Source organism: Hypanus sabinus, chromosome 3 (assembly GCF_030144855.1).
Source record: "Hypanus sabinus isolate sHypSab1 chromosome 3, sHypSab1.hap1, whole genome shotgun sequence".
Taxonomy (NCBI): domain Eukaryota; kingdom Metazoa; phylum Chordata; class Chondrichthyes; order Myliobatiformes; family Dasyatidae; genus Hypanus; species Hypanus sabinus.
The window spans coordinates 157873859-158898078 of record NC_082708.1 but is presented as its reverse complement, the minus strand read 5'-3'; the positions used below and the strand labels follow the sequence as shown (position 1 = coordinate 158898078).

General features: G+C 41.4%; 3 protein-coding genes, 1 long non-coding RNA gene and 1 pseudogene across 7 annotated transcripts; 2 read left to right on the top strand and 3 right to left on the bottom strand.

The window, feature by feature from the left end:
• The first annotated feature begins 35602 nt into the window (after positions 1-35602).
• tspan5a (tetraspanin 5a) lies at positions 35603-137359 on the top strand. Of its 2 annotated transcripts, none has more exons than XM_059965438.1 (8): positions 35603-35831; positions 115847-115897; positions 123917-124063; positions 124541-124711; positions 126891-127016; positions 128862-128909; positions 130805-130921; positions 134518-137359. In XM_059965438.1, exons 1-8 carry the CDS (start codon positions 35751-35753, stop codon positions 134581-134583), a joined length of 807 nt encoding a protein of 268 aa, XP_059821421.1. In that variant the 5' UTR covers positions 35603-35750; the 3' UTR covers positions 134584-137359. The 2 variants fall into 2 exon arrangements, with proteins under 2 accessions (XP_059821421.1, XP_059821420.1); XM_059965437.1 differs by lacking the exon at positions 35603-35831 and adding an exon at positions 70159-70260.
• Positions 137360-164011: 26652 nt separating this feature from the next.
• Positions 164012-249650, bottom strand: rap1gds1 (RAP1, GTP-GDP dissociation stimulator 1). 2 transcript variants are annotated; one of them, XM_059965435.1, is made up of 15 exons: positions 248872-249648; positions 245308-245412; positions 218595-218717; positions 212872-212997; positions 208402-208548; positions 198026-198154; positions 197472-197597; positions 186408-186551; positions 184752-184883; positions 175937-176071; positions 175062-175187; positions 173218-173357; positions 171740-171866; positions 167838-167966; positions 164012-164689 (listed from the first exon to the last, which is right to left on the bottom strand). In XM_059965435.1, the coding sequence occupies exons 1-15, from the start codon at positions 248873-248875 to the stop codon at positions 164562-164564; spliced, it is 1821 nt and encodes a 606-aa protein (XP_059821418.1). In that variant the 5' UTR covers positions 248876-249648; the 3' UTR covers positions 164012-164561. The 2 variants fall into 2 exon arrangements, with proteins under 2 accessions (XP_059821418.1, XP_059821419.1); XM_059965436.1 differs by lacking the exon at positions 208402-208548 and having other exon boundaries at positions 248872-249650.
• Positions 249651-260696: 11046 nt separating this feature from the next.
• Positions 260697-285254, bottom strand: LOC132391801 (uncharacterized). Its single transcript, XR_009511354.1, has 3 exons — positions 284992-285254; positions 261752-261884; positions 260697-260901 (listed from the first exon to the last, which is right to left on the bottom strand). It is a non-coding gene; the product is annotated as an uncharacterized LOC132391801 (long non-coding RNA).
• stpg2 (sperm-tail PG-rich repeat containing 2) lies at positions 285253-876748 on the top strand. 2 transcript variants are annotated; one of them, XM_059965434.1, is made up of 14 exons: positions 285253-285677; positions 302782-302888; positions 310494-310643; positions 312972-313121; positions 487497-487612; positions 495076-495184; positions 527146-527253; positions 542111-542270; positions 560493-560650; positions 577074-577160; positions 666344-666497; positions 740131-740246; positions 862501-862651; positions 871401-876748. In XM_059965434.1, exons 1-13 carry the CDS (start codon positions 285557-285559, stop codon positions 862621-862623), a joined length of 1659 nt encoding a protein of 552 aa, XP_059821417.1. In that variant the 5' UTR covers positions 285253-285556; the 3' UTR covers positions 862624-862651; positions 871401-876748. The 2 variants fall into 2 exon arrangements, with proteins under 2 accessions (XP_059821417.1, XP_059821416.1); XM_059965433.1 differs by having other exon boundaries at positions 862501-862654.
• A 120884-nt stretch (positions 876749-997632) lies between these two features.
• On the bottom strand, positions 997633-999852 carry LOC132390942 (ATP-binding cassette sub-family B member 10, mitochondrial-like; annotated as a pseudogene).
• Between the last annotated feature and the right edge of the window lie 24368 nt (positions 999853-1024220).

The following is a 1024220-nucleotide window of genomic DNA, read 5'->3' as shown; positions in this document are numbered from 1 at the left end:
GGCTGTGGCCCGTAAGAAACTCGTGCTTTGTTATTTCTGTGGCCAAAAGAAACATCCTCGACAACGCTGTCCAGCGCGAGAAGCGACCTGCTCCAGCTGCGGAAAGCGGGGCCACTTCGCCAAGGTCTGTAAGTCTCAACCTCGAGCGGAGTGCAGCGCTGCGGGTGAAACGTGGGGGCCGCCATCTTGCATGCCGGGATGTGGGCGGCCATCTTTGTCGACGTCAGCACGCCCCGCCCCCGATCCTCGGATGCTGACCGGGTACCCCGGATGTGAGCGGCCATCTTTGTCGGCGTCAGCATGCCCCGCCCCCGACCCTCCGATGCTGACCGGGTACCCCGACGATCCAACTCTGGCCACTGTGACTCTCGACCAAAGCGCCCCACACCAGCTTGCAAGGTCCATGATGGACATCCAGGTGGAGGGGCATTGGACTGGATGCCTGTTTGACACGGGCAGCACTGGGAGTTTTATTCACCCGGACACAGTGCAACGCTGCAGACTCGCAACGCGGCCGGTCAGTCGGAGGTTCCATTTGGCCTCTGGGTCGCAGTCCGCAGACATCCGGGCGGGTTGTGTAGCGACTTTGGTGGTGCAAGGCACAGTATATCGGGACTTTGAACTGCTGGTCATGCCTAATCTGTGTGCACCTGTGCTATTGGGGCTGGACTTCCAGAGCCATCTCGAAAGTGTGACTATGGTATACGACGGGCCCCTCCCACCACTCACTGTCAAGAATCCTCAGTTTTGTGGGACTTCTTCACATACCCCGCTACTGACCACACACACACACGGACACACACATCCCATCCAGAACCAGGCCAACAGCTGCGCTACCGACACTTGCAGCCTCTCCACTCTCAAGATCCCTCCCCCACCGCTGTTCGCCAACCTGACCCCCGACTGTAAACCTGTGGCAACCAAAAGCAGGAGGTACAGCGCGGGGGACCGGGCCTTCATTCGGTCGGAGGTGCAGCGGCTGCTCAGGGAGGGGATCATTGAGCCGAGCACAAGCCCTTGGAGGGCCCAGGTGGTTGTTGTTCGGACTGGGCAGAAAAATAGGATGGTGGTGGACTATAGTCAAACCATCAATAGGTTTACGCAGCTTGACGCATACCCCCTACCCCGCATCGCGGATATGGTCAACCAGATTGCTCAGTATAAGGTGTACTCGACAATAGATCTGAAATCCGCTTATCACCAGCTCCCCATCTGCCCAGAGGACCGCCCCTACACCGCCTTCGAGGCGGGCGGCCGGCTCTATCACTTCCTGCGCGTCCCTTTCGGTGTCACGAATGGTGTCTCTGTCTTCCAGAGGGAAATGGACCGGATGGTGGACCAGTACCAACTGCAGGCCACATTTCCCTATCTGGATAACATCACCATCTGTGGTCATGACAGGCCAGATCACGACGCCAACCTCCAACGGTTTCTCCAAGTGGCCGCAGCTCTGAACCTTACTTATAACAGGGACAAGTGTGTTTTTGGTACCACCCGCCTTGCTATACTTGGGTATGTCGTGGAAAACGGGGTTATTGGGCCTGATCCCGAACGTATGCGCCCCCTGTTAGAGCTCCCTCTTCCCACCACTCTCAAGGCCCTCAGACGGTGCCTGGGGTTTTTTTCCTATTACGCCCAATGGGTCCCCCATTACGCAGACAAGGCTCGCCCCCTGGTCAAGTCTACCTCGTTTCCCCTCTCTGCTGAGGCCTGCGCGGCCTTCAACTGCATTAAAGCGGACATTGCCAAAGCTACGATGCATGCAGTGGACGAGACCGCTCCCTTCCAAGTGGAGTGTGATGCCTCCGATTTCGCTCTGGCTGCTACCCTTAATCAGGAAGGCAGATCAGTAGCATTCTTTTCTCGCACCCTCCAAGGCTCTGAAATTCGGCACTCCGCGGTGGAGAAAGAAGCCCAGGCCATAGTGGAGGCTGTTAGGCACTGGAGGCACTATCTTGCTGGCAAAAGATTCACTGTGCTGACCGACCAGCGCTCGGTTGCGTTCCTGTTCAGCAACCAACAGCGGGGCAAGATCAAAAATGATAAGATTTTGCGGTGGAGGATAGAACTCTCCACCTACACCTATGATATCCTGTACCGGCCTGGCAGACTCAATGAGCCCCCTGATGCCCTATCCCGGGGAACATGTGCTAGCACACAGCTCGACCAGCTGTACGCCCTTCATGCACAACTTTGCCATCCGGGGGTCACCCGATTTTACCATTTTGTGAAAGCTCGGAACCTGCCGTACTCCCTGGAGGACATCAGGACGATGACCAGGGACTGCCAAATTTGTGCCGAGTGCAAACCGCACTTCTACTGTCCTGACACGGCACAACTTGTCAAGGCCACCCGCCCTTTTGAACGCCTGAGTGTTGACTTTAAGGGCCCCCTTCCCTCCACTGACCGCAATGTCTATTTTCTCAGTGTTATTGACGAGTTCTCACGGTTCCCCTTTGCCATCCCCTGCCCCGACACCACTGCCACGTCCGTCATAAAAGCCCTGCGCCAGCTCTTCACTCTGTTCGGGTATCCCTGCTATATCCACAGTGATAGAGGGTCCTCCTTTATGAGTGAGGAGCTGCGCCAGTACTTGCTAGCTAGGGGCATTGCTACCAGTCGGACCACGAGTTATAATCCCCGGGGTAATGGCCAGGTAGAGCGGGAGAATGCCACAGTGTGGAAGGCCACACTTTTAGCCCTTAAGTCCAAAGGGTTGCCGGTCTCTCGATGGCAGGAGGTCCTCCCTGAGGCACTGCACTCTATCTGCTCTCTGTTATGTACGTCCACCAATGCCACCCCTCACGAACGCCTATTCTCTTTTCCCAGGAAGTCTGTCACTGGGACCACCCTACCAGTTTGGCTGACGTCCCCGGGGCCAGTGCTGCTCCGGAAACATGTGAGGAGCAATAAATACTCCCCGCTGGTGGAGAGGGTTCACCTTCTCCATGCGAACCCCCAGTATGCTTACGTGGTCTTACCTGTTGGGCGGGAGGACACGGTCTCCATCCGCGACCTGGCACCCGCAGGTGCAGCAGACCACTACCCTGAAGGCTCTCTGGTAACTGTGAACCCTGCACCAGAGGTGACACCGTACTCACCAGGCCCTACACAGACTCCTCACGACACTTGTATACCGGGCGTTTCGTACGCATTTATACCAGGCGCCTCGCACATGCATGAGGGATCACCGGCGCCTAGTGGGCAAGAACACGCGCAACCCCCGTCCCCTGTGCAATCGCCAATGTTGCCAAATGCGGTCACAGCCGGTGCTACGTAGATCGCAGCGACAGATTCGACCGCCTGATCGGCTTGACTTGTAAGAACCTTCGCTACATGAGGACTTTTTCAAACGAAGGGGGGGTGAATGTGGTGAACTATGTGCCTGTCGGGACACGCCCCTGCTGACTGCTCCTGTGGCTCCTCCCACAGGCCCCTGTATAAAGGAGACCTGCGGCCTGAAGATCGGCCTCAGTCTCCAGGACCTTGTATGATAGACACTCACTCCTGGTTCCTTCTTCCAGTCAATAAAAGCCGATATCTCGCCTACGTCTCAGTGTGAGTTATTGATGGTGCATCAAGCACCCAAAGCCACTCCTTAACCCCACATTCTGAGGGACTTGCCCTTTGTTCCAGACTCCTGCAGAGAAATCAAATTCTTGATATCTTGTCTGTTTTAAGTATTGAGTTTTTCCAAACTTATGCTAATTTTACTGTATCTCTCTGTGTAATACTCTGCTTTCTCTACAGAAATCTATAAAAACCTTCTGATTATATCACCCTTGGTCATTTCCTTGGAGAAAAGAGCACCAGCCTGTACACATTTTTTAAAAATTTGTGATATTTACTCCTAGCAACTTAAAAGATCTCAACCCTCTGGATTTCAGCACTTAATGTAAACAGGAGTGTGTGCATAGCCTCCCTGAAGTCAATGCCCAGGTCTTTTTCTGAGATTAAGGGAAAGATTGTTATGTCACCATGCTGCTGTCTCTCAATCTCCTACCTGGATGACTCATTGTTATTTAAGATTCAGTCCATTGTTACTACCCTCATGGTCGTCAGGATATAAATGTAAACAAGTGTTTTCCCAGTAAGTAGCTGGATCAAGCATTACTATAGAAAACACCAACAGAAAGCAGTGCACGCTGTAAACAGCAAGTTATAGTATACTGAAACACTGGAAAGATGGATCTTGAATGTTGACTAATGCTTCCAGTTGCTTCATGAGATCTTGTCTATGGAAATAAATAGTAGATGAATGGTCTTCATTAGGAAAGGTTGTGATAGAGTGGATCTGGTGATAATTCCATTAATAATTGGATCAGAAGAAGGGGCTGTGAGTATGATATACTGATACCCAGTGGAACTATTGATGGTGTTCTTGCTTCTACAGTTCCAGTGTTTATGGGTATTTAGCCCCTGTTCACTGAAAAGATACATCTGCTTTATGCAGTCTTGCAGGAACCTAGTAATAACCTTGACCTTATCCAGTGCTGTGCTGGGAACCTTCAAGTGTTCTTGGGACAATGTTCTGAGGGCTGCTGGGTGGGGTGAATGGTGTGGCTGCTTAGCACTGGCATGGGATTCGTGAACTGTACCATGGTGAGTTTGGTCCATTACTGAGGAATGGCAGCACCCACACTATGTTGACAGGCTTCCTGGGTACTAGAGAGTTTGTCATCATTTTACAGGGATGTGATGGAAATCGCTGTGCTGCATCCTTGTAACATGCATATACATGTGAGTGCACACGCACATGCAACCTCATGGTACCAAGCATCAGTACCTATCTCCAGATCATTATCCCTTTTAACGTTGATTCCTTTGTGCTTTCCCTTCTGGGGATGCCAAGCACAAGGTGCAGTACAGTTGCTATAAGAAATTCACAATCCATCTGGAGAGGGATGAGAGTGTGAAACAGTGAGAGTATAAATGTTAGAAGTCAGCTAGGTATATAGATGAGGGAGAATCCAATGAGATATTTAAAATGAGTGGTTTGAATTTTATTTGGCCTGTTTCTGCGATCTAAATGGATTAAGAATAAGCATCTATTATTGTCGTTTGCTTTCAATTGTGTGAGTGGTGAAAGTGTGCACAGCCCAGACAGAATCTCTAAAATCAGACACAGGTCTGGCATATTTTTATCCAGCTACTCTTGTGAGGAAAGGTTGAGTGAGTTTGGGCTTTTCTCTTTGGGACAAAGGAGGATTAGAGGTGTACAAGATAAGAGATAGCCAGCAACTTTCCCAGCCCAGAAATGGCTAATACAGGGGGACGTAATTTTAAGGTGTTTGGTGGAAAGTATAGGGGGATGTCAGAGCTAGGTTTTTTAATATAGGTAATGGTGGCACATGGATTGTGGTGCTAGGGGTGATGGTAGAGGCAAATACCTTGGGTTCATTTAAGAAACTCTTAGGTGCATGGATGAAAGAAAAATGGAGGTGTACATGGGAGGGAAGGGTTAGATTGATTTTAGAGTCGGTTAAAGGGTTGCCAAAACATTGTGGTCCAAAGGGCATGTGTTGTGCTGCTTTGCATTTCAAGCAAGGTGGCTACTTGCACCTCTATAAAAAATGATGACATTGGCTGTAATGTGGGTTGTTCTTAGCTAAAATGATATAATGCAGGGTAGGAGGAATAAATGGGGTTAACATCAGGTTTTCTCACTATTTGGTTGGTTTGCTGGTTAGCAAACTTACAGAACTTGCTGAAAGTCAAGTTGGTAAAGATCAGCATTGCACATAATTTTTGTCAAATTTCTCATGACAAGATTAAATGCCCTCATCCTTGTCCAAGATCTATGTTAAAGGTAGCATTACAGTAGAACTTGGCTCTTCCTTAGCTTTGAACTTGTGCAGAAAGTTGTATGTGTACCATAAAAGCAAACTACTAGTTCAAACTAAAACTACTTGGTAAATTAGATGTACTTTTATGTATGGGGTCCTTTCTTATAGCACAGCAAAGAACAGAGTTTTCGAAACTGAGTAGTATCAACTAATCATTCGTGATGTGCTCACAAAGAGCCAAGAGGTAATTAGGCTATATCAGATTTGGACCTCGACTTGATAAAAGTCTCTAAGATTATGTAAATTTTGGGATTAATAAAGAATGTATTCAGGTGCACAAGTCCAACATTCAGTATCAAATAGCCATTAAAGACATTTCTATATCTAGAGGGTAGTTGGAGTGTGGAACTTACTGGTGAGAGTACTAAAAGGATATGTTGAAAGGATTAATAAAAGATTGAGATGTGATGCAAAGGGTTCAGTTCAGCGTATACTTTTTAAATATTTTTACTTTGTTACCAGGTTAAGCAGGTTTGACGTCCTCAAATACTCTAAAACTAATCCAATAATCTAATACTATAGATATACTATTGACAGTTTCTTGACTAGTTGCATCATAGTTTGAATGTGCAGGAGTGTATAGAGCTGCAGAGAGTTGTGGACCCTCCCCTACAACATGGGCACCTCCATTTCCACCAATGGTAGCATCTACTGGAGGTGTTGCCTCAAGACAACATCCATCAACTGGGCCATGACATCTTTTCAGTTACCATCTCACAGGAGGTACAGAAGAAACCTGAAGTCCCACATCACCAGGTTCAAGAATGGCTTCTTCCTTTTAATCATTTGGTTCTTGAATCAACCAGCAAACCCCAATCACTGAGCTTTGTTTTGTTCTTAAGTGTGTTCTTATAAAAATTGTGTACGATTTATGTTTAATTTTGTTTTCTTTGTTAATGCTGCTTGTGTGATGCTTTGTTTCTGTGAAGCTTTTGCAAGTAAGTTTTTTCATTGCACCTGTTCATACATGTAATTATGCATATGACTATGACTTTGACATTCAGAGCAGAGATGAGAAATGTGTCAACCAGAGCAAAGTGAATTTTAAGAATTTTTTATCCAGTAAAAGGATTGAACACTCAGTCATTCAATTTGTTCAAGAAGTAAATTGAGAGACATTTAAATATTAAGAAAACTGAGTTTCAGATTGGTGAAGATTGATTGATCAGCTGATCGGGCACGATGGGCTAAATGGCATCTACGTACATTCTTGCATTGCAACCACAAATATTGGAACCAGATCAGTTGGTCAGAGTGACCTGTTTACACACTGTGAATTCTATGAACGCTTGTACCCGACAGGTGCACTGACTCATTGTAATACTTTTGGACCTTGAGTCTGAACATATGCAGGTATGTATGCCTTATAAATTTAAATAAGACATTCACTTGAGCTCCTGGAGCACAGGAGAATGAGGAGAGATAGAAACATAGAAAATCTAAGCACATTACAGGCCCTTTGGCACACAATGTTGTGCTAACCATGTAACCAACTCGTGGCTGTCTAGAATTTCTGTATTGCATAACCCTCTATTTTTCGAAGATCCATATACCTATCTTAAGAGTCTCTGAAAAGATGATTATATCTGCATCTACCATCTTTGCAGGCAGTACATTCCACACACCCACCACTCTGGAAAAACTTACCTCTGACCTTTGTACTTATTTCCAAGCACCTTAAAACTATGCTCTCTCGTGTTAGCTGTTTCAGCCCTGGGAAAAAGCCTTTGGCTATCCACACGATTGATGCCTCTTATCATCTTATACACATCTATCAGGTCACCTGTCATCCTCCGTTGCTCCAAGTTCACTCAAACTATTCTCAATAAGGCAAGCTCTCCAATCCAGGCAACATCCCTGTAAATCTCTGCACCCTCTCTATCCACATCCTTCCTGAAATTGGTGACCAGAACTAAACACAGTGCTCCAAGTGGGGTCTAATCAAGGTCTTGTATAGCTGTAACATTGCCTCACAGCTCTTGAACTCAATCCCATGGTTGATGAAGGTCAATGTACCATACGCCTTCTTAACAACACTGTCAACCTGTGCAGTAGGTTTGAGTGTGTTATGGACATGAACCCAAGATCTTGCTGATCCTCCATACTGTCGAGTCTTTTACCATTAAAATTATATTCTGTCTTCAAATTTGAACTACCAAAATGAACCACTTCACACTTATCTCGGTTGAACTCCATCTGCCACTTCTGAGCCCAGATCTGCATCCTATCGATGCTCTGCTGTAACCTCTGACATCCCTCCAGATTATTCACAACACCCCAACTTTTGTATCATCAGCAAATTTGAAAACCCACCCTTCTACTTCTACCATTTATAAAGATCACAAAGAGGGGGGGGGGGGGGGACTCCAGAAAAGATCCTGCAGAATATGAACCATCCACAACTACCCTTTGTCTTCTGTGGTTAACAAAATTCTGGATCCATTTATAGGTCTCCTTGGATCCATGCCTCATTACTTTATGAATGAGTCTTGCATGGGGAAACTTGCACTACATCCACTGGTCTAACTTAATCAATGTGTTTTGTTGCATCCTCAAAGAATTCAATCAGGTTCGTAAAGCATGACCTGCCCTTAACAAAGCCATGCTGACTACCCCTAATCAGATTATGTCTCTCCAAATGCTCATAAATCCTACCTCTCGGGGTCTTCTCCAACAACTTGCCCACTCCTGAAGTAAGGCTCACTGGTCTATAATTTCCTGGGCTATCTCCCTTTCTTGAACAAGAGAATGATGTTTGCAACCTTCCAATCCTCTGGTATTTCTCCTGTCCCTATTGATGATGCAAAGATCATTGCCAGAGGCTCAGCAATCTGTTCCCTCACTTCCCACAGTAACCTGGGCTACCAGTCCCAGTGAATTATCTAACTTAATGCTTTTCAAAAGCACCAACATACCCTGTTTCTTAATGTCCTTACACTCAAGTGTTTCAGGTTGCTTTAAGTCATCCCCACAATTGCCACTGATGAGTACTGAAACAAAATATTTTTTAAGTACCTTTGCTACCTCCTCCAACTCGTTTCCACTCATTCCTGGTTGGTCCTATTCTCATACAGCTTATCCTCTTGCTCTTCATACTTGTAGAATGCCTTGGGGGTTTTCCTTACTCCTGCTGACCAAGGCCTTTTCATGGCCCCTTCAAACTCCTAGTTTCATTCTTGAACTTCTTTCTGGCACCCTTGTAATTTTTTAGAGCTCTAACTACCTAGTTTCTTGAACCTTTTGTAAGCTTTTCTTGTTAACTAGATTTTGTACATACTTTATATACTATGGTTCTTTTACCCTACCACCCTTCCCCTGCCTCAATGGAACATACCTATGGAGAACACTATGCAAATATTCCCTGAACATTTGCAGCATTTCTGCCATGCCTTCCAATGAGAAAATCTGCTCCCAATTTATTTTCCTAAGTTCCTGACTAATAGCATCATATTTTCCCTTACCCCAATTAAATGTTTTCCCAAATTTTCTGCTCCTTTCTCCAGCGCTATGGTAAAGGAGATGGAGTTGTGATCACGACCTCAAAAATGCTCTTCCACTGAGAGATCTGACATCTGACCAGGTCCATTTCCTGATTGTACCAAATCAAGTACACTCTAATTGGCTTATCTACTTATTGTGTCAGGAAACCTTCCTGAACATACCTAACAAACTCCACTCCATTTAAACTGCTTGATCTTAGGAGATGCCAGTCAATATTAGGAAAGTTAAAATCACCCATCAGAACAACACTAGATCTACAAGATGTACTTATAGAAGTATAGAAAATAATGAGAGGTAAAGTTCTAACCCCTTGGGTGAGATGAGAACTAGAAGTCCTGTGTTTAGGGTGAAAGTGGATGGCCCAAAACATTGACTGTTATTCTCCTCCATAGATGCTGTCTGACATGCAGGGTTGATTCAGCACTCTGCATTTTTTCCCCCTCTTTGCTATGCTGTACATGCCTGGGATGATGCTGCAAACAAGTTTTTCACTGTACTAATGCACATGACAATAAATTTGACTTCAACCTTTCATGTATGAGGCTCAGTGTTCAATCTTGTGTGATATCACAGCAGTGAAGCCTTCTGCGGCCTATGTATAACAACATTAAAGGTGCTCTATAATTGCAAGATGTTGCAGTTGGTGGAAGCATAAGCAAATGATCAACTTGAAACTAGTTCTCCTGCTGCAGAAAATGCATTTCAACCCATATTTCCAATGTAGCAGAGTACATAGGGATGTTAGAAACATTTGGCTTAAAGCAATTGGCTAAAGTGGTTCCTCATCCTGTTCTACTCATCGTTAATATTTTGGGTGGCCCTTTACTTTGTCTTCTTTTCCTTCCAAGTCCAAACATCCTTATTAACCTCAGTCTGAAATAAATCAACAAGCATCTGGTGCTCACTGGGAGAGAAGATGTGAATTCCAAGGATTCATAACTTTGAAGAAATCTTGCTTCATCTGAGACTTAAATGAGAACCCTATCCACACCATCTACCAACACTAGACTCTCCAGCCTGAGGCAACTGCCTCAAGAAATAGCTATAATCTTCCTCAAATGTATGTTACAAAAAGATTTCTTCTCATTCATCTATACAACAGTGAATAAAGGACTATTTTACTATTCCTTCATCCTTTAAATGTAACAAATGAGATCTGTTGTCTTTGATCATGTGCTACATAAATTGTCACTGAAGATTCTCCCAACCTTGGACATTCAGTATAAAATAACTGCAAATTACCAAATGGAGAAACCTTGACCCTATGGCCATAATCATCATTGAACCTCTCATTTTCTGCTGTCATTCTTGTAAACAATGTTTCCAGTTTTTCTAATGCTTTTACATTCCCTTCTGATTATATAACCTGATATTTTTCTTCAGAAACATTGATGGCAGCCCTGAAATTCTTAAAGTTTATCCATTATTGGATGCTTTCCTCCCACCAGATGGTGCTGTGCTTCTCCTGATGCTAGACTCGCCAGAAGAACTGTACATCCTGATACACATTTTTGGACAACTGGAGTATTTAAGTCAACAGATATAAAGTGAAGAAGGGACTATTCTCTATTACATAGCCTAAACTTTCCTGCTATGTAACAGATCCAGCACAAGCAAGTAACATAGATTTTGAGAGGGGTGAACAAGGTAGATTTTAAGAGGCCATTTCGCTGGCTGTGATAGGTCTGGAATAAACCCTCAGGCAACAGACTTTTAAAACTAGAGGATAGAGGATTAAAGCGAGAGGGTAAGGGGACCTGATGGGTAATCTTTTCACACAGAGAATGGTGAGTATATGGAATGAGCTGCCAGAGGAAGTGTTGAGATGAGTATAATTGCAACACTCAAAAGGCATATGGATAGGAAATGTTTAGAGGATATAATAGCCAAATTCAAGCAGATAGTAACACACACAAAATGACGAAGGGTCTCAGCCCGAAACATCGACACTACTTCTCCCTATTGATGCTGTCTGGCCTGCTGCATTCCACCAGCATTTTGTGTGTGTTGCTTGAATTTCCAGCACCTGCAGATTTCCTCGTGTTTGCTTTTCAAGCAGATAGTAATAGCTTAGATATATCTTATGGACATGTTAGACTAACTTATCTACAATGTATACCTAAGCTATTCTGTATAAATCTATGACAGCATGACTAATTGGGATTGGCCATATGAGGACTACAGAAGGAGAAATATCTTCACTCAGGATCTTTGGAACTCCCTATGTTTGAGATGTGTCATTCATTCATAGAATGTATCTGACATTGATAGATAATTGAATATTAATGGAATTGGAGAACAAGTTGGAAATCAAGAGAATGATCTGTGATTTGACTGAATGACAGCAATGGAACACTATAAGTCAAGTGTATTGTCATTTAACTGTATATAGGTATACTGTCAAACGAGGCAACATTTTTCCAAACCAGCGTGTAAAGCACCGCAATACATATAACACACAACAACTTATGAAAGTAAGGTAAAATCTACAGATTGGTAAAATGCATAAAGAAACAAAGTCAAGTGCATACATTAAGTATTGTAAGGCACAGAACAGATTAACCAGTGGCACTGAATATCATGCAGCAGGGAGTTCAGAAGCCTAATGGTCTGAGGGAAGAAACTTTCCTCACCCTGATCGTTATTGTTTTTATGCAAGAGTCTCCTGCTTAATGGTAGAAAGTCAAAGAGGATGCTGGATGGATGGGTGGGATCCTTAATAATACTGAGGGCCCTAAGTACACAGTGCTTCTGATAAATGTCCTTGATGGATGGTAGGGAGATCCATATGAACCTCTCAGTCATTCTCCTTTGTAGGGACTTCTGGTCCGATGGACAACTGCTCATATACCAGATGGAGATGCAACTTTCAGGATACTTTCAATGGTGCTCCTATAAAATTCAGTTAAGATGGGATGGAGTTTGTCAAATGTGTTCAGGAAGGTTTCCTTAATCATTGCATAGAAGTCCCACTGAGAGAGTGTGCGAAACTTGATCTGCTATTAGGGAATGGGACAGGGCAGTTAAAAGTTTGTGTCAAGGAAAGCTTTGCATTTAGTGACCATAATGCCATTGGTTTTAAAGTAAATATGTAAAAATATAGGTCTGGTCCACAGATTGAGATTCTAATTTGGAGAAAAACCAATTTTGATGGTATTGTAAATTATCTGGTAAGTGAGAATTGAGACAATCTGTTTTCTGACAAAGGTGTACTTTGTAAGTGGGAACCTTCAAAGGTGAAATTTTGAGAGTACAAAGCTTGTATGTGCCAGTCAGAATAAAAGGTAAAGATAATAGATTTAGGGAACGTTGGTTTTCAAGAGATAATGATGCCCTGGTTAAGAGAAAAAAGAGATGCATAGTAGATATAGGCAAGTAGAAATTGCCAGGGGCTGAGCAGAGATATTTAAATCATCCTCAGATACAGCAGAGGTATCAGAGGATAGCCAATGTTGCTTTGCCGTTTAAGAAAGGCTCTAAACATCAACCAGGAAATTATAGGCTGGTGAGTCTGACATCATTTGTGGAAAATTATTAGAAGGTATTCTAAGGGACCAAATATATAATTTTTTTTTTGGATAGATGTGAACTGATTAAGGATAGTCAGCATAGCTTTGTACTTGGTAGGTCATGTCTAACCAATCTTATAGAGTATTTTGAGGAAGTTACCAGGAGAGTGGATGAAAGCAGGGTAGTGGGTGTTGTCTACATGGACTTTAGCAAGGCATTTGACAAGGTCCCACATGGTAGGTTGGTTAAAAAGGTTCCAGAAGATTCAGTCGCTTGGCATTCAAGATGAGGTGGTAGATTGGATTAGACACTGGCTTTGTGGGAGAAGCCAGAGAGTGGTAGTAGATGGTTGCCTTTCTGACTGGAGGCCTGTGACTAGTGGTGTGCCGCAGCAATCAGTGCTGGATCTCTTGCTGTTTGTCATTTATATCAACAATCTGAATGATAATGTAGTTAAGTGGATCAGCAAATTTGCCAATGACACCAAGATTAGGGGTGTAGTGGACGGAAAGGAAGGCTATCATGACTTGCAGTGGGATCTGGACCAGCTGGGAAAATGGACTGAAAAATGGCAAATGGAATTTAATGCTGGCAAATGGAATTTAATGCAGACAAGTGCGAGGTATTGCACTTCGGTTGAACCAACCAGAGTAGGTCTTACACTGTGAGTGGTAGAACAATGGGATCTGGGGATACAGGTCCATCATTCATTGAAAGTGGCGTCACAGGCAGTTGGGTCATAAAGAAAGCTTTTGGCACCTTGGCCTTCATAAATCAATGTATTGAGTACAGGAGATGGGACGTTAGTTAGTTGTATAATACGTTGATGAGGCCTAATTTGGAGTATTAAGTGCAGTTTAGATCACCTAACTACAGGCAAGTTGTAAGTAAGATTGAAAGCATACAGACAAAATTTACAAGAATGTTGCCAGGTTTGGAGGACCTGATTTTGAGGAAAGATTGAATAGGTTAGGACTTTATTCCTTAGAACGTAGAAGACTGAGAGGAGATTTGATAGGTCTACAAAATTTTGAAGGGTATAAAGGGTAAATGCAAGCAGGCTTTTCCCATGGAGGTTGGGTGGGATTACAACCAAAGGTCATGGGTTAAGGGTGAAAGGTGAAAAGTTCAAGGGGAACATGAGGAGAAACTTCTTCACTCAGAGGGTCGTGAGAGTGTCGAATGAGCTGCCAGCCCAAGTGGTGCATGCGAGCTGGATTTCAAAGTTTAAGCGAAGTTCAGATGTCCGACTACCTTGGATTTGTCTCTGATTGTTATTTCTGCATCGATGTTTTTCTTTATGTCTGCATAATTTATATGTAGCTTGTGTTTTGTGTGCTTTTGTCCTTATGTGCCCTGTGATACTACTGCAAACGAGTTTTTGACTAAACCTTCACCTTGTTCTTGAGTACATGACAATAAACTCAACTTGTTTGCATATGGATTTAAATGTGACTGTTTAGAGATATACTGTAAATAAATAGACATTTAAGGTAATCTGCAAAAATAAGTCAAGCAGATATCTGGGGAGCTTGTCACCCCTTTTACTTACAACCAGGTTTGCATGAAAATATTAACAAATGACTTGAAGGCCCCACACAAACAGCAGAGGGAGCTAAACTGACTATAATCAGTGCATTCCTTCAGAATTGAAATTACTGAAATGGTTCTTCGTGATCTCAGATTATAATTTGATCAATGAAATGTCTGAGAAATTACTGACTATACTGTCCTCTCAGTAAAGGATCAATGTGCTATATTAGCTGTAATTGGATGCTATTGTGGGCCCAAACACAATGAGGTGATTTCATGTGCATTTCTTTTCCTTCATTGCAGAAGCTGCTGATTCAATCTCGGGTATAATCAGTGAACCACAATGTGATCTATTTTCGTGTACAAGGATTATGAGTTCTCTGTGTGCCCAACTCTCCATAGTTGCCCTGGAGTTTCCAGGATACTAGTTATAAATTCATAGTCACACAGCCCAACTTGACTATCCCAACTGTGTTAACCAGTGAGCTAATCCCATCTGCCCATGTTTGGCCCATGGTCCTCTAAATCTCTTCTGTCCATGTACTTATAGAGATGTCTTTTAAATGTCGCTACTGTGACTGCATCAACTATTATTTCTGGCAGCTCATTCCAAACATAGACCACCAATTGCTTGAAGAAGCTGTTCCTGATATCCCTTTTGAATCTCTTGCCTCTGATCTTAAACTTATGCCCTCTTTTTTGTTAGTACCCACTCTGTGGGAAAATAACTATCTGCTTTCATCCTGCCTATCAGCTTCATGATCTTATATATTTTTATCAAGTCACCCCTCAATCTCTTATGTAATGGGAAATAAAATTCCAGTCTATGCAACCTCTCCTGTGATCCAGAACATCAAGACCAGGCATCCTTCTGGAGATCCCTTCTGATACAGTTACATAAGAATATTCAAATATGGGGAAATCAGACTGCTTTGATTCCCAGTCCTGAACATTCAGTCAGGTAATAAATTCACTATGAAGACAGTTGAATGTGCCAAGTGGAATGAAAGGTTGGATGTTTCAAGATAAAATGATATTAGTAGAGGCTGCCAGAATATGGCCAACCAGAAGTTGGAAACCCTATTACATCCTTGGAAACTTTGATGGATCCATAAACACTTTTGCATGATGTGACAGGACCTGTAAATGCATGTTGTCTTCACATATCTCTCTGCTGGTCGAGTTGTTTTTTTTCCCAACAGTAATGGCTTCAAACTGAATGGCTTTTGAAAAAATCGCAGTCAAGGGACACTCATCTGATAGAGGTTTATAACATTACACAAGACACAGATAAAGTGTAGAGACCTTTTTCTGTCTCTGTGCTGCCTACATTCTATGTTCAAGGTCATCAACTACATGCTATAAGTTTTGTGACCACGTACCTATTCCCCAAAGGGAGTGATGTGTGCATGTGAGAGAGGAAAATATGTTCCACTTAGGGAGTGTTTGTGTATGTGTGTGTGTGTGCCTGACTGTGTGTGAGATAGAGCAAGATCTACAGAATATGTTAATATGTTCGTGTGTGCATTCTTGTGGCATGTGTATAATCCTGATCAATGAGTTCTTGGGAGTGTAGACCTGGCAGATGTACCATGGTACCATACCTTTTAAGAGTGAGATATATTAAAATGGGTCGTAGCTCCATCAAACATTCTCAAACAACATTCAATCCCCCAAATCCAATAACTCTACCATTAATTAAATGGTATTAAAAGAAAATATGATAAACAATTTTGTTCAAAACTCCCTCTGATTCTTCTCCTGTGTTTGTCTGCAGATTAAGCCTGTGACTCCAGGGTAGGTCTGGAGGTTGCTTTCTCTCAGTCCAGCTCAATGGCAAAATGCCAGTACACCATCAAATTCTGTTTTGAAACCAAGGATCTGATGTTACTTGGTGTTTACTTCTTTCCACTTTTCCATAATTTTTTTTCATGGAAACTGCACCTGAAGGGATTTTTTTTTAAAGTGGATGAGGTCCATCTGCTTCCCAATCAATGAGGTTTATTTGATCATTATCAAACTGATATGTATGGGATCTTTCTGTGCACACCTGCTTGCTTTGTTTCCTACATTTACACAACGAAACTTCAGGAGTATTTAATTGGCTGTGAAATGATTTGGGACATGCTTGAACTGTGGAAGGCGTCATACAAATGCAAATATTTGGATGCTTGGCTTTACTGAGGAAGTCTCACTCATGGTGTTCTGAAACTTTGCATTGATGAGCCATCCTCTGCCTAAGGTGTTATTCAATTTCTTTCTGCCGTGTGTTATGTAATTTTCCCAAGTGACTGTGGTCAGGTGAGTGAACCATCAGTTCCATAACCCAATAACATACCAAACAACAGGTAGTGGTTGCAGAATTTCATCTTCCTGGACAGGAGTCAGATCTGGAAAATGACAACTGATGGTAGTTCTCTCACTAGGAAGTAAGGTTTTAATTGATAATGCACTGGAGTTAATTTCGATTTCATTTACTGAATAAGAAGTTCATAAACGTTAACTGCCACCACACAGGGTGAACTGAATTATTGGCAAAATGTCCTCTTTTCATTACTACTATCAGGAAGGTGGTACACGATTCTGATGACCCATACTCAAGGATTTAGAAACAGCTTCTTCCCCTTCACCATCAGATTCCATGAACAGCTTGTTATTCCTTCAATGTTCATGCCATTGGCAGTCTATGACCCTAATTCTCCAATTTCAGGTAACCTTCCCTCCCCGTATCTTTTCTCTTTCCTCCTGATTTACCCAGTTTCTCCTACATCTACTCCAGCCCCCATCACCGCGTTTCTTACCTCTCCTCCACCTACTTCTTCTGCCCATCACCCAGCTACTTCTCCCACTGGTTCCCCTCCCCTACTGATCCCATCTGCCCTCCCCACCTCTCTTATCTGGTTTCATGTTCCACCTTCCTTTCCAATTGGGTTTCATTATTTACACCCTTTTGTTACCCCCATTTATCGCTTCCTAGCCTCTGTCAGTATCTCCACTCCCCCCATCTCCATCTGCCTTTCACCCCTCCTTACCTGGATCTGATTCTCTCTGAGCTGTGCCTTGCCCTACAGTCATGAGCATAGAGTGAGTAGTGGGCTAAGCACGCATCTTTGAGTTGCACCGTTCGATTGTGAGTGAGGAAATGTTATTACCTCCCAGTCAATTTCACTCATTCTGCATCCTGTTAACCCCAAATCTGTTGGGTTCCCTTCAACAAATAAAAATGCAGAGATCTGAACGAAGTTCAGCACACCACAGAAACAAGACTTCCCTCCATGGTCCACACTTCTCACTGCCTCAGTAAAGCAGCAAATGCAATCAAAGACCCCACTCGTCCCAAACATTCTCTCTTCTGCCCCTTCTTATTGTGTAGCAGATACAAAAGCCTGAAAGCACATACCACCAGGCTCAAGGACAGCTTCTGTCCCAATGATTTCTGAATGGTCCCATAGTACGATAAGAGTCTTGACTTCATAATCTACCTTGTCATTCTCTTGCACTTTATTGTCTGCCAGCACTGCACTTAATAAAGTGGCATTTTATTCTGCGCTGTGTTACTGCTTTCCCTTATAGTACCTCAATGCTCTGGTTTAATGAAATGATTTGTATGGAAGACATGCAGTGTTTTCACTGAATCTCAGCACATATGGCAACAATAAACAAATTTACCAATTTTCCATGTCCCATCAAACTATGTCCCTCTCATTGTTCCACAAAGAACAATCAGATAAATGGAAGACTGTTTTTAAGTATTAACATCAGCAATAAATATTGGCCAGCACACCAGGAGAAGGGCGTTGGTGTGTATGTGGATTATATTTTTATTTGGCTATGGGATTCAAGGGAGTAAATAGGATGTAATATTTCATCTGAAGGGACTCCAAGTACTGGAGCCTCCCATCTGTGATAAGAAGTATAGTGAAAGAAAATAAATGGAAGAAAAATAATAACCTGAAATTTAACAATTCCCCAGTGATATGTTTCAAATGTTGTACTTGAAACTCCTTTTAAACAAATGAAAGCATATTAAAAAAAAAGAACAAAGTGGTTTAATTAGTGAAAAGTGTATTATTAGGGAGGGAATAATGTGTTCATTGTAAGAAGTTATGTAACTCACCAACTGGGATGGCAGCCAGAAAAGGAATCAGCAGTATTTAAAGATTAATCTATGGGATAATAGTGACAGCAACATCAGAGAAGCAATATAAGCATATTAAAACTTCATTAAATTTCTCATTAACTTTTGTTCTTTAGTTATTGAAAATAATGAATATGAGATAAAGCTTTGATTTTCTACCAAGGATCAGGTACTGAAAGTTGGCTTTTTGTTGGCCAAGAGAAGCTAATGTCATGGGTTAGTGCAGCAATGACAAGAGTGTGGTTGCTGAGATTCACGTTCTGGGAAAAGACCAATGAGGGTTGGCCAGGCTCTCTACATTGTAGGGACAGAGAAGAGAAAGGCAAATGTAGTATTTAGTAAGTGTTTCAAAGCTTTCTGGGAACTTTCTTGGTATCAAAGAATGTTATTTCTGATGAAGTGATGTTACTCAGGTGACGACAATGAATATAGAAGAATATAGAATATAGTTGACCAATCTCAGATGAATCCACCTAACAATGATCAGCCACTGTAATGGAAGATCATGAGTCCTCAGAGCCTAACGCTCCATGCAGACACTAAAGTCTTTCTCCAGCTGTTGAAGGATTGCTTCTGCTACCAAATATCTGACTGAGCTGTAAGATACTCTAGACATCAACTACTGCAGGTTGTACTGCAAGTGCAGTGCCTCAAGCAGATGTGTTTGAGATAGATAAATACAATGAAAATGTATGAAGGGGTACAACCCCAAGTCACAAAACTATTGGGTCTCAAAAAGGATGTAACAAATAAAGCCAAGGAAGCCATGAGTACAAGAAATTCTGCAGATACTGGAAATCCAAAGCAATACACACAAAATTCTGGAGGAACTCAATGGAACTGTATAAACAGTCAACACTTCGGGCAGAGATACTTCATCAGGAATGGAAAAGAAGGGGGAGATGCCAGAATAAGAAGATTTGGGTGAGGAGAAGGAGGACAGGCTAGAAGGTGATAGGTGAAGCCAGTTGGGTGGAGGAGGGGGATGAAGTAAGAAGCTGGGAGGTGATAAGCATAAAAGGCAAAGGGCTGGAGAAGAAGGAATCTGATAGAAGAGGAGAGTGGACCATAAGAGAAAGAGGGACACCAGGAGGACATGGTAGGCAAGTGAAGAGAAGAGGCAGGAGGCCAGAGTGGAAATTAAGAAAAGGGAAGCATGAGGGAAATAATTACCTGGAAGTTGGAGAAGTCAATGTTCATGCCATCAGGTTAGAAGCTACATAGATAGAATATGAGGTGTTGCTCCTTCAGACAGAAAGTGGCCTTATTGTGACAGAAATGAATGTGCCATGGGCCAACAAGTCGGAATGAGAATGGGGATAGGAATTAAAATGATTAGCCATCAGAAAATTCCGCTTTTTGCAGATGGAGCAGAGGTGCTTGACAAACCAATTCTCTAATCTACGTCAGAACTCAGCAAAGTAGAGAAGGGGTGCACCAGACACAGTAGGTGACCGCAACAGATTTGCAAGTGAAGTGTTGCCTCACCTAGAAGGACTGTTTGGAGCAGTAAAGGAGGTGAATGGACAAGTGTAGCACTTCTGCTACTTGCAGGGATAGGTGCCAGGAGGGAGATTATTGGGATGGGATGAATGGACAAGGGAAATATGGAAATAACGATCCCAGTGGAAAGAGGAAAGTGGTGGCGGTGGAGGGAGGGGAGTTATAAATGTGTTTAGTGGTAGGATCCTGTTGAAGATGGCAGGAAGTTGTGGTGAATGATGGATGCAGAGCCTCATGGGATAGTAGGTGAGGACAAAGGGAACTCTGTCCTTGTTAAGGCAGTAGAAAGATGGAGTGAGCGTGGACGTTCACGAAATGGAGAGGATGCGGGTGAGGGCAGCATCAATGATGGAAGAAGGGAAACCCCATTCTTTGAAGAAGGAGGAATGTTGGGAACAGATACAGTGGAGGTGAAAGAACTGAGAAAGGGGAATGGCAGTTTACAGGAGACAGGATAGGAAGAGCTGTAGTCAAGTTAGCCGTGGGAATTGGTAAATTTATAAAAGATAACCATGAGAACGTCATTTTGTGACTTGTGTTTGTAAATCCCCAGTATTTAATCAACCATAGTTCAATGAACTATGCTGGAACCCGAGTGCAAAATGGAAGCAGTACCCAGTGAACGTATTTGCACAGCATGTATTTGCAGTTGCACAAAGCAAATAAGGTGCACACTGGTATTAGCAGTGCAAATATAACGTTCAGGTATTGTTGGGTAAATCCAGGTCTGATCCTAAGTAGAAAGTTTCAGTTGCCTATGTAGCAAGAAAATCAAATATAATGGTAGCAGGAGAACTTTCAGTTATAAGGACAAACTAAGGAAGTTGAAGGCACTCAGCCCGAAACATCAACTGTTTACTCTTCTAAAGATGCTGTCTGGCCTGTTGTTCCTCCACCACTTTGTGTGTATTATTTTGGTTTCCAGCACCTGCAGATTTCTTCGTCGTCGAAAACTGATAATTTTCTTGGCAGAGGAAGATTTGATGCAATTCATTTCAGGCTTCCAAAAAGCTACATGCCCAAAAATAATTGTGGTGAACTACATATACCTGTCTGGACACACCCCCCCCCCACCTGACTGCTCCTGTGGCTCCTCCCACAGACCCCTGTATAAAGGCGATTGGAGACTCTGCTCCTCCCTCAGTCTCCAGGATGTTGTGTGATGGTCTCTTGCTGCTGATCGTGCTCTCTTCCAGCTAATAAAAGCTTATCCCTTGCCTCACATCTCCAAGAGTTATTGATGGTGCATCAATAAGCAAATTATCAGTTATAGGAAATAAACTGTGTGGAAGGTTTCTTTACTTATGGTGTATTAGGATTAGGGTTGGGGATTAGAGTTGGGGTTAGGATTGAGTTCAGGGTTAGTCCTCTTAATACTGTCTTTTATTCATTTTCCAGTCCAGAAAGTAAAGCTGTAAAGTCCAGGTTGACATTTCCAGTGCTTCGGGATTCTGTACTGTTGGAGCTACAAACTCTTGGATGAGATATTAAATTCCATAAAATAATTTTGAAGAGCGGCCAAGTTTTTCACTGCATATTTTATGTATTGCACTGTACTGCTGCCACAAAACAACAAATTTGACAACAACGATGTCATTGCTAGTAACCCTGACTCTAGTGACCTGACAAATACTTATCCTTCAATCAATTTCAGGAAAAATGGCTATCACATTGCTTACACAGAACTGGATGACACATTCCCTATCTTTGCCTGCCCTTCAAAAGTACTTCACCAGCTGTAAAACATGCACACAATGCTGGAGGAGCTCAGCAAGTCCTGTGGGATGTACCAAGGCTGTGAAAGTTGCCACACCAGCAAAATTATTCTGAGCGAACAACTACACAATGCCATTTGAGGGTAAAGGAATGAAGTGGCAGTGGAGTTGATCTATAAAGTTTAGGTAGTTTAAAGCTAAGAAATCATTGCAGTCCTATTAACTGATTTAAGTACTTGCATCTGTTAGGGCTCTGGGAGTTTCACTACTGATGCATAGTATATGTTCAGTTAGCTCTGAGAATTGATGCTGAGTAGTTCTCCTGTCCTAGGGGATTAAATATTTCTAAGGATGATGCATGACTCTTTCCCAGGGTGGAAATGACTAATACAAGGAGGCATAATTTAAGTTTTTTCAAATTCAAATTCAAGTTTATTGTCATCTGACTGTACCTATACACAATCCAATGAAACATTTCTCCAGACTACAATGCACCCTCAAAACATATACTACATACAATGCATAAATCAAAATATTAACATAAATAACTTCATTAGATATAATTCAAAATACATGTAGTACACAGCATACGTAAACAGTGAACAGTACAATAAACAGCAAACAGCTCACTGTCTCAGTGTCGAGACCTCGATGGTGGCTGGACGTTCATTAATCTCACAGTCCGAGGGAAGAAGTTGTTACCCAGTTGGGAGTCCTAGTCCTGATACTTCTGTACCTCCTTCCTGACAACAGTGGGTCAAAGAGATTGTGGGATGGGTGATATGGATCTTCAACAATGTTTTGGGCCCTTTGTTTGCAACATTCTCGGTAAATGTCACAAAATAGTGGGGAGGGAGACCCTGGTGATCTTCTTGGCGGTTTTAACTATCTTCTTTGGGGGTCTTGTGGTCAATGGTCTTGCAGCCTCTGTACCACTTAATGATGCAGTTAGACAGGATGCTGTCAATGTTTCTCCTGTAGTAAGTTGTTAGAATGGGGGCGGGGAGCCTTCCTCAGAAAGTGTAGATGCCGCTGTGCCTTCTTGACTAGTGAGGGAGTATTGTGGGTCTAAGTTAGATCATCCATTATCTACTCACTAATAAACTTTGTGCCTTCATTTTCTCCACGGCAGAGCCATTGATGTACAATGAAGAGTGGTCGAACTGTGCTTTCCTGAAGTCCATAATCATCTCTTTCATCTTGTCCATGTTGTGGCTCAAGCTGTTGATCTCGCACAACTTGTCAGACCTCAATACTTCCTCTCTGTATGCTGACTCATCATTGTTGCTGACGAGGCCAACCTCTGTAGTATCATCTGCAAACCTGTTGATTAAGATGATTGGAGGAAACTCTGGGGGAGGGGTAATGTCAGATGTATGTTCTTCAGTGATAGGTGTATGAAATGCACTGCCAGGGGCAGATACATTACAGGCATTTTAAAAGCACTTTAGGCACATTGATGACAGAAAGTTGGGGGGGGGGGGCCAAGTAGGAGGGAAGGATTAGATTGATTTTAGAGTAGGGTGGTATGGTAATGTAGTGATTAGCACAATGCTTTACAGTACAGGTAACTTGGGTTCAATTCCCGCTGCAGCCTGTAAGGAATTAGTACGTTCTCCCAGTGACTGCATGTGTTTCTTCTGGGTGCTCCAGTTTCCTCCCACAGTCCAAAGTCATACTGGTTGGGTAGGTTAACAGGTTGTTTAAATTGTCTCATGATTAGGCTCAGATTAAATTGGGGCATTGCTGGGCTTGAAAGGCTGGAGGGGCCTGTTCTGCATTGTATCTTAATAATAAACACATTAAAAAATTAAAAGATTGGACAGAATCATGGGCTAAAGGGCTCTGCTATAATGTTCTGTGTTCTGTGTTCTATGGCATTGTAGATATTACAGGACCATACTGATTTAGTTGTAATTTCCCAGTAAATATTTTAGGGAGATCAAATTCCTTAACAGGCTCCTGCCTCCCCAACATGGGTGGTACCTACAGGAGGCGCTACTTCATCAAAGATTCCCACCATGCCATTTTATCACATCTTCCATCGAGCAGAAGGGAAGGTTCAGAAGCCTGAAGTCCTGCACTACCTGAGTCAAGCACAGCTACATCCCTTCAACTATTGGGTTCTTGAACCAACCAACAAAACCCAAATCACTACAGTTTAGCAACACTATAACCACTTTAATTACTTTGCACTAACATGGACTTTATTTTTATTCTACTTGTGATTATTCTTTCAAAAATTGTATATAATTTGTGTTTTTTTGTTCTTACTGTGAATGTTGCTTATATGATGCTATGTGCCTGTGAAGCCAGTACAAGTAGGTTTTTCATTGCACCTGTACAGATCCTCAACACTAACTTTGAATTACTGAAGAAAAAGGCTTCCAGCTTTAGTTGAGACTTGGGTAATAATGGAGGCTATCGCAATTGTGTCTGGCAAGTCCAATCAAATTAGAAAGAATTTCATTATCCCAGAGGATTCATAGCAAAACATATTTACATGTTTCACTCTCCTCAGATTACAGAACTGTTTACAACACACCCAGGCTCTGATTAAGGGTTTCCTTTAGTGAGCTAGCTGGAAGTAGTCCAGGATGAATGTAGCTCCATCATTACAGAATCAGCAGGGAGTGTTTGCCTCAGCTCTAAATTCACAAGAAAACATAAATGAAAATGGTGTTTTTTTCCTCCTCCCTGTTCAACTGTTGGAGCTGCTAACTCTTAGATGAGATGTTGACCTTCCCATTGTGAGATGGTGCTCCAGATTCCAGCATCTGTGTCTCCTCCTTATACCAGCCATTTCACCTCTCTATTCTCAGTCCTGAAATACTAACAATTCTTTTTGTCCCACAGATGCCACCTGACCCCCTTAAGTTATTCCAGCAGATTGTCTGTTGCTCCATGAACTAATTACATTAAAGAATATCACACAAATAGAAAGTATCACCAGTCTACAAGTTAATCTGTGCCATTTGATTTTGAGAGTGGCTATGTGATTTTGAAATTCTTTTCTTTTTTCCAATGCCTCCATTTGCTCTATTTGTGGCCTCTGCTGGCCCTTAAAACTCTTCGAAGCTTCTGATTGTGGACTCTGTTTGATTCTGGTGCTTTGCCATTGTTCCCATTGTTGGCTATACTTTCAGCTGTCCCAACCTAAATTCCTATATTTCCTTTAATTAACTTTTCTGCCTTCTAGCTTGCTTTCTTCTCTCTTAAAATACTACCTCAACTCTACCAAACTGCTTGTCATGTACTTTTTTTTAGTTTTCTATATATTTTTATATAGCTCATGGCAAATGTTACTTTCTCAGTATTTTGGTAATGAGAGTTTTGGTATAATCCACCTTGTATTCTGCTTTGGTAGTCTCCGTTCTGTCAGACTGAACATCCGTTTCTCTAACTTCTGGTAACCATTTCCTTCTGTTCCTGTCTCTCTTTATCCCATCACTCCATCTCTCTCCCCAACCCCGCCCTCTCATTCTGTCCATCACCCCCATATCCCTCCCTCTGTTTCACCTACTTACCTCCTTTCCTTTATTCCATTGTCCTCCCCTCTCTAATTCCATTTACTTCAACCCTTTGTCACTTTCACCAATCACCTCCCAGCTTCTTACTTCTGTCCCACCTCCTCCTCCTCCCCTTGCCTATCGTCCTCCTCACCTGGATTCACCTATCACCCGCCACCCCTTTCCCCCATCTTTTTAGATTGGCTATCTCCCCTCTTTTATTCTACTTTTGATGAAGGGTCTCAACCTAGAACATAGATTGTCCATTTCTCTCCATGCATACTGCCTGATTTGCTCAATTCCTTCAGCATCTTATATGTTTCCATATGTCCAACATCTACAGCTTCACTTGTGTCTACAGTATATTACTGATTTAAAGTTGCTATGGAAAAAAAAGATTTATATAACATTTTTTAGCAAAGCATACCAAAGAACTATACAGTACTGTAGCAGTAACATCCAAGGTTCAGCACCTTTAGAGATATTTGTATGTGGGCGGAAATCTTCCTGACAGAGGTAGATGCCGGAAAGGAATGAAGAGAAGGAGAGAGACGGAGATTTATGCAGTGATATGTAGAACCTGGTGCCTAGTCGTGGAGCAAATAAACCTGATGCTCTGGCAAAGACCAAAATTCCAGGAATACAGCAATTGTGGAAGGTAAATTGACTTCTTATTGTCATATGTACCAAGGTACAATGAAAAACTTTGTTTTGCAAGCTATTAAGTCAGATCATGTTATAGTGTATTGAGGTAGTTAGTGCAAGTAAAAACCAACAATAACAGAATATAGAATAAAGTGTTACCATTACAGAGAAAGTATAGTTTAGGCAGACATAAGGTGCAAGGCACAATGAGGTAAGCTATGAGGTCAAGAGTCCATCTTATGGTACTAGGTGCTGTTCAATAATCTTACATTGAACTCTTACATGAACTCTCCTTGAGACTGTGGGTGTGAGTTTTTAGGGTTTTTGTGTCATCTGCCCTGTCAGAGGGAGCAGGAGAGAATGTGCGACCGGCTCTTTTGTTTTTGCTGACGTTGAGGGAAAGGCTGTCATGACATCGTGTCCTGAGGCTTTCTATCTCCTCCCCATACTTGGACTCATCATTATTTGAGATATGGCACACTACAATGGTGTTGTTTGCAAACTTGTAGATGGAAAAGGACAGAATATGAGTGTGAGTGTACAGGGGGCAGATTAGGTGTCTGCGGATGTAGTCTTGTGGGGGCACTGGTGTGGAGGTGTTGCTGCTTTTCCTTACAGACTGTGCTTTGTTGATCATGAAGTCAAGGACAGAATTGCAAAGTGTTGTGTGCCAGGTCTATAAGTTGGAGGTGATTTTACTTGGAATTGTAGAACCGAAGGCGGAGCTGTAGTCAATAAAAATTATCTGACATAGGTGTTTTAACTGTTCAAGTTCAAGTGTAATTGTTATTCAACCATTCATGAATACCCATGGATAGAGCCAAAAGAAGCAGTGTTACTCCAGGGGCAAGGTGCAAACCGCAGTGCTAATAGTCATACTCAGTAGAAGGAACATACAGCATAATATAGGATAGCAATAAAATATAATCATGCAGAGAAAATAACAGTCCAAGTCCTTGAGTCTATGAATGAGGCAGCAGTCTGCAGTCAAACACAATACAGCTTTTCTTCTGCCAAGCCAACACTGGTGGGCAGCACCGACTTCGATGCCTCTTCCCTAGATGGCCATAAACAGGCAACACCAAGGTCCAGATGCACCAGAGATGAGTGTAGTGCCAGAGAGATGGCATCTGGCATAGACTGTTTCGGGAGTAGGTGAATTGCAGTGGGCTGGGGTTGTCTGAGAGACTAGAGTTAATGTGTGCCATGACCAGCCTCTTGAAGCACTCCCTGATGGTAGGTATCAGAGCCACCGGGCAGAAGTCATTTGGGCACGTTACTTGATTTTTCTTAGGTACTGGAATGATAGCAAGCTTCTTAAAGCAGGTTGGAACCTCAGAATGAAGCAGGAAGAGGTTAACAACGTCTGCAAATACACCCAGCAGCTGATCTGCATAACATCAAAGGACACAGCTAGGGATATCATCTGTGGCAGATGCTTTCAGCAGGTTCACTTTCTGGAAGACTGATCTTACATCCACAGCAATAACTGTAATCTGCAATCCCTTGGGTCTCCATTTCACGATCTCTGTCTCTGCCTCAGCTCAGCTACTGCTGAAACTCTTATTCACACCTTTATTACTTCTATACTTGGCCACTCTCATAGATTGCTGCTAATGCTCCATCTTGGCATCCACCACGATTTGTCTTCCACACAGAGCACCATTCACCATTGATTCTTTGCTCAGTCTGCAGATCCTTTCATGATTTCTCCACAAACACATCCACAAATTTGGCACGCCCGTTTGACCTTCACCTGTTTTATAGATGTAAAATATCCTGTCCAGATGCATCATGGCTTGGTGCGGGAACTGCTCTGTCCGAAACCACAATAAACAGCCATTGTGTCCAGCATGCTGGACATAGCTTAGCTCACCTTGGAAGTCAGCCTCCCCTCCGTGAACTCTGTCTATACTTCTTGTTGCCTCAGTAAATCAGCCAGCATAATCAAAGACCTCCCCACCAACCAAAGATTCTCTCCTCTCTCCCCCCATTGGACAGAAGATACAAAAGCCAGAAAGCATCTAACACTATGCTCAAAGACAGCTCCTACTTTGCTATTTTATGAATATTGAATGGTCCCCTGGTACAATAAGACAGAGTCTAGACCTCACAATCTATTTGTTATGATGTTTTACCTTGTTCTTTACCTGCACTGCACTTCCTCAGTAACACCTTTTTCTGCTCTCTTCTATTTTTCTTGGACTACCTCAGTTCAACTGATCTGTATGAACAGTATGCAAAACAAGTTTTCCACTACATGCGACAATAATAAATCAATTTATCAATATGTGAACTTATCAATTTACCTGCAACTGGAATCTGGAGCAAAAGACGAACCCTTGGATGGACCTATTGGGTCAGACAACATCGGTGGGTGGAACTGGACTTAGGGGTTGTCTACGTCAATTAGACTGTGTGAAATATGAAGGTGAACCACATGGTCACCAAAATTCTGAATGTTCTGGTTTATTTTAAGATGGTGGTCAAGGAGCCAGTGTCCAGAGAAGAAAATCTGAGTTGTGATCTGAAGAGAGTAGCTTCATTTTCTGAGGACATTTTTGCTTCAACCAGTGTGGACATCGAACAAGCAGCATGACAAAGCTGAGATGAGATGTTGTCTTAGCACGGGCCTGGAGGGGTATTTGGGTCTCTTTATCCTCCTGGGAACTGTGAAACTGGAATGCAATGAACTGTTCAAATTGGAAATTGTATTTCAGGTTCTAGTGCTGAGCTCATACCACTCTACAACATGGTTGAAACCATAACTGCCTGCAAGATACTGCCCCAACACCACTGAATCCAACAGCAAAAACAGTTGCACTAAGTGTAGCTGCTATATCCCTGCGCTTGACTGCCAGAGCCCCTCCCAAACACGTGACCTCTGCCACTGAAAAGGGCTAGGAGCTTGACAATACCACAACCTACAGGTATCCCCTTCGAGGCATACACCATCCTGACTTGGGGTATATCACCAGGATTCAATTCTCATTCTCTCTCCACTGATGCTGCCTGAACTGCCAAGTACTCCCGACATTTTCTCCTTTTATTTCAGATTTCCAGCATCTGCCTTTTTTTTCCATTTTCAAACCACTGAGACTCCTTTAAGATTTAACCACAAACAAGCTACTTGTCAAGAGAGGGAAATCTTTTTGTGGGCATGTGCTTGAATTGGCAATAAATTCTGTTGCCTGCCATGGTAGCTTTGAGCAGAGATGATCATTTATTAATAAATCAGTGTCAATAATTATGTACATTTTTAAGGAAAAAGGTTGAGTCCTGCTGCTTATTTATCTGTATTCATTGTTTAAATATTAATGAGAGTATAACAGAGTTAGATTGGAATAAATTAAGCATATTAGAAAACCTGTTCAAAATTATGAATATTAATCTTTTAAAAAGACAATTGACTGCCAGAGCCCCTCCCAAAAGAAAATAAATATTCATGGAGGTGCTAAACTACATATGGTATTTATTATTATTATTATTATCACTGAATATTCAGTATTCACTCGCAAATAAGAGACCAAATGAAAGCATAGTGAAGCCAATGCCAACTAGACCAATTGCATACTGTCTAAATACTGATGTTTTCACTAAATACTGATGGTCTGTGAGGATTTCAAAGCAGATCATCTAGTGTCCCATGTTTTCACTGCTCTGAGGTTGTAAAAAATCATTTGCCACTTCATTTGTCAGTAAAGATAATAATTAAGCACCTTTTTATTATGGATGAGGTTTAAAAAATTAAGGGGTGGCACTGCACCGTGTGACAACGAAAATGTGGCATGTGCATGTGGCATCTTGGGCACGCGTGCCATAGTTTCGCCACCCCTGTATTCCATAACACTAAATAGGCAAAATATAAATGAATCATTTAAATTTAACCCTTTGTAGAACAGACAATGAAAAATCTATCCAACCCCATTATTGTTTGTGATCAGCTGGTAGAGCACAAGCGACCCTGGTTCAGTGCTGACCTCAGAAATTGTCCATGTGGAGTTAGAACATTCTCCCTATGACCATGTGAGTCTGTACTGGATGCTCAGCTTTCCTCCTAAATTCCAAGAAGGCATGAGTTTTTGGATTAATTGGACACTGTAAATTTCTTTTGGTGTGTGGGTGAGTTTTAGAATTTGGTGGGGGGGGGGGAATTGATGAAAATGTGAGAATACAAGAAATGGTATTTATATATTATGAGGTGTTGGCCAGACCATATTTGAAATATTCTGAGTAATTTTGGGCCCTGTACTTACTTTACTTTAACTTTACTTTATTGTCACCAAACAATTGATACTAGAGCGTACAATCATCACAGCAATATTTGATTCTGCGCTTCACGCTCCCTGAAGTACAAATTGTACCTAAGGAAAGTTGAGCCCACCCTAAAAAGGGTCCAGATATGATCACAAGAATAATTCCAGGAATGAACATATGTGGAGTGTTTGATGCCTCTGGGCCTGTACTTGAGTCTAATTGAAACGTATTGATACTGAAAGGTATGGGTAGATAAGATGTGCAAAGGATGTTTCCATTAGTAGGAGAGTCCAGGATCCAAGGGAACAGCCTCACAATAAAGGGAAGGCCCTTTAAAAGTGAGATGAGGAGGAATTTATTTAGCCAAAGGGATAGCAGTGGAGGCTATGTCTAGCAGCCAGAGAGTGATATGTTTTGAGTGGTAAAGGGGTTAAGGGTTATGGGGAGAAGGCAGGAGAATGGGGTTGAGATACAATACATTCAGATTCTTTAACTGAGGGGGAATAAATGATATTTAACAAATATTAAAATGTGATAATATTAAAATTATTTCACCTACCTTGGTATCAAAATTACTAAAAATTTTAAAGACCTATATAAATATAATTTTCCCCTCTAATTGAATATACTCAACAAGCGCTTTCTAAATGGTCGCCTATATCGATGTCATTGATAGGTCGAATTAATGCTATAAAAATGGTTATTTTACTGAAATTTTTATATATATTTCAAGCAGTTCCCTCTTTTGTTCCAAAAACATTTTTTGATAAAATAGATTCTATGATTTTGTCTTATATTTGGAATAACAACAGCTCTAGAGTGAATAAACTTTTATAGCAAAAATCAAAAAAAGATGGAGGACTGGCCCTACCAAATTTTATTATTGGGAAATCAATATTTGTTATATTACTTTTTGCATTTATAATACAGATAACGTGGATCGCCCTCCATGGTTACATTTGGAGGAAGATTCAGTAACGGGGTTTTCTTTAGCTTCTTTATTAGGAGTTCCCCTTCCTTTTTCGTTCTCCAGAATAGGTAGACAAGCTCTCATCCCTATTGTTAAACATGCTTTAAAAATCTGGTTTCAGTTTCATAGATTTTTTGAATTAAGTAATTTTTTACTTTCTAGTAATACTTTTTCTGATTTTTTTTTAAACCATCAATTCTGGATAAGGCTTTTTTAATATGGAAAACTAAGGGAATAAAAACTTCTTTAGATTTGTTCTTACAGGATTGTTTAATGTCTTTTTCCCAGTTGATGAATAAATATGATATCTCTAACACACATTTCTTTTAGATATTTACAGGTTAGGAATTTTTTACGTGATTTTTTACCGAATTATCCCTTGGCCTGTTCCTCAAATAGCTTAATAGCTATTATTGATAAACAGTTAATGAATGCTCGCATGTCGCCTAATGATAAGGTTCAACGCACTTGGGAAACAGAACTTAAACATTCACTTTCGGACGATCAATGGAGTAAAATTTATTATCTAGTTAATAATTCATTTATCTGTGCACACCATTCCTTAATTCAGTTCAAGATAGTACATAGGGCCCATATGTCTAAAGATAAATTGGCACTATATATTGGCTAATATAAATTAGCTAATATAAGCCCTATTTGTGACAGATGTAACGCAGAGGTGACTACTCTAACTCATATGCTTTGGTCCTGTGTAAGCTTAACTAATTTTTGGAGAGATGTATTTAGAACACTACCTAAAATTATAGATCTGGATGTTCAACCCAATTCACTTACGGCAATTTTTGGGATGATCCCAGAGGAAGGAGGTAGAGTATCTGCTTCGGCTCAACATGTGATAGCCTTTTCAACTTTACTGGCTAGGAGAGCTATCTTGTTACACTGGAAAGAATCTAATCCGCCTACTGTTTTCCGTTGGCTCTCCTCCATTATCTCATGTTTAAGCTTGGAGAAAATTAGAAGCCGGACCTTTGATACATCTTTTAATTTTGACCAAGTTTAGCGACCCTTTATTCAATATTTTCATACGATTTAATTTATTTTAATTTATTTATTTTTCTTTATTCTCTTTGGGAAAATCCTTATCCATGAAGGTTCGGAGGTGACTGGGAGGATGTTCTTTCTTTTTCCTTTTTAAAATTTTTTTTTTCCTCAAATGGACTGCCCAATCTTTCTTTTCTTTTGCTTTTTTTTTGTTCTTATTTAGTTTAGCAGATTTTTTCCCTTATATAAAAAAAAATTTCCAATTTTTTTTACGATCTGTTAAGAGGAGTTATGGCATTTTTTTATTATACTGTATATGTAACAGCATAACATTATACCTATTTGATTTTGACAATATACACTTTTCTTTATTGCTGTTTATATGTCCTTTGCATTATCTGTTTCCTGAACTTCTCCTCTGATTTGTATATTGTTTTACTGTAAATCAATAGAAAGGTTGAAAAATGAAATTGGGTTGTAGACCACCCAGGAGGAATTCAAGGTGCTGTTCCTCTAGTTTGCATTTAGCTTCACCCCCAGTAGTGGAGGAGTTGAAGGACAGGGAGGTCAGTGTTGGAAGGGGAACTAGAATGGCTTGCAGCAGAGAGATCCATGGGGAAATGGCAGTCAGAGTGCAGGTGATTGGTAAAGTGAATCCTGTGTTGATAATGAAGATTCGCTCTCACCATTTGTTCAGCACTTTTGAAACTTTGATCATTAATATTCCCTGATTTAAGGTGAGATAGTCATGAGCTTAAATACAACTAAAATTAAGGCCCCTATCTCAGCAAAACTTCACATCCTGCAAACATTAATAAATGACTTAGGAATTAACCAAGCTGTTCACCAGGCTTCTGCAAAAGAATATTTAGAAACTGGGGCATGCCACAAGGGAACTTCACTCTTTAAGAAAACTTCCTTTTGGAGTATCATTACTTTTAAGAGTATTAATGAAAATCTAAAAATAAAACTGTAAAGATGAAAATCTGAAATTAAAATAGAAAACACAAAAGGAGGCAACATTTATGTCGTGTACCCAGGAGAGCCTTTGACATAGTGTGTAGTTAACCAACAAAGGAAATAGCATTATTGGACCATATCTTGAGGGATGTAGCCAGTCAAGTCACTGGGAAGCATTTCAGTGATGGTGACTATAACTCAATATATTTCAAAGTGATTATTTAAAAGATGGGGATGAAAATGAACAGAGGTCTTAAACTGGGTAAACGCTAATTTTATTAAAATAAGACAGGACATGGCAAAGGTCAATTGGAAGCACTTTCTTGCAGGTAAGTCTACATCTGCTCAGTGAGAAGCATTCAATGGAGAGATAGCAAGAGTTCAGGGCCAACAGGTCCTGGTAAAGGTGAATCCAAGGAGAAAAAAATACAGGAAGTCCTCATGATCGAAGGACATCAAGGGTTGGATAAAGAGAATAAAATAAGCATGTGGCAGGTATAGAAAACTAAATACCATTGAAGAGTATAAAAAGTAAGGAGACCTTAAAAATTAGAAGGATCACAAAATATCATTAGCAGACAAGTTGCCATCCTTGGACAACTCATTCAGCTGATTAATATCCCCATGTAATATTTGATAACTTTCTTCATTGTCCACTATACAACCTATTGAAATGTCATTTGCAGATTTACTAATCATGTTTTGTACTGTACATACATGTTCTGGATATCTATTGCCTATTTATTTGTTTAGTTATTCTTTCTTTTTGTATTAGCACATTTTGTTGTCTTTTGCACATTAGTTCTTTGTCTATCCTGATGGCTGTGGTCTATCATTGATGTTAGTTTTTCTTGTATTTACTGTGAATGTCTGTAAGAAAACGAATCTCAGGTTTGTACATGGTGATATATATGTACTTTGATGAAAAATTTACTTTGAACATTGAGCTACAGGCCCAGAGCTCCTCATACATTAACCTTTATTCTCAGAGTCCTCTCCAGTAACTTAACTACTAAAGGTGTTAGACCTACTGACCTATAGTTCTCAGATTTTTCTTTGAGCCCTTTGGGAATAAAGGAAATAAAGGAATGCCATTTGCTATCATCCAGTCTCCTGATAGCTCACCTGTGGCTAATGATGAATCAAATCTTAGCCAAGATCCTGCAATTTCTTCTCTAGCCTCCCATAATGTTCTTGGATTTCAGTCAGGCCCTGGAGATTTGTCTACTTTCATATGTTTTAAGACATCCAGCACCTTCTCAACTGTAATGCAGACTATCTCCAAGAACTCCCAATTGACTTTTCCTAGTTCTGAAGTCTTTACGTCTTCATCCACAGCAAAAAAACAAGAGAAATATTCATGAAGGACCTCGCCCAGCTCGACACAAAGGTCATCTTAGGTCATCCCTTTCCCTTAATGTACTTATCAAGTCTCTTGACTTCCCGCAATCTTTTCTTCCAAAGTTACCTCATGTCCCTTTTTGCCCTCGATTTATTTCTTTAAAACATTGGTCCCATAGTGCTCAACCACTGGCACCTCTGTCACCATTACCCAAGGGTAGGTCGGAGGGGGGGGGGGGGTTCTCTATTTATTGCCAGGGAAACTTGAACGAACAAGTTCTGCTCCATCTAAGCCCTTAACAGTATGGCAGCCTATGTTTTGAAATGTAAAATCCCTCATGTCTTGACCCAAAACCAGCAACTAACCCTTTCTCCGACGGATGCTGCTCAATCCGCCGAGTTTCTTCACCGAATTGTGTGTCGCTCCAGATCCCAGAATTTGCGGTCTCCGGACTCCTCGTTCCTATCCCCTCAATATCCTAACTTCTCTGCTCGTGACCGCAGAATAAAACTGCAGAGAGTCGTGGAGAAACGCAGAAAATGCTGGAGGAACTCAGCGGGTCAGGCGGCATCCACGGCGGGGAACAGTCAGTCAACATTTCGGGCCGACACACTTCAACAAGACCCGAAACTGTTCATTCCTCTCCTGCCATGGATTCTGCTTGATCTGCTGAGTTCCTCCAGCATCTTGTGCGTGTTCCTCTGGATTTCCAACACCTGCAGAATCACTTGTGTTTAGAGAGCTGTCGGCACATCACGGAAAGCAGGCTCCGCTGCGTGGATTCTGCCGACTCTTGGGTAAAGCACATTCTGTCTTCTCCCCCTCCCGTCGGGCAGGAGATACAGACGCCTGAAAGCTCACACCTCCAGGCTCAGGAATAGCTTCTACGCCGCTTTTGAACGCCTCCTTGCAAGATGGACTCTGAATATCACAATCTACCTCGTTATGACTTTATTCTGCATTCTGTACTATCTCAGTGCACTGTTGCGATGAAATCAGAACAAAGTTTTTCACTGCCGCTCGCTACAAGTGACAATAAATAAACGAATTTGCCAATTTATCCCTTCGCCTTTCTCATTCCACCACTCCGTTACTGCTCGCTCCATTCCCCCTCTATCAATCTATCTCCATCCAGTGTTCGCTTCCAGCTCCCTCCCCCGGAAGTCCCGCCTTTGCTTATCCCGGAGATCCCGGGCTTTCCTGAGTCCTGCTCGCTGGCTCCCGGGGTGGTGGGCGCCGGCGATCGCTGACGAATCCTGCGCTGCGTCGCTCCTCTCCGCTACATTGTGTCAAGTTGCCGCCTTCATGAGCAACCCAAGATGTCAGGGAAACATTATAAAGGGCCTGAAGTCAGCTGCTGCATCAAGTACTTCATCTTCGGCTTCAACATTATATTCTGGGTGAGTGGTAGATCGCAACAGTGCTTGTCTCTTGCAACAACAGAGGGAAGTCTTTATGGTGTTGGGACGCTGGAGAGATGAACGGGTAGAGGCTAGGAAACACTGGGACTGACAGCAAAATTTACAGCAATTGTTCAGAGACGGAGAGAGGACAAGAGAGTCTTTGTGTATGTGTGTGTGTGAGGAGAGAGAGGAACTCCGGGGCCTGGGAGGGAACAGAGACGGTTAGTCGCGTTGGCAGTTTTGCATGTAAAGAAAGTTAAGTTCTTTTTAAATTACCATAATTTATCAGCTGGCCCTCTACTGAATGTTAAAAGTGATTTTTAAAATCAATTACCACCACCGAGAACGCATAGGGTGTTAGCCGACGCCACATTTTAGAAAGTCTGATCACCTGGCTGTACTTTCTACTCCCAGCTGATAGGCAGAGCACCAGTGGTGAGGACCAGAAAGGTATGGTCAGTGGAGGTGGAGGAGCTCTGACAGGTGAGCTTTAAGTCGGTGGACTGGACAATATTCAGAGATTCATCTTCCAAATGAATATGTCACAGGTTTCACCGACTTCTTGTGTGGATGAGTGTGTGCCTTGCAGAACCCATAGACATACCCAAATCAAAAGCCCTGGGTGAACCGGGAGATTGGTAGTCTGCTGGGAGCTAGAATAGTGGTCTTCAAAACCAGTGATCTAGAACTGTACAAGAAGTCCAGGTATGACTTACCAAAGGCTATCTCGAGTGGAAAAACAATTCTGATTGAGGTGAGACAGAATCGGATGCACGTCGGCTCTGGCAGGGCTTGCAGGCCATTACCTCCCACAAAGAGAAACCTAACATCAGGAATGCCAGTGATGCTTCACTCCCCGCGGAGATCAGTGCCTTTTATGCACACTTTGAAAGGGAGAATAAAACGACATCTCTGCAAATCCGAGCAGCATCTTGCAACCCTGCAAACTCTGTCTTGGGAGTCGATGTCGGAGCATCTTTCAAGAGAGTGAACCCTTGCAGGGTGTCACGTCCTGATGAAGTGTCTCTGAAAACCTTTGCCAACCAACTGGTTGCAGTGTTCAAGGGCATCTTCAAATTTTCAGTGCTGCAGTTGGAGGTTTCTACCTGCTTCAAAAGGGCAATAAAATGAGCAGGGTGAGCTGCCTCAACAACTGTCACCCATTGGCACTTGCCTGTACTCTGATGATGTGCTTTGAGAGGTTGGCCATGACTAGAATCAACTCCTGCTTAAGCAAGGACCTGGATTTGCTGCAATTTGCCTATCGTCGCAGTAGGTCTACTGCGGGTGCAATCTCACTGGCACTTCACTTGGATCAACTGGACAATAGTGATACCTACATCAGGCTGCTGTTTGTTGACTACAGCTCAGCATACAACACAATCATACCCTCTAATCAACAAGCTCCAAAACTTGGTCCTCTGTTCCTCCCTCTTACTACTGGATCCTTGACTTCCTCAGCAGGAGACCACAGTCTGTGTCGATCAGAAATAACAGCACTTCCTCGCTGACAACCAACACAGACTGGCACAACTCAAAAGATGCATGCTTAGCCCACTGCTCCTCTCTCTGTACACCAATGACTGTGTGGCTTAGCCCACTGCTCCTCTCTCTGTACACCAATGACTGTGTGGCTTAGCCCACTGTTCCTCTCTCTGTACACCAATGACTGTGTGGCTTAGCCCACTGTTCCTCTCTCTGTACACCAATGATTGTGTGGCTTAGCCCACTGCTCCTCTCTCTGTACACCAATGACTGTGTGGCTTAGCCCACTGTTCCTCTCTCTGTACACCAATGACTGTGTGGCTTAGCCCACTGTTCCTCTCTCTGTACACCAATGACTGTGTGGCTTAGCCCACGGCTCCTTTCTCTGTACACCAATGACTGTGTGGCTTAGCCCACTGTTCCTCTCTCTGTACACCAATGACTGTGTGGCTTAGCCCACGGCTCCTTTCTCTGTACACCAATGACTGTGTGGCTTAGCCCACTGCTCCTCTCTCTGTACACCAATGACTGTGTGGCTTAGCCCACTGCTCCTCTCTCTGTACACCAATGACTGTGTGGCTTAGCCCACTGTTCCTCTCTCTGTACACCAATTACTGTGTGGCTTAGCCCACTGTTCCTCTCTCTGTACACCAATGATTGTGTGGCTTAGCCCACTGCTCCTCTCTCTGTACACCAATGACTGTGTGGCTTAGCCCACTGTTCCTCTCTCTGTACACCAATGACTGTGTGGCTTAGCCCACGGCTCCTTTCTCTGTACACCAATGACTGTGTGGCTTAGCCCACTGCTCCTCTCTCTGTACACCAATGACTGTGTGGCTTAGCCCACTGTTCCTCTCTCTCTACACCAATGACTGTGTGGCTTAGCCCACTGCTCCTCTCTCTGTACACAAATGACTGTGTGGCTTAGCCCACTGCTCCTCTCTCTCTACACCAATGACTGTGTGGCTTAGCCCACTGCTCCTCTCTCTGTACACCAATGACTGTGTGGCTTAGCCCACTGCTCCTCTCTCTGTACACCAATGACTGTGTGGCTTAGCCCACTGCTCCTCTCTCTGTACACCAATGACTGTGTGGCTTAGCCCACTGCTCCTCTCTCTCTACACCAATGACTGTGTGACTTGCCACAGCTCAGATGACATCTATAAAAGGTACATTTAATGTCAGAGAAATGTATACAATAAACATCCTGAAATTCTTTTTCTTCGCAAACATCCACGAAAACTGAGGAGTGCCCCAAAGAATAATGACAGCTAAATGTTAGAACCCCAGAGCATCCCCAGCTCCCCCACCCATGCACAAGCAGCAGCAAAACTATGACCCTCCCACCAGTGAAAAAAGCAACAGCACCCCAGACCGAGCACTCAAGCGTGCAGCAAAGCATCAGTAAAGACACAGACTTGCAGTACCCCAAAGATACTTGTTCACCCAGTATTCGACATACCACAGGCACTCTCTCTCTCTCTCTCTCTCTCTCTCTCTCCCTCTCTCCCCCCCTCTCCCCCTCTCCCCCTCTCCCCCTCTCTCCCTCTCTCTCTCCCTCTCTCCCTCTCTCCCTCTCTCCCTCTCTCCCTCTCTCCCTCTCTCCCTCTCTCCCTCTCTCCCTCTCTCTCTCCCTCCTCTCCCTCCTCTCCCTCCTCTCCCTCTCTCCCTCTCTCCCTCTCTCCCTCTCTCCCTCTCTCCCTCTCTCCCTCTCTCCCTCTCTCCCTCTCTCCCTCTCTCCCTCTCTCCCTCTCTCCCTCTCTCCCTCTCTCCCTCTCTCCCTCTCTCCCTCTCTCCCTCTCTCCCTCTCTCCCTCTCTCCCTCTCTCTCTCCCTCTCTCTCTCCCTCCTCTCCCTCTCTCCCTCTCTCCCTCTCTCCCTCTCTCCCTCTCTCCCTCTCTCCCTCTCTCCCTCTCTCCCTCTCTCCCTCTCTCCCTCTCTCTCTCCCTCTCTCCCTCTCTCCCTCTCTCCCTCTCTCCCTCTCTCCCTCTCTCCCTCTCTCTCTCCCTCCTCTCCCTCCTCTCCCTCCTCTCCCTCCTCTCCCTCCTCTCCCTCTCTCCCTCTCTCCCTCTCCCTCCTCCTCTCCCCATTGCACAGCAAGAGGGGAGACATAACAAAACAACTTGCTGATTTATGGTGTTAAAAGCCTACTGCATTGCTTCTTTGGAGCCCTGTGCTCAAAGAATTCGGGTCTCTGGGCATGCTCACTGCTTTTGATCTTCCATCTCCCACGACACACCAGTTTTGCGGTGGTGCCAACCTGGAGTCTGCCTGCTTCCAGAGCCACAAATTCCCGGAACCCTGAAGGTGTGCTTGTCTTCTAGGCCGCATTATCAAATAATAGCCAGTCTCCCTGAGAATGTCCCCTTTCAGCAATAGGTTTGCTGGAACTTCAGATGGAGTGAGACAGATCAGCTGGTTGAGTGGTGTCACAACAACAACCTTGCACTCAATGTCAGCATGATTGTTGACTTCAGGAAGGGGAAGTTGAGGAAACAAACACCAGTCCTGATCGAGGAATCAGAAGTGGAAAATGTGAGCTGATTCAAGTTCCTGGGTGTCAACATTCCTGAGGATTTTTCCTGAGCTCAACGTATTGAGCAATTACATGAAGGCATGACAGCAACTATATAGTTTGAGGAGAATTGGTATGTTGCATAGAACATTTGCAATTTTCTGCAGAAGTACCATGGAGAGCTTTGTAACTTGTTGCATCACAGTTTGGTATAGAGGGGCACTGCACAGGATTGGAAAAAGCTGCTGAAAATTATAAACACAGCCAGCTCCATCATGGGCACCAGTCTCCCCAACATCCAGAACAGCTTCAAAAGGCAATGCCTCAAAAAGGCGGCATCCATCATTAAGGACCCCCGTCACCCAGGACATGCCCTCTTCTTATTGCTACCTTCAAAGAGGAGGTACAGAAGCTTGAAGGCACACACTCATCATTTTAGAAACAGCTGCTTCCCCTCTGCTATCAAATTTCTGAATGGACAGTGAGTCCTTGAACACACCCTCAGTATCTCTTCTTCCCTTCTATTTTTGCAATACTATTTAACTTTGTGTGTGTGTGTGTATAAGTACATATACTTATTGCAATTTATATTTTTATTATTTGTATTGCAATGTACTGCTGCAAAATGACAACATTTCACAACAATGCTATGCCGGTGATATTAAACTTGAATTCTGATACTTTTGCGGACTCTGAAATAAAACTAATCTGTAGTTTACCCATATTGTCTTGTACTTTTATATTAATTATGTGTGGTCAAACTCTGTATCTTAACAGGAATTAATTCAGTGATAATCTAAAAGATAAATAATTTGTTGATATTATTTAGAATGATATCATTTATAATTATTCAATTATTTAGAAGATGGAGATTAGACAGCAGTGTCTCCTGTTTGATGTGTCATTCTGAATGTGGGTGGCGGAGTGTGATTAACTAACGCAGAACTAAGTGGGTCTGATAGCACTCTTCTGAGAGCTGTTAATAAGTGACTGGGTTGAATGACCTATATCACCTGATAAGCTTGTCTGATCCCTTTAAACCTGTCTTTATAAATATGTCTGTGTGTCCACTTTTCCTGTGATGCTACTTTCTACAAACCAGGTCGGGAGCTATAAAGAATCTAGTGTGTGTGGTTGTGTGTGTGTAGCTCTGAAGGCCAAAAACGTGAATGTTTCCTGGAATGAACGTGTTGATTCTATTATGGTTATTATTCTATTATGGATTTATTGAATATGGGCATAAGAAAATGAATCTCAAGGTTGTTTTTGGTAACATACTTAAACTTTGATATGGAGTAAGAGTCATTTTCCTTTTGACGCCTCAGTTACAAGTTTCTGCAAGAATAAGTGGGATATTCCTGGAACGCTTGATCTGATTTTCAGTATAGGGCGTGGCTGTAAGTGTTAGAGTAGAGATGAGAATTGGCCTATCAGTTTACAGTGCCTGAAAAAGTATTCAACCCCCACAACTAGTTTCACACTTTACTGTCCCATTCTCTAAATTTAATATATATCAAAGTCAGATTTTTGAGCTAATCTATAGAACATGGTTTATCATGTCAAATAAAAAGTAAATTCCAAAACCTGTCAACAATCTACTAAAAACTAGAAACCAAAATTATGAGGATGAAAACGTATTCATCCCTGTTGTAATTACTGTACTGCACTAATTTTCCTCAGGTTCAATACTGTATATTACCTCACTAATTCACTCAATTTATTGATGTAGAAAATTGGAGGATCACCTACTTTTGATGTCTTCATAAGAATAAACACCCCCCTCTTTGTAAGATCCAAAAGAACGGTAGGTTTTCAACAGGCCAAACTAAAATGAAGATAGAAGAGCATTCAAGTCAAGTCAAGGAAATGGTAATAGGGAAGCAAAAATCTGGGGAAGGGCACATGAACATCTCAGAGGTACTGAACGTACCTCAGAGCTCAGTGCAATCCATCGTGAAACAGGTGAAAAAGTATTAAGCCACAGCCACAATACTTAGGTCAGGCCGTCCCTTTAAACATAGTCACTGGAGAAGAATAGTACCTGTAATAGAGGCTACTGTGATGCCAACAATCATTCTGAGTGAGCAGCAGAAGTCAGTGGCTGCAACTGGAGATGAAGTTCATGGCACCACACTCTCTTAGGCCTTGCACAAAAAGGATATTAATGGAAGAGTGGCAAGGAAGAAGCCCTGGCTTTAAAAAAAACATACCCTTGCCCGTACACACTTGGAAAAGGTACTGTGAATATATGGAAATAAGTCTGCGTGGTCAGATGAGACTAAAGTGGAACTTTTTGACCTCAACACTAAGAGGAACATCTGGCGTAAATCTAATACTGCGCATCAGCCAGTTAACAGCATCCCTACCGTAAATTATGGTGGAGATAGCATCATGCTATGGGGACTCTTTTCAGCAGCAAGGATGGGAAATCTGATCAGGATTGATGGGAAGATGAATACAGAGAGATCCTAGATTTAAAAAGCTGCTAATCTCTGCCAGGAAAATTAAACTAGGAGGTTAGTTGTCTTTCAGCTGGATAATGACCCAAAACACACTGCCAGAGCAACCATTGAGTGGCTTCAAATGAAGAAAACTGATGTCCTTGAGTGGCCCAGTCAGAGTCCTGACCTTAACCTGATCGATCATCTCTGGCAAGACTTCAGGAGTGCCCCACCACTCCCCGAATAAGCTGGCACAACTTGAGCAATTTTGCGAAGAGAAATGGGCAAATCTTGCTCCATCACATTTTGCAAAGACTTATCCAAAAAGACAACTTGCTGTAATAGCTGCGAGAGGTGGTTCAACTTAGTGCTGGGCAAAGGAGAATGAATACTTTTGAGCTGCTGACATTCCAGGTTTTGAATCTTTAGTTTTTCATACATTACAATTTTCCCTGTTTTTTGGGTTCTACTGTGAAAAGTGGAGTATGTGATTCACAAATAAAATTCTCAGTTAAATTGATCAAAGTCCCTGGTTGTAATACTCATGTGAACAAAAGTTTGGGGGCTGAATACTTTTTCAAGGCATGCAAAGAACTCTGTTATAAATTATTGGTTGTTTGGATGCAAGATTATGGCTTATTGCAGCTCTTTGAGAAATGCAAATAAGGATTAGGGCTGGAATTAGAATTCAGTCAGATGGGAGAATGAGTTGAATTGAAACAATTGATGCCATGCACTAAACCGTTCCCCAATGTGTTTGAAGGCATTTGTTATGTACTGCAGGTGTAAGTGAACAAAATAAATGTAGAAATACTGGAAACACTCAGGTCAGGTGTTTCTGCAGAGACTGAAGAAAAGTTGATGTTTCAGGTCATAGACTCAGTGGCTGCTCCATTTTCCACAGGTGCTGCCTGACCTGTGCTTTGCTCTTATTCCAGACCCTTCTAATCTCTAAATTGTTTTTAATCACTTACTGCAAGTGAAGAAATACGACTGTATCTTAAAAAGGACAAGTATCTTCAGGGTAGAACTGTTAAAAGAAGAATTGATCAGCTGGTTCTTTGGAAGATCGAGGGTATACCAGTGGTGATTTATTAAGATACTGAAAGATGTTTGATTGGTTAGGCATGAGGAAAATTCTTCCACATCTCAGGGCACTTGATCCTTCCTAGACTGTCCTGTTCTTTGGAGACAGAAGAGACTGCAGATGCTGAAATCTGGAGGAAGAAACAAGTTGGTGGAGGAACTCAGTGGGCAATCAGGATCTGTGAAAGGAAACGGACAGTCAGCATTTCAGATGGAGGCCTTCATCTAGACCAAAATGTCAACAGTTTATTTCCCTCTATGGATGATGCTGGACTTGCTGAGTTCCTTTGCATCTTGTCCATTGCACTGGTCTATGCTCTATATTCTATATGCCGATATCAGCAATCACAAACAAGTCTTTTATGGGGAAGCAGGAGAGTGTTGTGAATGTGAGGTTCACTCCCACTCGGAGGAGTTGAGGAAATGCTGTTAAGGATAATATGGATGAACAGATGAGGGGAAAAAGGAATGAAGGGATCAAATATTTGGAAGAGAAGTAGGGTTGGAGTATGCTTGAACTAAAAATATCAGCACAGACCACTTGGATTAACTACTTGTACTGTGTAAACAAATTCCTATGTTCATCAAGGATTCCTAGAATCCAGAATACTATCCATTGAAGTTTGTTATGTGTCACTGGATTTAAGGTTTGAACTCTGGGCTAATGATTCATCTCCCCTCCCTCCAGCATAAATAAGCTCGGAGTTCAGGATATTGATCATTCCAGTTAATATTCATTTATAATTTACAAAAATATTGCCAGGCATTGGAGTGTTATTTTATTGCAGATATATATTATTGTGTTCTGACAGAATACTTGAAGCAGTATTCATTTTGTGAAATGGTTTTGGAATGTCACAGTGATTTCTTAACATTATAAAGGTGGTTGGATTAGGCACCCTGTGACTCCACTTCACCAAATAATGACGCAAAAATGTTGCAAAGAAGGTTGTTGGCATTTATTGCAGTAATTCAAAATGGTGTCAGTCTGATTGCTGATGTCTGCGTTGTCAAGAGGGTGTCCATTATTATGGTGAAATGCGATCCATTCCCAGCACCAGCGTGTAACACTTAACCTGTGAGAATATGTCCCAGGTGTGATTGTCACCACTGTTGAAACAGTTGCCATCAGGGGCTGCCTGGTGCTTGAGGCTGTGGGAGGGAACTAGTTCCATTTTATGAATGGGCCCATTGTTAAGTTTACTTGGGAAGAGGAGCAGCTGAGATTGTTTTACTCAAGACTAGAGAAGTTTGTGGAGTCGCTAATATGTTGCAGGTGATAGGGCTGTGATAGTGAAAAGAATTTGTTCAGATGCAACATGAGGGCACGTGTTTAAGATGTTTCCTGAAGCTACTGGAACATTCCCTGGGTTCCCTTTCCCTTTAACGATGATGCTGTATGTCTTTTGCCACCTCACAAGGAATGTGCCATGGAATGCTTTCCTTGCCTGCATGATTGCAGCTCTAGCAGCACATGGAGTTCAATGCCATCCTGGACAATGTTTGATCGCGGCTCCATTCATCCTTTGAAGTCAGGCCCTTCTCTTCGGGATCACTGTGACTGCAGCGTGAACCACCTGAAAATGCATCACAGCATTGGCCTGCAGCACCTCCCATTATTGCTAACTGGTTTACTTCTGTCTCACGTACCTAGAGTGAAGAGCTTCATTGGCATACCATCCTGTCAGATTATTCAATACTTAAACACGTCAAGTTAGTTGAAAAGGGGAAAGGACAATGACAATGCAGAATATAGTGTTACAGTTACCGTGAAAGTGCAGTTCAGGTGAACAAATAAAGTGCATGGGCCCTGATGAGATAGGCTGGGAGATCAAGAGTTAATCATACAAGGGGCCCGTTCAGGTGTCTGATAACAGCAGGGTAAAGGCTGCCCTGGAGTCTGGTGGTGTGTGTTCGCCAGCATTTGTATCTGCTCGATGGGAGAGGGGAGAAGAGAGAATCACTTCCACCGCCCAGTAAGAATGGCTCGCATTTATATAGCATCTTATATTGATTTGTGTCAATAAATGCATTACAGCCGATAATCAGAGAAAAAAGGTTACCATCTTCGTGCACAGTTACATCCCACACGTAGACGTGAGGTAATGGACCAGATAATCTTCCTTCAGTTAACTAAATGTTAAACTTTAGCCATAACCCAGAAATAACTTCCCAACATTTCTTTAAATTCATGGGTGGGCATTGATAAGGTGGATGGCCACAGATTTTTCCCCAGGGTAGGGAGTTTATAACCAGAGGACATGGGTTTAAGGTGAGAAATGAAAGGTTTAAAGAGGATCTGATGGGCAATGTTTTCACACAAAGGATGGTGCGTATATGGAATGAGCTGCCAGAGGAAGTAGTAGAGGCGGGTATAATTACAACATTTAAAAGGCATTTGGAGAGGTACGTGGATGGGAAGGGCTTTGAGGGATACAAGCCAAATGCAGACATATGGGAGCAATTCAGTTAGGCATCTTGGTTGGTATGGGCTAGTTAAACATAAGAGCCTGTTTACCATGCTGTACGTCTCTGACCTTGTTTTTACATCTTATCCTCAAGAACAATGATGACAACCAGCACTTGCAGGTTCTCCAACAATCCCCACAACACCCTGACTTGGGAATTATCCCTATTCCTTCATCACTGCGTCTAAATCCTGGAGTTTCCTCCCGGACAACAGTATAGGAGCATTTTCAACTGAAGGACTGCATTGATTCACAAAGGTAGCTCTCCACCATCTTCTCAATTGGGACTGAATAATAAACTTAGATCCCTGAAACTGAATAAAAGAAGCATTGCAGAATAGCACGGGCTGTGGAAATGTTGAAGAAGCCATTAGCCAAACCATGACTGGAGTAGTTCTCTGATAATAAAAGACAAGTAGTGATGTTTATCAGAGGAGACACTTCATTGTAAACTACTGATCCTTCAGCAGTTCAGTGTGTGGCCAGCACTGGAATGGGAGGAGCAGTCTGACAGACTCAAGTACTTAAGATGCCACTGAGGTTGTGGCTCAGGCTTGGATCTAGAGGACTGCGTACGGGTGTGCGTGAGTAAGTGAGAGGGAGGAACGGGGCTTGCTTCACTTTTTTTTTTGCTTGGTACATTCTGTATTGTTGTGCCAAGCATTGTGGGCATGCTGTGTTGCAATTGGAAGGTATAATGACACTTGCAGGCTGCCCTCTCCACATCCTTGTTGGCTGTTAACATAAATGACACATTTTGCTGCATGTTTTGATGTACATGTGATCAAGAAATGGATCTGACTATGAGGGAGTCAGGGAGAGAGGATGAGGATTGTAGCTTTATGAACTTCTGGTAAGGCCCCATCTGATGCGTGGGATTAAATTTTGGTTAGCCCATTCTAGGAAGGATGTGGAGGCTTTCGAGAGGGTGCAGAAGAGGTTTACCAGTCTGTGATATAAGGAGAGGTCAGATAAACCAGGGTTGTTTATCTGACCTCTGGAGAGGTGGAGGGTTAGGAGGGACCTCCTAGAAGTTTATAAAAATTTTGAGAGGCGGAGATGGAGTAGACAGCCAATATCTTCTTCCCAGGGTAGAAATATCAAATATTAGAGGGCATGCATTTAAGGTGAAAGAGGAAAAGTTCAAAGGAGGTGTTTACGTTGTTTGTATTTTACACAGAGAGTGGTGGGTGTCTGAAAAGCACTTCCAGGGGCAGTGCTGGAGGCAGACATAATAGAGGCATTTAAAAGGCTCCTAAATAGGTCCATAAATATTAGAGAGAATGGCGATTCAGGGACCATGTACAGGCAGAAAGTATTAGTGTAATTAGGCATCATGAGTTTAATTAGTTTGCACAACATGTGGGCCAAAGGGCCTTCCTGTGTTGTCATAGAGCATACAGGTCAGTATACAGCCCATGATGTTTCCTGTCCTTTTACCTTACTCCAAGATCTATTTGATGTTTTCCTCCCAATTGGCTCTCCATTTTCTTTCATCCATGTGCCTATCTCGGAGTCTGTTAAATGTCCTTAATAGATTTTCCTCTACCACCACACTTCGTAGCAAGTTCCACATACCCACCTCTCTTTGTTTATTAAAATAAACAATAAATCCACCAGCATTTTGTGTGTGTTGTCTACACATCGTGTTATATGATTTTTAATTTGTCCTCCTTGGGAACAGCCTTTCTCCTCTGATCTCTCATTAACAAGGCATTTTCGCCCACGGAACTGCTGTTCACTGGATTTTTTTTTTGTGTGTGTTTTTCTTACCATTTTCTGTAAACTCTCAAGACTGTTGTGCATGAAAATCCCAGGAGATAGCAGTTGCTGAGATGCTCTGGCACCAACAATCATTTCACGGTCAAAGTCATGTGCTGATGTTTGACCATGTCTGCACATGTTTTTATGCACTGAGTTGCTGCCACATGGTTGGCTGATTATGTACTTGCATTGATGAACTGGTGTCCCGAATAAGGTGGCTACTGAATGTGTATTGGAAGTCAAAGAGGGAGTTTCAGAACTTGGAGCCCAAGCAGGAGTTAGCAATGCTCTGGCTGCTCTGATCTCTTTGCACTAAAGCGGACCTGTTTTTGTTCAAATTGCGTTTTTCCTCTTGTAAAAAATTGTGCATCATTTATATTTAATGAATGTTTTTTTTTCTTATGAATATTGCTTAGATGATGCTATGTGCCTGTTGCAAATAAGCTCTCATTGCACCGGTGCATATTTCAGTAAACTCCACTTTGACTTTAATCATGAGGGCCACTTCTCAAAATTCAGGACAAATTTGAGAAGAAGTTTCTGTACCCGGAGAACGGTGAATGTTTGGGATTCTCCCCACAGGCAGGCTGTGGAGGATCAGATGCTGAGCGTATTCGAGATGGAAGTCAAAGAGTTTTTGGACATTAGAGAAATCAAAATACATTGGGTTTGTACAGTAAAGGATTGGCCTTGAGGTTTAGGTTCCTGGGGTGCATATACCTCAGGGAGGGGCTGGATCTGATGAGGATAAAGAAGTAGTGGGAAAACGAGGATAGGAATTTTAAGCTTCCTGTTATCCCATATTTGACTAAATGTGGGAGGCATTGGGGTTTCAGACAGCTCGCTTGTTACTGACTCAGCCCAGCACTGCCTTGTATGCAGCATAAGGATTCAGGGTCTGGTAGTAGTTTGCAAGTGCATTGTGCTCTTGCATTAATGAGGATATTAGCAAAGCAAGCATGTACTCATTAACATTGGATTCAAGTCTGTGCCACTCTGTGGTGCCCTGCTGACTGGAACAACAACCTCTGCAGCAGTGGGAATTCAAATTCTGATTTAACTGTGAGGCTGGACAACAGGATGCCAGTTGCACAATCTGCATCAGCAGCCCTGACCCTGTATGAGGTTGCAATCACTACTGCAGCTTGAGGACACGCACAAATAACACTGGTGCAGATGTTAAATAAGAGCAGAAGAGGAGGTAGGCCATTTGGCTCCTTCAGCCTCTCAGTAGGTGCACAATCGTTTGCTTTAGCCTCTCTCTCAATGTTACAAAAACAAAGGAGCTGGTTGTGGACTACAGGAGGAATGGAGACGGGCTAACCCTTATTGACATCAGTGTATCTGGGGTTGAGAGGGTGAACAGCTTTAAGTTCCTCGGCATCCACATCACCGAGGACCTCATGTGGTTTGTACACATCGGCTGTGTGGTGAAAAAGGCACAACAGCTCCCTCTTTCACCTCAGACGGTTGAGGAAGTTTTGTATGGGCCCCCAACAGCTCACAGAGATTCTTAAAATCTATTCAACCTTTCTCCATAACTCAGGACCTTGATTCCCAGCAACGTCCTTGTGAATTTTCTCTGTACCCTTTCAATCTTACTGATATCTTTCCTATAGGTAGGTAAGCACACAATACTCCAAATTTGGTCTCACCAGTACCCTGTTCAACTTCAACATAACATCCCAACTCCTGTACTTAGTACTTTGATTTAAAAAGGCCATTGTGCCAAAAGCTCTCTTTGTGACCCTATCTTCCTGTGACGCCACTTTCAAATAATTATGGACCTGTATTCCCAGATCCCTCTGTTCTACCACTCTCCTCAGTGCTCGACAGTTCACTTAATGTCCTACCCTAGTTTGTCCTCCCAAAGTGCAACACCTCACACTTGTCTGCACTAAATTTCATTTGTCATATTTCAGCCTATTTTTCCAGATGGCCCAGCTCCTACTGCAAGCTCTGATAGCCTTCCTCGCTGTCCAGTACACCCCCAGCCTTGATGTCATGCATGAATATGCTGATCTAGTTTACGACATTATCATCCATATCATTGATGTAAATGACAAACAACAATGAAACCAGCACCGCTTCCTTTGGCACGATACTTATCACAGGCCTGCAGACAGAGAGGCAACTATCTACTACCACTCCCTGGCTTCTTCCACGAAACCAATATCGAATCCAATTTACTGTCTCATCTTGAATGGCAAGTGACTGAACCTTCTTGACTAACTCTTCAGTGAAACTTTGGCGGAATCTACTATTGGAAAAATTCCCTTTGTTCCATCTGCTCTGCTAGTTTTTCAACTTGTTTTTCTATTCAGTTCCAAGAAACCTGAAATGTTAGCAGACTCTCTTTTCACAGCCTGACCTGATAAATGTTTATCTGTTTTTTTAAAATTTCATATTTCTAGCATTTACTTTTGTTTTTAATTCTTCCTTCACTGTTGAAAAGACAAAGCTTATTATTTCTCAGGCTTAGAATGACTGGGGATCCAATTGAACTTTGAGGCTGACATGGGAGGATGTTTTCCCAGGCTGAAATCTCGCGAACCAGGAGTTACTATTGCAGAACAAAGGGCAAATCAGTTAGGACTGAGATGAGAAGGCATTTCTTCAATCAGTGGAGGCCTGTCTGTCTTAAGACCATGAGACCATAAAATATAGGAGCAGAAGTAGGCCATTCAGCCAATCAAGTCTGCTCCACCATTCAGTCATGGGCTGATCCAATTCTTCCAATCATCCCCACTTCTCTGGCTTCTCCCCATACTCTTCAATGCCCTGGCTAAACAGGAATCTATTTATCTCTGCCTTAAGTGCACCTAGTGACTTGGCCTCCACAGCCGCTTGTGACAACAAATTCCACAGATTTACTACCCTCTGACTAAAGTAATTTCTCCGCATCTCTGTTCTGAATTGATGTCCTTCAATCCTGAAGTCGTGCCCTCTTGTCCTAGACTCCCCTACCATGGGAAATAACTTTGTCGTATCTAATGCAAACACGAGGAAATCTGCAACTAATCTGTTCAGGCCTTTTAACATTCTGAATGTTTCTATGAGATACCCTGTCATTCTCCTGGAAGCTAGGGAATACAGCCCAAGAGCTGCCAAATGTTCCTCGTACGGTAAATCTTCTCATTCCTGGAATTATTCTCATGAATCTGTTCTGAACCCTTTCCAACGTCACTATATCCTTTCTAAAATAAGGAGCCCAAAACTGCACACAATACTCCCAAGTGTGGTCTCATGAGTGCCTTATAGAGCCTCGACATCACATCCCTGCTCTTATATTCTATACTTCTAGAAATGAAAGCCAACATTGCATTCGCCTTCTTCACCACCAACTCAACCTGGAGGTTTACCTTTAGGGTATCCTGCACAAGGACTCCCAAGTCCCTTTGCATCTCAGCATTTTGAATTCTCCCCCCATCTAAATAATAGTCTGCTTGTTTATTTCTTCCACCAAAGTGCATGACCATACACTTTCCTACGTTGTATTTCATTTGCCACTTCACCCCTGTGGAACTCCACTGGTAACTGGCAGCCAATCAGAATAGGAACCCTTTATTCCTACTCTCTGTTTTCTGCCGATCAGCCAATGCTGCACCCATATTAGTAGCTTCTCTGTAATTCCATGGGCTCTTATCTTGCTAAGCAGCCTCATGTGCAGCACCTTGTCAAAGGCCTTCTGAAAATCCAAGTACACCACATCTTCTACATCTCCTTTGTCTACCCTGCTTGTAATTTTCTCAAAAAACTGCAATAAGTTTGTCAGGCAGGATTTTCCTTTCATAAAACCGTGCTGGCTTTGGCCTATCTTGTCATGTGCCTCCCAGTACTGCATCATCTCATCCCTAACAATCGATTCCAACAACTTCCCAACCACTGATGTCAGGCTAACAGGTCTATAGTTTCCTTTCTGCTGCCTCCCACTCTTCTTAAGTAGTGGAGTAACATTTGCAATTTTCCAGTCATCTGGCACAATGCCAGAATCTATCAATTCTTGAAAGATCAATATAATGCCAGAGTCTGTTGATTCTTGAAAGATCTCCTTTTTTCTAAACTGTCATTGAGTCAGTCAAGGGCATCACATGGGCCTACTAACCTATTAGAACTTCTGTATGCTGTGACCTCTGTCAGGACCTGTCCTGTTCCCCTGGAAACCCTGTTTTCCTGTACTCTTTGATTTGTTCAATCGGAATAATCCATCTTTGTGATCCATCGCCTGATGCTGCCATCAGGTAGAATGTACAAGTGCCTCAGGACTTGCGCCACCAGTTTTTTCTTGATACTTTCTTCACTGTTGAATAGACTGAGCCTATAATTTCTCAGGCTTAGAATGACCGAGGATACTTTTGAACTTCGAGGCTGATGTGGGAGGATGTTTTCCCAGGACGGTTAAACCATCAGACTCTTGAATGGAAGTGGGTAGCCACATTCATTTAAGAACTGTTTTAAGGACCCTGTTATATTGTTATTTCATGCATGTTATTTATCGCATTTTATTTATTCTTCATTTGCACATTGTTTATAGCTAGCAGTTCCTGATTTTTACTGTTTACCGTTACTGTTCTATAGGTTTGCTAAGTATGACTGTAGAAAAGTTTCTCAGGGTGTCCCTGAGGTTTGGCAGGAGGTAGTATTCAGGCAGCACAGGACCCGGGGCAGCACGGTAGTGTATTGTTTTTTTCAATGCTCTGTAGCACCAACAGTTGGAAGATTGGGGATCAGTTCCTGCTGCTGCCTCTAAGGAGCTTGTACAGTATGTTCTTCCTGTGACCACGTGGATTTCCTCCGGGTGCTTCAGTTTGCTCCCATTCCAGAAGACTTGCAGGCCAGCGTTGGTAAATTGTGGGCGTGCTACTTTGGCTCTGGAAACGTGCAACACTTGCAGGCTGCCCCCAGCATTTCCTCGGACTTTGTTAGTTGTTGGTGCTAGCAGTACATTTCACTGTGCGTTTCGATGTACATGTGACAAATAAGGCTAATCTTTAATTTTCACAAGAGTAGTTGGTTATCTATGATGCATTGCATACACTGTCATGTACTAATGCAGGGGTGGGGGGGCGGAGGGGATCATGTCAGGAGCTCACTGGAAAGTAAATGGTTGCTAGGGAAACTCGGCATATTGAATGTGGCCACGTTGAGAATTTGATTCCTAACAGAGTTATTTTCACTTCATTGAATAGGTGATGGTAAATATTTCTAATTAATAAAGGCCTTGATGCCTCCAGATCTCATCATCTTTGTTGCTATGACAATGAATTGCTAGGTCAGGTAAATATTTTTTTTCTGGAGGATTTCCTCTTTTCTATCCCACAACTGGTAATCTTTGCTTGTGGTGCTGTGGACTGAATGGAGATTGGCTTGTAGTCAGATTCAGGAAGTATGTGGATAGTTCATTCATCCTCGAGCCAGTGTCCTCGAGCACAGCAAAGGCCCTTTGGCCCACTGTGTCTGTGCTGAACACAATGCACAATTAAATTGAATCTCTCTGCCTGCAGATGCCTCTCGTAATCTTAAAAACATCTTCCAGGTCTCCCCTTGCTCCCTGACACTGCAGAGAAAATCCAAGTTTGCCCAACCTCTTTTTTGACTATACTCTAATCCAGGCCACATCGTGGTCAATTACTTTTGCACCCTTTCCAAAACGTCCACATCCTTCCTGTAATGGGGTAACCAGAATTTCACACAATACTCGAAGTGTGGCCTAACCAAAGTTTTATACAGCTGTAATATGACTTCCCAACATTTACACTCCACTCACTGATTATTGAAGGCAAGCATATTGTACCCTGTTTCTCCAACCTACGTACTAGAGTGGCCACTTGGAACCCCAGATCCCTCCGTATTTCAGAGTTGTTAAAGATCCTGACATTAACTGTATGCTTTGCCCTTACCTTGGACCTGCTGTAAACTAAGGTGGGAAAGGCACCTTGGAACAGCACCATCTATACGTTCCCTTCCAATGTGTGCTTTATCCTGACTCAGAAATGTATTGCCATTCCTTTATCATCACTGGGTCTAAATCCTGGAACATCTTCCCCGTAGCATTGCGGGAGCACCTTCACCAGGAGGACTGCAGTGGTTTAGGGAGGTGGCAACCCCAGCTTCTCAAATGCGACAGTGGTAAACCTTGTCAGTGGTCCCCGATACCCTGCGATTGAATGAAACAAAAATCTGACCAGGGAGTGGAGCTTAACTGAACTAAGCTGTGCTGAACCCGAAGCTCAGTTAAACTGACTCTCTCTGCCTGCATGTGATCCATATCCCTCCATGTTCACATGCCTTAAATGCCACTGTCCAATCTGCTTCTACTATTAACCCCAGCAGCCCTTTCCAGGCACCCACTGCTCTCTGTGCATATAAAAGCGATATTGCCTGCACAACTTTCCTCCTTTCACCTTAAATACATGTCCTCTCGTATTTGACCCCTCTACTCTGGGGAAAGGACTCTGACTGGCTACTTTATCGATGCCTCTCATAATCTTAACCACATCTCTCAGATCACCCCTCACCCTCTGAAGTTACAGAGTAAACAATGTTCAACCTCTTTTTAAGACTCGTACTCTAATTTGATCTGATGCCCGCCCATATTCTCTCCAGTGAAACATAGAAACCAGAAGTAGGATGACGAGTAGACCGTTTGGCACTTTGAGGCTCCTCTGCCTTTCATTGTGATTGTAGATGGTTGTTTGTCTTGGTCCCATTTTTCATCTCCACGCTATACCTTCGATGCCTCCTTGTGTTTGATCTGTTGCCAACCTCTTGACTCTGGCCATTACTTAACTGTTAGCCTGCTGTACCTAAACATGTGCAAGTGCATCACGAGATGCTGGAGGAATTCACCGTATTAGGTAGCAGTGATAGAAGGAACTGGACAGTTGACGTTCCTCCACAGATACTGCCTGACTGGCTGATTTTCTCCAGCGTCTTGTTTGTTGCTGACGGTTCCAGTATCTGCAGTCTCTTGTGGCTCCATGTACAAATGCAGGATGTTTTTATTGTTGGGTCAAGCTTTTCCATTCCTTCTCCTGGTGCTCGTGCACACCGTCTGTTCCTCCTCTCTGATCTATGTGGGGACCTTCACTTTGTCAACCACATGCTCGTACCTCCACATTGTGTTGCACAGTGAGCCTTTAGCCTCACCTGGAAGCTGAATGAGAACGTGATGAGCCATTGTCGGGGAAAATCTACAGCCAAAGTCTCTTGTTCGGGCTTGATCAGGGCGAAGAGGTGGGAGATAGGATGTGAGTGTCTGGACAAAGGGAGAGGCATAAAAATGTTTTTGAGCAAGCTGCAGCAGGATTGCCAAATGCTGTAACTGAATACTTTTGGGAGTTTAGGATGATGTGTAACTCACTCAGATAATCTGACATAGTTCCCTGTTTGAAAGAATAGCCTTTGGGTGTGATGCAGATTTGTTTTGTCTCTTCAGAATGAAGAAGAGCATTGGACTGTATTAAAAGATGGATTAACTTTCTGTCTTGGAGAACCGTAATAGTGGTTTAGGACAATTAATGTACTATATTGCACCGTGATAAATGTAGTGTGGTGCACGCACATAATGGTGAGTCATCATGATTCAAAGAGAGCCCTTTTCATTTCAACCACTTGACCAGCTTTATCTGAAGTGCCTTGGAGAGCCTTGCAGAGATTCTGTGCCAGCAAAACTTCCTGGTTTTGCACCTTCTGTGGAGTGAGATGTCGCTAAAAAATGTCATTTATTGTCACAATGTACTATATTTGTATGCGCAGGTGGCATTTAGCAGCAGCACCATGGCACGTAACATCATAAAAGCAAAATTCACAAGAAAATCAGTCCAATTTAGAAGCACTGTAACCAGTTTGAGCACTTTGCACTAAAATGGAACTTTCTTTTTGTTTTTATTGTGCTCTTTATTTCAAAAATGGTGTTTAATTTTTGTTCACTAGTTAGCAAACTCAACTTTGACAAAGCCTAAATTAAGCTTAAATTTGTCATACAGCTGTACACAATTAAACAAAAAATTAAGTAATTATGTTTTTTTCCCTCAAGCAAGAACAACAAAATGAAATTCCATTGTAATGCAAAGTGGTTAAGCGATCAAGGTGTTGCCATACTGAGTTAGTGATTAGAAAACTTCTAGTTCAAATCTGATTATGACTCTAAGTGTGTAATCCGTATTGACATTCCTGGCAATGATGCACTTGAATAAATAACTGGCTTCACTTTCTTGAGAAAGGAAAGTCAGTATAAGAGTTTATTATTGTCATTTGTCATTATTATTGTCATTTGTCATTTGTGAAAAGGTTTTGTTTGACATCATTTCATTTCAATAGTACATTGAGGTGCTAGAGAAGGAAAATAATAACAATGCAGAATGTAGTGTTTACATTTACAGTAAGTGAAGTGCAGGTGCAATAAGGTGCAAGGACAATGCTGAGGTAGATGGAGAAATACCACTTCATCTTTATTGTGTTCCGTACTCTTATAAAATTGGGATAGAAACATGCTGACATTTATTTTGAGACTTGCTTTGTGAATATTTTTTCCTCTGCTCCCTTCTATCCTTTCCTTCAAGAATCAGTGTGCTCAAGTATAAAATGAATATCCAACCTCATAGAGTCATAGGTACAGCATGGAAGCAGGCCATTTGGCCCACCAAGACCATGCTTACCATAGACCAACCCATTTGCATTAAATCCTACTCTAATGTTACTTTCTATCAGCTTCCCTCCTTAAACCAGGGAGCCTAGTACCATGGAGCACTAACTGGTTGGTACTTGCAGAGTGAATATTGATTTTTTTTATTTGCCTCTTTCTTTATAAAGTTTTGGAATAAAGTCAGGCATGAAAATTTGGGCATTCCTTGATACAAGGGTGATGAAGAAGGCATACTGCCTGCTTGCCTTCATGAGTTAAGGAGCTGAATATAAAAGTTGGGAAGTTACATTACAGTTGTATAAAACTTGGTTAGGCCACATTTGGGAGTATTGTGGACAGTTCTGGTCACCAGATTACAGGAAGGATATGCAGGCTTTGGAAAGGATGCAGAGTTAGTTCACTAGGATGCACTCTGGATCGGAGGGTATGATTTATGAGCAGAAGTTGGTCGTGCTTAGGTTGTTCTGTCTGGATGATTGGAGGCTGAGGGGAGAGGCATAGATTATAGACAATAGACAGTAGGTGCAGGAGTAGGCCATTCAGCCCTTCTAGCCAGCACTGCCATTCACTGTGATCATGGCTGATCATACACAACCAGTACCCCGTTCTTGTCATCTCCCCATATCCCTTGACCCCGCTATCTATAAGAGCTCTATCTAACTCTCTCTTGAATGCATCCAGAGACTTGGCCTCCACTGCCTTCTGGGGCAGAGCATTCCACATATCCACCACTCTCTGGGTGAAAAAGTTTTTCTGCATCTCTGTTCTAAATGGCCTACCCCTTATTCTTAAACTGTGGCCTCTAGTTCTAGACTCACCCATCAGTGGGAACATGCTTCCTGCCTCCAGTGTGTCCAATCCCTTAATAATCTTATTTGTTTCAATCAGATCCCCTCTCATTCTTCTAAATTCCAGTGTATACAAGCCCAGTCGCTCCAATCTTTTAACATATGACAGTCCCGCCATTCCGGGAATTAACCTTGTGAACCTACGCTGCACTCCCTCAATAGCAAGAATGTCCTTCCTCAAATTTGGAGACCAAAACTGCACACAATACTCTAGGTGGGGTCTCAACAGGGCCCTGTACAGCTGCAGAAGGACCTCTTTACTCCTATACTCAATTCCTCTTGTTATAAAAGCCAGCATGCCATTAGCTTTCTTCACTGCCTGCTGTACCTGCATGCTTGCTTTCATTAACTGATGTACAAGAACACCTAGGTCTTGTTGTACTTCCCCTTTTCCTAACTTGATTCCATTTAGATAGTAATCTGCCTTCCTGTTCTTGCCAGCAAAGTGGATAACCTCACATTTATCCACATTAAACTGCATCTGCCATACATTTGCCCACTCACCCAACCAAGTCACCCTGCATTCTCATAACATCCTCCTGATATTTCACACTGCCACCCAGCTTTGTGTCATCAGCAAATTTGCTAATGTTACTTTTAATCCCTTCATCTAAATCATTAATGTATATTGTAAACAGCTGTGGTCCCAGCACCGAACCTTGCGGTACCCCACTGGTCACAGCCTGCCATTCCGAAAGGGACCCGTTAATTGTTAACTCTTTGTTTCCTGTCAGCCATCCAATTTTCAATCCATGTCAGTACTCTGTCCCCAATACCATGTGCCCTAATTTTGCGCACTAATCTCCTATGTGGGACTTTATCAAAAGCTTTCTGGAAGTCCAGGTACACTACATCCACTGGCTCTCCCTTGTCCATTTTCATAGTTACATCCTCAAAAAAACTCCGGAAGATTAGTCAAGCATGATTTTCCCTTCATAAATCCATGCTGACTCGGACTGATCCTTCTACTGTTATCCAAATGTGTCGTAATTTTCTCTTTTATAATTGACTCCAGCATCTTTCCCACCACTGACGTCAGGCTAACCGGTCTATAATTCCCTGTTTTCTCTCTCAACTCCTTTCTTGAAAAGTGGGACAACATTAGCCAACCTCCAATCAGCAGGAACTGTTCCTGAATCTATAGAACATTGGAAAATGATTACCAATGCGTCCTCGATTTCTAGAGCCACCTCTTTAACTACCCTGGGATGCAGACCATCAGGTCCCGGGGACTTACCAGCCTTCAGACTCAACAGTCTATCCAACACCGTTTCTTGCCTAATACAAATTTTCTTCAGTTCATCCTTTACCCTAGTTCCTTTGGCCACTATTACATCTGGGAGATTGTTTGTGTCTTCCCTAGTGAAGACAGATCCAAAGTACCTATTCAACTCATCTGCCATTTCCTTGTTCCCCATAATAAATTCAGCCGTTTCTGTCTTCAATGGCCCAATTTTGGTCTTAACTATTTTTTTGCTATTCACATACCTAAAGAAGCTTTTACTATCCTGCTTTATATTCTTGGCTAGATGGAAGAGATCACCAGTGCATGGGTGAAAATGTCAAATCATAGAGGGCATAGTTTTAATGGAGAGGCAGAAAGTTTAAAGATTTATTAGGGAAAATTTCTTTTATACAGACAGTGGCAGGTGCCTGGAACAGCCTGGGGCAGTTGTGAAAACAGATTCAATGATTGAACCATGAACAGGCAGGGAATGGAGAGACAGAGACAATGTGCAAACAGATGGGATTAATTGTATGGCATCATGGTTGGCACAAACATCATCAGGGGCTGAAGAGCCTGTATCTGTGTTGTATTGTTCCAGGTTCTATGCAGAGAGACGTGTTTTCCCACTAACTGTGTGTAGAAATGCAGAGCTGAATTCCTGAGTATTTTCTTGGGAACTGTATTTCCCAGAATTAGACTCCTAGCCTTAAGTCATATGATCCTTGCAAATCCAAGTGAGGTTCATATGTTTCTGATTTGACCAGCCAGCTGGGGCTGTAGATTCTTTTCCTGCCAAGAATTGAAAATGGAGCAAGTGGAAAGTTAATTTGCAGAGGTTGACAAATCATGCATAATCATAATCTCAATTTTCTCAGCATTGAACCGTGAAATGGGATGTTTAAAACATGTGCTAATGAAATATTCAACCCAGGCACAAAGATTACTGAAGATTCAAAGATGAAATGAGCTAGTTCCATAAGATGCTGACTGACAGGCTGAGTATTTTCAGAGTTTAGTGCAAAGGAGATGTGACATTTGAGAGGATGGTGCAGAGCGAGGATTATACTGTGAAAGGCATGGCCTGCTGGAAGAAATGGTAAACTGTGGTGCAACTTTTCAGACCGATGTGAATGATCCTATTGCAAATAAAAGAGAGGCACTTCGGCTAAAAGTGATGCTTCAATCTACTCCTTGTTTGTCATGTTGTAATCTCAAAGTTGGTCGTGGCAGTTTGTTGTATGTCATGATCCCTGTGTTGCTTTGAAGTTCAAAGTCGAGTTTATTGTCAAAAGCGCAAGCACATGTATGCATGTAATGAAAAACTTATTTGCAGAACCGTCAAGGGTACATAGCATCAGATAAACAGCTCTCACAAGGTAAACATAAATTCAGCAAACATTATACATAATTTTTACAAGAAAATAAAACCAGAATGAAGAAAAATAAAGTTAATTTTAGTGCAAAATGATCTAAGTGGCCATTGCGTTGCTAAATTGGAGTGATTTGAATTGGGCCACTTGGTTCAAGAACCAAATGGTTGAAAGGAAGTAGCTGCTCTTGAATGTGGTAGTTTGGGACTTTAGTCTTCTGTACCTTGTACCTCCTGTCTGATGATAGTTATGTGAAGATGATGGCTGGGCAGGGGATAATTGATTATGGATGTTTCTTCGAGGCATTGCCTCCTGTTGCTGGGGAGAGATATGTGTGTGCTGTTTACACAACTGTGCAGCTTCTCACATCCTACATGTCCAAATTACCAAACTAGTCCATGATACAACCAGCTGGGATACCTTCAACAGGGCATGACCTGTAGATCTGGGGCATCTCCTTGAATCTGGAAATTGTGAAAGGTTATCTTTATATTCCTTAGTGTTATCGTATCAGATGACCTGCCCAGCATACAGATGCAATCACAAGTGAGATTAAGGAAGCTCAGCTGGTCACCGAATACCCTAACACACTTCTAGAGATGTACTGTTGAAAGTATCGTGAGTGGTTGCGCTATGGTCTGGCGTGGCTATTCGAAAGCACAGGAACATAAGAAGGTGCAGAGAGAAATGGACTCGAGCCTCACCTCACCGGCACATTGCTCTCTACCGTCAGTAGCATCTCGATGGGGTATCCGTGAATTCTAGCTGAATCTGAAATTTGCCTCTCCTTTGATTTGTTTCTGTGCTTCCCTACAGCATGTCAGGGCCTGCCATTAGTGGAGGTAATGTGCAGCCATAAACTTGTTCCCTTCACTGTGTGTGATTGGGCTGGGTCTAGACTGTTAGTGTCTCAGGGAACCAAATGAGTGTGCATAGTGAATGATCCTGCTGGACTACCCTCGATGGTTGGAGTAGAGCAGTTCTGGGCAAGTTTGTACCTGAACTGGATCATCAGGTTACACAGACCTTGTCATAATCAGACATGTTAACTAGGCTGCTGACAGATCTGAGGAGGAACGTTGTACAATTGAGTACCACTGGAACATCGGCATGGAGCGGAGTGCTGTGGATATTGTGTTCAGCAGCCCCATACTGATCCGGTGCCACCAATGGGGTTGATTCTTTGGTGTATTGGATCTGGGCTACAGCTTCCAGGTGGTATCACAGAGGGGCTGTTTTGTGTTCAGAAAGCAGAGTGACTGTCCCCTGTGGCAAATGGATGGAGACTGCTCAGGAGGCAGTGTGCCCCAGCGTGGAGCTACCACTGCTTCACAGTGCCAGAGACGTGGTTCTATCTTGACCTTGGGTTCTGTCTGCATAGAGTGGGCACGTTCTCTCTGGTGCTCCGGTTTACTCCGACCTCTTGAAGACCTGTAAGTTCTTAGGTTAATTGGCAGTTGTGAATTGCCCCTAGTGTGTAGGAGAGTGGTGGAATCCGTGGGGAACTGCTGGAATGGAGGGAGATTAAAATTAAATAAATCTGGGGTTGGTCCAAATGGTTGGTTGATAGTAAGCAAGGCCTAAATGGGTCGAAGGGTCTGCTGTATATGAATCTCCGTTCAGTACCACAGGAACGTCAGTATGGAGTGGAGTGCTGTGGACGTTGTGTCCAGCAGCTGTATACCAATCCGTGCCCAACAGCCATGCTTAATGGCAACTTCTGAAGCATTTCCTGTAATCCCCTGATTGCAGCTTGAACTTCCTTCTTTTGGGATCTTTATGAGGCTGGTTAATTTTATTTAGTTGCACTTTCTGAAATTTTGCACCCTTTCAGAATGAGTTTTGAAGTGGTCGTTTGGATTCAGAGCTTAGAAGCACAGAGCGAGGTCTTGGGCTGTGGGGTCACCTATTTAGGTGTGAGTTGAGAATTTTCTTCAGTCAGAACTATTGCCATTCTCTATCTGTGATAGCTGGAGCAGCTTAGCTGGATCCACTTGAAGCTGGGAATGATGCTTCTGGACAGTAAAGGAATTGGGACATGAGATTGTGTGAGAAATAGATAAACAGCTGATGGTGAAGAAGGCTTAAGGAGCTAAATATCCTTCCTTGCTGTTGGCTCCTGCATTTTATCTGTCATTATCCTTAACTGAGTAATTCCTGTGGATATTATGGTTATGATATTAGGTACATGCATCCAATCTGTTACTCTTGAGGCATAGTCATTGTTGAGATCTGGAAGCTAAGGGGTAAGTTGTCACCATAAGACATAGCAGAATTAGGCCATTTAGCCCACCAAGCCTGCTTCGCCATTCCATTATGGCTGGTCCCGGATCCCACTCAACCCCATATAGCTGCCTTCTCGCCATATCCTTTGATGCCCTGACCAACCAGGAAACGATGAACTTCCACCTTAAATATATGCACAGACTTGGCCTCCACCGCAGTCTGTGGCAGAACATTCCACAGATTTACCACTCTGGCTAAAAAAAAATCCTTCTTGCCTCTGTTCTAAAAAAATTGCCTCTCAATTTTGAGGTTGTGCCCTCCAGTTCTGAATACCCCCACCATAGGAAGCAATCTCTCCACATCCAGATGATCCAGTCCTTTTAACGTTCAGTAGGTTTCAATGAGATCCCCGCACATTCTTCTAAATTCCAGTGAGGACAGGCCCCAAACTGCCAAATGTTCCACAAATGTTAACCCCTTCATTCCCAGGATCATCCTCATGAACCTCCTCTGGACTCTCTCCAAAGACAACACATCCTTTCTGAGCTGTGGGGCCCAAAACTGTTGACAACACTCCCAAGTGCAGCCTGACTAGTTTCTTATAAAGGCTCAGCGTTATCTCCTCGCTTTTATATTCTATTCTCCTTGAAATAAATGCCAACTTTGCATTTGCCGTCTTTACCACAGACTCAACCTGTAAATTATTTCTCTGGGAGTCTTGCACGAGGACTCCTAAGTCCCTCAGCACCTCTGATGTAATAGAGCAAGAGACTAAAATATTTGAAGTCGCAATAACCAGGTGATTTCCATCTTCCCCCAGGATATCCCAGAGTACATCCTTGTTATTTTTGTGGATTAGAGATCTGGGCTCTTTGACATACACCTGTTAGTTTGAGTCTGAGGCCTCTGTCAGTCAGAGTCGACCATGGGTATTGCATTGTAGCTGTCTAGCAAGCCTGGCAGTATGATATGGAGAGTGAGCTGTTGCCCACATAGCAAGCTCCCCCTCTCCACGCATCTAATGAACCCAAGGAATGGCAGAGATTGATACACTTTGGTACCAGAAGTGTCACAGTTGTTGCCAGTCAGTGTTGAACTCAATGTAGGACTGCCTTAGGGATTCCAGCTCTGGATTTGTCCCCTGGAGCCTTCCCCATGAGTGGGTTTAACCACAAGGCAGTGGAGGTTTGAGATCAGAATTTTCCTTCTCTCAGCTGAGTTGCCAACCACTACTGACAAGCCCCATCTGCCCGAAGCAGCTGGTTTTAAGACATCAGTAACCTGCCTTCGCCCCATCTCCTGTCAGTAGAAACGGTTCCGCTGGGCTTAGCAACTAAGCCACACATGAAGGCCAGGAGCTGGACTTGGTTGTCAGAGGCTATTTGAGATGCACGCCAATATGAGCATTTAATAGGTAGTGGGAGCTTGTCCCCATTGTCACTCCTGGCTATAACAACCTGATAGGACTGACTGTCGAATGGGCCATTTGAAAAGTGGCAGGTTGAGAGCGCGGCGTTCACAATGGAGTGTTGAGCAGTGTTTAGTGCTTGAGTCACTGGAGGTGAACATGAACCCACATCCTTCTCAGGGGCCCCTACCCACTGATCCACATCTCTGTCAACTAGGATAGAAGGTATCATAGATACCATAGTGGCCTTTAAGAGGCTGTTAGACAGACACGTGAATATGCAGGGAGGAAGGATATGAATTGCGTACAGGCAGGAGAGATTTAGTTTAATTTAGTGCCGACAATGTGGACCGAAGGGCTTATACCTATGCTGTACAGTTCTATGTTGTATCTAGTGCCAGTATTGTGTCAGATGTAGAGTGCCAATGCAATATTTCATGATGCCTAAGCCCATCTGTAACTTTGACCCATCTGGTCATTATAACAATTAGTTATGGTGCTAAATGACCTGATGCTATAAAGCATGATTTGCAGAGCATACGGCTGTTGAGGAAGTGTGACTGAATTCCCCAGTGCCACTCTATAATTCTGTATAATACAGTTGAATGAAAACTGAATACATTTTATTCCAAATAATTTTAAAATCCCCAAACGTAAGCCTCAGTACAGCATTGTGGTCTGTGACGTGGAGCAAGAAGGGAGAGGGGGTAGATTTATATTTAAATTTTACCACTTTGCTTCGAACTATTGTGTGTTTTGTTTACATGCTTCTGTTGTCTAACTGCCCATTATTTCTTTAGGGCACACACTCTCCAGAGGTCTTTTGGTAACGGTATATGTTCTAGCCTGAGGCTGATGAATATTTGTACCACTGGTGTTGAAAGTAGTGGGGTGGGTGGTTGTTGTGAATGGTTCAGGATAACTCTGTGTCTCTCAGTGATCTTCCTTTCTCTTTAACCATAGCTTCCCTTTTACTGTCACCGATCGAGATCCCAACCATGCTTCATCCACTTTCCACACCTTTATTTATTTTTATTAGCATCAATAGTTATATGTACATTGAAACAGAGTGAAATGTGTTGTTTGTGCCAATGACCACCACAGACTAAGGTAGTGCTCGGGACAGCCCACAGGCGTCTCTGTGTTTCCAGTGCAAGCATAGCATGCCCACTACTTATCAACCCTAACTGGTACATCATTGGACTGTGGGAGATAAATGAAGAACCTGGAGGAAGCCCCTGTGGCAGTGGGGAAAATGTACAACTTACCTTTTCCTCTGCCTGAAAATGATGGTGCTTCCTTGGACCAGGTGGGCCTTGCTCTCATCAGCTTCTGAATTCAGTGGGTGACCCCTTTTGCAACTTCTGCCACCTTCAAGGGATTTCACCACCAAACTTGTCTTCCTGATCCCTCTTGGCCAGCCCTCCAAAGGCTCCTTGCCCTTCAACGACTTAATCTGCTCCTCAAAGTGCTCTCCTCTTTGAGCACTCCCTGTGCAACCATAGGAGATGCAACACTGCCTTTTCATCACTCCCCTACCCACCTCCTGGATAATTCAATAGTCATTCCTTACGAAACGATGATTCATCTGCATTTCCAATCTGATGTGATAAATCTGGTTTTCACATCCTGGCATCCTTTCCATTGCGACATCTGTGCTTGGGTTTGAAACATGTTTGAAATGACTGAGGCAAGGTTGGGTTGTGCTATCACTTTGTACTTTTAGTTTCACCTCTCTAGTGCTATGTCAGAATCTCACAACCCCTTTGAACTTTCCATTAATCTATGTCCCTCTATGTGTGATTTTCACCCTGGCATCCATTGGGTCAGACAAGTCGAGCCAAGTTTATTGTCATCTGCACAAGTCCATGTATGCGTCGGTGCAATGAAAGCCTTGTCTACAACAGCACTACAGGCACGTAGCAGCTTTCACAAGAAACACGTAAGTTAATCACAAATTATAAATGATTTTTTTTTACAAGGAACAACACAATTTGAACCAAACAAAGCCCATTATAGTGAAAAGTGATCAATAAGAACATAGAGCAGGAGTAGGCCATTTGGCTCATTGAGCCTGCTCTACTGTACAATAAGATCATGGCTGATCTGGCGATGGACTCATCTCCACCTACCTGCCTTTTCCCCATAACTTAATTCTGCTACTATGCAAAATTTATTCAACCTTCTCTTCAAAATATTCACTGCTTCATTGGGCAGAGAATTCCACAGATTCACCACTCACTGGGAAAAGCAGTTCCTCCTCATCTCCATTCCAAATCTTCTCCCCAGTATCTTGAGGCTATGTCCCGTAGTTCTAGTCTCATCAACCAGTAGAAACAACTTTCCTGCCTCTTATCTATCCCTTTCATAATTTTAAATGTTTCTACAAGATCTCCTCTCATTTTATTTTGTCATCTTATTTCTAACTCATCTGATGTTCAAAGTGTTCATTGTGTTGGTAAACTCGAGTGATTAAGATTGTGCCGGTCAGTCCAAGAACTGAATGGTTGATGGGACAAAGCTGTTCTTGAACCTGTTGGATTTCAGGAATCTCTGCTTTCTACCCGATGGTAGCTGTGAGAAGGTGGTGTGGCCTGGGTGGTTGGGATCTTTGATGGATGACCACCATGTTAGTGATGAAGACACTGAGTTTACTTCCAGCCCATTGATGAGTTAGGGGAAGGCAAAGTTAACGAGGTACTTCCCAGCCCTGACAATACGGGTGGCACTGTGGCTGTGGCGCAGTGAACAGAGATGCTACATCACAGTGCTGGAGACCCACGTTCAATCCTGACCTTGGGTGCTGTGTGTGAGGAACTTTCGTGTTCTCCCTGTGACTCCTGGGTTTCCCCAGGCAACTCCGGTTTCCTTCCACATCCCAAAGATGTGTGGATTGGAAGGTTAGCTGACTACAGTAAATTGTGCTTTGTGTGCAGGTGAATGCTGGAATTTGTGGGAAGAATAAATCAGATGAGATAGAAATGAGATGATAAATAAAGTAAGATTAAAGTGGAGTTGTAAAGGGATGTTCACTGTTAACTTGGTGCGCTGAAGGGCTTGTATCTCTGTTATTTCTCTGTCTCTCGTGTTCTGTCTCACTGCTTTAATCTTGTGCCATCATGGCTGAGTTATCTTGTGAATAATGTGTGATTTCCATCATTGAAAGTGTTAAGTAAGGAATTGTGTATAGGACTTGCCAATGCATAGCTTGTTTAAATCAGCTCTCTTTAGATAACAACCTGGCTGGAGTCTTAATCATTCTTGCTTTGTGATTTATTTGGTCAATCAGTGTCTTTGTAAACGTAGCTGAGCAAGTTGAAGCTATTCTGCTGTGTCTTGGGAGTGGGGATAAATCTGCACGAAGTGAGTCACTCTTATGAAAACAGTGCTGCTCCATGTTACACGTATATAATCATACACCCCTTTGATCGAACTGGCCCCTGCTAACCAAGACAGGGACAAAACTGCAGGTGCTGGTATCTGGAGCAACACACAAACACTCAGCAGGTCAGACAGCATCTAAGGAGGGAAATGGGCTGTCGATATTTTGTGTTGAGACTCTTCATCTGACCTGAAACGTTGCCTGTCCACCTCCCTTCATGGATGCTGCTTGACCCACTAAGTTCTTCTAGAGTTTGGTGTGCCATGCCAATCAAGATGTCCATTTAATTTAGTCCCACCCCCATAGTTTCTGTGATGGTTACAGTTGGGAGCGGCTGTCCCATGTTCTAATTCTGATTCATCCAACCAGCTCTACAGCACTCAGGATTGAATTCAAATGAGTCTGTTCACCATCTTTCAGAAGATTGTTTCATGTTGGCCTTTGGCTCTGGTAGTTATGTCAGAGAACACTACTATGTGCTTTGTGCTTCTATAGCTGTGCTGCTATGTGATCAACCACTCTAACAAGGAAAAACCTCCCATAACAGCTGTGTTGATGGTGATCAGAGAGCTTTAGACGTTGTAAATGTTGAGTAGAATACAACAGCATGTGTAGGGTGCTGTGGATTAGGTGGTAACAGAGTCGATATTTACATCCATCCTTTGGGCATGTGTATCACATGAAGCGAACTGATTAGAACATAGAAGTGGGGTTAGCCATTTGGTCCCTTTTCATGCTTGGCTTTTCTTTTATTTTTAAATGTAGCTGCAATTTTCTATCTTATCCCTGTATTTATTTCCTTGTTCTTCAAAAATCTATTAAACTTGAATATACTCAGCTAATCTAATTCAGATTCAGTTTTTTTGTCATTTATAAACCACAAATACAATGCAGTTAAAAAATGAGACAATGTTCTCCAGAATGATATCACGAAAAAGCACAAAGTAGACCACACAAGAAAAACCACGTATTGTTTGGTAATCCCCAGTCCAGAGTCTGGAGAGGCTGCTGCGTATCGATATCACGCTCCCGTCTTAGCACGTTCCCCGGAAAGGAACTACAAACCCAACCAGCAAACCTAAAGCTACAAGACCTACACAAAACCACATAGTTATAGTTAACATATAGTTTCAACAGTGCAGACAATACCATAATTGACAAAAGTCTAACTGACAAAGACCACATAATTATAACACATACAAACGTTTGTAGTTTCAACAGTGCAGAGCAATACCGTAATCTGATGAAGAGCAGTCCACAGCACGGTTTAAAAGAAAGTCTCTTAAAGTCCCGACAGCCCATCATCTCACGCAGATGGTAGAAGGAAGAAAAACCTCCAGCGCCGCAGCTTGCCGATACAGTACTCTGGGAGCCCCAACCACAGGCAACTCCGAGTCCGTCTGAAAACTTCAAGCCTCCGACCAGCCCTCCGACAACGAGCACCATCTCTGCCGAGCGCTTCGACCCTGGCACTGGCAAAGCCGAGGATTCGAGGCCTTCCTCCCGGAGACTTTTCCGATCACACAGTAGCAGCGGCAGCGAAACAGGCATTTCAAAAGTTTCACCAGATGTTCCTCCGTGCTTCACACGTTCATCTCCATCAAATCAGGATTGTACAAGGCATCCTATGTGACAGATTACAGATATTCATTCCAAAGCCTCGTCCACATTCCTGTCTATCCCTAGTAACCTTTAACCCTGTTGCTTTTCAAGAATCTGTCTATTTTTGTGTAGGAAATATTCAAAGCCTCCACCATCTTTGATGAAGAGAATTAATACCCAATCCTGGTCTTGTGACCTGACCTCTTCTACGCTCGCTCTGTTGCAATCCTATCTTTCCTTGTGAAGGGAGAACAGGCCTATTCATTCTTGATCCTGAGGGACTGTTGGACACAAAAGTGACCGTCCCTGAGAGCACTTCAGATGGTCAGTGAGGCACTTTGAGGTGGCCTGAGAGATGGATATCAGTGTGTTGGTGCTAGTTTCTGCCTACCTGGTGTGATGGAACCAATACTCAACTCTCACGGTCAAAGATTCTGCAATTCATGTTCTCAATATTATTTATTACTTATTTATTCAGTATTATTATTGTTTGATTTTTTTGTATTTGCTCAGTTTGTCTTTTGCCTTTGGTTGTTTGTCCGTCTTTGTGTATAGTTTTCAGCAATGCTGTTGTGTTTCTTTGTATTTACTGTGAATGCCCGCAGGAAAATGAATCCCAGGGTGGTTTATGATGAAATATATGCCCTTCGATAATAAATTTACATTTAACTTTGAATACTGGCAAGCTAGCCGACACCCTTAGGAAGCAAAAACTCCCGGCCTTGAGAAGGTCTTCACGCACAGTCAGGTCCGAATAACTGCTCAAAAGAACACACACGTTATCTGGTTTCCATTAATTGTATGAGGGGGAAAATGATTAGCGGTTTGTGGTAGGAGGAGGCTTGTTGGGTCAAATGATCTGTTTCTGAGCAATACACAAAATGCTGGAGGAGCTCAACAACTTGGGCAGCATCTATGGAGGGAAAAATAGTCGCTATTTTTCGCCAAGGCCCCTCAGGAGTGGATAGGAAGTTTGCAAATTCCAGAACAGAAAAGGTGGGGGAAGGAGTGTAAGTTGGCAGATGATTGGTGAGACCAGGTGAAGGGGAAGGCGGGTGAATGGGGGATAAAGTATGAAGCTGGGAGGTGATCGTTGAAAGAGGTAGAGGACTGAAGAAGGAATGATAATATGAGAGGATGGGAACCAGGTGGGAAAGGAGGAAGTGAGGAACCAGATGGGCAGATAAGAAGAGAAGGGGTGAGGGGGTAACCAGAATAAGGAACGGAAAAGGGAGAAGGACAGAGGATTTCTTACAATTCCACACAGAGTAACAGTTTCTCATTCATCTCATGGATGTTAAATGGAATGAGGGGGCTGATGAAAGGTTTTGAGTCTCTAGCTTTGTGTTAACCAGATAATATAGAGGATGATTTTTGGGATTGTTACCAATGAGGGAAGCTTGAAGGAGCAAGAATCCTTCCTCATTTATTGTCGTTCTGGCTTTGGTCCAGACAGGAATTCATATTTTCTAAGTTCAAAGCTGTCCCTTGAGGATATACAAGTTGGATACTCTTTGAGCTTGTTGTAAACTCGAGCTGACAAAATGCTAATCAGGGATGTGAGAGTCAGTACTTTACTGAGAGCCTGAAGACCACTTTAGGCATCTCAGTGTCTACATTGCTATGTTGTGTGTGATTCAATGTCTACAGTGCCGTATTGTGTGTGAGATTAATCAAGTGTGCCTTTCATGTGCAGGGCAGGACAGAATGGAAGCCTGCAGATCTGTGTTTGCAGCCTTCACCGGTGAGATTTGCAGAGAGTTTCAAATGAATTTCTGAAGAAAGGAAGACTGTCCATCTAACAGAGGGTGCCTTGAGAAGCTGTAGACAATGTAGGAATAAAGTTTTCTAAAACAGTTTTCCATGACAGATGCTTTCGGGAAAATTCTGTGCACTGCCTTGTCCGCAAACATTTACTGCTGCGCCATTTACTAACCAATTCTGCAACTCATTAAAGGTAATTAGTTTGTAATAGCAACAGGAACTACGTGGTTGGTTGTTTTGAGGCGATGTGTATCAGTGAAGTTCAACAGTGAGGAGGAGTACTTGGCCATTTGGTACAAATGTAGTTAATTCCTAGGAACTATTTGTAACCCAATCAGTTTGTAAGTCCTCTTCGGATTGCTGTGGTGGGAAAGCAGTGGCCACCCACTTCTTTGCATGCGGTGGACTTGATAAAAGAATGTGGAGAAGGATGTAAGAGTCCAGTTCTTTGTTCATCCACAGCAGCTGTAGAACACTCTGATCAATGGGCTGCTCCCAGGGACACACTGAGATAAATAACAAATGTTGGAAGATCATCATCTTAGTGAAGGACATCCTTTGGTCTGTTCAGCACAGTGAAATGTCCATCGGGGAATGCTGACTATTGACATGTTCCAGACTGCAGAAGCACGAGCTGTGGGACGTACTGAAACAGGGTCCAGCCATTGCAGAGGCTTTTTGGGGAAAGATCGCAGTCTAGGCCCCTTCTACTACTGCATGTGAAGGAGCTGAGTCAGAAAGTGAAGCCTCTTAAGCATTGAAGTTGTCCATCACCCTGGGTGGCCATACAAGCGGCAATTGTGCTTTGGTTTAAACAAAATGAGTTAACACCAATCAATGAATTGACTGTGAATGGAGAAGTTTTACATAATTTCTTATTTTGTATGTATTTTTATTAAGATTAAAGTTTACTTTTGAATGAAATAGTTTATAAATCAGGAATGCAGCCACCTATTAATATATTTATCAGAATCAGGTTTATTATCACTGACATACGAGGAATGATTGATAAATTCGTGGCCTAAGGTGGAAGGAGTCAATTTTAGAAAGCCTAGCATATTTATTTTTCAACATAGTCCCCTCCTACATTTACACACTTAGTCCAGCAGTTGTGGAGCATACGGATCTTGGACCTCCAGAAAGTGTCCTTCTACCTTAGGCTACAAACTTATCAATCACCCTGATGAGTTATTAACTGATGAGTTGTTAACTTCAAACTTTCAGCATAATCACTCAAAGACTTCAACTGCATGTGCATGTAATGAGAGCTGTATAACTCATCTCCTTCTACCTTAGGCCACAAGCTTATCAATTATCCCTGCTGTGGACACTTTCTGGAGATCCAAGATCTGTATGCTCCACGACCGCTGGACTAAATGTGTAAATGTAGGAGAGGACTATATTGAAAAATATATGTGCTAGGTTTTCTAAAATTGACTCCTCCTTCCTTAAGCCACAAACTTATCAATCATCCTCGTATATCATAGAAATTGTTTGCAGCAGCAGTATTGTGCAAACAAAATGTACTATAAACTACAATAAGAAATATATAAGTAAATAACTATCGACAAATGAGAGCAAACGGACCGTTCAGAAATCTGATGGCAGAAGGGAAGAACCTGTTCCTAAAACGTTGAGTGTGCGCCTTCAGGCTTCTGTACCTGTGCCCTACAGCAGTAAGAGAAGAGGGCTGCTCATAGATTTAACTAAAACCATAGGCCAGTCAAAGGCAAAGTGTACTGAATCCAGGGCATTTAACTCAACCATTCAGCTATTGCCATGAACCCAGTTCTCACAGAGGAAACCCTGCAGCAGCTGGCAAATCCAACCCACGAGTCTCCCAAATACTCATTCGCTTGAATTGGTTATATGTAAATTGTAACTGTGGAGGACCAATACAACAGTTTGTCTGTCTAAACAGGTTCCACATACAGAGAGACTTCACTTTTCCAAGAAAGCATTTAATCATTACTAAGTTAAGCAAGGAAGGAAATTAGTTGACAATTTGAATATCAGGCTGACAGGAAAGTTGCCAGTTGTGATGAATTATTAAGGCTGAGTGGTGCCACAGCAACAAACTCAGCACATACTCAATGCTGGAGGAAATCAGCTGGCCATCTATGGGGAAAAAGTACAGTCGATGTGTGGGGCTGAGACTCTTTGGCAGGACTGGAGAAAAAAAGATGAGAAGATTTAAAAGATGAGGGAGGGGAGAGAAACACATGGTGATAGGAGAAACTGGGAGGGGGAGGGACAAAGTAAAGAGCTGGGAAATTGGTGAAAGAGATACAGATCTGGAGAAGGGGGAAATCTGATAGAGGACAGAAGAGCATGGAAGAAAGAAAAGGGGGAGGAGCACCAGTGGGAGGTGATGGGCAGGCAAGGAGATAAGGTGAGAGAGGGAGAAGGGGATGGGGAATGGTGAAGGGAGGTGGAGGCATTATTGCAAGCAAATTGGACACATTTTAACACCATGGAACATGAGCTATTATGGTAGGTGAGGAAAATCATGGCTGTTGAGAGGGGATTTGAGGAGCACCTTAAAGAGGGGAGGGATGGAGAGGGATCTAAAGTTTGTCACCTACCTTGACATCCAAATTGTTGGTGGGCCCATTGCCCATTTATTATTAAGATTGATATTATAGCAGAGAATGAATAAAGCAGAGCTCACCCAACCCACAAATCCCTGCTCCGTTGGTCTTCTATGTTACATTACTGCTATCAGGGCATTCACAAACTACGAGAGAGACAGATGTCTTAAAATTAAATATTTGCCTTGCTTCATGTTGGGGATTCCAGGGATTGATCGCTCATCAAGTACTCCCAGATGGATGGAAAGATGACAAGTTTGGCAGCTAGCATTGGAGATAACTGTTCATAATTAAAAATTCTCAACCCATCCAATTTTGTCTTACCCAAGCAAGAAGTGGATGAGACATAACTGCGTTGGCCTTTGGCAAGCTGACTGCATATGAGTTGGTTTATGAGTCTCAACATATGGCCTGCTTTTCTTTAAAGACTGTCTTGTTTCAGTGGAAGGGTGACTGAGCATTTCTGTATAAGGGGGACTTGCTGAGGAAGTTTCCATTCAACCATTTGCCTTTAGGTCTGTTTCCAACTCTGAAAACTGGGTATGGTGATTAAGCAGGGTGATATTAGCAGATACTGTAAAATACTAGCATGAAAATAACAAAGCATAAACTATCTGTTGTATTTCATAAGTATTACTTTGAAAGCCTTTAATGTGATATTTTTCCTGCTTTTTTTCCAGCAATGCTGAACTTTTAGACGTGATGTTTAGTCAAACTCATTTTGAAAGCCCAGGAATGCGCTATCGATTGTGCTTTCTGCTTCAGTTGAATTTGGACAAGACATGTGCAGTCAGTTTCAATCCTTAACTTTGCAAGTTCCTTCCCAAAAGTATTGGGACTGCTGTATAAATTGTGAGAGGTCCCCTTGGACCAGTTGAACACTAGCTAGATTAGTCAGAAGAGACACAAGAAACTGCAGTTGTTGCAATCTAAAGCAAATTTATGTGCTGGAGGAACTCAGCAGGAAGTACAGCATCTGTGGGGGGAGGAGGTAAGGAGTTGTTGATGTTTTGGGTCCTGATGCAGGGTTTTTCATCAGGAATGTTGACAATTTCTTCTCCCACCACTTGCTGTTGAGTTTCTCCTGCAGATTGTTTGTTGCCGTTGACCTGGTGATAATGTTGCTACCTTTTAGCTTTACAGATAATGATGAGTAGTTTCCTCCTCCACAGTCCCTTGCATGTTTTGTCCCACCAGCACATTCAGCAGAGGAGATTAGGCACAGTGGTGTACAAGTGAAGGAAGCCCTCTCTTAATTACTAAATCTTGCCCATCCTCAGAAGTTCTGTTGGGGCTCCACCAAGTGTCGTAAAATCAAACAAAAGTTTTTACAGAACCCTGAAGCAAGAACTCAAAATGTTGAATGTCAGAAGATGAAATTCTGGAGTTTATTGTCATATGCACACATACATACATGCACAGGTGCAATGATAAACTTACTAAGTATCATTTACAAGAAAAATTTAAAAATTGTATATAATTTATACATAATTTACACAAATAGAATAGAAACAAAGTCCATTTCAGTGCATAACGATTGAAATGGTCTTGGTGTTGCTAAGCTCTAGTGATTAGCATTGTGCTGGTTAGTTCAAGTACTGGATGATTGAAGGGAAGCAGCTGTTCTTGAACGTGATGCTGTGAAATTTCAGGCTTTTGTACCTCCCTTCTGATGGCAGCTGTGAGTCGATGGTATGGCCTGGTTGGTGGGGATCTTTTGATGATGGATGTTGCGTTCTTGTGCAGAGTCCACTACTCTCTGCAGCTTCTTATGTTCCTGCATATTCGAATTGTCGTACCAGAATACAATGCCCAACAAGTGGGGCAGCGTCAGCAGAAAGAGAAAAGGAGTTGCTTTTGAAGATCCTTTGTCAGAACTGGGAAAGATGAGAACAGGTTGGTTTTAAGATGCAGATGCAGGATGGAGAGGACAAGATACTTCATAAGTTGGGGCCAGGGTTGCTGTGGTGAAATGATGCCAAAGAAGCCATCTCATTGACAAGTTGAAAGAGCAGGTAATGTGACAGCAAAATAAGTGTGAATGCTATTAAATGCAGAGCTCTCGGAATGGCCCACTCGTCCGGCCTTACCAGTGAAGAGAGAATAGTTGACCCAATGTTGCATGTGGGTGGCCTACAGCAGATCTAGTCAGCTCCCTTACAGTCAGAAAAAACAAGTTATCAGAAATTGTTGCATTCAGTATCGAGTATGAAAGACTGCAACGTGCCTAGAAGGAAGATGAGGTATTGTTCCTTGAACTTGCATTGGACCACGTAGAACAGTGTTGAGTCCCTGCTTGCTGCTTCTTAATCTATATACACTTAATTCCTTAAAATGTTCATCTTTGGGTAATCCAAACTTTGGGCTGTACATATTAATGTATCCTTGTGTAGTTTGGTATCGTAATTTGTTAAAATAAACACTTCTACAAAGTGCCATTGAATACTTTACTAAGTTAAAGGCTCTATGTAGCTGTAAGCTGTGGTATAATTCTTTAGGATTATCCAAGAGATAAATGTGAAACTGCTCATGTTCCCTGTAATTAGATTGCAAAACTTAGTGGTGTTTGTGTATGCATAAGTTAGAAATCGTGAAGTTGCTTTTGTGACCATCTTGTTACATGGAGTAAGTCTTTTGTAAAATGTCATAATTCACCAAATTATCCAATCCTAAAAAATTATATCAGTTATTAATAATTCCTTCAGATCAATCTTTAATTGTTTTCTTTCTTGTTGGAAAAAAAAATATAAAGTTTATTTATATGCCATCCTCAGTGGGATCCCACCAGCAAGCACATCTTTCCCTCATCCCACTTTCTGCTTTCCCACAGGGATCACTCCCTATGGGACTCCCTTGTCCATTCATATTCACTGATCTCCCTCCTGGCACTTACCCTTGCAAGTGGTACAAGTGCTGCATCTGCCCCTACACCGCCTCCTTCACAACCATTCAGAGTCCCAAACAGTCCTTCCAGGTGAGGTGACACTTCACCTGTGAGTCTGTTAGGGTCATCTATTGTACCCAATGCTCCCGGTGCGGTATCTTGTACATCGGTGAGACCCGACGTGGATAGGGAGACCACTTTGCTGAATACCTATGCTCTGTCCCAGGATATCCCAGTAGCCACCCATTTTATACCTACTTCCCATTCCCATTCCGACACGTCAGTCCAGACTCCTCCACTGTCGTGAAGAGGCCACACTCGGGTCGCAGGAGCAGCACCTCACATTCTGCTAGGTAACCTCCACCCTGGTGGCATGAACATCGGTTTCTCAAACTTCCAGTAATGCCCCCCTCACTTCACCATTCCCATTTCCCTCTCTCTCCTTATCTCCTTATCTGCCTATCACTCCCCACTGGTGCTTCTTCCCCTTTTCTTTCTTCCATGGCCTTCTGTCCTCTCCTACTAGGTACTCCCTTCTCCAGCCCTGTATCTCTTTCACTAATCAACTTCCCAGCTCTTTATTTCATCCCTTCCCTCCCTTCCCGGTTTCACCTATCACCTTGAATTGACTTTATTACTTACATCCTTCATTTACATGAGGTGGAAAAATCTTTGTTACACCTCCATCTCAATGTGCAATTTACAGTAACTTATAATAAATAGTATGTACCACAAGATACTCAATATAACATAGAAATGCAGTTGTGTCAGCATGAGTTCAAAAGTCCGATGGTCTGGTGGAAGACGGAGCTGTTGGTCCTGGCTTTTATGCTGTGGTACCGTTTCCCGGCTGTTAGCAGCTGGAACGGTTTGTGGTTGGGTGACTCGGGTCCCCCGTGATCCTTTGCGCCATTTTTACACACACCTGTGACTGAAGTATCCTGAATAGTGGGAAGCTCGCATTGACAGATGCGCTGGGCTGTCCGCACCACTCTCTGCACTCTCTTCCTACCTTCCCCCCACTTTCTTACTCTGACTCCTCATCTTTTTTTCCCAGTCCAAGTCCTGATGAAGAAGAGTCTGGGCCCATAACATCAACAGTTTACTCTTTTTTCATGGATGCTGCCTGACCTGCTGAGGTGTGTGTGTGTGTGCGTGCGTGCGTGTCTGTCTGTCTGTCTCTCGGTTGCTTGGATTTCCAGCATCTGCAGATTTTCTCTTTGTGTGTGATTTATGTTTAATTTGTTTTCTCGTGAATGCCAATGATCTGATGCTAAGTGCCCACGATGGTGCTGCAGATGAGATTTTCATTACATCTGTTCCTACATGTATTTGTACATATGACAGTAAATTTGACTTTGACTACAAATCTATGTGGAGCTTTTCATCTTTCATCCAGCTGATTTATTATACAGCTTCTCTCATTGTATGCATTTATTTCAGGGCTTATTTTAAGACTGTATATTGTGTAAAATTGCATCCTCCAATTCTTTAATACACGTTGCTGACCTGTTAGTTTGGTGACTTCAAAGCTACAGGGTGCCAGTGGTCCCTTTGAACTGAAGGCTACAATGTAAGGCATGGGGAATGGGGAAGTTCTCACCACAGAGATGACTACACCAATGTGGGGAGTTTTCTGCAAGGTTAGTGGCGACTGCCATCACTTCAACACTGATCAGAGCCTCTGCACTGTTGAGTTTAATGCAAGTCTAATAGCAAGAGGCCCTGGTTCAGTCCTCACGACAGAGTCTTCAGTTCTCCCTTTGACTGTGCGAGTTTCCTCTGAGTGGCCCGATACACTTCCACATCTCAAAGACATATAGGTTTGTAGGTTAATTGGCCTGGGCTGTGTATTTTATTACGAGATAGCCTTCCAGCCTAACAAGACTTTGCTGCCGATTATACTCACATGATCACTTACTCTGCTAACCTGTATGTGTTTAGAACATGGAAGGAAACAGGAGAACTTGGAAGAAACGTGTGGTCACAGGGAGAATGTACAGACTGCTTGCAGACAGGGTGAGATTGAATATGAGCTGCTGACACTTTAGTAGCTAATGTGCTGCTCCTCAACAAGTGGTATAATTGGTTGAAATTGGGTGAGAATAAAAGTGAGATTCATCTAGTAGTGTGAATGGTTGTTTGATACTTGGCACAGACTTGATGGGCTGAAGGGCCTGTTTCAATTTCATACATACACTGATGGGAGACTGCATTGTGAATAAAATCACATTGCAACTTAGCACACCAAATTCAAAGTTAAGTTTTTTTTTGAAAATTTGTTATAAAATTGTGTAACGTTCTTAGAAAGCTTTGCAGATTAAATGAATACACCAAACAAGCAGGAATTATTGCTATGTATATCCAATGAATTTTGGAATCACTAGGATATTATGATGTAGAAGGAAGTCATCTGGCCTATGGAGTTTGTACTACCTTTCCCAAAGAGTGATCAAATCCATCTCCCTCTCCTTTTTCCTCATTTATCCTTTGTCCTCCTTATCTAAAATAAAGGCCACCATTGAGCCTGTATCCCACATCATACTAGGCTTGCCTCCTATCCCTTAGTTGGTAACCTTTTATCTTGGAGCAAGGAGGTTGTAACCCCTTTTATACCTTGTTTGGGATTGAAAGGGAACTGGATCAGCTATGATCAAATGGTGGAGCAGAGTCAATGGGCCAAAGGACTTAAATCTGTTCCATTATCTCATGGTTTCACTCTGGTTTCTTTGGCCATAATCTTAACATGTATGCGGTCTCCTTATTTACTCTATCTGAATCCTCATGAGTTTTGACTGTTTACTCAAATCCGCTCTTAAAGAGAACAATCTCAGATGCCATCTTAAACTGCTGTGAATTCCTTCATGTTCTTCAGACCAAATCAGATTTGCAACCTCCTTAGGGACTGAATTTTTGTTTTGTTTAGTTTTGGCATAATTTCTTGACTCTTAACGATATTTGTAAAGTTGAAGTTAAGTTTATTGTGGATTGAGCCTATGGGAATACTTAGGAAAAAAAATTAAAACAGAGATCGGCTTAAAGCAGCAGAGTAGAAGAATTTCCTTGCCTTTCTTTCCCTGTATTTGCAGCAGTTTTTGCAGGAACATTATTTTTCTGCTGTATGCACATGACTCATCCTTTTATATGATCTTGGGTGTGTCAGCTCGTTCAGTCTTTTAGCCTCTGAGTCACAGTTATGCTGGTTCAGGTCTCAGTCCAGGTCTTTGAGCACAAGTGTTTGGGTTGACATTCCAGAGTGTACCATGGAGAACTGCACTGTTGGACGAGGTGTAAAAATATCACCTGTTTTTTTTTGCTTCAGATCAATATGAGATGCACAGATAATTGGATTTGCCTGAGTGATCTGATCTCACTGAACGGAAGTCAAAGTTAAATTTATTGTCATATATACACGTACATGTATGCATAGATACAATGATAAGGCTGGGGTGGCTCTGTTCCTGAAAATGAAATTAAATCATTAGAAAAAAATGACAAAGGTTTGGAAGGTGTAGAACCATTGTGGGTAGAGTTAAGAGACACCAAGGCTAATAAGACCCTGATGGGAGTTACGTACAGACCTCTGAACAGTAGCAAAGATGTATCTACAAATTACAATGGGAGTTAGAAAATGCATGTTGAAAGGGCAACATTACGATCGTCATGGGGGATTTCAATATGCAGGTAGCTTGGGCAAATCAGGTTGATGCTGGATCCAAAGAGGGGGAATTTGTAGAGTGCCTACGTGTTGGCTTTTTAGAGCAGCTTGCGATCGAGCCCAACAGGTGATCAGCTATTCTGGATTGGGTGTTGTGCAATGAACCAGAGTTGATTAGAGATCTTAAGGTAAAGGAACCCTTAGGGGTGCAGTGATCATATTATGATAGAATTCACCCTGCAATTTGAGGAGAAGCTAAAGTCAGTTGTATCTGTATTTACTGTAGAGTAAAGGGAATTACAGAGGCATGAGAGAGGAGCTGGCCAAAATTGATAAGAAGGGAACTCAACTAGGGATGATGGCAGAGCGGCAATGGCTGGAATTTCTGGAAGTAATTTGGAAGGCACAGGATAGATACATCCCAGAGAAGAAGCAGTATTCTAAACACAAGAGAAGTCAAAGCCAACATAAAAGTCAAAGAGATAGTATATAATAGAGCAAATATTAGTGGGAATTTAGAGGACTGGGAAGTTTTTAAAGACCAACACAAGGCAACTAAAAAGTCATAATAATGACTGAATGTATTATTAAAGACGACACCAGACGTTTTTTTTTCAGATATGTAAAGAGTAAAAGAGAGGCGAGCATGTGAATATCGGGCTGCTGGAAGATGATGCTGCAGAGATAGTAATGGGGGACAAGGAGCTAGCAGATGATCTGAATAAGTACTTTGCATCAGTCTTCACTGTGGAAGACACGAAGAGTATTCTGGAAGTTTGAGAGTGTCAGTAGGCAGATGTGAGTGAAGCTGCCATTATTAGAGAAAAGATGATTGGGAAACTGAAAGCTCTGAAGGTAGCTAAGACACCTGGACAAGTGGGGCACACCCCAGGTTCTGAAAAAGGAAGCTGAAGAGACTGTGGAAGCATTAGTAATGATCTTTCAAGAATCAGTGGATTCTGACATGGTTCTGGAGGACTGGAAAATTGCAAATACCACTCCATTTTTCAAGAAGGAAGAGAGGCAGTAAAAAGGAAATTATAGGCCAGTTAGTCTGGCCTCACTGGTTAGGAAGATGTTGGAATCAATAGTTAAGGATCTAGTTTCAGAGTACTTAAAGTTACATGATAAAATAGGCCATGGTTTCCTCAAGGAAATGTCTTGCCTGACAAATCTGTTGGAATTTTTTGAGGAAATAACAACCAAGATAGACAAAGGAGAATCGGATGTGGTGTACATGGATTTTCAGAAGGCCTCTGACAAGGTATCATACATGAAGCTGCTTGACATGTTCAGAGCCCATGGTATTACAGGAAAGATAATAGCATGGATAGAGCATTGGCTGATTGATAGGAGGCAAAGAGTGGGAAGAAAGGGAATCATTTTTGGTTGTCTACTGGTGACTAGTGGTGTTCTACACTGGTCAGTTTTGGGACAATTTTTATGTTATATGTAAGTGATTTGGATGCTGGAATTGGTGGCTTTGTGGCCAGGTTTGTGGACAATATGAAGGTTGGTGGAGGGGCAGGAGTGTTGAAAAAGCAGGCAGACTACTGAAGGATTTAGAGACAGATTCGGAGAATGGACAAAGAAGTGACAGATGGAATAAAGTTTTAGAAAGTGTATGGTCATGCCGTTTGGTAGAAGAAATATCAGCATAGATTATTTTTTAAATGGAAAGAAAATTCTAAAATCTGTGGTGCAAAGGGATTTGGGAGTCCTCGTGCAGGATTCTCTAAACATTAATTTGCAGGTTGAGTCTGTGGCGAGGAAGGCAAATGCTATGTTAGCATTCATTTTAAGGGGACCAGAATATAAAAGCAAGGATGTAATGTTGGGGCTTTATAAAGCACTGGTGAGGCCTCAGTTGGAGTATTGTGAGCTGTTTTGGGCCCCTTATCTAAGAAAGGATATACTGACATTGGAGAGGGTTCAAAGGAGGTTCATGAAAGTGATTCAGGATTGAGAGGCTTATCATATGAGGAGCATTTGATGGCTCTGGGGCTGTGCTCACTGGAAATCAGAAGAATGAGGGGTGGATGTCATTGAAACCTATTGAATTTAAAATGCCTGAATAGAGTGGGTGTGGAGAGGATGTTTCCTATGGTGGGAAAGTCTAAGACCAGAGGACACAACCTCAGAATAGAGGGGTGTCCTTTTAGAACCAAGATGAGGGGGAATTTCTTTATCCAGAGAGTGGTGAATCTGTGGAATTTGTTGCCACAGATGGCTGTGGAGGCCAAGTCATTGGGTGTACTTAAGGCAGAAGTTGATAAATTCTTGATTAGCCAGGGCATGATGGGAAATGGGGAGGAGGCCCGAAATTGGGGTTGAGGTGTTGGGTGTAGAAACGATACTGCAGATGCTGGAATCCAGAGCAACAAACAATCTGTTGGAGGAGTTTGGCGAGTCAGACAGTATCTGTTGTATCTGTGGAGGAAAAGGAATTGTCAACATCTTTGTAATGATTTGATGCCATTCTCTACCAGCAGACTCACACAACCCCCTCTGCCTACCTTCCTATCCCTCCGATATAATGTGTAACCTTGTGGCTCCCTACAACCATCCTTCAGCCACGATTCAGTGATGGCCACAAATAACAATGTCATACCCAACAATCTTTAAAAGTGCAACATGATCATCTACCTTATTTCTTACACTCTGTGCATTGAGATATAACATTCTGAGTATTATATTTGCCACCTTTTTGATTCTGTATCTCTAATGCACTGATACTCACCCTGCTGGCTGCAATTTTGTCCTATCATCCGCCTCCCGCTTGACAGTCTGACTACATGCTATCTTTGCTTTTTTACCGTATGTCCTATCCTGAGTCCCTTCACTCCAGTTCTCAATCCCCTGTCAAATTAGTTTAAACCCTCTCCAACAGCTCCAACAAACCTGCCCGCAAAAATATTGGTCCCTCTTGGGTTCAGATGCAATCTGTCCCTTTTATACAGTTCATTCCTCCCCCAGAAGATAGCCCAATGATCCAAGAACCTGAAGTCCTGACCCTTGCACCAGCTTCTCAGCCACGCATTTATCTGCCAAATCATCCTTTTTCTACCCTTACTGGCACGTGGCACAGGTAGCAATCCAGAAACTACTACCCTGGAGGTCCTGCTTCTCGACATTCTGCCTAGCTCTCTAAATTCTCTCTTCAGGAGCTCATCTCTTTTCCTTCCTTTGTCACTGGTACCAATATATGCTCTCCCTCCCCCTCCAAAGGGCTGCAGACGTGATTGGAGATATCCCTGACCCTGGCACCTGGGAGGCAGCTTGCCATCCGGGTGTCATGTTCACGTCCACAGAATTTCCTGCCTGTTCCTCTGACTATTGACTCCCCTATCACTACCACTCCCCACTTCTTCCCCTTTCCTTTCTGCACTACAAGCCTATGCTTAGTGTCAGTAACCTCGTCTCCATGGCATTCTCCTGGGCGGTCATCCCCCACAACAGTATCCAAAACAGTATACTTACTATTGAGGGGAATGGCCACAGGGGTGCTCTGCGCTAACTGTCTATTCGTATTTCCATTTCTTCTCCTGACTGTCACCCAGCTAGCCAACTCCTGCAACTTGAAGGTATCTACTTCCCTGTAACTCCAATTGATGATCTCCTCCCTCTGCTGTACAAGATGAAGGTCATCCAGCTGCTGCTCCAGATGCCTAACACGGTCTTCAAGGAGCTGCAGCTGGGTGCACCACGCAGATGTAGGGTTTCCCAGGTCTCCAACATCTGGTATGAAAAACACATAACAGCCATTTACACACAAAATGCAGGTGGAACACAGCAGGCCAGGCAGCATCTATAAGGAGAAGCACTGTCGACGTTTCGGGCCAAGACCCTTTGTCAGGACTAACTGAAAGGAAAGATTAAGAGATTTTAAAGTAGGAGGGGGAGGAGGAAATGTGAAATGATAGGAGAAGACAGGAGGGGGTGGGGTGAAGCTGAGAGCCGGAAAGGTGATTGGCAAAAGGGATACAGAGCTGGGGAAGGGAAAGGATCATGGGATGCGAGGCCTAGGGAGAAAGAAAGGGAGAGGTGGCACCAGAGGGAGATGGAGAACAGGCAAGGTGATGGGCAGAGAGAGAGAAAAAAAAGAGGAGGGGGAAAAAAACTAAATTTATCAGGGATGGGTTAAGAAGGGAGGAGGGGCATTAACAGAAGTTAGAGAAGTCAATGTTCATGCCATCAGGTTGGAGGCTACCCAGCCAGATCTCCCAGTGGCCACACATTTTAATTCCACGTCTCATTCCCATTCTGATATGTCTATCCATGGCCTCCTCTACTGTCAAGATGAAGCCACACTCAGGTTGGAGGAACAACACCTTATATTCCGGCTGGGTAGCCTCCAACCTGATGGCATGAACATTGACTTCTCTAACTTCCGTTAATGCCCCTCCTCCCCTTTTTACCCCATCCCCATCCCTGATATATTTAGCTTTTTTCCCCCTCCTCTTTTTTTTCTCCCTCTCTGCCCATCACCCTGCCTGTTCTCCATCTCCCTCTGGTGCTCCCCTCCCCCTTTCTTTCTCCCTAGGCCTCCCGTCCCATGATCCTTTCTATTCCCCAGCTCTGTATCCCTTTTGCCAATCACCTTTTTGACTCTCAGCTTCACCCCACCCCCTCCTGTCTTCTCCTATCATTTCGCATTTCCCCCTCTCCCTCCTACTTTAAAATCTCTTACTATCTTTCCTTTCAGTTAGTCTTGACGAAGCATTTCGGCCCGAAACATCGACAGTGCTTCTCCCTATAGATGCTGCCTGGCCTGCTGTGTTCCACCAGCATTTTGTGTGTGTTGCTTGAATTTCCAGCATCTGCAGATTTCTTCGTGTTAACAGCCATTTAAACAGGATTAAGGTGCTTGGAAGTAGGTACACAGGAGATGTCAGGGGTAAGTTTTTTACGCAGAGAATGGTGAGTGCGTGGAATGGGCTGCCGGCGACAGTGGTGGAGGCGGATATGATAGGGTCTTTTAAGAGTCTCCTGGACAGGTACATGGAGCTTAGAAAAATAGAGGGCTCTGGGTAACCCTAGATAATTTCTCAGGTAAGTACATGTTCGGCACAGCTTTGTGGGCTAAAGGGCCTGTATTGTGCTGTAGGTTTTCTATGTTTCTGTGTCTATGTTTACATTAAGTATCCCTGACACAGTAAGAAAAAAGGGAAACTTAACAGAAGTTAACAAAAGGGAAACTTAACAGAAACCTGGACAACTTATCCAGAGCCTATTCCTCTTCTGAGCCAAAGCCAGACACTTCCACTCTCACCACTGACTCACTCCCAACAATGGCCGCTCCGCTTGAGCCTTCTGTACTTCTACTTACTCTTCTCTGCGCCGTCCCCGCCGACGTGTGAGAAACCTCACCGCGTGCCGCTCCTGCCACTGGTTTGGCAGCTGGAATGACACTGAGCGTCTGCAAAGCTGTCCTTTTAAATGAGCGCCGCTGACCTGCGGGAAACCTCCTCGCTGTTCTTGCCCCCGGAATGACTCCCAATGCCCACTAAGCTCTCCTTTTCAAAGAGCACAGTTGATCTGCAAGAAGCCTCCTCAGTGCACGCTGTTCCCACTGCTGACTGGGTGGCTGGAATGACAATCGTGTGTCTTGCAAAACAGTGGTAATCAAGATTATGCTCTCTAATGATGTCTCCTAAGAAGCAACTGTATAAGGAGAAGAGTAGGGGACCAAGACAGCTTCCCTGAGCAATGCCAAAAGGCATGTCGTATTGTTTAGAAAAATGGTCTCCAAGACAGACAAAAAATTTTCTCTCTAGGATATGTGAGTGAAAATAATTAAGTGTACCTACCAGAGGGGCTAATCTAGTTCTTAAGGCGATCTATGAGAATGTTGTGATTAATTGAATTGAAGGCAGCTTGTAGGTCGAAGGTAATTAAAATTCTATGTATCCCAGATACCATCCAAATAACATCTGAAGTAAAGATAGCTTTAAGGCATTTTGGTATGTCTAAAATAATGCAAAACTTTGTTTTTTTTGACTCATTAAGACTTATGCAAATACAATTGGAGTGTATTTTCACAGCACTCACAATTCAACATTTCTTTTAAGTAGAAGGAAGCACGGGGGGGGGGGGGGGGGGCGGCGCAGTGAGAGGTTTGCCTTTGATGTGGTGGAGAGGTTTTGTGCCAGTTAGTTTGACCAAGGTTTTTCTTCAGGACTTTCCAGAAGGTGTTTGCTTGTTTACACTTGGTAGTGCAGTGAGAACCGAGTGGCATTTAGGGAGTGCCTTGTACATTCAGAATCAGAGTTGCTACATCAATCCATTTCTGAAGAACAACAAGTGAGAATCTGAAGATATTTGAAGCTATAGAAGTTTTTGGTAGGATAACATTGTAGTGGAGACAATATCCTTTAATACATCACTAATAAGTCCAGTTGAAAATTTGCCATTCTACAGAAGGAATTTTGCCTATTGATTCAGAATATCATGGAGTCATAGAACACTACAGCACAGAAACAGATCATTTGGCCCATCTAGTCTGTGCCAGCCTGGTCTTCTGCCTTGTCCCATCTATCTACACCCAGACCATAGCCTTCTATACCTTTATCATCCGCATGCGTATTCAAACTTCTCTTAAATGCCACAATTGACCTTTCATCTACCACTTCCTCTGGCAGCTCGTTCCACACTCACACCACCTCTGAGAGAAGTAGTTCCCCCTTGGAGTCCCCTTAAATAATATTCACCCTAAACCTATGACCTGTAGTTCTAGTCTCACCCAACCTGAAGGAAAAACGCCTGAAAGCATTCATCCTGTCTGTACCCTTCATAATTGTGTGTATCTCTATGAGATCTCCCCTCATTCTCCAGTAGATAAAGTTCTAACCTATTCAACCTTTCCCTATTACTCAGGTCCCCAATTCCCAGCAATGTCTGTGTAAATTTTCTCCTCCCATTCCTTTCTCTGGGTCTAGCTCAAATTTAAACCCCAGATGGGACCTAGATCATGGGAGTATTTAATGAGGAGGACTATAAATTTTTAATAGATCTCAGAAGTGAGGGCTGTGGGGATCTGGCACAGAAGAGGAGATGATTCAATCATGATCATATTAAATGCTGGGACAGATTTGAGGGTCTAAGTGTCCCACTCCTCCCCCTATTTTCTTCTTGCCTTGTGTATTTTCCCAAGGACTGGTGAAGATTTGAAACCCTCCCATACATAGAATGGTTGAAGTGAATTACGCAGATGTATTTCAGGGGTGGGAGAAGTCCTGGCAGAGGGAATGGGAAGATATAGTGACAATGACATGCAATCACCTGCCTGCTTTGCCATTGAATAAGATTATTGTAATTTCACCTCTCCATTTCCCCTCTGCCCCAGCATGTTGAGTTCAGTTTATTATCATGTGCACAAGAAAATGTATGCACAGGTGCAATGAAAAATTTTCTTGCAGCAGCGTCGCAGGCCCAGAGCATCAGATGAGCAGCACTCACAATAAATGATAAATGAACTATACACACGCTTACAAGAAAAAATATAATTAGAACAAAATCAAAGCAAAGCCCATCTTTAATACAAAATGATCATAGTGTTGCTGAACACCTGCGGTTAGGATTGTGATGGCTGGTTCAGGAGCATAATGGTTGAAAGGGAGAAACTGTTTTTGAACCTGGTGGTGTGGGATTTCAGCTTCCTCCCCTCCTCCTTGATGGTAGCTGCGAGAAGCTGGCGTTCCCTGGATGGTGGGGGTCTTTGATGGGTGTTGCCTTCTTGAGGCACTGCCTCCTGTAGATACCCCCAATGGTGGGGAGGGACGTGCCCAAGATGTATTGTGATGTGGCCAATGCCCTCTGCAACTTCTTGCACTCCTCTTCATTTGAATTGCCATAATATGGGAGGGGATCATTTGAAGCAGGAACACCGCCTATTTGTTGAACACTATGTAGTAATCATTCTGTATCAGTACGCTCTCCCCAGCCCTTTAGCTACTGAATTATGTCTCCTTTCTCTGTTGTGAAGTCCCAGCAGTAGCCTGGATTGGACAAGTACATCCTATCTCCCGAGCCATACAGTGAGCTATACAGTGTTGAAAGCTATAGCTTTACAGCTATACAGTGTTGAAAGATTGGAGCAACTGGGCTTGTATACACTGGAATTTAGAAGGATGAGAGGGGATCTGATTGAAACACATAAGATTATTAAGGGATTGGACATGCTGGAGGCAGGAAGCATGCTCCCACTGATGGGTGAGTCCAGAACTAGAGGCCACAGTTTAAGAATAAGGGGTAGGCCATTTAGAACAGAGATGCGGAAAAACTTTTTCACCCAGAGAGTGGTGGATATGTGGAATGCTCTGCCCCAGAAGGCATTGGAGGCCAAGTCTCTGGATGCATTCAAGAGAGAGTTAGATAGAGCTCTTATAGATAGCGGGGTCAAGGGATATAAGGAGAGGGCAGGAACGGGGTACTGATTGTGTATGATCAGCCATGATCACAGTGAATGGCAGTGCTGGCTAGAAGGGCCGAATGGCCTACTCCTACATCTATTATCTATCGTCTTTGCTTTGACTCCATCTGTTTGTTCTGTGACCAATTAATGTCATAGAGAGATGCAGCATGAAAACAGACCATTGGCCCACCAAGTAAGTGCTGACAATTATCCCCCCCCCCCCAATTACACTAATCATACATTCATTGTATATATTTTTAATATTTTACTGACATCACCATCAATCATTAAAGACTCTCACTATCTGGGGCATGCCTTCTTTGTGTTCCTAACATTAGGGAGAAGGTACAGGAGCCTGAAGGGCTATGGTCAGTGCTTCAACACAACAGGTTCTGCAGATGCTGGAAATTTTGAGCAACACATACAAAAATGCAGGAGGAACTCAGCAAGCCGGGCTGGAGCAATGGAGTGGAATAATTAGCCGATGGTTTAGGCTAATACTTTTCATCAGGACTTGGAAGGGAAGGGGGAAGAAGCCAGATTAAGAAGGTGGGGAAGGGGTAGGAGTACAAGCTGGTGATGGTGAGACCAGCTGTGAGGGAAGCTTGGGTGAGGAGAATGAAGTAAGAAGCTGGGTGGAAGAGGCAAGGGGCTGAAAGTGACAGAGTCTAATGAGAGAGAACAGTGGGCCATGGAAGAAAGGGAAGGAGGCAAGGAACTCGAAGGAGGTTATCGGCGGTTAGGAGAACAGAAGGTGTGAGGGGGAACTGGTGTTTTAGTACAGCTTCTTGCCCTCCCCATCACGATTCTGAGCAGCACATGAACACTCCCTCTTTATTCCTCCTTTGCACTATTTACATTTGTGTCTGGCAGTAATTTTTATGGCTTGCATGGCTCCGCTGTGGCAAAGCAGCGAATGTCGCAACATAATAAACCTGATGCTGAGCCACTGAGGCCGCACATTTTTGGGATGTGGGAGGGCACCAAAGTATCTGGGGAAAACCCACAAGGTGAAAAGTGCAAAGTGAACTCATCAGAACTCGAGATAAGGATTGAACCTTGGTCTCTAGCTCTGTGATACAGCAACCCTGTCAGCTATGGTAGTTGTGGCTCCTGTAAATCCTGGCCCAGTAAAGGTTTGCAGCCTCAGTGCTGTCATTTTTCAATAGAAGTCCAGCATATTTCTAGTATGGGAGTTCTGGATTATCACACTGAACGGTCTGTTTCCAGTTTGTTGGTTGTGCAGCCTTGTTGACCAGAGAAAATCCTTTAATCATCTTGAGCAACTTAATTAAATGATCACCCAGTCATCTTCGCTCAATGAAGCACAAGTTTAGTTCTTTGCAATGTGAACTGTACAGTCCTAAATTTAATATATTGGCTCGATGGGCAGCACCCTCGCCTCTTGAGTCACGCTGTAGGTCCGTCTGCCACTCCAGGCCCGAGTTTCAGTGCAAGATAGAGGGAGTGATATTTGTTTGAATAGACTTTAACTTCATCTCCTCTTGCGGCTCCAGTTCTGATAAAGCATTGGTTGGACTGTGTCTGGAGTATTGTGAGCAGTGTTGGACCCCTTATTTATGAAAAAGAAAGGATGTGCTGGCATTGGAGAGAGTCCAAAAGAAATTCACAAGAATTATCCTGGCAGTGAAAGGGTTAACATACAAGGAGCATTTGATGGCTCTGGGGCTGTTCTCGAAGAATGCGGGTGGGGGGTGAATCTCTTTGAAACCTAGTGAATATTGAAAGGCCTCGATAGAGTGGATATTGTTAAGATATTTGCTATAGCGGGGAGGCTAGGACCTGAGGGTACAGCCTCAATACAAGGATGTCCCTGTAGACAGAAATGAGGAGAGATTTGTTTAGCCAGAGGGTGAGGAATCTCTGGAATTCAGTGCCACTATGGAAGCCAAGTCATTGGGTAAGTTTAAAGTGGAGGTTGGTAGATTGTTGGTAAGTAAGGTTACAAGGAGAAGGCAGGCAAATGGGGTTTAGAGGGACAATAAATCAGCCATGTTGGAAAGGTTGGAACAGAATTGATAGGTTGAATGGCGTAATTCTTCTCCTGTGTCTTATGGTCTTATGGATCCCATCTAACACGACATCTGTAGAATCTCTTGTGTTTAGATTTGGTTGTGGTGGTTAAGAGGTTTTTAGACGCATGAATGTGCAAGGAATGGAGGGATAAACATAGATCATATACAGGCAGAGGAGATTTAGCTTCACTCGACATCATATTTAGCACAGACGTGGTGGGCCAAAGGGCTTGTTCCTATTTTGTGCTGTTCTACATTAACAGAAGTAGGAGTGAGCCACTTAGCCCATTGTCTTTGCTGCCATTCAAATGGCTGATTAATAGTGGTGTAGACTAGGCAGGTAAAGGGTCCTTTACCTTTCTGTGACTCTACGTGGAAGCAGATACGACAGTGGTATATCAGAGGCTTTTAGATAGATATGTGAATATGTTGGGAATGGAGGGGTATGGACAATGGACAGGCAGAAGAGATTCAGTTTAATTTGGCAAGAGACAAGCAGAAGAGATTTAATTTGCATCTTCCGTGATCAACATTTAAGTAATTTTCCACACCATAGAAAGATGCTGTTGGCTATGAAGCATCTGTGTGAGGATGCCCTGCTTTCACTCTTGCTTGTTCTGATGAGGCTGACGTGGGAAGTACAGAGTCTCTGCGATGAAGCAGGAGGTGAATGATGGCGTGGGCAGATATTTGCATTTGCAGTTGGTTTATTATTGTCAAATGTACTGACATACATTGAAAGGCTCTTGTCAGGTGTAGCAACATACACTGAAAATCTTTTGTTTGCTTGCCACCCAGACAGATCTTTTCAAACATAAGGATATCGAGGTGGTACCAAGGGAAAGGCAATTACCAGGTGGACACTTTCCACCACTTACGCAGGTCCTTTGTGCACTCTCAGTGAGAGGACTTCTTCCTCCATACCATTGTGCATGCTCCTTCTCCACCTCGGCAGAGACAGATGTCATGAAAACAGACCCTTCAGTCCATCTAATTTGCACTGACTATTTACAATAATCTTCAATTAATCCCCTTTACAATTAACATTATATTCACTTTGCTTATCCCCTCCCCTCTCTAATTCCAGAATTCACAGTGGCTAGTTAACCTACCAGCCCACGTGTCTTTGGGAAGTGGGAGGGAACTGAGCACTTGAAGAGAGTCAGAACCCCCAGTCACAAACTCCACACAGACAGTACCAGAAGTTAGGTCTGAAGCAGGCTCACTGGGGCTGTGTGCCTGCAGCTCTACAGGATTGTTGGTCAGAGAGATTCCCAGGAGTTGGTAGGGATTTTCCACTTCTTCATGGAGACTTTTTCAAGATGAAGTGAATTGTGAGCTCAAGTGTTCATCTCTCTCTTATAAGAGATCTGTTTAAGAGCGCTGTACCAGTGAGAGTGGTGCACGTGTTGTACCTTCTGCCCGATGGGAAGGGGGAGAGGTGAGTGTGACCGGGATGGGAGGGCTCCTTGATTATGTTGGCTACTCTCCTGAGACAGCAGGAAATCTAGCTCGAGTCGGTGGAGGGGAGGCTGGTTTTCTGAACTGTGGTCGATGCGGACCTGTGCAACGAGGAGCCTGTTTCTCTGCTGTATCTGTGACTCTATAGATTGGCAGTCCATGCAGAATGCAGAGCTATTGTACAGAATACCAAGCAACATGTTCTGCAGCAAGGGATGTGACACAGCCATGGCTGCAGTAAACCTCCTTTGCTTTGCAGCAGTTTGACAAGATCGGAACTACCAGACCAAGTGTGTCCAGTTGATGGAGAGGTGTTTGGAGGCAGGATCAGTACAAAGAGTGTTATCATAAATAAACTGCTGTTGCCCATGGCTGACCTGTGCTGTTGTTCATGAGTATGATCTCAGAGCAGGCGGTTCTTCATGTCGACACAGTGATGATGCCCGTATCAAGCTCCATTAAGCTTTAATATATCTTACCTCTTAGCGCTAACCATTGGAAAGCTGGGGTCACTAATTGCAAGGCTTAAAATAAAGGCAGGAGGGATCTCTGTGAATTAAGAGCAGAAAAGAAGGGCCAAGAGGGGAGTCAGAATAGGGGTTGGAAAAAGAGAGGATGGGGAAGGGGGGTGAATTACCACTGAAGGTTAGAGAAATCGATGTTGATGCCATCAGGTTGGAGGGTACCGATTTGACAGTAAGATGTTTAAATGTAAATAAGCATTGAAGGAAAATCTGTACTGTGCTCCAGGGCCTGAAGTAGATATTTATATTTTGGACGAAGGGGTAAAAACACCAGAGGGAGCGGCTAAGCTAAAAATGGTCAAAGGCGGGCAGGGTATACAATTTTTTTAAAAATGTATTGTGAAATTAGTAGACAGTTACTTAGAAACACCTCAATGGTGTCCTCCTGGAGCTACTAAAAGGCTTAATTTTCTAAGCTTTTAACTAGAAATTTCACTGTTGCATTGGAATGTTCCGTTGTTACAGGATCCACCTAGAGACTGTAGAAGAGCTTGTTTCACTTTGGCCGTGACAGTGGTGAGCTCCTAAATCTACCATAGAAAGGGCAGTGGAGGGAGCCGGAACCACACCACATTTAAAAGGCACCTGGGTGAGCATCTGAAGGACTAGAGGCAGCTGAGATGTTTGTTTTATCTTGGTCTGGTTTTGACCTTGGAGTGCATTGTGGACCAGAGTGTTGTGAGTTTCTTCAGCCTCCACTGTGCCGCAGCATGGCCTAGTGATCTGAGTTCGCTTCTGACAAATGGAGTTGAATGAACTGAAGCTTGCTCCATAATTGTGGCTCAGCACTCTGCCCTTTTAGACCTCATAAGATATTTGGTAAGAGATTAGTAGCAGGAAAGATACTGGAATTGTAGATTACTTTGAGATTTAGGTCAGCAATTTCTCAAGTAAGGAACAGAAGTAAAAACAGTAAAGACGAGGCTGCAGATGTTGGAATTGAATTGACTTTATTTCTTACATCCTTCACATGCACGAGTAAAGTACTTTGCATTTCAGCTCCATCTAAATGTGCAATGTGCAATTTATAGTAATTTGTAATAAATAGTATGTACAGCAGGACAGTCAACATAACATAGAAATACAATTGTATCACCGTGAATTAATCAGTTTGATGGCCTCGTGGAAGAAGTTGTCCCAGAGCCTATTGGGCTTGGCTTTAATACTGCAGTACCGTTTCCCGGATAGTAGCAGCTAGAACAGGTTGTAGTTGGGGTGACTCAGGTCCCAATGATCCTTCGGGCCCTTTTTACACACCTGTCTTTGTAAGTGTCCTGAATAGTGAGAAGTTCACATCTACGGATGCGCTGGGCTGTCCGCACCACTCTCTGCAGAGTCCTGCGATTGAGAGAGGTACATTTCCCATACCAGGCAATTCCCATATGCAGCCAGTCAGGATGCCCTATAGAAAGTCCTTAGGATTTGGGGACTCATACCAAACTTCTTCAACCACCTGAGGTGAAAAAGGCAATGTTGTGCTTTATTCACCACACAGCTAGTATGTACAGACCAAGTGACATCCTTGGTGATGTGTATAGCAAGAAATTTAAAGCTGTTCACCCTGTCAACCCCAGATCCATTGATGTCAATAGGGGTTAGCCAGTCTCCATTCCTCCTAGAGTCCACAACCAGCTCCTTTGTTTTTGCGACATTGAGGGAGAGTTTGTTTTCTTGACATCACTGTGTCAGGGTGATGACTTCCTCTCTGTAGGCTACCTTGTTATTATTTGAGATTAAGCCAGTCAGTGTAGTATTGTCAGCAAATTTAATTAGCAGATTGAAGCTGTAGGTGGTGACACGGTCATGGGTATACAGAGAGTAAAGGAGGGTGCTTAGGATACAGCCCTGAGGGGCACTTGAGTTGAGGGGCAGAGGTGAGGGAGCCCACTCTTACCACCTGCCAGTGATCTGACAGGAAGACCAGGATACAGCTGCACAAGGCAGGGTGAAGGCCAAGGTCTTGAGCTCCTTGTCAAGCCTAGAGGAAATTATGGTGTTGAATGCTGAACTGTAGTCTTAAGAACAGCATTCTAACATAAGCATTGCTCTTTTCCAGATGTGTAAGGACGGTGTGGAGGGCTGTGGCTATTGCATCACCTGTCGATCGGTTGTTTCGGTAGGCGAATTGTAGGGAGTCAGTGTGGGTGGTAGCATGCTGCAGAGGTAGTCCTTGATAAGCCTCTCAAACATTTTGGAGCTACAAGTAAAGAGCTGGAGAAACTTACTGGGTCAAATTGCATCTGTGGAAGGAAAGGATTTGTTGACATTTTGGTTTGAAATCCAGCATCAGGATTGCGAATGGAGAGCTGAGACATCCGGCAGAAAGAGAAGAGGTGAGTGGTGAGAAAGGAAGCTGCAGTGATAGGTGGAATGTGTATGGGAGAGAGTGGACATGGTGAATATGGTGTTCAGTGAGAGTGTAGTAGGCACACACGTTCCCCAAAAATGGTTTGGATGAAGGAGCAGAGAGGTTGAAGGCCAAAGTGGAAGTGATCCGAAGGTCGAAGGCACAAGAAGCTCATTATTTTGTGTTCACAGTCTCGGAGTTCCAAACTTCCCACCAAGTACAATGAGAAGTTGTTTTTAATGGCAGGGAGTTTACATTTTTTTAAAAGATTTAATTATATTTAACTTGGCTATTGTGTAAAACTCTAGAGTGATCCAATATCTTTTGTTTTATCTGCTGAGGGAGTTTTCCGCCATCATCCTGGTAGTGGTGTACATTCCACCTCAGGCCAATGTCTGGCAGGTGCTGGAGGAGCTGATCAAGGTAATCAGGCAAAAAAACAACTCACCCTGATGTTTTCCCTGTCATTGTGGGGGACTTCACCAGGCCAGTTTGAAGAAGTCTCTGAACAACTATCACCAATGGAACCAGAGGAGTCAACACACTTGACCACTGTTGCACCACCATCAAGGACACTACCATGCCATCTCATGCCCACGTTCTGGAAGGTCCAGTCACCTGGATGAACTTCCCACCTGCTTCAAAAGGGTGACAATCGTACCAGAGCCCATGAAGAGCAGGGTGAGCTACCTCAATAACTATTGTCCAGAGGCATTCACATCTACTGTAATGAAATGGTTTGAGAAGTTGGTCATAGCTAGAATTAACTCCTGCCTAAGCAAAATTGTGTAGTTTGCATATCGCCACAATAGGCCTACAGCAAATGCAATCTCATTGGCCCTCCACTCAGCTTTGGATCACCTGGACAATAGTAATACCCACGTTAACCTGCTGTTCATCAAGCTCCGAATCCTGGGACTCCATATCTGGATCCTTGACTTCCTCAGCAGGGGACTACAGTATGTTTGGATCAGGAGTAACATCTCCTGATGATATATGTTGGGGAACCTCTTTCTGATTCTGATATCTGTTCCACACCCTCTCTGCAACTTAAACCCAACTCTCTGTCCCACCTCCAAGCAAAACACAATTGGGGAACATTACCTCCTGTTTCTCTTTTCACAGATGCTGCCTGGACAGCTGAGCTCTTCGCAATATTTTCTGTTCTTACTTTGACCCGGTGACCCATTCCTTCCAACTTGTATCTTGCATCGATGCTTTCAGCTGCTACATTTTGAGAGGGAGTCTGCCTCTTCGTCCAGGCTAACCTGATGTTGAGTAGCAATTCGAATAGCGTATATTCTTTCACCATCTCAAGAGGCTGAAGAGGAAATGTTATGAGAGAGAGGTTTATAATACTCAACAGATACCAGGAAATCTTCAAACTTAAGAGCCTGAAGTGCTGGCACTTAAAGCTTTCTTACTTTTCCGATGTAGAGAAATTTGATTGCATTAAGATTGCTGGAATCCTGTTATTCCAATGTAGTTAGAAGATTATGCAATAAAGTGTAGATGGTTTGAAATCGGAAATCATCACTATCAGTCTGCATCCTGGACAGAGCATATGATTTCCTGTGGAATGGCTGTTCATTTTGATTTTCCAGAGATGATTATCACAGAGGAGTCCATCCAGACATAGTTTTACTTCCTGAATCCAGTGGTTTTTTCAGTGTTTGCTCCACAATGTGTGCACTGCTTAATGACCCATCTGCCAGAAGCTCTTTCAGCAGAGAATGAGACTACTCTGTACAGGAAGCCTCTGCTTGACCTGTGAAAGGGTCATCAAATTCACTGGCTCTCCTTCCTTGTTCTCTTACTGAAGCTCTACCAGTTATTTTTTCTTTCTTTGTGGCCTGGTATAATTTATGAACATTGTGTTGCCTGTGATGTTATTGCAAGCACGTTTTTCATTGTACTTCCCTGTACTCGTGCACATGACAATAAACTTGACTATTCTCTTTCAACATTGCATCGGCTGTTACCACTATTTTACCTTGTTGCATAATTTTCTCCAACACCCAATGTCTCCTTTTAATTTCCGGACTGTGGATATCAAATCTTTATTTTATCAAAGCACTCCTTAACTTGGACACTTCTCTTATCATTCTGTTTTGAGTTAGGCAAGCTGGGCCACTTTCTCATATCCCTGCTTTTATTCCAAGTGCCATTTTCCTGTGCGGCCTTGCTGAAGATGATCATGCACTCTCTCAGATAATGGCAACTGAGCCTTCCCTCTTTCTGAGGGAAGGGTCTATAGGGTTGGTTGCAGGTGGGGGAAGTGGCATAGCTAGCAGCACCTGAGATTCAGGTCCGATCCGGACTTTGGGTGCTGTCTGTGTGGAGTTTGAATGTCTATTTATTTAAAAACACAGCGTGGAATAGGCCTTTATGGACCTTTGAGCCACACCAGCAAGCAAAACCTGATTTAACTCTAGCCTAATCATGGGACAATTTACAATGACCAATTAAGCTACGAACCGGCATGTCTTTGGTTTGAGGGAGGACCCTGAGAAAACCCACAGGGAGGGTGTACAGAGTCCTCTCAGACTGTGTCGGAATTGAACTCTGAACTCCGATGGTCTGAGCTGTAATAGCGTTGCACTGTCCGTTACACGACGATGGCGTCTCTGTGACATTGTGAGTTCTCCTCCCTTATTCCCATGATGTGCGGGTTTGTCACTCTGAATTTCCCCTAGTGTGCAGGGGATTGTTGGAGTCAATGGGGGGTTGGGGGTGATAGTTGGGGATGAGGCAGAAAAATAAAAATTGGAATTAATGTCGGATAAGTGTAAATGAGTGGTTGATGGTTAGTGTGGATTTGGTGGGCCGGCTACCCTGTTTCTGTGCTATATCATTCTACAGGAGCAGTATGATTGTGCTGTTTGAGAAACTTTTAGGTAGACGCATGAATATACAGAGAATGGAGGAATATGGATCATACGCAGGCAGAAGAGATGTGACTTAATTTGGCATGGTTTTTGTCACAGAACTTGTGGACCAAAGGGCCTTTTCTTCTTCTCTATGACTTAGCTGCAATATTTAGCAGTATCTTCATTGTCAGGATATGGACCCGCAAATTTATTGCCCATTTATGGTTTCCCTTGAATTGTGAGACTTTCTGGCTCCACCTCAGACACTGAAGTGGGCCACATTCTTTGAGTCTGATGCCATGCATAGATTGGGTGATTTACATCGCTGGATGGATACATCTGGCAATATCACAACCACCCCTGCTATTTCCAGATTAACTGAATTTAAATTTTCCTCTCTGCTGTGGAAGCATTTGAACACTGGTCTCATGATCGTTAACCATGGCAGCTTGTATTTTTAGTCCAGTAATTTAATGCATGAAGAACTGTCCCAGCCCAACAATCTTCAAGCCTATTGAGTGAGATCTCACAGACTCAGTGTGTACTTTTGACGTATTTGTCTAGTTTAAAGAGGAAATATTGGGTTAATTTTTTAAAAACATTAAAGCTATTGCGGACTCCTAGAGTCCTGGTGAAGCTTGGCATGAGAACTCAAGTGAGGATTGGGCGGGAGCCTAGGGTTTGTACAGACTTCCGCAAGTGCTGAACACTTCCGAACACCCTGTACGTATGAAGGAATGTTGGTGAGATGACGGGATGGATTTATGGATGCTGCAGGGCTGGAGGTATCTTCTGGGTGGGACCAGGGCATTCCCTTGTGCTTTCTCGCTGAATCTCACCCCTAACCCCCAAGATGCAATTATTGGGGGCTGTGTGGAGCAGAGCAGAGCTGAGAGCTGTCAGCAGACTTGCTCGGTCATTGAGTCAGAGAGACCGGCTGGCAGCCATCTGCTTCTGTGCTCTGTGCTCCTGTCCCGCGTGCTGTCTCTGTTCATTTCCATCTTCCTGATGGTTCCTGAGACTGGAACCTAGCATAACCTGGAAACTGTCTGTAGGGCGAAGATCCGTCAGAGGAGCCATTACATTCTGTTGATCGGTTCCAACTTCCCAGCTAACCAAAATTCAGCTGTGACTGCCCTTGAAGGACAAAACACAGATGTCTGAAAGAGCAGAATCAGAGTCCTCCAGCACTGATAGAGCAGTCTGTGTGGCAGGGTCATAGGATTCTGTGTTCCGTGCATTAACATCTGGCTCAGAGATTTGTCAGTTCATGCTGTGAAGAACATCCAGTGACAAAAAGCAGTTGTGGGATGAAAGCCAAGATGCGCTGAAGGGTTGAGCGGTAGAAATTCCGATTTACAAAGCACCTATAATGTAACTAAATGAGAACAGGTGTTATTGCCAAAGTCAAAGTCAAGCTCATGGTCATATGCACAAGTATAAGTTTGCAAAGATGTAATGAAAAACTTGCTTGCAGTGTTATCTCTAACATGGAGCGTTAGAGACAAATTCACAAGAAAATCATTAATTAAAATCAATTATACAAGAAAGAACACAATTAGAGCAAAAATGCAAAGTGCGTCCTAGTACACAATGGTCATAATTTTGCTGTACTGAGGTTGTAAGTAAAGTTTTGCTGATTCATTCAAGAATCAAACCATGATGCAAAAAGACTTGGGAGTCCTTGTGCAGGGTTCTCTAAAGGTTAACTTGCAGGTTAAATCAGTGGTCAGGAAAGCAAATGCAATGTTAGCATTCATTTTGAGAGGACTGGATGTAAGTACAGTAATCCTGAGGCTTTGTAAGGCACTGGTGAGGCCTCACTTGGAGTATTGTGAACAGTTTTGGTCCCTTATCTGTGAAGAATGTGCTGACTTTCCAAAGAAGGTTCACGAAAATGATTCCAGGAATGAAAGGCTAACATATGAGGAGTGATCGATGGTTCTGGGCCTGTATTCACTGGAATTTAGAAGAATGAGGGATATCTCATTGAAACCTATCAAATATTGAAAGGCCTAGATAGAATGGATGTGGGGAGGATGTTTCTTAAAGTGAGGGAGTTTTAAGACCAGAAGGCACAACCTCACAGTAGAGGGACATCCATTTAGAATGGAAATGAGGAATTTCTGTAGCCAGAGAGTGGTGAATCTGGGTAATTCATTGCCACAGGCAGCTGTGGAGCCCAGGTAATTGGGTGTATTTAAGGAGGAGGTTGATAGGTTCTTGGTAAGTGAGGGTATGAAAGCTTACGGTGAGGAGAAAGCAGGAGAATGTTGAGAAGGAAATGGATCAGCCATGGTCAAATGATGGAAATGAGTCAATGGGCTGAATGGCCTTATTCTACTAAAGAAAAAAAACACACGATTGAAGTGGAGTACTAGTGGTATGGGACTTCAGGCTGTTCACTGAAGATACGAGGGCACTGAATTTTTTTCTTGCAGGTGCTGGTGTGTACGTGATAGTAATGTGAGGTCATCCATAAAGTCAGGGTCACCAAAAGCAGGAAATACTTTACCTAATGACTCTCTGCATATCTTTTGCTGTTTGCCTCATAGCTCAGTCAATCAACAGGTTAAACCATATCGGCCATATCACATAATCGTTGCCCCTAACTGTGCAGGTGAAGTTAGCATGGAAAGTCTGGATGAGCTGGACAATTTTGGAAGGGATCCGGTATGGTCTGACAATTCACCTGATGTTCTGCTTGTGGAGAGCCTATCAAAAGCCTTTAAAAGTCCACAAAATTTACATGCAGGTGGCTTTGTCACTCTGTGCACTGCTCTATGATGTTACTCAGCATGAAAACCGGTTGGCACAGCCTCTGTTCTTCCTGAAACTATCTTGCTCCTTCCTCAAGCAAACGTTGACAGCATCTGTAATCCATTGGACAATGACTTTGGCGAGAATCTTGCTGGGTACTGACAAAAGTGTGATGCCTTGCCAATTGTTACAATCACTCAGTGCTCCTTTCTTGGGTATTCTAGTAATGACTCCCTACATCTGGTCTTTGGGTCCTTGTCTCTTTTCACAGATTATAGTAAACTCTGGTTGTGGGATGGCTGCTGCAACTTTTGGTTCAGCTTTGAGCAGTTATAAGAGACATTTGCTCTGATCTCAGTACCTCTCTCCCTCTGATTGTTTTCTTTTCTAGCTCCAAACCAAGGTAATCGATCAGCAATGTTAAATCTATTTCTATCTCAATGGTTGCTGCCCAACCTTCAGTGTTTCCAGTGTCCTCCTTCAGGACTGGAAAGGAAGGGGGAAGATGCAAGAATAAAAAGGTGGTGGGAGGGGAAAGGGGATAGGTGGAAGGGCTGTGGGGAAGGAATCTGATAGGAGAGGAGAGAGTAGACCGTAGGAGAAAGGGAAGGAGGAGAGGACCAGGGAGGACAGAATGGGGATTAGAAAGTGTTACTCCTCCACCCTGAGGATGACCTCATCGTGGCACAAGGAGGCCATGGACCCACCTGTTGGAACGGGAATAGACATCAGAATTAAAATATTTGACCACTGGGAAGTTCGGCTTTTGGTGGATGGAGCGGAAGTACTTGACAAAGTCGTCCCCCAGTTTTACAGTGGGCCTCATCAATGTAGAGGAGGTCACATTGGGAGCACTGGGCACAGTAGACAATTTACAGGTTCTGTTTCGAGTCCCAGTGTGACATCTTCCTGCAACTGGGTGGGTCTCCCCTGTGTGCTCCAGCTTCACACGGCATCCCAAAGACATAAAAATTGGTAGGTTAATTGGCTGCTCTAAACTGGACCATAATGTGTGGGTGTGTGGTAGAATGCCGGAGGAGTTGGTAGGAATATGTGGAGACTACAGAAAAACTGAGTGGGAAATGAGTTTCCTCTGCACAATCTTAATGCATCCTTTTTAAGAAGATTTGGTAACCCAAGGGTAGGACAAAGAGAATTTTGAAGTTATTTAAAGGAAGACCGAGGAGGGCATGCTTGTGGAAAGAGTTCAACAAGTTGTGGCCCAGGCAGCTGAGTTAGGAGAAGAACACCAGAAAGGTGGATGATCCCAGGCCCTCAGAGGCTGGGTGATACCACCAAGTCTGTCCCTTAACCTTGAATTCCTTGGCTCCATTGCTAGCATCTGTGCTTTCAGCTACCTGTGCCCCCAGCTCTGGAGATTCTCCCCTGCCCCCCCCCCCGACAAAACTTTTCCAGCTCACTTACATTGTCAAGGTGCCTGATGCTAATTCATTGTCCTAGCTTTTTGTCAGACCTTGTTTGGTTCAATGTATTCGACTGAACCTGTGTGAAGCACTTTGAGATGCTTTCCTACATTAAAGTTCTATAGAAGCAGAAATGACTGTTTTTAGTCTGACATTGTGTTATTTTCCCACGTTGAGAACCTTTCATGGTGATGCCAGGAAGTGGACAGTTGCATGCTTCAGAGAACTTTGTGGTTTGGCACCAATCCTCAGTGGAATTAGCAGGCAAGTCTCATCATATTCCATTGATCTGGTTTGGATCGGGGCTTCAGCATTGAAAGGTGAAAGGTCGTGGCCCAACTAAAACATAGCCTTTTAAAAAAAAATTAATAATTATAGACTCTTTACATTAGTAATGTTTGAAGTGGAGGAAGCAGGGAGAGAGATTGGAGTGCTGCAGCTTCAGAAAGAAAATATTCTGTGTGGGCAGATTAATACTTGTGCGTGTTGTTCCTCTCAGCGCCCACTCTCGCTCCCAACCTCTCTACATTTTCAGAGTACGTGTGGAATTTTATTTTGAGCACAGTTCTAAATTATTTGTGTGGAAGGATGGCATTGTACTAGAATTTCAGCTTATTAGGCAGTGAATTGGCTGGAGATGCAGCCCATTTCCAAGGATACTGCCAGTGCTACTTAAGCCAAAAGGCAAGTCTTGCTGCTAATTCTGGTTCAGCAGCGGCTTGAGGAGAAAATCACAACATTCACAGTCTGAAGATGTACTAGTCAGACCAATGCTGGCCCAACGTCCCATTACATGTAGCTCTTATCTCTTCCAGATCCACCCCACTGTCAGAATGAGGAACTTTCTCCAGAAATTCCTCTTTTCCTGTTGGATTTATTAATGGCAGTCTTGCATTTACAAACCCAAATCCTGCTCATCACACAGAGCTGAAACACTTTCCCTTTCTAGGCTTTTAGTCATGCCTGTCAGATCTTTGCATTGGAGAAAAGGGACCACTGCCTATTCAGACTTTATAGATAGTTTAAGAATTATCGAGAAATAACATGGAAACAGGCCTTTTGGTCCACAAATTCCACACTGACCACTAGCAATTATCCAACATTTTTTCATTCTCCTGAACTCTCCCCAGATTCTAAAAACTTTGGACAATTTACAATGGCCAATCAGTCTACCAACCTGCGCATTTATGTGATGTGAGCGAAAACCAGCGTATTATGAGGAAACCCACATGGTCACATGTTGAACGTGCAAACTCCACACAGACAGCAAAGGAGGTCAGGATTAAACCCGGATATCTAGAGCTGTGAGGAGACAGCTCTACTAACCGTGTCACTGTTCATCTCTAGCTCTCTGTTTTTGTGTCTCCTTTTATGTGTAGTCGTCCAGGTGTACTCTAACAAAGGTAACATCCGAGTTCAGTGCAGCTTCTGCAGTATTGAGCGACAGTTTTAACTGTGCAGGGAGAATAAGCAAAAAAGAAGGACTGAAATAGGCTTAGTGTACCTGCATGGTTTATGGACTCATTGAGCTGAAGGGCCTGTTTATTTGCTGAATCTCTCTGATTATGACCCTTTTTGACCATTCTTTAGATCATTATGACCCATTCTAGATTGGGTATTGAGCAATGAGGAAGGGTTAGTTAGCAATCTTGTCATGCGAGGCCCCTTGGGTAAGGGTGACCATAATATGGTGGAATTCTTCGTTAAGATGGAGAGTGACATAGTTAATTCAGTAACAAAGGTTCTGAACTTAAAGCAGGGTAACTTTAAAGGTATGAGACGTGAATTAGCTAAGATAGACTGGCAAATGATACTTAAAGGGTTGACGGTGGATATGCAATGGCAAGCATTTGAAGATCGCATGGATGAACTACAACAATTGTTCATCCCAGTTTGGCAAAAGAATAAACCAGGGCAGGTAGTGCACCCGTGGCTGACAGAGGAAATTAGGGATAGTATCAAGTTCAAAGAAGAAACCTATAAATTAGCCAAAAAAAAGCGGCACACCTGAGGACTGGGAGAAATTCAGAGACCAGCAGAGGAGGACAAAGGGCTTAATTAGGAAAAGGAGAAAAGATTATGAGAGAAAGCTGGCAGGGAACATAAAAACTAACTGTAAAAGCTTTTATAGATATGTGAAAAGAAAAAGATTGGTCAAGACAAATGTCAGAAACAGGTGAATTGATCATAGGAAACAAGGACATGGCAGACCAATTGAATAACTACTTTGGTTCTGTCTTCATTAAGGAGGACATAAATAATCTTCCGGAAATAGTAGGAGACTGAGGGTCTGGAGGAACTGAGGGAAATACATGTTAGTAGGGAAGTGGTGTTAGGTAAATTGAAGAGATTAAAGGCAGATAAATCCCCAGGTCCAGATGGTCTGCATCCCAGAGTGTTTAAGGAAGTAGTCCAAGAAATAGTGGATGCATTAGTGATAATTTTTCAAAACTCCTTAGGTTCTGGATTAGTTCCTGAGGATTGGAGGGTGGCTAATGTAACCCCACTTTTTAAAAAAGGAGGGAGAAAGAAACCGGGGAATTATAGACCGGTTAGTCTGACATCGGTGGTGGGGAAAGTGCTAGAGTTGGTTATCAAAGATGTGATAACAGCACATTTGGAAAGAGGTGAAATCATCGGACAAAGTCAGCATGGATTTGTGAAAGGAAAATCATGTCTGATGAATCTTATAGAATTTTTTGAAGATGTAACTAGTAGAGTGGATAGGGGAGAGCCAGTGGATGTGGTATATTTAGATTTTCAAAAGGCTTTTGACATGGTCCCACCGAGATGAGGAAGAACTTCTTCACACAGAGAGTGGTGAGTCTGTGGAATTCTCTGCCACAGGATACAGTTGAGGCCAGTTCATTGGCTATATTTAAGAGGAAGTTAGATATGGCCCTTGTGGCTAAAGGGATCAGGGGGTATGGAGAGAAAGCAGGTACAGGGTTCTGAGTTGGATGATCAGCCATGATCATACTGAATGGCAGTGCAGGCTTGAAGGGCCAAATGGCCTACTCCTGCACCTATTTTCTATGTTTATATGTTTCCTCTCATTGTCATTCCTTTCTCTCGCTGTAGCTCCCACACCATTCCTCGTTCCCTGTGGCTGCATTCCCTCACTGGAAATTGTGTTGTGTGTGATCTGTGGGGTATCTTCATCAGTGACTCTTCAAGAATCCATATCTGCTCAGTGGCATGGGGAGCAAATGAAGTCTCAGCTGGTCTTCCTCATTGGAAAGTTTTTTGTGCTAGCAATGAGAGGGAGTGGCCTCAGTCCGTTTGTGTTGCTCTCTGAGGAAGAGTCTGTGAGGTGAACAGTGATACCCTGGTTTCAACTGAGTTGACAACCATCTCATGGTCCAAAAATCTGATGTGGAGAGTTTGAATTTCACTATCCAGATGAAGTCAAGAGATCCATTAGTCTGCCTGTGGTCCAAAGCTCATTGTTGATTCACGTTTGAAAAAAATATTTATCTGGTTCTATTTCTGTTTTGGGGCCAAGGAAATTTTCCCAGGGGCATAGGCATAGGTTTAAGGTGTGACGGGAGAGATATGATGCAGACCTGAGGGACATCTTTGTTGTGTAGGGGATGGTCAGTATAGGGAATGAACTGCTCAAGGAAGAGTTTGAGGCAACAGTGCTAACAATGTTGCAGGGACATGGAAAGGAAAGGCTTGGAAGGATTTGGGCCAAGTGTAGGCAAATGGGGCTAGCTTAGAAGGGTGTCTTGGTCAGTATGGACTGGTTGGGCAAAAGGGCCTCTTCAAGTTCAAGCAGTTTTATGTTGGGTCATTTTTATTTGATTGTCTCCTGTGGCATTCTGGGATACTGTCAGTCGTCCCTGTGGTCTCCTGGATGGGCAGAGTGTAAATGGGCAGGAGGATGCAGCACCCCATCTGTCAGATCAGTCAGCATTGGGAAAACAGACCCTATATGCCAGCTCGCAATACATCTTGGCTTAACTCTTGTGCTTCTAAACAATAATCTTAATCAATAAGTGCAGCCTGAATCAGAATCATTTCTTAGTTATTCCACCTAGTAGTTAGGGGAATACTGCTCCTCTAAAGGTGTCCAGAGGTTTGCACCAGGGCTCTGTGATGAAATTAGAACATGGGGAAGTACTGCAAAGGATCAGGCCTTCAGCCCACAGTGCTTTGCCGAGCTTACTAAGCTAACGAGCAGCGTGGTAGTGTAGTGGTTAGCATAATGGTATTACGTGTCAGTGAACTGGGTTCAATTCTGCCGCTGTCTGTAGAGAGTTTGTACATTGTCCCTGAGACTGCGGGGTGTCCGCCGTGTGTAGTGGTTTCCTGTCTGTAGAGAGTTTCTACATTGTCCCTGAGACTGCGGAGTGTCCGCCGTGTGCAGTGTTTTCCTCTCGCATGCCAAAGACAATAGACAATAGGTGCAGAAGTAGACCATTCGGCCCCTCGAGTCTGCACCGCCATTCTGAGATCATGGCTGATCATTCACTATCAATACCCAGTCCCTGCCTTGTCCCCATATCCCTTGATTCCCCTATCCATCAGATATCTATCCAGCTCCTTCTTGAAAGCATCCAGAGAATTGGCCTCCACCGTCTTCCGAGGCAGTGCATTCCACACCTCCACAACTCTCTGGGAGAAGAAGCTCTTCCTCAACTCTGTTTTAAATAACTGACCTCTTATTCTCAATCCATGCCCTCTGGTACTGGACTCTCCCAACATCTGGAACATATTTCCTGCCTCAATCCTATCAAATCCTTTAATTATCTTAAACGTTTCAATCAGATCCCCTCTCAATCTCCTCAATTCCAGCGTGTACAAGCCCAATCTCTCCAATCTCTCTGCGTAAGACAGCCCTGCCATCCCAGGAATCAACCTAGTGAATCTACGCTGCACTTCCTCAATTGCCAGAATGTCCTTCCTTAAACCTGGAGACCAAAACTGTACACAATATTCCAGGTGTGGTCTCACCAGGGCCCTGTACAAATGCAAAAGAACATCCTTGCTCTTGTATTCAATTCCCCTTGAACAAAGGCCAACATTCCATTTGCCCTCTTCACTGCCTGTTGCACTTGCTCATTCACCTTCATTGACTGGTGAACTAGGACTCCTAGGTCTCTTTGCATTTCTCCCTTAACTAACTCGACACCGTTCAGACAATACTCTGCCCTCTTGTTCCAGCTTCCAAAGTGGATAACTTCACATTTATTCACATTGAATGACATCTGCCAAGTATCTGCCCACTCACTCAGCCTATCCAAGTCTCCCTGTATTCTCCTAACGTCCTCTTCGCATGTCACACTGCCACCCAGTTTAGTATCGTCAGCAAACTTGCTGATATAGTTTTCAATGCCCTCATCTAAATCATTGACATAAATCGTAAAGAGCTGTGGTCCCAATACAGAGCCCTGTGGTACCCCACTAGTCACCTCCAGCCAGTCCGAGAAACACCCATTCACTGCTACCCTTTGCTTTCTATCTGCCAACCAGTTTTCTATCCATGTTGAAACCCTGCCCCCAATGCCTTGAGCTCTGATTTTACTCACCAATCTCCGATGTGGCACCTTATCGAATGCCTTCTGAAAATCTAAGTACACAACATCTACTGGCTTACCCTCGTCTAACATCCTTGTTACACCCTCAAAAAACTCCAACAGATTAGTCGAGCATGATTTGCCCTTGGTAAATCCATGCTGGCTCGGCCTAATCCTATTTCTGCCATCTAGATGTGCCACTATTTCGTCCTTAATAATGGACTCAAGCATCTTCCCCACGACTGATGTTAGGCTAACAGGGCGATAGTTCTCCGTTTTCTCCTTCCCTCCCTTCTTGAAAAGTGGGACAACATTAGCCACTCTCCAATCTTCAGGAACTGATCCTGAATCTAAGGAACATTGGAAAATGATTACCAATGCATCCGCAATTTCCTGAGCCACCTCTTTTAGAACCCTCGGATGCAGACCATCTGGACCCGGGGATTTATTAGCCTTCAGTCCTACCAGTCTACTCATCACAGTTTCTTTCCTAATGTCAATCTGTCTCAATTCCTCTGATATCATGACCCTGGCCCATCCATACATCTGGGAGATTGCTTGTGTCCTCCCTGGTGAAGACCGATCTAAAGTATGCATTAAATTCTGTTGCCATTTCCCTGTTTTCCATAACAATTTCTCTCAATTCATTCTTCAAGGGGCCAACATTGTTCTTAACTATCTTCTTTCTCTTCACATAGCTAAAAAAGCTTTTGCTATCCCCTTTTATATTCCTGGCTAGACTGAGCTCATACCTGATTTTTTCTCTCCGTATTGCTTTTTTAGTTAAGATCTGCTGTTCCTTAAAACTTTCCCAATCATCTGTATTCCCACTCATCTTAGCCCTGTCATACTTCTTTTTCTTTAATGCTATACAATCTCTGACTTCCTTTGTCAACCACTGTGGCCCCTTCCCCCTCTTTGAATCCTTCCTTCTCATTGGAATGAACTGCATTTGCATCTTTTGTATTATGCCCAAGAATATCTGCCACTGCTGATCCACTGTCTTTCCTGCCAGGGCATCCGCCCATTTAACTTTGGCCAGCTCTTCCCTCATGGCTCCGTAGTCTCCTTTATTTAATTGCAACACTGACATCTCTGATCTGCCCCTATCCCTCTCAAATTGTAGATAAAAACTTATCATGTTATGATCACTACTTCCTAATGGCTCCTTTACTTCAAGATCACTTATCAATTCCTGTTCATTACACATCACCAAGTCCAAAATAGCCTCGTTCCTGGTTGGCTCAAGCACAAGCTGTTCCAAAAATACATCCCTTAGGCACTCCACAAACTCCCTATCCTGGGGTCCAGCACCTACCTGATTCTCCCAGTTCACCTGCATGTTGAAATCTCCCATAACGACTACATTACCTTTAGCACACGCCAATGTTAACTCCCTAATCAACTTGTACCCAATATCCACGCTACTGTTTGGGGGCCTGTACACAACACCCATTAGGGTCTTTTTACCCTTACTGTTCCTCAGCTCAATCCACACAGACTCTACTTCCCCTGTTCCCAAGTCACCTCTTGCTAAGGACTGAATCTCATTCCTCACCAACAGGGCCACCCCACCCCCTCTTCCCATATTTCTGTCTCTAGGATAGCACGTATACCCTGGTACACTCAATTCCCAGGCCTGATCCCCTTGCAGCCATGTCTCTGTTATCCCAACAATATCGTAGTTCCCCATTTTCATCTGAGCTTCAAGCTCATCTGTCTTATTTCTGACACTACGCGCATTCAAGTATAGAATTCTTAGCCCATTCCTCCTCTCTTTGCTTAAAACACTGTCTACTGTACCTAACCCAGCTCCTTGAACTTCCATCGGGCAAATTGCACCCTGAATTTTGATGACCTTCTCAAGATCACCCAAACCTTGTACACATTTAACCCCATGCACCTTCTGACCAACCCTCTGGATCTGGATCCCTGCCCCCTGCACATCTAGTTTAAACCCCCCCCGAGCAGCACTGGCAAATACTCCTGCAAGAATGTTAGTACCCCTCCGGTTCAGATGTAGACCATCCCTTTGAAACAGATCCCAATGTCCCTGGAACAAAGACCAATTATCCAAAAACCTGAACCCTTCCTTCCTGCACCATGCTCTCAACCTCGTATTAATGTGCATAATCATTCTATACTTTGCCTCACTCGCACGTGGCACAGGTAGCAATCCCGAGATTGTCACCCTGGAGGTCCTGCCTTTCAGCTTCACTCCTAACTCCCTGAACTCTCTAAGCAGGACCCCCTCACTCACCTTACCTACATCATTGGTCCCTACATGGACCACTACATCTGGGTTCATGCCCTCACTCTCAAGAATAGCCTGCACCCGATCTGAGATGTCCCGGACCCTGGCACCAGGGAGGCAACATACCATCCGAGACTCCCGATCTGCCCCACAAAATCTCCTATCTGCCCCCCTAACTATAGAGTCCCCTAAAACTATCGCTCTCTTCTCTTCCCGCCTCCCCTTTCTAGTTGAGGGTTCAACCTCTGTGCCAGAGGCAGGACCACTACAACTCATTCCTGGTAGGTCATCCCCATCAACAGTATCCAGTACGGTATACTTATTGTTAATGGGAATGGCCGCAGGGGTGCTCTGCTCTCTCTGCCTGCTCCCCCTGCCTGCTCCCCCTGCCTACTTCTTGGTTTTTTGGTGTGACTACCTCCTGATAACTCCTATCTATCTCTGCCTCCACCTCCCGAATGATCCGTAGTTCATCCAGCTCCTGCTCCAACTCCCTAACTCGGTCTGATAGGAGCTGCAGCTGGACGCACCTTTTACAGGTGTGGTCATCAGGGACAACTGTGTTGACCCTGACCTCCCACATACTGCATACGGAGCACACCACTGCTCTGACTGTCTCCCCCAAACCTGAACTGGATTAATAGAATAAGTCTAAAAAGCACCTAGCGACCTTACCTTCTTCCCCTCAGCGAGCAATCACACAGGCTTACCGAAGTCCCCTTACGCTGAAGCCCACTTAGCCAAAGCCCAGGACTCTGCTTCCACGGACTCCGCTGCCCGCTCGACGCTGAACACTCAAGACTTACAGGTTAGTAGTTTAATTGGACGGCGCAGGCTCATTGTGCTGGAAGGGTCTGTTAAGGTTTCAAAGGTTGAAGAATCCACTTTAATGTCAGGGAAATGTATACAGTATACATCCTGAAATGCCTTTTCTTCACAACCATCCATGAAAACAGAGGAGTGCCTCCAAAGAATGAATGACAGTTAAATGTTAGAACCCCAAAGACCCCCAGCTCCCCTCCCTCCCGCATGTAAGCAGCAACAAGCAACAATCCCCCTCCCCCCACTGACAAAAAAAAGCATCGGCACCCGCCACTGAACACTCAAGCGTGAGCAAAGATACAGCAAAGACACAGACTTGCAGTTACCCCAAAGACTACGCATTCACATTCGACATACCACAGGCTCTCCCTCTGCCCAATAAGGGAGAAAGAGATGTCTCCGTTTCACACCGAGAGGGGAGACATTACAAACAAGTCACTGGCTTACGATGTTAAAAGTCTGTTTCATCTATGCCCAAATATCTCAGGTCTCTGGGTACAGAGCCAAAGGCCTTCCAGTTGCCATGACACACTGGTCCGGGACACCGACCTTCGATCCGCCCGTCTCCAGAGCCCTAAGATCCTAGGCCTCCAAAGGTGAGCCGAACTCTTAGGCCTCACCCTTGGCATGTCAGACAACGGCCAGTTGTGACACCCCATGAGTGGGTTCCACTCCCGCAATTAGCCAAAGTCAGCACGTAACTCCAGGTCAGGGTCTTCAAAAGAACCCTGAAAAGAAAAAATAAAGATAATAAAGATGGAAATGGAGCTGTTTCCGAAGATGCAAGCAAAGGAGTCGCCGTTTAGCGCCATCTCGACTAAGCTCTGCCCTCTGTCAGTTACTGTAAATATAATGATACTTAATCTCTTCTGCCTGAACACGGTCTATATCCTTCCATTCTCTGCATATTTATTTACCTGTCTAATAGCCTCTTCTACATCACCATCGTACCTCCCTCCTCTGCCACCTCTGGCAGCACATTCCAGGCATTCACCACTCTGTTTAAAAAGTAACCTGCTCCACGTATCTACTTTGAGCCTTCCCCCTGATGCACCATCAATAACTCACTCTGAGACGTGAAGGCGAGATATCGGCTTTTATTGACTGGAAGAAGGAACAAGCAGTGAGTGACCACCATACTACATCCTGGAGACTGAGGGCCGGGCTCAGGCCTTGATCGCCTTTATACAGGGGTCTGTGGGAGGAGCCACAGGAGCAGTCAGCAGGGGGCGTGTCCAGACAGGTATAAGTAGTTCACCACACCCCCCTCACCTTAAATGTACGCACTCAAGTATTGGGTATTTCAACTCTGGGATAAAGATACTATCTGTGTGTCCACACCAATCATAATCTTATAAGCTTTATCAGGTCTCCACTCAGCCTGCTTCACTTCAGAGAACACAAACCCTTGTTTGTCTAGCCACACCTTTTATTTCATGTCCTCTAATCCGGGCGGTGACGTTGTCACATTAACACTGGAAAGGGAAGAGCCAAGCCCTGCCGATGCTGGACGTCTGAAATAAAACCCTGTGGGAACGCTCGGCAGGTCAGGCAGCTTCTGTGAAAGAGAATCAATGACCTTGTAGTACATCAGAGCTGGATGCATGTCCTGTATCTCTGATATCCTCTGCTGATCTGGTGCTGTCTGGCTTGCCTTCTCAGTGTCTATTTGATGTTGGCTGACAGTGGATTGTAAATAAGACGAAGTGTCTCTAGAATGGAATATAATATGACATGTTTATGCAGTGACTGTAATGTGGCAGTCATCTCAAGGTCCTTCACAGGTTTGTTTTCAAACAGAATTTAACATCAGGCCACATAAGGGGATATCAGGTTAACCGCCTCTCAGCTCCCGGGACCAAGGATTGATCCCGACTTCTACTGTCTGTGTTCGCCCTGCGGCTGGAGGGGTCCCCTGGGTGCTTCGGTTTTCTCTCTCATCCAGTAATAAGCTGGTAGGTTAATTGGCCTTTGTAAATTCCCTGTTATTGTAGTTTGGTGACAGAGAATCGAAGGAGGGGGTGGGGTTGGCTATGCTCGGGAAAGCACGCCAATGTCTTTTGGTTTCTCAGAAGGCTAAGGAAATTTGGCATGAGCCTGATAACTCACCACATTTTATAGAGAGCATCTCATCAGTTGTATCACAGCTTGGCACAGTATATCAAATCATCTGGCAAAGGTTGCAAACAATTGCAGAGTTGTGAGCACAGCCTATTATGCAAACTAGCCTCCCCTGACTGGCTCTGTCTTCACTTCTCACGTCCTTGAGAAAGCAATCAGCATAATAAATACTGAACCCACTTCATTCTCTCTTGTCTCCTTTCCTGTTGGGCAGAAGGTTCAAAAAGGTGTTTCTATGGACTGCCAGGCTCGCGGACAGCTACTATATTTCTATTATCTGACTCTTGACTGGACCTCTCATTTACTAGAGATGTACCCTTGATCCCCCAATCCACCTTGCACTTTGCTGACATCTGCAACACTAAAGTCTGCATTCTGCTTTTCTTTTTACTATCTCAATGTACACACGGAGATGCGCCGACTGGCGCATTCTCGGCTGCAGGAGTACATGCTGAGGGACGCACGCAAACTTGGTGCACCCACCGCAAGGGTCTGGTGAGGAAGGACCACTGTTTAGAGTTCTTCTGCCACGGGAGTTGAGGGGTAGGGTGGCAGGGAGTATACCCCTCAACAAGGGTATGTAAATACGAACCAACAGAGTGCCATGTGGTTGGCTAAAAGTGTGGACATATAAAGACCGTAATGGAAACATTTGTAAAGGATTGAGAGACATTGAATGGTTTATTGTACATAATTTTATTTTTGAATAAAGTATATTTTGTTAAAAAAAACTTGTGTATGCAATGATCTGAACTGGATGGGAATGCAAACAAAAGCTTTTCACTGGACCTTGCTACATGTGGCAATAATAAACCAACACTAATAAGTTGCAGGGATTCACGGAATCAAGGAAAGGGGGATGGGATTGTTCTGCTTGGAGCTGGCATGGACCTTAAAGGACAAATGGCCCTCTAGGTTGTGGGATGTGTAAGACTGAACTGGAAGACAGACAGATCCTCGGTGGAAGAAGTAAGCTATAGGGAAGAGGGGAGGAGAGAACTCTGGAGCACGATGTTCATCTGTAGAAGGGACGACTGTAGGTTGTTGGAGTGTTGGAAACTGGGAATGCTTGGGAAATTGGAACTGGATGAGCACTGAGCTCTTGGTTTTTGTGGGACTGGAGGAGTTCTCAGAAAGAGCAAGGGGCAGAGGAGGTATCCAATCTTCTATGGAACATAAATTCTTAAGGGATTTAACAGAGATGACAGAAAATCTTTCTCCCAGCACCAATGGTTATTACCTCAAATTAAGTGTTTTACCATTTATTACTGAGTCAGGAATAAACTACTTTACACAGAGTCTTTAAAATCTTTAAAATCTTTAAAATCCTACACTCTGAACAGCTGTGGACTTGTCCATTGACTAAATTCAAGTGAGTTGAGTTTATTGCCATATGAACAAGTGCATGTGTACACAGGTACAATAAAATACTTGCAGCAGTATCACTGGTATGTAGCGTTTTATAAGCAACATTCACAAAATAATATGTAAGCCCTGGTTAAGAACGTGTTTTATTGTATTATTATTGTTGTTCTGTTAAGTGTTTTATTTTCTGCAGTTTTCAGTAAAGTGCAGCGTGTTCTGTTAGTTAAGCTTTACAGTTTAGTATTTTGGTTTCTGCTGAGGGAAGGAATCGTTGGCCCAGTTTAGGAATTTTGAGCCAGCTCATTGGGTTTGTTGATAACATGCTGTCCAGTGGGATGCCATGGACCATTTGAGAGAGTTTGGCAGCATCAGATTTCTAGGAGACAGTGGGTTGGCTTTGCGTCTTTTGTTGGCAGGGGTTGGTAGTGGAAGGAGGTGTGAAGAAAAGCACAAGGGAAGATGCTGGCAGAACCCCGCCCAAAGGGGAGACTCTGTTGTAAGACATGCGTTCTGCAGATGAATGGTTCTAAGGAGGAAGTGCCAATACTTATGAGTTAGCCAGTTCATTCATAACAATCTTCAGGGGAAGTTTGAACTGTGGCTGGTGTCCGTCACACAGAATGTGGGTTCAGTGTGTGACTAATTAAAGCAAAGCACCCAACTATCCAGAAATGAGCTACAATGTTTATGTGCACATTTAGACTGGTTTAACTGTAACAGGCCCTTTTTCTTTTTCCACTAACTGTTTGTTAAAGTTGAAATATCTGTAAATATACTTCCTTGTTAATTTTATGCCGGTGTAAGGTCTTGGTGGATGGTAACTTTGCATGGGGCAGAATTTGTATAGCATTCAGCACAATTTCCAATCCCTCAATGGAATATTCCAACTTTCTGGTTGGGTTGAACCCGAATCATACAAACCTTAGACCTATGTTGCTTACTGAAGATGGCCTTCACACTGTTACTCATGCAGTGAGAGCCATGTGGCTGGTCGCCAGAGTCAGCTAACAAGCCTGGTTTATTACGAGCCATGGTGAGAGGGTTAGACATGAATTGTATATAAATTTCTTTGCAAGGAACAATTAGAAAAAATACAAGTCCATTTTTGTGCAAATTGATCAAAGTTGTAAACTGGTGATTAAGGATGTGCTGGTTGGTTCAAGAACTGAATGACTGAAGGAAATTAGCTGTTCTTGAGTAACTGAAACCTTCTGTATCTCCTGCCTGATGATAACTGCGAGAAAATGGCATGGCCCAGATGGTATAAATCTTTGATGGATGTAGATACTTTTGCTGGTGAGGAGGTTTGGGAAGCTTCTTACATTCATGGATATGTGAATTGTTGTATGAGACTAGGATGCAACTAGTCACGATACATCTGTCAACGCATCTGTAGAAGTTTGTTCGAGTGTGCAATTTAAAGCCTAACCTCCTTAATCTCCTAAGAAAGCACTAGCGTGCCTTCCTTGTGATTGCATGTAATGCTGAGCTTGTTAGGTTTTTAGACTTCAAAGGATCTGCAGCTGTGGGTGCAAGTGAACAAGGTAGCTGATGGGCCACAAGGTTATTGATTGGCAGAACAGCTCGACGAGCTGTGTGGACTCCATTCATCGTTCTTATCATCTCTCCGCTGCTTCATTGTTATTATTTACTGTAAGCAGCCATCACAACCACAATGACTCAAAAGGCATCCTCCCTGATGATAAAATTGCCTAATTGTTTTTGAAACATGTGCCCAAATAAATATTAAAGATTAAAGCTTACATTAACCTCTGTAAAATCCCACAAAATCATAAGTGGGAGGAAGTAGCTTCAAAAACAAAGACTTTTAATAGCTTTAAAAAGTCCCATAACTAAAGTGCACACAGGAAGGAGCTCTTTGATAAAATTCACCGGAAATTATTAGTAATCTGAGCAAGTGGGCCAAGATATGGCAGATGGAATTTGACTCAGGAAGAGTAAGGTGATGCATATGAAGTTAAATCAGGGCACATTGTACACAATGATTGACAGGACACCGGTGAGTGTTGGTGAGCAGAATGATGCAAGGGGAAAGTATATAGTTTCCTCAAAGTGGTGACATGGGTAGATTAGACGGTGAAGATGCTTGGCTTCATTGGTTGAGGAATGGAATATGCGAGATGTTACAGCTGCTTGGGACATCGGCAAAACTGCACTTGGAGTATTGTGTACAGTTCTGGTCACCATACTACAGGGAAGATGTGATTAAGCTTGGTAGGATGCAGAAAGTATTCAGAAGGATGTTGCTGGAAGATCTTGAGTTACAAGAAGAGACTGGATGGGCCGGGACTGTTTTGCTTGGAGCAAAAGAGACTGAGCAGCGACCTTATAAAGGTTTATAAAATCATAAGGAGCATAGATAGGGTCAATAGTCACAATCTTTATCCCAGGGTAGAGGAATCTAAAGCCAGAAAGCGTAGGTTTAAGCTGAGAGAGGAAAGATTTAAAATGGATCTGAGAAGCAAATTCTCAGAGGGGTTGGTGGGTAGATGGAATGAGCTGCCAGAGGAAGTGGTGGAGACAGATAAAGTAACAACATTTAAAGGACATTTGGAAAAGTTCATGGATAGAAAAGCTTAAGTAGACGTCTAGGTGGCCTGGACAAGTTGAGCCAAAGGGCCTTATCTCATGCTATGATGATGATGTCTCTGTGGTAATAAAGCCACTATATTTGAATGTCCAACGATTTTCCATCTTGTTTTCCAGTTTTTGGGAGTGGCCTTTCTCGGAGTCGGACTGTGGGCGTGGAATGAGAAGGTAAGGGTCACTGATCACACAAGATGAATACTAGAAGATGCCCTGTTCTGTACCTAAGAGCCATTACTTCAATAATTAATGGTTAAGGGAGAAGGTGGGTGAAAAGAGTTACTTTGTTGGAACTGCAAGGAGAAAGAGTGTTTCTGTTGCTCTGTCCTCAAGGACATTGTGGGGGTTCTTTGGCCACATTGCACTGGGGGATGCCCACTGTTGACCAGAGGCAATTGTCACTTTTTCCCTTCTCCTTCAGCATTGAACTTGGAGACCTCCAAGGTATGACGTTCTTCAACAACACCACATTATATCACCTCCACCCTCCCCAACAACCCCCATCTGCCAATGGACATCCAACACTAACATCTTTGTGTCCAACAATGCATGCCCAATGACTTGTCTTGTCCCCATGCCCAGAGCCCTCCAAGTGCCAGCTCCATCATAAGCCTCCCAAACGACAAGGACATCTTTGTAAACCTATGCCTCAATAAGGCAAAGTACAAAGTCAACTTATTATCAAAGTCACCGTATACAATCCTGAGATTTATTTTCTTGTGGGTATACACAGTAAATCCAAGAACCACAATAGAATAAATGAAAGACTGCAGAGAACAGGATAGACAAACAATCAATGTGGAAGTACAAAAGAGAAAATAATAATAAATAAATAAACAATAAATATCAAGAACATGAGATAAAGAGTCCTTGAAAGTGTTTCCATAGGGGGAATAGTTGACTTATGGGGCAAGTGGTTATCTCCGCTTGTTCAAGGGGTTGAGGGGTAATAACTGTTCCTGAACCTAGTGGTTTGGGTCCTGAGACTCCTGTACCACCTTCCTGATGGCAGCAGCGAGAAGAGAGCATGACCTGTGTGCTATGTGCTGTGTGGTACTAAGTTTTGCACCTTGGCCTTGGAGGAATGCTGTTTCGTTTGGCTGTGTACATGTGTATTGTTGAATGACAATTGGTACATGGAGCTTAGGAAAATAGAGGGCTATGCGGTAGGAAAATTCTAAGCAGTTTCTAGAATAGGTTACATGGTCAACACAACATTGTGGGCTGAAAGGCCTGTAATGTTCTAAACTGGAACTTGAACTTCCACAATGCTTTGGGAATTTATTAGCAGCCCCCAGTATGTAGTGGTGTTATTTAATGAATAGTCAATGCACACTTCACTTTCTCCCTCATAGTTCCCCAACAGGCACAAAACAATGAACACAGAAGTTCGTTGTAGCATTGTCTAGAGAAGTGGGAGGAAGTAGATGGGATAATAACTGAGTCATTAATAATCATTTGGATAATTTCAACAAGTATATGTCATGAACTCTGTCTCCCCCTTGGGGGTCACGCACTCGGTCCGAACCAGAGCTTGTGAACACATTCTTGGATCAACAGCCTTTTGCATTTTACTGAATTAACTTATTTTTTGCAATGATTGAAACATAACCTGAATTTTGTTGATTGGGTTATTATTGCCATGTAATAAGATAGTGGAAAAATTTGCCTTGCATGCAGTCCATACAGATTATTTTGTTACAACAATGAATCGAAGTACAATATTGTGCAGAAGTCTTGGGCACATATATCTCGCTAGGGTGCCTAAGACTTTTGCTCAGTAGTGTAGTACAAGGGAAACCAATAACAGAATGCAGAATAGAGTGTTACAGTTACAGAGGAAGTGTAGTGCAGGTAGATAATAAGTTGGAAGGTCATAACAAGGTAGATTGTAAAGTCAGGAGTCCATCTTATTGTACTCAGGAACCGTTTACTAGTCTTGCAACAGTTGAAGAGAAGCTCTTCTTGAGTCCGATGGTAAATACTTTCACCTTCTGCCTGATGCTGCGGAATGTCCAGGGCTGGCGGGGTCTTTCATCATGCTGCTTGTCTTTCTGATGCACTGATGTATAGACAGAGTCCATGGAGGGAGGCTGAATTCCAGGATGGACTGAGCTGTGGCTACAACGCTGCCATTTCTTGCAGTCATGGACAGAGCAGTTGCCATACCAAGCCGCGATGCATCCAGATAGGACGCCTTTGATGGTGCACTGAAAAGTTAGAGAAGGATAAATGGGATATGCCAAATTTTTTTAGACTCCTGAGGAAGTAGAGGCACTGGTGAGCTTTCTTGGCCGTGTCATCTTTGTGGTTAGACCAAGACAGGCTATTGGTGATGTTCACTTTCAATCCGGTTGACCTCACATTGACCAAAATCCCACTCACACACATGAGCTCTAAGTCAAGCTGACCTCATTAACTTAAGACTGTGGCATTTCATTCGATGTTATAGCCATCTGATCTTGAAGAGGGTCGCACAACCGCACAGTCCCGTGAGAATCTTTGTTGAATGCGCGGTCTGCTCCATCTTCAGAGCTGCATTTTCAGTTATCACCAGTTGGAAATATTATCACCGATCCGCACAGATTGTGGTCTTCCAGTTAGGAAGTCAAGGGTCCAATTTCAGAGAGAAGTACAGAGGCCCAGGTTCTGTAGCTCATCAATCAGGAATGTGGCAATGATGGTGTTAAATGCTGAGCTATAGTCAACAAACAGCATCCTGACGTAAGTGTTTGTATTGTCCAGGTAACCTAAGGCCATGTGAAGAGCCATTGAGATTGCGTCTGCTGCAGACCTATTATGGCAATAGGCAAATTGCAATGGATCCAGGTCCTTGCTGAGGCAGGAGTTCAGTCTAGTCATAACCAACTCTCAAAGCATTTCATCATCGTAGATATGAGCGTTACTGGGCGATAGCCATTAAGGCACCTCACACTACTCTTCTTTGGCACTGGTATGATTGTTGCTTTTTGGAAGCAGGTGGGAACTTTTGACTGTAGCAGTGAGAGTTTGAAAATGTCCTTGAATACTCCTGTCAGTTTGTTGGCACAGGTTTTCAGAGCCTTACCGGGTACTCAATCAGGGCCTGCCACCTTGTGAGGTTTCACTCTCCTTAAAGACAGCCTAACATCAGCCTCCAATGGGGAAAGAAATCTCCTTTCTGGTGTCATTTACATCCTGTCTCAAGTGTGGACCCACAATTAAAGTCAGAGAGCCACGTGGCATGGGAACAGGCCATCAGCCCACTGAATCACAGTAGCAACAATTGACCATGACAAACTTGTCTCCCAATGCCGCGTGTTTGGGAAAGAGGAAACCCATCCAGTTACACGGAAACTATGCAAATCAGCACAGATTAAGACTGATGACAGAATTGATAGCTTTGTGGCCAAGTTTGTGGACGATATGAAGATGGGTCCTCCTGCAGGAAGTGTTGAGGAAGCAGGGAGTCTGCAGAGGACTGGGATAGATTAGGAGAATAAGTTTTGAGGTGGCAGATTAAATATAGTTTTGGAAGAGTATGGTAATGCACTTTGGTAGAAGGAATAAAGGCATAGAATATTTTCTAAAAGGGGAGAAAATTCAGAAAACACGTGTGCAAAGAGACTTGGGAGTCCTCATGCAGGATTCCCTAAAGGTTAAATCGCATGTTGAGTCGATGGTAAGGAAGGCAAATGTAATGTTACCCATTAGTTTTGAAAGGACTAGAATATTAAAGCAAGGATGTAATGCTGAGCCTTTATAAGGCGTCGATTTCGACTGCTCGGGGTTTTCTGATCAGCTTTGGGCCCCTTATCGAAGAACAGATGTGCTGCGTACATAGGAAGTTCACGAGAATGAGTCGAGGAATGAAAGTGTTAACATATGAGGAGTGTTCGATGGCTCTGGGCCTGTACTCACGGAGTTTAGAAGAATGAAGGGGGATCTCATGGAAACCTATAGAGAGGTAGGGTCTAGGGCCAGAGGGCACAGCCTCAGAATAGAGGGACATCCATTTAGAATAGAGATGAGGAGGAATTTCGTTAGCCTGGAGGTGGTGTATCTGTGGAATTCTTTATCACAGACAGCTATGGAGGCCAAGGCTTTGGGTATATTTCAAGTGGAGGTTGATAGATTCTCAATTAGTAAGGCTGCCAGAGGTTATGGGGAGAAGGCAGGGGCTGAGAGGGATAATAAAATCAGCCATGTTGGAATGCGGAGCAGACTCGAAGGGCCAAATAGCTTTAATCTGCTCCTATGTTTTATGAATCTGGCACTGTGAGGCTCCAGCTTTACAGCAGTGCACTCATAACTTCCTCTTTCCTTTCATGGGTATCATTTTCCCTTGCACACTCCGACCCTCCTCCCTACCCCCCACCTCCTTTCGGATTCCTGTGACTGTCAAAGATTGCCAACAAGCTGACACCCAGTAGACAGAGACGAGAAGCGAGTGTGTGTGTGTGTGTGTGTGTTTATGAATGAATGATACCCTTGGCCCAAACAACATTTTATTGTCCACATTGATTTATGACATTCAAGATATGCATTCATAATTCTTTTGTAGTCAGTGACTTTCATATATACTGTATATAGGAAAACATTGCATTTAAACACTGGTTTTGTGGCCTTCACAGTACTGCGGTTTCTCATGTTAAGGGGTAGTGCTGATTGCTGAGGTCTGTTTTGTCTGCCTCCTGGTGAAATAGGTGTGCACTTGATCCTGTTCTAGTTTCTGATAAATTAGATCGAGATAAAACTGAGCTAGTTAAGTTTTGCAAGTTATTTTCATGTGCTCTGGCTGCAGTTACTGACTTTGTGGTTCAGCAAAGAAATCCCCTCCCAGCCAGTGACTGTGATACGAGTAATTTTTTAAAGCTGCACACTTAAAAGGTCTGGATAACACCACGGAAACAAGGCTTGGTCTCCATTGAGCAGACCCTGACTGCAGTAAAACTCCAGTAACTTTCTATCTGGTCATTCGGGTATCCTTATGGTCTAGAATTACCTGTTACTCTGCACTGTGAATACGCAATGTGAGTTAGGCTCAGGGACACCAGGAGTCAGTGATGTGGGGATGTTTGTTGTGAAGTAGTACAGACCCTTCAGCCCAACTCATCCACACTAACCAACCTGCCTACCTAACCTAGTCCATTTTGCTCATGTTTGGCCAATGTCCCTCAAAGCCTATCCTATGCATGTACCAAATGACTTTTTAATGTTATTTTCATATCTGGCTCAACCACTTTCTCGGGGGCAGCTTGTTCCATATACCCATCATCCACTGCGGGAAATCGCTAAGGTCCTATTTAACTCTTTCTCCACTAACCCTAAGCTTTTGCCCCTGTTTGTGACCAGGACTATCCTGACAAGCTGAAATTCACCAGTGAAACTCACCAGGTTTCCTCTAAAATCAATGGGTGATTGTATAGTTGTACTTAAGTGTGACCAGTTAAAAAGTAAAATGGGTATATGGAGTAATGTCCAATCCTGAAATCCTGCATTTTGGCATCACCAAATTCCCAATGATGCTGGATTATTAGAGTTTTACTGATCATCTCTGAACCAATCATGTATATTTAGACCATAAGACCATGAGATTTAGGAATAGAATTAGGCCTTTCGGCCCACTGGGTGTGCTCTGCCATTCCATCATGGCTGATTTATTCTCCCCCTCAACCCCATTCTCCTGCCCTCTCCCTGTAACCTTTGACACCCTTACTAATCAAGAACCTATCAGCCTGCACTTTAAATGTATTCAATGACAGCTGTCTGTGATAATGATTCCAAAGATTTACCACCCTCTGGCTCATCTCTTCTAAAGTGGCATCCTTCTCGCCTGTTTCTTCCCCATCGAGGTGGTACGAAAGGAAAAGTAAATCAGATGTGAGCATAGTGTTACAGTTACAGAGAAAGTGCAGTGTAGAGAGAGAACAAGTTGCAAGACCATAATGAGGTAGATTGTGAGAGCAAGAGTCCTTCTTATCATACTAAGGAACTGTTCAATAGTCTTAGAATGACAAGAAGGATTCTTGAGCTCAGTCTTCCTCCTTGCGGCCTTGCGACTGTAACACTATACTCACAGTCTGATTTCTTTTTCCTTTTATACTACTTTGATGTAGTTAGATACGGACTGATCTTTGGATGGCATGCAAAAGTTGTCACTAACTCAGTACAGGTGATATGGTAAACCTTGCATTCATGCTGTATTTTCTTATGACGTCAAAGAAGGCTATTCTTCCCATGGAGTCCATGCCTGCATTCAGATTTTCCCCAATTCTATTCCTTCTCTAGACCTCTGCAACCTATACCTTCACACGCTCGTTGTGCATCTTTGTTCTGGTGTCTCCTACCTACACAAGGAGTGATATACAGTGGCCATTTGACCTACCGACATGTGGGAGGAAACCAGACACCTGGGGTAGCCCTCGCAGACCAGACACCCGGGTTAGCCCTCGCAGATCAGACACCCGGGGTAGCCCTCGCAGACCAGACACCCGGGGTAGCCCTCGCAGACCAGACACCTGGGGTAGCCCTCGCAGACCAGACACCTGGGGTAGCCCTCGCAGACCAGACACCCGGGGTAGCCCTCGCAGATCAGACACCTGGGGTAGCCCTCGCAGATCAGACACCCGGGGTAGCCCTCGCAGACCAGACACCCGGGGTAACCCTCGCAGACCAGACACCCGGGGTAGCCCTCGCAGATCAGACACCTGGGGTAGCCCTCGCAGATCAGACACCCGGGGTAGCCCTCACAGACCAGACACCCGGGGTAACCCTCGCAGACCAGACACCTGGGGTAGCCCTCGCAAACCAGACACCTGGGGTAGCCCTCGCAAATCAGACACCTGGGTTAGCCCTCGCAGACCAGACACCCGGGGTAGCCCTCGCAAATCAGACACCCGGGGTAGCCCTCGCAGACCAGACACCTGGGGTAGCCCTCGCAGATCAGACACCCGGGGTAGCCCTCGCAGACCAGACACCCGGGGTAGCCCTCGCAGACCAGACACCCGGGGTAACCCTCGCAGACCAGACACCTGGGGTAGCCCTCGCAGACCAGACACCTGGGGTAGCCCTCGCAAATCAGACACCTGGGTTAGCCCTCGCAAATCAGACACCTGGGTTAGCCCTCGCAGACCAGACACCCGGGGTAGCCCTCGCAAATCAGACACCTGGGGTAGCCCTCGCAGATCAGACACCCGGGGTAGCCCTCGCAGACCAGACACCCGGGGTAACCCTCGCAGACCAGACACCTGGGGTAGCCCTCGCAAATCAGACACCTGGGTTAGCCCTCGCAGACCAGACACCCGGGGTAGACCTCGCAGACCAGACAGCTGGGGTACCCTCGCAGACCAGACACCCGGGGTAGCCCTCGCAGACCAGACACCCGGGGTAGCCCTCGCAGACCAGACACCTGGGGTAGCCCTCGCAGACCAGACACCTGGGTTAGCCCTCGCAGACCAGACACCCGGGGTAGCCCTCGCAGACCAGACACCTGGGGTAGCCCTCGCAGACCAGACACCCGGGGTAGCCCTCGCAGACCAGACACCCGGGGTAGCCCTCGCAGACCAGACACCTGGGTTAGCCCTCGCAGACCAGACACCCGGGGTAGCCCTCGCAGACCAGACACCCGGGGTAGCCCTCGCTGACCAGACACCTGGGTTAGCCCTCGCAGACCAGACACCTGGGGTAGCCCTCGCAGACCAGACACCTGGGGTAGCCCTCGCAGACCAGACACCCGGGGTAGCCCTCGCAGACCAGACACCCGGGGTAGCCCTCGCAGACCAGACACCCGGGGTAGCCCTCGCAGACCAGACACCCGGGGTAGCCCTCGCAGACCAGACACCTGGGTTAGCCCTCGCAGATCAGACACCCGGGGTAGCCCTCGCAGACCAGACACCCGGGGTAGCCCTCGCAGACCAGACACCCGGGGTAGCCCTCGCAGACCAGACACCTGGGGTAGCCCTCGCAGTCACAGGGAGAATGTGCAAGCTCCACTCAGTAGAATATTCCTGAGATCAGGATTAAATATGTGACACAGGAGCAGTGAGGCATCAGCACGATCTGCTGTACCAACGTGCCCTTTCTTTTAGTGTGGTGATATTTTATTTTCCAGTAGGTCCAAAAAATAGGAATGTAATGAGACAGATTGTGCTTGTCATTTTTGGACTGTGTTACACTCGATGAGCTGTGTATCTGTTTGTTGGCTTTCAGGGAGTGTTGTCGAATATTTCCTCCATCACAGACTTGGGTGGCTTCGATCCAGTCTGGCTGTTCCTTGTTGTCGGAGGTGTGATGTTCATTCTGGGATTTGCCGGATGTATTGGTGCTCTGCGGGAGAACACCTTTCTTCTCAAGTTTGTAAGTAAATAATAACACTATTAGCATTCTCAGCACAGCAGGAGGCCAGTGTGCCCCCTGAATCCATGCTAGCTAAAGGGGGCATGGCTTAAACCTTTGTGTAAACTTGATACTGTGGCATTAAAGTAAAGAGTCTACTTCCTCCATGCCCCCCATTTCCTTGACCCTGCGTAACCTATTCACTCACATTCCAATGAACTCCTCTTTCATTCTTTTGCCTCTTAACCATTCTGAGGAGTATTTTGTTAATTTATCAAAACGTCTTTGGATGTGGGAGTGAACTGGAGTGACCTTGAGGAAACTGATGCAGTACACGGGGAGAACAAGCAATCTTCACAGGGGTCAGGAATGAACTTGTAAGTGGATCTATGAGGCAGTCACATGAACACGTCCCCAAGAGTGAGGGAGGATTTAAATGAACACACAAGGCACCAGTGTCTAAAGTCTCCTTAACTCTGTTCTCTTGTTTTGAAACAGTTCTCTGTGTTCCTCGGCGTAATTTTTTTCCTGGAGCTCACTGCGGGGGTGCTGGCTTTTGTCTTCAAGGACTGGATCAGAGATCAGCTCAACTTCTTTATTAACAAGAACATCAGAGCCTATCGAGATGACATCGATCTGCAGAACCTCATTGACTTCACACAGGAATATGTAAGTCATCGGGTAGTGGAAAGGTCTTGAATGAGAGCCATTTAGTGTGGCTAGTTATTAGGGGCTATCAGAGGACAGCTTTTCCGTTCACAAAACTTTACCACGTTCACAAAATGTAACCAAGGTTATGGAGCTTAGATTGTGAAGAGATGACAGATACGAAAACCATAGAATACCACTGCCCTGAAGAAGACTTATGGCCTGTCATCTGTGGTAGCTCTTAGTGGAGGAAAGCTGTTAATTTGGTTCCCTTCTCTTCCCCGTAGCCCTCTTCTCTTTCGGGTACCTGTTCAATTCCTTTTGCAGGCATTGAATGATTGTTCTGGCGCCCTTGCAGGCAGTGAGTTCTGGATTAAAAACAAAAAATGCTATAGACACTCAGCAGGTCAGGCAGCATCTATGGAGAGAAAACTGAAATACTGATTCAGAACTGGGGAACTGGCAAAATGAACATACTTGCACGAGGTTGATGGGTTCTTGATTAGTTGTGAGGAGAAGGCAAAAGTATGGGGTTGAGAGGGATGATAAATCAGTCATGATGGAATGGCAGATGAGACTCGATGGGCTGAATGGCCTATTTCTTCTCCAATGTATGTTGAATACATAGTGGTCTCACGAGGGACCTGCTTCAGGCTGTCTAAGCGCGAATGTGAGTGCTTGGTAATCTTAGCTGATCTGTCTGAATGCTTCAGATCAATATCCTTTCATCAGAACTGAAGGAATCAGAATCAGCTTCATAATCACCAGAATGCATCACAAAATTTATTTTAAAGTTAATTTTTGTAAATGAAGGGAGGTGAACGAGGGCAGAAAGGATGGGGGTGGTGCGCAGAAACAAGCAGAAGTGCAGAAGTCGGTGATTGCTGGAACTATGAAATAAGAAAGAAGCCTTTGTTTCCAATCTCCAGTGACTGTGGCATTCCTCATCGTGCACAGTTGCAGCTTTGCTTGTCTCTGCAATTTAAATCTTAATTGTCTGTTTTCAGTGAAAGGTTGTTGATCTGAAATTAGATCTCCCTATCTCCATGGATGCTGCACGACCGATTGAGTGCGTCTGACATTATTTGATTTTATTTTGGATTTCCACCATCTGCAGTTGTTGATCGACGGAAGCAGGCTGCACTGAATGTCTGTTGTGATTTGATAAGCATTGATCACCATGGTGGAATCATAGCATCAGCCTGTCACATCCATATTAATCGAAACCTGGTTTGGTGACAGTTTTTCAAATATAACCAAGTTAGGTTTTAATGAAGGGAGGGTTTCTGCCTCTCTCACTCTTAGAAACATAGAAAACCTACAGCATAATACAGGCCCTTCAGCCCACATTGCTGTGCCAAACTTGTATGTACTTAGAAATTACCCAGAGTTACCCATAGCCCTCTATTTTTCTAAGCTCCATGTACCTATCCATAAGTCTCTTAAAAGACCCTGTTGTGTCCCTCTCCACCACCGTCACCACTTGTGGGCATCTTAGATCTCCCACTACCTCTGGGTGAGACATTTTACTTATCATCCCTCTATTGTTTCTGTCAAATACTTCAATCTGTGCATCCACCTTCTCTCGTGTTTGGCCATTCTGCTAAGGAATTAAACAGTTGTTTTAGCTTTATTTGTCACGGGTGCATTGAAGCATTAGAACATACAGTTACGCACCATTCGCATCAAATCAAATCAGCGAGGATTGTGCTGGGGGCAGCTCATAAGAGTCGCCATGCATCTGGCACCATCGTAGCACGTCCACAACTTACTAACACTAACCCGTACATCTTTGGAGTGTGGGAGGAGACTGAGCACCCAAAGGAAACCCGTGCAGTCACAGGGAGAATGTACTCATTCCTTACAGAATGCGATGGGAATCAGAAACCAATCGCGATTGCACTATTGACTATGCTAAGGTGCTGCCCAGGGGAAAGGTCCTTGCAGTTTTATACACTACAGTCAATCTCTCTACTGCTTCATCGGTTCCAAAGGAAATAACCCTAGCAGCTCCAGTTGTTCTTCATAGGTGTAATTTTCCAGGCCTGGTGGTGTAAACTGTTGCCCATGTTTAGATTTATATTTAAACATTGATTGCAAAGTGAAATGCTACAGGTACAAAAGGGTTTCCTGCAGTGTATCTGGTGTGAAGCTGATGGTTTGCAGCCAAGATAGTTATCTCTTCTCTTTCCATCCCCAGTGGGAATGCTGTGGTGCCCACAGCGCCGATGACTGGAACCTAAACATTTATTTCAACTGCACAGACAGCAACACAAGTCGGGAACGTTGCGGTGTGCCCTTCTCCTGTTGTACCAAGGACCCCACGGTAAGACTCCTGGGTTAAGCAGTAAAGCATTCCTTCCAATCAACAGGGAGGTTCTTGAAGATTTACACAGAAGACTGTTAATGGTTGAGGGTTGAGAGCTTTGAGTTCCTCGGAGTGAATATCACCAATAAGCCTGTTCTAGTCCAACCACGTGGCCAAGAAAGCTCACCAGTGCCTCTATGTCCTCAGTAGGCTGGAGAGACTCAATGGGTCAAGCAGTATCTGTTAGCGGGTGGTTGGGGAAGGAATGTCAATACTTCAGTAACTTCTGCAGCATTTTGAAGATAAACAACAATAATTCCTTTCCCCATGCAAATTAATGACTTCCACCAGCAGATTATTACTCCAGATTCTTCAAACAGATGCTCTGCTTCAGCTTGCGTTGATATAAATGATGGTATGGTTTATTTCACAGGGAGGCAGTCAAGCAAAATGCGGGACGGAGCCCCTTTAAGGGTTCAGCATTGCTTAGTCTTGAAGGTGGGTTCACAGGATGAGAGGATGAAAGGGTAAAAGATAGTGAAGTGTAGGAAGGAAATACCAGCCAGCTGAAGGCACGTCCACCGGTGGTGGAGTGATGGGAATTAGAAGAGTACTGAAGGGCAAGTGATGGTTAGAGAGGCAAAGGCATTGGGACTGGGCTGTGTAAGGCCAAGAGGAGTTTTAACAGCAAGACAGAGGCAGTGAAACTAATGAAAACGAATTGACCAAGAAGATCAGAAATTTGCCAGTTGAAAGGTAGATTCAGCATAGGTCAGTCAGTACAGGAGTGAGATAAGAAAAGTGGAAATCAAAGTAAGTTCTAACCCAAGGATGAAAAGAAATTGCCTCCATTTCATTGGCCCTAATGCCCCCCACCCCCAGGCTTCTTCTACAAGATCCACTGCTGATCCTCGGGCTCGTGTTTGAAATGCAGTTACAGCGAATGCTGCATGTCTTCTGACATCACTGCACTCATACTGACCCAGCATGGAGCAGCACAACCTGGGAACAGGCCCTTCAGCCCACAGTTTCTGTACTGTCTATGCGGCTGATTTAAATCACTGCTCAGCCAGGGCCTGTTGGTTTAAGACGGCAGCGTGGAATTTGAGTTTATTTTAATCAAATATGTGCTTAATTCATTATATGTACAGTAAATACAATCAGTACATGTCTGCCTACATTCATTGTGTTATTAATTGAATACACTCTTACAATGCATCAGCACCACATATGTTTCCTCCTCAAACAATACATCAGTGAAGTGTTTATGAGGCTGTTACACAGAGTCTTGCCCTTCAATGTCTGGTGGAAATTGGACTCAGACTTGTAGTTCTCCCTCACACAGCCTTTGCGTGGGCTGCACTGAGCTTCAGTGTGTTCCTCAGCATGTGGCTCCTTCAGTCCAGAACATAGATTTGCTTGTGGACATCTCACAATGGAAGACCAGTGTGTCTTTGACCCTCCAGCAGCAGTTGTTATATCTCTCAGTGTATGTCCCTGGGATCAGTCTGTAGGTCAGAGTCCACTTGCTGCACCTTCTCGAGATGAAAATTGACAAACGGCCTTCCATCCTTTCGCTGACCTTGGCAAGTACTAGGTAGTGGGCGATTGTCTCATCCGGAGGGCAGTGCCTGGTGGAGTGAGACTCCATCGGGACCGGTGCATCTTCCAGCTGTGTTGGAAATGCATTGTATTAACCGTGTGTGAGACTGGTTTGATGCAGAACCATTTGAATTCATGTTACGATGCAAGCAGATTTGCAGGTTGTTGTCTACACACACACAGGTTGATAGAATCTGCTATTAATAACCCAACAATGTCAACTTTGGCTAATGGTTTTGTGTCATTACCTTCTTTCTTTAGGAGGATGTCATTAACACCCAGTGTGGGTATGATGTGAGATCGAAAGAGGTGAGTGTGAAGAAATGAGACAACAGAGTTTAAAAAAATTCTAGATAAATAGGTTCTTTAAAGTCTTCTGTAGGTTTCTGTGTGTCTTCAGCAGGGTTAAGCAGGGTCTTCGGCACAACTGGTCCATGCCAAGCAAGATTCCCACCTAAATTAGTCCTAGTTGTCCATGTTTGGTCCATATATACCTTTCCCACCTATGTCTGTGTCTAGGTATGTTTTAAATGTTGTTACCGTACATGCTTAAATCACTTCCTCTGGCAGCTCATTCCACATACTGGCCACTCTCTGGCGGAAAAGGTTGCCCTTCCGGTTCCTGTTAAATCACTCCCTTTTCATCTAAAACCTACGCCCTCTAGTTCTTAGTTCCCCATCCCTCGGTGGAGAGATGTATTCACCCCATCTGCATCCTCTAATGATTTTATGCGTCTGTAAGATTGCTGCTCGTTTTCCTGTGCTCCAGTGGGGGGGGGGGGGGAGAGAAATGTTCCAACCTGCCCAACCTCTCTCAATAACTCAGTTCCTTGAGACAAGCAACATCCTCATAAATCACCCCTGCACTTTTTCCAGATTAAAGGTGTCTTTCCCCTATAGCATGGCGATCAAAACTGGACACAGTATTCCAGCTCTGAGCTCATCAATACCTTCAACAGATGCAAAATGACATTCCTAATTTCTGTACTCAAAGCTCTGACCGATGAGGATCTGTGTGCCGAAAGCTGGCTTTCCTGCCTGTCTACCTGCAATGCTGCTGTCAAAGCACTTTTCACAACACAGAACCCTAAGAGTTCACTGTGCAAGTCTTACCATCACTTGACTCCCAAAATGACACTTCCTTTGTTTGTGGCACTGTGGATAGTGCCAGAGGTGGTCTTGGATTACAGTGGTACACTGATCGGATGCAGAGCTGGGCTGAGAAGTGGCAGATGCAGTTCAATCCAGAAACTGTGAAGTGATACATTTTAGAATGTCAAACCTGAAGGCAGAGTACAAGTCCATGGCAGGGTTCTTAACAGTGTGGAGGAACAGAAGGATATTGTGGTCCATGTCCACAGATGCCTCAGAGTTGCCACATAAATTGATAGGGTGGTTAAGAAGCTGTGTGGGACTTCTTTAGTCAGGGATTGAGTCCAAGAGCTGCAGGGCAATGTTGCAGCGCTGTAAAACTCTGGTGAGATCACACACATATTCAGTTCTGGACACCTCATTATAGGAACCATTTGAGAGAGAGTGCAGAGGAGGTTAACGAGGATGCTGCCTGGATTAGAGGAAAGGTCCAGTGAGCTAGGACATGGACGATGAGAGGAGACTTGATAGAGGTGTATGAGATGAGAGGCATAGACAGAGTGGACAGTCAGCACCTTTTTCCCAGGTTGGCAATGGCTAATATGAGAGAGCATCCTGTTAATATGATCGGAGGTAAGTATGGGAGGGGTGGGAAGATTTAAGAGATTCTTGGATAGGCATATGGATGAAACAAAAGAGGGCTATGTGGGCAAGAAGGGTTAGATTAATGTTGCTGTGTGTTGAAAGGTCAGCACAGCATCGTGGGTTGAAGGACTGCTACTGTGTTGTATGCTCCTTGTTCTAAAATGCAATACGTCACATTTAACTGCATGTGTGGGAGATTCAGTTAGAGTGTAGACACTTCAGATGGCTATATCTGGTAATTCCAGAAAACCCTGTTGAGAGGGAGCTCTCTGGTAATTGAACAATGGAGCAGATCGTTGGAAGTGATTGGGACTTATTTACAAACCTGTCTTCAGCAGAAGACATTCATTACAAAACCCAGTCGTTAATCTCTCAGACGTTAGTACACGTGACTGAGGAGAATTTGCACGCAGCAATTTCCATGGAACTTTATAAGTGCTTCATCCGGTGTGCTCTTCTCCTTATAGGTCCTTGAGCAACAGAATTATATCTACACTAAAGGCTGCGTTGGGCAGTTTGAGAAGTGGCTGCAAGAGAACTTGACAGTGGTTGCTGGGATATTTATTGGAATTGCATTATTGCAGGTGAGAGTTATTCCTGTATTTTCCTAGCATTCAATCCTTACCATAGTCTACTCAATCTCTGAAACATTTCCCAATCATACAGGTGGAGCAGCGCCCCACCTGGTTTCCATTGTTCTACCGTTGGGGTCACGGCCTACTCTCTGGGAGTCCAACCCTAAACCCCTGCAAAACCTCTTCGAGATGTTCTTTGTCGTCTTCCTTTTGATCAACTGTTTGGACTTTATTACAGTGTATGAGAAACCCATTGATTCACAGAGCAATTCTACTTCCCTGTAATTCTTCCTACATTCCCAAAAGGACTCTACCACTTACTGGGTGCTATTAACAGCAGCCATTTAACATTCCAATTGCAGTCCTTGGGATGTTGGAGGAAACTGGAGCACCTGGAAGATACCAATGGTCACAGGGAGAAAGTGCAAACTCCACTTTGGCATCACATCGTGTTTGCTAGCCCTCCAACTGTACGATATGGGGGCTGATTTGTGATGGAATCTGTCCTCAGCCTCCTTCAGTGCCGGGTTAAAGTTAAATGCTAATCGGAGGAATATTCTACTTAATCCATGTCGGCTAACCCAAGCTGGAGGCATGACCATTGATTTCTTGCACCCACTACCCTCTGTTCCCTTTTCCTTTTTTTTTCCTTTTCTCTCTGATCCCAGTGGCCTTCATCACCCTATCTCTTCTCCATCTGTCTATCACCTACACATCCTCCCCTCCCACTAGTTCCTTTCCCCAACTTCCTCTCTTTAATCTATGCTCCAAGTTCCCCTATCGTCTTTGTCCCTTCCACCTATCACCTCCCAGTTTCTCTCACCATGCTAGGCTCTTCCCTTCCACCTGCCGATCACGCTGCTCACCTGGATTCACCTTTTCCCTGCCACCCCTTTCCTCAAAAGCCTTTTATTTTGCTGGCTATCTTCCCTCTCTGTTTCCAGTCCAGATGATGGGTCTCAACTGGAAACACTGACTGTTCACTTCCCTGCGCAGGCGCTGCCCGACCCACTGAGTCCCTCCAGTGCTTTGTGTGTGACAGCTGATAATACAATCACAGTTCGTTGCCATTGATCCGCAGCTGTGTGTGACTCTTCTAGAAAAAGATAATTCCAATGTTGCATAATTTACGCTGATAATATTTTTCAAGTTAACTTAACTGGAACGTCTGGAAAGAAAAACAACCTCCCCTGGAATCTGGGTCATGCAAGATAACATGCCTGTTGTATTCTTGTCATGTGGTTAGATAACATCAAATCATTTCCTTGTCACTGATAAATGACCTTAATTTCATAAGGTTTTACAGTTCCTATATGTGGGAAGGACTGGGTTGCACATTATCTATCAATTTAGTATTGTCATTCAGGCTTTGAAACTCACTAGTATGTAACTCAGAAATATACCAGCAAGGGTGAGGAGAAATTTCTTTAGCTAGAAGTTGATAAATCTGTGTAATTCATTGCCACAACAGCAGAGGAGGCCAAGTCATTAAGTATATTTAAAGTGCAGGTTGATTGGCTTATGATAAGAAAAGGTGGTCAAAGGTTATGAGAAGGCGGGAGAATGGGTTTGAGAGAGACATGATTGAATGGTGGAGCAGGTTTGATGGGCCAGTTGAGTTTCGATGTCTGCTGGGCTTGTGCTGTGACCTGATTCTGCTGAGCCAACACGGGAGTTAGTACTGTCTTCAGTGTATACATGTGCCCTGTTTAAAGTCAATTTCATTGTCATACGCACAAGTACACTTATGCAGAGGTGCAATGAAAAACATGCTTAGAGCAGCATCGCAGGCGAAAAGCATTCGCTAGAAAAGCCATTAATTCATTAACCATTAAAACATAGATTGCACGAACTTCGAACAAATAGCATACATTTTAGTGCAAAGGGATCAAAGTCATCATAGAGTTGCTAAACTGTAGTGATAAGGGTTTTGCTGGGTGGTTCAAGAACCAACTGATTGAAGGGAAGTAGATGTTCTTCATCTTGGTGGAGTGGACTTCAAGCTTCTGTACCTCCTACCCAGTGGTAGCTGCAAGAGGATGGCATGGGCCAGATGGTAGTGTTCTGTGATGGACGTTGCCCTCTTGAAGGCAGCACGTCCATTGGGGGAAAGGGGTATGCCCACGAAGCACTGGTCTGAGTTCTCTACTCTCTGCAGCGTTTACGTTGCTGCACATTCAAGTTCAAGTTAATTATCATTTAGCCATACATTTACATGTATACAGCTAAATGAAGCAAAACATTTGAACTGCCACATCAGACCATCATGTCAGAAACTGATACAGATTGTAATTTGTTTATTTTCATTTAATCAGGGAGCAATTTGTACTCCAAGAAGATTGAGGTTTTTCACTTTATTTTGTCACCATTACTTGTTGAATTGTACCTCTGGTCTTGGAGGTAGTTGTGCCCTGGAAGGTTAGTTTTGGAGGGGGTGGAATAACCACAACAGAGGAGAGGTTTTGTCCTATTCCAGTGGGGGTGGTGATGTCTAGGCCAGTTGTTGTTGTTTAAAGTGCTCTCCCCTGCTTTCTTCATTTGAGGTAAAAGATCCAGAGGCAGGCTGCTGAAGGTGAGAGGAAATCTTACCACCTTGCCCAACATTGGTCAAAATCAGAACCATGGCTTACCTCACTATTTCTGCTTCATCTTCCAGTAAGATAATGGCCATTTGAATCTAGACCCCAACACAGCTTCCCCACTCTCTTCGCGTACCCCTTGACTCATTGTGATTGAAGTGTCTGACAGTATCCTCTCGTGTGTCTTGCCGAAGGGTCCTGGCCTGAACCGTTGACTATGCTCTTTTCCACAGATGCTGCCTGGCTTGCTGAGTTCCTCCAGCATTTTGTGTGTGTTTCTCCTCTTGTATGTATTCAGATTGAATTCTCACAGCTCCCTAAGAGGAGAATTCCAGAGACTCACCGTTGTGTGTGAGTGTGAGTGTGTGTGTGTGTGTGTGTGTGTGTGTGTGTGTGTGTGTGTGTGTGTGTGTGTATGCGCACCTATCTGTGCATCTGCCTCTCTGCCTGTGTACATAATCTGACAAGCTGTTGGGCTTGCATGAACCCTATGCTTCACAACGGAACCAAGGCTCCAAGTGATGTGCACTTTGAGTTACGGCTCTGTATGTAGTGCTGCATTGTGCTTCAATCTGTGAACAACCAGTCCCTCAGCAGCTCTCCCATGCCATACGGTTGATTTTTTTTTGTTAAATTGCTGCTGCCACCAAGAAAATGAATCATTTGAACAGTCCCCAGCACAATGCTGAAGTCTGGGCAGAAAAGAGTTGCTGATGAATTTGGGCCCGTTCACTAACTCCTACAAAACCCATGTAGACTGGGGGCAAGGAAGTCTTCTTATTTTCATTGCTGGACAATGAGAAAAGATTTGGGGCTTTCTAGAAAGTGAAAGTCCACATGATTGTGGTCTTTCAAGGGAATTAATTGTATTGATGTAGGGTGCTTTTACTTGGTGACAAAAACTGAAACGGGATCTTAAAACCAAATAGAAAATTCAGGAGAAATGCCTTCAACCAGAGGTCAGTTGGTTTCTCTTTAACATTTATGTTTGCCTGAAACTTTGTCTTTTCTCTCTCCACCCCTCAGATTTTTGGCATCTGCCTGTCTCAGAACCTGGTCAGTGACATCGAAGCAGTTAAGGCCAGCTGGTGACCCTGTGCCCTGTTTTAGACTGTTCTGCGGCAGGAAACACAGAAGCCCGTGGACTGTCAGTAGCGTGCTGAGCCAGCAAGTGTTCCAGAACGAGGGTTGGGGGACCGGGAGGGAGTGACGCACCTGCAGATTCGAGAAATCGGTGTTTCTCTCCCACCCTTACACTGCCTGACCAACCTTCACAAAATGTGACTGTAGTGGAGAAAATGGCGCCTGTACCGTGCTCACGAACTGCCACAAGGAGACTCACAATGAGATAGCGCTCTACCAGCCTGTCTCCCTTTCTGCAGTGTTGTGTGTGGACACTGTTGTTGAATGTTGTTTCAGCTGAGGAGGGTCCAACATTCTCACATGTAGATTTAATCCCTCCCTGCATTGGATCGACCACAGGAAACACCATTCTCCCCTCGTCTTGTGAATATTCCCTCATAATGTAAAAATATGGATTTGATTCGATGATCTGTAATGCAGGAGACCATTGTATCAGGAGTTGTCTGTTGTAATCCCCATGTCTACAACATCTTACTTCAGTGAACCCTCAGTCCTTTATTCAAAACTTCTTGGAATTTGAGCCTAAAGGGCTGTTTTCTGGGAAGAAAACTGAACTAAAGGGCTTTGACAAAGAATTAGATGGCTGAATTTTGCCCATTTCTGCAATTGTGGCAGTGATTTGAACTTGAATCTCGGCTGGGTTGCCTGCAGCCTGATGGTATGGACATTGAATTTTCCGATTTCATTTAACATATTCCTTTCCCCTTCCCAACAGTCCACCCACAGTCTATCTCCTTTCTACCCACTTCATTATGGAGACCCATCAACCACACCCATCCAGATTCCCTGCCCATCACCCACTTATCTATCAAGCTGGGTTTGACATCGAACGTAGAGCAGTTCAACACATTACGTGCCCTTCAGTGCATGATGTTGTGCTGACCTTTTAACTTAGATCACTTCCCTCCCACATACCCCTCCATCCTTCTTTCATCCATGTGCCTACCTATGGGTCTCTTAATTGTCTCTAACACATCTGCCTCCACCGTCACTCCTGGCAGCCTGTTCTGCACACCCATCACTAAAAATGGAAAAAAAAATACTACCTCTGACATCCTCCCTGTAATTCCCTCCAAATCACCCTAAAATTATGCCCTCTCATATTAACCATTTCTGCCCAGGGGAAAAAGGTGCTGGTTTCCACTCTGTCAATGCTTTTTATCATTTTATATGCCTCTGTCACCGCACCTCTCATCCCCTTTCTCTCCAAAGAGAAAAGCTTAAGCCTGCTCAACCTTTTCTCATAAGAATGTGCTCTAATCCAGGCAGCATCCTGGTAAATCTTTTCTGCATCCTCTCTGAAGCTTCACATCCTTCCTACAATACAGTGACCAGAACTGTGAACAGAATGCTCGAGGTGTGTTCCAACCAGAGTTTCATAGAGCTGCAACATTACCTCATGGCTCTTGAACTCAGTCCCCTAACTAATAAAGACCAACTCGCCATACGCCCTTTTAACCACCATATCAACTTGAGTGTCAGCTTTGGAGGGTTCAATGGACGTGTATCCATAGATCCCTCTGTTCCTCCACGCTGCTAAGAATCCTGCCGTTAACCTGTACTAGAATCACAAACATGAGAAAATCTGCAGGTGCTGGAAATACAAAGCAACACACACACAATGCTGGAAGAACCCAGCAGGCTGGGCAGCATCTATGGAAAAGAGAACGTAGTTGGCGTCTCGACCCAAAATGTCGACTATTTATTCTTTTCTTTAGTTTCTCCCCAGCCTGCTGAGCTCCTCCAGCATTGTGTGTGTGTGTGTTGCATTAGCCTCTGTAAGTTCGACTTTCCAAAGTGCATCACTTCACGCTTTTTTTTAAAATTGAACTTCATCTGCCACATCTCAGCCCATCACTACACGATCATAACATCACCAGCCTTCGTATTATTTGATGTACTGATTCATCTTTCCACTTCCTCACCCAGGTCATGCAGAAATCTTTCCAATCTCCTGCCCCCTCCTGGTTTCATTAATACATCAGAGCTCCCTTATCTCATTCACCTAGTACCTACCAGCCTCTGTCTATACAGGCCATCTTCCCTCGACACTTTCAGCCCTGTGCAGGGTCTTGGTCCAAAACATTGGCCATCGGTTTGCCTCCGTATATGATACTCAACCCATCGAGTTCCTCCAGCAGTTTTTCTTTTATTGTTCTTGAAGCACAAAATGAGTTCCAATAGAAACAAAAGATTTATGTTTATAAATACTGCAACAGTAAAACTCAGTACAGGCAGAATTTGTACATTACATTTTGTGTCAAATTGATCTTTAGTTTCTTGGCTGTTTTGTTCCTTCAGGCATTCCCAATATGACAATGGTCTCTCTTGTATATAATCTGAACTAGTAGCAAGGGCTCATTGTAAAAGGAATGAGTTCTCCCCGTGGTAAATATTCAGTATTATTGTGTCTAAGTCAATTTTCTTCTAGCACCTTGTTAATTCTGCTTGCATCCAGCTTCAGTACATTTGATGCCTAATCAGCATGCTTAATCTGCAGCTTGAGCAACGTTGCATGGAAGTTGGTGGGAAGATTATGCTGGGATTGTCCTGCTCCTGTACGGGAGTGTACTTCCCCCGAGTTACAGCTCAGATCATCGTAATCTGTGAACACTAGTGAGATTCACAATGGGAGAAGGTGCTGTTTCATCGAGACATCATATGGTTTGTGGATGTTGGTAATCAACTTTGAAATAAAAGAAAATCCTTTTGGTATATTGACAGATATCAGTGCAAGGTTTTTTTTTAAGATAAACCAGCTACAAAGGATCATTCAGATCTGTCACAGTGAAATAATTGAAATGTAATCAGATGATGGTGGTGTGCTTGGAGTGCTGCAGGAGGCAGAATACAGTGGAAGCTGTCGAGAGGATCTCAGACACGTGAACGTGCAGAGAACGGAGGGACAGGACACTGCAGCAGGAAGGGATTAAATGTCATTGGCTTAATCAATTTGGCATAATTGTAGAAAAGAAAATGGATCATGTTGGTGTCCAACAATCTGTTGACGGCCTCTGCGGAAGGGTATTACAAGGATGGGGAATTCTGGTTATGAAGCGAGTCTGGTTGGGTTGGGATGATTTCCTTTGGAATACAGAGACAGAAGGGACATCTAAAGAGCAGAATGCAAAGGAAGGACCTGTTATTCTATGAAGAGATACAGTGTTGCCTTTATTATAAAACTATAGTTTACAACCTGATTATCCTCAATGTAAACTATATATAAGGTTATATATTACACTCTCTCTCTAAAACCTACCTTTTTGTGAGGCCGAATTTGGAGTATTGTTTATAGTTCTGGTCACCTACCTACATGAAAAACAACAATAAATTTAAAAGAGGGCACAGAAAATTTACAAGGATGTTTTCAGGCCTTGAGTTATAGAGAAAGGTTGCGTAGGCCAGGGCTTTATTCCCCAGAGTGTGGGAGAATGAAGGGAGATTTCGTAGAGATATACAAAATTATGAGGTGGGGAGTATAGAGAGGCTTTTTCCACTGAGGTTGGGTAAGACTAGAACGAGAGGTCATGGTTTAAGTGTGAAAGGTGAAATGTTTAAGGGGAACATGAGGGAGAACTTCACTCAGAGTGGTGAGGGTGTGGAACGAGCTGCCTACAGAACTGCTGGTTGCGGGTTCAATTTCAATAAGAGAAATTTGGATAGGTACATGGATGGGAGGGAAATTGAGGGTTATGCTGTGGCTACAGGGCGATTGGACTAGACAAATTAAGATGGGCTGAAGGGCTTGTTTCTGTGCTGCAGTGTTCTATGACTCTTTGATCAAGCTTTCAGATGCCAGACATTAAATCTCATTGGAATTAAAGTTTACCCTGGTTTAGTGTTCTACAAATGAACTGAAGAGCATCAGTGATAAACTTGTCTTCTGAAATTCTGTTTGACTTTCCTTTGGAACTAAACACAGTTTAATGCTTCCAAAGGGTAAGTTTCTATGGGAATCAGAATCTACATGCACAAGTTAATGTGTGTGTCCAGAGGAGATACTGATCAAAGATGGGGGTGCCATTTTAAAAAAAAACTTGTTTGAATGCTGCAAAGTGTAAGATTTATCCAGGGTATAGCAGTTTGTAAAAGCTTAATTTCATGATATTATAATGAATCTGTACTTATTCTAGTGAAGACACTGGAAACTGTCTGACCTGTACAGGAATGCTGAGTCAGTAATGGATAACTGGGATTCTCACATTAAATTCCAAATCTATAGAAATCCTGAATTTGCTATCAGTATCTTATGGCAATGATTTTCAATAGATTTTTGCCCTAAATGAGGAGCCAGATATGGGACTGAGCATTTATCTTTCCAGTTTAGTGAACGCATTGTCTATGTCTGCACTATCAATGCTGAAGATTAAAATTGTGCGGAAAGAAAACATCTCCAAAATATTTTTTTTGTGAACAAAAGAGTGAAATGGAAATAGTTGTTTCTTGTTTAGGGTTCACCTTACTAGATCTCTCTAGAAGGCTCAGTGATTTGATGAGGTCTTTCGAGTTAGTTAGGGTGTAGCAGGGATAGATAGGAGATGCTCAGAGCTGTGGGGAGTCCAGAACAGACACAGTAAATTGATAAATCTACCTGGGGATTTAATTCATTAAAGTGAAAATAAGCAAAGGTTTATGTTGGGACACTTGGTGTATTAACCCTGTTCTATTATTATTACCCGATCTGTGAGACTAACCTCCTAAGACCAACTTTACTAGGCAACTCTAATAAAATCCCCCAGCCTTTATTTAAAAAACATTAACAACAAACTCGGTATTAAATACTCTTTGGTTCCTAATTTCTAATTTCTATCAGATATTCGGAGCAAGAAGGCTGCGAATGAATGGCTGATTTTTGGAGCTAAGGGTTTTTTAACTACTCAGGTAAAAGAGAGGCGAGACTGCGCAGGCGCGTGACATCAGCCAGTAGAGTGCAGAAGGTTTAAAAACAAAGCCTGCTGTGTCCAGCAGGCAGCGGAGTGAGAGGCAGCAGAGTGATAGGGCTTTGGCTAACGGGGCTAGGCAAGGTAGGTTTGACTGCGTTATTTGCAGAAAGGAGGTAGTATGTGTGTGAGGCCAGTTTTCAGTGTTCGGTATCAGATGTGGGAGGTTCTGGAATCTCCCAGCCTCCCGGACGGCCATATCTGCATCAGGTGTGTTGAGCTGCAGCTCCTGAGGGGTCGAGTTAGGGAAGATGACCTTCGCCTGGTCAGGGAGAGCGAGGAGGTGATAGGAGTTACAGGCAGTTGGTCACACCAGGGCCACGGGAGACAGACAGGTGGGTCACAGTCAGGAGAGGGAAGGGGAAGAGTCAGGTACTAGAGAGTACCCCTGTGGCTGTATCCCTTGACAATAAGTACTCCTGTTTGAGTACTGTTGGGAGGGGGCAGCCTATCTGGGGGGAAGTGGCAGTGGCTGTGCCTCTGGCACAGAGTCTGGCCCTGTGGCTAGGGAAGGGAAGAGGAAGGCAGTAGTGATAGGGGACTCTATAGTTAGGGGGTCAGACAGACAATTCTGTGGACGCAGGAAAGAAACTCGGATGGTAGTTTGCCTCCCAGGTGCCAGGGTCCGGGATGTTTCTGATCGCGTCCAAGATATCCTGCGGTGGGAGGGAGAACAGCCAGAGGTCGTGGTACATGTGGGTACCAATGGCATGGGTAGGAAAAGGGAAGATGTCCTGAAAAGAGACTACAGGGAGTTAGGAAGGAAGTTGAGAAATAGGACCACAAAGGTAGTAATCTCAGGATTACTGCCTGTGCCACGCAACAGTGAGAATAGGAATAGGATGAGGTGGAGGATAAATGCATGGCTGAGGGATTGGAGCGGGGGGCAGGGATTCAGATTTCTGGATCATTGGGACCTCTTTGGGGCAGGTGTGACCTATACAAAAAGGACGGGTTGCACTTGAAACCCAGGGGGCCAATATCCTGGCAGGGAGGTTTGCTAAAGCTATTGGGGAGAGTTTAAGCTAGAATTTCTGGGGGTGGGAACTGAACTGAAGAGACAGATGAAGAGGAGGTTTGCTCACAAATAAAGAGCTTGTAGACAGTGCACGAGGAAGGATAGGCAGGTAATAGAGAAGGGACACGCTCAGACTGAAGGTCTGAGATGTGTCTATTTTAGATAGATAGAGTGGACAGCCAGCGCCTCTTCCCCAGAACACCACTGCTCAATACAAAAGGACATAGCTTTAAGGTAAGGGGTGGAAGGTTCAAGGGGGATATTAGAGGAAGGTTTTTCACTCAAAGAGTGGTTGGTATGTGGAATGCACTGCCTGAGTCAGTGGTGGAGGCAGATACACTAGTGAAATTTAAGAGACTATTAGACAGGTATATGGAGGAATTTAAGGTGGGGGGATATATGGGAAGCAGGGTTTAAGGTTTGCTCAACATTGTGGGCCGAAGGGCCTGTACTATTCTATGTTTAATGCAAGGAGTGTTGTGAACAAAGCGGATGAGCTTAGAGCATGGATCAGTACTAGGAGATATGACGTGGTGGCCATTACAGAGACTTGGATGGCTCAGGGACAGGAATGGTTATTTCAAGTGCCGGGTTTTAGATGTTTCAGAAAGGATAGGGAGGGAGGCAAAAGAGGTGGGGGTATGGCATTGTTGATCAGAGATAGTGTCATGTCTGCAGAAAAGGTGGACGCCATGGAGGGATTGTCTACAGAGTCTCTGAGTGGAGGTTAGGAACACGAAGGGGTTAATAACTTTACTGGGTGTTTTTTATAGGCCGCCCAATAGTAACGGGGATATCGAGGAGCAGATAGGGAAACAGATCCTGGAAAGGTGTAATAATAACAGAGTTGTCGTGGGAGATTTTTATTTCCCAAATATCAATTGGCATCTCCCTAGAGCAAGGGGTTTAGATGGGGTGGAGTTTGTTAGGTGTGTTCAGGAAGGTTTCTTGACACAATAAGTAGATAAGCCTATAAGAGGAGAGGCTGTACTTGATCTGATATTGGGAAATGAACCTGGTCAGGTGTCAGGTTTCTCAGTGGGAGAGCATTTTGGAGATAGTGATCATAATTCTGTCTCCTTTACAATAGCATTGGGGAGAGAGGAACAGACAAGTTAGGAAAGTGTTTAATTGGAGTAAGGGGAATTGTGAGGCTATCAGGCAGGAAATTGGAGGCTCAAGTTGGAAACATTCTCAGGGAAAAGTACGGAAGAAATGTGGCAAATATTCAGGGGATAATTTGTGTGGGGTTCTGTAAAGGTACATTCCAATGAGACAGGTAAGTTATGGTAGGGTATAGGAACTGGTGTAGAAAGGCTGTAGTAAATCTAGTCAAGAAGAAAAGAAAAGCTTATAAAAAGCTCAGAGAGCTAGGTAATGTTAGAGATCTAGATGATTATAAGGCTAATAGAAAAGAACTTAAGAAGGGAATTAGGAGAGCCAGAAGGGGCCATGAGAAGGCCTCAGCGGACAGATTAAGGAAAACTCCAAGGCATTCTACAAGTATGTGAAGAGCAAGAGGATAAGATGTGAAAGAATAGGACCTATCAAGTGTGATAGTGGGAAAGTGTGTATGGAACAGGAGGAAATAGCAGAGGTACTTAATGAATACTTCAGTATTAACTATGGAAAAGGTGATTGTGGTGATGACTTGCAGCAGACTGAAAAGCTTGAGCATGTAAATATTAAGAAAGAGGATGTGCTGGAGCTTTTGGAAAGCAGCAAGTTGGATAAGTCACTGGGACTGGATGAAATGTACCCCATTCTACTGTGGGAAGTGAGGGAGGAGATTGCTGAGCCTCTGGCGATGATCTTTACATCATCAATGGGGACAGGAGAGGTTCCGGAGGATTGGAGGGTTGCAGATGTTGTTCCTTTATTCAAGAAAGGGAGTAGAGATAGCCCAGAAAATTATAGACCAGTTAGTCTTACCTCAGTGGTTGGTAAGTTGATGGAGACGATCCTGAGAGGCAGGATTTATGAACATTTGGAGAGGTATAATATGATCAGGAATAGTCAGCATGGCTTTGTCAAAGGCAGGTCTTGTCTTACGAGCCCGATTGAATTTTTTGAGGATGTGACTAAACACATCGATGAAGGAAGAGCAGTAGATGTAGTGTATATGGATTTCAGCAAGGCTTTTGATAAGGTACCCCATTCAAGGCTTATTGAGAAAGTAAAGAGGCATGGGATCCAAGGGGACATTGTTTTGTGGATCCAGAACTGGCTTGTCCATAGAAGGCAAAGAGTGGTTGTAGACGGGTCATATTCTGCATGGAGGTCAGTGACCAGTGGTGTGCCTCAGGGATCTGTTCTGGGACCCTTACTCTTCATGATTTTTATAAGTGACCTGGATGAGGAAGTGGAGGGATGGGTTAGTAAGTTTACTGATGACACAAAGGTTGGAGGTGTTGTGGATAGTGTGGAGGGCTGTCAGAGGTACAGTGGGACATTGATAGGATGCAAAACTGGGCTGAGAAGTGGCAGATGGAGTTCAACCCAGATAAGTGTGAAGTGGTTCATTTTGGTAGGTCAAATATGATGGCAGAATATAGTATTAATGTTAAGACTCCTGGCAGTGTGGAGGATCAGAGGGAGGATGAGGGGTGACCTGATAGAGGTGTATAAGATGATGAGAGGCATCGATTGTGTGGATAGTCAGAGGCTTTTTCCCAGGGCTGAAATGGTTGCCATCAAGAGGACACAGGTTTTAAGTGCTGGGGAGTAGGTACAGGGGAGATGTCAGGGGTAAGTTTGTTATTCAGAGAGTGGTGAGTGCATGGAATGGGCTGCTGGCAATGGTGATGGAGTCGGATCCAATAGGATCTTTTAAGATGCTTTTAGATAGGTACATGGAGCTTAGTAAAATAGAGGGCCATAAGGTAGGGACATGTTCGGCACAACTTTGTGGGCTGAAGGGCCTGTATTGTGCTATAGGTTTTCTTTGTTTCTATACGGACAAACTTTGCTCCAGTAAAGCTTGGTTCTAAATTTTCAGGCAACATGCTCTGGTGCTGGACACAACAGCCAATATCTCCTCATAATCCATCTTCCTACAAAATCATTCCCAAATGTGGAGTGAACACAAATACACAAGAATTGGCAAAGATTTCATGCATGTGAATGACAGACATTGATGCCATTCCTAAATATTACTTAATCAAATTTGAGTTAGATTTCAGGAATTGCGGAGGCATGGGAGAAGAGTTGACCAACATTGATGAAGCACTCTTTAGGGAGCATGATTCAACATCGACTGATGAGGGATGTCAAAGACAGCATAAAAGCAAAAGAGAAGGCATATAATATTGCAAAAATTATTGGGAAGTTATTGAGGATTGAGAAGCTTTAAAAAAAAACACAGGAGACAACTAAAAAAGCAACCATAAGGAGAAAAAAAGAGGAAATATGAAGGTAAGTTAGCCAATAAAATAAAAGAGGATCCCAAAAGTTTTTTTGCCTAGATATATAAAGAGTAAAAGAGAGGGGAAAATGGATATCAGACCACTGGAAAATGAATCTGGAGAAGTAGTATGGGGGACAAAGACATGGCAGATGAACTTAGTATTTTGCATCTGTATACACTGCGGACAACACTAGCAGTTCCCAGAAACTTGAGAGTGTCAGGGAAGAAGTGAGTGCAAAGGAGAGTTACTAAGGAGAAGGTGCTTGGGAAGTACAAAGGTCTGAAGGTAGATAAGTCACCCGGACCAGATGATGTACACCCCAGGTTTCTGAAAGAGGTGGCTGAAGAGATTGTGGTGGCATTAGTAATGATCTTTTAAGAATCACCAGATTCTGGAATGTTTCCAGGGGACTGGAAAATTGTGAATGTCATTCCACTCTTAAGAAGTGAGGGAAGCAGAGGAAAGGGAATTATAAGCCAATAACCCTGACATCAATGGTTAGGAAGATGCTGGAGTCCATTATTAAGGATGAGATTTTGGGGTACTTGGAGTTACATGATAAAATAGGCGAAGTCAACATGGTTTCATGAAGGGGAAACTTTGCCTGACAAAGTCATTGGAATTCTTTGACTAAATAACAAGTAGGATACACAGAGTCAACTTTTGTTTGTTTGGGCTTTCAGAAGGCAGTTGACAAAGTGCCACACACAAGACTGCTTAACAAGAGCTCAGTATTTCAGGAAGGGTACTAGCATGGATAGAAGATTGGCTGACTGGCTGGAGACAAAATGTGGGATAAAGGTGGCCTTTTCTTGTTGGCTGCTGGTGTCTAGTAGTGTTCCACATGGGTCAATATTGGGACTGCCTCTTTTCATGTTATATGTGAAGACCTTGTGACTAGGTTTATACGAAGATAGGTAGAGGGGCAGGTGGCATTGAGGAAGCAGAGCATCTGCAGACAGACTCGGATAGATTTGGAGAACAGGCAAAGAAGTGGCAGATGGAATGTAGTGCAGGGAAGTGCATGATCATGCACTTTAGTTAAAGGAATAAAGGTGTGGAATATTTTCTCAATGGGGAGAACATTCAAAAGTCAGAGGTGTAAAGGGATTTGTGAGTCCTCGTGCAGCATTCCCTAAGGTTAACTTGCAGGTTGAGTCTGTAGCAAGGAAGGCAAATGCAATGTTGGCACTTATTTCAAGAGAATTATAAAAACAAGAATGTAATTCTAAAGCTTTGGTCAGACTGCACTTGGAGTATTGTGAGCAGTTTGGGCCCCTTATCTAGTAACAGATGTGCTATCATTGAAGAGGGTCCAGAGGAGGTTCACAAGAATAATTCTGGGAATGAACTAGTTAAGGTATGAGGAGCGTTTGATGGCTCTGGGTCTGTTCTTGCTGAAATTTAGAAGAATGAGGAGTTCTCATTGAAGCCTATTGAATATTGAAAGGCCTGGCGTGGATGTGGAGAGGATGTTTCCTCTAGTGGGGGAGTCTAGAAGCAAAGAGCACAGCCTCAAAACAGAGGGACGTCCATTCAGGACAGAGATGAGGAGAAACTTCTTTAGCCAGAGGATGTGAATCTGTGGAATTCATTGTCAGTGACAGCTGTGGAAGCCAAGTCATTAAAGTGGAGGTTAATGGCTTCTTGATTAGATAGGGTATCAAAGATTACAGGGATAAGGCTGGAGAATGGGGTTGAGAGGGATAATAAATCAGCCATGATGCAATGGAAGAGCAGGCTCGATGGGCCAAATGGCATAATTTCTTCTATGTTTTATGGTTGTATTTCATGGATTTAATTTTGAAATTCTTTTGTGAGCTCACAGGTATGTACAATTGGGGATATTTAAAGATCAGACGAATTTTATAGAATAATTTGAAAATTTATACCATCCGGAAAGATTGAGCTACTGGGAAATAAAGATTGATCTTACAAAATACAGTTTTGGAAACCCTGTTATAGAAAAAATGTCATTAAATTGGAAAGTGTACAAAGAAGATTTATAGGAATATAACAGGACTCAAAGGTAGAAGTTTGGTGGGTTGGGATTTCATTCCTTGGAACATAGGAATTTGAAGGGTAACCTTATAAAATCTTCAGGGGCATAGATATTGCCCGTCATCTTTTTTTTGTCTAGGGAAAGAATATATTTCAGGTGAGAGGGGAGAGATACAAAAGTGATCTGAGGGGTAACTTCTACACACAGATAGTGGTGCACATATGGAATGAGTGGCTTTGGCATTTAGAAGGAGAGGGACAATTTAGAGGGATATGGGGCAAATTCTGGCAAATATGACTGCTTTAAATTGGCATCTTGGTTGGCATGATCAAGTTGAGCCAAAGGGCTTGTTTCCTTGCTCTGTGACGCTTTGACTATGAGAGGTTTTTAACATTGAGTTTCTTTTCCCATCTCACCTCTGCGCTTCGCTAACATAGAATGATGAAGGTTAAGAACATTATGCTAACAATTGTTGGAGGGAAGCATTCTAAATAAGCAGAAGCATAGATTAAAGTAATTGAAAATTGAATTAGTTGGTGAGTGGCTGGAGGAGAATATTATTTTCAAATTGCGTTTGGTGGAGGTCTGATGCTTGATGTTTCCAGGGACGATGGAGGAAGAGATTTCACTATATGATGAATGGTTGATATATCTTACCCTGAACACCAAGGGCTGAGAAGTAGGAAGAGAGGATTGCTTATTTTTGCCTGTGTGCTAAATAATTTCCTGTTTACCATGAATTTCTAAGAGTATTTTCTTGTGATTGTATTTAACACAGAGTCCAAGCAATACAAAAATGATCTGAGCTCAATACCTGCCTTACAGTCACTGGTCACTTTATTAGTTACATCTGTACGCCTACTCGTTAATGCAAATATATCAGTATATTGGGTAATAACAATGCATAAAAGCATGCAGACATGATCAAGGTATTCAGTTTTGATCAGACCAAACATCAGAATGGAGAAGAAATATGATCTAAGTGACTTTGTGGAATGACTGTGGGTGCCAGATGGGATGGTTTGCGTATCTCAGAAACTGATGAACTCCTGTGATTTACTTGCACAAGTTTACTGAGAATGATGTGAAAGTAAAAAACATCTGGTGTTTTGTGGCAAAAATGCCTTGTTAATGAAGGAGCTCAGAGACTGTTTCAAACTGACAGGAAGGCGACAGTAACTCAACTAACCACTTAAGAGTAGTGTGTAGAAAAGCCTCCTTGAATGCACAATACATCAAATCTTGAAGTGGATTGGCTACAGTAGCAGAATACCATCAGTGGCCACTTTATTAGGGACAGGACATACACAATAAAGCCGCCACTGAGAGTATATTGTTCTATCGCCACTGAAGTGTGAGAGACTCGCTCTCCCTTCTTGCCTTCTTCTCTTCCTTTTTCACTGCTCCATGTCGGATTAATGAGAAATATTAGCAATAGTAATCAGGATTTGAGATTGCTTCAGCAATGGTGAAAGTATTCTGTAGCCAGTTGTGTCCTGTGTGTCTTCCTTACACAAAGTGTTTGTAAAGTACCAGATGCTGCCCTGATTAGAGGGTATGATCTATAAGGAGGTGCTGGGCAAACCTGGGTTGTTTTTTCTGGAGCACTGGAGGCTGGGGTGAGATCATCAGAAGTTTATAAAATTGTGAGAGGCATAAACAGGATCGATATAGTTGGCCCCTTTTCTCCTAGAAGAGAAATGACAAGTACTACAGGACATGCATTTAAACTATAAAGGAAAATTTAAAGGGGATGTGTGGGGCAGATTTTTAAACAGCGTTGTAGATGCCTGTATGGTCTGCTGTGGAAATGATGGGATAGTGACTTTTAAGAGGGCATATGAATATGGAAGGATATGGACCACATACAGGCAGAAGAGATTTGATTTAATTTGGCATCATGTTTAGTGCAGATATCATGAGCTGAAGGGCCTGTTCCTTTATTGTACTATTCTACAGGATATTCAACGACAAAAACAGCATAATATGGGGAAGCTGCTGAGCTAGATTTTGGCTTAGCTTTAACACTTGACATATTCTAAAGTGAAGTTTTGCCATGAATAAGCATTAATAAAGCTAAAAAGATCAAAGGTCCCAGAAACCACGAAGGAACAAGAATTCTGCCAAAATGTAGTTTCAGACCAAGTTGCTCCTGCTTTTTGCTTTGGCTGCCCTCTAGTGTTCAATTTCACTGGTTTTATAAAGATAACTTTTGAAACAGGAAAATCTCTTTGGGAGAAAGAATAACGCGCTGATCAAAATGTCTGTCATGATATTCCTTTTCCTCTTGGCTCTTCCCCACCCCCCTTTCTAAAAGCACCGACAGTTTAAAAACTTCTTTTTAAAGAAGTTCTTTAAAGTTCTGTCCCTTCTATTGACAGACAGCATGTGACTTTGTCCACAAAGCAGGCCCACCGAGCAAAGATCATAAGGTATGGAGGTTTGAGAAGAGAGCATTTTAAATGCAAATAGAAAAAATGATTAAGTGCTCATCTGCTAGCTTTTGAGATGTTGTGAGTTAATGACATCCTGCTTCTAAAGTTGGTGTGTTAACAACCTTGGCAGATGCAGAATTATGCTAGGTGAATTTGCATCATGTAAGTGCATTGAGGATCAATAATTTTATTTATTTGACTTAATTGGTTAATTAAATAATTGAGTAACAGCATGAATGTATTCTTTGTAACCATGATAATCATATTACAGGAAATGTGCTTACAAATCTGCAGTCTACTGCTTGTTCTAATATCATTGCTTCTGCCTATATGATCTTCATGCTATTGGTCTGCTGAAGTGAAGGATCTTATTGCAAAGCTTGACCAGCTGGTTTTACAATAACCCTAAAGCTTTACAATAAAGCTAGCTGTTGAAACAGCCATGTAGCGAGTTTTGGGAGACCATACGACTGTTTATTACTCTCCATAGATTCTGCCTGACCCACTGAGTTCCTCCAGCATTTTGTATATTTACTTTGGATCTGCAGAATCTCTTGTGTATATGAGGGTGAGGGGTGATGATCCTCCTAGGGTACTGGGGACAGTTTGTTATACACTACCTTGAAGACTGAATCAATAGATTTTTGGACATTAATGAAGTCAAATATTGTGCGGCTGAGTCGACCTGGTGTTGTGCAGATGGGTGAAATATTAGTGTAAATAACTAATATGTCTGATTTGGCGGGGGAGGGTACAGGATGCTGAAAGATACATTTCATATTGTAAACTCTGACCTTATTGATAGAACTCTTGTCTCCAAGTCAAAGGTTGTAGGTTCAAATCCCCTTCTGGGGGCTCTGAACGTACACTGGTATCCCAGTGAAGTATTGAAGGAATGCTGCACTGCGAATGCCCCTTTTTTTTTTGGATGTGACGTTAAAGCAAAGCACTACCTTCTTCCTTAGAAAGAAGAGACTCATGGTAGTAGCTTAAAGGGCCAGAGAGTCATCAGTGTCATCAGAGCAATATTTAACCAACAACCTAATATAACCAGAATCAGTATCTAATCATTACCTCACTGTGGTTTGAGGGATGTGTGCAAATTGGCTGCTGTGTTTCTTCTAATAATGACTTCACTTCAAAACATAATTAACTGGATTAAAACTAGAGGCTGCCTATCTGACCTGGGTTTGTATTCAGACTTTATACTGACTTTGAACTTTTTCCTGTTCGGAATGATCACCACTTGGATCCTCTGTTCTTCATCGGTGCTTGATGCTTCTCCATAAAGAGATGTTATATTTTAGATGTGGACCATTTTGGGATAGGTTGTGTGTGTGAAAAGTTTAAAGTGGTCTGGCATGGGTCAGGTTTTAATTTCACACCTAAGCAGAGCTCAGAGACAGAGGAAGTCTGTGAAAGATGTAGAAAACACCAAAGAGTGAAGTACAGAATGCTAAAATGTTCCTTCAGCCCTTCACCCTCAGTGGTCCTGATAACACTGGATAGCAGAGATTTAGATTGGGATTTATTTATCACATGTACATCGGAAGGTACAGTGAAATACATCGTTTGTGTTAATAACCAACACGCACCTAGTGGCCAAACATTTTAATTCTGATTCCCAATCCCCTTCTGACATGTCCGTCCGCGTCCACGTCTTGTGCCAGGTGGAGGCCACCCTCAGGATAGAGGAGCAACACCTTGTATCCTGTCTGGGTAGTCTCCAACTTGATGGTATGAATATCAATTTCCCCTTCAGGTAAAAAAAATCCCCTCCCCTTCTGTTCCTCTTCTATTCCTCACTGTTGCCTCTTACCTCTTTCACCTTTCCCCAGATCCCCTCCTCCTTTCTTTTCTCCTATGGTCCACTCTCCTCCCTTACCAGATACCTTCCTCTCCAGCCCTTTACGTTTCCTACTCACCTGGTTTCACCTTATCACCATCTAGCTATCCTCCCCCACCCACCCAGCTTTTTTATTCTGACATCTTCCCCCTTCCATTCCAGTCCTGAAGAAGGGTCTCAGCCTGGAGTGTCAACCCGATGACGCTGCTTGAATTGCTGAGTTCCTCCAACATCTCGTGTGTGTTGCTTTGGATTTCCAGCATCTGCAGATTTTCTCTTGTTTACACCTTAGAAGTGCTGGGGCAGTCTGCAAGTGCCACAGATTTTGGTGCCAGGGCTGAAGATATTATAAGGTCTGAGTATGCTGAATATAGAGAAAAGGGATTAGTTTAGTTGGCCATTTGATTAGTAATTAATTTGGTTTGGCGGAACACTGTGGGGCAAACAGCCTGTTTTTGTGTTGTACTGTGCTGTGTTCTGAACAAGATAACCAACCTGAAACATGAACTCTCTTTCCACAGAGACTACCATTACCTAAAGCCGTTATGGTGCAATTTGTTTACCATTATGAAAAGTTAAGTTCAATGGTGTTTACTTTTACTTGACAATCATTTATAAATTTCAGATTTGTAACAGATGCATTTGTGTATTTCTAGCCTTTTTTGATTTTTATTTCAGATTTTTTTTGCTGCAGATCTTCTGCACTAAGGAAAACTAATTGGCTAAGTTGAGGATAGGATTGTTAGGGCAAGTCACCATCACAAGAGTGAGAGTAAGACTACAAAATAACAGGGTAATGGAGTATACCACCATAGGCTTATACAGTAAAAGCTATAAGAATTGTAGCATCTTACAGCATGAAAAGAGGCCCTTTAGCCTATTGTGTCCTGTGACTGTGATACCCAGCAAGCTAGTTCCACCTGCCCAGGTTTGGCCCTTAGTTAGTCCACTGAACCTCTCCTATCCTAATGGCGTTTAAATGTTGCTCATGTCCCTGCCTCAATCACTATTTCTGGTAGCTCATTCCAAGCCAAGGAAGTAATCACAAGAAGAATGGTGTGATGTGATAGACTGTATCAACCCTGCTCAAAGCTCTGGGAGGTCATAAAATATTTACTAGCATTGATTCACGGTAGAGATGTGATCAGCAAGAGCCTTTACCTACTTTCAGGAACAGGCCTTGTGAATGAATTTGGAATATTCGTGGTTACTATTTTGACTGGAACTTCCAAATAAGAATGGATGAGTAATACTTCTGGAATTCATGAATAACTTGTTGATTTTAGGGTATAATACAGACTCTTCCTTGCCCAAACTGCATTTTGGTAAATTGGATCACTTGTCTGTCCTTCTACCTGCATACAGGCAGAGGCTAAAGAGCAAAGCTCCAGTGATTCAGACAACAAAGAGGTGGTCGCAGGAGGCAGAGGAGCAATACAGAAGTGCTTTAAATTAGTGGATAAGGCCAGACTGTGTCTGTCTGTCTGTCTGTTCAAGCACTCATCTTAAAATCTGAATGAATCCACCCTGCTTGTAATTGACTATATTAAAACTATGTACTAGATGAGTGTGTCCCCATTAAATCATCTTGAGAAACCATAGAAAGGGTGCAGAGAAGATTTACAAGGATGTTGCCTGGATTGGGGAGCATGCCTTATGAGAATAGGATGAGTGAACTCGGCCTTTTCTCCTTGGAGCAACGGAGAATGAGAGGTGACCTGATAGAGGTATATAAGATGATGAGAGGCATTGATCGTGTGGATAGTCAGAAGCTTTGTCCCAGGGCCGAAATGGCTAGCACAAGAAGGCATAGTTTTAAGGTGCTTGGAAGTAGGTACAGGGAAGATGTCAGGGTGTTTTTTTTATGCAGAAGAATGGTCAGTGTGTGGAATGAGGTAGCGGTGGTGGAGGTAGATAAAATAGGGTCTTTTAAGAGACTCCTGGATAGGTACATGGAGTTTAGAAAAATAGAGGGCTCTGGGTAACCCTGGGTAATTTCTAAGGTAAGGACATATTTGGCATCCTGTATTGTGCTGTAGGTTTTCTATGTTTCTATGAGTTCCCCAACCAGAAGCCCTGAATGAACCATGAGTTATGAAATCTTCTGAGGCCAGATCAGAAGAGTTCCAATCTGGAGACCAAGAAGCTACACGAAGTGCAGGAAAGCCAACTCAAGGGCAAAGTGGAAATTCCAGATCAAACTTGAATCAGTGAGGGATGTTCAACAGCTGTGGCAGGGCTAGAATGCTATCATGTCTTATAAAGTTAAGTCAAGTGACATGGGAGATGACAGGGCTTCTCTTTCAGATGAGCTCAAAGCCTTCTATGCTTGCTTTGATTGTCAGAACATGGAGGGACCAATGAGAACTCTCACATCCCCTGATAATCCTATGATCTCAGTCTCTGAAGCTGACATGCAGGCTTCAGGAGGATGAATCCACAGAAAGCATCTGGACCGGGCAGGATACCAGGCCATCAGCTAAGGACCGGTGCTGACCAACTGGCTGGTGTGTTCACTGAGATTTGACTTTGGCAGTGTGTGGTACCCACCTGTATCAAACAGGCTACAATTATACCATTGCCCAAAAAGAGCCTGGTAATCTGCTTTAATGACTATCACCCAATTGCACTTGCATCCACAGTGATGAAGTGTTTTGAGAGGTTGGTGATGAAACATATCAGCTCCCGCCTGGGAGGTGACTTGGATCCATTCCGATTTGCCTACCAGAACAACAGGTCCACAGTAGATGCCATCTTATTGGCTGTTCACTCAATCCTGGAACATCTGGACAGCAAAGATGCATACATCAGGATGCTCTTTATTGACCAGCTCAGCATTTAATACCATCATCCCCTCAAAGCTAATCAATAGGCTCCAAGACCTTGACCTCAGTACCTACCTGTGCAATTGGATCCTGGATTTCCCCACTTGTAGACCCCAGTCAGTTCAGATTGGCAACAACATCTCCCCCATAATCTCCATCAACACAGGTGCACCACAAGGCTGTGTGCTTATTCCCCTGCTCTACTCACTCACCTATGACTGTGTGGCTAAGCACAGCTCCAAAGCCATATTCACCTTTGCTGATGACAACACTGCTGTGAATCAAAGGTGGTGATGAATCAGCATATTGAAGGAAGATTGAAAATCTGCCCGAGAGGTGTGATAACACTCAATGTCAGCAAGACCAAGTAACTGATTATAGACTTCAGGAGAATGAAACCAGAGGTTCATGAGCCAGTCCTATTTGGAAGATCAGAAGTGGAGAGGGTTAGCAACTTTAAGTTCCTGGCTGTTACCATTTCAAGGGACCTATCCTGGACCCAACACGTAAGTGCAATTGTGGAAAAAGCACAACAGGACCTTTACTCCCTCGGGCTTTCAGAAATTTGGCATAACATTTAAAAATATGACTAACTTTTATAGGTGTGTTGTGAAGAGTATATTGACTGGCTGCATCACAGCCTGGTATGGAAACACCAATGCCTTTGAATGGAAAATCCCACAAAATGTAGTGGAATTATGTCAGTCCATTACAGGCAAAGCCCTCCCAACCACCAAGCACATCTACATGAAATACTGTCGTAGGAAAGCAGCATCTATCATAAGAGATCCCTGCCATCCAGGCCATGATCTTTTCTCGTTACTGCCTTTTGGTAAAAGATACAAAAGCCTCAGAACTCATACCACCAGGTTCAAGAACAGTTACTACCCCTCAACTATCAGGCTCTTGCCCTATTTGCCCCATCATTGAAATGTTTCCATGACCACTTATCTCATTTTCAAGACTCTTGATTTCATTATCTCAAGTATTCATTATTTATTTATATCTGCATTTGCAGTTTGTTGTCTTCTGCACTCTGGTTGATCTTTCATTGATCCTGTTATAGTTACTATTCTATAGATTTGCTGAGTATGCCCACAAGAAAATCAATCACATGGTTGTATATTTATAAGGTTGTATATGGTACTTTGATAATTAATTTACTTTGAACTTTGGATATCTGCAGAAAGAATGAGGAATAAAACCAATATAAAATAGAAAATTGTTATTAGCATATGTCTCAATTACATACTGCCTCTCTGATTAGTTTCTCTGTTTTTGATAGTTCTGTTTTGCTTGAAAGTTTAGAATGTTTACAGCAGGAAAGGAAAAATAACTATTTTCTATTATGTTTATGTATATAAAAATGCTAGAAGAATATTGCCTATGCAAAGCCTGGACATCAGTAAGTTGCTGAAACAATCACGTAGCAAGCGTATGATGATGATGATGAGTGATTATCCTCTCCAAGAGGCTGTGGATGGTCCATTATGCATGAACTGAATCATTAGATTTTTGGAATTATGAAGGATGGGGAGGGGGATCTCTTTGAAATCTATCAGAAAATGACCATGGTCAAAAGGTTCAATTGTTGTTCAGACCAAACATCAGAATGAGGAAGTAATGTGATCTAAGTGACTTTGACTGTGGAATGATTGTTGGTGCCAGTGGGGTGGTTTAAATATCTCAGAAACTGCTGATCTCCCGGGATTTTCACATGTAACAGTTTCTAAAGTTTAGAGAGAACATGTGAAAAACAACAAAACAAATCCAGTGAGTGGAAGTTATCTATCAGTTGATTTGTTGATTGCAATGATGCTTCACTGCCAGATGAGCTCAATGCCTTTTATGCCCGCTTTGAAAGGGAGAGTATAACTACAGCTGTGAAGATCCCTGCTGCACCCAGTGACCCCGTGATCTCTGTCTTGGAGGCCGATGTCAGGTGTCTTTCAGGAAGGTGAACCCACTCAAGGTGGCAGGCCGAAAAGGATTACCTGGTAAGGCTCTAAAAACCTGTATCAACCATCTGGCAGGAGTATTCAGGGACATTTTCAACCTCTCACTGCTAGTCGGAAGTACCCACCTCTTCAAAAGGGCAACACTTCTACCAGTGCCCAAGAAGAGAACTGTGAGCTGCATTAATGACTATTGCCCACTAGCCTCACATCTATAGTGATGAAATGCTGTGAGAGATTGGTCATGGCCAGAATCAACTGCTGCCTCAGCAAGGAACTGGACCCACCATAATTTGGCTATCACTACAATAGGTCTATGGCAGACACAATCTCAATGGCTCTTATCATGGCCTTAGATCACCTGGACAATACAAACCCCTATGTCAGGCTGCTGTCTATTGACTCTTGCTAAGTGTTTTACAACATCATTCCTACAGTCCTGATTGATAAGCTACAGAACTGGGCCCCTGCACCACCCTCTTGAATTGGATTCTCAACTTCTTAACCAGAAGACCACAATCTGTGCAGATTGGTATTGGTATTAGAATCTCCTCCTTGCTGACTATCAACACTGACACATCTCATGGATGTGTGCTTAGCCCATTGCTCTTCTCTGTTCATACTTATGACTGTGTGACCAGGAATAGCTCAGATGCCATCTATAAATTTGCTGATGCTGCAACCATTGTTGGCAGTATCCCCGATGGAGATGAGAAGTTATATCATCTGGTTGAGTAGAGTTGAAGTAACAACCTTGCACTCAACATCAGAAAGACCAAAGAGCTGATTGTGGACTTCAGGAAGGGTAGAACGAGGGGACATGAACCAATCCTCATAGTGGGATCAGAATGGAGATTGTGAGCAATTTCAAGTTCTTGGCTGTCAAGATCTCTGAGGATCCAACCTCAGAGTTGCAGATATATTGATGCAGCTATAAAGAAGGCAAGACAGTGGCTATGTTTCATTAGGAATTTGAGGAGATTTGGTTTGTCACCTAAAACATTTGAAAACTGTTACAGATGTACTGTGGGGGGCATTCTGACAGGCTGCATGTCATGGGGGGTGGGGGCGGGCTACTGCAAAGGACTGAAAGAAGCTGCAGATGGTCATAAATTTGGTCGACTCCATCTTGGGTACTAGCCTTCAAAGTGCCCAGGACATCTTCAAGCAGTGATGTCTCAGAATGGCAGCGTCCATTACTAAGGACCCCCAGCACCCAGGGCATGCGTTCTTCTCACTGTTACCAGCAGGTAGGAGGTACAGAAGCCTGAAGGCATACACTCAGCGATTCAGGAACAGCTTCTTCCCCACCTGATTCCTAAATGCACATTGAATGCAAGAACACGGCCTCATTTTTAAATTTGTTTTTACACTTTTTAATTTAATTTTTTATGTATGTATGTGTATACATTTATTTTTAATATGTTATCATGCTGCCATTAACAAATTTCACAACATACGCTAATGATATTAAACCTGATTCTGATTGATTGAGATGCAATGTTGAATAGGCCCTTCTGGCCCTTTGATCCACTATGCCCAGCAACCTCCGATTTAACCCTAGCCTAATCACGGGACAATTTGCAATGACAAATACCAGCCAGTATGTTTTTGGACTCTTGAGGAAACTGGAGCACCTGAAGGAAACCCACACAATCACAGGGACAACATACAAACTCCTTACAGACAGCGGACATTGAACCCTGGCGACTGCGTTTGTAAAGTGTTATGCTAATCACTACTGTGAGCAAAAAAGCCTTTGGAGAATTGCCAGACTGGTTCAAGCTGACAGGAAGATGATAGTAACTCAAATATCTATGTATTACAACAGTGGTGTGCATAAGAGCATCTCTGAATGCACAATATGCCAAATCTTGAAGTGGATAGGCTACAGCAGAAGAAGTGGCTACTTTATTAGATCGAGGAGTACCATTCTTTGTGCAAAAATTGTTTTCCCTCAAATTCCGATTAAATCTTTCACCTCCATCCTTAAACCTCCAGTTCTTGACACCCCAACCTGGAAAATAGACAGTACAATTACCCTATTTATGCCCGAATGATTTTATACATCATTATAAGATCATGTTAGTCTCCTACAGTCCAAAGAATAAAAATCTAACTGTCCAACTTCTCCATATAACTCAATCCCTCAAAGTCTTGGTAACAGGACTTCTTTCTTGTAGCAGGGTGTTCAAAACTGAACTCACAAGTGCAGCTTTACCAATGTTCTGTACAACTGCAGAATAACCTCTCAACTTTTTTTAGAAAATGCTCTGGCTTGTGAAGGCCAGCATGCTGAAAGCCTTCTTCACCACACTATCTGCGACCAAGTTCCTTGAAATAAAACTGAACATAGCTGAAAATATATAGATCAGAGAGGATCTGTGAAGAGAATGATTTTGTTTAGGTTGGTGATTTGCATTAGAATTCTAATTTAGAATAATTGGTTTCTTGATCAGATGAGTGGTGCAGTGGGTAACACTGCCTCATATTTTAAAAAATTATTCATAGTTCCAGTGTTTTGAGTTCAATCTGTGGGCGCAAACTGGATGGAGCTCACATATTTGCACTGTGATTGTGTGGGTTTTCCCAAGTGCTCCATATTCCTCCTATGTCCCAAAAACATGCTGGTGGGTTAAGTGGCTGCAGCTACCAACCCATATTAGAGGTAATTTGTAGAAGAAAAGGAGGAGGTTTAATGAGATCTGAGAAGGTAAATGTGATTAGTGTTGATGGGTGCTTGATAGTCAGCATGCATTTGGTGGACTAAAGGACTTGCTTCCTTTGCTCCATGATTAATGTCTAATTGTCACTAAGAAAATATTATGCTGAAGATCAACATAATGAAACATTCTCATTGCATCAATAGCTGCAATTTGTTTCAAACACTAATTATGATTAAAATTTAAGACACAGATTAATATTCACAGCTGGAAAAGCATAGGTATATTAGGAGCAGTCAGCATAGTTTTATATGGGACTAGACCTCAAGCTTTCTCAAACAATCCTGTCTGATGTGACAGAAATGCTTGTGGGTAGAGCAATGGATGGACAGTAAGGCAGTTAACAAGGTCCCTTCTGGTCGGCTGATCTAAAAGATTAAGATGTGTGGGATTTATGGTAACTTGTTAAGTTGAATTCAAAATTGATGGAGTGTAATGGTGGAGGAGTGTTATTCTGAGTGGAGTCTGTGACCAGTGGAGTTCTGTAGGTTTCAGCATCAGGACTTCAATAGTTTATAAAAGTAAATGGGCTGATTAGTAAGTTTGCAAATGACACAAAAATTGGTGGAGTTGTGGTTAGTGAAGAAGTTTGTCAAAGAATAGAGCAAGAGTATAGATCATTTGCAGACAGAGGCAGAGAAATAGAAGATGGAGCTCAACTCAGGCAGTGTGAAGTAAAACATAGAACAATACAACACAGCACAAGCCCTCTATTTTCCTTTCATCCACGTGCCTATCTAAGAATTACTTAAATGACCCTAATGTAACAGCCTCTATCACCACCTTTAGCAGCACGTTCTATGCACCTACTTGTCTCTGTGTTGAAAGAAAAATTCCTGATATTCACCTCTATACTTTCCTCCAACTCCTTAAAGCATGACCCCTTTTTTGCCCTAGGAAGTAAATCTCAGGCTGTCAACTATATCTATGTCTCTTATTATCTTTACCTATATCAAATCACCTCTCTTCCTCTTTCTTTCCAAAGAGTAAAGCCCTGGCTCGCTCAACCTATCCTCATAAGACATACTTTCTAATCCAGTCTTCATCATGGTTAATTTCCTCTGCAGCCTCTCTAAAGCTTCCACTTCATTCCAATAATGAGGAGACCAGCACTGAACACAATATTCCAAGAGTGGTCCAACCTGTTTTTTATGGAGCTACAAGGTGTTGTATTTTGTGAGGTCAAATGTAAGGACAAAGTATACAGTTAATGGGGGGATTCTCTGGAGTATTGATGTGTAGAGGAGTCCAAGATCATAGTTTACTGAAAGTGACAACAGTTAGATAGGTTGCTAATGAAGGCATCAGCCATACTTGTCTTTACCAGTCAACTCATTGAGTATAATAGTCAGGAAGTCACGTTTCAGCTGTAAACTTTGGTTAAGCTGTATCTGGAGTACTCTACAGTTCTGGTTGCTGACTTAAAGGAATGATGTGGAGACTCTGGAGTGGTTAAGGAGGTTCACCAGGATGCTACCTGGATTGAAGAGAATAAGTTATAGAGGGATTGAACAAATGGGTTGTTTTCTCTGGAGTGTTGGGGACTAATGGAAGACTTCATAGAGATTTACTAAATTATGAGAGGCATGGAGAGGGTAAATAGTCAAGAGTCTTTATAACAGTAGAAATGTCAAATAACTGGAGAATGTGTAGCTTTAAGGTGGGGTGGGGGAGTTTAAAAGTGAAAATATGCTAATATTTTGTCATAGAGGTGTCTGAAATGCATTGCTGGAGAGGTGGTGGAAACACAATATAATTACTTCGTGCAGTTGCACAAGTTGATAGGTTGGTTAAGGTGGTGTATGTTGTGTTAGTAAAGACTGAGTTCAAGAGCTGTGAGGTAATGTTGCAGCTCCATAAAACTCTGGTTAGATGACACTTGGCTGCTTCTATGAGAGGCAATTTTATGAAGTTTACAAGATATTAAGATAGAAAGAAAGGACAACTAGCACTTTTTTTCTAATGGTGTAAATGGCTAATATGAGAAGGCATAATTTTAAGGTGATTGGAGGGAAGTATAGTGGGGAGTACTTGGAACTTGCAGCCAGAGTTGGTGGTGTGGGAACATACATTAGGAGCATTTAAGAGATTCTTAGATTGTGCATGAATGCTGGTCTATGTGGGAAGGAAGCATTATATTTGTCAACACAACATTGTGGGCTTAAGGGCCTGTAACATGTTGTATAGTTCAATGTTCTATAATAGCATTTATAAGGTATTTAGACAGGCATGTAAAAATGTAGTGAATGGACCACATGCAGGCAGATTGGTTTAATTTGACATCATGGTTGGCAGACAACATAGGCTGAAGTATCTCTACACCATTGGTGTGACTTGTCTGAAATTCCTGTAAGATCAGCAGTAAAAATTCATTTTAAGCCCCGAGCAAATGTCACAACTGCCCATCATTGCGTGTTTTGTAATTGGAATAAACATCGATGGTGCAGTTTAAAAATATTTTTCACAGAACATCACCTGATACAATTAGCATTGCTTTTATAAAAGTCATTGATGTCGGGAAATAACAATTGGAGATTTATGTGCTGAGAACTACTTGTAATGATTAGGGTATAACTAGGTGGAATTTTCTCCTCAAATAAAAATATGCTTTACATTTTTGGGAAGCTTTTTCATGTTAACAGGTGGCCAAGTATCCTAAGCATCAACTTCCAACAAGCCTTTTATCTTTTATTAAACACTCTTAAAATACTTTCAAAATTGTGTGAAGCACTTTAATAAGTTTAATGAAAAACTTATTTGCTGATTACTTTTGATGGGTTGAAGGTTTAAAAATTTATTTCCCAGCTAATTTTAAACTGCCAGAAAACATTCATCAAAGAGCTCTGTAAAAATAGATGATTAATCACACTACTTTATGATATGCCTCTTATTTTAATGCAGTTGATTTAAAAACGATTGGGAGTATTAATGAAACTCTTTCAATATTACTGCACACATTTGGTTCCACAGATGTTTACTATTCTAATCTCAATGTTTCAATGGATTTTATGTACCAGTTTCTGAAAACATTATTTTCCCCAGAGGGGGGAGTAGAGGCAAGTGAATTGTAAGCAAAAACAGAGCAGGTTTTATTTGGTAGTAAGACACACAAAATGCTAGAGAAATTTGGCAGGACAGGCAGCATCTATGGAAAAGAGTACAGTCCACATTTCCGGCTGCGAACCTTTGCCAGGCCTATCAAAAGGAAGATTTAAACTTCTTCAGGGTAGGCATCCCTGGAAGAGACTTTGCAGTGTAGTAATCAAATCACAAACAAGAAAGAATCTGAAGATGCTGGAAATCCAAGCAACACACACAAAATGCTGGTGGAACTCAGCAGGCCAGGCAGCATCTACGGAAAAAAGTAGAGTCAATGTTTTAGTGAGACCCTTTATTTGGTAGTAGTCTGTATTTAATATAACCTGGGGAGCTGGTTTGCAGAGAGGAAGGTAAATGAGTTCAATAGAAGAAGAGAAAAACTTTCATTGGTACCTTACTTAAAAGCTATCAATTTGGCCTAACCTCACTGGTTATTTAAAAGATGTTCATAAATCATCTTAGAGTATTTCACTATGTTAAAAGCACTGTATAAATCCAAAGCGCTCCATGGGAATGCTAACTAAATTGGCCACTAAATCATAAGACCATAAGATATAGGAGAAGTAGGCCATTTGGCCTATCGAGTCTGCTCCACCATTCAATCATGGGCTGATCCAATTCTTCCAGTCATCCCCACTCCCCTGCCTTTTCCGCATACCCTTTGATGCTCTGGCTAATCAAGAAACAATCTATATCTGCCTTAAATGCACCCAATGACATTGGTCTCCACAGACACACGTGGCAACAAATTCCACAGATTTGCCACCCTCTGACTAAAGTAATTTCTCTGCATCTCTGGGCATCCTTCAATCCTGACGTTGTGCCCTTTTGTCCTAGACTCCCCTACTATTGGAAATAACTTTGCCATATCTAATCTGGTCAGGCCTTTTAACATTCAGAACATTTCAATGAGAAACACCTGGGACATGAAGCTTGACCAGAGGTAAAGGAATTTACAGAACATAGAGCAGTACAATACTGGATGCGTGTCTCAGCCCATGATGTGGTTATGATTTGATCTTAATGCCAATTTATAGATGTCTTCCTGTGTATCATCCATTTCATGTGTTGTTCTAAAAGTCTCAAACTCCACCAAACTGTCCATTTCCACTTCTACCCCTGGTACCTTATTGCAGGTACCTACCACTGTTTAAAAAAACATCACTCCCCGCAACCTTGAAAGCATGTCCTATGGTGCTTGACATTTCTACCCTGGGGGAAAAATTCTATCAATGTGTCTAAATTTTAAATTTCACTATCAGGTATCCCTCAGCCTTCAACACTCTTGGGAGAACAACACAAGTTTCTCTAACCTCTCCTTGCAGCCCCATGCCTTCTAATCCAGGCAGTGTCCTAGTTTACCACTGCACCCACCACTAGTCTCCACATTCTTCCTATAATAGGGTGACAAGCACTGCACATTATACTCCAAGTACAGTCTGACTTAAGTTTTATGTAGCTACAGCATGACTTCCTTCCTACCCTCTCCCTTTTTAAAAATGCAAGTCAAAATGCCATGGGATTTTCCTCAATCCTGCTCATCAAGAACATTTCATGGCTCCTTCTGGCTTTTCTAATTACCTGCTTGAGTACTTTCCCACTCATACTTCAGAAGGACCCAGACTAATTTTGGCTTATGAAAATTCTTACTTTTACTTAATGACTAAATTTAGAACCTCTTGGAATGATGTCACCAGTTACTTCACTTTTACTGGAGCACACCGATCCTAAACTCTGATTAACTGATCTTTAAACAACTCCCTTATGTCAGACATGGACTTGTCTGTTTAGTATCTTCTCTCAAGATCATAAACATAGGGATCTGTGGTCACTATTCCTAAAATATTGACTATTAGGTCTATCACCTGGTCTAGCTCATTTCCTAAAACCAGGTCTGGTATGTTTTCTCCCCCCCAGCAGGACTCTCCACAAGCTGTTTCAATATACCTCATGGATCCATTTAAGACATACCCCCCCCCCCCCACACTATAAAAACTCTTTTTTCCACCTTTCCATAATCTGTCTAAATATCTGTGACTATTGGGGGTAGGGAGCAATATAGTGTAATTCTATCAGTGTAATTGCACCTTCCTTATTTCCGGGCTCCACCCAAATTACCATCATGGATTAGCTCTCCAGTGTGTTCTGAGTACCGCTGTGACATTCTCCCTTACCAGTAGTGGAATCCCTCCACCTCTTTTACCTACCTCAATCACGTCTTAAACAGCAAAACCCAGGAATATTCAGCTGCCAGTTCGGTTTCTCACTACCAGGTCTCTGGGTGTTAGCAGCAACTTTCAGAAGGCAAGGCATATTGGCACTTATTGAAATGTTGCAGAGAGTAGAAAAAGCTGCTTATGTCATTTCTCTACTTGCACTCAGTCTTTTGATGGGCTAAATAATTAGCAGTGTTCCGTCAACATTTCAAACCAATTCTATTGACCCCCATGTATGTAGAGAACTCGGGGGGGGGGGCGGGGGGATCCCAATGTGGGAGTGAAAGAAAAGCCCCTAAGTGGCATATACATTCTACATCACTTTCCTGCTCAGCCATTGTATAACCGGGGAAGGCACTTTCTGTAAAGGGACAAAGAGTCTTCCTGAAGAGATGTTTTAGTCAAAACACATATTTGTCATCTAAACCTGTGAGGGCCATGATTTTGAACATGCATGCAAGTAGGAAAAATGACAGATGATGAACAATGTTCCCTCTAAGGTGTGCATGTGCACACACATCTCTTGCCACTAGTATACAAGGGAATTTAAACTGTACTCAAAATGTTCTCATCCTCTACTTTGATGGTATGTTAAGTATATTTCACGATCGTAATCAATCACATTTTCTTTACCGGTTTCTGATGCGGATGGTGTTGACAATGTGGAATTTCCTGACGATTTGTCCATAGATTTTAGAACTGGCTAATTTATACCGTTCTTATAAAAGAAATTATTCAGTACATACATATTGTTGTCACTGGGCAAAAAATTGCACAGCACAAGATTTTTGCACACACTGGTCATTACAAATTAGATGGAACATTTATTGCAAGATGGAAGGACTTTGTCTGAACACCACATGGATAACCTTAAATGAAATTAACAATCATATCACTCTTAAAGCAATACAGACAGTTGGGAATTCAATATTTAATTTATTAATTCTAGGTACCATGATTTTACACCATTAACAGCCAACATCTGGTTACCTGGGAAGTACTGATGAAGCACACTATCTTTTTCTAATTTTTGTGGCTTTTAGAAGTATTAAGAATGGAGCAAGCTTCAACATCTGAATCGAAAGGATAACCCAGGTTTAATTTCTGCATCCTGCATTGTCCCCACGTCAGTAGCATTATATCACACTCTGTGATAGCTGTGCATTTTCCCCCTATAAACATTGTCACATTGTTACTTTACTACAACATGCAAGTTCTACCACATTGTTTCAGGCAACAAGGGACACCAAGTGAACATGGAATGACAACTGGCTACTTGTTTTTTTCTTTAAAAACCACAGCTTATGGCTGAAAGTACTTGGTCCCAGTTGATTTTTGTCAAGACTGGACCAATCTAATGCATGCACAAGGAGAAGCAAGGGTACTGCAGGAGCAGTTCACAGCAGACAAAGGTGACCCAGTGACAAGACGGTGAAAAACAGGCAAATAAGGGAACAAATCTCAGCTTTCAATAACCAGTCTTTGCTCCGTCACTAATGCCTGTTGGGCTACAAGTTTATTCTCATGACGGCGAAGCTTTGACACAATCTCTTTGAATGACATATCTTGCGTCTCCTTTTTAAGTTGCTCTGAAAGAAAAACAAATATCCTGATTTACAGTCAATAATTATAAACTGGAAAAACTAAGCACTCAAAGGAGTGACAAACAATCTACCGGAGGAACCCAGATAATCAAAAAAACAACCACAGTAAGTTATATATTTACAAATGATGAGGTTAGCAGGTAAATAGATATTCAAAATTATAGCTCTTAGAAACACCATAAGCTGCATTAAGTTGAAGTGGGCAATAATCTTGTCTGTTTATCAAAATACACTTCTTGGAATAAGACCAGGTCTTGATAAACAGTAAATATCAATATCACTGCTATGACACATATGATTAACAGCTGGCAATTAAAAATACAGAAATTTAAAAAATACCATTTAATTTTCTTGGATGGATCAACCCACTGTGTTAAACTTATGCCCAACAACTTTGCAAACCAGTATCCAATGTCATGATTTACAAACAAGTTAAGCAAATCCCAATACTAATTTTGTATTGTGTAAGATTATAAACTCTAAATAATAGAAATTAATATTTAATACTGCAAATATATCTCACCACATGGGAACTGAGTTAAAAGTGTTGAATTCTAACAGATTTAATAAAGATCTTTGAAAATGTTATAGCAACCCTTTAATTTTAACTGAATGTTGTAATTCTGCTGCATTATAGTATCAGACAGAATAACTCTTCCAAAACAATATCAACAATACTCAAATCTTTCCCTCTCCCCAACCTCTTAAGCAATTTTAACTATTTTAATGATTAATGCAATAAATGTGGCTCCAGGCTTAATAAACTTCCAGATATGCAAGTGTTATACATATTTGGCACTTCATTGACATGTGGCCAATCTAAAAGTGGACTGACTGTATGACAAGTGAATTATGGACTGCATATAAAGTTACATAGACTGTCATTAGTTTCTACAGCTATTCGCATCAAGTACAAGAAATGTTATTGACCTATCTGGTACAGGCCCACTATTTATAATGACTGGATAACCAGCCGCTGCCCAGTTCTTTAAGTGGACCCAGGAAAAGGCTGCCAATATCGTGAGCTGCAGACCACACATATAAAAAAAGAAATTGAACCAAAATGATAAGAGACTGAACTGGATTGTTCTGATATAGACTGGAAGATGAGATAAACTAAAGATGGAGAATCCAGTATTGAATCCTGCGGCTGCAGAGTGCCCTGATTAAGTGCTGCTCTTCAAGACTTCGGCTGGCTCTCATTATACAGGAGATAAATACAGGACTGAAGGTGTTGTATATGAATGCACACAACATATGGAAGAAACTAGATGACCTGGTAGCGCAGTTAGAGATTGGCAGGACTGAAGTTGTGGGCATCACTGAGTTGTGGCTGAAAGAAGATCAGAATTTGGAACTTAATATCCAATGATACTTTTTGTATCAAAAGTACAGGCAGGTAGGTAGAGGGGTTGGGATGGCTCTCTTGGTAAAAATTGAAATCAAATCCTTAGAAAGAGATGACATAGGACCTGAAAACGTAGAATCCTTGGGTAGATTTCAGAAACTGAAAGAGTAAAATGATTCTGATGGGAGTTTATATACAGGCCCACAAACAGTAGCCAGGCTGTGAGATACAAATTACAACAGGAGATAGAAAAGGTATATAAAAGGGGCAATGAAACGAGCAATGGTGGATTTCAAATGCAGATAGATGGGGAAAATCAGACTGGTGCTAGGTCCCAAAAGAAGGAATTTGTAGAATGCCTACAAAATGATAGCTTGTGGTTGAGCCCCCTAAGAGAAAGGCAATTCTGGATCAGGTGTAGTGCAATGAACCCGATTTGATAAGGAAACTTAAGGTAAAGGAACCCTTCAGAGAGAGTGATTATGACAGAATTCACCCTGCAATTTGAGAGAGCAGCTAAAATTAGATGAATTAGTATTCCAGTGGAGCAAAGGAAATTACAGAGGCATGAGAGAGGAGCTGGCCAAAGTTGATTGGAAGGGTCACTAGCAGGGATAACATCAGAACAGCAATGGCTGGAGTTTCTGGAAGCAATTTGGAAGGCACATGAAAGACACATCCCAAAGATGAAGTATTCTGAAGGGAGGATGAGGCAACTGTAGCTGACAAGGGAAACCAGTGACAGCATAAAAGCAAAAGAGAGAGCATATCATTTATCAAAAAATTAGTGGGAAGTTAGAGGATTGGGAAGCTTTTAAAAATTAAAAGGAGGAAAAACTAAAATAAGAAATACAACATGTGTCGGCATTGGAGAGGTTCACGAGAATAATTCTGGCAATGAAAAGGCTAACATATGAGGAGCTTTTGATGACTAGTCCTGTACTTGCTGGAACTCAGAAGAATGAGGGGGATCTCAATGAAACCTAACAAATATAGAAAGCCTAGATAAGGCTGGATATAGAGGTTTCCTGTTGTGTGTGATTCTAGGATGAGGGTACAGCCTCAGAATAGAGGAATGTCCACTTAGAACAGAGATGGGAGGAATTTCATTAGCCAGAAGGTAATGGATCTGTGGAATTCACTGTCAAGTCATTGACTATATTTAAAGCAGAGGTTGATAGATTCCTCATTAGTCAGACTGCGGGGTGAAACAGAAGAATAGGTTTGAGAGGGATAATAAATCAACTGTGATAGAATGATGGAGCCGATTTGATGGGCTGAATAGCCTAATTCTGTTCCTATGTATAATGGTGTTGTATCAGAACAGGAGACTACTGATAAGAAAAAAATCAAGAGTGAATGGGAAGGTGACTTAAGAGTGGCAGGCAACAGAAGGCGCAGGACCACTCCTGCAGGTTGAATTCAAAAGCTCCTGTGAAGTGATCATCCAATCTGTGTTTGGTTTCACAATTCTCATTTGAGCCTCTTAAAGGAGAAACACAAAGATTAGAAGGTGAGTTGTTCTGGAACCCATGAAATTTCATTGCTTACACTATTCTTCAACAAGACTTCAATGGGAAATGGAGCAGAAATTGATGGGTGTGCATAATTACATTATTGGTGAGCCTGCTTGAAAGCCCCAAGTTCACATCAAAGAACACAGAGAAGCTCTGTTGCCACCAATCTGATACTGAATTTCGCAGAACTGTAGACACATTGTACTAGTGATGTTATTGTTAGACTATGCATTTCACAGAAATTATTGAGGGTCCATCAGTCACTTACCTGAACCCATTATGGTACAAATCATTATCATTGAGTTGTATTTGATTTCAGGAGCACTGATATCATCAGAAAGCAGTTTGTGTAAAATTTGCACAAGTTTAGCATTCGCCAGATCCTGCTCAGCTATACCTATTAGAGAAATTAATAATACATGTCAAAACTGGGAATTAGAAACAAACTGTTTTTAAGCCATTAGCATCTTCATTACACTCAAATCACTCTGCTGATTATGAAGATGCATAAGCACAATAAATCCTTTACATAGTGTCTTGTACGCAACATTGTAACTCTAATCGTGCAAGTCTCTTAATACTGCAATGGAGAATCACCAGCTTTGTGCTTGGCTTCAATCCAAAACCTTCTGATTCAAAGGAGGCTACAATCTGTGGCTTGCACATCTGACCATGATATGAAGGCAAAAGAAGTGCAAGAATAACAGTCAAGCTTTTTGATCTAATGGTAAATAAGAAAAATGGAGAATTGAAAGAACATTTATAACTCTCAAATGTACTTTAAGGAATAAAACAAATATCCAGGAAAAATGAGGACCAACCACTGCTCACACAATAGTACATGATGAAAAAAGCCCATTAACATAACCAAAAATAAAAGCATGACTGGAGTATTATTTATATTTCAATAGTGGATGACAAGAGGAGAAAAGTATGGATTTCAAAATCTACTGAGCAAATGGTAAAAGCACAGCAGAGAGAAAAAAAAAACGGGGGGCAAGGACTTTGCAGGGAAAGTAAGAAATTAGGAAAGCAAATACAGGATATCTGCCTTAGAGGTATGGTAATGAAGGCTTACCAGACGGAATCACGGGATATGGGGGCAGTCTTATGATGGGCCACAGTAGGCAAGGCATATATAACATATTTAAAAGAATAAGATAGTCTTATTCAAACATTTGTTAAAGGGCAAATTATCTGAGGAGAAATTTCTTCTTTTGAATGATTATCATTGTTAGAAATTCTTGATGCCACAATATTCCTTCTGTATTTTATTTGTAAATGCATTTTTTTAGACTAAGATGGAGAAAATTGCTACAGCATTTATACTAACAATATTATAGATTGGAATGCAAAAGGATTATTGCTCACTACTGTGAGCCATCACCTTCCCTGCACTGCAAGTTACTGTTCTTCTTGATGCTGTCAAAAGCAGCAGCAAGTGGGGCATCACACCAGGATATAAGCAGTCTAAAAGTAAATAGGTTTAATTATTTCTAAAATTGTAATGATCAGAAGACATTTCCTTTTGGGAAAACTTCATTAGGTTAAATGAAAAAAAAACAGGTTTGCTTCTTCCCTTGTGCACAAATATCTAACCTAGCACTTTTCAGTCAAAACAAAACTTTTCTTTTAAATAAAAACCTAACACTTCTTGCAGAAGAAATTAAAATGAAACAGCCATAGAGCTTGCTCTACCATTCAGTAAGTTCATGGCAAATCTCGCCATTGACCTTTCCTGCACAACTCCCAAAACCTGTTTTCTTCTGCAAGTTAAAGCTTTATACATCTTGGCCTTGAAGATGTACTAAATAATCCATTCTCATCCAGCCCATTCAACTTTGTACTTAACAATGATCACCTCTCAGTCTTCTAAAACTGTAGAGAATATAAACCTAAATCCATGGAAATTGCTAAATGTTCAACCACAAACTGTTATCATTAGCTAGCTGAGAAGTCCCAATTTTCATAATCAGCCTGAACTCTATAGATAGTTAAGTGATACCACCAAACGAGAACAGCAGATAGATTTTGCTTCAATACCTGTAGAGGATTAATTTCAGGAAGCAAAAATATAATGGCTATCGAAAATCCTTTGCAATATTGATTATCGGCTACCCAAGACCAATGAAATTCTGCATAATTCTGCTAATGCAGCAGAGGCTAGTTAGCTCTGTATGACGGAAAAATACATTTGAACACTGACGACAGTCATTGCACCATTTTTATTAATTAAAACTGATGCAGTAGCTGACCCTCATCTTGATCTCTTAATCTTGACAAAGACAAGACCAGAACACAAACTTTCTCATTAATGCTAATATCTAATAAGCCAATCTTGTGGCAGCAGCTCATCGCATAAAAGCAAGCAGACTTGGTCAGGAGATTTTGTTGTTCAGACATAACATCAGAGTGGGGAAGAAATGTGATTCAAGTGATTTTATTTATCGAGATACAGCATAGGATAGGCCCTTCCCCCAACTTAACCCTAGCCTAATCATGGGACAATTTATAATGACCAATTAACTTACCAACTGGTAAACTTTGGACTGTGGGAGGAAACCTGAGTACCCAGAGGAAACCCACAGTCACGGGAAGAACATTCAAACTCTTTACAGACAGTGGTAGGAATGGAACACAGGTCATTGGTACTGTAAAGTGTTGTGCTAACCACTATATTACTGCCCTGCCCCCAACTATGGAACAATTATTGGTGCCAGACGGGGTGCTTTAAATATCTTAAGCCACTGATCTGTTGGGATTATCATGAACAGTTGAAAGTTTACAGAGAATGGTGCGATCAACAAAACAAAACATTCAGTAGTGAGCAGCAGATATTTACTTATTGCTTGATTGGGATACAGCATGGAACAGGCCCTTCCAGCCCTTCAAGCCATGCTGTCCAGCAACCCCTGATTTAACCCCAGACTAATCATGGAACAATTTACAATGACCAACTAACCTACCAAACAGTACATCTTTGGAGTGTGGGAGGAAACTGGAATACCCAGTGGAAACTCACATAGTCACAGGGAGAACGTACAAACTCTTAAAGACAGCAGTGGGAACTGAACCTGGGTCGCTGACATTGTTCTCGCCACTACTATGGGTGAAAAAGCCTTTGAGCAAAATGGTCATAATGGTTCAAGCTGACAGGAAGGCAACAGTAACTCAAATACCCATGCATTACAACAGTGGTGTGTAGAGGAACATCTCTGAATGCACAAAACGTTGAAGTGGATGGTCTACAGCAGAACACACCGGGTTGTACCTAATAAATGGCCTCAGTGTACGTATGTATTTATTTCTTAGAGGGGAAATATGAAGGCAAAGTTTGTAATTGTCAGTTGTAGGAGTAATGGTGGATTAATTGCTGTAAAAATTAAGGCATTGTTTTCCTTTAAAGTCAGAACATACTGAAATACAATGGATGTTAACATTGAAACTACACTTATTATTCCAAAAGATGAAAAACTGAGTGATGAACCAAGACCTACCATGCAGCAAGGATGGAAAGTGTAGCTAAGATGAATGAGTACATACATAAAGTTACACTGGAACTTGCAGTCTCCTAGACAAAGGCTTGATATCAGAACTTCGGTATTCCAAAGTCAAATTATTATCAAAGTAAATATATGTCACCCATATACAACCCTGAGATTCATTTTCTTGCAGGCATAGTCAATAAATCCATTTAACATTATAGAATCAATGAAAGACCACATTGAAGAGGGCAGATGGACAACCCATCTGCAAATGACAACAAAAAGTGAAAATACAAAAGAAAAATTAAAAATAACAATAAATATATAGACCATGAGATGAAGAGTTCTAGAAAGTGAGTTCATAGGCTGTGGGAGCAGGGTGAGTGATAGGGCAAGTGAAGTTGAATGAAGTTATTCCCTCCAGTTCAAGAGCCTGCTGCTTGAGGGGTACTAACTGTTCTTGAAAGTGTATAAAGATTAATACAGTATTAAAATTGACTGGGCATTCTAAAGCATATTCTAGTACTGTACAGTCTTTCTGTTGTTGCTCTTCTTTCCAGCTGTACCTTTGACAGATATGGATATTGCCTGAAAACCTCACAGTCCTGAGTTTCCATGAAACTAAATGGAAGTTGCAACAAGCTGCTTAGTATAATCCTTCCATTTTTATCTGCTCATCACTCACCAAGTTCCAGAGCAGCAATCAGTCCTAGAGCAACAAGAGCTTCGTTCTGCATTATAACATGTTCACTTGTTGCCATGGTGACCAGGTGCTTAACACCACCACTTTGAACAATTGTCTTGACAACATCCTTATCAAGTAAGGAAGATAGAAAAAATGAAACAGCAGTTAGCATTGAAGAGTACAAAATACAAATATACCAAAAACAAACCATGGCAAGTCACTGAAGTAGCTTGAAATCTTTGAGTGAAATGTATATTTTTATTGCTTAGTCGCTTTTGTTTAACTTTCCAATGGCGAGGGCCGTAAAATTCAATCTTTTTTAATAAGTCAGAGTATTTTCAACATTTTCACCTTAGTTCCATATTGAAAATGCTGCACTTCTCAATCCTCACTGAATTATTTTAATACAGCTACTTCCAAATTTGTTCTAGTAGAGAATTATTGATTGAATTTAATATTTTTTTGCCACACCTGTTTTTTAACTGTTAAGTTTAACCATTCTATAGGTTGAGTACCTCTTAACTGAAATGTTTGGGCCAGGAAGGATTTTGGATTTTGGAATATATAATCAGATAGCTTAGGACTGCCATCATTTCCAACTGAATTTGTATGTTACCATCACACGTACTTTATATTTTTATATTAATGATATGTAATAATTTTTACTGTTCATATGTTCAGGGAACCAAAACCAGCATCAGGAGACAACCTGAATCAGCTGTTGAATAACAAACAGCAGCAGGCTTTCAGTCTCCACCTACAGTGCTGTGTTTTGATTAAAAGGTTACAGTACATTGCATTTGTATTTTACTGTTTTTTGCTTTTGAACCTTACATAAACCTATCAACACTGTAGATTAGGTCTGGTGTTCAATTTTCATCAGTGACAATGTTAGCAAATTCAATGATCAGTCGATGCTTTATTACCATAAATATTTAAAAATTAAATGCTGAGCCTTTTCTTAAATTTCTGCAACCAGCTTGCTGATCATTCACAATTACCCTCAAATTTCAGTTTGTCGTGATAGATCCTTGCTTGTTTCGTGATCACCATACCATTAAGCAGCATATGTTCACTCAGATGCTGATGTATTCCCTCTTTCAATACACGATTGAGAGCTTCATTTTTCACTTTATGCAGTGTTTTTCTATTTTTCATTTAACTTCTGTTCATTACATTCTGTTTTCTTCTTGGAACTGTCTGTGGTGCACTGAGACCCGTGCATCACCTGGGAACCTTCACAGCACCTTGAGTAATCTTTCATTTGTAATGTCATGACAGTGTTCAAAAAAAAAATCAGATTTCGGATAAGGGGTACTCAACTTGTACATCCATTTATCCTCACCACTTATCCATTCTATTCAACATTGAACTATTTACTCTGGATACTATTTGAAACCATTCTAATATCTTAAGTGGATTTTTGCATTTACAACTCAACAATGTCATTTATGAAAACACTGTTCACTAAAACGTACCTTTGCTTTGCTGTGCCGAATAAGGGCAGATAATAGCCTGTTTGATTCGCCCATGACACCTGCATGGTCCTTTGCATCACACCATTCTACCAAACGCTCGATCAGTTTATTATTCTTACCCAGCTTTTCAGCTGCTTCAGCTGTAGTGGAATATGCACAAAAAAGAATAGATCAGGCAGAACAGTTTCAGAAAACTTTTCTTAATGACGAGCAGTTTCTAAACTGCTTTTAAGCTGCACTACAGGGAGTCACAGACCAGATTCAGGAATGGATATCTCTGCCTAAGCCTGGCACACAGGTTAACATGGATACTTGATTTCTTTCTTTAACTGTGACACACAGGCAGTATTTATTTTACCTCATTACTGCTAGCATTATTAGAAAGAAAACAGAAGGCAAGAACATAAAAATCTGGATTTCTATTATTGGTAGACAACTGAACCTGATTTATTAAGTGCTAACCCTACTAGCAAACGGAGATGGTATTTCACCATAATTCAGATTTAATTGATATCAATAAACTGTCATTACTATCCTTACTATGAAAATCTGCTTTATATAATGATAAACTTATTTTGACAGTTCACAAGCATAAAAGAGGATAATGAGCCAAAGGAAGAGAAATTAGTAGAACAACTGCTGTTATGAGCTTTCAGTAACAGGTGGTGGCTGACAGCCTTGTTATGGAAAAGGATTCAGATAACAGTTTTGGATGAACCAAATTTCCCTGAGGATAAGAGAATGGCCAGATGGTTTTGACTGAAAGGTAAACAGTGGCCTGGGCATCAATGATAAGTTTCCTTTTAGTTGGGTACCCACAGTTAATATAAATTCACTTTTTCAGTGTCTCTGTGGAAAGTTGTATTTTACATGGACTGTCAAGGATAAATTAGAAATAAAATTTTAGTTGGATTAAAATCATGTCCAAGGATTCTAAACATTTTGTTTTTTTTTGTTCGGTTTTTATATTTAATTATTTAACAATTTTAGAGGTTCCCTGAGAAGAGCAAAGAACTTGCAGCACTTATAATAACTGGGCTTGAAGTTTAACCACGCAGATTCAGATTCACTGCTTGCCCGCACACTCCACTAAGTAGCGGCTTATTCTGGAGAATAGCTGCAAGGTGCTGTGATTTCCTGCAGGGGCAACAGATGAAAATCAGCAGGCACTATGAGGTTTGATTTAAATTTGTTTCCATTTAATATAAGCTTTCCATCAGAAATTTGTTAAGAATCCTAAGCAATCTTTCTCCTCTTTATCACAAGGACACATACTACTTGGAGGGAATAGATGGAGTGGACCTGACATTAGTAGGGAAAATTATGGAATTTATTTGGCTGTAACTTGGTACTAGGAAAATGACGACAGCATTTGACAGAGTCAACATGAATGTCCAGGATTTCTAAAGTAAGTACATGTTCAGCACAGCCTTGTGGGCTGAAGGGACTATTGGGCTGTAGGTTTTCTATGTTTGTATGTTTTCTATGTTTCATTCAGGATAAAGATGAAAAGCAATTTCTTCAGCCAGAGGGTAGTGTATCCTTGGAAATCTGTACCTGAGAGGGCTGTGGAGTCGATGAGTATTTGAGAAATCAAAACATTTCAATAGGAAAGGAATGACGGTTGTGGATTAGTGCAGGATCATGGCATGGAGGCAAAAGATGAGACATGATCGTTGAATCTCGCATAAAGGGCTCAGTGGCCTAACCCTTCTTTTATTTCTCATGTTCTAACATTATTTTATTGCTTTCACGTACTCTCTTTATATTGTGTAAAAGTTTGTAAACAAGCAAATATTCAGAAATACAGTTTCACCATAAATCGACTATATAGACGACCATACCTTGTGTATCAATTAACATGCGCAACGTTCCAAGTAACTTGAACTGGACTGGTGGCATCTCAGACTTGAGAAACTTCAACACTTCCTCTGCAACTCCTGCAGACAGCATCTTTGCTTTATTTAATACTGAAACAAAAAAGAATTTAAGTGGTGACTTTCATCTGCTAGACAGTATTAATGGAAAATAAAGACTTATTACAATTCGGAAATTTTGGGTCTTTTTATTCATGTTGTGATACTTTCTTCACAGTTGTCATTTAAACTAGTAGACTCATAAATATTGCAATATACTTAACCTTCAAGCAGGAAGGCTTGTAACTGATGGAGTCATGTTGGAAACTTAAGATACAAAATCGTATTTCTGATTAAATAAACTATTTTGGATTTTAGGAACCAAACCTTTCAAAGACTTGACAATGGACAAAATATTCCCACTGAAACTACATGCAAGTTATCCATACATGCATATGAAAATTCACTGTGAATGTATAACCATCTTTAAAAAGAGCTTTCAATCAGAAAGAACCAAAGGTCCCATTCCTATTTCAACCCAGAAGCCCCGAAGTGTAGTACTATAATGGTGTAGATCTGGAATCACTCTTCAAATACTGCCACAGCACTAGAAATATTGTTGAATAAAAACTTGGTTTTGCACACCATCTACCTGCATTCCCTGTCACTCAGTTTTACCCAAATGTTTTTCCAATGGCAACAATTCCTATGATACCTCCCAATGTGCACTCCCACCGCCATGCACATTTTAATGCTGCAAACTGTTGAAACACACTGTGCTTCATTTCCTCTGAAGCAATATATACCAAAACCTTGGGCCATTATGTTTTGCTTATGAATGAAAAAATGAAAAAAAAACTTACCAGGAATAGCCAGATTTCGGAGAGCACTGAGGGCAGCATGCTGTACAGTCACATTCCCCTCGTCAACGTGTCTATTCAATAAATCTAATAACTTCTGCACAATTCCAATTTCCACCATGTGGATACAGTTTCCATCTGTGGGTGACAGAACAAATATGTTATCTGCAAGAAAGATGTGCTGAATCAGCTTCTCCAGGTTGAGTGGTACTCAGCTTCTCCAGGTTGAGTGGTACACTTCTAGGACTGCTGCTTAGCACAATGTATATTCACGAGGTTTAAGCCATTACATATTAGACTGTTGAACAGCACAATCAAACAGATCTGCACAAAAATAGAAAATGCTCGTATTTACCTCAGTAACCTTTGGACTGAATTAATCAAGAGGCCAAGGAAGAAATTTTACTGACTGATTGGACTTTCTGCCTGCAGAAAATAATGATCTCTGCTGCAGTAATTTCCTGCTTCTGGTAATAAATGCTACTGAATATTTAACATTTGCTACAGACAGCTGATAATGAAAAGCTGGAAAGGAAGATGAGAAAGTCCAAGTCAAATTAATAATTTCCTTAAACTACTGCGATTGCCATAGTGCTGGGCTGATGAAAACACCTCTGTTTAGAGGGAAAATTTTCCCCACTGCTAATTAAATATGCAGCAGTAAGGGTTTGAAAAATAACCCATCATCAACATTCAAGCATGTAATACATTTAAATATACAAACACTATGTGCTTTGCAAAGGAGTTGGTGATGGACAGATGCCAAATGGAGGGGGAGAGGGCGGGGGAAATTCCAAAACACAGTAGCCCAATGCATAGTGCATGAGTTAGCATAGGGACTTAGTTGGTTCCAACATGGGCACTAGCCTACATAACAAAATTGGAGTAGAATGCTGAAGAACGATGTAAAACTATGGTGGTGACAGAAGACAGACAAGAATTCAATGTTTAGTGCTGTGGGAGATAAATAACCAAGGGATCAACAAGGTTGCAAATAATGCAAGGGAAATTTATGACAGGATTGGATGTGGTGATTTCAACATTATTTCAAAATAAAAGATTGGCTACAACTTTGTAATGATAAGTCGTCAGTGAAAATGCTTTCATTTCTCCTATAATTATCAGCAACAGTGGTACCACCTATGGGCCTCTCCATCAAGGTAAGTGGAGAGAATTTGATGAGTATGAGATCTTATTTTTTTAATTAAGTTTCAAATGTTTTAGATTCAAGAACACTTCGTATTTTTTCTAGCAAAACTTTTAAGTTGCACATTTCCCGTAAGAGTTTCAGTTCTAGTTATACACAAGGTTGGGAAAACATTAGTGAGCAAAGTTTTGTTCCATTTGATTTATGTGTGGGATGCAGTGCCCAGCACACAAGACCCCTCTTGCATCTCACTGTTCACGACCTTATTTTAATTGATTCATCTGGATCTGTAGCAGATGTTGCTGCAGTTTGGATTGCACAAGATCAATTTACTAGTTTATTTGGGTGTAAATAGTATAAGCAGCCTGCTACTGACTGCAACTTCTAGACCAGTGCAATGAATATATTTATTATTTTTGATGCAATGATGCTCAAGCAGAAATTGTCAAAATACAGATCTTCAAGTGCCTTTTTTAATATATTTTTTGTTAACATTACATTATTCACCAATGGAAGTAAAAAGACTTGATTATGTACGATGCCTTTCACAACGTAAGGTTGTCACAATTTTTATAAACTAATGGAGCATTTTTGCAAGTAAAATGGCTGCTACAGATAAATGGCAAAAAAACTGCAACATTAACTTTAAAATCAACTGCGTGAATAGTAACTAGTTTTACTGAATTAGGGATGTTGAATGAAGGATGGCTATTGATCAGGATACTCAGGATAAACCCTTCACATCCACCCCCCCCCCCCCCCACCACATTTCTTCAAAAAGTGCCAGGGGACCTTGTGCATCCAAAGTTGGCAAAGTGGTATTTCAAATAGCATAATTTACAAGACTATGCTGGTTGAGGGAAAAAATACCCCCCCCCCCCCCCCCCAACACACACACAATCTGAATTTTATTCTAAAAGCCATGCCCTAGAAATTTACTGTTAACTTTTCACTGTCAGCAACAGTTACTGTGCTACTAGCATAAAAGTTTAATTTAATTGGTAGCAACTCAATGGTTATGCACTCATTGACAGGATTGAAGACCGATTTATCTTTGCATTTTTCTGACATGACAGATGGCTCTGAGGAATTAGTATGGTAGTGCACAATGTTTTCTGCAAAGAATGGTCTGGTCTAGCCTGAACTCACTGCATCCCTTTCTTCATTTCCTGTTGTAGGCAATTGGTCCTCAAAGCATCTTAATTGATCTTGGTCAGTTCAGTTTTCCAAAAACGCACAATATACCATAATTGAGAGTCAGTTAAGCTACAACCCAAATCTTACTAGCAGTCATAAGAATTTAAATGACTTAACGACAAAAATTGTATATAATCTGAAACTTCTACAATCTCCATTGAAATGAAGTCACTTGTTATCAACCGGGCCTTAAAAAATGTCATGCACCTCATACTTAGTGGGTCATAAAATTACATGGAACCATGTAAACTGGCTATTATAACTAAGGATACAAATAAAGGGAGTCTAAACACGGGTTAGCCTGGTCAGCTATTCAGCAAGCTCATGGTTGATCCTGTACTTAAAGAATATTTACCTGCCAGATCTTACAATGATCCTGCAAGTGACCAAATATCTGTAAATTTCAGCCTCAATATGCAGAGTGAGATAATTGTCATAGCCCTCCAGAACAGAAAATTCCAAAGAGTTACAGTACTCTAAAAATTAAATCTCTTCTAATTTGTTTGAACCACAACTGCCACACATCAGAAACAACTCACTGGGATCAGAAAGACATGAAATGCACAATGAAAAGCAAATTGCTCTTTTTGTGTTTCGTGGAGACCTGGGTGACAGAGGAGATACTGGACTACACTATTGAACCCTCTGGGATCCCCCTGTTCCAGTCAGACAGGTCAAAAACCTCTCTCGGAAGAGTAATGGAGGAGGGGTATGCTTCATGGTCAACAATGCTTAGTATTGCATTGCAAGGGTTGCATACCATTACAGACTTCAAAGCCAAACATAGTGGTGCCACCAATATCGCAGCCTCTCTCCCAGATGAGCTCAATCCCTTTTACACTCGTTTCAATGTTGCTAACTCTAAGCCTTCAAGGAAAGCTACCGCTACAACCTGCAACCTGGTCATCTCTGAGGCTGAGGTACACAGATGGTTCCATCGAGTGGACAGTCACAAGACTGCTGGACTGGATGGCATCGCAGAGCTGGTACTCAGGATGTGCGCAGCACAACTGGCAGGTTTGTTTACAGACATTTTTAATCTCTCCCTCTCCCAGGGTAGAGTCCTCCTGCTTCAAATCATCCACCATTGTCCCTGTACCAAAAAAGTCCAAGGTAACATGTCTGAAATACTGTGCCCTGTCACACTCACCCCAATAATAAGCAAATGATTTGAGAGGCTGGTCAAGGACTACATCTGCAGCATGCTACCACCCACAATGGACCCCCTACAATTTGCCTACCGACACAACTGATCAACAGCAGTAGTCACTGCTCTACATACCATCCTTACACATATGGAGAAGGAGGATGCTTATTTGAGAATGCTGTTGCTAGACTACAGTTCAGCATTCAACACCATAATTCTCTCCAGGCTCGACAGGAAGCTCAGAGACCTTGGCCTTGTGCAGTTAGATCCTGGACTTAGAAACATGGAAAACCTACAGCACAATACAGGCCATTCGGCTCACAAAGTTGTGACGAACACGCCCCTACTTTAGAAATGACCAGGGTTACCCACAGGCCACACAAAATGCTGGTGGAACACAACAGGCCACGCAGCATCTATAAGGAGAAGCACTGTTGACGTTTCGGGCCAAGACCCTTCTTCAGGATTAACTCTGTCCTGAAGAAGGGTCTCGGTCCGGAACGTCGACAGTGCTTCTCCTTATAGATGCTGCCTGGCCTGCTGTGTTCCACCAGCATTTTGTGTGTGTTGTTTGAATTTCTAGCATCTGCAGATTTCCTCGTGTTTACCCATAGCCCTCTATTTTTCTAAGCTCCATGTACCTATCCAAAGGTCTCTTAAAAGACCCTATCATATCCACCGGTGCCGGCAGCCCATACCATGGATTCACCACTCTGCATAAAAAACTTATCCCTGACATCTCTTCTGAACCTACTCCCAAGCACCTTAAACCTGTGCCTTCTTGTGGCAGCCATTTCAGCCCTGGGGAAAAGCCTCTTGACTATCCACACGATCAATGCCTCTCATCATCTTATACACTTCCATTAGGTCAGCTCTCATCCTCCGTCGCTCCAAGGAGAAAAGGCCGAGTTCACTCAATCTGTTTTCATAAGCCATGCTCCCCAATCCAGGCAACATCCTTGTAAATCTCCTCTGCACCCTTTTTATGGCTTCCACATCCTTCCTGTAGTGAGGCAAACAGAACTGAGCACATGTGGGGTCTGAACAGGGTCCTATATAGCTGCAACATTACCTCTCGGCTCCTAAAGTCCACGATTGATAAAGGCCAATACACCGTATGCCTTCTTAACCACAGAGTCAACCTGCACAGTTGCTTTGAGCATACTATGGACTCTGACCCCAAGAGCCCTCTGATCCTCTACACTGCCAAGAGTCCTACCATTAATACTATGTTCTGCCATATTTGACCTACCAAAATGAACCACTTCACATTTATCTGGGTTGAACTCTATCTGCCACTTCTCAGACAAGTTTTGCATCCTATCAATGTCCCGCTGTAACTTAACAGTGCTCCACACTATCCACAACACCCTCAATCTTTGTGTCATCAGCAAACCTACTAACTCATCCCTCCACTTCCTCATCCAGATCATTTGTAAAAATCATGAAGAGTAAGGGTCCCAGAACAGATCCCTGAGGCACACCACTGGTCAAGACCTCCATGCAGAATATGACCCGTCTACAACCACTCTCTGCCTTCTGTGGGCAAGCCAGTTCTGGATCCACAAAGCAATATCCCCTTGGATCCCATGCCTCCTTACTTTTTCAATAAGCCTTGCATGAGGTACCTTATCAAATGCTTTGCTGAAATCCATATACACTACATCTACTGCTCTTCCTTCATCGATGTGTTTAGTCACATCCTCAAAAAATTCAATCAGGCTCATAAGACACGACCTGCCCTTGAGAAAGCCATGCTGACTATTCCTGATCATATTATACCTCTCCAAATGTTCATAAATCCTGCCTCTCAGGATCTTCTCCATCAACTTACCAACCACTGAAGTAAGACTCACTGGTCTATAATTTCCTGGGCTATCTCTACTCCCTTTCTTGAATAAAGGAACACCATCTGGAACCTCTCCTATCCCCATTGACGATGCAAAGATCATCGCCAGAGGCTCAGCAATCTTCTCCTTTACCACACACAGTAACCTGTGGTACATGTCATCTGGTCCTGGCGACTTATCCAACTTGATGCTTTCCAAAAGCTCCAGCACATCCTCTTTCTTAATATCTACATGCTCAAGCTTTTCAATCCACTGTATGTCAACCCTATAATCGCCAAGATCCTTTTCTGTAGTGAATACTGAAGCAAAGTATTCATGAAGCACCTCTGCTATCTCCTCCAGTTCCATACACACTTTTCCACTGTCACATTTGATTGGTCCTATTTTCTCATATCTTATCCTCTTGCTCTTCACATACTTGTAGAATGCCTTGGGGTTTTCCTTAATCTTGTCCGCCAAGGCCTTCTCATGGCTGCTTCAGGCTCTCCTAATTTCATTCTTAAGCTCCCTCCTAGTAGACTTATAATCTTTTAGATCTTTAACATTACCTTAGCTCTCTGAACCCTTCGTATGCTTTTGTTTTCTTCTTGACTAGATTTACTACAGCCTTTGTATACCAGGGCTCCTGTACCCTACCATAACTTCCCTGTCTCATTGGAATGTAGCTATGCAGAACTCCACACAAATATCCCCTGAACATTTGCTACATTTCTTCCGTACTTTTCCCTGCGAACATCTGTTCCCAATTTAAGCTTCCAAGTTCCTGTTTGATAGCCTCATAATTTCTCTTATTCCAATTAAACGCTTTTCTAACTTATCTATTCCTATCTCTCTCCAATGCTATTGTAAAGGAGATAGAATTACGATCACTATCCCCAAAATACTCTCCTAGTGAGAGATCTGACACCTGACTAGGTTCATTTCCCAATACCAAAATCAAGTACAGTTTCTCCTCTTGTAGGCTTATCTACATATTGTGTCAAGAAACCTTGCTGAACACACCTAACTAACTCTACCCCATCTAAACCCCTTGCTCTAGGGAGATACCAATCAATATTTGGTGAAATTAAAATCTCCCATCACGACAACTCTGTTATTACTACACCTTTCCAGGATGTTTCCCTATCTGCTCCTCGATATCCCTGTTACTATTAGGTGGCCTATAAAAAAACACCCCAGTAAAGTTATTGACCCCCTTCCTGTTCCTCACCTCCACTCACCGAGAATCTGTAGTCAATCCCTCCATGATGTCCATCTTTTTCTGCAGACGTGACACTATCTCTGATCAACAGTGCCAAGCCCCCACCTCTTTTGCCTCTCTCCCTGTCCTTTCTGTAACATCTAAAACCTGGCACTTGAAATAACCATTGCTGTCCCTGAGCCATCCAAATCTCTGTAATGGCCATCACATCACAGCTCCAAGTACTGATCCATGCTCTAAGCTCATCCGCTTTGTTCACAATTCTCCCTGCATTAAAATACACATCTCACACCGTTGATCTGATCGCGTCCCTTCTCTATTGTCTGCCTAACCTCCCTCCCGCACTGGCTCCAAGCTTTCTCTATTTGTGAGCCAACTGCCTCTTTCCCAGTCTCTTCAGTTTGGTTTCCACCCCCCAACAATTCCAGTTTAAACTCTCCCCAGTAGCCTTAGCAAACCTCCCCGCCAGGATATTGGTCCCCCTGGGCTTCAAGTGAAACCTATCCTTTTTGAACAGGTCACATCTGCCCCAAAAGAAATCCCAATGATCCAGAAACCTGAATCCCTAACCCCCTGCTCTAATCCCTCAGCCATGCATTTATCTTCCACCTCATTCAATTCCTGTACTCACTGTCATGTGGCACAGGCAGTAATACTGACATTACTACCTTTGCGGTCCTGCTTCTCAACTTCCTTCCTAACTCGCTATAACCTGTTTTCAGGACCTCTTCCCTTTTCCTATGTCATTGGTACCAATATGTACCATGAGCTCTGGCTGTTCTCCCTCCCACAAGCAGGATATCATGGACACGATTTGAAACATCCTGGACCCTAGCACCTGGGAGGAAAACTACCATCTGAGATTCTTTCCTGCATTCACAGAATCGCCTGCCTGACCCCCTAACTATGGAGTCCCTTGTCACTACAGTACTGCTTTTCTCTTCCTTTCCCTACCCTTCTGAGCCACAGGACCAGACTCCGTGCCAGAGGCACAGCCACTGTTGCTTCTCCCAGGTAGGCTGTCCCGCCAACAGTACTCAAACAGGAGTACTTATTGTTCAGGGGGACAGTCACAGGGGTACTCTCTAGTAGCTGTCTCTTCCCCTTCCCTCTCCTGACCGTTACCCACTTGTTTGTCTCCTGTGGCCCCAGTGTGACTATCTGCTTATAACTCTTCTCTATCACATCCTCACTCTCCCTGACCAGACTTCCTGTCAGATCACCAGCAGGTGGTAAGAGTGGGCTCACTCAACTCCATTCCTCTGACTCTCAACATAGGAGCCCCTTAGGAGTGTGTACTAAATTCCTTCCTTTACTCCCTGTACAGCAATGACTGTGTTGCCACCCACAGCTTTAATCTGCTAATTAAATTTGCTGTCGACACTACATTGATTGGCCTAATATCAAATAACAACGAGGTGGCCTACAGGGATGAGTCATCTCTCTGACACAGTGGTGTCAAGAGAGCAAACCCTCCCTCAATGTCACAAAAACAAAGGAGCTGGTTGTGGATTACAGAAGAAATGGAGACGGGCTAACCCCTATTGACATCAGTGGATATGGGGTTGAGAGGGTAAACAGCTTTAAGTTTCTTGGCATTCACATCACCAAGGAAGTCATGTGGTCTGTACACACCAGCTATGTGGTAAAAAAGGCACAACAGCTCCCTCTTTCACCTCAGATGGTTGAGAAAGTATGGTATGGATCCCCAAATCCTAAAAACTTTCTACAGAGGCACAATTGAGAACATCCTGACTGGATGCATCACTGCCTGGTATGGGAGCTGTACCACCTTTAATCGCAGGATTCTGCAGAGGGTGGTGCAGGCATCCCAGCACATCTGTAGTTGTCCTGAATCATGGGAAGTTCACATTTACAAAGACAGATGTGAACAAAGGGCCCGAAGGATCATTGGGGACCCAAGTCAAACCAACCACAATATGCTCCAGCTGCTACCATCCGGGAAACTGTACCGCAACATAAAAGCCAGGACCAACAGGCTCCAGGACAGTTTCTTCGACTCAGCCATCAGACTGATTAAGTCATACTGATCTGAGTGTATTTCTGTTACATTGGCTGTTCCAGTTATTATAAATTACTGTGATTGCACATTTATTCTGAGACATTACATAAAGATTTTTACTCCTCATGCATATGAAGGATGTAAGGAATAAAGTCAATTCAATTCAATACAGCTAGGAAAGAGTAGGAAGGCACAATTTATTAAAGTTGAAAAATGGCTTAAAGTTTGATACTAATTTTAATAGACAGCTCACCATTTCGTGCAAAGTTTGCAATAGCCAGTGCTCCTGCAAGTTGCAGCTGATGGTTATTTGAAGGAAGCCAAGACAGCACTTTTTGAAAGACACTGCCTTTACCCGTATCGAACAACTTCTGCATAGATTCATCTGCAAGACAGAAGAAACTTCAATAGCTTATTAATCTATCCTCCGATTTATGCATTTTGATTCAATATCCTTTATCATTGCTGTCTTTGAACAATACCAGTGATCATTTTCAATCAACCTAGTTTCACACAAATTGAGTGTTCATTTCAGATTTACATTACTATTTCTGAATAAGTTCTTTCACATCTTAGTCATTCCACTATACTTTTAAAATATGATTATCACTTTTTATTATTCAGCATTTTTAAAACACATACATTGGTGGGTTATTTTATTTATTCCTATGACCACAGAATACAGGAAAATCAGTGAAATCGAGTTCCAGTTCAAATATTGACAGGTTATGGTTTTGGAGCAGGTGGAAGGAATTGGATGGAAAAATCCATACAGCCACAAAAGGCCAAAATTTAAATATACCGCATTAGTATAGTGTGTGGGTGAATGCGTGTAATTTGGACAATTTCATCACCATTTTTATTGCAATTCCTTTTGACTGTTTCTAGATTAAATTTTCATCACTAGACTCCACTTCTCCATTCCTCTTCCCAGGAATGTCTTATGGAATTGAATAAATAAAATATTTGAGGCAAACGAATGATCAGATATGTGCAGTAAGTTCTTAATGATCAATTTAGTCTTTTTATTTTGTATATCTGCTGAAAAGTATTACAATAAATTTCTATTTTTCCCCAGAAATGCAACTGCTGAATAGAGTACAAAACCCAAATTGCAGAAATTATAATCTGGATCATTACCAGACGAGCAACATTTTATTTTTGTTATTACACTGCACGAAGAAAATAGGCCACATGTGTAGTGCATCAAGCAAGAACATTGATCAAATATTTCAAGACATAGCCCTGTGCACAGATGAATGCCACTTTATGTCAAATTATAGATAGCAGAAATGACTTTTACCAGTGAATAATTTACTTTGCATTTCAGGAGTTTTACAGTTTGGTAGTACTCCCTACAGTGCCTTCTCAAAAAGTAACTGAAGTCCAAAACATCCATATATTTAGCCTGCTATCTTTTTAATTTTTTAGATATTTCCAAAACAATATGAGAATAGACTTATGATTCGCTCTTCAATTTGAAAGATAATCAGTACTTTTTTCTCTTGCCCCACATTTTAAACTTCAGAATACAACATTCATTTATGACCACAACACTGGAGCAGAATTAGGCTATTTGGACCATTGAGTCTATTCTTCATTCTAACAAGTGTATCAGTTTATTATGTACGGTTAGTATAACGCCATTACATGCAGCAACCAAAGATTAATTCTGCTGCTGTCAGTAAGGAGTTTGTATGTTCTCCCTGTGACTGCATAGGTTTTCTCTGGGAATTCCAGTTTCCTTCCACATACCAAAGACATACAGGTTGGTCATATCAGTGGAATTGGGCGGCATAGGTTTGTTGGTCCAGCAGGGTTTTGTTACTTTGCTGTATCTTTAAATTTAAAACAAAACAAATTGTGCTATGCTGACTACAATTGTTGAAAACTGATGTATCAAACTCACCACCCAAAAGCAGCAATACCATGAGATCAGAAGCTGTTTTAAGCTCAGAGATATCATCTTCTTTATTGCTATCTACCATTTCTTCGACAAGCTCCAGCAGACAGTCCACTAATCCAGCATCAACCAATTGAAGCTTGATGACATCTGAAACAAAAGGAAATGCATGTTTTGCTATAGTCTTAGATCAAAGTCATTTCAAATTTCATCTGATACTTTTTAGACTCTTCATTCTTGGACCACAAAGCCATCTTCATCTAAGGGTCTGAACAACAAAAGATAAACAAATATTGATACCAAAAAAACTCAACCTCCACCAAACTAGGAACCTGCTGTCTTTAAGATTCAATTACTGGATCAAAGCAAGTGTTGGTAGCAATGTGAACAAACAACTACATATGCTAATTTCTATTTCTTCAAAAATCAGGATTCAGTTTCTCTTCCCATGCCCACCCTACTAGCCACATGAAAAAACAAGCCTTAATGCAAACAGAATTTTATTGTAAAAAGCCTAATAAATGAATGCTTTGAATTTACAAATTTAGACAAAGGAGTAAATTAAGAGACTCGAAATAACTTACGATGTGAGAACTTTATTTAAATTAAATGGCTGACATTGAAAATTCCTTCCAATGCACTAGCCACATATTTCAATTTTCTGATTACTTAGGAACTTTAATTTTACAAAATTTAAATAATTGGATAGATCTATGAGCTGGAGAAACTCCTTGGTCTTCAACATGTACTAGATTGTCAATGAAAAGCATGTAATTTCATGATTTTCTTCCAGGTTTTATAAACAGTGACTAGTCTTCAATGAGGTTTAATGTACATCTTTTATTATGCTCCTTTCAATCTTAAGATCTCATCTGTCATCACTTCCCCTTAAACCCATTACTCAAACCCAGCTTTTTCTACATTTCCTGATTACTCGACACTAGCATTTCCATTGAAAATCAATGACAAGACTTATGAAACCATGACTACAACATACCTGTAACAACCGAGCATAGCATTGTGCCATATAAATAACATTCCTTAAAAAGAACAAGTTGGTATTTCTTACAAGAAAAATGTATTTTCGTTCAGATAATGTGCGACATTTAATGTCACCTTTGTCAAAAATAAGTAGGCTTTATTACAATTGAACTCATTTATGATGGAATAAAGTAACCATAGATAGGCCATTTCGCATATTAAATATAATCTATTCAAAAAGATTGTCCACAACAGCAGCAGCTATTTTTAAGATGTTCTGATGTATTTCACCTCCAGCAAAGCAGCTTGAAGTATGGCTTTCTTAATACTAATATTAATTTTTTCACTAATCTCAGCTCATTTTCATCCTCCTCAATTTTAAAGTAATATACTTTTGATTCCTTCAATGGAATAGAATTCTCATACATCCCTGAATCCTTCACAGGACTCATCTATGCTAAAAAGATAACCTTTGTATGTTCTTCTCTGTGTAGCTCACCTCTTTGATACTAGCAATCAGCTTTGTCATGCCTGACTGCTGCCCACATTCAGTGAATTTGTAGGAAATTAACAGGACAAAAAAAATATTTAAGTGAGTTCCACTTCTCAGCACTTGACCCAGAGTCTTAAGTTTTATGTCTTCACATGCTCATTTGGGTACAATTTTTAATGTGATAAGTTTCCATCTCCATCACTCTCAGGCAAGGAGTTTTAAATCCCTACTACTATGTAAAAAATTTTATTTTTCCAACTTTTCTCTAATCTTGCAAACAACTAAATCTGTCCCTTAATTGTCAATTTTTGTAGTGAAATAATCCTTCGCTGTTCCTTTTGTCCGGGTTTCTCAAATTTTCAAGTCTTCAAAATCTTCAAGTCTTTATTCCAAAGGGGAATAAGCAGCCTCAAATGAGTTAGTTACCTTGTGGCTACAACACTTTTGCTCTGTCAAGAATTCAGTACATCTACAACTTTTCTAGAGCTATCACATCTTTCCCACATTGTGGTGACCAAAACTACAGAGTAATCATTTCCAATTAATTTATACAGACATCTTTCCACTTGACAATTTAAGATGCAGTGTGTTTTATTTTAAAGCAGTTCATTTTAATATGGCTCTCACTTAAAAAGTCTTTTAAGTGATATATGCAGCTTAGTAAAATAGAGGGCTATAGGTAAGTGTAGTAATTTCTAAGGTACGGACATGTTCGGCACAACTTTGTGGACCGAAGGGCCTGTATTGTGCTGTAGATTTTCTATGTTTCCAAGTGTACCATGCTCAGATTATATTTTGGTATTATATATAAGTAATCATAACTTCCTAATAAATACCTCTAGGTGCCTGGATAGTCAAATTCAAAAGCTAAGTTGAGGCTGGATACAGGGGTTACGAACGAGTTCCGTTCCTGAGTCCGTCTTTAAGTTGGATTTGTACACAAGTCGGAACAGGCACATCCAGTATTATTTAGTGTTAGTTAGTCAAACGTTTGTCTTAGTATATACTATACATTTTACCTTTCTATGCATATAAAACACTTAAGAAATTTATGTATTTCAACAATTAAACCACTGCGGCGTTGCTTGGTAATAATTGTAGCTTTCATCAGGACAGGGCCTTTCACATGCTCCATTATTCTCACTTCATCCTTTAAAATTGTTCCGATCGTTGATCGACTGTAGCCTAATACTTCTCCAATGACCGAAGGCATTTCACCTCTTTCAATCTGCTTTGTTATTTCCACTTTATTCTTAATCATGATCGTTTTCCATCAAAGGAACAGAAACACTGTGGGCAGTAGGTCCCAAAGTCTACCGCACTGAATTCCCCGGGTCCTAAAGTCCACTGCACTGAGACAGGTTAAATGGGACAAGTGGGGATGGTGCTGACTGGATGGGGGCGGGTGATCAGGGTAAACCTTGCTAAGAAAAATCTAAGCTAAATACAAAGTTACACACTCAACACACTGTCAACGGCAACGACTTAAAATGGCGGACGGCGTTCTCATTCCTCGGTTCATAAGAACGAGTTGTTCGTAAGTCGGATGTTCGTAACTCGGGGACCACCTGTACTGCAAAGCTGTACTGATGCAGAAAGGCATTGTCTATTGCTTTTCAGAAGAAATATAAACAGATTATTTCAGCAGGCAGCTTTCCTGGCATTCTGGACAACATGCTTCCATTGCCATCACCACCAGCAAAAGTACATTAAATGATCATTCTACTGACTGTTCATGGGATGTTTTTAATGAGCAAAAAGTCATTTATTCACATAGTGAATACCACAGTTAGAAAACCTGATCTTTCCTGATTATGCAAAGTGAGAACTGTGAGGGAAAGGGCATACTATAATAAAAAAAACCTGGGGAACAACAAAAAAGATGGTAATTTTTTTTTAAAATGGAAGATGTATTTTTTTCCTATCACACCCTGGATGGTCAAATATCTGTGTGAACTAACTTTATCTAATAATTAATGGAATGACAGCCTACAAATCTAATGAAATGGACATTGAAGCTTTGGACATTAGCTCTCTTTTAATATACAGTATTTAAGTTTTTGCACATTTTTAAAATCTATTCAATATATGTAATTGATTTACTTGTTTACTTATTGTGTTTTATTGTATTTATTATTATTATTTTCTCCGTCTGCTAGATTATGTATTGCATTGAATTGCTGCTAACAAATTTCACATCACATGCTGGCGATTATAATAAACCTGATTCTGATATGCAGATGAAGAAATATTTTCATGATTAAGAACCCTTTAAGTTAAACAAATCAGCAAAAACAGTAGGAATCAACAATTTTTAAAACCATCAAAATAACCAAAACTTGGAAAGAAAAGCAAAACTGTACAACTCTCTTACATCCATAGATCCCTCAAAGTTGCTGCACAAATCGATGGCATATGGTGTGCTGACCTTTACTGGTTGGGGAATTGGGTTCAAGAGCCGTGAAGTGACGTCGCAGCTCTACAAAACCTTGGTTAGACCACATTTGGGATATTGTGTTCAGTTCTGGTCGCTTCATTATAGTAAGGATGTGGTACCTTTAGAGAGCGTGCAGAGAAGATTTATCAAGATGATGTCTGGATTGGGAAGCACACCTTATGAGAACAAGCTGAGTGAGCTTGGTTTTTGTCTTTGGAGAGAAAGAGGATGAGGAGTAACTTGATACAGGTGTACAAGAGGCATACGTCAAGTGGACAGCCTGAGACTTTAACCACGGCAGAAATGACTAATATAAGGGCTCATAACTTTAAGGTGTTGGGGAAGTACCGAGAAATGTCATAGAGATGTCATCTAACCCATGCCAAAACCACTTAACTGCCCACTCCCATCAACCTGTACTGGGCTCATAGCCCTCCATACCCCTACCGTCCATATACCCATCCATACTTCACTTAAAAACTGAAATCAAACTCACATGCACCCTTGTACTGGCAGCTCATTCCACACTCCCATAATCCTCTGAGCGAAATTTCCCCTCAAGTTTTTCATCTTTTAACCTTAACTCATAACCTCTGGTTGTAGCCTCACCCAACCTCAGTGGAAAAAGCTTACTTGCATTTACCCTATCTGTACATCTCATAATTTTGTATATCTCTATCAATTCTCCTCTCATTCTTCTACATTCTGAGTAATAAAGTCCTAACCTATTCAATCTTTCCTTATAACTCAGGTCCTCCAGACCCAGCAACATTTTTATAAATTTTCTCTGTACCTTTCAATTTTATTTACATCTTTCCTATAGGTAAGTGACCAAACTGCAAAAAAACCCTCCAAATTAGGCCTCAATGTCTTCACAACTTCAACAAAGCAGTGTACTCAATACACTGATTTATGAAGGCCAACGTGCCAAAAGTTTTTTTTTACGACACTGTCTACCTGTGACACCACTTTCTATGAATTATGGACCTGTATTCCCAGATCCTTTTGTCCTACCACACTCAGGGCCCTACCTTTCACTGTGTAAGACCTATCCTGGTTGGTTCTACTGAAGCACACCACCTTGCACTTGTTTGCATCAAATTCCATCTGCCATTTTTCAGCCCATTTTTCCAGCTGATCCAGACAACTCTGCAATCCAAGTTCTGCAAGTTTATTGTCCATTACACCCCCAATCTTGGTGTCATCTGCAAATTTGCTAATTCAGTTAACCACATTATTATCCAAATCGCTGGCATAGATGATAAACAACAATGGATTCAGCACAGATCCCTGGGGCACACCCCTAGTCACAGGTTTCCAGTTAGAGAGGCAACTATTTACAACAATTCTCTGGCTTTTCCCACAAAGCCAATGTTTAATTCAATTTACTACCGAATCTTGAATGTCCAGCGACTGAACCTTCTTGACCAACTGCTCATGTGGGACCTTGTCAAATGCCCTGGTGAAGTCCATGTAGACAACCTCTAATGAACTGCTTTCCTTTACTTTCCTGGTAACTTGCTCAAAAACTAAAATTGGTTAGACATGACCTATCACACATGAAGCTATGCTGAACATCTGTCTATCCAAATACTTGTATACTCTTAGAATACCTTCCAATGATTTTCCCACAACTTATGTCAGAGTTAGTCAAACGTTCGTCTCAGTATATAGTATATATTTTACCTCACTATGCATATAAAACACTTAAGAAACATATGTATTTCAATAATTAAACCACTGCGTTGCTTAGTAATAATTGTAGCTTTCACTGGGACAGGGCCTTTCACATGCTCCATTATTCTCACTTGCTCTGATCCTTGACTGACTGCAGCCTAACGTTTTTCCAATGACTGATGGCATTTCACCTCTTTCTGATCGCTTTATTATTTCCACTTTATTTTCAATCATAATCGTTTTCCATCGATGGAACAGAAACACTGCAGATTCAGCAGTAGCCTCGGGTGGCAGGTCCTGAGCGCACCCAGGTCCTAAAGTCCACCTGCACTGAGACAGGTTAAATGGGACAAGTGGGGGCAGTGCTGACTCAAATACACTAAAACATCTTAAACCTAATAATACAGTACGGAACATAATAATACCGTAATAATAAAAGTAACTACATATGGTTGCATCGATGTCTTGCATACCGGAAGGGGCATTCGTGAAGTAACATTATGATGGACCTGGTGCTGGAGAGGGCAGGTTTACTACTGGAGTCAATTTCTTGAAGTAGGCATCAAGGGAGGCTTGCTCAGAGCTTTTTTTTTGGTCTTAAGTGGCCTTGTAGCAGCTGAGGTTCTCAGTAACTGCACGGTAAACTCTGGTGACCCTCTCTATATTAGGATCTTGCTCCTCTAACTTCAATGACTTCATCCCTGCTTCAATGAGACTAACATTTTCGGTTCCAGAGTTCCTAGGTCACAGTCTTCTTCTTCCTCAAATGTCTGGTTGCATTGTCAAGCACAAGGAGAATCTTGAAAGGAATTTTCTTGGCCAAGCAATAACGTTCAACAGCAGGAACAAAATGGTTCAAGAACCAATCTTCAAAGACGGCAATTGTAACCCAAGCCTTTGAATTTGCCTTCTAAATAACAGGAAGAGATGCCTTAATGACAAGGCGAAGTGCACTGGGATTTAGGGAGCGATACACAAGCAAAGGCTTGAGCTTGAAATCCCCAGATGCGTTACCCCCAAGCAATAACGTTAGCCTATCATTCGATGCCTTATGCCCTGGTGCACATTTTTCCTCTTTTGAAATGTAGGTCCTTTCAGGCATTTTTTTCCAAAATAAGCCAGCTTCGTCTACATTAAATATTTGGTCTGGCAAATAACCTCCCACAATAAATTAAAAAAAAAACAATTTCAGCAAAATCACTCGCAGCATTGGCACTCACCGGGGGTGGAGTTTCAAGATGGCGACGTAAACATCTGCCTTTTAGGCGCTCTTTATTTTTTCAACTATAATCACCCTTTAATCAAATCTTTTCGAACTTAATCATATGAGTTGCTACTTCTGATTAACTTTTTTTTTCCTAAAACAATATTTGATCTAATCTTGTCAAACTTAAAATGGCTACAAGCAAGAAATCGTCTAAGGATCCTTTACCCATCGACATAATTTCTAATCTTCTGGATGCTAAACTTGCGGGTTTGGAAGGCAGGTTAGAAGGTAAATTGGATAGTAAACTGGCAAGTTTGGAAAATAAGCTTACCACGAAAATATCTGAATTTGAAGCAGTTGTTAGATCGCTTGAAACTAAGCTTCAATCGCAGGCATCAGATATTCAGCGGCATGAAGATAAGATCACGACTCTTGAAAAATCAATTTGTGAAAAAGCACGTACAATCGAAGCGCTGGAGAAGAAGATAGAGTCGACTGCTAAAACTATAGATCAGTATAAGTTTAAAATTACTGATCTCGAAAACCGATCTCGCAGACAGAATTTGCGTATCATCGGATTTCCCGAAAAAGCTGAGTCCGGTGATTTAACTGAATTTTTCTCTAAATTATTGTGGGAAATTTTCGGTGATGAAGGTTTGCATACTAAACCTGTTATCGACCGCGCTCACAGAGTTGCGAGATTTTCGGCTGTGACTGGTAAACCACGAGCGGTGATTGTTCGCCTTCATTATCCTCCGGACAAAGAGCTTTTAATTCGATTAGCTCGTAAAAAAGGTATGATTTCTCACAATAGCAACACATTTCGAATTGTTGAAGATTATTCATTCGAAGTAATGAGAGCGAGAATCGCTTTTAAACCAGTGATGGTAGAGATTCATTCGATTAGACTTAAACAAGCTTTAATGTATCCAGCGAATCTTAGAATTATGTTGAACAACAACAGTCAGCAATTTTTTAACACTCCGGAAAAAGCGAAGAAATTTGTTGAAGAATATCGATCTTCTAGTGCAACTTGAACTATGTGTTATGTTGAAGATTTTTCGGAGAGAGGATGCCATTTCATTTTAAGTTTTAACCTATGAAGCTGGGTTATAACTTCTTATCCTGATCTACGGGTCTGGTTTCTTTTTTTTTACTGTCATCATTGTTTATAGATGCTCTTTTAATTTTTATAATATCTTTTTTTTTACTCTTTTTTCTGTTTCGGATATACACGTTTATATTTTGTAATAATAATTTACTTTTTTTTCAAGATGTCGTTTCTTCTTCCCATAAGACTTTGCTTTTTGTAAGCATTTATTTGTTTGCCCGTACTTAGAAATGGGACGAATGTTTTGGATTTTTTGGTCTTTTTTTTATATATTGTAGTGTCTATTAAATCCTTTTTTTAATCCTATTTTGATAACTTTTTTTTATTAAACTTTTTTAATAGATTGCCGAACTTACATCTATATTTTGTAATAGGGCTTTTTCAAAATGTCGTTTCTTCTTCCCATAAGTCTTTGCTTTTGAAACGTCATCTTTTTTGTATTTGAACATGGAATTTTTTTTAAAGGTATATTACACTTTCAAATTTTAATGTTTATACTTTTTTTATTAATGATTGTTTGTTTTATTATATTATTTTTTTCATTCTGACTGATTTATATTTTTTCTTTGCAACCCTATATTTAAATCTGGGTGTTATATAGTTTTTTAAAATCTTTTTATGGAGCTGCCATCTTGAAATGGGGGTAATGTTAGTGTTAGATTATGCGCCTGCCGCTTGGCTTTCTTTCGAGGGATGGGGGGAGGGGGTAGGGATCTTTTTTCACGTTTTTGCTTTTTATTTTTTTGCTTTTAGTTTATGGGCCGTCTTTAAATTATTAATACTGTTGAGGTGTCATGTTCTCCGGTTGCTCCTGAATCAATTTTCCTTCTTCCTGAATTATGGGTTATGTGTCTTTTTAACCTTTTATGATACACACAACTAATATTGGCATGATGGATAAATCTATTAACTTTATCTCTTGGAATACTAATGGTTTAAATCATCCGATTAAACGTAAAAAAATATTTAAAGTATTCCATAGATTGAACGCTAATATTATCTTTGTACAGGAGACCCATATTAGGAGGGAGGATAATCAACGCTTTTTTAGGTTCTGGCAGGGTAAACAATTTCACTCGAATTGTACCGCCAAAATTAGAGGTGTGTCTATTTTTATAGACCCCTCAATTTCGTTTACACATCATGAAATTACTTCTGATCCACAGGGCAGATTTTTGTTGATAACTGGTTCACTTTTTAATCGAAAAGTGGTTCTAGTTAATATTTATGCTCCAAACTTTGACTGCCCTGAATTTTTTAAACGTTTATTTACTTCCCTTCCTAATCTAAACGAATATATGTTGATAATGGGTGGAGATTTTAACTGTTGTTTGAATCCTTCGATGGATAGATCTAAACCTATCCGAACTCTTCCGAATAGATCAGCCTTACTTATTAATTCTTTTATAGTTGATTCGGGAATTACTGAAATATGGCAGTTTTTGAACCCTAAAGATAAAGAATTTTCATTAATATTAATATTATGTAAATTTGCCCTAATTTTGAAACAACTGAACCAACCCCTACTCGCAACAAATTCTTCATCACAAGCACCTTCACTTGCTGTATGTGCAGCTTTTAAATCACTCAAAAGGCTTTGAGCCTTTTCTTGCAGTAAAGTAAGGCTAATGGGAATATTACGCTGATTTTGATCGTCTAACCAAATTATCAATAGCCTTTCTGTTTCAATAATCAAACCACTGCGTTGCTTAGTAATAATTGTAGCTTTCATCGGGGCAGGGCCTTTCACATGCTTCATTATTCTCACTTTATCTTTTAAGATTGTTCCGATTGTTGACCGACTGTAGCCTAACACTTCTCCAATGACTGACGGAGTTTCACCTCTTTCCGATAGCTTTATTATTTGCATCTTATTTTCAACCATGATCGTTTTCCTTTTCTTTGATGCATCACCAGCACTTGCATCGGATTTACGCTTTGGAGACATGGTTACAAGGGTAATAAGAGAAAAATTTAAGCCAAATACAAAGTTACACACTTAGCACAATGTTAATGGCAGCGTGATCCGACTTAAAAAGGTGGGACGGCCTTCCATGAGGCGACAAAACGCTGAAGCTGCGCAATGTTTTTATGAGTGTCACAATGTAGTGCACGTGTTCGTTACTACGAACCATTGTATTTAAATCAGATTTTCAATATAATAGGCTTTGTGGCAGGCTGTTCGTAAGTACGAGTTGTTCTTAAGTCAGACGTTCGTAACTCAAGGACTGCCTATAATCCCTCAGGATTCTCCTTCACTTTGTCTGCTAGAGCAATATTATGTCTTCTTTTAGCTGTCCTGATTTCTTTCATTTCTCTTCTGTTCATTTGCATTTCTTATACTCCACAAACATCTTACTTGTTTCAACCTGCTGTGGACATCCTTTTTTCTCTTAATCAGGGCCTCAATATCTCTTGAAAACCAAGGTTCCCTACACTTGTTATCTTTACTTTTTATTCTGACAGGCACATACCGCTTTCTGTCCTCAAAAGTTGGCCTTTGAAGGCCTCCCACTTACCAAGTACATCCTCACCAGGTAACAGCCTGTCACAATCCACACTTACAGATCATGTCTAATACCATCAAAATTGCCCTTTCTCCAATTTAGAAAATCAACCTGTGGACCAGATCTATCTTTTTGCATATTTACTTTAAAATGAAAGGTACTGTGGTCACTAGATGCAGTGTTCCCCTACACAAACTTCTGTCATCTGCCCTGTCAGAGGTGGTGGTAGAGGCAGATACATCACAGACATTTAACTGATTCTTAGATAGGACCATGAATGAAATAAAAATGGAGGGCTATGTGGAAGGGAAGGATAAGATTGATCTTTGATTGAATTAAAAGATCAGCACAACATTGTGGGCCAAAAGGCCTGACTGTGCTGTACTGTTCTATATTAAGTTGACTTCTGCACATACAAATTATAGATTAGCATTGATTACAGAGCTTTTTCATTGTACCCAAGATGGATTTGCTTTTAGAAGATTTGTAGCTGAATACCTCCAGAGTTTCTGAAACAAATTTGATTATAAGACATGCAAGTAGCCTCTTGGGCAGCAAGCTACCAGAGTATTAGAGGTCACAAAATGAAGTTTGAAGAAATTGCATATTAGCATTTATTCTTTATAAAATATGCTGTCATGAAGTGAAAAAACTCACCATGTTCTGCCAATGGAGCTAAGACTTCAAAAATCATTTCTTTCTTCTCATGTTCAGTTTGCTTTTTGAATAGCTTTACAAGTTCCTCTGCAATTTTTGTTGATGCAAATTGTTCTTTGCTCGACTCTAAATTTCATAAAAAAGATAGAAAAAATTTAAAGCTAGTCTAAGTAAACTACATTAAAAATAACAACTTAAGTGATTTACTTTGCTAGTCATATTACTTTGTTAATATGATAAAAACAATCAATTTTACACATTGGATTAATAACATTTTTCAAAGTAACTTAAGCAACTTTCCTTTAATCACTGCTCAAGAGCACTAATGGCTGCATTTTAAATTCTATAATACAAAAGCCTGTATTTGCAAGTTTTTTTTTTAAAAAATCACTTGCTCAAATTTTTCCCCACAAATAATAGAAGAAAACTTATGTACATTGCAGTAAAGAATTTTTGTTGTACTTGAGGAAGTACCTGAAACCAACTGTGAGCAACGATGCAAAACAAGTTTCAAACATGAAGTAACTGGGTTTTCATCATGTATCCTAACTTACCTATCTCTGCCAGGTTACCAAATGCAACCAAGCACATTTCTGTCAGTGCTGTATGCTGGGAATGCATACCCAACAACTGAACCAAAGTGGGAATGACTCCCATATTTATCAGCTGGGCCTGCAAGGCATCTGTAAAAGAAGATTTTCTTAAGTTAACACGTAATTCTTGAAGTTAATAGCACTCCTGTACGCAAGACCCTTTGACACAACAGGCAATGAACGGAGTTAGAAAAGAAACGTTCACAAAACACAAAACCAGAGAGAAATAGACTCAAAAGAGATTATTATGCGTGGAATGGTTAAAAGCTTTATAAGCCCTGAACAAAACCATGCTTGATTTCTCAATCTGAATATGCTACTGATCAGCAGACAGAATACAAGTAAGCATCTATAAATGCACAAAACCAAAACTAATAATACAAGATTGAGGTAACAGGCCCAGCATCTAACTAATGGGTTGGGTTACTGAATATGCAAGTAAATATATAGAATCATGAAAAGTGTGGCAACCTACTTGCCCAAAGTTTTATTGGTTACTAAAGAAAAGTTACAGCCAATTTAAAAACATGACAATTACTTAGAGGGGAGCTCAGCTCCATTTACTTAATCAGAAGGAGTCCAATTAAAACCCTTCCCTTTTTCATTAAAGTAGTCAACATCTATAATAGTGTTGCTCCAGAGTACAATCCACACTCAGTAGTTTGCACCATATTCAATTATTTCAAGCTTGACAAAGGAGCAAGTAATCATGAAGACACCATTTGATTCCAAAATCTGGATATTAGAAAGTAGTAAATCTGAATTAAGGGCTCTTCACTGGGGCAGTTGTTATTCATTCTAGTGATATGGGCCTTGCAGGCTGAGACAGCCTGAATCGTCCCTCCTTAATTACTCTTGAGAAAGTGGTGATGAACTACATTCTGAACTGCTGCAGTTTGAGGTCTAGGTGATCTAGGATTTTGATTCAGTATCAATGGAGGTAACTAGTCTGGGCTTGTGGGAGAGAAATTGGTCAAGTTTCATTAAAATAGTTTTGTTTTGCACTTTAAGAGTCTGCCCTACCTTTAGAAAAAATGGTCACTCAGGTATTGGCAGATGCACTGATTAATGCAAGTGGACTTATTACCTGACAACAGTTAGAATTTTCCCATCTCATTCTAGCCCCTATTACAGAATGGCACAAGACCAGCACTTAAAAATAAACCAGTTGACTTGGCAACAATTTGAGTTGTGGAAAACATAACATAAAAGTTTTACACTCAAGGTAGAAAATGCAACACAAGTAAGTGTGCTCCATTTTCACCTTTCCTAAGCTTACCTGCAATTTGCTAACTAATTTCTATATCAAAAACAACAATTTATCACTTTCAATTCTTATATGGAACAGCAGATTACAACATTAAATGCAAAGTTTACTAATTGTGTTAAAATTCACAAAAATTTACACATGCAGGTGTTTATTTAAAATTAAATCTAATGTTTATGTGAGTTTAAATATCGACAGCCTGATTTCTAAATAAACATCTGCACTGACATCAACGTCACAATCTGTTTTAAAACACATTTTCCTTAATAGTCTAGTGTTTCCAGTGTTTAGCACACTAAGCCACAATAAATATATGCTGTAGATGCAAACAATGTTTAAGTTGTGTTTACATCTTCAAATTTTTTTAATGTACAAAAGGACCATAATAACGTGTTGTCATGTCAAAATCAATGTTTGACAGTAAATGTGACAATATTATTATTTAGTCATTTCAGATTCCTTTGTCAGTAGCATGACAAGTCACAGAATTCAAATTAAAATTAATAAAAGATTAAGAAATTTCTGTTAGTTATACAGCATAGAAATAGGTCCTTTGGCCCATCTAGACCATGTCTTCCCAAGCTAGTCCTACTTTCCCTTCTGATCTTAAGCTTGTACCCTTTAGTTTTAGACCCCTCTACCATGGAGAAAAAGACTGCAACAATCATCCTTATTGCCCATCATGAGCTTACAACCTCCAAGGTCACCACTCAGTCTCTTTCGCTCCTGGGAAAACCGATCCGGCCTACCCAGTGCTGTGGTAGCATAGCAGTTAGCATGACACTATTACAGTTCAGGGTATTCTGAGTTCAATTCTGTGCCAATCTGTAAGGAATCTCTGTATGTCCTCCTTGTGGAATGTGTGGGTTTCCCCCAGGTGTTCCGGTTCCCCCCTGCTCACAGTCCAAAGTTCAGTTCACAGTCCAGGTTAATTGATCATTGTAAATTGTTCAGCGATCAGGTTAGGGTTAATTGCCATCGTTGGGGTTTACTGGAGCAGCGTGGCTCGATGTGCCTACTCTCCACTGTATCACAAAATATACAGAAATAAATAAATATCCAATCTATTTCTTTATAATTTAAACTCACCAGTCCTGGCAACATCTTTGGGATGTGTTTCTGCATCTTTTGCTTAATCATGTTCTTCCTACAGTACAGAAATGTTCAATATTCCAGATGCCGTCTCATCAACATACAGCTGTAACATGATGTCTCAACTTCTGTACTCACTTCCCCATCCAATGAAAGTAAGCACGCTATATGCCTTCTTCCCCATCTTGTCTACTTGTGTCACCACTTTCAGGGAACAATGTATTTTACCCCATGTCTCTGTTCTTTACCATTCCCCAGAACTCTCATCATTGTATATGCCCCATTTTGGTTTAAGTTACTAAAATGTATCAGTTTGCACAACTAAGTTAAATTCCACCTTCTATTCCATGGCTCACCTTTCCACTTGATTTAGATCCTTTTGCAGTCTAAGACAACCATTTTCACTGCCCATCAAATCATTAATTCTAGAGTATTCCAAAGACTCAGTAACAATGCCATCTACATTTTCATTCAAATCGATGATATATACAACAGTGGAGCCAACACCAACCCCTGTGGAACACTGTAGATCACAAGCACTTTATCTGACAATCCACCACTACCATCCTTTGCCTCTTACCACTGAGCCAATTTTGTATTAATTGGCTAGGTCTCTCTAGATTTGGTGTAAACTAATTTCATAGACCAGCCTTGCTCAAGTCCACTCCAACAACGTCAACTGTCTTGCCTCTTTATCTCTTAAAAACAAATGTCAATCAAATTCAGGAGTCACAATCTTCCAACCCCAAAGTGACGCTGACCGACGACCAGCTGAAACATGCATTCCATACCACAGGCACATCAAGATGCTTGACCACTACCATCTGCGAGGCTTTTGCAAGATAATGGACATCTCGTGGCAAGTCAGAGTCCCAATCACAGAAGTACTACAAAGGGCTGAAAACTCTGGTGCAGAGACACTGATCATAAAGGCTCAACTTTGATGGGTTGGACATGTGGTCTGGATGGAAGACAACCACCTTCCAAAGATGGTATACTTTTCCAAGGTGGCACATGCACCAGAAAGCAGGGAGGCCCGACAAAGCACTATAAAGACCGTGTGAAAGCATCCTTAAAGGCATGCAATATCTCTGTGACTGGCTGGGAAGCCTGCCTAAAAACTGCAACATCAGGTGCCTGGCATTTGAAGAGCAGCAGCTCAAGGACCTTGTTCTAAACAGCTAGGACCACAAGGAGAGATGACCTGACTCTTCAATGGCCGTAATGTGCCCGACCTGCAGGCGCATCTGCACTTCCCAGTCTAGGCTTTGCTCTTATCAGAGGCATCGGTGATGTCACTGTTGTTCCTGATGGATTTCTAAAAAGATGCTGACTGTACTTATTCAGTCCTTATCTTTCCAAACACAGACAGATCCTGTCTTACAGTCCCTATAGTTACTTTCCTATCACTGACGCTAGGCTCACCAGCCTGTTCTTCCCCACTTGATCTTGCAGCCTTTCTTAAATAAAAGCATATTAACCACCTTCAAGTCTTCCAGAACTTCACCTACAGCCAAACAAGGTATAAAAATCTCCACCAGGGTCCCTTGCTTCCCACAATATCCTAGCATACACTTTGAAACTATCCACCTTGATGTGCCCCAATATATCTAAATTGGAGACCATATTAATGCTACCATAATAATTCAGGCAATCAATTTGTACTTTTTTAAGCTTGTGTTACTTCAGTATATATTCTTGACAGCAGAGAGGAAATCATGCAGGTTAGGTACTTGAATGGCAGAAACATTACTTTTAATTCTTAAATGCTAAAATTTTAAACAAACATGAAAATCTGTAAAACTAATGGGAAATTTATGGTATTTTCTCAATAACTACATGGTAAAGTACTTCTACATTATGTAAATAATTTTATATGATAAGAGTTGAAAATTCATTGCAACGTGGAAACAATTAATATCTCTAGTAACCTCAGAAAGGTAACCTAAGTTTTGTGTTTCTTAAAAAAGTGATCAAAGGAATGCAATATAAAGAAACTAATCAAAATACTGCAGATGCTAGAAATTCAAAACAACCATAGTCAATACTTGCAACAAACATTTGTGGAAGGAGTAAAACAATGAAAACTTTAGATTATTGATATTCCCTCAGAACTGAAAACTGTTTGGGATGTGCAAGAAAAAAAAGGTGCTGAATGCACACGAGATAAAGTGACAGACAGGATGATGCTGCTGTGTGAAAGAAGCTGGTACTTGAATAAAAAGCAAAAGATTGGGACAGAAAATGTTAAATGAAAATAGAATGGCACTACCTTTTCACTATTTCTTTAGTTTTGTCATCAGCCTTTCAAATTGTATCATCATTTTTAATTTTATCTCTTCCACCCTTCATGTTACTATAGTCCTGTTTTGTTTTCTTTACATCCTTATCTCTCAATATAATATTTCACTAAAAATGACAAAGCTATTCAATCTGAAATGTGAATGATCTCTCTTCCCCTCCTAGAGGCTCTTTGACCTACCGAGCATTTCCAGTACTTTTCTTATTAAGGTATCAATATACTTAGCTGGATCTTAACAGAGAATAATCTGAAAACTTAAAAGAATTGTTAAGGATTCTTAGATTGAAACTTTAGAATAGCTTTTTAGAAACCCAGTGGTTTTTGGTTGAATGATACATTTGTAGGTTGCTGGGAAAAGTAGCATAAATACATACTACGTGCTCTTTAGAGAGAAAAAAAACTGCTGCAAGTATTTGAAATGTATTTTAATTTCTGTAATGGCACAGAAGTATGTGTACATAGCTCAAATAAGATTGAAAAGTGCACAGAATATTCAAGTAACACCGGTTTGGAAGACACCACATTAAGCAGGCTAATTGGTAGCAGGTGAGGTATCATGACTGGATATAAAAGTAGTGTCCATCAAAGGCTCAGTCTTTGCAAGCAAGGATGGGTTGTGGCTCACCCCTTTGTGCCAAGATTTGTGAGAGAATTGTTAGTCAGTTCAAAAGGAACATTTCCCAACGCAAAATTGCAGAGAATTTAGGTCTTTCAACATCTACAGTACATAATATTGTGAAAAGATTCACAGAATTCAGAGACATTTCAGTGCGTAAAGGGCATGGTCAGAAACCACTGTTGAATGTACGTGATCTTCGAGCCCTCAGGCGGCACTGTCTAAGAAACCATCATGCTACTGTGACAATTACAGCCATTTGGGCTCGGGAGTACTTCGGAAAACCATTGTCACTTAGCACAGTCTGTCGCTGCATCCAGAAATGAATTTGAAACTGTATTACACAAGGAGGAAGCCATACATCAACTCTATGCAGAAACGCCGATGAGTTCTCTGGGCCCGAGCTCATCTCAGATGGACCGAAAGACTGTGGAACCGTGTGCTGTAGTCAGATGAGTCCACATTTCAGCTATCTTCTGAAAAAAAAATGGGTGTTGAGTTCTCCGTGCCAAAGATGAAAACGACCATCTTGATTGTTATCAGCGAAAGGTGCAAAAGCCAGCATCTGTGATGGTATGGGGGTGCATCAGTGCCCACGGCATGGGTGAGTTGCATGTATGTGAAGGTACCATTGACTCTGAGGCGTATATTAGGATTTTAGAGAGACATATGTTGCCATCAAGGTAACGTCTCTTCCCAGGATGTCCATGCTTATTTCAGCAGGACAATGCCAGGCTACATTCTGCACGGGCTACAACAGCATGGCTTTGTAGACACAGAGTGGCCTGCTGCCAGTCCAGATCTATTCTCCTATTGAAAATGTATGGCGCATCATGAAGAGGAGAATCAGACAACGGAGAAAATGGACTGTTGAGCAGCTGAAGTCTTATACCAAGCAAGAATGGACAAAATTTCCAATTGCAAATCTACTACAATTAGTATCCTCAGTTCCAAAACGATTAAAAAGTGTTATTAAAAGGAAAGGTGATTTAACACAATGGTAAACATGCCTTTGTCCCAACTTTTGTTGAGTGTGTTGCAGCCATCAAATTCTAAATTTGTGTATATTTACAAAATACAATTAAGTTGGTCAGTAAAACTATTGAAAATCTTTTCTTTGTACTTTTGTCAGTTAAATAAAGGTTCACGTGAATTAACATATCACAGATTTTTATTGTTATTGCATTTTGGAAAGTATCCCAACTTTTCTGGAAATGGGGTTTGTATGAAACATTCTCTCCTAGCTGCCGCCTGTACATCGTCGTAAAACAACTACGAAAAAGCAGCCTACTTCTATCTGGCTTTATGACTTTGCATTTTTAATATTAGCTAAATATTTTCAAGCTGCTTAGAAACTTTGCTGCAAATAAATTACCCTCTGCCATATGTTTACTTATGCCTGAGAAGCAACTTGGATACCCTCCAATTTGCCTACCATCACAACAGGTCAATAGCAGATGCCATCTCATTGGCTCTTCACTCAACCCTGGAATATCTGGACAGTGAAAATGCATACATCACGACGCTCTTCACTGACTACAGTTTATATTCAATACTATCATCCCCTCAAAACTAATCTCATGACCTATGTCTTAATACCTACTTGTGCAACTGGATCCTTGATTTCCTTACTTGCAGGCCCCAGGCAGTTCAGATTGGCAACAATATCCCCTCCACAGTCTCCATCAGCACCACATAGGTGTATGCATAGCCGCCTGCTCTACTCGCTTTATACTTGTGATTTCAAGACTAAGTACAGATCCAATGTCATATTTAAAGTTTGCTGATGACACCAATATCATAGGCCAAATTAAAGGTGGTGACAAATTAACATATAGGAGAGAGACTGAAAATCTGGCACAACAACCACCTCTCACTCAATGACAGCAAAACTGAGGAGATGATTATTGATTACAGGAGGAAGAAACTGGAAGTCCATGAGTCAGTCCTCATTGAAGAATATCAAAGGCAGAATGGGTCAACAATTTTAAATTCCTCTGTGTTATAATAATTTCAGAGGATCTGTCCTGGGCACTGCAGTTAAATACCATTACAGAAAAAACATGGCAGCACCTTCATTTTCTTAGAAGCTTTGGCATTGTCATCTAAAACTTTGACAAACTTCTGAAGATGTGCAATGGAGAATATATTGACTGGTTGCATCAAGGTCTGGTATGCAAACACCAATGCCCTTGAACAGAAAAGCCTACAAAAGATAGTGGATACAGCTTAGTACACCACAGGTAAAATACTCCCCACCACTGAGCACATCTTCAAGGAGCACTGTCACAGGAAAGATGCATCCATCATCAAAGACCCATCTAGGGCATGCTCTCATCTCACTACTGCCATCAGGAAGGAGGTACAGGAGCTTCAGGAACCATACAACAATGTTCAGGAACAGTTACTTCCCTCAACCATCAGACTCTTGAACCAGAGCCTGACACTCACTCCGACACTTAACTGCTCCCACAATTTATGGACTCACTTTCAAGTACTCTTCATCTCATGTGGTCAGTATTTACTCCTTATTTATTATTCTTTTTTTTTGTACTTGCACTGTCTAATGTTTGTTTTGTTATATGCCATCTTTCATTGATTATATTTAGTGAATGAACACAAGAAAATGGATCTTGGGGTTGTATGTGGTGATATGCGTACTTTGATAATAAATTTGCTTTGAATATCATGAAACCCATCACAAAATAGTCTAGCTTTGTGCAAGAATTAGAGGGTACAACACAAGAATATTAACATATTAACATAGAAGGTAGCTATAATTCATACAACTTATTTATGTAAAATAATTCTACTATTTATAAAGGGCTCTTTAAACCCCTTTATGAAAATACATTCAGTCATAAATACAGCACAGAAACAAGCCCTTCAGCCCATCAGTCAGTGCCAACTCACTTAAAACTGATTATTCCCACCGACCTGCACACCATTCAATCCTTCATATCCCTACCATCCAGATACCTATCCAAACTTCTCTTAATTGCTGAAATTGAGCTTGCATGCACCACTTGCACTGGTGGCTATTTTCACACTCTCACCACCCTCTGAGTGGAGAAGTTTTCCCTCATGTTCCTCTTAAACTTTTCATCTCACACCTACCTTTTCTGGAAAATTGTTGCATTTACAAAAGCAAATTCAGCTATTCAGGACAACTGAATAGTGATTTTTGCCCTAAAGCAGCCATTCTCCATGTATGCTAGCTTGTGAAGGCAGTAAGAGTTGTACTTATGAGGCTTGTCAGTTTAGCACTTTTGTTCTCTTTATATTTCAGATTGAATGACTGGCACAGTAAACAAACTACCGCTGATTCAGAAAAATCTGCAAACAGATTTCTAGAAATGCGCAGCAAGCAAGTCATCATCCATGGAAGTGCAAAGTTAACATTTCACATTAACAACTTTTCATAACAGATCAATGAAAAATGTTAAGACACAATTATTTCTCTCTCTATAAATTTTACCAGAACTGTTTAGTATCTCTAGCATCCTTGCTTTTACTTAATTAGCAATGATAGCTCAAATTATCTTTTTGACAAATACAAAGGTCATACCTTTCTAATTAAATCACACAAGACCTGAAAAATTGTGAGCTGTATCACCAAACAGAATGCAAACAAGTTAATGACCAAAACTATGTCCAATTTCAGTAAAGTACTGTTGATTTATAAAAAGTTAATATAATCCATTTTCATTTATATCTCAACCATCAAATTTCCTAGTGCCAAATCTGCTTTGTGACTTCATGCTGACCACAGAATGTAATACTAGCACTGAATTAGGATCACCACAAAACCATTTCCAATCAGAGTTAACAAAATCAGCCTTTTTTCTCATGTCAGATACTGCATAACAACTTCCTGTTGGTGTCTTCCAAGGATAGAATGTCCAAGGCAAAAATAGTTTATACCTTTTGATTACATATAACAATAAGATGCAAATACAACTTTTAGAGACCTAATTTTTTTCACTGGACTCTGAATGCCAAATACAATAATTTATTAAAAGCTTTTACAACAAATGCAATCTCAAACGGGCAACTTAACGTACAAAATAACTAACCTATCATGAAGATTATAACATTTACTATATGTAACAAGAGAGTCGTTTTCTGAAGTACAACCTAAAAACATAACTTTTAACTTCTAATCAATTGATGAGCAAGTTCAAATTCTACCATAACTGGCCCATGCACAGGTCACAAGTCACAAATAACCTTTTTGCCCACTTTAGGAAGTAGTTCCACAGTAGAATCAAAATATCGTAATGTAACACATTACATGCATCATTATTAATTTTCTTCAGTATACTGCATATTAAAAAATCCATACATTCTACAATTTTGGAGATTATGATCAGCCAGGAAATGCTGATCTGACATTTTGCCTTTCATCTAAAAGGGAGCAGGAGAATGAAAATGTGTACCAAAATGAAGCCAAATATTATTTCAGATCAAGGCACAGAAATTCACAATAACTTAGGTGAAGATGATAAGCATTGAAAAGCAAGAATTTTATGGGATACGTATCTAGAAATTAGTACATGAAACAGTTTTCAAATAGCATCACCAACACTGCAAGATGAAGCAGAAAGCAATAGAAAGATTAACCGTCTTGACACTGTGCAGAAAACCTCTTGACTGCTCAGATTTGAATAATCTTTTGACACTAATTAGGTCTTGCATATAATCCATATGTCAGAATAAAACCCCTCCCACCTCTTTCCCTCTACAAGGTGGAGCTATTTTAAATAAATCCAATTTTGAAAAGTCCAAATTAGATTGAAGTTTCCTTTTGAACATTAAGAACCAATGTTGGGAATAGAATGTTATTTATGCCAGTCAAGGATCTTATTATAGTGATAATAAGCAAGAGATTACAAAAATAAGAAAATAAGGGAAATAGAGGACAAGACAAAACAAAGGTCAATGGTTTTATACTGAATATTTCAGATTTTTTTTCCAAAGTTGCCATTATACTAAATATTGAATAAAAATGTTTGCTTTATGTATATATGCAAACTATAAATATTTTTGTTTTAGTTTACCATTATCATTGCTATAGTTCAACAGGAAGCCACAAAAGACAGTCAAGAGCTTCTGATTGGCCGCATCAATATTACTGCATAGTGTCTGTAAGTGGTCAACTACTATCTGTACGCCACCAGAGAGGTCAACTGCATTCCTGCCCTCATCTGCAAAACAAAGAATTAAATTAAAAAATCTGCAACATAAATATAATTTCAAAATATGCATTGTGAAAAGCAAAATGCTTTAAATTAAAAGAAACAAGCAGCATTTAAAATAATAACAGTAAGCATCAAACAGCTATAAAAATTTGTTCTAACAGAATACAATTAATATAATTTTTAAAACTGTTTGACACTAAACAGGATATGGAAGCAACTATAAGAATACTTTTTCACTCAGCCAGAGAACCACCACAATGGCTTCACCTCCTATTCCCTCCACAATTACATCCAAGATTCTTCAAAGATGCATTGCACAGCCTCCTTTTCTACATAATTTCTCATCAATTAAATATGTTAATATTGTGTGGAAACAAGTTCTACCTCACCATTCACCCAAAACTTCACCATTATCTCCAAACAAGACAAGATGAATAGAAATTTCCTTTAACCAGACAGCAAGAACTGAAGCTATTGCCTAGCAATTGCATTGTAAATTTGGTATCATGGTTAACTACTGTACTTTCCAATCATATCTGTATCATCACTATACTTATTTCTGCCTCAGCAGGTTTCACCCAACTCCTTGTCTGTAGGAACATTCTCCTACATCTGCTTGCTCTAGACTTGATTCATTCAATGTAGTTCTCAGTTACTACTTAGTTATAACCTTCACAAATGTAAGATTATGCAAAAACTACTGCCAGTATCCAACCTCAACATGTTTATTTGAACTATTACTTGAGTTTGCTAATCCATTTTTGCAAATATCTAGAATTCTGTATGGAGTAAATCCTCCCCCTTTTCAGTGTTTCTTCCCCCACACCCCCCTTTCCTTCTGATCCTCCTCATGTTCTCCCACTTTTATCCCTTCTCCCAATCTCTCACTCCAGCTCCCCACATCATCCATATTTGCCTGCATCTCCATCTTGGTTCTATCCACACAGTCCACCCACGGGCACCCCAACCCCAAGTTCTGGCTTCATCTGCTCTTCCCAAATGTTTCCCATTATCACCTTCCTTATCTATTAGATTCCAGCACTGGTAGGCCTTTGTGTTCTTGTCTTCCAGCTGTTTCCATTTTTCACCATACTCCACCCAGCTTTACCTGCTTCTCCTTTTTTGTCTGTTTCCATCTATCATCCACCTACCTGTCTCCCAACTCCACTCCTCTCCCACCTGGCTCAATCCAGCTGTTAACCTTCATCCCTTCTTGGTCCATCAAACACCCCTGGCTTCTGTCTCACCACCACTCACTCCTCTTTTTATACTGGCTATCCCCTGATACAAGGTTTCACCCCAAAACAACAGCAATTCTTTCTCCACTCTCCACACAAAAGCTGCCCTACAGCAAGTTTTTTTGGTTTCATTAGGATGTTGTTTGGCTTAGAGAGATAGCGTTATCAAGAGAGATCTGAGGTCTGTTTTCTCCAGAGTAAGGAGGTTTAGAGGTGACATGACAGAACTATATAAAATTATAAAGTAGCATAGATTGAGTAGGTAGCCAGAGTTACCTATGGTAAGGGTATCTAAAAGTAGAGGACTCAGGCTTTAAGTGAGAGGAAGGAAATTTAAATGGGATCTGAGGGACAAACTTTTCACACAAAGAGCCCCGATGAAAGGTTACAGACAAAAGAGTAGTTGGTACCCGAGATGAGCTGCAAGATGCGCCAGTGGCAGATTAACCATCTTTAAAAGGCATCCGGGGGGGGGGGGGGAGAGTACTTAATGAGTAAAACAGAGGGATATAGAATAAAAAAAAGGCAAGCAGGATTAGCACAGTTAGACCTAATGGTTGGCATTGAAGTGGCAGGTTCTGTTTCTATCTTGTAAAATTCAATGACCCTACATTACTAAGCAACATATCAATTTAAAAGTTCTTAACTTAATTTTCAAATCTTGCCATGTTTATCTAAATTCCTCTCCCACTCTAAAAGCCCTCAAGGGCTTTGCTTCCTTAGAACAGATTTCTTGTGCATCAACTTTAAATGCAGCACAAACAGTGGTCACGCAGTTGGTTCTTTAGATCCTCTGCAGTCTGCCTTCCCTACTGCCAAAGGAAGCCAGTAAATCTCCTTGTCACAGCACCTCTTTATATTACACTATAAAACCAGAACCTTTATTTACCATTAAGTATCACCTGATGGCTTCTGTAGGCATTTCATTGTGAATATTTTTGGAATGTTTTGCTATTTCAAAACTATGCTAAGCAAATGGATGTTACCATTTTTGCAATGATTTACTGCTCAACAGCTCTTACATGCAGAGCCTAGAGGTTCAAAGATAGAATTACAGAAAAACTAAAGATGATTTATTGAAACAATCTTTGAGGGACCCCCAAAAGGAGGTTACTAAAGTTGATCCAAAGCTTCAAACCAATGGACCTGCATTTATAAAAGCAGATATATTAAAGGATGCAAAATTAGTATAGCAATAAAAGCTTTCAGATCTCTCACTCACATAGTACTAAGACCATGTGCATTATGAAGATCTTGTTGAGTATTATGTGGTATCTGAGACAAAAGAAATCCTTTTGAAGTTAAATAGGAATTATTGATAACAATAGTCTAAAAGAGCAAATTAAAAGTGCAAGAAAACATAAGGTTTGCACATATTTAAGGTAAACTGAAGTTTTGGGGTTTAAAAGTGTAGTGTGGCATAGCATATTCTTCTGCTTTATCCACACTAACATATTCTTATATAGCTAAATATGGCCTTTCTTCTACAGCAGGTGGAAGATCTAACATTAATATAATGTACTGTACACAACTTCAAAGCCAAGTAAACTCTGCTACAATCATTAAAAAGGATGTATATAATGACGCTCAAGATTTAAATTTATATTAAAATGGTTCTGAGCTTCTTCACACCAGGCACTTTAACATTTTGTTAGTACTTTTTGTGCCATGACTATTGAATACTGTTCAAGAGTTCTAGTCCACACAAGTTTATATAATTGCCTGCAAAAACACATGATCAGCATTCATATGCTAGGCAGCCAAATCTGTTGATAGAAAAACATTGGTATTTTAACATGAAAATAAGTTTGAAATATCAAATAATAGAATATTTCACAAAAGTCACAGTTATATTTCTGCTGAAATGGTAGTTTTGTACAATACTGTTTTTGAGAATCAAACAAGTATATATAGAGAAAATTATTTGATCAACTAGAATAAATTCTACCTTAAGTAATCTGGTTTTAAGCCAGATCACTAGAATATTATATGACTATTAAATTGGCTTCAGAATTACAAACATGAAAGATTAGTTGCAGTAAATTTCAGTCGTGTTTAATCAAAGAACTGCAGATTCCACAAGTCTGAAATAAAAATAGAAAAGGCTGGAAACAATCAGCAGCAGCTGTGGAAAGACAAATAAGAGTTAACATTTGTGGTTGAAGACTATTTTAACTAACGATCTTCAACTTGAAATATTAACTGCTTTCCTTTCCACCAATGTTGTCTGACTAACTTACTTTCCCATTTTTTGTGTTTACTTGCATTAGATTTTGTTGTCCAATAGACAAGATAGTTTAAATGCAAAAACTGAAAATCTTCATTTTGGTTTTTATCAGCTGCAGCAGAATTAATAACACTAATATATAGAACTGTCACATTGTCAATATGCCATGACTATAATTCTTGCCAATGTATCCACAATTCTCATGAACAGCAGGAAGTCATCCACCTGATTATATGACCATCACTGTTGCTCAATTTATTTCAAAATTTAAGAATATTTAATATATGCAATCTTGTCCATATTTATTCATTCTATCCTATGTGCACCATGTTATGTAGTATTAATATGTCACAGCACACTAGTCAAGAAGTAGTACAGAACAGATGGGAAATAAAGCACTCAAACAGGTAGCCTAAAGAAAGAGTTAAATATTTCATTATGCCTAACATTCATCAGTGTGAAAACTGGTACTTCAATGAAAACAGGTATTCTTGTGACTAATTCCACAGATTTCACATTTTAAATAGGGTAATCATGAGTTACCGCAGCAAAGCTGAAAAGAGCAAAGTAATGTAATAACACTTCAATACTAGCACGAATAGGCTACAGAGAAACAAATATAAGATGGATAAAACCTAAAAATACTAACAACCCAATTCTAAAACTTAATTAGAAAGATTTTCCGATTTTACTTTTAATAATTTTACTATTTAATTACACTTAACAGTAATATGTAAATGTTATTAGATTCAAATTTTGATATTTCCTACCATATTTTTGTGCATGCTGTTACATATGGTTTGTGAAATATACAAATGTTCCATCAGGGCTGATTACAAATGAAAATCTTCATTTTGGACTTACGGCTATCATAGCAAATATTTCCCAGGGCACGTCCTGTTTGAAGAAGCACTTCTTGATCTTTGTTGTTTAGCAGCAAAACCAGTGGTGGAATCAATCCTGAATCTACACATGAATTCCGCATGAATTCTGGAAACAGAATGGGTATCATCAAGCTATTTCCCAAAATAAACCTACTGTAAATCATATGGTTCTGAATTAATGTGTAATCACTTCAAGTTTTCAAGGTATTTTCTTATATTAAAATACAAGGACAAAGCATTCCAAATCTCCCATTATTAATTATGTCTGAACTGAGCAGAAAATGTAAATCACCTTTCAACATCTTCATCAAAAATATTGACAAAAAGTTACACTTAAATTTGGAATGTAAAAATAATTAAACAAATAAGTATTTACAATATTCTTTTTAAGGATCAATATATATATATATATATATATATATATATATATATATGGATATAGTTATGAAAAAATCTTCCTGATAGTCATTTCATACAAAAGCAAAAGTAGGCAATTGAAAACAATTTTTTATTGAATACATTTTTTTAAAAAATTAGCTTAATTAAAATTGCAGTGCAAAAAATAATTGAATTCCAGCTTGCAGGACTATTTCATGAGAAAGTTCCTTTAATTATAATGAGCAGTGCACAATTCTGTCCTAGCTGACACTTAAAAAATATTCAATTTTCCCTTCACCCTCCTGCCAAAAGATCAGACAAAAGTGTAAAGGAAGACTTGCATGGTAAGCAATTGCATGATCCAAGAGAGCTCAAGGGAATTGAAAGTGGGAAGAGCTAGAAAAAGCCACAATATGCTGATGTGCAAAAATGGAATCTAAAAGTTTTGTTAGGCAGTGCTGATGAGTGACAGAATATGGGGTTTATTGCTAACTGAATGGACAAACAAAAATATCAGAGCAGTATAATGTTATCATCAGCCCAAGCTGATGTAGTGATAGGGGTGGGGAATAAGTGGTGGGATTTCACGAATACTTAAGAATTTTTTTGGTGGGAGTTATGTAATATACGTAAATTCTCCGATGTACAAAGAATACACCAAATCAATGCGTAAACTTGGGAGATCTGTTATTTCTGTCATTCCCATAGAAACTATTCTTGTGTCTACAGATAAGACCGTTAAAGGAGTGGAAAAAGACACATCTTTATTTCCTACAGTTGTGAAAACCATTGTGCTAGCTACGTTGACTGCAGAAGTCATGCATCTGTTCTCTACCTGCATTGTATTCTGTGTTGTGTGTTTACTACGGTAGTAGTCACGTGGATGGGAGGTATGGTAAATGCAAAGAGAATATGTTACATATCTTTTGTTGACCACTTAATCACGCTTAGTTTTTCACCACTTCAAGATTATGTTTTGCTAGTTGCTAATAAAGGACTGAGTAGTTTCTTCAACTTTTAGAACATTAATAATTATTGGATTGATCGGAAGGCACATCATACAAGAATAACAACCTGTGCTAGGTCACCAGCGGCTGCATTGCTTTATTAGAATAGCTGCTATATTCTGTCAACTAAAGATTTCGAGAGTTATACCAAACACTGGCTTTTGAAAGTGTCAGTGAAATTAAAAGCACCACAGCCAGGAGCAACTTCTAACAAGTAACAACCTTTTGTTGATTCATACTGTGGTTTTGGGGTTGAAACAAAGTCTGGAATGGTCATCGCTAACCTTAAGTTCTAGTGTGGTCTTTGCCTAAGAGTTTGGTGCTTGGTTCTGTTGAAATGCTGAAAAACTTTGATTGCTGACATTTGAATTGAATGCTGTTGTTATTTTACAAGTATGCAAACGAAACAAGACACGAGTCAAGTGGAAGCAGTGACCCTGAAGTCAGGACTAAAAGAGAAATTATTTATCAAACTCCAGGGCATGTTCTGACTAGATATAAAGCTGATGATTTTCAGGATGATATACACCCTGAAGACAGTACGGGCAACAAGTTCTATTGTTATCAGTATCCCATCTGTCCGATACCTCCTAGGCATGCAGAACAAAGGCTGATTTAGCTGAGTTATGCACAAAGCAACAAATATTGAGGGATAAATATACATTAGAAGAGCAGGTGGAGCAGATTTGCAGGAAGAAACTGCAGCCAAGATGACCAAGGCAAAAACACTGAAGGCTTCAAATGCTGTGGATGCTAAATGTGCTCCAGCAGGATAGTTCTATGGTGTGAGTTCCTATGTTGACATAGCACAAAGAAAATCCAACATACTTGATGTCAATGTGGATACATTGTTTCTCAAATGTCAATGAAACATGAGTCTGGACCCCAAGAGGTAGTTCAGGATATTCATTTGCAGCCTGCACTAAGGCAGCACTCTGAACCTATGCCATATCCAATCGCATAAGGTGCTTCTGAGCACATTAATTTATAGTATGGTGACACTTGTGCTTCAAATGATAACAGTCTAAATAGTGTGTTGGAGGCCATAAGGACACGAAACAAAATAGCAAGCTTAGTGGTGCAACAACAGTACAACTCTGCCTAAAGAGATTCAGATCTTCGAAAGCGATCCATTGCACTATCATTCATTTAAGAGGGCTTTCAAGAATAGCAATGAAGGCAAGACTGATGATTATGGTGACTGTTTCTGTTTTCTCAAACAGGTCACTGAAGGTTACCCTAAGGAGCTTGTCAAAAGTTGCCAGTGAGCCAATCCAGAACAAGGATATCTAAAGGCCAAAGTTCTACTACAGGAATATTTTGGTGATAAGTACAAAATTGCTGTGGCCTACACAAAAAAGGCTCTTTCTTGGTGGCATATCAAATCGAAAAGCCATGAAAGCTCTTCGAGACTAGTTTTTTTCTTAGAGGCTGTTGCAATATCATGGAAGTGCAGTACGTGCATGCTAATACAACGATTATAGTACAGAAACTGCCTGATATGTTTAGGGATAAATGGAGAAGGGTGATCTGCAGACTGTAAGAAAGGCACAACCATAAGGTTATTTTCACTGACATTGTTAATTTTATTAAAACAATAGACAATAGACAGTAGGTGCAGGAGTAGGCCATTTGGCCCTTCTAGCCAGCACCACCATTCACTGTGATCATGGCTGATCATACACAATTAGTACCCTGTCCTGCCATCTCCCCATATCCCTTGACCCCGCTATCTATAAGAGCTCTATCTAAATCTCTCTTGAATGCATCCAGAGACTTGGCCTCCACTGCCTTCTGGGGCAGAGCATTCCACATATCCACCACTCTCTGGGTAAAAAAGTTTTTCCGCATCTCTGTTCTAAATGGCCTACCCCTTATTCTTAAACTGTGGCCTCTAGTTCTGGACTCACCCATCAGCAGGAACATGCTTCCTGCCTCCAGCGTGTCCAATCCCTTAATAAACTTATGTGTTTCAATCAGATCCCCTCGCATCCTTCCAAATTCTACTGTATACAAGCCTAGTCACTCCAATCTTTCAACATATGACAGTCCCGCCATTCCGGGAATTAACCTTGTGAACCTACACTGCATTCCCTCAATAGCAAGAAAGTCCTTCCTCAAAGTTGGAGACCAAAACTGCACACAATACTCCAGGTAGGGTCTCACCAGGGCCCTGTACAGCTGTAGAAGGACCTCTTTACTCCTATACTCAATTCCTCTTGTTATAAAAGCCAGCATGCCATTAGCTTTCTTCACTATCTGCTGTACCTGCAACTTGCTTTCATTGACTGATGTATAAGAACACCTAGATCTTGTTGTACTTCCCTTTTTCCTAACTTGACTCCATTTAGATAGTAATCTGCCTTCCTGTTCTTGCCAGCAAAGTGGATAACCTCACATTTATCCACATTAAACTGCATCTGCCATACATTTGCCCACTCACCCAATCTGTCCAAGTCACCCTGCATTCTCATAACATCTTCCTGACATTTCACACTGCCACTCAGCTTTGTGTCATCAGCAAATTTTCTAATGTTACTTTTAATCCCTTCATCTAAATCATTAATGTATATTGTAAACAGCTGCGGTCCCAACACTGAACCTTGCGGTGCCCCACTGGTCACAGCCTGCCATTCCGAAAGGGCCCCGTTAATCACTACTCTTTGTTTCCTGTCAGCCAGCCAATTTTCAATCCATGTCCAAAAGGCAAGTAAAGATTGCTACATTCCCAGTGTTTGAGAATATACATGATGCTACATCACCAGCAGTTTGCAAAGGTGTGAACAAAACTGAATCACAAATTTGTTCTCAGGCTAAGGGAAGCAACTTTGCCATAGTGTGGCTACTGGGAAAAGTGAAGCTAAAACTGAGCATGGAACTGATGAAATAGGTGCAGATTCTAAATATGTCATAAAAGAATCAAACACAGCAGCAGGCAATGCTCTGATATCTAATAGTCTTATGGGTGCTGGTGATCATGATTGTAAACTTCCTATAATTCCAGTTCAGGTGAAGCCCAAGAAGAGTATCGAGACAGTGGTTACTTATGCTTTCCTCGATCAAGGAAATATAATAGTGTTCTGTATAGTGAGCCTTATGAACAAACTCAACTTGATAGGAAAAAGAACAGGTTCTGAGTAGCTAAGTCATTTCAGGATTTGAAGTGGCTGGTTTCAATAAGGTGAACTATTGTAAATTGCCTAACATCAATACGCAGGAAAGTATGTTGGTCCACAAAGGGAACATTTCTCATCAAGAGAGATCTTCAGGAATGGTCTTACCTGAATCATATCCATTTGCCAGAAATCAATTCAGAAATTCAGCTGTTGATAGGAACAAATGTGCCTAGTGCATTGGAACCATTGCAAGTGATTTGTAGTGTTGATGATGGACCTGATGCAATTGGAACAATGTTGGGTTGGACTGTTAATGGACTACTGAAAGGAGGCCATATTGGGGGAAGAGACCATGTTTGCTCAGAGCTGAGAGTTAATAGGATTTTAGTTTTGAACTTAAATAAGCATTGGCAGCAGCAATTTTCCTGAATGCAGTCAGGAGGAACAGCCTGGTATGCCAAGAAAAAAATCATGACTCAGGATAGGCCGCTTACCAGTAAAAGGACATTTGTGTGCACGTTAAGATTCCATGTCTCCTGTGTTTTGGTAGCACATAATTGTAATTATTTAGTATAATAATTAGGGGGCTGGGATGCAGAAGTCATGCATCTGTTCTCTATCTGCATTGTATGGTGTTGCATTTTTTCTATGGTAGTCAGTGACGTAGCTAGGGGCGTGGTAAAAGCAAAGAAAATAAGTTGCGTATTTACTCTTTGTTCTGGGCATTTTGGTTCTGGAGATTGCTGGGTATCATATCTTATGTGAATGCTTCATTACACCCAAGTCAATATCAAATATGTGAATGACTGTAATTATGACACTTTCTCCTGCTTACAGCACTGAAAATTAGATTTGTACAATAGGACTGGACATGAAACTCAGATACAGTTCTAAAAACTCTGTATATCATATTCATGCATCATCACAACCCATATTCAGAAATATTAAAAAGAAAAACTTCAAGATGCTGCAGGTCTGAAATTAAAAAAAACTAGAAATACTCAACAAGTCAGGCAATGCCTGTGAAAGAATTAACATTTTAGGCCAATGATCTGTCATCAAAACTGGTAATGTGAGCAAACAAGCTAGTTTCAAATTACACAAATATATAAAAGGCTACTGCTCTAAAACAAAACATTTGCAAAATGGTGCAGCAAAACTGAAGACGTGGCAGCAAATAAAGTTTTTGTGGAAAACCTCACCATTTTTGGCTACTTCCGCTATAATGTTTGCTACTTTTGCTGCACAGGAAATATGTGGAGACAGTAAACGTGGGAAAACTTGAAGAATGCCACTCTCCTGGAGTTTTACGCTGGTTTCTGCATCTGCAAGAGATGGTAATAATAAATTAAAATTTCAATGCAAGGAAAAACAAACCTGATTTATGAATACAAATGCAAAACAAATAATGAATTGAATCAAATGTACAAGACCATAAGATATAGGAGCAGAATTAGGCCATGGAGTTTGCTCCACTGTTCCATCCTGGCTGATTTATCATTGCTCTCAACACCATTCTCCTGCCTTTTCTACATAACCTTTCGCACCCTGCCTAATCAAGAAACTATCAGCTTCGGCTTTAAATATACTCAATGGCTTGGCCTCCACAGCTGTCATGATAATGAATTCCACAGATTCTGGCTAAAGAAATTCTTCCTTATTGCTGTTCTAAAGGGATACCTCATATTCTAGTCCTCTCAAAATGAATTATAACATTACATTTGCCTTCCTTATCACTGACTCAATCTGCAAGCTAATCTTTAGGAAATTCTGCACAAGACTCCGAAGTTTCTTTGCACCTCTGATTTTTGAATGCTCTCCACATTTAGAAAATAGTCTACACCTTTGTTTCTTCTACCAAAATGCATGACAATACACTTTGTTCTTCTTTTCAATCTTTTTATTAGTTTTTTTAAAAAAAACCTAACATAGTATTATATTAAATAGGTTATGAATAAAATAGATTTGAAATTAAGTTGGTAACAAGATAACAATATCTTATTAAACTATCAGCAAAAAAGGATCATACAATATCAATCTAATCTATATTGATTATACATGAAAAGATTAAAAATAATCATCAAAAGAAAAAAAAATGTAAAATATAAGAAAAAATGTATATTTAAGGAAATAATAAAAAAAATAAACCTAAACTAACATGGGCAATAATAATAGTTTATAAGTATATGATAGTGTCAAAAACTCCGGAACTCCATACCAGAACAAGAATAATAAGAGTAAAGGTCTGGAAGAAGTCAAATTAATTCATATGAAAGTGTCGAATGAACGGTCCCCAAGTTTCTTCAAATTTAATTGATGAATCAAAAATAGTACTTCTAATTTTTTCTAAACTTAAACAAGAAATAGTTTGAGAGAACCACTGAAATGTGGTAGGAGGATTTACTTCTTTCCAATTTTGTAATATAGATCTCCTGGCCATTAATGTTACAAAGGCAATCATTCGTCTAATTGAAGGGGAGAATCGACTATCATCTTCATTGGGTATACCAAAAATTGCAGTGATAAAATTGTAAATCAATTGAGGAAATGGTAGCAAATATGTCCTTCCAGTAATTATGTAAAGTAGGACATGACCAAAACATGTGGGTCAATGAAGCCACATCTAAATGACATCTGTCACATTGAGGATTAACATGAGAATAAAACCGAGCAAGCTTATCTTTAGACATATGAGCTCTATGTACAACCTTAAATTGTATTAAAGCATGTTTAGCACATATAGAAGAAGAATTAACCATTTGTAAAATTTTTTCCTGTTTTTCCGTTGAAATATTGTATTGAAGTTCTTTTTCCCATTCCTGTTTAATTCTACCTGATATCTCTGGTTGTATCTTCATAATCATATTATAAATAAGAGCCACTAATCTCTTCTGACAGGGATTTAAAGTAAAAATCATATCTGAAAAATCTATCAAAGTTGAATTAGGAAAGGATGGTAAAACTTTATACAAAAAGTTTCTAATTTGTAAATATCTAAAAAAAATTAGATTTAGGTAATTTAAATTTGTTAGAAAGTTGATCAAAAGACATCAAACTACCTTCAGAAAAAAGATCGCGAAAACATATTATACCTTTCCTTTTCCATATACTAAAAGCTTGATCTGTTAAAGAGGGTTTAAAGAAAAAATTAAGTAAGATAGGGCTATCAAGAACGAAGTTTTTTAGAGTAAAAAATTTATGAAATTGAAACCAAATTCGTAATGTATGTTTGACAATAGGGTTAGATATCTGTTTATTAAGTTTAACTAAATCAACAGGGAGAGAAGAGCCAAGAACAGAAAATAAAGAATATCCTTGTGTACCATTACATTCTAAATTTACCCACTGTGGGCACAATGGTAAATCTAAATCTAATTTCCAGTATAATAAATTCCGAATATTATTCGCCCAATAGTAAAATCTAAAATTGGGTAAAGCTAAACCACCATCTTTTTTAGATTTCTGTAACTGTCTTTTACTTAACCTGGGATTTTTATTTTGCCACACAAATGAGGAAATTTTTGAATCAATGCTATCAACAAAAGACTTAGGAATAAAAATTGGTAAGGCTTGAAATAAATATAAAAATTTCGGTAAAATCATTTTAACAGCATTGATCCGACCAACCAATGATAAGGATAAAGGATACCATCTAGTAGTAAGTTGTTGAATTTGATGAAGCATAGGTAAAAAATTCAATCTGAATAAATCTTTATATTTCTTGGTAATTTTTATACCTAAATAAATAAAATTATCAGTAACAATTTTAAATGGTATCCTGTCATTCAGTAAAGTTTGTGCATTTAAAGGGAAGAGTTCACTCTTATCCAAATTTAATTTGTAACCAGAAAAACTACCAAATTGAACCAACAAGGATAGAATAGCGGGAATAGAATTATCAGGATCAGAAATATATAACAACAAGTCATCAGCATAGAGCGATAACTTGTATAATTTCTCATTACGGGTAATACCAGAAATATTAGGGGATTCACGAATAGCAATGGCTAAAGGTTCTAATGCAATATTAAATAATAAAGGACTTAAGGGACAACCTTGTCTCGTACCATGAGATAATTGAAAAAAAGAGGATCTATAATTATTCGTAAGAACAGAAGCAACAGGTTTATAATGTACTAATTTAATCCATGATATAAAATTAGAACTGAAATTAAAATTCTTCAAGGCATTAAATAAGTATGTCCATTCAACTCTATCAAAAGCTTTTTCAGCATCTAATGAAATAACACATTCTGGGGTTGTGGGTGAGGGAGTGTAAATTATATTAATCAATTTTCTAACATTAAAAAAGGAGTATCGGTTCCTAATGAAACCAGTTTGATCTCCTGAAATAACCTATGATAGTACCTTTTCTAACCTAATAGCTAAAATTTTTGTAAGAATCTTAGAGTCTATAGTTAGTAACGATATAGGGCGATAAGATGCACATAAAGTAGGGTCTCTATCTTTTTTAAGAATTAAAGAGATAGTAGCTTCATAAAAGGACTGGGGTAGTCTCTTCTTAATAAATGCATCATTAAAGATTTCACATAGCCAAGGGGAAAGCAAAGAAGAAAAAGTTTTTAAAAATTCTATAATATAACCATCAGGGCCAGGAGCTTTCCCTGAATTCATCGATGAAATAGCCTCTCCTACCTCAGCCATAGAAATAGGAGCATCAAATAAACTTCGATCTTCATCTGTCAATTTGGGAATATTCAAATTGTTAAAAAAATTTATCCATCATAGACAGATCACCATCAAATGCTGATTGATATAAAGATTTATAAAAATCTTGGAAAGTATTATTAATTTCGTTATGATCAGTAGTCAGATTACAGTCTTGTTTACGAATTTTAATAATTTGTCGCTTAGTCGAAATAGCTTTTAATTGATTAGCTAACAATTTACCAGTTCGATCACTATGGATATAAAATTGAGCCCTGGTCTTAATTAATTGATTCTCAATTGAAGAAGATAACAATAAGCTATGTTCCATTTGCAGTTCAACTCTCTTCTTATAAAGTTCCTTGGTAGGAGTAACGGAATAAATCTTATCAATTTCTTTAATTTTATCCACCAATAAAGCTATATCTAAATATCTTTGTTTCCTTTTACCAGCAGAATATGAGATAATCTGTCCACGAATAAAAGCCTTAAAAGAGTCCCAAAGTATTCCTCTGTCAATCTCTTCGGTATAGTTTGTTGAAAAAAATAAGTCAATTTGTTGTTTTATGAAGGTAATAAATTCTGGATCTTGAAACAAAGTAGCGTTGAGTCTCCAAGATCTAGTATTAATGAAAGAGTCCGAAATCTTGATAGATAACTTCAAAGGTGCATGATCCGAAATAGCAATAGAATCATATTTACAATCAATAACATCTGCTAATAAGCTATGATCAATAAGAAAATAATCAATTCTAGAATAACTATGATATACATGTGAAAAAAACGAAAATTCTTTATCTTTAGGGTTCAAAAACCGCCATATTTCAGTAATTCCCGAATCAACCATAAAAGAGTTAATAAGTAAAGCTGATCTATTCGGAAGAGTTTGAATAGGTTTAGATCTATCCATCAAAGGATTCAAACAACAATTGAAATCTCCACCCATTATCAATATATATTAATTTAGATTAGAAAGGGTAGTAAATAAACGTTGAAAAAAATCAGGGCAGTCAAAATTTGGAGCGTAAATATTAACTAAAGCCACTTTTCGGTTAAAAAGTGAACCAGTAATCAACAAAAATCTTCCCTGTGGATCAGATATAATTTCATGATGTATAAATGAGATTGAGGGGTCTATAAGAATAGACACAACCCTAATTTTAGCAGTACAATTCGAATGAAATTGTTGACCCTTCCAGAACCTAAAAAAATGTTGATTATCCTCCCTCCTAATATGGGTCTCCTGTACAAAGATAATATTAGCATTTAGTCTATGGAATACTTTAAATATTTTTTTACGTTTAATCGGATGATTTAAACCATTAGTATTCCAAGAAATAAAATTAATAGACTTATCCATCATGCTAATATTAATTATATATAACATGAAAGGTTGAAAAAAACACATAACCCATAATTCAGGAAGAAGGAAAAATGGTACAGGAGCAACCGGAGAACATGACACCTCACCAATATTAATAATTTGAAGTCGGCCCATGAACTAAAAGCAAAAAAATAAAAAGCAAAAGCGTGAAAAAAGATCCCTACCCCCTCCCCCCACCCCTCGAAAGAAAGCCAAGCGGCAGGCGCATAAACTAACACTAATATTACCCCCATTTCAAGATGGCAGCTCCATAAAAAGATTAAAAAAAACTATATAACACCCAGATTTAAATATAGGGTTGCAAAGAGAAAATGTATATCAGAATGAAAAAAAATAATTTAATAAAAAAACGATCATTAATAAAAAAAGTATAAATATTAAAATTTGAAAGTGTAATATACCTTTAAAAAAAATTCCATGTTCAAATACAAGAAAAATGACGTTTCAAAAGCAAAGACTTATGGAAAGAAGGAACGACATTTTGAAAAAGCCATATTACAAAATATAAATGTAAGTTCAACAATCTATTAAAAAATTTAATAAAAAAAAGTTATCAAAATAGGATTAAAAAAAAGATTTAATAGACACTACAATATATAATAAAAAAAAGACCAAAAAATCCAAAACATTCGTCCCATTTCTAAGTGCAGGCAAACAAATAAATGCTTACAGAAAGCAAAGTCTTATGGGAAGAAGAAACGACATCTTAAAAAAAGTAAATTCTTATTACAAAATATAAACGTGTATATCCGAAACAGAAAAAATAATAAAAAAAAGATATTATAAAAAATTAAAAGAGCATCTATAAACGATTATGATAGTAAAAAAAAAGAAACCAGACCCGTAGATCAGGATAAGAAGTTATAACCCAGCTTCATAGGTTAAAACTTAAAATGAAATGGCATCTTCTCTCCAAAAAATCTTCAGCATAACACATAGTTCAACTTGCAATAGAAGATCGATATTCTTCAACGAATTTCTTCGCTTCTTCCGGAGTATTAAAAAATTGCTGACTGTTGTCGTTCAACGTAATTCTAAGATTCGCTGGAAATCTTAAAGCTTGTTTAAGTCCAATCGAATGAATCTCTGCCATCACTGGTTTAAAAGCGATTCTCGCTCTCATTACTTCGAATGAATAATCCTCAACAATTCGAAATGTGTTGCTATTGTGAGAAATCATACCTTTTTTACGAGCTAATCGAATTAAAAGCTCTTTCTCCTGAGGATAATGAAGGCGAACAATCACAGCTCGTGGTTTGCCACTCGCAGCCAAAAACCTCGCAACTCTGTGAGCACGGTCGATAACAGGATAAGTATGCAAACCTTCACCACCGAAAATTTCCCACAATAATTTAGAGAAAAATTCAGTTAAATCACCGGACTCAACTTTTTCGGGGATCCCGATAATTCGCAAATTCTGTCTGCGAGATCGGTTTTCGAGATCAGTAATTTTAAACTTATACTGATCTACTGTTTTAACAGTCGAGTGTACCTTCTTCTCCAGCGCTTCAATTGTACGTACTTTTTCACAAATTAATTTTTCAAGAGTCGTAATCTTATCTTCATGCCGCTGAATATCTGATGCCTGCGATTGAAGCTTAGTATCAAGCGATCTAACAACTCCTTCAAGTTCAGATATTTTCATGGTAAGCTTATTTTCCAAACTTGCCAGTTTACTATCCAATTTACTTTCTAGCCTGCTTTCCAAACTTGCAAGTTTAGCATCCAGAAGATGAGAAATAGCGTCGATGGATAAAGGATCCTTAGACAATTTCTTGCTTGTAACCATTTTAAGTTTGACAAGATTAAATCAAATATTGTTTTAGGAAAAAAAAAGTTAATCAAAAGTATCAACTCATATGATTAGGTTCGAAAAGATTTGATTAAAGGGCAATTATAGTTGAAAAAATGAAGAGCGCCTAAAAGGCAGATGCTTATGTCGCCATCTTGAAACTCCACCCCCACTTTGTTACACTATCTGCCAATTTTTTTGCCCATTCTCCCAATCTGTCCAAGTCCTCCTGCAAACTCCACTTCCACAAAACTACCTGCCCCTCCACTATCTTCGTATCAGCCACCAATTCCGCCATCCAAACTGCTGACATATAAAAGTAGCAATTTCAAAACCGACCTCTGCAGAACACTGCTAGATACCAGCAACCAAACAGAAAAGGGCCCCTTTATTCCTACTTTTCGCCTCTTGCCAGTCAGCATCTATGGAAAAAGAGTACAGTCGACATTTCAGGCAGAGACCCTTCAGCATCTTTTCCTGTAAAACCATAGGCTCATAACTTGTTAAGCAGCCTCCTGTGTGGCACCTTGTCAAAGGTCTGAAAATCCAAGCAAACAACATCCTCTTATTCTCCTTTGTCTATCCTCCCCATCTGGCAGGCAAGATTTCCTAATAAAGAAACGATGCTGACTCTGGTCTACTTTATTACGTGCCTCCAAGTACCCTAACACCTCGTCCTTAATAATGGACTTAAACATCTTCCCAACCACTGAAGTCAGGCTAATCAGCCCACAATTTCCTTTCTTCTGCCTCCCTCTCTTCTTTAAGAGTGGAGTGACATTTGCAGTTTTCAAGTCCTCTGGAACCATTCCCAAATTTAGTGATTCTTGAAAGATCATTACTAATGCCCCCACAATCTCTTCAGTTACCTCTTTCTGAACCCTGGGATGTAGACCATCTGGTCCAGGTTACTTAGTTACCTCCAGACCTTTCCGCTTCCCAAGTATCTTCTCCTTAGTAATAGCAACTACACTTATTTCTGCTCCCAACACTTGAATTTTTGGCATATTGTTAGTCCCTTTCACAGTGAAAACTGACGCAAAATACTTAAATTCATCCACCATTTCTTTGTACTACCATTACTACCTCTCCAGCATCATTTTCCAGTGGTCCAATATCCACTACTGCCTCCCTTTTGCTCTTTATATATCTGAAAACTTTGGTATACTTTTTAAAAAATATATTATTAATTAACTTACATTTGTATATAATCTTTTCTCTCTTTATGGCTTTTTTTAAGTTGCCTTCTGTTGGTTTTTAAAAGTTCAACAATCCTCTAACTTCCAACTAACCTTTGATATATTATACCCTCTTTTGCTTTATGGCATCTTTTACTTCCCTTGTCAACTACAATTGCATCATTCTCCCTTTAGAATACTGCTTCATTTTATTTATTTAAAGATACAGCAGAAATAAGCCCTTCCAGCTCTTTGAGCTGTATTGCCCAACAACCCCAATTTAACCCTTACCTATTCATGGGACAATTTACAATGCTCAATTATCCTACCTGGTCTGTCTTTGGAAAGTGAGGGGAAACCTGGAAAAAACCCACACAATCCACGGGGAGGACATACAGACTCCTTATAGAGGATGCCGGCATTGAACACTGGACTCCGACACCTTGAACTGAAGCAACATCATTCTAACTGCTATGCTACCATGGTGCCTGTCTTTGGAATGTATCCATACTGCACCTTTGCTGTTCTGTCATCATCCCTAATAGTGTACTCTTCCAATCAACTTTGGCCAGCTCCTCTTATGTCTGTGCAATTCCCTTCACTACACCGTAATACTGGCACACCTAACTTTAGCTTCTCCCTCGCAAACTGCAGGGTGAATTCTATCATGTTATGACCACCGCCTCTTAAGTATTCCTTTACATTAGGCTCCCTAATTAAATCTAGTTCATTACACAACATCCAATCAAAAATTGCCTTTCCCCTAGTGGGCTCAACTACAAGCTACTCTAAAAAGTCATCTTACAGGGATTCTACTAATTCCATCTCTTGAGATCCAGCACCAGCTTGATTTTCTCAATCTACCTACACATTGAGATCCCCCACAATCATCATAACATTGCTTTTATTAAATGCCTTTTCTATCTCCCAATGAAATATATATCTCACATCCTAGCTAATGTTCAGGGGGCCTGTACATAACCCCTATCAGGGTTTTTTTCACCCTTGTGGTTTCTTAACTCTACCCACAAGGATTCTACATCTTCTGCCCGGATGTCACCACTTTCTAACAAAAACACCCCACCACCTATTCTTTTGATATAAGGTCTATCCATGGATGTTAAACACCCAACTATGATCTCTTTTCAGCCACAACTCAGTGATGCCTACAATATCATACCTGCCAATCTCTAAATGTGCTACGAGTTCATTTAGTTTATTCTGTATATTGAGTGCATTCAAATACAACACTTTTAGTCCTTATTTTCACCCTTTTCAATTTTGCCCTCATGTTACACTTCAACTCATCTGACAGCAATTTTGCCCCATCACCTGCTTGTCCTTCCTCAGTCTCACACCACCAAAAAATGTTCAATGTTGACCTGTATACCAACAGTCTCAGTCCAATCACTTCAGTTCTTATCTCTCTGCCATGTGTGCATATTAACTTGGGAAACTAATTTGGTATGCAAAAGAAATAAAGAGGAATCATGCATAGGCTGACTGATGAAAATAGGAGCTATTCAGGAAAATACTGGAATAATGGATTAATTTCATTAGAAAAAGGCTTGAAAGAAAAGCAGAAATAGTAAATAGGATCCTGTCAACAAATAGATTAAAAGATGGCAGGAAAGCAAGTGGCAGTAGATGTCATGCTGAGGCTTTACAAGGCAATGGTGAGTCCTCACCTTGAGTATTGTGAACAGTTTTGGGCCCCTCATCTTAGAAAATATTTACTAGCATTGGAGAGTGCCCAGAGGAGGTTCAAATGGATGATTCCAGGAATGAAAGGATTATCATACGAGGAATGCTCGATGGCTCTGGGTCTGTACTCGCTGGAAATCAGAAGGATAGGGGGGGTGGGTGGAATCTCATTGAAACCTTTTGAATGTTGAAAGGCCTAGACAGAGTAGATGTGGAAAGGATGTTATCATGGTGGGAGCGACTAGGACAAGACGGCACAGCCTCAGGCTAGAGGGATGGCCTTTCAAAACAGATGTGGAGAAATTTCTTCAGTGAAAGGGTGGTAAATTTGTTGCCACGTGTAGTTGTGGAGGCCAGGTCATTGGGTGTATTTAAGGCAGAGATTTATAGGTTCTTGATTGGACCTGGCATCAAAGGTTACGGAGAATAGGCCAGGAACTGGGGTTGAGGAGGAGATTAAAAAAAAGGGATCAGCCATGATTGAAAGGCATAGCAATCTTGATGGGCCAGATGGCCTAATTCTGCTCCCTATGCCTAATGTGGTTTGATGTCATGTGTGTTTCAATAATGAAGAACACGAGAATGAGGAAAGGCTACAAAGATAGATTACTACAAAGGATTAAAAGGATTATTGAAATGACAGTGAAGGAATAAAAACACCATTGAGAAATTTTGATGAACAGGTAAATATGGAATCATGGAATCACAAAATGCTGGAAGAACTCAGCAGGTCAGGAGTGTCTGTAGAGAGGGATTAAGAGTCCACATTTCGGGCCGAAACCCTTTATCAACCCGTGTGCAGGGATTCACACAGAAAAGCACAGAAGACATTTGATGGAGATGGATGGCTTTAAAAGATAGAAGTCAGGCATTTACTGACATCTATCCACAATGATCAAGTGGTAAAAGATTGGAACATTAGGGCTGCATGATCACCATTCAGATTTGGCAATGAATGGCTGGGCTAGATGTGGGAAGGATACAGTAATGTTTGAGCTGGATGAAACAGATGCATGAAGAAAGGAATCCACAAGGATTGAAAAAAAATAAAAATTCTTATCTTGGCTCTGTGAGCCAAATGCTAACTATGTATTTTTTTTAGAGTATGCTTTTTTTGGGCTGCGTGACCTGGTATATAGGGTGAGATTTAAAGTACAACTATGGATATTAAACATTTTTTTGGTCCAGATTAGGATGTTTCGTATGATTCCACTTTAAGATAATTATATTGAACCAGCGCTCCTCACAAAAACCTCCTTCACTTGAGCAAATTTTCAAAATGTACCACTATTTGATTCAATACCAATACAAGATAAGGCAAATTAAGTTGTTCCTGCAACACACACAAAATGCTGGTGGAACGCAGCAGGCCAGGCAACATCTATAGGGAGGAGCGCTGTCGATGTTTCGGGCCGAGACCCTTCGTCTGAAAGGAATGATAGTAAGTAGGAGAGGGAGGGGAAAATGCAAAATGATAGGAGAAGACTGGAGGGGGTGGGGTGAAGCTGAGAACCAGAAAGGTGATTGGCAAAAGGGATACAGAGCTAGAGAAGAGAAAGGATCATGGGACGGGAGGCCTAGGGAGAAAGAAAGGGAGAGGGGAGCACCAGAGGGAGATGGAGAACAGGCAGAGTGATGGGCAGAGAGAGAAAGAAAAGAAAAGGGAGGGTAGAAAAAATATATCAGGGATGGGATAAGAAGGGAAGGAGGGGCATTAACAGAAGTTAGAGAAGTCAATGTTCATGCTATCAGGTTGGAGGCTACCCAGCCGGTATATAAGGTGTTGTTCCTCCAACCTGAGTGTGGCTTCATCTTGACAGTAAAGGAGGCCGTGGATAGATATATCAGAATGGGAATGGGACGTGGAATTAAAATGTGTGGCCACTGGGAGATCCTGCTTTCTCTGGCGGACAGAGCATAGGTGTTCAGAGAATCGGTCTCCTAGTCTGCGTCGGGTCTCGCCAATATATAAAAGGCCACACTGGGAGTACCAGATACAGTATACCACACCAGCCGACTCACAGGTGGAGTGTCGCCTCACCTGGAAGGACTGTCTGGGGCCCTGAATGATGGTGAGGAAGGAAGTGTAAGGGCAGGTGTAGCACTTGTTCTGCTTACAAGGGTAAGTGTCAGGTAGGAGGTCAGTGGGAAGGGATGGGGGGGGGGAATGAATGGACAAGGGAGTCATGTAGGGAGCGATCCCTGCGGAAAGCAGAAGGGGGGAGGCTAAGATGTGCTTGGTAGTGGGATCCCATTGGAAGTGGCGGAAGTTACGGAGAATTATACGTTGGATCTGGAGGCTGGTGGGGTGGTAGGTGAGGACAAGGGGGACCCTATGATGAATAACCCGCAAGATTAGAATTCTGAAAATTTAGAACACTACCAGGAAGTTTTCTCAAAGTAAGTAAAAATTATTCAGTACACAATTTATTTAATTGATTTAAATTAGTTTAAAAGCAATGAAAATTGTCACTAAATTAATAGCAGACATTACTGTTAGAAAAAATGAAATTATAAACATGACAAAATCTAACATATCACTTGCAAGTTATACTTTAGATTATCAGGCATAATCATATTTGAACTGAAGCCATATCCATTGAATTAGACAGCATTTTCAGATTATCTTGATCTGAAATTAAATCTACACATTTATAACTCTTGCATGAGAAACCTACCAAAGCTTCAAATACAAATCCTACATTTATTTCCATTTAGCTTTAATGCATTTGATTTCCCTGCTCTTGTTTCATTTTTTGCATTTTGAAAAAGGAAATCCTTTTAAACTGCTTCATTAGAGACCTATCTGGTTAAAGTTTTGTTCTGATTATGCATTCTGTTTTTCATTATTTCCTGCTTTACATCAGAACAGCAGCAAAATTGTTTAACATATTTTGAAACTTTTTATACCATAATTATAGGGCCTAAAAAGGAATAAAAGGAAAAAATACATAATTAATTACACAGTAATGATTTATTATTCAGCTTAGTTTTGATTTGAATGCTGGCTTGTATCATGTGTATTGCATATTTGCTGCATGGAAAAAGAATAAGGCAACCTTGCATTTGGAATCGTGGATTAGAAACACACTAACAGCCTGATGGTTCTTTGCCAATACTTCCATTACTTACAACAATGAATAACTGCAGCTCATCTACTGAGGATCAACTTTATTTGCCATACATGTGTATTAGAAATTTGCTGTTATGAGCAGGCCTGACATGCAATGAAAACAATATTCAATAATTATAAAGAATTATAACAAAAATAAGGTTAGAGTTGGAGCGATGGAGGATGAGAGATAACCTGATAGAGGTGTACATGATGATGAGAGGCACTGATTGTGCGGATAGCCAGAGGTTTTTTCCCAGGGCTGAAATGGCTAACACAAGAGGGCACAGTTTCAAGGTGCTTGGAAGTAGGTACAGAGGAAATGTCATAGGCAAGTTTGTTTTTTTGTTTACACAGAGTGGTGAGTGCGTGGAATGGGCTGCTGGCAATGGTGGTGGAGGCAGATATGACAGGGTTTTTTAAGAGACTCTTGGACAGGTACAGGGAGCTTAGAAAAATAGAGGGCTATGGGTAACCCTAGGTAATTTCTAAAGTAAATACATGTTCAACGCAGCATTATGGATCAAAGGGCCTGTATCGTGCTGTAGTTTTTCTGTGTGCTTTAGAGCCTAAAGTACATATATGGAATGAAATGTGCACAAGTACATAAATACCAGCATGTATTTACAATGTAAACAGCATTATAAAATGTGGTTTAAAGTGTTTATTGTAAAGTGTAGTGACTGAGGTAATAGATGGGGGGGGGGGGAGCAAACTAGAATAGTTAATCAAATTAATTGCCTAGGAAGAAATTTTTAAGAGTGCTGTGAAATTTTTGTTTAATAGCTCTACAGTGCTTTCCAAAAATGGAGATTTTGCAAAAGGCAGTTTGCTGGCAAAGTAGCATCCACAATGATTTCTGCTCCCTGCTTTTTTGACCTGGGCATACACAAGTTCTGCAGTAATGGTAAACTGCAGCCACTGACCTTTTCTGCTGACATGACAGCTCACTGTCGATTTTGTATAGTGCGAGAGGATGCTGCATCAAACCCAACAATAATGGCTGATGTGAGTTTTACCAACTGCATCCTCTTCCGAGCCGTTTTGTCAATGAAGAGGATATGTCTCTCCCATGAGGTCTTGCAAAATAATGATGCCCAGGAATGCAAATGTTGGAACAGAGCCCACTGTAGTTTTTTTTATGATGAGTGGGTTGAGAGGAGACTCATTTCTTTTGATAACAATATGCCCCTCCATGATTTTAAGGGCACTTAACTCCAAACTGTTGTAATTGCATCAGGACACTAGCATGTTTATTTCCTGGTGGTATTTAGATTAGTCACCCCTGGTGATTAATCCAACATTGACTGCAATCTATCAGTTTAATTGATGATCACTGGAGATGTAGTCATTAGAGTAGAAAGAAAAAATAGGAAAGAGAGAACACACCTCTGTACAGCAAGAGTGCTAATTGAGCAGGATGTGGAGATGTGCTTGCCTAGTGTAAATACTGCCTCCCATCAAAGTTTGTGATCTACCTACTAATGGGACCTGGTACATTAAGTCTGGAGAATTTTGCTTGCTGAAGCTCTGTTGATGGTATTGAAAGCTGAACTGTAGTCAAAGAAAATCACAAAATATGTTATGGGGAGGCTAGGTGCTGTAGTATAACATTCAGATCAATATTAACTGCATCAGCCACAGATCCGTCAAGTGCTGTAGCCAAACTGCAGTGGACCTAGAACATTTTTATCCATGGATTTGAGAAATGACATGACTAGCCTTTCAAAAGTCTTCATTGCTACTGATGTGAGTGCAACTGGCCTGTAGTTAAATACAGTGATCTTTCATTTTGGGGACTGCAATAACAACATTTCTTGAAATATATTGTAGTGCATAGGTAGATTGACTGAAAATGTCTAAGACTGTGGATAGCCATTAGTGCAGTGTTTAACAATAGCAAGGGAGGCAGTCAAATCACTATTTTAGTGCTATCCATGTATTCTCTACTATCCAAAAATCTGTTCATCTGCTTTGAATGGAATCAATGACAAAATCTCCAAAGGACCTGAAGGTACAGGGTTCAGAAGAAATTTCTCAACACTTTCGTCCCAAACTGTTCACTAATTTCTTTGCTGAGAAAAACAGCCAACCTGAATCCATCCTGTAAAACCCACCAAAAATTGTATTTTTAAATAGGTTACCACACATTCATCCATTCTTGAGAATCAAGGCATACTCTATTAATCTCTCATCTGATAATCCCATCATCCCAAGAACCAATCTGATGAACCTTTTCTGCGTTGTTGCATAACAGTATCCTTCGTCAAGGAAACTAAATGTGCATCATACTCCAATTGTGGTCCCACCAATGCACTATTTAAATACAGTGGGATACCTTGTGTTTAAATCCATCTGCAATAATGGCCAACATACTATTTGTTTTCCCAATTGCCTGCTGCACCTATAACTAACCTTGACTGACATGGTAAAGGACACCAGACTGCAATCAACATTTCTCACTATGGTTTTCCTAGCCAAGTGGAAATGTTTAGTTTTTCTTATGGTGCACAGCCGATACTCAACTCCATTTTACTGATCCATTAACTGCCAATTAAAGCAAGAGGAAGATACAGAAAGCAAGTGAGAGTTCAGCGTTGACTGCCTTCCTTTTGATCCTTGCCAAAGGAGTCTGTGAGTGTCCTATCACTGTGTGGCTTGCTGTCACAAATGTATAGGCTTTTCTGCGTCATGTGGTGTCCCTCTGTTTCAATGAATGTCGGTGATATCGTAGGATGGCATTGTGGCTCCGCATTTGAGAACTATTCCTTTTATAGACTGTGGACTGTTTCAGGATTTTTTTTTTACAAATAGCTGTTCCTTTTCTGTTTTGATGTGCAAGGGGAGGATGCTTAGAGGTTGATGTTAAGTTTTTTTTGTGCGCCGAGGGTTTTTTGGGGGAGGGGTCAATGTTTCTGTTCTGTTTTGTGTGGGGAAAGGGGCTGGGGGGGATTGATGATGGGATGATGGGGACGCCTTTCATTTTTGTGCAGGGAAGGGAGTAGGTTTGATGTTTGTCTAAACGACTTTTATGTTCTTTCTTTGTTTCGTGGCTAACTGGAAAAGACAAATTTCATTTAGTTGTACATGGATACGTGCTTTGATATTAAACTGAACATTTGAACCACATGTCATACTGTTTCTCTCAATTTCCTCTGAAGCTACCTTGCATTTTCATCACAACTCACATTTCCCAAGTAGTTTTGTCATTAGTGATCTTGGAAATATTACATTTGGTCCTGATAATAGCTGTACAGGGAACTACAGAAATCAATGAGAGAATAAAGGAGACACAAAGTGGCAGGCAACAGAAAGCTCCAAGTTAGCCTTGCAGACTGGATGCAGCTGTGTTATAATGCAGTCACTTAATCTGTTGAGTTACTCATGCAGAATTCTTGTCCTTTCACTCTTTCCTTCCCAGCATCTATGGATCCAAACAGTGCTTCTGGCAGCAATTCATTTGAATTTCTAATTGAGTGATACATTTGACATCTCTAGGCTGAAGAAAAAACAAGCATCTGCAATCAGTAAGCGGGACAACCCTGAGCTTCTTATTACCTGACATATTCCCCATCTCACTCCCACTTTGACCTATTATACCTTCTAGATTCTATATAAAATTCTACCACTGCAAGTAACTCAATTTCTCCACCTGCAGAGAACTGGCAATTTCCATTGCAAGGCTACACCTGTGATAATGCCCCAGTCTTCCCTCTCTATTAGCACAGCTCAACCTGCTGCACTAGTCCTGTAATTCTACATCTGTAATTTTTACATTTTGTTTGCACTTATACATTAATTGCCCTGATTAAACAATACCTCAACAACTTACTTTACTTGTAACTCTAACCTCACTTGCTTTAAGTAACCCATTGATTATTCTAAAGGTAACCGTCACATCCCCAAACTTTCCTGGTTCCAATGAAGGGTTTTCAACTCAAGATGTTAACACACGCTTTTAAAAAAAAACTACTGATGCTGCCTGACTTGACAAGCGCTCCCAGCATTTTCTGTTTTTACTTCATTACGCTGTAAAAACACACCTTTCACTGTGATGCAAAAAGCAGCTTTATAGTCAATACAATTCATGGAATAAACTATCCTGCCTCTTGCCAACCCCCATGCCTCCACCCCATCATGGGCTTGGACCACTGAGTCCCACAGAAATGAAACAAACAGGCAGGTAATCGTTTATACTGCTCTTCAGTCTGCTCGAATTCTTAATAAAACCATAGTCCCTGCCCCTCCCTATGCCTGCATAGCTTTTACTCCCCTAGCCAAAAAGAGGTTCTATGCACCAACTGCAGCTAGCACATGGAAAGCAACAGAAGTTAGCAGAGAAGTGACTACTGCTGCACAGCACAGCCACAAGCAATAGAACAAGTACAGAAGGCAGCGCAACAAAATACCCATTAAACATCTGCTCCGTTATGTCAGCTATATAGCTGAGTTCATCTGGATTGTGCTAAGGTGGCCTCACATAGCTTTTGTTCATGTTTGGTTGATTCCCTCAGTTCTGGTGCACAAGTCCTCTTCTTGGTCAATATTTGCCATTTCACTCTCAAACAAGTCAACAGTATTTTTAATTTATTACAATGGTCATTCCTAGATAAACCATGGTGTTAAAGTATTCATAGATAAACCATGGTGTTAAAGTATTCATAGAAACTTCAATATCTATGAATGTCAAAAACTGTTACTCATTTAGGATCAGTTGTATATAAACCTTTACCATACAGGAGTGAAGGAGAGCATTTCATAATTTTGTTCACTAAAAATTAATCATCAGGACTGGACTACCTAGCAAAAACAAAAACGTTGCCACTTCTTTACACCAGCACCCTCCAAACTCAAGATGCCACTCAACTGATTGATTTCCTCCAGTAGATTGTTTGTTGCTCAGGATTCCAGCATCTGTGGAATCTTATCTTCATCAGAAATGGTATTTACCCCAATTTCTTAAAAAGAAATTTAAAATTCCTAACTTGATTAGAGAAAAAAGTTTGTCTTGCTAATTTTACTCAAATATAACTTATGTTACTTCCAAGGATAACATTTCTACCTTTGAGTATGGGCAGAAGTATATCGTTAACATTGATTTCAGGAAGGGAGGAGTTGTACACTTTCCTATTTACGCCAATTATGCTGAGATTGAGAAGCTTGAGAGGTTCAAGTCCCTAAAATTAAATATCAACAGTCTGACCTGACCCCAAACACGTAGATGCCACGGCCAAGAAAACTCACCAGAGTTTCTACTTCCTCAGGAGGCTAAAGAAATTTGGCATGTCCCCATTCACCCTCACCAAATTCTTTTCATGATCTAAAGAAAGCATCCTATCTGGATGCATCATAGCTGGGTATGATATCTGCTTTGCCCTCAACTCCAAGAAACAGCGGTGTAGCAGTTATGGACACACAGTGTAGAACATCACAGAAACCAGGCTCTCCTTCCAGGAATCTATCTACACTTCTTGCTGCCTCAATAAAGCAGCCAATATAATCAAAGACACTTCTCTCCATAGAAGTTACTCTGCATTATGGCCCAGTATGGAACACCAATGTCTTTGAGTTGAAATTCCTACAATGGCAGTGGACTTGGCCCAATACCTGAGCACATCTACATGAAATGTTACCACAGAAAAGCAGCATTCAAAGATCCTCAACGTCCTGGCCATGCTCTTTTCTCGCTGCTGCCATCAAATAGAAGGAACAAGTGCCTCAGGACTCATCGCCAGGTTCAAGAGCAGTTACAAACCCTCAGCCATCCTGCTCTTGAACAAAAGGGGATAACTACATTTGTTCCATTTCTGGTGTTCCCACAACTGATGGTCTCAGTTGAAGGACTCTTGTTATTTCATGATATTTACTTATATTTGCAGCTTGTTGTCCATTACCCTGTTTACAGAAATTGTTCTATAGATTTGCTGAGTATGCCTGAAGGAAAAAGAATCTCAGGGTTGCATGTGGGGACATGCATACTGTATACTCTGATAATAAATTTTACTTTGAACTTTCCAGACATTCTCTATTATGCTCTACTGCTACCCCCCCTCCCCCACCCAAAATCAGGCACAAGATACAAAAGCCTGACGAGCCTGGGCTTCCATTCCGGTATTACAAGACTACTGAATGGCCCTCTAGTATAAGACATAAGACAGACCCAACCTTAATCCACCTTGTTATAGCCAGCATCTAAGTGCTGGTTGGAGAAATTCTCTACATTTTATTCCACATTTCTATTGGTTTTTCTTTGTGCTACCTCACTGCACTAATATGATGAAATGATCTGTATGGATGGCATAAAAACCAGTTTATCACTGTAGTTTGCTGCAAGTGACAATAACTAACTTACATTCTAACCAGAGCTTTGAAAAGCTATGGAAAAATATTAATATCTTTTCATTATTATGTGGTCAAGTATACTGTTCTAAAAAAGAGAACTATAGTGCCAGGGTACAGGATATTTCTGATTGCATCTACAATATCCTGAAGTAGGAAGGAGAACAGCCAGAGATCATGGTATATATTGGTACTATTGACATAGGAAGGAAGTCCTGAAAACAGACTACAGGGAGTTAGGAAGGAAGTTGAGAAGCAGGACCTCAAAGGTAGTAATCTCAGGATTACTGCTTATGCCACCCAACAGTGAGTATAGGAATACAATGAGGTGGAGGACAAATGTGTGGCTAAGGGATTAAAGTAGGGGGCAGGGATTCAGATTTCTGGATCATTGGACTCTTTTGGGGCAGGTGTGGCCTGTAGAAAAAGGATGGGTTACACTTGAATCCCAGGGGGACTAATACCCTGGCAGGGAAGTTTGTTAAGGCTATTGGGAGAGTCTAAACTAGAATCGCTGGGCGTTGGGAACCAAACTGAAGAGACGGAGGAAGAGGTGGTTGGTTCACAAATAGAGAAAGCTTGGAGAGACTGCGAGAGGGAGGATAGGCAGCTGATAGAGAAGGGGCTGATGGTATGAGATGTATCTATTTTAATGCAAGGAGTGTTATGAACAAAGCAGATGAGCTTAGAGCATGGATCAGTACTTGGAGCTATGATGTCATGGCCATTACAGAGACTTGGATGGCTCAGGGGCAGGAATGGTTACTTTGAGTGCCAGGCTTTAGATGTTTCAGAGGACAGGGAGGGAAGCGGCACTGTTGATCAGAGGTAGTGTCACGACTGCAGAAAAGGAGGAAGACATGGAGGATTTGTCTACTGACTCTCAGCAGGTGGAAGTTAGGAATAGGAAGGGGCCAATAACTCTACTGGGTGTTTTTTTTAAAATATATAAACTACCCAATAGTAATAGGGACATAGATTCTGGAAAGGTGTAATAATAAGTTAATAATAAAGTTGTTGTGGTGGGAGATTTTAATTTCCCAAATATCAATTGGCATCTCCCTAGAGTGAGGGGTTTAGATGGGGTGGAGTTTGTTAGGTGTGTTCAGGAAGGTTTCCTGACACAATATGTAGATAAGCCTACAAGAGAGGCTGTACTTGATCTGGTATTGGGAAATGAACATGGTCAGGTGTTAGATCTCTCAGTGGGAGAGCATTTTGGAGAAAGTGATCACAATTCTATCTCCTTTACTACAGCATTGGAGAGGGACAGGAACAGACAAGTTGGGAAAGCATTTCACTGGAGTTAGGGGAAACACAAGGCTATCAGGCAGGAACATGGAAGCATAAATTGGGCAATGTTTTCAGGGAAATGTACAGAAGAAATGTGGCAAATGTTTAGGGGATATTTGCATGGAGTTCTGCACAGAAACATTCCAATGAGACAGAGAAAGGATGGTAGGGCACAGGAACCATGGTGTACTAGAAGTAGTAAATCTAGTCAAAAAGAAAAGTTTACAAGAGGTTCAAAGAACTAGGCAATGATAAAGATCTAGAAGATTATAAGGCTCGCAGGAAGGAGCTTAATGATGAAATTAGGAGAGTCAGAAGGAGCCATGAGAGGATTACGGCTTCTTAGGATTATGGCGAACAGGATTAAGAAAAACCCCAAGACATTCTACAAGTATGGGAACAGCAAGAGGATAAGACATGACAGAATAGGACCAATCAAGTGTGACAGTGGAAAAGTGAGTATGGAACTGGAGGAGCTAGCAGAGGTACTTAATGAGTATTTTGCTTCATTATTCACTACGGAAAAGAATCTTGGCAATTGTTGGGATGACCTATTGCCAACTGAAAAGCTTGAGCATGTAGATATTAAGAAAGAGGATGTGCTGGAGCTTTTGGAAAGCATCATTTTGGATAAGTCACCAGACCAGACAAGATGTACCCCAGGCTACTGTGGAACGTGAGGGAGGAGACTGCTGAGCCTATGGCGATGATCTTTGCATTTTCAATGGGGACAGGAGAGGCTCCAGAGGATTGGAGGGTTGCGGATGGTGTTCCTTTATTCAAGAAAGGGAGTAGAGATAGCCCAGGAAATTATAGACCAGTGAGTCTTACTTCAGTGGTTGGTAAGTTGATGGAGAAGATCTTGAGAGGCAGAATTTATGAACATTTGGAGAGGTATAATATGATTAGGAATAGTCAGCATGGCTTTGTCAAGGGCAGGTTGTGTCTTATGAGCCTGTCTGAACTTTGAGGATGTGACAGCAGTAGTAGATGTAGTGTTTATGGATTTCAGCAAAGCATTTGATAAGGTACCCCATGCAAGCCTTATTGAGAAAGTAAGGAGGCATGGGATCCAAGGGGACATTGCTTTGTGGATCCAGAACTGGCTTGCCCACAGAAGGCAAAGAGTGGTTGTAGACGGGTCATATTCTGCATGGAGGTCAGTCACCAGTGGAGTGCCTCAGGGATCTGTTCTGGGACTGTTACTCTTCATGATTTTAAATGACCTGGATGAGGAAGTGGAGGGATGGGTTAGTAAGTTTGCTGATTACACAAACTGAGGGTGTTGTGGATTGTGTGGAGGGCAGTCAGAGGTTACAGGGGGATATTGCTAGGATGCAAAAGTGGGCTGAGAAGTAGCAGATGGAGTTCAACCCAGATAAGTACAAGGTGGTTCATTTTGGTAGGTCAAGTATGATGGCAGAATTATAGTATTAATGGGATGACTCTTGGCAGAATTGAGGTCTAAGTGCATAAGACACTCAAAGCTGCTGCGCAAGTTGACTCTGTGGTTCAGGCAGAATAAGGGGCACTGGCCTTCATCAATCATGGGATTGAGTTCAGGAGCCAGGAGGTAGTGCAGCTGGACAGGACCCTGGTCAGACCTCACTTGGAGTACTGTGCTCAGTTCTGGTTGCCTCACAACAGGAAGGATGTGGAAACCATGGAGAGTGTGCAGAGGATACTTACAAGGATGTTGCCTGGATTGGGGAGCATGGCTTATGAGAATAGGTTGAGTGAACTTGTCCTTTTCTCCTTGGAGCGACAGAGGATGATAGGTGACCTAATAGAGGTGTATGAGTGGCATCGATCATGTGGATAGTCAGAGGCTTTTTCCCCAGGGCTGAAGTGGCAAACACAAGAGGGCAGTTTTAAAAGGTACTTGGAAGTAGGTACAGGAGATGTGAGGGGTAAGTTTTTTTTACATTACGCAAAGCGTGGTGAGTGCATGGAATGGGCTGCTGTCAACAGTGGTGGAGGCGGTTATGATGGGATCTTTTAAGAGACTCCTGAACAGGTACATGGAGCTTAGAAAATAGAGGGCTATGGATAACCCTAGATAATTTCTAAGGTAAGGACGAGTTCGACACAGCTTTGTGGGCCAAAGGGCCTGTATTGTACTGTAGGTTTTCTATGCAACTATGGAGGGAGGATTATCGAACAAATTCTGGCATAAAGTTATAAATAAACAGTATAAATAAACACAAAGAAAACAGTACACATGAATATTTATACAAACAAAACAGCAATAATTTACATTCATTGGCTAGTAGAATGATACAATTTGACAGTTTACTACCTTGATAAATTACTTGAACTCAATGTACAGTTGCTTGCTATCAATAGCTTTTTCAAATTACAAAAATATTCTTAACATTCAAAATCAGAGGCACATTTTGACACATTATTCATAAATTGGTGTTGCAAGTTATACATTGTTAATTGTCTGTGGTGACAGTGAGCCATCACTTTGATCTGGTGGAATCAGAGCATAAACATTTCCAACACGGCTGACAGGTAGCAATATTCAGAATATTGACCCATGCATGAGAAAACTGCAGTTGCTGCAAGATTCTGAAAACTTCATACAGTGTATCAGAAGTATTTACCATTACATACAAGAATTGGATTGTCAAGTATGTACAGTATCAATGGGGAGGCACAGGAACAGTTGCTAGCACAATGTTTTATCGTATTATCAACACAGACGTAATTTCTGCCAGCATCTGTAAGGAGTTTGTACATTTTCCCCATGTACATTTCTCCATAGGCTTCCTCTGAGCACTCTGGTTTCTTCCCACAGTCCAAAGATACATTGGTTGGATCAAAGGCTGCATGGCTCAAGGGGCTGGAATACCCTATTCCTTGCTATATCTCAAAAACTAAATAAAAGAAATCTGTCAGTTTAATTTTGCCGCCATTTGAAAAAAAAACATTTTTCTAATATGTACATCATGACAGTGAAATGCATCATTTGTGTCAAATCAATTTAGTGAGGATTGTGCTAGGTAGCCTACAAGTGTCACCACACTTCCAGCACCAACATAGCACACCCACAACTCACTAACCAAAACTATATGTCTTGTTTTGGAATGTGGGATGAAACCAGAACACTTGGAGGAAAATTTGGTGGTCACAGGAAGTGTACTAACTCCTTCCAGGCAGTGGCAGGAATTGAACACTGATCTTACAGCTGGAGCTGTAAAACATTGCACTAACAAACACCACACTCTATTTGGATGACGGAGTCCAAAGTGAAAATTATATTTTATCAATAATGTTAAAAAAATAATTGTGAGCTTAAGCTAATTGAGATTTTGGACTTTAGGCACTGAAATGCTACTTTGAATATTTGACAAATGATTAAGCTCAGAAGAGATAAACTAATAGGATTGTTCTTAATCCAATCATTGCCAACTCAGAATTTCAGCTATTAACAGTTTAAATCTGTTAATAAATTTAATGTTTGTTAACCATGCTTCGCAGTGACTACCCTTCCCACCTAGATAATTTCAATGCCACATGATAGAAAAAAAAATTGCAATACATTTCATTCGCGACAAGTTTTCCCATCCAGATTGCTTTTGCATTCAATCTACTCAAACTATTGTGTCAAACAATGGTGCAGGTCAAAGGCCTTCAGCATATTACTCTTCAGTCCTCAAAAAGCCCAAATGGGCAGAAATCATAAGAGTTAATACTGTACACCTTTTCATTTCTTACAGCTAAGCTCTTAATGCCAGATTTTTTTTGAATCAGTCTCAGAAGTGCTACTTTTGCTTTTTAAAAAGCATGGCATACTGCGACTTGAAATGAATATTTGAAATTGCAGCAGTCAGTGCGTTTACTGGGGCAGAGCTCGATTGCAAGCCTCAACAAATTTAATATCAGGACCAAATAAATACCACTTAATAAAATTAAGCAATGTTCTATTCATTGGCCTATCTAATTTAACACCCAAGTTCAGTTAAAAAAATGAAAATTTTACAAGTATGGTCATAATACATATGGTCACAATACATTAATACAAATACACATAATGCCTGTTTAACATGATTTTATGGATAACAAATAACAAATTTATAACTCAGAACACTGATCAAACATTGAATACTTTATGAAGTACCAGGTTTTTATGCAAGTGCATTCAAACCTTTAAAACAGTGCAAACTTGAAATAGTACAACTTGAAATATAGTATGAGAGATTCCAAGAGGTGTTTCAATATCATTTTAATAAAGAATAAACTACGCCAAGGTACACAAGAGAAAACCAAAAGCATGTTGAGAGGTGGAATAGCTTTGGGAGTAAATTCCAGGGCTTCAGGCTGGTCAACTAAGAACAATTAACGCATGGAGGGAGGAAGAGAGAGAAAGATGGGGAGGATGCATTGAGCACAGCACTGTTCAAAGTACAGGAACTCCAAGGGTAATACGAAGAGGGATTACAAGAATAAGGTCCATATGCAAAATACAGTAATGCACCAGAACACATTTATCAAAATGAATTGACATACATAATTATTGAAAAATTATAAAATTTGCAGAAGTGTGGCACAGATTCCATAGGCTAAAAAAGTCACAATTGGAGAAAGTTATTAAACCGTAAGATATAGGAGCAGAATGTGGCCATTTGGCCCATCGTCTGCTTTGCCAAGTTTATGTAAAGGATATAAAACAAAGATCACTTAGGATAGAATTGGAAAGGAGACTACAAAACTGAAACACCCAATCATCACAATATGGCACCCAGAAGAGATTAAAAAAACCAACAGATTAGAAACATGCCAACACTGCAGGAAAACGGGCGACAAAATGAAGAGGCAAACAGAATTTCACTTCTGTTCAATACTCTAAATAAGCAACATGTTTCTGTACATAGTATTGTATTCAGATTGAGAAAGATCAGTTCTGACCTATTAGAATATGTTAAGACCGGCAAACCACTGGACTTCAAGAAATCTGACATGCCAGATGAAAAGGTACAGAACATTATCAATGCCTGCTCCATGCTAAGTGGCCAGCTTAACAGAAACCTTGGAGATAGTAGAGTAATTAACAGAAATGGGACAAAATAGGGGCATCTGCAAGTTCAACTCTATCTCACTCTGCCTTTGAAAATACTAGTTATTTTCACCCTTCTCATCCAAGCTCTTGAAACTGCTGTCAAGCCCAAAAATCATGCCTATTTCCAAGATTTATTGTTAAGTTTTCATCTCAGCCAATCATAAATGACATCAATGTAGTTGTAATATGATAAATAGACCTTTATCTTAAATATCTGACATAACATCTCCCTCAGTGCCTCATTATCACCACCCACTTACAAGGGTTAGCACTTGCAAAGTTCCACTTTATCCAGTTGCACTTCTATTCCCACTTCCTTACTATTACCACAGATGTCACCCATTTCCGACTTGCATGCTGCCCTTTGGAAACAGGATTGTGAGCTTCCACAATTGTGGCTCATCCCAACAAGATCTCCATTCAGTTTGTTCAAAATTATACGAAAGAACCATAATTTCCTATGTCTAAAATTCACAAGAACAAACCCATCTCTTCGGTCCTCATGATAAATTTCCTTATTACTAAATTGCCAGAAAGGGTGACGTCCAGGTTAAACTACACTTTGCAATCCCAATCCAAAAGCAAATATCATTGCAAATTTAAAACAGCAAAAAACTATTATGTCCAGGTAGTTAAAAGAGAAAATGTTCAGAATAATTGTCAGACCACAAAGATGGTTACAAAGTTATTTTTTAAAAAAGGAAATTTAAGCTAGGTACATGGGTATTAGAAAAATGAAGGCCTATATAGGTGGGATGGGTTAGACTTGTACAACAAAACTACCAGGATTGATATGGAGACAAGAGAAATTAAAAAGAATCAATTGGAAAAAGATATTCTAGCGCTACTGGTCACATTGAAACTAGGTCATTTTTCCTCATAAGCTTTTTTTGCTTTAATTTACTTTTCCAGAGATTGATGGGGTATTCAGTGATCCAGCCACAGCTGTGCAGACAGGTTTCAAAGATAGACTGGTCCCAAGTTTAGTTTTCACATGACTGTACCTTCTTCCCAAGTCTACTCAATGCAGACTCTTATGACAGAAGCCAGGGGCAGGACTTTACATCCAATGGCAACACTCAAATTGATTATGTTAAAAATTAGTGGCTTCATGGCAATGTACCAGAAACCAAATCTTTTGGGAACTGAAGCTGCAGCAATCTTTGCTAACCTAGACAAAGAAGGAGACAAAAAAATTGCATTTTTTCTTGCAAGTTCCAACTATTCAAGGACTGCCACAGGGTCTCAATGGACAGCACTCATACAAAAATGTTAAGCCATGGAAAAACCTTCAATCATTGAGCAGCTGGAACAGGCAGCTTCTTAAAAACATAACAGTCACAGCATTTAGTGATAGAGTACACAAAATAAACCACTTACTGCTTTGAGCCAGAGCTTGGAGGAGGCAGTCAAGACATCCCTCAATGCTATCTGATGTGCCATCAGCAGTTAGCTTCAGCTTTTGCAGCGCTTCATTTAAGTTATCTGCACATTATTTTAGGGGAAAGGGGTAGTGGAAAACAAAAAGGAAAGTTTGACTAATACTTGTATACAAAATATTAAAACAGCAGTAAGACACAAAGCAAAGACTTTCCAACAACAGCATTTTGATGGTTTTAAAGTGATAATGATTAAAGGCAAAGATAATAGTAAGCACTAAACACAGCCACTCAACTATTTTTGATTACATTGGATAAAGTAGAAAGCTGACTGCATGTTAAAATGGACATAGAAACTAAAAAGGCAATTAAATCAGTAGTAAACCAGATCAAGACTCAGGCCTACCTATAATATCCTAAACATAATCTACTGGAACAAATCCAGTCAGGGCATTTACACAAACCGATAGAAATAATCCAGTTTCTTTGCAGTCTTTGTCAATGACATACGGTAGCTTCAACCTCCACAGGAAGATTCAAATTTCATGCCAAATTCTGGAAATTTAACCTAGTACAACTGTGATAAACCAACTTTTACATTTTAAAAATGAGAGCATACACAAGCTGTAACGTAGGGATCTCAAAATTCTGCCTGCTTCACTTTCCAGACTCCACTCAACCTGAATTCCTTCCCCCCATCCCGTATTGTCTTTAATGCAGGAATATACTGAGTTTATTCCATACAAAAATCTGTTATTTTTGCATTATAGAATATGCCCAAATTGTGATGTTAATGATTTTCACTTCAGTCTCTCAAGCTACTTTAGTGCACAATCAAGTGAAAAATGCAAACTTTAAAAACGGTTCTCTACAGTAGTTAATATAGCTGGAATATTTAAGGAATTTGTAGCACTAACAAATGTTACTTAAAGGGATTAAATCTGGTCAGTGACATAATTGCTTTGAATATCTAAGTGTCAGATCTTGCCAACTGTGCTAAAATCTCAAGCAATGTTGTAAATACTCTACAATCCCTGCAAATGTAATGTCAGATTTTTAAAAATGGGCAAAACAATAGCTTGAACTTAAGGTACCAAAATAATACTAGACTAATTTTGTGACGTTATTGAGCTTACTGGGAAAAGACATTTTACACTTCTTCCTTCCCCATATCTATTGCTACACTTCAGAAGCAATGACAGGGAGGGAGGGAGGATCGTGAACTTCAATTAACAGCTTAGAAAAAGAACATATTTTCATCTTTTGCAATACAATTAAAAACTATAAATGTATACTGATAAGCTATTTTATACCATATTACTCAATGGCAAAATACAATAATTTTCCTTACGAGGTATGAAATTTCATCTGCACTACCCAGACTTGCAATTATCTTTACAAAAGAATGGATTATGCTAACAGCATTCGATATAACTCAATGTGGGCATTATTGTGGCTGGCTGTCAGTTTATTACACAACTTGTACTAAATTCTGGAGTGTTACGAAGGATGAACAACTCTGATGGGCAGAAGGGTACAGAGTTGCCCATGTCCCCCTCCCCGGGAGAATCACAAACTGTTACTGTTACCATGCTGCTCATGAGAGAGAGAGAGAGAGATTAAGAGAACAAGTTGGAACATCTGCTGCTAATAAGACAGAGGAGAGGAGCCATTGATTTACCGTTATGTCTTTTGGAGAGGGCTATTTACTTGGTACCATTCTGTTCATTAAAATTCCTCAGTGGACAGCCGGAGTGGGCTGGTTTGATGGACACGGCCATAAAAATCTGATTGACACCCGAGACCCTGTGAGTAGGGATAAAAGTGAGGTCTGGGGAGACACCCCTCTGACGTACCAAGAGACACACTAGTGAGTACTGCTTAAGTGTTGGAACCCACGAGAAAGTGTGGGGCATCGGAGACTGAACGAAGGATTGGTCAATTTTAACTCACAGTGTTTATAGCGAGGCCGGTGGGGGCTTGTGTGTGTGTCCACCCTTGCCTGGATGACGAGTCCACTATAGAAGAACGGTTTAGCTAAAGGACAGAGGGGTCATACCTGAATGGCCACAACAACACATCGACAGATCAAGAAAGTAAAGTTTGAGTGACTGTAGCTGTCACTGTTTGCTAGCCCCCTCTCTCTCTGTCTCTCTCCCCCTCCAACAGTTACAACAAAAGAACCAACAACTACCTCAGCCTACATGAACTGAACTTTATACTTTCCCATGATAATTCATTATCCCCTAGACAATGATAGAGCTTCTTTATTATTATACCCACACCTCTAGGTTTAGTATTGCTAACGTATATCATCTGTATATTTGCATTGTTGATATTGATTTGTATATTTTACTAATAAACACTGTTTTGATAATAGTACCAGACTTCAACGGATACTTCTATCTTTGCTGGTAAGACACCCAGTTACGGGGTATGTAACAGGAGTAACTCAGCAGGTCAGACAGCATATATGGAGGGAAATAACTGTCGATGTTTCTGGCGGAAACCCACAGGACTACAACCCAGAATTCCAGTTATTTACAAAAGATCCAAAATGCCACTAAGAGATTCAAACTATCCAGTGCAAATTAAGCCTCTCCGAATTTTACAGCCACAGGAAAGATATAAGCCTTTGTTAGCTGATGTGCAAGAAAGGACAAGGGAAAATAAGTTCTAAAAGAGTCACCGATAAGCATCAAATGTTAACAATAAATTACCAATTGAAAATGCTAATCCAGTCACTCCATATTTTTCCCAAACATGTTTTTACATTACTATGGCTAGGACCAAGCCTTTCAGATCAGCTATTTTTCTTACTATATATTAAAAAGACATTTTGCATTCGGACCTCTACACTACGAGGTAAGCAATAGTCTTCAAATAATCTCTTCAAAAGATGTCAAATGTCAGCAGGAAGTTGACGGGAGAATTTATTACAGATTCAGGTAAAAAGAATTCTGGCCACTCTCTCCCTCCCCCCAGCCCCAGTAAGGGATTATTACAGGATTATAACTGATCACTCCTATCTTCAGCATGAGGTGGTAAAAGCTACACTAAATTCGTACACCAACATTCTATGGAGATCCTAATGCGATGAAGCTCTAAGAGTAACAGACGATTGCATGATTTTTTTTCTTCACACACGTCGTCAAAGGAAGTAGCAGCTGCAGGCGAAAAGGAAACAGAACAAAATGAAGCATACAGTTCTCTGTCCTTCTAGAGGCTTGGATTCACTTGCTGCTTTAAGTGCAATTCCCCATTGACCACCAGTTAGATAGACAACCCTGTATAGCAAGCACCCCAGTACGGAGAGCAGCTTGCAAGCACGCTCAGAAATTCATTTGAAGTTAATGAATCATTGAAGACGACGAATGCAAGCAGCTTTTTCCCCGCCGCCCCAATGCGTGACCAATCTTCCCTCTACCGAGTCTGTTCTCGTTGCGCTGTCCCCACCCCGGAACGAAAGGAGGCCAAGATGCGCGCATGCGTGTTGCCTCTATTTCCATCCCCAGCCCCAGCAGTGACGGCCGCGCGCAGACATTCACAGGCACGCGGCACTCACCCATGACGCGCCGGCGCGGGGCAAGGCTCGAGACCCCGCTGACGGTTGGAGCTGTTACCCCGCCCCCGCCTCAGGAGGTTCGGGGGGGGGGGCGGTTTGAAGTGGGACGGATCTGATCCCGCGGTGTCCTCGTCACAGGTCCGAGGAGAAGCACGCCGAGGGCGCGGCTCCTGATCGAGGGTGGGCGCCTTGCAAAACGAAACCGGCCTTTCAGTTCTCTGCTCAATTAGTCTAACCCGACGCCGCAGCCTGAATTGAATGTGGGGGCCTTCGCTCTCGGCGTCCTTCAAGGTGTGCAAGGCTTTGACGATGCGTTGCTGTCAAACTACTTTCGCCCTCCGTTGCTGCTCTGTTCTCTCCTCACCCTTCGATAATACTGAGCAGCCGCCACCGCTGTTAGCTTTTCAGCACCACCGAGACTGCGCATCAAATGCACCGCCCCCTTTTTGAGGCGATTGGAGTCCGGCCTGCCTGACGTGCTTACCTTTGGTTATCATGAACGTCCATCACGTTATGCGCCTACCAATGAAACCAGAAGGGCGGGGTTTACCAATTTGCCATTCTTCCATTGGTTGCCCTCGTCTCCTTCCCGACCATCTTCCCCCTTGCTCTTTAAAAAGACATAGTGGTCCCGCCTCTCGGGACATCACTATTGGAAGCTGCTTGTGAAGTCAAAACCCAGCGCGTCTTCCTTCATTGGCTACTTGAGATGTCAATTATTAACATGCTTCTTAGAGCAATTGCCCGAGGCTATTCAGCCCGTTCCTTCAGATCCTGTTTGCCGCTTTTATATGAGGCTTGCTGGGTCTGTTTTTCATTGTATCTCGCAATTAATAAACAAATGTGCATGTTGATCGTGACTGATCAATACTATGTCGAGTATTCCTCCAATATTTTGTTTGTGTATGTTGAGTATTAAGTTTGGGAACTAGCTATTTTAGAACATAGCACAGTACGACGTAAGAGCAAACCCACTGGCTTTCGATGTTGTGTCAAACTAATAAACCAGTAATTAAATGTCTATCTAAATTAATCCCTTCTGCCACACAATGCCCATATCCCCATTCTCTGCACATTCATGGCTCTTATTTGCCTCCACTAGCACATCTGCCAGTGCATTCCAAGCATACACCACTCTCTCCATAAAAAATAAGAGGTAAGAAAATAATCTGGATTATCTTCAATTTAATTTGATACAATAATTACCCACAATAACATTTTGTTAGTTCTCCACACTCACCTTCATAGCACATTTTGTGAATTATGTACAAAGACACACAGAACCCTCTATCATAGAACTCTGCTATATCTCATCATTTAGATATTATACTTCTTGGTGACTTTTCTGACAAAATAGACAATTTCACCCATATTATATACCATTTTCCCTCACTTCACCAACTATACATTTTTCTGGGTTTCACCTAGTCTATTTCTTTCCATTCCTTGCCCTTGTCACATGTCAAAATTCCTCTAATACGTTGTCATTGTATATTCTTCCACCAACTCCCCTGGCAATGTATTCCAGACACCAAAAAAAGTCTCAATTTAAAGCTATGCCTTGGGATAAAGACTCTTGACCTTATCTGTACCACACATCATTGCTTATTCTGGTATCAGGTTGCTCCTCAGCCTCCAAATTTTCACAGAAAACTAGGGACTAAATTGAAATGCAACATCATAAAGACAGTAAAATGCGGATTGTTGCCAGGTGCAAATTGGCACAGACATGGTAAGATAATAGAGTTAAATGTATGGCTCAAAGGTTACTGAATAAAGTCTCCAAAATGAAGAATAATACAAAAAATTTAGAAAGGGCTAAGATTTTAACCTCAGGACTTATGGAGACAATATTAAATAGAAGAGCATTAAATATAGAAATAAGGGTGTTATATCTGAATGCTGGTAGCACACAAAATAAAGTAACAGAAATTAGCAGCGCTGATGTTGAGGGCATCACAGAGTCTTGGTTGAAAGAAAATCATGAAGGGGAGCATAACATTCAAGGATACGTATCATATTGAAAGGTCAGACAGGTGGGCCAGGGTTGCTTTGTTGGTAAAAATTTAAATTAAATCCTTAGAAAGAAGTGACATAGGATCAGAACACATATAATCCTTGTGAGTAGAGACTGCAAGGATAAAAGACCCCAATATGAATTACTATATATATAGGCCTCTAAACAGTAACTAGGATGTGAGGTAAAAATTACATTAGGAGATTGAAAAGGCACGTATAAAGGGCAATGTTACAATGGTCCTGGGGATTTTAATATGCAGATAGATTGGGAAAATTGGTTTGGATCCCAAGAGATGGATATTGTAGAATGCTAATGAGATGACATTTGAGAGCAGCTTGTGGTTGAGCCCACTAGGAAAAAGGCAATTCTGGATTGGATGTTGTGTAATGAACCAGATTTGATTAGTAAGCTTAAGTCAAGTCAAGTCAAGTCAACTTTTATTGTCATTTCAACCATAACTGCTGGTACAATGCATAGTAAAAATGAGAACGTTTTTCCAGGACCATGGTTCACATGACACAGTACAAAAACTAGACTGAACTACATAATAAAAAAACACAGAGAAAGCTATACTAGACTACAGACCTACACTGGACTGCACAAAGTGCACAAAAACAGTACTGGCATTACAACAAATAAAAGATAAATTAAGATAAAGGAACCTTGAGAAGATAGTTATTATAATATGATAAAATTCACCCTGTAGTTTGAGAGCAAGATGCTAAAATCGGATGTATTGGGATTACAGTTGAGTAAATGTAACTACAAGGTAACTAAAAGCATGAGAGAGGAGCTGGACAGTTAATTGTAAGGGGAGTAGGGATGATTCAGAGCAGCAATGGTTGGATTTTCAGAGAGTAATCCAGAAGACAGAGGATCATTTTGTCCCACATCATTCCTCTGGATGACAAGGAAAGTCAATGATAGAATAAAAGCAAAAGAGAGGGCATACAATATAGCAAAAATGAGTGGGATGCTGGAGGATTGGAAAGCATTTAAAAACCAAAACAAGGCAGCTAAAATAAGTATGGAAAGAAAAATCAAATATCAAGTTAAACTAGGCAATCATGTAAAAGAGGTTTTCAAAAGTTTTTCAGATATATAAAGAGTAAAAGAGAGGCAACAGTGGATTCTGAACCACTAGAAAATGATACTGGAGAAGTAGTAATGGTGGGGGGAGACAAAAAAATGGAAGACAAACTTAATAGACATTTTGCATTAGTCGTCACTGTAGGAGACATCAGACATGCCAAAAATTTGAGAGTGTCAGGGGACAGAAATGAGTGTCATTGCTATTACTAAGGAGAAGATGCTTGGAAAGATCTGAAGGCAGATAAGTCACCTGGAATCTATAAGAAGATAATCTATAAGAATCTATAAGACTTCAGTGGTTAGCAATATGTTAGAGTCTGTTATGTTAGATGAGTCTGAGTACAGGGCTACGGTGGGAAACTTTGTCACATGGTGTGAGCAAAATCATCTGCAGCTTAATGTGAAAAAGACTTAAGGAGGTGGTGGTGGACCTGAGGAGGGCTAAGGCACCAGTGACCCCTGTTTCCATCCAAGGGGTCAGTGTGGACATAGTGGAGGATTACAAATACCTGGGGATATGAATTGACAATAAACTGGACTGGTCAAAGAACACTGAGGCTGTCTGCAAGAAGGTTCAGAGCCGTCTCTATTTCCTGAGGAGACTGAGGTCCTTTAACATCTGCCGGACGATGCTGAGGATGTTCTACGAGTCTGTGCTGGCCAGTGCTATCATGTTTGCTGTTGTGTGCTGGGGCAGCAGGCTGAGGGTAGCAGACACTAACAGAATCAGCAAACTCATTCGTAAGGCCAGTGATGTTGTGGGGGTGGAAATGGACTCTCTGACGGTGGTGTCTGAAAAGAGGATGCTGTCCAAGTTGCATGCCATCTTGGACAATGACTTCCATCCACTCCATAATGTATTGGTTAGGCACAGGAGTACATTCAGCCAGAGACTCACTCCACCGAAATGTAACACTGAGCGTCATAGGAAGTCATTCCTGCCTGTGGCCATCAAACTTTACAACTCCTCCCTCGGAGTGTCAGATACCCTGAGCCAATAGGCTGGTCCTGGACTTATTTCCACTTGGCATGATTAACATTATAATTTAATTATTTATGGTTTTATATTGCTATATTTCTACACTATTCTTGGTTGGCATGGCTGTAACGAAACCCAATTTCCCTCGGGATCAATAAAGTATGTCTGTCTGTCTGTATTAAGGATGTGTTTTTAGAGCAATTGGAGGCACAGATTATGACGGAAAGAAGTCAGCATGGTTTCCTTAAGGGGAAATCCTGCCTGCCAAATCTTTGGAATTCTTTAAGAAAATAACAGGCAGGACTGACAAAGGAAAGTCAGTGGAAAAATACCACCATGGACAGAAGATGGCTGGCTCGCAGAAGGCAAAGAGCAGGAATAAAGGGGGCCTTTTCCAGTAACTAGTAGTGTTTTGCAAAGGTTGGTGTTGGGTCCACTACTCTCCATATGTGTTAATGATCTAGATGATGGAATTGATCACTTTATGGTTAAGTCCACACACATGGTACAAAGATAGTTGAATGGGTAGATAGTGTTGAGGAAGTAGGAAACCTACAGAAGGACATGGGCATATTAGAATAATGGGCAAAGAAGTGGCAGATGGAATAGTATAGGGAACTGCATGGTCATGCATTTTGGTAGAAGGAACCAAGGCATAGACTATTTTCTAAATAGGGAGCAAATTAAGACTTTTGAGGTGCAAAGAAATTTGGGAGTCCTGGAGCAGGATTACTTGTTAACTCCCTAACTTGCAGGTGGAATCAGTAGAAAGGAAGGCAAATGCAACATTAGCATTCACTTTGAAGGCCTAGAATATAAAAGCGAGGATGTAATGCTGAAACTTTATAAAGGCATTGGTCAGAATATAGTTGAAGTATTGTGAGCAGTTTTTGGTCCCATATCTGTACTGGCATAGGAGATAGTCCAGAGGGATTTAGAAGAATGAGTTGGGATCTCAGTGAAACATACTGCATATTGAAAGGACTAGACAGAGTGGACATGAAAAAGAATGTTTTTAATACTGGCAGAGTCGAAGATCAGAGGAACAAGCTGTGGAATTCATTGCTAAAGTCAGCTGTGGAGGCCAAGTCATTTGGTATATTTAAAGTGGAAAATTATAGGCTCTTAATTACTGACATCAAAAATTACTAGTAGAAGGCGGGCGAATAGTGTTGAGAAGGAAAATTATTCAGATATGATTGAATGGCAGAGCAAACTTGATGGGCTGAATGGCATCATTCTGCTCCTGTGTCTCATGGTCCAAAAAACCCAAGGTTGTTAACTAATGGATTTGCAATCCAGTCAACATCCCGGCGAGCCTCCTCAAAGCTTACATCCTTCCTATTGTGTGGCAAACAACATTTTACATGATACTCTAAATGTGGCCCAAGCAAGGTTTTATATATCTGCAATATGAGTTGCCAAATTTTATGTTTAATTTCCCAACTTTTGAAAGCAAGCATGCCATATCTCCACCCAAATTTGAACTGATCTATATTCTGCCGTATCCTTTACCAACCATTGCCACTATTCATATCTCTCCATTTTTGTGTCATCTGCAAATGTTAGTCCACCAACATTTCCTTCCAAATCATTACTATGTATTACTACAAACAAATTAGTATATATTACAATGAAAGATTTGAATCTTTGTAATTATTTACAATGGAGGCTTAGTCATTGATTTCATGAGATCAATAAACCTTTCCATAATTAGAAGGACATGGGGATAAGGCAGAAAATGAGACTGGGGTGGGAAATCAACCATGATCTTATTGGATGATAATTAGGCTTGAGGGACTGAATGGTAGACTCTGCTTCAATTTCTTACATCCTCGTGTTCAGCTAGGTTATATAATGAGAAACTATCACTTTAGTGGATGGCTCAAGGGCTAGTGTGTGCAGGTTCAAAATGATTGACAGAGAATGCCGATCTGAAATTCACTGCCTGAAAGGGAAGTGGAACAGGAAATTAGTTCTCAAAAGAGAACTGGATAGGCAGTTATGAGCAAATAATTTGTGAGCTTATGGGAAATGTGCTGAGGAAACTGGCTGACTAGGATTTCTCTAAAGAAATCGACAATCTGCTGAATGGCTTATTTTTGTGCCACAAATGAAATCTTATGTGCACAACTTTGGCATGTGAAAGGATTCAGTAAAATGAACAAAAGAACCAGGTTGTTCAAGTTCAAAATAAGTTTATTATCAAAGTACATATATGTCACCATAAACAACCCTGTGACCAATTTTCTTGCGGGCATACTCAATAAATCTGTAATAGAATAATAACCACAATAGAATTGATAAAAGACTGCACCAACTTGGGCATTCAACCAGTATGCAAATAAAAACCCCAAAAATCTGTGCCAATACAAACAGAAAGAAATAATAATAATAAATAAGCAATAGATGAAGAGTCCTTGAAAGTGAGTCCATAGGTTGTGCGAACATTTCAGTGATGGGGCAAGTGAAGTTATCTCCTTTGGTTGAAGAGTCTAATGGTTGAGAGTTAATAACTATCCCTGAACCTGGTGATGTGAGTCCTGAGGCTTCTGTACCTTCTTCCTGATGGCAAGCAGCAAGAAGAGAGGATGTCCTGGATGGTGAGGGTCCCTGTTATGTTATGGAATAGTTATCTGATCTTAGCAACTGTCGTCTGGAAAGCACTTGTGATGTGGCTGTTAAGTTACTGGAAATCGAGTGGCCTGTCTCCATGCCTCTAACAATCTAGACATTAGTTCAAATCACACCACAGCAGCTGTGGAGTTTAAATTACATTCACTAAATATTTTAGAATTTTAAAATCATAGCTAGTCTTTGTGACAGTTTGTCATGAAGGACCAATAGCCTGTGTGTTAACTTCCAGTGGTTTTGGCACACAGGCCCCAGGTTCTTTTGAACAATCTTTTACAAGTTAAAATATATTCATCTTTTTTTAAAAGTAGATAACTTTATATTTTCCACATTGTGCTCCATCTGCCATGTACTTGCAATTCATTTCCTGTCTATATTCCACTGAAGTCTCTCCCTGATCTCCTCAGACTGGAAACCAACTTTATGGCATCAATCAACCTAGTTATATTAAACAGTCTAGGTTGGAAACACCATTACACCAATACCAATACAGCGAAGCCTACAAAAAGTATTGGATACAGCTCATCCCATCATAAGAAAAGCCCTCCCCACTAATGAGGACATCTACAAGGAGTGCTCCCACAAGGAAACAACACCAATCATCAAAGACTCTCTCTATTCAGGCCATACCCTCTTCTCACTGCTGCCATCAAAAAGGAAGTAGAGGAGCCTTAGATCCCACACCACCAAGTTCAGGAAAAGTTATTACCCTTTAACCATCAGGCTTCTGAACCAACATGGATAACTTCACTCACCTCAACACTGAACTGGACTCACTTTCAAAAACGTATGTCATCAGCAATATCTATTTATTTATTTATTTATTTATTTATGTATTATTGTATATATTTTTTGTATTTTCCCAGTTTGTCTTTTTTGCACATTGGTTGTTTGTCAGTTTTGTGTATAGTTTTCCATTGATTCTATTGTCCTACTTTGTTCTACTGTGAAGGCCTGCAAAAAAATGGATCTCAGGGTAGTATACACTCAGTGTCCACTTTATTAGCTACTCTTGTCCACCTGCTTGTTAATGCAACTATGCAATCAGCCAATCATGTTGCAGCAACTCAGTGCATAAAAACATGCAAAAGTGCTCAAGAGATTTTGTTGCTGTTAAGACCAAACATCAGAAATATGATCAAAGCAACTTTGACTGTGGAATAATGTTGGTGCCAAATGGGGTGGTTTGAGTATCTCAAAAACTGCTAATCTCCTGAAATTTTTACACGCAACAGTCTCTAGAGTTTACAGAGGATAGTCCATAAACAAAAAAAATCACCCAGTGAGCAGCAGTTCTGCCTTGTTATTGAGTGATCAGAGGAGAATGCCTAGACTAGATCAAGCTGACAGGAAGGTGACAGTAACTCAAATAGCTACATGTTACAGTGATGTGCAGAACACTCTGAATGCACAAGTGGATCTACAGCAGTAGGAGCCCACAAACACGCCTCGTGTACCTAATAAAATGGCCGTTAAATGTACATGGACTTTGATAATAAATTCACTATGTACTTCATTCTGTCATACAAATCTTTGACATAGATTCTTAGCATCTAATGCCTCAGATCCATGTGACACACCATCTGAACAGAACCTGTTTGTGCCTATTCTTCATATTCTATCCATTACCGATCTTAAATCAGATATTTTACTTCCCATTACTCATGGAATACATACCACTCATCTTCAAGGGGTCCGCAGTGGAAAGGGTGAGCAGCTTCAGGTTCCTGGGTGTCACCACCTCTGAAGATCTATTCTGGGTGCAATTACTCAGAAGGCACACCAACGGCTATATTTAATTAGGAGTTTGAGGAGGTTTGATATGTCACTAAAGATTCTAACAACTTTCTGTAGGTGTACTGTGGAGAGCATTCTGACTGGTTGCATCAATAGGTTCAACAGGTACATTTAATGTCAGCTCCCCCCTCCCAGGCACAAGCAGTAGCAATACAATGACCCCCCCCCCACCTGCAAAAAAGCACTGGTGCCTTCCACTGAGCACTCAAGCATACAGCAAAGCATCAATCATCCTGATATGGAGGCACCAATGAATAGGATCACATTGGTGAACGTAGAGTAGTGAATGTAGTATATATGGATGTCAGTAAGTCATTTGATAAAGATCCCCATGTGAGGCTCATTCAGAAAGTAATGAGGCATGGGATCCAGGGAGATCTGGCTTTGCGATTCCAGAACTAGCTTGACCACAGAAGGCAAAGGGCGGTTGTGATTGGTTCGTATTCTGCATGAGGGACAGTCACCAAAGTGGTTCTGCAGGGATCTGTTCTGGGACCCTTCCTCTTTTTGATTTTTATAAGAGACCTGGATGAGGAACTAGAAGGGTGGGTTAATAAGTTTCGTCGTGATACAGAAGTTCGGGGTATTGTGGATAGTCCGGGGGTTGTCAGAGGTCACAGTGGGACATCAATATGATGCTGAACTGGGCTGAGAAGTGGCAGATGGAGTTCAATCCAAATAAGTGTAAAGTGGTTCATTTCAGTAGGTCAAATTTAAAGACAGAATATAATATTAATGGTAAGACTCTTGGCAGTGTGGAGGATCAGAGAGGTCTTAGGGTCCATGGCCACAGGACACAAAGTTGCCGTGCAGGTTGACAGTATTGTTAAGAAGGTGTATGGTGTGTTGGCCTTTATCTATTGTGGGGTTGAGTTCAAGAGCCGTGAGGTAACATTACAGCTATATAAGACCTTAGTTAGACCCCACTTGGAGTACTGTGTTCAGTTTTGGTCACCACATTACAGGGCGGATGTGGATGCTATAGAGAGAGTACAAAGGAGATTTATAAGGATGTTGCCTGGATTGAAGAGCCTGCTGTATGAGAAAAGGTTGAGTGAACTTGGCCTTTCTTTGTGGAGTGACGGAGGATGAGAGATGACCTTATAGAGGTGTATAAGATGATGAGTGGCATTGATTGTGTGCATAGCCTGAGGCTTTTTCCTGAGGCTGAAATGGCTAAGATGAGGGGGCATAGTTTTAAAGTGCTTGTGGAAGGGATGTCAGAGGTAAGTTTTTCACACAGAGAATGGTGGGTGCATGGTACGTACTGCCAGCAAAGGTGGTAGAGGCAGATACAATAAGGCCTTTTTAGAGTCTCTTCGATAGGTATAGAGAGCTCAGAAAAATAGAGGGCTATGCAGTAGGGAAATTCTAGCCAGCTTCTAGAGTATGTTACATGGTTGGCACAACATTGTGGGCCAAAGGGCCTGTAATGTGCTGTAGATTTCTATGCTCTAATCTGAAAAAGCTGCAGGGTGTTATAGACACAGCCAACTCCATCATGTGCACAAGTCTCCCCACCATCGAGGACATCTTCCATCCTTACCATCCAGAACATGCCTTCCTCTCATTGCTACCATCATGGAGATGGTACAGGAACCTGGAGACATACAATCAAAGTTTTTGGAACAACTTCTTCCTCACTGCTATCAGATTTCTGACCATAAACACTACCTCATGTTTTACAGTACCTATTTATTTGTTAATATATTTCTATGTACTGCATTGTATTGCTGCCATAAAATAACAACTTTCACATCATATGTTAGTGATAGTAAAACAGATACTGCACACCAAGTGATCTAAATTTGTTCTGTAATCTCTTACGTGTCACCTTACCAAATGTGTCAGAAGATTAAGTAGGGGAGAGATAGAGTGAGGCAGGATAATAGAAAAAAATAGGAGGGAGGAAGAGAAGATGAGTGGGTGGAGGTGGGAGACAGGTGGACGGGATTTGGGACAAAAGGGAGTGGGTGGGAGATGAAAAGGAGAGGCAATGGGAAGAGAGATCTGTGGAAGATGGAATGGTACTGGACTATAGATGCAGTGAGAGCAAGAGGATGTGAGAGAGAAAGGTGGTGGGAGATGAGGAAGGGAAGAAATAGGAAAGACAGAGTCAAGTACAGTTTGTGGTGTGGAATAAATTGTCATCTTATTAATGATGCCTTGACCCAAAAAAAATAAAGAAAATTAAGGATAAACTGATTGATCATGGAAATATATTAGTCAGCACAGATTTGTGAACCTTGGGTGATTTGACATTAAGCCTACTATGACTGCTTCTCTCAAATAAGATGGTGCTGTGGCCTCCATTTTTGATTTTATTTTGTTTATAAAATTTGTCAAATTAGATGAAGCTACATTTGTTTTAAGGGAACTAATGGATCAAAAGGAAATTGTCTACAGACTTGCAGAAAGCCTTCAAGAAAATCCTTCATAATATTAACTAAAGCAGAATTTTGTGGAAATGATCGCAAAGTATTGACCTAGTTTGGAAATGGACTGAGCAGCAAGAGGCAGAGCAGTGATTATTGGCAGCTCCTCAAATTGGCAAGATGTCTCAGCAGTGTCTTAATACTAGTCATCTCAAATGTATTAACAACCTTGATGATGAATAGGAAACCACACGGCTGCTTAAAGTCTCACCAACTGTACAAAAAATATCAAAAAGCTGACTAAAATGATGGCCTATATATGTAAAGCTCTAGTATACACAGGAGAGGAAATTAAATTATAGTAATGTCCTAAATAGATGAAACTGGAGTAAAGTGCGTAGTTAACAAGCACTACACCTTAGAAGAGATATTTTCACTGCAGATGGAGTGAATTAAGCCTTGATAGAATAATACTCAGACTTCAAGGGCTAAATTTAACAAAATAATGTTGTGGTCCCTGAAAATTATAAGGTGAAGAGAAATACAATTAAGGTTTTATATTCACATGTTGTTGCATTTAGGACTAGAGGACGTAGTCTAAAAGACAGAGGCAGCACTTTCAGGAGTGAAGTTGGGAAACATTTCCTTATACAGATACCTAAAAACATGACTACATAACACTTACTTTTTCACATGATCAAATTGAAAATTATATCTTTATTCTCTAGTGTGAAAAGTGATAATAACCTTTTCTAGGGAGCTTCATGTCAGTCTGAAAGCTTGCCACTTCCTGGCATGAGTCATCTTTTTGACAAGGCATAATTTCTGCATTAAAAATGCACTGGATGAGACCATTTTCCATTTAGCATTCTTTCCACAACGTAGGCTACATTGACTCTTATTCATTTTTGAGACTTATTCTTGGACCCCACTCTAATAGGTTCACCCATCTGGCTACCCTACCCTACCCAACACTCCCTGAAGTCAGTTCTGATCGGTGGTCACTCCTGATGTCCTCACTGTGTGATATTCCAGATCCTCTGATCATCACTCTCTCTCTCTCCTCTTCCCACAGTCCTCATTCTGCTCACCACTTGACATGAGATATTTATAGCTGCAATCCATTGTGTGATCTGAAATAAACCGACCAAAGATGCATGTTATGATTCTGTCAAACAAAATGCTAATTTCACACTTGTACCAAAGCCTGGAATATATCGATCCTGCAGAGCAATCAAGTTAGAAATGAGCTAAAACTCCATAGGAGTGAAGAGGATTCTTTGATGCTTTTGTTTCCTAACATCATGCTGTGAGGCGACTGTTTGCTGTCTTCGTGGCAACATGTGGTTTATCCTCAACTCCACAACATGTTCTGTGATTATGCAATGTAAACCTAGCAGGCATTGCTGAGAATTACGTAAAAATTACTCCACAGGAAAAGGTCATTCTTCTCAGCTCAACCATACTGCCCTTTGGCTCCTTTGCTTAACTATTAAGGTATCTTATTTCTTTATCTTTCTCAAGCATGTTTAATTTTCTCTTGAATGCATTGTGTTCATTAATGGAGCTGTATCTTGGCAACAGAACATAGTTATGCTCTCTGTTTGATCTGTTAAACTTCCAGTGCTTTGTTTGCAAACTTTGTAGATGGGGCTTATGGCATTATTGTGATCAATTTCGCTTAAATTATAAATTGATATATTTCTCCACCCTCCCCTTTCTTCCATTTTTCATTCCCCATTCTGGCTCCCTTCTCACCTCTTCTCTTCTCCTCACCTTCCTATATTCTCCCACTGGTGCCCCTCTTCCTTTCCTTTCTCCGATGGTTCACTCTTCCCTTCAATCAAATTCTTACAGCCCTTTACCTTTCCCACCTATCACCCTCCAGTTCCTCTCTTCATCCCTCCTCCCCCACCCAGCTACATTTCCACTCATCTGGCTTCACCTATCACCTTCTAGCTTGCAGACCTTCCACTTCCTCACCTTTCTCTGAAGGTTTCTTCACTCATTGTTCCAGTCCTGATGAGGGGTCTTGGTCTGAAATGTTGGCTCTTTATTCCTCTCCATTGCTGCTTCCTGAGTTGCTGTGTTCCTCCAGTACTTTGTGCGTGTTACTCTGGTAAATTGATATATTGGTTTACTATTGTCATATGTACTAAGCTACAGTGAGAAACTTTGTTTTGTATGCCATTCCCAGATCATTTCATCACATCAAAGGGACCATCCAATAGTCTTATAACCTTTGATAGAAATTCTACTTGAGCTTCGTGGTCCGTGCTTTGGGGCTTTTTTTCCAATGGGAGGGGTAATAGATAAGATCTGTTTAGTGAGACATAAAGCCCCATTCTGGAAACAAATCAGCACATAAATCTAGGTTGATACTCACTGATGGTTAGGGAGTTCTGTACTGTCAGATGTGTAGTTAACACAAGCATTCACAGCAGGAATGATGTAATGACCATGTAATATTTTTAAGATATTGGTTGAGGGAGAAATATTTCCATTCTGCCATATGGGAATTCACATAGCACTTCTTTGAAAAAAATACCAGAGAGTAAAAATACATTTAATCTAAAGTAGCTTTGAATGTTTGGAACAAAATTGTAAATCAAGACTGTTATTACATTGGGCTAAGTGGCATTAGCACTTCTTTGAGTCAGTTAAGCACTCCCAATGGTTTGCTACACACTTTTGTATGATATACATTATTTGGTAACTTAACTCAGGAATCACATAAGAAACCATTGATTTTTCAACAGCGCTAAAAAGCTTTATGCATTCAACCATATGTAACCCCTATTTTACTAAGTGACTGCAGGTGATAAACTGGTTTATTTTACCTGGAAGGATTGACTGCAAAGATAACATTTCCCATGAAATGCATACTGTATATCCTGGTCATTTGTTGCAGCAAGCAAAATAAAAGGACACATACCATTGCTGGTGTTATGTGAAGAACATATTTTATAAATTAGTAGCCAGTAAACTTAGTCATGCTCCTGGTTTCACCCTCTCTCTAACTGTACAAATAGCGAGATTTCTCTGACTGCCAATGTCATCTCTTCATTAGATGTAAAGATTCTCAAAAATCTTTGACTTTAATTCTGATGTTCTTCAACTCTATTTGGCAATTGTGCCAAATTGTGAAGCCAATAAAATTAACCAGGATGAAGCTTTCCATTCCAGAACCTCTGAGGTAGCCTCCTTCATCAAAGATCAGGGTTTCCCTTCTACTACTGTTGATACTGCCCTCACCCACGTCTTCTCCTTTTCCTGCACTTCTGCTCTCACCCCAGCTTCCTGCTGCCATAATAGGAATAGGGCTCTCTTTGCCCTTACCTACCACCTCATGAGCCTCTGTATCTGGCACATCATTCTCTGTAACTTCAGCCATCTTTTATGGGATCCTGCTACTTTGCACATCTCTCTCCCCCCACCCCCCATCACTTTCCATTTTTCACAGAGATCACTCTCTTTAATAAAGTGAGAAAGAAACAGTGTTACACAGTCATGTTTTTAGGTATCTGTCTGCTGAAATGTTTCTTAATTTCACTCCTGAAAAATCTGTCTCTGTCTTTCAGACTATGTCCTCTAGTCTTACATGCAACAACTTGTTAATATAAAAACTTAAAACAAATTATCCCTTCATCTTATAATTCACAGGGACCATAACAGCATTTTGTTGACTCATCCCTCCCCTCTCATCTACCTTCTGGCTCTTTTTCCTGCAAGTGGGAGAAGTGCTACTCCTGCCCTTACACCTCCTCTCTTACACCATTCCAGTCCTTCCAGCTGAGGAAACACTTCACCTGCGAGTCTGTTGGGGTCATCTACTATATCCAATGTTCCTGTGGTAGATTAGGGGACCACTTCATTGAGCACCTTTGCTACATCCACAACAAAAAGCAAGATTTCCTGGTGGCTACCCACTTAAATTTGACTTTTCATTCCTTTCTGACGTATCATATCATGGCCTCCTCTACTGCCACAATGAGTTGAGCAACTCCTAATATTCCATTTGGGTAGCATCCAACCTGACAGCATGAAAATCAATTTCTCTAACTTCCAGTAATTTCTCTCCCCTCCTTTTTTTTCCTTTTCCATTCTGCTTCCCTCTTACTCATTTTCTTCTTCTCACCTGGTGCCCCTCCTCCTTCCCTTTCTCCCATGGTTTACTGTCCTCTCCAGTCAATGTCCTTCTTTAGCCCTTTATCTCTTCCACTTATCACCTCCCAGCCTCTTACTAAATCACCCCTCCACCTCCCATGTACCTACTCCCCTAACCTGGCTTCACATGTCACCTGCCTAATTGTGCTCTTTCTTCACCCGCACCTTCTTATTCTGGCTTCTTCCCCCTTCCTTTCCAGTTCTGATGAAGTTTTCTGTCCTTTCCTATCAGATTCCTTCTTCTTCATCCCTTAGTTATTTTCACCTATCACCTCCTGGCTTATTTCATCCTCGCCACTCTCCTTCCTCATCTGCCTATCACTCCCTCACCTGGATCCACCTATTGCCTGTCAGTTCTTGTTGCATCCTTCCCCCCACTTTTTATACTGGCCTGACCCAAAAGTTGACTGTTCATTTCCCTCCATAGATGCTGCCGGATCCACTGAGTTCATCCAGTTTCTTTATGCATTGCTCAGGGCTCAGAGACAAATGGAAGGCCATAAATTGCTGCTGCCCAATAGATCATGTGCTTTGTGCCAGGTTCAAGTATCTTCATACTCCTTTTCCCTCGTTCAACAAAGCCTACACTGATGCACTGCAGCAGTGGTAAGTTTTATCAGTAATCTAGGGCTTCACTGAGACATAATTCTTGAGATATGAGAAGCATCTATGTTTTCTCAGAGTCTAGATGTGAGCCTTCACTTTCAGAGGGCAGTGTTGTATAATGGGGGAAATTTGGTGCTGGAACTTTTTCTTACAGATAATGAGTTCCATCCTTTCTTAATCTTCAGTAAATAAATTGACAATGACTAGGAGTTTTCACTTTGAAATTATGTACGAATGAGAGGCAACTATGTAGTTTGGTACAACTATTGAGGTTTGGTAACCTTGGTTTTATAGCAGAGAGGATTTTGCTGGAATGGTTTCCCATTAGCTCCACTCAAGCAGGAAGAAACAAAAAGGAAAAGGACTGGAAGGACGGGAACAACCAGAAACTGTAAACCCAGTATATTCTTTGACTGAAAGCTCAACAATGCCTCAATGGAAACAATTTGGAAAACACCTGAAGGCCAAGTCTGCCAGAAAACCCATGACCTAAAGAACAATGGGAAAGGTTGGGGGAACATTAAAGTCATGATGTGCGTGGGATGTTCAGGGCTGTCAAGTTCATCCATGGCCAAATACTCAAGGCATTAAGGTAGGGCATGAATCTATCAGGGACAGAAACAACAGTCAAAGTTTGTTGAAAAGAACACTTTGAAGACTTTTAAAAAAAATTCTGACTCTGCTAGCACTCTTGACTGACAAGAAGCCATAGAGGTTACATGCCAACCAAAATAACAACAAAAAAATAATTTCTTACTTGAAGATCTAAACCAACCACAAATTCACAACCACATCAGATGAGGATGATATACCTGGGAACTCAGAGACGAGACAATCACAATTATCTTCAAGAAAGAGAATGTCTGGATGTGGTAACAATAGGAGTCTCCTTGTTGATCCATGAATTAATTACTGCTAGGGGTTTTCTCTGCTGCCTTCTACCAGTAGCCAAAACATTATTTCTTAAATTCAGAAGCACATTGTGTGGTAATAGTTCAAAAATAAATGCATGGAGCAGTGTTAACCACAATATATGGTCCTCTTTAATCTCATTAATGCCTTTTACTCTATCAGTTGGAAGGGACCCTGGAACAACCTTCTCAAGTTTACTGGCTGCAGAAATTTGCCTCCATTCTACATCTGCTTCATGCCATAGACAAGTTGTGATCCTAACTAGTAGATCCACAACAAAACCAATTCAGTACAGACCGGTGTCAAACAAAGTAGTGTCATTGTCCGTTATACTTTTTTCAGTCATTCATGCATTGCACCTCACACCCGCAAGCTTCTTATAGGAGTGGAGTGAATTTACACAAGCAGTGGAAAAGTGGTTGACAAAAATCTGGACATTCCAATATTTCAGCAGGTTATGATGATTCCGGAATTTTCTTTTTTTCCAGATTTCTAACATCTGTGTTTTTTTGATTTCCATGATTATGTTACACTCAGATCCAGTTCAGGCATAAGTGCCACCATTTGTTTAGTGTGATGACCAAGAACTAGGAAAGTTCTGCTGTGCAAAAAACATCCCACTTCAAATTGCAACACTTAATTCTGATATCAATTCTCAACTTTCCAGTTTTGGCCATTCATGATTTTGGATATCACCAAGCAGTATTTATAAAAGAAGAGTGAATGAATGGCTTGCACTCTCAATATAAAACTTAGCCACATAGTGTTGTGTGCAGTCAAACTTGTTTTTCCATCTCCAAAAGAAAGTGTGCAGCAAAGGGCTGATTTAGTCCATACATATTCCTCTTGAGCTATCTCATCTTTTCATATTTCCTTAAAATATTGAAGTAGGCTAATAGGCCCATTAACCCCATGCTATCTATCCCCTTAGCTATTCAATAGACCTCACATGATGTTTTGGGTGCATTCAATGAGATCCATTTTGTGATCCTAGTTCATCCTACCACAGGAATGCTTAGTGACTTTCACATTTACAGTAATTATAATACTTGATTATGTTTATGCATGGTGATTAATATACATAATGATTATTATACATAATTTATTATGAAGAGTAAATATGATCCACAGTAATACTATTGATCATTTCACTATATAATATGCATAAGATCATAAACATAATTAGAACTTTTTAATTAACTTTAGCAGGCTCATATTCTTTAATTTAATAGAACCCAGGCTCAACAGATTCTCATTATTGTGCTGGGGAAAATCAATTGTTTGTTTAATTTTGTATAATGAAACAGTTTAATATCACCTGTTGTGGGAGTTTCAGCGATGACTGATCATTTGCAATTTTTCACCCTTATTCAAATGAACTTCATACTTGCTGAAGGTTATTTTGCAGATTTGAGCAGTCAGGGTAATAGTATTGCTTACATTTAATTCAACCCAACAGTTAAAATGGAATCACTCCTCAGTGGCAGGAGTGTCATTTTGACTTGGATAAAATATCAGATTAGTCCCACTTTGATATTATTTGGCTAAATTTAAAACTTGCTGTGACCTCCTTAAAACATTGGTACTTTTAAATTATGGATAATAAGGTCCGGATTTTTTTGGGTATCCTAAGATCACATTCGTCATTTTGGAATTTAAAATACCATTACAGAAAACATTGGGAGATAGAGATATTCTTTAACCTGCTTCCTAATTACATCATGGAGTCTAACTCAGTGTTTCCCAACCTTTTTTAGCCCAACACTCCCCTAAAGCATTTTCATACTTGCCAAAGCCCCCCTAAAGCATCCTCATACTTTCTAACACTCCTCTTAGGCACAATATACTTTCAGGCACCCCCATAGTGTAAAAAAATGTCTACCATGAGAAAAATGATTCTGCTTTAAATTTTTATTTGTCTTTAAACCTAACTTACACAGTACCTGTACGCTGTACAGCAGCTTCGATATTAATGTGATCCTTGAGCTTGGTGGTTTTTAGCAAGAGTTGAAATATGTGGTTCAAGTTGTAACAGAAAAAGCCTTAAGTCTATACTCGTAACAATGTCCAAGCAGTTTTTGATTTTTGTGAGTATGTGGTTCACTGCACTGAAGCCTCTTTCAACAAGGTACGAGGATAGAAATGCGATGAAGAGCAGTTAGGCTCTTCTCCAAAATCCAGGAAACTTCATATGACAGTGTACCACATACCACAAAAGCTGATATTTTTGAAAAGCATTTTTGCTTTTTTCATCATTCTTAATTTCGATAATTTCTTCTTGTAAGCTCTCTTCCTGTTCTTCCACCTTGCAAAGAAATGGGTTGATTGCACAGTCCGGATTTTCCAGATCATTCAAATCCTTGATTCTGAAAATCCTGCTTCAGTGACTGCAGGTGTAAGCAGTACCCTTGCAAATCACCGTCTGTGAAAGAGTGCCCTGCTTTCCATGCAGGGAAACTGTGAGAAAATTCTTCTCTCAATGTTTTGCTTATACATTTCCAATTTTCTGATAAAAGTGGACACTGCATCTTTTGCTTGGATTAGGTTGAAATTCTCACCCAGCAATTTCGTATTTAGAATGTTCATTTTGTCATACAGATCGACCAGGTACATTGCATCTCCATGTAGAAGTTATATCTTGAATTCCAAGCTCTTGTCAACTTTTGAGAAAAAAATTCAACCAGTGTCAAAAAGATCAATGAAACTTTTTAAGCAGCAGCCTTTTGACAGCCAATGCATTTCAGTGTGAAGAAGCAAGTGTTAATTATTTTAGCATTAACTGGTGAAATATTCTGTTAATTAATGGATGAGCTTTAATTTTGTTGATAGCAGATAATACAAGAACCATGCTTGAAAAAAGTCACTGTCCGAGTTTTTTGGCAGTGAGATATTGATGATGAGTTATACAATGGATTGCAAACAGACTTGGAATTTCTTTTTCATACAATGCCACAAAACCAGCATGGCAACCTGTCATATATGGTGCTCCATCTGTTGCACAAGAAATCACGTTTCTAATCAGAATACTTTTATCCTCAATATACATTTTGAGCTCATCATAGATTGATTCTTCATTGACATTGTTTTTAACTTTTTACAAAAGAGAATCTCTTCATAAACTTTTCAATTTTTGATAAAATGTACATATGCCATTAGCAATGTCCCATTGTTTCACACAGTAGACTCATGCAGTTGTATCACAAATTCTGTTTTTGTAACTCTGATGATCCTCGATGTCTTCACTCATTTTGTGAATACAATGAGCTACAGAGTTATTACTCAGAGGAATTGATTTTAAAATACTGGGATCCATTTTGAGAACAGTGGTGACTACTTCTGATGCAGCAGGCATTTTTAATCTTTCGCTAATTGTATGAGGGTTTCCACACTTTGCTATCATTTTGGAAATGTTATAAGAACACCATCAAGGTCGTTTTTAGCTTTCTTGGCAAATGACTCAAGTGTTCAATGCTTTTCAAATGCTTCTTTCATCTTCTGGAACTGAGTAATACTGTAGGTAGCCTTTTCAGAGTGTCTTTTATGGAAGTGTTCCTGCAATCTTGATGGTTTCATGGGTTCATTGGACAGTACAGTATTTCAAATAAGACACATGGGTCATCACTGATCTGACGGAAATAGAATAAAACCATACTCCAGATATGTAACATTGTTATTGACGCATTTTCTGTAGTTACTGTTTCTTAGCAGGATTAGAATTCAAGGCTTCACTGCCTTCAGACTCATAGAGATCGTGCTGTACGTATAAAATAAAAAAAACAACACAAACTGGGAATGCCTATCAGATATTGATGACAGAAGTGAGTTGACATGGTCGATCAGGTCTCATGCCTCCAGTTAGGGTGCCAGTTACCACACGCACCCCCAAGAATCTTGGACGCCTCCTTAGGACACATAATCGCATCCGTTGGGAATCTCTGGTCTCACTAAAATATCCTGTGAAGCGTAATTTAAAATCAATAAGTAGTAAGATTGAAGTATAATGAAGGATTTTAAAATTCTCTACATTTTGGGCAGGCTGAGGCCTCACCCTGATGATGTCTAAAATGCAATTTTATCCACCAAACTAATAATTGAATTTCAATATGCTATCAGGTGACTTCACTGGTCACCTAGTCTGATAGAATAAAGACCGTAACTCTTCCCTTGTTCCTTGTGATAGAGCAGCCAACAGCATTCACACTGAGGGGTTAGTTATTAAACCAATGTAAGCAGTTAATGGATAGCATCACCACATTGCTACTCAAGTCATGTTCTGGAAGCTGTTTTAATTTTTTTATTGATTTCCAGTTATCTGTCAAGCTTTGTATCAGTGTTTATGGAACAGTGGGTGGACTTTATTTTCACCGGGCCATTATTCCAACATGGACAGATCTAAAAGCAGAACTAGGCATATCTCTTTGTAATTTTATAAATTCCAGAAATCTGCATCCCCTTGCCAGTGAAAATGGAATGGAAAGCCACAAACCACGAGAAAAGCACTGATACATTCATACTGAGTGACTAAAGCTGGACATATCACTCTGAAAAGACTTACTGGGTTATGCATTAAAAATACATGGAATATGTTAAGAGCACAGCCAATTTATTAACCCTCTCAACCCTATTCTTCTGCCTTCTCCCTATTACCTGTGACAGCTTTACTAATCAAGAACCCATCAACCTCCACTTGAAGTACATCCAATGACCTGGCCTCCGCAGCTGTCTGAGGTAATGAATTCCATAGAATCACCACCCTCTGGCTAAAGAAATACCTTCTAATTTCTGTTCTAAATGGTTGTTCCTTTATCCTGAGGCTGTAGCCTCTGGTCCTGGATTCCCCCAGTACAGGAAACATCTTATCCACATCCACTTTATCTAGCCTTTCAATATTTGATAGGTTTTAATGAGAAACCCCCCAATTTTCTAATCTCCAGAAAGTACTGTCCCAGAGCCTTCAAACGCTCCTCATTCTTTAACCCTTTCTTTCCAAGAATCATTCTCATAAACCTCCTCAGGCCCCCACCCCCAATGCCAGCACATCCTTTCCTAGAAAAGGGGCCCAAAACTGCTCACAATATTCCAAGCATGGTTTGACCCATGCATTATAAGGTCTTAGCATTACACCCTTGCTTTTATGTTCTATTGATGCTTTATCACTTTAGCAGAGCATTACTTAAACTACAAGTATTATAAGACACCAGTTTGCAATTATATATAGTACTTGTGACGAAATAGAATAACAAGGCACTTGACAGGCAAATTATCCCAAAATAAAAGAAATACTACATCAGAACAGGGATCTAAATTAGGATAGATCACCCAAAGATTAAACCAATATAGAGGAAATCCAAAATCGATACATAAGCAAATTGGTTTCAGAACATAAGATGATAAGAAATAGGAGCAGGAGTAGGCCATCCGGCCCATTGAGCCTGCCCTGCCATTCAATAAGATCATGGCTGATATGTCCGTAAGCTCAGCTCCATCTACCTACCTTTTCCCCAGAATTCCCTTACTATGTAAAAACCTATATATTTAGTGAAGACTCAACTGCTTCCCTGGGCAGAGAATTCCACAGATTCACCACTCTCTGGGAAAAACAGTTACTCCTCATCTCTGTCCTAAATCTTCTCCCCTGTATTTTGAGGCAATGCCCCCTAGTTCTAGTCTCACTTACCAAAGGAAACAACTTTCCTACTTCTATCTTATCTATCCCTTTCAAAATTTTGTATGTTTCTATAAGATCCCCTCTCATTCTTCTGAACTCTAGAGAGTATAGTCCCAGATGACTCAATCTCTCCTCATAGGTTAACTCCTTCATCCCTGGAATCAACCTGGTGAACCTCCTCTGCACTGCCTCCAAAGCCAGTATATCCTTCCTCAAGTATAGAGACCAGAACTGCACACAGTACTCCAGGTGCAGCCTCACCAGTACCCTGTATAGTTGCGTATGACCTCCCTGCTCTTGAATTCAATCCCTCTAGCAATAAAGGCCAACATTCCATTTGCCTTCTTAATAACCTGTTGTACCTGCAAGCCAACTTTTTGCAATTCATGAATGAGCACTTCCAAGTCCCTCTGCACAACAGCATGATGCAATCTTTCACCATTTAAATAATAATTTGCTCTTCTATTATTCCTTCCAAAGTGGATGATCTCACATTTACCAACATTGTATTCCATCTGGCAGACCTTGGCCCACTCACTTAACCTATCCATATCCCTCTGCAGACTTCCCACATCCTCTGTACAATTTGCTTTTCCACTCAGTTTAGTGTCATCAGCAAATTTTGCTATGCCACACTCAGTCCCCTCTTCCAAATTATCAATATAAATGGTAAACAGCTGCGAGCCCAGCACTGACCCCTGCTGCACCCCACTCACCACTGACTGCCAACCAGAGAAACACCCATTTATACCAACTCTCTGCCTTCTATCAATTGACCAATCCACGATCCATGCCAATATACTTCCTCCAACTCCATCCATCCGTATCTTATTCATAAGTCTCTTGTGTGGCACCTTATCGAACGTCTTCTGGAAATCCAAGTATACGACATCCACCTGTTCCCCTCTATCCACTGCACTCATTATGTCCTCAAAGAACTCCAGTAAGTTTGTCAAACAGGACCTGCCCTTTCTGAATCCATGCTGCGTCTGTCTAATAGAGCCACTCCTTTCTAAATGTTTTGCTATTTCTTCCTTAATGACAGCTTCATGCATTTGCCTGACTACAGATGTTAAGCCAGCTGGCCTATAGTTGCCTGTCTTTTGCCTACATCCTTTTTTAAAAAGTAGCATGACATTTGCTGTCTTCCAGTCTGCCTGGACCTGCCCGGAGTCTAGAGAGTTTTGATAAATGATTACCAACATGTCTACTATAACCTCCGCCAATTCCTTCAGCACCCTGGGATGCATCCCATCAGGACCAGGGGACTTTTCTACCTTCAGGCCCTCTAGTTTGTTCATCACTATCTGTTTAGTGACAGTGATTTTATCAAGGTCCTCACCTCCCATTTCATCCATAACATCCTTCTTTGCAGTAGTGATAGGGGATTCGATAGTTAGGGGGACAGATAGGAGGTTCTGTGGAAGAGATTGAGAAACCCGGATGGTCTGTTGCCTCCCTGGTGCCAGGGTCCACAATATCTCAGATCAAGTTCTCAGTATTCTCAAGAGGGAGGGTGAGCAGCCGGATGTCGTGGTCCATGTAGGGACCAATAACGTGGGTAGGAAGAGTGAGGAGGTCCTGAAAGGTGAGTTTAGGGAGCTAGGTGCCAAGTTAAAGGACAGGACCTCCAGGATAGCAATCTCAGGATTGCTACCCGTGCCACGTGCAGGTGGGTTTAGAAATAGTAAGATAGTGCAGATCAAAGTGTGGCTGAAGACATGGTGCAGGAGGGTGGGCTTCAGATTTATAGATAATTGGGCAGTTTTCCAGGGAAGGTGGGACCTGTTCCAGTGGAACGGTTTACATCTGAACTGGAGGGAGACAAACATTCTTGCAGGTAGGTTTGCTAGAGAGGCTCCAGTGGATTTAAACTAGATATGGGGGGGGGGGAGGGGAACCAGAGTGTAGGAACAGATGTATGGGAGAAGGAAGAAAAAGAAGACAGTAAAGTTCTTTGTACTGTTAGAGATAAACAGAGAGGAAGAGGTGCAGAATTTCTTAAACACATTTATTTTAATGTTAGGAGCATTGTAAGAAAGGTGGATGCGCTTAGAGCATGGATTGATACCTGGAGATATGATGTTGTAGCTATTAGTGAAACATGGTTGTAGGAGGGGTGTGATTGGCAACTAAATATTCCTGGAATTCATTGCTTCAGGTGTGATAGAATCGGAGGGACAAGAGGGGGAGGTGTTGCATTGCTTGTCAGAGAAAATATTACAGCGGTGCTCTGGCAGGATAGAATAGAGGGCTCATCTAGGGAGACTATTTGGGTGGAATTGAGGAATAGGAAAGGTGTAGTAACACTTATAGGGGTGTATTATAGACCACCTAATGGGGAGCGAGAATTGGAGGAGCAAATTTGCAAGGAGATAGCAGATATTTGTAGTAAGCACAGGGTAGTGATTGTGGGAGATTTTAATTTTCCACACATAGACAGGAAAGCCCATACTGTAAAAGGGATGGATGGCTTGGAGTTTGTAAAATGTGTGCGGGATAGTTTTTTGCAGCAATACATAGAGGTACCAACTAGAGAAAAGGCAGTGTTGGATCTTCTGTTAGGGAATGCAATAGGTCAGGTGACAGAGGTATGTGTTGGGGAGCACTTCGGGTCCAGTGATGACAATGCCATTAGTTTCAATATAATTATGGAGGATAGGACTGGACCCAGGGTTGAGATTTTTGATTGGAGAAAGGCTAACTTTGAGTAGATGCGAAAGGATTTAGAAGGAGTGGATTGGGACAATGTGTTTTATGGGAAAGATATAATAGAGAAATGGAGGTCATTTAAAGGTGAAATTTTGAGGGTACAGAATCTTTAAGTTCCTGTTATGTTGAAAGGAAAGGTTAAAAGTTTGAGAGAGCCATGGTTTTCAAGGGATATTGGAAACTTGGCTAGGAAAAAGAGAGATATCTACAATAAATATAGGCAGCATGGGGTAAATGAGGTGCTCAAAGAATATAAAGAATGTAAGAAGAATCTTAAGAAAGAAATTAGAAAAGCTAAAAGAAGATATGAGGTTGCTTTGGCAAGTAAGGTGAAAATAAATCCAATGGGTTTCTACAGTTATATTAATAGCAAAAGGATACTGAGGAATAAAATTTGTCCCTTAGAGAATCAGAGTGGACAGCTATGTGTGAATCCGAAAGAGATGGGGGAGATTTTGAACAATTTCTTTTCTTTGGTATTCACTAAGGAGAAGGATATTGAATTGTGTAAGGTAAGGGAAACAAGTAGGGAAGTTATGGAAACTATGACGATTAAAGAGGAGGAAGTACTGGTGCTTTTAAGGAATAAAAAAGTGGATAAATCTCCGGGTCCTGACAGGATATTCCCTAGGACCTTGAGGGAAGTTAGTGTAGAAATAGCAGGGGCTCTGACAGAAATATTTCAAATGTCATTAGAAACAGGGATGGTGCTAGAGGATTGGCGTATTGTTCATGTGGTTCCATTATTTAAAAAGGGTTCTAAGAGTAGACCTAGCAATTATAGGCCTGTCAGTTTGACGTCAGTGGTGGGTAAATTAATGGAAAGTATTCTTAGAGATGGTATATATAATTATCTGGATAGACAGGGTCTGATTAGGAACAGTCAACATGGATTTGTGCGTGGAAGATCATGTTTGACAAATCTTACTGAATTTTTTGAAGAGGTTACGAGGAAAGTTGACGAGGGTAAAGCAGTGGATGTTGTCTATATGGACTTCAGTAAGGCCTTTGACAAAGTTCCACACGGAAGGTTAGTTAGGAAGGTTCAATCGTTAGGTATTAATATTCAAGTAGTAAAATGGATTCAACAGTGGCTGGATGGGAGATGCCAGAGAATAGTGGTGGATAACTGTTTTACAGGTTGGAGGCCGGTGACTAATGGTGTGCCTCAGGGATCTGTACTGGGTCCAATGTTGTTTGTCATATACATTAATGATCTGGATGATGGGGTGGTAAATTGGATTACTAAGTATGCAGATGATACTAAGGTAGGTGGCGTTGTGGATAATGAGGTAGTTTTTCCAAGTTTGCAGAGAGATTTAGGCCAGTTAGAAGAGTGGGCTGAAAGATGGCAGATGGAGTTTAATGCTGATAAGTATGAGGTGCTACATTTTGGTAGGAATAATCCAAATAGGACATACATGGTAAATGGTAGGGCATTGAAGAATGCAGTAGAATAGAGTGATCTAGGAATAATGGTGCATAGTTCCCTGAAGGTGGAATCTCATGTGGATAGGGTGGTGAAGAAAGCTTTTGGTATGTTGGCCTTTATAAATCAGAGCATTGAGTATAGGAGTTGGGATATAATGTTAAAATTGTACAAGACATTGGTAAGGCCGAATTTGGAGTATTGTGAACAGTTCTGAATTATAGGAAAGATGTCAGCAAAATAGAGAGAGTACAGAGAAGATTTACTAGACAGTTACCTGGGTTTCAGCACCTAAGTTACAGGGAAAGGCTGAACAAGTTAGGTCTTTATTCTTTGGAGCGTAGAAGGTTGAGGGGGGACTTGATAGAGGTATTTAAAATAATGAGGGGATAGATAGAGTTGACATGGATAGGCTTTTTCCATTGAGAGTAGGGGAGATTCAAACTAGAGGACATGAGTTGAGAGTTAGGGTGCAAAAGTTTAAGGGTAGCATGAGGGGGAATTTCTTTACTCAGAGAGTGGTAGCTGTGTGGAATGAGCTTCCAGTAGAAGTGGTAGAGGCAGGTTCATTATTGTCATTTAAAGCAAAATTGGATAGGTATATGGACAGGAAAAGAACGGAGGGTTATGGGCTGAGTGCGGGTCAGTGGGATTAGGTGACAGTAAGCATTTGGCATGGACTAGAAAGGCCAAGATGGCCTGTTCCCGTGCTGTAATTGTTATATGGTTATATGGCATATTAGACGTGTCCTCCACCATGAAGACTGACACAAAATAGTTGTTCAATGCCTCAGCCATTTCCTTATTACCCAATATCAATTTCCCCTTCTTGTCTTCCAAGGGACCAATGTTGACTTTAGCACCCTCTTTCGCTTTATTTGTTTATAAAAACTTTTGCTATCTGTTTTTATATTTTGTGCTAAATTGCTTTCATACTCTATCTTCCCTTTCCTTATTTCTTGTTTAGTAGTTCTCTGTTGCTTTTAAAAGTTTTCCTAATCCTCCAGTCTCCCACTACTCTTCGCGACTTTGTACACACGAGCTTTTAATTTGATACTATCTTTTATTTCCTTAGTTATCCAAAGTTGGCTCTCCCCACACTTACTGTCCTCACTTTTGACTGGAATTTACATTTGTTCAGCACTGTGAAAAATCTCTTTGAAAGTATTCTACTGTTCCTCAACTGTCCTACTAAATAGCCTGTGCTCCCAATCCACATCAGCCATCTCCTCCCTCATCCCGTTGTAGTCTCCCTTGTTCAAGCATAATACACTTTGAAGGAACATCTTACAGAGAGTCACAGGGTGAGAATTCCAGAGTTCAGAGCAATGACTGTTGAGTGGTGGGATCCAATAAGGAAGCCCAGAAAAGGGGTGAAGAGATAGTTAGCGTTAGGCATAATTCTTAAGCCTAGTTTAGTGTGACACGTATGAGAGACTGGAAATTAGTTGTTCTAAGTAGTCGTGTCATTTTGTGTAAGTTTGGCTTGAATCAATAGTTCAAGTGTAAAAAAACTACTAATTGTACAGAACACAGCTATGAACTAATGAAACCACTGTCAATGTAACTAAAAAACAAGAGTTTTGAGAGTCCAGTAGGTGGATTAGTTGATCATTTCTAGCTGTTTAAAATTATAGTACGAGCACAAGAATATTTATATTAGAACATCTGGAATAGGAATGATACTTGTTTTATTGTCTGTAAGATATGGAAAAAAACCTTATGGAGGCTAGTTTGATAGGCTATGAACTGTAAGTCACAAGTCATATGAAATGTAGGAACCTGGGTTCATGTGGATGAAAGTAACCTACAGTCTTGGCTAATATTGTTAACACGTAGGATAATGGGGCAGAGGGTCAGCAACTTTAAAATTTTTGGTGTTATCATTTCGGAGGACCTGTCCTGGGCCCAGCACTTAAGTGCAATTACAAAGAAAGCATGGCAGCATCTCTACTTCCTTAGGAGTTTGTGAAGATTCAGCATGACATCTAAAATTTTTAACAAACTTCTATAGATGTGTGGCTGGCTGCGTCACAGACTGGTATAGAAACATCAATACCCTTGAATGGAAAATCCTGCAAAAAGTAGTGGTTTCAGCCGAGTCCATCACAGGTAAAGCCCTTCCCGCGATTGAACACATCTACATGAAGCATTGTTGTAGGAAAGCAGCATCCATCATCAGGGACCCCCACCACCCAAGACATGCTCTCTTCTTGCTGCTACCAGTAGGAAGAGGTACAACAGCCTCAGGACTTGCACCACCAGGATCTGGAACATTTACTACCCTTCAAACATCACACTCTTGAACCAAAGGGGTTAACTTCACTTGCCCCATCTTTGAAATGTTCCGACAACCTATAGAATCAATATCAAGGACTCTTCATGTCATGTTCTCAATATTTATGACTTATTTATTTATTATTGCTGTTTCTATTTTTGTATTTGCACAGTTTGTTGTCTTCTGCACTCTGGTTAAACACCCTAGTTGGGCAGTCATTCATTGATTCTGTTATAGTTATTATTCTATAGATTTCTTGAGTATGCCCCCAAGAAAATGAATCTCAGGGTTGTATATGGTGACATAGAGTGCATATAAAAAGTCTTCATCTCTCCCACCCCCCACGGAAGTTTTCATTTTTTTATTGTTTTACAACATTGAATCACAGTGGACTTAATTTGGCTTCTTTTTTGACACTGATAATCAGAAAGACTTCCGTGACAAAGTGAAAACAGATTTCTACAATGTATTCTAAATTAATCACAAATATAAAACACAAAATAATTGATTGCTTAAATATTCACCTCCCTTTAATATGATATAACAAATCATCACTGGTGCAGCCAATTGGTTTTATAAGTCACATAATTAGTTAAATGGAGAACACCGTGTGCAGTCAAGGTGTTTCAATTGATTGTAGTAAAAATACACCTGTGTCTGAAAGGTCGATCTGCTGGTGAGTCAATATCCTCAACCATGAGGACAAAAGAATATTCCAAACAAAAGGTTATTGAAAAGTAAAAATCAGGGGATGGATATAAAAACATTTCCAAGTCATTGAATATCCCTTGGAGTACAGTTAAGTCAATCATCAAGAAATTGAAAGAATATGGGGCAGCTGTAAATCTGCCTAGAACAAGCCATCCTCAAAAACTGAGTGACTGTACAAGGAGGGGACTAGTGAGGGAGGCCAACAAGAGGCCCATGACAACTCTGGAGGAGTGACAAGCTTCAGTGTCTGAGACGGGAGAGACTGCACATACAACAATTGTTGCTCGGTTGCTTCACCAGTCACAGCTTTATGGGAGAGTGGCAAACAGAAAGCCACTGTTGAAAAAAATCTCACATGATATGTCAGCTAAAGTTTGCTAGAAGGCATGTGGGAGACTCAGAAGTCAGCGGGAAGAAGGTCCTAAGGTCTGATGAAGCCAAAAGTGAGCTTTTAAATGCTCTGTTTGGCGGAAGCCAAATGCCACATATTATTTACATCATACTGTGGGGATGCTTTACTACTACAGGCCCTGGAAGGCTTGTGAAGGTAGAGGGTAAAATGAATGCAGCAAAATACAGGGAAATCCTGGAGGAAAACCTGATGCAGTCTAAAAGAGAACTATGACTTGGGAGAAGATTTGTTTTCCAGCAAGACAATGATCCCAAGGTTAAAGCCAAAGCTAAACGGGAATGGCTTAAAAACAACAAAGTTAATGTCCTGGAGGGGCCAAGTCAGAGTCCAGACCTCAATCCAATTGAGAGTTCGTGGCTGGACTTGAAAAGCGTTTACTCACGATCCCCATGCAATCCTGCAGTTTCAGCAGTTTTGTAAAGAAGAATGGAGAAAATTGTACTGTCCAGATGTGCAAAGCTGACAGAGACTTATCCACACAGACTTGAGGCAGTAATTGCTGCCAAAGTTACATCTATTAAATAATGACCTGAAGGGGGTGAATACTTATGCAATCAATTATTTTGTGTTTTATATAGTAATTAATTTAGATCACTGTGGAGATCTGTTTTCACTTGAGTCTTTTTCTGTTGATCAATGTAAAAAAAGCCTAATTAAATCCACTGTGATTCAATGTTGTAAAACAATAAAACATGAAAATTTGCATGGGGGGGGGTCAATACTTTTTATAGGCATTATAAACAAACTTACTTTGAATTTTGAACCATTAGACTCTTGAACCAAAGAGGATAACTTAATTCAACTTCACTTGCCCCACTGTTGAAATGTTTCCACGACCTATGGACACTTTCAAGAACTCTGCATCTCATGTTTTTGATAATCATTGCTTATTTATTTATTATTATTTCTTTCTTTTTATATTTACATAGGTTGTTGTCTTTTGGACACTGGTTGTACACCCAAGTTGGTGTGGTCTTTCAATGATTCTATTATGGTTATTATTCTATTATGGAATTATTGAGTTAGTCCACAAGAAAATGAATCTCAGGGTAGTATATAGTGACACATATATACTTTCATGTCAAATTTACTTTGAACTTTGAAGTGGGGTGGACTACATGTTCACTTATGTATATGCTGCTGACATACAGCATTATCTGCCACTTGCTAATTATTGTCAGTCTCTAATTGTGCATAAAAGTATGTATTCTAATAATTGGGAATTTGAAATAGACCCCTGAAATTTCATTAAAGCAATATCTGTAGATACCAAATTAATTTTCAATTAATTAATAGATGTATTTTTAAATATCAACCCATTTCAAACCTTGAAGTTCTTGACTTGAATTTCTAACCTTGACCATGGTAATGGATTAGAACTATGGTTATGCAACATCACATCAGCTTGTGTATCAGTGGTCTCAATGCATTGAGTGTGCTATAATTTCATGGATGTTTTTGGTAGGCTTGGGTTGACATGTGTCACTAATACTTAAACGATACAAGTACCAGAAATGAAGTTCCACAAAAGTCTAATCAACTGCCCTTCAAAGGCATTACTGGTGTTGAATCTCCTTCAATAGACTGAAGAAGGAGAAATTAGACAGGGGAATAAAGAAATGGCAGCGATTTTTTTGTGTCATCAGGAACTTAGAAACCTAGAAATAGTTCAGAGGATGTCTGAAGGGAATGAAGAGTTCAAAGAAATTACGATTACCAAATAACAATTTTAGAGAAATTAATGGGACTGAAAGCTACTAAAGTTGTAGACCCTGATGACCTACACCCCAAGTTTTTTAAGAGAGAGGCTCAAGGGATAATAACAGATGCTCTATATAGCACTTTTGTAAAGACTTTTAAAGCAATAATTAAAATAGAAAAGGAACCTGTGGATGTGATGTATTTGGATTCTGATAATGTGCCATAGAAGAAGTTACTAAATAAAACTATAACATGTGGAACTGGGGATAAGGCAGTGTAGTGGTGTGTGTTCAGGATTAGTTAACGGACACAACACAGGGAGAAAGAATCAATTATTTTCAGAATGGGAGGAAGTGACTTGTAGGTTGTGACTGCACAGGTTGGTCACAAGAGATTCTGCAGATGATGTAATGCTTGACCAATACACACAGAATGCTGAAGGAACTCAATAAATAAGGCAACCTCTATGGAGGGGAATGATAGAGGGCTAAATTCCTCCAGTATTTTGTATGTGTTACACAGATTGGTGCCGGGGCTCCCAGTGTTTATAAACTAGATTAGTGATTTTTGAAGAGGGGAACAAACTTGACCTTTCCAACCTTGCAGCTAATATTAAACTGGGTGGCAATGTGGATTGTTAAGAGGATATGAGGAGGTTTCGGGGAGAGAGTGACGGAGTGAATGCTGGGCTTGACAGGATAGATGCAAAGATAATATTATTCCTGGTTTAGCAGTCTAGAACCAAAGTTCACAGTCTCAGAATAAGGGATCAGCCAATCAGGACAGAAATCTGAAGATTCCCCCCCACCCCTACTCAAAGTGCTGGTAAATCCATACACCAGTCATAGAATCTTTTGTACTATTCATTTATGTTTGGTAAATTATAGCAATTTTACGTCTTACACTGTACTGTTGCTGCAAAACAACATTCACGACGTATGTCACTGATAATAAACCTTCTATGGCACATTATCAATCGTACAGCACAGAAATGGGTACTTTTGCCAACTGACCACGCAGCATCTTTCACTGACAAAACCCAACAGAAATCTCATTTTATTCAACCCATATTTTTATTAACTCCCTTTAGATTCTGTCACTTGGAATCAGAACAGCACACACAAAGTGCTGGAGGAACTCAGCAAATTAGGCAGCATCGATAGAGGGGAATAAACAGTCAACATTTTGGGCTGAGACGCTTCATCAGGATGGGAGGTGATCAGAATCAGGTTTATTATCACTGTCTTATATGAAGTGAGATGTGTTGTTTTTTAGCAACAGTATATAAAATTACTAAAATATTCAAAATAAATAGTGTAAAAAAGTAACACTGGAGCAGTGTTCTGGTTTTCATTGATGTTCATGCATTTGATGACAGCGGGGAAGAAGCTGTTCCTGAATTGTTGAGTGGCACCTAGATGTGCAATTTGAGTGACCAATTAACCTACCAATCCACACATATCTGGGATTTTGGAGGAAATCAAAACATCTGGAGGAAATCAGTGAGGTCACAGGGAGAATGAACAGATTTCTCACAGAGAGCACAGGATCAAAAGCATTTCCCTGGAGCTACAAGGCAGTGGCTCTGTCAACCAAGCCATTATGCTGTCCCACTGGGTTCCTCAAGATTGTCACAGACAAGGGTTGGAATGGGGATTGCTCCCACTAGCCATTAAATGCCCCCAATGGTGTGCGTCTCAAATAGGCTCTGACATCCAAGTTCTGCTCCAAGCCTTCATGTATGGCTTAGCTACTAAACCCAGCTGTACTGTTTCTACTGACACAAAGGAAAATCCGAAGCTGGATTCCATAAGGCGGTCCTATGTTGAGTTCAACAATGAGTGGCAATCCTGTGAAGCCTCTGGTGCCAAATTCTATTGGTCTCTGCCGTTTCTTATTTCAGATTCATCAGATGAGTGGAGAGGGGCAGCTTGCTACATAGTTAACAGCTTGCTCTGCATATTGTATTGCCCTGTCTTGCGTATAATGTAGACTGTTGGAACGCAACATCCATGGTTGCCCCTGACTAATGGAGGACCTCAATGCTGTCCCAAAATGATTGTGAAGTCACACTTGCTGAGCTTGACAAAATTTTTTTATATCGAGTGATGCGGGGATATTGCAGGAAGGTGATGCAACAGAAGATTATCTATATTCTCAATGAGTGTTGAGAAGATGCAAGCGTTAACTGCATAACTACAGTCAGTATGGGGGTGGGAGGGAGTTGGCTACTGCACAGGATCGAAGTATGCTGCAGAGAGTCGTAAACCATAAACTTAGTCAACTCCATCATGGGTACTAGCCTCTGTAGTATCCAGGACAACCTCAAGGAGCAAAGCCTCAAAAAGGAAGCATGCATCATCAAGGACGCCCACTACCCAGGACATGCCCTCTTCACATTGCTACCATCAGGAGAAAAATACAGAAGCCTGAAGGCACACACTCAATGATTCAGGAACAGCTGCTTCCCCTCCGCCATCAGATTTCTGAATAGATGTCAAATCAATCAATTGCTACCTCACTACTTTTTTTATTTCTATTTTTGCACTACTTATTTAACTATTTAATATACATATTGCAATTCACAGTTTTTCTCTATTATGTATTGAATTGAACTGCTGCTGCAAAGACTACAAACTTCACGATGTATGCCAGTGATAATAAACCTGGTTCTGATTCTGATTAGACTATTCCTACCTCAACATCTCACGATCGGCATTATAGTTGAAATCCATTCCACATAAGTCCCCATCCACTTGGCTGCCTTTATCCTACCAGAATCAATTGTTCATTCGCCCTAAGCACACTGCCCAGCAATAACTTGATACTAAAAATCTCAGTCTTGTTTGCAGTTCCCTCCATGGTACTCACCCCCTCAAGTTTAGAATTTCTAAAGCCTTACAATACTCCTCTATTCTCATGATTTGGCCCGAGCAACAATTAAGGAACGGGCATACACTTCTAGGTAGTTTGCAGCCTTTGGTCATGCTTAGTTTTAATTCTGACACAATTGGTCACACATTAATTAGCCATGTCCTGAGCTCAAACACTTTCTCTAACCTTGCCAATTCTTCTCTCCTCTTGGCACATCTTAAAAACAAAACTCTGTCATAGGTTACAGTCATCTAGTATTTCCATATATTGGATAATATTAAGTTTTGGTTGCATTACTTAAGAGTCTTGAAGATTTTATTTTGCTACAATATGGTGGAATACACTCCTATTGCTTGGATGAGCATAGCTCTAACACTGAAGAATATTGACACTGTCCAGGGCACAGCAATCCTTTTGAATGGTACTGAATTCAGCATCTCAAACATACCATCCTTCCACCCATGGGATTTCATTGCAACAATTTGCCAAGGAGTCCTCAAAAACACCTGCTTTATCCCATGCACTGAATCCCATGTAGGAATACAATCACCTTGGATGCTCCCCTCCTAGACCTGCCCAGGACACAGCACATAGACTCAATCACAAGGAAAGCACAAAACACTCTTTAACTTCTTGGTAGGTTAACGAGGTTCAGCTTGTCACCCATCAACCTAACAAACTTCTCCAGATGTGCTGTCTGGTTGTTTCATGGTCAGGTCTGGCAATATGAATGAGCAGTATTCTGTTCAATATGTCATTGGCACATCCCTCCTCACCAACAGCAATACCTACAGGAGGGCAAAATCCATCAAAGATCCCAGCCATCCGACCCATGCCATCTTCTCACAGCTACCATTGGGCAGGAGGTACAGAGATCTGAACTCGCAGACCATGAGGTTCAAGAGCAGCTACTGTACTTCCCTTCTACTATTCAGATAGGAGCCCTCAACCTTAATCAATACAGTTTAGCAACATTGTGACCACTTTGTACTAACGTGAACTTTGATATTTTTCTTCTGTGTTCTTGGAATAACTGTGTCTTAATTTACAATTTTCTTGTGAATTAACTGTGAATGTGTCTAATGCTAAGTCACAAGGTAATGTTACAGCTCTATAGAACTGTAATTAGATCACATTTATAATATTGTGCTCAGTTCAGATCACCTCGTTAGGGAAGGATGTGGAAGCTTTAGAGATGGTGCAGAGGAGACTTAGCGAGATAATGCCTAGATTAGAGGGCATATCTAGTGAGGAAAGGTTGAGCCAGCTAGAGCTTTTATAATTGGAGTGAATGAGGATGAGAAGCAACTTGATAAAGGTGTATAAGATGATAAGAGCCACAGAGTGGACAGCCAGCACCTTTTTCCCAGGGTGGCAATGAGAGAACATACTTATAACATGATTGGAGGAAAAGTATGGGAGGATTTCAGAGGTAAGTATTTTTTTTACACACAGAGAGGTTTAAAAGCATGGATCTTTCTACCAGGAGGTGGTGGTAGTGGCAGATACAATTAGGGACTTTTAAGAGAGTCTTGGATGGGCAATTAGAAAGAAAAATGGAGAGCTAAACGAAGGGGAAAGGGTTAGATTAACTGTGGAGCAGGTTAAAAGGTGGTAGGCCCAAGGGCCTGTACTGTACTATTCTGTTTTTTTTTGCCTGTGGTGCTGCCATAAATGTTCTTCATTGTGCCTGTTCATTCATGTACTTGTGACAATTCATGACAATAAACTTGACTTTTCTCTGATCACTCACCAGTCTAAACTGCAAATATAACCTTCATCCTGTGCTGTCTAACTGTTGGAATTCTCTTGCTCACAACTTTGTAGGAAGGCCATCATAGAGGGATTTCTCCAGTAACAAGCAGGGATGGATGCACGGTTACAATGTGTCCCAGGTGAAGCGGGAGCAGGAGACGGGCCCATTGTACCGGTTGGCACCTCGCTTTCCGAAGTCAGGAGGCGGGGCAGCGGAGCCTGGCGCCTGTCACCATGGCAGCCGCCACACTAACGCGGATACAACCTAACAATGCGCTGAAGGCGATACAGTCACGGCAGACGGATACACTAAAGTACAGTTCGGAGATACATGGACTGCAACACAAGCAATTTCCTTGACCCATTGAGACTCGAGCAACAGCCCGCTCAAAGATAATTTTCTTCATTCGATGAACCGACTAGCACCATACTTCTTCCCCTTGAAGCGAACTTTAGCCCGTTACTTTCGCTGACCGGAGCTGTGCGTTCTGTTTGCAACCGCTCTTTGCTAATTCCGGGCAACTTATCAACCCCCTCCACAAGACGTTCGACCCGTCGAGCAGATGTACGACCGAGCCCCGCGAGACACTATCTTCGCCTCGGCGCTGGGTAGCACCGGGCCAGCCGTGGGCCCCGCTTCTTACAACACCCACCGCCGCAAGTTGCAAAGCGCCAAGGACGGAGGTGAGCAGCAGGCTGCGGTGCATAACGTGCTCACTTCGCCTCACGGTACAGCGTTAACATCTGCTGAGCAAAAACAGATTTGCTCAACAATGTTTTTGTGGGAGGTGCTTTCAGCGTAAGGGGGTTTGTAGCTAGGAATTGTGAAAGGAAAACTGGATAGGCAAGAGCCACGCGCACGATTTTAAAGGAACTCTGAGTCGGACAGCATCTGTGGAGGGAAAAGGACAGTCAACCTGGCAGGTCTCATAAACAGAAGATTTTGCAGATGTTGGAAATCTAGAGTCACACACAAAATTCTGCCAGCAAGTCAAGCAGAATTTATGGAGGGTATAAACACACATGAAAGGTCTGGGCCTGAACCGTGGACTGTTTATCTCCATCCATAAATACTGCCTGACTTCCGAGTTCCTCCAGTATTTTGTTTGTGTTCTTCAAGACCCTTCATTTAGTCTGAAAAATAATGAGCCAACCAGTATAAAGAGGAGAGAGGAAAACGTAAGAGCTATTGGCCTTAAGTTCTTCAAGTTCAAATTTATTGTCATCCAACCAAATGCATATGCTAAAAGAGACGGCGTTCCTCTGGACCAAGATGCACAATACAGTACATACAACTCACACACAACATATAAAGTAATATTACCACAAATAAATTAGAAATGATAAAATATATATTCCAGAAGATTGACATTTAGCATAAGGTACATTTACAACACAAGTTTAAAATGTAGACAGTATTTCACTACTGGCACTTCATACCTGATGAGACCAGGGTGATGGAAGGGAGTTCAGTTGTTTCATGGCCTGAGGGAAGAAGACATTTCCCTTCCTAATAGCCCTTGTCCTAATGCTCGGGATCTCATGCCTGACGGTAGGAAGTCAAAAGAGATTGTTGAATGGATGTGAGGGATATTCAACAATGCTAAGGCTTGCATACGCGGGGCTTCTGATAAATGTCATGTATGGATGGAAGAGAGACCCTGAACATTCTCTCAAGCAGACCTCACAATCCTTTTTAGAGTCTTGTGCTCAGGTGCCTTGTAATTCCTGTAGCTGGTCTGGGCACTCTCAACGCTGCTCCTGTCAAAATTGGTTAGAATGAGGGGAGGGGAGCCTCACTTGCCTCAATCCCCTCGGCAACTGGAGATGTTGTTGCTCTTTCTTGACTAAAGAGGTGGTGTGAAATGACCAGGTGAGACTGTCTGCTATGTTCTTGGTGCTCCGAACTCTCTCCATGGAGGAGTGGTCAGTCTACACCTTCCTGAAGTCCACAAGACTCTCTTTAGTCTGGTCCATGTTGAGACTCAATGCAGGTGAAGGGTTTCCTCCAGAATGTTGACTGCTGAGTTCCTCCCACAATGCCATTTGCCACAGATTCTGTCTGATTTATTCACTCAGCATCTTCTGTGTTGTTCCAGAGTCCAGCATCTGCAATCTCTTGTGCCTCCTGTTTCTCTTAATTCTATGTACTGAAGGAGTCCACTTAGCTCATTGGAGCCAACGCCTGTGCCCAGAAGAACAATCCAATCAGTACTATTCTCCTTTCTATTTTATAGTAGCCCTGAACTTTATCTTTACCCCTCCCCCCCTCCACTGGTTTTAGCGGACTATGGGTCTAATGCAGGTAGATGGCACTAGCTTGATAGACAACACAGTTGACATGGACGAGTTTGGTAGATGGGCCTGTTTCTGTGCTCTGTGACTCTGTCCATAGATTAAAACAATACGCAGAAAATGTTGTACATACATTCCACATGATGGTCATGAAACAAAGAGGATGGGATATTACGGACCTGAGCTCTGGCTCTACCACTTGACAGCTTCTTGGGCAGCAACCACATTGGTCACTAGGCTTAGGCGTCCCCCACCCCCAATCCAGTGAGTGTGTCTATTAATCTGCATCTGTCACAAGTCCAACTTGGCAAGTAAAGGGTAAGGATCTGCAATTATGTGGCACCTTCCACTTCCCATTTGTGCGAGTGGAGTACGTGACTATTATAATGAAGGAAATATGGTAGTCCATTTGTGCACAGCAAGATCCCATAAATTGCGGCTTGTTAATGTCCGAGAGATTTCCTTGCATGATGCTGGTTGAGAAAAAAATGTGCGAAAATAAATAGCATCTGGAGCAAGAGAAAACTGCAGGAGGAGCTAAGCAGGTCAAATTCAAAGTCAAGTTTATTGACATATGCACTGTGCTGAGGAGTAATGAAAATCGCACTTGCAGCAGCATCACAGGCACATAGTATCATCAACAGCATTCACAAGAAAAAAAACGTAAATGAAACATAAACTGTAAATGATTTCTACAAGAGAGAATGCAAATTAGAATAATAAAGAAAAATAATCTATTTTAGTGCCAAGAGATCAAAGTGGCCATAGTGTTTCTAAACCGTAGTGTGTAAGATTTTGCCAATTGATTAAAAAAACCAAATGGCTGAAGGGAAATAGCTGTTCTTGGACCTGCTGGTGTGAGACTTCAGGCCTTTTGCTTGATGGTAGCTGCAAAAAGATAGCATGTCCCTGATGATGGGGACTGATGAAGGATGTTGCCTTTATGAGACAGCACCTCCTGTAGTAACCACCGATGGTCGGGAGTCAGGAAACGTGTTCATGAAAAAGGTCAATCTCTCAGCTCGGACCTTGCACTGGGAGCCTGCCCCATCATCTGCAGTCTCTTGTGTCTCCAAGTAGGATTACGAACTCCATTTGAAAAGTCATGATGAAGGGGACATGGTGTAACATCTCATCTGAAAGAAGACATTTCTGATAATGTAGCAGTCCTAGAGAATATAACCATATAACAATTACAGCATAGAAACAGGCCATCTTGGTCCTTCTAGTCCGTGCCGAACGCTTACTCTCACCTAGTCCCACTGACCCGCACTCAGCCCATAACCCTCCATTCTTTTCCTGTCCATATACCTATCCAATTTTACTTTAAATGACAATACCAAACCTACCTCTACCACTTCTACTGGAAGCTCGTTCCACACAGCTGCCACTCTCTGAGTAAAGAAATTCTCCCTCGTGTTACCCTTAAACTTTTGCCCCCTATCTCTCAACTCATGTCCTCTTGTTTGAATCTCCCCTACTCTCAATGGAAAAAGCCTATCCACGTCAACTCTATCTATCCCCCTCATTATTTTAAATATCTCTATCAAGTCCCCCCTCACCCTTCTACGCTCCAAAGAATAAAGACCTAACTTGTTCCACCTTTCCCTGTAACTTTGGTGCTGAAACCCAGGTAACATTCTAGTAAATCTTCTCTGTACTCTCTCTATTTTGTTGATAACTTTCCTATAATTAGGTGACCAGAACTGTACACAATACTCCAAATTCGGCCTTACCAAAGCCTTGTACAATTTTAACATTACATTCCAACTCCTGTACTCAATGCTCTGATTTATAAAGGCCAGCATACCAAAAGCTTTCTTCACCACCCTATCCACATGAGATTCCACCTTCAGGGAACTATGCACCATTATTCCTAGATCACTCTGTTCTACTGCATTCTTCAATGCCCTACCATTTACCATGTATGTCCTATTTGGATTAATCCTACCAAAATGTAGCATCTCATACTTATCAGCATTAGACTCCATCTGCCATCATTCAGCCCATTCTTCTAACTGGCCTAAATCTCTCTGCAAGCTTTGAAAACCTACTTCATTATCCACGACACCACCTACCTTAGTATCATCTGCATACTTACTAATCCAATTTACCACCCCAGAATGGTTTCCATTGCAGGTCTAGAATGACATGTTAAAGGAATGGGACTTAGAAACGACAACTTTCCAACTCAGAAGGAAAGTATGTTGTCTACTAGATTACTACTGTCATCGAAGAGAATGGGGCATACACTCAATGATCACATTTTTAGATACAACTGTAAACCTACTTGTTAATACAAATATCTAATCAGCTAATCATGTGGCAGCAACTCAATGTATAAAAACATGCAGACATAGTCAAAAAGTTCAGTTGTGTAGACCAAATATCAGAATGGGGAAGACTTGTTATCTGAGTGGTTTTTACTGTGGAATGTCGGTCAGTCAGGATGCCAGTCAGAGCATTTTTGAGTATCTCAGAAACTGCTGATCTCCTGGGACATCCATGCACAACAATCTCTAGAGCTTACAGAGAATGGTGCAAATTTTAAAAAAAAACATCCGATGAGTGGGAGTTCTGTGGGCAAAGATGCCTTGTTAATGAGAAGTCAGAGGAGAGTGGCCAGAGTGATTCAAGCTGACAGGAAAGCTACAGTAACTCAAGTAACCATGGGTGCAGAAGAGCATCTCTGAACACACATGTCAAACCATGAAGTGGATGGCACGAACATACACTCAGTGGCTACTTTATCAGACACAAGATGTAGCTAATAAAATAGCCACTGAGTGTTTATACTTATGACCGCAAACACTGCATATGGGAATGCTTATGAAGATATTAAAAATGCAAAAATGTAAAAATGGCAAATACTAGAAATTGTAGGAAATGCTCAGCAGAAATTATACTGGATATCAAATTTATAGTAAGTTGATAGAAATATAACTGTTGAAAGATTTGACTTAGCTTTTCTTTATAGATATTCATCGATTACTGTGATTTTTATTCCATTTTAGAAAATATACTTTACTGTGTTAAATATTGTTGCATTGTTGAAAAGAATGACTTTAGGTAAGAAGTTTAGTACTATGACCACAGGAAATCAGTTGAAATTGCTTCATTATTGTTCTCTCAGCATGACGGAAATTGTTTTCCATAGGTATAGACAACCTGCCTGTACCTACACGCTTGTGCTGCTGCAAGCAAGTTTTTCCATTGTATTTCTACTTGTGCACGTCAGTAAACTCGACTTGACTTGAATTTAGTATTCATACTGTAAGATAATAACTACATAAGAATTTGGAGTAAGAATAAGTGATTTAGTCCTTGGAGCCTACTCCATCATTCAGCATGGACATGCCTAATCTTTTTCATTCGGTACAGTTTCCTGCTGTTTCCCGAATTTCCCGGAATATTTATATGCGGATTGTTGGAACTGTAGGGCAGCTCAAGCACCAACGTGCCATCCTGGGGGTAACTCACTGAGGGCCTTCTGAAAATCTATATGCACCATATTTGGTGGATTTTTTTTCCCTAGAGTCAAAATGTCTATTACTAGAGGAGATTCATTTAAGGTGAGAAGGAGAGAGTTCAATGAGGTGTGCAGTGCAAAGTTTTGTTTTATGCCCAGAGGGGTGGGTGCCTGGCGTGCACTGCCAGGCTGGTAGTGGAGGCAGATAAGCATTTAAGATGCTCATAGACGCAGGAATATGCAGAGAATGGAGGGATAGGGACATCACGCAGGAATATGCAGAGAATGGAGGGATAGGGACATCACGCAGGAATATGCAGAGAATGGAGGGATAGGCATATCACGCAGGAATATGCAGAGAATGGAGGGATAGGGACATCAAGCAGGAATATGCAGAGAATGGAGGGATAGGGACATCAAGCAGGAATATGCAGAGAATGGAGGGATAGGGACATCAGGCAGGAATATGCAGAGAATGGAGGGATAGGGACATCACACAGGAATATGCAGAGAATGGAGGGATAGGGACATCAGTCAGGAATATGCAGAGAATGGAGGGATAGGGACATCAGTCAGGAATATGCAGAGAATGGAGGGATAGGGACATCAGTCAGGAATATGCAGAGAATGGAGGGATTGGGACATCAGGCAGGAATATGCAGAGAATGGAGGGATAGGGACATCAGTCAGGAATATGCAGAGAATGGAGGGATAGGGACATCAGTCAGGAATATGCAGAGAATGGAGGGATAGGGACATCAGGCAGGAATATGCAGAGAATGGAGGGATAGGGACATCACGCAGGAATATGCAGAGAATGGAGGGATAGGGACATCATGCAGGCAGAAGGAATTGGCTTAGTTTGGCATTTAATTACTAGTTCAGCACAACATTGGGGGTCAAAGGTTTTGTTCCTGATCTGTACTATGCTGTGTTCTATATTTTGTGATCTATGATTCTAGACATCATGAAATTAAGATTTGACCTCCATAAAGTTATCAGAGATGCTAAGATAAGCACCAGCCCAGCTGTCAGCTGTGGCAGGGCTTACAAGGGTTACAAAAGGAAGTTGAGCAGCATCGCTTTCCTTCCTAGTGAGCTTCTATGCACGTTCTGAACAGAAGCGAACGAGTATGTCACCACCCACCCTGACAGTCTCCAGTTCACCAGAATATACGGTCACTGTCTCAGACGTAAGATCAGTCTTCCAGGGAGTGAACCTGCTGATAGCATCGGGCCTTGGGGGTGTCCCCAGCCACGTCTTAAATCCTGTATGGATCAGCTGGCAGGGGTACTTGCAAACTTTTTTAAACTGTCCGTGTTTCAGGCTTTGGTTCCCTCTTGCATCAAGAAGACTGCCATCATCCTAGTCCCCAAGAAAAACAGGGTAATGCACTTTAATGATTACTGCTCAGTGACTCTCTTCTCCACCATCATGAAGTGCTTCAAGAGGCTGGTCATGACTTGCATCAACTCTTTCTGGACAACCTCAACCCCTTCAATTTGCTTACCCCTGAACCAAGTCTGTGGTGCATGCTATCTTGCTGGTCCTACACTCGTCTCTGGAGCATCTGCATGATGAAGATACCCATGTCAGACTAAAGTTTATTGACGATGGTTCTGCCTTCAATACCATTATTCCAAGCAGACTCACCACCAAACTCCTGATCCTGGGGTCAGTGCGTCCCTCTGCAACTGGATGCCTGACTTTCTGACCAACAGACTGCAATCAGTAAGGATTGGCAGCAGCAGCACCTCTGCCACGATTGTCCTGAACACTGGTGCTCCTTAATGTTGCATCCTCAGCCCCCTATTCTACTCCTGTACACTCAAGACAGTGTGGCCAAATTTCCCTCTAGCTCATCTACAAGTTTGCAGATGATACTACTGCAGCGTGCTACATTTCAAATAACAAGAAGTCGGAATACAGGAAGGAGATAGAAAACCATGGCATCATGACAATGACCTTTCCCTCAGTGTCAGTGAAACAAAAGGGCTGGTCATTAAATTCAGAAAAGGAGTTGATCACACATTCCTGTCTACATCTTCAATGCTGAGGTTCAGGGGGTTGAGAGCTTCAAGTTCCTGCTTGTGAACCTCACCAATAGCGTGTCCTTGTCCAAACACAGTGATGTTCACCAAGAATGTTCACCAACGCCTCTATTTCCTCAGAAATTTGAAGAAATTTGGTATGATCTGTCAACCCCTACCAATTTTTGTCGATGCATCATAGAAAGCATTCTGTCTGGATTCTAAATGCTTGGCATGGCAAATACTGTGCATGTGACTGCAAGAAGCTGCAGAGAGTCATGGACGCAGCTCAGCACATCACAGGGACCAGCCTCCTCCCTTTGGATTCCACCTGTATTTCATGCTGCCTTGATAAAGCAGGCAGTGTCATCAAAGACACAACCCACCCCAGGCATTTGCTCTTCTCCCAATAGGCAGAAGATTCAAATGCCTGGTAGCACATACCACAGGCTCAGGGACAGCTGCCATCCCACTGTTATCAGGCTCTTGGCTGGAGCTTGTGCAACTGGATGGATTCTTGGCCTCACAATCTACTTTGATATGATCTTCCACTTCATTGTTTACGCGCACTGCACTTTTTTGGTTGCTTTTCACTTTATTTTGCATTGTTTTGCCCTATTCTAACTCAATGCTCTGTGTAATGATTTAATCTGCATAAACAGTATGCAAGACAAGCTTTTCACCGTGTCTTGGTCCAAGTGAGAGGTGAGGCAGCTTTAAATGGCAATCAGGCCAGAACGGGCCAGCGTCAGGTTTTACAGCACAGAATGTGGAAAAAAGTTGATTATTCGGGGGAACTGGCGAATTCTGGATCAATTTTATGATTGCAGTCTGTTGGTCATAAACTGGGATGAGATGATTCCAATTTAACTGTTGATCAGGAGGCAGGGAAGGGTGGTGGTGCTACAGAAGTTAACTCATTGGAGTGGTCATTCAGAGGTCTGGATGAACAATTTCAAGTTCAAATCTCACCATGACAGTTGTGGAATTTAGTTTCGCAAACACGAGGAGATCTGCAGATGCTGGAAATTCAAACAACACACACAAAATGCTGGTGGAACACAGCAGGCCAGGCAGCATCTACAGGGAGAAACACTGTTGACATTTCGGGCTGAGACCCTTCATCAGGACTAACTGAAGGAAAAGATAGTAATAGATTTCAAAGTAGGAGAGGGAGGGGGAAGTCCAAAATGATAGGAGAAGACAGGAGGGCATGGGGTGAAGCTGGAAAGGTATTTAGCAAAAGGGATACGGAGCTGTAGAAGGGAGAGGATCATGGGATGGGAGGCTTAGGGAGAAAGAGAGGGAGAGGGGAGCAGCAGAGGGAGATGGAGAACAGGCAGAGTGATGGGCAGAGAGACAAAAAAAGGAGGGGGAAAATAAATAAATCAGGGATGGGGTAAGAAGGGGGAGAGGGGTATTAACGGAAGTTAGAGAAGTCAATGTTCGTGCCATCAGGTTGGAGGCTACCCAGCCGGTCTATAAGGTGTTGTTCCCCCAATCTGGGTGTGGCTTCATCTTAACAGTAGAGGAAGCCATGGATTGACATATGGGAATGGGACGTGGAAGTAAAATGTGTGGCCACTGTGAGATCCTGCTTTCTCTGGCAGACCGAGCGTAGGTGTCCAGTGAAACGTTGGGTTGGGTCTGCGTTGGGTCTCACCAATATATAAAGGGCACACTGGGAGTACCGGATACAGTATACCACACCAGCCGACTCACAGGTGAAGTGTCGCCTCACCTGGAAGGACTGTCTGGGGCCCTGAATGGTGGTGAGGGAGGAAGTGTAAGGGCAGGTGTAGCACTTGTTCCACTTACAAGGATAAGTGCCAGGTGGGAGATCGGTGGGAAGGGATGGGGGGGACGAGTGGACAAGGGAGTTGCATAGGGAGCGATCCCTGTGGAAAGCAGAAGGGGGGGGAGGGAAAGATGTGCTTGGTAGTGGGATCCTGTTGGAGGTGGCGGAAGTTATGGGGAATTATACGTTGGACCTGGAGGCTGGTGGGGTGGTAGGTGAGACCCGACGCAGACTGGGAGACTATTTAGCTGAACACCTATGCTTTGTCCACCAGAGAAAGCAGGATCTCCCAGTGGGCCACACATTTTAATTCCACGTCCCATTCCCATTCTGATATGTCTATCCATGGCCTCCTCTACTGTCAAGATGAAGCCACACTCAGGTTGGAGGAACAACCCCTTATATTCTGTCTGGGTAGCCTCCAACCTGATGGCATGAACATTGATTTCTCTAACTTCCATTAATGCCCCTCCTCCCCTTCTTACCCCATTCCTGATTTATTTATTTCCCCCCTCCTTTTTTTCTCTCTCTCTCTCTGCTCATCACTCTTCACCTGTTCTCCATCTCCCTCTGGTGCTCCCCTCCCCCTTTCTTTCTCCCTAAGCCTCCCGTCCCATGATCCTTTCCCTTCTCCAGCTCTGTATCCCTTTTGCCAATCATATTTCCAGCTCTTAGCTTCGCCCCACCCCCTCCTGTCTTCTCCTATCATTTCGGATTTCCCCCTTCCCCTCCTACTTTGAAATCTCTTACTATCTTTAGTCCTGACGAAGGGTCTCAGCCCGAAACATCAACAGTGCTTCTCCCTATAGATGCTGCCTGGCCCGCTGTGTTCCACCAGCATTTTGTGTGTGTTGTGGAATTTAGTTTGATCCTTTTGAGGAGGTGACAAAGATGATTGATGAAGGAGGGGAATAGCTGTTGTTTAAGTGGACCTTAATAAAACATTTGACAATGTTCCTCATGGCTGCTTGGTCCAAGAGATGAAGTCACATCAGATCCTTGGTGAGTTGGTAACTGAATCCAAAATTGGATTGGTCGTAGAAGACAGAGGATATAGTACAGGTGTATTTTTCTGACTGGAGGTCTGTGGACAGTGGTCTGTAAACTTCAATGCAGGGACTTCTGTTGTTTATAATACATATCAATGGTTTGCATGAAAAATTAGGTGATCTGATTAAAAATGGCATGAAAATTGATGGACTTGTAATGTGAGAACATTTGTCAAAGTATGCAGCAGGAAATAGTTCATCTGAAAATGCCAGATAGAGTTTATCCACATGTGTGAGGTGGTACATTGAGGTGATATGTAGTCAAGTGCGAGTGGAAAGTATGCAATAAGTAGAAGGACTTCAGGAGGAAATTCTTGGAGATGCAAGACTATGGTTCCTTGAGTCAGTAGATAGGCTGGTGGAGAAGGTGGACAGCACGATTGCCTTTATTGTTGAAGGTGTTCAGTATAAAAGTTGAGAAGTCATGTCGTAGTTATATGAAACTTTGGAATGAATAGGTGCATCAGAAGTTTGCACAGATTTAACATGCTATTTAAACATTGGGCAAATTTCTATAAAGTTATGGTGGAGAGCATACTGACTGGTTGCATCATGACCGGATATGGAAACACCAATGGCCTAGAATGAAAATACCAAAAGTAGTGTACATAGCCCCATCCATCACAGGTAAAGACCTCCCCACACTTCCAGGGAGTGCTTCGGAAGAAAGCAGCATTCATCAGCAAGGACCCTCACCATCCAGGCCATGCTTTCTCCTTGCTGCTGTCATCAGGAAGGAGGTACAGGACCCTCATGCCCAACACTGCCAGGTTTAGGAACAGATATAATCCCTCAACCCTTAGGCTCTTGAACCAGAGTGGATAACTTCACTCAACTTCACTTGCCTCATCACTGAAATGTTCCCACAATCTATGGACTCACTTTCAATGACTCTTCATCTATTGCTTATTTATTTTTTATTATCATTATTATTATTTCTTTTTGTATTTGCATACTGGTTGAATGCCCAAGTTGGTATGGTCTTTCATTGTTTCTACAGTATTCCGGTTTTATTGTATTATTGATTTAAGTATGTGATGCACCATCAATAACTCTTGGAGACTGGAAGTGAACGATAGGCTTTTATTAACAGCAAAAAGGGAGCACGACATTGTTGAAGACTGAGGGAGGAGCAGTGCCCCAATTGCCTTTATACAGGCGTCTGTGGGAGGAGCCACAGGAGCAGACAGCAGAGGGGCGTGTCCAGACAGGTATACATAGTTTACCACATTCACCCCCCCCCCTTTGTTTTAAAAGAGAGTCCCCACGGGGCGAAGTTTCTTACAAATTTATTTACAGGTCAAGTCTATCAGGCGGTCAAGTCTGTCGCTGCGATCTACATAGCACTGGTGGTGATTGCTCCGGTGACGGTGATTGTGCTGGCTCCAGCCTGACTTGAGGTGCCAGCCCATTAGGCAGCAGTAACCCCTCATGCGTGTGCATGGCGCCTGGTATGGGAGTGTCGTGAGGCGTCTATGTAGGGCTTGGCGTGTGTGGTGTCTCGTGGGTATATACATCGGTGGGTACGGGGTTCATAGTTACCGTGGAGTGTTCGGGGTAGGGGTCTGGTGCTCTTGCGGGCGCCAGGTCGTGGATGGAGACCGTGTCCTCCCGCCCATCAGGTAAGACCACGTAGGCATACTGGGGGTTTGCATGAAGTAGGTGAATCCTCTCGACCAGTGGGGAGTATTTATTGCTCCTCGCATGTTTCCGGAGCAGCACTGGCCCTGGGGATGTCAGCCAAGCCGGTAGGGTGGTCCCAGTGGTGGACTTCCTGGGAAAAGAAAAAAGTCGCTCATGAGAACTTGCATTGGTGGATGTGCATAACGGAGCGGATGGAGTGGAGTGCCTCGGGGAGGACCTCCTGCCAGCGAGAGACTGGCAATCCCTTTGACCTAAGGGCTAAGAGTGTGGCCTTCCACACAGTGGCACTCTCCCTCTCCACCTGTCCATTCCCCCAGGGATTATAGCTCGTGGTCCTACTAGTAGCAATACCCCTAGCCAGCAGCTATGTATACCTGTCGGGACATGCCCCTCTGCTGACTGCTCCTGTGGCTCCTCCCACAGACCCCTGTATAAAGACGATTGGGGCACTGCTCCTCCCTCAGTCTCCGAGATGTCGTGCTCCCTTTTGCTGTTAATAAAAGCCTATCGTTCACTTCCAGTCTCCAAGAGTTATTGATAGTGCATCAATTTTATTAACAGCAGAGGGGCGTGTCCAGAAAGGTATACATAGTTTACCACAGTATGACTGCAAGAAAATGAATCTCAAGGTTGTATATAGTGACAAATGTACTTTGATAATAAATTTGCTTTGAATGTTGAACTTGTACAGAGATATGGTGAAAAACTTCATTTTGTAAGCCATCCATTTAGATCAATATATTTAGGTAGTATAAGGGATGGTATATTTCATCTATTACACTGCACTGCTTTGGCAAAACAATAAATTTCATGACCTGTTTCAGTGATAATAAACCTGATTCTGATTTAAGGAGCACATATTTGCCCTCGCTAGCCCCTTTCTTTTCAAGTACCTGAAATATCCCATTTCAGTCCATCTTTTCTGTCAGTTACCTTTCTCGTTCTGTCTTCGATCAATTTTTTCAGGCTTCTTTGCTTCCTTCTAGAATGCTCCCAATTTTAGGCCCTTCTGCTATTTCTGGGAATTTTATAAGACTCTTTGATTTAAAGCATTTCATTTATGCTGTCAGCCATGGATGAATCTGAAACTAAGTGACTTCAGTGAAGAAAATGCTGATTACTGACATTACATCTGATGTGAGCAGTTGGTATTTGCAGCAGAGAAACATTTCATTTGGCCTTCGTGGCTGCTCTGTAATTTAAATTTATTTCCACCATTCCAGCAGCTCCTTTGCTTTGAGGATTTATTCAGTTTTAATTATACAGTGCCTTGCTATTGTTTCCCGTGTAAGAAACCTGTCAAGGATCACTTCTCAGTTTCCTCTTCCTGACAACAACGTTGTATTGACACAGGAGCTACTTACCAACAAATTTGAACAAGACATTTGATGGAAAGCTTGGTCAGATTCCCTGCCGTGTTACGGGAGGGGAGAGGGGGAGAGGATTATAGCAGGAATTCCAGAAATGAGGGCCTTGGCAGCTGAAGGGAGGGCTACAAGTAGTGAAGCAAAGAAAATCCCTGAATGAGACAATTTGAGCCTTGAGCTTGCTAGAACATTCCATTTTTTTGCTAGAACATTCCAATTCTAATCCCGCTGTCGTGCTCTTTCTTAAGTCTCACACCTTCTCTGCCAACACATTTTGTACACGATTGTGATTCCAACCCCAGATATCATTCAGCATTACAGACTGAGCCCCAGTGTCGTTTCTCAATTCATAAGTTAATAAAATTCAATTAACTTCCCTTGTCTCATATAAGGAGACCATTCAGCCCACTGAGTACCCTTTCCCACATGTCTCCCAGTAACCTATTCTCTCCCGCATGCCCATTTCTTTCCCCTGCCACCTACCCTTCTTAACCCATCAGCATGTTTGCCATGATGGAATAGCGTGGCAGACTCGATGTGGCTAATTCTGCACCTCCGTTTTACTGTCTTATGGAAACCGGAGCGCAGGGAAAATGGGGAAGTGTCATGCAGACAGCACTGGAGATGAGGTTGGACCTGGGAAAATGGGACTATGCTGTAGCTCCATTACCTGCCGCACTACCATGCTTCCCCCGCTGTAATGGTCTCTGATCTTCCCAGTTTCTGGGGAAACTGTTATAACCACTGGAATGTCCCTCCCGTTGCGAGGAGAGCCGGCAGACTTGTACAGTATTTAAATACTGAATGAATGATGACCGATTCTAAGCTAGCCCGCCACCTGCTGGATAAACCGGGGTAGTTCAGTCTTTCCAGAGCAGGTTCTGGCTTGAAAGTCACCTCAGTCTGGACTGTGCTGCAATGTCAACAGCGTGTTAAGCACAGTTTTTGAATTCCAAGGTAATTGGCATACAGACCAGAGATCAAGTTCTAGGCAATTATGCCTGTGCTCAGTTCTCCAAGTGCAGCTTTGTGAAGTTGCAATAAAATATCAGAATCCTTATATTTTGAGCCCCAAGCTGTGAAAGCAGACATGCCACATGTTTTCTTCACTGCCCTGTACACCTGTGTTGCTATTTTCAGAGAATTTGGATCCCTAAATCTCTCTGTTCATCAAATGGAAACACAAGAGACTGCTTGAATCAGGAGCAACAATCAATCTGCTGGAGGAGCTCAGCAGTGTAAGCTTCATCCACGGAGAGAAAGTAATTTCAATGTTTTGGGTTGAAGTCCAGCATCAGGACTTGCAGAGTAGCTGCTCCTATGATTGTTGTTGTGTTGTTCATCACTTGTTCTTGAGTAAGACTGTGCCATCTTGTCTATTGCCTCAATAATAGATGATACAAGGATTTGCGAGCTGGGAAGAAGATGTATGGAGAATAGGAAGAAAAGTTCTTCATGTAGGAAACTGTGTCACTGTCTGAAACGATGGCGAAAATAGCCATTCTGCAGTTTGAAAAGGGATTTAGAAAAGTACTTGAGGGAAAGTAATCTCTTGTGTTATAGAGTGAGTATGGAATGGGACTGACCTCCAGGACAGGTTGAATGGCTTCCTCCCATGCTGTTACAATTTATTGATTCTATTCAAGAAGGAATTATTCCAGAAAATAGGAGGGTTATGAAAATGTTTGATGGAATTAGTAGAGGCCAGTTCAGTTGTGTCATTCAAGGTAAAATTGGATAGGTATATAGACAGGAAAGGAGTGGAGGGTTATGGGCTGAGTGCGGGTAGGTGGGACTAGGTGAGATTAAGAGTTCGGCACGGACTAGGAGGGCCGAGATGGCCTGTTTCCGTGCTGTGATTGTTATATGGTTATATGGTTATAATTGATTGTGGACTTCAGAAAGGGGAATTCGGGAGAACACGCACCAGTCACTGAGGAGCCAGCAAGTGATAGAAAGGATGAGCAGCTTCACGTTCCTGGCTGTCAACATCTGGGAGAATCTAACTTGGGTCCACCATTGATGCAATTACAAAGCAGGCATGATGGTGGTTCTACTTGATTAGGAGTTTGAGGAGATTTGGTACGAAAGCAAAGACTCTTGATTTCTACAGGTGTATAGTGGAGAGCATTCTGACTGGGTCACTCGTCTCCTGATATAGAGGCTCAGATTGAAAGTGACCGCTGGGGATTGTAGACAGCCAGCTGCATCATGGGCACAAACACCCCACCATTGAGAGCTGATACAGGAGCCTAAAGACTGAGACTCAGGATACAGCAACAGCTTCTTCTCCTCTGCCATCAGATTTCCGAATGTTTCATAAATATTGCCACATCATTCCTGTTTTGCACTATTTATATTTATTTGTAAATTATGATGTTTTTTGTCTTGCACTGTACTGTTCCCACACAACAATACATTTAACAACATTGTTAATAAAATTGATTCAGATTCTGAAGTTGTTTCCATGTGTTTGTGAAACTAGGCGTCATATGATAGTTGCTTATACAGTATATCCAATAGGGAAATATCCATTATTTACTTAATTAAATAATGAGTAACTGGGTATCACAAGTAGTTAGGGAAAATAAATCGAAACATTTAATTTCAAACTAGAAAAGCCTAATACATAAAATGAAAAGGGAGTCATTGTTTGCAATGAGCCGTATCTCCTCATATTCATGCATCTATTGAAAAGCCTTTTAGATGTCATTATTGTACCTGCTTCCCTGGCAGTACTTTCCAGGCACTTACTATTCTGTGTGTTTAAAAGAAAAAATCTTGCCCTGCTCATCTCCTTCAAATGTTTCCCATCTCACCTTAAACCCATGTCCTCTAGCTTTTACAAATCTACCTTGGGGGAGAAAAAAGCTCTTCTCTCTCTGTGCCTCTTGTAATTTTATAAACTTCCATCAGGTAGCCCCTCAGCCTCTAATGTGCCAGAGAAAACAATCCAAGTTTTGTTCTGCCTCCCTTTATCGCTCATACTGTCTAATCCAGACAACGTCAAAGTAAACATCTTTTGCAACACACACACAGGCAAAGTGCTGGAGGAGCCCAGCAGGTCAGGCAGCATCCGTGGATGGGAACAAACGGTCGACACCAGGCTGAGACCCTTCTTCAGGTCTCCTGATGAGCGGTTTTGGCCCGAAGTGTGGACTGTTTGTTCCATCCTTGGATGCTGCCTGGCTTCTGGGCTCCTGCAGGACATTGTGCGTTGCTCTAGATTTCCAGCATCTGCAAGTACCCCTCGTGTCTACGATTTAAACCTCTTTTCCACTTTCTTCAAAAGCTCCAAATTCTTCCTATAACGTTGGGACTAGAACTGCACACAATACTCCAAATGTAGCTGAGCAAAACTTTTCTTAACCTCTGTTATAGCTTCAAAGAAAACGGCCATAAGGTTCCCTGAAGCAACATTTAGATAATGATCAATGTAGGTTGATTAAGGGCATTTGCCATAACATGAAGGATAATTCCTCTTTCCTTGAAGCAGCTTTATGAAATCTTTTGCGAAGGTAGCTGTTCTTTGATTGGAATCTCATGTGGATGATGACACCTCCAGCGGTGCAGCTAAAAGTCTCAGTCTCGGCTGCCATGGAGTGGGATTTAGAGCCACACGAATGCAAACTGAAATATAAATTGCTGGAGAAACTGAGCAGGTCAGGCAACATTTGTGGAAGAAGAGGGATAGTCAGCATTTCTGTTCCTGATGCAGGGTCTCAATCCAAAATGTCAGCCATCTCTCTGCCTCCACAGATGCTGCCTGACCTGCTGAGTTCCACCAGCACTTTGTTTCTCACTCCAAGTTACAACATGGGCAGTCTCCACACAAATTTGATGACTTTTCATCTAGAATCTGTCAATAACAGCTTTTCACAGGAGTGTTGAATCTTCTAATTTATCCTTTAAAGCTGGCATGCAATCTGATAATTTTCCAGGACACCTCCCACCACTGTCTTTCTTTTGATGGCCCCTTAAACCTGGTGATAAAATTGGCTTATTAAAAATATTTCTTTGAAGCTTTTCCAGCATGTTAAGAAGGAATGTTCACAATATTTTATAAAACATAGATTCTAAAATAGCATGTTAGCAGGGTAAAAAAAATCTCTAAGTTAGTTTTCTTTCATTACAGATGGATATGCTCCCTTTCTGTCTTTGACAAGCCGTGAATCTGTGCTCATTACTCCGGGAGCTCTTCTGGCTCCAGGTCCACAACACTATGACATTAATCCTGTTCAGGTAGGATGAAGTCCCTGCCAGTTCTGTATAAAAGAGATAAGATGAACTTATAAATTCAGCAAATATTTCCAAGTAATTGCGGAGCAACTTCTGGTATAGCTACTGTAGGCATATGACCTCTTTGTGCATGTTGGTTAGAATTCCAGAGTATATGTCATTGTAGGAAGCTGATCATTAAACTCAATAGCTTGATACAGTGCTGAAAAATGGCCTTTTGGTCCCTGCTGCTGCATAACAATTTTTTGAAAGTTTATTGCATTTTAACAATATGATAATGCTATTCACCCAGATTATTAATGTTGAAAATCTCTCTGAAGCTAATCACCGATGGAAAAAAAGCTAGAAGTGTATGCAAAGAATTATAAATTGCATAGAGAGATTTTCATTGCTTGTTTACAGGTGAGTGTTTTATATGGAAAATTCCAAAGCTCTTGCTATCTTAATGTTAATTTATAACATTTTTATTTTATTAGAATCAAGTTACAGGTTTCTACATCATATATTAGACAAGTAATTCTTCTACAACAGTCACCAGTTCAAAGCCCAACTCATCATGTCATGATTGAATTAAGTAAGTCCCAATAAGTGGTGAACCAGCATTAGTAAGTGACCTTAAAAGCTGTTAGGTTGTCACTAAATGTCAGCTTATTTAATTTTGTGGATATGAACCAGGATGCCATTCTAAGCTGACGTGTGTGTGACTATAAGGCCCTCATTGTGTCATAAAATTGCATATAAAGCTGGTCCTTCAGTGCACAGTATCCATGCCTACAGTTAAATATCAGTCCAAACTAATCCCATTGACTAGTTCTTGGTCCAGAGCCTTAAATGGTTTGACAATTCAAGTGCTCCTCTAGATACTTCTGAATTGTTTCTTCAATGTAACTAACTTCAGTGTAATAAGCTTTTAGTAATTGCCTTTACCAACACATGAATATAAAAGTAATGGAGGGAAATGCATGGCACACAAGAAGAGGGTATTTAGTATAAAGTGTTGTCAAGCTCGACACAACATCATGCTGAATTAATCTATACTCTATGCCCTAAATAATTTCTTGACTGTGTTGTGTCTAAATCAGGAGCATAGTAAAGAAAAATTGAAGCAAAATAGAAAAGTGATCAGGCATTTTTATAGACAAAGAAGTGGAGTTTATGTTTCAGAAAACCCTATGTCAGAGCTGTAAAAGTAAGAAAACTCACTAGTCTTAAGTTGCAGAGAAAGAGGCGAGGGATAGGACAAATGGAATATCACTGATATTCCTGCTCAAGTGATCTTTGTGCTTATGGATGAGAGTCCTGGTAGGTTGATTCAGGAAATTAGGATGCCTGGTATCCAGGGTGAATTGCAAGTTTGGATTTGGAACTGGCTCGTTGGTAAAAGACAGAGTAGGGATATGAGGCTGTTTTTCTGGCCAGAGGTTCATGACTGGTGGGGTTCTGCAAGCACTGGTGCTGGGAGCTCTGTCTTTTGTGATACTATATATACTTGGGTGAAAGTATAGATGGATGGATTAATAAACTGCAGGTGTCACCAAGATTGGTGGTGTTGGGAACAATATAAAGAACTGTCCAAGAAAACAAAGGGATATAGATCATCTATAGATATGGCTAGAGAAGTGGCAAATGGAGTTTAATCTGGACAAGTGTGAGATGTTGAACTTTGGGAAGACCAGTGACATTGAAATGAAATAGACCTTGGGGTTCAAGTGCATAGTTCACTGAAAATAGCAACACAAGTAGATGAAGTGGTAAGGAACATGTGTGGCAAGCTTGCCTTCATTGGTAAGAGTGTTGAGTACAAGAGTAAGGAACTTACATTGTAGCTACATAAAACTTTAGTCAGACTTCACTTGTATTGTTTCATTTCTGATCACCCCTATGGATAGTATGGAAAGAGTGCAGAAGAGGGTTTACAGGATGTTGCTTGGATTGGAGTGTATGATCTACAAGGCAAGGTTGGACACACTTGGACTGTTCTCCTTGGAGTGTCAAGTGCTAAGCAGTGACCCGATCCAAGTTTTAAAATATTTGCGAGGCAAAGATAGGGCATTCAGTCAGAGTCTTTGCCCCAGGATAGAAATTTCAAATACCAAAGGATGTGCTTTAAAGGTCAGAGGGAGTAAATTTAAGGGCAATGTGAAGGGCAAGTATTTTGCGCAGAGTGTGGTAGTTGTCTGGAATAAGTTACCAGGGATAGTAATAGAAATAGGCAGTTTGGTGGATTTTAATGTGGCTTTTAGACAGACTCATGATTGTGACAGGATATGGATGATACACAGGAAGAGGACATTCGTTATAAATTGGCATTAAGATCAGAAAAATTCTGTTCCATGTTCCAGACAGAGAGAAAACAAACATCAAGACTCATATATGCTCTAAACTGCAGGCTTACAAAGTTGCTGAAACCTAAAACCAAAAGAAGGACGCTGGAAATGCTGAGCAGAACAGGCAGTGTCAGAGGAGGGAGAAACTGAGATCATACTGCAGATGGGTAACCTTAACTAGAATTGACTAATTCTGATACGAGTAGGCAAAGCAAGTTATCAAAATTGCTGGACTTGACATTGAATCCCAAAGGCTGCAGTGTGCCCAGATGGACAACGTTGTTCCTGAACGTTTCAATTTAAAGTAAATTTACTATCCAAGTATGTGCACGTCGCCAATACAACCCCAAGATTCACCTTCTTGCAGGCATTCACAGTAAAAGAAGGAAGCACAATAGAATCAGTGAAAAGCTGCACACCAAGACTAACAAACAAATGTACAAAGAAGACAAGCTGTTCAAATGAAAAATAAATAAGTAAATGAATAATTCTGACAACATGAGTTGTAGAGTGGAACAGCATGGAGGTTGTTTCATCTTTTGTGGCTCTTTAAAAAAAATTGGCCAATCCTTTACAATTTCCTGATTAGAGCCATTATACCATGGCTATTTTCAACTGCGCAAAATAGCTTTACAATTCCAACAAGAACTGGCTCGTCCAATTTTGTAAAGATGTACACAAAACCTCTCCAGGTTTTTCTGCAGGATTTAAACATAATGGATTTTTTCAGAGCCATATATTCCTTGTATGAGAAACATAAAACAAATAACTATTCTTACCAAAGATTACATTGTAATGGTGCCATTTAGCAATTTATATGCATTTTACTTTTGGTATATAGGCGAATTAAATCAAATATATAGTATTATGCTTTCACTTTGTAGCCTGAGATCCATTAGTGCCAATACAGGTTACATAAATTTTAGTCATCACAATTTTAAAGCATTGAAATCAATCATATATTCTTTACGATCATTAACAAATTTCTTGCACATTAAGTGGTTTATTATTAGAAAATAACATTCTTGCAAAGTCTGCAGGAGATAATCTGCTGATTAATTGTTATTTCCATACTGTTTGTCAAATTAATGATGTAAAGAAAATTGACAATCCAGGATAGCTGTGCTTCTACCACAACTCTTTTACAGATAACAGTTGAAGACTTTTTAAAGGTCAAGAGATGACATTTTTAACAGGGTCATTGCCCACTTGAAGGCACTTGTCTCATTTGGGCTACGTAATTAATTTATTAGAGGTTTGTGTGTCTGGGAGCATCTTTTGCTCCTCCCTGAATTTCAGTACCTTAGACCATAAGACCGTAAAATCATAAGAGAGAGTAGAATTAGGCCATTCAGCCCTTCGAGTCTACTCCGCCCTTCCTTCATGGCTGATCCCAGATTGCACTCAACCCCACACAGCTGCCTTCTCACCATATCCTTTGATGCCCTGTGTGATCAGGAAACAATTAACTTCTGCCTTACATATATGCATGGACTTGGCCTCCATCACAGTCTGTGGCAGAGCATTCCACAGATTTGCTACTCTCTGGCTAAAAAAAAATTCTCCTTACCTCTGTTCTAAGGGGTCTCCCCTCAATTTTATGCTCTCTAGTTCTGGATACCACCACCATAAGGAACATCCTCTCCACATCCACCCTATCTAGTCCTTTCAATGTTCGGTTGTTTCCATAGAACCATAGCACAGTAAACAGGCCATTCGGCTCTTCTATTCTGTGCTGACACTTTATTCTGCTAGTCCCATTGATCTGCACCCAGTCCATAACCCTCCAGACCTCTCCCATCCGTGTATATATCCAATTTATTCTTAAAACATAAGAGTGTGCCCACATTTACCACGTCAGATGACAGCTCATTCCACATTCCCACCACTCTCTGAGTGAAGATGTTCCCCCTAAACCTTTCCCCTTTTACCCTAAAGCCATGTCCTCTCGTATTTATCTCTCCCAATCTAAGTGGAAGGAGCCTAATCGCAGTTACTCTGTCCATACCCCTCATAATTTTGTAAACCTCTATCAAATCTCCCCTCATTCTTCTACGCTCCAAGGAATAAAGTCCTAACCTGTTCAATCTTTCCCTGCAACTCAACTCCTGAAGACCCGGTAACATCCTAGTAAATCTTCTCTGCACTCTTTCAGTCTTACTGATATCCTTCCTATAATTAGGTGACCAGAACTGAGCACTTGGCCTCACCAATGTCTTATACAACCTCACCATGACGTCCCAACTTCTATACTCAGTACTTTGATTTATGAATGCCAGGATGCCAAAAGCCTTCTTTACAACCCTGTCTACCTGGGATGTCAGTTTCAGGGAATTAGATATCTGAACTCTCTCTTCCTCTGTCCATTATATCATGAGGTTTTGCTCTGAACCAAATTCATCCACTTTTTTCTCATTTTTAATCATACATCAGATCTCAGATCTCAGGGATCTCAGATCCCTTTGGCCCTCTGCACTCTCAGTGCCCTACCATTTACCTTGATTTGTCCTTCCTAACTGCAACACCTCATTTCATCTCGTCTCATTTCAATGAGATCCCTCTGCATTCTTCTAGATTTCAGTGACGACAAGCCCAAAGTTGCCAAGTGCTCTAAGCATGTTAACTCTTTCATTCCTGGAATCATCCTTGGAACCTTCTCTGGACTCTCTCCAACGACAACACATCCTTTCTGAGATATGCAGCCTATAACTGTTGACAGTACTCCAAGTACGGCCTGACTAGTGTCTTATAAAGGCTCAGCATTATCTCCTTGTTTTTATATTCTATTCACCTTGAAATAAATGCCAACATTGCATTTGCCTTCTTTACCACAGACACAACCTATAAATTAGCTTTCTGAGTCTTGCACGAGGACTCCTAAATCACCTCTGCACCTCTGATGTTTGAACCTTCTCCCCATTTAGAATATCTGCACTATTGTTTCTTTTACCAAAATGCATTATCATACATTTCCCATCACTGTATTCCATCTGCCACTTTGCTCTCCTTACACATCTTGGTCAATAAGTGACTCCAGGCACTCAGCCATGTGATTAATTCTTAACTGACCGCCCCCCCCACTTTATAATGGCCCATCAAGGATTAGCAGAATGGTTGACAGGCAGGGGGCTGCAAGTGTGAACAAAAGGGGCCATTTCTGGTTGGCTGCTGATAACTACTGGTATTCCTCAGGGGTCAGTATTGAAGGGTCTCGGCCTGAAACGTCGACAGCGCTTCTCCCTATAGATGCTGCCTAGCCTGCTGTGTTCTACTAGCATTTTGTGTGTGTTGTTGCCACTTTTTGCCCATTCTTCCAATTTGTTTAAGTCCTGCTGCAATTGCATTGCCTCCTCGGCCCTACCTACCCTCCACCTATCTTCGTGTCCTCTGCAAACAAAACCATCAATTCCATTATCTAAATCATTGACAAACAATGTGAAAAGCAGTGGTTCCAATACTGACCCCTGAGGAATACCAGTAGTTATCAGCAGCCAACCAGAAACGCCCCTTTTGTTCACACTTGCAACCCCCTACCTGTCAACCATTCTGCTAATCCTTGATGGGCCATTATAAAGTGGGGGGGGGGGCGGTCAGTTAAGTATTAATCACATGGCTGAGTGCCTGGAGTCACTTATTGACCAAGATGTGTAAGGAGAGCAAATTTTCTTCTCTAAAGACCACTTAGCAAGGCAGCTTATTCTTTCGGACAATTCAATTGCTTTATGGGGTATCTTAAGTTCTAACTTCTCCAGAATTTAATTGCATTTAAATTTGTCATCTGTCTTGGTGGGACTTGAATTGGAAATTTTGCAATGATCTTTTGAGGCATTGGATTGGTGGACACCTGTTTCAGTGTTGCTGAAGAAAAAAACCATTGCTCAATGTCAGGAAAAACTAAAGTGCTGATTATTGACTTCAGGAAGGGGAAGGATGGTGAACATGTGGTAGTGATTTTTTTGGGTTAGCACATGTAGCAATTAATTTTAACTGACTTCAACCACCAGCATTCAGATTTGAATGTGAATTGTGGATTAAGTTTAAAATGCAGCTCTGATCAATGGGTTCCAAAGAGCCGTGAACCAAGTTAATTGGAAGAACAAACAATGCTGATTCAATATTGTTACTTGTGTGTATTTGGGTGTCTGTAATGTAGGTGCGAAGGGGGAGGTGTGATGGTGGGAAAAATCCAGGCATTTGAAACTGTTACATGTAGTTCAAAGGAAGCATTGTAAAAATGGAATTGTCCTGTGACCTTAGCCTGAATTGTCCTTTGATCTTTAGTGTATAAAATATGCAGTTTTGGGTCAGGCAGAGCACTTACTCTGAAAGGGGTCGATCTCCCCCTCCTCCCCCCCATTGAGCAGGAAGTACAGAAGTTTGAAGACCCACACCACCAGGTTCAAACACAACTACTTCCCTTCAGCCATTTGTTTTTGAACCAACTGTCAAAACCCTGATCACTGCAGTTTAATAACACGATGACCATTTTGATCACTTTGCATTAAAATGGACTTTGTTTTTTTAGTTCTAATTGTGCTCTTTCTTTCATAAGTTTTGTATAATTCAAACTTGTTTTATGTTTTTTTTTTCTTGTTAATGCTGCTTATATGATGTCATGTGCCCATGATGCTGCTGTAAGTAAGTTTTTCATTGCATTTATATATGCATGTACATAAGCATATAACAAGAAGCCCAGCTTTGACTTTGGTTTCTAAGCTGGTATTGAGCTATCAGAGTTACAGCTCCAGGTATTGATGCAACCTTTTATTCAAAGCATAAAAGCAATCAGGTCTCTCTCTTTGGAGCCATAAGAAGTACAGAGTGCACCTGGTGTCTTTCTGGCCCTGCGTGACTGTGCTGGGAATTGAAAGAATTACTGACTCATCTCACACTTCTTTTTTCTAAAAACTGTGTTCCAGATCATAATTGGCTATGTGCTATTGAACATTCCTTATCTCATCTCCTTTTTGCTGGTGAATCTTGTCTGAATTTTAATTGTGAAGAGTTTTGAAAGGCTTTTGTTACCTTGGTGGACGTACACTTGATTAAAAACCTGCTAGCAACAGCAGTGATGTGCATTAAGTTAATGAAAAGTAAGTAATAAATTTTGAGAGGCAGGATATAAGATTGGATATGTACATTGTTTGCAGCTGGCACCAAACTAGGTTCTAAACTCGTGTATTAAGTGGAAATACGGGTAGGTTTTGCATAGGTCTCTCCACCTGAGTTTCTTAGTGTAAGTAAGACGCAGTGTTGCAGTTCTCCATGTTGTGAATTTCAGGAGCATATCAAAGGAGGGCAGAGCATGAAGAACAGGGAGGCCCGTTTCAAAGAAGCTGGTGCAGACTTACCAGGACCTTGTTCCTACGATGTGTACCCAATGAACCTTGCTGAGAAAATGACGAAAGCACTCAAGCCACACTGCACGGTGGTGAGCTCTAATCTCTTCCTTTCGTAGCTCTAGAATGTGGACCTTCTCCATCAGTCATATGGCTGCATATAAAGGATATTGATAATGTTTCTATGGCATAGCAGCCTCAATTTCTACTTGGTGGTTCTATGAAAGTAACTAATTTTTGATCCCACTGTGTTACCAGTGGGTTGGAAGCAGGGAGGGCTTTCTGGCAGGATTTATAACTGAAAACATTGTTTCTATTCAACTGTGTTTATTTATCCACGAAACAGCTGGGCCCACTTTATAGCAGCATCTGTTTTACTGCGGAATCTATTTAACCGCAGGATCTTACTGCAGAACTTATTTTATTGCTGAATCTATTTTACAGCAGTCTGTTTCATCAACAGAGTCTGCTTAGATGCACAGTCTATTTAAAGCACGTCTTCAGAAATTACCAGCAAAGAAAAAGTTTGAGTGAAATTAAAGGGATGACAAATAGAACATGAATAAGCCATTTGGTCCCCTGTTTCTGGTAAATCATTCAGTAAAATCGGAATCAGAATCAAGTTTATTATCAGTGGCATGTGCTGTGAGATTTTTTAACTTAGCAGCAGCAGTTCCATGCAATGCCTAATATGAAAGAGCAAAAAATAAGTATATCAGTTAAAGTATATGTATATTGAATAGCTTAAAAATCGTGCACAAACAGAAATAATATATATTAAGAAAGTGAGGTAGTGTTCAATGTCCATTTATGAATCGGATGGCAGAGGGGAAGAAGCTGTTCCTAAATCGCTGAGTGCATGCTTTCATGTTTCTGTATCTCCTACCTGATGGTAACAGTGAGAAAAGGGCATGCCCTGGGTGCTGGGAGTTCTTAATAATGGACACTGCCTTTCTGAGACACTGTCCTTTGAAGATGTCCTGGGTATTTGGTAGGCTAGTACCCAAGACGGAGCTGACTAAATTACGACCCTCTGTCATAATCGGAGTCAGAATCAGGTCTATTTATAAAGACGAAGGGTCTCAGCCCGAAACGTCGACAGTGCTTCTCCCTATAGATGCTGCCTGGCCCGCTGTGTTCCACCAGCATTTTGTGTGTGTTGTTTGAATTTCCAGCATCTGCAGATTTCCTTGTGTTTGCTCAAAGCATTTCAAATATTTACCGGTCTCTCTCGGTAGTATTTCTTCTTATGGCTGACCTCTTATTTCTGGAGCCTATGATGCTACCCCACCCCTCCCTTGGCACATCGTCCAGTGGAAGCCTCAACTCTGAAATTCATAAGAATTTTGTATGTTTTAATCAGATCATCCCTCATTCTCTAGAGTCAGAGTTAAACAGCATGGAAACCGGTCCTTTGGCTCAACTCGTCCATACCATCACACGCACAAAACAGTGAAGGAACTGAACAAGTCAGGGAGCATCTAAGGAGGGAGGTATACAGATGAAGTTTCTGGCTGAGTCTGGATGAAGTGTCTTGGCCCGAAGCTTTGACTGTTTATTCTCTTCCATTGATGCTGCTTGATTGCTGAGTTCCTCCAGCTTTTTGTGTGCATTACTCAAGATTTCATCTGCAGAATCTCTTGTATCTGCAATCAAGGTGTCTTCCTGGTTTAGTCCCATTTGCCTGCATTTAGCGCATTAACCTCTAAAAGTTGCCTGACTATGCATCTGTCCTACTGTCTTTTAAACATTTGTACCCCCAACACTGAACCAGTCTTGTTCACCTCTCCTCACAAGATAACCCTCTCATCTCAGGAATCAGCCCCAGCACTGATACCGAGAGCAGCATGAACTCCAGATGTGGTAGATGAGGAAATTTGCCAGCATGCACAAAATCCAAGCTTGGATATGCTGTAACACTGTGCAATGCAATAAATGTGAGGGAAAGCATAACTCTCAAGTTCTTTTCTAAGGAACACACACAAAATGCTGGAGGAACTCAACAGGCCAGCCAGCATCTATGGAAAAGAGTACAGTTGACGTTTTGGACCGAGACCTTCTCCAGTCCTGTTGATATATACACTGAAGTAGCACAAAGGGAAAGCAAAACAAAATGTATAATGTAGAGTTACAGCTGCAGAGAAAGTGCAGGGAAGTTAGACCAGTAAGGCTTAAATGCCGTTATGAGGTTGAGCAAGAAATCACCTTTATCGTGCAAGGGAAGTTCATAGTTAACTTGAATCAGTACTATGACTCTATCTTCCATAATAAACTGGTAAATCTGATAGTGTCATTGCAGGTTATGTGCAAGCTCAGATTATCACATTGATAAGGATCCATTGTCTAATTTCAATTGAACAATAATCATGGCTGTGTGCTGTCAGTATAAAGATGATGGTTTTCTCTTCTCTCCACTGCAGTTAGTAACGAGCCCTGCTGCTAGTGCACCATCGATTCCTGCACCAAGCCAGTCCTACGGCTACGAAGAGGCTGAAAATGGTGCTCTGTCCAGACACCAACCTCCTTCTAGAGACACATCGCTAGGCCCCGCCTACTACAACCCACAATATGTGAGTATCAGCAACGTAGCCCAGTTAGACGAAAAAGAATGAAGTTAATTAAATGCAAATCTATTTTGCTGAACTTTTCTTTCTTTGCTGGACTACAAATGAAAAGAAAAGCATTTATAATGAATAAATTGGTTTATTGTCACATGCACCAAGCTACAGTGAAAAACTTCGGTTTGCTGCCATCCTTACAGGTCATTTCATCACGGCAATGCGTTGAGGTAGTATGTGGGAAAACAGTAACAGAATGTCGAGTAAAATATCACAGTTGAAGAGAAAAAGCAGTGCTGGCAAACAGTGAGGTGCAAGGCCTTGACAAGGTAGACTCTGAGGTCAAGAGTCCTTGTTAAAGAACTAGGGGACGATTCAATGGACTTATGACGGTGAGACAGAAGCTGCCCCTGAGCCCAGTGATATATCCTTCAGGCATTTAAATCTCCTGTCTGCTGGGAGAGAGAGCTTAATATAATCACGTAACAACTAATAGCAAACCAGAACAAAACTTTACCATGGTACCTGTCTCATTTCCACCAGCAGCTCATTCCATATACACACCACACTGTGTGAAAAGCTCATTCCATATACACACCACACACTGTGTGAAAAGCTCATTCCATATACACACCACACTCTGTAAAATGCTCATTGCATAAACGCACCACACTCTGTGAAAAGCTCATTCCATATACACACCACACTCTGTGTGAAAAGCTCATTCCATATACACACCACACACTCTGTGAAAACTCATTCCATATACACACCACACTCTGTGTGAAAAGCTCATTCCATATACACACCACACTCTGTGTGAAAAGCTCATTCCATATACACACCACACTCTGTGAAATGCTCAGTCCATATATACACCACACTCTGTGAAAAGCTCATTCCATATGCACACCACACTCTGTGAAAAGCTCATTCCATATACACACCACACTCTGTGAAAAGCTCATTCCATATACACACCACACTCTGTGAAAAGCTCATTCCATATACACACCACACTCTGTGTGAAAAGCTCATTCCATAGACACACCTCACTCTGTGAAAACTCATTCCATATACATACCGCACTCTGTGTGAAAAGCTCATTCCATATACACACCACACTCTGTGAAATGCTCAGTCCATATATACACCACACTCTGTGAAAAGCTCATTCCATATACACACCACACTCTGTGAAAAGCTCATTCCATAGACACACCTCTCTCTGTGAAAAGCTCTTTCCATATACACACCACACCCTGTGTGAAAAGCTCATTCCATATACACACCTCACTCTGTGAAAAGCTCATTACATATACACACCACATTCTTGTGAAAAGCTCATTCCATATACACACCACACACTGTGAAAAGCTCATTCCATATACACACCACACTCTGTGAAAAGCTCATTCCATATACATAACACACTCTGTGTGAAAAGCTCATTCCATATACACACCTCACTCTGTGAAAAGCACATTCCATATACACACCACACACTGTGAAAAGCTCATTCCATATACACACCACTCTCTGTGAAAAGCTCATTCCATATACACACCACATTCTGTGAAAAGCTCATTCCATATACACACCACACTCTGTGTGAAAAGCTCATTCCATAGACACACCTCACTCTGTGAAAAGCTCATTCCATATGCACGCCACACTCTGTGAAACGCTCATTCCATATACACACCGCACTCTGTGAAAAGCTCATTCCATATATACACCACACTCTGTGAAAAGCTCATTCCATATATACACCACACTCTGTGAAAAGCTCATTCCATATATACACCACACTCTGTGAAAAGCTCATTCCATATGCACACCACACTCTGTGAAAAGCTCATTCCATATACACACCACAATCTCTGAAAAACTCATTCCATATACACACCACAGTCTTTGAAAAATCATTCCATATATACACCACACTCTGCGAAAAGCTAACTCCATATACACACCACACTCTGTGTGTAAAGCTCATTCATAGACACACCTCACTCTGTGAAAAGCTCATTCCATATACACACCACACTCTGTGAAAAGCTCATTACATATACACACCACACTCTGTGAAAAGCTCATTCCATATACACACCACACTCTGTGTGAAAAGCTCATTCCATATACACTCCACACTCTGTGTGAAAAGCTCATTCCATATACACACCACATTCTTGTGAAAAGCTCATTCCATATACACACCACACACTGTGAAAAGCTCATTCCATATACACACCACTCTCTGTGAAAAGCTCATTCCATATACATAACACACTCTGTGTGAAAAGCTCATTCCATATACACACCTCACTCTGTGAAAAGCACATTCCATATACACACCACACTCTGTGAAAAGCTCATTCCATATACACACCACACTCTGTGAAAATTCATTCCATATACAAACCACACTCTGTGAAAACTCATTCCATATACACACCACATTCTTGTGAAAAGCTCATTCCATATACACACCACACTCTGTGAAAAGCTCATTCCATATACACACCACACTCTGTGAAAAGCTCATTCCATATACACACCACACTCTGTGTGAAAAGCTCATTCCATAGACACACCTCACTCTGTGAAAAGCACATTCCATTTTCACACCTCACTCTGTGAAAAGCTCATTCCATATACACACCACACTCTGTGAAAACTCATTCCATATACACACCACACTCTGTGAATAGCTCATTCCATATACACACCACACTGTGAAAACTCATTCCATATACACACCACACTCAGTGAAAAGATCATTCCATATACACACCACACTCTGTGAAATCTCATTCCATATACACACCACACTCTGTGAATTGCTCATTCCATATACACACCACACTCTGAGAAAAGCAAATTCCATATACACACCACACTCTGTGAAAAGCTCATTCCATAGACACACCACACTCTGTGAAAACTCATTCCATATACACACCACAGTCTGTGAAAACTCATTCCATATATACACCACACTCTCTGAAAAGCTCATTCAATATACACACCACACTCTGTGAAAAGCTCATTCCATATACACACCACACACTCTGAAAAACTCATTCCATATACACACCACAGTCTGTGAAAACTCATTCCATATATACACCACACTCTGTGTGAAAAGCCCATTCCATATACACACCACACTCTGTGAAAATTCATTCCATATACAAACCACACTCTGTGAAAACTCATTCCATATACACACCACATTCTTGTGAAAAGCTCATTCCATATACACACCACACTCTGTGAAAAGCTCATTCCATATACACACCACACTCTGTGAAAAGCTCATTCCATATACACACCACACTCTGTGTGAAAAGCTCATTCCATAGACACACCTCACTCTGTGAAAAGCACATTCCATTTTCACACCTCACTCTGTGAAAAGCTCATTCCATATACACACCACACTCTGTGTGAAAAGCTCATTCCATATATACACCACACTCTGTGTGAAAAGCCCATTCCATATACACACCACACTCTGTGAAAACTCATTCCATATACAAACCACACTCTGTGAAAACTCATTCCATATACACACCACATTCTTGTGAAAAGCTCATTCCATATACACACCACACTCTGTGAAAAGCTCATTCCATATACACACCACACTCTGTGTGAAAAGCTCATTCCATATACACACCACACTCTGTGAAATGCTCAGTCCATATATACACCACACTCTGTGAAAAGCTCATTCCATATGCACACCACACTCTGTGAAACGCTCATTCCATATACACACCGCACTCTGTGAAAAGCTCATTCCATATAAACACCACACTCTCTGAAAAACTCATTCCATATACACACCACAGTCTTTGAAAAATCATTCCATATATACACCACACTCTGTGAAAAGCTCATTCCATATATACACCACACTCTCTGAAAAGCTCATTCCATTTACACACCACACTCTGTGAAAAGCTCATTCCATATATACACCACACTCTCTGAAAAACTCATTCCATATACACACCACAGTCTGTGAAAACTCATTCCATATATACACCACACTCTGTGTGAAATGCTCATTCCATATACACACCACACTCTGTGAATAGCTCATTCCATATACACACCACACTGTGAAAACTCATTCCATATACACACCACACTCTGTGAAAAGATCATTCCATATACACACCACACTCTGTGAAATCTCATTCCATATACACACCACACTCTGTGAATTGCTCATTCCATATACACACCACACTCTGTGAAAAGCTCATTCCATATACACACCACACTCTGTGAAAAGCTCATTCCATATACACACCACACTCTGAGAAAAGCAAATTCCATATACACACCACACTCTGTGAAAAGCTCATTCCATATACACACCACACTCTGTGTGAAAAGCTCATTCCATATACACACCACAGTCTGTGAAAACTCATTCCATATATACACCACACTCTCTGAAAAGCTCATTCAATATACACACCACACTCTGTGAAAAGCTCATTCCATATACACACCACACACTCTGAAAAACTCATTCCATATACACACCACAGTCTGTGAAAACTCATTCCATATATACACCACACTCTGTGTGAAAAGCCCATTCCATATACACACCACACTCTGTGAAAATTCATTCCATATACAAACCACACTCTGTGAAAACTCATTCCATATACACACCACATTCTTGTGAAAAGCTCATTCCATATACACACCACACTCTGTGAAAAGCTCATTCCATATACACACCACACTCTGTGAAAAGCTCATTCCATATACACACCACACTCTGTGTGAAAAGCTCATTCCATAGACACACCTCACTCTGTGAAAAGCACATTCCATTTTCACACCTCACTCTGTGAAAAGCTCATTCCATATACACACCACACTCTGTGTGAAAAGCTCATTCCATATACACACCACACTCTGTGAAAAGCTCATTCCATATAAACACCACACTCTGTGAAAAGCTTATTCCATATACACACCACACTCTGTGTGAAAAGCTCATTCCATATACACACCACACTCTGTGTGAAAAGCTCATTCCATATACACACCACACTCTGTGAAATGCTCAGTCCATATATACACCACACTCTGTGAAAAGCTCATTCCATATACACACCACACTCTGTGTGAAAAGCTCATTCCATATACACACCACACTCTGTGTGAAAAGCTCATTCCATATACACACCACACTCTGTGAAATGCTCAGTCCATATATACACCACACTCTGTGAAAAGCTCATTCCATATGCACACCACACTCTGTGAAACGCTCATTCCATATACACACCGCACTCTGTGAAAAGCTCATTCCATATAAACACCACACTCTCTGAAAAACTCATTCCATATACACACCACAGTCTTTGAAAAATCATTCCATATATACACCACACTCTGTGAAAAGCTCATTCCATATATACACCACACTCTCTGAAAAGCTCATTCCATCTACACACCACACTCTGTGAAAAGCTCATTCCATATATACACCACACTCTCTGAAAAACTCATTCCATATACACACCACAGTCTGTGAAAACTCATTCCATATATACACCACACTCTGTGTGAAAAGCCCATTCCATATACATACCACACTCTGTGAAAACTCATTCCATATACACACTACACATTTGTGAAAAACTCATTGCATATACACACCACACTCTGTGAAAACTCATTCCATATACACACCACACTCTTGTGAAAAGCTCATTCCATATACACACCACACTCTGTGTGAAAAGCTCATTCCATATACACACCACACTCTGTGAATAGCTCATTCCATATACACACCACACTCTGTGAAAAGCTCATTCCATATACACACCACACTCTGTGTGAAAAGCTCATTCCATAGACACACCACACTCTGTGCGAAAAGCTCAGTCCATATACACACCACACTCTGTGAAAGGCTCATTCCATATACACACCACACACTGTGTGAAAAGCTCATTCCATATACACACCACACTCTGTGAAATGCTCATTGCATAAACGCACCACACTCTGTGAAAAGCTCATTCCATATACACACCACACTCTGTGTGAAAAGCTCATTCCATATACACACCACACTCTGTGAAATGCTCATTCCATATATACACCACACTCTGTGAAAAGCTCATTCCATATGCACACCACACTCTGTGAAAAGCTCATTCCATATACACACCACAATCTCTGAAAAACTCATTCCATATACACACCACAGTCTTTGAAAAATCATTCCATATATACACCACACTCTGCGAAAAGCTAACTCCATATACACACCACACTCTGTGTGTAAAGCTCATTCATAGACACACCTCACTCTGTGAAAAGCTCATTCCATATACACACCACACTCTGTGAAAAGCTCATTACATATACACACCACACTCTGTGAAAAGCTCATTCCATATACACACCACACTCTGTGTGAAAAGCTCATTCCATATACACTCCACACTCTGTGTGAAAAGCTCATTCCATATACACACCACATTCTTGTGAAAAGCTCATTCCATATACACACCACACACTGTGAAAAGCTCATTCCATATACACACCACTCTCTGTGAAAAGCTCATTCCATATACATAACACACTCTGTGTGAAAAGCTCATTCCATATACACACCTCACTCTGTGAAAAGCACATTCCATATACACACCACACTCTGTGAAAAGCTCATTCCATATACACACCACACTCTGTGAAAATTCATTCCATATACAAACCACACTCTGTGAAAACTCATTCCATATACACACCACATTCTTGTGAAAAGCTCATTCCATATACACACCACACTCTGTGAAAAGCTCATTCCATATACACACCACACTCTGTGAAAAGCTCATTCCATATACACACCACACTCTGTGTGAAAAGCTCATTCCATAGACACACCTCACTCTGTGAAAAGCACATTCCATTTTCACACCTCACTCTGTGAAAAGCTCATTCCATATACACACCACACTCTGTGAAAACTCATTCCATATACACACCACACTCTGTGAATAGCTCATTCCATATACACACCACACTGTGAAAACTCATTCCATATACACACCACACTCAGTGAAAAGATCATTCCATATACACACCACACTCTGTGAAATCTCATTCCATATACACACCACACTCTGTGAATTGCTCATTCCATATACACACCACACTCTGAGAAAAGCAAATTCCATATACACACCACACTCTGTGAAAAGCTCATTCCATAGACACACCACACTCTGTGAAAACTCATTCCATATACACACCACAGTCTGTGAAAACTCATTCCATATATACACCACACTCTCTGAAAAGCTCATTCAATATACACACCACACTCTGTGAAAAGCTCATTCCATATACACACCACACACTCTGAAAAACTCATTCCATATACACACCACAGTCTGTGAAAACTCATTCCATATATACACCACACTCTGTGTGAAAAGCCCATTCCATATACACACCACACTCTGTGAAAATTCATTCCATATACAAACCACACTCTGTGAAAACTCATTCCATATACACACCACATTCTTGTGAAAAGCTCATTCCATATACACACCACACTCTGTGAAAAGCTCATTCCATATACACACCACACTCTGTGAAAAGCTCATTCCATATACACACCACACTCTGTGTGAAAAGCTCATTCCATAGACACACCTCACTCTGTGAAAAGCACATTCCATTTTCACACCTCACTCTGTGAAAAGCTCATTCCATATACACACCACACTCTGTGTGAAAAGCTCATTCCATATATACACCACACTCTGTGTGAAAAGCCCATTCCATATACACACCACACTCTGTGAAAACTCATTCCATATACAAACCACACTCTGTGAAAACTCATTCCATATACACACCACATTCTTGTGAAAAGCTCATTCCATATACACACCACACTCTGTGAAAAGCTCATTCCATATACACACCACACTCTGTGTGAAAAGCTCATTCCATATACACACCACACTCTGTGAAATGCTCAGTCCATATATACACCACACTCTGTGAAAAGCTCATTCCATATGCACACCACACTCTGTGAAACGCTCATTCCATATACACACCGCACTCTGTGAAAAGCTCATTCCATATAAACACCACACTCTCTGAAAAACTCATTCCATATACACACCACAGTCTTTGAAAAATCATTCCATATATACACCACACTCTGTGAAAAGCTCATTCCATATATACACCACACTCTCTGAAAAGCTCATTCCATTTACACACCACACTCTGTGAAAAGCTCATTCCATATATACACCACACTCTCTGAAAAACTCATTCCATATACACACCACAGTCTGTGAAAACTCATTCCATATATACACCACACTCTGTGTGAAATGCTCATTCCATATACACACCACACTCTGTGAATAGCTCATTCCATATACACACCACACTGTGAAAACTCATTCCATATACACACCACACTCTGTGAAAAGATCATTCCATATACACACCACACTCTGTGAAATCTCATTCCATATACACACCACACTCTGTGAATTGCTCATTCCATATACACACCACACTCTGTGAAAAGCTCATTCCATATACACACCACACTCTGTGAAAAGCTCATTCCATATACACACCACACTCTGAGAAAAGCAAATTCCATATACACACCACACTCTGTGAAAAGCTCATTCCATATACACACCACACTCTGTGTGAAAAGCTCATTCCATATACACACCACAGTCTGTGAAAACTCATTCCATATATACACCACACTCTCTGAAAAGCTCATTCAATATACACACCACACTCTGTGAAAAGCTCATTCCATATACACACCACACACTCTGAAAAACTCATTCCATATACACACCACAGTCTGTGAAAACTCATTCCATATATACACCACACTCTGTGTGAAAAGCCCATTCCATATACACACCACACTCTGTGAAAATTCATTCCATATACAAACCACACTCTGTGAAAACTCATTCCATATACACACCACATTCTTGTGAAAAGCTCATTCCATATACACACCACACTCTGTGAAAAGCTCATTCCATATACACACCACACTCTGTGAAAAGCTCATTCCATATACACACCACACTCTGTGTGAAAAGCTCATTCCATAGACACACCTCACTCTGTGAAAAGCACATTCCATTTTCACACCTCACTCTGTGAAAAGCTCATTCCATATACACACCACACTCTGTGTGAAAAGCTCATTCCATATACACACCACACTCTGTGAAAAGCTCATTCCATATAAACACCACACTCTGTGAAAAGCTTATTCCATATACACACCACACTCTGTGTGAAAAGCTCATTCCATATACACACCACACTCTGTGTGAAAAGCTCATTCCATATACACACCACACTCTGTGAAATGCTCAGTCCATATATACACCACACTCTGTGAAAAGCTCATTCCATATACACACCACACTCTGTGTGAAAAGCTCATTCCATATACACACCACACTCTGTGTGAAAAGCTCATTCCATATACACACCACACTCTGTGAAATGCTCAGTCCATATATACACCACACTCTGTGAAAAGCTCATTCCATATGCACACCACACTCTGTGAAACGCTCATTCCATATACACACCGCACTCTGTGAAAAGCTCATTCCATATAAACACCACACTCTCTGAAAAACTCATTCCATATACACACCACAGTCTTTGAAAAATCATTCCATATATACACCACACTCTGTGAAAAGCTCATTCCATATATACACCACACTCTCTGAAAAGCTCATTCCATCTACACACCACACTCTGTGAAAAGCTCATTCCATATATACACCACACTCTCTGAAAAACTCATTCCATATACACACCACAGTCTGTGAAAACTCATTCCATATATACACCACACTCTGTGTGAAAAGCCCATTCCATATACATACCACACTCTGTGAAAACTCATTCCATATACACACTACACATTTGTGAAAAACTCATTGCATATACACACCACACTCTGTGAAAACTCATTCCATATACACACCACACTCTTGTGAAAAGCTCATTCCATATACACACCACACTCTGTGTGAAAAGCTCATTCCATATACACACCACACTCTGTGAATAGCTCATTCCATATACACACCACACTCTGTGAAAAGCTCATTCCATATACACACCACACTCTGTGTGAAAAGCTCATTCCATAGACACACCACACTCTGTGCGAAAAGCTCAGTCCATATACACACCACACTCTGTGAAAGGCTCATTCCATATACACACCACACACTGTGTGAAAAGCTCATTCCATATACACACCACACTCTGTGAAATGCTCATTGCATAAACGCACCACACTCTGTGAAAAGCTCATTCCATATACACACCACACTCTGTGTGAAAAGCTCATTCCATATACACACCACACACTCTGTGAAAACTCATTCCATATACACACCACACTCTGTGTGAAAAGCTCATTCCATATACACACCACACTCTGTGTGAAAAGCTCATTCCATATACACACCACACTCTGTGAAATGCTCAGTCCATATATATACCACACTCTGTGAAACGCTCATTCCATATACACACCGCACTATGTGAAAAGCTCATTCCATATATACACCACACTCTGTGAAAAGCTCATTCCATATATACACCACACTCTGTGAAAAGCTCATTCCATATATACACCACACTCTGTGAAAAGCTCATTCCATATGCACACCACACTCTGTGAAAAGCTCATTCCATATACACACCACACTCTCTGAAAAACTCATTCCATATACACACCACAGTCATTGAAAAATCATTCCATATATACACCACACTCTGTGTGAAAAGCCCATTCCATATACACACCACACTCTGTGAAAACTCATTCCATATACACACCACACATTTGTGAAAAACTCATTGCATATACACACCACACTCTGTGAAAACTCATTCCATATACACACCACACTCTGTGAAAACTCATTCCATATACACACCACACTCTTGTGAAAAGCTCATTCCATATACACACCACACTCTGTGTGAAAAGCTCATTCCATATACACACCACACTCTGTGAATAGCTCATTCCATATACACACCACACTCTGCGAAAAGCTAACTCCATATACACACCACACTCTGTGTGTAAAGCTCATTCATAGACACACCTCACTCTGTGAAAAGCTCATTCCATATACACACCACACTCTGTGAAAAGCTCATTACATATACACAGCACACTCTGTGAAAAGCTCATTCCATATACACACCACACTCTGTGTGAAAAGCTCATTCCATATACACACCACACTCTGTGTGAAAAGCTCATTCCATATACACACCACATTCTTGTGAAAAGCTCATTCCATATACACACCACACACTGTGAAAAGCTCATTCCATATACACACCACACTCTGTGAAAAGCTCATTCCATATACATAACACACTCTGTGTTAAAAGCTCATTCCATATACACACATCACTCTGTGAAAAGCACATTCCATATACACACCACACTCTGTGAAAAGCTCATTCCATATACACACCACACTCTGTGAAAACTCATTCCATATACACACCACACTCTGTGTGAAAAGCTCATTCCATAGACACACCTCACTCTGTGAAAAGCACATTCCATTTTCACACCTCACTCTGTGAAAAGCTCATTCCATATACACACCACACTCTGTGTGAAAAGCTCATTCCATATATACACCACACTCTGTGTGAAAAGCCCATTCCATATACACACCACACTCTGTGAAAACTCATTCCATATACAAACCACACTCTGTGAAAACTCATTCCATATACACACCACATTCTTGTGAAAAGCTCATTCCATATACACACCACACTCTGTGAAAAGCTCATTCCATATAAACACCACACTCTGTGAAAATCTTATTCCATATACACACCACACTCTGTGTGAAAAGCTCATTCCATATACACACCACACTCTGTGTGAAAAGCTCATTCCATATACACACCACACTCTGTGAAATGCTCAGTCCATATATACACCACACTCTGTGAAAAGCTCATTCCATATGCACACCACACTCTGTGAAACGCTCATTCCATATACACACCGAACTCTGTGAAAAGCTCATTCCATATACACACCACACTCTCTGAAAAACTCATTCCATATACACACCACAGTCTTTGAAAAATCATTCCATATATACACCACACTCTGTGAAAAGCTCATTCCATATATACACCACACTCTCTGAAAAGCTCATTCCATCTACACACCACACTCTGTGAAAAGCTCATTCCATATATACACCACACTCTCTGAAAAACTCATTCCATATACACACCACAGTCTGTGAAAACTCATTCCATATATACACCACACTCTGTGTGAAAAGCCCATTCCATATACATACCACACTCTGTGAAAACTCATTCCATATACACACTACACATTTGTGAAAAACTCATTGCATATACACACCACACTCTGTGAAAACTCATTCCATATACACACCACACTCTTGTGAAAAGCTCATTCCATATACACACCACACTCTGTGTGAAAAGCTCATTCCATATACACACCACACTCTGTGAATAGCTCATTCCATATACACACCACACTCTGTGAAAAGCTCATTCCATATACACACCACACTCTGTGTGAAAAGCTCATTCCATAGACACACCACACTCTGTGCGAAAAGCTCAGTCCATATACACACCACACTCTGTGAAAGGCTCATTCCATATACACACCACACACTGTGTGAAAAGCTCATTCCATATACACGCCACACTCTGTGAAACGCTCATTCCATATACACACCGCACTATGTGAAAAGCTCATTCCATATATACACCACAATCTGTGAAAAGCTCATTCCATATATACACCACACTCTGTGAAAAGCTCATTCCATATATACACCACACTCTGTGAAAAGCTCATTCCATATGCACACCACACTCTGTGAAAAGCTCATTCCATATACACACCACACTCTGTGAAAAGCTCATTCCATATACACACCACACTCTGTGAAAAGCTCATTCCATATACACACCACACTCTGTGTGAAAAGCTCATTCCATAGACACACCTCACTCTGTGAAAACTCATTCCATATACATACCGCACTCTGTGTGAAAAGCTCATTCCATATACACACCACACTCTGTGAAATGCTCAGTCCATATATACACCACACTCTGTGAAAAGCTCATTCCATATACACACCACACTCTGTGAAAAGCTCATTCCATAGACACACCTCTCTCTGTGAAAAGCTCTTTCCATATACACACCACACCCTGTGTGAAAAGCTCATTCCATATACACACCTCACTCTGTGAAAAGCTCATTACATATACACACCACATTCTTGTGAAAAGCTCATTCCATATACACACCACACACTGTGAAAAGCTCATTCCATATACACACCACACTCTGTGAAAAGCTCATTCCATATACATAACACACTCTGTGTGAAAAGCTCATTCCATATACACACCTCACTCTGTGAAAAGCACATTCCATATACACACCACACACTGTGAAAAGCTCATTCCATATACACACCACTCTCTGTGAAAAGCTCATTCCATATACACACCACATTCTTGTGAAAAGCTCATTCCATATACACACCACACTCTGTGAAATGCTCAGTCCATATATACACCACACTCTGTGAAAAGCTCATTCCATATGCACGCCACACTCTGTGAAACGCTCATTCCATATACACACCGCACTCTGTGAAAAGCTCATTCCATATATACACCACACTCTGTGAAAAGCTCATTCCATATATACACCACACTCTGTGAAAAGCTCATTCCATATATACACCACACTCTGTGAAAAGCTCATTCCATATGCACACCACACTCTGTGAAAAGCTCATTCCATATACACACCACAATCTCTGAAAAACTCATTCCATATACACACCACAGTCTTTGAAAAATCATTCCATATATACACCACACTCTGCGAAAAGCTAACTCCATATACACACCACACTCTGTGTGTAAAGCTCATTCATAGACACACCTCACTCTGTGAAAAGCTCATTCCATATACACACCACACTCTGTGAAAAGCTCATTACATATACACACCACACTCTGTGAAAAGCTCATTCCATATACACACCACACTCTGTGTGAAAAGCTCATTCCATATACACTCCACACTCTGTGTGAAAAGCTCATTCCATATACACACCACATTCTTGTGAAAAGCTCATTCCATATACACACCACACACTGTGAAAAGCTCATTCCATATACACACCACTCTCTGTGAAAAGCTCATTCCATATACATAACACACTCTGTGTGAAAAGCTCATTCCATATACACACCTCACTCTGTGAAAAGCACATTCCATATACACACCACACTCTGTGAAAAGCTCATTCCATATACACACCACACTCTGTGAAAATTCATTCCATATACAAACCACACTCTGTGAAAACTCATTCCATATACACACCACATTCTTGTGAAAAGCTCATTCCATATACACACCACACTCTGTGAAAAGCTCATTCCATATACACACCACACTCTGTGAAAAGCTCATTCCATATACACACCACACTCTGTGTGAAAAGCTCATTCCATAGACACACCTCACTCTGTGAAAAGCACATTCCATTTTCACACCTCACTCTGTGAAAAGCTCATTCCATATACACACCACACTCTGTGAATAGCTCATTCCATATACACACCACACTGTGAAAACTCATTCCATATACACACCACACTCAGTGAAAAGATCATTCCATATACACACCACACTCTGTGAAATCTCATTCCATATACACACCACACTCTGTGAATTGCTCATTCCATATACACACCACACTCTGAGAAAAGCAAATTCCATATACACACCACACTCTGTGAAAAGCTCATTCCATATACACACCACACTCTGTGTGAAAAGCTCATTCCATAGACACACCACACTCTGTGAAAACTCATTCCATATACACACCACAGTCTGTGAAAACTCATTCCATATATACACCACACTCTCTGAAAAGCTCATTCAATATACACACCACACTCTGTGAAAAGCTCATTCCATATACACACCACACACTCTGAAAAACTCATTCCATATACACACCACAGTCTGTGAAAACTCATTCCATATATACACCACACTCTGTGTGAAAAGCCCATTCCATATACACACCACACTCTGTGAAAATTCATTCCATATACAAACCACACTCTGTGAAAACTCATTCCATATACACACCACATTCTTGTGAAAAGCTCATTCCATATACACACCACACTCTGTGAAAAGCTCATTCCATATACACACCACACTCTGTGAAAAGCTCATTCCATATACACACCACACTTTGTGTGAAAAGCTCATTCCATAGACACACCTCACTCTGTGAAAAGCACATTCCATTTTCACACCTCACTCTGTGAAAAGCTCATTCCATATACACACCACACTCTGTGTGAAAAGCTCATTCCATATATACACCACAATCTGTGTGAAAAGCCCATTCCATATACACACCACACTCTGTGAAAACTCATTCCATATACAAACCACACTCTGTGAAAACTCATTCCATATACACACCACATTCTTGTGAAAAGCTCATTCCATATACACACCACACTCTGTGAAAAGCTCATTCCATATAAACACCACACTCTGTGAAAAGCTTATTCCATATACACACCACACTCTGTGTGAAAAGCTCATTCCATATACACACCACACTCTGTGTGAAAAGCTCATTCCATATACACACCACACTCTGTGAAATGCTCAGTCCATATATACACCACACTCTGTGAAAAGCTCATTCCATATGCACACCACACTCTGTGAAACGCTCATTCCATATACACACCGCACTCTGTGAAAAGCTCATTCCATATAAACACCACACTCTCTGAAAAACTCATTCCATATACACACCACAGTCTTTGAAAAATCATTCCATATATACACCACACTCTGTGAAAATCTCATTCCATATATACACCACACTCTCTGAAAAGCTCATTCCATTTACACACCACACTCTGTGAAAAGCTCATTCCATATATACACCACACTCTCTGAAAAACTCATTCCATATACACACCACAGTCTGTGAAAACTCATTCCATATATACACCACACTCTGTGTGAAAAGCCCATTCCATATACATACCACACTCTGTGAAAACTCATTCCATATACACACTACACATTTGTGAAAAACTCATTGCATATACACACCACACTCTGTGAAAACTCATTCCATATACACACCACACTCTTGTGAAAAGCTCATTCCATATACACACCACACTCTGTGTGAAAAGCTCATTCCATATACACACCACACTCTGTGAATAGCTCATTCCATATACACACCACACTCTGTGAAAAGCTCATTCCATATACACACCACACTCTGAGAAAAGCAAATTCCATATACACACCACACTCTGTGAAAAGCTCATTCCATATACACACCACACTCTGTGTGAAAAGCTCATTCCATAGACACACCACACTCTGTGAAAAGCTCATTCCATATACACACCACACTCTGTGAAAAGCTCATTCCATATACACACCACACTCTGTGTGAAAAGCTCATTCCATAGACACACCTCACTCTGTGAAAAGCACATTCCATTTTCACACCTCACTCTGTGAAAAGCTCATTCCATATACACACCACACTCTGTGAAAACTCATTCCATATACACACCACACTCTGTGAATAGCTCATTCCATATACACCACACTGTGAAAACTCATTCCATATACACACCACACTCAGTGAAAAGATCATTCCATATACACACCACACTCTGTGTGAAAAGCCCATTCCATATACACACCACACTCTGTGAAAACTCATTCCATATACAAACCACACTCTGTGAAAACTCATTCCATATACACACCACATTCTTGTGAAAAGCTCATTCCATATACACACCACACTCTGTGAAAAGCTCATTCCATATACACACCACACTCTGTGTGAAAAGCTCATTCCATATACACACCACACTCTGTGAAATGCTCAGTCCATATATACACCACACTCTGTGAAAAGCTCATTCCATATGCACACCACACTCTGTGAAACGCTCATTCCATATACACACCGCACTCTGTGAAAAGCTCATTCCATATAAACACCACACTCTCTGAAAAACTCATTCCATATACACACCACAGTCTTTGAAAAATCATTCCATATATACACCACACTCTGTGAAAAGCTCATTCCATATATACACCACACTCTCTGAAAAGCTCATTCCATTTACACACCACACTCTGTGAAAAGCTCATTCCATATATACACCACACTCTCTGAAAAACTCATTCCATATACACACCACAGTCTGTGAAAACTCATTCCATATATACACCACACTCTGTGTGAAATGCTCATTCCATATACACACCACACTCTGTGAATAGCTCATTCCATATACACACCACACTGTGAAAACTCATTCCATATACACACCACACTCTGTGAAAAGATCATTCCATATACACACCACACTCTGTGAAATCTCATTCCATATACACACCACACTCTGTGAATTGCTCATTCCATATACACACCACACTCTGTGAAAAGCTCATTCCATATACACACCACACTCTGTGAAAAGCTCATTCCATATACACACCACACTCTGAGAAAAGCAAATTCCATATACACACCACACTCTGTGAAAAGCTCATTCCATATACACACCACACTCTGTGTGAAAAGCTCATTCCATATACACACCACAGTCTGTGAAAACTCATTCCATATATACACCACACTCTCTGAAAAGCTCATTCAATATACACACCACACTCTGTGAAAAGCTCATTCCATATACACACCACACACTCTGAAAAACTCATTCCATATACACACCACAGTCTGTGAAAACTCATTCCATATATACACCACACTCTGTGTGAAAAGCCCATTCCATATACACACCACACTCTGTGAAAATTCATTCCATATACAAACCACACTCTGTGAAAACTCATTCCATATACACACCACATTCTTGTGAAAAGCTCATTCCATATACACACCACACTCTGTGAAAAGCTCATTCCATATACACACCACACTCTGTGAAAAGCTCATTCCATATACACACCACACTCTGTGTGAAAAGCTCATTCCATAGACACACCTCACTCTGTGAAAAGCACATTCCATTTTCACACCTCACTCTGTGAAAAGCTCATTCCATATACACACCACACTCTGTGTGAAAAGCTCATTCCATATACACACCACACTCTGTGAAAAGCTCATTCCATATAAACACCACACTCTGTGAAAAGCTTATTCCATATACACACCACACTCTGTGTGAAAAGCTCATTCCATATACACACCACACTCTGTGTGAAAAGCTCATTCCATATACACACCACACTCTGTGAAATGCTCAGTCCATATATACACCACACTCTGTGAAAAGCTCATTCCATATACACACCACACTCTGTGTGAAAAGCTCATTCCATATACACACCACACTCTGTGTGAAAAGCTCATTCCATATACACACCACACTCTGTGAAATGCTCAGTCCATATATACACCACACTCTGTGAAAAGCTCATTCCATATGCACACCACACTCTGTGAAACGCTCATTCCATATACACACCGCACTCTGTGAAAAGCTCATTCCATATAAACACCACACTCTCTGAAAAACTCATTCCATATACACACCACAGTCTTTGAAAAATCATTCCATATATACACCACACTCTGTGAAAAGCTCATTCCATATATACACCACACTCTCTGAAAAGCTCATTCCATCTACACACCACACTCTGTGAAAAGCTCATTCCATATATACACCACACTCTCTGAAAAACTCATTCCATATACACACCACAGTCTGTGAAAACTCATTCCATATATACACCACACTCTGTGTGAAAAGCCCATTCCATATACATACCACACTCTGTGAAAACTCATTCCATATACACACTACACATTTGTGAAAAACTCATTGCATATACACACCACACTCTGTGAAAACTCATTCCATATACACACCACACTCTTGTGAAAAGCTCATTCCATATACACACCACACTCTGTGTGAAAAGCTCATTCCATATACACACCACACTCTGTGAATAGCTCATTCCATATACACACCACACTCTGTGAAAAGCTCATTCCATATACACACCACACTCTGTGTGAAAAGCTCATTCCATAGACACACCACACTCTGTGCGAAAAGCTCAGTCCATATACACACCACACTCTGTGAAAGGCTCATTCCATATACACACCACACACTGTGTGAAAAGCTCATTCCATATACACACCACACTCTGTGAAATGCTCATTGCATAAACGCACCACACTCTGTGAAAAGCTCATTCCATATACACACCACACTCTGTGTGAAAAGCTCATTCCATATACACACCACACACTCTGTGAAAACTCATTCCATATACACACCACACTCTGTGTGAAAAGCTCATTCCATATACACACCACACTCTGTGTGAAAAGCTCATTCCATATACACACCACACTCTGTGAAATGCTCAGTCCATATATATACCACACTCTGTGAAACGCTCATTCCATATACACACCGCACTATGTGAAAAGCTCATTCCATATATACACCACACTCTGTGAAAAGCTCATTCCATATATACACCACACTCTGTGAAAAGCTCATTCCATATATACACCACACTCTGTGAAAAGCTCATTCCATATGCACACCACACTCTGTGAAAAGCTCATTCCATATACACACCACACTCTCTGAAAAACTCATTCCATATACACACCACAGTCATTGAAAAATCATTCCATATATACACCACACTCTGTGTGAAAAGCCCATTCCATATACACACCACACTCTGTGAAAACTCATTCCATATACACACCACACATTTGTGAAAAACTCATTGCATATACACACCACACTCTGTGAAAACTCATTCCATATACACACCACACTCTGTGAAAACTCATTCCATATACACACCACACTCTTGTGAAAAGCTCATTCCATATACACACCACACTCTGTGTGAAAAGCTCATTCCATATACACACCACACTCTGTGAATAGCTCATTCCATATACACACCACACTCTGCGAAAAGCTAACTCCATATACACACCACACTCTGTGTGTAAAGCTCATTCATAGACACACCTCACTCTGTGAAAAGCTCATTCCATATACACACCACACTCTGTGAAAAGCTCATTACATATACACAGCACACTCTGTGAAAAGCTCATTCCATATACACACCACACTCTGTGTGAAAAGCTCATTCCATATACACACCACACTCTGTGTGAAAAGCTCATTCCATATACACACCACATTCTTGTGAAAAGCTCATTCCATATACACACCACACACTGTGAAAAGCTCATTCCATATACACACCACACTCTGTGAAAAGCTCATTCCATATACATAACACACTCTGTGTTAAAAGCTCATTCCATATACACACATCACTCTGTGAAAAGCACATTCCATATACACACCACACTCTGTGAAAAGCTCATTCCATATACACACCACACTCTGTGAAAACTCATTCCATATACACACCACACTCTGTGTGAAAAGCTCATTCCATAGACACACCTCACTCTGTGAAAAGCACATTCCATTTTCACACCTCACTCTGTGAAAAGCTCATTCCATATACACACCACACTCTGTGTGAAAAGCTCATTCCATATATACACCACACTCTGTGTGAAAAGCCCATTCCATATACACACCACACTCTGTGAAAACTCATTCCATATACAAACCACACTCTGTGAAAACTCATTCCATATACACACCACATTCTTGTGAAAAGCTCATTCCATATACACACCACACTCTGTGAAAAGCTCATTCCATATAAACACCACACTCTGTGAAAATCTTATTCCATATACACACCACACTCTGTGTGAAAAGCTCATTCCATATACACACCACACTCTGTGTGAAAAGCTCATTCCATATACACACCACACTCTGTGAAATGCTCAGTCCATATATACACCACACTCTGTGAAAAGCTCATTCCATATGCACACCACACTCTGTGAAACGCTCATTCCATATACACACCGAACTCTGTGAAAAGCTCATTCCATATACACACCACACTCTCTGAAAAACTCATTCCATATACACACCACAGTCTTTGAAAAATCATTCCATATATACACCACACTCTGTGAAAAGCTCATTCCATATATACACCACACTCTCTGAAAAGCTCATTCCATCTACACACCACACTCTGTGAAAAGCTCATTCCATATATACACCACACTCTCTGAAAAACTCATTCCATATACACACCACAGTCTGTGAAAACTCATTCCATATATACACCACACTCTGTGTGAAAAGCCCATTCCATATACATACCACACTCTGTGAAAACTCATTCCATATACACACTACACATTTGTGAAAAACTCATTGCATATACACACCACACTCTGTGAAAACTCATTCCATATACACACCACACTCTTGTGAAAAGCTCATTCCATATACACACCACACTCTGTGTGAAAAGCTCATTCCATATACACACCACACTCTGTGAATAGCTCATTCCATATACACACCACACTCTGTGAAAAGCTCATTCCATATACACACCACACTCTGTGTGAAAAGCTCATTCCATAGACACACCACACTCTGTGCGAAAAGCTCAGTCCATATACACACCACACTCTGTGAAAGGCTCATTCCATATACACACCACACACTGTGTGAAAAGCTCATTCCATATACACGCCACACTCTGTGAAACGCTCATTCCATATACACACCGCACTATGTGAAAAGCTCATTCCATATATACACCACAATCTGTGAAAAGCTCATTCCATATATACACCACACTCTGTGAAAAGCTCATTCCATATATACACCACACTCTGTGAAAAGCTCATTCCATATGCACACCACACTCTGTGAAAAGCTCATTCCATATACACACCACACTCTGTGAAAAGCTCATTCCATATACACACCACACTCTGTGAAAAGCTCATTCCATATACACACCACACTCTGTGTGAAAAGCTCATTCCATAGACACACCTCACTCTGTGAAAACTCATTCCATATACATACCGCACTCTGTGTGAAAAGCTCATTCCATATACACACCACACTCTGTGAAATGCTCAGTCCATATATACACCACACTCTGTGAAAAGCTCATTCCATATACACACCACACTCTGTGAAAAGCTCATTCCATAGACACACCTCTCTCTGTGAAAAGCTCTTTCCATATACACACCACACCCTGTGTGAAAAGCTCATTCCATATACACACCTCACTCTGTGAAAAGCTCATTACATATACACACCACATTCTTGTGAAAAGCTCATTCCATATACACACCACACACTGTGAAAAGCTCATTCCATATACACACCACACTCTGTGAAAAGCTCATTCCATATACATAACACACTCTGTGTGAAAAGCTCATTCCATATACACACCTCACTCTGTGAAAAGCACATTCCATATACACACCACACACTGTGAAAAGCTCATTCCATATACACACCACTCTCTGTGAAAAGCTCATTCCATATACACACCACATTCTTGTGAAAAGCTCATTCCATATACACACCACACTCTGTGAAATGCTCAGTCCATATATACACCACACTCTGTGAAAAGCTCATTCCATATGCACGCCACACTCTGTGAAACGCTCATTCCATATACACACCGCACTCTGTGAAAAGCTCATTCCATATATACACCACACTCTGTGAAAAGCTCATTCCATATATACACCACACTCTGTGAAAAGCTCATTCCATATATACACCACACTCTGTGAAAAGCTCATTCCATATGCACACCACACTCTGTGAAAAGCTCATTCCATATACACACCACAATCTCTGAAAAACTCATTCCATATACACACCACAGTCTTTGAAAAATCATTCCATATATACACCACACTCTGCGAAAAGCTAACTCCATATACACACCACACTCTGTGTGTAAAGCTCATTCATAGACACACCTCACTCTGTGAAAAGCTCATTCCATATACACACCACACTCTGTGAAAAGCTCATTACATATACACACCACACTCTGTGAAAAGCTCATTCCATATACACACCACACTCTGTGTGAAAAGCTCATTCCATATACACTCCACACTCTGTGTGAAAAGCTCATTCCATATACACACCACATTCTTGTGAAAAGCTCATTCCATATACACACCACACACTGTGAAAAGCTCATTCCATATACACACCACTCTCTGTGAAAAGCTCATTCCATATACATAACACACTCTGTGTGAAAAGCTCATTCCATATACACACCTCACTCTGTGAAAAGCACATTCCATATACACACCACACTCTGTGAAAAGCTCATTCCATATACACACCACACTCTGTGAAAATTCATTCCATATACAAACCACACTCTGTGAAAACTCATTCCATATACACACCACATTCTTGTGAAAAGCTCATTCCATATACACACCACACTCTGTGAAAAGCTCATTCCATATACACACCACACTCTGTGAAAAGCTCATTCCATATACACACCACACTCTGTGTGAAAAGCTCATTCCATAGACACACCTCACTCTGTGAAAAGCACATTCCATTTTCACACCTCACTCTGTGAAAAGCTCATTCCATATACACACCACACTCTGTGAATAGCTCATTCCATATACACACCACACTGTGAAAACTCATTCCATATACACACCACACTCAGTGAAAAGATCATTCCATATACACACCACACTCTGTGAAATCTCATTCCATATACACACCACACTCTGTGAATTGCTCATTCCATATACACACCACACTCTGAGAAAAGCAAATTCCATATACACACCACACTCTGTGAAAAGCTCATTCCATATACACACCACACTCTGTGTGAAAAGCTCATTCCATAGACACACCACACTCTGTGAAAACTCATTCCATATACACACCACAGTCTGTGAAAACTCATTCCATATATACACCACACTCTCTGAAAAGCTCATTCAATATACACACCACACTCTGTGAAAAGCTCATTCCATATACACACCACACACTCTGAAAAACTCATTCCATATACACACCACAGTCTGTGAAAACTCATTCCATATATACACCACACTCTGTGTGAAAAGCCCATTCCATATACACACCACACTCTGTGAAAATTCATTCCATATACAAACCACACTCTGTGAAAACTCATTCCATATACACACCACATTCTTGTGAAAAGCTCATTCCATATACACACCACACTCTGTGAAAAGCTCATTCCATATACACACCACACTCTGTGAAAAGCTCATTCCATATACACACCACACTTTGTGTGAAAAGCTCATTCCATAGACACACCTCACTCTGTGAAAAGCACATTCCATTTTCACACCTCACTCTGTGAAAAGCTCATTCCATATACACACCACACTCTGTGTGAAAAGCTCATTCCATATATACACCACAATCTGTGTGAAAAGCCCATTCCATATACACACCACACTCTGTGAAAACTCATTCCATATACAAACCACACTCTGTGAAAACTCATTCCATATACACACCACATTCTTGTGAAAAGCTCATTCCATATACACACCACACTCTGTGAAAAGCTCATTCCATATAAACACCACACTCTGTGAAAAGCTTATTCCATATACACACCACACTCTGTGTGAAAAGCTCATTCCATATACACACCACACTCTGTGTGAAAAGCTCATTCCATATACACACCACACTCTGTGAAATGCTCAGTCCATATATACACCACACTCTGTGAAAAGCTCATTCCATATGCACACCACACTCTGTGAAACGCTCATTCCATATACACACCGCACTCTGTGAAAAGCTCATTCCATATAAACACCACACTCTCTGAAAAACTCATTCCATATACACACCACAGTCTTTGAAAAATCATTCCATATATACACCACACTCTGTGAAAATCTCATTCCATATATACACCACACTCTCTGAAAAGCTCATTCCATTTACACACCACACTCTGTGAAAAGCTCATTCCATATATACACCACACTCTCTGAAAAACTCATTCCATATACACACCACAGTCTGTGAAAACTCATTCCATATATACACCACACTCTGTGTGAAAAGCCCATTCCATATACATACCACACTCTGTGAAAACTCATTCCATATACACACTACACATTTGTGAAAAACTCATTGCATATACACACCACACTCTGTGAAAACTCATTCCATATACACACCACACTCTTGTGAAAAGCTCATTCCATATACACACCACACTCTGTGTGAAAAGCTCATTCCATATACACACCACACTCTGTGAATAGCTCATTCCATATACACACCACACTCTGTGAAAAGCTCATTCCATATACACACCACACTCTGAGAAAAGCAAATTCCATATACACACCACACTCTGTGAAAAGCTCATTCCATATACACACCACACTCTGTGTGAAAAGCTCATTCCATAGACACACCACACTCTGTGAAAAGCTCATTCCATATACACACCACACTCTGTGAAAAGCTCATTCAATATACACACCACTCTCTGTGAAAAGCTCATTCCATATACACACCACACACTCTGAAAAACTCATTCCATATACACACCACAGTCTGTGAAAACTCATTCCATATATACACCACACTCTGTGTGAAAAGCCCATTCCATATACACACCACACTCTGTGAAAATTCATTCCATATACAAACCACACTCTGTGAAAACTCATTCCATATACACACCACATTCTTGTGAAAAGCTCATTCCATATACACACCACACTCTGTGAAAAGCTCATTCCATATACACACCACACTCTGTGAAAAGCTCATTCCATATACACACCACACTCTGTGTGAAAAGCTCATTCCATAGACACACCTCACTCTGTGAAAAGCACATTCCATTTTCACACCTCACTCTGTGAAAAGCTCATTCCATATACACACCACACTCTGTGTGAAAAGCTCATTCCATATATACACCACACTCTGTGTGAAAAGCCCATTCCATATACACACCACACTCTGTGAAAACTCATTCCATATACAAACCACACTCTGTGAAAACTCATTCCATATACACACCACATTCTTGTGAAAAGCTCATTCCATATACACACCACACTCTGTGAAAAGCTTATTCCATATACACACCACACTCTGTGTGAAAAGCTCATTCCATATACACACCACACTCTGTGTGAAAAGCTCATTCCATATACACACCACACTCTGTGAAATGCTCAGTCCATATATACACCACACTCTGTGAAAAGCTCATTCCATATGCACACCACACTCTGTGAAACGCTCATTCCATATACACACCGCACTCTGTGAAAAGCTCATTCCATATAAACACCACACTCTCTGAAAAACTCATTCCATATACACACCACAGTCTTTGAAAAATCATTCCATATATACACCACACTCTGTGAAAAGCTCATTCCATATATACACCACACTCTCTGAAAAGCTCATTCCATCTACACACCACACTCTGTGAAAAGCTCATTCCATATATACACCACACTCTCTGAAAAACTCATTCCATATACACACCACAGTCTGTGAAAACTCATTCCATATATACACCACACTCTGTGTGAAAAGCCCATTCCATATACATACCACACTCTGTGAAAACTCATTCCATATACACACTACACATTTGTGAAAAACTCATTGCATATACACACCACACTCTGTGAAAACTCATTCCATATACACACCACACTCTTGTGAAAAGCTCATTCCATATACACACCACACTCTGTGTGAAAAGCTCATTCCATATACACACCACACTCTGTGAATAGCTCATTCCATATACACACCACACTCTGTGAAAAGCTCATTCCATATACACACTGTGTGAAAAGCTCATTCCATAGACACACCACACTCTGTGCGAAAAGCTCAGTCCATATACACACCACACTCTGTGAAAGGCTCATTCCATATACACACCACACACTGTGTGAAAAGCTCATTCCATATACACACCACACTCTGTGAAATGCTCATTGCATAAACGCACCACACTCTGTGAAAAGCTCATTCCATATACACACCACACTCTGTGTGAAAAGCTCATTCCATATACACACCACACACTCTGTGAAAACTCATTCCATATACACACCACACTCTGTGTGAAAAGCTCATTCCATATACACACCACACTCTGTGTGAAAAGCTCATTCCATATACACACCACACTCTGTGAAATGCTCAGTCCATATATACACCACACTCTGTGAAAAGCTCATTCCATATGCACGCCACACTCTGTGAAACGCTCATTCCATATACACACCGCACTATGTGAAAAGCTCATTCCATATATACACCACACTCTGTGAAAAGCTCATTCCATATATACACCACACTCTGTGAAAAGCTCATTCCATATATACACCACACTCTGTGAAAAGCTCATTCCATATGCACACCACACTCTGTGAAAAGCTCATTCCATATACACACCACACTCTCTGAAAAACTGATTCCATATACACACCACAGTCATTGAAAAATCATTCCATATATACACCACACTCTGTGTGAAAAGCCCATTCCATATACACACCACACTCTGTGAAAACTCATTCCATATACACACCACACATTTGTGAAAAACTCATTGCATATACACACCACACTCTGTGAAAACTCATTCCATATACACACCACACTCTGTGAAAACTCATTCCATATACACACCACACTCTTGTGAAAAGCTCATTCCATATACACACCACACTCTGTGTGAAAAGCTCATTCCATATACACACCACACTCTGTGAATAGCTCATTCCATATACACACCACACTCTGCGAAAAGCTAACTCCATATACACACCACACTCTGTGTGTAAAGCTCATTCATAGACACACCTCACTCTGTGAAAAGCTCATTCCATATACACACCACACTCTGTGAAAAGCTCATTACATATACACAGCACACTCTGTGAAAAGCTCATTGCATATACACACCACACTCTGTGTGAAAAGCTCATTCCATATACACACCACACTCTGTGTGAAAAGCTCATTCCATATACACACCACATTCTTGTGAAAAGCTCATTCCATATACACACCACACACTGTGAAAAGCTCATTCCATATACACACCACACTCTGTGAAAAGCTCATTCCATATACATAACACACTCTGTGTTAAAAGCTCATTCCATATACACACATCACTCTGTGAAAAGCACATTCCATATACACACCACACTCTGTGAAAAGCTCATTCCATATACACACCACACTCTGTGAAAACTCATTCCATATACACACCACACTCTGTGTGAAAAGCTCATTCCATAGACACACCTCACTCTGTGAAAAGCACATTCCATTTTCACACCTCACTCTGTGAAAAGCTCATTCCATATACACACCACACTCTGTGTGAAAAGCTCATTCCATATATACACCACACTCTGTGTGAAAAGCCCATTCCATATACACACCACACTCTGTGAAAACTCATTCCATATACAAACCACACTCTGTGAAAACTCATTCCATATACACACCACATTCTTGTGAAAAGCTCATTCCATATACACACCACACTCTGTGAAAAGCTCATTCCATATAAACACCACACTCTGTGAAAATCTTATTCCATATACACACCACACTCTGTGTGAAAAGCTCATTCCATATACACACCACACTCTGTGTGAAAAGCTCATTCCATATACACACCACACTCTGTGAAATGCTCAGTCCATATATACACCACACTCTGTGAAAAGCTCATTCCATATGCACACCACACTCTGTGAAACGCTCATTCCATATACACACCGAACTCTGTGAAAAGCTCATTCCATATACACACCACACTCTCTGAAAAACTCATTCCATATACACACCACAGTCTTTGAAAAATCATTCCATATATACACCACACTCTGTGAAAAGCTCATTCCATATATACACCACACTCTCTGAAAAGCTCATTCCATCTACACACCACACTCTGTGAAAAGCTCATTCCATATATACACCACACTCTCTGAAAAACTCATTCCATATACACACCACAGTCTGTGAAAACTCATTCCATATATACACCACACTCTGTGTGAAAAGCCCATTCCATATACATACCACACTCTGTGAAAACTCATTCCATATACACACTACACATTTGTGAAAAACTCATTGCATATACACACCACACTCTGTGAAAACTCATTCCATATACACACCACACTCTTGTGAAAAGCTCATTCCATATACACACCACACTCTGTGTGAAAAGCTCATTCCATATACACACCACACTCTGTGAATAGCTCATTCCATATACACACCACACTCTGTGAAAAGCTCATTCCATATACACACCACACTCTGTGTGAAAAGCTCATTCCATAGACACACCACACTCTGTGCGAAAAGCTCAGTCCATATACACACCACACTCTGTGAAAGGCTCATTCCATATACACACCACACACTGTGTGAAAAGCTCATTCCATATACACGCCACACTCTGTGAAACGCTCATTCCATATACACACCGCACTATGTGAAAAGCTCATTCCATATATACACCACAATCTGTGAAAAGCTCATTCCATATATACACCACACTCTGTGAAAAGCTCATTCCATATATACACCACACTCTGTGAAAAGCTCATTCCATATGCACACCACACTCTGTGAAAAGCTCATTCCATATACACACCACACTCTCTGAAAAACTCATTCCATATACACACCACAGTCGTTGAAAAATCATTCCATATATACACCACACTCTGTGTGAAAAGCCCATTCCATATACACACCACACTCTGTGAAAACTCATTCCATATACACACCACACATTTGTGAAAAACTCATTGCATATACACACCACACTCTGTGAAAACTCATTCCATATACACACCACACTCTGTGAATAGCTCATTCCATATACACACCACACTCTGCGAAAAGCTAACTCCATATACACACCACACTCTGTATGAAAAGCTCATTCCATAGACACACCACACTCTGTGCGAAAAGCTCAGTCCATATACACACCACACTCTGTGAAAGGCTCATTCCATATGCACACCACACTCTGTGAAACGCTCATTCCATATACACACCGCACTCTGTGAAAAGCTCATTCCATATAAACACCACACTCTCTGAAAAACTCATTCCATATACACACCACAGTCTTTGAAAAATCATTCCATATATACACCACACTCTGTGAAAAGCTCATTCCATATATACACCACACTCTCTGAAAAGCTCATTCCATCTACACACCACACTCTGTGAAAAGCTCATTCCATATATACACCACACTCTCTGAAAAACTCATTCCATATACACACCACAGTCTGTGAAAACTCATTCCATATATACACCACACTCTGTGTGAAAAGCCCATTCCATATACATACCACACTCTGTGAAAACTCATTCCATATACACACTACACATTTGTGAAAAACTCATTGCATATACACACCACACTCTGTGAAAACTCATTCCATATACACACCACACTCTTGTGAAAAGCTCATTCCATATACACACCACACTCTGTGTGAAAAGCTCATTCCATAGACACACCACACTCTGTGCGAAAAGCTCAGTCCATATACACACCACACTCTGTGAAATGCTCATTGCATAAACGCACCACACTCTGTGAAAAGCTCATTCCATATACACACCACACTCTGTGTGAAAAGCTCATTCCATATACACACCACACACTCTGTGAAAACTCATTCCATATACACACCACACTCTGTGTGAAAAGCTCATTCCATATACACACCACACTCTGTGAAATGCTCAGTCCATATATACACCACACTCTGTGAAAAGCTCATTCCATATGCACGCCACACTCTGTGAAACGCTCATTCCATATACACACCGCACTATGTGAAAAGCTCATTCCATATATACACCACACTCTGTGAAAAGCTCATTCCATATATACACCACACTCTGTGAAAAGCTCATTCCATATATACACCACACTCTGTGAAAAGCTCATTCCATATGCACACCACACTCTGTGAAAAGCTCATTCCATATACACACCACACTCTCTGAAAAACTCATTCCATATACACACCACAGTCGTTGAAAAATCATTCCATATATACACCACACTCTGTGTGAAAAGCCCATTCCATATACACACCACACTCTGTGAAAACTCATTCCATATACACACCACACATTTGTGAAAAACTCATTGCATATACACACCACACTCTGTGAAAACTCATTCCATATACACACCACACTCTGTGAAAACTCATTCCATATACACACCACACTCTTGTGAAAAGCTCATTCCATATACACACCACACTCTGTGTGAAAAGCTCATTCCATATACACACCACACTCTGTGAATAGCTCATTCCATATACACACCACACTCTGCGAAAAGCTAACTCCATATACACACCACACTCTGTGTGTAAAGCTCATTCATAGACACACCTCACTCTGTGAAAAGCTCATTCCATATACACACCACACTCTGTGAAAAGCTCATTACATATACACAGCACACTCTGTGAAAAGCTCATTCCATATACACACCACACTCTGTGTGAAAAGCTCATTCCATATACACACCACACTCTGTGTGAAAAGCTCATTCCATATACACACCACATTCTTGTGAAAAGCTCATTCCATATACACACCACACATTGTGAAAAGCTCATTCCATATACACACCACACTCTGTGAAAAGCTCATTCCATATACATAACACACTCTGTGTTAAAAGCTCATTCCATATACACACATCACTCTGTGAAAAGCACATTCCATATACACACCACACTCTGTGAAAAGCTCATTCCATATACACACCACACTCTGTGAAAACTCATTCCATATACACACCACACTATGTGAAAAGCTCATTCCATATATACACCACACTCTGTGAAAAGCTCATTCCATATATACACCACACTCTGTGAAAAGCTCATTCCATATATACACCACACTCTGTGAAAAGCTCATTCCATATGCACACCACACTCTGTGAAAAGCTCATTCCATATATACACCACACTCTGTGAAAAGCTCATTCCATATGCACACCACACTCTGTGAAAAGCTCATTCCATATACACACCACACTCTCTGAAAAACTCATTCCATATACACACCACAGTCGTTGAAAAATCATTCCATATATACACCACACTCTGTGTGAAAAGCCCATTCCATATACACACCACACTCTGTGAAAACTCATTCCATATACACACCACACATTTGTGAAAAACTCATTGCATATACACACCACACTCTGTGAAAACTCATTCCATATACACACCACACTCTGTGAAAACTCATTCCATATACACACCACACTCTTGTGAAAAGCTCATTCCATATACACACCACACTCTGTGTGAAAAGCTCATTCCATATACACACCACACTCTGTGAATAGCTCATTCCATATACACACCACACTCTGCGAAAAGCTAACTCCATATACACACCACACTCTGTGTGTAAAGCTCATTCATAGACACACCTCACTCTGTGAAAAGCTCATTCCATATACACACCACACTCTGTGAAAAGCTCATTACATATACACAGCACACTCTGTGAAAAGCTCATTCCATATACACACCACACTCTGTGTGAAAAGCTCATTCCATATACACACCACACTCTGTGTGAAAAGCTCATTCCATATACACACCACATTCTTGTGAAAAGCTCATTCCATATACACACCACACATTGTGAAAAGCTCATTCCATATACACACCACACTCTGTGAAAAGCTCATTCCATATACATAACACACTCTGTGTTAAAAGCTCATTCCATATACACACATCACTCTGTGAAAAGCACATTCCATATACACACCACACTCTGTGAAAAGCTCATTCCATATACACACCACACTCTGTGAAAACTCATTCCATATACACACCACACTCTGTGTGAAAAGCTCATTCCATAGACACACCTCACTCTGTGAAAAGCACATTCCATTTTCACACCTCACTCTGTGAAAAGCTCATTCCATATACACACCACACTCTGTGTGAAAAGCTCATTCCATATATACACCACACTCTGTGTGAAAAGCCCATTCCATATACACACCACACTCTGTGAAAACTCATTCCATATACAAACCACACTCTGTGAAAACTCATTCCATATACACACCACATTCTTGTGAAAAGCTCATTCCATATACACACCACACTCTGTGAAAAGCTCATTCCATATAAACACCACACTCTGTGAAAATCTTATTCCATATACACACCACACTCTGTGTGAAAAGCTCATTCCATATACACACCACACTCTGTGTGAAAAGCTCATTCCATATACACACCACACTCTGTGAAATGCTCAGTCCATATATACACCACACTCTGTGAAAAGCTCATTCCATATGCACACCACACTCTGTGAAACGCTCATTCCATATACACACCGAACTCTGTGAAAAGCTCATTCCATATACACACCACACTCTCTGAAAAACTCATTCCATATACACACCACAGTCTTTGAAAAATCATTCCATATATACACCACACTCTGTGAAAAGCTCATTCCATATATACACCACACTCTCTGAAAAGCTCATTCCATCTACACACCACACTCTGTGAAAAGCTCATTCCATATATACACCACACTCTCTGAAAAACTCATTCCATATACACACCACAGTCTGTGAAAACTCATTCCATATATACACCACACTCTGTGTGAAAAGCCCATTCCATATACATACCACACTCTGTGAAAACTCATTCCATATACACACTACACATTTGTGAAAAACTCATTGCATATACACACCACACTCTGTGAAAACTCATTCCATATACACACCACACTCTTGTGAAAAGCTCATTCCATATACACACCACACTCTGTGTGAAAAGCTCATTCCATATACACACCACACTCTGTGAATAGCTCATTCCATATACACACCACACTCTGTGAAAAGCTCATTCCATATACACACCACACTCTGTGTGAAAAGCTCATTCCATAGACACACCACACTCTGTGCGAAAAGCTCAGTCCATATACACACCACACTCTGTGAAAGGCTCATTCCATATACACACCACACACTGTGTGAAAAGCTCATTCCATATACACGCCACACTCTGTGAAACGCTCATTCCATATACACACCGCACTATGTGAAAAGCTCATTCCATATATACACCACAATCTGTGAAAAGCTCATTCCATATATACACCACACTCTGTGAAAAGCTCATTCCATATATACACCACACTCTGTGAAAAGCTCATTCCATATGCACACCACACTCTGTGAAAAGCTCATTCCATATACACACCACACTCTCTGAAAAACTCATTCCATATACACACCACAGTCGTTGAAAAATCATTCCATATATACACCACACTCTGTGTGAAAAGCCCATTCCATATACACACCACACTCTGTGAAAACTCATTCCATATACACACCACACATTTGTGAAAAACTCATTGCATATACACACCACACTCTGTGAAAACTCATTCCATATACACACCACACTCTTGTGAAAAGCTCATTCCATATACACACCACTCTCTGTGTGAAAAGCTCATTCCATATACACACCACACTCTGTGAATAGCTCATTCCATATACACACCACACTCTGCGAAAAGCTAACTCCATATACACACCACACTCTGTGTGAAAAGCTCATTCCATAGACACACCACACTCTGTGCGAAAAGCTCAGTCCATATACACACCACACTCTGTGAAAGGCTCATTCCATATGCACACCACACTCTGTGAAACGCTCATTCCATATACACACCGCACTCTGTGAAAAGCTCATTCCATATAAACACCACACTCTCTGAAAAACTCATTCCATATACACACCACAGTCTTTGAAAAATCATTCCATATATACACCACACTCTGTGAAAAGCTCATTCCATATATACACCACACTCTCTGAAAAGCTCATTCCATCTACACACCACACTCTGTGAAAAGCTCATTCCATATATACACCACACTCTCTGAAAAACTCATTCCATATACACACCACAGTCTGTGAAAACTCATTCCATATATACACCACACTCTGTGTGAGAAGCCCATTCCATATACATACCACACTCTGTGAAAACTCATTCCATATACACACTACACATTTGTGAAAAACTCATTGCATATACACACCACACTCTGTGAAAACTCATTCCATATACACACCACACTCTTGTGAAAAGCTCATTCCATATACACACCACACTCTGTGTGAAAAGCTCATTCCATAGACACACCACACTCTGTGCGAAAAGCTCAGTCCATATACACACCACACTCTGTGAAATGCTCATTGCATAAACGCACCACACTCTGTGAAAAGCTCATTCCATATACACACCACACTCTGTGTGAAAAGCTCATTCCATATACACACCACACACTCTGTGAAAACTCATTCCATATACACACCACACTCTGTGTGAAAAGCTCATTCCATATACACACCACACTCTGTGAAATGCTCAGTCCATATATACACCACACTCTGTGAAAAGCTCATTCCATATGCACGCCACACTCTGTGAAACGCTCATTCCATATACACACCGCACTATGTGAAAAGCTCATTCCATATATACACCACACTCTGTGAAAAGCTCATTCCATATATACACCACACTCTGTGAAAAGCTCATTCCATATATACACCACACTCTGTGAAAAGCTCATTCCATATGCACACCACACTCTGTGAAAAGCTCATTCCATATACACACCACACTCTCTGAAAAACTCATTCCATATACACACCACAGTCGTTGAAAAATCATTCCATATATACACCACACTCTGTGTGAAAAGCCCATTCCATATACACACCACACTCTGTGAAAACTCATTCCATATACACACCACACATTTGTGAAAAACTCATTGCATATACACACCACACTCTGTGAAAACTCATTCCATATACACACCACACTCTGTGAAAACTCATTCCATATACACACCACACTCTTGTGAAAAGCTCATTCCATATACACACCACACTCTGTGTGAAAAGCTCATTCCATATACACACCACACTCTGTGAATAGCTCATTCCATATACACACCACACTCTGCGAAAAGCTAACTCCATATACACACCACACTCTGTGTGTAAAGCTCATTCATAGACACACCTCACTCTGTGAAAAGCTCATTCCATATACACACCACACTCTGTGAAAAGCTCATTACATATACACAGCACACTCTGTGAAAAGCTCATTCCATATACACACCACACTCTGTGTGAAAAGCTCATTCCATATACACACCACACTCTGTGTGAAAAGCTCATTCCATATACACACCACATTCTTGTGAAAAGCTCATTCCATATACACACCACACACTGTGAAAAGCTCATTCCATATACACACCACACTCTGTGAAAAGCTCATTCCATATACATAACACACTCTGTGTTAAAAGCTCATTCCATATACACACATCACTCTGTGAAAAGCACATTCCATATACACACCACACTCTGTGAAAAGCTCATTCCATATACACACCACACTCTGTGAAAACTCATTCCATATACACACCACACTCTGTGTGAAAAGCTCATTCCATAGACACACCTCACTCTGTGAAAAGCACATTCCATTTTCACACCTCACTCTGTGAAAAGCTCATTCCATATACACACCACACTCTGTGTGAAAAGCTCATTCCATATATACACCACACTCTGTGTGAAAAGCCCATTCCATATACACACCACACTCTGTGAAAACTCATTCCATATACAAACCACACTCTGTGAAAACTCATTCCATATACACACCACATTCTTGTGAAAAGCTCATTCCATATACACACCACACTCTGTGAAAAGCTCATTCCATATAAACACCACACTCTGTGAAAATCTTATTCCATATACACACCACACTCTGTGTGAAAAGCTCATTCCATATACACACCACACTCTGTGTGAAAAGCTCATTCCATATACACACCACACTCTGTGAAATGCTCAGTCCATATATACACCACACTCTGTGAAAAGCTCATTCCATATGCACACCACACTCTGTGAAACGCTCATTCCATATACACACCGAACTCTGTGAAAAGCTCATTCCATATACACACCACACTCTCTGAAAAACTCATTCCATATACACACCACAGTCTTTGAAAAATCATTCCATATATACACCACACTCTGTGAAAAGCTCATTCCATATATACACCACACTCTCTGAAAAGCTCATTCCATCTACACACCACACTCTGTGAAAAGCTCATTCCATATATACACCACACTCTCTGAAAAACTCATTCCATATACACACCACAGTCTGTGAAAACTCATTCCATATATACACCACACTCTGTGTGAAAAGCCCATTCCATATACATACCACACTCTGTGAAAACTCATTCCATATACACACTACACATTTGTGAAAAACTCATTGCATATACACACCACACTCTGTGAAAACTCATTCCATATACACACCACACTCTTGTGAAAAGCTCATTCCATATACACACCACACTCTGTGTGAAAAGCTCATTCCATATACACACCACACTCTGTGAATAGCTCATTCCATATACACACCACACTCTGTGAAAAGCTCATTCCATATACACACCACACTCTGTGTGAAAAGCTCATTCCATAGACACACCACACTCTGTGCGAAAAGCTCAGTCCATATACACACCACACTCTGTGAAAGGCTCATTCCATATACACACCACACTCTGTGAATTGCTCATTCCATATACACACCACACTCTGAGAAAAGCAAATTCCATATACACACCACACTCTGTGAAAACTCATTCCATATACACACCACACTGTGTGAAAAGCTCATTCCATATACACACCACACACTGTGTGAAAAGCTCATTCCATATACACACCACACTCTGTGAAATGCTCATTGCATAAATGCACCACACTCTGTGAAAAGCTCATTCCATATACACACCACACTCTGTGTGAAAAGCTCATTCCATATACACACCACACTCTGTGAAAAGCTCATTCCATATACACACCACACTCTGTGTGAAAAGCTCATTCCATATACACACCACACTCTGTGTGAAAAGCTCATTCCATATACACACCACACTCTGTGAAAAGCTCATTCCATATACACACCACACTCTCTGAAAAACTCATTCCATATACACACCACAGTCTTTGAAAAATCATTCCATATATACACCACACTCTGTGAATTGCTCATTCCATATACACACCACACTCTGAGAAAAGCAAATTCCATATACACACCTCACTCTGTGAAAAGCACATTCCATATACACACCACACTCTGTGAATAGCTCATTCCATATACACACCACACTGTGAAAACTCATTCCATATACACACCACACTCAGTGAAAAGATCATTCCATATGCACACCACACTCTGAGAAAAGCAAATTCCATATACACACCACACTCTGTGAAAAGCTCATTCCATATACACACCACACTCTGTGTGAAAAGCTCATTCCATAGACACACCACACTCTGTGTGAAAAGCTCATTCCATATACACACCACACTCTGTGAAAACTCATTCCATATACACACTACACATTTGTGAAAAACTCATTGCATATACACACCACACTCTGTGAAAACTCATTCCATATACACACCACACTCTTGTGAAAAGCTCATTCCATATACACACCTCACTCTGTGAAAAGCTCATTACATATACACACCACACTCTGTGAAAACTCATTCCATATACACACCACACTCTGTGAAAAGCTCATTCCATATACACACCTCACTCTGTGTGAAATGCTGATTCCATATACACACCACACTCTGTGAAAATCTCATTCCATATACACACCACACTCTGTGAAAAGCTCATTCCATAGACACACCTCACTCTGTGAAAAGCTCTTTCCATATACACACCACACCCTGTGTGAAAAGCTCATTCCATATACACACCTCACTCTGTGAAAAGCTCATTACATATACACACCACACTGTGTGAAAACTCATTCCATATACACACCACACTCTGTGAATTGCTCATTCTATATACACACCACACTCTGATAAAAGCAAATTCCATATACACACCACTCTCTGTGAAAAGCTCATTCCATATACACACCACACTCTGTGTGAAATGCTCATTCCATATACACACCACACTCTGTGTGAAAAGCTCAGTCCATATACACACCACACTCTGTGAAAAGCTCATTCCATATACACACCACACTCTGTGAAAACTCATTCCATATACAGACCACACTCTGTGAAAAGCTCATTCCATATACACATCACACTCTGTGAAATGCTCATTCCATATACACACCACACTCTGTGAAAAGCTCATTCCATATACACACCTCACTCTGTGTGAAAAGCCCATTCCATATACACACCACACTCTGTGAAAAGCTCATTCCATATACACACCACACTCTGTGAAAAGCTCATTCCATAGACACACCTCACTCTGTGAAAAGCTCTTTCCATATACACACCACACCCTGTGTGAAAAGCTCATTCCATATACACACCTCACTCTGTGAAAAGCTCATTACATATACACACCACACTCTGTGAAAAGCTCATTCCATATACACAGCACACTCTGTGAAAAGCTCATTCCATATGCACACCACACTCTCTGAAAAACTCATTCCATATACACACCACAGTCTGTGAAAACACATTCCATATATACACCACACTCTGTGAAAAGCTCATTCCATATACTCACCACACTCTCTGAAAAACCCATTCCATATACACACCACAGTCTGTGAAAACTCATTCCATATATACACCACACTCTGTGTGAAAAGCCCATTCCGTATACACACCACACTCTGTGAAAACTCATTCCATATACACATCACACTCTGTGAAATGCTCATTTCATATACACACCACACTCTGTGAAAAGCTCATTCCATATGCACACCACACTCTGTGAAATCTCATTCCATATACACACCACACTCTGTATGAAAAGCTCATTCCATATACACACCACACTCTGAAAAGCTCATTCCATATACACACCACACTCTGTGAAAAGCTCATTGCATATACACATCACACTCTGTGTGAAAAGCTCATTCCATATACACACCACATTCTGTGAAAAGCTCATTCCTTATACACACCACACTCTGTGAAAAGCTCATTCCATATACACACCTCACTCTGTGTGAAATGCTGATTCCATATACACACCACACTCTGTGAAAATCTCATTCCATATACACACCACACTCTGTGAAAAGCTCATTCCATAGACACACCTCACTCTGTGAAAAGCTCTTTCCATATACACACCACACCCTGTGTGAAAAGCTCATTCCATATACACACCTCACTCTGTGAAAAGCTCATTACATATACACACCACACTCTGTGAAAACTCATTCCATATACACACCACACTCTGTGAATTGCTCATTCTATATACACACCACACTCTGATAAAAGCAAATTCCATATACACACCACTCTCTGTGAAAAGCTCATTCCATATACACACCACACTCTGTGTGAAATGCTCATTCCATATACACACCACACTCTGTGTGAAAAGCTCAGTCCATATACACACCACACTCTGTGAAAAGCTCATTCCATATGCACACCACACTCTGTGAAATCTCATTCCATATACACACCACACTCTGTATGAAAAGCTCATTCCATATACACACCACACTCTGAAAAGCTCATTCCATATACACACCACACTCTGTGAAAAGCTCATTGCATATACACATCACACTCTGTGTGAAAAGCTCATTCCATATACACACCACATTCTGTGAAAAGCTCATTCCTTATACACACCACACTCTGTATGAAAAGCTCATTCCATATACACACCACACTCTGAAAAGCTCATTCCATATACACACCACATTCTGTGTGAAAAGCTCATTCCATATACACACCACACTGTGTGAAAACTCATTCCATATACACACCACACTCTGTGAAAACTCATTCCATATACACACCACTCCGTGTGAAAACTTATTCCATATACACACCACACTCTGTATGAAAAGCTCACTCCATATACACACCACACTCTGTGAAAAGCTCATTCCATATACACTCCAGAGTCTGTAAAAAGCTCATTCCATATACACACCTCACTCTGTGTGAAATGCTGATTCCATATACACACCACACTCTGTGAAAATCTCATTCCATATACACACCACACTCTGTGTGAAAAGCTCATTCCATATACACACCGCACTCTGTGAAAACTCATTCCATATACACACCACACTCTGTGAAAAGATCATTCCATATACACACCACACTCTGTGAAATCTCATTCCATATACACACCACACTCTGTGAATTGCTCATTCCATATACACACCACACTCTGTGAAAAGCTCATTCCATATACACACCACACTCTGTGTGAAAAGCTCATTCCATAGACACACCTCACTCTGTGAAAACTCATTCCATATACATACCACACTCTGTGTGAAAAGCTCATTCCATATACACACCGCACTCTGTGAAAACTCATTCCATATACACATCACACTCTGTGAAATGCTCATTCCATATACACACCACACTCTGTGAAAAGCTGATTCCATATGCACACCACACTCTGTGAAATCTCATTCCATATACACACCACACTCTGTATGAAAAGATCATTCCATATACACACCACACTCGGAAAAGCTCATTCCATATACACACCACACTCTGTGAAAAGCTCATTGCATATACACATCACACTCTGTGTGAAAAACTCATTCCATATACACACCACACTCTGTGAAAAGCTCATTCCATATACACACCACACTCTGTGTGAAATGCTCATTCCATATACACACCACACTCTGTGTGAAAAGCTCAGTCCATATACACACCACACTCTGTGAAAAGCTCATTCCATATACACACTACACTCTCTGAAAACTCATTCCATATACAGACCACACTCTGTGAAAAGCTCATTCCATATAGACATCACACTCTGTGAAATGCTCATTCCATATACACACCACACTCTGTGAAAAGCTCATTCCATATACACACCTCACTCTGTGTGAAAAGCCCATTCCATATACACACCACACTCTGTGTGAAAAGCTCATTCCATATACACACCAGACTGTTGTGAAAAGCTCATTCCATATACACACCACACTCTGTGAAAACGCATTCCATATACACACCACACTCTGTGAAAAGCTCATTCCATATACACATCACACTCTGTGAAAAGCTCATTCCACATGCACACCACACTCTGTGAAAACTCATTCCATATACACACCACACTTTGTGAAAAGCTCATTCAATATACACACCACACTCTGTGAAAAGCTCATTCCATATACACACCACACTCTGTGAAAAGCTCATTCCATATACACACCATACTCTGTGAAAAGCTCATTGCATATACACACCACACTCTATGTGAAAAGCTCATTCCATATACACACCACACTCTGAAAAGCTCATTCCATATACACACCACATTCTGTGTGAACAGCTCATTCCATATACACACCAAAGTCTGTGAAAAACTCATTCCATATACACACCACACTCTGAAAAGCTCATTCCATATACACACCACATTCTGTGAAAAGCTCATTCCATATACACACCACACTCTGTATGAAAAGCTCATTCCATATACACACCACACTCTGAAAAGCTCATTCCATATACACACCACATTCTGTGTGAAAAGCTCATTCCATATACACACCACACTCGTAAAAGCTCATTCCATATACACACCACATTCTGTAAAAAGCTGATTCCTTATACACACCACACTCTGTATGAAAAGCTCATTCCATATACACACCACACTCTGAAAAGCTCATTCCATATACACACCACATTCTGTGTGAAAAGCTCATTCCATATACACTCCACACTGTGTGAAAACTCATTCCATATACACACCACACTCTGTGAAAACTCATTCCATATACACACCACTCTGTGTGAAAACTCATTCCATATACACACCACACTCTGTATGAAAAGCTCACTCCATATACACACCACACTCTGAATAGCTCATTCCATATACACACCACATTCTGTGTGAAAAGCTCATTCCATATACACACTACACTCTGAAAATCTCATTCCATATACACACCACACTCTGTGAAAACTCATTCCATATACACATCACACTCTGTGAAAAGCTCATTCCATATGCACACCACACTCTGTGAAAACTCATTCCATATACACACCACCCTCTGTGAAATGTTCATTCCATATACACACGACACTCTGTGAAAAGCTCATTCCATATACACACCACACTCTGTGAAAAGCTCATTCCATATACACACCACACTCTGTGAAAAGCTCATTCCATATACACTCCAGAGTCTGTAAAAAGCTCATTCCATATACACACCTCACTCTGTGTGAAATGCTCATTCCATATACACACCACACTCTGTGAAATCTCATTCCATATACACACCACACTCTGTGAATTGCTCATTCCATATACACACCACAGTCTGAGAAAAGCAAATTCCATATACACACCACACTCTGTGACAAGCTCATTCCATATACACACCACACTCTGTGAAAAGCTCATTCCATAGACACACCTCACTGTGTGAAAAGCTCTTTCCATATACACACCACACTCTGTGAAAAGCTCATTCCATATACACACCACATTCTTGTGAAAAGCTCATTCCATATACACACCACATTCTTGTGAAAAGCTCATTCCATATACACACCACATTCTTGTGAAAAGCTCATTCCATATACACACCACACTGTGTGAAAAGCTCATTCCATATACACCCCACACTCTGTGAAAAGCTCATTCCATATATACACCACACTCTCTGAAAAACCCATTCCATATACACACCACAGTCTGTGAAAACTCATTCCATATATACACCACACTCTGTGTGAAAAGCGCATTCCAGATGCACACCACACTCTGTGAAACCTCATTCCATATACACACCACACTCTGTGAAAACTCATTCCATATACACACCACACTCTGTGAAATCTCATTCCATATACACACCACACTCTGTGAATTGCTCATTCCATATACACACCACAGTCTGAGAAAAGCAAATTCCATATACACACCACACTCTGTGACAAGCTCATTACATATACACACCACACTCTGTGAAAACTCATTCCATATACACACCACACTCTGTGAAAAGCTCATTCCATATACACACCACACTCTTGTGAAAAACTCATTCCATATACACACCACACTCTGTGAAAACTCATTCCATATACACACTACACATTTGTGAAAAACTCATTGCATATACACACCACACTCTGTGAAAACTCATTCCATATACACACCACACTCTTGTGAAAAGCTCATTCCATATACACACCTCACTCTGTGAAAAGCTCATTACATATACACACCACACTCTGTGAAAACTCATTCCATATACACACCACACTCTGTGAAAAGCTCATTCCATATACACACCTCACTCTGTGTGAAATGCTGATTCCATATACACACCACACTCTGTGAAAATCTCATTCCATATACACACCACCACCTCTGTGAAAAGCTCATTCCATAGACACACCTCACTCTGTGAAAAGCTCTTTCCATATACACACCACACCCTGTGTGAAAACTCATTCCATATACACACCTCACTCTGTGAAAAGCTCATTACATATACACACCACACTCTGTGAAAACTCATTCCATATACACACCACACTCTGTGAATTGCTCATTCTATATACACACCACACTCTGATAAAAGCAAATTCCATATACACACCACTCTCTGTGAAAAGCTCATTCCATATACACACCACACTCTGTGTGAAATGCTCATTCCATATACACACCACAATCTGTGTGAAAAGCTCAGTCCCATATACACACCACACTCTGTGAAAAGCTCATTCCATATACACACCACACTCTGTGAAAACTCATTCCATATACAGACCACACTCTGTGAAAAGCTCATTCCATATACACATCACACTCTGTGAAATGCTCATTCCATATACACACCACACTCTGTGAAAAGCTCATTCCATATACACACCTCACTCTGTGTGAAAAGCCCATTCCATATACACACCACACTCTGTGAAAAGCTCATTCCATATACACACCACACTCTGTGAAAAGCTCATTCCATAGACACACCTCACTCTGTGAAAAGCTCTTTCCATATACACACCCACACCCTGTGTGAAAAGCTCATTCCATATACACACCTCACTCTGTGAAAAGCTCATTACATATACACACCACACTCTGTGAAAAGCTCATTCCATATACACAGCACACTCTGTGAAAAGCTCATTCCATATGCACACCACACTCTCTGAAAAACTCATTCCATATACACACCACAGTCTGTGAAAACACATTCCATATATACACCACACTCTGTGAAAAGCTCATTCCATATACTCACCACACTCTCTGAAAAACCCATTCCATATACACACCACAGTCTGTGAAAACTCATTCCATATATACACCAGACTCTGTGTGAAAAGCCCATTCCGTATACACACCACACTCTGTGAAAACTCATTCCATATACACATCACACTCTGTGAAATGCTCATTTCATATACACACCACACTCTGTGAAAAGCTCATTCCATATGCACACCACACTCTGTGAAATCTCATTCCATATACACACCACACTCTGTATGAAAAGCTCATTCCATATACACACCACACTCTGAAAAGCTCATTCCATATACACACCACACTCTGTGAAAAGCTCATTGCATATACACATCACACTCTGTGTGAAAAGCTCATTCCATATACACACCACATTCTGTGAAAAGCTCATTCCTTATACACACCACACTCTGTGAAAAGCTCATTCCATATACACACCTCACTCTGTGTGAAATGCTGATTCCATATACACACCACAATCTGTGAAAATCTCATTCCATATACACACCACACTCTGTGAAAAGCTCATTCCATAGACACACCTCACTCTGTGAAAAGCTCTTTCCATATACACACCACACCCTGTGTGAAAAGCTCATTCCATATACACACCTCACTCTGTGAAAAGCTCATTACATATACACACCACACTCTGTGAAAACTCATTCCATATACACACCACACTCTGTGAATTGCTCATTCTATATACACACCACACTCTGATAAAAACAAATTCCATATACACACCACTCTCTGTGAAAAGCTCATTCCATATACACACCACACTCTGTGTGAAATGCTCATTCCATATACACACCACACTCTGTGTGAAAAGCTCAGTCCATATACACACCACACTCTGTGAAAAGCTCATTCCATATACACACCACACTCTGTGAAAACTCATTCCATATACAGACCACACTCTGTGAAAAGCTCATTCCATATACACATCACACTCTGTGAAATGCTCATTCCATATACACACCACACTCTGTGAAAAGCTCATTCCATATACACACCTCACTCTGTGTGAAAAGCCCATTCCATATACACACCACACTCTGTGAAAAGCTCATTCCATATACACACCACACTCTGTGAAAAGCTCATTCCATAGACACACCTCACTCTGTGAAAAGCTCTTTCCATATACACACCACACCCTGTGTGAAAAGCTCATTCCATATACACACCTCACTCTGTGAAAAGCTCATTCCATATACACAGCACACTCTGTGAAAAGCTCATTCCATATGCACACCACACTCTCTGAAAAACTCATTCCATATACACACCACAGTCTGTGAAAACACATTCCATATATACACCACACTCTGTGAAAAGCTCATTCCATATACTCACCACACTCTCTGAAAAACCCATTCCATATACACACCACAGTCTATGAAAACTCATTCCATATATACACCACACTCTGTGTGAAAAGCCCATTCCGTATACACACCACACTCTGTGAAAACTCATTCCATATACACATCACACTCTGTGAAATGCTCATTTCATATACACACCACACTCTGTGAAAAGCTCATTCCATATGCACACCACACTCTGTGAAATCTCATTCCATATACACACCACACTCTGTATGAAAAGCTCATTCCATATACACACCACACTCTGAAAAGCTCATTCCATATACACACCACACTCTGTGAAAAGCTCATTGCATATACACATCACACTCTGTGTGAAAAGCTCATTCCATATACACACCACATTCTGTGAAAAGCTCATTCCATATACACACCACATTCTGTGAAAAGCTCATTCCTTATACACACCACACTCTGTATGAAAAGCTCATTCCATATACACACCACACTCTGAAAAGCTCATTCCATATACACACCACATTCTGTGTGAAAAGCTCATTCCATATACACACCACACTGTGTGAAAACTCATTCCATATACACACCACACTCTGTGAAAACTCATTCCATATACACACCACTCCGTGTGAAAACTTATTCCATATACACACCACACTCTGTATGAAAAGCTCACTCCATATACACACCACACTCTGTGAAAAGCTCATTCCATATACACTCCAGAGTCTGTAAAAAGCTCATTCCATATACACACCTCACTCTGTGTGAAATGCTGATTCCATATACACACCACACTCTGTGAAAATCTCATTCCATATACACACCACACTCTGTGTGAAAAGCTCATTCCATATACACACCGCACTCTGTGAAAACTCATTCCATATACACACCACACTCTGTGAAAAGATCATTCCATATACACACCACACTCTGTGAAATCTCATTCCATATACACACCACACTCTGTGAATTGCTCATTCCATATACACACCACACTCTGTGAAAAGCTCATTCCATATACACACCACACTCTGTGTGAAAAGCTCATTCCATAGACACACCTCACTCTGTGAAAACTCATTCCATATACATACCACACTCTGTGTGAAAAGCTCATTCCATATACACACCGCACTCTGTGAAAACTCATTCCATATACACATCACACTCTGTGAAATGCTCATTCCATATACACACCACACTCTGTGAAAAGCTGATTCCATATGCACACCACACTCTGTGAAATCTCATTCCATATACACACCACACTCTGTATGAAAAGCTCATTCCATATACACACCACACTCGGAAAAGCTCATTCCATATACACACCACACTCTGTGAAAAGCTCATTGCATATACACATCACACTCTGTGTGAAAAACTCATTCCATATACACACCACACTCTGTGAAAAGCTCATTCCATATACACACCACACTCTGAGTGAAATGCTCATTCCATATACACACCACACTCTGTGTGAAAAGCTCAGTCCATATACACACCACACTCTGTGAAAAGCTCATTCCATATACACACTACACTCTCTGAAAACTCATTCCATATACAGACCACACTCTGTGAAAAGCTCATTCCATATAGACATCACACTCTGTGAAATGCTCATTCCATATACACACCACACTCTGTGAAAAGCTCATTCCATATACACACCTCACTCTGTGTGAAAAGCCCATTCCATATACACACCACACTCTGTGTGAAAAGCTCATTCCATATACACACCAGACTGTTGTGAAAAGCTCATTCCATATACACACCACACTCTGTGAAAACGCATTCCATATACACACCACACTCTGTGAAAAGCTCATTCCATATACACATCACACTCTGTGAAAAGCTCATTCCACATGCACACCATACTCTGTGAAAACTCATTCCATATACACACCACACTTTGTGAAAAGCTCATTCAATATACACACCACACTCTGTGAAAAGCTCATTCCATATACACACCACACTCTGTGAAAAGCTCATTCCATATACACACCATACTCTGTGAAAAGCTCATTGCATATACACACCACACTCTATGTGAAAAGCTCATTCCATATACACACCACACTCTGAAAAGCTCATTCCATATACACACCACATTCTGTGTGAACAGCTCATTCCATATACACACCAAAGTCTGTGAAAAACTCATTCCATATACACACCACACTCTGAAAAGCTCATTCCATATACACACCACATTCTGTGAAAAGCTCATTCCATATACACACCACACTCTGTATGAAAAGCTCATTCCATATACACACCACACTCTGAAAAGCTCATTCCATATACACACCACATTCTGTGTGAAAAGCTCATTCCATATACACACCACACTCGTAAAAGCTCATTCCATATACACACCACATTCTGTAAAAAGCTGATTCCTTATACACACCACACTCTGTATGAAAAGCTCATTCCATATACACACCACACTCTGAAAAGCTCATTCCATATACACACCACATTCTGTGTGAAAAGCTCATTCCATATACACTCCACACTGTGTGAAAACTCATTCCATATACACACCACACTCTGTGAAAACTCATTCCATATACACACCACTCTGTGTGAAAACTCATTCCATATACACACCACACTCTGTATGAAAAGCTCACTCCATATACACACCACACTCTGAATAGCTCATTCCATATACACACCACATTCTGTGTGAAAAGCTCATTCCATATACACACTACACTCTGAAAATCTCATTCCATATACACACCACACTCTGTGAAAACTCATTCCATATACACATCACACTCTGTGAAAAGCTCATTCCATATGCACACCACACTCTGTGAAAACTCATTCCATATACACACCACCCTCTGTGAAATGTTCATTCCATATACACACGACACTCTGTGAAAAGCTCATTCCATATACACACCACACTCTGTGAAAAGCTCATTCCATATACACACCACACTCTGTGAAAAGCTCATTCCATATACACTCCAGAGTCTGTAAAAAGCTCATTCCATATACACACCTCACTCTGTGTGAAATGCTCATTCCATATACACACCACACTCTGTGAAATCTCATTCCATATACACACCACACTCTGTGAATTGCTCATTCCATATACACACCACAGTCTGAGAAAAGCAAATTCCATATACACACCACACTCTGTGACAAGCTCATTCCATATACACACCACACTCTGTGAAAAGCTCATTCCATAGACACACCTCACTGTGTGAAAAGCTCTTTCCATATACACACCACACTCTGTGAAAAGCTCATTCCATATACACACCACATTCTTGTGAAAAGCTCATTCCATATACACACCACATTCTTGTGAAAAGCTCATTCCATATACACACCACATTCTTGTGAAAAGCTCATTCCATATACACACCACACTGTGTGAAAAGCTCATTCCATATACACCCCACACTCTGTGAAAAGCTCATTCCATATATACACCACACTCTCTGAAAAACCCATTCCATATACACACCACAGTCTGTGAAAACTCATTCCATATATACACCACACTCTGTGTGAAAAGCGCATTCCAGATGCACACCACACTCTGTGAAACCTCATTCCATATACACACCACACTCTGTGAAAACTCATTCCATATACACACCACACTCTGTGAAATCTCATTCCATATACACACCACACTCTGTGAATTGCTCATTCCATATACACACCACAGTCTGAGAAAAGCAAATTCCATATACACACCACACTCTGTGACCATCTCATTCCATATACACACCACACTCTGTGAAAAACTCATTCCATATACACACCACACTCTGTGAAAAGCTCTTTCCATATACACACCACACTCTGTGTGAAAAGCTCATTCCATATATACACCTCACTCTGTGAAAAGCTCATTACATATACACACCACACTCCGTGAAAAGCTCATTCCATATACACACCACATTCTTGTGAAAAGCTCATTCCATATACACACCACACTGTGTGAAAAGCTCATTCCATATACACCCCACACTCTGTGAAAAGCTCATTCCATATATACACCACACTCTCTGAAAAACCCATTCCATATACACACCACAGTCTGTGAAAACTCATTCCATATATACACCACACTCTGTGTGAAAAGCGCATTCCAGATACACACCACACTCTGTGAAAACTCATTCCATATACACACCACACTCTGTGAAAACTCATTCCATATACACACCACACTCTTGTGAAAAACTCATTCCATATACACACCACACTCTGTGAAAACTCATTCCATATACACACCACACTCTATGAAAACTTATTCCATATACACTCCACACTCTTGTTAAAAGCTCATTCCATATACACACCACGTTCTTGTGAAAAGCTCATTCCATATACACACCACACTCTGTGTGAAAAGCTCATTCCATATACACACCACACTCTGTGAAAAGCTCATTCCATATACACACCACATTCTTGTGAAAAGCTCATTCCATATACACACCACACTCTGTGAAAAGCTCTTTCCATATACACACCACACTCTGTGAAAAGCTCATTCCATATACACACCACACTCTGTGTGAAAAGCTCATTCCATAGACACACCTCACTCTGTGAAAACTCATTCCATATACATACCACACTCTGTGTGAAAAGCTCATTCCATATACACACCGCACTCTGTGAAAACTCATTCCATATACACACCACACTCTGTGAATAGCTCATTCCATATACACACCACACTGTGAAAACTCATTCCATATACACACCACACTCTGTGAAAAGATCATTCCATATACACACCACACTCTGTGAAATCTCATTCCATATACAGACCACACTCTGTGAATTGCTCATTCCATATACACACCACACTCTGTGAAAAGCTCAATCCATATACACACCACACTCTGTGTGAAAAGCTCATTCCATAGACACACCTCACTCTGTGAAAACTCATTCCATATACATACCGCACTCTGTGTGAAAAGCTCATTCCATATACACACCGCACTCTGTGAAAACTCATTCCATATACACACCACACTCTGTGAATAGCTCATTCCATATACACACCACACTCTCTGAAAAACTCATTCCATATACACACCACACTCTGTGAATTGCTCATTCCATATACACACCACACTCTGATAAAAGCAAATTCCATATACACACCACTCTCTGTGAAAAGCTCATTCCATATACACACCACACTCTGTGTGAAATAATCATTCCATATACACACCACACTCTGTGTGAAAAGCTCAGTCCATATACACACCACACTCTGTGAAAAGCTCATTCCATATACACACCACACTCTGTGAAAACTCATTCCATATACAGACCACACTCTGTGAAAAGCTCATTCCATATACACATCACACTCTGTGAAATGCTCATTCCATATACACACCACACTCTGTGAAAAGCTCATTCCATATACACACCTCACTCTGTGTGAAAAGCCCATTCCATATACACACCACACTCTGTGAAAAGCTCATTCCATATACACACCACACTCTGTGAAAAGCTCATTCCATAGACACACCTCACACTGTGAAAAGCTCTTTCCATATACACACCACACCCTGTGTGAAAAGCTCATTCCATATACACACCTCACTCTGTGAAAAGCTCATTCCATATACACACCACACTCTCTGAAAAACCCATTCCATATACACACCACAGTCTGTGAAAACTCATTCCATATATACACCACACTCTGTGTGAAAAGCCCATTCCGTATACACACCACACTCTGTGAAAACTCATTCCATATACACATCACACTCTGTGAAATGCTCATTCCATATACACACCACACTCTGTGAAAAGCTCATTCCATATGCACACCACACTCTGTGAAATCTCATTCCATATACACACCACACTCTGTGTGAAAACTTATTCCATATACACACCACACTCTGTATGAAAAGCTCACTCCATATACACACCACACTCTGAATAGCTCATTCCATATACACACCACATTCTGTGTGAAAAGCTCATTCCATATACACACTACACTCTGAAAATCTCATTCCATATACACACCACACTCTGTGAAAACTCATTCCATATACACACCACACTCTGTGTGAAAAGCTCATTCCATATACACACCGCACTCTGTGAAAACTCATTCCATATACACACCACACTCTGTGAATAGCTCATTCCATATACACACCACACTGTGAAAACTCATTCCATATACACACCACACTCTGTGAAAAGATCATTCCATATACACACCACACTCTGTGAAATCTCATTCCATATACAGACCACACTCTGTGAATTGCTCATTCCATATACACACCACACTCTGTGAAAAGCTCAATCCATATACACACCACACTCTGTGTGAAAAGCTCATTCCATAGACACACCTCACCACCACTCTCTGTGAAAAGCTCATTCCATATACACACCACACTCTGTGTGAAATGCTCATTCCATATACATACCGCACTCTGTGTGAAAAGCTCATTCCATATACACACCGCACTCTGTGAAAACTCATTCCATATACACACCACACTCTGTGAATAGCTCATTCCATATACACACCACACTCTCTGAAAAACTCATTCCATATACACACCACACTCTGTGAATTGCTCATTCCATATACACACCACACTCTGATAAAAGCAAATTCCATATACACACCACTCTCTGTGAAAAGCTCATTCCATATACACACCACACTCTGTGTGAAATGCTCATTCCATATACACACCACACTCTGTGTGAAAAGCTCAGTCCATATACACACCACACTCTGTGAAAAGCTCATTCCATATACACACCACACTCTGTGAAAACTCATTCCATATACAGACCACACTCTGTGAAAAGCTCATTCCATATACACATCACACTCTGTGAAATGCTCATTCCATATACACACCACACTCTGTGAAAAGCTCATTCCATATACACACCTCACTCTGTGTGAAAAGCCCATTCCATATACACACCACACTCTGTGAAAAGCTCATTCCATATACACACCACACTCTGTGAAAAGCTCATTCCATAGACACACCTCACACTGTGAAAAGCTCTTTCCATATACACACCACACCCTGTGTGAAAAGCTCATTCCATATACACACTACACTCTGAAAATCTCATTCCATATACACACCACAGTCTGTGAAAACTCATTCCATATATACACCACACTCTGTGTGAAAAGCCCATTCCGTATACACACCACACTCTGTGAAAACTCATTCCATATACACATCACACTCTGTGAAATGCTCATTCCATATACACACCACACTCTGTGAAAAGCTCATTCCATATGCACACCACACTCTGTGAAATCTCATTCCATATACACACCACACTCTGTGTGAAAACTTATTCCATATACACACCACACTCTGTATGAAAAGCTCACTCCATATACACACCACACTCTGAATAGCTCATTCCATATACACACCACATTCTGTGTGAAAAGCTCATTCCATATACACACTACACTCTGAAAATCTCATTCCATATACACACCACACTCTGTGAAAACTCATTCCATATACACACCACACTCTGTGAAAAGCTCATTCCATATGCACACCACACTCTGTGAAAACTCATTCCATATACACACCACCCTCTGTGAAATGTTCATTCCATATACACACGATACTCTGTGAAAAGCTCATTCCATATACACACCACACTCTGTGAAAAGCTCATTCCATATACACACCACACTCTGTGAAAAGCTCATTCCATATACACTCCAGAGTCTGTAAAAAGCTCATTCCATATACACACCTCACTCTGTGTGAAATGCTCATTCCATATACACACCACACTCTGTGAAATCTCATTCCATATACACACCACACTCTGTGAATTGCTCATTCCATATACACACCACAGTCTGAGAAAAGCAAATTCCATATACACACCACACTCTGTGACAAGCTCATTCCATATACACACCACACTCTGTGAAAAGCTCATTCCATAGACACACCTCACTGTGTGAAAAGCTCTTTCCATATACACACCACACTCTGTGAAAAGCTCATTCCATATACACACCACATTCTTGTGAAAAGCTCATTCCATATACACACCACACTGTGTGAAAAGCTCATTCCATATACACCCCACACTCTGTGAAAAGCTCATTCCATATATACACCACACTCTCTGAAAAACCCATTCCATATACACACCACAGTCTGTGAAAACTCATTCCATATACACACCACACTCTGTGAAAACTCATTCCATATACACACCACACTCTTGTGAAAAACTCATTCCATATACACACCACACTCTGTGAAAACTCATTCCATATACACACCACACTCTGTGAAATCTCATTCCATATACACACCACACTCTGTGAATTGCTCATTCCATATACACACCACAGTCTGAGAAAAGCAAATTCCATATACACACCACACTCTGTGACAAGCTCATTCCATATACACACCACACTCTGTGAAAAGCTCATTCCATAGACACACCTCACTCTGTGAAAAGCTCTTTCCATATACACACCACACTCTGTGTGAAAAGCTCATTCCATATATACACCTCACTCTGTGAAAAGCTCATTACATATACACACCACACTCTGTGAAAAGCTCATTCCATATACACACCGCACTCTGTGAAAACTCATTCCATATACACACCACACTCTCTGAAAAACCCATTCCATATACACACCACAGTCTGTGAAAACTCATTCCATATATACACCACACTCTGTGAATTGCTCATTCCATATACACACCACAGTCTGAGAAAAGCAAATTCCATATACACACCACACTCTGTGACAAGCTCATTCCATATACACACCACACTCTGTGAAAAGCTCATTCCATAGACACACCTCACTGTGTGAAAAGCTCTTTCCATATACACACCACACTCTGTGAAAAGCTCATTCCATATACACACCACATTCTTGTGAAAAGCTCATTCCATATACACACCACACTGTGTGAAAAGCTCATTCCATATACACCCCACACTCTGTGAAAAGCTCATTCCATATATACACCACACTCTCTGAAAAACCCATTCCATATACACACCACAGTCTGTGAAAAGCTCATTCCATATACTCACCACACTCTGTGAAAAGCTCATTCCATATACACTCCAGAGTCTGTAAAAAGCTCATTCCATATACACACCTCACTCTGTGTGAAATGCTGATTCCATATACACACCACACTCTGTGAAAATCTCATTCCATATACACACCACACTCTGTGTGAAAAGCTCATTCCATGTACACACCGCACTCTGTGAAAACTCATTCCATATACACACCACACTCTGTGAAAAGATCATTCCATATACACACCACACTCTGTGAAATCTCATTCCATATACACACCACACTCTGTGAATTGCTCATTCCACATACACACCACACTCTGTGAAAAGCTCATTCCATATACACACCACACTCTGTGTGAAAAGCTCATTCCATAGACACACCTCACTCTGTGAAAACTCATTCCATATACATACCACACTCTGTGTGAAAAGCTCATTCCATATACACACCGCACTCTGTGAAAACTCATTCCGTATACACATCACACTCTGTGAAATGCTCATTCCATATACACACCACACTCTGTGAAAAGCTCATTCCATATGCACACCACACTCTGTGAAATCTCATTCCATATACACACCACACTCTGTATGAAAAGCTCATTCCATATACACACCACACTCGGAAAAGCTCATTCCATATACACACCACACTCTGTGAAAAGCTCATTGCATATACACATCACACTCTGTGTGAAAAACTCATTCCATATACACACCACACTCTGTGAAAAGCTCATTCCATATACACACCACACTCTGTGTGAAATGCTCATTCCATATACACACCACACTCTGTGTGAAAAGCTCAGTCCATATACACACCACACTCTGTGAAAAGCTCATTCCATATACACACTACACTCTGTAAAAACTCATTCCATATACAGACCACACTCTGTGAAAAGCTCATTCCATATAGACATCACACTCTGTGAAATGCTCATTCCATATACACACCACACTCTGTGAAAAGCTCATTCCATATACACACCTCACTCTGTGTGAAAAGCCCATTCCATATACACACCACACTCTGTGTGAAAAGCTCATTCCATATACACACCAGACTGTTGTGAAAAGCTCATTCCATATACACACCACACTCTGTGAAAACGCATTCCATATACACACCACACTCTGTGAAAAGCTCATTCCATATACACATCACACTCTGTGAAATGCTCATTCCATATACACACCACACTCTGTGAAAAGCTCATTCCACATGCACACCACACTCTGTGAAAACTCATTCCATATACACACCACACTTTGTGAAAAGCTCATTTAATATACACACCACACTCTGTGAAAAGCTCATTCCATATACACACCACACTCTGTGAAAAGCTCATTCCATATACACACCATACTCTGTGAAAAGCTGATTGCATATACACACCACACTCTATGTGAAAAGCTCATTCCATATATACACCTCACTCTGTGAAAAGCTCATTACATATACACACCACACTCTGTGAAAAGCTCATTCCATATACACACCACACTCTCTGAAAAACCCATTCCATATACACACCACAGTCTGTGAAAACTCATTCGATATATACACCACACTCTGTGAATTGCTCATTCCATATACACACCACAGTCTGAGAAAAGCAAATTCCATATACACACCACACTCTGTGACAAGCTCATTCCATATACACACCACACTCTGTGAAAAGCTCATTCCATAGACACACCTCACTGTGTGAAAAGCTCTTTCCATATACACACCACACTCTGTGAAAAGCTCATTCCGTATACACACCACATTCTTGTGAAAAGCTCATTCCATATACACACCACACTGTGTGAAAAGCTCATTCCATATACACCCCACACTCTGTGAAAAGCTCATTCCATATATACACCACACTCTCTGAAAAACCCATTCCATATACACACCACAGTCTGTGAAAAGCTCATTCCATATACTCACCACACTCTGTGAAAAGCTCATTCCATATACACTCCAGAGTCTGTAAAAAGCTCATTCCATATACACACCTCACTCTGTGTGAAATGCTGATTCCATATACACACCACACTCTGTGAAAATCTCATTCCATATACACACCACACTCTGTGTGAAAAGCTCATTCCATATACACACCGCACTCTGTGAAAACTCATTCCATATACACACCACACTCTGTGAAAAGATCATTCCATATACACACCACACTCTGTGAAATCTCATTCCATATACACACCACACTCTGTGAATTGCTCATTCCATATACACACCACACTCTGTGAAAAGCTCATTCCATATACACACCACACTCTGTGTGAAAAGCTCATTCCATAGACACACCTCACTCTGTGAAAACTCATTCCATATACATACCACACTCTGTGTGAAAAGCTCATTCCATATACACACCGCACTCTGTGAAAACTCATTCCGTATACACATCACACTCTGTGAAATGCTCATTCCATATACACACCACACTCTGTGAAAAGCTCATTCCATATGCACACCACACTCTGTGAAATCTCATTCCATATACACACCACACTCTGTATGAAAAGCTCATTCCATATACACACCACACTCGGAAAAGCTCATTCCATATACACACCACACTCTGTGAAAAGCTCATTGCATATACACATCACACTCTGTGTGAAAAACTCATTCCATATACACACCACACTCTGTGAAAAGCTCATTCCATATACACACCACACTCTGTGTGAAATGCTCATTCCATATACACACCACACTCTGTGTGAAAAGCTCAGTCCATATACACACCACACTCTGTGAAAAGCTCATTCCATATACACACTACACTCTGTAAAAACTCATTCCATATACAGACCACACTCTGTGAAAAGCTCATTCCATATAGACATCACACTCTGTGAAATGCTAATTCCATATACACACCACACTCTGTGAAAAGCTCATTCCATATACACACCTCACTCTGTGTGAAAAGCCCATTCCATATACACACCACACTCTGTGTGAAAAGCTCATTCCATATACACACCAGACTGTTGTGAAAAGCTCATTCCATATACACACCACACTCTGTGAAAACGCATTCCATATACACACCACACTCTGTGAAAAGCTCATTCCATATACACATCACACTCTGTGAAATGCTCATTCCATATACACACCACACTCTGTGAAAAGCTCATTCCACATGCACACCACACTCTGTGAAAACTCATTCCATATACACACCACACTTTGTGAAAAGCTCATTTAATATACACACCACACTCTGTGAAAAGCTCATTCCATATACACACCACACTCTGTGAAAAGCTCATTCCATATACACACCATACTCTGTGAAAAGCTCATTGCATATACACACCACACTCTATGTGAAAAGCTCATTCCATATACACACCACACTCTGAAAAGCTCATTCCATATACACACCACATTCTGTGTGAACAGCTCATTCCATATACACACCAAAGTCTGTGAAAAACTCATTCCATATACACACCACACTCTGAAAAGCTCATTCCATATACACACCACATTCTGTGAAAAGCTCATTCCATATACACACCACACTCTGTATGAAAAGCTCATTCCATATACACACCACACTCTGAAAAGCTCATTCCATATACACACCACATTCTGTGTGAAAAGCTCATTCCATATACACACCACATTCGTAAAAGCTCATTCCATATACACACCACATTCTGTAAAAAGCTCATTCCTTATACACACCACACTCTGTATGAAAAGCTCATTCCATATACACACCACACTCTGAAAAGCTCATTCCATATACACACCACATTCTGTGTGAAAAGCTCATTCCATATACACTCCACACTGTGTGAAAACTCATTCCATATACACACCACACTCTGTGAAAACTCATTCCATATACACACCACTCTGTGTGAAAACTCATTCCATATACACACCACACTCTGTATGAAAAGCTCACTCCATATACACACCACACTCTGAATAGCTCATTCCATATACACACCACATTCTGTGTGAAAAGCTCATTCCATATACACACTACACTCTGAAAATCTCATTCCATATACACACCACACTCTGTGAAAACTCATTCCATATACACACCACACTCTGTGAAAAGCTCATTCCATATGCACACCACACTCTGTGAAAACTCATTCCATATACACACCACCCTCTGTGAAATGTTCATTCCATATACACACGACACTCTGTGAAAAGCGCATTCCAGATGCACACCACACTCTGTGAAAACTCATTCCATATACACACCACACTCTGTGAAAACTCATTCCATATACACACCACACTCTTGTGAAAAACTCATTCCATATACACACCACACTCTGTGAAAACTCATTCCATATACACACCACACTCTGTGAAATCTCATTCCATATACACACCACACTCTGTGAATTGCTCATTCCATATACACACCACAGTCTGAGAAAAGCAAATTCCATATACACACCACACTCTGTGACAAGCTCATTCCATATACACACCACACTCTGTGAAAAGCTCATTCCATAGACACACCTCACTCTGTGAAAAGCTCTTTCCATATACACACCACACTCTGTGTGAAAAGCTCATTCCATATATACACCTCACTCTGTGAAAAGCTCATTACATATACACACCACACTCTGTGCAAAGCTCATTCCATATACACACCACATTCTTGTGAAAAGCTCATTCCATATACACACCACACTGTGTGAAAAGCTCAATCCATATACACCCCACACTCTGTGAAAAGCTCATTCCATATATACACCACACTCTCTGAAAAACCCATTCCATATACACACCACAGTCTGTGAAAACTCATTCCATATATACACCACACTCTGTGTGAAAAGCGCATTCCAGATACACACCACACTCTGTGAAAACTCATTCCATATACACACCACACTCTGTGAAAACTCATTCCATATACACACCACACTCTTGTGAAAAACTCATTCCATATACACACCACACTCTGTGAAAACTCATTCCATATACACACCACACTCTATGAAAACTTATTCCATATACACTCCACACACTTGTGAAAAGCTCATTCCATATACACACCACGTTCTTGTGAAAAGCTCATTCCATATACACACCACACTCTGTGTGAAAAGCTCATTCCATATACACACCACACTCTGTGAAAAGCTCATTCCATATACACACCACATTCTTGTGAAAAGCTCATTCCATATACACACCACACTCTGTGAAAAGCTCTTTCCATATACACACCACACTCTGTGAAAAGCTCATTCCATATACACACCACACTCTGTGTGAAAAGCTCATTCCATAGACACACCTCACTCTGTGAAAACTCATTCCATATACATACCACACTCTGTGTGAAAAGCTCATTCCATATACACACCGCACTCTGTGAAAACTCATTCCATATACACACCACACTCTGTGAATAGCTCATTCCATATACACACCACACTGTGAAAACTCATTCCATATACACACCACACTCTGTGAAAAGATCATTCCATATACACACCACACTCTGTGAAATCTCATTCCATATACTCACCACACTCTGTGAATTGCTCATTCCATATACACACCACACTCTGTGAAAAGCTCAATCCATATACACACCACACTCTGTGTGAAAAGCTCATTCCATAGACACACCTCACTCTGTGAAAACTCATTCCATATACATACCGCACTCTGTGTGAAAAGCTCATTCCATATACACACCGCACTCTGTGAAAACTCATTCCATATACACACCACACTCTGTGAATAGCTCATTCCATATACACACCACACTCTCTGAAAAACTCATTCCATATACACACCACACTCTGTGAATTGCTCATTCCATATACACACCACACTCTGATAAAAGCAAATTCCATATACACACCACTCTCTGTGAAAAGCTCATTCCATATACACACCACACTCTGTGTGAAATGCTCATTCCATATACACACCACACTCTGTGTGAAAAGCTCAGTCCATATACACACCACACTCTGTGAAAAGCTCATTCCATATACACACCACACTCTGTGAAAACTCATTCCATATACAGACCACACTCTGTGAAAAGCTCATTCCATATACACATCACACTCTGTGAAATGCTCATTCCATATACACACCACACTCTGTGAAAAGCTCATTCCATATACACACCTCACTCTGTGTGAAAAGCCCATTCCATATACACACCACACTCTGTGAAAAGCTCATTCCATATACACACCACACTCTGTGAAAAGCTCATTCCATAGACACACCTCACACTGTGAAAAGCTCTTTCCATATACACACCACACCCTGTGTGAAAAGCTCATTCCATATACACACCTCACTCTGTGAAAAGCTCATTCCATATACACACCACACTCTCTGAAAAACCCATTCCATATACACACCACAGTCTGTGAAAACTCATTCCATATATACACCACACTCTGTGTGAAAAGCCCATTCCGTATACACACCACACTCTGTGAAAACTCATTCCATATACACATCACACTCTGTGAAATGCTCATTCCATATACACACCACACTCTGTGAAAAGCTCATTCCATATGCACACCACACTCTGTGAAATCTCATTCCATATACACACCACACTCTGTGTGAAAACTTATTCCATATACACACCACACTCTGTATGAAAAGCTCACTCCATATACACACCACACTCTGAATAGCTCATTCCATATACACACCACATTCTGTGTGAAAAGCTCATTCCATATACACACTACACTCTGAAAATCTCATTCCATATACACACCACACTCTGTGAAAACTCATTCCATATACACACCACACTCTGTGAAAAGCTCATTCCATATGCACACCACACTCTGTGAAAACTCATTCCATATACACACCACCCTCTGTGAAATGTTCATTCCATATACACACGACACTCTGTGAAAAGCTCATTCCATATACACACCACACTCTGTGAAAAGCTCATTCCATATACACACCACACTCTGTGAAAAGCTCATTCCATATACACTCCAGAGTCTGTAAAAAGCTCATTCCATATACACACCTCACTCTGTGTGAAATGCTCATTCCATATACACACCACACTCTGTGAAATCTCATTCCAGATACACACCACACTCTGTGAATTGCTCATTCCATATACACACCACAGTCTGAGAAAAGCAAATTCCATATACACACCACACTCTGTGACAAGCTCATTCCATATACACACCACACTCTGTGAAAAGCTCATTCCATATACACACCACATTCTTGTGAAAAGCTCATTCCATATACACACCACACTGTGTGAAAAGCTCATTCCATATACACCCCACACTCTGTGAAAAGCTCATTCCATATATACACCACACTCTCTGAAAAACCCATTCCATATACACACCACAGTCTGTGAAAACTCATTCCATATATACACCACACTCTGTGTGAAAAGCTTATTCCAGATGCACACCACACTCTGTGAAAACTCATTCCATATACACACCACACTCTGTGAAAACTCATTCCATATACACACCACACTCTTGTGAAAAACTCATTCCATATACACACCACACTCTGTGAAAACTCATTCCATATACACACCACACTCTGTGAAATCTCATTCCATATACACACCACACTCTGTGAATTGCTCATTCCATATACACACCACAGTCTGAGAAAAGCAAATTCCATATACACACCACACTCTGTGACAAGCTCATTCCATATACACACCACACTCTGTGAAAAGCTCATTCCATAGACACACCTCACTCTGTGAAAAGCTCTTTCCATATACACACCACACTCTGTGTGAAAAGCTCATTCCATATATACACCTCACTCTGTGAAAAGCTCATTACATATACACACCACACTCTGTGAAAAGCTCATTCCATATACACACCACATTCTTGTGAAAAGCTCATTCCATATACACACCACACTGTGTGAAAAGCTCATTCCATATACACCCCACACTCTGTGAAAAGCTCATTCCATATATACACCACACTCTCTGAAAAACCCATTCCATATACACACCACAGTCTGTGAAAACTCATTCCATATATACACCACACTCTGTGTGAAAAGCGCATTCCAGATACACACCACACTCTGTGAAAACGCATTCCATATACACACCACACTCTGTGAAAACTCATTCCATATACACACCACACTCTTGTGAAAAACTCATTCCATATACACACCACACTCTGTGAAAACTCATTCCATATACACACCACACTCTATGAAAACTTATTCCATATACACTCCACACTCTTGTGAAAAGCTCATTCCATATACACACCACGTTCTTGTGAAAAGCTCATTCCATATACACACCACACTCTGTGTGAAAAGCTCATTCCATATACACACCACACTCTGTGAAAAGCTCATTCCATATACACACCACATTCTTGTGAAAAGCTCATTCCATATACACACCACACTCTGTGAAAAGCTCTTTCCATATACACACCACACTCTGTGAAAAGCTCATTCCATATACACACCACACTCTGTGTGAAAAGCTCATTCCATAGACACACCTCACTCTGTGAAAACTCATTCCATATACATACCACACTCTGTGTGAAAAGCTCATTCCATATACACACCGCACTCTGTGAAAACTCATTCCATATACACACCACACTCTGTGAATAGCTCATTCCATATACACACCACACTGTGAAAACTCATTCCATATACACACCACACTCTGTGAAAAGATCATTCCATATACACACCACACTCTGTGAAATCTCATTCCATATACAGACCACACTCTGTGAATTGCTCATTCCATATACACACCACACTCTGTGAAAAGCTCAATCCATATACACACCACACTCTGTGTGAAAAGCTCATTCCATAGACACACCTCACTCTGTGAAAACTCATTCCATATACATACCGCACTCTGTGTGAAAAGCTCATTCCATATACACACCGCACTCTGTGAAAACTCATTCCATATACACACCACACTCTGTGAATAGCTCATTCCATATACACACCACACTCTCTGAAAAACTCATTCCATATACACACCACACTCTGTGAATTGCTCATTCCATATACACACCACACTCTGATAAAAGCAAATTCCATATACACACCACTCTCTGTGAAAAGCTCATTCCATATACACACCACACTCTGTGTGAAATGCTCATTCCATATACACACCACACTCTGTGTGAAAAGTTCAGTCCATATACACACCACACTCTGTGAAAAGCTCATTCCATATACACACCACACTCTGTGAAAACTCATTCCATATACAGACCACACTCTGTGAAAAGCTCATTCCATATACACATCACACTCTGTGAAATGCTCATTCCATATACACACCACACTCTGTGAAAAGCTCATTCCATATACACACCTCACTCTGTGTGAAAAGCCCATTCCATATACACACCACACTCTGTGAAAAGCTCATTCCATATACACACCACACTCTGTGAAAAGCTCATTCCATAGACACACCTCACACTGTGAAAAGCTCTTTCCATATACACACCACACCCTGTGTGAAAAGCTCATTTCATATACACACCTCACTCTGTGAAAAGCTCATTCCATATACACACCACACTCTCTGAAAAACCCATTCCATATACACACCACAGTCTGTGAAAACTCATTCCATATATACACCACACTCTGTGTGAAAAGCCCATTCCGTATACACACCACACTCTGTGAAAACTCATTGCATATACACATCACACTCTGTGAAATGCTCATTCCATATACACACCACACTCTGTGAAAAGCTCATTCCATATGCACACCACACTCTGTGAAATCTCATTCCATATACACACCACACTCTGTCTGAAAAGCTCATTCCATATACACACCACACTCGGAAAAGCTCATTCCATATACACACCACACTCTGTTTAAAGCTCATTGCATATACACATCACACTCTGTGTGAAAAGCTCATTGCATATACACACCACACTCTATGAAAACTTATTCCATATACACTCCACACACTTGTGAAAAGCTCATTCCATATACACACCACGTTCTTGTGAAAAGCTCATTCCATATACACACCACACTCTGTGTGAAAAGCTCATTCCATATACACACCACACTCTGTGAAAAGCTCATTCCATATACACACCACATTCTTGTGAAAAGCTCATTCCATATACACACCACACTCTGTGAAAAGCTCTTTCCATATACACACCACACTCTGTGAAAAGCTCATTCCATATACACACCACACTCTGTGTGAAAAGCTCATTCCATAGACACACCTCACTCTGTGAAAACTCATTCCATATACATACCACACTCTGTGTGAAAAGCTCATTCCATATACACACCGCACTCTGTGAAAACTCATTCCATATACACACCACACTCTGTGAATAGCTCATTCCATATACACACCACACTGTGAAAACTCATTCCATATACACACCACACTCTGTGAAAAGATCATTCCATATACACACCACACTCTGTGAAATCTCATTCCATATACTCACCACACTCTGTGAATTGCTCATTCCATATACACACCACACTCTGTGAAAAGCTCAATCCATATACACACCACACTCTGTGTGAAAAGCTCATTCCATAGACACACCTCACTCTGTGAAAACTCATTCCATATACATACCGCACTCTGTGTGAAAAGCTCATTCCATATACACACCGCACTCTGTGAAAACTCATTCCATATACACACCACACTCTGTGAATAGCTCATTCCATATACACACCACACTCTCTGAAAAACTCATTCCATATACACACCACACTCTGTGAATTGCTCATTCCATATACACACCACACTCTGATAAAAGCAAATTCCATATACACACCACTCTCTGTGAAAAGCTCATTCCATATACACACCACACTCTGTGTGAAATGCTCATTCCATATACACACCACACTCTGTGTGAAAAGCTCAGTCCATATACACACCACACTCTGTGAAAAGCTCATTCCATATACACACCACACTCTGTGAAAACTCATTCCATATACAGACCACACTCTGTGAAAAGCTCATTCCATATACACATCACACTCTGTGAAATGCTCATTCCATATACACACCACACTCTGTGAAAAGCTCATTCCATATACACACCTCACTCTGTGTGAAAAGCCCATTCCATATACACACCACACTCTGTGAAAAGCTCATTCCATATACACACCACACTCTGTGAAAAGCTCATTCCATAGACACACCTCACACTGTGAAAAGCTCTTTCCATATACACACCACACCCTGTGTGAAAAGCTCATTCCATATACACACCTCACTCTGTGAAAAGCTCATTCCATATACACACCACACTCTCTGAAAAACCCATTCCATATACACACCACAGTCTGTGAAAACTCATTCCATATATACACCACACTCTGTGTGAAAAGCCCATTCCGTATACACACCACACTCTGTGAAAACTCATTCCATATACACATCACACTCTGTGAAATGCTCATTCCATATACACACCACACTCTGTGAAAAGCTCATTCCATATGCACACCACACTCTGTGAAATCTCATTCCATATACACACCACACTCTGTGTGAAAACTTATTCCATATACACACCACACTCTGTATGAAAAGCTCACTCCATATACACACCACACTCTGAATAGCTCATTCCATATACACACCACATTCTGTGTGAAAAGCTCATTCCATATACACACTACACTCTGAAAATCTCATTCCATATACACACCACACTCTGTGAAAACTCATTCCATATACACACCACACTCTGTGAAAAGCTCATTCCATATGCACACCACACTCTGTGAAAACTCATTCCATATACACACCACCCTCTGTGAAATGTTCATTCCATATACACACGACACTCTGTGAAAAGCTCATTCCATATACACACCACACTCTGTGAAAAGCTCATTCCATATACACACCACACTCTGTGAAAAGCTCATTCCATATACACTCCAGAGTCTGTAAAAAGCTCATTCCATATACACACCTCACACTGTGAAAAGCTCTTTCCATATACACACCACACCCTGTGTGAAAAGCTCATTCCATATACACACCTCACTCTGTGAAAAGCTCATTCCATATACACACCACACTCTCTGAAAAACCCATTCCATATACACACCACACTCTGTGTGAAATGCTCATTCCATATACACACCACACTCTGTGTGAAAAGCTCAGTCCATATACACACCACACTCTGTGAAAAGCTCATTCCATATACACACCACACTCTGTGAAAACTCATTCCATATACAGACCACACTCTGTGAAAACTCATTCCATATACAGACCACACTCTGTGAAAAGCTCATTCCATATACACATCACACTCTGTGAAATGCTCATTCCATATACACACCACACTCTGTGAAAAGCTCATTCCATATACACACCTCACTCTGTGTGAAAAGCCCATTCCATATACACACCACACTCTGTGAAAAGCTCATTCCATATACACACCACACTCTGTGAAAAGCTCATTCCATAGACACACCTCACACTGTGAAAAGCTCTTTCCATATACACACCACACCCTGTGTGAAAAGCTCATTCCATATACACACCTCACTCTGTGAAAAGCTCATTCCATATACACACCACACTCTCTGAAAAACCCATTCCATATACACACCACAGTCTGTGAAAACTCATTCCATATATACACCACACTCTGTGTGAAAAGCCCATTCCGTATACACACCACACTCTGTGAAAACTCATTCCATATACACATCACACTCTGTGAAATGCTCATTCCATATACACACCACACTCTGTGAAAAGCTCATTCCATATGCACACCACACTCTGTGAAATCTCATTCCATATACACACCACACTCTGTGTGAAAACTTATTCCATATACACACCACACTCTGTATGAAAAGCTCACTCCATATACACACCACACTCTGAATAGCTCATTCCATATACACACCACATTCTGTGTGAAAAGCTCATTCCATATACACACTACACTCTGAAAATCTCATTCCATATACACACCACACTCTGTGAAAACTCATTCCATATACACACCACACTCTGTGAAAAGCTCATTCCATATGCACACCACACTCTGTGAAAACTCATTCCATATACACACCACCCTCTGTGAAATGTTCATTCCATATACACACGACACTCTGTGAAAAGCTCATTCCATATACACACCACACTCTGTGAAAAGCTCATTCCATATACACACCACACTCTGTGAAAAGCTCATTCCATATACACTCCAGAGTCTGTAAAAAGCTCATTCCATATACACACCTCACTCTGTGTGAAATGCTCATTCCATATACACACCACACTCTGTGAAATCTCATTCCAGATACACACCACACTCTGTGAATTGCTCATTCCATATACACACCACAGTCTGAGAAAAGCAAATTCCATATACACACCACACTCTGTGACAAGCTCATTCCATATACACACCACACTCTGTGAAAAGCTCATTCCATAGATACACCTCACTGTGTGAAAAGCTCTTTACATATACACACCACACTCTGTGAAAAGCTCATTCCATATACACACCACATTCTTGTGAAAAGCTCATTCCATATACACACCACACTGTGTGAAAAGCTCATTCCATATACACCCCACACTCTGTGAAAAGCTCATTCCATATATACACCACAGTCTCTGAAAAACCCATTCCATATACACACCACAGTCTGTGAAAACTCATTCCATATATACACCACACTCTGTGTGAAAAGCTTATTCCAGATGCACACCACACTCTGTGAAAACTCATTCCATATACACACCACACTCTGTGAAAACTCATTCCATATACACACCACACTCTTGTGAAAAACTCATTCCATATACACACCACACTCTGTGAAAACTCATTCCATATACACACCACACTCTGTGAAATCTCATTCCATATACACACCACACTCTGTGAATTGCTCATTCCATATACACACCACAGTCTGAGAAAAGCAAATTCCATATACACACCACACTCTGTGACAAGCTCATTCCATATACACACCACACTCTGTGAAAAGCTCATTCCATAGACACACCTCACTCTGTGAAAAGCTCTTTCCATATACACACCACACTCTGTGTGAAAAGCTCATTCCATATATACACCTCACTCTGTGAAAAGCTCATTACATATACACACCACACTCTGTGAAAAGCTCATTCCATATACACACCACATTCTTGTGAAAAGCTCATTCCATATACACACCACACTGTGTGAAAAGCTCATTCCATATACACCCCACACTCTGTGAAAAGCTCATTCCATATATACACCACACTCTCTGAAAAACCCATTCCATATACACACCACAGTCTGTGAAAACTCATTCCATATATACACCACACTCTGTGTGAAAAGCGCATTCCAGATACACACCACACTCTGTGAAAACGCATTCCATATACACACCACACTCTGTGAAAACTCATTCCATATACACACCACACTCTTGTGAAAAACTCATTCCATATACACACCACACTCTGTGAAAACTCATTCCATATACACACCACACTCTATGAAAACTTATTCCATATACACTCCACACTCTTGTGAAAAGCTCATTCCATATACACACCACGTTCTTGTGAAAAGCTCATTCCATATACACACCACACTCTGTGTGAAAAGCTCATTCCATATACACACCACACTCTGTGAAAAGCTCATTCCATATACACACCACATTCTTGTGAAAAGCTCATTCCATATACACACCACACTCTGTGAAAAGCTCTTTCCATATACACACCACACTCTGTGAAAAGCTCATTCCATATACACACCACACTCTGTGTGAAAAGCTCATTCCATAGACACACCTCACTCTGTGAAAACTCATTCCATATACATACCACACTCTGTGTGAAAAGCTCATTCCATATACACACCGCACTCTGTGAAAACTCATTCCATATACACACCACACTCTGTGAATAGCTCATTCCATATACACACCACACTGTGAAAACTCATTCCATATACACACCACACTCTGTGAAAAGATCATTCCATATACACACCACACTCTGTGAAATCTCATTCCATATACAGACCACACTCTGTGAATTGCTCATTCCATATACACACCACACTCTGTGAAAAGCTCAATCCATATACACACCACACTCTCTGTGAAAAGCTCATTCCATAGACACACCTCACTCTGTGAAAACTCATTCCATATACATACCGCACTCTGTGTGAAAAGCTCATTCCATATACACACCGCACTCTGTGAAAACTCATTCCATATACACACCACACTCTGTGAATAGCTCATTCCATATACACACCACACTCTCTGAAAAACTCATTCCATATACACACCACACTCTGTGAATTGCTCATTCCATATACACACCACACTCTGATAAAAGCAAATTCCATATACACACCACTCTCTGTGAAAAGCTCATTCCATATACACACCACACTCTGTGTGAAATGCTCATTCCATATACACACCACACTCTGTGTGAAAAGCTCAGTCCATATACACACCACACTCTGTGAAAAGCTCATTCCATATACACACCACACTCTGTGAAAACTCATTCCATATACAGACCACACTCTGTGAAAAGCTCATTCCATATACACATCACACTCTGTGAAATGCTCATTCCATATACACACCACACTCTGTGAAAAGCTCATTCCATATACACACCTCACTCTGTGTGAAAAGCCCATTCCATATACACACCACACTCTGTGAAAAGCTCATTCCATATACACACCACACTCTGTGAAAAGCTCATTCCATAGACACACCTCACACTGTGAAAAGCTCTTTCCATATACACACCACACCCTGTGTGAAAAGCTCATTCCATATACACACCTCACTCTGTGAAAAGCTCATTCCATATACACACCACACTCTCTGAAAAACCCATTCCATATACACACCACAGTCTGTGAAAACTCATTCCATATATACACCACACTCTGTGTGAAAAGCCCATTCCGTATACACACCACACTCTGTGAAAACTCATTCCATATACACATCACACTCTGTGAAATGCTCATTCCATATACACACCACACTCTGTGAAAAGCTCATTCCATATGCACACCACACTCTGTGAAATCTCATTCCATATACACACCACACTCTGTATGAAAAGCTCATTCCATATACACACCAGACTCTGAAAAGCTCATTCCATATACACACCACACTCTGTGAAAAGCTCATTGCATATACACACCACATTCTGTGTGAACAGGTCATTCCATATACACACCAAAGTCTGTGAAAAACTCATTCCATATACACACCACACTCTGAAAAGCTCATTCCATATACACACCACATTCTGTGAAAAGCTCATTCCATATACACACCACACTCTGTATGAAAATCTCATTCCATATACACACCACACTCTGAAAAGCTCATTCCATATACACACCACATTCTGTGTGAAAAGCTCATTCCATATACACACCACACTCTGAAAAGCTCATTCCATATACACACCACATTCTGTGAAAGCTCATTCCTTATACACACCACACTCTGTATGAAAAGCTCATTCCATATACACACCACACTCTGAAAAGCTCATTCCATATACACACCACATTCTGTGTGAAAAGCTCATTCCATATACACACCACACTGTGTGAAAACTCATTCCATATACACACCACACTCTGTGAAAACTCATTCCATATACACACCACACTCTGTGAAAACTCATTCCATATACACACCACTCTGTGTGAAAACTTATTCCATATACACACCACACCCTGTGTGAAAAGCTCATTCCATATACACACCTCACTCTGTGAAAAGCTCATTACATATACACACCACACTCTGTGAAAAGCTCATTCCATATGCACACCACACTCTCTGAAAAACTCATTCCATATACACACCACAGTCTGTGAAAACACATTCCATATATACACCACACTCTATGAAAAGCTCATTCCATATACACACCACACTCTCTGAAAAACCCATTCCATATACACACCACAGTCTGTGAAAACTCATTCCATATATACACCACACTCTGTGTGAAAAGCCCATTCCGTATACACACCACACTCTGTGAAAACTCATTCCATATACACATCACACTCTGTGAAATGCTCATTCCATATACACACCACACTCTGTGAAAAGCTCATTCCATATGCACACCACACTCTGTGAAATCTCATTCCATATACACACCACACTCTGTATGAAAAGCTCATTCCATATACACACCACACTCGGAAAAGCTCATTCCATATACACACCACACTCTGTTTAAAGCTCATTGCATATACACATCACACTCTGTGTGAACAGCTCATTGCATATACACACCAGACTGTTGTGAAAAGCTCATTCCATATACACACCACACTCTGTGAAAACGCATTTCATATACACACCACACTCTGAATAGCTCATTCCATATACACACCACATTCTGTGTGAAAAGCTTATTCCATATACACACTACACTCTGAAAATCTCATTCCATATACACACCACACTCTGTGTGAAAAGCTCATTCCATATACACACCGCACTCTGTGAAAACTCATTCCATATACACACCACACTCTGTGAATAGCTCATTCCATATACTCAACACACTGTGAAAACTCATTCCATATACACACCACACTCTGTGAAAAGATCATTCCATATACACACCACACTCTGTGAAATCTCATTCCATATACACACCACACTCTGTGAATTGCTCATTCCATATACACACCACACTCTGTGAAAAGCTCATTCCATATACACACCACACTCTGTGTGAAAAGCTCATTCCATAGACACAACTCACTCTGTGAAAACTCATTCCATATACATACCACACTCTGTGTGAAAAGCTCATTCCATATACACACCGCACTCTGTGAAAACTCATTCCATATACACATCACACTCTGTGAAATGCTCATTCCATATACACACCACACTCTGTGAAAAGCTCATTCCATATGCACACCACACTCTGTGAAATCTCATTCCATATACACACCACACTCTGTATGAAAAGCTCATTCCATATACACACCACACTCGGAAAAGCTCATTCCATATACACACCACACTCTGTGAAAAGCTCATTGCATATACACATCACACTCTGTGTGAAAAACTCATTCCATATACACACCACACTCTGTGAAAAGCTCATTCCATATACACACCACACTCTGTGTGAAATGCTCATTCCATATACACACCACACTCTGTGTGAAAAGCTCAGTCCATATACACACCACACTCTGTGAAAAGCTCATTCCATATACACACCACACTCTGTGAAAACTCATTCCATATACAGACCACACTCTGTGAAAAGCTCATTCCATATACACATCACACTCTGTGAAATGCTCATTCCATATACACACCACACTCTGTGAAAAGCTCATTCCATATACACACCTCACTCTGTGTGAAAAGCCCATTCCATATACACACCACACTCTGTGTGAAAAGCTCATTACATATACACACCAGACTGTTGTGAAAAGCTCATTCCATATACACACCACACTCTGTGAAAACGCATTCCATATACACACCACACTCTGTGAAAAGCTCATTCCATATACACATCACACTCTGTGAAATGCTCATTCCATATACACACCACACTCTGTGAAAAGCTCATTCCACATGCACACCACACTCTGTGAAAACTCATTCCATATACACACCACCCTTTGTGAAAAGCTCATTCAATATACACACCACACTCTGTGAAAAGCTCATTCCATATACACACCACACTCTGTGAAAAGCTCATTCCATATACACACCACACTCTGTGAAAAGCTCATTGCATATACACACCACACTCTATGTGAAAAGCTCATTCCATATACACACCACACTCTGTGAAAATCTCATTCCATATACACCCCACACTCTGTGAAAACTGATTCCATATACACACCACAGTCTGTGTGAAAAGGTCATTGCATATACACATCACATTCTGTGAAAAGCTCATTCCATATGCACACCACACTCTGTGAAATCTCATTCCATATACACACCACACTCTGTATGAAAAGCTCATTCCATATACACACCACACTCTGAAAAGCTCATTCCATATACACACCACACTCTGTGTGAAAAGCTCATTCCATATACACAGCACACTCTGAAAAGCTCATTCCATATACACACCACATTCTGTGTGAACAGCTCATTCCATATACACACCAAAGTCTGTGAAAAACTCATTCCATATACACACCACACTATGAAAAGCTCATTCCATATACACACCACATTCTGTGAAAAGTTCATTCCATATACACACCACACTCTGAAAAGCTCATTCCATATACACACCACATTCTGTGTGAAAAGCTCATTCCATATACACACCACACTTGTAAAAGCTCATTCCATATACACACCACATTCTGTGAAAAGCTCATTCCTTATACACACCACACTCTGTATGAAAAGCTCATTCCATATACACACCACACTCTGAAAAGCTCATTCCATATACACACCACATTCTGTGTGAAAAGCTCATTCCATATACACACCACACTGTGTGAAAACTCATTCCATATACACACCACACTCTGTGAAAACTCATTCCATATACACACCACTCTGTGTGAAAACTCATTCCATATACACACCACACTCTGTATGAAAAGCTCACTCCATATACACACCACACTCTGAATAGCTCATTCCATATACACACCACATTCTGTGTGAAAAGCTCATTCCATATACACACTACACTCTGAAAATCTCATTCCATATACACACCACACTCTGTGTGAAAAGCTCATTCCATATACACACCGCACTCTGTGAAAACACATTCCATATATACACCACACTCTATGAAAAGCTCATTCCATATACACACCACACTCTCTGAAAAACCCATTCCATATACACACCACAGTCTGTGAAAACTCATTCCATATATACACCACACTCTGTGTGAAAAGCCCATTCCGTATACACACCACACTCTGTGAGAACTCATTCCATATACACATCACACTCTGTGAAATGCTCATTCCATATACACACCACACTCTGTGAAAAGCTCATTCCATATGCACACCACACTCTGTGAAATCTCATTCCATATACACACCACACTCTGTATGAAAAGCTCATTCCATATACACACCACACTCGGAAAAGCTCATTCCATATACACACCACACTCTGTTTAAAGCTCATTGCATATACACATCACACTCTGTGTGAAAAGCTCATTGCATATACACACCAGACTGTTGTGAAAAGCTCATTCCATATACACACCACACTCTGTGAAAACGCATTTCATATACACACCACACTCTGAATAGCTCATTCCATATACACACCACATTCTGTGTGAAAAGCTTATTCCATATACACACTACACTCTGAAAATCTCATTCCATATACACACCACACTCTGTGTGAAAAGCTCATTCCATATACACACCGCACTCTGTGAAAACTCATTCCATATACACACCACACTCTGTGAATAGCTCATTCCATATACACACCACACTGTGAAAACTCATTCCATATACACACCACACTCTGTGAAAAGCTCATTCCATATACACACCACACTCTGTGTGAAATGCTCATTCCATATACACACCACACTCTGTGTGAAAAGCTCAGTCCATATACACACCACACTCTGTGAAAAGCTCATTCCATATACACACTACACTCTGTAAAAACTCATTCCATATACAGACCACACTCTGTGAAAAGCTCATTCCATATAGACATCACACTCTGTGAAATGCTCATTCCATATACACACCACACTCTGTGAAAAGCTCATTCCATATACACACCTCACTCTGTGTGAAAAGCCCATTCCATATACACACCACACTCTGTGTGAAAAGCTCATTCCATATACACACCAGACTGTTGTGAAAAGCTCATTCCATATACACACCACACTCTGTGAAAACGCATTCCATATACACACCACACTCTGTGAAAAGCTCATTCCATATACACATCACACTCTGTGAAATGCTCATTCCATATACACACCACTCTCTGTGAAAAGCTCATTCCACATGCACACCACACTCTGTGAAAACTCATTCCATATACACACCACACTTTGTGAAAAGCTGATTTAATATACACACCACACTCTGTGAAAAGCTCATTCCATATACACACCACACTCTGTGAAAAGCTCATTCCATATACACACCATACTCTGTGAAAAGCTCATTGCATATACACACCACACTCTATGTGAAAAGCTCATTCCATATACACACCACACTCTGAAAAGCTCATTCCATATACACACCACATTCTGTGTGAACAGCTCATTCCATATACACACCAAAGTCTGTGAAAAACTCATTCCATATACACACCACACTCTGAAAAGATCATTCCATATACACACCACATTCTGTGAAAAGCTCATTCCATATACACACCACACTCTGTATGAAAAGCTCATTCCATATACACACCACACTCTGAAAAGCTCATTCCATATACACACCACATTCTGTGTGAAAAGCTCATTCCATATACACACCACATTCGTAAAAGCTCATTCCATATACACACCACATTCTGTAAAAAGCTCATTCCTTATACACACCACACTCTGTATGAAAAGCTCATTCCATATACACACCACACTCTGAAAAGCTCATTCCATATACACACCACATTCTGTGTGAAAAGCTCATTCCATATACACTCCACACTGTGTGAAAACTCATTCCATATACACACCACACTCTGTGAAAACTCATTCCATATACACACCACTCTGTGTGAAAACTCATTCCATATACACACCACACTCTGTATGAAAAGCTCACTCCATATACACACCACACTCTGAATAGCTCATTCCATATACACACCACATTCTGTGTGAAAAGCTCATTCCATATACACACTACACTCTGAAAATCTCATTCCATATACACACCACACTCTGTGAAAACTCATTCCATATACACACCACACTCTGTGAAAAGCTCATTCCATATGCACACCACACTCTGTGAAAACTCATTCCATATACACACCACCCTCTGTGAAATGTTCATTCCATATACACACGACACTCTGTGAAAAGCGCATTCCAGATGCACACCACACTCTGTGAAAACTCATTCCATATACACACCACACTCTGTGAAAACTCATTCCATATACACACCACACTCTTGTGAAAAACTCATTCCATATACACACCACACTCTGTGAAAACTCATTCCATATACACACCACACTCTGTGAAATCTCATTCCATATACACACCACACTCTGTGAATTGCTCATTCCATATACACACCACAGTCTGAGAAAAGCAAATTCCATATACACACCACACTCTGTGACAAGCTCATTCCATATACACACCACACTCTGTGAAAAGCTCATTCCATAGACACACCTCACTCTGTGAAAAGCTCTTTCCATATACACACCACACTCTGTGTGAAAAGCTCATTCCATATATACACCTCACTCTGTGAAAAGCTCATTACATATACACACCACACTCTGTGCAAAGCTCATTCCATATACACACCACATTCTTGTGAAAAGCTCATTCCATATACACACCACACTGTGTGAAAAGCTCAATCCATATACACCCCACACTCTGTGAAAAGCTCATTCCATATATACACCACACTCTCTGAAAAACCCATTCCATATACACACCACAGTCTGTGAAAACTCATTCCATATATACACCACACTCTGTGTGAAAAGCGCATTCCAGATACACACCACACTCTGTGAAAACTCATTCCATATACACACCACACTCTGTGAAAACTCATTCCATATACACACCACACTCTTGTGAAAAACTCATTCCATATACACACCACACTCTGTGAAAACTCATTCCATATACACACCACACTCTATGAAAACTTATTCCATATACACTCCACACACTTGTGAAAAGCTCATTCCATATACACACCACGTTCTTGTGAAAAGCTCATTCCATATACACACCACACTCTGTGTGAAAAGCTCATTCCATATACACACCACACTCTGTGAAAAGCTCATTCCATATACACACCACATTCTTGTGAAAAGCTCATTCCATATACACACCACACTCTGTGAAAAGCTCTTTCCATATACACACCACACTCTGTGAAAAGCTCATTCCATATACACACCACACTCTGTGTGAAAAGCTCATTCCATAGACACACCTCACTCTGTGAAAACTCATTCCATATACATACCACACTCTGTGTGAAAAGCTCATTCCATATACACACCGCACTCTGTGAAAACTCATTCCATATACACACCACACTCTGTGAATAGCTCATTCCATATACACACCACACTGTGAAAACTCATTCCATATACACACCACACTCTGTGAAAAGATCATTCCATATACACACCACACTCTGTGAAATCTCATTCCATATACTCACCACACTCTGTGAATTGCTCATTCCATATACACACCACACTCTGTGAAAAGCTCAATCCATATACACACCACACTCTGTGTGAAAAGCTCATTCCATAGACACACCTCACTCTGTGAAAACTCATTCCATATACATACCGCACTCTGTGTGAAAAGCTCATTCCATATACACACCGCACTCTGTGAAAACTCATTCCATATACACACCACACTCTGTGAATAGCTCATTCCATATACACACCACACTCTCTGAAAAACTCATTCCATATACACACCACACTCTGTGAATTGCTCATTCCATATACACACCACACTCTGATAAAAGCAAATTCCATATACACACCACTCTCTGTGAAAAGCTCATTCCATATACACACCACACTCTGTGTGAAATGCTCATTCCATATACACACCACACTCTGTGTGAAAAGCTCAGTCCATATACACACCACACTCTGTGAAAAGCTCATTCCATATACACACCACACTCTGTGAAAACTCATTCCATATACAGACCACACTCTGTGAAAAGCTGATTCCATATACACATCACACTCTGTGAAATGCTCATTCCATATACACACCACACTCTGTGAAAAGCTCATTCCATATACACACCTCACTCTGTGTGAAAAGCCCATTCCATATACACACCACACTCTGTGAAAAGCTCATTCCATATACACACCACACTCTGTGAAAAGCTCATTCCATAGACACACCTCACACTGTGAAAAGCTCTTTCCATATACACACCACACCCTGTGTGAAAAGCTCATTCCATATACACACCTCACTCTGTGAAAAGCTCATTCCATATACACACCACACTCTCTGAAAAACCCATTCCATATACACACCACAGTCTGTGAAAACTCATTCCATATATACACCACACTCTGTGTGAAAAGCCCATTCCGTATACACACCACACTCTGTGAAAACTCATTCCATATACACATCACACTCTGTGAAATGCTCATTCCATATACACACCACACTCTGTGAAAAGCTCATTCCATATGCACACCACACTCTGTGAAATCTCATTCCATATACACACCACACTCTGTGTGAAAACTTATTCCATATACACACCACACTCTGTATGAAAAGCTCACTCCATATACACACCACACTCTGAATAGCTCATTCCATATACACACCACATTCTGTGTGAAAAGCTCATTCCATATACACACTACACTCTGAAAATCTCATTCCATATACACACCACACTCTGTGAAAACTCATTCCATATACACACCACACTCTGTGAAAAGCTCATTCCATATGCACACCACACTCTGTGAAAACTCATTCCATATACACACCACCCTCTGTGAAATGTTCATTCCATATACACACGACACTCTGTGAAAAGCTCATTCCATATACACACCACACTCTGTGAAAAGCTCATTCCATATACACACCACACTCTGTGAAAAGCTCATTCCATATACACTCCAGAGTCTGTAAAAAGCTCATTCCATATACACACCTCACTCTGTGTGAAATGCTCATTCCATATACACACCACACTCTGTGAAATCTCATTCCAGATACACACCACACTCTGTGAATTGCTCATTCCATATACACACCACAGTCTGAGAAAAGCAAATTCCATATACACACCACACTCTGTGACAAGCTCATTCCATATACACACCACACTCTGTGAAAAGCTCATTCCATAGACACACCTCACTGTGTGAAAAGCTCTTTACATATACACACCACACTCTGTGAAAAGCTCATTCCATATACACACCACATTCTTGTGAAAAGCTCATTCCATATACACACCACACTGTGTGAAAAGCTCATTCCATATACACCCCACACTCTGTGAAAAGCTCATTCCATATATACACCACACTCTCTGAAAAACCCATTCCATATACACACCACAGTCTGTGAAAACTCATTCCATATATACACCACACTCTGTGTGAAAAGCTTATTCCAGATGCACACCACACTCTGTGAAAACTCATTCCATATACACACCACACTCTGTGAAAACTCATTCCATATACACACCACACTCTTGTGAAAAACTCATTCCATATACACATCACACTCTGTGAAAACTCATTCCATATACACACCACACTCTGTGAAATCTCATTCCATATACACACCACACTCTGTGAATTGCTCATTCCATATACACACCACAGTCTGAGAAAAGCAAATTCCATATACACACCACACTCTGTGACAAGCTCATTCCATATACACACCACACTCTGTGAAAAGCTCATTCCATAGACACACCTCACTCTGTGAAAAGCTCTTTCCATATACACACCACACTCTGTGTGAAAAGCTCATTCCATATATACACCTCACTCTGTGAAAAGCTCTTTCCATATACACACCACACTCTGTGTGAAAAGCTCATTCCATATATACACCTCACTCTGTGAAAAGCTCATTCCATATACACACCACACTCTGTGTGAAATGCTCATTCCATATACACACCACACTCTGTGTGAAAAGCTCAGTCCATATACACACCACACTCTGTGAAAAGCTCATTCCATATACACACCACACTCTGTGAAAACTCATTCCATATACAGACCACACTCTGTGAAAAGCTCATTCCATATACACATCACACTCTGTGAAATGCTCATTCCATATACACACCACACTCTGTGAAAAGCTCATTCCATATACACACCTCACTCTGTGTGAAAAGCCCATTCCATATACACACCACACTCTGTGAAAAGCTCATTCCATATACACACCACACTCTGTGAAAAGCTCATTCCATAGACACACCTCACACTGTGAAAAGCTCTTTCCATATACACACCACACCCTGTGTGAAAAGCTCATTCCATATACACACCTCACTCTGTGAAAAGCTCATTCCATATACACACCACACTCTCTGAAAAACCCATTCCATATACACACCACAGTCTGTGAAAACTCATTCCATATATACACCACACTCTGTGTGAAAAGCCCATTCCGTATACACACCACACTCTGTGAAAACTCATTCCATATACACATCACACTCTGTGAAATGCTCATTCCATATACACACCACACTCTGTGAAAAGCTCATTCCATATGCACACCACACTCTGTGAAATCTCATTCCATATACACACCACACTCTGTGTGAAAACTTATTCCATATACACACCACACTCTGTATGAAAAGCTCACTCCATATACACACCACACTCTGAATAGCTCATTCCATATACACACCACATTCTGTGTGAAAAGCTCATTCCATATACACACTACACTCTGAAAATCTCATTCCATATACACACCACACTCTGTGAAAACTCATTCCATATACACACCACACTCTGTGAAAAGCTCATTCCATATGCACACCAGACTCTGTGAAAACTCATTCCATATACACACCACCCTCTGTGAAATGTTCATTCCATATACACACGACACTCTGTGAAAAGCTCATTCCATATACACACCACACTCTGTGAAAAGCTCATTCCATATACACACCACACTCTGTGAAAAGCTCATTCCATATACACTCCAGAGTCTGTAAAAAGCTCATTCCATATACACACCTCACTCTGTGTGAAATGCTCATTCCATATACACACCACACTCTGTGAAATCTCATTCCAGATACACACCACACTCTGTGAATTGCTCATTCCATATACACACCACAGTCTGAGAAAAGCAAATTCCATATACACACCACACTCTGTGACAAGCTCATTCCATATACACACCACACTCTGTGAAAAGCTCATTCCATAGACACACCTCACTGTGTGAAAAGCTCTTTACATATACACACCACACTCTGTGAAAAGCTCATTCCATATACACACCACATTCTTGTGAAAAGCTCATTCCATATACACACCACACTGTGTGAAAAGCTCATTCCATATACACCCCACACTCTGTGAAAAGCTCATTCCATATATACACCACACTCTCTGAAAAACCCATTCCATATACACACCACAGTCTGTGAAAACTCATTCCATATATACACCACACTCTGTGTGAAAAGCTTATTCCAGATGCACACCACACTCTGTGAAAACTCATTCCATATACACACCACACTCTGTGAAAACTCATTCCATATACACACCACACTCTTGTGAAAAACTCATTCCATATACACACCACACTCTGTGAAAACTCATTCCATATACACACCACACTCTGTGAAATCTCATTCCATATACACACCACACTCTGTGAATTGCTCATTCCATATACACACCACAGTCTGAGAAAAGCAAATTCCATATACACACCACACTCTGTGACAAGCTCATTCCATATACACACCACACTCTGTGAAAAGCTCATTCCATAGACACACCTCACTCTGTGAAAAGCTCTTTCCATATACACACCACACTCTGTGTGAAAAGCTCATTCCATATATACACCTCACTCTGTGAAAAGCTCATTACATATACACACCACACTCTGTGAAAAGCTCATTCCATATACACACCACATTCTTGTGAAAAGCTCATTCCATATACACACCACACTGTGTGAAAAGCTCATTCCATATACACCCCACACTCTGTGAAAAGCTCATTCCATATATACACCACACTCTCTGAAAAACCCATTCCATATACACACCACAGTCTGTGAAAACTCATTCCATATATACACCACACTCTGTGTGAAAAGCGCATTCCAGATACACACCACACTCTGTGAAAACGCATTCCATATACACACCACACTCTGTGAAAAGCTCATTCCATAGACACACCTCACTGTGTGAAAAGCTCTTTACATATACACACCACACTCTGTGAAAAGCTCATTCCATATACACACCACATTCTTGTGAAAAGCTCATTCCATATACACACCACACTGTGTGAAAAGCTCATTCCATATACACCCCACACTCTGTGAAAAGCTCATTCCATATATACTCCACACTCTCTGAAAAACCCATTCCATATACACACCACAGTCTGTGAAAACTCATTCCATATATACACCACACTCTGTGTGAAAAGCTTATTCCAGATGCACACCACACTCTGTGAAAACTCATTCCATATACACACCACACTCTGTGAAAACTCATTCCATATACACACCACACTCTTGTGAAAAACTCATTCCATATACACACCACACTCTGTGAAAACTCATTCCATATACACACCACACTCTGTGAAATCTCATTCCATATACACACCACACTCTGTGAATTGCTCATTCCATATACACACCACAGTCTGAGAAAAGCAAATTCCATATACACACCACACTCTGTGACAAGCTCATTCCATATACACACCACACTCTGTGAAAAGCTCATTCCATAGACACACCTCACTCTGTGAAAAGCTCTTTCCATATACACACCACACTCTGTGTGAAAAGCTCATTCCATATATACACCTCACTCTGTGAAAAGCTCATTACATATACACACCACACTCTGTGAAAAGCTCATTCCATATACACACCACATTCTTGTGAAAAGCTCATTCCATATACACACCACACTGTGTGAAAAGCTCATTCCATATACACCCCACACTCTGTGAAAAGCTCATTCCATATATACACCACACTCTCTGAAAAACCCATTCCATATACACACCACAGTCTGTGAAAACTCATTCCATATATACACCACACTCTGTGTGAAAAGCGCATTCCAGATACACACCACACTCTGTGAAAACGCATTCCATATACACACCACACTCTGTGAAAACTCATTCCATATACACACCACACTCTTGTGAAAAACTCATTCCATATACACACCACACTCTGTGAAAACTCATTCCATATACACACCACACTCTATGAAAACTTATTCCATATACACTCCACACTCTTGTGAAAAGCTCATTCCATATACACACCACGTTCTTGTGAAAAGCTCATTCCATATACACACCACACTCTGTGTGAAAAGCTCATTCCATATACACACCACACTCTGTGAAAAGCTCATTCCATATACACACCACATTCTTGTGAAAAGCTCATTCCATATACACACCACACTCTGTGAAAAGCTCTTTCCATATACACACCACACTCTGTGAAAAGCTCATTCCATATACACACCACACTCTGTGTGAAAAGCTCATTCCATAGACACACCTCACTCTGTGAAAACTCATTCCATATACATACCACACTCTGTGTGAAAAGCTCATTCCATATACACACCGCACTCTGTGAAAACTCATTCCATATACACACCACACTCTGTGAATAGCTCATTCCATATACACACCACACTGTGAAAACTCATTCCATATACACACCACACTCTGTGAAAAGATCATTCCATATACACACCACACTCTGTGAAATCTCATTCCATATACAGACCACACTCTGTGAATTGCTCATTCCATATACACACCACACTCTGTGAAAAGCTCAATCCATATACACACCACACTCTGTGTGAAAAGCTCATTCCATAGACACACCTCACTCTGTGAAAACTCATTCCATATACATACCGCACTCTGTGTGAAAAGCTCATTCCATATACACACCGCACTCTGTGAAAACTCATTCCATATACACACCACACTCTGTGAATAGCTCATTCCATATACACACCACACTCTCTGAAAAACTCATTCCATATACACACCACACTCTGTGAATTGCTCATTCCATATACACACCACACTCTGATAAAAGCAAATTCCATATACACACCACTCTCTGTGAAAAGCTCATTCCATATACACACCACACTCTGTGTGAAATGCTCATTCCATATACACACCACACTCTGTGTGAAAAGCTCAGTCCATATACACACCACACTCTGTGAAAAGCTCATTCCATATACACACCACACTCTGTGAAAACTCATTCCATATACAGACCACACTCTGTGAAAAGCTCATTCCATATACACATCACACTCTGTGAAATGCTCATTCCATATACACACCACACTCTGTGAAAAGCTCATTCCATATACACACCTCACTCTGTGTGAAAAGCCCATTCCATATACACACCACACTCTGTGAAAAGCTCATTAAATATACACACCACACTCTGTGAAAAGCTCATTCCATAGACACACCTCACACTGTGAAAAGCTCTTTCCATATACACACCACACCCTGTGTGAAAAGCTCATTCCATATACACACCTCACTCTGTGAAAAGCTCATTCCATATACACACCACACTCTCTGAAAAACCCATTCCATATACACACCACAGTCTGTGAAAACTCATTCCATATATACACCACACTCTGTGTGAAAAGCCCATTCCGTATACACACCACACTCTGTGAAAACTCATTCCATATACACATCACACTCTGTGAAATGCTCATTCCATATACACACCACACTCTGTGAAAAGCTCATTCCATATGCACACCACACTCTGTGAAATCTCATTCCATATACACACCACACTCTGTATGAAAAGCTCATTCCATATACACACCAGACTCTGAAAAGCTCATTCCATATACACACCACACTCTGTGAAAAGCTCATTGCATATACACATCACACTCTGTGTGAAAAGCTCATTCCATATACACACCACATTCTGTGAAAAGCTCATTCCATATACACACCACACTCTGTATGAAAAGCTCATTCCATATACACACCACACTCTGAAAAGCTCATTCCATATACACACCACATTCTGTGTGAAAAGCTCATTCCATATACACACCACACTCTGAAAAGCTCATTCCATATACACACCACATTCTGTGAAAGCTCATTCCTTATACACACCACACTCTGTATGAAAAGCTCATTCCATATACACACCACACTCTGAAAAGCTCATTCCATATACACACCACATTCTGTGTGAAAAGCTCATTCCATATACACACCACACTGTGTGAAAACTCATTCCATATACACACCACACTCTGTGAAAACTCATTCCATATACACACCACTCTGTGTGAAAACTTATTCCATATACACACCACACTCTGTATGAAAAGCTCACTCCATATACACACCACACTCTGAATAGCTCATTCCATATACACACCACATTCTGTGTGAAAAGCTCATTCCATATACTCACCACACTCTGTGAAAAGCTCATTCCATATACACTCCAGAGTCTGTAAAAAGCTCATTCCATATACACACCTCACTCTGTGTGAAATGCTGATTCCATATACACACCACACTCTGTGAAAAGCTCATTCCATATACACACCATACTCTGTGAAAAGCTCATTCCATAGACACACCTCACTCTGTGAAAAGCTCTTTCCATATACACACCACACCCTGTGTGAAAAGCTCATTCCATATACACACCTCACTCTGTGAAAAGCTCATTACATATACACACCACACTCTGTGAAAAGCTCATTCCATATGCACACCACACTCTCTGAAAAACTCATTCCATATACACACCACAGTCTGTGAAAACACATTCCATATATACACCACACTCTATGAAAAGCTCATTCCATATACACACCACACTCTCTGAAAAACCCATTCCATATACACACCACAGTCTGTGAAAACTCATTCCATATATACACCACACTCTGTGTGAAAAGCCCATTCCGTATACACACCACACTCTGTGAAAACTCATTCCATATACACATCACACTCTGTGAAATGCTCATTCCATATACACACCACACTCTGTGAAAAGCTCATTCCATATGCACACCACACTCTGTGAAATCTCATTCCATATACACACCACACTCTGTATGAAAAGCTCATTCCATATACACACCACACTCGGAAAAGCTCATTCCATATACACACCACACTCTGTTTAAAGCTCATTGCATATACACATCACACTCTGTGTGAAAAGCTCATTGCATATACACACCAGACTGTTGTGAAAAGCTCATTCCATATACACACCACACTCTGTGAAAACGCATTTCATATACACACCACACTCTGAATAGCTCATTCCATATACACACCACATTCTGTGTGAAAAGCTTATTCCATATACACACTACACTCTGAAAATCTCATTCCATATACACACCACACTCTGTGTGAAAAGCTCATTCCATATACACACCGCACTCTGTGAAAACGCATTCCATATACACACCACACTCTGTGAATAGCTCATTCCATATACTCAACACACTGTGAAAACTCATTCCATATACACACCACACTCTGTGAAAAGATCATTCCATATACACACCACACTCTGTGAAATCTCATTCCATATACACACCACACTCTGTGAATTGCTCATTCCATATACACACCACACTCTGTGAAAAGCTCATTCCATATACACACCACACTCTGTGTGAAAAGCTCATTCCATAGACACAACTCACTCTGTGAAAACTCATTCCATATACATACCACACTCTGTGTGAAAAGCTCATTCCATATACACACCGCACTCTGTGAAAACTCATTCCATATACACATCACACTCTGTGAAATGCTCATTCCATATACACACCACACTCTGTGAAAAGCTCATTCCATATGCACACCACACTCTGTGAAATCTCATTCCATATACACACCACACTCTGTATGAAAAGCTCATTCCATATACACACCACACTCGGAAAAGCTCATTCCATATACACACCACACTCTGTGAAAAGCTCATTGCATATACACATCACACTCTGTGTGAAAAACTCATTCCATATACACACCACACTCTGTGAAAAGCTCATTCCATATACACACCACACTCTGTGTGAAATGCTCATTCCATATACACACCACACTCTGTGTGAAAAGCTCAGTCCATATACACACCACACTCTGTGAAAAGCTCATTCCATATACACACCACACTCTGTGAAAACTCATTCCATATACAGACCACACTCTGTGAAAAGCTCATTCCATATACACATCACACTCTGTGAAATGCTCATTCCATATACACACCACACTCTGTGAAAAGCTCATTCCATATACACACCTCACTCTGTGTGAAAAGCCCATTCCATATACACACCACACTCTGTGTGAAAAGCTCATTACATATACACACCAGACTGTTGTGAAAAGCTCATTCCATATACACACCACACTCTGTGAAAACGCATTCCATATACACACCACACTCTGTGAAAAGCTCATTCCATATACACATCACACTCTGTGAAATGCTCATTCCATATACACACCACACTCTGTGAAAAGCTCATTCCACATGCACACCACACTCTGTGAAAACTCATTCCATATACACACCACCCTTTGTGAAAAGCTCATTCAATATACACACCACACTCTGTGAAAACGCATTTCATATACACACCACACTCTGAATAGCTCATTCCATATACACACCACATTCTGTGTGAAAAGCTTATTCCATATACACACTACACTCTGAAAATCTCATTCCATATACACACCACACTCTGTGTGAAAAGCTCATTCCATATACACACCGCACTCTGTGAAAACTCATTCCATATACACACCACACTCTGTGAATAGCTCATTCCATATACTCAACACACTGTGAAAACTCATTCCATATACACACCACACTCTGTGAAAAGATCATTCCATATACACACCACACTCTGTGAAATCTCATTCCATATACACACCACACTCTGTGAATTGCTCATTCCATATACACACCACACTCTGTGAAAAGCTCATTCCATATACACACCACACTCTGTGTGAAAAGCTCATTCCATAGACACAACTCACTCTGTGAAAACTCATTCCATATACATACCACACTCTGTGTGAAAAGCTCATTCCATATACACACCGCACTCTGTGAAAACTCATTCCATATACACATCACACTCTGTGAAATGCTCATTCCATATACACACCACACTCTGTGAAAAGCTCATTCCATATGCACACCACACTCTGTGAAATCTCATTCCATATACACACCACACTCTGTATGAAAAGCTCATTCCATATACACACCACACTCGGAAAAGCTCATTCCATATACACACCACACTCTGTGAAAAGCTCATTGCATATACACATCACACTCTGTGTGAAAAACTCATTCCATATACACACCACACTCTGTGAAAAGCTCATTCCATATACACACCACACTCTGTGTGAAATGCTCATTCCATATACACACCACACTCTGTGTGAAAAGCTCAGTCCATATGCACACCACACTCTGTGAAAAGCTCATTCCATATACACACCACACTCTGTGAAAACTCATTCCATATACAGACCACACTCTGTGAAAAGCTCATTCCATATACACATCACACTCTGTGAAATGCTCATTCCATATACACACCACACTCTGTGAAAAGCTCATTCCATATACACACCTCACTCTGTGTGAAAAGCCCATTCCATATACACACCACACTCTGTGTGAAAAGCTCATTACATATACACACCAGACTGTTGTGAAAAGCTCATTCCATATACACACCACACTCTGTGAAAACGCATTCCATATACACACCACACTCTGTGAAAAGCTCATTCCATATACACATCACACTCTGTGAAATGCTCATTCCATATACACACCACACTCTGTGAAAAGCTCATTCCACATGCACACCACACTCTGTGAAAACTCATTCCATATACACACCACCCTTTGTGAAAAGCTCATTCAATATACACACCACACTCTGTGAAAAGCTCATTCCATATACACACCACACTCTGTGAAAAGCTCATTCCATATACACACCACACTCTGTGAAAAGCTCATTGCATATACACACCACACTCTATGTGAAAAGCTCATTCCATATACACACCACACTCTGTGAAAATCTCATTCCATATACACCCCACACTCTGTGAAAACTGATTCCATATACACACCACAGTCTGTGTGAAAAGGTCATTGCATATACACATCACACTCTGTGAAAAGCTCATTCCATATGCACACCACACTCTGTGAAATCTCATTCCATATACACACCACACTCTGTATGAAAAGCTCATTCCATATACACACCACACTCTGAAAAGCTCATTCCATATACACACCACACTCTGTGTGAAAAGCTCATTCCATATACACAGCACACTCTGAAAAGCTCATTCCATATACACACCACATTCTGTGTGAACAGCTCATTCCATATACACACCAAAGTCTGTGAAAAACTCATTCCATATACACACCACACTATGAAAAGCTCATTCCATATACACACCACATTCTGTGAAAAGTTCATTCCATATACACACCACACTCTGAAAAGCTCATTCCATATACACACCACATTCTGTGTGAAAAGCTCATTCCATATACACACCACACTTGTAAAAGCTCATTCCATATACACACCACATTCTGTGAAAAGCTCATTCCTTATACACACCACACTCTGTATGAAAAGCTCATTCCATATACACTCCACACTCTGAAAAGCTCATTCCATATACACACCACATTCTGTGTGAAATGCTCATTCCATATACACACCACTCTGTGTGAAAACTCATTCCATATACACACCACACTCTGTATGAAAAGCTCACTCCATATACACACCACACTCTGAATAGCTCATTCCATATACACACCACATTCTGTGTGAAAAGCTCATTCCATATACACACTACACTCTGAAAATCTCATTCCATATACACACCACACTCTGTGTGAAAAGCTCATTCCATATACACACCGCACTCTGTGAAAACACATTCCATATATACACCACACTCTATGAAAAGCTCATTCCATATACACACCACACTCTCTGAAAAACCCATTCCATATACACACCACAGTCTGTGAAAACTCATTCCATATATACACCACACTCTGTGAAAAGCCCATTCCGTATACACACCACACTCTGTGAAACTCATTCCATATACACATCACACTCTGTGAAATGCTCATTCCATATACACACCACACTCTGTGAAAAGCTCATTCCATATGCACACCACACTCTGTGAAATCTCATTCCATATACACACCACACTCTGTATGAAAAGCTCATTCCATATACACACCACACTCGGAAAAGCTCATTCCATATACACACCACACTCTGTTTAAAGCTCATTGCATATACACATCACACTCTGTGTGAAAAGCTCATTGCATATACACACCAGACTGTTGTGAAAAGCTCATTCCATATACACACCACACTCTGTGAAAACGCATTTCATATACACACCACACTCTGAATAGCTCATTCCATATACACACCACATTCTGTGTGAAAAGCTTATTCCATATACACACTACACTCTGAAAATCTCATTCCATATACACACCACACTCTGTGTGAAAAGCTCATTCCATATACACACCGCACTCTGTGAAAACTCATTCCATATACACACCACACTCTGTGAATAGCTCATTCCATATACACACCACACTGTGAAAACTCATTCCATATACACACCACACTCTGTGAAAAGATCATTCCATATACACACCACACTCTGTGAAATCTCATTCCATATACACACCACACTCTGTGAATTGCTCATTCCATATACACACCACACTCTGTGAAAAGCTCATTCCATATACACACCACACTCTGTGTGAAAAGCTCATTCCATAGACACAACTCACTCTGTTGAAACTCATTCCATATACATACCACACTCTGTGTGAAAAGCTCATTCCATATACACACCGCACTCTGTGGAAACTCATTCCATATACACATCACACTCTGTGAAATGCTCATTCCATATACACACCACACTCTGTGAAAAGCTCATTCCATATGCACACCACACTCTGTGAAATCTCATTCCATATACACACCACACTCTGTATGAAAAGCTCATTCCATATACACACCACACTCGGAAAAGCTCATTCCATATACACACCACACTCTGTGAAAAGCTCATTGCATATACACATCACACTCTGTGTGAAAAACTCATTCCATATACACACCACACTCTGTGAAAAGCTCATTCCATATACACACCACACTCTGTGTGAAATGCTCATTCCATATACACACCACACTCTGTGTGAAAAGCTCAGTCCATATACACACCACACTCTGTGAAAAGCTCATTCCATATACACACCACACTCTGTGAAAACTCATTCCATATACAGACCACACTCTGTGAAAAGCTCATTCCATATACACATCACACTCTGTGAAATGCTCATTCCATATACACACCACACTCTGTGAAAAGCTCATTCCATATACACACCTCACTCTGTGTGAAAAGCCCATTCCATATACACACCACACTCTGTGTGAAAAGCTCATTCCATATACACACCAGACTGTTGTGAAAAGCTGATTCCATATACACACCACACTCTGTGAAAACGCATTCCATATACACACCACACTCTGTGAAAAGCTCATTCCATATACACATCACACTCTGTGAAATGCTCATTCCATATACACACCACACTCTGTGAAAAGCTCATTCCACATGCACACCACACTCTGTGAAAACTCATTCCATATACACACCACCCTTTGTGAAAAGCTCATTCAATATACACACCACACTCTGTGAAAAGCTCATTCCATATACACACCACACTCTGTGAAAAGCTCATTCCATATACACACCACACTCTGTGAAAAGCTCATTGCATATACACACCACACTCTATGTGAAAAGCTCATTCCATATACACACCACACTCTGTGAAAATCTCATTCCATATACACCCCACACTCTGTGAAAACTGATTCCATATACACACCACAGTCTGTGTGAAAAGTTCATTGCATATACACATCACACTCTGTGGAAAGCTCATTCCATATGCACACCACACTCTGTGAAATCTCATTCCATATACACACCACACTCTGTATGAAAAGCTCATTCCATATACACACCACACTCTGAAAAGCTCATTCCATATACACACCACACTCTGTGTGAAAAGCTCATTCCATATACACAGCACACTCTGAAAAGCTCATTCCATATACACACCACATTCTGTGTGAACAGCTCATTCCATATACACACCAAAGTCTGTGAAAAACTCATTCCATATACACACCACACTATGAAAAGCTCATTCCATATACACACCACATTCTGTGAAAAGTTCATTCCATATACACACCACACTCTGAAAAGCTCATTCCATATACACACCACATTCTGTGTGAAAAGCTCATTCCATATACACACCACACTTGTAAAAGCTCATTCCATATACACACCACATTCTGTGAAAAGCTCATTCCTTATACACACCACACTCTGTATGAAAAGCTCATTCCATATACACACCACACTCTGAAAAGCTCATTCCATATACACACCACATTCTGTGTGAAAAGCTCATTCCATATACACACCACACTGTGTGAAAACTCATTCCATATACACACCACACTCTGTGAAAACTCATTCCATATACACACCACTCTGTGTGAAAACTCATTCCATATACACACCACACTCTGTATGAAAAGCTCACTCCATATACACACCACACTCTGAATAGCTCATTCCATATACACACCACATTCTGTGTGAAAAGCTCATTCCATATACACACTACACTCTGAAAATCTCATTCCATATACACACCACACTCTGTGAAAACTCATTCGATATACACACCACACTCTGTGAAAAGCTCATTCCATATGCACACCACACTCTGTGAAAACTCATTCCATATACACACCACCCTCTGTGAAATGTTCATTCCTTATACACACGACACTCTGTGAAAAGCTCATTCCATATACACACCACACTCTGTGAAAAGCTCATTCCATATACACACCACACTCTGTGAAAAGCTCATTCCATATACACTCCAGAGTCTGTAAAAAGCTCATTCCATATACACACCTCACTGTGTGTGAAATGCTCATTCCATATACACACCACACTCTGTGAAAAGCTCATTCCATATACACACCACACTCTGTGAAAAGGTCATTCCATAGACACACCTCACTCTGTGAAAAGCTCATTCCATATACACACCACACTCTGTGTGAAATGCTCATTCCATATACACACCATACTCTGTGTGAAAAGCTCAGTCCATATACACACCACACTCTGTGAAAAGCTCATTCCATATACACACCACACTCTGTGAAAACTCATTCCATATACAGACCACACTCTGTGAAAAGCTCATTCCATATACACATCACACTCTGTGAAATGCTCATTCCATATACACACCACACTCTGTGAAAAGCTCATTCCATATACACACCTCACTCTGTGTGAAAAGCCCATTCCATATACACACCACACTCTGTGAAAAGCTCATTCCATATACACACCACACTCTGTGAAAAGCTCATTCCATAGACACACCTCACACTGTGAAAAGCTCTTTCCATATACACACCACACCCTGTGTGAAAAGCTCATTCCATATACACACCTCACTCTGTGAAAAGCTCATTCCATATACACACCACACTCTCTGAAAAACCCATTCCATATACACACCACAGTCTGTGAAAACTCATTCCATATATACACCACACTCTGTGTGAAAAGCCCATTCCGTATACACACCACACTCTGTGAAAACTCATTCCATATACACATCACACTTTGTGAAATGCTCATTCCATATACACACCACACTCTGTGAAAAGCTCATTCCATATGCACACCACACTCTGTGAAATCTCATTCCATATACACACCACACTCTGTATGAAAAGCTCATTCCATATACACACCAGACTCTGAAAAGCTCATTCCATATACACACCACACTCTGTGAAAAGCTCATTGCATATACACATCACACTCTGTGTGAAAAGCTCATTCCATATACACACCACATTCTGTGTGAACAGGTCATTCCATATACACACCAAAGTCTGTGAAAAACTCATTCCATATACACACCACACTCTGAAAAGCTCATTCCATATACACACCACATTCTGTGAAAAGCTCATTCCATATACACACCACACTCTGTATGAAAAGCTCATTCCATATACACACCACACTCTGAAAAGCTCATTCCATATACACACCACATTCTGTGTGAAAAGCTCATTCCATATACACACCACATTCTGAAAAGCTCATTCCATATACACACCACATTCTGTGAAAGCTCATTCCTTATACACACCACACTCTGTATGAAAAGCTCATTCCATATACACACCACACTCTGAAAAGCTCATTCCATATACACACCACATTCTGTGTGAAAAGCTCATTTCATATACACACCACACTGTGTGAAAACTCATTCCATATACACACCACACTCTGTGAAAACTCATTCCATATACACACCACTCTGTGTGAAAACTTATTCCATATACACACCACACTCTGTATGAAAAGCTCACTCCATATACACACCACACTCTGAATAGCTCATTCCATATACACACCACATTCTGTGTGAAAAGCTCATTCCATATACTCACCACACTCTGTGAAAAGCTCATTCCATATACACTCCAGAGTCTGTAAAAAGCTCATTCCATATACACACCTCACCCTGTGTGAAATGCTGATTCCATATACACACCACACTCTGTGAAAAGCTCATTCCATATACACACCACACTCTGTGAAAAGCTCATTCCATAGACACACCTCACTCTGTGAAAAGCTCTTTCCATATACACACCACACCCTGTGTGAAAAGCTCATTCCATATACACACCTCACTCTGTGAAAAGCTCATTACATATACACACCACACTCTGTGAAAAGCTCATTCCATATGCACACCACACTCTCTGAAAAACTCATTCCATATACACACCACAGTCTGTGAAAACACATTCCATATATACACCACACTCTATGAAAAGCTCATTCCATATACACACCACACTCTCTGAAAAACCCATTCCATATACACACCACAGTCTGTGAAAACTCATTCCATATATACACCACACTCTGTGTGAAAAGCCCATTCCGTATACACACCACACTCTGTGAAAACTCATTCCATATACACATCACACTCTGTGAAATGCTCATTCCATATACACACCACACTCTGTGAAAAGCTCATTCCATATGCACACCACACTCTGTGAAATCTCATTCCATATACACACCACACTCTGTATGAAAAGCTCATTCCATATACACACCACACTCGGAAAAGCTCATTCCATATACACACCACACTCTGTTTAAAGCTCATTGCATATACACATCACACTCTGTGTGAAAAGCTCATTGCATATACACACCAGACTGTTGTGAAAAGCTCATTCCATATACACACCACACTTTGTGAAAACGCATTTCATATACACACCACACTCTGAATAGCTCATTCCATATACACACCACATTCTGTGTGAAAAGCTTATTCCATATACACACTACACTCTGAAAATCTCATTCCATATACACACCACACTCTGTGTGAAAAGCTCATTCCATATACACACCGCACTCTGTGAAAACTCATTCCATATACACACCACACTCTGTGAATAGCTCATTCCATATACACACCACACTGTGAAAACTCATTCCATATACACACCACACTCTGTGAAAAGATCATTCCATATACACACCACACTCTGTGAAATCTCATTCCATATACACACCACACTCTGTGAATTGCTCATTCCATATACACACCACACTCTGTGAAAAGCTCATTCCATATACACACCACACTCTGTGTGAAAAGCTCATTCCATAGACACAACTCACTCTGTGAAAACTCATTCCATATACATACCACACTCTGTGTGAAAAGCTCATTCCATATACACACCGCACTCTGTGAAAACTCATTCCATATACACATCACACTCTGTGAAATGCTCATTCCATATACACACCACACTCTGTGAAAAGCTCATTCCATATGCACACCACACTCTGTGAAATCTCATTCCATATACACACCACACTCTGTATGAAAAGCTCATTCCATATACACACCACACTCGGAAAAGCTCATTCCATATACACACCACACTCTGTGAAAAGCTCATTGCATATACACATCACACTCTGTGTGAAAAACTCATTCCATATACACACCACACTCTGTGAAAAGCTCATTCCATATACACACCACACTCTGTGTGAAATGCTCATTCCATATACACACCACACTCTGTGTGAAAAGCTCAGTCCATATACACACCACACTCTGTGAAAAGCTCATTCCATATACACACCACACTCTGTGAAAACTCATTCCATATACAGACCACACTCTGTGAAAAGCTCATTCCATATACACATCACACTCTGTGAAATGCTCATTCCATATACACACCACACTCTGTGAAAAGCTCATTCCATATACACACCTCACTCTGTGTGAAAAGCCCATTCCATATACACACCACACTCTGTGTGAAAAGCTCATTCCATATACACACCAGACTGTTGTGAAAAGCTCATTCCATATACACACCACACTCTGTGAAAACGCATTCCATATACACAGCACACTCTGTGAAAAGCTCATTCCATATACACATCACACTCTGTGAAATGCTCATTCCATATACACACCACACTCTGTGAAAAGCTCATTCCACATGCACACCACACTCTGTGAAAACTCATTCCATATACACACCACCCTTTGTGAAAAGCTCATTCAATATACACACCACACTCTGTGAAAAGCTCATTCCATATACACACCACACTCTGTGAAAAGCTCATTCCATATACACACCACACTCTGTGAAAAGCTCATTGCATATACACACCACACTCTATGTGAAAAGCTCATTCCATATACACACCACACTCTGTGAAAATCTCATTCCATATACACCCCACACTCTGTGAAAACTGATTCCATATACACACCACAGTCTGTGTGAAAAGCTCATTGCATATACACATCACACTCCGTGAAAAGCTCATTCCATATGCACACCACACTCTGTGAAATCTCATTCCATATACACACCACACTCTGTATGAAAAGCTCATTCCATATACACACCACACTCTGAAAAGCTCATTCCATATACACACCACACTCTGTGTGAAAAGCTCATTCCATATACACAGCACACTCTGAAAAGCTCATTCCATATACACACCACATTCTGTGTGAACAGCTCATTCCATATACACACCAAAGTCTGTGAAAAACTCATTCCATATACACACCACACTATGAAAAGCTCATTCCATATACACACCACATTCTGTGAAAAGTTCATTCCATATACACACCACACTCTGAAAAGCTCATTCCATATACACACCACATTCTGTGTGAAAAGCTCATTCCATATACACACCACACTTGTAAAAGCTCATTCCATATACACACCACATTCTGTGAAAAGCTCATTCCTTATACACACCACACTCTGTATGAAAAGCTCATTCCATATACACACCACACTCTGAAAAGCTCATTCCATATACACACCACATTCTGTGTGAAAAGCTCATTCCATATACATACCACACTGTGTGAAAACTCATTCCATATACACACCACACTCTGTGAAAACTCATTCCATATACACACCACTCTGTGTGAAAACTCATTCCATATACACACCACACTCTGTATGAAAAGCTCACTCCATATACACACCACACTCTGAATAGCTCATTCTATATACACACCACATTCTGTGTGAAAAGCTCATTCCATATACACACTACACTCTGAAAATCTCATTCCATATACACACCACACTCTGTGAAAACTCATTCGATATACACACCACACTCTGTGAAAAGCTCATTCCATATGCACACCACACTCTGTGAAAACTCATTCCATATACACACCACCCTCTGTGAAATGTTCATTCCATATACACACGACACTCTGTGAAAAGCTCATTCCATATACACACCACACTCTGTGAAAAGCTCATTCCATATACACACCACACTCTGTGAAAAGCTCATTCCATATACACTCCAGAGTCTGTAAAAAGCTCATTCCATATACACACCTCACTCTGTGTGAAATGCTCATTCCATATACACACCACACTCTGTGAAAAGCTCATTCCATATACACACCACACTCTGTGAAAAGCTCATTCCATAGACACACCTCACTCTGTGAAAAGCTCTTTCCATATACACACCACACCCTGTGTGAAAAGCTCATTCCATATATACACCACACTCTGTGTGTAAAGCCCATTCCGTATACACACCACACTCTGTGAAAACTCATTCCATATACACATCACACTCTGTGAAATGCTCATTCCATATACACACCACACTCTGTGAAAAGCTCATTCCATATGCACGCCACACTCTGTGAAATCTCATTCCATATACACACCACACTCTGTATGAAAAGCTCATTCCATATACACACCACACTCTGAAAAGCTCATTCCATATACACACCACACTCTGTGAAAAGCTCATTGCATATACACATCACACTCTGTGTAAAAAGCTCATTGCATATACACACCAGACTGTTGTGAAAAGCTCATTCCATATACACACCACACTATGTGAAAACGCATTCCATATACACACCACACTCTGAATAGCTCATTCCATATACACACCACATTCTGTGTGAAAAGCTTATTCCATATACACACTACACTCTGAAAATCTCATTCCATATACACACCACACTCTGTGAAAACTCATTCCATATACACACCACACTCTGTGAAAAGCTCATTCCATATGCACACCACACTCTGTGAAAACTCATTCCATATACACACCACACTCTGTGAATTGCTCATTCCATATACACACCACACTCTGTGAAAAGCTCATTCCATATACACACCACACTCTGTGTGAAAAGCTCATTCCATAGACACACCTCACTCTGTGAAAACTCATTCCATATACATACCACACTCTGTGTGAAAAGCTCATTCCATATACACTCCAGAGTCTGTAAAAAACTCATTCCATATACACATCACACTCTGTGAAATGCTCATTCCATATACACACCACACTCTGTGAAAAGCTCATTCCATATACACACCACACTCTGTGAAAAGCTCATTCCATAGACACACCTCACTCTGTGAAAAGCTCTTTCCATATACACCACACCCTGTGTGAAAAGCTCATTCCATATATACACCACACTCTGTGTGTAAAGCCCATTCCGTATACACACCACACTCTGTGAAAACTAATTCCATATACACATCACACTCTGTGAAATGCTCATTCCATATACACACCACACTCTGTGAAAAGCTCATTCCATATGCACGCCACACTCTGTGAAATCTCATTCCATATACACACCACACTCTGTATGAAAAGCTCATTCCATATACACACCACACTCTGAAAAGCTCATTCCATATACACACCACACTCTGTGAAAAGCTCATTGCATATACACACCACACTCTGTGAAAAGCTCATTCCATATGCACGCCACACTCTGTGAAATCTCATTCCATATACACACCACACTCTGTATGAAAACGCATTCCATATACACACCACACTCTGAATAGCTCATTCCATATACACACCACATTCTGTGTGAAAAGCTTATTCCATATACACACTACACTCTGAAAATCTCATTCCATATACACACCACACTCTGTGAAAACTCATTCCATATACACACCACACTCTGTGAAAAGCTCATTCCATATGCACACCACACTCTGTGAAAACTCATTCCATATACACACCACCCTCTGTGAAATGCTCATTCCATATACACACCACACTCTGTGAAAATCTCATTCCATATACACACCACACTCTATGAAAAGCTCATTCCATATACACACCACACTCTGTGAAAAGCTCATTCCATATACACTCCAGAGTCTGTAAAAAGCTCATTCCATATACACACCTCACTCTGTGTGAAATGCTCATTCCATATACACACCACACTCTGTGAAAAGCTCATTCCATATACACACCACACTCTGTGAAAAGCTCATTCCATAGACACACCTCACTCTGTGAAAAGCTCTTTCCATATACACACCACACCCTGTGTGAAAAGCTCATTCCATATACACACCTCACTCTGTGAAAAGCTCATTACATATACACACCACACTCTGTGAAAAGCTCATTCCATATACACACCACACTCTCTGAAAAACTCATTCCATATGCACACCACACTCTCTGAAAAACTCATTCCATATACACACCACACTCTGTGAAAACACATTCCATATATACACCACACTCTGTGAAAAGCTCATTCCATATACACACCACACTCTCTGAAAAACCCATTCCATATACACACCACAGTCTGTGAAATCTCATTCCATATACACACCACACTCTGTATGAAAAGCTCATTCCATATACACACCACACTCGGAAAAGCTCATTCCATATACACACCACACTCTGCTTAAAGCTCATTGCATATACACATCACACTCTGTGTGAAAAGCTCATTGCATATACACACCAGACTGTTGTGAAAAGCTCATTCCATATACACACCACACTCTGTGAAAACGCATTTCATATACATACCACACTGTGAATAGCTCATTCCATATACACACCACATTCTGTGTGAAAAGCTTATTCCATATACACACTACACTCTGAAAATCTCATTCCATATACACTCCACACTCTGTGTGAAAAGCTCATTCCATATACACACCGCACTCTGTGAAAACTCATTCCATATACACACCACACTCTGTGAATAGCTCATTCCATATACACACCACACTGTGAAAACTCATTCCATATACACACCACACTCTGTGAAAAGATCATTCCATATACACACCACACTCTGTGAAATCTCATTCCATATACACACCACACTCTGTGAAAAGCTCATTCCATATACACACCACACTCTGTGTGAAAAGCTCATTCCATAGACACACCTCACTCTGTGAAAACTCATTCCATATACATACCACACTCTGTGTGAAAAGCTCATTCCATATACACTCCAGAGTCTGTAAAAAACTCATTCCATATACACATCACACTCTGTGAAATGCTCATTCCATATACACACCACACTCTGTGAAAAGCTCATTCCATATACACACCACACTCTGTGAAAAGCTCATTCCATAGACACACCTCACTCTGTGAAAAGCTCTTTCCATATACACCACACCCTGTGTGAAAAGCTCATTCCATATATACACCACACTCTGTGTGTAAAGCCCATTCCGTATACACACCACACTCTGTGAAAACTAATTCCATATACACATCACACTCTGTGAAATGCTCATTCCATATACACACCACACTCTGTGAAAAGCTCATTCCATATGCACGCCACACTCTGTGAAATCTCATTCCATATACACACCACACTCTGTATGAAAAGCTCATTCCATATACACACCACACTCTGAAAAGCTCATTCCATATACACACCACACTCTGTGAAAAGCTCATTGCATATACACATCACACTCTGTGTAAAAAGCTCATTGCATATACACACCAGACTGTTGTGAAAAGCTCATTCCATATACACACCACACTATGTGAAAACGCATTCCATATACACACCACACTCTGAATAGCTCATTCCATATACACACCACATTCTGTGTGAAAAGCTTATTCCATATACACACTACACTCTGAAAATCTCATTCCATATACACACCACACTCTGTGAAAACTCATTCCATATACACACCACACTCTGTAAAAAGCTCATTCCATATGCACACCACACTCTGTGAAAACTCATTCCATATACACACCACCCTCTGTGAAATGCTCATTCCATATACACACCACACTCTGTGAAAAGCTCATTCCATATACACACCACACTCTGTGAAAACTCATTCCATATACACACCACACTCTGTGTGAAAAGCTCATTGCATATACACACCAGACTGTTGTGATAAGCTCATTCCATATACACACCACACTCTGTGAAAACGCATTCCATATACACACCACACTCTGAATAGCTCATTCCATATACACACCACATTCTGTGTGAAAAGCTTATTCCATATACACACTACACTCTGAAAATCTCATTCCATATACACACCACACTCTGTGAAAACTCATTCCATATACACACCACACTCTGTGAAAAGCTCATTCCATATGCACACCACACTCTGTGAAAACTCATTCCATATACACACCACCCTCTGTGAAATGCTCATTCCATATACACACCACACTCTGTGAAAATCTCATTCCATATACACACCACACTCTATGAAAAGCTCATTCCATATACACACCACACTCTGTGAAAAGCTCATTCCATATACACTCCAGAGTCTGTAAAAAGCTCATTCCATATACACACCTCACTCTGTGTGAAATGCTCATTCCATATACACACCACACTCTGTGAAAAGCTCATTCCATATACACACCACACTCTGTGAAAAGCTCATTCCATAGACACACCTCACTCTGTGAAAAGCTCTTTCCATATACACACCACACCCTGTGTGAAAAGCTCATTCCATATACACACCTCACTCTGTGAAAAGCTCATTACATATACACACCACACTCTGTGAAAAGCTCATTCCATATACACACCACACTCTCTGAAAAACTCATTCCATATGCACACCACACTCTCTGAAAAACTCATTCCATATACACACCACACTCTGTGAAAACACATTCCATATATACACCACACTCTGTGAAAAGCTCATTCCATATACACACCACACTCTCTGAAAAACCCATTCCATATACACACCACAGTCTGTGAAATCTCATTCCATATACACACCACACTCTGTATGAAAAGCTCATTCCATATACACACCACACTCGGAAAAGCTCATTCCATATACACACCACACTCTGCTTAAAGCTCATTGCATATACACATCACACTCTGTGTGAAAAGCTCATTGCATATACACACCAGACTGTTGTGAAAAGCTCATTCCATATACACACCACACTCTGTGAAAACGCATTTCATATACATACCACACTGTGAATAGCTCATTCCATATACACACCACATTCTGTGTGAAAAGCTTATTCCATATACACACTACACTCTGAAAATCTCATTCCATATACACTCCACACTCTGTGTGAAAAGCTCATTCCATATACACACCGCACTCTGTGAAAACTCATTCCATATACACACCACACTCTGTGAATAGCTCATTCCATATACACACCACACTGTGAAAACTCATTCCATATACACACCACACTCTGTGAAAAGATCATTCCATATACACACCACACTCTGTGAAATCTCATTCCATATACACACCACACTCTGTGAATTGCTCATTCCATATACACACCACACTCTGTGAAAAGCTCATTCCATATACACACCACACTCTGTGTGAAAAGCTCATTCCATAGACACACCTCACTCTGTGAAAACTCATTCCATATACATACCACACTCTGTGTGAAAAGCTCATTCCATATACACTCCAGAGTCTGTAAAAAACTCATTCCATATACACATCACACTCTGTGAAATGCTCATTCCATATACACACCACACTCTGTGAAAAGCTCATTCCATATACACACCACACTCTGTGAAAAGCTCATTCCATAGACACACCTCACTCTGTGAAAAGCTCTTTCCATATACACCACACCCTGTGTGAAAAGCTCATTCCATATATACACCACACTCTGTGTGTAAAGCCCATTCCGTATACACACCACACTCTGTGAAAACTAATTCCATATACACATCACACTCTGTGAAATGCTCATTCCATATACACACCACACTCTGTGAAAAGCTCATTCCATATGCACGCCACACTCTGTGAAATCTCATTCCATATACACACCACACTCTGTATGAAAAGCTCATTCCATATACACACCACACTCTGAAAAGCTCATTCCATATACACACCACACTCTGTGAAAAGCTCATTGCATATACACATCACACTCTGTGTAAAAAGCTCATTGCATATACACACCAGACTGTTGTGAAAAGCTCATTCCATATACACACCACACTATGTGAAAACGCATTCCATATACACACCACACTCTGAATAGCTCATTCCATATACACACCACATTCTGTGTGAAAAGCTTATTCCATATACACACTACACTCTGAAAATCTCATTCCATATACACACCACACTCTGTGAAAACTCATTCCATATACACACCACACTCTGTAAAAAGCTCATTCCATATGCACACCACACTCTGTGAAAACTCATTCCATATACACACCACCCTCTGTGAAATGCTCATTCCATATACACACCACACTCTGTGAAAAGCTCATTCCATATACACACCACACTCTGTGAAAACTCATTCCATATACACACCACACTCTGTGTGAAAAGCTCATTGCATATACACACCAGACTGTTGTGATAAGCTCATTCCATATACACACCACACTCTGTGAAAACGCATTCCATATACACACCACACTCTGAATAGCTCATTCCATATACACACCACATTCTGTGTGAAAAGCTTATTCCATATACACACTACACTCTGAAAATCTCATTCCATATACACACCACACTCTGTGAAAACTCATTCCATATACACACCACACTCTGTGAAAAGCTCATTCCATATGCACACCACACTCTGTGAAAACTCATTCCATATACACACCACCCTCTGTGAAATGCTCATTCCATATACACACCACACTCTGTGAAAATCTCATTCCATATACACACCACACTCTATGAAAAGCTCATTCCATATACACACCACACTCTGTGAAAAGCTCATTCCATATACACTCCAGAGTCTGTAAAAAGCTCATTCCATATACACACCTCACTCTGTGTGAAATGCTCATTCCATATACACACCACACTCTGTGAAAAGCTCATTCCATATACACACCACACTCTGTGAAAAGCTCATTCCATAGACACACCTCACTCTGTGAAAAGCTCTTTCCATATACACACCACACCCTGTGTGAAAAGCTCATTCCATATACACACCTCACTCTGTGAAAAGCTCATTACATATACACACCACACTCTGTGAAAAGCTCATTCCATATACACACCACACTCTCTGAAAAACTCATTCCATATGCACACCACACTCTCTGAAAAACTCATTCCATATACACACCACACTCTGTGAAAACACATTCCATATATACACCACACTCTGTGAAAAGCTCATTCCATATACACACCACACTCTCTGAAAAACCCATTCCATATACACACCACAGTCTGTGAAATCTCATTCCATATACACACCACACTCTGTATGAAAAGCTCATTCCATATACACACCACACTCGGAAAAGCTCATTCCATATACACACCACACTCTGCTTAAAGCTCATTGCATATACACATCACACTCTGTGTGAAAAGCTCATTGCATATACACACCAGACTGTTGTGAAAAGCTCATTCCATATACACACCACACTCTGTGAAAACGCATTTCATATACATACCACACTGTGAATAGCTCATTCCATATACACACCACATTCTGTGTGAAAAGCTTATTCCATATACACACTACACTCTGAAAATCTCATTCCATATACACTCCACACTCTGTGTGAAAAGCTCATTCCATATACACACCGCACTCTGTGAAAACTCATTCCATATACACACCACACTCTGTGAATAGCTCATTCCATATACACACCACACTGTGAAAACTCATTCCATATACACACCACACTCTGTGAAAAGATCATTCCATATACACACCACACTCTGTGAAATCTCATTCCATATACACACCACACTCTGTGAATTGCTCATTCCATATACACACCACACTCTGTGAAAAGCTCATTCCATATACACACCACACTCTGTGTGAAAAGCTCATTCCATAGACACACCTCACTCTGTGAAAACTCATTCCATATACATACCACACTCTGTGTGAAAAGCTCATTCCATATACACTCCAGAGTCTGTAAAAAACTCATTCCATATACACATCACACTCTGTGAAATGCTCATTCCATATACACACCACACTCTGTGAAAAGCTCATTCCATATACACACCACACTCTGTGAAAAGCTCATTCCATAGACACACCTCACTCTGTGAAAAGCTCTTTCCATATACACCACACCCTGTGTGAAAAGCTCATTCCATATATACACCACACTCTGTGTGTAAAGCCCATTCCGTATACACACCACACTCTGTGAAAACTAATTCCATATACACATCACACTCTGTGAAATGCTCATTCCATATACACACCACACTCTGTGAAAAGCTCATTCCATATGCACGCCACACTCTGTGAAATCTCATTCCATATACACACCACACTCTGTATGAAAAGCTCATTCCATATACACACCACACTCTGAAAAGCTCATTCCATATACACACCACACTCTGTGAAAAGCTCATTGCATATACACATCACACTCTGTGTAAAAAGCTCATTGCATATACACACCAGACTGTTGTGAAAAGCTCATTCCATATACACACCACACTATGTGAAAACGCATTCCATATACACACCACACTCTGAATAGCTCATTCCATATACACACCACATTCTGTGTGAAAAGCTTATTCCATATACACACTACACTCTGAAAATCTCATTCCATATACACACCACACTCTGTGAAAACTCATTCCATATACACACCACACTCTGTAAAAAGCTCATTCCATATGCACACCACACTCTGTGAAAACTCATTCCATATACACACCACCCTCTGTGAAATGCTCATTCCATATACACACCACACTCTGTGAAAAGCTCATTCCATATACACACCACACTCTGTGAAAACTCATTCCATATACACACCACACTCTGTGTGAAAAGCTCATTGCATATACACACCAGACTGTTGTGATAAGCTCATTCCATATACACACCACACTCTGTGAAAACGCATTCCATATACACACCACACTCTGAATAGCTCATTCCATATACACACCACATTCTGTGTGAAAAGCTTATTCCATATACACACTACACTCTGAAAATCTCATTCCATATACACACCACACTCTGTGAAAACTCATTCCATATACACACCACACTCTGTGAAAAGCTCATTCCATATGCACACCACACTCTGTGAAAACTCATTCCATATACACACCACCCTCTGTGAAATGCTCATTCCATATACACACCACACTCTGTGAAAATCTCATTCCATATACACACCACACTCTATGAAAAGCTCATTCCATATACACACCACACTCTGTGAAAAGCTCATTCCATATACACTCCAGAGTCTGTAAAAAGCTCATTCCATATACACACCTCACTCTGTGTGAAATGCTCATTCCATATACACACCACACTCTGTGAAAAGCTCATTCCATATACACACCACACTCTGTGAAAAGCTCATTCCATAGACACACCTCACTCTGTGAAAAGCTCTTTCCATATACACACCACACCCTGTGTGAAAAGCTCATTCCATATACACACCTCACTCTGTGAAAAGCTCATTACATATACACACCACACTCTGTGAAAAGCTCATTCCATATACACACCACACTCTCTGAAAAACTCATTCCATATGCACACCACACTCTCTGAAAAACTCATTCCATATACACACCACACTCTGTGAAAACACATTCCATATATACACCACACTCTGTGAAAAGCTCATTCCATATACACACCACACTCTCTGAAAAACCCATTCCATATACACACCACAGTCTGTGAAAACTCATTCCATATATACACCACACTCTGTGTGAAAAGCCCATTCCGTATACACACCACACTCTGTGAAAACTGATTCCATATACACACCACAGTCTGTGTGAAAAGCTCATTGCATATACACATCACACTCTGTGAAAAGCTCATTCCATATGCACACCACACTCTGTGAAATCTCATTCCATATACACACCACACTCTGTATGAAAAGCTCATTCCATATACACACCACACTCTGAAAAGCTCATTCCATATACACACCACACTCTGTGGAAAGCTCATTGCATATACACATCACACTCTGTGAAAAGCTCATTCCATATACACACCACACTCTGTGTGAAAAGCTCATTGCATATACACATCACACTCTGTGTGAAAATCTCATTCCATATACACACCACATTCTGTGTGAACATGTCATTCCATATACACACCAAAGTCTGTGAAAAACTCATTCCATATACACACCACACTCTGAAAAGCTCATTCCATATACACACCACATTCTGTGAAAAGCTCATTCCATATACACACCACACTCTGTATGAAAAGCTCATTCCAGATACACACCACACTCTGAAAAGCTCATTCCATATACACACCACATTCTGTGTGAAAAGCTCATTCCATATACACACCACACTCTGAAAAGCTCATTCCATATACACACCACATTCTGTGTGAAAAGCTCATTCCATATAAACACCACATTCTGTGAAAAGCTCATTCCTTATACACACCACACTCTGTATGAAAATCTCATTCCATATACACACCACACTCTGAAAAGCTCATTCCATATACACACCACATTCTGTGTGAAAAGCTCATTCCATATACACACCACACTGTGTGAAAACTCATTCCATATACACACCACACTCTGTGAAAACTCATTCCATATACACACCACTCTGTGTGAAAACTTATTCCATATACACACCACACTCTGTATGAAAAGCTCACTCCATATACACACCACACTCTGAATAGCTCATTCCATATACACACCACATTCTGTGTGAAAAGCTCATTCCATATACTCACCACACTCTGTGAAAAGCTCATTCCATATACACTCCAGAGTCTGTAAAAAGCTCATTCCATATACACACCTCACTCTGTGTGAAATGCTGATTCCATATACACACCACACTCTGTGAAAAGCTCATTCCATATACACACCACACTCTGTGAAAAGCTCATTCCATAGACACACCTCACTCTGTGAAAAGCTCTTTCCATATACACACCACACCCTGTGTGAAATGCTCATTCCATATACACACCTCACTCTGTGAAAAGCTCATTACATATACACACCACACTCTGTGAAAAGCTCATTCCATATGCACACCACACTCTCTGAAAAACTCATTCCATATACACACCACAGTCTGTGAAAACACATTCCATATATACACCACACTCTATGAAAAGCTCATTCCATATACACACCACACTCTCTGAAAAACCCATTCCATATACACACCACAGTCTGTGAAAACTCATTCCATATATACACCACACTCTGTGTGAAAAGCCCATTCCGTATACACACCACACTCTGTGAAAACTCATTCCATATACACATCACACTCTGTGAAATGCTCATTCCATATACACACCACACTCTGTGAAAAGCTCATTCCATATGCACACCACAGTCTGTGAAATCTCATTCCATATACACACCACACTCTGTATGAAAAGCTCATTCCATATACACACCACACTCGGAAAAGCTCATTCCATATACACACCACACTCTGTTTAAAGCTCATTGCATATACACATCACACTCTGTGTGAAAAGCTCATTGCATATACACACCAGACTGTTGTGAAAAGCTCATTCCATATACACACCACACTCTGTGAAAACGCATTTCATATACATACCACACTGTGAATAGCTCATTCCATATACACACCACATTCTGTGTGAAAAGCATATTCCATATACACACTACACTCTGAAAATCTCATTCCATATACACACCACACTCTGTGTGAAAAGCTCATTCCATATACACACCGCACTCTGTGAAAACTCATTCCATTTACACACCACACTCTGTGAATAGCTCATTCCATATACACACCACACTGTGAAAACTCATTCCATATACACACCACACTCTGTGAAAAGATCATTCCATATACACACCACACTCTGTGAAATCTCATTCCATATACACACCACACTCTGTGAATTGCTCATTCCATATACACACCACACTCTGTGAAAAGCTCATTCCATATACACACCACACTCTGTGTGAAAAGCTCATTCCATAGACACACCTCACTCTGTGAAAACTCATTCCATATACATACCACACTCTGTGTGAAAAGCTCATTCCATATACACACCGCACTCTGTGAAAACTCATTCCATATACACATCACACTCTGTGAAATGCTCATTCCATATACACACCACACCCTGTGAAAAGCTCATTCCATATGCACACCACACTCTGTGAAATCTCATTCCATATACACACCACACTCTGTATGAAAAGCTCATTCCATATACACACCACACTCGTAAAAGCTCATTCCATATACACACCACACTCTGTGAAAAGCTCATTGCATATACACATCACACTCTGTGTGAAAAACTCATTCCATATACACACCACACTCTGTGAAAAGCTCATTCCATATACACACCACACTCTGTGTGAAATGCTCATTCCATATACACACCACACTCCGTGTGAAAAGCTCAGTCCATATACACACCACACTCTGTGAAAAGCTCATTCCATATACACACCACACTCTGTGAAAACTCATTCCATATACAGACCACACTCTGTGAAAAGCTCATTCCATATACACATCACACTCTGTGAAATGCTCATTCCATATACACACCACACTCTGTGAAAAGCTCATTCCATATACACACCTCACTCTGTGTGAAAAGCCCATTCCATATACACACCACACTCTGTGTGAAAAGCTCATTCCATATACACACCAGACTGTTGTGAAAAGCTGATTCCATATACACACCACACTCTGTGAAAACGCATTCCATATACACACCACACTCTGTTTAAAGCTCATTGCATATACACATCACACTCTGTGTGAAAAGCTCATTGCATATACACACCAGACTGTTGTGAAAAGCTCATTCCATATACACACCACACTCTGTGAAAACGCATTTCATATACATACCACACTGTGAATAGCTCATTCCATATACACACCACATTCTGTGTGAAAAGCATATTCCATATACACACTACACTCTGAAAATCTCATTCCATATACACACCACACTCTGTGAGAAAAGCTCATTCCATAGACACACCACACTCTGTGAAATCTCATTCCATATACACACCACACTCTGTGAATTGCTCATTCCATATACACACCACACTCTGTGAAAAGCTCATTCCATATACACACCACACTCTGTGTGAAAAGCTCATTCCATAGACACACCTCACTCTGTGAAAACTCATTCCATATACATACCACACTCTGTGTGAAAAGCTCATTCCATATACACACCGCACTCTGTGAAAACTCATTCCATATACACATCACACTCTGTGAAATGCTCATTCCATATACACACCACACTCTGTGAAAAGCTCATTCCATATGCACACCACACTCTGTGAAATCTCATTCCATATACACACCACACTCTGTATGAAAAGCTCATTCCATATACACACCACACTCGGAAAAGCTCATTCCATATACACACCACACTCTGTGAAAAGCTCATTGCATATACACATCACACTCTGTGTGAAAAACTCATTCCATATACACACCACACTCTGTGAAAAGCTCATTCCATATACACACCACACTCTGTGTGAAATGCTCATTCCATATACACACCACACTCTGTGTGAAAAGCTCAGTCCATATACACACCACACTCTGTGAAAAGCTCATTCCATATACACACCACACTCTGTGAAAACTCATTCCATATACAGACCACACTCTGTGAAAAGCTCATTCCATATACACATCACACTCTGTGAAATGCTCATTCCATATACACACCACACTCTGTGAAAAGCTCATTCCATATACACACCTCACTCTGTGTGAAAAGCCCATTCCATATACACACCACACTCTGTGTGAAAAGCTCATTCCATATACACACCAGACTGTTGTGAAAAGCTGATTCCATATACACACCACACTCTGTGAAAACGCATTCCATATACACACCACACTCTGTGAAAAGCTCATTCCATATACACATCACACTCTGTGAAATGCTCATTCCATATACACACCACACTCTGTGAAAAGCTCATTCCACATGCACACCACACTCTGTGAAAACTCATTCCATATACACACCACACTTTGTGAAAAGCTCATTCAATATACACACCACACTCTGTGAAAAGCTCATTCCATATACACACCACACTCTGTGAAAAGCTCATTCCATATACACACCACACTCTGTGAAAAGCTCATTGCATATACACACCACACTCTATGTGAAAAGCTCATTCCATATACACACCACACTCTGTGAAAATCTCATTCCATATACACCCCACACTCTGTGAAAACTGATTCCATATACACACCACAGTCTGTTTGAAAAGCTCATTGCATATACACATCACACTCTGTGAAAAGCTCATTCCATATGCACACCACACTCTGTGAAATCTCATTCCATATACACACCACACTCTGTATGAAAAGCTCATTCCATATACACACCACACTCTGAAAAGCTCATTCCATATACACACCAGACTCTGTGTGAAAAGCTCATTCCATATACACAGCACACTCTGAAAAGCTCATTCCATATACACACCACATTCTGTGTGAACAGCTCATTCCATATACACACCAAAGTCTGTGAAAAACTCATTCCATATACACACCACACTCTGAAAAGCTCATTCCATATACACACCACATTCTGTGAAAAGTTCATTCCATATACACACCACACTCTGAAAAGCTCATTCCATATACACACCACATTCTGTGTGAAAAGCTCATTCCATATACACACCACACTTGTAAAAGCTCATTCCATATACACACCACATTCTGTGAAAAGCTCATTCCTTATACACACCACACTCTGTATGAAAAGCTCATTCCATATACACACCACACTCTGAAAAGCTCATTCCATATACACACCACATTCTGTGTGAAAAGCTCATTCCAGATACACACCACACTGTGTGAAAACTCATTCCATATACACACCACACTCTGTGAAAACTCATTCCATATACACACCACTCTGTGTGAAAACTCATTCCATATACACACCACACTCTGTATGAAAAGCTCACTCCATATACACACAACACTCTGAATAGCTCATTCCATATACACACCACATTCTGTGTGAAAAGCTCATTCCATATACACACTACACTCTGAAAATCTCATTCCATATACACACCACACTCTGTGAAAACTCATTCGATATACACACCACACTCTGTGAAAAGCTCATTCCATATGCACACCACACTCTGTGAAAACTCATTCCATATACACACCACCCTCTGTGAAATGTTCATTCCATATACACACAACACTCTGTGAAAAGCTCATTCCATATACACACCACACTCTGTGAAAAGCTCATTCCATATACACACCACACTCTGTGAAAAGCTCATTCCATATACACTCCAGAGTCTGTAAAAAGCTCATTCCATATACACACCTCACTCTGTGTGAAATGCTCATTCCATATACACACCACACTCTGTGAAAAGCTCATTCCATATACACACCACACTCTGTGAAAAGCTCATTCCATAGACACACCTCACTCTGTGAAAAGCTCTTTCCATATACACACCACACCCTGTGTGAAAAGCTCATTCCATATATACACCACACTCTGTGTGTAAAGCCCATTCCGTATACACACCACACTCTGTGAAAACTCATTCCATATACTCATCACACTCTGTGAAATGCTCATTCCATATACACACCACACTCTGTGAAAAGCTCATTCCATATGCACGCCACACTCTGTGAAATCTCATTCCATATACACACCACACTCTGTATGAAAAGCTCATTCCATATACACACCACACTCTGAAAAGCTCATTCCATATACACACCACACTCTGTGAAAAGCTCATTGCATATACACATCACACTCTGTGTGAAAAGCTCATTGCATATACACACCAGACTGTTGTGAAAAGCTCATTCCATATACACACCACACTCTGTGTGAAAAGCTCATTGCATATACACACCAGACTGTTGTGATAAGCTCATTCCATATACACACCACACTCTGTGAAAACGCATTCCATATACACACCACACTCTGAATAGCTCATTCCATATACACACCACATTCTGTGTGAAAAGCTTATTCCATATACACACTACACTCTGAAAATCTCATTCCATATACACACCACACTCTGTGAAAACTCATTCCATATACACACCACACTCTGTGAAAAGCTCATTCCATATGCACACCACACTCTGTGAAAACTCATTCCATATACACACCACCCTCTGTGAAATGCTCATTCCATATACACACCACACTCTGTGAAAAGCTCATTCCATATACACACCACACTCTATGAAAAGCTCATTCCATATACACACCACACTCTGTGAAAAGCTCATTCCATATACACTCCAGAGTCTGTAAAAAGCTCATTCCATATACACACCTCACTCTGTGTGAAATGCTCATTCCATATACACACCACACTCTGTGAAAAGCTCATTCCATATACACACCACACTCTGTGAAAAGCTCATTCCATAGACACACCTCACTCTGTGAAAAGCTCTTTCCATATACACACCACACCCTGTGTGAAAAGCTCATTCCATATACACACCTCACTCTGTGAAAAGCTCATTACATATACACACCACCCTCTGTGAAAAGCTCATTCCATATACACACCACACTCTCTGAAAAACTCATTCCTTATGCACACCACACTCTCTGAAAAACTCATTCCATATACACACCACAGTCTGTGAAAACACATTCCATATATACACCACACTCTGTGAAAAGCTCATTCCATATACACACCACACTCTCTGAAAAACCCATTCCATATACACACCAGTCTGTGAAAAGCTCATTCCATATACACACCACACTCTATGAAAAGCTCATTCCATATACACACCACACTCTGTGAAAAGCTCATTCCATATACACTCCAGAGTCTGTAAAAAGCTCATTCCATATACACACCTCACTCTGTGTGAAATGCTCATTCCATATACACACCACACTCTGTGAAAAGCTCATTCCATATACACACCACACTCTGTGAAAAGCTCATTCCATAGACACACCTCACTCTGTGAAAAGCTCTTTCCATATACACACCACACCCTGTGTGAAAAGCTCATTCCATATACACACCTCACTCTGTGAAACGCTCATTACATATACACACCACACTCTGTGAAAAGCTCATTCCATATACACACCACACTCTCTGAAAAACTCATTCCATATGCACACCACACTCTCTGAAAAACTCATTCCATATACACACCACAGTCTGTGAAAACACATTCCATATATACACCACACTCTGTGAAAAGCTCATTCCATATACACACCACACTCTCTGAAAAACCCATTCCATATACACACCAGTCTGTGAAAACTCATTCCATATATACACCACACTCTGTGTGAAAAGCCCATTCCGTATACACACCACACTCTGTGAAAACTCATTCCATATACACACCACACTCTGTGATATCTCATTCCATATACACACCACACTCTGTGAATTGCTCATTCCATATACACACCACACTCTGTATGAAAAGCTCATTCCATATACACACCACACTCTGAAAAGCTCATTCCATATACACACCACATTCTGTGTGAAAAGCTCATTCCATATACACACCACACTCTGAAAAGCTCATTCCATATACACACCACATTCTGTGAAAAGCTCATTCCTTATACACACCACACTCTGTATGAAAAGCTCATTCCATATACACACCACACTCTGAAAAGCTCATTCCATATACACACCACATTCTGTGTGAAATGCTCATTCCATAGACACACCACACTGTGTGAAAACTCATTCCATATACACACCACACTCTGTGAAAACTCATTCCATATACACACCACTCTGTGTGAAAACTCATTCCATATACACACCACACTCTGTATGAAAAGCTCACTCCATATACACACCACACTCTGAATAGCTCATTCCATATACACACCACATTCTGTGTGAAAAGCTCATTCCATATACTCACCACACTCTGTGAAAAGCTCATTCCATATACACTCCAGAGTCTGTAAAAAGCTCATTCCATATACACACCTCACTCTGTGTGAAATGCTGATTCCATATACACACCACACTCTGTGAAAAGCTCACTCCATATACACACCACACTCTGAATAGCTCATTCCATATACACACCACATTCTGTGTGAAAAGCTCATTCCATATACACACTACACTCTGAAAATCTCATTCCATATACACACCACACTCTGTGAAAACTCATTCCATATACACACCACACTCTGTGAACAGCTCATTCCATATGCACACCACACTCTGTGAAAAGCTCATTCCATATACACACCACACTCTGTGAAAAGTTCATTCCATATACACTCCAGAGTCTGTAAAAAGCTCATTCCATATACACACCTCACTCTGTGTGAAATGCTCATTCCATATACACACCACACTCTGTGTGAAAAGCTCATTCCATATACAGACCACACTCTGTGTGAAAAGCTCATTCCATATACACACCACACTCTGTGTGAAAAGCTCATTCCATATACACACCATACTGTGTGAAAAGCTCATTCCATATACAGACCACACTCTGTGAAAAGCTCATTCCATATACACTCCAGAGTCTGTAAAAAGCTCATTCCATATACACACCTCACTCTGTGTGAAATGCTCATTCCATATACACACCACACTCTGTGAAAAGCTCATTCCATATACACACCACACTCTGTGAAAAGCTCATTCCATAGACACACCTCACTCTGTGAAAAGCTCTTTCCATATACACACCACACCCTGTGTGAAAAGCTCATTCCATATACACACCTCACTCTGTGAAAAGCTCATTACATATACACACCACACTCTGTGAAAAGCTCATTCCATATACACACCACACTCTCTGAAAAACTCATTCCATATTCACACCACATTCTGTGTGAAAAGCTCATTCCATATACACACCACACTCTGAAAAGCTCATTCCATATACACACCACATTCTGTGAAAAGCTCATTCCTTATACACACCACACTCTGTATGAAAAGCTCATTCCATATACACACCACACTCTGAAAAGCTCATTCCATATACACACCACATTCTGTGTGAAAAGCTCATTCCATAGACACACCACACTGTGTGAAAACTCATTCCATATACACACCACACTCTGTGAAAACTCATTCCATATACACACCACTCTGTGTGAAAACTCATTCCATATACACACCACACTCTGTATGAAAAGCTCACTCCATATACACACCACACTCTGAATAGCTCATTCCATATACACACCACATTCTGTGTGAAAAGCTCATTCCATATACTCACCACACTCTGTGAAAAGCTCATTCCATATACACTCCAGAGTCTGTAAAAAGCTCATTCCATATACACACCTCACTCTGTGTGAAATGCTGATTCCATATACACACCACACTCTGTGAAAAGCTCACTCCATATACACACCACACTCTGAATAGCTCATTCCATATACACACCACATTCTGTGTGAAAAGCTCATTCCATATACACACTACACTCTGAAAATCTCATTCCATATACACACCACACTCTGTGAAAACTCATTCCATATACACACCACACTCTGTGAACAGCTCATTCCATATGCACACCACACTCTGTGAAAAGCTCATTCCATATACACACCACACTCTGTGAAAAGTTCATTCCATATACACTCCAGAGTCTGTAAAAAGCTCATTCCATATACACACCTCACTCTGTGTGAAATGCTCATTCCATATACACACCACACTCTGTGTGAAAAGCTCATTCCATATACAGACCACACTCTGTGTGAAAAGCTCATTCCATATACACACCACACTCTGTGTGAAAAGCTCATTCCATATACACACCATACTGTGTGAAAAGCTCATTCCATATACAGACCACACTCTGTGAAAAGCTCATTCCATATACACTCCAGAGTCTGTAAAAAGCTCATTCCATATACACACCTCACTCTGTGTGAAATGCTCATTCCATATACACACCACACTCTGTGAAAAGCTCATTCCATATACACACCACACTCTGTGAAAAGCTCATTCCATAGACACACCTCACTCTGTGAAAAGCTCTTTCCATATACACACCACACCCTGTGTGAAAAGCTCATTCCATATACACACCTCACTCTGTGAAAAGCTCATTACATATACACACCACACTCTGTGAAAAGCTCATTCCATATACACACCACACTCTCTGAAAAACTCATTCCATATGCACACCACACTCTCTGAAAAACTCATTCCATATACACACCACAGTCTGTGAAAACACATTCCATATATACACCACACTCTGTGAAATCTCATTCCATATACACACCACACTCTGTGAATTGCTCATTCCATATACACACCAGACTGTTGTGAAAAGCTGATTCCATATACACACCACACTCTGAAAAGCTCATTCCATATACACACCACATTCTGTGTGAAAAGCTCATTCCATAGACACACCACACTGTGTGAAAACTCATTCCATATACACACCACACTCTGTGAAAACTCATTCCATATACACACCACTCTGTGTGAAAACTCATTCCATATACACACCACACTCTGTATGAAAAGCTCACTCCATATACACACCACACTCTGAATAGCTCATTCCATATACACACCACATTCTGTGTGAAAAGCTCATTCCATATACTCACCACACTCTGTGAAAAGCTCATTCCATATACACTCCAGAGTCTGTAAAAAGCTCATTCCATATACACACCTCACTCTGTGTGAAATGCTGATTCCATATACACACCACACTCTGTGAAAAGCTCACTCCATATACACACCACACTCTGAATAGCTCATTCCATATACACACCACATTCTGTGTGAAAAGCTCATTCCATATACACACTACACTCTGAAAATCTCATTCCATATACACACCACACTCTGTGAAAACTCATTCCATATACACACCACACTCTGTGAACAGCTCATTCCATATGCACACCACACTCTGTGAAAAGCTCATTCCATATACACACCACACTCTGTGAAAAGTTCATTCCATATACACTCCAGAGTCTGTAAAAAGCTCATTCCATATACACACCTCACTCTGTGTGAAATGCTCATTCCATATACACACCACACTCTGTGTGAAAAGCTCATTCCATATACAGACCACACTCTGTGTGAAAAGCTCATTCCATATACACACCACACTCTGTGTGAAAAGCTCATTCCATATACACACCATACTGTGTGAAAAGCTCATTCCATATACAGACCACACTCTGTGAAAAGCTCATTCCATATACACTCCAGAGTCTGTAAAAAGCTCATTCCATATACACACCTCACTCTGTGTGAAATGCTCATTCCATATACACACCACACTCTGTGAAAAGCTCATTCCATATACACACCACACTCTGTGAAAAGCTCATTCCATAGACACACCTCACTCTGTGAAAAGCTCTTTCCATATACACACCACACCCTGTGTGAAAAGCTCATTCCATATACACACCTCACTCTGTGAAAAGCTCATTACATATACACACCACACTCTGTGAAAAGCTCATTCCATATACACACCACACTCTCTGAAAAACTCATTCCATATGCACACCACACTCTCTGAAAAACTCATTCCATATACACACCACAGTCTGTGAAAACACATTCCATATATACACCACACTCTGTGAAATCTCATTCCATATACACACCACACTCTGTGAATTGCTCATTCCATATACACACCAGACTGTTGTGAAAAGCTGATTCCATATACACACCACACTCTGTGAAAACGCATTCCATATACACACCACACTCTGTTTAAAGCTCATTGCATATACACATCACACTCTGTGTGAAAAGCTCATTGCATATACACACCAGACTGTTGTGAAAAGCTCATTCCATATACACACCACACTCTGTGAAAACGCATTTCATATACATACCACACTGTGAATAGCTCATTCCATATACACACCACATTCTGTGTGAAAAGCATATTCCATATACACACTACACTCTGAAAATCTCATTCCATATACACACCACACTCTGTGAGAAAAGCTCATTCCATATACACACCGCACTCTGTGAAAACTCATTCCATTTACACACCACACTCTGTGAATAGCTGATTCCATATACACACCACACTGTGAAAACTCATTCCATATACACACCACACTCTGTGAAAAGATCATTCCATATACACACCACACTCTGTGAAATCTCATTCCATATACACACCACACTCTGTGAATTGCTCATTCCATATACACACCACACTCTGTGAAAAGCTCATTCCATATACACACCACACTCTGTGTGAAAAGCTCATTCCATAGACACACCTCACTCTGTGAAAACTCATTCCATATACATACCACACTCTGTGTGAAAAGCTCATTCCATATACACACCGCACTCTGTGAAAACTCATTCCATATACACATCACACTCTGTGAAATGCTCATTCCATATACACACCACACTCTGTGAAAAGCTCATTCCATATACACACCACACTCTGTGTGAAATGCTCATTCCATATACACACCACACTCTGTGTGAAAAGCTCAGTCCATATACACACCACACTCTGTGAAAAGCTCATTCCATATACACACCACACTCTGTGAAAACTCATTCCATATACAGACCACACTCTGTGAAAAGCTCATTCCATATACACATCACACTCTGTGAAATGCTCATTCCATATACACACCACACTCTGTGAAAAGCTCATTCCATATACACACCTCACTCTGTGTGAAAAGCCCATTCCATATACACACCACACTCTGTGTGAAAAGCTCATTCCATATACACACCAGACTGTTGTGAAAAGCTGATTCCATATACACACCACACTCTGTGAAAACGCATTCCATATACACACCACACTCTGTGAAAAGCTCATTCCATATACACATCACACTCTGTGAAATGCTCATTCCATATACACACCACACTCTGTGAAAAGCTCATTCCACATGCACACCACACTCTGTGAAAACTCATTCCATATACACACCACACTTTGTGAAAAGCTCATTCAATATACACACCACACTCTGTGAAAAGCTCATTCCATATACACACCACACTCTGTGAAAAGCTCATTGCATATACACACCACACTCTATGTGAAAAGCTCATTCCATATACACACCACACTCTGTGAAAATCTCATTCCATATACACCCCACACTCTGTGAAAACTGATTCCATATACACACCACAGTCTGTTTGAAAAGCTCATTGCATATACACATCACACTCTGTGAAAAGCTCATTCCATATGCACACCACACTCTGTGAAATCTCATTCCATATACACACCACACTCTGTATGAAAAGCTCATTCCATATACACACCACACTCTGAAAAGCTCATTCCATATACACACCAGACTCTGTGTGAAAAGCTCATTCCATATACACAGCACACTCTGAAAAGCTCATTCCATATACACACCACATTCTGTGTGAACAGCTCATTCCATATACACACCAAAGTCTGTGAAAAACTCATTCCATATACACACCACACTCTGAAAAGCTCATTCCATATACACACCACATTCTGTGAAAAGTTCATTCCATATACACACCACACTCTGAAAAGCTCATTCCATATACACACCACATTCTGTGTGAAAAGCTCATTCCATATACACACCACACTTGTAAAAGCTCATTCCATATACACACCACATTCTGTGAAAAGCTCATTCCTTATACACACCACACTCTGTATGAAAAGCTCATTCCATATACACACCACACTCTGAAAAGCTCATTCCATATACACACCACATTCTGTGTGAAAAGCTCATTCCATATACACACCACACTGTGTGAAAACTCATTCCATATACACACCACACTCTGTGAAAACTCATTCCATATACACACCACTCTGTGTGAAAACTCATTCCATATACACACCACACTCTGTATGAAAAGCTCACTCCATATACACACCACACTCTGAATAGCTCATTCCATATACACACCACATTCTGTGTGAAAAGCTCATTCCATATACACACTACACTCTGAAAATCTCATTCCATATACACACCACACTCTGTGAAAACTCATTCGATATACACACCACACTCTGTGAAAAGCTCATTCCATATGCACACCACACTCTGTGAAAACTCATTCCATATACACACCACCCTCTGTGAAATGTTCATTCCATATACACACAACACTCTGTGAAAAGCTCATTCCATATACACACCACACTCTGTGAAAAGCTCATTCCATATACACACCACACTCTGTGAAAAGCTCATTCCATATACACTCCAGAGTCTGTAAAAAGCTCATTCCATATACACACCTCACTCTGTGTGAAATGCTCATTCCATATACACACCACACTCTGTGAAAAGCTCATTCCATATACACACCACACTCTGTGAAAAGCTCATTCCATAGACACACCTCACTCTGTGAAAAGCTCTTTCCATATACACACCACACCCTGTGTGAAAAGCTCATTCCATATATACACCACACTCTGTGTGTAAAGCTCATTCCATATGCACGCCACACTCTGTGAAATCTCATTCCATATACACACCACACTCTGTATGAAAAGCTCATTCCATATACACACCACACTCTGAAAAGCTCATTCCATATACACACCACACTCTGTGAAAAGCTCATTGCATATACACATCACACTCTGTGTGAAAAGCTCATTGCATATACACACCAGACTGTTGTGAAAAGCTCATTCCATATACACACCACACTCTGTGTGAAAAGCTCATTGCATATACACACCAGACTGTTGTGATAAGCTCATTCCATATACACACCACACTCTGTGAAAACGCATTCCATATACACACCACACTCTGAATAGCTCATTCCATATACACACCACATTCTGTGTGAAAAGCTTATTCCATATACACACTACACTCTGAAAATCTCATATCATATACACACCACACTCTGTGAAAACTCATTCCATATACACACCACACTCTGTGAAAAGCTCATTCCATATGCACACCACACTCTGTGAAAACTCATTCCATATACACACCACCCTCTGTGAAATGCTCATTCCATATACACACCACACTCTGTGAAAAGCTCATTCCATATACACACCACACTCTATGAAAAGCTCATTCCATATACACACCACACTCTGTGAAAAGCTCATTCCATATACACTCCAGAGTCTGTAAAAAGCTCATTCCATATACACACCTCACTCTGTGTGAAATGCTCATTCCATATACACACCACACTCTGTGAAAAGCTCATTCCATATACACACCACACTCTGTGAAAAGCTCATTCCATAGACACACCTCACTCTGTGAAAAGCTCTTTCCATATACACACCACACCCTGTGTGAAAAGCTCATTCCATATACACACCTCACTCTGTGAAAAGCTCATTACATATACACACCACCCTCTGTGAAAAGCTCATTCCATATACACACCACACTCTCTGAAAAACTCATTCCATATGCACACCACACTCTCTGAAAAACTCATTCCATATACACACCACAGTCTGTGAAAACACATTCCATATATACACCACACTCTGTGAAAAGCTCATTCCATATACACACCACACTCTCTGAAAAACCCATTCCATATACACACCAGTCTGTGAAAAGCTCATTCCATATACACACCACACTCTATGAAAAGCTCATTCCATATACACACCACACTCTGTGAAAAGCTCATTCCATATACACTCCAGAGTCTGTAAAAAGCTCATTCCATATACACACCTCACTCTGTGTGAAATGCTCATTCCATATACACACCACACTCTGTGAAAAGCTCATTCCATATACACACCACACTCTGTGAAAAGCTCATTCCATAGACACACCTCACTCTGTGAAAAGCTCTTTCCATATACACACCACACCCTGTGTGAAAAGCTCATTCCATATACACACCTCACTCTGTGAAAAGCTCATTACATATACACACCACACTCTGTGAAAAGCTCATTCCATATACACACCACACTCTCTGAAAAACTCATTCCATATGCACACCACACTCTCTGAAAAACTCATTCCATATACACACCACAGTCTGTGAAAACACATTCCATATATACACCACACTCTGTGAAAAGCTCATTCCATATACACACCACACTCTCTGAAAAACCCATTCCATATACACACCAGTCTGTGAAAACTCATTCCATATATACACCACACTCTGTGTGAAAAGCCCATTCCGTATACACACCACACTCTGTGAAAACTCATTCCATATACACACCACACTCTGTGATATCTCATTCCATATACACACCACACTCTGTGAATTGCTCATTCCATATACACACCACACTCTGTATGAAAAGCTCATTCCATATACACACCACACTCTGAAAAGCTCATTCCATATACACACCACATTCTGTGTGAAAAGCTCATTCCATATACACACCACACTCTGAAAAGCTCATTCCATATACACACCACATTCTGTGAAAAGCTCATTCCTTATACACACCACACTCTGTATGAAAAGCTCATTCCATATACACACCACACTCTGAAAAGCTCATTCCATATACACACCACATTCTGTGTGAAAAGCTCATTCCATAGACACACCACACTGTGTGAAAACTCATTCCATATACACACCACACTCTGTGAAAACTCATTCCATATACACACCACTCTGTGTGAAAACTCATTCCATATACACACCACACTCTGTATGAAAAGCTCACTCCATATACACACCACACTCTGAATAGCTCATTCCATATACACACCACATTCTGTGTGAAAAGCTCATTCCATATACTCACCACACTCTGTGAAAAGCTCATTCCATATACACACCACATTCTGTGAAAAGCTCATTCCTTATACACACCACACTCTGTATGAAAAGCTCATTCCATATACACACCACACTCTGAAAAGCTCATTCCATATACACACCACATTCTGTGTGAAAAGCTCATTCCATAGACACACCACACTGTGTGAAAACTCATTCCATATACACACCACACTCTGTGAAAACTCATTCCATATACACACCACTCTGTGTGAAAACTCATTCCATATACACACCACACTCTGTATGAAAAGCTCACTCCATATACACACCACACTCTGAATAGCTCATTCCATATACACACCACATTCTGTGTGAAAAGCTCATTCCATATACTCACCACACTCTGTGAAAAGCTCATTCCATATACACTCCAGAGTCTGTAAATAGCTCATTCCATATACACACCTCACTCTGTGTGAAATGCTGATTCCATATACACACCACACTCTGTGAAAAGCTCACTCCATATACACACCACACTCTGAATAGCTCATTCCATATACACACCACATTCTGTGTGAAAAGCTCATTCCATATACACACTACACTCTGAAAATCTCATTCCATATACACACCACACTCTGTGAAAACTCATTCCATATACACACCACACTCTGTGAACAGCTCATTCCATATGCACACCACACTCTGTGAAAAGCTCATTCCATATACACACCACACTCTGTGAAAAGTTCATTCCATATACACTCCAGAGTCTGTAAAAAGCTCATTCCATATACACACCTCACTCTGTGTGAAATGCTCATTCCATATACACACCACACTCTGTGTGAAAAGCTCATTCCATATACAGACCACACTCTGTGTGAAAAGCTCATTCCATATACACACCACACTCTGTGTGAAAAGCTCATTCCATATACAGACCACACTCTGTGAAAAGCTCATTCCATATACACTCCAGAGTCTGTAAAAAGCTCATTCCATATACACACCTCACTCTGTGTGAAATGCTCATTCCATATACACACCACACTCTGTGAAAAGCTCATTCCATATACACACCACACTCTGTGAAAAGCTCATTCCATAGACACACCTCACTCTGTGAAAAGCTCTTTCCATATACACACCACACCCTGTGTGAAAAGCTCATTCCATATACACACCTCACTCTGTGAAAAGCTCATTACATATACACACCACACTCTGTGAAAAGCTCATTCCATATACACACCACACTCTCTGAAAAACTCATTCCATATGCACACCACACTCTCTGAAAAACTCATTCCATATACACACCACAGTCTGTGAAAACACATTCCATATATACACCACACTCTGTGAAAAGCTCATTCCATATACACACCACACTCTCTGAAAAACCCATTCCATATACACACCAGTCTGTGAAAACTCATTCCATATATACACCACACTCTGTGTGAAAAGCCCATTCCGTATACACACCACACTCTGTGAAAACTCATTCCATATACACACCACACTCTGTGATATCTCATTCCATATACACACCACACTCTGTGAATTGCTCATTCCATATACACACCACACTCTGTATGAAAAGCTCATTCCATATACACACCACACTCTGAAAAGCTCATTCCATATACACACCACATTCTGTGAAAAGCTCATTCCTTATACACACCACACTCTGTATGAAAAGCTCATTCCATATACACACCACACTCTGAAAAGCTCATTCCATATACACACCACATTCTGTGTGAAAAGCTCATTCCATAGACACACCACACTGTGTGAAAACTCATTCCATATACACACCACACTCTGTGAAAACTCATTCCATATACACACCACTCTGTGTGAAAACTCATTCCATATACACACCACACTCTGTATGAAAAGCTCACTCCGTATACACACCACACTCTGAATAGCTCATTCCATATACACACCACATTCTGTGTGAAAAGCTCATTCCATATACTCACCACACTCTGTGAAAAGCTCATTCCATATACACTCCAGAGTCTGTAAAAAGCTCATTCCATATACACACCTCACTCTGTGTGAAATGCTGATTCCATATACACACCACACTCTGTGAAAAGCTCACTCCATATACACACCACACTCTGAATAGCTCATTCCATATACACACCACATTCTGTGTGAAAAGCTCATTCCATATACACACCACACTCTGTGAAAACTCATTCCATATACACACCACACTCTGTGAACAGCTCATTCCATATGCACACCACACTCTGTGAAAAGCTCATTCCATATACACACCACACTCTGTGAAAAGTTCATTCCATATACACTCCAGAGTCTGTAAAAAGCTCATTCCATATACACACCTCACTCTGTGTGAAATGCTCATTCCATATACACACCACACTCTGTGTGAAAAGCTCATTCCATATACAGACCACACTCTGTGTGAAAAGCTCATTCCATATACACACCACACTCTGTGTGAAAAGCTCATTCCATATACACACCATACTGTGTGAAAAGCTCATTCCATATACAGACCACACTCTGTGTGAAAAGCTCATTCCATATACACACCACACTCTGTGTGAAAAGCTCATTTCATATACACACCACACTCTGTGAAAAGCTCATTCCATATACACACTACACTCTGAAAAACTTATTCCATATACACACCACACTCTGTGAAAAGATCATTCCATATACATACCACACTCTGTGAAAACTCAGTCCATATACACACCACACTCTGTGAAATCTCATTCCATATACACACCACACTCTGTGAAAAGATTACCCTTCAGGCCCACTTTAAATCTATCCCCTCTCCCCTTAAATCCCCCTACCCTGGGAAAACATTGCCACCGGTCACTTTATCTATGTGTCTTGTGACTTTATAAACCCCTACATGATCATACCTCAGTCTCCTAAGCTTCAGGGTAGGTAGCATGGTGTGGCACAAGAGACTCTGCAGATGTTGGAAATCTTGAGCAACACTCCCAAAAGGATGAAGGAACTCAACAGGCTGAGCAGCATCAATGGTGCAAAATGAACAGACAACATCTTGTGCCAAGACCCTTTATCAGGACTAGAAGGGAAGCGGGTGGAAACCAGTATCACGTGCTTTGGGAAGGTGGAGGAGCAAAGCTGGGACATGACAGTTGAGACCTGGTGAGGGGGAAGGTGGGTTAGTGGGGGACAAAGTGTGAAAGGGGATCATGTGAGAAGCTGGTGGGTGATAGCTGAAAGAGAGAAAGTGTTGAAGAAGAAGCAATTTGATCGGAGAGGATAGAAACCATGGAATAAAGGGAAAGTAGTGGGGGGCCAGAGGGGGCAGCCCATGAGAGGGGCAACAGACTGAAGGAGAACAAAGGGGTGGAGGAAAAAGAGAGGCATGGTTACTGGAAGTTAGAGAATAGGATATTTATGCCGAAAGGTGGAAGTCTACTAAGATGGAATAGGAGGTGTTTTTCCTCCAACTTGTATCTACCTTCATCATGGCAGGAGAGGAGGGCATGGACAGATATATCAGTGTGAGAATGTGATGCACCATCAATAACTCACTCTGAGACGTAAGGCGAGATATCGGCTTTTATTGACTGAAGAAGGAACCAGCAGTGAGTGACCATCATATTACATCCTGGAGAATGAGGCAGAGGATTAGACCTGAATCGCCTTCATACAGGGCCTGTGGGAGGAGCCACAGGAGCAGTCAGAAGGGGGCGTGTCCAGACAGGCACATAGTTCACCACATTCACCCCCCCTTTGTTTGAAAGAGTCCCCATGTGGCGAAATTTCTTACAGGTCAAGTCTGTCAGGTGGTCGAATCTGTCGCTGTGATCTACGTAGCACCGACTGTGATTGCACCGATGCCAGCAACATTGGAGATTGCACAGGAGACGGAGGTTGTGCTGGTTCCAGCTCATGCATGTGCGAGGCACCTGGTCATGAGGAGTCCATGTAGGGCCTGGTGAGCGCGGTGTCACCTCGGGTACAGGGTTCATAGTTACCGGAGAGTGTTCAGGGTAGTGGTCTGCTGCACCTACGGGTGCCAGGTCGCGGATGTAGACCGAGTCCTCCCGCCCATCAGGTAAGACCACGTAAGCATACTGGGGGTTCGCATGCAGAAGTTGAACCCTCTCGACCAGCGGGGAGTATTTATTGCTCCTCACATGTTTCCGGAGCAGCACTGGCCCCAGGGACATCAGCCAAACTGGTAGAGCGGTCCCAGTGACAGACTTCCTGGGAAAAGAGAATAGGAGTTCGTGGGGGGGGGGGGGTGTGGGGCCACCATCCGACCACCTGGGCCCTCCAAGGGCTTCTGCTTGGCTCAATGATCCCCTCCCTGAGCAACCACTGCACCGGTTTACAGTCGGGGTCAGGTTGGCGAACAGCGGCGGGGGAGGGTCCTCGAGAGCGGAGAGACTGCAAGTGGTGTTGGTAGCGCAGCTGTCGTGTTGGATGGGATGTGTGTGTCGCTGTGTGTGTGTGGTCAGTGGTGATGAAGTCCCACAAAACTGAGGGTTCCGGACAGTGAGTGGTGGGAGGGGCCCGTCATATACCATAGTCACAATTTCGAGATGGCTCTGGAAGTCCAGCCCCAATAGCACAGGTGCGCACAGATAAGGCATGACCAGTAGCGCAAAGTTCCGATACTCTGTGCCCTGCACCACCAATGTCGCTACACAACCCCCCCGGATGTCTGTGGAATGTGACCCAGAAACCAAATGGATCTTCTGACTTACTGGCCGTGTTGCGAGTCCGCAGCGTTGCACTGTGTCCGGGTGAATGAAACTCTTAGTGCTGCCCGTGTCAAACAGGCATCTAGTCCTGTGCCCCTCCACCCGGATGTCCATCATGGACCTTGCAAGCTGGTGTGGGGCGCTTTGGTCGAGGGTTACAGTGGCCAGAGTTGAGCCGTCGGGGTACCCGGTAAGCATCGGAGGGTTGGGGGCGGGACGTGCTGATGCCGACAAAGATGGCCGCCCACATCCGGGCATGCAAGATGGCGGCCCCCACGTCTCACCCATAGCGCTGCACTCCGCTCACAGTTTAGACTTACAGACCTTGGCAAAATGGCCCCGCTTTCCGCAGCTGGAGCAGGTCGCTTCTCGCGCTGGACAGCATTTTCGAGAGTGTTTTTTATGGCCACAGAAATAACAAAGCACAGGCTTCTGACGGGCTGCCGCTGTGGTCGGGTTCGGGGAGCTCATGGAATCACAACTGGCAGTGGCGATTTCGCTCGCGGGAGCCACCGGTGGGGTCTGAGGTGTCCACGGAACCGACGGGGAATCGCGCGACTGGACAGCGTCGGCGTAGAGCAGCGCAGCTTCCAGAGCGTTGGCCGTCTTGATCGCCAAGCGTAAGGTAAGATCTGAGTGTTCCAGCAGTCGCTGGCGCACGTACACTGACCTCAGTCCCGTCATCAAGGCGTCTCACACTAGCAGCTCCGCATGTTGTTCTGCCGTGAGCGTCTTGCAGTCACAAGCTCGGACAAGTGTCTGTAGTGCTCGGAGAAACTCGGCGCACGATTCGCCAGGCCGCTGTCGCCGGGTAGCTAAACGATGTCTTGCGTAGACGGTGTTCACCGGCCGCAGGTACTGTCTTTTGAGGGCGTCCAGTGCCCCTTCGTAGGTTGGCAGGTCCCGGATAATGGAATAAACTTTTGGGGTGACCCTCGAGAGGAGAATTCTGTACATAATGGCAGGGTCAGTCGCACGAAGCTCTGCCAAGTATGATTGGGAGCATGCAAGCCAGTGTTCAAAAGCAAGAGCTGCTTCAGGATCTTGAGGGTCCAAATCCAACCTTTCCGGACGTAAAACTGTTTCCATGTTTTAAAACTTTCAGTCAATAAAATTGATGCACCATCAATAACTCACTCTGAGACGTAAGGCGAGATATCGGCTTTTATTGACTGAAGAAGGAACCAGCAGTGAGTGACCATCATATTACATCCTGGAGAATGAGGCAGAGGATTAGACCTGAATCGCCTTCATACAGGGCCTGTGGGAGGAGCCACAGGAGCAGTCAGAAGGGGGCGTGTCCAGACAGGCACATAGTTCACCACAGAATGCGAAATGGGTGTCAATGTCTCGGAAGATCTATCCTGGGCCCAATATATTACAATTACAAAGAAGGTATGACAGAAGCTTTATTTCATTAAGGGTTTGAGGAGATTTGGTATGTAAGCAAAGATACTAGCAACAAATACCATGAGATTTGCAATGATATCAAACCTGATTCTGAAGTGGAACTGAAATTGTTGCCCTTTGGAGATCCTGGCTGTGGCAGTGGACAAAGCAAAGGTATTTGACGAAATGGTCCCCAGCAATGGTGTGGAGTGCAATTCAACATCAGCCTGTTACCCAGTTCTGGACACAATCATGAATAAAGTAAGCTGTTAGATTGAGAGCACCAGACAAGATGCTGGAGTGTCTCAACAGGTCAGCCACAATCTGTGGAGGGAAGAGTCCAATCAATATTGCAGATCGAGACCCTTCATCTGGATGCAGATGAAATGACTTGATTCAAAATGTCAATTGTCCATTTCTCTCTGCAGATGCTGCCCGACTCACTTTGTTTCTCCAGCATCGTTTGTGTTGCTCCAGATCTCAGCACTGCTGTCTCTTGTGCCTCTTCTTGGATTGAGGGTCTGGCGTTTGTTCTGCTGCACTCTGCGTACAGTGTGTACCATTCCTGTGACTTTTCCCTTGATGGCAACTTCTGCAGCACCACCACTGAGATTGGAGAAGGTGAATGGGAAAAATTGGAATTCCAGTATGGATGCGCAGGAAATGCAGTGACACTCAACTTGTCCCCATTTAGGTCCAAAACACAGCTTTGCAATAATACCCAGAGTACCTTGCTTCATTAAGTTGTGTTGGTTGGGTGTAAAGTATTGGGCTGAATCCAAGGAGAATTATTTGAAGTGTACCTGAAAAAATACCATTTAATAAAATGGCAATGCAGTGTGCTTTACTTTCAGCTCCTTTACGGGAAGCTTAGCTTGGCAGCATGCACTGTGTGCAGCATAATCACATTCAATACAGTTTAATCTATTACCTCAAAGGTAGACCAAATAAAAAGGATTTGATTTAAAATCAAATTGCTGGATAGTATTCTCACTCCAGGGCCATTAACTATCTCCATCATTTCACTTTGATTTTCAAAATTACTTCTGGTAAACTAGTTCAGTGGCAAGGAATTAGACCCAGGCAAAATAATAGATCCCTTTCCTGGAAACTGTAGTCTTTCTGGCTTGTTCTCACATCTTAGTGTTGAGGGAACGTGCTTTAGTCAGTTGTTTTCTGTGAACTAAAGCCAGCACCCTTTATTTGGTGCTTCTGATGCAGAAGGCTGTAGGTTCAAATTGTTGTTAGACACTCTGGCGTGGTACTGAAGGATTACCTTAGTGTGAGAGCTTCTATCTTCTGGATGAAGTTTTCAGTTGTCTACTTGGGTGGACATACTGTAAATCACACAAGGGTAAGTCAAAACTGATAGGAAAATAGTAGAGTGCTGGAAGTGTTCAATCTATCAGGCAGAATCTGTGGATGAATAAACAGAACTAATGTTTCAAGCTGACGACCTTCAGAAAAATTGCCCAGTACAGCCTGATCTAGATCAAATCAAAGTTCAAAGTAAATATATAAATTTATAAACCAATCAATCTCACCAAGAGTGACAGACTAAAGTTTGGGACACATCACTTTGCAAACTCACCTAAGAGCTAAAATTTCCAAGCACTGAGGTCAGATTTAGTGCCTTTGTATTAAATGGTATTGTGTCAGATAGCAACAGCACAACGGAGAAAGGCCATTTTGCCCATTGCATCTGTGTCAGTCCTTTCATCCCTGTATATCCCACTGCATTTTCGTCTCTCCTCAAGGATCCTTTTATATCTTCTGCTCTTTCAAAGTCATCTCACCTTCTGTGAAATGATCCACGATCATTGATAGAAATTTGTTGCCATGTGTGTTCTACTCAGTCTCAGTTTCCTTATTGCCTATTTGCTGAATAATAATCTTTCCAATGTTTCTCCAAGTGATGGGATTCTTGACTTTAATATTAAATCAAAACAATTTGGGAAATACATAGCAGGCCGGGCAGCATCTGTGGGGAAGCAAGCAGAATCAAAATTTTAACTTTCCATGGAGTTTCACATTTTAACTGGCTTTTCCTCTCACTTTGAACTGGTAATATTTTGTTAGAACCATAGAAAGCCTACAGCACAATGCAGGCCCTTCGATCCACAAAACTGTGCTGAACATGTCCCTACCTTAGAACTATCTAGGCTTACCCATAGCCCTCCATTTTTCTAAGCTCCATGTACCTGACAAGGAATCTCTTAAAAGACCCCATTGCTTCCGCCTCCACCACTGGCAGCCCATTCCACGCACTCACCAATCTCTGTGTAAAAAAAAACTTACCCCTGACATCTCCTCTGTCCTACTTCCAAGCACGTTAAAACTATGCCCTCTCGTCCTAGCCATTTCAGCCCTGGGAAAAAGCCTCTGACTATCCGCACAATCAATACCTCTCATTATCTTATACACCTCTATCTGGTCACCTCTCATCCTCTGTCACTCCAAGGAGAGAAGGCTGAGTTCACTCAACCTATTCTCATAAGGCATGCTTCCCAATCCAGGCAACATCCTTGTAAATCTCCTCTGTATTTTGTTGAATACAGGTTTGGAGAGAAAACCAGGCAGAAGTCCTCATGCATAGCAGATTTCTCATTCTTTTTTTTATGACGTCTCAAGATGTCTTAGCTGAAGAAATATTTTAAAGTGAAGTGGAGATGGCATTGCTGCCAATTTTATGGATTCATGGAATTGTACAGTGCAGAAACCAATCCCTTGCTCCACCATGGCCATACTGACCACCAAATACCCATCTACGCTAAGTCCATTTGCCAGCATGTGGTCTATAGCCTTGCCAACTCAAGTACTCGTTTTAATGTTCCTTAAGTGTTGTGGGTGTACCCCCTACCTCCAGCAACCACCTCGACTGTGTGTTGCAGATTCTAACCGAGCTCTGGGTGAAAAGTAACTCCTTAGAATCTCTCTAAATCTTCTGTCCTTCACTCTGAACCTATGCCCTCTAAATTTTGTACTCTTTAATGGAAAAATGCCTCTCATAATGTTGTATACCTCTATCAGGTTTGCATTCGGCAAGGAAAATGAGCCCAACCTATCCTGCTGGTCCTCATAATCGAGGCTCTCCATGCCAGGCAGCAACCTGGTGGATCTCCTCTGCACCCACTCCAGTGCAGCCATGTTCTTTCTATAGTGTGGTGATCAGACCTGTACACAGTAAATCAGTGTGGCAATCGGAGCTGTACGCTGTAAGCCAGCGTAGCCTAATTAACGCTTTATAGGATGGTGGTCCTGCTCATATAGTCTATGACCTAGATAATGAAGAGAAGTGTTCCATAGGCTTTATGTATTTCCATTTTTGGGATGCTGGGATCATGATGAGGCAGGCCTGAACTAAATGCCCATGAAAACAGTAGCTCTCCAGGCCTTTCAGAATTGACCACATTATTGTTGGTTTGGAGTTTACATAGGACAGATCAAGTAAGGATGGCAGATTTACTCCCCTGCATTGGTAAAGCAGATGGGTTTTTAACAACAATCTGGGAGTTTAGGTTCATACTACAAAACAAGCTGATCATTACTAAGTTCCAGATTTTAACTACATTTAAATTCCATAGCTGTTGTGGTGGAATTGGAATTCAGGTCTTTGTATCACTAGTCTGAGCCTCTTAGTTATCCATTTAGTAGTTTAAACAATGCATCGCTACAGGCTGATTATGCCTTATCCAAAATGCTTGGGGCTGGAAATGTTTTAGATTTTGAATTTTTTCAGATTTTGGAATATGTGATGAGATAGCTTGGGAACACCATAATTTCCAACTCTGAATTTATATGTTATCGGTAAGCAGCTTTGTCTCACATTTGCTAATTAACAGTAAGAATTATTTCTTACCATAATATAATGAAGATATAATATGTTCAAGGTAACAAAAGCAGTACACCAGCATCAGGAGAATACCTGAATCAGCTGTTGAACAATAAACAACGGCAGGCCTTCAGTCTCCACCTACGATGCTGTGTATTTGTATTTTTTTCAGGTTTTATGTACAGTCTTACAACAATCAACATTGTAGACTTGTGCTGTTGTTAGATTTTCATCAGTGGCACTTTAAAAATTTAATGCTGTTACGTAAGGTACAAAAACCATAAGCATTGTAGACTTGTGGTACAAGATTATTGTGATCAACAGACACTTTAAAAATTTAAATATGTTCCTTTTCTTAAATTTCTGCAACCAGCCTGCTGAATATTCACAATTACCTTCAATTCTCAGTTCATCATGATCTTTGCTTGTTTCATGATCAACATACCGTTAAGCAGCATATGTTTACTCCAACGTTGACAATACACAATTGAGATCTTCATTTTTCATTTTATGCGGTGTTTTTCTATTTTTCATTAACTTCTGTTCATTACATATGTGAGGTCACTTCTCAGAGCTGTCTGTGGTGTGCAGAGATCTATCTGTGCATCGCCTGGGAACCTTCCCAGCATCTTTTGCAATTTTCTACTGGTGACATCATGCGAGCACTCAGAAAAATGTTTGATTTCGGACGTTTTCAGAGGTTGGAATTTCATCTGGTTGGGTACTCAGCTGTATTGTGCCCCTTTGTTCACACACTCGGGCATCTACAACTCAAGCCAAGTTTATTGTCATGCGCACAAGTACAGTGATGTACAGGTACAGTAAAAAACCTGCTTACAGCAGCAGCACAGACACAAAGACACATATAGAAAATAATTTACTTGTAAAATTTACAAGACAGTGAAATGAGAGGTAAAAAATTGTGCAAAAAGGTATAATCAGGGAGAAATCCATGGTAGTGCAAGAGGTAGTCTGTAATGTTCCATTGTTGAGGTAATGTTAGGGTTGTGTGGGTCGGTTCACAAACTCAATAGCTGTAGGAAAGCAGCTGTTCCTGAACTTGGTGATGTGGGACTTCAGCGTTCTGAACCTCCTGCCCCAATGACAGCAGTGAAAAGAGGGCATTCCTAGGGTGGTGGGGAACTTGATGGTAGATGCTGTCTGCTTGTGGCCACTCCTCATTTAGATTCTGTCAATGGTAGGGAGGGTTTGCCTGTGGTACACGGGCCTGTGTCCACTACCGTCTTCAGTCTCTTTAAAGACAAAGTAATCAGAGGTAAAATCCCTTACCTTCTGAAACCATGAAATCTTGTGAACATGTGAGGTTCTGGGCATGCTCAACCCATTACAAGGCCGTGGTTGTATGCTTGCAGAAGACCTCAAGCTTCATTTCTTATTCAAGGTCTGTTCTAACTCACAACAATAAACTGTTTTAGAAATGTTAAAGGATAAACACTGTCCAGATCACTTGGGGACTTTCCAATGGTGAGACCTTGCACGTCCCCATGAACTGATATCAGTTTACTGCCCTTCTCTTTGCTGGAATGTCACCCCAACTTTTTGTGCTAAAGTCTCTGGAAATCAAGCTGAGAACAGAATTAACTTGTGTATCTTCACCACCTTCCTTAGTTGAATGGCTCCTTTTCAAGGTCCTACACAACAAAAGATATTTAGTGTGAGACCAACAGGAGGGAGACTGATGCCTCTGGATTGTATCCCAGTAAGATGGAAGGCAATGGTGCATTATTGATATCGTCCAGCAGATGGCAGTAGAGGTGTATGAGTGCATTCTAGTGAATAATGGCAAAATAGTACTTGGATTCGGTATCAAACTGTGTCCAGTTTGTTGTAAAGCAGAGGTAACCCATATTGATTGAGTATTGTAGCAATTCAAATCCAAAGGTTACAATGCTGTAAGCACAATTTATGTGTTGTTCTTAGCACGTTTACCCTGCGAAGAAAGAACTTCCATTGATATAACACACTTCAGAGACTCAGAATAATTTAAGATACGTCACAGGAAGTAATTCATTTTGTTTTGTCTGCAGCCACTGCTGGAGTGTAGGCAACATGGTGGTCAATTTGTAGGCAGCAAGCTTCTACAAGGAGCAAGATGATAATGACAATTTATGAGAGGGCCTGGTGGAGAGGATAAATCTTCCCCTCTCTTCCGTACTTGAGAGGACTTCAGTAAGATACTTTATTGGGAAGACAGAACTTCAAATCGAAATAGCATTGCAAGGAGGACCTGTCTGGATTAAGAGCTGGAGGGGTACTGCTTGTAAGAGAGGTACATTGGTGACAATAGCACAGTGTCCATTGGTCCTATTTTACTCCTTTCCTCCCATATCCCTGCAATTGTCATTCCCCAAATACTTGTCCAATTTATTGTCACTCCTTGATATATGGACCTGAATCTGGAATTTGTTGCCCTGGAAGGCTGTGGAGGCCAAGTCATTGGGTATATTTAAAGCAGAGGTTGATAGGTTCTTGCTTAGTAAGGGCACTAGAGATTACAGGGAGAAGGCAGGGAAATGATACAAAACATACAAAATTTTGAAAGGGATGGATAAGATAGAAGCAGGAAAGTTGTTTCCATTGGTAGGTGAGACTAGAACTAGGGGACATTGCCTCAAGATTCAGGGGAGAAGATTTAGGACAGAGATGAGGAGAAACTGTTTCTCCCAGGAAGTGGTGAATCTGTGGTATTCTCCCCCCAGGGAAGCAGTTGAGGCTTCTTAACTAAATATATTTTAAAAAAAACAGTTAGGTAGGTTTTTACATAGTAAGGGAATTAAGGGTTATGGGGGAAAGGCAGGTAGATGGAGCTGAGTTAACGGACAGATCAGTCATGATGGGGAAGGCTTGATGGGCTGGATCCTGCTCCTATCTCTTATGTTCTTATGTAATGAGGTTGTGAGGGAAAATAAATCAACCATGAGGAAATCTGCAGATGCTGGAAATTCAAACAACAACACACACAAAATAGGGTAGGCAGCATCTATAGGGAGAAGCGCTGTTGACGTTTCGGGCCGAGACCCTTCGTCAGGACCCATAAATCAACCATGATCGAATAGCAGAGCAGACTCGATGGACCAAATGGCCTAATTCTGCTCATCTGTTTTACGGCCATATGGACAGGATGCATTTCTGAAAAACACGAGCAAAATTTCATCAATTGAAAATGCAGTGCAAAATGCTTTTCTGGGAATTTTGATACCTATAGTGTATTCCTATCCATGGAGCTGGTGTGCTATTTGATACAGTAAGAAATAGCTTCTGAAATTGAACGCTCCTATCCCAAAGGGTCAATGACTTTATAATAAAAATTCGTAAATTGAAAGCTGGTAAGCTGAGGAATATCTGTATTAGTGGCCATCTTATATTTATAGCCTGAGACTTTCGACTGCTCCATAAGTAGAAACATTACCTCTCCCTTTACCCCATCAGTCCATCAATTTTAGCAGGTCACCTATTGATCATTTCCTTTCTAGAGAAAATAATCCCAGTTCCTTCAACCTTTCTTGATCATTGCCTTTTCTCAATACTGGTAAATGGCCTTGTAAAGATTTTCCACCTTTTCCAGGACTTTTCTATTTCTTTTCATTCCTCCTGTAGCAGGTAGAGCACAACTTTGCACAACACAGCCTGTCTTGTACACGGCCGCAGCACTGCTTAAATGGACTGCACCGATGTGCTGCCCTTTGTCTCATGGTATTTAATAAATACTGTGCTGCAATTTCTCTGCAGGCAAGTTTAGCAAAATTATTAAAGCAAGCAGCTTCACCTGAGAAGAATTGGTGACATGGTCATGCTGGGAAATGAGGAGGTTAAAAGAATGCTTCTACTGCATTATGCAGAAAGTGGTTAGAATGTGGAACTCATTACCACAATTGAATAGCTGTATTTGAAAGAAGATAGATGAACACTTGGGAAGGAAAAGAATAGAAGGATATTTTGATCAAATAGTCAACATGAAGCTCCTCCCATGCCTCATCAAATCACCTTAAATTTTAGGTTCCAGTCATGGTGTTTAATTTGGTTAAAGTAAACAGGGCTACAAAATGTATTCATTCACAAAATAATTGCCTTCAACATATACATTTTAATTGCAAAAGCGGTAGCGTATGGAATCATCAATGCACTGAAGTTGGAGGGATTGATTTTGTAATTTTTTAGAACGCATCTTGCAGAAAATTACTGCCAGCAACCTCTTCCCTAGAAACTAATCCCTGGTAGGAAACGCTATACGTGCTGTGTAGTAACAGCATCATGCTCTGCTTTTGAAATTTGGTTCCATTCACTTCAATTAATCAGTGGAACCAAAATTCGGAAGGCAAAGCCTGGACTATAAACGCCTGTTTTCTGCTACTGATGCTGGGTTGAATTTCATAGCATTGTAATTTGTCTGTTAGTGCCCTTATACCAGGAATTTATTGTAGCAGGAATCTGGTTCAGATTCAGGAGTGTTAGGCTTGCGATAGACCTCTAATTAAATGCTCAGGACTTTCTGTTATTTCCCAAGTGATTCTAGTTTATGGTTTTCATTGGTTCCAGTAAAGGCTGGTCTTAACATTTGCCGAGCTTCATCCTGTGCAGGGGAGACCATTCAAGCTGCCATGTCTCTACTGGTTCCGAGGAACAGGCATCTAATTAATTCTATACAGTTCCTCTTCCCCAAAAAGGCTGCAGATATTTCTCCAAAGACATTAATGTGGTTCCCTGTTGAATGTTGCTAAATGTGCCTCCACTGTTCTTTGAGACAGTGCAGGATAATTCACTGCATGAAAAAAGGGTTCTCCTCATCCCTTTGTACTTCTGCCAATCCCTTTAAATCAATGTCATGAAGCTGTCTTCTGTCCACCCTCTTGTAGGGTCACAGTGCTGGTGCATGACAGAGGGCGACCTTGCTAAGCTGTAATCACTCCACACATTAAGCCTCTGGAAGATCCTCGGTACTTCCTGGATAAGCAAGATCTCCATCCACACCCAACTCCTTCAGTGTCATCGAGTTGACATGGCCACAATTGTCATGAGGAAGTTCTGGAGATGCATTGGAAACGTGGTGAGAAAACAGGCCAACAGCACTTCATTGGACCCCTGAAAGGCAGAGGAAACGTGGGAGACCACAGACAATTTGGTGCCATACTGTAGAGGCAGAAATGAGAACTCTAAACTACTCCTGGGGCACAATAGAGAAGATGGCCAAGGCTAGATGGCCAAGGCTAGACCTAAACGCCGGCGGCATAATGGACAATAAATTAAAATACAGAAGTTACTGATCTTCCTGCTATTAGAAACAACTCTTTTTCCTTTACTTCAACAAACCTTCATTTGTTTTCAAAAACCACTTTAGAGCACCCCTTTAGCCCGCTGCAGGGAAAACAATGCAAATTCTTTGGTGTTTGAATATAACTGTGGCCTCACCCCAGGATTATTCAAGTAAATCTGAATTAGACACAACTCCATTCAGAGCTTAGCTTGAGGTCCATATAGATTTAGGATAGGTTCCTTGCTCGAGTCACCTCTGCAATGCAAGTGTTGGTTCTTAATCTAATTGTATACGATTTTGGGAATTTAATAAATCATTGAGACATGGAAAGCTTCTAAACCTTGTGTGCCTTGTTTATTCCATTCCCTCCTACCGCTCTTAGCATGTGCGCACGCATAATGATTTTACATAAACTCTTCTTTAAAAGTGATTCGCAGATTCACATTACTTACTCACTTTAACCTCCCCATAGGCTTTCTTTGTCTCTCATCTTATTATAGAACATAGAACAGTACAGCACAGAAACAGGCCTTTTGGCGCATAATGTTGTGCCAAACCTATTAAATTAGTAATCAAATGGCCAACTAAATTAATCTCTTCTGCCTACACACTGTCCATATCTTTCAATTTTCCTCACATTCATATGCCTATTTAAACGCCTCTTGAAAATCTCTAATGTATCTGCCTTTATCATCACCCCAGGCAGCATATTCCAGGCGCTGACTACTCTCTGTAAAAAAAGGCTTGCCCCTCACATCTCCTTTGAAATGACTCCCTATCACCTGAAATGCTGTTCTCTGGTTTGAGACATTTCAACTCTTGGAAAAAAGTCCCACCTGCCTTCTGTACCTCTGCCTTTTGTAACTTTATAAATCTCTGTCAGATCTCCCCCTCAGTTTCTTCTGCTCCCGATAAAACAACACAGGTTTGTCCAAACTCTTATTATAGCTCATGCTCTCTAATGCAGGCAGCATCCTGCTAAACCACTTCTGCATCCTCCCTATAACATAACAACACAACCAGAACTGTATGCAATACCACATGTGGCCCAACTAGTTTTATAAAGCTGCTGTATAATTTACTGACTTCCTTACATGTGTCTTTGGTGTTGTGTTCAACTTTGGCTTGAGAAAGATATCAGTTCTTGGCTCATTTCTGGAAAGGATACAAAGATGTGTTTGGAACCTCTGTGGAAAGAATTGCAGTATCTCCACGAACTCCTGGGAATCCCTGGCATATGACTACTCAGAGTGAAGACTGAGTATTTGGGTTGGTACCATTTCCCAACAGAATCTGGTTGATCAACTTCAGAAGACACTCATGATATTCTGTGGTATTCTCTTGTGTATCTCTCAGAGGAATTAAGTGTTGGTAATTGATTTATTGTTGTCATGTATACCAAGAATTCTGTTATCCAGACAGATCAAGCCATACACACTCTAAGTACATCGAGGTAGTAAAAGAAAAATAGAATGCACAATATAGTGTTCCAGTTACAGAGAAGGTGCAGTGCAGGAGGATAAATGAAGTGCAAGGGAGATCAGGTGTTCATCTTCTAGCAAATAAGATTGATAACAGCAGATTTAAACTGTCCCTGAGCCTGGTGGGATGTGATCTCAAGATTTTGTATCTTCTGCTGGACAGAAGAGGGAGGAGAGAAAATGACCAGGATGATTATGTTGTCTGCTTTTCCGAGGTAGTGGGAAGTGTAAATAGAGTCTGTGGAGCAATCAGAATCCAAATCAGGTTTATTATCACCGGTATGTGACGTGAAATTTATTAACTTAGCAGCAGCAGTTCAATATGATACTTAATCTAGAAGAAGAAAACCCAAAAGAAAATAATAATAATAAATAAATAAATTTATTACAGTATACGTATATTGAATAGATTAAAAATCATGCTAAAATAGAAATTATATATATATAAATAAGTGAGGTAGTGTCCAAGGGTTCAATGTCTATTTAGGAATTGGATGGCAAAGGGGAAGAAGCTGTTCCTGAATCGCTGAATGTGTGCCTACCTGATGGTGACAGTGAGAAAAGGGCATGTCCTGGGTGCTGGAGGTCCTTAATAATGGATGCTGCCTTTCTGAGACAGCGCTCCATGAAGGTGTCCTGGGTACTTTGTAGGCTAACACCCAAGATGGAGCCGACCAAATTTACAACCCTCTGCAGCTTCTTTCAGTCCTGTGTGGTAGCCTGCCCATACCAGAGAGTGATGCAGCCTGTCAGAATGCTCTCCGCAGTACATCTATAGAAGTTTTTGAGTGTATTTGTTGACATTCCAAATCTCTCCAAACTCCTAATAAAGTATAGCCACTGTCTTGCCTTCTTTATAACTACATAGATATGTTGGGACCAGGTTAGATCCTCAGAGATCTTGACACCCAGGAACTTGAAGCTGCTCATTCTCTCCACTTCTGATCCCTCTATGAGGGTTGGTATGTGTTCCATCGTCTTCCCCTTCCTGAAGTCCACAATTGGCTCTTTCATCTTACTGATGTTGAGTGCCAGGTTGTTGCTGCGACACCACTCCACCAGTTGGCATATCTCACTCCTGTACACCCTCTCGTCACCGCCTGAGATTCTACCAACAATGGTTGTATCATCAGCAAATTTATAGATAGTATTTGAGCTATGTCTAACTCTACAGTTATGTGCATATAGAGAGTAGAGCAGTGGGCTAAGCGCACACCCCTGAGGTGCGCCAGTGCTAATCGTCAGTGAGGAGGAGAAGTTATCACCAATCTGCACAAATTGTGGTCTTCCGGTTCGGAAGTTGAGGGTCCAATTGTAAAGGGAGGTACAGAGACACAGGTTCTGCAACTTCTCAATCAGGATTGTGGGAGTGATGGTATTAAATGCTGAGCTGTAGTCGACGAACAGCATCCTGAAGTCGGTGTTTGTGTTGTCCAGGTGGTCTAAAGCCATGTGAAGAGCCATTGAGATTGCATCTGCTATTGACCTATTGTGGCGATAGGCAAATTGCAATGGGTCCAGGTCCTTGCTGAGACAGGAGTTCAGTCAAGTCATGGTCAACCTCTCAAAGCATTTCATCGCTGTAGATGTGAGTGCTACCGGGCAATGGTCATTAAGGCAGCTCACATTATTTTTCTTAGGCACTGGTACAATTGCTGCCTGGTTCAGATGATAGTCTGGGCTGCGTTCATAACTCCCGATTACCTGCGATCTACATATGCACTTCTAATTCTATCTCCTATTTCACAAGATTACTTTGTGTAGTATATATTCCACTATCATTATGTCATGTTCTGAATGTCAGGTTGGTTTGGCACAGCTAACATATAAATTTCTTCACATTGTGTAAAATGCCTTCCTCTATGGCTTCAGTTTTTATTTTAACTACTTCTCTTGCTGAAAATATCTTCTTACTGTTCTGAATACCATCCATGCAGATAATTCTATCACATCAATGTATTGAGGTAGTACATAGGAAGAACAGTAACAAAATGCCGAATAAAGTGTTACCGTTACAGAGAAAGCGCAGTGCTGGTAAACAATAAGGTGCAAGGCCATAACGAGAGGGACAAGAGGTTCATTCAGTGGTCATGTAACAGTGGGAAGCTGTCCTTGAGCCTGATGCTATGTCCTTGCGGGCTTTTGCATCTTCTGCCCGATGGTGGTGGTGCTGTGCGGAGAAGAGAGAATGTCTGTGTGGCTGGGGGTCTCTAATTACGTTGGCTGCTTTGCCAAGGCAGCAAGTAGTGAATTTCCTCACTGTTCACAATACCAAAACGTTTACTGTAAAACTTCTCCAAAATTTATCTTCTCAGCACGTTCTGTTTGATAATACTGTGCCTTCATTTCACACAACCTTGTTCTATTGATGACTCATATCATGAGTTATAATGCACTATTAGTCTCCATCAGGGTATTTGATTCATTCCATCCTGTTAATGCGTTAGAGCTGATTCAGTTAAAAATCCATTGTAGTTCTATACTGTGCCAATGAGTGACCTCAGGTTTGCAATATTTTTAGATATCTCTGCCTCACGATTCCTTTCCCCTTTCCTCTGACTGTGTACAATCTGTTCCATCTAACTTCTGCCTGAGATAAGCTACTGCCTTCTGCATCAATGCACACCTACACCCTTCAAGCTTTACATTTTGTTTGTGTAACTACTTCTGATACTGGAAAATTTTCTTCTTCATTACTTGTGGCTGTTATCACAGCAATTTGATTTCACAAACAGTGATCTACTGTATAACCAGTAGAATCTTGTGCTTTTGAAGCTTGTGAGATCTTTGGTAATAATTTCCCAGTATAAGATCCATTTGTGTACATTTGCAGACAGTCATGTGCAGTAATTGTGAAATATTGCTGTCTCTCTATATCAATATTCATCTAAGCAAATGTACATGACAGATCCAGCCTGGTGAAAACTTGCTGTAACTCCAACCGTGTCTGTATTGATATGTGAGATTGGTAGTGTGTACCGCTCTTCACCTGCTGCTGGGTTCGATGTCATCTTGTAATCAACAGAAACTCAAATCGTCAGATCCACCAGAGAGTGACAAGACTCCTATTGCCCCCTCACTCCGGTTTGTCTTCTAATTTGACTATCATAACTACAACCCCTTCTTGCTCTAATTTCTCCAACTCTTCCTCCCAGGGTTTTGTAATGTGTATGGAGTGGGCCAGAGCTTACCATGGACATTGTCTGACGTAGTAAAACCAGTTCTTCTGCTTGAACATGCCTGGTATCCCAAAAAGCCTCATTGCGATTTTGAAGCAGTTGTGTTGAACACTTCCTTCCAGCCCAGCATCAATTCTCTGAATTAATCTTTGGGTCATTAGTGTTGGTCAATTAGTGTAATCAGCTACAATCATTGGTAGGTCTATTTACTGACTGTTGTGATTCACTAAACATATTATCTAATCTAAAGTGCTCAATATGTTGCTTGTATTTTTTTGCCAATGCTGCCTGCCTTAACTATCGTCGTCCACAACTGACCAATCTGCTGCTGTACGTCAGAATATTTGCTTCGCAACTGAAGTCTTTCTACTTTTCAGTATTTCCAATGGCAGTGTCACTGCTGACTAAATCCAATTTCCTGTTCTTATTGTCTTCATTGCAACACGGACTTGCTCCCTAGGGCTTTTCACAGTGAAAATATCCCTTATATGAAAAGAAAATTGAGAATCAGAATCAGAATCAGGTTTAATTTCACCGGCATATATCATGAAATTTAATGTTGTGTGCAAGCAGTACATTGCAATATATAATTATGAAAAATGTGAATTACAATTTATCTAATATTTTTCATGTCTAATGAATGGTGTGTATGTGTATTTTTCCTTCAATCTTGGGTCCTCTACCAAAGGCCTGGGAGCTTGAGAGATCGGCACAGTATCCTTGCCCTTCTGCACCGAGATCTCAGATGGTGTTTCAGGGATTTGTTGGAGCCACTCTCCCAGTCCAGGTGTTACAGCTCCAAGTGCTCCTGTCACCATTGGGATTACTCTGGCTGTGACCTTCCACATCCTTTCTATCTGCTCTTTCAAGCCCTGCTATTTATCCAGTGTCTCATATTCTTTCTTCCTGATATAACTGTGTTCTGGGATTGCCTCATCTATCACTATAGTTTCCTCCTGTTCGTTTTACAGTATTACAATGTCTGGTTGGTTGGCCAGTACTGGCAAAGAGATGTCCTCTTTCTTCAAAGAAAGGGGCTTCCCTTCCTCCACCATCAATACTGCCCTCAACCATATTTCTTTCATTTTATGCACATCTGCTCTTACCCCAACCTCCCACCACCCTACGAGGAATAGGGTTCCTCTTCTCCTCACCTACCATCCCGCTAGCCTCCGCGTCCAGCACATAATTCTCCGTAACTTCTGCCATCTTCAACGGAATCCCATCACCAAGTACATCTTTCCCTCCAACCCACTTTCTGCTTTCCGCAGGGATCGCTCTCTTTGCGATACCCTTATCCACTCAGCCCTCCCCACTCATCTCCCTCCTGGCACTTCTCCTTGCAAGTAGAACAAATGCTACACCCGCCCCTACATCAGCTCACTCACTACCATTCAAGGTCCCGAGCAGTTCTTCCAGGTGAGGTGACACTTCACCCGTAAGTCTGTTAGGATCATCTACTGCAAGGGTCGGCAACCCGCGGCTCCGGAGCCGCATGCGACTTTTTCATCTCTGTGCTGCGGCTCCCCGTGGTTTGTTAGTTTTTGAAATGTAATTCGAAATTTGAAGATTATGGTGATCTTGTACAATCTAAATAAAATGTTGTGGAGACTCCATTTCCTGGCACATCCGAACCGGCTCACAATTAGCCACCGTTCCGGCTAAGGGAGACAGCCTACGGGTGTTTGTGAGTACGTGTCTTTTGGAGCATCCGCGCCCACGGGAACAGGTTGAGGGAGGCTTTAAAGCAAGGCTGTTTAGTTCGAATAAAGTTACCTTTGACTGCAGTGTCTTTATTTTAGCGCTGTGTGTAGCACACCGCTACAACGTGTTTTTTATCGCTATTAATATACATCACCACTGCCAATGTCTGACACCCGCCAGTGCGCGCTTTCTTTTAATTCTTCGATCCAAGGTAGGCTAACTATGGAGTAACCTTCAACCCAACATCTTTTTTTCGGAGTTCAAAATGTTTTTGTTGCATGCAGAAATGTAATTTCGTTTTCTCTGCAGGAGTTCATCAATTTCATAAATGCAACACATTACAGTTTGTTTATACATAGCATAAAGGCAAAAAAAAAACTGTTGTGCATTGTTATTTCATTTTAAATGTCAAATGGGTTTTTGTGGCTCCCAGTGTTTTCTTTTCTGTGGGAAATGGGTCCATATTGGCTCTTTCAGTGGTAAACGTTGCCGACCCCTGATCTACTGTATCAGAAACGTAAATCCCTGAGCCCTGCTCAGAGGGGGATTAGTAATGGAACCAGAGACTCCAAACACCAACTACTGATAGACAAAATTGCCTTGCGAGACTCCAAGGCCGGCAAACCATCCTAAGCCCAGCTTCGATCAACTATCGGAAAGCATATGACTTACTGTCCTAGAATGCCTGTCTCAGTACAAGATCAACAAGACACTAAGGACCTTCATCACAAACTCAGTGGACCATTGGAGGACAATGATGGAAGTTGACTCAAAGCCACTAGCACAAGTGACCATCAGATGTGGAATAGACCAGGGTGATGTACTATACCCACTGCTGTTCAGCAAAAAATAGAGGAAAAGAAATAGTGAGGAGTGTTCATGGGTTCATTGTCCATTCAGAAATCTAATGGCAGAGGAGAAGAAACTATTCTTAAAACATTTAGTGTGTGTCTTCAGGCTCCTGTACTTCTCCTTGATGGTTGCAATGAGAAAAAGGCATGTCCTGAGTCAATGATAGATGCAGTCTTTTCGAGGCATCACTCTTTGAATGCTGGGGAGACTAGTGCAAATGATGGAGTTGGCTGAGATTACAACTTCTTGCAGCTTTTTCTGATCTTGTGCAATGGCCCCTCCGTAACAGATGGTGGTACAACCCGTTAGAATGGTCTCCGTGGTACATCTGTAGAAATTTGTGAGTGTCTTTGATGACATACTAAGCCTCCTCAAATTTCTAACATAATATAGCCTTGTTTGTAATTGCATCAGTATGTTGGGCCCAGGATTGTTCTTCAGAGATGTTAACACTCATGGACTTGAAATCACCCACTCTTTCCACTGCTGATCCCTTGATGAGGCTTGGTGTGTGTTCCCTTGAATTCCCTTTCCTTTAAGTCCACAATCATTTCCTTGGTCTTACTGACATTGAATGTGAAGTTATTGTTGAAACACCACTCAACTAGATGATCTATCTCACTCCTGTACACCACCTCATCACCATCTGAAACTCTGCCAACAACAGTTGTGTTGTCGGCATATTTATAGATGGCTTTTAAGCTGTGTCTTGCCACTCAGTAGTGGGCATAGATAGAGTAGAGCAGTGTGCTAAGCACATATCCTTGAGGTGCATCAGTGTTGATTGTCAGTGAGGAGGAGATGTTATTTCTGATCTGCACAGACTGTGGTCTCCTGCTGAGTAAGTCAAGGATCCAGTTGCGGAGGGAGGAACAGAGGACCAGATTTTGGAGCTTGCTTATTGGAACTGAACATGAGCTGTAGTCAATAAACAGCAGCCTGTCATGAGTATTTCTGTTGTCCAGGTGATCCTGGGCCAAGTGGAGAGCCAGTGAGAATGTATACACTGTAGACCTGTTGTGGCAGTAGGTAAATTGTAGTGGGTCCTTGCTGAGACAGGAGTTGATTCTAGCCGTGACCAACCTCTCAAAGCACTTTATCACAGTAAATATTAGTGCCACTGGGTGATAGTCGTTGAAGCAGCTCGCCCTGCTCTTCATTGACACTGGTATGATTGTTGCCCTTTTGAAGCAGGTGGGAACATCCAGCTGTAGCAGTGAGAGATTGAAGATGTCGTTGAACACTCCTGCAAGTTGATTGGCTCATGCTCTTGGAGCCATACCGGTACACCATCAGGGCCTGACACTTTGCACCTTAAGTAACCTCTACCATAACTGCTGCTGTTGCTCTGGTTAGGCTTTTTGGATGTAGGGCTGCTGGATTAATATATATGTCCTTTATTTTCCAGTGGTTAAAATGTCTTGCCATATTGAATTGACATACATGCTGTGGAAGGCTTTCCTTACATCTGTTGTAGCTCTCCACACCCGCTTCGTACCACTGGAGTTCCAAAGCAGAAACTTTAGATTCTGCTTTGGAACTCCAGCAGTATGAAAAAAAAACTAGCATGATATTTTTACTCTGCATTGTTACTTTTCTTAAGCATTCCTAAATGCAATCTCCACAGACCTTGAGATTTTGCATGTTCAATAACTTTGGTTGAATTTCATTAGATTGATTAAACCACAAACAGTCTTGCCACACAGTTGTAGGGTCTACGAAAGGAGACCTCCTGCAGTGCTGAGACAGGACCTTCACTGATGATGTACTTGTTGGCAGCCTGAACTAATTTTTAATTCCTGGTCTCAGATTTATTGTTCTGATGGTTTAGGATTGAAATAATCCTGTAGATTTTTGCATTGCTCCTCTAAAGCCTCTTTCACTTTCCATGGCGTGAGACTATTTGCTAATAAAGTGCTAGAGCTATACAGCATGGAAACAGGTCTATTAGTTCAACTTGTTCATGCTGACCAAATTACCTAATTGAATTACTCCCATTTGCCTGCATCTGTCCTATATCCCTCTAAACCTTTCCCATCTGTAGTGTTCTATTCATTTCTGAGCCATTTTGACTTAATACTCTTGTGCATTCTCAGTGATTCATTCCACAATGTTGTTTGATCCATAAAGTATTTCCATAGATTCTTAGGATCAGAATCAAATTTAGTATCGCTTACTTAGATGAAGTTAAGTTTGTTGCTTTGCAGCAGCAGTGCAGTGCAAAGCCATAAAATAACTTTACATGACCAAAGAAAAAGTGGGAAAAAAAGAAACTATGAGCAAGTGTTCAAGGGTTCATGGACCAATTCAGAAATTTGATAGCAGAGAGGAAGAAATTGTTCCTGAATAGTTGAGTGAGGGTCTTCAGTCTCCTGATGCTGACATCCGGGTGATTGTAGTTTGTGCTTAGGGCACCTGCAATATTACTGAGCATAGTGGTATCTATACCTGTGTGTGCTGGCAAGTTGGGGATTGGAGAGAATAACAAGCAGATTCCTTTGGAGACGAGGAGGAACAGAGTTGGAGATACTCCTGAGCACATTCTTTGGATGAGCACTGACACTGCTCTCACAAACAATGGGCGCACACAGAGACAATGGAAAATAGAGTGAGTGCACAAAGGATGTGGCTACACAAGGGGGCTCTCAAGGCGCCTAACAGCATGGGATACTCATTGTGAAGCATGCTGTGATTAGCTTAATGAGTCAGAGAGGGTGCAGCTAAAAGCTAAATGGACAATGAAACAGCAGACGACATCACACAGCCTGATGCGACATCAGCAGTCTTGGTGGAAATTACATCAGAAGAAGTACGGGACAAAATAGATAATCACACCCATGCTGCTTACGTTGGAACTCCTGGTGTATGTGATTGAATACATGAGGCTTTCAGATCCAGTGAAGCTTTGTATAGATGTGCGGCAGATGACTGGTTGTTTCACAGCCTGCTATGGAAGCTCCAACGTGCAGGATCACAGTGGCTGCCGAGGATTGTAATCTCAGTCAGCCCCATTACGGCCACAACCCTTACCATCATCGAGGACATCTTCCGAAGATAGCACGAAGGCAGCATCCATCACTATGGGTTCTCTATGCGGGCTGGGCCTTCTGCTCTTCAGTACGATCGTGGAGGAGGAATAGGAGCTTGAGGACACACAATGATTCAGGAATAACTTCTTTCCTTCTGCTATCAGATTCCTGAATGTTCCATGAACCCATTGTATCATTGTATACCATTGTTTTAAATTTTGCACTGTTTATATATTTTCGATGTCAGCAAACAAATTAATTTTGTTTCTATTTCTTTGCAATAAGTCCTCATCCTTCACTGACAGCCTCTGTTCAAATCCCCAACTTTTTGTTCTGTGCCTATAAAGGAGTGATTGCCTCCACACCATAACCTCCCCCTCCCATTGCTCCTCCTCACCTCTCCAACTTTGACACTCTGACTTTATCATTTGTTTCCTTTGCTCCTTCACATGAGGTTCTTTGCATTCTTATCACAAATCTGTATTGTATGCTTGGGTTCTCATTCAAATTGGAGACCTGGAGGCTGGTAAAACATATGAGTCTTGTTTGTTCTGCTCTCTGTCACTACACTGTACACTTGCACACACATCATGTTATATAGAGTTATATAGCACAGAAACAGGCTCGTCTGTCCAACTGCTTGTATTTGCCCCCTGCCTGTCTTCCCTACTTATGTACCTGGCCTCAACCACTTGCTCTGGCAGCACATTCCATATATGTATATATCATATATATCTTGGTGGAAAAAGTTATCTCTCTGGTTTCTTTTAAGTCTTTCCCCTCACATCTTAAACCTGTTCCCACGAATTACTGGAGGTGCAAAAATTTATGGAGGGGAATAGGCAAACATCGACTGTTTATTTCCCTTCATAGGTGCTACCTGACCTGCTGCGTTTCTCCAGCATTTGGTATTTTTCTCTAGTTCAAGGTTCCCCAGCCCTGGGAGAAAGACTGCGTGCATTCACCCTTTCCATGCCCTTCATCATTTTGCACTCATTTACATACACTGTGCTGTTTCTTATTTTACAATACAACCTTAGTATTTCCTCTCTTTTTCAGTAACTACCTTGCCCCTTTCCACCTCCACCACATTAACCACTCTAATGTTCCACTTTAAAGTTTACCATTTCGTCTATGCTGGCCCAAAATATAACAAACAAGAAGATCAGGGGCTACAACTTTGATGTTAAGAAGATATTTTGAAATAAAGAACTTTGTACCTTAAAGCAGTATTCCCATCTACAGAAACTACAGAAAGCAACCAGAAGAATCATTAGCAAGGAAAAGATGAAATACGAAGGCAAGCTATCAAATGTTATCAAGGTGGATAGAAAAAGACTTTTCAAGTATATAAAAATAGAAGAGAGATGAGAGTAGATATACTGTAGGACTGCTAGAAAATGAGGCCAGAAAAAAAATTATGAGGGACAAATAGATAATAGATAAACTAAGTGAGTGCTTTTGCATTAGTCTTCACTGTGGAAGACATGAGCAGAGTGCCAGGCATTGAAGGGTGTGAGGGAAGAGAAGTGAGTGCAGTTACTATTACAAGGGAGAAGGTGCTCTAAAAGCTGAAAGACCCAAAGGTACATAAGTCACCCAGACCAGATGAACTGCACCCTAAGGTTCTGAAAGAAGTAGTGGCAAAGATTGTGGAGGCATAGGTAATGATCTTTCAAGAATCATTGGGCTCTGGCATGGTTCTGGAGGACTAGAAAATTGCAAATGACACTCCACTCTTTAAGAAAGGAGGGAGGCAACAGAAAGGAAATTATAGACCAGTTAGCCTGACCTTAGTGATTGGAGAGATGTTGGAGTCAATTGTTAAGGCTGAGGTTATGGAGTACTTCGTGACACAGGACAAGATAGGACAATGTCAGAATGGTTTCCTTAAGGGAAAATCTTGCCTGCTGAACCTGTTGGAATTCTTTGAGGAGATTACAGGTAGGATGGATAAAGGGAATGTAGTGGATGTTGTATATTTAGATTTTCAGAAGGCCTTTGATGGGGTGCCACACATGAGTCTGCTTAGCAAGTTAAGAGCCCATGGTATTACAGGAAAGTTACTGGCATGATTAGAACATTGGCTGATTGGTAGGAGGCAGTGAGTGGGAATAAAAGGATCCTTTTCTGGTTGTCTGCCATTGACTAGTGATGGTCTGCAGGGGTTGGTGTTGGGACTGCTTCTTTCTATGCTGTAGATCAATGATTTAGGTGATGGAATAGATGGCTATATTGCCAAGTTTGCAGATGATATGAAGATTGGTGGAGGGGCAGATGGTGTTGAGGAAACAGGAAGACTACAGAAGGACTTAAACAGATTAGGAGAATGGGCAGGAAAGTGGCCAATGAAATACAATGTTAGAAAATGCATGGTCATACACTTTGGTAGAAGAAATAAACGTGCAGACTACAGTATTTTCTAAATGGATAGAAAATCCAAAAATCTGAGATGCGAAGGAACTTGACAGTCCTTGTGCAGAACACCTTAAACATTACCTTTCAGGTTGAGTCGGTGGTGAGGAAGACAAATGCAATGTTAGCATACCTTTCAAGAGGTCTCGAATATAAGAGCAGGGATGTGATGCTGAGGCTTTGTAAAGCCCTACTGAGGCCTCACCTTGAGTATTGTGAGCAGTTTATGGGCTCCTTATCTTACTGGCATTGAACATAAGAAATAGAAGCAGAAGTAGGGCTTCTGGCCCATTGAGCCTGCTCCACTATTCAGTGAAATCATGGCTGATCTGACCATGGACTCATCTCTACCTACCTGCCTTTTCCCCATAAACTCCCAATTCGCCTACTATGCAAAAAAATCTATCCAACCTTGTCTTAAATATATTTACTGAGGTAGCCTCTGCTGCTTCATTGGGCAGAGAATTCTACAGGTTCACTATCTTTTGGGGAAAAAACAGTTTCTCCTCATCTCCATCCTAAATCTACTTCCCTGAATCTTGAGGCTATGTTCCCAAGTTCTAGTCTCACCTGTAGAAAAAACTTTCCTGCCTCTGCCTTATCTATCCCTCTCATAATTTTATATGTTTATGGAAGATCTCCTCTCATCCTCTAAATTCCAGTGAGTACAGTCCCAGGCGTCTCAATCCCTTCACATAGTCTAACCCCCTCATATCTGGAATCAACCTTGTGAACCTCCCTTGCACCACCTTCAAAACCAGTATATCTTTCCTCAAGTAAGGAGACCAGAACAGCACACAGTACTCCAGGTGCGGCCTCACCAGTACCCTGTATAGTTGCAGCATGACCTCTCTACTCTTAAGTTCAATCCCTCTAGCAATGAAGGTTATCATCCCATTTGCCTTCTTGATAGCCTGCTGCAAACTAACCTTTTGTGATTCATGCACAAGCACTCCCAAGTCCCTCTGCACAGCAGCGTGCTGCAATTTTTTTTAACTATTTAACTAATAATCTGCTCTTCCATTTTTCCTTCCAAGTGGATGACCTCGCATTTACCAACATTGTATTCCATCTGTCAGACCCTCGCCCACTCATTTAAACTATCTATATCTCTCTACAGACTCGCTGATCTTCTGCATAATTTGCTTTCCCACTCAATTTAGTATCAACTGCAAACTTAGATACCATACGCTTGGCCCCCTCTACCAGATCATTACTATATATCGTTGACAGTGGCAGGCCTAGCACCGACCCCTGCAGCACACCGCTCACCACTGATTGTCAACCAGAGAAACACCCACATATCTCAACTCTCTGCTTTCTATTAGTTAACCAATCCTCTATCCATGCTATTACATCACCCCTAACTCTACGCATCCTGATCTTATGGGTAAGTCTTTTATGCAGCATGGATACCTTCTGGAAATCCAAGTAAATAATGTCCATCTGTTCCCCTCTATCCACTGCGCTTATTACATCCTCAAAGAATTCCAGGAATTTTGTCAAACAGGACCTGCCTTTGCTGAATCTATGCTGCATCTGCCTGATGGATCCATTTCTTTCCAGATGCCTCACTATTTCTTCTTTATTGATAGCTTCAGGCATTTACCCAACCACAGATGTTAAACTAATCGGTCTATAGTTTCCCACCTTTTGCCTACATACTTTTTTGAACATTAGCATGACATTTACCATTTTCCAATCCAATGGGACCTGCCCAGAGTCTAGAGAATTTTGGTAAATTATCACCAAAGTCTCTATTCAACTTCTGCCATTTCTTTCAATACCCTGGGATGCATTCCATCAGGACTAGGGAACTTATCTATCTTCAGACCCACAAGTTTGCTCAGCACTACCTCTTTCGTGATAGCTTTTGTATTGAGGTCCTCACCTCCCATCACATCTATAACATCACTCTTTGGCATGTTAGACGTGCCATCCACCTTGAAGACCAACACAAAATAGTCATTCAAAGCCTCTGCCATTTCCTCATTATCCAATATCAATTTCCCCTTCTCATCCTCCAAGGGACCTATGTTCAATTTAGCCACCCTTTTCTACTTTACATAATTATAAAAACTTTTACTCTCCGTTTTTATATTTTGTGCCAGTTTATTTTCATAATCTATCTTCTCTTTCTTTATTGTTTGCTTTTTGGTTCTTTGTTGCCTTTTAAAGTCTTCCCAATCTTCCAGTTTCCCACCACTTTTGGCGACTTTGTATGCACGAGCTTTTAGTTTGATGCCTTCTTTTTTATTCTTAGTAATCAAAGGCTTGTTCTCCCCACCTTTGCTGACCTTGCTTTTAACTGGAATATATTTTTGTTGAGTACCACGGAAAAATCTCTTTGAAAGTCTTCCACAGTTCCTCAATTGTCCCACCATATAGCCTGTGTTCCCAGTCTACACTAGCCAAATCCTCTTTCATCCCATTGTAGTCTCCATTGTTTAGGCATAATACACTGGTTTTAGATTGAACTGTTGCACCCTCCATTTGTATGAGAAACAAAGTCATTCTGTGATTATTCTTTCCAAGAGGATCCCTAACTACAAGATCACAAATTTTACTTGTCTCATTGCACAGGACCAGATAAGAGATGGCATGTTCCCTTGTAGGTTCAGTAACATGCTGTTCAAGAAAGCCATTACTAGATCTTGTTCAGTGTGCACGATAGGGTTTTGGAGAGGGTTCAGAGGAGCATCACAAGGATGATTCCGGGAAGGAAAGGGTTATCATATGAGGAACGTTTGATGGCTCTGGGTCTGTATTCTGGAATTTAGAAGGATGACATGGGATCTTATTGAAACCTTTCAAATGCTGAAAGGCCGAGACAGAGTAGATGTGGAAGGGATGTTTCCCATGGTGGGAGAGTCTAGTGCAAGAGGGCACAGCCTCAGGATAGAGGGGCGTCCATTTACAATAGAGATGCAGAGAAATTCTTTGGCCAGAGGGCGGTGAATTGTAGAATTTGTTACTATAGGCAGCTGTGGAGGCTGGGTCGTTGGGTGTATTTAAGGCGGAGGTTGATAGGTTCTTGATTGGCCATGGCATCAAAGGTTGCGGGGAGAAGGCCGGGGAGTGGGGCTGAGGAGGGAGAAAGAAAGGATCAGCCACAATTGAATGACAGAGCAGACTCAATGGGCCTAATGGCCTAATTCTGCTTGTATGTCTTATGGTCTTTTGATCTTATGGTAACATGCACATCTGTATTTTGTTCTGCATTGAATTTGTAATCATCACGGTCACTAAGTGAAACACCAGTTTCCCAGCCCATCTCCTACTTCTGTGTTCTCCCTAACCTATGCTGCCTTTTTCTACCTCAGTGCACCGTGTAATGATTTGATGTGTATGAACAGTATGCAAGTCAAGCTTTTTACTGTATCTTGATACATCTGAGAATAATAAACCAATTCCAATTCCAGTTTCAAATTTCATTTCCATCCCTATCAAAGCTCTCAATATTGTTTCCAAAACCCTACATTACACCAGAATGTGGGGGTTGCTGTGGTCAAATTGGTTGTCATGTTTTCTATATTATCACAGTTATCATACTTTGAAATGAGCACATTAAATATAAATGGCTTTAGGAGTTTCGGAGGTCACAGTGGTGCTGTGTAAATGCTCTCTTCTTTCTTCCCTGTGGACTTGTGTAATCTCATCGTGCCCTGAATAACTGTGCTCCACTAATTCTGGCCTCTTGTCTGTCCCCACCTTTGTTTATTCCACAATTGGTGGCTGTGCCTTCTCCTGCCTGGGGCGTGATCTTTGCAATTTCCTCCTCCAAATTCTCCACCTCTCTTCCTGCAAAATACTCAAACCTCATCTCTTTGTTCCAGCTTTTGATCACCTGCTTTAATATCTTGTCTTGACCCTGTGTCAAAATGTGTCCTGTAATCAGTCTTGTGAAGCTTTGGAGGTATGCTGCATTTAAACACATTGTATAAGTAGAAGTTGTTTATTGTAAATGAAAAATTCTAAGCAGAAATTAAAAAAAATGTTCTTCCATGTAAAAGGCACCTGCACATCTGTTGTACATTTGTGTGTGTTCAAGATGACCTTGAAAAAATCTTAAGCGCGATGTGAAGTTACATGATTTATGAAAGACCATCCCTCGGGAAGGGGCCTGACAAGTCACTGTGCTTTGCAGTGGGGTGGTATTTGAGGACGGTTATTAATGGGCATCATTTGTAGCCTTCAGGAAAACCTACATTGGGGAGTTTGTTAACCTTCACTGTTGTACTTGAACATGAACTATTTGAATATAAATATCGAAAAGTATTGTCCCTCTACTCAATCACTGCATTTGAACAAGTGTAAAATACACACGCCAGGACATTTACCGTGCACGCTGAACAAGATCTAGTGAGCTTACACACTCCTGTGCTCAGTTACTGTGCACAACAAGCTTTAGTGAGTGTACACATTCCTTTACCCATTTACTATGCACACTCTGGTTTAGCGAGCTTGCACACTCCTGTACCCAGTTACTGTGCACAAGGTTCAGTGAGCTTACACACTCCTTGGCAAGTTACTGCGCATACTAGTGTTCAGTAAAATTACACTTACAGTACAGGTTAGTGTGCGCACTGCACAAGATTTATTAGGCTTTCACACTTGTATCAGTTACAGTGCACACTGAAGGTTTAATGAGGTTACACACTCCTCTACAAGTTAGTGTGTGCACTAATGTTTATTGTGTTTACACACTCCTGTACAAGCCATTTTGCATATCGGTAAGGTTTTGTGAATTTAAACACTTATGTACAAATTTCACAATGAACAAGGCTTAGTGAGCTTTCCCATGTTTCGAGCTGGATGCCAAAGTTTGGTCAGCAGTTTTTGCCACACTCTCAATGCCCTGAAAGCTTAGTAATTCCACCACTGGAGCACCATGGCTGCAGGACTCTGCTTCTGAAATATACGGCAGCAACTGCCAAGTCTACAATGATCTCACTTCCCAAAACTACTGCCGCCAACTACAAGGGCAGGTGTCCAGCAGAACACAAGCTTCCTTACTTGGAAATATACTAATGTAAGGAATGATTCCTCTGGATGGCATGCAGACAAAAGCTTTTCAGTGTGCCTCAGTACATATGACAATAATAAACCAGTACCAAGTATATCACTTATAGCATTCCATCTTTGTTGCTGGGTCTAAATCCTGGAACTGCTTTGCCAGTGGCACTGTGGGAGTACTGTCACCAGAATGACTACAGCAGTTCAAGAAGGCTGCTCCTCACCACCTCGCCAAGGGCAGCAATCACAACCATTGCCAGTGATACCCACATCCTGAAAATGGGTCGATAAAAAGAGTCCTGAGCTTAATGGTGTACATTGAAGAGCTCCAAAGGTTAAGTACCCTCAGTGTGAAGTCATTTCTTCTCAGCTGTGTTCTTATACTCATCATCCCTACTGGGACTAGGCTGCTGACAGTAGCCCGCCAGAGTTCTCTGTCCTGCACCAGTCTTTCAGTCTTTCAAGGTGCATTGAAGATGCTTCCTTTCCCAGGAAAGAGGTCTTCGTAGCTTCTGTTGTTTCTGTCTCGCTAGGTTTATACGGTATGGGTTTACTAGCCTTGAGCCCAACCCTCCTTTCATTGGGCTTGGGACCTACCCATGGTGGAATTCTGTGTCCTGAATGGCCACCATTTATTTTCAAACTGTGATTCATGGTTCTAGGCATTCCAGCCAGGAGAAAACATTGTCACCACATCTACCCTGCCAGACCCCTTAAAAACATCCTATCCTTCAATGAAATTTCTTCTCCTTTTTTCTGATCTCGGGAAAGTGCCTGTTGGAGGAAGTGGATTCAATACTTACAAAAATAGGTTGAAAGAGAAAAAGCAAGTTGTGGGGATTTGGGTAAGGACAAGGAGAATGGAGCTAACCTGATTTCTCTTTGTAAGAGCTGAGGCAGATGCATAGCACGTAGAACAGTACAGCACAGGACCAAGCCCTTTGACCCACTATGTCTGTGCCGACTGTGATGACACTTTAAACTAATCCTCCTCGCCTGCGAGTGGTCTATATTCCTCTGATCCCTGCTTGTTCATATGCCTGTCTAAATGCCACTTTAAAACAATGCAAGTTTATTCAACCTCTCCTTCTAGCTAATGGGCTCTAATCCAGGCAAAATCCTGGTGAATCTCTTCAGCGCCCTCTCCGAAGCCTCTACGTCTTTCCTGGAATATGATGAGCTGAACTGCATACAATATGTACTTCCCCTTTTCATTCTGCTAGTGGGAGAATGATCCTATGTTGTACAGTTCTAGTCTGTGACTTTATAAATGTGTTTTTTTTTGCAAAATGCCACTGGTTTTTCATCTAGCCGAATTCATAAGGATTTAATGCTTGTCCCGACAGGTGAGTGCTCACCAGTGCCAAGGCAGTTACTGAATGTAGACATCACAGCTAATGCTGGCAATTATAGTGCACTCCCAAGCACTCATCAGCTGAGGAGGTAGTGACAGATAAACCACATCGAAAGTTTTGAAGTCATGTGGGGACCAGAGTGGCTGATTTCTTCCCCGCTGAAAGTTATTAGTGAACCAATATTTTAACTGTAAGTCCAGTAGTCCAAGTTTACTATTCCTGCCATTACCCAAGACTAACCTTTTTTTAAAATCCTGTTTTAGAGAGAAATACTGCAGGGAGACATACCCTTAACCCACTGAGCCTTCACTGACTATCAACGCTCAATCCCACTTTATTTTCTCTACATTCTCATTCACATTTCTCCACACCCCCCCCCCCCAAAATTCTACCATTCTCCAAATGCTATATGGGTAATTGTATAGGTATACAATAACCTATGTACTGCTAGATCTAGCTCTAACCATGTCAGTAAGTTTGCTGATGACACACAGCAGTGGTTGGCCTCATCAGCAACAATAATGAGTCAGCACACAGAGAACTGGTTGAACGGCTTGTGGACTGTTCTCACAACAACTTGAGTCTCAATGTGGACGTGGTATAATATATGATTGTGGACTTCAGGAAGATGCAGGCTGATCACTCCCTACTGCACGTCAATGGCTTCTCCGTGGAGGTAGTTGGGAGCACCAAGATTCCTGGAGTGCACATCACGGATCATCTCACCGGATCCCCCAATACCACCTGTTTCGTCAAGAAAGCACAGCAGTGCTTCCACTTTCTGAGGAGCTCGAGGCGAGTGAGTGTCCCCAACCCCCCTTCTGACCGTGTTCTACTGGAACAATATTGAGGATGCCCTGACCAGCTGCATCACCATCTTGTATGGGCACCACAAGACCCTGCAATGAATTGTGAGGCCTGTTGAGAGAATCATCGGGGTCTTTCTACCCCCATCCAAGTCATACACCAGAAGTACTGTATTTACAGAGCCCTCATCGCTGTTAAGGGCCCCTCCTGTCTGTCCCACAATCTCTTTGATCTCTTACGGCTGGGCAGGAGGTACTGCAGTATAAGAACAGGGATTGTAAAGCTGAGTTACAGCTTCTTCCCCCAGGCCGTGAGACCTTGGAACACCCTGCTACCACCCAGTATGCATTATTTATGCCAGCGCCAGTAGCATTTTACTGTTGTATATTTAACTATATGTCATATATGCACTTTCTGTCAACTTGTACCTCCACTGAATATTATTTTTGTCTGTTAATATTATTGTGTTAATATTTTATGTGCTATATGAGATATACATACTGTGTTTTGCACCTTGGTACCAAGGAACATTATTTTGTTTAGCTGTATACATGTGTACAGGTGAATGACAATAAAACTTTGAACTTGAACAAGCAGCACTTGGGATTGGCTAATTAATTTGCTAACTTGCAATTTCTTTGGACGTGGGAAGAAATTGGAGTGTTCGAATGAAACTCATATTGTCTCGGGGGAATGTACAAATTCTGCTCAGAGAGTATCCAAGGTCAGGATTGAACTCTGGTGCTGTGAGGCAGAGGTTCCACAAATTAATTAGATGAATTTAAATTCCAGTCTGGTTTTGGTGGTGGCGATGGTGGGACTTGAACTTGTTTCTCTAACAGACTGATGCCTATTTAGTCATTTTATCACAGCACATTCAAAACGCACAAGGATTAGAATATGCCTTCTACCAACAATCTTCTAATTCTGGGTGCAAGAATGCGATCAACTAAAACAAACTTGGCCTTTACATCAAGCAGACGTTACAGAATGATAAATAGAACATAGAACAGCACTTGGGCTATTTGTTATACCATCTTTATGGCAATTTATATTACCTGTCCTCCTCCTGTGTATCATCCATATCCCTCCATACCCTTCATATTCATGAGTCTATGTAAAAGCCTCTTAAACTCTACCAGATTCCCTGCTTCCACTAATAGCCCTGGTAATGCATTCCTGTCATCTATGACTCTTCAGGTAAAAAAAACTTGCCCCTCACCCCACCTTAAAAACATGTCCTCTGGTGTTTGACATTTGTACCCTGGGGAAAAGATTCTGACTGTCTACCCTTTCTCTGCTTCTCACAATTAAAAAAAAACCTCATTCTGTTCTGCCTTTGGCCTCCAGAGCTGCAGGGAGAACAACCCAAGTTTTTCCAGGAGGTTGTTTAACATCCTGGTGAACAACCTTTGCATTCCTTCCTATATCAGGAAGTCGTTTTACACATTGTGTTTCTGCTAGATAATTGAAAGAGATATTGTTAGGTTGGAACATATAGATTTAGCTCACAGATGTCAAAGAATAGCCTTTAGGCCCATTGAGCCTATGCTGGCCATCAATGGAATACATAGTCTGTCCTTGGCCTCGTCTACTGCCAGGTTCCAGCCAAAATTAGAGGAACAACACTATATATTCTGCCTTAGCAATCTCCAGTTTGGTGGCATTAACATCAAATTCTCAAACTTCACCAGTAACCACTCACCTTCTGTGCCTTTCCCCCCATTTTTTGGACAAACTATTGGAGAGGATTTGTAGAGACAGGATTTAAAAGCATTTGGAGAAGCATAGCCTGATTAAGGATAGTCAGTATTGCTTTGTGAAGTCATGCCTCATTAGCCTGATTAAAATGTTTGAGGCAAAATGACAGACTATATTGATGAAGGCAGAGCAATGGATGTAATGTATATGGATTTTGTTAAAGCATTTAACAGTGTTCATGGTAAGCTCATTTAGAAATTCAGGAAGCATGAGATTCAGGAAATCTTGGCTGTGTGGATTCAGAATTGGCTGCCCCACAGGCAGAGAGTGGTTTTCTGCCTGGAGGTCAATGTTCTGGGATCCCTGCTCTTTGTGAATTTTATAAATGGATGAAGAACTGGAAGGATGGGTTAGTAAGTTTACAGATGACATGCAGATTTGTGTTTTTTTTGTAATAGTGTAGAAGGTTGTTGTAGGACATTGACAGGATACAGAGCTGGGCTGAGAACTGGCAGATAGAGTTCAATCCAGAAAATTGTGAAGTAATATTCTTCAGAAGGTCGAACCTGAAGGCGGAATAACTGGGTTAATGGTAGGATTCTTATCAATGTACAGGCACAGAGGAAACTTGTGGCCCACGCCCATAGATCTTTCAAAGTTGCTGCACATGTTGATGGGATGGTTAAGAAGGTGTACAGTATGTTGACCTTCATTATAATCTTGGGACTGAGCTTAAGAGCACTGAGGTAATGTTGCAGCTTTGTAAAATTCTGATTAGATCACACTGGAGTATTGCGTTCAGTTCTGGTTGCCTCAATATAGGAAGGATGTGGAAGCTTTAGAGAGGGTGTAGAGGAGATTTACCAGGACGCTGCCCGGATTAGAAGGCATGACTTTTGCAGGTAGGTTGAGCGATCTAAGGTTTTTGTGTTTGGAGCAAAGGAGGGTCAGAGATGACTTGATAGAGGTGTTACAAGGCAATAAGAGGCATAGATAAAGTGGACATTTTCCCAGGGCAGAAATGGCTAATGAAAGGGGACATAATTTTAAGGTGATAGAAGTAAAGTACGGTGGATGTCAAAGTTAGATTTTTTACACAGAGAGTGGTGGATGCATTGAGTGCACTGCCAGGAGTGATGGTAGAGGCAGATACATTAGGGACCTTTGAAAGACAGATAGGTACATGGATGAAAGAAAAATGGAAGTCTATGTTGGAGGGAAGGGTTAAGTTATATCAGATTCCATCATCTGCAGTCCTTTGTTATACCTGGACCTATCACCTCCGAGCTTCTGACATCAACTTCTGCCTTCATCTGATGATCTGCTCCTTACCTGGGTCATGAACTCATAGCTTACAGAACACTACAGCACAGAAACAGGCCCTTCAACCCATCTAATCTGTGCCAAACCATTAATCTGCCTAGTCCCATTGACCTGCACCCAGACTAATGCCGTTCATACCCCTCTCATCCATGTACCTATCAAAATTTCTCTCAAATGTTGAAATCAACCCTGTATTCACCATTTGTGCTGGCAGCTTGTTCCACATTCTCACCACCGTCTGAGTGAAGAAGTTCTCCCTCATATTCTGCTTAAACATCTCACCTTTCACCCTTAACCCATGACTTCTATTTGTAGTCCCACCCAACTCTTTTCAATACCCTTCATAATTCTATACACTTCTTTCAAATCTCCTCTCAATCTTCTGTGTTCTAAAGAATAAAGTCCTAGCCTATTCAACTTTTCCCTATAACTCAGGTCCTCAAGTAACATCAACACCCTTGTAAATTTAAGATGTACAAAAAAGCTGGATGAACTCAACAGGTCAGGCAGCATCTGTTGAAAGAAGCAGTCAACGTTTTGGGTCGAGACCCTTTGTCAGGACTAAAGAAGGAGGGGGCAGGGGCTCTATAAAGAAGGTGGGGGGAGGGTGGAAAACCAATCAGAGGAAAGATCAAGGGGTGGGGGAAAGGAGAGGGAGGGAATTACTGGAAGTTGGAGAATTCAATGTTCATACCAAGGGGCTGGAGACTACCCAGACGATATATGAGATGTTGTTCCTCCAACTGAAGTTTGGCCTCATCATGGCAGTAGAGGAGGCCATGTATGGACATATCCAAATGGGAATGTGAAGGAGAGTTGAAGTGAGTGGCAAATGGGAGATGCTGTCTGTTGTGGCGGATGGAGCGGAGGTGCTCGATGAAGTGGGCCCCCAATCTGCATCGGGTCTCGCTGATGTAGAGGAGGCTGCTCCAGGAGCACCGGATGCAATAGATGACCCCAACAGACTCACAAGTGAAGTGTTGCCTCACCTGGAAGGACTGTTTGGGACCCTGAATGGTGGTAAGAAAGGAGGTGTAGGGACAGGTGTAGCACTTGTGCTTGCAGGGTTAAGTACTAGGTGGGAGATCTATGGGGAGGGATGTGTGGACCACGTAGTCGCGGAGGGAACAATCCCTTCGAAAAGAGGGGTAGAGAGGGAAAGATGTCCTTAGTGGTGGGGTCCTGTTGAAAGTGGTGGAAGTTGCAGAGGATAATATGCTGGATCCGGAGGCTGGGGGGTGATAGGTAAGGTCAAGGGGAACTTGGTCCCTGTTGTGGTGATGGGAGGATGGGGTGAGGGCTGAAGTGCAGGAAATGGAGGAGATACAGGTGAGGGCATCATTGATGATGGCAGAAAGGAAACCATGATTCTTAAAGAAAGAGCACATTTGAGATGTCCTGGAACGGAATGCCTCATCCTTGGAGCAGATGCGGTGGAGATGGAGGAACTGGGAATAGGGAATAGAATTTTTGCATTTGGCAGGGTGGGACGAGGTATAATCAAGGTAGTTATGGGAGTCAGTGGGTTTATAGAAGATGTCAGTGGACAGTCTATCTCCAGAGATGGAGACCGAGAGATCGAGAAAGGGGAGAGAACTGTCCGAGATGGACCAAGTGAATTTGAGGGCTGGGTGAAAGTTAGAGGCAAAGTCGATGAAATTGACAAGCTCAGCATGGGTGCAGGAAGCAGCACCAATGTAGTCGTCAATGTATCAAAGGAAAAGTTGGGGAGCAGTACCAGTATAGATTTGGAGCATAGACTGTTCCACATAACCCATGAAGAGGCAGGCATAGCTGGGGCCCATGCGAGTGCCCATAGCTACACCCTTGGTCTGAAGAAAGTGGGAAGAGCCGAAAGAGAATTTATTAAGAGTGAGTACCAGTTCCGCCAACCAGAGGAGTGTGGTGGTGTTGGGGAATTGGGGAGGTCTATTGTCCAGAAAGTAGCAGAGGGCTTTGAGGCCTTCTTGCTGGGGAATTGAAGTGTATAAAGATTAGACATCCATGGTGAAAATGAAGCAGTCAGGACCAGGGAACTGGAAATTATTGAAGAGGTGGAGGGCATGGGATGTATCCCGGATGCAGGTAGGGAGGGACTGAACTATGGGTGACAAAATGGAGTCCAGGTAGGCAGATACAAGTTTGGTGGAGCAGGAACAGGCCGAAACTACAGGCCTACCAAGACAGTCAGGCTTATGGATCTTGGGGGTGTGGGAATTATGAGTTTTTTGGCTGAGGATGGAAGGTCTCCGGAGTTGATAAGGGCAGTGATGGTATGGGAGACAATGGTTTGATGTTTTTTGGTGGGGTCCTGTTCCAGGGGTAAGTAAGAGGAGGTGTCAGAGAGCTGACGTTTGGCCTCACTGAGGTAGAGGTCTGTCCGCCAGACCACTACGGCACCACCTTTGTCTGTGGGTTTGATGGTGAGGTTAGGATTAGCGCGGAGAGAGTGGAGGGCAGTGTGTTCAGAGGGAGTGACGTTGGAACAGGAGAGAGGAGTGGTGAAGTTGAGACGGTTGATGTCTTGGCAACAGTTGGAGATGAAAAGATCGAGTGCAGGTAGAAGGCCCGGTGGGGGTGTCCAGGAGGAAGAGGAGGGTTGAAGATGAGAGAAGGGGTCATCAATAGGGGGAGAGAAATCCTTGTTAAAGTAGTAGGCTTGGAGACGTAAGCGACGGAAGAAGAGTTCAGCGTCATGCTGGGCACGGAACTCACTGAGGTGTGGACGGAGGGGGACAAAAGTGAGGCCCTTGCTAAGCACAGAACGCTCTGCCTCAGAGAGGGGAAGGTCAGAGGGGATGGTGAAGACATGGTCTCAGGAGGGAGAGGGGGGTTGGGATGTTCAGGGAGGGCAGGCTGAGGGGAGGATGAGGGATCAGAGGAATGGAGGGGAGATGAGGGGTGGAGGGAGGGTTGGGAGTTGTGGGGAGGATAGTGGGTAGTAGAGGATTAAGACGAGCGGTAGGGCCCAGTGGCAATAAGAGCGGTCCCGGTCTGAAAATTTACCCTTGTAAGTTTCCTCTACGCTCTTTCAATCTTTTTTTCATCTTTCCTGTAGGTAGATGACCAAAACAGCACAGAATACTCCAAATCAGGCCTCACCGATGTCTTATACAATTTCAACATAACATCCTATCTACTGTACTCAAAAAGCTCTCTGCTTCTTTCTGGACACCTCCATCCCCCAACAGGAGGGCCTTAAAGCTCTCTACTTTCTGGACAACGGATCCACCTTCCCAGTTCAGAATGCTGTGGACTCGATCTGAAATGTCCCTGACCCTGGCACCAGGAGGCTACAAACCATCTGGGCATCTCATTCTCGTCCACAGGACCCTAACCAACAAATCCCCTATCATTACACAGCATGCCTCTTGTCCCCCATTCCCTTCTGAGCTACAGGGCCAGACTCAATGCCAGCGACCTGCTTGTTGCAGCTTCTCCATAGTAGGTCATACCCCCCAACAGTATCCAATGTACAGGTGACTACCTCCCTGTAGCACCTCCTTATTCTCCTGTGTGAGCTGAGGTCATTGAGCTGTAGCTCTAGTTCCTTAGCATGGTCTTTAAGGAGCTGCAGCTGGATGCACTTCATATGGAGACTGGAGATTTTCCTCAAGTTCCCACATCTCACATGAGAAACAATGGGTCCACTAATTCTGGACCCATTCTCAGCACACTAGCTACATACTAACAAAAAAAAACCTCTCTTGAAGCTTATTTAAAGCCTGAGTCTGTGCTTGTCCAAGCCTGTTCTCGCATAAGCCTGTTGAGCCAAACCCGACCCCTCTTAACACTGCCCCACTCCAACAATGACCACTCTGCTTACACCTTTCCTTTTATTGGCTCAAACAGTGACTCACTCCTGATGAGACTTGTAGTTTTCAAATGGCTCCTGTCTTGCAAGATGTTGCTCTCTCATTTTCTACTTCAAACAGTGTCTCACTGCTGACGAGACTTGCAGTTTTCAAGTGATTCCTGTCTTGCAAGATGTTGCTCTTGTCCTTGCTACTTTAAAAAATGACTCTATTACCTTTCACCTATCTCCTTCCAGTTCTTGCTCTACCCCTCCCACTCACTTTATACTGGATATTGGCTATCTTTTCAGTCCTGATAAAGAGTCTTGACCAAAAACTCAACAGTTCATTTCCCGCTATCGATGTTGCCCAGCCACAGGGTGTCTCCAGCAATATTTGCATTTGAGGCTCTCAAGTAAATGTATAATGATCCTAACTAACCAGATCTTCTTTATTTCATCCACATTTCCATCAACTCCACATGATTATATCACTGACTGCCAGGTTTGTGGCAATTTATTGTAGTCACTTAACTCACCAACCTTATGTCTTTGAGAAGTGGCAGCCCCTGGGGAAAGTCACGTGGTCACAGGGTGAACATGCAAACTCTACACAGAGATCTCACAAGGCCGTGATAGTACCCAGTTCCCTGGAGGTATGAGATAGCCTACTCCTCCATTCCCACCTACTGCTTGTCATTTGTTATGATAAATCTGAGGTTGATACATTATTGTCACTAGTGCTATTAACAAAGCTTTGTTAGGAGTGATTTAGGACACCAAGCTACCTTCAAATCTGCAGAATGCACCGAGCTGTCCAGGAGTCGCCTTGTGTTCTCTAGTTCCTTGGAACGATAGGCATCTAAAGGCACAATGATTTCATGTCCCAGATCACGGTGATGGGTTGAAGTACAAATCAGTTGGTCATAAATTCACGTTTAACCTTTATTTACAGAAATTAGTACTGTTTTCCTCTGGATTGATTTTTCTATATCTGTGCAACAGTATAATATAGATTCCAGTTAGCAGAGTGTGTTTAGAAAGCTTATTTAAAAGGTCATTGAAAAGTCGGTTTCTTTGTTGATATCCTTTCACTGGAATGGATTTGGCCTTGATGTATTGCCTTCTCTTCATCCTGTTGCATGTGTTACCTTTGAGAGAGAAAACAGTCCATTAACACACAAATTAAAGCATGAGAGTACTTTAATTCTGCATCTTATTTTGTAGTTATTTATTTGTAAGGTTATTTGAAAAGGTCCAAACCACCTTCCTCATCCATTTGGCTGTCAGCCTGAGTGAACTTCAGTAATTCTTTCCCAAATTATATTGCTGCCTTCGCCCAGAGACCTGCAGAGCCTAGTTGGGTTTGCTCCAATTAAACCATATTTTATCAGCTAAATGAGTAATCATTGTCCTGGATGACTTGAAGTGGCACTTTGAGGAAAAAAGTAATTTGTTGATTTAAGATTATGAGCACAACATTAATTACTTTTTGCCATATTTGTTTTTTTTCAAACAGGCTTTTAATCCTGTGATAAATGGGGTGCTCTTACCTGAGTAACAGGAAGGTTGCCAAAGTAGTGGTCAATTTGTATCATTTATAATTCAGTTTCTGGTGCAATAATCAATAATCTGAGCAGCAGATGGACGGGCTTTAAGATTCATTTGTAATTAATACTGTGAACCAACCAGCTGTACTTAGATAATCCCTCTTCTTGTGGAATAACACAGAATGTTTCTTAAAAGAATCAGGAGCAATGGCAGAAATGGATCTCAAAAGTAATCCAGGTGTTCAAGATATGTGAGTTGAAGTTGTCTGTTATATTTTGATCCATGATGGGAGATTATGACTCACAAATTTGACTGAGATTTTTTTTGAGAGGCTGACAAAGCTGGTGGACATTATCTTCTTAGATTTTAGCAAGGTGTTTGACAAAACCCCACACGGTCCAGAATTTAGAATACGTGGAATTCGCAGAGAAATACCAAACTGGATATGCCATAAACATGAGCAATTCTGTAGATTTTGGAAACCCAAAGCATCACACACAAAATGCTGGAGGAACTCGGCCTGCCAGGCAGCATCTATATAGTAGATAAATAGTCGATGTTTTAGGCCGAGACCAATTATCAGGACTAGGAAGGAAGGCGAGAAGGCAGAATAAGAAGTGGGGAGGGGTGGGGGAAGAAAAAGTACAAGGTAGCAGGTGATAGGTGAAACTGGGAGAGGGGGTGGGGGTGAAGTAAAGAGCTGGGAAGTTGATTGGTGAAAGGGATAAAGGGCTAGAGAAGGGGAAATCTGGTAGGAGCGGGCAGGAGCCTCCAAACATGACATGAAGATTGATTTCTCAAACTTCTGTTAATTGCCCCCTTCCTCTCCTTCACCATTCCCCATTCACATTTCCCCTCATACCTCTTCTTCCCTGCCCATCACCTTCCTCTGGTGCCCCTCCCCCTTTTGCTTTCTCCATGATTTTCTGTCATCTCCTATCAGATTCTCCCTTCTCTAGCTCTTAATCTCTTTTAGCAATCAACTTCCCAGCTCTTTACTTCACTCTTGCCCCCTCACTTGCCACCTTGTATTTCTTCCTCCTCCTTTCCCCCCACCTTCTCATTCTGACCTCTTCCCTTCCTTTCCAGTCCTGAGTTAGGATCTTAGCCCGAAACTTCGACTGTTTACTCATTTCCATCCATGCTCGTCTAGGCCTTCTGACCCAAACCACAATGTTTCATCTGAACATACATCCAACTGTACCCAAACCTGACTCAAGTAATTCAGTTGCACTGGGCTCAGATCAGGATGCCACGCTCCACTTCCATGACACATAAACACACTCCTTAAACCTCTTGGGACCTGGTCAACTGAAGTGTGGCTGCCTGTGGTGAAGTGACAAGAGGCTTGAAATAGAGTATTCTATGGTTAAGACTGGGAATTGTTTCATAGAGTTATAGAGTCAGATAGATGGAAACAGGCCCTTTGGCCCATCTTGTCTATACCAACCATGTCCACTAAGCTAGTCCCAACGCCTCCCATATCTCTTTAAACCTTTCCTGGCCATGTATTTATCCAAATGTCTCTGGTTTTTAGTTCTCCTACCCTGGGAATAGACTGTCCATTCAACCCATATATACTCCTCATGATTGAAGGCACTTCTGTAATGTGTACAAGATGATTTCACCTATCTCAAACTATTCAATCCATTTACAGTGGATAAGATAGGACCCACCTGTCACTTGCCAGCTGTCACTTCACTCTTCCTTCCACCTTTTTATACTGGCAATCTTCCTTCTTTGTTTACATTTAGACGAAGGTCTCGACCTGAACCGTTGATTGTCTATTTCCCTTCACATACTGCCTGACCCACTGAGTTCATCTGGCACCTTGTGTGTGTTTAAAATGTTAAATCTCACCATAGACACAGTGATGTGTGGAAGTTCAAGCTGAGGTCACAAGGAGCTGGTTTAGTACCCTTTGAGTAGAAAAATGTCCCGTGGCACTTCAGGGAAATTCTTTCAAAGAAAAAATCTTGCTGAGTCCTTACAGGGACATGAGGACAGCAAACCTAAGTGAGGCGAGTTTTAAAGAGTGTCTTAAAGGAAGGAAGAGGGTTAGAGATGAAAAGTTAGGGAGAAAAGTTTTAGATTTGTGGGTCAAGCTGCCAGTAATGGAGTGAATAAATCAGATGTGTTCACATCGAGCCACAGAGATGTACAGCTGGGAAACAGGCCCTTCAGCCCAACTGGTCCATGCCAACCAAGATGTCCCATCCAGGCTTGTCTTATTTGCCAGTGTTTGGACCAAAACATTCGAAACATTTTCAATTTAAATACCTCCCCAACTGTCTTTTAGAAGTTGTCAATTTCTGCCTCAATCACTTCCCCTAGCAGCTCATTCCTCATAGATACTATTCTTTGTTTGTAAAAAAAAAATGCGCTCTCTACTTCTTATTAAATGTTCCCGCCCCCCCCCCCCCCCCGACCCTCAACCTAAACCCATGCTCTCTACCTCTTGATTTCCCCAATCCTGGAAAAACAACAGAATGCATTCACCCTGTCTGGCAATGGTTAGAGCTGGATGTTCTGCAGCCATTTCCCAGAATGGTTTCATCTTGCAGATAACATAACACTATTGTAAGGTCAGAGATACCACTATATAGGGAATTGACTTGATACCGCGATGATCCTGTATTTTTCTTTTTTTTTGTAATTTATTTTTTTATTGAAGTTCATCATCAAACAAGCATTTCCATACGATGTATTTCAGACATTGTACATATATATCATGTAATCATATATGTCAGATATCTCCACAAAGTATTTATCTGAGGTATACACTTATAGAAAAGAGTGGAAAGAAAAAAACAAGCAAAAGGAAAGAACTATGTACAAATAGGGAATAATTTTTTTTATAACAGATTCATTGATTTATGAGAATAAAATCAGGCCTATGAGGTATTTTCCATTCACAGAAGATGGCCCAACTCTCTGCTGGATTTTTCAGGAGCCCACATGAATCCAAATATAATTTGCAGGATGTTTCTGGAAGTAATCCTCAAGAAATCCGATAAATGTTGCTATTTTCATGCCCTTGCAGCCAAGTATGGTGCTGTGGACACTTTGTGACACAAGGTCACACAAAACACAAGGGTGATAATGATCAGACGATCTACAGTAATGTAGTGACTTATGGAATAACTATTAGTACGAGCCTGTTAAGATGCTGAATCTTTTGTTTATGAAATTTATTTAAGTTCATGATTGATCTAATCCAATGTTTCTTCATCTGTCATTTCAGATTGAGTCATATCCTACTCGCCAATATAAAGGAGTTCATTTTGGAAACAGGACATCTAAACGGATTGATTTTAAAATCCCGCTGGGACCAGGACCAGGCTCCTATGATATCCAGAAGTAAGTATAATTTTAATCCTGTACTTATTAAACAATTTATGTCACATATTGTGGGTTTCAATATGCAGGATGTTCATCACAACTACGGTGCCTATAACAAGTATTCACCCCTCTTGGAAATTTTAATGATTTTTTGTTTTACAACATTGAAACACAGTGGATTTAATTTGGCATTTTTGACACTGATCAACTGAAAAGTCTCTTTCGTGTCAAAGTGAAAACAAATGTCTACGAATTGGTCTAAATTTATTACAATTATTTAACACAAAATAATTGATTGCATAATTACCTACCCCCTTCAAGTGAGTATTTAATATTTGCATCTTTGGCAGCAATTCCAGCCTTGAGTCTGTGTGGATAGCTTTCTATCAGCTTTGCACATCTGGACACGCCGATTCTTCCCCATTCTTCACAAAACTGCTCAAGCTCTGTCAGACTGTATGGGGATTGTGAGTGAACAGCTTTTTCAAGTACAGCCCAGCCCTTTTCAAGTCCAACCACAAATTCTCAATTAAATTGAGATCTGGACTCTGATTTGAACACTCCAGGACATTAACTTTGTTGTTTTTAAGCCATTTCTGTGTAGCTTTGGCTTTATGCTTTGGTGGGGGGGTGGGGTCACTGTCTTGCTGGTAAACAAATCCTCTCCCAAGTCACAGTTAGCCAAGCATAGTATTTAGTCTGATGGCCAAAAAGCTCAATTTAGGTTTCATCAGACCATAGAGCCTTCTTCCAGCTGACTTCAGAGTCTCGTATATGCCTTCTGGCAAACTCTAACCAAGATTTTATGTGAAATTTTTCCAACAGCGGGCTTTTCCTTTGGTGCTCTCCTGTAATGCTGTGACTGGTGAAAGACCTGGGCAACAGATGTAGTATGTGCCATCTCTCCCATCTCGGTCACTGAAGCTTGTAACTTCTCCAAACCTGTCATAGGTCTCTTGGTGGCCTCCTTCACTGGTCCCCTTCTTGCACAGTCACTCAGTTTTTGAGGATGGCCTGCTGTAGGCAGATTTACAGCTGTGCCATATTCTTTCCATCCCTTGATGATTAACTTAACTGTACTCCAAAGGATATTTAGTGACTTGGAAATTTTCTTATATCCATCTCCTGATTTTTGCTGTTCAATAACCTTTTTGCAGATTGCTTTGAGTTTTCTTTTATATAACCATATAAGCATATAAAAATTACAACATGGAAACAGGCCATCTTGGCCCTTCTAGTCCGTGCTGAATGCTTACTCTCACCTAGTCCCACTGGCCCGTACTCAGCCCAAAACCCTCCATTCCTTTCCTGTCCATATACCTATCTAATTTTACTTTAAATTACAATATGGAACCTGCCTCTACCACTTCTACTGGAAGCTTGTTCCACACAGCTACCACTCTCTGAGTAAAGAAATTCCCCCTTGTGTTACCCTTAAACTTTTGCCCCCAAACTCTCAACTCATGTCCTCTTGTTTGAATCTCCCCTACTCTCAATGGAAAAAGCCTATCCACATCAACTCTATCTATCCCCCTCATAATTTTAAATACCTCTATCAAGTCCCCCCTCAATCTTCTACGCTCCAAAGAATAAAGACCTAACGTTCAACCTTTCTCTGTAACTTAGGTGCTGAAACCCAGGTAACGTTCTAGTAAATCTTCCCTGTACTCTCTATTTTGTTGTCATCTTTCCTATAATTCGGTGACTAGAACTGTACACAATACTCCAACTTCAGCCTTACCAATGCCTTGTACAATTTTAACATTACATCCCAACTCCTATACTCAATGCTCTGATTTATAAAGGCCAGCATACCAAAAGCTTTCTTCACCACCCTATCCACATGGGATTCCTCCTTCAGGGAACTATGCACCATTATTCCTAGATCACTCTGTTCTGCTGTATTCTTCAATGCCCTACCATTTACCATGTATGTCCTATTTGGATTATTCCTACCAAAATGTAGCTCCTCACACTTATCAGCATTAAACTCTATCTGCCATCGTTCAGCCCACTCTTCTAACTGGCCCAAATCTCTCTGCAAGCTTTGAAAACCTACTTCATTATCCACAACACCACTCACCTTAGTATCATCTGCATACTTACTAATCCAATTTACCACCCCATCATCCAGATGGTTAATATATATGACAAACAACATTGGACCCAGTACATATCCCTGAGGCACCCCACTAGTCACTGGCCTCCAACCTGACAAACAGTTATCCACCACTACTCTCTGGCATCTCCCATCCAGCCACTGTTGAATCCATTTTACTACTTCAATATTAATGCCTAATGATTAAACCTTCCTAACTAACCTTCTGTGTGGAACCTTGTCAAAGGGCTTACTGAAGTCCATATAGACAACATCCACTGCTTTACCTTCATCAACTTTCTTCGTAACCTCTTCAAAAAATTCAATAAGATTTGTCAAACATGTCCTTCCACGAACAAATCCATACTGCCTGTTCCTAATCAGACCCTGTCTATCCAGATAATTATATATACCATCTCTAATTAATTTACCCACCACTGATGTCAAAATGACAGGCCTATAATTGCTAGGTTTACTATTGGAACCCATTTTAAACAATGGAACCACATGAGCAATACATCAATCCTCCAGCACCATCCCCGTTTCCAATGACATTTGAAATATTTCTGTCAGAGCCCCTGCTATTTCTACACTAACTTCCCTCAAGGTCCTAGGGAATATCCTGTCAGAATCCGGAGATTTATCCACTTTTTTATTCCTTAAAAGTGCCAGTACTTCCTCCTCTTTAATTGTCATAGTTTCCATAACTTCCCTACTCGTTTCCCTTACCTTACAAAATTCAATATCTTTCTCTTTTGTGAATACCGAAGAAAAGAAATTATTCAAAATCTCCCTCACCTCTTTTGGCTCCACACGTAGCTGTCCACTCTGATTCTCTAAGGGACCAATTTTATCCCTCACTATCCTTTTGCTATTAATATAACTGTAGAAACCCTTTGGATTTATTTTCAACCTACTTGCCAAAGCAGCCTCATATCTTCTTTTAGCTTTTCTAATTTCTTTCTTAAGATTCTTTTTACATTCTTTATGTTCCTCAAGCACCTCATTTACTCCATGCTGCCTATACTTATTGTAGATATCTCTCTTTTTCCTAACCAAGTTTCCAATATCCCTTGAAAACTATAACTCTCTCAAACTTTTAACCTTTCCTTTCAACCTAACAGGAACATAAAGGTTCTGTACCCTCAAAATTTCACCTTTAAATGACCTCCATTTCTCTATTACATCCTTCCCATAAAACAAATTGTCCCAATCCACTCCTTCTAAACCCTTTTGCATCTGCTCAAAGTTAGCCTTTCTCCAATCAGAAATCTCAACCCTGGGTCCAGTCCTATCCTTCTCCATAATCATATTGAAACTAATGGCATTGTCATCACTGGACCCAAAGTGGTCCCCAACACATACCTCCATCACCTGACCTATTTCATTCCCTAACAGAAGATCTAACACTGTCCCTTCTCTAGTCGGTACCTCTATGTATTGCTGCAAAAATATCCAAGATGGCAGCGTGATGCAGATTGCAGCGGCCACTCTGGAACTGATTATCTGTTATTTGTGAAGTGGGGTGCCATGTGCAATCATAATAGATTGAAAACGGATGTGGAAGCACTGAGAAACATCGGGAAATTCCAGGAAGACCTTCTTTGTTGCTGCTGCTGCTGTGAGGTCCGGGACTCTGCTGGGAAGAACAGGCCCCCAGTCCTCAGGGTTGCATTTTGCCGATGGCCGTTGGTGGGGCCGTCTTAATATGCTTGGCAGAGGATGGTGCTCGGAGAAGCTGTGCTGGAGGGGATGGTCGTCAGCTCGGAAGTTTGATGGTCTCAGAGTCCTTTCGATGGACTCGGGTCGCTTTCGGTGTGTGCTGCGTCTGCGAGGCTGGTTTCCACGGAGCTTCCATTGTGTGCTGCATCTGCGAGACTGAGTTGGGCGGCGCTGTGGAAGTCCATAGTGGGGGTATTCTCTTCTGCCGCCGGCGTGGGATGATGAGTCTGTCGGGACCCTGGAGACTTGTGAAAACTGTGGTGATTTCTTTTGAACTTACAGTCCTGTAACATCTTGGACTATCTTTACTGTGCCCATAGTCTGTTTTTTTTAATCAATTATGCTATTGTTCGCACTGTTGTAACTATATGTTATAAATAAGTGGTTTTCTGCAGGTCTTGTAGCCTTAGTTTTTGGTCTTGTTTTAGTCTGGTGGATTTGGAGCTCCTTTCCGGGGAACGCACTAGACGGTAGCGCGATATTAATACGCAGCAGCCTCGCCGGACTCTGGATTGGGGATTGCCAAACGTTATGTGGATTTTCTGGTGTGGTCTGTTTTGTCAAATGCTTTTGTGATATCATTCTGGGGGGATGTTGTCTCATTTTTTAACTGCATTGCATTTGTGGTTTCTAAATGACAATGAACTGAATCTGAATCCGAAAAAACTATCCTGCACACATTTTACAAACTCCAAACCATCCATCCCTTTTACAGTTTGGGCTTCCCAGTATATGTGTGGAAAATTAATATCTCCCACAATCACCACCCTGTGCTTACTACAAATATCTGCTATCTCCTTGCAAATTCGCTCTTCTAATTCTCTTCATGGTGTTGTTTTTGCCAGGATACTGACTCACCAGCAGTTAGACCTTACAGACACAGGTGTATTTTAAACCACAATCATTTGAAACACCTTGACTACACATAGATTTGCTCACCAAAAACAGATCTCCATTTAACTAATTATGTGACTTCTAAAACCAATTGGTTGCACCAGCGTTGATTTGGTGTGTCATATTAAAGGGGGTGGATACTAATGCAATCAATTATTTTGTGTTTTATATTTGTAATAAATTTAGATCACTTTGTAGAGATCTGTTTTCACTTTGACATGAAAGAGCCTTTTTCTTTTGATTAGTGTCAAGAAAAGCAAAATTAATTCCACTGTGATTCAATGTTGTAAAACAATAAAACATGAAACCTTCCAAGCGGGTGAATAATTTTTATAGGCACTTTATGTGTGTCTATATTTAAAATAGAAATGTAGCATGAATGAATTATTTCCATTTTTAACTGGAATTAATTCATTCATGCTACATTTCTATTTTAATAATATTCACCATCTCCTAAATCATTCACGTTTAAAATGGGCACCGAAAATGTTAGTTAAAGATATTAATCCCTAGTTTCTATTCATGTCAATTTCAAACATGTCTTAATTGCATTGTCTTAATCTATCCCTTACATCAAGACGAAACAGCTGCACTTATACAGTAGGGTACATTCGCTTGAGGTAGATTGCATGCAAGAATAAAGATAAATAATTAATGCCTCATTCATAGAAAAATCATGATTTATGGGGAATGATCAGCAGGTCAGGCAGCCTCTGTTGAGTGAGAAACAGGGTTACAGTTTCAGGTTGATAATCTTTCAGTTGAACTAGGAAATTGTTAGCAACACGATCAGTTTTAAGATGCAGAGTAAATAGAAATGGTCAGAAGTGAAGGTCAGCTATTGGGTCAATGTTAGTCAAGGTTAAATACCAAAATGGGCCTGGAGGCTTTCTGAAATGGTTGATGTCTTTATTGAGTCCAGGAGGCCATACTTTAGGGTGATGATCCTTGAGCTTATACTGAGCTGCAGTGACAGTCTGGAGGAAATTATGGACGGAGAGGTAAAGTGGGTAACTGTTGCTTCATTTACATTTGCAGTGCTTGCACTGTGGAGTCCACTTTGTGATCTGTAAATAATGAGTAGCAAATTGAAAGGCAAGTTCATCACTTGTAAAATGTATTTGGGATGCAGGAAGCAAAAAAGAGTCCTCATGATGTGAGTAGTGGTGGAAAACATAAGAGTTACACCTTACCAACATTTAGTCATCTTTTGTGTCCTTGAGTCCCTCAAATTACCTTTAATAATGAGGGGCCATTTTTGTGCTGAATATAGTTCAAATAGTTTTCATTGTACTTCATGCAAACTCAGTTTTTTGCTACCTACAGCATTCTTATTGTAAAACACTATTATGGTTCCAACCCACTCTGTCAACACCTATAGGGACAAAGTTCGTAAAACATGGCTATTAGAAGCAATGAGGGGACTGTTCTTAAGTCACTGCTATGTTATAGGAGCATTATAACTTTTAATCTCTTTGATATACACAGATGATTATGTATGTCTAGGTTCTGCGCTGGTGACCTCCATGACCTGACCCAATATCCAAATCATAGTCCAGACTGACATTCCAATGCAATATTGAGGGAAAGTTGCAGAACCAGAGATAGCATCTTGCAGATTTTAGCTGGGCTCTGCCTGCATTATCAGAAAAATATAACATAATCTTAGTGCCTAAGAGAAAACAGCATTCAAGCAAGGAGAGCTGGTGCACTAGATGTGGTTTTATGTCACATACATTATCAGTTAAAGTGAGCATAGGAATGTTTGAATAAGTTCAATGAGGAAAGGAAGTAAACATTGGGTTAGCAGTAACAAGAGACACCCTGTCAGTGTCTTGACATATTCTGTAGAGCCTTGTGGTCATGTGACAAGGAACTATGACAAGTTGTTAAGTGACACCACTTCAATGTGATATCACATATTGGGACTTAAGACAATTCAGCAGTAATAATATTAAACAATGCAAGCCAAACCATTGTGTTCATTTCTTGAGGGTAGAATTGCAAAGGGGAGAAGTTATGTTTGTCTTCTATAGAGTCTTGGTTATATCATTGTTGGATACTATTGGTCCTGGAATCCTTGTTATGAATTGAATATAATAGTGAAGGTGTAAGGAATAGGAGAAATCAGAACTAAGAATCTACTTTTTCATAAAAAAATTGAAAGGCAAACATTCTTCCTTAACAAAGAAAAACATGGGAGTTTGAGTTCATTGTTAGATTTCTGGATGTTAAGGGTATTGAGGGAGTTGGGAATATGCAGGAAAATAGAGTCGAGTTATAAGATCAGCAATATCTTGCTGAAAGGCAGAGCTAGCTCAGAAGACCAAATACCTACTCCTTATCCTTTTATTACATTCCTAAAGAGAAATTTAAATTATGGAGCAGTTTCATAGAGAGATATAAATATGGTTTAATTAATAGAGGAAAGCACAACACAGGACCCATGATTATATGATAATCATTCATAAATTCAATAGGAAATTCAGGAGAAACTTATTTATTCAGAGGCCAATGAGTATGTCGAGCCTACTCCTACATGAGAATAGTTTGAAGGGAAAATATTAAATAACTTAAAGCAAACATGATAAATTCATGATGGAGGAATATATAGGGTGAAAAATGAAGGGTATAAGGTCTCATGTGGTGTATTTTCATGGATGTCTGGCTATCTTGCAATGTACATTCTTTCTAATTCAGTAGAGTATATAGAGAGGAAGGAACCATACAAACTTAATCTAAGTATTTGTCCTGTTCTCTGCTTTAGGGAGAGTACCCTTAATTATGAAAACATTAACATGAAGCATATTGATCAAAAACGAGAGTCTAATGTGCCCCGATATATTGACGCAGTTGTACAAGATGAGGAAAAGAAGGTAAAAGAAAATTATTGAGAAACTGTTCCATTTCTTCGTTATTCCTTTGTGTTGCTGTGTTATCTTGATTCTGCTTGTCCTTCTGAGTCTGTTCGGGAACAGCTTGAATAAGTAACATGATCCTGCCTGTCACTGAACAACCAAATACAATTTGTCATTTTTATTGCTGGTATTTATTTCACAAAAGTGATGAATTCCGATAGTCTTTTCCTAGTCCTGACCTTGTAGATGGTGGACAGCCTTTGGGGTGCCAGTCTTCCCATGACATGAAATAATAAATCTGGGTACTGTGCATTATGCCCATTAACAGTTGGTTAAGATGGGCGATTGTGTCAGTTTCAGAGCAAGTGCATGCCCTTCCTGCTCCAGGTGTTAACAGCTAAGGGCAAGAATAATTGAAAACATCGGGCGATCAGATAACACAGCCATTTCTACACCTGGGCTGCCGATATTAAGGGCATTAGGGTTAGGCTTCTTATTCGAGGTGGAGTTTGGTCGAGGACACTGTTGAAGTAACAATCTTTAAATTTACTGATTTCAAGAATGAGGTCAAGAATATACTGAGTAAAGAGATCACATGTGTACTCTTATTATTTACTATCTCAATAAAACTAATGTTATTATCAATCTTTATAAACCGTATAAGGGTTGTATTATTCAAGTACATGTTACAAATGTGTTACGATAACTCTGTGTGTGTGTGTGTGTGTGTGTATTTATGTATGTGCATGTGTATGTTAGTGTATTTGTGATTCTCTGTGTATCTCTGCAGACTCTAGTAGGAAAGTAAAACTTCCTGGAACCTTTCCAATGATTATATGTTAATCATTTCTCCTGCTTTATTAACAAATGCCCTGGATCCTGAGGCATCACATTAAGTCATTCATCACTCTCAATTCTGAACCTTAAGCAGAGTAATGTAGGGTGGAAGTCTGGAAATGAAAGTAAGAAATGAAAGCTTGAAAGACGAGCAACTACATAAAAATTCTCCCTGTGTCTTCCTCACCAGAAAACTACAAATTTAATCCAATAGCCACTTAACCATTAAATGCTGACATATATCATCCAGCCAAGCCTGCTATGTTCATGGGAGTAGTATTCAAAATGCATGTGGTGTATTTGTATGTATTTGAGTAAAGAAGTCAGAGTTATCAAATGAATATACAGTATACAAGGTGTGATCTAACTTTTTGTTTGAGTTAGAACTACAGTCTGAAGTTTCTAACTTATTTTAAAAGTAGGACATACCACTGCTCCAGCACTGTTGAAAGTCAACCAGAAGATACATTATAATATGGTCTCAAATTACTTTAAGACTCAACCCTCCCTATCTCTGTAGTCTTTTTTGTCTATGTGTGCCTGGGACGTCTTTGAGGTGAAATGCTTCCCTCTTGGTGATAACGTTGTCACATACTGTACTTGGGTACTAAGCTCTAGAATTGTGGCCTCTTGTCATTTGATGGTGTTCCACATGGAAACTATCTTGTAAAGTTTTGGACTGGCCTTTCACTACTGGGGACACTTGATAGCACCGTTGAATGTTCATGATAGAGCTGGAAGTTGTTTGATCCATTATATCTGTACCCATTGACAAAAAAATGCATCCAAATTCCACCTTGTAGCACAAGCGTCTGCAGGTCATAATTCTCCGAGTGCACATCAAGGGGCTGTTTAAATGTGCTGAGGGTTCCCTCCTCTACCATCTTATCATACATTGAGTTCTAGAACCTTGCTTACACAAGCTTCTTTCTCATCCAACTTTTCTACTAATGATTTTAACGTAATATTCAGTGAAATAAACCCTTTTTATTTACTCTGTCAAGGCACTTCAGAATTCTATACAGCTTAATTTAGTACTCCCTTAACCTCTGGTGCTCCAAAGTTATGCCTGCTCACCCTGTTCTTCCTCATATCTATTATTTTCCTAGTCCTAGCCTTGTAGGTGGTGGACGGTCTTTCGGGTGTCAGGAAGTGTGCTACTCAGAATCAGGTTTATTATCACTGTCATATACTATGAAATTTGTTTTTAGTGACAGCAGTAGATAAAAGATATTATTAATTATAATATGATATATACAAAAATTAAATAAATAGTGCAAAAAGAGAGCCAAGAAAAGTGAGGAAGTGCTGATGAGTTCATTGTCCGTTTAACTGTTCCTAAAATGAGTGTGCGCCCTTCAGCTGCTGATCTTGTCCCTGATGGTAGCAATGAGAAGTGGACATGTCTTGGGTGGTGGGAGTCCTTTGTGATGGAAGCCACCTTTTTGAGGCATCGCCTAATGAAGGTGTCCTTGATGTTGAAGACGCTAGTGCCTATGATGAAACTGCACTACAGTTTACCCAGCCTCTGCCCTACCCTTATAACCAATGTATTTAGTCATGATGTGATAGGGAGATTCAGCACAGAAACAGGCTCTTCAGCCCTCTGAGTCTTCATTGCTTCACTAGTCCCATTTGTTTCAAATTCTCCCCACACTCTCATCAGTTCTCCTCAGTTTTCACCACTTGCATACGGTACACACTGGTGGCAAGGGGTGAGTAACCTTCCAACCCACATCTTTGGGATGTGAGAAGCATATTGGAGCACCCGAGGGGAACCTACATGGTAGAGGGAAAACTTGTGAACATCACATAATCGGTAGCTGAAGTCAGGATTAAACCCTGGTCACTAATGTTGTGTGTCAGCATCTCTATCAGCTGTGTCACTAGGCTGCAGTGTGGGTTATGTGGCTTGTCCTTTCAAATTTCTGGTCAAGAGTGACCCTCAGAATCTTTATGTGGGAGGGCTTGACATGAAGTGCTTGGACTCTCAGTGCCTGGTCTTTTTTGGTATGGATGTCACTTCCGCTGATCCCGCCAGTCACTGGATCTTGTTTTGAGCAAGTTGGCTGCATGGTGTCTACAGCACAGCAGGGACAACATTTTAGAAATATTTGATTGGCTGTGAAGTGCTAGTTGGTTTCCTAGAAAGTAACAAGTTGTACGGCAAATGCTTTTTCTAAAATGGATCAATTAGATGTCACTGGCTGTATCAACAAATTGAGCTTTGGTCTGGGGTAAGCAACAGAGCAAGAGATATGTATAACACCTTTCACTACATCCGGTAGCTTTTTACAGTGAAGTGAAACAATGCTTGTTGAAATGTCAATGTGACCGTGCTATAAGAAATGCATCAAGCAATTTGAATAGAATCTGTTGCCACAAATAGCATTGGTAATTGTTTTTTTATCGTCACATGCACGTTCAGGCAGATTGTTCCAAAACACAAGTACACTGAGCGAGTACCAAGGGGAAAGCAATAACTGAATATAGAGTGGAGTGCTGCAGTTACGTAGGAAGTCCAGTGCAGACAGACACATAAGGACCAAGGGTTGTGAGAAGGCACAGTGCTGTGCTGTCTGTGGAGACCTGTTGTCCTGCTGTGTTTCCAACATCACAAGACTAGCCATGAAGTACGGTGCTGTACAAAAGCCTCAGGCACATATACCCATACCAGGGCGTCTGAGACTTTTGCACAGTGCTGTAGTCTTTTATCGTATTGCACTGTACTGCTGCCGCCACAAAAACAAAAGTCATGACCTATGTGAGTGATGATGAACCTGATTCTGTTGTGGCACTCTATTGAGGAATGGGAATAAAAAGTGAGGCAGGGAGCGGGAAATCACGGTTGAGAAAGTGGGAAGGGAGAGGGGAGGGAGTGAGAAGCATCAGAGAGACATTCTATTATGATTAATAATCCAGTCGTTTGGGATCAAATGACTTCGTCTCGTGTCTCAGGAAAGGGTTGGTCTGCGCTCACTCCACCTCCTTCCCCTGGCACTCCTCTGCTACCCTTCCTGTGGGGCTGCACCATTACCATTCCCAACATCCTTTGCTCCCACCAGATTCACAAACTTGCTGGCCACTCCACATTGACATATATAGTAATGTACAAAGGCTAAATATGTGTACCTGAGGCTTTTGTACAGAACTGTAGATTGAGAGATCAAGAGTTCATCTTTGTCATGTAAGGGTCTTACAGTATAGAAATTGCCTTTCCATAGCATCCTTGATTTAATGTTGGTAGGTTGGTAAATTTACTTATTAAGGTCATATGTATTGAGGTACAGTGAAAAGATTTATGTTGCATGCCATCCATATAGACCATTTCATTACAGCAATAGATTGAAGTCATACCAGGGAAAACAATACCAGAATGCAGAATGGTGTTCCTGTTCCAGAGAAAGTGCAGTGCAGGCAGACAGGAAGGTGTATGACCATAACGAGGTAGACTGTGAGGTCAAGAGTCCACCTTCTTGTACTGGGGGACAGTTCAATAGTTTTATAACTGCAGGAGAGAAGTTGTCCTTGAGCTTGGTGGTGCAAGCACTCAGCCTGTTGTATGTTCCAGCTGATGGGCGAGGGGAGAAGAGAGAATATTGGGGGTGGGTGAAGTCTGTGATTAAACTAGCTGATAAATGTGGACAGAGTCCATGTGGGCAAGTAAATCTCATCCTAAAGAGGCCACCTCAGGCAGTGCAGCGATCCCTCAGAGCTGCTTGGCACAACTGATGAGATAATTTGTTCTCAAGCTTGTGGAGTGAGAACTGGACCCACGACACTCTGTTTCAAAGGCAAACTCCCACCACAGCTGCTTTATTCAGGCAGAAAATAATAATTAGGCTATAAAACCACTGACTGAAGACCTTTTCAAGTTTATTAATATCTGTAAGATAAGGTGTTGGAGGACTACACAATCAGAAACACGATATCTTCTAATGAGCCATCATCATACTAAAGAGACCTCAGTGACTTATCCTCCCACACACTCTAATTTGTTTAATGAGTGTGATTTATACAAAATACTTAGGTTGATTTTGATCTAAATGTCTGTGCCACTTTAGGTTATATTTCATAAGTGTAGAAAAGAATCGACATTGGTTACCATTATTTTCAAACAGATCAATTAATCTTCAAATTGAAAATTTATCTGATGTAATTTTTGCTGCCATTGTGAATGTTAGAGTTTTTTGCTTTGCTTTGGCAGGCACTGAAACTGAATATGGGATAATCATGAAGCGCTCGAATCCTGGAGATCTTTTTGAGAATTTACAAACACCAATAGCCCCAGGAACTTTATCCTGCTCAGCCATGCCCTCAGATCCTTCCATCTGCTTGCTGCTCCTGTCACTGCCAACTTCTCCAAACCTACAACTCTCTCTGAGATCTCTGCATGCCTCCAGTCTGGCCTCATGCATATCCCAGATTTACAAAGGCCTGTCATTAGCTGTTTCCCGTTGGAGGCTGGTTTCAAAGCTCTGACCTTAAGTCTGAATTTGGTTTGATCTTTTAAGCTAGATGTCAAATCAGAGAGCCCTACAGCACAGAAACAGGTCCTTTAATCCACAATGTCTATGCTGATCATCAAGTACCTACCCTCATTAGTTATGCAAATGTATTTATTTACTGAGATTGTAAATCTATATACTTCAATTAAAAATTGCTTAACTGAAATAAACACATAATCAGAACGGACACAATAAAAATATTTAGTCATTCAGTCATGCTGATGGCTGACATTATCTGCCAGATCTTCATTCAGTGACTGCCATTTTACCCCTAGGATTTGTAGTTGTTCATTTAGTTTTAGATGTGAACAGTTCAGAAAATTATTGGGAGCAGGTATATCAGACCAGTCCTTAGTCTTTGGCAGTTCACTTATTCTGACCAGTGTACAACTGGGTACTTCAGGGGAATATCAATGTTGTGGTACTATAACCATGGTACAGATTGATAGAGTGATGCAGCATGGAAACAGGCTCTTTAGGCTCTTTAGTCCATCATAATGACCAAGTTGTCTAACCGAGTCAGTCCCATTTGCCTGCATTTGACCCGTATCCCTCTAAACTAGGGGTTTCCAGTCTGGGGTCCACGGACCCCTTGCTTAATGTTATTGGTTCATGGCATAAAAAAGGTTGGGAAGTCAAAACCTTTCTTATCCATGTACTTGTTCAAATGTATAAATGTCAAAATTGTGCTCATCTCTATCACTCCCTGTGACAGCTTGTTCCATATGTTCTATAAACCTGGGCTCTGTTTTAGACTCCTCTACCCTGGCAAAAAGACTAACCATTTACGTTATCTATGCTCCTCATGATTTTATAAACCTTTATCAGGTTTTCCTCAGCATCCGATACTGTCCCAGCCTGTCTACTTCCTGTAACCCAAGCCCTCCAGTCCTGGTACCATCCTTGTAATAAATCATTTTTGCCCCCTATCTGGTATGAGGGAGTGACTGTGTTACTGGATGGTATTTTGTTCCAGTCCACAAAACTCAGATTTCCTGTACTCTGAATTTAGTGCAAAGTCTCATAACAGTATCGGTATTACCATTTGTTCTGAATGTTCACCTGCACCCTGGTTAGTGCTTAGTAAAGCACTGTTCATGTTCGTGCTCTTAGTCCTCCAGTATGAACACTCACATATCGCTCAGTGGCCACACTATTAGGTACATACCTGCTGTGAGGCAAAAAAAGCACAACAGCATCTTTTCCACCTCAAGTGACTGAAGAAGTTTGGCAAGAGTCCCCCAAATCATCAATACCTTCTACAGGGGCACTATTGAGAACATCCTGACTGGCTGTATCACCACCTGGTATGGGAAATGCACCAACCTTGATCACTGGGCACTGCAGAAAGTGGTACGGACAGGGCAGCCCAGGGCATCAGTTGATGTGAACTTCCCTTCACTGGGGATATTTTACAGCAGCAGGTGCAGAAAGAAGGCCTGGAAGATCATTGGGGAAACCAGTCATCCCAACCATAAACTGTTTCAGCTGCTTCTGTTTAGCAAATGGTACCAGAGCATTAAAGCCAGGACCAACAGGCTACGGGACAGCTTCTTCCTACAAGCCATTAGTCTTTTAAATCCATGTCAGTACATTGCGACAGAGTTATAACGCAAAGAGTTTTACTCCTTCACGTTGTGGGATGGATGTAAGATCTAAATAAATTCAATTCAATTCAACCCACCTGTACACCTGATTGTTAATGTGAATATCTAATCAGCTAACCACGTGGCAGCAACTCAACGCATAAAAGCACGCAGACATGGTCAAGAGGTTCAGTTGTGGTTCAGACCAAATATACAGAATGGGGAGCAAATGCAATCTAAGTGACTTTGCCCGTTGAATGATTGTTGCTGTCAGACAGGGTGGTTTGAGTATCTTAGAAACAACTGATCTCCTGGGGTTTTCACGCACAACATCTGTAGAGCTTACAGGGACTGGTGCCAAAAAAAAATGTATGAGCAGCATTTCTGTGGGTGAAAATGCCTTGAGAGAGGCCAGGGGAGAATGGCCAGATTGGGTCAAGTTGACAGGAAGGCACCAGTAACTCAAATAACCATATGTTAGAACAGAGGCGTGTAGAACATCTCTGAAGGCACATCACATTGAATGGGCTACAGCCCCGGAAAACCATGAACATGCACTCAGCGGCCAGTTAATTCGGCACTACCCGTACCTGACTGCATGTAACCCTCTACATCAAAAGCAAGAAGGAATAGGATAAAGTGAGAGAAAGTAATTTGAAAGGGGATCTGAGGGGAAAGTACTTATGTTGGTTTTTGGAAAGTGTTGCCAGAGGAGGTGGTGGAATCAGGCAGCTGTGATGTTCAAGAGACACTTATACAGTCACTTAAATAGGCAAATTGTAGAAGGGTTTAGACCTCATGCAGGCCAGTGGAATATGTGTAGAAGGGCACAAAATTGGGATGGACACGGTGGGCCAAAGGGTCAGTTTCTGCCCTGTACGACTCTATCATTTCTATGACTCTCTACTAATCTCATTTACCAACTCTTGATTTATAGCCTATTCCACCTTTCCAGTTCTAGTCTTCAATGCCTCTGCCATGGGGAACTATTTCTTACTATCTACCATCTTTGTGCATCTCATAATTTACTTCCATCAAGACCTGCCTCAGCTTTCTCTGCTCCAAGGAAACTGATCCAGTCTCTCTTCATAACTGAAACATTAGGTCCCCTACACCAGATCCAGCACAATCATATCCTTCCTAGAATTACATTGTAAACTTGTCATCTAACATCTGCAGCTTCTTTCACTTTGTCTGTCCATTACTCTGTTGACCTAAATTAACTCTGGTTTAATCCAGTGCCTCAGTTTTACCATTCTCTGACACACTGTTGCATCACTTCAGGGGGTTGCCTCCCCTCCCCTCTGCAACCTTTTGAGCCCTTGATTGGAGCACACTAGAAATTAGTGTCAGTGCCGAGTTCTGAGGTATTTCCTGAACTTGCTGAGTTTAGGAGTTGGACGTTTTTCTTGTACCAGAGCTTCAAACCATTTGAATAGGATCCAGGACCTTCATTAAAAAGTAAAGTGAAGCTATCTTTTTTATAATCTGTTATTATTTTAAATTAATTTAATTGCAGTTAAATATGTTTCTAAATACTTCTTAGTTTTTCACTATTTTTAAAATAACTTAATTTTGAAAATGTTAAAAATGCACTTCAACAGTTTGCAGAGCAAACATGAGGAAATCTGCAGATGCTGGAAATTCAAACAACAACACACACAAAATGCTGGTGGAACACAGCAGGCTAGGCAGCATCTATAGGGAGAAGCGCTGTCGACGTTTCAGGCCGAGACCCTTCGTCAGGACTTACTGAAAGGAAAGATAGTAAGAGATTTGAAAGTAGTGGGGGGAGGGGGAAATGCAAAATGATAGGAGAAGACCGGAGGGGGTGGGATGAAGCTGAGAGCTGGAAAGGTGATTGGCGAAAGTGATACAGAGCTGGAGAAGGGAAAGGATCATGGGATGGGAGGCCTCAGGAGAAAGAAAGGAGGGGGTGGGGAGCACCAGAGGGAGATGGAGAACAGGCAAACAACTAAATATGTCAGGGATGGGGTAAGAAGGGGAGGAAGGGCATTAACGCAAGTTAGAGAAGTCAATGTTCATGCCATCAGGTTGGAGGCTACCCAGCCGGTATATATGGCTACACAGTTTGCAAATGTCTTTGACAATGGAAAATGCTTTCTGACAACACAAGCTGTCAAAAACCATCAGGCATTTCAGTTTCCATCACCTCTTGCTTAGTTGCCACTCAACCTCAGGTGGCTTTACATTGAGAGACGGTCGGCTACAGTAGCAACCCTGCCAGTCATTGGGAGCTGTGTGGCTTTAAAGGGTAAGTGGGGCTGTGGATTTAGTTCAGGGCATGAACATGAGGCAAGGACTTTCATGAACTCTCCTGCTACTGTAAACTTTTTCTGCAATCTGTTAGTATCCTTTAGGTGACGAGATCTATTATCTCTTTACTTAGCTTCCTCAGTGGTTAAAGCTTAATAGCTTAATAAAAAGTGAAAAAAAAATCTTTAATATCTTAAAGCATGCAGCAAAACTTCACCAGGCTGATTTGTGTGAAGTTGAAGTTTCGTGCTTTGAGGGACTGAGTAGACAAGGCTTCTATTCTCGAGATTAGAGAAGAATGAGAGGTGGCCTCATTGAATGGTACAAAGAGGGCTTGAGGGGTTGGACATAAGGAGATTATTTCCCTTGGGTGATTGGGTAAGGACTTTGGAACCAGAGGTCACGGTCTCGGAATAAAGATTGGCTGTTTAGGAGAACTACACTTGGAAGTTGGTGAATTTTTTTGGAATCCTTTATTATGGAAGGTACTGGGGGGGGGGGGCTCAGTCATTGAGTTAATTCAAAGCAGACTTCTGGAAATGAAAGGAATTAAGAGATAGCACAGGGCAATGTTGGTGAGGTATAGGAGTGGCCATATGTGATAACTAAGGGATATTCTTATCCCTTTTCTCCACGCTATCATAATATGTAAAATTATTGCAGATAATCTGCTGTATTTTGCTTTTGTACCACTGCAGTCAATGTTCCGTTTTTAAAGCCTGATGAATGTTTCTGTTTAACATTAAAGGTAGAAGAAACACTGAGAAGATGCTAAATTTGCAATGCATGGTACACTACCTGCATAGATGACAAAAAATTGATCCATTTGCTATATTAATGGTGCTGGTTATCGTTTGATGTTTTTTATCCCATCTGAACTGGAATAGTATATTGTCAGCATGAAAATAACTGCATGCTTTCTGACATAATTAAAGAAAGCCCTGTCATAATGTGGCAGTACTTCAATAGGTGGCAGTTTCAGGTTAAAATCTGCACAGTATTAAACCATGACAATTGAATAAAAAAAAGATTGCATTTTCCTTTTTGTTTCGCTCCTCATGGAAGTGCTTCTTGGTTGAAAGTAATTTATGTGCTCCAATTTAAAGCAACACAACCTGAAGAACTGTGATGTTATTGTATTTCAATGGCAACGATTTTTCTAAATGGTGGTGCATAACTTGACGGATTAGGAAACAAATTCCTGAGCAAGTAAAGCTGTTCAGACACCAGCGCTATTAACGTGTGTGAAATAAGGCCACTGCACAACATTTGAAAGTCCATGTTTGCACAGATAAATATACATTTGCAACACAAACAGCTGCATATGAGAAGCTGTTTTGGCAATGGAAAATATTAGCTTATTGTTCTCTGATGGGCCTGTCTTGCTGCTTGTTTGTGAAGGATACAAATTTGTGTATAAATGTGAAAATTGGATTTTTGTTGGGTTTACCTACGTTTGGTACACCTGTCAGTCATAGAATCATATTGCATGAAAATAGGCTCTTCTACTCCGCTCACCCCCGCTGACATTGCCAGCGAACTAGTCCCATGAGCCAGTGCTCAGCCTCTCCTCTGCATGTACTTATTGAGATGTATTTTAAATATTGCTGATGTGCCCACCTCAACTACTATTTCTGGCATTTATTCCGAATACGCACCTTCCTTTATGGGAAGAAGCTGCCTCTGTTGATCTTTTCAAATCTCTTAAGTTTATGCCTTCTCAAGCACCTCCTCCCTGGGGAAAAGGACTATGTGCTTTCACCTTGTCTATGCCCCTCATGACCTTATGTACTTCTATCAGGTGAAACCTCGGTCTCCTATATTCCAGGGAGAAAAGCCCTTGTCTATGCCCCTCATGACCTTATGTACTTCTATTAGGTGAAACCTCTGTCTCCTGTATTCCAGGGAGTAAAGCTCTTGTCTATGCTACCTCTCCTTGTAACTCAGGTCACCAAGTTCAGGCAACTTCCTGGTTTCTGCACACTTTCTGTTTTAATAGAATTATTTTTTATAACATGGTGACCAAATCTGTACATAATATTCTAAGTGCAGCTGTAGAAGAGTCTTAAGATGGCAATATAACTTCTGAACCTTTATATTCAATGTGCTGACTGATGAAAACCTGGGTGCCAGAAACCTTCGTCACCACCCCATTTACCTGCGACACGGTGTTCAGCAAACTATGTACTTTGTCTCCTGGATCACTCTGTTACACACCACTCTCCAGGACCATTCTATTCACTGTACTTCCTACCTTGGCTTGGTTGTCCAAAATACAATACCTCACATTTATTTGGATTGAAAACCATTTACCCACATACTTAGCTAATCAAGATTTTGCCCATGTACCTGGCTAATCAAGATAGCCAATCAAGAATACTGGGTCTATGATATTATTCATTGTCTTGTTTCCAGAAAACCAAGAGGAAATAAATAGCTAACTTTATTTTGTAATTGAGTTCAGTCACAAAATCAAAATGAAGCTTTTCTGGTTTGAAATGTATTAAGTTAACTTCATTATTGCAATATGATATATAATTTATTTTGGCTTGTTTTAAGACTCTTTCAAATCCATCTCTTGTTCTTACAATCCAACTTGAATGCCCTTGATATGCCAATCTCATTACAGAGAAAATAATTAATAAAAATTTCCTTGGTGGTTCTGTTATATCACATTCTTTTTCAACTCTATTCCCAGCTGTGACACCAAGCTATAGATTTGGAATTACAGTATTAATGATTAAAAGAGAAATTAATCTCACGGTATTGATTTGATATCCTTTGCATAAAACTTGCAAATTACTGTATTTAGTAGAAGAAAATTTCACATTTGGTCTTCCTAGAACTTTTCAAAATGTATATGTTTGTTTCACTTCCTTCCCAGGTGAGTGTATTTTCACTTAAAGTTATCTAGTGCTTTGAATAGAGCTCAGCTAAGAATACACTTTTCCTCCCCAAGGCAAAGCCATGGAATATTAGGCATACACAAAAAATAAAGAAGTTCAAAGTTTCAAAGTATATTTATTAAGGAAGTGGGTGTACAGTATGCCACTGTGAGATTCATCTTGCTGCAGACAACCACGGAGCAAAGAAACACCATTGAAACACACACAAATGCTGGAGAAACTCAGCAGGCCAGGCAGCATCTATGGAAAAGAGTATTGTGGCAGTTTCGGCCTGAAACGTTGACAATATTCTTCTCTGGATGCTGTCTGGCCTGCTGAGTTCATCCAGCATTTTGTGTGTGTTGCTTGGATTTCCCGCATCTGCAGATTTTCTCTTGCTTGTGATTGAAACACCATAGAACCTGTTTAGAAGAAAACACCACACAACAAAGGTCACGAAACACCCAACAAATCACGCAAACAGCAAAAAGCAAGCAAATAACACAAGGAACATTAAACATTAAACTGCTTAGTCCCCAAAATAGTCCAGGAGCCACAGCCGCCAAGATAGGCAGTTCAGTGCTGTGTCGGTGGTTGCAGGCCACACCCACAGAGCCAGTTCCATGCCGAAGCACCTTAATCAAAACGCGCAAATAGTAAAAAAGAACAAAATACAAAAACACATGGAACATGAAGAGACCTCAAAGTGAGTCCACAGCCATGGAGTGCATTCAGTGCTGAAAATGTTATATGTCAAACCACTGAAAATGAGTACAAAGGATGACCTAAGGAGGAATACTGTATAAAAATGATGTGAGGTGTTTTCTCTTCTGTGCCTGCTAGGTCAACTGGTTTGTAGTATCTACAGCTTCCTGTTTTCTCCCCTCTTTTTTGCCGCCAAATTTACTTTTCAAATAGTAGGGTCACATTTATAATTCTCTAATTTGCAGGAGCTGCTCCATTATCTTCAGAATTGCAGGAAATGATAGTTAATGCAATGATTAATATCATTTTATAAGCTTACTGCTTCAGTTGTGTTGGCGCATGGCCGAGTGGTTAAGGCGTTGGTCTAGTGATCTGAAGGTCGCTAGTTCAAGCCTCAGTTGAGGTAGCGTGTTGTGTCCTTGAGCAAGGCACTTAACCACACATTGCTCTGCGACGACACCGGTGTCAAGCAGTATCGGCCCTTGCCCTTCCCTTGGACAACATCGGTGGCGTGGAGAGGGGAGACTTGTAGCACTGGCAACTGCTGGTCTCCCATACAACCTTGCTCAGGCCTGCGCCCTGGAAACTTTCCAAGGTGCAAATCCATGGTTTCTTGAGACTAACGGATGCTTATTGTTACTCCTTCAGTACTCTGGAATGTAGTGTAAATGATCGGGTTACCATTTTTAACAGTCAAGCAGAGCTTTTCATTTCTCCAGCATTATTTTCTCACTAATTTTCTTTAGTTCCTCACTTTTGTTGGATTACTGAATCCCTTATGATACTGGAAAGTTAATTGTGAAGAGAGAACAAGATATTTGTTTAATTATCCTGTAATTTCCTTGTTCTTTATTATTATGGGTGGCACAATAGTGTAACAATATTACAGTGCCATGACGTGGGTTCCACTCTGCTGCTGTCTGTAAGAAGTTTGAATGTTCTCCCCATGACTGCGTGGGCTTCCTCGAGGTGCTCAGGTCTCGTCCCACTTTCCAAAGATGTATGGTTTGGTAGGTTAATTGGTGATTTGGATGTTACTGAGCAGTGTAGGCTCATTGCTGTATCTCTAAATAAACAAATTAAAAATAAATTGTCATGTTTCCGAAAGAGGTCTTCATTCACTTGACCACTAATCTTTTTCCTCTCATATTTTGCTTATTTTTTCATATTTTTTTGCTCTCATATTGTATTTTTGACCTTATCCATTTTTTAACTCCTTTTGCTGTAGTCTAAACTGCTCCTAAATCCTCTGGTTAGTATTTCAGTTAGTAATCTTAAAAAGAATCCTCTCAGATCTCATACTGTCCTTGACTTTTTTAGACGCAATTTGTATATTTAAACAGGCAGAACTGTGTAATGTTATTAGTGCCTGTTCTAAAAGTACCTCTGCTTTATGAGTCATAAAGTCGTATAGCGTGGAATCAGAGCCAAGATGCCCAACCGGTCCAAACAGACCAAATGCCCCATTGAAGCCAGTCATGTTTTCTGGCATTTTGGCGTAAGTCTTCTAAAACTTCCCTATCTATGTAGTTATCCAACTGTCTTTTAAATGTTGTTTTTGTACCTGTCTCGACATCATCTTCTGGCAGGTCATTCAACTTACCTATCACCTTTTGTGTAAAAAAAAAACTGTTACCCCTCAGGTTCCTATTTATTCTTTCACTTTTTGACTTAAGCCTCCAGTTCTTGATTTATCAACCTGGGGGAAAAGATTGAGCGCATTCACTTAATTTATGTCTCTCATGATTTTAGACATCTCTATAAGATTATCAAAGATTTCTACACTCTGAGAAATAAAGTCACAGCATATACAATCTCCCCCTAAATCTCAGGCCCTCAAGTCCTGGCAAAATCCTTGTAAATCCTTTCTGTACTCTTAAGTTTAATAACATCTTTCCTATAGCAGTACCCAAACTTGACAGCATAAACTACCCATGAATGATGTGAAATAGGTAAAGCTGACTTCAAGTAGTTGAACATGGAACTTAGGCACAAAGAATACAGCACAGGAACAAGCCCTCCAGCTCATCCTGTCTGCTGAAATTGGCAAATCAGCCTAAATCTCTTCTGCTTGTACACGATCTATATCCCACTGTTCCTCACATATTCATGTGTCTTTCTAAGAACCTCTTAACTGCCACTATTTTATCTGCTTCTGTCACTTCACCCATTAGCTCACTCCAAACACCAAATAAAAATCTTGCTTCACATATCCTTTAAACTTTCCCCCTCTTGTCTTAAATGCATGGAAGAAACTGTAGAGAGCTGTGGACACGGCACAGCACATCAAGGAAACCAAGGTCCATGGACTCTGTCTACAATTCTCACTGCACTGTTAAAGCAGCGGACACAATCAAACACCCCTTCCACCTGGACATTCTCGCTTCTCCCCTCTCCCACAGGTTAAAAGATACTAAAACGTGAAAGGACATCAGGCTCAAAGATAGCTCTGCACCACAGTTACAAGACTACTAAGCAGTCCCATTGTACAATGAGATGGAGTCTTGACTTCGCAAACTCATTATGGCCTTGCACCTTATTGTCAGCCTGCACTGCACTTTCTCTGTAACGGTAACTCTTTATTCTCCACTCTGTTATTGTTTTCCTTTATACTACCTCAGTGCACTGATGTGATAAAATGATCTGTCTGGCTGGCATGCAAAATGATTATTCTCTTGCTGATAGCTTAGACACTTCACAATTTGGTAAGCACATGACAAAGAGGGAAGTAACCCAGCTATGATCGATCCACATAACTCACTTTACTAACCATTTGTATATTGATTAAGATTATCTTTATTTGCCACATGCGCATTGAAACATCCAGTGAAATGTATCATTTCTGTCAATGATCAATGCAATCTGAGGGCAGCCCACAAGTGTCACCATGCTTCTGGCACCAGTGAAGCTTGCCCATAACTTACTAACCATAACTGTACGTCTTTCAAATGTGGGAGGAAACTGGAGCACCCAGAGGAATCACACACAGTCACAAAGAGAATGTACAAACTCCATACAGACAATGGTGGGAATTGAACCTGGATCACCGGCACTTGCGCAGCATCATTCTATTGTCAGCGGGTTGGTTTTTTCGTTGATGGATATGTGTGTCAAGTTGGATTGCGGTGAAAGTGCTGCCACTGTACTGTTAGCAAGGGATTTCCAAGCTTATGATCCAGGAACAGGACAACTCTGTAGGATGATGTATAATTTAGAGAGGGACCTGGAATAACAATCTTCTCATCTTCCTGCTGCCCATGGAGTTTTATGTAGGTAAAAGGGTGGCAGAGTAGCAAGACTAGTACACGGCTCCAGTGAGCAGATTCGGTCCTGGCTTCAGACCCAGTCTGTGTGGAGTTTGGGTGTTCTCCCTTTGACCATGTGGGTTTCTCCCTGGGGTGCTCTGGTTTCCTCCCATACCTCAAAGGTATTCAGGTTGGGAGGTTAATTGGCTGCCGTAAATAACCCTTCTTGTTTAGGTGAGGAGTAGAACCTAGTGGGAGCTGATGGGAGTGCAGGAAGTACGAAATGGGATCAGAGGAGTAACTGGTGGTTGATGGTTGGCACAGACCTGAAGGGCTGAAGGGCCAGTTTCTATATGAAATGATTCTACACTCTAAAGAATTCTTGTTTGGAATTTTCTTAGCCCTAAGTTGAATACCATTGATCCCCTTAGAGTTAAATTGGAGAATGGGCAGAATGTGTGTTAAAATTCATTTGGGCTCAACCAAAGGCTCAAACAAAATCTTTCCAAAATACTGTCTCACTGTCAATGTTAGCTAATAAGCAGCCACAGTTGTTTTGTATAATGGGGAGACATTAAAGGTGTGTAAATGTTCCCAAACGTGTTGTTGAAATGCATAGTGAAATGGAGTTCTTACTGTAACAAACTTATAGCTGCTGTTGCTTTACCCAGTTATTTAGTTCAGTCAAGTAACTACATTGTGTCTTGATACAAGGTGCAAGAGCATTGGATTATTAGCATTAATTAATTGCATGGACATGTATATTTTGCTGACAGTGCCAACAAATAAGCTTAGTCCCTTCCTACCTATATCCATGACACTTCTCATGCCCTCACTCTCATCAGTAGCTTTCAATACCCTGTCTTTGTCTGCCTCATTTTCACCGTGGATCTTCAGTCCCTATACACCTTCATCCCCCATAAGGAGGCCTCAGAGCTCTCTGCTTCTTTCTTGATAAAAGAACCAACTAGTTCCCCTCCATCTCCACCACCCTCCTCCATCTGGCAAAACTGGTTCTCACCCTCAAGAATTTTTCCTTTGGCTCCTCTCACTTTCTCCAAACTCAAAAGGTAGCCATAGACACCCATAAGGGTCCCAGTTATGCCTGTCTCTTTGTTGGCTACACAGAATAGTTGATGTTCGAAGCCTTCCCTGCTGATACTCCATAACTCCTTCTCAGTGCTGAAGAATGGTCTCGGCCTGCAACATCGAATGTTTAATCATTTCCACAGATGCTGCCTGATCTGCTGAGTTCCTCCAGCACTTTGTGTGTGTTGCTTCAGATATCCAACATTTGCAGACCGTTTCATGTTTAAGCTTAGTATATTTTGTTTATACTGATGAATTGTAGCTTTCCAACCAGACCATTTTATAATTTGCAATTCTTTATTAGCCAGTTTGTGGAATTCTTCAGCATAAGCAGCTGCGAAGGCCAAGTCTTTATGTATATTTAAGGCAGAGGTTGATAGATTCTTGATTGGTCAGGGTATGAAGGGATACAGGGAGAAGGCAGGAGATTGTGGCTGAGAGGAAAAATTGATCAACCATGATGAAATGGTGGAGCAGACTAGATGGGCCAAAATGGCCTAATTCTGCTCCCATATCTTATGATCTTGTGATCTAATGAAGAATAAAGTGTTATAGTTACAGAGAAAGTGCAGTGCAGCAGACAGTATGTTCTATGTTAATAGAAATTGATAGGTATCTCTATATCATGGAAATTGAAGTTTATGGGGAAGGTGCAGGAAAGTAGCATTGAATGAGTGCCTCAGCAGACTTCAAGGGCCAAATGGTCATCTCCTGCTCCAAAGTGTTATGATCTTATGTTCAGTGTTGAAGGAAATACAAGACTAGTCTCTGCATAGTTTAATTGATCTCTTTTAGTCAGATTCCAGGAGTGGATGAACACATGAAGACCACAGAGCAGCTTGAACCAAGAGCCCCCCACACTGACTTGCTCTTCAGGAGAGTGGCAATTACAGCTTGAGTTATGGAAGTTCTTATCTGGCATCGAATTTAACAGCAAAAAAGAACCTTCTCCAAACCCGAAATCACAAGAAAACAAGAACACAAGGCAATAAGAGCAGCAATAGGCCTTCAGGCTTTTCCAGCCTGCCCACCATTTAATGTGATCATGATTGATCTATGCTGGGCTCAGCTCCTCTTCTGTACCAGTTCCCCATAACGTTCACTTAATCAACCATTCAAATATTTATCTAGTTGGGGTAGCACAGTAATGTAGCAGTTAGCACTAGACTTTACAGCACTGGCTAAAGGACTGAGGTTCAATTCCACCCGCTGTCTGTGAGGAGTTTGTACATTTACCTAATGACCATGTGGGTTTCTTACAGGCGCCTGGTTTCCCACATTCCAAAGACTCATAGTGAATATTGGGCATGCTGTGTTGGTGCTGGAAGCATGGTGACAGTTGTGAGCTGCCCAGCACAATCCTTACTGATTTAATTTGATGCAATTGATGCATTTCACTGTATATTTTGACAACTGTGACAAATTGTAGGGATTCCTTAATTCTGTTTGGCAGAATTCACACAGACTATTAAGGGTGAAGTTCACTGTAGTTGTTACATGTTACATTGCACATTATTGCATTTTGGGGAGGAGTATTTTCTCATATATATCTATCTATACACACACACACACACACACACACACACACACACACACACACACAAAATTTGTTTACAATAGTAATAAATTGTTCTTCGGAACTAATTACACCCGTGTCGATTTTTGTCAACACTTCTACAAAATAAAGTTAAACTTACAAATCTTTCCATTCACCTACATATATCCAATGATTTGGCCTGCACTATCTTCGGGGCAGAGAATTCCAGAGATTGACTACCCTCTGAGAGAGGAAATTTCAATGCACAAATCAGATTCACATGTCATTGGTTTTGCATTTAGAGAACCTTGAAGGTTATCTTCATCTGATTCTCTGAAGACATGGCTGATATATTTGCTGTGTTCAGTAATAACATTTCAGTTCCTCAACCGTACTCTCTCTCTTTCCTTAGTCAAATTTCTCAGCATGAGGAATTCTTTGCACATGTAATATGATTTAAACTGATCCGGTTTGTGACCATAATATGCTAATCAGTCCTGCCCTGTTAATTGTGTTAAAACTACTCATGGTCCAGGTGGAGTTTATTGTCATATTCATAAGTACATTTACGCAGAGGTACAATGGAAAACTTACATGCAACAGCATCATGGAATAACACCAGATACGCAACATGTATTAAACACAAATATAGAATTTTTTTAATCAGAAAGGATGCAATTAAAACAATGCAAAATGCTATTTTTAGTGCAAATTGATCATAGTGTTGCTAACAAGAGAAAATCTGAAGATGCTGGAAATCCAAGCAACATACAGAAAATGCTGGAGAAACTCAGCAGGCCAGGCAGCATCTGTGGAAAAAGAGTAAACAGTCGACCTTTGGGCTGAGACCCTTTAACAGGACTAGAGAAAAATGATGAAAAGTCAGGGTAAGAAGCTGAGGGGAGGGGTGAAGTAAAGAGTTGGGAAGTCGAGTGGTGAAAGAGATAAAGGGCTGGAGAAGAGGGAATCTGATCGGAGATTCTATCAGAAGGAGAGGACAGAAGGCCATGGAAGGAAGGGAAGGGGATGGGCTGATAAGAAGATAAGCTGAGAGAGGGAAATGGGAATGGAGAATGGTGAAGGAGAAGTGGAAGGCAATTACCAGAAGTTTGAGTAATCAATGATCACACCAGATGGAATTTATGGTGTTGTCAATTAATGGTGGGAAGAGATATAGTCCAGGTAGCTGTGAGAGTCGGTGGGATTATAAAAGGTATCAGTAGATAAGCTGTCTCTAGTGATAAAGACAGAGAGATTGAGAAAGGGGAGGGAGGAGTCGGAAATGGACTAGTTACAGTGTTACTATACTGAGGTAATGATTAGAATTATGCAGAATGTTTCAAGAACTGAATGGTCAAGGGGAAGTAGCTGTTTTTGAACCTGGTGACGTGGGACTTAAACTACCACTGGACTAGTGCTGTGCACCTTCTGCCTGATGGTTTCTGGAAGAAGATGGCATGGCCTGGATGGTAGGGATATTTGATGATAGATGCTGCCCTCTCGAACCAGTGCCTCATGTGGATACTGATTGTGGTGAACTATGTGCCTGTCGGGACACGCCCCTGCTGACTGCTCCTGTGGCTCCTTCCACAGGCCCCTGTATAAAGGAGACCTGCGGCCTGAAGATCGGCCTCAGTCTCCAGGACTCCTGGTTCCTTCTTCCAGTCAATAAAAGCCGATATCTCGCCTACGTCTCAGTGTGAGTTATTGATGGTGCATCACTGATGATTGGAGGGAGTGATGTGCCAATAATGTACTGGGCTGAGTCCACTCTCTCCACCTGCCTGTCCATTTGAATGACCATATCATCCTTCAACAGTATAATCACTAGAAGTTTGTTAGAGTGCTTGGTGACACACTGAGCCTCTTTTAAGAACTTTCATTTGCAGTGGTGTGGTTAAAGGGTTATCTCTGGTCATTTGCTCTTGATCAAAACCTTTTACTTTTTCTGTATAATTTATCTATCTAATCGGCAACACTTTTCACCCTTCTTGTGCCTTGTTTATCCTAACCATGTAGATTATTACCTGGCATGTCCAACTGATGACAGGCTTCATCATAAAACACTTGATCTCAATACTATTGGTTCCAGATCTAAGTAGCACTTTGTTGCAGTTGATGTAAATTGCTGCAGTATAAATTTATTCATTTGACAGTCTCAGCATTGACTCAGTGATGCTGAAAGTATTGCAGGGGAAGGAAATATAAACTAAAAGTGGTGGAGAAACTCACCGGCACATTGGAGACTGTCAGCTTAGAACATTGCGTCTAGTTCTGGTTCCCCATTACAGGACTGGATGTGAAGACATAAAAATAAAGAGTACAAAGTTGACTGGATAAGATGGTAGAAGCTAAATGGAGACATTAGACAAATTTATGTTTTTTTTCACTGGAGCATCAAAGGCTGAGGGAAGAGGTGTTCGAAGTTCATAAAATTATGAATGTTATTGATAGGGTAGGCAGCTAAAATCTTCTTGTCAGGGTAGAAATGGGGAGAAACAGTTAGCACTCGCACTATTAAAACACCCGTGACTTGGGTTCAATTCCACTACGTCTGTAAGGAGTTTGCACGTTCTTCTTGTGACCATGTGGGTTTCCTCTGGGGGCTCTAGTTTCTTCCCGCATTCCAAAGATGTATTGGTTCGTGGGTTAATTAGCCACATGGGTGTAATTGGGCGGCACAGGCTCATTGGGCTGGAAGAGCCTTTTTACTATGTTGTATCTCTAAAAAATGACAGATGTTAGTTAGATGACATGTGTTTAAGGTGAGGGGCCAAGTTTTTTTTACACAGAGAGTGGCGGGTGCCTGGAATGAGTTGCCAGGAGTAGTGGTGGAAGCAAATTCGATATTGGCATTTAAGAGGCTTTTAGATAGATACGTGAATATGCAAGGATGGAGGGATATGGATCATGTGCAGGCAAAAGAGATTGAGTTTAATTTTGTGTCATATTCAGTACAGACATGGTGGATCAAAGGATCTGTTCCTTTGCTATACTGTTCTATGTTGTAAGAGTGGGAAAAAAGTTAAAATAAGATGTGGGGAAGAATGTGTGGGGTAAGAATAAAAGGGTAAAAAGCACTGAATAAGGAAAGCGATAAGAGGAAAGGGCTTGGGAATGGATCAAGTACAGGAATAGAAGCTGGGTTCAGTGTGCAGCTCCATCCAGCTCCTCAGTTGTATTTAAAGTTTTACAAATTTGACAACTGTTACAGTGCCTTTTCTTTTTCTCTCCCTTTCTCTGCATCTCAAAACTATTTATATTCATTCACTTGAGATGCTTACTCTACCTTGCATTGTCACTGTGAGGTAATATTTTGGAGACATTGGTTAGAGGTGCCAATCTCCTATGTAGAGATGAGGCTAGAGCTCTAGTGCTGTGGGGAGGGGGGGGGAGGGGAGAGGAGAGAGAGAGAGAGAGAGAGAGAGAGAGAGAGAGAGAGAGAATGAGAGAGAGAGAGAGAGAGAGAGAGAATGAGAGAGAGAGAGAATGAGAGAGAGAGAGAGAGAGAGAGAGAGTTGCACAGCACCTTCGATGTCGTAACTTCAGGGCAGTTAAGCAACACTCAGGAGCAAGGAGAGACAAGCGAATGTGAGATTTATCAGAGGGTCAATTTATTACTGAATTTTTTCCAAGGGTCAATGGGATAATTGCTTTTCCTTGAAATTCTATCAAGGGACCTCTGCGCTATTGGTAGCATGTTCAGGAGGCATTGCCATATGAAGGCAGCACCCATCATCAAATATCCCATTCAGGCCATGTCACCTTCTCGCAGCTTCCACCAAGTGGGAGGTACTGAACCTGAAGTGCCACACAAAACAGTACCTTCCATCCGACCTGCCAGTTCTTGAATCAACCCTAACCACTTGCACTAAATTAACCTTTCCTTTTTCTCTTGTTCTGAAAAAAATGGTATTTCATACATAATTTATGGTTTTCTAGTGAGTGCTGCTTATCTGATGCTATGTGTCTGTGATGCAGCTGGAAGTACATTTTTCACTACACCTGTACTCACATGTACTTCTGCGTATGACAATAAACTAGACTTTGACTTTGCACTCTTCCATTTCAGCCTCCTGCACATCCATTTTGTTCAGGGTACCAAGTCATTACTGCATGGGTACCTATCCTGGAAGTCCATTGCAAATTGGTTGCAAGCAGCTGTACCCTGCTGTAGCTCCTTGCAAAATCATAACACACAGGCTCCAGCTATCATAATGCCAGCGGGTTGTAATTTCACTGATCCAGGCTGCCAACTAACTTGTGACTTGGTGGACATATGTAAGTTAATTTGAGTTGAGTGCACAGGCGCAGTAAGGGACACGTGCACTGAAAATCTTACCTGCAGCAGCATCAAAGGTAGGTACAGACAACATGAACTATAAGTGATCAATAAAGTGAATAGAGTGAGAAAAAAAGACAAAACCTTTGTGTAAAAACAATGTCAGAAACAAGTCCATGGTAGTGGAAGTGATGGTCTATAGTATTCCATTGCTGAGGTTGGATCAGAATTGTGCAGGTTGGTTCAACCAGATGTTTGGAGGAAAGTTGTTTCTGAACCTTGGTGGTGTGGGACTTCAGGCTCCTTATGCTAAGAGCAAGATGAGGGCATGACCCAGATGGTGAGGATAACCGATGATAGATCCCACCTTGAGGCAGTGATGGGGAGGGTAGTGATAGACTGGGCTGTGTCCACTTTGCTTTGTAGTCTCTTGCGTTCCTGTTAACTGGAGTTGTCATACCATGATGTAACCATGCAAACTTCCAATAGAGTGTCCTGCACTAACAGAAAATTTAAAAAAGGGCATTTGCTGGGAAAGGCACCAGAAAATGATGACTCACTGCAACCAGCTCTTTGCAGATCTGTTTATTACTTCTATTATAATCCTTCTTCCCTGTACGATTCTTCATTGTACTTGTGTGATGAAGTTCTCTGTATGGATGGCCTGCAAAGAAGTTTTCACTGTATCTCTGTACATGTGACACCAATAAACCAATTTACCAATCAAATAAAATCAGAAGGTACAGAAAGCACACAGCAGGTCAGGCAGCATCTGTGGAAGGAAAAAAAATCTAGGGCCTTTCTTCAGAACTCTGACGAAGATTTCTGGATCTAAATCTGTTGTCTGACTATCTCAGCATGTGTGTGTACATTCTATGCTCTGCTTAGATGGAATAGACAAAAAACTTTAAAATGTTTTGTATTTCAAAGTTCAAAGTAAACTTATTATCAAAGTACATATATGTCACCATGTGCAACCCTGAGATTCATTTTCTTGTGGGCATACTCTAAATCCATAATAACCATAATAGAATCAATGGAAGTCCACAGCAATGTGGGCATTCAATCAATGTGCAAAAGACAACAAATTGTGTAAATAGAAGAGGAAATAAATAATATAATAATGTTTTATTATTACTTATGTTTATTTATTATTATTAATAAGAAATAATAATAATTTATCAAACATAAATAAGCAATAAATAGTGAGAACATTAGATGAAGAGTCCTTGAAAGAGGACTTAGAGTCTACAGGACTAAGAGTCCATAGGTTGTGGGATCATTTCAATGATGGGGCAAGTGAAGTTGAGTGAAGTTATCCCCTTTGTTTCAAGATGGTTGAAGGGTAATAACTGTTCCAGAACCTGGTGGTGTGTGTCCTGAGGATGCTGTACCTTCTTTCTGATGGCGGCTGTGAGAAGAGAGCATGTCCTGGGTGGGGGTCCTTAATGATGGAGGCTGCTGTCCTGCGATAACGCTTTATGTAGATGTGATTGATGATTGGGAGGGCTTTACTCGTGATGGACTCGGCCAATTCCACTATTTTTATAGGATCTTCTGTTCAAGGGCATTGGTGTTTCCATACTGGGCTATGATGCAGCCAGTCAATATACAATCTACTACACATTCTTCACTACACATCTATAGAAGTTTTTCAAAATTTTAGATGCCATACTGAATCTTTGTACATGCAAGGAAGTAGAGGTGTTGCTGTGCTTTCTTCGTAATTGCACTTAACGTGCTGGGCCCAGGGTAGGTCCTCTGAAATCATAACTCTGAGGAATTTAAAGTTGCTGATCTTCTCCACCTCTGAACCCCCAATGAGGACTGGCGCGTGGACCTCTAGTTTCCTCCTCCTGAAGAAAATAATCTGCTCCTTGGTCTTTCTGAGATTAAGTAAGAGGTGGTTGTTATGACACCACTCAGCCAGATTTTCAATCTCCCTCTTATATGCTGATTCGTCACCATCTTTGATTCAGCCAGTGACAGTGGTGTCATCAGTAAACTTGAATATGGCTCTGGAGCTTTGCTTACCACACGTTTATGGATGTAAAACCAGTCGAACACGGGGCTAAGCACATAGCCTTGTGGTGCACTTTTGCCGATGGAAATGATGGAGGAGATGTTGTTGCCAATCCGAACTGACTGGGAGTCTACAAGTGGGGAATTTGAGGATTCAAGTAACCAAGGAGGTATTAAGGCCAAGGTCTTGAAGCTTATTGATTAGTTTTGAGGGAATGATGGTTTTGAATGCTGAGCTGGAGTTGATAAAGAGCATCCTTGCTGTCCAGATATTCCAGTTTTGAGTGAAGAGCTAATGAAATGGCATCTGCTGTGGACCTGTTGCTCCGGTAGGCAAATTGGAACAGATCCAAGCCACTTCTCAGGCAGGAGTTGATATGTTTCATCACTAACCTCTCAAAACACTTCATCACTGTTGATAAAAGTGCTACTGGATGAATTTGAAGGGTAATAAATTGCAGGGGTGTGGGACTCGATGGAGATACCTCTTGCCTCTCGCTGGCCTCATTATGTGTAGTATTATTTCACTTCCAAAAGAGTTATTTCATCCTCATCATAGAAACATAAAGAAGATGATAAAATCCTGATAGAATTTTTTTCTTAAATGTGAGAGGCATAGTTAGGGTATGGAGTTAAAATCTTTTTCCCGGGGTAGGATGTCAAATATCAGCGGACATGCATTTAAGGTGAGAAGGGGAAAGCTTGAAGGAGATGTATGGGCAAGTTATTTTTACACAGATAGTGGTGGGTGCCTGGAAACTGCTACCAGGGGTAGTGGTGGAAGAAGAAACAATGGTGGTATTTAAGAGGGGTTGTGCATCGTGTTTGGAGCAGATAATGGGCTGAAAGGCCTGTTCCTGTGCAGTATTGATTAATATTCCATGTAAGGTTATTAAGTTACCTTATTATTTAATAAAATGTTACGTATAATAACGTTCACATTGTAACAACATACCATTCTCCAAGTCATTTCCACGAGTTTAAGCAATTAGTTTTTATAAGGAATGGACTCTTTGCAGAGGTTCAATGCCAAAGAATCTGTGCAAGGTTATTGTAAATGACTGAAGGGTAGAATTAAATATGGCATTTTTCAGAAACGGAGAAGGGCAACATGAAGGATATTGTTGTTCCCCCTGCCACCAACCCCCTATGACTAATCAATGAATAATGTCAGGTGCATTTCCTTGAAGTTCATGTTGTGGTCATCAATCAGTCCAAAGAGGCAGGTAGTGACCATTAGATGGTTTCATTAGTATCCTGCTGCCTTGCGGTCCAGGGTCCTCCCCATCTGTCTTCATTAGAAATTGCTTGCTGTGTGTTGGTGGTTAACAGATGGGTCATTATTGGCAGCACTGCCCTCTGGGTCCAGCTGGGAACCAGGCACTGATGTCCTACTTAGGGACATATAGCTCGCTATCTCACACAGAGCTGGCTCTAGTGCTGAGAATTTGCCTTGGGCGCTCTGTCTTAGTGTCATTTGAACATTCTACAGAAATATTGCACACTTAATAGCTGCATTTGTTGCAACCTACCTAGAGTTTTGCTGGCAGCATTTAGGAAATGGCTTAAATCCCAGTTGGTTCTAACAGGCACATTACTTCTGAAAAAGTACATTTGTTAAAATGAAATGATTTTTACTTCATAGAGTTTTGTTAATACAGAGCAATTATGATGGTAATATTCCTTTGCTTCAGCTTTCCACAGGCTACTCTTTTGAAATTATTTCATACTTTTGGGACTATTTTTGTTACATTGCAATAGATTTTTTCCCTAACAGTATTTCTTTAAGATGTTTCTTAAAACCTACCACTTTGACAAAGGTTTAATACCCCCTTGTGTGATTCTGAATCACGTTGTATTCAATAGTCCTCTTGCTAAGTGCCTTGGTATGCTTTGTTAAGCCAAAGGCACCATGTAAATGCAAGTGCTTTTTCATTATAATACCCCAGCAAACTGTTGTCTTAAAACAGAGAATGTATTAGTGATAATATCATGAGCTTGCTTTCTGTTGCAAGAAGGTGGCCTCTTCTTGTTGATATTCTCAAGGAGCAGCTATAGGGACCTGAAGTCCCTCACTCAATAATTTAGGAAGCTCCGCCATCAGATCTCCGAATGGCTCATAAACCTCAGAGCACTACTCCCTTTAGTTTTGTAAATTATAGCAGTCTTATGTCTTTGCACCATACTGCTGCTGCAAAACAACTTTCACTTCCTCTAAGTCAGTGATGATAAATCTGCTTCTGATTCTCATTCAGATGTAGGCAGGACGGTCCGAACGAACTAAGAGCTGTTGAGAAATAAGCCATTTGTGTGCTAATCAGTTTTCTATGTGACAGATTGGGAATTGAACCTGCTTATGTTCCCAATAAGTAGTTGGAAGTAGTAGACCTCAGAAGAATTTCCTGCTTTAGGAGGACAGGAAAGATGCCAGGAAACTCTTTGCTTGGGCAGTCTGGAATTCAGCAACGGAGTCTTGAGATACAAAGTCATCCATTGAGGATTGAAATGAGGAATTTAAAAAAAAATTGTATTTATTTATTTAGCAATACAGCACTGAGTAGGCCCTTCTGGTGCTTCGAGCTGTGCTACCCAGCCAGCCGCGACAGCCCGGTTTAACTCTAACCTGATCACGGGACAATTTACAGTGACCAATTAACCTACCCGGTGCACTTTTTGACTGTGGGATGAAATTGGAGCACCCAGAGAAAACCCGCACATTCTACGGGGAGCATGTACAGAGGCTCCTTACAGAGAGCACCGGAATTGATTGCCAAACTCCGATGCCCCAAGCTGTGACAGCATTGTGCTGACAGCTATGCTACCAGCGGAGTTTATGAGTTCTCTGCTCTAGAAAGCTGAGGATGCTCTGTAACTAAGGCTGAAAATTCATAGATTTCAAAGTTCAAAGTAAACTTTTTATCAAAGTACGTAATGTTACCTACCATATACTACATTGAGATGCATTTTCTTGCAGGCATTTACAGGAAGAAAAATAAATACAATAGAATTTGTGAAAATTACGAAATGATTCATAAATTATGAATCAGAGCAGAAGACATCAGATTTATACAGAGCCGGCATGAATGTTGTTACCTATTGTCGGTATTTGTAGCTGGGGTATAGCTGTTTGGTGAAGTGTCTGACCCTCAGCTGTTTTCTGAGATAACAACAATATAATTACAACGATCTTTAAGTAGCTGTTGATACAGTGTTTGATTTTTTTCTGAAACTTCAGTATTACAGTAACCCCCACCCACAAATGCACTGCAAACTTGTTTAATTTTCTGCATCCTCTCTCATAAAACACATGAATATGAGTACTGACACACAGAACAAGTGAAACACTTTATTTTATGGTGTGTTTTAAGAATATATGAATCACACTCTTTTCTCTTGGTCAAAGGCTGGGCTCAGTGAGGAAGAATCAATATTGCATCCTCTGCACTTTAATATACTGTTCCAATCTTCTGTTTCTTTTGTTGGTCTATGTTAAAGTCATTGTTTAGCTGATTTTGTGACCTTTGTGAGCAGTAATGATACAAGACAGTTCCCATAATTTGTCTTTCTATGGATTTGTTACCATCTCGCAAGCTACACAGTTTTCAGTATACTATACATTGAGTTGTCAGTGAACGTGACCCATGGTGCTAAGGAGCATTGCATACACACAAACACAAAGCCACCGTCCATCTCTTGTTTAGTACAAATGATGCTGTGCTGCCCTGGTACAGCAATTGCTGGAACATGAACATTATGCCAAGAAACCTTGCTTATTGTACACCGCACGACCTGGGTTATCTGAATGCCATATGTAGTTTAACAGCACATGTCAAGACCTTAGTGTTATGGCTGTCACTTAGCTGCACACCATCATCCCCAGGATGTCAGTCCGAATTACAACTTTCTTGACCTCTTCTGATCTTTCACAAACAATGAGAAAATCTGCAGATGCTGGGAATCAAAGCAACACATGCACTGCTGGAGGAACTCAGCAGGCCAGGCAGCATCTACGGAAAAGAGTACAGTCGCCGTTTCGGGCTCAGACTCTTCAACAGGACTGGAGAAGGTTTTGGCCTGAAATGTCGCCTGTATTCTTTTCCATAGAATCTACCAGTCCTGCTGAGTTCCTCCAGCATTTTGTGTGCGTTGCCTATGAGGCCTTCAATGGAAAGGAACTTATTGAAAATTTGATAGTTACAAAGCCTCCTGCTTTCCCCATACATTGTTCCTTCAGTATTTTGTGTGTATTGCTCTTCTGATCTTTGTTGGATTTTCTAACCTGTCTAACATAAGCTCCATCACTGCTGACAATTATCTCTCTGTCCATGGCTGAACATTGTAGGCTTGTTCTATTTAATATGTTACTTTGCCAGTACTACAAGAGGCCTGAGACACTACAGCTGCTGGAATCTGGAGCGACACAGAAGGTGATGAGGGATCCCTAAGGGTCAACCAGTATCCATGGGGGAATTGGATAGTCAATGTTTCGGGTCTCAGATGCAGTCAAAATGAAGGCTCTCAACTTGAACCATCTTCAGTCTTTGCACAAAACATTGGCTATCCATTTCTTTCCATAGATGTAATCTGACCCGTTGAGTTACTCCATAATCTTATGAGGACATTCATTCTACCCAATAAAAATTGGCTTGTATTTCACATTACGCATCCTTTCAGCCAGAGTTAAGCAATTATGTCGGATAGAGCTGGGACATGCGCTATGGCTATTCTGCATCAATAGGTGCAATTACTATCAAAGAACAGACTAAATGTTTTTTTAAAAATTCACTTTTCGGGATCTGTTTGTCATTTCCTGGAACACAGGAGACTGAAGGGAGTCCTGATAAGATCATGAAAGGCAAAGACAGGATGGAAGCAAATAGTTTTTATTTCAGGGAGGGGGTGCTCAAAACAAGAGGGTATAGTTTTAAGATCAGAGACTTAAGGGGGATATCAGGGGTAGATTCTTCACGCAAAGGGGTGGTGGATGGATTGATGAGCTTTAGGGGGATATAGGCCAAATATGGGCAAATGGGACTAGCCCACTGGGATACACAGATGATGTGGATAAGTTTTCATACTCTGTGACTCTATGATGCATTGGCAAGGCTACCAGTCCTTGTCTGTCCCTAGCAATATTTATTGTGGACAAATCGCAGATCCAGGAAAGATAGTGTAACTGCTCAGGCAAGGGGAAATAAAACAGAAAATACTCGAAACACCCAGCAGATCAGGTAGTATCTGTGGAAAGATACAAAAAGATGACTTCAGGTCAGAGACACACTGAAACATTAACTATTTCTCTTCCAACAGATGCTGCCTGGTTCAAACATTTTCTGTTTTTATTTCAGATTTCCAGCATTTGCATTTTTTATTTTCATCCAAGGGGAAGTGGTATTTCTTTAAATATGTCTTCAAATACTGTGTGCATAAAATTCACAGAGTATTTTTATAGTCTCTAATAATTGTTCACTGTAAGGTTCATGTAAGTAATGCACTGACTCAAAATAATTGAAAATTCAATGAATGATATTGAGCGACAGGTGTCATTTTACTGATGTTAGTAATGGACATGACTCCATCTGTAACTGAATACAGTTTACATTTACAATAAGGGATGAGGCTCTGTCTTGTAGTCACTGTATCTAAGTGCTGCAGCTCTGCACAGGCAGGCCTCTATGGGAGTGCCTTCAGCACACACCGCTTTGGTTCATAAAGCCAGTTCACAGTCACCATCACCAGGGCAATCAGGGATGGGAAATAAAAGGAGCCCTTGCCCATTTCCCTTAGGATGGACAAATTGATATAAATGGTGATGCAGTTCAATGAATAGGGGTCGAAAGATCAACACATAATCTGCTGGAGGAGCTCAATGGGCTGAGCAGAATCTGTGGAAGGGAAGGAATTGTCGACAATTTAGGTTGAAACCCTGCATCGGGGTTCAAATCTCTCGTGTCTCCTGGGGCTGAAGGAAGCCCACAAAAACAAAGAAATTCTTGCCTTTTTATAAAAACATCAATGTTAATGAATTAGTTTTGAAGAATGTTTAATGTTATATCAGCTCCAACAACTCTACCTCACAGCCCTCAAGAAGATGCTTGACTTCCATCACTCCCCCAACTGCTAGTCTAGGTATTTTGTTACCTGGACTGTAAACTTTTGAATTCCCTACGTCGATCTGCCTCTCTGTGTCTCTCTCTTAATGGCATTTGTTAAATAGAATTTATGCAGTTTGTATGTCAAACATGAAAATACCTTGGAAATACGAAAGAGTGCAAGTGCTGAAATCTGGAGGAATACAATATCTTATGTAGGGTTTTGACCTGAAATGTCAATAATTACTTTTCCCCCTTCCCCCTGCAGTTGCCACTTCAACTACTGAATTCCTCCATGAGATTTTGTGTTGCATGAAAATGCCTTTTTAGGGATAACTTTTGACTGCTGATGTTTTAAAGTGATCTCTCTACAAGGAGGAGAAAATATTTACTCTATGAAACCAACTGCTTTTTTTTACCTTTATGAGAAACATAGTTATGGTAGATGGTGAGAATCTTTTCCCCAGGGTAGAAATGTCAAGCACCAGATGACATATTTTAACATTAGTTGTGGGAAGTTTAAAGTTGATATGAGGGGTACATTTTTTAAAGGGTGATAGGTGCCTTGAATGGGTTACAGTACTAGTGGAAGCAGGTAGACTTTTAACAGAGCCATAATTATAAAGGGAATGGGAGGATATGGATAATGCTTAGGAGGAAGATATTTAGTATAAATTGGCATCAAGATCGGCAAAACATAAGGGGCTGAAAGGCCTGTTGTATGCTGTACTGCTCTATGTTCTATATGCTATGTTTTAACACTTGCCCTCCCCTTGAGCAAATGTCCTATTATTCTAAGATCTGAAGTGTTCTCATACAAGCACTTCTGTATGTGCCTCTGGAAGTTGTACTATATTGAGGACTCCTTGGTTTGTGTTGAGAATTAATTTCAAATCTTCTCAATTTCCTTGAAGGGCTTTCCTGGACCTGCAAAATATGAAATAAAAGGGCAGTTTAGCGAAAAGACAAGTCTGCTGAATAAATACATTCCACTACACCCTCCATTCTTGTCTCAGACCAAGGTAACAAAAAAGCCTGTTTCCTTTTCAAATGCTCTTCATGAAATCCTTTTGCATGAACATGGTTAGTTATTCAACTGTTTAAGTGTTTTGTGTTAATTGCTTTGCTCTTACCCTTGTTACATGGGTTAGCCTTTATCAGATAAGTGGGTGCTAATAAGTTTTCTAACACTAAGCAGAAAATATTATTTTAAGAAGTGCACACTAAGCTAATTGCTGTTTTCCCTCTGGTAATCTTGGTGCAACAGAGCTGTCAAAGATGCTTTTCCTTTCCTTGAGCTCTGGAATATATAATTTGCCTTTATACTGACAGTCCATTCATTTTTTTTCCAGTTGCTTTAATATACTATGGGACGTGAAAGATGCTCAATAAATCCAGTGCTTTTTCTTGTTACTCATTCACAGCTGGTGTTACTAAAAGTTCATTTGAATTGGGCGGTTTGCCGGGTTATTTCAGAAGATGCATCAGAGTCAACTTCTGTTCTGTGAGTAGGAAGTCACTTAGAGGCCAGAGTGAAGAAGTTGGCAGATTTTCTTCCTTAAAAGGCATGGGTGAAGCCAGATAGGACTTAAAACAATCTCAGACTATACCTGAATACCTAAGAATATATCTTAACTACCTCGGATATATCTTAACACTGTCTTGAATTATATCTTAACAGTACCTCAAACTATATCTTAATATGGCCTCAGACTATATCTTTACACTACCTTGGACTATATCTTAATATTGCTTAGACTATGTAATAACACTGCCTCAGACTATATCTTTGCTTTCCCTCAAAATACTTCATATATCTTAGACCAGTGGTCCCCAAACTCCAGGCTGCGAAGCATGCAGGGGTGCAGCGGTAGCCAGAGCACACCCAGCACATCTTTAAGAAAAAAGCTGAAATAAACAAGCTAATTAATTAGGTGCCGCCCGGCATGTAAATGTCGGCCCAGATCAGAGGTGATTGCCGATTGCCGGCCTGGAGATTGGGGACCACTGTCTTAGACCATAGATGATATGACATACTGTGGCAGTAGAATTAGCTATTTGGCTCATTGAGTCAATTGCTCCTCCATTTAATTTTCCTTCTCGAACCCATTCTCCTGCCTTCTCCCCATAACCTTTGGCACTCATACAAATCAAGAATCTCTGAAGCTCCAATTTTAATACAGTATACGCAATGACTTGGCCTCCACAACCCTCTGTGGTAATGAATTCCACGGATTTACCACCCTGTAACTAAAACATTTTCTCCTCATCTCTGTCCTAAAGGGATGCTCTTCTATTCTAAGGCTGTTCCCTCTTGTCCTAAACTCTCTCACTATTGGAAACATCCGCTCCACATCAACTCTATCCTGGCCTTTCAATATTTGATAGGTTTCAATGAGATTCCCTCCTCCCCCATTCTTCAAAATTCTAGCGAGTGTAGACCCAGAGCTATCAAATGTTTTTTTTAAACCGAAAAATAAGCTTTATTCATAATAAAAAATACAAGAATAAACCATTCAATACCTTTTTATTCTTTGCATACATATTCATTGCTTTCTGTTAGTTTTATACACATTAATAGTACTGCTGCCACTCAATTGGCACTCTGGGGTGGCACATTAAATACTATAATAATTAAGGGGCCTTTTCCCTGCCACCCGTCCCCTCTCTCTCCAGTAGAAGAACCATACATAACCGAGCCCTTGCACTGGCCGCTCCAAGCTTCAGTGCGCTCCTCAGCATATAGACCATAAGATATAGGAACAGATGTCAACCATTCGGCCCTTCGAGTCTCCTCCACCATTCAATCATGCAGCCTGGAATGTGCCAGTCAGCATTCTTCTTCCATGGATGTCTCAATGTGCTGGTAGACCAACTAGTTTCAAGCAGACTGAAGAGCGTCTTTTACCAAGTTGATGATCTGCCACCAGCACGTTGTGTTTGCATCTGTATGTGTCCCTGGGAAGAGTCTGTAGATCCGAGAGTCATCTGCCACTCAGCTGCTCGGGATGAAACAATAGACAATAGGTGCAGAAGTAGACCACTCGGCCCCTCGAGTCTCGCGACCTTTCTCTAGGCACTCATTGCAAACCTGCAGTCTGTAAAGAGATGAGCTGCTGTCTCTTCCCCACCACAGTCATCCCGTGGGCAGTGGGAGTGATTCTCCGGGCATGTAGGAAGGGTCTGACTGGGAGGGCCCCTCTCACTGCCAGCCAGGCAAGGTCTTGGTGCCTTTGGTGAGACCTGGTGATGAGACATTCTGCCAAGTGGTCTGGAGAGCTCAGGGAAACTCCTCACAGTATTCATCGAACCCTTCTCCTGCATTGTTGGCAGGATGTTCCATACTGATCACTGCCTGATGGCGTTGTGGTCAAAGGTGTTAGTCAAGAAGAACCTTTCCACAAAGGACAGATAGTTCAGCAACATCCAACTGACTGGGATGTTGTGCGGCAATGGGGCCAGATCCATTTATCACAGCACTGGGGACCGAAGGAACCTTGGCATGCAGTGGTACTCGGTGCCCACATGTTTGGGCCCCATGCATAGCCTGATGCAGCCACACACAAAGGTGATCATTAGGGTGGGGGTGACTTTGGGGACATTTTTGCTCCCTTTGTCCAGGGACTTGAGCATTGTAGCATGTCTGACCCCCTCCATCTTGGTTCCCTAGATGAACCTGAAACCAGCAAGGGTGATTCCCAAGCAGGGATGGCCACACCTGCACCAGGTATAGCAGCTCAGAGAGTACCTCACACCTGATGACAGGGTTCTTCCCAGTTATCGATAGGATATAGTTACTGATAGTTCTTCCCAGTTTCCCCACAATCTCAATTTCTGATTTACCATCTCAGTCTGCCCCAACTTTGTTAGCCATCAAATGATCCTCATACAGTTAACCCTTTCATTCCTTGATTCATTCTCGTAAACCTCCAATACCAGCTCATCAATTTTTTTTAGATATAATGCCCAAAACTGAACATAATATCACTACCATGATCTAAATCCTAACACTCCTTTGAACTGAATTTTTTCCCTCTCAATTTTGCACTAGTGTTGTTATGTTTATTTTCTTGTTTATTTTATACATGTGTAAATTGTGTATAATTTATGTTAATTTAATTCTGTGTTAATTTATGCTTGTCCTCATCTTGTAATGTACTGTATTTTGCTGCTGCTGCAAAAAGCTAATGTTCCTGGCATGAAAACAACAATGACAGCAACAAATCTGAATTTGAACAACATGGTTCCCATTGCAGATGTAAGCATTTAATTCCAGATTTAAATTCAACAACTCTCAAGGATTGAGATTTGGATTCATGTCACCATATTATTAGTCCAGACCTCTGGATTACTAGTGTAAGAACATAGTCACTACTGCTCCCTTACCGCAGATTAAGGGCTAAGTGTAATGTAGAGGTTAGCATGTCGTTTTACAGAACTGTCTGTGAAATGAGATTGCAATTCTTACCACTGTCTGTAAGGAGTTTGTGCATTCTCCCTGTGACTGTGTGAGTTTCCTCTGGTTCTCCAGTTCCCTCCCACATTCCAAAGATGTATGGGTTGGCAAACTGTGGACATGTTATAATGGCATCAGAAGTGTGGCAATACTCATGGGCTGCCCAGCACAATCCACACTGATTAGATTTGATGCAAATGAGGCATTTCACTGTATGTTTCAATGTTTTGATGTACATGTAATAAATGAAGCTGATCTTTCTTCTTTCTTCAAAGTGCACAAAATGCAGAGTTAATTTATACAAATAGACAGAGAAAAACGTTTTGTATCTGATGGGAGTAGATTAAACATGGACATCACTTTAAAGTGGAATTGGACTTTTGAAAGCTGATGTCAAGAAGCTATTCCTCAGGAGAGACACAAACACAAGAAAATCTGCAGATGCTGTAAATCCAAAGTAACACAAGCAAAATGCTGGAAGAACTCAGCAAGCCAGGCAGCACCTATCGAAAAGTCAGAATTTTGTCTGTGTTCCTTATTTATTTGGAGATTGAGCATGGAACAAGCCCTCCCAGCCCAATGCATTGCACTTCTCAGCAACGCACCTATTTGACACTAGCCTGATCACAGGGCAAATTACAATGTCCAATTAATCTACCAACTGGTATCTCTTTGGACTGTGGGAGGAAGCTGGAGCAAACCCATGCACTATTAAGGAGAACACCTTGTACCTGGTGCCAAAGTTGAATTTTGAACTCCAGAACGTTCCGAGCTTAATAGTGTCCCACTAACTGGTGTGCTGTCTTGCATCCTTTCAGAATTGTAAGGCTGGAACTCTTCATCACAAGAGAACTTTTTAGGCTATACATACATTTATTATTTTGAGATTGAGATTGAAATTCGATGGGCTGCAGAATCTTAAAGGGTATATGCTGTTCCCTTTTGGATGTCTCACCATTTAATTGAATGAAGGAGCACGGCAGAATGGCCTGCTCCTGATCCAATGTTTTATACTGAAAGGAAGGACATTAGGCACAAATGTAGTAGACGCCCTTTGTGCCATTGCTATTCTCATCATTTATTTCAGTGCTAAATTCCTCCAATCATGTATAATCTCGCTCACCCTTGATTCCCTTAATGTTAAATATTCTGTTGATCTCTGTTTTGAAGGAACTCATTGACAGACTATCTACAGCCCTCTGGGGTAAAAAATTCCATAGATACATCACAATTTTAAATTGGTAAATTGTGTTGTTATTGCCACATCTACTGAGGTACAGTGGAAATCTTTGCTTTCATGCCATCATTTTTAGGTGGTACAGGGTACTAACTTGAGACACATCCTTTCTGATAATTTCAAGGCAGTACAATATGAGGATGCAGAATAAAGTGCTACAGTTACAGAGAGAGTGCAGTGCAGCCAGACAAATAGGTACAAAGTCATAATGAGGTAGATTGTGAAGTGAAGAGTTCATGCTTTTGTACAGTGTTCCTTTATTGCATCATCCCAATTCAATAGTCTTATAACCATTGGATAGAAGTTCTCCTTGAGCCTAGTGGGATGTGCTTTCAGGCTTTTGTAGCTTCTGCCTGATGACATGGGGTAGAAGAGAGAATGTCCAGGGTGGGTGGAGTTTTTAATTATGTTGATCGCTTTACCGAAGCAGTAAGAAGTGAGTAAGTGTGCAGAAAGCAGCAATTGTCAATTGCTTTGAGTGTAGACCTTTTAGCCATCAGAAGTTAAGACAATTCCTTTACACTGGGAGTTGGTAATTGAAGACCAACAAGGGAGCGAAAAAATCAAGACCTACTGTATATCTTAAACACTTACAGTATCAGTGGAGGGGTTGACCTTTGGAAATTCTGAAAAGAATTGTGTAAATTTATGCATTACGTTAATTTACAAAAAAGTGAACAAGCGATGTACCCACAGAATCTTTATTTTCTTGCTGTATGCATGAAAATTGTTCTTTCTGTCCCTCTGTAATGGAATGTGATTGAAATCATTTTCAAGTTGAATTACATCCGTTTGGAAATGTGATCAGGTGCTTCTGGTCCTGCCAGAGAAATTGGTGCATGATGTTTCCAGAAGTGGTCACTTGGGTGTTAGCGAAACAATTATGGTTCTTTAGCACACTTCAAGTATGGAATGATTGCAGGATTTAGGCATCACTTACAAAGCCAGCATTAATTACCCACCCCTAAATGCCCTCGAACTCAGGGGGCAGTTAAAACTACACTGGCGTCACAAAGAGACCAGAATGGGCCAGTCACTGAGTTTCCTCCCCTGAAGGACATTAGTGAATGAGATGCTAGTGAATCTTTATTGCCATAAACACTTGGGTGCAATAAAATTCCTGGCTCTTGTGAGGTTTGTACAGTAAACAGTATACATGGTAATAATAAATACAACAATAAATACTGCAATGAAGACAAAACAGCAAAACTGCAAAGCTGGGCTTTAAATAGTTTTGTGGTTACTGTTCGTAAAACAAATCCTAATTCCAGATTTATTTGATATAGTGAATTTAAATTCCCATTTACTCTGGTGGAATGTGCTAGTGTTTCTGGATCAGTGATACAGAATCCTGGCTGCTTGCTCAGTAACTTATCTGCTCTGCTACAGCACCCTACTTACATCCTTTGGACAACAACTCTTCATTTCAGATCCTAACCCCCATACTCAACCCAATTCCCTGAGCAGTTCTGGTCCTACTTTGATCAGTTCCAGTGCCCACTTAACAACAATTATATTAGACCCCAACTCTAATGTATCAATTACCCTGAATTCTATGATCAATGAACTCCTTAATATCCATTTAGCCTAGTCATGCAAAGTCCTGTGACCTCCTGGATATCCCATTCTCTGAACCTCCAGCCTGACTGATCAGGCATCCGACCATCATCCCTCCCTTTCGCCCGACACCCAGTACTGTACCCCAACACCCCCATCCAAGAAGACTGCAGATGCTGAAATTCTGAGTGAGCCATGAAGTGCAGGTGTAACTCTGCAGATTCATCTGGACCCGTCATCAGTCTAGATGATGGGTCGTGTCCTGAAACATCGACTGTCCGTTTTCATCCATAGATTCTGCTTAGTTTGCTGAATTCCTCCAGCGCCTTGTGTGCTGCACCCTATTACCCAGTGACAAAGGAAGCCTCGACTTATCGAACCACTGGCTCTTTGCTCAAATCATCCACGTTGATTGCCCAGCAATCTACCTATGTTCGACTTACAGCTCTCCTAACCATGCACTATTCCAGATGGCTTGTAAATTTTGCTGAAGTGTCTGCGTCAACCACAGGTCATTCCAAGTATGCATCACCCTTTGCCTGATGCCCCTTTTAAATCTCTCACTTCGGAACTTAAACTGATGACTTCTTGTTTTTAGTACATCATCCCTGAGAAAAAGACTAGGTGCTTTCACTGCATCTATGCCAAAAAAAAAATCTTCTCACATATATTTTGCATGAGAAAATTATTATTTCACATTCCAGACATTTTGAAAGTGATTTGTGAATTCTGTTAGTGTGCATTTCTGCTCCCCAATGTGCTATAGTGGCGAGCTGGGGTCAGCTGTAATTCCACTCTATGTTCTTAATGATCAAACTAGATTCTACCTTGCCTGGAATTGAAATGTTGGTCTTCCAGAACTTAAATTTTCCTGATTTTGTATCTGATCCACAAAGCATTTTGAGATGAAATTTTGAAACTTAGAAAAGGATGCAGTTGAAAGCAGTTATCACAGCTCCAAATATAATTTAAACATTCTGTTTGTGGGTGTGTTATTTCAGCTGCTTTAATTTAGAAAGTAAAAGAAAAACATGGTTTATGTTAGTTGTGCAACAATTACCATTAGTGCTGAAGATTTGGGTACGGGGAGTTACTGGAGTTTACAGTGGTGATCACATGACCAAATCAGCCAGTAGATGGGATGTCTGTTGCAGATGTAAGAGGGTACTCAGCAATTACCACTGCTTTTAGTAAAACATATGTGCAAAATAATTAGTTACGTAATGACAACAAATTCGTAATATGTTCTCTTCTAAGTGAAATGACCTGGCTGATTAACAAAAACTTGACGTCTGTAAAGATTTGCACTGACCCCAGCATAAAATTGCCTGATAGGTAACGGTGGAACTTAGACCGAGGCTCAGGCAGCATCAATAGAAAAGAGTAAACAGTCGACGTTTCAAGCCCTGACCCTTCCTGAGGACTGGAAAAAAGGATGAGAAGTCAGAGCAAGAAGTTGGAGGGAGGGGAGAAAGAAGTGCAAGGTGGCATGTTAGAGGTGAAGTAAAGAGCTGGGAAGCTGATCGGTGAAGGAGATAAAGTGTTGGAGAAGGAGGAATCTGATTAGAGAGGATAGAAGACCATGGAAGAACGGGAAGGGGGAGGAGCACCAGAGGGAGATGATGGGCAGGTAAGGATATAAGGTGAGAGAGGGATATGGGACTGGGGAATGGTGAAGGCGGGGTGGGGGGCACGATTATTGGAAGTTCGAGAAATCGATGTTCATGCCGTCAAATTGGATGCTACCCAGACGGTTGCTCCTACAGCCTGAGTGTGGCTTCATCGCAATAGTATGGGAGGCCTGATGCACCATCAATAACTCTCTCTGAGACGTAAAGGCGAGATATCGGCTTTTATTGACTGGAAGAAGGAACCAGCAGTGAGTGACCACCATACTACATCCTGGAGACTGAGAGGCCGGGCTCCGGCCTCAATCGCCTTTATACAGGGGTCTGTGGGAGGAGCCACAGGAGCAGGTGGGGGGGGGGGGGCGTGTCCAGACAGGTATATGTAGTTCACCACAAGGCCATAGACTGACATGTTGCAATGGGAATGGGAAATGGGTGCCTGCTGGGAGACCCTGCTTTTTCTGGTGGATGGAGTGTAGGTGCTTGGAGAAGCATTCTCCCAACCTATGTTGGGTCTCATCAATATTCAGGAGGCCACACCAGGAGCACTGGATACAGTAGATGATCCCAACAGACTCATAGGAGAAGTGTCACCTCACCTGGAAGGACTGTTTGGGGCCCTGAATAGAAGTGAGGGAGGAGGTTTCCCCTGTCCTGATTTCATCTATCACCTACCACCTTGTACTTCTTCTCCACTCCCCCATCTTCTTGCTCTAACTTGTCGTCTTTTCTCCAGTCCTGATGAAGGGTCTTGACCTGAAACTTGACTGTTTACTCTTTTCCATAGATGCTGCCTGACTTGCAGAGTTCCTCCAGCATTTTGTGCGTGTTGCTCGGATTTCCTGCATCTGCAGACTTCTTCGTATCTAGGTTGAGGCTGATTCACTGATGACAGAAAATTGCAACTTGCCCTTTCACAGCTAACGTATGGTGGTCTGCACCACCATAACTCAACAGCATGCTGGTGTCTTCAATCTCTGGGCACAGTGTGAGATGCTATAAATTAATGCTGGAATATGATTTGTGCCTTAGTCTCACTTTGCTTTTCTGATGGAAATCAGAAAAAATCTCAGGCATCTATACAACTATTTGGTTCTGCCAAGAAGTTTCTGGCTTGCTTACAGATGCTAATGAATTCTGGCAGTGGTTTTACTGCTTTAACTCCTAAGTCAGAGAAAGATGCCGTTAACCCCATTGACCCTTGCGCCAGGTCCAAGGGAAAGAAATCCAATAGCGCAATCTCCCCTCCCCTTATCTCCCTGTCAACTGCTCCTTATTTTCCCTCAATTTCATTTTGAATCTTTTTGCCACTGACTGACACTTGAGATAATTTACAGCAGTCAGTTAACCTACAGCACCCTGGGGTAACCCACGTGGTTACAGGGAGAACATGCAAACTCCACACAGACAGCACCAGCGGTTAGGATCAAACCCCGATTGCTGGACCTCTGATGCAGCACCACTGACTTCTCTTTCGTTCTGTCACTCTACATAATGATTTTAAAATCATTCTGAAATGTTGATTTATGAAACTCTTTAAGATAAGAATTATGGAGTTATACAGCATAGAAACAGGCCCTTTGGCCCAACTAGCCCATGCTGACAAAATTGCCCATTTGATTGTGATTGGCTCAGATCCCTCTAAGCCTTTCCTTTCTTATACCTGACCAAGTGTTTTTTAAGCATTGTTACTATACCCACCTCCACTACTTTATCTGATAGCTCGATCCATATACCTAGCACACTCTGTGTGAAAAAGGCGATGAGATTTTATTATGCTTCTGCAAAACACTTCATATAAATTTCTTTCATTGATTAATTTTCTATTTTCAGTCTTCATTGGCTTCTGATTCAATACTGGCTAATGGAGACAGAGTCTGAAGTCTTTGACTGTACTGGAATCCTATAACAGGACTAGACGCGAAGGCATGATTTACAGGGAGAGGCTGGGCAGGCTGGGACTTTCATTCCTCGGAGTGCAGTAGACTGAGAGGTGACTGAATAGAGGTGTATAAGATCATGAGGGTTGAATGTACCAGGTCTATTTCCCAGTGAAAGGGAAATAAAAACTAGAGGGTGTAGGTTTAACATGAGAGGTAAAAGATTTCAAAGAGACCCATGGGCCAACTTCTTCATGCATGGGTGTTGCATCTGGGGAATGAGCGCAGAGAACGTGTTTGAAGCAGGTGCAATAAGAACCTTCAAAAGACATTTGAATATGTAAACACAAGAGTTTTGCAGCAGTTTTTCTGATTGGAGGAGTGACCAATCAGCAAGAGGGATTTTCTCTCTCTCTGTCTCTCTGTCTCTCTCTCTCTCTCTCCCCCCCCTCCCCTCTTCCCTTTCCCCTCCCCTCTCCTCCCCTCTCCTGAACCCGAGGAGGTTCAATATCCTTGCTGGCAGGTTGGCTGGGGATGTTTGGGTGGGTTTGAACTAATTTGGCAGGGGGAGGGAAACTGGAGTGATAGTGCTGAAGACGAGGTGGTTGGTTTACAAACAGAGTCAGTGTGTAGTGAGACTCCAGGCAAGGAGAGGCTGATGATAGGGCAATATCTCAGTCAACAGGATGAGTGCAATGTAAAAAGTGGACAAAAACGGAAAGGGAGAGCACAGAATTAAAGGTGTTATATTTGAATGTGCACAGGTTACAGAATAAGGTCGATGAACTTGTAGCACGGTTACAGACTGGCAAGTCTGATGTTGCAGGCATCACCAAATCATGGCTGAAAGTAGATTATAGCTAGGAGCTTAATGTTCAAACATACACATTGTATCGAAAGGACAGGCGGGAAAGTGGAGGGTGTGGCATACACTGTTGGTGAAAAAACAAAATCAGATCATTGGAAAGAGGTGACGTAGAGTTGGGAGGTGTTGAATCATTGTGAATAGAGCTACGAAACTGCAAGGGTAGGAAGACCCTGACGGGACTTGTATACTGAACACCAAACAGTAAAAAGGATATGGTCTACAAATTACAACAGCAGATAGAAAATACATGCCAAAAGGGCAATGCTACAATAGTCATTGGGGATTTCAGTATGTTGGGTATATTGGGAAAATCAAGTTGGTGCTGGTTTCCAAGATGGGGAATTTTGAGAATGCTGATGAGATGGCTTTTTAGAGCAGCTTGCGGCTATGCCCAATAGGGAAACAGCTATCTTGGACTGGGTGTTATGGAATGAACTAGAATTGATTAGTGGACTGAGGTAAAAGAAACTTTAGGGAAAAATGATCATAATATGATCAAATTCACTCTGAATTTTGAGAAAAAGAAGATGAAGTCAGATGTATCGGATTTACAGGGAGTAAAGGGAATTACAGAGGCATGAGAGAAGAGTTGGCCAGAATTGATTGGAAAAGAACACTGGCAGGGATGATGGCAGAGCAGCAATGGCTGGAGTGTCTGGAAGCAATTTGGAAGGTACAGGATATATACGTCAAAAGAGGAAGATGTATTCCAAACGCAAGATGACACAAATGTGGCTAACAAGAGAAGTCAAAGCCAACATAAACGCCAAAGAAAGGGCATATGATAGACCACAAATTATTGGGAAGTTAGAGGAGTGGGAAGCTTTCATAAACCAACAGAAGACAGCAAAAACGTCATTAAGAAGGTAAAGATGGAAAATGAAAGTAAGCTAAACAATAATATTAAAGAGGATACCAAAAGTTTCTTCAGATACATGAAGTGTAAAAGAGAGGGTAATGGGGGACAAGGAAATGGTGGATGAGTTGAAGAAGTATTTTGCATCAGTCTTCACTGTGGAAGACATCAGTAGCATGGTGGAAGATCCAGGTGTCAGGGGCATGAAGTGTGTGAAGTTACCATTACTAGAGAAACTTAAGGTCTGAAGGTAGATAAGTCACCTGCACCAGATGGTGTGCACCCCAGGATTCTAAAAGAGGTGGCTGAAGAGATTGTGGAGGCATTAGTAATAATCTTTCAAGAATCACTAAATTCTGGAATGGTTCCGGTAGACTGGAGAATTGCAATTGTCACTTCACTTTTCAAAAAGGGGGAGAGGCAGAAAAAAGGAAATTATAGGCCAGTTAATCTGACCTCAGTGGTTGGGAAGAAGTCGGAGTCGATTGTTAAGGATGTGCTTTCGGGTTACTTGGTGGTACATGATAAAATAGGCCATAGTCAGCATGGTTTCCTCAAAGGAAAATCTTGCCTGATAAATAATCTGTTAGAATTCTTTGAAGAAATAACAAGCAGGATAGACAAAGGAGAATCACTTGATGCTGCATGTTTGGATTTTCAGAAGGCCTTTGATAAGGTGCCACACGTAAGGCTTCTTAATAAGGTGCAAGCCAATGGCATTACAGGAAAGATTCTAGCATGGATAAAGCAGTGGCTGACAGGCAGGAGGCAAAGAGAGGGAATAAAGGGAGCCTTTTCTGGTTGGCTGCCACTGTCTGTGTTAGGAAAATACAAAAAAAACTGAGGCGTAAAAGGACTTGGGAGACCCTAAAGGTTAATTTGCAGGTTGAGTCTGGTGAGATGGGCAAATGTGATGTCAGCATTCATTTAAAGAGGACTAGAATATAAAAGCAAGGATGCAATGTTGAGACTTTATAAAACATTGGTGAGACCTCACCAATGCGTAAGCAGTTTTGGGCCCCTTATCTTCGAAAGGATGTGCGGAAACTGGAGAGGATTCAAAGGAATTTGACAAGAATGATTCCAAGTTTGAATGGCTTGTCATATGAAAAAGTTTGAAGGCTCTAGGCCTTTATTCACTGGAATTGAGAAGAATGAGGGGTGACCTAATTGAAACCTATGAAATGGTGAAAGGCCTTCATAGAGTGGACATGGAAAGGATGTTTCCTATGGTGGGAGAGTCTAAGACCATAGGACATAACCTCAGAATAGAGGGGCATCCGTATAGAATGGAGATGAGGAGGAATTTCTTTAGCCAGAGAGTGGTGAATGGGTGGAATTTGTTACCATAGGCAGCTGTGGAGGCCAAGTCTGTATGTATATTTAAGGTTGAGATTGATAGATTCTTGATTGATTAGGGCATGGTGGGATATGGGGAGAAGGAAAAATGGACCATGACGAAATGGTCCAGCAGACATGATGGGCTGAATGGCCTAATTCTGCTGCTATGTTGTATGGGCTGAAGAGATTCTGCAGATGTTGGAAATCCAGAGAAACACACACAGAATGCTGGAGGAACTCAGCAGTTCAAGCAGCGTCTATGGATTTAAATTAATAGTTGATGTTTCAGGCCGAGACCCTTCATCAGGACTTGAAAGGAAAGGAGAAGATACCAGAATAAGAAGGTGAGTGGAAGGGAAGGAGGTAACTGGAAGGTGATAGGTGAAGTCAGGTGGGTGGGGGAGGGAGAATGGAGTAAGGGGCTGAGAAGTAATAGATGGAGAAGAGGGAATCTGATTGGAGGGGAGAGTGGACCATGGGAGGTGATATGCATTTTAGGAGAAGAGGTAAGAGCCAGAGTGGGAAATTGAAGAAGAGGGAATGGGGAGGGGCAAAAGAATTACCGGAGGTTGGAGTACTGGAAGTCGCACCTCCTCCCTCATCTCCAAACAAGTAGTCCCAATGGAGGGTCTCGGTCCGAAACGTCAATTGTACTCTTTTCCATAGATACAGCCCAGCCTGCTGAGTTCCTGCAGCATTTTGTGTGTGTTGCTAAAGATGTGCTTCCTCTGCATGGACAACATTTATTCTTAGGATGGTACCTGCTTGCTCAGACAGCAGTGAATACTTGCTCATTGTGGAAGTCCAGTGCGAGTGATGATTGAAGAGTTTATCCCTCCTTATCTCATCAGCCATCTTTATCATTTATGTCATTAAGTCTCGTCATGTCTTCACAAGATTACAGCCTTCCCTTTTGCTTACTCCCCCCCCCCTTGCCCCTTCTCAGCAGGTTAAAACAAGACCATAAAATAAGCTATAGAAATGGAATTAGGCTAGTTGGTCCATCGTGTCTGCACTGCCATTCAATCATGTTTGATTTTTTTTAACCCTATTCTCCTGCCTTCTCCCCATAACTTCTAACACCTTTACTGTCAAGAACCTATCACTTTCTGCCTTAAACGAACTCTTTGTCTTGGCTTCCACAATCATTCATGGCAGCAAATTCCATAGATTTACTTATACTATGGCTGAAGAATTTCCTCCTCATCTTAGTTTTAAAGGGCTGTTACTTTATTCCCTCAGATCCTGGGCTATCCTCCTAATGGAAGTACCAGCTCCACATCCACTCTGCCCAGACCTTTCAGTATTCAGTATGTTTCAATGAGCTCCCTCCCCTCGTCTTTCTGAACTCCATCAAGTGTGACTTGTAACTTTTCCTCGGTCGTTGCCGTGAAACATTAAAGCTGTTTCCTTCTCCGGAGATGTTTCTTGACCGGCTGAGTATCTCTATCCTTTTTCTGCCTCCGTTTTCAGTATTTTGTTTTTCACTTTCTTTCTTTGGAACATCGAGCAGTACAGCACCGGATGGGTTATTCAGTTGGCAATGCTGTGCTGATCTTAATATCAATTTATTCTAAATGTCCTCCTGTGTATCATCCATATCCCTCCATTCCCTTCACATTTATGTCTGTATCTGAAAGCCTTTTAAACTCCATAAAACTACCTGCTTCCTCTACGAACCCTGGTAACTCATTTCAGCTGCCGAAATGTGTAAAAGACTTTAAACTTAGTCCTTTTAACCTGAAAAACATATCATTTGCTGGGCTGTGATCTGAATTTGATCCTTTTAAGTTGATCATCGAGGTGCTGAACTGAACCAGCGATAGGGCTGAATAAACTGATTTTCACTTCATCGATTTTTTTATCAACAGTTAAACTGCCAGCCATATGATATCTGTAATTGCCTGACTGTCTTCCCATTTGTCAATGTGGAAATTTCTCTACTTTATTTTTGTTACCTCCCACATTTTGTATCTGCAGATTTTTTAGGCCTTGGACAATTTAATATGGTGGCAACTGCAACACAGCTGGTAATTTTTTCTCTCTATCACACCAGAGGTTTCTATCAGAGAAGTCGATCACCCCAGCTCCTGGATCATATGATGATCCACGTACAGCTCTACAGACCCTGAAGAGGATCTCGACAAAGGGTAACAGCCCTTTTGGTCACAATGCAGTAAGGTTCGCAGAGGGTCTACGGACAGTCAGTGAACCAGGTCAGTAGCCACACTCAGAAGGAAGGTTTGAATTTGTTTCTTTCATCAGTGATTTAAAAATGATCCAGTTTAAAGTTGAGTTTATTCTCATATGCACAAGTACATGTATGCACGGGTGCAATGCAAAACTTGCAGCAGGCATATGGCATTATATAAGCAGCATTCACAAGAAAAGAATACATTAAACACAAATTAAACAGAATTTTTACAAGAAAGAACACAACTAGAACAAAGAAACAACAAGGTTCATTTTAAGACCATAGGACCATTAGTTATAGGAGCCAAATTAGGCCATTTAGTCCATGAAGTCTGCTCTGCCGTTTCATCGTGGCTGATCCTTTTTCCCTTTCAGCCCCAATCTCCTGCCTTTTCTCCCTCCCCACATCCTTTCATTACCCTGACTAATTAAAAATCTATCAATCTCTGCCTTAAGTATGCCCAATGACTTGGAACAAATTCTGCAGATTCATCACTCTCTAGGTAATAAATTCCTCCTCATCTCTGTTCTAAAAGGCCAACCCTCTACTTTGAGCATGTGTCTTCAGGTCATAGACTCTCATACCATAAGAATCATCTCAACCTGCAAATTAACCTTTAGGGAATCCTGCACAAGGACTCCCAAACCCCTTTGTACCTCTGATTTTTGAAGTTTCTTTCCATTTAAAAAATAGACTACCTCTCCAGCATGGCTTTCCAGCTGTCCAATATACACTCTTGCCTCTCTTCTACACTTTATGTAGCTAATGAAACTTTTGGTATCCTCTTTAATATTATTGACTAGCATACGTACGTATTCCATCTCTACCTTATATGCCCTCTCTTTGGCTTTTACGTTGGCTTTGACTTCTCTTGTTAGCCACTGTAGTGTCATCTTTCCTTTAAAATACTTTTTCCTTATGAGAATAGGTTGAGTGAGCTCGGACTTTTCTCACTGGAGCGACGGAGGATGAGAGGTGACCTGATAGAGGTACGTAAAATGAGAGGCTTTGATTGTGTGTATCGCCAGAGGCTTTTTCCCAGCGCTAAAATGGCTAACATGAGGGGGCATAGTTTTAAGGTGCTTAAAGTATGGGGATACAAGGGGGATGTCAGAGGCAAATTTTTCCAAGCAGAGAGTGGTTTTTGTGTGGAATGCACTACCAGTGACAGTGGTAGAGGTGGATTCAATAGACTCTTAGATAGGTATATGGAGCTTAGAAAAATAGAGGGCTATGTGCTAGTGAAATTCTAGGCAGCTTCTGGAGTAGGTTACATGGTCAACACAACACTGTGGGCCGAAGGGCCTGTAATGTGCTACAGATTTCATTGTTTCTATGTTCCCTCTTGGGATGTATTGATCCTGTGCCTTCCAAATTGCTTCCAGAACCTCAATCCATTGCTACTCTGCCATCATCCCTGCCAGTGTTCATTTCCAAATAATTTTGGCCAGCTCCACTCTCATGCCTCTGTAATTCTCTTTACTCCATTATAATACTGTTACATCTGACTTTAGCTTCTCCTTCTCAGATTGCAGCGTGAATTCTATCATATTATGATCACATTTTCCCTAAGAGCTCACTTACTTTAAGCTCTCTAATCAATTCTGGTTCATTGTACAACACCTAATCCAGAATAGCTGGACCCCTTTTGGGCTCAACTATGAGCTGCTCTAAAAACACATCTTATGCGCATTCTAGAAACCCCCCTCTCGGGATCCAGCACCAACCTGATTTTCCCAATCTGCCTGCATGTTGAAATGCCTTTTTGCCATGCATTTTCCTTCTCCTGTTGTAATTTGTAGACCACATCCTTATCACTGTTTGGGGGTCTCTACAAAACTCTCATCAGGGTCTTTTTACCCTTGTAGCTCCTTAGCTCTACCACAACGATTCGACACCTTCCAAACCTATGTCACCTCTTTCTAATGATTTGATTTCCTTTTTCACCAACAGAGCCACGCCTCCCCCATGCACACCTGCCTGTCCTTTCAATTCAATGTGTATCCGTAGATGTTAAGCTCCCAGCTATGATATTCTTTCTGACATGATTTAAGTAATGCTCATAACGTCATAAATGGCAATCTGTAACTGTGCTACAAGTTCATCTACCTTATTCCGTATGCTGCGTCCATTCAAATATTACACATTCAGTTCTGTATTCAATCTTTTTGATATTGTCAGCCTTTTACATTGCAGCTCATCCTGTTGACTGCAATTTTGCCCTATCTTCAGCCTCTCCTGGCTAGCAGTCTCATTACACACTATTTTTGTTTGTAAACTATCTGATTATCAACACAATCACTTTGGTTCCCATCCCCCTGCCAAATTTGTTTAAACCCTCCTGAACAACACTAGCAAGCTTGCCTGTAAGGATATTGGTCCTCTTTGGGTTCAAGTGTACGTACCTTCTCCAGAAAAGATCCAAATGATCCATAAACCTGCACCAGTTCCTCAGCCATGCATTCACCTGCCAAATCATTCTATTCTTACCTTGACTGATGCATGGGATGGGCAGCAATCCAAAGATTATTACCCTGGAGATCCTGTTTTTCATTTTTCTACCTAAATTCTCTCTTCAGGATCTCTTCACCTTTTCTACCCATACTATTGGTACCAATATGTACCAAAACTTCTGGCTGCTCACCTTCCCCCTTTAGAATGCCGTGGACCTGATCTGAGACATCCTTGAACTCTGGCAACATACCATTGGGCTGTCTTTATCGTACCCACAGAACTTTGTGTCTGTTCCTCTGACTGTGGAATCTCCTATCACCACTGCAGTCCTCTTCACCGCTCTACTTTTCTGAGCCTCAGCACCAGACTCAGTGACAGAGACCCGGTCACGGAGGCTCTCCCGGTAGGCCATCCCCCTCAACAGTATCTGAAGTGGTATATTTATTACTGAGGAGAATGGCTACCAGTGAACTCTGCACTGGCTGTGCATTTCCATTCCTTCTCCTGACAGTCACCCAGTCACCTGTCTTCTGCAACGTAGGGGTGACTACCTCCCTGTAGCTCCTGTCTATCACTTCATCATTCTCCCGTTTGAACCAAAGGTCATTGAGCTGCAGCTCCAGTTATTAAACATGTTCTCTGAAGAGTGCACTTGATGTATCTGTGTTATCCAGGAGACAGGAAGTCTCCTAGAATTCCCACCTCTCACACATGGTATAAAACACTGCCCCTGGAGCCATTCTTTCTAGACTACTACACCCTAACAGATGAGGAATGAAGAGTTCAGAAGAAAAAGAGGAACTTACCAGATACTTTACCTCACTCAAGCCCGATCTCGCCAAAGCCACTCTAAACATGGGCACACTCACAACAATGTTCACGCCAAGAAGGGCTGCTCTGTTTGCACTTGCATTATTTTTATTTGCCCTTTCTAATGAATCCTGCTCAGTGATTGGTCACAGTCTAACTCTGAAAAGCTGCCGAGAAGTTCTGCTTTTTGAATCTTGAATGCGGACCTGATTGAAAAGGTAGCTCTCTTCATGCATTCCTGCTCAGCAATTGGTTGTAGTCCTGCTCACTTTTAGTGCAAAGTGATCGAAGAGGTTACTGTGTTGCTAATCTGTAGTGATTAGGGCCGTGCAGATTGATCCAAGAACCAAATGGCTGAAGGGAAGTAGCTGTTTTTGAACCTGGTGGTGTGGGACTTTAGGCTTCTGAAGGTAGCTGTGAAAAAGATGACTCGGCTCGGATAATTGGGATCTTTGATGATAGATGTTGCCTTCTTGGGACAGTCCTCCATGTAGTACTATCAATTATAAGGAGGGATGAGCCCCTGATAGATTGGGTGGAGTCCACTACTCTCTGTAGCTTCGTAAGTTCCTGTGCATTCAAATTGTCATACCAGACCAAGATGCAATTATTCATGGTCTGATGATTTACCAGTCATAATTGAACTAAACCTCTCTCAAGAATAAGTTAAGTTCATGAATAACTTGATAAACACTGTTTTGGATCTAGTTTAGTATTTGATTCTATTGGGATTCTTCATGGAACATGTATATCTGATATGGAATTAAGAATATTCATTTGAACCACAAGGTTGGGCTGACATTGCAGATTGCTTATCATGGAACTGAACGGTGCAACTGCCAGGATCCTTACATTACTCTGCATTCAATGAAAAAGAATAGCCAATTCCTAATGGCCCAAGTGTTATTGAGGACAGACATAATTGTAGTTCTGAAAGGATACTGTTTCAGTCATATCAATAAAATCTTGTCCAGTTCCCTTACTTTACTTTGCTGATCTTTAAACTTTGAACTTTGATCTGTAAATATCAGCAGATTTCACAGTTGTTAGTATTTAAAACCTTCTACAATAGCTTATTCTGTATTGTATTAAAAAATCTGCTGACAGAATAGGTCAGTTCTTAAACCGGTATATCTTTTAGTATAATAGGGTGTCAATTAGAATTTCTGAGTGAGGGAAAGCATTGTTGGGAGCTGGAGATTGGTGCTAAATATAAGGAGTGAGAGGTGAGAAATTTGTCTTTGGTTGCTAGTGGTAAACTCATACAGACTACTCAATTATTTCAATTTGTAGATACCCATTTTTACTTAAGACAACCTGATGCAAGAATTCACACACTTAATTTCCATGCACAACAGAATATTAGCAGAATACTTGTGGTAGGAAAGATGTTAGAGGGGCAAATGGAACTAGCTTACCCCTTGACTGTTAATTTTCTTCATAAATGTTGCCTGGCCCACAAAGTTCCTCCAGCACTTTGTGTATTGACATTTCTGTCAATAAGGAAACATTAGGCTAAAGGGCCTGTGTCTGTGCTGTATGACTCCATGACTCAAGCTTCAGGATCAAGATTTAACACTTATGTTTATTTATTATATGTACATTGAAACGTAGAGTGAATTGCGTCAATCACATCAACAGCCAGTACATCCAAGGGTATGCTGATGGCAGCCTGTATGTATTGGCACTTATTCCAAAGTTAACATAGTATATACACACAATGCTTGGCATAGCAACATAGAACACAACAAATAACAAAATAACAACAACAAAACTAGCTCCCTTCCCTCTCCCCGCCACCCAACACACATACATAGTCTTCTAACCACAACATAGTTCGTATTCTAAGACCATAAGACCTTGAGATATAGGAGTAGAGTTAGGCTACTGGGCCCATCATATCTGCTCTGCCATTCAACCATGGCTGATTTATTATTCCTCAAAATCCCATTCTCCTGCCTTTTCCCTGTAACCTCTGATGCCCTGGCTAATCAAGAACCTATTTATCTCTCCCTTAAATGCACCCAATGACTTCCACTGCTGCTCATGGCAACAAATTCCACAGATTTACCACCCTGTGACTAAAGTAATTTCTTCATATCTCTGTTCTAAATGGACGTCCTTCAATCCCGAAGTTTTGTCCTCAACTCCCCTACCAGGGGAAATAACTTTGCCATATCTAATCTGTTCAGGCCTTTTAACATTTGGAATGTTTCTGTGAAAACCCCCCTCATTCTCCTGAACTCTAGGGAATACAACCCAAGAGCTGCCAGATGTATCTCATTCGGTAACTCTTTCATTCCTGGACTCTCCAATGTCAGTATATCCTTTCTAAAATAAGGAGCCCAAAACTGCACACAATACTCCCAAGTGTGGTCTCATGAGTGCCTTATAGAGCCTCAACATCACATCCCTGCACTTATATTCTATACCTTTAGAAATGAATGCCAACATTGCATTCGCCTTCTTCACCACTGACTCATTCTGGAGGTTAACCTTTAGGGTATCCTGCACAAGGACTCCCAAGTCCCTTTGCATCTCTGCATTTTTAATTCTCTCCCCATCTAAATAATAGTCTGCCTGTTTATTTCTTCCACCAAAGTACATGACCATACACTTTCTAACATTGTACTTAATTTGACACTTCTTTGCCCATTTCACTAAACTATCTAAGTATCTCTGCAGGCTGTCTGTTTCCTCAACACTGCCCACTCCTCCACCTATCTTTGTACCATCGGCAGACTTAGCCACAAATCCATTAACCCCATAGTCCAAGTCATTGACATATATCATAAAAAGCAACAGTCCCAACTTTGACCCCTGTGGAACTCTACTGGTAACTGGCAGAGTAGGATCCCTTTATTCCCACTCTCTGTTTTCTGCTGATCAGCCAATTCTTCACCCATGCTAGTAGCTCCCTTGTAATTCCATGGGCTCTTATCTTGCTAAACAGCCTCAGGTGCGGCATCTTGTCAAAGGCCTTCTGAAAATCCAAATCCACCATATCTACTGCATCTCCTTTGTCTACCCTGCTTGTAATTTCTTCAAAAAATTGCATTATGTTTGTCAGGCAGGATCTCCCTATCAGGAAACCATGCTGGCGTTGGCCTATCTTGTCATGCGCCTCCAGGTACTCCGTAATCTCATCCCTAACAATCAATTCCAACAACTTCCCAACCACTGATGTCAGGCTAACAGGTTTATAGTTTCCTTTCTGCTGCCTCCCACCCTTCCTAAATAGCGGAGTAAAATTTGCAATTTTCCAGTCATCTGGTACAATACCAGAATCTATTGATTCTTGAAAGATCATTGTTAATGCCTCCGCAATCTCTCTAGCTACTTCCTTCAGAACCCAAGGGTGCATTTCATCAGGTCCAGTAGATTTATCCACCCTGAAACCATTAAGCTTCCTGAGCACCTTCTCAGTCATAATTTTCACTGCACATACTTCACTTCCCTGACACTCTTGAATGTCCGGTATACTGCAGATATCTTCCACTGTGAAGACTAATGCAAAATACACATTCAGTTCCTCTGTCATCTCTGTGTCACTCATTACAATATCTCCAGCATTATTTTCTATTGGTCCTATATCTACCCTGAACTATCTTTTACCCTTTAAGTACTTACAAAAAGCCCCACTATAAATATACTCAATGACTTGACATCCACAGCTGTCTCTGGCAATGATTCCGCAGACACACTACCCTCTGGCCAAAGAAATTCCTTCTCCTCTCTGTTCCAAAAGTTTGTCCCTCTATTCTGAGGCTGGACCCTCTAGTCCTAGACTCACCTACTATAGGAAATATACTCTTCACATCCACTTCAACTAGGTCTTTCAATATTTGATAGGTTTCAATGAGATTGCCTTTCATTCTTCTAAACTCCAGTGAGTACAGGCCTAGAGCCATCAAGCACCCCTCGTACATAAACCCCTTCGTTCTGAGAATCATTTTCGTGAACTTCCTTTGAACCCTCCCCAATGTTAGCTCATTCTTTCTTAGGTATGGGACCCAAAACTACTAACAATACTTCGAGAGTCCTCATCAGTGCCTTTTAAATCCTTAGTATTACATGCTTGTTTTTATATTCTAGTAGTCTCAAAATGAATGCTAACATTACATTTGCCTTCCTTACCACTGACTCAACTTGCAAGTTAACCTTTAGGGAATCCTGCACAAGCAATCCCAAGTTCCTTTGCATCTTTGATTTTTTGAATTTTGTCCCCATTTAGAAAATAGTCTACGTTTTATTTCTTCTATTGAAGTACATGACCAGACACTTCCCTACACTGTATTCCATCTGCCCGTTCTCCCAATATGTCCCTTCTGCAGACTCTCTGCTTTCTCAACACGACTTGCCCCTCTAACTATCTTTGTGTCGTCTACAACCTTGGCCACATCAATTCTATCATACAAATTGTTGACATATAATGTGAAAAGAAGTGGTCCCAATACCAACACTTGTGGAACACCTTTTGTCACTGACAGCCAACTAGAAAAGACCTTCTTTATTCTGCCAGTCAACCAATCTTCTATCCACGCTAGTATCTTTCCTGTAATACAATGGGCTTGTCTTTGGCCTCCAGTCACTAGTGTACACGGACTTGGACAGGGACTCATAGGTGTTGGGCCTCTGACTATCCCAGCAGGCTCTCAGAGATTCACACACTTGAGGCATCAGCCAACAGGTCTCAACCTATGGATCTCTGATTTGCTCCTTGGGCCTCAGTCCTTTGCATGGACCTCAGGACCTGCCTCAAAGTCTGAACTCTATGAAAACGGGACCCCCAAACACCAGACCTCAACACTCTGGCCTCGCCAATTTGTGAATCTAGTTCTTCGGACCTCGTTCTTCCTGCATGCATGCATGGAACTCTGTCTTTGGAACCTGTTGACAACTCACTGTCTCTGGTAGAGCCATCAGCCTTCATCCATGCTGGTCTGTTGACTGGACATTCCTGTCTGGCCTGTGGATATCCTACGTCTATTGTCAAATTTCATTATATATATCAGTGAAATTGCACATGATTTTGATTCTGATTCTGATTATTGCGTCACTGTCCTTGGTCCTGTCCTCTAATTTCTCTAATTCCCCTACAACCCTGTCCCTAAAATCCTAACCTGACCCCTAACTCTCCACTGTGCCTGCAACTGTATCCTCACAAACCTAAAAAAATCCACCAAAAAACGACTGAAATTGAGTCATGACCTCAAGGAGGTCATAGCTTGGCGCCATCTTGACTCTAGACAATCTACTATCTCTAATACTATAAACTAATGACAATATTTTACAATTCCAATAAATTTATTTGTGCTTGCTGCATGGAACTATTAAGTAGGTAAGTGGGTAAATTGGTTTATTATTGTCACATTTACCAGGTTATAATGAAAAACTGTCATGCATACCGTTCATACAGATCAATTTATATCAACTGCACATTAAGGTGGTACAAGGCTAAAACAATAACAAAATGCAGAATAAAGTGTTACAGTTATGGAGAAAGTGCAGTGCAGGCAGATGATAGGATGAAAAGCTATAATGAGGGAGATTGTGAGGTCAAGATAGCATACCAAGGAACCAGTCAATAGTCTTATAACTGTAGGATGAATGCTGTCTTTTAAACTCATGGTATGTGCTTTCAGGTTTTTTTTATCTTCTGCTTGATGGGAGGGAAAAGAAGAGAGAATGTCTGGGGTCAGTGGCATCTTTGATTATTTTAGCTGCTCCATTGAAAAAATAGGAAGTGTAGACAGCGTTGATCATTGAAATGCTAGTTTCTGTGATGTGCCAGGCTGTGGCCATAGCTTTGCTATTTCTTATGGTCTTAGTCAAAACAGTTGCCATATCAAACAGTGATGCATCTGGATAGGATAACCTGTGTTCTCAATTATGGTTCCATTGTAGTAGAATGTTTGGGAGGTGTATACACCAATATATCTGATCCAGTATCAAAGCCATTCTGATGAGGGGTCTGAACTTGTTTTCTGTACCTTAAAGTTCACTTTAGTCCTTCCCAGGTTTTGAGAATCCCTGTGGAATTCAATTTAAAATTTGATCAAAACAAAAAATGCTGAAATAATCAGCAGGTCAGGCAGCATCTGTGAAGTAAAACAGTTGACGTTTGAGGTTAGGGACCTTCATCCAAGAATTCTCAAGAAGTCCAACATGCTTCGGAGCAAAGCAGCCCACTGATAGGAATAAAGCAAACAGTACTAGAAATACCCAGCCGATTAGGCAGCACCTATGATGAGGGAATCAAATTTAGTGTTTTAGGTTGGAGACCCATTGCCAAGGGCTTGAACGGTACCCCATCACCGTTCTAAATGTTCAATCATTCTACCACATTGGCTGTAGTGTGTACCATCTACAAACACACGCAGCTCTTCCGAAACCTGTGATCTCTTCCGACAAGAAGGACTGGAACAGCAGGCAAAGGCAACACCACAACTTATAGGTTCCCTTCCAAGTTAAAGACCATTTAACATATTTATATATTATTTATTATTTGGAGATACAGCGTGGATCAGGCCCTCCTGCTCTTCATGCTGGACCGCCAAGCAAACCACCAATTTAACCCTAGCCCAATCACCAGACAATTTACAACAACTTACTAATCTCCTAACCAGTGCATCTTTGGATTGTGGGGGGACACCAGAGCACCCAGAGGAAACCTACGTGCACATGGGAAAGAATGTACAAACTTGCTTACAGAGGACATTGAAATTGAACTCTGAATTCTAATGTCCTGAGCTGTACTAGCACTACGCTAGTACATATGCTAGTCATTCCTCCTGTGGCCATCAAACTTTACTCCTCCCTCGGAGTGTCAGACACCCTGAGCCAATAGGCTAGTTCTGGACTTATTTCCACTTGGGAATAATTTACTTATTATCATTTAATTATTTATGGTTTTATATTGCTATATTTCTACACTGTTCTTGGTTGGTGCGACTGTAACAAAACCCAGTTTCCCACGGGATCAATAAAATATCTGTCTGTCTGTCTAACCACTAGGCTACAGTAATGCCCTGTGGTAGTAATGGTTGGTTGGTCATTTATTGTAATTTTAACTCCCTCTGCAACAGCACCACAGGACCATTCAACAGCAGGACTGCCATCTTCCCTCTCCTCCTCCTTCCTCCTCCCTGCACTTTCTCAAAGGCAAAGAGGGATGGGTTATTCATTTTGGCTTTTGCAGTGATGTCCAAGTACTGAAAATGAATGAATAATAAGAAGTATAAACTGACTGGTGGGTGCTAGTGACCATAAAGACAATGCTGAGTGATGTTGCCGCAAGCTGAAGTATTAGGTGAGGTGATCAGCAGATGGATAGTAAGGAATTTCTTAAAGAAGTAGAGAAGGAATTCTAGGGTTTGTGGCTGAAGGGAGATCCAATGATGGAACTATTTCTTATGTTCTTAAGAAAAGTGGAGAATGGAGAACAGGCTGGAATTGGAGAGGCTTAGCGTTATCGGAGAGTTGTTGTACTCTTTTAGACATCAGGCAGGAGTTGAGATATGTAGGCAATGGATTTGCTATGCTCAGAGAACTCTGGGGAAACTCATTTCTGGAGTTTTGTGAAGCTTATGTAAGCAAAGAATAGGCAGGATTCCTCATGCCAGCTTGCTACTGTCATTGTTGCATCTGAGATCCAAGACATTGTTCTCTGATTCCTGATTGACTCTTCTCATTTCATTGTGTTTTGGTATTTGGACATTACCAGTAAGGCTGGCATTTATTACCCATCCTTAATTCTCTTGAGAAAGTAGTGATGAGTTACTTTCTTTATAGCCACAAATGTTCTTTTGTAGGTGCTCTCAATATGCCACGGGAAGGGTTTTCAAAAATTCAGATCCTGTGTTGATGCTCAACAAGTTTTTTTTTATCAGTGCATCATAGTAAGCATCTGGGCAGGTGCATGATGGCTTGCTATGGCAACTAGTCTATCCATGACCACAAGAATTTGTTGAGAGTTGTGGATACAGCCCAATCCATCATGAAAATCAGCCTCCCCTCCATGGACTCTGTACAATTACGGCTGCCTCAGGAAAGCAGCCAAACTAGTCAATGATCCATTCCATCCCAGTTATTCTCTTTTAGAACATAGAAAACCTAGTGCACAATATAGGCCCTTCGGCCCACAAAGCTATGCCAGACATGCCCTTACCTTAGAAATTACCTAGGCTTACCCATAGCTCTCTATTTTCCTAAGCTCCATGTACCTATTAAGGAGTCTCTTAAAAGACATTATTGTTTCTGCCTCCACCACTACTGCTGGCAGCCCATTCCATGCACTCACTACTCTTTGAGTAAAAGACTTACCCTTGACATCTTCTCTGTACCTGCTTCCAAGCACCTTAAAACTATGCCTTCTCCTGCTAGCCAAATCAGCCCTGGGAAAAAGCATCTGACTATCCACACAGTCAATGCCTGTCATCCTCTTGTACACATCCACACGATCTTCTCCCTCTTCCCTTTGGGTAGAAAATACAATAGCTTGAAAGGACACAACCTGAGGTTCAAAGACAGCTTCTATCTCACTGTTATAAGATTCTGATCTCTTGACTTCACAGTCTACCTTGTCATGACTCTTGCACCTTATTGTCTTCTTACTTTCTCTGTAACTGTAACATTATATTCTGCATCCTATAATTGCTTTTTACTTGTACTACCTTAATGTACTTATGTTTTGAAATGATCTTAATCAATGGTGCAAAGCTAGGTTTTGTGACAATATAAACTAATTCCAGTCCCAACAATGGAAGATAGTGATGTGTTTCCAAGTCGAGAAGGCATGTGAATTGAAGAAGTATTTTCTGCTGTCTCTGTCCTTTGTGGTGGTAGAGATTATGGATGTGAAAGATGTTGGAGTAGCAGACCTGATTGTCTTGTTGAGGCAAATGGATGGCAGCTCAACACACTTGATCACGTACGTTTTCTATATGGCACTGCTTCCATGAGAACTAGCTTTTCCATTAGCTAGTCAGCAAATAAAATACATTTGCTGACAAAAAAAAATCGAGGAATAAGGCAAGCAGTTCACCCAACTTTGTTATGAACACTTAAAGCACAGCTCTGATTGGACATTATTCTAGCATATAACACTTTCTTCTTCTTCTTCGGCTGTCCATCAATTTCGATGTTGACTGAGGCCTGGGCAAGGTTGTATGGAAGACTGGCAGTTGCCCATGCTGCAAGTCTCCCCTCTCTACGCCACCGATGTCCAAGGGAAGGGCACTAGGCCGATCCAACTTGGCACCGGTGTCATTGCAGAGCAATGTGTGGTGAAGTGCCTTGCTCAAGGACACAACACGCTACCTTAGCTGAGGCTTGAACTAGCAACCTTCAGATCACTAGACCACCGCCTTAGCTACTTGGCCAAGTGCCAACACATGACCTGCCATCAACCTTGCCTGCCATTGGTCAGCCAACTTGCCCATCCCCATGGGTCCCACATTCTCATTGGTCAATTGCAAAGCTATTAAAAGTGTTCTTTAAATTAATACATGTATTACAATGATCAGCTTTCCTCTCCTTGTTTCATCTTTGTGTAACTAGCAAACAAAAAAAGTTCAAAGATTTTTAACAGTAGCATCAAATGGTTGTAAAACAGAAAGCCAAGCTTCAGTAATGATGCATTTGGGACTAAAGGTGAGTCCCAGAGTTTTAAGGGAAGAGGAATTAAGTCCACGGTGATTGTTTTTATTGACTGACTCATGGAACAAATTGTGTTTAAACCAAGGGAGTTAAAATGCTGAAGTATTGAAATTCCCATTATGTTGTCTGACTCTTACAGCAGAATGCTAATCTTTATACTTTGTGTTAAGTACTTCCATTCTCGCTGATTTTCTCTCTGATACATTGAACCATAATGAAGAATTGTTAGCAAAGGTTCAGACAACAGAAGTGATGGAACATTAAATGCTAATGATTATTAGTAATTGATTTTTCTTTTGTTCAATCATTTCTACTTTTCTAAAGTATGGCCCTCAATGTCTGTTAGAAAGCTTCTGCCATTGAAATCAGGGCATATTTAGCTTAATGCTAGAATTACTTGTACCGTTGACAGTTGAAAAAATATGTAGTTTCAGGCTAAGTACCACTAATGGTCATAAGATGAATATTTGAGATCACATTGGCAATTATTGACTGCTACTAGTCAAACCTACTTCCTCAGAATTACTAGCTAATTTCTGCTGGAATTTAGATTTTAGAATATATTTAAATCTTATATCCATCCCACAATGTGAAGGAGTAAAAATCTTTGCATTATGGCTCCATTGCAATGTACAGACATGTGAATTTGTAAGTCTAATGGCTTGTAGAAAGAAGCTGTTCCATTGCGTGTTGGTCCTGGCTTTAATGCTGCGATAGCATTTGCCAGGCGGAAGCAGCTGAAACAGTTTATGGTTGGGGTGACTGGTGTCCCCAATGATCTTCCAGGCCTTCTTTCTGCACCTGCTGCTATAAATATTCTCAGTAGAGGGAAGTTCACATCCACAGTAGCGTTGGGCTGCACTGCTCTGCACTGCACTGCCCAGCGATCAAGGTTGGTGCATTTCCCGTACCAGGCGGTGATAGAGCCAGTCAGGATGCTCTCAATTGTGCCTCTGTAGAAGGTATTGATGATTTGGGGGCCTATGCTGAACTTCTCAGTCGCTTGAGCTAGAAGAGACGCTGATGTGCTTTTTTTGCCACAAAGCCGTTGTGTACAGTCCAGGTGAGATCATCTGTAATGTGTGTACCGAGGAACTTGAAACTACTCACCCTCTTAACTGCAGACCCATTGATAATGATCAGGCTGAGCTTCTCTCCATTCCTCCTGTAATTCACAGACAGACAGACAGACATACTTCATTGATCCCGAGGGAAATTGGGTTTTGTTACAGTCGCACCAACCAAGAATAGTGTAGAAATATAGCAATATAAAACCATAAATAATTAAATAATAATAATAATCATCTTTCTTTCTAAATCTTTTTATTAATATTAGTAATATGGACAGAATACAAATGATATATTGATAAAGAAATTACCAGCATACAAATTCCATTACAGATGAAAAAAAACATACATAATAGTTACAATATAAATATATAAATATATTGTAACAATAGTTACAATATAAATGAGTTTACCAAGACATAAGCCATATGTAAACATGGTAAGTCTAAATATTTCATAATATATGATATAAAGAAAACAGAAAAAAGAAATAAAAAAAATTAAAAAAATAATAATGATAAGTAAATTATGACAAGTGGAAATGAGTCCAGGACCAGCCTATTGGCTCAGGGTGTCTGACCCTCCGAGGGAGGAGTTGTAAAGTTTGATGGCCACAGGCAGGAATGAGTATCAGCTCTTTTGTTTTTTTGACATTGAGGGAGAGGTTGTTATCCTGGGACCACTGTGTCAGGGTGTTAACCTCTCCCCTGTCTCATTTCTGCTAGAAATAAGGCCGATCAAAGTCGTGTCATCTGCGAATTTGATCAGCAGATTGGAGCTGTGTGTGGCAGTACAGTCGTGGGTGTAAAGGGAGTAGAGAAAGGGACTCAGAACACAACCCTGGGAAGGCATCTGTGTTGAGGGTCAGAGGGGCAGAGGTGAGGGATCCCAACCTTATCACTTGTCGGTGATCTGATAGAGGAAGTCTAGGATCCAGCTGCTCAAGGCAGGGTACATGCCAAGGTCTCTGAGCTTCCTGTCAAATCTGGAGGGAATTTTGGTGTTGAATGCTGAACTACAGTCCAGGAACAGCATTCTAACATATGCATCTCTCTTCTCCAGGTGAGTGAGGACGGTGGGTAGTGCTGTGGCTATGGTGTCATCAGTAGATTGGTTCCATCAGTAGGTGAATTGTAGGAGGCCTAGTATGCTGCAGATGTAGTCTTTAACTAGCCTTTCAAAGCATTTCCTTATAATTGAGGTGAGTGCGACAGGGTGCCCATTGTTCAGGCATGCTATCTTGGTTTTCTTAAGTACAGGGACAATGATGGACAGTTTGAAACAGGAGGGCACTACTCACTGGGAGATGGAGAGATTAAAAATATCCGTAAACCCCCCAGCCAGCTGTTCAGCACAAACACGCCCTGGGATGCCATCCGGCTCCGTTGCCTTGTGGCCGTTGACACTTTGGAATGTTCTCGGAGATGACCAAGGTGCAGATCTCGTCGGTGGCTCTCCTTGGGGGTTCAGTCCTATCAACCTCAAATAGAGTGTAAAAAACACTTCGCTTGTCCAGGAGTGAGGCTGCAATGTTGGCTGTATGGCTGCGTTTCCCTTTGAAGTCCACAATGGTGTGCAGTCCTTGCCATATGCTGCATGTGTCATTGTAACTGAGTTGTGACTGGATTTTGTCCCTGTGTTGCCGTTTTGCCACCTTGATGGCTCTACACACATCATAGTGGCATCTCTTGAGCTCCTGTTGATCTCCGGAGGCAAAGGCTTTATCCCTTGCACTGAGAGCAACGTGCACTGAACATCCAAGGCTTCTGGTTTGGAATTCATGGATGAGAAATATATGTCTTAGTGCTGATTACTGCTCCTGTCCAATGTTCCCTCTAATTTTTGTTACAGCTATGCAGACCAACCATCACTCTGAGCAGGAAATTTTTAGATGGCTTGTAAACTGCACGGCACTTCAAGTGTTTCTTTTTGTAATATGTATATGATGAATATTTAGAATGAAAATTGAAAAAACCACATACTCTGGGACATTTATGTATTTGGCCACCTGTATTTGAACTTCTTGCACAGGATGCATAGAAGCATTAAATTTACTTGCTAAGGTAATCTTATCAACTGCTACTTTGATCATATCAGAGTTAGATTTATTTTACGCATCTTTTTTCCCTCTTCAACGCTTTTGGAGTTTCAGTTAGCTTGTGCTAAATTCCACATTTCTTCTGGTTGTCTAATTTGGTGGCTGCATCAATATGATATCTCTGGTTAAGATATGATTTTAAGTAATCTAATGTCTATTCTTCCCATTTTTCCCACTACTAAACTTTCCCTTAACTTTCAGCTCCACACAATGGTGCATACAGCATCACCAGTATCTTGATAATGTAAATATATGGGCAATTTTAATTTTTTTTGATGTGAAGACAGTAGTTCAGTATCTACAAATTGCAAAAGCCATTCTACCTTGAATTTCATACAAGCTTTGTTCTTCAAAGCATTTAACTCTCCTTCTGCTTTTCTTTAAAATATCCTTAGGATACTAAAAATAATAATAATTATTATTTGAAAAATTATCAAGGTAAGTTGAAAATTTTATAATTTACATAAAATAACCACAGTCAAGCAAACAATTTTATACAAACAATTTTTTACCTTGGTCTAACAAATATTTTAAATTAAAAATATATTAGATTATGACTATTTACCAAAAAGTCAGAATATAGAATTTTCACATCATAAAATAAACCATAACTCACACACACAAGACAAAGGAGCAGAAGTAGGCCATTTGGTCCTTGAATACAAATACAACTCATAATACAAATAAATTATGTCGGGCAGTCGAAACAACTGACAGGCACAATGCAGAAGTAAAATATTTGACGAGCAAGGATTGATGTTTTCAATGGGCCGGCGGTTTATTAACAATGAGCTACAAACTTCCATTCTGTGTATATTGTTATAATTTGTAACTGTGTTGCAACATGAAATACTGACAATGTAAATATATTGAAGCTCTAAAATGTTTAATAGCAAAGTTTGTGGTACATGTATTATTTAGAAAATTTATTTGTTTAATAGTGCAGGCAATTAAACACATAATTAATTGCAGGGGTATTTCACACTTATATTAACATAGAATTAAAAACTATGTTAGCATAATTTCAAAATTACGTTAATATCATGTAAAAGAAAATTCCAGTTGCATGGCAACAAAAGCTATGTGCACGGGAGCATTTCTCTTACTGTGCGGCCGTGCATCTGCACAGCTTAGAGAGAAAAGTGTCCTGTCTGAATGAGTTGATTTATCACCAGTTATGAGCACCAAGAAATGTTATGAGAATACTGGTATGTAATAACTGAAAGAATATGAACGTGGCAATCTAGTGAATAAGTTAACAAACAAGCAGCCAGAGTTTGGACTGTTGATTGAGAGGTGATTTGAATCCCATTGGGAATCTGGGAAAATTAAATTCAAGTAATTAAATAAATAGGGAATTTAAAAAGAAGTTCAAAGTAACTTTATTATCAAAGTGCATTTATGTCAACTTATACAACCCTGAAATTTGTTTTCTTGCGTGCCAGGAAACTGATAGAATCAATGAAATTCTGCATCCAACAGGACAGGCAAGCAAAAAACAAGAAACTGTGCGAATACAAAAGAAAAAAATAATAAATAAATGATCAATAAATTTAAGTTCATTTAAATAATGGTTGCCATGAAACTACAGTATTGTTGTAATGATCTATTAGGAAAGGAAATCCCCTGTTCTTATGTAATTTCATGTATATGTGACTTCAGAACCATCGATACAGTTAACTCTTGGTGAACCAAAATGCCCATTTCTATGCTAAATGATTCTATGAATTTTAACTGTCTTTTCAGTTCAAGGGAAAATTATAATAGGCATTAAACACAGCCTTTTCCAGCAATAATTATATCTTGTGAATAGATAAAAGAAAATCCTTTAAATTTATGCTTGGCACTTTGGTTAATTGACCATCTAGCAAATCAAAAGTTTCAACAGGTGATATCTCACAAGAAAGTATGTTATTTCAATTGCGCTAAACTAATATTGTCATGGATCATTCATACTGCCCAAATTAGCATTGAAATTAAGTCAGTATCGAAATCAATGTCCTAAATATTGACATTATAAATAATTGAGTATTCCGATTTTGAAACTTAGATTCTGTTGCTGCAGGAGAGACTACTTGATTAATCATAACTGTTGACCATTTTACAGGGGTTTCTAAAATGTCCAAAATATAATAGAGTTTCTGATTCCAACAGGTCCAGGAACCTACAATATCACTAACCACACCCTTGCTCAGGAAAGCCAGAAGAAAGCTGCTTTAGAGATTTCAGTGAGAGGAGGATTTGGATCTACAGTTCCTCGTTTGCATCCCATTGAAACAAAACAAGCTGCTCCAGGACCAGCTGATTATAAGGTAATAGCTGAGAGTTTAATGCCTGTGCATGGCAAAATACCTGGGTAGATCTTACAATTTGTTTAATAGTGCAGGCAATTAAAACACTGATTTATTTTGAACAAGTTGACTGACCTCTAGTTCCCTGGCTTGCCCTTGCTCCCTTTTTATAAAAGTAAACTAGAACATTAGACACCTTCCATGCTTAGGGAACTTTACCAGTTGTTAATGATGATGCAAATATCTCTGTAAGGGCCTCCAGAATTTTCTCTTCAGCCTCCCACAAAATCCAAGGATAAACTCGGGGAATTTGTCCAGCTTAATACACTGTAAGTCTGCAAATACTTCTTTCGTGATCCTCCAAGACATCTCCTTTGTTTTCCTTATCTCTTGAACCACCATGATTTTCTCTTCAATTAAACACTGAGGAGAAATATTTGTTAAAATCCCAGTCATCTCCTGTGGCACAAGACATGGGTGGTCGCTAGTTCTATGTGATCATTAGTTGGTTTATTCTACTTTGTGTTCGTTCTTTCTATTTTATCCTCTGTTAAAGTTGCCCAGTTGAAAATATTGAATGAAAGAAGTATTCTACTTGTTTTAACTCTGCACTGGATTTTAGAAAAATTCTTCAAGGATACATTTGAAGTGTAGTATAGTTGGTGCTGGAGGAGAAATTGGAACTTGGGCCAGTTTTGAAGTGTAACTACTGCTTTAGTGCAGGACACAGAGCGGTCAGTTTACACACTGTAAAATCCCATAAACGGCTTGGGGCTGAGTGATAAATAAAAGTCTGGGTATCAGATGAAATGGACTGCTTGTCATGTGATACCTCATCACTACATAGAGTCCTTAGGACCCGATGGAACACTCGGTTTTTTTCATCTGCAGTCTTTTAGTAAAACCTTTGGAATTGTCCTCCTGAATACTTCACTGTTACTTTATGGGTGTTTCCTATAACTTTGGCAAGGCTCAGCAGCATGCTTCTGTAATTGGTAATTGGTTTATTATCGTCTTGTATACTGAGAAACGGTGAAAAGTTTTGTTTTCCCTGTCATCCATAAAGGTCACCAAGACATTAGTATACTGAGGTAGCATAAAGGGAAAAACAATAACAAAATGCAGAATATAGTGTTAGTTATACAAAAAGTGCAGTGCAAATAGACAATAAGGTAAAAGGGCCATGATGTGGTAGGCTATAACAGCAAGATTTCATCTTTATCATATAGGAGGTCCATTCTAGAGTCTTATAACAGTGCTGTCTTTTGGTATATATGTCCTCAAACTTTTTCATCATTTCCTCAGTGGACTTGGGGAGAGGAGAGAATGACCGGGTTGGAAGAACTTGCGATGAACATGCACTCATGCAAAGCCATCTTCCATGTTTTCAAAATCCTATCAACTCTGTGTCTTTGGTCAATGATTCTCTCTCTAAAACCTTTTTCACTAACTTGTGGTTTTGCTGACACTCTCCATCCTCTCATTGAATTCAGCCTTAATGACGTTGAATTCTAGTCTGCTCATTTTCCAGCATCTCTTGGATTCCAAACTTGACTCCCATCAAGCATTGAGGCAATTTTAATATGGGGCTGGTTGCAACAGACAGTAATAGAAACCACTTCCTTCCCTCACAGTAACCTGTTCACAATAACAATAAACCCACTGTCTGGAACAGCTGTTAATGAACAGTCCACCAGTCTAAAAATTACCCTGGAATAAGAATCAGTAGGGATATGGTGATCACCTTACTGATAGATGTGTCCCTGTTCTTGCACTGGGTCCTTGCTGTATTTTTATATATTTAAGATCTGGATCTAATGAAGCCCAGACTAAGGATAACAGCCACAATTATCCATCAAAAGCAAGAGCTCTGCACGATGCAAGTTTTGAAAACTTCAGCTTAGTTTCAATCTCAAAAATAATAGTATTAATGGACTATTCAATGTTGTTGGAGTCACCTTTGACTTGAAACCTAACAGGACCAGATCAGGACCTGTAGGTCATTTTCCAAGATAGGTATCACCCTGATTTGGAATTATTCTGTTCATTTATTATCACCAGGGAAGTCCTAGAATAAATCTTGGAACTCCCGACACACTGGCACTCTGGAAAATGGACTGCCTTTCAAAGTGGATTAGGGATTGGTAATAAATCAATATATATATCCCGATATCTTCCCTGAGCAAATTAAGTATATGTCAGTACCTCCAGCTGAACTTTGTCTTTTTGTGTGTTCTTCCCCTAGCTGTCAGTCTGTGGTTTTGTATTGCCATATGCTGCTGTTTGTTTTCATGCCCCATGTGCTCCTGTCTCAGCCTCTGCTCTACTCCGGCCCCTGTATTACTGAGTACACTGCCTCTCACCTGTTTCTCATTATTACTTGTTTTGCTGCCACTTCTGTCTCATTGTGCTCCACCTATCATCTGCCTTGCTGTTTATTGCTCAGTGTATTTCAGTCCTGTGTTTTCACCTGTTTGTTGCCAGATTGTGTCAGTGAATTTTCTTGAGCCTTTCCAGCATTTGTGTCTGTACTCTGTCTGAATATCGACTCTGCTTGCTTCCCGGTTCTGGTTTTTGCATTTCACTTGATGTTTTGATCTCTGCCTGAACTTTGACACTGACTTTGTTTGCACCTCGGGATTTGTGACTCAATTAATATCACTGTGTGCACAGTACTGGGCCTGCGATTGGATCCCTGCTCCAATGTCCTGATAGGATAATCTGGTGAGTATGGATTCAGCAGATCCCAGTCATCTGAGAGCTGCCCTTTAACAACAGGGAGTGATGCTGGGGAGACACCAGAACCAGCTGGACTCCATACTCAGGGCAGTGGAGTTGCCTTCTGCCAATGTAGCCGATCTTGTGGCCCAGACTCAGTCACTCCAGCTGTCCCAGAGCGCCCATCAAAATTCTGCGACTGCATCTTCTGCCCCGCCCTCCACGTCCTCACTCACTCCTCCTGTCCAAGAGCCCCGTCTGCCTCCTCCAGGAAAGTACTCAGGTGAGCCTGGTACCCGCCTCTCTTTTCTTTCCCGGTGCACCCTCATTTTAGAATTGCAACCAGCAACCTTTCTGACTGATCGAGCCAAAGTGGCCTGCGTCATCACTCAACTGACCGGTTGGGCGAAGGAATGGGGAACAGCCGTCTGGGAGGCAGGCTCCCCTCTCTGCGTCAGTTTTCAGTTATTTTCTGAGGAGATGAGAAAAGTGTTTGATCAATCCAAATATGGAAGAGAGGCTGCGTGTGAAATGCAATTGCACCAGGGTGGCAGGTCTGTGTCAGTTTACTGCATCGAGTTCCATCTAGCCACCTCCAGCGGCTGGAACTCGGAGGCACTGTATTGACACCTTCTGAATGGCCTCTCTGAAGACGTCAAAGATGAACTGGTCACCTCCCTCCTCTGAAGCCCTAGTGGATTTGGCTATCTGTATTGATGTTTGCTTTCAGCAGTGCCGCAGAGGATTCCTAGGGGCACTGGGTGAGTTCCAAATTCCTCGTCAGTCTACATAGCCTGCTGTTTGCCCTATCTACAGTTCCTGTTCCAGAGCCTGAAGCTGTGAAGGTTGACCGTACCCACTTGACACCCACTGAAAGACAAAGGAGAATCAGCACCCATCCCTGTCTGCACTGTGGCCAATCATACCCACTTCATCTCCACCTGCCCAATAAAAGCCAAGCATCTTCCAGTAGGACAAAGAGTACTGGTGAGTGTGACCCTTGTCCATCTCTCCTCGACACTATTCTGGCTCATGCCTGCTTCTATGAAGTGGGGCATCCAACGGTGAGCAGTCTCCATCTTGGTCGATTCTGGTGCGGAGGGGCTTTTTATCAATTCTGGCCTAGCTTCCCAGTGGGGATTACTCATGTCTGCTCTCTAGTCATTATTGATGATCAATGCCTTGAATGGTCACCCATGGCACGTCCCTGGTGAGTCTTGGTTTATCTGGCAACCATGATGAATAGTTAACCCTTTATATTATTGACTGTCCTCGAGCTCCCATTGTCCTGGGTCACCTCTGGTTAGTTAATCCCAGAAAAGCTTTATTTTGATATGACCAAAACTCAAGTAAACTGGACTAGTTCTGCTGGGCACCAGGGTTAGTATTGATAAGTTGAGCAGAAGGGTCTGTTTCCATCCTGTATTACTCAATAACCATATAACAATTACAGCATGGAACCAGGTCATCTCGGTCTTTCTAGTCCGTGCTGAACACTTCCTCTCACCTAGTCCCACTGACCTGCACTCAGCCCATAACCCTCCATTCCTTTCCTGTCCATATACCTATCCAATTTTACTTTAAATGACAATATTGAGCCTGCCTCTACCACTTCTACTGGAAGCTCATTCCACACAGCTACTATTCTGAGTAAAGAAATTTCCCCTTGTGTTACCTTTAATCTTTTGCCCCCTAACTCTCAACTCATGTCCTCTTGTTTGAATCTCTCTGACTCTCAATGGAAAAAAGCCTATCCACGTCAACTCTATCTATACCCTCATAATTTTAAATACCTTTATCAAGTCCCCCCTCAACCTTCTATGCTCCAAAGAATAAAGACCTAACTTGTTCAGTCTTTCCCTGTAACTTAGGTGCTGAAACCCAGCTAACATTCTAGTAAATCTTCTCTGTACTCTCTCTATTTTTTTGACATCTTTCCTATAATTCGGTGACCAGAACTGTACACAATACTCCAAATTCGGCCTTACCAATGCCCTGTACAATTTTAACATTACATCTCAACACCTATACTCAATGTTCTGATTTATAAAGGCCAGCATACCAAAAGCTTTCTTCACCACCCTATCCACATGAGATTCCACCTTCAGGGAACTATGCACCATTATTCCTAGATCACTCTGTTCTACTGCATTCTTCAATGCCCTACCGTTTACCATGTATGTCCTATTTGGATTATTACTACCAAAATGTAGCACCTCATATTTATCAGTATTAAACTCCATCTACCATCGTAAAGCCCACTCTTCTAACTGGCCTAAATCTCTCTGCAAGCTTTGTAAACCTACTTTATTATCCACAGCACCACCTTTCTTAGTATCATTTGCATACTTACTAATCCAATTTACCACCCCTTCATCCAGATCATTAATGTATATGACAAACAACATTGGACCCAGTACAGATCCCTGAGGCACACCGCTAGTCACCGGCCTCCAACCTGACAAACAGTTATCCACCACTACTCTCTGGCATCTCCCATCCAGCCACTGTTGAATCCATTTTACTACTTCAATATTAATACCTAACGATTGAACCTTCCTAACTAACCTTCTGTGTGGAACCTTGTCAAAGGCCTTACTGAAGACCATATAGACAGCATCCACTGCTTTACCTTTGTCAACTTTCCTCATAATTGCTTCAAAAAAATTCAGTAAGATTTGTCAAACATGACCTTCCACACACAAGTCCGTGCTAACTGTTCCTAATCAGACCCTGTCTATCCAGATAATTATAAATACCAATTCTAAGAATACTTTCCATTAATTTACCCACTACTGACGTCAAACTGACAGGCCTATAATTGCTAGGTTTACTCTTAGAACCCTTTTTAAACAATGGAACTACATGAACAATACGCCAATCCAGTGGCACCATCCATCCCCATTTCTAATGACATTTGAAATATTTCTGTCAGAGCCTGTGCTATTTCTACATTAACTTCCCTCAAGGGCCTAGGGAATATCCTGTCACATTCTGGAACTTTATCCACTTTTATGTTCCTTAAAAGTGCCAGTACTTCCTCCTCCTTAAGCATCATAGTTTCCATAGCTTCCCTACTTGTTTCCCTTATCTTACACAATTCAATATCCTTCTCCTTAGTGAATACCAAAGAAAAGAAATTGTTCAATATCTCCCCCATCTCTTTTGGCTCCACACGTAGCTGTCCACTGTGATTCTCTAAGGGACTAATTTTATCCCTCACTATCCTCTTGCTATTAATATAACTGTAGAAACACTTTGGATTTATTTTCACCTTACTTGCCAAAGCAACCTCGTATCTTCTTCAGATTCAGATTAAGTTTATTGTCATTTAGAAACCACAAATGCAATGCAGTTAAAAAATGAGACAACGTTCCTCCAGAATGATTTCACAAAAGCATATGAGAAAACAGACTACACCAGAAAAACCATATAACCTTTGGCTATCCCCAACCCAGAGTCTGGAGAGGCTGCTGCGTATTAATATCGCGCTACTGTCTTAGCGCGTTCCCCGGAAAGGAGCTCCAAATCCACCAGACAAACAAGACCAAAAACTAAAGCTACAAGACCTACACAAAACCACATTGTTACAACATATAGTTACAACAGTGCAAACAATAGCATAATTGATTAAAAAAAAACAGACCATGGGCACAGTAAAAATAGTCCAATGATGTTAAAGGACTATAAGTTCAAAAGAAATCACCATACAGTTTTCTAATTTCTTTAAGATTCTTTTTACATTCTTTACATTCCCCAAGCACCTCACCTACTCCATGCTGCCTATATTTTTTGGAGATCTCTCTCTTTTTCCGAGCCAGGTTTCCAATATCCCTTGAAAACCATGGCTCGCTCAAAATTTAACCTTTCCTTTAAAACTAACATAACTCTGATTCAAAATCCAATTTCACTAAAAATCCCTGTGATGCATCAAAGACACTCAATCTGTCAAACGTACTTAGTCTGTAATTTTCACATGCCCCTGGGATGTAACATACTGAGGGAGAAATTCTTTCCTGTCTATCGTAATTGGCAGCTCTTCATTCAGAGAGTATGCCCTATGCTTGTTGGCTGTGTAGTTCAAAAGAAGCAGACTCAACACGTGTGTTGAAAAGGTTCATTCAAGACTGGAAAGGATGCCTGATGTGGATTATGGAAGACTTAGACCGTTCGTGTACAATGGTATTTTTCTTTAACTGAGTTCAGGGTTGATTTCAGTGCTGGTTGTACTAATTTTGTCCCACAAAGAAAGTTGATTTTTAGGATGAATGTCCTGCACTCCAACAAAAGAAGCATGATCACTGTAATGAACCCACAGCTAGATTATTGTGAGATGACAAAAAAGATGGAGCTGGCTTGCTTTATCTTCCTTTACAAATCAAAGATGCTATCAAAAGCTCAGAAGGTATTTTTTTGGTGTATTTTCTTCCTCATAGTTAGAAAGGTTTAGAGGGATTTGGGCTAAGCACAGGCACAATGGATTAGTTTAGATGGGCATTTTAGTTGAAGTAGATTTCTGTCTCCGACACCTTTTTTTGGATACAAAGTTCCAGGCCACCAGCAGTCTTTAAAGAAAAGTTTTCTTTTCCCCCTCAACTTTCCCTGTTGTCTGTTTCCTTGAACCCATGCTCTCTTGTTGACCTCTCAGCCAAAAAGGAATGTTCCCTTCCTATTTACCGAAAAGTCATAGGATAATGATGATTTACAAGAATGGCAACTGACGGAGCACTAGGCTTGAGTCAGCTGGGAGGCCCATGTCTCCAATCTCAATTTGTGTAACTCAGCACCATGTCAAGGAATGTAGGGGTTAGTATTCTGCATCAACCCTGTGATAGCACCCTACTGCAGGTCCCTCAGTGATAGCACCCTACTGCAGGTGTCTCAGTGATGATGCAGTTCAGCAACATCTTCACTAGTTATGGATGGGCAATACATTTTGGTCCTGACTTTGATGATGCATTAAAAAAAAATGACTATTTATATGTTTGCTTTTAAGATTCAAGATTGCTTATCATCATTAAAGGAGGAAAAAAGATTGTTACTCCTGATCTGATGCAACATAAAAAACACAATAAATATAAAAACAATCCTATAAACATAATGTTCAAGTAACTTGCATACATAAACTGATTTTTATTGTAGGATTATACTGTATGTTAAAGGCTACCATGTTAATCCAAATGACATTTCATTTCTGACCTAGGTTGATAAATTATTAGCCATTTTGAGAAGATAATTCATGTTTAGAATCATGGAGTATAATGTAGGTGTCTTTACTGTCCAGGTGCTGCAGAGCTGAGTGTTGGTCTTGGAAGATGGCACAATTAAACAATTAGTAATTAAACACATAACAAAATTGATTACTTCTGCATGCACATGGTTCATATCCTTCCATTCTCTGCAAATTCATATGTCTAGCTAAGTCTTGTAAACATCTTTATCCTCACTATCTACCTTGTTATAGCTTTACAACTTATTATCTGCCTGTACTGCACTTTTTTTCTGTAACTATTGTTTTATTCTGCATTCTGTTATTGTTTTTCCTTGTGCTTCCTCAATGCACTGTTGTAATGAAATTATCTGTATGGCTAACAGGCAAAACAAGTTCTTCACTGTACCTTGTGGTGATGTATAATAATAAACCAATTCTATTTCCAAAAACAAAAATCATATGCAAGGCCTGGCAGGCAGTACGTTCCAGGAGCCCATCACTCCCTGTGGGAGGGAAAAACTTGTCTGGATATCTCCCTTTAATGTACTCCCTCTCACTTAAATCCGTGTCCACTGGTATTAGACAGTATGTGTCAGCTGTGACTCAGTAAGTTCAAGAACCGCTTCTGTGTAGTGCTGATGGACTTGTCAATAAGACAATCATATGTTACTGCTTCCAGAGAAATTCTCCAATATCCTGGACTGTACGGATCCCTCAAAGAATAACTGGTGCAGCAGATTACCATATTCTTGTTTGTGGGTGCTTGCTGTGCATATAGACAGGAGACACCATTTCCAATTTTGCAATTACAGTCGGGCCTCCTTATCCGCGGATTCTGCATGCGCAGATTCAACCAACCGTGGATTGGGAAAACCCGGAAGTTCTCTCTCTAGCACTTCCCTAACTTGACTTCTCTAACTTCCGTTAATGCCCCTCCTCCCCTTCTTACCCCATCCCTGACATATTTAGTTGTTTTTTCTCTCTCTGTCTCTGCCAATCACTCTGCCTGTTCTCCATTTCCCTCTGGTGCTCGCCCCCCCTTTCTTTCTCCCTCGGCCTCCCGTCCCATGATCCTTTCCCTTCTCCAGCTCTGTATCCCTTTTGCCAATCACCTTTCCAGCTCTTAGCTTCATCCCACCCCGTCCGGTCTTCTATCATTTCACATTTCCCCCTCCCCCCTACTACTTTCAAATCTCTTAGCATCTTTCCATTCAGTTAGTCCTGACGAAGGGTCTCGGCCCGAAACATCAACAGTGCTTCTCCCTATAGATGCTGCCTGGCCTGCTGTGTTTCACCAGCATTTTGTGTGTGTTGTTGTTTGAATTTCCAGCATCTGCAGATTTCCTTGTGTTTGCTCTCCTGCACTCGTTGTTTGAGCATGTACAGACTATTTTTTCTTGTCATTATTCCCTAAACAATACAGTATAACAACTATTTACATAGCATTTACATTGTATTAGCTATTATTAGTAATCTGGAAATGACTTAAAAGTACAAGCAGTCCCCGGGTTATGAAAGAATTCTGTTCCTCAGTCCGTCTTTAAGTCAGATTTGAAGTCGGAACAGGTACATCCGGTGTTATTTAGTGTCAGTTAGTCAAATGTTTTTCTTAATATGTAGTTCATATTTTACCATTCTATGCATATAAAACACTTAAGAAACACACATATTTCAATAATTTAACCACTGCGTTGCTTAGTAATAATTGTAGCTTTCATCGGGGCAGGGCCTTTCACATGCTCCATTAAAATTGTTCCGATGGTTGACCGACTGTAGCCTAATGTTTTTCCAATGACCGATGGTGTTTCACCTCTTTCCAATTGTTTTATTACTTCCACCTTATTTTCAATCATGATCGTGATTATTTTTATGAATAGAAACTCTGCAGATTCAGAGCTGCACCGCCGGGTCCTAATGTGCACTGCACTGAGACATGTTAAATAAAGTCCACACAAAGTACACTGCAGATGCTGTGGTCAAATCAAGACGTACAAACAAGCTGGATGAACTCAGCAGGTCGGGTAGCATCCATTGAAAGGAGCAGTCAATGTTTCAGGCCGAGACCCTTCATCAGGACTGACGTTGACTGCTCCTTTCAATGGATGCTGCCCAACCTGCTGAGTTCATCCAGCTTGTTTGTACATCTTAAATAAAGTCCGGGGTTCCGCTGGGTCTTAAAAACCATGGTACTGAGACAGGTTAAATAAGGGAGTTGAACATCCGCGTTTTTTGGTATCCGTGGGGGGGGGGGGGTGTCTCAGAACCAATCCCCTTCGAATAAGGAGGGCCGACTGTATAACTGCATCATGCAGTCATAAGGCATAGAATCATATGGCATGGAACAACTTGGCTCAACCTGTGCATGCTGATCATAAGAAGTAGGAGCAAGAGTAGGCCATCCAGCCCATCGAGCTTGCCCTGCCATTCAGTAAGATCATGACTGATCTGTCCGTAAACTCAACTCCATCTACTTGCCTTTCCCCCATAACCTTTAATTCCCTTACTATGTAAAAACCTATCTAACTGTTTCTTAAGTATGTTTAATGAGGAAGCCGCAACTGCTTTCCTGGGCAGTGAATTCTATAGATTCACCACTCTCCGGGGAAAAACATTTTCTCCTCATCTCCATCCTAAATCTTCTCCCCTGAATCTAGAGGCAATGTCCCCTAGTTCTAGTCTTATCTATCCCTTTCAAAATTTGACATGTTTCTATAAGATCCCCTCTCATTCTTCTGAACTCGAGGGTATAGAACCAGGCAACTCAATATTTCCTCATAGGTTAACCCCTTCATCCCTGGAATCAACCTGGTGAATCTCCTCTGCACTGCCTCCGAAGCCAGTATGTCCTTCCTCAAGTTTGGAGGCCAGAACTGCACACAGTATTCCAGGTGCAGCCTCACCAGTACCATGTATAGTTGCAACGTGACCTCCCTGCTCTTGAATTCAATCCCTCTAGCAATGAAGGCCAACATTCCATTTGCCTTCTTAATAACCTGTTGCACCTGCAAGCCAATTCTTTGCTATTCATGAACAAGCACTTCCAAGTCCCACTGCACAACAGCATACTGCAGTCTTTCACCATTTAAATAATAATCTGCTCTTCTATTATTCCTTTCAAAGTGGATGATCTTGCATTTACCAACATTGTATTCCATCTACCAGACCTTGGCCCACTCACTTAACCTCTGTAGACTCTCTACTTCCTCTGCACAATTTGCTTTTCCACTCAGTTTAATGTCATTAGCAAATTTTGCAACACCACACTCAGTCCCCTCTTCCAGATCATCAAAGTAAATGGTAAACAGCTGCGGACCCAGCACCGATCCCTGCGGCACCCCACTGTCAACTGGAGAAACACTCATTTATACCAGCTCGCTGCCTTCTATTGGTAACCAATCCACTATCCATGCCAATAACCTCCTCCGACTCAATGCATCCGTATCTTATTTATAAGTCTTGTTACGTACACACAACCCTGTAGAAGTATCAGCAGCAATGGAGCACACCTGGAGTCTGGTCTTGATGTTAACACCACTATTTATTTTAGTAACTACTTAATATTGTAACTTAAACCAGATAAATCTAAAGTTAGCAGTGTTATGCATATATATGTGTGTAAGTATAATTCCCAAACTCCTTCAAGCCCAGGTGGCGAGGTTTAAAATCTTACGATGGTAATGTAACAAAGTTCAGTTCAATGCATGGAGTTGTTATCGTTGGTATGAGAGAGATATTTGTAATCCAAAGGCAAAATCCACGATAGGAGAAAAACAGTTCAATAAGAGCTGTTGGTCTTCTGTCATTAGCTCTGAATCCACACACAAAGTATCACCGACAGCGATCTTCACAGAATATCCTTCTTCACATGTGGTTACCACAATACCACGGCCAAATTCAGCTCGGGTCATCCGAAAGTGGTGGCCATAGGATACTCAAACAGAATCCATGTATGGATTATCACCAACAGTAGCTTATCACAAAGGGGACCATTATTGAGGGAAGACTACCACCCAGGCAAGGGTAGACGCACCGGTAGATTCCACAAGGTTATCCCAAACACACAACGCGATAGCCACTTATCCAGTTCCACGACATATGAAGTAACTCCAACAGTGATTTGCCACAGGGGTGCCTTCTTCAGTGAACTACCACACCCAGACATGGGTAAACACACACGTAGTATTCCAAGGTTTTCCCTCACCAGAGAACCCGCACCTGTGGATTAACTATGTGACAACCCCACTTTCATATTTGAATGGAATCAAACTCACCCTTATGGGCTACTTGGAGAGAGTCCAAATAGTGATCTCTTTGTCACTAAGTTTCTTCTGTTTCAAACCTTACTCTCCCCTCTTCTTTGAAAACTTCTTCTAGTTGTAGCATTTGTGAGAGTCATTTATCAATACTTTGGATTGATCCCTGGGAGAAAGACTAGGTACTTTCAGCTTATCTATCTAAATCATGATCTTGTGTACCTCTATCAGGTCACTTACATTCTCCTACATTCCAGGGAAGAAGGTCCTAGTCTGTGCAAGCTCTCCTTGTAACTTAGGCTCCCAAGTGCAGGAAATATCCTTCATAAATCTTTTCTGCATTTTTCAGTGACATCTTTCCTACAACAGAATGACTAAAACACTACATAATTCTTCAAGTGCTTAGGAGAAGAACAGCTTTTGTAGTACACACACAAAATGGTGGAGGAACTCAACAGGTCTGGCAGCATCAATGGAAATTAATAAATAGTTGATTTCAGGCTAGGACCTTTCATGAGTACTTTGTTTTTTTACAGAAAGCTTTAGGGTGACCTGAGCCTGGGGGAGGTCCCTGCAAGGTCATGTTTGTTCAGCTCTTCCTTTACTTCTGTGGAGTATTTTGGCATTGATATTGTTACCATAATGTTTCCAGTATTTTCACCAGTTCTGCAATTTCCACAATACTTATCCTGCACCATTGGAAGCCTCCCATCCGGACACATCATGACTTGGTATTGCAATTGCTCTGCCTGTGATGGCAAGGAACTGCAAAGTCGTGAACACAGCTCAGCACATCACAGCTACCAGCCTCCTCCCTGTGGAATCTGCCTACAATTCTCGCATCCTCGGTAAAGAAGCTAGCACAATCAAAGACACTTCCCACCCGGGATTTCTCTCTTCTCCCCTCTCCCACCGGTCAGAAGCTACAAAAGCCTGAAAGCACTGGGTCTAGGACAGCCTCTAACTACTCGTATAAGATTATTGAATGGTTCCCTAGTATGATAAGAATCTACATGGTTTTGAACCTGCACCTTTTCATCTACCTGCACTGCACTGTTTCTGATAATGTAATACTTTACTCTGCATTGTTATTGTTTTCCCTTCTACTATTTCTATGCACTGTTATGATGAAATGACCTGTATGTGAGAGGTTTCTCACTGTACCTTAGTACATGTGAATAGGCCAATTTAGCGATTTGCTAATGGATTAATTCAATTATTTCACCATCTCAAAGTCATAAGTCTGGAAATAAGCTATGTTTATGTAACCTGTTAACAGGTTTATATTATTTTACCCTATTGAGATATAGGACTAAAGGTGAGATGGGTAATGTTGATTTAAAGAAAGAAGGGGGCTGAATGATTCAGCGACAGAATAGATTTGTGGATATGGAAGAATCAATGGCAGAACAGATGTGAGATAATATTTTAACAGACAATTAATGGCTGCAATTGACTTGTGGTTGATCTATTGTACTCCTGTGCGAAAGCTGATCTATGAGCAAAAAGTACACTGCAAAGAGGTAATGGTGCACTATGCCCTTCAAAACTCTGGAGGATGTGGTGTTATAGCTATGGTTTGTGCCTTCATTAAACCATGATACTCACTGCTAATGCACTTTTTATGGAAATAAAGTTATAACTCACTACTAAGTGTCTTAATGCTGCACAGTGGGAAAAGTTGTTGGTCATCATAATATTGATAAATGTGACTGGAAGGAAACTGCGTTGATTATCAAGTCCATTATGGAATGATCGAAATGCGATCTAACTGCAACAGTAAATACAGTGTACTGTACATAGTTACATAACCTCCGTCCTGAGCAAGGTTGACACTTTACAAAACCCAACTTAATGACAGCTTCTTAATTCCTGCAGTGGAAAGATAGAACAATAAGCACCACAATGAAGAGCCTGTCAGTCTTGCAGTTACTGATATTGGGGTCTTGGGCTTCAGGAAGACTGATGGTTTGTGGGGCATTTGGAGGGGAGCTGTTCCTTATCCTAGGAGTGTTGGTAATGTTGGCAGAGCCATAATTGTTACCCACCTTTGCTAACCATACAACTCAATATGGTAGGAAATTCTACTGAACATCTCCATTGAAGTCTGATGCAGTAATTGGAATTTAGAAGGTTAAGGGGTGCAATTGGTTTTCTGGATATTAAGAGGAACTGAGGCATTATATAGAGAAATAATCTCTACAGACAGGAGAGTCTAAAAGTTGCCAAATACTGTAAGTAAAATTAATTCACACGGAGATTTTGGAAGTTTGGAACTGTTTTCTATGAACAATAAAATATGCTTGTTCAATTGATGATTTTGTATTTGAGGTTAAGATAACCAAAAATTGTGAGGCTTTGAGCAAAAGATGGTGGTGTGTGAGACCATGTCACAGGCTGTATTAAGCTAAGGATTGACTTTAAATATTGCTGTTGAGTTGTAGAGAAGACAGAAAAAATTGCAGAAAAGTAAAATTTACTTCCTATTACTTCCATAAATAATCTAAAGGAAGGCCAGAGAGCCAGGATTGTCCCTAGGAGTAGCCAGGAGAAAAGCTGGAGGCCAAGGAGAGGGAAGACCAGGTGATGTTACAAACCTTATCCCCCGTTGAAGTGGGCATCGGGTTACTAAAGTTGTGGAAGGGGATCTGAGGATCCAACCAGAGGGTGGTTGGAATCTGGGACATACTGTTCTGCCCAAGGGGGTGGTGGATGTAGTTAGTCCTGCAACATTTAAGAAGCATCTGGAAGATGTGTTTGATGGTGTATCCAGAGATACCAACCACGTGACAGATGCACTGCCACCGGGCTGGTCGGAGGACACACCACACGCCAATCAATATTTGGTCCCTCCCAACTAATCAATGCACACCTAAATTTTTGGTCACCTTAATTAGATTATCTCGCCCAGCCCCATGATTTAAAAGGTGAGGCATGTGCCTGGCTCACTCTCTCTTACAGACCACCTCATTGAAGGTAAGTGCATTGATTTATGTTTGGGAAGGTCTATCGTTTGTCCTGGTAAGGGAGCCGCAGCTATCCAAGGTCAAGGGGGGTAGCTGTCGTAGTGCTTTTCCCTTGTTCTTTGTATGTGTAGCTGTACCCTGTCCCCACACCGCTTCCTGTGTATTGTACAGCCGACCCGACCTTCCCCACACGTGTTAACCCTAAGCATTTTTTGTTCGAATATCGCAGTTGCTTGTATTGACCTGACTTCCCCTTGTAAATAAATTCCTTATTATTAAAACTGTGTGTGTCCAGGCCTCTACTGTTGGGACTCAAAGAACCAGTTATTTTCCATCACAACAGATGGTTCCTCTTGTCCTCACTTACCACCCCACCAGCCTCTGTGTGCAGCATATAGTTCTCCGAAACTTCTGCCACCTCCAACTGAACGAAGGAGATGTCTCCTCCACCATCAACTCTGCCCTCAACCACAGCTCTTCCATTTCACACACATCTGCTCTCACTCCATCCTTCCGCCATGCTACCAGGGATAGGGTTCATCTTGTCCTCACCCACCACCCCACCAGCCTCCGCGTCCAGCACATAATTCACTAAAACTTCCGTCATTTCCAACTGGACCCCACCAAACACTTCTTTCCCTTGCCCCCACCCCCACCAAATTTCTGCTTTCCACAGGGATCACTCAATATGCAACTCCCTTATCCATTCATCCCTCCCCACTGGTCTCCCTCCTAGCACTTATCCTTGCAAGCAGAAAAAGTGCTACGCCTCCCCCTACATCCCCTCCCCCACTACCATTCAGGGCCCAACCAGTCCATCCAGGTGGGGCAACACTTCACCTGTGAGTCTGTTGGGGTCATATTCTGTGTTCGGTGCTCCCAGTGTGGCCTCATGTACATCTGTGAGACCTGACATTTCTCCGTCCCTTCCCCCACCTTTCAAATCTACTCCTCAGCACTTTTTCTCCAGTCCTGCTGAAGCGTTTTTGGCCCGAAATGTCTGCTGTGCTTCTTTCCATAGATGTTGCCTGGCCTGCAAAATACATTTTGTGTGTGTTGTCACTGTGTAAAACCTATCCTGGTTAGTCGTACTGAAGTGCAAATTCTTGCATTAAATTCCTTCTGCCAATTTTCAGCCCATTTTTCCAGCTGATCCTTCTTGGCACTGAGGGTGAAACTGCTGAAGTTTTGACTTGAGCAAAGTATCTTAATGTAACATCAGGATGTAATGGGGAAATGTTACAATGCGTACAAAGTGACTGAAAATGACTCTATCCTTCTACTTATTTACACAGATTCGGGAAATAAAGAACAACTACATGAAACATAGAAGCCCATCCTTTGCTTCGTTGACAGAAAGGATGCCTGCTTCAGGAGTTCAGGTAAGAAAAAATCTGACACTTTTCCTTTCTTGCTTCAATCCATGCCTCCACAAAAATGTCTGTACCTCAGTCAAAGAACCATATTTCTGATTTTTTCAAAAAGAATGCCGATCATATATGACAAACAAGTTTTGGAAGATAGAATTCCAGGATAAATACAGATAATTCTGGAAGCACTCAGCAGGTTAGGCATTATCTGTAGAGTGACAGGCAGTCGGAATCAGCAACAGGTTTGTTACCAATGACCTATATGATGTAATTTTTTTGTGACAGCAGTACAGTGCAAAGGCATACAATTACAAAAAAACAAATGAATAATGCAAAAACATAGGGGAGGTTTGCTAAGGCTAGCAAACTAGAATTGCTGGGGCGTGGGATCCGAACTGAAGTGATGGAGGAAAGAGAGGTTGGCTCACAAATAGAGAAAGTTCGGAGACAGTGCGAAAGGGAGGATAGGCAGGTGATAAAGAAATGACCCACTCAGACCGATGGTTTGAGATGTGTCTATTTCAATGCGAGGAGTATTATGAATAAAGCGGATGAGCTTAGAGCATGGATCAGCACTTGGAGCTATGATGTTGTGGCCATTACAGAGACTTGGATGGTGTGAGGGCAGAAATGGCTACTTCAAGTGCCAGGCTTTAAATGCTTCAGAAAGGACAGGGAGGAAGGGCGGCACTGTTGATCAGAGATAGTGTCACAGCTGCAGAAAAGGAGGAAGTCATGGAGGGGTTGTCTACAGAGTCTCTGTGGATGGAAGTTAGGAATAGGAAGGGGTCAGTAACCCTACTGGGTGTTTTCTATAGACCACCCAATAGTAACAGGGCCATCAAGGAGCAGATAGGGAGACAGATTCTCGAAAGGAGTAATAATAACAGGGTTGTTGTGGTGGGAGACTTTAATTTCCCAAATATCGATTGGCATCTCCATAGAGTGAGGGGTTTAGATGGTGTGGAATTTATTAGGTGTGTTCAGGAAGGTTTCTTGACACAATACGTAGATAAGCCTACAAGATGAGAGGTTGTACTTGATCTGATATTGGGAAATGAACCTAGTCAGGTGTCAGGCCTCTCAGTGGGAGAGGATTTTAGAGATAGTGATCACAATTCTATCTCTGTTACCATAGCATTAGAGATGGATAGGAACAGACAAGTTAGGGAAATGTTTAATTGGAGTAAGGGGAAATAAGCTATCAGGCAGGAAATTGGCAGCATAAATTGGGAACAGATGTTCTCAGGGAAATGTAAGCAGAAATGTGGCAAATGTTCAGGGGATATTTGCATGGCGTTCTGCATAGGTATGTTCCAATGAGACAGGGAAAGGATGGTAGGGTACAGGAACCATGGTGTACAAAGGCTGTTGTAAATCTTGTCGAGAAGAAAAGAAGACCTTACGAAAGGTTCAAAAAACTAGGTAATGATAGAGATTTAGAAGATTATAAGGCAAACAGGAAGAAGCTTAAGAATGAAATTTGGAGAGCCAGAAGGGGCCATGAGAAGGCCTTGGTGGACAAGATTAAGGAAAACTCCAAGGCATTCTACAAGTATGTGAAGAACAAGAGGATAAGATGTGAGAGAGTAGGACCAATCAAGTGTGACAGTGGAAAAGTGTGTATGGAACTGGAAGAGATAGCAGCGGTATTTAATAAGTACTTTGCTTCAGTATTCATTACGGAAAAGGACCTTGGTGATTGTAGGATGACTTACAGCGGACTGAAAAGCTTGAGCATGTAGATATTAAGAAAGAGGATGTGCTGGACTTTTTGGAAAGCATCAAAGTCACCAGGACTGGATGGGATGTACCCCAGGCTACTGTGGGAAGCAAGAGAGGAGACTGCTGAGCCTCTGGCGATGATCTTTGCATCATCAATGAGGATTGGAGGGTTGTGGATGTTGTTCCTTTATTCAAGAAAGTGGGTAGGGATAGCCCAGGAAAATATAGACCAGTGAGTCTCACCTCAGTGGTTGGTAAGTTGATGGAGAAGAACCTGAGAAGCAGGATTTATGAACATTTGGAGAGGCATAATATGATTAGGAATAGTCAACAAGGCTTTGTCAAAGGCAGGTCATGCCTTACGAGCCTGATTGAATTTTTTGAGGATGTGACTGAACACATTGATGAAGGGAGAGCGGTAGATGTAGTGTATATGGATTTCAGCAAGGCATTTGATAAGGTACCCTATGCAAGGGTTATTGAGAGAGTAAGGAGGCATAGGATCCAAGGGGACATTGCTTTGTGGATCCAGAACTAGCTTGCCCACCAAAGGCAAAGAGTGGTTGTAGACGGGTCATATTCTGCATGGAGGTTGGTGACCAGTGGTGTGCCTCAGGGATCTGTTCTGGGACCCCTGCTCTTCGTGATTTTTATAAATGACCTGGATGAGGAAGTGGAGGATTGGGTTAGTAAATCTGCTGATGACATAAAGGTTGGGGGTGTTGTGGATAGTGTGGAGGGCTGTCAGAGGTTACAGCGGGACATTGATAGGATGCAAAACTGGGCTGAGAAGTGGCAGATGGAGTTCAACCCAGAAAAGTATGAGGTGGTTCATTTTGGTATTCCAAATATGATGGCAGAATATAGCATTAAAGGTAAGACTCTTAGCAGTGTGGAGGATCAGTGGGATCTTGGGGTCTGAGTCCATAGGACACTCAAAGCTGCTGTGCAGGTTGACTCTGTGGTTAAGTGGGCATACGGTGTATTGGCCTTCATCAATCACGGGATTGAATTTAGGAGCCAAGAGGTAATGTTGCAGCTGTATAGGACCCTGGTCAGACCCCACTTGGAGTACTGTGCTCAATTCTGGTCACCTCACTATAAGAAGGACGTGCAAACCATAGAAAGGGTGCAGAGGAGATTTACAAGGACATTGCCTGGATTGGGGAGCATGCCTTATGGGAATAGGTTGTGTGAACTTGGCCTTTTTCCTTGGAGCGATGGAGGATGAGAGGTGACCTGATAGAGGTGTATAAGATGATGAGAAGCACTGAACGTCTGGATAGTCAGAAGCTTTTTTCCCTGAGCTGAAATGGCTAGCATGAGAGGGCATAGTTTTAAGGTGCTTGGAAGTAGGTACAGAGGAGATATCAGGGGTAAATTTTTATGCAGAGAGTGGTGAGTGCGTGGAATGGGGTGGCGGTGGTGGAGGCGGAAACAATAGGTTCTTTTAAGAGACTCCTGGATGGGTACATGGAGCTCAGAAAAATAGAGGGCTATGGATGAGCCTAGATAGTTCTAAAGTAAGGACATGTTCGGCACAGCTTTGTGGGCTGAAGGGCCTGTATTGTGCTGTGGGTTTTCTATAGGAATTCATGAGTTCCTGGACTGTTTGGAAATCTGATAACAGAGGTTGTTTCTAAATTACTAAGTATGGGTCTTCAGGTTCCTGTACCACCTCCTGAATGGTAGAAATGAAAAAAGGGTATGTTCCAGGTGGTGGAGGTCCTTAGTGATGGATGCCATCTTTTGAAGCACTTCCTCCTGTAGATGTTCTTGATGATGTCAATGGTTGTGCTTGTGACAGAGCTAGCTGATTCTACAACCTATGCATTGGAGCCTTCTTACAAGGCCTGACATAAGTGGTTGGGAAGTTGTTGCAATCAATTATTAGAGATGAGATTCCGGATACCTGGAGGCACATGACGAGGTAGGCCAAAGCCAGCATGGTTTCCTGAAAGGAAAATCCTGCCTGACTAACCTACTGCAATTGTTTGAGGAAATTACAAGCAGGATAGACAAAGGAGATGCGGTGGATGGTGTTTACTTGGATTTTCAGAAGGCCTTTGACAAGGTGCCGCACAGGAGGCTGCTTAGCAAGATAAGAGCCCATGGAATTACAGGGAAGATACTAGCATGAGTCGAGCAGATTGGTTGATCGGCAGAAAACTGAAAGATGGAATAAAGGGATCCTATTCTGGCTGGCTGCCGGTTACCAGTGGAGTTCTGTAGGGGTCGGTGTTGGGACCGCTGCTTTTTACGGTGTATGTCAATGATTTGGACTATGGGATTAATAGGTTTGTGGCTAAATTTGCCTATGATACGAAGATAGGTGGAGGAGTGGGTGGTGTTGAGGAAACAGAAACCCTGCAGAGAGACTTAGATAGTTTAGGGGAATGGCAAAGAAGTGGCAATTGAAATACAATGTTGGAAAGTGTATGGTCATGTACTTTGGAAGAAGAAATAAATGGGCAGACTATTATCTAGATGGGGAGAGAATTCAAATTGCAGAGATGCAAAGGGACTTGGGAGTCCTTGTGCAGGATACCCTAAAGGTTAACCTCCTCGTTGTAAACAAAAAGTACACTACAGATGCTGGGGTCAAAGCAATATGCACAACATGCTGGAGGAACTCAGCAGGTTGGGCAGCATCCGTGATAAAGAGCAGTTGATGTTTCAGGCCGAGACCCTTTGTCAGGACTGAAGAGGGAGGGGGCAGAGACCCTATAAATAAGGTGGGGGGAGTATGGGAAGGAGAAGGTTGGTCGGTGCCAGGTGAAAAACCAGTAAGAGGAAAGATCAAGGGGTGGCGGAGGAGATAGGCAGGAAAGGTGAAGAAGGAATGTAAGGGGAAAGCACTATGGGTAGCAGAAGAAGGTGGAATTATGAGAGAGGTGATTGGCAGCTGGAGGAGGAGGCAGAGTGAAACTGGATGGGGGAAGGGAGGGGGAGGGAATTACTGCAAGTTGGAGAATTCATTGTTCATGCCAAGGGGCTGGAGATTACCCAGAGGGTATATGAGATGTTGCTCCTCAAACCTGAGTTTGGCCTCATCATGGCAGTAGAGGAAGCCATATAAGGACATATCTGAATGGGAATGTGAAGTAGAGTTGAAGTGGGTGGCCACGAAGGAGGATGGGGTGAGGACGAAGTGTGGGAAATGGAGGAGAGGCAGGTGAGGGCATCATTGATGATGGCAGAAGGGAAACCATGATCCTTAAAGAAAGAGGACATTTGAGATGTTCTGGAATGGAAAGCCTCATCCTAGGAGCAGATGCGGCAGAGATGGAGGACCTGGGAATAGGCAATAGCATTTTTGCATTTGGCTGGGTTGGAAGAGGTATAGTCGAGGTGGTTATGGGAGTCAGTGGGTTTATAGAAGATGTCAATGGAAAGTCTGTGTCCAGAGATGGAGACTAAGAGATTGAGAAAGGGGGGAGAAGTGTCCGAGATGGACCAAGTGAATTTGAGGGCTGGGTGGAAGTTAAAGGCAAAGTGGATGAAATTGACAACTTCTTGGTTGAGTTGGTGGTTAAGATGGCAAATGCAATGTTGCCATTAATTTCTAGAGGTATAGAATATAAGAGTAGGAATGTGATGTCGAGGCTCTATAACGCACTTGAGAGACCACACGGAGTATTGTGTGCAGTTTTGGGCTCCTTATTTTAGAGAGGATATACTGACATTGGAGAGGGTTCAATGAGAATGCAGATTCACAAGGGTGATTCCAGGAATGAAAGAGTTACCATATGAGGAATGTCTGGCAGCTCTTGGGCTGTATTCCCTGGAGTTCAGGAGAATGAGGGGGTATCTCACAGAAACATTTGAAATGTTAAAAGACCTGAACAAATTAGATATGTCAAAGTTATTTCCCATGGTAGGGGAGTCTAGGAGAAGAGGGCATGATTTCAGGATTGAAGGACATCCATTTAGAACTGAGATGTGGAGAAATTATTGTAGTCAGAGGGTGGTAAATATGTGGAATTTGTTGCCATGAGTGGCTGTGGAGGCCAAGTCACTGGGTGCATTTAAGGCAGAGATAGATAGGTTCTTGATTAGCCAGGGCATCAAAAGATATTGGGTGAAGGCAGGGTAGACTGGAAGAATTGGATCAGCCCATGATTGAATGGTGGAGGAGACTTGATGGGCCGAATGGCCTACTTCTGCTCCTATAGCTTATGGTCTTATGATCTTATAGGCTGTTTCTTTCAGCAACATTTCTTTCATCAGAATTATTGAAGTGAGAAAATAATTGTGTTTTATTTTGCAGAAAATAGGAGAGTGAAAGGGATAAAGAGAACAAAAGGAAAGTTTGTGATAGGGTAGAGATCAAGGTTGATTTGACCATAAGATATAGGAGCAGTATTAGATCATTTAGCCCATCAGGTCTGCTCCAACATTCCAACATGGCTGATTTATTATCCCTCTCAACCCCGTTCTCCTTCCTTCTCCTCATAACCTTTGATGCTATTACTAATAAAGACTCTTTCATCAATCGCTTTAAATATACCTGAAGACTTGGCCTCCAGAGGTGTCTGTGGACATACAGCTATGGTTCAATGCAAGAGAAAGAGGTGAATGTTATTTTGTCAGGTGTACTTCTATAGACAGAGATGATAGAGGGCAGCAGAGAGAAGAAAAATAGTGGAAGAGTGCAATTGCTGAAGTCTGAAATCAAAGAGAAAGATGGAAATACCTGGCAAATCAGAGAAAGATTGGAGAGGGAAAGATGAATTTCATTAATCAGAACAGGCTACTTCTGACACAAACAGGAAAGGCTTGTTATATGAAATTGTTAAATTTAATATTGAGCCCCAGATGGAAGATGAGGCACTGTCTCTTGAGCTTATGCTGGTCTATGATGGAATAGTTAGGAGTCAGAGAGCTTATGGTGGGAATGGGATGGGGAATTTTAAAGACAGGCAACTTGAGGCTCAGTGTCATCCCTGCGGAGATAATGTAGTTGTTCTGCAAAGAAAACACCCTGTATATACATAGATTATCAGCTGTAGGCCACATTGTGAGAACTGAATGCAATCTAATTAGTTGGAAGAAGTCCAAGTAAATTGCTGCTTCTCTTGAAAGATTATTTTTGAACCTGAATTTGGGAAGAGATGAGGTTAAGGGATAGGGATTGAATTTTCTGTGGCTGGATGGAAAGGTGCCATGAAAAGAGGAGTTGCTGGTGGAGGTGGCAGAGTGAACCAGGGAGTTGTGCAGGGAATAGTCTCTTTGATTTGGTGATCAGAATGGGAAGGGAAAGATAAGTCACAAAGGAGAGAAAGATTCTGATTGTGGAACTTGATGGGTTGGAAAGTGAGTACAGAGGGAATCCTGTCATTGCTCTGGCTGGGAAGAGAGAGAAAGATTGAGAGCAGAAATGTGTGAAGTAAAGCAGGCACAGTTGAGAATCTTGTTAACTATGGTAGTAAGAAAGAAAACATTTCGGAAGCATTGTCCTGGAAAGCAACATCATCTAAACAGACAGACATCTAAAGAGATATTCTCACTGAGCAGTGAGCCCGGGAAATTGTTAGACTGTTATAGAATCCTTGCAGGAAGTGGAATGGGGAAACGTATAGGCAAGGTATAAACAGAATTAAACAGTTTTGAGTTCTTTGATCAGATTGAAATGATTTTCCCATCAAGCTACAAGTATCATCAAGGCAAGGAATCACTTGTAAAAATATATTCAGAGCCAGATCAGACATCTATATTCATTATTTTGCAAGTACTGTCAAACTATTAAATGTGACCAGATTTACAATACCTAAGCACCTAAGTTACAGAGAAAGGTTGAACAAGTTAGGTCTTTATTCTTTGGAGCGTAGAAGGTTGAGGGGGGCTTGATAGAGGTGATTAAAATTATGAGGGGATAGATAGAGTTGTCGTGGATAGGCTTTTTCCATTAAGAGTAGGGGAGATTCAAATAAGAGGACATGAGTTGAGAGTTGGGGGCAAAAGTTTAGAGGTAACACAAAGGGGAACTTCTTTACTCAGAGAGTGGTAGCTGTGGGGAACGAGCTTCCAGTAGAAGTGGTAGTGGCAGGTTCAATATTGTCATCTGAAAAAAAATTGGATAGGTATATGGGCAGGAAAGGAATGGAGGGTTATGGGCTGAGTGCAGGTCGGTGGGACTAGGTGAGAGTAAGTGTTCGGCACAGACTAGAAGGGCAGAGATGGCCTGTTTCCATGCTGTAATTGTTATATGGTTATATAGTTACAAAAGAGGAAAAAGTTACCATAATTTATGTGGGAAATTGATACATTTCCCCAGGCTGACACCCTAACATCGGGCCTGACATCTCATAACTGAAGGGTAAAAGAATTTTGCCTCCAAAGTGTGTGTTAAATAAATAAATAAATAAATAAATAAATAGAAATAATGTAAGGCATTCACTGCCTGAGAGAAGTATAGAAGTATTATCCATAGTGATCTGATCAGTATCTATTGCAACAAGCATTGCAAGAGAGTTATCAGTGCATGCTTGCTTTTTGGCATAAAGGCAGAGAAAAAGAGAGTCTCTACCCTAAGGAAACACAAGGTAGATTCATTTATGCCTCATAGAAATTGCACTTGTAGGGAAGAAAGGATATCGTGGATAAGTTACAGCAGCACAAAATCTGGACGTGGAACCTCAGACATGAGTTTGAATCTCACTACGGCAGCTGTGAGATTTAAATTCAATGAAATAAATCTGACAATTAAAGGAAAAAACTGATTGCAATGACTCACCATCGGTAGTATCTACAGGAGACGCTGCCTCAAGGAGGCAACATCTATTGTCAAAGATCCCCATTATCCGGGCACGCCATCTTCTTCACAGCTACCACCAGGCAGGAGGTATGGATGCCAAAAGTCTCACACCATCAGGTTCAAGAACAGCGAAATCCCTTCAACCATTCAGTCCTTGAACCAACCTGCACAACCCTAATTACTACCTCAGTATAGCAACACTATCACCACTTTGATCACTTTGCATTACAATGAATTTTGGTTTGTTTTTCTAATTATGCTGTTATGTATAATGTATACATACTTCGAAATGAACTTTGAACTTCCTTGTAAAAATTGCATACTTAATTTGTGTTTCTTTTGTAAATGCTGCTTATATGGTGGTATGTGCCTGTGAATCTGCTGTAAGTCTTTCATTGCAATAAATATGACTTTGAGGTGGCACTGATTGAATATTGTTAAAACTCATCATGTCCTTCAGGAGAAGTAATCTGCCATCCTCCCAGCTCTGTATGTGACTCGTCTCATGAATGTGGTTCCTTCTTTGGAACCAACATAAGTAAGTGTGGTGTAGCTTGTTTCTCTATGGAGGAGTGAACAAAGCATTAGAAACAACAATTAATTCCAGGGGTACATTGCACATAAATTATACACACATTGTACATACATTGTTGATGAACCATCAATAACTCTCTGAGAAGTGAGGCGAAATATCGGCTTTTATTGGCTGGAAGAAAGAACAAGCAGCAATTGACCACCACACTGCATACTAGGGACTGAGACCGGGGCGGAGTCCCCAATTGCCTTTATACCAGGGTCCGTGGGAGGAGCCACAGGAGCAGTCAGCGGGGGGTGGGGGGGCGTGTCCAGACAGGTATATGTAGTTCACCACAATTGTACAGCACAGCACAGGTCCTTCAGACCATTGTGTCTGCACCAAACACAATGCCAGATTAAACTTTTTTATCTGCCTGGACATGATCCATATAACCCCATTCTCTGTATATTCATGTGGTGATCTAAAAGCCTCTTAAATGCCACTATCAAATCCACTGCCATCATTTCCACCAGCAGTTCATTCCAGGTACTCGCCATTCTCTGCGTAAAATAACTTGCCCCACACATCTCCTTCGAACATTCCCCACCTCACCTTAAGTGCATGCCCTCTAGCATTTGACGTTTCTACCCTAGAACAGACTTTCAGGTGGGAGTGTTGGAAGCAGGTATGACAAAGACATTTAAGAGGCTTGTAGATTGGCACAGGAAAGTGCTGGGAAAAGGAGGAATTACACAAGATAATGCCTATGCCTTTTGAAGATGATTCAAGATTCATTTATTATCAAAGAATGTATAAATTATATAACCTTGAGATTTGCGTGAAGATTTTTACTCCTCATGTACGTGAAGGATGTAAGAAATGAAGTCAATTCAATTCACAGGTAGCCACAAAACAAGAAACCTGGAAGAACCCAATTAAAGAAAATAAAAACAAAAGACCAACACTTGATGCGCAGGGAAAAGAAAAAAGTACAAATCATGCAGATAATTGAAGTGAACAATAGAATTCTAAACCAAATTTGAGACAACAGATTCGAACCCTGGAGCAGCCTGGAGTAGGCCCAAAGCCTTGCTTATCAGTTCATCATATTAGCGGACATGGATCACAGCAGCCGAAGCAGTCTTCGTAGCCTCAGCTCCATGGAGATGACCATTGCAGGAGCGAGTGAAATTGGCTCTTCTCTTGACCGACACCCTGGCTTTTCAGTCTATCTGGGCCAGCGTTTAAATTGACCTAATGACAGAACAGCAAAAGGCTCCGGTACCCTGGAGAGAGGAGTGAAGATCATGGAGAGCGAGCAAAGTTGGTTCTTGCCCCTGATCTGGGCCAGCATTTAAATTGTCTGAACAGTGTGTTGTACTTTGCAGTCAGACACAGCTGCAGTGAAAGGCTCTGGGCCTAGACCACACCACCCAGCAACTTGCTCTGGGCCCAGATTCCTTTGCCCAGACCGAAGCTGCTCTCAAGCTCTTCAGATAGGCTCAGTCTCCAGAGCGATCCAACCTTGCACCCGGGCCAATTGAACAAACATCGGAACTTTTCTGTTAGGCCGTGACTTCTCCTTTCAGTGTCCACAGCGATCCAACTTTACACCCAGGCCGTCGGATTTCCACCTGCACTGATTCTGCATCACTTCATCTTGGCTCATCCTCCGAACCTGCCTTGCCATCACTCGCCCCTTCTCTGTTTGCGGTGATAATTTACCATAGGAAAGGTATTTTTTAGTCAGATTTATCTTTACTTAGCTACTACTGGGAGCTGTTGCACACCTGCAGTAGTGCCATCTTGACTGGAAGTGCGTGAGAGAAGAGAAACTGGAAAGCCTGAGATGTGGTGAATGAAATGGCAGGTGACTCGTAATGGATGTCACCACAGTGTGTTAGGATGATGACCTGTTCCTGTGCTACATGTTCTTTGTGTGAATCTGATTAATGATGGGAGCATAGTTTGGTGCTCTGAATCCTTCAGGGAACAGCCACTTTTAAGATGTCGATTTGGAACCGTGCCTGTTCTGTTCTCTTCTCACTGTGCATTGCAAAGTTGATTTATTGCAGGGGAAAGTTGAATTTGAGCAACTGTATTTTTTTTTTACCACTACAATGTACATTTTCTGGCAGTACCTGAATAGTTTCATTACAGAGGGCTGGACAAACAGTGGGCAGGCTTCCTTCTTGAAAATAACAAAAAAAAAGAATGATTCAGTTGGTCCATGTTGTTAGGAGAGCTGCATTCCATTAACCTGGAGTGAGAGCAGGAAATGGGTCCCTTTGGGCACATTATTTCCATTCTGCTCTACTTCAGATTCCTCCTGGCTTCACTTCCCCTCAGAATTACTCGATTTAGTTTGCCAAGACTGGCTTGTTTGTGCTCTGACTTAAAAACTGCAGGGTTTCAAATAGCATTAGCACCACAGACACCAAGTCTCAGATGGCTTGTGATATTGGGCAGAGACTGAGTAAGCAATGCAAACAATTTTTATTCATATAGAGGCACAGTTCTCACTTTAATGAATAGGAACTTGTTAAATAACGCGAACAGGTGCTTTATTCCATTTTAGCTTAATGAATGATTTCACTTATCTGAAAGACAATGATGCAGGTTGTTGACGGGCGCCTGTACTAGTTAGCACACCCTTCAGAACTGTTGCTCATGCAGAACGGCTCAGATAATAGCCATGCTTAATTCTTATGGTGGCTGCTTTATGTCCTCATACATCTGGATTCTAGTTTGAGTTGGACACAAGGGACTGCAGCTGTTGGAATCTGGAGCAAAAAACACTGTGCTGGGGAAATCAGTGGGTCAAGCAGCATTTGGGGCCTCTACAGAGTTCCTCCAACATTTTGTTTTCCACTCCATTTTGTGTTCGGCTGAAACTGGGGTGGGTGCCAGCTCATGATGGATCCTGTTCGACATTTCATTTGCAAAGCAGAATAGATTTTGTCCTCTTGTTGCAGAGAGTGTGAGCTAGTAATTGCTGGACAAGTGCAGTAAAACACTTGCTAACTCACTGAATGGTGGGAGCAGTGGTCTATTCTGGTTTATAATTGCAATATGTACTGAGATGAAGCAAACAGTTTTTGTTTGTCTGCTGATGCTGAGATATATCCTCAGATGCACTGGCACACATTATCACTGATGTAACCTGGGGGGCATCAGGAGTTTCAGCATCAGATGCCCTCGCCCAGGTGACCCAGCTAGGGCTAATCAGGCCCTGGCTTATGTCTCAGCAGCACTGGTCCATGGGTCACACGTCTGGATCCATAGCCATCTGGAGGCTTGCTCAGCAGCCTCTGTTATGGTCCTGATGGCTCTGTTCTTTGCAGCTCCCATAATGTCAAGGAAAGTGTAGGTCCTGCACAGTGAGCAGACAGTAATACCTCTAAACCCCATCTCTGTAGGCTCATATTGTGCGCTGCACCCTGTGTCTGGCACTGCTCTACCAGATCCTGGTATCTGGCTTTCTTACATTCAGATACCTCCTCAATTGGGTCGTCCTGGAGGATTATCAGTTCTACCATGACCACCTGCTTCAAGGTTCAGAACGACCATGTTCGGGCTCAGGGACGATGATAGGATGAAGTCAGGGAACTTTAATTGCTTGTCCAGAACGACTTCCAGTTGCCAGTCAGATGCTGTGATGATCAAGCCTGCTGCTGATCTGGGCTGAGGCTATGGTTGGTTTCCAGCTTTGACAAAGGCTATGCGCTTTCTGGGCTGGCAGAGGAAACCTACTGTTAATGGCCAAGGAGATACTTTCTGCCAGTGTCTTCAGCACCAGGTCATGGTGCCCGTGGGAATGGCTTCTCCAAGGGTTTTTGGGCAGCTGCTGAGGATGTGTTCCACTGTCTCTCTGCCAGGGCAGAGAGGACATGATGGTGCCTCACTTTTGCCCAAGCAAAGATGTTCGCTGCACCAGTCAAGACGTTGTACAGAGCGCGATCATGGACTTGATGTGCTGGAGTTCTGCTTGCCAGAAGTTGGACCAGGAGATCTTCTGCTTTAGCCATCTAGGCAGAACATTCTATACGTAATTAGATCGAGGGAGTTAAAAGTATGTAGAGTATAGTGTAGCAGATGAAGGGAGAGGATGGTGCAGGTAAACAAATAAAGTGCAAGGGCCACAGTCTGGTAGATTGGGAGATCAAGACTTCACACAGAACACACAGAAATGCTGGAGGAAGTCAGCAGGTAAGGTAGCATCCATGGAAATGAACCCTTCTGCAGGATTGAAAAGGAAGAGGGAAGATGCCAGAATAAATGGCATGAATATCAATTTTTCCTTCTGGTAAAATGTTCCTTACCCCTCCTCTCTTCTATTCCCCACTCTGGCCTTTTCCTCTTCTCACCTGCCTGTCACTTCCCCCCTGTGTCCCCTACTCCTTCCCTTTCTCATCTGGTCCTCTCTCCTCTCTTATCCGATTCCTTTCTTCTCTAGCCCTTTAATCTCTCACACACCTGGTCTCATCTATCACCTTCTAGCTAGCCTCATTCCCCCCCCCCCACCTTTATTATCCTGGCGTTTTCCCTCTTCCTCTTCAGTCCTGATGAAGGGTCTTGGCCCAAAACGTGATACTTTATTCAATTCCATAGATGCCACTTGACCTGCTGAGTTCCTCCAGCACTTTGTGGATTTCCAGCATCTACAGAATCTCTTGTGTTTATAGCGTTTGAAGGGTCCATTCAAGAGTCTGAAAACAGCCTGGTAGAAACTGTCATAGAGGCTGCTGGTATGTGCTTTCAGGCTGGACAGAATGACTAGGATGGGGAGTGTCCTTGATTATATTGGCTGCTTTCCCGAGGCAGTGGGAAGTGTACATGGAGTCAATGGAAAGGAGGTTAGATTGCGAAGCTGTGTTCACATGTCTTGGGCAGAGTAGTTGCTATACCAAGCAGTGATGTATCTGGATAAAATGCTTTCTGTGGTGCCCCAATAAAATTAAAAGTTCAAAATGAATTTATTGTTATAATACATCTGCATCACCATACACCACCCAGACTTGTTTTCTTGCAGGCATACTCAATAAATCCTTAATAGAATAATAACCGTAATAGAATCAAGACCACAAGCTGTGCAAGTCAACAAACTGCAAAAATAATGAGTAATAATAATAAATAAATAAGCAATAAATATTGAGTACATGAGATGAAGAGTCCTTGAAAGTGAGTCCATAGGTTGTGGGAACATTTCAAGGATGGGGCAAGTGAAGTTGAGTGAAGTTACTCTCTTTGGTTCAAGTTCCTGATCCTAGTGGTGTGAGTCCTGAGGCTCCTGTACCTTCTTCCTGATGGCATCAGCAAGAAGAGAGCGTGTTCTGGGTGGTGGGGGTCTCTGCTGATGGATACTGCTTTCCTGTGACAACATTTTGTATAGATGTGCTCAGTGGTGAGGAAGGGTTTACCCTTGATGGACTGGGCTGTATCCACTACTTTTTGGAGGATTTTCCGTTCAAGGGTACTGGTGTTTCTATACCAGGCTGTGATGTAGCCAATCAATATAATCTCCACCACAGATCTATAGAAGTCTGTCAAAGTTTGAGATGTCATGATGAATCTTTGCAGACTCCTAAGGAAGAACAGATGCTACCATGTTTTCTTCTTATTTGTACTTGCATGCTAGGTCCAGGACAGGTCCTATGAAATGATAACACTGAGGAATCTAAGGTTACTGACCGACTTCACCTCTGATGAGAACTAGCTTATGGACCTCTGGTTTCCTCCTCCTGAAGTCAATAATTAGCTACTTGGTCTTGCTGGCAGTGAATAAAAGGTTGTTGTAATGGCACCAGTCAGCCAGATTTTCAATCTCCCTTCTGTATGCTGATTCATCACCACCTTTGCTTTAGCCTATAACAGCCTATATCAGCGAATATGGTATTGGAACTGTGCAAAGCCAGACAGTCATAAGTATAAAGTGAGTAGAGCAGGGGCTAATGCACACAGCCTTGTGTTGTACCTGTGTTGATGAAGATTGTGGAGGAGATGTTGTTACCAATCCAATCTGGATGGCATCTGCAAGTGAGGAAATCAAGGATCCAATTGCAAAATTAAATATTGAGGTCAAGGGCTTGAAACTTCTTAGTATGATTCATTGTGAAAATCCCAATTTTCTTTAGCCCTCAGACTAAATAGAATTCCTTAGCTAATAGATTTGGAATTTGAAAAAAAAAAGTGGATTAAAAGTGGGCGAATTTGCATTAACTGCTATAAAAAAGCAAAATAAAAAATGGGGAATGATTGTCTTCTGAGAGATGAAAAATAAGAGCGGGATTGTAATAAACACATTAACTAGTTATCACCACTTTAACAATTATCTGAAAAAATGAGGCTCAGTTGTTTGAATTGGTTAATTTCTGGGCCAGGGAAGTTATTGGCAATAACTGGCTTGTTGAAAGTGTCCCAGCTTTCTGTTGTGATTTAAATGGTTAATTAATGAGCAAATGCAACAACTTCATGAAGTCACAGGAAGCTTGAGGGTGAGATGCTGTTTTTGTGAGATTAATGATGGAACAACACAAATTATCCAGTAACATGTCATTATTTGTGTTTCATGAACACTTCTCTCCTGCCACAGGTTGCTGGATAACTTCCACATTAATAATCATAATCATGTTTGTGTGTGTCTAATTTGTCAGTGAAATATGTCATGAAATTTGTTGTTTTGCGGCAGCAATATTTTGCAGTACATGGTATTAAAACCTATAAATTACAATAAGAAATATATAAAACAGTGAGGTAGTGTTATGGGTTCATTGCCCATTCAGAAATCTGATGGCAGTGGGGAAGAAGCTGTTCCTGAAATGTTGAGTGTGTGTCTTCATTCTCCTGTACCACCTCCTTGATGGTAGCAGAGAGGAGGGCATAACCTGAGTACTGGGAGTCCATAATGATTGGTGCCACATTTTTGAGGCATCACCTTTTGAAGGTGTCCTCACTGCTGGTGAGCTGGCCGAGTTTACAACTTTCTGCAGCTTTTTCCAATACTGTGCAGTAGCCCCTCCATACAAGAAAGTGATGCAACCAGTTAGGATGCTCTCCATGGTACATCTATAGAAATTTGTGAGAATCTTTGGTGATGTACCAATTCTCCTTCAACTCAATGAAATATAGCTGCTGTCATGCCCTCTTTATAATTTCACCAATGTGTTGGATCTTGGATACGACTTCAGAGATGTTGACACCCAGGAACTTGAAACTGCTCACCCTTTCCACTGCTGATCCCTCAATGAGGACTGGTGTGTGTTCTCCTTCCTGAAATCCCCAATCAGTTCCTTGGTCTGATTGATGTTAAAGGCAATGTTGCTGTTGTGACACCAGACAACTAGCTGATCTATCTCACTCCTGTATGCCTCCTCATCACCTTCTGAATAGTTGTGTCACCAGCAAACTTATAGATGGTGTTTGAGCTGTACCTAGCCACACAGTCGTGGGTGTAAAGAGAGTCAAGCAGTGGGCTGAGCATGCATCCCTGCGGTGTACCAGTGCTGACTGTCAGCGAGGAAGAGATGCTGTTTCTGATCCACACTGACTGTGGTCCCCAGTAAGGAAGTCAAAGATCCAGCTGCAAATGAAGGTACAGAAGCCCAGGTTTTGGAGCTTAATGATTAGAACTGAGGTGTAAATGGTAGTTTAATTTGCTGCTGTAGATTACCAATTGGTGTAGGTGGAGGGGAAAGAGAATGAGGGGAAGGATTGGTGGGCTTGGAGTTGGAAGACTTTACAGGGAGATAAATAAGGCAGTGGGACATCAGGGTGCGCTCTGAGAGCTGGTATAGATTTAATGGGCCAAGTGGCTCTGTCTGTGTCAAAAGGAGAGCTGAAGCATTAATGAAACATCTGGTTGTGGTTGGGCAAAAATGTGGATATACATAAGAGAAATAGGAGCAGGAGTTGGCCATTTGGCCTGTCGAGCCTGCTCTGCCATTCAGTAAGATCATGGCTGATCTGGCCATGGACTCACCTCCACCTACTTGACTTTTCCCCATAACCCTTAATTCCCCAAGTGGCTGGTGAGCATGATGTATCCCTGTTCCTCCTGGCCAACTTGCAATACAGGAGAGGCAGTTATCTGTAGGAGCTGGTTGTAACTAACTCCTGTCACCCCACTGTGTTCCCCTTGGGAAGGTTATAATTCCTGAATATTTGTAGCTCTCAATTAATCTTGAAATGGGTGTTTGATTAATATCTGTGAGTTGTTTGCATAATGAGGCAATTAATCAGCATACTCCCCGCTTACATTTCAGAATTTACTGCCTGAGCACCGGCACAGTCACACTGGGCAGCTCATCCTGCTGTCTATCCATAGTTCCATTTCCATGACCACATACTGCCCCTTGGTCACCCCAGTGGGAGATTTTGGATAAGCTTCTCCCAGGTGCTGATAATAGCTAGTGTGGAATCCCAAAGTCCCACAGCACCAGGTTCAAGAATAACTACTTTCGTATCACCATCAGGTTCTTGAACCAATTTGCACGGCCATAACCCTATGGACCCATCTCCTGCGTTACCATGGACTTACTTGTGATTGTGTCTTTGTTCAATTTTTGTACAAAGGTCTTGCTTTTGCTACATGCTTTTATTCACCACATGGTGCTACTTTATTTATGATTTATGTATACTTTATATTCTGTATGTTGCCTGTACCTTTTTGTCTGTGAGGCTGTTGTGAGAAAGGTTTTCGTTGTACCTGTTCCTCACTGCACTTGTCCACATGACACTACTTTCCCATCACTTCTGAGCATGTCTGATATGTTAGCTGAGAGTAAGATACAACTCAAATGCCCTGCACCCTGTCCCCACCCCCAGGCCCAGCTATTAATCTTCTCAGCAAACATTGGGAGGACTGAAGCCATCATGTTGAAACCTATAAGAGCAAATGTCTGCCATGCTATCTCAGTTTCCTGTCATCCCTAAGCACTTTACAGCAAGCAAAGTACTTGAAGTGTAGTTATACAAAATAATGAAGGGCATGGATAGAGCAGATAGCAGGAAACTTAAGGTGAGGAATAGAAATTTGGAAGGGTCTGAGAAAGGATTGTTTTCTCCCAGAGCATACTTGAAATCCAGAAAGCACTGCTCGAAAATGGACCTATATCCATATTGTATGAGTCTCTGTGACTACCCTATGGTTGTAATTGGCAGTGTTTCTTTGAGAGAAAAATGTAGGCTATGCCAGCAACATATCTCTGTTTCATCATCATATTTGAAATAATATCCTTGGGATCTTGTGCAAGTAGGCCTTGGTTTAACCTCTCATTCAAAGGATGATGCCTTCAACAGGCCAGGAATCTCTCAGTTGTGTCATGGCAGACATCTTTATCATCTTTCTGGGCAAGCTCTTGAACTCACAACCATTTGAACTACGACTGATAACTGGCCTCAGGATAGCTAATACAAGAAGGGAGTTGGAGACAACATTGGATTAAAGCAAGATTACACACGAACTATGAGAATGTACAGTTTCACAGACATCAGATGCTTTCCCATTTGAGCTTAACTTCCTCCTAGTTTGGAGAATGGAACTGCCTCTCCTTCCCTATAATGTCTGAACCACCTTCTGCCCCATGATTCTCTATCCCATAATTCTCTTGGGTTCTTTGCATGCTCTCTTTCCTTTGCCTTGGCTTTGGTGACTGCACCTTATATTGCATTAGCTTTCTAAACACCTCATACCACTAACCATTCATTCTACCAAGACTATTTTCACAACCCCGTGAACAATTTTATGGTCACTTTTCACTTTGCATTTTGTATTATACCTTTATGTGCTTTTGACATAGATAATGCAAGATGTTGTCACTCTCTAAAGTTCAACAGTAAGCACATCAAGACCACACTGTTTAATAGAACTCAATGTGGAGTCACTGTCAACACTAATAGTCCTGTACTGTTTGTCATACCATGGCAAATTTGTACAGCTTTGCTTGGATGTCAATCAGAAATGCATTGGTAATTGGAAAAAGGGTAGACAGAAAACATCTAAAATAAAAATTTGTTACTAATAAGCAGCAGGACATTAAGACAAAGTGTATCAAAAAATTAAACACTTTAGTGACTAAAATATGAAAGCTACTACAATTCAGATGATTCTGAAACTGTACAGGAAAGCGAATCAAGCAGATTGTTCTTAATAGATCTGAAAGATGGTGGTAAAGGTAGAAGTGTTAGGTAACTTTGCAGAGTGGTAACTGATGGTGAATTAGTCTTACTGCCAATCATTCAAAGTTGACTGAAATAAATTTCTGTTAAAGCATCCAACTTTATAGTAAATTATAAATTGAATTAACTAGTTAGTGAAACTTAAAGGCAGGAAATTGGATGGATTAAAATGTTTCTAATATTTTTTTTAAAGTGAGGGGCCTGAATATTAGATAAGTATTTTTATTGATGTTGCATGCAGTTATTTCATTAACCATCCCTAGCTAAAGCATACTTCAAGTCCATATTAACAGGTAAAATGCAAAACAAAATCTTATTTCAAAAATGACTGTACCTTGGTAGACAAACAAAACTTTTTTCTTTGCATTCAGTGAGAGTTTTGGGGAAATAGAACATGTAGCACTGAAGGCCATTCAGCTCACCATGGTTGTGGTCACTCCATTAAAACAATTTGTATTCATAAGCAACAGAATCCATGGGGTAAAGAAGACTGAGAGAATATTTCGTAGAGGTGCTCAATAGAATGACTGGTTTGAACTGTAGAGAGAGCTTCCTACTAGTGAATGATTCAAGGGAACTGAAGCCACAGCTATTTATTAAATGCTGGACAACAATTACAAGAATGAATAAGAAAAACTTTGAGATTTTACAGAAATATAGGCATGACCTGAAATTCATTTCTTGTAGGAACAAAATCCACCTATTCCTTTAAATCGGAACTGGATATCTGTTTGAGAAAATAATTTGCAGGTGAATAGGACTGATGGGTTTGCTCTTCTGGGAGACCAGAAGTTAAAGGATCAGACCTTTTTTTCAACTCCATTTTCCTGCCTTCTGAAACCCTTAATCCCCTAATGTCCTCTTCTGTGTTGTAACAATTCTATGTTTCTGTAGCTTTGGCATCCTTGCCCCAGTCCTTGCACTATAATACTTGGATTTTTCCTCTTCAAGAATTTATGCAACCACAAGTGGAATAGGCTGTTTAGAAAACAGAATATACAAGTGCACAACATAGGGATGGGCCCTTCTGCGCATGATGTCTGTGCAGAACACAAGGCCAATTCAATTAAAACTCTTCTGCCTGCACATGATCTGTATCTCTCCATTCTCCATGTATTCGTGTGTCTGTCTAAAAACCTGTAAAACACCACTATTGCATCTATTTCTACCACTAATCCTGGCAGAGCATTCTGGGCTGTTTAATTTATTAAAATAAAATAAAATAAAAAAAATCCTGCCCTACATCTCTTCCTTAAACTGTACCCCCTCTCACCTTAAGTGTATGTCCTCTAGTATTTGAAATATCTATTCTAGCCAAAAGATTCTGACTGTCTATCTTATCTGTACCTCTCATGATTTTATATATATATATCCATCATGTCTACTTCAATCCTCTGAGGAAAAATGCGCTGAATCTCAGCAACCCACGGTCAAAAAGAGAGAAAGCAATTAGGAACATAGAAAACCTACAGCACAATACAGGCCCTTTGGCCCACAAAGCTGTGCCAAAAATGTCCCTACCTTAGAAATTACCTAGGGTTACCCATAGCCCTCTATTTTCCTAAAAATAGATAACTAGCTCCATGAACCTATCCAGGAATCTCTTAAAAGACCCTATCGTATAGTTGAGGGGCAAGTCCTTTTTGGGCAGATTTTTTAAGTGGAGCATCAGGATTTTTTGCTTTTAAGATTTGTGTTTAATTCAGTATCCTATACTGTGTTACAGAACGTCTTATTCACAGAAGGAAGAAATTTGGGTTGTTTGTCTCTATGTACTGTAAGAGAAATCCATGCAGTACCACAGCCCTTTTCTCTATAGTCCTACAAACTTTCCTTTCAGATACATATCCAACCCCCTTTAGAATGTCACAATTAAATCTGTCTCCACCGTCCTCCCTGCTAGTCCTGAAGGGTACAGCTCTGCAACAGAATAAATATTAAAATGGTCATTAATATATCTGATAGGAAAATAGAATGAACTTTGTCATTGGAGAGCTGTGAGGATATGGAACTCACTCCCACAGACGTAGTTAAAATGAGTGGGAGAGGAGCAGTTAAGGAAAGACTCAATGCACAATGTGGAGAGAAGAGATCGTATGCGATGTAGACAAGGAAGGAGACTTGTGTGGAGCATAAGGTCCACACAAGTTGTAAATCTTCAACATACACTGAGGCGAGATTTGCTTTGGGACTTCGGTTTGCTCATCAATGTTGGGTCCACAGCTTCTCGCCATGATGTAGCATTGCAGTTGAAGGGAATTATTCACCCTGAAGAGGTCACTGCTGTTAATTGAACAGGCCTTCCACAGTGTTTATTAGATACACAGGCAGCTGCCTAATTAATTCTGAAAGAATGAATCTAGTTTTCTGGACACATATAAAAGGATGCCCCACAACCGTTTGTGTATTCGTAAGAATGCTGGTGTATCTCAGCTTGGGAACTTATGCAGACCAAATGAATGGGCACATGCTTTCATTCCCTGAGTGACCCACTGTGCATGTCGTAGAATCACAGAGCCAAGGAGCCTGGATCCTTGCCCAGGTGTAGCCACTGTTATCCTTTTAACATGAAAGTTAGACAGATGGTGCAGACCACAGGAAAGGGAACAAGAATATCTTTTGGCTGATTCTTATACTTATTGGGGAATTAGCCTATTCCCAAATAGTTAACAAAATGGATGTGGTCAATCTTGTGGGACAAAGCCAGAAATTAAAACCATGCGTGTAGGAAATTATGATTACATATCGGTGAATTTTGGTTTATCTATAAATAGACGTCCCTTGTAGAGGCAGTATCTTTTGCATTTGAATATATTGCTGAACGAGAGGCAAGGATATATGCATTGCACATCATAGCTTGGTACACAAGAGTCTAGATTTGGATTAGTTATTAAATAGCATACATTTGTAGTATGCATCATACCTGAGTATTTAAGCATGTATATTTAAGTTCTATGTAAAAAACCAATAAATATTCAGTAAAGGTTCTGTTATCTGGCACGTGCTGGGTGACAGATTCCAGCTAATCAAGAGATTGGCTTGGTCTTCCCCTTAGCACTGTGCCTCCATCTGCCTTGCACTTCCCCGGGCACTGCCACTCAGTTGACTCAGCCTCTCCCTCAGCGCCATTCCTTTGATGGCGTGACCTCTCCTTCAGCACTGTCCTTCCATCAGCTTGGTTGCTCCCTTGGTGCTGTCCATCATTGACCTGCTTCTCTCTTGACACTACCCCTCCATCTGCCAGGCTGCTCCCTCAGATATGCAGCTTACTATGGCATGCCAACATGTGAAATGCCAGCTTTTACTGCATTGGTTGTTAGATATCATATGAACTCTTGATCTCTCAATCTACCCTGTCATGGTCTTTGCATTTTATTTGTCTGGCTGCACTGTACTTTCTCTGTAACTGTAACACTGTATTTTGCATTCCATTATTTTCTTTTTTTTATTGTTTTGAGGTACTTATACATGGAGTAATCAATCTGGCATACAAGCAAAAGATGTGCCAATAATCAACCAATATTAGCCTTGCCTAATTCACAAATGTGCCATTTTAGATTTCATTTGCTGCATGCAGTTACAGTGGATTTCTGTTAATTGGTGCTGCTGTTTATTTGGGATAACTCTTAAAGAACAAAAACTAATAGAGAAAATAGCGGGGATTTCCTTCATTTATTTGGGGCACTATGCTGCTTAATTGGGACAGGAGGTTGTTCTCCAACAGTTTCTAACTAGCGTCAGTTGCGTGCACTTGTGTGGCTGTTAGGTACTATACTGTACTTAGAGCGAATAGATTTTAAATAGCGTCAGTTGTGTACATTTGTGTTCAGAAAGCAGTGATTGTTGAGAATTATGCAATAAGACAATTTGGAGCTGTTCTGCTGAATGCAATTTCAACTAATCAGACTTGGAGATAGGAGAAACAGATGGGAGTGAAAATGAAATGATTTCAGTATTTCAGCAAGTTTGGAACTATGATGTGTTTGAAGGTATTGACAATCATCTTGAATGTTACAATGTAAGAGAATACTTGGAGGATGCAATCGTCAAAAGCATTGTATGAAGGCAGTCATATAATGCACTAGGTGTCTATGCTAATTTGTATATTTACAGTCAATTAAAAGAACATGGTAGCATGCACTGGATTAATTCCTCCGTCGATAACTATTAGGAACTAAAATACATGGTTTTATACTACTGTAATAGTATTGGTAATGTTCTAATTCTGTGTTTCATCTAACTGCATAATTTATTAGTTAAATTAGTGTCTCTTTTTTTAAATACCTTTTTAACTATTTCATAAAACTTTGTTAACTGGGGCAGTAACTCAGTTGAGCCAAAATGGGTCCTGATGAGTCCAAGTTAATTGGAAACCACTGCATATCTGTGGAACTTTGACCAATCCGGACAGCACAAGTTCTGAGAGGAGGGGATTTCACTCAAGTGGAAAAGTGCGAAATAGAGCTTTGACCAGCAATCAGTATGTGTTTAGGATTGATTAGCAAGAGCAAATTAAAGGAAGGCAGGGGCAAACACAGCAGCTCTCATTGCAGTGGCTGTCGTCTGAGTGAGCGGAGTCAGAGTGGCTTTAGCTCTTCGAGACTTCAGTGAGAGAAAGTGAAACAAAGGAAATCTCGAGGTTCAGATTTTTTTTCCCTTCCCTTTTTTATATCTGCTCAGTTTGGACCATAGAGATCCCAGGCAGGATAGTAGAATGTCCCTGTTGGATGTGGGGAAGGGAGGGAGACCACCAGTGTCACTGTTTACTACAACTGCAAGATGTGCATCCAGCTGCAGCTTCTAACAAACCGCATTAAGGAGTTGGAGCTGAAACTGGATGAACTCCGGATCATTCGGAAGGCTGAAGGAGTGATAGATAGGATATATAGAGAGGGAATTGTACCAAAGTTGCAGGACACAGGAAACTGGGTACAGTCAGGAAGAGGAAGGGGTTTAAGGAGCCAGTTCAGAGTACCCCTGTGGTCATCCCCTTCAACAAGAGGAATATCACTTTTGATACTGTTGAGGGAAGGGTGGTTGACCTAACAGAGGAAAGTCACAGTGGTCAGGTCTCTGGCACTGAGTCCGGCTCTGTGACTCAGAAGGGAAGTGGGGAGTAAAAGTATATTGTAATAACCATATAACAATCATAGCACGGAAACAGGCCATCTCGGCCCTCCTAGTCCGTGCCGAACTCTTCATTTCACCTAGTCCCACCTACCCGCACTCAGCCCATAACCCTCCACTCCTTTCCTGTCCATATACCTATCCAATTTTACCTTAAATGACTGAACTGGCCTCTACTACTTCTACAGGAAGCTCATTCCACACAGCTATCACTCTCTGAGTAAAGAAATACCCCCTCGTGTTTCCCTTAAACTTCTGCCCCCTAACTCTCAAATCATGTCCTCTCGTTTGAATCTCCCCTACTCTCAATGGAAACAGCCTATTCACGTCAACTCTATCTATCCCTCTCAAAATTTTAAATACCTCGATCAAATCCCCCCTCAACCTTCTACGCTCCAATGAATAGAGACCTAACTTGTTCAACCTTTCTCTGTAACTTAAGTGCTGAAACCCAGGTAACATCCTAGTAAATCCTAGTAATGATAGGGGATTCATTAGTTACAGGAATAGATAGGATGTTCTGTGAGCGAGAATGAGATTCCTAGGTGGTATGTTGCCTCCTGGGTGCCAGGGCCTGGGGTATCTTGGATCAAGTCCTCAGCATTCTTAAGCAGGAGTGTGAACAGACAGAGCTAGTGATCTATGTAGGTACCAATAACGTGGCCAGGATGAATGACGAGGTTCTGTATGGGGAGTTCAGGAAGTTAGGTGCTCGGTTAAAGGGCAGGACCTCAAGGGATGTGATCTCAGGTTTGCTACTTATGTCATCTACTAGGGAGGCCCAGAATGAAGATGATTATACAGTTTAATACTTGGCTAAGGAGTTGGTGTAGGAGAGAGAGCATAAAATTTTTGGATCATTGGGCTTTCTTCCAGGGAAGGTGGGCCCTGTACAGAAGAGACAGTTTGCACCTGAACTAGAGGGGGTCTGATATCCTAATTATAAGGTTTCTTAATGAGGCATGGTGGGGTTTAAACTAGACTTGCAGGGGGATGGGAGCCAGAGTGTCAGAACAGTTAGTGAAAAGGTTGTGGAGGCAGATGTTGTTAAGACCTCAGACAAAGTTAGGAATCGAAAGGTTGAGCATGGTGCAGCTAGTGTCCTAAGCTTCATATATTCCAATGCAAAACGTATCGTAAGAAAGGTGGTTGATAGTGCTAAGGATGAGGGAGCTGCTTTACAAATAGAAGCAATGTGTGGTGAGGGGAGGCTGTTGATAGGGCAGAATTGCAGTCAACAGGATAAGCTGCAATGTAAAAGGCTGACAGTATCTTAAATGTGACTACAGTACCGGTCTGAAAGTGTTATATTTGAATGTGCATAGTACCTGGAGTAAGTTAGATGAACATGTCGCACAATTGCAGATTGGCGGGTATGTTGTTGTAGGAATCATAGCTGAAAGAAAGTTATAGCTGCGAGCTTAATGTCCGGAGATGCACATTGTATTGTAGGGACAGGCAGGAAGTGAGGGGGCATGACATTGCTCTGTTGGTAAAAAAAAATGAAATCAAATCTTTAGAAAGAGGTGACTTAAGTTTGGAAGGTGTTGAATCATTGTGGATAGAGCTAAGGAACTACAAGGGTAAAAAGACCCTGATGGGAGTTGTATACAGACCCCCAAACAATAGTAAGGATGCGGTCTACAAATTACAATGAGAGATAGAAAATGCATGCCAAAAGGGCATAGTCATGAGGTATTTCAATATGCAGGTAGATTGGGAAAGACAGGCTGGTGCTAGATTACAGGAAGGGTAATTTGTAGAGTGCCTACGAGACAGCCTTTTAGAGCAGCTCATGGTTGAGCCCACTAGGCGATCAGCTATTTTGGATTGCGTGTTTTACAATGAACCAGAATTGATTAGAGAGCTTAAAGTAAAAGAACCCTTAGAGGATAATGATCATAGTATGATCAAATTCACCTTGAAATTTGAAGAGAAGCTAATATTGTATGTATCAGTATTACAGTGGAATAAAGAGAATTCCAGGGGCATGAGAGAGGAGATTTTTTCAGGCCAGTCTGGAAAAATATCACTAACCAACTACCATCAACTGATCACTTGCTATACCAGAGGAAACAACACACTGGACCATTGCTACACCACCATCAAGAATGCCTACCGTGCTCTTCCACACCCACACTTCGGGAAGTCTGATCACCTGGCTGTACTTCTACTCCCTGAGTATAGGCAGAGACTGAAGACTGCAGCACTAGTGGTGAGGACCAAGAAGGTTTGGACAAGGGAAGCACAGGAGCGCCTACAGGGCTGCTTTGAATCGGTGGACTGGACTGTATTCAGGGATTCATTTTTGAACCTGGATGAGTATGCTGCAGTTGTTACTGACTTCATTAAAACCTGTGTGGATGAGTGTGTGCCCACAAAGACTTACTGTGCATTCCCAAATCAAAAGCCGTGGATGAACCAGGAGGTACATTGTCTGCTGAAGGCAAGATCTGTGGCATTCAAGTCTGGTGACCCAGGCCTGATTTACGGAGGACTATTTCAAGGTTAAAGAGACGATTTTGAATGAGGTTGGTGGCAACATCGGATACATGGCAGCTTTGGCAGGGTTTGCAAGATGTTACTTCCTACAAAACAAAACCCAATAGCATGAATGGCAGCGATGCTTCACTACCAGATGAATTCAACGCCTTCTATGCACGCTTTGAAAGGGAGAACACAACTACAGCTGTGAAGATCCCTACTGCACATGATGGCCCTGTGATCTCTGTCTCAGAGGCTGATGTTAGACTGTCTTTAGAGAGAGTGAACCCTTGCAAGGCGGAAGGTCCTGATGGAGTGCCTGGTAAGGCCCTGAAAACCTGTGCCAACCAACTAGCGGGGCTGTTCAAGATCATTTTCAACCTCTCACTGCTACGGGCAGAAGTTCCTGCTTTCTTCAAAAAAGGCAACAATTATATCAGTGCCTAAGAAGAATAATGTGGGCTGCCCTAGGGCCTAATGACTATCGTCCAATAGCACTCATATCGACAGTGATGAAATGCTTTGAGAGGTTGGTCATGACTAGATTGAACTCCTGCCTCAGCAAGGACCTGGACCCATTGCAATTTGCCTATTGCCACAATAGATCAACAGCAGATGCAATCTCAATGGCTCTCCACATGGCTTTAGACCACCTGGACAACACAAACACCTACTTCAGGATGCTGTTCATCGACTATAGCTCAGCATTTAACACCAGTATTCCCACAATCCTGTACCTCCCTCTGCAATGGGATCCTCAACTTCCCAAGTGGAAGACAACAATCTGTGTGGATTGGTGATAACATATCCTCTTCGCTGATGATCAACACTGGCACACCTCGGGTGTGTGCTTAGCCCACTGCTCTACTCTCTATATGTGCATGACTGTGTGGCTAGGCATAGCTCAAATACCATCTATAAATTTGCTGACGATACAACCATTGTTGGTAGAATCTCAGGCGGTGACGAGAGGGTGTACAGGAGTGAGATATGCCAACTAGTGGAGTGGTGCCACAGCAACAACCTGGCACTCAATGTCAGTAAGGCGAAAGAGTTGATTGTGGACTTTGGGAAGGGTAAGACGAAGGAACATATATCAATCCTCATAGAAGGATCAGAAGTGGAGAGAGTGAGCAGCTTCAAGTTCCTGGGTGTCAAGATCTTTGAAGACCTAACCTGGTCCCAACACATCGATGTATTATAAAGAAGGCAAGACAGCAGCTATACCTTATTAGGAGTTTGAGGAGATTTGGCATGCCAACAAATACATTCAAAAACTTCTATAGTTGTACCATGGAGAGCATTCTGACAGGCTGTATCACTATCTGGTATGGAGAGGCTACTGCACTGGACCAAAAGAAGCTGCAGAAGGTTGTAAATCTAGTCAGCTCCATCTCGGGTACTAGCCTACAAAGTACCCAAGACATCTTTAGGGAGCGGTGTCTCAGAAAGGCAGCGTCCATTATTAAGTAATTCCAGCACCCAGAGCATGCCCCTTTCTCACTGTTACCATCAGGTAGGAGATACAGAAGCCTGAAGGCACACGCTCAGCAATTCAGAAACAGCTTCTTCCCCTCTGCCATCCGATTCCTAAATGGACATTGAATCTTTGCACACTATCTCACTTTTTTTTAATATACAGTATTTCTGTTTTGCATGTGTTTTATCTATTCAATATACCTAATCCATTTGCTTGTTTGTTTTATTATTGTTATTTTATTTATTAGACTTATTACTTTTTTTCTGTGCCAGATTTTGTATTGCAATGAACTGCTGCTGCTAAGTTGGCAAATTTCATGTCACATACCAGTGATAATAAACCTGATTCTGATTCTGATGGGATGGCCAGAATTAATTGGAAAAGAACACTGACAGGGATGACATCAAAGCAGCAATGGCTGGAGTTTCTGGAAGCAATTTGGATGCCACAGTATATATCCATCCTAAAGGGGTAGAAGTGTGCTAAAGTAAAGATGACACAAAAGTGACTAACAAGATAAGTCAAAGCCAACATAAAAGCCAAAGAAAGGGCATATGATAGAGCAAAAATTAGTGGGAAGTTAGAGGCTTTTAAAAACGTACAGAGGCAACTAAAAAGTCATAGAAACATAGAAAATAGGTGCAGGAGTAGGCCATTCGGCCCTTTGAGCCTGCACCACCATTCAGTATGATCATGGCTGATCATCCAACTCAAAACCCAGTACCTGCTTTCTCTTCATACCCCCGATCCCTTTAGCCACAAGGGCCATATCTAACTTCCTCTTAAATATAGCCAATGAACCGGCCTCAACTGTTTCCTGTGGCAGAGAATTCCACAGATTCACCACTCTCTGTGTGAAGAAGTTTTTCCTCATCTCAGTCCTAAAAGGCTTCCTCTTTATTCTTAAACTGTGACCCCTCATTCTGGACTTCCCCAACATCGGAAACAATCTTCCTGCACCTAGCCTGTCCAATCCCTTTAGAATTTTACGTTTCAATAAGATCCCCCCTCAATCTTCTAAATTCCGGTCGTTAACAAGATAAAGATGGAGTATGAAAGTAAACTGGCCAATAATATTGAAGCGGATACCAAAAGTTTCTTTAGATCCATAAAGTGTAAAAGAGATGCGAGAGTGAATACCGGACTGCTGGAAAACGATACTAGAGAGGTAGTAATGGGGTCAAGGAAATGGATGAACTGAATAAGTAGTTTGCATCAGTCTTCACTGTGGAAGACACTAGCAGTATGGTGGATTTTTCAGGTGTCAGGGGTCAGGAAATGTGTGAAGTTGCTTTTACTGGAGAGAAGATACTTACAAAACTGAAAGTTCTGAAGGTACACAAGTCACCTGGAGCATATTGTGTGCACACCAGGGTTCTGAAAGAGGTGGCTAGAGATTGTGGAGGCATTAGTAATGATCTTTCAAGAATCATTAGATTCTGGAATGGCTCTGGAAAACTGGAAAATTGCAAATGTCACTTCACTCATCAAGAAGAGAGAAAGGCAGAGGAATGGAAACTGTAGGCCAGTTAGTTGGACCTCAGTGGTTGGGGAAAAAGTTGGAGTCAATCATTAGGGATGAGGTCTCAGGGTACATGATAAAATAGGCCATAGTCAGCATGGTTTCCTCAAAGGAAAATCTTGCCTGATAAATCTGCTGGAATTCTTTGAAGAAGTAACAAGCAGGATAGACGAAGGAGAATTGGTTGAACACAATTGGTTGTGTACTTGGATTTTCAGAAGGCCTTTGACAAAGTGCCACACATGAGGCTGCTTAACAAGCTATGAGCCCATGGTATTACAGGAAAGATTCTAGCATGGATAAATCAGTGGCTGATTGGCAGGAGGCAAAGAGTGGGATTAATGGGAGCCTTTTCTGGGTGGATGTTGGTGACCAGTGGTGTTTCACAGGGGTCTGTGTTGAGACCAATTATTTTTATGTTATATGTCAATACTTTGGATGAAGGAATTGATGGCTTTGTTGCAAAATTTGCAGACGATGTAGAGGTAGGTGGAGGGGCAGGTAGTTTTGAGGAAGTAGAGAAGCTACAGAAGGACTTTGACAGATTAGGAGAATAGGTAAAGAAGTGACAGATGGAATATAGTGTTGCAAAATGTATGGTCGTGCACTTGGGTAGAAGAAATGAAAGGATTGACTGTTTTTTAAATGGAGAGTAAATACAAAAAACTGAGGTGCAAAGGGACGTGGGAGAGCTTGTGCAGGATTCCCTAAAGGTTAATTTGTAGTTTGTGGTGCAGAAGGCAAATGCAATGTTTGCATTCATTTTAAGTGGACTAGAATATCAAATCAAATCAAAATCAAATCAAGTTTAATTATCATTCAAACCGTAAATAGATACAGCTGAATGAGAGAACGTTTGTCTGGGGCTAAGGTGCAAGATATTCAAAAATAGCAAGCAATTTTGAAAATAGTGAGTAACATCCAAGAAGTGAGTACACAATACAAAAATCATAATCAAAGAAGCATATTCACTCAAAAAGAAAACATATATTTAGTCCAAGACCCAGAGTGACAATGTCTGGCAATTGTAGGTACAGTCTCCCGGCACTAGGATGTAATATAAAATCAAAGATGTAATGGTGAGACTTTATAAAGCACTGGTTGAGGCCTCACTTGGAGTATTGAGAGCAGTTTTAGGCCCCTTATCTTAGAAAAGATATGCTGAAACTGGAGAGGGTTCAAATGAGGTTTATAAAAATGTGGAGGCCAAGTCTTAATGTATATTTAAGGTAGAGGTTGATAGATTCTTGATTGGTCAGGGTATGAAGGGATATAGGGAAAAAGCAGGAGATTAGGGCTGAGAGGAAAAAATTGATCAGCCATAATGAAATGGTGGAGCAGACTTGATGGGCCAAAAGGTTTAATTCTGCTCCTGTATTTTATGGTCTTATTTACTGAAGCACTTTAATGTATAAAGATGTCTAGAAGCCTGGCCATATGAATTGGATATTGTAACTGGGAAGATCACTCTGTCAAATCTAGAGTCTAAATGGATTCTTCTCTTGATGCAACCACAATAAGTTGGTACTGTGATTGTAGGAATCAATTCACAGGAGTTTGCAGGGTAAAATGGTGTTCCAGCTACTGAATCTCCGGCAGGAGTACAGGATTACAGGGAGTGTCAGTATGGGGCGAGATGGTAATGGTTTGCAGAGAAGGAATCCACTTTTATTTTACTTTCCCTGGCTGAGCACATTCACAGTCTCAGTGCTCCACATCTGTTGACACACAAGGTGAGAGTCCTGTGCTTCTAAGCCTAGAGCTGCCTCCTCCAGTAAGTGACACCAGACCTCTACTAACCATGCAAAGGCCAATGAGGTAGCACCGGGACATGCAAAAGGATTAAGGGAAAGTGCAAAGGTAATTGGCTGACATTTCTGTGCAATATCACAAGTTTAGATTATTAAATTTGGTTTTAAATATTTATATTACATTGAGTTTTTGTTTTTGGTATTCTGGCTGGGTGGATCTGAGGGCACAGCTCAGATAAAGCGATGTCACTATAAAATTGAGATGAGGAGGAATTAATTCAGCCAGAGGATGATGGATGTGTGGAATTTGTTAGCTCAGAGGGCAGCGGTGGCCAAATGTTTGAGTGTATTTAAGGCAGAGGTTGATAGAGATTGGTTGTTCTGCAGCTATACAAAACTTCAGTCAGATTGCACTTGGATTTTTGCTTGCATTTCTGATTGCCCTGTTTTAATAAAGAGTGAGGAAAAGGTGCAGGAGGGGTTCACCAGCATGCTACCTGGATTATATGGTATGAGGTACAAGGAAAGGTTGAACACACATAGGTTGTTTTCCCAAGTGCCAGAAGTTGAAAGGAGACCTGATAGAAGTTTTTAAAATTATGAGAGGCGTAGACAGAGTAGAGTGTCAGAATCCGTTCCCCAGGGTAGAAATGTCATGCTTTTAAGATTTGGTGGGGGTGGGGGAGTGAGTTTAATGGCGATGTGAAGTGCAAGTTTGTACCCAGAGAGTAGTAGGTGCCTAGAATGGGTTACTGGCAGTTGAAGTGACAGCAAGCAATTTGGTGGAGTTTAAAGGACTTAAACTCTGGAGCTACAGTATGAATTGAAGGAAATGGAGAGGTAGGATTGATACACAGGAGGAGCACACCTAGTATAAATTAACATCAAGGGTGGCACAACATCGTGAGTGGGATGGCCTGTCCAGTGCTGTTGGACTAAAGTGGGAGAATGAGGTTGAAAAAAATCAGCTATGTTTGAGGGGTGGAGCAGACCTGATGGGCTGAATGGCCTAACATCTTGTCTTATGTTGCAGGGAGAAATGGAAGTTTTAGTGAATGGACAGTGGGAAATGTGATCAATAAACAACTGTTCTAGAAAAGTCTAGTCGCAAACCACCAATTGGGATTTCTTCTTTTGTAATACAATGGTCACCATATTGTAATCAATTGCCACCCTATTATTCTTCAGGAGTGGAAATCTGACATTCTCAACTATGGCCTCTGTATGACTTCAGACTCTCCAATCTGGTTGACTGTCAAACCTCTCAGTGCAGGGGAAATTAAGGCAGTACACTAAATGCTGACAATTACCAACAATGTCCACATTGTTTAAATCATTAACTGAAATATTTGAGAACTTGAGGTGCCCAAACAATGTGACAACAGAGAGTTAAATTAGGGACTCATGGAACTAGAGATGCTAGATTCCAGAATAACAAGTAATCTGCCAGAAGAACTTGGTGGGTCAAGCAGCATTTGTGGCAGGAAAAAAATTGTCGACATTATGGGTTGAAACCCTACATCAGAATTGAATTATCTCACCATTATGGTGATGAGGTCTAACTTTCAGCCCTGATTCTATTCTCTTCTGACATTCACATGGGCACAAGTCCAAAAGCAATCATTATACAATTGTTAGAGCCAAGAAACTTAACTTCCCTTTCCCTTCCTTGTTTTGGTAACATTACTGTACTGATGAGTACCAGTTTTCCTAATCTGGACAGCAGACCCATTGGGAGGTCTAACAACCCTCCTTTACCCTGATATAAGCTGTCGTTTTCTGATGAGAAACCAACATGTAAAAGGTGTTTGGAAATTAAAGTCAAATTCTGTACTATTGATATGTATGATTTAAAAAGCATTCTTAATTTTCTTTATCTTGTACAATAACATAGCAGGATTTTGTTGTTTTTCAGTCTATTTATAGAATGCTCTCCTTATGCATTCTTCATTAGTATCACAACCTAGGATTTGGATTCACACCTCCATTTTCTCGCACAGCAAGCCTTAGCTGTAACCATCTGGAAAGGTGCTGAATAGGGATTCGACACACAGCCTCTGTGGGAAGGAGGAGATATTAGTAGGAAGAGTGTGCCTGTGTTACACAAAAGTACTTCCTATCAGAGACACCGCTAATGCAACTATTTACCTCTTCAGTGTTGGTTTCATCGTCCAGGAGGTGGAGGGAACATATAGTGGGCCAGATGGATGTTGAGTACAAGAGCATCACAACTATTATGACTTGTTTACTTAGCAGAAGAAACTAGTCCTGAAAAAGGCAACACTCTTCATGGTTTTTGTGTATTGTGAGGTTTTGGTTTGTTGTACAATTGTTACAGTTGTTTGAGGGGACTGGAATTGATAAAGATAAGCATTAAATATTAGCAAAGATCTTACAGAAGTGAGGCAAAGCCTGGACCCTATACAGATTACAGAAGAGGAGGTGTTTGCTGGCTTGAGGTAATTTAGGGTGGGGGAAAAAACCCAGGGCCTGACGAGGTGTTTCCTCAGACCCTGTGGGAGGCAAGTGCAGAAATTATAGGAGCTCTAGCAGAGATATTTAAATCATCCTTAGTGACAGGTGAGGTGCTGGAGGATTGGAGCATAGCCAATGTTGTTCTGCTAAGGGTCTAAAGATAAAACAAGGAACTATAGGCTGATGAACCTGACATCAGTAGAGGGAAGCTAATGGAAGGTATTCTAAGAAACTGGATATGTTTGGAAATTCAAGTCAAATTCTGTACTATTGATATGTATGATTTAAAAAGCATTTTTAATGCTTTTTAAGAAGCATTAAGTGTTTGTATAGACAAGGAATGATTAGAGATCAGCAGCATGGCTTTATGCATGGTAGGTTATGTTTAACCATTCTGATAGTTTTTTGAGCAAAGTTGATGTTGTCTACATGGATTTTTGTAAGGCATTTGACAAGGTTCCACACGGGAAGTTGGTCAGGATATTGAAGTTGCTTGGCATTCAAGATGAGGTAGTAAATTATATTGGGCATTAGCTTTGTGGGAAAAACCAGAAGTAGTAGTAGATAGGTGCCTCTGGAGGCCTGTGACCATAAGACATAGAAGTAGAATTAGGCCATTCAGCCCATCGAGTCTGCTCCACCATCCCATCTGGACTGATCCCGGATACAACTCAACCCCATACACCAGCCTCCATGCCATATCCTTTGATACCCTGACGTGGCAGGAAGCGATCAACTTCTGCCTTAAATATACCCACGGGCTTGGCCTCCACAGCAGTCTGTGGCAGAGCTTTCCACAGATTTTCTACTCTCTGGCTAAAAAATTCCTCCTTACCTCTGTTGTAAAGGGTCGTCCCTCAATTTTGAGGCTGCGTTCTCTATTTCTGGATATCCCCACCATAGGAGACATCCTCTCTGCATCCACCCTATCTAGTCCTTTCAACATTTGGTAGATTTCAATGAGATACCCCCTGCATTATTTTAAATTCCAGTAAGTACAGGCCCAAAGCTGCCAAATGCTCCTCATATGTTAACCCCTTTGTTCCCAGAATCATGCTCTTGAGCCTTCTCTGGACTCCCTGCAATGACAATACATCCTTTCTGAGATATGGGGCCCAAAACTGTTGACAATACTCCAAGTGCAGCCGGATAGCGTCTTATAAAGGCTCAGCATTATCCCCTTGCAGTCCCTCTGCACCTCTGATATTTCAAACTTCTCTCCATTTAGATAATAATCCACACTGTTCTTCCTTTTACCAAAATGCATTATCATACATTTTCCAACACTGTATTCCATCTGACACTTTTTCTTTGCCCATTCTTCCAATTTGTCTAAGTCCTGCTGCAATCATGTTGCTTCCTCAGCACTATCACCCCTCCACCTATCTTTGTATTATCCACAAACTTTGCCACAAAGCCATCAATTCCATTATCTAAGTCACTGACAAACAACATGAAAAGTAGTGATCCTAATACTGACCCCTGAGGAACACCACTAGTCACCAGCAGCCAACTAGAAAAGGCCCCTTTTATTCCCACTCACTGCCTCCTGGCTGTCAGCCATTCTGCTATCTTTCCTGTAATAGTGAAGAACGAGAGGATAAAACGGCTCAGCATTATAAGACGTGATAAGATGTGAAAGAATAGGACCTATCAAGTGTGATAGTGGGAAAGTGTGTATGGAACCAGAGGAAATAGCAGAGGTACTTAATGAATACTTCAGTATTCACTACGGAAAAGTATCTTGGTGATTGTAGTGATGACTTGCAGCAGACTGAAAAGCTTGAGCATGTAGATATTAAGAACGAGGATGTGCTGGAGCTTTTGAAAAGCATCAAGTTGAATAAGTCACCAGGACTGGATAAGATGTACCCCAGACTACAGTGGGAGGTGAGGGAGGAGATTGCTAAGCCTCTGGCGATGAACCTCAGGAGAGGTTCCGGATGATTGGAGGGTTGCAGATGTTGTTCCTTTTTTCAAGAAAGGGAATAGAGATAGCCCAGGAAATTATAGACCAGTGAGTCTTACTTCAGTGGTTGGTAATTTGATGGAGAAGATTTTGAGAGGCAAGATTTATGAACATTTGTAGAGGTATAATATGATTAGGAATAGTCAGCATGGTTTTGTCAAGAGCAGGTCGTGGCTTATGAACCTGATTGAATTTTTTGAGGATGTGACTAAACACATTGATGAAGGAAGAGCAGTAGATGTGGTGTATATGGATTTCAGCAAGGCATTTGATAAGGTACCCCATGCAAAGCTTATTGAGAAAGTAAGGAGGCATGTGATCCAAGGGGACATTGCTTTGTGGATCCAGAACTGGCTTGCCCACCAAAGGCAAAGAGTAGTTGTAGACGGGTCATATTCTGCATGGAGGTCGGTCACCAGTGAAGTGCCTCAGGGATCTGTTCTGGGACCTTTTTGTGAGTTTTATAAATGACCTGGATGAGGAAGTGGAGGGATGGGTTAGTAAGTTTGCTGATGACACAAAGGTTGGAGGTGTTGTGGATAGTGTGGAGGTCTGTCAGAGGTTACAGCGGGACATTGATAGGATGCAAAACTGGGCTGAGAAGTGGCAGATGGAGTTCAACCCAGATAAGTGTGAAGTGGTTCATTTTGGTAGGTCAAATATGATGACAGAATATAGTATTAGTGGTAAGACTCTTGGCAGTGTGGAGGATCAGAGGGATCTTGGGATCTGAGTCCATAGGACACTCAAAGCTGCTGCTCAGGTTGACTCAGTGGTTAAGAAGGCATACGATGTATTGGCCTTCATTAATCGTGAAATTGAGTTTAGGAGCTGAGAGCTAATGTTGCAGCTACATAGGACCCTGGTCAAACCCCACTTGAACTACTGTGCTCAGTTATGGTTGCCTCACTACGATGTGGAAGCCATAGAAAGGGTGCAGAGGAGATTTACAAGGATGTTGTCTGGATTGGGGAGCATGCCTTTTGAAAACGGGTTGAATGATCTCAACCTTTTTTCCTTGGAGTGATGGAGGTTGACAGGTGACCTGATAGATGTGTACACGATGATGAGAGGCATTGATTGTGTGGATAGTCAGAGGCTTTTTCCCAGGGCTGAAATGGTTGCCACAAGAGGTCACATATTTAAGGTTCTGGGGAGTAGGTACAGAGGAGATGGCGGGGTAATTTTTTTACGCAGAGAGTGGTGAGTGCATGGAATGGGCTGCCAGCGACGGTGGTGCAGGCAGACACGACAGGGTCTTTTAAGAGAATTTTGGATAGGTACATGGAGCTTAGAAAAATAGAGGGCTATAGGTAAGTTTAGTAATTTCTAAGGTAGGGACATGTTCGGCACAACTTTGTGGGCCGAAGGGCCTGTATTGTGCTGTAGGTTTTCTATGTTTCTATGTAATGCTTTAGGATTTTATCTTGTTATGCAGCCTCTTGTGTGGCATCTTATCAAACGCCTTCTGAAAATCCAAGTAAATGACACCCACTACCTCTCCTTTGTCCACCCTGCTTGTTACTTCCTCAAAGAACTCTAACGGATTTGTCAGACAAAATTTCCCTTTACAGAAACCATGCTGATTTTAACTTATTTTATCATTAGTCTCTAAGTAGCTCGAAACCTCATTTGTTATAATAAACTCCAACACTTTCCCAACCACTGAGGCCTAGAATTTCCGTACTTTTACTTTCCTCCTGTCTTAAAGAGTGGAGTGATATTTGCTATCTTCCAATCCTCCGGGAACATGCCAGAATCAAGTGATTCTTGAAAGATGCATCAGTTATCTATTCAGCAACCTCTCTCAGGGTTCTGGGATGTAGTCCATCTGGGCCAGCTGACTTATCCATCTTAAAACCTTTGAATTTGCCTCGCAATTTTTTCTTTGTAATAGCAATCACTCCAGCTGCCTGATACTCAAGGACCTCTGGAACACTGCTATTGTCTTTCACAGTGAAGACAGATGCAAAGTACCCATTAGGTTCATCTGCCATTTCTTTGTCCCCCCCATTACTTTTGGTAACCTGCTCCATATTATTGACTAGTCTGCCCTCATATTTCTTCTTTTCCCTTCTGATAGCTTGTTAGTTGCTTTTTGTTGGATTTAAAAAGTTTCCCAATCAACCAACTTCCCACTGGCTTTTGCTACCCTATATGCCCTTTCCTTTGCTTTTATGCAGTCCTTAAGTTCGTATGACAGCCACAGTTACCTACCCTTGCTATTTGAGAACTACTTCCTCTGTGGGACATATTTATCCTGTGCCTTGTGAACTATTCCCAGAAATTTCAGCCATCTCTACTCTACTGTCATCCCCACCAGTATCCCCCTCCAATCCATCTGGGCAAGCTTCTTTCTCATGCCTCTGTATTTCCCCTTAATGCATTTCCATACTGATACATGTGAGTTATGCTTCTCCCTCTCAGATTGCAATATTATTTCAATCATATTATGATCAGTGCTGCCTTAGTATTCCTTTCTGCTAAGAAAAGTAAGATTTAGTAAGATCTTACCATAGTAAGATCTGGATTATTGCACAACACTCAATCTAAGATAGCCTTTCCCTGAGTAGGACGAAGCACAAGCTGCTCTATAAAGCCCTCTCATAGGCATTCAATGATAGACATATTGTGATAATAAATTTGAACTTTGTTCTTTGAATTATAACAGATGTGTTGTCACCAGCATCCTGAGACCAGTTTTCAATAGTTCAATAGTTCCATTTAATATCAGAGAACGTATACAACTGGAAATTCTTGTTCTTCATAGATATCGAATAAAACAGAAGAGTGCCCCGAAGGATGAGTGACAGTAAATACGTTAGAACCCAGAGCTCCCACTGCTCCCCTTTCCACACACAAGCAGAAGCAAAGCATTGACCCTCACTCTCCCCACTTAGTTCAGCAAAAAAGCATCAGCACCCTCCACCCACCAAACAAGCAGTAGCAAAGCCCCTAAGAAAGGCCATGGTCTGCAGTAGAACAAAAACTAGTCATTCACCCGACAATTTGACATTCCCTCTCCTTAATAAAGCAGCGGAGAGGTATCACTGAGCGAGGGGGGGGGGGAATAAACAAAACAACACGCTGATTTATATTGTTAAAGTCTGCTGCGTCACTTTATTCTGAGTTCTCTGATTCGAGTCGGCAGCAAACTCTCCCCCACCAATGAGAGAAAGAGAGAGTGCGATCTGAGTACAGAGCTGGCAACAGCAGATACGATGTTCCTGATAATCAGCTTTCTCCCGCGACGCCTCAGTCAGTCAGCAGCAATAGAATCGGCTTATCCCCAGGGCTGTAAAGCGTTGGAAACCTGAAGGCACGTTCGTCTTCAAGGCTCTGTCCTTGGGATATCGAAAAACAGTGGGTCCCATCACTGCAAAGAGATGAAGTTTGAGTCTGCAGCGAGGTCAGGGTTTTCACAGAACCCAGTCCACTTTGAAAAGGGAAAAGAGAAACATTAAAGCTAGAAATGAGCTGTTTCCGCAGATGGGCTGGAAGAAATCGTTGTCCAGTGCCATCTTAGCTCTGACCAATTTTTATCATTTAGCATGACCGTTGACAGACAACTGGGCCCAAAGTACTGTGGAAGTCAGTCTGTGATACAAAAGACTTGGTTAATTGAGGAACTGTGCTGGAAAGATTTAAGATGATGTTGCCTGCATTCGAGGGCCTGAATTATAGCGAGAGGATGGGCAATCCTTATAAGAAGTAAAGTTGAGGTGAATCTTTTCCACAGGGTAGGGAGACTAAAACCAAGGGGCATAGACATGATGAAAGGAGAAAGGCATAAAAGGAGCCTGAAGAGTAGCATAGAAGGTGAGGAGCATAGGGAACCAGTTGCCAGAGGAAGTGGTTGAGGTAGGTGTCATGAAGCACTTGGAGGGGCGGTTACCAGAAGGATGCAGGAAATTGGGACTGGTTGGCTGGCCACCATGGTCTACGTGGACTTGTTGGGCCAAAGGGCCTGTATCTGTGTCTCTATGATTCTATGAAAGCCTTTTCCTGTACTGTCCTGTTCTATTTATCTTAATATCATATTCCACTTCGCAGAATCTTGCTGCACCAAATAACTGATTGCCAACTTTTCTTATTTTGCAACAATAACAACACCTTACGGAGACTATAAATGAAAAATGCTTTAATGGACACTTTGCATCAATGATCCTGGGAAATATTTTGTCAAGAATAATATTTGCAGGTTAGGTGATTTCTTAAGTTTTGGCACTGTGGTCCTTAATATGAGTGTTCAGCTTTCAGTCTGGTGATGCATTTGCTTATTTAATAAACGTTACTGAGAAAATCTAGGATCTGAAAGCACAGCCTCGGTATAAAGGGACATCCCTTTAGAACAGAGATGAGGAATTTCATTAGCCAGAGGGTGGTGAATCTGTGGAGTTCATTTCCTCAGTCTGCTGTGGAGGCCAAGTCACTGGTGTACTTGAAACAGAGTGATAGGGTTTTGATTATCAAGGGGTGTTGAGGTGGAGAAGGCAGTGAATGGGCATGGCTGAATAGTTGAGCAGACTTGGTGAGCTGAATGACCTATTCTCCTCTTGTATCTAATGGTTTTCAATTGCATTGTCATGTATAACTCTGCATAAAGTTATTTCAGCAGTAGTTTGCAATATTAATTTTACTGAATTAATCCATACTGATTTTGTTAACCTCAAATGAATCTTGTTTCGACTCAAGTGGGGTGTATCAGTCAATTAGGCAGATTAACATAGAATACTTTCTGGGCACGACTATGAAACCCCGGAATGCCTGTACCCATTCCCAATTGTACCGAATTGGAATTAAATGCCTTCATGCACTGCTTCAGAAGGCAGGTGGGTCTGGAGGAATGTATGAGGCAGACCTCGTAAAAAGTGCAGTTTTTTCCTTAAAGGAAAGCAATGAATCAGAAATGGTGTAGCAACAATCCATTAACTTCAAGGCCTATGTTAACAATATTACCTTTCTAAATTAGAATTATTCAGTTAATGGACTTTCAGTTCCTTTGTTGCTGTGATCAGATTTACCTGCATGTTTTCTGTTAAGGTGCAAGTAACGTATAAGCACCAAGTTACTGGGCACCTGGGCACTCTGAGTGCACCTTATTATTAACATTGGTTTTGTTCAGTGCTGTAAGCAGGGTTGAAGGTTGTTTGTAGTGTACCATTAGCACCAACATGTTACAACCTTCGGAAATTATGCAGAGTTATATATGATGGTGCAATTGTATAAGAACATAAGATAAAAAAAAATTGGCCAGAAAACATCCCACGCTGTCTCAGATCTACATGGAAACCCAAAATGTCTGGAATGTGCAATAGAAATTCCAGTTTCTCCAATTCTTACCAGCAATGTTACCAACAATTTGTAATGACCAGCGTGTGCAAAAATCTTGTGCTGTGCAATTTTTTGCCCAGTGGCAACATGTGTGCACTGATTCTTTTTAAAAAGTGGAAGTAAACCTGAAGCTATTCTAAGGATAATATCTACCAAGTCCTGTTTGTTGTTCAATGTTTAAAAGGAATAAAATACTGCACATCGATGAATCTTATTTCTCATATATGAGACAACAGTGTGTAATAATAATGTTCTCACGTTATTAAAGTTGTTTGAAATGTTCATTAAGCTGTTCTGCTTTAAATGCAGTTTTTTTGAGCTTCAAGATCTTTGCTGCTTTGGAATTCAACATAATGAGTTAATAATTTCTTCAATAAAAGCAGTATAAATAAGTCAGTTTTAAAACCTGTAGACAAATCATCGCAAACTCCACATTGTCAACACCGTCTGCATCAGAAACCAGAAAATGAACTGTGATTGTGTACAATCATTGAAATATATTTAACATGCCAACAAGGTAGAGGGTAACACCCTATCGTGCACAGTTTAAATTCCTTTGCGCACTAGTAGCGAAAGATGTGTGCATGCGCGCACACGCACACACCTTAATGGGAACATTGCTTACCAGTGCTAGGATGAGCTTGCCCTCAGTAGAGGCCAAAAAGATTCATTTCAATTTGATATCAGTGCAGATATGGTGCACTGAACAACCTGTCCTTGTTATATGTGCTATATATCTCAGTCCTAAATGTCCGGCATTCTTGTGAACAAGTGAAGTATGTTGAGTTGGGTTTATGGTTTGCAAAGAAGGGAGCTGAAGTTTCAAAACTGTAGCTTTATTGCATTCTGTGAACCAGCCAAGAGAGACTGGGAGCTTGGAGTCTGAATTTGAGATTTGCGTACTGCTGTGCTCTTATTGATTATGCAGTGAAGAAGCACAGACACAATTGGCACTTGCTAGCAACAGCTCAGTACCTTCTCATAACCCTGTGACAAATAACAGCAGGTGTCGCATTTGAAGGCAATGATCCCACAGAGAAAGGTGCACACAGGTGATGTTAATACACAAATGTATTCTTGTAATCTGCTATTACTGAGCAGGAATAGGAAAGTTATTCAGAAGTATGTTGAACCCACTGGCTTCTTTTCAAAGACTAAACATTAAAAAAAATGGTTCTGGAATCTTAAAAATGCCTGATGGAAAAAAGAAATCGACGTGTACAATAATAAATCTTGCCAAGATAAGCATTTATTACCCATCCCTAACTACCTTTGAACTAAGTGGCTTGCTCTGGTATCTCAGAAGACAACTAAGAGTCAACTCCGTTTTTCCCATGAGATGGCAGTCATAGCGCTGGTGCAAAGGAAAGCTTTTTTTGTCTGATCTGCTCACTTGCTTTCCCCATAGGAGCTCCTGGCTCTACTTTAAGCAGTACCATGAATCGTTTATTCCTCAACAGGCTTTTATCATCTCATTTTAGCATCTCAAGCCTCCAACAGGAGTATATTCCCTTAGTATTACATTTAAAGGAATAATTTCTACATCAAACTCCAGAAGACCTGTAGCACAATTATCAGGCAATGAGTACATATGATGTAAAGACATATTTCATATTTCCATTATGATGCAGTAAGGGGGGGGTATTCAGCTAACTGAATGCTTACTCCAGTCAATCCCACTTTTCCATTTATTCCTCTGTAAACAAGAGCAGAATTGTATGGTTTCTTTTGAGTTGCAATAGTTCTTTCTGAATTGTTGATGCTTAGTTGTGGCAGTGATGCTTTAGACCCCTTGTGTGCAAATGGGTATCACAAAAAGCAGCAGATCTAATATTCATGGTTCCTCTGATATGTTTTTTTCTGGTTCAGAGATATAAAGGAGCCGTGGGTTGTGATCTTTAGACTGTGTGGCCACATCATATATGGCCATGATCATGCATAATTATGGGACACAAGGAGGATTTGGCCCATCATATCCATGTTGCACATGTCACCTAAGGACTTGTGAAGCCATGCAGAGATCCTCCCTGGACTATGACAGTGCTCCTTTATTCAAGTTAACTTCAGCAGCTTGTTCTGCATATGCTCCATCCTGTCTCTGAAAGAAATTGCCCATGAAGTCCCCTTTAAATATATCGCCTCTCACATTAACCTTGTGCCCTCAAGTTTTAGACTCTTTCTCCCTAAGACTGTAACCATCTACCATGCTCTTCATGGTTTTATAAACCTGTATAAGGTCACCCCCTCAGCCACCTCCACTCCAGAGCAAAATGCCTTCAGTTAACCTGAACAGTTCACAAGTTGGAAAAGTGACTGTGTACCAAGTTCCCAGAAGGCAGAAGATCCCACAGCCTCACAACAGCTGGAAAATCCATTCCATTGGTCTCCCAAACAATCATTGTTGGGTGTTCATAAGCTGGGAAAGACGTATACAGAAATCAAGCCAAACTCTCGAATTTGTTTTGGTTATGGACTGGAAATGTAAGTAGTTGACTGAAATCAGAGTTAAAAAAACATTTTTAATACACCTTTGTCATTTGTATATTTGAGAGTATTGTATAAAGAAAGCGGAGTAGATTTCAAACACTAAGTCACTTTCAGCTTTGGTGACTTTTTGTCTGATTAATACATAATGAAATTCAAACTAACAAGCAAACAATTACTAAGCCTCTTGAGGTTTAATTCTGCCATATCTCTTGGAGTCATGGTTGTGGCTGTTGGAGCTGTTTGTTTGTGATTTTTCATTGGAATGAAAAAGAAATTATATTTAATTGAAGGACATCATGAGTGGAAACTAATGAAAAATATCAGGGTAATATTAATATTGTGCACAGAAGGCTGTGAAATTTACCAGAGTTTTGTTAAATAATGAAGAAATTTAATTAGGTGAATGTTGGGAACCAGTAACAAATAGAAATCATCAGTCTGAAGTGATGAAGCGAATTAGGAGGATGGTCGCAAGGAATTTATTTGTACTATGGGTTTCATTGCTTAACTATCACAACACGGAAGGGGGCCATTCTGCCCATCAGGTTTATGCCCATTCCAAATAGAGCAACCTAGTATTAGCATTCTCCTTCACTTTGGGGTGGGAAGTTTGGGGGAGGGACGTTCAAATTCCTCCTGAATGGAAATACAGATGTCTTGCACCCACCAGAGGGAGTAGATGGTGCTTTAAATGCAAGAAATTCTGCTGATGCTGGAAATCTTGAGCAACACACACAAAGTGCTGGGAGGAACTCAGCAGGTCAGGCAACATCTATGGAGGGGAATATTCTCTGGATTAAGTGGAGCAGGAGACAACCATAGTAATTGAAAGGCACTTTTAAGACTTGATGTTCTCTGCTTTGCTATTACTTGGTTTCTTGACCCATTCAGTCAGAAAGCTAGAGGACGAGGTTACTGTCAGATAGTCAGTATGCATCCAGACGGGATGCTCTTTGATCAGAATACCCATGGAGGTGACACTCTCAGAGATGTTAATGGCTGAATAGCATCTTTGTAATTTTATTAAATGATAATTGCAGAAAATAGCACATTTAGAATTTATTGCTCAAGGATGGTTATTTGAAGCTGACATTAATTAAATATGATACTTTTGAAGGGCTCAAAATCCACTTTAGAGCAGTAATGTTTGGTCTGATGTTGAAGGCCATCTGAAGGAGTGCTGCCTTGTTGAAGGTGCTCCTATGGTAATGCTAACCTGAGGTCCTGTTACCGCTCCAACAGCACTCTATCAGTGTTAACAACATAACACATCCACAGAATCCTGCATAGTACTTCCATTCGTATTTCCTTATAGTACTATATAGATCTACACTGAATAAGACTATAAGACTGTAAGACATAGGAGAAAACTTTGACTTATTTTATCATTTGTCTCCAAGTACCCCAAAACCTCATCCTTAATAATAGACTCCAACACTTTCCCAAACACTGAGGTTAGGCTAACTGGCCTATAATTTCCTTTCTTTTGTTTTACTCCTTTCTAAAAGAGTGGTATGACATTTGCAATCTTCCAGTCCTCCGGGACCATGCCAGAATTAAGTGATTCTTGAAAGATCACGACCAATGCATCTGTTATCTCTTCAGCAACCTCTCTCAGGACTCTGGGATGTAGTCCATCTGGTCCAGGTGATTTATCTTCCTTAAATAATCCCATTCTTGTATAAATGATACCTACAGCATTCTGTACAGTTCTGGTCACCACATTAAAGAGAGATGCAATTGTACAAATCACCATAGACGATTGCTAAGTAATCATCAGTACAATGTGTCTTGGTAAGACTGTTTGTTGCTTTAGATTCCAGCATCTGCAGTCCCGTCTGTGACTGCCAATGCTGGAATCTAAAATCTCAAATGATCTGACCAAGACTTGTTGTACGGTCATACGTCCTTCTTCTGTTCTTGTCTTTAACATCATCTTGCTTTGTGTTGCTTCCAGCTCCATTTCCAGTGCTCACAGTTTGGTCCAATCAGGACCTCAGTGAAATCTCAGCACCAAAGACTTGTACCTTTTTCTAGATGTATGGTAGAGAGCATTCTGACTGCATCACAGCCTGGTATGGAAGATCAAAAGGTGGTTCCATTACTGGCGCAACCCTCTCAACTATCGAGGATATATTTAGGAGGCTGTGCCTGAAAAAGATTCCATCATTAAGGATCCTCACCATAAGGGACATGCCCTCTTCTCATTAATATGATCATCAGTCAAGGGGTACAATGCCTGAAGAGAAGTCCTCAATACTTAGGACCAGCTTCCCCTCCACCGTCAGATTTCTGAATAATCCTTGAACTCAGGAACACTGCCTTGTTATTCCTCTTCTGCACTACTCATTGCTATAACTTACTATAATTTTAATGTATTTCATCGCATTGCTACTGCAAAGCCTCAGATTTCACGACATATGTAAGTGATAATAAACATGATTCTGATTGGAATGGAACGGGGTGGGGAGACAAATCTATGATACCAGAAGAAGGAAAAGTTAGATTGTCCAAAATGGGCAATCAGGTTTGAATGGCCTCTTTCTGATCCACAATCTTCAATGACCCAGTGATAGAGTCATAGCAAAGTACGGCACAGGAACAGACCCTTTGGCCCATCTAGTTTATGCTGAACCTTTTAAAATGGAAAAAACTCCTAATCCATTTGTCTATGAAGGTTCTCAGTCATCCAGATCATTGTATACCAAGCAGTAGTAAATCAAGGTTACTAGACTTGTGTTGTCTAGAAGATGTTTCGCCATGCATTCGCGAGGCTTCTTTGGTTCTAATCCATGGTGGGTAGTTTTTTTCTGGCCGATAAACTCTTGAGTTGTTTAAAGGTACAGCAATCACATACGGCCAAGGGATGCTCCTTTGATGATAACAATGTTCATATTTTGGACACAAAGGGCAGGTGGTTTGAAAGAGGGGTTAAAGAAGCCATCTTTGTCAAACGGGAAACCCATTCCTGAAAAGAGGGGGTGGGGTATGACACCACCTATCAGCTACTTACAGTGCTGTCCTAACATCTCTACCCTGGCCTCTCCACAACAGTTTGCACCTCCATTCATGCAAAGATGAGACTAATGACCCTCTCATTACCTCTATGACTCTTAATGACCCTCATATGATTGCTGTGTCCCACTTGGTGGCGCAATAATATCAGCGCCGGACTCCGGACCGAAGGTTCCAGAGTTCAAATAAAAGTCGGATTGAGCATAGAGCTAGCAACTCGGCCTCGTAAAAACAAGAATAGCTTGCTACAGAAACACCGTCAAAAGATGGTGCCCGGATAACTCCACTGCCGAGATAAGGGCTATTCTCTCTCAATATGATTGCTATACCTTTAAACAACTCACAGAGTTTATAAACTAAAAACTATCCATCATGGATTGGAACTGTAAAAGCCTCTTGGATGAGTGCGGAAACGTCCTCTAGACAACACAGCAAGTCCAGTTGTCTCGATTTACTATTGGTTGATATCCCAACCTATTCAATCTTTCCTTATAACATCCTTAAAATTTTCTCTGTACTTTTTCATCCTTATGACATCTTTCTTGTAGGTAGGTGATCAAAACTACACACAATACTCCAAATTAAGCTTCACCAACGTCTTATACAACTTCAACATAACATCCCACGTCTTGTACTTAATACTTTGATTTATGAAAGTCAATGGGCCAAGAGCTTCCTTCATGGCCCTATCTAAAATGCCTTCACTTTCAATGAATAATGAATCTGTATTCCCAGATCCCTTTGTTCTACCACTCTCCTCAGTGCCCTACCATTCACCGTGTAAGACCTGTCCTGATTGGTCCTCCAAAGTGCAACACCTCACACTTGTCTGGACTAAATTCCATCTGCCATTTCTCAGCCAATTTTTCTAGCTGGTTCAGAGGACGCTGCAAGCAATGATAGCCTTCCTCACTGTCCACTACTCCCCAAATTTAGGTGTCATCTAGAAATTTGCTGATCCAGTTAACCACATTATCATCTAGATCATTGAAACAGATACCAAACAACCGTGGACCAAGTTCTCATCCCTGCAGTGCTCTATCAGTCACAGGCCTCCAGTTAGAGAGGCAACCATCTACCACCACTCTCTGGCTTCTCCCCCAAAGTCAATGCCTAATCCAATTACAAAGTACCTAGGACATCTGTAGGGAGCGGTGTCTCAGAAAGGCAGCATCCATTTTTAAGGACCTCTAGCAGCCAAGGCATGCCCTTTTCTCACTGTTACCATCAGGTGGGAGCTACAGAAGCCCTCTACCATCCGATTCCTAAATGGACATTGAATCTTTGGACATTATCTCACTTTTTTTTTAAATACACAGTATTTCTGTTTTTGCACTTTTTAAAATCTATTTAATATACATAATTGATTTACTTGTTTGTTAATTATTATTATCTCTGCTAGATTATGTATTGCATTGAACCTCTGCTGCCAAGTTAACAAATTTCACGTCACATGCCAGTGATAATAAACCTGATTCTCATTCTGATTTACTGTCTCGTCTTGAATACCAACTAACTGAACCTTCTTGACCAACTTCCCATTTGGGATGTTGTCAAATGTCTTGCAAAAGTCCATGCAGAAAACATCCACTGTCTTGCCATCATCAACTTTCCTGGTAACATCTTCAAAAAAAAACTCTATAAGATTGGTTAGACATGAGCTACCAAGTACGAAGCAATGCTGACTATCCTCGATCAGTCCATGTCTAATCAAGTACTTATATATCCGGTCTCTCAGAATACCTCCCAGTACCTTTCCCATACTGATGTCAGGCACATTGGCTTATAGCTTCCTGGCTTATTTTTAGAGCCTTTCTTAAACAATGGAACAACATTAGCTTCAATCCTTTACTACCTCTCCTGTTGTTAAGTATGATTTAAATATCTCTGCTAGGGCCCCGACAATTTCTGCAGTTGCCTCCCACAGGTCTGTGGGAAAACTTTTTCAGACCACCCTGATTTGCCTCATGACAGCAAACATCTCCTCTGTAATCTGTATAGGGTCCATGAAGTTGATGCAGTTTTGCCTTACTTCTATAGACTTCGTGTCCATCTCCTGAGTAAATACAGATGTTAAACAAATTATTTAAGATCTTCCCCATCTGTTTTGGCTCCATGCATGGATTACTATTCTGACCAATTTTGTCCCTAGTAGTCGTTTTGCTCTTAACATATCTGTAGAGTCCCTTAGGATTCCCCTTCATTTTATCTGCTGGAGCAACCTCATGCCTTCTTTTAGTCCTCCCGATTTCTTTCTTAGTTCTCTTGCATTTCTTATACTCCCTAAGCGCTACAGCTATCTGTGCGGAGTTTGCATGTTCTTCCATAAGCACCCCAATTGTTCCTACCTGCTTATATCTTTCTCAACCAGGGTTTCAATATCTCTTGAAAACCAAGGTTTCCTACATCTGTTGTCTTTACTTTTATTCTGACAGGCACATACACGCTTTGTACTCTCAAAATTTCACTTTTGAAAGCTTCCTATTTACCAAGAACATTTTTTTTCAGAAAACAACCTGCCCCAGTCCACACTTCCCAGATCTTTTCTGATACCATCAAAATTTGCCTTTGATGAACATCTTCAAAGAGCGGTGTCTCAGAAAGGCAGCGTCCATTATTAAGGACTTCCAGCACTCAGGGCATGCCCCTTTCTCACTGTTACCATCAGGTAGGAGATACAGAAGCCTGAAGGCACACGCTCAGTGATTCAGGAACAGTTTCTTCCCCTCTACCATCTGATTCCTAAAAGGATATTAAACCTTTGGACACTACCTCACTTTTTAAAAAAATATACAGTATTTCTGATTTTTGCACATTTTAAAATCTATTCAATGTACATATACTGTAATTGATTTACTTTTTATTATTACTATTTTTCTTTTTTTTTCTTTTCTATATTATGTATTGCATTGAACTGCTGCTGCTAAGTTAACAAATTTCATGTCACATGCCGGTGATAATAAACCTGATTCTGATTTAGAATTTCAACCCATGAACCAGACCTATCTTTTTGCATTTTACAGTATTTTGAAACTAATAGTGTTGTGATCACTAGCTGCAAAGAGTTCCCCTACACAAACTTCTGTCATCTGCCCTGTCTCTTTCCCTAATAGCAGATCAAGTATCGCACACTCTCTCACTGGGACTTCTATGTACTGATTAAGGAAACTTTTCTGAACACATTTGATGATCTGGGAATCCCAGTCAATATGTGAAAAATTAAAATCGCCTACTATGATAACCTGAAGTTTCTTGCAACAGAGTGTGATCTCTCTAGAAATTTGTTCATCTAAATTCCTAGGACTTTTGGGTGGTCTGAAATCTCGCTCCATTAAAGTGATCATACCTTTCTTATTTCTCAGTTCCACCCATAATTCCTCACTAGATGAGTTCTCCAGTCTATCCTGACTGAGCAGTGCCGTGACATTTTCCATTGCTAAACATCACCCCTCCTCTTGGCAACATATGTACATTCCTATTCGTATAGTGGATGGTAGATTAGTTGTTGTGTCTGTGCTCTGGGTGAGCTAGCCTGAGTGTTGGATGTGTGTTCATAATCCCTTAGTTCAAGACAACATGATGATTTCCATGACTGTAAAGTGACTTCAATGCACTACACTTTGTATAAGCTCCTTAACGTTTAACTCCCTACCTCAGGAATGGATTGTGTTAAGCTTTATTGGTGCAGGTTCTCGTGATTTCATTTTGATGTTGTTACTGGCACTTTGATTCTTTTGCTTGTAGAGCAGTTCCCTTGCACAGAGAATGTTTAGAGTCAGGTGACCTCTTAACCTGTCTCACTTGATAACATCATCAATGGCCCCCCACCCCTCTCCTGAAGACCCTGCTGTTTTATAGCACGTAGATGACAATGCAGACCTGCTGTGAATGCAGGCCACCCTGCTGGTCTGATGGAAATGTATACACGCCCACGGTAAAATGCTGGGGCTTTAACAATAGAATGCTTCCCATGACATATTGATCTGAAGCCTTGAGACCAGCCAGGATAACTTTCTCTGGGATTTAGCAGAAGCAATATGATATCTCTTGTCTATCACTCAATAAGCCAAGTGGAAAAAGGCCAAGAGAAGCTTGTTGGACTGGAAAATTTTACAAAATGGGTAAAAGGGAGGATTCCCTCCAACGTAGAAATTTAATCTGTGCATTACCAGAACTTGTACTGCTTCCAAGCAACAGTTTTATTTGAGTGAATTTCTGTTCTTTTTCTGATTCCCATTCAATCCACACTTAAATAAATAGTTATAGTCTTATAGCATGGAAATAAAGCCCTTTAGCCCTACTCATCCCTGACAACCTAGAAGCCTCACCGAATTCCCCAGGAGATAGTAGAAGTGTCAGATTGCTCAGTTGGCCCAAAAGTACATTGTCAAAATGGGATGCAGTTGATAGCAGTTCAGAAGAAGCTTATTTGAAAGAAGAAGAAATTTCATGAGGTGTCTACAGGATTTTCTCATTGGTTCTGTTTGTTGGTTGCTGGGTGTAGAAGTTGCCCCCTAGGTCTTCTTTGAATTCTCCCCCCGCATTGACTTTTTGCCATGTCCTATAGATTAAACTCATGTCTCCTGAGAAAATAACTGTGACCATTCACCTTATCAATGTTTCTTCATGATTTTATATACCTCTATGCCGTCACTTCTCAGCCTCCTGCATTCTAGGGAATTAATTCTTCTGTAAAATAACAAATGTTGCATTTAAATTTGTCACCAGTGACAATTAATTGGTTGATAAGTCATACATACCATGGTATAGTGAAAGGCTTTGTGTTGTATGTCATCCTTACAGATTATTTTGTTATATCAGGACACAGGCATTGTAAAGGTAAACAGTAACAGAATAAGAATGTGTGTTACAGTTACTGAGAAAGTGCAGTGCAGGCAGACAATTAGCTGCAAGGCCAAAACAAGGTGGATTGTCAGGTCATCAGTCCATCTTATTGTGCTAGAGAAACATTCAATAGTTTTGTCACAGTGGGGTAGAAGCTGTCTGGTGGGACATACTTTCTGAATTTTGCATATTCTGCCTGATGGGAGGGAAGAACAGAGAGAATGTATGGGTGGGTGGGGTCTTTGGCTGTGTAGGCTGCTTTACCAAGGCGTTGAGTTTTTTTTTCACAATCTAGTTACGATTGTTATCTTCACCCTTCTCATCTTAACACTCCACATCGGTGACTATATCCTCCCACTCTGACTTCTCTGGATCACTTTCCAGCTGGGTGGGACTGCACCTGTCTGGTTGCAGTCTTGTAGTAACCAGCTTGCACTGTTCTCTTGTATTTCTCAGCAGCTCTCTTTGCCCCTCACACTTCTAGTCCACAAGCTACCCTTTACAGCCTAGAACATAGAACAGAACAGCAGAGGAACAAGCCCTTCATCCCAAAATATTGAGGGTGTACTAATTAAGCGAATGAAACCTACTAACACTAATCCATTCTGCTGGCACATGGTCCATATCTCTCCGTTCTCCACAGTCCTCCATTCTCTGATTATTCATTTGCCTATCATGATTGATTGTCCATTGTATCTGATGATGACAGCTACATTTATGCAGTTCTTCTTTTAGTTTACTTTTTAGAACTACACAAAGAAACCTGTGCAGGAGAGTTTTTAAAGTGAAAAACTGTTGCTCTTTTGATTCAGAATTCTGGATCCAGTGGTATGAGATTTTGTCACATCCAGAGTCTTCCTTGATTGCAGTGAATGACTTCGACTTCTTCTGTGCCTTACCATGTCCTTTGCTCTCCATGAAGCTTTGCAGAACTGCCTTCCTAGGTGTTGGGCTGTTGATCTCATAAGCTCAGTCTGCTGGATCTGACTTTGCTAGCATAGGCATGTCCCTATCTCACTAGTGTATGAGGCCCACCTGCTGTCATCAGCTGGTTTAGCCTGCCTGTTGAAGCAGTGTACTGGGGTATGGTGACTGTTGCATGTAAACAGCTACTTGGATCCCTGAGAGCTGAGTGTCTAGTATGGACCAAAGGTGAGTGAGCTGCCCCAGAATGGACATGACAAGCCCCTTCGCCAGAGGTTCTACCCCTCCCTGGACACCACTACCCACCCCATGCACCTATCTCAGAGCCTCTTATCATAATTGTATTTATCTCCATCACTACACCTGGCAAAGAAATGCAGGTACTCATCACTCTCTGTGTCAAAACTTGCCCCTCTCATCTTAAATACATGCACTCTGGTATAAGGTATTTCTTCCACAGGAAAAAAAAGATACTGGTTGTCCTTTGTCGGTGCCCCTGATAATTTTATAATCTTCCATTAGGTCTTCCTTCAACCTCCTGCTGCTCCAGAAAAAAAGGAACCCCAGTTTGTCCAACCTCTCCTGATTGTACCTGCCCTCTAATTTAGGGCAGCAACACCTTTTCTCATACACAAGGATGAACCCCAGCTTTTCCTCAACTTTGCCTTTCAAAACTCACATTCAGAGTCTAGACATCATCTGGAGAAGCAGAAATTTCCTGCAATTAATCCTTGATAAGACTGAATTTGTTGTTCTTAGTATATCTGTTGCCTCACCTCCAGCTCCATTTCTCTCCCTTAAACTAAGCCATCTTTACGTATTACCCCATGTTGAGCTTCCAGGCTGCCAATTGCTATGTACTTTAATAAAACTCCAGGTTCCATCCATCTGCAGTTAAAACTCTCCTATGTGTCTGTGCTTTCTTGTGTCTTAAAATTTCCAATAAGCTCATCTGCAGCCTCTCTGGGTCTGGCACTTCTTTGTGTTCCCAGCCAACCAATACTTCCATTTAAATATTCTCACTTGTACTTTAATTCTACCTCTCCTCTCTAACTTTGTAACCTCCTCCAGCTCTTAGTCTTCTTCTTCCTGCATCCCAAAGTTAAGCTCTTGGCTGCGGGTTCAACTGCTGAAACATCTTTGCTAAATCTTTCTGCCTCTCCATTTCTCTTTCCCTATGGATGATCCTTAAAAATATCTCTTTCATCAAACTTTTGGCCACCGTTTTGGTTGCATCATGGTGTGGTCTAACAATTCAAATGTGCAAGAATATAAGAAGTTTCAGCAAGTCGAGGACTCTGCCCAGTATATCATGGGCAAACCCCGTACTACCATTCATAGTATTTACAGTAGACACTGCCTAAAGAAGGTAACACCCATCAATGATCCCTACCATCTGAGTCACACAGTTAACACTGGGCAAGAGGTACAGAAGACTGAAGTCCCACATCACCAGGATCAAGAGCAGCTGCACAACCAGCCTGCACAAACCTAATCATTACCTCAGTACAGCAACACTATGAACATGATGAACACTGCACGGAAATGGACTTTGTTTTTGTTGTAATCGTGTTCTTTCTTGTGAATATAGTTCATAATTTATGCTTTTTTTGTGAATGTGTATCTGATGCTATGTGCCAATGATTATGCTGCAAGTGTAGTTTTCATTACACCAGTGGTAAAGTACTTGTGCATATGACAATAAACTCCACTTTGAGTTTGACTGGACTCAGTCATCTTCTGTTTGGTGATACATCGTCACGTCCCTTGAACTTTATTTGTCTACTTGTTCTGCATTTTAGAGTCATAGAAAAGTGCAGCACAGAAACAGGCCCTTAAACCCATCTAGTCCATGTTGATATCATTTAAACTGCTTCCTCCCATTGACTGCACCCCAACCATAGCCCTCCATACTCCTACCATCCATGTACTTACCCAAACTTTTTTTAAACATTGAAATTGAGCTTGCATGTACTACTTGTGCTGTTAGCTCGTTCCACACTCCACAACCCTCCACAAACCTTTAAACTTTTCACCTTTCACCCCTAACCCATGACATCTGGTTGTAGTTCCACCCAACCACATTTGAAAAAGCCTGCTTGCATTTACTGTGTTTATGCCCCTCATAATTTTGTATACTTTATCAAATCTCCTCTCAGTCTCCTATGTTGTAAGGAATAAAGACCTACCCTATTCAGTCTTTCCTTATAACTCCAGTCCTCTAGACTGGACCTTGTAAATTTTCTCTGTACTCTTTCAACCTTATTTAAATATTTCCTGTAGGTAGGTGACCCAATCTGCAAACAATACTCCAAGTTAGGTTTCACCAACATCTTACACAACTTCCATTTAATACCCATCTCCTGTACTCAGTACTTTGATTTATGAAGGCCAATGTGCCAAAAGCTTTCTGTGCGACCCTATCTACCTGTGACCTTACTTTCAATGAATTATGGACCTCTATTCCCAGATCCCTCTGTTCTACCGCACTCTTCAGTGCCCTACCATTCACCATGTAAGACCTACCCTGACTGGTCTTAATGAAGTGCAGCACCTTGCACTTGTTTGTACTAAATTCCATCTGCCATTCTTCTGCCCATTTTTCCAGCTGATCCAGATCCCTCTGCAAACCATGATAGCCTTCCTCTTGGTTTACTACACCCCTAATCTTGATGTCACCTGCAAATTTGCTGATCTAGTTAACCACATTATCATCCAAATCATTGACATAGATGACAAACTACAATGGACCCAACACCAGTCCCTGTGACACTCCACTAGTTACAGGCCTCCAGTAAGGGAGGCAGCCATCTACTACCACTCTCTGGCTTTTCCCATAAAGGCAATGTCTAATCCAATTTACTAACTTACCTTGAATGCCAAGTGACTAAACCTTCCCATCGCATGTGGGGCCTTGTTAGAGGCCTTGCTAAAGTCAATGGTGACAATATTCACTGCCTGGCATTCATCCACTTCCCCAATAATTTCCTCAGAAAACTATAAGATTGGTTAGATGTGACTTACCAAATATGAAGCCATGCTGACTATTGTTAATCAGTCTATGTCTATCCAAATAGATATATTAGCAGTCCCTGAGAATAATTTCCAATAACTTGCCCACAATTGCTGTCAGACTCACCGCCCTATAATATTCTGGTTTATGTTTCGAGCCTTTCTGAAACAGCAAAACAATATTGACTATTCTCCAATCCTCTGGTATAACTGTTGTTGCTGAGGATGATTTCAGTATTTCTGCTAGAGCCCCAGCTATTTCTGTATGTTCCTCCTATAGGATCCAAGGGAACACTTTGTCAGGCCCTGGGAATTTATCCAACCTGATTTGCCTCAGGACAGCAAATGTGTCCTCGTCTGTAATCTGGGATATGAGATTGTTAGTTAATTAATTAATTAATTAACGTTTCAATTGTTTGGTGACAATAAAGCATTTGTATCTGTATAGGGTCCATGAAGTTGATGCTTCTTTACCTCACTTCTATAGACTCTGTGTCTGTCCCCAATGCAAAAAAAAATCATTTAAGATCTCCCCTTATCTGTTTTGGCTCTACACATGGACCTATTCTGATCTTCCAGAGGTCCAATTTTGTCCCTTGCGATCCTTTTGCTCCTAACGTACCTGTAGAATCCCTTAGGATTCTTCTCCACCTTGTCTGTTAGGGCAAATTCATACCTTATTTTAGCCCTCTTGATTTCTTTCTTAAGTGTTCTCTTGCATTTCTTATACTTCTAAGCACCATAGCTATCTGTGTGGAGTTTGCATGGTCCCCTCTATGACTGTGTGAATGTTCCTCTTATGTCCCAAAAATGTTTGGGTTTGCTGGTTAATTGACTGCTGTTCTAACCCTAGTGTAGGTGGTGGTGGGAGAATCAGAGGGGCATGAATGGGCATGTGTGTTATATTGGCTGCAGTTGATGAGCTGGCATATACTTGATGGATCCAATAGCTATCTTCTAAGTCATAAGAAATCTGGGAGGAATTTACCCCCACCAATTCTGGAGTTCCTACAAGTAAGACTATCTTCAGTGTGTGTTTCCGTTCATGAGCAGTTATACATAGGTACCTAATACTGTGGCCATTGAGTGTATGTACCATGTAAGAATTCCAAGTGGATTTTTTCTAACCTTGATTATCCCAAAAAAGGTGTGAAGTTTAGCCAATTAATATGAAACTACCAGGCTGCACCTTTTTAACACTGAAAATATAGCTAGACAGGCCAAACTTGATTTTTCAGTTGAGATTACTTACTTATCTGAAGTTACAGAGAAAACATATCTGTGCTTGATATACTTCTGCCTGATGAGTAGATAGTTAGTGATACTCTCAGTTTAAAGTCTGAAATAAGTACAAAATGAGAATCAATGTTACAAGTAAGGCTCCGCATTCAATGAGTGCTTGTTTGGGTTGGCTCCATATATTATTTATTGCAGGTTGTCAAATAGTCCTTTTCACATATAACCTGCTGGATCAATTTATTAATTTTCTTCTCGGGAAACTAAATAGGATAGTGTAATTGTAAACTGAGAAAGCAATGATGAAAGCATTGTCTGCTTGAAATCTCACCCTCCATATCAAAAAATGTGTCTTAGCTATATTTGAGATAATATACTAAGTAAATATTTGCTTCAAAGTCTAAATCTTTATCTCTTGTATGGCTGAGGTCCTTGAAATGGAACTTCAGGGGATCATTGCACTTCAAGTGTTTTGCCATGTGCTAGCAGCTTTGCACAGCACAGTTAGTAGATTTTAGAAGTAGCTACAAAATTATACGTGCATGGTTAAAGATGCTCCCTTGAATGCCATCTGATGTAGATGAGAAACACTCTGTAGATAATGCAGTGCTCCCGTTTCATACTGTTTTATAATTCAGAGCGGCAGAGAAATGTATTGACATTTCTACAATGGAGAACCATTAAAGTGTAACAAAAGAAGCCGGAAATTCTCATAGTCCATAACCCCATTTGTAAAAGATACTTAAGGACAATTCTCTCCATTTGCCTGAGAGAAAAGCCTGTCAATTTCTGCAATATTAAACCAGTAAAGATCATTCTTGGCGAAGAAATCAAAATTGTCTTCCTTTGACAGTGGCTTATCTATGACCAGAGTTAATTCAAAATCTGAGGAAAAAATAAACCTCCTTTTCAGAATATCTAAGTCTACATAATTGAAATTCTTGATTACCAGAACTAGAAAGAAATATTTATTTGATAATAGGTATTATTTTGTTTAGGTGAAATCTGCTTTGACAGAAGGGCAATATTTTGTCTCTTCTGTGTTTTTTTTTTTGTCTTGTGAATTGAATGGGGAAAATATAAAGTGGATTGGATTCTGTCCACATTTTATTTTGTTGTGGAGTGGTGTGATTATTTTGACAGTTTTGAATGTTATTATGATATGACCTAATTAAGCGCTCCTGTCTAAATAAGGACTAGGAATGTAATTGGGACTACAGATCCTAGTTAACCACACACGGTGCTTAAAATTGCCTTCACTCTTGACATTTATTAAGTTATCCAGAAATTTATATTTTTTTAGTGTATTAAAGAGAGAGAAATTGAAAAATGAGTAATTGGCTATCCCACAGAGTGGCGTAACATTAAAGCTGTTAGAATATATGAATAGTAAGTGCTTACTATGAAAGTGATTTTGTGTAAATACAAGGTTTGTGCTGTGTGAGAGCATGTGATTGGTGGTCACAACAGGCTTCCTAAGAGCCTTGCAGCTTGAGGTCTCCTAGATACTTAGCAAAGCATATTCTACCTGAGATAACATAAAGCACTGTATGTTATTAGCCCAGTTGCAAATTGATAGCTTTAATGTGACTTGCAAGGTCTTTTACTACTTTATGACTAGGTTTGTGCTTGAAGATCTTTGTAATATTTTCAGGACGGTAATACTGAAGTCAAAGAAGCTCACGGTTGTAAAGGGATGGACAGTTGTCATGGGAACTAGGGATAATAAAAACCTCTCCATCGTATAACATCTATACATGAATGCAAGGAATAATATACTATATAGAAATGAACTTAGCCATAAAATCAGTGTAAAACTGCACAGGTGTGTTTATGACAATCTGGGATTTAAGAAAGCAAATTTATGGATGTAAAATAAATTTAGCTTTTCCCCCACAAGGTTTAAATCAATAATAGAATAAAAGCAGTCAAGTTTTGAAACCACTTGCTGCTCAATTCATCTGAGCTAAACACAGAAATTCAGGGAGGGACTCTCTCAGCAGGGCTCTGGTGACTGGGGACTAAGCCCAGCATCAGCTTACACTAGGGAGGGATGCTAGGATGATAGCACTTAGTTTTTCCAACCCCCATGAGCAGACTGTGAGCAAAGGTAAGGTTTACATATTTTACTTTATTTAATTCATTTAATTATTCATCACATTTTATAGCTTTAATAATTAATTTTCTTTCCATTCTTGGATTTTTGTTGAAAATTTTTTAATTTTTAGATCACATTTTTTCTTTGCCTTTGATTATCAAAGACACTTGCAAGCAATTCAGCATTCTTTAATTGGCTGCATGGGGTGGACTTTTGGTATAGAGGGTCAACTCAATAAAATCTTCATTCAGCAAAATGTTAATGTGGGCAGGCAGGTGGAGTGCCTGATGGAATTCGGGTGTGGGACATCTCCTCAGTGATTACTCACATTAAACAAAAGTGAAGCGAGAGGCATCAATAATATTAGTGTGATCACTCGAGTTGAGTATGATGTTCTCCAGAGGGCTTATTCCCTTAATGGAGATTGCCTGTGTATGACTTTGTATAATGTGGGGATTCAGGCAGTCACCACGAGGTTCTTGACTTGTCAAGGTCTGGTGGCATGGAATGCAAGATGACTGGGGACCCTTCACTGCTGCAGTCTTCCTCCGCCTTCACTGCCATTGTGATGTGTCATCATGTTTCGCCAGCTCCACTGTTGAGGCCTTGATGGCTCGCTCTTTGTCTGGAACCTTCCCCTTGACCTTCCTGCCATAGATGACCCTACCAGGAGCTAAGCTCCAGACGGCATTGCACTTGGCGATCTCAGGAACTCACAAGCCTCTCCACCATGACAAGGCGATGATCCTCAAAGAGCATCAGTAACACTGCTTTGTAAATCAAATGTTGAATTCTGTCAAGTGCAATTTCACTAGAGGAGCAATCCAATGTATAAGTCAACTATCCCTCTTCTTTTAGCGATGCATAAAAAATTTGTTTTATTTTTCTTTGCAAAGTTTTTGAATGTAAACTGAGAGACAGCTTTTATCTTAGTGTTACATGGCTAGTGAATAGATGGAATCTTTATCTTACAATCTACCCCTAGTTAAGCCTTGCAATTTATTGTCTGCCTGAACTACACTTTTTCTGAAACTGGAACGCTTTTTTTGCATTGTTATTGTTTTCCCTTGTACTACCTCAATGCACAGTTGTAATGAAATGATCTGTATGGACGGTATGCAAGAAGGTTTTTTTTTAATCACTATACCTCAGTACATGTAACAATAATAAACCATTTTATCAATTTATTGGGTTCCATAGCACACTGTTTCTTTGGGAGTCCATACAGTAAGTCATGTACTGTGTGTGGTTGCTGGGAATACGTCCAGAGTTTGGGCCATTTTCATTGGCTGGGATTGCCGAAAGTTGGATCCTGTGACAGTTTAGTGTTCCAAAATCTGTCCCACAGTAAAATCCAGGCCATTGATCTGCAAGCAACAATCTTACCACATGAAATCTATTGTTAGTAACTTCACTTAAGTTTGTTGTTATTTGGAACCTAACCCGCTTGATGCTATTTGGAAGAGTTGATAATGTTTGATGTTTGTGACCCAGATTGTAATAGCATGTTTTAGATCTTTCTAATGGAACACTAATACCTTTGACTGATATAGTTGTTAAAAGTTATTGAATTTGGTGACAGCTGAGCAGGAAGGAATATTTTTCAGACATTGTCATCCTACTAATGCTACCTGACCTGTTGAGTTCCTCCAACTGTGTGTTTTTAGATGCAAAGTATCTCTACCAGCCAGGAATAGAATTAAAATAAATTTTATAAAATTAAGTGTATAAGAAGTAGAAACAGGAATTACTCTATTGGAATTTGAAATGGTTTATGTCATATGCTTGTCTTGCACACCGTTCCTACAGATCCATTAATTTCACCGTGTATTGAAGTAGTGCAGGTGTTCTCACCCTTTTTCATGCCATGGACCAATACCATTAAGCAAGGGTCCATGGGCCCCAAATTGGGAACTCCTGAGGTGGTGTAATGTAAAAGCAACAACAGAAGACAGAATAACATGTAACTGCAATGGAGAAAGTGCAGTTTAGTTTATCAATAAGATGCAAGTTCATAATGAGGTAGATGGTGAGGTCAAGAGACTATCTCATCGTACTAGAGAACTCTTCACTAATTTTATAACAGTGGGATAGAAACTGTCCTTCAGTCTGGTGGATCACACTTTCAAGTTTTTATATCTTGTGCTGGTGAGAGGGGAGAGAAGAGAAACTTTTTCGGTTAGGTGGGCTGCTTTACTGAGGCAATGAGATGTATAGACAAAGTCTACAGAGGGAAGGTTGGTTTCTGTGATGTGCAGAGCTGTGTCCACAACTTCTGCCGTTTCTTGTGGTCAAGGGCAAAGCAGTAGTCAAACCAAGCTGTGCTGCATCCAGATTAGATGGTTTATATGGTGCATCAATAAAAATTGGTAAGGGTCGACAGGGAGATACCAAATTGCTTTAGCCTCCTGAGTAGGTAGAGGCATTCATGAACTTTCTTAGCCTTGGTATTTTTGTAGTTACACCAGGACAGGTTATTGGTAAGCTTCACTCCAAGGAACTTAAAGCTCTCGAATCCTCTCAACCTCAGCATTGTCAGTGAAGACAGGAATGTGTGTACTGCCTCCTTTTAAAGTTAATCACTAATATTTTTCTTTTATTGACATTGAGGGAAACATTGATGTCATGGCATAATGTTACTTAGTGCACTATCTCATCCCTGTAAGCAGGGAGAAGGAACTCAGTCTGTTGTCTGATTTACCAGAGTGTGGGCCAGGGAGGTTGGGGAGGGGGGAATGTGTTGGCTCAATAAGTGCCCTTGATGGTTTTATAACAACATTTGAGGGTGTATGCTGAGAACAATTTGGTAGCACACTCTTGAAGCTGGCCCGGTTGAAGTCACTGGCAATTAGGGTATCCCATTTCAAGGCTGTTAATCATAGAACATTGTTTGTGGAGTGCAGGCTTCACGTTCACCTGCTGTCAGGGTAGCTGAAGTGAACTCTCACTCCAGGTAGTACAGGCAACACTCACCATTGGATTTTCCAAGCTGGGTGAGCAGGAACTCGCCTGCATTATCATGTCTGACTACCATGAGGCATTGATTAGGAAGCAAACCCCTCTGCCTCTAACTTTGCCCGAGGATGCTGCACAGTCCATTTGGGAACAGAGAAGCTGTTGGGTTATATGGTGCAGTCAGGTGAAGCAAGTGTAAGCCACATTCCAGTGAGAAAGAAAACATAGCAGTTTCTTTCTCAGGTACTTTTGGTAAGATGGTCTTGCTCTTAGTCTGTCAGCTCTGTTCTCGATGGCCTGGATGTTAGCTAGTAGTAGGCTGTGGAGAGATGCTTTGAAACCTGCAGCCCAGCCCCCTTACCATGTTTCCAAGGTAGGTTTCTGTGTCTAGTTGGTCCTACAGTCCTGGAGTGGAACAAGTTGGACCCTTTGAACTTGCTGTACCATCAACAAGATCATGGCTGTATCTTTATGCCAGTTTCATCTTGCTTTCCATTTAAAATACCTTCCATTTATCAATATCCTTTTTATCAAACTAAGATCACATCAGCAAACTCAGACACAGGTGGACCCTTCATGTAAGTAGTGACACAGAGGTGAATGCTGCTGCTCCACAGCTCTGAGACCCAGGTCTGATCCTGACATCTGGTGTTGGCTGTGTTGAGTTTGCATGTTCTCTCCATGATTGCATGAATTTCTCCTGGGGCTCTTGTTTCCTCTAATGTCCTAAAGATGTGCTGATGGATTAGCTGGCTGTTAAAATTCACCTCTTCATGTAGTTGGTGATGAAAGGGATTAAGGAGGAACTAATGGGAATGTACGGGAGAATGATTTGCCAGTGTATAGAGGAGGACAGAATGAGCCTGATGGTTTTGATCTTTTGGAGGCTGACATGGTCCTAATGGACCAAGTAGACTTCTGTGTTATTAGTAAGGAACTATCTCACTAATGCAGTACAAAACAGCTGAAGTTGCAGCACTGGTCCCTGTGGTTCCAATGTTTCAGTCCACCATCATTAAAATTATCCATTTATCCAGACTCTTTTTTTCTCGTGATTCTCTATTCACCCTAATGTGTTACTCCAATTCTGTAAGCATAATTCACGTAGCAACTCATATGTGACACCTTGTTTAATGTGATTTGGACTGCCTTCCTTTTGTATATCCTGCCATTTCTCTAACTGAATTTACTAAACTTAATTTCCCTTTCATGAAACCAATGTCTAATCATGTTAAACTTTGTAAGTGCCTTGCTATCAACTCCTTAATAAGGGGCTTGCAGGTTCTTGACAGCTGCTGCTGCCCTAACTATCAGTTCTCTCTCCCTTGCCCCCCTTCCCCCACCTCTCTCTGTCTCCTTCTCTCTTTCTCTTTCTTTCTCTTTCCCTCTATCCCCTTTTTCTGTCTCTCCTATCTGTCTGTCCCATACTCCCCAATAACTATTTCTTCACTCTAATTATCATTTTGGTTTTCTGGATTATCCGGACTGCTGCTTGTGTCCTCACCTTTGAAGACGAAATAAAAATTACTTTTTTAATATCTCAGCCATTTCCTCCCTCCCCATTAGAATTTTTGGCCCCATTCTCCGAGGACAGAGATTTTACTCCATTTTTTTTCCATTTAACACACTAATACAAACACTTGAGATCTATTTCTGTATTTCTGGCTGGTTTACCTTTTCAGCTTTGAATGTTGTTTTTAATCTTCTCAGTCCTCAGGCTTAAATCTCCCTTCAGCCTTCTCAGTTTCAAAGCAAACAATGCCAGTTTATCCAATCTGTCGTCACTGCTAAAATCCTCCAATCCTGGCATCATCTATATCAATCGCCACTGTGCCTCTCCTGAGCTCTCCCGTGTTGCAGTGAGCGGTCTCCCTTGCAGTCCTCTTGCCGTGACCTTACTAGTGCATGATACTGCTCCAGCATAACCTTCCTGGCCAGCACCTTTGACACAGGATGGCTGAAGGCCAGTTAATGCAGAGTGGCAATTACTGTGCCTACAACTGTGTTTGAAAAATCTCATTTGTACTAGAATGTGGTTCCTAATCATTGTGACGGATTTTAAATCCACCCTAGTTTTCATTGAATTTGCTTAATGTGATACGCACATTTGTTAAGATGCTTTTCCTAATGTCAAGCAACAAAGGCAGATAAATCTACCTAAATGTGCACATATACTGTGTTGTTCAGATGCGGCCAAGGAAGCCATGAATAAGCTCATATCAGCTATAAATAGATGAACCTCTCCTGTCATGCTTAGATGATAGCAGTTTAATAATTCCACACTGAGCCTCCTTACAGCAAATTTAATGAAAAGCAGCACGACGTAGTGGCTGTTGGTATTGCATTTTGCTCAATCTCTCCATGTCCCATGGTGCGAGAGATTACAAAGTGGCTAATAACCCAGTATTTACTGTTGAAAATCTTTCTTTTGAAATGGGGGTGGGGGGGGGAAAGGAAACCATGACAGGGGCCTTCAGGGGCAGTCCTGCCTTCTCTGGTATGAGTATCTAATTGCTGCATTGTACCTTGAAATTTCCGAACTATAATGATATATAGTTTGGTAAGCGACAGACTTTATGCTGATTGTGTGTGGGTAATGAGATGTTCTGGAGACTCCCCAAGCAGATAGTAACGACTTTATCTCTACCATGCTGTGAAAAACTATGAGCTTGCCACTGCCTACCCATCCCTTAAACTTAGAAATTAATCAAGTATCAATATTACAGGCAGTGGTTTACATATTCTTATTTCCCCTTCTGGGTGTATTACATCGAGAGTCATTGACTATACCCTAAGCAAGTGTTGCTTGTTTTGCAGATCAGTACCTTGTGAATGGGGGGGGGGGGGGGGGTTGTCAATCTTCCACTGCAATGGGCCAGATAGTGCTGAAATTTTGTGTCGGGGGTGGGGGGAGATTATGCAGAAAAGATTCACAGGGGAACTGAGTTGTAGGAAAGGCTGGAACTGTTTTCTATAGGAAATAGACGGCTAAGTGGACAACCATAAGATATACAATGAGACTTATGACCATTCAGCCCATCAAGTCTGCTCTGCTATCCAATCATGGCTGATTTTGTTTCAACCCCATTCCTCTGCCTTCTCTCCATAACCCTTAACCCCCTTACCAATTAAGAACCTAGCTCTGACTTAAATGCATGCAATCACTTGGCCTTCACAGCCCAACATGGAAGGTCAAAGGTTTAATGGAACCTGAAGGGCGAGTTTTTTTACACAGTGGGTGGTAGATATATGGAGCCAGCTGACAACAGAAATGGTTGAGGCAAGTATATTAGATACACTTAAAAAGTACCTGGACAGGTAGATGGATGACAGGAATTCAGGGAGTGCTGGAAACTGGGATTAGCTTGAACATATAATTAGATGGACACGGACAAGTATAGGGTGAAGGACCTTTTTCCATCCTGTACCAATCCTGACAGCTCGATCGAACTGCGCACCATGCTTTGTGTGATGAACCAGTCTCTCATGTCCCTTTAAAGACTCTTGCCACTGTTCCTAAACCTATGCCCTCTTGCTTTTAGCACCTTCTCCCTGGGGAAAAGACTGTACCCTTTCACCCTGTCCTCATGACCTTATATACCTCTAGCAGGTAACCCCTCAACCCCCTACGTTTCTGTGAATGAAATCTTAGTCTACGCAGCTTCTCTTAGTAATTCAGGCACCCAAGTCTAGGCAACATCATGGACTCATTTAATAACGTGTTTCCTGTAACAGAGAGACCAAGATTGTTCTCTGTATTCCAAGTGAAACCTCACTAATGTCTTAAGTAACTTTAGCTCCTAACTCTCAGCTCCTATACTCAGTGCCCCAGCGTGCCAAGCATTGTGCAAAGATGTTGTGCTGTCTTGAAGTTGAGTAAGGGGCTATAACAATGCAGTGCTTCCTCATGGTGACTGGCTGAAGTTGAGTGCTGAAAACTAATCCACTGACTGTATATGTCCATTCCATCGAATATGGGGCGTGTGCATGTTGTGACTGAACCCGCGTAATTCTGTGCCAACAGACCATTGATAATTTTAAGTGATTTGTTAAGCCATTTATTAATCCACAAGAGAAAAAAATGGGATGATTACGTGCTGATATTGACTGTAATTCATCTAATCTCAGCTGCTGTTTTACAATATTAGCTTTTGATCATTCTTTACTGTGCATTAGCAGACAATTGGTATGGCTCTGTCGTCGCCTGAGCTACACACAGACGAATAAGGAAGATTGGTTGCTTCATATAATATACAAGATCATTTGTGTCAAAGATAGGTTTATCCAGTCATATAAGATTGTAGATGGCATCATATTTTTCGTGTTGTTGCCTCAGAGATTTAATAACTGCTGTCCTCCAGGATGATGCATTTCTTCCCACTTGACTCTGTTCCTCTTTTCATCGCTATAAATTAGTTTATTGTTACCTCTGACCCACATGAACTGATTCTCCACAGAGAGTTTTTTTTATGATACCCATCAAATGAATAAAAACCTATCAGTTGTTCTTGAGGAGTCTACTCATTTTATTACCTTGCTGAGAATTATTCAGGGGATTTGTTAATTACACCCCAGAAACTCCACAAAACCTGCCAGCAAGGCACTGCCCTGTGCTCTGGCAGGATGGGGAGGGAGGTGGAGGAGGCCGTGTTACTTCTAAAGATGTTTGTGAGTGGGGAGAAAGTTTAATTAAACAAGGAACAGTTCAGCACAGGAAAAGGCATATTGGCCCGCGATGTCTGTGCCGGCCGTCATGCTAATTTAAAGTAATCCCTTCTGCCTTCAGACGATCCATATCCCTCCATTCCTTGCATGTTCACATATCTGTCTAAGAGTCTTTTAAATGCAATTACCATAAATACTTTCACTACCACTCCAGACAGCACATTTCAGGCACTCAAATCCTGTGTAAAAATCTTACCCTGCCTATCTACTTTACACTCCCCCCTCTCACCTTAAAGCTAGGTCCTCTAGTATTTGACGTTTCTACCCTGGGAAAAAGACTCTTATCTATCCAATCTAGGCCTTTCATAATGTAATTAGCTTCTATCAGCTCTCCCTCAGTCCCTGACATTCCAGAGAAAACAATCCAAACTATCCTACTCCTGTTTATAGCTAATACTCCTTAATCCAAGCAGCATCCTCGTTAACCTCTTTGCACCCTCTTTAAAGCCTCCACATCCTTACTGTAATAGGGTGACCAAATGGGTTCATCTACATTTGGGTTTGGCCATACATGAAACCGGGGAGCAAAGATTTAGCTTTATTGCTTATTCCTAGATTTAAGCTTGTAATCAGCACTCACGCACAACTGAAAGACAGCTGCAGCGTGAGGAACATTGTTTTTTAAACATAGAACCACAGAATTAGCGTGTTCCTTTGACCCTGCACAGACCTTTTGCAAGAGCAACTCATCTTCCTGTACTTAGTTCTGTAGCCTGTTCTCCTTCAAGAATGTGAACAATTCCCTTTGATTATTTGTGGCAGTGAATTCAAGTTCATGATTCTTTGCTGCATAAGAATGTATTTTCTCCCCCCCCCCACATGACCCTCTTGTTTTATTTAATCTGTTATATCATTTGCCTTTTGACATCTCTAGTAACTGAGACAGTTCCATCTTAACTTACTTTACATAGGCTCTACATGATTTGAATACATCTATCGCAGCTTCTGTCCTGTAAAGAAAATTGTCCCATTTTCCCAATCCATCTTACCAACTAATATTCCTCCCTTCCATTGTTGAACAGAGAGACCTTGGGCTAGAAATACGCGGTTCCCTGACAGTGGTGTCGGTAACACCAGCAGCCAGTGTGGTGTCGAAGGCAGATGGCATGTTCCCTTCATAAACTGAGGCACTGAGTAGAATTTGGAATGTCATGATACAGTTGTATGGAATGTTGGTTTTGCTGCATTTAGAGTATTGTGTATCGTTCTGGTTGCTACACCACAAGGAGGATGTGATTAAGCTGGAGATGGTGGAGAAAAGATTCTCAAGGATGTAGCCTGGATTGGAGGTCTTGAGTTACCAAGAGAGATTGGATTGGTTTTCCAAGAAGTCTGATGGTGGAGGGTGGAGTATCATGATGGGGGTATATAAAATTATGAGAGGCATGGACAGAGTAAACATCAAAACTCTGTTTCATATGGAAGGATTTATAAAACTAACCTAAACAAATTTAAGGGAAGAGGTTCAAAAGGGATTATGAGAGCTAAATTTTTCACCACAAACACTACACCACTATTTTGTTCGTTTTTCACACTATTTATTGATTTATTTTTATATTTCTTATTGTGACCTATAGTGATTTTTTATGTTTTGCTCTGTATTGCTGCCACAAAACAATAAATTTAAGGGCATATGCCAGTAAAAATGATTCTGATTCTGATATTTTCTATCTGGAATGAGCTGCTAGAGGAGTTGGTGAAGGCAGGAACAGTGACTACATTTAAGAGGCAGCTGGACTGGTATTTGAATGAGCAGGGCATAGAGGGATATGGAATTACTGTCGGTAAGTGGGGTTAGTATAGATAGGCATAGTGGTCAGTATTAATGTGGTGAGCTTCTGGCCCTGTTTCTATGCTGTACAGCTCCATGGCTCTGTCACCAGTATTACCGCAGAGACTTCATCTCAGAAGTTGTTTATCGGCTGTAAAGTACCCTGAAAGGCATATGAAGTGTGTTACAGAAACACAAGTCCTTCGTGATCTTCAGTATTCTGAACAGAGTGCAAATTATTTTGAAGTGCAGCGATTCTCCTGTAGGCCTCAGTTCAAATAAAAACAATAATCGGAGTTACAGTAGCTTATTTAGAAAGACCTAGATATCTGCTACTGTAATCAAGAACCACCTGATAGCAATGACAATCTACTGTTGATTGCACGTGTGGCTCTGGCAGCCCATTTCACTCACTGTCATTGTCATCAAATGCCCTCCCTCTCACATCCTGTGTCATTAACCTGATGCTAAATGAGAGATTTACGGAGTATGTGCACTTCTGTCAAGCCTATCTTCCAACCATGGCTATCAAGCCGAAATCCAGTGGTAGCTGGCAAGGGGACATCTGTATCTGTACATACTAGGAAATGAGCATCAGAAGAGGACAATTCTACTGAGACTGTTTCACGTGCATAGATAATAGCATTTACAACTGCATTTCAGCAATCTCAATAGGGTTTACACTTCCTCAATTCTGCATAAGTTTCAGTCAGTGGTGTTTAAAAGCATAATTAAGCATTGTTGCTTGACTGTGGTCATGAATACATTACATACTGACCTGTTCCACTCATCGTACAATGGTTCAATTCATTTCAGCTGCAGTGAAGAGAGGGTTTGCATAGGTTTATTATTGCAATACGTATTGAGATATGTGAAAAACTTTGTTTTGCATGGCATCCATACAGATCATTTCATCACACCAGTGCATTAAGGTAGTGCAAGGGAAAAGCAATAACAGAATGCAGAAGAACGTTTTAAAGACCTCACCATGTGGGACACACTCTTACCATTGGGGAGGAGGTACAGCAGCTGGAAGCCATGTTCTCAATATTTAAGGACCAACTTCTTCCCTCTGCCAGGAATCACTTTTCCCCTTTTCTACTATTTATTTATTTTTTTAAATTATAATTTTTAGTAATTTTTATGTCTTGCAATGTACTGCTGCCACAAAACAACAAAGTTCCTGACATATATCAGTGATATTAAACCCGATTGTACACTGACAAAGTGCAGTGCAGCTAGGCAGTAAGATCCAAGGCCACATGAGGTAGATTGTGAGCTTAAGAGTCCATCTCATCATTACTAGGGGGCCATTCTTATTGCAGCAGGGTAGAAGGTGTTCTTGAGCCTATGATTTCAGGCTTTTGTATCTTCTGCCCGATTGGAGTGACTAGTGGGGTACCGCAAGATTCAGTGCTGGGACCCCAGTTGTTTACAATATATATTTTAATGATTTAGATCAGGGAATTAGATGCAGCATCTCCAAGTTTGCGGATGACATGAAGCTGAGCAGTAGTGTTAGCTGTGAGGAGGATGCTAAGAGGATGCAGGGTGACTTGGATAGGTTAGGTGAGTGGGCAAATTCATGGCAGATGCAATTTAATGTGGATAAATGTGAGGTTATCCACTTTGGTTGCAAGAACAGGAAAACATTATTATCTGAATGGTGGCCGATTAGGAAAAGGGGAGGTGCAACGAGACCTGGGTATCATTGTACACCAGTCATTGAAGGTGGGCATGCAGGTACAGCAGGTGGTGAAAAAGGCAAATGGTATGTTGGCATTCATAACAAAAGGATTTGAGTACAGGAGCAGGGAGGATCTACTGCAGTTGTACAAGGCCTTGGTGAGACTGCATCTAGAATATTGTGTGCAGTTTTGGTCCCCTAATCTGAGGAAAGACATTCTTGCCATAGAGGGAGTACAAAGAAGGTTCACCAGATTGATTCCTGGGATGGCAGGACTTTCATATGAAGAAAGACTGGATCAACTAGGCTTATACTCACTAGAATCTAGAAGATTGAGGGGGGATCTTATTGAAACGTATAAAATTCTAAAGGGATTGGACAGGCTAGATGCAGGAAGATTGTTTCCAATGTTGGGGAAGTCCAGAATGAGGGGTCACAGTTTAAGGATGAAGGGGAAGCCTTTTAGGACCAAGATGAGGAAAAACTTCTTCACACAGAGAGTGGTGAATCTGTGGAATTCTCTGCCACAGGAAACAGTTGAGGCCGGTTCATTAGCTATACTTAAGAGGAAGTTAGATATGGCCCTTATGGCTAAAGGGATCAGGGGGTATGGAGAGAAAGCAGGTATAGGGTTCTGAGTTGGATGATCAGCCATGATCATACTGAATGGCGGTGCAGGCTTGAAGGGCCGAATGGCCTACTCCTGCACCTATTTTCTATGTTTCTATGTTTCTATGGAGGGGAGAAAAGTATAAATGTGGTTGGGGGTCTTTGATTATATTGGCTGCCTTACTGAGGCAGTGCGGCAGCATGTACTAGAAAGAAAGAAATGTCAGAAGGTTTGCTAGTGCTATTGGGGAGATTTTAAACTAGATTTGCAGGAGGTGGGAACCAGAGTGCCAGAGTAGATAGTGAAACGAGGTTAAACATAAGTGATGCTAGTAGTTCATGGAGAGTCACAAATAGTAAGGTTATGTGTGGTGGTAATAATCTTCTGAGGTGTGTATATTTCAATGCGAGGAGTGTTGTGGGAAAGGCAGATGAGCTGAGGGCCTGGATTGACACGTGGAATTATGACATTGTAGGCATTACTGAAACTTGGCTGCAGGAGGGGCAGGACTGGCAGCTTAATGTTCCAGGGTTCCGATGTTTCAGATGTGATAGAGGCAGAGGGATGAAGGGTGGGGGGGGGGGGGGGGGGTGGGGTGGCTTTGCTAGTCAGGGAAAATATTACAGCAGTGCTTCGGCAGGACAGATTAGAGGGCTTGTCTACTGAGGCCACATGGGTGGAGCTGAGAAATAGGAAAGGTATGACCACATTAATAGGTCTGTATTATAGACCACCCAATAGTCAGCGAGAATTGGAGGAGCAAATCTGCAGAGAGATAACAGACAACTGCAGGAGACAGAAAGATGTGATTGTAGGAGATTTTAATTTTCCTCACATTGATTGGGACTCCCATACTGTTAAAGGTCTAGATGGGTTAGAGCTTGTAAAATGTGTTCTGGAAAGTTTTCTAAATCAATACATAGATGTACCAACTAGGGAGGATACAATATTAGATCTCCTATTAGGAAATGAGTTAGGGCAGGTGATGGAAGTGTGTGTAGGGGAACACTTTTGTTCCAGTGATCATAACGTCATTAGTTTCAACTTGATCATGGATAAAGATAGATCTGGTCCTCGGATTGAAGTTCTAAGCTGGAAAAAGGCCAAATTTGAAGAAATGAGAAAGGATCTAAAAAGCGTAGATTGGGACAGGTTGTTCTCTGGCAAGGATGTGATTGGTAAGTGGGAGGCCTTCAAAGGAGAAATTTTGAGAGTGCAGAGTTTGTACGTTCCTGTCAGGGTTAAAGGCAAAATGAATAAGAATAAGGAACCTTGGTTCTTGAGGGATATTGGAACTCTGATAAAGAAGAAGAGAGAGATGTATAACATGTATAGGCAACAGGGAGGAAATAAGATGCTTGAGGAGTATAAAAAGAGTAAGAAAATACTTAAAGAAAGAAATCAGGATGGCTAAAAGAAGACATGAGGTTGCTTTGGCAGTCAGGGTGAAGGATAATTCTAAGAGCTTCTACAGGTATGTTAAGAGTAAAAGGATAGTAAGGGATAAAATTGGTTCTCTTGAAGATCAGAGTGGTTGGCTATGTATGGAACCAAAAGAAATGGGAGAGATATTAAATGGGTTTTTTGCATCTGTATTTACAAAGGAAACTGGAATGGAATCTATGGAAACAAGACAAACAAGTAGGGAGGTCATGGAACTTATACAGCTTAAAGAGGAGGAGGTGCTTGCTGTCTTGAGGCAAATCAGAGTAGATAAATCCCTAGGACCTGACAGGGTATTCCCTTGGACTGTGAAGGAGACTAGTGTTGAAATTGCAGGGGTCCTGGCAGAAATATTTAAAATGTCAATATCACGGGTCAAGTGCCGGAGGATTGGAGGATAGCTCATGTAGTTCTGTTGTTTAAAAAAGGCTCAAAAAGGAAGCCGGGAAGTAATAGGCCGGTAAGTTTGACATCGGTAGTAGGTTAATTATTGGAAGGAATACTAAGAGGTAGGATCTACAAGTATTTGGATAGACAGGGACTTATTAGAAAAAGTCAGCATGGCTTTGTGCATGGTAGGTCATGTTTAACCAATCTATTAGAATTGTTTGAGGAAGTTACCAGGAAAGTGGATGAAGAGAAGGCAGTGGATGATGTATACATGGATTTCAGTAAGGCCTTTGACAAGGTCCCGCATGGGAGGTTAGTTAGGAAGATTCACTCACTAGGTGTACATGGAGAGGTAGTAAATTGGATTAGACATTGGCTCAATGGAAGAAGCCAGAGAGTGGTAATGGAGGATTGCTACCCTGAATGGAGGCCTGTGACTAGTGGTGTGCCACAGGGATCACTGCTGGGTTCATTGTTCTTTGTCATCTATATCAATGATCTGGATGATAATGTGGCAAATTGGATCAGCAAATTTGCTGATGATACAAAGATTGGAGGTGTAGTGGACAGTGAGGAAGGTTTTCAAAGCTTTGGACCAGTTGGAGGAATGGGCTGAAAAATAACAGATGGAGTTTAATGCAGACAAGTGTGAGGTATTGCACTTCGGAAGGTCAAACCAAGGTAGAACATACAAGGTAAATGGTAGGACACTGAGGAGTGCAGTAGAACAGAGGGATCTGGGAGTACAGATACATAATTCTCTAAAAGTAGCGTCACAAGTAGTTAGGGTCGTAAAGAGAGCTTTTGGTACTTTGGCCTTTATAAATAGAAGTATTGAGTATAAAAGTTGGAATGTAATGGTGAGATTGTGTAAGACATTGGTGAGACTGAATTTGGAGTATTGTGTGCAGTTCCGGTCACCTAATTACAGGAAGGATATTAATAAGGTTGAAAGAGTGCAGAGAAGGTTTACAAGGATGTTGCCGGGACATGAGAAACTGAGTTACAGAGAAAGGTTGAATAGGTTAGGACTTTATTCCCTGGAGCGTAGGAGATTGAGGGGTGATTTGACAGAGGTATATAAAATTATGGTGGGTATAGATAGAGTGAATATAAACAGGCTTTTTCCACTGAGGCCAGGGGAGAAAAAAAAGAGGTCATGGGTTAAGGGTGAAGGGGGAAAAGTTTAAAGGGAACATTAGGGGAGGCTTCTTCATGCACAGAGTGGTGGGAGTGTGGAATGAGCTGCCAGTTGAAGTGGTGAATGCGGGATCACTTTTGACATTTAAGAAAAACTTGGACAGGTATATGGATGAGAGGGGTTTGGAGGGATATGGCCCAGGTGCAGGTCAGTGGAACTAGGCAGAAAAATGGTTCGGCACAGCCAAGAAGGGCCAAAAGGCCTGTTTCTATGCTGTAATGTTCTATGGTTAAGATAGAATCTTGTATAATGAATGAAGAAGAACTTAAAATTATTTAATACAAACAAAAAAGCTGTAAGCACTCAATCATGGGAACAGTTTCAAATCTGATGAGTATTTCCAGCATTTCTTTTTGCTTCTATTTCAAATTTTCAGTGTCTGCAGATTTAAATTTTTATTCTTGTAGCTCTTTAGTGAACTCCACAGCCTATTATCAACCCAAAGCACTTTACAGCCAGATTATTACTTTTACAGTGTCATTAGTGTTGTAATGTTGGAAACACGGCAGGCAATTTGTGTAAAACAGTCCCCCATAGATAATATTTTCCTGCATTCAAAGTTGTTTGTTTGAGTCCCACTCCAAAGACTGATGGCCTAGTGGTGTGACACTGAGGAAGTGTTGCATCATAGACAACATTGTCTTTCAGGTGAGAGCCCATCTGCTCTCTGAGGTGGACCTGGGATGTAGATGTTACTGGCAATAGCAGCAGTTATTGCTGCTTCTCTGCTGCCCATGAACTGATGAGGTATTTTGGAGGTAGTTCATGGCCCATTATTTAAGTATGAGTTGTAAAGACATTTCTTTTCTCAGGAGGGCAGTGAATCTCTGGAATTTTCTGCCCCTGAGGCTTCTTCAGATACATTTAAGTTGGAGATGAGTAAATATTTGTAAAATCGAGGAGCTGAGGTTGATGGGGAACTGGCACAGAAGTGGAGTTGATTCCATGATCCTATTCAGTGGTGGGCCAGGCTTGAGGCAGCCAAATGTCCTACTCCTGCTCCTTGTGTTCTTGAATTCTCATGCTTCAGCTGCACTGGTGGCACTGGAAGATGGGAGGGTCAAAGTTTATGCGCAGGGCAAGTTTTCTTGCACAGAGTAATAGATGTCTGGAACATGCTGCCATGGATGGAGGTGAAAGCAGATATGAAACTGGTGTTTAAGAGGCACTTCTACAGGCATATGAATATGAAGGGAATTATGAGATATGAATCAGGTGCAGCCAGGTGGTTTAGCATATGGTCAGCACAGAAATGATGGGCAGAAGAGCGTATTCCCATGCCGAACTGTTCTGTGTTTACACTCAGTGGCCACTTTATTAGTTACCTCCTGTGTGTAATAAAATGGTCACTGAGTTCAAGGTCTTCTGTTGCTGTGGCCTATCCACTTCAAGTTTCGAGTTGTTTTGCTTTCAGAAAAGCTCTGCCATACAATGCTGTTGTAACGTGTGTCTGCTTGAGGTACTGTCGCCTTCCTGTCAGCTTGAACCAATCTAGCCATTCTCCTCTGACCTCTCATTAGCAAGGTTTTTTTTTGCCCACAGAACTGCCACTCACTGGATTTTTTTTTCCTATTTTTTGCACTATTTTCTGTAAACTCCAGAGACTTGTGTGTGCAAGTCCCAGGATATCAGCAGTTTCTGAGATAATTCAACGATTATTCCACAGTCAATGTCACTTAGATCACATTTCTTCCCCATTCTGATGCTTGGGCTGAACACCAACTGAACCTCTTGCATCGAGTTGATGCCACATGATTGACTGATTTGATATTTGCATTAAAGAGGTGTACCAAAAAAAAAAATTACCACACTGTATATTGTATTTTACCTTCAGGAGTCAAAGCGGCTCATACCTCCAGTTCAGTACAAGAGTATATCAGGGCCTGTAGGATAAGCCTACATTGATTATCTATTTCTCTCACATTTTTAATTTAAAGTTTTTTTTCATAGCAGATAATGGAAATTTATTAGATTTGTGGTTGTTTTTTTCCATTGGGGTAGAAGGCAAATTAATTTTGGATTTGCTTACTGCTTTCCTTGAATTCTGTATCTTTCTAGCAAGATCTAATTGTATAGGCAACTAAGCTACTCCCAGAATTTGATCAATGCCTTTCTGTGATTGACCAGGTTGAATCATCCTCTGTGTTTTATGTTGTTTTTTTCCATCTCATACGTTGGCATCAACATCACAGATTCAGTATGTTGTGTCCATCTAATGTTTGGGTGGCAGCCGGTGTGTGCAGTGTGGAGACTGTGGGAGATCATTATGGCTCACCAACATGGCTGTGGAACCAGATGTACCAGGTCTTCCTGGAGTTGACCTTAAACTAGGGTTTAAGGGAGACTCAGATGTCCTTGACCTGCCTCCAACTGTCCACCTCACACTCTTGCCCAACCCATTCATCCTCACCTTCCCTTGATTAATTGGAAAGTTTAAGTCCATTGCAGTCTTAGAGTTACAATGTGTTTAAGTTAAATGAAAATTTTTTTTGCAGCAGTACAGTCCTTTACAAGATGATGGCAAATATATTGACATAAATTACTATAAGTTATACATACATATCTTACATGTGTGCAAAATAAATAACACCAGTGTAAGATCAAGAGAAAGAAAAATACATAGTTCGAGTAGTGTTCTTTTTTTTTAAGATCAGTTCAAGAACGTCATGGCTGTAGGGAAGAGACTGTTGTTGGATCTCGAAATGCGTACCTTTATGCTCCACTACAACCAAATAAAGTCAATGAGGCTTTAAATACATTATTAAAGGATTAAATGATTCTTGACTGTCATTCAAACAGCCTTTCTTCCTATCTTTAAAAATTTTACAACTAAGAAGTAAAAATTTACAATCAGAATTGGATAAAAGTAATATATATGTATTATATGTACCTATCATTTTATTTGAGAGTTTTGGCAGTTGTCTTTAGAAGATTAGTCCCTCAAACTTAGTTCCTACCAGTGTAGTAACTTGCATATGATTTCAATGAGGAATTTAAATGAGAATTCATTTCTGGTTGTGACAAAGACGTGTCCAATAATAAGATCCTTAATGCCAAGTATCAGGCAGCAGTCTCTTAGGCGGGTAGATTGAGTGGGCATCATCATTGTAGGGCTCAGGTGAAGTTCGACTATGATAATCTTATTACAGTTTTCCAGCATTTGTGGGAAAGACTGTCTGATGTGTGAAGATACCAGTCAAGGCTGCTGTAGAGGTTAGAGGGCAGGGCGCTAATCTAATATAGGAGCTGATGTTCTCCTTGTCAGAATTGAAAAGGCAGAACTAATGGTGTAATCAGGCACATTACAGAATTGCTCATGCTTGCTTCTTTGTCAAGAAACTGACAGACCACTTAGGGACCACCGAGGTTTGTGCAGCTCCTCTGCCTGGAGTGTGACTGCAACCTGATTATTGATTTCATGATTACGGGGCCTTTGTTTTCACTTTTGCGAGGACTGATCTTCTCAGATGGAAATGAATAGTGTTTTAATCATCTGACAAGTATGGGGAAGTAAAGCAAACACAGAATGAAACTGACTGTCACAAGATTTGCTCGAGGAAGTGTATCAAGTCAGATTGTATTAATAGGTAGTTAGTTTATTATTATCACATGTACTGAGATAGACCAAAGAGCTTTTGTCTCCAAGTCATCCAGACAGATAGTTACTGTTACAGTTACAGGAAAAGAGCAGTGCAGGTAGACAAATAAAAATGAAAGGCTCATGAAGAGGCAGAGTGAGAGATCAAGAGTCCATCTTTTAACATAGTAGTCCATTCAAGAATCTCTTAACAGCTGGATAGAAGCAGCCCTTGAGCATGATAGTAGATGAGCCTTTTTTTGTATCTTCTGCCTAGTTGGAGGGGGGAGATCAGGATAACCGGGTTGGGTGGGGTCATTGATTATGTTATCTGATTTGTCTTAGGCACTGTGAAAAAGTATTTATTTAACTCTGTGTAAATGTAAATGTTAATCTTTCGTTTGATTTTGTTGCTTAGCTGGGGGTGTTTGATCAATTATTGATGCGTTGGCTCCAAAGGAGCCTTCCGGTTGGCCCATGTCCTAGATCTTTTTCCATAGCACTGTGAAACTTTTCTTCCTTTTAAAGTATTTCTCCAATATCATTTTTGAATGTTCCCACTGTGTTTGCTTCCAACAATCTTTCAGGCAACATTTTCAGATCAGAACATGTCATGCAAAACAGAACATCCCATCTTACCACTGCCTGATTTGCCAAATAATTTCCATTTGTCGCAGCGATCACTAACTTGCTATTTTCTCCCAAATTACATCAGTTCTCCTTCCTGGAAAAGAATCAGCCCTTTTTTTGTGGCCAAATACTGTAAATTTATATCTTCTCTTGATAGAGAAATTTGAGGCAATCAACCCATCACAGTAATACTCCTGACAAGTCCATGAGCAAGATGATGCAAATGCTGAAGGTAGTGGAATCTGATGGGAAAGGAAGATATTTAGGGCCATGCCATATATTCAGGCTGGGTATTCTATAACCCCGTAGTATGAATATTGAATTCCAGTAAACTGTCCCTCTTCTGTCCCTTTTCTCTCTCCTCCTGAAATACCCAGCCCCCCATCACCATGTCCCCCTCATCTCCTTTACCCCATCCATCTTGCCATCCCACCTTCCTCCCCTATCAGATTCCATCATCTTTAACCCTCTTTGCCTCCACCTATCACCTCCCAGCTTCTGTCATCCCCATTCCCCACCCTCCCAACTCCCCTCACCTGGATCCATCTATCACCTCTTGGCATTTGCTCAACTCCTTCCCTCACCTCCTTATGTCGGTCACCTCCCCTCATTGTTTCAGTCCAGATGCTGGGTCTTCACCTGAAATGTCGACTACCTATTTCCCTCCCAAGATGCTGCCTGACATGTTGAGCTCCTCCAGATCTTTTAGTATTGGTATGCACTTCGTTTCCCTGGCTACTCATCCTCTTGTTTAAATATTTGATTTCTAAAGGACATTCATTAAATTTAAAGGTCTGAACATCACTACTTCAACCCCTTATCAGTTCTGCTCTGCTGCTCCAAGGCCTGATTTTGGTCACTGCCTGTCTTCCTGATAACCTGTGTAAAATAATTTGCACTGCACCTTCCCAAGATGCTGACAAAACCACAGCAGCTGCTCAGCACAGACTGTCTGAATATAGCATATGTGGAGTTGTGTCAAAGTGAACAGACCCTATCACAAACTATGATCTATTGATGAATCTCTATTATTATCTCAGCTTCATTAACGTGGTCAAAACTCACTGGTAAAGAATTCTTCTACACGCCCCCAACCCCCCCCCCCCCCCGCCACCCATTGCTTCACAAAGTCCTTGTAGATCCTAAAAAGACTTGAAAACTATTGATTCTTTTGCCCATGACACAATATTTCAACACATTTCTAAAAATTGGAGAGAATATTCCCCAAAGATCATGAACCTCGGCATGCTCTCCATGGGTGTTTCTCTCTTCTCTTTAGAAATGGGGTCTTTGAATGGCAAAAGCCATAACTCTCCACACCCAGATATTTTATGACTAATAAAAAAGTCAGAATCAGAATCAGATTTATTGTCACTGACTTAATTCATGTGATTTGTTGCTTTGCGGCAGCAATTCAATGCAATACATAAAAATATTACAAAGTACAATAAACTATATCTAATATATATTATATTATGGATAGCATCCGTTAGTCTCGCGAGACCATGGATCTGTGCCTGGAAAGTCTTGTGAGTGTCCACTCCAGGGCGCAGGCCTGGGCAAGGTTGTATGGAAGACCGACTGTTGCTCATGCTGCAAGTCTCCCTCTCCACGACACTGATGTTGTCCAAGGGAAGGGCAAGGGCCTATACAACTTGGCACCAGTGACATCGCAGGAGTTGCCAGAACGAGGTTGAAGGCAATGTCGGACTGCCTTGGGGACTCCAGCTCCGGATTTGTCCTTAGGTTTTACTCCTGAAGCCTTTCCTATGAGTGGGTATGGCCGCAAGGCAGCGGAGGTTTGAAATCAGAGTTTTCCCTCTCTTAACTGGACTGCATTCCCAGGCTGACGAGCTCCATCACCCAAAGCACTGGTTTTAAGGTTCCAGGACCCACCTTCACCCCTTATCCTGTCAATAGAAACTGTTCTGCCGGGCTTAGAGGCTAAGCCACACAAGGCCAGGAGTTGGACTTGGCTGTCAGAGGTTATTTAAGGCGCATGCCATGAGGAACACTTTTGGGTAGCGGGAGCTTGTCTCCACTACCATTCCTTGGCTTGACAAGCTTGGAACCATATTATATTATATACATATAATATATGTGATATAATGTATTAATAATACTATTAATAATTATATGTAATATTTATATAGTAACAGCAAAAATAATGAGGTATCGTTCACCAGTTCATTGTCCATTTAGAAAATTAAATGTCCAACTAACAATTCAGGTTGATGCATCTACCGTGTCCAAGTACTTTACCATCTTGAGAAAGTTGTGTTCGTGAGCTCACTCAGTTTTGCAAACCTCTTCCATAAAGCATCTCTCTCAGTAATAAATGAATGCTATTAATAGGTGTTGGAACTTGCAGCTGTTGTTTGGCATATGTCCACCACAATAGTCAACCGTATCAACTTCACCGGTCATTCCTTTCACATCCCTTTCCTAGTGGTACTGCCACATTCTCAAACCCTTGATTCCACCTCTTCCATTATTGCTACATTAGCATTTATTTTTCATTACTTTGCACCACTTTGTTGCTTTGCACTCAATGTTGCATTTACTGATGTTTTTATTACTACTGTGTACAGAGCAGAGAGTACGGGTGGAAGGCTGTTATTATGGCTTCCACAAGGATTGGTACTGGACCTCTGTTTTGTTTGTGATATACAGTACATCAATGGTTTGGATAAAAATGTAGATGGGTGGACTAGCAAGTTTGCAGGTGATTGGTAAGAAAGATTTGTGGAGTTGTGAACAGTTAGTTTACTTAAGTCAGACCACACAGAGTACAGACAGACATACTTTATTGATCCCGAGGGAAATTGGGTTTTGTTACAGTCGCACCAACCAAGCATAGTGAAGAAATATAGCAATATGAAACCATAAATAATTAAATAATAATAAGTTAATCATGCCAAGTGGAATTAAGTCCAGGACCAGCCTATTGGCTCAGGGTGTCTGACACTCCGAGGGAGGAGTTGTAAAGTTTGATGGCCACAGGTAGGAATTACTTCCTATGACGCTCAATGTTACATCTCAGTGGAATGAGTCTCTGGCTGAATGTACTCCTGTGCCTAACCAGTACATTATGGAGTGGGTGGGAGTCATTGTCCAAGATGGTATGCAACTTGGACAGCATCCTCTTTTCAGACACCACTGTCAGAGAGTCCAGTTCCACCCCCACAACATCACTGGCCTTACGAATGAGTTTGATTCTGTTGGTGTCTGCTACCCTCAGCCTGCTGCCCCAGCACACAACAGCAATTCTTGTTACCCCATTATGGGAAGGATCAAGTTTAATATCACCGGCGTAAGTCGTGAAATTTCTGGCTATGCAACAGCAGTACATTGCAATACATAATAAAAACTGAATTGCAGCGATAAATAAATATATTTTAAAATTAAATAAGTAGTGCAAAAAAGTGAGGTAGTGTTCATAGGTTCAATGCCCATTCAGAAATGTGAAGAAATGGAGATTGTGGAAAGAGTAAAAAGAGGTTGTTGCTTGGATTAAAGGATATGAACTATATGGAAAGTTCACTTAGGTTATTCTCTCTCGAATGGCAGAGGCTGAGGAGAGATCTGATACAAGATTTAAAAAATTATAAGAGCCATACTGTAGACAGGGTAGACAGTCAGAATCTTGTCCCCAGGGTAGAAATGACAAAAGAAAAATAGAGGACATGCTTTTAAGGTTAGAAGGGGAATTTTAAAGGTGATGTGAGGGGCAAGTTCTTTACACAGAGTGTAAGTGACTGGAATGGGTTACCAGGGGTAACAGTGGAAGTGGACAGTTTGGTTGAGTGTAAGACACATGCATATGAGGAAAATGGAGGGGAAGGGATGACACACAGGAGGAAGACATTTAGTACAAATTGGCATCAAGGTTAGCACTTCATGAGCTGAATGGCCTGTCCATTGTGGAACTGTGCTATGTTCTATGTATGCTGTTTACTCTGGGAACTTCACAGAGATTTCATTGCACCCTGATATTTTTGACAATAAATTAAAATAAATTTACCTGCTTAATACTATTCTTTACAATGCTATTGGGGCATGTCGCTACCTCCACTGGTCTTTAACCATGTTATAATCACATATAGGTTGTATATGTGTTTTAAATGGCCTCTTTCCACACTGTAACCTTTCTCTGGCTCGTTATCTACAAATTGATTAAAAAAATAAAATTTAAAATTCTACCCATTCCCGGACTTAAGAGGATCTATCCTGGGCCCAACATATTGATGCAATCCCAAAGAAGGCATGACAGCAGCTAGGAGTTTGAGAAGATAGTGTATGTCATCAAAGACTCTAGCAGGTTTCTACAGATGTACTGTGGAGTACATTCTGCTGGTTGCAATACTGCCTGCTGTGAGGGCTCCAATGCGAAGGATCAGAAGAAGCTGCAAAGGCTTGTAACTTAGTAGGCTCAATCATCATCAGTGGCCTTCCCATTATTCAGGACATCTTCACAAAGTAGTGCCTCAAGAAGGTGGTCATCAGTAAGGAACCCCACCATCTGAAACATGCCCTCTTCTCAGTACAACCATCAGAGAGGACGTACAGGAGCCTGAAGACCCACACTCAACATTTTAGGAACAGTTTATTCACCTCCATTGTCAGTTTTGTGAGTAGGCCTGAATCCATGAATGCAACCTCACTATTCTGCTTTTGCACTAATTTATTTTATCTTTTATTGTAACTTATAGTAAGTTTTAAAGTTTTTTCATTGTACTCTTGGGGTGGTGGGCTGGAGATATGTCTCTACCGAAGGAGGTATAGGACGCTTCTTCCCTCCTCTGGCCTGCCGGTTACCTCTGTACAAGGTGTTGCACCTGGTTAGCCCCCCGATCAGGGTCACACGGCCATGGGAGTGGGTGATGGATGGTCAAATGAGCAGCTGTTGCATATCACAAGTCTTGGTTATGTGACCACTGACACCAGGTAGACAATCTCTGAAGAGAATTGATAATTGCTGGGGTCACCCATCTTGTAAAGACACTGCCCAGCAAAAGGCAGTGACAACCCACTTCTGTAGAAAAATATGTCATGGACACTCACAGTCATGGAAAGGCCATGATCGCCCACACATAACAAAAAAAAGAGCTGCCACAAGAACAATAAATTTCACAATGTATGTCAGTGAAAATAAACCTGATAAAACTCACTCCTCATAATTTTGAATGCCCCTGCTAAATCCATACTGCTCTAACGTGGCAATGCTGGTCTCTCCATGTGATGAAAATTCCTTCCAGATGACACTTTGCCCCCTCTGTTAATGATGCTTTGCCCAGCATTAAAAACAATTGTCGTTTACTCCAAAGGAAGAATCTGTCACACCTTCTGTGCAGGTGACCTGCGGTAGACTGCGTTGGCCCTGTGTCACGACCTTGAGAGATATAGCATGCATAATGTGTCCTTGGTATCAGCGTATAGTTGTCAGTTTAGAACCAAAATCTACCTGGTGATACATGACTTTCCATAGAACTGTATCATGAATAAAATAATACACAATATCATTTTAGCTCATTAAGGGCTGTGTAAAATTGTGAAATAATCTCTGCTTTGTGATAAAGCAGAGGGAATATCTAACTTTCTAAATGAAAATAGGTTTTAAAAAATTAATGAAGCACATTTCATTATTTGGTTTATTAGGTAGTCTGTAAAACTGTCCTAACAACCCTATAATTTATTTAGTGCCCATTTTGTTATGCCCGAGATTGATCCATCAGCAAATGACTGTTTGGCTTAACCTTCATACTTACACAAAACTTAATTTTCACTGTTGTCCTTTCCACCTGATTTCCTGACCCCAGGTCCTCTCCTGTCACTTTGTCCTTGGCTACACTTCCTTCACTGTCAGAGGGTGTACTGAATCTTCTGACGGACAACTGTGGGGTAGTACACTGGTGCAGCTGGTAGAGCCACTGCCTTGCTGCTCCAGCAAAACCTGACCTCAATCCTGACTGTTAAACTTGCACATTCTCCCTGCCACTGTGTGGGTTTACACCACATGCTTTGGCTTCCTCTCACGCCTCAAAGATGTGGGTCAGTGGGTCGATGGATTGTTGTAAATTTGCTCCTAGTGTGTAGGTGAGTGGTAGATTTTGGGTGGAATTAATGGGAATATGGAGAGAATAAAATAGGCACTTGATGGTTGAATTGGACACGGTAGGCTAAAGGACTCACTGGCTCTCTCTATACCTTTTAAGTTCATCTTTGTTTTCAAATCCTAAAATACATAGATGATGTATTCACTTCCAGATATCTGGTCTTATTGGTGCTAGTGGCACTGGCCAAAAATGGTATGGTCTCCAACATTTTTACATTTCAGTGCAAGTGACTACATTATTTACGTTTAACTTCCGAGGATAAATCAGAATTAGAATTAATTTTAATATCACTGGCATATGCTGTGAAATTTGTTGTTTTCTGACAGTACATAATAATAAAAACTGTAAATTACAGTAAGGAGTCTATATATTAAAAAGTTAAATTAAATATTTAGTGCAAAACGAGAAAAGAAGTAGTGAGGTAGTGTAGATGGGTTCAGTGTCCATTCTGAAATCGGATGGCAGAGGGGAAGACACGGTTCCTGCATCGTTGACTATGTGCCTCCAGGCTTCTGCACCTCCTCCCAGATGGTAGCAACAAGGAGAAAGCATGTCCAAGGTGATGGAGGTTGTTAATGATATATGTCACCTTTTTGAGGCATCACTCCTTGAAAGTGTCCCGGATGTAATTGCCCATGATGGAGCTGATGGGGTTTACAACTTCCTGAAGCTGATTTTGATCCTGTGCCATGCCCCACCTATACCAGAATACGATGCAACCTGTTAGAATGCTCTCCACGGTACATCTTTAGAAATTTGATAAAGTCTTTGGCGACATACCAAATCTCCTCAAACTCCTCATGAAATATAGCTGCTGCCGTGCCTTCTTTGTAACTGCATTGTTATGCTAAGCCCAGGATAGACCCTCAGACACACAGGAATTTGAAATTGCTCACCCTTTCCACTTCTGATCCTTTGACGAGGCTGGTGCGTGTTCCATCGTCTTACCCTTTCTGAAGTCCGCAATGAATTCTTTGATTTTAATGATGTCGAGGGCAAGGTTGTTCTTGCGACACTATACAACCAGCTGATCTATCTCAAATGTGTATGCCTTGGCGTCACCATCTGAAATTCTGCCTGCAGCAGTTGTGTCATCAGCAAATTTATAGATGGCATTTGAGCTGTGTCTAGCCACACAGTTGTAGGTGTGGAGAGAGTAGAACAGTGGGCTAAGCATGGATCCTAGAGGTGCACTGGTGTTAATTATCAGCGAAGTGGAGATGTTATTTACAATCTGCACAGACTGTGGTCTTCTGGTGAGGAAGTTGAGGATGTATTTGCAGAGGGAAATTCAGAGGCCCTGGTTATAGAACTTCTCAATCAGAACTGTCAGAATGATGGTGTTAAACACTGAGCTGTAGTCAATAAATAGTATCCTGACATAAGTATTAGTATTGTCCAAGTAATCCAAGGCTGCATGAAGAGCCAATGAGATAGCATCTGCTGTTGACCTATTGGACAATAGGGAAATTGCAGTGGGTCCACATCGTTACTGAGGAAGGAGTTGATTCTACCCATAGCCAACCTCTCAAAGCACTTTGTCACAGTAGATCTGAGTGCCACTGGGCGATAGCCATTAACGCATCTCACTCTGTTCTTCTTGGGCACTAGTATGATTGTTACCCTTTCAAAGTAGGTGGGAACTTCTGACTGTAGCAATGAGAGATTGAAAATGTCTTTGAGCACTCCCGTAAGTTGGTTGGCACAGATTTTTAGAGCCCTACCACGTACACCATCTGTTCACCCTCTTGAAAGATGTTCTGACGTCAGCCTCTGAGACAGAGATCACAGGGTCGCCAATGCGGCAGGGAACCTCATAGCTGTAGTTTTATTCTTCCTTTCAAAGTGTGCTTAAAAGTCATAGAGCTCATCTGGAAGTGATGCATCTCTGCCATCGTATGTTAGGTTTCTTATTAACATCTGGTTTAGGATGGTGCTAGTGATGCCCAGCGACTACTTATCTGTGGCAAAAAAAAGAAGAAAACTACTAAACACCTCATTACTAACACTTTATTAATAACAATCAATGCTAACATGGAGAGGTGAGCAGTGCTGGAGGCAGAGGCGCAGGCGAAAAATGGTCAAGGAAAATGGACTCAGAGGCCCAGGGAAGGCATGGTTAAGGCAAGGGGGGTGGTGTGTGTCAAAGAAGAGTCGAGGCAGAGTCATGGCGATCGTGAGAGTGAGGGAAGTCCGGATGTCTGATCGATGTAAATGCAGGGCCGGGCTGGGCTGAACTGGAAAGGTTGGGTGTGGGCCAAATTGTGGTGGTGAGGTTCAGACCTCAGAGCAGTGAGAGCAAAGAGACACCTGATGTTTGGATGATTTGAGCCCTGGGCAAGATTAGAAAGGTCAGGGTGTTGGGACTGAAGGTGAGGCGAGGGCTGGTCCTGCTTGCTGAACTGAGGCTCTGGCCTGTTCTGGCTGCAGTGATGCCTGGCTTTGTGTCTTTTGTAAAACTTATGTTCTAAGCAAAACTTATTTGCTTACTTTTATTGTTCACACAAATTGTTTCTTTTCTCTCTCTCTCTGTCCCTCCCCCCCCCCATTGGGTGTTTGACAGTCTTTTTTTTAATGGGTTCTTTTGAGGTGTTTTGTTTTGTGTTTGCTTATTAAGAGATGAATCTCAAGGTTGTATATCAAAGGTTCAGGGTTCAAAGGTCAAGTTTAATGTCAGAGAAATGTATACAATAAACATCCTGATATGCTTTTTCTTAGCAAGCATCCACGAAAACAGAGAAGTGCCCCAAAGAATGAACAACAGTTGAATGTGATAACCCCGAAGTTCACCCCTCACGCGTGTAAGCAGCAGTGAGCAACGATCCCCCCTCCCCCCACCGGCAAAAATAATTGCAGATCAGTACCATCACCGAACCCAAGCGTATGCTAAGCAATAGCAAAGACGCAGGCCAAAGTTATTCTAAAGGCTTTGCATTTCATCCAAAATGCGACAACCCACAAGTTTTCTCTCTCCCTGGTAAGGGAGACAGAGGTGTCCCTCATTTTCACAGCGAGTAGGAGCCATAACAACAACGCTGCTGGTTTACAATGTTAAAAGTCCATTTAATCATTTTTTTTTGAGCTCTGTGTCCGAAGATTGTAAAGACCTCGGATCTTCGGGCCCACAGCGAAAGATTTTCCGGCCTCCCCGATGACACATGGCTCTCCTGCCGTGACACCGTCACTCGATCTGCCCATCTCCAAAGCCCTGAGATCTTAGACTTCCGAACACGATCGAGACTCTCAGTATACATACTTTGATAATAAATGTTCTTTGAACATTTGAACTTTAAAAAAATCGTTTTGCGTTGTTAAAAGCAATGGCCTACAAACCCTGCGAGAGTTGATGTGCATCTAATTTCAGCTCTAACCTCAATTGGAATTGTTCTTTTGCTCTTGCGATGGCCTTCCATAATTGCACCTGGCCTTCTTAGGCTATAAGACCATAAGGTATAGGAGCAGTATTAGGCCATTTGGCCCATGGAGTCTGCTCTGCTATTTATCATGGCTGATCCAATTTTCCTCTCAGCCCCAATCTCTTGCCTTCTCCCCTGACTGATCAAGAATCTTGTATAGTCCTGGATCACCAGACTTGAATACTACGGATTTAGTCCTCAGCAGTCTACAAATCTTCTGGTTTATCCACGGCAGATTCCAACGGTCTGTAAGTGAGCTTTGGTGTTGGGAGTAAAAGAGGTGGTTTCAGATTACTTCTCTGCAATACACCTCATCCTGCTCCATTTCTTTACAGCTTAATGCAAAAGTGGATTTGTCGAGCACAGCTAGGATGTGTTATGTCAGCACCATCCATAACCTTCACCTAGTGTATACTTGTGAAATTGTAATTTACCCATCTTCAGCCTCCCCCTTTTTCCCCTCTGTGTTAATTCTCCCTTTATGCCCCTTTTCCTATCAGTTTCTCACCATCTCTACTAATTTCTGTGTGTGTGTGTGTGTGAGAGAGGGAGAATGAGCGACACTTTATCACTAACTAACAAACACCCCACTAACTTACAATACAAGTACAAAGTCTTTGCTGCCAATTCTTTTCACTAAAGAAATCACAAATTCTTTACAAGTTCTGCCATTGGAACAAGTGCCAGTGTACAACAAAATCAGAAAATGCTGGAAATAGTTGGTCAGGCAGTGTCTGTGGAGAGGGAAATGGGTTAAATGTTTCCAATTGAAACTGACCCTTTAGATCTTCACCTCTTTGATCACAGGGCTTCCAGCATCTGCAGCTTTTTGATTTTTATTTACCAGTCCAATGATACGCAACTATACACCTCTTGTATTTCCCCAGGTATTTATTCCTTTAAATAACAAAATCACACACTCCTTTAACATTGTGTAAAATCCCCAAGCTCCATGTACGAATTCAACTGAGCTGTATTAAAATGGAAGACCTAAAACTTGGTCAAATCGTTTTAAGGATTTTATAGGAATTGGGGGAATGATGAGTGAGTGAGATAGACGACAGATAGATAGAAGGGGGAGAGAGAGGGGGAGAATCAGAGGCAGAAACAGAGAGGGGGAGAGGTGGAGGGAAGGAGGGAACAACCCTTTCTTTCATCTTTTTATACTGGCCGTCTCCCTTATTTCCAGTCCAGATGAAGCACCTCGACCCAGAACATTTCCCTCCAGACATGATTTCTAATCTGCTAAGTTCCTCCATCACTTTTACAGTTGCTCGAGATTCGAGGATCTGCAGTCTCTCTGGTGTATCCAGAGGTCACAACCTGGGCAGTTAAAGACACCGCTGCTGGTAGTGGGGAGTTTAAAACAGGAGATGCAGAATGAGAGGAGTGCAGTGACTGTGGAGATTTATTGGGCTGAAGGAAGTTACAGAGATACTGGGAGCAAGGCCAAGAGAGGTTTAAAGTGGGGGTGGGAGGGAATTTTAAAATAAATGGCTTTGATCAGCTGAGAGCCAATGAACACGGAGAACATTTGAGGCTGAGAATAGATAGCTAGATTTTAGTTAGTCTCATATATATAATAAAGGGCATAGACGACGTTACAATATTGATTATACTGAAAGCGCTAAATTGCTTTTTTACATTTCCATCTTCATAAATTATGCTCTGTTACTTCAAAGCCTTCATTGCAAAAGAGAAACTTGGAGAAGTATGACTATGTTCTGTTTCCCACTGCAGGATTATCCAGCACCAGGCTCCTATGAAGTGCAAAAAGCATTTGAGAAAACTCAAGCCAGGGGTCCGAGCACTTCAGATGAATTCACTTGCAACTCATTCCTCACGACTGTGCCAAGGAACTTCAATCTAGCTCGACAGACTGCAGACGAGCCGGGTAGGTTCGAGGACAAGCTATGCTCGACATGCATTATTGATTCAGAATTTGTGTAGTAGCAGGGCTCATTGCTGTCTGGGAGGAAAGCTGACTAAACAAATTTAATGATCTCTGAAACAAGAACTTTCCTTTTTCCAATTCCTTTCTGCTGTCAGGTGTCAGTTCAAAGGGATCCCTGGCATCCCATGGCTGTGATGTCATCAATATGTTCTGAACAGTTAATTAGATTGAAAATGTTCTCACTGGGAGCAAAACTGAAACGGCAGCGCCACGGGGGTGCTATAAGTTGTACAGTCATTGCACAACCCTGAGTTCGATCCTGACCTGGTGCTGCCCATCAGGAGTTTCCACATTGTCTCTGGTGCTGTTGTGCTGTTCCAATTTCCTCCCACATCCCAATAGCATGCTGGCTAGTTGACCACTGTAAGTGGTCACTTATGCAGATGGGCTTTAAGAGGTATGTGAGGGAGTATAGGTTACAGGGACAGGAGTGGAGGGTTGTGCTCGATAAGAATGCTCTGAGGGCTAGCATAGGGTCAGTAGCCTAGAGGTCTCTTTCTATGTTGTGGAAACAAATGAGAATTAAGTAGAAGTACTTGGTGGAGGCAAACATTTCACTCTTCCCATTAGTAGCTGAGGCTTTAAGTTCAGGAGTCAAGAAGTTGCAGCATTATATAACTGGTTAGGCTGGATTGGGAGTACTGTACTGTACTGCATTCATTTCTATTCGCCCCATTCGAAGAAGGTTGTGGAGGCTTTGTGGCGGGTGCGGGTTTACCTAGATGCTGCCTAGATTAGAGGGGGTGCGGAATAAGGAGTGGTTGGAAAAACTTGGGCTGTTTTTCTGGAGCAGCAGAGGCTGAAGGGAAAACTGGAAGAAATTTTGAAAGATTATGAGAGGCATAGATAGAACAGGCAGCTGGTTCTATTCTGTTTTATATTATATGTTCTCTTTTCTGTCTTTGAGACAGCAGCAACGCAAGGTTGTAAATTGGTGCTTGGTGCATTCTTGCCTTTTTTCAGTGAATTTGATTTCAGTGAAACCGAAAACAGAAGAAGAGTACAGTGGGCATTTGTTGCAAGGTTTGCGCTAGGAAACGGGGGTGATGCAGCATTTACATTGAGGTTTGATGTTACCATTAATGCTTTGTGACACATAAAACAAAGTCATTAGAGTCGTTGCGAACACTTAACTGTTTCACCATGAGATAATTTGAAGGGCTCACATTAACTGGCTGGTCTAATGGGAAATTGTACTGGAACAACCAAAGGTCAAAATAATCTTAGAGCCATGCTGTCAACATGAAAGATAAGTTCTGCAAATGGTTATTGAAGGAACAGTTTTTACCTCAAACACAATCAGCAAATTACAGAGAGTTGTGAACGCAGCCCAGTCCTTCACACAAACCAGCCTCCCCACCATTGTCTCTATCTACTCTTCCTGTTGCCTCAGGAAAACAGCCAACATTATCAAGGACCTCTCCCACTCCTGTTCATTCTCTCTTCTCTTCTCTCCTGCCAAGCAGAAAAATCAAAGCTTAAGAGAACATACCATCATACTTAAGGACAACTTCTACCCTGCTGTTATTAGATTCTCACATGGACTTCTCATGTGCTAAAAGATGAACTCTTGATCATTCAGTTTCCTTCCCAGTGCCCCTTGCACTTTGTTTGTCTAACTGTCTTGTACTTACTCTGTAAGTGCAGCATGATATTCTTCATTCTAATTTCTCTTTATTGTTTCGATGTACCTATGTGTGGAATGATCTGTCTGAATGGCACGCAGACAAATACTTTTCACAGTGTCTTGGTAGATGTGACAGTAATAAGCCAATACCAATTTCTGAGCTTAGCATTGTAGTAGATTTGGGAACTGAGCTCTTAAACACATGGGCAGATCACCAAACATAAGCTCTTCCTACAAACTCAACCCTTATTGGACTTCTTGAACATGCTGGTTCTATTAATGAAACTGATAATGGACGTGTTTACAGATTATTGCAGAGGGATCTCGGTGTCTTTGTGCAAGAAGTACCTATATCACTTCTGCTGGTTGCTTGGCATGTGTGTTCATGATGTCCTGTGCAGTAGCTGAACTTTCCTGAGACAAAATGTCGAGAGGCTGGTTCATCGTCTACACCACAGGAGCTTTCAGTAGGAACCATTTGCTCCCCTGAGCAGGCATTCCAGTGTGCTGGGCAATACCACTACACTGCTTTCACAAAGCCCTTCAGTTGCATTGACAAGCAGACTAATGTCAGTTCCATCTCCCAGGCCAGTGTCTTAAGTTTGGCAAGCGATTGCACTTGCATGCTTAACACCAGACTCCTGAAACACATGCTTATATTCTTATTTTGTTCCAAATTCAGTCAAGGAAAGAGAATGCCAGGCAGACAGAGAAATTGATATACTGAAGGCTTCCTTGAAAAGTTTGCAATGTCGCAGTGACCACTGGGAATCTCAGATCCACGATCACTCCAAACAGAGATGTAAGGGGTTTCTTCTTTATGTTACTACATATGTTAATCAAAATGGCTTCTTTGTTATGTCAGAGGTAAGAATGCTTCTTTGTTATGGTAACTGGTGAGAGAGTGCTTTCTCTCGCAGCTTGTTTGGGTTACAATTACTGATAGTGAGAATTGTATTCATTTGTTAACCAATTGGGACAGATGTTATTCTGTCTTGTGGGTCTGTAAGCTAGTGTTGTGCAGGCTTTTGGGGAGTTGGAGGGGAGATCGCGAGGAAGGAGGACATGCTGGATGCGCTCTGGTCGACCACTGAGGTTGTTCCCAGGTGGCGGGTTGAGGAGGTCAGAGAAGATAGAATAGCGGACCGAGGACTTCGATAGTTGAGCTCCAACGGTTGTGCACGAATTGACTGAACTCTGATAAGTTTTGGCACCTTTTCTTTCTTTTCTTTCATATATATTGTATCGCTATTAATTACCTAGTTCTAGTATGATTTATAAAGTGTATTCTGTAAACGTACATGGTGTGCAGTTTGATATTGTGTGTGCGAGTTTGTACCAGTGTGCATTTTGCAGCATCCACGCATATGGGAGACACGGTTTGGCAGGTGGACAGATTTTTACTAGACATACATCAGCCGATCGCGTGAGCATCACAGAGAGAAATATTCAGTGTGCTGTTGGTGACCTCGAGCCTGCAGATCCCCCATATAAGCAGGGGAAGGAATGGGCCATCTCATAACCTACCCATCTGGAGGTTCTGTCAAAAATCTCCTGTCCATTGGTGGAAGAGACTGCAGTCCTCATCAGTCACCTCAGGGCCTACTAAAACTGAAGAGAAGTATATTATCTTTACTCTCCAAGGATTGCCTAAGAAAAGAGGACAACTAATCCTTTCACAGTTTAGCGATGGTGACCATTGGCAAAATTTTACTCCTTAAGTGTTTGTAACATGAACAGTGATATATAAATACACCTTGCCACAGTTGGTACATCTGTTGATAAAAGATTGAAAGGTTATTCATTCTTCCATCAGACTTCAGTGTCATCTCATCTGTAACAAATGCTTTTATTTGGTTCAATCCAGATTTTCGGCGATACATTCCTATTTGTGTTACAAATTGCCTAAATCTGAATGTCATGTCTACTTAAAACAAAAGATAACTATCTTCAATTTAATTAATGCACACCAAACTCTTCTGAAGTCTTTTCTATTGTTTTCTTTCTGTGCTGTCCTACTTTTTTGGATGCCCTGGTTTAGACTGAGGGCTTATAATGCCTCCTGAGTGTGTTAAATCTCAAGTGATGTCATAGGTAGAACCAGAACCTTTGAAAAGGGCAACACACACAAAATGCTGATGGAACGCAGCAGGCCAGGCAGCATCTATAGGAAGAAGTACAGTCGAAGTTTCGGGCCGAGACCCTGAATTCTACCAGCATTTTGTGTGTGTTGCTTGAATTTGCAGCATCTGCAGATTTCCTCATGTTTGCCTTTGAAAAGGATGTGGAGTTACCACATCCCTAGTGAGTTCTAAGCATATTCAGGTTCACTTCTGCAACTGGGTGGTTGTATTATTGACGTCTTGATGTGTATTCAAGCAGCACTGGAAATGTGAGGTGTTGAATTCTACTGGTTGGAAGTTATCCCTGGTCAGTGACAGTGTACACACCACCAGGCTCAAGGATAGCTTCTATCCCTCTGTTATCAGAACTTTGAATGGACTTCTCATATGCTAAAAGACAAACTCTTGATCTCCTAATCTACATCATTGTGGCCCTTGTACTTTGTCTTCTACTTTCTCTTTAACTATATTATGCTTTCTACCTCAATATCCTTATGTTTGGAATGATCTGTCTACATGGCATGTGAGCAAAGCTGTAAATTGGTACATGTGGCAATAACAAGCTGGTACTATAAACCAGTACTGGTATACTTAACAATGCATAATGCGCTGGAGGAACTCTGTGGGTCAGGCATTATCTATGGATAGTTGAGGTATTGTTAGGTTGAGGTTCTTCATCTGGACACTTAAATATCCTGTATTTAGCACCACAGACAGACAATACATTCCTAGACAGTACAAATTGTTCCATTTACAATGTGCTGCATAGATTGATCTTTTGATACGAGAATAATATATTTCTGATAAGTGTCACTTTGATAATAGTAAGAATTTTGTACCTTGGAAAATTGGTTGAATTAAGTATAAGGCAGTTGTCCAAAACAGGCCATTCATCCCATCAAGCCCATGATTGAATTCTATCCCTGGTGAAAGATTGTAGTTTACTTTGTGAATAATAACTTATTTTCTGTCAGCCCCTATTGAGGGTTGAAAATGGAGCCTTACAAGAAAGCAGTTGATTTCCATGATCACAACCAATTTCATCATTGTTTCACTATGGCATTGTCAAAGTCAAGTTTATTGTCATATGCACAAGTACATATATGCAATGAAAAACTTGCCTGCAGCAATTTAGGGACACCTGGCATCATATAAGTAGCATCCAGAAGACAAAAACATCATATTTTTATAAGGAAGGGCACAATTAAACAAAAACAAGTTAATTTCAGTACAGGTTGATCAAGGTGGTCATTATGTTGCTGAACCCTAGTGGCTCAGGTTGTGCAGATTGGTCCATGAACCGAGGCTGAAGGCAAGTAGCTGTTCTTTAACCTGAAGGTATGGGACTTCAGGCTTATGGATCTTGGAAAATGTGAGATGATAGCATGGATGGATGCTGGGGGCCTTTGATGATGGGCCTTGCATTTTTGAGGCAGCACATCCTGTAGAAACGACAGATGGTCAGGAGTGATGTGCCCGAGTTCACTGTTCCCTACAGCTGCTTAAGTTTCTGTGCATCCAATTGCCAAATCAGACTATGGAACAACTAGTCAGGACACTTTCAATGGTACATCTGTAGAAGTTAGTTAGAGCGCTCAGTAACCAGCATGATCTTCATAGTTTGAAAGAAAGTAAATCGCTGATGGACCTTCCTTATGATCATCATTTGAATTCATAGGATAAATTTCCTCATCCAGACCATGTTTAGAAACTGATCAAGAAGAAATGTATTAACTTTGTTAGATAAGAATTGTGGTCCAAGACAAGGATGTTGACTATTTCGGATCAATGGAAGGAGGGGCTTCCTTTTCTCTGGCACTCATGAGTCTCTGAAGCATCTTCTATTGATTGCAGTTGTGAATATACTCATCCTTGGCTCAGATGATGACTATATTTGGTTGAAATGGATTGATTTTCAAATGCCAAGGGAGTGGAGGCATATGGGGATTGAGAGAGGTTGGGGGTAGGGGGAATGAGGAAAACGATGGAGCTAGACCATCACCCTCACTCTTACTGGAAAGAGGAGAAAGTTCAGAGGATGTATTATCTGTTGCTTCCCTTAATGATCTTTTGTTCAAAAAAAAAGCAGGAAATATGCATAACAGAACAACTGCATTTTATTTTACTGTGCTTTGAAGTAAAATATCACATAAAAGTATATTTGATATTAGAAATCTGATTGAACTTGTAAATGCTGACAACTGTCACATCCACCATGCACTGTTAATGTTGTAGTCTTCAAGGATTCATCCTCTACTTGAAAAGTAGTAGTTTAATGAAACTTATACTCTGGAGCTTGTGAATATCTAGGGCTATCATATTTCACTTCCTTTCGTTAAAAATTTGAAGATAGTGTTGGTGTATTTTCTGGTGTGCTGTCATGAAATTGTGTTCAGCTCTTTTAACACCTATCTAAAAGTAGAGGATACAGCCCTTTCTGTCATGGGTAAAGCCCTCCCCACCACTGAGCACATCTACATGAAGCATTATCGCAGGAAAACAGCATCCATCATCAGGGCCCCCCCACTACCCAGGTTATGTGCTCTTTTGATGCTGCCATCAGGAGGAAGGTACAGGAGTCTCAGGACTCTGATCACCAGGTTCAACAACTGCTATTACCCCTCAACCAACAGGCTCTTGAACAAAAGGGGATAACTTTACTCAACTTCACATGCCCCATCATTGAAATGTTCCCACAGCCTAAGGACTCTTCATCTTGATATCTATTGCTATTTATTTATTATTATTATTTCTTTCTTTTTGTATTTGCACAGTTTGTTGACTTTTGCACACTGGTTGACCGCCCAAGTTGGTGAGGTCTTTCGTTGGTTATTATTGTATTATAGACTTATTGAGTTTGTCTGCTAGAAAATTAATCTCAGGGTTTATATATGCACTTTATAATAGACTGACTTTGAACTTTTGAGCTATCTTGTACTCCTTCCCCTTCTGCCACCTTCCTATTCTGGCTTCTTCCCCTATCTTTTCCAGTCCTGATGAAAGGTCTCCACTCAAAGTGTTGACTCTTTATTCCCCTCCATAGATGCTGTCTGACCTGCTGAGTTCCTGCAGTGTTTTGATGGCCTGGATTTTCTGCATCTGCAGAATCTCTTGTGTTTGGGTTGTTTTAATCTGTTCCTAGTCTTTGTTTTCCTCCTCCCATTCATCGTTAAAATCCTGTGTGAAAAGAAAGGGAAAGGGTAATGAGGGCTGAAAATTTCAAGGAAAGCTCTCTGGTAGGGCTGTGTAGTTGCACACATCTGGGTTCAAAGGGTCGATTTCTGTGTACTTTACGATGATGTGCTATTAATGCGCAATTAGGTAAGAATTGAGACATGACCACAAAAGTAAGCAGATGGTAAATGAGCTGGTATTGTGTCTTTAATGATACATATTAAAGCAGGTTTAACCATTTTAGCTGTGCTGACTGATTGGATTCTTCCATTATGAAACAGCACAGGCCAAATGACAACAGCTGCAGAAAACCATTAATTGTTGGATCTGGTTGTCAGGTTACTGTTTGTTTCAGGAGATTTGCTTACTCCCTACTAGAATTATTGAGTGTGCCACCTTGCAATTAAATGCTCAGTTTAATTTTCAGTTTGCCGTAAAATAACATTTCTGCACAGTGCAGCAATTTTAAAGAATAGCATCAGCCAGGTCCTGAAATTGTTTCCATACCTCACATTAACCCTTTGTTGGTAAGCATGTCTCCTTTATTTGTCAGATACTCTGATCGCATGAGGAATTTAGCAAAAAGGGAACATTAAAACTTGCTCAGTAGACCAAGCAGCATCTGTGGGGATGGAAAGCTCATCTATCTAAAATATTAGCTTTATTCCTTCCTTCACCATGTTTCTATACCTGTTGAATATTTCCTGTATTTTCTGTTTTTATTTCAGATTTTCAGCATGTGCAGTTACTTGATTTTCATTTCATGTCTCAGCTTTGTTCACTTCTGTATTTCGCGCATTTCGTCTGTGAACACACTTCCAAAGTATTTGTCAACAAAGCACTGAGCTTGAGAAAGGTGTTACACAATTGGTTTATAATCCCACCATAATGTGTAACTATAATTGTGCGTTATCACATGGCACTAACTAAAACATTCACTGGAGTTGAAGAACTTTGTTACAATGCCATTATCATTTTAATAATCAGCTATTGTACTTATAGAATAGTATTTTAGAGGAATATTTCACTAATGTTGCCCGTCTTGCTGGATATTTTCTGCATTTTCAGTTTTATTTTGAGTTTCAGTCATCTGCAGTATTTTTCCTAATATATTAACTTATGAATAAGCCACATTTCCTGTACATAATTATGTTGCTTTCTTTTGTAACCCTTTTTTCCACTGGCATATTTGCAGTTAACATTTCTTTTTCTGTCACACTTAGCTATTAGTATTTTGGATTAATTGGATTGATATAAATATGAAAACTGCTAAAGTCCTTATAATGAAAATAATCTGACCAAGCAATCACCAGAATTCAAAGTTTCAGTAAATATGTTTGAAATATATCTCGATTTTCTTTTAGTAATTGAAGTCTTTAATGTCCAAAGTAAAGATTTGTAAACATTCCCAAAATACGATTTTTATATTTCATTAAATGTAACCTTCTGAACAAGCAGATGTAACTATGCTTAAAAACTAGTTAATTAGCTATAAAGCACTTTGGAACAGTTTAAATCTCTGAATGAATATAGCTATTTCTCAGATACAATTCTGGAACTAATTTCTTATCTTATTTCTGTAAAAATCTAAAACATATTAGATTTCAGTTATGTGCATTCTCCATGTGATGTTGTGTTCAAATATTCACTAGTCTACAGCTTCTAAAAGTCAATGAATGAAGAAGGATACATGATTAATAACCTTTCTAGGGGACATATGTTTTAAGAATGATTAATGTTTTTTGCTAATGCATACATTTTTCAATATAAATAATGTTTGTTCTAATGAATATATTTATTTCATTTCAAATAATTAAATTAAAACCCTTAAGAGGAGCTGAATGGAACAAATATTTGTCAAAAGCCAAGTATGGAATACTTGCATGCAGATTGCTGTGCAAAGTGTTCAAAGTAGTCACTTCATAGATGAAGACGTACCCTATCAATGGTGTTTTACTCCAGAGGTCCTTGTCAATATTTATCCTTTAATCAATAGCACTAATACAGATATTGGACCATTATCAACTTGGTCCTTGTGGGAACTTACTGTGGCTGCTATGTTTCTGGCTACTTTATCTCAGACGATCCCTTGGGATCAAGCAAGACTTGCTTCCACTCCAGTTCTGTAGTCCTAAAGTGGTTGATGAGGCTGATGCAGGACCTGCGCACTCTTCCCCAGATGTAGTGGGCAGGTGCCTAGCTTGTGAAGTTGTACAGACATTCTGTTTGATACACTGGACTTTGGGAATTCCCAATGTGTGGCTGAAAGTTCTCGTTACCTCCTCTGCATTGAGCATTCATGGGCCAGAGGTTCCCAGCAGTCAGTGGATTACTAATCCAGTATTCTGGATGAATATGTGGATACATGAGTTCAGATCATAGAACCATACAAAGGCACAACATAGAGGATAGATACCCAATTCCATATTTCCCTTTAGAAGCTCCTTAGTTTATACCCACTTCTCTGGTTTCAGTCCAGATCTCTTCCAGTGCCCTCCCAGATTCCTTTCAAATAATCAGTTTCATGAACAATTATTTCCTCAATGTATTTCTGTATGGAATAATCTCTCTAGATGGGATGCAAACAAAAGGTTTTCAGTATCTCTTGGTACACATGACAATAATGAACTAATTACCAGTTACCAACACATTGTCAGGCTGGAGAACTGCAGTTATAAGCAGTGACTGTCTTGACTGGGGGCTGTTTTCTTTGGAACAAAATATTCTCTGAGGGGTGATTTAATTGAGGTCTGTAAGTTTATGAGAAGCTAAGACAGCATGAGCAGGAAGGACCTATATCCCTTGCCAGAGATTAATAACCATTGGGGACAAATTTAAATTAACTGGAGAAAGATGTAAGGCAAAATGTCGTGGGGATCTGGTACTCACTGACTGAAAGGTAGCGAGGAAGAGATGTTCAACATTTTTCTAAGTCAAAGTTGAGTTTATTGTCATATGCACCAGTGCAAGGAAAAGTTTTCTTGCAGCAGCATTATTAGCACACATAAGCAGAATTCACAAGAAAAACAAATTAAACACAATTTTGTACAAGGAAGAACATAATTAAAAAGAAAAAATGTCTATTTTAGTAGAAAGTGATCATAGTGTTGCTGTACTGAGTTATTGATTAGGGTTGTGCAGGTTGTTTCAAGATCTGAATGGTTGAAGCAAAGTAGCTGTTTTTGAACTTGGTTATTTGAAAAGAAGCTGGGACAACACTGGAGGAGCCATGCCCTACAAGGTCTGGACAGAAAGCTGAGAAGTGGGAATAACCTAAAGGACCTCAAAATGAAAATGTGGAGTTAGGTGCCATTCCCCTATGTTGTATGTTTGTATGATTCCATGATCTGAATTAATTTTAATTCCCATTCAGACAGGATACTGGATTACTCATCAAGGAAAAAGAATGTAGAATATAGTGTCACAGTTACATAGAAAATGCAGTGTAGACAGACAAATAAAAGGCATGACAAGGTGCAGTGAGAGATCAAGAGATCATCTTTCAGCACAATAGAGGTCAGTTCAAGAGCCTGATAACAATGGGATGGAAATGTTCTTGAGCCTGGTGGTGTGTGTTCTCAAGCTTTTGTATCTTCTGCCCAGTGGGAGAAGGGAGAACGAGCAGGGTGGGAGGGGTCCTTTATTATGTTGGCTGCTTTCCCGAGGCAGAGGGAAGTACAAATCTCCTCTGCACCTGCTCTAGTACACCATAACTGTACTGTAGTGTGGTGATGAGAACTACGCACAGTGCTGTAGCTGAGGCCTTTGCCCAAATGTTTGAGCTGTGTTCCACAGGCTGCAAACGAGTTTTCATAATTAAAAAATAGTAACATCATGGAAGGAGGCTTTTCAATCCATTGTCGATGCCAGCTTTGCACCAAGACAATTCATTAGTACCACTTACTGGCTTCTTCTCTTGGAAATTTTAGAATCATATAGCAGGGAAACAGGCCCTTTGGCCAATTTAGATCTTGTCATTCATCAGCATCCATTTACACTAATCCTATACTACTGCATTTTATTCTCTTCACACTCCCATCTGCTGCCCCCAATTTTACCACTCTCCTACACACTTGGGGCAATTTACAGTGGCCAATTAACTTACCAACTTGCATACCCTTGTAATGTGCTTCAAGGCTGCCACCATTGTCCCCGTGCCAAAGAAGTCTTCAGTGTCCTGCCTCAATGACTACTGTCCCGATGCACTCACATCTATCGTCATGAAGTGTTTTGAGAGTTTTGTCATGAGGCACATAAAGACACTGCTGCCCTCCTCACTGGATCCCCTGCAGTTCGCGTATTGTCCCAACCACTCAACAGATAACGCCATCACCACCACCCTCCAACTGGCCCTCACTTACCAGGACAAAAAAGACACATACGTGTCCCCGCTGACTGCTCCTGTGGCTCCTCCCACAGACCCCGGTATAAAGGCAATTGGGGACACCGCCCCGGCCTCAGTCTCCAGGATGCAATGTGGTGGTCAATTGCTGCTTGTTCTTTCTTCCAGCCAATAAAAGCCGATATCTCGCCTCACGTCTCCAAGAGTTATTGATGGTGCATCATTACATTCAAATGCTGTTCATAGACTTCAGTTCAGCATTCAACACAATCATTCCTCAGAAACTGATTGGAAAGCTGAAACTGCTGGACCTGAGCACCTCCCTCTGCAACTGGATCCTAGACTTCCTGACTGGGAGACCTCAGTCAGTCTGGATTGGGAGCAGCATCTCCAACACCATCACACTGAGCATGGGGAACCCCCCCCAGGACTGTGTGCTCAGTCCACTGCTGTTTGCTCTGTTGACCCACAACTGTGCAGCAATACATAGCTCGAATCACATCATTAAGTTCGCCAATGAGACAACCATGGTGGGTCTCATCAGCAAGAATGACGAGTCAACATACAGAGAGGAGGTGCAGCAGCTAACAGACTGGTGCAGAGCCAACAACCCGTCTCTGAATGTGAAAAAAACAAAAGAGATGGTTGTTGACTTCAGGAGAGCACGGAGTGACCACTCTCTGCTGAACATTGATAGCTGCCTCCGTTGAGATCGTTAAGAGCACCAAATTTCTTGGTGTTCACCTGGCGGAGACTTTCACCTGGTTCCTCAACACCAGCTCCATAGCAAAGAAAGTCCAGCAGCATCTCTACTTTCTGCGAAGGCTGAGAAAAGACCATCTCCCACTCCCCATCCTCACCACATTCTACAGGGGATGTATCGAGAGCATCCTGAACAGCTGCATCACTGCCCGGTTTGGGAATTGCATCATCTTGGATCGCAAGACCATGCAGCGGATAGTGAGGTCAGCTGAGAAGATCATCGGGGTCTGTCTTCCTGCTATTACAGACATTTACACCACACGCTGCATCTGCAAAGCTAACAGCTTTGTGAAGGGCCCCACACACCCCTCACACAAACTCTTCTACCTCCTGCCATCTGGCAAAAGGTACTGAAGCATTCGGGCTCTCACAACCAGACTGTGCAACAGTTTCTTCCCCCAAGCCATCAGACTCCTCAATACTCTAGACCGGGGGTCGGCAACCCGCGGCTCCCGAGCCATTTGTGGCTCTTTCACCTCTGTGCTGCGGCTCCCTGTGGCTTTGGGAAATAATTGGTCAGTATTTAATTAAAATGTATTTTATGTTACTTTTTTAGCTTTTGAAATGTAATTCTAAATTTGAAGATTATGGTGATCTTGTACAATCTAAGTGTGGCGACACATTTCCTGGCACATCCGAAATGGCTCACAATTAGCCAGCATTCCGGCTAAGGGAGATAGCCTACGGGGGTTTGTGAGTACGCATCTTTTGCAGCATCTGCGTCCATGGGGGCTGGGTTGAGGGAGGCTTAAAAGCAAGGCTGTTTAGTTCGAATAAAGTTATTCGACTGCAGTTTACTGACTGCGTGAGCACACCGCTACAACGTGTTTTTATCGCTGGCTGTCCAGAGGGGAGGTGCTGAAATGCTTTGTCGCGTGTCTGGAAGAAGTGAAAACTTTCCTGGGCAGCAAAGGGCTCACCTTTCCTGAGCTGGAACAGCCAGAGTGGCTGGAAAAGCTACACTTCATGGTAGACATGACAGCGCACCTGAACACACTGAAAACAGCTCTTCAGGGGTAAGGACTTACAGCCCTACACATGTTGGAGGATGTTTTGGCATTCGAGCGCAAGTTGACAGTGCTTGCCAGAGATTTACAGAAAGGCACATTGTCTCACTTCCCCAATTTGAGAGAGTTCAAACAAGGTCACGACATGATAAATTCGGAGTATTTACATTCTGCAATCATCGCAATGCAAACATCGTTTGGGAAACGCTTCTGTGAGTTCAGAGAGGAAAAAAACACATTATCCTTCCCGGTCACTCCCCTAAGCATCGATCCATCCCTACCGAATACGACTGCATTGTCAGGTGTGAGTCAACCTGACCAAGTATGATAAATATTTTAATTGCCTATTATTTTACGTATATTCATATGTTTTCATTGTTCAGTGAAATAGTCCTTTTATTTTTCAGGTTGACAGCTGGCTGACGTTATTTTTGGTTTGCTGCTGGCGGCAAATTTAAGTTTAGCGTTTTTCATAAACACAAGAAGGACTCAAATAGACGTTGAGTATTTTACTTAAAAGTAACCTTCAACCCAACATCTTATTTTCGGAGTTCAAAATGTTTTTGTTGCATGCAGAAATGTAATTTCGTTTTCTCTGCAGGAGCTCATCAATTTCATAAATGCAACACATTATAGTTTGTTTATACATAGCATAAAGGCAAAACAAAACGTTGTATGCAGTGTTATTTCATTTTAAATGTCAAACGGGTTTTGCGGCTCCCAGTGTTTTCTTTTCTGTGGGAAACGGGTCCAAGTGGCTCTTTCAGTGGTAAAGGTTGCTGACCCCTGCTCTAGACTGACATCTACATCATTTATTATATTGTAATTTGTCCTCTACTGTGCCTATAGTCTTGCTTATTAATTATTGTACTGCCCCGGACTTTTGTGTACTTTATGTAGTCCTGTGCCGGTCTATAGTCTAGTGCATTTTTTATGTTGTTTTACGTAGTCTAGTGTAGCCTTGTGCTGTCTCACATAGTCTAGTGTAATTTTGTGTTGTTTCATGTAGCACCATGGTCCTGGAGGAACGTTGTTTCATTTTTACTGTGTACTGTACCAGCAGTTTATAGTCGAAATGACAATAAACTTGATTTGATTTGACTTGACTTGACAATGCGAGAGGAAATGCTGAAAATAGCTCAAAACTCTGATATGCAGGCACTTACTTAGTGCAATTAATAGCAATTAAGTCATTCAAACTGTGGAAGACATGACAGTCTCTCAAACTGTTGGACAGTGTCTCATCAGTTAATATACAGTCGGTAGCCACTTTATTAGGTACAATGTACACCTGTTCATTAATGCAAAAAATCTAATCAGCCAATCATGTGGCAGCAATTCAGTGCTTCAAAGCATGCAGATGTGGTCAAGAGGTTTAGTTGTTGTTCAGACCAAACATCAGAATGGAGAAGAAATGTGATCAAAGTGACTTTGATGTGGAATGATTGTTGGTGCCATTTGGGTGGTTTGACTATCTCAGAAACTGCTGAACTTCTGGGATTTTCATCAACAGTCTCACAGTACAACAGTCTAAAAACTCACAACAGAGTTTACAGAGAATGGTGCGAAAAAGATCCATTGAGTGGTAGATCTGTGGGTGAAAACACCTTGTGAATGAAAGGGACCAGCAGAGTATACCTGAACTGTTTCAAGCTCATAGAAAGATGACAGGAAATCAAATAACCACACTTTACAAGAATGGTGTGTAGAAGAGCATCTTCAAGCAACACGTTGGACCTTGAAGTGGATGAACTACAGCACCAGAAGACCATGAGCATACACTCAGTGGCCGCTTTACTAACTACAGGGGGGTACCTAATAATCTCCTCTGCACCTGCTCTAATACATCATAACCTTCCTGTAGAGTGGTGATGAAAACACTGCACAGGGCTGTAGCTGAGGCCTTGTGCACAAGTATTTTACTGTACACTTTGTTGCACAGGTTGCAAACAGGTTTTCGTAATTATAAAATAGTTACAGCATAGAAGGAGGCGATTCGGGGCAACTTATTATTACCACCCACTTGCTTCTTCTCTGTAAGCTTGGAGGTTTTAGAATCATTGATTCATGTAGCATGTGGCCAGTTAAGTTACCAGCTTATACTGTATGTCTTTGCAATGCAAAAGGAAATGCTGAAAGACCATAACACATAGGAGCACAATTAGGCCATTGGGCCCACTGAGTCCTCCCTGCCTTTCCACGTCTGATTTATTATCCCTCTCAACCACAATCTCCTGCCTTCTCCCTATAACCTTTGACACCCTTAGAAATCAAGCACCTAATAAACTTCCACTTTAAGTGTACCCAATGATCTGGTCTCCATAGCTGTCTGTGGCAATTAATTCCACACATTCGCCATTCTGTGGCTAAAGAAATACCTCATATGTGTTCTAAAGGGGTGCCCATCTACTCAGAGCCTGTGCTTTCTGGTTTTACACTCCCCCACAATAGGAAATATCACTTCCACATCCACTCTATCTAAACCAGGAATTCCCAACCTTTTTTATACCATGGACCTCTATCATTAATTGAGGGGTCCGTGGACCCCAGGTTGGGATCTCCTGATGTAGGCCTTTCAATATTTGATAGATTTCAATGAGATCCCCTCTTCCCCAGTCTTCTAAACTCCAGTGAGTAATGGTCCAGAGCCGTCAAATGCTCATATATTAACCCCTTCATTGCTGGAATAATTCTCATGAACCTCCTCTGGACTGTTAAGCAGCTCAAATTTCTTATAATCAGTCACATTCTTAGTGCAATTAATAGTGATTAAGTCATTGAAACTGTGGAAGGCAATCGCTAGACAGAGTATCACCCATTGATACACACATGACATCCACAGTGAATATCAGAGTCTTGGGAAGGGTTGTTTGAACAGAAACACCTTCAGCTACAGGCACTTAGTTCCCTAAAAATGGCAACAATTAGACAGTGTGGTGGAAAAGGTAAATGGCCTGTTTACCTTAATCAGCTGAAGCAGTAAGTACAAGGGTTGGAACATCACGCACAAAATATTGGTTAGACTGCACTTAGACCACTGTGCAGTCACCACACGTTAGGAAGGACGTGATTAAGCTGGACAAGATGCAGAAAAGATTCACAAGGATTTATCTGAAGAGATTGGATAGCCTGGGTCTGTTATCTCTGGAGTGACTGAGGTTGAGGGGTGACATGATGGAGGAATATAAGATTATGAGAGGCATAGATTGGGTAGGTAGAGTGTGTTTCCTGTTGTGGGGCTGTTATAAACTGGAGGGCATAGGATTAAGGTGAGAGAGAGGTGATTTAAAGGAGAAGTGAGGTAAATTTTTCACACAAAGAGTAGTTGATATCTGGATTGAGCTGTTGGATAAGGTGGTGGACACAGGGACATTTAACACTTTTGGATGGGTTCATGCTGGTGTGATTAATATAGATGGATATGATGGTTATCATAGACCTGGTGCGCTGAAGGGCCTGTGTCTTGTTGTACAACTTAATCAGAATCAGGTTTATTATCACCGGCATGTGACATGAAATTTGTTAACTTAGTAGCGCAGTTCAATGCAATACATAATCTAGCAGAGAGAGAAAAAAATAATAAATAAAATAAAACATAATAATAAATAAACAAGTAAATCAATTATGTATATTGAATAGATTTTTTTAAAATGTGCAAAAACAGAAATACTGTATGTATAAAAAAAAGTGAGGTAGTGTCCAAAACTTCAATGTCCATTTAGAAATCGGATGGCAGAGGGGAAGAAGCTGTTACTGAATCACTGAATTTGTGCCTTCAGGCTTCTGTACAGCCTGCCTGATGGTAACAGTGAGAAAAGGGCATGCCCTGAGTGCTGGAGGTCCTTAATAATGGACACTGCCTTCCTGAGATACCACTCCCTGTGTCCTGAGTACTTTGTAGGTTAGTGCCCAAGATTGAGCTGACTAGATTTACAACCTTCTGCAGCTTCTTTTGGTCCTGTGCAGTAGCCCTTCCATACCAGACAGTGATGCAGCCTGTCAGAATGCTCATACCAGTCAAGGCAGAGCAGATGAAGAATGAGAAGGGCAGTGCGAAGAGGACGGTACCAAATGTAGGCCGTAATACTATAAGACATATGATTAGAATTAGGATACTTGTCCATTGAATCTGTTCTGCCATTTGATCATGGTTAATTTATTACCCCTCTCAACCCCATTCTCCAGCCATTTTCCCTATAACCTTTGATGCCCAGAGAAAGAATTAATGGCGAGTGTCAGTATAACATCAACATGAAACACCAGGGATGACTGGAGAGGCAGAAATATACAGTTTGCTGTAGGAGAAAATACAGGCAGCATGAGATGAGAGGAACAGATGTAAAATGTTGTGGTCTGAGAAAGTCTAAAATGTGCTTTTGCTCTGAGTGGAACAGTAAATGTTTGCCAGATGCAGGAGTGAATGACTGCTACCAAGAAGATCACCGTTGACACTTCAGCTAATTCTGATGGGGCTATAGCTCAGGCCAATTGTACACATTCAGAATTACTGGGCAACAATCTGGATTTTGGAGCTCCCTGTTAAACTGAATGAACATATTTTTGTTTGCAAAGAAACCTGCTTTTGTTCATTATCTATAATGGGAAATAGAGTAACAAACAACTACTTTGTGCCAGCCATCACAGAAGGTGACACAAGATATCTACCAAAAATTGCAGAAGAGCAAAGTCAAATGAGAATGACCAACTAAAGTAAAATCACAGGAGGAAAATTGGTCAAGCTAAAAGCTGACACATCCCAAGGACCCAAAAATTGATTCCAGGATTCTGAAGGATCAGAATTACTGTAAGATTTATTAACACAGACTTAAATAATGTGAAATTTATTGTTATGCAGGAGCAGCATGATGCAAAGACATAAAATTACTATAAATTATAAAAATAATTAAATAGTGCAAATGGTCTACTGCACTGATCTGGGTTGAAAATTGGTTAGCAGTCAGAAAGCAAAGAATAGGAATAGACAGATTTTTCTCAGATTGACAGGCTGTCACTGCAAATTCATGATCGGCATTAATAATTCAGATGAGGGGTGAAAATATCGTAATTCCAGTTCGCTCATAATGCAAAGCTTGCTCTATCTGTGAGTTGTGAGGAGGATGTCATGAGTCTTCAAGATGTTTTAGCAAGCTGAATGAGTGTGCAAGAATATGGTTGATGCAACATCATGAGAAAATATTTAGACACTGATGCACAAAACAGAACAGCTGAGAATTTATTATTGGCTAATGTTGATGTTCAAAGGATCCGAGGTGTCATTAAAAGTCAAAATGCAAGTACAGCAGGTAATCTTGAAGGCAAATCAAATGTTGACTTTTATGGTGAGTGGATTTGAACAAAGGACTAATGTTTCTTAATGTCTTGGTAAGATTATACATAGACAATTATCTACAGTTTTGGTCCCCTTCCTTTTGAAATTGGAGCAAAATGGGTCCCATGGATGGCTAGTTCATTGTGTGAGTCAATTGAGTAAATTAAGATTGTATTCTTTGCTGTTGAGAATGAGAGGATTTCTTATGGAAACTTATAAGTTTCTTAGAGGGTTCTAGAGGTAGCTATTTCCCCTGGCTGAGGAATTTAGAGTCAGAGGTCTATATTTATCAGGAGTGCTGCATATGCAGGGCGCTTCATATTAACAAGGATCCCAGCCTTCCATCCAGCATCCTCTTTGACTTTCTACCATCAGGTAGGAGATTCCAATGCATTAAAACAAGAATGGTCAGGATGGACAACAGTTTCTTTCCTCAGGTCAGAAGGCTTCTGAACTCCCTGCTGCATTGCATTCGAAGTGTCACCAGTTAATCTGTTCTATACCTTACAATATTTAATATATGCACTTTGTTTATTTATATGTAGTTCAACGGTAGATTTTGTCCTTACATTCCTAGGTTATTGTGTGTTATATGTGTGATGTGTAGTACTGTGGATTATGCCCTGGGATGAGAAACATTGTCTCGTTTGACAGTATAAACGTATATAGTTAAATGACAATAAATAACTTGACTTGATATGGGAGACATAGAACATAGAAATCTACAGCAAATTACAGGCTCTTCAGCCCACAATGTTGTGCCGACCATGTAACCTACTCTAGAAACTGCCTAGAATTTCCCCGCTGGATAGCCCTCTATTTTTCTAAGCTCCATGTACTTATCTAAGAGTCTCTTAAAAGACCCTATTTTATCTGCCTCTACCATCTTCACTGGCAGTGCATTCCACACACCCACCACGTGGACTAGGTCTTCTCAAAGAGAGCAGAAAGGAAAAATGAAGGAGGGGGAGGATGTTGTGGGATTGCGTTGGAACTGGCAGAAATGCTGGAGGATAACGTATTGGACATGAAGTCCGGTGGAGTGAAAGGGGAGGACCGAGAGAATTCTATTGCGCTTTAGCCTGGGGAGAAAGGTGATAGTGAGAGTTACCATGGAGGCAAGGTGTGCAACGGCTCCATCAACTACGGCAGAAAGCAAGACATGTTTCCAGAAGGAAAGCATTTCCGGCGCTCTGGAGAAAATGATGAGGCACAAATGGAGAAAGTGAGATAAAGAGATGGCAACCTGTGAAATGGCAAGTTATGAGCAGGTATAGGCAAGGTAGCTGTGGGAAGAGATGGGTTTGTTTCAGAGTCATTGTATCACTAACTTGGATGATGTGACATTTGTAGTTTTGTAGCAGCAGTATAGTGCAAAGCATAAAATTTCTGTAAGTTCCAAAACTAAACAGTGCAAAAAAAATGTAATGAGTTTGGGCTCATGGAGCATTCAGAAATCTGACAGCGGAGGGGAAGAAGCTGTTTCTGAATCTTTGAGTGTGTGAGTTCAGGCTCTTGTATCTCTTCCTCGATGGTAGTTATGAGAAGAGGGCACATCCCAGATGGTAGGGGTCCTTAGTGATGCACTGCCACCTGACATTGTCCTTAATGGTAGGGAAGGGTGTGCATATATTGGAGATGGTTGTTGTCTATATCCCATTGGAGCCTTGTGAGATTCTGGGGATTGGAGCCTCTGTGCCAGGCCGTGATGTAACCAGGCAGAATACTTTCTCTTTGGAATTTCATAAGATCTGATCATATACTGAATATCCTCAGACACTCAATAAAATAGGAAGTGTTAGTTGTGAGTCTATCCCCTGAAATGGAGACTTGGGCATCCACACCATGTCTTGAAACCTTAACATAATCATCATGTTAAAAATAGACTTGAATAAAGATTCAGTATATAATGACTTATGAGTTAGGTTATGAAGACTGCTTGCTTTAACTAAGCTTGCTTGCTCTCAATATGTAAAAGTGACAGATAATCTGGTTGATGTGCTTAAAATTATTAGAATTTGATGAGTTAATAATGGAAAATTCTACCTCTATTATGGGAATGGGTTGGGATACAGAACAAGTTGGATGTTAAAAAATGAGAATGGAGCTGATAAAACTCACACAAAGGGAAACATAACTATTGCCACCTTCTCTCCAAATGAAAGTTTCAAAGTAAAAGCTGAAGGTGCTGTCAGACTGAAGTAAATGCAAGCACTCAGCATCTGTGAAGAAAGAAGTGAATGTTTCATCAGTTTTTTTAGGAAAGGGTGGAGAACCACAGTGATAAATAGACCAAAGAGACAGCTAACTGGATTTTGGAACAGACTGAAGGGATTAATATAGTAAACAACAGATTTTTCCCGTTAAAGAGAAATTAAATTTCTTCAAAGATGCATTGAAATTTTGCATTAGTCTGAATTACCAACTGGGGACCAATTTTGCTATTCATCTATCAATTTTGCAAAGTCTGTACTCATTCATGTTGTCTGGTTACCAAGGGATACTTGGATCTGTGTTAATTGGGCATTACAAACAATCTTATGCATAAACATATAGGTTCAGGTTAAAATGCAGTTTTGTATCAGTCATTGGGGAGTGAAAAAAGACAATCGCGAAGAAATGCACTTTATATTTTGGCTCACTTGAAAGCAGTTTTGACTCTGCTTCAGATGTACAGTTCGAGTGGAAGCAAAGACCTGCCTTCCCACCAAGGACACCTCCAATGCATTGTCAAGCTTTACAATTGTTCTGCATACAATAATCTTAGAACACTCGTCCATGAGGTGTTGAGCACCATCAGGGGGGCGGGGTGGGGTAAGGTTTATATTGATTGTAGAGGGAAACTTTGGGCACAATCAGCCACCTTATGCTCAATGTATCCCTCTGCAATCACAATAAAGCCAGGAGATCAACCATGCTCTCACGAGAGTGTCGACGGACAGACTCCGAGCAACGCTAGACATACCTGAAGATGAGGTGCCAACCAAAAGAAACTTCAGCAAAGTACGATGTTGTGCTAAAAAACAAAGACACAGAGTCAAGTGATCTCACAACCATTGGACTGGACTAAATTTGCATTCCTGATATGTCTTATACAGGTGTATAAAATCATGAAGGACATAGACAGCGTAAATGCATAGTCTTTTTTTTCTTCAGGAAAAAGGAACCAAAAACTAGAGTACATGGGTTTAAGGACAGAGGGGAAAGATTTAAAGGGAACCTGAGGGGCAACTTCTTTTTGCAGAGGGTGGTTTGTATCTGGAGCAAGCTGCCAGAAAAAGTTGAGGCAGGCATAATAATGACATTTATAAGACAACCATGTAAGTACATACATGGATAGGAAAGATAGAGAGATATGGATTACATGTGGGCAAGTGGGTCTAGCGTAGGTGGGCACCTTGGTCAGTAGAGATGAGTTGGGCTGTTTCCATGTTGTTTAACTCCATGACTTTATCTGGTTGCAGATGGTAGAGGGCAGTAAAATGAGTGGACCAGGCTCAAAGGACGGCTCATTTTCTACTGTGCTGGTATCAGAATCAGAGTCACTGACATGAGACATGAAATGCATTGTTTTTTGCAGTAGTATAGTGCAAAGAGATATAAAGCTATAGATTACAAAATTAAATAGTGCAAATGAAAGAAATAATGCAGTAGTGTACATTTGTTTATGGTCTGTTCATTAATCTCATGGAAGAAAGGAAGAAGCTATTTCTGAATCATTGAGTATGGGTCTTCAGGCTTCTGTACCTTCTCCCCGATGATAGTAATGAAAAGAGAATATGTTGCAGATGTTGAGGGTCCTTAATGATGGGTGTCATCTTCTTGAGGCAGTATTTCTTTATGATATCCTTAGTGGTGGGGAGGAAATGGCTGAGTCTATAACCCATTGAAGTCTCTCGTAATCCTGTGGTTTGGAGGATCCATATCAAGTTGTGATTCTGCCAATCAGGATGCTGTCCACCAAACTTCTATGAAATTTGTAGGAGTCATACTGAGGAGAATTATTGAATCTCATCAAACTCCTAACAAAGTAGAGCCGCTGTTCATCATGTGGATGTTAAAAACAGGAGCAAGACATTAAAACCCATCTTCAACCAGAATGGTGATTGGGTGATCCATTCCCACTTGCTCCTGAGATACCTACCATCACAGAAGCCAGTCTTCAGACAACTCAGTTCAATCCACATAATTACAAGAAGAGTCTGAGGCTGTGGGACAAGAAGACATCCCTGGTGTAGTATTGAAGACATATGCTCCTGAGCTAGCTGCAAGTTTAGCCAAGTTGTCCACAGTACAGTTACAGCTCTGAGTTCTACCCAACGCCATGGAAAATCACCAGAATATACACTCAGTGGCCACTTTATTAGGTACACCTGGACATCTGGGCCGGCACAGTAGCTTAGAGGGTAACACAATGCTTTACAGGACTAGTATCTTGGATTCAATTCCCGTCACTTGTGTAAAGAGTTTGTAAGTTCTCCCCATGATCATATGGGTTTCCTCCCACAGTCCAAAGATGTACCATTTGATAGGTTAATTGGTCATTGTAAATTGTCCCATGGTTAGGCTAGGGTTAAATCGGGGTGTTGGGCGGTGTGGCTTGAAGGGTCAGAAGGGCCTACACTGCACAGTATGTTAATAAGGAAATAAAAAAAACTCTGCTTGTTCATGTAAATATCCAATCAGCCAAACATGTGTCAGCAACTCAGGATGTGTTCAAGAGGTTCAGTTGTTGTTCAGACCAAACATCAGAATGGGGAAGAAATGTGATCTAAGTGACTTTAGAATAATAGTTGGTGCCAGACCGTGAGGTTTGGGTATCTCAGAAACTTCTGATCAAAAGAAATGGTTGTTGACTTTAGGAGAGCATGGAGTAACCACTCTCCGCTGAACATTGACGGCTCCTCCATTGAGATTGTTAAGATTGGCGGAGAATCTCACCTGGTCCCTCAACACCAGCTCCATAGCCAAGAAAGCCCAGCAGCGTCTCTACTTGCTGCAAAGGCTGAGAAAAGTCCATCTCCCACTCCCCACCCTCACCACATTCTACAGAGGGTGTATCGAGAGCTGAGCAGCTACATCACTGCCTGGTTCGGGAATTGCACTGTCTCGGATCGCAAGACTCTGCAGCGGATAGTGAGGTCAGCTGAGAAGATCATCAGGGTCTCTCCTCCCGTCATTACAGACACTTACACCACACACTGCACCCGCAAAGCTAACAGCATTGTGAAGGACCCCACACACCCTTCATACAAACTCCTCTCCCTCCTGCCATCTGGTGAAAGGTACCAAAGTATTCAGGCTGTCATGACCAAACTATGTAAAAGTTTCTTCCCCCAAGCCATCAGTCTCCTCAATACCCAGAGTCGAGACTGACAAGTACATCATTTATTATTATATTGAAAATTGTTCTTTACTGTGCCCATTGTCTTATATATTATTAATAATTAATTATTGTACTGCCCAGCACTGTTTTGTGCACTTTATGTAGTCCTGTGTAGGTCTGTAGTCTAGTGTAGTTTTTGTGGTGTTTCATGTAGTACCATAGTCCTGGAAAAACATTGTTTAATTCTTACTGTGTGCAGTACCAGCAATTTACGGTAGAAATGACAATAAAAAGCGACTTGACTTGATCTCCTGGTATTTTCATGCACAATGGTCTCTAGAGTTTACAGTAAAAAATTGTGTGAAAAACAATAACATCCAGTGACCAGCAGTTCTGTGGGCAAAAGTGCCTTGTTAATGAGAGAGGTCAAAGGGAAATGACCAGACTGGTTCAAGCTGACGTGAAGGTGACAGTAATTCAAATAACAGCAGTGTGCAAAAGTGTATCTCTGAATGCACAACAGGTCGAACCTTGAAGTGGATGGGCTACGGCCGAAGAAGGATATGAACATGCAGTCACTGGTGACTTTATTAGGTTAAGACAGTACCTAATAAAATGGCCTCTGAGTGCACCTTTTTCACAAAGACCAAATCCAATCCAACTAATTACCGCACATTCAGTTTACTGTTTATTGTTAGCAAAGTGATGCAAATCAGCACTCACTCATCAATAACCAGCAGAATGGTGGCCAGTTTGAGTTTTGCCAGGGCCATAGAGCTTCCGGCTTCAGTAGTGTTGGACCAAACCACGCTATGTACAGCAACTGAGGTGAAGTGAGAGCGACTATCCTTGATATCATGGCATCTTGATAGCATATGACCGAGTGTGGCATCAAGGAGACCTGAGTAAGGCAACAGTCAACTGGCCTTGAGGGAAATATTCTAGCAGCTGGTGTCATATCTCTTACAAAGGTAGGTGGTGGTTGTTGTTGTTGTTGTTGAGGGTCAATAACCCTAGCCCCGGGATATCATTTTCAGCAGCTACTCAGACCCAACCATCTTCAGTTACTTCATTAATGATCTTTCATCAAAATGTCAAACGTGTGGTTGTTTGTGATGGTTATACAATGTTCATTTCCATTTTCAATATCTCAGCAAGACCTAGATAAATTCAGGCACAGGCACAGACTAGTAAGTAACAAGAAACATTCACACCACAAAAGTGTGAGAAAATAACCATGTCTAACCAGCTCTCTTGATTTTCAATGGCATTACAATCTTCAAGTTCTTCATCAAAAGTATCAATAGACAATAGACAGTAGGTGCAGGAGTAGGCCATTCGGCCCTTCTAGCCAGCACCGCCATTCACTGTGATCATGGCTGATTATACACAGTCAGTACCCCGTTCCTGCCCTCTCCCCATATCCCTTGACCCCGCTATCTATAAGAGCTCTATCTAACTCTCTCTTGAATGCATCCAGAGACTTGGCCTCCACTGCCTTCTGGGGCAGAGCATTCCACATATCCACCACTCTGGGTGAAAAAGTTTTTCCGCATCTCTGTTCTAAATGGCCTACCCTTTATTCTTAAACTGTGGCCTCTAGTTCTGGACTCACCCATCAGCGGGAACATGCTTCCTGCCTCCAGCGTGTCCAATCCCTTAATAATCTTATACGTTTCAATCAGATCCCCTCTCATCCTTCTAAATTCCAGTGTATACAAGCCCAGTCGCTCCAATCTTTCGACATATAACAGTCCTCCCATTCCGGGAATTAACCTTGTGAACCTACACTGCACTCCCTCAATAGCAAGAATGTCCTTCCTCAAATTTGGAGACTAAAACTGCACACAATACTCTAGGTGGGGTCTCAACAGGGCCCTGTACAGCTGCAGAAGGACCTCTTTACTCCTATACTCAATTCCTCTTGTTATAAAAGCCAGCATGCCATTAGCTTTCTTCACTGCCTGCTGTACCTGCATGCTTGCTTTCATTGACTGATGTACAAGAACACCTAGATCTCGTTGTACTTCCCCTTTTCCTAACTTGACTCCATTTAGATAGTAATCTGCCTTCCTGTTCTTTCCACCAATGTGGATAACCTCACACTTATCCACATTAAACTGCACCTGCCATACATTTGCCCACTCACCTAGCCTGTCCAAGTCACCCTGCATTCTCATAACATCCTCCTGACATTTCACACTGCCATCCAGCTTTGTGTCATCAGCAAATTTGCTAATGTTACTTTTAATCCCTTCATCTAAATCATTAAGGTATATTGTAAACAGCTGCGATCCCAGCACCGAACCTTGCGGTACCCCACTGGTCACAGCCTGCCATTCTGAAAGGAACCCGTTAATCACTACTCTTTGTTTCCTGTCAGCCAGCCAATTTTCAATCCATGTCAGTACTCTGCCCCCAATACCATGTGCCCTAATTTTGCCTACTAATCTCCTATGTGGGACTTTATCAAAAGCTTTCTGGACGTCCAGGTACACTACATCCACTGGAACTCCCTTGTGCATTTTCATAGTTACATCCTCAAAAAACTCCAGAAGATTAGTCAAGCATGATTTTCCCTTCATAAATCCATGCTGACTCGGACTGATCCTTCTACTGCTATCCAAATATGTTGTAATTTCCTCTTTTATAATTGACTGCAGCATCTTTCCCACCACTGATGTCAGGCTAACCAGTCTATAATTCCCTGTTTTCTCTCTCCCTCCTTTCTTGAAAAGTGGGACAACATTAGCCACCCTCCAATCAGCAAGAACTGTTCCTGAATCTATAGAACATTGGAAAATGATTACCAATGCATCCACGATTTCTAGAGCCACCTCTTTAAGTACCTTGGGATGCAGACCATCAGGTCCCGGGGACTTATCAGCCTTCAGACTCAACAGTCTATTCAACCCCGTTTCTTGCCTAATATAAATTTCCTTTGGCCACTATTACATCTGGGAGATTGTTTGTGTCTTCCCTAGTGAAGACAGATCCAAAGTACCTGTTCATCTGCCATTTCCTTGTTCTCCATAATAAATTCACCTGTTTCTGTCTTCAATGGCCCAATTTTGGTCTTAATTATTTTTTTTTGCTATTCACATACCTAAAGAAGTTTTTACTATCCTGCTTTATATTCTTGGCTTGTACCTCATTTTTTATTGGCGTATTGCCTTTTTTGTTATCTTCTGTTGCTCTTTAAAAGCTTCCCAGTCCTCCGGTTTCCCACTCATCTTTGCTATGTTATACTTCTTCTCTTTTATTTTTATACTGCCCTTTACTTCCCTCGTCAGCCACAGCCACCCCTTACTATCCTTAGGATCTTTCTTCCTCTTTGGAATGAACTGATCTTGCACCTTCTGCATTATTCCCAGAAATACCTGCCATTGTTGTTCCACTGTCTTCCCTGCTAGGGTATTGTTCCATTGAAATTTGGCCAGCTCCTCCCTCATAGCTCCATAGTTCCCTTTGTTCAACTGTAATACTGACACATCCGATTTTCCCTTCTCCTTCTCAAATTGTAGGTTAAAACATATCATATTATGGTCACTACCTCCTAATGGTTCCTCTACCTCGAGGTCCCTGATCAAATCCAGTTCATTGCACAACACTAAATCTAGAATTGCCTTCTACTTGGTAGGCTTCAGTACAAGCTGTTCTAAGAATCCATCTCGGAGGCACTTCACAAACACCCTTTCTTGGGGTCCAGTACCATGCTGATTCTCCCAGTCTACCTGCATGTTGAAATCCTCCATGACAACTGTATCATTACCTTTGCGACATGCCAATTTTAACTCTTCATTCAACTTACACCCTACATCCAGACTGCTGTTTGGGGGCCTGTAGATAACTCCCATTAGGGTCCTTCTACCCTGAGAATTTCTCAGTTCTATCCATACTGACTCTACATCCCCTGTTTCTATGTCCTCCCCTCGCAAGGGACTGAATATCATTCCTCACCAACAGAGCCACCCCACCCCCTCTGCCAGTCAGTCGTGGGGCAGAGCACATAATTAACCAGAAACCGAACAGGTCCAGTCACATAAATATTCTCAATGTAAAGTAGAAAAGATGTTAAGTATCCTTCAACAAATAACCAGCTGGGGGAGCTCAACAGGTTGAGCAATGTCAGTGGGAGCAAAGCAACTGTCAATGTTTCATGTCAAAATCATGCATCTAGGCTGAAAGTGGAGAGGAGCCCTGATGAACAGGAACCCAAGGTGTCTGGTGGACTCCTTATTTATCAGATTCCTGCACTGGTAGCTTAGTCCATTGTGCCCCTGTTTATCTCCCTCCAACACATTACACTCCCGCACTTTGCTCCATCTCCCTCTTTTTCTAATCTTTGTCTGTCTCCACCTATCATTCACATAACCCTGTTTCCCAGCTCCACCCTCCTCCCCTTCTCCTACCTGCTGTAACTACCCATCTGTCCTCCTCAGTCTACCAATCACTGCCCACCTTAAGGATTCATCCACTCCCTCAGGCACACCTTGGAAAAGGCACTGCAGTTACTTGGTCAAGCTACTCGAACTGTACTTCCTCAAGCCATGACCACCACCAGCAGAATGTCTAGGGCTGCATGTGCATGGAAACACCACCCTAGGTCATTTCTAGATAAGGACGTGTTCAGCACAGCTTTGTGGGCTGAAGGGCCTGTATTATGCTGTAGGTTTTCTGTGTTTCTATCTACATGTTCCCTTCCATGTCCCACACCACCCTAACTTGGAAATATATCTCTTTCCTTCACCTTTGTAAATCTTACGTCCTGCATTCCCTCTCGAGTAGCACTTTGGAAACAGTGGTTCAAAAGTACAGTTTATTGGCACTTTTCAAAAGCACCTAGGAGCAGGCAAAAAAATGGGCCTTGTCAATGATGCCCAGGTGTTTATAAATGAATAAAAATAGACATAAGAGACCATAGGTGCTGGGATCTGAATGAAGAAATGCTGACAGAACTCAATGGACCAGGCTGCATCTACAGAGGGAAATGCACAGTCATCATTTTGGGTTGTGACTATTCATCTGGATTGAAAGACAAAGGGGAGAAAGCCAGTATAAAGAGGTGAATGAGTGGGCTGAGGCAAGAGCTAGCAAGCAATAGGTGGATCCTGGTGAGGATGGGCGGGTAACTGGCTGATGGAGTCACATTTATGGCACAGAGACCTGAGCACAGAATCTAGGCATTAGACAATGTTTGCTCATTCATTTAGATGCAGTCATCCCAAGATGCTACATTGCAGGGAGTTATCATTCCCAGTATCCTGGCTAAAATTTATCCTTCCATCCACTTTGCTAATAAAACAGAGGCAAATATTTTTCACAATGTACATTTGACCATTTTGCTCTGCTCCAGTTATCTCTGAGGGGCATATCATTAATTTATAGATCTTGTGTTCTGTCTTAAATATTTTTGTTATTTATTATTCAAGGGAAGGCATGTACTTGCCTTTCTCTAGTTGCCTTTGATAAGTTGGGAGTGACCTGCCTTCTTGAACCAATGTAGTCTTTGAGGTGTGGCCATATCCACAGTGCCGTAAGGGAGAGAAGTCCAGAGGTTTGACCCAGTGATGAGGAAAGAATGGTGATATATTTCCTAGTGAAGACACATAGTGATGTTCCCAATGCTCTTGATATCATTGTCTTCTGAACTGGTAAGGGTCATGTTTTTGCAATCTGCTGTCTAAGGAGTCTTGGTGAGATGCTACACTACATCCTGTAGAAGGTACAAAGTTCTGTCACATTGAGAGAGTGAATGGTTGTAGATAAGATGCGTACCAAGTGGGCTGCTATGTCCTGTGTGGTATTGAGCTTCTCCACTGCTGTTGAAGCTGCTATCATTGAGGTAGTTGGAGAGTATTCTTCAGCCATATAGATGGGACAGGCTTTGAGTTACTCACCACAGGATTTCAGCTTCTGACCCTCTCTTGTAGTTACTTTGTGGATATAGCTACTCTACTTCAGTTTCTGGTAAATGATAATTGACAGTGGGGGATTCAGTAAAGGTACTCATATGGAATCTCAGGGGGTGATAGCTGCTTTTTCTCTGTAAGGAATCGTACACTATTCTCTGGCTGTAAGAACACTGCATGGAAGTACCCACAAAGCATTTTGCCCAAGCTTATCAATTTATATATTTTCCAGGAAATCATAAGGTCCACCTCAGTTCTTAATGGGATCTTGATGTATCCAAATTGGCTGCTGGCTTACCCAGGGTTCAACAGTGACTATATTTTGAAATAACTTGATTGAGTGTAAACTGCTGTGGGTCACAGAGGCTGAAACATACACTGAAAATCCCAGGTCTTTCTTGATGGTGGTTGTGTTTGTGTTCATTGTGTCCTGCTCCAGAGAACCATTTGATTTCCCTCCACTGTATAAAGATTTAGTGGATGCCGGAGCATTCTTTGGTGCATCAATAAATTTTTTATTGGGCAGTAAAAGCAAATTTATTTTCAAAGCTGTGAGACTAATTGAATTGCATCTAATCAAATGATAAAAGAACCCTTTTGATTTAGAAGCTCAGGGTACATTTAACTACAGCTGGTAGCAGTAATACTTAAAGATAATCTTTCACAGTCTGCAAGGAACTACCTGACTGCTTGACCAGCCAGCTGTCTTCAAATCAAAATAAGATATCCTTTGATAGCACTGCAAGGAAAGACTGGTGCAGATGGAAAGAACTTTGAATACTTACCACTTCATCTCATTGGATCTGACTCATGTGTGATTTTCTATTTTAGTGATGCGAACACCCTTGACCCTGAAGGTTTCATTTATTCTGCTCTCTGGAAGTGCAGTCCTCCGAAGGTCTTCTGTCTGTGTTCGAATTCACACTGTCTTGTTTACCCATCATCATGTGCTTGTTGACCAGTTAAAAACACTTTAGTTCTAAGATGTATAATGCCAGTTATGGAGTTGTACAGTACATAATCTGGCCCTTCAGCCCAACAGGCCCATACTGACCAGTTTCATTTAATTCTTCAGCATGTCTTCCCCTACTTTCTGTGATCTCTTTTATGTATCAAATACTTTGATGTATCTGCTCCTCTGTTTCTTGCTCCTCGCTCATCTCTAGATGAGTCACCTGTGCCTTCATCCGCCTAATCCTTACCTCTGGAGTTCCTTCTCTAAATATCTCTGCTTCTGTACCTCATGTTCAATTCCGTTCTTTTGTGTACTTGTGGAGTTTGATTGGTCTTCCAGTGGCCAGATGGGTTTCTTCCGGGTGCTGTGGTTTCCTTCAACATCCCAGAGAGGTGCGGGTTGGTGTATTGATTGGTTGCTGTAAGTTCCCCTGGTGTGAGATAGAAACTGGGGGCAGTTGATATGAATAGGGGAGAATAAAATGGGATTGTGTAGAATTGTTCTAAACGGATATTTGAAGGATGCAGGGATTCGGTGGGCTTTAGATGAACCATGACCTTTTCCACAGAAATACAGGAAACTTCTTCAAATGGGATGACCTTTTAGAGGTGTATAAAATCATGAAGGAGATGAGACTATAAGACATAAGATCAGAATTAGGCCATTTGGCCCCTAAAGGCTGATTTATTATCCCTCTCAACTCCATTCCCTTGCCTTCTTCTCATAACCTCTGACACCTTTACTAATCAAGAACCTAGCAAAAATATACCCAATGACACGACATCCAGAAGTGTTTGTGGCAATGAATTTCACAGATTTATCATCCTCTGGCTCACAAAATTCCTCCTTGTCTCTGTTTGAATGGGGCACCCTTGAGTTTATATCCTCTAGTTCTAAACTCTCCTCCTATCGGAAACATCCTCTCCATGTCCATTCTGTCGAGGCCTTTCATTATTGGATATGTTTCAATGAGACCCCCCCCCCCTTCATTCTCCTTAACTTGAGCGAATACAGGCCCAGAACCATCAAACACACCTTATATGTTAACCCTTTCATTCCTGGAATCATTCTCGTGAAGCTCCCGTAGACCCTCTCTAAAGCCAGCACGTCCTTTCTTAGATAAGATGTGCTTGTGGAATGTAGTAGGTCTATGGGCAGCAGGAGGCAGTGCAAAAAAGAATCATTCTGACTACGGCCAAGGATGGACACCTCGTGCTGTCAGGAATCTTTTCAAAGGTTTCAGAATACCCCTCATGTCTAAGACTTTTACGGTGTACACATGTATACTGGAATTATTTTGAAGAAATTTTTGAATTATATAGGTCAACACAGTCAATAAAGGTAAATTAAACATTAATATTTATTACTAATATGGTTTTTAATATAGGTCACTGTACTATTGCATGGCTTGGAACTATGTCCAATTGTGGACGTTGCAAATCAGAGTAAAATACATGGTCCCTCAGCTCAGGACCACCAGGACTACCCCACGGCTACAACAGTGGAGTTGATGATATGTTGTGCCAGGATATGTCCACCAGCACATTCTCTACTTCAGTTCTGCAGCACACGGGTGCAGAGGTCCAGAATGCACCAGCATGTACACTGCAACTTATTTCTCGACTGATGTACCAGCTAGTTTGACACCCTCGTATGGCATGAAACTGCAATCGACCCATTAATCGCTCACCAGTTGGTTAACTTAACACCTACCAGCTTCTGTTCCACCCATTGGTCTATCTGCCCACTGACCACTCCCCATCTGCTTCCACCAATCACCTACCTTGCTCTGTCCCACTTAACTATGTTTTGCTTATACAGACAATTTTTTCTCTTTTCTCTCAGTCCTGATGTAGGCTCTCAACCCAAAACATCAACTTACATACCTTGCCTCCACAGATGCTTCTTAATCAGCTGAGTCCTTCCACCATTCTGTTTTTATCCTGCCAGTCATTTTTTTCCTGATGATATTCATATCAAAGGATCTATATACTGTACATGTGTATTGTTGCTTGCAGTCAAGAAGAGGTCACCCAGGGTTTTAAAGAATAAGTTTTTGGAACAAGGACATTATTAGCCCAGGCCCCTACATGTACATATCTGGTGTTATAACCACTGTTCCCCAGAAGTATTTACGCTTATACATTACTGCAAAGGAAAGGGTTGAGGGGTGACCTCATTGAAACCTATCGAATGGTGAAAGGCCTTGATAGAGTATGTGTGGAGAGGATGTTTCCTTTGGTGGGAGAGTCTAAGACCAAAGGATACAGCCTCAGAATAGAGGGGCGTCCGCTTAGAACTGAGATGAGGAGGAATTTCTTTAGCCAGATGGTGGTGAATCTGTGGAATTCTTTGCCACAGGCAGCTGTGGAGGCCAGGTCTTTTTGGATGTTTAAGGCCAAGGTTCTTGATTGGTCAGGACATGAAGGGATATGGGGAGAAGGTAGGTGATTGGGGCTGAGAGGAAAATTGGATCAGCCATGTTGAAATGCCGGAGCAGACTCAGTGTATGATTGTGCTCTCAGTGCTTTTCCAATGCAGCATGCTCAGAATTACTGTCTCTAGTGCAACACACAGTAAGCATAGATCATAGAACTTTGAACATGGAACAGCACTGCACAGTATGAGCCCATCGATCCATGATCTTGTGTTAATCTATATAAACATACTGCATGATCAACCTAACCCCTCCCTCCTACACAGCCCATCCTTTCATCTATGTGCTTATCTAAGAGCCTCTTAGATGTCCCTAATGTATCTGCTGTAGCGATTACCCTCGGCAGTGTGTTTCAATGATTTGCCACCCTCTGTGTAAAAAAAAAATCTACCTCTGACATCTCCTTCTACTCACATTAAAAGGAAGTCCTCTGTTGTTAGTCATTGCCACCCTAGGAAAAGGTACTAGTTGTCTACTCTCTCTATGCCTCTTAGAATCTTATACACCACCATTAAATCGCCTCTCATCTTTCTTCATTCTAAAGAGAAAAGCCCAGGCTCATGAAACCTTTCCACATAAGACCTGTTCTCTAATCTAGGTCATATCTTAGTAAATCTCCCCTGCACTACATCCTTCCTATATTGTGATGGCCAGAACGGAACACAGTACTCCAAGTGTGATCTAACCAGAATTTTTTAAAGAGTTGCAAAAGTCTGTCCCCGATTAACGAATGGCAACTTTGAACCTCTAACTTTTAAGCACAAGTTACATTCAGCACAAATGTTGCTGCCTGTTGAAGCATTCTGTTGAAGTTAGAACCTGTGTACAAACTGACGTCACCACCAAGGTGCATCCGTTGGGTGTTTATCCTGGTTCTAGCTCTTTACAAGAAATAAAGGATCTTTTAATAATTTAGATAAAGTCTTTGAACACAAATACTCTTTAAAAGATGTTGGCTAAGTTATTTAAAATGCTAAAATATTGCTGTAATCATTTTGTGTAATCTTTTAAGATGATTCTTCATTATTTAAAGTTGTGAAATTTAGTCTAATTAAAAATTATTATTTATATAATCATTTACAAATCAACCCATCAAAAAAACCAGTGCAAAGGAGGTTTGTCAGGATGATGCCTGGATTAGAGGAAATGAGCTGTAAGGAGAGGTTGGACAAACTTGTGTTGTTATTCCTGTAATAAGGAAAGAGGTTTTTTTTAAATTAGGAGAGGCATAGATGGTGTAGAGAGTCAGAATTATTTCCCCAGGTTTGAAATATCAAATGCCATTATTTAATGCAGAAGAGTGGTAGGTGTAGAAAGGGTACCAGGTTAATAGTGGAATCAGAAGTTTGGTGGAGATTAAAAGGCTTTTCTATAGACATATGGATATGAAAGGTTTGGATCACACATAGGAGGAGGACATTTAGTATAAGTTATCATCAATATTGACACAACATCGTGGGTCAAATGGCCTGTTCATTATATTACTTTTCTATGTTCTATGTAAATTGCTATTAGCTTTTTAGAGGAAATCTAAGAGAAAATAAAGCATTTATTTACTGTAGGTGAAAATTTGGGTACCACATTGCTGCTCCTCTCACCTCTCTCACCAAATCATCTACAATATCTCACAGATAACATGGTCTGCTACCACAGACTGTGCTTTCAAGATGCTTTACCACCACTCCCATTCTCTGTCGTTCGAACCCGTCTGGACCTTTTGTGGCAGAGCTGGATTTATCTGACAAGGGGGCTGGTGCCATCCTCTCCCAGCGAAGATCGGACACAAAGACATACCCTTGTGTCTTCTCACACAGGTTCAAATCTACACAGTGTTGCCAGGGAGTCAGAGATAGGGACCCACTCTCCAGATTAATTGGCCTTGTAAGAACAGAGACGTTGGCTAATGGGAAAACACCTGATCTGGACAGACCACCGAAACCTCATATACATACTTGCCAAATTAACCCATGTTGGGCTTGCTGGACCCTCCTCTTTGCGCAATTCAACTTCACCATCTACCTCCCTGGCTCGAACAACACTAGAAATGGATGTCCTGTCATGACAGTTCGACCCTGCTAAAACGGAGATCGACCCTCAGCCCATCATTCCATCCTTGCAGATCCTCACCATGTTCGTCTGGGATCTTGAGAACCAGGCCCTACAGCATGAGCCTGCTCCGGCAAACACACCTGACAACTGAATGCCCGTGCAGTCCACTTGGCCCACTCCCCATCCCTCTCCTACCATCCAGGTGCAGGACAGTCTCTGGGTTTTCCATGTCTCTGTTCTGATGGCCCACCATGATCACAGATGTATGTCAGTTCATCACTGTCTGCCGCCACTGTGTCCAGACCAACTCCTCTAACCAGTGGCCCTTTGGCCTTCTGCAGCCCCTAATGGCCCCTGTGGTCACACATTGCCATGGATTTCATCATGGGCTTGCTACTTTCCAAAGGGGCTATGGTGATTATGACAGTGGTGCAAATGTTCTCCGAGGTGACCCACTTCATTGCCCTCCACAAGCATCGTCAGATGCTGAGACAGTGGATCTAGTTTTCCAACATGTAGTCCACCTCCACAGTTTCTCTCAGGACATTGCATTGGACCAGGGCCCATAAGTTGTCTCCTGCTTCTGATGAGCTTTCTGTTCCCTCCGCACCTCAGTGAGTTTGAACCCTGGCTATCAGCTACAGTCCAGTGGTCAATCAGAAAGAGCCAATCAGCAAGTTTCTGCAATGCTTTGCTACCTCTAACCCTTACAGAAGGAAGAGGGTATGTTCTGGGCTGAGCTGTCCCACAATCTACACACTACCTCTGCCACAGGCAGAAGTGCTTCATGGCTACCAACCCCACAGAGGAGCCAGCTGCGGAGGTACGGTGCACCAGAACCCCGGTTTGCTGATGCCAGAGTGTTTGGAAGAAGGATTGGATCTTAGCTGCCAAATGTGCCTACTGCCACCAGACTAAACACCACCAGCTCCCAGCCAAACTATTTCAGCCCGGGGACAGTGTCTGGCTGTTTGCCCAAGATCTGCCCCTGATGGGAAGGAGGAGAAGAGAGAATTTCCAGGGTTGCAGAAGTCCTTCATTATAGTGGCCACTTTCCCAAGTGGTGAGAAGTGTAGCTGTAGATGCTTCATGAGATCTTTATGGCTCACAGAGTCTTTTCATCTCATTCTAATTCATCAATCAAAAAAATCTTCATTTGATTCATTATTTGCATTATTCCTAGGCTATCTGAGACTTAGTATTGATCTGTCCCTGGGCAAAAGGATCCAGGAAAAATATGGCCTTGGTGAATCCGTAACACTTTCAGAAATTGACAAGGCTGCAAGACAAGAAATTGTCAATGCTATGAAATAAAATACTGGGAGCAGCATTTCTCTGAGTGGTTGACCCTTCCGACACTCGGAGAAAATTTCATGAAAGGTAAAAGAAAAAATTGCTGTGCTGAATGCTTAGAGGTTAATGCTTTAAATAGCTACAAGGCAGTACAATGAAGACTTAATGTGTTTAGGATACAGACATGCTAAATCAAATCTACTTTAACACTGCGGGTATGATTCCTTGGTATGTTAAAGCCTTAACATGTGAAAAGTGAGAGCTAATATATGCCAATTTAGTAAATCAACAGTGATTGCTTCTGTGTGCAGTCCACATTGTGATGGAAACAGGTCACACTCACCTTACACTGACATCCTCAGTATCTGAGTTTAGTCTAGCCTTCATTTAGGTGTTCATGACCTGCCTACTCTGCTCAGTTGAACAACAATGTTGGAAGAGAAAAATGGCAATGATAGAAAATGGAGGCATGCTACTCCTCTCTCCTAAAAATTGATTAATGTTATGAAAATTCATTATAACTATTTTGCCATCTGAGCACATTTACAAATGAGATTGCAAAAAGGCATTGCTTATATTCACATTGTTTTGTTGTGATTCTTGCTAGAGAGCACCCTTGAGCGCCAGGAGGTTGTCAGTTCAAGACCCAGATTAGGATGATGCAGGTCTGCACTTTGAGGGAGCATAGGAGTTCAAGTGTGCTACCTTTTACTTGGGACTCTACTGGTGAAAGGAATCCCACAGTAGCTGTTAAGAGTAGGAGAGTTCTGCTGATGCCCTCTCTCAGCCTCTGGTTCCATCATGGAGCACATTGCTGGCCATTCACCTCACTGTCTGTGGATCATTGCAACTTGTCCTTGTTGCTATTATAAGCAATACCCACATTTCAGAAATAATAAATTGGCTGTGAAGCTTTGTTAGGTACCCTGAGGATGTGATAATGTTCTGCATAAATTGAAGAAACAATATATTTTCTATCTCAGGGGGGTAGCTTGAAGATGCGATTTGGATCACAATGGCTCAGAGCTACATTAACATAAGTAGGTTTTGAATTATAGTTCCTTAATTTTTTACATCATTATAATAATTTAACTTTTCCACAACATCAGATGGAGGCGCGCCTTCAAGTCACAGTGCCAATGAATACATCATTACTTATATTTGTAAGTAACAGCAGGAGATGAATTAGTTAGAATTCTTTTAATTTAAAGGCAATTGCTCATAATTATGATCTTTGATTAATCTCCACCACTTGAAGGCATAAGGCTAAAACCAAGTGAAAATATTATTTCTGCACTGTAAAGGAACCAGAGGTCTTCCCAGTGCTATGTTCTTTCAGTAGCTCTCAATCCCAGAAGCCTGCCCTTTGCTGTATTTTGCACAACGAGCTTTGAGAGCCCAAATAACCAGGTTCAAGAGCAGCTTCTTCCCTAATGCTGTCAGACTTAGAAACAAATCACTTTCACAGCCCCTGCCCGGTGGTGCTGCCACCTTCTCAAACCCTTATCTGACTTCTTTCATGATTGCCACTCTAGCCTTTCTTTTTGCACTACGTCAGCTTGAACTACATTCTTTGCACCATTCTATTGTTTTACACTCTTCACTACATTTATTGTTATATTTAGCATTACTATGTCTACTGTTACTCTGTGAGTGTGACACAAGCAATGAATTTCACTGTACCCTGGTGTGTATGACAATAAACAAACCTGAATCTGAGGCAGCCTGTCTCTGGAAAGTCATCGATGCTGTAAATCCCCCCCTAGTGTGCAGGTAAGGGGTAGAATCTGGGGGGAAGTTGATGGGAATGTAGCGAGAATTAAATGAGTGTAGGACTGGTGTAAAGTGTGTGTAGACACAGTGGGATGAAGGGCCTATTTTTGTATTATATTCACAGCCCTGTGAGAGTGGCCGAGATTTTTGGTCTCAAGCCCCTGTGATGGGCCACACTGACATAGAAATTTACAGCACAATGCAGGCCCTTCGGTCCATAGTTTTGTGCCAACCATGTAACCTCCACTAGAAACTGCTGAGAATCACCCTACCACATAGCTCCATCTATTTTTCTAGGCTCCATGTACCTATCTAAGAGTCTCTTAAAAGACCCTATTGTATCCACCTCCACAACCATTGCTGGCAGTGCATTCCACGGACCCACCACTCTCTCTGTGAAAAACTTACTCCTGACATCCCTTCTGTACCTACTGTCAAGCACCTTAAATCTATGCCCCCTCGTGTTAGCCATTTCAGCCCTGGGAAAAGGCCTCTGGCTATCCACATAATCAATGCCTCTCATCTTTGACTTCTGAGTTTCAACTTTCCTTCAAGCCCTTGACACAATGTCGCACTCTTGTTCAGTGTGAATATTTGACCTTTATAAAGTCTTTCTTCGAACTTCGAACTCACTGTTATCGAGTTTAATGGCACACGCTATGTGTGCGGTCACAAGAATAATTACATGAACTGATAGCATCCCTTGGAAGGCAGCTTCACAGAGAGTACAGGAATGGTAGTGGAGAATGTGTTAAAGATTAGTAGTATCAAGAGACTGGAATCATGCGTAGGCCATTTGCAATTACTGTTTCTATTTGCCAGCATCACGATCAGGATGCATTGCAATAATGGCCCTAGATTAATCTATCATTTCCCAGTGGCATCTATCTGGTGTGACTTTCAGATTTGTAAGCTAGACAGAACTTCTGGATGTTGGTTAACTCATGGAAAATATGATTTGACTTCTTGCACTAACTTCAGTATTGGCAATTCCATCTAATCTTGTGGTTAAAACTTACATTTAGGACATCCTACATTTTCTGGGCATTTATTTATATCAACATATGTGTTTCCCACAGTACTCATTACAGGTGGGTTTTTCTCCTGTGTTACAAGAATCCATAAGTACTCCAAACTTCTGTGACTATTCTTTGACTCATTATACAGTATGTACAATATAATACAATGATTATTCTGAATCAACTCAGAAGTTCTTTAGGCCCAATTTAATATATAATTGAAAAGTTGTACACTTTTTAACTAATGAATATTTTGTTGTTTTTAAAATTTAGAACTGCAGAGCAAGTGCAAATATTGTTTTCTATAAATCCCATCCATCTGAGCTTTGCAGCTCATTTAATGGGCCACACCAATACAGTCAGTCCATTTGAATGATCTTGACCTGAACCATTGACTGTACATTTCCCTTCACAGATGCTGCCTAACCTGCTGAGTTCCTTCAGCATCTTGTTAGCTGCTTTGGTAGAATTGGGAGGTCCAACTTTTAACATATGTTATGACTAAATTGGGATTAGAATACAAAAAGAATTGGATCATCATGCGTTTTCTGGCGTTCAATTGGCTTATGTCTGATCTGTATTTTAAACTTCTTCCACTGATTTGGATTCACAACTTTGACCACTGATAATAAATTAGCATGAACATTGATTTCTCTAATTTACTGTAACCACTCCCCTCTATCCCCCTGCTTTTTTTCCCCTTTCCCACCAGTCTCATCACCCCTTCCTCTTCTACCTCCTCGATCTGCCTATCTCCCACACATTCCTCCACCTGGTTCTGCTCTTCTCCTTTCCTTTATTCCCTGGTCCACTCTCACCTCCTACCAGATTCTATCTTCTTCACCCCTTGCTCACTTTCACCTATCACCTCCTAATGTCTTACATCATTCCCACTTCCCCCCTCACTTGCCTATCATTCTCATCTTACCCAGATCCATCTATCCACCAACTTTAGCTCCACCCTTTCATTCCAACTTTATATACTGGCTACCTCCTCTCTTTGTCATAGTGCCCTGGTTCACATCTCTACTGTGGTGCTGCAGGTATTTCACTTTGCAGTTCTGTAAGAGCTGTTTGTTCTGCTTTCAGCCTGTTTGGGTTATTGTTGAAGATAAGGGATGATGAGGAATATGTGCCATCCAATTAGGATGCTGGAACTGGGGGGAGGTTTTTTGGTGAGGGATACTGAAGTTGGTCTTGGGGCTTTTGTTCTGCGGGAGATGAAGACTCTGGGGAGAACCGGTTGTAGGATACGACCTGGTGGGAGACCAGTTTGTTCGAGATGGATTCCAAGCGACGATCGGAAGGTGATGTGCGGGCTTTCACGCAGACCGAGGGCCCAGCGCTTGAGTGACTGAGAAATTCAAGATGAGCTCCAACTTGTGCACATTTGACTGTTTAATTAAAGTGGCCCCTTTCCTGTTTGTTTTCTTTGATAACCCTTAAGTTAAGATTCATAAATATAATTCTTTTAATAGTATGCAGTGTACTGTCTGTTATTTTGTGGCACTAATTTGTGACAGGGTAGCAAATTACACAGCATCCACACAAACAGGTCAGTCTCACGAGTTTGGTGGGACTAGAGAGAGTCTTCCCTAGACTTATGCAACCAGGGAAACTGGGGTTTCATTGTTTTCAATCCTGATGAAGGTCTTGATTTGAAACACTGACTATCCATTTCCCTCCATAAATGCTACCTGACCTGCTGAGTTCCTCCAGTACGTTCTGTTACTTCAGATTTCCAACACCTGCAGTCTCTCTGGTATTTCGATCTCAGTTTTCAACTTTTCAATTGATTTTCAGCCTGATAACCATGACTGTCTGCGTGAAGAAAGGTTTCTGACATCCTCCCTGTTCCTTTCTCTAACATTATTCTTCTCTGTTTTGCATTCTCACAGAAAGAATAAAGTTCATTTTTACATGTCTTCCTGTTGCTCTGATAGTGACAGGTTCCAAAAGCAAGATGTTGTACTGAAAACAAAAGGGTATTTAAACAATTACTGACAAAGTGACACAAGGCAGGATGGATAGAAATGGCTTGGCATTATGGTTCTTGAGGAATATCTAAAGAAATAGCCAGCCTAGTGTTCAACTCACATAGTAATGCACACAGCAGCTTTTGATTTCAATATGTTATCTGACCCTAGGATTTCTCAATGTAATTCTGGTAATAACATCACGATCGTTAGTTCTTCAGTGTCATCACAAATTGGTGATCATCCACACAGAGCCACTCATAAAATTAGCTGTAGGTAAATATAAAAGAAAAATACCCTGTTGCGATTTCATACTCAGTAATGTAATTTTGGAGTTCAAATGACCTGTCTCTTTGATGGCATTGCAATTTGTTGCTATTGCAAAATGATCTTTGAAATTCTTGATGTTCCTAAACATCAAGCCTGTTCCCAACCAGCACAGTCAGTCCACCAACCCCTTACTCAACTATATTTAGGGTTAAGTCAAATAGATTTCATTGTCTTGTGCATAAATACGGTGATCTGCAGGTCTTGTGAACAACTTGTTCGCGGCAGCATCACAGGCACCTAGATTCAGGCACCACACCATATATAAATTATGCATTAATATACTTTACGGTGTTAAAAAGACCTAATGTGCAAAAGCAAGGCCTACTTGCAAAAACCAACAAAGAAACAATGGAAGATGTTAGTGCAAGAGATGATGCATCTTTTTCCATTGCTTGTTCCTTTATCACCAAAACTTTATAACCAACAGAATTAAACAGCACCAGGCTGGAAGAGCAATGGAAACCCTTTTATATGGGTAACTCTCTTGCCTTGCAACATATTGCACAAGCAAGAGATGAAATATTCACTCGTATTATGATATAAAGGTATGCCTACCAAGTGTATATGAAACATTGTCAGTGTTGCAAAACAATCTGTCATTCAAAATCTGCAGAATAAAATTCACATGCATATTGCATTTTGCAAGGAGCGGTGACTGTTGTTAAACAGGTTAATTTTAATGTATCAGATGTGTTGTGAATCCTGCTCAGTTCTTCAGGAAGCATAGCTTTGGACATTTGATGTACTGTATGTGTGTGGTGAACTATGTGCCTGTCGGGACACGCCCCTGCTGACTGCTCCTGTGGCTCCTCCCACAGGCCCCTGTATAAAGGAGACCTGCGGCCTGAAGATCGGCCTCAGTCTCCAGGACCTTGTATGATAGACACTCACTCCTGGTTCCTTCTTCCAGTCAATAAAAGCCGATATCTCGCCTACGTCTCAGTGTGAGTTATTGATGGTGCATCAATTTTATTGACTGGAAGTTTTAAAACATGGAACCCGTTTTGCGTCCGGACCGGTTGGATTTGGACCCTCAAGACCCTGACGCAGCTCTCGCTTTTGAACACTGGCTTGCATGCTTCCAATCGTACTTGGCGGAGCTTCGTGCGACTGAACCCGCCGTTATGCACAGAATCCTACTCTCGAGGGTCTCCTCCAAAGTTTACTCCTTTATCCGGGACCTGCCGACCTACGAAGGGGCACTGGACGCCCTCAAACGACAGTACCTGCGGCCGGTGAACACCGTCTACGCAAGACATCGCTTAGCTACCCGGCAACAGCGGCCTGGCGAATCGTGCGCTGAGTTTCTCCGAGCACTACAGACACTCGTCCGAGCTTGTGACTGCAAGACGCTCACGGCAGAACAGCATGCGGAGCTGCTGGTGCGAGACGCCTTTGTGACGGGACTGAGGTCAGTGTACATGCGCCAGCGACTGCTGGAGAACTCGGATCTTACCTTAAGCTCGGCGATAGAGAAGGCCAACGCTCTAGAAGCTGCGCGGCATGACGCCGACGCTGTCCAGTCGCGCGATTCCCCGCCGGTTTCGTGGACGCCTCAGACCCCGCCACCGCCGGCTCCCGGGAGCGAATTCGCCAACGCCGCCGCCAGTCGCGATTCCACGAGCTCCCCGACCCAGACCACGGCTGTGGCCCGTAAGAAACTCGTGCTTTGTTATTTCTGTGGCCAAAAGAAACATCCTCGACAACGCTGTCCAGCGCGAGAAGCGACCTGCTCCAGCTGCGGAAAGCGGGGCCACTTCGCCAAGGTCTGTAAGTCTCAACCTCGAGCGGAGTGCAGCGCTGCGGGTGAAACGTGGGGGCCGCCATCTTGCATGCCCGGATGTGGGCGGCCATCTTTGTCGGCGTCAGCATGCCCCGCCCCCGATCCTCGGATGCTGACCGGGTACCCCGGATGTGAGCGGCCATCTTTGTCGGCGTCAGCATGCCCCGCCCCCGACCCTCCGATGCTGACCGGGTACCCCGACGGCGATCCAACTCTGGCCACTGTGACTCTCGACCAAAGCGCCCCACACCAGCTTGCAAGATCCATGATGGACATCCAGGTGGAGGGGCATTGGACTGGATGCCTGTTTGACACGGGCAGCACTGGGAGTTTTATTCACCCGGACACAGTGCAACGCTGCGGACTTGCAACGCGGCCGGTCAGTCGGAGGTTCCATTTGGCCTCTGGGTCGCAGTCCGCAGACATCCGGGCGGGTTGTGTAGCGACTTTGGTGGTGCAAGGCACAGTATATCGGGACTTTGAACTGCTGGTCATGCCTAATCTGTGTGCACCTGTGCTATTGGGGCTGGACTTCCAGAGCCATCTCGAAAGTGTGACTATGGTATACGACGGGCCCCTCCCACCACTCACTGTCAAGAATCCTCAGTTTTGTGGGACTTCTTCACATACCCCGCTACTGACCACACACACACACGGACACACACATCCCATCCAGAACCAGGCCAACAGCTGCGCTACCGACACTTGCAGCCTCTCCACTCTCAAGATCCCTCCCCCACCGCTGTTCGCCAACCTGACCCCCGACTGTAAACCTGTGGCAACCAAAAGCAGGAGGTACAGCGCGGGGGACCGGGCCTTCATTCAGTCGGAGGTGCAGCGGCTGCTCAGGGAGGGGATCATTGAGCCGAGCACAAGCCCTTGGAGGGCCCAGGTGGTTGTTGTTCGGACTGGGCAGAAAAATAGGATGGTGGTGGACTATAGTCAAACCATCAATAGGTTTACGCAGCTTGACGCATACCCCCTACCCCGCATCGCGGATATGGTCAACCAGATTGCTCAGTATAAGGTGTACTCGACAATAGATCTGAAATCTGCTTATCACCAGCTCCCCATCTGCCCAGAGGACCGCCCCTACACCGCCTTCGAGGCGGGCGGCCGGCTCTATCACTTCCTGCGCGTCCCTTTCGGTGTCACGAATGGTGTCTCTGTCTTCCAGAGGGAAATGGACCGGATGGTGGACCAGAACCAACTGCAGGCCACATTTCCCTATCTGGATAACATCACCATCTGTGGTCATGACAGGCCAGATCACGACGCCAACCTCCAACGGTTTCTCCAAGTGGCCGCAGCTCTGAACCTTACTTATAACAGGGACAAGTGTGTTTTTGGTACCACCCGCCTTGCTATACTTGGGTATGTTGTGGAAAACGGGGTTATTGGGCCTGATCCCGAACGTATGCGCCCCCTGTTAGAGCTCCCTCTTCCCACCACTCTCAAGGCCCTCAGACGGTGCCTGGGGTTTTTTTCCTATTACGCCCAATGGGTCCCCCATTACGCAGACAAGGCTCGCCCCCTGGTCAAGTCTACCTCGTTTCCCCTCTCTGCTGAGGCCTGCGCGGCCTTCAACTGCATTAAAGCGGACATTGCCAAAGCTACGATGCATGCAGTGGACGAGACCGCTCCCTTCCAAGTGGAGTGTGATGCCTCCGATTTCGCTCTGGCTGCTACCCTTAATCAGGAAGGCAGACCAGTAGCATTCTTTTCTCGCACCCTCCAAGGCTCTGAAATTCGGCACTCCGCGGTGGAGAAAGAAGCCCAGGCCATAGTGGAGGCTGTTAGGCACTGGAGGCACTATCTTGCTGGCAAAAGATTCACCGTGCTGACCGACCAGCGCTCGGTTGCGTTCCTGTTCAGCAACCAACAGCGGGGCAAGATCAAAAATGATAAGATTTTGCGGTGGAGGATAGAACTCTCCACCTACACCTATGATATCCTGTACCGGCCTGGCAGACTCAATGAGCCCCCTGATGCCCTATCCCGGGGAACATGTGCTAGCACACAGCTCGACCAGCTGTACGCCCTTCATGCACAACTTTGCCATCCGGGGGTCACCCGATTTTACCATTTTGTGAAAGCTCGGAACCTGCCGTACTCCCTGGAGGACATCAGGACGATGACCAGGGACTGCCAAATTTGTGCCGAGTGCAAACCGCACTTCTACTGTCCTGACACGGCACAACTTGTCAAGGCCACCCGCCCTTTTGAACGCCTGAGTGTTGACTTTAAGGGCCCCCTTCCCTCCACTGACCGCAATGTCTATTTTCTCAGTGTTATTGACGAGTTCTCACGGTTCCCCTTTGCCATCCCCTGCCCCGACACCACTGCCACGTCCGTCATAAAAGCCCTGCGCCAGCTCTTCACTCTGTTCGGGTATCCCTGCTATATCCACAGTGATAGAGGGTCCTCCTTTATGAGTGAGGAGCTGCGCCAGTACTTGCTAGCTAGGGGCATTGCTACCAGTCGGACCACGAGTTATAATCCCCGGGGTAATGGCCAGGTAGAGCGGGAGAATGCCACAGTGTGGAAGGCCACACTTTTAGCCCTTAAGTCCAAAGGGTTGCCGGTCTCTCGATGGCAGGAGGTCCTCCCTGAGGCACTGCACTCTATCCGCTCTCTGTTATGTACGTCCACCAATGCCACCCCTCACGAACGCCTATTCTCTTTTCCCAGGAAGTCTGTCACTGGGACCACCCTACCAGTTTGGCTGACGTCCCCGGGGCCAGTGCTGCTCCGGAAACATGTGAGGAGCAATAAATACTCCCCGCTGGTGGAGAGGGTTCACCTTCTCCATGCGAACCCCCAGTATGCTTACGTGGTCTTGCCTGATGGGCGGGAGGACACGGTCTCCATCCGCGACCTGGCACCCGCAGGTGCAGCAGACCACTACCCTGAAGGCTCTCCGGTAACTGTGAACCCTGCACCAGAGGTGACACCGTACTCACCAGGCCCTACACAGACTCCTCACGACACTTGTATACCGGGCGTTTCGTACGCATTTATACCAGGCGCCTCGCACATGCATGAGGGATCACCGGCGCCTAGTGGGCAAGAACACGCGCAACCCCCGTCCCCTGTGCAATCGCCAATGTTGCCGGCACCTATGCGGTCACAGCCGGTGCTACGTAGATCGCAGCGACAGATTCGACCGCCTGATCGGCTTGACTTGTAAGAACCTTCTCTACATGAGGACTTTTTCAAACGAAGGGGGGGTGAATGTGGTGAACTATGTGCCTGTCGGGACACGCCCCTGCTGACTGCTCCTGTGGCTCCTCCCACAGGCCCCTGTATAAAGGAGACCTGCGGCCTGAAGATCGGCCTCAGTCTCCAGGACCTTGTATGATAGACACTCACTCCTGGTTCCTTCTTCCAGTCAATAAAAGCCGATATCTCGCCTACGTCTCAGTGTGAGTTATTGATGGTGCATCAATGTGCTTGGCTGAGGAACCAACGGAGTGAATCCACCATCCCTGGGATTATGACTGAACATCTTTAAACCCTGGATGCCATCTGCATTGACCTCATGCCCCTGATGTCTTGGGATATCAAATCAAACTTAACAAAGAAAGCTTTCGCTTGCCTTTGTACGACTGTTTCAAAGAACAGTACAGTGCAATTTTGTGGATACAATAGGGTTTTTTAAGAGACTCCTGGATAGGTACATGGAGCTTAGAAAAATAGAGGGCTATGGGCAACCCTAGGTAATTTCTAAAGTAAGTACATGTTCATTGTGGACTGAAGGGCCTGTATTGCTCTGTAGGTTTTCTATGTTTCTATGAAACAGTGATAATATCTGCAGCATAGGATATACCCCGGGTAGAGATTAATAAAATGCCTGCCTGCTAAAGTTATTACACAGGACTTGTATATAACAGATGTAGCATTCTATCAATAGAGTTTAGGTAAGCTTAATCCTATGACAATGGATCAATTTCGGGTTAGGGTTGCCCTGCCACATATAGCTGTGAGTGATCATGGAGTGTCAATCAGCTAGCAGGACGAGAGGAAAATGCTTCATGAGTGTCTCCATCCACATTCGTGGAGAGTTCAGCATGTGAGTGAAAGAGAGTAGATCTCACCTCTGAGGTCCTCATTATCGCACTTAAATCATTCCTCATCTCATTAAGAAGTGGCTAAAAGCATGGGATACATCAAAGTTCATGAGGTTGACAATATCCTGGTTGTAGAAGCAGCGCTGCTGAACCAGCTGTGCTAATTGCTAATCTGTTCGGTGCAGCTGCACTGGCATCTACCCGATAGCGTGGAAAATTGCTCAGTCATTTCCGGCCCATCCTCATTGAGCAGGGGCTCCAAAGTGGCTTCTTACTGTCCCAGTCACATTGTCCCATTCATTATCAAAGTGATGAAGTCTCAGTGACCACTATTCACATCAGCAACCACTATTCAATATTCAATGACCAATATTCAATAACCAGTATTCACTGATATCCCTCCACTGATGCTCATTTGGTTTTCACCGGTAACACATTTCAAACCTTGAGGCAGCTCTCGTCTAAATATAGACAATATAGTCAAAGGCATGGTTATTAATGATGCTGATCCATCCAAGTGATAAGAGCTGAAAGAATATTGAGATTTTGGAAGGTTGTAGTGATAAAGGAAGGTACCAAAATATGGAGGGGATTAGACTGTGGAGAGAACTGCAGGTGACACATTCGGTACTTATCACTAATATATTGATCTCTCATTCTAGAATGGAGGTTAGTATGTGTCCCTTTTACTCTGGCATCAAGGAGTTCAAATAACATTGTCATAAATAAGAATCAGAATGGAAAGTCTTCACTCTCTGGAGTCATCCAAGAATAAATGAAGGTGGTGGTTTGAGGTTATTGCTGCCCCAAGTCATTGCTGAAGGAATTCATCAGAGTAGGGTTCTAGACCCATCCATGATTGTTTTCTCCACCAAATTGTGAGATGTGTGGATGGCTGCCGATGATTGCACAATATTCATATCTTCTCAGAAGGTGAAGAAGTCCTACATCTAGCAAAACATAAAGAAAATTCTAGCCTTGTTGGAGTTGCAATCTAAATTTGTACCCGATATATATTTTTCATCTACACTGGTCAAAATCCTGGGACAGCCAGTCAATGTAGCTTTGTGAAGGTTCAAAGCAGCTGCTCACCACCATATTCTCAGACATTAGGGAAGACTCAACAAATATTTTGACCCCTTCATGTTGCTAATGAAAGAACAGTTCTCTACAATAATATTCAACACTATAGAACTTCAATTGCAGTAAACCAGCCCAGATCCATATGCTTCTGTCTATATCAATCATGTTGATGTTGAAAGGGTCAAGAACTTGATTGAACATCACCAACCTTGTAGATATCATGGTCAAATAAACTCAGCGATATTTCTTCTTTCTCAGGAGGTTAAAGAAATTTGGCATGTCTCCATTGACCCTTAACAATACAACATAGAAAACATCTTACCTGGATACATAATTGCTTGGCTTAGCAACTATACCCAAGATCACAAGAACCTGCTGAGAGTTTTGAACCCAGCTCAGCACACCCCAGAAACCAATATCCCCTCCATGGATTCTGTCTATACATCTCACTGCCTTATTAAAGCAGACAGCATAATCAAAGATCCCAACCACCCTGAACATTTTCTCTTCTTCCTCTCCTCCCACACCCCCCCCCACAAATCTGGCAAAAGATACATAAGCCTGAAAGCATGTACCACCATGCTCAAGAATAGTTTCTACCCCACTGTTATAAGGCTATTGAACAGTACCCTGGTATGATATGATGAGCTCATAACCTCACAAGCAACCTTCATGTGATCTTACATCTTATTGGTCACCAGCACTGTGCTTTTTCCATCGGTTTTACACTGTATTCTGCATTGAATTTGTTTTACCTTGTTTAACCTTAATGCATTGTGTAATGATTTGATTTATATGAACAGTACACAAGGCAAGACAAGTGACAATAATAAATTGAATCTTATCAATTCTAATAACTATTCCAGTTCCAAATGATTTCATTAGAACATTGTTGGCACTCAACCATTTAACAGATTTTATAGCAGGTCAGCAGTTTGGTCAAAGGAATGGTCATTAACAGCGCTGACACATCCAGAGGTCAAGAGTTGGAGATAAAGGAATGTTCAAAATTATGGAGAGGAGGGACAATGGGGAGAACTGGAGTTGATGAATTAGGTATTTATTATTAATATCCTGATTTTTATCATCATGAGTAACTTCAATTAATATCATATACTGTACTTGTGAATGTCTGAAGTAGACCATTATAGGTCCCTTGTTTTTCACCGGAGTGAACATGCAGGGAATGTGGACTCAGTAATTGATGGGTGTTCCTTCTATTTGACAAACTATGGATTGATTCTGAAATCAATGTTAGAAATAAGAGCCAGACAGATTTTTGAAACATCCTACCAATATTTCCAGCCCCAACCTATTGTGTTGTGAATGGTAGGATGTTCTGTAATTATATTTGATCATTCTGTCATTTCCTCAGTCATTTCTCATATAGCTTATCTGTCCATTCGCCTTCCTCAATATTGGTTTTCCCATGTGTAGCTCAGTCTTTTGCCTTGCACCTGATCCCATTTGATCCTTATCCTGTTTCTGATATCCATCTCATTTCCCCATTATCTTAACTCATTTCATTATCATCCTTGTTATTACAGCCACTCGTATTGTTGTTCTTTTACCTACATCAATTCCTTTGGTCCTGATGCTCATTTCCTTCTCTGCAAATTCAGGTGACCACTTTTCTTCCATTTAATGCAGTGTGTCACAGACTCATAGAGACATACAGCATTGGAACCAGGCCATTCAGCTCAACTCATCTATGAGAACGTGGTCACCCTTCCATATTAATAGTATCCCCCAGCACTTGATCCATTACTCTCTATCACTAGGTAGTGAAAGTGTTCACCTAGGCTCCTCTGAAAAGCTGAAGATCCAACTTCAACCACTTTTTTAATGCAGTACATTCAAGATAATACCTCTGTCTGGGTGAAGGTCCCCCAAAATTCCTACTGCATCTTGGTGTTGGTATTGTTATATGTTTATTATTGTCACATCTATGAAGAATCAGTGAAGAGTTTATCTTGCATACTATTTATATGGATCAAATCATTACACAGTGCATTGAGGAACAATAAGGTAAAATATTAACAAAGCAGATGACGATGAAGAGGAATTTCTTTACTAAGAGAATTTTGGAAATTTGGAATTAACTAGCCTGTAAAGCTATGGTGATTAATCCTTGAATATTTTAAATACTGAGGCAGATTTTTAGAAGAGCTAAGAGCTATGGAGACCAGGCTGAAGCCAAGGTCAAATCAGGTTTGGTCTTAATGCATGGTGGAACAGACTTTATTCTTAGTCTTGTTCTTATTTCTTAATTGGGTTTCCAAATGTGATTGCAGATGTTGAAAGAAAATGCAGATCTACTCATGCTCTGCACAGAACATCTAAAGAGTTACTGCAAAAGCAGAAGTTTTCTCAGACACCAGAAGTCACCTGTGGAATAATTTAGTACCCAAGCAGTCACTGAATAAGTGGCTAAAAGCAAGCTGCTGGAGGAACTCAGCAGGTTTGGTAGCGAGGACTGTAACCCAGTTAGAATATACCTTGAAAAATTATGGTGCAGGGTGTGAATAGTGAAATTCCACTTGCCACATCTTCTTCCCACACATACACAGGACATTCCACTTCATGGACATTACACAAATAGAGGTCTTCAGGAAATTGTTGTGCTTTGAGAAGGGAATTTCCTTTCAGTTTATTTGACTCCGAGTATACTGTGATAATGAATATTTTATTTACATTTAAATGAGTTTTCAGCTAGCGTGGGGCCAATTTGTGTGTAAGTCACCAAACTTTAAATGATCTTCCTGACAGTTAATATCTTGTATTACTATTTTTTGGGTTTCCAAAAGTGATTTTCAAATTCCTTTTACTACTTTGTATCAACATTTATGGCACTGTATAGATCCAACAGGTAAAATATCCCATCCATCTAAATTTTTAGTAATGGCAAGACATCAAATAAGATTGATGGGATAATTATAATAAACCCCTCATTGGACAGTGATAAGTTGAAAGAAAATGCTGACTTCACTTTTTAAATTTTTAAATTTCAGCTCTATACGAAAGAGTATAAAGGGTATAAAGTATATTTGAGGGATGGCTTTGGCCCATGCCTCCAACTCTAAACTGCTCTTCTTAAGGGTTGTAGTAGCAGGACATCATACTTGAGGCTTCTCCATCATTCAGCCAGGTCATTACTGATCTATTTCCTAACTCCACTCTTTCACAGCACAGAAAGTCAATCTATCTCAATGTTATTTGGTTTAGCTAATGCCCCAGTGTCAAAGTTTAAAGACTCTCACTGATCTTTGTGTGAGAAAACATTTCCTGACATCAGCAATGAAGGCCCTGGTTCTCATTTTATATATTTTTATGTATTTTTCCAATTACAGGGGGGGAGAAAAACTCTTTCTAACAGCCCCTCCCGCTTTTTCCAAAATGATCTTTTGTCCAATAATCATTTATATTGAAAGAAATGCAAATCATGGCCACGTACCACAATTATTTTCAATTTCCGCCATCTTCAGTGGGACCCTACCACCAAATATATCGTTACCTCCACCCCCCCCTCCCCATTCTCTGCTTTCTGTGATTCCCTTGTCAATTTGTCCTTCCCTTCTAATCTCTCTCTGACACTTATCCTTGAAAGTGGCAGAAGTGCTACCCCTGTGCACTCTCCTCCCTCACCTCCATTTGGGTTCTGAACAGTCCTTCCACATGAGGCAACACTTCACCTGTGAACCTGTTGGGGTTGTCCAGTGCATCCATGCTCCTGATGCATCCTCTTCTACACTGGTGAGATTTGACGTAGGTTGGGGGACTGCTTTGCCAAGCACCTCAGCTCCAACCACCAAAAGTGGGATTTCCCGGTGGCCAAGCATTTCAATTCCTATCCTCATTCTCTTTCTGACATATTGGCCCATGGCCTCCTCTTCTGAGGTCACTGTCAGGTTGGAGGAGCAACACCTCGTATTTTGTCTAGATAGCCTCAAATCTGTTGGCATGATCATCAATTTCTCCAACTTCTGGTGATTTTCTCCCCCTTCCCCTTCCCTCTTCTTCATTTCCCCACTCTGGCCTTTACCTCTTCTCCTCACCTGCCTATCACCTCCCTCTGGTGCCCTTCTTCACTTTCTCCCATGGTCCACTCTCCTCCCCATTGGATTCCTTCTTTTCTAGCCCTTTGCTTTTTCCACTTAGCACCTCCCAGCTTTTTACTTCATTCCCCTCCCCCACTCACCTGGCTTGAACGATCACCTTCTAAATTGTACTCCTTCCCCTCCTCCACCTTCTTATTTTGGCACGTTCCCCCATCGTTTCCCGTCCTGATGAAGGGTCTCAGCCAGAAACATCGACTGTTTATTCATGCTTGACATGCTGATTTCCTCCAGCATTTGGAGTGAGTTGCAAACGAAATAGTATTTTTTGCAGGAGACAGGATGGAAAGAGATAGTTTTATAAAAGATATTGGTAGACAGTTTGTCTCCAGAAATGGAGGCAGAAAGATAGAGGAAGTGGGGAGAGATGTCAGAAATGGACAAAGGGAATTTAAGAGCAGGGTGGAAGTTAGAGGTAAAGTTGATGAAGTTGACAAACTCAGCGTGGGTGCATGAATGCAGTTGTCACTGAAGCGCAGAAAGAGATAGGGAGCGTTACCAGGTGCAGAAAGACTTGGGAAGCATTACCAGGAATTAAAGGTATGAAGAATAGTTAGCTCCATTGGGAGGATGGTAATCTGGTCAAAGTTTGTGTGTAAGTTCAGAGACATTTTTTTTTGTACTGTGGCCAACTGGTCAGCACAGTAGGATAGAGACAGTAGAGCTGTTGCTTCATAGCTCTGGTGATCCAGGTTCACTCCTGACCTCAGGTGCTGTCTGAGTGAGATTGCCACATTCTCCCTGTGACTGTGAATGTCCTTGGGCTGCTCTAACTTCCCCTGAAATCCCAAGGACCTGCAGGTTGGTATGTTAATGTGTAGGTGAATAGTAGAATTTGGTGGGAATGTGTAGAGAATGAACTAGGATGGTATAGCTGTCTGTTTGATATTCAGTGTTGACTCACTGGGCTGAAGGGTCTGTCATACTCTGTGACTATATCATGGATATCGATTTTGACTGGGACCAAGATTTTCATAATTACTTTTTTTAATGTTTTAAGTTCTGATGCACTAATTTATGAAAGCTATATAAAGTTAAAATTGCATCATCTTTGCCATGACGTGTATGTGACACATGCCATCATTGTTCCTGCTTTGTATGTGTGTCAAGGGTTTTCCTCTGTTATGAGGTGCCAACCTTTTCCTGAGCTGCCACACACTTCTCAGGATGCACTACAGTTTTTTTTGCCTTGTTGAACACTTCGTTGTGTTGCAGCTTGATTCAGTGAGATTGGTGGTGAGCTTTGTTGCTCTGTTTGGGTTTTGTGTTCAAATTTGTTTTTTGCCATGAGGCAGTGGGCTTGCATGAACCTTATTCGATGCCAATCACACATAGATTGAAACAGGAAATTAAGGCTTTTGTGCATGTACATGGTAGAAGTAATTTATTGCAGCACTTAATTAACAGACTCACGCCTCTTCGCAATGCCGAATCATAGGGACTGAGTCTAGTTTGAATTGGATCAAAGTTAGTCAAGCAGAATATCATCTCAGAGCATTTGTAAAGTTCTATAGTTAATTTCTGAAGTTGAGGATAACAAAGATAACAATTGCACCTAGTAAAATGCACCCAGTGATCTCAGAGCCATAATTCTGAAATAAAATTACCCACATAAAAAAAATTCTGCAAACACTCAGCAGGTCAGGCAGAATCTGGAAACGAAGTTAATATTTCAGGTCAATAAGCCTACATCAAAAGTTAAAAGTGAAGCACTTTTAATAGGTGGAGGTAAGGGATAGAGAGAACTAAAACAGAAAGGTCTGCGATAGGATGGAGACTACCAGAGATACAATGGTAAATGGTGATAGAAAGCAGCATTGTTTAGGGAATAGCAAAGGGATAGAGGTACTGTATGAGGAGGAGATGACTGATACCTGAAATGGAAGAAGAGGAGGAGGGGAACCAAGTTGCGAAATACAAAGCTGGTCACCTGAAAATGTCGAATTTCGTATCTGAAGATTGTAGTATGCCAAGAAGGTTTTAGTAACAGAGGAAACTTGGGACCAAGATTAGATAGTGTGATAATGTTGAAAACTGTTTGCTTTATTCTAAACCATGTAAGGAAGTAGGTAAACTTCAACTTCTCATGAGGTTTTCATGGAGTGAGATTTGCTCTTGGCTACAGAGTAAAACTCATAAGTAAAACTCAGTTGAAATGGTTACATTCACTATCCGTTTCCCTGCATTAAGTGGCAACGTATTGCAGTCAACAAAATAACCAAAGTGCATTAATGGATTGTCTCAATAACACCTTGGATGATAGAGTTACTTTTTGCACATAGAGGGAGCAGGAACCAAGGAAATGTATCATGATTCCCACTCTTCCCTTCCCCACCAGCCTATCATCTCCACTCACCCTGGATCCACCTATCACCCATTAGCTCTTACTCCTTTCCCTCCCTCAACATTTTATACTGGTTGTCCATCCTTTTCCTTTCCAGCCCAGGTGAAGGGTCTCAACCTGAAACGTCAACTGTCCATTACCCTCCATAGATGCTATCTGACCCACTGAGTTCCGTCAACGTGTTAGGTGTTCCTCAAATTTTCTAGCAGTCCAAAATATTGAACCCGGACTCTTTAGCAGTCTACCAATACCTTGAAGTTAAATATTTTGGGAACAGAGTAGATCAAAGGGATCTGGGAACTGGGAATACAGGTCCATACATAATTCAATGAAAGTGATGTCACAGGTAGATAGGTTCATTAAGAAAGCTTTGGCATATTAGTCCTCATAGATCAAAATATTGAGTACAGGAGTTGGAATGTTATTTTAAAGTTGTATAAGATGTCGGTGAGGCCTAATGTAAAGTATTGTATGCAGTTTTGGTTACCTACCTATGGGAAAGATGTAAATAAGATTGAAACTGTACAGAGAAGATTTACAATATTGTTGCCAAGACTGAGTCATCAGGAAAGATTCAATAGTTAAGAGCTTATTCCCTAGAACATAGAAGATTGAGTAGAGATTTGATAGAGGTATATAACATTATGAGGGGTACAGACAGGTAATTGGAAGCTGGCTTTTTCCATTGACGTAGACCACTCCGCTGAGCATCTACGTTTTGTCCGCCAGAACAAGTGGGATCTCCCAGTGGTCACCCATTTTAATTCCACTTCCCATTCCCATTCCGATATGTCCATCCATGGCCTCCTCCACTGTAGTGTTAAGGTCACTCTTAGATTGGAGGAACAACACCTATATTCCATTTGGTTAGCTAAACATTGATCTCTCAAACTTTCAGTAATGCCTTACCCCCCTTCATCATTTCCTGTCCCCTTTTCCCCATCTCGTTTTATCTCCTTGCCTGTCCATCACCTCCGTCTGGTGCTCTGCCCCACCCTTTTTTCTTTCTTTCATGTCTCTTTCACCAATGAACTTCCTAGCTCTTTGCTTCATCACTGTCCCTTCAAGTTTCACCTATAGTGTTTCTCTTTCCCCTCCCCCCATCTTTCAAATATACTCCTCAGCTTTTTCTCTCCAGTCCTGCCGAACGGTTTCAGCTTGAAACATTGACTGTGCATTTTTCCATAGATGCTGCCTGGCCTGCTGAGTTCCTCCAACGTTTTGTGTGTTTTGCTGAAATTTCCAGCATCTGCAGATTTTCTCTTGTTTGTGTTTTTTCCTCTGAGGTTACAACAAGGGGTTATGGGTGAAAGGTGAAATGTTTAAGGGAGACATGAGAGGAAACCTCTTCAATGAGAGGGTGGTGTGAGTGTGGAATGGGCTGTCAGTGCAAGTGGTAGATAGGATTTTGATTTCAATGTCTAAGAGAAGTTTAGATAAGTACATGGATTGTAGGGTGTGGAGGTCTATCGGCTGGGTGTAGGTTACTGGGACTAGGCAGTTTAAATGGTTCAGCTCAGACTCGATGGGCTGAAGGTCCTGTTTCTGTTCTGTACTTTTCTATGACTTTATATGGCCAAATGGGACTAGATTAGAAAGTCAGCATGGATGTTCTGGGTGGAAAGATCTCTGTCTATGCTGTATTTCTCCATGACTTTGTGAATCTAAGACTAGAATTTCCTCCTAAGTTCTCCTTTTTTTCTTGCTCTCTCTAACAGAACTAATTTAAAAATGATACTTTAAAGTTTTGAATACCACCACAGAATTTAATTATTTTTTTGTATAACAAACTACGAACGTTTGAAGTACAAATAGGTTTTCTTCTGATCTGGAGTGGCTCTGATATATCCTGTTGGTTGTCAGTGTGCATTCATAATCATCACTAGCATGGAAAATCAGTGGATTCTTCTGGTTTTAATTAGTGCAACATTATTTGCTTTGTGATGCCATTGTACTTCGAGTACTGGATGCAAGCCAGTAAGGATATGAGCCAATAGATACAACACCGAACTATTCTCAAAAGAGCGCTTCTCTTTGCAATCTGACTGATAGTGGAATTCCATTGTCTGTTTAGTCCCTAGTGATTGTTTCTCTCATCTCTTAAAGATTATAAGACCATTAGACCACAGGACACAGGAGGAGAAATAGTCCATTCGGCCTGAGTCTGCTCCACCATTCCATTGTGGCTGATTTATTATCCCTCCCTTCTTCCTTCTCCCTGTAACCTTTAACATCCTGACTAATCTAGAAACCATCAACCATTGCTTTAAATCTACTCAATGACTTGGCCTCCACAGCCACCATGTCAATTAACTCCACAGATTTACCACCCTCTGCCTGAAGAAATTCCTGCTATTCTCTGTTATAAATGGACATCCCTCTATTCTGAGGCTGTGCTTTCTGGTCCTAGATTCACCTACTACGGGAAACATCCTCTCCATATCTACTCCATCTTGGACTTTTAATGAGATCCCCCTCATTTCTTCTAAACTCCAGTGAGTACAGGCCCAGAGCCATGAAATGCTGCTTTTGTCATTAACCCTTTCATTTCTGGAATCATTTTCAGGAACCTGCTCTGGACCCTCTCTAATGCCATCACATCTTTTCTTACATAAGGGGCCCAAGCTGCTCACAATACTCTGTGCTGTCTGACCAATGCTCTATAAAGCCTCAGCATTACATCCTTGCTCTTGTATTCTAGTCTTCTCAAAATGAAAGTTAACAGTGCATTTGCCTTCTTTCCCACAGATTCAACCTGCAAGTTAACCTTTAGGGAATCCTGCAGAAGGACTCCCAAGACCCTTTATACCTCTGATTTTTTAATTTTTATCCCCACTTAGAAAATAGTCTATGCCTTTATTCCTTCTACCAACATGCACAACAATACACAGTATTCTACCACCACACTGGGAGAATGCCCATTCTCCCAATCTGTCTATGTCCTCCTGCAGATTACTTGCCTACTCATTGCTTCCTGACCCTCCACCTGTCTTTGTATCATCTTAAATTTGGCCACAAAGCCATCAATTTTGTCATCCAAATTCCTGACATATAATGTGAAAAGAGGCAGTCCTAATACGTACCCCTGTGGAACTGTACTAGTCACTGGCAACCAACCAGAATAGATGCCTTTATTCCCACTCTTTGCTTCTTGCCAGTCAGCCAAACTTCTATCCATGCTAGTATCTTTCCTGTAATACCATGGGCTTTTATCTTGTTAAGCAGTCTCAGTGCTGGCAGCTGTCATAAGATTTTGAAAATCCAAGTAAACAACACTCACTGACTCTCCTTTGTCTATGCTGCCTCAAAGAATTCCAATAGATTTCTTCCTGAAGTAGGGTGGCGGCCCAAAACATCAACTGTTTATTAATTTCCACAGATGCTCCCTGATTTGCTGAGTTCCTCCAGCATTTTGTCTGTGTTGCTTTGGATTTGTAGACTTTCTTGTCTTATTAAGATTTGTCAGGCAAGTTTTTGTCTTGTGAAAACCATACTGACTTTGGCCAGTTTTACCATGTGCCCCCAAGTATTCTGAAACCTCATCTTTTAACATTTTCCCTGTCACTGAGGATGGGCTAACTGGCTCATAATTTCCTTTCTTCTGTCCCCCTCCCTTCTTAAAAGGTGGAGTGACATTTGCAAATTCCTAGTCCTTTGGAACCATTCCAGAATCTTGTGATTCTTGTCAGGTCATTACTAATGCCTCCTTAATCAATTCAATACCTTCTTCAGAATCCTAGGGTGCCGTCCATTTGGTCCAGGTGACCAATCTACCTTCACACCTTTCAGCTTTCTAAGCATCTTCTGCTTAGTTATAGTAACTACACTCATTTCTGCCCCTTGACATTCTTGAATTTCTGGCATACGGATAGTGTCTTCCACAGTGAAGGTTGATGCAAAATACTTATTCAGTTTATCTGCTTTTTCTTTGTCCCCCTTTGCTCTCCCTTGAGTGTCATTTTCCAGCAGGCAGGGATACCTACTCTCACCTTTCTTTTAATCTTTATACTGTATGTTTGAAAAAAGCTACTGATATCCTCTTTTATACTATTGGCTAGTTTACCTTTCATCTTTTCTCTCTGTATAGCTTTCTGTTCATTTTTAAAAGCTGCCCAGTTGTTTAAGTAATAATTACCCACTAATTATTACTTCTCTCACATTGACTCTTTCACTTGTTGGTCCTTTTCATCTTCCAGTTGCTCACCCAACCCAAGGTGTGGCTTGCCCTTGGACAGCAAGTGTGCAGGAAGCAATAAGAACCTTAGCGAACACACTGGCAATTTCCACAGAGACAAAACATTACATCAGACGCTCTGCATATCCTCTGGCTGTCCCACAGTTCATTACAGACAATGAGGTCCAAATCCTTCCGAGGTTATGACAGATGTTGTAATTCATAAATCTGGCTACTTACCAATATATTTATATATATAAAAAAACAAAGCCCAAAATGCAGATAAACCAAAACATTTAACTCAACCAGTCAGGTATCTCTGAAGATGAAATAATATTGTGATGTTTATTGTACAAAATTACTGTAGAGCATATGAAGCATTACACCACAGTACAGGCCTTTCAGCCCACAATATTATGATGACTGCTTAACCTGTTCTAAGATCAATCTAACCCTTCCTTCTCACATAGCCCTCCATTTTCCATCACTCATGTGCCTACCTAAGAGTTTCTTAACTGTCCCAAATGTATTTGCTTCCTCCCACCATCCCTGGCAGGGCATTCCATATGCACATCACTCTGTGTAAAATACCTACATCTGACATCCTTCCCCCCCCCCCCCCCATACAGTACTTTACTCCAGTCACAATAAAATTATGCCCACTTGTTTTCACCATTTCTGCACTGGCCATTCATTGGCCATACCTCTTCTAATCTTGTAAACCTCCAAGAGATGACCTCTTGTTCTCCTTCTCTCCAAATAGAAAAGCCCTAGCTCGTTCAGACTGTCCTCATAAGACATGCTCTCTAATCTCACATTCTTCCTAAAATGAAGTGACCAGAACTGAACACAATATTCTAAATATGGGCTAATCAGGGTTTTATAGAGTTGCCACATTACATTGTGGCTCTTGAACCCAATACACTGATTAATGAAGGAGAATGCCCTATAAAACTTCTTAAAACCCTGTTCACTTGTGTGGCAACTTTGAGAGACCCTGAGAAAATAGAGGCACTGATGTGTTTTCTTCACCTTGGTGTCTACATGGTTGGACCAGGACAGGCCAACCATGATGTTCACTCTTCGGAACTTGAAGCTCTCAACCCTCCCAACCTCAGCATCATTGATGTAAATAAGAGTGTGTGCACCTCTTCCTTCCTGAAGTCAGTGATCAATTCTTTTGTTTTGCTGAGATTAAGAGAAAGGTTGTTGTCATGACGCCATGTCACTAGGCTTACCACTTCTTTTCAGTACTTTAACTTATCATTATTTGAAATTTGACCCACTGTGGTGGCGTCATCTACAAACTCGTATTGATATTTCTGCAAACTGGGGAGGGTTGATGCTTTTGCTGCTGTTTGTGTGTAGAAGGGGGAGCTTTGGGGTTCTGACGTGTCTGTCATTTATTCCTTGTGTTTTTTTCTTTTTTGTGGATGTCTGTGAAGAGTAAGAATTTCAGGCTGTATACTGTGTGAATTCTAATGGTAAATTCAACCATTTGAATGATTTGATTTGAAACCACCTTCTCACGCAACAGCAAATTGCTCACAGTTCTGCAGCAAGATAGGAGGCTTGGTTGAGTGCCACCATAAGAACAGCCCCTTGCTTAATTTCAGTAAAACTGAAGAGCTGTACGTTGACTTCCGGAATGGAAAGGAGGGTGAACAGGCACCAGTCTACATCAGTGGTAGAGGAGAGGCAGCAGCTTTAAGTGCCAGTACTTCAATATAAGCTGTCTTGGGCCCAGCACAGAGATGCAATCGTAAATAAGGTGTGTCAGCAATTTTACTTTCTGAGAAGTTTAAGGATGTTCAGCTTGTCACCAAACGCTCTAACAAACTTCAACAGATGTAAAATAAGATAAAAATCTGCAGATGCTGGAAATCCAAGCAACACGCACAAAATACTGGACGAGCTTAGCAGGCCAGGCAGCATCTACAGAAAAAAGTACAGCAGATGTTTGGGTCCAACGTAGTTTGGGAGACCGCTTCGCCGACCATCTACTCTCTGTCCGTCAGAACAAGTGGGATCTCCCAGTGGCCACCCATTTTAATTACACTTCCCATCCCATTCTGATATGTCCATCCATGGCCTCCTCCACTGTCGCGATGAGGCCACACTTTGGTTGGAGGAAAAACATCTTATATTCCGCTTGGGTAACCTCCAACTTGATGGCATGAACATCGATTTCTCAAACTTCTAGTAATGCCTCCACCACCCTCTCCCCTTCATCATTTCCCATCCCCTCGTCTCTCTCTCTCATGTTATCTCCTTGCCCGCCCATTACCGTCCTCTGGCGCTCCTCCCCCCCTTTTTCTTTCTTCCATGACCTTCTGTCTCTTTCACCAATGAACTTCCCAGCTCTTTGCTTCATCCCTCCCCCTCCAAGTTTCACCTATCACCTGGTGATTCTCTTTCCTCTCCCCTCACCTTTCAAATCTACTCCTCCACTTTTTTCTCCAGTCCTGCCAAAGGGTTTTGGCCCGAAACGTCGACTGTACTTTTTTCCATAGATGCTGCCTAGCCTGCTGAGTTCCTCCAGCATTTTGTGTGTGCTCAGCAGATGTACTTTTGAAAGTATCTTGACTGATTGCATTATGGTGTGGTATGACAATTTGAGTGCACAGAGAGTACCTAAGAGGCTGAAGAGAGGAGTGGATTTAGCCCAATACATCACGGACACATCTCTCCCACAATTTGTAGTACTTACAGGAGATGCTACAAAAGAAGGCAACAAAGATCCTGGCTTCTGGGCCATGCCATCTTCTTGTAGCTGCCATCATGCAAGTGGATCAGGAGCTTGAATTCCCACATGATCAAGATCAAAACCAGCTACTTCCCTTTAACCATTCAACACTACACCAATCATTACAGTTTAGCAACACTATGGTCATTTTGCACTAAAATAGACCTTTGCTTTATTGCTTTAATCATTTTCTTACTCTTAAAAATCAAGCACATAATTTATGTTCTTCATGAATGTTGTTTGAGTGTTTTATATTACTTTGGTGTTGCTGCAGATAATTTTTTTGTTGCATCTGTGGATATGTGTACTTATACATATGATGATAAACTCAATATAAGCTCCTGTTTAATAAGGTCATGACCTGTCTGGTTGTAACTACACCACTGCAATTCCACATCTTCCCAGTAACTTTCAAGATTTTAATTATCCTTGGTCTTCCCAACTCCAAGGCACAGATTTTGGAATTTGGCAGCAGGTCACTTTATTTCCTGTGTTAAATGGAATTTTTCCTCTTTTTACACTGGAGGGGCAGTTAGGAGAGAGTAGGTTAGTATCGGGAGTACTGTCCTATACCAAGTTACTCGTCTGATAGCTTGGCAGTTCACCTGCTGGAGGAAGCAGCAAAAAGAAAGAGACAAAGGTTGGAGAAGCTAGAACATGATTCCAAGGTTATGTCTGAGAGAAGATAAAGCTCTCCCTTTGTCATAACCATTAATTAAAACTAAATCAATGTCTGCAGGGAGTATAAAATCACCAAACAATGCCGTGGGTCTTATTTTTGCAGCAGATGTGGCTCATACCCAGTGACGTATTCTTGCCAGTAGAGGTCACTCAGTGTAAAATAAATGGTGCTGTCAGTTGTTCTCTCCCCGTCAAGGTTAATGCAGGCTTTGGAGCTGGGAGGTGATGTTTTGGAGAGTGAACGGCCATAGGGACTGCCCAACTCATTTGAAGCGCAGTGTTACTTGGGCTGAAACTATTGTCCTTACACAGTCCGTGCTTCCACTTGACCCATCTTCATATCAGCTGCTCAGTTCCAGCGCTGTTCCCACTTGCCTGAGCCAACAGCTTCCGTGTACAGGTTACAGCTTACAGGCTTGGGCACAAAAGCCCAGGCCGATTCTCCACTGAGGGTGTTGGCAATGCTGTTCTAGTCCTCCCGTTATGGGAAAGTCTTTGGCGAAGGTGCAGAAGAGATTTACCAGGAGGCTGCCTGGATTAGAGTGAATGAGCTGTGTGTGAAGAGTGGTTGAAAAAATCTTGGGTTGTTTTCCCTAAAGCATCGGAGGGTGAAAGGTGCCCATCAGGCTATCAGTTGGTAAAATTATGAGGGGCTTATATAGAATAGACAGAATTTTTTTCACGGGGTAGAATTATCAAATACTAGAGGACATGCATGTCAACTGAGGGGGTAAGTTTAAAGGAGGTGTTGGGTAAATTGTTTACATAGGGATTTGTAGGTGCCTGGAATAGGCTACCAGAATTGGTGGTGAAAGCAGATATGTTAGAGAGAGACATGAATACAGTATGTAGGGAATTAGATTATGTATAGGCAGAAGAGATTTAGTTTAATTTAACACCACGTTCAGCACAGACATTGTGGGCTGAAGGGCTTTGCCTTGCGTTCACTGTTCCGTGCTCTGTTTTACGAGTCTCAGATAAAGTGTTAAAGAATGGTCTGTGCCTAATTATGAAGGTGGATGTAAAATATTTTGTGTATTTATTTCAAAGAAAAGCAAGGGATATTTCCCAATTGTCTTGGCCAATACTTATCCCTCATTTAACATCACAGAAACAGATGATCTGTTTATTATCACTCTGACCTGACTGTATGTGGTCTCCAACAAAGCCCAATGTAAACAAGAGGAATGCAACACTCTGGGAGACAATATTAGATGTAGCAAAACAAGGTAACTTACTTTCTTGATGCATATTAGGACTGGACAATTCTGTTGTAAATTATCCATTCATAATACAAAGTTAATTGATTTCCTTTCCACAATACTGCTTGATCTGGTGCAAATTGCTGCAGATATATTGACCCGCATTTCACAAACGTTATGTTTGTTTGTGTCTTCAGTCTCTAACTTTCCTCATTAATCTATCAACCGGATGACCAGATGATATTAAGGGAAGGTGTTGCAGTTTTGGAAGATAAATGAGGGTAGGATTTTCACTGAGAACGGGAGGGTGCAGGGAAGTGTTGAAGAACAGAGAGATCTACAAGTGCAAGTACAAGATGGCGCCAGCAACCAATTTGACCACCAGCAATGACCTAAAGTTCACACAACTATTTCTCATCCTTCTTTTTAATATACTTCTGCTACTAATCTGTGTGTGATAGGACCCTGTAAGTTACATTCTGAAAATGTGTTTTTGGGCCAACTGAGCTATCGGATGCTTTTGCTGTCCCTGAGGGAATTTGACATGGTTTAGAGCGAAGTTGGGAAATGAGTGTGCAGCCTAATGGCGGATCGTGAACCCATACCCAATTCTTGACTAACTCGCTGATTAAAACATCGAGCAAAATTAAATTAATGAGGGTGAGAACGGAAGGCGAGTGGATGTTCAGCGCTGTCTGCTTCTGTTTTATCGGTTTCCCTCTCCCTCTCACTTGCTGCTGCTGGAGGAAGGTGCAGGAGTCTGGGGCCTTGAGCAAGGTTTAATCAGAGCCGTTTATGAGTGAGACTTGCTGTTAGAGGACAATGCAGTTCATATATGTTTTTAGTTACTCCTTTCTATATTGCTGCTTTGTGTGATTTTCATCAGGGCGGATTAGCTCTGTAGCCCACAGTCAACGAACGACGAAGCACTGAGTTCAACTGAACTGAACTAAACTGAACTTGCATGGACTCTGTGGTTTGATGCTTAGTATTCCATGTGTTAGTTGCTTGTTTTTGCTGTTTGCATGATCTGCTCTTTTTTTGCGCATTGTGCGTTTGATGTTTCCTATAAATAGGTTCCATTGTATTTCTTTGTTTCATGGCTGTCTGCGGGAAGGCAAACCTCAGGGTTGTATACTGCATATATTTTTTGCTAATAAACATACTTTGAATCTTTACATGGTTTCCCGAAGAGAGACATAGTGGTGAGAAAGGCTTTTGGCATGTTGGCATTCATCAACCTGGGCACTCGGGATAGAAACCAAGCACCAAACTACCAAACACATCTTTACCTCTCCCCGCTGCCCCTACACTCCCAGCTTTCCACAGGGATTGCTCCCTCCATGATTCCCTTGTCCATTTGTCTCTCTTCATTAATCTCCCTCCTGGCGAGCGACAAAAATGCTACAGCTGCCCATTCACCCTCACCCTTACTCCCATTCAAGTCTCCCAACAGTCCTTCCCAGGTGAAGCAGCACTTCACCTGCAGATCTGTTGGGGTCGTCTGCTGTACCCAGTGAGGCTTCTCTGCATTGGTGAGACCGAGCTAAACTCGGAGCTACTTTGTTGAGCACCTCCACTCTATCTGCCTCGAGCAGAAATATTTGGTGGCCGGCCATTTTAATTCCTATTCCCTTTCTCGTTCTGACATGTTGGTCCTTGGTCTGCTCTTTTGCCACGATGAAGCCACCCTCAGGGTGGAAGAGCAATACCTCAGGTTCCATCTAGGTAGCCTCCAACTTGATGGCATGAAGATCAATTTCTCCCTTGAGTTTTTTTCCCTCTTCTTCTGTTCCCCACTCTTGCCTCTTCTTTTCACTTGTGTATCATCTCCCTATGGTGCCCCTCCTTCTTCCCTTTCTCCTATGATACACCATACTCTCCTACAGATTCCTTCTTCTACAGCCCTTCACATTTCCCACCCACCTGGCTTCACTTACTACCTTCTAGCTAGTCCTGCTTCACCTCTCCAGTCTTTTTATTCTGGCCTCTTCCCCTTCCTTTCCAGTCCTGAAGAAGGTCTTACCCTGAAGGTTCTTGATTAGCCAGGGCATCAAAGGTTATGGGGAGAGGGCAGGGGACTGGAAGAATTGGATCAGCCCATGATTGAATGGCAGAGCACTCGATGGGCCGACTGGCCTACTCTGCACCTATATCTCATGGTCTGGTGGAAACGTCAACTGTTTATTCATTTCCATAAGTACTGCCTGACCTGCTGAGTTCCTCCAACAATTCGTGGGTGTTACTCAGTAAGGTGTGATCTTATGTTGCAGTTGTACAAGATGCTCATGAGGCCACATTTGGAACATTGTGTTCAGTTTTAGTCACCCTGATACAGGAAAGATGCTGTTAAGCTGGAAAGAGTTCAGATGAGATTTATGAGGATGTTGGCAGAACTTGAAGGACTGAGTCATAGAGCAATATAGCAGAGAAACAAGCCCTTTGTCTAATCTAGTACATACCGATCTGCCTCATCCTGTACCCATCATAGCCCTTTATACCGGTCCCAAGGGTGAGCGGGCTGTGACCTTTTTCATTCGATTATAGGAGAATGAGGGGTGATCTTACAGAGGAGTATAAAAAAATTTATAAGGGAACTGATATGGTGAATGCTCAGTCTTTTACCCCAGTGTTTGGATATCAAGAACTTGACAGTACAGATTTCAGAGGAGAGGGGAAAAATAGGAAAGTTAGGGTTAACTTTTTCACCCAGAAGGTGAATAGTATTAGGAATAAACTGCCAGAAAAAGTAATTAAGGAATATACATTAACAATACAGTGGAATCCTGTAGTTGGGACACATTGAGATGAGTACATTTTGGCCCAATTAAATGGCTGCCCCATTTACTGAAGCTTTGTCGTAATGGTTGAAAAGGTAGAAACATGACAACCTACAGTTTAACTCAGCAACTAGTTATATATTTAAATGAAATACAGAACAAATTATAAAACTACCAGAACTTCTACAGTACTACAAAATGTGTATTTGTTCCTAATAGCAATTGATGGACTGCTGTATTGTTTTGATTGACTCTAAATGAACAAAATCAGTGCAGACACCTAGTGCAGATAATGGATCACCTTCAAAGAATGCTTCTGATGATTGCATTCTCCAAATCTTTATTTTCATTGTAATATTCAAGATGATTGCTGATACCTTCAAATTACCTGTAGTTCCAAACTTGTTGTAGTGAAATAATTTCATATTTACTTCCAGACATTTCTGCTAACTCTAAGCCTGAATGTTTGAAATCGCAGTAATCAAAACAGTCTTGAATCATCTTACTGCTAATTACTCACCAACTATCAGTGACAAAAATCACAGCTTTTTGAACATAAATACATGCAACTGATGCTATTTAAAAACTGCTTGCTCTAAGTATGGTGTAGTGACTAACGGCCACACAATTGTACTTCCTGATGCTAGTTAGAAACTGTTTGGCAACAGTCTTCTGTCCCAATTTAGTGACATAGTGTCCCAAATAAACAAAGGGAATTCCACCTATTTTCTAATTTGCTTTTACTCTTTAAGAGTTGTCACAAATAAATGGTTGCTCCAATTACCAATGGCCCAATTAACTGAAATCCACTGTATTTTAAAGATACTTGGACAAGTATATCGATATGAAAGGTTTGGAGGGAAATAGACCAAACGCAAGTAAATGGGATTAGGTTAGATAGGAATCTTGGTCAGCATGAATCAGTTGGGCTGAAGAGCCTGATTCTGTGCTGTGTGATTCTATGATTCCATTACTAGCTTAGACTCTTGACAAACCTTGTCCTATCTGTTCCTTCCTCATCCACTCTGCAACCTATTCCCGTTTCTCTTTCCACAGATGCTGCCTGACTTGTTGGGTATTTGCAGTTTTTTCACTTTTTATTTTGGATTCCCAGCATCTGCAGCTTTTTTCTTGATTTTCCATTATCATACGGCTATTTGCAGCAGCTTACTGCAGGACACTTCAAACAGTATTTCATTGGCAATAAAGCATGTTGAAATAGATTGAAAAGAGGGTGAATGAAGTACCATATATAAATAAAAACCATTTTTACTTCATGTTAGCTCGGTATGATTTTAATACATCAGAGTCTTTGCCCATGTATCCTCCAGTGCATTGAACCACTCACGTGAAGCATCTGACATCTGGGCTTTAGCAGTGAAATTGTCCGTAACCTATCTCCCACTGCATGCTCCATCTGTCCTGATGCATTACCTGACATTTGGCAGACTAGTGAGATAGTGGGTGCTTGAGATAATGTACCATTATGGGTATCACCAGCAGTTAATTTCCCCATTATAGCCCTAACCGAACGGAGCGGGCTGTAGTCTCAGAGGAGTTTACCAGGCAGGGTAATGGTGCAACAGTGTAAAATGGCTTCCTTACCACAAATGTGCTACCAGGATATAACCTGCTTTATCCATGAAATCCCGCACAGTTTAATAATCCTTCAAAATCTCTGGTTTCAACTAATTTTGTCCTTTTGTAATCCTTGATTTAATTGGCAGCATGATCAGCTAGCAGGAATTCCATCCGGAATTTCTGCCCTCATCTTCCTAGCCCAGCTTTACTATCTACAAGATTCTTCAAGTCTCAGCTAAGTGCCCTTATATGCCTTCATGTGTTAGCATTCTTGTGGAATTCCTCTTGAGCGTTTAAAAAGCTGGTAGCTGATATATCCGAGTGTCCTGCAGGTTTCATTAAATTGTAGAGAACCACAGTTTTTATGAAACACTTTGGACACCATTTCACTTACTGAGTCCATGTTTATTCTTAATAATCTCATCAACCCATCCTCCCCACTGCTTCTCCACAGCACTATAACTTATTTTCTCTCCAATACCTTCAGTTCATATTTGAAGGTTTTGATTTATTCTGTTCTCACCATTCCTCCAGCTAATTGGCTCTAGCTCATTACATCATATGAAAAAACAAATATCCTCTCCCTTCTTCCATATCTTTTTCCCAGAGTTTTGAATCTACTGCTCTGGAACCATTCATCAATGTTAAACAAATATGAGCTTTAGACAAGGTAATGAAAATCACAATTTCCAATTGATGCCCAATTGCGGGAGAAGGGGTTGTGATTGACAATACAGCAGTAAATTTCAGGAGGATGTAATTAATAAGCTTGCACAAAAGGGCAAAGAACTGGCAAGTAAAGTTCAGCACTTTATTGTGTGCTGTAGTTAATTTTGGTAGGACAAATAATTGGGGCATCACAGTGGTGTAGTGGTTAGCATAATGCTTTATAGTACCAGTGACCCAGGTTCAATTCCCGCTGCTGCCTGTAATAGTTTGTATGTTCTCCCTGTGGCCCCATGGGTTTCCTCCTGATGCTCTGGTTTCCTCCTACAGTCCAACGACATACCAGTTAGGAGGTCAATGTATGTAGGATTAATTTGGAGTTTTCTCTGTGATGCAGCTTGAAGAGTCAGGAAGTCCTGTTCCTCACTTTATGTCAACAAATCATAAAGAATATAATTTGCAAATGGGACTAGCCTAGTTAAGCAATGTTGTTGACATTGATGAGTTGGGCTGAACGACCTGTTTCCATGCTGGATACATTTAGCTCTTTGATTCTATGAAATTACTTAATAGGGGAAGGTGCAAGTGAGGTGAGGTAGATAAAGGGATCCTGAGGACAAACAGTCCAATCACTAAGCATGGTGCCACAATTTAACAAGGCAACCCAAACACTGTGCAACAAACAGTATGCTGGAGCAACTCAACAGATTGAGCAACATCAGTGACAGGAAAGGAAATGGTGAAGTTTCAGGTTGAAAGGATTTTGATGCAGAACATTGACAATCCCTTTTCTCCCCCAGATGCTGTTTGACTTGCTGAGTTCCTCCAGTGGATTGCTTGTTCCAGGTTCCAGTGTCTTCATTATCTTGTTTCTCCACTCTAATCCTGTATTTATTTCTGGAGGGGTAGAATTGCAATGTAGGGATCACTCTAAAGCTGTGTCAAACCTATTAGGTGCTTAGTGAAATGCATGCAGTTCTAATGATTATATTGTGATAAGAAAATAGGTATACTGGAGCGAATGCAGAGATGTACAAGGATGACACCAGAAATGCAAGGGTTCACACATGAAGAAAGGACTGGTTCTCCTCTGAGGAAAGAAGAGACTATTAAGACGACAATGGGTTTTGATAACTTGGCTATAGCAAGAATATTTGCAGTTGTAGGGAAAAGCCGAGCTCACGGCCAACAGTCATTCAAAATCCAAAATGATTTTGGAATTACTTTTTTGCGATTCACTCCCACAGGAATGCTTGATATAAATTGTATTAATGAATTCAAGAGGAGGCTGGATGAGGTTATCAGGGAGGAGGGAATAAGAGAGGACAGAGAGTTACTCTGATTGACTTAGATGGGAAAAGATAGGAGGAGCCTTCAGGGGAACAGAGTAATCTTACCAAGCTGAATAGTTCAAAGTCAAAGTCAAGTTTATTTTCTCATGTATAAGTAAATGTATGCAGAGATGCAATGAAAACTTACTTGCAGCAGCAGCACAGGTAGATAGCATCGTATAAGCAGAATTCACAAGAAAAAAACATAAATTAGCAACATAAATTCTACAAAATTATGAAAGGAAGAACACAATTAGAATTTAAAAAACAAGTCTATTGTGGTGTAAATTGGCTGAAATCATTTTGTGTTGCTATACTGTACTGAGATAATGATTAGAGTTGTGCAGGTTGGTCCAAGAACTGAATGGCTGAAGGGAAGTAACTTTTCTTGAACCTGGTGATTTGGGACTTTAGGTTTCTGTAACTCCTGCCTGATGATCACTGCGAGAGTTAGCATAGTCCAGACGGTGGGGATTTTTGATAATAGGTATTACCTTCTTAAAGCAGGGCCTCCTGTAGATACTGTGCAATGAATAGTGGGGGGGGGGGGGATATCCCCATGATGTACTGGACGGAGACCACTACTCTCTGCATCTTCTTACATTCCTGTTCATTCAGATTTCCACACCAGACCACGGTGTCTTTGTTATCCATCCTATGCAGTCAATAGTAAAGGGAACAGCTTCCCCTGATTTACTCCATCTAATCTAGTCGTGATCTTGCGCACCTCTCATCAGGAGACATCGTCTTCAGTGCAGAGTGTGTCGTTGGCACAATGCAGCTTTGTCTGAAATTGTTTTATTCCAGTGCTTACTGTTTGTAGATTTGATAACATCCAAGACACTGCATAGATATTAAAGTTTCAAGTATAATATTAGTTTCTAAAGACAAGCATAAGGATAGGTTTCAAGATAATATCAGTCATTGAACTTGAGAAGGATTGATTTATTCAGCACACCTCAGGTCCCTGTGCTCCACATTCAATCCACTTCAATTACTGATCATCGCAATGCAGAGACCAATGGTGGCATTTGCCATTTTTATGTTTGTGAGTTTATTTTTTAAAAAAGAAAAAAATCAATATTAGCTGAACATTTGTTAGAACTAGGGCTGCTATACTCATGAATCTTTGATTCTGTATCTGCGAAGAGCTCTCAGAATCCACTTCTTGCAAGAACTCTCCTCCAGATGAGATTTCACACTTGATTCTAACTACCCCACCAGGTGTGGTTCAATTTTCAGTTCCCAAGCCCTTGACATCTGGAATTCATTCTTTAAATCCCTCTGTGTCAACTCCTTTAAGACCTTTAAACTAATGGCTTTGTGTACATAGAGATCTTGGGGTTCAAGTCCATGCCTCCCTGAAAGTGGCAAAGCAAGTAAATCCAGTGATGAAGAAATCATTTGGCATGCTTTCCCTCATTAGTGAAGGCACAGAGCATTAGAGTAAGGAAGTTATGTTGCAGTTGTATCAAACTTTGCTTAAGCTGCACTTAAAATATTGAGCGCTGTTCTGGTAGCCCCATTACAGGAAAGGTTTGGAGTCTTGGAAAGCTTTCAGAAACATTCTGTCTGAGTTAGGGGTTATGAGCTAGAGGGAAAGGTTGGACAATCTGCAGTTGTTTCTCTGGAGCATCACAGGCTGAAGGGAGATATTTCAAAAGTTCGTAAAAATGTAAGGCAGACAGTCAGAATCATTTTTCCAGGTTAGAACTGTCAAATACTAGTGGACAGCTTTAAGGTGAGAGGAGGTGGGTAGTTTAAAAGGGATGTGCGAGGTAAGGTTTTTTCTTATGTATAGAGTGGGAAGTGCTTGGAGTGGGCTGCCAGAGCAATAGAGGAAGCAGTGGTATTCGACTGGCACTGGAGGGGCAGAGAATAGAGTGAAATGGATCATCACCAAGCAAACATGGCAAGTTTAATTTGGCATCATACTCAACTCAGACATCGTGGGCTGAAGGGCCTGTTTCTAGGCTGTACTCTTCCAGTTCTATGTTCTAAGCCTTTGATTCAATCTCTGCTTTCTTGGCAAGTGGGCAAACCTTGTTAATGAAGTACCCTGTTAAAGTGCTATATAAATGCAAGCTGTTGCCACATCAGTGCTAGTGTTATGGGTTAATTTTCACATATGATTGATCTATTTACTCTCCAAGTACTTTATAAGAGCCGATGCACAGATTTTCGAGTTATTAATATTTACAGTGACCATGTGTGATGAATGATTCATGAGTTTGCCTTATGCCTGCCAGTGCTGCAATGTTTTAATGTTGTTGGTACCTTTGATCAGGAATCTCTTTGTGAGTTTTGTCTGATATTTATCTTTATATCACTGTATATAATTTTTTTTGCAGTACCCTTCTTCCTCATCTTATATTCCAGGTGAACACAGGCACAGACAGCAAAAGCACTGCTGAACAAACTTTATTTTTGACACTCTGTAGCTACTTGTACAGTTCCCAGTGTCGGCTAAAGCCTGTAGATCAGCCAGCCTCCTTCCTATGTCTGCTTTGCCCTGGAGACATAAAATGCTGCAGTCCCCAAAGAAATGGAAGCACAATCCTTTGTGAATGATTTTCACTAATAAGGTGAATCTGCCTTGAGAAAACAGTGGCAGGGTGGCAGGGGCCTGGAGTCAACACTTTTGAAAATCATCCAACACAGAGCAACTGCTGGGAGCTGGGCGATGGACATGCTTCAAGTGTCTCTCCAAAGGACGGCGTGGACTTGAGTGAAAGCCCCACAAAAGGCTGGGGTACTCATTAGGAAAAAGAAGCTATGGGGATGAACTGACAGGTTATGAAAGGATTCTGAGGAGCAAGTGGAGGGAAAATGTTCCCACAAAGAATTGATCACTGACCCCCTTGATCCTGATGCAACATTTAATAAGGTAGTTAGTTTGATTTGTAACCTCAACTCCTGCATTCCTACTCCCCCAAGTAAATTTTCAGTCCATTGCTTATCAAGAAACAATCTACCACTGCCTTGAAAATTGTTGTAACTCTCCTTTGAGAAAGAATGTTCTAACATCTGACAAGCCTCTGGAAGAACTTTTTTTTTCCTCGAATTTCTGACTTGGTTGTGTAGCTCATTATTTTCATGAGCCATTGAGAACAAAACTGTTAGCATAATTGAAAGGTTATCAGTATATAATCTTTGCTCCATTTCTTTCACCAGAGATGCTGGTTGACCTATTGAGAATTTCCAGCATTCACTCTGTTTCAGATGTCCAGCAATTGCTGTGTTTTGCATTTCTTTCTGTTCCCATTCTTCCTCCTTTTACATATCCTCTAGACATGTCAACTGTGATCAATAAGCCTTCAGCACCCTCTCTCATCCCTCAGCACGTCACTTCTCACATTGTCTCTCTTGGTTTCCACCCTCTCGCAAACATCCCTTTTGTCTAGAGACACAAGACACTGCAGATGCTGGTATCTGCTAGAAAAACACAATGTGTCAAGCAGAAACTGTTGGAGTCAAGGAATTGTGACATTTCAGACCAATTTACCATTTCTAAATGGGAGAAGAATAACCTTTCTGATTATTACTGAGTTATCTTTTCTTTATTTGTTCTATTGTTTTTCAGGACCTGGTGCATATAAGCCTGTTCTCAGGTCAACACCCAAGATGGGTCTAATGGTATCCAGACAGCCCCGCTTTAAAGAGATCAATGTTTCCACCCCAGGTCCTGGAGACTATGAGGTAAGGGTTTTTCCATCTGTTTTGTTTAAACAAGAATGGGTTGAGCTTCTTTCACAAAAGGTAAGACTCCTGAAAACCCTATGAGCTCCAGAAACACTAGAAGGTATTAGCAACAGATTTTATGTTCTATTGCAGAGGTCTTAATGTGCAAATAGACTGGTACTTCACTGGAGAGCCAGGAGTTTGCTGCACTGTTTAAGGTGCTGCAGTAAGTAATCAAGGTTGTATCTTTCCTCTCAGGTGGATGTAGGAGATCTCCAGAATAGGCAGATTTTCCTGGTTCTCTGGCCAATACATACATCACAATGTTCAGCAGTGAAAACAAGCTTTCTGAACATTGTTGATTGAGTGGAAGAATCCATTCACTGAAGGATCTCGGCAGGTCAGGCAGTATCTTTGACGGGAAATGGACAGTTGACATTCTGTGTTGAGATCCTTCATTTGCACTGAAGCAGCAGAGGGGCAGAGAATAGCCAGCATAAAGAGATGGGAGGATGGAGTTGAGCAAGTGTGATAGGTGCATCCAGGTGAGGAGGGGTAATGGGCAGATGGAGGAAGGAAAAGTGGAGATAAAGACAGAGGCTGGGAGTTGGTAGGTGGAGAGAACATGGACCTGAAGGTGATGGAATCTGATGGGAGAGGAAGATGGAGCATGGAATCGAGTGAGGGAGGTGGAGAGGGCAGATGGGAATGGTGGGTGAGAGGACCTGTTGGGAGAAGTGTATGGTTGATGGCAAATGGAGTGGATGGAGGAAGAGAATGGACCAGGATGATGGGGAGTTTGGGTGAGTGTAGGAGGAACTGAATAGATCAAAAGGAGAGAGAAAAGGGATGGAGTGGGGTGGGGGGAGAGTTTACCAGAAATTGGAGAATTCAATGTTCGTGCTGTTGGGTTGTGGACTACCCAGGTGCTGTTCCTCTGGTTTGTGCTTAGCCTCACCATGGCAACAGAGGAGGCTCAAGACAGATTGGTCAATATAGGAACGTGGAGGGGCATGAATATGATTAGCACCAGGGAGCTCTAGGGAGCCATGATGGATAGAGTGTGGGTGCTTGGCAAAGCAGTCACCTAGTCTGCATGTGGCCTCACTCATGTAGAGGAGGCCACTTCGATAGCACTGAATGCAGTAGATAAGGTTGGAGGAGATACTCATGAATCCCTGATTCAGGGATTTTGTTATACTCAGATTGACTCTGCATTCTTATATTCTGACAGGATCTATGTGTTATGAAAGGCACTATAGAAATGATGGCATTTCCTTTGATCAGTGTAAGCTAATCAATGCCATCAGGGAATTGACTCTGGGAATTAGCCACTTGGAACAAATAAGTGTAGTTATCAACTGGGTCAAGACAATCAGCAGAGATCATTCAGTACAACACCTTCTACTAAAGAGAGATAGCATGTAGATCAAAACAACGCTCTACAGTGGCTTAGTTGTGACTTTTCTTTCAATCTTGATACAATTGTTAAACTCCCATTAATAATGAAATTCTATTCAGCTTCATGGTTCACTTAACTATATTGTGACACATTTTTGGTTGGTTTTTGTACGTACCTTTGCTCCTTGTTAACTGGGTCTATGGAATGTATATATTGGTGTGAGTGTACTGTGTGTGCCTGTTGGAGGGAATGCTTGTACTTGTAATATCACAAGAATCTATGAGTGAGTGACTGATGAACACTGAGAGGCTCTCTAAGGTGAAAGCAGTATTTATATGTTAGTGTACAGTGTGTGACTGCATTTATGTGAGTGTTTCTATACAAGGGTATCTCAGTGTAAGAGTACCTTTGTGTGGGAGAGTTTGATGGAAGAGAATATCTGTGCACGAGTGTCTGTATGAGAACTTAAATGTTTCAGCGCATTCATTTGTGAGAGTATCTTTGCAGGAGAATTTCTATGCATGAGAGTTTCTGTGTGGAAGAGTTTCCATGTTTAGGATTAATGTACATTAATTGTGGTTATTTATCTAAACATGTACATGTGGCTCTACATGCCTTTATGTGTGTGTGCCAGTGTTTCTGTGTCAATATATGTTATGTTGGTAACTGTGTGTGTGTGTGTGTGTGTGTGTGTGTGTGTGTGTGTGTGTATGTACAGTTACAGTTACTGGTCTGATGAAGACTGCAGGCAAAAGACAAGAATCATTAACAAATCATCATTATAAATTCAGCCACAACCACTGGAGAGAAGAATGGTTTTGGGTCAAGAGCTTTAGTCGATCCCATTCTTGACTGGATACTGTTTGCTTTCAGAATTTCTTCCAAGTTGGAAAAAACTTTCTTTCAAATAGAAAAAAAAACTGAAATGCATGAAGATTATTTGAGAAAATAGACATAAGATTTGCAACCGAGTTAAGTATTTTGTATTGTTTATTTTGAGGGAACTTTAATAGTTCTAACTTCTCTTCCACTGAATTGCATCAGTCTGTGCTATTTCAAATGTGATGGTTGATATAGAAATCTGGTGTTGTTAATCAATTTTTACATTTTTCTGTTCCCTACTTATAATGAGCTGATTAATTATGTTGTCCTTTTCATAATGGATTAACTGATTACTCTGTGTGCAATCTATGAATTGGTTAATCACATTATTCCTAATGAGCTGATCATTTACTCTGAGGTGATTTTAATGGATTAGGTAAAACTCTGCTCTCAATTTGTATAACAGAGTGTAATGTAGAATGAATGGGTTAATTTCTGTTCACGTGAAGGGGATACTTGTGTGGGGAGGATGAAAAAATAGCGACAGAAGAACTTGTTTGTTAGTTGCTGGAACTGTGAATATCTCTGAAAGCGCTGGCCACCAGATTTTAGATTTTCATAATGATTTTGATGATGTTCGCCTGCTTTCTGTAGAAAATTAATTCATTGCTCTGCACTGGTTGCAGTGAATTTGGTTAATTTGTCTACATGCCAAGCTTAACAAATGTGTTATCCACAGAAGTAAACTATTGCTAATGATGAAAATAGTGAAATATAGGCTCATTTGCCCAGCCAGTTGATTGCAGCCATGGTGTCTGCCAGTCGAGTCCCAATTTCCCATGCTTGGCCCATCTCCCTTTAAACCCCACACCACCCTGTAAATGAAATCTGAAATAAAAATGGAAAAGGAAGCTGGAAGTGCTGAGCAGGTCAGGTAGCATTGTGGAGAGAGAAACAGAACTCAGTGTTTCAGACCTTTCATCCAAACCAGGAAATATTAGAGAAAAATAAATTGTGAAATGGAAAAAATATTAGGGAGGGCAGAAAGGAATAAGAGGTAAGATTTGTGTAGGATAGGAATAATTGAATGAAGCTTGGAGCAAGATAAAGAATGGCGGGAATGGGAACTTGACAGACAGACCTCAGTATGTGTGGTTGGGAGACTGTAGGTCTGACACGGTGGTCAGCAGCACAGGAGCGCCGCAGGGGACCGTGCTCTCTCCGGTCCTGTTCTCCCTGTACACATCAGACTTCCAATATAACTCGGAGTCCTGCCATGTGCAGAAGTTTGCTGATGACACGGCCATAGTGGGGTGTGTCAGGAATGGTCAGGAGGAAGAGTATAGGAAACAGATACAGGACTTTGTGATATGGTGCAACTCAATCTACCTGCGTCTCAATATCACCAAGACCAAGGAGATGGTGGTGGACTTTAGGAGACCTAGGCCTCATGTGGAGCCAGTGATCATTAATGGAGAATGTGTGGAGCAAGTTAAGACCTACAAGTATCTGGGAGTGCAGTTAGACGAGAAGCTAGACTGGACTGCCAACACAGATGCCTTGTGCAGGAAAGCACAGAGTTGACTGTACTTCCTCAGAAGGCTGGCGTCATTCAACGTTTGTAGTGAGATGCTGAAGATGTTCTATTGGTCAGTTGTGGAGAGCGCCCTCTTCTTTGTGGTGGCGTGCTGGGGAGGCAGCATTAAGAAGAGAGACGCCTCACGTCTTAATAAGCTGGTAAGGAAGGTGAGCTCTGTCGTGGGCACAGAACTGGAGAGTATGACATCGGTGGCAGAGCGGAGGGCGCTGAGTAGGCTATGGTCAATCATGGAAAACCCTGAACATCCTCTGCACAGCACCATCCAGAGACAGAGAAGCAGCTTCAGCGGCAGGTTGCTGTCAATGCAATGCTTCTCAGACAGGATGAAGAGATCATTACTTCCCAACGCCATTCGGCTCTACAATTCAACCACCAGGAGCAAGGCATGTTAAAGTGCCGGGGTTAGGACTGAGCTTAAGTTACCACTCAATGTACTTTAGTAAACTATTTAAGAACTTTTTAAAAGCTATTTATTAATGGTTTTTGGGAGGGTGATTTTAGATGCATATCATATTTATACTGAGTTAAATACTGTATTTTATTAGTTTTGCTACAATAAGTGTATGGGACACTGGAAAAATGTTGAATTTCCCCTTGGGGATGAATAAAGTATCTATCTATCTATCTATCTATCGAAACTAAAGGAATCTATTCTGTATAACTGCCCTAATTAGTTTATCAACTGGATGACCTATCCATAGTTTACCCCATTACAACTCTTACCTCACCCCATCAGAAGTATCCCCTTTGTCTTAACATTTACAATGGGGTGGCACAGTAACACAGCAGTTAGTATACTGTTTTGTAGCACCAGTGATTAGGGTTCAATTCCTGCTGCTGTCTGGAAGAAGTTTGCAAGTTCTCTCCATGATCGCGTGGGTTTCAGCCAGGTGTTCCAGTTTCCTCCCATACAAAGGTGTATGGGTTAGGGTTAGTAAGTTGTGGGCATTGGGGCACTTGTGATCTGCTCCAGCACATCCTTGGACCCTGTTGGTCATTGATACAAATGATGCATTTTTGATTGAAAATGTTAAGAGAAGTTTGGATAAGTACATGAATGGGAGGGTATGGAGGGCTGTAGATCAGGTGTAGGTCGAGAGGGACGAGCCAGAACAACAATTTGGTATGGATTGGATGGATCGAAGGGCCAATTTCAGTGCTGTAGTGCTCTATAACTCTATGACTCTAACTTAAAGCTAAAGTCGTTTTCTTTTTTTCCTGTTCTGATGTATAGCCCTTGACCGGTAAGGTATTTCTGCCTCTCTTTCCCAGATGCTTTCTGTGATTACCTTGTAACAGTTCATAGGAAGTTCAGGAGAGTGATTGAGGGAATGAAATGTTAACATATGAGGAACATTTGATGGCTCTGGGTCCATACTTGTGGGAGTTTAATAGAATGGGGGAAGGGTTTCATTGAAACCTGATGAATATTGAAAGGTCTCGATAGAGTGGATGTTGAAAGGATGTTTCCTATAGTGGGGGAGTCTAGGATCAGAGGCAACAGTCTCAGAATACAAGGACATCCCTGTAGAACGGAGATGAGGAATTTCTTTAGCGAAAGGGTGGTGAATCTGTGGAATTCAATGCACAGACAGCTCTGGAGGCCAAAAGTCATTGGATATATTTAAAGCAGAGGTTAATAGGTTCTTGTTTAATAAGGGTGTCAAAGGTTATGGGGAGAAGGCAGGAGAATGGGATTGAGAGGTATAATACAGTGCCTATAACAAGTATTCACCCCCTCGTATATTTTAATGTTTTATTGTTTTACAACCTTGAATCACAATGGATTTAAGTTGTTTTTTTATGACATTGATTCATAGAAAAAGACACTCTCTTGTCAGAGTGAAAACAGATCTCTACAAAGTGATCTAAATCAATTACAAATATCAAACAAAAAATAATTGATTGCAGAAGTATTCACCCCCCACCCTTTAATATGACACACCAAATCATCAGTGGTGCAGTCAATTGGTTTTAGAAGTCACATAATTAGTTGAATGGAGATTATCATGTGCAGTCAAGGTGTTTCACTTGACTGTAGTGAAAATACACATGCATCTGGAAATTCCAACTGCTGGTGAGTCAGTATCCTGGCAAAAACTACACCCTGAAGACCAAAGAACTCACCAAACAACTCCGGAAAAAGGTTATTGAAAAGCACAAGTCAAGAGAAAGTTTCCAAGTTACTGAATATCTCTTGGAATACAGTTAATTCAATCATCAAGTAATGGAAAGAATGTAAATCTGCCTAGAGCAGTCCGTCCTCAAAAACTGAGTGACTGTGCATGAAGGGGACCAGTGAGGGAGTCCAGCATGGGACCTATGACAACTTTGTAGGAGTTAGAAGCTTCAGTGGTTGAGATGGGTGAAACTACTGTTACGAATCCCGTAACTGGAGAACTTACCAGCAAAGATAGAGAGGTCCGTTGAAGTCTGATGTCACTATTTTCAAACGTTTTATTTATAAAGGGACACAAAAGTAGAGTTAATACATACATTCAGATAGTGCACATCGTCAACACTCAATCTAAAGCACGGGTATAGTAATAATCATCATTAAGAAGTGAGCTCTGCTGTTGTCTAGGGGTTAATAGATTGTCCGTTGGAAATATAAAAGTCACTCAGAAAGTCTGCAGGCCTCAGCCCTTTGAAAATCGCTGGGTTTCACGTGGGGCGACCAAGAGAGAGAGATTGGGGAGAAGAGAAAGAACTTGCCGAGTCTTGATGAATCTTCCGTGAAATCAGGGGAGCATTGATTTCCTCTCCCCGATGTTAGTTAAAAGCGGTTTTCTGTGATTCTAGCCACAAATTCCAATCCCGGAATCTAACCCACGTGGCTTCCTTCAGAATGGCTTCCCGCTGCTGCGGGAACACTCTCTCGTGTCTTCTTGGTGCCTCTGAGGGGGCTGTCCCCCTGAGACTCTCCTTTATACTTCCTCACGGGGTTGCAGGTGTCAATCAGGTTGGGAAGATGCAATCTCTCTCTCAACCAGCCCACCTTGCCCGAGCGCTTTTCACGTGGTCTCCATGAGACAATAGTCGCTGTCGTCTTATTCTGTATCCCGGGTGGGACGTTTCTCTCTCTCTCTCTCACTTCCTGGGTCTACTGACCCCCCCCCCCCCAATGGGTGCTCTTGCGATTCTCACAAAGGAGGGGGCTGGGATCATAACACTACGCATACAGCAACTGTTGCCTGGGTGCTTTACCAGTCGCAGCTTAATGGGAGAGTGGCAAAGAGAAGGCCACCATTGAAAAAAAACTCATACGAAATCTTAGATAGAGTTCGCCAGAAGTCATGTGGGAGACTCTGAAGTCAGCTGAAAGTAGGCTCTATGGTCTGATGAAACCAAACCTGATGCAGTCTGCAAGAGAACTTCAACTTGGGAGAAGATTTGTTTTCCAGCAAGATGATGGCCCCAAGCATAAAGCCAAAGCTACACAGCAAAGGCTTAAAAACAACAAAGTTAATGTCCTGGAGTGGCCCAGTCAGAGTTCAGACCTCAATCCAATTGAGAATTTGTGGCTGGACTTGAAAAGGGCTGTTCACTCATGATCCTCATGCAATCTAACAGAGTTTGAGAAGTTTTCTAAAGAAGAATGGGGGAAAATTGCAGTGTCCAGATGTGCAAAGCTGATAGAGACCTAGCCACACAGACTCAAAGGTATAATTCTTGGCAAAGGTGCTTCCACTAAATACTGACACGAAAGGGGTGAACACTTACACAATCTATTATTTTGTATATTTATATTTGTAATTAATTTAGATCAATTTGTAGAGATCTGTTTTCACTTTGACACGGAAGTCTTTTTTAGTTGATCAGTGTCAAAAAAGCCCATTTAAACCATTGTGATTCAATGCTGTAAAACAATAAAACATGAACACTTCCAAGGAGCTGAATACTTTTTATAGACACTGTAAATCAGCCATGATGGAATGGCAGAGCAGACTCAATAGACAAATGGCTTAATTCCGCTCCAATGTCTTATGGTCTTATGCTGCCTGACCTGCTGAGTGCATTCAATGTTTTTTACTTTTCTATAAGAAACAAAGATGTAATCTAGGTATAAATGGGAGAAACAGATTTACAAAAGGGAAGTATTGTGGATGTTGGAAATGAGAAATTAAATGCAGTGTAGTCTGAAGTTGTTGAACTCTTTTGGAACCTTTTTGTTGGATGATGAAATACTGTCCCTTGACTTCATGTTGAGCTTTATTGGAATAGTGAAGGGGATTAAGGAGAGAAATATCAGGTTGGGAGTGGGACAGAGAATGATAGTGACAGATTACTGCAAAATCAGGATCACCCTATGGACTGAACAGAGATATTGTGCAGGGTGATCACCAATATTACATTGCTTTTTCTGTTGTGGCATAGTGATCACAGCAGTGAAATTAGAAGAGAAATGTATAAATATAGGAATATGCTATTTATACTAAATTAGTTAATAGATTTAGATGAACGTTTATTTTATTTATTTAGAGATACAGAATGGATTTAGGCCTTTCTGGCCTATATTCTTTAAGCTGCTTAATGACATTGCTGAAATGGGAGCTTCGAGTGATCTTGAAAAGTATTAACATTGGTTAAAATAATGCAATGCGCTTTCAACCTTTCTGCATTACTCCTCTTGGAATCATATCCTGCAAATACCTCCATTGCCCTGATCAGTACTAATGACTTGAAGTCATTAAAGTCAGCTTTGCTGCAACTGGCGTGTAGTTTTACAATCGAGAGAAAACCTTGGCTGATTCTGTGTTAACATTTGAAATATCTAACACTTATATTTCAGTACTTCTTAATTCTGCTCTTCTTAGTTTACAGTGTGGCACGGAGTTATAACTAGCACTAATGAAACTGTTTGTGGTTGCTTGAAAACAGTTATCCAGCCTCTAAAGATCTGACACATTACATTTGGCTGGTGAAATTAACTGAGTGAGATCAATAAACAGGAAATTCTAAAGACTGTAAGCATCAGCAGCAAATGTTTACATATCCCATCAGGAACTAGACAAAAACAATCAATATTTGAGCTACCATCTTGATTACTGTTTCTCTGAAAGAATCTTGTTCCACTGACATTGTCAGTTCTTTTTATCCTTTGACCAACTTATAATGTGCTTAGGGATGTCAAACAATATTGTCAAACTGTGCACTGTGTGTCACAGTGATGCTTTATCCAAAGTGTGTATAGGCCTAGTCAGCTTAATCTATGGTCCCAGTGCAAACCAACGTCAATCTGGTGATCCCTTCTTGTGTTCCTTTTTTTACAATTACATCTTTCCTCAGACTGAGATATTAGATCTGTGCACATTATTCCCACACAGTCTACCAGGACCTTTTAATTTTACACTTAAATTCTCTTGCAATGAAGGCAAACTATAATTTGCCTTCCTAATTGCTATTGTAAAACACCACAGGCAATCTGTACACAAGCTTCTGGAAGCAAATCTGTTCTAGCAATATAGCTTGAGGGATACAGTGTATGTAAGCTTGGAAACTAGGGAGAACCCAAGCTCCTTTGTGACTCCCTTGCCCATTCTTTCCTCCCCACTGATCTCCCTCCTGGCACTTATCCTTGCAAGCAGAACAAGTACTACACTTTCCCCTACACCTTCTCCCTCACTACCATTCAATGCCCCAAACAGTCCTTCCAGGTGAGGTGACACTTCACCTGTGAGTCTGTTGGGGGTCATACACTGTGTCTGGCACTTTCGGTATAGCCTCCTGTATATCAGTGAGACCCGATGTAGATTGGGAGACCGCTTCGCCGGGCACCTACCAGAAGAAGCGGGATCTCCCAGTGGTCCCCCATTTTAATTCCACTTCCTATTCCCATTCTGATATGTTAGTCCACCTCTACTGTTGCTATGAGGCCGCAAACACCTTGTATTCCGTCTGGGCAGCCTCCAACCTGATGGCATGAACATTGATTTCTCAAATTTCTGGATATGCCCCCCGCCCCCCAACTCCCCTTCACCATTCATCATCCCCTTTTCCCTCTCTCACCTTATCATCTTGTCTGACCATCACCTCCCTCTGGTGCTCCTCTCCCTTTTCTTTCTTTCATTGTCTTCTGTTCTCTCCTATTAGGTTCCTCCTTCTCCAGCCCTGTATCTCTTTCTTCATCAACTTCCCAGCTCTTTACTTCACCCTTCCCCCTCCCAGTTTCACCTATCACCTTGTGTTTCTCTCTCCCATTCTCCCACCTTTTAAATCTACTCCTCATTTTTTCTCCAGTCCTGCCAAAGGGTTGCAGCCCAAAATGTCGACTGTACTCTTTTCCATAGATGCTGCCTGGCCTGCTGAGTTTCTCCAGCATTTTGTGTGAGTTGCTTGAATTTCCAGCTTCTGTGGATTTTCTCTTGTTAGTGATTGGAGAACTCAGTACTGTTTGGAACACTGCTTTGGAATTGTTGCATCTACACTAATGAATAGGGGAGGGCCTTGGTTAAATCGGTATTTGGTTTATTATTATTACATATACTGAGATACAGTGAAAAGCTTTGTTTTGCATGCTATCCATACAGATCATCCCAAATAAAAGTGCATCAAGGTAGTACAAAGTGTAAAAAGCAGAATGCAGAAGGTAGTGTTCAGAATCAGAATCAGGCTTAATAACACCAATATATGCCACAATAGCTGTTGTTTCTGCTGCAGTAGTACATTGCAATAAAAACTGTAAATTACAGTAAATAGTTAACTTAAATAAGTAGTGCAAAAAAAAGTAATGAGGTAGTCCTCATGGGTTCAGTGTCCATTCAGAAATTTGATGGTAGAGGGGAAAAAGCTGTTCCTGAATCACTGAATGCACGCCTTCACACTCTTGTAAACCCTTCCTAATGGTAGCAGTGAGAAGAAGGCATGACGTGGGTGATGGGGGTCCCCTAATGTTGGATACTGCCTTTTGAGGCACCGCTTTTTGAAAATGTCCTGGATGCTGCAGAGGCTAGTGCCCGTGATGGAGCTGACTGAGTTCACTACTTCCTGCAGCCATCCTCCTTCCCCCATACCAGATGGTAATGCAGTCAGTCACAATGGTCTCCATGGTACATCTGTAGACCTTTGGAGGCAAATCAAATCTCCTCAAAGTCCAATGAAATATAGCCACTTTTGAGCCTTCTTTGTAACTGTGTTGACATGTTGGGTCCAGGATAAATCCTCAGGGGTGTCAGCACCAAAGAACTTGAAGTTACTCACTCTTTCCACTTCTGATCCCTCAATGAGGATTGGTGTGTGTTCTTTCATCTTACCCTTTCTAAAGTCCACAATCAATTCTTTGGTTTTACTAACAATGAGTGCAAGGTTGTTGCTGCAGCATCACTCAGTCAGCTGAGCGCTTCTCTCCTGTATGCCTTCTCGTCACCGTCTGAAATTCTGCCAACAATAGTCAGCAAATTTGTAGATGGCATTTGAGCCACGCGGTCATGGGTGTAGAGAGAGTAGAGCAGTGGGCTAAGCACACATCATTGAAGTGCACCAGTGTTACAGTTACAGGAAGAAAATAAACAGTACAGGCATTGATGAGATAGGTTGGGATATCAAGATAGATTAGAGGTTTGCTATTGCTGCTCTGAGGATTTTAAACTAGAGTTGCAAGGGGATGGGAACCAGAATGCTGTGGTAGTAGTGGAGGGGTTGTGGGAAAAGTAGGCATGGGGGACTAATGTTCTGAATTACACCTATTACAATGCAAGGAGCATTGTAGTTCAGGCAGATGAGCTTAGAATATGGATCAGCATGTGGTATTATCACCCTAGCCATTAGTGAGCCTTCGTTGAAGGAGGGCAGTAATGGCAGCTACTGTTCTTGGGTTCCATTGCTTTAGAGAAGGTACAATGAGAGATACTAGAGGTGGCATTACTCATCAGGGAAAATATCATAGCGGTGCTCAGGGAGGACATACTGGCGGGCTCGTCTATTGTGCCTATATGGGTGGAACTGAGGAACAGAAATGGATGACCACGTTAATGAAATTTTATTATAGACCTCCCAATCATCAGCAGAATTTAGAGGAGCAAATTTTGTTGAGAGATAGCAGATAGCTGCAAGAAAGATGAGTTGTAATAGTAGGTGATTTTATTGTTCCATATATTGACTGGAACTCCCATTCCCAGTAAAAGGACTGAATGGGATAGAGTTTGTCAAATGGGTTCAGTCAACAAATGTATAAAAGTCCCAACCATAGAGATTATGATACTGGCTGTCCTATTAAGGAATGAGGCAGAGCGGGTGACCCAAGTAGTGTGTAGAGATTACTTTGGATCTAGTAATCATTATTCCATTAGTTTCAAGATGATAATGGAGAAAGATAGGACTGGTTCTTGGGTAGAGATTCCAAATTGCAGAAAAGGCAATTTTGATGGCATTGGAAAAGATTTGGCAGGTGTGGATTGGGATAGGTTGTTTTCAGGCAAAGGGATACTTGGTAAGTGGGAGTCCTTCAAAAGTGAAACATTGTGAGAACAGACTTTGTATGCTCCTGTTAGAATAAAAGGCAAGCATTTAGGGAATCTTGCTTTTTGTGAGATGTTGAGACCCTGGTTTAGAAGAAAGAAGTGCATAGCAGGTGGAGGCAGTAAGAAACAAATGAGTTACTTGAAGAGTATCAGAAATGCAAGGGAGCACTTAACATGAAAGATATAAGGTGGCATTAGGTTGCTTGGGCAGAAAAGATGACGGAGAATCCCAAGGGCATCCGCAGGATATTGGAACAAAAGGTAGCAAGGAATAAAATTGGTTCACTTGAAAATCAATATGGTGATCTACGTATGGAGCTGAAGGAGATGGGAGACATCGTACATGGAATTTTTACATTTGGATTTACGTGGCGGATGGACTGTAGAGATTAGGTAAAACAGAAGTGGGGTTGTGGAGCATATCCACATTACAGAACAGAAGTTGCTGTCTTGAGGGAAATTAGGATGAAAAAGTCCCCAGGGCCTGACAAGTTGTCCCCTTGGACCTTGTAGGAAGTTAGTGTATAAATTGTGGGAGCTCTGGGAGAAGTGTTTTGAACATCCTGAGCCCTGGGTGTGGTGCTGGTTAGCTAATAGAACATAGAACAGTACAGTACAGGAACAGGCTGTTCAGTGCGCAGTGTTGTGATGAGCCAATTAAATTTGTAATCAAATAGACAACCAAACTAATCACTTCTGTCCATATCCCTCCATTTTCCTCACATTAATGTTCCTATGTAAACATCTGTTAAAAGTTCCTAATGTATCTGCCTCCCCAGGCACCCACCATTGTGTGTGTGTAAAAAAAACTTGGCCCTCACATTGATTGTTAAAATTACCTCCTCATCTTAAAGATAGGTAGGTACTGTACCTAGATAGATACTTTATTGATCCCAAAGGAAATTATGGTGTCACACTAGCATTACAGTGCACAGAAAAATGAATATACAGATATTAGAAAAGAAGTAAGAAAGAATAAAAAAATAAGATACCCTAAACAGTCTAACAGGAGAGGGGGGCCATCCCTTCCCTGGCTACAGGTTGACTCATTATAGAGCCTAAAGGCTGAGGGTAAGAATGACCTCATATAGTGCTCTTTGGAGCAGCACCGTTGTCTTGATCTATAACTAAAAGTGCTCCTCTGTTCAGCCAAGGTGGCATGTGGAGGGTGAAAGACATTAACTCGAATTGCCAGGATTTTCTGTAGAGTCCTTGTTCACTCCCGCCAATGGGTTGAGGCAGTTTTCAGAGTCCTACCAGGGTCATTGAGACCTCTTCTGGGCAGGTGTGACCAGTAGAAAAGGGATGAGTTGCACTTAAATCCTTGCTGACTGGTTTTCTAGAACTGTTTGGAGTGGTTTAAACTAATATGGCAGGTGGATGGGAACCAGCATGATAGAGCCTGCAGGCTTACAAATAGTGAATGTAATATGTAAGGAAGGACAAGCCAATGATTGGTGCCAAATACAGACAGAGCAAAGAGCTCAGTTGTATCACAGAGGGAAAATTCATCAGGGTGAAGAACACATGACTGAAGGTGCTGAATTTAAATGCAGGTAGCATTCGGAATAAGGTGAACAAACTCGTGGTGCAATTAGAGATTGGTCAATATGACGTTGTGGGCATCACTGAGTCATGGCTGAAAGAAGACCATAGTTGGGAGTTTTGCGTCAAAGGATGTACTTTATATCAAAAGGGCAGCCAGGAAGACATAGGCAGTGGTGTGGCTCTATTGGTAAAGATGGAATTACATCTTTAGAAAGAGGTGCATAGGGTCAGAGAACGTCAAATCTTTGTGGGTGGAGCTAAGAACCTGCAAGAATAAAAGAAAACCATTATGATAATCATATTTAGGCCTGCAAATAGTAGCCAAGATGTGGGGTTGAAATTGCAAAGGGAGCTGGAAACAGCATGTGATTAGGGTAATGTCACAATTGTAATGGGGAACTTCAATATGCAGGGGAATTGGGAAGATCAGGTTGGTGTTGGATCACAAGAGAGGGAATGAGTTGCATGCCTATGAGATGGCTTTTTAGAGCAGCTTGTGCATGCAGACTGTTGTGTAATAACCCAGATTTTACTAGTCAGCTTAACGTAAAGGAACACTTAGGAGGTAGTGATCATAATATGATTGAATTCATACTGCAATTTATCCTTACCTATAGCTACCTGAAAACTTAAGGAGTTGTAACTGATCACTTGCTGAAAGGTCCATCATTGGTCCAGGCTCATCACCCAACACCAGAGCCAGTGCAGCTACTCCACTTGTTGAATTATTACATGTAGATTTGAAAAACCATCCTGGGTGCACCTAACAACCTCTACCCCATCTAATCTACTTGCATGAAGAAGGTCCCAGTTTATATAAAGGAAGTTGAAGTCTCCTATGCCAACAGCCCTATTGCTTTTGTACCTTTCTTTAATCTGGCTGGATATCTTTTCGTCAGTATCCCTGTGGTTATTGGGGGTCTGTAGTACAATCCTATCGGGGAGGTTGCACTTTATGGACAAGCCTTCCACTATGTCTTCTCTGAGTACAGCTGTGATATTGTTCCTGATTAGTAGTGCAATTCTCCCCCTTTTACCTTCTTTCTATCTTTTCTAAAACATCAAAACCCTGGGACATTAAGCACCCATTTGTGTCCCTCTCTCAACCAAGTCTCTGCGATGGCCACAGTGTCATAGGTCCACGTGATCCATGCTCTAAGTTCATCACCTTTGTCCATAATACGCCTGGCATTAAAATTCACACATCTCAAACTATCCATACTATCATATCTAATACTTTGCTCCTGCCTGTTTTACTGGTCACTGCCATCTACTTTCCTCTGCATCCCTTCACTTTCTGACCTGGTGCACTGGTTCTCATCTCTCTGCCTCATATTGTTCTATTGTTTGAGAAAGGTTCTAAAAATAAGCTGGAAAATTTTAGGCTGGTGAGCTTGACATCAGTAGTGAGTAAATTATTAGAAGTTTTTCTAAGGGATAGGATATATAAGTATTTGGAAAGACAAGTCCTGATTAGGAGTAAATAACAAAATGTTGTGTAGGAAGACCATGTATAATCAATTTTATCCAGTTTTTTTGATGTGATTTCCAGGAAAGTTAATGAAGGCAAGGCAGTAGATGTCTACATGTTTGACAAGGTCCCACATGAAAGGTCAGTCAGGAAGGTTCAGTCGCTTGTAACTCAAGGTGAGGTAGTGGAGAAAGTGGTAGTAGATGGTTGCCTCTCAGACTGGAGGCATGTGACTACTGGTGTTTTGCAGGGTTTGAAGCTGGGTTCATTGTTGTTTGTCATCTATATTGGATGGTAATATGGTAAACTGGATCATGAAATTTGTGGATGACCCCAAGACTGGAAGGTTATCAAAGCTTACAGCAGGATCTGGACCAGCTGGAAAAATGGGCTGAAAGATAGCAGATGGGATTTAATGCGGATGAGTTTGAGGTGTTACACTTTGTTGGGACAAACCAGGATAGGACTTACATAATGAATGGTAGCGTAGTAGAACAAAGAGATCTGAGAATACAGATCTATTATTCCTTGACAGTGGCATCACAGGTAGATAGGGTCATAAAGAAAGCTGTAAGTCAGAATATTGAGTACAAGAGTTGGGATGTTATGTGGAAGCTGTATTATACGTTGGTGAGGACAAATTTGCAATATTAAATGCAGTTCTGATTAAGTACTTACAGGAAAGATATCAATAAGATTGAAAAAATGCAGAAAATATGCAAGGATGTTCCCAGGACTTAAGGACCTGATTCATCAGGAAAAATTGAATAGGTTAGGATTTTATTCCTTGGAGCATTGGAGAATGAGGAGAGTCTTGATACAGGTATACAAAATTATGAGGGGTGTAGATAGGCTTTTATCTACTGAGGTTGCATGAGACTAGAACTAGTCATAGGTTAAGGGTGAAAGGTGAACCACTTAAAGGGAATCTGAGGGGGACCCACTTTACTCAGATGGTGGTGCGAGTGTGGAACGAACTACCAGCAGAAGTGGGGGATGTGGCTTATTTTGCAATATTTAAGAGAAGTTTGGATAAGTACAGTACATGAGTGGGAGGGTGTAGAGGGTTACAGTCCAGGTGTGGTTTGATGGGATTAGGCAGGATAACAGTTCGACCTGGACTAGATGGGCCACAGGGCCTTTTCTGTGCTGTAATGCTCTATGACTATAACTCTATCACAAATCCATCTTTATCATAGAAAGGTTTGTTCAAGAGTCTTAATACTGTGGGACTGAAGGTGTCCATGAGCCTAGTGGTACGAGTATCACCTGTGACATTCCCTCAGTACTGTACTTAATTTCTGAGGTCAAATCCATGGATTTGTAGAGTGGAGGGTGTGAGACCTACAGAGTCTATAACCTGGGAAACAGGGAAAAATGCCAGAGTATAAAGCCTTTTCTACATTCAGCAACCAGTTACCATAATTACACACCTTTCCACCCTGTCTGTGAAGTCATTTAATAGAGTATATTCTTACAAGAAAAAGGGGAACATCCGTTCAAACAAGTCGTAGTCAAGGTGCCTTTTGAAAGGACAGACAGATAGTCAACATCCCCTTGTTGGATCTACTGTCAATGTGTGCCTTTGCTGAGATAGTGATCATTAAAGGGGAGGGGGAGCAGATTTCTCCTCAACTACATTCCAGCAAGATAAATGTACACATTCTCTCTCACATTTCTTTCTTTCTCTCTCTCTTCCCCCCCCTCTCTCTCTTCCCCCCTCTCTCTCTCTTCCCCCCTCTCTCTCTCTTCCCCCCTCTCTCTCTCTTCCCCCCTCTCTCTCTCCCTCCCTCTCTCCCTCTCTCTCTCTCCCTCCCTCTTACATCTCTCTCTCTCTCTCTTACATCTCTCCCATGTCATGACAGTGACAATCCTGTAATTGGCATGGCATCTTGACAAGAGAACCTGTTATGAAATTTCTTGTCTCCCACTTTTGAAGCTGTCCCTTGCTTGCCATTTAAACTGCATGTGGCTATTAAGTATGTCAGCACATCTGTCTCTCTGTCCAAATTCATATTGTCTGAGCCTCGACATGAAAGTGACACAGTAGGCACTGATGGTTGGTGACATCAGAAAGGTTACTTCAGTATTGAGGAACCTGTGTGGCTTGAGGTGAGTTAGTAAGGATGGGTGTTAATCCTAAAGAAATGGGAACAGCTGGCTATCAGTTGGTTAACTATTTTAAAACAAGAGCAGATTTTGAACAGCCACACACTAAATTGTTGGCAGGAATTTAAATTTGTGGGGTTTTTGAGGGGTTCTTGAAATATATACATGAAACACACATGCTTGTTATTAGTTGGTGGTTGGAGGGACGGAGCTCCTGTTCCTCCTGCTGCTCTCCACCCTTCACCACTCTGCATCCCCCTGTTATCATGATTTTATAAATGGGATTAAAAGTTACCCTATCAAAATCAATTTATTATGCAATGCAGTGACATATCATAGGAATAAAAGACGAAACATTCTGAAAGATATGTCTGCTGCTAATGACATAAAATGTACAGCACAGAGGCTACCTGGTTCAACTAGTCAGTGTTACTATTCCACACAACTCTTCCCTCTTCATAGGAAACCAACTAGATTATCTTTCTGTTCCCATCTCCTTTTGTGCTCATTCCCTCAAATGCATTCATACAGCGTCCCTTTGGTAACAAATCTGTATTTTCAGCACTCTCTGAGCGATGGTGGTTCCTCTGAAATCCTTACTGAACTTGGCAATGGCTATCTTACGTTTTTGCTTCCTAGTTCTGACCTCGCTCACAAATGGCAGCTATTAAAGCTCAGGTGACCAGCTGTATTGTGAATGAGTTCAGAGAACATGGTTTGAATACTCTCTATTTTGGTCTAAAGCCTATTTGAATTATATGTACAGGATATTATGGTTGAAAGAGGTATTGGGAGCCTCTGATATACCTTTAATTTACACTAAAGGCTGATATTAAGCTAAAGTGCCTTTATTGATCCATTTCAGGAATTTGTATTAATTAAGTCTGCTAGCAATGATCACTATTGCACTTTATAGCAACAAGCAATGTAGTACTGCTTTTTACTGCTTAATGCATGGGTTCAGATATATTTTATTAAATTTTTGAAAAGTAGAAGTTGACAAATTAATCGTCCTTATTGTATGTTATCACACCTGGCCTTTGTTTGGGACTTCTGTGCAGTCTTCATTTGTTATAAAACTGTTGGTTTTTAAAAATACTTCCAAAACGCTGATTAAAATAAAAGTCCTGGGGTTAATTTGTCCTGGTGCTTTGTTCAGGGTGTCAGATGTGGGAATCCTGGGAGACCTCCAGCCTCCCTGACGGCCACATCTGCGCCAGGGGCACAGAGATGCAGCTCCTCAGAGACCGTGTTAGGGATCTGAAGCTGCAGCTTGATGACCTACTGCTTATTAGGGAAAGTGAAGAGGTGATAGACTGGAGCTACAGAGAGGTAGTCATCCCTAGGCTGCAGGGGTCAGAAAACTGGGTGACTGTCAGGAGAGGGAAGGGAAATGCACGGATAGTGGAGAGCACCCTTGTGGCTGCCCCCCTCAGCAACAAGTATATCGCTTTGGATGCTGTTGAGGGGGATGACTTGACAGGGGACGGCCACGTGACCGGGTCTCTGGCACTGAGCCTGGCGCTGTTGTGCAGGAAGGAAGGAGGGAGAAGAGGAATGTGGTAGTCATAGGGGATTCCATAGTCAGGTGAACAGACTGGAGATTCTGTGAGCCTGATAGAGATACCCGCATGGTGTGTTGCCTCCCAGGTGCCAGAGTACGGGATGTTTCGGATCGGGTCCAGAATATTCTGAAGGGAGAGGGTGAGCAGCTAGCTATCTTGGTACCTGTTGATACCAATGACATAGATAGGAAAAGGGAGGAGGTCCTGAAGAGAGATTTCCGGGAGTTAGGAAGGAAGCTGAGAAGCAGGACTTCCAGGGTAGTAATCTCAGGATTGCTACCTGTGCCATGTGCTAGCGAGGGCAAGAATGGAAGGAACAGGCAGATGAATGCATGACTGAGAGACTGGTGCAGGGGGCAGGGCTTCAGATTTTTGGATCATTGGGATCTCTTATGGGGGAAGTATGACCTGTTCAAAAAGGACAGGTTACACCCGAACCCGAAGGGGACCAATATCCTGGCAGGAAGGTTCAATAGAGCTGTTAGGGAAGGTTTAGACTAAATTTGGCAGGGGTATGGGAACCAGAATGATAGAGCAGAGGAGGGGGAAAACAGAAATAAATCTAAGATAGTGAGCAGTAAAGATGTTAGGAAGGACAGGCAGGTGATGGGGCAAATTTGCAGCCACTGGGATGAATTGCAGTACAATAAAGTTGCAGTGCAATCAAAGCAAAAAGTACCAAATATTGGACTTAATGCACGCAGCATAAGGAATAAGGTGGGTGATCTTGTCGTACAGCTACAGATTGGCAGGTATGATGTTGTGGTCATCACTGAGACGTGGCTAAAGGATGCATGTCTCTGGGAGGTGAATGTCCAAGAATACACGGTGTATCGGAAGGATAGGCAGGTAGGCAGAGGGGGAGGCTTTATTGGTAAGAAATGATATTAAATCATTAGATAGAGGTGACATAGGATCAGAAGGTGCAGTATCTTTATGGGTTGAGCTAAGAAATCACAGGGGTAAAAGGACCCTGATGGCAGTTATATACAGGCCTCCTAACAGCTGCAGTGATGTGGACTACAAATTACAACAGGAAATAGAAAAGGCTTGCCAGAAGGGCAGTGTTAGGATAATTGTGGGGGATTTTAACATGCGAGTGGCTTTGGAAAATCAGGTCAGCACTGCATCTCAAGAGATGTCTATGAGGTGGCTTTTTAGAACAGCTTATTGTTGAGCCCACTAGGGGATCGGCGGTACTGGATTGGGTATTATGTAATGAACCAGAGGTGATTAGAGAGATTGAGGTGAAGGAACCCTTTGGGGGCAGTGATCATAACATGATTGAGTTCACTGTGAAATTTGAGAAAGAGAAGCCGAAATCCGATGTGTCGGTATTTCAGTGGAGTAAAGGAAATTACAGTGGCATGAGAGAGGAACTGGCCAAAGTTGACTGGAAAGGGACACTAGCAGGAAGGATGGCAGAGCAGCAGTGGCTGGAGTTTATGTGAGAAGTGAGGAATGTGCAAGATAGATATATTCCAAAAAAGAAGAAATTTTCGAATGGAAAAAGGATGCAACCGTGGCTGACAAGAGAGGTCAAAGCCAAAGTAAAAGCAAAGGTAAGGGCATACAAGGAAGCAGAAATTAGTGGGAAGACAGAGGGTTGGGAAGTTTTTAAAAGTTTACAAAAGGAAACTAAGAAGATCATTAAGAGAGAAAAGATGAACTATGAAAGGAAGTTGGCAAATAATATCAAAGAGGATACTAAAAGCTTTTTCAAATATATAAAGAATAAAAGAGGTGCGAGTAGATATAGGACTGATAGAAAATGATGCTGGAGAAATTGTAATGGGAGATAAGGAGATGGCGGAGGAACTGAATGAGTATTTTGCCTCAGTCTTCACTGAGGAAGAAATCAGCAGTATATCGGACACTCAAGGGTATCAGGGAAGAGAAGTGTGCGCAGTCACAAATACAACAGAGAAAGTACTCAGGAAGCTGAATAGTCTAAGGGTAGATAAATCTCCCAGATCAGATGGAATGCATCCTCATGTTCTGAAGGATGTAGCTATGGGGATTGTGGAGGCATTAGCAATGATCTTTCAAAAGTCGATAGATTCTGGCCTAGTTCCAGAGGACTGGAAGACTGCAAATGTCACTTCTCTATTTAAGAAGGGGGCAAGGAAGCAAGAAGGAAATTATAGACCTGTTAGCTTGACTTTGGTGGTTGGGAAGTTGTTGGAGTCGATTGTCAAGGATGAGATTACAGAGTACTTGGAGGCATATGACAAGATAAGCAGAACTCAACATGATTTCCTTAAAGGAAAATCCTGCCTGACAAACCTAGTGCAATTTTTTGAGGAAATTACAAGTAGGCTAGACAAGGGAGATGTAGTGGATGTTGTGTATTTGGATTTTCAGAAGGCCTTTGACAAGGTGCCGCTCATGAGGCTGCTAAGCAAGATACGAGCCCATGGAATTACGGGAAAATTACATACGTGGATAGAGCATTGGCTGATTGGCAGGAAACAGAGAGTGTGAATAAAAGGATCCCATTCCGGTTGACTGCCGGTTACCAGTGGTATTCCACAGGGGTCCATGTTGGGGCCGCTTCTCTTTACGTTGTACATCAACAATTTGGATTATGGAATAGATGGCTTTGTGGCTAAGTTTGCTGATGATACAAAGATAGGTGGAGGGGCCGGTAGTGCTGAGGAAACAGAGTCTGCAGAGAGACTTGGATAGATTGGGAGAATGGGCAAAGAAGTGGCAAATGAAATACAATGTTGGAAATTGTATGGTCATGCACTTTGGAAGAAGAAATAAACAGGCAGACTATTATTTAAATGGGGAGAAAATTCAAAGTTCAGAAATGCAACGGGACTTGGGAGTCCTTGTGCAGGATACCTTTAAGGTTAACCTCCAGATTGAGTCGGTGGTGAAGAAGGTGAATGTAATGTTGGCATTCATTTCTAGAGGAATAGAGTCTAGGAGCAGGGATGTGATGTTGAGGCTCTGTAAGGCACTGGTAAGACCTCACTTGGAGTACTGTGTGCAAATTTGGGCTCCTTATTTAAGAAAAGATGTGTTGACGTTGGAGAGTGTTCAGAGAAGATTCACTAGAATGATTCCGGGAATGAGAGGGTTAACATAGGAAGAACATTTGACTGCTATTGGACTGTACTCCTTGGAGTTTAGAAGAATGAGGTGGGACCTCATAGAAACATTTTGAATGTTGAAAGGCATGGACAGAGTGGATGTGGCAAAGTTGTTTCCCATGGCGTGGGAGTCTAGTACGAGAGGGCATGATTTAAGGATTGAAGGGCACCCATTCAGAATTTTTTTAGCTAGAGGGTGGTGAAACTGTGGAATTTGTTGCCATGGGCAGCAGTGGAGGCCAAGTCACTGGGTGTATTTAAGGTAGAGATTGATAGGTATCTGAGTAGCCAGGGCAACAAAGGTTATGGTGAGAAGGTGGGGGAGTGGGACTAAATGGGAGAATGGATCAGTTCATGATAAAATGGTGGAGAAGACTCAATGGCTGACCTCTGTTCCTTTGTCTTTTGGTAATTTTGTCTGTGCAGTAGTGTAGAATGGACTATGCACATTCTCTGCCAATTCTTAAAGTGAGCTTGTTCCATGCCATTGCACGTTATCAAAAATTTCCCCTCTGAGTCTTCCACAATTGCTGGAATCAAAGATTTTCATTGCTGAATTAAGACCTCTCTGTTGAATTGAAGAGTTTTGATGCTTGACTATTTTTCACACAGTGCACCCATTCTGGTTCTCTGAAAGATCATTGCAATTACTTTAATACCCTTGCTTTCATCAGTTATTTGAACAATTCCTTTCAAAAATATGGCTTTTGGATTCAATGTCTACCAGTGATTCTAATTAGGAAATTCTATGACACATTATCTTTAATGCAAAATGTTCCCAGTTTATCAGTCGACAGTCCCAGCCTATCCTTATATTGTTCTACGTAACATAAGCCCTCCAGTTCCAGCAACATCCTTGTGAAAATTTTCTTCATTCTCCCTAGTTTAATCACATCTTTCCTATAGTATAGTGACTAGACCTTCACACAACTTTCAATGTGGTGTCTCACCAACATCTTATATAGCTGCAATATGATTCCCAACTCTTGTACTCAAAGCTCCATCCAATGACAATAAGCATACCCAATGTCTTCTTTACCACCACGATAATGCCTTTCTTCTTTCTATCATATGTAAGCCAATCATGATCTTGTATACCCCTATCAAATCTTTTCTGATTTATCTTCTGTCTAAAGAAAGCAACTTCAACTTCTTTCATCCGACCTTGTAGCTGAAATCCCTCTTCCCTGCAACCATCTTGATAGAGGAAGATCTGTAGATCGATGAAGTGGTGTCTAAGTATTTTGCTTTTAGAGAGGTCGATGAAGGTTGGTGTTGGCCTGACAATTTGGAATGTCTGTTTCATCCTCCTTTGGGATCTAAAGCACCTGTCTAATAGATATTCCTTCATGATGGGGATGGAGTTTAAGAATTCAGATGTCATATGCAAAATATTGGTGAGGTTGCGCCTGGAACATTATGTGCAGCTCTAGTCACCATACTATAGGAGGGATGTAGTTAAGCTAGAGAGGGGTCAGAAAAGATTCACAAGAACAAAAAAGAGAAAATCTTCAGATGCTGGAAATTTGAGCAGTGCACAGGAAATGCTGGAGGAACTCAACAGGGCAGGCAGCATCTATGGAGTAAAGTACAGTTGATGTTTCGGGCCGAGATGTCGACTGTACTTTTATTTCCACAGTTGCTGCCTGGCCTGCAGGGCTCCTCCAGCGTTTTGTATGTGTTACTCAGATTCAGAAGGATATTGTCGGGACTGGAGAGCATGAGTTTTAAGGAGACACTGAGATGGTTTTTCCTGGAATAAGAGAGGCTGATAGAGATTTATCAAATCACGAAGGCCATATAAAAGGGTGGTCAGTTTTTTTACCTGGGAGTCTAAAACTAGAGGCCATGTTTAAGGTGAGAGAGGTAAGATTTAGAAGGGCAAGTTTTTTTTCAAAGGGTAGCGAAATTTTTTGTCTAGATTTTTTTTTTGTACAGGTGCACCTGATTTAAAAATTCTTTTCCACTTTAAATCCAGGAAGATTTTCTTTAAAAGTGTGAGATGTTTTAAAATGGTACCCGACCTTTAAATGTATTTCCGTTGTGTCTATGGGTAGCACTCTCGCCTGAGAGCTAACAAGGTGCTGGGTGTGAATTCTCCTGAAATTAAAGCATTAAAAAAGCAAACATGACTGGCAGTCTCACTGCAGCAGAGATTTCAACAGCAAGGAGGGAACGTTAAATTTATGTGAAATCTGGTGCCGAGACAAATTGAAATATAATGCATAGGTTTGATTTTTGTGAACTCAAAATGTTTACTGAAGTATTGCAGAGAGTAGAAGTTGAATTAAAATGAATGTTGTTATAGTTAAGATATTTAACTTTAAGCAACACTCTAGAAATGTCCCTCAGGCTTGCTATGAACAACACGTAAAACAGACAAAGCAACTTTAATGGCTTCTAACAGGAAATGAATTTAAATAAAAACTACTGATTAGGAGATCCCAGCCAGCCTGAACCACTAACTCAACACACAAAGGTGTTGGAGGAACTCAGTGGGTCCAGCAACATCAATGGAGGGAAATGGATGTCAACCTTTTGGGTTGAGACCTTTTGTCTGGACTGAAAGATAGAGAAGAGATAGCAAGTATAGAGATGTAAGGGAAAGGCTGGATCAGGAGCTGGCTATCTCCCTTCTATCTTTCAGTCCAGATGAAGGGTCTTTTTGCCTCCATTGATGCTTCCTGTCAGTTCCTCTGGTGTCTTGTATGTTGTGATGGTGTTTCATGTTGGGCACAACCCCCCACCATTGGAGGGTGTATCTGCCCTTGATCTTTGACTGCCTACGGCGTTCTGTGAGCATCTCTTGTGTTGCTTCAGATTCCAGCATCTGCAGTCTCTTGAGTCTCTGAAACACTCACTACTTCTCTTTCCACAGACATTGCCTGAGCTGTTGAGTGGTTCCAGCCTTTCTTGTTTTTATTTAGACTATTAATTGTCATTTTATACCATCGGGTCTCATCCTCTATTATAATCTTACCCCACCCCCAACCATTTGCCCACTTTCAATCTACTGGAAATTTCTTTCTTTTTCCTCATTCCTCATTTGCCAATGTACTTTGTGTGGATACTGTAAGATTCAGATCAGTTTCACCTTCAGACCGGGCTACAATGCAATTCCTCGCTGATGTGAAACTCAGAGTAAAAAAGACTGACCACCCTTTTATATGGCCTTCGTGATTTGATAAATCTCTATCAGCCTCTCTTATTCCAGGAAAAAACCATCTCAGTGTCTCCTTAAAACTCACGCTCTCCAGTCCCAACAATATCCTTCTGAATCTGAGTAACACATATAAAATGCCTAGGACCTGAAGCACCAGCGGTTCCTCTTGTCACAGCTGTTGCCTGACTCATTGAGTGTTTATGGCAATGTGAACTTGTATAATAAAATGTGGATGCTGAAATTTCCACATGTGAGTGAGTCTTGAACAAGGTAAATATGTAATATGTCTCTGTCGAGTTTCCTCCCATATTCTAAACACGTATATTTCCCAAAGATGGTGGTGCGGCCAGGTTCTCAAATTCTTAATTGTACTTCACATGGCATTGTCATTTTAACATTTCTTTTTGTATGACTTCCAATTACTCTATAGTCTTCACACCAGTCTGCTGTTTTGTGCTTCACACTGTATTATTGTACCGTTTACTCTGAGTTTCACATCAGCGAAAAATTGCATTGCAGCCCGGTCTGAACGTGAAACTGATCTGAATCTTACAGTATCCACACAAAGTACATTGGCAAATCTTGAATACAGTGGTTAATCTAACAGTGGTCACCGATGTCCATTTAGTAATCTTACCATTACTTAAACCCTTATCCAAATAACCACATCTTCCTTTGATTGCACAATGATTTGCTTCACCCATATTGTTCTGGTGAAATGTCTATGTGGAATACTAGAGAAAAAAGATTTCATTTATTGCAGAATGATTCAGCTTTAAGTTGAAGCATGGGCTTCAAAGAACTTGGAGGCCCTATTGATTTAACACTAAACTTGATAAGGTTATTTGACCCATAGGAGTTAACTAATAGCAAGCTTTCTAAAAAAAGATACTTTATGGAAAAATCTAATCATTGTTTGAGCAGCTGTCTTTCATTTTGTCATGGGACAATTGAGAATTGTATGATATTATGCTAAAAGCAGAGGCACAAGCACACAAGAAGTAGATGTCTGAGGTGAGCATCCGTATTAATTACACAGCAAAGCAGAGCGGCTTTGGTAAATGGATAGCAGAATAAAAGTGATATATTTTGGATAGATGTTACTTCAAACATATTTATCAATATGGGCCTGTCTTGCACTACAGCTTGTCAAGCCTGTGGAGCAAGAATCCTTGACCAGCAGATGGTGTGGTTGTAATAGTTCATTGATTTTCTGCTGCAGATAGAAGGAACATTACCCATGGAGTGGTCTTTATAGGTTAGCTGGGTGCCGACGCACGTATGTTCTGCAGGAATTGGGATCCCTCACCAAACAACACAGAACATAGGACCTATAGCACATTACAGACCCCTCGGCCCACAAAGTTGTGCCGGCCATGTAACCTACTCTAGAAACTGCCTAGAATTACCTTACTGCATAGCCCTCTATTTTTGTAAGCTCCATGTACCTATCTAAAAGTCTCTTAAAAAATGCTATTGTATCCACCTCCACCATTATTGCTAGCAGTGCATCCCACACACTCATCACTCTCTGTGTAAAAAACTTACCCCTGACATCCCCTCTGTATCTGCTTCCAAGTACCTTAAAACTATGCCTCCTCATGTCAGCCATTTCAACACTGCGAAAAAGCCTTTGGCTATCCACATGATCAATACCTCTCATCATCTTATACACCTCTATCAGGTCACCTCTCACCCTCCATTGCTCCAAGGAGAAAAGGCCAAATTCACTCAACCTATTCTCATAAGGCACATTCTCCAATCCAGGCAATATCCTTGTAATTCTCCTCTGCACTCTTTCTATAGTCTCCACATCCTTCCTGTAGTGAGGTGATCAGAACTGAACATAGTACTCTAAGTGAGGTCTGACCAAGTTGTTATATAGCTGCAACATTACCTCTTGGCACTTGAACCCAATCCCACGGTTGATAAATGCCAACACACTATATGCTTTCTTAACAATACCATCAAACTGCGCAGCAGCTTTGAATGTCCTATGGACATGGACCCCAAGATCTCTCTGATCCTCCGCACTGCCAAGAATCTTACCATTAATTCAGTCTATAATTTGACCTAACAAAAAGAACCACTTCACATTTATCTGGGTTGAACTCTATCTGCAATTTCTCAACCGGCTTAAATATCCTAACGATATCCTACTGTGACCTCTGACAACCCTCCAGACTATCCACAATGCCCCTAACTTTTGTGTCATCAGTAAACTTACTATCCCATCCCTCCACTTCCTCATCCAAGTCATTTTTAAAAATCACAAAGAGAAGGAATCCCAGAACAGATTCTTGCAGAACACCACTAGTTATTGACCTTCATGCTGAATACAGCCCATCTACAACCACCCTTTGCCTTCTGTAGGCAAGCTTATTCTGGATTAACAAAGCAAGGTCTCCTTGGATCTCATGCCTCCTTACTTTCTGAATGAACCTTGAATGGGGAGCCTTTTCAAATACCTTATTGAAATACACTATATCCACTGCTCTACCTTCATTAATGTGTTTTGTTACATCCTCAAAGAATTCAATCAGGCTCGTAAGGCACGACCTGCCCTTGACAAAGCCATGCTGACTATCCCTAATCAGATTGTCTTTTGAAATGCTCATAATTCCTGCCTCTCAGGATCTTCTCCAACAACTTGCCCACCACTGAAGTAAGACTCACTGGTCTATAATTTTCCAGTTTATCTCTACTTCCTTTTTGAACAAGGGAATGATATTTGCTACCTTCCAATCCTCTGATACTTCTCCTATGCCTATTCATATGCAATATTCACTGCCAGAGGCTCAGCAATCTTGTCCCTTGCGTCCCCCAGTAGCCTGAGTTATACCTAGTCCGGTCCCGGTGAGTTATCTAACTTAATGCTTTTCAAAGGCTCCAGCTCATCCTCTTACATTATCTCTATATGCTCAAGCGTTTCAGTCCACTGTAAGTCAACACAATTGCTAAGGTTCTTTTCCCTGGTGAATATTGCAGCAAAGTATTTATTAAGTACCTCTGCTATCTCCTCCAACTCCATGCACACATTTTCACTATTGCACCTGAATTGGTCCTATTCTCACACAGTCCATCTTCTTGCTCTTCACATACTTGGGGTTCTCCTTAATCCCGCTCGCCAAGGCCATCTTATGGCCCCTTCTAGCTCTCCTAATGTCATTCTTAAACTCCTTCCTGGCAACCTTGTAATTTTCTAGAACTCTATCATTATCTAGTTTCTTGAACCTTTCATAAGCTTTTCTTTTCTTCCTAACTAGATTTTCCACATCCTTTGTACACCATGGTTCTTTTACCCTATCATCCTTTCCCTGCCTCAATGGAAGATACCTATGCAGAACGCCATGAAAATGTTCCCTTCACATCCTAGTCTCAGTTGTTCAACTCCTGCTAGTGACTGACCTCTTATTGTTCAGTATGACTGGTTTGCAAATGCTAGGTCATAAACTCAATCACAGCAAACTTCCTGCTTTTATAGAACCATGTAGTCTAACAGCTCAGGAGAACACTATTAAGATTCTATCTTTCAGCAACTCCCAGCCCTCCTGGGGTCAAAATTCCATCTTATTGTACAAGGGGAACATTGGCAGCCTTACAACAGCGAGTTAGAAGCTGTCCTTGATCCTGGTGGTTCAGGCTTTCAGACTTTTGTATCTTCTGCCCAAATGGGGCATTTGGGAAGAATAGAGAATATCTGGGGTGGGCAGGGTCTTTAATTAAGTTTGCCGTTTTACCAACATATTGAGAAATGTAGGCAGAGTTAGTGGCTGGGGTGGGGGGAGGTTTTTTTGTAATGTGCTGAGCTGTAGCCACATCACTCATCAGTTTCTTGCCATCTTGGACAGAGAATTTACCATACTGGATAGGATGTTTTCTATGCTGCATTTAATAAAAAAAAATGGTGAGGGTCAATGGGAAAATGCTGAATTTCTTTGGCCTCCTGAGATAGTAGAGGCAATGTTGTGCTTTTTTGGCCATGGCATATACATAGGAGAACCAGGGCCAAGACCAGTATTTTTATTCCTCAGAACTTGAAGCAGTCAACCACCTTGACTTTGGCACTGTTGATCTGTGCCAGAGTCTGTGCACTGGCCTGCTTCTTGAGGTCAACGTTCAGGTCTTTTGCTGTTTCATTGGCAATGATGTGCTTTAGCAATGCTGAAACATAAGTAATAAACTGTATTTATTCTATGCAGCCCCCACTTTAATTAGATTTATTGTCACTGATGTAAGTCAGCAAATTTGTTTATTTTTCAGTACAGTTAAAAATGTTATACTCCTCTATGATGTCAGCCCTTAGCCTTTTACGTTCTGCGGTATAAGTCCTAGTCAGCCCAATCTTTCCCTATAACTGAGGCCCTCAAGTTCTGACAACATTCTTGTAAATCTTTCCAGCTTAATAATGTCTTTCCTATGACAGGGGACCAAAACCATACACTATTCCAGTGTAGTCTCACCACAACTTGTACAATGGCAACATAACTCTGGTGAACTACATGTACCTGTCTGGATATGCCCCCCCCCCCCCCCCACTGCTGACTGCTCCTGTGGCTCCTCCCACAGACCCCTGTATAAAGGCGGTCGGAGGCACTGCTCTTCCCTCAGTCTCCAGGATGTTGTATGGTGATCTCTTGCTGCTGACTGCTCTCTTCCAGCGAATAAAAGCCTATATCTCACCTCACGTCTCCAAGAGTTATTGATGGTGCATCAATAACATCCCAGGCCCATCTTATACCCCATGCTCTGACTGATGAAGACCAGTACACCAAAAACCTTTTTTCACCATCCTGTCTACTTGTGACACCACTTTCAGCAAACTGTTTGCTTCCACTCTATTGTCCCTCTGGCCTTACCATTCATTGTATAATGATGGGTAAATGTTAGTCAGGAAACCAAGAAAACTTAGTTGGGTGTAAATGTCAGGGTCTGATGACCAGCACCCACTCAGTACAGCACTGGTATATCAGCTGAGATTTTATGCTTAAGTTTCCAAAGTAAGAACCCATAGCTCCGACTCATTAACAAGGAAGCACAGACTATCAGAAATGCTTAACAATTAGAGAGGACGTGGAGTTGATGTTTCAGATACGATCTCCCACCAGAAACATAGCAAGAGAAGTGGGAAAATAGAATAAACTCCATGTTAAATTGAAAGTGTTCTTCAAAATAGAGGCTGTGGGTGAGATATTCTTCAGAACAAGTAAAAGGCTGAAGTTATCAGAAGCTGACACCAGTCCTGGTCACCAAGGTCATCAAACCCTCAAAACCAAATTAAAAGTGAATCATCTGCAAGTCAAAACATACTCTATGGAATTTGCCTCTTTTTATAGTATGCTTTCACCATTTAACGTCCTGCAGAGATCCCTCATCTTCTCCACTTCGAATACATAGCTTGAAGCTTCCAATAAATCACACACTGATGGTGGTGCCCAGGGCTTTGTGTTGCTGATATTTTCCCATCATATTTCAGCAGGCTAGATTGCCTGCAGCCTTTGACATTGGAAAACCTTTAGTGGTGGCTCAGGCAAATTTAACGAAACAGCAGTTCACGATTTGTACTTTGCCCAGTATCTTCAATCATTTCACACCCAGCTTTAGCTCCTTAGTTAACTGCCGTTTGACACACCACATTGCTCGCAGGATAGGACAGATCTCATAAATAATATAAAGACCTAATACACACTGAAATTTGCAGTCACTGGAAATCTTGGTTTATACTAGATGCAATCCTAAGTGGCAGAATGTGAGTTCAGAACTGGAGGTGTACACATATTTCTGTCGTAAAGGTTTCCTAAGGAATGACAAGTTTAAATTATATAAACTGGTGATCTGGGTAGCTTTTAATGTCCATTTGTTCACTGACAGGGTGCAGACATTGGTAGCAGGGCTACTATTTATTGTGCAAGCCTAACTGCACGTGAACCGAGTTTGCAGTGGAATGTAACCTACATTGGCTTACATAGAAAATCAAAGGCCAAACATTGCAGATGCTGGAAAATTTAATTAAAATCAGAGAATTTTAGAAATACATAGCAGGTCAAGCAACAACTGTGGAGAGAGAAGCAGACTTAGCAATTCTGTGATGAGCGGTATGGAGTTAGCGTCATGGTCAGAATCAGATTATTAATTGAACTCCATGTCCCTGGTGCTAACAGGTCAATTCTATGGGGAAAGCATTCGGTAGATGCATTTATAGTAATAGTGGTGGAAGGGTAACCATTGACCTCAGACCATGACTTGGGAATAGAATGTAATGTCATCATGAGGCAAGTCATCATTCTTCAATTAGTTTGTTTCAAATCAACTTGTTGAGGCCTCCATTGGTCAGTCAATCATGGATGTTGCATCCTAGACAAGCCAGAGCAGTACGATATGGAGAGCAAGCCATTGCCCATATAGCTTGCTCCCTTCTCCACGCATCTGATGAACCCAAAGGAATGGTGGAGGCTGATACAGTGTGGCACCAGCGGCCTCACAAGAGTTGCCAGTCAGCATTGAACTCAACACAGGACTGCCTTAGCTACTTCAGCTCTGGATTTTTCTCTTGGGGTTTACCCGGGAAGCCTTGCCCATGAGTGGATATAGCCCCACAGGGCTGTGGAGGTTTGAGATCAGAGTTTTCCTTCTCCGAGATAAGCTGCCAACCACAGCTGACGAACCCCATCTGCCTAAAAACCAACGAGATATGTGCACTAAGACTGCACTAAGATCTGTCAAGAGGTGATATATGTGAAACGTGGATTTTAGCTGCTCACACCCACACTTACAAGTAATATGATCCAGTGAATATTAAGATAAAGGTACTCCATGAAACATTCACAAAGACTACTTTAATGCCAGTAATTACTTCAACCACACGTCACAGATGCATCAGCAAATATAGAGATAAGAGACTGTAGATGCTGGAATCTAGAGCGACGTGATGCAGGGTTTCAATGCCTTTCTCCCCACAGATGCTGCTCGACCTGCTGAGTTTCAATACCATATTGTTTGTTGCTGCAGCAGATGTTGTTCTTGGATCATGAAAGCTAAGAGGCAAAAACCACCCAGTCCTGGATGAGAGAAAACAGACAAAAAGTATACCCACCAAGTTGTGTTCCACTGAGTTTCATAGAAAAGCTCAAAGCCAGGCTGGAGACACTGACTAAAGCAAAGATAACCACCAGTAGACCCATGAACACTGTTGGGTTTTTGTTCTGTGTTGAGAGATCAAGCAGCGAGCTGAGCACGTGTCTAAACTCATTGTAAATCTGAAGGGGCACCACTACCCTCTGAAGAAAATGGAAAGATGTGTAAGCAAGAGCAGGGAAGAAACTTCTGCTTGCATATGGAGCTTGATGGGGAAAATGAAAAAAAATTGTGATTGTAAATCTGAGACAAAAATAGAAAATATTATGGATATTGAGCAGATCAGTCAGGCTGTGAGGAAAGAGAACAGCAGTCATGTTTCAAGTCAAAGATGAACATAGTGAAGTTCTGTAAGGATCAGCAGTTGGGTCACCTCACTTTACAGAGGGCAAAGAGAGCTCTATAAGGGTGGCCAAGGAGCTGCCAATGAGCAGTTGACAATGTCATCACAGATACTGTCTGGAGCATCCATGCCTTCTGCCACAGCTCAACCCAGGGGATGAGAGTAAGATGAAACTGATGAAGTTCACGCTAGGATTCTACTCTCAACCACAGGAAGGCTTATAGGACCAGAGGATCAAAAACTGTAGGAGTAATGCAGGTGGTTGAAAGAAGCCAGACACATCACTGTAACAGAGGGGCCAATGACCTGACATTGTGAGGAAGAATCCACACTGAGTCAACACCATGCATGGAAAAGGGGCAGTGGTGAGCTAAAAGATACTGCCTCTGTCTCGCTGTCTCTATCTCCTCTCCCAATTCCCACCTTCTGTTTGTCTGTCTCCCTCTCACTTTGTCTACTTCCATCTCTGTCTGTTTCTGTCTCTAACCCTCTCTCTGTAAGTTATTTTGTTTAATAACATGCTTTGTTTGCTTGTTCCTGTACTGTGGTATCTTAAAGTAATACTGATACATCGAGTGAGAGAACAGAAACTGAAAATTAGGATAGGTGTGATGTCAGGAAAGACATCTGCAAAGAATTGATCTCCCTTTACTTAGCTGCTGAAGGTAAGATTCATTGATATTTTCAATATTATTAGAGGAAATTATCCATCATCATCAGGTCAACTTGCCTTACAGTCCATTTAACTCAATACGCATTTCATAAGAGCATTAGCAAACAAAATATGACACTGAAATCATTCTACCAGTGAGATACTTTTTAACAAAGGTATTGAAGAAAGCTGAGAATCCAACACTTAGGGCCTCTGCAACTTAAATTCCAGTGGCCCATGACATGGACCCAGGATTGGAGGAGCACAGAGGCCACCGAGAGCTAAAGGGATGTTAAAATAAGTGTGGAGATCCAAGAGATTGCAGACACTAGCCTCTGTGGTAAAACAAGGACAGCTGGAGGAACTCTGTGCAGCAAGCAACACCTGTGGAGTCAAGGGGATAGTTGATGGCTCAGGTCAAGACTCTGCATCAGGACTGAGTGTGGTAGGGAGGTGACCAGTATAAAGAGGTTAGAGAGGGGGTGAGACAGGAGCTGGCAAACTCTACCTTACCTTTCCCTCTCACATCTTTACATTGGCTATCTCCTCTTTACATGCTCAGTACTGAAGTAGTGTCTCAGCCTACATTGAGAAGACTAGAATGTAAAAGCAAGGATGTAAATTTGAGGCTTTATAAAATACCGGCAAGGCCTCAGTTGGAGTATTATGTGCAGCTTTGGCTCCCTTATCGAAGAAAGGATGTGCTAGCATTGGAGAGGGTTCAAAGGAGATTTATGAAAATTATTCTGGGATTGAAGAGCTTGTCATGTGAGGCGTGTTTGATGGCCCTGGGCCTCAACTCATTGGAATTCAGAAGAATGAGGTGTGTCTTCATTGAAACCTATTGAATGATGAAAGGCCTTGATAGAGTTGATGTGGAGGGGATGATTCCTATGGTGGGGGAGTGTAGGACCAGAGGACACAGCTTCAGAATAGAGTGATGTCCTTTATAATGGAGATGAGGAGAATTTTTTTTTTAGCTAGAGGGTGGTAAGTCTGTGAAATTTGTAGCCACAGGGGCTGTGGAGGCCAAGTCATTCGGTATATTTAAGACAGAGGTTGATAGATTCTTGATTGGTCAGGTCATGAAGGGAAATGGGGAGAGGCAGGAAATTTGGGCTGAGAGGGAAAATGGATCAGCCAAGTTGAAATGGCAGAGCAGACTCGCTGGGTCAAATTGCCCATTACTGCTCCTGTATCTTATGATCTTAAGGTCAACCGGAAACATCCCTCTACCTCCACAGATGCTGCTTAATCCACTAAGTTCCAACAGCAGTTTGTTTATTTTTTGCTTAAAAGAAGGATGTTTGTCCCCAGTGTTGCTATTGCTGGAGGGTTAAGAAGAGATGTTAAGAGATATTGTTTTCATAAAGAGTTGTAGAATGTATTATTGAACCTGGAATAAGTTATCTTTAAGACAAAGGATATAAAATGACTCAAAAAAGGATATAGGATAAGTACCTGTAAAGAAAGGCTCTAAAAGGGTATTGATAAGAAGAAATGTAATAGGGCTACATTAGATAACTGCAGTTGAGCTCGCATGGCAGTGAGTCAATGGAATGAAATAGCAATCAGCTACAATTCATCATGGCCATGATGCTACACATAGACTTATTCAAACAGATTTGAGTGACAATTATGTAAACTTATTACAACAAATGTCTCTTAATGATCAGTGCGAACTTATGGTCTAAGTCCATAGCTCTCCAAAAGTAGATAGGGTGGTAAAGAATGACATGCTTGCCTTCATCTGATGGGGCATTGAGAATCTGAATCACATTGCAGCTACATAAAACTTTGGTTAGGCTGCACAGTCACTGTATGCAATTCTGATCACTTCATCAGGGCTTTACCGGGAAGCTACTGGATTAGAGGGTATGAGCCTTAAGGAAATGTTGGACTAACTTGGCCTGGAGTGTCAGAAGCCGATTGAAGTGTATAAAATTAAGAGATACACAAATAGGATACACAGTCAAAGTCTTTTCTTCCAAAGGTAGAAATATTCGAAGATGTGCATAGCAAGTTTTTTTACACAGAGTGATTGGTGCCTAGAAGGGGCTGCCAGATATGTTAGCCGCATTTAAGAGGAATTTTAAACAGACATTTGAATATGCATGGATTGCATTTACAATCATGTACAAGTGAAAGAGATATAGTTTAAATTGGCATTGTGTTTGATGCACATATCATGGCCCAAAGCGCCTGTGCCTGTGCGGTACTGTTCTGTGTTCCACATTTATTTAACTTTGACTTCTGTACTTTTCTTTACAAAGCTAAAAACAGAAACACCTTACTTTTATGTGCTGTGAATGTAGATATAATTCTGTGTTATGTAGGAGCTTTTGAAGTCATGCATCTTGTACGTGGTACATGGCGTAGCCCAACCAGGTGCTCTGATGATACAGAGAGTGGATGTCTATTCTTTTCAATTATACTTCTTGATATAGTTTATAAACAGTGGACAAGAGTGTACATCACTGTGTTCGGTTGAAAAGGTTTGAGTCAGTCCAGGTGTCAGGGTTACTGGACGAGTAATTTAATCACTGTGTGTGTCCTTATATCTAATTTTGCTGTTCACAAGTTGGCGGGCTACTTTACAGTATCTTTCTGAAGCAATGTGAGAGTTACTGAAGAGTAACAAACTGTTCAAGAGTAGGTGTCTCTTTCTTAATGAATTGGCAAGGAGTGCAATGGGCGTAGCAGACTTAGGAGAGCTCAGCTCTAGGGATTACCGAATCTGTAAATATCTACAGATTTATCACAAATTAAAATACTAACTTCCTTCAAACTGTTGTGAGCACCTCCCAGGAGTAAAAATGGCTGCATTAACCATTTTAAATTTCAGACATTTACTTTCAGTTATTGCCCATCAATTATGAAAATATCAGACTTCACTCTCTAGTTAGTGGAGGAACACCCAATGTCAATGGATAGATGCAATTCCTCAGGAGGCTAAAATAGAACTTTGGCATGTTCCCTTTGACCCTTACTGACTTTTATTGATGCACCTGAGAATGCTTCCTATCTGGATGCATCTGCTTGGTATGATAATGGCTCTGTCTGAGGCTGCAAGACAGTGCAGAGTTGTGACAGAGCTCAGCACATCACAGAAACCAGCCTCCCCACCAGGAGCTCTGTCTACACTTATTGCTGCCTCAGTAAAGCCGCCAACAATCAATCCCTTGGTCTCGGTTTGCAAGACAAGTTTTGTACCATACCTTGGTACATGTGACACTAATAAACCAATTTACCAATCCTGTTTTCCCTTAAGATCATTCTGCTGTCTCGGTAAAAGACACCACATTTCCATCTTCTGGAGTGTTGAACGGCGGAAATGTGGAATATGTCCACTCTGCTTTCTGCTTTGAAGCTTGCTGATTACCGTCCTGTTGCGTATTCCCTAAATGCCCCACGCTCAGACCTCATCAACCTATCAAGTGTCACCTTATCAAAAGAATTTTGGAAATCTAGCTAAATTATTTTGCTCACATTTGTTCTCTTTCCAAGATGAATAAGCATATATGAGTGTACCAAATAGGAGTAGAGGCAGCTGAAACAATCTGTATTTGCACTTTAGTGTATTTGCACTTTAGTTCTCAATGGCCAGTGACATATCCCTAAGATTCTGCTCCCTGGATTGAGATTCTTCAGCCGGAGAAAGCATGTCCTCTGCATTGATAAATATGGTTGAGTAAGACATTTCCTGTGAGATCTATGTTGATTATTTAGTATCTTTTGGAGTGCAGATTTTTTTGATTACATTGCATTTCACACACTTGTCTGTGGTTCCCTGGACATTTTGTCTCTCTTTTTAAATGCATGTATAATGTTTGCTGACAAACAGCCCTCCAGCACTAACCTCTTTTCCAGCAAATTATTAAATATATGTAATCATCCAGCAGTAATCTCTAAATTCCTTCAAGATATGCAGATAGAACTGACAGAATTGGGAGTTTTATCCACTTTGAGTTTAATACTTCTCTTGTTTTACATGATAGAATGGTCATAACATGGAAGGAAGATAGCTGGTCTGTCGAATCTGTACTGGCCCTATATAAGAGCTACCTAGCTCTTCACTTCTCCTGCATACTTTTTCTTTATGTTCACACATTTCAAAGTTGAGCTTATCGTTGTATACACAAGTACGTGTGTCCACAGGTGCAATAAGAAACTTACTTACAGTAGTGAAACAATGGCTCAAGATCTGCATGGTTAAAATAAATGACCAAGATGATGGGTGTTATGTTTTGTAACTTGAAAATAAAAAAAAACTAATTGAAAGGGAAACAAGGAATTCAGGAGATAACTCATCTACCTTCAAGTATGACGCAGTGGCATGATGACATATGCTATTTGCGTACTTTAACATATAGCCTGCAATGCAGTATGTAAACAACAAAGAATGCTTATTCAAACAACATTTATGATATTACTCAAATATTACTGAAATATTACATACGCAACACTCCTCCCTGCTTAGCTATGAACTCTAACTCAATATAGAATGCGCCTTTTTTTCCTACAGTAGAGCCCAAAAAACAAGGAAAATTGTAAAGCATGAAAACAAAAAATTCAAACACTAAAAGGCCAGCATTTCAACTGTTCATCCCCCTTTGCTCAACACTTAGTTGAACCACCCCTCACAGCTATTACAGCCAGTAGTCTTTTTGGATAAGTCTGTTTTATCTTTGCACAATGTGCTGGATCAGGATTTGCCCATTCTTCCTTGCAAAATTGCTCGAGCTGTGCCAGGTCAGTTGGGAAGCAACAGTGGACAGCAATCTTGAGGTCTTGCCAGAGATGTTCAATTGAATTAAGGTCAGGAGTCTGACTGGGCCACTCAAGGACATCAAATTTCTTCATTTGAAATCAGTTCCTGGTTGCTCTGGCTGTGTGCTTTGAGTCGTTGTCCCGCTGAAAGACAGATTTCCTCCCCAGATTAAGCTCTCTTGCAGAGGCTAGCAGGTTTTTATTCAGTATCTCTCTGTATTTAGCAACATTCATTTTTCCATTAATCCTGATGAGATTTCCATTCCCGGATGCTGAAAAACATCCATATACATGATGCGACCTTCACCATATTTTATAATAGGGGAAGGTGTTACCTGGCTGATATGCACAATTAGATTTATGCCACATGTACTACTTTAAAAAAAAACATGTCCTTGCCCATGAAGACTTTGCAGAGCATCACTTAGAAGATCCTGTGAAGTTGTAGAAGAAGGTCTTGTGGCCGGATGAGGCTAATGTCAAACTTTTTGGCTTTTTTACTAAGTGGTACATGTGGCATAAATCTAAAATGTGTGTACAGTGTCTGTCCTCACCATTTCCTTTGCCTTTTTGAAATCCACCCCTCACTGCCTTGTCCATTGCCATTTCTTCCTGATCTTTAATAACGAGTTCAAGAAGGGGAGCCCAATAGCCAGGTTTATATTTGTTATAGTTAACCCTAACTATAGTAGTTGACAATTCTTAAAAAGGTCTGCAGCTGTGACATGTCTTTTGGCCTTGGGGCATCCACCACTGCTTGAATTTCCACAGCAAACTTGTGTAATGCTTTTGTGTGAATCATGTGACCACAGTAAGTAATGCTTGGTTTAAAGAATTCAAACTTTTTGCATTGTGCTCCAAGCCCACAATCTTCCCATTTTTTTTAACACTGCCTTGAGCTTTTGGAAATGTCCCTTGTCATCCTTATTGGTAACAATGATGTCATCCAGGTAGCACTGAGCGCTGGGTAGTCTTGCAGCACCTGGTCCATAGCTGTCTGCTAGAGTGCAGGTGTAGATGCTACTCCAAAAATAAGCCTATTACAGCACTGAAGCCCTTTGTGAGCATTTATGGTGAGAAACACTTTGGACTTTTCTTCCATCTCCATCAGTAAGAAGGACCCAACTACATCCACTTTACTGTAGTACTTCCCTCCAGGAAGGTTTGCAAAGAAATCCTCTATCTTGAGCAGAGGGTATTGATCCACTGTCAGTACTGGGTTGATGGTCACCTTAAAATCACCACGGATCCTGACAGACCTACTCTTCTTGGCTACTGGGACCACTGGCATTGCCTATGAGTTCCACTCAACCTCGGAAAGAATTCCTTCAACCTCCATGTGATCTAGCTCATTGGCTACTTTATCACAGATGATATAAGGAATTGGACGGGCTTCATAAAACTTGTGTGTGGTACCTTTGATATGTTTGCTGTCCTTGAACACTGCTATGGTATCATCCAGTGCCTTTCTTAATTTGCTTTCAGTTGACTCTGTTACAGGAGATGTGGCATGCAAATGATGGGTGGATCTCCAAGCAAGTTGTGGTTGTCTCAGCCAATCACATCTCCACAATGCTGGCACTCCTATTTTTTTTACTATATACAAGCTCAATGTAGCTTGTTGTTTGTTGAATTTCACTGTCACAAGTGTCATTCACACAAGAGTTTAAGATCTTATACTTCTCCGGTATAAGTTCTTAGTTAGATATCTGCAGCCTTCAATTTACTGTCATTGAAATGTCCCTCAAACTCACTTGTGGAATAACTGAAACAGTTGAGCCAGTGTTCAATTCCATTTTAATTAATTTACCATTCACTTCTGATATAAGCCATATTGATTGTCTATTGTTAATTTTCATATAGTAAATATCAAGGCTACCTAGTCTAATGTCACTCTCATCATTATCAGATGTTTCATCAACTGCATGCAGATTAGTGCTCTTTTTGAAACTGCAGCTTGCCTTTTTTTAACCTTTTTCTCTCCCTGTGCAATCCATTTATTTTTGTCTGGCCACTATGCTCTTTGTATGTGTGCTACTATGTTGTATTTTCTAAAATCTTTGCCTTTAAATCTGTATGTGAGCCCTTGCACAACAGTAACATAATTTGTTCGGCCCGGTTGATTTCTGTTCAGACGTAGCAATTTTGTTCACACTTACTTTCATTCCTGACTGCAACTCAATTGCGTCTCTATCTGCTGTTTCTATTTCAACTACTCTTTTAAATGTGAGTTATGCTGCAGTTAGGAGCCATTTCTGAAAGCTTTCTTGTAAGATTCAACAAACTAAACAATCTCTCAGTACATTATTAAGCTCATTACCTAACTGACAATGCTCAATCTCTTCAATTCAGTCATGTACATTGAAATGGATTCCCCTTTCTTTTGATTCTGCTTAAGAAACCTAAAGCGTTCTTCAGTCAACAATAGTTTTGGTTCTAACTATTCCTGCATTGCTTTCCTGATATTAGCAAAGCTCATTTCAGCTGGTTTGATTGGAACAATTAAACTCCTAAGCAAACTGTATGTTAAACAAAACACTCTGCAGAACTGGCACCCACTTCACATTGGCTATTCTATTTGCTTTAAAATAGGAACACAGAAAACCTACAGCACAATACAGGCCCTTTGGCCCACAAAGCTGTGCTGAACATGTCCTTACCTTAGAACTACCTAGGCTTACCCATAGCCCACTGTTTTTCTAAGCTCCATGTAACCATCTAGGAGTCTCTTAAAAGACCCTATCATTTCGACCTCCACCACCGCCGCTGATAGCCACGCACTCACCACTCTCTGCGTAAAAAAAAACTTACCCCTGACATCTCCTCTGTACCTGCTTCCAAACACCTTAAAACTATGCCCTCTCGTGCTAGCCATTTCAGCCCCAAGAAAAAACCTCTGACTATCCACATAATCAATGCCTCTCATTGTCTTGTACACCTCTATCAAGTTACCTCTCATCCTCCATCACTCTAAGGAGAAAAGGCCAAGTTCACTGAACCTATTCTCATAAGGCATTCTCCCCAATCCACGCAACATCCTTGTAAATCTTCTCTGCACTCTTTCTATGGTTTCCACATCATTCCTGTAGTGAAACAACCAGAATTGAGCACAGTACTCCAAGTGTGGGTCTGACCAGGGTCCTATACAGCTGCAACATTACCTCTCAGCTCTTAAACTCAATCCCACGATTGATGAAGGCCAATGTACCATATGTCTTCTTAACCACAGGGTCAGAGTCCACTTTCTCATTCACTCGGTATACAAAATCCAATTATATTTTATGCAACTGGACACATCAATCTTCCAATGTAATGATCTGTTTCTTCTTTTTTAAAAAATGTATTTTTATTATCACCTGGTACTCGCTGAAATTTGTCCATTTTCTGCCTTGTTTTTTAAACTTGACTGGGTCTTCTGAAGAACATGAGCTGCACTTCTTTTTAAAACTTAAACATCTTACTGCACTTCCATTGGTAAGTAGTCATCTTGGGTTTGTTTTAAAAATGCCTCATTCTACAGTTATGTTTTGTAACTCCAGAGCTTAAAAAACTAATTGAAAGGAAAACAAGAGATTAGGGAGATATCTCATGTATGTTCATTTTTACTTTAAGCGAGGCATGCACATATGACAGTGGCATGATAGTATAAGCCATTTACATATAGTCCTTTTACATATAGCTCACAATGCATTATATAAGCAACATAGGATGCTTAATCTAACCATATTACTGAAATATTAAATAAACAACGGGGGAGGGTTCTTTGACGATGGATGTTGCCTTCTTGAGGCAGTGCCTCCTGTATATACTACTGAGGGACGTATTGGACAGAGTTCACTTTACTCAGCAACTTCTTATGTTTCTGCACATTTGAAATGCCACACCAGAATGTGATACAACATGTCAGGATGTTTAATTAGTACATTTGAAGAAATTTGTTAGTGTTCGGTGACAAACTGAACCTCCTTAATCTCCAAAGAGAATACAGGTGCTGGTGTGCATTCCTTGTGATTGCGTCTTTGTGCGGGGGCATATGCTAAATTCTTTTTTTCTGATGTCACTGTTTCCAAATCTATGTTAAATGCTGAACTGAGATATGTATTTCAATGTTCTGTCATTTATTTTTAACTTGTGTTATCTGCAATAAGCACAGAGATTTTCCATTTTTCCCGTCCCTCTCTTTATCTTTTCTAATTATGTTAAACCCTGCAGAGCTTTGCCGCAGCCTTGTTTCAGTAATCCTGACCATCCCTGTTTCTTTGCTATTGTCTCCATTTGCCCTGCCTTTATTACAAATGCTGCATTAATGCAATATCTTAAAAAGAAGATATTTATATTGAGCTGCCCTGGATCAATAACCCTTTTCATCCCAGGGCAGTTACTGTATGTCTTCCCTTAGTTTGCTTACCTTCTTGGTAGAACTAAAAATACTTGTGGATTTTCAAATTGTCAACTGCATCCAATAAATGTGTGGAGATCCCATGGGAAAAGAATTCTAAAGGACTTGACACACTAGGTGAAGAGAGGATGATTCCTACCCTGAAATGTCGAGGGTGGATGGTCCAATTTCAGAATGAGGCATGCACTTTTTAGGATTGAGATGAGTAAAAATCTCTGTGCATGTAGTGTGGTGTACCTTTGGAATTCTCAGACTTGGAGGGTTATAAAAGCCCAGTTTTCATATCAGAGATTAATGGATTTCCAGCCCCTCTAGACTATTCCAGCTCCCAAGACAACAATCTCATCAGTTTTATTCCCCCTCTCCTTAGTTCATTGTGGCTTTGCAACTTACTCTCACTCATATAGATCATAAAGTTCTGCACATACAAACAGGCCCTTCAAACCTACTCATCTATGTGGACCAAGGTGCCAACCTAAACTAATCCCATTTTCCTGTATTTGACCCATATCCCTCTAAGCCAGGGATTCCCAACCTGGAGTCCATGGACCCCTTGTTTAATGGTACGGGTCCATGGCATAAAAACGGTTGGGAACTGCTGCTCTAAGCCTTTCCTATCCATGCACCGTTCCAAATGTCATTTAATTGTTATTTTTAAAAATTGATCGATCAACTCTTGGTGAAATTCCTTGGCGTTATAATTTCAGAGGACCTGCCCTGGAACCAGCTTGTAAGTGCAATTACGAAGAAAGCACGGCAGCAGCTTCTGTTCTTAGACTCGGCCTAACATCTAAAACTTTAATGAACTTCTATAGATGTGTGATGGACAGTATATTGACTGGTTGCATCATGGCCTGGTATGGAAACACCAATACATTTAAACAAGAATTCCTACAAAAAATAGTGGATATGGCCCTGTCCATTGTGGATAAAGGCATCCCCATCATTGAGCACATCTACATGGAGCACTGTTGCAGAAAAGCAACACCATCCAGTTCATGCTCTCTTCTTGCTGCTGCCATCAGGAAGAAGGTACAGGAGCCTCAGAACCCACACCTCCAGGCTCTTGAATCAATGGGGTTCTTCACTCAACTTCACTCGCCCCAATCTCTGAACTGTTCCTATAATGTATGGGCTCACTTTCAGGGACTTTTCATCTTATGTTTCAATATTTATTGCTTATTTATTTTTTTATTATTATTTCTTTTTTCGTATTTGCACGGTTTTGTTTGAATATTGGTTGTTTATCCATCTTCTGAGTGCAGACTTCCATTGATTCTATTATTTTTCTCTGATTTACATTGAATGTCCACATGATAACAAATCTCAGGGTTCTATACAGTGACACATACAGTATATACTTTATTAATAAATTTGCTTTGAACCTTGATCAATCTCTGATTCAGTTGCCATTTGCCTACAGTAGGAGGTAAGTTACTGAGGGCCTGTTACTGTACTCATATGCCTTTGAGGGGAAGCTGGATCACCTGGGGAAACCAAAGAAAACTCCACAAAGCCAGCACTCAAGATCGGAACCGAACCCAGGCACTTGGTGCTGTGAGGCAGAAGCATTACGCTAATAGTGACTGCTGCATTCCCCTGATAGCCTGCTGCTGCTCTAAATTGTCAGGCTGTTATTTCCTGAACTGTGCATAAAGCTAAGAGTACAAGAGCCTTACTGAATGAGCAAAGAGAGAGTCCGTAATAGTACTAATCTGTAGCCAGCTGTAGTTGTTCGGTTGTGAGTCAGCAGTGTTTTTATAAATCTAGTATGTCATACACCATCACTTTTTGACCTTATACATTGAGTATTTCTAGATTTACACATACAGTATTCCAAATGCAATTTGCGATGCAGATATGGAAACTCCTTAAGGTAATGAAGTAATAGAAGACATCTGATGTGTGACCCTGGTCAAAATTGAAGTTATGTCTGTACATTGTATTTCTAAGGAGTTGGGTAGTACCAGCTACTTCATTTAAACAAAGTATGCAATGAAACTGACAGATAGTCAAGTTGCAACACCAGTAAACCCTTCAGTCTGAAAGGGAGCTCTTTAGACTTAACAAACAAAGCAAACGAAAAAGTAGTTACATGTATATTACATTTTTCACACTTTACAAAGGGCTTAAAAGCCAATAATTTTGGGTCACAGTAGTACTGTGTAAACATTTAAATGCAGTGAAGGAACAAACTGAACCATTTTGTGTTCATGTTGAGTACTTGCTATATATGTTTGTGAGAGGGTCTGGAACTATTCTGTAGCAAAAAATGTCTTCATCAGCTAGGTACCATCTCAATGTGTGTTATACAGAGTCTTTATACGAGTTACTCAACACTGTTGCCCTACATGAAGGGTGCTGGAGGTAATTAAAACTGATTACCAGGCTATCAATCACAATGGCTCCATCTGGTCATCGAGCTAAAAGACCTCTTGCAGGGTGAGACATCTGAAGGTGGGGAACTGCAGATCTGATTGCTTCAATACCCTTGAAATCCAATTTGATTGACGCACAGATTGCTGCCAGCAAGCCTTTTTCAATATTCCTAAAGTGACTTATTGTGCTATTTTTCATCAGCTGAAAAGCAATGTGATAATTTACATTCTTGCCAATACTCCAAAGGGAGGAAAGGTCCTTTATTTGCCGGGAAATTTGTCATCTTAGATATTTGGCCATGAAATGTGAATAATAAGTATTGGAGACTCCAGAGAGAATACAAAATGCTGGAAATCTGGAACAACACACAAAATGCTGGAGGATTTCAATGGATCAGGAGAGAAATGGACAGTATTTTGGGTTGGGACTCCTCATCAGGACTAGCAAGAAACTATAAGGAGGTGGGAGAAGGGGTGGAGCAAGAAAAGATGGCAGATCCAGGCGAAAAGGTTGTGATAGGAAGGTGTGAGGTATCTCTCTGCTAAGTCTCTCAAACAGAATACCAACACTACTTGATCAAATGCCTTTATTCTCTATTATTGCAAGGGGATAAGTTCACTTCTGCTGTCACCAGGGGTGTGAGAGGACTTCCAACACACCATTTAGAAAGGGTTCCTTTTATATATAAGAATGAGATGAGGTTACTATTTCCAGTGAGAGTCCTCCCAACACATCCATTATAGTTCGCCATCTTCAGTTGACTCGTCCCTGCTACTTCGTTATTTTGTATGGTGTTCGGAACATTGGATGCCTACAGTCACGTATTCCTTTAATAAGCACATTTCTTGTAGTCACAACACTACAAGCAACATATTAGCTTAGCACTCTGGGATTGTCTACTCCATTTTGTCACATTAAATGGTTACAAATAACACAAAGTTCAGTACATATTTGCACACAAGCAAGGGAGGAGGAGATTGGGAATTATGTAAGAAACTTGGAGGTGACAGATGGAATTGAAAAAGGACTGAAGAAGATGGAATCTGATAGGAGAAGATAGTGGACCATGGATTAAAGGGAAGGAGGTGAGGAGGAGATTGAGAGAGATAAATCTATGGATGACTGCTGATAGCAAGGATGGAGGGAATGAATAATGGAGCTGTTACTTATAACTTAGTTGAGATAATCTTTAATTCTCTCAGTTGTGAACCTTTAGAACTTATTTCCCCAAAAGGGCAGAGGATGCTGAGTCTTTGAATATTTTTAAAGTAGGTATAGGCAGATACTTGATAATATGAGAGTGGAGGATAATATGTGGGAGGTGGGGAGACAGGATTGGAGAGTTCAGGTTGCATTCAGATCAGCCATGATCTTATTGAAATGATAGAACAGGTTCAATTGGCCAAATGGCCTGTTGCACTCCTCGTTTGTGCGTGAGCCCAAATTGTCAAATTCAAATATTCCAAGTTCAAATTTATCACCATGGGTATGCATACCCAAGGTATAACTGCCATGAGCTTTTCACAGCTACAGTCCAGTAATGTGCATTATAAGCATGGGGAGCATAAAATACATAAATATAAACATAACTTACACAATAAAATAAAAAGAAACATAATGATATTAGTTCAAGTTGGGGGAAATGTACTCAGGTAGAATCAGGGTTTTCAGGTGGGTTCAAGAATCTATTGCATTCCACTTGATGTATTTCAAAATACATTTATTGTTAAATTATCTACACTGTATGCAACCTTGAGATTTGTCCTCTTGCAGGCAGCTAGAAAACAAAGAAACACAATAAAACCCATTTAAAAATACACCCAATGAAGACAAATAACTCACAGAACATTTATTGCAGAGTCCCCAAAAGTGAATCCACAGCCACAGAACCTTTTCATTGCTGGGGCAAGCACCAATGGTTGCAAGTCACGGCTGCAGAGCCAGTTCATCGCTGAAGCGAGGAAACCTCGTGGAGTATGAGCTGAACACCAGCTTGTGGGCTGCCCTCACCCTTGACACCATGGTCAAATTGCACAAATAATAGAAAAAGTAATAAAGAAAAACACATGGAACATGAATGGTTAATAAAAAAGTAAACTAAAACAAATGGAACACATTATTGGTTTCATCATTATTCTATACTGTAATATTGAATAGCTTCATGGCTGATTATTCCTGTTTCTGCTGATTATTAGTTATTTCTGATGTTAGTGAACCATTCTTTGTTATTAATTTCTGTTCTCAATGTCATGGTTGTCACATGATGTCACACACTTGAAATCTCAGTGACATCAATTTCCCATGAAATATCTTTCTTTTCATTTTACACAGACCACTGTCACTTCTATATGCTATGTAAACTTTTTGAATATGCTCCTAATTGTTTTTTACCCTTTGGAATATTGCAATATATTCCTTAAATCATTGTAATGTGATACGGAAAATCGAGAAGCAATTGCTCAATTGCCCAAATATTTTTACAAGGTATTTTACAGGACCTTTGGCTCAAATTGTCTGTGCTTTGCTCTCTCCACTCTAACTATGAAAAGCAACATAATCCTTTCTCCAGTATGTAGCAGCCGCCCATCTTTTGCAAAGTGGTTATTTAAAACTGCATGGCCAGACTGAACTAAGAGCAGTTAGTGGGGCAATGAACATGCACAACGTCTTGGGAAGCTAGTGATATACTACAGTAGTTAAGTCCCTAACATCATGGGGCCGGCAGTATTATGTTGAAGATACTAAAACGGCTGGAGAACTAAATACAAGTAATTGTATTAATTTGGAATGGAAACACCAAGAATTAAGAATGATGTTTATGAAACTGAAGAGATTAAAAGAGATTAGCTTCATTTGCAACATGTACATTGAAACATACAGTGAAATGTCTATTAAGGTTCTCAGTGAAATACGCCATTTGTGTCAAATGAAATCAACAAAAATTATGTTGGGGCAGCCCGCAACTGCAATGCCAACCTAGCATGCCCACCAACCCGAATCCTAACACATACGTCTTTGGACTGTGGGAGGAATCTGGAGAACCCAGAGAAAACCCACACAGTCATGGTGAGAACACATAGTCCATACAGACCCCAGCAGGAATTGAATCCCCATAAGTGATCGCTGGCACTGTAAAACGCTTGTATTGACTGCTACACTACTGTGCTACCCCAACCACTGGATTGTTTAAAATGCCATCTGGTTCATCAATTTCTTTTAGGGAATCAAATCTGCTATCCTTGCCAGATCTGGGGCCACCAAATATAGTTGAACTGCAGTTGCCCTCTGAAATGGCCCAAGAATTCACTCAATGTGGGGTGGAAGTAGGTGAGAGACAGTATTTAAGAATGAACAATAAAGGCGGGATTTGCCAGTAGTAATCGCATGTGGAATTTTTGGAAACTGACTTTCAAGTAGATCGACTTGTTGAAATCTGAGTCCCCGGCTTTCTGCAGTGCTGGCTGTGAGTGCACTACCCAAAGACAGCTTGAACTTCTCCCTAATGGGTTACTATATGTCTGCACTGAATTAGAAACAAATTAGTAGTGTGGTTAGTAAAGGATCATTCTCACTCAATACAGTTATTTCCTAAACTTGCAGCATATTATTTCACTAAGTAAAGAACATACTGGTATACATTTATCAAAACTTGGTCGATATTTTGACTCCTTGTCAGGATTGTCATTCAGAAATCCTGCATGCAGAAAGACAGCTTCCTTTGTAAGTGATCTTTGGTTTCATTACCCAAGAAAGCGATGGTACTTAACCGTGGTTGTTCTAATTGCAAGCAAACAGCATTCAAGAACATGAAGCGATATTAAGTACATTTTAAAATTTCTGTGCCAACCTGTCATCGTCATTTTCAGTCACATGCTGTCTCAATTATATTTTCGTTAATTAGTCCAAGTCCTAGCACACAACAAAAACATAATAAATTTCCAAATCCTTGTACACAATTAAAGCATAATTGCCTTGTTTTTATAGATAGACAGGTACATGGATAGGAAAGGTTCAGAAGGATATGGGCCAAATGTCAGCAAACGGAACTAGCCTGGATGGGAATCTTGGTTGACATGAAGCAGTTGGACTGAAGGGCTTGCTTCTGTGCTGTACGATGCTTACTCTGATCATGGGTAATCTGTCCCAGGCTTCATATCCTCTTCTGTGCCATTTACCCATAGCCCTGAATACTGACCTCCTCATCCTTCAAAAATGAAGTTTCCTCTGCTGTAAGTACTTAGTGATCTAGACTTCAGACTTATTTGCACATTAACCATTTTATATCTGCAAAAAAAATTGGGATCTACACCTGAATATGGAAATACTCAAGTTCCAAAATTGCTTTTTGCTGGCGTCTCTTTGATAATGATCAAATGTACTTGGGGGAGGACGCAGAAAACTGTCGGAAGTAGTGGAGAACAGCAGGACCAGATAATTGAGGAGTTGAAAGAATTAAGCATTTGCCAAAAGCTAGCTTTGCAGCAATTAATGAACTTAAGCACAAAAAAAATCCCCGGGAGCAGGAGACTATTACATCCCAAGTTTGTGGAGAAGGTGGTTCGTAAGAAAATGGATGAACTGAGCCATTTTCCAAGATTCTATAGATTTTAGAATGGTTGCCATAGATTAGAGGGAGACTGGTGTAACCCCGAAGGTAGGAGGGAGGGTGAGAACAGGGATCTACAGGTATTTACCGATATCAGTGATAGAAGAAGTGCTAGAGTCTCTTATTCAGGACTATTAGTGGACTGGGCTGTGCCACAAGAAAATTATGCTTGACAAATCTGTCGGTAGAAGAGATTCAGATACTGGAAATCTGGAGCAACACACAAAGGTGCTAGAGGAACTCTGTATGTCAAGCAGCATCAATGGGGGGAACTGGACATTTGAAGTTTCCAGTTGAGTGCCTTTATCAATTTTTTTTTACACAAACAGAATAGATCACATTGATATTTTTATAGGCTTTTGTGAGATTTTTGATAAACTGCCATACAAAGGTTTTAAACAAAATTAGAGCAGATTGGGCAGATACACAAAGAAATGGAAGAATGGGTAAATACAAGGGGTGATTGATAAGTTTGTGGCCTAAGATAGAAGGAGTCAATTTTAGAAAACCTAGCACATTTATTTTTCAACATAGTCCCCTCCTACATTTACACATTCAGTCCAGCGGTCATGGAGCATACAGATCTTGGACCTCCAGAAAGGGCCCACAGATGGGTGATTAATAAGTCCATGGCCTAGGGTAGAAGGAGATGAGTTATACAGCTCTTGTTACATGCACATACAGTTCAACTCTGAGTGATTATGCAGAAAGTTTGAAGTTAATAACTCATCAGTTAATAACTCTTCAGGGGTGTTCGATAAGTCTGTGGCCTAACGTAGAAGGAGATGAGTTATTAACTTCAAATTTTCTGCATGATCACTCAAAGAGTTGAACTGCATGTGCATGTAATGAGAGCTGTATAACTCATCTCCTTCTACCCTAGGCCACGGACATCAATCACCCATCAGTGGACTCTTTCTGGAGGTCCAAGATCTGTATGCTCCATGACCGCTGGACTGAATGTGTAAATGTAGGAGGGGACTATGTTGAAAAATAAATGTGCTAGGTTTTCTAAAATTGACTCCTTCTACCCTAGGCCACAAATTTATCAATCACCCCTTGTGATGGAATACAGTGTTGGGAAGTATACGGTTTGGCACTTTGGCAGCTGAAATGAAAGGGTTGTCTATTTTCTAAGTGGAGAGTAAATATGAAAAAAACGGGTGCAAAGAAGCTTGGGAGTCCTTGTGCAAGATTCCTTAAAGTTTACTTTGCAGGTTGAGTCAATGGTGAGGGAGAGAAATGAAATATTAGCATTCATTTCAAGAGGACTAGAATATAAAAGTAAGGATGCAATGTTGAGACTTTATAACACAATGGAGAGGCCTCACTTGTTGTACTGTGAACAGATTTGGGCCCCTTATCTTAAAAAAGATGTGCTGAAACTGGAGAGGATTCAAAGTATTTCATGAAAAAGATTCCAGGATTGAATGGCTTGTCATATGAAAAGTGTTTGATGGCTGTGGGGCTGTATTCACAAGAATTGAGAAGAATGAGGGGTGACCTCATTGAAACCTATCAAATGGTGAAAGGTCTTGAAAGAGTGGATGTGGAGAGGATTTTTCCTATGGTGGGAGAGTCTTAAGACCAGAGGACACAGCCTCAGAATAGAGGGAGGGTCCTTTTAGAATGGAGATGAGGAGGTATTTTTTTTAGCCAGAGAGTGATGAATCTGTGGAATTCTTTGCCACAGCCCAAGTCTTTATATATATTTAAGGCAGAAGTTGATGGACTCTTGATTGGTCAGGGCATGAAGGGATATGAGGAGAAGGCAGGAGATTGGAGCTGAGAGGAAAATTAGATCAGCCTTAATGAAATAGTGGAGCAGACTCAATGGGCCAATTCTGCACCATATCTTGTGGTCTTATACAAACATGGAATGCAGTTTGGTTAACAAATAGAAAGCAGAGAGTAGGAATAAATATGTGCTCACTCACCTGCTCTTAACCCTACTAACTCACGGCTGCACTGCCAGATCTTGCTCAAATTACATCATCAAGTTCACTACAGTAGTTGGATCATCAGCAGCAATGATGCGCCAGCATACAGAGAGGAGCTAGGGAGACTTGTCAGATGGTACAAGAACGGCAACATGGACAAGGCAAAAGAGATCAGGCAAGCACAGGCCGGCCACTCTCCATAGCACACCAATGGCTCTGTCATGGAGAGAGTGAAGATTACCACTTTCCCTGGTGTGCACGTAATGGACGAGCTAACTTGGTCCCCTGACACCTCCTTATGAGTCAAGATGGCACAGCTGCTTCCTGAGGAGAATGAGTCATGCAAGGCTCCCCACCCCCATTCTTTTTAAATATTATTTATTTATTAAATTTTAGAAATTACAAAGAGTAACTGTGGTAATAAAATAGTAAGAAAAATAATATTGACCCTCCCCCATCCCCTTAACCCTCCCCCCCCTTAACCCTTATCTAAAGAAAGAAAAAAAAAGGAAAGAAGAGAAGGATTGCCTGGATATCTGAGGATCCCCACATGCTCCATGGAGTTCAAAATAATTTTGATATTTATTTTTACTTTCCCCAATTACTATAATTTTATCTTCAAAGGACCTGTATATTTAATCCTATTTTTTGTAAGTATGGGAACCAAATTTTCAAAAATATATCATATTCATTTCTTAGATTATACGTAATTTTTTCAAGTGGAGTACAACTATGGATTTCATTATTCCAATGATCCATAGTTAAATATAGATCAGATTTCCAAGTAACAGCGATAACTTTTTTGGCTACTGCCAATGCAATTTTTATAATTTTTTTCTGATACTTATTCAATTTAAGTTTCGTTATTGTCCCTTCAATATCTCCTAATAAAAATAATAATGGACTATGTAGGAGTTGTACTCCAATAACTTGTTCCATTAAAAGTCTTAAATTTATCCAAAATGGCTGAATTTTAAAACAAGACCAAGTAGAATGTAAAAAAGTACCGATTTCTTGATTACATCGAAAACATTGGTCAGACATATTTGAATTTAATCTATTTATTTTCTGTGGTGTTATATATAATTGATGTAAACAATTATATTGTATTAATCTAAGTCAAACATTTATTGTATTTCTCATACTATCAGAACATAATCTTGACCAGTTTTTTCCATCAGTTTTAACATTCAAATCAGATTCACATTTTTGTCTTGATTTATGAATTCCTAATTTAATTGTCTGCTTTTGAATCAAATTATACATACAATATGTAATTTTTTAATTTTTCCTTTCTGGATTAATATTTCTATATCACTAGGTTTTGGCATCAACATTGTTTGTCCCAACTTTTCTCGTAAATAGGCTTTTAATTGAAAATAACAGAAAAGAGTGTTATTTGATATTTTATATTTATTTTTTAATTGATCAAAAAACATCAATATATCTCCTTCAAAACAATCACCTATATATTTAATCCCCTTTTGGAACCAATTATGTAAAAGTCTGTTATCCATTGTAAAAGGAATAAGCCTATTTTGAATTAAAGTTCTTTTTGCTAATAAAGATTTCTTTATCTCATCGTCCATATTTACCTTATTCCATAAATCAATCAAGTGTCTTAATATAGGAGATTCTTTTTTTCCCGTATCCATTTGGATTCCCATTTATATATAAAATCTTCTGGTATGTTTTCTCCTATCTTATCTAATTCTATTCTAATCCATGCCGGTTTTTCTTCATCAAAAAAAGATGCAATAAATCTAAGTTGATTTGCTTTATAATAATTCTTAAAATTTGGAAGTTGTAACCCTCCTAAATCAAATTTACATGTCAATTTTTCCAATGATATTCTTGACATCTTTCCTTTCCAAAGAAATTTCCTTACATATTTATTCAGTTCTTGAAAAAACTTCTGAGGTAATTGTATTGGTAAAGTTTGAAATAACTATTGCAATCTAGGAAATATATTCATTTTTACAGCATTAACTCTACCTATTAATGTTATTGGTAACATCATCCATTTATCAAGATCCTCTTTTATTTTTTTTAATAATGGCAAATAATTTGCCACCCCCATTCTAACAACTTTCTCCAGGAGCACCATCGAGAGTGTCCTGCCTGGCTGCATCATTGTGTTGGATGGAAACTGCGAGGCATTTGTCTGCAAACCCCCCCCCCATTTGTGACATTTGCCAGGAGCATTGCAGATGAAGGGCCTGAAGCATTGTTCAGGATCCTTACCAATGACCCACTACCATCAGGAAGGAGATACAGAAGCATCAGAGCTCGGACTGCCAGACTGGGCAATAGCTTCTTCCCTCGTGCTGTGAGACTAATGAATACCCTGCCACCACTGAGGTTTTGTCACTGGGACAGCAAGCTATTTACTGTTTACTTGTGCTGTACACTATAAGGATTTTGAATTATATTTGATTAACTTAATTATCATAATATTTTGGTTTATGTGTTTCATGATATTTGTAGATGCACCGGGGTCTGGAAGAATGTTGTTTCATTTGGCTGTATATATGTACAGTCAGATGACAATAAACGTGAACTTGGATTTAAATGGGTAATTTTTCTATTAGGAAGCAGTGACCAGTGGTTTGCCAATGTGTTGGGAATCACTGCTAGGTCCCCAGCAGTTCACAGAATATATTAATTATATTGGTGAGTGGATCAAGTACAAGATGTCCAAATTTGCTGCTGGTACACAGCTGAGTGAATATGTGGGTGGTGAGGATGTTGTGAAGAGGTTTCCAGGACAGGGTTAAATGAAATGACAAGGTCATGATAGGTTGAACATAAAGTGCAAAAAAGGTGAGGTCACCTACTTTGATAGAAAAAATAGAAAAGTTGACTGTTTTTCAAATAGTGAGAGATTAAAAGGTGTGTCTGTGTGTCTTTGCTTATTAACAGTGTTATGCATGCACTAAACAGTTATGATAGAAGCTGTAAGGCTTTTGTTTCTAAGATTTGTAAGGGCATCAAAGGTTATAAGGCAAGAGAAAGCAGCAGAATGGGGTTGAGAGGGATAATACATCAGCCAAGATGGAATACTGGAACAGTATTCTTGATGAGCTGAATGGCCTAATTCTGTTCATATGTCTTATGGTCTAAGATTTGAGTACAAGAGTATTTCTTACCATACCTATGAAGAATCCTGGTGAGACTATATCTGGAATACTGAGTTCGTATCTGATCTCCCTGCTTAATGAAGGATCTACTTTAATGGAGATGAGCAAAGGTTCACCAGACTGATTTCTGCAATAGCGGGGGTGTTGGAAGGTGTTGTGGGTATGGGTGGGAAATTATGTAATGAGGAGCCTTTAAGCATTCTGAATCTATATTCAAGAGCTAAGAAAAATGAGAGTTGATCTTCTTGAAGTGCATTAAATTCTTAAGTTTTGATGAAAATCCAGAGTGGATGCAGGCTAGTAAGTCTGAACCCAGGGGGGTTTAGTCTCCAGGTAGCATTAAGCTATTCAGGAGAGAGATGAGCAGGAAAGCTCCTCTCAGGTATTGGCAAATGTTTGGAATTCTCTACTCAAGACGCTATAGGAGGTTCAATCACAGAATGTGCTCATGCCAGACATCCATAGGTTGTTTGATATTGAGACAATGAAGGGATATTACAGAAAAATAATACTGAGTAATACAATGTTATTGAATAGTAGGAATAGTAGATTAGGTACAAGTTCCAACTGGTTTTCTCCTGTTTCTAATACTCATAAGTAATTTTGATAACTTTGACAGCTGGATGCTTTCATTCTGAATCACTGAAATCTCTATTTCACAATAACATTAAGTTTCATCCTTGATTAGTCTCTTGAAAATTCTAATTATTTTTATTAGAAAGCCTCAATTTGTTGGAAAGCATAAATTTATTTGATCTCTGGGCCTAATGCTAACTTGAACCAAACCTTATTCACCGATACTCTGATGGTAATTTCAAATGATTCCTGGTTAAATAGCTTGCATTTTTTTTTAAAAAATCCCCTGGTTTTCAGGTACTTCCATGGCACTGGGACCTTTGTGACCTCATCTCTCTGTACCTTCTCCCACTGCCTTGACCTACAACTACCCAAGATAGTGCACTCCTTTCATTTGGTCTCTTGATATTGCTCATGCTACGTGATTTCAATGCAACTGGCTGTGCCTCCAGATGTAAGGCCCTAACTCTAAGATTCTTTCCTTAATCCTCTCTGCTGCTCCCCCTCCCCTGTTTCTGTATCATGTTCCTAAAACCCAGCTCCTTGACCAGGCATTTTGCCATCTAGTTGACCCATCTCTATCAGACTTCTGAACCAGTTGCCTCTTCCACATCCCCTTCAGTTGATACTGCTTCATTCTTGAACTCTTAATTTTGTCTCTCGCTTACTCTGTTATTGTTATTGAGCATTTACTTTTGGATTACCTCAGACTGTGCCATTCTGCTGGCACTTCCCTACCATTCTGCCATTCGTGTGTGCCTGCCACATGACTTATTGGTCAATAACACAAAACTACTGTGCTGAGCCAATGGCTTTTGAGACTGCCTGGTGAAAGAAACAATTGAAGTAAAACTAGAGAAAATTTTTTTAGCAAAGATGAAGGTCTCACTCTAAGTCAGAACTGGAATTTGATTGTAAACAAGGTGGGACAGCGGAAACCTGATTGGATGAGGACTAACCAATCAGGAGGGATGGACGATTGGAGTATAAATACCACCAGACTAGACATGCCCAGGCATCATCCATAATGAACATAGCAGAGTTTGTAATTAAAATGTGAGTTAAAATTGATACCTGTATTTGTTGGGAATCCCAAGAAGAGTTTATTCATCATATACACTGGGGAAGCACTAAAACCTTTTTCAGTTTCTTGTGTTGAGTTTTCCCAGGTTTTTAAAAGAAAATCTGGATGAATTTTGTGGTAACTTTATTAAAGATTAATCTTTTGTTGTAAACCAGAGAGCCTATGTGATTGATTACTGATCCTTATCATGTCACTGCTTTTGTTTGTGATCAGTTGGTAAATTGCTTTATCATTGTCACAGGTACCAAGGGACAGTGAAGATCTTGTTACGTATACTGTCAATACAGATCACTTCATTACAACAGTGCTTTGAGACAGTACAATGAAAAATAATAACAGAACACAGAATGAGGTGTTATAGTTACTCCAGAATATGGTTTGAGTTGATCATTGTAGGGAAACAGAAGAAAGCGCAGAAGGAGCCTTTGGTACTTGGAAGAGCTAACTAACTAGTCACACTCTTGTTCTCACTCCTTCCTCACAACCCTGCACATATTTCATCCTTGAGTAGAACAATGATTTATTTTTGAAGTCAGTTCAACTTTCAAATAAAAAAGCTCTGAAACCAACTTCATGACCTCACTCAGGAGGGACATTAACCAGTTGAACAGATGGAGTGCCTCGGTTCGACCTCTGTTTCAGTTTGTGTGGGACTGAAGTCACCTGGAAATAATTTCCCTACCAAATTCAAGTTGCCCACTAATCCCAGCTGGACTAGGGAGAGGCATGCTAACCTTCCTGAAGAAATAAAACAGAAAATTAATCTCTGGAACATTGAAGTGAAATATTTCATGCATAAAATAACGAGGGGTGGCAGTTTAGCTTAAAATCTTGATGTTTTTCAACTGTATTTATTAAAATAATTTAGTATAATATAGTATAATTGTTAATGTAATATTTGTTTAACAATCATGGTGATAATAGACTGGTTGACAGGAAAGAATCATTTAATTGAGTCAGGAAGAAATTTCCTTTTCTAAGGATGCTTAAAACCTATGTCTTTGATGTGTAACTTCTGTTGACCAAAATCTCTTTATCTTGCTCTGTGTCAGACTCAGGATATGTTTTACTACATAAAGGCACTATGAAGTTAATTTGCTGCTGTTCGTGGATTTGTGACAGAGAGCATGTTCACTACAGAGACAGAAAATCTTCCTTACAGTGGCAAGGCAATTTATTTAAAAAGATAGATTTTTAAATGGGAAAGATCAATAGAGAAGTCTCTTCTTTGGAAAATATGTTGAAAGTGAATATAAGAATATTGCTCAGAACTAGATAGCTTGCATAAGAAAAGACAGTCTATTAAATGAGAATATGTTGGTATGATTAAAATTAAAATAGGACTGATTGTCCTGAAATATATCAAAACGAACCTCATACAACAGCGCCTTCTGAAATTTGGGATTTTGAGTTGTTTTCATCTTTTGCTAGATGTGAACATGATTCCTTTCATGTATTCCTCAAGACAGATTCGGACTCTGCATTTCTAATTAAGTGTCAAATATTCTTAAAACAAAAGTAAGAGATGAATTGCCTTCATGGGTGCAAACCGCTGGAGTCTCTAATCACCAGAGTTCAGAAAAATGAGAGGTGATCTCATTGAAGTATATAAAGTTCAGAGAGGGGTTGGAGGAGTAGATGCCAAAATTGCTGGCTGCGGAGTCTATTACTAGGAGAAGGGTAGTCTCAGTAAAGGCTTTGTAAAGGTGAAATTCCAGGGTTGTGGATCTTTGAAGCTTTCCACCTCTGGAGTCGATAGTTTTTTTTTAGGACACTGAAGGACATAGGGACATGAAAACTGTTAGGAGACTGGAGTTGATTGAGTGTAATCTCATTGAACAGAAAAGCGGACTCAAGGGGCCGTCTGCTTTTATTCTGTTCATTGTTATTATGCTGTTACATTTTTCACATAAATCAGCTTTTGTGCTTTTGCCAGATCCAATGAAAGGTTGTCACATGCCTGATATGTAGATAAAACTACAGGAAACCACAATCTCTGCTTCCCAGCTCCAGATTTATTTCAATCTTGGTTCAACTCTAACCTGACTAAGGTTCGAACTGCTCTAAATTGCGCTATTGCAATTCTTGGAAAAGAAAGTCTCATCTAACTTATGACTCTTAAGCAAGTAAAGGTGATGCAAATTGAAAGTTTCCTTGCTCCTCCATTGCAACATTCATCGATCAAAATGCCCACTTGCACAAGGTGTTGGCTATCTCTCTCTCTCTCTCTCTCTCTCTCTCTCTCTCACTCTCCCTCTCCCTCTCCCCCTCCCCTCTTCCTCTCACCAGACAGATAACTAATATTAAAATTGAATTGTTGGAATGATAGAAACTGCATGATCCAGAAGGAAGCCAATCAGCCCATTCTGTCTGCACTGCACAGGTTGAGAAAGAGCCTAATCCCAGCTGCTGTATACCCATAGGCCACAGCTCCTCAGGTAGCGTATAAAATACTCTAACCATGATTAGGATTTATGCCTCTATCACTCAATGAATGTAGTAGAAGAAGAATGCCCTTAACTCCTGGTGGAGTGGTCGGGGCACCGTCATGACAAGCTTTTTGCACCGATCTTTTTGGTGATTGCTCATCATGTGGCATTTCTTTTTTTACGAGGTCAAGTTGCTAGCTTGACACTCAACCCAGCACGGACGGAAAGCCAGCTGGATTCAAACTTGAGACCATTCGACCCGGAGTCTAGCAATGAATGTAATGTATTTGAAATAAATCCAATTATTCTATCCCCTGTGATGAGAAGGTTGTCTTGCTTACCAGCTAAAAAACAAATAGACCTATCTTCTTTGCTTTTAGGAAAAGCGTGACTTTATTGAAACATACAAGATCATCAGTGTGGATGTCATAGGAGTAGGTGTTTCAATGAGGGGCTATAATTTCAAGAGAAGGGGTGGTCATTTAAAACAGAGGTGCATAGGAACTTCTCGCAGAGAGTAGTAAATTTGTGGAATCTTTACCCGGGTGGGTTGTGGAACCAGAATTATTTAGGATATTCAAAGAGGAAATTTTTGGAAATCATGGAATTGAGGGCTAAGAACTGGTTCAAAAGCAGAGATGGTACCTGAGGCATATCAGCCATCATCATTCTGAGCGCCAGGGCAGGTTTGAAGCTCCTTATTTTGCTTCTGGATCTTTGACATACAGGAACTATTGATTAATGTATCCACTGAGCTGTTTCTTTTTCTGGGAATCAGTAGTCCAGACCTTGCAGAAGATGTGTTGGTGGAACTTTCAAAGTTCTCTGTCATCAGCATTGTGTTACTTTCAAATCTTAGTTGATTTTTAATAGATGCCTTAGTTTAACATTACTCCATGAATCTGCTATTTATTAACCAATTAATTCTGTCCATAATGCACAACATAGCAAATAGATTTGTCATAATGTAGAAGAGCGCATGAAACCTTTGCCTCCTTACCAAATGCTGAAGAAAAATCATGGACCTGTAATGTTAGCTCTTCGTATCTCCTCACAACATATGTTAATGAGAGGCCTCAAACTAGGTAAAATGCCCTTAGGCATCTTACTAAGCGCATTATCAATTTGAAGTCAAGTTGAAGCTACACAAGAAAAGATTATGACTGGTGAACAGAAGCTTGGTCAAAAAAGTAAGTTTTTAAAGAGTGTTGAAAGTGGATAGAAAGCAAACATTTAGAAAGGGAATTTCTAAAGTCAAAAGTGTTATTCAATGAAAGTCTTTGCTGCTAATAAAAATTGACAGTGACCAAGAGGCAATCATGTTGGAGAATTACAGCACAAGGGAGGATTACAATGATTGTGAGGGTCAAGCCTCTTGAACACAAGTGCACGAATTTTACATTTTATGTTCCCGGATGAACAGGAATCAGGATGTGATTGTAAAGTTTTCAATAACCTCAAGAATGTGCAAAATGTTGGAAAGTGTTAGGAATTTTTGGATCTAAATTTTAATCTTTGAATTTAAGAAAATGAAATAAGTGTGAAGGCCTGTGGGACAGTTTTTAGTTTGTTAGTTACTTCAATCAACAGATTGTTGTAAATATGGCAGAGTATAGATGAGTCTCTGTAGACAACAGTAAGGGATACATTCGTTTATGACTGTGGTAAAAAAATACACTGGAACATTTGTCTTTTGCTGCACTGTTTTACCATAAAAATGGATGCAATATAATATTATACTTAAGTGTATTTCTTGATGGCATCAATCATCCATCAGAAATAATCATTTGCAGGTAAATAGCTCAATCAAACAGCAGTCAGAACTCTCTAATGGGTCAGTCTGGTCAGAGGTCAGCACTTCAGAGGCATGGCCATTAGCTGAAGAGCAATCTCTCATTCTCCTCTTTCCTCAGATGGGTGCCTGGTGCAACTGTCACCACTTAGCTGACAGGGTAACTTAGAACTACAATATGACAGCATCAAAGCAAAATGTGGAGGCCCATACCTCTGGTGCTTTGCTCTAGATTGTGAGCATTGATGTTATCTCTGTCCAAGTCTTGGGAATGCAGCTAGCTAATGCCTTATGTCACTGGTGAAATGGTAAATATCATTATTCACTTGGCTAATTATTGGCATGAGAAGAATGTCCTATCTCAAGATTGAAAAATATTATATCTTTATTCTTTGGAGTTTAGATAAAGAGGAGTCATTTTACTGAAGGATATAAATCCCTGGGAAAGGATAGATATCAAGATGTTCCAGACGTGGGAATTTTAAACAAGGGATGTAGTTACAAGGTCCGTGTAGTTAATATAAGAGGACAAAGTTCAAAGCAGATGTATGAGGTATTTTTTTTACAGAGTAGTGGGTGCCTGGGGTGTGCCTGGGTGGTAGAGGAGGAGTTTAAGAGGTTCTTAGACATGCACACAAATATGCAGAGAATGGAACAATATGGACTATGTGCAGGCAGAAAGGATGAGGTCTGTTTAGTTGAGTTAGTTAGGTACGTCATCGATGAAGTCCTTGTTCCCGTGCATTACTGTTCTCTGTTCTAAGGGGCAGAGGTGGAATTAGGGCACATCGTTTCAAACTATGATGCAGAAGAACTGCTCTCAGACAGTGATAAATCTTTGGAATTCCTTATCCTGGGATATTTAAAGAGGAAGCAGATATATTTCTAAAAGACAGAGAAATTGAGCGTTCTGGCAATCTGGCACAGAAGAAGATTTGAAGCCTGGGGCTGATCAGCCATGGGTCATGTAGTTTGAGGGGCTGAGTGGCCTTATCCTCCTCCTGTTTATTTGTGTTCTTATGGTCCCTCACTGGTCAGAAAAAGATTGGGTTTAAAGCACAAACACCTCGCTGGTGTTCATTTTCTGTCCTTGTTTTAAAAGTAAATTATTGATCTTACTATATCAAGGGAAGATTAGAGGCTCCTAGATGAGTTGGATTCAATCCTCACATGATTAGAGAAAGCTTGTTTCCTGTGCTCACAAACTGCGACAAACTGGGAGTCAGCTCTGCAGGGTTTGCTCGCTGAGGTGTAGTGGGAGCATTTCAGCTTCTGAGTCACTCTTTTTCAGAAGCTGACCTCTGTCTCTACCACCACTCCACAGACTCATTTATAAAATCCAGGCTACTGCCCCTCTCTATTGCCTGGAGCCATTAGTTAGTGAGATCTTAATCACTTGCCAGCTGAACTTAGAATTGGCAAATCAGTAAATTGGTTTACTATTATCATCTGCACTGACATCCTGTGAAAACTTTGTTTTGCATGCTGTCCATACAAATGATATTATTGCATTGAGGTAGTACAAGGGAAAATAATAAGAGAATGCAGAATATGTTGTTACAGTTACAGGGAAAGTGCAGTGCAGGTAGACATGATTCACAGTAATCTGTGAGGTCAACAGTCCATCTTATCATACTAGGGGACCTTTTCAATAGTCTTATTATGGTAAAAGCAGTCTTTACGCATTGTGGAATGTAGTTTCAGGCTTTTGCATCTTCTACCTGATTGGGGGGGGGGGGGAGAAAAGGGAATGCCGAGAGTGTGTGGAGTTTTTTGATTATGTCAGTTGCTTTACCAAGACAGTGTGAAATATGGAGAAAATCCATAGACAAGAAGCTGGTCCCTTGAGAAGAACCACATTGGTCATCCTTCAACCAGCATGGCTACCAACAACAAATAATCCATCTTAATGACATTTTTCCTATAACAGAGTTAGGTTACCAACGATATATACATTAATTGAAGTAAAGCCTCACTAATGTCTTGTACAACTATATCACAACATTCCAATCTTGTATTCTATGTCTTGTCTGATAAAGATGAGTGTGCCAAATGCCACCTTCATTACCCTGTTCACCTCTTCGCCACTTTCAGTAAACTATATATCTATAGCCCAAAGTCCCTCTGTTCCACAACACACCTTAACACTCACTGTGCAAGTCTGACCCTGGTTTGACTTCCTAAAATGCAACACCTCACATTTTTCTAGAATGAACGTTCCTGAGACCACTGTCCCAGCTCATCAAGAACCCGCTGTAATTTTTAATAACTTTCTTCAATGTTTAAGATATCACCTATTTTAGTACAATCTTCAATCTTACTAACTAAGCCTAGTGCATTCTCATCCAGATTGTTTATATAAGCAACGAACAACAAAGATCCCAGCATTGAGCCCTGTAGCACATCACTCGTCACCAGTCTGAGAAAAGCACAGACAATAGGACAAAGTGAATTTAAAGGAGTATGGGAAGGGGACACATTTTGTGGAGGGGAGTGTGGGAACTAAGGCCCCTTGAGTGCAAATTGCAAACATCATCTGGTGAGCCAGATGCTAAACCATGAACTATTGAATATAGAATAGTACAGCACAGGAACGAGCCCTTCAACCCACAATGTTTTGCTAAATTAATTAAAATTAATTACGTTTAACCCTTTTATCCACATGTGATCCATATCCCTCCATTTTCTGTATTCATACACCTAAGAGCCACTTAAGTGCCTCTATCATATTTAATAATGGCATTACCCCAGACAGTGCATTCTATTCTCTCCATGTAAAAACGTTTCCTATACATCTCCTTTGAACTTCTCCCCTCTCATCTCAAATACATGTCCTCTAGTATTGGCTATTTCAACTCTGGGAACAAGATATCATCTACTTACTGAACAACAGGGGAGGAGCAAGTGGCAGAAATTGGGAAATAGTGATTACTGGGTGTTGCAGATTTCCAATGCCCCATGTAAAGTGATGCTGCAGTGAAATACACCCTTCGGCCCATTGAATCCATGGTATCCATCAGTCATGCATTTAAGCCACACCCCCCCCCCCACCCTTCAGTTCCACCACTCACCTGCACACTAGGGGCAAGTTACAGTGCATAAATAACCTACTAATTAGCCACATTAGGTGTCTGGGATGTTGGAGGGAACCAGAACCCAAGAGGAAACCCACATGGTCACAGGGAGAACACAGCAACTCAACACAGACAGCTCTGGAGGTTGGGTTCAAATCTGGGTCATTGGAGATTTGAGGCAGCAGCACCACCAACTACGCCATTGTGACTTTGAACATAATTGTGTTGTTCTCTAGACTTCATGTTTTGGTATGTATATTTTAATTTATCTTGTTGGTTGCAGCTTCCCAATGTCCCTAGAATAACCAGCTCAGATGAATTGGGAATTAGTTGCATCAGAGCAAATTAATGCTGTTCTTGGGAACTTTGTGTAAGCATTAGGGTAAGTGGGTCAGCAGGGAAATGGGCCCTCAGCCCAACTGGTCCATGTTGAATAAAATACCCATTTAAACTGGTCCCATTTGGCTGCGTTTAGCATACATCCCTCTAAACCTTTTATATCCATGTACCTGTCCAAGTGCTCTTTAATTGTTGTTGGATGTGCTTCAACCAATTCTTCTGGCAGCCCATTTCACATACTGACCACCCTCAGGTTCCTATTAAATCTCTTCCCTCTCACCTTAAGCCTATGCCTCTTAGCTCTTGATTTTCCAACCTTGGGAAAAAGGCAGTGTAAATTCACCTACAATATGTCAGGTCATGGTTTTATACACTTCTATAAGATCATCCCTCAGTCTCCTCCGTTCCGAGGACTAAAGTCCTAGCCTGCTCAGCCTTTTCCTATCACTTGGTCCCATTAGTTCTGGCAACATCCTTGTAAATCTTTTCCACAGCCTTTCTATTTTAATGGCATTAAGCTCTGGACTTGCACCTTTAGGGAGACTAACACCTGCTTCAGGCAGGATGCTACTCTCTACTTTGTTTGGCTTTCATCAGTAAGGTGGAGAAACATGCTAGCAATATAATCCATTGGAGTTTTAGGAAGCTCCCGTACCACTAGAGTTTCCCTGGGTGATTATGCGACCTCCATCCTCAGTACAAGAGCAATGAACAAATCAAACCTCCAGTATTCTATTGACTTCTTTTTCCCTGCGTACTGAAATCAGTGAAGTAGAAAACCCCTTTCCAGTTGGTTTGTTTAATACGAAAGGAAAGTGTTAGAAGGCAAAATCCACAGTGCTCATTTACAGCCTTCATATGCAAAACCTGTTGTAAAATCACTGTATGCCAAAGCTCATACAAGGAAAGGGGATGCACAGACTTAATTGATAGGTTAAGGGGCAGTCAGCTGTTTCCAAATCTTTTGGTATTTTGACTGCTGCGGTAATTATAGGTGGAAGTTTTGATACTGTGGTGAATGTTGTTGTGGAACTGGAACATATCAGTTTGAAAGTAGAATCACAAAATGTTTCCACATTCACAATTCATCCTGGCCATTTAAATGAGTTATGTGTAAGTACCCCATAATGGTTTTCTTCTTCCACCTCTTTTGAACCATACTCTTTCATTATAGTGATATAGAGTCATAGAGCATGGAAGCAAGCTCTGTGCCCCTGCCTGTCCATAAGTTACCCAGCAAGCTGGATACATCTGCACTCCATAAACCCTTCTATCTATGTATTTACACTATATAGATGACTTTAAAACTGTGCCTGTCTCAGCCACCATTTTGGTCAGCTCATTCCCCATTCTCAGCACCCTTTGTGTGAAGAAGCTACCCCAATGCCCTTTTAAGTTTCTTGCCTCTGATCTTAAACCTTTGCCCTCTTGTTTGTAGCAGCCCATAACTGGTAAAAAGATTACATGCTCTCATCCTGTCTGTTACTCTCATGATTATATATACTTCAATCAGAATACCCCTCAATCACCTATGTTCCAAAGAATAAAGTAGACTTTCTTTGTAATTCCTTGGCCTCAAAGTCCAGACAACATTCTGGTAAATAATTTCTTCACTCTTTATAGTTCAGTAATATGTTTCCTATAATAGGGTGTCCAAAATTGTACAGAATATTCCAAGTGTGGACTCAGCAACATCTAACGTCTATTGCAACATCTATTGTCTCTTCTCATTTTTCCTACCTAGAGGTCTTGTATTCTGTTTTTCTGTTTCAGCCAGTCCTACTCCCCATCCACTCTACACAGACTTGCAAATCCTTTACTTACAGAGGCTTACCCCATTTCATTTTGAAAACTACAATTGATTCTACCTCCAGGGAACAGCTTGGAATGATTAAGTAAATCTCTTCTGTGCTCTCTCAAAGCCTTCATTTTTTTAAATATAGTGTAATGTCCAGAACTGGAGACTATACTTCATCTGTGGGCAACTTAGTGCTATACAAAGCTCACAAAGACATCTTTGCTTTCGTATTTAAAAAGTTCAGGAATTAGCCCAACTCGTCCATGCTGACCAGTGTCTTCCTGAGCTAATCAAAGTTCAAAGTACATTAATTATCAAGGCATGTATACCATATACAACCTTCAGATTTGCCTGCATTTGGCCTGTATCCCACTAATCTGTGCTAACAGTGTACCTGTCCAAATGACTTCTAAAAATTGTAATTGTTTCCATTTCTACTTCTTCCAATGGCAGTTTATTCCATATTCCTGCCACCCTCTATGTGGGAAAAGCCTTGTAACTTAAGCCTTCCAGTGCCAGTACCATACTTGTGAATCTTTTCTGCGCCCTCTATAGCTTAATCATATTTCTCTTACAGCACAGCAACCAGAAACACACATAGAAGTCTTGTGTAGATTAACCACTGCCTTGTGTTGCTATAACATGACACTCATCTCTTGTACTCAGCATCTCATTGCCAGCATGGCAGATGTCTTCTTCACCACTTTATCCACCAATGTTGCTACTTTCAATGAACTTTGTACCTGTTCGTTAAGCCTGTCTGCTCTACAACACTCACATTGTGTATCTTGCCCTTTTATTTAGCTGCTCCCTGACCTGCCCTGCCACCTTGAATGAACCTTGAACAAACTCACCCTGACCTCTCTGTACCTCTTTAGACTGAAGCCCTCCAGTTTACATTGTTTCTTGTCATTATCTTTTACAAGATGCACTACTTCACCTTTCTGAGCATTATATTTATTTGCCATCTCTCTGCCCATTCCACCAGCCTATTTACATTATTGTCACATGTACTGAGGTGCAGCAAACAGTTTGTTTTCCATGATCTCCTTGCAGATCATTTCATCGCATTAGTACATCGGGTTGATACAAGGGAAAGCCATAACAGAATAATGTGTTACAGTTACAGAGAAAGTGCAGTGCAGGCAGATAATAATGTGTTAGCACATAACTATGTGACACACACAAAATGCTGGAGGAACTCAGCAGACCAGGCAGCATCTGTGGAAGAGGAAACAGTCAAGGTTTCATGCTGAGGCACTTCATCAGGACTTAACAAGATAGATTGTGAAGTCAAGATTTCATCTTATCATACTAAGGAAGCCATTCAATAGTTTTATAACATCTGGTTAGAAGCTGTCCTTTGGCCTGGGGGTTCATACCTTTTGTATCTCTGCCTGTTGCGAGGAAGGAGAAATGACAATGTTAGGGATCTTTGATTATGTTGGCTGCTTTGCCGAGGCGGCAAGAAGTATAGACAGAGTCAATGGGGAGGGTGGGGTGCTGGTTCCTGTAATGTATTGAACTGTGTACAAAACTCTCAGCATCAATTTCTTGCAGTTACAGGCAGAGCAGTTGCCACTTCAAGCTGTGATGTAACTAGACAGGATGTTTTCTATTGTAAACCTATACAAATTAGTGAGGAGCAAAGTGAGAGTGCTACATTTCTTTAGCCTCCTGAGGAGGTAGAGGCACTGGTGCACTTTCTTGGCCTTGGTGTCTACATTATTGGACCAGGACAGAATGTTTGTGATGTTCATTCTTTGGAAGTTGAAGCTGTCAAACCTCTTGGCCTCAGCACTGTTAATGTTAACCAGAATGTTTATACCATCTCCCTTCCTGAAGTCAATGACCAGCTGTTTTATTTTGCTGAGCTTGAATATAATGTTGTCATAGCACCCTGTTTTGAGAGACATCCTGTACTGAGGGAGTGTAGGAGTCTAGGAGGGGTACCTTTCAGACAAGATTGCCCATTTGTCCCGAGGAAGATTGAATCTTTTGTGATAATATTTTCTTGGTCTACATCTGTGCCAACTTAAACTTTATTTGTTTATCACATTATTGATTTAGAGGGCTTGCTTTGTGCAAATTGGCTGGTGTGTTCCTCTAAGCCACAGGAGCAATTGGGAAAGAGCTTTGAGCTCTTGAGGTCGTTAAAAATGTGCAGTGTAAATCAACCTCTTTATAAGCTTCAGTTAACAGAGCAAACCAGAAAATATTGTGTTGAGCAGAATTGATTAATCATAAGTGCGATTCTCCAAAGGTGCCTTACATTTAATAACCCTTGCTCTCTTCAGCATATCACTCCCACTCTCCCCCACCCCAATGGGGTAACTAAGCAATTTCCTCAGATCTTCGTAGTTGGAGTGTCCTTAAAGGTTGCAAGCATGATGTAAGATTTCAATTACTTCCTTCTGGCTTGATTTCTATAGTATAGAAGCACAGTGCCTTTTTTTTTATCAGTTACCTTGACTTTTTGATCAACAGAAACAAGCTCACAGTGGGCAGTGAAGCTTGAAGGTTTTTTTTTCGTCTGCTTGGTTGACAGAATGTAGAAAACAGGCCTTTACTTAAATTGACTCCTCAATCATTGGCAGAATAGTGGAAGAGGCATGAGAGAAATGCATTTCCCTTTAACAATCCCAAGCTAGAGTGCAATAGAAGGACTTGAAAGCCATTGTTGAAATTTAATATAGATTAATTACTCTCATTAAAGGTACCAAATGGAAAGGGGAATTCTGCAGGATGGTTTTTGGTGACTTCAAGTTTCATTTAGAAATTCCCCTGGAGGTCAAGTAGATTTAGAGCTCTGCTCAAGAATGCAACATTGCTGAATAAACATTGTTCAGTCGGGGCTCTCTCTCACGGCTGAGTCGGGCCTCATTTGTATCTTTTGGAATAATTATCCCTGTACCTTCTGGATTTCGTCGCAGAGTCAGGTGGACGGTTAAATTGCCTTCGGGAATAGGAAGAAGTGCCTTCGTTAATGCTTTATGAAGAACTTGGTTTCAAGGTTTTCATCGAATGTAGAGCAAATACCTAGGAATTGTTTACTATAGTGGGAAGGCCAATATAAGAGGACACGAATTTAAGCTTTTTTTTAAAGCTGAAAAGCCAGAGGTGAGAGGATGAGCATTCTAAGTCATAGAGTCTTATAGCATGTAAACAGTCCCCTCAGCCAACTGAGGATGCCTTCCTGACCTAATCCCTCTTGGCTGTGTTTGGCCCATATCCCTTTAAACCCTGTGTCAGTGCTCCTATCAAAATGTGTCTTAAACATTGTAATTTTACATGCCTCCGCCACTTTCTCTAGCAGCTCATTCCTTATATTGACCACCCTCTGCGTGAAAACGTTTTTCCCTCAGCTATCCTTTAAATCTTTACCCACTCAGTTCAATTTTATGCCGTCTGGTTTTAGATTCACCCACTCTGCGAAATAGACTTTGACCATCCATCTAATCTGTTCCATTCCTGATCTTACAAATCACTAAAATGTTATGCCTCAGCCTCCTTCTCTCTAGAACAGGGGTCCCCAACCTGGCATCCATGGACACCTCAGTTAATGACAAGGGTTCATGGATAAAATAGTTTGGGAATCCCTGCTTTAGAAAAATCAGTCCCAGCCCATTTAATCTCCCTTTATAACTTAAACCCTTCAATCCCAGCAATGACCTTTCTTATGCAACAATTTGTTGTGATCTGCAAGGGTGGTAGAAGGAGGTTCAGCAGGAATTCACTAGATAAATCGGGGAAAGGTTTGCTGTGTGACAGAAAGTGCTGAAAATGCTCCTCAGGTCAGGCAGCATTTGTGGGGTAAGAGATATTTCGTCATTAATTTTACTTCAGAACTGAGCGAAACGTTTTTAATATTTTCACATAGAGCATAGCAGGTGTGCCAAGGACAACAGCAAATTAAATTAAGTTTCTTCTTCAAAGTTCAAAGTAGATTTATTATTTAAGTACATATATGTCATCATATACAACCCTGAGATTCATTTTTGTCTTCCTGTATGTGATCCTGCATATTTATGCACCGATTTAACAAACTTTTAAACACCACTATCTTATATGCATACACTACCACCATTGGAAGCCCCTTCCTCACTCTGTGTAAAGAAAAATGATTCGTGCATCTCCTTGAAACATTTCCCCTCTTACCTTTTATAGCATATCTATTTTTACTTGATACTTCTGCCTTAGGAAAACGATTCAGGCTGACTTCACTATCTATGCCCTGATACACTTATAAACTTTAGGTTTTATCTGCTCATGAGCTGAAACAGTTACCTTTTTACCCCTTCAGAGATGCTGCCTGACTTGCTGAGTATACGTCCCCTAATCCCAGGCATCCACCCAATGGATAAAGCTCCATTATATCTGTCCCACCATTTCTTGATAAAGTCATTTTTAAATTCAGGGAAACATGGCTATATTATGTGTAAACTTCCATCATAATTTAAATTGGTAAATTGATAATTGTTTTCTTATTGTCTCATGTACAAGATGCAAAGAAAAGCATGCTATCCACACAGATCACTTCAAAACATAACTACATTTTAGGCAGTACAAATGGAGATAGAAATAACAGATTGTAGAATATGGTGTTACAGTTTCAGAGAAAGTGCAGTGCAATCAGACAATAAGGTGTAAGGCCATGATGAGGCAGATTGTGAGGCCAAGAGCCCATCTTACTGTAACAGCATAATAAAAGCTGTCCTTGAGCCTGGTGTTAATGCACTTCCAGTTTTTCTGAATCATATGCCTAATGGGAGGAAGAAGAGAGACTGTCCAGATGGGAAGGGTCTTTGATTATGCTGACTGCTTTCCCGAGACAGTGAGAAATGTAGACAGAGGCTTCAGAGGGGTGGGCTTGATTTTGTGATAGGCTGAGAGTTGACGGAAACTGCTGTCCCCTCCATGTAGTCTAGCTACACTTCTGATGATGTTGGACAAGCCAATTGCCACACTAAGTTATGATGCATCTAGGTAGGGTGCTTTCTGCGGTGCATTGGTAAAAGCTGGCGAGGATCAATGGCCGCATGCTGAACTTAGCATCCTGACAAGGTAGAGGAACCTTGAATCCCAGGCATCATCAAAGTAAACCCACACTCCTTCCCAGATCAAGGTCCCACAATTGGTTACAATGCTTCAAGTGCAATGTAGCTTGGATATCTCTGCATCTTTAAGGAGTTAAGCTCTTGCCCCCTTGGCATGTTTCAGATAAGAAGTGTGAAGAAGTGAAAACAAAGCTGCAATGGCAGGAGCTCCCTCTGTTACTCTTTAATGGGGCTTATTTAACATTGCAGTGTTCAGTTGACATGGTTACACCTCAGGTGCTTTTTCATTGAAGCATTTCAATGAGATTCACTTCGAATTTTTTCTTGGACAGTTCTGAATGCCAGCCTGCATGAGCCACTTACCATGAGATGCCCTGGGCTAAGTTGACTGCACAATTGTGAAATGACCTGCGAAAGACTTGCATATCTGTTGCTGACAGAGGAATTATATTGTGCCTTGTATTATGGACGGAGATTTTCTCATTCCTTAATTTTCCCACTACAATAGCAACTGTTTTTAGAAATGAGAATTTGATCCAGAACCTTTGGTTACAGCAAACATAATTATTGCAAGTCATAACTAGGGAGTAGCATTGCCTTTAACTTGTCTTTCCATTTTGGAGGGCTCTATATGCTGAAAAGGATGGTGTTGTTGAGTGTCTAGCTGCTTGTCCATTTGAAAGGATAAAGGCAACAGGTAGGGATCACCATTCCACCCCCCACTCCCCCCTGCCCCCTAGCTCCATCCAACTCACACCATCCTGACTGTGAAATGTAATCATTGATACTGTATTGTTACCCAGTCACATTCCTGGAACTCCTTCAGCTCACCAGATCGGCTGCTGCAGTTCAATAAACTAGCTCATCATCATTTTCTCAAGAACCATTAAAGATGAATATTTAAATGGCTGGCCTTTAGAATTTTTGCAATTCAAAGATAAGCATGCAGGTCCCGCACAATACTGTAATACTGTTTCAGTACTATATTGGTTTAATGTTGTCACATACACACTGTGAAAAGCTTTTGTCTCGTTTTCAACTTTTTCAAGGTTGTTGTCAAAAGCTGGCCAAAATTAAATTACACAAGCCAGAAATATGAATCATCTTGTAAGGCAGTCCCTTAGGATTGAGACAGAAAAGCACTAGAAGATCTCAGCAGCTCAGGTAACACATAGAGGGAAATAAACAGTCGATGTTTTAGGTTGAGACCCTTCATCTGGACTGTCAGATGGTCAGTCCAGATGAAGGGCCTGAACCTGAAGCATCGGCTGTTTATTTTCCTCCTTAAATATTTCCTGACCTGCTGAACTCCTCCAGTACTTTTTGTGCTATGTTTTAGATTGTCAGCACAAACAGTCTACTGGTGTCTCCCTTAGGATCGAGAATGACTTACTTCCACTACAGTTTTGTAGGGTCTGAGGTTTTCCTTATGTTAACAGATGCTACGTAAGTACCACATTTAGTCATTCTTCTCCAGACTAGCTGAGGTGTACAGGTGCCAGCCTCTAGACGGGAATTTAAGCATGTTCACATTCTTGTTTTACCCTTGGGGGGGGGGGGAATGATTCCAACAGGTAAAGTGATGAATCCAAATGGTTGCTGATGGGGTCACATTATGGATACAGGGCTCTGGTCAGTTTACAGTCTGTGTATTACCTTTCCACTTTGCAATGTTTGCTGTCCACTGTACACTTCCTTTCCATGTTTTGATAAATTAGACTCAACTTGACCACTCTGTGGATGAAACTTTATACACCTTCTGGGAATAAGTACCACGCAGGGATTTAAATCTGATTGTTTATATTATAATGAGGTGTTCCATAAGTAACCATCTTTTCAATGTTTAGGAATGTTTCTAACTTGCAAAGGTTTAAAATATCAATGCAACAAGTCACTCTGACAATTGCAAAAGTCATTGATCACGTTCACATCTGATTTTCTTTCTTTGTGTCTCAAGGGCACTGGTAGTGGTATCTGGACATTTGTAACGATTGGATGAGAATATCAGGCAGTAGTCTCAAATGCTGGCTGGTGACTTGACTTGCAGAACAGTGTTGTTGTGGAATGCATGGTTGCTCAGGGTTTGCAGATCCATCAGCTTCCAATCCAAAGCAGTAGTCACATTTCTTACAATAGGTGGGATTCCCTTTGGCTTGTCCCATCAGGCAATTGAATCTTGACGTTAGGGCAGGGGTTGAACCTAGGTAGTTATTGATTTAATAGTTACTAAATATTCCAATGGTGTACAAGGCCAGGAAATGTTGGGAATACAGCATGTCAGGGAGCATATATGGAGTGAAAGGAGGAGAGAGGTGGCGAGGGGGTGAAGTAGTCATTGGGGTTGTACCAGTTGGTTCACGAATGGAATGATTAAAGGGATGGAAACTGGTAGTGTGAGATTTTACCTCCAGGAGAGAGAAGGGAGAGGGGAAAGGAAAATTGGAGAGGGAGGATGAAGGAGAACAGGAGGGCAAGTAGGTAGAGGGAGTGAGAGGGTAGGAGAGAGAGAGAGAGGGAAAACCATCTGCACCCCCACTCCCCAGTCCCCCACCTAGCACTACCTGTCAGTCACTTCAGTACATCAATCACCTTGGAAGACTTTTTCTCCACCCCTTTCTCTTCTTTATGTTGGCCATGTCACCTTTCCGCTCTCTGCCCTAACTCAGGGTTTAGGCTCGAAATATCAACAATTTCCTTCCTCCCCCAGATGCTGTTCATCCTGCTGAATTCTTCCAGCAGATTGTGTGTTGCTTCAGTTGTCAGCATCTGCAATTTCTTTTTTCTCCATTTGCCCATATGTGTTCCATTTCCCTCTAAATTTCACTTATCCATATAAATATCAAAATGTCTCTTAAATATTGTTGTTGTACCTACCGCAGTGATCGCTCATTCCACACATGCACCAACATCTGCACTTCAGGTCCCTCTTAAATCTTTTCCTCTCTCACCTTAAACTTGCCCTCTGGGTTTTGAGTTTCTTTTCCTGGGGAGAAATGTGTGAATTCACTGTATCTATGCCCCTCATGGTTTTATAGCCCTCGTGTCTCCTATGCTCCAAGTCCTCACCTGTCCAACCTCTCTTTATGACTCAGGCTATTGTGTCTTGGTAACATTCTCATAAATCATGTTTGAAATCTTTCCAATTTAATGAAATATTTAAACTGGAACTGTACACAATACAAGAGAGAACGAGCAAACATTTCAAGTCTGTGGCCTGATATACTGATGAAAATTGATTGACTTGAAATGTTAACTCTGTTTCTCTCTCCACGGTTGTTGCTGAGTATTTGCACCACACCCTCTTTTGGATTTCCACCATTTACCCTTCTTGACTTTAGGCTGTGACTGAACAAGAGTTTCAGGGGAAGCTCCCTGTGGGTTGATAGGTGGAACTTAAGGACACAGAGAAGGTTTGAGGTGAATAGGATTGATGCATTGACAGGAAGCAGGTTAAAAATGAGCAAGAAAGGAACAGAAGAATATGATGAAAGAAGAGAGAAGGAGACGTAGGAGGAGACTATAAATTAGTGAGGCCGAATCCCTTGGGTGGACAATGTTGTTTCTCTAACTTACTTCAACAGTTTTCAACGACAGGAAAGCTATTGCTCCTACATCACTGTTGATTCAGTTTTCCCCGCCCTGCCTCAGATACTGGTGAAACTTGCAAAGTACAAAATGCTGGAGGAACTCAGTGGGTTGGGCAGCTGCTCTGTGAGAAAGTGGATAGTCAATGTTTTGAGTGGAAAACCTTCATCTGGACAGAAAGACAGAGGGGAGGTAGCCTGTATAAAAATTTGGAGGGAAGGGTGGACAAGAGCAATCCCCACCCACCCCTCTCTATCTATTACCTCAGCCACAACACTGCACTGTAAACTTCTAAACCATTTTTATAATGCTGTTTGCATTGCAGATACATGCTGATATTAGTGTATTTATGCACATTTCATTCCCTATCTGTACTTGTTACTTTATTTTAATATAATTATTTATCATATATATATATATATATATATATATATATATATATATATATTCTCCAGCCCTTGACCTTTCCCATCCACCTGGCTTCACCTAACCCCTTCCAGCTAGCCCTTTTACCCTCCCCTCACCTTTTAATTCAGGCATCTCCCTCTCAATGCTGAATAAGGGTTTCGGCCCGAAACATTGACTGTACTCTTTTCCATAAATGCTGCCTGACCTGATGAGTTCCTCCAGCATTTTGTGTCTGTTGCTTTAGATTTCTAGCATCTGTAGATTTTCTCTTGTTTATAATTATTGAATGTTGTTGTTTTTTGTTGCATGCAATGCCAACATGCCACAGTAAATCCCTAATGCATGTAAATCTATAAGGTGAATAAAGATGATAATTGTTCTTTGATCCTTATTCCTTAAGAGCTGGCAAGTGATAGGTGGGAGCAGATGAGAGAGGTGATAGGAGAATGAAACTAACAACAGAGCTGGGAGGTGATGGGTCGATGAGGCAAATGCTGAAGATGACGAAATCTGAGGTCTTGTGAAAGGGAACATATCTAATTCTATTAGCTTATTGGTCATCCACTCACTGTGAACTGCTCAAAGCTGTTGTTGAAGGTGTACAACCTGTTGGAGGGGAATGGATGTATCACTAGAGATATTAGAAGTCCTGTACCTGTACTTAGATGCCTTTCTAATTCCTTGAGGTACCTTCATTCGATAATCCCAGCAGAACATGAAATATACAGTAAATATCAAATAATCAATTTGAATTCACATTTGTACTGAGATCCTAATTTTCGTAATTCCTTTCCAAAATCCCTCTATCCCTCACTCTTCTAAAACATCTCACACTTTGACCAGGCTTTCAGCCACCTGCCCTGAGGTCTTGTGAAAGAGAACATATCTAATTCCTTAGTTTATTGGCTCTGGTCATCCTGCCCTGTTCCTTGCTGTGCTGAATACTGCAAAATGCAAATACAATGTATTGACCCGATATGTTGACCACACTTTTCTCTCCACAGATCCTTCTCAATCCACTGTGTTCCTCCAGCAGTGTGTGTTTTGCTCCAGATTATGTTGCAGTATCTGTAGCCTCTTCTGTCTCTGTGCTAAATACTGATTGATAACAGACGTTTTATTCTGCTAGAGGCACTATATAACTGACGGTTGTATTTATTGTTGCAAAGCCTGAAAGCACCTCAGCTCATCCACTCCCACTTCTCTCCTGTCTACAACAGGTACAGCTGACCTTGTCCTTTCGCAATTATAACAGAGAAACAAAGGAACTAACATGAGGACAAACAAAATGTATTCTTATTCAGAATAATTTGTAGTGTTTATGTGATTAGAATGATGTGAAATCCATAGAAATGCCACTGCTGATAATCGGTAATTGTTTTATTATTCTCACATGTCCCAATATAGAGTGAAAAGTTTTTGTTTTCATACAATGCAGACAGATCATTCCATAAATAAGTACATTTAAGGTATCAGAAAAGGGGACAAAAAGAATGCAGAATATAATGTTACAGGTACAGAGAAAGTGTAGTGCAGGCAGACAGTTTTAATACCATCTTTGAATGAGATACACTCTTGAGGTCCTTTCTGCCCTCACAGATGTATGTAAAAATCCTGTATTCACTAATTCATGGAAAGCAGGATAAGAAGGCATATGGTGCATTGGGTGATTAAGAAGGCATATGGTACATTGGTCTTCATCAATCGTGGGATTGAGTTTAGGAGCCGAGAGGTAATGTTGCAGCTAAATAGGACCCTGGTCAGACCCCATTTGCAGTACTGTGCTCAGTTCTGGTTGTCTCACTACAGGAAGGATGTGGAAACCTTAGAAAGGGTGCAGAGGAGATTTACAAGGATGTTGCCTGGATTGGGGAGCATGCCTTATGAGAATAGGTTGAGTGAACTTGGCCTTTTCTCCTTGGAGCGACGGAGGATGAGCGGTAACTTGACAGAGGTGTGCAAGATAATGAGAGGCATTGATCATATGCATAGTCAGGCTGAAATGGCTAGCACGAAAGGGCATAGTTTTAAGGTGCTTGGAAGCAGGTACAGAGGAGATGTCAGGGGTAAGTTTTTTATGCAGAGAGTGGTGAGTCTGTGGAATGGGCTGCTGGCAGAAGTGATGGAGACGGAAATGATAGGGTCTTTTAAGAGACTCCTGGATGACTACATGGAGCTTAGAAAAATAGAGGGCTATGGGTAAAGCCTAGGTAGTTCTAAGGCAGGGACATGTTCGGCACAGCTTTGTGGGCCGAAGGGCTTGTATTGTGCTTGTATGTTTCTAAAGCACTGAAAAGCCTATATTAATTAGTTAAGAGGTATAATAAAACCAAAGATTACATTTATTTGCCACATTGTTTTCTTGGGATCTCTTTCATACAATGAGCTTTTCAGTCATTGATTACACTTTAAAAAAATCTTCATCAACCGTGAAGAGCTTTGGGATGTTCTGGTGTAGTGGAAAGTTCAATTTAAAAGTCCACTTGTTCTCTTTAATGTCAACCTTTCTTCCAACATTGTGAGTTGTGAACTGGGAACTTCATAAAGATTAGCCTGGGGACACTGCAAGTTCCCTCAGTCCAGGCAGTCCTAAAGTTAAAGAAGTAATTAATAACAAAGGACAAAGTCAGCTATAGATTACATTGAACAAACAGGATTTGAGCTTAGTATATCAACTGCTTCTCTCTGGACCAATAGAACCTGCATGTAATGGTAAACACTGCTCCACTGCCCAGTCCATAACATGCTTATCACTTCCTTTCATCTAGTCCATCTTCAGGAAGGCTCACAGTGGAGAGGATATTTCCTATGGCCGGAAAGTCTTAGACCAGAGGACACAGACTCAGAATAGACCATAAGACATAGGAGTAGAATTGGGCCATTTGACCCATTGAGTCTGCTCCACCATTCAATCATGGCTGATCCTTTTTTACCTCCTCCTCAACCCCATTTCCTGACCTTCTCCCCATAACCTTTGATGCCATTTCCAATCAAGAACCCATCAGTCTCTGCCTTAAATACACCCAGCGACCTGGCCTCCACAGCTGCACGTGGTGATAAATTCCACAAATTCACCACCTATTGGCTAAAGAAATTTCTCCACACTTCGTTTTGAATAGATGCCCCTCTATCCTGAGGCTGTGCCCTCGTGTCCTAGACTCTCCCACAATGGGAAACATCCTTTGCACATCTACTCTATCTAGGCCTTTCAACATTTGAAAAATTTCAATGAGATTCCCCCTCATCCTTCTAAATACCAGTGAGTACAGACCCAGAGTCATCAAATGTTCCTCGTATGATAACCCTTTCATTCCTGGAATCATCCTTGTGAACTTCCTCTGGATCCTTTCCAGTACCAGCACATCTCTTATAAGATAAGGAGCCCAAAACTGTACACAATACTCAAGGTGAGGCTTCACTTGTGCCTTATAAAGCCTCAGCATCACATCTTGTATTCTAGACCTCTTGAAATGAATGCTAACATTGCATTTGCCTTCCTCACCACTGACTTAACTTGCAAATTAACCTGTAGGGTGTTCTGCACAAGGACTCCTTTGTATCTCAGATTTTTGGACTTCCTCCCTGTTTAGAAATTTCTACTACCAGAGTGCATGACCATGCATTTTCCAACATTTTATTTCATTTGCCACTTTCTTGTCCATTCTCCTAATCTATCTAAGTCCTTCGGTGTCCTACCTGTTTCCTCAACACTACCTGCCCTTTCACCACCCTTTGTATTATCTACAAACTTGGCAACAAAGCCATCTATTTCATCATCTAAATAATTTATATACAGCATAAAAAGAAATGGTCCCAACACCAACCCCTGCAGAACACCATTAGTCACTGGCAGCCAACCAGAAAAGGATCTGTTTTTTCCCATTCACTGCCTTCTTCCAATCAGCCAATGCTCTAACCATCTTAGTAACTTTCCTGTAATACCATGGGCTCTTAACTTGGTAAGCAGCCTTGTGTGGCACCTTGTCAAAGGCCTTCTGAAAACCCAAATATACAACCACTGCATCCCCTTTATCTATCCTACTTGTAATCTCCCCAAAGAATTCTAATAGTTTTTTCAGGCAGGATTTTCCCTTAAGGAAACCATGCTGACTTCGTCCTGTCTTGTTCTGTGTCACCAAGTACTCCATCACCTCATCCTTAACAATTGACTCTAACATCTTTCCAACTACTGAGGTCAGACTAACCAGTCTGTAATTTCCTGTCTGTTGCCTTCCTCCTTTCTTAAAGTGAAGTGACATTCAATTTTCCAGTCCTCTGGCACCATGCCAGAGTCCAATGATTTTTGAAAGATAATTTCTAATGCTGCCATAATCTCTAACACTACCTCTTTCAGAACTCTAGGGTGCAGTTCCTCTGGTCTGGTAACTTATGTACTTTCAGGTCTTTCAGCTTTTTGAGTACCTTCTCCCTTGTAATAGTAACTTCACCCACTCCTCTTCCTTCACACACTACAACATCTGGCACACTGCTAGTGTCTTCCACAGTGTAGACCGATGCAAAATACTCTTTTAGTTAATCTGCCATCTCCTTGGCCCCCATTATTATTTCTCCTGCTTCATTTTCTTGTGGCCTGTATCCACTTTCATCTCTTTATTTTTATTTTTTACATACTTGTAAAAGCTTTTACTATCCACTGATATTATTTGCTAGCTTGCTTTTATATTTCATTTTTTCCTAATGATTTTTTTAGTTGCTCTCTGTTGGTTTTTAAAAACTTCCCAATCCTCTATCTTCCCACTAATTTTTGCTTTGTTGCTTTGTTGAATAGTGGGACATCCATTTAGAACAGAGGTGAAGGGAATTTTTTTCGACAGAAGGTGGTGAATCTGTAGAATTCATTGGCACAGGAGGCTATGGAGGCCAAGTCATTGGCTGTGCTTAAGGCAGAGGTTAATAGGTTCTTGATTAGTCAGGGCATGAAACTTTACAGGAAGAAGGTGGGGGAATGGGGTTGAGAGGGAAATGGATCAGCCATGATGAAATGATGGAGAAGACTTGATGGGCTGAATGGCCTAATTCTGCTCCTATGTCTATGGTCTTATGGTATCATCACGGATGCCTGCCATTCTGACCATTTCCTTTTGTTTCTTCTATGTTCTGAGAGAAGATTCAGGAGCTTGAAGCCTGGATGAGCAGACATAAGCACAATTTATTGCCCATTGCTTTTAGATTTCTGAACTTGTCACCTCTTTCATGTCCCTTCCCTTGTTGTGCTACCACATTCTCTAAGCTTTGTATTGTTGTCACCTTAGCACAACCTCAGCTTGTACTACTATACTTTGCATCATTCTGTAATTCTGTGGTTGTCATTGCATTTATTGTCAGAGTCACATACACTGCTTACTCTTGGAGTTTCATGTAAGCAAAGTGTATATGACAATAAATTAATCTGGGTCTATATCTGATCCATTGGATTATAACAACCTGCTGGAGCAACCACATCTGTGGGGGAAGGGGATGGCTGACATTTTAACCTGTCACCCTGCATAAAATGCAAATGGCACTTATCCTGATAATCCAAGATGTTGACTGATCCTTTCTGCCCAGATGCTACCTGACCCACTGACTTCCTCCAGCAGTTTTTGTGTTTTTTTTCGCTGCAGGTTACAGCATCTTCATTCTCTTTTGTCTTCCTTTGTTATATTTTGTTGAATTTTGCAGGTACTGTCATGTTAAATCCAGCAATAGCTTGCAGCTAATGTTAACCTTTGCAGTACTTTCCACCCTGCTGCTCATTCTGTGCCTGAACTCAAGCTGAATCCCAAACACCCAGAGCCCCTGTGTCCTGGTAAAGCAATGTCTAAGTTCATTCGTATGTTTTCATCACACCATTAAAAAACATTAAAAAAAAAGAGAGAAATGATGAAATATGAAAGTAAGCTAGCAAATAACTTCAAAGAGGATACCAAATGTTTTTTCAGATATCTAAAGAGTAAAAGAGAGACGAGTGTGGATATTGGACCATTGGAAAATTATGCTGGGGAGATAGTGATGGGAGCCAAAGAAATGGCAGACAAACTAACTAAGAATTTTACATTGGTCCTCACTATGGAAGACACCAGCAAAATGCTGGAAATATGAGAGTTTTGGTGGCAGAAGTGAGTGTTGTTGTTGTTACTAAGGACAAGGTGCTTGAAAAACTGAAAAGTCTGAAGGTGGCTAAGTCTCCTGGACCAGATGGACTACAGACCAGGGTTCTGAAAGAGGTAGCTGAAGAGATTGTTGGAGTTGATTACTCTGGATGACATTTCAGAGCACTTGGAGGCACATGACTCATTAAGTCAGAGCCAGTACAGTTTCTTTCAGGGGAAATTTTTCCTAACAAATCTGTTGGAATTCTTTGAGGAAATAATAGACAGAATAGACAAAGGAGAAACAGCGGATGTTGTTTACTTGGATATTCAGAAGGCCTTTGACAAAAAGTTGCACATGAGGCTGCTTAACAAGACAACAGTTCATGGTATTACAGGAAAGATACTAGCATGGTTAGAAGATTGGTTGACTGGCAGGAAGCAAGGAGTGGGAGTAAAAGGGGCCTATTCTGGTAAAGGGGGCCTACTCTTGGTGTGCTGCAGCAGTCAGTGTTGGGATGACTTCGTTTTACATTGCATGCCAATGATTTGACTGAAGGAATTTGCAGACAATACGAAGATAGGTAGAGGGGAAGGTCGTGTTGAGGGAGCAGAGTTTCTTCAGAAAGACTTAGACAGATTGGGAGAATGGACAAGGAATGGGCAGATGGAATATAGTGTAGGAATCGCATGGTCATGCACTTTGTTAGAAGGAATAAAGGTGTGGACTATTTTCTGAATTGTGAGAAAATTCAAAATCATAGATGTAAGAGGACTTGGGAATTCTCGTGCAGGGTTCCTTACAGGTTAACTTGCAGATTGAGTCTGTGGTGAGAAAAGGTAAATGCAATGTTAGCATTCATTTCAAAAAGTACTAGAATATAAGAGCAAGGATATGATGCTGAGGCTTTATAAGGCATTGGTCAGAACAAGCTTTGAGAAATGTGAGCAGTTTTAGGCCCCTCATCAAAGAAAAGATGTGTTGGCATTGGAGCGGGTCCAGCAGAGGTCATGAGAATAATCCCATGAATTAAAGGGTTAATGTGTGAGAGCATTAGATGGCTCTGGGCCTGGACTCACTGGAGTTTAGAAGAGTGAGCGTGGAATTTCATTGAAACCCATTGAATATTGAAATACTTAGAGTAGATGTTGGAAGGTTGTTTCCTATAGTGGGAGAGTCTGGGACCAGAGGACGCAGCCTCTGAATAGAGGGACATCCATTTAGAACAGAGATGAGGAAAATTCTCTTTAGCCAGAGGTTGGTGAATCAGTGGAATTCCTTGCCACGGACAGCTGTGACAGCCAAGTCATTTGGGTATTTTTAAAGTGGAAGCTGATTAGTTCCTGATGAGTAAGGGTGTCAAAGGTTACAGGGAAAAGACAGAAGAATGGGGGTTGAAAGGGATAATAAATCAGCCATGATGGAAGGGTGGAGCAGATTCAAAGGGCTGAATGGCCTAATTCTATTTCTATGTCTTATGGGTTTATGTCTTATTATTTAGCCCTCACCACTTCCATTTACTCTGTTTGTCCTCCCTTTGTGATCTCTATGCTCTCTTTGACTATTCCTAATTTTAATCCCTCCATCTCTTGCGCTTGCGAGCATGTCTTCAGCCTCCTGCACTCTGAGCCATGGAATTTCCTTTCCTAAGCCTCCATTGTTATTCCTTCTCCACCTTTAAAATGCTACTGGATTTTCCCCCAGTTGACCAAGCTTCTGGTCACCTGTCCTAACGTGGCTCAGTATTCAATAATGTTCCATCAAGTACCTTAGGTGTTTCATTATTTTAAAAATGCGGTTAAAATGTAAATTCTTGTTACTCTTATGCTTGTCATTCAGGATTTTAAAAAGGTTAAATAAATCACAGGCAGCATTTCTAACAGTGCTTGCAACTCCTCAATGATCTATTACTAGAATATTTTGGCATGTCCCAGTGTTACAGTAAACATTATGCTGAGAATTCTGAAAACATCAAGTCAACTGGAAACAGGCTCCAAATATTGCAATTGCACTGCTATTCAATGAATTGCTTTGTTTTTACAAGCTGCCACTCATAGTTTATTTTTTTATTGAGAAAAAAATACATGTTTTTGGGCAGAGGGAAGTCTTTTATTCATGAGGTAACAGCAGTAAAGAGGTTATCTCTGTAAAGCAGCATTTTCCCCTGGTGAACACTGGAATCCCTGTAGTAAGCTGTGGTCCTGTTCAGGGCTGTGTAGGATAGAGATTAGATATGTTCTGCTACTGTTAGACTGAGTCAGCTTCAAGGTGGAGCAGCTAGTGACAGGATGGTTGGAGGCAGTGAACGTTGCAAGGTTAAGGAAGATGCGCCTGCAGGTGCACAGCTTAAATCATTGGGGATTGAGTCACAGTGAAATGTAGTCGGAAAACAGGCCCTTTAACCCATCTCATTCATGCTGTCCATGTTTATCCAATATCAGTCTAAACCACTCCTATCCATATACTTACCCAGCTGTTTTTTTATATGTTCTTATTGTACCTGGCTTAATCACTTTCTCTGGAAGCTTGTTGCGTATACAGTACATAATACTCTGTGTAAAGCAGTTGCCTCACAAGCCCCTTTTAAATCTTATACTTTCACCTTAAAGTTATGTCCTCTAGTTTGTGGTTTCTTTTCCCTAGGGGAAAAAAAAATATGTGTGTTAACATTATCTGTATCCCTCATAATTATATGCACCTCCATAAAATCACCCCTCAATCTCCTGTTTCCATGGAATAATATCCTAGCATACCCAACTCTCCCTATAATCAGGTCCTCAAGTATTTAATAATGTTCCATCAAGCAACTTGGGCATTTCATTATTTTAAAAATGCTGTTAAAATGTAAATTCTTGTTACTCTCATGCTTGTCCTCAAATCCCGACCCATATATCCTCCCTGAATTCATTTCCGTTTAATGAAGTCCTTCCGTTAACAGAGTAACCAAAACGGTAGACATTACTCTGAGTGCGGTCTCAAAATGCCTTGCACTGCTGCACTTAATGTCCTAACTCCCATGCTGCCACACTCTGTGAAATGACTGATGCTGGTCTGCGTACCAAATGCCTTCTTCACCTGTCTACTTGTGACACCCCTATCAGTGAATTACTGTATGTACATGCATTCCTAAGTTCTTCAGTTCTATCATATTCTCCAGGGCCTGACTATTCCCTGTTTAAATCCTTCGCTGGTTTGATTTCTCAAAATCCTACTTATCTTAATTGAAAGCCATTTGCCAATCTTTTGTCAACTTATCCAGTTGATCAAGATCATTTTGTAATTTTTGATAAACCTGCTTCACTGCATATGACACCAACTTTTTTTATACCACCATTTGCAAACTTACTAACCACATCTTGCACATTCTCAACCAAATTGTTTCTATAATTAATGGACAGATCCCAGTACTAGCCTCTGTGGCACACTAATATTCACAGGCCTCCAGTCTGAGGAACAGCCTTCAGTCATCACTTTCTGCTTGCTGCTGAGCCAATTACAGATCCCCTGGATTGTATACAATCAAACCTTCCAGAGTAGCTGCCAATGGTTAGGATGTGTATATTTGTTAAGATTATGAACTCCTTATTGTCAGACTTGATTAGACATATTTCTGAATGTGTCATCATATGTTGAGTATTTCCTTCACTGTCTACCTCAACCCCAAGCATTGGGGGAGGGGATAGATGAGTGATAAATGGGGACTGGCAATCAGAAAAATCTAGGCAATCAGTTGGATTGGGGTAATGGGAGTGGGAATGTGAACTGTAAGGCAACAGGAGATTGGCAGATGCTGGGATCAGGGCAGAGAAGGACCAAAAATAGAAAGGGTTGAGAGGGATGTGGTGGATCAGGTGAGCAAAGTGATTGGGAATTTGGGGGAGGAACCAATGAACCAGCAGGCGTGTAATGACTGGTGAATCTGAATTAGATTGATCTGATGTCAAAATGAAGGGACCAAATGTTTAAAAGCTGACATTATGGGAATCTTTACAATGTTCACCACACTCTACTATGATGGCACAAAACTTACTGAAAAGGAAATCTGTGCCTTTTCGCAATGTAGATAATTGTATTCTAAAAAGCTCATTAAGTGAGAATGTACTCTAATTTTGAGGGGATTCCTTGAGGAAGTGTTTTGTGATAGCGATTGAGTATATAGAAAGAAAACAAAGGAGCTGCACAGCTGGTATAGGCAGGAAGGAGCAAATGAGGTACTTGAGATGTATAAGAAATACAAGAGAATGCTTAAGAAAGAAATCAGGAAGGTTAAAAGAAGACTTATGGCTGCTCTGGCAGATAAGTTAAGGAGAATCCCAAGGGGGTCCACAGATGTATTAAGAGCAAGGGGATATCAAAGGACAAAACTGGTCCTCTGGAAGATCAGCCTAGTCATCTATGTGGCTGAAAGAGATGGGTAAGATCTTAAATGCATTTTTGCATCTGTATTTACTTGGAGATGGACACAGAGTCGATAGAAGTGAGGCAAAGGTTCATGAAGATCATAGACTGTATAGAGATTACAGAGGAGGAGGTGTTTGCTGTTTTGAGGCAACTTAGGGTGGATAAATCCTCCAGACTTGACAAGGTGTTTCCTCACACCCTGTAGGAGGCTAGTGCAGAAATTGTAGGGTCCCTAGCAAAGATATTTAAAACACCATTAGCCATGGATAAGGTGACGGAGGATCGGAGGATGGCTAATGTTATATTGTTTAAGAAAGGCTCTAAACAAAACCAGGGAATTATAGACTGATGAGCCTGACATGAGTAATGGTAAGTTATTGGAAGGTATTCTAAGGGTCTGGATATATAAGTATTTGAATAAAAAAAGTTGATTTGGGATTAGGGTCGAAGGTGACGGGGAAAAATTTAATAGAGGCTTGAGGAGCAACTTAGAGGGTGGTACATAGATGGAACAAGCTGCTGGGGAAGTGGTTGAAGCAGGTACAATAACAACATTTAAAAGACAATTGGACAGGGAAGTTTTTGAAGGATGTGGACCACACAGGCAAATGCAAGTAGTTTGGATGGACACTTTGTTTGGCTTGAGCGGGATGAGCTGGAGGATCTGTTCCCATGCTGCACGGCTCTCTGAAGTAAACTCATAGGATCTATCATAGCTAGTTGAGAGTAGGAGAAAGGACTCAGTTTAACAGCAGACCTTCCCAATGCAGCACTCTCACATGGTTAGCTTCTGCTCCTTGTGCTTATTTCAACCCCACCACCTTTGGGGACAGAGATGGGAGTGTTATCTTAAGCCCTACTAATAACATCCAGGAATGGGTTAAAGAACTTGAGCTGACCAGGTTATTCACAGAATTCTACGATGACACCAGAAAGTAGTGACTCTTAGCATGCAACTCGGAAGGGAATAATCAAACCCACAGCAATGGGTACTACAGTAAGCAGCATTGTTTAAAGCCATTTAAAAAATCTATTGATTCTCAGAATGAGCAGTTGCCAGACTGCAGACTCAGGCTGTGTGTGCAGTTCCCCTTTAAGAAAAAGGAAGCGTGGAAAGATTGAAGCACAGAGCCTTTACACCTCCATTCCCTACTATACTGCTGGTGAATGTCCAGTCTCTGGAAAATAAAACTGAAGACCTTAGAGCAAGCCGACAGTACTAGAACGACATCAGGGACTGCTTCTTGGAAACATGGTTCACACCCAAAATTTTGGATGCAGCAGTGCTGTTCCACCGCAAAAACAGGACAACTGAGTCTTTTAAAGGTAGAAGATGCTTCATGATTAACTCATCATGGTGCACAGAGGTGGTGGTTCTTTTTCCGTTCAGTTCACCTGCCCTGGGGCATCCAGCAGTCAAGTATCATCCATTTTATCTGCCAAGTGAGTTTTCCATCTTCATCCTGGAAATGGAGTACATTTCAACCCTGGCCAACGTCAGGCAGGCTCTGGAGGAGCTGAGCACCATGATCATCAGTCACAAAACAGTGCACCCTGAAACCTTCCTTATCACTGCAGGGGATTTTGACCAGGCCACTTTGAGGTCATCTTTGTGACCAACTACCACCAACATATCGCTGTGGAATCAGAGGAGCCAAAAGACTTGACCACTAATAACACCACTATCTAGAATGCTTACTATGCCATCTCATGCCCACAGTTTAGAAAGCCTGATCACCTGACTTTACTTCTATTCCCAGTTTACAGACAGGGAATAAGGACTGCAACCACAGTGGTGAGCACCAAGAAGGTTTGGTCAAGGGAGACAGAGGACTGCTTACTGGACTGCTTTGAACCATCTTCATGTCTGAATTTGCCACAGTGATCATCAACTTCATCAAGACCTGTGTGGATGACTGTGTGCCTTTGAGTGGCCCCTAGGACACCACAGTAGCATTGCGTTTAGCGGGATGCTATTTCAGCTTGGGGCATCGGACTTCGGCATTCCTTTCTGGTACTGTCTGTAAGGAGACTGTACCATATGTTTTCCTTGTGAACTGAGAGGGTTTCCTACAGGTGCTCCGGTTTCCTCCCACAGTCCAGAGATGTACTGGTTCGTAGGTTAATTGGTCATTGTAAATTGTCCTGTGATTAGGCCATGGTTAAATATAGGTGGGTTACTGTGTGATGCGATCAATGGGCTGGGAGGGCCTGTTCGACACTGTATCTCTAGATAAATATAGAAATAAATAAACAAACAAACAAGCATATTGGACATAACCAAACCAAAAGCCGTGGATGAACCAGGTGATTCATAGTCTGCTGAGCGCTAGATCTGTGGCATACAAGACCAGTGATCCAGAACCGTACACAAAATCGACGTACAACCTATGGAAGGCTATCTTTAAGAGCGAAAAAAAAACAATTCCAATTGCGATTAGAGACGGAATCGGATGCATGTCAGCTCTGGCATAGTTTGCAGGCCTTTACTTCCTACAAGACCAAACCTAACATCATGAATGGCTGTGATTCCTCACTCCCAGATGAGCTCAAAGCCCTTTATGCACACTTAGAAAGTGAGGATAAAACTGCACCCCAGTGAATTCCTGCAGCATCTTGGGAGCTGGTGTCAGAACATCTTTCAAGAGGGTGAATCCTCGTAAGGCATCTGGCACTGGTAGTGTACCTGGTAGGGCTCTGAAAACCTGGGCCAACCAACTTGCAGGAGTGTTCAAGGACATCTTCAATCTCTCACTGCTGCAGATGGAGGTTCCCTCCTGCTTCAAAAGGGCGACAATCATACCAGTGCCAAAGAAGAGCAGGGCGAGCTGCCCCAACAACTATCGACCTGATGCAATTACTGTACATCAACTGTGATGAAGTGCTTTGAGAGGTTGGTCATGACCAGAATCAACTCCTGCGTCAGCAAGGACCTGCCACGATAGGTCTACAGCGGACGCACTCTCACTGGTTTTCCACTCAGCTTTGGGCCACCTGGACAATAGCAATACCCACGTCAGGCTGCTGTTTATTGATTACAGCTCAGTGTTCAACACCATACCCTCAGTACTAATCAACAAGTTCCAAAACCTGGGTCTCTGTAGCTCCCTCTGCCACTGGATCCTTGTCTCTGTCATTGGGAGACCACAGTCAGTGTGGATGAAAAATAACATCTCCTTCTCACTGACACTCAGCACTGGTGCACTTCAAGAATATGTGCTCAGCCCATTGCTCTACTCTCTCTTCACCCATGACTGTGTGGTTAGCCACAGTTCAAATCCTATCAATAAATTTACCAATGGCGCAACTGTTTTTGGCAGAATTCGGATGCTGAAGCGAACAACAACTACCTTGCAGTCAACATCAGTAAGACCAAGGAATTGACTGTGGACTTCAGGTAGGTGAAGTCGAGGGAGCACACACCAGTTCTCTTTGAGAGATCAGCAGTAGGAAAGGGTGAGCAGTTCCAAGTTCCTGGGTGCCAACAGCTCTGATATACCCTGGGTTCAACATATTGAAGCAATTGCAAAGAAGGTGTGACAGTAGCTATATTTCATCAAGAGTGTGAGGAGATTTGATTTGTCGCCAAAGACTCTTGCAAATTTCTACAGGTCTACAGTGGAGAACATTTTATCTGGCTGCATCACCATCTGGTATGGAGAGGCCACAATACAGGTTTGGAAAAAGCTACAGAAAGTTGCAAACTCAGCCTCCGCAGTACTGAGGACATCTTCAAAAGGAGGCATCCATCATTAAGGACACCCATCACTCCGGACATGTACACTTTTCAATGCTGCCATCAAGGAGGAAGGACAGGAGTCTGAAAACACACACTCAATGTTTTAGGAACAGCTTCTTCCCCTCTGCCATTAGATTTCTGAGTGGATGATGAACCTATGAACACTTCCTTATTTTTTTTAAATATGAGACTTGATTCTGATTCACTGATGCGAAGGTAAAGATTGAGAAAGAGCGAGGTACTGAAGCATTTTGCATCAATACACAGCAGTGCCTTAGCGAAATCCAGGCATCTGTCCATGTTGAAACCTGGAAGGTATAATACAAAGCAATACAATTGATTGAGGCAAATTATTACATCCGAACAGCCTAAACTCATTCTAGGTCTAAGGATTGCAGCCACATAATAAAACAGTTCAATCCCACAATTTAATTGGTGTGATTACATTTGGTAGACTTAAGCTGAATATCAAGTAGATGTGTGATTATATTTTAGATTTTAAGTCAGGGAAATACCTTAACAGAATTGCTTTATTCAGGGAAATACCTTAATGGAATTGAATTCGTAATAATTCTTCTCTGAGACCAGAAAAGCTGTCCACCAATGGTGTTTCCTGACAGCGATGAATGGGTTACATCAACTCATATTGCTCTCCATGTATTTGTTTAAAGAATGCCTTGTATCTTGTTATCTAAGAGTTATGGAATATAAAACAACACTAAGAGCTGGAGGAACTCTGGGTCAGGATGTTGTCAGGACTAGAGGGTCCGAGTTACAGGGGGAAGTTGGGTAGGCTAGGTCTTTTTTCTCATAAAGTAGGAGAATGAGGGACAACTTTATAGATGTGTTTAAAATTAGCAGTTGCACAGATAGGATGGATGGTAGCAGTATTTTCCCTGATGTGGTGTAGTCTAAAACACAGGGGGCGTATAGGTTTAGGGTAAGAGGATAAAGAAGATAAGGGACCTTAGGAGAAACTTCTTCTGTTAAGCAGGTACATGGAGAGCAAGGCGGTGAGTATATAGAACCGTAGAGTAATGTAATGGGTGACAGATAACACATATTGTTCATAGTAGAAACTGCTCTACATAATTCACAAACACTGTCATTGAGTTGTGTTCACCTTAACAGACTGTGTCTGACATAATGACATCAGTGTAAGGTGACTGCTTTTGTTTTGTTCATAATGGAAGTAAAGGTCTACATCTTTTGTTAAGTACATAAAATGACTCTTGCATGTTTTATTCACAAAATCCTACAAATGAGCTGCAAGAGGAGGTGGTCGAGGCAGGCAAAATGGTATCAGAAGTAAAATGTAAAAGAAGCAGTTGGATAGGAACATGGAGGCATGGGGCTTAGATATGGGCTGAATGCAGGAAATTGGGACGAACTGGTGAGCACTATGGTCAGCATGGACTGTTTAGGTCGAAGGGCCTGTATCCACACTGTATTGATCTATGATTATCTATGGAGAAAAATGGATGCTTCATTTTGGGGAAGAGCTCCCTCTATGTCTATGTCAATTTGGAGGGAATTCTATGAGACCCTGTTCCACTGTGATTACTGCTATTCTGCCAGTCCTGCTGAGTTCCAACAGCTTTTTGTGTGTTGCTCCAGATTCCAGCATCTGCAGGTTCTTGTGTCTCCTTTCATGGGATACAAACCAGCATTCAGTAATACCTCTCATTCCTATATAATGGAGTATATGCTTAGAGCACCTTCTGCTTGTTTGTTAATCGTTAACTGCACTGTTCCTGCTAAGTTGCGTGGGCGTGTGGCCACATAGTAGCTGAAATGCTCCCGCGCACATAGCCTTTGTTGCTGCACAGCTGGAATGTTAGCGTTAAAGTAAGATGGCTGTCAAGACATTTTGCCGTTACTGCTTTAATGAGGAATTGCAAAGATTTGATTCAGTATTACAAAGAACAGGTTAATGAATATAACTGTTGTAATGTGAGTATTATTAAAAGTAAGTTAATACTAATCGGGAAGCTGTTGGTAGCAAGAGGCGGGTTCCGGGGTTGGCGGGGTCTTTACTTCCGCTCTTTTTACTCCCAGTATGCATTGTATATAGTTCCTCCACCCACGCCGCACGAAGTACCTCTGTATTGTAAATATTATTTGCCGTCCCAGATAAAGATGCTCTTTTGGCCATAAAATTGTCGAGCGGTCTTTTGTAAAGTGGAAGTTACCACAATAACGATCTAAACTGCAATTATTGTCTGAACATATTGACTAATCCACAATATCAAATAGCATTAACTGTTTTATAATATCTAGCATCTCTTTGTAAATTCCTTTAGAAAACCTGTTTGAATACAATTGAAGTGCTGCAGTATGCAAAAACAAAAATTAACGTTACGGTCACGGTATCTTGGTGATATCATTTATTGGGGTGAAAAAGTGAAAGATCTACATGCATCTATAAGTTCTGATATCAACACTGTGCCTATTATTCAATTCATTCAACGTTTGAGTAATCACTTGGATAATAGATTTCCTGACGATGAGTTAAGAGAATGGCAAGCTTTTGACCCTTTTGCTATTGCAAATGCAACCAATTTTGAATTTGGAAAAGAGAACGCTGTACAACTGACAAAAAAATACTCAGCTAATATTACGAACCATGACAAAAGTCTCACCTCAAAAATATTGCAGCAATACTGTGATTTCAAATTTGTCATTTCTGAGGAATTTAAGACTGGTTCAAATAAGACGTTCACTGATATGTACATGCTTAGAAACGAAAAATTTGAAGAACTGTCAATTCTTGTTGTCATCGTTTAAACATTTCAAGCTTCTATTATTGTTAATGTGGATTCTGTTTTATGAATTCAATCAAATGTAAATCCAGAAACAGACTAGAAGTTGTTACGTTTTATAACTCCAAAACATAAAAACTATTGCAAGAAAAAGACGGGAGCCCAAGAGAAAGAGTATTAGTTTAATTTTTACTTTAAGTGAGGTGTGTACGTATATCACATGGTGGTGTGTTGACATATGCCATTTACAGACTTTTACATATAACCCACAATAAATTATGTAAACAAAAATGCTTAATCAAGCAATATATTTACAATGCTACTCAAATATTACTGAAATATTAAATACACAACAATCCTCCCTGCTTAGCTATAAACTCCAACTGAATATGGAATACATCTCAACATATACAGTATTTATACATACAGCATACTATATGGTACAACAACCCTATTGACATGCACAGCATATTAAATTGTCCCATTCAGGCTGAAAGATTTAATCACTACAGAGGCTTTCTTACTCCTCCACGGTGATTGTTGGAATTGACTCTGAGACTGCAGGAATGGTTTTGATGGCTCTGGACGCCTTTCTTCGCCTTTTCTCTGGATTTACTTAGATACTTGCTTGTCTCCTGGTCCTAGCTTCTTTCTCTCTATCCTGCACACGCTCTTGTTTCGGCCGTTTATCTTTCTCATGTTCTTTCTCTCTCTCACGCCTTTCTCTCTCTTGCTCATGTTCTTTCTCTCTATCTCTTCCCTCCTTTTTAACTTATTGTCATGTTCTTTCTCGAAGGCCTTTTTCTTCTAGTTTCTTATGAATATCTCTGAATTTGCTAGTTTCTCAAGGAATTAGGTCTTGTTTATCCTCTTCCATTTGCATAGCACTTGTGTCATCCTCTTTTTTTCTTTTCCTTTTCCTTCTTTCTATGATGTGCTTCTTGATCTTGTTTTCTTCATCCACAACATTGTCTGGCAGATCCTTTGTATTTGTATCTCCATTGACTCCTTTCTCTTTGGCCTTCATTCATTCATTTGGTTAGGCTTAGTTTTTTGCGTCTACTTTTATAATTAAGCAGCATTTTGTCTCCCACTTGAAGTTCATGCAATAATCTGAGTAGATTCTATTTCTTTATACTCACAAAAGATGAATGCTTGCAACTTTCCTGAAGCTTCTTGAACTCTCTTCTAGTTTAAAATCAAGCCACAATTTGCAAGTAACTGCTTGGTTAATGCACCAGAAGTTTTCTCAGATATGTTGCCTACAAAAACTGTTGTAGTCATACTACTGCTTTTGTCATTTTCATGATTCCTCCGAGCAGATGGTCTTTTCTTGGCTCAGTATGCTTTCCTACCAGAGGCACAGAGGTTGGCATCAACACCTGTTTGCTCTCTGTTGGGTCATGGTTCGTGGCATACAGCATGAAGACAATTGTGGCATCATCAGTATTTTTCTTAATTCGCTTTTAGTTGAACCTACTACAGGAGATGTGGCATGCAAATTGTGGATGGATCACCAATAAAATTGTAATTGTCTCAGCCAATCATGCCCCCGCAATGTTGGCCCTCCTGTTTTTACCACATACAAATCCAGTGTGGCTTGTTGGTTATTGTATTTCACTGTTGCAAATATTATTTCCACAGCAGTTATCTTTTCTCCAGTATCTTAGGTGGATATCTGCAGGCTGTGTTTCACTATTTTTGAAATGTCGTTCAAACTCATTTGTGGAATGACTGAAACAGCCAAGTCAGTGTCCAATTCCATTTTAATTAATTTGCCATTCACTTCTGTGTAAGCTATTTTGCTTGTCTGTTGTTAGTTTGCACATTATAAACTTTAAGGCTACCCAGTCCTGTATCACTCTCATCATTATCAGATTTTTCATCAAGAAAAATTTCTCTTTTTTGAAAATGCAACTTGACTTTTTAGTTTATTTTTCCCTGTGTAGTCAATTAATTTTTGTCTGCCTTATATATACTTTCAAGGTGTCCTATTTTGTTGCATTTTCTGCAAGTTTCGCCTTTAAAACTGGACTGGCCTGATATATGTAAGCCCCTGTCACAACAGTCACACAACTTGTTCACCTCACCATGCCAGTTTTTGTTTAGACATTGCAATTTTGTTCATGTTCGCCTTCATTCTTCATTGCAACTCAGTTGCATCTCTGTAAGCTGTTACCATTGTTACTGCTATTTCAACTGCTCCTTTAAATGAAAGTTGTACTTCAGTTAGGAATCATTTTTGAATACTTCCTTGTTAGAATTCACAAGCCAAATGATCTCCCAGTACATCATTAAGCACATTGCTAAAATGACAATGTTCAGACAACTTAAGTTCAGTCACGCATGCTGAAATGACCTCGCCTTCTTGTTGAATTCTGCTTCTGCAGTCAACAATGAGTTTTGTTCTAAATATTCCTGTATTACTTTCACAATATCAACAAAGCTAATTTTGGCTAGTTTTATTGGAGCAGTTAAAGTTCTAATCAAACTGTATGCTTTTAAATTGAATGCACTCAGCAAAACTGGCACTTATTTCCAATTGGCTATTCAATTTGATTTAAAATTCTGCTCGTTTTGCTCAGTATACATATTCCTGTTATTTCTTGTGTAATCGAATGTATCAATCTTTCCAATGTTGCCAGCCAATATCACTCTTTTTTATATGATTGTTATCACCTGGTACTCACTGTTTATGAACCCATGAAATCCTCATTTTTCTGCCTTTTTTTAACTCAACAGTCTCTATCTCCTTTTTGAAGGAGCATGTGCTGTGCTGTTTTCTTTTCTCGACTGTTTCTCACTGAGCTTTGTTTTAAGACGAATGTCTTGCTGCCCTTCACTAGGTCGGTAGTCATCTTAGATTCATGTAAAACTTCTTCATTGCCACTGTTATGTTTTGTAACTCCAAAACATAAAACTAACTGAATGGTCAAAAAGGGAGCTGTGAAGTGTGTCTTAATTTTGTTTTTACTTAAAGCAATGCGCATACATATATCATATGGTGGCATGATGAAGTGAACCATATATGTACTTTTACATATAATCTGCAATACATTATGTAAACAAAGAATGATCAATCAAATATATTTACAATACTACTCAAACATTACTGAAATATAAAATACACAACAGAAATAGAGCATATGCATGATCTAATGAGGATTAAAATATATCTTTCATCTGGATGCAAAATTAATCTCGACAGTGTTTATAGACAATGTATTTGTAATAAAGACAGGTGAGAAAATGTTTATGAAAGGTAAAAGATTTTCATTTTTGCACTGTGTTTTATTATTACCTTCAATTAATATGTAACACCCTGGGAATGGTTTCACTGTTAACATAATGGTCTTTCTGTAGAAGCAGTGTTTGGATTATGGTTAGAGATAACGGGTGCTTTGGAATATGTGTTGGGTCCTTTGTTTGTCAGGAGATGAAGAGGGCAATGGTCATAGGATTCGATCCAGTGGGGTACTGTGATTTGATGGAGAAAGTGCCATAGTTAACTTAGGATCAGTGAATATTACTTTTGGAAGAGTTGAGCTTGTGCACATATGACTGTTTAATTATAATGGGCCATTTTTGTTTTTTTCTTTACTAACCCTTTAGGTAGGATTCATAAATATAATTTCTTTAATCGTATGCAGTGTGCTGTCTATATTTCTTGGCACTAAGTTGTAACAGGTACACAGCATGCACACAAACTAGGGTTCGGGGTGGGAGAGCCATCTCAATCTTACAGGTTTGATGGGACTGGAGTGTGTATTTCCTGGACTTATGCAGCCAAGAAAACAAGCAGGGTTTCAAATAAATAAAATCAGAAATATGTGATTTTTAAATTTTCATTGATAAGTGTTCACAGTATGCATGCCAACAAAAAAAAAAAATCTAAAGTGCCACACATTTTTCAGGCCATATAAAGATGTCCTGCTCTGAGAAGTGGTTGATCTGTGAAGTTGTAAAAAATTATGAGTGGGAATGTTATTTAACTGGCACTGTTCGTTACGCTCAAACTTTTGATTTAAATGCTGCTGGTTTCCAGTTCCGATCAAGACCTCACATTTATTTGGATTAATCTTAGCCTGCCATTTCTCTGCCAAAGTTCCATCTGAAATGCATAGGAACAATTAGAAGGCCATGGGCCAATCGCTTGCAAAAAGGACTAGCTTAGATGGGATTATTGTGTTAAAGGGTCTGGTTCTGTGCAGTATGATTCTATAACTCTATATCCTGACTCTATGGCCTTTCTGAGCTTGCCTCTATATGATTCTAGATCAATAGGAATTGCTGCTCTTTGAGATGGTTAAGATACTCCATGAAAGGGCAAGGACGGATGGTTAGATTGCTAGAGATTCAGTTTCTGTTTAGGTACTTTTGTCAATTTTAGGAGATTTATATGGCGTTGGCAAGATCATCACTTATTGCCCATTGCTCTTTGACCTTGACAAGGTAATACCGAACTGTCTTCTTCAAGCACTGCAGTCCTTCTGGTGAAGGTGTTCCCACAGTGCTTTTGAAGGGGAGTTCCAGGGTTAGACCAAGCAACAATGAAGGAATGGTTGACACATTTCTATGTCAGAAGGATGGGTGGATGTGGAGGGGAGTCTGCAAGTGGTGATGTTGTCATGTTTCTTAACAAAAACAGCCTCAGAATGTTTGGCTCATTTGAAGTCCAATTCTTCAGGTGGGAAACGTTCTTTCAGATTTATTTATTTATTTTTCTTGTAGTTTCTTCTGATTTTGCCTTGAACCACATCACTTGTGCTGGCAACCGTAAATCATTACTTCAAAAAATACTTCTTTTGCAGTCAATGAGCTCATTTTAGCGTCAAAATAATTCTTAATTCTTCATGACACCTTTTAACTTTAAATCTCATGCAGAAGAGGTATGATAATTACTGAAACAGCACTCGACAGAAAGTGTGTCAGATTGCATTAGGATGTTAAAATGTCAAATAAGGAAGTGAATGTCGCAGCTTCTGGCAGACTAAGAGTTGGTGATGGAATGTTCTGATACATTTACTAATAAGTAGTATTCTCACCATAAAAGTTTGCTTCCTTTATGGAGGTGACATTGGGTGCTTTGAATCACATTTAAATTTTCAAAGAAAAGTTCAATCTTCCTTCAGTTCATTGTGTATCCAAATGTTTTCTCTGTTCTCTAAGTGAGTTTGACCTCTACTCGGAGTTTATAAGGACTTGTTCATTAAAACGTTCAGTGCAAACAGCACTAAGTATTTCAACTCCTGCAAAGAGAGGACTCTTGGTGAATATTTTATCTTGTGAGAGACAAAAAAAAAGTGAGCTATGAAGCCTTATTTCGAGCTGATGTGGTCTTGTTAATCCACTAATATCCACTGAGTGCTCTGTTTCAAGTCTGTAAATATAACTGTGGCAGATATTCTATTACACCCTCAACGGGCAGCTTTTCGTTCATTGTAAGGAGTAATTTCAGTGAAGTGTGCTTGACCCCAAAATATTATGTGATCATCAGCTGGTTACAATGAGATTTCAGACGGAAAGCCGTGATTGGACAGTGCTTCAGGGATATTGAAGACAGCTTCCTATTTTACTTTGAAATGAGGATATTTTGATTTAATGGTGCTGAAGCAATACTGATGTAAGTAGTCTCAAGCGATGCTTTTGCCTGAAGCTCTCATTCATTCACCTTCTGAGACCCATGAGCATTTATTTTTGACTCCTTCCTCTTCCTAATCTGCATGCTGTCTCTTAGCATATCATCCACATACCAGGAGTCATCTTCCATCTGATCATGGGTAAAATCCTGCCTTTCCTACAAACTTTTCAGCAGCCTCCTTGCACTAGTGAGTGGCTGCCATCTAACATCCTGTGAATTCATTGCTTCCCCCATTAGCCTGCCTTCCATATTGAGCTTGCAACTGCTTCAAGATGTGTTGCGATTCTTCATGGGAACTATCACTATTCCTCCCCACCACCACTAAATCAAGGGAAGGACAGGGGTCACCTTTATTCTATGTTTTCTTCTAGGCTACCTACTCTTTTGCCTTGGGAGCACGTCCTTATTTATTGTGGGTTTATCTCCCTGGCCAACGGAATTGGAATTGGTTTATTATCGTAAAAAGCACCAAGATACAGTGAAAAGCTTTCTTTTGCATGCCATTGAGACAGATCATTTAGAGTTACAGAGAAAGAGCAGAGCAGATGACAATAAGGTGCAAAGCCATAACAAGGTAAGTTGTGAGATCAGTAATTCATCTTATTATACAAGGAGACTGTTCAAGTCTCATAGCTGCAGAATACAAGCTACCCTTGAGCCTAGTGATATGTGCTTTTAGGCCTTTGTATCTTCCCAATTGGGGGGGGGGGGAGGAGGAGAGAAGAGAGAGTGTCTGGAGTGAAAGAGTCTTGGATTATGCAATTCTTGGGTTCACTACCTTATTATAAAATGGGATTTAGATAATTGAACTAGCATTCATAATGCTATTTATGCAGCTGTATTAAGAAATGTCCCATCTAGTATTTTGTATAATGACCCAATTTTGTATCCTTTTCCAAGAGGCCAACAAGAAAGGTAAGCTTTATCAAAGCGACGGGAAGTGTTGAGAGGGTCCATGAAGAGGATTCTGTTTTCTGCTAAGGTATGCTCACAGTTCTCTGTAGCTTCTTGCAACCTGAGACAGAGCGGTTGCTATTCCAAACTTTGCATTTGTGGTCAAATTTAATACAAAGTAGTCTTGAAGAAGCAGGCTGTCTGCCGAAGGACTTAGACAGATGAGGAGAATGACATTCCTTTAGAACAGAGATGAGGAATTTCTTAAACAGAGGGTTGTAAATCTGTGAAATTAATTACCACAGGCGGCTGTGGAGGCCAAGGCATTGGATATATTTAAAGCAGAGATTGATAGTTTCTTCGTTTGTGCAAGCGTCAAAGGTTATGGGGAGAAGGCAGCAGAATGGGGTTGAGAAGGATAATAATTCAGCCTTGATGGAATGGTGGAGCAGACTCGATGGGCATAATGGCATAATTTTGCTCCTATATCTTATGGTCTTATGGCCAAATATCGAGATGGGATGCTTTTTTATGATACTTCTAGAAATCTGTGTGGGTCAAGGTGGCTTGCCAAATTTCTTGAGCCTCCTCAGGGAGTAGAGGCACTGATTCACAGTTTGGCCAAGGCATCCACATGGTTGGACCAGGACAGTCTATTTATGATGTTCACTCCTATGAAAATGAAGCTTTCAATCTTCTTGGCCATAGCACTGTTAATGGAGTCAGGAGCATGTGTACCGCCCCATTCCAGAAGAAAACACCCAGCTCTTTTCTTCTGTGGACGTTGAGGGAAAGGTTGTTATCATGACACCATGTCACTAAATTTTCTATCTTCTTCATTGTTTTAATTAATGGTAGTGCTTCTTCATAATTAGGACTGCGGTTCTTCATAAGGCAGTTCACCACCACTGCCTCATGGGCAGTCTTGGAGTGGGCATTAAATGTTGGCCCTGCCGGTGATGCCCAGTGAATGAACAGAACCTGTTTTAAATTACAAAATGTTCTTGAGATTATTACCCTCACTACCTCTGGTTCTACCCTAACATAGCCACCATCTTAGATGGAACTTCTTTGCATTTTGATATTTATTGAGCAAATTTCTGACTCCCAATTTCTCAGCATTACAAGACAAGCTCCCCTAGAGATTGATTCACCTTAACATATTTTATGCAAATCTGTGACCAAATTGTTGAATGAAAGTGAAAAATAATACCTATAAGGTATGAAGCATCAGATTGCAAACTTTTTTTATTGAGCTTTGTTTGACCTAATCACATTTCACAGGCAGAGCTTCTGCCTCTATACAGGATCTGTTAAGCAATGTGGGTACAAGGGAGTCCATGGAAAAGGTTTACCAGACACAGGTAGATAAATTGGTGAAGAAAGCAAATCGCACAGTTGCTTTCATCAGAGGGGGCACTGAGAACAAATGTTGGGGTGTTATGTTAAAGCTGCACGTGACGTTTGTGAGACTGCACCTGGATAATCGTGGACATCTCTGATTGCAATACTCTTGGAAGTTGGTGGTTAAGACAGAGAAGGTGTAGAAAAAATGCTCATGGATGTTTCCAGGACTGGAGTGCTTGAGGCACAAAGAGAGATTGGATAGGCTGGGACTGCTTTCCCTGACTGAAGAGGATGAGTGGTGACCATATTAATATTTATAAAATAGAAAGATAAAATTATAAAAAGAGGAGCATATAAATAAAATGGATCAATCTAATCTTTTTCCCAGGGTGGGGGAGTCTAAAACTAGATGACGTAGGTTTAAGATGAGAAAGGAGAGATTTATATAAGGGACCTGAAGGGCAGATTTTTCACACAGAATGTGGAAGTTAAGTGAAACAGCCTGGCAGTGGAAGTGGTAGAGGCAGATTCAGTGACAATGTATAACAGACATTTGGACGGGTATATGGATAGGAAAGGTTTCCAGGAGTATGGGCCAAATGTAGGCAAATGTACGTAACTCAAGGAGATACCTTGGTTGGCATAGACAAGTTGAGCCAAAAGGCCTGAATTTGTGCTGATTAGCTCTATGACCTAGTCAAGGGTGGGAGAAAGAGAAGGGGATAGGGTGAGTTGAACAAAGGTAGGTGAATGCAAGAAAGGGCACAAAACAGCTGGGCCGAATGGTTAAAAAAATTCAGTGAGCTTCTACATTAAAGCTCTTTACTGTTAAATTAAAGGTCTATTGCATTGTGCTTACTTCTTTGATTACTGTGTAGCAAGGCAGAGAAATAAGCTGAGTGAACAAAGCTGCCTTCAAGACTTTTATTGCACCCGTCGCATATAAATATGTTCAGCATTTATTAGATAACATCAGTGTATTAGATTTACATTGAACAAGAGCCCATCTGCTTTAAACTTTAAGGGTCCCTTTTGTCCTCATAAAAGGAAAGTATCCCAAAAGGTTGTTTACTATTGCATCCTCTCGTTGAACAGCCAGAGGGGCCTGGGAAATATTATGGTGTCGCCATGGTGACGGAGATTTTATTTGGCCCAAATGAAAGCAGATTTATTAAATCAAGATTGGGTTTCACAAAAGAGAGGAAATCTTTTACGAACATGCTAGCGGGAGCCTTCTATTAGTGTTTGTAAAGATAACACAAAGCTTTTACTTCTTTGGAATTCAATGTGCACTGAGATGGGCTGCAAATTAAAATGTTTCAGCTTGTAAAGGCTTCCCAGGGTTTTTGCTTCAGATTCTCAAGGATATCGGCAGAATCCAGAAAGCAAAAATTGTTTATTATCGTTGTAAATAAATTCAGTGCACTTCATAAGTCCTACAGATTTCAGGCAGTCGTCTATACCAAACGAGAGAAAGTCTAACAATATTGACATTCCTCCAGAAATTTTTATTGATGGACCATAGAAAACATCCTATCTGGATGCATAATAGCTTGGTGTGGTAACTATAGAGCTGAAAATAGCAAGAGACTGTAGAGTGATGGGGGACACATCTCAGCACATCACGGAAACCAGCCTCCCTGTCATGGGAAGAAGCTTCAAAAGCCTGAAAGCTCGTCCCACCAGGCTCAATGAGAGATTCCATCCCCTGTTATAAGACTATTGGATCATCCGTCAGATAAACTCTTGACCTCACAGTCTACTCGTAATGGAGAAGCACCTTATTGTCTGTCTGCACCGTGCTTTCTCTGTAACTGTAACACTTTGTTCCGCACCCTGTTATTTTCCCCTTGCACTACGTCAAAGCTTTGATGTGGTGAAATGCTCTGTATGGATGACATGCAAGACAAAGTTTTTCACTTACCTTGATATGTGTGACAGTAGTAAACCAATTTACCAATTTATTGAATTTGATTTACTATTGCCCAGAAACTTAACCAATTTTAATTTCAGTGTATTTTCAGTCATGGATACTGTACCTAGATACATGAGTGCAGACCCAAGAGACTGCATGTGCTGTAATCTGGAGCAAAAAAGAACAAAATGCTGATGAATTTTACTGGGTCAAGTGGCATCTGTGAAGGGAAGTGGACAGCTGATGTTTTCATCAGGATCAGGTGTAGGGACTCAACTTGAACTAAGACTAACCATTTCCATCCTCTGATACATGAGTAATGATTGATCCTTAGAGAACAAAATGGACTGAATGGCTTTCTTTCACAAATACAATCGACCCATCATCAGTTGATCATAAGTAAACTATCATTAAAAGTGGTATCCAGCTGACACCAGAACCAACAAATAGATACCATTAAACAAGAATATGCAGCATTCTCATGACATCCAGGAGGAATCTAGAGCTTACACTTGAGTAGTTTGGGTCTAGAACGCAATGCCAGGAGTAGCAATGGAAGCGGAATCAATTGTAACATACAAAGTGGAGTTGTTAAGGACTGAAAGGATGAATGTAGTGCCATTGGAGGAATAGTAGAGGAACAGAACTAGGTGGATGCCTTTTACAAAGATCCAGAGCAGGTTCAACAAGTGGAATGGTTTCTTTCTGTGCTACTCCTTCCTGTGGTTCTATGATACTTGAATATCTTCCAACAGCATGTGGTCCACCATAAGAAGCCTCTGACCGTGGGGCCAATCTCTGACTTGAGCTTCAGAGACATGATGACATTAGAAACCCTTGACATCAGCCAAGATCAGATAAAGCAAGTTCCAAAATCTTGAGTGCTACTCATAGGAGACCTCAAAAGGACAAGCAGGTTACACTACCTGTCATGCTACTGTCAGGTTGAAGTCACCCCATCTGTAATTGCGAGCATCCAGTTCAAATAGTCAACCAGATTATTCTTTGCTTAAATGCAGATGTTCATGGGTCATGGGTGAATACCATGCAACATCACTGAGAGCATCAAACAGATCTCAGACCTCAACTTGCATGTGTAATGTGACATTCTAAATCTTTATACAATATATTTACTTAAATGGTTGGATTAAGGGGTCCATGTCTAAAAAGAACAGCTTTGTTTTCACCAGGCATCTGTTGTGCTTTCTCAGCTAAAAAGATGTGAACCGTAGAGAATAGAATCAGCAATGTAAAGCTGTGATACTGCAGTTGTTTTTGTCTATGATGGTTGTATTGCAGGTTTTAAAAGCAGAACATTATGAGACTGCTCATTTTGTCAGGAGGCATCTGTGGAGAATGAAATAGAGTTAAGGTTTCAGATTTTAATCCCTAACCTTTTTCCAATTCAATGAAAGGTCTTTAACCTGAAACACTAGCACACTTTCTCTCTTCACAGATGTTACCTGACCTGCTGAGAAGCTCTAGCATTTTTGATTTTAATTTCTGATTTACAGCATCTTTTAGTGTTTTACTTTTGTAATATTAACAGTTATTTAGGGGGAATGCACATGCAGTCTTTTTCCCAGGCTGGGGAATCAGGATCTGGAGGGGAATAAAGCTTAGTGTGAGAGGGGAAAGATTTAATAGGTGCCTGATTGTCAACAGTTTCACCCAGAGGGTACTCTATATGCAGAATGAGCTGCCAGGAGAAGTAGTTGAGGCAGGTACATTAACAACATTTAAAAGGTACTTGGGCAGGTACACGGATGGGAAGGATTTAGAGGGACATGAGCCAAATGCAGGCAAATGAGATTAGCTTAGATGAGAATCTCAGTTGGCATGCACAAGACGCATTGAGCCGAGGAGCTCTGCGAGTCTGTAATTGCAGCGATATTTTCCTTTGACCTGTTTTGGATTTTAATAACAATAACCACTACTGTGTTGTAGCTTTGCTCTCCACTATTGTTTGTATGATAACCTAACATAGAGATAAACCTGAAACTTGATGGTTTAGTGACCACCTTACTTCATATTTCCATTCATTCTCTCAGCCCGTCTCTCACAGTAACCAAATCCCTTCAGAATAATACCCACCCAAATTATGTCATCCTCTTCTGCCATTTTATTTAAGCATTCAGCATGTCAAGGCAAGAATAAAAATAATTATAGGAATGTTGATAGTACTTTTTTTAATCTCTGATTTTTGAAAGACATCCTGATGGTGACGCGCTCTTGTAATTAATGGCATATGTTTATTTTGTTCTGACTGTTTATGCTTAAGCAATATAATTGGAATTCAGTAAAAAAAACTTGAAGCCATTATGGTCACATTAGTTTCGAGGACTGAAGTGTTGAGTGCTGTGTGTGTGTATGTAAATGTGTCATGTTTGTCTTGTGTGTGTGGGTGGATTTGTGTAAACTGTACACTATGTAAACTGTCTGTGTCTGAGTGAGTTTTTCTCGATGTGAGTAGGTTTGTTACTTGAGCAGTGTTCATCAGTGAAAACCTGTCTAAGTATTTAGCTGTGTCTTCTTTGTGTTTATCAGTGTCTGTTGGCTCATTGTTATTTTTCCTGCTTCAAAATAACCTTATTCAGATATTGGTGAAATTTAAAGTAAAATGTTGCCCTTTATGTCTACAATGCACTTTAGCTCCTAGTTCCTACAATACCCACCAATCCCTGGAGATCATCAGTGTGGCGTGTGTTTCTGCTTATAAGACCATAAGATATAGGAGCAGAATTAGGCCATTTGGCCCATTGAGTCTGCTCCGTCATTTCATCATGGCTGACCCAATTTTCCTCTCGGCCTCAATTTTCTGCCTCTCCCATATCCCTTCATGCTCTGATCAATCAAGAATCTGTCAACCTCTGCCTTAAATAAATGCGAAGACTTGGCATCCACAGCTGCCCGTGGCAAAGAATTCCACAGATTTGCCACTCTCCAGCTAACGAAATTCCTCTTCATCTCAGTTATAAAAGGACGCTGTTCTATGACTCAACTTCTAAGGTCTTTGTTGTGCCTTATCACCCATACAGATCATTTCATCATCATAATAAATGACAATAATAAATCAATTTACCAACTCACCAATCCTTTTGGTACAAATGGCTTGCCAGACCAAGTTCTATGGATCCTCTCATCGGCTGAGGACATCCCAAAGGTGTAAGTAAATGGGTACCAACTGCTATTTTGGGAAAGTGGCCAATGCTATGTTTGTGGCAAAACCACGCAGTTAACAAGTTAAATTACTCTAACCTTGGGGTATCTCTGAACCTTTCACATCAATTAGGCATTTACTAGACTCTGCTGTTATTTGTTAAATGACCTGATCATTAAATTTGGATAGATCATTAAGATCATAAAACACAGGAGCAGAATTACACCATTCAGCCCATCAGACCTGCTCCACCATTCCATCATGGCTGATTAATTATGCCTATCAACCCCATTCTCCTGCCTTTCCCCTGTAATCTTTGATGTCTTTACTAATCAAGAACCTATCAACCTCCACTTTAAATATACCCAATGACTTAGCTTCCATGGCTGTCTATGACAGTGAATTCCACAGATTCACCACCCTCTGACTAAAGAAATTCCATCTCATCTCTGTTCTAAAAGGATGTCCTTCTATTCTGAGGCTGGACCTTCTGTTCCTAGACTCCCCACACTATAGGAATCATCCTCTTCACATCCACTCTATCTATGCCTTTCAATATTTGACCCTTTCCTCATTCTTCTAACTCCTGCAAGTACAATCCTAGGATCATCAGGACTGGGGCAGGCAGACTAATGCCTTATAAAGCCCTCAGTATTACATCTTTGATTTTATATTCTAGTCCTCTTGAAATGAATGCTATTATTGCATTTGTCAACTGGCAAGTTACCGATTTAGGGAATCCTTCGTGAAGACTCCCAGGTCCCTTTTCACCTCTGTTTTGTGAATCTTCTTTCTGTTTCGAAAATAGTCCATGCCTTTATTCCTTCAACCAAGGTGCATGACTTTATATATATTCAATCCGCCACTTCTTTGCTCATTCTCCTAATCCTTCTAAATCCCACTGTAGACTCCCTGCTTCCTCAGCCCCACCCATCCCTCCACCTTTGCTCATATCGTCCACAAAATTAAAGGCAACACCATGTGTTTCTGGTCATTTACCAGTACGTTAACAACTAGATCATCCGATATTTTTTATTATGATGTTGTCTATTGGCTCATAATACCTTAGAGAGAACTGAAACAGTGCCATTAGAGAGTAGGCAGGTTCTTTGGAAGCCTATGTCCCCAATGGTTACTCCATCAGTAATACTTAAATCAACGTATTTAAGTATTGGTTGGTTCTTGAACCAACCAACACAACCCACACCATTACAGAATAGCAACACCATAACTACTTTGCATTAATGTGGACTTTGTTTTTTTTTGCTCTACTTTTGGTCCTTCTTGTAAAAATTGTGTATAATTTATGTTTTTCTTGTCAATGCTGCTTATATAATGCTACTGAGAGTAAGGTTTTCATTGCACCTGTGCATATTACCATATGATTTTGACTTTGATTGGGGTGTCACCTAGAAATTTGGCTCTTCAACCCCTCAAAAGGCAGGATTGCTGCCTGTATTAACTCCTTGTATTAACATTCATTTTGGTTGTTTTACTGAGCAGCATAGCAATTGCAGGAGGCGTGAAGCCCGTGAGGGTTGTGTTACACTGGTGGAGAGCCACTACTGATGTGTAATGAATATGCAAACCTAACCTCATAAGCTTGCAGCCGCTAGTTTAGATTAATGGATGGTAATGTGAGAGAAGAACAACAGTGGGAAAATAGTCTGCAAGTAAAGTAATACATTCAAGTGGGAGCTCAAAAAGCTGGTCATACTAGAGAAAGCAAAACCAATCAAATAAAGCTTGGATTGGGACCAATAATTAATGTGGCATAATGGGAAGGAATACTTACATTTTGATAGTGTCTGTCACTGCTTTGCCAGTACTTTCTAAAGCCTTTTGAAGTGTAGTCACCTTTGGGATCTAGGAAACACAGCAGCAAGCTCCAACACTGCCAAGGTGAGGATAAATGCAAACTAGATGAATATGATGAACTAAATGCATATTACACCTATGATTAGTCTACAAGCCAATTGTGTGTGCATTGAATTTTCCATTTTAATGTAACCTGCTCCTCCTCTGCCTGTTCCTCCCCTTTTGATCCAACACACTCCCAGCCCCATTACTGCATTTCTTCCTCCACCTGCCCATTACCCATACACTCTGCCCACTGCATCCCTCCCCTACTGTTCTATTTTGCCCTTCACCTCCCCTGTTTGAATTTAGTCTTTGCCTTCCTTTCCAATCAGATTCCATCATCTACAGTCCTCTGCTACCTCCACTTATCATCTCCTGACCTCTTATCACTACTTCCTCCTTCCTCTCCTCTATCTGCCTATCACCCCTCCTCACCTGGATCTACCTAACATTTACCAGCCTTTGCACCACCCTTACCCCTCACCTGGCTATCTCCCTTCTACTCTTGCTCCTTCAAGTGAAGATTCTTGGCACAAAACAATAACTTTCCATTTCCCTCCATAGATGCTGCCCGACCCTCTGAGTACCTCCAGCATTTTGTTTGAAGCTCTGACACTAACGTGAACAATAGTTTTTGAGTTATGAATCACGTTTTGACAGGGCTGTGAGAATAATCTCACAAAAGCCATATTGGAACTTTTACAAACTTTTGAAAGCAGAACATTGTTTTTATCTCCGGTAGAGTTTCACTCCCTTAGTACAGCACTAGAGTGTCACTTTGGATCTTAATGCTTAGGATTCTGAAAGGCAAGAGAGGGTATCTTCCCCACTGACCACTTAAGAAAGTAACTCCAGTACAGTAGGGAACCCTTCATGTTCTAGTAGCTGCATATACTTGGATATTTTAAGCCAATGGTCTAAATATATAATAATCAGACTTGTTTTTGACTACTGTTAGTCTTTATGGCTAAATTCCTTCTGAGGTGACCAGCTGAGTTCTCGATAGTACTTGCCAGCTCTTAATGCAAGAGATCCTCAGTGAGCTTTGGGATGTCAATCATGGTGCCGGCTTAAGATAGTCTTATTTGCCCATGTTTGGCCCATAACTCTCACCTCTGGATGAAAAAGTTGGCCTTCTTGTCCCTTTTAAATCTCTCCCTTCTCATCTAAAGTCCTATCCATCTGGAAAATCTCCCCTCAATCTCCTGAATTCCAGGGAATTAATTCCTAGCTTGCCAATCTTTTCTGATAATTCTGGCCCTCAAGTCCTGGCAAAATTCTTGTAAATCTTCTTTGCACGCCTTCCAGCTTAAACATGTCCTTCCTGATCAAAACTGTACACAAGTATTTTCCCCAAAAAGCCTGTAGAGTTTCGAGCGAGCCAGTCATCCATAATTTTCTCAAGGGCAGTCAGGGATGGACCATAACTGTTGCTCTTGCCAGTGACACCCACATCCTAATAAATGACGATTATAAGGCACAATTATATGTTATGTAACCTGGTCCCAATATATAGATGTAGTTACAAAGAAAGCAAGACAGCGGCTATACTTCATTAGCAGCTTGAAAAGATTTGGCATGTCAACAAATACACTCAAAAACTTCTATAGATGTACCTTTGAGAGCATTCTAACAGGCTTCATCACTGTCTGCTATGAAGGGGCTACTGCACAGGGCCGAAAGAAGCTGTAGGAGGTTGTAAATCTAGTTAGCTCCATCTTGGCTACGAGCCTACAAAGTATCCAGGACACCTTCAGGGAGTGGTGTCTCAGAAAGACAGCGTCCATTACTAAGGACCTCCAGCACCCAGGGCATGCCCTTTTCACACAGTTACCATCAATAGGGGGTACAGAAGCCTGAAGATTCACACCCAGTGATTCAGGAACAGCTTCTTCCCCTCTGCCATCTGATTTCTAAATGGACATTGCACCCTTGGACACTACCTCACTTTTTTTTAATATAGTATTTCTGATTTTTGCATGTTTTAAAATCTATTCAATATATGAACACTGTAATTGATTTATTTATTATTATTATTTTTATTCTATTCATTTTTTTCTTCTTTATTATGTATTGCATTGAACTGCTGCTGCTAAGTTAACAAATTTCACGTCACATGCTGGTGATAATAAACCTAATTCTGATTCTGATTTTGTGTCCAGAGTGCAGTTTCCTATATTGTCCCCAGTCCATTTGTGCTTGTGTGCACGTTAACTAAAACACTAGAAAATGGTGCCAATTTCAGTTATTTTGTGGTATTTTTGCCCAACAGCATTATTTAGCAGTTCAGATACACATCTCTGATAACTAAAAATCGTGTTTAGAAATGTGATCAGCACATTGAAGGAAATGCCAAAAGCTTCATAAATAGTGAAGTTTGAAACTTCACGGTGTGTATTTTCTTCAAATGTATGTGTTAATTTATTGGTATTTGGAGTGGAGACAAAGGCCAAAAACTCCTTATTGGGTCTCTCAATTACTCGATGATAGCTTTTTCAGAGTATTTGGCTGCAGGAAAGGTATGCCTGTCTGGGTGAATCTTTGTTCCAGCAATATTTAATGGAGGCTTTTTTGTTTGATCTGAGATTTGTACAACAACAAAGGAAGAGCTTAAACATGCAAGATACAAACTAAGAGTGGAGATAATTTAACTAGATTGAACAAAATGTTTTAACTGCAAAGCATAAATTGAATCAATCCAGTTGTTTGCTCTCTGTACAGTGCTCCTGAAATTTCATTTAACTCCTACCTAGTGGGTGGCAGAGGCATATTTGACATATTTCTAGTTTATTAAAGTTGTATCCAATCCATTAATAACAAATATGCTAATTCACCAATAGCCTCCTTAGCCTTGCAGCTAAGTGGCACTTGATATTGGATGATACACTGTATTTCCATAACATTGATTGAAGGATGGGATGTTAGTGGTGGGATGAAGGTGGGTGGAGTAGTATGCACATCCTCAAAGGTAATAGGGTAAGAATCACAGTGCAGTTTATGGTCCTTGTTGACTGGCGAACACAACTATAGTAGCCAATTAGAGCACACTTCAACCTGAAACTACCATGTGTCTTTTAAGTCTGTTTTCCAAGGCACGCTTCCTAATATCAGGGACATCAAGCCATTATTAACAATCCTCCCGGGGGGATGAATAAGCAAGTTTTAAAGGATGAAGTTCTGAATTTTTCCCTGTTTCTAATGCTTTCAAGGCAATGAATGATGTAACATTGCAATCTGCATTATCAAAGCTGAGCTGGTTGTATTGCAAAACTAACAATGTTACATCCTAATGAAAATGAGGCACAACACCCCACAAAGAAACTGGTTAACTCTGAACATAGAATGGTACAGGCCCTTCAGCCCACACTGTTGTGCTGATGTTTTAATATACTCTAAGATCAATTTAGCCCTTCCCTCCTACATAGCTTTCCATTTTTCTTTTGGCCATGTGTCTATCTAAGAGTCTCTTAAATGTCCATCATCCCTGGCAGCGCATTCCACTTACCTACCACTCTCTATATAAAAAAACATATACCCTCGACAGCCCCCTTATAATTTTCTCTTTCACCTAAAGGTTATGCCCCCTCATATTAGCCATTTGCACCCTGGAAAAGACTCTCTGGCTATCCACTCTGTTTATGCATTTAATCCTCTTGTTATGTATAACAGTATCATTAATAAAAACGTTAGAGATGGGAGCTACGTTAACAGGGTTTGTTACTAACTGAAACTGAACCAAACACATATATACAGATCAATACGTGCCCAATAGTGCATGCTCAATAACGTGTTGCTAGGACCTAAAATAGTCCCATATTATACTGTAGGATATATGGTACACCTCTTATCATCTTGTTCACCTCTCATCCTCTGCTCTGAAGATTTGCTGTCATAATTTGTCCTTAAATCTATGGTTTTTAAACCATTACAGTGCCATTAATAAACTATTTTAACTGAGTACTTTCAAATGGTAATATATAAATACTCTCAGAAATTGACCCGAAGGATTTGTAAGATTTGTAGATTCAGTGGCCACTTTATAAGATATTTCCTGTACCTAATAAAGTGGTCACCGAGTGTGCATTCATGGTCTTCTGCTGTTGTAACCAATCCACTTCAAGATTTGACATGTTGTGCATTCACAGATGCTCTTCTGCACAGCACTGTTGCAATGTATGGTTATTTCAGTTACTGCGGCCTTGCTGTCAGCTTGAACCAGTCTCACTATTCTCCTTTGAGCTGTCTTTTTAACAAGATGTTTTGGCCCACAGAACTGCCTCTCATTAGATTTTTTTTTGTTTTTTTGCACCATTCTCTGTAAACTGTAGAGACTGTTGTGTGTGAAAATCCCAGGAGATCAGCAGTTTCTGAGATACTCAAACTGTCCTGTCTGGTACCGACTATCGATCCACATTTGAAGTAACTTAGATCACATTTCTTTCCCATCCTGATGTTTGATCTAATCATCCACTGAACCTCTTGACCACGTGCATGCTTTTATGCATTGAATGACTGACACATGATTGGTTGATAAGATATTTGCATTAATGACAAGTATACAGATATACCTAATAAAGAAGTGGCCTCTGAGTGGAGAACAATGATGAATAGAACTAACTTACTGATCAATATGTCATCGGGGATGAAAAGTCTTGGGACTTAAGTCCTAGAAGAAACCATTTGTGTTCTTCGCCAGTCTTCTACAGTATCCACAACACCACCAACCTTTGTATCATCTGCAAACTTAGTAACCCATCTATCCAGGTCACTTGTATGCATCACACAGCAGAAGTCCCAGTATAGGTTCCTACAGAACAACACTAATTACAGACCTCCAGCTAGAATAAGTCCCTTCAACAACTACCCTCTGCCTTCTCTGGGCAAGACTTTTGAATTCAAGAGGCCAATTAGAACCATAGAACATTACAGCACAGAAACAGGCCTTCTTGGCTGTGCCAAACCGTTTTTCTGCCTAGTCCCACTGACCTGCTCCTGGACCATATCCCTCCATACACCTCTCATCCATGTACCTGTCCAAGTTTTTCTTAAATGTTAAAAGTGAGCCCGCATTTACCACTTCATCTGGCAGCTCATTCCACACTTCCACCACTCTCTGTGTGAAGAAGCCCCCCCCCAATGTTCCCTTTAAAGTTTTCTCCCTTCACCCTTAACCCATGACCTCTGTTTTTTCTCCTCTCCATTGATCCTATGTATCTTAATAATTTGTCTAACTAAAATCTATGTAGACAACATCCACAGTTCTACATTCATCAATCACCCTCTTCACTTTGTCAAAAATTTTTGTCATCAGCAACATTAGAAATGTTGCATTTGGCTTCCTCGGCCGAATCATCGATATAGATGACAAGTAGGTGAGAAAACATGGGAATTATTTCTTATTCCTTTCCTTTCTGCAATGTCTGTTAATCAAATCTAGTAGTTCATTACCTCCCACATGCTCCAATCTTGTTCAACAACCCCTTGTATGGAACCTTACCAAAAGTGTTTTGAAAATCAAAAATACACTACATCCACTGGTTTTCCCTTAATTAATCTACAGGATTCTCAAAAAAATGCAATAAATTAGACAAACATAGTTGATATTTTAAAAATCTGTTCAATCTGCTAAATCGTGGAGTCATGAAGTAATACAGTACGAAAACAGGGCCTTTGGGCCATCTGTTTCAGGTTGACCAAGAGGCCTACTCGATCCAATCCCATTTGACTGTATTGGGACCCTCTATATCCCTCTATATCTTTCCAGTCTATTTACTGTCCAAATAACTGTTAAATATTGTTAATGTAACCTACATCTACCATATTGTTATTTCTTAAGCACCTTCGTGTCATATGATGTGTGGTCCTCCAAGCCCCACACAATCCTGAGCTGGAAAGATGTCACTGGGTTAAAATCCTGAAACTCTCTCCCTTACATCATGGTGGATATACCCACATCTCAAGGACTGCAGTGGTTTTAAAAGATAGCTCACTACCAACTTTGCAAGGGCAACTTAGGATGGGCAATTAAATGCTAGTTCAGCCTGTGAAGCCCCATCCCTTGAATGAGTAAAGCATAAATTCCAGTCATCTAATGAGTTCCAATTGCCAGCTTAGAGATTTGTAGTTTCCTGTTTTTTATCTCTCCCTTCTCTTAAATAATGGGCTCACATTTATTACCTTCCAATCTATAGGAACTTACAGTACTTCCAGAAATAATAAACAGAGTAGCTTTTATATCTATGGCCATCTCTTTCAAAATTATGAGATATAGATCATTAGGTTCTTAGGATTTATCAGTTTTTAGGCTCATTAGCTTCAAGTATTAGTAAAGAAATACTATTTTTTTTTGTATTTTCTCATTTGTTTATCCAATATATCTGGGAGAACTTTTTATCCTCTTCAGTGAAGACAGACACAACAATTAATTAAATCCTCTGCTCTTTCCTTATCCCTATTATAAATTCTTTTCATTTCATGCTGCCTTGATAAAGCATCTAACGTAATCAAAGACCCAACCAACCCAAGATGTTCTCTCTTCTCCCCCATTCCATTGGGCAGAAGTTACAAAAGCCTGAAAGCACGAACTACCAGGCTTAAAGACAACTTCTATCCCGCCATTATAAGACCATTTAACAGCCCCCTAGTATGATACAATGGCTGCTAGACCTCCCAGTCCACCTCCTTTTGACCTTATGTCTTACTGACTGCCTGCACTCCACTACATTTTCTCTGTAACTGTAACACTTAATTCTACATTCTGTAATTTTACATTGTGCTACCGCAATGCATTGTTCTAATCTAACGATCTGTATGGATGGTATGCAACGCAAGTTTTTCCCTTTACCTAGGTGCCCTTGGCAATAATAAATCAATTTACAAATTATTTTCTTTAAACACCAGTTAACATTACTAAGAATTGAGCTCAAGTTTGGCACATTCCTTTGATACAGACAAGAACTCCATGAAGCAGCTGGATAGGTGCAATCTCATAGCACGAAGGGCTCCCTAAGTTATTGAATGTGCATAACCAAAGGCATTAAATTAGTGGTAGTAGTGCAATCACCTGAGTCGAGTATTCCCTTAATGAAAAATGCCTGTGCATGATGTTGTTTAACATAGGGAGTTTGATGCATGGTGAACCATCCTTGAGTCAGGGTCCAGTTGCTGCAACTTTCCTCTGTTTTTACTGCAACTGTGATATGCCATCATCTTCCGGTGGCTCCACTATTGAGGTCTTGGTTAGGTCACTCTTTGCCTGGAACCTCCCTCTTCATCTTCTTCCCTTCTGCCTTCTGATTTCTAAATGGATGTTGACCCCATGAACACTACCTCACTTTTTGTTCTGTTTTTGCAATATTTTTAATTTATCTATTTAATATACATATATATACTTACTGTATTTGATATATATTTTTTCTATATTTATCAAGTATTGCATTGTACTGCTGCCGCTAACTTAACAAATTTCATGACATATGCCAGTGATATTAAACCTGATTCTAATTCTTACCTTACCACTGTGGGTGACCCTACCAGGAGTTAAGTGCCAGATGGCTAAATTCCTGTTGGCAGCACTCTTGGAATCTCAGAAACTTACAAGCCTCTCCACCATGACAAAGTGATGATCCTCGGAGAAGACAGACCATAGATAATGTATTTTCCTCAATCACCACACCTGGCAGGGCGCTCCACACACCTACCACTTGCTGTGTAAAAAATTTATCTCAGAGATCCCTCCTATACTTTCCACCAATCACCTTAAAATTATGCCTCTTTTATGAGCCTTTTCCACCCTGGAAAAAAATCTCTGGCTATCCACACTATCTATGCCTCGTATCATTTTGTAAAACCTCTATCAAGTCAAAGAGTTAGCTGTTGCATTGTTAGGAGAGTTAAATGTAGAAAGAAGGAGCTGTGGAGTAAAGAAATAAGGGGAACATAATTCTGTTCTTCAAGCCAGTTTTAGCATCTTGTAAGTCTAGTTTATCACCCTCTAAACTCTTGGGAATTCCTGGTACATGACCACTCAAAGTGGAGGAGAAACATTTAAAGGTGATCTGTGATCAAACCACACTTTTTTCCCATATTGCTTCATATCAAAATTGCTTCAAATTCAGATTTGAAATTAATTATTGATCTGGCATAAATCACAATGTGTAGAAGAGAGTTCCAAACTTTACCCCAGTCTGGCTGTAGAACACCCTCTGAAAAGCCCGGTTCTGTTTTTAAGCTGAAGTGGCCTCAATTCCACAATCTGCAGGAATAGTTTTTCTTTCTCACCACTGTATTAGTTCCCTCGTGTATCTTGAAAACTTTGTTCCAGTTATACCTGAACCTCTTGAATTCTTTTTCCTTTTTCTGTTTAGGTCACACCGAGCAGATTGTATTTAAGGTTAACCTTTCACAAGTTTGATTTATAAAGGAGGTAAAAATCAAATCATATATTAGTTAACTCAATCCCTTGAGTCTTGGCAACATCTTTTAAAACTATTCTGCACTCTTTTCAACTCAGTGGTATCTTCTCAAGAGCAGGTTGAGCAAAACTGAGCATGGCATTTTCACCAATATAACTGAGGGCTTTTTGAGCTTTGAGAGGCGTGGGTTCAGGTAGGAAGGAGTTAGGATAAGTTTGAATGACAGAGCGTCCTTAAGAAAGTAAATTCTGTACTTAGCTATTCTTTCTTCTGATAATAATTAATGACAGAGCATCGCTAACAAAGTAAATTCCCTGTTCTGCTACCTTTCTTTTGACCTTCTGCAGCTTGGATTCAAGCCGTTAAATTTCCGTGTCACTATCTGCCACCAGACGTTTTGCACCCAGACCACTGGTGTGAACTATTTCTAAATATGAGACCGGGGGACCAAAATATACTATTGAGTATAGCTAATTTATGGGAAAAACATTTGCAATGCTTAAGTTGCAAGGCCTCATATTAATGTAGTTAATTTTCCATAAGCCAACGCAAACCAATGTTTATCTAGCATTCAGTGAGTTGGTTATCTGCAGCTGCCAGGGAAGGTGCTATTTAAAAGCTTGAGTACATGACATGTCCAGATGGTGGGAATTTGCTGAGAAGGTGGCTGGGAATGTATCAGAGCAGCTGTCAGCTCAAGAATAATTGTACTGGGTTGCATTTCCAAGTCCCTAATGGGCCATTTGTTGGATTAGTGCCAACAGTGATCTTATACTTTATCAGGTGCCTCACTGCTGATGACACCAATGACGCAATGTTCTTGGTGAAATCAAGTAGTATAAAACAAACCATTTGTAAATCGGAGTGATTAGAGTAAGTCTAACTGAGCAGAGAAGAATTTGGGCTTCATTGCACCCATTTTGTTTGTGTATGTCGGCTCATCTGTCAAGTAGTTAAACAGAGAGAGTGCAAAGTGCTCAAACATCACATGGTAATAACCAATCTTAAGGAACTCTGATGGAAAAAATTACTTTTTTAGAATATTTGTTATTGCTTTAAGGACTCTCTTTCACTCTGCCTGCTCCCGCTCTAACAGCAGTATGATAAAGTATTCCATTTAAATTTTATCTGTCTTCCAGGGAAATGTGCAACATCGAATCAGTGAATGTACAGTCAGGTTAACAGAAGGGTTTCTTTGAGCAAGCACTGAAGCATTTATACAAAATTAAGAGTGTGCAGAACTTGATTCTGATAAAATTCTCTGTGGATCACTCATGAAGCTTGGTGGAACTTTTCACTTATTTTTGCAAAAAAGGAAACATTCCTGTGAAGAGAAATTAATGTTGCAGTAGGAGAGATAATCTACTTTCTGTTGCGTGATTAACAGCATACTAATATCTTATGTGTGTCATCCAGAAACAAAACGCTGCTCATCTTCTGCATGGGGTGTGTCTTCATTGTATTGTAATGGCGTTTCCAGATAGATCTTGAGGCTGAATCAATTGGTATCTTCACTACTTTGTTTCCAATTGATTATGTGGAATAATTTTAACTTTAAGAGGATTTCACGAAGTACATTTTATTGTTTTAATGTTTAACCTTCTTCTGATTCCAGGAAATGCTGGATTCAGTTATAAATAATTAGGTCACGTGACTTACAAATGGGTGTGTGACTTTTGCAAAACTATAGACACTTTCCCATTTTTCCAGTCATTTGAGATGTGTGAACCTGTGTGGTAAGTTTGTACTTTGGCAAAGACCAATGTATGCAGAATCCTGGGATTTTATGTCACAGATAGATCCATTCAGTCCCTTGTTTCTGAGCCATTTCCTGAAATATCCAATTGGTTCCATGTTCTTCATCATAACCCTGGAGATGAACACTTTTCAAATGCATGTCCAGATACCTTTAGAATGCTCCCATGGGATCGCACTCCTCTTCTCATCCATGACAATTCTCCATCTGAGAGAACAGTGTTTCTCACTTGAGGCTAGCTTGATAATTGCTTTCAGGAATCACAAGGGGATATTATGTGAAGGTTGGTTCCAGTTGTGGGAGAGCATTGTGCAAGAGAGCTTCATCTTCAGATAAGGGGACAGATACTCAGTGTGGGATGCTGGAATTTCTTTACCCAGAGGGTTTACACCAAAGGGTTGGTGTGTCTCAGCTGTTGAGCATATTTAACACTAATGAAATCACCAGGGATCAAGTAGAGGATTTTGAAGGTGAACAGATTGTACTGGCTCAGCCAGGCAGACCAATGCCTCCACTTCCTCAGCAAGCTAAAGAAACTAAGTATGTTCAAAGTCTCAAAGGTTTATTTATAATCAAAGTATATAAATCTGAAACTCTTCAATTCTTGATGTCCCGATGTCTGTCACCAGTTTTTACAGATACACCAGAGGAAGCATCCTGACTGATGCATTACAGTGTGGTACGGTCACGGCTCTGCCCAAGACCACGAGGAATTGCAGAGGGTCGTGAACGCAGCCCAGTCATTCACGCAAACCAGCCTCCCTGCCACTGACTCCATCTACACTTAATGTTGTCTAGGGAAAACGGCCAACCTAACAAAGAACCTCTCCCATCTAGTCGCTTTCTTTTCTCCCCCCCTCCCCCCAGTGGGCAGAAGATACAAAAGCTTAAGAGCACACATCACTAGGCTCAAGGACAGTTTCTATTATCAGAATCTTCGATAGACCTCTCATACACTAAAGATGAATTCTTGTCAGTCTACATCTACACCAGTCTACATCATCATGGCTCTTAGACTTTATTTGTCTACCTGGATTGTATTTTCACTGTAGCTGTATTGGTATATTCTGCATTCCATTTAACATTTTACCACATTGATGTACTTACGTATGGAATGTTTTGTCTGGATAGCATGCAAACAGATGTTTTTCACTGATTCTTAGTATGTGCGTCAATAATAAATTAATTCAATTTCCAATCCCAACCTTATTGAATATCAGAACAGGCTCGAGGGGCCGACTGATCCAGTACCTCAGGTTTCTCTGCTCCTGGGATCTGTACAAAGTGGAAATATGGGTTAAAATAAGTGTCAACAAATCTGCTTCCTATTGCTGGTCCAGAAATGATGGGCTGTAATAATTCTGTGATTCCACCATCTGGCTAATGCACACACTCCTTGCCTGATGAGATTTGACTGAAATTGTTTGCAGCAAGTTTTATTTAGTTTTGAGATGATAGCAACTTAGAACACCAAACCAGTCATGGGTTTCCTTGTATGATAGAGGAGACGTGCACTCAGCCCATTGAGTCCATGCCAGCTCCCAGCAGAGTAATATTTGGATAAAAATCGGTGCTTCATTTTCAGTGTGGACTCAGTGGGCAGCTGGGCCTGAGTTTGTGCTTCATCCAAAAACTGGAGACCTGTCTTTTATATAATTCGAGATGCAACATGGTAACAGGCCCTTCCAGCCCAAAGAGCTGTGCTGCCCAATTACACCCAGGTGACCAATTACGTCTTTGGAATGTGGAGGAAAACTACACGGTCATGGGGATAACTTATAAACTCCTTACAGACAGTGGCATAATGGAACCCAGGTTATTGGTGCTGTAATAGCATTACACCAACTGCTACACTATCATGCTGCTCACTAAAGAACTTCTACTTTGCTTTTTAAACATAGAACATTTACTTATTTTTAGTGCTGTATTATTTCTGAGGTTAAGGTGTCGAATAGTAATAGTACTCTCGTGATGTTTCAACATTGTGTTTCTAAAGTCTGCTTCATTACTGGCACCAGGGGGTTTAGAATTTAATGTATTTATGTTAATGACAGAACGTTGGGCACTTGACTCACATCTCATTTTCCTGAAAGATTGAGAGTTAGGCAAATACGCTAGCAAATTCACATGGTTTGCTTCTTTTTTTTATACATCTCTAAAACGTGCTCAAGTAGGGAAATCCATGTCTATTAGCAGCAAATGAACCAACTGTATTCCACCAGTCATAATGTGTTTAGTGTCTCCTTGTGAGTTAGCGGGTCTAAGTCTCTCTGGTATAACTTTGAATGCAATCTCTCACCTTGCACACTGCACCTAGCATGCAAGGGACTGGTTTTGAATAAGTACACTCCCATTGATTTTAGTAGAATGATGTTATCAAACTGCAATGAGATAGCCACTCTGTGATGGAGCAGGAGGGCTAATTCAGTTCAAGGGTTACAAGGACACAGCTGTCAATGTCAACAGTTAAGATAGCTAATAGTAGCTAATGGACGAGTTGAGTTAAATTAAAAAAAAAGAGATTAGCGGTTCTCTAAAACCAGTGCTCTAGGGAGCGTCTTGTTAATCCACTGGGGTGGTTTGGTTGCATTGTACAGGGAACAGAGTGCAGAAGAAAAGTGGATATCTTGGAGCAAAGAGATTTTGCTCATCACACAATATCATTTGTCAAACCCTGGCCATCTATTCAACAGTATGTGCAGTGCTTAATGTATTAATTCAAATCAAGTCAACTCGAGTTTATCATCATGTGCATATGTATAGGTACCAGTGCTATGAAAAGCTTGCTTGCATCATAGACATGTAAGTACAGACAAAACAGAACATAAATTTTACATAATTTATACAAGACAGTGAAGAAAAAGCAAGATATTAGTTTAAAAAAGCCCACAATTATAGACAGGTCCATGATAGTGCAAGGTGTAGTCTGTAGTATTCCATTGCTGAGGAAGGGTTTAAGTTGTAGAATTGTGCTGGCTAATTTAAGAACCTAATGGCTGCAGAAAAGTTCCTTTTTAAAAAGTCTAACCATGTTCAGTCTATTGTGATAAATCAAGGATGATTTTTTTAAATTAGTAAATTGGTTTATTATTGTCACATTCTGAGATATAGTGATGAACTTTAATTTGTATGGCATCCTTACATATCAGTTCATTACATCAGCGCACTGAGATGTTACAGAGAAACCAATAACAATATGCAGAATGAAGTATTACAGTTACAGAGAAAGTGCTGTTCAGGCAGATAGTAAGGTGCAAGGCCAGAATGAGGTAGATTGTGAGGTCAAGAGTTCATCTTGTAGTACCAGGAGACTATTCAATGGTCTTGTGACAGTGGGATAGAAGCTATCCTTGAGTCTTCTGCCTGACGGGGGGAGTGGGCAGGGAAAAGAGGGAATATCTAGGTGGCTGGGGTCTTGGAGTTCTTTGATTATGTTGGCTACTTTACTGAGGCAGCAATGACTGTAGATAGAAAGCATTCCCAATAAAACTAACTTTTAAGTAGATAGTGAATACCCACTCACACGTTGAAGGAACTCCCTCCCTGAAAGGACAGAAGAGCCAAGCTACCTGAATCACATTTTAAAAGTGCTCATTTAGCTTTTCTGATTGGGAGTTAAGAAGTAACATTATACTGGAGTGCTCTTTCACAGTCATCACAGACATGATGTACTGAATGGCTCCTTCTGTGCCATTGAGTTCTGTCATTTGAAAGTTTTATAATGAATCAGCTTCCCACTCGCAGACTCAATGCAGTAACTGATTTAATCTTCCAGTTGTCATAACATTTCAGTCACTTACTTAGCTTATTTTTTCATTCATTCATTCATGGTACATGAATGTTGCTGGAAAAGTGAAGATATATTGTTCTAGTTGTCCTTGAACTGTCAAAGCACTCCCTCAGTGTAGTTGGGCTAGGATTTAGGGTCAGAAACAATAAAGAAATATTGGTACATATTATATTTGTAAATCAGAATGGTGGAACTTGTTGGTATTCCAGGTGCACTCATTGCCCTTGTTCTCGTGATTAACAAGTAAGTTAAAGAATAGTGTTACATTGAAAACAAGAGTAGACAAAGTGTGGATTGTATCTACACTTCTCACTGTCCTAGTAAAACAACCAAAATAATCAAAGACCCCACCCCAACTCCGGAAATTCTTTCTTCTCCCCGCTCGTATTGGGCAGAAGGCACAAAGCCTGAAAGTGCGCACCACTAGACTCAAGACAGCTTCTGTCTTGCCATTATAAGACTAGTGAATTGTCCCCTAGTACGATAAGGAGGATGCTTGACCTCATATTTTACCTAGTGATGACCTTGCACCTCATTGTCTACCTTTGCTGTAATTTCTCTGACTGTAACACTTTCTGATATTGCTTTATCTTCCACTATCTCAACAAATTATTGCAATGAGATAATCTTCATGAACAGTTTGCAAGACAGCTTTTTTTACAGCTCCTCTCTATATCTTCATTTGGAGAGTGGTGGATAAGGTATTGATTTCAACTTTTAAGAGAAGATTGGATAAGTACATGGATGGGAGGGTATGAGGGCTGTGGAGCAGATTCAGGGCAATGTACCTAGGCAGAATAGAAGTTCACCACTGACCAGATGGACAAAGGGTCTGTTTTTATTTGTTGTAGTGCTCAATGGCTCCATGTGACAATAATAAGAAATTTAATAATTTTCTAACTTAATAGCTATAAGGGCCAGTAGTAGACCAGAGGATTGAGAAGTTTTAGGATCCAGCAGCAGAAGTCTATAAAGCTCATAAGATGTAGCTGTTGATGCTGAACACCTGGAACTTATCCAGTACATCTGGGTGAAAGGGCTCCAACAGAGCTTTGACTAAAAGAAAAGCCAGTGGGTGTCTGTGATTTAGCAAGTTCTGCCTGAAAAAGCAGTGAAGGGGGATTGAATAATACATTCCAGAAGGGAAATAGACCTACACTTGGAAAGGGAAAATATTGCTGGTCCGCAGGGAGTGTATAGAGGGACTACTACTAATTAGATCTTTCAGTGAACCAGCAGATGTACAGAGGGCTGAAGGGTCTCTTAGGGAGTACATTGCAAAGTTTCACAACCTTCTCTCAATCTAGACCTAAATCTAATATTGAATATGATCCCTGGCCAAGTCTCTACTCTTGGGAAAAAAATTCTTGGCATTTACACAATCAGAAAGAGATTTAAGAATTTTATATGTTTCAACAATATCACTTCCCATTCTTCAGGGAGTTCAACCTCACTATATACAATTCCTTCATTGGAACAAGGGAGGATGGGGAAAGATTTAATTAAAATATATAAAATTATATAGTCGTGGAGCCTGCTGCATAGGGACAAAATGTACTGGACCTGAAATGTTAACTGTTTCTATTTTCACATATGCTACCTGACCTGCTGAGTGCTTCCAGCATTTTCCACATTTATTTTGTGTTACAATTCAACCATTTAAAGCATGTTGTAAATCTGCATAATGTACACTTTAGCTAACCCTTCTGATATCCTGCAAACCAAATGTAGTGTTGTTTTCTTGTCTCTCTACAGCTTAGCCCAGCCATTATGGATACTCTTCTAAAGGGAACCTTCAATTCCACCTTATATAATCCACTCCTGAGTCCTCCACCAACGCCTAAACATCCAGACCCCCCTCTGTTCCAGAACCTGTGACCCTGAGCTGACCTTCGAACTACACCAGGTAGTAAGTATGGCTATACAAAAGCCATTTCTGCAACCTATTGTTCTCATAGTTTTTGCCAGATAGTATGGATTAAAAGAAAATAGTAATATCCAATTAAGAATGGAAATGGGAATTAGATGGATCTGACCTTCCCTTCATTTTTTTTGCACAGAATATCTGAACGTTGGTGAGGTTATAAGCCAAATTGACAATATAGTGAATAATTAGGCCTTTCAGCCTATCAGGTCATGCTGACTGTTGTACCCATTCACTCTGAACCTATTTTACTTTCCCTACTTTCACTTTAATTCCCTACCACACCGGTTCCCTCATTCCCAACCCCCGGATTCTGCCATTCATTTACAATCTAGTGAAATTATCAGTGACGGAAATTTCCACACTGGGGAGACCCATTTGGTCACAGAGAGAATGTACAGACTTGATACAGCCAGCACCAGTGGTTGGAATCCCTGGCACTGCAAGATAGTAGCTCCCATCATTGTTTTTATACAAGAGCTCGGTTAAGTTTTTGGTTATTGGAGACCACTGTGACATTGTGATGGTGTACTTGAGAATGAGACGGAGGAAGTGCTCATTTCCAGACACTAGTTGGTCTGGAGTTGTAGAATAGTGAGACTTCTGGTCCAAGATAGGGGAGAAAGGGCAGTGGTCAGGAAGTTCAGGAGCACAGGAAAGGCAGAGGACCAGGAGGAAAGCCTTATCCTGCAAGAGAGTGAGTGACCAGAAACTGGGGAGTGGAGAGAGAGCAGTGGAGGGAGTGGGGATGAGGGAGAGGGAGAGTGAAGAGAGAAAGCAAAGATGGTGGGTGGGGAAGAGAGAGAGATTAGGAGGAAGCTTAAAGAGAGATGAGAGAGAGGATAAGGAATTGAACAACAGAGGTCTTGTGAGGAATGATCTCAGTAGGTGTGAGTAGCTGTGGATATAAGGCTTCTGGTGTGAGTGTGTATGTGTGTGTGTGTGTCATGTACACTGTCAGTGTGGCTGTGTGAGTCATGTACACTGTCAGTGTGGCTGTGTGTACGTGTGGCTGTGTGAGTTATGTACACTGTCAATCTGGGTTTGTGTGTACGTGTGGCTGTGTGAGTCATGTACACTGTCACTGTGGCTGTGTGTACGTGTGGCTGTGTGAGTCATGTACACTGTCAGTGTGGCTGTGTGTACGTGTGGCTGTGTGAGTCATGTACACTGTCAGTGTGGCTGTGTGTACATGTGGCTGTGTGAGTCATGTACACTGTCAGTCTGGGTTTGTGTGTACATGTGGCTGTGTGAGTCAAGTACACTGTCAGTGTGTGTGTGTGTGTGATGTACACTGCCAGTGTGGGTGTGTGTGTGAGTCTGTCTGAATCTATATGTGTGTGTCTGGTTTTCTTTTTGTGCTTGTGTGCCCACACAGGAGCCAGTGTTCAACAGTCATGCACACTGATCAGAACTCACACATGGGCACCTTTTGCTCCTCAGGACAGTAGAAGAAAATCATCCTCAACTCCAGGAGACTGCTTATGATAAAAAGAGAAAATATCTAACTTGAAGATGAGATGCTGTTTCCTAATCCTTGTTAGACCATGGAGCAGAATTAGTCCATTTGGCCCACTGAGTCTGCTCTGCCATTTCATCATGGCCAATTATTATCCCTCTCAATCCCATTCTCCTGTTCAGTTGCAGAATTACTGGAAATTTTCAGAAAGCAAAACTTCATATTTACAGAACTAATGAAGCAGCATTATTTCAGAATTTACAGCAGAGAAATAGACTCCCGATTCAGAAAAAAACTAGACCATAAGCAAGTAAAAAAATTGTTTCAGGCATTTGGTATCAGTTCCCAATATAAATAAATCACCGTCTTATGATCATGAAAAGATTACAAATTTTATATACAGAACAACTTCAGATACTAAAATCTTAAACGAGTCTGAGTGGACATTCCTGTGAAGATGGCAGGATTACTTAGGAGGGGCTAGTCCCTTTAAGGCCAAAGACAGGCTCACGTGATTCACACAGCCTTGTCCCAGTGCCATTATGGAAAATAAATCAGGCAGCCAGTTCCCAGCAGAGGGTTAGCTGTCCCATTCATTGTTGTAAATCTCTTAAGCCAGGAAGAAATTAGTGCAGTCAGTACATTGATCTTACAAGGTTAATGTTAAATTGGCAACAAAAGTTATTAACAACCAAAGAGACAGTTCACAGAAGTTTTCAGTACTGGCAATTGTTACCTCTTACAGTGCATTATCTGATGACATGCTGTAATTATACCGTATTGGTGCTTTTCCTAAGCAGCCTATTAATCTAATGGGCAAATGTCCCATTCTCCCAGTACTAAGCCTTCAGTGAACTGTCTACAACTAATGCAGCTGCAGTTATTTATGTCTGCATGCATTGCTTTCTGCAGCCTTTCATCAAGAGTGGTTCTTTACTCCTTCAGCTAATCAAAATGAAATAACTCATGGCAGTGTTTTGCCAGATCCTAGAAGTGTATAAATCACAGTGTACTTTGTGTGCACTTTTCAAACAGCCCATAGTACAATTCCTTTGAAAGGTTGACTGCACAATCGGATAATAACAGGTTTTGTTACAAAACACACATTCCATCAGAATTCCTTCACTTATAGATAATATTAGACATTACATTGAATTTATAGAATATTGAGTCATAAAGCCACACTGCATAAGAACACGGACAAATGAGACTAGCTGAGGTGGGCATCTTGGTTGGAATGCAGTGGTTGGTGCAAGCCAGCCAAGATGCCAATCCTATTTCCCTGTGTTTGGCCCATGTCCCTCTCAGTCACTTCCTATCCATGTACCTGTCCAAGTATCTTTAAAATGTTGTTAATGTATCTGCCTCAGCCACTTCCCTTAGCAGCTCATTCTATATTTGGGTAGAAGATTTACCCCTCAGCTTCCTATTAATTTCTTCCCTTCTCACCTTAAACCTAGGCTCTCTAGTTGTTATTTCCCCAATCCTGGGAAAAAGACTATGTGGATTCACCCAATCTATGTCCCTCATGATTTTATATACCTCCTATAAGATCACTGCTGTTTCTCCTACACCTGCATAAATAAAGTCTTAGCCTGCTTAAGCTCTTTGTAACTCAGACCCTTCCAGTCATGGCAACATCCTCATAAATCTTTTCTGCACTCTCTCCAGCATAGTGGCATCTTTCCTCTACCAGGGAGACCAAAACAGAACACAATATTCCAAATGTGGCCTGTCTTGTACAACTGCTACATAACATCTTAACTCCTATACTCAATGCCCTGACAAGTTATAGTATGGAAAGGCTATTTTATATAACTGATCCACGCTGCAGATTCTTCTCCATTCCAGCTTCCTCCCATCACTTTTCATCAAATCCTATCAAGGTCACTTTCGATCCCTTCCTTCTTAAAGTTATTAAACTTCTCCGTAAATGCACGACTCCACCATTTTCACAACTCCTTGGGTGAAGAAGTTTTTTTCTGAATTTCAAAATCAGAATTAGAATTAGATTTATTGTGTTATATGGCAAGAAATGTGTTGTTCTGCAGCAGATGTACTGTGCAAAGACACAAAATATACCAAATAGTCCAAAAAAGAATAATAAGAAAAAAGTTCATGTCCTTGGACCAAATCTATTTTATACCTATTTTATACATTCATAAATTTACATTCTCCATAGCTGAAAATATTTTGTCATAAATTCATACAGTGTGGAAATAACCCCATTGACCCAACTCTTCCATGCCGACCATGGAGCCTACCAAGCAAATCCCTGTTTTTTGATTTGACTCATAACCCTTTAACCCCTCTTATATATGTACTTAAATAAATATTTTTCAGAAATTACCTTAGCCATTTCCATTGGATCATTCCATATACCATATGCACCAGCCTTTATATGAAGAGGTTGTCCCTCAGCTCCCTTTTAAATTTTCTTTCACTCTTCCCATTTTAATGATATCTTTCCTATAATAGGGCAACCAAATTTGTATACAATGCTCCAAGTGTGGTGTCACTGATGTCTTGTATAACTTGTCTCCTTCTGCCCTACCAAACTTTTCTGATTTATTTTGAGGAAACGGTTACTTTAGAAAGTAAAATTATATTTTGTTACATTATATTTTCGCTTGGAGATTTTTTGAATGAGATAAATTCACATGATCTATATTTTGTTTTGCTTTTGGCTCCATTAAGGAAACAACATGCATTACCAATTGTATACAAAACATTTTACAATTCATCAAGGTAAACTGGTTGGAACTGTCCAGTATTTTGTCTCCTCCTCCATCAAGATTCTTTGTCAAAGAGCAGTACATTTATGATGCAGAAGGAAGACCTTTGACCCAACCAGTCCATCCTGGCTATTAAAGAGCTGTCGGGTGCATTTATTTTGAGAGAACAAGCATATTAAAACAGGGATATAATGCCGAGGCTTTATAAGACATTGGCTAGAATGCACTTGGATTGTGAGCCCCTTATCTAAGAATGGATGTGCTGGCATTGAAAAGTGTCCAAAGAATGACCCTGCGAAGACTGTCTGAGGAGTGAGGAGCGCTTGATGTCTCTGGGCCTGTACTCACTGGTGTGTAGAAGGTCAATAGGTACATTTAGTGTCAGAGGGATACATCCTGAAATCCTTTTTTCTTTGCAAACATCCACAAAAACAGAGGAGTGCCCCAAAGAATGAATGCCAGTTAAACGTTAGAACCCCAAAGACCACCTCCATCTCCCCCTCCCACACACAAGCAGCAGCAAAGCAGCAGCCCCCCACCCTTTTCCCACCAGCAAAAAAGCATCGGTGCTTCGCACCGAGCACTCAAGCATACAGCAAAGCATCAATAGCCTTGCAGTACCTCAACGACTACCCGTTCACCCGGTAATTTGACATACCACAGGCTCTCTCTCTCCCTAATAAGGAAAAAAGTGCTGTCCCTGTTTCACATTGAGAGGGGAGATATAACAAACAACTCGCTGACTAATGATGTTAAAAGTCTGTTGTGTCACTTTTTCCAAGCTCTGCGCCCAGAGAGTCGGCCCTAGAAAGGTTCAGGTCTCTGGACACACAGCCCATGGCTGCTAACCTGCTACTCCTGATATTCCGTGCTCTCCCGCAACGCCTCAGTCAGGGGCACCGGTCTACAATCAGCCCATTTCCAGTTCCATGAAAATCCAGCACCCTGAAGGCATGCTAGTCTTGCAGGTCACGTTTTTGGGATATCAAAAAGCAACTGGTCAGGAGGTTTTGAGAGTGCATCCCATTCCCGCAAAGAACCTAAGGCAGAGTGTAACTCCAGGTCAGGGTCTTCAAAAGAACCTTGAAAAAGTATTAATGTGATATCAACGGTAGAAGTAGAGTTGTGTCCAAAGATACAAGCAAAGGAAACACCGTATAACGCCATCATAACTTTGCTCGTTGAAACCTTTAAAATATTGAAAGGCCTAGAGAAAATGAATGTGGAAAGGATGTTTCTGATAGTCTAGGACCAGAGGGCACAGCCTCAGAATAGTAGGCCATCCCTTTAGAACAGAGATGAGGCAGAATCTCTTCAGCTAGTGGGTAGAGAATCTGTAGAATTTGTTGCATAGACAGCTGTGGAAGCCAAGAAATTGGGTATTTTTAAAGCAAAAGTTGATAGGTTCTTGATTAGTAAGGGTCCTAAAGGCTATGGGGGAAAATGCAGGAGAATGGGGTTGAAAGGGATAATCAATCAGCCATGATGGAACGGCAGAGCCTTGTACAGCCACACTATAACCTTACTTTCTCCGGCAGCTCATCCCATATACGTAACACACTGTATGTAAACGTTGTTCCTCAAGTTCTTAATCTCTCCCCTCTTGACTTGAACCTCCACCTTCTAATTCTTGATTCCCCATCCCTGGGAAAAAGACAGATTGCATTTCCCTTATCTGTGCCCCTCATTATTTTATAAACCTCTCTAATATCATTTCTCAGTCTCCTCCACTCCAAGGAAAAATATCTTTCTCTATAACTCAGTTTCTTGAGTCTTGGCGACATCTTTGTAAATCTTTTCTGCACACTTTCCAGTTTAATAACATCTTTCCTATAACAAGGTATCGAAAATGGAACAAAATACTTCAAGTGCGGCATCACCAATGCCTTGTACAGCCACACTATAACCTTACAACTTCTATACTTAATGCCCTGATAGATGAAGGCTGGTGAGCCAGAAGCCTGTTTCACCACCCTGCCTATCCAAACCCTCTGCAACTCATCCTTTGGTGGCATGCTGTAGTTAAAATGATTTGTTGCTTCTCCAATGCAAATGTTTACCCCAATGGACAAAGATCCTTTCCTTCTAGTACAAAGTTGAACTGTCTTCACTATGACTGTTGAGCTATGTCTCTGTCTCTCCATTCATTCTCTAGGCTCTGCTGATCTTAGTACATATGTACAAAGTGAATGGGATCTGATTCCATATTGGTAGAGACAGTTTTGAATTATTATGTGTCCCAAATTCTGGAGCTAATAAAGATTAGACAAAAAACTGTAAGTAGAAGAACAAAGCAGGAACTCCAGTCTTTTTCCTCCAGGATCAAGGGTCAACAGATTAACTTCCTCCAAGGTGTCCTAATCCTCCCAATAGAAAAATGCTATGCTCAATCCTTAAGATTTTTACAATTCTGCTTAGTGAATTTAAGAGAAAAAAGTCAAAGAACAAATACTCCCAGAGAAAAGGGAGTTTCAAAGAATGACTTTTGCTTAAGACTCTTAATTCCATGTAGGCTACAAAAGCTAAATGCAGGAAAGTGGGTAGTTGTCAAAGAGCCTGATCAGAAATAGCAATTACTCAGTTTGTTAATGGGCAAATTGCATACCTGTAAGATAAAAAAGAAGTAGATCATTTATCCTGTCATACCTGCTTTCTCACTCTATAAGATCATGGATAATCTATCCTTTGGCTTCAACTCAGTCTTCTTGCCCTGAACCTATAAATCTTTATTCCTCTGCCATCTACATCCCAGCCTGTGAGATAATTCTTTTGGAAAGTCAAACCAGCATAGGACTTGTGCTATGAATGTTAGGGCACCAGGGAGAGTAGTGGAACAGAGGGCCCTAGTACTACTCCTCATTGAAAGAGTGTCACAGGTAAATAGAGTGGTATAAAAGGTGTTTTAACATCAGTCAGAGCACTGAGTGTAGGAGTTGGGACATTACGTTTAATTTGTATAAGCTGTTGGTAAGGCCACGTTTGTATAGTTTTGATTGCTGTAATATAAGAAAGATGTGGTTAAGTAGGAAAGAGTACAGAGATTTACAAAAGATGTCACTAAGACTAGAGAGCCTGAGTTATGAGGTGAGGTTTGCCATGCTGGGTCTTTATTTCTTGAAATGTGGGAGACTGTTGGATAGTCTTATAGAAGTTCTTAAAATTACGGGAGGCATCAGTAAGGTGGGTGGTAGCAGTCCTTTTCCCATGGTAGGGGAGTCCAAATCTAGGAGGAATAGGCTTAGGGTCAGAGTGCAGAAAATTAAAAGGGACCTGAGGGGGGATCTTGTTCACACAGATGAAGGTGACTATATGGAATGAGCTGCCAAAGGAAGTGGTTGAGGCAAATATTACAGTATCATTTAAGATGCATATTGTTTGGAACTCAGAGGAGCAGGGCTTAGAGGGAATTGGCCAAATGCAGGAAATTGGGACGAGGTGGTTGGGCACCATGGTCAGCATGGATCCATTGGGCTGAAGGTGCTGCATTGCTCTGTGACTCTCCCACTCTAGCAGAGCATCCGAAGATTCACAATCCTTTGAGAGACAGAAAAGCTCTTCCACATTTCATTCATAATCTTTGTCCCTTATTCTGATATACCGTTCCTGGTTCTCGATTCTCCCAGGATGTAAACAACCTGTCAGAACTGCTTATAGTCTGTCATGTTTCATAAGATTCCCTTACATTCTTAGAAACACCTGTGAGTACACACTTAACCTGCTCACTTTTTCTTCACGAGACAATCTCTCTCCTAAATGATTCATCTTTGCATAACCCCCAAGGCAAGTTTATCTTTACAAAAACTAGCACATAACTTACACACAACAAAGAGTGAGTGACAAAAATTTGTCCGTAGTCAATCTATTAAACATACAACTTTATACTAGCTCCACCTTCTTTCTTTTCTGTTGTTAAAATACCCTGAATAGATGTCCTGTATGAAAAAGATGAACTCAAGACCTCTCATCTACCTTGTTGTGGTGTTGGCACTTAATTTGTTTACCTGGACAGCATGTTCTGTGTGACTGTAATGCTATATTACAAGTGGGGCACCATGGTAGAATAGCAGTAGCAAGGCACTATTACAGCTCAGGGCATTCCAGAGTTTGGAGTTCAATTCCAGAGCAGTTCTGCAAAGAGCCTCTGTACATCCTCCCCATGAAATGTGTGGGTTTTCTTTAGGTCCTCCAAGTTCTTCCTACAGTCCAAAGATATACTGGGTAGATTCATTGGTAATTGGGAATTGTCCCGTGATTAGGTTAGGGTTAATTGAGTTTGGTGGGGTTTGCTGGGGCAGTGTGGCTTGAAGAGATCAAAAGGCTTACTGTATTGCTAAAATAAAATCCATTATGCATTTTCTTTTTATACTTCTTTTCCTTTTGTACTCCTTCAGAGTGTTCTGTCTGAATGGCATACAAAACAAAGCTGTTCACTGTGTCTCAGAACTTCCTACGTTTCTGTGCTTTCAAATTGCTGTAGTAGGTAATGATACAGCCAATCAGTGGAGATTAACTCTGCCTCATCATTTCTTAAATATAGGGAAAGAGGAAAAGGAATGGGGATCTCGAAGAACACTACCGACTCTTCATCACTCTCAAAAAACTCTTAATTCACATGCAAGAAGTTCTTCATAAAGAAGCAACCCTCTCACATAAGCTTTCAGCATTGAAAAATTTCAGATATTGGATGTACATTAATTGACATCGTTAAGTCAGATCTATGGTATGGATGTCATCAGGACAATTTAGTAATAATAATTGATCCCACTATGAATGTCCAGGGCTGCAATGAATAAAATAAAACTTCCCTTCATTTTTTGGCCTTTCCTTCTCCACTCGCTCATCATGTGATAGTTTTTTAATCTTCCTTTCTCAGTGCCTCTCTCTTTTTCATGCAGAATTCCTGACACTCGCTGTCTTTTGGACCTGGAAGTGCCTGTCATTCTTTTCTCACACTTTCTTCTGCACCGAGTAGTGCTGGCTTATATCTCAATCGATCCACAGGACACTTCCACTTTCCAGCTCATTTCTGATATGATATTTGACCTTTCTTTCAGTCTCCAAATCAACAAGGTCTTCATACGCCTGCAATTCTGGCCTCTTGTGCATATCCACATCGTGCCTTCACACCCCTGCCTTCAGTTTCACCTTCAACTCTTAGTTTAGGAGTTTTCTCCCTAATCTGCTCTGTCTACTAAAGCCCTTCTGTAATGGCTGCTTTAAGCTCTATGTCACCTGTCCTTATGTGGTTCAGTGCTTGATAATGTTTCTGTGAGGTGCCTTGGAATGTTTTATTACTGTAAAAACACTATATAAATGCAAATTCTGTTGTTAATTACACTACTGAGAAGTGTTTTGTGAAGCTTCATTACATTAAGAGTGCTATCTCATCCTCACACAGACATATTGCCCTGAACAAGTTCATGACCCTGTGATAGGAAAAGAGATTGCAGCATCTCACCCTTTGGGTATCAAATTAATTTTCTTAATCTTTGCTAAGAGTCCCAGGAGTACAAACACACTTGATTCAAGCAATAGATCAGAGGTTTAGTCTCATCTTCATGTCAATACACTATCTTCCAATCCTATATTGAAGGTTGCCTTAACTTCTACCACACCCAACATTGCGGTGAAGTGACCAGGTTAAATATCTTGAGGTGTCTGATATTAGATTTGGTGATATGAGTTCAAATCCCACTTTAGGTTCTGGGATCCTTAAGTTTTGCTGAACTAATCTGAAATTAGAAAGCTATTATGGGCAATTATGATATTTGAAACCACCAGATTGTTTTAAATAGTCTGATTAATTTGAGGACATTAAGGAATGAAATTTGTGACATGAGTGATGACCCCATCCAGGATTTGACTGGTACCTCAACCACCACTGAGCATTCAATCTCTCTGTCACAGTGGCTGCACTGTGTCCTATGAAATGCACTGTAGCTTCTCAACCTGTGCTTACCATATCTGTGACCTTTACTGTGATCCTGCTTGTCACCCTCCAGCAGCCGTCTCTGCCCCTCAACCTCCACTCACACCACCTTTATGAATCAGACTCTCATTTTTTTCTTTGCCTACCTCTATTCACCTGCCTGTTTCCCAACTTCAACTTCACGGCCCCCCCCCACCTTCCCATTTTCTTTCACCCCCCCTCAGTCTACCAATCATCTTGGGCTCCTGTCATACCACTCCCCCTCTCCCCTCTACATTGGCCATCTTCCCTTCTCCATTCTCAGTCCTGTTGCAGAGTTTCAACCTGAAATGTCAGCAATTCCTTCATCGCTTCCTCCCACATACTGCACAATTGCTGCTTGACCTATTGAGTTCCTCTAGGATATTGTTTGTTGCTGCAGTTCCCAGCATCTACAGACTCTGCCAACAAGAAGAATAAGGGCAACAGATGGATGGAAACCCCTCTTCTTCACCCACCATCTTGAATTGGGACTCAAACATTCGTCCTCAAATTCTAGTGGGTATTAATCCTAGAGCTTGTTCCCCAACGGCACGCTAAGAGCATCTTCACCAGGAGGACTGGTTCAAGACGACATCCTACCACCACCTTCTCAAAAGCAGTCACGGTGGACCAAAAATGATGCCAGTCCCACCTCAAAATCTATCAACTACAAGCGTGATTGGGATAGGCACTATATGCTAACCCATATCCAAAATAGAAAACTGACATTTTTTTTTCACACAAATGTCAGAAGATCCAAATAGCAGCTTGAGCAGAATAATCCAAGTTGAGGTATCAAAGGACTTTCCAGGGTTGATCCATGAAGTAAGGCACAAGAGGTGATGTTCTCCCTTGGATCAAGTACAGCAGATGGATGAAAACCTCCACCTTCAGGTTCCCCTCAGATTCATTCATCTTGAATTGTGTGTGAGACAAGACCAGAGACTGTTAATGTACAATTGTTCACTAACAAACCGAATACAAGCTCAGGAGGTACTCTTGATGCTGAGAAGGGAGAGAAATCGGGAGCTCAAAACCACAGGGAGGTAGCAGGAGGAATGGATTTTAAGGGAAGCTGGATGAATGCACCAGTGGGGAGAGAATGAAAGGAGGAGTGGGAGGAAGTTTGATTAAATCAGATACACTGGCAAAGTTCATTTGCTTCAAATATTGTGTTGTACATGTGGTTTGCTATTTAATATATTTCCCAAGGCTGTTAAAAAAAGATGAAGTAATCTATGTTAATACGTGCCTGAATATGAATCAGCAATTATTTTGCAAATGTAGTCAGGCCCTGAAAGAGTTAGGCATCCTTGCAACTCATCCCTGTCTTCGTATTCCAATGTAATTAGATGTGAGTGGGAGGAGGAGAAGGGAGCTAGCTGAGAGAACAGGTTAAATGCTGTATTTAAACACCAACCAGTTAAAATTCAAATTGATGGCATCCTGAAGTCTTTACACTTTAACAGTGGAAGTGGGATCAAAGAGGACGCTAATCTTCCATCAGTAAATTGATATGATATGTTTGTTTACTGAGCTCGTGGTGAAATTGCATTTTCTGGTCTGTAGCATTTCGTTTGGTTCGTTGGCCGTTTGTTAAATAAATGGCCCATGTGCTGTTTTGCGTCACTTCCTCTTCACTTGACACATTGATTCATTGCTCAATCAATAAACCCGAGAAGGGATAAAAGCCTGGATCACTTCTCATTATTTTTACAAAGTTAGCCCATTCGTTTTTGTGTTGCACAGATAAAGAGTCCCTGGGTGTTCCAAAGCTGCCAATCCAAAAGGATTAAGGTAACCCTCTCCACTTTAAAAACCATATATTTTGTGAGGAAAACAATGGTAACAAATGGTAATTGGAGATAGCAGTGCACAGACCAAGATATATCTCTCAAACAACATCACTGAATCCATAACTATTGTGGGATCTCACTGTGGTCAAGTTTTCAGCTCCATTTCCCTCATTCTAGCGTAGCTTTACTGGCTAAAAAATGCCTTGAGATCATATTCTAGCTGGGCTTTACTAGCTGTAAAATGCTTTGAGACATTCTTATTTTGCCAAAGGCAATGCAGAAAGAAAGGTAAGGTCTTTCTTTAATTTACAATGCACTGCAGTCTCTTGTAATGCCATGTGGAAACTTAAGCTGCTCACATTATCAGAATTAATACCAGAGAAGAGTGAGGTAATGTATTTGGAAAGGGCAAACAAGACAAAGGGATACCAAATAAATAGTAGCTTGTTCAGAAGCATTGGAAAACATTGAGGAAAATATGCACAGTTCCCCTGGACGTCAGGTGGATGGGAAAGTTCCCTTATTAGCCAAGGTGTAGAATACAAAAAAGCAGCTAGATCATAGTTGCTGTACCATTTACAGTTCTGGTCTCCACACTACAGGGAGAATGCAAAAGAACTAGAGCAGGTTCAAAGGAGATATATAAAATTTAGTTATTAGAAAAGGTGAGGTTCTTTAGGAAAGAGAAGGTCTAGATGCTATAAAATTACAAAAGGTCAGCACAAGGTGAAAGGAAGCACTTATTCAATTTTGGTCCATCACTGAGCTACAGAGATTTAAGACGTGGAAAGATCCATGTGGGGATGTAGATCATGTTTTCATCCAAGTATGGTGGAGACCTGAAACTCATTGTCAAAAACTTATCACAAGGACTTGGTTCAACATTTGGTGTTGTAACCCACAAGAATATGGACAGGGAACTGGGATATGACATTTTCTCTGTGCATGTTTCATTTGACATTGATCCAATGTGTGAAATTGTCTCCTCCCAGGCCCTACAGTTGCCAAACTCTGATGTTTTTGCATGCTGCATAGTCATTGGGTCATACAGCACAAAGATACATTTTCAGCCACAGTGAAAAACATTTAGCATCACTGAGTCATAGAACACCACAGCACAAAAGCAGATCCTTCAGCCCATTTAATCTGTGCCAAATTGTGACTCTGCCTAACACCATCAGCCCTCACCTGGACCATAGCCCTCCATACCCCTCCCATCCATGTACTTACCCAAGTTTCTCTTAAATGCTGAAATTAAACCCATGGACTGGTGCAGAGCCAACAGCCTGTCTCTGAATGTGAACAAAACAAAAGAGATGGTTGTTGACTTCAGGAGGGCATGGAGTGACCACTCTCCACTGAACATCAATGACTCCTCGGTAGAGGTCATTAAGAGCACCAAATTTTTTGGTGTTCACCTGACGGAGAATCTCACCTGGTCCCTCAACACCAGTTCCATAGCAAAGAAAGCCCAGCAGCGTCTCTACTTTCTGCGAAGGCTGAGGAAAGTCCATCTCCCACCACCCCCCCCATCCTCACCACATTCTACAGAGGTTGCATTGAGAGCATCCTGAGCAGCTGCAACACTGCCTTGTTCGGAAGTTGCAACGCCTCAGATCGCAAGACCCTGCAGCAGATAGTGAGGTCAGCTGAGAAGATCATCGGGGTCTCTCTTGCCGCCTTCATGGACATTTACACTACACGCTGCAACTGCAAAGCAAACAGCATTATGAAGGACCCCACGCACCCCTCATACAAACTCTTCTCCCTCTTGCCATCTGGGAAAAGGCACCGAAGCATTTGGGCTCTCACGACCAGACTGTGTAACAGTTTCTTCCCCCAAGCTATCAGACTCCTCAATACCCAGAGCCTGGACTGACACCAACTTACTGCCCTCTACTGTGCCTATTGTCTTGCTTATTATTTATTGTAATGCCTGCACTGTTTTGTGCACTTCATACAGTCCTGGGTAGATCTGTAGTCTAGTGTTTTTTTTTCTGTGTTGTTTTTACATAGTTCAGTGTAGTTTTTATACTGTTTCATGTAGCACCATGGTCCTGAAAAACATTGTCTCGTTTTTACTGTGTACTGTACCAGCGGTTATGGTCGAAATGACAATAAAAAGTGACTTGACATCCATCACTTCTGCTAGCTGCTCATTCCACACTCTCACCACTCTCCAAGTGATGAAGTTCCCTTCAGGTTCCCCTTAAATATTTTTCCTTTCACCCTCACCTATGACCACTAGTTCTAGTCTTACACAACCTCAGTAGAAAAAGCATGCTTGCACTTACCCTAGCTTTACCCCTCACAATTTTGGATATCTCTATCAAATCTCCTCACATTCACCTACGCTTCAGGAAAAGTCCTAACCTGTTCAATTTCCCTATGACTCAATTTCTCAAGTCCCACCAACATTGTTGTAAATTTTCTCTGCACTCATTCAAACTTATCGACATGTTTCCTGGGTAGGTGAGCAGAACTGTGCACAATAACTTCAAATTAGGCCTCACCAACCTCTTAACAACTTTAACAGAACAACTCCCGTACTCAGTAACACACACAAAATACTAGTGGAACACAGCAGGCCAGGCAGCATCTATAGGAAGAAGTACAGTCAACGTTTAGGGCTGAGACCCTTCATCAGGACTAACTGAAAGAAGAGATAGTAAGAGAACTGCATTCCACCAGCATTTTGTGTGTGTTGCTTGAATTTCCAGCATCTGAAGATTTCCTCGTGTTTGCATCCTGTACTAAGTATTTAGTTTTATGAAAGTCAGTGTGCAAAAGTTCTAATTTCAGTCCTATCTACCTGTGATGTCTCTTTCAAGGAAGTATGAAACTGTATTCCCAGATTCCTTTATGCTAATACACTCCTCAGTGCCCTACCTTTGGCTGTGTAAGACCTACCCTGGTTTGTGCAACATCTTTCACTTGTCAGCATTAAGTTCCATCTAGCATTTTTGCAGCCCATTCTTCCAGCTGCTCCAGATTCCACTGCAACCCTCGATAACCTTCATCACTGTCCATTACACTCCCAACCTTGGAGTCATCTGCAAATTTACTGATCCGGTTTACTATATCGTCATCTAGACAGATCATTCCATACTTGTTAATAGAGCAAAGTAGTACAAAAAGTGAAAGGAAACAGAATGCAGAACACAGTACCACAGTTACTGAAAAAGCACAGTGCAGATAGACAAATAACATACAAGGGCCATGAGAAGATAAACTGACAGACCATAGGTTCTTCATCGAACAAGGTGTTCAAGAGTTTTATAGCAGTAGGATAGAAGCTGCTCTTGAGCATTGTATTCTCAAGCTTTTGCATCTTCTGCCCAATGGTGAGGTTAAGTGTGGTGGAGAAGAGAGAATGTCCAGGAATCCTTGACTATGCTGATTGCATTCCTGAGGCAGAGTGAAACGTAGTTGCAAACTGTCAAATGTAAAATGTGGACTAAATGAAAATCAAAAAAAAAAACTTCAGATGGTAGAAACTTGAGATAAAAACAGCCAACTCTGGAAACACTCCAGTAAGCATTAAAGTTGGAGCCACACTCAGAGTATTGTGTGCAATTCTACTTACTACCCAACATGAAGGGTGGAGAAAATGCAGAGGAGATTCACCAAGATGTTCTGACACACACAAAATGCTGGAGGAACTCAGCAGGTCAGGGAGGATCTATAGAGGGAAATGAACAGTTGACGTTTCAGGCCGAGAACCTTCATCATGATGTTGCCTGGATTGGAGGACATCAGTTACAGGAAGAGCTGGGATAGACTGGACTTACCTACCCCAGAGAAAAAAAGGAGACTGTGGGGTGACCTGATAGAAGTATATAAGATTGCGAGAGGAATGGATGGGATAGATAGAATCTTTTCCTTGTGTTAGTGATATCAAAACCAAGCGGGAACAAGTTCAAGGTGAGAGGAAAGGTTTTGAAGGTGATCAGAGTGCTTTACAGAGTGCTTGATATCTAGAACTCACTGCCAGAGGAAACAGATACAATCATTAAACCTAAGAGACATTTAAACAGGCGCTTAAATGGTAAAAGTATAAAAGGATATGGAGCTAATGTGGGCAAATGGGATTAGTGTAGATGGGCTAAAATGTCAGCACAGGTATGGTGGCCTGAAGGGCCTGTTTTCATGCTGTCTGACTCCGTCAGGCAGCCTAGTTAGTTAGCCATGAAGAAAATAGGGAAGAGGTGAGTGGAACAAAGGGAATATCTGTGATAAGATGTGACTAATTGAGTTAATGTAGTGGTCAGAATAGCAGTTAGCTATTCTAGCGCAGGCTTCTTTGACGCTATAGTGCTTTTCAACGATTAAATAGCCAGATTATACCAATAGAAAAAAAACAGAGTAGAAATAACTGGTTGTGATATGGGCAGAGAGGAAGAGTGACTTATCTGAAATCTGAGAATCCGATAGTGAGTGCAGAGACTGCAGAATCTGGGCCAACAAACAACCTATTGGAGGAACTCTGTGAATTTATTGTCACTTTTGTCTGGATTTTGCAAAGGTATGTGTGGAATCTGTGTTTGACAACATGAAATAGTTTGTTAAAATAAAAATTCTTAAGTTGAAAGCAATTCGCATCATGTTTGAGGTAAAATTTTCCTTATTGGAACTTATTGACAATAAGTTTTAATACTCCTAGACTTTTAGAACTCTGCCATGGATCATTAGGGCATGTTCTCTGGCAAGATAGAGTATACACATCTCTAAGATTTTCTACGTGTGGTGTTCAAATCTAGATGGGCTTTGAAAAATGTTGTTTTGTGGCTGAAGCAATGATGATCACAGGCAACAGATGGATGAAACCATGAAACATGGTTAGTTGTGATCTACCTGAGAGAGCAGTGGAAGCAAATTCAAGAGGAACTTTCAAAGGAAGGTAAGGTAAATACCTGAAAGATAAAAAATCCAGGGCTAAGGAAAGAACAGGCAGAAATGGACTAATTGGAAAGTTTTCAAGAAATGTCAATCACTCATGATTGCAATGATTTCCTGCTGTCTACTATTTTATAATGCTATCGAGAGTCATAATGTCATATAACACTAGAGCACAGAGCAGGCCCTTCAGCCCATCGTCCATCCCAAACTATTAAGCTGCCTGGTGCCATCAACCTGCACCTGGACTGTAGCCTTCCAAACTACTCCCATCCATGTACCTATCCAAATTTTTCTTAAACATTGAAATTGAACCAACTTCTGCTGGCAGCTCATTTCAGACTCTCGCCACATTCTGAATAAAAAGCTCCCCCTCATGTTCTGCTTAAATATTTCACCTTTCCCCTTTAACCCACGACCTCTAGCTCTAGTCTTACCCAGCCTCAGTGGAAAAAGCCTGCTTGCCTATCTATAGCCCTCACAATTTTGTATACCATTATTAAATTTCCTTTCAATCTCCTAAGCTTCAGGAAATAAAGGCCTAACCGATTCAACCTTCCCCTATAACTCGGGACCTCATGTCTTGGCAACTTCCTTGTAAATTTTCTCTGCACTCTTTCAATCTCATTGGCATCTTTCCTACTGATATGTGACCAAAACTGCACACAATACTCCTAATTAGGCCTTACCAATGTCTTAAACAACCTCAACGTAACATCCCAGGTCTACTCAAATCTGCAACTGTAAATTCACGAAAGTGAATTGAATAAATCTGTTAGCAGCTTAAGCAGTTCACTGACAAAATCCTAAATAGACAGAACTCTACAATCACAACTTCATCATGCAGATTATTTTATTAAGAAGTGTATACAATAGTACAAGGTAAACCAATATCAGAAGGCAGAATGAAGTGTTACGGTTACAAAAAGAGTGTAGTACATTTCAACAGTAAGATGCAAAGTCATAACAAGGAAAATTGTGACTTCAAGATTCAATCTTATCATCCGTTCAAAAATCTTATAACAGTGGGATAGAAACTGTCCTTGAGCATGGTAGTGTATTATTTTAGGATTTTGTATTTTCTGCTTGAGGGAGGAGAAAAGAGAATGTCTGGGGTAGGTGGGGTCTTTGATTATGTTGGCTGCTTTACCATGTACAGGCAGAGTCCATGGAGGAGAAGCAGCTTTTCTTGATGTACTGACCTATGTCCACAAATCTCTGCATTTCTTGCAGTCATAGGCAAAACAGTTGCGATACCAAGCTATGCTGCATCTGAACAGGATGCTTCCTATGTTGCATTGGTTAAAATTGGTGAGTGTCAATGTGGGCATGCTAGATTTCTTTAGCCTCCCAAGGAAATAAAGGTATTGGTTTTGGTGTGCTTTCTTGGCCAAGACATTTGCATGGTTGGACGAAGAGAGGCTATTAGTGGTGTTCATCCCTTGGAACTTGAAGCTGTCAACCACTGACCTCAGCATGGTTGATGTTAGCAGGAGCATGAGCACCGCCCCCTTTCCTTGTTCAAATTGTTCAAAATGAAGAGAGATTGACTCCTTCACAGTGGAGAAATTGGATTCTTGAAAACAAAGGAATAAGACTCTTCAAAATGAAAGAGTTTGAAATCTTCAAAATGGAGAGGGCAAAGTCAAAGAGATTGCCCTCTTTAAATCGCTTCCTAATGGTTGGTGGTCACTCGAATCAAAGAACTCATTTCATAATCACACTTCTCCTGTTTCCCAAACGATTTATTTCTTGTCAGCCTTCTATTATTTTCCCTTATAAACCTGAACATGAAAATGCATTGCAAAGAATCAACAATCAATCATTTTGCTTTGGATTTTACTTTATTTTCACGTCTCATTTGCTTGCTGTGCTTTCATCTTTCCACTTCCATTCTGTGATTTATTCATTGTCATTGTGAAAAGGGCAACAGACATAATGCCACCTTTAAGATCGTTGAGTTAGCAAAGTGAAATCTAAACTCACAGAAAGAAAAACAGATCAAAAATGATGTTGGGAGCCATGGATTAGAATCACAACACTGTGGTTAGAAACCATAAATAAAACCTCAGCAGCAATAAATATTGTTGATAATTTCTTCATCCTTAAGCACTTTGGAGACAGTTCAGTGAGAAAAGTACAGGTTCAGCTTGGATTCTTGAGATTTTTCCAGAGATTTCATCATAATTCCAATAGCCTTATTCAGTCAAACAATTTTTACTCTTCCTTTGTATCTATGTAAAAAAGAAAAAAATACGATATAAATTTGCTTGTGACTTTGGTAGTCAATCTCCCAGTTAACACCTTATTTTAGCCTCATATTATTGAATAGGTGCATATTAGGAAGAAGAAACCTACTCAGTGGTCAGCAACAGACTTTTTCTCCGGTTTATGTTTTGATTCCTTACTGCGCTTGTGCCTTCAAGGAGTGAGGAGTGATGTGGAAGAATCGAGGCTTCTGGACAGACCAATCATTCCCAAGCATGTGTGCATCAGCATATATTTACCTCAGAGTGCCAGATGATGGGGGACTGAGAAGTTAACTCCTGGACCCGGATATGTTTCTGTAAGAGGAAGGAGGTGAATGAATCACTACACAAGGTCACGTCAGCTTTGGGTACTCAGGAGCCACTTCTCATACCAGAAAGTCAATAGCAGCCAGATGTGTGCTTCGACAGGACTTCCTTAGAGAAACCTGCCAGCACTTCAGCTACAAACACAATCTCTGAGCAGCGCAGGGACTGTATAACCAGTCTTTATGGCCAAGAAATTTTATGATCTTCTTCCAGGCTGGAGCAGGAGGTATTTGTCATCTACAGTGCAACAGAGATGACAGGTGCTTACAAGGGATTTAACTTAAACTGCTTGAATCACTGGGACAAAAAGATAAAGTTTAAAAAAAATGAAGTTCTTAACAGCAAATTTGACTTTATATTTTAAAAATGCACCTCACATTAAGGATCCACACCATCCAGTTTTTGCCTAATTTACACTGCTACCATCAAACAGGAGATATAGAAGCCTGAAGTCACACACCATCAGGTTAAGGAATAGCTACTTTCTTACAACCATCAGGTTCCTGAACAAATATGTACAGCCCTAACACTACTTCAGCAATAGAACACAATTGACCACCTCTTGTCATAGACATGTATCTGATTGTGTATTTTTTATTGCATTATCAACCCTTCCCCCCTCCCCTTAACCCCACCCCCTAACATATCCCTATAGAAAGCAAAAAAAAGAGAAGAAGAAAAGAAAGAAAGAAAGAAAGAAAGAATGCCTGGATATCGGAAGATCCCCACATGCTCCATGGAGTTCATAATAGCTTTAGTATATATATTAATTTCTTTCCCCAAATAACCAGTAATTTTATCTTCAGAGCACCTATATATTTAATCCTATCTTTTGTAAATAAGGGCACCAAATTTTCAGAAATGTTTCATATTTATCTCTTAAATTATAAGTAATTTTTTCAAGTGGAATACAGCTGAAGATTTCGTTATAATGGATATTCTGTGTGTTATTTGAAACCCACGTGCCTGTGATACCTCTGTTGTAAGTTCTCATTATACCTGTACCCCATTGTACTTACACACATGATAATAAATTTGAATTGGCTTGATATGATCTCACCTCCCAATAGATAAAACTGGGAATATGGGTAGGATGATCTTAGGAAACCATTCAGTATTTGATTTACATTAGAAGAATCCATCCTTTATGCTCAAAGAGAAGGCTACACTGTGGGATGACATGATCATCAATATTATTTCAGGAATCTTACTCTTAAACGTAGAGAGAATGTTGCAAGGGAGATGAAACTGTTGTAAAGATTCGTCAGAGCAACTGACTGAAATTAAGACCCCTGGAAGGGGGAAAATAAAAGTGTCCTCATATATACTTGTGATGCTAACAGCAAGCTAAAAAGGGGAGGGAAGATTCCTGAACCATGGCTTCCCCTCTACGGTCATAGATGGAGTCCTTTGCTATATTTCATCTACTTTCCTCATCTCTGTTCAGAGAATGGAGTTCCTGGGCTCTCACTTTCCATCCCACCTACATTTAAGTTCGTTTAATTATCATTCAATCATATATGAATATATCTGAATGAACCAGCATTCCTCTGGGACCAAGGTGCAAAACAAATTACCAACAGCACACAGCACACTACATATACAGTGGCACATAGCACAAGTAGCACATATGACTACGATTTCAGAAAAACATGCAGTTACAAAGGAAAAAAAATAGTCCAAGACCCAGAGTCGCATGACTGGAATGTAATAGTAAGTTGTCCTAGTCTAGATGGTTCTTCTGCCAAAACAAACAAATGCACCTTCGATTGGAACTGGAGTGACCTCTGTGTCCAAGTGTGTCTCCAGCTTACATTTTCCCCCACCTCCAACAAAATTCCCCTCACAGGCACATATTGCACACAGCTTTCCAGAAGCTGATAATGGATAATCCTTTACATTTTCCACAACCTCCAACAAATTTCCCCTCACAGACACATATCACCCACAGCATTCAGCAGTTAGAAGTAATTGTTTCCTTCATGATTACCTGATCCACACTTCTGTTCCCAAATATATTCCCCATTTTATGGCAGGAAACCTGGCATTCTTCAACTTGTGTTCCTACTCCCATCGGAAAGAAACAGAGCAAAAATTTTAACCACATTAGATTCTGATTTGGCATTTTTTTTCTTGGAACATAAGAGAATGAGAAATGATCTTATGCAAGTGTTTAAAATTTTGAGAGGCAAAGATAAGATGGATGGTAACAGTCTTCTCCCTATTGAAGAGGAGCACAAAACAAGGGGGCATAGATTTAGATTTAGGAAAATCACCTGAGGGACAAATTTTCCACACAGAGAGAGCTGAGAATGTACAATGAACTGCTTAAGGAAGTGTCTGAATGAAGCAGGTACAATAATATTATTTAACAAGAACTTGGATAGGTAGATAGAGGAGAGGAGCTTAGAAGGACATGGACCAAATGCAGGAAATTGCAGCTAGCTGACTGGACATCATGGTAGACATGGACTGGTGTTTCTGTGGTCTGTATCTGTGCTGTATTTCTCTATGACTCTGTGACTCTATATTGTTTTCAGGCACAGCTATACTTTACACGTAAAGATAGGCATAGTTAAAATGGATGCCCACAGTCTTTTTGCCAGGATAGGGGAGACTAAAACTGGAGGGCAGATTTAAGGGGAAGAGGGGAAAGGTTTAAAAATGACCTGAAACCTTTACATTCTAAAGGTGGTGAGTATATGGAACAAACTTACAAGTGTAGCTATAGAGGTAGGTACAGTATTTTTACAATATTTAAAAAATGCTTGGGCAGGTAAATGGATAGAAAAGGTTTAGAGAGATATAGACCAAAGGCAGAAAAATGGGATGAGCTTGAATAGACCTCTTGATTGGTGTGGATAATCTAAGCAAAAGCCTGTTTTTGCACCATACGACTCTATAACTGTATGACTCTAAAGATCAAATGCTGGAAATACTTAGCAGAGGGAGAAATAGATCCATATTTCACATTGGTGACATGCATTAGGTGCAGTTTTTTTTAAAAAATTCAGTTTTCATTTCAGTTTTCCTTCATCTGCAATAAAAAAAATAAAATGCTTGAAACGCTCAGCAGGTCATGCAGTATCTGTGGGAACAGAAACAGAGTCAATATTTCTGGTTGAAGAACCTTTGTCTGAATTTTCTTTTGATTTCCAATTTTTTTTAATTTTAGGGCCTTTCATTGTGGTCTATTGGTTTATGATAACTTAGTTATAGTTGGTGTATTCAATGTTCTACATTGTTTTTTCCTCAAAAACTAAGCACAAATACCTGCAAGACACAGCCACTCCCAAATGATCAGAAAAGTCGAATTACTGATGGTCAAGTTATCCCAAAGTAGCATCAGGTAATTATTGATATATTCAGAAAGATGTCATCTTTTACTTCCAGAGGCCCCATCTGGGGTTAGAGTGGAGGATCCCATGCAGCTACTCTGAAGCGGAATTAAACCCAGTTCTGTCCAGTGTCTAGTCTTCACGTAAAAACACTGAAATAAATGATCCGTCCTTTGGAAAATGCCGTTGGTGTGTAAATTAGTTGATGTACTTTCCTTCATTAAATCAGCAACAAGAGATCATAAAGAACTTCAGTTATAGGATCTAAACTCACAAAAGGTGCTACAGAAACATAAGTATTCTTTAAGTTTGCAAGAAAATCTTTACAGCTTTACTGGCAATTGCTGTCATAGCAACTCCAACTGGATCATGACATTGTCATGCAGGCCTACTTCAAAGGAGCAGCATTTGTTACATTTCTTATGTGGGATGGCTAGAAACAATGGAAGTGTGTTGGTGGCATGAAGGAGAGTGTAGGGGAGGGCTGTGGGAGGTAGCTACCATCAGATTCTCAAGGATAATCAAGGATGTTGGCTGGCTGGATACATGAATGAATACCGGTAAATCCAAATCAATAGTTGCAAATAATTCTGAAAAGGTATTGTCATGGAGCACTATAGCACAGAAACACCCTTCAGCCCACCTAGTCTGTTCCAAATTGTTATTCTATCTCGTCCCACCTGGGCCAGACCCCCCCCCCCCCACGCACACTCATACCCCTCCTATCCACATAATTATCCATACTCCTCAAATAAAGCCAACATCCACCGGAGATATAAGTCATTTCTCTTTTAATTTTTGCTCACAATGCTGCTGAAGACATCACAGACTCCACAAGAGATTTGATGAAGTTATTGACAGGGTCTGGCATTACCTTATGTATAAATTCACCTCATCTAAGTCTCTAGTGTTGAGGCTGCCTTAGACCATCCCTCTTCAGAACTGCTCCTCACCCAAGTCTTCTAAACCTCCTCTACCTCAGAACTCCTCTCATATCTGGTGCCCCACACTTTCTCTCATAACCCACCTTCTCTGAAAATCCCCCTTCTCAGATCACCCATCAAAATCCCTTTTCTCTGAGACACTTTTGACTTCTTACACCTCTGCTTGATCTCTTAATCTGGCTTCCAGTTTGGGAAAAATTAAAATTTAATATGCTCAGCTTTATATTCAGTTTTTTTCAAGGCTTCAACTGCATTCTCTCTGTAATCCCTAGCTTTTCATTCACAGTTTCTAATTCCAATATCCCACTTTGCTAACTGTGTGCCTAGTTCTCAAGGAACATTCCAAAACCACACTTCTAACAAAAAAATGTCATGAATTGTGGATAAAACTGTGGAACAAGAAAAGCAATGACAAATGCTTCATGGATTTGAAAGAAAGAGTTTCTTTATCACTGAAACACTGCTGCGTTGCAAAAACTCACTGACAGGTGGGATGACAAGGTATGGACTTATCATTACAGTTCAAACATACCTGATATGTCATAACCTTCGGGTGCCTGGGACCTAAACTTGAGAAACAAGATTAGCATCAGAGCACTTGTACTTTTGGAAAGACAAGGACAGATTATGTATGATATTCAGCATGAGTTTGTGCTTGGAAAATTGTGTTGTATAGATTCAACTGTGCTTTTTGAAGAGGTGATCAAGAGGATAGATGGGGGAAGGGTGGTAGACATTGACAAGGTCCCATGGTCTGGAAGATAAATTGGTAAGATGGTAATTTTGTTCATTATTATCACATATACCAAGGTACAGTGAAAATACCATTTACACAGATCAATTCACTGTGACAATGTATTAAGCTGGTAGAAGGTAAATAGTAACAGAATGCAGAATTATGTGATGAAATCCTGGATGAGCTAACCAAACGGATAAAAAATTGGAATGGTGGAAGGAGTCAGAGGGTGGAAGCAGAGGGCTGTTTTCCATTTAGGAGGCCTGAGACCGGTATGTTTGCCACAAGCACCAGTGGATGAGAATGTGGGTGGCATGATCAGTAAGCTTACAGGTGACAACAAAATTGGAGGTCTGGTGGATAGTGAACAGGGTTGTCTAAGGTTATAATAGGATCAATATCAAGTGGGAAAGTGGGCCAAGGAATGGCAGATGGACCTTAACTCAGCAAAATTGTAAAATAATGCATTTTGGGAAGTTAAATCAAGGCACAGTGAATGACTGAGCCCTGGGGAGTGTTACAGAACTGAGAATATGAAGGGTAAAAGTATATAGATCCCTGAAAGTGGTAGTACAGGCAGACAAGTTGGTGAAGAAGGCATAAAGCAGGTATGCACCAGATGGAGCACTGAGTACAAAAGTTGGAATGCAATGTTACAGTTCTACAACACATTAGTGAGACCACACTAGAATACTTTGTGGGGTTCTGGTTGCAATATTACAGGAACAATGATTAAGCTAGAGAGAGTGCAGAAAAGATTCACAAGGACTTTGCCAGCACTGGAGGGCTTCTGGATTGAAGAGAGATTGGATAGACTGGGTTTGTTTTCTCTGGAGTGAAGGAGGCTGATGAATGAACTTACAGAAGTACATAAAATCATGAGGAGCATAGATAACTGTGGATATTTACAGCTTTTTTCCCCCTCCATAGGCTGTCAAAAACTAAGGATCATAGGTTGCACATGAGAGGGGAAGACTTAAAGGGAACCTGAGGGGCAAGTTTTTCATGTAGAAGATATAGACGAGTGCAAGAAGAAGTGGTAGATGAAGGTGCAAATACAATGTTTGAATGACATTTGAACAGGTACAAGGAAGGATAGGAAAGGTTTAGATGGAGGTGTACCAAATGTAAGCAAATGAGAATAGTTTATGAAGGTTATGAAGATCAGTGTGGATGCGTAGGGTTGTAGGGCCTGCTCCCATGATGAATAATTCAACAGCTCTAATTCCTTATTGGAAAGCATGACGGACAGAAAGATCTCCCCTTGTGCTGTATATTATTATGTATGATTCAATGGACTATAATTAAAAATGTCAGTCTGATTCAGTTTAAAACAAATAACTCAGAAACCTTGTGTGTTTCATATTAAAGAGTTAAATATACAATTCACTATCCTTGGACACTGGGGGTTTATTTATGACTTGTAGTAGCTTTAAGCATTCAATATGCTTGCATAAGTTTCTTCTGTTGCGCTGCTAATTTGCACATGTTTGATTGTGCCTCGTGCTTTTTGCTTCCTTTATTAATGAGGTTCCATCACTGTACAATGGTGATGTATCTGTATCATTTAGGAAATGAAGTGCCGCTAAATGCATAATTCCAAAAGGCAATGAGTAGATTTGAATGAATGCAAGCTATAAAGTGACTCAAATCTATCATGATACATGTTTGTTGCTTTGAGTAGCCTCCATCTTCACGCCTATTTAAGCAAGTATTCTAAATGGAAATGCATTTGACTTTTGGTAATCAGGTATAATCAAACAATGTTGGAATTCAACTGGCTTTGAAGACCACGATTAATTTTCCAATGGGATGGAGATGGCGTTCCCCACAACGGCCTGGTACGGCTGTGTCTGCACAGCTACGAGATAGTCACCATGCTAAATAAAAAAAAAGATTACACTGATTCAAAGAGATGAGTTTCCTTTGTTGAACAATAATATACAAAGCTGGGAAAGCGGCAAGAATTTGTGCGGCCCACATCAGAAATAATGTTCAATCATTTTAGCAAACATCGAATGATTCTTTCCACTCTTACTAACCACAGTTCAATGTATAACCCAAAATCAGAACTGAAATAGTTCAGAATTCAAGGAGTTCAATATCAGAGCATAACTATGAATCCATTTTCAACTACAAATGATGTTGGTAATGTCTCTGATCATGCTATCCAAAAGCATTTTGTTTGCTGCTTTAATTGCCCTTCTTCCATCTCCTTTGATCCGTACCATTATTTCCTATGCATTTAATTGCTGTGGCCTTCCAACTAATTGCACTCTTTCCGCATTGTCCTTTCCTTGCTTCTCCATCCCCTCTGCATCTTAAAACAGGTTTGCCTCAAAAGTCATTGGGACAATAATGCTGCCCATAGAATCCTAGAAAGTGTACAACACAGCAGAAGGCCATATGGCCCATCATGTCCATGTTAGTGGACAGGTAATGACCTAGCCCAGTCTCACATCTGGCATTGGATACTGTAGATCATGGCTTTTCATACTATAGAGTCAAACAGGGTAGAAACAGGCCCTTCAGCCCACTATGTACAGGCTGAACCATCAGGTAACCAAATGTACTAATCCCATTTTCTTTGACTGAAAAAGAGATGTGGATTTCATCATTGAATATTGAAAGGCCTAGATAGAGTGGATGTGGAGAGGATATTTCCTATAGTGGGAGAGGCTAGTACCACAGGGGCACAGCCTCAACAGGAATTTCTTTAGCCTGAGGGTGGTGAATCTATGGAATTCATTGCCACAGACATCTGTGGAGGCCAAGTCATTTGGTATATTTAAAGCAGAGATTGATAGGTTCTGAGGAGAATGGGGTTGAGAGGGATAGTAGATCAGCCATGATGAAATGGTGGGATAGACTCGAAGGGCTGAGGGGCCGGATTCTGCTCCTATATCTTATTGTCTCACTTCTGCCTTTCTTGCTTTTTCAGGCAATGACTTCCAGACCCCTACTACCCAGTGTGTGAAAGCAAATTCCTCATCTTCTCTCTGATCATTCAAACAATTGTTTTAAATATTTATCTTCTCCTCTTTCATCTGTTTGGTGAAGGGAATTACCTTCCTTATTTACTCCATTGAGGCCCCTTATAATTTTTGTACCATAGCTAAATAACCCCTAAATCTTCTTTGCTCCAAATAAAATAATCCCTTTTTACCCAAACTTTCCTTTTAGGTGCAGTGTTGCACCCCGGAGAGCATACATGCCCTCTGCACCTTCTCTAGCGTGGTCTCTAGTCTGTACCATCCCCCTGTTTCTGTACTCACTGGTGCATGGAATTGATCCAGAGGAGGTTCACATTAATGATCCTTGGATTGAAAGTTGCAACATCTGAAGACTGTGTGGTTGCTCTGGGCCTGTGTAGGATGGAATATAGAAGGATGGGGGTGGGGGGGGTATTTTTTTAAAGAAACGTACCAGATACTGAAAGGCCTGGATAGAGTGGACTTGGAGAGAATGTTTCCATCAGTAGGAAAGGAATGGAATGGAGGGCACAGCCTGAGAATGAAGTGACTTCCCTATAGAATGATGCAGAGGAATATGGTCTACGGAGAGTAGTGAATCCTTGGAATTCTTTGCCATGGAGGACGGTGGAAGCAGAATCATTGGGCGAAGTTCAAGCAGAGGTTGATAGGTCCTTGATTGGTTAAGAGGGTTATGGAGAGAGGCAAGGAGGATGGAGTAAAAATAAGACAAAAATCAGCCATGATTGAATGGGAGAGCAGACTTGATGGGCTGAATAGAGACAAAGAGACTGGAGGTGCTGGACGCCATTGCAACACCGAATTTGCTGGGAGAACTCAGTATGTCAAGCAACGTTGTTTGGAGGAGTGAAAATACCAATGTTTGGGCTAAATCTCTGCATCAGGCCTGAGAGGAGAGAAGTGAGACGGCCAGCAGGGAGAGGAAAAGAAGAATGGCAAGAAAGGACTTTAATGTGATCGGTGGACAGAGGAGATTGTAAGTCAGTGGTCGGCAACCAGTCGATCACGATTGACCGATGGATCTTTGAGACTTTCCCAGTAGATCCTGAAAAAAATACACAAATGCATTATGCCTGATAAACCTTTTGATGCAAATATGTAGTAACTTCTACTTTGAAAAAGGACCACCTGACAACTTCATGCCCAAAAGGAACAACTTTATCGAAGATGGTAAAACGATATTTGCATACAGAGGTTTTCACTAATACGCACCAGGCAGAAAAGACCAGAAGGAAAAGCCCGCAACCATGTTAACAATCTCTCTTTACAAACAGTTTTCCGTAGCGGGAGTATTGCTATATTACCATAACCCTAATTGGTATTAATTTATATTTACAATGCTCATATTACAACACTTCTCCCCCTTTAAATTCCAATGTTCCCTGAATGTAAAAGAAATGGGAAACAAAATCAGTGGTGTCATTAGCTGAAACTTATACTAGCGTCTCAGTAACAGTTTACCAATACCAGGAAAGTTGAGGAGCTGAAATCGGGGTTGAAGGCCCAGCAAACATGCTGCTCAGAGGACGTAGATCGACAGTATTAAAGGACTTGTCACTCCGTGAATATTTTTCAGGACAGTTCGATGAATCCCTGGATGTAATGCAAACAGCTCAGCTTGTTGTATTTGTCAGAATGGCTTTCCAGGATTTTACAACAAAGGAGAACTTCCTCTCTCTTTTGCACTTAAAGAAGAGAGCGAGAGGTGAGGATATTTACAATGAGTTAAAAAAAGTCCATGAAAATGACATCCTGATTCATAAACTAGTGGCAATTACTACTGATGGGGCCCCAGCAATGCACGGCGTGCGCGTTGGTTTTATAACACAGTGCCGTAATGACCCTGATTTTCCCAACTTCCTGGATTATCACTGTGTGATTCATCAGCAGTCCTTGGCTGGGAAGGTCGTGGACTTTTCTCATGTAATGACGCTAGTGGTCAAACTGATAAACTTGGTTCGAGCAAAAGCGCTTCAGCACTGCTTATTCAAGGCATTATTGGATGATGTTACGTATTCCAGCAACAATAAATATGAGTTCGGCAAGGGTTTCTTATAACAAACAACACGTTTATTAAACACAGAAAACAAACCCCCCAAAAGTAAACAAACACTACCGTAACCGGAAACAGCTGCTGAGCGGCAGCCCAAACAGTTCTTAAAGTGATATTCCAAAAACAGTTCTTAAAAGTGGTATTGCCAAAAGTTCGATATGCTCACAGTCCATTTAAAAGGAGAGACTTTATAGGACGATTTAGATTCTCTTTCACGTTGCTTGCTTCGATCCCCGACGTCGAACTTCCCACGAAGAATTCACGAAACAGAACGGCTTAAAGGCACTGACCTTTCCTTCTCCCACTACCTTCAATCCTTTCTAGTTAAACCTAGGGATTAACACGAAGATAGTCAACGAAATCCTTCCAAATAAGGATCAAACAAAGGTCGCCCCCATTTCACCGTAGAAAGCGATTCTCCTCGATCTTTAACTTCCAACTTCCAATCTTCACTCTCCACTAATTTTGAACTAACAGGATCGTAAAGAACCTGCTGGCAATGACCTCTTAAACTTTAGGCATTAAATAAAAAACTTCATCCTTCAACTAAACTGCGTCATCACTTCAAACACGCAGTTGCATGAAGTCAACCTGGCAAATCCAGCCACGAACTGCCCCTCCTCACAGGGTGGGGTCTACCTTTTATAACCTGTAAAAAAAACCCATCACATAATCTCTACTGGTGGGAAAATGACATCACCACCATCACAAGGCCATCACCTCAAGTCCAGTACAGCTTCATCCCCAGTCACATGACAAGGGCTCCACTGTCATGTGTCACGAGTACGTAACACCTCCCTCCAAAAAAACATTTTTGGTCTGACAAGAACAAAAATTTTTAACAATTGCTTACAAGAAAAACAAAGGTATAAATTTTATAACATATACAATATACAATACCATCATATAACAGCTTATAACTCACAATACAGTAGGAGTGTTACAATTGAAAAAAAACCACTCCATAAAAAAAATTACAGTGTACATTCGACATCGAGATAGACAATCAGCAACCACATTATTTTTACCTTTAATATGAGTTATCATAATATTGTACTCTTGTAACATCAAACTCCAATTTAATAATCTTCTGTTTTTGTTTTTCATCTTACTCAGGAAAACTAACGGATTATGATCAGTGTAAACAATAAGTGGTTTTTGAGTTGTACTAACATATACCTCAAAATATTCCAAAGCTAAAACAAGAGATAACAATTCTTTCTCTATTGTCGAATAATTTCTTTGATGCTTATTAAATTTCTTAGAAAAGTAAGCTACTGGATGATCAACCTCATCACCCTCATTCCTTTGCATTAATACTGCTCCTGCAGCCTCATCACTAGCATCCACAGCCAATGAAAAAGGTTTTCCAAAGTCAGGTGCCTTAAGCACAGGTTGTTGACATATCATTGTTTTCAATTTTTCAAATGCTTCTTGACAAGGCACCGTCCATACAAACTTCTCATTCTTCCGCAGAAGGTTAGTTAATGGAAGGGCAACATTAGCAAAATTCTTACAAAATTTCCGATAATATCCTACCATTCCCAAAAACCTTCTGAGAGTCTTTTTCCCCGTTGGAGTGGGAATCTCTAAAATTGCCTGAACTTTTGCCTGAACAGGAGCTACCTTACCTTGACCCACAACATAACCAAGGTAAGTCACAGTGGCATGTCCAAATTCACTCTTAGCTAAATTAATAGTTACGTTAGCTTTTGAAAGCCTTTCAAACAATTTCTCCATCTTAATAATGTGTGCTTCCCAAGTATCATTTCCTGTCACTAAATCATCAATATAAGCATCAGTATCTTTCAATCCCTGAATCACAAAGTTAATCATCCTCTGGAAAGTACCTGGGGCATTCTTCATCCCAAATGGAAGAACATTATACTCATATAACCCAGATGGAGTTACAAATGCAGAAATCTCTCTACCTCTGTCCGTTAATGGAACACACCAATACCCTTTCAATAAATCAATCTTTGTAAGGAACTTTGCTTTTCCAACTTTATCTACACAATCATCTACTTTAGGAATTGGATATGCATCTGTTTTTGTTACAACATTCACCTTCCTATAATCCGTACAAAACCTAATACTACCATCTGGTTTTGGCACCATAACACATGGCGAACTCCAATTCGAGTTAGAATGTCTAATGATATTATTCTCTAACATATATTCAATTTCTTTCTCAGCAAGTTCACATTCTTCCATGTTCATCCTATATGGATGTTGTTTAATAGGTTTGGCATCCCCAACATCTACATCATGTGAAGCTATAGTAGTCCTTCTCGGGACATCTGGAAACAACTCCTTATATTTAAAAGTCAACTCCTTCATCTGTTGTCTCTGCTCTAACTGTAAATGTGCTAATTTTTCATCAATATTTTCCAGAATGGTTGAATTTGGTAACCTAACAGAAACAATGTTGGATTTAGAATGAAAGTCAGATGAATCATCTATCATGTTCCTAGTTAAATCAAACTCATTCTCACTAACCACAACAGTCACAGTATCAGATTGTTTCTCAAAATATGGTTTCAACATATTTATATGGCAAAGTTGTGTTGACCTTCTACGATCTGGAGTTTTTACCACGTAATCCACATCATTGATTTTAGACACAATTTCATAAGGACCATGAAATCTAGCTTGTAAAGGATTTGTCTGCACTGGGAAAAGAACCAACACCTTATCTCCAGGCTTAAACATCCTCATCCTGGCTTCTTTATCATACCAAGTCTTCATTTTCTCCTGAGCCGACTTTAAATTTTCCTTAGCTAAGCTACAAGCTTTATGTAACCTGTCCTTAAATTTCAACACATGGTCCAACAAATTAGTGTGTACTTCCTTATTAATACACTGTTCTTTCAACAAAGCTAAAGGTCCTCTAACTCTATGCCCAAACACAAGTTCAAATGGACTAAAACCTAAAGATTCCTGTACCGCTTCCCTTATTGCAAATAAAAGTAAGTTTATACCCTCATTCCAGTCACTTTCATTTTCCACACAAAATGTCCTAATCATATTCTTGAGGGTAGAATGAAACCTCTCCAAGGCACCCTGCGATTCTGGATGGTATGCAGACGAAGTGATTTCCTTAGCTCCCATTTTATAAACTATCTGTTGAAACAATCCAGACATAAAATTACTGCCTTGATCAGTTTGTATCTCCTTAGGTAATCCAAAATAAGTAAAAAAATTTATAAGGGCCTTTGTCACAGTTATAGCTTTTATATTCCTAAGTGGTACAGCCTCTGGAAACCTAGACGAAGTACACATGATAGTCAACAAATACTGATAACCAGTTTTTGTCTTTGGTAATGGACCAACACAATCTACAATAACTTTAGAAAATGGTTCATCAAATGCTGGGATAGGTTGTAATGGAGCTACTGGTGTAACCTGATTTGGTTTACCCACAATTTGACAAGTATGGCACGTTTTACAAAACATCGCCACATCTTTTCTTAGACCAGGCCAGTAAAAATGTTTTAAAATCTTGTCCACAGTTTTCCTTACCCCTTGATGTCCACCTAAAGGCACACTATGAGCTAAACTCAAAATCTCATTTCGATAAACTTTCGGGACAACTACCTGGTAAACAACATTCCAATCCTCACTTGCAGGAATTGTAGGTGATCTCCACTTCCTCATCAACACTCCTTTTTCCAAGTAATATCCTACTGGCACCTTATCAACTTCACTATCTAGTAAAACCTGCTCTTTTAATTTTATAATCTCAGAGTCTCTATTCTGCTCTGCTATCATCTCCTTCCAAGACAAAGATAAATCTTTATAGTCAGACTTACTCCCAGAATCTTGTTCAAACAACGAAGATAAGAAAGTCTCTGACACATCCTCAAAACTCGAATCCTGAGTTGAACAGTCCTAAATAACAATCTCATTCTGCGCATCAATCTTTTTAGCCATAGCTCTAGTCACAACACAGGAAGAATCTGTGTTAGAATTCAACTCTGGTTCCTCTGACTCCATTGTCAAATGCACTTCAGGAAAAACTTGTCCACCTGCCAAGTCATTACCTAACAATAAAGAAATACCCTTCACAGGTAAGCTATGCTGTAACCCTACTTTAACAAATCCTGTAACTAACCCTGACTTTAAATTTACTTTATGTAAATGTACAGGCATAAAATCACTTCCAACACCCCTTATGTAATTTACCTCACCAGTATCAGACTCTTCATTAAACTTCAACACACTGTCTAACATCAGTGATTGAGAAGCACCAGTATCCCTAAGGATTTTTATTGGCACCAGAGTAGATCCTTCCTTCAAGGATACAAACCCTTCAGTTATAAAATGATCATATCCCTTTTTAACTTGGTCAGACTCTAACAAAGTCTCATTTGTTTTTATCAAACCCTGTAACTTTACAGGTGCTTCAGTATGTTGCACACAAGCATCTGGAACTGCTTCCTTCTCTTTCTTTTTCAATTTGAAACAGTTAGCTATTACATGGCCAGGCTTCTTACAATAGTTACAAGTAAGACCAAACTGTCTTTCCTTCACAGGCTTTCCTTTCTCATCAACTTTCTCATTAACCTCTGATTTAATTTCTGATTTACGTGGAGTCTCCATGTTATTTTTCCTCTTAAAATTTCTGCCCTGAGGAAATTTGTTCTTATGGATCAAAACATACTCATCAGCTAATCTCGCACAGTCCTGCAATTTATCAGTATCCTTCTCATTTAAGTAGGTCCTTACTTTAACAGGAATGCTTCTTTTAAATTCCTCCATTAAAATCAGCTCTCTCAATGTATCATAGTCCCCATTTACATTTTTAGAAGAAACCCATCTCTCAAAACACATAGCTTTATCATAGGCAAATTCCACATAAGTTTTTTCCACAGACTTTTTCAAACTTCTGAATCTTTCCTTATATGCTTCTGGGACTAACTCATATGCGTTTAAGATATGCCTCTTTACAATATCATAATCAAGTGCTTGCGCAGCTGTTAAAGCTGTGTAAACTTGTTGTGTTTTGCCTTTAATTACACTCTGTAACAACACTGACCATTTATCTTTCGGCCACTCTGACATCCGAGCAATAGTTTCAAAATGTTGAAAATACCTTTCCACTTCTGTTTCACTAAATGGAGGGACCAATTTAATTTCTTGACTAGCAACAAACGTTTTTTTAGAACCAGAAGACTGATTTCCAGACCTTAATTCCTCTATTGCATATGCAAATTCTCTCTTCTTTTGTTCCGCCTCCGATTTACACCTCTCCAAATCAGCTTTACTTTGTTCCAATTTCACTTGTTCGATTTGCAACTGCATCTCCAGATTACTTATTGGAAACGACTCTAAAATCGATTCATCAAAAACACCCGAGACCACATAGTGTGACGCGATTTTTCTCTGTATCACAGCCTTAGAAGTAGTCTGCAAAATACCTTTAAGTTGCAATCTACTAGCTATCTCAAACACCTCAGTTTTTTTCGCCTTCGCCAACACCTCCACAGCTGGCGAAGCCAGAAACTCATCAACAATCATTGCTGCCAAATACCACAACAAGCCAAACAAAAGAACTGAGTAATCCCCGTTTCCAAAACACCGATTTAAAATTTAGCAAGCATTTAAACTCAAATGATTCAATCCCGGACGAGCCCCCATATTTAATGTTACGTATTCCGGCAACAATAAATATATGAGTTCGGCAAGGGTTTCTTATAACAAACAACACGTTTATTAAACACAGAAAACAAACCCCCCAAAAGTAAACAAACACTACCGTAACCGGAAACAGCTGCTGAGCAGCAGCCCAAACAGTTCTTAAAGTGATATTCCAAAAACAGTTCTTAAAAGTGGTATTGCCAAAAGTTCGATATGCTCACAGTCCATTTAAAAGGAGAGACTTTATAGGACGATTTAGGTTCTCTTTCACGTCGCTTGCTTCAATCCCCGACGTCGAACTTCCCACAAAGAATTCACGAAACAGAACGGCTTAAAGGCACTGACCTTTCCTTCTCCACTACCTTCAATCCTTTCTAGTTAAACCTAGGGATTAACACGAAGATAGTCAACAAAATCCTGCTAAATAAGGATGAAACAAAGGTCGCCCCCGTTTCACCGTAGAAAGCGATTCTCCTCGATCTTTAACTTCCAACTTCCAATCTTCACTCTCCACTAATTTCGAACTAACAGGATCGTAAAGAACCTGCTGGCAATGACCTCTTAAACTTTAGGCATTAAATAAAAAACTTCATCCTTCAACTAAACTGCGTCATCACTTCAAACACGCAGTGGCATGAAGTCAACCTGGCAAATCCAGCCACGAACTGCCCCTCCTCACAGGGTGGGGTCTACCTTTTATAACCTGTAAAAAAAAACCCGTCACATGATCTCTACTGGCGGGAAAATGACGTCACCACCATCACAAGACCATTACCTCAAGTCCAGTACAGCTTCCACCCCAGTCACATGACAAGGGCTCCACTGTCATGTGTCACGAGTACGTAACAATGAGCCCGGTGCTGCTATGGCCTGTTTGATATGCTAGTTACAGTGTTTTCTTGGTTGAATTAGTTTGAAAGTTTGACAAAAGCATTTTATGTAATTAAAATACAATTAACCCAAATAAAGGACCTCAGGTTGGAAGTACAATCTGAGCTGTTTTTTCTCTAAACAATTTAGTAGGTCGATCTTGCCTTTCACTAAAGCCGAGGTAGGGGATCTTGGGCTTAAAAAGGTTGGTGACCATTAGTGTAAGGTGACAGGCAGGTAGATCCAGGTAAGGAAGGGTTGCTGGGGTGGAGTTGAAAGATTGTTGCAGGTGAATGATGGATGAAGGCAGTCAAAGGGACAGGGGAAAAAGAAGGGGGAAAAAAAACAAAAGATGGGGAAAGGTTTGGGGAGGGGTGGGTGAAGATGGGAGACAGCTGCTGAAGGGAGATAAGCAGGTACACCAGTGCTGGATTCTGATAAGTAATGGAGGTGGGAATAGGAACCACTAGAGGAGAAGGAACAGATGAACTACAGCTGAAATCAAATAGGAGATTTGTAGTGTGTGTAGTGCGGTGGAGGGGGATGCCTGTGTGTGAAGTTAATGGGTGGAGGAGGGGAAGGGGGTGCTGGGGGGAAGGATGAGAAGAGAGACAACAGCTGGAGGACCAGAGGATCAGAAAGAGAAGAGGGTGGAATAATAAGGGGAAAATGAAGAAAAATAAAAACAGAGAAAAGGTTAGAGGTTGGTTACCAAAGTTTGGAAAACTGAATATTCATGCCACCAGGTTGTAGACTACCCAAGCAAAATATGAGACACTGTTCCTTCAGTTTGTGTTGGGCTTTATCCTAGCAGTTGAGAATGTTAGAGACAGACAGGTCACTGTAGGGATGGGGAGGGAGTTGAAATGTTCTGTATCTGGGAGCTTGGGATGGCCTTTGTGGACTGGGTGCTAGTGTTCTATGAAATGGTTGCCAATTCTTCACTTGGCCTCACTGATATTGAGGAGGTCACACTGGGAGCATCCAATGTAGTAGACAATGTTGAAAGAGATGCATGTGAACCTTTGCCTCATCTGGAAGAACTGTTTAGGTCCCTGTAGATCAAGGCTCTAGGCTACAGGACAGCTTCTATTCTGCTGGTATCAGACTCCTGAAAAGACCTCTCATGATCTCCCAATCTAACTTGCCATGGCCCTTGCACTTCACTCGTCTCCCTGCACTGTATTTTCTCTGTAACACATTCTTCATTCAATTTTTCTTTTTGCGATCTTGATGTACTTACCACCGCTTAATATTTCAGTCCTGATGAAGGGTCTCTCCCAAAACATTGTCTATTTCCTTCCTTAGATGGTGCGTGACATGTTGAGTTCTTCCAGCGTATTGTGTGTTATACCATTTTCTGTCTCAATGTCCAGATCCCTTCATCCCAATGATATTCAGGAATTCATTGATACCTGTTTCCAACACTATTAGTAACAGCGAATCAGATTAGAGAGTTTGAAAAATTCACCGTTCCAATTGAAGACATTTCTTCTCATTTCAGGCTGACTCTTATGTTTTTTGGGTTCAGTCAGTCAACTCCAAACGTATTGCTATCTAATTATAATTGACAACTTGGTACATTTCTTGAACTCCTCAACTGGTTGCTCTAGTTCTGGGGAGCAGCAGGAACTAGATTCATGATGATTGTAAATGGTTAATGTATGTTGATACCTTGCAGTACTCACAAAATGCTAGAGGAACCCAGCAGGCCAGGCAGCATCTGTGGAAAAGAGTACAGACGGCGTTTTGGGCTTACAGTACTGACTGCTAGTGTACACTCCCAATGCCCACATTCAAGCTATTGCTCTGGCACTGTATGACACTGACCTTCACTTGGGGGAGTAGAGAATGACCTGAGTTCAACTTATCACATGGCCAGTGTGCAGAGCTCAGTGGTAATGCCCAGCCGAGCCCAGGTCACCGCTGGGCTCTTTGTAACAACCCCAAAGACAACTATGCAAAACACAAACAAGGTCAGAAATATTCTTTGTTTGTAATATTTTAAAATCAAAAATATTCTGAAATACATTATAAAGTGTTCTCGCGTGTTGCTATTCACAGTAAAGACTGGATTGCACTCATTCTGTACAGCATAATATACACCAGATGCTTTATTTCACTCATACACAAGTCCAGGACTTAATGTGAGAGGGGAAAGATTCAATAGGAACCTGAGGGGCAATTTCTTTTTTACCCAGATGGTATCTGACTTGGTGCTCCTCTAGTTGAAAATAAGCTTACCCTGGCCTAATGATGGACAAATTGGTGAATTGGAGCAACACACACAAAACGCTGGAGGAACTCAGCAGGCCAGGCAGCAACTATGGAAAAGAGTACAGTCAGCATTTCAGGCTGAGACCGTTCATCAGGAAGTGGAATTTCAAATAGCTTGTAGCTAAGATGACCACTGAGAACAGAGCACGGATGCTCTGTGAAATGGTCACACAGTCTGCGCTTAGTTTGGCAGATGTCAGGGAAAGCACACCAAGCATACCAAAGGGTCAGGTTTTTTAGATGTTGCAAAAATCAAGGTATATTGGTTTAATGAGAAAATTACAGTCCAGGTTAAAGGCCAAGTATTGATTGGCAGAACAGCCGTGATGAATCAAATGGCTGTCACCTGTTTCTGTTTCAATGTTTCTATAAATTTTATAAAATTTTGGCACGCAAGGTAACCAAAATCTTGAGCAAGCATTGGGTCTAAAAGCAGAACAACATAGGTACGGTAACCCTCATTTAGCCTGGTGGCGATTAAATAGATTACAATATCATAGTTAGCACATTTTTCAGGTGGGAAAACAGTCATCTGTGTACAGCATCTACAAAAAGTATTCAAAAACCCACCCTTGGAAGTTTCCACGCTTTAGTGTTTTACAACATTGAATCGCAATGGATTTAATTTGGCTTTTTGACACCAATCAACAGAAAAAGTATCTTTCATGTCAAAGTCAAAACAGATCTCTACAAAGTGATCTAAATTAATTACAAAAATAAAATACAAAATAATTGAATTCATAAGTATTCACTCACTTTAATATGATACACCAAATCATCACTGGTGCAGCCAATTGGTTTTAGAAGTTACATAATTAGTAAAATAGAGATCTGTTTTTGAAGATCTGAGTGCAGTCAAGGTGTTTCAATTGATCGTTGTAAAAGTACACCTGTGTCTGGAAGATTCAGCTGTTGGTGAGTCAGTATCCTGGCAAAAACTACACCATGAAGCCAAAAGCAACTCCGCAAAAAGGTTATTGAAAAGCACAAGTCAAGAGATGGATACAAGAACATTTCCGAGTCAGTGAATATCTCTTGGAGTACAGTTAAGTCAATCATCAAGAAATGGATGGAATATGACACAGCTGTAAATCTGCCTAGAGCAGGCTGTCCTCAAAATCTGAGTGACTTTTTAAGAAGGGGACCAGTGAGGGAGGCCACAAAGAGACATATGACAACTGAGTTACAAGCTTCAGTGGCTGAGTGGGAGAGACTGCACAGACAACTGGTGCTTCACCAGTCATAGCTCTATGGGAGAACAGCAAAGTAAAAGGCACTGTTGAAAAAAACTCACATGAAATCTTGGCTAGAGTTTGCCAGAAGGCATATGGGGGATTCTGAAGGCAGCAGGAAGAAGTTTCAATGGTCTGATGAAACAAAAAATGAGCTTTTTGGCCATCAGATTAAACACTATGTTTGGCAAACTATGACTTCGGAGAGGATTTGTTTTCCAGCAAGACAATGACCCCAAGCATAAAGCCAAAGCTACACAGGAATGGCTTAAAAACAACAAAGGTAATGTCCTTACAACAACACACACAACATCTATAGGGAGAAGCGCTGTCGACATTTCGGGCCGAGACAATCCAATTGAGAATTTGTGGCTTGACTTGAAAAGGGCTGTTCGCTCATGATCCTCATGCAATCTGACAGAGCTTGAGCAGTTTTGTAAAGCAGAATGGGAAAAATTGCAGTGTGCAGATGTGCAAAGCTGATAGAGACCCATCCACACAGACTCAAGGCTGTAATCACTACCAAAGGTGCATCTACTAAATACTGACATGAAGAGGGTGAGTAATTATGCAATCAATTATTTTGTGTTTAATTAATTGTTATAAATTTAGGCCTATTTGTTTTCACTTTGACACAAGAAGAGACTTTTCTACTGATCAGTGTTAAAAGAGCCAAATTAAATCCACTATGGTTCAATGTTGAAAAATAATAAAAACACAAAAACTTCCAAGGCATCCTGAATACTTTTTATAGGCACATTAATAAGAAGAGTCTTGAAAATCAAGTGTGATTGGGCTAACATTTGCCTTGTTTACTTCCCGATAACTGCAAAATAACTGGTACACAATCCAAGCTGTTCACTGCTCCCAAATAAGCATCAAAGAATTAATAAAACTGTTGAGTCTGAAAATCAGGTGACCAAGGTATTTGAAGAAGTTGTATCAGAACAGAAATACATTTGCAATCTATTTTTTTAATGAAATCCTTGTCCTTTGCTTGAAAGGTTATTGGATTAAATATACAGTAAAAAGGAAGCTCTGTAGACCAGACAATGTTTTAGTGTTAGTGAAGTTCTCTTATTTTGTGTCTGTTTAAAAAGCTGGTCAGATTTGAATGAGCAGTGATGACTCAGCATTATGAGTTGCTTTCAATCAAGTGAGACATCTTAAAGCCACTGAGACTGGCATCAGAGATACAAAGCAAGGGAGTTGGGCAGATGACCAAAGATGATCAGAGATGGATTTAAGCAATTGTCTCAAAGGAGAGAGGGAGACCGAGGTATTTAGAAAGGAAATTTCAGAGTCTGCTCTCTGTCATTGGTAGAGCAATGATGTTTGGAAGGCAGCAAGAGACTAGAAATAGGGGTGTGCAAGGCTGGTAGAGGTTCCAGACAGGAAGGGGTGAGAGGAGAGTCCATGGAAGAATACGTGAACAATTAAAATATCAAGCCTTTGATTTTTAGCTAATTGGTGGCAGCAATCATGGGTGTGATCAGGGCTTGCTTCAAGTTTTGACACTGACAATAATATTCTGGAGTGTTGGATGCTGTGAAGAGCGACCTTTTAGAAGTATATAAAATTATTAGAGATTCGGATAGGGGAGATAAAGATAGATAGACAGATGGATACTTTTTTGATCCCAAAAGAAATTGCAGTGGCACAGTAGCATTGCAAGAGCACAAATATACAGAAGTCTTTTTCTAGGGTGAAAACATAAAGTATGGGAAGACATAGATTTAAAGTGAGAGGTGGAAAGTTTAAAGGAGATTTAGGAGGCAAGTATTTTTAGCAAAGTGTGGTAGATGCCTGGAATTTGCTGTTCTTGAATTTGCAGAAGTAGCTAAAGTAACAATGTTAAAGGGCATTTAGACAGACAGGGATCTAGACCTTATGTGGGGAGATGAGATGACTTTAACCTGACATTATGGTTGGCATAACAAGTTGCATAACAACGGGCTTTTCTTGTACTGTACTTTATGTTCTCTGATCTAAAGATGGCCCAAGCGACTCTTTGTGTGCAGGTCCGAAGGGGATCATCAAATATTCTGTTTGGAACTGCTACAGATGAAATCTACAGTCTCAGTCATAAGTACTTCAATAAGCAATTACAAACAAGAGAACGTCTGTAGATGCTGGTAATCCAATCAACAGACACAAAATGCTGGAGGAACTCAGCAGGCCGACAAATATTTTGTGTGTGTTACTTCAGTAAGCAACATTGTTTCAAGATGTTTTAAAAATCTAATGATCTTCAAAATCGGCAGACTCCAGACTGTAGGCGATACAGCAGTGAGTGCAGTTTCCATTGCTAAAAGAGGCATGGTCACTAGGCCGGGGTGCAAGCAAAACAGAAACTCAGGACTCTGAGTCTCCACCCCCACAATCCTCCTGGCTAATGTACAGTGGTGGGAAATAAAACTGAAAACCTCGGAGCAAGGCTTCAGCATCCATGGGACATCAGGGACTTCTATGTACTCGCTTAACAGAGACATGGCTCACTACCAGCCTACTAATGTCGCACTCCAGCCTGAAGACTTCACCTTCCCTCACGTGAACTGGACAGTAACGGCAAATAAAGACTGAGGCAGAGGCGTTTGCTTCATGATTAACTCATTGTGTTACAAGGTGTGGTGGTTCTGTCTCAGCCCTGTTCCCAAGACCTGGAACATGTGGCAGTGAAGCATCATCCATTCTATCTGCTGAGGGAGTTCTTCACCATCATCCAGGTAGCAGTGTATATACCTCCCTTGGCCAACATCATACAGGCACTGGAGGAGCTGAGCACCATGATTAACAGTCATCAAATAGCACACTCTGATACCTTCCCAGTCATTGCAAAGAGCTTCTACCAGGCCAGCTTGAAGAGCCAACACACTTGACCACTGTTACACCACCACCAAGCTCCCTGGGCCACACTTTGGCAAGTCTGAACAAGTGGCTGTAATTCTACTCCCAACATATAGGCAGAGACTGAGGATCACAGCACCAGTGGTGAGGACAGTGAAGGAATGTGGGTTAAGGGATGTGGGTTATGCACACAAGACTTCTTTGTATTGCTGAATTGGACCATATGCACAGATTCATCTATAGATCTGGATGAATAAGCCACAGATGTTTCTAACTTTGTCAAGACCAGTGTAGATGAGTATGTTCCTTTGAAAATATACTGAACATATCCACACTAGAAGCCATAGATGAACCATAGGGTTTAAACTAGATTTGCAGGGGAGTGGGAACCGAAGTGAGGAAGCAGAGAATGGGTTGGTTGGCGCACAAGTAGAGACAGCCTGTCAGGAGTTTCTGTGGAAGGATAGGCAGATGATAGAGCAAAGATGCACTCAGCCATATGATTTGAGATGTATCTATTTTAATGCAAGGAGTATCATAAACAAGGTGGATGAACTTAAAACGTGGATGAAACTTTGATGTTGTGGCCATTACAGACCCTTGGATGTCTCAGGGACAGGAACGGTTGCAGATTCTGGAACGGTGCAATAATAATAATTTCCTAATATTGACCGGCATCTCCTCGAGCAAGGGGTTTAGATGAGGTGGAGTTTGTTAGGTGTGTACAGGACGCAATATGTAGATAAGCCAACCAGAGTAGAGGCTGTTCTTGATCTGGTATTGGGAAATGAACCTGGTCAGGTGTCAGATCTCTCATTGGGAGAGCATTTTGGAGGTAGTGATCACAACTCAATCTCTTTTACCTTTAGCACTGGAGAGAGATAGGAGCAGGCAATTTGGGAAAACATTTAATTGGGGTATGAGGAAATATGATGTTATTAGTTATGAACTTAGGTTCATAAATTAGAAGCAGATGTTCTCAGGGAAATGCACGGCAGAAATGGGGCAGATGTCCAGGGAATACTTGCATGGTGTTCTGCATAGGTATGTTCCATTGAGGCAGAAAAAGGATGATAGGGTAAAAGAACCATGGTGTACAAAGAACGTAGGAAATCTAGTTAAGAAGAAAAGAAAAGCTTATGAAAGATTCAAGAAGCTAGGTACTGATAGAGCTCTAGAAAATTAAAAGGTTGCCTGGAAGGAGCTTAAGAATGAAATTAGGAGAGCTAGAAGGGGCCTATGCGAGCAGGATTAAGGAAAACTCCAAGGCATTCTACAAGTATGTGAAGAGCAAGAGGATGAGCCTTGTGAGAATAGGACCATGAAAATGTGTGTATAGAGTTGGAGGTGGTAGCAGAAGTACTTAATGAATACTTTGCTTCAGTATTCACCAGGGAAAAGGTAGTTGTGGGGATGGCTTTCAGTGGACAGAGCAGTGCTTGAGCATATAGACATTGAGAAAGAGGCTTTTGAAAGAAGCTTTTGAAAAGCATTAAGTTAGATAAGTTGCAAGAACTGGATACTGAGGGAAGCGAGGTAGGAGATTGCTGAGCCTCTGGTGATGTTCTTTGCATCATCAATAGGGACAGGAGAAGTACCAGAGGATTGGAGGTTGCAAATATTGTTCCCTTGTTCAAGAAGGAGTAGAGATAACCCAGGAAATTACAGACTAGCAAGTTTTGGGTTGTCTACAGATGGCAAAGTGTGGTTGTAGATGGTTCATATTCTGCATGGAGGTTGGTGACCAGTAGTGTTCCATAGGAATCTGTTCTGGGACCCCTCTTCTTTATGATTTTTATAAATGATCTGGATGAGGAAGAAGAGGGTGGGTTGCTGATGACACAAAGATTGGGGGTTTTGTGGATAGTATAGAAGGATGTCAGAGGTTACAGCAGGACATCAATAGGATGTAGAGCTGGGTTGAGAATTGGCAGATGGAGTTCCACCCAGATAAGTGTGAAGTGGTTCATTTTGGAAGGTCAAATTTGAAGGCAGAATATAATATTAATGGTAAGACTCTTGGGAGTGTGGAGGATCAGAGAGATTTTGGGATCTGTGTCCATCGGACACTCGAAGGTTGACAGTGTTGTTAAGAAGGTGTCTGGTGTGTTGACTTTCATCAACGTGGGATTAAGTTCACAAGCCATGAGGTAATGATACAGTTATAAAACACCTCAGATGCCAATTGGAGTACTGTGTTCAGTTCTGGTCACCTCACTACAGTAAGGACATAGATACTATAGAATGAGTGCAGAGGAGATTTACAAGGGTGTTGCCTGGAATGAAGAGTGTTCCTTATGAAAATAGGTTGAATGAACCTCACCTTTGCTCCTTGGAGAGACAGATAATAAGAGGTGGCCTCATAGAGGTGTTGAAGATGATGAGAGGGATAGATTATGTGGATAGCCAAAGGCTTTTTCCCAGAACTGAAATGGCTAACACGAGGGGCATAGTTTTAAGGTGCTTGGAAGTAGGTATAGAGGGGATTTCAGGGCTAAGCTTTTCACACAGAGTAGTGGGTGTATGGAATGCACTGGCAGTGACGGTGATGGAAAAGGATACAATAGGCTCTTTTAAGAGACTCTTAGATAGGTACATGGAGCTTAGAAAAATAGAGGGCTATGCAGTAGGAAAATTCTAGGCAGTTTCTAGTTATGCACGACGTGGTGGGCCAAAGTAATATGCTGTAGATGTCTATGTTCTAACCAGGACACTTGCAGTCTTCTGAGAGACAGATCTATTAAGACCAGTGAAATCTTGCCTGACAAATCTGTTGTAACTCTTTGAGCAAATAGACAAAGGACAGTCAGTGGATGGAGCTTACCTGGATTTTCAGAAGATTTTTGATAAGGTGCTGCACATGAGGCTGCTAAACAAGACAAGAGCCCATGGTATTACAACAAAGATTCTAGCATGGACAGAAGATTGGCTGACGTGTAGTAGACAGAAGGCAGACTGTAGGAATAAAGGGGCCTTTTCTCTGTGGCTGCCAGTGACTAGCGGTTTGCCGCTGGGGTGGGTGTTGCGTCTGCTACTTTTCACATTATGCGCCCCTGAGGGCACACACTCAGTATTTTGGTAACAACTTCTTCCCCTCCACCATCAAGTTTCTGAGCAGTCAATGAATCCATAAACTTGACCTCACTATTTTGCCCTCTACTGCACCATTTATTTACATTTATATTTCTTATTGTAGTTTATAGTGATTGCTTATGTATTGCACTTGTACTGCACCTGCACAACAACAAATTTGGGGACGTATCAGTGAAAATAAACCTGATTGTGATTTTAAGAAGAAGAATTATCTTTATTTGTCACATTTACATTGAAACATACAGTGAAATGTGTCTTTTGTGCCAACAACCAACACAGTCTGAGGATGTGCTTGGGGCATCCAGCAAATATCACCACGCTTCTAGCCCGGAATTTACTAACCCTAACTCATATGTCTTTGGAATGTGGAGAGAAACTGGAGCACCAAGAGGAAATCCACCTGATCAAAGGGACAACATACATCTCCTTCCAGATGCTGGCAGGAATTGATTAGTACTCTCTGGCACTGCAAAGCATTGCGTTAACTGCTATGCTACCATGTTTCGCCTGCACCCCCTTCGGATTCTCTGACAATGATCATAGAGTTTGTACAAGCCTGCTGTGCAGAGGTTGCCTGCCACGGTTCCTACATTACAACAATACTATACAGTACTTCAGGTATCTCACTGGCTGTAAAGCATCTTGCGTTGAAATTATATAATGAAATGTTTTGAAGAAAGAAGCAGTGGCAAGTATAGACAAAGTCAATGGAGGGGTGGCCGGTTTGTGCGGTGGGTTGGGCTAGGTCAACACTGCTCTGCAATTTCTTGTGATCTTGGGCTGAGCAGTTTCTCAGGTCATTTGGACATGGCCCAAGCATGAAGAGAGAGACATTAAAGTAGGTCGATAGTTCACAGACTTTAATATGAACAGGGTTTTAAGGGAAAGGAAAACAATTGGGCCATTACCCTATATTTTCAAATGAAAAACTAGATGTCAACACTGTGGCTGAAAGGAATAACTAAATATAAAACAAATTTTCAGTGTCAGTTAACGTGATAGTCCACTCTCTCTGGCAAGGCCGAATGCAAGCAGGCAGTATAATGTCCTAGTTCTTTGCTCAAGTCTTGACAAGCGCAACAACAAAAAGAAGGGAGTTAAATACCGCCCTAATGAAATAATAATTAGCTGACACGTGCATATTCATGAGCACAATTGCCAAATCAGCTGCGCTTCCAAATCTGTGGTTATGACACAGTTGCCATACAACACTGTGATGTATCTGGATAGAATGATTTCTGTAAAAATAAGTCAGAGTTATTGGCCAAATTTCATTATCCTTGAGACTAAGTTGAGGTGTTGGCATGCTTTCTTGTCTGTAGTGTCTATGTGGCTGAATTAGGACAAGTTGTCAGTGCTACTTTCAGCTAGGGACTTCCTCTTAACTGTCTCAACCTCATCACCATTGATATAAACAGAGTTGGGTACTACACCCTGCTTTATAGCTTCTGGAGTGGGATAAAGGAGGTGCGTGCATGCTGAGGGTGTAAGTGAGGGGTTGGCAGTGTCAGGTCCATGCAGGTAGAAAAAGGAGGAATTCTTGCATTCCAGTTAGTTCGTTTTGCTCTCAGTTGCACAATAATGGCAGATGCTGTGCAAGGGAAGAAATCTGATTGGGTGGTTAACAAAAATATGCAGATCGAAACATCAATCCGCCAGAGCAACAGCATTAATTACTAGTGGCTGTAAGTAGCACTGTAGATAAGAAAGATATATGTCCTGTCAGTAATAATGTTGTCTGGGCTGCTGTCTCTAATTAACTTAGCAATCCGTATCTGATCTAATGCATGACAAACTGCAGTACTCACTCCTCTAAAAATTGGAGCTGGTCAGAGCAGCTAATTTTTTTTTCTCTCTCTGGCTAAAGGATCTGCTGATGAAAAGAGAATCCAGATATTAATTGGGCAGGAGGTGGTATTAATATTTAGCAACATTGTACAGTGTGTAATATTTAGCGATATGGTACAGTGTGTATCAGTGGGAACTCTGTCACCTTAAGTTCTTATGTGCTTGGATCACTCAGTGTTCGATCTCATTGTGGGCTCTAAGATGATTAGCTATGGGACATTAACACTTGATCCATTAAATAAACTATAAGCAATGGACAAAATATTACAATTACAACCATCCAGGATGGACACATAGTTGTTGTCAATTGCTGTTAATGCTCTTAATTGTGATTATGGTTCTTGTTTGTCAGTGACACAAACTGTCTTGAAATTCAGTGACCGCTGTCTCAGGTTGCAGAGCTGAATGTTTGGGAATGAGGATTTATGGCTTGACAGAAGATTGTGAATCATTGAAGTTTTCTATTCAGAGTGCTGTGGAGCCTTAATCATTTAGGATATTCTGGGCTATAGTTAATAGTTCTTTGGATGCTAAGGGAATAGGGAGAAAAATGAGGTTGAGCTAGATTTTGACTTTACTGAATGACCACAGGTTTGGAGATACAAAGGGCTGTAGCTGTTGGAATCTGGAGCAACAAATAACCTGCTGGGGGAACTCAGTATGTTGAGCAGTATTCACAAGTTTGTGTAATCCCTTGTAGTCTTGGACAGAGTAATTGTTGTACCAAGCTGAGATATATCTGGATATCTTTCTTTCTATGGTACATTTGTACAATTGGCTAGGGTCAATAATGACATGCCATATTTCCTGCCTTTTGGATGTTGACAGAGGAATAATGTCCAGGCAACGGTCCTGTTTTCTGCAAAAGAGGGTAAGTGACTTCTTATAAATAGTTTAATATAATTTCCATATTATATATATGAATATTATTTTGCATTATGTGATTGACATTATATTAAATTATATAATATTATTAGATAAGTTTCATATATAGTGGTAGTCCTTTGGATTCGAAGGAGACACGCTGTTGTGCAGTTCATCTGTGAACACGGAGGTGGCTCTGCAGTCCCAGTCTGAAAGCGCAGAGTCTAGCACAATGGGGGCACCAGAAGTCCGCTGTTGTAATAATTGTGGCTGTTGTTCTGTTGCGCTGCTCATGGTTTTCCATCAGTTTTTGGCAGCGCCTTTCTTCAAAACTGGTGTAGGCTTCATAGCACAGGGCTTGTCAGTGGGTTCTGTCAGCAGCCGCAGCTTCTAGTTCCCCTGGCTGGATGTCACAGTAGCGTAGGGTTTCCTTCACAGCATCTTTGTAGTGCTTGTGTGGATGACCTGGAGGTCTCCAGTTCACCATAGAGCAGCTGGAGAGGCATACGGGGTCGTCCATTCTGATGACATGTCCTACCCACCGCATCTGGGCTATGATAATCAGGGACTCAACGCTGGTGGACTCCGTGCGATCTAAGATCTCCAGGTTGGAGACACGGTCTTGCCAATGAGTGCCAAGGATGGAGCAGAGGGCGCGCATGTGAAATTTCTCCAGCTGTTTGATGTGTTGTCAGTACAGAGTCCAGGTCTCACATCCATATAGGAGAGAAGGAATGACCACAGCTCTGTAGACTTTCAGCTTTGTGGAGATGCGGACGTTGTATTGATTGAGCACTCTGGTATGCAGCCTTGCCAGAGCCTGGATGGCCTTGCTGATCCTGGAGTCGATTTCTTTGTCCAAAGACCCATCACTCGAGATGATGCTTCCCAAGTATTCGAAGTATTCGAAGTATTCGAAGTATTTATCAGCTGGGTGTCATCAACAGTGATTTTGGTTCTGTTACGTCCATAGCCCCCTCCTTTGTGAGAATCGCAAGATCACCGGTGGGTTGGGTCAAGGGGCCCAGGAAATGAGAATGGGACGTACAAAATGCCTTGTTTCCCTGGCGATGTAAAGCTACAGGACATGGCTATTGTCTCCGGAAGACCAAGTTGTGTATTGAGTACTGTACTATTCATTGAAGCCGCTCAGGGGACAACCAGAGTGGGCTGGTTGAGGGATTGCATCATCCCAACCTGATTGACATCGGAGACCCCGTGAGGAAGTATAAAAGAGGGTTTGGGGAACAACCCCTTCAGACGCACCAGAAGAACTGTTAAGCGACCATGTAACAGCAGGAAGTCATCTGAAGGAAGCCACGTGCGTTCGATTCCGTGGCTGGAATTGGTGGCTGGAACCACAGGAAAACAGCTTTTAGCTAACAACGGGGAAACCCACTCCCCTGACTTAACGGATTGGCATCATAAAAGACATGTGGCAAGTTTAAACCGCATCACTTTTAAACCCAACAACGCTGCAGCTTGAAAGAACTGATAGTGACTGTTATCTTTCCATCAGACAATACATCAACCCCTAGACAACGATAGAGCTATTTCTTATTGGTTATTATTACACCCGCGCTTAGATTTAGTATTGACGACGTATATTATCTGTGTGTTTGCATTAATCTTATTTTTGTGCCCTTTATCAATAAATACTTTTAAAAATAGTACCATCAGACTTCAACGGACCTCTCTATCTTTGCTGGTAAGTGATCCAGTTACGGGAATTCATAACAGTTCTATGGGGTTTCTGTTTGGCATGGGCTGGTGAAGTACTTCAGTCTTGTTCAGGCTGATAGTCAGGCCAAAGGGCGTAGCAGTGTCTGATAGTTTGTTCAGCATTGACTGTAGATCACTATCTTTGTGCGCCAGGAGTGTACAGTCATTAGCAAAGAGGGTTTCTTGAATGACTGTATGGAGGCACTTTGTCCGTGCGTTCAAGCGGCGAAGGTCAAAGAGAGAGCTGACCAGTCGGAACCTGATGTACACTCCCTCCTTCAGACCTTGGACAGCACGTGACAACATGCAAGTGATGAACAGATTGAACAGGACTGGGGCTAGTACACAGCCCTGCTTCACCCCACTGGACGTGGCAAATGCAGCTGACGTATCACCACTGCAAAGGACCTGTCCTTCCATTCTGTCATGAAGCAGATGAATCATCTTCACAAATTTTGTCAGGCATCCATTACGTCTCAGGATGATCCAGAGAGCCTCCCTGTTTACAGTGTCAAATGCCTTCGTCAGGTCAATGAAGGCAGAGTAAAGAGGTTTGTTCTGCTCGATGCACTTCTCCTGGACTTGCCTCACAGCAAATATCATGACTACTGTACTCCGTTCTGGCCAAAAGCCACACAGCACCTCCGGGAGGTTCCTTTCTGAGACAGTGACAAGTCTGTTCAGGAGAATGCAGGCAAAAATCTTGCCTGTGATGGACAGCAGTGAGATACCCCTGTAGTTTCCGCAGTCTGATTTGCTTCCCTTGTTTTTGTAGAGAGCCACAATGAGTGCATTGCGGAAGTCATCAGGCATCTCCTCTGTGATCCGGATGTCTTCCAGGATGTCTTGGAACGCCTGTAAGGTGTTTGGGCCTAACGCTTTGTAGACCTCGGCAGGAATGCTATCCTGCCCTGTTGCTTTACTTGAGTTCATCAGCGAGATTGCTTTCCTGATCTCATCAGTAGAGGGTGGCAGGTCTGGGTCCTCTAGGAGTGGCTGCTGAGGGATCTGCTGTAAGACATCAGGATCAACTGTGGACAGCCTATTGAGTAGGTTGGAAAAGTGTTCAGCCCAGCGGTTTTTCAGTCCTTCCTGGTCTTTGATCAGGCTCAGCTCATCAGATATTCAGCATCCTGATTTAGAAGGACGATAAACTGAATTTATGGTGCTGAAGAACTCCCTGGTGGCATGCATGTCTGCATAGCGTTCCAGCAGCTCAGGCTTTCTCTGCCACCACTCGTCCTGCAGTTCTCACAGTTCCGCCTGTACTCTGGACTGCAGGTGTTTAAACTTGTCTTTCACTGAGACAGATAACCGGGTCATTCTGCCAGTCTGCAAAGGCCTTGCTCTTGGCCTGAAGGGCTGCTGAAATGGTCTTGTGGTTTTCATCAAACCAGTCTGATGCACTCGGGTTTTCAGTCCGAGTACAGTTGTTGGAGTCTGTGTGATGACATCTTTGAACTGCGTCCACTTTTCAGAACAGGTTCTCACATTAAGTGCATCTTGAAAATGTACTTAATTTTCAAGGGTCTTGCAGTCTGCCGTTGTCAAATGACACTCTTGACAGTCTTTGGTTGCTATGGGACTTTGGGACTATGTGCAGGTTGAAGATCGACCAAACCAGCCTGTGACCTGTCCAACACTCAGCACGTCACGTGGCTCGGGTGATGGTGACATCTTGAAGGTCACGCTGGCGTACTATGACACGGTCGAGTAAGTGCCAGTGTTTGGACCTGGGATGCAACTAGGTTGTTTTGTACTTGTTTGCAAGTCTGAACGTCATGTTAGTGATGCACAGGTTGTGCTCGGCACACTTGCTCAGAAGCAGCTGGTCATTACTGTTTAGTTTTCCCACCCCATGTCTCCCAAAGGCTCCATCCCAGTTGTCGCTGTCTGTCCCCACCCTAACGTTGAAGTCACCCAAGATGAAGAGCTTGTCACTGGTGGGGGTTGTCGGAATAGTCTGGTCCAGATCCTCGTAGAAACTTTCCTTGTCTTCATCTGGACTCAGGAGAGCTGGTGCATAGACACTGACAATGGTGATGTACCGGGACTTGCTGAGAGGAAAGCGGAAATTCATGATGCCTTCATTTATTCTAGTGGGTAGAGTAGGGATGTTCTTCAGCAGAGCAGCTTTGATTGCAAAACCTACTCCGTGGATCCTGTTGTCAGTCTGTGTTTCCTTTTCCAAAAGAACATACATGCATTCACTGCTTCCTGTAATGAGCCCTCGTCTGCAAGCCTGGTCTCACTGAGTGCAGCGACGTCAATGAGATAACAGTGAAGATCGGCCGCTTCGAGTGCTGTTCGCCTTTCAGGCCTTGCCACCTTGTCTCTATCCAGCAAGGTGCGGACGTTCCAGGCTCCAAAAATGAGTTTTCTTTGACTTGTTTTTCTTGATGCATGTCGACTACTAAGAAGTTAATCCACCAGCCATGGTTAGCTAGCCAGATGTGGGGCAGGCAATGTTTAGGGTACCTTTTCTAACCCCCTCCCTCATATAATTATATGAATGGCATCTCCAAAGGAGCAGCATTCCTCCAGTCATGTGGTGGGAGATCATCCTTGAGTTGATGCTCTGCAGTGGGACTTAAACTCTCGATTTTCAAACTCTCAAAGTGCTTGAATTTATCTAATGCCTCCCACCTTACAGTAGACTCAGCCTGATACATTACAAGCACATCTTTGCCCCACTCCCCCATTTTCCCATTGTGAGGTGCTACGTTAACAAAGCAACTTTCATTATCAAAAAGCCTCACCATCCCGGCCATGCCATCATCTCAAGCTACCTTTGTCAGGAGGTACAGAAACCTAAAGGAGGTACATGCCACCAAGTTCAAGAACAGTTATTTCCCTACAGACATTTAGTTCTTGAACCGACCAACGGAACCTTAATCACTATTAATTAGCAACGCAATGAACACTTTGATCACTTTGCCTTCAAATAGATTTTGTGTTTTCTAATTGTATTCTTTCTTATATAGTTTAATATAATTGGCATTTTTTCCTGTGAATGTTGTGTCTGTTACTCTGTGGCTGTGATGATGCTGCAATTAAGTTTTTAATTACACTTGTGCATATGGCAATAAACTCACTTTGACTTTGTTTAGGTTTATCTGACAGCATGTTTCCCCCCTGTATCCTTATAAATGGAACAAAAACAGAAAATGCTGGGAGCACTCAGCAGATCAGGTAGCACCTGTGGAAAGAGGGAGTAAGTTAACATTTTAGGTCTGACAGGGTTCTTTGACTTGAAGCATTTACTCTATTTCTCCCCAAACAGGCACTGCTTGACCAGCTGAGTGTTTATCAGCATTCTCTGGTTTTGTTTCAGATATCCAGCTGATGTGTTTTCTTTTGAGTTTCTTTTTAAATGAATAGCTGTATCCTTTACTATTTATTTCCCTTTTCCCTTCCTTTCCCAGAGGCTGACATGAGTCTATACAACACTGTGTCCCATCCCAGATCGAACTCAAGTCGAATTTAATGTCACATGCACAAATATGGTGATACACAGGTACAATGAAAATCTTGCTTCCAGTGGCATCACATGCATATAGGTACGTACATCACGCAGAGCAGGAAGTATACATAAATTATAAGCGAAAATGAAGAGGGAGAGAAAAAAAGACTGCACAAACAAGATGGGGCTATAAAAAGTGACAAATCCATGGGAGCACAAGAGGTGGTTTGAAGTGTTCTGTTGCTGAGGTAGAGTTAGGGTTGTGCAGATCAGTTCAAGAGCCTTATTGTTGTAGGAATGTGCATAGCTGTTCCTGAACCTTGCAGTGCAATGCTTGAGGTTTCTCTTGCTTCTGTCCAACAGTCGCAGCTAGAAGAGGGCGTGACCTGGATGGTTGGGATCCTTGATGAAAGATGGCGCTTTCTTGGCTTCAGGAAGAATACTCAAGAAAACAGCAAAGCATGACTGGTTAAAGATTTCCAAACTGCTTACTGGATCTCAATCATCCCTCCAGCCCTATTTCCGTTTTAACACAAATTTACAAAAGCCTTGTATTTAATCCCATGAGGAAACTTTAAAGGTCTTAATCTTCAGACATGCAGAAAGGAAATTAAAAATATCACGGATTCTTGAAATTTAATAGGATCAAAAGCTTGCTCTTGTATCTGCATGCCCCAAGACATAATCTCCTGACTAATTAAGAAATTACATTGTAAAGTCTAAGCCTTATGGTGCGTTTACTGACATTGGCTTTGAGAAAGCCTAACTTCTGAATTCTAAATGATTAAAAGGCAGAAACTATGGTGATAATGCATATGAACCTAATGCAAGCACAAGCATATTTTTTCATTGTGCTGTGTCTTATGCTGTATATTGTCTGACAATGTGACTGAAGGAACATTCCGATCTTTTTCAGCATCTTAAAGTGACTGGCTTCGACTCTTCCTAGGAAGTGGCCAGCTCAGGTACCGAGAAGGCTGAAATCAAATTCTAGGTAGCACAGTGACACAGATAATAGAGTTGTTGCCCCTCAGCCACCAGAGACTAGGTTTGATAATAACCTCCGGCATTGTCTGTGTAAGAATTTGCATATTCTCTCTGTGACTGCATAGATTTCCTCACACGTCCCAAAGGTTAGCCGTTAATTGTCCACTGTAAATTACTTCTGGTGTGGAGATGAGTGGTAGAATCTGGGAGGGTTTGATGTTAATGGGCAGGGAATTAAAACAGAAGATTAATGCAAGATCAGTGTAAATGGATGGATTACAGTCAATGTGGACTTGGTGTTCTCAAGACCTAGATTCTGTGCTGTACTTTGGTGAAGTTACTGAGAGAAAATACTTGGCACCTTCCAGCTAACAAAACGTTGTCACTGTTGTACTGTAGGAGATGCAGCAATCAACTTGAGTGAAGCAAGAGCCCCTTACAAAGGCCCGGACTTTCATGGTTATCAGGTGCAGGATTTTAAAAAAAAATTTAAGAATAAACTTTATTGATGAAACTACGGATATACAATAAATGCAAAACTGTGAATGGCTTCCTTTACATTCATGGTGTTGTCAGGTCTATACATTTATACTTGACATTCAGTTTATACATTCTATGTACAAAGCACCAGTGCCACTTACGTGGCGCTCTTTGAACAAAAGGCCTTTCAAGTGTTTCTGCTACTGTTTCTCAGAACCCAGCCCTCGGTCCCCAGTGTCAGCAGGTCCTTAGGACTGCAGACCTTCCTCACAAAGTCTTTGCATTTGCTGCATCAAGCTTTAGTGTGTCCATAGGCATATACTCTTGCAGTATGGAATGCACCAGTCAACAGCATTCCCTTCCAGACACCTCCTTACAATGGAAGACCAGCAAGTTTAGGGCAGACCAAAGTGTGTCTTTCATCGTACTAATGATCTTCCAGAAGGACTTAATATTTGTCTCAATATTCATCCCTAGGAAAAGCTTGTAGATCAGAGAGTTTTCTGTTACTCAGCAGCTCGACACAAACCTTAACAAGGATCCTTGCAACCGTTTTCAGACCAGCATGGATGAACATTTGGAACTAGGGAATATTAATGGAAGTACTACCATTTCTAAGGCATTTTGAATCTTTATTCCTTGGATTATTAGAGAATGAAGGGTGATCTCATAGAAGTGTATAAAATCATGAGGGGTATTTATAAAGCGGATGCCCAAGGAATTTTCATCTGGGGTCAGGGTCCAAAACTAGAGGGTAAAGATACAAGAAAAGAGGGTGAGGATTTATATGAGACCTGAGACGTAACTTTGCACAGGCAGTAGTGAGTACCTGGATGAAACTGTCAGAGCAAGTATTCCAGGTGGGTACAATTTCAAAACTTAAGCAGCATTTGGATAGGGACGTGCTAGGGAGGGTATTGGGCAACGGACCAGCAGGAAGGATGTTCTGGTCGGCATGGACCAAAGGGCATGTTTATTACTGTACATCTCTGTCAATCTCAGTACATGCTACAGTACTTTGCAACCAATGAAATGCTTTCAAAGAAGTTTGCAAAGCGGGGTGAACCAATGGTATCCTCTGTCATTAACATACTTACGTTGTCATTTTACTTTCAAGAAGTGGATTTGCTGCTTGTCCATTTGAGAACACCGATTTTAGATCCCAAGCTCCGGAATCTTTTTCTGACCTCTCTTATAGGATGCTTCATAAAGCTCAGTTGGGGCAGACAACAGGCACAGCTAGTAGATCCACTGCCTCATTAGTTCACCAACTTGCATTCAATCCTACCTCCTAATGCTGTCTGTGTGGGCTTCCTTTGAATGCTGGTGCTCCAGCCTCTTCTCACATCCCTGTCATTGTAGGTTGGTCACAGTGAATTCCACCAACTATGAAGTTGAGTGTAGTGAAGGAGAATGAATTGGGATACTTGTTACTGGATGCTTTGTGCTTGGTGTTCAGTGGTCAAAATCTGCAATTCTGCCTGTACCATATAGCCTACATTATACTAAGGGACTACTTTATGTTGTAGTAACAGGTCGTTGCATGCGCTATTAGGTGAGTATTGATCTCTATATGTGTGTCAAAGTTTAGACTCTACCTGTAAAGAACCATGAATCTTAGTTCCCGTCTCCAGCGTTTTTGTTAATAACTTAGTTGTGTAAACAGGCCACATACATCCTTTCCTTTCTAGTCCTGATGAAGGGTCTCATCCCGAAACCTTAACTGTTTGTTCCCTTCTATAGATGCTGCCTGACTTGCTGTGTTCCTCCTGTATTTTGTGTCTGTTGCTCAAGATTTCCAGCATTTACAGAATCTCTTGTGTTTTTAAGTCTGTGCTTTGTCTCTTTGATTAAGTTTTAGGTATCTTGTCCTATTGTACCTCATATGGCTTAAGGTCAAGTAGTCCTCAATAAGTTATCCTCGGAAATTTTGCTTTGTTAAAGACTGCAAGTGATTGAATCTGGTAGTTTTGTTATACCACTGCTCCAGGGCTCTTGATGTAACATTAGGAATTTAGTTAGCATGGAGCCTCCTACCATTGGCCCTCAGTGGGGGAATGGAACAGGATTGTTGATGACTACCATAATTTGCTTTCAAACAGGCAAACCATTAATTTCCAAAAATTGTTGTAGTTCCTGAAAGTAGATCATGTTACCATTGACTTTGCCTCTGAGGTGGCATGGTAGCATAGTGATTAGCTCAACACTTTACAGTACAGGTGACCGTGGTTCAATTCTTGCTGCTGCTGCCTGTCAGGAGTTTGTACTTCTTCCCCGTGACTGAGTGGGTTTCTTCTAGGTGCTCTGGTTTCCACCCACAGTCCAAAGATGTACTGGTTGGTAGGAGTTTGTAGGCTTTCCCCTTGGCTGTGTAGGTTTCCTCCGAGTGCTCCAGTTTCCACCCACAGTCCAAAGACATACCGGTTGGTAGGTTAATTGGTCATTGTAAACTGCCTCATGATTGGGCTAGGAATCAACTGGGGATTGCTGGGTGGCATGGCTCATAGAGCCATAAAGGCCTATTCCATGCTATATCTCAATAATAAAAAAAATTGTCCTTTATCTTAAAGCTGCAATATAAAGTAATGCAAGTGACATGTTGCATTAATACAAAGCTCTTGGTAAATCCTGTTTAGATCTGTCTGTCACTTCACCTCAGGAAGAATGCATAGACATAAAAGGGCTTCAGCGCAGCTATACCAGAATGTAGACGTATTTCAGAGACCTTGACTTGGCACCTCAACTATGCCTTTCATGATTTTATTAGAGGTTTATAAAATCATGAAGGGTGTAGATAAGTTGAGTAGCCAAATTATTTTTCTCAGGGCAGAGGAGTCCAAAACTAGATTTAAAGAGAGAGGGAAAAATTGAAAGGGGATCTGAAGGGCAATTTTTTTAAACACAGAGGCTAGTGTGTATATGGAACGAGTTGCCAGAGGAATTGGTAGAGATGGGTATATTACAACATTGAAAGGATGTTTGAACAGGTGCATGGATAGAAAGGCTTAGAGGGATATGGGCCATGTGCAGGCTGTTGTGATTAGCTCAGAATGGACAAGTTGGGCTGTATGACAATTATCCTAATTCTCCATTCTTCAAAATGAGTTTGGTCTAATAGAGAAATTGAATTTGAATGATGGGTTTTGAAGAGAGAAACTATCTTTTTCCTCGGAGATTCCGGAATTAGAAGATGGAAGCTTTAGAGTCAAGGATGCTATAAGAAAGCATCTTGCACAAATGGGAATCTAAAACATTTCCCTCTACCCCCCCCCCCCCCCACCACACCCTCCAAGCACAGACCCAGAAACATTGCTGAGGCTTGCAGGGCAATTGAGAATTTCAAAGCTATGATTGACAGACTTCAGTGACACAGGGATGTGAGGCAGAGGTCAATAAACACATGGAGATGGAATTGAGATTTATATCAACCTTGATCCAACTGAATGTTCGATAGGCTAAAGGGGTTGAAAGGCTCCCTCCTGAACTCTGTAAGACACATGCAGTGTGGTATGGCATCACTCAACAGAAAAATACCGACACAAGGCTTATGGTGATGTGGGTGGAGAGGAACATGAAAGTTTGTGGCAACAGTCCTCTCCAGCCATGAGCCATATCATTGGCATGAAGCTGGTAGAAAGTGACAACATCCTCTCCTTCTTAAATCAGTTCAAAATAATGTTACCACCATCTCTGAGAGGCTACTGAACTGTGTTAAATTCTCAGCATCAGCAGTAGTGGAAGAAATAATAAAGTGGCCTCTGAGTGTATGTTTGTGGTCTTTGGTTGTGTAGTCCATCCACTTCATGGTTTGACATGTTGTGTGTTCAGAGATGTTCTTTTGCAAACCACTGTTGCAATGTATGGTTATCTGACTTACTGTCACCTTCCTGTCAGGTTGAACCAGTCTGGCCATTCTCCTCTGACCTCTTTCATTCAGGCCTACAGAACTGTCGCTCTCCGGATGCTTTTTGCTTTTTGCATCATTCTCTGTAAACTCCAGGGACTTTTGTGTGTGAAAATCCCAGGACATCAGCAGTTCCTGAGATATGAAAACCACTCCATCTGGCACCAACAATTCATTCCATGGTCAAAGTCATGTAGGTCACATATTCCATAATGCTTTGAGAGGTTGATCATGACCAGACTGAACTCCTGCCTCAGCAAGAACCAGGACCCATTGCAATTTACCTATTGCCACAATAGGTCAATGGCAGACACACTCTCAATGGTTCTTCACACAGCTTTAGACCACCTGGGCAACGCAAACACCTCCGTCAGGATGCTGTTCATTGACTATAGCTCAGCATTTAATACCATCATTCCCACAATCTTGACTGAGAAGTTGCAGAAACTGGGCCCCTATACCTCCCTCTGCATTTGGATCCTCAGCTTCCTAACTAAAAGACCACAGTCTATGTGGATTGGTGATCCTCCTTGCTGACAATCAACACTGGCACGCTTCAGGGGTGTGTGCTTAGCCCACTGCTCTACTCTCAATATACACATGACTGTGTGGCTAGGCATAGCTCAAATACCATCTATAAATTTGCTGATGATACAACCATTGTTGGTAGAATCTCAGGTGGTGACGAAAGGGTGTACATGAGTGAGATATGCCAACTAGTGGAGTGGTGCCACAGCAACAACCTGGTACTCAATGTCAGTAAGACAAAAGAGCTGATTGTGGACTTCGGGAAGGGTAAGACAAAGGAACACATACCAATCCTCATAGAGGGATCAGAGGTGGAGAGAGTGAGCAGCTTCAAATTCTTGGGTGTCAAGATCTCCGAGGATCTAATCTGGTCCCAACATATGGATGTATTATAAAGAAGGCAAGACAGTGGCTATACTTCATTAGGAGTTTGAAGAGATTTGGCATGTCTACAAATACACTCAAAAACTTCTATAGATGTACTGTGGAGAGCATTCTGACAGGCTGCATCACTGACTGTATGGAGGGGTTACTGCACAGGACTGAAAGAAGCTGCAAAATGTTGTAAATCTAGTCAGCTTCATCTTGGGTATTAGCCTACAAAGTACCCAGCACATCTTTAGGGAGCGGTGTCTCAGAAAGGCAGCATCCATTATTAAGGACCTCCAGTAACCAAGGCATGTCCTATTCTCACTGTTACCATCAGGTAGGAGGTCCAGAAGTCTGAAGGCATACACTCAGCAATTCAGGAACAGTTTTTTCCCCTCTGCCATCTGATTCCTAAAAGGATATTGAATCTTTGGACACTACCTCACCTTTTTTTAAATTTCTGTTTTTGCATGTTTTTTATATCTATTCAATATACATAATTGGTTTACTTGTTTATTTATTATTATTATTTTATTTATTATTTTTTCTCTGCTAGGTTATGTATTACATTGAACTGCAATTGTTAACAAATTTCATGTCATGTGCCAGTGATGATAAACCTGATTCTGATTCTGTTTGGTCTGAATAAGAACTGACCATGTCTGCATGCTTTTATGGACTGAGTTGCTTCCACATGATTGGCTGATTAGGTATTTGCATTAAGGAGCAGGTGTACAGGTGTACAAGTAGCTAACCGATGTACACCACATAGATATCTCTGCTTACTGAAGGTTTCAATGGGATGTCAAGGTTGATCATTTCTGTAGTCGCTTAACAGGACTGCTTGTACAGGAATAAAACATCGACCCACCTTGTTTAAGGAGCCTTCGGTGTGTCTCAGCTGTTTGTCCTGCATGCTCCTTCTGAGTTTGGGTTTGAGGCGTTCCCAGCGTGAATGCAGGTGACAACCCAGGAACAGCATAGCTGGTGAGTGATGCACCATCAATAACTCACACTGAGACGTAAGGCGAGATATCGGCTTTTATTGACTGGAAGAAGGAACCAGGAGTGAGTGTCCATTATACCATGTCCTGGAGACTGAGGCCGAGCGTCAGGCCTCAGATCACCTTTATACAGGGGTCTGTGGGAGGAGCCTCAGGAGCAGTCAGCAGGGGGTGTGTCCAGACAGGCACATAGTTCACCACAGTGAGTGATTGGCTGTTTTACGTTGTGTTGTATTTCACAATGCAAGGATGAATTTGGTGAGCTTCTGGTTCAGTGTTAGTGTAGTGTGTTTTGCTGACATTGCTCACAGTACATTCTTTAGATTCCAGACAAACTTTTTGCCAAGCCATTTGTAGCTAGGTGGTACATTTTTAGGAATGACTGAAATTGTAATGCCACAAACTGTAGTCCATTGTCATTGACTAAGTATTCTGGAACACCAGACCTTGCGAATCCTGTCGCAGAGCAATACAGGCCTTCTCAGGGATGGAAAGGCACTGCTCTTGGCATCTTCTGGACATGTTGGTGTCTAGTACAGTGCTGTCCAATCTGCTGATCTATCTCAAGCCACCAGACAAAGCTTCGAGCCAATGCTTACACCTAAATGACCAGTGTGTAGCTCCTCCAACACTTCAGCTCTCAGCTTGGATGGGAAAACAGTGCCCACATACTGCAAACTCTGTCAAGGACAAATTCATCTCAGCACTGGTAAAAATAGGGAAACTGGAGTTTCTGTTGCACATTGTGTTATGAGCAGGATTTGATAAGCGATCTTGAAGTAAAGGAGCCATTAGGAGGTAGTGACCATAATATGATAAGTTTTTATCTGCAATTTGAGAAGGATAAGGGCAGATCGGAGGTGTCAGTGTTGCAGTTGAACAGGGGAGACAATGGAGCCATGAGGGAGGAGCTGGCCAAAGTTAACTGGACGGATATCCTAGCAGAAAAGACAGTGGAACAGCAATGGCAGGTATTCTTGGGAATAGTGCACAAGGTGCAAAATCAGTTCATCCCCCAGAGAAGGAAGGATTCAAAGGGGGGAAAGGGGCCACAGTGGTTGACAAAGGAAGTCAGAGATTGCATAGCATTAAAAAAAAGGAAATATGACAGAGCTAAAGTGAGTGGGAGGACAGATGATTGGGAAATGTTTATGGAACAACAGAACTTAACTAAAAAGGCAATATGGGGAGACAAAATGAGGTACAAACGCCAGCTAGCCAGGAATATAAAGGAGGATAGCAAAAGCTTATTTAGGTATGTGAAGAGAAAGAAGATGGTTGAGAACAATGGTGGGCTCTTGAAGAATGAATTGAGTGAAATGGTTTTGGGAAACAGAGAAATGGCAGAAGAATTTAATAAGTACTTTAGATCTGTCTTCACTAGGGAAGACACAAGCAATCTCCCAGATTTATGGATGGGCCAAGGACATAGGGTAACAGAAGAAATGAAACAGATTGACATTAGGAAGGAAACGGTGATGAGTAGACTGATGGGACTGAAGGCTGACAAATCCCCAGGTCCAGATGGTCTGCATCCTAGGGTACTAAAGGAGGTGGCTCTGGAAATTGGGGATGCATTGGTAATCATTTTCCAATGTTCCTTAGATTCAGGATCAGTTCCTGAGGTTTGGAGAATGGCTAATGTTATCCCACTTTTTAAGAAAGGAGGGAGAGAGAAAACAGAGAACTATCGTCCTGTCAGCCTAACTTCAGTAGTCGGGAAGATGCTAGAGTCCATTATTAAAGAAGAAATAGTGGCATATTTAGATACCAGTGATAGGATTGGGCCAAGCCAGCATGGATTTACCAAGGGTAAATCATGCTTGACTAATCTGTTGGAGTTTTTCGAGGATGTAACCAGGAAGTTAGACAAGGGAGATCCAGTGGATGTAGTGTACCTCGATTTTCAGAAGGCATTTGATAAGGTCCCACATAGGAAATTGGTGGGTAAAATCAGAGTTCATGGCATTTGGGGGAAGATATTGACATGGATAGAAAACTGGTTGGCAGATAGAAAGCAAAGGGTAGTGGTGAATGGGTGTTTCTCGGAATGGCAGGTGGTGACTAGTGGAGTGCCACAAGGCTCAGTATTGGGACCACAGCTGTTTACGATTTACATCAACGATTTAAATGAAGGCATTGAGAATAACATCAGCAAGTTTGCTGATGATACTAAACTGGGTGGCAGTGTGACATGTGATGAGGATGTTAGGAGAATTCAGGGTGACTTGGATAGGCTGAGTGAGTGGGCAGATACTTGGCAGATGACGTTTAATGTGAATAAGTGTGAGGTTATCCACTTTGGGAGTAAGAACAGGAAGGCAGATTATTATCTGAATGGTGTAGAGTTAGGTAAGGGAGAAATACAAAGAGATCTAGGAGTCCTTGTTCATCAGTCACTGAAGGTGAATGAGCAAGTGCAGCAGGCAGTGAAGAAGGCTACTGCAATGTTGGCCTTTATTACAAAGGGAATTGAGTACAAGAGCAAGGAAATCCTTTTGCATTTGTACAGGGCCCTGGTGAGACCACATCTGGAGTATTGTGTACAGTTTTGTTCTCCAGGGTTAAGGAAAGACATCCTGGCTATAGAGGAAGTGCAGTGTAGATTCACGAGGTTAATTCCTGGGATGTCTGGAATGTCTTACGCAGAGAGGTTAGAGAGACTGGGCTTGTACACGCTGGAATTAAGGAGATTGAGAGGGGATCTGATTGCAACATATAAGATTATTAAGGGATTGGACAACATAGAGGCGAGAAATATGTTCCAGCTGCTGGGAGATTCCAGTACCAGAGGGCATGGTTTGAGAATAAGGGATAGGTCATTTGGGTCAGAGTTAAAGAAAAACCTTCTCCCAGAGAGTTGTGGGGGTCTGGAATGCACTGCCTCAGAAGGCAGTGGAGGCCAATTCTCTGGATGCTTTCAAGAAGGAGCTAGATAGGTATCTTATGGATAGGAGAATCAAGGGATATGGAGACAAGGCAGGAACCGGGTATTGATAATAGATGATCAGCCATGATCTCAGAATGGCGGCGCAGGCTCACAGGGCCGAATAGTCTACTTCTGCACCTATTGTCTATTGCCTATTGTCTACATTCCAGCCATTTTGAGTGGCCGCATTGACCTGAGACAACATGGGACTTTTTTCTGTTTTCCCTTTCGATCATCTCTGCAGTAATAGGGAGACTTTTGATTTGCATTAGGGAGAATATGTCAAGAGAAGTGTCTTTTTTAGTAAATTTGTTGAATATTCCTTTTCCAAGGGTAAATGGGACAAATCATCAGTATTTTCATGATTAGTTATTTTCTTGAGTTCAATCTTGTGCCCTCCAAGAAAAAGAGCTAATGTTATTGAAACACACTTCCGTGGATTGAAAATGGACACTAGTAGTTGATGATTAGTAACAAGGTAAACTCTCTCTTGTACAAGTACTGGTTGAAATGATTTACACCCCAAACGTGACTCAAGGGCTCTCTATCAATCTGTGCATAATTTTCCTTTGCAGAGGTAAGGGAACGTGATGCAAAAGCTGTGGAATGTTCACTTCCATGACTCATAGCATGCAACGTGACTTCATTTATGTATAAGGCAAGGTGTCACAGGCAAGCTTCCTTGGAAAATGTAGATCATAATGTGTCAGTACTGTGTCTGAAGTTACCAATTCCTTTACCTTTTTGAAAGCCATTTCACACTGCTTTGTCCATTGCTGCTTTTTCCAGATCTGCAGTAATAGTTCAAGGGATAGAGCATAGTAGCCAGGTTTGGCAGGAACACGTTGACAAATTCTAAAAAGGACCACAAATGTGACACATCCCTTGACCATAAGGCATCCACTAATGATTGAATTTTCTCAGCACACTTATGTAATCCTTGTGCGCCGGTTGTATAACCACAGTAAGTAATGCTTGGTTTTAAGAATTCACACTTGTCATGTCATGCTCTGAACCCATAATCTTCTAATCTTTTTAAGAGTACCTTGAGGTTTTGGAGATATTCCTTGTCATCCTTATCGGTAACAATGTCTTCCAGATTACACTGAGTGCCTAGGTAGCCTTGCAACATCAGGTCCATAGATTTTTGCCAGAGTGCAGGTGCAGGTGCCACTGCAAAAATAAGCCTATTATATCAATAAAGACCTTTGCGTGTGTTTATGGTGAGAAATACTTTGGACTCTTCTTCCATTTCCATCTTCAAGTAGGCCTCAGCCTCAGCTAAATAACTCCAAAAAGATTTGCAAAGATATTCCCTATCCTAGGCAGAGGGTACTGATCTATGTTCAATACTGGATTGATGGTGACCTTAAAATCACCACAGATCCCGGAGGATCCATTCTTCTTGGCTTCTGTGACCACTGACATTGCCCACTCAGCCTCCATGCGATCTAACTCACTGGCTACTTTACAGCAGATGGTATAAGGAACCATGTCAGTAAGTTTCCTGTAATACCATGAGGTCTTAACTTGGTAAGCAGCCTCATGTGTGGCACCTTGTCAAAGGCCTTCAGAAAGTCTAAATATACAACATCCACTGCATCCCCTATCTTGTCTTGTGTCACCAAGTACTCCGTAACTTCATCCTTAACAATTGACTCCAACATCTTCCCAACCACTGAGGTCAGGCTAACTGGTCTGTAATTTCCTTCCTGCTGCCTTCCTGAGGCATCATGTTAGAATCCAATGAAAGATTATTACTTATGTCTCCAAAATCTCTACCAGTACCTCTTTCAGAACCCTAGGGTTCAGTTCATCTGGTCTGGGTGACTTATGTACCCTTAGGTTTCAGCTTTTTGAGCACCTTCTCCCTTGTAATAGTAACTGCACTCACTTCTCTTCCCTCACACCTTCAACATCTGGCACACTGCTAGTGTCTTCCACAGTGAAGACTGATGCAAAATACTCATTTAGTTCATCTGCCATCTCCTTGGCCCCCATTATTATTTCTCTGGCCTCATTTTCTGGTGGTCTGATATCTACTCTCATTCCTCTTTTATCTTTCACATACTTGACAAAGCTTTTACTATCCACTTTGATAATATTTGATAGCTTGCTTTCACATTTCATCTTTTCCCACTTAATGATTCTTTTAGTTGCTCTCTGTAGGTTTTTAAAGCTTCCTAATCCTCTGTCCTCCCATTAATGATTACTTTGTTGGATGCCCTCTCTTTTGCTTTTGTATTAGCTTTGACTTCCCTTGTCCGCCACGATTGTACTATTTTGCTATTTGAGTATTTCTTTGTTTTTGGAGTACATCTATCCTGCACTTCCTCATTTTTCCCAAAAACTCATGCCATCACTGCTCTGCTGTCATCTCTGCCAGCATTTCCTTCCTATTTACTTTGACCAACTCCTCTCTCATACCACTGTAATTTCCCTTACTCTACTGAAATACTGCTACATCAGATTTTACTTTCTCCCTATCAAATTTCAAGTTGAACTAATTTATACTGTGATCACTGTCTCTTAAGGGTTCTTTTACCTTAAGCTCCCTAATTGCTTCTGGTTCATTACAGAACACCCAGCTCACTATAGCTTATCCCCTAGTAGCCTCAATGACAAACTACTCTGAAAAGCCATCTCAAAGGTGTTTAACATTTACTCTCTTGAGATCCATTACCAAACTGATTTTCCTAATCGACTTGCATGTTAGAATCTCCCATGACTATCCGAACATTGCCTTTTTGACACATCTTTTCTATTTCCTGTTGTAATTTGTGGTCCACATCCCAGATACTGTTAGGAGGCCAGTACATACCTGCTATCAGGCCACTTTTACCCTTGCAATTTCTGAATTCAACCCCCAAGTATTCAACATCTTCTGATCCTGTGTCGCATCTTTTTTACTGATTCGATGCCATTCTTTACCAGCAGAGCCGCAGCACCCCCTCACCTACCTCTCTATCCATCTGATACAATGTGTAACCTCAGACATTAAATTCCCAAATACAACCATCCTTCAGTGATGGCCACAACATCATACCTGACAATCTGTAATAGTACAGTCAATCATCCACCTTAATTCTTATACTCCGTGCATTGAGATATAACTTGCAGTACTGTATTTGCAACCCCTTTTGATTCTGCATCCTTAATGCACTGATACTCACCCTGCAGGCTGCAATTTTGTCCTATCATCTGCCTGCCCTTCCTGACAGACTGACTGCCTGCTATCTTTGTCTTTTCACCATCTGTCCTATCCTGAATCCCTTCACTCTTGTTCCCACTCCCCCCCCGCCAAATTAATTTGAACCCTCCCCAATAGCTCAAACAAAGCTATCCAGAGAATATTGTTCCCCCTTGGTCTCAGGTGCAAACCATCACCTTTTTACAGGTCATTCCTCCCCCAGAAGAGATCCCAATGATCCAAGAACCTGAAATCCTGCCCCCAACACCAGCTTCTCAGCTATGCATTTATCTGCCAAATCATCCTGTTTATATCCTCTCTAACATGTGGCATAAGTGACAATCCAGAAATTGCTAACCTGGAGGTCCTGCTTCTCAGCTTTCTGCCTAGCTCTCTAAATTCTCTCTTCAAGACCTCATTGCTTTTCCTCCCTGTGTACCAAGACATCTGGCTGCTCTCCCTCCCCTTCCAAAATGCTGAGGATGCGATCCGAAACGTCTGTGATCCTGGCACCTGGGAGACAACTTACCGTCTGGGTGTCCCATTCACACCCATAGAATCTCCTGTCTGTTTCTCTGACTATTGAGCACCCTATCACTACCGTTCCCTTCTTCTCCCTCTTTCCCTTTTACACCACGGACCCATGCTCAGCGCTGGTCTTTGTGGCATTCCTCTGGGAGGTCAACCCCACAACGGTATCCAAATCGGTGTACTTATTATTGAGCAGAATGGTCACGGGGGGTCCTCTGCACTAGCAGTCTACTCACATTTCCATTTCTCCTGACAGTCTGTGTTCCATGAGACAATGATAGCTGTATCAACATCGACTTCCTCCAACACTGGCACGTGGTGTGTGCAGTTACTTGATTAAGTTAAATGCTTAAGTTAGGTTAACTTGCTTGCTTAGACGTCTTTTGCTGTAGAACTTCTCCTCGTTACTGGGGTAGTGGGGGGGGGGGGGGGGTTTCTGCAACATGGTTTCCTGCCACACTACAATCATTTGCTTCACCTTTTTGCTCCCTGCTGCCCCCTTCTCCACCTCTTTTTATCACATTAATAATCTGTACACATTTTATTCGATCTCTATGGCTTCTCCAAGACTTAACCTGTCACTTTGAACAGCAGGGGAAGGCTTTCGTCATTCTCAGGGAAGCACACTGACAGGTTAAAAGCCTCTCTTGCCGGCTGAATAACAGGTGTTTAAAACAACAGCTGGTATTATACTGTATTTTCATTCAAATGAAAAGGTAAACCAGTGATGTCTGAAGTGGTTACTGTTCACCTCTGGCAGTAATGGCTGTTGTTTTGTTTTTCTCTGGTATACTGGGTATTTATGTATCTCTTTCTCTGTTCCCATCCCTCCATCCAACCCACTCCCTCCTCACTGATGAAGCCCACAGCTCTCAGCCAAGAAAAATGAGGGCCAGCAAAGAAGTGTTGTTGAGGGCTGCAATTTACTCCAACTACAAGGTGATGAAGCACATTCACTTACAGCTCCCTTCTGACATTGGGAAGTCAAGAGTCTGCAGATTATGGAATCTGGAACATCAAACGACTTGATGCAGCGTATTGACTCAAAGTATCACCAGTTCCTTTCTCCCACTGATGATGTTCAACTTGCTTAGTTCCTCCTGCAAATTTTGTTGTGCATTTAATGCTGGATGGGTTATTGAGTACTGTTGGTCAATAACTTCCTCAAATACATAACAGTTGGTCTTCCAGTCTAGGTCTTGGTTATTACAGCAATTACCTGACTCTTGCTCCTAGGAGATCCTAACCACTATTAGGAAATCTTTCTCATTGAGTCTGCTCCGCCATTTCATCAAGGCTGATCCAATTTTCCTCTCAGCCCCAATCTCGTGCCTTCTCCCCGTATTCCCTCATGCTCTGACCAAACAAGAATCTATCAACCTCTGCCTTAAATATACTTAAAGACTTTGTCTCCACAGCTGCCTGTAGCAATGAATTCCATAGATCTACCACTCTTTGGCTAAAGAAGTTCCTATTCATCTCCATTCTAAAAGGATGCCCCTCTATTCTGAGGCTGCGTCCTCTGCTCTTAGACTCTCCCACCAGAGGAAACATCCTCTCCACACCCACTCTATCAAGGCCTTTCAATAGGTTTCAATGAAGTCACCCCTCATTCTTTTGAATTCTAGAGAACACTGGCCCACAGCCATCAAATGTTTTATGTATGACAAGCCATTCAAAGCAGGAATCATTTTGTGAACCTCCCTTGAACCCTCTCCAGTGTCAGCACATCCTTTCTAAGATAAAGAGCCCAAAACTGCTCACAATACTCCAAGTGAGGCCTCACCAGTGCTTTATAAAGTATCAGCATTACATCCTTGCTTTTATATTCTAGTCCTCTTGAAATGATTGCTAACATTGTATTTGCCTTCCTTTACATAGACTCAACCTGTACATTAACCTTTAGGGAATCCTGCACAAGGGCTGCCAACTCCCTTTGCACCTCAGTTTTTTTGTATTTTCTCTCCATTTAGAAAATAATCAACACTTTCATTTCTTCTACACAAGTGCCTGACCATACACATCCTGACACTATACACTGTCCGTCACATTTTTGTCCATTCTCTTAATCTGTCTAAGTCCTTCTGTAGCCTCTCTACTTTCTCAAAACTAGCTGCCCCTTCACCTAACTTTGTTTCATCTGCAAACTTTGCAACAGAGCCATCAATTCCATCATCCAAATCATAAACATATAACATAAAAAGAATCACTTAAAACTTTATGCACCTTACATTAAAGCTGAGCTAATGTTAAAGTGATTGAATTCAATGAAGATCAATGGGGCAGAATAGCTTTAGGCAATGAAATGGAACATGAATTACACCTGTTCCTCCAGAAGATGATTGGTGGAATGTATAGGGTGTATGTCAGAGGTAAGTTCTTTACACAGGGAGTGGTGAATATGTGGAAAATCCCTCCAGGAGTGGAGGTAGAGGCAGGTGCATTAGGACATTTAAGAAACTCTTAATAAAATGGAGGGTTATGTAGGAAGGAAGGGTTAGATGGATCTTAGAGTGGGTAAAAGGTTGGCACAACATTGTGGGCTGAAGGCCTGTACTGTGCTCTAATGTTCTATGAATGATTTTACTGTATTGAACAGATTCCTGGACAATTTCAACTTATTCCAAAAAGAAGGACTGTGCTCACTTTGCAACAAGAAGTTTCTATTTTCAACAGGGTGCATGCAGTTATTTCTAAGCTGGTTGCCCAGAGCAGCTGTAAAGATAAGAAGGCAGATCTTTTGTTCTGAGACCTGGCGACACTCAGCAACACCAGATGGGATGGCGTCATTTATTTAGGGAAGAATGCAAGAATGAATCAGCAGGGAGAGCAGGAGCAAGCTGTGGGAGGATATGGTCCTCGTCTTGTTTTGTTATGTTAGGATCTCCTCCACAGAGTTTGACAGCTTTCCTGTCATTATAATTATTATTATTCTGCTTAAAAGGGGATTGGTCCTGTTCAATGAACAGGTGGAACTCTCCTGCAGGGAAAGATGGAACCTTAAGATGGATGGACAAGTACCCATTGTGACTTGCCCAATCGGATTATTGAGAAGGAGCAACATTGAGTGAAGGGTGATGGGGTGCTGTGCGAGATGATTAGAGCATGTTGAACCAAACCAGGTTTCCTGGAGGCTGGTTCTCTGTGTGTCTGGCCTAGCCAATGAAAGTGGAGTTTCCGGTGCTTTTTGAGCCAGTGAGACAGTGGGGTGGCTGCTGGAGACTCCTGAGGGTGGAGGGTGAAGACAGCCCTTGGCATCTGTTGAGAGGGATGTACTGACAGTTGATGAGCCAGCAGGAGTTGTAGTGACACGGCCTGTGTCACTGTTCACCAGATGTCAGCTTACCAACAAAGATTAAAGGAAGAGTCTTCAGCGAAGCAGTCAGCTCTGTAGTACTGCAGGAAAACATACAGTACCCCAGTGAGAAAGCAAAATTAACCCCACAATGCATGCACCGACTGCTGGTGTGACCTAACCGAGGCAGAGTACCGCAGGTTCTCCTTGTCAGCAGAGGTTATGTTCATTTGAGTGCAGCTTATTCTCAATCTTTCCTTCTCTATTCGCCACTAGCCAGAGGGTTTTTGACTCATTTGAGAATTACCTTATTAAACTCTTCTGACAGTGACTTTCAGGGCCCGCTCTATCATTAGTGTCCAGTCATGATATACCTGCAGGCGTAAAGAAGCAGAATAAAGGGTACAGGCAGTTTTACACAAATGTGACTGCACTGTCTCACACAATCCATCCTGTGTACACTGTTCCCCTTGCACAGCCGCTGTACTAACAAATGCTCCCTTGCACCACACACACACACACACACACACAATTGAATCATACACTAAATATAACACCCCACAGGCTCATGCACAGTCACAGTCTGTATCTCACAATCTCACACTCTTAGGGGAATGCCTTGCAGAATTGAATACAACAGTAGGGAGTTTATGCTTCAGCATGTTTACAGTATTGGTCTCCTTATTTAAGAAAAGATGCTAATTTGTTAAAAGAAGTACAGAGAGGGTTTATTCAACCAAAACCAAAAATAGATGGCTTGTTTTATGAGAAAGGCTGAACAAGCAGGCTGGAAGTTCCAGAGTGATCCAGAGGAGAATAAATGGCCAATATTTTGGACCAAGATCCTTCATTAGGACTGGAAAGAAAGGGGTTTTAAATCAGAATAAGCTGGAAAGAGGGGCAAGAGACAGGAGAGACCCAGTGAGGTAAAAGGTGGGTAGATGGGAAGGGGGGTATGATGTAAGAAATTCAGAGGTGATAGGTAGCAGAGGTAAAGGGCTGAAGAAGAAGGAATCTAATAGGAGGGGACTGTGAACCATGGAATGAAGGAAGGAAGGTGAGAAACCAGAGACAGGTGATACACACGTCATGGAGATGGGGGGAGGTTAACAGAATGGTGAAAGGGGAACCATAAGACCATAAGACATAGGAGTAGAATTAGGTCATTTGGCCTATCGAGTCTGTTCCACCATTCCATCTTGGCTCGCAGCCCTTTTCTCTCGTCTTCTTCCCTTAATTTTTGATTACCTGACTAGTCAAGAACCTATCAACCTCTGCTTTAAATATACCAATTGATTTGGCATCGACAGTGGTCTGTGGCAATGAATTCCACAGAGAGATGGCTAACAGAATTTCCCCTCTTTGATCTAAATAGGCGTACCTCTGTTTTGAGACTGTGTCCTCTGGACCTAGACTCCCTCTCTATAGGAAGCATCCTCTGCACAGGTCTTTAAATATCCCATAGGCTTCATTCTTCTAAGCTCCAGCAAGTACAGGTCCAAAGCATTCAAATGCTCCTCATATATTATCCATTTCAGTCCTGGAATCATTCTCGTGAACCTCCTCTGGACCCTCTCCAATGCCAGTACATCTTTTCTTAGATAAGGGGGCAAAAGCTGCTCACAATACTCCAAGTGTAGTCTGACCAATGTCTTATATAGCCTCAGCATCACATCCTTGCTATATATTCTAACCATTTTAAAATAAATACTAATATTGCATTTGCTTTCCTTACCACTGACTCAACCTGTAAGTTAACTTTTAAGGAATCCTACACGAGGACTCCAAAGTCCCTTTTTAACTCTGATTTTTAAAATTTTCTCCCTATTTAGAAAATAGTCCATGCCTTTATTCTTTCTGCCAAAGTGCATAACCATGCGCTTCCATACACTATATTCCATCTGCCTCTTTTTGCCCATTCTCTGAGTCCTTCTGCAGACAGTCTGCTTCCTCAACACTACCTGCCCTTTCACCTATCTTCATATCATCTGCAAACTTGGCCACAAAGCCATCAGTTCCTTCATCCAAATCATTGACATACAATGTGAAAGGAAGTGGTCCCAACATAGACCCCTGCAACATACCACTAGTCACCAGCAGCCAACTAGAAAAAGGCCCTCTTTATTCTCATTCTTTGCCTCCTGCCAATCAGTTAATCTTCTATCCATGTGCATATCTTACCAGTAATGCTGTGGGCTCTTATCTTGTTAAGCAGCCTCAAGTGTAATACCTTGTCAAAGGCCTTCTGAAAATCCAAGCAAACAACATCCATTGACACTGGTTTGTCTATCCTGCCTGCATTTCATCGAAAAATTCCAACAGATTTGTCAGGCAAGATTTCCCCTTTAGGAAACTATGCTGACTTTGTCCTACTTTATCCTGTGCCGCTAAGTAGCCTGAAACCTCATCCTTAACAATCAACTCCAACATCTTCCTAACCACAGAGGTCATGCTAATTGGCCTATAATTTCTTTACATTTGCCTTCTTTCCTTCTTAAAGAGTGGAGTGACATCTGCAATTTTCCAGTCCTCTGGTCCATTCCAAAATCTTGTGATTCTTGAAAGATCATTACTACCACCATTGCGATTTCTTCAGCTAACTTCTTTCGGATGACTTTTAGATATGTCCAAATGACTTATCTACCTTCAGACTTTCAGTTTCCCAAGTACCATTTTCTTGGTAATAGCAACTACACTTGCTTCTGCCCCCTGAAAATTGAATTTCTGGCATATTGCTAGTGTCTTTCACAGGGAAGACAGATTCATTTGTCCCGCATTACTACATCTCTAGCATCATTTTCCAACAGTAGAATATTACCACTCTTTTACACTTTATATATCTGTAAAAACTGTTGGTATTCTCTTTATTATTGCAGGATTTCTTTCATATTTAACCTTTTCTCTCCTTATGGATTTTTAGTTGCCTTCTGTTGGTTTTTAAAAGCTTACCAATTATCTTCCTTCGCACTAAATTTTGTTACATTATATGCCCTCTCTTTTAATTTTATACTGTCTTTGACTTCCTTTGTTGCCATGGTTGCCTCATCCTTACTTTCAAATACTTCTTTATCTTTGGGATGTATCTATCCTGCACCTTGCAAATTGCCCCAAGAAATTCTAGCCATTGCTGTTCTGCTGTCATTCCATTACTGTCCCCTTCCAATCAACTTTGGCCAGCTCCTCTCTCATGCCCTCTGTACCTCCCTTTACTCCACTGTAATTAATGTACATCTGACTTACACCATTACACCACACCCAATCGAGAATTGCCATTCCTTTCGTGGGCTCAACCATAAGAAGCTCTAAAAACCAATCTTGTAGTCATTCTACAAATTCTCTCTCTTGGGATCCATCACCAACCTGGTTTTCCCAATCTACCTGAATACTGAAATCCCCCATGACCATCGCAGCATTGCGCTTTTGACATGCCTTTTCTATGTCCTATTATAACTTGTACCCCACATCCTGGCTACTGTTTCGAGGCCTGAATATAACTCCCACCAGGGTCTTTTAACCCTTGCAGTTTCTTAACTCTACCCATAAGGATTCTACATCTTCCAATACTATGTCACCTCTTTCTAAGATATGATTCTTACCAACAGAGCCATCTCATCGCCCCAGCCTGCCCTGTAAATACAACATGTATCCTTTGATGTTATGTTCTCAGCTATGATTTCCTTTCAGCCATGACTTATTGAAGCCCACAATGCCATACCTGCCAATCTCTAACTGTGCTGCAAGAACAGCTACTTTATTCCATAAACTGTGTGCATTCAAATATAACACTTTCAGTCCTCTATTCATTACCCTTTTCGATTCCCCCCCTCCGTACACTTGAAACCATCCCACTGACTGCAATTTTGCCCTGTTATCTGCCTGTCCTTCCTCACAGTCTCACTACACAGTGCATCAACATATACCAACAGTACCATCCTCAGCCCTGTCATTCCAGTTTCCATCCCTCTGATAAATTAGTTTAAACCCTTCCCAACAGCTCAAGGAAACTTTCCTGTAAGTTTCGGCATCCCTTGGGTTCAGGTGTTATCTTTCCTTTGTTCAGATCATACCTTCCCCAGAAGAGATCCCAGTGATCCAGAGATCTGACCCCTGTCTCCTGCACCACTCACACAGCTGCTCATTCATTTGTACTATCATCCTATTCCTACCTTGACGAGCATGTGATAGTGAGAGTAATCCAGAGATATTTCCCTTGGAGTTCCTTCTTTTCAGCCCCTTCGCTTACTTCCTATAGCCACTGCACAAGACCTTTCCCCCTTTCTACTTCTGTCATTGGTGGCAATGAGCACCATGACCCTTGGTTGTTCACTCTCCATCTTGAGAATCTCCTGCAACTGCTCCGAGACATCCTCGACCCTAGAATCTGGGAGGCAACACAGCATCCCGGTGTCTCTTTCTCGGCCACAAAATCTCCTGTCCGTCCCCCTACCTATTGAGTCTCCTATTGCTCCACTTGATTTTACCCTTCCCTGCTGAGCCTCAGAGCTGGCCACAGTGCCACTGACCTAGCTGATGCTGCTGTACTCTGATAGATCATTACCCCCAGCAGTATCCAAAGGGCTGTGCTTGTTGAATAGCCACATGGGAACCCTGTACTAACTGCTTTCTCCCCTTACTTATCCTGGTGGCCACCCATCTACTCTGGATGTGACCACCTCAGCACAAGTTTCATCAATGAGGTTTTCTACCGCCTGGATGATCCTGAGTGGATCCATCTTCAGCTGCAGTTCCTTGACCTTGTTAGTCAGGAGCTGAAGTTGGGCACACTTCTTGAAGATGTAGTCTTCAGGGAGACTGTTAGGTATCTTGAAATCCCACATCTCACAGGAGGAGCATTCCACTGTTTTAACTACTTTTCTGTCTTCACTTGCTATACCTCTAATGTCTCAAGCTTTAGTTCTAGCTTGTTCCTGTTCTTGCCCAAGCCTGTCGAACCAAAGCCTGTCCACACCAACAGTCTGTTCCAATAATGTTTTTTTTTTAAATCTTCCCAATCCTCTAACTTCCCACTATTTATTTCAATATTATATGCCCTCTTTTTTGCTTTGATGCTGCCTTTGATTTCCCTGTTAACCACAGTTGCCTCATCCTCCCTTTAGAATCCTCCCCTCGTTAACTTTGAGATGTATCTATCTTGCACCTTCCCAATTGCTCCCAGAGACTCATGTGATTGCTGTTCTGCCATCAACCTTGCTGGTGTCCTCTTCCAATCAACTTTGGCTTGCTTCTCTCTCATGCCTCTATAATTCCTTTAATATCAGTATTGCTGTAATACTGATACATCTGACTTCATCTTCTTTCTCTCAAACAGCATGTTGAATTCTATTATATTATGATTACTGCCTCCTGAGGGTTCTTTTCCCTTCAGCTCCCTAATCAAATCTGGTTCATTACACAACACCTAACCCAGATTTGCCAGTCCCCTAGTGGGCTAAACCACAGGCTGCTCTGACCAGCCATCTCGTAGGCATTTACCAATTCCTTCTCTTGGATCAACCTGATTTGCTCAATCTACCCCTATAATGAAATCCCCCATGACTATTATAACATTACCCTTTCTAAATACCTTTTCTATCACCAGTTGTAATTTGTATCCCACATCCTGGCTACTGTTTGGAGGCCTGGATATAGCTCCAATTAGAGTCTTTTTACCCTTGCAGTTTCTTAACTCCACCCACAAAGATTCTAGAGCTTCAGATCCTATGTCACCTCATTTCATTTTTATTTCATTTTTACCATCAGAGCCACCCCAGCTCCTCTGCCTACCTTCCTGTCCTTTCTATACAACAAGTATCCTTGTATGTTTAGCTCTGAACTATGATGTTCTTTTAATTATAACTCAGTGATGCCCACAACGTCACACCTGCCAATCCCTAACTGCACTACAAAATCATCTACCTTATTTAATATACTGAAAACATTCAAATATAACACCTTCAGTTCTATGCATCAACTTTTCAATTTTGCCCTTGTGTTACACTTCAACTGACCCTGCTGACAACAATTTTGCCCTATCATCTGTCTGTCCTTCTTCACAGTCTTACTGCACACTGCATCTAATTGTATACCAACTACCCTTTCACCGTAAGTGGCTCCCATCTCACTGACAAATTAGTTTATACCTTCCCCAACAGCTCTAGCAAACCTGCGAGTAAGGATATTAGTGCCTTTGGGTTCAGGTGTAACCCTTCCTTTTTGTACAGGTCATACGTTCCCTGGAAGAGAATCCAATGATCCAGGAATCTGATACTCTGCCCTTTGCACCAGCCACGTATTCATCTTACAAATCATCTTAGGCTATGTCCACACTACACTGGATAAATCCGTAACTGAATCTTTTTCTCTTTGTTTTTACCCTCCGTCCACACTAGAACAGCGTTTTCGTCCCCCAAAACTGGAGCTTTTCAGAAACACTTTCCAGTGTGGGTATTTTTGAAAACCCTGCTCGGGCAGATCAGTGTGGACGGGGCAACCGGAGAAATCTGAAAACGCTGTCAGACGTCAACGTGCCATTTCATTGTTTTCCTGAACGCAACCTAACAATTTCAGAACAGACAGCAATGAGACTGAAGCCAGAAGAGTTAGAAATGTACTCACCAAATACTTTGACCCATAACTTACTGAATAAGTAAGTATACTGTACTCACTTTGCCCTGTTTTCTGTCCTTGCTCGTATGAAGGTGGTTTACCTATTTATGCAAGTTCTTCTCTGACAATAGATGTGTAACATTGTATGGAAATACAAGATAACACTGACGCAGACATGTTTTACACAGTTAACAAGGTGCTTTATTAACGCAACAGAGTTTGTCAGTTTTTCAATGTTCATCATCAGCCGGGTCCACCTGTCCGTGAACTCCCTGTAGGTTGCCTCCATACACTCCAGTATTTGTTTTTTTTTATTTTAAATTCTCCAGCGAGAGAGCCAACAGCTGCCTGTCGTTTTAAGTTTTTCTAGTCTGTAACTACACGAACGCGCACTTTATGGCAAGATTCAACACCAAACATGTCGTTTGTTTTCTCAAAAATGCATAGTGTGGACGCCTATCATTTTTACGCGAAAACGGAGTTTTCAAAATTATCCGGTCTAGTGTGAATGTAGCCTTATTCTTACTCTCGCTGATGTGTGGGACAGGCAGCAATCCAGAGGTTACTAGCCCAGAGGTCCTGCTTTTCAGCTTTCTATCTAACTCGCTACATTCTCTCCTCAGGACCTCTCCCCTTGTTGTTGGCACCAATATTTATCATGACTTCTGGCTGCTCACTCTCCCCCTTTAGAATGCTATGGATCTGATCTGAGACATTGCTTTCCCTGGCAGCAGAGAGGCAACATCCCATCCAGGTATCTGTTTCACATCCACGGAATCTTCTGTCTGCTCTTCTAGCTATGGACTTCCCTATCACTACTGCATTCCCCTTCCCTTCACTTTCCTTGTGAGCCACAGAGCTAGACTCAGTGCCTGTGACCTATTCGCTACGGCTTCCCCTAGTAGGTCATCCCCTGCAACAGTATCCAGAGCAGTATACTTATTATTGAAGGGAATGGCCACAAGGGTACTCTGCACTGGCTGCCTATTCCCTTTCCCTATCCTGACAGTCACCCAGGTACCTGCCTCCTGCAATTTAGGGTGGACTACTTCTCTTAGCTCCTATCTATCACCTCCTCATTCTCCCATATAAGCCAAAGGTCATCAAGCTGCAGCTCCAGTTCCTTAACATGGTCTCTAAGGAGCTGCACCTCAATGTACTTCATGCAGATGTAGTTATTAGGGAGACTGGTGGTCTCCCAGAATTCCCACATCTCACACAGTGAACATAATACTAACCCTGAAACTAGTCTCACCACACTAGCCATATACTAATAGACGAAGAAAGAGGGGGGAAAAAAACTTACTAGAAACTTACTTAGAGCATCTGCTTCTTCTTGCCTGATTCTGTTTGAACCAAAGCCTGACCACTCTAACAACGTCCACTCCAACAATGGCTGCTCCGCTTACGCCTCACTTTTTTATCGGCTTTTGCCAAGTCCCTAATCGATCATTATGATTGCAGTTCGGAAATGCCCAGAGCTCTTTTTAAACCTCAGACCACTCCAGCAAATGAGCAACTGTTCACGATGATTACAGCCGAGCAGAGTGGGGATTAGAGAAAGAGAAAAGAAACATTGACTGTTTATTTCCCCTCCATAGTTGCTGCCTGACCTACAGAATTCCTCCAGCATTCTGTGTGTATTGTTAATTGTTTAATTACCATCGTATATCAAGGCCTTTATTCAATAAGATGGTTGAAATGTTTGATGCCAATTAGCTTTGCTTGTCAGTTCACTCAGCCTGTGAACAGCATCTTCATAATGATTAGAGGAGAGCTGGAAATAGAGTTGGACCTGCTACAAGAAAATACCTTCACGTGCACTGAGAATTGTTGCTGGGAGTCAGATTTGAATCAGGTCCTGAGCTCATTTCACCCTCCCTTGATCCTATAATGCCCATCTTCAGATCCAGTATCACCCACCCCTGATCTCTTATCACTCACCCTTGATCCCATATTGCCCACTCCTGATCTTATATCCATCAGCTCATAACGCCCAGATTCCACAGCACCCCCAACTCCCATCCTTAACCCTGTGTAATTAACCCCTGATCACCCTTCACTCTGCACATATTACCTCCTCTTTTCCTAATCCCGTGTCACCCTTCCCTTCATTCTAGAACTCTCTCTAATCTCAACCACTCTGCACCCCGCCCCCCCACCACATAATGATATCACCCATAATTATCATCCTTTGTTCACCATAACTGGATGACCTCATTCTAAGTACAGGCCAGGACCCTGGGTCAGCCTGGCCTATGGTCACCCATGTAGCTGGACCGTCCTCCAAATTCATATTAGTTCACCAATAATGTGGCAGCAGCAAGTGTATTGGATCAGAAACACTTCTGCCACTGTCATTTGTCACTCTGATTCTGATTTGTGTGTGTGCATTTCTGGTTGCCCCATTACAGGAAGAGTGTGGAAGCATTAGAAAGGGTGCAGAATAGTTTCACCAGGATGCACAATCCTTATCATTACCCCTGTATAGCAAGACTTTGACCACTATGCATTGCAATGCACATTTTCAAAAGGATCTAGTACTTCCCCAGCGTATATGATGATAAACTTCTCTCAGGGTTCCAGCCAGGTACAGATATTGATTATAACCAATAATCAGTGACAAACTCTGCCATCTTCTTCATGGATGATGCCTGGGCAAGCCTAGTCTGGTGGAATTTAGGCCACTGTATTCCATCCTTCCTGATTGGTTAGTCCTCAACTATTAAAGTTTCTGTTCTCCCATCTTGATTACAATTGAATTCCCGTTCTTATTTAGAGTGAGACTTCTGTCTTTGTTAAGAAACCCCCATCAAGGAGCACAGGAGGTGTATCTGTCTGGGTTACCCAGAGAAATCGGTGGTAGCAGAACATTGCATTCACAATGGCCATAGGATTGACTTCGACGGCACAAAACTACTGTGGTGTGCCAATGGCTTTTGGGACCACCTGGTAATGGAAACAATTGAAATAAAACTAGATGGAAAGGATTTTTACAAAGACAAAAGTCTTAGGTATGAACCGGAATTCAATTGTAAACAAGGTGGGAGAGCAGAAACCTGATTGGATAAGGACTAACCAATCAGGAGGTATAGAATACAGGGGTATAAATACCACCAGACCAGACTTGCCCAGGCATCATCCCTAAGAAGATGACAGAGCTTGTCATCGAAATGTCGGTTATAATTGATAATTGTTCCCGGCTGGAAGCCCAAGAAGGGTACATTTGGAATGCACATTTTGTTTTCTTCTACTTGTGTTCAATCTTGTAAAGATTATATATAACTTATGTTTAATTTATATTTTGCTTGTGAATGTTGTGAATCTAAAGTTGTGTACCTGTAATGTTGATGCACCATCAATAACTCTCGGAGATGGGAGGTGAACGATAGGCTTTTATTAGCAGCAAGAGACCACCACACAACATCCTGGAGATTGAGGGAGGAGCAGTGCCTCCAATCGCCTTTATACCGGGGTCTGTGGGAGGAGCCACAGGAGCAGTCAGCAGAGGGGAATGTCCAGACAGGTATATGTAGTTCACCACATTCACCCCCCCCCCTTTGTTTTAAAGGAGAGTCCCCATGAGGTGAAGTTTCTTACAAGTATATTTACAGGTTAAGTCTATCAGGCGGTCAAGTCTGTTGCTGCGATCTGCATAGCACCGGTGGTGATTGCACCAGAGACGGTGGTTGTGCTAGCTCTGGCCTGACTTGAGGTGCCAGCCCGTTAGGCGTCAGTAATCCCTCATGCATGTGCGTGGCGCCCGGTATGGGAGTGTCGTGAAGAGTCTGTGTAGGGCTTGGTGTGCACAGTGTCTCGTGGGTATATACATCGGTGGGTACAGGGTTCATAGTCACCATGGAGTGTTCAGGGTAGGGGTCTGGTGCTCCTGTGGGCGCCAGGTCGCGGATGAAGACTGTGTCCTCCCGCCCATCAGCTAAGACCACGTAGGCATACTGGGGGTTCGCATGAAGTAGGTGAACCCTCTCGACCAGCGGGGAGTATTTATTGCTCCTCGCATGTTTCTGGAGCAGCACTGGCCCTGGGGACGTCAGCCAAACCGGTAGGGTGGTCCCAGTGGCAGACTTCCTGGGAAAAGAAAAGAGTTGCTCATGAGGGGTGGCATTGGTGGACGTGCATAACAGGGAGCGGATGGAGTGGAGTGCCTCGGGGAGGACCTCCTGCTAGCGAGAGACCGGCAATCCCTTTGACCTAAGGGCTAAGAATGTGGCCTTCCACACAGTGGCATTCTCCCTCTCTACCTGTCCATTCCCCCGGGGGTTATAGCTCGTGGTCCTACTAGTAGCAATACCCCTAGCCAGCAGGTACTGGCGCAGCTCGTCACTCATAAACGAGGACCCTCTATCACTGTGGTTACAGCAGGGATATCCGAACAGAGTGAAGAGCTGGCGCAGGGTTTTTATGATGGACGCGGCAGTGGTATCGGGGCAGGGGATGGCAAAGGGGAACAGCGAGTACTCGTCGATCATGTTGAGAAAGTAGACATTGCAGTCGGTGGAGGGAAGGGGGCCCTTAAAGTCGACACTCAGTCACTCAAAGGGGCGGGTGGCCTTGATAAGTTGTGCCTTTTCAGGACAGTAGAAGTGCGGTTTGCACTCAGCGCGGACTTGACAGTCCCTGGTCGTCATCCTGATTTCCTCAAGGGAGTAAGGCAGGTTCTGGGCTTTCATGAAATGGTAAATTCGGGTGACCCCGGGTGGCAAAGATCTGCATGGAGGGTGTATAGCTGGTCGAGCTGCGCGCTGGCACATGCTCCCCGGGATAGGGCATCAGGGGGCTCATTGAGCCTTCCAGGCCGGTTCAGGATGTCATAGTTGTAGGTGGAGAGTTCTATTCTCCACTGCAAAATTTTATCATTTTTGATTTTGCCCCACTGTTGGTTGCTGAACATGAACGCAACTGAGCGCTGGTCGGTCAGCAAGGTGAGCCGTTTGCCGGGGAGATAGTGCCTCCAGTGCCTAATAGCTTCCACTATGGCCTGGGCTTCTTTCTCCACCGCGGAGTGCTGAATTTCAGAGCCTTGAAGTGTACGAGAGAAGAATGCTACTGGCCTGCCTGCCTGATTGAGGATAGCAGCCAGTGTGAAGTCGGAGGCGTCACTCTCTACTTGGAAGGGAATGGTCTCATCCACCACATGCATCGTTGCTTTGGCAATGTCCCCTTTAATGCGGCTGAAGGCCGTGCAGGTCTCGGCTGAGAGGGGAAATGCAGTGGACTTGATCGGGGGAGGGCCTTGTCTGTGTAGTGAGGGACCCATTGGGCGTAATAGGAAAAGAAGCCCAGGCACCATTTGAGGGCTCTGAGGGTGGTGGGAAGAGGGAGTTCCAACGGGGGGGGGGGGGGTATACAGTTGGGGTCAGGGCCAATGACCCCGTTCTCCATGACATACCCAAGGACAGCAAGTCGGGTGGTTCCGAACACACACTTGTCCCTGTTATAGGTAAGGTTAAGAGCTTTGGCCGCTTGGAAAAATCGTTGGAGGTTGGTGTCGTGATCCTGCCAGTAGTGACCACAGATGGTGATGTTATCCAGATATGGGAACATGGCCTTCAGTTGGCACTGGTCCACCATCCGGTCCATTTCCCTCTGGAAGACAGAAACACCATTCGTGACACCGAAGGGGACGTGCAGGAAGTGATAGAGCCTGCCGCCTGCCTCGAAGGTAGTGTAGGGGCGGTCCTCCAGGTGGATGGGGAGCTGATGGTAAATGGATTTCAGGTCTATGGTCGAGTACACCTTGTACTGAGCTATCTGGTTGACCATATCCGCGATGCAGGGTAGGGGGTATGCATCAAGCTGTGTGAACCTATTGATGGTCTGGCTATAGTCCACGACCATCCTATTTTTCTGCCCGGTCCAAACAACGACCACCTGGGACCTCCAAGGACGTGCTTGGCTCGATGATCCCCTCCGTGAGTAGCCGCTGCACCTCTGACTGAATGAAGGCCCTGTCCCCCGCGCTGTACCTCCTGCTTTTGGTTGCCACAGGTTTACAGTCGGGGGTCAGGTTGCTGAACAGCGGTGGGGGAGGGATCTTGAGGGTGGAGAGGCTGCAAGTGGTGTCAGTAGCGCGGCCGTTGGCATGGTGTTGGGTGGGATGTGTGGTCGGTGTGTGTGTGTGGTCAGTAGGGGGGTATATGATGAAGTCCCACAAAACTGAGGATTTCTGACAGTGATTGGTGGGTGGGCCCATCGTATTCCATTGTCACACTTTTCAGGTGGCTCTGGAAGTCGAGCCCCAGTAGCAGAGGGGCACACAGTTGAGGCATGACCAGTAACGCAAAGTCCCGATATTCTGTGCCCTGTACCACCAGTGTCGCTACTCAACTCCCCCGGATGTTTGTGGAATGCGATCCAGAAGCCATGGTGACCCTCTGGCTTAGCGGCTGTGTCACAAGTCTGCAGCGTTGCACCGTGTCCGGGTGAATAAAACTCTCAGTGCTGCCCATGTCAAACAGGCAGCTAGTCCTGTGCCCCTCCACCAGGATGTCCATCATTGACCTTGCGAGCTGGTGTGGAGCGCTTTGGTCGCGGGTCACGGAGGCCAGAGTTGAATCGCCATCTTGGTGCCTGGTAAGAACCCGTGGGTCGGAGAAGGGGCGAGTTGGTGCCATGCATATTACAAAATCTTCTGTCTGCTCCTCTAACTATGGACCTCATGACTACTGTGCTGTCCTCCTCACTTACTTTCTGTGCCACAGAGCCAGATTCAGTGCCAAAGACCTGGTCAGTGTGGTTTCTCCCTGGCAGCTCATCCCCTGCACTGTAACCAATGTGGGACATATTATTGAGGGGAATGGCCACAGAAGTCAGAGTGTCAGAGCCAGATGTAAGGGACTGGCCAGTTCAACTCATTGCCCCACGAGGTTTACTCATCTCTGAGTTAAACTGAGGCTGTGGCCTGCAAGTAATGGGTTTCTGGATCAGCCACGGTGAATTCCGGCTGTGGACTCTTTCATGAACTTTAGTTCAGAATATTATTTGCTTACTTTTATTATTTGCACAGTTTTTTTTCTGTACATTAGGTGTGTGACATCTTGCTTTTTGAAATGGGTTTTATTGGGTTTGTTTAGTGGCTGCAACTCTCAAGGACAGGTCTCAATGTTGTGTATAGTATATACACTTTGATAATAAATGTTCTTTGAACTTTGAAACATGATTTTGACTTGGACTGGGACAATGCTGTTGGACAGACACAGGAGGAACACCAATGAGTTTGCCACTTGGATTTTTCTGCCAACATTTGCCCTTCTGGCCACAAAAGCTTTGACTTTATAGAACGTGACCTTATATCCCACAACAAGTGAACACTTCAGACAACCTGACCTCAAAGTGTCAAGCTTAGCTGGTATCTACTAGCTGTAGCTTTCTACATAACTCATTTCATTTTAGTCAATATCAGTCAAGCTTGAATAAAGAACAGTGTAATTGTTCTTTAAAAAAAGCTTATAAAAGATTTTCATTCAAAAAGATCGCTCGAGGGAACATTTATACTGGGTAAGAAAATTTTTAGATATTTGTTATTCAGTTTTTGTAAATGACCTTTATACTGCTGGAGGCTACATGTTTTATCACAATCCAGTTCAAGCTGCAGCTCCTTGTAATATTAAGAATTGTTTTAATACTGTACATTTCATGCAATGCAGTGACAAGATGCCGTGCAATACATATGGGTTTGTGTGAGGAGGTATCTGTCTGTGACCCTTGGTGATATAACATAGTGACTGGTGTTTCCTGCTATTTATCAATGCATTCAGTTGTTGTTATACAGTAATATATCGAAAGGTGTCTGGATGTCTTTAGTTAACTGTTTTGAAGCATTAGAAATGATAAAATACCTTTGTCAATAATTCCTGCCCAACATTTTTCTGCCTCTTTCTATCTCTCTTAAGATCCTAGTTACACCCTGCATGAATCTTAAGTTCATGACTCTATAACTCTAAATGCTATCTCTTTAGAAGGCTCTTGGTCACTTGTCTTGGTATTTCATTCTTTCCGAACATTCAACATTTGCTACACACACAAAATGCTGGAGGAACTCAGCAGGCCAGGCATCATCTAAGGAAAAGAGTAAACAGTTGCTGTTTCGGGCCAAGATCCTTCATCGTTCAACATTTACTGATAGTGTGTCTCAAATGTACTCAACTATGGTCTTCCCTGTCCCCTGCCTCCTCTGTACTTCAAAGATTTATTAGTCTCAGCTGTGAATGTACTCATAGTCCCCTGAAGTAAGGAAAATGCCTCTGGGAATCTGGCCTGTCAAGTCCTCTGGGAATTTTAAGTATTACAATGATATTACTTTGAGTCTAGTTAGAGAGATTCACTCACAACTAGTCTGAAGGCCTGAAACATTAATGATTGGCTATTGGGTCCAGTCACATGGGTCAGGGTTACAGGGAGCACAACCGGTTAGACTGCTATTCGTGACCCTGGGTATCACTGAATAGAAATGGCAATTGCCAATTGGTTTCATATTGTCACATATTAATTTTTTTTTCTTGCTATCCAGACAGACTATTCCAAACATAAATGTATCAAGATAGTAGAAAAGGAAACAATAACAGAATGCAGAATATTATATTGTAGTTACAGAGGAAGTGTAGGGGGCAAATAAAGTGTCAGGTTCATTATAAAGTGAGAGATCAAGAGTTATCTTTATTGTATAAGAGGTCCGTTTAAAAACCTAACTATGGGATAACAGACTTCCTTGAGCCTGGTGGTAATGCTCTCAAGCTTTTGTATTTTCTGTCCATTGGGAGAGCGTGGAGGAGAGAATAACTGGGGTGGAAGAGGTCCTTGATTAAGTTGGCTACCTTAGTGAGGCAGCAGGAAGTGTAGACAGAGTCCCTGGAGATGAGGCTGATTATAATGATGGACTTGGCTGTGTTTATAATTATTTCAAATTATTTTGTGGTCTAGGATGGAGCAACTACTCAGTTATTAAAGAAAACTGGAAGCATTTTAAGGCTTTTACTATCAACATACAACACCGATATTTGGATACGTAGGGAACCAGGATTAGTGCAGAAGGGTAAATTGAAGTAAAAGCAGTAAAAATCTCAGCAGACCTAAGGAGCTGAATGGCCTACTCTTGCATCTCTACCTTATATTCTAGCCACAAGCATGCTTTTGTGGATAACAGAATGATTTCACATCACATAAAAAAAACTGTTAGAGAAATGATGGCTCGGTCTGTGAAAGACCCATAATACTCAATCTCTTAAAGGTTAACTTCTCATCAGTCAGGCTAGTGAACTATGTGCCTGGCTGTCATATTTTGTTTGATAACCCTCCTGTCAGCTGCCCTGGGACATTTTATTACATCAAAGGTCTTATATAGATACTGTACAAGCATTTTTGTGGTGGAGGCATCCAGGAATTTAAACAGAAAGTGCTGGGGATACTTAACAGAAAGTGAAATGGTCAATGTTTCAGGTCAATGATCCTTCATCATTGCCATTACAGTGGGAAAACAAGTGTATTTTAAGCTGCAGAGAGAGGGAGGGATGTTAGAAAATGCAATAGGGAAGAGTTCAAAGTTGCCTGGGTGACCCTATTTGTTTTGATGATGTCTACATGAGCTGATCTGACTGGGAAAGGTGTATACAGCAGGACTAAATAAAATCTGAAAGTGATAAAAAGAAGGTTTGAGCAGTTGAACATAAAAGTTACCAGAAGCATTAAATAAAAGAGTATGGCGGATATACACAGTAGGCCAGGCAGCATCAGAAAAAAAATACTGAGTTAATGTCACAGGTGGAAGATCTTGCACCAATGCACCAAAACAGGAAAGGCTGTTTATCTGAAATTGTTAAATTCTATGTACCAAAGATAGGATCTTGAATGTGAGCCTTATTGGAGAAGAAAGAAGCAATTAGAAAGACTGGAGCAGTTCATGGATGATGGTATTACGAGCCATGATATTGGAGAGAGAACCCTGTAGAAGTCCGGAGGAAGAAATTTGATAATTATGAGATCACATCTGGTGAGGAAGAAGTGAATGAATCCCATTTCTGAAATGGTTTCTCTTCAAATGAACATCATTGATTGTAGCACACATCCTGAGACAACAGAGAAAAAAATAAAGTATGAAGAAAAAGAAGCTAAATAGTAGTCGTAGAGTTATACAGTGTGGAAACGTCCTTCAGCCAAACTTGGCCATGGCAAGCAAGGTGCTTTCTTGAGCAAGTCAAATTTGAAAAGAGCTGATGCAGACACAAATTCAGACACAGAAGATTACAGATGCTGGAATCTGTAGCAATAACAGGCTCCTGGAAGAATTTTCTGGTGCGAGCAGCATTTGTGGAAGGAAATAGAGAGTCTAGATGGGGGATTTTGATCTGAAATGTTGACTGTCATCGTCCCTCCACGGATGTCACCTGACCTGCTGAGTACCTCCTGTAGTTTGCTTAACCAGCTGCTGCTTATTTGTTATTAAATGGCACACTTGTCTTATTCTGTATGTGGTTGACAGTAAAAGAGAAAGCATTTATCCTTGAAAATGGTCTCAGATGAACTACATGGCAGGTAGTTGAAAGAAGCAAGAGAAAGTAATTGCAAAATGTTTGACTATAATTTTCTAATCCAGTCTAACTTCAATCATAGCTCCAGAGGATGCAAGGACTACTTACAATTTACTGTTTTGAAAAGTGAGTTAGGAATAACAGTCATTATAGGGCAGTTAATTTACTTTGGGGAATTATTGGAATCCATTCCATAGTCTTATCATTTCAGAGGACCTTTCCTGGGTGCAGCATGTAAGTGCAATTAGAAAGAAAACACAGCAGCATCTCTACTTCCTTAGGAGTTTGTGAATATTCAGTATGACACCTAAAATGCTGACAAACCTCTGTAGATGTGTGGTGGAGATTGTATAGACTGATGCCTTAGAATAAAAAATCCTACAAAAGGTAGTAGATACAGCATGGGTAAAGTCTTCCACACCATTGAGATATCTACACAGAGCATTGTTCAATGACACAAATATCAGGGACCCATGCCACTCAGGTCATCCTCTCTTCTCACTGCTGACATCAGGAAGAAATTATTGGAGCCTCAGGATTCACAGTACCAAGTTCAGAAATACCTCAACCATCAGGCTCTTGAACCAAAGGGAATAACTTCACTCACCGCACTTGCCCGATCATTGAAACGTTCCCGTAACCTTTGGACTCACATTCAAGGACTCTTCATCTCATGCTGTCAATATTTATTGCTAATTTATTTATTATTATTATTTTCTTTCTTTTTGTATTTGTACAATTTGTTGTTTTTTGCACACTGGTTGAATGCCCAGTTGGTGCGGTGTTTCACTGATTCTATTATGGATATTATTTTATTGAGTATGCCTACAGGTAAATAAATCTGTGTGTTTTATATGGTGACATATATGTACTTTGATATTAAATTTATTTTAAACTTTGAAATTTGAACTTTGAAACAGTCTAAGTTTTTATTTAGAAAGGTACAGATTAATCAGAGAGAGTTAGCTGAATTGTCAAGGGAAGTTTGTACTTGAGTTAGTAACAAAGACAACAGATGAGGGCAGTACATTTGATGTTGCCCACATAGATTTTAACGATTCGTTCACAAGGTGTCAAGGTTCATCGTGCATACATAATTGGACAGTTAAAAATGTAGCAAGCTATGGAATCCAAGGGAGAGTGGAAAATTAGATCCAAAATTAGCTCTGAGGTGGGAAGAGTGACTGGAGAACTGTTACCAGTGGTGTGTCCACATGGTTTGGTATTCAGCTCCTTGATATTTATAATATATGTTAATGGTATAAACCTTTATGTAGGTGTTTCAGGTGTTAAAGGTGCTTTAATCAATGGAGAGGAAAGATTGGAACTGGAAGTTAACTCAGAGGGATATGAGGCAATGCATTGGGGGAGGATGGAACAAGATAAGAGAACTTGCAATAAATGGAGGGTTATTGAGTAATATGGAAGAAAAGAGGGTCCTTGAAGTGTACGTGCAAAATAGTTCTCAGGAAAATATAGTAACTAAAATGATGTATGAAACACTTTCCATTATTAGCTGAAACACAGAATAGCAGAGAAAGGTGGTTCTGCTACAACTGTATGTTACAGCTGGGCTACCAGTTAAGTACTGTGTACATTTGGGTCAAAACTGTGCAAGAAAGATGTGATTACATTGGAAAGGGTGCAGAGGAGATTCATCATGATAGTGCTTCAATTAAAAAGTTGTAGCTCTTAGGAAAGATAGGATTGTTACTTACTTTGGCAAAGAGGAAGTGGTGAGAAGACTTAATTGAGATGTATAAACTAATGAGGAGCGGAACTATGGGAAAGATTAAACCAACCATCAATCATTCATTTAGAACAATCCTACAGTAATCCCATTTTATTCTCCCTCATCTTCGGTAACGGCCTCCACAATGCTACCATTTGCCTTCATACTACAATGACCAATTAACATGCCAATCTGTGCACCTTTGGAATGTGGGAGGAAACCAGAACATCTGTAGAAAACAATATGCAGTCACAGGAAGAACATGCAAACTCCACACAGACAGCACATGAGTCAGGACTGAACTAATAGCTCTGCCATTTGCAACAATAAAAAGGTTTGGAGGACGACAAATGAAAGCATGTCCTCTAGAGTCTGTTGAGGTGACTTTCTCAGGAGAAGCTTTGTGTGTGATGCATGAGCAATATTAGTCCAATCTAAGTCTACTAATTTTCAAGTCAAGTCAAGTCAAGTCAAGTCAGGTCAACTTTTATTGTCATTTCAACCATAACTGCTGGTACAATGCATAGTAAAAATGAGACAATGTTTTTCAGGACCATGGTTTACATGACACAGTACAAAAAACTAGATTGAACTAGGTAATAAAAAAAAACACAGAGAAAGCTATACTAGACTACAGACCTACACTGGACTGTATTAAGTGCACAAAAACAGTGCATTACAATAAATAGTAAACAGGCCAGTAGGGCAAGGTGTCAGTCCAGGTTTTGGGTATTGAGGAGTCTGATAGCTTGGGGGAAGAAACTGTTATATAGTCTGGCCGTGAGAGCCCGAATGCTTCAGAGCCTTTTCCCAGACGGCAGGAAGGAGAATAGATTGTATGAGGGGTGCATGGGGTCCTTCATAATGCTGTTTCCTTTGCGGATGCAGCATGTAGTGTAAATGTCCGTGATGGCAGGAAGAGAGACCTCTATGATCTTCTCAGCTGACCTCACTATCCGCTGCAGGGTCTTGCGATCCAAGATGGTGCAATTTCCGAACCAGGCAGTGATGCAGCTGCTCAGGATGCTCTCAGTACAACTCCTGTAGAACGTGATGAGGATTGGGGGGAGGGGGGGTGGGAGATGGACTTTCCTCAGCCTTCGCAAAAAGTAGAGACGCTGCTGGGCTTTCTTTGCTATGGAGCTGGTGTTGAGGGACCAGGTGAGATTCTCTGTCAGGTGAACACCAAGAAATTTGGTGCTCTTTACAATCTCTACCGAGGAGCCATCGATGTTCAGCGGGGAGTGGTCGCTCTGTGCCCTCCTGAAGTCAACAACCATCTCTTTTGTTTTGTTCACATTAAGAGACAGGTTGTTGGCTCTGCACCAGTCCGTTAGCCACTGCACCTCCTCTCTGTAAGCTGACTCATTGTTCTTGCTGATGAGACCCACCACGGTCGTGTCATCGGCGAACTGGATGATGTGGTTCGAGCTGTGTGTTGCAGCACAGTCGTGGGTCAGCAAAGTGAACAGCAGTGGACTGAGCACACAGTCCTGGGGAGCCCCCCTGCTCAGTGTGATGTGTTGGAGATGCTGCTCCCAATCCGGACTGACTGAGTCCGATTTTGATAATCTTCTAAGAGCCATTTCTAATCAATGACATTAAGGCCACAGTAGTGCTTCTCATCATGGTGACTCAACCATTTTGCATAAATCACATCTTAAAAACATTTCTAATTTGTTTTAAGACATCAAATTGTCCTAGAATAATAACGATGAATTTGTAACAGACAATACTTGTCTGGCCAGTTCAAGTGATACAGAGATCTGGCCAAGTTCAGAACAACGCATATAAAGTGCTGGAGGAGCTCAGTAGATCAGGCAGCACCTATGGGGGTGTGGAATAAATAGTTGACATTTGAGGCTGAGACCCTTCATCAGGATTCTTGTGTTTATAGCAGAAGTTGGATGATTATATTTCCCCACTGGATCACGAGAATAATATTTTACCTCAATCTCCCTGATATATTTGAAAATCTGTTTGAGTAAATTTAAGTGTATAGATGAGCATTTGAATTGCCTAGCCAGAGAAGGCAATGGACTAAGTACTGGAAGAAGTGATTAATACAGATGGGTACTTTCTGGTCAGTGTGGGCATTGTGGGATATGTAGTCTGATCCATACTTTATGACTCCATGTTCTTTGTAGACACAAGCAAAACTGCAGATACGGCAAAATTAGGGCAACACACAAAATACTAGAGGGATTCAAAGGGTCAGGCAGCATCTGTGAGGAAAATGGACATTCAGCATATTGGAGACACAAAAGATCCTGCACATGTAGGAAATCTTGATAATACTGATTAATGGTCTTGGCCTGAAGTATCAACTTTTCATTTCCCTCCATCAATGGTGCCTGATCTTCTGAGTTCCTCCAGCATGTGTGTGTGTGTGCTGCAGTTAACATTTTGGGTCAAGATCGTTTTTCAATCCTAATGAATAAGTGTCCTAAAGGAGGGTATCAACCTGAAATATTGACTGTCCATTTCCCTCCATAAATACTGCTTGACCCAGGATTCTTACAGTGTTTTGTGTGTCACTGCATGTTCTTTGAGACATTTACAACTGCCTAAGAGGGTTGATAGGAGCTAGCTCAACTGAGTTATATAAGGGCTGAAGTCAAGTGAAGTCAGATGAGAGGAGAGAAACAGGGTTGATGCAGGAAGAATAGGAGCTGATGTTATTGTATTCAGGAGGTACATGAAACACTTACTTAACTGAATAACATCTTACAATTAAATAGCACCTTTAAAGAAATAAAATATCCCAAGGCATCTGGCAGGATGATTACCAAATTGAATTTAACATTAATTATTAGTAAAAGGAAATAAACTGGAGTAAATTATGGAGGTAATTATGGAGGTGATTGTGGAGATTCAAATGATTGTTGGACTGACCAGATGTGTGAGATGGTAGATCTATCACCTTAAATCCCTCCTCAGTCCACCAATTAGCTTTCACTCCTGTCTTACCACACCTCTTCTCCTGTTTAATGTTTATTGTTTAAAATTTACAAGTTTAAAGTAGAATTTATTCATGTGTATCCATTTACAGGTATACACAGGTGAAATGAAGAACTTAGTTGGGGCATTGTCATAGGCACATACCATTATATAAGCGGCATTCACAAGAAAAACATAAACACTATTTATACGAGTATGTGGAAAGTTCAAATAAGTTTATTATCAAGCTGCATATATATCAACATAAACTGCCCTGATATTTATTTCCTTGCCGGCATTCACAGTAAATACAAAGAAACGCAAGAGAATCAATGAAAAGCCTCACAAAACAAAGATGGACAAATAACCAATGTGCAAAAGACAATGAACTGTGCAATTAGAACAAGAGAAAGAACTTATTAGTAATAATAAATTTTGAGAACGTGAACTGCACAGTCCTTGAACATTAGTCCAAAGGTTGTAGAATCAGTTCAGTGAAATTATCCCATCTGGTTCAAGACCCTGATGGCTGAGGGGAAGTAAATGTCCCTGAACCTGATAGTATGGGACCTGAGGCTTCTGAACCTCCTTCCTGATGGAAGCAGCAAGGAGAGTGCAAGGCCTGGATGGTGAGCGTCCTTGATAATGGATGTTATTTTCCTGCAGCAGCACTCCTTGTAGATGTGCTCACTGGTGCGGATAGCTTTACCATGATGGACTGGGCTGCATGCAATACTTTTTGTAGGAGTTTCTGTTGAAGGGCATTGGTGTTTCAACAGTATTGGAGCTGTGCTTAACTACATAGTCATTAGTGTAAAGTGAGTAGAGCAGGGGGCTAAACACACAGCCTTGTGGTACACCTGTGCTGATGGAGATTGTGGAAAAATTGTTGTTGCCAATCTGAACTGTCTGAGGTCTGCAAGTGAGGAAATCAAGGATCCAGTTGCACAAGGAGGTATTGAGGGCTAGGTCTTGGAACTTATTGCTTAATTTTGAGGGGATGATAGTGTTGGATGCCAAGCTGTAGTCAATGAAGAATATCCTGATGTATGCATCTTCACTGTCCAGATGTCCCAGTGTTAAGCAAAGAGCCAATGAAATAGCATTTGTTATTTCCAGTTTTGATGATGGGCAAATTGGAGGGAATCCCAGTCATTCCAAAAGCAGCAGTGGATATGCTTCATCACCAAACTCTCAAAGCACTTCATCACTGTTGATGTAAGTGCTACTTTATGATAGTCATTGAGGCAGTTTACCACAATCTTCATGGGCACCGTTATAATTGAACCACAAACTACCAAAGCAAGAGGTTAAAGATATTAGTGAACCCTCCAGCCGCTTGATTAGCACAGGCATTCAGTACTCAGCCAGGTACCCCATTTGGGCCAATTGCTCTCTGTGGGTTCACCCTCCTGAAGGATGCTCGCATGTAGTCCTCAGAGACTGCCATCCCGGAGTCATTGGGGCCTGTGGTAGTTCATGTTTTGTTGGTCAATGCGGGCATTGAGTTTATCTGGGAGTGAAGCTTTGTGGTCCCGTATGTTGCTTGGTTTTACTTTGTCGGAGGTTATAGCATTCACAGTGTTCAAGCTTTCTTCTGTGATTCAAGTTTAGTCTGGAATTGCCACTTCACATATGAGGTGGCTTTCTGGACGTGACCTCGATCTCTTCCAATATTACAAGAGTACAATTGGAACAAACAGAAAGTCAACTTTACTGCAGTGGTCATAGCGTTACTAGACCCTTGTGATTATGGATACAACAAGTTGAGTACAGAAGTAAATAGTGGAAGGGAAGTAGCTTTACTTGAACAGCTACTGGTGGGGCTTCTGTACCTCCTGCCCTATGAGTAAGAACATGATGTTGAGGTGTTTGATAGAGAGTAAACAAAAACCAGTGTGCTTGGGGAATGTTGGATAAACTAGACCTGGGGAGGATTAGAATGTGTACAGGAGTATCTGAGCAAGAGGTGCAAACAGGTGGTTTCCAGCAACTGGATTTACACCAGAACATTGAATGTCTCATTAAGGAGATGTAACAGCTTGAGTTTAATCAGTGCAAGGTGATTTGAATAATTTTTAAAGAAACTTCATTGGGGCAAATTAATTACAGAAATTCAAATAGATAAATAATCGCTTAACAAAATCAGGAAGCATCAACGAGGGAGAGCCTATTTGCTTGAAGAGCAGTCAAGTCTGTGAATTAACAGGACAGACACCCATTTATACTGTGACACTGAACTCTGCTCACAGACCAGTTACCAAGGAGGTAATTTCAAGGCCATTTGCTTGGTCTTAATTTGTTTCTAACATATGCAATGCCACACCAGTGGGCTGTATTTAATAGTGACAATCTGATAAGATAATTGCATTTCCTCATGTGTCTCAATTAACAGACTTCAACCGTAAGGTATAATAACCTTGCTAATAAGGGAGCAAGGGATGCATGTCATACAGATTTAAATATCTTTGCTGAATCATCCAAGAATATATTTGTTTGAAACAGTATCTTCTTCATTAAATGATCAGTTCGTAGACTGTACGGCGATAAGGTAAAGTTATGACCTCTACCAGCAAGAAGGACAAAGGCACCAAAAGACTGGAGAACATCACTACCAAGAGGCTCCAAACCTTACCCAATCCTGACTTGGAAATGTATCACTGTTCCTTCACCGTAGCTGGGCCAAGATCCTGGGTAGCTCTCCCTACTAGCATTGTACTGCCACACCACAAGGACTTGCAGCAGTCAGCTCGTCACCACCTTCTCAGGGGCTATTAGGGAAGAGCAATTGAATTCTGGTTCAGCCTGCAAAGACCACATCTCTTGAAAGAATATAAAAGGAGACGAAGAACTGCAAGTGGCTCAACTAGAAGTGCCTGTCTCTCAGCTCCAGTATCACGGGACCTAATTTGATCCGTCTAGTGATGATCCCACATTCTCTTTGTGACTGCGTAAATTTCCTCCAGGTGCCCTATATTACTTTTACATTCCAAGGATGTGGTAATATGTTGATTAGCCAATGTAAATAAGCACTGGTGTGCAGAAGAATGGTGAAGTCTGGAGAGAGTTGATGGGAAGATGGAGAGAATAAAATAGAATTAGTGTCAATGAATGCTTTGTGATCAGAATGGGCCCAGTGGGCTGAAGGCCTTGCTCCTGTGTTGTGGGACTTTGTGTGAATAGAGTCAAAGGCTTCCGTTTTTAAAGGGATTGGTGTGATTCCCCTGCAGAATGAAACCTGTGCAAAAGAGAAAAGGCTGAGGCTATGAATTTAAAACTGCCAAATAATCAGTTAAATGATATAAGGAGTAAATATCTCATGCCTTTTCTAACTTCTCAGCTGTGACTCTTAATCAGAAGGCTCTGAGTTTAAATCCTACTCTAGAAATATGTGAGTTTGAGTTCTACACTGACACTCCAGGGCAGTCTTGAAGAGGTGTTGGCTTTTGGAATTTGTGTTAAACTAAGACCATTGTTTTCCATTTCAATTGGATTATAAAAGGAGAGTTTCTAATATTTGCCTCTTTATGTTCATTCATGCCATGCTGGGTATCAGAGGCAAGGTCAGCATGTATTGCCCACCACTAAATGCCCTTAAAGAGCGTTTTATGTCTCTGGGACTGTACTCAATGGAGTTCAGAAGGATGGGGAGTGATCTCATTGAAACCTACCAGATACTGAAAGACAGAGTGGATGTGAGAAGGATGTTTCCATTTATAGGAGAGTGAAGGATCTGAGTGCCTGGTTGTTAGGGTCCGGTCCGGAGCCCGCCTTCCGGGTCTTGCTCCAGTCCGCAGACTCCAGACTCTGGGCCTTGCAGCCAGCCCTCCTGTCACCCGGAGCCATTGGATCATCTTGGCTTAAGGAGGTACACCTGTCACCTATTAGGGGCCAGGTGTCTATAAGGGGCTCGGAGACTGTGCCCAATTGGGGGGTTGTCCTGCTCTGAAGCCGGTTTAACCCACTCTATACCTGGTCCGCCGGCTCTGAATCCTGCTCTGTACCTGGTCTGCCGGCTCTGAATCCTGCTCTGTACCTGGTCTGCCGGCTCTGAATCCCATTCTGTACCTGGTCTGCCGGCTCTGAATCCTGCTCTCTACCTGTTTTGCCCACTCCGGATCCGGTTCTACCCTGGTTACCACCCTGCTCCATATCCTGCTTTGCCCTGGTTGCGGGCCTGCTCTGTGTCTGTTCTGTCCGGTTGGTCTTGTTCCGCTGCTTCTCTCATGTGTGCTGGTCCCGCTGTTCTGCCTTATTCGTTTTGTCTGCGCTGTCCTGCTGTCGGTTGCCTTTCCCAATTTACCGGTGTATCACGGTAGTCCTGCTGCTCACTCTGGACCCAGCTCCCTTCTGTTCCCTCGCCTCCGTCGGGTAAGCCAGGCCGTCACTGTTACCTCTCGGGTGGTTCTGTCCCTTCTGTTCCCTCGCCTCCGTCGGGTAAGCCAGGCCGTCACTGTTACCCTTCGGGTGGTTCTGTCCCTTCTGTTCCCTCGCCTCCGTCGGGTAAGCCAGGCCGTCACTGTTACCCCTTGGGTGGTTCTGTCCCTTCTGTTCCCTCGCCTCCGTCGGGTAAGCCAGGCCGTCACTGTTACCCCTCGGGTGGTTGTGTCCCTTCTGTTCCCTCGCCTCCGTCGGGTAAGCCAGGCCGTCACTGTTACCCCTTGGGTGGTTCTGTCCCTTCCTGCCCCTCGCCTCCATTGTGGAAGCCAGGCTGTCTGCCATGGCCTGGCAGAGGGACTCTGTTCCCTTCCTACCCCTCACCTCTGATGGGTTGTGCCCTGCACCTACCCAGGTGTCTGCACCTTGCCCAGGCCTCCGTGTTTCCGCTTGGGAGGCAACCCTGCCCGGAATCCATGTGGCCCACCCTGAGGACTTCTACCCTTTCCTCCCCTCACTTCTGATGGGTTGTGCCCTGCACCTACCCAGGTGTCCGCACCTTGCCCAGGCCTCTGTGTGTCTGCCTGGGAGGCGGCCCTGCCCGGGTTCCACTCGGCCTGCCCTGAGGACTCCGACCCTTTCCACCCACTGCTCCCTATGGGTTTTGCCCGCGTCTTGCCCGGGCCTCTGTGTTCCTGCCTGGGAGGCGGCCCTGCCCAGGAGTTATGCGCCTGCCCCAGGGGGCTCTTCTGCCTGCCACGAACTCTGGGATCCTCCTGCCTCGCCTGCACTCTGGGATCCAGCCCCGTCTGCATTACCCCTTGCATGCCACGGCATCCCCATCCTGTCCTACCCCTAGTACTTCAGTGACTGCATCCTGCATTTGGGTCTATTCCATGTCCGCTCGTGACACTGGTCTCAGAATAAAGATTGAACTGAGATGATGAGGGATTTCCTCAGCCAGATAATATTGTATTTGTGGAATTCATTGCCATAGGGAGCTGTGGAAGCAAGGTCATTGGGTGTATTTAAGGTAGAGATTGACATATTCTTAATTGTTAAGGGGGTTGAGAAAAGGGAAAAAAATCAACCATGATTGTGGAGCATACTTAACAGACAGACAAGACTAATTTTGCTCCTGTATCTTATGGACTTGGCGAGCCCTTTCAGAGGGCTGTTGAGATCAGCCACGTTGCTGTGGATCTGAAGACCAGACTGGGTAGAGTTCACAGATCTGCTGCCCTAATGAACATAGTTAGAATTATAGAGCCAACAACATGGAAACAGGCCACTTGGCCCTACTAATCCATGCTGACTAAGATTCCCTCTAAGCTATTCTCATTTGCCTGCATTTGGCCCAAATTTCCCTAAAACTATCCAGTCCATGTACCTACCCAAATGCCTTTTAAATGCTGTTAATGTACCTTCCTCAACTACTTCTTCTGCCAGCTCTTTCTATTAACCGTACCTATGACCTTTTGGTTGAAAAAAATGTCCTCAGGTTGCTATTAAATCTTTCCTCTCTTTCTGCCCTCTAGTTCTTGACTCCCCAACACTGGGAAAAAGATTATGCATTTATCCTATGTCCCCCATGATTTTATACCACTCCATGGATCACCTCACATGACAGCATTTCTTATCATAATCATCAGAATTATTCGATCACCATAACTTGATTTTTGTGGATAAGTTATCCAATTATTTAAATAAACTGAAATTCCCCAAGTGCTGAGGTAGGTCTCGAGTTCATGTCTCAGGATCATGGATCAGTCATCACTTACATTATTGTAACCCCAGCCAGTAATGCCCAGATTATTTTTAGACTGTCTATTTCCCAATCCTCTCATTGCCTCTTAAAGGTCAAAGTCAAAACTTAGTTTATTTGCAAATGCAAAAGTGCGTGTAAGCACAGAAGCAAGGAAACACTTTCTTACAGTATCATCAGAGGCACATAGTGTCAGACATACAGCATTCACAAAAGCTTAAATTTAAATTATACCCAATTACACAAGAAAGAATACAATTAGAACAAAAAAGAAACAAAGCCCACTGTCATGCAACGTGACCACAATGTTTTTTTTTACTGAGGTAGTAATTGGGTTGGTTCAAGAGCTGAATGGTTGAAAGGCAGAAGCTGTTCTTGAACCTGGTACTATGGGACTTAAGGCTATTGTATCTCCTCCCTGATGGTAGCTGCTTTATGATAGTATAGGGACTTTTGATGACTGCTGTTGCTTTCCTGAGATAGCATCTCAAGTAGATATAACTAATGGTATCAATACTCACCTCCTGGAGAGTGCCAGGACTGCCATTAACATTGGCTGTGATCTGAGCAGCCAAGTTATCTTGTGTAAAATGGTTTTAATCTGTATCTCTCTGGATCAGTCAGTTATTGTCTTTCCATTGAACTCTGTTTTAATTTCCTCAATCTTCTGTTATGAATAAGTTGCTGGACTGCTATTCACGGAAACTTTAATGAAAATCATTTTGTTTCTGTGTAACATTATAGGAGATGATAAGAGAACTTCGGGAAAATAATAAGAGGTAAATGGATTGTAATTTCAAGGAATAACTATTTCATGACTTTAATATGTGAGGTGCGAATCTGTGTGCAATGTTTTGTCAGGTTTTCATTTAAGGACCCACACTGAGAATAGGCTGGATGTTCTGCACTTCCTTTACCCCAGTAATTAGTGACTTTCTGGGATAAGTGCTGATTCGCTGTATTTCAGACTAAATTAAAGGATTTTGACAGGGACAGGTTTTGTATTACAATTAAGGTTGCTCTCAGTTCTTGTTATCGCCAGTGCTGGTTTCCATTGCCTGAAGAAGATAAAGGAATTTCTCACCCTAACTTTGTCATGAATGGCAGGTTCGTAGAAGGGAGGATCAGGTTTTGAGTAGGTCTCAAGCCTTTTGGGACAATGGGTCTTTTCCTAGCTGCTATTTTCCAGTCGAATTAACAAAAACAGGGACAACTACTGGTCCAACTTTACAGTATGATTGTTAATTGCATTGAAAATGCCAGTGTTTCATTCATCAAGGAACCCAATGAAGCAATCTAGGTATCGAAGAAGATCTGTTGTTACTCATCTCTTGATATCATTCTAGATTGATTCCCAGTTCTAGTAAGACTTAGTCTTAGAAATGCTGTCATGGGATCTCCTGCCTCCTATCACACTCTCACCAGGATCCTGTATAGGTTCTGATGCAGGGTGTCAACCCAAATCATTGCTAATTATGTTCCTTCCACAGATGCTGCTTTTATAGGATCACCATTTTTATAAAAAAAAGAACACTATTAAAAGACAAAAAGAAAACCTAAATCTACTGTAGTGCATAATGAACAGGTAGCAATCTATCCTCAGTTTAACTGATAAGCATACAGAGTGATAATTGTGCATTACATTTCTCTCTTGAAATTTGACTTCAGCAGAATTGAGTTTCAGAAACAGAACACAGTCTTCAGACATAACTACATTGTGTATTTGATGGTTGAGACCATGGACAAATTTCTACTCCCTCCTTCCTTTCAATTCCTCTTATAATTTTTATCCTGGATTTTGTTGACAACTGTATCACAAAGATTAGTCTCTAATTCCTAGAAACTCCAGTATAATCCTGGAGTTGATAACCCTATTTGAGTTCCATTGCAAATTCAGGCAGAACAAAGCCATTAGTGAAATCTGTCAGTAAATGCTATGCATGGCTTTTAACAAAAACTGCAATTGCTATTAAATTTCATTGAAATATCTGCTTACAGAAAAGGGAAAGTGTTTTCTGAGCCTCAGAAAGATGATATCTGAGCATGTAATTTCTCTGTGAATGTTACTTGCCCTTGTTTAATACAAACATCTTAACCTTTATAGAAGGATAATGATAAATAAGGAACGAGCATGTGGGTAGAATTAATTTTTAATAGCTGAAATGCAATCCTATACTGTCCTATATTAAGGACACAATTTCTGCATCTTGATCCCTCATTTCCTGGGTAAAAGTTTCATGCCCACTGCTTTTACTAAGCATTGCTGTTAGCTTTCAGCTTTTTGTTCAATTAAATTACAATGGAGGTAATCTGACCTTCCTGATCCTTGTTTCCCCTCTGACCTCCCCAAATTCCACCCTCTTGAGCATCCAAAATTTCAATATCACTGCTCCATTGCCAGTTACACTTCCAGATTCGATCTCAGGAATAAGTTTCCTTTCAATCTCTCCCCAATATTTCCTTCCTTAGAAAGCAGCTCCTTTGGTCACCCATCTCAAAACATGACTTGCTGGAAAATTCTGCCTCTTATTGGTATAAGTCAAGGGTTTTGGCAAGTTTTGCTATGAAAGTCACTATGTAAATGTAGGTCATTATAGTTGATTGGGTGTTGATGTATTCAGATGGAGGTAGATGGGTTTTTGTATAACAAGACCCCAGAGCACAATTTATAGATAGGCTTTGTAATATTCAAAGCATACATCGAATGGTAACAGTTTTATAGGATGAGGCAGTCACCTACTTCTTTGCAGACTGTGCATTTGCAGATAGGGTCTGGAAAAGGATGGAAAAGTGCCCTCGTCTTGGTTTATCCCAAGCAGCTGTGTAACAGAGGACTATCTGATCTATGAACTCTTGCCTTGGACACACACTGAGACAAACATCAAGTACTGCTGAGTGAAAAATGCATTTTACTGTTGTCTACTAGTGCAGCCACATGTCTGTAAGGGAAAACTGTTGATTGGCACATCCCAGGCTGCAGGATTACAGACTGAGGGGTGCATTGATGCTTGGTGCAGTCAATGCAAAGTCCTTGTGGGGAAAGGAGTGCAGTCTAGGGTCTTTCTACAACTAAACGTCGAGGGGCTAGATCAGTAGTAGAAGAATCTTGCACTCTAGAAATTTATATTATTCCAGGTGACCACCTAAGTGGCAAAGGTGCTACATACATCAAATGTGTGAATATTACTAATGTACAAAGGTGAGAATACGTGTGAATCTACAAAATTGAGCATGTTTACAAAGGTAAACATGTGTATTGTGTTTTTATTGCACATGTATGTTTTTTAATGAAGAAAATTTATTTTTGAAATAAAAAAAAGTGGTCTAACTGATTAGTTAGGATTTAGTAGGTAAGGCTTACCCCTGGAAGCTGAAGACCTGAGATGTACTCTCATGCTGACATCTGTCTGCTCTGATGGAGGTAGTGTGTTTCGGGCAAGATTTTAATAGGGGCTCTCCCTGTCCTCTAATAAAAGATTATTTTGCACTTCCTCAAGGGGTTTTCACTGATATCCATGGCTAAACTTTCTTGCTTCAAGTTATTTTCCCAGCAATTCATTAGTCATTATCACTTTATGGTTTATGGGATCATGCTGTGCCCAGTTTGGTTATAAGTAATCATATTTTTGGAAGCGTGATTCATTATGGTACACTTTGGGATATCCTGAAAGATCATGTATGAATACATTTTTTTAACCTGTGACTTAAGTGATCCCAGGTCCTACTGGGTTGTTGCTAACTGAGTAATTGGGAAAAAAAAACAGGGTGGAAATGTGGGAGATGTTTCATAGAGCCAATCTGATATATACCTTCAAGGTATGATACTTGTAAATCAGAAGCAACATTTAATTGGGCAATATCATATTTTATTGAAATCTCTTCCACATTCCTGTTGACCCTGAATAACCTTTCAACTAATTCCTTATGAGAGATCGATCTGCCTCTGCCTTGAAGATATTAAGAGGCTCTGTTTCCACCACCTTTTGAATAAGAGAACTCCAAAGGCTCACTCCTGAGAGAGACGAGTTCTGTTCACTTCTGTCTGAAGTGAGCAACCACTTATTTTTATAGGTGACCTCCCTATATCCAGATTGTATTTTATTTCAAAAATAAACTTTATTCACGATAAAAAAAAATTTGCAAAGGAAAAAAAAGTGCAAAGACTTTTACATTTATGGTTATTAGATTCAGTAGTATAGACACTAGATTCTCCACAATAGTAAACATCCTCCTGACATCAGCCCTGTCAAGATCCCTCTGTTCCCTTGTGTATGTCTTGAGCTGCCCAGTACTCTTGGGTAAAGGAGACAAAAAGATTACAGATGCCAACATCTGGAGCAACACACAAAATGCTGGAGGAACAATAGATCGAGCAGCATCTGTGGGTGGGTGGGAGTTGCAGAGCAAAGGTAGGGAGAAGGACCTATTGACATTTTGGTTTGGTACCATTCATCAAGACTGCATTTCAACTTGACCTGATGCTGGGTAACAACTACACAGCTCCCGTTGTGCAAAAGGAGTAAACTGGTCTCCCTGTTCTGATGCGAGCGAACAGCCACTTGTCAAGCTTGCACAGACAGGCACCTCCCAATCTCCACTCAGCTAACAGGGGTTTCCTGCCACTCATTTCTAACTCATCACCTGCAGACTATTTAAACCCGGCTCTCACCCACAGTCTTTTGATCACCCATCAAACCAGCCACCCTCAACCCGTTGCTCCTAGCCTTCAGTTACCTTGTTGCCTGAGGTGTTGGTATCTTGTCTGTGGCCTCTTGTGGCCTGTAATTTTGCAGTTTATTATGAAAGTATCAATACATGCCAATACATTTCCTTTGCTTTTGGACAAACCTCCTCTACATTTCCTGACAGCACAGGTGAACCCACTTAGGCAAGCAGAATTTGCTTGCCAAAAGGAAGTCATCTGTCAACAGCAGCACATGATCCCAAAACAGCAGGAAACCATTGACTATCTGCTTGCAATTCTCAACCAACTCTCCCAATACAGTAACCCCATACCATTCAACCTCCTCCTCAAAGCCCCAGGTTCTGGTCCCTGGATGGATCCCCAGCCAGATGCCGCAACTTCCTATCCCAGTCCATCTTAGACTTCAAACTCCAGCCATTTCTGTATGTTATGGACCAAGCTAAGATTGCCTTTGTCTTTCCTCTCTTGACTGGGTAAGCTCTGGGGCAATTAAACCACCATTGCAGTAAACATGAGGAATTCATGGCTGAGATTACGACCATCTGGGAACAGGGATTTGGGGCACTGGATTGGAAACTTTGCCTGTGTTAAGGTTCATGCTCGGTGCTGGATTACACTGTGTAACGCAGTACACTTGCAGCACAGCGTGGCAGGAATGCGGAAGCATGCTGGTCCATTACCATCACGATCTCTTGGATTGCTTGAAGGATGTCTAACTGGGAGATGCCCACCGACCTTGAAAGCCTCATCAATCTGGTCCTCCGAATTGACAAGCGTCTTATGGGATGACCCTCCAGATAATCAGCCAGAAATCCAGTTCCATTCCCAGAACCATTTCAGGCTGCAGGAGCCCCATCAACAATGTCTCAAGAATCTATGCAGTTAGGGAGGACTCCTTTACCCTTAACCTCCCCTCCCCTGCAACCCCAAGAATGTGTGTGTCAGTGGAGAAACAACCTGTGCACTTACTGCGGAGTCACTAATCATCCATGCATCAAGCACTCACTCTGTCCAGGAAAATGGCACCATCAGGTAGAGATAACAGGCCTTTTCTCAAGTAAGTTCTCCCTAACCTCTCATTCCAACATCTTAGCTATCGCTCAGTCCTCCTTCATGTCCTGATGGCTCCACACACACAAAGGAGGCTCTGGTGGATTCCAGCACAGAAGGCAGCCTCCTGGACCCATCTCTGTGTGTGCAGCTTGGACTCCCCATTGAGCCTGTCTCTCATCCCTCTTACATAATGGCTATTGACATACCTTGGGATCTATGCTGGTTAGAGTGTGCACGGCCTGTGGACTTGAGTATCAGAGGCCACCATGAGTCCATCCAACTCTCCCTGAATGATTCACCTAACACTGCCCTCTCTTGGGTTACCCCTGGCTCTCTGATCACAACCCTCACTTCGCCTGGTCATTTGGTTTATGCTGAGTTAGGGACCCACTTGCCAGGCCACCTACCTGCAATCTCAGTTAACTTCACCTTGTAGATCCGTGGAGATGGAGGAAGCTCTCAACCTCAGCAAACTCCGAGACAATGACCATGACTTAGCCATTGTCCCCAATAAAAGGGAAGCCAGTACCCTGCTGCCTCACAGACCACATGACTGTGTGATCAACATGCTCCTGTGCACCATCCCTCCCTGATGTCATCTGTTCTCACTCCCCATTCCTGAGACCCAGGCCATGAACGATTACATTGCTGATGCTTTATTCGCCCATCCCAGTCCCCAGCCAGTGCAGGGTTCTTCTTTATCAAAAAGAAAGATGGGGGTCTGTGTCCCTGCATCAACTATTGTAGACGCAACAAAATCACCGTTAATCTCTCCCCTTGATGGATTGTGCATTCAAAGCACTCCCTGAGGCCCAGATCTTCGCCAAACTGGATTTATGGAGCCTGTACAATGTAATCCGCAACTATCAGGAAGATGAGTGGAACATGGTGCTCATTGCACCCACTGGCCAGTACAAACACTTGGTGCTGCCTTTCAAACTTTCCAACAGTCCAGCTGTTTTCCAAATCTTTATCAATGAGATATCCCCGAGACATGTTACATAGGTATGTGTTTGTCTACCTCAATGACATTTTTATCTTCTCTAAGGATTCCAAACCATACCTCGAAAATTGCCATTTCCACCCCCATCGTTTCCTTTCTGGGTTAATCCTTTCACCCCAAGGCATAACCATGGACCCAGAGAAACTGTGCGCCATCACTGAATGGCTCCCAACCTCATTCCCTCCAACTGCAGTGCTTTTTGGGCTTCTTCAGCTTCTATCGCTGTTTCATCAAGAACTGCAGCCAAGTCACCACTTTTCTCATCTCCCTCACCAAATCACCTAGCTCGTGGATAATCTGCTGCAGACCACACTGCTCGCAACTGCTCCTCCATTTGAACCACTCTGAAAATTTTGTAGTAGAGGGGTTGCATCCGACATGGCCATCCTCTACCAGCAAGGAATGGATGAGATGACAGCCCCTTGTGCCTTCTTCTCGCACCAAGTTCAACTTGACACGGTGACATTATGAAGTAGGAGTCTGGTAGCTACTTGCCGTTAAATGAGCCTTGGAGGAATGAAAACTTTGGCTGATGGGAAATGCTGAGCCTTTCCTGATCTGTACTGACCACCAGAACCTCATATCCATACAACAGACCCACCAACCCAGCCTATGATGAATTCAATTTCACCATCTCTTATCGATCCAGTTCCAAGAAAACAAAAGGGAGAATGCCCTGCTGTGACATTTTGACCCACCTGAAACAGAGATTGACCCTCAGCCTATAATTCCATCCTCCTGCTTTTCTGGGATCTTGAAACCTGCTGCACCAAGTTCTACAGCATGAGCCTTCTCTGGCTGACACACCTGAAAGCCGCATGTACACGCCAGCAGCCATGCACTCTGAGACACTCCAGTGGGCCCACTCCTCACCCCTCCAGGTGCGTGACTAACTTCGGATTTCTTGCAACACTAGCCCACCATGATTACGGATGTACGTCAGTTCAGCAAGGCATTTGATAAGGTAAACCATGCAAAGCTTATTGAGAAAGTAAAGAGGCATGGGATCCAAGGGGACCTTGCTTTGTGGATGCAGAACTGGATTGCACACAGAAGGCAAAGAGTGGTTGTAGACAGTCCATATTCTGCATCGAGGCCGGTGACCGGTGGTGTGCCTTAGGGATCTGTTCTGGGACCCCTTCTCTTCGTGATTTTTATGAATGACCTGGATGAAGAAGTGGAGGGATGGGTTAGTAAATTTGCTGATGACACAAAGGTTGAGGGTGTTGTGGATAGTGTAGTAGGACTTTGACAGGATGCAAAACTGGGCTGAGAAGTGGAAGATGGAGTTCAACCCAGATTAAGTGTGAGGTGATTCATTTTGGTAGGTCAAGTATGATGGCAGAACATAGTACTAATAGACAATAGACAATAGGTGCAGAAGTAGACCATTCGGCCCTTCGAGCATGCACCGCCATTTTGAGATCATGGCTGATCAATTACTATCAGTACCCGGTTCCTGCCTTGTCCCCATATCCCTTGATTCCCCTATCCATAAGATACCTATCTAGCTCCTTCTTGAAAGCATCCAGAGAATTGCCTCCAGTACCTTCCAAGGCAGTGCATTCCAGACCCCCACAACTCTCTGGGAGAAGAAGTTTTTCCTTAACTCTGTCCTAAATGACCTATCCCTTATTCTCAAACCATGCCCTCTGATACTGGACTCACCCAGCATCTGGAACATATTTTCTGCCTCTATCTTGTCCAATCCCTTAATAATCTTATATGTTTCAATCAGATCCCCTCTCAATCTCCTTAATTCCAGCGTGTACAAGCCCAGTCTCTCTAACTTCTCTGCGTAACACAGTCCAGACATCCCAGGAATTAACCTCGTGAATCTACGCTGCACTTCCTCTACAGCCAGGATGTCCTTCCTTAACCCTGGAGACCAAAACTGTATACAATACTCCAGGTGTGGTCTCACCAGGGCCCTGTACAAATGCAAGAGGATTTCCTTGCTCTTGTACTCAATTCCCTTTGTAATAAAGGCCAACATTGCAGTAGCCTTCTTCACTGCCTGCTGCACTTGCTTATTCACCTTTAGTGACTGATGAACAAGGACTCCTAGATCTTTGTATTTCTCCCTTACCTAACTCTACACTGTTTAGATAATAACCCACCTTCCTGTTCTTACTCCCAAAGTGGATAACCTCACACTTATTCACATTAAACGCCATCTGCCAAGTATCTGCCCACTTACCCAGCCTATCCAAGTCACCCTGAATTCTCCTAACATCCTCATCACATGTCACACTACCACCCAGCTTAGTATCATCAGCAAATTTGCTGATGTTATTCACAATGCCTTCATCCAAATCGTTAACGTAAATGGTAAACAGCTGTGGTCCTAATACCGAGCCCTTTGGCACCCCACTAGTCACCACCTGCCATTCTGAGAAACACCCATTCACCACTACCCTTTGCTTTCTATCTGCCAACCAGTTTTCTATCCATGTCAGTGCCTTCCCTCCGATGCCCTGAGCTTTGATTTTACCCACCAATCTTGGTAAGACTCTTGGTAGTGTGGAGGATCAGAGGGATCCTTGGGGTCCGAGTCCATAGGACACTCAAAGATGCTGCACAGTTTGACTCTGTGGTTAAGAAGGCATATGGGTATTGGCCTTCATCAACCATGGGATTGAATTCAAGAGCAGAGAGGTAATGTTATAGCTATATAGGACTCTGGTCAGATCCCACTTGGAGTATTGTACTCAGTTCTGGTCACCTCACTACAGGAAGGGTGTGGAAACTATAGAAAGGGTACAGAGGAGATTTACAAGGATGGTGCCTGGATTGGAGAGCATGCCTTATGAAAATAGATTGAGTGAACTTGGCCTTTTCTCCTTGGAGTGAGTGAGGATGAGAGGTGACCTGATAGAGGTGTATAAGATAATGAGGGGCATTGATCGTGTTGATAGTCAGAAGCTTTTTCCCAGGCTGAAAAGGCTAACATGAGAGGGCACAATTTTAAGGTGCTTGGAAGTAGGTACAGAGGAGATGTCAGGGGTAAGTTTTTTACACAGAGAGCAGGGAGTGCCTGCAATGGAGTGCCAGCAACGGTGGTGGAGGCGGATACAATAGTGTCTTTTAAGTGATCCTTGGATAGGCACATGGAGCTTAGAAAAATAAAGGGCTGTGGATAAACCTAGGTAATTTCTAAAGTAAGTTCATGTACAGCACAGCATTGTGAGCCGAAGGGCCTATACTGTGTTGTAGGCTTTCTATGTTTCTATGTTTTCTATGTTTCATCACTGCCTGCTCTCAATGTGTCCAGTCCAATTCCTCTGTCCAGCAGCCCTCTCCTCTGGTCCCTACTGGTCCCCTCGACAACTGTGGCCCCATATTTCCATATGACATCACAGGTTTGCCACCTTCCAATGGGGCCAAGATGATCATGGTTTTGGTGGATCTGTTCTCCAATGCAGCCAACTTTATTGCCCTCCCATTAGTTGCTGAGATGGAGACTTAGTCTCCAACATGTAGTCCAGATCCATGATTTCCCTCAGGACATTGCCTCGGACTGGGGTCCACAATTTGTTTCCCACTTCTCGTGAGCGTTCTCCTCCCTTCTCTGAACCTCAGTGAATTTGTCCTTGGCTACCATCCGCAGGCCAAAAGTAAGAGCCAATGAACAAGTGGAGAAGTTTCTGCAATGCTTTGCTGCTTCTAACCCTTTCACATGAAAGAAGTATCTGCTCTGGGCCAAACTGTTCCCAGATCTTCACACCGCCTCTGCCATAGATATGTCACACTTTGCAGTGCTTCATGGCTGCCAAGCCCCATTGTTCCCCACAGGGAAGCTGGTGGTGGAGGTCCTCTCTACAAGGGCCCTGGTTTGCTGATGCTGGAAGAGGGCACTTTAGCTTTCACCTACGCCATCTGTGTCCGGGCTAACTGTCATCAGTGCCCAGCCAGACTACTCTACACTGTGATTCATGTCTGGCTATCCACCCAAGATCCACCCCTGCACAAGGACTCTGGGCCAAGTTCATTGATCTCTTTAATGTTACCCATCACATCACTTACAGTCTCCACCTGCCACCATCCCTCAGGATCACAACTAACTTCCACATGCTCTGCCTCAGGTTTGTTGCCCTTGGAGCATGCAGCCCACCTGAGCCTGTTCCTCTGGAATCGAGAATGGTGGAAGGTGGTCCCGAATCAGAATCAAAATCAGGTTTTACATCACTGGCACATGTCATGTAATTTGTTGTTTTCTGGCAGCAATACATTCCAATACACAATAATAAAAACTATAAGTTACAGTAAGAAGTATATATAAATAAAATTAAATTAAATAAGTAGTACAAAAAGAGAAGGAACAAAATCTGAGGTAGTATTCAAGGGTTGATTATCCATTCAGAAATCTGATGGCTGAGGGGAAGATGCTGTTCCTGAAAAGTTGAGTGTGTCTTCAGGCTCCTGTACTTGTGCCTTGATGGCACAATAAGAAGATGCCATGTCTTGGATAATGGGATTCCTTAATGATGGATATTGCCTTTTTGAGACAAGTTCTTTTGAAGGTGTACTGGATGCAGGAAGGCTAGTGCCCATGATGGAGATGGCTGAGATTACAACTTCCTGCAGGCTTTTCAGATCCTGTGCAGTGCGCCTCCACATCAAACAGTGATGCAACCAGTTAAAATGCTCTCCATGGTACATCTGTAGAAATTTGCAAGTAACTTTGGTGACATACCAAATCCCTTCAAACTCCTGATGAAGTATGCATAGCCACTGTCACGGCTTCTTTATAATTACATTAACTCAAGCAAAGCTTTGGGGCCTGACGACCGATCTGGTCAGGTGCTGAGGGACTATGCATATCAGTGAACAGAGATCTCAGCAGACATCTTTAAAAACTCTTTGAAACAGCCCATTGTCCCTGCAGTTTTAAGGCAGCCATCATCATATAGGTGCCCAGGAAAGGTAAGTGGACTAAATGATTACTGCCCAGTGGTACTGACTTCAACAATTATATCAAATCCCACCTTCCAGATAACCCTTCCCTGCTCAAACTGGTGCTCTGATGCCATTGCTACAAGGCATTGGACCACAGGACCCTGCAGTGGATAGTAAAAACAGCTGAGAGGATCACTGGGGTCTTCCTTTCCCCATTTGTGACATGTAATGAGAGTGTTGCAGATGAACATCCCAAAGCATTGTTGAGGATCCCTACCACACAATCTCTGTGACCCATTACCATCAGGAAGGAAGTACAGTAGCATCGGGGATAGGACTTCCCAGACTGTGTAACAGCTTCCCTCCCTCAGGCTGTGAGTCTATTGATCTGACACTTTCTGACCCAAGCAATCTGGCACTTTGCTGTCTCTATGAGGCGGCAAGCGAAATGAGTGGCCTGGAGGCCAGGAATCCTGAAGATGGGGTGTGAGCCCATGATCTACACCATTTCTCACTGATCTCACTGATTAACGCGCCGAGGAAGATTGAAATTATTGAGGTGAGTGCCGAAGGGCGAGTAAGTTTTCAGCTCCGTCTTCCAGCCTCTCGCTGCTGCTAGAGGAAGGTGCCTGTGTGTGGCAGTCTCTCTCTCTCCCTTCCCCTTATGTTCACTGCTCTTGAGGGAAAGTCCTTGCATTCGATGATCTTTCTCTCCCTCAATGCTCTCAGAAGATGGTGCTGAGGAAAGGTTTTATCGAAGCAGTTTGTGGGTTGGACTCTCTGTACTTCATGTATGATGTGTTTCTGGTTTCCGGTCACTCCTTCATTTGTTGCTATTTTGGGCAATTTTAAATTGAGTTGGCCTGGAGTTAATGAACATTCAGCTAATCTGAAATATGCCTATACTCTTTCAATTTTGTGTTTTATATTCTGGTTTTCACTCATTATTTTTGTTACTGTTTTCATGCTTTTTTGTGCATGGGTGGTGGGTGTTGATATTGTTCTTTTACTTTGAACAAGTTCCAAGGTTCTTGTTCCATGGCTGTCGGTGGAGAAGATGAATCTTAGGGTTACATATTGCATGCAATACATACTTTGATCATAAATATATTTGAATCATTGAATCTTTAAAATATCCTGCCAGACACCAAGGTCTCATCACTCGGACAGCAAGCTGCTTACTGCATACTGCAAACACGAGGGAATCTGCAGATGCTGGAAATTCAAACAACACACACAAAATACTAACGTTAGTCCTGACGAAGGGTCTCGGCCCAAAACATCGACAGTGCTTCTCCCTATGGATGCTGCCTGGCCTGCTGTGTTCCACCAGCATTTTGTGTGTGTTGTACTGTATACTGTACTCTTTACTGTTTACCTGTGCTGCATGCATTTTGGATTATATTTTGTTAAATTATTTATGGTAATATTTTGGTTTATGTGCTGTGTGTGTGTTATATGATTAGTGGGTGCACTGTAGTCTGGAGAAACATTGTTTCATTTGGTCATATACATGTATGGTCAGATGTCAATACACTTGAACTTCAACTTTGAACTTGCATTGCGTCAATATGTTGGGTCCATGATAGATCCTCAGAGATGGTTTTGGTTCATGGGTTGATGGATTCATTTTGATGTGGACAGAGTGTGCTGTGCCTGGTTAATTGAGAAGGGAGCAGCCAGAGGAGAGGTCTCGGGTGCAGTACAGTTTCATCTTGGTTCCATTACTCATCAAGGCGTTCCACTGGTATCATCCAGATCGTCTAAGGCCATCAGGTGCCAATTGTAGTAGAGGAGTCCCGTCAGGCCTGCACAGGCAGTCACCTTCAAGTCTTCACCCAACAAAGAGAAGTCCCCTCCAACTCATCACCTGCAGCCAATTTAAACCCAGCTCTCATCCTTTGTTGATCCACTGAAGCAGCCTGCCTCAACTAATTGTTACCTCCCTTCATGTATCTTGTTGCCTGAGGTGATTAGTATGTTCTCAATTGTTTTGTGGCTTCTTATGGGTTGTTATTTTGCAGTTTATTGGTAAAGTTTTGCTTACTGCTAAATTGTTCTCGCTGCTCTACTTTTGTGTCAAGACTCCTCTGCAATCCCTGACACAACTGATGAACAGGAAGAGGTTAATTCATATGAGATATCCAATCCCAAAAACAGTACTTTAGGAAATTTTGGATATTATTCCCCGTTCAATGAAGAACTCCAAAGTGCCAGGCAGCTTTCAACCTGTCGATCAAGTGCAATTCTAATTTATTGAAAAGAAAACTCATTAAAGGGATGAAAATCCAAGCACAGGTTTATCAAGTGCAGTGAATATCTCAGGAGAACCATCATTTGATGCTGCTCTTTCACCTTGCCTGCCCAAGAAAATGGGCTGTCATTATTAGGGCATTATGTGGGGGTTTCCTGAATTGGAAGCATATCTTGAGCAGATGGAGTGGGAACAGTAATTTCCAGAGGCTGAGAAATACATCAGAAAATGGGAACTGATTATTATGATGAGGGAGATTAATTTTCTTTTTGAATATTGTTACTGCAATAGGAATTTTTTAGCCACAACTGCTTCTTGGTAATGAGATTACAAAATATAACTGGGCAAGTACCTGCAAAGTTAGTGTATATTAGGATGCAAGGTTACTATTGGGCTGCCAATATAAGGAATATTACTTTCTGGTACTATTATTTATCATAAAGATTGCCCATCATGGGTCTCCTTAGAAGTTAATTCTGTAAAAAAAACTCCTTTATTGTCTCTCTTCTTGGATCATACTCTTCTTTTTCAGCAAATAAAACAACAGATAACATAATTGTTAAGCAAACATTAAGGATCTGGTTTCAATTTAGAAAATTTTTTGGTTTAGCGAATTTTTCATTATCATCTCCCATTCTCCTTAATTTTTTTTTTATCCCTTCCATGACTGATCAAGTCTTTAAAGATTGGGATGAATTAGGTATTAAGTGTTTTTGGGACCTGTTTATCTCAGAATCTCTTGCTTCATTTGACCAATTGTCAAATAAATTTGCTCTCCCAAAATCACATTTTTACAGGTACCTTCAAATTAGAGATTTTCTATGTTTCCAATTAGCTACTTTTCCTATAGGTCCTGATAAAAATTTACTGGATGATCTTTTAAATTTAAAACCTCACAAGCATCATCATGCTCAGCAGAGACTCAATTACATCATTGTCATGTGATAGTCACAGGATTCCCACGGGGTATGTATCTAAACAAAGCGATAAATGTGAACACAGTTCTTAAAGTAATAAATGCAAAAGTCCAAATGATTTACACGGTCAATTAGGAGAGACTTTCCTGAAGTAACGAATTCCTTGACGATGTGACATTACTGCTGATCCCAGCTGAAATATGCCTTACCCAAAGGACTTATGATGAAGGAAATTAAAAGGGCTTAAAGGCACTGACCTTTACTTGGCAAATAACACTGTGCCCAGCCCTTTCTGCTCTTACAGCAGGGACTATCTCAGATGCAAGTTATAACCACCTTGAACGAGGATTCAATAAGGTGTCTCCTGTAGTAAACCGCCAACAACACCAACTTTACTCGATCCTTCGGGTTTTCCATACTTCAGTAAATTCTTCACTCTCCGACTGGACTGCAAAGGTAGGAATCAAAACTGGCAGCATTGTGGTGAGACTGCTGGCAATAACCTTTGAAACTTAAGATAGAAAGTGAAACTCCACTTTAGAACAAAACTGCGTCATGAGACGAATATGCTGCATAATGGAGTAACAGACGAATTAAACAATGAACTGACCTGCGTAACAGCAAGGCTTTCCCCTTTTATACCTGTTGAAACAGGCCATCACATGATCTCTCACTGGTGGGAAAATTACTTCATGTGACCTCACATTGGCGGGAAATTACATCACCCCACCATCACAAGACCATTACATCATGCTCAGCAGACACTCAATTATATCATGGTCATGTGACAGTCACAAAATACCCACATGGTATGTAACAATAGATAGAATGAATGTAAGCAGGCTTTTTCCACTGAGGTTAGGGGAGAAAAAAAACAGAGGACATGGGTTAAGGGTGTAAGCGGAAAAGTTTAAAGGAAATGTTGGGGGGGGGGGTTCTTCACACAGTGGTGGGAGTGTGGAGTGAGCTGCCAGATGAAGTGGTAAATGCGGGCTCACTTTTAACATTTAAGAAACACTTGGACAGGTATGTGGATGAGACGGGTATGGAGGGATATGGTCCAGGTGCAGTTCAGTGGGACTAGGCAGAAAATGGTTTGGTACAGCCAAGAAGGGCCAAAAGGCCTGTTTCTGTGCTGTAATGTTCTATGGTTCTATGAACCTGTTGGAATTCTTTGAGAAGATTACAAGTAGGATAGACATTGGTTAAAGTGGATGTTGTATATTTGGACTTTTAGAAGGTCTTTGACAAGGTGTTGCACATAAGGCTGCTTACCAATTTAAGAGCCCATGGTATTTCAGGAAAGTTACTGGCATGATTGGAGCATTGGCTGATTGGTAGGAGGCAGCAAGTGGGAATAAATGGATTCTTTTCTGATTGGCTGCCAGTGACTAGTGGTATTCTGCAGGGTTCAGTGTTGGGACCATTTCTTTTTTTGCTGTATATAAATGATTTAGATGTTGGCATAGATATCTTGGTTGCCAAGTTTGCTGGTGTTATGAAGATTGGTGGAGGGGCAGGTAGAGTTGAGGAAATAGGTAGGCTGCAGAAGAACTTCCACAGATTAGGGGAATGAGCAAGAAGGTGGTTAATGAAATCCAATGTTGGATAATGCACGGTCATGCACTTTGGTAGTAGAAGTAAATGTGCAGATTATTTTCTAATCTGTGATGCAAAGGGACTTGGGAGTCGTCGTGCTGAACACACAAAGGTTACCTTGCAGGTTGGGTCAGTGGAGGCCAGATCATTGCGTGTACTTAAACTAGAAATAGATAGGTTCTTGATTGGCCACAGCATCAATAGTTATGGGGAGAAGGCCGGGGAGTAGGGCTGAGGAGGGGAGAAAAGGATTAGCCATGATTGAATGGTGGAGCAGATTCAATGGGCCAAATGGCCTAATTCTGTACCTATGTTTTATGGTCTTATGTCACATGTTATTGAGTAATGGTAGCGAACTCCATAGACTTTGCATCACTTTCCCTTACCGCTACAGAGTAAAATTATGCGCTGATTGACAGAGAAGCCTTGAGTGTGGATTGGGATGTAAAATGTTTGAATCAGTACTTGTATGAGAGAGTTTACCCTTGTTTCTGATTATCAAATGTTTGTGTCAGTCCACAGAAGGGTGTTCCACTATTAGTACCAGCATGTGTGTAGAGATGAGTTCTGTTTCTTACAGGACACAATTGCAAAACTTAATTCAAGGGAATGCTGGTGGATTGTCCCGTTTACCTTCAGCAAAGGAAAACCAGAAAAATGTAGGAAAAAAAAACCTTCGTGACATTTTCTCCCTAATGCTAATTGAAATCATCTCGATTAAAGCAGAGACAATCCAAAAGGAAACCAGAAAAGACCCCACACGGTCTCAGGTCAACATGGCCACTCAAAATGGCTGGAATGTGCAGCAGGAAGTCCAGTTCCTCCATTTTTACCAGCACTGAGATGAATTTGCCCTTGACGGAGGTTGCTTTCTGTGAGGATTGAGAGTTGTTGTACCATCCAAGTTAAGCTCTAAAGTATTGGAGGGGTTATATGCTGGTCATCTAGGAGTGGTTAAAATGAAAGTGTTGGTTTGAAACTTCGTCAGGTGGCCTGGAACATGTCAGCAGATCGAGCAGCTTGCCATGCATTGTTCAGAATGCCAGCACATCCAGAAGATCTCAAGAGCATCACCTCTCCGTCCCTGGGAATGGCCTTCATCACTCTTACTGAGGATTCATGAGGATTTTGCCAGACCATTCATGGACATATATTTCTTTGTGGTGTGGATGCAGCTACAGAGTGGCCAGAGGTGTTCCCAATAGCCTCCACTACAACCTTGCACACTGTTGATGGATTGAGAAGCCTCTTCACAAGGACTGGTGTTCCAGATCACATAGTCTGTGACAATAGACCAAGTTTGTTGTGGAACAGTTTCAGTCATTCCTAAAAATGATTGGAATAAGACATTAAATCTGCACTGTCCCACCCAGCTACAAAATGCTTGATGGAAATGTTTGACCAGGGTCTGAAGAATGCACTGCCAGCAATATCAGCAGAACATACTGCACTGACACTGAATCAAAAGTTCACCAATTTCCTCCTTGCACTTTGCAATGCAGCACTCTGGGTTATCCCTTTCCTTCACACTTGGATCTCTTCATACCTGGTCTCAGAAGTATGTGGGAGAAACAGCTGAGACAAATTGAAGACTTTTCAAACAAGGATGTTTGATGTTTCACTGCTGGGCAAGCAGTTCTGGTGAGGGACAGAAGAGTTGATCAAAACTGGGTACTCATGAAGGTTAAATAAAAAACTGGACCAGGTACACAGTGGAGGTAGCATCTGAAATGCGACACATCAATCAGTTGAGGAGAGCAGAGTCAACTGTTGAAGAAGAAAGGTGGCTACTGCTGTCTGAACCACTTCCTGCGGTCTCAGAATTAACTCCTACAACCACCATGGATGCGACCCCAGAACCTGAGGTTGTTTCACAGCCAGAAGTCTAACATGCAAGTAGAATGATACCCCTTGTCAGGAAAGACATTATCCCACAAGAGTAAGATAGCCTCCACAGTGATTAAATCTTCAGTGCTGAATGGAATAATTTGAAATTTATTCACAAACTAAGATTCAAATCCATTAGGCTCCCATCTTTTTTTTCAAATTAAATAGTTTAATGTTTTGGTGTTACAAAACAATACAGAAACAGAATCAGGTTTATTATCACAGACACTTGTCATGAAATTTGTTGTTGGCTCCTGTACGCTGCAATATATGAAATATTACTATAGGTTGCAATAAGAAATACAAAAAAATAGTGCTAAAAGAGAGAAAAATAGTGAAGCAATGTTCATGGGTTCATGGATCATTTCAGAAATATGATGGCTGATGGGAAAAAGCTCTTTCTAAAACATTGAGTGTGCACTTTCAGGGTCCTGTACATCCTCCCTCGTAGTGGAATGATGAGAGAGCATCCCCTGGATGGTGAGGGTTATTAACAGTGGATGCCACCTTTTTGACACACCAACATTTGAAGATGTTCTCGATGGTGGAGATACTGGTGCCCATGATGGAGCTGGCGGAGTCTACAACCCTCTGTGGCTTTTTTTGATTCAGTGCTTTGGTGCTTCTATACAGGGCATGATGCAACCAGGCAGGATGCTCTCCATGGTAGGTCTGTAGAAGTTTGCTGGAGTTCTTGGTGACATACCAAATCATCTCAAACTCCAAATGAAGAATACTTGCTAGCATGCCTTCTTTGTGGCTGCATCAAGATGTTGAGCTCAGGCTGGACATTCTGAGATATTGATGCCCTAGAACTTGAAGATGTTCGCCCTTTTCCACTCCTTATTGAGGACTGGTGTTGGTTCTCCTGAAGTCCACAATCAATTCCTTGGTCTTACTGATGTTGTATAGGGCTGTTGCAATGCCACTCAAGCAGGCAAACTCTCTCACTCCTGCATACTTCATCGTCATTTGAGATTCTGCCAACAACAGTTGTGTCATTAGCAAATTTATAGATGGTATTTGAGCTGCCCAATTATGTGAGTAGAGAGAGTACAGCGGTGGGCTAAGCAGGCATCCTTACTTTATCTATGCCTCTCATGATTTTATAAATCCCAGTGTGCCAAACTTCAATGAATGAAGAAGTCCTAGGTAACCTGTTAGCAGTTTCACACCCTTCCAGTTTGGATGGCAATCAAGACTCTACGACATAACATAGTTCTTATCAGCAATGATTTCACCTTTTGACTGAGGAAATTAAAATAATTTAACATAAACTCACGTAAACCTACATTGCATCATGTAGTGGGAAACTTTATTCTGCTTCAGTAGGGCATATCAATCAAAGTTTGACATTAATCAACATACAGGGTGTCGGGCTGAGAATATTCCAGAGCATACTTTGTCATTGAATCTCTGTTCCTAAACTGCCCCCTTGGTCCTTCTCCTCCCTAATCCTTCAATCCATACATGCTCCTCAAAGTCCCTACCTTTTATTGCTCTGCCATTGGTGGCCACATCTTTGGTTGCTCAGACCACTCAGTGTCAATGTCCATGATCTCTGGCCACATCATTTAGTCAGGATGACTGCTTTCATGTCTAAGTCTAAATCAGAGACACACACACCAGTAATGCAGACAGAAGCAGCATTTAGCCCATGCAGATTCACTAGTGTACTGCTCTGACACATGAATATTGAACACCTCCAGCTATGTCTGTGATCAAATATTCATTGATATTCAAATATTCAGCTTTCAAACCAGGATTTTTAGTAACTTTTTTTGCAGAATTTATTCCATTAGTTCTTCCCATGTTTAAAAAAAACATTATTATCTGGAGTATATTTTCTGAATGAGAGATGAAGCTGAAAAAAGCTCCACAAAATGATATATAATGCAATCCCTTCACCACAGTGCACACTCCAACACAAATGATAGAAACATTTGGCACGTCTGTGGAGTTAGAACACTAAATGTTTCAGGTCAATGACCCTTAGTAAGAATTGATAACAGGTTACTGACTGCTTACTCGACCAGCCTTGCCACTTCCAATGGTTGGTACATCCATATCACCAGCTCCTTCAACCTTCATTATAATATTATCATTTGTTCTTTTGCCTCTTCATAGTGTTTTAGTTTTAATTTTAGATTTCTGACATCAGAGACTTTGTACATTTTACATTATCAATGATATATGTTCAAAATATTTTGTCACTTCCTGGGTTGTTTTGGAAAGCCAGAAGTACGCTGTATCTTTTCCACACATAACTAGAATTCAAAAATATTTCTTTATTAAAGTTAATATGTTTTGTAACTCCAAAACATAAAACTAATTGAAAGAAAAACACTGGAGCCGGGAATAACTTGTGCAAGTTTAGTTATACTTTAGTGAAGTGTGCATATTCGATGTGATGGTGTAATGACAAAAGTCATTCATGTACTTACATATAACCCGTAATGAATCAAACAATATATTTACTATCTTACTCAAATATTACTAAAAAATTTATATACACAGCACTCCTTCCTGCTTGGTTATAACTTCCATTACAATACAGCACACATGTCAACTATATACACAGTCTATTATATAATACAATTACTATTTGAAGTATTGTGCAAAAGACTTTGGCATCCTAGATTTTTATATGGTTTCAGATGGTATGGCTTCCACAGAGCCCTGATCTCAACATTAACTAGGTTGACTGAGATAACCTGGCTGGTGTGTTCATGAATATCTTCAACCTCTCACTCCGCCATTATGTAGTACCCACCAGCATCAATCAGGTTTCAATCATACCAGTGCCTAAGAAGAGTGTGGTAACCTGCCTAAATGACTATCTCCCAGTTGCACTTACATCACTGTATGTCCCTGCATTACTTTTATGATATCAGCAAAGCTCATTCTGCTGGTTTGGTTGGAGTAGTCAAGAAAACTATATGTTTTTTCAGCTATTACACTCAGCAAAAGTAGCACTCACTCTACATTGGCTATTTCATTTGCTTCAAAATACTGCTTAATTTCTTCAGTATACATCACAATGTTTTCTTTTGTACAATCTAACGTATCTATCTTTACAATGTAGCCAGCCATTTCTGTTTCTTTTATGACAATTATCATCTGGTATTCACCGTTTATGAACCTATGAATTTCATCTGTTTTATGCCTTTTTTTAACTCAGCCGTCTGTGTCCCCTACTGTACTTCACTTTTTTAAAAACTTAAATATCTTGCTGCGCTTCAATGGGTAGATAGTTGTGTCAGGTTTGTTTTAAACTCCCTTATCACCACTGTTATGATTTATAACTCCAAAACAAAAAACTAATTGAAAGAAAAACATGGGAGCCAGGGTAACTCATGTATGTTTAGTTTTACTTAGTGACACGCACGTATGATGTGGTGGCGTAATGATGTCTGCCATTTAAGTACTTCTTACATAGAACCCACAATGAATCATGTAAACAGAGAATGCTTATTCGAACAATAGATTACTTAAATATTAATGAAATGTTATATACACAACAAAAGTTTGCCTTTCCTCCCGAACATTTTAAGTGATCCACAGACAATGGAATACTTTTGAAATATCACTGTTGCATATTAGGTGAGCAAACATTACAGCTAATTTGTGCACAGCAATCTCTCACAAAGAGTGTTTTCATAATGACCTGATAATCATTTACAGTAATGTTAATTGAGAGATATATATTGTCTGGGAAACGAGACACTATTTCCCTTTGCTTGTTCATACTGATTCCCAGTAATCTTTCAAACCATCCTGACACCCTGACTTGTCTCATGACCAGGAGACGTTATGATGTATAAGATGTTAAGATGTTAGGTGTATAAGATGATGAGAGGCATTGATTGTGTCAGAGGCTTTTTCCCAATGCTGAAATGGCTAACACGAGAGGGCACAGTTTTAAGGTGCTTGGAAGTAGGTACAGAGGAGATGTCAGACGCAAGTTTTTTCATGCAGAGTATGGTGAGTGTGTGGATTGGGTTGCCAGCAACAGTGGATACAGCAGATATGACAGCGTCTTTTAAGAGACTCCTGGATAGGAACATGGAGCTTAGAAAAATAGAGGGCTATGGGTAACCGTAGGTAATTTCTAAAATAATTACATGTTCAGCACAGTATTGTGGGCTGAAGGGCCTGTATTGTGCTGTAGGTTTTCTATGTTTCTATATTAGCCAAGTTGTGCAGTCATTGCCATTGCCTTGCGGCACAAAGACCTGAGTGCTATCTGGACTTTGGGTGCTGTGTGCTTGTGACTGTGCAGGCCTGCCCTAAGTGCTTCAATTTCTTACTGTGTCCCAAAAGGCATGGGTTATCATTGTAAATTGCCCCTAGGGTGTGAATAAAGGGTAGAATTGGGGAGGAGTTGAGGGGAATGTGAGGAGATCAAAGTATAGGATTAATGTAGATGGGTGGTTGATGATTTTATTGATTCAGTGGGCCGAAGGGCCAGTTTCCATGTTGTATGGTCTATGTTTATCTACACTGAGTTGTTCCTCACTTGGCTCCTGGTGATAGGTCTCGATCGTCAGATTCTTTATGTACTAGTAGTGTCTTTGGACCAATTAAAACTCCCTACCAGGTTCTTGTGTTGGGGGTGAGACCATCAGTCATCTCCTTCTGACACATGGTTTGCCTTGGTGATCTTGAAAGCAATTAATATATTATGGGATTATAGAATAGTTATAATAAGTAGGAGGCAGTTCCACCTGTTATATTCGCACCAGTTCACTGAAGTGACATATAGTGAAAATCAAGTATCAAGCCATCTAGGCAGATCAGACCATACCAAAGTACGTAAAAATAGTACAAAGAAAACAGAATGCAGAATATAGTCTGTGGTGCAGTTCAGGTAGACAAAGTTGAAGGACCACAATGAGATAGATTGCGAAATCATTTTTAGCTTGAGAGGTCTATTCAGAAGTCTAATGACAGCAAAGTAGAAGCTGTCACTGAGTTTGGTGGTATGTGCTCTCAAGCCTTTGTGTCTTTTGCCAACAGTAGTGGGGAGAAGAGAGAGAATGACTGTTGTGAGAGAGCCATTGATTATGTTGGCTGCCTTCCCAGGGTAGACAGAAGGGGAGGCTGATTTGCTAGACGTATGGTGCTGTACAATTTCTCGCTGTCCTGACAGAGCCACTGCCATACTAAGATGTGATGCGACTGGATAGGGTGATTTGTATGCTGCAGCTGTAAAAATTGATAAATGTCATTGAGGACATGTGGAATTTCCTCTACCTTCTGAGGAAGTAGAGATGTTGTTTAGCATTTTATTTGTTTAGAGACACAGCATGGTAACAAGTCCTTCTGGCCTGACGAGTCTATGCCGCCTAATTTTACCCACACGACCAATGCACCTACTAATCCATATGTACAAGCCCTTTACAGACTGCAGTGGAGTTATAAAAATGATCACAGAAATCTGTTCTCAGAACAATCAGAATGGTTTTTACTACCTCATTCTTCACCTACATAGAAGTGGGGCTTGTTAATCCTCAAGGAGCAGTCCAAACATTCTCTCTGTTGGCACCAAAGTCATTGTTATGCATGCAGTAACAAAAAGTAATAAGCATCACCAATGTGCAACTATTTAGTTAGCATCACTGACACAATCCAGTTCAGAAGTAACAAGATCAGTCACTTCTGACATCACCTTTGCTGTGTAAGGTCGTGGTCTCTTGACCAGGCATCATAACTCTGGTATGCATTTGTACTATCTCAGGCCTTGGTTACTATGGAAACAGCCTGGGAGTCAGCTCTGTTGCTGTGGAGACGGCCTTGTAGCTGGTTCCTTGTCTGGTTGAGTCTAAGCTATCTCCATAGTTGAGTGAAGCACGCTGTTTCTTAAGCAACTGGTTATGCAACTGGTCAGCTATTCTGAGAAGCGACTTGGATCTACTCCAGTTTTTCTACCATCACAACAGGTGAACAACAGATGTCACTTCATTGGCTCTTCACTCAATGCTGGAACATCTGGACAGTAAAGAAGCATGCATCAGGATGTTCTTCATTGGCTATAGCTCGGCATTCAATTCCACCCTCCCCTAGGAACTAATCAATAAGCCCCAAGACCTAAGCCTCAATACCTCAATAATCAAAGGTGGAGACAAATCAGTATAGAGGAGGAGGGTTGAAAATGTGGCTGAGTGGTACCACAACAACAACCCCTCAGTCAATGTCAGCAGGAGGAGGAAACCGGGGGTCCATGAGGCAGTACTTGTCAGGGGATCGAAGATGGAGGGGGTCAGCAACTTTAAATTCCTCCACGTTATAATTTCAGAAGAACTGTCCTGGCTCCAGCAGTATGTAATCTCCATTAAAAAGAAATTTCAGAAATTGGTGATGCTTATTACATTCTTAGTAGCTTGCGAAGATTCAGCATGTCATCTAAAACTTTAGGAATCTTATATAGATGTGTGGTAGTGTATTTGACTGGTTGCAACATGGCATAGTATGGAAACAAAAAGCCCAACACCGGTAAAGCTCTCTCTACCATTGAGCACATCTACATAGAGTGCTGTTGCAGGACTCACAATCAAGGAACCCACAAACCAGGACATTCTCTTTTCTTGCTGCTACCATCAGAAGGGAGATACAGGAGTCTCAGGACCCCCATCACTAGGTTCATGAACCCCAGTTATTACCCCTCCAACATTAGGCTCTTGAACCAGAGGGGTTAACTTCACTAAACTTCATTCACTCCAACACTGAACTCTTCCCACATCCTACAGACTCTTCATCCAATAGTCTAAATATTTATTGCTTATTCATTTATTATTATTTTTATTGTATTTTTAATTTTTCTCAGCTCAAGCTGGTAAAACCTGAGGTATGGGCATAGCCAAGCACATTCATTTCTCAATTGCCATCTACGTTTGCATTATTCTATTGGTGTTTAGTATTGTGGCTTTCTGGAGATTTACATAGAGTAAATATTGCTGTGTATGCCTAATTGCTTAATACTATTGTGTAGTAACTTGGGAAGATACCAGCTGTAGATATTACTATTGGGAGAATGTATACCTGTTTCATGTTCCAAGGTCATTAAGTTTTATCTTTTAATTTGGCATATTTCTGGTGTTTTTTACTTACTGATTTCTGTATGTTACTTGTGTTTGGAATAGCTGTATCTATTAGGTAAGCTGTTCTTGCTTGTTTATTGTAAAATATTATATCTGGCAAGTTATTATGCATTGTTCTATCTATATAATGGATCAGTCGTAATATGATTTGTGGGACTCTGACTCTAAAACTGGGTCAGTTTGTATTTATAGTAAGGTATGCTGTTTTATGAGTTTGTATCTTAAAGCAAGATTTCAGTGAATGATGTTTGCTACCCAATTGCCTGTGTAAATGATCAGATTGAGTTAAACAGCTGCAGGATCCTATGTGTAAGGGATTTCTTCTTTATGCTACTGCGTATGTTAATTAAAATGGCTTCATTGTTATGTTAAAAGTAAAAATGCTTCTTTGTTATGTTAACTGGTGAAAATGATTTTTCTCTCTCAGCTTGTTTGGGTTATAATTGCTGATAATGAGAATTGTATTCATTTGTTAACCAATTGGGATAGATGTTATTCTTTCTTGTGGGGCTCTAAGCAAATGTTGCGTGGGCTTTTGGGGGAGTCAGAGGGGAGATTGAGAGGAAGACAGACATGTTGGGAGTGCTCTGGTCAATCACTTTGGGTGGTCCTAAGTCGTGGGGACGGAGCAGATCGCAGGGGAAGAAGGAATGTTCTGAGCTCCAACTGTGTGTGCACAAAGAACCTGAACTTTGATAAGTCTGGTGCCTTTTTTTGTTTTGTTTCCATTCATTCCTTTTTGTATTGTATCTTTATTAATCTCATAGTCCAAGTAAGATTTATAAAGTGTAATTGTAAAATGTACATTGTGTGCTGGCTGATGATTGATGTTTGAGGCCATATTAGGTGGCATTGCACAGCTACTGATGCAACCATGAAACAAGGTTTGGCGGGGGACAGGGTCTCCCCTAGCTACGTATGAGCCAATATAGCTGAGTGTTACATTTGTGGGGGCTCATCTGGGATTGAATAATCGGTAGTGCGGAAATGGAGCGAGATAAGATTGTAAACTGGCGTGAGTTAGAGGACGTACCGGTGAATCATGCATGTGTGTTAAGTGGGGTGGATTTCAGCATTTCGGGAGATGCTTTGGTACGGGGGTTGAGTTTGGTCAAAGATATGGGGCAGGTAGAACGGGTAGCTAGAAGGTATGGTAAAGAAGTTGAGTCTAGCTGGGTGTTGGTTCGTATGAGTGCTGATGTCATGACTTTGGAACTGCCAGCGATGGTCAGTGTTCTGGGGGAAGCGGCACCGTGGGGCCTCCACACCCTCCCAGAGGAAGAAAGTGAGGAGACACCAGAAGAGGAGCTGGATGAGACCCCAGGGAAGTTGCCAGTAACCAGTGGGGGGGGGGTCAGAGTGGGAAGGCTTGGCCAGGCCCTGCCCCCAGCTAGAGGTGAGACCTCCGAGCTAGCAGCCACCATTACCTCCCTGGTGAGAAGGGCTGAGGGGCCATGGCCGAAGCTGAGGATTTTCTTAGGAGCCACGCCTACCCTGGAAGGGGAGGATGGAAAACGATACCTGGATGGAAAACACGCCCCTGATGTTAGAGGAGTGGCCAGGCTCGGATGCGGAGAAGAGACAACGATTGGTGGGAAGTTTGAGGGGTGGGGTGGCCAGAGTCATCTGGGAGCTGAAAGCTGAAAAGCCCCTGGCTTCACTGGCAGAGTATTTAGAAGCTTTGTAGGGAGTGTTTGGAATGTCAGGGGAATCCCTGGGAGCTTTTAATGGAGTTTCAGCACATGGGGTAGGGTAGAGGGGAAAAGCCTTCAGAATACATATTTCGGCTGGAGAGAATGCTTCCTGGGTTGCAGCGCTAGGGAGCAGTGAAGGCGGACGAAGTGGCGAGTTGAGGATGAGTCAGATATTTAGTGGTTCTCTGGAGGAGGACAAGGTGGTTTGGAATCTCCGGCAGTCCTATAAAAAGAGCCCCCCCTCCATCACTCCGGCAGCTGATTAGAGAGGTGTGGGGAAGGAGAGAGAGCATTGGGCCAAAAAAGGGGCTCGGGCCACCAGGGGTGATCATTAGTGGTACAGGAAGTGGTGGACAAGTTGAGCAACTATCTATATGGGGCCAAGTTTGAGATGAGAATGGATAACATTTTTCTCACTTATATTCTGATCTCGGCAAAGTTCACGCTACTGGGCATCGGTGGTTGGTGGCCTTGTCTGTCTTTGAGTTTGGCCTGAAGTACCGGCCCGGAAGGCAGAACATCGATGCAGATGCTTTATCTTGTAGGGCGCATGAGGGGTCAGGCACGGATGAGGAGTGGGAGAGTGTCCCTGCCCCGGGAGTAAAGGTCATGTGTCACTTTGTGAGTGATGCTGAAGCAGGAGTCCCGATGGGGCTGGATCGGGCAGTGGCTCATTTGGGGGCTGATGAAGACGCACTACCCACTGTGTAATCAGGTGGCATTGCACAGCTACTGATGTAACCGTGAGACAAGGTTAGGCAGGGGCCGGGGTCTCCCCTAGATATTTATAGCCAATATAACTGCGTGTTATATATGCAACACGCACACAAATTACTGGAGGAACTCAGCAGACCAGGCAGCACCTATAGCAAACAGTAAACAGTCAACGTTTTGGGCAAAGACCCTTCATCAGCATTTTGTGTGCGGTGCTTGGATTTCCAGCATCTGCAGATTTTCTCGTGTTTGTGCAGGATCCTATAATGCATTAGATTGTTTCTGGTTTCTCTTGGTAATTTTTGCATTATCATCTTGAATCTGTTGGTCTTTTATCATGTATTTTTGACAACTTTTTGTGTTACCCACAGAGACCTGTATTGCCTCAAGGAACTCCTCTGTTTCTTTTTATTTACCATGAATGTTCGCAAGAAAATGGACCTCTGGGTTGTATATGGTGACATTTATGTACTTTGATAATAACTTTACTTTGAAATTTGAAATCCAAGAAATCTGTCCCTGACTTCTCACATGCAAATTAACCCTGCTATGCTTGTTCCTGGGTTGCATTGGTTTACTTCCATTTCCTCTGGGGATACATACCAAGACAAACTGCAACTGATGCTGGAAGATCATTAACCTCCAGAAAGATGTCCTCTGGTCTGCCCAAAACTTCAATTTCAAGTATGTTGTCATTGGCATACACTCAAGTGTGTTAACACCATGAAAATTAACTTTTTGCAGCAACAGCAGCACAGTACATTGCAAGCATAAATTAATATAAATTTAAACTAACATAGATTATAAATAAATTACAACTTATTTCTGAGCATAATTAGACAACAATATAAACCGATGACACTTGTGCAATTTGAGAGAGAGAGAAAAAAAAAGAATTATATTCAGAGGTAGTGTTAGGATTTTTCAGAAACCTGATGGCAGTGGGGAAGAATCTATTGTAGAACCTTGAGATGTGTGTCTTCAGGCTCCTGTCAGTAGAAAGAAGAGGCGACTACACACAGGCAAATGCTGCAGTCTGGCACTTTGCAGGGTACAGGAACATGTGCTGAGGGATGCATGGAAGCTCAGCACAGCTATTGTAAATGTTTTGTTGAGAGAATCCACAGTTAAAAGAAATTCTCATCTTACACTCTGAGACTGAAACCTTGTAAGTATCCCTTGGACTGTTTGGTCTCAGAATGTATGCAGGGAGAAAAATTAATATTGTATTGGTACAATATAGATATTGCATATAACTGGAATGTCCTCTCTTGTATTCTGAATGGTGAAATATACAGATATTGGATTTTATATTTGCAAATTTTATGTATGAAATATATATTTGAAAATAAATGAACACACTGAGAATGGAAAAAACAAATAATCTAATAAAACATACTGCAATGAGGATAAATTTCTCTTCTTATATTTCTTTGCATGAGATCATCTGTATCAGTGGCAAGTCTGACTTTCACAGCTGTAGTTCCATTAGTGCAGAATGATCTTAAGCTAGACATTGGAGACAACTGTTCTTCCTGAAACTCCTTTCCAGATAAAAATTAACTGAACTGAAGAAAATATGAAAGCGGAACAATATTGACTCTAGCCAGTACAGGTATAAAGTATCAAATATTTTTGTTTCTGTGAAACTGTTGATCAAATTTCACAAAAATTGCCATGTTCTTAAAGGGAAAAAGGAATGTTAGTGCAGTAGATGGCCTAGAGAGAACAGAGCTGAGCATAGGACTCAAAGAAAATAGGAGGAGCAGTAGGCTACTTCGCCCCTCACCCCAGTCCCACCGTTCAAGGTCACCATAGCTGATCCATCTGCCCCTCAGTTCCACAAACTTATAAATACTTATCTGTCTCTGTTTTAAGTGCATTCTACATTCTTTTTGCTATTTCAACGTACTTATGAATGACACGATCTGTCTGGACGGCATACAAATAAAGATTTTTTGTTGACAATAATAAAACAATGCATTACTTCTAATGATATGGCCTCCAACACCCTTCAGGGCAGAGAATTTGAAAGATTCTTTCCTTCTGGGAGAAGAAATTTCTACACTTTTCTGTTTTAGATGACTAACCTCTTTTAACCATGTTCCCTTATTCGAGGTTCTCAAAATTGAACACAGAAATTTCCTGACAATGCTGAGGAAAATCCACACTACTTGTGGGCAGCTTTCTCCTTGACACATTTGGGGACCTGCTTGATCTTAGGGGAGATAGAGGATTCCATTACACTACTACTTATTCCCAGGAGCATAGGGGAATGAGGGGAAATTTGACAGAGGTGTACAAAATTATGAGGGGTATAGATAGGGTAAAGACAGTCTTTTTGCACTGAAGTTGGGTGGTACTAGAACCAGAGATCATGGGTTAGGGATGAAAGCTGAAATGTTTAAGTGGAACATAAGGGTGAACTTCTTCACTCAGAGGGTGGTGGGAGTAAAGAATTAGCTGCCAGCGGTGATGGAAATGTGGATTTTAATTTACACATTTAAGAGATATTTGAATGGATACTTGAATGAGAGGAATGGAGAGCTATAGGCTGGGTGCAGGTCAATGGGACAAGGCAGAATAATAGTTCAGCATGGATAGATGGGCTGAGGGGACTGTTTCTGAGCTGTAATATTCTATGACTCTGTGACTATGACAATGCATTGGAGAGCGCTCCCTAGAATCAACACATCAATCAACAAGCCTGATTTCTAACTTTTTCTAATGCTAATGAAAGGGCATCAGTCCAAAGCCTGACCTCTGCTCCTCTCCAAAGATGCTGCCTGACCTGATGTGTTTTTAAAAGGACATCTTGTTTTTACATCAGTTTTCTAGCATCTTCAGTTTATCTCCATTGTTTGAGGGATCTGTCTGTGTACAAATAAATTGGTTTATTCTTGTCACATATACTGATTTATAGAGAAGAACTTTGCTTTGCATGCCATTTAGTATTACAGATTATTTCATTATAGCAATACATTATACATTATATAGCAATATAAGGGAAAGCAATAACAGAAAGCAAAATAAAGGGTTACAGCTACAGATAAAGTGCAGTGCAGCTTGACAATAACGTGGAAGGCTGTGATGAAGTAGAGTGGGTGGCCAGGAGTCCATTTTTATCGTACTGGGAGGCTATTCAATAGCCTTTCAACAGCAAGATAGAAGCTGTCCTTGAGCTTGATGTTGTGTGCTTTCGGGCTTTTGCACTTACTGCCTGTTGGGAAGGGGAAGAAGAGAGGATGTTTTGGATGGGTAGGGTTTTTGATTATGTTGGCTTTGTTACCAAAACAGTAAGATATGTAGACAGAGACCATGGAGGGATATTTAAAAAGCAAACACAAGGAAATCTGCAGATGCTGGAAATTCAAGCAACACACTCAAAATGCTGGTGGAATGCAGCAGGCCAGGTAGCATCTGTAGGGAGAAACACTGTCGATGTTTCGGGCCAAGACCCTTTGTCAGGACAGTGTTTCTCCCTATAGATGCTGCCTGGCCTGCTGTGTTCCACCAGCATTTTGTGTAAGTTCCATGGAGGGATTGCTGGTTTTGGTGATGTGCTGAGCTGTGTCTACAACCTTCTGCCATTTCTTGTATTCTTGGGCAGAGCAATTGCCATACCAAGCAATAATGCATCTGAACAGGACAATTTCATTGTGAATATATAAAAGTTCATGCTGGTCAGTGTGGAGATGCTAAATTCCTTCAACTTCTAAGAAAGTAAAGGTGCTGGTGCACTTTATTGGGCATGGTTGGATTAGGACAGGGTCCTGATGATGTTTACTCTGAGAAAATTGAAGTTCTTAACCCTCTTGATCTCAGCAGCATTGATGAGTGTGTGCACCACCCTCTATCCTGAAGTCAATGACTAACTCTTATGCTGTCAAGTGAGAGAAAGGTGGTTGACAAGATATCATGTCACGAAGCTCTCTATCTCCTTTCTATACTCCGACTCATCATTATTTGAGATTCAGCCCACTACGGGGGTGTTAGCTGCAAACTTGTAGATGGTGTTAAAGCAGAGTCTGGCTTCATAGTTGTGAGTTGGCTGTTATGTTCCGAGCATTACAGAAACTACTTTGCTCAGATTTCAGGGGCGTGCATAGAGGTCCTACAGAAGGGGGAAAGGAGCACTCCACTTTACTTTGTTGATCATCAGTTCCACAATTTTGGGAGATTCTGTTGTTCTCATGTGAGAATCATTAGCCACCTGAGGATTCCCAGGAACAGAATGCATGTCTGTCATCTTTCATATCACAAGGAGACAGAAATGAACACATTTCCCAAGTACTTTGTTGGCCGTTTATCCTGGCACTGTAAATGGTACCTATAGCATATAGAGTTATATAGCACAAAAACAAGCTCTTCCACCTAACTTGTCCATGCTAACCAAAGTGCCTATATAAACTAAACCCATTTGTGTCAGGCAATGTAGGGGAGTGGAAATGAGTCATTCATGAACAATAAATTTAATAACAGATTGCACAATAACAAGCCATGAGGGGCCACAAAACAGGAAAAAACAGAAACTAAACTTTAAGCAGGGAAAATGAAAGCTCAGAGAAACCAGTTGAGCTCGGCTGGCTCAAAGAGTGGACAAGATCTATGGATGATACTGGGGTTAAATAGGCTGCAGGTGATGAATCTGCAATGAGAATCTAGGAGACTGGGAATTCCTAGCATGTGCAGGCTGGAAGGTGTCAGCAGGAGCAGACGTAACAGGACTCCTTCCCATCTATAGTTGCCTCAACAGTCCATAATGATCAGAAGGGTCTGGTGGGACACATTGATGAGCCAATGTAACTGGGTAGCACCCAAGACCTTTCTTCCGGGCTGTGCTTCACAGTCGACCAGGTACTTAATGCACTTTTCATGGAAACAAGAATCCAACAACCAGCAAACCATCTAGACTGGACCATCTTCCACCACCCTAAGATCTGGAGGTAGAAGCTCAGGTGGGGTCTGTAGATAATTGGCTTGAGGCAGGACACATGGAAGGAAGATGTGATTCTGAGGGAAGCTAGAGAAGGTAAGTGACTGGGTTGATGGAATGGGTAATCTGAAGGGACTAAAGAACTGATATGAGAGCTTGCACAGGGGCATATCTTGGGTGGACAGCCAGACACGTTCCCCAGGCCAAAGTAGTCTAGCTGGGTGGCGGAAACAGTTGGCCTGGTGGCGGTAGATGGTGTTGGCAGCTAGGATGACCCTCCATGTCCTCATTCATGTATTCTGGTAATGGCGAACTAGAGCCCTGGTGAATGTGACCTCCACCATAGCCTCCTCCATGGAGAACAACATGAGTAGACACCCAGGAAACACTTAAAAGGGTAACATACCTGTGGCAGAGGAGTTGTGGGGCAGCTGGGCCCAGAGCAGATACTTCTTCCATCTGGAAGAGTTAGAGGCAGTGAGGCATTGCTGAAACTTCTCCACTTGCTGATTGGCTCTTTTTGGTTGCTTGTTGGCCTGAGGACGATAGCCAGAGGGGTGCAGAGGAGGGAACAGAAGGCTTGCCAGAAACAGGAGAAGAGTTGTTGGCCCTGATCTGACTCAATGTCCTGAGGGAAGGTATGGAAGCAAAAGATAAGTTGGAGAACTAGGTCCACTATCCCAGTGAGTGATGGAAGTTTGGTGAGGACAATAAAGTGGGTTATCTTGGAGAACCAGTCCACCACTGTCATGATAACTGTGGCTCCATTGGAAGGTGGCAAACCCATAATGAAATCTAGGGAGATATGAGACCATGGGCATCAAGGGACTACTGGGGCCACAGGAATGCAGAGGGCTGCTGTTTGGAGGAATTGTACTGGGAACACCAAGGACAGGCAGCGACAAACTAACATACGAACACCTACAATCATAGTGGGCCATCAAAAGCGGCGTCACATAAATTCCGGATGGCCAGAGAGGGGTCAGGATTGGGCTCACTGGAGTGCATCAGAGCACATGGCTACCAGCAGGTATATGCCGTTTTCAGGTGTGTCAGCTGGAGCAGGTTCATGCTGTAGGATTAGGGAACAGCACAGGGATCTGAGAGGATGGTATGATGGTCTGAGGGTCAGTCTCCATTTCAGTTGAGTCCAACTGTCATGACAGGTTGTCCGCTTTAGTGTTCTTGGATCCAGATCAGTAGGAGATGGTCAAGTTAAATTGTTCAAAGAAGAGGACCCAGCAAGCCTGACATGGGTTGAGTTGGCTGTATGGATGTGTGGTTCTGTTGGTCAATCCAGATCGAGAAGGGCTCAATGTTTTCCATTAGCCAATATTGTGAAGGCCCATTTAATAGTGAGTTAACTCCCTGTTTCCTATTCCATAACAGCCCTGCGTAGAGTTGAACTTGCACAAGGAGAAGGCACAAGAATGTGTCTTCCTGTCTGGTCCTTGCTGGGAGAGGATGGCCTCAGTGCCTATGTCTGATGCATCCACCTTTAGCACAAAAGCTCTGGAGGGGTTCAGATAGCAGAGTAAGGGAGCGCTGGTGAAGTGTCTCTTGAGGTTCTTGAAAGAGTGGTCCACAGAAGAACACCAGGTTATCATCCAGGTCAGAGACTTGCTGAGGGAGGCACGAGGAGCAGCGTTTGGCCTGTATTTTCTGATGAAATTGCAGTAGACGTTGGAGAAGCCCAGGAAGCACTGTTGTTGTTTGAGGGTGCCTGGTTGGGCAAATGAACGATAGCATACACTTTCTCTGAATCCATGGTTATGTCTTGGGGTGAAAGAACATAATGCATGAAGGAGATGACTGAGGTGCAAACTTGACGTTTTTGTAACTTGCAGTATGGTTGGTTTTCAAGGAGTCACTAAAGGACTGATTAAAAATGACAGACGTGATCTTGAGGGTTATAGGAAAAGATAAGAATAGCGTTGATTTAGATGAACCTTGGTAGCACGTGTCAGAGGATTTTGTTAACAAAGGCTTGGAAAAGGCTTGGAAAGTCCTAAAGACATCACCAAGTATTTGCGCTTTGTAGATCCAGTTTAGTGAAAATATGGCCCCAGTGGAGTGTTTTGGATGTGCATCAAGGGCAGAGGTTAATAGTTCTTTATGGATGTGGGCATTTAATGCATTGGTGATCAGCTGCTCCACAGTAGGTGCACAAGTTGTTTTTACTACCAATGCTCGTGCTTGTGAGGGGGGTTACAGAAGTTCTTCCTAATTGCCTGGGTAGTGGAGGCATTGGTGTTGATTTGGAGGGTTGTTCCATTAGATGCTTGTCAATACTGAGAGCCAGAGTGATGAGGCTTTCAAGGTCGGTGGGCATCTCCCAGGTAGACAGCTCATCTTTCAAGTGCCCCAAAAGGTCCATTTCAGCTACACTCCACCAAGAGGGTCCTGAATTCCACAGTGAAATTCTGCACAGAGTGTGAGCCTTGGCATAGGAGGAGCGTCAGATCTGTTGACTCCTTTCAAAAACCCAATGCATCGCAGCGGTGAAAGCCTCATATAGGTTGCAACTGGTGGCTTTATTGTTCCAGGTCAGTGCTTGCTCAGCCAAGAGAGAGATGAGGAAGGAAATCTTGACTCAGTCTATAGAATGCGGAGACAGCTGCAGCTCGAATTGTAAAATTGAATTTAAGAGCAAAGGGGTTATGCTGTAACTGTATAGGGTACCGGTGAGCCTGCATCTGGAATACTCTATGCAGTTCTGGTCTCCTTACTTGAGTAAGGATATACTGACTTTGGAGGTGGTGCAGAGGAGGTTCACCTGGTTGATTCCAGAGATGAGGGGTTAAACTATGGGGAGAGATTAAGTTACCTGAGGCTGTACTCACTACGATTCAGAAGGATGAGAGGAAATCTTATAGAAGTACATAAAATTATGAAAAGGATAGATAAGATAGAGGCAGAAAAGTTGTTTACACTGGTAGGTGAGCCTAGATCTAGGGGACATAGCCTCAAGGTTCGGGGGAGTAAATTTAGGACGGAGATGAGGAGGAACTGCTTTTCCCAGAGAGTGGTGAATCTGTGGAATTCTCTGCCCAATGAAGCAGTGGTGGCTACCTCAGCAAATATACTTAAGACAAGGTTGGATAGATTTTTGTATAGAAGGGGAATTAAGGGTTATGGGAAAAAGACAGGTAGGTGAAGATGAGTCCATGGCCAGATCAGACATGATCTTATTGAATGGTGGAGCAGGCCAGCTGGGTCAGGTGGCCTACTCCTGCTCCTATTTCTTTTTTTTTAAGATTATCATTTTTAATTTGTTGTAAAATTGCCATAGCTAAGGAACACATGCATGACTTCAAAATCTATATATTTATAAACTATGATTGAAAAATTAAACAGTTGTAATTAATGATAAACATATGACCATACTTTTAAATTCCACAACATACACAGACGATGCACGTTTTCTCAGTGCTGAGCTTTAAATCCTATGGATCACCTGGGAAAAGTTATTATCAACTCTTGGCCTTTGCTACTTTAAGGGAGAAAGAAAATAATGAAACATTTGTAGAAGGACAACTTAGGCCATCAAAAATCTGATTTGTTCTTTTCATCAAGGGCTCAGTGTTAAGACATGACTCACGCAAATAATGGCATGGTCCGTCTACTGTGAAATGAGTGGAGTCCACTCTAGGATGAAACAAGAACAAACATGTTTTTCCGTCCACCCCAGTCTATTGAAGGAATCCGATATTCTCACTGTGCAAAATATACTTACCAGCCATCACATAATCAATCAGAACCCAAAGCATTTCTCCATCACCTAGAATTGTCATTTTATTTTTTTTGGAAAGTGGTTTGGAGTGATCAACATTTAGGCAAATTTATACCTTCAACACAAGTCTTGGAAGGTTCTGTAAAAAAAGTCTGTTTCTCAACAAGTTTTCAAAACAATCCGTCAGAATTTGTTAGCAGTTGGTGGTGTGGGCCACACTTGCCTATCTTGCCCTGATCCAGGACAGCGACAGCGTCAGTGTTCTGAATAGTTGACAGACGATGGGCAATGATCAGTACCGTTCTTCCTTCCATCAATCGCTCCAAAGCCTCTTGCACCAAGTACTCATTCTGTGAATCCAGTGCACTTGTGGCCTCATCTAGCAGTAGAATTTTGGGATTCTTCATCAGAGCTCGAGCGATTGCGACCCTTTGCTTCTGGCCACCTGAAAGTAAGACACCTTTTTCCCCGACCACTGTTTGAAAGCCTTTGGGGAAGCTGCAAATGAACTCATAAGCATTTGCAATCTTGGCAGCCTTTTCAATATCTTCCATTGTTACATTGGAGTCCTTGTTGGCACCATAAGCTATATTATCTGATTCACCACACCGATGTTTTCACGTAACCAGTGTGGATTGATGGTGCGAATGTCATGGCCATCAACAATAATAGTACCCAAAACTGGATCATACAGACGAAGCAACAAGGACACCAGTGTTGATTTTCCTGAGCCACTGGGACCAACTACAGCCATTACAGAGCCTGCTGGGATAGACAGATCTAGCCCACTGAATACGTTAACTTCTTGGTGGGTTGGATAGGCAAACTGGATGCCACGGAACTCTATGGCTCCTTTGAACTCCTCTGGTTGCAAAATCTTGCCCTCATGGAGTGGCATTGCCGGTTTCCTTTCAAGTAGCTCCCATAACCGACTCCCGGCACCAAGTCCCTTCATTAAAGCCGAATAGAAAGTGCCAAGGCCAATACTTATTCCCACCCAGAAGGCATACATCATGAAGGAAGTGAGTTCTCACACTGTCATGTGGGCTTCACCCATCATCAGTCCTCCCGTGTAAAGCACTGACAAAACAATCAAGTTTCCCATCAGTCCAGCTGCCCCATAAAACCCTGCCCGGGCCACAGCTTCTTTCTTGGCCAGGTGCAGCACACGGTTGATCTTGCTCATGTACACTTGCAGCTCCAAGCCCTCTTTGGCAAAGGCACGGACAGTCCTTATATTTCCAATGCGCTCTTCAGCAAGCTGTGTGGTATCAGCTAGTGAATCGTGAGTTACTCCAGCAAGCTTGCGAACGTATCATCCATAAAACACGGCTAACACAGTGTCAGGGGGTATAATGCCCAGGACAAACTTGGCCAACTGCGATGAGACCCAAAACATCATGCCAACACCAGCTGATGCCTGCCCTACAGCTCTTAGCCCATCAGACAAGTTCTCAGTGACTGAGTGTCCAAGCACAACAGCATCAGATGAAAGTCGGTTTATCAGCTCTCCTGTGCTGGACTTATCGAAAAACGCAACCTCCTGACAAAGAATCGAAGAAAATAATCTTCCCCTCAAGCGCTGGACAATATGCTGCCCTGAGATCTGCATGAGGTAGACACAGGCACCATTGGCAGCAGCTCCACAAAGAAAGACACCACTTAGTACAGCACAGAGTGAAGTCAAGCTTGCAGTAACATCTCCTCCTGCAGGATTTGTATAAATGGTATCGATAACCTTTCCAAGAAAGAATGGTGCAGACATGGTCACCATGCTGGACACACCTAAAAAGCTCACGGCAGCTGCAAGCGGCCACCGCTGCGGGTAGGCCAAAGCCAGCAACCTCCTAACATCCGCTGCTGCCGGTCCAGTGCTGGCCCGGCGTCGCTCGATATCCCGACCTGTGCCTGGTTGCCGCTCGGGCGCCGTCTCTATCCTGCTTACTGGCTGCTGCCGACGCTCGGTTGCTGCCAGCTGGGGCCCGGCGCTGAAGCTGCGGCGAAGTACGGAGAGGTCGCAGTTACCATGGTCACGGCCGCTGGGCTCAGGCCAGAATCCCGGGGCCGTGCGCACCGCACACCAGCAGCACCGAGTCAGCAAAGCGGCGGTAGCCGATTGCAAGCTGCGCCTGTTGCACGCGGTCTGGCGCTGCAGATGCAGAATCTGGCATGCCATTCAGTGGAATTATCAATAACCTCAGGTTAATCTCGGTGTCGGAGTGAAAAGACACCATTCTCCAGTGAAACCCACGCCCCCAACATGATCCCACGACGCCAGGAACCCCAACAATTATGCTCCTATTCGATGACCGCAAAAGTCTCGATGGCTTCTTGTCCCTGCTCCTATTTCTTATGTTCTTATGCACTGGGACAGGAATTTGTGGAATTGGGTTGGAGATGCATCAAAACATTTGGGCTCAGGAATCTGGGGCTGAGAGGGAGGAGGTTAACTGGTGTGGAATTGTAAACACAAAGTACACTGCAGATGCTGGGGTCAAAGCAACTCGTACAACATGATGGAGGAACTCAACAGGTCAGGCAGCATCCATGGAAACGAGCAGTCAACGTTTTGGGCCCTGCCCCCTCCCTCTTCAGTCCTGACGAAGGGTCTCGGCCCGAAATGTTGACTGCTCATTTCCATGGATGCTGCCCGACCTGCTGAGTTCCTCCTGCGTGTTGTATGTGTTGCTGGAGTGGAATTGCTGCACTGAGCTGAAGAGTTAGATGAAAGTGGTCAATGGTTTCTTTCTGGATTGTGTGCTTATGTTGAGATTTCCTTGAGGTGAGCATACTTTGCTGGGTTAATCAATGTTTCACTCATCCTGTCAGGAAATGTAGAGGAGGCTTGACCCAAAAGCAGAGCAGTGGAGATGATTCACCAGTGAATGATAACTTTAATAATAGACTGCAATATAACAAGCCACAAGGAGCCAGAAAACAAGAAGGAACAGGAAGGAAACCAACAGGCAACAAGGTGAACTTTAGGCAAGGAGACTGAAAGCTGGGAGCAACTGCTTGAGGCTGGCTGGTTCAATAAACGATCAAGGACTGTGGATGAGAAGTGGGGTTAAATAGGCTGTAGATATTGACTGTGGAACAAGTGACAGGTGAACAACTATTAGCTGTGTGGAGATCGGGTGGTGCTTGTATGCGCACGCTGGGAGGTGTTAATGGGAGCAAGCCCAACAATTTGCCTGCATTTGGCCTATATCCTTCTAAACTTTTCATATGTATACTAGCCTAAGTCATTTTAACCATAATTATACCTGCCTCAACCACTTCCTCTGAAAGCTTGTTACCTGTCTCTCTCTGTATAAAAAAAATCCCTCAGGACCTCTTTAATTTAATTCCCTCTAGTTTTAGACTCCCTTATCCTGGGGAGAAAACGTTTTTGATGATTCACCCTCTCTGTACATCTCATGATTTTATAAAAGATATGCCTCAGCTTCCTCTACTTGGGGTAAAAGAACCTCAGTCTATTCAGTCTCACCTTATAACTCTGCCTGGTAACACGCTGGTGTGCTTCTAATACTCAGCAGTTTCATTGGGAAACGTTGAAGCTGTTAGGGAGAGGTATGAGTCATTGGTCATGAACTCCAGATGTGCACGAGAGTATCTGCTGCTGGATGAATTTCCCTCCACATATTCAGACTCAATGGAGATGTAAGTGCAGACAGAAGTTCGCCCCAGGCTGATACTCTTGTACCTAGTGCTCACTAACAAAGACAAATTACCCACCCTTAGCACGTCTGAGTTATATTTATTTTCATTTTCTGCGCAGCCATTAAAATGAAAAATGAAACTAAACATGTGGAACACGCTGGCTGAAAGTATGGCGGAAGCAGCTTCAAATCGGACTCCCAATTGAGAACTGAAATATATCTTTGAGGTGGAAAGATTTGCTGGTAACACAGGAAGAGCAGAGGGTGCAGGACTAATTGGAAAGCTCTTTCAAAGTGCTGACATCGGCATGACGGGTGGAATGGCCTCATTCTGTGTTCCTGGAATCTATGATCAGTGACAGTCAATGACAGTCTTCCCACATTAATTAACTCAAGCTTCTCCTCTAGTCGCAGATTGATCATTATTCCTTAGCTGACAGAACTGGTGAACATCTTTTCTGTCAAACAGCTCATTGTGTTTCACAGTTAATTATTTCCCACAGCTAGTGAAGAAACAACAACAGTCAAAGAAAGTAATTGCAGAAGTGTTTTAGCTCAGATGGAGGCCCTTTGACCCTTTGGGTCCATACTAGCTCCTTTTGGAGGTGATACTGATGAAGGATCCCTGACTGGTAAGGAGTTTGGTTTTTGTTTCAGATTTCCAGCATTTGTAGTTTTTTAAATTTTCTTTCATTTGGAGCTAGCCTCCCTAACCGATTCCCCTGCTCTTTCTTATAATCTATTTTTTCCCATCAAATAACCATCTAACTCCCTTTTAAAAGTCTTGATTGACTCTTTTTCCATGGTTCCTGGTAAGTTTCAGATCAAAGTCATCCTCTGAATGGGATTTATATTCTGAGCACAGAAAACAAGAGGGAACAGGAAGTAAACGCAACAGGCAACAAGGTGAACAGAAACAGGCCTTTCAGCCCACTGAGGCCATGTTGACCATCAATGGTGTATTTTCACTGATTCTAAATTAATCCTATTTTCCATACCCATCTTTTACAACACCGCTCCGCCCAACGCAGGTTCTCCCACCCACCTACGCACTAGAGGCAATTTATAATGGCCAATCAACCTATCATATGAAAGCATAAGGGGTATTGATAGGGTGAAGGCAAATAGGCCTTTCCCCAGGGACGTGGAATTTAAAACCGGAGGGCGTAGGTTTAATGGGAGTGGTGAAAGATTTGAGGGGCAACTTCTTCACAGAGTGTGGTGTGTATATGGAATGAGCTACTAGAAAAAGTGATTCAGCTAGGTATAATAATAACATTCAAATGACATTTTGATAAGTACATGGATAGGAAAGGTTTAGAGCAGGGGTTCCCAACCTTTTTTATGTCATGGATCTGTGCCATTAACTGAGGGGTCTCTGGACCCCAGGTTGGGAATCCTTGGGTAGGCCAAATGCAGGCAAATGAAAATACCTTAGGTGAGCACCTTGGTCAGCATTGGTCAGTTGGGCCAAAGGGCTTGTTTCTGGGCTGTACTACTCTATGACTGTGACTGTATTGGTCCATATCTCTTTGGGATGCAGATCGGTGTGCAAATTCCACACAGAAATTAGCTAAGGTAAGGATGAACCCTGTTCTCTGGTGCTCTGAGTCAGTGAATCTCAATGCTGCACCACTGTGTCCATCCTTGTGTCTTCTGCCCCAAATTTCAAGCCAATGTCCTAAGGTCTTTGAACTATCTGCTTATGGAGTTAATTTTTCTTTCTGCTGGGTCAATTGGTTTTCCAGCATCCTTTAACCACATTCTCCTTCTCTCTTCCAAACCTATTTCCCTCTAATGTACGTCCTTTAAAAGCTCTCTCCCTGTGCACTATTTAAAAGCTGGTGTTCTCTGCAGCCTCCCTGCAATTGCCGATGTGCTTTGCCACACCTTTTGCTTGCCCCCACTAAAGTCATGCTCAGTCCCTCAAACTCCTCTGGCCACATCCCCTTCCCAACTCTTCTCCTTTATATCCTGGTTACATAGACTTAACTAGAGATGACAGACAACAAGTATTCACTGTCAGGCTGGTTGGTTCACAAAGGTCATTGGAATCTAATCGTGCCTGTGGCATTTGCTCATTGGGATTCCACAGCACTTTTGCTGGAGGAGCCTCAGCTTCAGTGGTCAAGTAGCTTGGCTTCAAACTAGACCTCCAGTTCTTCCCATATGGTGCTTGCACGTTCTCCCTGTGACCGTGTCCAATTGCTCCAGTTTCCTTCCAATCCGAAAACATGTGCATGTTGCTACATTAATTGGCCATTTTGAATTACTCCCAGCATGTAGGTGAGCGCTAGTAGTTTGGGATATTGGTGGGAAAGTGGAGGAATAAAATGGTATGAGTGTAAGATTAGCGTAGGTTTGATGATGTTGGGGGAAGAAGAGGGAAAGAGTTCAATAACCTGAACAGCCTACTGCTCCCGGATGTATATTGCCTTACCTTCCAGCTGTTGAGGGAAACTCCTGTCCAGATGTTCGTGCTTTGTTTATTATGGAATATAAGTGGTAACCACTCTAATTCAGTGCAACAATGAAAATCAGTTAACTGACTGATAATGAAATGCAAATTGTACAACTTTTGCCTCTGAACATTTTTTAATACAAATTGACTACATTAGTGCTCGTGTACACCAAATATTATAAACTATATAACTAAACCAAAGCCTATGCCAAGCAATAATTCCTAAATGCCTTCCTGGTGAGTTTCAGGCATCGAATGTATAATAATTCATCTGGTGTTATTTTCATCTGAAGGCACTATCACACTAACATAAAGATATAATTGCGTTTGTTTCATTTAAGCGCTGACCAAATTTCACCTACGGGTGTTCAGCAAGAGAATCAGCATCTCTCACAGTCACCTGAAAGCTTATTATGCAGGAAATAAGTACCTGTTAAATGTTTGATTATTTTATTCAATTTTTCACTGAATTATAATGGCCTCTTCAATCACCAGTTACTGTTGCTTCAATTCTTGTGTATTAATCAAGCGTGTTTCTCTCAGTCTGGATGTAATGCTGCTAGGTCATCTTGTTTGAAAGTGATGGAGGCAAATGAGCAAGAACAGAAATTATTCTGTTTGACAACGGTGCAAGAAGACCATGAGGGAAAGCCTTTCAGCTTCAGGAACTACACAGATATGTACATCACTTGTTCACCAAAGAGAACGTATAGTCCCAGTAAAACACAGTGGAATCATAGATCACAAACAAGAGAAAATCTGCAGATGCTGGAAATCCAAGCAACACACACAAAATGCTGGAGGAACTCAGCAGGCCAAGCAGTATCTATGGAAAAAAAGTACACTCAGCGTTGCAGGCCAAGACCCTTCGATTACAGCAGAGAAACAGGCAATTCAGCCTAACGCATCCATGTTGACCACTGTGCTCACTAATCCATTTGCCTGTATTTGACTCATTTCCCTCAAAACCTCTCCATTCCATGGATTTACGTAAATGATTTGAAAATGGTGTTATTGTAACTACTTCAATCACTTCCTCTGGCAGCTTGCTGATGAAGAAGTTGCTCCTTAGATCCCTTTTAAATCTTCTCCCCCTTGCTTTAAACCCATACCCTTAAAATTTTAGATGCTTTTCCCTGGGAAAAAGACCGAGTACATTCACCCTATTTATGTTCTTCATGATTTTATACACCTCTATAAAAGGTTAGCCCTCAATCTCCTTTAATCCAAGGGACAAACTTGTAGCCAGTCCAACCTCTCTCTTTAACTCTGTTCCCCAAGTCTTGGCAGCATTCTTGTAAACCTCTGCATGATTTCCAGCTGAAAGATGCCTTTCCTGTAACAGGGTGCCCAGAACTGTTACAGTGTTCCCAGTGCAACCTCACCAACATCCTATACAAGCTGGTACTTTGATATCTATTTGTCTGGGTAAGCGTCCTTGAGATAGAAAAAACATGCAATTAACATTAGTTATTTACTGATGTAAAGAAATGTCTGCAAACAACCCACTAGCTCATCTGCACAGGATCTAAGGACATATCCAGAGCCACCATCCTGGTCAGCTGCTCTTAGCTGGGACGCTCTCCAGAAGACTGATTTTACATCTGCAACTGTGGCTGTGGGCTGAAGTGTACCAGAGACTGTCAGGGTGGGTGGTGACATCCCAGTCTGCTTTTGTTCAAAACGTGTTTAGAATGCATTAAGCTTATCAGGAAAGAATATGTCATTTGTGTTGAGCCTGTTATAGCATTGAAGCTCTGCCACAACTGACAGATGCTCTGGGCCTAGGTTTTCGACCGATACTATCTCTTGGCTTGATTTATGGAGCTTGTATATCAATTGCTTTATGGAGGTCATATCACAATTTCTTGAAAAGTCAGAGTTACCTGGCTTTAATGTTGCAGTCCTAGATTTCAGTTGGGAAATGATCTCCTGGTTCATCTATGGAGAACCCATAGATCATCCTCTTTGATACACAACACACTTGCTGATAAGGTCTGTGATGATGGCTGCCGATTCCTTTAACAAGGACCAGCATTTTGTGGCATTTTGTATAGGATCCTCCAGTTTCATCCTCTGGTCAAATTAGATAGAATGTTTCCACAAATGTTGAAGATTGTAACCAGAGTCTGTCAAGGGAAACCTCTTTCACCAAAGGGCAATGGAGAGGTGGAATCTTTTCCCACAGGGAGTGGTTAAACTTGATAGTATATTCTCACACATGAAAGTTATAGTAAACATGTATAGAATGTGACTAGAAGAACAGGTCAACTACTATGTATCCTAGCATAAGTAATTCACCTCCTAACCTCCAAATCCTGTCCACCATCTGCAAAGCTCAAGCCAGAAGAGTGATGGAATGCCATATCCTTATCTAGATGAGTGCAGCTTGATGGCTTCAGAACGTAATGGCTTGATACACTCAGTGGCCACTTTACTAGGTACCTCCAGAACCTTATAAAGTAACAACACACACAAAATGCTGGTGGAACACAGCAGGCCAGGCAGCATCTATAAGGAGAAGCACTGTCGACATTTCGGGCCGAGACCCTTCGTCAAGACTTATAAAGTGCTCTTCGGCTGCTGTATTTCAAGGTTAGCATTCTGTACATTCAGAGACACTCTTCTGCACACCACTGTTGTAAAGCGTGGTTGTATGAGTTACTGTTGCCTTCCTGGCAGGCCATTCTGCTCATTCTCCTCTGACCTCACTCATTATTAAGGCAATTTCAGCAACAGAACTGTGGTCACTGCTTTTTTTTGTTTTTCGCATCATTCTCAGTAAACTCTAGAAACTGTTGTACGTAAATTTCTCAGGAGATCCGTAGTTTCCAAGATACACAAACCACTTTGTCTGGTACCAACAGTCATTCCATGGTCAAAGTCACTTAGATCGCATTTCTTCCCCATTCTGATGTTTGGTCTGAGCAACATTCGAATCTCATGACCATGTCTACATGCTGTTATACATTGAGTTGCTGCCACATGATTGGTTGATTAGATATTTGCATTAATGAGCAGGTGTGCAGGTGTATCTAGTAAAGTGGCCACTGTGTCAGCATTCCATCCACCAGTGATGGACAGGGGCAGCAGTTTGTACCATCTCACTGAAACTCCTTAGATAGCTCCTTCCAGACCTACCACTTCTACCTGTGAGAAGGACAAGGGTCGCAAAAGCATGCAAACACCACCTACTCAGCCACATACCATCCTGAATTGGAAATAAATCATCGCTGCTTCACTGTTCCTGGGTCAAAACCCTGGAACCCTCTCAATAACCACATTGTGGGTACACCTACACCTCAAGGACTGCACACCTCAATCCAATTCACAACCACCTTCTCAAGGGCAACAAGGGATGGGCAATTAAATGCTGGCTCAGTCTATGAAACCCATATCCCTTGAATAAATAAAAAAAAGCAAATTGAGTTTTAGGGAAATATAGCATTGATATAGGCCCTTCAGCAAAATTAGTCCATGCTAATCCAGCTAGTCTCAATTTTCTTCATTTGGCCCATATCACTCTAAGACCCACCCCACCATGTACCTATGCAAGTGCTTTTATATGATACTATTGTATCTGCCACAACCACTTCCACTGGTAACTTGTTACACATTCTCACCATTCTCTGCATGGAAATGTTGCCCCTCAGGTCAAATCTCTCCCCTTTTACCCTAAACCTATGCCCTTTAATTTTGGACACCCTTATCCTGGCAAACAGACTGTTGCCTTATCTATGCCTCACATAATCTTAATTATTTCGATAAGGTTGCCCCTCATTTTATTATGTTCTAAGGAATATCCTAGTGATCCTCTCCCTGTAACTCAGGCCATTGCATCCTAGCAAAACCTTGTAAGTCTTCTCTGCACTCTTTTCTGTTAGCCATGCCTTTTCTATAATGGTGTGATCACACCTGTACACAGTACTCTAAGTGCAGCCTCCCCAATGATGTATACAACTGGAACAGAAGAGGGAAGAGAGAACAGATAGATCAAGATGAAGAAAGCCCAGGGCTTGGCATTGTCTAGCCAAAAAGCCAGCTTCGGTGCTCTAACTTCTGTGTTATCACATGTAAATCTGTATAGGGTTAAACTGGTCTACCATATTTAGTTCTGTGCAAGTGTTAAGGAAACTGGCATTTTGAAAATATTGCGCTGTAGGCTTACTGGATGAGAGGATACAGATGTGATGAGCTATTTGATAAACAAGGTTCGATTCACTGAAATAGATCAATCTAACAAGAAAAACCCAGTCTTCTAAGGTTAAAAAGATATCAAACACTTTTCTGCTGGCTGTTGAACAATAACCAAAAATAAAACGTTTAGTGTAAACGCGTGGAGCACAACGTAGGATATTTTGAGTAACTATTTTTATGAAAGAACCAAAACGGAGATTTCACTTGCAAGATATTCAATGCAATTAAAGCAGGGCATCTCAAGCTCTTCTCTAAAATACAAGGATGCTTTTCCGCAGTATTGTGGAAAGGTAACGATAATCACCCTGTGGAATGGATTAACAGCATTATAATGAGAGTCGGTGGCAGCATTGAGCTCAGAATCACTAGATCTGGTTTGACAGCTCCACAATGATTACTCTGGGCGGTTGCTAAACCCTACTGAACAAATCTGCTTCTGTGTTTATACATCTTTGATAGAGAACTCACAGAAATGAAAGGAAAATTTATTTTTTATGCAACTGATAACATTAAAAGAATGTCATTCATTAACTCTTTGATGGTGATGCTTTTGGGTGCTAATGAAATTTCGCATTTAAATTATTTATTATGACAGTAGTAAACCCATGCTGTTACACTCATACTGTAAATAATATACGAAAAGTCTACTTCAAGTTATTTTATTGCTTGTATTTTATTTGATGGTTATATTCTTTCTTTAATCATATTTGTGATTATGTATTTGTGATAAATAGTATATTTATTCAATTAACTCTGTTTTATTAGAAAGTGATATTTGAATCCGTCAGTCCTTTTTACAAGTGCAGCAAACTCCTCAGCATGTATTAATTAAGGTTACAAAATTCGATACAGAGTCACACATGCACTTAATGCACATTAAATCTCACTGTAACTTTAAGCCAACTGTTCCAAAAAGGCAAATTCCTGTAACAATAGCTACCAATAAATTGTGGAGGTCAAACCCTGGGATTTATAACTGCTTAAAATATCAGTACTGAATCAGAGACCAGTTTCTTTATGATCCTTTAAAATCATCTTAGGACTAATTTAATCCCAGATCAGACTTCCTACTACGTGTTCGCTGTCATGTGTTGTACTGTGACTTGAGCTCCATGAGGCAGTCAGGCTAAAGTGAAGTGTTGAAGTGGTTGTCTAGTTTGCTTAAAATTGGCTAATAAAGCACTTGTTATAAAATGCATCCTATAATTTAGAGAAGCAACAAATCCAAATGTTGCTCACTTTTCAAGAGGAACCAGAGGAAAATGTTCTTTTCATGACTGAGAAAGAAGGATGGAGCTTTCTACAACCCTTTCGTTCACAAAATCAGGATCAGTCCATGTACTTGCCAGTCAGTGGCCCACCTTTATCACAAATCCACCCCACCTAACCTTCCACCCCTCCCGAAACCCACCTCTCACCAAGTGCCCCACCCTCACCCAACTCCCCTCTTATCAGGAAACCTAACCTTACTGAACACCCCACCATCATCCAACAATGAACTCTCTCCCAACACCCCTCTCCTCGCCAAAACCTCTCTCACAAGCACCTCACCCTCACCAAACACTTCTCTCACCAAGAAACCCACCCTCACACAACATCCCATCATCACCCAACACCCTGCCCCACACCAATCACTCTTCTCACAAAGAAACCCACCCTCACTAAACTGCTCCCTCACCAAAGACTCCTCTCACCAAACACCCCACTCTTTCGCCCATCACTCCAACCTTACCCAACACCCCTCCCCTCACAAACAATCCTCTCTCCAAGTACACCATCGTCACTGTTCACCCCAACCTCACCTGAACATCACTCTCACCAAACACTTCTCTCACCAAATACCATCCTCCACCAAACACTCCCTCACCAAATAAGGGCCCTTCACTAATCATCTATCCTTAACAAAAAATCCTTCTCTAAATACCTCCCACACACTCCTCTCTCCAAACACCACCTAGCCATCCTTGTGTTCACCAAACACCACCATCATCAAACAATACCCCCATGAAACACCACCCTCACCAAACGTCTCCTGCACCAAACAGAACCCTCACCAAATGCCACCCTCCTAAAACACAATCCTCAACAAACACGATCCTCATCAAACACACCCCTCACCACACCCTCTCACCAAATACCCGCTTACTAAACATGGTCAGAAAACTCCCTTCTTACCAAGTACTCCCTCATCAAACACCACACCTTCACTAAACACAACTCTTACTAAGCACCAACCAAATACCCCCCTTACCAATCTCCTCACTAGACAGGCCTCTCACTAATCTTGATCTCACCGATTAACCTCCTCCCCTAACCAATCATTCCTAACCAAAAACCCATCCTTACAAAATTCCATATTCTCACTAGATGTTACACCATCAGCAGACGCCCCATTATCACCAGATGTCCCACGAAAAGCAGGCATCCAGTCTTCACTAGATATCCCACCATTACCAGATAGCTCTGCAGACTTCTGCCATCACCAGGCACACTTCACCACCACAACTAATCAGCCAAAGTCCCTCAGCAGACACCCGGTCAATAATGTCCCATCACCAGATGTATAATCATCACCAGACACCTGTCCCACCAGATGTCCCATCACTAGATGTTTCATTACTACTAGACACTTATCACTTGATGTCTTTTCACCAGATGAATCATCACTAGATGCCCAGCTACAACAGACATATTATCATAACCAACAGTTTTGTACACAGTCACAGGAAGCAAAACAAAAACCTGCATTTGTTTAGTAACTTTCACATCCTTGGGGAGTTCTAATATATTTTACAATTAGCAATGCTCATTTTCAGTATAGTAAGGCGGTGGAGTGAAGGTAGTATAAATGGAACTAGCATTGGTAAGTGTATCAGTACTGATAGGTGGGCTGAAGTGCCAGTCTCTGTGCTGTATGGCTTGATAACTCTATCACTTTTGTACTTAGTAACTGTGAACTAAAGCTCACACTTAACATTATTCCATGGTAACTGATTACGGGTTGCAGTATATTTTAAAGAGATTGAACTGAAATGTGTCCATTTCACAATACAGTGTCTACCTCACTGTGGTCCACCACTGGGAACCAGGGTAATTGAGTTTAACATATTTACATTTGATGCCCCCGAGGATCATTTTTAACCTTCAGAACATAATTAAGTGTCACTTTCTGATTATTGTTGGAAATGTTTTCATCGTCAAGTCACTATGGTCAATGCACAAGAAAATAAAATTAGATCCTGAGCAACTGGGAATAGAAACATTCCCAGCTGTGAGTTATTGCTAACAGATTAACAGAGGTGCTCACTTTTTATGTGGATTCTTTCTGTATGAACTTCAGGGAAAGCACTGATGTTTCACTGGGAGTATTTACACTTATGGCAAGGCTATACCACTCAACTACTAGAAGATCACCAAGTTAAATGGTGGGGGGTGGGGGGGGAGCTAAGAACAATGTGAACCTTCAGGGGAAAGGGCAAGTGGACTATTGGGAGAACTGGGACAGAATCAGAAGATTCAGTCAAATTTATTATCACTGACTTGCATGTTATGGAGCTTGTTGTTTTGCAGCAGCAGTATGGTGCATGGACATAAAAAATCACTACAAATTTCAATGGTGCAAAAAATGAAACAATAAAATAGTGTCTGTGGGTTCATAGACTGTTCAGAATTATGAAGCTGGAGGGGAAGAAGCTATTCCTATGTAGTTCAGGCTTCTGAATCTCCTCTCCAATGGTAATATTGAGGAAGGGCATGTCCCAGAAGGTGAAGATCACCTTACTGGGGCATTGCCTCTTGATGATGTCCTCAATGGTGGGGAGAGTCTGCCAATGATAATATCAACTCTTGGAGGGAAAATAGAGAATGAGATGGAAAAAAACATGGATGATCAGAGTGATGGCTCACTGATCGTCACTGGATGGTGGATATGGAAAGTTGGGAAATTAAGGGAAGTGGGTCAACATGAAGTATCAGTAGTTTTGGGACCAATCAGGGGAAATGTGACAACAAAGGATCAAAGAATGGCAATGGGACATTATGGACAACTGGGGAGACACAAGAGACTCAGGTGGTGGAATCTGCAGAAACACACAGTCTGCTGGAGGAAGATGGTCAGTTGAATCTGGTAAAGGAAACATCGATGCTCAAAGTCAAAACTCTACATCAGAATCAGGAAAATCCCTTTCCTTTTACAAACACTGCTTGACCACTGAATTCCTTCAGCAGATTACTTGGACTATGGGGGAAGCTGGCTCAATATACAGTTGATGCCAGGGAGAGGAGATGATATTGATAATATGTGGTGGTGAGGCAGTATGAAATATTGGATATTAGAACAATATGGACTTTAAAGAGAAGAGACAGAAAGGATGACAGGGGAGTTAGAACATTATGAACAATGAGTGCACATGAGACCATACAGATACAGGGGGAGGTGCGATAAAACAGACTGAAGGAAGACAGGACAATATAGACACTTCATGGGGATGGGACAAGGGGAAAATCAGGGGAAATGATGCAATATGAACTACTTGGAACATATTACAAAATAAGGAAGATGTGATGTATGGACTATATGGAGAAAGCAATATGGACTTCTGGATGATACTGGAAGTTGTGGACTATTTGGGGGAGATGACACAATATGGACCACATGTAACAAGACTATGTGGATCATTGGGAGGAGATGAGGCAGTATTTATTATTAGCAGCTGATAGAACAACACTTGCCATTAGAGTGATTACTTCCCTTCAACCATTTGCCATTTGAACTGACCTGCACAACCAAATCATTTCCTCAGTATAGCACCACTATGTCCACTCTGACAACTTTTAATATGAATGGATTTTTTTTCTAATTATGTTCTTTATTGTATAACTTAGGTTTCCCATGGTGAAGATACACCAGTGACTCTACTTCATTAAGATTTTGACGAGATTTGGTATGTTACCATAGACTCTTTGGAAATACTTGCGTCTTTAGAATGGAGGTCTCAATGAGTGGTTGCATCACAGTCTGGTATGGAGGCTTCAATGCCCAGGATCACAAGAGGCTGTAGAGGGTTGTAGACTCAGGCAGCCATCACAGGCACATCCCTTTCCACTATTAAGGACATCTTCAAGAGGTGGTGCCTCAAGAAAGTAGCTAAGTACTAAGGACCCTCTTTTTCTTACTAACATCAAGGAGGAGATACTGGAGCCTGAAGACCCATACTTAATGACTTCTGAATAGTTTGTGAACAGCCCAGGGACCCAAGAACACTATTTCATTATTCCTTTTCTTATTGCTCTATTTATTTGTTTCAAAATTTATAAATGTTTGCACTGTACTACTGCTGCAAAACGTTATATACAGTTATTCAGTGATGATAAACCTGATTCTGATTATGAGTTGAATTTATGTTTTTCTTATGAATGTTGAACCCCTAACACTATGTAGCTGTGATGCTGCTGCCAAGTAAGTTTTTCATTGTGCCTGCGCAAACGTGCACTTGTGCATAGAACAATAAGCTTTGACATTGAGAAATAAGACAATGTGGGGTCTCAAGGTGAGTGAGCCATTCAGATGGTCAGAAAGAGCAGACTGCGACAGTATTTGAAGGTTCAGACCTAGTGGCACAAGCAAAAGGTGCACAGTGGACACCAGAAATAGTGTACTGTAAGCTGCCGGGGTGTGGGGAAGTAAGGAGAAAAATGCAAATCTCTGCTGTTCTAGGAAGGATGAGATTAAACTGGAAAGAATGCAAAATGATTTACAAGGATCCTGCCAGGTCTGGTCTTGAGGGACTGCAACAGGGAAATGGCAGGCAGATTGATACATAAAATACTGGTTGGCATAGATGAAGTGAACGATCTGTTTTTCCAGGATTGTGGAATAGAAAACCAGAAGGCATGACTTAAAGATTAGAAGTGAAAAGTTTAATAAGGATTCGAGACACAACTTTTTTATAAAACGTGTGGTATGGAACCAGCTGCCAAGGGAAGTGATAAACACAATCGGTCCTTTAGGTGCTGAAAAAAATGCAGGAGGAACTCAGCAGGTCAGGCAGCATCTAATGGGAATAAACAGTCAACATTTCACTACCCTCTATAAATGCCGACTGACCTGCAGAGTTGCCAGAAGAAGAGTCTGAATTAGCAACATTAGATATATTTAAGAAGTATATGGACAAATCTATGGATGACAAGATTTTAGAATGATATGGGACAAGTGCTGAAAAACTGAGTTAGTTTGTATATATAATTTGGTTTGCATGGACAAGTATGAGTGAAAGGCTTGCTTTGTGCTGAACAATTCTATGACTTTAATGCTCTGCAAGGCAATTCTGGGGATGTTCATTGTTCAAGGTGCTCACTGGCATTTGTTATTCACCCCATTGCCTGTGGAATTCAATGTGCTACCATTATATTGTTGCTGAGGATGAAATCACCACAGTGATGAGCTCGTAAAAAGGAAGAAATCTCAGGAAGGCATCGATTTTTTGCAATCAACGTCAAAGTTTCAGCCTAGCTTTGTCAAGCACAGACTGACAAGACAGATTTGTTAATCCTATTGTGCTTCAAGGTAAGGGCAGGGAATTAGATATCAGCTAAAGGGCACTCATTATTTTCAGTATGTATCACATTCTCAATTAAGGCAGCACAGGCTGCAGAAGACAATTTGTTTATTTTTAATGTTGCTTTTGTAAAAAAAGTAGTTACAGATCATTTACTGATCCATTTTGAAATGGTGGCTGCAGATTTGATGCTTTTAAGGGAGAGATAGAATAGATAATAATTGCTCCTTTATTAAGGGTAATGGATCTCTGCAAATACTTGGGCCACTCATCAATCATTGCAATGATGGATTTTTGTTAATCAAAGATATTATGGGATATCTGCAAAGGTTCTGGTGACATATCAGCCATGATCTTATTGAATATTGTAACAACAAAAAAGGGTTAAAATCCCTAACATTACATGGGCCATAGTTTAGGCCAGATTGTCAAATCAGGCTTTAGAATCATCGTTTCTAACAGCACAGAAACAGCCCCTTCAGTCCAACTCTTTCATTCTGACCAAGGTGCCTGCCTGAAGTAGTGACACAGGGAACTGTAGATGCTAAAATCCAGAGAAATAAACAATCTCTGAGAGGAACTTAGCAGGTTGAGCAGTTTTGGTGGTGGGGGTGGGGGAGTGGTGGAAGGTTGCAGGGTGAGCAAATGTTGATGCTTTAAGACTCGTGCTGAATTTTCAACCTGAAATGCTGACGGTCGTTTAGAACCCCAGGTGTTGCTCCATCCAGTGAGCCAATTCAACGGACGTGCTCCATCCAGTAGACAGTTTGTTGCCGCCCTGAGCTATTCCCATTTGCTTGAATTTCATCCGTATTCTTCTAAACTTTTCCTATTCATATACAAATGTCTATTAAATGATGTAATTATTTAATCTGCACTGTGCTCATTACAAATCCCCACCATTCCTTGGATGAAGAAGCTGCCCCTGATGTCCGATTTAAATCTCTCACCTCTGATCTTAAATTTTTGTTTTCTTTATTTTACCTCCCTCTCCCTGGGGAAAAAAGACAATGAACTTTCACCCTGTCTATGCACCTCATGATCGTATATACCTTAATCAGGTCACTCCCTCAGTCTCCTACATTCCATGGAATAACGTCCTAGTCTACACAACCTCTCCTTCTGACTCAGGCCCCCAAATCCTGGCAACATCCTGAGAAATCTTTTCTGCACTCTATCCAGTTTAATAATATCTCTCCTGTAATAGTGTGACCAAAACTGTACACAATACTCCAAGTGTAGCCTCACCAATGTCTTATATAACTTCCAAACAAATCTTCCCAACTCATATATTCAGTGTCCTGATTGATGAAAGTCAAGTGAGTCAAATACCTTCTTCTTTAACCTATCTACCAGTGAAATCACTTTCAGTGAACTTTACACTTGCACTCCCTTGTTCCTCTATTTCATAACATTCCCCAGGGCCTTACTATTCTCTGTTCATATCCTATACTGGTTGGTCTCACAAAATATGATACAGCACATTTATGTAGATTGAAAGGCATTTACCAATCCTCAGCCCTGTCATTTTTCCACTATTTGAAATACCACTTATTTTAGCATTGGAATTGGAATTGGTTTATCATTGCTTCAGGTACTGAAATACAGTAAAAACATGTATACTGTTCATACAGATCAGATCATTACATTGTGCATTCAGGTAGAACAATAGCAATGTAAGATAAAGTGTAACAGCTGTAGAGAAATTGCAGTGCAGGTAATCAATAAGTTGCAGATCATAACGAGCCAGATTGTGAGGTCAAGAGTCCAACTTATTGTATGATAGAAATATTTAACTCTCTCCCATACTGTACATCCCCTCCAGCCTTCCTCCCATCATTACATATTTTTATCGCTCTCATCTTTTAGTTCCATTTACCCACTAATGCACACATTTTATGCACTGGATACCCATTCCCTTCCTGATTCTGAATCCATCTGTCTTTCTTTTTTTTTCCTTTATGATTCCCATTATTACCTTCCTGACTTAACAGACTCCAGCACTTGTAGCCCTTTGTGTTTCTGCTTCTCCCTCCAATTCCTTGACTCTATCTTTATCCTCCCCTCAACCCATCTGGCTCCAGCTTCCACTTTTTTCTCTGCCTCTTTCAAACTCTGTTTCTGATTCCACCTCCTCCCCTGGCAACGATATAGGTAAAAAATGGGATGAGGTCCTACAAGGTGAGTGTAGGGAGTTAGGAGATAAACTAAAAAGTAGGACCACAAAGGTAATAATCTCTGGATTACTACCAGTGCCACGTGCTAGTCAGAGTAGAAATAGGAGGATATTTCAGATGAATATGTGGCTTGAAAAATGGTGCAAGGGGGAGGGATTCAAATTTCTGGGGCATTGGAATCAGTTTTGGGGGAGGTGGGACCGGTATAAACAGGACAGTCTGCACCTGGGCTGGACTGGAACCAATGTCCTAGGGGGAGCATTTGCTACTACTGTTCAGGAGGATTTAAACTAATGTGGCAGGGGGATGGGAACAAGTGCAGAGAGACAGAGGGGTGTAAAATGAGGGTAGAAGCAAAAAGTAGTAAGGTGAAAAGTAAAAGTGACAGGCAGGCAAATCCAGGTCAAAAAGCAAAAAGGGCGACTTTTCAGCATAATTGTATAAGGGCGAAGAGTGTTGTAAAAACAAGCCTGAAGGCTTTGTGTGTCAATGCAAGGAACATTCGTAACAAGGTGGATGAATTGAATGTGCAGATAGTTATTTATGAATATGATATAGTTGGGATCACAGAGACATGGCTCCAGGGTGATCAAGGATGGGAGCTCAACATTCAGGGATATACAATATTCAGGAGGGATAGACAGGAAAGAAAAGGAGGTGGAGTAGCATTGCTGGTTAGAGAGGAGATTAATGTAATAGAAAAGAAGGACATTAGCCTGGAGGATGTGGAATCAATATGGGTAGAGCTGCATAACACTAAGGGGCAGAAAACACTGGTGGGAGTTGTGCACAGGCCACCTAACAGTAATAGTGAGGTTGGGGATGGCATTAAACAGGAAATTAGAAATGCGTGCAATAAAGGAACAGTAGTTATAATGGGTGACTTCAATCTACATATAGATTGGGTGAACCAAATTGGGTGCTGAGGAAGAGGATTTCTTGGAATGTATGTGGGATGGTTTTCTGAACCATCTGTTGAGGGACCAACTAGAGAGCAGGCCATTCTAGACTGGATATTGAGCAATGAGGAAGGGTTAGTTAGCAATCTTGTGCGAGACCCCTTGGGTAAGAGTGACCATAATATGGTGGAATTCTTCATTAAGATGGAGAGTGACATAGGTAATTCAGAAACAAAGGTTCTGAACTTAAAGAAGGGTAACTTTGAAGGTATGAGATGTCAATTACCTAAGATAGACTGGCAAATGATACTTAAAGGGTTGATGGTGGATATGCAATAGCAAGCATTTAAAGATCGCATGGATGAACTACAACAATTGTTCATCCCAGTTTGGCAAAAGAATAAACCAGGGAAAGTAGTGCACCCGTGGCTGACAAGGGAAATTAGGGATAGTATCAATTCCAAAGAAGAAACATACAAATTAGCCAGAAAAAGCGGCACATCTGAGGACTGGGAGAAATTCAGAGACCAGCAGAGGAGGACAAAGGGCTTAATTAGGAAAGGGAAAAAAAAGATTATGAGAGAAAGCTGGCAGGGAACATAAAAACTGACTGTAAAAGCTTTTATAGATATGTGAAAAGAAAAAGATTGGTTAAGACAAATGTAGGTCCCTTACAGTCAGAAACAGGTGAATTGATCATAGGAAACAAGGACATGGCAGACCAATTGAATAACTACTTTGGTTCTGTCTTCACTAAGGAGAACATAAATAATCTTCAGGAAATAGTAGGGGACCAAGGGTCTAGTGAGATGGAGGAACTGAGGGAAATACATGTTAGTAGGGAAGTGGTGTTAGGTAAATTGAAGGGATTAAAGGCAGATAAATCCCCAGGGCCAGATGGCCTGCATCCCAGAGTACTTAATGAAGTAGCCCAAGAAACAGTGGATGCATTAGTGATAATTTTTCAAAACTCTTTAAATTCTGGATTAGTTCCTGAGGATTGGAGGGTGGCTAATGTAACCCCTCTTTCTAAAAAAGGAGGGAGAGAGAAACTGGGGAATTATAGACCAGTTAGCCTGACATCGGTGGTGGGGAAAATGCTAGAGTCAGTTATCAAAGATGTGATAACAGCACCTTTGGAAAGAGGTGAAATCATCGGACAAAGTCAGCATGGATTTGTGAAAGAAAAATCATGTCTGACGAATCTTATAGAATTTTTTGAAGATGTAACTAGTAGAGTGGATAGGGGAGAGCCAGGGAATGTGGTATATTTGGATTTTCAAAAGGCTTTTGACATGGTCCCACACAGGAGATTAGTGTGCAAACTTAAAGCACACGGTATTGGGGGTATGGTATTGATGTGGATAGAGAATTGGTTGGCAGACAGGAAGCAAAGAGTGGGAGTAAATGGGACCTTTTCAGAATGGCAGGCAGTGACTAGTGGGGTACCGCAAGGCTCAGTGCTGGGGCCTCAGTTGTTTACAATATATATTAATGATTTAGACGAGGGGATTAAATGCATCATCTCCAAGTTTGCGGATGACACAAAGCTGGGCGGCGGTGTTAGCTGTGAGGAGAATGCTAAGAGGATGCAGGGTGACTTGGATAGGTTAGGTGAGTGGGAAAATTCATGGCAGATGCAATTTAATGTAGATAAATGTGAGGTTATCCACTTTGGTTGTATGAACAGGAAAACAGATTATTATCTGAATGGTGGCTGATTAGGAAAAGGGGAGGTGCAACGAGACCTGGGTGTCATTGTACACCAGTCATTGAAGGTGGGCATGCAGGTACAGCAGGTGGTGAAAAAGGCAAATGGTATGTTGGCATTCATAGCAAGAGGATTCGAGTACAGGAGCAGGGAGGTTCTACTGCAGTTGTACAAGGCCTTGGTGAGACCACAGCTGGAGTATTGTGTGCAGTTTTGGTTCCCTAATCTGAGGAAAGACATTCTTGCCATAGAGGGAGTACAAAGAAGGTTCACCAGGTTGATTCCTGGGATGGCAGGACTTTCATATGAAGAAAGACTGGATCGAATAGGCTTATACTCTCTGGAATTTAGAAGACTGAGGGGAGATCTTATTGAAACGTATAAAATTCTACAGGGATTGGACAGGCTAGATGCAGGAAGATTGTTTCCGATGTTGGGGAAGTCCAGAACGAGGGGTCACAGTTTAAGGATAAAGGGGAAGCCTTTTAGGACCGAGGTGAGGAAAAACTTCTTCACACAGAGTGGTGAATCTGTGGAATTCTCTGCCACAGGAAACAGTTGAGGCCAGTTCATTGGCTATATTTAAGAGGGAGTTAGATATGACCCTTGTGGCTAAAGGGATCGGGGGTATGGAGAGAAAGCAGGTACAGGGTTCTGAGTTTGATGATCAACCATGATCATAATGAATGGCGGTCGAAGGGCCGAATGGCCTACTCCTGCACCTATTTTCTATATTTCTATGTAACTGTCATCCTTCACCTTGCTTCACTAATCACTTGCTGCCCTCTCTCCTCATTAATTTGGCTATCGCCCCTCTCCATTCTCAGTCCTGATGCAGGGTTACTACCCAAAACATCTACATTTCCCTTCCATCACCCACAGCTCCTCCAGCAGATTGAGTGTATCTGCTGTTTTTCATTTTGGAAGTGAACTCAAACCACCAAAGGTTGTAAAGATTAAGGAGTTATTCTCAGAGGCGGTATTAAAGTCAGTGTCCTCACTTCAGCTCCTGGAACAGGACAGCAGAGAAGCAGGTCCTTCAGACCATCATGTTTTTATTGGTCTTGGTTCAGAGTAATAACAGGGTTCATTCCAGCCCTATCAGAGGAACACTGACCTTTTGTTTGGAGTTACAGGTTTAGGAAGAACACTCAGAATCTGACATCTTAAACAGGATTACTTATCAGTGTCATTCAAGTTATTCCTCAAACGCTGAGATTGTTTACAATTAAAATCCTTGATTGATGCTGGAACAAAACAAAATGTGCAAACAGATGGATAAAAAGGGGAAATATTGAAATGCATTAGTGGTATAGCCTTCTCTTCCCTGATGTTTAACCCTTGGTAATCTGGTTCAATGTCAACACATGTTGAGTAGATGTCTTAAGAGTTACACCTAAGATTCCTTTATTAACAGGATTCTTTAATGCTCTCTGTACTGTGAGGCATCACCTCATGTGCATCTTAAGAAAAGATTGACTGAATTGCAGGAATGGCTGTGGCAATAGGAGAACATTTGTCCCATCAAGTTCATGCTGACTCCAAGTGGAGAATTTCCAGCAGTCCCACTTCTCTGTGCTTTTCTGCAATCCTTAGGCGCCTACCCAATTCCTTCTGAAAGCCATGATTAGCTCAGATTCCACTGCCCAAATAGGCAACAGATTCTATACTGTGCATCAAAAAATCCAAATTCCTCATATCTGACTTTATATTGGAGTTTTAAATCTATTTCTTGAATCATTCTCTCATGATAACAGACTAAATGACTGCTGTAGATTGCTCCAAGTGTGCAGGTGAGTGGACAAATCAGATAGGAGTTGATGGGAACACGGGGAGTACAAAAAAGGATTAATGTAGATGGTTGCTTGACATATGGATGGTAAAGGGCCTGCTTCCAAGCTGTTTGACTCTATGTAAACTAGAGAAGGATCTTAGACTGTCAAATACCTTTGCTTCAGGGAAAATAACCCCAACTTCTCCAGTCTACTATTTTAATGAAGTGGTGGTTGGAATGTACTTCTGAAAGATAGCAGAGACAGATTCAGTACAGATCAGAAGGATATCAGAACTGGAATTGGACTTGGTTTATTATTGCAACGTGTACTGATATACAGTGAAAAAAACTTGGCTTTGCAAGACATCCATTCAGATCTTTTGAAAATGTAAGTGCATTGAGCTAGTACAAGGGAAAAGCAGAATAACAAGGGAATAACAAAATGCAGAATATAGTGTTACAGCTACAGTTTCAGAGAAAGTGCAGTGCAGTTAGGCAATAAGGGGCAAAGACATCACAAGGTAGATTGTGAGGTCAAGAGTCCATCTTATGTAAGGGTCTCTTCAGTAGTCCTAAAGAGTGGGATAGCAGCTATCTATGGGCCTGGTGGTGCATGATTTCAAGCTTTTGTTCCCTCTGCTTGAGGGAAATGGGGAGAAGAAAGTATGTCTGGGGTGGGTGGGGTCTTTGGTCAGGTTGACTGCTTTTCTGAGGCAGCAAGAAGTATAGGTAGAATAATGGTTACCAGCTTTGTGTTTGGTTCTGGTAGGATGAAGGAGTAAAACACCTCAGTAAATCTTGTTCGTGCTTCACTCTACATTACACTGGATGAAGCACTCATTTGGATACAGACTGCACATGTCTAATGGAATTTCTTAGGTAAGGCATGACTGCAGTGAGAGCTTCACTTCATTAACATACAGCAGGGCTCTAAGAGTGGATTCTAGGCCATCAGCCTGTTCCCAAATTCCCTAAATGGTTCTACATTTTCCTGACCTTCTCGTGAGTGTCAGATGCACATCTTGTAAAAATTAGGACAGGGAGTCCTTGTGAGTCTGTCAGTATTTGGAGGCACTTCCCGGGAGCTTCGGTAACATTTGCGAGGTGTTATTGTGAGTGTGTTAACATTTGCAGGATGCCTCTGCCTGAGCACTTTTAATATTTGCAGGTTGTGCTCAGGGGTAGGTTAATATTTGCAGAATCTCTTTAGGATTGTGTTAATACTTACTGGGGTACCTGAGGAGTGTGCCAATGTTTGTTAGGAAGTCCCAAAACATTTGTTAATATTTGAAAGCACTTCTTACTGCAAAGTTTTCAAGTAAACAAAGGTCGATGTAGAAGATTTTTTTCCAGTTATGGTTGAGGAGCAGGTCTACTTCAAACTGAGGCATCCCCCTTTTTTCAGAGTCCCAACATCGCTGGAGTCCCTGAAGCTTAACGGAATTAACAACTGGTCTTTTGGGCACTGATGCTGATACCCCAAATATAGATCATGCTTCCTTTATCCAGCCTAGTATGTACTGTATACCATCTGTCAATGCATATGCCATGCAATATGTTCATTTTATTCCTATAGCCTATTAGTGCAGAGCACTCACATTGACTACTGCCACTCTGCTTTCTTCATGCAAATTTGGTATTCATATCAAATTCGCCTATGATGCTGCTGTTGTTGGATAAATCATTGCTGATGAGGAGCTGACATACTGGAGTATACCCTGGTTGAGTGCTGCTGCAGCAATAATTTCTTGCTCAATATCAGTAAATCTAAATAGTTGGTCGATGACTTCAGAATATATGCCAGTCGACTTTGGGGGAATTGGTGGTAAACAGTGTTGGCAGCTTTAAATTTCTGGATGTAAGCATAATAGATTCTCTGAACTGGACTGAACACACAGTTGCAATCACAAGGAGGGCGTACCAGTGTCTTTACTTTCTTAAAAAGGTTTGGCTTGTCACTGAACACTCTAAAAACTTCTACAGGTGTACTGTTAAAAGTATCCTGATTGGTTTCAGCAAGGTCTGGTACTTTGATTTGGGCACACAGAAGGCCAGAAGATGCAGATGTTATTTATTTATTATTGAGGTACAGCACATAATAGGCCTTTCCAGCCCTTTCAGCCATTCTGTCCTGCAGGCATAGATTTAATCCTAGCCTGATCACAGGACAATGACCAGTTAACCTACCAACTGGTTACATCTTTGGAAGGGAACTGGAGCACCCAGAGTAAACCCACACAGATAAGAGCAAAACATACAAACTCCTCTGAGGTGGTGATGGTGGGACTTGAACCCTGATCGCCTGCACTGTAAAGTGTTGTGTTAACCACTATGCTACTGTGCCAGCCTACAGATCATGGACACAACCCTCCCCACCACTGGTGGTATCTACAGGAGGTACTGCATCAAGACGGCATCATCTATCATCAAAGATCCCCACCTTGCAGACCATGCGTCTTCTCACAGTTACCATTGGGCAGGAGGTACAGAAGCCAGAAGTCCTACACTATCAAGTTCAAGGACAGCTACTTCCTTTCAACCATTCAGTACGTGACTCAAGCATCAAAACCCTAATCACCACAGTTTAGCAACACCATGACTACTTTGACCACTTTGCACTAAAATGGACTTTGTTTTTTTGTTCTAATTGTGTACTTTGTTGTAAAAATAATGTGCTTTTCTTATGAAAGCTGCCTATCTGATACTATATGGCTATGATGCTATATGCCTACGATGCTACTGCAAGTAACTTTTTCATTGCATTTGTGCTTACATGTACAGAACATAGAGCATTAACCTTAATTTTGACTCTAACTTTAGCTGATGTGTGAAGAAAGGGTATTCCACTTCATCTGTGAAGTCATCAAATCAACATTTAAGTGCCAGGTTTCCAATTGAGTATAGAAGCTTCCTGTGGCACAGAAGAGGTGTTGAGAGCTGGGGTGAAACAGATATGATTGCATCGAATGATGGATTGTGTCTGAGGGACCAAGCAGCCTACTCCTGCTCCTATATTCTTATATTCAAGCATGAAGTTTTCTATTTATTTGGAGTACAGAATCATCCATTGGCAGCTTGGAAAAGAATTTTTATATTTTTAGTGTGA

Excerpts from the sequence above, each read along its gene's own strand:
- rap1gds1 (XM_059965435.1), bottom strand. Across the intron at positions 208,549-212,871 it reads AAATATTTGCTATGATAGCC|ATGAGGGCAGGAATGCAGTT; the intron begins GTAAGTCCAAAA and ends TTTGTTTTGCAG. Across the intron at positions 197,598-198,025 it reads TGGTAACCTGGCAGAGATAG|AGTCGAGCAAAGAACAATTT; the intron begins GTAAGTTAGGAT and ends TATGAAATTTAG.
- tspan5a (XM_059965437.1), top strand. The coding sequence starts at position 70,174 with ATGCTTTCGGGAAAATTCTGTGCACTGCCTTGTCCGCAAACATTTACT. Across the intron at positions 70,261-115,846 it reads AATTCTGCAACTCATTAAAG|TTTTTGGGAGTGGCCTTTCT; the intron begins GTAATTAGTTTG and ends CTTGTTTTCCAG. Across the intron at positions 130,922-134,517 it reads TTGGAATTGCATTATTGCAG|ATTTTTGGCATCTGCCTGTC; the intron begins GTGAGAGTTATT and ends TCCACCCCTCAG.
- stpg2 (XM_059965434.1), top strand. The coding sequence starts at position 285,557 with ATGTACGACCGAGCCCCGCGAGACACTATCTTCGCCTCGGCGCTGGGT. Across the intron at positions 285,678-302,781 it reads GCAAAGCGCCAAGGACGGAG|ATGGATATGCTCCCTTTCTG; the intron begins GTGAGCAGCAGG and ends CTTTCATTACAG. Across the intron at positions 313,122-487,496 it reads CCTACTACAACCCACAATAT|ATTGAGTCATATCCTACTCG; the intron begins GTGAGTATCAGC and ends CTGTCATTTCAG.